The following is a 1,121,084-nucleotide window of genomic DNA, read 5'->3' on the forward strand; positions in this document are numbered from 1 at the left end:
TTTCAGCAAGCATGCTACTCATTTGTTTCATTGGAAAATCAGATGTATGAAATTTGATTTCTTGCCAAAACTGCTGTGTTAGATAAAAATACATACCAAATATAGTTTGAAACCCTGTGTACTTGTCTCTTATCTGTGTAAGAGGATCCGCTGCTGCTGCTGCTACTACTACTACCTAAAGAGCAATTCCCTCACAGTATGTATTGTTGTTAAATAAAGTCTTTGACTGATATATAGAAAGAGTGCCACATACACAGGGACTTAATGCAAAAGAAAAGTGTCTTTATTGTAAAAATTGGAATTTTTTCAATAAAAACACTTTTTCTTTTGCATCAAGTCCCTGTGTGTACGGCAATCTTTCTATTATATTTGTGTTTTTGACCTGCACCAAGGGCATTTGGACTTGTATAGGGTGTGCTCCTCTCTGTGTACTATATATATCCGAATATAAGCCGAATATATCCGAATATAAGCCGAGGTACCTAATTTTACCTAAGAAAACTGGAAAAACCTATTGACTCGAGTATAAGCCTAGGATGGGAAATGCAGCAGCTTCTAAGCTTCAATAATCAAAATAAATTCCAATAAAATTAGGATCTATCAATCTTACTGAACAAATACATGCAGGGAATGAGTATGCGAGATGCCAGACTCCCCCCTACTGCCTCCTCTAGCAGGGTCACCTGGAGAAGTAATCACTCATTAATGCCTTGCTCCTCAACCTGTCTATCAAAAGGAGCACATCATAAACTGAGATTCAGCTTGAGGTTTACTTCAAGGAGCTCCCTCTCCCTCCTCACCTCACCTCAATAGCATGCAGGCTTGATGTTCCGTTGCCTGCCTGCTTCAAACAGTTCCATTCCTGCCTGCTTGTAAAGGCTCTCCCTCCCCCTCAGAAACAGACAGAGACACTGGAGCTGAGAGCTGTGATGTCACGCCGGGAGGCGGGGCAAGGAACCAGGAAGCAGCAGAGCACAGAAGAGCATACAGGGAATCAGGTATAGCAGAGGGTGTTAGTTGGAGGGACTCTAGTATAAGCCGAGGGTTAATTTTTCAGCACATTTTGGGTGCTGAAGAACTCGGCTTATACTCGAGTATATATGGTATATGTATGTATGTAGCAGTCACGTGGTGTAATGGGTGTGTCTTATATGCACCTTCCACTTTAAAGGAACAGTATACCCCCTTGTTTATCTTGAGTTCAATTAATAAGGCTTGTGCTGAATATACTTTTTGGCTATTATGTTTTAATATTACGAAATCAGTGGCTTTGTTTTTCGAGTTAAACAGAGCAAACAAAGAAACCGAACTTCCTCCATGTTTGTTCCCTGCAAGGTACATAATGAGTTTACCAGTGCAAAGATAATCCCCCTTCATAAAAGACTCTTGTTTAGAAAGCAGTTACAACAAATAGGAAAGGTGTGTATACTGGTAATCTAATCATCTACTTGCACAGACCTAATTTAATAGTACATGGCAGCCTCTGTTAGCAACACAGCTCTACTTGCCAAGCCTCTATGGGCATGTTTTTGTAAAGCGTATTTGATTAAAATGAAACAAAAAAATGAAGACAGAACTGCATTAATAATACAACTGGTACAGGTTTAGTCTTCTGATTGGATGAAATATCAGCCCCTTTTCCAGAAACAGTCTGCACATCTGAAGGCACTCCAGGGGGTTAATTAGTCTTTCTATTTCTCTTGCCCATTTCACATGGCTTGGATTGCTTTTTGAGACTTTATACCAGCACTGAGCTCTTCAGCTCTTCTCTCTACAGTTCCTCATTTGTGCTTAAAGATTCATCTTGCCATCCTGCGGTGCTGTCTCTCATTAAACTCCAGCATTCAGTGTTCCTCAGGTAGGACAGACACAGCTGAAAAAAATCCAAAAAACCCTCTATATTTATGGGGGCCTGCATTGTATTCACATTTATATTTCAGATATTGCACTTTCCTACTGTTCAGTCTGCTGTAGAATATAATATCTAGGCCTTTAGTCTGGCAAACTGAACAATGCTTGAGCAAATGAGTTGTAAACTATTGCCTGCCTTCAAACTGGCAAAAATACAGCTACAGAAAGAATAACAGTAAAAATGCCTTCTCGGTATTATTAATATGAAGTATATAAATATCACCCCTCGGCAACTTGCCAAATTACATTAATTACAATTAATTGTAGTTATTTTTTTATGTGGAAAGTAGAACACAACTACAGGTATCGAACCCCTTATCCGGAAACCCATTATCCAGAAAGTTCTGAATTACAGAAAGGCCATCTCCCATAGACTCAATTATAAGCAAATAATTCACATTTTTAAAAATAATAAAACATAATAAAACAATAGCTTGTACTTGATCCCAACTAAGATATAATTAATCCTTATTGGAGACAAAATAATCCTATTGGGTTTAATTACTGTTTAAATAATTTTATCAGCAGACCTAAGGTAGGAGATCCGAATTACGGAAAGACCCCTTATTTGGAAACCCCTAGGTCCCCAGCATTCTGGATAACGGGTCCCATACCTGTACTAAAAAATACTACCAAATATGTAATTAGCAATGGGGTACTCAAATTTCGAATGGGTTTGTATATGTTTCAATCTAAAAATGTTCATCATGATTTAAACTATTAAAAAAGAACAGAAAGCAATTGTTTTGTTAGGATTAATTCAGAGCTTGAAGTAATCTATTGGAAATTACTATAAAAGGCAGACCTGTCAATCATGCATTATTGCTCAATATTGCAATACAGAACTGCAATGCAATTCTGTATTACACACAGTTATATGAAATATTGATTATATATAATTGCTCTTTGAAACTTAATGCATGTTTGCACTACTTAATGAGTCATTGGATGCTTGTCACCTCTCCCCAAAATAATTCTCTTACCTAGCATTCTTTTATTTGTAATATTTTATTTATTGGCAAGAACATGGTACACAAAAATCTTGTAATGGGAAATCAATTCAACAGAAAAGATTCTGCCAGAACTCAACTTCAAAGTGAGAGAAAGTGATCGACCCACATTAATGGTATAAAGGGACACAACAAAGATGCATATAGAAAGGTCCATGATTCTTTTTCTCACCACCTTTGTGAACTTGTCCAGTCCTTTAAAATAGCATCTTAGGGTAACATGCAATATACACAACCAATTTCAGAGACAAAAAGATACCTATTAATTGAAAAAACTGTTACAAAAGGTCTGAAATCTACTGGCAGCATTTGGACATGCTCTTCGACAATGTCTAGCTTGTGGAAGTAATTGCACTCTTTTGCTGGGAACTATAGGATTTATATGGGTATGAGTCTTTGAATTGATATTACTGGTAACATTTGATGCAGAAACACATCTAAAGAAATCTCATTGGAAGAGGCCAGAGATCAAGTTCAGCTTTGTTTTGCGAGTCTGGAGTCAAGCTATGAAAAGAAAAAGAAAAGCATTGATAGAACTAGTCCTACTTCTCCATATATGTTGGCTCCACTCTTTCTGTTAAATTTGTCATTTTGAAAATGTATGCACTGTTTGACTTTTAAAGTCAACTTCCTATATGATATGAAATTGGTGTTTGGTCAGACATTGACCACATGGGGCCATGGAATATAAACCGATTATTCCCTATTTGTTGTTTATACCTACATATTTAGACACTAGCATTATGGTGGTCAGTAAATGAAAGCCCAGTGAAAGTATTCCTTTGACCTAGCTGGGTGAACAAGTTGCCCACACATTCATGCTTCTTTGAGCTTTAATTTACCTAACTAGAATTTCCATTCTGTTTTTGCTTTTATGACTTTTAGATCTAAATATCTTCAACTCCATTCAGCCAGTTTAAAACTGAACTACTATATACAGTAAATTTATGTCTTTTGCATCAACCTGAAGTCAGATTTTATGTTTGTCTAAATTCATTTTTGCGAGAATCTGTTTTTTAAAAAGTGTCCAAGTCACCTCCCCTTTCCCCTTCAATATTCTGTGTTGCTTGCCTGTACTTGGTGCAATTTCTTGGGATGCCTCACATTTTGATCTTTGAATAAATTTATACCATTTTCTTGGGGAAAATATTTTTTGAAGTAAGAATGTTTTCTTTCTTTAACAAACTTCAGTGCACATAACCTCTTTATATCAAAGTATTATACTTATGTGAGTTGTCTTCATGTCCATGTTGATATAAATCTACTGATCTACATTTTCATGTGGCCTTGATGAGCTATAGTGCTCCTATCAAATCTTGTTAATGGACTGCATTACCTAAAACTATTTGAATTAAAGTTCGTCAATCAGGTACTAAGTATGCAACATTAAGCCTTTAAACTTCTTGCTGCTAGAGGGTTATGATTTAGGAAGGGGTGTGTGTGCATGGTTCTCAAGAATCTAGCTACTTGCTTCTTAAAAGTTGTAACAGTAAACCTGAAGAATATTGATTCATGTGGCAGCTCCTACTTCCCTCTGCAAAAATTTAAAATTCCTTCAAAATTCAACAGCCGCTGCCTATACTCATCAGAAATTTTTCTTTTTGTCTTGACAGCTAATGACTTTCTGAGATTCTTCCACATTTGCTTAGTGCAGGCAAAACTCTACTTTGTTATGGTCATCAGTCTAGATATCTAGGATCACCAAGAAGTCTCTCTTAAGTTTCACCAAGCAGTAAAGTCAAAATAAGGAGAGCACTGAAAAGACTAAAACTTTAAGAGATTATTTCCAAGTTACAAGTATATAAAGACATATAAAAACTTCTGACAAATCACAGAATTACGTAGAAAACAGATTATGCACAGTTATCTTGTGGCACCGGAAAAGGGACAACAGCCTCCTTCTTCGACTCAAAATATTAGGCAGAAAAAGTAACTTGCTTAGGGCAAGTCAGCACCTGTGAAGCTCAAGGGATGCTCTGCTTCACAAATCTCAGGTGCAGTGATGGTCTTTTTGTGGCCATTCATGATGTCAGCAATCTTTACTAGTCACAGCTGGTTACTGGACAACTGTTTGTTTGGGGCTGAGGTTACTCATTCATGTACCTCTCCTGTACTGCGTGGGGAGGCAGAAACTTTCTGATTTTCAAAGATACCATTAAATGAAAACGATAGCAGTGATTTCATACAAAACAGCTTTTCACTTCTATTCAGTTTTTGGTTGGTGTTTGATTTACAGCTATAAATTGGATCAGGCCTTTTTTTATTTTTTAAATGTGCTGTTTTAACTGCACTTTGCTACTCTGCTTATAATACACATTTTTTGAGTGCCTCTTCCCTAAGATTCTTTGATCACGCATATCTTGTGCAGCTTTAGACAAAACTGTGTAAAGTTTGGTGTGGTTTCAATTATTTATCTCTAGTTTTTTTTTTCTTTTTTGCCTGATTCAATTCTTTTGAGCTGATTGTACATCTTGTACTACATCAATTTCCTTATAGAAAAACTATGTATTTGTAATATTTTATTTCACTTGTAGCCTTATCTTGCCTTGTTCTCCCTAGATTTGGTCACTCCTGTGAATAGCCAAATCACAATCCCTATCCATAATCCCTATCACATGCCTATCCATACCCATGCTGATGCTTTTCATGTTTTGTGGCTATGACACAAGCTATGTCTAAAGCTAATCTGGATACACTGGCTGGATATTTTTGGTAAAAATCACTCTACAGGTAGATGATGCTGCAAAATACTGTTCAAAGACAATTATTTGCATCTCATTTATACATCAAGTCCATTAGGTCTTGAAAGTATAGCTGGTTGCTTCCTATATGCAACCACTGGGTTAAACTGGTCATACATTTAAGGAGCAAAGGAGCGGATCTTTCCCCAATATCCCCACCTTGAGGTTGTTGATATTGGATTGTTTGGCACAAGGGTCAAACAATTGGATCACATTTACAGGATACAGGCACTGATGCGCTCCTTGCCCCTGATTTTTAGGGGGATTATCTGTTATTAAAATAAATTCTCAATGATTCACCATCCTTTAGCATGCTTACAGTGGTTGCATGGTTTATTAGAAAGAAATCAAAATTAAGTAGACACAGAAGGAAGGGGTAATTTTGAGGGTGCATGGGACCTACAGTATGGCTCTTTTCCTATTCTTTCCATACCACCAGCAGGGGAAGGATAGATCAATTTAGCAAGCTTTGGGGTGGCAAATGATTTAGACAAGCAGTTAAGTATATGAACCCCAGGCATATTCCCTTAAAGGAGAATGCAAGTCAAAATTTAAAAAGCATACTGCCCAATAGTCCTCCTATTGTTTAGTAAAAACGCCACACTTTTGGCTCACCTAATCAAATATTTACTCAGTCACACTTACTTCACATTTTCTAGAACAGGCAGCCATCTCTAAAAAGGTATTCTCCCGTCCTTTCCCTCCTTGCTTCATACTCCACATGTGTTTCATTCCCTCCCCCCCTCCCCTCTGCCAGATCCGCTTCTGATTGGCTGGTGGGTATGTGTAGCTCAGAACAGGAGACAGGATCAAGTTACACACATGCTCAGAGAATAGGAAGGCTGCCGCTGGCAGCCTACAGGAAGGACAGAGATATTTCAGTGATGTCACTGTAGTCTTCACACTGCTGTAGGCTGCCAGCACCATATCTCAGAGAAGCAAGCAGGGATCTGGGAATTTAGATATGCAGTAAGTTCTTAAAAAGAATGCCTTTAGACTTACTTTTAATTTATATTAACCTTTCATTGTCCTTTAAGAGACTATTGAACTATTGTTTGCAAAGATGTTTAAAGTAGAATCCTTTATGTGGCAAAATCCTTAACTAAAAAGAATTCAAAGGGGGTAGTATGGTAGGAAACCTACAAAATGGTGGCCAGCAATAAAGATCACAAAAAGGTTTGAAGCTATTTGACCTTTTATTAAAAACATAGTGAAATAACTTTACAGAAGAATAATGTTTAAGCATATTTAATAGGTGTAAGTGCAATAATAAATCAGTTCAGAGCTTCAATTTTGTAACAGGTAAAGAATCACGTTTCTGTGAGATATGTTTTGTTTTAAAAACTATAGTTTGGAAAAAGAAACATTATTAAATTGAAAAAAATATTATTAAACCAAATTACACAATTACAGTATATTACTGTTCCTACCCTATCTTTCATTTTCATGAAGGTCCCCCTTTTTCTAAGTCATTTAGAAGTAGGAATCCTTGATTATGTCCATAGCTTCTTGTATACTGTTGCAGTGCTATACAAGTAGAATAACAGCAAACAATAATAAATAACCATAAAGGTACCCACATTATATAGTAAGTGTTTTTTTTTTTTTTAAATCTTTATTTATAACATTTTAATAAGGAGGGGGGGGGGTATTATATAGTAAGTGTTAAGTGTTGAGTTGATTTTTATGTATACTGTCTTTGTTTAATTGTACATTAGTTTATCACTGAACTAGTCACTAACATTTTGTTTTGCACTAAAGAATAAATCTAGACACTTTGGTTCATGCTACATTATGTAAGTGTCCATTCGCTGGGGCTTCAGGGGTATCACCAGGGTGTATTGCAGGAGTAGACCCATTATTATAAATAAGAGAGCAGCACTTTTGTACTTTATCCATGAGGCTGAAACTATTTAGTACAGACACCAAAGAAAAAAGACAAAAAAAAGGTCACAGAGTCCATGCTTATAACAGGGCCCGGAGCATGTAAATATGAACACGATATAAGTAGAAAATAAATGTGACCTCCAGCTCATCCTTAGAAATAATTACTAGCTAGAGACTCTGTTTAACCCTCAATGAGTACAGAAAATGAGATCTGCACAGACAGGTTTTCAAAAGTATTTTTCCCCACGGCGAGGTCCTAGTAAACAAAAATAAGTCTGTTGGAACAAGGTCTTGTATAAAAAAAAAAGCATTTTCTTTTTTTCAGTGTTTTTAAGTTTCAAATCCTAATCACATAGCCTAGCCTATATGTTGAGGTATGGTTAGCCTTTTAAAATATATACTGTATGACAGATATACAAGTGTCAGAATATAGTAAGTCAGCAAAAATTGTGTCTAATAGTGGTAGGAAATAAACCTTAAATAGGGCACTAAATATTTTCCAACTAACTGCATCAGATTTTGTATTCATGTACATAACTTAAAATAATTGCACATTTGAGTAAAGCAATGCAATTATATGTTTGCATCCATTAATTGCATGAATAACCCAGTTTGTTGCAACACACTTTGTTCTGAGGTTGGTATCCTCAAGCCCTTGGGGGCATTAAGCGGCAAGTACTCACTTCCATACATTACCTTAACAGGACAGTCCCCAATATATGAGGGAAACCACCACTTGCTAGAACCTTCTGTGCTAAGGGGATTCCCTGTCCCACAAAAGTGACTGAAATTGCCATGTTTTGGTAGTTCCATAAGGCGAGTTTGGGTGGAAGGAAGAGGGTTAGAAAGAACACATAAGCAATGATGCACATTGCCAAGTAGAAGAGGCGGTGGAGAACACAACAGTTTATTTAAGGAGTACTATACTAAAACTGGTTCGTAAAACTGTACTAAACAGTTGTGTTGTACTTGGTTTTTTTTTATATTTAAAGATAATTTGTGGGTTTCTCAACCTCAACATTTTTTGACTGCTGCAAAAAAAACACATTCATGCTATGACTGGATAACTCCAGCATAGGTCAGTAATTTGTAATGCACTGTTAACAAAAAAAGCATAGCTAGTTTGTTTGCAGTAGGAAGAAAGTTAGGAAGCCTAAATAAATAAAACCATTTAGAGCTTAGAAACAATAAGGAAATAAAATCAATTTGAGGAAAACAATTATTTGGCATACTGTTCAGTCTTCTCTTCAAGTGATTTGGCAGTGCTTTTCTAATCCTAGACAAGCAAAGCCTTTTTTTTTTTTTTAGTCTTATTCTTTCATCGCCACAAAACATATTCCTTGTACACAAAGCATCTTGCGGCCACCATCTTGGATCTGCTGATGTTATTCACATCACTGGCGAGTATCTTCTGTGAACATCTTGGATCTGCTGATGTTATTCACATCACTGGTGAGTATCTTCTGTGCGTGCACGCCTATCAACGCTAGCAATTTTAAAAATTAATGCGTATGCACTAACTTTGCACTGGCCATACTGTGCATATGCCAAGTCCAAGTTAAGGAGCTTTGAAATTAGCTATAAATTATGCGATTCAAATGCAACAGCTTGGCTTTACAGTTGATGGGTGTACACTTCCACCCCTGAGCCTATTGCCCTGCTCTTTCTTTATCACCCTACCTTGCCTCACTAATCCCCGACCTAACATCAATATTAATACATCTCTCTCCTTATTCCTATTTCTAGCCCTATCCCTTGCTCCATCATTAACCCTGCCCCTATCACTTTCTCTACCTCTATCCCTATGCTTTGCTATCTTAACTTTAATAACTGTTTCTTAGAATCCTCTTTACTAGCAGCCCGCTCATCCCCTCAGGGGTTACTGCAGAGAGGAAAAGAGTGATTTGCAGGCAACTAAATAGGAGGGGATTGTTTGAGAGTAGGTGGAGTGTGGGTAGATTGTGGATGGGCTTTTGGTATAATTGGGGAGTGATTGGAGAAGATCAGAGGTGGGGCATGTGAGGAGAATTTTTGTTTTATTGGGGCCTAATTTTACTTGTTGGCAGGGCCCACATCATCAAGAGTCCAGGTGACTAGTAGGCAAATACCTTAAGGAAGAAAGCCTGCTAACTTAAAAGTATGGGGCACAATGATTACTGTTTATGACCCTCACTATCCCTGTCCTCCCTAGCAGAAAATGTAGGCCCCATTTCTCCTAAGGTCCATCCTCTTCCTCACCCTCCAAAATCTCCATCCCAAATCTCCCAAAAAGCAATATTTGCCTTTTTGCAGTTTTTGTATTGGTTTGCTATACACAAAAAGCACAACAGCGATTACGCAGCCTAAATAGATGTGTTTTTGGCTATCAAATAAGTCAAGAAATATTTTCTGTACTTTTTATTCTTTTTCATCTTTGATAAAATAAGTACATGAGAAAAAAAACTTCTCTATAGACAATATTGTTAGATCTAAAAAAAAATGCTTTTGAAAAGTATTCAAGCTTTGATAAATCTGCCCCACTTTTCAAAAAAACCTAATAGTCATTTCTGAAAACATGTGTAGTTTTTCTAATTAGGCAGGCTATAAATAAGAGGAAGAGTTGACCTAGAGGTTAAGTAATCAGCCTTTGACACAAAATCTTATGGTAGAGACACTGGTTTGATTCCCTGTGGCAACTCCTGCGACCCTGAACAAATCACAATTTCCTGGTGTCCTGACCATTCTTGGTGCACCTATCGTGCCTGCCTTTGATTGGTCTGTGGGAAAAACCACTATATAAATATTTTCTCTTCCTTATCTAATGCTCAATTTGCACTTAATTGACTCCATGTGGCTTTGTGCATATGGTAAAAAAAAAAACAGCATAGCTGATAGCATATACACTGTGAATAAAATAACACTTTTCACTATTTTTAGATCTACAGATCAAAACAAAATAATTGTCAAGTTGAATATTTTTCATTTTTGGTGCTACTGGTCCTTTTAAAGTGTAATAATCAGAATATAATCCCTACATATAAACAGCGTATATGATTGCTTGGTGCTCAATAAATAATAGGTCATTTTGACTAGGAGACTTTAAAGAAAAGGAGATATGATTTTCTTTTGTCAGCGATTGTGACATTATGGGAGTCACTTCATCTGACAGTGTCATAAGTAATAAAATAAGATTGTAGATTCTATCAGCAAAGACTTACCGGCCCTGGAAAAGTCTGGATATAGTACAGATAAAAATGCTTTCAGAATATTACTGTATAGAATATGTGAGCTGTCTTGTGATAGTAGCTTTGCTTGAATGTATTGACTTTTTATTGCATTAGAAGTAAATTCTTTAAGTAAATTTCACCTTGGTGAATTTGAATATGCAAATTTTACTTGATTATTTATCTTAAATTATTATAAGTAAGATGAATTAGTTTGTGAAACTGCAAAAAAAAATGACTGCAGCACTGCAAACAAACAAATTGCACACTGTAAAAGAATTAGGGGTCATTTATGACAAGTGCAGCAGTGGTCCTGCAAATTTCCCCACAGTCAGTTACGTGTATAATCCTGTTCATCAGAAGTACTTGGGTCAAAATATGCTCTTTGCGCCTCTGTACAGTTGGGCTCAGTCCTACCTGCCTCCCCCTCTGAATCAAGCTCAGTTGTGGTCTGGAAGGTAGCGGCAGCTCCAGGTTTCCATTAGCGCCCTGCATCAATAGGCACAGCACATTTGTGTCTAAACAATTGGGCTTCTTGTGCTTTGTTGTTGGATCTTTTGGGTGTACCAACTTCTATATCATTGCTTAGTTTAAAAAACACAGGAATTTGATGTTTGTTAAACATGTGATATTTCAGCCACATCCTGTATCACTGTTATTTAACCTGCTATGTGCTGGTCCCTTTTGCCTGACCTAGATTCTGTTTTGACAAAGTCAGAATCCACAAGTTTTTAATGCTCCTTTCAGATGCTTGTATTCTTTGTTGTTAGACTTGGCATTAGTTGTCAGTTTTCTGTATACTTCAATATTTAGGCTTATATCGCGCAGTCCAAAAATGCCAATTTGCTGTCTCTCACAGCTTTTCTTGTGATCATGATGGCCTTGTTCACTAATTTGTGTGTTCAGTGCAGGTCGTAACCTCACGTGTTTGAATTTTGACTTCCTATTGTTATTAAACAGGGGCCTTAAAATAATTTAACAAACAAGGGTCATAGAATAAAAAGTCACAAGAGTTTATAACCTAATGGGTTAGGGTTCACACTCCCTTCACTGTCTGTCTGCCTGCCTACGTACCTACCTGTCTGACAGTAGCTTCTCCTAATCTCTAAGCTCTGCCAGTTACTAATAAAGACCTGCCAGTTTCGCTATCTCCAGTTTTGGCTCCCCAGCTGCCTGTTCTTGTACCAGCTCCAGTTTGTTCCTAAAGATTCCTACAGTATTGGCATTCCAGACTGTGTGTGTGCGCCTGCTCCCCAGTTCATTGGTGGGGACCAGGGGCCCACCAGGGTCATGGGTTACAGTAGGAATTGTACTGGTCTGGCATGGGCAAACTCTCTGTGCCCACCACTGGGGGAAGAGGCACTTATGTGATTTCTTGCTACATTCTCTTATAATGCACAATAATATAAAACTTTAAACCTCTCTACTGCTTTCTCCTCATTTTTCACCCTTGATTGCAGGAGCAATCTCAGAACTTATCTCAAGTACTCACTAAAACACTCATTAGATTTTATAACAATCGGCTCCTCAATACCCCAGTCATTACCTTTTCACATACACACATTCAAGACTTTACTAGAGTTCCACCACATCTCTGGAATTACCCTTATTTTTGGATGGCAACAAAATGACTCTTGAAAGACTCTTGTGCAATTACCCTTACAGGAAGAGGGAGCAGTGTTTTACTAAAAAGAAAAAAAAAAGATGAATTTCTTAAATAAAAAGCAAAATAAAATTTCTTTATAGGTTCTATTTATTTTGCTCATAGGCATATTTAGGTGAATACTACTGCTTTAAATCACAGTCAGAATAGGTGGTAACAAGGTTGGTGGTAACGCACTATCCATGCTTATCTGTACACCCTCTTTGGGAATGTGTATGAAGAAGAAAATTCATACTTAGTTCTCTTTATTTTGAAGAAAACATTTCCTTTAAATTATGCACTCTAAAACAAATGGTTTACTGATTCATCTGACACCTCATAAATAACATAATTACTTAGGTATATTAACAAATGCTTATGCATACTACTCTTACAGTAGCACTACACATTATGTTATCTACCCTTTACTTGCAATACACTGTTGGTTAGTCCCCTGACAAAGCTCCCCATGAAGGCTGGTCAGTTTTCATGCATTTAATAGTAAGATTTCTTTTAAATTCTCATTTCCAATATTTATTTCAGAGAATATTATTCTTTATGTAATAGAAGGGTTGCTTAAGGTCAAAAAATAAAGCAAGCCTTTGGGGAAAACATGGGTTTCTAGCAGGAAAAGGAGCATCTGATATCCAGACTTAATAAGATGACTTCATAAAAGGTAATTAAATCTGAAATCTGTTGTGTTTTAAAGAACACATACTGCTCTTTGCAGGCTTGATTCCCTGAGATAATGTTTAAATAAACTTGGTGGAATTAAATAGTATTTATCTTGAGACTCATGCATAGTACTCCATATAAAGGAGCACTATATGTAGCCAGTCTGTTACATAACAGAATATGCTGGACTTTATGTGTTTTTTAAGTAAACAAATGCATTATTACAATTTCAGATAAATGTGTCCAACTCTGTTGGAACTTTATTGCTTTGTTGAAGGGACCAGTCTACATTTAGACTTCCATATCCTGGTCAGCTGGCAGTACAATAGAACAGTAAGAAAAGGAACCACATGGAGGGTAGTCTAAAGGTTGCTTACCATGGGGTGAAATAACTTCATGTTTTATGTTTTTGCATCTTAACTGCTTATGAATCTTTGAACATTAAATAATGGTTCACACTGTTTGAAATTATAAACAGATTTGCTAAGCAGGTTTAACAATATTTAGATTTGGGAATTAGACATGTACCATCTCTGTGACATGACTGCCCAAAAAGAAAGTATAATTGACACTAATTTATACAGCAGAAGGAAGGATGTAATTCATTTCATACTTGCAGCACGAGCAGCACCTTTATACTAAAACACTCTATGCTATTTATTGTTATGCAATGTGGTGGGCACCCATCTGGTAGTCCTTGTGTTCATCTCAATTCAGTTCTACCTTCTGTTAGTTTTTCTCTTTTTATCTTTATACATTTCCCTAATGCATGTCTACTCATCTGTCATATACTTTTACTGACCTTGCTGTTTAAGTATGGAAAAACTTACTAAACTAAATAATTGTAGAACTGTTACCTGCACTTTGGAATATAAACATACACACTGGCACACCCAGGTTTCTATATTCTTAATAAAACTGGAACTTCAGGAAGGGAATCCTTTGAGGCTGACTTTTAACAGCAAGTTACATATGTTCTTCATGTCACAATTTATCAAATATTTGTAAGCGCTAACACACAGTATATACATTTGGCTACAAGGAACTTTATATTTTTAGAGAGTTATTTTATTCTAAAAGTCACTGTTCTTGCCTAAAATAAAGAATTCTAAGCTCTTCAGCATTAATGTTTAGTGTGCCATGTTACAAGCTAATATATCCTTCTACTAAAAAAATCCTTAAGTGATTCTTAAGCATATTATTGATGATGAAACCCTTTTGGGGAGTCTATTGGCCTGGTGTATAGAATTATAGCTTTTTATTATGGTAATATTTTAGAGATACTGTAGCTTTATATGGGCTCATATAAAGTGATCCCCATTACCTTTGATTGGAAAGTGGTTTTGTTGCATAATTAAATGTAAAGTACTGTTTAACCTCATTGCCAGGAATATAATTAGACTGAACAGGGCCAAAAATGTATGCACCATCATTTTGTCTCTATCATAGAAATAGTTAATGCTTTGGACTGACATAAAACCTTTTAGTGGAGGCAACAAGCCTTTGTTAGAAAAGGTCAGGAAGCCCTAATCTACTTTATTTATAACAGTGACATTTATATTTATAGAGGATTGAAAAAAAGAAAAGAAAAAAAGACATATTATAACTACTGTGTGAAGAATATAGATCAGATCATAAAGTTACATTTTAGGCTGGAGCTTGCTCTACTGCTCCATAGCCATTTTCTCATCCCCACAGAGAAGCTGTTATTTCCACAGAATCTAAATCAGCCCTTTTCATCTCAGTTATGTCATTCACCCTTACATCTTATTATACAGTCAACCATCTGCAGAGTCGTGTTTAGAAGTATCCTGACAATTGAAAGTGGAAAGTGCTCTAGTGGTTTACATGGTGAAAAATAATGTGATAGTAATATATTTTCAAAACTTTTATGTGACCAACCTTGAAGGAAAAATAACGGTTAATGATTTATATATTCTTTAACAAAGTAAAAAAAAGAAACTTAATAAGGTTATAATTAATAAAAGAGTTCAAAAAGTTCTTGTTGAACAGAAGAGCAGTAAGTGTTTCATTTTGGTACAATTGCAGATTGGGGGTTACTCTGGTGCTGACCCTTTAGCTTGTTGGCAGAACAATACAAGAGTGCATAAATATGTATAATAATTATGTTTCACAAATACTTCAGAAGGTGCCTAATATAGAAAGATGGCTTTTAGAATTCAACAGATGCCATATTATTCTGCTATTTTAGTAGGGATGCATCAAATCCACTATTTTCAGCAGAACCCCGAATCCTTTGTAAAGGATTTGGCCGAATACCAAACTGAATCAGAATTCTAATTTACATATGGGAATTAGTATATAGAAGGATCAAAGTGCAGCACATGCAATGCGCACAGCGAAAAATTTTCAGCTTCCATGTTTAGGTATGGGACCTTACCCGGAGTAATTGGGACATTGTTTTTCATAAATTGAATTACTATACTTTTAGCCTGCTCAGTTGGGTACAAGGTACTGCTTTATTTTTACAGAGAAAAATAACTAAAATTCAGAGCCTTGTGGATAACAGGTTTTTGGACAACAGATCCAATTCCTGCATAAGCTTTTAAATATAATGTATAAAAATATAGCATACAGAGGTGCTTCAGATAAATAAAAAAATAATGAGCAGGCTCTGTTCCATTAATTAAATGTTTCAATTACAGTAAAAACATGTTAAGAACATGTTGTATATGAGGAGATAAAGAAAACGTATATTAGACTTTTACAGGCGGGTTAGAACTAATGTCTTTTAATATTGTGAGTGTACTATATTTCAGCAACACAACTGAAAATGCCTGCAATATTTTGGACCCCTATGTATTGAATTTAGGAAGGATAAATAATGGCTTTGCATTACTAAGGGTACAGTAATCAAAACTATATGCCAATATGTACTGTGCAGGTGGCCTTGCACCACTGACTGGAGCAAGGCAATAAGACTGGGGGCGGGCGCAGAGCAATTACCTCTTTGCGGTGTTGCCTACAGTAGGTAGATGGCACAGTATGACGAGTATTAAGTGTATGACGCTGCATATGAAGCATATGCTGCTTATGATGTGTGAACAAGTCTTACTTGACATCGTACACGCACTTTATGTAACAACAACTGAGATCCGGCCCAGTGGTTGGGGAGCCCTGGATTATAGGAATATCATATCACGTAATGATGTATGCCAAAATGAAAATATTGTGACTTTAATCTTTATAACCTGCAATATTTAAATACGTTGCTACTGCAAAAATCACCCAAATATGGCCATGGTTTTTATGTGATTAGAGGCAGTTGCATCTGCTTTGTGAAATTTAGTTTGAATGTACTAAATCCAAGTAACTTTAGGGAGAGGAGGCTAAAGGCAGAGATTTGCTATAAAATGCCTTTAGAATGAATTGGCACTGTCACCCAGTGATTCAGTTACATTCAAGGTCAGTAAATAATATGACTTGTATCTGAGTCATAGAAGCCCACACATAGATGTCCTTTCAGGCTAAAAGAAATCCACTTGACAGCTTCAGTCTGTAAAGGTTAGAGGCAGGACTTTAACATGGAACCCCAAAAAGCACCCCTAATTTTCTTGCAGGATGTCTGCTCCTGGAAATAGTTCACATAAGTTTATGCCATTATTTAACTTTCAGCTGTATGTTGCGAGGTCTTAAAATATCTCTGCCAACTAATAACAACCTAGAAATCAATGAATAACTTCCCTAGTTTCTGCTTTTTCAAGGAGCTAAAACCCTTGTTTCAGGACCTGACCAGGAAAAACCATGGAACCATGGAAATGAGTTCCACAGTTGTGAAGTAAGTATTCTCGAATCTGTTCTAAAATTTCACCATGCGTTGTGTTTTGCCATAAAAAAGCATTTTTTCATGCTAAAAAAAAAATGTGAAAAAAAAAGCCCTTTGACTCCAGTGAAACTGGGCAATTTCACTACTATGCACTATTGGGTGGCAATTAGTACACTGGAGCACTCTGTTTCAAAAGGTTGAATGCAAACGAAGCTGTCCCAGGCTGCTCTTTATTATACTGTTCGGAAAAGGCTTATATTGCTGATTATCCAGCTTACGCTATAAGTATTGCCTCATAGTTGCCACAATTTTCAAAGGGGACTAAAACAATTATAGATGTAAATTTTCTCAGAGCACTTCCTAAAAACTTTTGTGACTTACATTAAATTTGAGTAAAAGATGTTTGCAGTTGTCGGTTGCTAATACCAGGCTTAATATGAGCAAGTTAAGATTTCATTTAGAAGAAATACGGAAATGCGTAAACTTAAATTGACTAACTAATCAATATAGAGCTTAATATTTTACATGAAGATGTCACTGGAAATAATCCAGATTTTTTTGTTTAGACTGAAATTATAATGTAAAGGAACTTCATGCATCTGTGTTATATTTGTTGCTGTCTCACACCTCCCATGTCGTGCTGTGCTTTATAAATAAATTAAAATATTAGGAAGCTATCTGTGACTCCTCTCAGAAGCACATATGTGCTGTTAACACAGAATTATAAGCAAGCTATTATCAGAGAATAAATGCTGTTATGTAAGTTATGCAACTTAATGACAGCCGGCTCAGACTTATACTAGCTTCTGACATATGTTCAGCGACCTACAGGCAGGACGACTATTTGTTACTCTGAAGCTGGTACTATAGTTTCCACTTCTCAGAACATATATTAGGATTAGGAATCCAAATTAAAGTGTAACCCCTTTTACATTTTGAAAGTCTGCATCTAAAAAAGCAAGAGCGTTTGTTTGAGGAAGCGTTACCATTTTGTTATGGATGGCGGCATATTTTGAACTCTTGCTTTCACCCACTGATAAATCCCACAGAAATGAACATAGTGGCAGAATTTTATTTTGGCAGACTGCGGCAAGCTCTAGTTTCACTCTGATAATTATGCACCGATGCTTTTACTGCCTGTGGAATGAGGCCTGTGTGTGGAACATGTTACAAGTTGCAATACAACTGGCATAGCTAATAAAACTAAGATGCAATAATTTGTGATAGAAAACTCCTTGATTTAATCAGCTGCATCAAATGTATTTTCATAAAAAGTGACACATCGCTAATAAAACTAGTACAGGTATAGGATATATCATATAGAATGTGTGGGACCAATAGTTTGTTTGGATAAGGGATCTATACATAATTTAGTTCACCATACCTTATCTTTGATACAATCATGATTGTTTTGCCACCACCAATATAGATATATACAGCTTAATTACCATTTAGTAGAAGGGCCTGTTTTATTATTACAGAGAAAGATGAATTTATTAAAAATAAGAATTAAGGGTGCCTTCCTGATATTCTGAACTTTTTGGATATTGGGTTTCTGGATGGGGACCCCCTACCTAAATTGCAAATCAGCTTTTAAGAATGCACATGTACTGGGGGTTGTAAACCCCCAAAAAACATTTTATTAACGCATTAAGCTATAATGTTAAGCAACTTTCTAATAAATATTCACTAAAGATTATCAGTAGTTTTAAAGCAGATTTTAAGGTGGTTGTAAATCTGTAGATGTTAATGTCATTGCAAGAGGTTTCTTACTTTCCCTTGGTATTCTCTGTACTTCAGTTCTAACTAAAACTATAAAGCTTTGGCTAGGGGACAGCTGCTACATTGGTTTTAAAAGTCAGAAACAGGAGTGAAGAAAGTGTCTGACAAATATTAATTTTATTTTGCAATGACATTTATAAATGACTTTTAAAGCTCTAAGAGTTTTGAATTAAAGTATATTAGAATTACTTTTGATTTCATTAAAAGTTTTATTTAGAGATTATATCCCTATTAAAGAAATTTTGTGGCCACCATACAAATTACCATTTAGGCTAATGGAAAAGGGTCACCTTAGTCCTCTTATAAAGATTCATAATTATAAAAAAAAGTTGTGTTTAATGACTGAATGGCGACAATTTATTCAAAGAACAAGGATGCACAGCTGAATAAGTCCCTTTTCTCCCCATACTTGTGAACAGCTTTTATGGTGAAAATTAAGAGCTGTAATCTGAATGGGTAGTTTGCTAAATTTAATTTAAGAGTAGACTCAAGCATCTCCATAGTAATTTTAATAATAACTGGTTTGCACCAGAGGCAAGAATTTAAGTCAAATGTCAGAACAATCACTGTTTCTATCAGTTTCAATTTATTTGGGGCTTTAATATTGCCCATAATTGTTACTTTTAAATAGACACACATAATATTTCAGTGTCAGGCACACCCAGTATATTTTACTGTCAGCAATAATTCCAGTAAAGTCAGGAGAATATACAATTATGGTTTTATAGGAAAAACCACAAAAAATATGGCTTTTTAAAAGACAAAATAATGTTAATTCTTTTGATTAAAATACCATCTTTTGGCCATAAATGTTTGCCGAATAGAGTAGTATGCCATGGAAAAAATCAAGAAGTACTAATTGTTCAAACAGTTCTTTAAAGGAGAAGGAAAGTTAAAATCACTGGGGGGGTGCCAAATGTTGTGCGGGCCGCAGGATACTGAACATATTAGAGAGAAGAAGGTAGAGGATTGCTGGCTCACAGCTACCCTGGGCTGGTGGGGTTTTCTGGAGCAACAGCCCAGAGTAAAAGGTAGTCGATTACCATCACTGTAGGGTGCCTAACATTTGGCACCCCGCAGTGATTTTTACCTTTCCTTCTCCTTTAAAAGAACCCCAACTATAAGACTATAGATGTTAGGACAGAAGTGTAAAAACACATCTTCACAGGCCATTCAGTATTTATGATGAAGTAAAAGGAAAGGAAACCCTTTGTCAGGATCAGCGGGATTCGAACCCCACTTGGGGTGTTTCTGACGGCATGCATTTGCCTCTATAGCCACTGGAGGTATTTGGGCTCTGTCTGTTTCTTCTCTTGTCTCCTACTTTCTGTCTGCTCCCTTTCCTCCGCCCACCTCATTAACCATGTGTTTCCCATCTCCTAATCTTCACCCTTTATAAGCCTTTCCCTGACCATTGCCCCTTCCTTGGTCATTAATTGTTTCTCATGACCCTGCCTCCATGTTCCCTGTTCCTGTGTCTATTCTTGTTCTCGCTGGTTCCAAGCTCCAGTTCCGTGTCCTGATCCTGCCTTCTTCCTGAGCCCTTTCTAGTTCTGCCTTGATTTCCCGGTTTTGACCTTGGCCTGTCCTTGACTTCGCTTGACTGCCGCTTGCCCTGACCTTTTGCCTGTTTGGATTCTGCCTCTGCCTGCCGTGTTATATATGCATTTCCATTGTATGCACTACTACGTCACTAGTTATTAAAGTTCTTCATTTTCATCATGGCCTCTGACACCAGTTCTGTGATCTATGGTTACACTCCGGGTTACCCAGTGTTCAGGCTCCCACCTTCCTGGTACTCCATGGCGTCTCCTCAGGGAGATCGTGACACCCTTATAGCACTTGTATTTGAGTCTTCACTCAAACTAAGCAAGCAAAATATTTTCCTGATTATACCTTTACATAATTAAAATCTGCCATCACCAGACTTTTATTACATAACCTATGTTGAAGCTGCAGAAAACTTAAACCATAAAGACAAATGACAATATAATCAATTAATAAAATGTTATTATATATAGCATAACATTTACACTGTCTGCACATTCTCTTTCTCTTATCTTGTTTTCCTGAGCTGGTGAAGATATTCAGAAGTTTAAAATACTGCAGTGAAAAGGTGCATTTGGAACTATTGTCATTTATCCATTATAATTGACTGCTTCTCTCACTTGTACCTACAAATTACGCTTAGGCCCTCTTGTATGGAACCTTGGTCTGCACACCCTGTATATGGTAAACATCTCTGGTATTGGGCCACAACTTCTTATATCTGTAGCTCATCCCAGAGACACACCCATCTTTCCAAGCCTTTAACAGAACAGCATTCATTTTCTTTTGGATCTACTTGAAGCTAGGTAGTAATTATTACAGGAAGCATTGGTAAAAAAAATTCAAATTTATGAATGTGTCTTTTTTAACCTCTACTTCTATACCATTGCAGCAAGACTTGTTTTAAACCATATTATGCATTCTTCAGGTTGACAACTTATCCATAAGGGTTACACAGCGTGGTGCCATTACAGTGTCAGTACTCCGTGCATATGTAATTATTACCAGAAGGATAGAAGTCTTTGTGACTTTAATGCAGTTTATTTACTTTCTGTTATAAGAGCAACAAAAATGTTCCTTTTTAGAATAATCTTCTGTGATGACCTGTGATGGCTAGCTTTCATTTATAGAGAGAAAAATGCACACACAAAAAACTCTCTTTTTCCGGTGTGCCTCTCTAAATAAAAATGTAAAATGCCTCATCTTTGCACATTTTAAAAAGTGTAACTAATGGTAACAGCTTTAATGGAAAAATAAATTACAACCTAGAAAAGCAACTGAACATACACAGACTTTGTATCATTTACTGTAGGGCTTATTGTTCGCTCTATATTCTATTCTCCCTATATTTTATTCCCTTAAGTAGAGAAGGCTGCGACCACAGTGATCAGACAACTTGTTTTAAAAAAGAGACATGTAAAGAAAATAATATTATAACTTCTGAATAAAGTTGGTGTTTCGGAAGAAGTGTGTATATAATCTACCATAGCTTTTGTTATCCTCCACCAGCATCCATTAATATAACTTCCAAATCTGCTATTAGTACAAACAGAACCATGTTTTTTAACCCTTTCTTGGTGCTTTCCATTTTTGGGACACACAGGGCTGCAGGTGGAGGAAAAACCCGATGCGCGCACCCACTGGGAAACTTGGCACTTAGTAAAAAAAGCATAGCCTCTTCCTCACTACAGCCCTACACTTGGGAGGGAAAACAAACAAAGCTACAATATGTATACTACAATATGTATACCCAATATAGGGCCAGATTCAATTCAGAAAAACTTATCTCAATGTTTATGTCGAATTGAATTAGGAGAATAGTCTTTTACTCCTTCAATTGAATCTTGTCCATGAGTTTTCACGTGATAAACAATAAGATAACTTTTTTCCACTGGATTGAATCTGGCCCATAATTTATTTATGATATAAGATATATTATGACAGAGTATAAATATGATAAAGATATATGATAAAGAGTAATTAAAAATAAACAAGAGCAAAGAAGTAAACCAGTCCATGCATATAAAGTCATTAACAGTAAGAGCATTATAACACTGATAAGCACTGTTCAGTTACCTCCTAGAAACTTAAATAAATAGGTATTGGCACCCCAATTCAAACAGCTGTCAAAATCTCCCACCCCATCCTCAGTTCAGATACAACCAGCAAGCGGCATGCTGTCCCCAGATCTTTGCTGCCCTAGGCACGGGCCTTTAAATCATGCCCACAAATCCGGGCCTGAGTACACAGTGGATAATAATTGCATTACTAAGGATAATGCTGGCCTTATTTAATACCTGCACAAAGGGGTAAAGTTAAATGTTTGCATTAGCCATTTTGTTCACACAACGCAGGGTCTTTCCCACTGCCCAGGGGAAAAAGTAAAAAATTAAAGGAGAAGGAAAGGCTAAGTCACTTGGGGGTGCCAAAATGTTAGGCACCCCCAAGTGACTTAGATCGCTTACCTTGTACCCTGGGCTGGTGCCCCTGTTAGGAGAAAAAAGCACCAGCCCAGGGTACCTATAGGAAGCGCTTCCTCCTTCCTTTTTCTTTTGCCGGTGAAATCCGTGGGCCGGCGCATGCACAGTAGAGTGAAAAGCCAACTTTCTTGTTTAAGTTCGGCTTTTCACTCTACTGCGCACGCAAGCGAATAGGAAGTAGGAAGCGCTCGCTGCTACCCCGGGCTGGTGCTGTTCTCTCCGTACAGGGGCACCAGCCCGGGGTAAAAGGTAAGCGATCTAAGTCACTTGGGGGTGCCTAACATTTTGGCACCCCCAAGTGACTTAGCCTTTCCTTCTCCTTTAAAGGTGAAGGAAAGTCATTTTGGCATTTTACTGCCAATAGATTCACCACATTAGTGCCACCTAGAACACTATATTTATTCAGCAGAAAGCTTTACTATACCTGAGTAAAGAGCCCTAGAAGCTCCCTCTGATAGGAGCTGCCATTTTAGCTTGGTCTTGGTAGCTTCCTGCTGCTGTTATATCCTTTGGAAGCTCAGATCACACATTCCTAAGGGAGGGGGAAATGAGTTATAATGCATTTTTATGGGAGGGGGAGAGTGGAGAGAACTGAGCAGACTCGTGCCCCAAACCTGAAGGAGCCCTAAAAGAGAGGAAAGTCTGATACTAAAGAACATGTTCCAAAAAAAGAGAAAGGAAATCCTGTGTTTCTTTTGATAAAGTACTCAGCGTTTCTGTGAGTGCTTATGGCTGTATTTATATAGACCTTTCTGATAAAGCTTACTTAGTTTTTACCTTTCCTTCTCCTTTAAGAAAGTAAACCTGAATGAAAAAATTTGCTAACACGGCAGAAGAAAGTAATAAATTCTGTTAGGTAGGCCAGCACCAACCTGACATACAGATGAGCAAGAAAATAAATAAGCAACAAAGACCCATGATCTCCTGGTGACCTGATAAAGGGCATAAAACCCAGAGGAAACATGAAAATGGATTCCACCTGTGGACCACATACCAAAATTACTAGAAAGGAAGTGAGTCATGACTCAAGTAGACTTGGAATACAGTTTGGTTACAAACATGGAGATGTGCAGTGAACTAAGGTCTGCTGACCTCACTACCCAGAACACCCCCACACTCCAGTCCTGCACCACACAGAGACGAGGGAGTGACAGGTACAGTACTATGTGAATATTCACTAAAATAATATTATATTCATCCAATCTCACTTTACAGAAAAGAAAAAAGCTCTGGTATTGGTTACTTGTCACATTTGTTCAGTCTTGGAGAAGGTTAACTAAATAACATTTACTAAACAGACAGTTCAGTGAAAAAATAAGATTTGTTTTTATTTTGACTGGTAGTCAAGGTCTAGCAAAACTCAAACATTCAGCATTTCTCCATCAACTGAGTTGGCAGGAATGTTAAAAGGTATAGTTGTGCAAAGGCTAGAGCACTATTAGTTGCCTATTCCTACCCAGAATAATTGTGAATTCATTGTTCATGGCTTTTGCAGAGATCATGAAATCTAATAAAACTCCTGGCTATATGTTATAGTTTTTAAGCCAAATAGGAAATGTTCAGTTTGCCTTGCATTTTAAATCCTTTTCCCATATTATCTGAATTATGCAGCAAATAAATGCAGCAGTAAGTGTTAGGCTGGCACACACTGAGTCTCTGCTAGAAAAGCCATCTGTGAGATGCAAGGTGTTATGAGGTTTGAAAGGGCTAAATTATCTATGCATTTCAGACAGGTAATTAGACTGTAAGTTCTTTGGCATAGGCAGTCATTTGTCACAGCAGCTTTTTTAGAGCTTTACTGTGAAAGACAAAAAACAGTCCTAAATACAGGAATTAAAGCATACTGACTGCAGTGAGATGTAAATTGATGAGCAATAAAAAAAGCATCAAAGTTTTGAAATTTCTGAGGAAATTTAAGAGAGCATTTAGCAACATGGCTATCAATGCTCTGAATTGTATCAGGTATGTAATGAAACTCAATACAGGTTTATTGCCAACAGAACTAAGAGCAGCACTGAGGTTGTTCATTCGCAAATATCTATTTCATTATTCCCTAAAGGTCAGCTAAACATTACAGTTCCTTTTTTATTGTTCTGTATTGTCATTGGTATTAATGACTCATGTTGGGAATGCTTTTACTCTGCTATAGCTGACAAACAGCAGGAGAAAAAGGGATTTCATTAATGGGGACCTGTCACCCAAAGAAATAATTCTAAATCCTATTTTATGTTGTTAGTCAAGCAAAATACACTATATGTTATTTAAATTGCTTTCTTTGGTCTTTTGGAATGCACAATCCATTTAGTCAAAACTGATATTAAGACAAGCTTTGCACCACCCCAAAATCTGATGTATAGCAAGAAAGGAGGACCTGATACACATGTCCATGTGCAGGCCACACGATAGGGCTCATTCGCAATGCTCCATGCAATGTGAAAAAAAGATCACACTCCATTCTGGAGCACAGATACCTGTGAATTGTGCTTAAAATCGAGTGTGGCCTGACGTTGGTGGGGAAAGCACGTAGGCGTCCTCCTCTCCCACTCCCTACCTTGCACTTCATTCTGATATGCAAACTACAAGCACCAGGATGCACAGCCCCCATTTGGGCCTTAAGGCAGGCAGTAAGGGCAGGGCTATGTGCTCTCAGTGCAGTGCAGAGGGTGTGCATGTGCTCTGTAGAAGAGCACTAAGCGGCACGGTTTTGCACTTGGGCCCCCTTATAGACAGTAGGAGAGAGGAAGGCATGTAAGGAGGTCTGTGACATCAAGGAAGTGCAGAAATGAAACTGATTGCTATGCCTCAGGCATAGAGGCCATAAAGGCAGGTTATAATGGGTGGGGATGATTTCATGTCTACATTCAAGTCGTTACAGCTTTTTATGTTTAAGGGAGGTGGCAGACAAGAAGATTAGTTTCCCGCCATAAATCTTTGCTACCGCAGGCGACTAATCTCCCGAAATGGCATCCCACCGCAAGAATGTACTTCGCCAGTGGAATGGCATATGCGTTGCTTGGGTTTTCCAAACTTGCCCGAAGATTTATCGTGGGCGACTAATCTTCCCGTTTGCCATCTCCTCTTTAATTTCTACAAATAATTACAAAATGTCAGTGGATATCTTTTATACAAGATCAAGCTACTCTTAAACAAAGAAGTGGCTCTTGGTGTTTATTTTTGATAGGAGTATCTTTATTATGTGGCGTTCACTCGGCTCATTAAAAACCAAAGTACAATGTTTCCCTTAAGCAGGGCAGTCCATCTGGTGAACAATTTCACAATTTCTCTAAAGAACATTTTCTGCATTTTCCTATCCACTCTCCAAATGATAAAAATATCATTCTAACCTCCTCACAAAAGTTTATTTGGTTCATCTTTAAATTAACTTTTAATATGTTGTAGAATGTCCTATTTATAGCAACTTTGCATTTAGTCTTCATTGTTTATTTGTTATTGTTTTTTAATTACTTGCCTTCTGCTTCATCTTTTCAGCTTTCAAATGGGGGTCACTGACCCCGGCAGCCAAAAAAGCTATTGCTCTGTGATCTAACAAATTTATAATTATTGTTACTTTATATTACTTATCTTTCTACTCAGTCCCTCTCTTATTCATATTCCTGTCTCTCATACAATTTACTGCCTGGTTGCTAAGGTAAAGAAGACCACAGCAACCAGATAGCTGCTAAAATTCCAAACAGGAGAGCTGCTGAACAAAAAACTAAATAACTGAAAAAGCACAAAAAATAAAAACCAATTGAAAATTGTCTCAGAATATCAATGGCTATGTCATAGTAAAAATTAATTTAAAGGCAAGCAACGCCTTTAAGCTTAAAATTCACATTTTAATAAATTTGCCCCTTAGTTTTGGTATTTACAGGTATGTTCCAGAAGAATGTGCTTGTAGAGAGAATATATCAAGAGTTCTGTATTATACACATATAAAAGTATGGGATTCCCAGACACTGTAAGTAGTGGTGACTTGGTAATGGTGCGGTGTTCCGTTCCCTGGATACCTGGTATGGAATCACAATTTTCATGCAATCACCAAAGCAGGAACTGCACACACTGGTATACGTGAAACCAAGGGCTTTATTCTATGTATGTTTATTTGGCCATAGAGAGTGCCAAAGAGTAATGTTTCAGGCAGTCAAGCCACCCATCGTCTGATTCTGAATAAAAGCTACATTTTAATTGGCCATTCTTTTGATTTCTGCCCTTAACTATTCTGTATTAACTAAGAATAGGTTGTGTGTGCTGGGTTTACTTGAAAGGGTTGAACTTGATGGACTGTGGTCTTTTTTCAACCCTATGTAACTTTGTACATTCTTGACTGCTAAAGTCTAGGTGACTTTATATCCAATGAGTTTGTCTCACAAACAAGTATTTCACTCCTGTTGCATGCTTCAGCTCACACAGTGGTTTTTGATCCATGCTTTTATATTTTCTGGCATATTCCACTAGGGTGAGCTCTTGCCCTCTACCATTTACTCTGTTATTTTAGCCACTATTATGATTGTGTATATCAGGTTTAGAGAAATCAAGGACTGAAGGAGCTGTCATTTCACATCAATCAGTTTATACTGAGATTGTTTTCATAAGACTTAATTACACAGTGCAGTTGTTTTAAGGGGATTTATGATGTCCAGCAAAGTCAGCAGCAATTCTCTTGCATACTTTGCAGCTCTTTTGTCTGCTGTAATTAGCTGTTGCAGCCCTTCCAAAAGACATTGCATCAACTACACTTTGAATTTAATATGACATTTGAAATAAGATAATGTTTGCAACCAACATGTACATTTATGTAGAGCTTGAGCTCACTTGTCATCAAGTACACAGCTCATCACCTTGTCACAACATCTTTTACAGAGCCAATCTGCAGTGATTTGATTGACTGCAGATATTGTCCATAAAAAATGCAACACAAATATTTAACCGCAATGAATGTCATTAAACTTTAAAGAAAAAACAAGTGTTTTGGCACTTACATCATATTATTCTTTGTGACTTTGTGAAGAGAAGGAACAAGTAGCTGTTAATTGAAAAATACTTTGTGTACTGAGTAATGTGTTAAAACACTTGTCTTCTGTTTACCAACCATGAAAAGAATGTGGTTAAAGTCTCAACTATGTTTGTCTTCCAAATTGAAACTGCTTGTAAACATAATATTCACTGGATAAGGGTGCCTACATGATGATTACAATTCCTTTTGAAGGTTGTTTTCCATTTTAAAATATTACAAAGTCATTTTTTACTGCAAAATATGGTAAAAACCATCAGGATACCACATTCTTTGAATTTATGGAATCAAAATGTAGATTATTTAGTAATCCAACAAACGGGAAGCCTTTATCAACAAAAGTGCTCAGACACCCTAAACCTGTGTTGTTTTCAGAAATCAGTAGTGATGGAAGAACTGTGACGCTGGAATTCAGATCAATAGAAGAGTGAAAGTAGGAAATTAAGGAAAAATAACCCAAAATATGAAAAAAAACAAAAGTGCAATGGGTATACAAAGTATAGCAGACATAGGGGCCGATTCACTAAAGTGTGTTAAAACGAGCACTATTTATAGCATGCGTTAAGTTGCGACTTAACACACGATTCACTAAAAGGACAGGCGTCATAATTTAGACTCAATGACTCAATGCGCTATTTAACATACGATGAGCGTTTTTCTTGCGTTATTTTCCGCCGCGTGCGTTATTTCCCGCTGTGCACAATATATTTCGCCACGTGCTATATTAGCGCATGATTTAACACACGTAACCATTACTTTCGGAAAACTACTTTTCTGAAAGATACCATTTCCCTGAAAACTGGAGGATGCATCACTCTAGGGCCAACACATACTTGAAACAATCCCACTGCAAAGTCCATGTTGTGTTGCCACAATTTTCTGTCTGTCTGCCCCAAGAAGAACAATTTAATTCTTCATGTGTTTGTGAATCATGCGTTAGTATTATATCTATGCGAGAATTAACGCAATGCGAGGTAAATAACGCGTGTGTTTCTTTGCGCATGCGATAAGCGTTACCGCACTTAATCGGCCCCATGGTCCAAGTGGTTATATAAGAGCAAAGAAACTTGCATTTGTACTATTAGCAGATAACATCCTTTTGTCATGTTTGTATTTTGTTTTGATACTTTTATTGCTACTTTGGTTCCTTTAGTTTTACAATATCCTCTTGGATTATGTCTAGTTATACTTTTGCTTTTTGTTTTCTGCTTTTGTTTTGTCTAATCTGGTGGCTCAGGATTCCAACACCACTGTTCAGTCATCACTGTTGTTTCCCCCGCTACACACTACACTTTTGCAGTGGGGATCCAGGGAAAATGTTAGTCTCTTTCTCAATAAACCACTTTAGATTTCATACTTTCTATGAGTGTGGTATCTCTCTGATGTTTCTTTTCTCCATAAGACTGGAGTTGTTCTTGTGTCAAACACAAGCAGTAATAACCAGTTTTCAGCAGGGTTTCAACCAGGGTTTTCACTGTAACATTTGTCCCCACTTCTATTTCTTGTCCTTTGGTATGCACCAAGACCAGCCCCTTTCCATCACAAATGCTGCTGAATTAAACCTCCTTCCTTGCATAATCTCTGCTCACACATAATATACTAAGATCAGAGAACTGAGTTCCAGTAGCAGTAAACTACTTACTTGTAGCTACATTTCTTATGTAAGAAATAATACATATAATACAGCTGAACACTTTGATTAAATGCCCTCTTACTTTCTATTGTACCAGTAATAGAGGGATTATATAAAAATGTATCAGCAGGAATTCTGGGGTTAAATATTAAAGTAGTTCACATATATAACCATGAATTCTGCATATTAGAAATACAGAGTACATCCACCACTAAGGACTGCCTGCATACATTTATTACGCATTACATTTTATCTCAGGGGAGCAGGAGAGGGGAGAAAACTGAGCAGACTCTGGCCGAGGGAATTAAGGATGTTTCTGAGAAAGGAAGTCAGACACTGGAACATCATGTTTACAAAAAGGAAATCCTGTGTTTCTTTTGATAGAGGACTCATTACTGCAGCATTACTGTAACTGCTTATGTCTGTATTTACATAGACTTTTCTGATAAAGCTTACTTAGTTTTTACCTTTTCTTCTCCTTTAAGACTAATACCACTGTGCTTATCCACAGGCCTAGAATCAGCCCATCTACTACAGTCACTGTGCCACCTCATGTGAAGGCACATGGAGAAAATTTTGGTGCTGAAATGCATACCTGCACATTTAAAGGAGAAAGAAAAGTAAAAACGAAGTAAGCTTTAACAGAAAGGTCTATGTAAATACAACCATAACCACTTACAGAAACGCTGCACTGACTTCTCTGAAAAAAGGTAAGTTGTGTCTGTAATTCCTGTGCCACAGACACGCAGCTTTCTGTTCTCTGCTCTTTCCTGCTCCCCCCTCCCTCAAGAATGCTAAGAACTCATTCCCCCACTTAGGAATGTGGATCTGAGCCAATCAGCAGGAAGCTGACTCATAGTCTTACTAACTGAGCATGTTCACTTGGTCTGCATGTCTCTGCAGGAGTGAGGCATTATGGGAACTTTCTTTACACAGCTCAGCATTTTTTCTTCTGTTTGGCTTCAGATCTTCTGAACAGATGATATATGGGGAGACTTAAGGGCACTATTGAGACAACTGAAGGTATGCCTGCAGCTTGAGATTAACTCTTTACTAGCCTTTCCTTCTCCTTTAAGCAACGAAATCTGCTGCAAACACCCGGTCCAAGAATTAGCCCCATGTGGTATTAGCCTAACTGTACATATATTTGTACACATATTTGCTCACAGGGTGGGGTTGCAAAAAAATTGCAAAATGTTTGGTGTATCTGTTCTATGTGCCCCTTTGCACTCACCACCTTTACTCCGAGAGACTGGTGGATTGCTAATGTGGTGCCATTATTTAAAAAGGGATCCAGTTGTCAGCCTGAAAACTATAGGCCTGTTAGTCTGACATCAGTAGTAGGAAAACTTTTGGAAGGGGTAATAAGGGATAGGGTACTTGAATACATTGCCGTTCACAATACTATTAGTTTGTGCCAGCATGGTTTTATGCGTAACAGATCTTGCCAGACTAATTTAGTCGCCTTTTCTGAGGAGGTGAGTAGGAACCTCGATGCTGGAATGGCAGTTGATGTCATCTACTTGGACTTTGCTAAAGCGTTTGATACAGTACCTCACAGAAGGTTAATGATCAAATTAAGGAAAATTGGCCTAGAACATCATATTTGTAATTGGATAGAGAACTGGCTGAAGGATAGATTACAAAGAGTGGTGGTAAATTGAACATTTTCTAATTGGACCAGTGTGGTTAGTGGAGTACCGCAGGGGTCAGTCCTTGGTCCTTTGCTTTTTAACTTGTTTATTAATGACCTGGAGGGGGGCATAGACAGTACTGTTTCTATTTTTGCTGATGACACAAAATTGAGCAAAACTATAAGTTCCGTGCAGGATGCTGCCGCTTTGCAGAGCGATTTGACAAAATTGGAAAACTGGGCAGCAAACTGGAAAATGAGGTGCAAAGTTATGCATTTTGGTAGAAATAATATAAACGCGAACTATCTACTGAATGGTAGTGTGTTGGGGGTTTCCTTAATGGAGAAGGATCTAGGGGTTTGCGTTGATAACAAGTTGTCTAATTCCAGGCAGTGTCATTCTGTGGCTACTAAAGCAAATAAAGTGCTGTCTTGTATAAAAAAGGGCATTGACTCAAGGGATGAAAACATAATTTTGCCTCTTTATAGGTCCCTGGTAAGGCCTCACCTTGAGTATGCAGTGCAGTTTTGGGCTCCAGTCCTTAAGAAAGATATTAATGAGCTGGAGAGAGTGCAGAGACGTGCAACTAAACTGGTTAAGGGGATGGAAGATTTAAACTATGAGGTTAGACTGTCGAGGTTGGGGTTGTTTTCTCTGGAAAAGAGGCGCTTGCGAGGGGACATGATTACTCTGTACAAGTACATTAGAGGGGATTATAGGCAGATGGGGGATGTTCTTTTTTCCCATAAAAACAATCAACGTACCAGAGGTCACCCCTTTAGATTAGAGGAACGGAGCTTCCATTTGAAGCAGCGTAGGTGGTTTTTCACAGTGAGGGCAGTGAGGTTGTGGAATGCCCTTCCTAGAGATGTGGTAATGGCAGATTCTGTTAATGCCTTTAAGAGGGGCCTGGATGAGTTCTTGAACAGACCAGAATATCCAAGGCTATTGTGATACTAATATCTACAGTTAGTATTAGTGGTTGTATATATAGTTTATGTATGTGAGTGTATAGATTGGTAGGTGTGGGTTGTGTGTGCTGGGTTTACTTGGATGGGTTGAACTTGATGGACTCTGGTCTTTTTTCAACCCTATGTAACTCCCACCCATAGTAAATAAGTACTAAAAGCTCTAAAAGCATTTATAATGGCATAATAGAAATTTGTTAGCTATATTGTCTTAAATAGTTAGCATTTCCTCTTCCATCTAAAATATATATTTATTCTTGCGTTATTGTTTTAAATCAGAAGTATGTTGTCTCTCTGTGAGATATATAGTTCAAAATGTAATGCAGTTAAATGAGCTGTTTTTCTTGCCCTTCTGTGACCTAAGAACTTCATTGCTCTCAGAGATGGCACAATTTCCTTGAGGGTAGAAGAGCACCAAAGTAGCTTATTAGTGCTGCTAAGCATGTGCCATAACCAGTCTTTTATCTATATATAATCTGTGTACACAGAAATAAATATTCAGTGTACATATAGAAAGCAGGATATAGAGAAAATTTTCATCGTATATACAAGTGCAGCAAATTACATAAGGAAGTATGTTTAAATATCCAGAAGGGAAAAAACTTCAAAAGCTTGCAGTCTACCAAAGTATTCCAATGTAGTGAATTACTAATAATCCAATGCACTCATTATTATTTAGTCCAATTCAGTTAAACTAAGAAAATAAAAACATCCTATTACATCTATCTAGCAAGATTATAATTAACCTTGAAAAAATGCTCATTAATATGTAATTAAATTAAACATTTAAGTCAATTACAGGACTCCCAGAAATTGACTGACAAAGTAGCCTTAAAGCAGAATGAAAGGCAAAGTCACTTGGGGGTGCCAAAATGTTAGGCACCCCCAAGTGACTTAAATCGCCTACCTTGTACCCCGGGCTGGTGCCCCTGTTAGGAGAAAACAGCACCAGCCGGGGTACCTGTAGCGGGCGCTTCCTCCTTCCTTTTCCGGCAAATGCCAGCGGTCGGCGCATGCGCAGTAGTGTTAAAAGCCGACTTCTCTGTTAAAGTTCGGCTTTTCACCCTACTGTGCATGCGTGCGCGAGTGAATCAGGAGGGAGGAAGCGCTACAGCTACCCCGATCTGGTGCTGTTCTCTCTGAATAGGGGCACCAGCCGGGGGTAAAAGGTAGGCGATTTAAGTCACCTGACTTTGCCTTTCCTTCTCCTTTAAATATGTTTCCCTGTGCCAAAAACAAAAATACAATATATCCCTGGTATCAACTATATACTGTTAGAATGTGTTTGTTTCTACTGTTAAATCAAGAGACATCTTATAGCATTTCTGTAGGACTAGTCTATGAAGATTCTCATTCATCCAGGTCATGATATATAGTATCTAGTAATTAAGTCTAATGCAACTGGACTTTGAGTTTTCTTGAAGATGTTTCACCACCGGAGTGACCATCTGAGTGACTTATTCAGTTTAACTGAGTGATTTCCCCAGCATTTAAATCCTTGAGGGTAGTACAGTTACAGACATCCAATCCCAATGGTTCCATTAAACTTATTCAATTAGGTGTTTGCTGAAACTCACAGGTGTAAGAAAGTATGATCCAGTCACAATGGTACCATTATTTCTTATCTTTCAATGTACATGACTAGAATTAGAAATTGTTGGGATATGTGATGCAAACAAAAAATGCATTATATTACAATTACAATATATACAAATTTATACAATATATTACAAATAATAAAGCTAATAATATGACTGCAAATTGAGGTCTGTAGGCATCCTGCGCCAGAAAATTCGCAAAATGCACTGAATGGGTATTTTTTGTGGTGTGACTTTTTTGCAATACACTGGAGTATATGGGTGCTTTTTCTTGGCAAAACCACATGAGAAATTTTGCTCATCACTATTTTCACTAACCAACAGCATATGTGTAGCTACTCAGTCTAGAACAATAACGACAAAATTTATGATTCTTCAAGGATGGTGGTCTGCCAAATAGAAGGCAGAAAGCACAAGTGAGAGTGCAAAAAATTAAAATGTCATCAGGTTTTTATGCAGAAACCAGACCATGGGAAAAAAAAATAGAATGAGTTAAAATATCGATTGCAGAAAACACGAGTGAATTAAGGAATAGTTTGCATTTTCTGCCTTTGTTTTGCCCTGCCATGATCCTTGAAGGAACAAACATAAATATGCCCATAAGATTAATAATAGCAAATTACACACAGTGGCTAGTAACTAAGCATATAATCCTAAACAGCTTTTCAATATACATTGCAGGGATTCTGTCACAAGGAAACATATTTTTGTCAATACACATCAATTAATAGTGTTTTATAGAATCCTGTACTTTGACGTTAGCATTTTTTTATAGTTCCAAGTCCCCTGAGCCATGTGACCTGTTCTCTGTAAAGCTTCAGTCTCTTTTTACTGTTGGTTCATAGATACACAGAAAGGGGTTGTGGGAGCACTCCAAGGCTAAATAGAGTATACAAATACAATGGAAGTGCAACTGATCTGGCCAAATTAACTACAAGCATACAAAAAGAGAGGGGGATTGATCAATGCACATTCCCTGGACCACCATTCTGGGTTTACCTTGACGTGGTATGGTGGCTTACCAATTTTATGATCATAATTTTATAACTAAAAACCCCTGTTTTTTGTAAATACATGCACTAGCATAGACAATTTACTTATGAAACGGGACCAGGGAATGTGCTTTGATCAATCCCCCTCTCTTTTTACTGTTGGGAAAGCAAAAAGTATCTGCACACTCAAAACCAATGTGTTTCAACCCATAAAGGGTCTTCATCAGGGAGAAAATTAAAAAAAGAAGACCCTTTAGGGCAGTGACACATGGGGAGATTAGTTGGCGTAGCCGGTTGGATGGCAAAAGCGGTGCCGCAATTTGCCTAAGTCGCCCGAAGTTTCCTCTCAAGGCAACTTCGGCAAATGGCGGCGACGTGTAGGGCATCCTACTGGTGATTTACATTCTAGCCGGTGAGATGGCATTGCAGGGAGATTAGTCACCAGTGACAATGGAGATTTGTTGCGGCGCGACTAATCTCCCCGTGTACCCCTGCCCTTATGGGTTGAAACGCGTTATACTTGTCATGATGTGTTTTTTGTATTGAATACATTTATTTTTTGACTTATTGGTTTTGAGTGTGCAGATACTTTTTGCTTTCTTGGATTTTTTTGGAGTTACTAAATGGGTTTTCTCCAGTGTTTTTGCACCTCAATTGTTTACTATAATAGAAGGTGTACGCTCTTACATTTTGCTATCTTTTTACTGCTGCACTGCATGTTAGAGTGATGTCACACACACTCATCCCATCCACCCCAGAAGCCTATCAGCAGAACAATGGGCAGGTAAAAAGATAACAGATCTCCATTAAGGCTAATGCCACAAAGTACTGATGCTTAGTCTGCAAAGAATCAGCCCCTCCACTGGAATCAGCCTTTTCCTGTGACTATACCTGAAGGCGCAGTTTTGGCCCAGGTGCAAAAACACAGAAACCCACTCCATGGGGCTGATTTACTAACCCACGAATCCGACCCGAATTGGAAAAGTTCCGACTTGAAAACGAACATTTTGCGATATTTTCGTATGTTTTGCGATTTTTTCGGATTCTGTACGAATTTTTCGTTACCAATATGATTTTTGCGTAAAAACGCGAGTTTTTCGTATCCATTACGAAAGTTGCGTAAAAAGTTGCGCATTTTTCGTAGCGTTAAAACTTACGCGAAAAATGCACAACTTTTCGCGTAAGTTTTAACGCTACGAAAAATGCGCAACTTTTTACGCAACTTTCGTAATGGATAGGAAAACGCAAAAATCGTATTGGTAACGAAAAATTCGTAAAGAATCCGAAAAAATCGCAAAACATACGAAAAAAATCGCAAAATACCGATCATTACGAAAAAAACGCAATCGGACTCCATTCGACCCGTTCATGGGTAAGTAAATCAGCCCCCATGTGTCTGCACCCCGGCTAAACATTTGGTTCCTGGTGCAGACACATGCCTATTTTCTGTCTTTTGTACCCGTGATGAAGACCTGTCTGGTCAAAACATGTACATTTTTCTATTTTAAAAGTGTGCTTTCCTCCTCTTTATTTTTGCTCTAACAGCACTGCTGGTACAGAATTTATTTTAGCAAGTGGAGAAATGGGTAAAATGTTCTATAGTGCCTCCCCTTCACTTTCAGGGCAATGAAAGTTGGGGCAGTTTGTCACCCTTGAGAAATCTTGCTGGGTTTATTAACTTTTTAAAATATTTTTAATCTTAAGCATCTTAAGTTATGACAATAATCAAGAAACTCCAGATCTTAAGCATTCTGGATGTTCACAGGGTCATTTATGAGATTCAGTGAGTTGAGTGTTATACCTCGTTTATTATAGGTACTTTTGTCAAAATGCAATCTTTTTACTTGCTAATAGTTGCACCACCTTCCTTTCAGAATCAAGCGCTTTGGTGACCTATTGACCTAGGGGAACCCTGGAGCTACCACCTAAACAGGCAGTAGTCTCAGGGTTCCCTTCGTGCCCTGTATGTTTGTTTGGGGGCAGATGTAATTTGCACATGGAACGTTAGACTTCTGTGCAACTACCGTATATACTCGAGTATAAGCCGAGTTTTTCAGCACCAATAATGTGCTGAAAAAGTCAGCGTCGGCTTATACTCGAGTATATACGGTAACTGTATCCATCTATGGGATAAATCCTGCCTCGCACACCCCCCCGTGCGTGCGCTTGCACACTCGTGTCCCCGTGCGTGCGCGTACTTTGAAAAAGTTTCCAACCCCAGCCATGTCTCTGTCCTGACTTGACAAAAATTTGTGAATAAAGTGAGCTGCAGCTACCAGCGCATTACAGAGGCGAGCTGCAGTTACCGGCACCCCACCCCCCCCTCGTGTACTCGGGCGGTCGCGCCACGCGCTGAGCTGCTGTATCAGGAATAGTTGGAACGTTCGAGTGCACGCACATTTGTGCATTTGTACAATGAGCATTTGTGCTTTAGCAGTTTTTCGTGACATTCTGCTGTTCTTACATGTACTGTCTACGTGAGGTGGATGCTGGAGGTAAAACTTATCTAGACACGCTCAGCTGTAAGTAATGGAATGCTGCAAATCTAGTCAGGATAGATGGCATGATAATTAAATATATGATAAGCAATAGCAAGGAATTCTATTAAAGATGCACATAATACATGGCCAATTAGTAACCAGATCAGCTGTATGCACTCTGGATTTCATGGAAGTCTACGGCACGTATCTGAACTTATTCCTAAGTAGCAGCCAGACATGTGTATATAAAGTGGTACCCAGTCTATTACCCTGCCCTTTTTATGTTCTTGTACCTTAAACAGATTCTGCAGCTGCCAACATTTTATATTTATGAAGAGTTCACATGGGGTCACGCTGAGTGTCCTTTATTAATTACTTGATTATTGAAACTTAGCAGTAGCTGCTGCATTTCCCACCCTAGGCTTATACTCGAGTCAATACATACAGTTTATACAGTTTTCTTAGGTAAAATTAGGTACCTCGGCTTATATTCGGATCGGCTTATACTTGAGTATATACGGTATGTCTGATTTGCAACAAAATGCAACTGCGCAAGCTGCAAAGCCTTGTGTAACTGCAATGAGTCTAGAATTCTGCAATCGGAAAAAAAACACGGTGACTGCAGTGGAAAATGCCCTTTGCTCACTGCAGTTGCAGATGTAAATGACTCCTTAGATCTCATATGTGTATTCTGGAGCTTTGGATAAGAGATCCAATACCTGTACAGATTTTGCATCATGGAAGCTGCTCAGAACTGTGGTGGCATTCATATTTAAGACATTTTTAACTGTGACAACAATTTTAATAAAGTTCCAAGTTAAGAAGTGGAACATTTTGTAAAATAAAAAATACCTAATCATCAGATTCTAATTTTATGTATAAAGATATCAGCTATTTTATTTTCAAAGTTATTATTTTAATAAAATGCATGCTTTTCAGTGTTAAAAATGTTCCTGTACAGCAGTTTTCTAAGGCAGCATCTTTACACCTGGAGTTCACCAAAAGCAAATAGATTACATTTTCATTCCTAAGAGATGGAAGAGCTTGAAATTGCAAAATCATAGGTTGGAGTATTATATTGTACAACAAAGTTAAAACTGGAAAAAAACAAAAGAAAATTTTAAAAAATTAGAGGGGAAGTAAACCCTCAAAGTTTTTTACAGTTCTTCCACTGGATCACCAAATCAAGATAAAATATAGATTAGTGCCAGAGGCTATAGAAAAAAAAACAAATAAGAGAACCTAGCTCAACATTGTTAACATTCAGTGCAAACACCAGGGCACTATAACACAATTCAGTGTGCGTCCAGAACCATAGAAAGTCTATATACAGATTTTACTGTGTTTTTTAGGTGTTCTGGTGATTCTTACAAAGTGCTGTACTGCAAAAATAAAACAAAGTGCTTTAGTTTTTTTTTTTTAAATTGCTGCATTACAGGATCCATGACAGACACTTTCTTTACGGTTTGCTCTTTGCTGTTTATTTAACACAGGGGTTCAGCATACAAAACATAAATCATAAAAATAAATCCTGCCCTCTGGGGCTACCATTTGATGAGTTCCCTCACCAAACTGGCCCCCTTGTGGACTACCAGTAAAAACACAAATGTTTTGGCTCACCCCTGTACTCATGATACTTCTTTGGGGGAATTTCTTAGCCTCCTGGCTTTCTGCTCAGTTACTCAGACACTCAGTAACTTTGTCAATGGCTCCTTTTGCTCCTTGCAGTGGCAGGCGGCTCCCCGAGTTCCTAACATAGAAAGGCCTGCTCAGTGCCTCTGAGAGACCTTCCACACATTTTCCATACTGGAAAGTGAGCTCCAGTATGTGAGCTGGACAAGTGGAATGGATCACATGGTCTCCCTGTTCCTTTCAGAACACTATAGGTTCCCAGACCAGGCGGCAAAGGCCTTTAAACAGAGAAAGCATTCTCTGTTTAGCAACATCTCCCTTGACCCTTACATCTCCCACTATGGAGAACTTTAAAGGAAAACTTGAAAATATTGTTAATACTTTTACTGCCAACCACATATGTGATACGTACTTCGCAGAAAAAGTTCTGCGTGCCAAGCACATATCACATACGCCCTTTGCAAATGAAGCATCTTTCGCTGCACTGGTGGCTTTTGCCACCGGTGCAGAGAGTCTAGTGCGCCCCAACCCCCTAGGTCTGCTGTTAAGAGCTTCCTTCCCCAGCCCTCCTGAGCCCGCCCACACAGAGATTCTGCAGAGATTCTGAGATCATTAGAGCCTGTGTGCCTCCAGCTCACAAAAAAAGTTAAGTGGCTTTTTTTTTTTTTTACATATATACACACATTCATACACACATACATGCATTTACACACACACCTCACCTTTTACTAAATATAGATTTTGTTCTGGTTTTCTGCCTTTTGTTGCTTTTCTAATTCTTTTTTTGCTTTTGTACATATTTACACTTACATACACATATACACACATTCACACACTTTTTAGAGTATACACAAACATGCACACATATACTTTTTTTTTTAGTTCCATATTTTATAATTTTGTCTTTTTTTTTTCCCTAAAAACTATTTATTTCACAGTGTGACCATCAGATCAGGTATTCTGACCACTAACCATGCTGTAAAATTATTAATTTATTATTTCATTGATTTGCCTAACTGTATTTTATTTTTTGTGATTTTATTGCAGTTTTAGACTTGCATTGTTGTTCATTGCATTTCTTTTAGCGTAGTTTTTTCCGTTTGGTAATTTGGTGTTGAAAGATGTTCTTACCCATGTTTGATTTGTCAGAATGTGTACTTTCCAAAAATATATGGTTTTCTGGGGCTTTCTGTATAGTTAGGAGGTGTTACAGCACATAATATGCAGTCAGAGGCTTTTCTTGTAGAAGCTGAGTTGGCAGGGGAAAAATTTATATGCACTACTTTTATTTGGGGTCTGTACATAAGCACATACTTTGGTATATCGGTATCTAATATGGTAAATTGCAACGTTTTTAGGTGACTTTCAGAAATGACATAAAAAACGCTACCTTTAGGAAAGCTTTGCAGTTTTGTACTTTGGTGTAGAAAGGTGTTTTTACCCATGTTTGATTTGTCTGAATATGTAGTTTCTGAAAAAATATTGTTTTCAGGGGTCACCCTATATTTTTGCCTCTTTTACCACACACACAAAACTGCCCATGTGTTTATGAATTAGATAAATGTAAGCCATGAAAATAGTGTGCACAAGGTATATTTTGGGGTCTGTAAGTGCCATGTACTATGTAAAACTATGTAAACCTATGTACATTGGACATCAAACTGTTTTGTAGACCTCTGCTGTTCATATTTAGGGTGTTTTACATGGTTACCTAATAACCTGTGAGAGAAAAGATGGTGCAAAGTGGAACTTTTGAGGGGATTTTCAAAATCGCCAGTTTTAGAAAAGCTTTGCTGCTTGGTGCTTTACCCCACATAAAATTCAGTAAATGTGTTGATTTTGCAATAGCTGAAATAACAAAAATGATAGATTGTATGGGGTATCTTCACCTTGTGGCCTCTACATGCCACATACTTAGGTAGCCCTGGAATACATAATTAGGATGTTTTATCTTGGTATGTTGGTGGTAAGATTCTGCAAAGTGAAAGCTTTGAGGTGATTTTCAGAAATCTTCTCAAAATCACCAATTTTAGAAAAGCTTTGCGGCTTGGTACTTTGGAGTAGAAAGACACAGGTACCCATTTTAGATTTGGAGGAATGTGTACTTTCCAAAAATATATGGTTTTCTGGGGTAAACTTAGTTTTTTATAGCTTATGCAGTAAACGTGTTGTTTTTGCAGTAACTGAAATAATACACAATATGGGGGCATTTTGATTTTGGGGCCACTACATGCCACATACTTAGGTAAACCTATGCACATTGGGTATCAAACTGTTTAGTGGACCCCTGGCATTCATATTTAGGGTGTTTTATGTTGGTACTTAATGATATGCGGGAGATAAGAAGCTGTAGAGTGGAAGCTTTGAAATTATTTTTCAAAGATTTCACAAATTTTTATAAAAACTAGTACATTTAGGAAAGCATTGCAACTTGGTCACTTGGAGTGAAAAGACAGTTGTGCCTATTCTGGGTTCAGCAGAATCTGTTCTTTCCAAATAAGTATAGTTTTTTAGGGTTAACCTACTCTAAGTGGAATATTTGGCCTTTAAAGCTAAAGTATGCAGATTTTTAAAGCAGTGCTTTGGAAAGTTAGTAGTGTACTGCTGGGACTTTTTGACTTGTACAAGTGAGAAGTCCCCATAAAACTATACATATTTGGTATTGGAGTGTTCAAGAAACGTTGAACTTTCCAAATCAGTTGTATTTTCATGCATAAAATAATTCATGTTTCTGTTATATGTGTTTATATTATGGAAAATATAGCTTAGGTAGTCCTGAAAAAAGATATATTATTTTCCCCGGTAAACTAAAAGTACCCTCTAGGAAAGGCCCCTCAAGTGAAAGAGCGCAAAATGTTCAGAAATGGTCTGGCAATACAAACTGCATTCTGGTCATTTGCCACAGCTTCCTCATACATCCCCCACACAGATGCACTTGCACATTATATCTTGCTTTTACCACCTGTTTAGATTGAAAGGCCTTAATACCAGGGCCCTTATTATCTGCTGCCTTAGTTAGATATAGTTTTATGTCATTTTTTTTGTTTTATAAAATCAAATAACAATTGGATAATTTTATGTCATCTTCAAAAAAAAAAAAATATATATATACAGGGAAGAGTGGAGCACACTCTATAAAGGTTTAAATGCCTTAGGTGCTGGCCAAAATAAGGACATAAAAGGACAGAGAGCCACACACACAAGGACTTAACAAAAAAGTGAAAAAATGTATTGAAAAAAATCCAACGTTTCGAGTACTGACTGTAATCTTCCTCAGGGACATATATACATATTATATATATATATATATATATCAGTCCTGATGGTGTCTGCACTCCAAGGCTTTAATATTCTGTGGGGTGCACAGCCAAAATCTGAGTATTTAGCATGTAATAATCCATGGCCGGCACACCCTTAAAATTCAAAAAAGAAATTTTTATTGAAAACTCATTGTTTAAAAACCAAGGTCCTAATGAGGACCGAAACGTTGGTTTTTAAACAATGAGTTTTCAATAAAAAATTTTTTTTGAATTTTAAGGGTGTGCCGGCCATGGATTATTTCATGCTATATATATATATATATATACAGTGGAGGAAATAATTATTTGACCCCTCACTGATTTTGTAAGTTTGTCCAATGACAAAGAAATGAAAAGTCTCAGAACAGTATCATTTCAATGGTAGGTTTATTTTAACAGTGGCAGATAGCACATCAAAAGGAAAATCGAAAAAAATAACTTTAAATAAAAGATAGCAACTGATTTGCATTTCATTGAGTGAAATAAGTTTTTGAACCCTCTAACAAAAAAAGACTTAATACTTAGTGGAAAAACCCTTGTTTGCAAGCACAGAGGTCAAACGTTTCTTGTAATTGATGACCAAGTTTGCGCACATTTTAGGAGGAATGTTGGTCCACTCCTCTTTGCAGATCATCTCTAAATCCCTAAGGTTTCGAGGCTGTCTCTGTGCAACTCTGAGCTTGAGCTCCCTCCATAGGTTTTCTATTGGATTAAGGTCCGGAGACTGACTAGGCCACTCCATGACCTTAATGTGCTTCTTCTTGAGCCACTCCTTTGTTGCCTTTGCTGTATGTTTTGGGTCATTGTCGTGCTGGAACACCCATCCACGACCCATTTTCAGTTTCCTGGCAGAGGGAAGGAGGTTGTCGTTCAGGATTTCACGATACATGGCTCCGTCCATTTTCCCGTTAATGCGAATAAGTTGTCCTGTGCCCTTTGCAGAAAAACACCCCCAAAGCAAAATGTTTCCACCCCCATGCTTGACGGTGGGGACGGTGTTTTGGGGGTCATAGGCAGCATTTTTCTTCCTCCAAACACAGCCAGTTGAGTTAATGCCAAAGAGCTCTATTTTGGTCTCATCAGACCACAGCACCTTCTCCCAGTCACTCACAGAATCATTCAGGTGTTCATTGGCAAACTTCAGACGGGCCTGTACATGTGCCTTCTTGAACAGGGGGACCTTGCGAGCCCTGCAGGATTTGAATCCATTGCGGTGTAATGTGTTTCCAATGGTTTTCTTGGTGACTGTGGTCCCTGCTAATTTGAGGTCATTAACTAACTCCTCCCGTGTAGTTCCAGGATGCTTTTTCACCTTTCTCAGAATCATTGACACCCCACGAGGTGAGATCTTGCGTGGAGCCCCAGAGCGAGGTCGATTGATGGTCATTTTGTGCTCCTTCCATTTTCGAACAATCGCACCAACAATTGTCACCTTCTCTCCCAGCTTCTTGCTAATGGTTTTGTAGCCCATTCCAGCCTTGTGCAGGTCTACAATTTTGTCTCTGACATCCTTGGACAGCTCTTTGGTCTTTCCCATGTTGGAGAGTTTGGAGTCTGCTTGATTGATTGATTCTGTGGACAGGTCTCTTTTATACAGGTGACTAGTTAAGGCAGGTGTCCTTAATGAGGTTGACTAATTGAGTAGAAGTGTCTAACCACTCTGTGGGAGCCAGAACTCTTAATGGTTGGTAGGGGTTCAAAAACTTATTTCACTCAATGAAATGCAAATCAGTTGCTATCTTTTATTTAAAGTTATTTTTTCGATTTTCCTTTTGATGTGCTATCTGCCACTGTTAAAATAAACCTACCATTGAAATGATACTGTTCTGAGACTTTTCATTTCTTTGTCATAGGACAAACTTACAAAATCAGTGAGGGGTCAAATAATTATTTCCTCCACTGTATATATATATATATAATAAGACAAAAAAGTGTCAGCACTCACAGGATTTAAATTATTTGAAAAAAGATACATTTTATATATTTTGTAATAAAATTTATCTTTTTTCAAATAATTTATCCTGTGAATGCTGACACTTTTTTGTCTTATTGTACTATATTTGCTCTTGCACCCAGGTATAATCAGTGGTGTGCACCAACATATTTAAACTTTTTGTCTTGCATTATTCTGTGTTGTCAAGTAGCAAAATACTATCACAGGAATGTACTGGACATATGGATAACCACACTTCTTTTAAAAATCATAACACAGGGAAATAATCTGACATGAGCCCATTAATCATTTTTCTAGCTAATCATACTTCTAATGCTCCAGTCTTCTGCCAGACAGCCCTTACACTGGCTACTTGTTTCCTCCAAATTTTAATTTAAAAATTCTGGTTTTACATTACTAAAAAATCCTACATGTTCCCCAAAATATTATTCAAATGCATATGTTAATCTGCCTGCCTTTCTCCCTCATTAGTAACACAGCCACCTCCATGATATTTCCCTGTAATACTATACTCTGGGTTTCCTTGTATCGCACAACCAGATTGTTGCTTGGCCTTTGTGTATTTAAACCTTTCAAACCACATTTCTTAATAGAAGCCTTTTAAGTTCCAGTTAACTGTCCAAACTTCCAAGTTCACAAGGTTTCTCACTACCGAGGAATGAGCACCCGAGTCTTTCATTTAAAGGGCCAGACCTCTTTTAAATTTACTTTTAGTATGATGTAGTCTGGGACATTCTGATACAAATTTGCAATCAGTGTTCATTTTTTATCTTTTGTGTTTATTTTTTTTTTTAATTATTTAGCTTTGTGTTCAGCAGCTCTCCAATTTCAACAGCTGTTTGATTGCTGGAGAATAGAAGATGAATAGCAGAGAGACTGAATAGGAAGATAAAAGAATGCTAAAAAATATAATATATAGAAAATAATATAAAATGTTAGCCTCACAGAGCAATCTTATTTTGCCTGCCAGGATCAGCGACCCCCTCCAAAAAATGTTCAAAAACGATTTTAAAAAATCAACTAAAAAGTTAAAGAGGCGATTCACCTTTATGTTAACTTTTAGTTTCAAATTTTCAATTGTTCTTCATTTTTTATAGTTTTTTTAATTTTTTGCTTTCCCTTTCTGACTCTTTCAAGCTTTCAAAAGGGGGTCACTGACCCCAGCAGCCAAAAAACTACTGCTCTTTGGAACTACACTTTTACTGTAATTGTTCATTGTTATTACTATTTTTTCTATTCAGACCCAATCCTATTCATTTCCGGTTTCTCATTTAAACCACTGCCTGGTTGCTAGGATAATTTGGACCCTAGCAACCATATACCTGCTAAGATACCAAACTGGAGAGTTGATTAATATAGAGCTAAATAATTCAAAAACTACAAACAATAAAACCAACTGCAAATTGTTTTTTTTAAAATCACTCTCTACAACATACTAAAAGTTATTTTAAATCTGAACAACCCCTATAAATGAAAACATTGGTATATTTATCATAAATTGCCTACCTTTGGGGCACTGAATTAAAAAACTTTGTAATTTTACAGGTTCAAGGACAAAAATCCCTGAAATCTGGTCTCAAGTGAGAAACAATTGTAACCTTTTACACTTCCAAAAGGGATCCCGTTCTGTTTCTGAAAACTATAGGCCTGTTAGTTTATAATATAGGATAAAATACTTTGATACATTGCAAATCACAATACTACAAGTTTATACCAGCATTCTTTTCGGAGTAATTAATCTTGCCAGATTAATTGCCTTCTTTTGGGAAGTGAGCAAAATTCTAAAAAATTAGGTGGCAGTGGATGTAATCTATTTAGATTTTGCTACAGCGTTTGACACACTACCACAAATAAAGTTACTGATTTAATTAAGCAATACTGGCCTGGATCATAACATTTGTACTTGGACAGGGAACTGTCTGAAAGGACACGTAAAGTCTATTTTACTGGGGGGTGCCAAAATGTTAGACACCCCTAATGAAATAGATTGCTAATGTTTTCCTTTTAGGAGAAAACTGTACCAACCCATGAAAAAGCTACTTAAGTGCTGTGCTGGCATCTCAATACCTTCTTTCTTCTCTTTTGGGGCTCGGTGATATATGCAGTAGAGTATATTTGCTGGGTTTACTGTGCATATGTGAACAGGGATTCTCAAGAGGCATGCTGATAGGAAAGGTAAGTAAAATGCTGGCGCAGAGCTTAAGGAGGTTTTTCCACAGGCCAGTGCAATTTTCTCGTTTTCTCCTAACAGAAACACTAGTCTGGGAAAAAAATGTATTAGCAACCTGTTTCACTGCCTAATATTTTTGCAACCCCCCCCCCTGAATTACACTTTACATGTCCTTGAAGGATAGATTATAGAGAGAGTGGTGGTAATAGTAAATGGAATAGGAGTCTGTCCTTGGCCTGATCTCTATATTTGTTGATGATACTAAAGCTAGTTATGCATTAAATGGCAGTGGATTGGGGGCATTCTTAATTGAAAAGTATTTTGGGATTTTGATGAAGAAACTGTGTAACTCGAATATGTGGTGTAGTTTTGGACCCTAGCCTTTGCGGACTGGAATGGCTTGGATGAGTTCTTGAACAAGCATTATATTCAAGACTATTGGGATCTCAAGATCTACAGCTAGTTTATTATAATTATCGGTATATATAGTATATATATATATATATATATATATGTGAGTATGTATATGTGTGAGTATATAAATAGGCCTGTATCAGTATATGTATAAATATGCACTGGGGTTCATTTGCAAGGGTTGAACTTGAAGGGTTTTTTTCAGTCCAAAGTAACTATGTAACATATTGGTACCCCCAGTGAATTCAGCTTTCCTTGTCCTTTAATGCAATTTTCATTATTAGTTACTTTTTTTTACTGCTTTTTTCCTTTTTATTCCTTCAGTATGTTGTTTAAGCTCTTGTAAACTCCCATGGGTGAGTTAATAACGGAATAGCTTAAAACCCCTTTCATCTCTTCATACTCTTAAACAGATAAAAATGGATGGGTTGCTGGGTCTGTAAGGGTCATAATCATAGCAATCTCATCTTTTTTTTTTGTATGAGCCCCCATGTTATATTTGAAAACAATTCTTACATTTCTTTTGTTCAGTAATGTCAGTCAAAAAGAAACAAACTCCTTCTTATAACACAGGTGATATCTCCATCAGTACTGCATTCCCTTGCAGAGGATAGATCAAACTACTCAATACAAACTGTGCAAGTGAGTCACGCTGATCAGAAATGTCAAAAATAGATTTAAAAAAATTGTAAATTTTTTCAGTCAGTTTAAGTCTGAAGCTGACTCTGAAAGGTTCCATGGGAGTAATGATCTGCTGACCTACTGTTCACATTTTTTTTACAAGGCTAGAGGGCTGGCTAGAGTGCAGGACGGTAGAAACGTATATTTTACAATAAATAAAATTGTATGTTGCATTTTTCAGAAAAAAGCAAACAATTGACTTTGCTTTTAACTTTGTTTTTTATATTTGGAATACGTCAGTCCAAGAGTTTACAGATCAGGTAGGGGAATGTGAGTCAGTCTGTTTCATCACATGTATTAACTTCTAGCCCCTTTTGATGGGGTTGCTAAGAAACAGAATTAAAAATTATAATCATAAAATACTTTTAACAGTTTATTTTACATGTGGGATGCTTTGAATGGAAGCGGGTAAATACATTACCATTCCAAAAAACAGAAATGACTGTATATATTTCAGGTTATTAGATTACATATAAATATTAATGGAAATCTTACTATATTTCTTTAGAATTTTTATTTTACTACTGTTTGGATCTGCAGTAAAAAGTGCAGGCACTATTTTGTATTATAATTTATTTCTCTATTAATCTATTTTAAATGGGAAATATCATTGTTTTTTAGAAAAATATATGCAGCGCCCATGTTTACTTAAGTCTGTTTTGTCAAATTTGCCTTAAGACAGGTGGGGACAGTTAAGAAAGAAGGGCACAGTCACAAGGAGCAGATTGTCAGCCTTTAGATAAGCCCATGCTTAAAAAATATTCTAGTTGTGCCTGCACCTGGAAGCACTGAATCCTCCCAGGTGAAGGCACGCGCAGCTGATATCCACCAACAAACATGAGATTTGGCATTTGTTGGTGGATATCAGCTGCACATGCTTGCAACCGGGCAGATTCAACTACGTTTCATATGATTATATGGGTGTGTGTTTGGCTAGTTTAAGGCTAATCGGACACAGGACATTTTCTCTGCTGGTGTATTTATAAATATATATAATATATATATCGAACCAAGGGTGGCACACCGCTTCAATCCTTATCCCGGGTGCACGGTAAAAAAATTTAAATATTGAAAAAAAGACCAGCAACACCGGATCTATTGCAAACAATTAATTATGTATTAAAAATGCATGAACAGCCAACGTTACGTTTCGGTCCTCATCGAGAAAGGTCCCGACGGGGACCGAAACGTAACGTTGGCTGTTCATGCATTTTTTAATACATAATTAATTGTTTGCTAAAGATACTGCACCTCGTGTGTGTGTTCACGGACTCTGCTTGAGCATGCTCAGTTGAAGCTGATTTCCTGATTGCCCCAACAGTGCATGCTCAAGCAGAGTCCGTGTCGGCGGTGAGACCCAAATCTTCTACAATTGAACAGAAGATGGCGCCCAGGTAAGCATTTTTAGGTTGGGGTTTGCGACAGGGGCAGTTTTTTAGTTACAGAGTATACAATAAGGAAGAGGTGAGGGGGGGGGGGTCGAGGCAAGCCACGTAAAGGGGGCTTTTATAGCTGGGGGGGTGTAGTTCTCCTTTAAACACTGTGCCATGAAATGGTGGGGGGCACACTGTGTGTATCATCAAATGCTGGGGGCTGGAGAGTCTGTGGCTAACTTGCCTTGGCTGAAACCTTTTTCTTGGTCTTGTCTCTTTTGCCTAAATATTTGCAGCATGCACTTAGTTTATTGGTAAAACCTGAAATATCCCAATCTACATATTAGCTGCCCTTTTTTGGATCATTGGTCCTGTATAGTGTTGGTGTGATGTCTCAGAGATGTTAGATTTATTCTAACTTTGGTCCCACTAACTGTTAAAGGAGAGCTAAAGCCTAACTAAAGAAGTAGAGCATACATTTTGTACATTATATTTAGAGCTCTTGTACCAGATCAAGGCAACCCTGTCTATTTAGTAGTAAATATCTGTGCCTCCAAGATTGTGCCCCCCATCTTCTTTTCTGTTGTTTCCATGCACATGCTTCTTTCTGACCTTAGGAACCAATACACATTATACTCTAAATATAAATGTCATAGTACAGGGCTGATTAGTAAATAATGCAGATTATCAGCACATGGCAGCTCTGAAGCCAGTGAACTTAGCATCAGAATTTAATAATCAGCCCTGTAGCATCAGTTTCTATGACAGGCAAACCTCATTTCCTGCTTGATAATTTGTTAAGTCCCCTAAACATGGCTCTGTATCAGTTGCCCCAAACACACTGAGCAGGTGTCACTGACACTTTTAGCAGAATCCAAAAGTCAGCTGTTGCAACAACGTTAAAGACCTGGATCATTACTGCTGAACCTTTAAGCTAGTGAATTAAATTCAATATACAAAATATGGTATTTCTAGCCATATTCATTTTTAGGGTTCTGTTTTCAAGAATTAACTTAATTGTGTGTGTGCACAGTACTTTGCACCTTACTGTGTCAAGCAGAAACAACAGGCATTTTGGTGCAAAACCAAGTATAGAGGAGAATGTACACGTTTTGAGCACTATACCCTGTGTTAGTCTACCAACCACTGTCTACACCTCCACAGATTCTAACATTGCGTGCAGATCCGCTTAAATAAGTAGGCAAAAAGGCTAATAAAATGAAGTTATAATATGGTTGCTGCTGTTGTTGTTTCCATTAGGGTTTCGCTAGAATGTATCCTCTCCAGCAGCTCCTTTCGGTGGAATAGTGACTGCCTGAGAACTCAGCATTGGGACAACAGGTGCCATTATATTCGTGGCGCTATATTCGTGGCTCCATTGCGGGAGAAGCGTCGCAGGCTATCCCGCGTCGGCATTCTACTCAGCGCCGCTTACATTTACATGTTATAAATGATTTATACATTATTTTTGTACTTGCTCGGAACTGGCGAAAGGCCAGCCCATAACGATAAGTGAGAGAAATAGAAAATTGACAAGGGGTAATGGCACAGCAAGAGAGGCTGGCTCTTCAAAAATGAGCAAAAATGCACAGGTTGGCCCCTCACGTGAAATAGCAGCGGCTGAAGCGACTCGCTCCCGAGAGATCCCGGCAATGGTAGCGCGCCCCCGCCTCACCGAGCGTTACGGAGCGCTCCTCTCCTCATAAAGCTCTGCGAAACGGACGCTTCCGCCACTGACTGGCGGCCAATATAGGGCGCGCTCCCGCCCCACCGGGACACTATAGGGATCGCGCATTGATTGGAGAGGAGGAGGCGCGCACGGGAGTGCATGGTGTATGAGAAATGAGCGCGCTTAGCGGATACGGTTTGCTACCCGGACTGAGCTAGAAAGCAGCTGAAGCTAAGAAGAGAAGCTAAAAGATTTAGGGGTATTGGAGCCCGAAAACCAAGAGCAGCATAGTGGGGACTACACACCCGCAATGTCCTGAAACGGTAAGTGCCCAGAAAACTATCTGGCCCGTGTGTGTGCGGGGTGCAGGTGCCAATAGTGCCCATATGGGATTGGTGGGTCGCTACTATAAGCACACACACCCGCCTGGCATGAGTCTGGCTGGGAACACGCGGTTGGCTTTCTTTGGTGCCATCTATTTCCCATTAAAGATTTAACTGCACCATGTTCTGGCGCATGTAGTGCTGGCTCCTACAGATCAGCTGGCAGCCAAGCATTCTCTGTCCCTTTAGGGCTTTCCTCTTTCTACAAATCCACTGTCACCCATTCAGGTCCACCTGCTAGATGTGTGTGAGCCCTCCTTTAGCTGAATAACCCACTGCCCCTTGCGCCCCCTCCCTCCCACCCCTTCATGTGTTGGTGCTGACAGGATAGTTACTCTTTCATCCACTCATATATATTAACCTTGATAATGATTAGCATATGCTGCTACATCTTCCATTTCTCTTTCTGAACAATATTAAAGTTTCAACATTTCACAGCTGCATCGAGTACACGGTATTGTGTACGGTAATACACCTTTGAAAGGGTGATCCAAATGCTTTTTGTGTTGTTAATAGTAATCCATTGCCTCCAAGTATGAGGTGTTCTTGCTTTTACCCTTGGCACGTGCAGGGGTTTCAGCAATACCAGCCTATACAGACCCTATACACTCATTCAGTGTGTTCCTAGGGGTATGGCGACCATGTACATCATTACGCATCTATTAGCAACATACCACATCAGTACCCACAGCCCATGGATTTCAGTCTCCTTCCTTTCATCTGAATTTGTTACAAGAATAATACTAAATGGTCTGTTTTACTGTAATGTTTTCAAAGAGCTACACACTGGTTAAATAGCGTGACTACAAGTATTTTTGGTTCTGTCTGGGATAGAAATGTTGATTTTCTGACTTATAACCCTCTGATATTAAACCTCTCCGTAGGTCAAGTTTAAGTTACATTAAGTTCCATAAAAAAAAAAAAATATCCCAAATATATTTTAAATTGCAAGAACATGGATAGGTTTGTTAATAGTCTTATTTTTTACTGCCCTAAAGATAATGATTGCCACCTCAAATGCCTGGCCATTTTGATATGCTGGATTGAATTTGTTTTTATGTACTTGATTATGACAGTTGTTACATATTAATGTCACCCCTATTGATAAATCAACCTGGAATCAATATATTGGGTGTTACTGAAAACAAAGCTTTATACCTGGGAGTCTACCTGAACCTTGACTGGAGAAGCTGGAGCAGTTTCATGCCGGGTAAGAGATATATTTATAATTTACAGATTACAGATCATCCCCAGCTCTTAAGATACTGTAGGAGGGGGAAGACAGTGAACTGAACCTTTGCGATGAATTGGGAGTAGGAATGCTTTATCCTTTTTTAACATCCTTCTTAGCTGCTGAAAGAGCAGACACATAGTTCTGCTGAATGCATATGGCAGCAACATGGATATGATTAGCAATCTGAACCATGGATTTAATTTTTACACAAAAAATTATAATACTGTGCATTTCTTGCTATAAAGTTCATTTTTCATTCCCTTTTTGTGTATGCCAGCATTGCCTAACTCTTTAGGAAGAAAGGAGTTAAGCTATCTCTTTAAAATAGAAGGTTTGATAGGAAGAAAGGAGTTAAGCTGTCTCTTTAGAATGGAAGGTTTGATGCAGGATAATGCTAAGTATCCTGTCAGTGTAGGAATGTGAGGGCTTCTATGCCGATGAATAAAATTATTTACAACTGGCTCATTCTTTGACTTCTCAGAGGAGATGCAGCAGAATTGATGAAGGTTTAAGCCACGCAGGCTACAATTGCCAGTACAGTAATTATGAAGTCTTTATTGCATGGCTTCTATTTAGAGCTCAAACTTGTGCAAGAATGGACTACACTGAAAAGGGACATTGTTCCAGAGTTCTGAATGATTTTATAATCTTTTCTCTCATGTCACAACAGCAGTAATGCATTATGTTTATAGTCCCATACACAGTAATTGTACAATATCTGTTCTGAGATTGTGGATGCATACTAAGTAGAACGCCTGGGAGTATACCTCTCTCTTTCTCTCACCTCTCTCTTGCATGCTTTTTCTCATCTGCTTTTCTCCATTGTATTCTCTCTTCTTTTCTCTGTCTGGTTTCATAAACTAATTCAGTTATTTTCCTTCCCATTAGCTATCTCTTCACTGTTATCTGTGTCCTTTTCTTCAATTCTTTAACACATTATTTTCATCCTACATACATTTTTACTCTGTATCTTGGCAAAGCATCACCCTTCCATTTGTATAATGCTTAGCTTAGATCATGCTTTGTCAAATGGTGACATTAACATTACGTGCAACAAAAACAGCAGACCCAGCTGTATGCTAAAGTCATCAGTTGCACATTATATTTGTCTGCCTCTTTGAATCTCCCAAAACACAGCAAAAATGTCTAAATGTAATTACATTTGGGTCAGATAATAAATTGAGGTTAAATAGGCAGATCTTCATTGAGTAAATGCAGTCTGAAAAGTCGAGAAATGTACTTTGATTATAATTTAAAAGAATTAAAAACGGCATGTAATGAAAATGATGTTCAACTTGCCAAATATTAAAATGTCTTTTATGTCATGTAGAGAATGTGCTTGTAGGTTTTTATTTATTATGTATTTGATTCATTTGCTGTTGTTACCACATTTGTATAGAACTATAGTATTATATATGGTAAAAGGTACCCCTATATTAAATGTAAGAATGTTAGAAGTCACAAAGGAGTTACATGACCATGTAAAGGCATGTGTGCAAGTGCTTTTATAGTCACAGAACTACTAGATGACTTCTAAAATCCTTGTATTTTGAAAGTAGACGGTACATTTTTTTATAATAATAGGAGAGTTCCACCAGCACACCTGTACCTCTTATTTTAATGACCTGGTGCTCATTCTAGAGGGTCGGTACCCTCAGTACTTTAAATTAAAGAAGGTTGTTCATAAATTGCAATATGTTTAATCTGGTAAACTGTATCAAAGTTATGTATGGTCTGGCCAGTTCTATGTTCATTTCATCTTATTCATTCAGAATTTCAACATTTTGCTATTCATTTATGTAGGAGCTAGGTTCTATTGCAACTTGATTCAACAAGAATAAAACTTTCCCATATATGGAACACATCAGAGACAGAAGATTGGAAGTAGAGGAACTACATCAAGGAGCCTATATAATGCTCCTGTATAATAACAGGAATAGTTTTCACAACTAAGTGCCTGGGTGCAATGAGATGTGACCACATAATGCAGAAACGCTTTGCAGTTACTTTTATCAGTATCCTAAAGAACATTAACAATTTTTGCAAAATAACCATGAATGATACAGCAGTGCTGTCCAACTTCTGTGGTACCGAGGGCCGGAATTTTTTCGGCCTCCGTGGTGTGGGCCGATAATGCAGGCTAGTTTTGACCACTCCCCCTTTTAAAACCACACCCACTTGAAACCACACCCATGTTATCGCATGACCATAGCCATATTAATGGTGGTAGTACAGTAAAAACCTGCCATACTCTGCCTCCCCTACCCTGCCTGTGTGTGCCATACTCTGCCTGCCCTATGCTGCCTCTGTGTTCCATACTCTGCCTTCCCTACCCTGCCTGTGTGTGCCATACTCTGCCTGCCCTACCCTGCCTGTGTGTGCCATACTCTGCCTTCCCTACCCTGCCTGTGTGTGCCATACTCTGCCTGCTCTACCCTGCCTGTGTGTGCCATACTTTGCCTTCCCTACCCTGCCTGTGTGTGCCATACTCTGCCTGTCCTATGCTGCCTGTGTGTATGGCACATACAGGCAGCATAGGGCAGGCAGAGTATGGCACACACTGGCAGCCTACAGTGACTCAATGCTGGTACTGCTCCTATAGTCTGCACAATAACTATATATTAAAAAACTTTTTAATTGCAGTACCACCTCAGTATATGTTCTTTTTATAGTGTGCAGGGTTTATTTGTGGGTTTCTACTGCTCCTACAGTCTGAGGTGTGAACAGGGGAACAATGTGGGTGATTACAGCCTGAGGTGTGAACACTGCAGGGGGTGAACAATGCAGAGATTAAAAGGTGTGAAAAGTACATGGGAATACATTTTTAAACAATACAGGGGGATTACAGCCTGAATCTGAGGTGAGAACCATGCAGGGGGGCAGTTAATCTCAATACTGATACCATTTAAAGTATACACAAAGGTAAGCCATCAAAGCAGCCAGACAGGTGGGGGGCCACACAGAGGGGGGTCGCGGGCCGCATGCGGCCTGCGGGCCGCCAGTTGGACAGCACTAATATACAGTATTTCTGTAGTGCACAACTAATGGCACATGAGGCACCCATTTACGTCTTTCATTAATCCTAATAATGTTGAATGAAAAGCACCATCAATTACCCTTGTGACTTAGGACTTATTAACAGTGGCCTTATTTCTCAGCTTTTTCTGAGAAATAGAGACTCTTCTCCCACCCAACAACGATCTAGGTGATCCAAGGATCACTGCAGGGTTGGAGGTCCAAAGGTTAATTCTACTCCCTGCTATCATGGCACTGCATTGGACTCTGAAAAGATGGAGCAATGAGCTGAGACCAGCACACTGATGCGACAGCCCATGCATGCTTCAAAACTGTCTCTGAAAGTCATATGAATAATTATTCTCAATAACTTACATTGTGTATAAACTCTGTGATATTATTTGTATACATGTTTTTGGTCTAACAAACTACTGTACTATCTTTTGTTCTGTGTCTGAATATAGAATTTTTTCGGACAGGACACACTTGACCTTTTTGGTTACAGTATAAAATATTGTCAGTGGTCATTCTTTCTTTGAGTGGAGTGGAAATATATTGCATTTTAACAGATTTATTGTAATAAAATTCCACTGTGTTATGCTTTCAGACCATTTGTGCCATCTGCTTAGCCATGTAATTCTTAATTAATTGAACTTATTTGAATTTTTTTTTTTTGTTACACCTGGTTTGATTACATTTTTCAAAATGTGTATTTCAGCTTGGATCCATGTGTCCCACCATCCTCCCCTTTTTCTACATGCTGGTGACAGATATTTCATATTTGCTCAGAACATGTTTAAGGAATCTGCATATAATTTAATATATAAACAATTTTTCTAGAAACCTTTAGTATATTGCAAATGCTTAAAAATTACAATCTCTTCTGACATGAATAGAACTATACACAAACCAAAACTAAAGCTAGCCATGCACTACAAGATCTGCAACAACAGCAAATGCAGTCCATCATGACGAGAACCGCATCAACAAGCTAATGCAGTCCTTGCCCAACAGGATTTTTAAACCTGCCCAATTTTTGTCAAGATATCAGGTGGGCCCTAAAGAGGGCTCGATACATGGGAGATGAGCTGTCAACTTAATTTTGAACAGGCTGAATCAGCTTAAATTCACCTGTGTATGGCCAGCTTTAAAAAGAGGTGCTACAGTACAGCACATAGGCAGATTGCCAAGAGCGTAATGAAAAATGGCCATAAATGTCCATTCATGTCCATTCCATGAAAAATATATATATATTTTTTAAAAAAGCTGTAGCTGAAGTATATGTTATTATGCAAGCCATTTTGTATTATTTTAATATCTCTATAAACCATAAATTGATAGCAACATGATGCTTTGAGTTAAATATTTTCCAAATGGAAGATATCATACAGAGTGGGTGTAGGTGCACATATGCAGGCTAACCATTTTTGATAAGCTATACACATTATTGCATAGGCAGTATATATATATAGTTTGTCATTAGGGCAAACTAAAAATATCCTGCTATGTTATTTATATTTGAAATGCTTTATTATTATTATAAAAGCAGCACTCAGTATTGCTATCTCCATTATCATGTATAAACCTGCTAATTTTCCAAGAAATATTACCAGCTTTTACTCTGTATTCTTAACTAATTGTATGTCATTATATACACTGGATTTGACTGCTAAATTAGTAATGTGATTTTTTTTTTTTTTGGCATTAGCACCGCTTGTGTAGCATATTTACAATGTACAATATATGCAGTCAGCCACACACACAACAACAAAATTAATTCCAGCCTTTATTATTACTCGTGCCAGAAAAGAAAGGGGATAAGAAAGCTAGCTACTATGTGGCTATTAATATAAATTGCATTTTAATTTATGTTGTTCTATAATATATTCTGCTTGCTACTGAAATATACCAAGCCATGCATTAAATGCTGACAGGCTGTATGTCTTGGCATTAGCAATGTGGCCTAATTATTAGCCTTGCAACATTGGAAGCAACCATATATTCTTATGGTAATAGTAATTGTATTATTCATGCCAGTCACTGTGTAAAGGTTTGTTTGAAATAATGTATACATTTTTTTTACACATGGAGGTCATCATTTTTAAATCTATTTTAAATCTATTTTGTGCAAGTACTCCATTTATTAAAAAACGTACTAGTCTGGGGAAAAAAAAGTAACTCTTTACCCCACAGCTATGTTTCTTACATTTTCCTTTTCTCTGCAAACAGTTTTCCTAAAAGAAGCACCAGCCTGGGCAAAAAACTGCAACTGAATACACTAGGGAGTGTGTAACCTTTTGCCACTTCCCCAGTAAATAGGCTTTCCTTGTCCTTGAAAACCTAAACATTAGAGGCAGTGCTTTTACTGCTTTATGCTAGCAGAGAGCCATACATTAGTGATGGCAGGCATTACACTTTTGTAATCAATCAAATATCCTCCAAGCATGTAAGCTGCACTAAATATCATTATTTATAATAAAATATTACCAAATTGCAAATGGGGACCAGATGCATCAACTTAGACTAACAACGAATAGGATTGCTGAACTGTACAACATGGTAGGTACCCATGATGAAATAGAATTAACAACTGCTGTAATATTTGCTATTTACTTTAAAAAGTCCTATTTCATTCAGGCCTAAAGGGCACATGATGGTTACTGCACAGCTGAAAAAATTGAACCAGAGAACCAGTGGACAAGCAAAATAACAGAAAGGATACTTGGTGATGAAAATAAAAGAAGAGAACAGCCATACATCCTATCGCTTTCTAAACTCTAAGTTAATTAAGAATTGAATCCAATAATAGAATGCACCAGTATCACTGTGACTGCACAGTTATAAGACTTCTGTTAGCTGTTTAGAAGGCCCTTGATACTTCAATTTAACTTGTGTTTTTAGGTGCAAATAAATGAATTGTAAGGTGATAAATGAATTGTAAGGTATACGTGTCATCTGTGCAATATCGATATTACCCTCTGGTAGTTCTGGAAGCAAACAGTTAGCCCTTTACAAGGATATGTTAATAAACTTGTATATAGCTACAGTATGTCTACACTGCTCATGGCATTCTTGCTAGTCAGTGCCAGGGAGTGGTCAAACTAGGGGTTGGGGCTGAATGGCTGGGAGACTATATTAGTGAGTTAAAACGGCAAGATATAGCATTTATCTTGTGTAAAACTGAGGTACAGTTAAAAGTGTGTATCAATTGTATGCAGTGGGTGGCTCATAGTGGAGTGAAGTTTTATACCTGCTTTAGTCCCCTTTGTGCAAAAACATTGACTAGTATCACTTGTGCCGCTTAAAATCAGCAGAAAATTGAAAATGTCATTCAAACTGCAACTTAAACGTGCAATGTAAAGGAAGATTTGCACCAAAATGTTGTTCCCTAATTAACACATAGCTTTTGGTTTTGCAAGAATGGGCCAGCATCACAGAGCTTGCAGAAATTAGATAACAAAATTAACTTAAAGGAGAAGGAAAGGCTAATAAAGAGTTAATCTTAAGCTGCAGGCATACCTTCAGTTGTCTCAATAGTGCCCTTAAGTCTCCCCATGTTTCTCCTGTTCAGATGATCAGAAGCCTTGTATAAAAAAACACCTTTGTTTTCCTGTGCCAGAGACAGGCAGCTCTCTCCTCTCCCCTCTCCTGCTCCCCCCTCCCTCAAGAATGCTAAGAACTCCCTCCCCACCTTAGGAATGTGGATCTGAGCCAATCAGCAGGAAGCTTCCTCATAGTCTTACTAATTGAGCATGTACACCGGTCTTGGTCTTGGTGCAGGAGCGAGGTATTGTGGGAACAATCCTGAACAGGATAAATATGGGGAGACTTAAGGGCACTGTTGACAGAACTGAAGGTATGCCTGCAGCTTGAGATTAACTCTTTATTAGCCTTTCCTTCTTTAAAGAAAACAAAGCTTAAAGCTTGCAGATTAATTTTATAATTGTTAATTTAGTTGAAAAGTGAAAGCAAATGTACAAGTCAACTTGCAACTGCACCAAAGTGTTTTCACATTTCAGAAAACATGCAAAACTTCGAGGAGGCTTGGCAGCGTAGGTTTTCAATTATCAGGGAAATTGACATGAACAATAAATTTATTTTAAGAACATGAATTTTAGGGGAATAAAGTTACTAGTTACTCCACAGTTATTGGGACAGCATCCCCTGTATACTTTAGGAAAATAATATAGGGTTCCCCTAAAAATTCACATTTGGTTTTGTTTCTGACATAAAGTTCTCAAATTATATTCTGTAGCAGTCTATGGAAAAAGTTTGCCTTCTAGTGCACCTTCTTAGAAACTCATAAATATAGTAAACTGTACTGCAACTTCAGTAATTTATTTGAATTATCACCTAGATTACTTAGAAGCTGAAAAACATTACAACATATATCTATATTAGGGATGCACTGAATCCACTATTTTGGGATTCGGTTGAACCCCGATTCCTTAGTGAAAGATTCGACACGAATACCAAACCGAATCTGAATCCTAATTTGCATATGCAAATTTGGATAAACAAGGGTTAAAGAGAACCATGCGTGCAGCCTGAGATGAAACATTTTCTACTTCCATGTTTTTGTGACAAAAAGTCAAGTGATTTTAAGCATTTTAATTTAGTTCGGCCAGGTGCGTGGATTCAGTCAAATCTAAATCCTGCTGGAAATCCTGGATTCTCTGCATTGTAACCTATATATATATATATATATATATAGTGGTTTTTGAAAGTTTGTGAACCCTTTATATTTTCTATATTTTTTAAACATTATCTCATTTTCAAAGTCCTAAAAGTAGATGAAGAAAATCTATTTAAACAAATGGAACAAAAAATATATTTGGTCATGTATTTATTGGGAAAAAAATGCAATAACATATCTACTTGTGGCAAAAGGTGAAATCAGAATCTGGGATTTTAATTAATGGGATGACAATCAGTTGTGAGTGAGAGACCCTGTTTTATTTAAAGAGTGGGAATCCAGCAAAGCCTGATTACACATACAACATATTTGTGGATGTGTATCATGGCTCGAACAAAGGAGGTGCCTGAGGACCTGAAAAAAAGAGTTGTTGATGCCCATAAAGCTGGAAAAGGTTACAAGACTATGTCTAAAAATTTTCGACAGTCAAGACTGTTGTTATCCTACCCAGAAGTGGTAGACTTCTGAAGATAACGCCAACTGCAAGGCATCTAATAGTCTGAGAGGTTACAAAAGAACCCAGGGTGACTTTTGAGCAACTAAAGGCCTGTCCCACATTGGGGAATGTTGATGTTCATGAGTCCACCATCAGGAGAGCACTGGTGTGTATGGCAGGGTAGCAAGGAAAAAGCCACTGCTCTGCCCCAAAAATATATATTGCTGATGTCTACAGTTTAGTAAAGGTCATGTGGACAAACTAGAAGGATACTGGAAGAATATTTTGTGGACGTTTGAAGCCAAAATAAAACTTTTTGGCTTAAATGAGGAGCGTTACATTTGGAGAAAGAAAAACACTGCATTCCAGCATAAGAACCTTATCCTATCTGTTAAACATGGTGGTGGGGGTGCTCAGGTTTTCAGAAAATGTCAAGATATCTGTCCATGAAGTGAATCTGGGGAGACAGTAAGTCATGCATGCAGCAAGACAACAACTTAAGTCCGTAGGATGTACATGTGCCTTTTTAATGTGATTGAATAAAGACTGTTTCTATATTTAATCACGTGGTGCTCTGCCTTTTTGAAGTTTTTCTGCTATTTCGGGGCCATTGGGAGGTGGTCTGCGAGCAGCACACCTGTTTTTCAAGCGGTAAGTGCTCCCGTGTTTATATATATTTTTTTCTGTGATGCAGCAAGAAAACAATCCTAAACACATAAGTTGTTCTACCAAAGAATGGTTAAAGAAGAATAAAGTGAATGTTCTGGACTGGCAAAGTCCTGACCTTAACCCAATTGAAATGTTGTGGAAAGACCTAAAGTGAATAGGTCATGTGGGAAACCCACCAAAATCCAAGAGTTGAAGCTGTTCTGTATTGAGGAATTGGCTAAATTCCTCCGAGTCAATGTGCAGGACTGATCAACAGCTACCACAAATGTTTAGTTACAGTTATTGCTGTACAAGGGGTCACACCAAATACAGAGAGTATGATTCACTAACTTTAGCCACACGCAGATATGTTATTGAAACATTTTATCCCAATAAATAAATAACCAAACATAATAATTTTTGTTTTATTTGTTTAACTAGCTTTTCTTCATATTATTTTAGGACTTGCTCGAAAATCAGATGATGCTTTAGGTCACATTTATATAAAATGATAAAATATTTCAAAGGGTTCACACTTCCAAGCACCAATGTATCTGTTCAGAGAAACATGTCATGGGATGCAACAGTTCTTTACCTTCCAGTGGCATGTCATCTGAACCTCATCCATCCAAGAAGCAGAGGGATTAGTCAATACATAATTATATACCACACCTCAGTCCTTAATGACCTGAAAAAATGTAAATAGGCCAAGCTCTCCCTTTATCTCTTTAGGTCAAGTATACAGAAATTTACTTGCAAAAATTGTATCCATGCTTTTGAAATTCCATTGTGATTTCTCCCAAATCATTGGCCAAATTTTGGTCACTTGAGGCCATGGTACATTTCCCTCTGGGAATGAGGCCACCCTTGTATAAACTACACCCAGGTTTTTAACCCCAATGCCTGCACCCTTATACCACTGAAATGAAATGATAGCTATCCTTTTAAATCATGTCATGTCTAGAAATTAGAAGTGGCCCACTTAGACTCCTCTTTAGGAAATCGCTCACAATTTTTTTTTTTTAATCTTAGTCTTAGATGTTAGTTTGTGAATTACAGCAGAAAAAAACTATAAATATGTCATTACCTGAGTGTGGCTCAGATGTTAACAGAATTTAATAATGATCCCACTTAACTTTCCAAATTATACATGTTAGTTATCTCAATCTACTCCTATTTGAAAGTACAATTTCATTAATGACCACTTATTCTAGAGGAATTAATTTTATTTATCTTGTTAAGATTATAACAAGAAATGAATACCTTTCCAGAGCACCCTTATGGCTTTTATGCATCAACTGCATTGTTGGGGATGTTGGAATCAGGCCATAATGTCAACTTTGGGAGTAAGAGACAGTCTTTTATTCCTTTTTTAGTTTTTTATTTTAGTTACAAGCAAATTTAAAGGCATTGGCTTCTTTCCAAAAATACTCTCACCAATAAAGAATCAAGAGAATACAAAGCTGCACTTTAATCAGGAAATTTATTTCTCTTCTTTCCACTGCATTTCGTCTCACAGCCCACAATGGATTTGTGTGATACCTGAGCTGCTTGACAGCAACACAACCTGTACTAGAGTGAAGGGAGTATCTGAACTTATTTCATTGATCTTATACATCTGGTTGAAATATGTACTTTCAACATGATTGATGACTACTCATGGTGCTTTCATCTGTTTTATCTAGTCATTTAACCATATTTGTTACTACTTGTTCCAGTTTTCTATAAACATCAGTAGGCTACTGCTCATAACATATTTTAGGCAAGAACTACAGACCCTGAGTGATCTATGGAAGAAGTAACAAGCAGCCAGAAGTAGTTGGTTTAGCCACTGCTGCTTTACTAAATGTCCAAAGTGCATTGCTCTAAGGGTGATGGCAAACAGGACATTTCATCACTTCAAAATCAGGCTACATCATGGATGACAAATCACCTGAATATACTTTGCTTTACCTTACAGTTAGTTACAAGGACAGAGTGCAGCCAATAACATGAGTAACAAACTATGCATGAAATAAGTAACTGGCCAGTGTGTTAGTAGCAATATTGGTGCCAAATTACAGCTTGCATAATTTCACACAATCCTGTATCACAGGGGTAGGGAACCTATGGCTCGGGAGCCAGATGTGGCTCTTTTGATGGCTGCATCTGGCTCACTGTCAAATCTTTAATAAAAAAAAATAACGGGGCGTGGCCTGCGGTCGGCGGATAGAAGATGTGTTCTAAGCCTTAGAACACGTCTTCTATCCGCCGACCGCAGGTCATGCCCTCCTCTGCATTGCATTCGCATCCGGCATCCTTGGCACCCACCCTACCTTGCCCTGCAGCATCCGCGGCCAAACATATTGTACGGCTCTCACGGAATTACATTTTAAAATATGTGGTGTTTATGGCTCTCTCAGCCAAAAAGGTTCCCGACCCCTGCTGTATCACATGATGCAAAATGTTCAATTAGTGCTAGTTTGAATGAAAGGAGCTATTTGCAAGATGGTTGCAGTCCCCATTTGAGAATTCACAAGGTAAGTATGTGACAGTGGAATGTGGGCAAAGCCATAAATAAGAACAGCATGTTCAAAGTAATAAATAATAGCTTATCACCACTGTAGACTTCTCTATGGTGCTAGCCTCCCCTCTTCTCTGCAGATCTCAGCTTCCAGACAGAACAAAAAATTGTCTGAAATGCATGGGCATTTTATTGTTACAATAAAGGGTGGCATTTGGAAACTGAGATCTACAGAGGGAAGAGGACTATATGGAGAAAGTGATTACAATTTGCCATAATGTGTTATCAAAAAAATATACATATGGTTTTCTGGGGCCAACATACTCCGATAGATTCTTATAACATATAAATCTCATTCAATGTGCTTATTTTGCCTGTGTGTCAGGCATGACAATTCATATATGCCACATACTGTACCTTGGTAATTCTATGCATATTGTGTACTATGCATACTGTTCCAAAAAATTTGACTGTTTGGAGAAGAAAGTCATATTTGCCCATTTTGAATGTACCAGAAGGCATAGTTTTCAAAAATATATCATTTTTTGTGTTAACTTACTTTTAAGGTCTCTTACAACTAGGGATTCCCCGAATCCACTTTTTCGGATTCAGCCAAACCCCCGAATCCTTCATGAAGGATTTGGCTGAATACCAAACAGAATCCTAATTAGCATATGCTAATTAGGTTTTGAAAGGGTTAGGGTTCAATGTGAAAATTTTTCAACTTCCAGGTTTACGTGGCAAAAAGTCATGTGATTTTTCGGATTTGGTTCGGCCAGGAGCGTGGATTCGTACAAATCCTGCCGAAAAATGCCGAATCCCAAACTGAATCCTGGATTCGGTGCATCACTACTTAACACAGAATGGGTATATTTATCATGCTGTGTAAAAAGTGGAGTAAAACATCACTGGTGATGTTGCTCATAGCAGCCAACCGGATGCTTTTGTTTGGTTTTCTAACTGTTGAAATTGCTGATTGGTTGCAAACTGAACAGCAAGGATCACCCTTAAAGGAGAAGGAAAGGTAAAAACTAAGTAAGCTTTATCAGAAAGGTCTATGTAAATACAGCCATAAGCACTTACAGAAACACTGCACTGACTTCTCTGTAAAAAGATTAGTTGTGTCTGTTTTCCTCTGCCAGAGACACGCAGCTTTCTGCTTCCTGCTCCCCCCTCCCTCAAGAATGCTAAGAACTCACTCCCCCCCTTAGGAATGTGGATCTGAGCCAATCAGCAGGAAGCTGACTCATAGTCTTACTGAGCATGTTCACTTGGTCCGGTGTCTGTGCAGGAGCGAGGCATTATGGGAACTTTCTTTACACAGCTCAGTGTTTTTTCTTCCTGTTTGGCTTCAGATATTCTGAACAGGAGAAATATGGGGAGACTTAAGGGCACTATTGAGAGAACTGAAGGTATGCTTGCAGCTTGAGATTAACTCTTTACTAGCCTTTCCTTCTCCTTTAACTCAGAACTAAGGAAGTTAATAGAAATGAAGAGGATGGTGTTTAAAATGTACAAGCTAAAGAGGACAGCTTCTTTTAAGGCATATAAATTCAAGTGTTGTAAAGCAAAAATCAAGAAGGTAAATAAAAAAATCATTGCCACTCAATGAATCAATGTATCCAGTTGTTAATTTTCTTTCTTGGGCTAGTGCTACTTGTAAGAAGAAAAATGTACATGCCTGGGGGTACAAATAATGCAGGGCTGCACCACCATTTTACTTCCAACGTCCCCAGTGCAGACTTAAAAGGTCATTTAGCACAGCAAGTTCAAATGTGGTCATGTTAAGATGGACACATATGTTTTTTGTGTATTGGCACCATTCGTGAAAGTTTTTTTGCACACCCATTTTTGCACTTTGTGCCATTGCATCCATTCTGAATCCTCTTCTAAATCGTGGAATAGTGGTAGTTTATGGTTCCCAGAATACACAGCTTTAATATGTTCACCAACTTTGAACCAAATAAAATCGCTTGTGAACACTTGCTTGTACCAGAAGTGATGTAATCACTTTTAAATGGTTTTAAATGATAAATAACTGTAAAAACTACACATAATATAGTTGACACAGGAGGAAGTTGTAGTCTTTAAATCTGGAATAATTTAAATCTCAAAGAAGAAGACAAGATGTGTCATGCATGCAGATGCTTTTACCATTGTAAATAGCACTCAATTTTGGACTTTGTGCTTGTAATTGTAAATTAACACTATATTGTATTTCTAAAACTTAGGTCATCATATCATTTAAACTGTTTTCTCACAGTTATATTGCTTATGTGGTTCAAGCTAGAATTTACGTGACTTGTATGGGTTTTCATGACTATAAAAAATCAGTGCTTGTGTATTAGTAGCATACGCATTAGTGCCCTTAGCATCTGCATGTCTTCAACAGGTTTGTTTTTACTCCAGAGCCACTTATATACACATCATTATTCTATTAATAAATGCAGTATAAGCCTCTCTTTAATTTTTCTACCTAACTTATACTTGCACTTGTTTTCTTCCTTTTCCCCTTCTATGCTAGTGGCCACTGTATTACATGTTATAGTGCAGCAATTTTTTACCGTACTGTAAAAAGAAATATGATAGAAACTATCCCCTCTGTATGCATTAATTCACCTGAATCTTTAGTAGCTTTATTATGTATTTATTTTACAGACACTTGAGTTGCCAGTTGCACAAATTTTTACAACTGCTTTTATTTAAGTAACGTACTGAAATCAGAACAACAATCATTAATTATATGAACTTGGTTTTCAGAAGCAGTGTATATAACCTCTTAAACAAATTATATATGTTTGTGAAGCTTTGACCTTTATAATTCAACCTCCTGCAATGCTTTTCAGTAGTGGAAAGGTTAAGTTCCTTTCTACTTGCCTGGTAATTATCTTACTGCTTGAAATTTCATGCACTTTTCTTTTTCCTCCTGTTTACATATTCCACTGTCAAACCATCATCAGATTTCAGTTCTACAGCAATATTGATATGGAACTGTTTATTTGCTGTGCTTTTTAAATACAGTTGTCATTTTAATGAAAGTCATTAGCATTTTATTAATAACAACAGTGTGTATAGTATGGGCAAAGCACAATAGCTTTGTCCATATACTATTCCATAGGGAAAATTCAAATTAAACACATTTAAAATAAATATCACCTTATTTTTGTTTCCTATGGGGAAACACTTTTTATTTACCTAAGTATGTCTATGACCCACTTGTGCATCTTAGAAGCTTTTGCTTGGATTTATTTATGTCTCTTTGAAAGGCATATGGAAATATTTTGTTTACCCCAACATGGCTATGACCCACTTGTACACTACCTCAGAAGCTTTTGCTTGGATTGCACCACTCAGAAATGGGGCAGGCAGTGCAGTGAGCTTGGTAAAGAAAAAGATCCTACCTTTAGGTGCTGACAGCAGGGGGGTCCAGCTATTATAAATAAGTGCAGCACAACTGGGCCCGGGATGATTGTACCCCCCCCCCCCCGATGGCTACCCTTCATGTGCGCTTTAAAGTTCATGCAATGATGAATGCAGGTTTACACAGGCAGAAATTACTACAATAAATAGTTCTGTATAGATTGAATACTGTAATGGTTAAGCTGAGGTCTGGAGAGGAGGTTAGGAGGGAAAAAAAACTTGTTTCTCCATCAGAGTGCACAACTAGAGCAGAGTTTCTATGGAAACCAGCATTGCCTCTTCATTTGGCTGCTAGACTGGAGGGTGTGTTTGGTAACCTGAGTTAAAAAGAACTGAGCATGCTCAGTAAGCCAAAAGTCAATCCTTTAGGGGTTTACATGTTTACAACTAAAACCTACATGTACTATTGTGACCAGTGTGTTGCACAGTACCTAAAAGTACATTAAAAAATATTGTAGTACTTATATGCTAGCTATCGTGAAGCTTTCAGATTATTACCATTAATTATGCCTAGCCAGAGATGATGGATCACAGAACTGTGAGATTTATTATGGTTTGCACCCATCACTACTATAATTGAGTTTTTTTTTGGTTCATTTCCATGCATTAATCTATCCTCTTTCTCTTGCCTTTTTAATTGAGCATTGCATGCAATATCTTTGGATTTAGGATTGTTTAGAAAACAATTATTGTAAAGGAAGGGAAACTCATACAATTGTCGGGTGCATGATGTGTAGTTTAATTAAGATAAATATATTTCAAGAAACACAAGTTATTGGCACACCTGCCATAAAATCAACTTTTATTCAAACATTTAAAAACCTTTTGTTAATAAAATAGTAAAGAACAAAGAGGAAGCGGGAGGATTCCTAAATTCAAACCCCAGTACCTATCTTATAGTCTAATTTGTATCTATGAGTGGGTCAGCCTGTTGCTCATCTCAATAGTAACAATTTTGTAACCAACTATATTGCCACTTATGTTGTGATGTTACAGCATTCAGTTGTAACATATTTATCTTGGTGCTAGGAATAGCACTTCAATTTGCTTGAATCAGTTATTCAACTGGTATCATTCATGTAACAACTGTCTATATAACGATTCAGATATTGTCCAGGTAACTAAGACCAAAGTTGATAGTGAATCAAAGTTAAATTGACTATATCATGGCACAGCTGGTTCCCATTAAATTATTATTGTTAGGGATTGCCAATCTTGACATTCAAAATGTACATATATCTCGGCACGGCTTTCATTAACTCATGCATCAAATGTAAGGGTGCCACGACTATTTCACACCACTAGAGCATCAAATTTGTCATAGTAACCACCGGTTCTCACTGATTCACAAATCACCTATATAGTGACCTCACCAGTGTCCATCATCATCGCATCAGTCTAAAGGACATTCAAGCCCTCAGAAAATGTGCCTACAACCCCTTTATATACTTTGGCATGACTGTGGCTCTTATGCTGTGTTGGTTATTCTTAGTGCATGTGACCACTCCTTCCCTGTGCTCCATATATAAATTAATTATTTTAACACCTCACAGTCGTGCCTACTACCAAGCATAAATATACCTGAGCACGGCTGTGGTTCCTTTACGCTGTCACAAATATTACCCTCAATGTAACCACAATTCCCTGTCCTCCATACTTTAGTTAGATGTTCTGATGCTGCACAGTCAAGCCTATTACCGTACATACATTTACCTCGACACAGCTGTGAATCACTAGCTCTGTTAACTATGGGGACATCACAACTTTTTAGTGTTGCACAACAGGTTATTCAATTATTAGTAGTCTTTTACATCCGTGCCTACTCCCAACATCATGTATACCTCAGCACGGCTGTGGTTAATGGAAAACGTTCCTACAATTCCTGTATATACCGAGGCACCACTGTGGCTCTTATGCTGTGTTGGTTATTTCTGGTGCATATACATGATGTTGGGAGTAGGCCCAGGGATAACAATTATGTATATGACACAGTTTGTTCTACTATTGTAAACTGTTTGTAAATGTTGTACAGCCCCTTTAATGAATTTATTTTCAATAGACCATGTGAAATTGACATATAAGAATTTAAAATTCATATTTAACTGCTATGAATAGGACCTGATCTAATAATTTAGGCATCTATACAAATATTAGTACTTTGTCCCTGCCTAGTCAGAAGTGAGCAAATGACAATTTACAATGCTCCAAACCCATATGGGTGGTTGAATAGTTATGTACACCACAGTTTAGACACATGGTATGGGCTGTCCATTTTTAACTAGACAGCAAAACCCTCCTTTCTTTTCAGATTTCTCTGAAAAGTAATTAGTAGGGGTTTGTGTTTCTATGTTGTACAGTGTACAATAAATATGGTTGCAGTGGGCAGTGGAAACTGTTTGGGGGCTTTTCAACTTTTTACAAACCATCTCTTCTAATGCAAATTATTTCCCTTATCCTAAACCCCCTTTTTCCTGCCTCTATTCTTTTGACCATGTAACTGCCATTGAAGTCTCCCAACTTTGCTTGTCATCCCCAGAAGTCTTGTTCTCTGTTCCCACATGTACACAAAACAATAGGAATTTGGGAGCAACAAGTCTAACCCATGCTGTAGCATTGACCAGCTGCCATTTTATCAGTACTGGGACTAACTTACACTCTGGAGTTAAGCTGCTACAAAGGATATACAGCCATTATTTTCATAAATGAATAGAAAGAAATACAGCACAATACTACATTGCCTGCTTATGTCTTTTTTATGTTTAAATACTTCTGCTGAGCTAATGCTCTTCGAACTCACCTTTTTCCCCTTAATATAGGTGTGTCTACAGGTCCTGTACTTGGTCTGTTATTCTTCCAATATGCTCCATTTTTGGGACATTTAATCCATGCATTTGACTTGAATTATCATCTGTATGCTTTTGAAATCCAAATATATTTATCTCCGAAATTGAGGCTCAAACTTAATCTAACTGAACTGATCATCTTTCCATCTATATCTGGTTCTTTTATTGTATTGTGCAGTGTGATGTCAGCTATAATGTCTTAGAGTTAGACAAAGCATTTCCATTTCACATCAAATGGAAGCGGTTGTACTATGGTTCTTCATGAAAGGCCTTATAGACATCTGTGAACATTACTGATTAAAAAGATTTGATATACCATTTACAGAACAAATATTTACATGAATACCTGGATTGCATAATTCATATTAAAATGGAAAAATTAAGCTTTCTGAATTGCCCATTCTAGTATATAACCTCCTATAAGGATAGAAAACTAAAACTTAAATAGGAGATATACATGTATTTAGAATACTGTTTTTTAAAGACATGTATGTTATATATAGTATATCTTGTCAGATTTCTTGAAAGCCAGGAACCAGCTCCAAATGTGAGCCACACCTGCTTTAAATTAACAGTCACTTTGGAAAAATATGCTTTATCAAAACGTAAACAGACTGTCAAGCAACACAATAAAATCAATGTATATTCCATGCACTTTTTATATTCCTAATCATCTATATTCTTTCCCACGTCTTTATACTTACCTAATATTGTAGGTGATTGTCATACTGCTGGCCAGAATATATATGTAACATTATAATATATTTTAGCGCACCCAGAAAAACTAAGACCTACAGGACTAACTACAGGTATATCTCAGGTATACAGGACAATACTACTGGTATTTTGCATCTTTTTGTTTTGAATTTGGTGCCAACTTCAATTATTGGCACCATTGGATTTAGCACCACAGGCAATGGGGAAGGAAGACTGCACTTGTGACAGCACGTAAGTTTTTATAGCCTTTTAATTAGAGTTAGCATTTTCTTATTTTGTAATTTCACATCATTTTTAGATCTTCACTTGTAACTTGGTACTCCCTTGGATAGTCAGTGGCAAAGGATTATATTAATATTTTAAGACATTTTTAATGGTACTACCTAACTGGGTTGTATTTTGTTATTGTTTTGTGGAACTGGTTGCAGGGATTTGATGACATTGCATATGACATGGCAAAGTTTCTTACTACTACCATTAGACTACCACTTTTGGGTATTTTTATATGTAGTTGTGGGTAAAATACATGTTTCTTAACAAGATTATATTTATTTAAATGTACTTTTTTTCTTTTTTGAAGCTTTACTCATTTTTGTGTATGTTTGTATATTCACAAATTGTACCATGAATTTGGCAAGTTATATGTTAGGTCCTGGGGTAATTATATTAGTGCACGTAGTGGGAGGGTACATTTTATGTGATTGGCCATGAATGTTTCAAGTGCATTTTATTGGAAACAGTATTATTAGTATTTTAAAGGGTTTCAGATGCCAAAGTAGATTTCATATTTAAATGTTTTTATTTTGCAGACCCTGTGTCAGTTCTTGTGGCTCGAAGCTTTGTGCACTGAAAAGAGAGGATGTAAAGCTTCTGGTTCTGTCGATTTCATTTGTGGCAGAACAGAATTTTTATCAAATATACTGCAAAATATGCTGGTCTTAGTATCGAGCCAAATTTAACACTGGTGTAGTTATTTTATAAGCATTATACTTGTCCATATGTATCAGCATTATACTTATCCATAGCAATAAATATTAGCATTTTGTGTTTAAGCAATAATAATGCTTACATGTAAATGCCTTGATGGACTAGCTTCTTTAGCAGTTGCTCATCGTGTTCTTACAAATTACAAATGCTTGCCTTTTTTTTTTTAGAACTATATATTTTATTTTCAAAATAAACAGGTTAAGACATTATACAGTCATTGTAGTGGTACATTATTCGTTCTTAAGTTTAATTAAGTACATTTGTTCCCGGAAATTATATTAGCTATGTGCATCAGGCAGTGGAGAGAAAAAGAGGAAAAAAGCAAAATATGTACACGTTTACTTTCGTTATTTATGGGTAATGTTGCCAAGGGTTCCGCATCTTTACTTAACACAAATGCTTGCCTTTTTTTAGTGATGGTATAGAAAGCCCACCATAGCCCTTTTATACCCATTGATCAGATGCAAAGAGACTTGGTTGGTTTAATATTCAGCTTCTTTGAGAATGGAAACAATCACTGTTTTTTTGAGCATCATCAAAATGATATTATATATCCTGTCCTTTTAAGGGAGAGCACGGATGTTAACATATTTGGCATTTCAGTTTGGATGTTTGTGTGTACCAGCTCTTCCTGTATTTTAATTGCTGGCAACTGTAAACTTTTACTGTGGTTATTCTGTTGACGCTACGGCTGCTTGAGTTACAGTACAGGTATGGGATACCTTATCCGGAAACCTGTTATCCAGAAAGTTCCAAATTATGGCAAAGCCATCTCCCATAGACTGCATTATAAGCAAATAATTCTAATTTTTAAAAATGATTTCCTTTTTCTCTGTAATTATAAAACAGTACCAATATTTATATGGAGATCCAAGTTACAGAAAGATCCCTTATCCAGAAAACCCTGGGTCCGTTATGGATAACAGGTCCCATACCTGTACTTGTTTGTATGTAATAGCCTTCAGCTTGACCTTGGTTGGGATTTGCAACTACAATTTGCATTATTGTTTGCTGTAAAGTTTCAGGATGCATCCATGCCCTTTTTCTACCAATTTCCCTGTGTGTTCTCTATGGTGGAGAATATGCCACTAACACTATCATGACAGTCATTCATCCCTTGCCTTCATTGTGGCTTGCCCCCTAACTTCCCTAACCCATTGTATGTTATACCCTTTCTCATAAAAACTCTTTTTTGAAAACTGAACACTTGTTGAAAAAAATCAATATCATCTCTTTCATCTTGAACAATTTCTCCTAGCTATTAGAAATGTATCTGATGCAGATATCCAAAAAGCTAAAAAATAGGGGTGCAGGAATCTGTTGTGGCCTAGCTATTTGCCAGTTAAACAGGGGCCTATTAAATATCTATTTCTGGTAGTTGCAGAATGTTTTTTAGGACACCTTAGAAGAAAAATGAGAAGCAATACCTGTGATTGCAGTACAATGGGGTGATCCCAACTTTTATTCCAAGGTGAAGTGTAGGGTTATGCAGTCCCGAAACATTTGACTAGGTAATCTTGGAATAAAAGTTAGGATCACCCCATTGTACTGCAATGGTATTGGTTCTCATTTGTATTCCAAGGAATCCTAAAAATCATTCTGCAAGTACCAGAAATAAATATTTAACAAGCCCCTGGATTCCTGGTTTGGAATCACCCAAGTGCAAAGGATTTACAGGCTGTGATGCTGATAACTGACTGATAAGAGCCATGCCATGTAGGGATCAATTAGAGTTCACATCCGCCATGCCATGTAGGGATCAATTAGAGTTCACATCCAGTCCCTCCTCACAGAGGGTTATAAAAAAACATAAAGGAGAATTACGCCCCACCCCCAGCTATAAAAGCCCCTTAACTAGCCTGCTTCGTCCCCCTCACCTCTCCCTTATCGCATACTCTATAACTTAAAAAACTGCCCCTGTCGCAAAGCCCAACCTAAAAAATGCAGAGCAGTGCAGCTGCTTACCTGGGCGCCATCTTCTGTTCAATTGTAGGAGCTTCGAGTCTCTGCTGACACGGTCCCGGATGAGCATGCGCAGTTGGGGCAATCAGGAAATCAGGTTCAACTGAGCATGCTCAAGCAGGATCCATGTCGGCGGAGAGACCCAAAGCTTTTATGATTGAACAGAAGATGGCACCCAGGTATGCAGCTGTGCAGCTGTGCATTTTAGGTTGGGATTTGCAACAGGGGCATTTTTTTTACGTTACAGAGTATGTGATAAGGGAGAGCTGAGGGGAAACGAGGCAAGCCAGTTAAGGGGGCTTTTATAGCTGGGGGGGTGTAGTTCTCCTTTAAGCTGTGTCCTGCTAGAACACAGATTCAACAATTAGAAAAACTTACATTACTTTCAAAGAAACATATGTAATTTACATGTAGACTCCACAGACCCCCAAATAAAATACTGACCTAATAGCACAATAATGATTTTTATTATTTTTGTGCACTACTACTGACTAGTTTTTGGGCCCCAGAGTAAGATCATTGGGCACAATAACTTCCATATTAAGCAATGACAGCCAGAGCTGGGGCAGGAAGCAGTGCAGGATTTAAACTTAGGGCAAACTCCACTGACCTCAATGAATTGACCATTAATTGGCACATTAATCAATGGACTCTTTATATGAATTGCTTATTATAGAGTAACATAAGGAGTGTGGCCAAAATCGTACGAAGCGCTTGTGTTCATGTGAGCCCCATATAAATAAATTGTAGAGGGCCCCAAAGTTTCTGGTGGCAACACTAAGGGGCACATTTACTAACCCACGAATCCGAATTGGAAAAATTCCGATTGGAAAACGAACATTTTGCGACTTTTTCGACATTTTGCGATTTTTTTTTGTCGCCTTTACGACTTTTCGGAAATTGTCGCGACTTTTTCGTTACCAATACGATTTTACGCGAGTTTTTCGTAGCCATTACGTATTGAGCGCTCGTAAGCGGCGGGCGAAACTTTCAGACTTAGCATGATTTTGGAAGCCTCCCATAGGACTCAATGGCACCCTGCAGCTCCAACCTGGCCCAAGAAAAGTCACCATACTGAAGCTTGAATGAATCCGAATCTTTCGTACTCGGCACGAAAGCTGCGAAAAAGTCGCGACTTTTCGCGCAAGTGGTAACGCTACGAAAAAATCGCAACATTTTGCGCAACATTCGGAATGGCTACGAAAAAGTCGCGACAATTTTCCGAAAAATCGCCAAATACCGATCATTACGAAAAAAACCGCAATCGGACGCATTCGGCCCGTTCGTGAGTAAGTAAATGTGCCCCTAAGCCTGTGTTCCTATTTTACTTTTTTTTTCATTACCAACAGAATTTGAAGTCAGCTAACTACAACACTGAAGCATAATAATGAAGCATAATAATTTGCACATTGGTTCTAGTTGTCAGTCACTGTGCTGTGTGATGCTAGCACTGTTTTTCTGTCTTCATGTGAAAGACAAGATTCGTTTCTAAAGCACCATTTATTTGGGATTTATCCTGTTTTTTGGATGTACATCAACATAAGCCTCTATGTAAGAAGAGGAAAACAAAAAAAATATGATGTTTGGGAAGTTAATAGATTGGATTAGAATGACAGACTGTCAGTGCAAACCTCAAGAGTATATATACTGTATATATATATATTTATATATTTAATTTTATTTATATGTACTACACTGCATTCTTTGACCAAATTAGAGTGTGTAACTGTATGTAATTATGTGAGTTTATGTGGGAGATTTTCATCTGTAACTGGAGATAAACAGTAATTCGCTCACATTTCATCATGCAGATTAGAAAATTGCCTGCTATACTTCCTATTGAGAAGCCAGCATGTCTTAGTGAAGATCGGGCAGAGTGCATTACTGTGTAATTTGGAAGGAACACACACTAAAAAGACGTTGTGGTAAACTGACACTGCATTTTTCTGCTCTTCATATTACATATAAGTAATTCATTTTTTACCATGCACCCTTACATCCCCCTCACTGACCTTACAGTTCCCAAAAGCACACTCTGTGTTTATACAGGTATCGGACCCCTTATCCGGAAACCCGTTATCCAGAAAACTCAGAATTACAGAAAGCCCGTCTCCCATAGACTCCATTTTAATCAAATAATTCAGAATTTTGAAAACTGATTCCCTTTTTCTCTGTAGTAATGAAACAGAACCTTGTAATTGGTCCAAACTGGGATATAAATAATCCTTATTGGATGCAAAACAATCCTATTGGGTTTCATAAATGTTTTATTAATTTTTTAGTAGATTTAAGGTATGGAGATCCAAATTACGGAAAGACCTCTTACCTGGAATACCCTTGGTCCCGAGCATTCTGGATAACGGGTCCTATACCTGTATTAAGTTATAGAGTTTACCAAAGGAAAAACAATGAGCAAAGCTTCTGCTGCCATCATAAATAATGCCAAAATGCCATACATAACTGGTTATATTTATATCTGAGATATTCCAAGAAAAAATACAGTTGAAGAAAGCTGTATCAGGAATATGAAGCCTCCTTTGTAAAAGTTTTGGATTTCATTAAGTTTCCCCTAAGTTTTGTTGTTTTAAACTTTGAGTTTACATTTGTGGTTTTGTAGCATTGATAGTTTTGGTTTTGTTTTAGATCTGTCATTTTGTAAAAAGTTCTGTAATATGAAAATATAGAAATTGCTAATTTAATTTTGACACAGTCTTTTTCTCTTTGGGATAGTCTATAGCAGTGCTGTCCAACTGGCGGCCCGCATGCGGCCCGCGACCCCTCTCTGTGTGGCCCCCCCACCTGTCTGGCTGCTTTGATAACTTACCTTTGTGTAAGCTTTAAATGGTATCAGTACTTGCCCCCTGCATGGTTAACACCTCAGATTCAGGCTGTAAACCCCCTGTATTGTTTAAAAATGTAATCCCCTGTGCTGTTCACACCTTTTAATCCTTACATTGTTCATCTCCTGCATTGTTCACACCTCAGGCTCAGGCTGTAATCACCCACATTGTTCACCTGTTCACACCTCAGACTGTAGGAGCAGTAGAAACCCAAAAATAAACCCTGCACACTATAAAAAGAACATATACTGAGGTGGTACTGCAATTAAAAAGTTTTTTAATATATACAGTGGTGTGAAAAACTATTTGCCCCCTTTCTGATTTCTTATTCTTTTGCATGTTTGTCACACAAAATGTTTCTGATCATCAAACACATTTAACTATTAGTCAAAGATAACACAAGTAAACACAAAATGCAGTTTTTAAATGAGGGTTTTTATTATTTAGGGAGAAAAAAAATCCAAACCTACATGGCCCTGTGTGAAAAAGTAATTGCCCCCTGAACCTAATAACTGGTTGGGCCACCCTTAGCAGCAATAACTGCAATCAAGCGTTTGCGATAACTTGCAACGAGTCTTTTACAGCGCTCTGGAGGAATTTTGGCCCACTCATCTTTGCAGAATTGTTGTAATTCAGCTTTATTTGAGGGTTTTCTAGCATGAACCGCCTTTTTAAGGTCATGCCACAACATCTCAATAGGATTCAGGTCAGGACTTTGACTAGGCCACTCCAAAGTCTTCATTTTGTTTTTCTTCAGCCATTCAGAGGTGGATTTGCTGGTGTGTTTTGGGTCATTGTCCTGCTGCAGCACCCAAGATCGCTTCAGCTTGAGTTGACGAACAGATGGCCGGACATTCTCCTTCAGGATTTTTTGGTAGACAGTAGAATTCATGGTTCCATCTATCACAGCAAGCCTTCCAGGTCCTGAAGCAGCAAAACAACCCCAGACCATCACACTACCGCCACCATATTTTACTGTTGGTATGATGTTCTTTTTCTGAAATGCTGTGTTACTTTTACGCCAGATGTAACGGGACACGCACCTTCCAAAAAGTTCAACTTTTGTCTCGTCGGTCCACAAGATATTTTCCCAAAAGTCTTGGCAATCATTGAGATGTTTTTTAGCAAAATTGAGACGAGCCATAATGTTCTTTTTGCTTAAAAGTGGTTTGCGCCTTGGAAATCTGCCATGCAGGCCGTTTTTGCCCAGTCTCTTTCTTATGGTGGAGTCGTGAACACTGACCTTAATTGAGGCAAGTGAGGCCTGCAGTTCTTTAGATGTTGTCCTGGGGTCTTTTGTGGCCTCTCGGATGAGTTGTCTCTGCACTCTTGGGGTAATTTTGGTCGGCCGGCCACTCCTGGGAAGGTTCACCACTGTTCCATGTTTTTGCCATTTGTGGATAATGGCTCTCACTGTGGTTCGCTGGAGTCCCAAAGCTTTAGAAATGGCTTTATAACCTTTACCGGACTGATAGATCTCAATTACTTTTGTTCTCATTTGTTCCTGAATTTCTTTGGATCTTGGCATGATGTCTAGCTTTTGAGGTGCTTTTGGTCTACTTCTCTGTGTCAGGTAGCTCCTATTTAAGTGATTTCTTGATTGAAACAGGTGTGGCAGTAATCAGGCCTGGGGGTGACTACAGAAATTGATATTGAAATTGAAAATTGAAATTGATAAACCACAGTTAAGTTATTTTTTAACAAGGGGGGCAATCACTTTTTCACACAGGGCCATGTAGATTTGGAGTTTTTTTTCTCCCTTAATAACGTAAACCTTCATTTAAAAACTGCATTTTGTGTTCAATTATGTTATCTTTGACTAATAGTTAACGGTTTTTGATGAGCAGAAACATTTAAGTGTGACAAACATGCAAAAGAATAAGAAATCAGGAAGGGGGCAAATAGTTTTTCACACCACTGTAGTTATTGTGCAGACTGTAGGAGCAGTGGCAGCATTGTGTCACTGTAGGCTGCCTGTGTGTGCCATACTCTGCCTGCCCTATGCTGCCTGTGTGTACACACAGGTAGGGTAGGGAAGGCAGAGTAGCGCACACACAGGCAGGGTAGGGAAGGCAGAGTATGTCAGAGTATGGTTTTTGCTGTACTACCACCATTAATATGGCTATGGTCATGCGATAACATGGGTGTGGTTTCAAGTGGGTGTGGTTTTAAAAATGGGAGTGGTCAAAACTAGCTTCCATTATCGGCCCTCCACCACGGAGGCTGGAAAAATTCCGGCCCTCGGTGCCACAGAAGTTGGACAGCACTGGTCTATAGCATAAGAGTCTTCATTGAGGCATCTCACATTAAATTGACTTCCAGAGTAACATAGAGCTGTTTATAATTATCAAGTATGGATGAAGTGGAAACCTATTTATCAGTACACACTGTCCTCGATATGTAATAAAAGGCACTATATTTGCCCAGGGCAGTAAGTTTACTTTTAAGCATGTGGCCAGTATATTCTACTCACTGATTGGTTGCTATGGGTTACTGCTACTGGGCTAACAGGGCCTTTTATTACATGACCCCTTAAATGATTAAAGTGTTAAAAAAGGCTTATCTGCAAGGAAAATAACTTGTAAGTTACCCACAGTGGATTGATAATGGAAGATATTGGATACACTAAAATATCTTTAAGCATGTATGTGGTTATTCATATGTTCAACATTCATGCTGCTTCTCTAGTCAGTCCAAAATTAGTTCACATTCTGAAAATTCATTTGAAGTAAAGAGCAATACAGTAAATATATGCTACCGTTTATAGAAAAGTGCTCAGGCATTTCTTAGCAAGAACTCATGATTTTATAGGTATGCCAAATATTGTCCATGAGGAGGCCATTGCAGTTACTGTTGCTTCTGAATTCATCGGTATGTCCTTGCAAGCCATAAAGACAACATTATCATCAGATTAGCTTTGAAAAAGTTCTGTTGTCGGTTTGAAATTGGTCATATGGAGGAATACAGGAGCAATATGTTCGGTATTATACAAGACCTTTGAACGGGTTCAGCCAAGATTTACTACATAGATGCTCTAACTTGTGCTGAGCAATAATACTTTTAAAATCAGTCTAATTATGTAACACAACTTATTTAAGTATTTATTCTTAGAGTTTATATTACCTTTAGCCATCCAAATAAAATTAACTATAAATCCATCTTAGAAAATATCTAAATTGTGGAGTGCTGTGACAGGCTGAGAGATGGTAAGATATAGGTCACCACAAATACTTTTTTTACTTATTTTTTTTCCAGCGGAGATCCTAACTCACTTAAGTACAACAGGCAAGGAAAAGGGTCAGGAAAAAAGCACAGCCAAGGCATGCTGGCACAGAGATACCTGACAGCACCTGAGACAAGTGCAGATAAGCCTAAAAAAACAGGGGGTCTAAGAAGTCTGAAGCTTGTTTAACTGCACTCATGGCAGGGATATCCTGAGAAATCAATTAGGAGAGCCAGCTATCTGTTCATCAGTTTCACTTACATATCCATTATATATAGTGAATAACACATTAATCATGTTGATCTTGGTCAGGTTATAACAAGCAGAGATGTTTGCAGTGTTAGTGCTGGAAACACCACAGTTATCCTATACCAATTACTGCATTAACTGCAATAGCCTTTAGGCCATTGTCAAAGTGATTTTCAGTTGGTGTGTTTCAGCCAGCCAATGACAGCCTTATTTGAAAAAAAGTTGAGTAAGCTTTCTCTAGTGCAGCTATAGCAACAATGGCTTTTTACTGATACTGTATCCAGAACTACTCTGAACCCCACAATATCCCTTAGCTTTAGTTTAAATGCACAGCTTTCAGTTGTCTAAACAGCAGGCATCTGTGGAATGGCTTGAAATAGAATTGAAGTGGTGTTAACATTTAGCCACGAATGCTCTGTTGAGCTTTTTCTGGCTGAAAAGCTCTCAGACCTGCATTTCCATGCTTTTCCAATGACAGCCACAGGAGGCGGTCATAGGCACTTTTTAGCCAACTGAAATCTGCATACATTATCAGTTAATTGCTATTGTTCATATAGCTACACTAGAGAAGCTTAGCTTGTTCCTAAAAACCTCACTTAAAAGCTTACTAGAGATCTTGCATATTCTAAGGTCTCTAAAACTCAGTATGAGTATAATATGATTAGTAAACCAGTGTGATCACTGGAGACTATACAAAGCATTGAACCCTTCCATTTCTGAATTCATCAGTAAAGTGTCACATGGACACCACACCAGAAGTCATTGGCTAACAAGATTTCCTATTTTCCCTTATTATCGCAGGGGGGCCAGTTGGTTGATCAGAACAGGGAAAAAGCAGAAATTCCAGAACCAGCTATAGAAAGCTTACTTTTAAATATACAAAATTCTAGTAATATACCCACTGATTCATGGGTAATCAAATGAGACTTGAACATGTAATGGTAAACAAAGTCCAGGACTGGATGGTATTCGTTCCAGGGTATTAAGCAAGCTTAGCTCTGTGATTACCAAACCTCTTCACTTAATTTTTGAGGATTCATTGTGGTCTGGCATGGAGAGACTGGTGAATTGCTAATGTGGTGCCTCTATTCAAAAAGGGATCCTGTTCTCAGCCTGAAAACTATAGGCCTGTTAGTCTGACATCAGTGGTAGGAAAGCTTTTGAAAGTGGTAATAAGGGATAGTATTCTTGAATACATTGCAAATCACAATACAAGTTTGTGTAGGCATGGTTTTATGTGTAACAGATTGTGCCAGACTAATTTAACTGCCTTTTATAAGGAGATGAGCAGGAATCTCAATGCTGGGATGCAGTGGAGGTCATCTACTTGGACTTGCTAAAGCATTTAATATCACACATAAAGTTAATGATAAAATTGAGAAATATTGGCCTGAAACATAATATTTGTAATTGGATAGAGAACTGGCTGAAGGATAGATTACAAAGAGTGGTGATAAATGGGCCAGTGTTGTTAGGGGAGTACCACGGGGGTCTGTCCTTGGTCCCCTGCTTTTTAACTTGTTTAATAATGAGGAGGTGGAGGTGAGCATTGAAAGACCCATTTCTAGTTTTGCTCATGATACTAAATTATGCAAGACTATAAGTTCCATGCAGGATGCTACCACTATGCAGAGGGATTTGACAAAATTGGAAAACTGGCTAAATGGAAAATAAGGTTCTATGGTAGAAATAATTTAAATGTGAGTTACACATTAAATGTTAGTGTGTTGGGGGTATCTTTAACTGAGAAGGATCTGGGGAGAAGGAACTTGTCTAATTCCATGCAGTGTCATTCAATGGCTACTAAAGCAAATAAAGTGCTGTCTTGCATAAAAAGGGCATTAACTCAAGGGATGATAACATAATTTTGCCTCTTTATAGGTCTGTGGTAAGGCCTCACCTTGGATATGCAGTGCTGTTTTGGGCTCCAGTCCTTAAGAAGGATATTAATGAGCTGGAGAAAGTGCAGAGACGAGCAACTAAACTGATAAACTGGTGCAGAGATGTGCTAAACTAACTAAACTCTGAGTTTAGACTGTCATGGTTGAGGTTGTTTTCTCTGGAAATAGACGCTTGCAAGGTGACATGATTACTCTGTACAAGTACATTAGACGGAATTTTAGACAGATAATGGGTTTCTTTTTTTCCCATAAAAACAATCAGTGCACCAGAGGTCACCCCTTTAGATTAGAAGAACGAAGCTTCCATTTGAAGCAGCGTAAGTGGTTTTTCATGGTGAGGGCAGTGAGGTTGTAGAATGCCCATCCTAGTGATGTGATGGCAGATTCAGTTCATGCCTTTAAGAGGGGCTTGGATGAATTCTTGAACAAGCATAATATTTGAGGCTACTGGGTTATTAAAATCTACAATTAATATTGATTTTGGAGGGGTTGAGCTTGATGGACTTTGGTCCCAACTTAACTATGTAACTACTTAGCAATTAATTGAATTCCTGATCAATTACAATGAATTGATGTGGCCTTGCCCATATTACAATGTGTGGACAACTTAATTCTGCACCAGAAATTTTGGCAATTTTCCATAAATGTTCATACTTTTCCTTGTAATTTTCGAGGTTTTTATCTTTGCACCTGCTGCTTCCCAAAACCGAATCAACAAATTATTAGTTGATTAGTTGAATTAACTGCCTTGCAGCATCTGCTGGAGTGGGCTGAGAGCTTCTGCAACCCTGTGTTGCACCAGCTATTTTGGAGGGGTATCACACATAGCCCTTTTGTGCATTGGCATCTACCACCCCATACTTCTTAGAGGAGGTGTTCCTTTTAGCATTGACAATTAGTATGTTGTGGACCCTAATATTTAGAATCAATGCCATGTTCAATTTTTGTTTTCTCTTGCCCTTTATTATTCAGCTTTACGTTTGAACTTTCTCCAGCCTAAAATGTAAAGATTTAGTCTATTTTAATGTTTAGTTAAATCACAAGTTTCATTACTTAAGTTATCCTTAAGGCCCTTTTCTCCTCAACTGCCATTCACATCAGTGCCTGGTTGCTAGGCTAAATGATACCTTGCCAACCATATACATTTAAATTCCATATGTCTTCATTAAAAAATGGAGAGCTACAGTACAAAAACGAGAGTAATTGCAATCTGTCCTGGCATATAACATATATCTACATCATACTAAAAGTCACTGAATCTCTGAAACCCAGTGTTTCTCACATTACAATCTAAATCAAATGGTAAAAGAGGGGCTCCTACACTGTATATGAAATTAAGGAGTTTCAGTGGGTATAATGTGGCCTAACATTCACGGTTGATGCTTTCCCTAAGGGGTTGGAAGCTTTACAGCATTTAAATAGTGAACTGAATAACATCAAGGACCTGCCCATGTAGTAAAACTCCTATTCTTCTTCTTTTCAGCTGCAAAACAAAATGTTATACGAAGATACATTATTCTTTCGGCCAACATAAAATCAAGAATAAGAGTCATTTGGATAAAACGTTGTTTGGCAGGGCCCTTTAGAAAATGCAGTTACTGTGTATACTTTATCTGCATCTCCCACGCAACCAGTGGAAGTTTGTAATGCAGGTTATGAAAAGCGGATTTTATGCAAATCATGTGACATTCCTCCAGGATTAGTAAGAACTAAATGAACAATTGCTATTCTGCTTGTCAGAGGCTTTTTGTGTTATCATACTGGGTTATATAGCAGCACATTAATGCCTGTGAAGTCACTCTATTCAATCCTGAGTTCAATTTTGACACAAGATTGGAAATGCAGCAGCTATGGAAGAAAACCTGAATTTAGATGAAGAGAAAAATAAACATGATAAACTATCAGGTTAACTTTTTGCTTTTTTTTCCCCCCTGAGACTTATATATATATATTGTTCTAAAAACCCTGGTGTCACAATGATGTAACTAATGAAAAATAATGTTTTTATTGAAGTTTTCTATTTTACCTTGTTTTTCTAGTTTAAAAAAATATATTTGTTTCCACAATTATGATTCTTTTTAGTAGCACAGCAGATCTGGTAGGCAATTTTTTTTTACAGTTTGATATATTAGTTGCCTTCATTCTCTTAAGTTTTATTTAAGTCTTTAGTTACAGAGCAAGTATTATAATTTATAGATTGCTGTCAAAGCTTTAAGTCAGGGAGCATTCTTAGTAACGGTCTGGAGCTGTCACTGCTGCTGAGAAATGGCAGAAACTAATCTAATTGTAACAATGGTGGCAGAAGCTGGAAAACAAAACCTAACAATCCAGCAATTGCTGTACACTTTCTCAATATTTATAGAGTAGGGTGTGTGAAGATGATGGGGGAGATCCTGCCTTTCATCCTAACTGAGTACCAGTCTTGAAAATAAATACAGAGAGTGTAGAGGACTAAGTATGCCTCCCTGTGCAGAAATGTGTGTGGGAGTTAATTACCTTCATCCATATAAAAACAACACCCCAAGCATATAATTAAACCCCTTAGGGTCCCCCTAACAACTATTTTCAAATGCTGACAAACTCCCAGACCCATACCAGGCTCTCCTCCCACAAGCAGCATAGGGCAGGCAGAGTATGGCACACACAGGCAGCATAGGGCAGACAGAGTATGGCACTCTTGTTTTAGTGAGTTAATATAAAGGTAAACAACCCTTTTTGACAAAAGCCCATTGGGTCATAGAGCCTTTACCTTATCATGGGTCATGTATAGTGATTATGCAATTCAATAGCAGTTTTTCTCACGCCAAATTCATTAGTTAATGGGCTTTTTTTTCTTGCATATTATCCTGCAAATTAATTGTGAAAGGACATTTTTTCCCTTAGTGTTTTTGTACGAAAAAGCACAATTTTTATTCTGGCGATTAGCACAAATTTTCATCACCCATAAAACTGCAAATTTTGCCACAAATCTATGCAATACCAATAATAAATGTCTATATGTTCTCTGGGTTACATAGCCTAAAATCCCGTGTGCTTTACTTATCATATGGAGGGACATACATGTATTTTCTTTTTTGCTTGTAAAACATGTACTGTATGCATAAAACCTAAGGTTTTTATTGCTTTGTTTTGTCTTTTTAAAATTTAATTATAAACATTTTCACATGCCCAGCTCATGAGCATCATGCTCTGTTGTCTGTTTATTGTACTTTAATTACAATTTTATTACTTATGCTGTGTGGCTTTGCCAGAGGCTAGTAAGCTCTTCAAGAGATTGCTCAGCAAACTGTATTTTGTGAACAGTAATAGCTGATTAGGTGCTGAAGTTCCCATGTCCTATTGCCCTTGGATTGGGAATATTCAGCACCAACTGCAAACTGATCCTATGTACTGTAAATTCACTTCCATTACAACTTTTTCTTCTTGAAGTGTGACCAGTTGTTTATATGATTTTAGAGCTATAAAAGTGATGTAGTATTTCCACTTCACTAGACATTCCATCTCGTTTTACCCTGAAGAACATTGTTAACCTTACTTTTAGTAACTTATCAGTCATTCTTCTGCATGTCCCCATCAATAGGGAATTAAAAAAAATAATTGTTAGACCAATCTATAGCGCAGACAAACAGAAAAATATTTTTGAAGGAGAACTAAAGCCTAAAAAGTCTAAAAAATCTTGTATACAAAATTTATTTTGCAACATAGTTTTCAAAGTAGTGGTCCACAGAAGCTCCTTATCTTATTAGTACATCTTTTGAGTGTTGAGTGAACAAGTACGGTGTTCTCAGGGCAGCTTAGAAGTCAATAAAAAGCATCATAAAAAGATCAGAAAATAAGGTTGCTAAGGATTGATCCCCTCTCTTTTGTACAGCTGAAAAATATGCCTATTTTCAAGTGATCTTCACTGGGGAGGTGCAAATGTGTTAGGCACCCCAACAGTTAATATGATCATTATCCTTAAACTAAATGCCACTGTTTAACAAAAAGTGCACTGAACAGGGGTACCATTCCTTGATCACTGGCCAACCGTCATTTCCCGATGCCCCAGAGATCCTCTGTGATGTCCTGTCATGTGCAGTAAACTAAATATTGTAAACTTTGGATTTTTATTGTACTTTGCATGTGAAATATCCAGGACTCTGGATGGAAGTGCTGGGGCATTGGCATAGATGACAATATGGAATCTGTGGGCCAATGAACGTTCCAACTGATAAGACCTCTGGCCCCAGGTTTTAGGCATTTCTCTGATAATAATACAACTTTGCACCAATGGCTGTCTTTAATGCCCTGGCCAGGAAATTGCATTGGTCCTGGCCAGTTGTTTGGGGTTCTTGTTATATGTTTTCCTTCTTTGACCTCCTGTTTTGACCGGACAAATAGTTGCTGTAGGAAGACACACACAGAACGAACTGCAGCTGGGGGTTTCCTTTTAAATGGCCCAGATCCAAAGGAGTTAGCATTTTAAAGCTGTTACAGTATGTATTTCCCAGTATTTATATCTCCATCTCTGCTGTTTTGCCTTTTTGCACCCCCTACCTTTGTTTTTATCTATGTTAAGTTTAAGGTTTTTTTCTCCACCTGCAAAAAAAACACCAGGAGAGAAAACTGACTGATTCTTTGACTGTTGGTGCCTGACCTGGCTTATCTACTTGTCCTCTACCCACTCCTGATTCTGGACTAACCCATGGCAATTGTCTTCTCTCAAAAAAACTATATCTAGATTCCATTGTTCTTTCCTATGGGGCCTGCAAGTGTACTAAGAGGTGCATAATTGTGCAATACACAATAATGAGTAAAATGTCTAAAATGTGCTCAACCAGTCAGATGAGTTTAAACAGTTGACCTGTAAATCCTACCTGCTGGGTTACTAGACAAGTAGCGCAGCTGAGATTATTTACTATTGTACTGTACTGTATGCTGACATGTATGCTGCACTTTTAAATATGGCAGACTAGCCAGCTAAAAACAGACTGTGCATATAATGCAGTCACTTATTTCCTTAGATCCTTGTTTACATATAGCATCAGAATAACTGTTAAGGCTGCTGAGTTGACTCCTATTTCCCGGTAAACCTCTTTGGTTACTGTACTTATTTAAATTCACACTCATTAACATTTTCTGAATGCTAATATTTAGCTCCCTACTATGGTTTTTGCTAGTGCAGTTTCATTAAGTCAGAAGAGCATTTTCAAAACATAATGACTTTGGAAGCCAGCACTGTCTGGGAAATTTTATTTAAATTTTATGAGATGCTTAACAGCCAGTCCGGTGGCAGGATGTAAGGTTAGAGATGTTTTTTCTGCTTCCAAACAACAATACCAAGAATTAAAAAGTAAAGCAGCAAAAATATGCAAGCACTTTTATTTTTATTTCATATGTATTGATAAATATTGGCATCTGCTTATATTTTAGTATGACTGTAACAACTACATAACCATTAAGCATTTGCTAATAGTTATGCATTTTTACAGCTGTACTTTGTTAGTGTGCTCCAAATGACCAGCTTAGCCATGTTTTTACAGTCATTTTAGAAGGCTTTGTAGAATTTAGGGTGAAGTGTTTTTGGCTGCATTATTTAAATTGTTTTTTAAGCTGCTGCTAAGGTTGCATTAAATAGGCAATGATGTTAATACTGGAAAAATGTACTGAGATTTTCTTCTAGTGCACATTAAAGGAACTATCAACACAATACCTGAAATATCTAAATAGAATGTCTTCTGTGTAGAATGCTAGAAGAGATGTAGTTCATTTTAGAGCAGAACCTATGAACCTACCAATGTTTACCAAAACAGTCATCTGTCAACAAGTCCTGCCACCGTGAGTAAACTACTCTGTAATACAGCAAACTCGCTCATTATTAGGATTACTGCTGACCTTTTATTCCCTTTATAACACCAATAAATATAGAGGTTATGTTTTTCTCTGTCTGACAGTATCAAAATTAGTTTGTCTGCCTGATTTGGAGGGGAATTATATTCAAGGTTTTCTTAGTGATCGTGACACATTTGGACGCCTATATGGTAGTGTATCCACAGGACAATGGTGCCATTGCCATTTTCTTTCTTAAATCTGCACCAAGGTATTGAGCTCTACATTTAGAATTTTGTCAAGCTAAAGCCCATATGTAGAGAAAACATCATGGCTGCAACAAATAGATATCCAAAGTCTAAGTGAAAATAAGCTTCAAAGGCAGTACCATGTGCCCTACCTCTGTTTCCATAAACAACCACGATTCCTGGTTCCACACTTGTTCTATTCAATATTCCAGCTGTTACATTTATTTTGGCAGCAGGGGTATTGTAAATTAATATGCTGATCTGCATGTTTACTCCTAACTAATAAATCTGTGAAAAAGAGACATCTACAGTCCCATAAGATTAGGCACTGCAGTAATATACAAGGCTGTAATGAGGTTCATTAAAAACAGACATACAAAATATCATCAATGAACTATGATATTTTGGATAAAATATATCTGCAAAACATTCCAAATGACAGTTTATTTTTTTCTTCCTCCCTTGTGTACTATTCCAACAGCCATACTGTTATTTTACAGTTTCTATGCCACTATTTGGGATGCGTATATAAGTACAGGTAGCGCACCTAACTTAAATGATTTTATTGAGATGAGTAAATCATAAGTTTAGTTCTTAACAAAGGCAATGAAAGTCAACATTTGTTTGTAATGTTTATATACACAGATATCAAGCACTTATGCAAGTCTGCAGTATTTAATTTTTGCTTAATCTGGTTATGTATTATATTCTTAGAAATGGTAAACAATGCAGGTAGTGTTTTAATCAACATTATTATATAGAGCATGTGGAAACATGCTTTCAATTATTAGATTAGCCTTCCTAAGCATTCATGGCACTGTTTGAGGAGTCCACTTTGATTTGATTTAATTGTTTCTCTAATAATATATATGTGTGGGTGTTTTGGACAATATTTGTCACAAATGACAAATGCCTGTGGATCACCAGATAGGTCATGTGCCTTAAATCATCATCCTAAAAAGGGGTTTCATTGTAAGGTACTGTAAATCCTTGGAAACATTTTAAATGCATATAATTAAGCAATATATTTAGCCAATGGCACCCTAGTTGGGTTCTGGCTCTCTTAAATCCCACTGACAACTGTTAGGTAAGAAGGCTCATTTATGTCTACAAATGCAATTTTGAAAGTGCAATTTCGAGTATAGTCATCATTTTATTTTCCATAATGCTACCTCCAGAGTTTTGGGGCATTGCACTTAGCACAGTTGCAGTTTGTTAGAATGAAATGCAGTTGTGTTTTCACTTAGCCATAAATCAAACACTGAAAGGTGACGCCAGAGTTCTTCTGTGACATTAGGTTTAACTGTGCTCAATTTGGAACTGGAGGAAGGAGGGACTGAGTGACACAGAGTGCAGCTATACAAAAATGAACTGAGTGCATGTAGTCTTGTAGATTGTACGCTCTTTTTGGCAGGGCTCTCTTCACCTCTTGTATCAGTTATTGATTGCTTTATATGTTACTCTGTATGTCCAATATATGAAGCCCACTTTTTGTACAGCGCTGCAGAATATGTTGGCGTTTTATAAATAAATCTTAATAAATAATGTAGTCACTACTTTTAGTCAATGGAGTTTTACATGCAACTGACCATGGGGTGCACAACTGCGGTAAATGTGCTCCTAAGCAGTAGTTAAGCAGCAGATGGAGAGCTTGGGGTTGGTTGAACATTGTTTGCTATACTGTTGATCTTGCCATGTTTTCTAACTTTAGTCTTGGGTTCAGTAATTTTTGTAGTTTAGGCTAGAGATCATGATCATGTTATGATGCTGTCAGGGACAACTGCAGTGATTAAAGTGCCTGTTCATATTTACAGAGCATTTCCTTGTACATGTAAATGAGCAAGTGGGTCAAGTGGTTTATTCACTGAAGTTCTCCTCAAGAGAAACGCAGCAATCAAAAACTTACATTTGCCACAGGCTTTGATCTCTGTAGATCATAGAGACTATGGGGCTGATTTACTAACCCACGAATCCGACCCGAATTGGAAAAGTTCCGACTTGAAAACGAACATTTTGCGACTTTTTCGTATGTTTTGCGATTTTTTCGGATTCTGTACGAATTTTTCGTTACCAATACGATTTTTGCGTAAAAACGCGAGTTTTTCGTATCCATTACGAAAGTTGCGTAAAAAGTTGCGCATTTTGCGTAGCGTTAAAACTTACGCGAAAAGTTGCGCATTTTGCGTAGCGTTAAAACTTACGTGAAAAGTTGCGCATTTTTCGTAGCGTTAAGTTTTAACGCTACGAAAAATGCGCAACTTTTCGCGTAAGTTTTAACGCTACGCAAAATGCGCAACTTTTTACGCAACTTTCGTAAAGGATAGGAAAACTCGCGTTTTTACGCAAAAATCGTATTGGATCCGAAAAATTCGTAAAGAATCCGAAAAAATCGCAAAACATACGAAAAAATCGCAAAGTACCGATCATTACGAAAAAAACGCAATCGGACTCCATTCGACCCGTTCGTGGGTAAGTAAATCAGCCCCTATGTATGTAAATGGTTAAAACTTCTTAAGTAATTTTCTTTTAATACCACAGGTAGACATAGATGAAATATTAAGTAAATAAAAATAGATGTTGGATTAATAGCATTTGATATAGACTTAAGGCAGCTCCAGTGAATTACCTGCTGTTACCGTGCACTGGTCTTTAAATCATTATTCCTGTGCTAGCGTGTATGAATCCATCATAGCTACACGTTCCCTACGCTTCCATACTTCACCCATCCCCTGTATGACAACCTATGCTGTCCTTACTGTGCTTATTTGATAAAGACTAGTTTACAAATTCAAGAACAAAATGTATCAGTATTTTCTGGTATTTGCTCAATGTACAGATGCATGTAAAGGATGCTTTAAAAAAACATCAACATATGGATGAGACAGTTGTCAAACAGGATGGATAGGGGGAGGAATGTCATTTAGCACTGGGTTCCTGAGCACAAATCTGGCCTGGGCACTGCAAAGAGTCTGTGTGTCTGCTCTGCATCTGCATGGGTTTCTCAAGCTTCCTCTCACTCTCCAAAAACATACAGGCAGATTAATTGGCTCCTGATGAAATGAACCATGGTATGCGCTATGTGTATATTATTATTAACATTTATTTATAAAGCGCCAACATATTCTTCAAGGAGAAAGGGTTGAGACACAAGGTGTGGGAATGGGCATCTTAAAATGGTAGCTCCAGTGGGGAAGAGGTTTATGTGAAATATGAGAATTTTCAATGTCATATGTGGATGCTATATAAATAACTGATAACAATAATAAAAAAGTTATTTAGAAACATCAATGTCTGTAGCAGATTAAACAGCAATAGAGAGACAAATAGGTAAGTATGTGGATTTACAGAATCCAAGTATTTGGTTTACAGGGACTACTGAATCTGCAGATTAGAAGAATAGGTTATTTTCTCAGTATATACAAACAAGCAGCCAATATCTGATTACATGAGAACTAGTAGCAGCACAGAAGGCTTATTAAAACTAATGTTCAATTAAAGTGAACAAAAATCTCCTGGCCCAGATGGAATGCATTTCAGGATCCTTAGAGAAGAAAAACTTTCAGTTTAGCTGTTATTTTTCTTCAAGGAATAGTAACTGTATGGTACCAATAACCAAGAGAAATGCAACCTTTTATTATTTCCTAAAGGAAATATATAGGGAGAACTCCAACTTGGAGTGCAAGTTCTTCAATTTTATTCACTAGAGGATACCAAACAAATTGGTGTTTTTAATTTCTCAGCTTTATTTCCGACTCATCAATGTTCACAGCATCAGTTACATTAGCATACGATTCAATTGGCACAAGAAATTTGCATTCATTGATGCAGTTTGGGGAACCTTGGAATTACCGCTAGATCCAGACTGCAGTTTGTGGGTATAATTGTGGGTACCTTGCTAGAAGCACTTAAGGTGCCGGTAATTTTGTGAATAGCGTCACCATGCAGTCCATTTTGTGTCTAATTTAACTTTGCACTTGCATGTGTAAATATACTTTATTGTAGATGAAGACAAAAAAATGGACACATCATCAAGTTCAGCCTGTTATCAAAGTGGAAGCTGATTGGGGATGGCTTCAGATTTTTGCTTTCTCCTCAGTTACCCACAGAGTACAAGAAAATCTTTCTTGACTCAAAGAGTGCAATCGGCTCCATTCCTAAATCAACTTGACATTTAGAGTTAATTTCAGTAACTGTATTTCATTTTTACTTGCAAAAAGGGAGGTCCAACACAACATACTGTATCTTCCAGTACAAACTCTCACTTTAAAACTTTTTTGCACCTTAAGATGGAACTTTCTTCTTTCTCTGAAGGTATATAATGATGTTTAGCGAAGGATGCTATTTTATTTTTAAAACATCAGTTTTAGAAAGAAGCTGAAAATGTAGTTATTTATTGTGTACTACTTGAAACTATAAACTTTGTAAAGGTAAAATACACCCTTTAAAAGAGCATATATATATAGGATTTTGGAGTATCAGAGTGACCAAAAGGCAAGCTGTTTGACATCTCCACATGTAAATTTTCTGTATTAAGTACCCTGATAATATATTGTTTGCCTTACACCCTGTCTACTTTCTTAACTGGTACTGGACTCACATTACCCTTGTGTTCTCAACCATATTGGAGAGATTATCATTATTATTGTTATTATTCCCTCCGGTTGCTAGTAGTAACAGTCTTCCCACTGACTTTCTTGCTTTTTGTGAAGTAGCAAATCCAATGAGCATTCACATTATATGCTGTTAGATTGCTTTCCTGCAAATGAGTATTATTATTTTTGTTGGTGAATGTGAGATTGGCAGAGAGCACTTCATGTTTCATGTCTATAGAGATCATTTTGACCATTTTCCCGTCTATCACATTACATCTCACATTTATCGCATTCACACAAAGATTTTCCCTCTGTATGTGAAAGTAATATGTAAAATTTATGGAAAAGCAATATTTCTTTAAGGCTGATGCCATATGGGGCTGATACTTGGCCTATCCTTGGCCAAGGATCAGCACCTATGCTGGCATCAGCCTTCTATTTGGCACGAGGAAGCATTGTGTCCACCCAGGTGCAGGCACATGCAGCAGATATCAGCTTGAAATGCAAACTCTTACCTTTTTTTTCCAATATTCATCTCATGTGCCTGCACTTGGGCTGGCACAATGCTTCCGGGTGCAAAAAAGGTGGGAGGCTGATGTCAGCAAAGGGGCCTCCATGTTGCATGCGTAGTGTCTTTGGCGGGTCCTGTTTGGAGGGGGTGAAGGCCCAGGTTCAGTGATACTCGCTGCTTCCTTGGCGAATACTCCACTATACTATGGGCACAGGAGAAAGTACAAGATGACTCCTGGAACAAGAGGTTAACAGAATTAATTTCATGAATCACTTTTACCAGACCCAAAACAGGCAGTTATTCAAACCCTTTGCAAAAATATTGGTACTCAAGATTTTGGTTTTGGGTTAAAAAAATAAATAAGCACCAAATGGTTAAATGAGGAATATATGGAGAGATTTTTTTTCCTTTTTTCAACATTGATAATTAAACCCCATTAAAGTCTCGAAGTATGGTAACGACTGCATGAGTTTGTTGTAATGAGAGGCCGTGTTCTGTCCAGAAATGCTATTTCAAAAGGTTGAGAGGGCAGATGCTAATTTGTTCTATGTTAAAACCAAGATGCAGCTTTTGGAATATGAATCATTATATTATAATAAGAAAGAAAATAATTTTGTTGCCTCATTTATTGTTTGTAAATATATGAGGTATTTATATGTTGTATTCTGATATGATAATTATATTGGTGAAACAAGCTGCCATTACATTCTTGCATCTTTCTTCAGCTGATGGTTTATTTGCTGTCAGCCAGTTAGTGCTCATTATCTGAGAGTTCAAATAGATGTAGCTGACAAAGGTAATGCAGAATTTTGCTGTGGTGTTTCTCAGGATTTTGGAAACTACCAACAGGCTAAGTAGGGCAGGCTGTATCTGGTTAAGCTGAATACTTCTGGGATAGGAAAATCCTATTATGAGGGAAAAAAAACATCACAATTAAATATAGTGGTTTCCATTTTGAAGCTTTAATAAAGGATGTGTTTGAGTTATTTTCTAAGTGCAGATCCTTTTTTTCTTTAACAATTTCTTCTTAACAAATGGCCCATTTGTTATTGTGTGTGAAAATTGGAGAAGTTGAATTATTTATTGTTTAGTACCCAGCCTCTGTATCTCTGAATAGTTTTATGCTGCTAATGGTTATCCACCAAGATATTTTGGAGATGAACGTAGATGGTCTGATCTTATTCCTCATTCATCAAACAAGATGATTGTGAAAATGGAATTGGTAAGTCACTTTGCTGTTATCTAAAAGAATCTTAAGTTATGTGATGTTATCAGTCAAACACTCTCAAATAATTTAAACGCTTAAATTGGCTTCAGTGATGTCTTATGCATACTTTTGGGAGCGGGGGAACTTTTTTTTGCAAAAGAAAGGTCAACACACAAATACATGAAGCATAATTGTGCGTATTGTTGCTCTTTTTTATAGCGATAAAAGGACAGAAGCAAACCAATTTTGTGCAAATGCTATTTACTATATCTACTTCCTAAATCAAATATTCCTTGACCACCAAGAGACAAATTTATTCATATTTGAGGTTACGATTTTGCCAAGATATACAAGAATCACGGCCGAACATGATTTTCGTGATTTTTCAAATCAAATTAAAAAATTAAAATCACTCGACCTAAAAATGTATATTGCATATCTACAGTCGATAAAAAGGTTAAATCTGTTTATTCTGGACATGCAGTAAAAATACTAACTCCCAACATATTTCTATAATGTTATTAGAGGGTGCACAACTGTGTATAGTTATAACTATGTGGGGGCATAGTTAGGATTAGTTTAGAGTTCTTGTTCTTAAAATCTTATTTCACAGTGTGGATTTCAAAAATAATGGGGGAATTCCTTGGCTAGTCTGATTTACTTACATAGGTGTTATATTACCAGTGCTGTTGCAAATAACAATTTGTTTTTATTATCAATCTATTACAATTTTGCAAATTCTAATTGGTTGTTATGATCAACTGCACTGGTTCAATTTAGTGTCTGTGATAGTAAATCAGCCCCAGAATGTTTGCTCCTTGTAGGCTATGATTTATAATCTGATGAGTGTTCATCCCACTCCCTATCCACAGGATTGTTAAATTAATGAATCAATGAAATTGCATTGCTAAGCAACACTTGACGCCATAACAGCTGTGCTATCTGCAGTTAAAGGGATAACTCTTCTAATATGTTTAAAAATATTGAAACTGGGGCCTTAATGAATAACTCTAGAGACTGATGGGCGTGGTAAAGTAGAAAAAACTTAAATTTGAAATTATGGATTCATGTATAATAGAAAACATTGTTTTTGAAAATGCAAATAACAGTTTTAAGGGAAGAACACCCTTAAGTAACTTTATATAGGGGATCAGAGAACTTTTCCTCCAGTTCTTCATGCATTCCTTTCATGCCAGCCAGCTTCCACAATGTCCCATTGGAAATCAGCTTCTTTACAGGGAGACAGGTCCAGACTGGCAGTCAAAATAAGCCCTGACATTTAAAGTACACAAAGGCCTAAACAGCCCCCCAAAGGCCCGATAAACAGTGACAGTCTATGGCATCTTACAGCAGCCCCTCTGGCATTTGCCAGAACCCATAGATAGGGATCTGTATTTGCTGAGCCTGGCCTTGAGCTTCAACTGTACAGGTAGAGCTCATCCATTTCCTTGCCAAGCTGCTAGTTGTCCAGGAGGTGACCGGTGCCAATGTTGACAGTGTTAACTCTTCAGAGCTGCCTGTGAACCCCAGTGTGCAAGCCCCTATGAACACCCCAGTAAGGGAGCCACCAAAGTAGGGCTATTGGAAAAGATATAAGCATATATGCTTGTATTTGTTAAGAGATGTACTTGGGTCAGGTATCTCTTACTGGGGAAAGAGCTCCCGGAGAAGGTGCATTTTTATTTAAAAATTATGCAGAATGCCTTATCTTCTGGCAGTTGTGTCTGATGGTAAATCTTTAATGTAGTTTACAGATTTGATTTTAAGTACCCAATATAAGGTCTGTTGAAGCAAGGACATCCTACAAAAGCTCCTATGCAATCCACCATGAAGGGGACTTGTCAATTATACATTCCTACTGGAATCAGGAAGAATATTTCCCTTTTCGAAGCCAGTTGGAGGTAGCTTTAAAATGGATTTTTTAATTTTTCTCAACTCTGGATCAGCAAGACAAAAAAGCGTGTTTGATAGATGTGTCTTTTCTTAACACACGTTTTCCTCTAGTACTACCTTATTAAGAGAAAAATGTGATAGAATATTTTTGGTCATGTTTTTTCGCAAAAAGAAAAAAAACACATTGTTTACTACACATTGTTTAAATCACATTGTTCAATAATTTTTGATGAACTTGGGAAATAAAGTTGTTCAGAAATACACCAGCTTTAATTTGGCATGTTTTTTCTGGCGACTTTTTCAATCTTCTTTCTTGTAATTCTGACTGTTTGAGGTTTTTAGAAACTATTGCATTTATTTTTCACAATAATGTTTTTTTTCAATTCGAGACAAAAAAAAAACCCCAATAAACCCCATACTGTCCATTAACTACAGATTTTGAAGGAACCAATGCATCAGCAGTTTCCTTCCCTGCTTTGCTCTTTATTGTACTGATATTCTAACATGATTTGGTTATGACATGTTTAATGTACAGACAATAACATTTTGAGTAATAGAGATAATCATTTGGATCTGAACTGTAGCCAGAACCTGTTGCATATTAATGTATACAACTATATATGCCAGTCAGGGCAATGTTTTTTCATGAGTTTTTGTTCCAACAGGATTTTTTTTTAATTCCTATTCATGGGACTAAATAGAAAATGAATAAAGCTTACTTAATACCTTGTCTACATGTGTTATGTAAAATGTATTTGTTTGAATCAAATGTAGGCTATATCTAGGATATAGTTTCCAGTTATGGTGCTAAAAATTGCTTATTTATTTTCTTTTGCCATTAAAATATAGTTACATTTCTCTGCCTAAAATCACATTTTGCTTTTTTTCCCCCCACTCATGCATTCAATAAAAATCACTCTAGTACTTGCAGTCTGTGCCTTGTATTCTTTTTTTTTTTTTTTGCTTTTGATCTTTCCAAGTCATTTTGTATCCTCTAGCACTCAGGAGGTTTCAGAGCTTCTGAATCTTTTAAAGAAGTTCATATATGTCTAAGTAAGATCTGAGCATGCACTTATATTCTGATATGAGACGACCTTGCATTTCCAATTGAGTGGCCCATCTGAGTTGTTCAATATGCTCATTATGTATATACAGTTCTAATATTGCCTAATTATTTACTTCTAATGTTTATGTGTTCTAAATAGGGCATCAATATCTTTTTGGTCCTAAATTAAAATGTATTTTGTATATTACATTTAAGGTATATTTCATTATGAGTCAATAAAACATGTTATTTTTTTTAAGAAGGTAAATTTCAGATGCATAGCCATAAACAATAAACAGGTATGGGACCTGTTTCCAGAATGCTCAGGACCTGGGGGTTTTCTGGATAAGAGGTATTTCTGTAATTTGTATCTCTATACCTTAAGTAAAAAAAAAATAATGTAAACATTAAATAAACTAAATAGTATTGTTGTGCATCCAATAGCAATTAGTTATACCTTAGTAGGCATCAAGTACAAGGTACTGTTTTATTTTTAATTGAAAAATATTTTTTTTTTTTAATTTTTATTTTAATTATTTAATTAAAATGGAGTCTGGGAGATGGCCTTCCCCTTATTCTGAGCTTTCTGGATAACAGGTTTTTGGACAATGAATGCCTTACCTGTATTACTTTTTTTATGATAATGGATTTCTGCAAATGTTCTGTTGGGACCCATAGGGTTAAAAGACCATATGGCTTTAATTCCTTACACTTCTTATTTCTCTAGCTTCTGGGCAGATGCCCATGTATCTACTTTTGTTTATAAGCATATTTCTGTTATTGGTCCATAAGGCTTATGACCACTTCCCGCCATGCTTTAATATAATGTAACGGGTGGTCCTTTATCTTTGGCCTTCCTCTGTTGAACAAGGTGGATGTTCACTGAGCTTGGGATTAACAAGGCCCCAGTAAGGCCCTAAAGGGACCCTACTTCTAGTAAAGTAGGGGAGCAGGGACCTGTAAATAAGGCTTTAGTCAGTGGCAGGTTAATTGTTATTGTAGCACTTTCTAAGAAAATGCCATCCTTTATTTTATTTTTATCACAACAGCATAAGTGACTAAGGGGTATATTTATCATGCTGTGTAAAAAGTGGAGTAAAACATTACTGCTGATGTTGCTGATAGCAGCCAAACAGATGCCTTGATTTGCAATTTGCTTATTGGTTGCCCTGGGCAACATCATCGGTAATGGGGCCCAGTGACCCAAAGCACAGCATAGGGAAGCAAGGCATGACAGGGCAAGGAGGCAGTCCCCCCTTTTTACTGTTGCAGATGGCGAGCCAATGGGTGATCAGCAAGGGGGATGGTCTAACAAGGGATGCCCTCTTACCTCAGTTGGATCCAGATGGCAGGAGAGTCAGCAGCTCGCAGCATGGGACCATGGAGACAGCAAGCTTGGACCACCTGGTGAAGGAATTCCAGGAGGCGGGCGAGACGACAGGGACCTGCGTGGATCCAGGACCCGCTGAAGGATCTCTTTACCGGTGCGAGTCCGGAAGGCAGCCCAGACCCACGAGGAAGACCCGCCCACTGCATCGTTTGAGCCCAGGGCCTGTGGGGGAACCAGCCAACAAGACCAGACAGCGCAGTGGGACATCACAGGAGAGGATCAGCGATGGCAGAGCAGGTCGCACGAGGAGAGGAGCGAGGATGCAGCACAGGGACCTGGAGGATCCAGCGCCAGGAGCCAGCAGGCCAGTACCACATGCAGCAGGGGGCAGAGCCGATCGGGGGAGAGGGGGCGGAGCCGAGCAGGGGAGCATGAGCAGGGGCCCAGCAGGGGCCCAGCAGCAAGGGAGACAAGGGATTGCCCTAGCACAGCAGCCGGTCGGCAAAGGAGCAGGCAGAGGCACGCAACAGGTTGCGGGGGGAGGAGCTAACACGGCCCTGAATAGAGAGGTGGGGCCAGGTGCCAGCACAGGGAGGACCGGGAAAGGGGAGGGGCAGGCCGCAGAGGGACCCCTGGACATACAGCAGGCCCTTCCACTGAAGCCCCAGATAAGGGCACAGTGCCCCGGTGGGAGGCAGGAGAGTGCTGCAGGGGGAGTGTCCAGGGCCACAGTTTTGACTGGTGGTCAGGGGGAGGAGGGTACCATGGCCCAGGGACCAGACCAGGCATCAGGGAACAGGGTGGGCCCAGAGGGTGCTGCCAGGACCCCTCGTTTGGATCCGGGCACCTGCCAGACATCGGTTAGGGGGAGCAGGCAGAGGGACAGCAGGTCCAGGCCCAGGGAAACCAGGACGCGCCGATCAGGCAGCAGGCACCCCAGGAGGGGTTAGGGGGTCACAGGCCAGGAGTCGGTCTCGTACCCGGGAGAGCTGGAGGAGTGGCACGGCTGGGGGATCAGTCAGAACAAGACACTTCGGAGCGCCTCGCCAGTGTAGTGACGGCCCCAGGGGCTTCTACAGCCAGGGGACCAGGAGGTGAGCTGCGGAGGGATCCATCACAAGGGGCAGACCAGGTGACAAATATGGCAGGATTGCTGGCAGGGCTAAAACAGTTCCTAGCAGGTTGGGAGGGCCAAGGGCATGGCACAGCGAAGGGGGCCATCCCAGGTGTGGATAGTTGGGGCAGGAGCAACAGTTGCTGACCCAACACGTCGTGGTGGCGGGTTCGGCAAGCGCATCGAGCAAGGAGAATGTGACCCCTGGGGAAGGGGGGGGACACTAAGGGTAAGTCGGAAAGGGACAAGGAGAGGGAGGTCTTGGTATGTGGCATAGCAGAGGCAGCCAGACAAAATTCCTACGTAGCAATCGCCGGTCCCTTAGGTGTATATGTGAAGCAGGAAGTAAAAGAAAAAATATGGAAGGGGGAGTATGTGGAATTGTTTTCCTTCCTCCTCCTAGATGAGACTATTGAGTTAAAAGAGGATGAGGAGAAGGATAGCAAAAAAGAGGAGGAGGAAAGAATAAGAGGTACAGGAAGCTGGCAAAGACCTTTGGTAATTGGCTCAGGGCCTTCTGTATCCTGGCAAGCATTATTGGGGAGAAATACCCCTATAGATGCTCGTCATTGTTTTGTTATGTGGACGGGATCTGGGAAGCATTCAAGGTTTATGGGGGGCTGGCGTGGTGGTGCTATGAGGAACAGCTTCATCAGCGGCTAGCAGCCAACACGTCAATGAGGTGGTACCAGATGGACATCACCCTCTGGCTCAAACTCATGATGGTACAAAAGGCAAACCCCGTTCAGAGGGGGCCTGGGGGCCTCAACAGAGTGGCACCTCGGCCCCTGCCAAGCTCGGATACTGCTGGCTATTCAACGATAGCCAATGCAAGTGGGGCTCATCGTGCAAGTACAAGCACAAATGCTCTGGATGTGGGGGGGCACTTTCATACCTTCATTGCTTTAGGAAGGGAAAGGGGTCAGGCAAGCCAGGTGAGGCTTCCAAGGGGGAGGACACCAGTGAGGGTAAACGTGATGCAGCCGTGGCTAGACCGTTGTATTAGGCGGGAGGAGGCAGTTCTGATTGAGACAGGTTTTAGGGAGGGGTTTAGGATTTTAAAGAAAGGGGGGGAGCTGGTTCTACGCAATTTAAATTCAGCTGACCAATACCCCGAGGTGGTACAGCAGAAATTGGAAAAGGAAATCGAACCGAGCTGAATGGTGGACCCCTTCGATTCCCCTCCCATGTGGAACTTGAGGGTTTCGCCTTTGGGGGTGGTCGCAAAGAAGGAACCCGGCAAGTTCAGACTGATCCACCACTTGTCATATCCCAAGGGTGGATCGGTCAATAAAGACATAGATAAGGAGCTGTGCTCAGTGTCATATACCTCCTTCGACCAAGCAGTGGCTGTAGTCAAGAAAGCGGGACAGGGGGTGCTAATGGCAAAGGCTGATATCGAATCGGCTTTCCACTTGCTGCCTATCCACCCTGATTGTCATCACCTGTTGGGTTTCTGGTTTGGGGGGGGCATTTTTCGTGGCCTACCTATGGGGTGTTCAATTTCCTGCGCCTATTTCGAGGTTTTTAGCACTTTCCTGGAATGGGTGGTCAGGAGGAAGGCAGGGTACAGATCAGTGGTCCATTATCTAGATGACTTCACTTGCGTAGGGCCAGTCGCTTCAGACATTTGTTTCCACATTCTTGATACCCTTCGGGAGGTGGCTGAGCATCACCACGTGTGGTTGGGCCACGAGGTGAGGGCTGATTTGAGGGTGTGGAAGGTGTTCTTATGCGACTTTAATAGTGTGGTCCTGTTCCAGGCGCCAGAGGCAACGGTGCAGGAGATTCAGCTCTTCACAGATGTGGCAGGTATCATAGGTTTTGGCGCATATCTGGCAGGTCAATGGTGTGTGGAAAAGTGACCCCCTAAGTGGGGGAAGTCTAGCTTGGTGGAGAACCTGGCCTTTTTGGAGCTATTCCCGATAGTGGTAGCCATGTTTATGTGGGAGAAGGAGCTGCAGGGCAGAAGCATAGTTTTTATTTCAGAATATTTGAGTGTTGTACAAGGGATTAACAACTGGCCTGCCTTGTTCCCACCAGTGCTGCGATTGCTGCGAGTCCTGGTACTGCGCTGCTTCAGGGTGAACATCCGGTGCAGGGCATGGCATGTGGGGGATTTAAAAATGTCATAGCTGATGCTCTTTTTTTCGACAGGTAGCTCCAGAGACAGAGAAGGAGGGCTGACCACATCATCTATGGCAGCTGGTGGAGAAGTCAGTGGCCAAAACAACTTGGGTGGGTACAGTAAAGTATGGGAGGAGTGGAAGCAGTTGGAGCTTTGGGCTGATGGTTTTAGGAACAACACAGACCAGAGGGACGCATTGATATGGTATGTAGTATGGCTAGCTGAAGGGGGTAAGTCAGTGGCAGTGAATGAAAAGCGGATGGCGGGTTTGGCTTTTTTCTTTAAATTCGGTGGGATGGAGGACCTGACAAAGGAATTTATTATCAGGCAGGCTTTACGAGGCTTTAAAAAGGGGAAGGTGTCACAGGACACTAGATGTCCGATTTCCTTTGAGCTATTGCGGAAATTACAGACAGTGCTGCCTCAGTGTTGTAAATCCGAGTTTGGCGTTTTGCTGTTCCAGGCAGTTTTTGTATTAGCCTTCTTTGGGGCGTTCTGGGTGGGTAAGTTGGTTAGTGGCAGCAAAAAGGCACAAGGATGGAGGATGTGACGTTGCTGGAGTCTGAAGTACAGGTACGGCTTCAAAGGTCCAAAACGGATGTGTGGGGAAAAGGTGTGTACATCGCCTTGTAATGATTGGATGGCAGTGTGGTATGTCCAGTAGGGGTGCATGGGGAGATACCTGGGGATACGGCCCAAGTCGGGGGAGTTTTTGTTCATTCATGGGGATGGGAGCCTATTGACACACTTTCAGTTTATTAGTGTTCTGCGCACGGGTTTGCAGGAGGCAGGAGCGTAGCCGGCTGACTTGGACACTCAATCATTCTGCATAGGTGCAGCAACCGAAGCAGCGCGGTTGGGGTTGGATGATGATACGGTGATGGGAATCGATAGTTGGGAGTCCAGACTGTTTAAGAGCTATGTACCGCCATCACTGCTGGTTTGATGGGTGGTACAGTTTATTAATGAAAAAAAAAAATGTGATGTTGGTTTGTGTCATGCCAGCAGTATTGCCGTGACATGGTAAATTGTTAAACCTGGCAGCATTTGCTTTGTGTCAACAAGACACCCTTAATTAACCCAATACACACTAACAACATCTGGTTGCAGGCTCCCGCAGAGACTCTTAATTAAATATGCAACAAGGCACTGTGGGAAGGTGACAAATTCAGCAACCTTATCAGACCATCCGTAGCCAGCCATTTGTTGGGGCAGGAAGCTGGTGGCCTTTGGTTTCTTTGATCTGTTGATCAAAGCAAGGCAAAGTGTGGACCTAGGAACAGCAGGGGGTGCAGCTAGGAGAAAATATGTATTATAGAAAGGGATCCATATCTCCTTGTCCTTAAGGTTCACATCCTCATAAATCATATATTGGTTATGAGGGGGTCCCATGCTTCCCAATGATACCAAACAGGGACTGCCTATACCCACCAATTAGGAGGGATAGTTTTTGGGGGACTGGGACATGAGACACCTCTCATGTTTTGTATCATTTGATCAACCACATATGGGTTAAAGCAAGCCCCTATTTTCACAATAATATTGGGTACTTGCAAGTACCAATATTATATGACAAGAAACTGGCATGAGAAGTACAGCTCTCTACAGGGGAGGTCATGTGACAAGCTCCTGGGCACTCCCTCCTCAAGCATACGGTAATGAGGGAGGGGCCCAGCAGGAGGATAAAAAGGGCACAGACCCAGTTACTAGTTAGCTCATTCTGAGGTCCCAATCTGTTGGGAGATGTGTGAAACCTGTGTGAAAGTTGACTGAGTGTAACCCCCTTGTTGCCCCGTCCCCATGTCATACGCATCTGAGAGTGGCGTGTTTTTGACAGTTGGTATATGGGGAATACCATGTACCATATGCAATAGTGTTTTTGTGTTTACATTTGGTTTTCCTTGAACAGGTGGCACGATCATTGTTTGGCTGATTGGTCATTACTTTATCTATCGAGCCGGAAGGAGAGCTGCAGTTAAAAAACCTGGGATGCAGCTGGGTTTTCCTGAAGGCAAGGTGGGAGTGCACTGGTTTGGTGTTCGAGGTATGCGGTGGCCTGGGGTTTGGTCCACCCTGCTTCAAAAGGTGAAGGCCGGGAGGCGCCCCCACATTTTGGTAATACATGCCGGAGGGAATGATATGGGGTTAGTTCCTCAGAAGGAGTTGGTGGCGGCTATGAAAAACGACTTGGATAAGATAAGGAAAATGTTTCTGGATAAAGTGATTGGTCAGAGATGGTGCCGCGTTTAGAATGGAGGTATGCCAGAGATAGGCAGAGGATTGGGAGAAGCAGGGCCAAGGTGAACAAATTGTTGGCCGCTTATGTAAGAAAGTTCCAAGGGGTGGTGGTGAGGCATAAGGTCCTGGAGGGGAAATTGCCTGGTTATTACTGGAAGGATGGGGTCCATTTGTCAGAAGTCGGGACCGACTTGTTCAACTTGGCACTGAGCGAGGGAATTGAGAGGGCCCTAGGGCAGTTGGTTGGTAGGTCATGGCATGCATGGGGTCCTGATCAGAAGGCAGTTAGCCTCGGTTTAGGGCTGGGAAAAAAGGAGGCAGGAACCAGGCGTTACATATGGGCTCAGGGTCAGTCCCTTGGAGGCGAGTAAGGATTGTTGGTTACTGTAAATGTTTGTTATACAAACGGTTTTGTTACAAGTTACTGTTACAAAATGTTAACTGATGTTAAGTTTTTATGTTAATTAATAAATAACTGCGGCCTTCTCTTCCAGCTACAGTGTCCATGTGTGTGTTGTTTGCGAGAAAGGGTTAGAGGTGTGGGTTTAATTAGGGTAAGGGTTGCAGGCTCGACATTGCACTTGTCATGCTTCTCTCCACTATTTACACAGCATGATAAATATACCACTTAGAGTTCAACTACAGCTTACCTTCAATCCTTCCACATGGTGAGGCCCATCCACGTGTGTTAGAATCTAATGTAACCAATGCTCTTTCCTATCCTCTAGCTGAACAAAGGCATTTCTAGCTAATGTAGAGTTACAGTTCATTCACACACCTTAATAAAAATCTTTCTTAAACCTACTTGTGAGACCATAAGAAGAATTTTGCTTGAGGTACTTATTGTGTATTGGAACCAGGCAAATGTATCAGGGATTACAAGCACACTTCCCAAGCAGTGCTTCCTACCAGACCTGTTTACAGCACATTGTGAGAATAATACCTGGCACCTTGGCTGTTAGAGCCATTAGGGTTGATTCACTAAAGTGCGATAACGCATATCACATGTTTTTTTGCGTTAAAATTAATGCGAAAAAACATGTGATTCGCTAAAGTATTATCGCATGCGTTAAGTCACATATCACGTGTGTTAATTAGCGTGCAACCGCATGCGTTCATTTTACTGCATTGTGTTAATTAGCGCGCAGAAATAATACTAACGCATGATTCACAAACACTTAGATGCGCTAAATATCGCATTAGTCTATTAGCAAACTAACACCTACTTGGAGCAGGCGGTAATTATAGAAAAGTACAGTTCATGAGCTTTTGGCAACACAATATGGACTTTTCAATGTGATTTATTCAAGTATGTGTTGGCCCTAGAGCAGGGTCGGACTGGGCCGCCGGGACACCGGGAAAAATCCCGGTGGGCCCCAGCGGCCCAGTCCGACCTTTGCCGGCGCTCCCCCTACTGACTGTTCCTCCCCGACGCGTTCAATTTATACACGCTCGGGGAGGACGTCAGGGGGGGGCCCTGCGGGAGGGTTAGGGGATGCGGCTGGGGCACCTGCAGGGCCCCTGGAGCGGGAGCCCTGCACCCCACAGTCCGACCCTGCCAGGAATTTGCAGGGAAATGGTCATTTTTAAAAAAAAAAAGTAGTTTTACAAACGTAATGGTGTGTATGGCTAATATGGCGTGTGCGCGAAAAGTAGCGCACGTACGTTAATTAGTGCGCACGGCAAGAAGCGCGCTGCGTTAATTAGTGCGTGTTGCGTCAAATACCGCACGAAAATAGTCTTTACGACTTAACGCAAACAGCATCGCGTCTAAATTAATGCAAATATCCTTTTAGTGAATCGTGCGTTAAGACGCGGAAAACAAGACGCGATAAAATTTTTAATGCATGCTATAAATAGCGCTCGTTTTAACGCACCTTAGTGAATCAGCTCTATTGTTACTACCGTTTTCATATATTGGGGCCGATTCACTAAAGGTCGATAAAACAGGCGCTATTTATAGCATGTGTTAAAAATGTTATCATTTCTTATTTTTTGAGACTTAACGCTCTATTCACTAAAAGGACACGTGTCATAATTAAGAATCGATGTTCTTTGCGTTATTTATTTCCTGTCGCGCGTAATATATTTTGCCGCGTGTGATATTTAGTGCACGATATTACGCACGTAACCATTACTTTCTGAAAACTACTGTTCTGAAAATTACCATTTCCCTGAAAACTGGAGGATGCATCACTCTAGGGTCAACACATACTTGAAAAAATCCGACTGCAAACTCCATGTTGTGTTGCCAAAAGCTCACAAACCCCAATTTTCTTTAAGTGCCGCCTGCCCCAAGTAGGTGTTAATATTCACACAGATTAATGCGATATTTTGCGCGTTTAACTCTTCATATGGTTTTGTGAATCATGGGTTAGTACTATTTCTATTCGCTACTTAACTCAATGCTTTAGAAATAACGATTAGCCCTGATGCTTTTTTTTTTGCACATGCGATATGCGAATTAATGCATATGAAAGGACTTTGATGAATTGGTACTTATTTATGGCATGCTTTTTAACGCAAAAAAGCATGTGATAAGCGTTATCGTCCTTTAGTGAATCCGCCCCATTGTGTGCTAGTTATTGCAGCTGACTTCTTTTTGTTCAGTATAATAATCTTTCATGATCTTGATGATGAAACAATACTATATGCAACCTCCACAAATTAGCATGATATTTGTATATTATAGTTATAATACAAAGTAATAATTAGTCTAAAAGTTATGTACCAGATGCTTTAACCAAGCACATTTCAGGTTATTCCAATGAATAGCTGTGGAGCAGCTTCGCCTTTTTAGTAGTTTATGTTTATAAGGAACATTGGAATTCAATCAACTTTTTTTCATGCATCATTAAAAAAATGGGGGATTCATTTTTGTTTGTCAGAAGGAAGGCACACTCAGAATGGGAATATACTATTCCCCAGTACACATCGTATTTTAAAAAGAACAGCTCAAAACCTCAAATGCTTCAACTGTAAGCACATGTGTGTGTGTGTTCTAGAGGAACAGTCCATGGTTGAATCCCCCATGAATTCTGCCTTGTGACAAATGCAGTACAGTTTAGGTGCTCAGTGAAATACACGGCCCACAAGCTGCTGACATAATCATCTGTGCTTGGCAAAAATCATTATACTTCATGTTCATCACCTTGGAGTCTCAATCCCTGATACTGGCTTTTGGATGCATTTGGCTACTAAATTGAAACTTCATTTCAATTCTCTTGAACAGATACTTCTTTTGTTAACCTGTTGATTTCTTTGATTGCATTCAGCACAATTCTTTTTTGTAGCTGTACTCATACTTTGGAAAATTATGTCTCTAACATTTTCCTCAAATTCTTTTAAAGTTACATTTATTTCCAGTAATTTTGTGTTTCTGAAAAAAGTCAGAAATCTCTGAAGATATAAATGTGTGTGTGTGTATGTATGTGTATAAACACATAAACCAAAAATTAAAGACAATAATGTTGATTAAAAAATAAATATATTTGTAATATATTAAAATCATTGTCCTTGGCTATTGCATTTATTTTAGAATTATTTTCTCCTGTTAGTAGAAAAGTGCACGGCCGGGGAACCTGCAAATGAGTGATGATTGTACATTTCCTTCTTATTGTTTGTTATTATTTTTCATCTATGATGCCAATCCTTATATCATACAACCAACTAGAACCTGGCACGCTTTAAAAAACCTGCATGCTGAAAATGGCTGTTGTTAGTCTTTATCTAACGTCATAATGGCTCAAATGTGTGTTTTGTCTCTTTTTTTTTTTTAATTATATGTCTGGCCAGTCTGTAGGGTGCGCAGCCAGCAATGCACACTAGTGATGAGTGAATCTGTCCTGTTTCAATTCGGCAAAAAATTTGCGATACAGCAAAAAAACTTTGAAACGCAGCTTTTTTGACGCTCACAATATATTTTGATGCTGAATTTTACTCTTTTCTCTGGTCTCCATGGGATCTCCTGTCCCCACCTGGCTCCAGCACTCTGTACAGTGTCCCTTTGCTATTCCACCAGGCCTTTTTCTGCCAGCAGACTCTGGCCCAAAGCCCATGAAACCCATTTCCTAGGCTACCCCTATCTGCTTGGGTCCCTATCCTGTTGATATGATCCACTGGGAAAACTATTTCCCTCTACCCTCCTTGGTGGGCAATAGGCGACCCTTCCTACCTATCCCTAACTCAGACACCTAGTGCCTGCTCAACTATTAAGCTGCCCTGCTCTGGCCTGTCCTTAACCTATATATCTTTTCTTCCTTTCAGCTAGTCTCTTTCTGCCCATAAAGACCTCAATACCGGATGGGGTTCCCCTTTCATACCCTCAACGCCACACTGTGGTTGGTGGTGTGAACTACACTTAACAATTTTAACTCAACTCTACTGCCGCCTAGGATGTGATGCAATCACAATACATGACATACAATGAACCCTTTTCTATCCCCTTACAAGTTCATATAAGAAACATTCAATTGATTTTAAACAGAGTTATTGGAGGGGGGTTGTATCCAGGTTTCAAGGTTAGATTTTTAGACTGCTACAGATATTATAGAAAGTAACTTTTTACTCCCCCAAGTTTAAACCTCTACCTGAAATAATTCCAATATCAATTCCTAAAGATGAATTCTTAATAAATTGTGCAATAAAGCTGCCTTCTGCATTTTGTACACGAAAATTCAGTGTTGCCTGCAGCAATTCGCATAGGGCACAACTTCAAGATTTGCTTGGATGCCTTGTTGCATGTAGGGAGCACTATTTTCCACAGAGGACAAAGTGCAATGTCTGCTGTTGCCTTTAAAGTGATTGGGAGTAAACATTGGCAGTTTTGCCCATTTCTTCTCTTGCTAAAATACAGTTTTCCCATAAGCATGTGCTATATTAGCCCAAAGCAGAGCAGCTGTTGCAGCTGCTCTGCTTTGGGAAACGCTGCCATTTCAGTCACTTGAATCCTTCAGGAGAGGTATAATGAGAACTCTCTCTATCTTGTTAATTACCTAGTTGCTAGGCTATTCAGATTTGTCTCCAAACCCATGACATTAGTTACTTGCAGAGAACGAGGGGTTTGATATTACTCCGACTTGCAGCGTTGCAGTAAAGAGAGATTTCAGAGTATTTGAAAAACATATTTCAGTACAGGTTTCTGCATCAGTAGCACTATTAACTTATGTGTTTAAAATAAACATGTTTCCCTGCTTTGAAGTTCCAACAGCAATCTTTGGATCTTATTGGTATAGTTTTGTGTAATTAAAAGTCATTTGTATTTATGGGACATTTTTTTTATTGGTTGCATTAGCTAGAAGTCATATGTTATTATAACCTCTCTCTTTCTGTAGGGAGGAAGGATGTATAGCTAATAAAAATCTTCATTACATACTACAGAGAGATGTAGAGTGGTAGCTGGTGTACTTTTGTATAAAGTACCACACATGCTAACTGGTTTGAGTTAAATTCTCCTGTATAGCCTGCTTATGTTTAAGCAAGGCGTATATAGGAAGGACGTGGTCAAAATCAGTTCTGGTATAACTGTAGATTTTTAGCAACTAATTTTTTGACATGCTGCACCATATACATGTTTGTATCTTTTGGCATATAGTCTGCCCCTAAGGCTCGTATGATGTACTTTGTTCACACACAAACAATGTGCATGTATACCTACTATGTTTTATCAGCCAATTAATTGACAGAGATGTATTTTATTCCTACGCTTCTTCCTGTTGCAATTAGAACCTAATTTTTTTCCTGTTGGGCGACCATTGTGTGAGCTGAAAATGAACAACATTTACATATGTAAATATTATTATTTAAGATTATATTTCATCACTTATTAGTATAGCACTTACCTGTTGATTACCTTTTGTTTCAGAATGTATAATTCTTCTTTAATTCCTTCAGGTTCTGTAATTAATTGCTCTGAAATGGAGTTTCTTAGTTTCTTAATTGTTAAACCTTTTTATCACGTGTTGTGTTTTTAACAAAATTAGATGAAAGTCTGCATAATTGATTTCCCTATCTAAAGAGTTTATTTTTAGTGCAATCTAGCTTATTGGAGGCACTCTTAAACGTTTTGGGGTTTTCTTTTTGGGGGGGGGGGGTTGTTTTTCATAGAGTCATATATGGGTGATATCTGTTATACATTTTAATGGTTCTGGTTGCTAATATTTGAAATAATCTTAGCAACCAGAACCAGGCCTCTCAGATAATCGTCTTATAAACAAAGTCTTTAAAGAAAGATTAAGGGCAGTTTCACGTGCCGTATAGTTTCACTATGGAAAACAGTGATGGTCAAATGCTTTGCAGTCATCTCCTTTACACTTTGCATCCTGTCCTGACATTAGTAAATGAGCCCTAATATATCCCAGACCTGTTTCAATAGACTTATGCAAAGTTTCAAATGTACTATTAAAATATGTTGCCATTAGCCTTGGAGTTTTTTGGCTATACAACAAGGGATGTGTCAATGGGGCATCCTATGTTTTAGGATGCTTGGTAAATGTTCACAGTGGGTACTGCAGTCAGAGGGGGAACTCAGTGATGGAAAATTGTCACTCAAAGGACACCAAATGGGCAGGACTTGTGGGTGAGTAAGTGGATCAGAAGTTGTTTTGGGAGTGATTGTGGGGTGTGATTGTGCATGTGCGAGGTATTTTTTATTGGGGCTCCATTTCACTGTTGGCAGGACACATCACACAGGGGCCAATGGGACAATAATTAGGTCCCCCTGGGGGAAGGGCCATGCTAAATAAGTAGTATGGGCTCCATAATTAGTGATGGAAGCCCTGCTAACTGGTTTGCAGGCCCCAGTTCTCCATAATTCGTATGTCTGAGATGGCTTCAGTTTCTCTATCCTTTTTTTCAAATTCAGTAAAATATATGGTTATATATTTATTTAGCATAGTTATGAATGTATTTGACTGGTCATTTGCATGAGCAAGAGAGAACAGGGCCAGCTTACCATTACATAATTATACCTGAAAAATGACTATGTCACTGAAATTACTATAAAGGGTGCCAGTAGGACTGGAATTCAAAATTATCTCAGATCTAAATCTTATATTTAGCTTCCTTGCCACAGTTGAGCAGAGTTCACATTAATTTAGGCCATAAAAGACAAAATGAATATAAGTGCTGCAAGTGTAAGGCTAATGGTACACAGAGGACTTTTTCTCTGGCCAAAAAAGTACCTGCAATCATTGGTTTCCATTCTAGTGTCTGGGAAGGTGCAAGGGCCATTTTTGACACTTTTCAGTTGTCTCAAATGCTAATGGCCCAAGCCTAAGAGCTTTAGATTGAAAGAATTGGGTTTAAAAGAAAGGGAAACTGGAAACTATGGACCTATTATGTGTTCATGGATTGTGTTGGTTAATACTGCTTTTAACTTGTACAGTAATAGGTCTAATGGAGTTGTGGGGCTGAAATGTTTAATCCCACTGAGGGAAAGCTGTGGCATAACACAATTTACAGTGGGCTTGATAGGAAGAGGCAGAAAGGGGTTAATGCTATACACCCTTTCAGTGAATTACAGTGACAAATGCTGTATATCAGGTACCAAACTCCCAGTATTTGCATAGAAACCTCTGTATTCCTGCAACTCTTCCTTTAAAATTTAACGGGAATGTAATTTTATATTTACTTTTAATTAATCTTTCTGCTGCTGTCACTGCTAATTCATGGATCTATCAGTATTAGAGATGCTTCACCACATCAACAGTAACACAACAAGAGTGCCCCAATATTGCTTACAGTGTTAAAATATTGCACTAGCAAAATTCATAGATATAAAGCTAATAATGATAGGGCATTCTGTGCTCATATTTATTCAATATGTTTCATTCTCACTAAAGCTTTATTAGGGCAATGAAAGGTAACATAAATAAATATACGAAACAGTATAATGAATTGGCATCATTGTAAAAGAAAAATTGTAAGCTACATTAATTATGGTTGTACGTGTGTGAATTTATTTTCTATGATATATATTTACATGGTGGTCTGTAATTGCCTTGATCTCCCTGTTTAAGTGCTAGAGAGTTCCTTCCTCTTAGGTAAAAATGAAAATGTCCCTTGTGATAAACTGCTAAAATGCAATTTGTCTATTGTCTATTTTTTTTAATAAAATTTTGTGAAATGAAGTGTGAATATTTGTGCTGTTAATACTAATAATACCCACCTACCCAAACTCAAATGTTTGCTTATTTATTAAAAACTTGATCAAATAAAACCTTTAAAAAAAACTCTAATGCATCAAATCCGTATTCTACTCATCATGTTCAATGGCTCTGCATGCCTCGAAAAAATTTAAAAACTTGAATTGAAAAAAATATTTAAAATTTGCCTATGACAACTCCCATTGACTTATGCATGAACTTTTAAATGCCACAGTTTTACCAATTTTCTGTGCTTAATAAAGATCGAACATTCATGTTTTGGAATCCATAATTTGAATTCATGAGTTTTAGTGCAAATATTAAAATTGCTATTAAAAAATTGAATTTGAACTTTTATAAATCAGACCGGATCCAAATTACAGAAAGACCCCTTATCTGGAAAGCCCCAGGTCCCAAGCATTCTGAATAACAGGCCCCATACATGTATTAAGTTAGGATTGCATTGCTTTTTTTATTTGTTATCACACATTAATGTTTTGGGTTTTTTTATATAATTTTATTGCCTATAGTACAGTACTATATAACTCATTTCTTTTTCATTATACAAGCTTACTTTAAAATAGTAGAACATGAAATACGTAATAATATTAGGTATTGATCCAAGTTGATACACAGAACTTTACAAATTGCTTTTTGTATTATTTCTTGTTGTCGCCATTTACTTCTGTGTTCTGTGGAACTGTTGGATTTATTTTCTACATTCGATAATTTGATTTAGTAAAGGAATCCACCTACCAGAAACTTCCTTTAGTTATATAACTTTGTCTTTGTCTAAATATTGCACCATAAATGATCCATAATAATCAATAAAGCGTTGTTTTCAGTCTGTTTTGCATCTTTACATCCAAGATTTCAAGCTTTATATGTGTCCTCTGAGTACCTAAAATGCTTTCACATTAAAGTGACAGCAGAATACAAGATATCATAATAAATGTAAGATTTTCTTTCAGTTGTTCTGGTATTTTATTAGTATATGGAGCTCAGAGAAGCATAGAGGGTTGTATGAGTCCCCTTGGTCTGTTAACCCTTACATCATAGCCCCTCAAAGTTATTTTTCATGAACATAATGTATAAGAATTAGTGATAAGCAAATCTGTCCTGTTTCGCTTTGCCAAAAAATTTGCGAAAGTGCAAAAATTTGAGAAACACGACTTTTTTGATGTGACTGCAACATTTTGACATGACCACTGCATTTTTAACATGACCTCAACTTTTTTTGAGGCAACTGCAAATTTTCCTCTACGAAATTTTGCTCCCGTTTCACTGAAAAATTTGCGATGGCGAAATGCAGGATTTCGCTGCAAATTAATATCTTATCACTAATAAGAAGTTGATGAAACCCTTTACATTTTTTAAATGCCACCCCTCCTTCCCACCAAAGGGCCGCTTCTCCCTCCTAAATGCATTGTTGGCAGCTGACATGTTTAGCCAAATCACATTCAGTAGCATTTGCACTAGAATCCAGGACCTGATCTGCTTCTAGTGGGCTTGCTCCTTCTTAGCAATCAATATCTAGGAGCCTGCATACCAGATGTGGAGTCTACTAAGCCCCACTGCACTACTCTGCAACTGATAGGAGAGTATTAGATGCAGTTCTGGAAAAAGAAGTAAGCCTTTTGCAGGGAGGTAATGATGGGCAAATTCATTTTTCTGAAAATTTTTTAGACACAGCAAAAATGAGCTAAATGCATTTAAGTCAATAGGTGTTTTTTCGTAGGTACTTTTGGAGTCTATGTATGTTTTTTCACGTTGAAACCTGGCAAAAATTTTGCTCATCCCTACAGGGGAGGCAATTTAAAAAGTGTAAAGTGGGGGTTCACTCTTCTTTAATGTTGTAATTGTAAACAATATTGCTATAACCTTACAATTTAGGTGGCACAAGGACTATGTTTTGGTTATTGCGGTGCTGGAGTCCTGCATTTAGTACTATCCAGAGAGCTGCCTGCATGGATTGTGTTCTTCCTGTATTTGCAAGAATAATGAATCTGATCCTATTGTTTTTGTATATGAGTTTTTAGAGTAGAGAAATCAGCCTGTAAATTACACTGAGGCACGGCATATTGTGAGTGATTAACATCCTCAGTAAATGCTCTGTAATATTTTAGCACTGTATAATTATACAGATAATTTATTGGTGGCATCACCCATGTATTATAAACAATCCCAGCATTAGTGTAGCCAAGTTACAAAGGCTGGTTACTAATATATATTGCATTACAGTGTAACTTTATGAAAAACCCAAATTACTCTACTATAAGGGAAATTGTATACCTACTGTTATGATATTTGTTATATATGATATCAGAAAGCATGCCTTCTTATATACACAACAGTTGCATCACAATACATGAGGAACTTTTAATCAAATTTCAGAAAATCAGCATATATTAGATATGGTCTGTTCATTCAAATAAATACATATACATGTGTAAGAATGGCTTGAGCACAGCGTCAGGGGTTATAATTTTTCAGGTGGTGTGCTTGCTGCTTCTTTTATATGGACATACTGTATGAAGTACTTGGATGATAGCTGGATAATATAAAGGTAACCAAATATAGGATGGATTTTTGAATAAACACGCAGGAGCTAAGCCCTGCTTGCATTTTTCTTGTTGTGCTGGCTGAAATATTTTACTGCAAGTACCCAGGGTGGACTAAATTAAACTAAAACTAAAGATGCAAGTTGTTTGTTCATGCATGATAAATAACAACTTTTATTATAGCAACCAATTAAAAAAGATGCTTTGCATCTTCTCAGAGGAGGAAATTAGGTTCTAAACGCTTGGCATAATGGGACAAGCCAATGGCACTATTCTGTAAACTAAGATCCTATAGGTCTTTTATTTTTCATAACAGTATGCAGTGTGCTAACCCCTAAAGCTTTATGTGTGGAGATGTCAAATGTCAAGATCAAGGCTACAGTATGTACTTTCCAGTTCTTTACTTTGCAAGTTTTTCCACCTACATATAAAAGAATGGTTTATGGTAGGGCATTCCCACTGAAAAGACATCTTCCCATCTATTCAAAACTTTACTGTTTTGATGCTTTCAGTGACTTCCTTACTTTTGTTGCTGTAGGGGTTGTAATCACCTTAATGTGATTGGACAGAGCTTTAGTTCAACTTTTGCTGTCTGTTTTGTCCAGATAACAAATCACAAAGTGTTATATGTTCACAGGGTCAAGACACATTTTAGCCTAAAATATGCAGAGGCACCATCTGAAATGACATGTCTTCTGTTGGAACACTCAGCACTCAGACTCTAGCATCATTTTCAGCACAAGAACTATTCATAAGCACAGTGGGTTTTTTAGGTGATCAATGACAAACATCTAAGATCACCATGATTGATGCAAAGTGTCAGCTAGAGTGGTGTAAAGGTCACCATAATTGGGCTCTGGAGCAGTGGAAATGCATTTGCTGGAATGATAAATGTAATTTCACCATCCAGCAGTTTGACAGAAAAGATTGGGTTTGGCAGATGCCACTGTATGAATCCATACAATAGAATGTTTGGTGGAGGGAAAATAATGGTCTGGGCTGTTTTGCATGGTTTCTGCCCCTGTTCCATTAAAAACAAACCTTAAGGCCATAGTGTAAGGTGAAATTTTGACAACTGCTTACTTTCTACTTGGGAAATACTTTATGTTTTAGCATATTAATGTATGTTTATAATGGATTTGCTTAGATGGAAAATGGAAATATTTGACTGACATGCACAAAGTCTTGACCTCAAGCCAGCTAAACAACTATGGGATGTATTTGAACATCATCTGGAGATCAGGCATGAACCTGTGTCCAACCTCACAAACACTTCTGTGGCTACATGCAAGCAAATCTCACCAACAAAGTGTTACCAGACATGTAGAGGCTCGAAGGGAGGATTGACTTCATCTTAAAGGAAAACCATACCTTCAGAATTAATACTTATACAACACATAGGGGGAGATTTATTAAGACACGAATGCTATTTTCGCTGTTTTTTTCGCGCTTATGCGACTTTTTCGTACGCTTGCGCAAAAAAATTCAGAAAGGTTCTCCTGCTGTTTACAATCATTTGGTACGAAATTTTGTGACTTTCGGATCACCAATACAATATTATCGTGACTAATACGGTTTTTTCATAAGCATTTTCGTGATATTTGCGATCTTCAGAAATTATCGTATCCAATCCGAATTTTTCCCATTCGGGATTCGAACTCGTGTTTTAATGAATCGGCCCCTTAATATTATATCATAATATGTTATATATTAAAAAATCTTACTAAATTGGCATATATAAAAATATCAGTAAATATTGCCCTTTTGCGTTCTTTACCTTGAGCCACCATATTTGATGGTCTGTTTGCTCCCTCAGAGATCACCTGACAGGAAATAATGCAACTGTAACAGTAAGAAGTGTTGGCGTAAAAGACAGAATTTTGTTCACTAATTGGCTGATATAACCTAGCATGCATGTGTGTCCTTGGTTTGTGTGTGAGCGCAGTGAATGTGCATGTGCTGAGAGGGGCGACCTTAAGTTCTCAAAATTGCAGTTTTTCTATTAAGGATTACCCAATTGCACAAATTACTAGAAAAGTATATTTTTATGAAAATGCTTTATATAGATTAAGCAGTGTTTTACACATTGGCTGTTTTATTCAAAATATTCTTATAGACACCTGCAATGTTCAGGGGTATAGTTTACCTTTAATACCCTTGGTTTGGGAATGAGGTGTCTGCAAACTGTTGGTCATAAAATGAGGCTGATTTATTATTAGCCTCTGGGCTCGAGCAATTGGTTACTTAATTCATGTGTGGTTTTTGCATCGAATTCCCTTGGCTTGCTTAAAAAAAGTAAAAAGCTTGGCAGGTTTTAGGTTCTCAAGCAATAATATATCAACCCTATACTGTTGCTCTTGCCAAACTAATCTACAGACAATCAATTAGCAGGTAAAAATTAGACCTAGATTTAGGGGTCCAGTGTGTTTCCAGTGTGATTTATTCAGATACCACACGTGTTAATGAGTTGTTTAAGAAATTTTAGGGATTTTTTTGGACTGATTACATGAAAAATTGTGTTTTTGCGCAGTAAAGAATCTACCCCCTGTAGGTTTCACCTAAATTATTCCAACATGTACCCCTTAAAAAAGTGAATCAGAGTATAAATAAATTTGGGTGGAAAATGAAGTACATACAGTAATCTTGATGTGCTAAATGGAGCACCATTTTCACCTTGTTCTTTCATAATGGCAGCCACAACTGTATTCATAAAAGTCAGCCTGGACTCCTTTGCTTTGAAAATTGTTTTCGGTTACAAAAGGCAGCTAAAATTAGGTGCCATTTACATCTCTGCCTCTACATTTTTTCCATCTTGCTCATTGTCCCCATAATCATTTGTGCTTGAATAGCAGATTAGAAAAGTGCAGAGAGTAAAGATTTATTGAGCATTTTCAAGCTGGATTAGTGTTAGTGGAATACCCCAGAGGCTTGTCATAGCCACATCTTGACCTTGACGTTAATATTGAAAGATCATATAGTATAAGAATAGTATAACTACTCTGTGCAATTTGAAGCCAAGCCTATAGATATAAGTGCAAGCACTTGAATTAGATTTTATGAACAAGCAGTGAGATCATAAACACACCAAGTGGCAGATTTATTCAAATGTGAGATTAGAGTTCACCACAGGAAAATTCACCTGCTTTCTATTTAATTTTTAGAAGCGTATTTATTAGAATGAATATTAGAGTTCATTATTTGATAAATATGCTTATAAAAATCCCATAGAAATTAATGGAAAATAGGTGAATTTTTCTGTGGTGAACTTTAATCTCACATTTTGATAAATGTGCCCCTAAGTGCTTTTTTAAGATTGCAAAATGTGAACGAATCTCACTTTTGAATTCCACCAAATTGCGGAAATAAAGTTTGGAATGAATGCCGGTTTGCGTAACTGTTATTTGTAAATAAACCATCCTTTATACTTTCATCCAATGAGAAGCTGAAAATACATACTTCTCATACATACATACATACTGTACATCTCAGGGGCAGGGTAACCTATCAAAATATGTTTTACTTAACAGTTATAGGAAAATAAAATGAACCTGAACATAACTTTTGACTGAAAATGCAGGTTTTGATTTTTACTAGGTAAGTCTATATTTGTGATTTCTTACCATAGAAATGTGCTGCTTAGCATTGAAAATGACAGTAAAATGTTCCCAAAGCAATATTTCTAGTAGCCGCCTCTGTCACCTCTTCTATCTGTGCTGCCGCTACTAATGGGACAAATAAGAAGCAAATAGGCTCTTCTCACGTTGATAACAATGGGGTTTATGCCCAACTCTCAAGCTTATCTGAAGAAATTGAAGAGAAAATAGCTTTGCATTGTTACAGTTTTTTTCCTAATTGAATCACTCAGTCACTAGAACGGATGGAGAGTGCTTATTCTGCATATTGATGCAAGTGAATTACAGTAATAACTATAATTGTTGGTGTTCACAGAAATTGGCCACACTGAGCGTTTTAATTTTACAAAATGATACTTGTGAAAATGATTCTCCTGATGAGATAAGCTTTAAATGGGTTTTGTTTGCCTTTTTAAACCCACTGTATAGAATCTTAAAGAGAATCTGTCATGATTTTTATGGTGTGGTTTATTTTTCTAAATTGCAATGTGTACATTGAAAATTGCTCATTCTATTGTTTGAAATTTTATTGTTGAACCAAAAAAAGTATTTTTTTTTTTCATTTGTTATATTGGTGTGTAGGCAGCCATCTCAGGTCACTGTGCCTGATTCTGAGCTTTCAAAAAGAGCCAGCACCAAGCTATTGTTTTTCCTACTCCATGTAACTGATGGAGTCATGGCAGGACTTGGATGTTTTACTATTGAGTGTTATACGCAAATGTAACATTGCAGGTTACTTTTCCATTGTTCTGTTGATCTCCTGGGATGGGATATCACTCCAACGTGCAGTGCAGCAGTAAAGAGAGACTAAAGTTTATGAGAGCACATGTCTGAGGGTGCCTGGGCAACTAGTCTAGCCCCACATCAAATTTCAAAATTAAATATAAAAATAATCTGTTTGCTCTTTTGAAAAATGGATTTCAATGCAGGATTCTGCTGAAAGAGCACTATTAACTGATGTGTTACCATGTTTTCCCATAACAGAATCCATTTAAAGAAATAGAATAGAATATACAGAATACAAAAATGTTTACATTATATGTGGATTTTGGATAAATATGATTAACATGGATTTATAGGACTCAGGCTTCATAACTCTTCATATCTTCTCTACAAGCTCAGTCAGTATGCTCCATCTGTGTCTAAAGTCATTTAGACACAGATGGAGCAGAGAAGCCCTCTCCCTGAACTAGCACAAAAAAAATTAATCATTTAAAAGCCAACTATGAACACACCAAGGAATGCATTAAAATTACTTTCAGTTTAAATCGGAAGTCAAGCAGTTGCCACATGACCACATTTTTTGCTTTGCCCTCTACATGAATGGCAATGTTGTATTAAAAACCACTTATAATATTGCGTTTTCTGTATGATACATATTTTAATAAAAGTGTTTAGAAGGGATATTTTTAATGTGAAGTATTGATGCTACCGTTCCTTTAACGCCACCACACACTGCATGCAGATTTAAACTTAGGCCTAGTGGCAACTGGGTTTGTCACTTCCAAGAGGTTTTTTATGAAGAAATGTTTTTTTTCAAAAATGAACGGAAATGTAACTTCACTGTAAGCATTAACAATTAGTTATAGTTTTAAATGTATTTAAGATATATAAGCAAATACTGTATATATGTAATACAGGTATGGGACGTGTTATCCAGAATGCTTCTGACCTGGATAAGGGATATTTTCATCTCCATAATATGTCAACTAAAAAATCATTTTAACATTAAATAAACCCAATAGGATTGTTTTGCCTCCATTAAGGATTAATTATATCTTAGCTGGAATTAAGTGCAAGATACTGTTTTGTTATTACAGAGAAAAAGGAAATAATTTTTAGATATTTTAATTATTTGATTATACAGGTATCGCACCCCTTATCCGGAAACCCATTATCCAGAAAGTTCCGAATTATGGAATGGCCATCTCCCATAGACTCCATTTTAATCAAATAATTCACATTTTTAAAAATGGTTTCCTTTTTCTCAGTAATAATAAAACAGTATCTTGTACTTGATCCCAATTAAGATATAATTACCCCTTATTGGAGCCAAAACAATCCTATTGGGTTTAATTACTAAATAATTTTATTAGCAGACTTAAGGTAGGAGATCCAAATTACGGAAAGATCCCTTATCCGGAAAACCCCAGGTCCCGAGCATTCTGGATAACAGGTCCCATACCTGTAATAAGGTCTATGAGAGATGGCCTTGCCATGATTCAAAGCTTTCTGGATAACAGGTTTCCAAATAACGGATGCTGTACCTGTATAATATTTAATTAAAAGCAGCATTTGTTAATCCTTATCCCTTTGTGCTACATTGTGTGAGGAGTCAGAGCTAGAAGTGCAGACAAGTGCAGTCAATAGATACTGCTTTCAGTAGTAATTACTTTTACAAATAACTTTAAAACCATTGCTTTTTTAAAAATCTCTCTCTATATATAATGTATATTTAATTTTGCACAGAGCAGTTCCTGACTGGAGATTTTCTGAAAATGCAGGCCAAAAACATTACCAGTGACTGTAACTACTGTATATAAAACCTTACAAAAATGTGGGGCAAAATTAAATTTAGTTACCATTTTTTCTTTTAGTACCCCTTTAATGAATATTATTTTTTAAAATACAAATGTATATGTCTGCCTGTATATAATTGTGAAGGGTGCATATGGAATGCATTGATAGCATGTTACCTCTCACAGAGCAGCAGTTTTAGGTAGGAAGAGTGGGAGAGAGCAGGTGTATACATTTCTGTTAATTGTACCCCAGCACCTTTCCACCATAACTGAAGTGGATTAAAGGAATATTGTCATGGAAAAACATATTTTTTTCAAAGTTAATAGAGCTTCTCCAGCAGAATCTTGCATTAAAATCCATTTTTCAAAATCACAAACAGATTTTTTATACTTAATTTTGAAATTTCACATGCGGAAAGTTGGAATGTTACCCCCCCCCCCCCCACAGCAGCCAATTAGCAGGTAGCAAGATAGCAGCTCCCAGTAGATATCAGAATAGCACTCGATAGTAAGAAATACAAGTCCGGCTTGGGACTCCCAGTTACATGGGAGTAGGAAAAAAAAATACATCTGTTGGTTCAAGAATAAAGTTTTAAATGGTAGAGTGATTTATTTGCTATGTAAACCATGCAGCATAAAAACCATGACAAAAAGGAAGCAAGTGTTGAGATAGAAAAAATGTAATAAAAATTTGCTATTTACACTAGAAAGGTGAAACAGAGTGACTTGCAACTTACACCACCACAAACATATACAGTGGCTTGTAAAAGTATTCGGCCCTCTTGAACTTTTCCACATTTTGTCACATTACAGCCACAAACATGAATCAATTTTATTGGAATTCCACGTGAAAGACCAATACAAAGTGGTGTACACGTGAGAAGTGGAACGAAAATCATACATGATTCCAAACATTTTTTACAAATAAATAACTGCAAAGTGGGGTGTGCGTAATTATTCAGCCCCCTGAGTCAATACTTTGTAGAACCACCTTTTGCTGCAATTACAGCTGCCAGGCTTTTAGGGTATGTCTCTACCAGCTTTGCACATCTAGAGACTGAAATCCTTGCCCATTCTTCTTTGCAAAACAGCTCCAGCTCAGTCAGATTAGATGGACAGCGTTTGTGAACAGCAGTTTTCAGATCTTGCCACAGATTCTCCATTGGATTTAGATCTGGACTGTGACTGGGCCATTCTAACACATGGATATGTTTTGTTTTAAACCATTCCATTGTTGCCCTGGCTTTATGTTTAGGGTCGTTGTCGTGCTGGAAGGTGAACCTCCGCCCCAGTCTCAAGTCTTTTGCAGACTCCAAGAGGTTTTCTTCCAAGATTGCCCTGTATTTGGCTCCATCCATCTTCCCATCAACTCTGAGCAGCTTCCCTGTCCCTGCTGAAGAGAAGCACCCCCAGAGCATGATGCTGCCACCACCATATTTGACAGTGGGGATGGTGTGTTCAGAGTGATGTGCAGTGTTAGTTTTCCGCCACACATAGCGTTTTGCATTTTGGCCAAAAAGTTCCATTTTGGTCTCATCTGACCAGAGCACCTTCTTCCACATGTTTGCTGTGTCCCCCACATGGCTTGTGGCAAACTGCAAACGGGACTTCTTATGGTTTTCTGTTAACAATGGCTTTCTTCTTGCCACTCTTCCATAAAGGCCAACTTTGTGCAGTGCACGACTAATAGTTGTCCTATGGACAGATTCCCCCACCTGAGCTGTAGATCTCTGCAGCTTGTCCAGAGTCACCATGGGCCTCTTGGCTGCATTTCTGATCAGCGCTCTCCTTGTTCGGCCTGTGAGTTTAGGTGGACGGCCTTGTCTTGGTAGGTTTACAGTTGTGCCATACTCCTTCCATTTCTGAATGATCGCTTGAACAGTGCTCCGTGGGATGTTCAAGGCTTTGGAAATCTTTTTGTAGCCTAAGCCTGCTTTAAATTTCTCAATAACTTTATCCCTGACCTGTCTGGTGTGTTCTTTGGACTTCATGGTGTTGTTGCTCCCAATATTCTCTTAGACAACCTCTGAGGCTGTCACAGAGCAGCTGTATTTGTACTGACATTAGATTACACACAGGTGCACTCTATTTAGTCATTAGCACTCATCAGGCAATGTCTATGGGCAACTGACTGCACTCAGACCAAAGGGGGCTGAATAATTACGCACACCCCACTTAGAAGTTATTTATTTGTAAAAAATGTTTGGAATCATGTATGATTTTCGTTCCACTTCTCACGTGTACACCACTTTGTATTGGTCTTTCACGTGGAATTCCAGTAAAATTGATTCATGTTTGTGGCTGTAATGTGACAATGTAAAAAAGTTCAAGGGGGCCGAATACTTTTGCAAGCCCCTGTATGTACATTTGAAAGAATCATGTTACCAGAAAGGTTTTCATATGGGCTTCGTAAAAACTGCCAGAGCGGAATACTGCTAATGTGGGCAAACACTTTTTAAATAACTAACCTCTTCTTTGTCCAAGTTTATGCAACCAGACTATATACCTCAGCAGTCTTGTATGCAAAGCAGTCACCTCAGCTTCTGTATAGTGCTATATATAATTCTGTAAATGAAATCTATGGCAACTGTTTAAAACATAATGCTCCAAAATTTGCATTTTATACACAATTTGTTTCATGCCTTTAGTGCAGTGGTTTTCAACCTGTGGCTAGAACAGCGCACACCCAGGTCCAGGGAATCAACCCATTAAATTATTCCAAACAATTGATCAAAATGAACTGCACATTCTAATTAATACAAAAATTAACAACATATACAAACAAAAAACCAAGTACACAGTAGTGTTTTAACCCATATAGAGGCTGATTCTTTAAAGTGCGATAATGCTTATCGCATGCTTTTTTACGTTAAAAAATCCGTCAAAGTAATTTCGCACGCGTTAAAACGCATATCACATGCGTTAAATCGTGTTCTACTTCAATGCTTTATTTTTAACACATTGCGTTAATTCGCGCGTAGAAATAATACTAAACGCGCTAAATATCGCATTAGTCTGTGCGAATATTAACACCTACTTGGGGCAGGCGGTACTTAAAGAAAATTGTGGTTTGTGAGCTTTTGGCAACACAACATGGGACTTTGCAGTGGGATTTTTTCAAGTATGTGTTGGCCCTAGAGTGATGCATCCTCCAGTTTTTAGGGAAATGGTAATTATCAGAACAGTAGTGTTCCGAAAGTAATGGGTATGTCCGTAAAATCACGTGCTAATATAGCATGCGGTGAAATATATCGGGCGCAACAGGAAATAACGCATGCGGCGGAAAATAATGCAAAAAAAAATAACGTTTCAGATGTGCTTGAAGAAGCTTTACAGCCATTGCTTTAGTGTAAGTTACACGTTTTTATTAGGTTTTTGGAAAACTGGTGTAGTGGGGCAAGATGGCACCCTTAAAAAGGAATGGCAGCACCAACATTATGTCAGTATTGCCCAGCTTGAAGTTTTTCAGTTAATGCTGAAATGCAAAACCCAGGATCCACTGATAGCAGAAGAACGAGATTTATATATTTTAACAAGAGATGAAGTGAGGACCACAAAGTCTTATTTGACTCAAGCCTTTCTAAAACTATAGACGGCCTGTTATGCCCATTTCATTTTTTCTTCTAAGCTTGGTGGCATAATCCATGCAAACAAGTATATAAGCTGCAAGCCTAATTAAAAATAAGTTAATCAGAATTTGTATTTATATTCCAATCACATTTTAAGACCATTTAAAGCCTGCAAATATGGTAACGTATATTAATAAGCATTCAGTTTTTCTTCCAAAAGCTCAAAGGCAACACATTGACTAATGTGGTTGCTTTCTTCTTATGCATCTTGTTTCTTTTTGGTCAATGAAAAAACTTATACATTCTGTTGTATTCTACAAACTAAGTTTTCTGTTCTTTCCATTTGTTCCCTGGGACTAGTTTTAAAGCAGCCATTGCATATTTTACTTAATGATTACGTTGGTCTTTATCTGTTATTTATGTGTAGGCATAATCAGTATTGATTTATATGGCAGTGCATTCAAATTCTGCTTGAAAGACTGACTGTAAAATGCTTCTTTAAAATCTTGGTGGCTCCACGTAGCCTTTTATTAGGATTTCAAAGAAATTCCCTTCAGGAATCTATTAAAAATTATCTGGTTCAGTGAATATTTTGTACCAGTCTTGGAATCCATTATATGCATTTGATGGGAAAAAAGTCTTTTTCTGACATCTTGATTTTTGTTCCTTTTATTCATGCTTAGAGGGAAAGTTTCCTGGTAATACATGGCACTAAGATGTATGCTGGCAAATCAGTTTATCGCTGGGTGCCCTGGAGGAAAGAAAGGGTTTGCAAAATGGGAGAATTTCATTTTTTGTTTTCAAATGAATTGCATCACTATTATTTATTTATAATGAAATCAGGATTGATGACTATGCTTTGCAGACAATGAATGTTCACATCTAAACGTTATTGAGGGTCCTTTTCTCAGTGGGTAGGATTTCAAATTTGTCATTGCCAAGAGCATGTGATAGCCAGTATTAATGGGCTCACAGGGCTCCACAAAACTGCCTGCTAGAATAAATGTATTTACTTATCTTTTCTTTCATAAATGTTTAAAGTTCATATTAATTTCATATATTTCCTGTTCAGTACTATCAACTTTAGGCCATAGATTATAATTTTCATGTCCATAAAATGTATAAAACAATAATTTTTATGTTTTATTTAGGGCCAGAATATAATGTCACATTAATGAATTAAACTGGTCCTGTACTACTCTTCTGTCATTTTGGAGCAGGCAATAAATGTCTTTTGCCTGGGATTCGGAAAGGTGATTCAGTGCCTGACAGTGCAGGTTGTAAGTGGTAGAATGTTTAACTTAAGACCAGGACTTTAAGGATCAGATCCGTAGCTACTGTACATCACTTATCTAGTTGCTAGGCCAGCTGGAAATGGTTGAGTGACTGCTGCTGCTGTCAAGCTATTATGAAAAGTTGAAATGGATTTTATTTATATGCTACCGAGGTTACGAGAATGAGCAGCAAGTGGTTTCATAAAATATCTGATTCTGGGCCTGGGCACTGCAGGTTTCTGAGAAAATATCACCTGACATTAGGTGAGATATTGTGTGCTGAGCAGATAATGATCACACAAAATGAACTGTGGGCTACATTGGCCTTTATACTATATTGCTTTGCATAACAATGAGAAATACCTTCATTTAAATATTTAATTAATAAAAGTAAATAGAACTTAAAGAAATGGGGACTGAATAAAAGACAAATGGAACAGTTGTTATAAATCATCTGAACGCATGTATTTAACTTCAACATCACATTCATGCTTGAAGGAGTATGCTATATTTTCAAACACGCATGATGCATAATTTATCACTAAACCAACCTGTTATGCTGTGCACATCATCTCCCTTTGTGCTTTTTTTCCAATTTTTTTTTTAAACCAAGTGAAATCACAAGGCAAATAAGACGGTACACCATACACTCATAAGGCAAGTGAAAGGTCACATAATTGTAAGGTAGATATGATAGTCAGCAACTTTAATGGTAATAATGCCACCTTAAATGTTCAACCATGGGCTTTTTGTCCTGCTCAAAATTATCAACCTCACTCCCCAAAAGATGCCCCTATTTCCCCAAACCTGTGTGACAGACTGCAACATAGCCAAATATAGTGTTTTTTGATTGCTTTAATACCAACAAATGTCTGGTGTATAAGGCATGACTTATTAAAGGTAAATGTGGGTAGCCTTAGTAGCAAGAGATGCCTGGGGCAAGGGAACAATGTGCACTGCCACCAATACAGGGGCAGTAGTATGTGGGGCAGCTGTAGGCCTCCTAAAATATTTTATTTATATTAACTACTGGGAATCTAAAGGGAAAATATATTAATCTACTGTTTCTGGGATATTGTATAATGAACATTTTAACTGAGGCTCCTGATGTATAGTTCTAACAATGAATTTTCTGTTGATACATACCTTATTCTATTCTTTATTCTGGACTTCCTTTCTTATGCGTATTATTTATTTTGTGTTATATTTACTGAGAACTTTTCTATTCCTTCCACATTTCCTTGGGAGATATTATCAGCAAATTACCCTCTAAAGCGCTGTTTACTTTTTAACAATGCTTTTGAGTGTGTTGCATAGTGCTCTTCCATAACTGATTGCCGAGAGGGGGATAGTGAAGAGTAACTTGATTCTTTTAAAAACAGCCCAGAATCTTTAATTGGTTATACCTGGAATGTTTCTTAGTTCTAGCAGCTTATATTAATCTTTTGTCTTCACAATTACTCTTTAACATTTTGTTTGCAAAACATACTAACCCTTTAAATAAACCAATTGCATTTTCTCTTAATTTTAGATATACAGGAACTGGTATCATTTTGTTGTTTCCATGTGTTACCATGATTGTATAATTATTGGTTAAATATAACTAAATCTGTTAGGGTGAGATCATTACAATATGCTGAAACAAGTACAATAAAATGTTTTAATGGTGCGGAAACAAATACAGCACAAGTCACATAATTACCTGCCTCGAGCTTCTTCAGACGTTACAACCAGATGTCTTCTTTGAGGTGGATTCTTTTCATAACAGAAACTATGATTGGTTGTGCCAGACTGGTGCTTCATATATACTCTCAAAAATATGTTCCCTTTCTCCTTATGCTACTTGGCATTGCAAGGTTTGTATAACTAGAGTTTTAACTTTGGCTCTTCCATTGCTCTTCTTAATTTCTCTTGAATCTAGAAGTAAATACCTTTGGTAACAGGTGTTTCACAGGTTTATGACAAGAGATTCTAACCAATTACAAAAATGTAAATCCAGATGTTTTGTTGAAACGACTCTAAAGCAGTTTAGTTGTTTCAGCTAGAAGGTTGAAAGGTTATCCGTGCCAAAAGTGCCCTACACAACTTGTATGGTTGTGTTTGGAATTGCTATAGATAAACTGATGGAAATAACAGGTCAGTTCACATCAGGTTCACCCATCTCTTCTTATGCGAGACTTTATATTTTCAGTTATTAAAGACAGAAATAATCTTGCTAAAAAAAAGAAAATCTTTAACCAATATATGTTTTTAATTAGCATAGGCCACAATGTGTATGTTTTTGTTCAACGAAATAACCATTTTAAAATCTTTATGCTATGTGTGTGAGGTTTTCATCTTTATGTTCAGTGAGGCAACCAGGAACTGCATTTAATTTAAAGGCAACAAATTAATCCATTTGAACTTGAAACTCTGTTGGATGTGTCAATACTGGGAAATGTAGTCTAGCTCACCATTAAACAAATATGTTTCTTTGAAGTCAGCTTGTATACAGCACACCGTGTAATGATGAATCTGAATAAAGTACCACTAATATACACTGTGCATTCACAAGCATAACCAATCAAAACTGTGCCAGGTATATCAGCATATAGATGATAGAGTTACATACATATGGCTTTCAAACTCACTCTTGGAAAATAGATTAAACTTGAGAGACCTGCTTGCAGAATAGGAAATAGAAATATGGCATAAGAAAACAATCTTTGCATACTTAGAGAAGACGGGGCCAGGCACAAACCTTCAGATTAATGTTCACCTACAATTACCAGGGTCAACCAGCTGCTGAAGTATGTCAGAGGTGATAAGGATCACACCTCATGCATTACAATAGTACAGCAAACTGTTTACATTTCTTACATTCTGCTTGCAGTGTCATTTTCAGGGAAGTGAATAATAAGCATTTACCTGAATTTTATATTTTAAAATATGAAAAAATAATACAGCATAAGAAGAATAAATTTGAATTTTCTTCCAAATGTCTTTCTCTTTTGACTCGGTTCCTTGGACTAATGGCCTCTCTGTCCTGTAGTAGCACTCACTATGCATGCAGAGAGTAGTGAATCTAAAAGTCAGCTGTTGGCTGTACTGTTGTAATGCAGTCGGCCAGCACAAACAACTGAAGGGAATGTAAATGAAAACTCAGTCCTTCGTACCCTCTGCAGCTTAATATTATGTAAGAACATGCCACGTTCTCCCTTGGCGGGTTGTTGAGAAAAGGTCAGTCTGTATCGAAAGAATGCTTTGACTTCAATGTAATTTATTTAGGATGAAAGGTTATGGAAGGGATGTGTTCCTCTGATTAGATCATAGAAGAGTTAGAGCTTTTTTCACCACTGGTCCTTTGTGTAACCTTGGAACATCTACGAACACTGAAAATACATTAAAATCCTGTGTTTATCTGGGCACCGTGAAGGAATTCACATTCTGTATTTTAATGAAATCTAAAGGGCTTTCTAGATTAATATGATATTAGCAGCTACACGTAAAGGGAAGTGAAACATTAAAGTGCCAGACCTTATGAAGAAACACATATCTTGTTTTCAGATTAAGCCATATATCAACCTTGTAAAAGCTCTGTTATATAATTTTTTTTCTTTTGTAAAATGTTCAGTTTTACAATAATTGCCTGGTGACCCAAATTCCGCTTCCATTTTTGTTAACATTTAATGTTCCTATTAAATAATGGCACCATGCAACTAGAGTTTTGACTCTAAGGTATTTAAGAGCTGTGTTGTTCTGATAGAATTCTAAACATATAACAGCATTCTCCCAAAATCTCAATGACTAATAATACCTTTTATAACCTTGAAGATCAATAAGAACACAAAGCAAAGCAGTTCCAAGAGTTTTTTCACTATTTTGATGGCATTAAATGAAAAGAAGGAAGGTCTACAGCAAGAAAACATTTAGCATGTTTTCTTACACAAAAATTAGCTTTCTGGATTGAGTTCTACACTAATTGGTTGAGGTGCCAAATATTTCAAAGTTTTTGCTGCAATAGACATATGCTTTTGCATACAAAATTAACAGCAATTCTCGTGTGAAGTTACAGATCTTGACCTATTTTTTATACCTTTTCTAAAATGTTTTATACATGGATAATTCTAGCAAATAATGGGTATTACTAAATACAGTTCTTAATATACTGCAAGGCACTATAGGCACATTCTGCAGTATAATGGAGACTGTCTTCATTTTCATATCAGTTTCCTTCTGTTTTCCATAGTTGTGATCTTCTGCATGCTATGCCAGTGGTTATCTTTTTAGTTTAACACCTTTGTACCCCAACATTTGGTTAAAGCCGCTCTTAACCCATAAAAATGTTACAGGCCTATTATTATGTTGTCCTATCAGCCTTCCAATACAGCTTCAAGAATTTTTTAGGGCTTTAAATAAGCAACCACCTTTAAATCTCATTATAATTGTTTAGCAGTTATAAATGTAAACCTTTCTATTTTATTATTAGAAGCTTTTTCTTTTGGCCTGAGAACATTTTCACTTTCTTCATGTGGGTGCGCAATTATTGTGCATTTTAAAGGAACAGTTCAGTGTAAAAATTAAACTGTGTTAAATGGAAAGACTGCGCAAAATAAAAAATTTCCATATAGTTTGTTAGGCAAAAATGTAATCTATAAAGGATGGAGTGAGCATAATTTTCTTGGTTCTTGATTTTTTGCTGTTTCTCAAATTTTTCAGTAGTTTCTCAAATGTTTCACTGAAACGGGACAGATTCACTCATCACTAGCTTTTAACTCTCTAAGCTGTTAGCAGTCAGTAGCCAATATTAAATAAATAAATGGTTTTTAATATTTCTTACTCTAAAGAAAACAAATTCTGAAACTTATAGTAAAGCCACTTTACTTTCTAAGCACAACCAAAACAAATCAGTCCACTGAGAAGCCATCTGTAGTAACAAACCCCTTCTCTCCCCCAGCTACAGCCTTAGAGAGGCTTACAGACAAGAAGCAGCTTATTACACGATTTTTGGTTAATATATTCCATTTTTTATAAACAGACTTACCCACCAAGCAAATTTTGGAGCACTAGTAAATAGCTATTTTGCCCCACCCCCTTCCTAACCAAATTATTATCACTTGCCACAGGTGTAATTGTGCCCCTGCAGCATCTCAAATGACCATCAAGTTCAGTCTAAGTTATTACATCATTAGTAAGCGAATGGAATAAAAGTGGCCCAAAAATACAGGCACAAATACAGGTCAGATAATGAGCTATAGATGAGCTATTGGTAATTTTTTTCTGCAAACTTCTTCAAAACAGTTTTCTGTTTGGATACATTTATTTTCAAATTCTGTTGTGCATACTTATTTTCAACAAATATTCCTTAATATATTCTCTTAAAACCTTTGAGTGTCTTCCTGTTACAGATGCCAAACCTACTGGTCGATGGTTTCATGGCTGAGACTGTTTTGCTTTTCTCCAATCTGTCGGTACTATACCATATGAGAGAGACTGAGATGATTAAAAATAGTCCTGGCTAAAACAGAATTAAGCTCCCTAATGAATCTTGGATGTATGCCATCTGGCCCAGACACTTTGCTAACATATATCTTTTAAAACGGTTTTTGTGTAATATCTTGTGTCAACAAAGGAATTCATGTTTGTGATATGCCATCTGTACTGCTTCCACAGAGATACTGGTTGCTTTATTGTACATCCTTAGTAAACAGTTATTAAGTTAAACTGGATTTGTGAACCTTACTGTCCTGTTATAAGCTGCTATCCTTGTTCAGAGTTTCTGTTATAGTCTTAGAACTGCACACTATGATTTAAAATTAATGATATAATGAAATGAAAGCGCATGTCTTTTAAAGTGTCAGTCATTTCTTTGCTAAGCATATATGGCTGAGATATAGTTCATATCATCTGGAAGTAGGTGATCTGATGGGCTAACAGATGCAGTGGATTAAGGAAATTTCTTAAACCACTTACTGATATTTCCATTACTGTGTTATATTGTATATGATATATTATTTGGGCTGAATGGCATTTCGCTCTCCTAGGTATAAGTCCTACTTAAAGGTCAATTTGGGTTGAATGCTTTTTTGCTGTCCTAGATATTGTTGGAACTGTGGCTGAATGACCAATATTTTCCTATAGCTGTAACCTTGTTATGAGCTAACTATGGCCCTAAACAAAAGCTAGACATTCAAGAGGAGATGAACCAAAAAAGTCAGGTAAAACATTGGTCTGTAAAAAGACAGTAAACCACAGGAATTGCATTCTCCTCATCAACCACTATTATTAGCATTGTGCAGTATATTTGGTTTTCCTTTTAGCCCACAATGTTTGCTGGTTTGTAAAGCCATCAAAAGTGGAATACAACAATGATCTATGTTCCAGCAATGCATTGGTCCTTAGCCAATGGTAAGATGTATTATGTATATGTAGGGGTTTACCAAAAATGGGCCCTTAGGACAGACACCCCTAGGATAGGCCACAGGGTGGTGCTGGGTAACAGGGACACTGGGATGACTGGGTTCTAAATAGTTAACAGGGAGTATACCTGTAATTCGGGTTATGGCCACAGGGTGGTGCATAGGCCCATATAAGGGAAGCAGCGATGTGCTGTGAGTTCAGACATTTTGGGGACTGCTCCAGGCAGGAGTACCCCAGGTACAGCTTAGATAGAAGTTTGGTAATAGATCACTCCAGGAGTGATATGTAGGACTAAAGAGGTTAGAATGGGCAGACATGGCCCCTCCAGGAGTGGTAGTGAGGTTAAGACCTCCCAGCGTTACATCTGCTGGAGTGCAGGGCCACAAGTGGCTAGGTAGGGGGACAAGGTCACCGCTAGTCCAGGAGCCCGGCTTTGAGGGTGCTTAGGCGAGAGTACCGGTGTGGGTCCCTGTGGTGATGCTTCTAGCGTGAGTACCGGGGAGGGCTCCAAGAGGGGGTGCCTCCTGGCGCGAGTACCAGGGAGATCACCTAGAAGGGAGCACGTGGCGTGAGTACCGTAAGTGATCCAACAGAAAAAGGGTCTCAATGAGTAGTAAGGAGAAAGCCCTGCATGCTGTATCAATAATATGTGCCACTCCTGGAGAGGAATCTGCCTAATAAACCGTTGCATCTATTTCACATACAATATTGTGTCTGCTGTGAATATCTGCCAAGCCCAGAGGACCACTACCGAGCTGGTAAGGATTAACCCCAGGGTGGGGTACATCACCAGGAGTAGGTGGGTCCCAAGAGGGGCATAGCATTCTGATTGTTTCCCAGGGGGTGGATTATAGTTCCACAACACCATCCCTGGGTGGAGGCACGCCAGAAGGGGAGAAATCCCTGTAAACCCCTATAGTAAGCGGGGGCTCAGGACTCCTGTAGCGCCAAGTAAAGTAAATCAGCAGGTAGCAGCACAGAATAACCAAAAGTGGGCTACATATATATCATATTTTATGGTTTAACCAGAACAGGACAATGGCAGCTCTAAGGGGCCCATAAGGGGCTAACGTTCGTATTTTTTTAACTTTCACGAATTGTGGTTTTTAAAAAAAAAATTTATGGATTATACTAATTACATGAAAACTTAATAATAACATAATCTAAGATGTTTCAACTGAAAAAAAACACAATTTTCTTTTTCTTTACAAAAAATTGAGGCTTTTGTGTTCTTTTCATTTTTATTCTGCATTTTAATTTATTTGTGCTTTTTATATTCAGATCTTTTAGTAAATGGCTTGATATTTGTGGTTTTACGTGGAAATGCATTTTTTATAGTTTTAAAAAACTCTAAACCACTGAAATCAGAATATTGATAAATGGGCCTCCCTATTACTTTGTGACTTTGTTTTCTGTACAATACCAAGCAAGCCGGACCATTTTCAGACATGCATATTCTGTTTGGTGCATTCAGTTAGCAGATTGTCTTTTTGATGAGACTGAGGTTTTTCAACCTTTTCAAAGCCTTCTTCAAAGCCACAGTTATACGGGTAATTGATGGCTATGTTAATTCGCTGCTTGAGCAATCAGAATTCAGTTCAGTGTAGAAAGAAATTAGACATGTCACTACTAAATGCAGAAATCAAATCTGGCTAAAACAAAACAGTTTTTTCTCCTGTAACACTTTTGCATTAAGGAAAGCAATTAGTGGCACTTGGATTTACATCTAAGGACTGTATTGTATTGTATGTATGTATGTATGTATGTCTTTATTTATATAGCACCACAAATGCATGCAGTGCTTCACAAGATGTAAACACAAACAGGGTTACAGTTATTATATAAATGAAACAGTGAGAATAAATACATAAGTGCTAGGAGTCTCAGACACAGTTGAAATAAGTTCCCAGCCCAGAAGATCTTACAATCTACTGTATGAGCATGTATACTTGTTTAACCTTTTCCTGGCACATTCTTCTAGGACAGGATTTCACTCCAATATAATGCAGCAGAACAATACATGTAAACAGTGATACAGGGAGCATGTCTGGCTAACTAGAACAGGTAAAAAAAAATCAATAATAATTTCATGTGTGCAAGTTAAAGGTTCAGTTCAGTTCTTTACTTCCATCTGTCTATGTGACTCGCCAACAGTTATACCACAGATCCCCCTTACAACAAATTAATCAACAAATTAATCTCTTAGTATACAGTATAACATTTAGAACAGCGGTTCTCAACCTGTGGGTCGTGACCCCTTTGGGGGTCGAACAACCCTTTCACAGGGGTCGCCTAAGACCATCGGAAAACACATATTTCCGATGGTCTTAGGAATAATTTTATGGTTGGGGGTCACCACAACATTAGGAACTGTATTAAAGCGTTGCGGCATTAGGAAGGTTGAGAACCACTGATTTAGAGGGTTGAGAGGGGCATAGGATGGAAGCAGGGTCAGACTGGGGCCACCACACCCTTCAAAGGGGCCCCTGATATGGCCCCCACTGCCCCCCTCCCCCCAAGCGCTCATGTAATATAGTTACTTATGGGTGCGCCAGGGGTAGGAGAACAGCAGCTGTCGGGAGCTCCAGGGATCAGGTCTGAAATGACGGGGCCCACTGGGTTTTTTCCCGGTGCCCTGTTGGCCCAGTCCGACCCTGGATGGAAGTAGGGTGCTGTTAAACTGAGTCAAATATAGTTAGAAACCTGCAGTACAAGAGGCTTTTTAATACATAGTTAAATGGCAGTCAGTTTAATTGAAGCCTTCCCTATAATGAATTAGCCATGCTTTGACCTTTGTTCTTTATGTTCTCCTCCAAAGTTGCTCTCTCCTTGCATCTATCATAGAGGAATGCTATGTTCCAGCCCCCCTCCTTACCCACATCTTTTTGAAATTATTTTGTGTATGCAAAGACAATTGTGAGCCAGTATTTTTTTGTGATTCAGATAGCTTGCAATGTTGTTTGAACATTGTTTCATCCTCCTACTATCTAATGCAAACTACTTAAAGCTAAAGCATGTCATAAAGATTTGTGTGTCAAGAAGGAGATCTCTCCTGCTTGGCACAGGCCTTGTGACCAGAAATGACAGCCGGGGAAAGATGGAGATGAAATCAGATTTTCTCCTCCTTATCCTAGCCAATTCAATCACCTCTCCTGCTTTGCCCTGGCTGTTATTTCTGTCCACAATGTAGCCATCTTCTGCTCAGCAGGAGATGTGATTGGCTAGTATCTGCTTGCCCTGATTGTCAAAGCAAATGGGTTCACAAAAATCTCCAGGATCAGTGTTAAGCTCCCTAGTTTTTGGACCCTACAAGCACTGGGTTCAGTTATTTATTTGATTTAATATAAACCATAATAATAATTACAGACATGTAGACTACTCATATTTGTTGGCATATAAGAACCCAATGTCTGCAGATCTCCATGACATCTACACTGTGATCATAAGGCTTGTAGGGATTGCTTGGCGAATTTGCTACCAAGATACATAAAAATAATATTGGTAGAACTTAGGGTAAAAACTGACAGGAGACGTATTAGTTGCTATCTGTAAAGGACTTGAGTAGTTGGCTTAGAGAGGACTGTAAGTGTATGGGTCATTCTGGATCTAGACATGCCATGCCAAAATAGTCCCGGAAACACAGAAGCAAAATAATTGTGCTAATGAAAGTAACAAATCGCCACAATAATATTTATGTTTTTAAGGCTTTAACCTTAATGTGAGGCTTGAGATTATATTGAGGATTATATTCCCAATAACATACATACATATCCAGATTATTACATTTTGGCAATGCCACCCAATCTAAATCCTGTATTGAAACTGTAATAGAAACAGTTGTCACAAGAGAGTTCAGTCATAGGGAGTATTAGGGTACTCAGGATCACAGTTTCCGCTCTGTTCTTCCAATGCTTGCCTTTTAGTTTTTAATGTGTAAATTTCATTACCATTTTCTAGAACGGTTGACATTTTTTAACCCAAATTAACTATGTAACTGTGTATAGACAGACTGCTGCCAACTATTAGTAGCAGTTTTTTATCTTCAGTCACTGCAATTGATCCTTGCTGCTCCTACCTGTATCTAATCCTCTCTATACCCCTTTATTACTAAAGTGTCTCTACTTGCTCCATGTCAAATATCTTCCATACAAGGAAAAAGCACACCAGCATACAGGCAAATGCTTTTAACACATTTATTGCAAAAAGATGTGCCACCCTTTTGGGCAATACCCCCTTCTTCAGGTGCACATGAAGATGGGGGTATTCCCTATTGAATCATGTGGTGTGCCGAAGAACCAGGTATTGTTGAGCTTCCATGTCAGGTGGCCCATGCATTACAAGGTTGTCATCCTGCCCTTCAAAGACTTGCATTCCTTTGGTATGTTTGCCCTCACCCCCCCCCCCCCCATACACTCCCTATACACTATGGGGCATATTTATTATGCTGTGTAAAAAACGGCGAGAAAATTCGCCACACATCGCCAGGCTTCGCCGTGTAAAAATGGCGTAAAAATGGCGTAAAACCGGCGTAATTGTTTTACGCGTTTTTTCTTCCACCGGAACTTATGGAAAATAACTGCATAATATCCGGCGTTCAGATGGCGATCTTTTCCATTTATTTTACACAGCTTTTTACAAAGTTTTTTCGGCGAATTAGTTTTACACAGCATAATAAATACGCCCCTAAGCTACACTGAACACAGTCTATTGTTTATATGATTTTGTCCTTTTTCTAATAGACTGTACACTCTTCAGAGGCAGGGCTTCCATTCCAATTATGAATTGATGTTTTCAACTAAACAGAACTTACATATTTATTCTAACTGAGAAAAACCGTTAAATAACTGTACCCTTCCATTTGTCTTTACAATTTGTAATGAACTGCATACAAGTCAGTGTGTTCATACCAAACTAACCTCATTCTTACCACTGTCATAATCATGCATTTTTATTTACTAAATGGGAATCCACTGCCAATGGGGAAGAACATTACTGCAGCTTTCTGTATGCAGAGGAACAAGCATTTTGCTTGCAGACATTCCCATTTTTTTTATCTCTTGCAAACTTTTTCCAAATAATTGGTTATTATAAAGCAAAAGCTGACTTGTGTTTGACTTTGAATTAAGGGGTTTCTCATTGATCTCTACTTTCTAAATAAAATTTATTGCTGCATTATGGAACCTGTGTCTGGAGGTACTACCAATAGAAAAGGTATAAAAAATCTTTTATTTCTCATTAAGTGACTTCCATATCTATCTGATTTATCTGCTCAGTTCTGTTCTCTAAAAAGTCTATAAAGATTACACTCTTAAGAAGAATTCCAGGAAATTGCTGAGGTTTCATTCACAGCCCACACAATAGGAAAACATAAAAAATGTAGCTCATCTATCATTAATTTTTTTTTTACTGCAAATATCTGTGCAACTTGAGATTTTACCAGTGTGCAAATACTGGGCACACACTCACTGAGGGAGTGAATGGTATTGGATCAGCTTTTTTCTGCTGACACATATACTCCAGCAGAGAAAGCAACCCATGTGCCATTATCCTAAAAATATTCAGCACAGTTATATTCACTTTGAAGTAAAAACAGTGCACACTTCCAAAATCAATTCTAATGAAAATGCCAATAAGATGCCAACATATACGGCACTGCTGTAATAATGGGATTCACAAAATATATCAAATGATAACATTTCAAATGATACCTCTGTGTGATAGATGTTTGCTCTGGAGAACCTTTTAACCACAGATCCACAGGCTACAAATTATGTACCAATAAGCAGACACAAATGTTATTTATTATACAGTGAAATAAGCATGCGTCCATGAATGAATAAAGAGGATTTTTCCAGTTTTAAAGAGCTTCAAGAGAAGATGTGTTATTTATAAGATAACAAGTTATCGTGTGTAAGCCAATAAAAATAATTTAGGAGGCCAAAACAGGACAGGGTGGATGATTCAGTTTGCTGTATCACAGCTACCCTGCAATGAATTTGGAGTAGGAGGATGGTTTGCTTTACATGAATTTGTTAACATAAAATGAGATTTCTGCAGTTTGTGGCATCTTTGTTACAATGCGTTGTGTTTTATTTAGAAATGAGATTAAATAAAGTTCTGCATAACTAAGGAGTGCTGGCAGACACTATACAGTAGATATGTTAAAGAGCATGGATGTGTCTAGGCTATTTGGCTCCCAGAGGGAGACTATAAAATGCAACCCCCACTACCACCACCACTTCCTAGAAAATACATATATCAGCGAAGGGACCGTAAAAACTTGATCAGAGATTATACATTACACAATGAAATAATTTGTTATGGGAAGATTAATTCAATATTAATATTCATTAACAAGTTTCAAAATAATTGTTAATTTTTTCAAATCTCTGCAGGCAAATGAACAAGTATGCATATTTAGCAAACAACTTGCCTGGGCAAGTTTTATACACAACAGTCACATCTCAGAACTTTTCATTTGAGAGAATCTCTGTAAAAGTTTTCTTATCTCAGTACTTTTCATTAATATTTCAGCCCCAGTTTTCCCCACATCACCCTTCTACCTCATTTCATATATCCTTTATTTCATCCTTTTTCTCATCCACCAACTCTTTTTACTACTGTGTTTTGAAAAAACCACAATACTGTACAATGTAAAAAAAAAAAAGGTTCAAAAACATCTTGCATTCAACAGGACCCTTATAGACCAACAAGCACAAAGAAGCATGCTACATCAAAACCTGAAGACAGAACTCATTCTAATTCCAGGTGCCTTTATACCACTGTAGCTTGAATATGTTAAAAGAAAGGCTGAATCCGGTTAATAATGTAGACATACAGTGGTGTGAAAAACTATTTGCCCCCTTCCTGATTTCTTATTCTTTTGCATGTTTGTCACACTTAAATGTTTCTGCTCATCAAAAACCGTTAACTATTAGTCAAAGATAACATAATTGAACACAAAATGCAGTTTTTAAATGAAGGTTTACGTTATTAAAGGAGAAAAAAAACTCCAAATCTACATGGCCCTGTGTGAAAAAGTGAGTTCAATTTCTGTAGTCACCCCCAGGCCTGATTACTGCCACACCTGTTTCAATCAAGAAATCACTTAAATAGGAGCTACCTGACACAGAGAAGTAGACCAAAAGCACCTCAAAAGCTAGACATCATGCCAAGATCCAAAGAAATTCAGGAACAAATGAGAACAAAAGTAATTGAGATCTATCAGTCTGGTAAAGGTTATAAAGCCATTTCTAAAGCTTTGGGACTCCAGCGAACCACAGTGAGAGCCATTATCCACAAATGGCAAAAACATGGAACAGTGGTGAACCTTCCCAGGAGTGGCTGGCCGACCAAAATTACCCCAAGAGCGCAGAGACAACTCATCCGAGAGGCCACAAAAGACCCCAGGACAACATCTAAAGAACTGCAGGCCTCACTTGCCTCAATTAAGGTCAGGCTTCACGACTCCACCATAAGAAAGAGACTGGGCAAAAACAGCCTGCATGGCAGATTTCCAAGGCGCAAACCACTTTTAAGCAAAAAGAACATTAAGGCTCGTCTCAATTTTGCTAAAAAACATCTCAATGATTGCCAAGACTTTTGGGAAAATACCTTGTGGACCGACGAGATAAAAGTTGAACTTTTTGGAAGGTGCGTGTCCCGTTACATCTGGCGTAAAAGTAACACAGCATTTCAGAGAAAGAACATCATACCAACAGTAAAATATGGTGGTGGTAGTGTGATGGTCTGGGGTTGTTTTGCTGCTTCAGGACCTGGAAGGCTTGCTGTGATAGATGGAACCATGAATTCTACTGTCTACCAAAAAATTCTGAAGGAGAATGTCCGGCCATCTGTTCGTCAACTCAAGCTGAAGTGATCTTGGGTGCTGCAGCAGGACAATGACCCAAAACACACCAGCAAATCCACCTCTGAATGGCTGAAGAAAAACAAAATGAAGACTTTGGAGTGGCCTAGTCAAAGTTCTGACCTGAATCCTATTGAGATGTTGTGGCATGACCTTAAAAAGGCGGTTCATGCTAGAAAACCCTCAAATAAAGCTGAATTACAACAATTCTGCAAAGATGAGTGGCCAAAATTCCTCCAGAGCGCTGTAAAAGACTCGTTGCAAGTTATCGCAAACGCTTGATTGCAGTTATTGCTGCTAAGGGTGGCCCAACCAGTTATTAGGTTCAGGGGGCAATTACTTTTTCACGCAGGGCCACACAGGTTTGGATTTTTTTTCTCCCCAAATAATAAAAACCCTCATTTAAAAACTGTATTTTGTGTTTACTTGTGTTATCTTTGACTAATAGTTAAATGTGTTTGATGATAAGAAACATTTTGTGTGACAAACATGCAAAAGAATAAGAAATCAGGAAGGGGGCAAATAGTTTTTCACACCACTGTATCTGTAAACAAAAATACCTTTGACCAAACTTTGCTGTAACTGTATAACCCCAGCAAATAGAACAGGGAAATATACAGTGTATCATAGAGTGCACTCTTCTTTTATCACCACATGCTGTAAGTCTCTGTGATTGACCTTTTGCTATTCCTAACCTCCCTTTTTTATCTCACTGAATTTGGAATCCCAGGACACCATGCATGGTCCTTCTATTCCATTGAATGATCCAGTGCAAATCTCTTCCTGCCAAAATATTATTAACTATTAAAAATATCCAAAACATCTTAATATTAAAGTCATCTTGATAAAGGTCTAAGTATGTGACCGAAATGTTGACTTTGCACAAATAAAAGGATTTTTTTAGTTTTTAAAGTCCTGTGAGTGCTAGATTAACCTTTGCTTTATGTTCTACATTTATCTCACAGCACCCAGGCAAATAACTTCTATGGCGTGTGCCCTCCTCTTAGTATGTTAATATTAAAGTCTATATTTCCTTCAAAGTATTTTTAAGTTAACACTGTGTATAAATGTTCTGTTCCTAAGAAGCACAATGATTAGGTTAATGATCACAGCAGCAGTCCTCGGGGCATTGGTGTTAAAATGCAGAAATGGAATCAGAAATGAAACTGATATTTCAAGAGTTGGGGACAGTTCTTGGGAATGAAGAAAAAATTAAAATCCCAAAGATATGAAGCAGGAAGAAAGAGAGGTAAAGGCATGAGGTGAGAGTGTGTGAAGAGGCTTAAAGATGGTAGCTCTGTCTGAAGCACAGGAAGGTCTAGGAGCGTAGGAAAACATAATGGTGTAGGGTAATTTAATTATGTCGAGAGTTTGATCTGCTTTGCTGAAAGGACTGATTTTTCCATGTTTTGCTATAACAAAAAAATAACCATGTTTAAAAAAAATGTCTGTTTATGTACCCAAATTTATAGCCAACTATCAAAATAGCTGCAAATATAGTAGATCTGTTGGGTAACCATACCTGTGGTAAAACATATGGGTGATATTTGCATCTCATTTTCCATCTTTAAATATATTACAATACAGGAGTGTACTGTAGCTACAGGAGCTGGCCCTTCACATGGGCCTTGATACCCAATGTGGGTAATCTTTAACCACAGAAGAACAGAAAACTGTAGTAAGAAGGGGCTGATTCAAAATGCCAAGGTTAATAGATATAGATGAGGACATAGGGGTATATTTATCAAAGAATGAAGTAAGAGTCCTCTACAGTCCTCTAGAGTGAAATTCCTCTACTGTCTATTCATTTCTATGGCATTTTCAAAGGTATATTTATCAAAGGGTGAACTTTAGCTTTTATTCATTGATAAGTACTTTTTCAAAAATCACATAGAAATGATTGGAAGGGAATTTCACTCTAACAGGCTGTAGCAGGCTCTAACTTCACTCTTTGATAAATATACCCCATAGAGTGTAGTTATAAAACTAGTGCGTGCTCTGAGGGTACTAGAGTGTTAAGAATGGCTTTACTAAATTTAGAATCAAGACTTCTAGTATGCCCCTCTTGCTACACAGGATATCAAAGTTAGCTGTAAACTCTCAAGGGTTAAACATTACATTAATAAATAAATATTTATATACATTTTTTTCTTTTTTCATCAATTTTTCAATGTCACTCATTCCTTTCCTTTCTTAACCTAAGAATTAGTGGTACCCCACTAGAATTCCAGAAGAAAAGAGAAAGGTTTAATACTAATAATGTATGTATATCTTTATTTATAAAGCGCTACTTATGTACGCAGCGCTGTACAGTAGAATACATTAATACAAACAGGGTGTTAATAAGATAATAATAGATAAATACAAAGTATAACAATAAATACAAGATAAATACAGCTGCAATAAGTTAAGAGTCGAGGACACAAGAGGATGGAGGTCCCTGCCCCGTAGAGCTTACAATCTATATGGGAGGGGTAACTAACAAATATAAGTGCTGTATGTCACAGTGGGTGACACTACAATATAAGTGCTAGTTCCCAGATCAGGTGCTGGGTGAGTGCTCCAAAAGGTAGTCTTTAACTTTAGTTTTAAAAAGACTGAGGGAGGATTCTCTCTGGAGGAAATCAGGGAGGGCATTCCAAATGTAAGGGGCAGAAAGGTTTAAGGCGGGAAACCGCAGTAGTAGTGGGGGGCGCAACCAAACGATTGCTCTGCGAGTATAAAAATGTGCACCTTTTCCCTAAGAAAAATATACATTAAACACTCATATATATTTTAGTTTATAAATATATTTGAAATAATATGCAGGCACATTCTCTTTAATCAGTTCCTTGGATGTCTGGATATTTGACTACCTCTCCCCAGGTGGCAAATTCCAGGAAGCAGCAACATGTCACTCTTGCTTATTCTCTTGTTTCAGAGTAAGTTTTCAGCTTTAATTAAAAACTTCTGGTTGGATTTACGTCTTTAAATGTTTAGTGCCATTTTTCAGCCCCCAGCCAAAAATGTATCAGCAAGTCATCCCCCACAGACACCATAGCTCTGAGTCTCTGACATGATCATGGCAGTAGAGAAACAATGTTGGGCCACAATGGGGAAAGGAGACTTTTGAAGGTACTGCTTATTTTATTTCAGTTTAGTAAATAAAATGATTGCTTTTGTGTAGCAAATGACTTCATACTAATTATTGGCTATGCAATCATTCCGGTCGAACAAAGTTTGCTGCAATCATTGCCCAAAGAATTCCAACCACTGCTTTCTTCCTAGTGATGAGCAATTTTTTGCCAGGCATAAATTCACTGTAGAATTACTCATTTCTCCATTTTTGTCACAAAACTGCAATTGGGTGCTGGGGCATATACCCTGTCTGCACAGGCCTAAAGTCAGCCCAGGGTATGCTGCGATTACTAAACATGGAACAGTAAACATGACACAGTCTTTGTATTTGGGATTACTGCTACAGATGCACACGGACTTAGAAGGACTGTAACACAAGCAAAAGAATTTTGTAAATAGTAGGGATGGAAAAATAATTTGATAATGTTTCAAATCCTGCTGTGTCGAAAGGCTGTAAATTGTAGTCCAACAACCCTTAAAGTGCCTTGGTGCCATTACATCCGCACATAAAAGCTTTTAAGAAGCTTATTATAATGTCAATTGCAAAGCATAAGAAGTAATCGGTTACTGTCCCTTTCCTTATCGTTTCGCTCATACTTAGCTGTGTTTTTCTCTGTTCCTCAACACAGCTGTGCCAGTTCTCAGATACTATAATTGAAAGTCAAGTAATACAGTGGAGAGCAATTCCAAGTAATGTGTACAAATTGGGTCTCATTGCAGCCACACTGAATTAGTATTTATTAGATAATTATAATCTCTGTTTGCATTAATTTATAATTGGTGTGAGTGAACTTAAAATCTTTTTTTTGCGCGGGCTGGTTTCTTATCTGTGAAATGTACAGACGAATAGATTTTATTGTCTCATTTCACACTGTTTTAACCAAATTTGAATGGGTAGTAAAAGTGCATCTATTTTGTTTACTTTTTTTTTCCCAGAAAAATGAAAATGTCAGCTTTTGATGCCCTGTAATAAGAAGCAGCCATGAATTGCATGCTTTTATGCAGGAGTTCATGTGAAACAAGGTTTTCCAAGGGTTGTTACTTGGAAAAGTTTTCCCCTTCTGTTGTTTTGCTTTCAACCCTGCCGAGCACTAAATTCATTAGGAACGTGTGTTTTTCTGGAACACTCTGATCTCTGCTAAGGCAATGTTTCAGTACCTTATTTAACCCATGCTTTCTGCAGGCCAATTAAAGTCTCTCAATTATCAACTGTCAATTCTTTTTTTGAGCAGAAGGAACTGTATATATTCCACAGTGCCTGAAATCCATAATTCTAATGGATTTTAATTGGAAAACAGCAGGCAATCTTATACTTTGTTGGCTATATCTATAGAACAGCTTATCTTTCTATTACACTGATGGTGTCAACTGCAGGATTGCTTATAGGGATAGGCAAACTGTGCTGTCATGTGAGGCTATGAGTGTCCTAGACTTCAGGTCCCTGGGCATGTGCCCTTAATGCTTATCTTTGCATGAGATACATTTGTCAGTGGTGCAAGGTATCTTCTAAGAAACTCAGTACATGTAATGAGCACAGCTTATCATTTAACATGGATGTGTACTATGAGCCCTACAGATTGTTGACTCCAATAACCTTCACACTGCAAATACAGAATGTACACAGAATTTAAATTTTTTTTTCACAAGTTAAAGGTGAGATTTCATAGGCAGATGTTACTGCACTAGATTATCACTAGGTAAAGCATGCTAAATATATATATATACATAAATAATTCATTATGCAGCACACAACTTATTTTATCACTATCTACTCACTAAATAATGTGTCAAATAGAGAGTAGTGACATCAAATAAATATATAATTATATAATTTATTAATAGCTTTATGGATCAGATTCCCTTTGATTCATTTGATGTTGCAATGCACTAATTGACACCTCTTACAGGTGAAAGGTGGTGACTTTAAAACATTTCCCCTTAATTATTTGCATGGATATTACCCTTGCATGTTGGCACAAATGTCATATTGTCAGTGAGCTGTGTAGTGCTGCAATATATTGCTCTTAATTGCTATTGCTTATTTTAGTGTTATTCTGAGTAACTGCTCTCTTGATTTTACCCTTTTATTTGCAACTTCTGCTGTCAGGGATACAGTAAATGGACTGTACATAAACTCATATTTACATCACCTTGCAGAACCACCAATCTGACACTGCTGGAATGTGCAGAGAGGTGTTCTACTCATGAAAGAGCAACAAAAGCCGGCAGCTTTACAAAACATAAGGTTGTAGTACTTGCCTGGAAGTGTATCAGCACTACCAAACTTAATGAAATTGCAAACTGCAGTGAAATCTGATTATTTGGATAATAGCTTAAATATATACAACCACAAGCATAAATTAAGTAATTTACTGTGGTCTGGTTAAGCACTTTATCTAAGATTGAACATAAAATACACATGTAAGGTAGCTTACTAGTTCCGCGTTGCTCATGAGCTGATGTGCATGCACTGACATTGACGCTTCCTGGTTGGATCACAAACAATTTTACAGTGTGCCATAATTTAGACATGCACACATTCACTTTATAATGCAGGCTAGCCTCTAGCTAGTGTGAAGTGCTTGTGGATTTTGACTCAGAAGACTTCTGGCTCGACAACACAGTTCCACAGAGGGGAATGCCCCAGCTCTGTCCACTTGTTTAGGATTTTAAGAGGCATATTTAACAAAGGGTGAAAATAGTTTACATGCTTTGATAAATATGCCCCTAAGAATCAGTCAAAGTCCAGGCCTCTTGTAATTTGACATGTCTTCCATTCCTACTTGCACACACTTTCAAATTTCAGTAAAAAGTGTACTATACCATCCCCTTAAATTATGGGGAGCACTATATAATGTAAAAATACTTTTCCTACAATGCTATTCTACGGTATATGCCCCTACTTAAGTTAATACTAAAAAATACTGTAGCTGCCTGACAAAGACTCGGGGAGTAGATATGCAAGAGCACTAAGGAGTGCCTGGGGTTGGGCCATGCTGGATAAAAAAAAACTCCACTTCTACCTAACGTGCTTGTCACAGAAGGGATGGTATGGGGTGGGAGCAGGAATGCCTCCACCCTCAGCGCCTCCGTGTTGCTGAATGCTGAAAGCTCAGAGACCTACAGAAATTCAAATAAAGTGGATGGTGTAGTATATTTATCTGTGTGTTTACCACCGGGAGTAATAGAGAGGGCGCTGTGCTATGCCTGCAGTAGTTTTTACTTTCAGTGCCTGTTCTGTTAAGTCTTGTCCTCTCTGTTGTACAGCAGAGTTACACCCTGTTTACATAATAAGTTGGGTTGAAAAAAGACATACGTCCATCGTTCAACCATAATGACTATATATAACCTGCCTAACTTCTAGCTGATCCAGAGGAAGGCAAAAAACCCCATCTGAAGCCTCTCTAATTTGCCGCAGAGGGGAAAAAATTCCTTCCTGACTCCAAGATGGCAATCGGACCAGTCCCTGGATCAACTTGTACTAAGAGCTATCTCCCATAACCCTGTATTCCCTCACTTTCTAAGAATCCATCCAGCCCCTTCTTAAAGCTATATAATGTATCAGCCAGTACGACTGATTCGGGGAGGGAATTCCACAACTTCACAGCTTTCACAGTAAAAAATCCTTTCCGAATATTTAAATGGAACCTCCCTTCTTTTAAAACGGAGTGGGTGCCCTCGTGTCTGTTGGAAGGACCTACTGGTAAATAAAACATTAGAAAGGTTATTATATGATCCCCTTATATATTTATACATAGTTATCATGTCACCTTTTATACGCCTCTTCTCCAGTGTAAACAGACCCAACTTGGCCAGACTTTCTTCATAACTGAGACTTTCCATACCCTTTACCAGCTTAGTTGCCCTTCTCTGGACCCACTCTAATTCAATAATATCCCGTTTGAGCACTGGAGACCAAAACTGAACAGCATATTCTAGATGGGGCCTTACCAGCGCTCCTTAAAGGGGAAGAATAACCCCCTCCTCCTGTGAATCTATGCCCCCTTTAATACAGCTCAAAATCTTGTTTGCCCTTGCAGCTGCTGCCTGGAATTGCTTGCTACAGCCAAGTTTATTATCTAGAAGGACTCCAAGGTCCTTCTCCATTATGGATTTGCCTAGTGCAGTCCCATTAAGGGTATAAGTGGCTTGCATATTTTTACATCCCAGGTGCATGACCTTACATTTATCCACATTAAATCTCATCTGCTACTTAGCTGCCCAGATTGCCAGTTGGTCAAAATCCTGCTGCAAGGATGCAACATCCTGGATAGAATTGACTGGTCTGCAGAGTTTTGTGTCATCTGCAAACACTGAAACATTGCTTGTAATACCCTCCCCTAAGTCATTTATTTAACAAGTTAAACAAAAGTGGACCCAGTACAGAACCCTGAAGGACCCCACTGAGAACCTTATTCCAAGTAGAGAATGTGCCATTAACAACCACCCTCTGTACCCAATCCTGTAGCCAGTTTTCTATCCATGTGCAAACGACTTCACTAAGACCAATAGACCTTAGTTTAGAAAGCAGTCGTTTGTGGGGTGTTTAGGGATTAGATGTTCCTTGTTAAATAAACTTACAGAAAGTTTCTGATAACATGCTGCCTGTTTCTGGAACCTATATTATTGAAGATGTGTGAAGCTCAAATATGTTTAAAATTTTATGTTAACCATGTTTCTCTCATTATCTACTCAATCCACAATGGACAATGGATCACTGAAATTGGATATGTTGTGGCTTCAGCTTGTCAGGCATTATGATCCTTTTGCTTTTGTTGATCTCGTAGCATTAATTCTATCATTGTTTTGCTTTTCCATCATGTTTTGCTAAACATGATTAATATTAGGAAGCAAAGCCTAGTCATTAATCTGTGTTTGAGATTTGGGCATTTGCTTAGATACAACTCTACACACCTCTGACAGAGGATGCTATTTAAAAGAGTGTAAAACAAAGGTATGTAAAGTGGACTGACTGGAAAGAAAATTGATGGGGGGCCTGTATTTAAAATATTAATGTAATGTTCCAGGACACATTACAGGTTTGAGGGCTGGAAGCATACAAATTTGTTTGATGAGCGACATCTAGCCCAGTGAGCCTCCAGTTAAACAGTTATGCTCTGGAATATAGCTTATATATGCAGAAAGATGCACGGAAATAAGTATTGCTGAGAACTAAGGATGCACCAAATACAGGATTCCTTTTGGGATTTGGGTAATTCCCAGCATTTTCTGTAGAACACATGGATTCAGTTGAATCCTTATGGTTTGTATTTGGCTCAGAAAAGCACTTATGGCCATATTTATAATTCCCTAAAGTCTGCGATTCGACAAAATGAAAGCAGATAACACAAATTCACCTGATTGCTTTTGTTTCTTCCCAATCCTGTTTTAGTACATTTATACTACTAACTCATTTAAGCACAATATGAAAAGTTTGCCAGGTTTTAGGTGGTGAGCTTTTTATTCATTTTATGTATTTATTTATTTATTTATTGCAAAAAACAGTTTGTGGAAAAATACACAGAAAGAGAAAAAAAGATCAACTGATTGCAGAAAATACAGGTGAGTTGAGGAACTCACTTGCTTTTTCTCCCTTCATTTTGCCAGAACACAATCCTCACAAGATTATAGGTATGCCCCTTAAACTCGTGATGTTAAATCTCTGAATTACTGAAACCAATTTGTTTTCAGATAATCTTTTTGTTTTTATTTAGCTAAAATTTGAAAATTACAAATCGGATTCAGATTTGGTTTGGTATTTCGGTATATAGTTTATGAAGGATTCGCCCAAATTCAAAAATCATGGATGTGGTGCATCCCTAATGAGAACTAACTATTGTGTATAAAACAGACAAAACCATTATTAGGTGTTAGAAGATGTTCATATGTGAGCAAGTAGGGATACCTTGCAGTTAACATTCCAGTCAGTCCTGTACAGTAAAACAGTGCTGGAAGATCTGTGGTTCATATCCACACATGCCAACAAATTAATCCTGTCAGTTTAGACTGCTGAATGGATTTAACAAAACACTTCATCCATCATTACATTGCCAGTCTTTTTAAAAAATGATTTTTTGATCATTTGCTAGCATACACCATTATATGAAAGCCAACAAACATACAGGAACTGTGGATTTCAGTGTTTTAATCAATTTCTCAGCAATCATTCACGCCCTTTTCCGGTAGTTCACTAATGGGTTGTCAGACAGTGGTAGTTACATTTTTTTCTTGTATTAATTTTCTTACTGTGACCCTCTGAAGTTGGTGAAATTCATTTTATATAACAACGTTTGTCTGAGGTTCCCATAATAGTGTTATACTCCAGTTCTTGATCCTCATTCAAAGATATTTTTATATTAATTCTAAATGGAAGTATGATAATCAAACCAAGAGCATGTTGTTTTTTTATATGGCATACATGTATTGGACAGCCTTCATGGTGACCTAGGGCCACATGGAGAAGATTATATGTCTGGAATTCACCTTTCAAATATCCACTAGTGCAGTCCAAGGGCCTATTTATTACAGTGTGCAAAACAAAATTCACAGGAAAAACTGTGTAAAAGATGTGTAAAATAAATGGCAAATTTATTAAGATGTGTTTTATTTAACGCCATCTGAACGCCAGATTTGACCATGTTATCTCACGCGATTTTAGATTTTGAATACAGTAAGTAAGTACTGGTGGAAGTCGCTATAGGAAAAAAACCATAATAAATTTACACCATTTTTTACGTAGCGAAGCCTGGTGATGTGTGGTAATTCTTTTCTTCATTTGTTCTGCCACATAATAAATCTGTCCCCAATTGTTTTGTAGTTCTTTGTAAATGCAAGCAATATAAAAGTCTAGAATTTCCATTAGGTAGGATCCTCTTAACTTGAGGACCCATAGATACACATCTAATGGATAGATTCAATTGTAAAGTCAGGCTGGTTTATCTGAAGCTTGAGATACATACTTTTTTTTTAAATATAACTGAAGGGATGTTGGCTCAGTTCCATTCCATGCTTTGTTAGGATGCTAAAGTAGCAGTTTGTATTCAGGATTAGTTTGTAAATAAACAAGCTGTAATAACGAGAATGAATATACTCTTGATACCCCAAAGCAGCTTCTGCACAGCAGATCTTGTGTCAACAAGCATATAAAACAGTTTAGTTACAGAAACTACAGCAATCATACAAACTGTCCTTGATGCTTTAGAAGAAAACAACTTTTTAAAATGAATTTGTGTTAGAAAATAGAGATATTATTTGTTTATTCTTTACTTTTAGTATACCTTGATGTTTTTTACAGAAATGTCCTTCCTGTAATTTAACACAGTATTGTTCTTAAAAGAGAATTCAAGCCGCAGTTTTAAATATTCAATAGACATGATTTGTGATTTAACAGGCACATCAGTTCTGTACAAACCTGTGCTTGATCTGGGCCTCTGTGCCATTCCAGCTCACAGTACCTACCAGTGCCACAGTAGGATGGATGGGAGATGTTAGTTAGCTTGGAACACAAGGGTTTGATGGTCTTGCTTAATGAATTTTAAGGCAAGTAGGGCTGCCTGAGTCCATTGAATCTTCCTTGGTTAATGTTCTAATGGATTTTCCTGAAATTTTTATAGCATTTTCTGGTAAAGTCTGAAAGCAAATATATAGTGTCCTCTAGGTTAGAGGCCACAGATAACTACTATAACTTGCATAGGGTTAGTGTACATCAATCCCATGTAGTATTAAGAAACAGGTGAGGATGCTAAAAAACCAGACTCTAGAAAACTAGACTGCATACCTAGAGAACATGATCTAAAACCCTTAGTACCTTAGTTAGAATTTAGGCTGCAAAACAGTTGTAACATCTGGACTGCTCATATCAGAGAATTTTACCAGTAACCCTTAGACCTTCAGAGACTGTATGAGTCAGACCATTGTGTCTCAAAGTCAGATTCCATTCAGCTCCAAACCCTGAGCTCTTTTAGTCTTTGAGCGTTGCAAAATAATGAAAAAATGCGGAGGAAAATATCATGCTGAAGGTGGTTAATTTTATAGATATTTTAGCCTTGGATGGACAGAATCAACAGTTATATTAAAAAAAACCTCCTGTTTTATTTAGTCTAGCAGTTCAGCCTTCCAGGTGTTAGGTTATCAGATTGACATCTTGGCCTTTCTCTGTCAATCATCTAGAGAGTTACAACCCATTATTAAAAACAGCTAGTTTTATTTAAAAGCATAACACGTCTCTATTGCTTTCTAATACAGAGAAAAATCATCTGAATCTGTCAAGATAGCTTTAGAAATACATTCATTACATTCATCCAATGTGTCCCATTCTTTATATTATGTTCCTTATGTTTTCACTCTCTTTTTCATGTGTTACTTTGCTTTCTGGACTTATCTCTGTATGTGTTATATTTTTGCTTTTAGTGCCAAATTTCTGCTTTGTCTTCTTAATATTGAACTTTTACTGAGATGAGAATAATTATATGTGATATGACAATAGGAAAACTTTACATTATTTATGTACTTATAGAGACAGGAGTTACGACCTTGTGTTCTTGGGAAAAACATGTGGGATTGATGACTTGGACATACATGCCCACTAGACATATATGCTTTATACAAAGTCTTCTCTCAATGGGAAAACTTGATTAAGTTGTACAGACAAGGACAATGTTTTAAAATCAACCTTATGTTATTTTTTTCCTCTCTTTTAATCAGTACTTCCTTTGCACAAGATGACACATGTCAATATTGTTTAAATTACATTTATTTTTTTTGTATTTTTACATCTGTTTCAGATTATCCTGAGTGTGCCACCTCAGTATCAGAAGAATAATATTTTCATCACTTGCCCTGTTCTACTGACCACTCTTAAGGTAAACACACTAGAATGGCTTGTCTCTGAGATACTGTATGATGGAAAAGCTTGAGAGTTTTTAAAAATAAAAAGTTCACGTGTATGTTATGTATAGCAAAGCACAGTGATAATACCACTGTGAAATACTGATTGCTACTTATTTTTCATCATCAACCAAAAAAGTACAGTTAAGAAATATGTTTTTGCCCAACATCAAGGAGGTGATTTGATTTTGGATTTGAGTCTGAGTTAAGGTTCTAGAACTTGAATGTCTGGTATTTATTAAGTGCAAAAAACCTGAAAACTTGAATGTAAATATTTGCCTTCTAAAAGCTTGAGAGTTTCTATAGAAGGCAATGGGAGTTGTCATAGGCAAAGTCAAGTTAGATTCTCAAACTCAAATTTTTTGCGTTTTTAGATCTTGTAAACTCGGAAAATTTGAGGTATTCAAGGTATTTCGAACGACCATTCGATATGCAAGCTTATTCAATTTAGAAAAACAAACTTGAATTCACAGACTCGAAAAATTGATAAATAAACCCATAAGTTTACTACACATATGTAAATTAAATACCTCACCATTTCTGCAGCACTGACACTCTGCATAGAACCTTCTGGACCTCTAGCCACTTGGCAGGGTACAGGATGGGTTCTCTCTGTTCAGGCTTCATGCATTACCCACTTTGCTTGGCCCTCTCTGCTCTCTTGGACAGTCTCTGTCTTTCTCAGTGTCTGTGAATGGCAGCAAGGGTTCCTTAATAGGCTCTAGTGGTCTGCCATGTAGCTTGGCCACCAAAACCTCCTCCTGTGCTAGATGCACCCTGGGGCTCTCAGCAAGCTTCAATAACTTCTCCCACCTCCCAGCCAACCAGATTGCTTCCTTGCCTGTAGTTGAGCCAGAGAATGTTATAGGCAGAGGAAGCTAAGGCACAGGAGCTGGTTGGCCTGAATTGAATGCAGACAGTGACTGCAGAACGGGGGTAAGAATCATCCAATCCCCTCCAATATGGCACCATCTTCACTTGCCATATTTTCTGACACTCATTAAGATTATAACACTCAACAATTTCTGAATCACTAGAGTTACCTGAGAACCTAGTAGTCTTCTCTTGACTCAATACTTTATCTTCTTCATGGGTGTCGCTCCTAAATACTGAAGACTTGTGACCGATGCACTTTTAGCATCTTCTAAAAAATTTCTGTACCAGCCACAAACGTTTTCAGTGCAGCCTGGGTCTTGGCCTCACCAGTAACAGGTCAGTCTGGAGGTATATGGCTGCTCTTACTGCACCAGTAACACTTAGGAACTTTCTTATTCTCAGTTGGGGTTTTGGCTGTCTCAAACATTTGAGCTTTTAACTCCTTAAACACTCTGTGAAGGCTCTTATTCTTTCCTAACAACTTAGTTTAGCAGGAGACTTCTCCGAAGTGAAACTCTTTCCCATCCTCACATAGACATCAGCCTCTTTTTGCTAACCCTTCCAATGACAGCAACAGGAGGTATCTTATCCTGGTAATGTGCTCTGATTATCTCATAGGTGCTTTGAGGCCAGTCCAGTATCTCATGGACTTTCAATTTGATGAATAAAACGTCCCAAAAACACATAGAACCATCATCATTGTTTAATTATAGTGCCAGCAAGTAACACAGAAATGTACAGTAATTTTGGGGTCTTACAGAATAAAAGGTTCTCTTCACAAGGGGTTACAATCTAAAGTTACTTATCTACTAATTATATTGTGACTGGAAGAAATTAAGGAGAGATTTTACATCCAGACTTTGAGAAGTGATAAAGTCCCAACTGCTCCAGAATCATTCTTGCCAGTCATATGTGCAAGGTGATTTTTCTACCTCAAAGATAGGACTAAGGAGGTTAACTGGCCATCCTTCTTAGGATAACAGATAACACATTCATTAGGATTATAAAATAGCTGTAACTGAGATTTTTAATATTTGCACAGGACTAGGGAAGGCTCTATTTGCTTTGTTGTTTGCTAGTATTTTGCTGTAACGTAATTCTGAGGGTTATTTGCAGAAGAACAGCTTTGCAATGATTGGCAACATAATATCCATCCCCATATACCCAATAAAATTGTGGTATGTTGAACTTCCTTTATATATTTTTACTGGTTGTGTGTACTGCAAAGAAAAGCAAATAAAAGTGCATAAAACCAGCACAGCAAGTACTAAGAGTAGATTGAGTGAACTTCCCCAGTGTGCGCTTATACTTTAATGCCATAGTTATAGCTTTAGATCTCCATTTTACTATCTGTAGCAGCATGAAATCAGGGTCAGGCCATTTAACTTCATTTGTGTTCCCTGGTGCTTTATAGTCTGGGCAGCCAAACAAACTAGTCTTCTCGCAGACACAGACTGGACTGGCTAGTTCAGGGGGCAATGTGGATACAAAAGCTATTACAATTCTTCCCTTTCATTTATTTTCTCTTTAGAGACTGAGATATGGAAACAAGTGAATTTAACCTTTTTTTTAATCAAAAAGCATGTACTGCCAAGAATAGCAGAGAATGCTGAATTCTAGTGACTACTTTCTCAGGAACAGCTGCAGATAATATATTATATAATATATACTATGTCAAAATGGAATGAGGAGAAACAGACAAATAACAAAGGCATGGATCAAGTTTAACAAATGTCTAACTCCAAAATGACAAAGATAGATCTGATAGAAAGTGTTCTAACTGAGGACTTGATAACCCTTTCTAATACACTCCAATTAGCATCTGTGTGTTGGAGAAAATCCCTTTCACAGCCAATGTACAGTAGTTAAAATTAATTTATTAAATATACCTGGTAGAGGGAGGAGAAGGGAGAACTTTAAGCCAAGTGGCTACAGTAGGCGGAAATTCACAATGAGCAATAGAATTGGGCACAAAATGGCTTCCCACTTGCTGCTTGAGTAAATAAGCTTTGCCATTCTGTCCTGGCCAGTCATTATACCAGCAGTGTAAAAACTGCTGACATCTTAAAACTATGAGCAATTTCTTGTTCATTCAGTTATACATAGAATATATAGTACATGTAATTTAATTAAAGTTAAATCTGAGAATCCTTTCCACCCGGTTTTGATAAGGGCCATTTTAATAAAAAGACCCATTGTACCACTATGTCTTTATTAACTTGTGCATAATAAATTTAGCTGCGAGCAATGTCAGTCAGTATCTGGAGGGGCCAGCAATATGGGAAGAATATGCAGTGCAATTTTCACCACTGCTTAAAAACTGCATTAAAAAAAGACAAAATCTGGGAAATAGTGTCTACTCAAAGGATTAAGTAATAAAAAACGCTGAACAAGTTGGTATTGTTAACAGTTGTGAAGAGACCCTTAAGGTTTGCCATGATCACTATGTATATATTTTTATATATTCTTAACAACATGCAGCAAACTCTAATGCCTTATTTACCAGCACATTTCAAGGCCATCTTTTGAGGTTACAAGAAATTCTTATTGTGGATTTTTTTTTTTTTTTTTTTGAAGTGAGTGATATGAAGTTTGTTTTTATGAATTCTTTTCTTTTGATCCAGGGACTAGTGGCCTTTTGGAATTAAGAGGGATTTTTTTTTTCACCCACTGAAGCAGATTGGTGATGGCTTTGAAATGGGATTTTGTATTCTTCTGGACTAGCTAGACATCAAGCAGGATTAATGTGGACAAAGATATGAATATGTACATTTTCAACTTCTTATACTAATTAACAGTAGGCCTCATTTGCAAAATGAAACACAGCATGCAAAGTCAAAAAAGGCTGTGGACTGCTCTTTGAATTGAACGCTGCCTGAGTTAAGCAGTGCTTCAATCAAGAGAGGTGGCCGTATCCTGTGGGACATAGCCTTTCCATAATTCTGGATATGTGTTTTTCATAATTCTGGATAATGTGTTTCTGGATAAGAGCTCCCAAACCTGTAGTTTTGTGTGTACAAACAAATAAATATCTGAAATGAATCCATTGATTAATTGATAATAAAGCAAAATGAGTCATTTACTTAACATGGGGGTGCAAGTGCTAGAGAACTAAGGGCACAAGAGTACACCCCTTAGTCACCTAGGAAGCACTTGTGCCCCTTGCCCACTGCTCTCTGCAGTAAGCGCAGGATCAAAAATATGAAAAGGAGTGCAGAGGCCTGCTGAAAAACACAAAGCATCTTTTGCACTTTGTACACTGCATCCTGCAGCATAAGTGACCCCTAATAAGTCTTTTTCACAATTGCTTCAAAGAAAACCATCCTGCAAACGATCTACCCTGCTCTGGGACATATTCTTCTTCATTGGCTTGGACCAGCGCTGGGAGACTAAACACCTGTTCAGGAAGGGGGTTTTATTATAATTTTTATTAATAGGACAACAGTTCCAACCACATGGTAGGCAGTATTTGAATAAACAGAGCTCTATATCTAAAAAAGTGATAAAAGTCCTAAAAGTCATTATCAGTATTGGTTTTACTGGAGCTTTTTACAATCGAAAAAGGGAAGGAAGCAAAACATGTTTAAAACAAAAGTCAAGGACCGTGCGTCGCCTACAGTCTACTGTCTTGTAGGCAGTTGTCAAGATGGGGTTGGAACATATTTTTATGGGGGGAGGTATAACAGGCGGGGCAGGAACAGATGTTGCCATCTGGGAGTCAAATATAGTAATTAGCAAGTAAGTGTGCAACATCCAGTAAGCAGATAAATCAATAGATATCAGGCATCAAGTATTGTACAAAAAATAATATGCCAATAAGTTGAGCAAAAGTCATTATTTAGTCATCCCCACATTCAAATGTAAAAAGAGTTGGGGAGCAACACAAGCATTAAAAATGTTCCTGGGGGTGCCAAATAAGGACTGCAGTAGGTTATTTGGTAGCCCTTATATGGACTGGCTCAAGGGGCTCTGTTTCGCTGTACATGGGGTGTTTATGCAACTAAAGCTTGCCTTCAAACCAGGAATTCAAAAATAAGCACCTTTTTTGAGGTCACTGGGAGCAACATAACATAAACATGTTGCTCACAAGCCACTGGTTGGGGATCACTGATTTAAAGGATTGGTCTGGCAGAGGTTTTCTTTGCTAAACCGGGTAAGAATCAAAGGGGGCCATTCACTAAAGTCTGAAAAAACGAGTGATATTTATACCATGCGTTAAAAATATTCTTCTTATATTTTGCGAGTTAACGATCAATTCACTAAAAGGACACTTGTCTGAATTAAGAAGCGATGTTCTTGTCGTTATTTACTTGGCGATAACATATTTTAAACCATGCAATATATTTATGCGTTATTTTGTAGCACGCGATATTAGCGCACGCTATTACACATGTAGCAGTTACTTTCTGAAAACTACCGTTCTGAAAATTACCATTTCCCTGAAAACTGGAGGGTACATCACTCTGGGGCAATCACATGCTTGAAAAAATCCCACTGCAAACTCTTGTCACCAATCACCAGCTGCAGTTTTGTTTAGTAACACCTACTCCTGGGAGGCGTTAAGTTTCACAGTAATTATTGGCAGATTTTATGCTTTTAACGCTTCAAATATGTTTGTGAATTATGCGTTAGTATTATTTATATGCGATAATTACCTCAATGCGATGCAAATAGCGCTTTGCGATAATGAGTTTTTTAGTGCATGCGATATGAGTAGTAACGCATGCGAAATGACTTTGATGAATCGGTACTTAATTATCGAACACTTTTTAACGCAAAAAACTAAGCGATAAGCGTTAACGACCTTTCTTTAGTGAATCAGCCTCAAAGTGGTTAGATCAGTGTGAATGATTTTCCAGATATTGCAACCAGGGGTGGCAAGTGTTCAGGAAGGTTTTTTATTTTTAAGTAGGACTTTATTTTTCCAATCAATTGTATAGCACTATATAGACCTTATGGCTCACTTACTCAAAGATGAAAAGTATAAAAAGCAATGTAATGTTTTGGCCCACAATGTAGTTTCCCACCTCCAAGTTGCACCTAGTGTCCCATAAAGCAGAAAAATTAGTTGTGCCTTTTTCAGTATATAGTTCTGCTTGCATATGACAGTGATACGTACTGGCAGGGTGAGATGTGGGTATCCACTGCTACTGTATTCAGGACACACATGTGGCAAGAGAACTCTGTACTAAATTGCCTGCCTTGTGCTTATCAGCACTGCCCTATGTGGACTAGCATATATTGATGCATAGATTTTTGGCCTGTGCACTAGCATTCTTAAATGAGCCGTCTAGCTTATTTTGTTTGAAAATCCTCCACCAGTAACCATTCAATACTGAATTTGCATTTTCACTAGTACAGTTATAAAGTAATATGTGTGAAAAAACAACATGGTCTACAGTTACTGTAAAGCTAAGTAAAATGTACTGTGCCGCCAGGCCTACATTTACATAGCTTGTGAAAACTATGAAGAAATGGTTGTTAATTTCTTATTTTCTGTTTTGCTTTGACTTGTGCCTTCACACACACAGCGCAAGTTACAAAGCGATTGTGACTACAGAGTAATAGGAAATTTTAATTACTTTCTTGTGACAGTTCCCATCCATTTCCTTTTTTCTCCTTCGCCTTTTACAAATTAATTTTTCAGATCACGGTCTGTAGAAGGGTATTCAAGTTACCTGCCGTCAACACATTCTGGATGCAGTAATAGAAGCCTAAATTAGTCTGTTTTACCTTTTGTGTGTGAGGAAGTGAGCCCATCTCTTCTGAATATAAAAAGATGGTGACTGGCATCTTAGTCATTATAAAAACTCAGATTAAAGGCTTTTGTTGGCTGGCTTGTGTTTAATTGCTTAGTGGGTGCAAGAAAACTCTGTAGCACAGCTCTGTTTAGTTTGGTGCAGATCTGTCTGAAATTTAATAATTGCTATATCAGGTTATTACAATTTTTTTTGTCACTTTGGAACACAAAATGTACTTAATGGAGAGCATATATGCGTGCAAACACTCCTATTCTTCAATATTGATGGGAGGGACATTGCCTGTGCTGTTACCCTAGCTACAGCTTTTGGCTGCTTGCATGCTTAATAGCCTCCTCTACTTCCATGATGCCAACTTCACCCTGCCTTTTTCCAACCCTGTCAACACCCTCCTTCTCTACTCTACACTGCACTCCAAACAAATCATTTTATCTAGGTCTTAGCACAGTAATGCCTCAACTAGTGCTTCTGCACAAAGTCTAACAGCTACTACCTAATAAAAGATCCAAACCCAGGGAGAAAACCAGAAGAGTAGTAGTAGCTCTGCACTTGTGCTTATCCACTAAAGGTCACTACTACCCAAAATAAGAAAAATAAGCTAAAAACTACTATATGCTCTGTATACTCAGACATGTCAACTCCTGCAAATTTATCAGGAGTCCCCCAGATTTAAGCCCCTCTCCCATCCCCCCCATTAAAGGTCTATCCCCTGCTGTCAGTAATTGCCCCCAAAACATCACTTACTTCCCAGGAAGTCAAGTAATCCCAGGATCAAGTAACTTATTTGATCCTATGATCAACACCCAAAGTCCTCTCATATTGTTAGAAGCACTGGAGCAGGGACCACAGCAGGGTGCAGGACTGGAGTAAGATGGGGCGGGTAGGGGTGATAGTGGCTTACTCACTAGTTTCATTAGATGTGTCCATGTCGCACAAAACTCAGTCATCGGTGGACAGGCAATGGGGAATAGATTGCTATCATTGTGTGCTTTTCTGACACTAAGGGGCTGATTTACTAACCCACGAATCCGACCCGAATTGGAAAAGTTCCGACTTGAAAACGAACATTTTGCGACTTTTTCGTATGTTTTGCGATTTTTTCGGATTCTGTACGAATTTTTCGGATCCAATACGATTTTTGCGTAAAAACGCGAGTTTTTCGTATCCATTACGAAAGTTGCGTAAAAAGTTGCGCATTTTTCGTAGCGTTAAAACTTACGCGAAAAGTTGCGCATTTTTCGTAGCGTTAAAACTTAACTTACGCAAAAATCGTATTGGATCCGAAAAATTCGTAAAGAATCCGAAAAAATCGCAAAACATACGAAAAAATCGCAAAGTACCGATCATTACGAAAAAAACGCAATCGGACTCCATTCGACCCGTTCGTGGGTAAGTAAATCAGCCCCTAAAGGTGGCCATACACGCACCGATATTATCGTACGAAACCTCGTTTCGTACGATAATCGGTGCGTGTATGGCATGTCGGCGAGTCGACCGATATCGCAGGAGGCTGCTGATTTCGGACGACCCGCCGATCGGACCAGTTTGAAAATTTTGATCGGGCGCCTTAGAAGGCGCCTGACCAAAATTCTCCCTTCAGAGCTGAATCAGCAGAAGGAGGTAGAAATCCTATTGTTTCTACCTCCTTACCTGCCGATTCAGCCCTGAATGGTGTGTGGCAGATCTTACGATGTTTCGTGCGACCGATGGTCGTACGAAACATCGTCAGATCGCCACGTGTATGGCCACCTTAATGCCCAAGAATTATCTGGTGTATTTTGTTTACATTTGTTGTTAGATGGAATGTATCATTATCAGTAGCATTTATACTGGTGAAAGGGATGTCTGAAAACCTACTAACGCACTGCCCAAGGACAAGCCATAGACATGAAACAACTAAGCTTCTCCAAAACCTTAGTAATTTGCCAACCTGTATAATTTAAAGTCACAGCAGGATTTCTTGGAACAGAATGTGTGCTAAAAGTTGTTTAGCTGTAACTGGCTACTTCAAGCACTTGAATCATTACCATCATGTTGGTCAGGTGGCATTCCACCCCCACTTAGGTAGCCATAATGCTATGACCATACTTAAAGGTTCAGTTTGCCAGAAGGAAATGTCCTGTAACAATGTATTAGAAAGGGCTATTTGCCTGGTCAACAGTGTAACCATTACAGAGAGTCTATGGGGCACATTGATTAAAGTACAACAGGTCCGATTACAAAAATTTGTATTTTTTCTATTTTCTATTTTTTTTTACAACTTTTGTTTATTTTCTATGATAGTTTAGTTTTTTTGTGTGGCTTTTCTGTACTTTGCGTCAATTTGCGCGACAAACTCGTATTTGTCGCAACGAGTACGTAAGTTTCGGAAGTCATTCAAGCTTCGATATCGTGACTTTCCCTGGGCCAGATTGGAGCTGTAGAGTGTCATTGAGTCCTATGGGAGGCTTCCAAAAACATGCACTGAAGGTTCAAAGTCAAGAAGAGTTTTGCACTGTTTACGATCGTTGGGATACAAAAATTTCAGAAATTCGGATCGTAAGTACGAAATCTTCATATTCAAATGAACGGAATTTTCGTGACTTTTGCAATCATCAGAAATTATCAGATTTCATGATTTGGATTTGTACATTAATGAATCAGCCCCTATGCATATATATATATATTTTATAGACAGAGCTTGAACAGATCATTACTTGCTAGATAATGAAGTCACTAATACACTCAGTGCTGACATTGCTGTCTAGGGTTTATGAGAAATCAGAATCAGTTTTCTGCACCTCCCTTTCAGCTACACGATTTCCGTAGCATAGCTCTATTGTGTCTTCCTGAATAATTACTTCTCATTTCCAGAGTTTCTGCTTTACAGTGTATGTGGCTCTGAATGCTTTGTTAGTTAAATGGAAAATAAAGTCATTCATTTGGGGTCATATTGTACATGAGACATTACTGAATTCTGTGTTTGTTCTCATTTGCTGGTGGGGTATTGTGAATATACATATTTAAATTGTTTATTCACATACCGCTTTGTGTGCTAAAATGCCTGTGGATGGGATAATTTGTTAGGAGACATAAGCATCTCCTTTCATGCTTGTGCATAGCCTAGCAGTTATGGGCAAGCTTGCTATTTACATAATGTTTAGATGTTGATGTTTGCTGTGCGGACATGGCGAGACGCATTATATGCTGTTTATTCACACAGTAATGATGCACCTTTGTTTAGCTGGTTCTTTTATGTTTCATTCTTCCTGTTTGCTATCTCCTATTCTGTTTTTCTTTTACAAATATATGCACCATCTACAGCACAATATTTGCACCTATGTATCAGAGTACATTATAATAACCTCTGCAAGAATGCGTGTGTTTTAGTTGAGAATTCTATTTGTATAGTTGACAGAAGTTAAATGTAGTTATTAGAATAAAAAAAGAGAGAGAAAAAGAAAATAGTTGATCTTTGTGGCACCGCTTATGTGTACTGGCCTTTCCAACCAGGCTGCACAGTGATTAACCTTATGTTCAGGGATCCAAGCTGGGAAACAAAGATAAACCGTGTTTAGGTGAGCTGAGATGTGCTGGAAATGGCAGCTGAGAAATCTTGGTTGACAAGATTTATGGGTTGTGTTTCTAGCTATGGCGGGAGGATGGCTGCTCGCTAAACAAAAATTACATTTAGTATGGAATGTATGCGAATTTGTGAACCTTAAGGAACAGAGTAGGAGCAGCAAGTATGATGAGTACACTGCAGCATGAGATTAATGAAATAAGAAAACAGCAGAAGAAAGTCTCTTTTACTGCTGGGTAACATCTGAAATAACTTTGCTATATAGCAGGTCTTGAGTATCAAAAAATGCATACAGCATACCGAGGTGCCCCTAAGCATTAAGATGTTAAAGACAGATGTACAAAGTAAGTGTTATCTGAGGTCCTGCTAGGGTAGCAGTTGCTTTGACAGTTTGTAGTACAACATACCTTATCAAAGCATGGATTTTATGTGTCTTCCAGTTTATTATCCCCCCCTTGGCTACCACCTTTGCATAGATGTCACACATGTAACACATATATACATATATCAGTGCAGATATCATAATTGTGATCATGAATGGAAAACGGAGTGTGTTATGGGTGAATTTCTGGTGGAGAGAAATTATTTTGTTTGATTAGTAATTGGGGGAATGAATCAAGATTACATAAGTACAAGATTCCTCACTTAAAAGTTTAGCAGTATCCATATGGAAATAACTTGAACTATCAATTAATTATATAGTCGGGATTGCATATTTTTAATCTAATATGTGTACTACATGGTATGAAATCCTATTGTTTTGAAAAACAGGTATGAGGTCTGTTATTCAGAAACATGTTATACAAAAAGTTTCGAATTACAGGAAGGCCATCTCCCATAGACTCCATTATAAGCAAATAATTCCAATTTTAAAAATTATTTCCTTTTTCTCTGTAATAATAAAACAGTATCTTGTACTTGAAGTTAATTAATATATAATTAATCCTTAATGGAGGCAAAACAGTTTTATAGGGTTTAAAATTCAAATTATTTTTTAGTAGACTTTCTGTAATGGAAAAACATGTTGTTGATTTTTTTTTTCAAAATCCATCAGTTAATTGCACTTCAGCAGAATTCTGCACTGAAATTCATTTTTTTAAAAGAGCAAACAGATTTTTTTAAACTTCAGTCACTATTTACTGCTGCGCTGCATGTTTGAGTGGTCACTTCCTCCTATCCCCCCCCCCCACCCCAGCAGCCATTTCAACAGAACAATGGGAAGGTAGCAAGATAGAAGCTACCTGACTTCTGTATAAGTCCACCTCAGCCAAGTCATGACGCTTCCAGTTACATGGGAGTAGGTAAAACAGTAGCTTATCCAACAGCAGTGTTATTATGTAGTGCTGGCTCTTTCTGAAAGCTCAGATTCAGGCACAATGCACTGAGATGGCTGCCTACACACCAATATTACAGCTAAAAAAATAAATTTGTTGGATCAAGAATAACATTTTAAATGGAATAGAATTCATTATTTGTAATGTAAAGAGTGTAATTTAGAAATAAAAAGTACACTATAAAAATCATGAAAGAATTCCTTGTCCAGAAAACCTCAGGTCCAAAGCATTCTGGATGAAAGGGTCTATACTTGTACTATATTGATGATATTGTTGATATTCCTTGTTTTAAAGTTGGTTGTATGAACAATTTTCTTTTCCTTTGCTGGAAAGCATGCTATCAAAGGGAAAACAAATGTACCCAACATCCAGGGTTTTCCATCAGCACTAAAGCAAACTGTTTTTAATTTGATCCAGCCTAATGGAGATACCATTTTAGATCCAATTTCCCATTTTTATTGTATGATTGGTATTTTATGTAGCTGCATTGATGGAACTATTAGCTGAACCCCTATTTGCCAATCACATTAAAAAAAAATTACAATTATACAAATAATCATCCTAAAGTTGTTTTGGAAAACCCTTTTCTGTATCTCAAGTACTTGAATATTGCTAATAGCTGTTTGTTGCTGCTCTGTTTTTTTACTGAAGGGGAACAAGTGATTACAGCCAAGGCAGTCCAGACAAGGGAAATGTGCAGCTTGGACTCTTAATTCAATCACGTCATTCGTATGCAATAATATCCCTGACAATTTGTCAAATTCTATAAGAGAAAAAAAATCATGTCAAGGTTGGCCAACCTCTAAGCTTACTTGAAAGATATTAATGTGATTAGTACAGTATGTATAAAGCTTAATAAATGCTTTGTAACGACATTGTTTTTAGAGCAATAATAGTAATTAGAAGGATACAAACAGATACAGATCAATACAGTAAATTTAGAGGGTTAAGATACATTATTTTCTTCCATTTCTGGCAATTCTAGATATATGACACAGAATATGCACAGAATTCTAACTTGTCCCTCATATTTTCCAGTAGGTTGGTTATGATGGTGGTCCATAGTACCAACTCTAAACATGGTGGAAACATTTCTAAAAAGAACACAGCCCCACTGGATGCTATTTTTAACTGCAGTACAACCTATATGTCTAGGCAGATACCCTGCTCCAGACCATGTCATATTGTAGACACCTCTTTCTCTCTATGTATATGTCCTTTGCAGTGCAGCATGGACAAGACATTTCCACCATTTGCCCATACGCCACTACATTAACAATTCTAAGGGTATTTATCATGCTGTGTAAAAAGTGGAGTGAAACATTACCGGTGATGTTGCTCATAGCAGCCAATCATATGCTTTGGTTTTCTAACTGTGGAAATCTAATTGCTGATTGGTTGCCCTGGGCAACATCACCGGTAATGCTTCACTCCACTTTTTACACAGCATGATAAATATACCCCAATTGTGTTGAAGTTACAGAGGTCTGCTGGCCTGATTTCACTAGTGTGCCCTGTGCCAGTTACAGCTTGAGCAGCTAAAGTCCAATAGAACTGTTTCACTAGAACAATAATGCATTTTCCATCCAGAGCAATATTCTCAGTTATATATATTTAGGACTATCTTTAATGGGTTCTTCTTTTTTTTAACTTGAAAAGGCATTCCTGATACTGCAGTTCTCTAATAACATTTATGGTTCATTGGCACCCTCATTTTGAGTCTTTGTAGCTATTGTGCAGTGGTATTTTTCCTTTAATTAAAATGACTTCTGTGATTAGCATAGTGTTTTGCTTTTTATGGTGCATATTTGTGTTGTGGAGCTGTGGAGGTTTTCATTCCTTATCTGCTCCTTATTGTTCCTTTCTGCCTACACATAATTTCCCTTTTTAGTGTAATGATTTTGCACTTTCCGCTGTTTGCCCACTCTTTCCATATTTAGATATTTATTTGCTCATCTCAGCAAGGGATCCCACCCCTAAACAGCCAATTAGTTTGTTTACTCACAGTTCCATTACGTGCATTTTCTCTTTTGTGGCATGTAGTTCATTTTTCTTGAGTCAAATGCTACAGCTAAGCAACATTTTATTTTCAAGTATCTCACGAGTATAACAGTGAAGTGTCACCTTAGTATACACATTTAGTACATACAAGGGGTCATTTGCACAACACACCCACAAGTGCTGGTGCTCTAAAATGGACACAATAGAATGCATATTGATGCAATTCATTACGGTACTTGCCAAACAATCTCCTACATTTCCATATAGTTGCCAGTGCATCAATCCTGCCTTTTTTGATGAATGGCGCTCAATTGGACCTATTGACAATGGGGAGCCTTGGAGCTGCCACCACAGTGGCTAAAGCATTCAATAGATGAGCCAGACTTGCACACACATACAAATGCCATTTTGAGCACATGCTGTGGAAGTGATGCAACCCCTGCTCTAAAAATAGTTGCTGCAACTTCCACCAATTGTTGGTCAAAATGTTTTGACACATCAGGTGCAATTACAGAGCATGCAGCTCTGAGAGCAGTTACAATTATGCTGGAATTAAATGGTAAAACACTGCATTATGGGATAAAACAATTATGAATTGTGATCAAATGAATTAATTAAATCTCAAATTGCAGTATGCAATTGTAAATGACCCCTATATTGTGTTTTTCCCAGATCTCATTTATTTTTGGTGATTAGCTGTTTCATTTTGTGTGTATGTGTGCATTTGTGACAAACTCTGCTTGTATCAGACAAGCTCAGCACTGGTACCTTTTAAATAAGGTTTAAGGAAACTGCCCATGACACTAAAGTGGTAATGGATGTTGCTAGGTTCCCATGTGTGATGCCTGTTTGATCCCACTTCCTCTCTGTACAGTTGCTATGGTAACTTGTAGCTGGGCTGAATTCTGTCAACTTGCAAATGGTGTCAGCAAATGACGTATTCCTAGCTAAAAAGATGTGCTAGAGCTTCAAATCTTCAAAGAATTGTGTTCTTGCTGAGATTATTTTTACTCTTGCTATGCTTGAATGTGATGCGTATTAGTCTGCAAATGAACAATTGCTGTCAGAACTACAGCAACCCAGGAATATGACACAGCTTTATGTATGTGTGTTTATCAGCAATTAGCACTCCTCTCACAGGTAAATGCAGTATTGTAGGCATTTCTCAAAAACCTTTATGCACTGATCTCACTTCATAATTTCCTGCATTCTTACAATGTTCCATCTTCTGTATTTGATGCCTTAAAAAAAAAAATTCTAAAAGAGATCAGTCCTTTAAATTGATGTGCGATGCATCTTTTGCTTATGCTTCCAATGCTATTAATATGCATCATCCATAGTAATGGGCTGAAGATGCGTACGCACCAGGGTGTTGATCAGAATATAGTATAGAGAAGCCTAATCTTCCTTGGAAAGATAAAAGGCAACTTAGGAATTGCATGAAAAGAAAATTGAGCTTACAGATTTGAAAGTCTTTAACGGTGCCCAACGATTCTAAATGTTTATGATGTAGATTATTATTTCTGTCAAGAATTGAACATTTTCCTCGTAAAAGAACATCTAAGGTATCCTAAAATGAATACCACAATCAGGTCTATGATGATATGACTATATACAATGTCAATCACTTTTTTAGACCTCAATGAGTCTATGTTCTAGAACATTTATCTAGAAAAGGGTAATCCAATTAATCAACTCCTTTAGGGTTTAGGACAAGGTAGCTAATGTTGTTTTTAAAGCTTTATACCCAGTCACTGGTGCTGTTAAATATACCACAAGGGTGGTTAGGGTCAAAGCCAATAGACAATTAGCTTTGTTCAAATTACTGCGAGCAATTTAACTGCTGCACTGATGCCTCCTAGCTTTGTAAATGATCCCCACAGACTCCTTACAGTGCCCTGATTGAAATTGAAGCTAGGACACCATTGTGCCCCATACTGCCTACATATAGATACATTAAAAGTACAGTGCAAAGACCAGAGTCATTTTTTATCTTACTACAGGAAGCAGAATTCACTGCATTGCGTTACTAGCAATCATATTTTATGTTAATGTCATGTCAGATTGGAAGATTGAAAAGAACAGGAACAATAAAGAATGTAAATGCTTCTCTAAAGAACTAAATGAGCAGCCAGACACTTAGCTCCTTTGTATATAATTATATTGCGTGTTTTTCATTATATTGTGCCATTATAAAGCCACCCTCATTTAATAATATATATTCATGCTACACAATCATACATAACATTACCTTTGGCTTAACACCATACTCCAAGTAAAACCAGTTTGACCTTTTTTCTTGGCTGCAGTTAGGTAGTGGGCACATAATTATCAGTACAACAATAGGCACAACCAATATTGCACCCATAACAATTCTGATGGTTAAAGGGGAACTGAACCAAAATTTGTTAAAGAGCCCCTCACAACACAGAACTCACCTAATATATCACTGTAATCTGTTCCTTCAAAAAGAATGCACGAAACAGGATTTCGTGTTTCCTTTTTTGTAAACATGTTCTTAGGGTACCTGACTTCCTCTCAGAAAAATCCTTTATTCCTGGGGGCCAGAGTCTTTGAAGCTCTTTTCTCTCTGCCCTCTCCTGCTCCCCCCACAAAAGAATTCATAAAACTTACTCCCCTCACACTTGTGGAATGTGTAATCTGAGCTAAAAGCTAAACTGCAAGCAGGAAACTATAAAAATAAATATAAAATGGCAGCTGCAATTTTAAACAAACAAAGCTTCTAGGGCTCTTTACTCAGGTATGGTAAACATTTAAAGAGATATCCCCTTTTTATCACGTTTGTATAGCAAATAGATCATTGTATTACACATATACATTAAACTCAAAATAGGAGAGATACACCAGACTATCTTCAGTTTTGTTATTCTTTCAGCTCTTTCCAACATTCATCAGCTTCAGATCTTACTTTTTATCTCTATGTATTACTGGCAATATGTTTATTATTTTAGACAAGATAAAGATTGGCATGTGTGTATGCCAACATGTAAATGAGAAGTAAAAGAGAAGTATAAATAAAGATCACGAAAAACTCTAGGTCTCAGGTTACTGGCAGACATGTGAATCCTGGTAGTACAGATAAAACATGGTTCTAAAGAAGACCAAGATCAACGTATAAAAAAAAGACTGAAAACTGAAGGCCAGCCAACCTGACCTCATTAGCAGAACAGTATTGGAAGCACTGCTAAAATAAATAATTACTGCATACAGTATCTGGAATACTGCATTGCAAGGGATACACGCCAACATATATTTACAACATATATCTACTATCAACTTTCTTTGAATGCTTAAAGACTAAAAATATGGCTGGGGTCAGAATATAGATCAGATTAAGAAATCTTTAGGTTGCAAGCAAGAAGCCCAACATAGCATTGGTTCTATAAAATGTCAGATCAAAGAGTAAGCTAGCTAGCCATTTTATTTGCAGAAGTTGTACATCTAATTGGACACTTTGTAGACATAAATTGGTCCTACAAAAAAGGTTCTGTGAACCAAAATCCACATATACTGTATAATGTCGTCAACTTGCGCTTAAAATTATCATCAATTTTGTCTTATTTAGCAACACATCTTTAAATAAGAGAATATGAAATGGAAGTTGAAGGCAAAGTAATATAAATTTCTAACTGTCGTTGCGCATTAATGTGGCTGAACACGGATTAAACTCTTTTAGGTCTTTATTAATAGAATTTCCTTTATATCTGTTTCGCTGTCATGGATACGGCTACGGCATGCGCCTTTATTTCTATTAATGAATAGATCACAGAGGCCTAGGGGGAGGAAATAGACTGCACCCCCATCCATTAGCTGTCATTCACAAAGATCTGCAAATTACACTGAGAGATTTCTCTGTGCTTCTGGCTAAATTGTTCCTGCTCCTGATCATTGCACCTTCGATTGTTGTCCTAGAACTTCTGCTGAGCATTTGCCTTTACCACTACTACTCACTCCAGTTTTTTTTTCTTCATATTACTGGTCTCTACGCTGAGAAACCTAGAATAATACATTTATTGAAGCCCCCCCCCAACCATATATTGGGCATTGTGTTTGTGCAGTCACAAAACATTTGAATGTAAGAAGACAGAACAATGTGGCCAAAAATACATTCACATGCAACATAGAATCCAGGGCCTCATTTTTGTACATGTGCAACCCTCTGAGAAGTTATTAGTAAATTTGTAAAAAAGAGAACTGTGCAGTATTTATGTGGCTTAGTTACCTGGACTCTATCCTGTATGTATACAGGATAGAGTTTTTTAAACAGTTATCTGCATAATTGTTTGGAAGCATGAGAAGGTAAAAGTAGACTTCTTTCAAGGCACAATTACCTTTGTTAGGCAGCAAATACACTGTAATGTGTTGTATCTGAAATATTTACTTTTCTCTACTTTATTTGCGGATATCTTGAACACCGAATCAATACTCATGACCAACATAAAGTAAACATAAATATTTTGCAAGATTCCAGCGAAAGTTTGTAATATGTTAATTAGGGTTAATTTAATATTATAAACCTTGTACATATCTAAAATGGCTGACCTTGATTTGATACACCACAATATTGGATTCACTGCAATATTACATATGCATAATCTGGAGCACAAAGCCCTAGCCATTAAGGTGTTGCATTCGCATGAGCCTAAATAGGTGTATAGGACATGGCAACTAGCCTTGATTTAGAAATGTATTCTTAGCTACCATTATTACTGTATGGATGTATAACTTTATTTATAAAGCGCCACAAGGGTATCTTACAAAATACAAAATTACACACAGGGAGGACAAGCGTTATAAATAAATATATATAAATACACAGGGAATAGGTGCCATGTGGTATGAGACACAGTAGGAAGGAGGTCCCTGCCCCGTAGAGCTTACAATCTACGTGGTTGGGTAACATACAGGCACAAATTGGAAGGTACTGTGGAATAAGGACTGATAGTTAACATGCAATAGGGGCAAAGTAATATAAAGCTAATGACCCATAGCAAGCAAACCAAGCAGATATTTGCTTTCAACCAGCAAGGGGTTAAAAACTTTCCTCTTGTTATTTAATTGTCCACATGTTTTTGGTCAGTGTGTGATAAATTTGATAAAGCTGGCCATACATGTTCAGATTTTAGTCTTCTTTCAATGAACATTCATATCAATATCAATTGTATGTTTATATGCAACAATCTACAACTAACATTCAGACTGAAATTGTAGAATAAAGCCCTAAAAATACAAATAGGAGGATGTTCTGAACATGAAATAGTATGATTTCACATGAAAGCTGATAGTTTATGTTACATTGTGCCAATATTCTTTTAGCCTATATTTTTAAAGGGGTTGTTCACCTTCACATTAGCTTTTAGTATTATGTAGAGATTGGTCTTAATTTTTCATTATTTGTGTTTTTTTGATTATTTAGCTGTTTGTGCAGCGACTGTTCAGTATCGAGTTGCTATGGTTTAAATTACCCTAGTAACCAGGCAGTGGTTTAAATGAGAGACTGAAATATGAATAGGAGACGGCCTGAAAAATAAGTAATAAAAAGGAACAATAACAATAAAATTGTAGCCTCACAGAGCACTAGCTTTTTGGCTGCTGGGGTCAGTGACCCCCATTTGAAAACTGGAAAGAGAAATAGAAGCAAAATAATTCAAAAACTATGCAAAATAAAAAATGAAGACCAGTTGAAAAGTTGTTTAACATGAACTACATATACCTGTATATGCACAAATTTAACTTATGTCTGGTATACTATCAATAAAAATACTATTAACATGTAAATGTAAAAAGAGGTTTATTTCTTACTATCATATATATTTACCATTCTTTGCATAATATCAGACAGCTGATGCTCTTGGACCAGTAAATTGAGTGAATTTTACAAAGTGGGTGAAGCAAGAATGTGAAATGCCACTTAGTACTAAATAAGCAAGCAAATTAGCTAGCCTGATTATGGATTTCTATTTTATTGTTTTTTTTTATTGGGAATACATCATTTTGGAGGATTCTTTTTTCTTTTCTGCCAGCTGTCACGCAGAGCTGACAAACATCAGCATACATTAAATGGTATGCAACTAAACTGAATTGTATCAGCATATGGTTTGGTCAATCAAATTATGCTAAATAAGACTATATTACTTTTCTACCACTATGTCAAGTGAAATCTGCAGCTACCCTTGATCTTCAAATGTACAAACAATCTCTCATCGAATAGCTATCTCACATTTGACAAGTGATTAATCTAACTGAATTAGCTCAGAACAATCTGCATATTTTTTTCCTTTGTGATGGATTCTTTTAGATTTACAAGGAGCAGGTGACATGTGTAGACATAAACAGCAATATATCCAAACCCAAATCCTATGGAAAAGCCAATAAAATTACAGATGTAATTTGCCACTTATTGTTGTCTTTTACCTAATAAGCAACAGCATATTCTACAACTCAGTTTTCAGAGGAGCAATAAATATGCCTGATATGATAAATACAATGTAGATAAGCAATTACTCAATGGGAGGGAGGGTTTATCTCTGAAGAGTTTCTCCTTCCTACCTAGGTGTAAGGCATCTGTCCCAAATCATTCATAATTCATTGTCTGTGTCCAGAGTTTGAAAGAATCAAAGGAAGCCTTTATAAGAAAACACCGTAGGGGCTATTTGTGAGGTGCAGAGCAGGGTGCAGAGTACAAAACTTTGTTTTTTGCAAGTTTACACCCTGCCATGCACTTTCTTCCACAGTGCAGGTTTTTGTGCTCCAGAATGGATCTCAAAGACCTGCTCTTCCCTCCATGCATACAATTCTAGGGGTGTTCAGCAGTGCTGTATTCTTTAAGGGTGGGCTGGGGAAGGCATTCAGGTTGGCAAATTAGGAAGCGTCTATGGTAGGTGGTAAATTTAGGGCTGCTCTTAGTCTGCCAGCACAGCACACTGCTTTTTGCTGCCCCTGATAATGGCAGGAGAAGCCTATGGCAGGTGGTGAATACAGGGTCACCAATAAGGGGCATTATTCTGCACAACTTAGTGCTTTTGTACTTGTATCTTGAATCTTAATAATGGACTCCTCATGCCTTCTTTCATGACTTGTTTTGTTCAGGAAGAGATTCTTTTTTAAAGTGGGATCAGATCTAGTTAATAGAAGAGATCAGATCCAGTTAATAAAAGGCATAGAGCTCTTAGTGAAGCAGTAAAGAAGAGTAATCTATTAGAGCCACTTCAAGTGAATACTCTCTAAGGGCAGTTTCGAGTATTGTTGTATTCAGGGTCGGACTGGGGTGTGAATGGCCCACCGGGGCTCTTGTCCCAGGGGCCCTGCAGGTGCACTCAGCCAGGCGCGTCCTCTAACCCCCCCCCCCCCAGGGGCCTCCCTAACTCTCCTCGCAGGGCCCCCACCCGATGTCCTCCCCCGAGCGCATAAATTTGACGCGTCAGGGGAGGAGCGTTCGGGAGGGGGAGCGCCAGCAAGGGTCGAGTCTGGGTGGCCGGCGGCCCAGTCCGACCCTGGTTGTATTCTATATAATAGATAATAGCCCTCTACCTTTTGAGGATATTATAAGAACCCAGAACTCACTATGTAGGATATTTTTGTCTTTTCTGGGAAACACCTGGCTAATCCAGAGTCCAGACTGGCATTTATTGTTTTATTGTTGAATATATATATTGTTCCAACTAAACTCTGCCCTGCTAGCCCATCCATTTGGAAAATGGGCTACAACAAATTGTCAAATAACCAAAAAAAAAATAACAATGCACTCTAGCAGACAGGAATAAAAGACTTACTTATATACATTTATATAAGATTTATAAGTTTTACAGTATATAAGTTTTTATAGGTTTTTCAGTTTGTGGAGACTTCAGTATTAACTAAATAACAAATCTTGTTATTCTCCTGGTTAAATTAACCTCATTCATTAATGGAGAAATGCAAAGTTAGTTCTAAGGCTGCTGTGTTTACTATTGCCTACTCATGAATATAAAACATTTAATAATAATAATAATAATAACAACAATAATTATTATTATTATTACATATAATAACAACTGATAACTGGGGGAAGGAGAAAATGGCCCTGACCAAAAGTACTTCTTTAGTGATATATCTAGTATAAATACATTTAAAGCAACTGGACTTGTTTAGTAATCATTGAAGACGTTTCACTACTCATCCGAGCAGCTTCTTCAGTTCAACTGACTGGTACGGGAAGTCCTCAGCATATATACTCTTCCACTAATCCAATCACAATGGCACTTTGTAACTCTTCAGAAAGGTGACATCTGAAACTCACAGAGGTGTGAATGCTGTGGAGTTACTTTGAAAGGATTACCAAAGTATCATGCAACTCTTCAAACGTCTTCAATGATTACTAAACAAGTCCAGTTGCTTTAAATTTATTTATACTAGATATACCATGACCTGGATGAATGAAAATCTTCATAGACATATTCTTTAGTGATATATTTTTAAAGGCCCCATCCAAATAATATTCACACAATTATATAAAAAAATAGTGGGTTACTGTACAACAAATCAAGTGAAAATTGTGAATATTTTTGGCTTTGACTTGCTTTAAGTATTCAAATTTTTTACCCCTTGTTTTGTACTTTTACACTCCCTTTTTCGAGATAACCATTTATTGGTTTTTGAAAAACATCTTGAAAACTTTGGTAAATATGCCCAACTATAGTTAGGATGAAACTTACCTCCTTAACAAATTGAATGCAATTGGTCCTGTACTGGGCAAAATGATCTTAGTCCTACGATATGGAATCATTATATAACTAAGGAACGTTTTGTACCCCTTATGGTTACATACAACACTCGCCTAGGGGTTCTATGAAAAATCTCAAGGGAGCTGCAAACAATACTCCAGAAGTATGAAATAATATCTTCCCACACCTGACCTTGGTCTCATACAAACAGTTCCCAAACTTTAAAAAGTTTATTGTGCAGAGTTCCCTGGTAGCTCCAGAAGATGATACAATATCCCCCTGTAGATAGGACTGCCACCTGTCCAGTTTTGACCTGGACAGCCTAGTTTTTGGAAGGGCTGCCTGCCTGTTCTCTTTCAGATTGACTGATTGCCATGTCATAGCCCCACCCATGCAGTCACTGCCCCGCCCAGTGACATCATGTCCCACCCCGCCACAGCAAAAGGTAGGTGGGTAGGGTACGCTTAGGCTAGTGCCACACTGGGTAGATTCTTGGCCTATAGATAAACACAGACTCCACCCCTACCCTTGAAAAATCTGATAGTTGTTGCTGCACCCTGAGCCATTGTGTCGACCCAGGTGTAGTCACACTAAGCGGAAGCTTAGTTAGCAGTTTTTTGCCAAATTCCACTTGGTGTGGCTGCACCTTGGCTGATGCAGTGGTTCCAGGTGCAGCCACAACAATCAGATTTTTGAAGCATAGGGGCTGATTCTGTGTATGTATTTATCCGCAGGCCAAGAATCTGCCTTGTGTGGCACTAGCCTTACTTTCTGTTTAAATCAATAGATTTGATAAGAAATGAATGTAATCTGTTTAAACAAACAAAGATAAGCAAGCACACTACAAAATCAGGACAATGTTAAGCTGTCCATACACACAACATTGATAAATAAACAATTTTTGGTATGAGTACAGTCTTTTGTTGCATGTAATGGTTGAGCTAAGTATCAGGCAGGTTTAAAAATGTCCCAATTGGAACACTGACTAAGGGCTCATACTCCTGCTATTCTTAAACTATGGTTTATCTAATTGTCCAACTGTATGACTTTATGTTGAGAAATCGAGGTAGAATGATACGGCACAGACAGCCCTAAACATAGTATTATTGACTTCAGGGTCACAATACTAATGAGGAACTTTCAATCAGGGAAGGACACTAAGGTGGGTGGATATAAATTCATGAAAACATCCTGGCTCCAGTAAAGTATACCAGGGACTCATTTACCCCCCCCCCCCCCCACCCAGGAGAATCATACTGCAGCAAGACATGGGCATTTCAAAGAGCTGGACAGCATCAAATGGTCTCTTCACATGTTCCTGCTGATTATTTATAGTGCACATTTGGTACTCAAGTGCTGAGATCAGTACAAGAAACAGATTGCTATCTCTTCCTTATTCAATTTTCTGCTATCTATTTCCTTTCATAGATCCATGTCACAAGTCTACTTTTTCCTCTTATATATAATAATATATATTTTTAAGTACAGTAACATCATGGAAAAATGGAAAAGCCTGCTGTAAAAATTTGTAATTACAGATAATTATGTTGATTCTAAATGAACAGTAAAGAGTTATATGCGTTATAAACAGGAAAGTGTGTCACATGCACAAGACAAGTTTCTGTTTCTGTTGTGCCTCTAAAAAATTCCTGAGGCCTTTGGGATTAAAGATTTTTGTTTAGGCATTAATGTTCCCCAATAAGTGTGCAGGCTACCTAGGCCACAGTTTCACAGCACTATTCATATGTGAGAGCACCGTGTATCCTAAGCAGTACATCATTTCCTTACAGAATTTGTACCCAATCAAGAGCAATGTACCTAATTGGTACCTATTTTTTAGACTTTTCATAGGGTTGAAAAAAGACCAGTGTCCATCAAGTTCAACCCATCCAAGTAAACCCAGCACACCTACCAATCTATACACTCACATACATAAACTATAAATACAACCACTAGTACTAACTGTAGATTTTAGTATCACAATAGCCTTGGATATTCTATTGTCTAACTATGCTCATTTTTGTATACTGTATATATCTTTTTTGGCATCTTTCTTGCCTCTGGGTTATCAGTCTGTTTGGATTGTTTCCCGTCCATTCTGCCTGTTCACCCTTACCTTACTAAGCCAGTTTAATGGTCTTTAGTTGTGACTGCCATTTTGTCTCAAGTGGAGGTTTCATTTCATGCTCAAGTCACAGAGAGAATGAGTATTGAGAGTTAAAATAGAACTGCTGTAAGTAATAGAATGAAAAGATGCAAGTGGTATCGTAATAAAGAAAGCAAACTGGACAGAGAATTTTTGTGATATTAGGCTTCTATAGCACCCTCCATCTATCATATCACGTGTAAGTTATACTATATTACTGGACTGTGTATATTGTCAGTAAACTGTTGCTGTATGTTCTTTATGTGCTGATGCAGGCAATTCCAGTTGCTTTAAAACAGTTGATATAGTGCCAAGCATTTTCTCAGATTACCCGATTCTACCTGTTGATGGGAATCATGTTCAGAAAACCTGACTGTCATGGTTTGATTTAATTTCGTGCCCTGTACAAGAGATCATTGTCATTTTGAAAAAGTCCTTTTTCTGAGGATATAATAATATCTGAAAGGCTTTATTATCAAAGCAGAACTTCACATTGACTACAGGCCAGGACAGGGACACATATTACAATTAGCAAGGTCAGCATCAGCAAACACATCAAAGTGGATATACACTTTCCATGTTGTGCTGTCATGTAAAGACTTGTGACATATAAACTGATACAACCTTGATGCAGAAAATTGCATGGAAACATGACATAGACAGTCATAAAACTTTGCTAACTGTAAATGCATACTAAAGCTTCTAACAATAGTTAGGTCTATAGGCATACCTTGAACTGGTAAACCATGGAATGAAACTGAGCTTGCATTGTGTTTTGTTTGCTCAATGATAGTTCCCATGTTCCACTGATAAATGCTTACTAATGTTTTATATGCAAAGAAGCTTAATATACTTTAACTTGCCTGCTTTTGATTTTTTGTTTTTCTGCTGTTTTCTTACTAGATTAGAACTGGTGTTCTGTATAGGCTTCTCTAAAACATTAATTGGCCCTTATAATGAATAAAAATAAGAACAGTGGTATCATGTGAGCATCTTGTGGGCATGTCATTAGTGCTCTCCTACACATCTTTCATTTGCACACTATTTAACTATTGCAAAATATTTGGCCATAGACCATGAATAGAACCTTGAATTTAATAGGATTGTGCTAGAGCAGGGATCCCCAACCTTTTTTTTACCTGTGAGCAACATTTCAATGAAAAAAGGGTGGGGAGCAACACAAGCACAAAATCTTTCCAAGTAGGTGACCAATAAGGACTTAGATTGGTCAATTAGTAGCCCAATGTGGACTGGCAGACTACTAGAGGTACTGTTTAGCAGTACAGATGGCCTTTATGCCTCCGAAACATGCCTCCAAATAAGAAATTCAAAAATGGGCACCAACTTTGAGGCCACTGGGAGCAACATCAAAGGGGTTGGGGAGCAACATGTTGCTCAGGAGCCACTGGTTGGGGATCACTGTGCTAGAGCCTACTGACCTCCATCTCCTTGTGTGGAGGCACCACCAATCATCCTAAGTGAGGGATAATAGCCCCAAGGATGACTACAGGATTACTGGGAAGCCAAGACAACTCTCATAATTAGATGTTAAGATACCATGCATCCCTCTAACTATTGACAAGTCCTATTTACTGACAATTTTCCACTTATCATCTGCTATTTTGCATCTCAAGATCCTGACCAGACCCTTAAGGTATTGCATTACAAATTGATGTGGCAAAGAGACAGTTAAGGTGGCCGTACATGCTCCAGTTAAAGCTGCTGTCTGAGTTGGCAGATTATTGGCCCATGTATGGGTCCCTCAGACAGACCTGACCAACTGATATCTGAGGAGAGGTAATCCTGTAGATGTAGAAGGTCTGAAAAACTCACTTAGTAGAGACATTGGGTTTGGGTGCCAAGCCCCAAATCTACAGCAAGAAGAAGCAAATTATTCTGTAAAAACATAGGAGAGCAGGCACTCACCTATAATTTAGTGTTTTGATGCACAAACCGTGTAAAGCTTTTTTTATCAACCTGTAAAGTATTTTTATTTTAACTGAACCTATCAATGTTGGAATTACTGAGTGCCTGCTCATCTATGTGTTTATGGTACAACCAATATCTGGCCAAAATTCAGCCAGATCTGGCAGGTTTGAAAATTCCTTTGTGAGGAGGAGCACATTGGCTTCTTGATGTGGTCCTTGTCCGACCAGCATACATCACCCCATGCGGCCCAAATGATCAGATCAAGTTGGTATCACCCACCATCTGCCAAATGAGTGGTTCATTTCGTGTATGTCAAGCTTTAGTAAGGGGATCCTCTCCCTTTTGTTTAATTATTTAATATAATCAGCATACACAATAATAATGTACAGTACAATGCTGCATAATAATGTATAACTGGTATTAAGGTCTATGTAAGAGGGCAAATGAGAACTATAAATGGATTGGTCATTTGCCCCGTAAACACAACATGTATAACATAATTATAATAAACTAAGGGTCATTTACATTCCTAACAACAACAAAAAAGATCAGTTCAGATTACATTTTAAATTATTCTTACCATTTAGTTCATTTCCCCCACACTTATGTTGTATAAAAATCATCACAATGCTTATCTTATTTTTGGAGACTTGTGACATCAGTCGGTTGTATGGTTTAGGGATTTTGCTGAATTTTCTCATCTGAGAGAAAAGAAAAGCATTTAACTTAGTTAACTGGCACATTCCACAACACACAAGGAATCCTCCAATACGAACAGAGACTTCCTCCAAACATAATACATTATGTCGTGGACTGGCCACTACATGGTAAAATAACATGTTCTCTTTTAGCCCAGTCTTGCTGTAATGTAGCTTTGTTCTTACTTTAGATTTTTTACTTTACTTAGCTTTGTTTACTGGTCTTCAGCCCACAATCACTTCCTTTTCCTCTCTGGTTTCCTCTCTACCTGTCCTGCTTGTTTCTTTGAGGGTTTGAGCCTGAGTTAACCTAGTTCTCCACATAAGACAGTCCTGGGGAATTGTAATTTTGGTTACTGAGCTGATCCTGCAAGGATTAAGAGTTTGTTCAAACTATATCTTTCTGTATAGTACAACACACTGCACACTGCAGAGTGCAAAACTGATTTAATAAAAGAGAGGATAGATTTCCCTAAGCTGAAAGCTGTACTTTTCAGTGCAGATAAACAGAGCTGTGGAAGGGAGCTAATCTGCTTTTCTCAGCCTGCATTAAAAACACAGGCTTAGAGCAGCAGAACCAATGCTCACTGTACCCTTATCAGATGGTTTATTTGCAGGTCACCAAACAAACAAATCTGCCTAATTTGGCCACCTACTGTACCTGGTTAGCCAAATCAAGCTGATGCAATTGTGTAGTTACCAGGCCAATAGTCAGACCATAAGGGGGCCTTGTGGTGATTTATAGGGCCGCATCTACCAGTGCCCAAACTTGTCGAAACCATATCAAAAGAATTCTTGGACAGACGCCCCATTTGGCAGCTTTTATCAACCTGTGTTTGGCCAGCTTTACTGCTTTGTAAAGAAGTTTGCCAATTTACTATCTCCCCTATTCAGCAAGGTATACTTTTACCTGGGGTATATTTAACATCTTACCTTGCAATCCATCCCTAAGCCTAGTTTTAATAGTTACTTTTCTAGTTACTGGCCTAGCTCTACGTTAAATATTATGATCCTGGACTCTCAAGATTAAGGATATTTGTTTAGACATTGCTGTTCCTCAATAAGGCTGCACCTTTCACAATCACTGTATATTTTAGGGCTACCTGTAGAAAAAGAAAACAAAGGCAAATTAGACTGTCTCCTGGAGAGGTGAATCAGTCGTAATATCACTTGATTTGGTATATTTTGTGAGGTAAAAATAACTGTGGATTGAGAAGGTGCTTTACCTGGTCTAATCTCATTCTAAGGATGTTCCCCCATTTGTTCCTATATTTCTCTCGTCTTCCAACTAGGGTTGCTCCTGCCAGGAACCAAGGTCTAAGGCAGTTGTGTATGTCCATTTGTTGACAAAAAGCACCCCCCCCCCCAGTAAGAATAACAGTTGATTTTCCAGTTTTTAAACCAGAAATGTGGTTCTTCTACTTGGGTTGTTGCCCCTCCTCACTATTGCCAGAGCACAGTAAAGGTAAGCATGGGGGGGGGGCATCAGGAAGGCCACATTAAGGCCACATGGGATGCACAATCTCCTCTGCTACCAATATTAGTCCCAAGAGGTTTCTGCTTTTAAACTTTTTAATACATCAAATCCTGTATAGTTTTGTGTTTTGTGTCCCCTAGGTTAAATTCATTACCATAACACCCTAGGGAACATTTATTAATAAAACTGTTAAATTTTCTAGTGCATTTGCCAATGGCAAACATTTAGAAATTAGCTTTGAACAGTCTACTACAAGTTACAAAAATGAAATCAAAGATGTAATTTATATGGGTAACTGTGCTGGTGGGGTCTAAATGTCTAGAAATGTATTTTTACTATTGCAAATGTCTGTATTAGATCAGTGTGTGTTTTGTAGTTTTCCTGCTGTGTTGATTAAAAAAAATAAAATTAAAAATGTGGCATAATAGAGGCAAATAAGGATCAACTTATAAGTATATTACACTCTAAATGTATTTATTTGCTTTGTGCTTTTTTGCACATCTAATCTGGTTTGTCTATTAACCCTGGATTCTCCATTAAACATTTACAAAACAGCTCTGTTTAGCCTATTTCTTATTATAAAAGTATGGAAGATTTCACAGCAGAAGGTTAATTGTATGTGACACTGATATAGCTTGTTTTCCTCCAAAGACACTGGTACAAATAGGAAGATGTAACTTAGAGTTAATGAGGAGCAAAGCACACAAAGGTGAGGCTTGCTGAATGCCCAAGGCGCAATGTATTAATCTGTATACCCATTGTTTATTCCTCTGAGAGAACGAGAAAGAGCTCTGGACTTTTGAAATATGGAATTAGCTGATGTGATAGTTAAGACAAGGGTAATGCACGCTTCAGGGAGAATCTGATTATTCCTTTTATGCGTGCGCAAGTACTTTTTGTTATTGTTGTTAGAAGGGCGCCTTACAAAATGTTTCTCATAAAATAAATGAAGATAATTTTGGTGTCTCGCACCTGTAATGGACCGTAACTGTATTTTGGAGATATTTAATCTTTGCAGTAACATTTGAGCAGAAAATCACTCTACAGGAGCCGAGTAAAGTGAATGACAATGAAAGGTAAACACTGTTTTTAGATTATGTGTTATGTTTTTCCTCCTGCAGGCCACATCATAATGACATTAGATTTTTCTTCTTTATACCATTTATTTTTCAGTGACTACACAGTGTTACTATTGATGATTATTTGTAAAACAATATGCACACATGGGTGCTCTTTGCATACTCCTCCAGCAGGGCTGGAACTAGGGGTAGGCAGAAGGGGTACATGCCTAGAGCACAGCGTTAGGGGGGCACTAGGCATATACCACTTTCACTTACCCCTAGTCCTGGCCCTTGTCACTCCACTGCTAGCATGTCCCTCCACTGCCTATCTGCCCATCCATATTACCTCCCTCCCCTGTCTTCAGTCCAGGTGCACACAGGGGCCCGTTTGGGCATGCATGAGCGGGTGGGCACGGTGGCAGCCTGGGTTTGGCCTGGCACTGACCTCCACACACCCCAAACAAAGGCACAGACAGTTAAATGAAATATAAATGGCCTTTGGCTTATTTATTTAAGGCTTCTTCTAATACACAGGTGGCTTTCCTGTCTATTATGGGGTGAAAGTGCATTGACCAAGCCCCTACAAAAAAAAACAACCCACAAGGCGCTTCCAGGCCAGGCTTCTAATTAGGTTCCCCCACACACAAGGACCAGTCAACTTTGTGCTCTCCTTCACACACAACCAAGAAGCAGTGTTTGTGTGTGTGTCTCCTTCAAACATCTAAGAAAGGTGGGGGAGCACACCCCTTTTATCCGTAGCTCTCAGCTGCCACCTAATTACTAGGCATTCTTTAGAGGCACAATTCTCAGTACATTTTTAGACTGTCCTGCCAATATATATATATACACACACTGCATCCACATTATACTATAATTAAGTGAAAGTTTAGAGATCTTTATCCCCCTAAGAAAGCCATAAGACATCTATTCGCACAAGACAAAAATGTCACCTTCCTTCACAGCACTAATTTTAAAATTTATAACCATCAGTTATACTTTGGGATATATACACATAATCTTTCTGATGCTTTATATGAAGGACACCGGCAACTTGCCACATTTCTGCTGTGATTGGCCCAAGTTCTGAGCTCTCCACTGCTCTGAGGCCTACACTATGTTTCTTTATCACCATACAGAGCATTTCTGGGCAATGGAGAACAATGAATTTTCCTGCTGATTGCTTTTAACAGCAAGCAGAGCCCTATAAAGTGCAAAAATGTTTACGTGAGATTTGCAATTAAAAAAAGTTATGTCTTCTTCTGCATCACTGTTAACCTGTAATTGCTTACATTGCCAAGATGCTGCACGTGCGTTTCTATAACATCGAACAGCACAAGAGTATGAATGTATGATAGGTGTTCTAGCAAACATTAGCAGGAGAGCATTAAAATATTGGCAACAACAAAACAGCTAAGCTTCATTGGTTCTGCAGCTTCAGTCTCTCACTGCATATTCTGTCATCTTCCATTTGTCAGCACGTCCTGTTAAACATGAGAAGAGAATCAGAAATAAAGATGGAAATCTCCATAAAATCACACTTGTGCGGTATGAGGCACTGGAGTAAATGGCCCTTGCTCGTACATGTGCTTATTTGTGCATGGTTGGCCATATGAGAGAATACATAAACCGGCATGCACATGATGTACCTGTTTGTGCATCACATGGCAATTTGCTTTTCTTAGAATGAAGCTTGGTTTATCTAATGAATCGTGCCTCAGGCCTGTGAGAATAAAGGGCCAAGGGTTGCAGAGCATATGTTTTGCCTGGAAACCTGACAGATCTTGTCTAATGTGAATTGGTTTGAGAATTTTTTCATAGATATGGAGTAAAACTAGTCATAATGTACATTAACATACAAAAGTAATACAGTTAAACCCAAATTACGTTTCTGGATTTTAAGTTTTTCTTCCTTTTACATTTTTTTTATTGGCCCCAACAATCTCAGTGATTCAGTGGGTGTTTTTCAAAGATTTTACCTGTTGTTTTCCTACATTTTACACCATAATTCCATACCCATAAATGCCTATTTAATCTAGGCTAGGCATACACAGTAACAAGTAGTGGCTTATGTGTACTGGGGCCTTGTGTGAACACATCAGGTAGTAATGTAACCCTTTTAAATTACACATTGCTGTTGCTGTGCATTTAGTGTATGCATACTGCCTTATGCTTGTGATGCGGAGTGGCCTCTGTTTGGCTTTCTAAAAATGTTAATCAGAAAGGCAAATTGGAGAGAGAGAGGGGCTCAAATTGGCAAAAAGGGTTTTCTTCATGGTTGCTAGAGGAGGGCCAGTGTCCAAATCCTGGGGGATCACCAGTGTCCAGATGGAATGCAAGCATTCATTCCATTTCGTTTTCACATGCGTTCCAGTGTGGTTGCTTTCTCGTGTGTTCCATTGCACAGAAACACATGGTTTAACAGTGCATTTTCTTCTTTTGTTCATGTACCCACAACAAACAACCAATTGCTGGTGAGACACAACATGCAGCATCTCACCTGAATTCTGCTGTTAATATGGTGGCATAAGTGCACAAACCCTAGAGAATGGGCTCTGTTAAGCTTTCCCATGTGGCAAAATGCATAAAAAAACATGTGAAACTATCCAGTCTGGTTACAGTCCTCAGCAAGGTTTTGGAGGCCTTCGGGTGTTTTTTCTCCCAAACTCTGTTATAGAGTGGATGTATTAAGGGGTTTCACTGTTAAAGAACACACCTTAGTGGGTGTCAGGGTGATGATTTTTGTGTAAGAGGTTGTCACTGTAAACTGTGTGTTGGAAGATTAAACACAGAAAAGTACATATGTACCAAGATTATATGTTTAAAATATATTATTCTGAAAGGATAAGAGACCAGTGCAAAAATATGGATATACCCACCCCCTTGTCACTTAAACTTTCATGCTCTCAGTCAACATATTTCATTAATTCCACCCCCTGTGCATACCTGTCATTCAACCAACTTTCCTCTAAGCTGTAAACATGCAAACTGTAACAGTGGCACGTAAAGTAAAGTAGGCAGCACACAGAGATTTTATATTCTTGCTTAAGTAAAAATCATGTTTTTAATCATTGAATAATTCAAGCTGATGCAGTGTGAAATTCTTTAAACAAGCATGATTCTTCATCAGTATTTGCTTGTACCAGTACATGTCTATATGTTGCAGAGGCCTAACGTATCTAATTTTGTAAATCATTGCTGCTGCAGCCTATTATAATTATTAAACATTACATTACACTTCTGTAAATTATTTTTGTTATATAATTCCCCAGAAGTCTACGTATAAGGACTTGCCACAGGTCTCTGTGCTCCCTTTCAGAACTACTGTTACCCCCATGAATACAATGCTGAGTGTATTCGGCAGTGCTTTGTTCATGGGTGGCATCTAGGGGAGGCACAAGTAAGGACAGGGCTGATCTGCAGCCTCTGACGCTGCAGTTTGTGCCTAAATCCAGATTTTTATCTGGCATGTGGTGCAGAGCGCAGTCAGACCAGGGGAAGAAGTGCTGCCTGAATGAGCACTAAGAGGCACTTACTTTCACCCCTTAGTGTTCTTGGAATTTTCCCCCATCATAAATGACCCCTACTGTATTTAACAGTATCTACAGAAAGAAAAGTTAGCATAGGATTTTATTCGAAACATCTACATCAGATGGCCATATGATACAAGATGCAAACCATACAAAGCTGCCAGGCCTGTAGCACTAAGGTGAGGTCAGGCATTTTACTGGTCATGCTTTAACACAGCACCAATCATCAAAAATCACACCGGCTGCTTTTGGGAGTTTCCTATTCAGCTCACTGCCAGGTGATTTTGGTGCCACCTATTTTACTTGGGTCTAAAACTTTCTGCTCTGAAATGTTTAATTTGTTTAGCTACACTAATAGTTCTAAGACAAGTTCTGAATGTAAAAAAATGCTACAAAAGATTCTTTATCTTCCTGTTTCAAACATTAGCACCCCACCACCCCAATCATCTACATATTTTCCTATAAACATTTTGAAAAATGGGCCAGTCAGGTGATAATAAAAAGTTATTATACATTTTGAATACCCCCCCCCCCAAGATGTGTTAACTCAGGCCTCCCTTGCATAAATGCCCCTGTGTTTTGCACCTTGTACCTTAATCAGATAAACACAATTAACCAGCACCTTGGGGTGGAGGATTGTGTATTTATCCACTTAAGATTTTGCACTTGTGCCCACTATTACATTGGTTTTTTTTGTCCATCTCTTCAAAATACAGCTCCTAGCGGTACACTAACAGCAATGGCAGTGGTTTGTATTTTGGCCATATGCTGGACCAATACAATTTAAGATGTTTCGCTGCAAGCTTTCCTCCATTGCCCATTGCCCCTAGCTGGTAACTGCAGCTCTGATGACTACAGACCCAGACTAGCATTCTATGGATTCTAGCTATTGCCAGAGGGGCTGCTGTAAGATGCCATAGTAGACAGTCACTATTTATTGGGTCTGTGGGGGATGTTTGGGCCTCTGTGTACTTGGGCTTCTGTAAGATGCCATAGTAGACAGTCACTATTTATTGGGCCTGTGGAGGCTGTTTGGGCCTCTGTGTACTTGGAATGCCAAAGTCTATTTTGAATCCCAGTCAAGATTCAAAATTAAAATCCTAACTTCCACATTTGCTTAGCAAACATATATTGTCATACCAAGAATTTGTGTTAAGTGGATTTAAGCCTCAAGCTTTCCATATATATAGATACAATATTCCTTAAAGAGATTTCTTTCGAATCTCATCCAGGGAGAGGACAAATTAGCTGCATGGATTTATTTAGGCGACTACACTGCAGTTGCAGTAATACAATTCTAACAATAGAAAACAGACTGGCTGCAAACAATAGACAATCTCCAGCAGTATCCAATAATACAATGAAATCCTGTGTAGTTAATGGCAGTATATTGAAAAAAATACTTAGCTAAAATATTCAGGAAACAAATATTACAGCTGCACTACAATTCAGTATAAGTGTTATAAAAAAAAACACATATCTAATATTCTCATAACACATGTTATTTATACTTAAGCTGGCATCGACCCATTGAAAGAAAAGACATGAAGGAAGACTGACGTTCAGAGCCCACTAGTAATGACCAAATCTGTGCCGTTTTGCTTTGCCGAAAAATCCACAAAACTGCTGAAAAATTTGAGAAAATGGTGAAAAATTTGAGAAACAAATTGAAGTCAATAGGCAACAAATATTACGCGTAACATATTTTACGTACACAACAAATTTTACGGGGCCACGATGGGCTTTTTTCTCCCTCCAAATGCATTAAAGTCAATGGGCATTTTTGGTCTCAGCGACTTTTTTTGTCAAAACAAATTTTTTCATGCCAAATTTTTGTAGCAGTTTCGCAAAAAATTTGCTGATGGCGAAACGTGGAATTTCGCTGCAAATCCATCACTGCAAAGACAAAGTAAACAGTGGTAGGTGTGTGGAAAAGTAACATGAACTGGAATTACAGCTATCAAAACGTCTGTATGTTATCTGACATCTGCTTCTTAGAAATCGAAGGTTATGTATCTTTACATGTAGGCAATGGAGGCTGACCAGAACAGAAAATGTTTCTGCCCCAAAACCAAGCCTGTTTTTTTTAAACCATACATGTTTTTTGGAACCACCCCCATAGCACAATTCCCCGTATTTATTCAGATGCTGGTGTTATGTGCATATATGTATATTGGTAGGAACAGTAATCCCAATATATATTAGTTAGGATCTCATGGTTTAATGTAGGCCCCCCCCTGCTCCTTTTTTATTTCATTTCATTAATTTTTTTATACATTTGTAACAGCACAAATTCCCAAGATTTGTAAACTGAGGTTTTTTTTATTGTTAGCAAATGCAAGTGGCCTTGACGTTACCATTATACTGTGAAGTGTAGAAAAGTAAATATGCAGAGGCTGTTGCTATACCTTGAAAAGCTAACCACACAATTTAGATTTGTAATGCTATTCAGTTTCAAATTAATATTTTTTTAAATCCTTTGGATATATGGCATATTTTGGTTGGCATATTCATATATAACTCAAACTGCTTTATATATGCAGTATATATATATACATAGATATGACCCTAAGTTAAAAGGCTAAGCAATAACAGATGTCTAGTACTGGCCACTAGACTATTTCTAATAAGCTAAACATTCTCCCAAATGTTGTTAACCATTACACATCTTATATTCAATTTTCTCATCTCCATCTTTTTGTGATTTCCCCATTTTTCACCCCAAGTCCTATTTTATTCTCTCTGTTTGTTAATGCTGTTTGTTTTTTGTTCTTCTGCTTTCCATTTTTACCCTTTCCATATTGATCAACCTTCTCATTACTCTCTTACTAATTTTTCTTTTGGCCCTACTCCTTAAACTTTTGTTTTATCCTTTCCTTCTGGTCTTCTTATATTATGTTCACTTTACTTTTACCCTTTTTTATAACACATTCTCTTCTGTCTCTATAGTATTTAATTTTCTTGCTTCCCTATATTCTACTCACCACTATACCTACTGATTTCTCATGACGTGAGCAACGTCGGATCTTGACCCGCCTTTCTCCCAACCTTAACCCCTTTGCCTCTTTTACTTACCAACCCCAATAAACACACGGACACCAATTCTTGGGATAAAATGGCCGCAGAACATTTATTAATAACAATTAGGGTTTTAATTTAAAACATATCATAAGAACAAATAAGATACAAAACAACTCATGAACACAATACAAATGTTTGTATAACAAACAACCAACTTTGAATAAACATAAACCATAACATACACCAGTGCTGTCCAACTGGCGGCCCGCGGGCCGCATGCGGCCCGCGACCCCCCTCTGTGTGGCCCCCCACCTGTCTGGCTGCTTTGATGGCTTACCTTTGAGTAAGCATTAAATGGTATCAGTACTGAGATTAACTGGCCCCCTGCATGGTTCTCACCTCAGATTCAGGCTGTAATCCCCCTGTATTGTTTAAATATGTAATCCCCTGTGTTTTTCACACCTTCTAATACCTGCATTGTTCACCCCCTGCAGTGTTCACACCTCAGGCTCAGACTGTAATCACTCCCATTGTTCACTTCTTCACACCTCAGACATAGGTACTGTAGGAAGAGTATGGCACATACAGCCAGCATAGGTCAGGGAGGGTAGGGCAGCAGAGTATGGCACACACAGGAAGGGTAGGGCAGGCAGAGTATGGCACACAGAGGCAGCATAGGGAAGGCAGAGTATGGCACACACAGGCAGGGTAGGACAGGCAGAGTATGGCACACACAGGCAGGGTAGGACAGGCAGAGTATGGCACACACAGACAGCGTAGGACAGGCAGAGTGCTGCCTGTGTGTGCCATACTCTGCTTGCCCTATGCTGTTTGTGGGAGGTGAACCTGGTAGGGGGTTTGTTGTGGGAGTTTGTTAGCAGTTGGAAATAGCCATTAAATGGTCCCTAAGGTGTGTAATTATGTACTGGGGGTTGCTGTGCTATCCACAGGGGAGGAGGAGGCATATGGAATTTAAGGGTATATCTTAATATGACATAATTCTTTCACATATGAATGATGGTTGATATCCCCACAGTAAGGACCAAGCATTTGGGATTTTGCTGTGCTACCACCATTGTGATAAAATAGGTGTGGTTTGAAGTGGGTGTGGTTTCAAAAAGGGGAGTGGTCAAAACTGGCTTCCATTAGCGGCCCTCCACCATGTATGCTAGAGAAATTCCGGCCCTCGGCACCGTAGAAGTTGGACAGCACTGACATACACCATAACAAGCTAATAACTGCGCAGCGCAACTGGCGCTGCCAGCTGCCCTTCCAGCCCGGAACCCCCTACCCAATAAAAATCACCTCCTAATCCACTTACTTACCCCTGAGGTTCCAGGCATGCCATCCCCAAACAATTAACAAACTCCCTTCCTAACCCAACCATTGTTTTCCCCCAACTCAATCACCCTGCCAACACCACTCGTTGCCTCCACCTCTATAGGGAGGGAGGGTGGGCGTTTTCCTATGCTGCCTAAAATGGATGAGGAGCGGGAACGTTTTCCAGCTATTTATACCCCAATACGAAACAACCAATCAGATAAAAACTGGGAGTGGCTATGTCTGCCCTACTGCTACGTCATGCCCCTGCTTCCCTATGTTTCCCTACGGGTCATTGGGCTACTTTATTTCTCTTTCATTTAATGTCAGACCCCAAGCCGTGCCTTTCTGACACCCCATCTATAGCTAAATGTTTGCCAGTCACCAGACTGTAGTGGGTGTTAAATATTCTTTATTACATTTTTTTCTTAAAATTTCTATTTAACAATTTATTTTCTAATTCCCCAACCTAACATTTTATTTCTGACTGCAACCAACACACTTCTGGTGGAAGTCTCTGACAGATTTTACCTACCAGCAGTATGGTGTTTGCAGTAAGTAAACAATAATACGTTGAATAAGCACACTGATTAACCATTTATATCTCCTCAACTTCATTTTATATAATTTTATCTGTTCGTGTATAGCCAGCTTTATGCAGCCCACAGGTTTCCAGTTGTACAGCTATGAGTTGGATAAAAGATTATCTCATTCATTTTACAAATAGTGTTAGAAACCTTAGTAAGGTAAAATTACTTAAAAAAATGTTGCCAGTAAATAGGAGCTACAATTCATTATAACCATTAAAAAGTCATGTTTGCATATACAAATTTCTTTTATTGTATGGGGTGCCATGCCACTTCCCATAGCTACTGGTCCTATGGAAAGTTGTCAGATAATACATTCATTTTTATCTAAATGGTATCTGTTTAAAGACCCCCTCCAAGCTGTGGAGAGTAATCTATTTGGCTCATGTACTGTGAAGGCCAATGAGTCCTTCATTCTCTTACAGTTCTCAAAAAATGTGCACAAACAATCATTTCTGTGTGCACTGCCTACAGGAAATGAACATGGAACATGGATATTAGAGGCATATAAAACTATTTTCCCTTGAAGTTTTGGAACTTTGAGGGTAGTGATGAGCAGATTAAGCTGTAGGTATCCATGAAATTTTGCATCAGTTCCCTTTGGAATTATTTAGTAAGCGTCTAGTTCAGTTAAACATGTAGTGCCATATTGTCTGCAATGAGTACTGTAAAATGTTATTTCCTCTAAGGGTTACTTTCTTGTTGGTTTCCTTTTAGATTTCTTTGATATCTAAGTTAGCATTAATCAATAATTTCTCTTTGACTAACCCCAAACTCAAATCCCATGTGACTCATGAGGTGCAAATCCATTTACCAACTGGTTAGAAACCACAGCAGACTCACATGTCTTCTTAGAGTTACTTGTACAGAATAATAACACAGTTACTAATACAAAATTAATTTTTCTTCCCACGCAAGGCTAATTAAGATTGGAGTGGGGATAAAAATAGCTCATTCAAGTCACTTTTTTTCTGATCTATACTGAACCTTATTAAAAATATATCTCTGAATAAAAATTCTGTGGAGATTGGTACTACTCAAGACAGTGTTCTTCCCCCATGGAACCAGAGAGACCCCACTACTAACACTGAGCAAATATTCCTTATGCTGCATGTTTTTCTGAAGACATGACAGAATTTGATGGCACTAATTAAAGATTTTAAAGGGATCTTTTGTTGTCATTGTTAACATACAGCATCAATAATACACAGCATTTTTAAAAATTATGTTATTCATATTTTTTGGTAGAATGCTTGTGCATAGGTTTTTATGATGTGATATTCTATTTGTCTTAAGGGACAATTAAAGACTAACTAAAGATATGTCTATATTATAGTGCTTTACTGTTTCAGCCTAGAGTTCCAGCAGCCCTATAACAGCAATGATTTAGGCCTTCAAAGTTACCCACAGCAGTACATTTGTTGGATGGCCCCCAAAGTGGGAGGGGCCAACAACAGCCAATCGAATTTCATTGACTTTAATGGTAAAATTGAAACTGCTGCCAGTCTTACAGCTTTGAGGCTGCACTCCCCAAACTTGAATTACACAGTCATGGGGTCAGCCTGAATGAAAATATGATGATTGTTGTCCAAAAGTGGGCAGAGCTGTGAACAGTTAATCAGATTTTACCTATTGACTTGGTGGAAATTCAAGCTGCTGCCATTCTCACAGTAATAACACCAGGATCCCCAAACTTTTCACAGTTGCAAGTTTAGGAAAGTGGGTGGTGCCAACAACAGCCAATCAGATTTCACCTATAGACTTCATATGTTTAAATTTAAACTGCCATTCTTTAAATAACAATACTAAGGTCCCCAAACTTTTCAGAACTAGTCACCAGGTAACTGCGGTTCAGAGTTAGAAACAGTAGGTGGGGCCACCAACAGCCAATCAGATTTTAACTATTGATTTTCAATGGGGAAATTCAACCTGCTGCCATTCTTACAGTATTAACACCAGAGTCACTAGGGAACTGCATTTTTAGATCTTAAAAAGTGGGTGGACTCACCAACAGCCAATCAGACTTCACCTTCACCAGTTTTTATGCTTTAAATTTAAAATGCTGCTTTTCTCACACTATTTATGTCAGGGTTCCCAAACTTTGCACAGTCAGTCGCTGGGTGACTACATATTCAGGGTTAGAACAAGTGGGCAGAGCCACCAACAGCCAATCCATTTCCACCCATTAAATATTATTGGTTTATATTTAAACTGATGCCATTATTTAAGTGTTAATTCTAGGTTTGTTAAACTTTCCAGAGTTAGTCATTGGGTATTTGCCATTCAAAGTTTGAAAAAAAAGTGGGTGGAACCACCAAAAACCAATCACATTTCACCTATTTACTTTCAATGGTCCCACAATTTTTACACCTGAGTCCCCAAAGTTTGCAAAGTTGGTCACTGGGGCACTGCAGTTCAAAAATAGGAAAAGTGGGTTGGGCCACTAACAGCCAATCAGATTTCATCCATTGAATTTTATTGGTTTAAATTTAAAATGCTGTCATTCTCACACTATTTATACCAGGGTGCCCACTGTTTGTCACTGGGTGACTTTGACTCAAGATTAGAAAAAGTGGGCACACCCACCAATCACAATTTACCTATTGACTTTTATTGGTTTAAATTTAAACTGCTGCCGAGTTAGTCACTGGGTAACTGCAGTGCCAGGTTAGAAAAAGGGGGTGGAGCCACCAACTGTCAATCAGATGTCACTTGTTGACTTTCAGTGGGGAAATTTAAATTGTTAGTTGGACTTAAGTAACTGACAGAAGCCTAGTAGTTATGAGTGAAGCATGCACGTTTTGCTTTCCTAAAAAATTTGCAAAACCACAGAAAAATTCACAAAATGGCAACATTTTGTTGACATGCATAGGAGTCAATGGGAGGGCAAAATTACATTGTAGGATGACTGGGGAAGGCTCTCATGCTCATGCCACTGGTTGAAGTGGAAGGCAAGGGACAGAAAAAAATAATGCCTGTGTTTTTCGTTTTTGGCAAAACAATGTATGGTGAAAGTATGGATCTTTGAAATATTTTGCTGTACCAAGCAAAAAAGTTAGCAAAAAATGAAGTCTACAAATCTGATACTGGTTTATCTGTATATTATTTAACTTATAAAGCGTCATTCTCTACAACATTATACAGAAAGGGGGCTGATTAAGTGAGTCAGTATAACAAACACAAATAGGCTAAGGGCTCTGTCTCAAAGCAACTACTGGATCTCTACTGAGCTTTTATAGCCTCATTCTTTTTATTTCTTTCATTAACCTTCAGGGAGCCATAAATAAAATTGGAGTGGCGCTTAGGTGGCATGAGCCCCTTTAATGTTGCATTTAGTGTGTAAAAATAGGCAGAATTTATTTAAGTTAAGGCTATATATCAATTATGACTTTTTATTACTAACTATACTGCCTTTATATGAATAACAGAGCAAATTAAGTGAATTTGTATTATGCAGACCTGCATTCTTTCAATTATGTATTACTGTTTTATGCTGAAAACTTTTCGTATCCAATCACATTTGTGGGAAATTAGGTAGTTTGAGAAAATCAGATGACTTAGTTATAAAGAAAGAAAGCAATGCAGCACACGCTATTAAAGAGGTGGTGGATGCTAATACAACACTTTAGGGTGGTGTTTCAGCCTACTTTCATTAGCTATTTATGTATCACTCCACTGTGAAGCCAAGCTATCTTTCTATGCTAATAAATACCTCAGTATGGCAGTGGTGTATGATTTAGCAGTGAAAATATATACAGAGAGATGTGATTATATATTTAAAGAGGAAGCAGAGCCTTCGTTGTCAAAGTGATAAGTAATCAATACTTTAAGTGGTTGTTTGGGAAGAAATAATGGTACTCCAGCCAGATAGGTTTCTAGTAGCAACTGGAGCGAAACAAACATTTACATGAATGTATTGACAGTAAGCAGTAAATATCCACTGAGAACCAGCAGAACTCACTTCAGAGCTCTTTTGGAGAGCAGTAACATTATGGATTAGTCTGTCAAGGGTGTCTATAATGGCAAGTTCCTTTAAAGGGGAACCATTACTTTTTTAACTGCTCTTTGTTTTATCCTTCAATTAAAGGAACAGTAACACCAACAAATGAAAGTGTATAAAAGTAACTAAAATATAATGTGCTACTGCCCTGCACTGGAAAAAGTTGTGTGTTTACTTCAGAAAGTCTACTATAATTTATATAAATAAGCTGCTATGTAGCCATGGGGGCAGCCATTCAAAGGAGAAAAGGCACAGGCACATAGCAGATAACAGATAAAACACTATTGTATTCTACAGAACTTATCTGTTATCTGCTATGTAACCTGTGCCTTTTCTCCTTTTTCCAGCTTGAATGGCTGCCCCCGGGGCTACACAGCAGCTTATTATATAAATTATAGTAGTGTTACTGTAGCAAACACACCAATTTTACCAGTGCAGGGCAACAGTGCATTATATTTTTATTACTTTAAAGCTCTTTCATTTTTTAGTGTTACTATTCCTGTAACATATACCAAAAGTATACGAAATATGACTGCACTATGTGAATAAAGGAAAATAAGAAGAATAAATGTCTATGGAGCATATTAATAAAGTTGTGTAAATAATGGCAATGAAAGCTATTAAACATTGCCACTTTAACACCACAGTATGCCATATAAAATCACAGCAGTTTAAACAATGTATGGAAATGTATAGCTGACTGTAAAATTCTGTCCTAGAGTGATGTTAGCTTGATAAAAGCTACATAAAATCAAGCACTGAATGCCACTTTAATATTTACACCATATATCATGCTGTACATTTTTGCATTCTGTCTGACTTGGTTAGACTAGGTTAAGTATTGTAGAATGTAACCTTTATGAATACACTGATTAGCTGTTAAAGGGGTTGTTAAACTGTAAGTTAACTTGTAATATGTTGTAGAGATTAATATTCTGAGACAATTTGCAATCAGTCTTAATTTTGTATTATTTGTAGTTTTTTAATTAATTAAAATTTCATTCAGCAGCTCTCAAGATTTCAGTTTCTACAGTTATCTGGTTGCTAGGGTCCAAATTGCCTTAGAAACCAGATATAGGTTTTAATAAAAGACTGAGAGAACCTGAAAAGAAAATGTTGTTTAAAATAACAATAAAATTGTAGCCTCACAGAGTAATAGTTTTCTGTCTGCTGGGGCCAATGTCCCCCACTTGAAAGCTGGAAAGATTATGAAGACTAATTGAAAGGCAGCTTATAACTGGCCATTCAATAACACACTAAAAGTTAACTTAAAGGTGAACCAGCCATCTTAATTTTTAGTAAGATATAAACATTGATTATTTGCAATTGGTCTTAATCTTTTATTTTTAGTGGTTTTACAGTTATTTAGCTTTTTGTTTAGCAGCTTTCAAGTTTGGTATTTCAGCAATGATCTGGTTCTTATTTACCTTAGCAACCAGGCAGCTGTTTGAATAAGAGACATAAATATGAATAGAGGAGGGACTGAATCAGAAAATAAGTAATTGAAAGTAACAATAACAATAAAACTGTAGCCTCAGTTTTTGGCTACTGGGGTCAGAGACCCCCATTTGAAACCTAGAAAGAAACAGAAAAGGAAGGCAAATAATTCTTTATATAATGAAGACTAATTGCAAAGTTGTTAGAAATAGGACATTCTATAACATACTAGGAGTTAACTTAAAGGTGAACCAGCCCTTTAAGATCCAGCCATCCATAGGTCGATAAATGCCGTAGGCTCAATTGCTGCAGATAAGGGCGGCCAAATGGGACTGAGATCTGTTCATTTGGTGAACTCACTAAGAGCACAAATTGCATTTCTACGGAAACAAATGCTTCCAAAAGGTCAATAAGGGCTGCAATTTTACACTCTTAAGTAGTGATGAGCGAATCTGTGTTTCGCTTTGCCGAAAAATTTTCGAATGTTACAAAAGATTCGCGAAACGGCGAAAAATTTGCGAAACAGCAAAAATGTTGTGGGTCAACAAAAATTTTCGCCCACGACTATTCTTTTGTTGTGCGGCTATTATTTTGTCGCCCACGACTATTCTTTTTTGACGCACAACTTTTATTTTGATGCGAGCAATAATTTTTGGACGTGCGGCAAATTTTTCCACGGCAAATCTTTTCATCCGTTTCGCGAAACAATCCGCCAATGGCGAAACGCGAAAATTCGCCGCAAATCCATGCCTGGCGAAACATTTCACCCATCACTACTCTTAAGTGCTCTAGGACTGGACTTGTAGGAGTGATAAGTGAGACCTCTAATGTCCCTATAAACAAGAAGTGATGCCACTTATTAATACAGGCAGCAGTTCAGGGTCAGTTTTAGAATAGAGTTAATGGCATTTGCCTGGAAACACCAGAGTCAAGAGCCCCTTTAGGGAAAACAATGTTGATAAAAGTATATAGGCCATACATTTGTTGTTCATACCAATGCTTAGTCATATTCTTAATATACTTTGTAATTATCAACCTGCGGCCCTTCATATTAAACATCACTAATTTGTCTGCCCTTAGATGGGGTAACAGTTTTCCTCTATTGCCACAGGGCACTCTGTTGTACTTCTGGCCATTCAATTAATGTTTAAATTGACAAAGCTCTGGAACTAATAGTGTACCCATTTACTTTGTAGTTAGTGTACCCATTTAGTTTGTAGTAAATAGCTGGCAAGCTGAAATAAATGTGGCTACATAGTGGTGACAATGCAATTGAAGTTCCCTTAAGCAAAGAAGACCCAGCATGTGGTTCTCAGTGTAGCGAAAAGCTGCACAGTAATGTATTTATTTCTATGCTCAAATATATATAAATATGCCTTTATTTAAATCAAACTTGACTCATCTCACCCACAAGAGTTGACTATGATTAGCTCTTTCATGCAAAGCAAGATTTCCATGCAAACAGTAGGAAGATCAATTTATTTATTTCTCCTTTGTAATTCATTGTTCGAGAAGGATTAGTCATTGTAAGAAATGAAATAATACTGTTTCTTTCTCTTAACATCTGGAAGCCCTCCTGTTGATGTGTTAATCCATTTACCCCTCAGTTTTTTATAGCATAGGCACCCTGGAGAGACGGAAGGACTTTCATGCCATAACAGCCGTTTTGGGTTTACACCAAAGAACTGTGAAACCCACGGTAGTAACTAGGAATCAAATTAATTATATTACTTCTGCGCAGATCCTGACAGCATGGGTTAAGTCTCAGAGAAGTTGGCAGTGAGTGCTTAGTTAGCATCTGTGTATACTGAAATGAGTAGGCGACACAAGCCATAAACAGTTGTGAAAACTGGCAGGTTTAATATAAATGGACACCCACTATGTTCAGACCAACTATTTTACAGATGACTACAACCTGAAACATACTGAGAAAAAACAAAAAGGCTGATCTGTGTAGAGTTGCCTTTAATTAATATTCTAACTGGTACAGTAATCCCATCAGTGACATCCTAGCTTGCAAAATGTAGGTTTCACCAAAGGGCAAGAGCAGTCTATAGACTAGGGGAATCTCTTTATAACGACATACAAAAGCTGAACAGGACTGGTAATTTTCTGCACAAATACAAAAAAAATTTGGAAATAATTTTGATTCATCCACTGAGTCAAAAGAAAAACATTACAAATGCTACAATAATAACTTTTGCCGTTGATACCAAAGGGCTTTCATGTTTTGCTGAATAGAGTTTCAAAGGACAGAATGAATGTAATTAATGTTTTTTCAAGACCGCACTGCAGCTATATAAACGGGGCTTGATCTAGTCCTTTACTGAAACCTTTAGATGCCTGTTCTTCTATATACTAAGTAAAATTATATGTGCAAACCACAATATGTTAATTGTTTCCATTGAAGTATCCATTGGTTTATATGTATTTCTATCCCAATAGACACTCATATATAAGCATTCAAGAATTGACAGCACTCTACTGAATAAAGCATTTTGCTAAGTGACCTTTTGCTAAAGATCCATTTAAATTATGTTGATTTGAAGAGTAGTATATGTTAAAGACCCCACAAGCAGAATGCCTGTAAGTTCCTTATAATGCCTTCCCTTACAGCGGCTGCCTTTATGTTCAGATGTAACCACCTGTAAACATGTCTCTTTCTAACAAGCAGGTTTGGCAAAAGTATATTAAGAGAGCACAGCCAAATGTACCCATAAGTCATAGGGTTAGCACCCATGCAAGCTGTCTGGAAAAGTTCCTGTATATTTAGCACTTTCCCATAAACATGCGCACTCTGAGGGGCATATTTATTATAGAGTGTAAGCCAACATGACCTGTGATATTGCCTGTTGCAACCAATTAGCAATTAAATTTGCCACCTACAATAAAAGCAAAGATCTGATCTAGATATGTTGACTTACACAACATAATAAATATGCCCCTCTGGGTGGTGTCTAGCATGGAGTAAAGGCACTCATGTGGGTGTTAATAACTTTGGATATAAGGCTACTGAGCACTGAGTGCACACAAGTGATCCAAGGATGAGTTCCTTCTGTACAGGTGGCACTGGACTAAAGTGTGATATAATACTGAAGTTAAACAAATCAAGCAAAATGAAAGAATATGGAAATGCAGAACAGATACAGGGGCTGATTCACTAAAGGTCGATAAAACGAGCGCTATTTATAGCATGCGTTAAAAATTTTATTGCTTCTTATTTTTTGCAACTTAACGCTTGATTCACTAAAAGGACAGGCGTCATAATTAAGACGCAATGTTCTTTGCGTTTTTTAACTCACGATGAGTGTTTTTCTTGCGTTATTTCCCGCCACATGCATTATTTCCTGCTGTGCGCGATATATATTTCGCCTCGTGCTATATTAGCCCACGATTTTACGCACGTAGCCACGATTTTACGCACGTAGGAAAACTACTGTTCTGAAAACTACCGTTTCCCTGAAAACTGGAGGATACATCACTCTAGGGCCAACACATACTTGAAAAAATCCCACTGCAATCTCCATGTTGTGTTGCCAAAAGCTCACAAACCACAATTTTCTTTAAGTACATTACAGTATTCGCACAGACTAATGCGATATTAAGCGCATTTAACGCTTCATATGTGTTTGTGAATCATCCGTTAATATTTATATTCGCTAATTAACGCAATGCGAGGTAAATAACACATTGTGCGTTTTTTTGCACATGCGATATGCGTCTTAACGCATGTGAAATGACTTTGATGAATCGGTACTTAATTATTGCATGCTTTTTAACGCAAAAAAGCATGCGATAAGCGTTATCGACCTTTAGTGAATCAGCCCCACAGTGTTTAAAAAAGATAGAGTTTAAGGGAGATGTTGGAACTAGCATGCTATGGAACTGCTGGCAAGCAAAATCTAACAGTTCTTATGTGCAGTATTAGCAAGAGGAATTTTTGGTTCTTGATCGTTTTTCATCTGAAAAAGGGTTTAAGATGCTTTTCAAAGGGAAACTGCCTGGCACGCAATATTGTAAAAAGAAAACTAAATATGAACAATAATCATAAACTGGCTGATATAAAAAGACGTATTTAATTAAACAACCAACTCTAACAAAGCATCTGCCCCAGCCCTATAGAGAATTTCTGAATGCCTTTTCATCAGACCATATCAAACAGTAAATCTGGCTATAGCTTAGGGCAGTAGTTTTTTCATCAGTTCTAGCCCAATTTAAAACCATAACATGTTTAAATTCTAACTGTGCTTCCGAATTGTCATTTTTGAATACTTTCTATGCCTTTTGTATGGGGTCATTTGGATTTTCATCTCAACGGTCATGTTAAGATTCAGTTTTGCATGGGGCTTTGGGCCATTTCTGCTCTATTAACTGTGTCATACAAATGAGTCCTCTATACACATCATCATCTAATTGTACAGAAGTTCTAGTTTAGGCACTTAGTTAGTATTGCTTTCCCAGCCTCCATCAGTAATAACAGGCTAGATTTATAGGAATTGCAGATTGATAGATAGATGATAGATTTCTTTAAATCTTGATACACATTCCGCATGTTTATTGCAGATGAACATTAATACGCAATGTAAAAACACATGTATTTCAAATATGTCAGGAACAGAAGCAAAATATATATATATGAAATACTATGTTAAGACAGCAGTCTGGAGCAAAGAGCAGCATGTGTGAGCTTGGTAGAATGCTTTGATTCCAGCCCTGCTTCAGTATGTTTACATCTAGGTTGTCAACATCAGAAAGAATTTTATGGCACAACATGAACTACATGATTTCTATCCCAAAGCCTGTTGTCCCAGTACGTGTTTTGTGTGTATGACAGAGGATGCACAGAATGTTCTAGATGCTGTGGTAGACAATGCCTCAACCACTTTAAACCATTTTCCACCCTCCTGTTTGTGCAAAACAGGGCTAGGAACTGCCTTGGCATGGGGGGGGGGAGGGGGGTCTATTTTATCAATATTCAGTTAATTTTTCTAAGTGATAACTATTGCACAACATGGGGTTCAGTTCATTAATTAATTTACCCAATCCTTTCTCCCATGCATGCAAATAGCATTCTGGAGTAAGGATTTATATGGGTAATAGTGCTTACCCCAAAGAGCAGAATGGCTTTTAACTGCTCAAAGAAGTTGAACACATTCTGACATTTTAATACAGGTATCAATTTGGGGAAATGTGTCAATTGTTTAAAAACTTCGGCTGTCAAGTCGATCTATGATAATTCTGCCCCTTAGTACTGTATACAATAGTTACACATGTTTTGTTACATTACTGTTCCCCTTCTGTTCTATTAATGTATTGTTTGAATGTGCAGCACTGCATAAGAAATTATACATACCCCAACCAGCAATTACATTTAATATAGGTCATTATGGTGCAATTGTTAGCACTACTGCTATGCTATTGGTTAGAGACCATGTGTATAGAGGTCTTCTGTGTACATTAAACCACTGTATTTAGTTGGGAATTACTGTATTTAATTGGGAATTATTACAAACCCTGTATATTGAAGGTGTCCAGTTAGAATATTGGATACCTATTGATGGATATCAATATTGTTTTATAATTTTAACCTGATATCTAAGCGCATTGCATTTTTTGACAAACAAAGGCATTGTTAATTGGTAAACATATATGTCATAAGGTGTTAGAAATTGTGGGGAAAATATGTGATTGTTGTTTATCTATTACTGAACGATGTATAGACAAGACCCCTTAACTAAGAATTATGTAATTAAACAATAATAATCAGTTTTCTCTTCTGTGGCAACCAGATTGCATTTTATATTTGCAGTTTAAACACAAAAGAAAGAACAATGGAACAGAAAGTGAAAAACCAAACAATGCTGATTATGATTGCTTTGATTCATCCACCTACAACAAGCCAAAAATATCATAACTGATTTATGAGTTTCTTCTTTAATCTTATCATAAGCTTCTGTAGCTACTTGTATTGTTTGGTGCCACATGTATGCAGTTTAAATATGGGAGCTGGAAAGTCAAAGGGGCATGTGGAACAATTTGTCCCACCCCCCCACCCATTTTTAATAACCGCTTTGAATTTAAATCAATAAGGATTTTTGAGGAAATGTGAAAGATGATGACAGAGAATTTTGGGTTTCTGAGGAAATTAGGTAATATGATAATTACTATGGCTAATTGCAGAGATAGATATGACACACCCTGGAAAGACACATTATAGCTGTTAATCTTCCATATAGATCCACAGATCACCAAAAGAGTACCACTTTCAGCAGTACTGTACATGTAGCACACACCTCTTTGCAAGTTCATTTATGGATGCATATGTTCCATTGCTCATTCAGTTTAGGCAGAACTTTATCAAGTTTATTACTGTCTCAATTTTTGTGTTAAAGTATCTTGTTGTATGCCCTGTGAAGGGATTTAAAAGTGCCCACATGACCTAAAAGAAATTAGAGGACCATTTTCTCCCACCAGTATAGAAGAGGGTTTCTAGGTTTGTCTGATCACCAGCAAGTAGGTGTGTATGCTGCAGAGTGCCAGAAGTACATTACTCAGTTATGAGTTTTACTGTTTTCCTTAACACTTTTTGGGTACAGCTACATGCTGCTGATCAGTTTTGTGTGAGCAATCGCTCCCGAATAGTCTTCCCCTGCTATTCCTAGAAACTCAGCTTGGAAGGACAAACATTCAAGCACTGCAGTGGAACATAAGGAGACTCGAATGTCACAGATGCAGAATCAAATAGTGCTTTCATAAAGCAGACATTCTTTAGTTATTAGTTGGTCCTTTATAAATATGTGTCAGCAATATTAGTAACAATTCCCTTTATCCACTCTCAGATTCATAGAATTCTTTGAAATTAATACATTAATTTAAAAAAGAAAATGTAAGGATGTTCCGTTTTGGAGATAGATTTGCTAATTCAGAAAACCTACTGTCTCCAGCATTTGATAAACTGTAGTTAAGCAATGGCTGGAGGCATGTCATTTACTCATTTTGTTTTTCTTGAAGGCAAACTAGTCTTAGTGACCCTTATAAATGTCTCTGGCAGGGTGCGTTGTTCAACCTTACTGGAAATGGCTTCTAAATGAAGCTTATTTAACCGGTAAATGATCCATCACAAATCTACAGAAACAAAGCCTTTAATAGTTGGGGCTAAGGGCTTTATAGAAAGGTACTGCTTCTGTTTATCAGGTCTGCCTGCGGAGAATGTAGATTTTTCCTAGTGCAGTGAAATCAGTATCACAGAAGTAGGGGGTCCTGGTCCAAAATCTAATTACTGGAGGAGATTGCTGTCACATGTCCATATGATTTATTCAGATCCTGCAGATGCCTCTGTTGTTTTGCCAGCTGTTTACTTCAGGAGCAGGGAACCCACACAGAGATATAACATTGTATCTGTTACATAATTTTGCAGTTGTTCTGCATGGATTCTCCCAATAAAACAGAATATGGAAAAGAGGGCATCAGGAAACAATTAGATTTGAGGCCCCTGGAGGTATCTGCACCAAAATGTTCTACTATGAAAGAAAACAGCATTGCCATATATAATGGTTTGTAAGGGTTTTTAGTTATTTTCATTTTTAGTTGTCTTGAACACAGGGATTATTGCCCCATGTTTTCATCTTTCCATCATAATGTTATAGTGTTTTAAATGGCGCATACATTGTTTTTAAAAATGGCGTACAAATAGCAGATTATGCTAATGCATAGAGAACTGTTACACATTACTGTTTGTAGTTGTACAGTAGGATGAAGGGTAAAAGACGTTTTCTTGTACTGTGTACATTTTCATCTGTTTAAAATTCTTTTAAACAAATATTAGACTTCCCCTAAACTACAGGAATGAAGTGCCCGCATATAAAATCATGGCTCATGGCGCCAGTATGGTGGCCTGCACTGAATTACTAGGTACAGTTTATATCCATAAAGAAAATGGTTTCATTGTCTTAATCAATAAAGAATTTATTTATGTGCTCATGAGGGTGATCGTGTCTCTGTAAGAAGCTTGTAGTTTGTCTGTGCAACATAAATAAGATTTTATTCTATGCAGCTTCCAACTTATATACCCAGTTATTATTACTTCAGTAACCTAAGAGATTAAGCACAGCCTAGGATGCATTAAAATATATTAGTTGTATGTTTTATAGTCAATCAAGTAAATGATGCTGGAAAACATTTTTTTCCAAGAAAGAAATACCAGGACATTCAGTGACTGTACACAGACCTAGGTGTTGGAAAGCTTAATTGGATACTATTTTCATTGCAATACATACAGTTCACTTGGTGTTATTTTTGTCTGCTCAATGTGGCATGATAGAGATGGGAGCTCATTTAAACAATACCAAGGAGCTGCAGAACAAAGCACCTGAGAGATGTCAATGCTGCTGCTACACCAGAGACTTTAGCCTAATATGAAACCCAATAGGGACAGTGACAAGAATTGATTGTCTATAAAGAGTGAGTGGACGAATCCTGGCTGTGCCATTATTAAATGTGTTTGAGCGTTTATTTATTTATTTATTTTTTAAAGGTAAATTTTTTATTTGTTTTACAAAAAATCAAACAAAACAATAAGATAAGACATAAGTATTGCCATACATTTTGTTACAATAAATCAATACAATCTATTGCAGTGTGTGCATTATTTCACTTCATGTTGAGGTTATCTACTGTTGGTGGCGAGTCAGTGTACTGATATGGTTGGTGTTAGACTATGGTAGAACTATGGGTCCTCGGGGACTGGGTTGCACCAGACACTCCACACTTTTTCAAACTTGTCCACCGCTCCCCTGGTTTCGTATGTGAGTTTAATGAGTGGGAGGGCATTATCTACAAGCTGCCTCCAGTAGTTCAGTGTAGGCAGATTATTCCCCATCCAGTGCATAATAACTGTCTTTTTTGCATAGAACATAAGAGTGCGAAATCTAATTCTGGCTGCATTGGTCGATAGGATATCATCAATAACCCCCAGAAGGCAGACTACAGGGTCGCGTTTATTTTATTTTAATAGTAATTTAAAATAACAGTATTTAAAAGAGATTATCCATTGGGGTGTTTTAATTAATCTGTATCTCTAGAATTATTCACTCACCAGCAAAATGAACACTGAGATGGTTTTGCCTTAAGCTGACCAAAGGGGTAGAGCGTGTAATGGAATATAATATATATAACAGCAGCAGCCCTAGTACTGCACTCTATGCAACTAACTAGACATAAGAGATCAGCTGATATAATACTTGCAAACAATTCCAGTTCAGAAAAATAGGTTTTGATTCCCACAGAAGCTTGGGCTTAGTGATTGTGTCATGTTATGGGCAGAGTTTAGGTACCATACTAGGTTAGAACATAACAGGGCAAGGTTAAGATACAGTAGGTTGATAGACAGACGTGACAGAATGTGCCAAACTTGGTATGTCCTTACCATGGACTAGGTATTTCACTGCCAGGTGTATGTATAATTGATATAATTGAACAAGACAAATGTCGAACAGGTATGGAACCTGTTATCCAGAATGCTTGGGACCTGGGGTTTTTTTGCATAAGGGGTCTTTCCATAATTTAAATCACCTTACTTAAGGTGCTAAAAAATAATTTAATCATTAAAAAACCCAGTAGGATTGTTTTGCCTCCAATAAGGAGTAATTATATCTTAGTTGCTATCAAGTACAAGGAACTGTTTAGTAATTACAGAAAAAAAAAAATAGTTTTTAAAAATCTTACTTATTTGATTAAAATGGAGTCTCTGGGAGATGGCATTTCTGTTATTTGGAGCTTTTTGAATAACTGTTTTCCAGATAACGGATCCCATACCTGTATCACTGTTGGTAAAACAGGGAAAATGAGGTAATGTTCACCCACACACAGCAAAGGTATCAGCCCTTACCACCAGGGGAATACAGCAATAACTGAATAAAGGGTCTAGTTTTTACCCTTACTATTGTTATTGTATGTACTGGCACTCTAGTATTGTGACTGGTTCCATTTTGTCAATTCAGACTGTTCTTCACATAAAGGAGTCATTTGTATTCACTCCACTAAATATTCTGCAGGCATTTATCATCTTCTATTTTTGTTTGACTCTTCTATATTAATTATTTTCTACTGGATACATGGATTGGAACTTTATTGGCCAATTTACAGGACATTCTTTTTGCAGAATATATGCATATGAATTATGTGAATTAGATCTATCAGTTTATAACATCTATCTTTTTCATTTTATGTGTATGTTTTTAGTATATTATGGCTTGATAGTTCTGTGGATATGTGCTACTGCGGTAATACCGGTTTATATATAGTTTATGGTGGTGGGCAAGTTTAATGAATTGTAAAGTTTTAATACAAATTGCAAATACCATGTCTATCTTTCTTTTCAAACAGTCATTATCTACATTTTTTTGGAATCTGGATTCGCTCAGTTACTGGTCTGGAATGTAAAGAACAACACATTTTTATAACTATTTTTTTTATGTATTCTAATTTTTCTAACCCTGCAGATGTCTAACAAAAAGACATACAAACTAAAAAAATTCCAAGCAAATGAAAAATGTATGTACTGTTACTTGTCAGGATCCAGAGCAAACAGTGGGTAGTATACAGACGGTGTTAAGGATGGAAGTGAATGTGCAGACTCAAAGGCCTTTGTAAATGTGCTGCAGATGAATGCTTCTTCACCACAGGGAATGGGACTTGATGAAACTGAAAATGAAAAGTCATATATTTTACACAAAAAGAGTGTAAAATTTGGTGTAAAATAAATGGTGTATTTATAAAGCTCCGTTGTAGTCCTTGTACAGGAATTAACACAGTGCTGTATGTATAAGGGTGGGTGAGTGTTATTTTATGCCAGACTAACACCGTTATTTTATATACATCATTCTAGACCTGTTCAGTGGAACAAACTGATATAGAAAAGATTTTTGGCTTTGAAAGTGGCATACAATACTGTGGAGGCAGCAATAAATCCCTGTTTTAAATGTATTTATTTTTCAGGCTAACACCTCATGTTATGCTAGAATTTTACATTCAGCTTCGCGTTCATACCAATCATAACGCAGCTTTATAAATATGCATAATTTTACACAGGGTACTGTAGGTTTAAGTGGCATACTGTTTTTTTTATACAGCATTATAAATATGCCCGCAAGTGTACAAGTTTTATTCTCTGTACCTGAGGGAAAAAACATAAACTGCACAGTTCTGATGTTTTAGAAAAATGACAACCAGCTGGAGTATTTTTAAATAAACGTATAATCAGTATGAAGGAGCGAGATTAAAGTATTTATTTCAAAAGAATAAAACCTGTGCAAGCTAATTATAAGTTTGAACTAAGCCTGAATAGACCTAGTAGATGGTATTTAACTTGATTACAGTATGAGATATAACTACTTCAGTACCAGGGCTCTTGCATAGGCAGGGACCTCTGTTATCATACTGAGCAGTCTTTAGAAAGAAAAGATGCTGTTTCTCTTCATTCCTGTGTTTCTAATGCCAATTTATTCCTTCTGCTTGGTAGAATGCCCATCTGCCAGACTGAGGAGTTAATAAACACAGCAAGAGAGTCCCTTCCAGCAGCCAGCCCCAGTTCTTTATTACTCGGCAAATCTGCTTGCAAAATGGTCAATGGCTTTGCATTTGTTTGGACGATGACAGCCCTGGAAGCTGTTATTTTTGCAACTAAAAGCTTGTGAAACACTGAATGATGGAGCTCAGCTGTCTGGATTTTGTTGTAAACCTCTTAGATATGATATGCACAATCCTCTTATGTACAAATTCCTTGTAGCAACTGAGGAAACATAATGAGAACATAAACGGATAAACAAATAACATGGAAAATGTATAAATTCCTCCTAAAATGATCAGAAGATGTTAGCATGTTACACATACAGTATATACATTAGAGTAGTGCATAGGAAAAACTTCATTTAGCTATATGGCATAGGCAATTTTTACAGGATAATTAGTGCCACTTTTAGCTTGAAGAATGCACAGACTAAATTTTATCAGTGCTTAGTACAGACCACATTCTGTAGTCGGTTTGAGCATGCAGGTAGCATTCATTTTAATCTTTCCCAAAGGCCTTCTAATGTATTTTAGTTTGATGACAGGTGAACTCCCCTCTGGCAGCTGCAGCAAATGGTAAATCATTTTCCTGCAGAAACCAGCAAAAGTAACATTGAGTTCTTGGTGAAGTGGATGGATTTTCATGAAATTAATTTACCATAAATTGACCTTAACAATACCATAGCAGTATAGTTAAATTCCAAGTTTTGTACAGCTAAGTTTATATTACTGATGGAGTAGCAACTCCCTGCAACTGCCAGTGGAGCACTCTTTCTTCTTATGTGGGCCCTCGCTGTACTGTGGGAGAAAAGGTTAATCACACTGGACTTGCACACAAAGCTTGATCTTACAAATAACTCGGGCTTCAGTGGTTCTTAAAAGCAAATGAAACTCTTTATTGATGGAACAGCTTCACAATCTCTTTGATAGGTGCTGATATGATGGTACAGTTACAGTTGCTCTTTACTCTTTGTTTTTTAGCTGTAGTGTTCACAATACCCCAGAGATAGTACTCACTGCCTTGGTGAAACAATCCCCAGTGCTAGGTGAAGCTCGCAGTAGTCGATTACTCCAGGAATCACTGAGCCTAACGGTTTGAGTCCCTATACTGGAGGCATTGATACCACAGGTTACCAACCCTTCCTGGCATGACAAGGGGACTCCTCAATTGCCCTTCGCTTTCACAATCCCTCTGAACCCCATTGTTACATACCTAAATAAAACACCAGGAGCCAGAAATGGGTAAAAAGAGGCCACAGCATTTATTTACATTTTATCAAATAAATAGGACCTGCCAGCCTCACCCCAAGGCAATATTCAAATCTAGAATTCCATAAGAGATCGCTACTATGCTCTGCTACTCCTTACTGAAGATTTGAGATCAGCACTATGTCATTATATCCACCACTGAGTATTAGGCTGCCTCTACCCACAGAGAGGATGGCCCCAAACTCTGCTACCAGCAGGAGCTGCATCTCCCACCATGAGAGAAGTTCAGCAGCCCTGCTGCTGGTCCTGAATCTGCAGTGCCTCAATGATAGGAAATCCAAGCAGGCTGTCACCTAGCACAAGCAGTAGTAGCGTCTGTATCAATTAACCCACCGTGCAGTCAAAGGAGAGAAGCTCCTTTCTTCCTCTTCTAAAATTTCCTGTGCCGTATTCTGGCAAGGTCCTACCGCTACCGTGACAGATACAACTTAAAATACATTACCATATAGCCACTGTTTTGATCCAGAGAAAGGCAAAAAACCCAGCCTGTAGCCAGTGCCAGTTATGGTACAGAAGAACAGGAACAGCACCTCCTGTCTTTGTAGATTAAAATGCCTTTATTGCAAAATTTTCTGGGGCAAATCACAACAGCAGCAATGTTTCAGGTCACATAAGACCTTTTATCAAGCCAGTGCCAGTTATGCCTCAAGAGGGAAAAAATTCCTTCCTGATCCCCCCCTGGCGATTAGAAAATTCCCTGGATCAAGGATTTGACTATCATTTAACACAAATAATACCATGCAGACTCTCACATTCATACTGTATAATGTTACTGAAACCACAATATAACAGTGCATATAGGAAAACTTTCACATTCTGTTATTAATAGATAATATGAGAGCATAAAGAAGAGAATATCCTGGCATTTTACAAAATATGCAAAAAAGAGGGGAGGGTGGGTAGGATGTTTCTACCTGTTCAGAAGATAGGAAGTGAACTGCTTTTCTTGTGACATCACATCCCTATCCTTCTCCACCCCCAACCCAGCTTTCCCCCTCCTTAACTTATTGCTTCTCACCCAATCACAGTTGCATCTGATTTTGCCAGTCTTTAAACATAAATCAGTGTAATCTTTCTTCTGGTCATTCGCATCCCTTGTCATGCAGCCCCTGCGTTTATAGCTTCAGGACTTCCTTTCTCGTTGAAGCCTTTGACTACTTCACTCACTAGCCTGATTCTGCCTCTCACTTCTAGAAGGAACTATTACACAACTTCTAATACTTACTACACCTACTGGGTGTACCTTGGCCAAGGCCCTTCAGCACACCACCTCCTCCAAAAAACGAGGGGACCAAAAACAAAGAACATGCGGAACCTTTTTTCTTTTATAAACTAGCGAACCCTGACACCAGCTGAACAGTTACTACACTGCCAGAAAGATACTTTTACCCAGGAATGGGAAACACTTTCCCTCCCAACTATAAATGAGGCAACCTTTAGCTGTATACCACCCTCCTGGAGAACTACCTGAAATAAAGGTTAGCAAAACCTGAACCCCCGACAGTACCTTGTACTATAATTTGTCATAAACTCAATATACCTAGGACTAAATTTGCTACTATCCTTGATGTTCACCATCAGCTTTTAGCAACCACTTTCTTTAGCTGCTGATAAACACCAGTATTTACTTTATAGCGAGTCCTAACTGTCTGTTATATGGTTTATGAAAATGGCTTATATGTTGTATGGTTTATGAGGCAAGCCAGCTCTGCAAAAATATTCCAGAAAGCATCAGTTTATGTTCCTTATTTATTCGAACATCAATAAAATCTTTAGTAACTTTTAATTAATGTCATAAGTACTGTAGATTAATCACCATTCCCATAGGCTATTATATAACTCGGAAACAGTGAATTTGATGGAAGATCAAGACCAAGTGACCCATCAAACACTTTATGTACTGTTAAATACTCCTAAATACTGTAGCAGAATTGAATGTTCAGGTAAATCTTGTCTTTAGAATTGGTTGTAGTAAATCTGTGCCTATGTAGTACAGGTATGGGATCTATTACTGGGAAACCTACTATCCAGAAGGTTCTGAAATACTGCAAAGCAATTTTTTTTAAGGTGTTCTGTTTAACTGCGTCCCTGCTAACTTCTCCTTGGTTCTGGCACTGTGCTTGTTGCAAGTAAAACTATTATATGGCATAGAGCGAAGAGAAAGCCAAAACTATAGAAGATGCAGCATCGTACTATTAATTAAATTCAACTATGAGAAAATACATTTTACATTATGTCAACATCATTTCCACAAGTTTTTTTGTTTTTTTTTATTAAAACTAGTAAGTGCAGAAGATGAATCTAATGGAACTGTTTGTTTCATTAGAACTGAAATCCACTGATTTAGAAAATTGATTATTGGTGCACTCACAGTGGCCTGGGCTCCTTGTAACATCAGGTACCAAATGTAGGTCATGCAAAATGGTCAGTGGTTTTGTATTCATACAACATTGTACACCATGGGCCCTTGCTAAGTAACATTTAGATTAGACCTTAATTTAGTTCAATTTAAGCCAATTTTTGGTCAAACAAGTTAACAATCAACTTGTGGTTTTTTTTTTCATAAGTATATGTACTGAATGCCTTAGGCAGATGATCATATGGGCCTATGTGCATGATCACACACTCAAAGCATATATTGGCTTTACCACTTGATGTGGTTCTCTTTAGCAACTGCCAGGAGGCGAAATCTGTGCTTCTGATGGCTATTTTTGTTTGCTTTGTATGGCCAGATTCATCTTTTATCTTGCCTTTTCATATGTCAAAGCAACCAAGTAGAATGTAACATGTGTAGCCTGTTTTATTGCAAATTCTACAGAGCAGGAACTAGGAATACTCCAGGACTCATTTTGGCGGAACCCCAGCACTTTTTCATGATTTCGATCAAAGCATAACAATCATGTAACTTATGTACCAATACATTTTTTCAACAGATGATGAATTTTTTTTAATTTTGCTTATGCTGCAATATGCAAACAAAACATTGTTTTCTGCAATTGGACAAATCTTGAATGGAGGATTCAGTATTTAGCCAAATCCAAAAAATAAGAATCGGTGTATCCCTAGCTGGGACTCAGTAAACCTGATAAAAATGTCTGTGCACATCTATTTTATAGCAGCATTATAGATATAGATAGATAAATAGATACTTATATAGAAAGATAGGTAGATAGATAAATAATTATATAGAATGATAGGTAGATAGATAAATAATTATATAGAATGATAGGTAGATAGATAAAAAAAATGTACTATTCATGTGGGTTTTGGCTTTATAGAGCCTTTATTTGTGTAGGGTGTGAGAACTGCAAATCATTTCAATCCATGCAGAAGAATATAATTCCATGAGGTATTAAAAAAACATGAATCTACTCAGCCACTTTGCTATAAATGTGGCAGGTTGCTTGGTTTACCAGATTACCTCTGTATAATACACTGTACTGACAGACAATAAAACAATGAATGCAGCACTGCACTTTCTATACACACTTTCTATACACACTCATGGTTAGAACAGATGAATGACAGTATAGAATACTATAGATGCAGCAGTCTGTGCTTGGGTGTAAGACACTGATACTTTTTATACTTTTCCATAAAAAAATAAAATCCATTTTACTTCTTCAATGTAAGCTTCAAAATGATGGCACCTGAAAATATTAACAGACCACTGAAGCAAAAAGAGTCATATCCTTTACAAAATTCGATTGGACTCAACGCCCTGTTTTCCTCTGCTCTAATTTTTTGTATAGGGTTCAAGGTTTTCAGCTGTTTATGATAAAGAAGAGTCCTCATCCAGATCATCTCTCCAGATGTGAGGTAGGTTGTTATTCTTAATCCTTTAACTGTAAGTTGCTCTATAGATATGTAATAACAGTCTAAAGCTGAACATAACAAGCCTGTTAGGGAATACATTTCTTACTAAACACCTGGAAACCATGCAGCTATTATGACTCTATTGAGGGTTGCAATAGTTGCTTTTAGTTGCTGTAGAATTGATCCCTCTGCTATGACACTTTCTTTACTCTAAATCTAATATGAGAGCTTTGTTACCTTGTATTCCCAGAAAATGAAAATAAAAAATATATATATAGAGAGAGAGAGAGAAAGGCAAAACAATTCTAGGCTATACACACGGACACTGCATTAAAGTTTGATTTAATGTTACTGACAGGACTATTTCAATTGTGCTCATACAGTCTGACAAGTAACATGCTGATAGTCCAGAGGAAGGGAATACAGCAATGTTTAGAGATTCTGCAGTATGCTCATGTATCGATGGCTGATGTGGGATTAATAAAAGAGAGAATGTATGGTGACGGATGTGCAGCGATTGTGCCAGGGTGGAAATGGGACTCTTTAAAATGTCACCTACATATTTTCCAGTTCAAGGTACAGTTGCAGTTTGTACTTGTGAAATCTGACGTAGGCTGCACTGCCTGTTTAGTTGTCTTATTCCTTTTGCTTTTGCTACTCATATTGAAAAATATGTCATTCTGGTACAGGGGTGGTGTCCAGGCCAGAATTAGAGAAATGGGGCACAGGGCAAAGCAGGAAGGGGAGGGGCCTGAATTTAAGCAAAACTAACAAAGCTATCCAGCTTGAAACCCTCCAGTCATATTAGTCTTTAATAGTCTTCAGCTATTTGGGGATGCAGGGGAGGAGGGCGAAATTTGTGTTTCCGTTGGCTACCAATAGATGGCTTTCCATGGGAGAGCATATTTCTTATATAATCATATACTTATTTAAGGAAGTGTGAACTAATGCATACAGTCACAAGGGCCCAGACTAGGAGTAGGTGACAAAAGAGGTACATGCCTAGCAACCCCCACCATTGTACCCTAAGCACATGCCCCTCATGCCTACCCCTAGTTCCTGCCCTGGCTAAGCCTCCCTAAGACACAGAGGGGCATATTTATTAAGCTGTTTAAAACGAATTCGCCAACAAAACAGTGTAAAAAGCTGTCTAAAGATTTCCGTTCGAACACCAGATTTTATGCCATTATTTTACGTTAGTTCCGGAGGAAGAAAAACCACGTAAAACACTTACGCCGATTTTACGCCGGTTTTTACATGGCGAATCCTGGTGATATGTGGCAAATTTTCTCTCCATTTTTTACAAAGCATAATAAATATGCCCCAGAGAGTACTTTAAAAAGTGCAAGGTGAAACCTGCTCTGTGTGTGTACTGATGGGTTGATCCTGCGATCCTTGTTTACACACCAGTAGAGAAAATGACCAGTGTGTTATTCAAGGGGATAATGTCTTTGTGACCTTAATACACTGCTCCAATTGTAGATTGAAGTCATTTAAGCCAAACTAACATTTCCTTGATTTCAGTTATCAAATGAATAAATAATGAAAATCACTTACTAACACAAATGCAGGGTGCAAATGCAATGTATCAGAACAGGCAGGCTGAATGTTTTGGCAACCATGTGGAAGTGCAGAAGTGTGTTTGGACTCAGGAACCTTAAAGGACAAGGAAAGCCTCTAAATTATTCATTGCCAGCAGATAGGCCTTCTAATAAGTAATGTATACGCTGTTACCATTGTATCCCACGTTTTTCCCTGCAGTTAGTAACCAAACAAAGAGGTTTCAAACACTTTGGCGATGCCACTTCCATTGAATGACTGATCCCAGACCAAGATGCATTTACATAAACAAGTGTGTAAAGTCTGCACAGTTCTCTGGAAGGTGTCATTTTTTTATGATGAATGATTAGGATGCATGCAAAGAGGGAATGTTCAGCATCTTGATCTCATAAGGTAAAAGATGGCAACTCATAGATACAAACTTTACTTTTTTCCAGAAGCTGATTACTTGTGAAGTAAGGTATGTGGCGCAAAAAATGCAAAGCGATTCACATGGGGCTTTGGATAGCTTCACACAGGCATAATAATGTTTGTGGAGCTTTCCCTTAATGGCAATTTTTTCTAGTTCACCACTGTTTTCATCATACTAAAATTTTGTTTTAATTTGAGCTTAAACAATGCAACTCAGTAGAGCCTGTCTAAACCCATTTGTATCTCTTACAGAAATTGGTTATTTTTAAATAAAGACACAAGGTAAACCTGAGTATTTCTGAGCTTTAATTTCTGCACTTTTCCAACCATTTTAATCAGGACTAGATTTTAGCGGTGCTGTGGAAAACTACTACTATTATTGTATTCCTGCTGTATTTATAGATAATGCGACTCTAAGAAAAATCACATGCAGATTTGCCTGGGTGATTTTCATAGACATCAGTGATAAAAAAAAATAGAAACGTAGATAAATACAGCAAATAATTGCCTCAGCCACAGTGCTATTGTGAGGAAAGAGGGTAGCTCAGTGATTAAGGCATTGGACTGTGACTTGGAGAATGAAGACTCAGGGGAAAAGAATGTAGTTCTGCCCCTTTATAAATCATAACAGTAAATCTTATAAAGATTTCTGCTGAGGAAATAATACCTAAATGTAGCAAAAATTCTCAGAGGGATTAAGTCTTAGTACATACTTACCGTATGTTCCCTTCTTAACATTCATAAATATGCTTCATTTGATTTTACATCAGCATCTCCCTAAGGGGCATATGTATATATACATATATATATATATATATATATATATATATATATATATCTTATACCTTATTAGTTCATATAGATCTTATGTCGTATAGATCTTATACATTATTCCCATATATATATATATGGGAATAAGGTATAAGATCTATTATCTGGTATGTTAGGGACCTACTGTTTTCCAAGAAAAAGGAACATTTCTGTATTATCTGTATTTTTGTATATATCTTTCTGTGTATGGATTTCCATACCTTAAGTCTTCTAAAAAAAAACAAAAGTTTGAAAAAAAGGTTATTGTATAGGTTTAGCACATTTGAATACACAGCACAGCAGTTACATGCAACATCAGTGTTTCTCCCCCTTGGGGTGTACATGTAAGAGTGGAGGAGACACAGGAGATTTTGTAGGATGGTGTTGGACAGATTGCACCCTAAAAGATGAATGTAGTTGCACGGGTCAAAATATAATGAGACTGCAATCTGATATGTAAACTACACAAAAGCTTTGCCATCCATGAGACACACCTATGGGAAGGGAGCGATTAACACTGCATCTGACAAGACAAAACCTGATGGTGTCTGAAAGACTTTTCCACTCATTGAAATACATTCACTGTTGGATGTAGATGCAGGAACAAAACCCACCATCTGACTTTGTTTGATTCAACTTACATTACAGCTATATGGATCAGATTTTGTAGGAACCTAAAAAAGCCTGTAGGGCAGGGTCAGACTGGCCCTAGACCCAATCCCCTCCAGCGCTCCCCTGGCCTGTAGATCTCCCTATCCCAGCATGCCTAAGGTAAGAATAAAGTACATGCGCCCAGGGGAGAGGTTTGGATTGGTGGTGGGGTCCACCACCAGGGGGTGGCAGCACTAGTGGGGCCTGCACCCCCCACTTCGACCCTGCTGTTGGGTAACATTTTGCGGGTCAGATAAATTCTGATCCAAGGTATGGTGTTTCTCTCAAAATGGAGAATTGTGGAGCTTAACATGGTATCCTTTTAAGATAAAAAGGCACATTCCGTTATGTATTAGCTATCTGTACTGAAACTTTCTTTCATTAACATACTAACCATAGGGAAGAGACACTGCTTTACATACTAATAAAAATGTGCAACTGGAATAATTACATGAAAACGATTTTGTTACAGATAAAATAAAATATGTAAAGTTCATAGCTAAAGAAATTCCATTATATGCTAAGAAATCACATTATACTGTATGTAGAGAGATGCAGATATGAAAAGTACAACTGGAAAGAAAATTACTCCAAAAACTTAGCTGCATTACCCACAGGGCGTACCTTAGGCTGGTTCGGTGTTTCTGATAAAGATACATTTTCAATAAGGCTTAGGGAGGCTAAGCCTCCCCAAACCTGCTTTGGCACCTTAAAACCTGGCTCCGTTTCTGCACTGTCCTGCAAATCTTCTCCGGGTTCTGCAGAAATCAGCTGTGCTCTGATTGGATCTTTCTTCTTGTGGATTCTCCAATCAGAGCACAGCTTTCTTGACAGGCAGTAAAATTGACCAATCAAGGCGCAGATGCAGACTGGGATCGGGAGATTTTGCAAACTGGAGGCAGTGCATAATTGAAGACAAAAAAAAAGAAGAATCTGCAGGCTGTAAACTTTACCCAAGAACCAACTTTGAACTTTTGCTGCAGTTTTAATCCCATAGGCACTATACACAGGTACTATATACAAGTACTATACTTTATATGTTCTAAAGACTGACCCACTAGCTGAAATTAAATTGTTTTTTGTCACCTGATATCTATAATATCCCTATCCCCTACCCTAACAGATGGAGGTTAAGTTAACTTTTCCCCCTGACAAAGCTTATTGTGCTTTTATATATTTGTTATGGTTTTTTGCACTTTCTATTTTTCTTTTACTTTTGTCATTGTTTTTTTCATTTCTAGTTAGTTACAGTGGAGCAGGGTCGGACTGGGGGGTGCAGGTGCCCCAGTCAGCCGTGTCCCCTACCCCCCCCCTCACTGCATATAATGTGCTGGTTTTGTATATAAAGACTGCGTCTCACTGCATATAATATGCTGGTTTTGTATATAAAGACTGTGTCTCACTGCATATAATGTGCTGGTTTTATATATAAAGACTGTGTCTCACTGCATATAATGTGCTGGTTTTATATATAGAGACTGCGTCTCACTGCATATAATGTGCTGGTTTTGTATATAGAGACTGCGTCTTACTGCATATAATGTGCTGGTTTTGTAAATAAAGACTGCGTCTCACTGCATATAATGTGCTGGTTTTGTATATAGAGACTGCGTCTCACTGCATATAATGTGCTGGTTTTGTATATAGAGACTGCGTCTCACTGCATATAATGTGCTGATTTTGTATATAGAGACTGTGTCTCACTGCATATAATGTGCTGGTTTTGTATATAGAGACTGCGTCTCACTGCATATAATGTGCTGATTTTGTATATAGAGACTGCGTCTCACTGCATATAATGTGCTGGTTTTGTATATAAAGACTGCGTCTCACTGCATATAATGTGCTGGTTTTGTATATAGAGACTGCGTCTCACTGCATATAATGTGCTGGTTTTGTATATAGAGACTGCGTCTCACTGCATATAATGTGCTGGTTTTGTATATAGAGACTGCGTCTCACTGTATATAACGTGTGTGGGATGTCAGTACCTGCTGCCTCTCTCTCTATAAAGCTAACTTAAACACATCTAAAGGGGAGGTTCACTTTTAAATTAACTTGTAGTATGTTATAGAATGGCTTATTCCTAGCAAGTTTGCAATTGGTCTTCCTAGTTAATTTTTTATAGTTTTTGAATAATTTGCCTTTCGCTTCTGCCTTTCCAGCTTTCAAATGAGGGTCACAGACCAAAAAGTATTGCTCTGTGAAGCTACAGTTTTATTTTTCCATGCAGGCCCCTTAACTATTCATATTCCCATCTCTTGTTTAAACCACTACCTGGTAAATAAGACCCTAGCAGCCAGACAGCTGCTGAAACACCAAATGGAGAGCTGCTGAACAATAAGCTAAATAACCGAAAAACCATTAAAAATAAAAGAGGACCTATTGCAACTTGTCTCAATCTCTACATCATATTAAAAGTTAATTTAAAGGTGAACTAGCACTTGAAGCTAACTGAACACAAACACAAATGTATAGAGGACCCCTAACAGAAGTGCACATATGAATGCTTTTACATCCTAAGCATTTTATGGTTAAAAAAAGCACCCCCACCTGCACTTTTTCACAGTATCCCTGGAAGTCAGTGGGAATGGCAAGAGGTAGTTGGGAGGTTAATTTTTTTACACCAGCAGCGAATCCACTAAGTCTCACATCAGCTGTAGGTCAGTCTATGTATGGACCATATTTAGCCTCCCCAAACAAAAAAGTCACCCTCCGCCTATGCTGGCAACTGAGCAGAATACCCCAGAGCATAACATGTTGACCCCCAGAATCATTTTAATCAACCAAATATAGTGTAAAGACTCATGCAGGACTCTACACTAGTATGACACTAGTATGACTCTACACTAGCATGACTCATACTTACATGCAGGTACACACATGAGTGTAAAGGGATATTATACTAATATTATGAGCTATGTTTACCAGCCCATAATTAATAACAATATTACATTTTATTGTACACTGTTTGTATATTATAATCTCACTGACTTCCCCAAACTGAAAAATATATTTTTAGTAGTTGCTATGAATTCATCATTGGGAAATTATTTCCTAACACTAATGCTAAAGTCTAAATATATATATCCACAGCTGAATTGTGACAGCCTTCGGTTTGAAACGTGCTCACAGATTTGTTAGAGAGGAATGCATGACATTTATATCATATAAAGCACATTTTTCAGCATAATAGCTTGGATTAATTTTACAAATTCAGAGGCTATATTGCTTTGGAAACAGAGATGGAAAAGATGCTTGTTACTTGTTACAAGGTTTCAGGAATGGCATTATAAAGCTGCACATCAGTACATTCCTGTTACAGATGACCACGCTCTCTTAGGAACAAGAAGCAGTGCTGTAACTGGTGGCAACACAATTTCTTAACACTTCATTCTATCACATATTTGTATTTGGTATGAGGCAGTCTCCTCAACCTAATTTATTTGTTTGTAGAACCACATGGTGACTCTGCCTAAGCTGATCAGAAAACCCTGCACTACACTGATGAGCCCCAGAAAGGGCGAAACAATGTCTGTAGTTGGGAATCTGATCAGCTATTGTCTTGGCTTCAGCTTCAAACCCAGTGGGTGAGCTGTAGCCTATAGCATAAACCCATGTAAATGGGATTTTTTTAAGAGTTTGGAATTCATTCCCAGAATTCCTTTTGTTTGAGATAAGTAATGAAATTCTGGACTCATAAAGAAATGTATAACTTTTCTTAATACTCTTTTATGATATTGATAGCTTGTATTGGTACTTTAAATTGGTATAATTAATATATAATATTTGTGAACTTCTGTGTAAGTTTGTCGGTGCTCTATAAAAAGCAGATAATAGTAATAGACTCTCTCAGGGATGATATACCTGTTCAAGTAACCCATTTAAACCAATCATCAAGTGAATTTACTGTTTAACTGTTTATAAACAAAGTTGGACATTGGAGTGTTGTAAAAAGCAGTTTTATGAAAATGCAACTAAAAGTTGATTGGCACCTGTGTCTCTACCTATTTTGTGGATTTTGTGTGTTAAAGAACTATAGAGGAAGCATGCGGTCACTGGAAGTGGGAGGAGAGGGACAGGAGGGCCCAGACCATGGGTTCTGCCTGCTTCCACTACAAATACTAGTTGTAGAAATATTAGTACCAGGCCAACCAAACCACCCACACCCCCTGCTCCTCAGCAGCTTTCCTACCTAAGAGGAAGCAGGTGGCACAAGCTGGTGAGAAGAGAGGGACTCAAGCTCGGGGCAGCCCCTCTACAGATGTTTTGGTATGGGGCCTAGTGTGGGGTTGTTACACCACTTTTAAAGAAGTCACCAAGGCCTGTAGTAAGTGTGCCTAGAAATACCTGCCCATATGCATTCATTTGAATTGCCGCTTGTAAAACACTTTACATGCAGCAATCCTGGGTAATCACATAAAAACACCTTTAAACATAAGCAGAGGAGCAAGTATTTTCAGGTGCTTTATTGACCAAGGGAAAGAAGATTTTCCACTGGAGATAAAGCGCCATGTCTATCAGGTCCCTAATCTGCCCCTTTCATTAAATGAAGGTTAGTCCAATCTATACTTTTCCACGCAGAGACTGATTATCTGTTAAAACAACATTAAAAATACCTCCAAGTTCACTGAGCTTTATATAAGACTTGGATAGCTACGACTAGCCCTCTGTGAATAAACAGTGAGCCTTGCCTTACAGGGAAAAGACTTTAATATAATCAATGCAGTGAAGTGATATTGTGAGCTAAATATCATTTTCAAGCTCTCACAGACACAGACTAGCCCTCATTTCTTCCTACAGTTACTCCATTCTCACCTCATTGTTCAAATGCCTCATTTTATCGTAATGAGGTTGTGCAAAGGTACAACATACATGGTTTTTCCTTTCTTGTAGTTGTTTAATGGTTTGGGAATCTTGAGAATATCTACAACTTACCGTTTCTCTAGGGTGTTTAGCAAATCAAGGCTTTCATGCAATGTGCAGCTCTCTGTAGGTAGAGATGCTGATGAATTCTAGCCCTGGACTTTATGCGTTGATAGTAATAGCAATTCAAGGTATGCATTTTGCAGGAATTAATAAGTCATCTTGGATGAGATAGAAAAGAAATCCAAATATTTGATTCCGAAGAAGAAGCAGCTAAATTCATGCTGGTGTCCCTGATGGTTTCAAGTGATCTGCAGCTTATATGGAATTGAGAAAATGTGTCCACATAGATTTGTCTCGCTACCTGTTACCTTTACACATGAATTTATGAATACAATAATATAAAGCCGTGGCAAACATTAGGGATTCAGTTAAATTCTGCGGTTCAGAGAGGTCAAAGATTTCTTGTTGCACATGTGTTTTATTAAAAGGTACATGTCATTGTATTTTGTGATTCCGGTGGGAAATCTGTCGTAAATTTGAAATGCTGTCACATAAAGTTTGTAATTGAACAAACTGTGACCTTGAAAGCACAAGAGCATTATTCGGTCAACAACCAAGAGATGGCTAATTCGGTGTAATTAAGAAGTGACTTCTGCTCTATGTACAGCAATATAAATAGCTATGCAGAGCCTTCCCAATAGCACAAGATTAATTTTGTACCGTGAAAAGTGGATTGCAAGTATTAGAGACAGGTTAATGAGAATCTTCCCCTGTAAACTGTTTTCTTGATCTGGGTGATGGGTTTAGCTTTTGCTTTCTAATTAGCTCAGATAAGAGTTTGATCTCTGCACGGAGTAGAATGATATGGTTTAATGTCAAGGTTTTCAGCACCAGTGTGGAATTAGCTCTATCTCTGCTTCTACATTCAAGGGCATAGACTTGCATACCTGTAAGATCTACTTGATCGCCATCTGAATGCACAAATGCTTATTGCCATCCTGTTTCTTATCTGTACAAGCTAAAAAATTCCTATTGCTATTAAATCATATTAGTTACATTTCCTGTACTCTAGCAGCTAGGTTAACCCTTCTTAACTGTGGCATGTTTGCTTATTTAGCTTATTGAATATTTACTAATATAAATAAAAGGCCAAATATATTTTTACATTAATTTACTGGGGCTCGTTAATTAAGGAGAACAGCACAATTTTAGGTTTGTTTTTACTTTTCCTATTAAATCTTTTTTTGTTGAAATAGAGGTTAATTTAGTAAATGAAGCAACCTTAATGTGGACAAACAATCTTATACTGCACTTCAGCCAAATGTTATACTGTTTATAATGTTATATAAATGCGTGTACTGGGATGTTGTACTTATCATAGCAGCTCCCATTAACAGCTCCAATTCAGTTTCACTCCTTGTCTGCACAGGAAGTCCACCACATGCACTGTTTGATTTTTGTGGAGGAACAAAATATCTAACTTCACTATTAGCCTGCACATTCACAGGGATGCACAACACTGGGTTAAATATCATCTGCTCCTTGGGCTAACAGCATGAAACATACTGCCAAAACGATGCCAAATGTCATGCTCCATATCCTCAAATCTATAGAATCATATATAAACACACACTGCAGAGCTGAACGTGATCCAAAGTTAACATGAACAATATTGTCTGTGTTTTGATATGATTAATATCTGGGCTGTTACTAGGGGAATGGTAAGAAGTGTGAAAGTACTTGATGTTACTTTAATGTAATGTAGCTAAACTGCAGTCCAAGATAACTAGATTATTGACTGTTCTTATTTTGTCTCACATGCAGTAAATATGAATGCAGCTTCCTCTGATCACTTATTATCAGGTTTGGCATAAAGTAACAGGATTAATGCAGGGATGGCTGTTGTTAACAGGGAATCAGATCACTTTATATGAAAGTAAGTAACATAATGTAACATCCTGCCTGGAATTGAACCAGTAACCTACAGGTCGCTATGCAGCATCTTTTACCTCTGCTTTATATCATCATCATTTATTTATTTATATATCTCCAGCAAATTAAGCAGTGCTTCACAATAAATTAAAACAAACAGGGATCTTAAAATGTTTAATAAACAAGTGTATACAGAGTAACAATAGAATCAGAGGGCCCTACACGCAAGAACAGATATCTAAGGTCCAAGATTAATGCTGTTGGTATCTTTGTATTTTCAAGTAGGTATGACTTTTTTTTACCTATTGTTAATCTGGGCACAGGTACTTAGTGTCTGACTACTTCCAGCTCTCCTTACTGGCTCCTTAACAGGACATTTTCCCACCAGCATGCCCTGGCCTATCTTGGAAAAAGAAGTCTGGTGCACAGTATGAGGGATCATCACTCAATTAGTCAGCATTTAATTAGCATAAATTAAACAATACCGGCACCAATACTATATGCCCCACCAATTGCATTTAGTCTTGTGTACCAGTATTGGATGATATTTACTGGCTTCTTCCTTACTGGTACGTTTGGCTCCCTTGCCTACCACTGTAGGAGTCACTGGATTCTTGTTCAGTAAGATTTGGTGGAACCTGAGTAGCTGAGGGCAAGGCCCAAAGTCAAATGTGGCTGTTATAGGCAGAAGAACATGCTTAGACAGGAATCCATATACTCCCCAGGGGTCTGGGTTTGCCAACACACGGCATATTGAGTTGTAGATCAGTGGGGCTAATTTTAGGGCTAGGCAATGCTGCCAGTAGTTTACTGCATCAGGTTTTATCTCTTGGGATGAAATCCTTCATACCTTTGAATTAATAAGACATATTTCTACAGTGTCTTTTGCACTATTATAGTTGTGTTAGGACAGTGCTGTCCAACATATTACATGAAGTGGGCTGATTATGTGTCATACAATATGTTTGAAGGCCATATGAAAATGATGTCATGCATTGAAGTCTGTGAAGCCTTTGAGCAGATTAGGGGCCACAAAAATCCAACACGTGGGCCTCCATTTGGACAGCCCTGTGTTAGGTCATGAGGCTGCTCTTGGTGCCTCAAGCACCTGCAAAGAAACCCAAAACACAATGGACCAGAGTAACAGTACAGAATAAATGTACAAAACTTTAGCTTCATTCAAATGCATTATATGACAGAAAGGTTGCTAAAGGATCGATTGACCACAATGAACTAGTGTGGAATCGTGTTGGTTGCTACAAGGCATATTTTTACTTTATAAAGACAGTAGCCACTTATAAATGCCCCTGTTTAGAGGACATGTATAATGGTTGCATTGCTGAAATTTACTGTAGTTAGATCATGTGTATTTTGGGATTTGCAGCATTAATGCAATGGCACAATTGGCGTAAAGTGCTTAAACATTTGACTAGGCATAAACTACAGCGTCATCGTGTTACTATTGCCCAGAATAATTTCTGACTTTTCCCTCAGTCTCTCCAAAAAATTCTCAATGTTTTCTTTATATTTTGTTAGCAACCTTCTTAAATATCTAAACTTGCTATATAACCATCTGATGATGAATTTCCTGCATTCACAAACCCAACATATTTGGAAGAAAGCATGGTGATTTGTGGATAAATACATGTCTGCGTGACATTTTGCAGATCAAGTCAATGATAAAAGTAGTAGTCATCTCATGAATACTTTAGCTGCAAACATGAAGCTCTTATCATATACAGTATTATTTGGAAAGGAAATGCATCCAGGATTCATTATGTGCCCCGTACTGTGTCCTGTGTCCTGACCATAACTTGGTGCAACTGATTACACAGCACACAGAGGCCAAACAGCCCATGACCAACCTGAAAAATAGTGACTGTCTATGGCAGGGGTGTCAAACTCAATCACATAAGGGGGCCGAAATCTAAAACACAGGCTAAGTCGCGGGTCAAATTTTTATGAATATACTTAGTAAGTTACTAAGGGGTATATTTATCACAATGTGTAAAAAGTGGACATTATCGGTGATGTTGCTCATAGCAGCCAATAGATGCTTTGCTACTGTTGAAATCTGATTACTGATTGGATGCTTTGGGCAACATCACTGGTAATGCTTCACTCCACTTTTTACACAGCATGATAAATATACCCCTTAGTCTTAGTTACTATGTGAGGAAAATGGAAATTGATCAGGCTGAATGGTCAGACACGCTCACCAAGGGCCACATGAAACAGCCAGGTGGGCCGGATTTGGCCCCTGGACCTTGTGTTTGACATATATGGTCTATGGCAGTGCTATCCAACTGGCGGCCCGCAACCCCCCTCTGTGTGGCCCCCCACCTGTCTGGCTGCTTTAATGGCTTTCTCTTGTGTAAGCTTTAAATGGTATCAGTACTGTGATTAACTGCCCCCCCTGCATGGTTCACACCTCAGATTCAGGCTGTATATCCCCTGTATTGTTTAAAAATATAATTCCCTGTGTTGTTCACACCTTTTAATCTCTGCATTGTTCACCCCCTGCAGTGTTCACACCTCAAGATCAGACTGTAATCACCCACATTGTTCCCCTGTTCACACCTCAGACAGACTGTAGGAGCAGTAGAAACCCACAAATATTCCCTGCACACTACAAAAAGAACATATACTGAGGTGGTACTGCAATTAAAAAGTTTTTTTAATATATAGTTATTGTGCAGACTGTAGGAGCAGTGCCAGCATTGTGTCACTGTATGCTGCCTGTGTGTGCCATACAGCATAGGGCAAGGGTAGGGAAGGCAGAGTATGGCACACACAGGCAGGGTAGGGCAGGCAGAGTATGGCACACACAGGCAGGGTAGGGCAGGCAGAGTATGGCACACACAGGCAGGGTAGGGAAGGCAGAGTATGGCACACACAGGCAGGGTAGGGAAGGCAGAGTATGGCACACACAGGCAGGGTAGGGAGGCAGAGTATGGCAGGTTTTTGCTGTACTACAACCATTAATATGGGTATGGTCATGTTATAACACGGGTGTGGTTTCAAGTGGGTGCAGTTTCAAAAAGGGGAGTGGTCAAAACTGGCTTCCATTATTGGCCCTCCACCACATAGGTCGGAAAAATTCCGGCCCTCGGTACCACAGAAGTTGGACAGCACTGGTCTATGGCATCTTACAGCAGTCCCTCTGGCATTTGCCAAAACCCACAGATTGCCAGTCCAGGCCTGCTGGTTACTGTGTAAATCCTGCAAGAGTTTTGCAGGATGTGTGGTCTTTGTTAGCAAATTCAGAGGAAACCAGAATCCACACCTGCCAGCTGGATACAAATGAAAATCATTTAAAAAGCAGTGTTGTGGAACAATTGCAATAATAATCATCTATTAAGCAAAACAGATTAATAGAAAAAGGCACAACAGCTAAAATATGCCACGTGCAGAATGTTAAGATGAAGCTTAAGATAAGACATTTCCTCCTGACAAGGCGAAAGCTCCAGTGAAGAATCATGGGGTAGGCAATTTATAAATTATGTGAAACCATATGTTATATTATCAACTGTCTGGAATACAGCCCTGCTCTAACATCACTCTGTTGTTTTCTAATCGATCACGTACATTCACTGAAGCTGTAAACCTGTGCCAGATTGTCTCTAATATCTTACTGAATCTCGTTTTAGTAGACTGTGTTTAATGCCATGTGACTAGCCCTATACTGTCAGCATGGTTCAGTGTACCTGTTACCATCACAAACCCTGACAACTTTGAAGTCAGAGTTAAAAGAATATTACCCTCAGCGAGCATGTAGTTATATAATGTAAATATAAACCTCCACATATGGTCACCCCTTACATAGTTACATGTAACTATACTTAACCATATGTGGAGGTTTCCTTGAAGAAACCTTTTACTCTGTGTGCTATTTGCCCGCAGCTTTAATTGTGAACTGCCAATACCTGTTTCCTTTCCCCTAACAAAAATACAAAAGGCTGCGTATGTGAGTGGAGGGGTGACATCTGGGAGCTTTGGAGCAATAAGGTATATTGATAATATCTTCATGTTGAAATGTTGAAAAGTAAAATAGTACCCAATTATATTTCATTTTCAAAGATGCATGTATAAAATAAGTATATATAGGTTTGTGTGTACTCACTAGTGTCACTGTGTGTGTGCACTTGCGTTTACCCTGTACATACTATATGGTGGAAAAATGAATGAGTTGTAGCATGTTGCTAATTTTGTCAGCCTCGACCATGTTTTTTTTGTAACTTAATCTGGTGATCTGATTTTGCCGTGAAAACTGGAAATTATTCTACACTGTAAATGGTTGGCTTTCTAAAATTAATTTTAATTTGCTGAGACAATGGATATGGCCTTACTTTTATATTTGTACTGTGTTTTTGAATTGTATTTCTATTGTGTTATTGTAATATTTTTTGTTCTGCAGTTTGCCAATTTTTTGTATCCCTTTGTGTTCTAGCACTGATGTTTTAGGGTTATCATAAATTATCCCTATATGTTTACCTCCTGAAACATGACTGTGCGGATAATGCCTGTAAGGGCTGTGGCACACAGGGAGATAAGTTGCAAATCTCCCATATCGCGGTATGGCATACGCGGCCGCCGCAATTTCCCGAAATCGCAGAAGTTTCCTCCCAAGGCAACTTCCGCAATTTTGTGAAATCGTGGCCAGGGCCGGAACTAGGGGTAGGCAGAAGAGGCAGCTGCCTAGGGCGCAACGATTGAGGGGTGCCAGGCAGGAGCCTCTCCTGCCTACCCCTAGTGCTACTTTGTCATTGCCTCCGCCGCTTGTCATTAGCGGCGGAGGCAATGACCGATCTAATCGCACCGACCCCCCCCCTGCACTTTGGCACGCATGCGCCTAGGGCGCCCGGTCGGCTTGGCCCGCCCCTGATCGTGGCGCCGCGTATGCCATCCCACCAGCGATTTAAATTTTCACTGGTGGGATGGCATTTCGGGGAGATTAGTCACCCATGAAAAGGGAGATTTGTCGCGGGTGACTAATCTCCCCATGTGCCGCAGCCTTAAGAGACAATAGTAAGGGGCTGTGGAACAGAGTATGTAGGCAGGCCCTAAAGTGGGAACTGGGAACTGTACTTCAGCAATACCTTAAAGCGGTGGTTCACCTTTAAGTTAATGTTTAGTATGTTATAGAATGTCCTATTTCTAGCCACTTTACAATTGGTCTTCATTGTTTATTTTTTTATAGTTTATAAGTTATTTGGCTTTTGTTTCTGCTTATTAAGCTTTAAGATGAGGGGGGGCACTGACCCCAGCACACAAAATCTATTGCTCTTAGGGCTATATTTATTGTTATTGCTACTTTTTATTATTATCCTTCTATTCAGTCCCTCACCTATTTATATTCAAGTCTCACATTCAAATCACTTACTGTTACTAAGGTAAGTAAGACCTAAGCAACCAGGTAGCTGCTGAAATTCCAAACAGGAAAGCTACCAAACAAAAGGCTGAATAACAGAAAGACCACAAAAAAATAAAAACAAATTGAAAGACCAATTGAAAACTGTCTCAGAATATCAGTTTGCATCATACTAAAAGTTAATTTGAAGATGAACTACATCTTTAAGGGCTATAGGCTGGACATTCCTATTTTATTTAAAATAAATACAGCCCAGCAAAAAGTGCTTTTTCCCAGACCCTGCAACTAGTAAAGATCTTGCCCTTATTAGAAGTGATAGATTAATGTGCTGGGAATTTCATCTCCAGTTAACTCGTGACTGGTAATGAATTATGTTGTTCATTGTATCTTCTGTAGTCTGCAACAGACTTCTCTTGCCTGACAACCACAATCAATTCCTGTTTGTCTAGTAAACTGATGACAACTACCAGAGACATGGGATACAAAAAAGAACCTTGGCAGCAATCAAGGTCAGCTTTTTTCCACTGATCAAGAAGTTTTACAGTACCATAAATTAAAACCCTGAATTTACTGGCTGCTGGTAAATAAAAAAACCTTGTTTCTTTAGACCAATACTGCCTTAAATTAGCTTTTTTTTTGTTTTGTTTTAAAATAACATTAAAAGCTTTCAGTTAGTAAATATGCACATGATTTTTGATCCATTCCTTTTTAGTTTGCAGTTGCTGTTGGAGTGACAGACTTAATGCGGAACCTATTGCTGAAGGGTTATTATAGATCACAGTGTTGCCATACTGTTTTATTTACAGTTCTCCCTCTGTGTTTACCTTTTTTGAAGCTGCTGTAATTCTCTTTCTGGAATTCAAGTTTCATGTGCTATGGACGAGTAAAAACAACAGGGAATTTACAGTATGCATAGTGCATAGTACCTGCGGGGAGGTAAACAGTGATATTTATATTTTTTGTGTAAAAAAAAAATGTTTGATTTTGTCTCCTTGAGAGTGTAGTAGAAGCTCATGTAGAAGCCATTATAGTGCCATTGTTTTGCTGTATAATCCAAAATAATAGTTGACAGTAGCCGGGTGTGAAAGTAGCCGGGTGTGAAACCTCTGCTCTAATAGACTGGACCTTCCCAGAAAAAAAATATGTGCAAAATTCATCTTAAAGCAACATCTCTCAATTTCACAATAATTATAAGTAGAATTAACGTCTTCTTTTACAACATCCTGGTAATGTCTGGACAAACCACTCTCCATGATCAAACCTGTCGCACAGATCATGGGGAGTCATTTATACCCACAAGTGCACATGTTCGCAATTACCAGTCATTAAATGTATTTCCCTCCAAACACACTTTTTGCATTTGTGGCTTTCCTGCCTCTACTCATGCACCATGTGCAACTGTGCCTACATACACTGGGGAACCCTGGAGCAACCACCAGGCTGGCAGAAATACAAGGGTTCCCTTATCTGACTGCATCAATAGAGACACTACACTCGCACCAAAAGAATCACACTAATGGTGTTTTAATGCTGCACACTGGAAATGATTATGTTGTTATTTAGGGTAGAAATGGTAATACAGGTATGGGATCCAGTATCCGGAAACCCTTTATCCAGAAAGCTCCAACTTATGAAAAGGTCATCTCCCATAGACTCCATTTAAATTAAACAGTTCGAAATTCTAAAACATATTTCCTTTTTATTTGTATTAATAAAACAGTACAGGTATACGACCCATTATTCAGAAACCCACTATCCAAAAAGTTCTAAATTACAGGAAGGCCATCTTCCATAGACTCCATTTTAAACAAATAATTCATATTTTTAGAAATTATTTTGTTTTTCTCAGTAATAATAAAAAAGTGCCTTGTACTTGACCCAATCTAAGATATAAAAAAATCCTATTGGGTTTCTTGTTTACATTTTTTCTTAATAGGCTTAAAGTATGGAGATCCAAATTACGGGAGGATTTCTCATCCTGAAGACCCCAGGTGTCAAACATTTTGGATTACAGGTCCCAAACCTGTACCTTGTACTTAATCCCATCTGAGATAAAATTAATCCTCATTGGAGGCAAACCTCCAATGCGAATAGCAAAAAAAATGCTATTGGGTTTATTTAAAGTTTACATAATTTTTAAGTACACTTAGGGGCTGATTTACTAAGACACGATTTCGAATCCGAATTGGAAAAATTCCGATTGGAAACGAACATTTTGCGACTTTTTCGTATTTTTTGCGATTTTTTCGGCGTCTTTACGATTTTTGTGTAAAAACGCGAGTTTTTCGGCGTCTTTACGATTTTTGCGTAAAAACGCGAGTTTTTTCGGCGTCTTTACGAAAGTTGCGCAAAGTCGCGATTTTTTCGTAGCGCTAAAACTTGCGCGAAACGTCGCGCCTTTTAAGTTTTAACGCTACGAAAAAGGCGCGACTTTGCGCGCAAGTGTTAACGCTACGAAAAAATCGCGACTTTGCGCAACTTTCGTAAAGACGCCGAAAAACTCGGGTTTTTATGCAAAAATCGTAAAGACACCGAAAAACTCGCGTTTTTACGCAAAAATCTTAAAGACGCCGAAAAAAATCGCAAAAAATACGAAAAAGTCGCAAAATTACTGATCATTACGAAAAAAACGCAATCGGACGCATTCGGCCCGTTCGTGGGTTAGTAAATGTGCCCCTTAAAGTATGGAGATCCAAATTGTGGAAAGACCCCTTATCCAAAAAAACCCAGGCCCCCATCATTCTGGATAGCAGGTGCCTTACCTGTATTTATCATTTAAACATAAAGCAACATATGAAGACATGGCTTAATGTGTGCAAACAGTATGACTTCTCAGCAGGAGCTTCCTGCAACAACTACTCTTGACTTATGCATTCTACACTGAGAACACAAGTCTATAGGGGCTATAAACATTGTTAAAGGATTCCCCAGTAAGAAAAAGTAGGGCTTAGAAGGGATATTCTATTTACACAGTAAGTCATGACCTTACATTTAATGCTGAATTGAGTAGTAAAATGAAACATTATTCTTTTAATTCTAATTACATTTTCTCTTTAATTTGCAGTAGTCATAGAGATACCCGCTAAAATGTTCTATTTAGACTGACTCAAGTATTTCTTTGTTCCTTTGTTGCTGTCTGCTAATTACTAATGTGAAGACCTGTGTTTGGCAAATTGCACCATTCTGTTGCTCATCATACAGATTTACTTATCCTCCTATTTATTGTTTCTTTTCTGCTTGAAGAAATATCTCTGGATACAAAAATCTAAGGTCAACATATCTAATTATTCCTTTGTCAAAGACAAGTAGAAACCAGCAACTATAGACACTTTTGTTTTATTTGTTCACATTCTGTTTCTTTCTATGTTTTCAGAAGGAATAAACAAGCAAGCCAAGTTAGAAAAATCAAGTCAACACAAATAAAATATATTATAAACCTAGAAGTCTTATTGAATGGTTATAAAATGTCTATATTATTAATGTGTAATATGCAGCTTCATATCTTGAAAACATATTACCTATAACAGATAGAAAGTTAATGATAAAGTTGAGGAATATTGACCTGAAACATAATATTTGTAATTGGATAGAGAACTGGCTGAAGGATAGATTATCAGTGTGGTTATTGGAGTACCGCAGGGGTCAGTCCTTGGTCCTTTGCTTTTTAACTTGTTTATTAATGACCTGGAGGTGGGCATAGAGAGTACTGTTTCTATTATTGCTGACAATACTAAATGGTGCAAAGCTATAAGTTCCATGCAGGATGCTGCCGCTTTGCAGAGCGATTTGATTAAATTGGAAACTGGGCAGCAAACTGGAAAATGAGGTTCAATGTTGAAAAATGCAAAGTCATACAGTTTGGCAGAAATAATATAAATGCAAGTTATACACTAAATGGTAGTGTGTTGGGGGTATCTTTAATGGAGAAGGATCTGGGGTTTTTTGTAGATAACAAGTTGTCTAATTCCAGGCAGTGTCATTCTGTGGCTACTAAAGCAAATAAAGTGCTGTCTTGTATAAAAAAGGGCATTGACTAAAGGGATGAAAACATAATTTTGCCTCTTTATAGGTCCCTGGTAAGGCCTCACCTTGAGTATGCAGTGCAGTTTTGGGCTCAAGTCCTTAAGAAGGATATTAATGAGCTGGAGAGAGTGCAGAGACGTGAAATTAAAGGTTAGAAACTCTGAGGTTAGACTGTTGAGGTTGGGGTTGTTTTCTCTGGAAAAAAAGGCGCTTGCGAGGGGACATTTAGCGTGAAATTCCACATTTTGCCATTGGTAAATTGCGACAAAAATGCCGCAAAAATTGTGAGAAAAAAGTTGTTGTCGCATTTAAAAAGATTTGTGGTCACGATCGCAGCCAAAAAATTATGGTTGTGTAAAAGAAGTCACGTGGTAGCCACATTTCATAAATCTTTCACCATTTCATGTATTTTTCAGCAGTTTCACAATTTTTTTGGCAATGCGAAATGGGACAGATTCACTCATCACTAATGTCTACACATTAAATAACTAGATAAATTAAAGGGAACGGTAAAAATTAGGAAATGAAAGGAAGCACAAGCTGGATGTGCAAAGTGCAATTACAGATGCCAAATGCCATGTTTTATACCTAGAATTCAACATTTCTTCCCACAATTCCAGTGTAATTGCAGCTGTGAGCAGTAGTTGTGTCGGTCTCAGTGTATCAAAACATATTTAATCGTGTGTGCATACCAAAAGCAACTGCCCTAAAAGTTTTGGAGTCAAGATTGTGCCATTTCTGGTGCTAGGCATCATGTCTGTATGTGATGTGGCGCAAGACTACTGTGCCTATTTACACAGCCTGCAGTGCTGGCACCTTTGGGGTAGCTCCAGTGCTGCCCTGCATCAGTATGTGCCCTCACTATAGCGGTGGGTACCACTATAGGGAAGTACCTCTAATGAATGGTGTCCATGCAGCCAACAACTGCACCCAGATTGGACAATATCATAATCGTAAATTAATCCTCATGTGTATTTACCAAGCTGTGTGAAGCTTGTGGAGTAAAAAGCTGTGTAAAAAGTGGTTTCGCAATACACACCATGATAAATTACACAGCTTTTACGCTGCTGTTGATTAATTTTTTTTTATGTTTTCCTGTCTATTGTTACACATTGTTTTATGCTGATTTTTAATATACACATTTTGGAAGTTTTCTTTTCTTGCACTATTTTTTACTTTTATTCCAGTCAGAGGTGCAGTGTCAGTGCAGGTAGAACAGTCTTGTAAAATGGCCAAAGGTTCATTACACTGGTTTAGAACAGCAGGCTGTAGCAAAGTACAGGAACATAGGCAGGCTCAGCAGAGGACGATTGCAAAATTAGGAATTAATAGACTAGTGGCAGGACCCCACAGGTATGCAGTGATGCCAACATGATGATGACAGAAAGGGGCAATTGCATGAATACTCACCACTTCAACTGCTATCTGAAATGAAGTAGAAGCAAGGCCTGGAAGTACATGCATAAAGCAAAACTCCTCACACTGTTGCTAAACAATGGTTCAAAAGGAAAAATGATTCAAAAGCATTACTATTAAAAGCATTAATAGTAATAACTAACTTTCCTTTATTTGCAGTTATATAAATCTAGAATGATGTGTATGTTCTGAATGGAACTTTTCATCCCTGCACCAACTGGATCCCTTACATATCGTAGAGAATAAAAAATAAAAATTGAATTTCAATTACAATTTCTATAGCCAAATAACACAGATCCATGTATTTTTTTCATCCCTTAAAAACAAAAAGAAGAATCAGTCACAGTTGTTCAATACATTTTTTTTTAGTATACACCTTCCATTTATACATGTGAACCTTTTCATGTTTCCTTTCAACCCTTTACAAATGCTAATTATATCTTATTTTGTAATTAACTAATTTAACTATTCTATAACACATTTTATTGAGAAAATTACTGCCTTGAGTTCCATTCTGCCTGAAATGCTAATTTATTAGTTGCAAAATACTTTAAACACACAGTTTCTTTGTAGCTTTACTTCTGTATTTGTGTTGGGGTCATGGTGTAAGATTTTGACTATATATAATAATAATATAATATTAACAATCACCCCTCTTACTAGGGTTCCGGTTCTTTTGAGAAGCAGACAAATAACCCACACCAATAAGTGTATATTAAAATGAATATATTGAGTAGCAAATCAATGGATTGTTACACTTAAATGAATAGTTAACAAAACAATATATTTATACATTATTTACATTTACAGATTAGTGACAAAATCTACATTATAGCTACCGATAAACAAAGAACATGGTGGTCTCGTTTCTTTTCTCTAGCCATGGCCTCTTCTCTCTGGTCTGTCTCACATCCTGCCCGGTCACTTCTGATCCAGTCCCCAGGTGCTCCTCCCCATAGGCGGAGGATGACTTTTTTGTTTGGGGAGGCTAAAGATGGCCCATACACAGACTGACCTACAGCTAATGTGACACTTAGTGGATTCACTGCTGGTGTAAAAAATTAACCTTCCAACTACCTCTTGCCGTTCCCACTGACTCCCAGGGATACTGTGCAAAAGTGCGGGTGGGGGGGATTTTTTTAACCCTAAAATGCTTAGGATGTAAAAGCATTCATACGTGCACTTCTGTTAGGGGTTCTCTATACATTTGTGTTCAGTTAGGTTAAAGGGGTAGTTCACCTTTAAATTAACTTTTAATATGATGTAGACACTGATATTCTGAGACAATTTGCAATTGGTCCTCTTTTATTTTTAAGGGTTTTTCGGTTATTTAGATTTTTGTTCAGCAGCTCTCCATTTGGTATTTCAGCAGCTATCTGGTTGCTAGGGTCTTATATACCAGGTAGTGGTTTAAACAAGAGATGGGAATATGAATAGTTAAGGGGCCTGCATGGAAAAATAAAACTGTAGCCTCGCAGAGCAATACTTTTTAGTCAGTGACCCTCATTTGAAAGCTGGAAAGAGGCAGAAGCAAAAGGCAAATTATTCAAAAACTATATAAAATTAACTAGGAAGACCAATTGCAAAGTTGCTAGAAATAGGCCATTCTGTAATATACTACAAGTTAACTTAAAAGTGAACCTCCCCATTAGATGTGTTTAAGTTAGCTTTATAGAAAGTGAGGCAGTGGGTACTGACATCCCAGGCACGTTATATACAGCGAGACACAGTCTTTATATACAGAACCAGCACATTATATGCCATGAGGAGCAGTGGGTACTGAGGGCAGATATTCAGGCCCTGGCACTATAACACTGGCACTGATACACAGCATTTTCCCCACTGTAACTTACTATAAATGAAAAAAACAATGACAAAAGTAAAAAAAAAATAGAATGTGCAAAAAACCATAACAAATATATAAAAGCACAATGAGCTTTGTCAGGGGGAAAAATTAACTTACCCTCCATCTGTTAGGGTAGGGGATATTATAAATGTCAGATGGCAAAAAAACAATTTAATTCCAGCTAGTGGGTCAGCCTTTAGAACATATACAGTATAGTACCTGTGGGATGAAAACTGCAGCAAAGTTCAAAGCTGGTTTATGGGTAAACTTACAGTCTGCAGATTCTTCTTTTTTAAGTCTTCATTTCTGCAGTTTGCAAAATTTCCCGATCCCTGTCTGCATCTGTGTCTTGATTGGTCAATTTTACTGTCTGTCAAGAAAGCTGTGCTCTGATTGGAGAATATACAAGAAGAAAGATCCAATCAGAGCACAGCTGATTAGAGCAGAACCCGGAGCTTGCAGGGACAGGAGAAGATTTCACGGACAGTGCAGCAACAGAGCCAGTTTTTTTTATTTTATTATTTTTATTTTTAGGGTGCCAGAGCAGGTTTGGGGAGGCTTAGCCTCCCCTAGCCTTATTGAAAATCCGCCTATGCTCCTCCCAGGTTCTTCTCCCAGGTTGCTCCCCCCAGGTTGCTCCACCCAAGTTGCTCTGTCCAGCACACATTTATACACCTTTCAGCCACTGCCCCCCACATACCAACTGATCAGATGGGGTTGATAAAAAACCACACCTTGCCCATTGGTCAGTAACTGTTGAGTTTTATGGCTTCTCTGAGACGTACTGTCCCACCATCCACAGAAAAACCCTTAGATATGGAGATTTGGCTTCGGGTGCAACTTGAAAAACTGGCTTATAGTAATCAGTTTAGTAATCAGTAGAGCTCCCCCCATACTCAGTGTATAACACAATAGAGCCACAAACACACATATATATATATTTATATATATCACAAATAATGGCACCCAAATACACGATTTCTTACAATGGTTAGCTCTCAAGTTCTAGAAGTTACATAGTTAACCATTAAGTTGGGTTGAAAAAAGACCTAAATCCACATATATACACACATACTTACTGTATACAGACCTGTCTATACACTCAGACATATACAATATATACCCACACCTTTACCAACAAACTCTTAAAGGGGTTAACTGAAGTTGCCAAACAACATCACCAGGAGGGCATTCCTCAGCCTCACTGCCCTTGCTGGGAAGAACTCCAACTAAAAGTTCTATACTTCTAATCAAAAGGGGTGGCCTCTGGTCAGTTGATTTTTTATGGGATAAAAAGATCACCCCTATTTGTCAATAATCCCCTCTAATGTACTTGTAATGAGTAGTCATTTCCCCTTGCAAGCATTTTTTTCCAGAGAAAACAACCCCAACCTTAACAGTCTAACCTCATAGTTTAAATCTTCCATCCCCTTTACCAGTTTAGTTGCGCGTCTTTGCACTCTCTCCAGCTCATTAATATCCTTCTTAAGGACTGGAGCCCAAAACTGCACTGCATACTCAAGGTGAGGCCTTAACAGAGACCTATAAAGAGGCAAAATTATGTCTTTATCCCTCAAGTTAATTCCCTTTTAATAGAAGACAATACTTTATTTGCTTAAGTAGCCACTGAATGACATTGTGTAGGGTTACACAGCTTGTTATGCACAACAATCCCCAGATCATTCTCCATTAAGGATAATGGAGTCATTAATAAATATGTTAAAAGGACTTATCCCTGCGGTACTCCACTGTACTACACTGGTCCAATTAGAAAACACTCATTTTACTACCACTCTTTGTAATCTATTCTCCAACAGTTCTCTATCCAAGTATAAATATTATGTTCCGGGTCAATAATTCTTAATTTAAGCAGTAACCTTCTATGTGGTTCTGTATCAAATTCTCTAGCAAAGTCCAAGTAGACCACACCTCCTCATAGGCAATTAAATTAGTCCGCCAAGATCTGTTACACATAAAACCATGCTGCAACAAACTCATAGTATTGTGATGCGCAATGTATTTAAGTATCCTATCCCTTATTACCCCTTCCAAAAGCTTTCCTACCACTGGTATCAAACTAATAGGCCTATAGTTTTCAGGCTGAGAATGGGATCCCTCTTTCAATAATGGCACAACGTTAGCAATTTGCCAGTGTTCTGCACAGAAAGCCATAGTTCATACAAATAAGTACAGAGTTTGGGAAAGTGTGAGCTTCCTCTTGTAATAGCCACTCTTATTAGCCTTATCTCATGGCCATTTTTGATGTAGTTTCAGTCTTAAATCATGACTCAAGGCAATTGTATCAATAATATTCATCTCCAACATATTGCACTATTTGAAGTATGTTACACCTTTAAGACCTGCTCCATCTGTAAGTCACTTATGTAGTGGTGTCCCAATTAATTTTACCACACAACTACACAACCACAATAAAAACTGACAGAAATTCAACAGTCAACTTATTGTTTATGGTAAGCATCAGACTAATTAGGCTACTACATAGGGGAGAATATTACTTGACTTTGGTCTGAGCCAAAGCCACTACCAATAAAGAATAATCATCAGATTACAGATTCTCCTTTGTACTTTGCACTAGATATTGGCCATCAATATCAGACCATAACAAAATACTGTGGTGTAATTAGAAACAGCATTTCTTAAAACTTTTTTCTTTCATAACAAAATCATATGCCAAAGCCATATAAAATCATTTTCAGTTTAAGTGTTTTAAAATAAAAATGCAACAGAAGCAGGATTTCTTATTTAGTAATTGGTCAACATACTTTTAATACTTTTTGCAAGGCACTGTATTTATCATATTAGGGATGCAGAGGATTATAGCACAACAAGGAATTTTCCAGTCATTAAAACCTGAGGGTTCTCCCACTATATAATGTTTTTTCTAAACATATTCCTGGAAAATGATGCACTCCCTCAGCTTACACTTTAATAACTGGCCTTCATGATTTGCATTAAAAATAGGTTTGTGAAGAGCTTTCTTCAGCACAGAAAGAGATTTGTAAATGCAAACCTCTTCAAATGAGATAACAATGTAGAGATATTGGTTTGAGGATTATCTGCATTATTCTCCTTGCTAATCAGGGAAAATGGTATTTAACAGTGAGATGAAAAATTGCCAAAAAAAGGCTGAAAGCTATTGTTTGACTTCAATGTAGTCATTTTAAATATGATTTTAAAAATATCCTTGTTCAAAATCCCTTTGTCTTTGAAATACTCAATTATTGTCTGTTTTTGCACAGGATTCGATCAGAGGAGATCTTGATAACATGATATTTTATCAGGCTGTTTTGGAGCACATACTGGGAAATGACATCTACGTGGCAAATCAATTTCAATTTCTAAAGGAGTTGTAGACAGGATTGAAGAAAATGGTGTTTTTACTAAAGCAGCATACAAAGTGGAGCCCGGGATGACTGGTTGATAGTGAGGCTTTCTGTGTGGTGACTGTGGTTAAAAACATGTTTTTAACAATAAAACAGCACCCACTGTCCCCATAGAATAAGTAATGAAGTATGGTGCCTGCTCAGTAATGTAGCTTGTCTATCCAGTCTCCAAGCTAAAGATCCCAGAAGGTTTCATTCTATCATCAGGCTTAGAATAACCATTAGTTAAAGATATATGATCTGGAGCCACTGCTTATAGAGGTGTCTCTTATCCAGCAAGCTCCAAATTATGGGATGGCTATCTCCCATAGATTCCATTTAAATCAAATAATTTTGATTTTTCTCTGTAATGATAAGACAATACCTTTTACTTGATCCCAATACAATATAATTCATACTGAAGGCAAAACAGTCATATTGGGTTTAAATGTTTTTTAGTACTGTGATTAACATTAAGGGAAGATCTCTTATCCAGAAAACTCCCCCCAAAAAAAAAGTCACCTTTGATGACACACTCTAAAAGAACTGTACAGTTATATCATTTTTGTTTAGCTGTCGGCTTTTTGGGGGATGACCCAAAAATTCTATTGACACTATTGTGTATACATACAGTATAGTCATATTTAGATACTAATTTCAAATTCTTGACTGAACTCAGGGCCAAAATAGCTTAGGAAATGTTCTTAGTTTTTTGCTGTATATTATGCACTTTATCTTCATACTCAACTTCTTATTCAGACTAGCAGTTATATATCTTATTTATCCAGTCACCCTCATATACCCCAGATACCTAATTCCTGTGATACCATATGCTGCTAAGGCCAGGCTGGGTTCATATTAAAATGCTGACTATGCATTGATGTGCACCAGCAGGGTGCAGGGTGACACATTGTTTCACCCTGCAGTTGTTCATATGATCAATAAACCATCAATATACTTGTTGACGAATAACAACTTTAAAATGTCAGTGTATATGCCACAGTAATCCAAATTCAGAAAATTTTTATCTCAGAACTACTATATTTCTTCAAAATACAGATTTAGAAAAGACCTCAAGCTGAAGTGAAAAATAAAGGACACAAGAGCCATTTGTAAAATGGATGTTTCTTTTATACTAAGGAATAGTCTAAGGACTTGTAAAAAAAAAAAAAAAGAAACGTATTATAAATAGGTCATGTATTTTGATGTCAAGGAAAGCAGCTCTCCAAGTAATAATGAATGACTTCTGGTGTTGTGTACATATTTTGCTAAAATGAATCTGTATTTCTATTCAATTCTATTCTGTTTGTCATTTTTTAGAACTTAAACTGCTTATTTTGTCACAAGTCCAATTATATTTTCAAGGTGTTGATTCTGCAAAAGCATATCTTACACAAAGGTACTTACTTATGGCTAGGATAAGCTATACTTTAAAGCTAGCAGTACTTGCCTATATTTTCTCATATTTGCAAATTAAGTGATTTCAGTTATACATATATGTTGACTTGGATTGACAATCCTGCAGTCCTATCAGACCTTAGTTGACCTGTCAAAATTAAAAAGTTTGCTTGCCGAAGCACCTTGTTAGCCAGTGCATGGTGAATTGGCAGACGAGGAAGAGAGAGGAGCCACAGCTTATGGCCTGAATAAAGGTTACAATAGGATAAACCAGTGCCATGTATGACCACATCCAAGTCCATGTGCTGAAGGTCCGATTAGCCAGATACATATAGGGGTTAGATTTATCAAAATGCAAGTTCATGAAAAAAAACATGGCCATGAAAAAACTGCAACAAAACTCACGTGACTTTTCTTCTTGAATATTAGCTTATTTAAGAAAAAAACAACAGAATATTCCTGCACACATTTTTGTTTAGCAAAAAAGTCAGATGCTGCCAAGAATCACATTGTTCCATTCATTTTCAATAAGGCTAAACCACTTAGATCTTTTAATAAACTAGGAAAATAAATAAAATTGTTAGAGACAATTTTCATTGACTTCTATTGTACCCCACTTGCCAAGTTTTTTTGTTTTTTTTTGCTTTTCAGAGATTTTTTCTTTAATGAATACTGGCTATTTGTGGTTGTTAAGTATCCAGTATCTCCAGTATATTCACGTTCACATTTTTACTTGTTTTTTCTCAAATCATGAAAAAATGCAAACTCAAATTTTGATAAATCACCACAGCCACCATAAGTCATTACTCGAAAACAGGAGTCTCCAACCTGTCTTACTCATGAGCCACAGTCAAATGTAAAAAGACTTGGAGAGCATCATAAAAGTTCAAATAGGTGCCAAATAAGGGCTAAGATTGGCTATTAGGCAGCTTCGATGCACACTATCAGCTTACAGGAGGCTTTATTTGGTAGGAAATCTTGTTTTAATTCAACCAAAACTTGAATCAGGAATTCAAAAATAACTACCTGGTTTGGGGGCACTGAGAGCACTGAGATCCAAGGGGTTGGTGAGCAACATGTTGCCCCTGAGCCACTGGTTGGGAATCATTGCACTAAAATACCTACATTAATATAAGCTCCCGATTATATTTATTTATCAATAAATATTTTACATTTATCTAAGCTGAAGGATAAAGGCAATAAACCTTGTCAGCTACTACAATGGGTTTCACTGCAATACAGCCATGCCATCTAGGTCCTTCCTTACTGCGTCCTGTCCTGACAATTACCACTGGTTAGAACATATAAAACAAAGGAAGCTGGATTACTGCGTCAGCGCTTTTATGTATGTATGCATGTATGTATGTATGTATATCTTTATTTATAAAGCGCTACTTATGTACGCAGCGCTGTACAGTAGAACACATTTATAAACAGGGGGTATTAAAATAGATAAATACAAAGTATTACAATAAGCACAAATAAATAAAATACACAATTGTAATAAGATAAGAGTCAAAGACACAAGAGGATGGAGGTCCCTGCCCCGTAGAGCTTACAATCTATATGAGATTGTACTGTTGTGGTTACTCCATATAAATTACTAAATAGGCAATATGAAATTAAAACCATATTGCTTTTGAATCCAAAGCATCTCTAGCAACACAAAAGATAATTTTTTGGGAAAGCAGCCCCATGCACTATGCATTTTTTATTAATTCACCTAAGAATTTGTTTTTAGAATGGAACTGAGAGCTCAAACATAGTTGCAGTTGCTAGCTAACTAAACTGACTGTTCTCCAATGGGAGGTGCTGCTTGTTGGCTCCTGGGGTGGGGGTGATAGTTTAGTAAGTGTCAGGAACCATGCACTGTTAGCTATATAAGGGAAGCTATGGTCTCTTCATACACAATTGCTAATTACATAAACAAGCCAAATTAGCATTTAAATTTGGTTTTAAATTAAACCCTTTATGTGTGTTTTTCAATTGGGATGCAACTTGGGGATTTTTAACAATTCAGTTATAAAAGTTATGTTTTAACCCTTTACTCCTACTGCCCTTTGGGTGAGAATTGAGGAATTCATTTGGAGTGCCGAACTTTGAAAGAGTGTATTTTTCTACATTTTTACAATTTATGTTTAGGTGCTCCCAATTTTTTTACCTACTCCCCATTTGTAAATTTGATGGGTGCGCAGACTCATTTTTTCTTTGATATGTGATACAGACTTTAAGCTAGGTCAAGGCTATCTTCTATTAAGGCAGTTTAAGGTTGTACAGGGAAAGCTTTTCATCCATTCCTGCATTTCATTAAATATTTTTTAAGTTTTATTATACCCTTTACAGTTGGGATTAAATGTTTTTTTCTGTCTGGCAGAACTGACCACGTCTCGTTACTGTCATTTTAGGTAATATGTTACAGACCAAGAAAACAGATCTAATAAATTCATGAAATTGTAATTTATACATTGTGACAGGACATAAGTTTTACATTACATTTGCAGGATTCGGTGAATTTAAAGCTGACAATTGAATGGAATTCATTTACTCGTCAATTATGTCTAACAAATGCCTCAGCCAGTGGCAGAACCACAGTAGCCATTTCGATATGCACATTAAATCTTCCCTTTCCGACACTTTAGTCTTTGACTTGCATAACTCAATGGATAGAGCGAGCGCCTGCTTAGTATGTGCAGCATGCCACTGTCGAACTAATAACGTTTCAACAAGATCTTCAGCATTAATAGAGCCAATTCCTCATTATGTGTTTTCTGCTCAACACTTTCACATGCAGCCATTTGCAGATGTACCTGCACTGCTTTTGTTGTTGTACGTTTGTGCCAAACCAGCATTCATTATGGCATTTGTCAATGTACTTGGCTCTAACAATATGAAATTCTTACATAAACACTACAGCAGTAAATAAATTCATGCAGTTCAAGGCTGCTGTTATTTCAAGATACATTAATACACAAGATACACAGCCTCAGAAATTAAATGAGTTAAGTATTTGTTGGTGAATGAACTTTTAAGGACATATACCATAAAAGCTTTATTTGAACTATATATTTAAGGATTTTAGTCTGTACATAGAATCTTATTTCTATGGATAATTACAATTAACAGTGTGCATAGCTGTTCATTTTTATTCTATCAGTCAAAATAAAAAAATAATAAATTGCACAGGATCCAGTGAAGAAGTGCTCCCGTGGAAAAATATGACAATACAAAAAAAAGAATTCTTGCTTTAACATGCTCTATTTTTCATAATAAAAAAGGGTTTATTTACTCCAGTAATGGAAGGTGCAAAGCACATATCTTTATTTGAAAGTGGAGCCCCCAAGGCTTAGTGGGAGCCCTGGATATACTGCCTGTACCTTGATACTCATAAGCATATAGACCCATTATGACCACCATATTGTTGAGCCAACTCAAATATATACCTTTACATATAGAATTTTGCATTGACTACTTTCTTCATACATTTTTTCTTCTTCTGTGTGATTAAAATTCTGTGTGTTCAAGTGAATTCTTCAGGTGTCAAGGTCTGGTTTAACACTGCCCCCTTCCAAGTAGCCCTCAACAAGATTGGGCTGGATATTTGTTGCTCTGTAAATATCCCATTTACCACCAAGCTGGTGCTAAGAAGAATCCAAGGTCACTTGAATAAATAAATGAGTCCAACCCAGGCTTAAAACTCCAGTGACATAACCACCAAGCCATTCCTTCTGTTTTGATCACAGTTCTTTCTTAGTACATTTATAGTATGAGCAACAATACCATTTCATGTGTCAAACATAATGTGCAGAAAATGTTTTATTTTATCTTGTTGCAATTTATATGAATCATAGTTAACTTTGTTCTATCTAATGTTCTCGCCTTTGTTGATTAAAATGCTTAGAAAAAATGTGGGAGCTCTGTTTATATCCATTTATTAGAAATACTACAGGATCCATGGCTGTAGAGTAGACAAATGTTCTCTAACTTATCTTCTAACTTATGGATTACAACAGTGGGTCTCTATGGATCTTGGTTTTGGCTTCCTTACTATACTATAAATGTTCTATTGTTAAAACTTTGACAAATTTGCTTGTTGTTATTGTTTTTATTGTAGTTTACTGAGATGTTTTTATTTACAAATATAAAAAATAAAGCCAGGATCGTTAAAAGAAGTGAAATGACACTGGGTCTGATTACACATTTCCAATAGTTGTTAAAGTTCTTTTTAAATGAAAGGCCTAAATAAAGCTGCCTGCTTTTGTTAATGATGTCCCTTGCATGCCCTTGATGGCCTCCAAGAGGGTAATCTATTTCCTGAAGGTATTGTAATTCAAGCTGTAAATTTAGGTTCAAAAAGGTTTATTGGGAAATTTATTGATTTTGCTGGAATAGCTTCAAAGACTGACCCATAAAAATATAGTTTTATATCTATTTTATTAACATTTTCTTGTTCAGGCTTTTGGTATTAAAGTATATATAGGCTCAGAAATACACTGAACAAAAATGCCAGTCTGCTCTTTATAACATTACGTATCACACCACCATAAAACTGAATCATACCATAGGGGAACCTTTAGCCAGAAAATGTCCTTGGTACAAAAAAAAAAAAACATATTCATCTGTGAAAAAAGCTTCAGTTTTTGTTCTTATTCATTTATATCAGAATTTAAGTCCTTCAGCAGCTTTTAGACTATGATCTCCAACATGCCAACAACATTACAGGTGGAACTTGTAGGTAAATGCTAGGAAGTCTTGTCTGAGAGCAGCTGGGGCATTGCAAGGTGGTGATCTCCATCCCTACTACAAATCTCCTGTCCTCCATGTTAAATACATTCCGCCACTGCCTTTTTACTGTGACACAGCAGTTCCTTTATCCACTAGTTACAATGATCCCACTTGAGAACATGAGGATCCATTGGGCTCTCAAAATGGTAAAAAGGAGCTGTCCCTTGAAGGTTGGTTGCTAAGCTTGGACATGATATAAACCCAAACGTCTGCTCTTCTTCTTTGCAGTATCGAAGGAGATAAGAAAGCTCAAATTCAGGCAAAAGGTTGGGCAGGCAGAAATCAACATGGTCAGAATCAAAACAGAAAGTCAGGAACTAGAAGATCCAGTCAAAATAGTAATTTTGGGGCACTAAGGATCTCACAGAGTAAAACCTATATTGGGGCACTGAATCCAAGTATCTGGCATCTATTTATTTATAAAATGATGATGTTATCATGATTCATAAGCGGAGTGCTCCTAACAGGAGCTCTCCTGACATCTTACAGCTAACTTTGCATACTGCATTTTGTCACTGCCCTGTGCCTCGTTACCCCCAACTTCAACTCACCCTACCAGCCACTAACAGTTTCTTAATTGTGGGACCTTTATATTTCCAAATCTTCAGCCTCAGTCAGGTATAATTGCATTTTGGTCCTTGTATACAGTAATTTTACTAAGCTTCTAATGGGAGTGATTCCAGGTATACAAGTAGTACCCTGTTCGCCTTTCCAAAAATTACACATGACAAAATTGATGCAACCAATTTCAGATCAGTTAAGTTTTTCATTGTGAGGGATTATGTCCTACAAGTGTGCACTGGGAAACAGAGGTTGCCGGCCTGCCACTTTGTCTAAGGCGCTTGGTCAGCTTGGAATAGTATTGAGTCACGTGAATAAAAATTACACCATTCCCACTCTGATTATTAAAAAAGTAGTCATTTAGAGGGGTTGGATCCAGTGTACTCGAAACATTTTGGGGGTAAGATGGAACATAATTCTGAGATGGGATACATGCTGTGTGTAAAGCATATATGGAAGTTCTATGATAAAATGCAAAGATAAAATACAAAATGTGGTGATAATATTTAGAATGTGCTGTGTTCAGTTTTTCAAATATTTAATTTTTTGTGCCAATAATTTAATTAACTTAATATTTCTTTAGAGTCCTCTTCAAACCTATCTTCTTCGGATGTCAAAACCATAGCAACTGCATCTGTAGTCAATACAGAAATTAAGAATATTTGTATGTATTTTATTATTATTAAAATATCCTTTACTATGTCAGACATTGTAATATACTGGACAAAATGATTCCGAAACTATAATGTGAGAACAAATAGCATGCCTTGCCTTTATAGCGTGGATAACACAATTAATTTCAGCTTCTCAGAATTAATGGATGTTTTATTGCTCAGATATGCTGAAGGTTAATGTCACTGGGAGTTGAAATCCTCCTTGTAATCCAAGGAAACAATGCTGCATATCCAAGCTTCGCTAACCTCTATTTGGCACAATTCCTCTGTCTTCGTTCAAGAATTGCAGGCTGAAATAGCTGGCCCATCCAGTCCTACCTGTGATAAGTTACTTGTTAGCAATTTTCTGACATAATACTTGGTCAGCATTTATTAGTAATGTCGATCAAAGGTTTCAGTAGAATATATTTTCTAATGTCTTGCCAGCACCTTTGGCAACAAAAACTAAGCCCTTTGTCATCTCTGGAAAGAAAATATTTTTAATTGATTTCCTACAGGCTACTGCTGCATATCTCACTCAGACAAGGCTTTACAAGCTTTATATATTAATAATGCAGGTTCAAAAACCGAACTCCTTCCAGATGGAAGAAGCAACTGCAGAGAGAACCATAGATCTGCCTAGATAAAGGATTTCCCTTACATAAATCCAAGCAGTTATGGGTAGTTGTAGGGTCTGCAGTGTAACCTGTAACAGACAAACTACTGAAACAGAAGTAAATTATTACTCAGACACACACATTAGAAGATGAGGTATGTTTTCATAAAACTGACTTATAATGTTCTATATTAGCTCTAAAAAATACATACATAGGCTTTTATCTATTAGTCGAAGGGGTCTAGAATATATGGCATTTTGAGCGCAGAGATGCAATTTCTGATGACAGCCCAATCAAGGCTGCATAATAATTCTCTAATAATATATAGAGCCACCATGTTAAATACAGACACTAGTGGTGTTTTTATGGAATTCTGAGGCCTTCAAATCAGTTTCCTACATGTGGGTCAGGAAGTAGCCTAGAGGATATTTTACTCTGCTTGATATCGAGCTGAAAGTTTGGATGCTTTCTCTGACTCATATTTAACCATTGTTATTTATTGCCCTTTTCCACAATCCCCAGACAATTTAAATATTGCAAAGTTAAAAATGAAGGCTGCGCTACACATCTAACACTCTTCCACTAGCAAGATTTCTGCAGTTTAACTCAGTAATATGTAGGTAGGCAAAATTTTGACCCACACCTGACACTAACTTGCCCCCTCTCAACCCGTGCCCAAACCAGCTCACTGCTCTTTGGCTATTTACATACCCCTGCCCACCCCACCCCATTTCTGATGTAATGAAGGGGCAGGCTGAGTTATCCGCTGCCAGAGGCGGAAGCGGGGCACAGTTAGGTCGTGGGCAGGGAGGGCGAGGAAGAGCTTGGCCCAAACCCGCCTGCAACCCAAGAAAGATTTGTGAGTCCCGTGACGACACCCCAGCCGCGTCCAGAGGGTGTCGGGCTGGCCCTGCTCATCACTAGTCTTGTTCTTATATCCTTGCTTCATACTTCCATTTTAGATCCATTGTAGGCCCAGTATGAAACCAAAAAAAAATGTACCACTCTCCAACGAAATGGGTATCTCCTTAGTAGTAATAAAAAAATTATTGACATTGCTCAAAACTATATAAAATCAGTGGGTCTGACTGGGTCCCTTTCTGGGACTCCATGGGCACCACCATGGTCCGACTTGCCTATTGAGATACCAGGAAAAATCCCTGTGGGCCTGGCCTCCTGCCCACAGCCTCCACCCCTCCCGGGGCTTTTGCCATGCGTTCCACAGTGAAGCAAGTAGCACGGGTGAGTGGCTGGGGGGCTGAGAAGGAGCAGGGAATGGTGGTGACTGGGTGGTGGGCTCTTTGGTGGCTAGGTCGTGGGCATTTGAGTTGGGTACTCATTTGAGAGGACACCACACAACCTAAATAAAAGTATGGAAATGAATTAAACTAAACTCTGGATAGTTGTTTGTCATCAGCATTAACACACTATGTGGCTTTGTTCCCCTTTTACAACAAATGCTAGTACTTAATCAGGTTGACAGTATGGGACAGATTATTTCTGGCCTGCATGCACGGATAACATTCCCAGACTACTTATGTAATAGGTCTGGGTGGTGAAATGAGACCCTACACGTAAGTAAAAAGGCAAGGGAAAGTAAATAGTCTAAAACATCTTGTTTTAATCATCAGCAGGTCATGGCTTACAGTACTGAAATCTAATTATTAGCATGCAAAGCATATGTGTGCTAATTAAGCACAATATGGAAGTAAGCTCTCAGCACTTATTCCCTGACAGTACCTTAATGGCAGCAAAGAACAGTTGCTAAGCCAAGAATCCTTTACAGGAGCATGCACGTGAATATACATCTGGGAATTGTTGTTTATAGAGGCACAGACACTTACAGTTTTTGTAAAAGTAATTGCAGAATTTAACACTAATTCAATGGCAAGCTCCTGTGACAACTTTTAGAGCCTGGATCATTACTACTATAGCAATGTTGAACCTTTAGGCTGGTGCAATAAGTCCATTATATAAAATATGGCATTTCTAGCCATATTCATTTTTAGGGTTTAGTCCTCCTTTAAGTAATAACTTAAATATGTCCCATATACATCCTGCACTTTTTAATTTTTTTTTTGTCCCAGTGTTATAATATAACAGTGTAATAATCTACTGCAATGGGTGCCGTTCTATAAGTGTTGGGAGTGACTGCCAGGAGAAGGACTGAGCAGAGAACAGCAGGAAGGTGTAAGTGGCGGGTAGCTGTGCAGACTGAGGGGGAAAGCTGTTGAAGAATGGGTGAACCAAGTCAGTGGATGTGTAGGGAGAAGATGTAGCTTGCCAACTGTGTGGGGTGGGAGCCAGCACCGGGTCAAGTAGTATTGCCTTGGGCAGCAATACCTGTACAATTGTCCCAGCTGTGCTTTTATCGACAGTTAAAGGGGAACTGCCATTAATATAAGCTCCTGAGTACCGGGGGGGGGGGCATGAATGTGTTGCTTCTAAGTTAGAAAACAATGTTAGACTCAGACAATTGTAAGAAAATCTAACAAAGACTATTTGTTAAGCAGAGTATTAAACATACACTGCAGTTTAGTGGATTGCTTATAAAAACATCACACATTTCCTTTTAAAATCTAAAACTGGAACCTCACTATTCTCTCTACTACAAATATTACCTTCTCCTGGCTTTTATATCTGCTTCATTATATCTGGTTTATTCCTTCTTCATTCAGTTAAGAACCTATTTAGCTTTCATTTTCTTGGTATAGTCACAGTGCGCAGGGTACTGTGTCTCAGGGGAACTGGTTAACCTGGATGTTCAATATGTTTTTCATTTAGTAAGAAGATGAATTTTCATTTAGAAATGCTATATAAGAATAAGGATAATAATATGCTGATAATATACCGAATATCTGGGGAGTCGGGTTTTTTTCTATTATTGTGCTATTACCGCTAAAGTTAGCAGTGAAAATATTGGACACTGTTAAAATGTTTCTCTTGGAGCTGTTTAAATAGTTTTACTGAGAATTGCTAATTCGTTAAAAGCTTTTCTATATGGAGGCAATTGTTTAATATTAAGAGCAATGTTGAGGCTTGTGTCTGCTACAGTTTAGGACATTTCCTAGTTTTTGATTTTATAGCAAGATTGGTGCAAGTGATGGTTCCCTGACACTCCATGCTATTATACACAACAAAACCTATTACACTTTGATGCACAGTTATGGTGAACTCGGATATATAAGAAATACATTAGAACAAATAGTAAGAACTGTGTCATTAAATACAAAATGATTCTTACTAAGAATAAATCTATTGAAGAGGCATTTGGCAGTTGTGTTTTTTTATAACTAGTCACTCAAAATACTAAGGCAAGAAAAATGGTGATTGTTCATTATATGGCTTGATAAAGAAAGGATTTAATCAGGGTTTTCTTATATATGTAGTATATTTTTTCGAATTAAGGGGGGGCATGATAGCAAAGTGTAGACAAGGAAAGCATAAAGTGAATATAAAGAACAGAAGGAACTTGTAAAGAAGCAAAAGAATCAAATCAAAGCAGAGCAACATAAATAAATGAATTTAACCATATATATGGAAAGTAGCTTCTGACTCCTTTTAAGGAACACATTTAAGGTATCATTGGCAGATTATACTCTAATGCATATAACTGATGCTACAAAAGCTTCTTTATCAGTTATGCAGATGATTATCACAGTGCAATGCATTATAATGCAAATGAGAAAATAGAAAGATGGCTTAATAAAACAATACCTCCCAAGACATAATTTATGGAGTGAACAGGTATTAAATAACAGGGAGAGGAAAAAATGTCCACATGTCTAATATATAACATCTAATTTACTATCCCTGTATGCATAGCTACATGTAAAATGAGACACAAAACTAAATAAAAAAGACCTTGTCTCTACTGCAGCCCCTTAATTATCTATGGCAAGAGTCAGGGCAGGATGCAAACAAGCAGGGTTTAGGTCCAGGCAAAGTTCAGGGCAGGTGGAAAGACAGGTTTTTTCACTAGACAGACCAAACTGGCAAACACTAGAATAGTACATAAAAAGTTAAGCAGAGTTCAGTTATGGGTCTGTTCCAGACCAAAGATTGATCATTCTAATGTGCACAGGGCAAAAAACACTCTATTGCTTGGACTGGCCATTGTGTTGTCTGCCAATTAGGTAAAGATTTTAAGATACATTGGGCAAATTTTGGTATTTAAAGAAATTCTGTCACAAGAAAACAAGTTGTTTTTTTTTATGTAAATATTTTTTATTGATTTTAAACAGAAAAAGAAAGATGTTCTGTTACATGCATTTTTCCAGACTTTATCTCTCAAAAATGTTACAAGATGCACTGCATGTATGTCTAAGTTATACAAATCTGAATTTGTTGAACTTTATACAGTAGTGCAAGTTTACAAATAAACAAGGTATTAAAATAAACAACCAGTAGTGGGATCACAGAAAACAAGTTTTTAACAAAACGCATCAGTTAATAGAGCTCCTCCAGCAGAATCCTGCATTGAAATCCATTTTTCAAAAGAGCGAACAGATTTTTATATGTAATCATGAAATTTGACGTGGGGCTCAACATGTTGGTAGCTTCCCAGGTGCCCTCAGCCATGTGACTTGTGCTCTGATAAACTTCAGTCACACTGCAAGTTGGCGTGATATTGCCCCCCTCCCTTTTCCCCCCATCAGCCAATCAGCAGAACAATGGGAAGGTAGCAAGATAGTTGCTCCAGTTACATGGGAGTAGGAGAAACAATAGGTTATCAGAAAGCAGATTGAATGCGTAGCGCTGTCTCTTTCTGAAAGCTCAGACTCAGGCACAATGCACTGAGATGGCTGCCTACACACCAATATTACAGCTAAAAGAATACATTTTTACTTCAAGAATAACATTTTAAATAGTAAAATGAACTATTTGTATTGTAAACAGTGTAATTTAATAATAAAAACTAAACAGTAAAAATCAGAATCCCTTTAACATAATTCTCCTTAAAAGTACTTTATCACTTCTTTCTGTGAATACTATAAATTAATGAAAGGGACATGTAACCCATATAATAAGTTGACCTTTTTTTTTTTACCCAAAAATGCACTGGAGACTATACCCAGAAGTGCTATAATGTTCATATAAATTTGCTTTCTTTGTATTTCAAAATCTCGACAATTGGTAACATGAATGGCAGAATGCAGAACCACTTCAATTCAAGAATAGTTGAAATGTGCTGTAGCTGTCAGATTACTGGAAATCTCAGATGATAATTGTGCTGATGTGGCACTCACATGCTCTAGCAGGAACAGGGAAACTACAATATTGCTCACTAACAGAAAAAGCAACAACTGGTAAAATGCATTTAGAACAAACTTTGTAAGGTGGATTCATGCAATAACACATCAGCATTTAAAGTAGCAAATCAGAATACTAACGCAAGAATCATATCCCATTTCGCTTACTGTACCTAATGTTTCACATTAAATGTTCTTTACGTTGCATAAGGCACAACAACAATTATTAAACACATAAATAATAACGTTACATTAATAGCATGTTCAGTTTATTTAACAGCTGCATATATATTCATAAGAAACTAACTGGCAAGTGTGAATGAAAATCACATTTCTCAAATGGCTCCAAAGTGCTTGTCCTTGATGTGTAATAGATCTAAATCATTTCAGAAGAATTGCTAAAGAGGTTGAACACACATTCTACAGATTTTTGGTGATACAACCAACTCCTTTACTATATTAATTGAATATCGGCAGAGGGGCTAGAAACGAACCCTAATCCTTGTAGACCCCTAGCTATGTTATAAAAATACCTACTTAATAGTAATTGTAAACTTATCCCAGAACCATCAATCAAGATGGTTAAAAGATTTTGAGGATTACCATTTTATCAGAGTATTTACAATTAATACAGAAATTGTTAGGCTAGTGCTACACGGGCCTAAATCTCTGCCTGTGGAAAAACGCACATCTAACAGCCTTGGTAACTGCTTTACTTGGCTCAATGGAGTATTTAGTTCAGATGTAGCTGACTGTTCATTTCCCCACTGCAAACGGAAAGTTGTTCCACTTCATATTTGCAACAGAAAACATTGTAGCCACCCTGGTGGCATTAAAGGAACAGTAACACCAAAAAATGAAAGTGTATAAAAGTAAAATATAATGTACTGATGCCCTGCACTGGTAAAAGTTGTGTGTTTACTTCAGAAAGTCTACTATAATTTATATAAATAAGCTGCTGTGTAGCCATGGAGGCAGCCATTCAAAGGAGAAAAGGCACAGGCACATAGCAGATAACAGATAAAACACTATTGTATTCTACAGAACTTATCTGTTATCTGCTATGTAACCTGTGCCTTTCATCCTTTTTTCCAGCTTGAATGGCTGCCCCCGTGGCTACACAGCAGCTTATTATATAAATTATAGTAGTGTTTCTGTAGCAAACACACCAGTTTTACCAGTGCAGGGCAACAGTGCATTATATTTTTATTACTTTAAAGCTCTTTCATTTTTTAGTGTTACTGTTCCTTTCAATACACTGTACATAAGGTGCAGAAAGGGTCACCTGGACCATTGACCTTTCTGTGGCAGCATCCCTGTGCATCCTTTGTGAAATGCTGCTAATGCTCAATTTTTTTGACACAACTTTTTTTAAAATAGGCGTGTTTTTTTGGCACAAGCATGACTTTATCTGAATTGACTTTTTCCTCACTCTGCAAATTTTTGCCAATGGAAAAATGCGAAATTGTATAGCAAATCCATGCCTGGCTGTTTTTTGTGTTATCAAATACAGGGTTAACTGTTCTTACTGAAGGTTTAAATTGAAAATGAACCTTGTTATAGGGAGTTTTCACCTGCAATTTCATATAATTCCTGACTCCTGAAGAAATCAAAGCTTAAATTGATTTACTTGCACAATTGAGCTTCAGAAGAGAAAAGAATAACTCCAGGATGAATTTCTCTTGTTTCTGTCAGTGCCGGGGGCTTTTATTACCAGCTTATCCCTGACAGAGGACATGAGGGAAAGTATGCGATAGTTAGAACACAAGGCAGCCTGAAAAGGGCACTCTCTTTCCTGACTGGACCCTGCCATGATGACGAGCAAATCTTGATTGTCCATTGATCTGATGTCTCAGTACTAGAATCACGCTGCTAATATCATTAAGGGGCATAAAAGCACAGTGTGTGCTACCATTTGCTCTCTTGAAGGACAATTGTCAATCAATGTCATGTAAGACCAAGAAGAAACCTCCGCATCTTTTCCACCAGCTATTAATTTAATCAGGACTAACTCTTTTTAGCTTTATTATTCTGCTATAAACAACTTTGTTTGCTGCCATATCCACATATTGCTGCTCATTATATAATTAAACAGGGCCGGATTTGATAACCCGGCGTCCGCCCCTTTCTCCGCCCACCTCCTCCCCTCCAGCGCGTATGCGCATACTCTTAGCTCACATATGGAGCAGTGGGGAGAGAAAGCTGATGTTTCTGCGCATCTGGTCCCCATTGCTCCATATGTGAGCAAAGTTCCACTGCTGCCCTAGGCCCAGGCCTTGGTGATCGCACCACAAATCCAGGCCTGGAATTAATGGAATGTTGCTGCAAGAACAAAACAGTTTTACATGTTTGCCTTGGTCATGATGAAAAAACAGACAGATTGTTACACTAATTGAGCATTCCTGAAGTAGGATTCCACTACCCACCTCCTTCAGAACAAAAATTACCCACCACAGCAGGTACAAAAAAGCCCATCTTATCTACTAACCTCAGTACCCCTTCTACCCACAACACCTGGTTTAGCAGAAGATTCACTCTATAATTTCTGTTGCTAGTAAAGAGAACCCCTTTTCCTCACTTCTGCCAACAAAGGCTCTTTCCTCAGGAAGACCTAGTGAGTTTACAATCCAGTTAGGGATGCATTTAATCTAAATATTAATTGTCCATCTGAACTGAACCTAAACCCTTACCCCATTTGTAATAAAAGTTTGCCCAGTAGCAGTAACTTATAGCAGCGTTTTTCAACCACTGTTCCGCGGCACACTAGTGTGCCGCGAGATGTTGCCTGGTGTGCCGTAGGCAGGGCCGCAATTTTTACAGGGCCCCCTTTAATAAAATCCGGGCCCTGTCATTGGTTGCGCCCCGTGTGTACGGGTGACGTCAGTACGCACGGGGCGCAAGGTTATAAAAGGGCCTGTGTGCGGTCGCGTGTAGGCAGAAGTGCAGAGGCGGCGCGCATGAGGGGAAGATGCTGCTGAAGCCGCCGAAGAGCAGAAGTAAAATGCTGCTGGGCACCAATGTATTAGGGGGGGCCACGGGGCACACTGACTTATGGGGGCACTGCTGCTGGGCACCAATGTACTAGGGGGGCTGGCTCTTGGCACCAATGTACTGGGGGGCACTGCTGCTGGGCACCAATGTACTAGGGGGGCACTGCTCTTGGCACCAATGTACTAGGGGGGCACTGCTGCTGGGCACCAATGTACTAGGGGGGCACTGCTGCTGGGCACAGAGTTAAATTTTTTAACATTTTCTAATGGTGGTGTGCCTCGTGATTTTTTTCATGAAACAAGTGTGCCTTTGCCCAAAAAAGGTTGAAAAACACTGACTTATAGCAACCGATAAGATGTTTCCTTTTAAACAGGTGACCAGTAATGAGTTACTACACCTGGGCAAACTTAGTAATTTTGATTACATAACCCCTATAGAGTCATGTACAGCTCTGAGCAACTAGAGTCATGTGACGCTAAAGCTCTGAGTAACTAAAGTCATGTGACTTTAAAGCTCTGAGTAACTAAATGCAAGAATGTTGTTAACAATTTTTCTCAAATCTGAATGTTGCTAAATGTTTTGTAGAGTGTTTGGAAATGTGGTAAATAGTTTGACATGAATGATTAAGAAACAATAGTGCGAAGCTTCTACAAAACCCTTAAATGTGTGGCTTTTTTTTTTAAAAAAAACAAAACTATTTTCTACGCAGTGACCTCAAAATGTGTGTGTGTGCAGAGCTTAAACATTTATGCTAGGAGAACACTACCTGCCTGCACGCATAATGCAGATGATAAGATTTCACTAAAAAGAATAATGGGGACATTTATCAACATTTGGATTTTCAAAGTTTTTTTTAAACCATGGCTAAACTCATTTCCACAAAATCACGAATGTCTAGTCATTTATTACAAGGTCTGAGTTGAAAAAGCATGAATGGAAAACAACACAGAAAAAAACATGAAAATTGTGCGGCGACTAATCTCCCCGTCTGTCACGGCCCTAAGAAATGACAAAACAATTGTGTTTTTTTGCCGCAACAAATTTGTTTTTTTTGTGCAAAAAAATATAATTCATTGAAACAAAAATCAAACACTAGTAAATTTCTCCCCTAATTGTCCGTTTCTCATTCTTTGGGGCAGACCTCCTGGTTCCATTTCAGGTTTTGACCTTAAGGCCACAGAAAACAATGACGTATCTTGACAATTCTATGCTACCTACAGTACTTTGTGGCTACAGATGAAGGAAGGCTCTTTCCTGTTTCAGCACAATAATGGCCACGTCCACAAAGCCTGTGAGAGAAGTGGCAGTGAAAATGGCAAATGGAAATGGCAACATTTTGCCAAATGTATGATGCCAGTGAGAGTTTTTTCTAACTCCAAATGCAGAAGTGACAATAGGGCTGATTCATTAAGGTGCGTTAAAACGAGCGCTATCTATAGCATGTGTGTGATGGAATGAATTTAGCTAAAAAATTTTGTTTGTTTGTTAGTCTTTAAATGTTAATTTTACTGGCCAGTAACTCATTAATTAAGTATTTCAGTGTGTAAATAGCTATGTGTATAATCTGTGTATATGTATATGTGGTATATATGTGTTAAAAGTGGAAACAGCATTAGTTTTGGTTAACAAACTGAGGCCGACTTTGTTTGGAACATGTGCCTCAGCTGTGCTGGATGTATGTTTTAAATGGTGCTGAAACAACTGCTTATAGAAAGCTATGTTTGCCACAAGTGTATATAAAAGTGTGTGCGTAAAACTACTTTGTTTCTATACAGAACATTGCAATTGCATGTATAAAGTAAAGTTTAATAAAGAAGGGGGTGGGCTGCCTCTCTGAATGAATATTTATAGAGTAGATGCTGACCACCGGGGGCAGCATAGAGCAGTTTGGAGGCTACAAAAGCTGCAGACTGGTTTCTTTTGGGAGTCTGTGTTAAGCCTTTGTAAGAGGCAGTTCTAGAGCTCCAGGAGTGTGCTTGCAGGGTTACTGTTGACCCCCTGCTGGTAAAAGTTTGTATTGCACCATTGCAAAAACTGTTTTTTTCTGCTTGTGATAAAAAATAAAGCACAATATTTCCACTGAAGATCTGTCTGGCTACTGAACCTGCACGTGCCCAGTGACAATGTGTTAAAAATGTTATCACGTCTAATTTTTCGTGTCTTAACGCACGATTCACTAAAAGGATACTTGCGTTAATTTAGACGCGATGCTGTTTGCGTTATTTAAGTCGCCAAATAACGCACACCATGTTAGCCTTACACGCCATTACTTTCGTAAAACTACTTTTCAGAAAATGACCATTTCCCTGCAAACTGGAGGATGCATCACTCTAGGGCCAACACATACTTGAATAAATCACACTGCAAAGTCCATATTGTGTTGCCAAAAGCTCATGAACTGTACTTTTCTATAATTACCGCCTGCACCAAGTAGGTGTAAATTTTCGCACAGACTAATGCGATATTTAGCGTGTCTAAGTGTTTGTGAATCATGTGTTAGTATTATTTCTGCACGCTAATTAACTAACGCATGCGGTTTCACGCTATTTAACGCATGCGATGTGCGACTTAATGCATGCAATAATACTTTAACGAATCACATGGGGTGTGAGAAAAAACATGATCTGTTCACTTTAATGCATTAGACATGAGAAAAAAATGCACAGAAAAACAACAATAAGGGTTGATTCACTAAAGTGCAATAAGCCTTGCGTTAAAATTGATGCGAAAAAAAGCAGGCAATTCGCTAAAGTATTATCACATGCGTTAAGTCTCATATCGCGTGTGTTAAATAGCGCGCAAGCGAATGCGTTAATTTTAACGCATTGCGTTAATTAGCGAATAGAAGTAGTATTAATGCATACATATGAAGCGTTAAACGCGCTAAACATCGCATTAGTCTATGCGAAAATTAACACCTACTTGGGGCAGGTGGTAATTATAGAAAAGTACAGTTCATGAGCTTTTGGCAATAAAATATGGTATGTGTTGGCCCTAGAGTGACGCAGCCTCCAGTTTGCAGGGAAATGGTCATTTTCAGAAAGTAATGGCGTGTATGGCTAACATGGCGTGCGTTCTTTCGCACGCGGTGACAATTCGCATGTTGCGTCAAATACCGTGCGAAAATAGTCTTCGCGAGTTAAATAACGCCAACAGCATCGCGTCTAAATTAACGCAAGTTTCCTTTTAGTGAATCGTGCATTAAGTCGCGAAAAATAAGACGCGATAAAATTTTTACCGCTTGCTATAAATAGCGCTCGTTTTAAGGAACTTTAGTGAATCAACCCTATTGTGTTTTCACACAAAATTCTTTGTGCATGTCACAATTTGTTGTGTGAGCTGACCTCAAAATGTGTGTGCGCGTGCACATACGCACAGGTTAGAGCAGGGGTGGGCAGACTTTTTTCGGTCGCGATCATCCGATGACCAGGGAATGCGGAAGTACGGTATGAATGCGTATGTACGCAACGCAGTGTACGTCCGCATTCACGCAGCACTTCCGCATCCCCAGCTTGATCGCGGTCCACCAGGAATCCACGGGGGATCGACTGGTGGACCACAATCAACGTATTGGCCTCCCCTGGGTTAGAGGGATCATTAAGAGAGGGGGACTATGTTTGAAGTTCTGTGAAAGAAAAGATGTAGAATTAAAGGACATCTTAAATAATTTCCCCACAAGCCCTGCCTGGTGCCAAAAAACTTCAGCAGTACAAAAGTAATGGGAGCCCAAAATAATTATTTTAAAAAAAACTAATACACAAAAAACAGTAAAATTACACTCTGTTGACCTTTCATATTTAAATGTAATCTCTTGCATACACAAGTCAGTTTACACAGTATCTATGTAGTATGTATAAATCTCCCTGGCTGAAGAAGCAAGGGGACTACAAGGATATACTGTATAATGGGAAAACAAAAGTGTGATGTGGCAAACAAGTATTGGGAAGCAGGGCTGAAGGCGATAGAAACGAAGAAACAAAGGAAGTTAGGAAGCCATGAGAAAATTAAAACTATTAAAATGGACCAGGATCACCAATTTATGTAATAGTAGTACCAGTACCTCATTAAACCAAACATTATAAAACATTGCATTGTTTAGCAATCAGCCCTGCAGCATGTGGATGTTATGTTACATACAGTATTTTCTCCAGACGGTGTGAAAACAGATATAGCTTGTTGTTATTGTTACTTCAGGGCTCAAGTGTGCACATTCTAGCAAGGCAGTAGTGTAGTGTTTTCTCCAGAGTAAATAGGGGTCATAAACTCAAGTGCAGTTGGCTTAAGTGCAATTTTAAGCTCATTTACCATGTTTTTTACTCATAAGGCAATGGCATATTTGTAGCGTAGTTGCTATAGCGAAATGAAGATGCACCTGACTCAGTTGCAGATTATGTATCAAAACTGACACAGTTATGCTTGCACGTTGCGCTGAAAAATCAGCTTGGTGCCAGCACCTGGCATGACATGAGCAATTGACAAAAGCTGCTGTGGGAACTCTGAAGCTCCTGCCTGGTTTGGAGGTACAGTAGCTCCTGGGTTTCCCTGAATCTATAGGCAAGGCTGTGCAGCCATAGGCTCTACGGGGCAGGGGACCTCCTTCCTACTGTGTCTCATACCACATGGCACTTATTCCCTGTGTATTTATACTTATTTATTGTATTTATTATAGCACTTGTCCTCCCTGTGTGTAATTTTTTATATTGTAAGATTGTACAGCATTGCGTACCCTTGTGGCGCTTTGTAAATAAAGTTATACTTACATACATACAGTACATACATAGGCAGGAGGAAGCAGCGGTGATGAGCACAATGCACATTAGCTCAAGTACTTCAATAAATGGGACTTTTGCAAAACTGACTGCAGCCAAGCACAATTGCACTTGCAGTCATAGATGGCCTCTAGTGTCTCAAGCAATAATAACCAACCAGTGGCTTTCGAGCAACACAGTGCTCACCAACCCCTTGGATGTTGTTCCCAGCAGCCACAAAGCAGGTGCTTATTTTTACATTTCTGACTTGGAGGCAAGTTAAGGTTACATAAATAACAGGTGTACTGCCAAACAGAGTTTCCTGTAGGTTACCAATACCCAATAACAACCTAAATTTGGCACGCCCAGGAACTTTTTGTGTTGTTCTGCAACTTTTTTTATATTTGAATGTGACTCACGGGTAATAAAGGTTGGGGATCTCTCAACAAATGTTACATTAACTAACATGACAATCACAAATAAAGTGCACCCCATGCATTTTTTCCATTAATTCCACACTGAAAACAGTAAATAAAGCCACCCTGCTTTAAAAGAGTGGAAAATAAGTGTGTGTTTAAATAAATCATTTTATGATGCACTATGGATCATTTCCCTCTAGCATTCGTGGAACAGCAACTCCCATCATCCTCATTTAGCCTGCTTTATCACATAAGGCCCATTACCTCACATTAGTGACAAAAATAGAAATGCCAGGATCATTAAAATGATGTGATTTCAGTGTAATGAGACAGTGTGATGACTTTGTGTTCATTTTCCGAACAGCTTGTAGCGTTCTGGATGGTTATTTTTCACATACCGATTTTGGATTATAAACTACATTGTATTATTACTCTATTTATGCTTACAATACAACAGTGTCAGCCATGTGTTAATTCCTTCCTTCATAAATTAAGTACTTAGCTAATTGGTAAGCTGCACAGTGTTTAGAATTTGGATTTTTAAAATGTAACAAGTGATCAAAACTGCTAGAAGCCAAAAATGTAATGTTTTGTGAAAACTCCGGATTTCTTCCCAGAAACCATAAAACACATTAAAGGGGAAGTTTGTGTGCATATTTTTTTGTGTCTGTATACAACTAAGCCATAATATGATTTGATATAGTCATAATAAAATGCGTTATAGAAAAGTCACCGATACAATATACATTAGGGGGTGTCTGTAAAGAGAGGCACATCAGCTCAACAGTTGTGTTTAGGCTTCTTAAATATATTCTATCGTGCGAATGTAATAACAGTTATCAGAACAAAATTGCACGCAAATAAGAATAAAAATTTGCATTTCACAATGTAATATTCTTTATTAGACTGTTTTGCAAATTTTAATTGCGCATTGTGAACTTTTTAAGGCATGCTTGAAGGCAGCCTAATCTTTTGGAGCAAACATAACTTTTTTATTAAGAAGTTTTATTACACTGCGCACTGTAGCAAACTATAAAATTTGCAGACTTTCTTCCACTGTTGGAAGTGGTCGCCAAACAGATTCTGCATTTGCAAAGTTCATAATAAATTCGCACAGAGGCAAATTTGTTTGCATAGCGAATAATAATAATTTTTCTATTTCTGACTTTTATAACATTCCCCCGTATATTTTTTCTTTTTTTATTAGATGCTTTATATAGGCAACTTTATTAATTCCAAAGAGATTGCATGACTATGGGGCTGGTTTGTTTCTTATGCTGACTTTGGGTGGTAGGTCATTCATACATATTTTGGGTGGAGAAAAGGGCTGGTGAACCTGAAAGAGGCAATTTGCTAGGTTTATCTCAGAAAGAAGCAGAGGAACATTGGGTCGCAAGAGAGGCATGTTATAGGATCAGGTCAGAGCTAAGCTGGAAGGTATGTTTTGGTTGAGGGTAGCACTGCATGTGCTCTTGCTACACATTAGGGCGGAATGACTTGGGCAACTACCCCATGAGGGAGCTTATTAAAAACATAAAAAAGCATTTTTTGTTCTTATGGAAGTTGTCGCCAAATCTAGTTATTATTTGGTCAGAGATACTGCCTGGTTGGATTTGAACCATAGCAGCAATAAGTAAGACCAGGATTAAAATAAACAAAGCAATAGCTATATTTGTCAGGCTGTACAGTGGGCTATCAGTAAGGCGCAGGTTGTTGGAGGAAGACAAGCAGTATTTCGGGAAAGATGGGGTAATGTTTGCACTTACCGTACGGCCGTAGGTCAAAGTGGGCAACAAGGAGTGAACTCTGTTACTAGGCAATGTGAGTGGGGAGAGCATTGGGCAGACATTTTGTACGCGGCACGACAACAGAGCAGACAGCTTTTGTAGGAGTGAGAAAAGTACCACCCTCCCCTAAGTTATATTTAGTTATCACTGTGGTGGCCGATGTTATGTATTAAAAAAACAAAAAGAGCAAGAGAAAAGTATGGGGCGGGGTTTGTTGCTAGGGTTTGGAGAAGTTAACAGGTTTGGATGGGTTATTACAGTAGGTATGCCGAGTCCCTGACAATTTGGGAGAATTAAATGAGTTTAATTAAACCATAAGGGTTGGTTATTATGGAGTGGAGAGCATTGGTGATTGGTTCCTCTCTAAGAGGTTAAACATACCAGAGGTCGTAGGCAGGTGACCCAGCATACCCACCGTGCTGGAGATATTGGGCGGCGGGTGGGGGATGGAAAATTGACGCTTAGTCATTGATTCATTAATTGCCAGGGGGCCTTAATTAATTATTTGATTATTGTTATTTAACTACTGTTATTTATTCAAGTAATTACTATGGAACAATTTAGTATGTTAAACATGGGAGTAGTAGGCATGTACTTGTGAGAACCAAACATAAACATATACTTACCTGGCTTGTACAATAACAATTAACTGTTAAGTAATAAATTAATCATAACTCAGTAACCGACAACAGACCATGAAAATGTGTGGAGAAATGCTGCAGCTGTTTATTTATTTATAACTCGGAATTACAATAACCAATATAAAGATCTCAAACATTTTACATGTAAATTATTAATCTTCTTAGCCAGGCACTGTACGTTCAGTGCCCACCATAATTATATTGCTCTGCCATGAACTTAGCCAGAACCATCACTTACACTATCAAACATCAATAGCTACACAGCTGCGACGTTATATATATTTTTTTTAATTTATTTTTTTATAATCACTAAAAAAGGGGGTGGGTGGGACAGGGTGTTCATAAACCAAGCGTGGACCAGAATGCATAGGCTGCACTCGGGTAACTTATATTCTCTTTGTCTACAGAGGCCCAAGTGGGCCAATCGCAAGGGACCCAGCACTCCATATGCTTTAGTCCCATGTCTCCCACAAAAGCCCACTAGACACGCGTCCCAACTACTATACTCCTTCCAACACTCCCATGCCCAAGCATAGGGGGCTAAACACTCCCTGCTGGGCCATTGGTCATGTTCTTTGTTATATTGTCATTTTGGTACAGCTGACATAAAACAGAAATAATTGGTGCCATGTCTATATTCATATTGATGTTTAGGTAATAAAGGTCATTGAGCGAAAATGACAGTCGAGTTTTTTTTAACCCAACTTTTAAGCCAGTGTCAGTTTAAGACATCAGGTCAAAGCTGGAAGAATTGAGAGGAATACACATGCATTTGTCACACCCTACATTGTTTGTACAGTTTTCTTCATTTAGGATTGAAAACATTTCTCGTCCTGAGCTAGATCAGCTGTCATAACTTTGCTTTTATATAGGCATTCCCCCAGTCTTTTGGGAATCCAGGTTAATTCGAGGAAAAGAGGAAGAATAATTTTGGCTGTTAGAGTTCCTTTGCTATGGCTGCCTTGCCTGGTGTGATCATGATCTCCTGTTGACACCTGTGTGGTTACTGAGATGTATTAGACACTGGCCTCGACGTAAAATAGCTCCAAGCATTCATTGCTTTGTGCTTGAGTTGCTGTACACACCAATGTCGACATGTCACATTTCATTTACGCTGTTTGAATGAACATTAGCCCTGCAGCAATGAGGGAAAGTTTCTCTTTTTTCTGTTCTGTTTTAAATTAATCTATACAGATTCAGTAAATGGATAAGTCTTCAAAGCAGGTAATCTAGCATGTTATTCAAGGCACAAGTGTTGGTGGCTAGCAGAGAGGGGAAAGCACTTGGGATGGCACATGATCTTAGAAGAACCTGCCTTTTCATTACAATTATCAGTTCATTCTTGCATGGGTATGTGACATTAGCTAAAATGGACCCCTGTTATGAAAGCAATGCATGTGCATCCATGCATAATCTAATCCCCCATGTCTGTGCCGCTTGGATTTTCATGTAGATGAGCAGAATAATTTCGGAACATTTTCCCTAGGGCTTGCAATAATATAAATTTATGAAAAGCAAACCATTATTACTGTGGTTTACAGGGACAAAGCTTTCCCTACATAAAAGATATTAATGAAAAGGGGGATCAGTTTCCCCATTTTGTAGATTTTGTTTTCCACCACCACCACAAAAAAAACTGTCCCCGAGGACCTATTTGTCTTATTTGGAACCTGTTGTCATTCTCGCCACTAATAAAAATAAGTAAATAAGAGGAGTTTTGCACCAGACTTTGGTTTCCGTTCTCATACTTGTTGCAAAAACAATGAATATTTTGTAGAGCTTAAATTCCCTGAGGAAAATGTTATGACAGCCATGTCTGATGCTAATTGGAGGTCTGCTTCAATAGCAGGTTTTGTGAATCTCTTAGTACTGTGAACAATTTTTATTCCTCATACAACGCTCTGCACATTATTTAAGCAGTGTGTAGTGGGCTTATCTGCTTTTTCTTCTCTTTGTATCAGGCTCGAAGCAGCGTAGAGCCATGGAAAATACTAGGGGCAAAGGCCTGGAATCTCATCCTGTTGCTTAAGTATTTGATTGGATTTGGTTTTCTTTTAGTATTTTAGCCATCAGGTATTTGTCAAAAATCCCTTTCAAGCAGAGAACAGACACGTTCCCCTAACCACTGTGCACTCACCTGTCTCCCACACAGAAAATAACTGGCTAACAATGCAGTCCTGCCAGCACAGGCAATTTTAGATGTGCCTTTTATTAAAGAGGTCCTGTCATCTCTTATAAAAAAGATGATGCAAATGAGGGGTTGAGTTTCCGGAAGATGCTTCCATCAACAATCACTCCCATTCAAACATTAAGTGAGATCTGCATCACAAATAAAATGTTGTCTCAGTTTTGTTCTGCTTAGCTCTATAAATAATACTGCCTATCACTCATTGGACTCCTTATTTCATATGCCTGGAGAAAATGATTTTGTTGGAACAAATTGTTCCAGCTTGAAAAATCAATTTTTAAACCTTAATTCATTATCATTACCGCTGTGTAATAATTACCTAGTGATAATAATTCGGCCCCATCATTTGTCCCTAACAAGAATGGTTCCTATGCCCTTGTCCCTTCAGAGTACCAGTGAACGCTCTTCTGGTGTTGAGCGGCAGTGAGAATCATTATGTGGCAGAATGAGTAGGATTATTCCTCGCCCCCTATGTGCTCATCTTCTCCCCTCTGTCCCATACTTATCCAATGCACATCTATACAGTGTTGTATCCATAAACATAAACCCACCTTCACCCAGATTTATTTTCTACATTGTAGTTTTTCTTTCTAGGGATATTCTAATTATGACATCAATGACAGACACTGGGTACAGAGGCCCAACAGGCACTCAGTAATTGATGTTGTTGTAGTGGTGGACCCCCAGTGAGGATGTCCATGAATCATCTAATCATGCAAATTGTATTACTGTAATGTATTCCTATTAGCGATGCAGATGAACATCACCCGCTATTCCTCGCTAACGGAGCAGAATTAGCCAAACTAAAAAACAATTTCTTTAATTTCCTGATAGTTAAATATTATGACTCTTATTTTGTCATACTGTGATTTGTGCAGAAGTAATCCGAGTGGCTGCTACAGGGCTGCAGGGAAACCTGTTTAAGCTCCTAAGCTGTTCTGCAGCAGATAATGTATTTCTGCTCTGCATGTCACCTTCAATTTTCCTTTTGTCCTGTTCTAGCAAACTATTGAGTTTCCTGATGTATATGGTGGAAGTGTGAAAGCTACTGATTGCTTGATATCTGTGACAGCAAAAATAACTAACCCCACGTCAAAAAGCTGTCAGCGAGGCTTACGCCTTTTTCTTTTCTGCTGTGCAAGCCATTTTGGGCTTCTGTTTCAATGGACTAAAAGAAAAAGGGAAAAAATGTAATCCTAACTTGAAAAAGTCCATGACATCTTTTACATTTTGAGCCTGTCTTTAAAGTTCATAAATGACGCTTCCTGGACAACAAAGGATTAATGGAATTGGAACCTTGACTGAGTTAGGAAGGCAGGTAGGACATGGAGCAAAGCTGGGAAGGAAAAGGTGTAATGAGATAGGAGTGGGTTGGGAGTGGATATAAAGGGCTTTTAGTCACAGCAGTGGGTAGGTGGTTAGCCTGTTAGCGGTAGGGAGTGCCTGCCAGGTGGTCAGGGGCTCAGATTCCCCTGCCTAGAGGAGTATGGGTCAGTACCTCCCTGGGTATTAGTCCCAGGAGGCATTGGTATAGAGTGAGGCTTACCAGCTACCACTTGCCCACAAAAGTGTGGCTGCACCTGGTGTCCGTCATGGCAGGGGGACCCTGTTCACTCTGGTGGAGTGTTTTTGTGCAGTTATTTGTTATATATACACGGTTAACAAGTTTAAACAAATCATTAGAATAACTCCATTATTAAAAATGAATGCGTGAGGATGTGGTTAACTATGAAAGTGCTTACACGTGCTTTGTGAAGCTCTGTATTTCTGGAATACATTGCCCCCCATATAAGCTTACATAAGCTCTATGTTAGAAGCTCAGGGTGACACTTCATAGCAGATACCTTCTGCATCATGAAATTGGGCAAGAATAAGCAGTTCAAGCAGAAAAGCTCTCTCCTTACCTTCACAGAACTCCCAATAATCAGGCAGAGATGGCACATCTCTGACTTGCACCACATCAAAACCATGCTCAGCTCTGCTTTTCCACTGTTTATGGCAGGCTCATGAAATCATCCAGCTCAAAGCTACCTGGAAAACAGGTCACACAGGCAAAATGGAAAATACAGTGGCATCCCAGAGGAAACTGATAGGCCAGAGCTATCCAAAATTTTGAGCTATTCACAATTACAGGTATCTGCTCTGAGGTCTCTATTAATCTATGGAAATTAGATAGGGCACACAGATCTCTAGCCCCAGGACCTCCTTCTACCAAACCACCCCAAGATATAATTTATCGTTTCCATTAATATGAGAGCAGAGAAGCCATATTAACTAAAACTCACTCCTCTAGCTGCACAACCACAAGATACAACTATACTCTGACCTGTCAGTTACTCTGGCCAAGAGAAGGAAACTGCAGCCAATAGCTTAAGCTTTGAGAGATTGTAAAATTCCAGGGGGAAGCAGCGGTGAGGGTGAAGTATCGTCCGGCCGGGTCACCTAGGGAACCTTGTTGGCTTGGCCCACCCCAGTTCTTTTATTGATACAAGACCGGCAGGAGCTACTTTCTAATTAGAGCACTGATTCAGGGGTTCGCCACCACTCCCCAGACCCAGGTTGCCCTCTGCCTCACATTTATGCCACTACTGCTGAATTTTAACAACAACAAGTGGAACTCAATATATTATTTCTACTTAAATTTCAGGTGGGTTTTAGTGACTATCACCCCTTCTAACTTTATAAAGGTTACTAATGTTATTATCGTTTATTTCTGATTGTTTACAACATTATTATTTTATTTATGTTGCCTGTACCTGTGTAGATACCTACTGTATGTAGTAACAAATGAAATGCCAATGTCATGGTACAACTGAGATACTAAGACTTATCCTGACACAAATACTAGATACTACCTATACTTCAACACAAGACAGTAGAAAAGGCTTATGGACTAAGAAGAAGTTCTTTGAATGAAATACTCTAAACTATATTACATGTTCTTAACCCTTGTATAGTGAGGCCTATTTTTCTCTCATCCATAAAGAGTGCAAAGACCACTTATCATGCACTAATTATAGGCCAATAGCACCGGTAAAAAATGTGCCAAAATTAATTAATAAGGGCCAGATTGGCTTCATACAAGGTCAGCAGGCAGGGGGCAATATGAGACAAACCATTGACCTGATCTTGAACAGGAGGAACAACCAGGTGGTGCTTTCAAGCCTTAGCACAGAAAAATTATCTGACTGCCTTAGCTGCCCCTTCCTTTTTTCCTTCTTCAGCGCCTTAATTTTGAGGTCCTGTCCACCTTGATCTCCAGAACCTATATAGCACTCCAACCATTCATCTAAAACTACCTGATCAGTCCTCACTGACTATTTTAATCACAAATGGCACTAAACAAGGATGCTCCCTTTTCCCAGTTTTATACACTGTCAGCACATGCTCCCTAGCAGCATTATTAGAAATACACCCAAATACTTCAGGGGTCAAAGCAAATGGGACACACAGTAAAACTGTACTTCTTGTTGACAGTGTCCTGCTGATGTTGACAAATACTCAGATCTCTTTACCAGACTTACAAAAGATAATGGACACTTACAGCACTCACAAATTCTACTCAACCAGATCTTTACCACTACCTGTCTAACAATAGAAACAAAATGGAAGACCTCTCATCCACCTTTATTAGAGGGAATAAAAACCAAGGTAAATGATAACACTTTTAAGGCTGGTATCACACCCTGCAGAACAAACAATTAATTTATCAGAGGTATGGTCTGCTATGGAGCTGCTTTTTCACGACTGAGATCCTGGTTTGCTCTTGCCTATGTATGCCCTGTCCCCAAATACAATACTTATTTTTACTTAATCAACTAAATCGGTCTGATTCAACTTTCTTTACCCCACTTCACTTTACTGGTGATGTTGCCCAGGGCAACCAATCATAAATTAGATTTTGACAATTAGAAAACCAAACCAAAGCATCAAAGCATTTGATTGGCTGCTATGAGCAACATCACCGGTAATGTTTTACTCCACTTTTTACACAGCATGATAAATATTCCACTTAGTGTAGTTAATTCAAGTTCCGGCACCAACCACTCTACTGTACTACTGATACCTTCCCAAAGGTGTGCCTCATGTGTATAGGGACCCCCCAATTTTCAGTAAACCAGCCTCATGGCTGTCCTTTTTTCCTAAGCATAGATTTCTCAAGCAAGGAATTGATATCTCCCTACTCTGCTACAAAGGCTGAATGTCATGCAGCTGATTTGCATTTTCTTCTTTTTTATTATATTAAAAAGCCGGCCTTATTTGTTTTCTTACAGTGTTGTAGTTGTCAGCCTTTCTCAGCTGTTCAGCCAAATGACAGAGCAAAGCATGCAATTATATTTCTAATGCAATCTTTCTTGTGTGCCCCTATCTGTACTTCCCATGCCCTTGCTATATTCCCTGCCTATTTCCAGCATTGTGAGTGGACCTCATTGTTCCACCTTCTTACTCCCCCTCCTGCTTTATTCTTTTCTCTTCTGTTAGTTTTTTCTTGACAGCAAAGATGTATTTTGTAATCTTATCCACTGAACTTATCCAAACTGAGAATGTGACAAATTTGTGAGACCTCTTGAAATAGCTGCTGTTAGTAGCCAGCCAGTGATAGCTTCCATTTTTCTCCCTCTGGATACTGTGTGACTTTCGAAGATCTACAGGTTAATGTGCAAATGGTGTTAACACGGCTCTGCCACAGAAATATGGATGGTAACTATAACATGCCTTATACCAAAATGGAATGTGCAGCCGATTCACTTTGAAAAATCATTGGCAGATAATGAAAGTTGCTTCATAATGGAAGCTGTGGACAGCTCACAATAAAGTGAATGATATATTTTGTATCCAGGTTTTCCTCTCAACGAACAGTAAATAAGAACTGCATGAGCTAGCACAGTGTCTGTAGGGGTTGTCCAAAAATGTTTGTTTTTTTGTGCATAACAGAAATAAATGTTTTTCTAAGCAACATTGCAATATGCACCCTTTCAAGAAATTATTTTAAAGTTTTTGTAAATGTAATTGCATTAGAAAGCAGCTTCTGCCTCTCTCTGCACTGTTGAACAGACTCTCCTCCAGCCAAGACTATAGGGCTTATGTATGTCTGCAAGTGCAGTTGCTGTCACCGCAATTTCTCCACCATGAGTTGCACATAAACCACTTTTATTCAAGGTACTTGCATCAAACTGCATTTCTTGCACTTCCATACAGTTGCACTTGGAACCAGTCTTTCCAGCCTCCTGTTCCCAATGTAGCACTGCTGCCCCTATTGACACAGGGAAACCCTGGAACTACTGCCAACTCTAGACCAGGTGGTAGTTCCCTCAACACCCTGTGTCAATCGCTTTCATTCAGTTGCACTGAAAGAATTAGGTACACACCTCACTTTCACACTGAACATTTAAAATGACATCAGGGAACACCTGAAAATGACAGCATGCAGATTTATAAAATATTAGGTGCAATTGTGCCTGTTTTGCAACAAAGCACTTGTGCAGTTGCGTTAAGTGCATCACCTTCTTACAACCATGATGATGCTGGAATTCTGGGAAAAAACCACTGCATTGTGGAAAAAACTTAGTGATTGCTTTAAAATTGCATTTTGCTCAATGCACTTGTGGGCGTACATGTGAATTACACTCAGTGATTAGCCCACGGTAAGGCATGGCACATATTTGTGCAGAATCACCCATTATTGTGTACAAAAGTCTGTGCTTGGACAGATCACAACCTATATATAAACTCTCATGCCCAGAACTGATCATAGACTCTACATCTCCAATCATAAAATTAGTAAATGTTCATCAAAACAAAAACTGGACATAGCTGCACTGCAGCACTCCCCAAATAAATCACACAAATCAACAAATAATTGTTTGTTCCAGAACACTATATTTGTAAGCCTAGGAAGTCACAGTAAGCCTTGAACATTCTTAGTTGCTCTGGGTTACTGTAATGGGCTGTTCTGGCTTAAGGAGCAATGTATATTGCAGAAATCAACTATACCCCATTCTGCAGTGGTAGTTATAAGCTGTGATGCACTCATTTCTCTGCAGTCTTTACTCTTTTCTGAGGCTGCGGCATGAGGATTTTATAGATGTTTGGTTACAAAGGTATGCAGTTGCCAAGTTGTCAAACTGTGCACAGAATGTAAATGTATTGGGATTACTTGAAATCATTATAGCCTTAAAGCCACTTATGGAAATGCTTCATTCAAAACTTATTGCAGATGAAAGGCCAAAATCCTGGTGTTTCCTAGGCAAATGCCTAGGAACATTAGCACTGATAGTTGACAGCCATGAAGTGTGTGTAGCCAATGTTAAGACAGTGCTGAGCTACGTTGTTATTTGGATAAGTAAAGGAGCCTTTGATACTTTTATTTTTTGGACTTCAATTTGGGACTAACTCTGCTCTGCCTTATATTTTGCTTTGCTCCTAAGCCAGTAAGAATATGTAGGAGCCAAGAGTGACTTAGCATGTGAAAGAGGACTGGACATGGGGATAGGGTCTACCCAGGCTTGAATCTTTACTTTCATTAACCAATACTAACATGTTCCCATAAAAATTCCTGCCACATAGACATGGCTCTTTGCATTTGTGTCATTCACAATGGGTTGGGGCGCAGTGATCTTTCCATAGGCAAATTACAAATGTAAACAGTACTATGGCCTATGGAAGAATCATGCCGCCACCAACCCAGCCTGACTGACACAGTTGTGGAGGAGCCTTTAGCCATGTCGGAGTGGCTGCTTTGGTAAGTATTGCTGGGCTAGGGGCTTTGGGGGACTTTTGGCTACAAAGAAGTTCATGCTGCAACTCTACACGTTCCTCTGGATTTTTATAGGAACATGTCAGTATCACTTTAAGCTGTTTATATAGCACCAGTGAATTGCATAGCACTTTATAAGAGCTCACAATCTTAATTCTGTGCTTTTCCAGTAAGCCTTGTGCATATATAGTGCATATATATTAAATTCCCAGCCTTATTGTTGTCTGGTTTTAGTTGTTCCATTAAAAGTGCCTTTTTTTACATATGTATTTTTGTGGGTTTTTTTTCTATATACAGTTAATTATGCATAACAAAGGCAATCATTTCTTGCCGGATTCCTGCTGTTGCACAAAATATGGTTGTCAGCTACAAGCTTTGTTTCCTCCTGGTTTGTACTTAAACACAGAAGAGCCAAGAAAGGGTGGGCTAGAAACATAATCTGTAAAAAAAAACTTTTTATGGGAAGGAACAAAATTAGTGTGTTTAAATTCTGCCGTTAATAGATCACGCGTCAAATTAAATCAGTTTATTATAATCTGCAATGGCCTCATATGTGTATTCCTCAATAGAACTTTGCTACATCTGCATTTACAAAATAGACTAAGATCAAGTATCTCACTAAAATCCTATGACTCAGGTCAAGCCTACATTGAGAGGTATCAGGTACCCATAGAGGACGTGACTGAATAACAGGCCATTACCCACTCATAATTAAGACTAATTACAAATTGCAGCATTAAAAAGGTTGAGCAGAAGTTACCATTATAATGTGGAACCAATGTAGCCATAAGAGTTATTTTAACTCCTAAATCCCTCAAGAAAGAAGCTGTATGCATTAAATGTTTATTGCCTTTGATAAAGACTAATGTGTTTTGAACTGTGTAATTGAAGTCTCATTTTACACTTTCTTGGAGAGGATTTCTTCCTTTTCTTTCAGTTGTGCTATTAATGTTAGCCGAAATGCTATTTTATGTGTGTGTAAAGATATTATGGCCTTATCCATCACTATTTCAAAGAGATAATCTCCTTTCAGTTTCCCATTGGGATAGATGTGGGTCAGAAAACCACGTCTAGTTTTGCTAGGCATAGATATTGTGCATGTTTGAGCAGCCACCCAAATAGATAGGATATATATTAAACTGCGTTTCCATTGATATACTCTAAGGAGTCTTTGCAAAAAGCTCTTTTAAATTCCCATCTCTGCACAGTGACAAGTGCTTTAAAACTTATGTGCAGTAGATTGATGAAACACAATTTGGGTCATTTGAAAGTGCAGAATTTGGTCATTCTGTGTCATTACAGGCTTCAGAGGGAAAAAAGAGTTTCTTATAAAGACGCTTTTCTGGCAGAGTAGGGATGCTGTTTAACAGGCAATCAGCAGTTTTTCAGAAAGGGAACATTGCAGAGTGAGCTATTTTATTACATAGGGGTGTCTTTGGTTTGGCACCTAGGCGCATGGAAGCATTTTCTTTCAAAGTAATGGAGACTACACAAGTGGATCCACTCTAATATAATACATATTCCCCAGAATGCTAAGAAAAGCTTCAAAAGGCAGCTAAACCATTTGTGTAACACAACTGCCCTTACACCAGCTATTGATCAGTAAGCGTTTCTATTGCAAATGGAATTAAAATTATAGATAAACAGGAGAACCTAGGCGCCTAGCATAACAATTTGCTACCAGTTCTACAGTATATTCCTTTTTAAGAGACAGGTATATGATTATTGCACTTACTGTTAAATAGGCAGTTCTCCGTAAAAGCAAATTTTAGTATGAGGTAGACTGGTATTTTGAGACAATTTGTGACTGGATTAAAAACAGGCAGAAAAAGAAGGGAAATAATTCAAAAACACAGCAAATGAAAAATAAAGACCGACTGAACTTAAAAATGATATACTTTGAGCCTCTGCCAGCTGTGCTGATTTGAAGAGGATCACAGCTTCATCTGCCAAATGTGGCAAGGGAATGAAGGCTTATAGTAAATGGTGGATAATTATGTGCTGTAAGGACTTCCCCGGGTTTTTATAACAGGTTTTCTATTCTTCTTTTTTACCCCACCTTATCTACCAGGCTGTTCTGTCTCTATAGATGATAATGTGAACAGAATATATATTTATAGAAGGGTAATTAGGAATTTAAAGGGAAATATACTTCAATTTGACATGAGTTAATTCTGTTGGGCTTATGTGCAAATAATACATAAACACTGTATGAAATTCCAGAAATAAATGCAAACTTTCTTTTAATATACACAGACAGACCTGATTCAACAGGAAACCATGAGAGCTTGTCTGTGTTCACTGGGAACAGTTATCTTCTCCCTTAGGCTCACTGTGTAATGCAACACCTCCCTCACCAAACTCTACGGTGAAATGATGAATTCTAGTACTTGAATTCCCTCAGCTTTCCATGGTGGAACCATAGGGACTTCAACTCCCAGAATCCATCACGTCACAATTGAAGAAAGTGAGGAAATGGTTGCATTGCTCTGTGATCTTATGGGAGGTTGGGAAATGGTTTGCCAGAGTATCATACTGTTGAAATTGTTGTTATTATAAACTATTATTAATACAATAATACACAGAAGGATTCAAGTTACTGGGAAAAGTCAATAACTGCAATGAATAGCCTGAGCAAAGTTGGCATAAGTAGTACAGTACAAAAAAAGGTTTCAGTGGAGACTGAGCTAATCCCTTTAAAGCAGTCTTCAAATAGTGCAAATCGTTTCAGACTGAGTCAGTGAGCGTATGAAACCTCATTAATGGCTTGATGCTGTACAAAGTAACAAAACATTAAATGAAGAACACAAAACAGTAATAAGGGAAGCTATCATCTAAGAAATCTCACGTATTACAGTTAAACTAGATCGATACCTTCTAAACCTTAAAAAAACACACTGGACTTACAGCAGCAGGTACGTCTGGGTTTTCCAACTGTTAAGAAGTTGAACAAATGTACAAGTAATACCACTAAGGAGCTATAAAGATACCAAACAGATTGCAGGGAACAAACAGAAATATTACAATAAAACAAGCAGATTACTTACAAGGGTAAACCCCCAAAAGTAAAGAGATTAGAGAACCACTCAATATACAATTGTTACCATGAAATTCACCTTACGCTGAAGCAGCTGCCAGTAACAACATGCCCATTATGTTTATATCAGCGTTTAGAGTTTACAGCCACCTACCTGATTTCTAAACATTGATACAAACCTAATTATGTGGAATGTTAACAGGTCTCATAGAGATTGGCCACGGCCACACAGGACATTTTAGATAAACCTATAGGAACAGCCAAATACTTTGTTAGTGTTGTGTGTACTTTTATCAGCTGACTGGCAATATACACCCTTACTGAACATGAGGCCAATCAATGGAACTTGTGCTAAATATGCTTTTTGCCAATTTTTAAATTAAGAAATATCTGTAGTTTTCTGTATTAAAAATATTAAAATGTAATATTTTTTTGAGACGCATGTTTAATTTAAGTAATGTTTAGATTCGAAACTATAATATTGAGTTGAATGGTGACAACTGTTAAATATTGCCATTAGCTTTTGACTCTTGACAGTTTTATTTTGAAAAAAATGATTCTATAATACAACCTCATATACTTGAGAGAACTTAATTTACTTTTAGCCAGGCCATGATTTCTGATATTCAGGCTCCCTTTCATCTGGTATGGTTTTTTAAGATTAAAGCCATAAGAGTAGCAGAGCATCCCTTAATTTTAATCGGTTCATAAGCCTTATGTATAATATCAGGGACAAATGCCTCTAGGCCAAACACTTAAATCATGTTCCTTCATATTGAAAACCCTATTGAAGTGTTTTCTCCAAATATGAAACAACTGCCCTAGTGGTATATGCTTAATAATAATAGTAATAATAATAATGAAAAATAAGAGGCATAATATACTAAAGGTAGTTGCTTTAGTACAGATATTAATGAGCTGGAGACGTTGCAGAGATGTGCAAATAAAATGGTAAAGATGATGGAAACAAGAGGGTAGACTATTAGACTGGGTTGTTTTCTCTGAAAAAAAAACACTTGCAAAGGGACATAATTACAAGTACAGTTAAAAGACTTTATAGACACATATCACTTAGTAAAGGACAATAAACAGTAGACAATTCTTTTAGACTTGAGGAACTGAATGAACTTTCATTTGAGCAGCATCAGGTGTTCTTTACAGGGAGGGCAGTAAGGTTGTGGAATGCGCTGCTGGGTAATATTGTGATTACAGATTCTATTAATGCCTTTAGGATTGGCGTGGATGATTTCTTGTAACATAATATCTAAGGCTACAGTGATCTCAATACTACCGTGTACACAATGTATCACTAGGTCTGCATAGGTGTGTATATACCAAACGGGGGGCATTTGGAGGGGTTCAACTTGATACACTGTTTACTTTTTTCAACCAAAATGTACTATATAACTATGATTGCTTGTTAAAGGACAAGGACAAGTCAAAATCTATGAAGCACACTATTAAATAGTACTACTATTGCTGTGTAAAAACGCTATCATTCTGGCTTGCCTAATGAAAGATTTACAGAGATACACCTGCTACATTCTACATACTTGTTTCAGTGAACGGTGCCGCCATTTTGTCAGCACCCCCCCCGCTCGATCTCTCTCTCTGGTCCGCTCCCTCCATGCCTCTCCCCTGACCAGCACCCGCTTGCTTCGTTTTGTCAGCACCCTACCCCCCCATCTCTCTCTCCGGTCCGCTCCCCCTTTGCCCCTCCCCCCACCAGCACCTGCTTGCCACTGCCACACACCACCCGCTCGCCACTTGCCTCTCCCCCCCTTGCCTCTCCCCCCCTGCCTCTCCCCACCTTGCCTCTCCCCCCCTGCCTCTCCCCCCCTGCCTCTCCCCACCTTGCCTCTCCCCACCTTGCCTCTCCCCACCTTGCCTCTCCCCCCCTGCCTCTCCCCCCGCCTCTCCCCACCTTGCCTCTCCCCCCCTGCCTCTCCCCCCCTGCCTCTCCCCACCTTGCCTCTCCCACCTTGCCTCTCCCCCCCTGCCTCTCCCCACCTTGCCTCTCCCCACCTTGCCTCTCCCCACCTTGCCTCTCACACCTTGCCTCTCCCCCCCTTGCCTCTCCCCCCTTGCCTCTCCCCACCTTGCCTCTCCCCCCCTGCCTCTCCCCACCTTGCCTCTCACACCTTGCCTCTCCCCCCCTTGTCTCTCCCCCCCTGCCTCTCCCACCTTGCCTCTCCCCCCCTGCCTCTCCCCACCTTGCCTTTCACACCTTGCCTCTCCCCCCCTTGCCTCTCCCCCCCTTGCCTCTCCCCACCTTGCCTCTCCCCACCTTGCCTCTCCCCTCCTGCCTCTCTCCACCTTGCCTCTCCCCCCCTTGCCTTTCCCCACCTTGCCTCTCCCCCCCTGCCTCTCCCCACCTTGCCTTTCCCCCAACAGCACCTGCTTGCCGGCTGTCTGTTCTTCTGTGCCGCTGCCGCTGCATACACACCATGGCAACCGGACGCTAGGGGGGGTGCGCATGCGCAGCCTACAGTCTCAAGAAGCCAAGTCTGGGAAGGAGCGTTGCATTATGGGAATCTTCTCTACCCAGCTCAGCGTTTTTTCTAACTGTTTGGCTTCAGATCATCTGAATGGGAGAAATATGGGGAGACTTAAGGGCACTATTGAGACAACTGAAGGTATGCCTGCAGCTTGGGATTAACTCTTTACTAGCCTTTCCTTCACCTTGACTTATTTTCTGTACCAATCAAAGCCAAATAGCAGGCAGAAAGAGAGAAAAAGCAGTACATTTTATATGAAAATAATTAATATTATCATGTATAAAAACAGACAGTGTCACCCTTTTGGTGTCACAACCAAAGTGAAGATTGGAACATCATTTTATACGCTCAGCTTCTAATTGTTGAGAATGGTCTCTCAGCCACCATTTCCTGAATAAGCAACCACCAAAGGAGATTATAGAGATTATACAGAGGGGAGGAATAATGGAGATAATGAGAAAAAAAATAATGGGGCTTAATCTTGTTCTTAAATATACTCATATGTTTTAGTCAGCATGAAAATCTTATTTTAGAAACACAGGGTCGGATTCAGTTCTATAAAAAATGCTTTTCTCCTAATTCAGTTTCAGATTTACCCATAGGCCAGATGCAATTCAATGAGAATCTCATTGTTTTTCACATGAAAACTCGACCTGAATTGGGAGTAAAGTTTTTTCCCCTCAAATTAAATATTTCCCACAGGTTTTTACGTGATAACCCATAAAATAATGTTTCCTCATGGAACTGCATCTGGCCCGTTATCTTCTTTCCAAAACAAAGATTGCATACAAATAGTAGATAGAAAGCAAATATTATGCAAGATGGAATTTATCTGTTGAAATCATTCTGAAAACTAAGATGATTAAGGTTTGGATTTGCAGGTAACCACAGGAATTATATTTGATGACATGCACCCAACCAGTGTAAATCACTAAAGAACTTTGCTCTTACGTATCAAAATTATTTTGCACATTCCAGATCATTCTGTAGCATTACTGTACTCATAGGAATGAACTGTAATGTAAAATGAGGTTTCTTTGGTGCTGAAAGACTTGTCATATCAGACTCGAAAAGCCACATTTTAATTAATGCTGTTCTCTAAGGAAATGTGTCTTTGAAGAGGTATATTATGAATGGAAAACATCTAAGTAAGAAACACATTGTTCTTTATAACCAAACACTGAACAATTCTACCTCTGTAAATTCTTATTAGATGCATCAGCTGTATTTCATTTTCTTGGGCTATATTGTGCATGGTCTTGAAATGGCAATGGAAATGGCAGCAGCAGCTCAGCAGCAAGAGGTTTTGTCATATGCAGATAATAACAAGGATTTATTTGTTAATACAAACTGGCTGCTGTAAATATGAGATTACTGGATTCAGTATTGAGAGTTAGGCATAATTCTGATCTTGATTATTAAAGGAATACTGTCATCACGTCATTGCACCCATTTCATTTCTCAGTCAAGCTTTAATAGCGTTCTGTCATTAGCTGTCACATTAGAGTTTCAGATTTCATTTATTTTTTTAGAGTTTATAAGGTCAGTGCATCCATTTACTTTGTCTCAGTTAAGCTTCCTTTTCCCTTCTTCTCTCCTTGTGAAATCAGCCACAGGCATTCCAAGCTGCTGTGCAGTAAATGCTAACAAACCATTAAGAAAAACTGTAATTGATCTTGCTTAGTCTTGTGGACCATTGGCCCTGATCCTAAAAGTAGATCCAAAGTCCATTGTTTGCCTGAAAAGAAATAGAAATGGTCACATGGGTAGCAGGAATTGGAATCCTCCATGCAAGCATATAAAGTGACTGTGACATTTCCATTAGTACAGTAAATACTGTAGTAGCAAACTGTACTGTAAATCTTCCCTAAAGTATAAGAATAGCAGAAGTTGCCTCAGAGTTGCATTACAGGTATAGGACCCTTTATCCAGAATGCTCAGGACCAAGGGTATTCTGGTTAAGGGATCTTTCTGTAATTTGGATCTCCATACCTTAAGTCTACTAAAAATCAATAAAACATTAATTAAACCCAAAAGGATTGTTTTGCATCCAGTAAGGATTAATTATATCTTGGTTGGGATCAATTACAAGGTACTGTTTTACTACTACAGAGAAAAAGGAAATCAGTTTTAAAATTCTGAATTATTTGATTAAAATGGAGTCTATGGGAGACGAGCTTTCTATAATTTGGAGCTTTCTGGATAACAGGTTTCCAGATAAGGGATCCCGTATCTGTACCAAATATAAGTACAGCTTTGGACATTGTGAAGCAGCATTAAGCTGCTGAGTAGAGTGGAAGGAATATTAATGAATAATGTGACTTTTTTCTTAAAGAACAAGTATACTACAGTAATAGGATCCATTATCTGGAAACCCTTTATCCAGAAAGCTCTGAATTATAGGAAAGCCATCTCTGATAGACTCCATTTTAATAAGATAATTCACATTTTTTAAATGATTTCCTTTTCATTTGTAATAATAAATTGTAACCTTGTATCCAATTGGATATATTTATGGTTTAAATGATGTTTAGTAGCATGGTAATCCAAATGACATAAAGACCCCTTATCTGGAAAACCCCAGGTCCTGAGCATTCTGGATAACAGGTCCAGATATACAGATACCTGTATAAATAATGGAATGTGCAACACACGTGGTTAGCTGGACAAAGGGTCAATGTGAACTCCAAACAATGCTGTACTGCTTTGTGCCACTAGGAATTTTAATTATATAAACATTCCAGTTTGAAGTGCTGACCAGAATTTTGCAATAACTTCTTAAAGGAAAAGCTAATACACTGGGGGTGCCATTGTTGTGAAAAACGCATTAAAGTCAATCTATTTTTTTCCTGCAACTTTATTTGTTACCTACTTTTTCTGCACAAATTACATTGGAGTCCATGGTAGTTTTTTTGCGGCAATTTTTCCCACACAGAATACATTGGAGTCTAGGGGCTTTTTTCTCACAGCAACTTTTTTTTCACGCAAAATACATTGGGGACTATGGCCATTGTTTCAAGGTGCAATTTTGTGCTGGTTTGGTGAAATATTCCATGATTGCATTGTTACAATAGGAGAATGAGACTGCTATGTTCATTTTCATATTTTTATTAATTTATTCATTGCAACATTTGATGGAAACATGTTTACTATATGTGGTTAGTCCCACAAGTGAGAATTTATCTATTTCAGAAACCTTATTGCCTTTTCTAAATAAAATATGATGTGATCTTTAGTCATTGGTGTTTCTATAACAAATAAAAGGCGGTATCTACTTTTAGGGGCTGATTTACTAAGACACGAATTCCGACCGAATTGGAAAAATTCCGATTGGAAAACGAACATTTTGCGACTTTTTCGTATTTTTTGCGATTTTTTCGGCGCCTTTGCGACTTTTCGGAAATTATCGCGACTTTTTCGTTACCAATACGATTTGCGCGAAAAAACGCGAGTTTTTCGTAGCCATTCCGAAAGTTGCGATTTTTTCGTAGCGTTAAAACTTGCGCGAAAAGTTGTGCTTTTTTCGTAGCGTTAAAACTTAAAAGGCGCGACGTTTTGTGCAAGTTTTAACACTACGAAAAAATCGCAACTTTTTGCGCAAGTTTTAACGCTACGAAAAAATCGCAACTTTCGGAATGGCTACGAAAAACTAGCGTTTTTCCGCAAAAATCGTATTGGTAACGAAAAAGTCGCGATAATTTTCCGAAAAAATCGCAAAATACCGATCATTACGAAAAAAACGCAATCGGACGCATTCGGCCCGTTCGTGAGTAAGTAAATGGGCCCCTTAGTTGTGCTTATGCTATAGTTAGGTGAATTGAGTGTCATATATCAAGGGATAAGCATGGTAGAGCAAGATGACTTTTCTATCGTACACTGAATGTAGGCCTTAACAAACAATTATCTGGTAACAATAATCTATTACCTTTTGATGTTCTGTGTGTAAATATACAATATAAATCAGCTTGCCTGGGTTCAACAGGAACAATCAAAAGTGAATTATTTCAAACAAAATTTTCCAAGTTGTCTTTGAAATAAATCACTTTTGACAGTTTCTGCTAAGGGTGGTGGTGCTGTGTACCAATATATATATATACATAGACATAGAATATATATATATATATATATATATATATATATATATATATATATATATATATATAGACAGAGAACATCAAAAACTAATATACTAAGCCATTTCTAGCCACATCTGCACAATAATAAGCATTCCTACTAAATATATCAATATTCTCATCCCCTTGTGCTCAGAATTTTCTGTTGTCCGTATTAGAAGTCAGGGTAAGCAGGTGCATTAGATGCATCAACAATAAAGATTAACTCAAGATAGTACAGTACATGCTGTGGTATCTCGGCCCCCTCTTTAGCAGATCAACCCTTTGTTCTGTTATTTACTTAGAATTCCATATAAAAAAGATAGGTCTTTCTTGGTTATTGTTCTTTTTTTCTGCTGTCACAAATCATAACTCTGCTAATGATTAACAGCAAAGCTAGGGATGCACTAATTATACAATTTCTGGATTTAGCCAAGAACAAAATGCTGCATATAATAATTGGCCAAATACCAAATTGGATATGAACCCAAATATAAATTCAAATTTGAACAAAAGAAAAAAGACACAAAAAGTGCTAGAATTCTGCCAGACCCTGTATTCACTAGAAATTATTATTTTCCTATAGAGAGAAGCATTTAAGTGTACTGTATAAACTTGCATCACTCTATATCTGAATTCAGGCATATTGGAGCACAAAGGCATGGTGGTCTGGTACATTTATGCACATATTTCAGGGTACTTATTTTAATATCTGTGAGGTAGGATCACTTTGAAATACACTGTAAGACAGCACTATTTAATGAGTAGAACTATATCAGAATATGAATTCCTTACCTATCTTTTTTACTTATCTTTATGACTAATTGATGTGATGCTTTCGCTGTCTTGTTATTTCCAAGATGAAAAGACTGTTGTTTGCTGTATATTTTTAACTTTTTTGTCTTGGGAAGGTGAATCATTTATTTAATGAACACACAGCAAGATAAAATTCTTTACCTTTGATTATATTTGCAATATTCTGACAAGCTGTAGGCCACTGCCACACATGGTGTACCATTCACTTCTCTCCGCCTGCATTTTGTAGGAAGGAAGAAAGAAGTGGATTCGCTCTCAACCACTGCTCAGTGAAGCTGTACTGAAAGGTACGGCATCGGCCCAAGTACATCTACATACAGTAGAGGGAGATTGGCCCAAAAATGATTGTTTTCACTTTGTTGGGCTGATTACCACTCCATGTAGCTGCACTCAGAGCTATTGCTTAGAGCGGATCAGCTTATCGCTAAAAAACGCAGACAGAGAGAAGTGGGTGATACACCTTGTATGACTGTGGCCTTAGGCTAATAGCACATGGGTCTTTTTTTCCCCCTGGCATAGATTCACCAGAAGGGGGATCTTCTGCCTTTCACTGTGTGTCCTAAAAGGCAGGGGATCAGTTAAAAAAACACAAGTATGCATTTTTGTACCAAAATTTGCTCTGTGTGTGTGATAACAGGCAGATTCCATGTCTGTCAGTACACACAATTAGAGAGCAGTTTATTGGCTTTTCTCTGCATTAGGGATAGTTCAGAGTTCTCATTGTTTTTATAGTGAAAGTAGTTGAATGGCCATAGTGACTACATTACTAGATTTTATTCAAAGAGCAAAAGCACACGGGGCAGTTCTTTTTGGTGTCTGGGTAATTAGTAACTCCATCAGCAGAGACAAAGTGCTTACAATAATTTTTCAATTTACCCTAAGCTCACTAATACAGAATCAGAGCTAGTTAGTTTCCAGTGTAAATAAGACCCTCACGGAACTGGAAAGAGAAAGCATGTGTGGCTACACAGGTCAGACTACGGGCAGCAGAGATTTATAGGGAAAGCGAGTGGGTGTACTTTCCCCGAGGGAGGAAATTTACAAAACAAGAAGCACACATAAAAAGATAACCTCCATGGAAAAATATTCACAATATTATCTGAAACCTTCAAATCCAGTTCTGCATTAACATTGTGATTGAGGAGAATCTGGTGACTCTGAGATCTGTTGTTTTAATTTGCCCTTGAGAATCCCCTTGACTTCTGACTCAGTTCACAGCTGTTTTATATTGGGTCCTGACTCTTGTGCATATTAATGCTAATGCATTCCAGGACAGAGGTGACACCATACGGGTCACTGAGTGCAAAATGGAGATAAGAAATGACTCTTTGCTTCCCCTCCATTTCAGTGGATTCGGCCCCTATCCCAATCAACCTGCTGAACCTGGTGTTTAGAATATTTTCTCTCAAAATAATCCAATTTAATGTTTCATCATTCTAATAAGTAATATTATAGTGATTTCTATTTTTTAAAAGAATCCACAAAAAGTCAGTAATGACAATTAGCAATTAAATATAACCTTGATTTAGCATTAGTATACAAATAAAAATATTAAATCCAGCATTTAGAGGCATAATTTTATTACAAGTCAAATTATAGGTAACAATCAAAATCACTGTTTATTGTGAAGCATAGAAACTAATGAAATATCTTTTAAATAGATGACAGGCAAAAACTGACTGGTTACTATAGGTTACTAGACCCAAATGTTTTTCTACAAACTTGTGCATAATCCACACATTTTGTAACACTGGTCAGCATGTAATGTATAGTGGACAATATAAACATATCTTGTCAATGTGTTACAAGGCGAATAGGGTTTTTTTTATATATTTTTCTGGATGGCTCCCCTTTTATTAAATGGGATCTGTCATGTGATGACAAGCTGCAGTGAATCAGAGTTGACTCATACAACCTTCCTGACTTTGGAATTGTTCAGATACTGTAAGGCTATGCATCACTGTACATGAAGCCCACCAAACTTTAAAATACCTGTTTATGGAGGCAACCATATGACCTAAGCATGCATAAAAAATATCAAATATAAAAAAGATATAAAACCTATTTTACCTGGATATAAACACTCATCTGTTAAAATATTTTTACACAGAATAAGCTTGATAGATTACCTTTTAAAAATTAGCAAAATTTTTTGCAGAATATGTTTGATTCGATCTTTTGTACTAAGGCATCTGTCACAAGTTACAGGTCATTGGCTGAACAAGATTACATTTTTCATTAGGTAGAAATGAGAGGGTTTATCTAAGAGATGTTGAACTAAGATATCCAGAAGGATTGCCTGCAGTTTGATTGCCTGTCCTAGTATTTGTCAAACTTTCTGCAAGTGACACACACCAGCAGTGTCAGACTGGGGTGTCAGGGGCCCACCAGGGTCGCTGCCCAGGGTCCCCCCCCACCACCGCAGACACAAGCTCCGGCTCAGTGCAGCATTACCGTAAGTTCTTATGGCTGTATTTACATAGACTGATAAAGCTTACTTTGTTTTTATCTTTCCTTCTCCTTTAAAATCATTATAAATTAGTACCGGTAATTGATGTATATTTTAGAGTTGCTTAGAATCAAATTAGCTTTTATTATCAAAACATGCTATCATCAGAATTACAACCTCTTTAATCACCATCCTGTTTTAAACTATATCTTATTTACTTGACATTTTTTAACTTTTGTATAAAGGAGCATTTATTTAACTAATATTTATAGGAAGGTTTATTCCCCATTTGTCTGGTATGACTTTGTCATAGATCTACAGGATTATCTGTGTATTTTAGCTTCAGATGAACTGCGCTTTTATTTGTGCTGAGCTTTAAACGCATTAGTTATGCTTTTTTGCTCTTTGGTGAGACTAACTAGCTTGTCTTTAGCTTATGGGCAGCTCACACAGCGTTAAAACAGAATTATATTTAATCAAAAAAATAAATGGTTGACATTTTTGAAAATCTCTAATGTATATTTGCCATGTCTGAAACTGTTCTTATTTATAGGACTGCAGCATGTGCAATAGGCATTACCTGTGTCTTATCCCCCGGTATATAAAAGAAAGGATTAAACACAACACTGGACACTAAATGAACTTGCTCTTGTCATCATGCTGACGTACATTGCATCATTGTTGTGCCATTAAAGAATACAGTACTTGTACTGCTCTCAGAGCTTTTTATCTCTGCTTCCGTGTGCACCCTCTTCTCATGCAAGTGACTCATGCACAAGCTAACTAACTAGGAGCACAAGGCATTCTGCACAGGGAACCACTTAATTAGGCCCAATTGTTCTACCTAGCACAGAAATAAAAATTGCTAACATCTATGATCTTGCTGATCTCTTTATTGGAGAACAATTACATAAACTGTATTTTCATTAAACATATAGGTAATAATGTACACCCTATTGTAAAATATAATAATAGTAGAAGTCACTCAGGAGTTTCATGACCATTTAAAGGGTACAAGGCTACAGGTCTGTCTGAGCATATCCAGCTAAAGACCTGCCAAAATTAATCCATGTTTTTGTATTTTCAAAGCTGCATTAATGCAATACCCGGTATTGTAGACCCCCAGAAAAAGAACTGTACTGATTACATATTGTACAAAATGCCAGACTACTTGCCCATCAAAACAACTAATGTCACAACACCAATTCTACACTCCCTACACTGGAGACAAATTAAGTGGATGTGTTGGGAAAAGGATTCTGTGAGGGAATAGGTAGTGGGTGCTAGAGAGGACATGGGAAAAGTGAGTCTTTAAGGTAGTTATATAGTTACATAGTTACATAGGGTTGAAAAAAGACCAGTGTCCATCAAGTTCAACCCATCCAAGTAAACCCAGCACACCTACCAATCTATACACTCACATACATAAACTATAAATACAACCACTAGTACTAACTGTAGATATTAGTATCACAATAGCCTTGGATATTCTGATTGATCAAGAACTCATCCAGGCCCCTCTTAAAGGCATTAACAGAATCTGCCATTACCACATCACTAGGAAGGGCATTCCATAACCTCACTGCCCTCACCGTGAAAAACCACCTACGCTGCTTCAAATGGAAGCTCCGTTCCTCTAATCTAAAGGGGTGACCTCTGGTGCGTTGATTGTTTTTATGGGAAAAAAAGAACATCCCCCAACTGCCTATAATCCCCTCTAATGTACTTGTACAGGTAGAGGCTGTTAAAGTACTGACAAGAACAGAAATTGTAGAATAGATGAAGTAGGATGGAGCGGACGAAGACCTAGAGCAAGACAGGGAAGAGCAGGCAAAGACTGAGATCAAGTCGGGACAGGACTGGAGTGAGAACTGGAACAGGACTGGAACAGGATTTAACAAGGACTGAGCTAGAGCAGAATCAGAATAGAACCAGGAGCCAGAACAGGGAGCTAGGAGCAAGGGACTAGCCACAGTGCTCGAAGATAGACCAATATTCAGGCAAGTGTGGCTGGAGGAGGGCTGGGCTTATATAGGAGTCAGTCCTTATTGGCTGACCCCACCTAACCAATAAGGCTGCTGGGGTGATGCAACAGAGCCCAGCATAAGTAAACCTTCTTTTAAAGAATAAGTAAACCTTTTTTTTTCTATTATTAAAATTACTCTAAACAGCTTTCCAGATTGCCTACCTTTGTCCCTCTGTTCTTTCTGACCTGGTTGCTGAGTTACAAGCTACAGGGGTCCTCTTCTTCCTTGTTCAATGTGAAGCTCCGCCCCCACTTCCTGTTCAGGTCTCTTACTACTCCGACAAGACTGTCGAAGTGGAGAGCCCTTCTGTGCATGCCTGGAGGCAGCAGGAGCCAGCTTGTGTATGGCGCATGTGACTGCAAAACACCAGGGGGAAGTGCTGGACACGGTGGGTTAAGGTAGTCTTCTATTAAAAATTATGGTAGTGTAAAGTGTAGAGAATAGTAGTCTAAATATATGATTTGTTTTTTTAACATTTACATCTCCTTTAAATCTATAAATAATCTAAGCCCTGTGTATCTGTAAGAACTTTTGATTTCCTCATATCCCCACCCATTCCCTCTGTTCTATAGTCAGGAAAGCTCACGGTACCCAGAGTTGAATTAAACAGGAAACTACACAGTCCAAGAGATATCTTTAAAAGCAGGTTTAAAACAAATCTCTTCACCCAGGCTTTTTGAGTACAATATGAAATATTTCATCAAACAGTAATGTTAAAAGCTTGAATACAATGTGAAAAGAGAGCTAGAATTGACTGACTCACCTAACATGTTAATTTAAAGGAACATGTATCTCGTGTGTATCGCATGAACCCAAAGACTCACACCTACAGCGAGCCATACCAAAATTTTGACCATGACCAAGTCTTCTCTTAACTTCCTACAGTTTCAGTCATAAAGGTTGCCAGCCAGAATAGTGAACTTGGGGCCTAGATATATTTACAGTATATGATAAAAAATAGGAACATTATAATACTGTACTTTGGGATAAAATATGGTTCTTTAAAAAGAATCTTATCAAATTATTACAGTATGCATATCAATAAATCTTTCTACATAGTTTACCTTGAAATGAATTCTGCCAAAATAAAAGAGTCAACTTGTGCCCTCAGGGTTCATCTCAAAAATCAAACAAATAGCAAAAGTCACAGGTTTTTTTATGTGATATATTATTATGTAGATCTGCAATACTCAGGGGTATAGTTTATTTTTAAGGGCATCTAATGAAAAGCCAGGGTTACAATAAGAACTGAACTGGCCATCTTCAGTTTCCAGGGATGATCAATACCAGTCACAAGTGAAGATGAGAAAAAAGGTCAAAAGTTATATAGGGCACATAGTGCAAGATAACTGTCCGATGGATTGTCAACAATTTATCCCATTAATAAGTGTGCTGCATGCATAAATGCCCAGTTAGTTTAGGGATATCGATTGGCATGTCTTGTAAAAATGTCAGGAACATAAACTTAGATGTGGTAGGAATGTAACATAAGAAATATGAGTTTAAAATGATTTATTGTGAATTCTGAGTAGGACCTCAGGACACTGAGAAGATAGATTCCCATAGGTACACCCAGCAATCAAGCCCATGCAATCAGACTTTTTTATTGTAATTTGTAGTTTGGAAAATCAGAGCCTACTTAAAATCTGAGTGTTTTTCAAAGTCAGATATCTGCATATCTGTATTTCGGATATAAAATCATTGTGGTTATGGGCAGACAGAAAAACTGTATGAAAACAGGTGGTGTTGATATTTCTATCAGATTATGGGGGGTATCTGCTAACTTTTTCTTTACAGTAATAAACAAATGATTCTTCAAAGTAAACATGTTTAATATTGCATGCTTGCTGACTGGCGCACACTGCAGAGCATTTATTTATCTATGTTGTTTATGAAAAAACCATTAGAGTTTTAAAGGAAAACTATACCCCCAGAATGAATACTTAACCAACAGATAATTTATATGATATTAAGTGACCTATTAAAGAATCTCGCCAAACTGGAATATATATATAAGTAAATATTGCCCTTTTACATCCTTTCCCTTGAGCCACCATTTTGTGATGGGCTGTGTGCTCCCGCAGAGATCACCTGACAGGAAATAATGCAGCTTTAACTTTAACAGGATGTAGTGTGGAAGCAAAAGGCAGAACTCTGTACATTAATTGGCTGATGGGGCCTAGCATGTATGTGTGCTTAGACTTGTTTGTGTGCACTGTGAATCCAATGATCCCAGGGGGCACCCCGTAATTATTAAAATGGCACATTTCTATTTAGCATTACCCAATAGCACATACTACTATAAAAGTATATTTTTATGAAAATGGTTTAATAAGATGAAGCAAGGTTTAACAAAAGCAATATATTTTTATAGAGACCTACGTTGTTTGGGGGTATAGTTTTCTTTTAATTGATTCTTACAAGTCAGATTTGGGAAATTTCAGTCATCTCATTCTTCTCTTTTCCTAGGTTCTTCTGATTTGCCAAGAGGTTGTCTTCTAGAGTGTAGCTGGCCTCCTGCATTTACACACATCTCAATGGAATCCCTGCACCAGCCCAGCAAGGTATGTTCCTTTTCTTTATTATGCCTGCATTTTGTAGTCCTTTGCTTAAGTATTACTTTATATTAAATATATTATTTCTAGGTTACCAATCATTTTTAGATTTGAAACTGTGAAAGAGTGATAGAAGTGACAGAAGTTCAATGCAGCATATTTGCCACTGGAAGCACTACGTTCCTCATACTTTCATATAAAATCTTGCAGTGTGTTGGTAATATTATACAGTATATGTATTACATATATTATATTGCACTGCTATACTCAGCAAAAGTGAATCTATGAGTGAATAAAGAAAAAACAAATGTTCCACAGGAAATGTTCTTAGGAAAGTTTCTTGTGTATGGTTTATTAGGCCAAATGTCTTAAATGCTACTGACTGGTGGGTATTTGATTAAATTCTGAAATAGAAAATGAAAATAGATTTTGGTTTGTGTGAAAGGCATCTCCTACAGTGCAAATATGAAATGTAGCTTTGTTCTTGCTTGTTCTACATCTTCCTGTCACCTTTGATGGAATACAGACACATGCTAAAACATTGTGGGTCATAAGCATTTTCTCCTGTAGGTGACAAGTGGAAGTACCGTTTGACTAGATGTGGACATGAGTTAGTACAAGGATTGAAAAGCAGTGCGACGTGAATTGGCGAGGATAGTGCAGTAATGAGCTGTACAAAGTTTTAGCCGCAGATTTGTCATCTGTCAGATTTATTGTTCGCTCTTGAAAAATGGCAGTAGCAATTTATTGGATCTGACTGGCAAATCTAGCAGAGGGACCAATAATGAATTTTGATGCTAGAGAGCTTCTCAGCAGCCAGTCCTGCCTATTCCTATGTTACAATATGTCCATCTGTTACAGCCACCAAAGGAGCAATTCAGACCATTCCATCAAAACTTACTGTGCTTAACACATCATATTGATGCATGCAATAAATTACATTACTTGTACTGATTTTTTCCCTACCTAATGCAACCATTTCATATGTTCCAGCCTTGCTTGTTTTTGACAGTACATATATATATATATATATATATAATTTTGTCTTATTGTACTATATTTGCTCTTGCACCCAGGTATAAGTATTGTTAGTGGTGTGCACCAACTGGCTGTATATATATATATATATATATATATATATATATATTGTTATATATATATTGTTATATATATGTTGTAACATTACTAGTTATAAACAAATATAAAAGAATATACTGTATTTATAAGAAGGGTTTAACTTTGTTTATACATATTACTCTATATATTCAGTAAAACATAGTGATATATACAAGGGAACATCTCGCTATATCTTACCAAGAATTAATATTAAACACAACAGATTTCTCAGTAATAATTTGTAGCCAGTGAAATATTTAAATGTTTCCATCTGCATATTCTGATCATGTCGTGGCCAATTCTATGTAGTGGTATAGAGCCTCCTCTACACTGTAGCTTCTTATTCAAATATAGTACAGCTTCAAAGATTATAGGTCACACTCAGGCCTCTGCTATGAGGGAGGGGGAAGTAACTTAAAAGAATGCGGTAGCATGATGCAAAAAACATATTGGGCACAGGTCCATTTTAAATTAAGGGCTTATCTTCATTTCACCCTCAACAACTAGAGTAGGGAGTATAAGAATGCTGTCTAATGTTCAGAACACAAAATATTGAGTGGATATGTGCTCCTAATACAAAATTTCAGTGATTGCTAGACTTTGTATGTGCAGCCTTCCATTTATTTCAAGTCTATGCTGCAGTTTACTTGCCATAATCCTAGTAATGCAGTTTTAGCTGTGACAAGTACTCTGTTGGGCAAAACTATTTAATTTATAATGTGCCACCAGTTATGGAGTAGAAACATCTATAATATAGATACTTGTCACACTCCCTTTTTATGTATAGTACATGTGCCTGCCCAGGATGGCCTGGAATTTGGAACAGTATTGCCCCCCCTCCTTGATTTTACCTTTTGTTCTTAAGTTGAGATTATAGGTGAATTGTCTGTAATAATAGGTAGGTATGCATCAGACCCATAATTTGTATTTGTATTTAGCCACATACTGAATAATACACAAAAGAGTTGCCAAATAATGAACCTTTCTTTTAAAAAAGCCTCAATTGTGAGCAAAAATGGTTGCATTAAGTTGTCTACAGTTTTAAAATCACATGGCCAAAGGGTTCAGTTATAGATCAGCTGAACATTGAAAAAAGTACTAGGTTTCTGCCAAATTCTAAATGAAATCCTAAATCTGATGCATCTTTATAAATTATAAATTAGGCAGTGCCTTGTACTTCTTAAATAAGCTATCAGAAATCTATGTTGATGGCAGAACAGCTCTCTTTGGTTTTTTAACACTTAAACATTTTAAGTCGCCTTGAGGAATCGTGTTCCATATTACACAGAGACCCTTTATCCAGGATGGCCCAGATTCCAAGCATTTGAGATAATAAATGCCATACCTGCAGCAGTTAGACATATTATACCATTCAGAAGATCCTGCCATGCAGACTGTTAAAAAGGTTAGAAAGCTTGTAAGAGGTGGACATTTGCTAAATCTATTTTCTGAAAGAAACGTGTTTTCATCACACATTAAAGGAATTTTTTTGGCATGAGTCTAGAATGTGACATCTGATATATGAAGTGTGCTGTGCTACTGTTGCCCGTAGTGACACAACAAGCTTAATATCACAGAGAAATGAATGGGCTGACAGCAAATGGGGTGGACATATCGAAATATCAATTGCTATATATAGAAATAAGGTCTTGCAAGTTATCCTTTCCTTGCCCTCCACTTGGCCTGTATCTATGTGTGACGCTGATTAAGTGTGGAATTGAGGAAAATCTTAGTATTAATACAAAAGGCTGAAACTTTAGTCCTGTGCCAATGCATATTTAAAAATAATTTCATTTTCTAAAGACCATTTCATTTATGAGTGGATTTCAATGGTTGCTTAGTTTTTAATGACATCCTGACATTACTTTGGAGCAAAGGGGACAATGTCTGCTTTGCCATGTAGACCGCAGGCTTCGCAACAATATTGCATTTTGCCAGACTGGAAATGTTAAGCCTTGGGTCCAAGTAACCTCAGTTCATATTAGACTGCTATGAATTATTATTGCTTAGTAACAGCAGCTATGATTGTTGTTTTTATAGGATTAGATCAGCAAAGACCATATATAACTCAGTTGAAGCTCCATTATTAAATGAACAGAATACCCCAATATACACCTTTGTTCAATAGGGGCACAATAAATAGGACCTGTGTTGTACCTGTTCTTTTAAATTGAGAAAATGACCTCTTTATAAACAACACCCCCCCCCCCTCACGCTGCAGCATGCTTTAAAATAAGGAACAACTTTCTATATAGACTTCTTATCTGTGGATTGGTTATTTGTTTTAATACTTTCCCCTCCTGAAACAGTGACTAAGTAGACCTAAAAAGAGAGCTGGAAATGTAAAGTCTCAGTTTTAGTCTTTGCCCTGTTGAAATTAAGAAAAATAAAAACCATAGATATTTCTTAATAACCCCAACAGGCAGCAATAATTTTTTTGACAAACCTCATTTATGTAGATCATGCTGGAAAAGAGAAATAGTGTCCATTTAAATGGAAAAAATATGCAGTTTTTTTATCATTCATATAGTTTTTCTCTGAGGCAAATCACTTATTTACTTCCTTATTCAGCATGTTTTCATTTCTCTCTCTTGTGCGCGCTTGCTCTCGTTCTCTCTCTTTATATATGTGTGTATTTATATATATATATATGTATATACATATGAATTTTTAAGCTTACATGGTAGCCTCAGTTTACATAAATGCAGATAACATACAGTGGAGGAAATAATTATTTGACCCCTCACTGATTTTGTAAGTTTGTCCAATGACAAAGAAATGAAAAGTCTCAGAACAGTATCATTTCAATGGTAGGTTTATTTTAACAGTGGCAGATAGCACATCAAAAGGAAAATCGAAAAAATAACTTTAAATAAAAGATAGCAACTGATTTGCATTTCATTGAGTGAAATAAGTTTTTGAACCCTCTAACAAAAAAAGACTTAATACTTAGTGGAAAAACCCTTGTTTGCAAGCACAGAGGTCAAACGTTTCTTGTAATTGATGACCAAGTTTGCGCACATTTTAGGAGGAATGTTGGTCCCACTCCTCTTTGCAGATCATCTCTAAATCCCTAAGGTTTCGAGGCTGTCTCTGTGCAACTCTGAGCTTGAGCTCCCTCCATAGGTTTTCTATTGGATTAAGGTCTGGAGACTGACTAGGCCACTCCATGACCTTAATGTGCTTCTTCTTGAGCCACTCCTTTGTTGCCTTTGCTGTATGTTTTGGGTCATTGTCGTGCTGGAACACCCATCCACGACCCATTTTCAGTTTCCTGGCAGAGGGAAGGAGGTTGTCGTTCAGGATTTCACGATACATGGCTCCGTCCATTTTCCCCTTAATGCGAATAAGTTGTCCTGTGCCCTTAGCAGAAAAACACCCCCAAAGCAAAATGTTTCCACCCCCATGCTTGACGGTGGGGACGGTGTTTTGGGGGTCATAGGCAGCATTTTTCTTCCTCCAAACACAGCGAGTTGAGTTAATGCCAAAGAGCTCTATTTTGGTCTCATCAGACCACAGCACCTTCTCCCAGTCACTCACAGAATCATTCAGGTGTTCATTGGCAAACTTCAGACGGGCCTGCACATGTGCCTTCTTGAGCAGGGGGACCTTGCGAGCCCTGCAGGATTTTAATCCATTGCGGTGTAATGTGTTTCCAATGGTTTTCTTGGTGACTGTGGTCCCTGCTAATTTGAGGTCATTAACTAACTCCTCCCGTGTAGTTCTAGGATGCTTTTTCACCTTTCTCAGAATCATTGACACCCCACGAGGTGAGATCTTGCGTGGAGCCCCAGAGCGAGGTCGATTGATGGTCATTTTGTGCTCCTTCCATTTTCGAACAATCGCACCAACAGTTGTCACCTTCTCTCCCAGCTTCTTGCTAATGGTTTTGTAGCCCATTCCAGCCTTGTGCAGGTCTACAATTTTGTCTCTGACATCCTTGGACAGCTCTTTGGTCTTTCCCATGTTGGAGAGTTTGGAGTCTGCTTGATTGATTGATTCTGTGGACAGGTGTCTTTTATACAGGTGACTAGTTAAGACAGGTGTCCTTAATGAGGTTGACTAATTGAGTAGAAGTGTCTAACCACTCTGTGGGAGCCAGAACTCTTAATGGTTGGTAGGGGTTCAAAAACTTATTTCACTCAATGAAATGCAAATCAGTTGCTATCTTTTATTTAAAGTTATTTTTTCGATTTTCCTTTTGATGTGCTATCTGCCACTGTTAAAATAAACCTACCATTGAAATGATACTGTTCTGAGACTTTTCATTTCTTTGTCATTGGACAAACTTACAAAATCAGTGAGGGGTCAAATAATTATTTCCTCCACTGTACCTTATATTGGGAGATTGAATTCACTTAATAAATATTGAGGGCCTGATTTATCAAGCACAGGTAATTTTTACCGAGAAGCAACTATAGTTACCACTCAATAAAACATTACCAAGATTTTTAGATTTAACAACTCATTTTGAACACTGAAACAACTTTCTCCATCACAGAATATAATTGTCTGAATCCTTTCACAGAGCAAACACATGCTGATAGATTAACGTAGGTATCAGGTTTGATAAATGTGTCAATTTGTTGAAATCTTTCCTGACTGTCAGAAAAATATTGGTATATGGAGAAAATATCAAACTGCTGGGAATCCTTCAGCTCGATATTTTCAATATCAGGTCCATGTTTTCACTTTATTTAATTTCTGACCTGTGAATTTCAAATGAATGCTTATTAAAAGTCAACTAGGAATACCATGAGGACTTGTGCCTATGAATGGTCATGAAATTCAAATAACATTTTTTTAACAGTAGGAAGTACATAGAAGTATAGATATTGGACCTGTTATCCAGAATGCTCAAGATCTGCGGGTTTGCGGATAAGGGGTCTTTCCATAATTTGGATCACCATACTTTGTCTACTTAAAAATCATTTACACATTAAATAAAGCCAATAGGATTGTTCTGCCTCCTATAAGGATTATTATATCTTGGTTTGGATCAAGTACAAGCTACTGTTTTAAAAGGGAAATGGAAATTATTTGAAAATCTGAATTATTTGATTAAAATTGAGTCTGTACGAAATGGCCTTCCCGCAATTCAGAGCTTTCTGGATAACAGGTATCTGAATAAAAGATCCCATACCTGTAGTAAGCCTATTCTTCTGCTTCCTTTCAGGGTGGCATGTAACTATGCAGAGTGCTTTTGGGGTAAAATGTCTGTCTGCCTTATGCTTTTTGGGATCACAACTAGCTCAGCTGCAAATAGTGTTGTTTCCATAAACTGCTGGAATTTGTTCTGCTTCATTTGCCAATTGAATATATTTCACCAAGAAAGGAGAGGCTGTGTTTTTTGTACGGTTTCTTTTTAAAGGTGCCATTTATCTTTTCTGTTTCATTAAGATTGTGTTCTGGCTGTCGCATTGCCTTAATACACATATTGAGGTTTTTGAGCAACCTGTTCTGTGTGCACCAATATACAACACAATTAGCTTGCAAGCCTGGTACCTGCCACTCTTGGCTGCATGGGGCTGTGTTTCTCACACTGCTTAGAAGGTCTGCAGGGAGTCACAGTGAGATCTGATGGGATCAGAGATTTCCTGGCTACCAGACCGCATTACCTGAATATTCATTGTGCCAGGGATTGACTTGTTGCCTTCACATTATTTCTTTCAATAAATTATACAGAAAAGCAGCTAGAAAGATAAGGATAAACCCAAGTTTGATATGATTTGTATTTATGCCTTACCACAAAGTTAAAGGAGATGTCAACCCTAATTTTAATTTCACTTCTAATGGATAGGGTGCCTTACCCCCACTTAAACCGCATAAGTGCCGCTCCCTCAATCTCCTCCTACAGCCTGCACCACCGCATTCTTTTCTGCTCCGTTTTGCGTGTCACCCGGTGGCCATTTTGCCGGGTGACGTTATTGAGAGCGTGCGTCTGACCTCTTCAAGGATTTTTTTTTTCAAGCTTCTGCTTTTTTAAACAAAACTGTACAGACAGCTTTTTCCTTTCAATGAAACTGTTAGGGCATTAAACAGCAATAAAATTAAACAGGAATGAAGTGTACATTGCTTAAGTATTTCAGCAAACACTGTTTAAGCGAGCAAGACTTATAAAATGCCTGCAGATCAGATGCAAATGAATTTGGTAATGGGATTATTTAAAAAATGTTTTTAAGAGCTACATTGCTGTCTATGTTTTGGACATAGTATTGCAAGGGCCTACTCTGCCTATCTGACACATTAAAGTGATTTATTGTTCTTCATAAGGTCATGGGTCCTGTGAGCTCCTGAAGTTTAAACAGCAATACTGTAGAGCAAGGGTAGTAACGATCTTGTCCAGAGAATATGGGTTGGGTGTAGTTGTGAGAAGGGTGGAAAAGGTAAAAGGTGTTCTGATTGAAAAAGAACTATTCATTCCCTACCGCATTTTCAAAAAATTTAAAATGTCCACTTTCTTTATACTTAACTTTACTAGATATTGTACTGTATACCATGACCTGGATGAATGAAAATCTTCATAGACATCTGTAATTATGGGCAGGGAAAATGCTGCATCTGTAGCCTTGAATTAGGTTTCATTACTTGCAAATGAGTCAAGCTGTAATATAGCCCAGATACAAATTATGATAATGGAAGGAGAATTTCTCTCTTCAAATGAATAATTTTACTCTGTGCAGAGTAAAGCCATGTGAGCAGCTACTCAACTGTGATGTTCCACATTCTGGTACTTACCAATTAAAGATCCAAAGGTACCTTACCAATCCAGTGCTTAATTCAAATGTAATACTTGATTTGATTTAACATAAGTAATAGGACCCCATTTTTAGTGGTAAAAGTGCAGGCAATTCAGTCTGTTAGCCTACCTTTACCACTTATAAAATGAAGGTGCTCTATTTGTAATCATTTGTTTCAAGCCTTGAAGACTTCCAGTCAAATGTATAGGCATCTGTTACATCTCTACTCTGACCAATCACCTAAATGTCATATTGGAAGGAGAGGTACATAGAATGAATACCTTGTTATTAAACTACTGACTTAAAAAATCACTTTGTTTACATAACTGTACTTTTTTTAAACTGCAGATCTATAGAATGAGGTTAGGAAACCAGGAAATCAATCTGGATAGTAGCCCTTTAAGTGGTGGACATAATATTTAGAATGGGGTGGATAAGATCCCTTCTGATACTGACAAATGCTACCTGCAAACTTGGTATGGAAGTCTAATGAAAGTTGTAAAATGAGGTACTATAAACGGGAATGTATTTTTGGCTCATCTTGTATGATATTTGCAAAAAATGAAAAGAGAGCGGTAATCAATGCTCCAATGGGGGAAAATTATATAATGGCTATAAGTGAATATAGTTATAAAGAGGGTAAAAATGCTCACAGAGCTCCCCAGTCTGTGGGCATGTAAAATCTCACAAAAAGTAATAAATGAATAAGTTAAAAAGATATTTTATTTAGGACAAGAAAAAAAGCCTGACACGTTTTGTGCCTTTGGGGGCATTTATTTATAGGCTGATCTTGTATGATACGCTAGACTTATCCAAAATGGGAAATGTCCCAGTAGTATGAAAGGCTGAGCTATATATTATAGTTTCTAGTCAGGGTTCTTTAAAGTTCTAGATAAACCGACTGTTCAATGCTTCTGGAATTCTGCTCAGCAGACAACTGCAAACAATTATCTAAGATTATAAAAACTGAAACTGTAGTCGCTTTCAAGCCAGATTGCTTAGTAAGTACAGACATCCAGGTACTGTGCCATTCAGTGGAAAGTTTTTATTTGCAAATCACCAAACCAGATGGATTAGATTTTACTGCCGGCTTTCATTCTGGCTGGAATTACCATTTTTCGCTGAAAGCTACTTGCTAAATATAAGATACATTGTATTATTGTAGGGATAAATGTCGCTATGTGTATGTATTAATTGATATACAGTAGAAGTGCATTTTGGATGCTCTGACACAGATAGTTAAACAAGACTTTCAAACCTGGTTGCCTACAGGCAAGCAGCAAGAGAGAATACAATAAATTCACACACTCCTGTGAAATGAACCTCTTATGGAAACAAAATGGGAAATTTCTTTTACACGTTTTTTTATTTTAAGAATAATATTGCCAAGCTGTGTAAGAAACATACTGCCCGCACAGTCCCCAGTATATTCTTCATATACGCTGCTGTGATAGCTGTCTGCACTAACAAATGCCTATACCCTACCAGGCATAAAACAAATTGCTGTCTCCCAGTTTTACAGCACATTCACTCTGAGGTAAAATGATAAATTTTAACACCTAACAAACAAGTCTCACACTTAGTGACCTGTTCATTATTATTCCCTAGATGAAAGCTGTACTCTATTTATCATCTTAAGGAGAAATTTTCCTCTGGCTCCAGCCACCTTTGACTCTTCCTATACAGATTCACAAGAGGGCAGAGCTAATTGCTAAGGAAAGAAAGAGGGGAAAATGTCAGTCTTGCTTATGATAGGTTGGGCCTAATGCTGCTTAATATAGAAGACTCCCAAATCATAAGAAACAATTATTTTACTTAACATAGCAATTTTTTTAATTCAATTCATATAAAATGCTTTGTGCCAGACATCCTGGATTTAATGGAACAGTATTTAGAATTCCTGGTGGTCTGCAGTACTGTAGTCTTGTATCAATTACCCATACAATGCTTAACAATTACTAGGTCTGTTGAGTTCAGTAGAACTTTATTTTACACTGTAAGAAGGTAGAGGCCTGTGTCAATATGATCCAACGGCAGTCTCCCTACTCATGGTAATTTTCTTTGGCGATTTAGGGAGCTAGGATGAGTAGTGATGGGCGAAATGTTTCGCCAGGCATGGATTCGCTGCGAATTTCTGCGTTTCGCAATTGGTGGATTGTTTCGCGAAACGGATGAGAAAATTTGCTGCGGAAAAATTTGCCGCACGTCCAAAAATTGTCACGGGCGTCAAAATAATAGCCGCGGGAGACAAAATAATAGCCGCAGGAGACAAAATAATAGCCGCATGACGAAATAATAGCCGTGGGTGAAAAAATAATAGCCGTGGGTGACAAAATAATAGCCGCGGGCGACTGAATAAAAACCGCAGGCGACTAAATAAAAACCGCGGGCAACAAAATAATAGCCGCGGGAGACAAAATAATAGCTGCGTGACAAAATAATAGCCGCGGGCGACAAAAGAATAGTCAGGGGGCGACATTTTCACCGTTTCGCGGATCTTTTGAAAGATTCTCGAATTTTTCAGCGAAGCGAAACGGAACAGATTCGCTCATCACTAAGGATGAGCAGAGATTTGGTGACAGAGGGTGGCACAACCAAAGGCTATGAAAAAATCCCAGAAGCCATCAGGGATGAATAAGAATAAGGCTGTCTGTAATCTCCAGTGAGATGGTCCCTTTAAGCACCACAGTAAAAATTACAAGCATCTGGCTCCTGTAGCCAAAGACCAAATATGAACTGGTCTTTTGTTTGCACCTTCTACATGGAAGCAGCTGCTATGGGCCAAGGAAAGTTACTCTGGGAAATTTACCCCTGGGGTAATAGAACACTTGACATGAAAAATGAAAACAAGATTAGAATAAATAAAGTATGAATATATTATCATACGTATTGGTTATTCTAGACTCCAAATGCACAGTATGGATATTTAGCAGGGATGTGTGAAACTTGAAACAAGCAGGTCCTTTGAAGTGTCAATGTGCTATAATGTCCTTTTGTAAAAATGAAGTCACCAAGCGATCCATAGATTTCACCACTCTGTTGAGTCAGATTTTTGACTAATAAATGGATAAAATTAAACTTATGACTAGTGATGGGCGAAATTTTTCACCAGGCATGGATTTGCGGCCAATTTCTGCGTTTCGCCATTGGCGGATTGTTTCATGAAACAGATGAAAAAATTTGCCACAGAAAATTTTGCCGGCATCAAAAGAATAGCCGTGCAACAAAATAATAGTCGCGGGCGACAAAATAATAGCCGTGAAGCGAAACGGAACAGATTCGCTCATCACTACTTACAGGTATGACTACATTTGCCATTGCTCCCATAAAAATGAGTGTATCAGGGGGCCCTCAGGGGGATTTATCACCATGACAATTAGTGTGCTGAAATCAGTCATTTTGAAATTAAAATCAATAATAGTCATGTCACGTATCCCTCCGAGGTGCCCCCTGATACACTTATTTTTAATTTCCTGTTTTGCCTCTCCTCTCTGCTTTTAATGGGACTATCAGTTGCTCTGTTTCTTTATCCGTTGTGGCTAAAACTGTTTAGTCTGGTATCTAGCCAATTTCAGCCCTATTCTCCAGGAGATCAGAATATAGCTGAGTGTTTATTAGAATTTGCAAGATGTTTTTCTCAAGAGAGATTTTCATTTGATTTTTTAGTTATATCAAAGATAGGCTTTCCCCTTGTAAAAGCAAAGCTCATTAATATTTTGGGGAATTTATGTCTATATGTGATCATAGTGACTGTGGGGTTCTCCTGCAGTTCCATGTAGTGAGTGTGTTTAATAGGTGTTTATAAGTTTCCCGTGCATGAAGACCACAGCATGGCATTCCACTGCAGAAGAGATATATGCTTTTTGTTCTCCGTATTTATATTTGTAAAGTTTTGACTGAAGTTGTCTATGTAGTTATATATGTATGTAAGGGTGTAAGGCTCATTTCAGCTTTTGGGCTCCAGGTGGATCTTTTTCTGTTTTGTTTACTGCTGTAAGTGGACTGCTGATGGAATTCTTGTTTTCTACTTCATAAAAATGTTTTTAAGATGTCAAAGTCCTTTTTTTTGGTCAAAGTTTATATGTATGTGTTTTGTATGAGGATAGTTCTGTCACACAGATGTATACTTTTCTATACAGCTTTTTCTTTTTACATTGAAGTGTTCACAGTGTTTTGTGGTAAGTCTGTAACTCCTCCTGATTTTGTTTTTGGAAAATATTTTGATGGGGTTGTTCCAGAGCCTTTCAAAAGTTTCAATCTAACTGGCTATTGTGGGAGATAGATTTCTCTGGAAGAGGCCTTTTGCTGGTAGGTTCTTGATTTGGCATGCAGTTAGAGAGCAAATGTTATTGGTCACCACAATATACATGCAATTTAACAAGGAAAAGGAAAAGCCTAATCACTGAGAGGATGCCAATTTGTTAGGTACCCTCAGTGGTTATAATTGCTAACCTCAGTACCCGGTCCAACTTTTAGGAAAAAAGGTTGGGTCTTGTCCCCAGGATCTTTGATGTTGCTCTGGGCTCTGTGCATAGTTATACAGTAGAGAAAAAGTTAGGTTCTAATGTCCAGTCCACTGCATTTTTCAGAGAAAAGAAGGACTGGTCTGAGGTTAGCTGTTATGATTACTAGCTGGGTTGCCTAACATATTGGTACCCCATGTAATTAAGCCTTACTTTGTCCTTTAATTGGAAATTACCCATTTACCCATGCCTTGACCTTTCATTGAAAATTTTAGAGTACCGCACACACAGGGACTTAATGCAAAAAGACAAAAGTGTTTATTGAAAAAAATCCACGGTGCTCTTCCTTCGGGACATATATATATATATATATAGTTATCCTCTTCATATAGGTTCCTGTATAGCTAATCATAGATAAACTTATGATCCAATCCAGTACTTCCTATCCCTGAGGTCCCTGTTGTGAATAAAGACTGCTTCATTACTTATATGCTTGTCCATGTCTGTTTGAATACATGTTCTCTTTTTTGTCACACTTTATAATGATATATTTACCAGTTATTGCAGATGATTAGGCTGATGGATAAAATTATATGTTACTATAGATTTAACAGCTAGTGAGATAATTATCCGTGATCACCTTTACGACAGTATCATTAATTCTATCTGTCTGGACTGCCAATAATTTGTGCTCCCAATGATGGACTCATTTTTCATTGCATGGCTATACTGCCTAGTTTTCCTAATGTTGTAGCAGCAAAGAGTTTGATTATGTTGTACAGTGCGCACCTATATCGTTTATGATTAAGGGGGATGTGCCCCAAAACATTTCAATGCAATGAACGCTGTTGCTTGTTTTTATTTTGCTTTAAGAAATATCAGGATTTTTTAACTTAAAAATTACATTTTTAAAACTATCAAATTGAATTAATTGAATCACTTTTAAAATGTTCCATTAAGTTCAGCCTTGCAAAACCCCCTCTTTATTTATCAATATAAATGTAAACTATATTAACAATAGGTCAGCTTTAATTTTAACTGAAGCTAGTGGTTCTTTCTGAGTCCATACTCAAAATATATGTATCTCTGAACTTCTTTTACGGTTTGGTGATGTTTGGATCACCCTTGTATTCATAGGTGACGTGGTTTTTTGCACCTTAGCCTTGACTATAAACAGTGTCATCATATCAAACAATGTCATCATATTTATTAAATGGTTTAGTTAAGAGTCAGATGTCTGCAGGATCAGTTATAAGTCTTTTTATTTTGTTTGAAAGAATTATATTGCTAAAGCTATATAAGTACACAATCATGAGCTTCAACCTGTGACAAAGTTGAAGATCGGTTTTGTTTCCTTATTTGGTGCTATATACCTCCATGATATTCAACACTGCTCCACATGACTCAAGAAATCAGTTGTGTAACTGATACACCTACAAAGAGGGTACAAATGTTTCAGGCCTATAAAGTCAGTTGCAGCTCAACAACAGCAGTAGGGACACAGATGGAACATTGCAAGGTGTATACTAAAAACATTTATTAATTTTCTCCTCTGTGACAATGGGGTCAAGGGCAAATGTTCACTCTGACTTATATTGGCACGGTAAACTAAATGTATCAATCCTGGCATGGCAAAGAGCTAATGAAATGGGGCCTAAAATGGAGTTTAAAATAGAGCTGAAATTCTAATTCAGTCAGGCCACAGCCCGGAAAGTTTGAGATTGTCTGGAACACTGGGGTTTATCCAATTGTTTGTCTGCTACCCGTGTACCAGAAAATGTGTAATTTGCCCAGGCAATTTTTTATTTATTGTTGGGTTAAAGTCTATCACTGGTATAATTTCAGAATTTAGTGCCCATTTAAGTCAACACAGTTCAGAATGTTTTAATACTCCTTTGAATGGATTATGGCAGGCTAGACCTGTTATGTTCCACTTCAACAAAGTGGTTCTAGTTCTGATGATTTGTTTTAGCCAGACACCATTACCATGACTTGGCTAGTTACTGATACAAAGTAACAACCTTATTTTGTGTATTCTGTTTCACAATACTCCTTCGCACCTCATTCATAAACCAGAAGTGGAAGAATTACTGAGGCTGCAAAGTCTGCAAAATATTAAGTAGCAAAACACAAAGCAGCCAAAAAGGGTGAACACAAGAGTGCAAAATACAGGTTTGGGATGTTGCAGGAAATGCCATTATCCACCCTATCATGCCCAGTTACTTAAAGGAAAAGGAAAGTCATTTTGGCATTTTACTTCCAATAGATTCACCACATTAGTGCCAACTAGGATACTATATTTATTCTGCAGAAACCATTAACATACCTGAACAGCTCAAGAAATTTCTCTGTTTGCTTAAGATAGCAGCTGCCATTTTAAGTAGCTTCCTGCTGCAGCTCTAGCCGTTATTGCTCAGACCACACAATCCTAAGGGAGGCGGGGGGAGCAGGAGAGGGGAGAGAGGAGAGAGAGCTGCACAGGTTCTGGCCCAGGAAATTAATGATTTTTTGAGAGAGGAAGTCAGACACCAAAACAACATGTTTACAAGAAATCCTGTGTTTCCTTTGATAGAGGACTTAGTGCAGCTTTTATTTGAATGCTTAAGGTTGTATTTACACAGACCTTTCTGATAAAGCTTACTTAGTTTTTACTTTTCCTTCTCTTTTAACCTTCAAGGGCATTTCTGGAAAGGCATAGACTTTCTCCCAAAATATTATCTTACCTGGCCTTCAGGCTCAACCTCTGCCACTGTTTAAGGCACCCTTAAGGGGAACAGCCACACAGCTGGGAACCATTGATGTATAGGAAACAAAAAGCAATGGTTTTTAGTATTGATCCATAAAATATAAAATCTTTATTGTGTAAGCAGAAATGGAAAAATCTTTTATACCCACAGAAATTTCATTTGTAGTGTTTTCTATTACAATAAGTAGTAATTATGGGGGCTTTTAATTTATTCTTCTTTCCTGAATGTGATGAGAAGTGACAATCTCCATGTTGTAATATTATACTTGTGTGGCCCTCTACAATAGAACAGATTGATCTCTGCGTATTCCCTTGGCGAAAAGTGTAAAGTTTATATGCCTGTAGCCGCTGCATCTTTGAACAACAGATTAAACAACAGATTAAAGTTGTTGCTTGGATGTCTTTAGATCTGAGTAACTGAAGGCACCTGATTTTCCCAATGGGTTGTTAACTGGCAGTAGCATTATTAATATGATCTTGACATAAATGATAGTGTTTGATAATTGCACAATGCACCTGAATTCATGAGCGATACATCAGTTTTCTTTAATTAAATAATATTGCAAATTGCTCTGCATTCTACCCATTATTCTGTAAAGCACACAAGGAATTATGGAAGATCTGTTTTTCTTAACACACTTAATGACATTTTGCTTATCTTTTATTTTTCCTTGTATTAATCTCTTAAATTGTACACAAGCCTAGGGAAGTGGCACTTGTGGGTAAGACTGGTTTGGGAATATTGGCAGATATATGTACTATTTGTATTTGTGATAAATGCATTACAGAACCTGTTTTAAAATACAGTGTAGCTTTATTAAAATATCAAGGGAAATCAAAATAATTATAAAGCTATGCAAAGGCATCTTCAAAGCTCTTTTCCAAAAATGCATTATTTTGTTTTGCTCATTAAAATATACGCTGGCCCCAGATTTTGGGTTCGAGGGACAAATAATTTAAATTAGCCCAATAAATACAGTTTTACAAGAACTCTGTCGCAATAAGCTAGTCTTTATGTATATTAAATTCATTGTGAATAAACTGTAATTTGACAAAGGGGAAAATATTTCTGTGATTTCAATTGATTTGTATTATTTTATTCCTCCTACCAAAATGGCTTCCCCAGCCACAGTTTGCATCCCTTGGAGTTTCTGCTTTTAATGACTTGAGCTCTTGCTAAGAACACATTTAAGCAATTACAATAGCTTGTGCACTGGGATTCAAATTCTATTCTAAACTGCAGAACTTTAAGCTCCAAAAATATGTGAAAAGAGAAATGATTTAAACATTTTCCATCATTGCCAAAAACATAAAGTAATCCAGAACAAATATCTTAAATCTCTAAATGCATGAATAGTTTATTTCACTCCCACCTGACCTGCTACTTGTCCTCCATTCACCCTTGTTTTTTTCTTCCACGTCTGTTCCTCCTACTAATGCCTTGCTTTGTCTTGGCACAGTACTTCAGTTTATATTCCTGTGTGCTGACTCAAGGTCAGAGCTGTCCAGCCTGAGGCTCTCCAGCTCTTAATGATCCACAGTTCTCAGCAACCTTTGGCTTTTGAGGGATCCTGGGAGTCGTAGTTCAATAACAACTTGAAGGCCTCAGGTTGGAAATGTCTGTTCTAGATACAAGTTCTGAGAGAGAAATATCTGTGTGACAAGTGAACTGGAAACTTTATGAAAATTTGCTGTGTAACTGGAAAGTACAGTACCTGATATCCACCCAATGTTTTATGTACTAGACAGTCCTGGGGAGCCAAAATTAAGGCCAGTAAGGGGGAGATTATCATAATTTAATTGCTGGAACATTATTAAATTATCATTTGGAACCATTAGGTTAAGTTAATTACCATGCCTGCATCTACTTCAGTGGCAATCTCACAGAATCCTTAAAGTTACCTTTAGAATGTTGCTAAATGCGCCTGCAAATGACTGCTTTATTTTGGACATATATGAATTAGCTGAAGTCATGATATTGGTGGAGACTGCCATGCTCCCAGCAAGAAAAATATCCCCCGCACTGGGCCACCCACACATGCACAAAATGAGTGAGAGCTCATTATGCACATGCATCTGATGCAGGCGCAATGGATGCACCTAATGTCATGTGGTACTTGCTTATTATGCACATGTGTATACCCCAACATGGCCACACACACAGGCAGCAAAGCGCTGGCAGGGGCTATTTTCATTTTTTTAAAAACTATTGTTTCCTCCAATCGGAGTGCGGCTGTATCTATGGCAAATTACATAGTGTTATATACAGTTAGAGTGAAAGACAGACAGGTTCTACAACTGAAGACTACTTTATATTTGCTGTCAGAAGAGAAAAACTCTGATGAGACAAAAAATGACCAGGAAAGATAATTCCTAACTCATAGCCAACGGCAAACTGAAACATCTCTTGAGTAAAACATGTTCTGATATTGGCTGCTTCTTACACTCATACACTGTAATTGCTATAAAATTATTTGGTGCTTGTTTAAACTTTAAAACACATTGTTACATTGGTTAAATCTAAGGTACTCAGGGAAGGAAGGGCTAGAGGGTATATGAAAGGAACGTTAATACACTTTAGCAGTCTTGCTCCAAGTGCAAACCACAAAATGGATGTAAAACTGAGCATGGATTGATGTAAATCATAAAAATGTCTTGCACCCATACATGCTCCTTATACTTGCAGGGAGCACCAAAGCTGCCCAACCTTCTTGGAGGAAAAGCCCGCATATTTGTACATCATGTTCAGTTGCAATGGATGCAACTTTGCTATTGGCTGATTTTATGCTGGAAGTGCTGCATTGTTGTTCTGAGGGTCAGCCCAGTTTACTTTCCATAATAACAGCTTCTGTATATACACAGATTGTTGTCATAAATTGTGTCCCAATCCAGCCAATCAGTCAGTGGGTGATCCTGTTCTGTACTTGCTTTAAAACTGTTGATAAAGGGCCATGTTCTAAACAGGATCTTGTGTGATCTTATATCGGGCATTGGGGGCTACAAATACAGTTTAATATATAACAAGCAAATTAGTGCATACATGATTATCTTAATATATGATATTAAAGAATAGGCAGATTATGTTACGTTGTTTTAGTTCTCTTGCTTTCCATGTGGAATACACTATTGAAGCTATACACTATAGGGTACTAAAAGCAAAAGATTGTAGGAGCACTCAAATTTACTATTAAATTGTTATCTTGTATGGAAAAGGTGTGGCTTGGTATACAGGTATGGGACCCGTTATCCAGAATGCTCGGGACCTGGGTTTTTCCGAATAATGTAAAAGTGTAGAAAATGTAAAAAACAGGCATTATCTACCTCAAGAGTTTAATAAAGCATGGGGTCAAATATATTTTATGCCATTGAATATGCTGTGTGAAAATACCCATCTTTGTAATTATTTAAGTATTAAATAAAAGTATATTCTACAGCATATTTGTATGGAACAAACAAACATTAGAATTAAAATGGAATTAATTTATGTTACTTCTTTCCAATACGTGTAAAATGTTCTATTTGGGTGAAGTCTGTACATGTGTTTGCTGGTGTGCTTTCTGTGTTTTCTATACAATCCCCCACTGATTTGGTCTGTTGACTGCTGGGTTCAATAGAATTTCAGCTAACACATATTTGGTCTATAGAAAGTCTTACTACACAGAAGCAAATAGATTTTTGAATAACACTACAACAAATGCAGAATTTTTTAAAGTGGAGACAAGGTGATTGTTTTTTCTAAAAAAAATAATTTACATCATTCTAAAGTTAGTTACTGTAAGTCCAGTAAATTCAATGGGACCAATGTTAGAAAACCACATATAATACTGTAGCAGTAATGATGCACCCATGCACAATTTGTTTCATGTCATACCACTGTTTAAACTATGGCAATGTAAATTGAATTTTTATGGGGGCCTAAATGTCTGCACTAGATTAATAAAAATTTGATTTTTAGTTATACCATATGGTCATAGAGTATTTAATCTTTATAGGCCAGTCAAGGAAATTCTCTTCGGTAATCACTTGCAAGTTACACGGAAAGATTAATTTTAGCATATAGACAGAAGCAAAGGGATTTGCCTTGATGGGGATAGTAAGCTTAAATATTCTACAGCCATATGGTATAACTAAAATTTTGATTTTTATTACTCCAATGCAAATATTTATATAGTGTCTTAGAGAGGTGTGCACTAATATTGTGTTAAAGTTTGCTGTTGTTCAAATAAACGTGCATTTCCTATTGTATGCACATTTGCTTTGATGTACTTCATTGTGTATTGGAATACAGAAATTGTATTTTGTTACACAATTTTATAAAAAGGCTCCATAATGTTTAAAGTAGACATATCCTATCAAAAATTATGACTGTACCAGTGAATTATACTCCTCTAGATATAGAAGGACTGTGCTTAAAAAAAGTTGTGTTTTAGACTGCTTTGTTGAGAAATTCCCCCAAAACCACACTAGTCCCGCCCATCTGTTCCACTTCATTCTTGCTGAATTCTCTGGATGTGCACTATAGGATAAGATCCAATCAGCAACTAGGCTGACCTGATAGGGAACTGAAGCCTGTATTTGCTTGTGTGAGTGCAGGGCTGTGATTGGCTATCCCCCTCTGACTGTGCTTCTGGCAGGGTCCATTAAGACACACCCACCTCTTATTTCAAACAATGAAAGAGAACTGAGAGGATCTGTATGGAGCTCCAATAAAGGGGCCATTTTTACAGATAGGATTAATTTTTAGCACAAAGTGAAACCAGCACCATATATTATTCATAATTGCCTACAAAATTTGGGTTTTTCAATTTATCCAATATGTCTCCTTTAATGGGAATGCATCAGTTAGCAGTTCTCTTCCAACAGAATCCTGCATTGAAATCCATTTTTCAAAAGAACAAACAGATTTTTTTATATTTAATTTTGAAATTGACATGGGGCTAAACATTTTTTTTTAGTTTCCCTGGTGCCCGCAGCCATGTGATTATGCTCTGATAAATGTTAGTATCTTTTTACTGCTGCGTTGCAAGTTGAGGTCACCCCTTCCTCCCCCAGCAGCCTATCAACAGAACAATATGCAGGTGGCAAGATAACAGCTCCCCAGCTAAAAATGTACCCATGACTCACCTAGTGGTAGGTATGAGAATAGCACTGAATAGTAAAACACCAGCCTTGACTCTTTTAGTGATATTAAGTAGGAAAAACAATAGCTAATCTGAAAGCAGTTCCATTGTGAGGTTCTGGTTCTTTATGAAAGCTCAGGATCAGACACAATGCATGGCTGCCTACAGAACAATATTAAAATAAAAACACATTTATTGGTTGAACAACATTTTAAATGGTAGAATTACTTTTTTTTTTACAGTGTACACAATGTAATTTAGTAATAAAAACTATACCATAAAAATCATGGCATAATCCCTTTAAGATGTATCATGAGGGAATGGTAGCCAGTGTTATTATATAATTATATATAATTATTCTATGAGATTAGGTTAAGAAGTGTTGTCCTGCTTCAAGGCAACTAGAATCCAGTTGAAAAGCCAGTTGAATCAAGTTGAAAGCCAGTATAATTCATTAGAGTATATGGGGAGCCCAAGTGTACTATCTATGAGCCTTTAGCAGAAGGAGAGGAAAATCCTTATAAATGTCTTTGTAACATATAATACTTCTGTCCTCATTCACCAATATGAAAGCGCCCTCCAGATATTTTAATATACATAATTATATTGTGATTATTGGAGCTGCATTAAGGCAGTGTTCATGATTCTATCATCATAACACAGTGTAGTAGGAATATTTGCTTTTGTTTTTGTTATTCTAACACAAAATGGCTCAATAAAATGTTTGCCATTACAAGTACAGATGGTGTTATGTTATTTTGTAATATATTTACCCACAGTCATCTGTACTTTATTCCATAAAAATCTAGTTGTCGTGACTCTCTTACGATATGTTTTCACATTGAAAGGCACTCTAGCTTACAAATGTTTTCAGTTTAAATGTACCTAATACAGAGCAATGCACCTGCTACCCTTAGATTTTAGTTTTTTCTAATGGAGCCTATGACCCCAAATTATTACAGATCATCCCTTCATCACTTCAAGGTCATCCCATTAAGCCATTCTTTTATTTTTATAAGCTTATTATTAAAAAAAACCTAAATTCACAGGTAGTGTAGAAAGGAAAGCCCTGGAGCTATAGGAGCTACATGACAAGGGCAGGGGCTGCAGGACAAGGGATCCGAATGACCAGCAGCCAGATTTATGTTTAGAGATTGTCAGAACCAGGCACAAACGTGATTAGGTGAGAAGGAAAGAGTTAAGGCGGGAGAAAGCTGGCCTGGGGGGTGGAGAAAGAGAGGGATGTGATATCAGGAAAAAAAGCACTCACTGCCTTATCTTCTGAGCAGGTAGAAACGTCCCACCTACCCTCCCCCTTTTTGCATATTTTTTCTGCTTTTTGTTCTCATATTATCTTTAAATAACTGAATGTGGATGTTTTCCTGAATGCATTGTTATACTGTGGTTTCTGTAGTGTTATACTGAATATACTTAGGAATCAGCATTGCATTAATTCATGTTAACTTCAATTGCTTGATCCAGAGAATGTTTCCGATCGCCATGGGGGTCAGGAAGGAATTTTTTCCCTCTTGAGGCATAATTGGCACTAGCTTCAGGCAGGGTTTCTTTTGCCTGCCTCTGGATCAAAATAGTGGATTTTTAATAATGTATTTTAAATTTTATTTGTCACAGCAGCGTTAGGACCTTGTCAGAGTACTGCACAGGAAATTTAAGCAGAGGGAGAAGGGTGGTTCTCTCCTGTGACTGCACAGTGGGTTGATAGATACAGACGCTACTACTGCTTGTGCTAGGTAACAGCCTGCTTGGATTTCCTATCATTGAGAAACTGCAGATTCAGGATCAGCAGCAGAACTGCTGAACTTCTCTCATGGTTGGTGATGCAGCTCCTGCTGGTGGCAGGAGGGGCCATCCTCTCTGTAAGTAAAGGCAGCCACTAAAATTCTTAGCGAGGAAGCCAAGTATAGTAGTGATCTCTTATGGAATTCTAGCTTTAGAATATTGCCTTGGGGTGAGGCTGGCAAGGTCCAATTTATTTGATAAAATGTGAATATATGCTGTGGTCATTTTACCCCATCTCTGTATGTAACAAGAGGGTACAGTGGGTTGGCTCAGGGTGAAGGGTCAGTTGAGGAGTGTCCTTGACAAGATGGTTTCTGTAGGCAATGTTCTCTTTCAAGTGTATAATAGTATGTAAAATAATTTCTCTGTATTAGAACTCTGTATATACTGGGGAACAATAAATTGGCTTAGATTGTTCATTATGCCTCTAGTACCTTTTATTTAACTGAGATATCCATAACATTTTGGGTATCATTAAAACAAGCAGTTAAAATTACATCTTCATTTTACAGAAGCATAATCTAAAATGAAATGGCAAATTAAAAATATTGATTTAGGGAGATTGTGAAAACTTTTAGGCACTATATGCCCGAAAGAAATGACTGTCTGGTTGTAAAGACCAAATCCTCAGTAATCGAGTTCTTGCATATGAGTTTGTGAAATGACGGGAATAAAGCATGTGAGATTAAATAAGAGGGTCTGGCTAGTTTCTGTTCATCCAAGTGCAAGTCATAATTTAGAAGGAATCTGGATTCCTCCTGGGTTTGTTTAGTCGTTAGGGAGCACACTATTTTAGCCAAGAAATGTTATTCCCAGTTACCTGCTCTCTGTAATTGTGGTTACAATTATTCTATTTTGGGAGAAAAACAAACCTTTTACTTCCACTAGCTAAAAGCAAAGAATGCTTGTTTTTCTTGTTCCTTCTGCTTTTTAATCTGGAAAGAATTAGGTGAAAAACTAGCTGGGGTTTTCTATCTCTGGCATTCTGAGCTCTGACACTGCACTCTGGTTGTGTGTCAGGAACAGTGCCATAATCACAGGCCTCCCTAGAACCGGACAAGGCCACACCCAATTCAGATGCTACTTTAACATAATTGATTGACCTCTTACATGTTTTACAAATAGTACAAGACATGTTTTGCATGGATTTAGCAGCAGCAGTAGTTGCTGAATTCACTAAAGATATAACAGAGGTTGAACCAGCACTTTGGTTGATTGGTGCACTCACCTTGTAGAAAAACATGAGCTACTTGAATTCTATCATGAAACTCTGCATAATATGGAAGATAAAATAGAGGATTTCAAAAATAGGTCCAGAAGGGCTAACTCAGACTTAGAAGCATTTCAAAATTTATATCAGATTTTGAGCAATTTGTCTGTGACCTTTCTGGCAAACTACTCCCAGATGGCCCAGTGGAGGAACTTGAAATCATCCGGATTGATTAAGCCCTTGCTAGGCCACACAATAAAGGTTCCCAGTGGGACATCCTATTAAAAATTACATCATGAAGCCATGATAAAGAGGATACTAACAGCAGCACGTAAATATACTACCTCGGAAAAATATTTGCAGAGTTGTTCCCATCTGCCATACAAAAATTAAGGGCAATGAGGGAAATAATGCAAATATTACAAAGGCCAAAATTAAATACAGATGGAACTTTTTGTTTGCACTGTACAATCCGTAAGACACCCAACATGCCCTCCAGAAGGAAAGCTTACAGTATATGTCACCTGTGCAATCTACTGCCAGCAGCCCACAACCAACCAGGGAATAGAATACCAAACTTCACCAGCAACTTCTCCTAAACCCCAGAGACCACCAAAGTAAAAACACTTATCATAAGTTTCTGTCAAACACAAACTCAGCTATAATTCAACTGGGAAAATATAATGACAACAAAAAATAAATTTTGTGCCAATTTCCTGATTTATTACTAGCAGGTGCATCCTTAAAAACAGGCCTCTATGGGGGAGTCATATTTAGTATATACTTACTGCTTACGTTATGTATATAAGTACTAATATGAAGAGACTCATCACTATAATTTATATTATCCAGATCCATGCAATTACCTCATCCTCAATACAAATGTCATGTATAAACCAAGGATTTATTTGTAATTACTCATACAATACAAGAGGACTTAACTGCTCTCTAAAACGCAACAAAACAACTGAATGAATGACTGCATCCATATTTTATGTAAGAAACACATTTTACTAAAATGTAATATCCCAAATATTTTCATCAGCAATATACTAGGTAAAATATGACATTAACTGGCAAAAAAGCACAGTTATACTGTTATTTTTCCATAACTATTAATTTCTATAATAGTGGCACATACAAAAACCAACCTAGAAGGATAATCTCTATGATAATTTCATACAAATCACAACATATGCTTCAAGTGATAATCCTGAGCCTTTTTGTTAGCTGAAGTATTGAAACACCAAGATGTAGTAAAGGCTTTTAATGTCTTATAGGCAATGACTGCTAAAATATCATCAATACACTATTCTAGCCCCACTGCCACTCTGAATCTCCCAGTTACTTCTACTCAAAACATATCTATACAAAGGGGGCCTTCTTCGCCCATGCAGTTGAGCCTCTCATCATACCAACATTAAAGGTGTCCCTGAATATGAACAGTTATTGTTCACCAATTAGAAAATTTCTCACATCTTTACCTAGGGGGAATGTGGGTACATACTGAGACTAAATTAACAGCACCAACATCTATCTGTAGGATATTCTCTGACTGCAACCCTGGGTATAAAACATGTAAAATCAAACCATTAATAATATATTTCCTACTTTGCCTTTAATTATCAATTAGAACTACATTTACATTAACTTACCACACTTTAATGTTGGCACACTATTTACTCCAGAACAAACAGATTTCAGATGGTGGATCAAACATCTGTACATTATGTATCAACATCAACTTGCTTATGGAACTATATCACTACAAGGCACTCAAATAGTGTAAAAATATAGAGCTCTCAAGAAGAACACCACACTACAGTTGGCACATTTCACTCACTCCCTTTTTAGCCTTAGAAACTATTTCCCGGACCTCTTCACTCAGCAAAGAAACAAAAGGTTATCTGTACTCTCATTTAAATCCACAACTATCTGAAGAAAAACTTTTCTATGTGGAAGACTGACGGTTATGTCATAAAAGGTACTAAGTTGGCCAAGGAGCAGTAACCCATAGCAACCAATCAGCAGGTAGAATTGGATAAAGTACTCCATAATCCCCATATGAAATAAAAGGCACTAAGTTTGCCCAGTAGTAGGAGCCCATAGCAATTATGACATAACTATAAGGGACTGTGTCTAGAAACGTGGCTTAAATTATTTAATCAAGTGTATTACATGCCAGCTATATTACATTACACCTTTCCAAACATTCTCACTGCTTTACAAACTACGAAAGTGTATGGTATGTTTAGTAGTCGCTGGTCATGTTTTCTCAACTTTTGCATGGGTGTATACATCCAGACCTAACAGTTATGCTTTTGGGGGACATATTGAAAAGATTTAAGACCTGGGCTAAATTACTTATCCCCTGGGGCCAAACGATCGGATTACATTTGCGGCCATGGGCAGTCGGTTCGGGGACCGCATCAACGAGCCGATGCGGTCCCTGATCCGACTGGATTTTCTAACCTGGCCGATCGATATCTGGGCAATTTCAGGCCAGATATTGGTCGGCCAGGCCGCTCGTTTCTTCCCATACACGGGCCGATTAGCTGCCGAATCGGTCCAAGGGACCGATATCGGCAGCTTCTATCGGCCCGTGTATGGCGGCCTTTAACAATGGAATATGTACAAAATATATGCAAATGTTTTTTTTAGTGGTGAAATTGCACAAGGAGACCCAGAGAGCCAAATATTATCAGTTTTGTTTGGGTCTTTATTTTCCTTTTCTTCTATTTTTCCTATTTTATGTAAAACTAGAGAAAGCAAAATAAAAATAAAGTGAGAGATCACAGAGAAATGATTGCTAGACAGTTTGCCTGATTTCAATAATGCAGATGCCAGGGTGGGTTTCAAGAGACCCTCATATGATGTTTTATACAGTACAGCATACAGGGCAGCATCCCCGGGAGCAAGTGCTCTGTAGATGAACACTAAGGGGTGTGCTCTTGGGCCCCTTACTTCACTTGTGCCCAGGTTTGTAATAAATAACCCCTTATGATGTGCATATTGTGCAATAAACCATATTTATAAACAACAGTCATTCCAGCTATGTTTACTACCCTTTATGCTGTATGTATAGCCATTCCTAACAAATACAAGGCCTCGTTTCTAAAAAATACTGCACAGCACTTGGGCCAATAATATGCACAGAATTTCACCCATTGTTGAGCCATGTAGTATAGCACTTGTGTCTACTTGTACTGACAGCAACAGGTGCAATTTCCGTGGCATGCTCAGAAGAAATGGTGCTTTGTGAGTGAGGTAATGTGCTGATGTGAAATCTGAACTGTTTTTTTCTTTTGCACATTGGACTATTTTAGTCTTTTATTGGATCTGGCTCTGCACTGTTCATGTATTTAGCAGATTTCTTTATTATTTCAGTCCTCTGCACAGATATATAGCAAGAGGAAATGAAAAATATTTTAGTGACAAATTTCCGTCTGACATTCATGGAAAATCCAATACCGGACAATACTTCCTATGAATTATTTATGCTAAGCAAATGAATAGAGGAGATGGCCCATTAGCTGGATAAAACGCAATTGTCAAGGTGCTGTAAAATCTCAGAACGCTTGCAACAAAGTGTCTCTTTACAGGTTAGTACCCTATCATGTTTAATTGATTTATAATTCCCCTTTTTGGTGCCCAGAGATATCAGAGATTTCAGAGAGGAAATTTTCATGGTGCCAAGATGATATTCTTTAAATAAATTCTGTAGAAATATAATTTGTTGCTTCTAAAAACACATGTAAGCCTGCAGCTTTGATAATTGCTTTAGGGATAAGATGCTTTGCCTTTAATTTAATTTTCAGTACTCAAGCATTTGTCCAGCTAAAAAAAAAAAAAAACCTGTTGTTGCCTGAAGGTGTAGCATATGATGGCCTGGTGTGTTTCAGCCTTTAGATGGTGATGCCTTACATTTTTTTCTGAACATCTAGCAGCTGACTTTGCAGTTCTCATAAACCTTTAATTTCTCTTGGGCTTTGAGGCAGATAAGTTCATGTGTAGTTCTTCCATGTTTATGTATTTACATTCTGATCCTTTCACAATCCAGTTACCTAAAGGTGGTAATGGCTAAATATATGATTGCCATAACCAGACACCCCCCAGCAACAGGGCATGATGGTGCCCACTAAGTGATCTATGCACCACTGTATTTTTAATTGCCAATGCATTTACTGACCTATAGAAATTTATCTTATTTTATTTTTTTGCAAGAGCTCAATTAAGCTATTTGTGTTTTTATTGTATGTTTTCCTTACTTTTAAGCGTGTTCCTATACCATTTTAATGTAGCCTTTACAAAATCATATATTCACCATTTCAGATATTTTTCTTTATATTTTGGTTAGTGATGAGTAAATCTGTCAAGAAATACAGCAAATTACATCATCACTAATTTTGGTATTATTATTTGGTTTTGTTTGTAAATTGCAATCAAGGCCATCAGAGCTGTATTTAGGTTTGGTGCCACCCTAGGCACACAGCATGTGCTTAACGTCACTTTTGGTGCAGTATGACATCACTTCCTTAGGTGCAGCACACACTTGAGCACACCGCAGCACAATCCGCTCACTGCTCCAGCTCCACAGTGGAGACTGGGGGGATTTTTTTTAAAAGAAAAATCTTATATATATAGGCACCTGAGGGCCACCCCCCAAATGCTGCCGACCTAGGCACAGCCCCTACATATAAATATGGCCCTAAAGGACATTCAAGAGTGGGAAAACTAGCTGAGATGAGCAATCTAAATCACTAATTAAAGGGGTGGTTCGCCTTCAAATTAACTTTTTCAGAAAGTGATATTCTGAAACAATTCATTAGTTATTTTGTGGTCTTTTTGTGGGCCAGGGTTAGTGACCCCTGCCTAAAAGCTAGAAAATGGCAGAAAAGAAAGGGAAATAAATAAAAAACAAAAATAAATAATGAAGACCAATGCAAAGTTGCTAGGAATAGGACATTCAATAACATACTAAAAAGTAACTTGAACGTGAACCACCCCTTAACGTTTTATAGATGTTCCCTGCATGGGAGAAAAAGCCACCATCAGAACAGCAAGACAGTATTTGAAAATAAAAAGGAAAGGTACAATATAAAACAGCTATGGAATAACGGAATGTAGTTTAGGGGTTAAAGGGTTTAGAGAATTGATAAGCATTGAAAAAGAGACACATTAGCATTTTGAATAATTAGTTGTTGTTTGATTAGTAAAGTGTTAGGCAGTGACAAGAACCCATTTTATGTGGTTTATCCAGTCCATTTTAGAATAAATAAGTAACAGGATTCTGATATTTGAGCATTGATCATTCCTAAGAATCATCCCATATTATCTCATTCCTTGTGTTATTACTGTGCAGAAAATTAGCTTTCATATTGTGCCCAGCCACCCATTGACATTTGGCACACCATAAATAAGCGTTGAAGTACACCTTGACCTTTCTTATACTGACTAATAAAAGATAACCATGTGGTCTCTGTTAGATGCCTAAGTAAAAAAACAAACCGCTATAGAGCTGTTCTTAGTGAAGCTAAGTGAAATTTAAAGGGGAGCCAGTGTCCCACCTGTTAAGTAAACAGAGTCCCACAGTAAAAGGAGGCTTGCAAAGCAAAAAGGGGGATCCCGTCTGTCATTGGCTAATTGTGCTAATTAGACAGACTTTTTTTTTTCAACTTTGTATACTGTGTCCTGCGTTGTGTAACTAGCTACAGGCCTCCTCACTTAGAGAGCTGAAACCTGTGGCAAACCCCTTGAAAAACACTGCCTACATAAGGGGTGAGTGGGGGGAGGTGCATTGGTGTCCCCCAACCCACCCCCAAACCTGCATATTGTTTGGACATAAAAGTGTCTAGATTTAGGAGGAACAGACCACACTGGGGTCTTGTCCTTACTGCCTGCCTTAAAGCACTCAATGTAGAGAGCAACATTCCCAGGGGCACAAGTGCTTGGTAGATGAGTGCTTACCCCCGATATAGGTAAAATACCCTTTATTTCAGGTCTTCTTATATAAGCAAACAATTAACAAGGAGTCATTTTCTTAACCCAGGCGACAAGTGCTACACAAGTAAGGGGTGCATGAGCGCGTCCTTAGTGTTCACCTAGAAAGCATTCTGCTGCTCTTTACAGCAAGTGCTGGATTCAAGAGGCATGCTGTGTGCGTAACATGGTCAACTAAAATAAGTGTTTTGCCTCGTTGTGTCACAGTATTAGCAGAAACAGGATTTAGCGCATGGATATAGTTGGAAATTTCTTATTATGATCCATATATTGGGCAATAAATTGATCAACATGAAGAGAGATCCTGTCTTCCAGCATTAAAAGGGGGTGGTGGTTGTATTTTATCAAAATGAAGATATGTACTGTATATCCCAACCAATGGATTATAGGGACACCCAATAAACATGAAATGAAGGAGAATAGCATCTGAATAATCTTTATTCAATCTACATGTTATATTCACTCTGCTAACATTATCCTGCTTGGGTTAACAGTTATAAATGTAGCCTTGTTTGCATGCTAAGGAAATGGTTACAAATAATGATGTGATAACTATCTATATATTTATGAGACCACAGTAGGCAGTCCATATGGTGTTTGTATATGTTTAGTCATTTAGTGAAGAGAAATGTATGGCAACATCACACTATCAAATTGTTGCCTTTGCAGTAGAGATACCACCATCATAGCATAGAAGTGATCACCTATTTTGACAACATTATGTTTCATCTCTACAGAACTATAATCAATTGCATGAATACAAGCTGTATGATAATTACATCTCTTCTGTCACTTGCTTGTTTGGGAGGAAGGCAGGCAAAGCTCGTTTGAGAAGGAGGCATGGCAGCTTTGACAAATTGCTAGGATATCAGAAATTGCATCTGTCAGAAAGGGTCAGGCGGGGGGAAGTGAATGATTGGGTTATTTTTCCAAGAATATCTCTAAGTTTAAAGATAACAAACGCTGAATTTGAACCTGTTTTTAGTAATGAGGATACTGCTTATGGTGCTAAATCCGGTGACTGTCGAATTTACCTATTTGCGCAGTAATTGGATTGCATCCTGCTACAGAGCTATCAGTTCATGTTTAAAGCAATAAAATAGAATTTGCTGCTGGTACATCTATTTGTAAATGGTCATTTCTCTGTCTGTCTTGTCTGTTGAAAGCTTTTACAAGATTTTATGTTAAAGACACACCAACCCCTTTTATTGCTTTGCATTTTAATTGTCTATGGGTGATGGCACATGAGAGTATTCACCACTAGTGGTGTTTTCAGCTGAACATTTACAGGTTTTAAAGCACCAATTCCAACAATGTCATGTGATGCCACTGAAGCAAAACAGGGGTGTCAGCTGCTTCTCTGTCGGAGAATACACCCCATGTGCTATAGTCCTAGTCCTATATTTAGGCATATATTAGTTTTATTTAACATTAAATAATATCAATGTCACATTAACACTCTGAAATAAAAATATTAAAAAGAACAACATTTCAGTTAAGGATTAGTTATTCAGTAAAACAAGAAAAATGGCAAAGGGTCTGGATCCTGCAAACCAGTGTAAATATATGTACATGTAAACAAACAAATTCCAACACAACACCGGACTAGCCAATGATAACTAAAAAATATACATACAACCAAAAAAAAGGATATGTGTACATTCCACTGTACTAGAGTGTATTTAGCAAAAAACGAAATCATACCCAGAGCCTTCTTGGAGATCCATGGAGTGTAAAGAAACCAGTGGGTATCCTACCTTAAGTACAATGTCAGGTTATGTATATTATTTATATTATGAATTTTATATAAATATAAGAAGAACTTTTAATTTTGCTACTGATACTAGGCAGCTATTGAGAATATTTAGAAGTTTGCTTATCTTTAAAATATATGAGGTTGATTCACTAAAGTGTGATAACGCATATCGCATGCTTTTTTGCGTTAAAATTGACGCAAAAAAACGTGTGATTCGTTAAAGTATTATCGCGTGCGTTAAGTCACATATCATATGCGTTAAATTTCTCACTACCACATGCGTTAATTTTACCGCTTTGCGTTAATTTTGCGCGCAGAAATAATACTAGCGCATGATTCACAAACACTTAGACGCACTAAATATCGCATTTGTCTGTGCAAAAAATAACACCTACTTGAGGCAGGCGGTAATTATAGAAAAGTACAGTTAATGAGCTTTTGGCAATAAAATATGGACTTTGTAATGTGATTTATTCAAGTCTGTGTTGGCCCTAGAGTGATGCATCTGCCAGTTTGCAGGGAAATGGTCATTTTCATAAAAGTTTGCAAAAAACAGTTTCTGGAGAAAAAATATGTTTGTTTGTTTTTTAAACAGGATTGGAAAAAAAAACATGATTACTTGTGGTTTTATTATTATTCCAATTCACTAGATAAGTCTAATGCCAGATTACAAAAAGGACTCTCACTATAAGCAAGATATACTCTAACGGAAGAATAGATGTAAATAAACCACTATAAAATGTCCATCCTATTTCCCAACGATGTCAAGAGAAATGCAACACATGAACATTTCCACATATAAAAAAAAGTTCACAGCTTAAATATATCCTCCTTCCCACCTTGAAACAGCATGCAGATAATCAATAATTTATTGATTCGACAATCACTTATAGCTGTCCTTGAAGATACAACAAAGAAAGGAAAGAAATGTTACTGCCCTCACATGGGACTACAAGTCTATATTCATGTAAAGCTGCAACTGCAAAGAATTGTTTTTCAACCATGACTGCAGAAACAGAGCAAAACTGCTTTGTGTTACTTTATTTATAAGATATCTTGATGGGGCAACACAGGGGCAAGTTAATCAGATCATCCCAGTTTGGTTCACTCTTGGGTGGCCAAACTAGTTAAGGTCCCTTCATTTGGCAAACCTTCCAAACAAACAGACCTTCCTATCCATGTCCACCTTTACTTGTAAATTTATCTAGTGTTTCACCATTAGCAATTGCAGCCTGCATTAGTTTCAAGTTAGTGGAAGCAAACAGAGAGGTGATTATATTGGGGTGGACCTCTACAAACGTACTTAGTATGTGTTAAATCCAATCTAGATACCCTGCAGGAGGTACCAGCCACTAATGTGCTGTACCTTATAATGCAGTGTGCATAAATATACTGAAATATGTTCCAAAATAGCTAAAAATATATCTAATAGTTAGCAAAATAATGACTTAAGTATGATAAAGGTTCTGCAGTGACAATGTGACAAATGTGCTCTTACTTTTAATGCTTTCCGTTAAACTCTCCAAGTGTCTGCTTCCTTGGTCCCCTTTCCTTTATCTCTGCCTTGCGTTCTATTTTACTGGTATTCTCTCTTGTATGTTCACATTATTTATCCCTTCTGTTTTTCTGCTTGTTAAACAAGGAAATTCCTTCCAGGCCAGAGTACAATCTATGCCTGGGCTTATGAAGATGCTGAGGCTTATCCTATGCTGTCTTTGTTGTGCAGCACCCTCCTGTCAGGGCATACTGAGTACAGGGTAGAAGGCAGCAAATCAGTCTTTTTTCCAGCAGTTTTTTTTATGCCAACCGAGAGAAAACACTGTCTGTGTGTGCCAGTAGTCTAGTACTTTCCTCAAAAGACAACATAGAAAAAGCCTCTGCATCTACATAACCTGAGGCATAGATTATACTACAGCCTGGAAAGGAATTTCCCTTTTTAACATGCTGCTTACTTTCACATTTTGTGACAATATCTACCACGTGTGTGCACTGACAGGCAGACATCATGCCAATGAGTGCATACTGAAGCCAGGTGGAAGGCAGTGTATTGCCCATTTTTACACCAGCAGAGAAAAAACAGTAGTGGCCTAGCTCTTGTAAGTATAAATGATCAATTATTACTGTGCAGTGTATGTGGAGAACATGCTCATATAATGACCTCTACTATTATATAGATCACGATGGACACGGGGGACATGTAATTACAACAGAATCTATGTCACACCCTCTGCTGGTCTGGCTCATCCTTTTGCCTTCAGACCCACTGGCCAGTGTGCCCTGGGGTTTTGCAGTGTGCATGCACTCTTCATTGTTCATGTCATTATGCTGCAGCACGCCTGATAACATTGCAGCTTGATCTCTGTTTGGGTGTTGCTATTAGATTCTTTACTTGTACATCAAGTGCTTCTTTATTGGATTGGTGCCTGTTCCCTTCAAATTCAGGTTTCTACCCTTATACTTTTCCCAATCTGGCTTTTGGCTACTTTGTTGCCAAGTCCGTTATCATGTATATATCTGTTTTTTGACTCCTGCCTGATTATTATACTTGATCTTCGACACATGCCCTGGCTCCTTAACTGTTCTTTTGCCTCATCCCAGTCTGTACCCTGCCATTTACTAGTCTGCCTTCTGAACTAAGTAAGTAAGTAAGTTCTGAGGCCTCAAATGGGCATTGGTAAAGACCAGTGCTGGCAGGGGAGAGCAAAACTAGTGCCAGTTGTCATGCCAGGGTTCTTTACATGTGTTATAGATTCTAAAGACTTTATTGTATGACACAATAATTTTAATATATTTACCCATGAATATGTGGCATGTCCGATAGAATAGTTCATGAGTTAACCAGCACCGATATAGAGTTTTGTGTACTACAGGTTATTTGAGATTTTCATGATGCTGTATGGATTTTCTAAAAATAAAGTATAGAATAGGTTGATGTGTGAAATGATTGCCAAGAAACCAAGGTTTTCCACTTACTGTACTCCATGTAATCTTATCCCTGTATATAATAAAAGGCCCAAAGTTTGCCCAGGAGCAGTAACCCATGGCAACCAATAATATGTTTGCTTTTAAACAAGTGACCAGCAATTTCTACCTGCTGATTGGCCACTATGGGTAACTGCAACAGAGCAAACATAGAGCCTTTTTATATAACTCCTATTGAAGGGGTGAGGAGTGCTATCTATACAATGTAACTAAAATCTTTTTTAAAATATCTATATATCTATACATTTAACGTTTATAAGAATAAATAGGCATGTTCTTGTCTTTTGTGTTCTTACTGTGATTGAAGTGTAACATTGCTTGGCAAATAATTATTGTTTTACTTAATTATGATAATGCAGGTAATGGTTAGGGAGAGCTGTAGGGGGCTAATTACTATTGGATAATCATTCACTTGAAGCTTCACACTAGACACACATTTCAGCTGCATTACTCATATGGCTCTTTCCAGATGATTATAGCCCAGCTAAAAATCAGTAAAATAGGATTAGCAGCAAGTCCACTTTACTCAAGCATTTTGCTTCAAAGTCAACAACATTAAGGGGAACATTCATCAATGTACGATTGAGCCCGAATACAAAAAATGTTTATTTTTTCCAAGTTTTAGCACTGTGTGTATTTTCTCTGATTTTTTTGTTAAATTCCTCGACTTATCCGTACTTTGCGACAATTTGTGTAACAAAATCGTATTTGTCTCAACGAGTACAAAAGTTTCGGAATTCATTCAAGCTTCAGTATCATGACTTTCTTTTGGCCAGGTTGGAGCTGCAGAGTGCTATTGAGTCCTTTGGAAAGCATCCCACATCATGCATTGAAGTGTCAAAGTCAGAAAGGGTTTTACGACGTTTACAATCGTTGGGTATACGTAAATTTAGTGACTATTAGATCTCCATTCGCAAACGATCATTTCAATACAAAAATTTCAGAACTTTCGGATCATATGTACGTAATTTTCATATTCAAACGAAAAGAATTTGTGCGACATTTGCGATCATCAGAAATTATCGGATTTCGTGATTCGGATTCGTTCATTAGGGATTCAGCCCCTAAATGTCATCTTATTTTATATATCATATCATGAGCTTAAAGAGATCAATAAATTGGAAAACCCCTATTTCAAACACAAACATACACTACGCTACAACAATATTATTGAGCACATAATTGTTGGATGTCTAGGGGGCTGATTTACTAAGACACGAATTCCGACCGAATTGGAAAAATTCCGATTGGAAAACGAACATTTTGCGACTTTTTCGTATTTTTTTCGGGGGCTTTACGACTTTTCGGAAATTATTGCGACTTTTTCGTTACCAATACGATTTGCGCGAAAAAACGCGAGTTTTTCGTAGCCATTCCGAAAGTTGCGATTTTTTCGTAGCGTTAAAACTTGCGCAAAAAGTTGCAATTTTTTCGTAGTGTTAAAACTTGCGCAAAACGTCGCGCCTTTTAAGTTTTAACGCTCCGAAAAAAGCGCAACTTTTCGCGCAAGTTTTAACGCTACGAAAAAATCGCAACTTTCGGAATGGCTACAAAAAACTCGCGTTTTTCCGCAAAAATCGTATTGGTAACGAAAAAGTCGCGATAATTTTCCGAAAAAATCGCAAAATACCGATCATTACGAAAAAAACGCAATCGGACGCATTCGGCCCGTTCGTGAGTAAGTAAATGGGCCCCTAGGAGTAACTTTTCAATAAGACTTTTCAATAAGACTTTATCAATAAGCTATTGCTAAGGGAGTCTGGCTTTGATTCAGAAAAAGAAACGGTGCCATTTCTCCTAAATGTCACCATGCTATGGTGGTTGTGGTTTGGTATGTTTTTGGGGCAAAATCTATCTGCCAGGCAAATGGAGCCTAGACTGTTTGCCCACTTTTCAAGAATAACATTTTCTGTTCCTGATATATTACTTTATACAGTCAGTTCAGCATCCTGGCCTATCAGATATAACAGAGATTAATAGGGTTATGTAATTAAAGGCAATATGTTTGCTCAGGAGCAGTAACCCATAGCAACAAATCAGCAGGTAGCATTTATTGGACACCCGTTTGAAAGCAAACATCTTATTGGTAGCTATAAGTTACTGCTCCTGGGCAAACTTAGTGACCTTTATTAAATATGGGAGAAAGTCTTTAAAAAGTAAACTTGTATGTGTCACTGACAACATCTTTTGTCTCAAAAAGCAGCCGTTTTGTTACACTTAGATTCTAGCTTTATTCTAGCTGACAACAGGACATTCTGACTACAGTTCTTTCGAGAACTTATTAACAGGTTTAATTTGCAAAGTCATTTAGATAAGAAAGCTTAACAAGGCCAAAGAAACCAGGCCATGGCAGTTACTGAATATATTTAGAAACAGAAAAATAACTAATTAGAAGAACACAGAAATTTGAAATGATAATTTGAAATGTAGCATTATTATTTGTTTTCCCCTTTATGAGGAACAATTTGCACAATGAGTTATGTGTATTAAATCCATCAGAAGCTCTATTTACTTCTCCTGCTGCTGGCAGTTTATGGCAAGATGCTGGATATAAACAAATGTGATTTTTTTCCTCATCTCTGCCTAGTATTACCTGCCAATATTCTTCAGATATCAAAAATAGTAAAATAACCAAACAGCCCCAGGCAGTATTTATGGGCTGCAAGGGGATTTATTGAAGCAGTGTTAGCATACTATATGTGTATACCACAAACATCAGCTTGGCACAAAATCTCCTGTGAAATTGTATTTACTGTCTACTGTGTCAAGGCTGCTATGATACACTTTCCATTTAATCATTAGTACTTCTACTGAGCCAATTTCTGTTGTGGTGCATGGCAACCTATGGTGCTTCCCATTGTCAGGTCACAAGCATTTTAACTGGCAATCAGTGTACCATAACTCTTTAACTGATTCATAAGCTTTGATTGGTTCTATTAATAATACACCTATATATACACTATCTTGAAAACAATAAACATTCTATATATTCTAATTTTTCTGCTATTATGAAGCAGTGACAGAAAATAGTTTTTCTTTCACATGTACTATGTCCCCTGTAGTTAGCTGAGTTATTTTAAAATAGAGATGTCATTCATATAAACAAACCCCTCTGTTCACCCCTTCGTTGTGATTGATTTGAAACATAAAGTAACTTTAGTTGCCCTGTTTACCTTAAAAAACAACATAAAACAGATTTAAAAAAAATAGGCAACAGGTATATTCAGCAAAGGCATTGTTCAACAAACTCATGTTAATCATGGGGGTGTATTGCCCCTTTAAAGCAAAACTGTACCCCCAGAACAGTTTATACTTAACCAACAGATAGTTTATATTATGTTATGTGACCTATTAAAGAAGGTCACATGACCAGAAATAATGCGCTCTGTCCATTAATTGGCTGATGGGGCCTAGCATGTATGTGTGCCTTAGCTTGTTTGTGTGCACTGTGAATCCTATGATCCCAGGAGGCAGCCCTTAATTCTTAAAATGGCAATTTTCTATTTAGGCTATTTAGGATTACCCAATGGCACGTACTACTAAAAAAGTATATTTATATGAAAATGGTTTATATCAGTGCTGTCCAACTTCTACGGTGCCGAGGGCCGGAATTTCTCTAGCATACATGGTGGAGGGCCGCTAATGGAAGCCAGTTTTGACCACTCCCCTTTTTGAAACCACACCCACTTCAAACCACACCTATTTTATCACAATGGTGGTAGCACAGCAAAATCCCAAATGCTTGGTCCTTACTGTGGGGATATCAACCATCATTCATATGTGAAAGAATTATGTCATATTAAGATATACCCTTAAATTCCATATGCCTTCTCCTCCCCTGTGGATAGCAGAGCAACCCCCAGTACATAATTACACACCTTAGGGACCATTTGATGGCTATTTCCAACTGCTAACAAACTCCCACAACAAACCCCTGCCAGGTTCACCTCCCACAAGCAGCATAGGGCAAGCAGAGTATGGCACACACAGGCAGCACTCTGCCTGTCCTATGCTGTCTGTGTGTGCCATACTCTGCCTGTCCTACCCTGCCTGTGTGTGCCATACTCTGCCTTCTCTATGCTTCCTCTGTGTGCCATACTCTGCCTGCCCTACCCTGACTGTGTGTTCCATACTCTGCCTGCACTACCCTTCCTGTGTGTGCCATACCCTCCCTGACCTATGCTGCCTGTGTGTGCCATACTCTACCTGCCCTATGCTGGCTGTATGTGCCATACTCTGCCTACAGTACCTATGTCTGAGGTGTGAAGAAGTGAACAATGGGAGTGATTACAGTCTGAGCCTGAGGTGGGAACACTGCAGGGGGTCAACAATGCAGGTATTAAAAGGTGTGAACAACACAGGGGATTACATGTTTAAACAATACAGAGGGATTACAGCCTGAATCTGAGGTGAGAACCATGCAGGGGGCCAGTTAATCTCAGTACTGATACCATTTAATGCTTACTCAAAGGTAAGCCATCAAAGCAGCCAGACAGGTGGGGGGCCACACAGAGGGGGGTCGCGGGCCGCCAGTTGGACAGCACTGGTTTATATAGATCAGTGATCCCCAACCAGTGGCTCGTGAGCAACATGTTGTTTCCCAACCCCTTGGATGTTGCTCCCAGGGTCCTAAAAGCAGGTGCTCATTGTTGAATTCTTGGCTTGGAGGCAAGTTTTGGTTGCATACAAACCCAATATAATGCCAGACAGAGCCTTCTGTTGGCTGCCAGTCCACATGGGGACTATTAAATAGCCAATTATTGCTCTCATTTGGCACCTCCAGGAACCTTTTTAATGCTTGTGTTGCTCTCCAACCCTTTTTCCATTTGAATGTGGCTCACAGGTATAAAAGGTTGGGGATCCCTGATATAGATGAAGCAGGGTTTTACATATGAGCTGGTTTATGCGATATTGTTATAGAGACCTGCATTGTTTGGGGTATAGTACTCCTTTACACCAAGGTAAGTTCTAAAGATTAGTGCCTTACCCTGTTTGTTACCCTGTTCATTCAAAGATACTAGTTTAAACTAGTGATGTCCTAGCTGATGAAGTGCAACCTTTAAACCTATGTGTAATTCTCATTAATAGCAAAGTCCTCTTTTTGATAATAAGAATGAGACCTTATAAATATTATCATAATATTTTGCCCATCTGCCAAAATTTTTAATCTTCAATTGCATTGTAACAAAATAAACCCATTTACTGCTGCGCACAAGTTCTAACTGTTTCCAAGCTATAAATGTGATTTATTCTCGCAGTAATTATACCAGTTGATTCGGTGAAAGTCGAATGATTGTTGTAATTTTCCCTTTCCCCCCTTCTACTTTCTATCTTTCCATCACAGCTTTACAGACGCTGCATTTTTGGCATATGCTGCTGGTATTGCTGTACTGCAAGACTTTGATCTCCTGCAGGAGAGATGACAAAAGAGTTTAATTAAAATAACAAGAGGATTAAGGAAGAAATACATTATGCTATAATAACATCTGTATTATTGTAATATTGTTTTAGTGTTCACAGACCTTTTTTTTTTGTTTTAACTAGTGCAATAAAAGATAAGGTACAGAGAAATTTGCCCAAGGCTTATCAAGGCAAGATGGATATTATCTGCCACGTAGTACCTTATGATTAGGTGATACCAGTAGGGGATTCGAGGTAACTGCAAGTACCTGCATATCTGTTCAGCAGAGGGGATTACAATTGGCTTACCACAAGGTAATAATTTTTTTATGTTCTGCAATTAAAGATAACAATACATAGCAATGCAGACACTGAATTTTACTGACTGTTGGGTCAGATCATGCTGCTAGCTTGTTTGTTTTTAAGCCACTGTAGGGATTTGGGAAGTCAGAATAAGAAAAATCTACTAGACTGTCAGAAGTACAAACATTGAAATGCGATATTAATATTTATGGATGAAATATACACTACATGACCAAGATTATCCAGACACATATTTAAATTGTCTAATGTCCTCAGTTGAAACACTTACTGCTGAGCTCCAAACCATCTCCAGAAGCAATGTCAGCACAAGAACAAGAGCTCTGTATAGGTCACTGCCATTGGACTTTCGTGTAATGGAATGCAACCTCTGGAGTGATAAATAGCATTTCACTGGTAGAAGAGTCTGTGTTTGGCAGGTGCCAGGAGAACACTGCTTGTCTGAATACATAATGCATACACACAGTGGAAAAAGAATAATAGTCAGGGGTGTTCTTTATGGTTTGGAAAAACCAACCAGGGCTGTGGCAAAGATTTATCCACAGTTTGTTGTAGTTTTTATATCCCATATAACTGTAATGTTTCCTTCTTTAGGGAATAAATTGTGAACAGCAATAATTTCACATAAATTTAAATGGCAATCTTTAAGATTATGGTCTACAATAGCATTTTTGGTAATTCCCTGTTTCAAACTTTGCGGGGGGTGCTTTTCCTGTTTTACAAAAATAATGACCCCATGCACATAGCTAGGTCCATACAAATGAAGAACATGACTGGCCAGCACAAAGTTCTGACCTCAATCCAACTAAAAACCCATGTGATGAACTGGAACGCTGATTGTGAGTCAGGCTTGATCCCCAACATCTGCGCCCAATCTCCCCCCTTTGTTGACAAGAGTTGAATGAATAGGGCTTGCGCTGAACATACTTTTTAGTTTTAATCATGAAAAATCTATGTTGTTTCTTGAGATAGACAGGCAAACAGGAAATTGAAGCTCCTCCATGTTTGGTTATTGTGAGGTAGATAATTAAATGAATAGTATACTTTACCTTCCCTCCACACTTTGTTGTGACTGCTTTGTTAGCAGGACTTTACTATGCAGAGAGATTATCTAGTTATCTACATTGCAAGGACCAAACATGAAGAAGCTTCAGTTTTCCTGTTTCATTTAGCAAATAAGTTTTTAAAAGTGCAGATGAAGTTTTTGGTGAATAGAAGGACTGATTGTGATTTCAAGCGACGGGCTTAGGGCTTGAGCACCCAGGCCACAACTTTTTTATTTTTACTTTTTGACTCCTGTTAAAAATGTGTTTATAAATCTCACCTGTCAATCATATTTTGCCTGCCCCGACTCTATGCCTGAGAAATTGCGGTGGGACAGTCAATTACACTTTCTGTTCTGCACTTTCTAGATGTCACTGCACTTCCTCACATCCTCCCCTCCTGTGTAGCACGGGCATGGGCACTAGGCACCCCATTTTAGTGCTTACACATGATTTTGGGGTAATACAGAGCTTGTTTTAAAAGGGTGGTCCACCTTTAAGTTAACCTTAAGAATGTTTTAGAATGTCCTATTTCTAGGAATTTTGCAGTTGGTCTTCATTATTTTTTGGGGGGGATCACTGGCCCCAGCAGCCAAATATATATTGCTTTGTAAAGCTACAACTTAATTGTTATTATTACTTTTTATTAGTAAGCTTCCTATTCAGTCTCTTTTCTATTCATACTGTATGCTTGTCAGTCTTTCAAGCCACTGCCTGCTCACTAGGGTAAATAAGATCCTAGTTACCATATCACTGCTGAAATACCAAACTGGAGAGCTGCTGAATAGAAAGCTAAATAACTGAAAAACCTCAAAAAATAAAAAATTGGGGTGTTATTTATCGAAATTCGAGTTTGATTTTTTTCTCAATTTGAGGGGTTTTTTTGCGCTAAGGAACCACCTTCTAAATACTGATATTTATAACATTTAAAAAGAATTCAGACTCTATGATGTACTTAAAAATTGGTTGTGAGGAAGCCCCCTGCCTTATTATGATAACATTAATGCAGGTACCGTTACCAGGATTATATCCAGATAAATGAGTGCATACATTATCTCCACTGCAAGTATACCTGTTTCTTAAAGGAGAAGTAATCTTTATCAGAAAGGTCTATGTAAATACAGCCATGAGCACTCACAGAAATGCTGCACTGAGTCCTCTATCAAAAGAAACAGATGATTTCTTGTCTCTTTTTGAAAACATGATGTTCCAGTGTCTGACTTCCTCTCTCAGAAACAGCCTTAATTCCCGGGGCCAGAGTCTGCGCAGTTCTCTCCCCTCTCCCCTCTCCTGCTGCCCCCTCCCACCAGAATGCTAAGAACTCCCTCCCCTCTTTTAGGAATGTATGATCTCAGCTATAATGGCTAGACTGCTTAAAATGGCAGCTGCTATCTTAAGCAAAGGGAGAAAGCTTCTAAAGCTGTTTACTCAGGTATGTTAATGGTTTCTGCAGAATAAATATATTGTTCTAGGTGGCACTAATGTGGCAAATCTATTGGCAGTAAAATGCCAAAGTGACTTTCCTTCTCCTTTAAAATATAAGGTGATCAGAATTTGTAATTAGCACGTCATTAAGTTCATTGGGTTCTGCACAGCCTCCAGGGGGAATTTTTTTATGCTTTCCACATTAAAAGGAAATTGTGACACACACATGATGTGCATCATCTAATAGCAAATGTTGCATAACTTATCCATTTGGCACCTGCAGCATATGAGTGAAATGGTACAGGGCATGTATTTCCTGGAATGCCATCATAGATATCAGACAGTTAAGTGTATTTTCACATACATTTTACTAGAAGCTGATATAAATATTGCTCTGTACTTAGAAAGTTATAAATTAAATTAAGCCGTTATAAATTTGGAGTAAAAAAAAAATTAACTTAATCCTCCAATTTCATTTTTTTGGGCCTGGATTTTTACTTTTACCTTTAGCTAAGCACAGATTTCCTTGGCACATATGAATGAAACATATGAAGGAAAGCAAGTTTTTCCTACAGTGTTCTTCTGTGTGTGGCCTTGGCTTAAGGTTTGTGGAAGGGGCTCGCAAATCTCAGCCAGTATCTATGTACTACGGATATCAGTTTGTCTAGGGATTGGACAGGTTTGAAAATGTAGTCTGCTGATGTTCCATGTTGGCCAATATATGGTATACTGGCAGATTACACAGTTAAAAAGGGGCCACAAATCCCTATTGCTGTTATAATCATTTGTGCAGAGAGCAAGAAAGCAAAAGTAACATACATCCATGAAAATGAAATTGAAAATCACCATCAGCCATGGCAAGCAAACTGCCATCTCTCAGTTACATTTATAAACAGAGGAACAGTACTTTGGCGCACAGAGAGCTTCTGTACTCCCCCTTTCATTACTGGCTGTATAAAGGAATCCTAATATATCCTCTTTATAAAATGTTCAGCTTTATCGTGAGTGCGGCTGGGCATAGAAATGTCATTGAAGTGTAAGGACTTGAGAATTCAACAAAAAAAGAAGGAAATGTTATATTAAATTAGATGAGATTTTTTTGCCATTAGTTATTTATATTTCTGTTGTACTAACAGGCAGTTCAGAGCAGACGTGCATTTTTCCCACTGATGAGGTTAAGGATACATCCAGATCCCACAGTACGTAAATCATTATGCTATATATAGATCTGTGAATTATCTTTGCAACCCTCAGAGAAAGAAACCTATTAACACATTAGTGAACTTTCACAACAGTTTTATTCCCCTGAACTGAAAAGCCTGAAATCCGAAGAATATGCATTATCTCTTATTTTGTACATTGATATTTTTGTGTTTTATTAAACATTGTATTACGCTTACATTGTATTGGGATCACCACAAGGGATTGGATGAAACGCTACATTTTCTGAACGATATATAAATAATGTGTTTTGACCCACATTAATTCTCTGCTGATGCAATCTAGTCGAGACACAAAGTAATTCACATATATTACTGTACATAACTTTTCCTGGTACTGAATAGCATATTAAGAGAAATAGGTTTAATGCCATGTTGTAAATTCAATGGATTAACATATTTAAAATGCCCAAAAGCCCTTGATAAAACCTGTGGGTAAGTAATGGACTCATTACATACCAAGAAGTGGGTCGAAATAAAGAAGAAGAAATACGATTTATACCATAATTAGATGTCATTGAAGGGGAAAACTGAAAATCATCACTTTTTTGTAAAGTTGGTTTTAGAGTTATATGTAAATGTAATTGCCTTTCCCTTCATATTCTCTGCACTGCTTGTTCTGACTTTTGCATGCTATATAATGGTCACATATACAGACTTGTTACACTTTCTTTTCTTAGAAATTGAGGTGTTTGTTTTTTTAATATGAGGAGGAGGAGTAAGTCCCTTTGCTGATAGTATATTTTCTATGTGACGTGTCAGTGTACACTTCTGTAATCATACGGCAGCGTATGTTGTTGCTCACTAGGGTATATTTATCAAAGAGTAAAATCAGAGTCCACCAGAGTGAGCCGCTGCTCTCTTTTTATTTTGATGGGATTTTTCAAGGTGTATTTATCAAATGATGAATTCTCACTTTCATCCATTGTTAAATATGTCCCTAAAAATCCCATATAAATAAGAGAGTGAGAGAATTTTACTCTGCCAGACTGTGGCAAGCTCTAATTTTACTATTTCAAAAATATGTCCCATTGACTGGGTCTATATATGCCCCAAAGGAATGTTCACTGTTGGCTCCAATAATTCATAGGTCTATGTGATTAGTTCCTGTAAGAAAAAAATCTACTTGCAGTCTTGCTGCCAACTCTGTTAGCTGTATGCATTTAAACACCTACTATACACAGATTATGTGCAAGCATAACACCCCAACAATCTGCATGTTGTATTAAAATGATAAATCCTTTTATTCACATGGCACTGTAACATCACATATCTATAGCATTCTTTAATCTAACACATTTTGTGCAAACTCTTTTAGCATTAATCATAGATTTTAAAAATGCTCAACAGGATACGCATTTAAATATTCTAACAATGTGTGTAGTGCACCCACACACTGGACTGACTACTGAGATGCACAGTATAATCATACAGTAGTGCAAATGATAATATCACTTAGAAGTTAAACACAAGATTGACTATATATTTTTTTTATTATGAAATAAAAGCACCAATTTGCTGTTATAAACAGCTAGAAGGCTTCTGATAGACTGGATGGTTTTGTATTATACATGCTGACTGTGTTACCCCTACAGAGGCATTTGTACCTGCAACCTATAAATATAAAACAAACCAATCCACACATGTTCTTTATCCCACTGTTATTTTATGCTCTGTGCATTATTTTCTACCCTTATCTTTCTTTCATCTTCGCCTCAGGGCTCGTTTAACTTTGCCCAGTGTCGGGCTGAGTCTGATGAGGCCCACTAGAGAACCATATACCATGGGCCCACTCTCACAGTAATTATAGATAGTGCCCAATGGTTTTATATAGGCATGATCTGCTAGGAATTTTCCTAAGCTGGAAATACTGCAGTATATTGCTAGCCTAGTCTGATATTGCTATTGCCCCAGGCACAAGTGCAAGAGCACAAAGGAAAACAATATTGCATCCCTTAGGACCCATGCACCATAGGCAGTAAGAACAGGACTCCTGGAACGCTGATCCTAAACTTCTGAATATCATTGTCACAAAATGTTGTGCAAAATATTGTGTTTGCAGTGCAACCCAAGGGGCAATGTAAAAAAGTGCTAAAAAATATGGCACTATGTACCCACTGGTATGTTGCCCTACTCATGGCAAATGAACCCTCCAACCTGTCTCTTTCTCCCTTCCCTACATATTAAGCTGACTTAAATACCTGTTACACACAGGCATATACATCTTTGACATGACATGGTAAGGTTAATTTTATTTTTATGTTCTTTTAAGCCATCAAAATACAACCTTTTTTGTAACATGTTAAAGAAATTTCATTCTAATTCAATGAAGACAATACATTTTTACTTTACATTTACTAATTTTCTTGAATATCTTTTGGTATCACCCTCGCAAAAAACATTGACATTAAGAAATAACTGCTCAGTTGCCCCTAATAGAGCAAATCCTTAAAGCCCTGGGCAACTGGTAGTCCAAAAAGGAGGGAGTTCTTTTAGCACTTTTACCACTTTTACAATGATATAGTAAATGACATTCTTGGACAGCTTACTAATTTTATACATGTTTTATTTCATGGCTATTGTTTATATTCTGCAAATAATTCCAAGACATAAAAACCAAACACAATTGCTTCTTCTGCAACATTCTAAAAATGATGGTGAAATTCCCCATTAATGATGTTATGTGGGTGGTAACCAGAGGTCAAAAAATAATTAATGGTATCCATGCTCCATTATGCTGTTGGTTTAAAAACATGATGGTATGACAATAGGAGCACTTGGTCATTTGTGAGCAAAGGATTCACATGATTAGAGCATTTAAATAACCAGTTTTAGCGCTATCTTTCTACACCCTCGTACAGCTATATAGGCAGGTTGAAGCTTTTCACACATCTTTCTAATGAATCAGTTTGCATTCAAGGTGGGTGAAAGTTCCCATGGAGGAACCAAACTTGGAGCAGAGTGGTGTACTCATCTTTTATTTCCATAAAAGTATTTATTTCAATGCGTAACTCCTTTGAGTGTTGAGAAAAAGTAGAAGATTGCAGTGCAGCCACGGGGTTACTTTCTCTCACATTATATTCACAGTTTATAAATGTAAGATGTATTATCACTTCATTTTAACAGCTGTCTAGAATTGTAATCATTTTCATGGATTTTATGGAGGTATAACCTGGTGATACAAAACCTGACGACAATTACCTTGACTGGGTATGGAATTCTCAAGCATTGCAGATCTATACTGGGTTTCTCTCATTAAATGTGTTTGACATGTTCTTAGTGAGCCACCTATAACCCTAGAATGTTAGCCATAATAAAAATAAACCTCATGCCAGTATGCAAATTCTGTTTTGCACTGTAACAGAAAAGACATTATATGATGATGCTGATCTGTGATATAATTAAAGTGATTGTCATCTAATTGAAAAGTGTTTGTTTTTGCCTGAAAACAATGTGCATGTGTGGTGAAATTCTGATTATTTTATTCTAAAAATGTTAAAGACGCTTTTCTACTTTTTCTGTGGTTCAGTGTATACACAGTCCTACCTGTAAAATGCTTATCTACCAGTGCTAGTCCTTAACAAATTGTGGTTATAGGGGATTCAGTTAGTAGGAAAGTGGATAGGGTAATCTGTCGGCCAGATCACTACAACGAACAGTTTGCTGTCTTCCAGGTGGCAGGGTTAGGCATCTGGTTGATTGAGTAGACAAATTATTGGGCAGAGCTGGCATGACCCAACTGTCATGGTACATATTGGTACTAATGACAAAATTAATGGTAGGTGGAGGACCTTAATGAGTGAGTTCTGGAAGCTGTATTGCTAACACTTATGGAGGAATGCAAGTCTACCCCTACAGGTATCCCTACCCTTACAGGTATTCTTTTCCTACATAATAATAATATGATTACTGGGGCTATGGCCCCATGGGCAACTATAACACTGGGTTTGGACCTGGTATAGTGAGCACCAGTTAGAATCTGGCTCCAACAGAAATTGAGCTAGCTGCTGGTGGTAGGCAGAAAATCTCCTTGTTATTTTTAATATTGTGGGTAAACTAAAGCCAATTAACAGCACTGCTAAGTATTGCAATGCAGTCAAGTACCAGTGTGCCCTATGTTCACTACTGGTAACATAAGCCATTTTACAACCAATTAAGGAAGAGTCCCATAGGAAACACAGCCTGCAACAATCACAAGCAACTGTATCTTTTAACACCAGCAGATACTGTTATAGCATAGCTACACCCCTAGGCAAACTCATTTTTCTCATCTGCCATTTACATTGTTTCCTACATTTTAGTTCTTTACATTAGCTGTACCGTGCAATAATACTGTTAATAATTGGAGAGTGATAATTGTAATGATTTTATTTAATAATTTATATAATCTAAAGAGCTATAATCACCTAAATATGATGTATATTTACACGTTAAATTTGCATTTTTTAAGCTGAACTTTAGGTCCAACCATCCTATGATAGTCACAATTGCTTTTGAAAAATACTGACCAACCCTCCAGCTATATCCTCCAAAAGCCAAAGACTGTACAACAGGGTTATGCTATCCAACCTATATAGATTTTCAGAGTTTACGCAAGGAAAAACACTGCGTTAGTACATGGTAAGATAGTCATAAAGCTGGTTGTCAGGCTTACCTCTGCCAGATGCTTGGATTGCAGGAAGGACGACTGAAGCACTCCCCTACGCTTCCCACTGAGTTCTCAGATCCTGGGTATGTAGACAGGGTGAGCTCAGATGAGGAATAGCAGAGGTGCTAATAACGGAGGCACAGATCTCTGCTGGGTGCGGGAGACAGGAAACAGGATTAAACAAGCGAAGTCACAAGGCAGGCCGTAGATCTGGACAGGTAGCAAACAGGAACGTGATGAACAAGCCAAAAGTCAGGACAGGCAGCAAACTTGGGGAGTCGGGGTCCAAAGCCGAAGTCACAACCGGGAGTTCAATCAAAATGCAGAAGGAAGACGAAGTCGGGAGCAAAAGCAGGGGTCAAAACCAGAAATCAGGAACAGGAACCGCTTAGTGTCAATCAGTAAAGACGATCACCTCGCACTGGACTGAAGGCCGCGGCGTCTTTTTAAACGCGATGCGCATGCGCCTGTTTTCGCGCGGAAATGCGCCGAAGCGTGCGCACGCCGACGCGACCGCGTCAATGCGCGCGCGCAGATACGCACGGGTGCACGCGAATAATCGCGCATGCGCTGACCTGGCGGCTTAGCGCGAGCAGTGCGGATCGCCTGACATTGCCCCCCCCCGAGGTGCGACCTCCGGGCGCAAGTAGATGCTGGTTTTTCAGGATGTTTCTTATGAAAACTTCTTACCAGCAAGGGAGCATGAACATCAGATGCGGATTCCCATGAATTCTCCTCTGGAGAATACCCCTTCCATTGGATCAGATATTGCAACCGACCTCTTCTTATTCTTGAATCCAAAATTGACTGAACTTCAAACTCCTCAACACCTTCGATAGGAACAGGATCGGGAGGCTTGGCACTTCTCCTCACAAAGCGATTCTTGACCACTGGTTTTAGTAACGCAGCATGAAACACAGGATGAATCTTGTAAGAAGACGGTAATTTCAATTTAAAGGCTACCTCATTGACTTGTTTTGTGATAGGAAACGGGCCAACAAATTTCTGACCTAATTTCTTAGTTGGGCACGGGAGTTTGATATGACGAGTGGATGACCACACAGAATCTCCCAACTTAAATTCAGGATCACTTCTTCGCTTGCGATCTGCAAAAAATTTAAAATTTCTTTGAGCCTGTTTCATAGCAGATTGAATTAATTGGACATTATTAGAAATAAAAGAAAGTCTATCCTGGACCGCTGGCACTGAAACTTCCTTAGGAAAATTTGGAAGAAGTTGCGGATGAAACCCAAAATTGGCATAAAAAGGAGTTTGTTTAATGGAAGAATGCACAGAATTGTTATATGCAAACTCCGCTAGTGGCAAAAGTTCATACCAATTGTCTTGTAAAAAAGACGAAAAACAACGCAGATACTGCTCAAGAGTTTGGTTAGTTCTCTCTGTTTGACCGTTGGATTCAGGATGGAATGCAGTAGAGAGAGCAAGTTTTATTTTTAAAGCATTACAAAGGGTTCTCCAAAATCTGGAGGTGAATTGTACCCCACGGTCAGATATAATTTCGTCCGGAACCCCATGTAAACGGACCACCTCCCTAATGAAAACTTCAGCAGTGGTTACTGCAGACGGAATACTGGTCAGAGGGATGAAATGTGCCATCTTGGATAACCGATCAACAACCACAAAAATAGTATTGAAACCATGAGAATGAGGGAGTTCAACAATAAAGTCCAAGGAAACTGACCCCCAAAGTCTGTCCGGTATAGGTAATGGATGAAGAAGACCTAAATGTTTGGTGCGTGATTCCTTAAAACGGGCACAAACTTCACAAGACAAAACATATTGATTACAGTCTCTGATCATTCCTGGCCAATAAAAAGATCTTTTAGCTAAATCAACAGTCTTGCGCCCCCCCATGTGACCTGCTAATGGATGATCATGAATTAATCGAAGAACATCCAATCGCAAAGCTTCTGGTACAAAAATTCTATCCTTAAAAAATAGAAGACCATCTTTATTCCGAAGTTGATCAGAAGGAACTACAGAAGAGGATTGTTCCAACATCTTAGCAACTAGATCAGTTTGTAACAACAAAAAATTTTGAGGTCTAAGGATGGTATTAGATTGAGTTTCAACATTTTCATCATGGAACATACGAGAAAGGGCGTCAGCTTTATGATTTTGAGAACCAGGTCTGTATGTTATATGAAAATTGAATCTGGAAAAAAATAAAGCCCAGCGAGCCTGTCTTGGTCTTAAACGTTTGGCTGTACGTAAATATTCCAGATTTCTATGATCTGAAAAGATGAGAATAGGGTGGGAGGAACCTTCTAGATATTGACGCCATTCTTCGAAAGCTACTTTGATGGCCAAAAGTTCTCTGTCAGAAACGTCATAGTTCTTTTCGGAGGAGGAGAGTTTTTTTGAAAAAAAAAGCCACAGGATGAAGAAAATTCTGCAAACCGGACCTCTGCGAAAGGACAGCTCCCACAGCAGTCTCTGAGGCATCCACTTCAACAACAAACGGTAATGAAGGATCAGGATGCTTGAGGATAGGAGCCGACGTAAAAAGTTCCTTTAATTTGTCAAAAGCAGACTGAGCTTGGGACGACCACTGAAAACGTTTAGTGGTACTGGTTAAATCCGTGATGGGAGAAATAATCTTTGAGAAATTGCGAATAAACCTCCTGTAAAAATTAGAAAAACCGATAAATCTCTGTGTCGCCTTACGACTAGTCGGAACTGGCCAATTCAGAACTGCTGACACCTTCTTAGGGTCCATGAGAATCCCATCAGTTGAGATGACAAAACCAAGAAATTCAATAGAGGTCTTGTGGAACTCACATTTTTCAAGTTTAGCAAACAATGAATGTTCCCGTAACCTGCTAAAAACTTTTCTCATGTGAATCTCATGTTCTTTAATTGAAGAAGAAAAAACCAAAATGTCATCCAAATAGACTATAACGAATTGATCAAGGAAGTCTCTAAAAATGTCATTAACGAGGTGTTGGAAAGTGGCGGGTGCGTTACATAATCCAAATGGCATCACGAGATATTCAAAATGACCGTAACGTGACCTGAAAGCTGTCTTCCATTCGTCTCCCTTACGAATTCTTACCAAATTATATGCACCACGTAAGTCCAATTTAGAAAAAATCTTAGCCTCTCGTAGGTTCTGGAACAATTCTGGAATTAAGGGAAGAGGATAACGATTTTTCACAGTGATCAAATTTAATTGCCTGTAGTCGATACAAGGTCGTAGCGAATGATCCTTTTTCTCAACAAAGAAGATACCGGCCCCAGCTGGAGATGTGGATGGACGAATGAAGCCTTTTTCAAGATTTTCATCGATATACTTCTTCAACACAATCAATTCAGGTTCAGACAACGGATAAATGCGACCAAAAGGAATGGCGGCCCCCGGCAATAAATCGATCGGACAATCGTACACCCGATGAGGAGGAAGAGTGTCAGCGCCTTTCTCATCAAAAACATCCTTGAATTCATGGAGGTAGTTAGGAACAACAGCAAATTGAGTGTCAGCTGCAGGAGCCACTGCCATCGAATGAGATTTCTCTAACAAATGAGAAGAACAAGTCTTAGAATCAAAATGAATGTCCCCAGTGTTCCAATTTATTGATGGGTTGTGCAGTCTTAGCCAAGGAAACCCCAGAAGAATAGGGAATAAAGGAGAAGCGACAACATCAAACGAAATGGTTTCAATATGTTTAGAGTCCAAAAATACTTCCAAAGGTAAAGTCTCTAGGGTCCAGAAGTGATGGGCGAACCGTCAGCTGTCCTCAACGATAGTGGTTGCATCTTAGGTCGGGTGGGCACCGCGTGTTCTTTAATGAAGTCGAGATCCATAAAGCAACCACAGGCTCCCGAATCAATGACCACTGTGCTTTTGAGGCAGTCCTGAGGCCACTGTAAAACAACAGGGAATGAAAGAGATGTTGGTTCTCTAAAAGTCACACAGGGAGACATGGCAGGACATCTAGTCTTACCCTTAGGACGAGTTGGGCAATCCTTCAGGAAGTGACCAGATTGACCACAATATAGACATAAGTTTAACTGGCGTCTACGGGCACGTTCCTCAGACGATAAAGCAGACCTCACTAGACCAATTTGCATGGGTTCAGAAGTATCACCCGCATGGGCAGCAACTTGAAGATTCCCAGAGGTTCTTGGGGATAACCAGGACACTGAAGAAGGCTGAAGTCTTTCTGCACGTCTTTCCCTCAAGCGGCGGTCAATCTGGACAGAAAGGTCAATAAGTTCCTCAAGACCCTGAGGAACTCCCACACGGGCCAATTCATCTTTCAGAGTTTCTGACAGCCCAATGCGAAACTGATGTTTTAAAGCCTGCGTATTCCATTCAGTATCAGCAGCATAGCGACGGAAATCCGACACATATTCTTCTACAGGCCTTTTACCCTGTGTCAAAGAGCGTAGAGCCGCTTCAGCAGTGACTTCTCTATGGGGGTCATCATACAGCTGAGCCATAGCATGAATGAAGGTATTAGCATCAATAAGGATAGAACTGCGACGCTCCAACAACCGATGAGCCCACGTCTGTGGTTCCCCCGATAACAAAGAAATCATCACTCCAACCTTAGTTTGTTCTGAAGAAAAGGTATAGGGCTGAAGAGAAAATAATAGTCTGCAGCTATTAATGAAAGTGCGAAACTGACGTCTGTCACCAGAAAATTTATCAGGAAGCGGTACCTTGGGTTCGAAAGGACGTCCTGTGTATTCAGCAGAAGGAGAGGCAGACATAGCAGGTGCAGCAGGTGGAACAGGGTTAGATGGATCACTCAGCCCTTGAACCTGGGTTTGTAAGTGCTGATAACTACCTTGCAAGTCTCTCACAGCTTGAGTTAGTGATGCCAATTGCTGGGATATTTGATCAAAAGGGGAAGCAGCAGATTCCTCAGCCGGATCCATCTTTACCTCGGCGAGGTGATACTGTCAGGCTTACCTCTGCCAGATGCTTGGATTGCAGGAAGGACGACTGAAGCACTCCCCTACGCTTCCCACTGAGTTCTCAGATCCTGGGTATGTAGACAGGGTGAGCTCAGATGAGGAATAGCAGAGGTGCTAATAACGGAGGCACAGATCTCTGCTGGGTGCGGGAGACAGGAAACAGGATTAAACAAGCGAAGTCACAAGGCAGGCCGTAGATCTGGACAGGTAGCAAACAGGAACGTGATGAACAAGCCAAAAGTCAGGACAGGCAGCAAACTTGGGGAGTCGGGGTCCAAAGCCGAAGTCACAACCGGGAGTTCAATCAAAATGCAGAAGGAAGACGAAGTCGGGAGCAAAAGCAGGGGTCAAAACCAGAAATCAGGAACAGGAACCGCTTAGTGTCAATCAGTAAAGACGATCACCTCGCACTGGACTGAAGGCCGCGGCGTCTTTTTAAACGCGATGCGCATGCGCCTGTTTTCGCGCGGAAATGCGCCGAAGCGTGCGCACGCCGACGCGACCGCGTCAATGCGCGCGCGCAGATACGCACGGGTGCACGCGAATAATCGCGCATGCGCTGACCTGGCGGCTTAGCGCGAGCAGTGCGGATCGCCTGACACTGGTACTAATAGCTCATGTTAATACAAAGTGCTGAACCCTAACTGAATAGAAAAAGATACTGGCACATTTTGATATATTTAGTTCAGTGAATCCCACTGCACATTAAAAATAGTGTACTCATTATTTCCAGCTCTGTATTTCTCTATTTTGTTTTCTTTTCTCTGTTATTTAACTCTTCTGAACTGATCGGTTGGATGGGGGGGGTGTGGAAAGAAAACTGAGTATCAGCATCACCCCCTCCTTTTTCTTGCTTCCAAACCTAAATTGAACACACATTTGTCATGGCACAGAGCTACTTATTTAAATAAAATGAGAACTAGGCAATACGTATAGGCAGCAGCTCATGCTAGTTAAGCCTCCCTGCACTTATACAGCAGCATGGCCTAAGCCCTGCAAAGGCAGCAGAGGAAGTTACTTTCATGTGCTTAGAATTTAAAGATTCAGTCGCACCAAAGGAAATCAACCGCTGTGACCACAGTGGGAGTAATTTAGATTTATAGCATTCAAACAAACATAGTTATTTTGGTGTGAGCTAAATAGAAGCTCTGCATTCAACAGTCTGATAATAGGTTAGCTTTGTGTGAAAGCCTCAGATTATATCATAACCTTTATGTTTCCTACCTGTTTATTGTTTTGATTTTTTTTGTCTCTGCTCAGTGAATGTGGTGGGAATTTAGTAATCTCTGCTCTGGATGGATTCAAAAACAACAAACAAATATAAGGTGTTCACTATTACTCACCTCCATTTTGCCTTACTATGGAAGCTATAGCTTTATTCAGGTAATAGATCATTCTGTATTGCTTGAGACATGTCCTATTTCAATAGAAGTACATATACTGAACAAATACAGATTAAACAGTTTGTTAGACTTTAGATTTAGTATAGATTTGTCATTTCTCACTATATAACTCCATTTAATACATCTTTATTGCACCTCTTTCCCCATGAATGCTATAGCATGTGGTTTTATGGCTTTAACATTTGTGTTCTTATTAAAGGACCTCTATACATACAAAGTGTCCTGCAGCATTGTGCTCACTGCCTGTTTTGGCATATATTTAGGGAATTTCTTGCTATAAACTAGAGGACATTTTATTGTTATGGACTTCATCCTGCCTCTTCACAGACAGGTTCTAAGAGAATGATCCCTTCCATGTCATACACTACTGGGGTTATGTAATAAAAGGCACTAAGTTTGCCCAGGAGCAGTAACCCATAGCAACCAATCAGCAAAAAGCATTTACTGGTCACCTGTTTAAAAAGCAAACCTTTTTGGTTGGTAGGGGTTACTCCTCCTGAACAACCTTAGTGCTCTTGTGTATTTTCTCTATATGAAGGAAACACAGGGAACAAGAAATATAGGGATGGCCCTGCACCTAATCCATAGAAAGTAAATATTCTGTTTAAAATATATAAGATAAATTAGATTTTTTTAAAAAATGAAGGTATAGTGGCCCTTCAAAGGGAAAACATGTACCCACAGAGCCAAGGGGAGCAGCTTACTCTTATATTAGCTGGCTAACAGGATAAGCAGCTGTAACAATCACATTGTGACCCAATTGCGGTTTCCTGGAGACACCACTAATATGGTTTTCACAGCAAGATAAGTTATTTGTAGAATCCACATGATGGAATTGCTTTAATTCAGTAATTAATGGATTCCTGTGTTTTAGTTTTCTTTTCCACCACCTCTTAACCAAGGTAACTTCCCTGTTTCTGTGGATGACACATGTCAAGTTTACATTCAATATTTGCTATGTTGTTAATTTGTTTTAAATTAAACATTACATGTGGACCATAAACTGTATTTTACAGTATCAACATTTGCACATTAATAACGACTAAGCAAAAAAGTGTAAAGGAGGATTTGGTTCCAGAATACAGTATATTATATTAAAAAGCAACATAGGGTTGATTCACTAAAGGTCGATAAGCGTTATTGCATGCTTTTTTGCTTCAAAATTTAAGCAAAAAAAGCGCAATTCGCTGAAGTATTATCGCATGCGTTAAGTCGCATATTGCATGCGTTAAAGGAGAATGCAAGTCAAAATTTAAAAAGCATACTGCCCAATAGTCCTCCTATTGTTTAGTAAAAACACCACACTTTTGGCTCACCTAATCAAATATTTACTCAGTCACACTTACTTCACATTTTCTAGAACAGGCAGCCATCTCTAAAAAGGTATTCTCCCTTCCTTTCCCTCCTTGCTTCATACTGCACATGTGTTTCATTCCCTCCCCCCCTCCTCCCCTCTGCCAGATCCGCTTCTGATTGGCTGGTGGGCATGTGTAGCTCAGAACAGGAGACAGGATCAAGTTACACACATGCTCAGAGAATAGGAATGCTGCCGCTGGCACCTACAGGAAGGACAGAGATATTTCAGTGATGTCACTGTAGTCTTCACACTGCTGTAGGCTGCCAGCACCATATCTCAGAGAAGCAAGCAGGGATCTGGGAATTTAGATATGCAGTAAGTACTTAAAAAGAATGCCTTTGGACTTACTTTTAATTTATATTAACCTTTCATTGTCCTTTAAATAGTGCGCAACCGAATGCGTTAATTTTAACGCATTGCATTAAATATTGCATTAGTCTGTGCGAAAATTAACACCTACTTGGTGCAGGCGGTAATTATAGAAAAGTACAGTTCATGAGCTTTTGGCAACACAATATGGACTTTGCAGTGCTATTTATTCAAGTATGTGTTGGCCCTAGAGTGATGCAGCCTCCAGTTTGCAGGGAAATGGTCATTTTCAGAAGAGTAGTTTTCCAAAATGGCATATATGGCTAATATGGCGTGCTTTTTTTCGCATGCGATGACAATTTGTGCGTGCTGCGTTAATTAGCGCGTGTTGCGTCAAATACCACACGAAAATAGTCTTCGCCACTTAAATAGCGCAAACAGCATCGCGTCTAAATTATCGCAAGTATCCTTTTAGTGAATCATGCTTTAAGACGCGAAAAATAAGACGCAATAATTTTTTAGCACATGCTATAAAGAGTGCTCATTTTATCGCACTTTAGTGAATCAACCCTCATATTACATATAGAATTCATTACTCTCCTTGCACAGTGATTTCATAGATAAAAGTAGAAAGGGTAAACCCAGTTTACACTATATCACATCTGAATGAGGTGATGGCAAACCACACACACATTAGGTGAATGGTGTTTTGCTTGGGATGCATTTTTATTAAGTTGCCTTAAGTGCATACACTGTAATTAGTGGTGGAATGAAGCCAGCCTTTAGTTTCCATCTGGCCTGTGGCATGAGTATGCGAATCCTGCTGTATGCCTCCCATAAATCTCTGATTTAAATGATATATTGCACTTAAGCAACAGGAGAAAGGTATGCATTGTTCTACCAAAAAATCAATTTTACACAGCTTGTTTGGCTTACAGCTGTTAGTTATACTAGTCCTGATTTCCAAATAGATGTAACTATAACACTGGCAAGTTTAGTGACAGGTGGGTGCACATGGCAAGGATAAGGGACCTGTGGTAGCTCAGAAGGCTTGAGGCTATAATAGAACTTCAAATCTATCTAAGTCCCATAAAATGTCTGTACCAGATTTCCCCAGGCAATACAAACCATAATAATGTGCTGTTACATAGCCATCAATTTCAAGTGTGCTATGGAAATACAGTGTAATATGGCTGGAAAATCTAATTTAGTATTAGAAGTGCATGTAGTTAAGGAGCAGTAAAGAAGGTTAAAGAATTGAGGAGGCAATTGAAGCCTTCCACAAGCCATTTCAGCAGAAAAGTCGGGGGTTCAAACCTGTAGTAGACTGGTCAGAACTAATTGGTTATTGGTTGGCAATTGCATATGTTCTGAAATTTCCATTTCTCTATTCTTGGTGAACGTCTTCTTGTCCCCATTACTGACAAAAGAGTGCTGAAGCTATATGAGCGGTATATCTAAAAGTCTATACATTGTTCAGGAAGCGTATGACAGATGGAAATGAATATCTAAATTTGTATTTTTTATAATGATAACAATACAGGAGCACATATTGAGTAAAGTAGCAGTGTTGACTGGGTATGGGTTAAATATGCTTTAATGGCAAGATTTATAAACAAAATACTGAAAGGATACCAGTTCATGGCAATTTTAACTACAAATATCTAAAATGAAACTTCTATTAAAGCAAGAAGATTGTTGTGTATGTTATTTGCCTCAAATGACTGATGAGCCACATAAATAAAGCACTCACATTTTCAGCTGATATGAAAATAAAACTGATGTAACATAAAAAGCTGAGATATGCTGTGTAGGGATCCCCAATATTTGGGGCCCCTAGGATGGGTTCTCCTTAGACAGGCACTAGAGGGTGGCCTTAGGGAATTGGTCACCTAAAGGTGGTCCTAGATGTTTTTCTGCTAAAAGGGAGTCTCCCCTGCATTTCTCACCAGCAACCACTAGATGGGGTGCTGGGATATATAAAGGGATGCAGCCATGTGCTGGCAGACATTTTAGTCCAGGGACTGTGCAGGTAGTGTGCACTCCCTGGCACAGTTAATAGATAGTAGTTTCAAGTAATAGGACATTCTAGGAGTGTCATGTAGGACACCAAGTTAGAATGGGCGGATATTGCCCCTCCAGGAGTGGTAGTGGGGTTAAGACCCCCCAGCATTACATCTGCTGGAGTGTAGGGCACTAAGTGGCTAGGTAGGTGGATCAAGTCCCCGCTAGTCCAGGAGGCCGGATCTGAGGGTGCCATACGAGAGTACCGGAGTGGGTCCCTGTGGTGTAACGTCCTAGCGTGAGTACTGGGAGAACTCCATAAGGGAGTGTCTTGCCAATAGTACCGGGGAGAGCACCTAGAGGGGAGCACATCTGATATGACCGTGAGGTAGTCCAACAGGAAAAGGTTCTCAATGAGAAGTAAGAAGTATATGCCCTGCAATGTGTATAAATGATATGCCGCTCCTGGAGAGGTCTCTGCCTGAATAAACCTTTGCATCTATTTCACATATACAACTGTGTCTGCTGTGAATATCTACCAAGCCCCGAGGACCACTACCCAGCTGGTAAGGAATAACCCCAGGGTGGGGTACATTACACCAGGAGTACGTGGGTCCCAGAAGGGGCATAGCATCCTGATCGTTTCCCAGGGGGTGGATTACAGTTCCACAAGACCATCCCTGGGTGGAGGCACGCCATTAAAGGGAGAAATCCCTGTAAACCCCCATAGTAAGCGGGGGCTCAGGACTCCTGTAGCGCCAAAGTATAGTGCCACAGAATCTGCAAAAGTGGGCTACAGCTGCATATAGTGTGAGGCCTTGGGTACACAAATCATTTCCTTCCCTTCTCTCAGCCTACGTTTTTCTAAAGGCTAAGAGAAGCATACACGCTCCTTAACTCCGTGTATTTGCACTGACACACACAACTTCCACTTGAGTGCAGATACATGGAGCGGAGATTGGCCTGAAAAACGTGAAAGCAAGTGTTTTTGGGCCAACCTCCACTCTGTGTACCTGCACTCAGGCGGAAGCTGTATTTGTTAGTGTAAATACACAGAGCTGCATTAGGGAGCATATCCAGTTCTCTCAGCCTGCATTTAAAACACAGACTAGAGAAGCAGAGGAAATGCTCCATGTGCCCAAGGCCTAAAGTAACAAGGAAATAATGGAAAATCAAATTGAATCAACCCAAAAACAGTCTAGCTAGGACAAATTAGTCTAGCACCTTTGTTAGACCTAAAAACACTGCTACAGATTTAATAGAGAATAGTTGGATCCTTTATAACAAAATGATTGTATTCACAGTTATTTAAGTCCCTAAGAATTGGGCACAAATGTGCAGCGCCGGATTTGTGTTTGCTGCAGCCCCTGCACCCCCCATCGCATGCATGTGCATGGTGGTTTCTATGGAAAGATTCTAGCTTTATGTTTCCCTCTTCTTCCCCCATCTGTGTACCAAAAGCTCCAGAAGGCAGAGGTTTTTTTAATTAACACACAAGAAATAGAAGGGAATAAGGGATTCGTGTCAGTCAGGCACACAGGCTGAATTAATGGGCTAAAACTATGTTAAATTATATATGCCTACAAAGAACTTGAAATAGTCACAAAATAAAGACACGGTGGCAAAAAGAAATGCTTGCTGAAATTCTTCTACACGTGAATCTTTGTTTGAATTCATTAAACGGTGTATAAATAAATCTCATTCAACAACAGTATCAATACAAAGTTAATCCTCTGTTAGCTATAAAACCCTATGCTCTACTCAAATGGCTCTATATTTGATGTTGGAATATTACTGGTGGGATTTGCCTCCATACAGCCATTAGAAAGGATGCCCACTAATATTGTCAATTCTGGCTTGGCTTGCAGCTGGTGTTCCAATTTATCCCACAGATGTTCAGCTGGGTTGAGACCAGGACACTTTCACCATATAGTTGCCATAAAGCAGGAACCACACAATTGCATGCATAGGCAATTTAACTCATATAATTCAGATGAAAAGCTCCTGCTGATAGTGCTTCCAGCATGAGTTTGGAGTGGTTTATGTCAATATTTCTCTAGATTAGTGTAAGCATAAGTGATGAGGGAATCTGTCTGGTTTCGCTTCACCAAAAAAATAGCGAACCTGCGAAAAAATTCACAAAATGCAGGATGCCCGTGACTTTTTTGACGCAACTGTGCCTTTTTTGACTAATTTTTCGAGGCAAAATTTTGAGGAAACTTTGCCAAACAATTCTCCAATGGCAAAATGCAGAATTTGGCTACAAATCCATGCCTGGCAAAAAAATTTGCTCATCACTAGTAAGTATTTCTTCCTTTGTGGTGCATCTGCCTTTTATAACATATTCAAGCTTTTGTGACAAGAACCCTCGTACCCTATTTCTATTCTGTAACACTTCTATACTGTAACACTTTGAATGCACTGTGAATCCTATGATCCTAGGATGCAGCCCTTAATACTTAAAATGGCAGTTTACTATTTAAGATTACCCAATGGCACATACTATTAAAAGAATGGTTTATTTAGATGAAGCAGGGTTTTACATATCAATTGTTTTATGTGACATAATTTGTTAGAGACCTACATTGTTCGGGGGTATAGTTTCCCCTTTAAATTTAAAATGTAAAACCTATGTTTGTTCAATATTAATGTAAAGGGCTGCCTAACTTGCTGGCACTATAAAAATAAATGATGGAGTTGGAGTTTTGGAGTTTGATGGGGTTATCATCAACACCATGGTTAAATAATTCAAAATTCAATAATAGCCCTAAAAGTTATCTATATCTTTTTTAATCCTTTTTAAAAAGGCTTCATCTGTCAGAGGTGTTAAAATGAATGCAGACCTAGAATGACAGCATACATGATTTGTTGATTAGATTTTCACGTATCCATTTAAGCATGTAATCTGTTGCCTATGTGACTGTACAAAACATGATTTCCAAATGAAAAGAGAGATAAAACTTACAGTATACTAAAACTAAAAACCTGTGTCACCGCGCTACTTGTAAGTGAAGGGTTAATCACTTAAGGATCTGATGGACCCTGCCTTTCCCATTGATTATCCTAGTACATACTTTTATATACCTACTACCGACAAAAACATTGTCTCCAGGGGCATCCAACACTTAACTACTTGTCAATCAACCCCTCCAGACTAGCCATTTCAAAGAGAGCTTGAATACACAAATATTTTGTGTACTGTATGCTTTATATATGCAGCCACAACATACTGTAGGTAATATATAACATACATTGCATTTGTCTTCCATTCCAGTATTACTTAAAGTGATACTGGTATGTTCATATAAAAATCTGTAGGAACGTGTCAGTTTTAGTAATGAGCTGTGACCTACAAAATGTTTGGGGACAAAAGTACCCCAAAGCAGCCCCCTGTGATACTTTTTGAGCCTAACACTCCAACATGGCTAAAGGCTGGAGCACTGTTTCCATTCATCATTAGCCTATGGAAGGATCAGCATGACTGAAACAACTACGGAAGAAGCTTTTAGCCATGTTGGAGTGTTGGGCTCGGTAAGCATCGCTGGGCTGGGGGCAGCTATGGGGTACCAAGTGATCATATTAACCTGATTTGGCCCAGCACAAGGATGGGTAGCCAAACTGGGCAAATATCCATTCTCTAAATAAACAGGTCTTTAGGTGTATGGACAGCTAAAATTGAGTTAAAGAAAGAGTTTCATTGAAGTAAATGAAATGCCCTTTAGTTTGGATCTCAGATCCCAAAATATTTAAACAGGCCGTCAGCAACCAGACACAAGGGGCGGGGCACTAGCAGCTGGAAAGAGTGCTGTCTTACATACAGAAGACTGGAAAGCTGCTGCATGTGGATGTATACAGAATCTCCCCTTTAAATTGATTGCATTTAACCTTGCAAGTGTCCATATGGATCCTCATTTTATTTTTTGTTTTATGTATAGAACCATTATACGGAGATAAAGCTTAATGTCTAACTGTTGGAACTGTTTATTAATGCATATTTATTTCTGTTTCCCATACAGTAGAACATGTTTAATGCAAGTCACTGCTCAGTGGTAACAGAGGAAGTTACCTTATATCACACTAAACACTGTCCCAGATTTAGTAACATAGTAACATAGTAACATAGTAAGTTGGGTTGAAAAAAGACATACGCCCATCAAGTTCAACCATAATGCCTATATATAACCTGCCTAACTACTAGTTGATCCAGAGGAAGGCAAAAAACCCCATCTGAAGCCTCTCTAATTTGCCACAGAGGGGAAAAAATTCCTTCCTGACTCCAAGATGGCAATCGGACCAGTCCCTGGATCAACTAGTACTAAGAGCTATCTCCCATAACCCTGTATTCCCTCACTTGCTAAGAATCCATCCAGCCCCTTCTTAAAGTTATATAATGTATCAGCCAGCACGACTGATTCGGGGAGGGAATTCCAGAACCTCACAGCTCTCACTGTAAAAAATCCTTTCCGAATGTTTAAATGGAACCTCCCTTCTTCTAAACGGAGTGGGTGCCCTCGTGTCCGTTGGAAGGACCTACTGGTAAATAAAACATTAGAAAGGTTATTATATGATCCCTTTATATATTTATACATAGTTATCATGTCACCTCTTAAGCGCCTCTTCTCCAGTGTAAACAGACCCAACTTGGCCAGTCTTTCTTCATAACTGAAACTTTCCATACCCTTTACCAGCTTAGTTGCCCTTCTCTGGACCCTCTCTAACTCAGTAATGTCCCGTTTGAGCACTGGAGACCAAAACTGAACAGCATATTCTAGATGGGGCCTTACCAGCGCTCTGTAAAGGGGAAGAATAACCCCCTCCTCCCGTGAATCTATACCCCTTTTAATACAGCTCAAAACCTTGTTTGCCCTTGCAGCTGCTGCCTGGCATTGCTTGCTACAGCCAAGTTTATTATCTACAAGGACTCCAAGGTCCTTCTCCATTATGGATTTGCCTAGTGCAGTCCCATTAAGGGTATATGGGGCTTGCATATTTTTACATCCCAGGTGCATGACCTTACATTTATCCACATTAAATCTCATCTGCCACTTAGCTGCCCAGATTGCCAGTTGGTCAAGATCCTGCTGCAGGGATGACACATCCTGGATAGAATTGACTGGTCTGCAGAGTTTTGTGTCATCTGCAAACACTGATACATTACTCATAATACCCTCCCCTAAGTCATTTATGAACAAATTAAACAAAAGTGGACCCAGTACAGAACCCTGAGGGACCCCACTGAGGACCTTATTCCAAGTAGAGAATGTACCATTAACAACCACCCTCTGTACCCGATCCTGTAGCCAGTTTTCTATCCATGTGCAAACGGCTTCACTAAGACCAATAGACCTTAGCTTAGAAAGCAGTCGTTTGTGGGGAACGGTATCAAATGCTTTGGCAAAATCCAAATAGATGATATCTACTGCACCCCCCACTGTCCAGCTTCTTACTTACCTCATCATAAAAAGCAATTAAATTGGTCTGACATGACCTGTCCTTCATAAAGCCATGCTGATTACTGCTCATAATGCCATTCTCCACTACATAATTTTGAATGTGATCCCTTAACAAGCCTTCAAATAACTTGCCCACCACGGATGTCAAACTTACAGGCCTATAATTGCCAGGCTGAGATCTTACTCCCTTTTTAAATATGGGAATGACATTCGCCTTCTTCCAATCCCTAGGTACCATACCTGATGAAAGAGAGTCTGAGAATATCAGAAACAGGGGCCACTGCAATTCTGCCCCTAGCTCTCTCAGTACCCGAGGGTGTATTCCATCTGGCCCAGGTGCCTTGTTTACATTTATCGTGTGTAACCCTTTAAGCACCATATCCTGTGCCAACCACTGTGTAGTTGGAGCTGAGGCAACAGTGCAGCTATTGGGTGGGACTTGTCCCACTGGCTCCTCTACTGTATACACAGAAGAAAAGAACTGGTTAAGCACATCTGCCTTTTCTGTATCCGCTGTAACCATATTGTTATTATAACTCAATGGGGCCACACCCTCAACCTGCATCTTTTTACTATTAATATACTTAAAAAACTTTTTGGGGTTAGTTTTGGCCTCGGCCGCGATGCGCTCCTCATTTTCTATCTTTGCCTTCCGGATTGCTGTTTTACAACACTTGTTATAGTGTTTATAATCATTAAACGCAGCTACTGTCCCCTCTGACTTATATTTCTTAAAAGCTTTCCTTTTTCTCCCTATTAACTTCTTTACCTCAGAGTTAAGCCACATAGGGTGATTCTTAACACTTCTACTTTTTCTTATTAATGGAATAAATTGAGAACAGTAATGATTTAATATCATTTTAAATGACAACCATTTCTGCTCTGTGTTTTTATCAGAAAACATAATGCCCCAATCTATGCCCTGAAGCGCTGCCCTTAAGGAGCTAAAATTTGCCTTCCTAAAATTCATTGTCTTTGTTGCCCCCGTGTAAATTTGTTTCCTGCACCAAACATTAAATGAAATAACATTATGGTCACTATTACCCAGGTGTTCAACCACTTGCACATTTGCTATACGTTCTGGGTCATTAGAGATCACTAGATCTAGTATAGCATGGTTCCTGGTTGGCTCCTCAACAACCTGTGACATAAAGTTGTCATGCAGAAAGTTTATAAACTTGTTCCCATTTACTGTCCTGGCAGTACTATTGCCCCAGTCAATATCAGGGTAATTAAAATCCCCCATTATTATCACTTGCCCCAAACTAGCAGCCTTTTCTATTTGCAACAGGAGCTGGGCCTCCTCCTCTTCGCTTACATTAGGGGGTCTATAGCATACCCCTACAATTAGTTTGGTAGATTCCTTACTATCTGTGAGAAGCTCAACCCATAAGGATTCAGCTCCCTCTGTTAACCCCATCACTTCCTCCCTAATATTTGCTTTTAATTCCTGCTTAATGAACAGACACACTCCTCCTCCTTTTCTATTGCCCCTGTCCCTCCGAAACAATGTATACCCCCCAATATTAACTGCCCAGTCATGAGACTCATTCAACCAAGTTTCAGCAACTCCAATCACATCATATTTCCGCTCCAATGCCAGTACCTCCAGCTCTCCCATTTTACCAGTCAGACTCCTTGCATTGGTAAACATACATTTAATACTGGTTCTCGCGTGAGAATGACGTGTAAACAACTTATGGGCCTCCCTGCCATTATCAGTATCCCGAAGCAAATCTCCTCCCCCATTTTCCCTTACTATGCCCACTACCTCATCTATCCTGTCTACCACAGAATTTCCCTCTGCACCCTCCCCCCCCACTCCTAGTTTAAAATCTCCTCCAACCCTCTAGCCATCTTTTCCCCCAAAGCAGCTGCCCCATCATCATTGAGGTGCAGCCCATCCCTGGCAAAGAGCCTGTAGCCGACTGAGAAATCAGCCCAGTTCTGGAGAAACCCAAAGCCCTCCTCCCTACACCAATCTCTCAGCCACGCATTAATCTCCCTAAGCTCCCGCTGCCTTCTTAATGTTGCTCGTGGCACAGGTAATATCTCTGAGAAAATTACCTTGGAAGTCCTCGCCCTCAACTTCGCACCTAGCTTTTTAAAATCGTTCTTGAGGACTTCCCCCCCTCCTCTAACTTTGTCATTGGTACCTATGTGTACCAAGACCGCCGGGTCTTCCCCAGCCCCTCCCAACAATCTGTCCACTCGTTCCACCACATGCCGAACCCTAGCACCAGGCAAGCAACACACAGTTCGGCATGTAGGGTCTTTGCGACAAATTACCCTATCCACCTTTCTAATAATTGAATCCCCTACAACTATAGCCTGCCTTCCCTTCCTAGCACTATTCCCCCCACCTGTATTAGAGGTGCCGGCTCCCAGGGTGCTCTGAGAGTCAGCCCGCTCCATACATGCCAGCTCAGAGCTGTCTTCCCCAGCATCTTCACCTAAAGCGGCAAATCTGTTGGATTGTACAAGCTGTGAACCAGCCCCCCTACCCTTGTGTCCCCTACTGCCCCTCTTAACTGTTACAAATTTGTCTCCCTCATTAACCTCCACTGTCCCTTCTCCCCCCCCCCACTACACCGGCCCCTGCCAGTGGTTGCTCAGTGAGCCTCCTGTTCTCCCCCATGCTTGCAGCTGCCCTCAGTGCTGCCAGTTCCCCCCTTAGATTCTGCACCTCAGATTCCAAGAGGAAAACCCACCTGCATCTCTCACAAGTAAATGCTGCATGGAACTGCTGCTCCAGGACCACATACATGCGGCAAGATGCACACTGAGTAACACCAGCAATCATACTGCAACTCATATTGCAACTGGGTACTTACAGTCTCCCGAGTGCAATCCCTTGTATAGTGCCTTTTAAGTTTCAAACGCCTTTTTTGTTTTTAACGCCTACTATACACTTAATCTACATGCAACACTTTAAATTACATGCATTTAAAATTTAATATAAAGCAGTTTTCTCATGTGTAGGAAATCAGCAGATTTGATGTAATTGGCCTTTTGCTTGGTCATAGAAGTGTAGCACAACAATCTTGCCCAAACTTGGGCAGCGCATAAGAGTTCTATGACGCAAATAGCAAACTACTAAGGGTATGTACAAACAGTGTTTTGAGTGCAGCAGGACATACTGCCAATAAATGAGTGCAATCATGATATATGAAATTCATATGCTAATCTTTCTATCTCATTGAATGTTAAGTAGATATTTTACTACTTTATATATCAAAACCTATTCCTCTATTGATCATACCCCATGTATTACCAACTCAGCTAATTTCTGTGTTGATACAGTATCTGTACAATACTGTTTCTACTGATTATTTTGCTAGCCGCAGTATATGGGTCTTGCTTAACAACTAATTTAAAAAGGAATGGTAATATGCAACAAGTACTGTAGCAGCCTACACAAAATGAGTTAATGGTGTAGAATTCTCTTTACTGGGGTGTATGTGAAAATAGACACATTTTATCATGCAGGTGAAGTTTCACATTTGAAAGCAAATGCGTACATCTCAGATCAGCTGAGCGCTCCCTTGTAAGCAAAATTTAACAACTCCAAACAGACAGATATACACACGAGTGAGAGGCAAATTTGACACCTTTTTAAAGATCTGTCCCATTACCCAACTGCATATGCCTTTTTAACAGGAGCAGAGAGAAAAGCAGAATACCCTGCACTTTGTGTCATAAAGGCAGGCTGGACAGAATTTTATACAAATTGTAATTCATTTGTGGCTAAAGGACACATCTGGAAGCCAGAAGGATATATTTATATGATGTGACAGGGATTCTTTTCATTAGTAGCCATAATCACAATGCAGAAATAAAGAACTGGCAATGTTTGCTTGTTCATTTCAAGCTTCAGCATTTATCTTACATATAATTTGTATCTGACAAGCACAGCAGTTATGCAGAGTTCAGGGTTTTATCAGAGTGCTGCTGGCCAGCTTTCTCTAGTCAGTCAAAGGCAGAGATGACTTATTCTCTTGATTTGCCCACAGCCAATAATATCATGTAGGTTTGTCTGCTGCCTTTCACTAATGTACTGTGACCTGACTAACTGATTGCCAGGGTTCTATACAGCACCTTCAAAGAGTAAATCAGAATAATAAAATACACAAGCAACACGAACAACTACCAGATCTTCAAAGTGGAGAATACTTTACTGCTACAAATGAATGTGTTATCAAAAACTGCATCAGATAATTTGACCGAGGCATTTTGTTTTGTAACTAACATTAAAGCCATATGAATAGTGTAGGAGATAAGCCACCTCTTATTTCCTGGGTTTGTAGACTCAGGAGACTGAAATCAATACAGTTAAAATATTAATCTCCTTGTTTGCATTAATATTTAGAAATGGATTTGAAAGTGTTACAAAGGTTGTCTTTGATACTGATATGTTTATTGTTAGATCCATGACCCCAGAAAACTCAGCTCATATAGATAGAGGGAGGAGATGTGCATTACCCCAGAGGGAGAGTCCTCAGTAGAGAAATAGGGTTTACAGGTGATGTTTCAGTGAAGCTCTCCAGGCCTTACATGATATTTATATAATTGACTGTGTGGCTTCAGGTCTGAAAGCCTCTGGTATGGTATATACTGTAGTTCCTACTGAACCTTTTAGAGTGGGGTAGCTTGTACCTTGCTTAAGTCACTAGGATTTGAAATAGATTTGTGCTGCTTAAATATAAATAGATGTGGTAGGCCAAAGGCACCATCTGAAGTTGTGACTTAAAGTTTATATTTGGTAAAGCAGGAAGGAGCATTCTGGCATTTTTAGCTCAAAAGTACCTATCCTTGATGTCCTAAGCATGAACTTTTAAGAGTTATGTAGCATACAACCATATCTAAAGTAGAAGTTTGAGCAGCTACTGTATACCACTTGTTAAAAAACTATAAACAGGGAAGCTCAAAATATATATGGTCGAGGAGTTTAGACCAAAAGTGAAATAATGACCTTAAACAGCAAAGGGAAGCATATTAAAGTGGTTTTGAACATTTCCCAGTTATCTGTCTGCTGATCTACATTCAAATATTACAAATCAGTCAACAATAATATACTCTGTGGTGTCTTGTATCTTACTCAGGGTAAGCTTCCTGTTAAGGCCAAGGCTAAAGCTATGAATGATAATAAAGGATAATGGCAAGAAAGCAGTATTAACAATAAGACTCGTCTATGTTTCAAAGTAAGATTTTTCAATTGTGTGCACCAAGCCCTGGCAGATAAAGGCAATAAAGAAAGCCAGTCTAAGAATAATAGTTTTTCTAAAAATGTGCACTTTATTTGCAACTGATTTGATTGCAAACTAGGGGAAGAGTGTGGGGGCGTAAGAAACTATGGTTCATGGAGTCTTTGGTACAGAGAGTTAGCTTAGACAGAGGCTTATGGTTATGGCATACTGTACAGGATTGTTGTACTTAATAGACTTCTTTTGCTTGAGGACAAATAAGATTTTCCAACATGATGTCATTGTCAGAGTTGGTGGCATCACTTATTGTGCCATGTGTGTAGTTGGTCCATTCCGTGATAGCTGTTGGGCATCTAGTAATTTGTATAGCTCACAGACTTTCTAACTGAATAAACTTGTTGGCATTTCTGATTTAAGCTCTAAGGGACAAGGCTGCACATCTTATTTTAGTCTTATGGGTAGAAATTGTAGTCTGAGTAGTTGAAACAAATATTTCTTCGTTTAAAATGAGGTGCTGGAATCTCGCTGTGACATACAGAGACACATTAACATTCCCTTTGTCAGAATTCCACATGAGACTTGGGATGTCAACTATGTCAGGCTATGCACCATCTACAGGCAAAGTTTAACATACAATATCTTAGCTTCAAAAATAATTATGATTGTTATACCCTTCATTCATCCACAGTAACAGGGTGTAGACAACTCAAACTAAATCAACATAGAATCCTTGCATTAGAATAGAGTTTACAAAACCAAAAATATAAACCATCTGTTTAAAAAATCTTGTCACCTTGACACTAAGCCAGTCCCACATTACACCACAGTCCCATATCATATTATGATTGGTGGTGATGAAACACTAATCATTGTTCTGTGTGCAGAAGTATTGTTGCCTAAATACTTAAACAATAGGAGGGGATACATATGCTCATAAGAGGGGGGGTATGAATCAAATCTCACCCATAGTGTAGTTGGGCCCAGGTGCTCATGCCCCAGACCTTCAGCCAGAGGGAGCCATCATGGATACACCGAAAACATCAATAGGCAGGCACTCCGGGATTTCAGGTATAAAAGATTTTTGCAGAAGTTCACAGGAAATTTAGTAAAATCAAAGTATATTTATTTAAAGCTAACACATGTAACAGCAAGCCTTACGCGTTTCGTACCTTTCGGTACTTAATCATACAGCAGCCTATGATTAAGTACCGAAAGGTACGAAACGCGTAAGGCTTGCTGTTACATGTGTTAGCTTTAAATAAATATACTTTGATTTTACTACATTTCCTGTGAACTTCTGCAAAAATCTTTTATACCTGAAATCCCGGAGTGCCTGCCTATTGATGTTTTCGGTGTGCCTAAATACTTAACCTGGATCTGCTTAACCCAGCTGGCTCTCCACAGTGGTGCACCATTTTGATTTTGCTGCCATCTTGTGCCTTTTAATGCTTGCCATTCTATCTGCATTTTTTAGTATTGAAAACCCTGTATTGCATCTCTTGGACAATAAAAGTTATTAGTTCCAGTTTGTGGCATCCTTCTTTAACATCATTCTGATCATCCTGTGTAGTAGGTGTAGTTCAACACCCTCCATATACCCTGTATACTCTACCACAGTGCTGTCCAACTGGCGGCCCGCGGTGTTCACACCTCAGGCTCAGGCTGTAATCACTCCCATTGTTCACTTCTTCACACCTCAGACATAGGTACTGTAGGCAGAGTATGGCACATACAGCCAGCATAGGGCAGGGAGGGTATGGCACACACAGGAAGGGTAGGGCAGGCAGAGTATGGCACACACAGGAAGGGTAGGGCAGGCAGAGTATGGCACACAAAGTCAGGGTAGGGCAGGCAGAGTATGGCACACACAGGCAGGGTAGGACAGGCAGAGTATGGCACACACAGACAGCATAGGACAGGCAGAGTGCTGCCTGTGTGTGCCATACTCTGCCTGCCCTATGCTGCTTGTGTGAGGTGAACCTGGCAGGGGTTTGTTGTAGGAGTTTGTTAGCAGTTGGAAATAGCCATTAAATGGTCCCAAAGGTGTGTAATTATGTACTGGGGGTTGCTCTGCTATCCACAGGGGAGGAGGAGGCATATGGAATTTAAGGGTATATCTTAATATGACATCATTCTTTCACATATGAATGATGGTTGATATCCCCACAGTAAGGACCAAGCATTTGGGATTTTGCTGTGCTACCACCATTGTGATAAAATAGGTGTGGTTTGAAGTGGGTGTGGTTTCAAAAAGGGGAGTGGTCAAAACTGGCTTCCATTAGCGGCCCTCCACTATGTATGCTAGAGAAATTCCGTCCCTCGGCACCGTAGAAGTTGGACAGCACTGCTCTACCACATAGCGAAGGCGCATACTTTGCTTTCCCCATGCTCTAACCTAACTAGCTAGACAAGGTCTACTCTAGCCAAAAAGGGGGTTGCATAACTCAGATAAATATAGTTAATAGAAGAGTTCAATCTATAATTAGCTTACTAACAGGCTTGAGTTGTACTTCACAGTTTTTTTCTTCTATTATTTGCAATAAGTAGCAACTGATATAAATTAATTAACAGTATTAATTTATCACAAACGAAAGAAAACAAGTGTATTCCCAAACATTCCCTGCTGATGCAATGCCTTGTTATACCTCTGTGGGCTTTTTTCTTTTGTCCCCTGCTGCTGTGAGGTGTGGAAAGATTAAAGTCAGCCAGAGTTCACTTTGGTATCAGTGCAGCTAGCAGAAATTACAGAATGGGAAAGAGGCACTGATCAAAAGTAGAAAGGGCCTTTTTCATTCTCTACATGGCTGCTCTTTCTAGTAAATGCATCTGTAACAATTGTATGGATGTGCAGCTGACTGTGTCTTTGAATTCACTGAAATTGCACGATGTTGACATTCTGAGGCTTTCTTGTGGAACAGGATAGTGTATACTTACTTACTACTGTATAACCTACTCTGTTTCCTCTGTAGCTCATGGTCCTCCAATAGGTGATGTTTATCAGACTAGTCATTGGTCAGAGACCAGCCTGATTGGTTGGGAAATCAGGTAGACTTAAATGTAAGAATGTCAGAGAAGATTATGAAGCATCTTATTAAAGTTTTTTTCTAGCAGTAAGGATACTGTCCAAGCAAGCAGAAAGGAAGAAGCACTTTTACAGAAAGAGTAAAATAGAGCCCATACTCTGGTTGGGGGAAACAATTTTTTTTAAAAAAAACTGCCCCTGCCAGCTCTGGGCTACCCCTGCGGGAAGCCATGTTGGGGCACACATGCACATAATGAGTGATTGAGGGTGATTTACCTTCACTGCTCCTATGTCAGCAGCATTCACATATTAAGCAAGCATATTTTGCGCATGTGTGCCAACCAACATGGCCACCCACACCATGAGCTCCCTGCTGCTGTGGGTTGCCATGTGGGGGGGGGAAACTATTGTTTCCCCCAACTGGAGTGCGGGCTCTATTAGCCTGCATCTTTGGTGGGGGAAACAATATAGGGGTGATAGGTGCTGTTTAAGTGGTGCAATGAGGCTGTGACCACAAATTTAATTTAGACAAAAACAAGAGTTCCTCTGCACTCAACCAATTTAATAGGCCAACTATGTCAAAGTCATTCCCACTCTGGCCAGTTCTACACTGATTCATTAAGAATTCTACTGCTTCATTTTACACAGGTGCTGATTTTACCTGAAACTTGCTTGGTTTCAGGGTTAAAGCTCCCAAATGGTTGCCCTTTTTTGGCCACCATTTCTTAGTAGCTTAGTGCACAAAATGTGTGACAATTAATGACAATTAATGTCTTATGATAATAGTTAGTGTAGTGTCTCTGTCTACTTGGATGACTTCTTCAAGATGACCCTTGCATGACCCTTCATTTCCCAGGGTGCCACAGCCATGTGTCCTGATAAGCTTCAGTCACAGTTAAGACTCCTCCAGTTACATGGGAATAGGAGAAAGCAGTTCTAATGTGTAGCGCTGGCACCTTCTGAAGCTCAGACTCTGGCACAATGCACTGAGATGGCTGCCTACACACCAATATTACAGCTAAAAAAAAATACATATATGCACTGGGGTTCATTTGGTGGGGGTTTTATTTGATGGTCTTTCTTCAACCCAACTAAACAATGTAACATGGAAGTTTGGCCATTCTTCCTGCGGATTCGCTAAATTAGAGAAATACAATAGAGGACTATTTTACAATACCAGTTTGCATTAGGTTAGTAAACTACAGGGGTCCCATGTGTCCTCATCATAGGTGACCATTAATATATTGTAAATACATTATTTTTATCTTCTTTTACTATACTTACATAAGTGATTTAGTATTTTTTCTCACAGACAGATATGCCCCATGATGCCTATCCCTCTTCTAACCAGTAATGTTATTCACTTGCCAAGTGCGCACATGCAGTAAATATGTGCATATCCACGTGACCACGGCACCAGTAATTTCTGGCACTGCGCTGTAGGAAGCTCGTAGGTGTAAGGCAAACAAAAGTAATCAGGGACTAAAAGACATGGCAATAGGATCTGGTGCTTTAGGGTGCAAAGGGCTTCTGTTTTAAAGGACATGTCAACCCAAAAAATATTTTTTTGTCCTCTAAGGTAATCACTCAGCAACTCCAAGCAATGATGTTAGTATAGATGAAAAATAAATATTTAAGTTTGAGTTCCACTTCAAAATATCTTAAACTCATATCTTGTTTATTTGAAAGAAATCGCAAATCCTTTTCAGTCTTTGCTGAAAATCTCTTATTTAAATGAGGGTTTCAGCTGATGGAACTCCCCCGGGAGTTTTCATTAAGTAGTAAATCTAGAGTGGGTAAAGTTTAACATTATGTCTCTGTATTTTTACCAGCTAGCAAATCCAGCTCCTAATTTGCTTATATATTCAAATATGCAGTCATTTCCAGCTTACCCTTATGCTGGAATATCCGTTTCCAAATGCTTAGGAGTGCTTAGTGGCTTTTTCTTGTTGTGGAAACGAGTGGGTGGGGGTTTCGCTTCTATTATATTACAGACAAGCAATTCTTATAAAAAATTCATATTAAAAGTTGGGAAACCTTAAACAGACATATTATGGTAGCAGTAAATTGAAAGCACTCACCTTCTCTGCAGCATTTAATGTATGCTACATAATTTATGCTTAATAGCTCTGAACCTTTTTGGGCTGAATAGCTACCAGGAAACTCTCCCTGTGTACTAGACTTACTGCTCTACTGATTGTGATGCTGAGCAAACAGATTCCAATTAATGTAAATACATTTTTCAGTCCCTGGTGTACTTTCACATGTATTTTCATCCTGCGAAAATACTTATTAAAAAAATAAAGAAATCATGACATACAGTTATGTGCCTAATAATACATTCAGTGTGGGAAACTGGGAGCAGAGTTTGAGAGAGTAACGGGCTAGGATTGTGCAGTGTAAATTGGCCGCCTCAGCAGGAGAGAAACATTCTGAGCTGAGTCTTCCTCTGTAGATCACTGGCATTTGAAAAGTTACACTAAAAATATAATATTGTTTTCCCTGTGAATAACCTACAAGCAAAAGTAATCCCCGGAATTTGTTTGTACGATTTCACGAGCTGTCACCCACTCCGCTTTTGCATAGTCCTTTGAGTAATGTTTTTCTGTACATGGTTTGGTTCTCCTGGAGACGGCTTACAGACTCTGTTTACTTTTTTTTGCTGTGACTGAAATTGAACCTGTCAAATAAGCATGCTTCCTTGGAATACAAACTTGCTCTCACCTGTACACTTGCTATTGTTCCTGTGCCAGGGCCCACCTTCACATACACTTAAATAAAAGGTAAAGTCTGCAGCATACCTATTAGCAGGCACGTCATGGCTCCATGTGGCTTTTGGGAGTTGGCAGGTGTGTGTTACCTCACGTTTCAGCCTTATACCTATGTCATGTCTACAGTACATTCTTGCCATTCAACGGATTTTCAAACTGTTTGGTTTCATGTTACAAGGCCTTTACAAAAACACAATAAGTACAGTATGATTGTGAAGGTCATGGCGTGCTGGTGATATTGTTTGCTCAAAAATACATAAACAGCAGACATGTCTTTATTTCCAACGTGCTGTTTCCAAAGTTTTCCCCTAAATAATATAAAGAAACAGAGCTGGCACCAGGGGTCCTCAGTCATTTTAGCAGTCAGGGCTGTTGCAACAGTAAAGGAGAAACTTTAGGGATGATATTTTAAGCACCTTCATATTTAACAGTATTGGAAAGGAGAAAACTATTGTCTAAATCATTAATCCTCACATGAAATTTGTACTGGGGATTAGGGTGTTAGAGCTCAGAGCTGCTGTTGAGCTGAGCTTAGTTCTGTTACCCCTATTAATATGAATATGCTTAAACACATAGATCTAATTCGATAAATTTGTCAGCTCGTTAAAATACTTTACAATGACAGTAGGGAAAGGATTAATAAAATATGGGAAAATCTTGAACTGCTACGGGTACATCTGTATTTCCAGTTCCATATTTAATAAATTTGCCCCATAGTGTCTAAGCAGCAGGGCGATAATGTAATAAAAGCTAAGAAGTTTGCAGTAGCCCTGGTAACCCAGCCACAGATTAGATGTTTCGTTTTAAACAAACAGGTACATAGAACGTGCTAATTGGTTGCCATGTGTTTCTAGATCTTGAACAAAATTTTCCAATTTTATGATATTATCTACTAAAAGACAATGTGGGGTCTGAGACGGTACTTATGTCATTTTAACAACTTAATTTATACGTGGCAAAGTACTGCATAGATGCTTACTCCCCATACAGGATACAGTACTGCAGCTGTGCCCAGGATGCAGGAGACAGTTGTATCTACGTGAATATACAGTAAGTGTATAGGCATTAAAGGGAGCTTAATTTGTAGTTGTGGCAAGTGCTACTTGCTGAGGGACTTGGGGGTCCTATACATGTCATTTACTTTTAATTGTAACAGAGAATAAGATCCCTTTGCACTTGTGCTGCAGGGTATTTAAGTTTGAATTTCATATACAGTAAATCTTTAGTAAACTAAAAAGACATGGTAATGGATTAGTCTACTTTGTTTAAGCCTCATTTTGTGTCTGTTGCCAGAATGAGGTAAGAAATAGATGCACACATGAATTTTGGTCCATTCATGTGTGCACTTACCCTGATTGCACCCCCATTGCATCCTTTTTTTTAATGCATACCCCTCAAGTGTAAAATGGCAACAGTTTTTCACTTCCATAACAAATAAAATCCACATGGACTTCCTTGCAAAGCATGCTGAGTCGAACCTGTGGTGGGGGGGGGGGGCAGATTTTATTGGTTAGAGGTTATTTTCCCTGGTATTCGATTCATTCTAGGTTATTGCTGTATTCCCTTTAGAGACCAATGGTGACTGCAAAAAAATATATATTCCTCAGACTGGCCTGCCATGTTATATGTCCTCTGTCATTTTTAAGTAGGCCATTATCTCTTGGAAAATGTTTGCTTCTCCAGTGCTTCCTGCAAATGTGTGTACACCCACGTGCCTGTGCCGCTAACAGAGGACAAGCACTGCAATGTGATCAGATGGGCAGAAAAGCGCAATTACACGCCAGCGCTCTGATTCGCTGTAGTTAGGGAGAGCACTGTATATATTTACAACCTTCTATTTATGTTGCTTATATCAAATATTATGCTGGGCTGCTAAGACAAGGGGCAAGTGACCTAGATAAGGAATATCTTGCAAACTACATGCACTTGGTGCCACTGCTAATTATGTGTGGAAAGGAAAACAAATGTATTCCAGCCAGACAACAATAAAAAAAAGGATATTGAAGTATCAGCCTGAGAACAGGGCGCACATGAGTACTTATATCAATAAAAATGGACTTGAACAATTCAAGCAAGTGATATTTTCCTTATATAAAAGGTATATGAGAAATATCACAGTACAACACAATAATGCACATACAATATAAAGTATTGGTATATATCTAATACATACCACTGGATTGAATGCAAAATTGCCAGGAAGCAGATACCCTGGACAAAAAATGAGAACCTGGCATTCTCATTTTTTGTCCAGGGTTTCTACTTCCTGACAGTTTTTGCTCATTTTGTGTTCAATGCAGTGGTATGTATTCGATATATATCATTATTTTATATTGTATCTGCATTATTGGTAAAAAGGTACTGTATATGATATATCTCATATACCTTTTATATAAAGTGATTTTCTTTTGAAAACACCTGCTTGGGTTGTTCTTCATTTAGAGTGCAAGCCCGTCTTTATTGATGTGAGTATATTTTGATTCACCTTATATGGGGGTTATTTGTTATTTGTTGCATATTAGTGTGCCCTCCATTAATCCATATTGTTGCATGCACATAAGTAGTTATTCATTGTCTTTTGCCATATTATTGATTAAGCTGAGATTCTGGCCCCAATGAATTAACATTGGGGCCAGAATCAGTAGCTCTTGGTTCCATCTTGGTTGATAATTTTCACTGCATAATATCAAATTCATTGCATTCTGTTAAGGATGTTAAGGATCCTATTATTCAACAAAGGGGAGTAATATTATACTATATACTAGCAAATAATGGCTTAACAGATAGCAGTTTACATTGTCTACGAATATTAATGCCCCCGAACATTCAAAAATCAAAAGTAAAGACTATTGAGGCCACACCTGATCCATCGACCACACCCACTTTTTAGAAATTCGTACCAGTTTTGAAATCTGTGACTTATGACATTGTATAATGTTAAATAATTTACTGTTTCTAATGGGTATAACTATTATGTATGTATGTATGTATGTATAACTTTATTTAACAAATGCCACAAGGGTACGCAGTGCTGTACAATCTTACAATATACAGAATTACACACAGGGAGGACAAGTGTTATAATAAATAAATACAATAAATAAGTATAAATGCACAGGGAATAAGTGCCATGTGGTATGAGACACAGTAGGAAGGAGGTCCCTGACCTGTAGAGCTTACAATCTAAGTGGTTGGGTAACATACAGGCACAAACTGGAAGGTAAGAGTGCATCAGGTATGGGCATTTTCCCTTAAGCGCAGGACTGGTAGCATCGAGAAGGTAGCATCTGAGTTTTATCTTAAAGAGAGTGGGTGAGTGTTCCCTATGGAGGGATTCAGGGATAGAGTTCCAGAGGTAAGGAGCAGCGAGATAGAAAGGTTTAAGACAAGAGAGCACAGTGGGTGTGGATGGTGTAAAAAGATGGAGGCTCTGAGAAGTGGAGGAGACTACCAGGAACGTGCAGAGAGACCAGTGAAGAAATGTAGTGAGGAGCAGAGGAGTGAAGGGCTTTGAATGTTAGATTTGTTTGTAAGCTATCCTTTGATTAACAGGCAGCCATGCTAGAGAGCTTAAGTGAGACTGAACAGGTTCCCTCTTAGGAGAGAGCATGAGGATCCTGGCAGCCAAGTTTAAGATTGATTGCAGGGGAGAGAGGTGGGAGTCTGGGAGGCCCGGTTAGTAGGAGATTGCAGTAATCTAAGCGGGAAAGGATAAGGGCATGGATTAGTGTTTTAGCTGTTACTTGCAAAAGAAAGGGGCGTATTTTGGCAATATTGCGGAGGAAAAAGCGGCAGGTTTTGGCACTGTTATTAATATGTTATTAATATGGTTAGAGAAGGAGAGGGACTGGTCAAAAATGACCCCAAGGCAGCGTCCTGAATTAACAGGGTTAATGGACATGCCGTCAATAGTAATGGTGAAAGGAGGAGCAGGGCCAGGTTTGGGTAGGAAGACCATGAGCTCTGTTTTAGCTAGGTTAAGTTTGAGGTGGTGTTGGTTCATCCAGGAGGAATAGCCAGGAGGCAGTTGGCAATCCAGGTTTCAACATCAGAGGTTAGTGCAGGGGTGTCTAAATATATCTAGATGTCATCTGCATATAAGTGATATTAAAGACCAAAAGAAGAAATAAGGTCTCCTAAGGAGAGAGTGTACAGGGAGAACAGCAAAGGACCAAGCACAGAGCCCTGAGGCACCCCCACACTAAGCGGAACCGGGGTAGAGGATTTATTAGCAAGAGCAACAGAGAAGGAGCGGATAGAAAGGTAGGAAGAGAACCAGGATGCAGCCTGATCCTGGATACCCAGAGAATTGAGAATTTGCCTAAGGACAGAATGGTCGACAGTATCAAAAGCAGAGGAAAGGTCTAGGAGAATGAGGACTGAGTAGCATCCTATGGCCTTGGCAGTCTGGAGATCATTTGCCACTCTACATAAGGCCGTCTCAGTGGAGTGCGCAGGCCGAAAACCAGACTGCATAGGGTCCAGCAGATTATGGGTGCAGAGGAAGTTAGTGACACGAGAAAAGACAAGACGTTCCAGGAGTTTAGAGGCTAGGGGCAGGAGAGACCGGACGATAGTTAGATAGGCAGGAGGGGTCCAGTGTAGCCTTTTTAAGAATGGGGTTTTACATGTGCCATATATTGCCATTGTAATTTACTAGATGTCAGCGCAGGTGTTAGCACAACCATGAATGCATAATGCACCATATTAGTTCTTAGTACCTGAGTTCCTTATTAACCGTATACCTATATTCCAACAGGGATAGGATAGAGCGGTGTGAGTGAAGTGATAAGTAAGAAGGATCCTCTTTAGAATAAAATTGTACATACTGTGCAACATGGATCTACAAGATGGGCAAACCCCTATATGCAGGAAAGCATGATCAACCCAGCAACAATGTAATTTACCTTACCCTCACTTTTTGCAGTGCTCCATGAAAAGGCACGTGACATAAGAGACTTGTAACAAGAGTGCAATACTCCATATGTAATATATGTCTTCATATGAAGAAAGTATGGATGGGGAATGCAACATTAGACTGTGTTTCTGAGAGAGTACTGCCCAGTTTTATACTAAGCCGCTCTTTTCCCAGCACTGATTAACAACGAATGAAATTATAGATTGTTTAACCTTAGATAATAGAGGAAATATTGTAGAGCAGCCCAGTTCCCACAGCATGTATTACCACGGGGCAGAGTTTTCAGGTCCTTAATATTTCATCTAGTAGCCAGAGTCATCATGGAACATAATTGGCAATTTGCCTACACAATATTGCCTACACAATATTTTCAATATATTTTCCTATGTTTCTATATTTTTTTTGGTTTGTATAGGTAGTTTTCCTTTCACAATAGCCAGGCTGCTAATGTGCAAAATGTGTATAACAGCGACATAAAAACACTATGCCTGATGAAGGACCAATCTCTGTATCTTTACTGTATCTTTAAAGCGTTACCAGTCATTATTTCCTCGGTGACAGGAAGGAGACAAACCATTCAAAAGATGTACCTTCTGTCATTCTCATGCTCCCCTTTTCCCTGCATTACTTTCACTCATTTCGCTACCTTACAGCATTCCAAATTCCTGTTTATACTTGTCCTGCACTTTGGGGACGTCCCACTGTCTCACCTAAATACACTCCTAAACATTTCTATAAACTATTTCGAAACTTGCCCTCTTTCCCGTCTCTCATTTCAAAGCTGTGTGCTGGTGGCTGGCTTGCAGGCACGTGGCTGGGCCCAAGATAATTGGGGATTTTTCCCGGTATGCCCAGGGATCAGTGGACTGTAGTATACATGATAGAGGGAAAAGATTATCTGTTAAAATCTAAGACCATATCGGCAATGTCTGCATTGATGTTTGTGTTACACTAGTCCAGCTATTTTAGTATTCACTGCTCATGGGTAGAATTGCCAGTATATTATATGAGAGCCTGCTTTATGCAGTGGCAAAGGTAAATGTTACAAGACCCTACCCACTTAAAGGAAGATGACATGCAATTCAGGACTCCTTTGGGTCCTCTAGACTACACTTCTAAACCCCCAAGGATTCATAGCTTAAAGGTATAATTCACTCTACCATTTAAAATGGTATTCTTGAACCAACAAATGTATTTTTTTAATTGTAATATTGGTGTGTAGGCAGCCATCTCAGTGCATTGTGCCTGAGTCTGAGCTTTCAGAAAGAGCCAGCACTACACATTAGAACTACTTTCAGATAACCGATTGTTTCTCCTACTCCTATGTAACTGGAGGAGTCCCAAGCCAGACTTGGATGTGTTACTATTGAGTTCTATTCTGATATCTACTGGGAGCTGCTATCTTGCTCCCTTCCCATTGTTCTGCTGCTCGGCTGCTGGGAAAGGGGTGATATCACTCCAACTTGCAGCTCAGCAGTAAAGCGTGACTGAAGTTTATCAGCACACAGGTCACATGGTTGTGGCACACTGGGAAATGAAGAATATGGCTGGCCCCATGTGAAATTTCAAAATTAAATATAAAAAAATCTGTTTATGTTTTTGAAAAACAGATTTCAATGCAGGAGAAGCTCTATTAACTGATGAGTATTGAAAAAACATGTTTTCCCATGACAGTATTCCTTTAATTTGAAAGGCAGAAACTGTATGAAAAGGTATACTGTTGTTAAAATACAGAGACAATTACATAGATTTGATCCAGAAGGTTTTTAATGCTGTGTGTGTTCCCATTCTGCAGAGTCCAGAACAAAATTGCACTATGCCATTATCTTGCGTCATGCTCTAGCAGAAAGCTTCTGTCAGGGAAATGCTTAGGTGCTTCCTGAAAAAAAAAACAGCATACGGCTAAGATTAGTGATGGGCAGTGTGCAATGCAGGGAGATTCTGAGAGCTGAACAGCAGCCTGGGTTAAGGAGAAACAGAATGTAGGCTATTTAATATTTTTGTGTGTGTGTGGGATGCAGATGTGTAATTTTGCACTCGGAGCAATGTGTATATGAAGCAAACATTTCATTTAGTTGTGGTTAGTAAATCTACATTATTCAGCATCATAACATCCACCCTTATTGCAGGCCATTCTTCGAATCAGTGATCTTGTAGCCATTCAAGTCATGTACCACAATAACCATTGAATACTTGAATTGAGAGCTTGTCTGTGTGGAATAGCCTCGTCACCTAACCGCAGCTCTCAATATAGAGACAGAATCCTTTCCTTTTTTTTTTTTCCTATCTAATTGATTCAGTACCAGAGAATGACATAGTATATTGATTTTACTGTCTTCTCTGGATAAAAAAGGAACAGATTTGCAAAGCTATGGGCACCTTCACTGGCAGACTGGCAGCTTTTTCAAATGAGAGGCAAATTAAATTTTTATGCTCAGATATCAGCTACCAGCATTACACACCTCTACTCCATAAAGAACCAGCGACTGGTGACACGGGAGATTTTAGCTGCGGCAGAAACTTTTGGGAGCCCAACTGTCAGTCATCGGCAGTAATAATGAGCAGCTTTACCTCTGCAGAGATTCTAGTTGGCTTCTTTTTCTGACAGGTGACCTCCCATTGTGCCCACAATCCTGCTACTTTTACTCCCCAGCAAGTTAAAGATTTATTCCAATTAACATATGCATATTGAATATAATAAATCTTCCACTCTAGAAGATTTACCCTTGCAAAGTGTTTCCTTGCCAGACACCATGTTAATGTTAAAAATCTGCAAAATGTTCTTAAGCACATTACAGTATATGAAATGAATCTTAAATGTTTTTTATACAGTCCTCCTTCTATCATTATCATTATTAAAGATGCTTGAAGGGCCAGGATCATAAAGAAACTATCTTATATATCTGTGTTTCTTAACCTTTTTTCTCAGGGAATCCAAATGAAGTTGGAGAATTAGCTTTGCAACTTTAAAAATGTGTTTTATGTACATCAATAATCAAATGAGTATTTTTTTTGCAGTAGAAGTAACTTAAACTGTGTTTGGGGAAAATGGCGACTTGCCAAAACAAAACAATGGTTAGATTTTGTACCACGACCGACATGTCAGACATGATTATGTACTATTTTCATGTTTTGAAGTGCATATCAGATAAGCAATACTGAAGTCCCTTCTGCTGAGAAGTCAGAATTAACTATGAACCAACACTGGGAAAGATCTGTGCTGTAGCCCAACACGGGTGTGTCCCCTGCTCATAGACATCCACTGACCCAACTTTAGTTGACTGTCCTGTGGTTTATTTGAAGAACAGATCTCATCAAAGTAAAAAAAAGAGTTTAAGATGAAATTAGTTTGTTTTTTGAGAGAAAACTCTTCAACAAAGTTATATATTACAAGGCACAAAGTGGAAGTGGATACATGAGGAACATGTAATTTTGTCATCAGATATTACTTTCATACATTGGTCAGTCATTCATAACTTCAACCTTCAACCTCCAAAACAAACAGGTTTTCTCACATTCAAAAGTATTTATTTAAATGTGTAAGAAAAGTCATATACACTCTAGCCCTGCCTCATATCATGTGTGTCTACGCACTGTTATCTTTCATTCTGTTGTAAAATGGTATATTTAAATCAGGGAAGACCACACATAAATCCAAGAGAACGTAGTGAATGAAAGACCTTTTAGGCATACTTCAAGGGATCCAAGTTTACCTGATTCATTTTATGATATATAAAGACCATGTTTTTCAGATACCTTGATCTCTATTTATTGAAAGCAAAGTGCTAACAACTAGAATTTGCCGTGATGTGCTTAATAGTTTAACGCTGCGTGGCACAGGCTGCTGTATGATTTACCATGCTGGTCAGTAGAACTGCAGACTGGCAGTTGTAATCACTGTAAGCATGATTGAGGTCGGTTATATTTAGAGAACTTGAAACATATGATATTATTACATTTTGGAAAAGAAAAGGTTTCAGATGCTTATTTTAGAGCTTTTGAGAAATATGTGGCTGTGCTTTCCATAGGGCAACATAAAGAAAGGAGGCATGTCAGCAGGGATTTCACAGCTGAACATACAAGTGAGAAACTGGTCTCACAGCTAGCACTTACTGGCAATGTAACCCTAAGATCCCCAAACAAATGAGTTTAATTATTACAATGAATGTCGGCTTTCTCTCCTGTGAGAACTATATCTGCATAACAACCTGTAAATTTTATCTCCCACAGAGAACATGTTAGAAATTAAACTGCATTCTGTGGATTACACATTAATGTAACAGCAAGGCTTGTGGTTCGCCTACCACTCCTGGGATTTGTGCTGGGCTCATAGTTATAGGAAAGCTGTTCTATTCTAACTCACTGAATGTTTATCATGATGGAGTTCCTCTTTTAACAATCCATGATTTTTGGCAAGGAAATGCTTACAAACTACTATGTAATGTCACAAATACAAGACAATAATGACATTAAATGGGGCTAGAAAGTCTCTTGTGTTCTTCTCAATGTAGTGTTAGTGGCTGCTCAGACACATTGGCTGTATTGCTTGCAGAGACCTGTTGCCTAACTTTTGGCAATGTGATTCTCTGCTAGCTTCCTGGCAGTAAATGTAGCCCCACAAACTATTCAAGAAAATAGATCATCTGAATTGCACCTCTCCTTTGCTCAAGGAGTTAAGGTGGCCATACACGTAATTATTACAATCTTTCCTGGGAATATTAGTCGCAGGAAAGATCGTTCATTTTCTCTACTAATGCTAAGCGTGCGATCATCAGATATGCAGGTAGAAACAAAGGAATTCTACCCCTACCTAACAATTCAGCGTTAATGTTTTGCCAATGTTAAAAATATTCCACCCTGTCCGATCGACGAGACAAACAATTTTCAAAGTTGCCTTGTCTCTCACAATACACGCACCAAATATCATATGAAAAGTTTTGGTGCATGTATGGCCACCTTTATTTCCTTTGTTTTCTTTCTCATAAGTCTCATATACCAAATAAAATAACCTGCACTTCATTGTTTACGGCAAGTGCTATGATACAATGAAAACCTGACATATGATGATGAAAACCTGACACTTTCTATGAGCTGAGCCTTTCTATTGCAATATGATCTGTAACATATCATCACATACTGTAGTTATGGTTCGGTTTAAGATTCTATGTATAAAAAACAGTGACATAAGGGTACAGCAAACAACCTTTCCATGTACAGTGTTGCTTTTATCTAATCTAATATAACTGTCCAATTTATAGGAGTGTAAATCTGAGAACCTAAGAAACCACTGTAAACAATGCAACCTTTTAAGAGTGAACTAAAGATAAGTTCTGAGTGCCACTTGCCAATTGCAAGTCTCCCAGCTCAATGAGTGGCATTACCTCCAAATGTCTCCTACACCTCATCCTTTTGGTAGGGGGGCTCACTGGTGTTACTAAAAACTCACTTACAAACTAAAAAGGTGACATTTTTGCTCACAATAAACCTGAAACTTCTCTAAGATATTGAAGCCTACAATGCACTGAACATAATGTGCCTTGTGCCCATTCCACATAAATATCTTCATTTATGAGGAGATAATGCAGCTGGAAATGTTATTAATCATGATTTAATATACTGCATGTGTGTAAGAGAGTTCATTTGGGAATATTAAAAAATGAAGAACTTCTAAATGCCATCCCTGCTGTGATGAAGTAGTGTGAAAGTAGAGTTTTATACTAATTTCAATTGCTGTGTGCCTTCAAATGATAGATTAAATCTTTGGATATGGACAGCAAAAATAGTTTAAGGTCCTCTAAACTTTGGAAATAAGACAATTTCATAAACTTGCATAGAAACTGCAGTGCCCCACAGGTTCCCCTATACTTCCTACGTACTCCATTTGTCACAGGGTCTGCTTAAACCCCCTCCCCTTCCCAGGGTTCAAGTATATTTTCACTTATATTATCAAGATTTATTTTTTGGGTAAAAATTACCATTCTGTTTCTCTGCTCCCTAAAGATTTTAGTCATGTATATGTATAATGGCACTGAGTGAATGTAGTCCAATTCATAAGTCTCCTTTAGCTGTCAAAGGCTGATGCCCCATGGAGAGTTTAGTCATACACAATAAATATCGGCTACTGCAGGCAACTAATCTCTCCGAATTGCCTTTCCACCGGCGACAAAGTGAATCGCCGGTGGAAAGGCATACATGTGGCTTTGTTGAAATTTTTCTCCTGCAGGCAACTTTGGAAAACAAAACAACATGTATGCCTTTCCACGGGCAATTGACTTTGTTGCTGGTGGAAAGGCATTTCGGAGAGATTAGTTTCCCACGGTAGCAGAGATTCATCACGGGCAACTAATTTTTCTGGGGGGCATTAGCCTAAAGGTGATACCAAAGTTTACCACAAAGATATGCTTCTTTCACCAGGTTGTCAGATAAGCATATATTTGGCTTGATGGCCAACAACTGGATCATATAGCCTGTGTAGAGTAGTAAAATCATTTTATTGGTGTATTTTATCACACAACAATGTTTAATTAGTAACATCATTCCAGCACCTGATAGTCCATGGGTTAATTGAATAAGGAGTTTTATTCCAAACTGCAGACTATTCAAAGGGTTGAGGAGCCTGCCTCATACATATGAAAATAAACACAAGGAATTCTGGGAACTAATCCCAAAAAGGTCCAAGAAAATACCATTTATATGGGTTTATCCTATAGGCTAAAGCTCACCCACTGGGTGCTGTCTCTTTATGTGTATTTACAGCCACCACCTTGATTACTGCAGACTTACTGCAGAATAAAATGTGATAAGCAAAAGATCATTTATTTTTTTTTAACGTTCATTATAAGTTCATGTTCTATGTAACAATAATAAAAAAATACCATTGTTTTAACTTATTTGGCTTACATGTCATGCCATCAAAGATATACAGAAGGTATATCTGTAGGGGACCTTCATTGCTAGGGTCAAACATTTATATTTACAAGTAGTTGAATATATATCTGCATTTTTATTGCTTACTTCCAAAGCTATGCTAGAAGATTTTTGCTGGAATGAAAGCCATGATCACTATTTTGTACAGAAATTTCTGCACTCATTGTTTTCATTTGAATTTTTTTCAACAGAATGCATAATTTAATAGGGCAGAGGGGATCACTGTGAGTTAGAATTTCCTGTGCCAAAGAGACTTCCTTTGACTTTGCCAGATGAATGCTGCTATGTTAATGCTGATGATGAACTAAATAGCTGTAGCAATAATAATAAATTCATGAATAGAAAACTGGTATAACTCTTGGTACGTTGTATGTGCTTTTCCTATACCCCAGTCCCTTCTGATTTCAAAAATCAATAAATGGCCAAATGATCAATTTTGCAGATTGACTTAAATTTTTAGGGTCACTGTTAAATTTTGTGGCAAACTTAACTTGACCATAGGGCCCTACCAAAATAAGTTGAGCAAATGCCTTTTGCTTTTTATTGACTACATGGCATATGGCCATCCAGCATTATGGTTTAACTATATAAGGTTCCTGTTTCACATCTATGAATTATTTAGGTAAAATTACTTAATGGGATACTGTCGTGATTTTATGGTATAATTTTTATTTCTTAATTACACTGTTTACAAAGCAAATATTCACCATTTAAAATGTTATTCTTGAACCAACAAATGTATATTTTTTATGGTGTGTAGGCAGCCATTTCAGCGCATTGTGCCTGAGTCTGAGCTTTCAGAAAGAGCCAGCACTACATATAAGAACTGCTTTCTGATAACCTATTGTTTCTCCAACTCCCATGTAACTGGAGGAGTCCCAAGCCGGACTTGGATTTCCTACTATTGAGTGCTATTCTGATATCTACTGGGAGCTGCTATCTTGCTCCCTTCCCATTGTTCTGCTGATCGCTGCTGGGATGGGGTTGGTATCAATCCATCTTGCAATTGAGCAGTAAAGTGTGACAGAGGTTTATCAGAGCACAGGTCACATGGCTGTAGCACCCTGGGAAATGAAGAATATGGCTAGCCCCATGTGAAATTTCTCAATTAAATATAAAAAATCTGTTTGTGTTTTTTAAAAATGGATTTTAATGCAAGATTCTGCTGGAGAAGCTCTATTAACTCATGCGTTTTGAGAAAATTGGCTTCATTCTAAATTTGCCAATATTCTTTTTCTTTTTTTTTTTTAAGAGGTACCAAATCATGCAAATGTGTTTGGGAAAAAACAAGCTAAATATCTTCCCTAGTTTTCTAATTTTTTAAAATTATTAAAATGAGTAACATAGAGCTTCCTAGGGTGAGGTAAACATACCCACTCTTATTAGCTAGTCATTCATAGGCCAGTTAGCTAGAAATATACTAGAACCCTTGCTTGGCTTGCACAAGTTATATATATATATATATATATATATATATACAATTGTTGGCATGCACCAGTTCTTCTCAATCCTGTGTGCACTGCCTAAAGGTGATGTTCAGGCTTTGGCAGACAATAAATAATGCTACCTGACTAAAGGTGGCCATACACTATAAGATCCACTCATTTGGTGAGGCCCTCCAGCCAAACGATTAAATTACAATGACGGGAATAGGACCTGTCAGAACAAGGAGCGCATCAATGAGTGATGCAGTCCATGATCCCCCAGGAACATCAAACCTGCCCAATTGACATCTGCCCAATCTTAGGCCAGATATTGGTCAGGTAGCCCCCTCAGGGGTCCCCATACACTGGCAGATAAGCTGCCATATTGATTTGAAGAACCCCAATCAGCAGCTTATATCTGCCTGTGTATGGCCACCTTAAAGCAATGCAGCCTGTCTGCAGGTGAAACAAAGAGTTAAGGTGGCCATACTCAGTGCAAAGATCCACTAATTTGTGTATGGCCACCTTAAGCCCCACACCTATAAAAAAACAGGAAGCTCTTGGTTCCTATTTCATTATCCAGGTGCAAGCTCTACTATCTACAGTTGTTTAGCAAACAGCCCCCCAAAATAGAATGAAGAACATTCCTCCTTAGACTTCAAATGGCCAGGAACCTAAGCTTTTAGAGAGAGAGTAGTCTTTTATAACTCTCTATACTGTATATAATAGAGCTTCCACTAAACTTATAACAGCATCAGAAGAGTCCTGAACCTGTTACATGACTATTTTCAACACAAATAAATACAGCAGTATATGAGTAATGCAGAATATTGTCAGTAAAGACAATTAATTTGTCAAATGTGAACAGAACGGTGATATATCTATTTTGTATTCTGTCTTTTTAATAGCCCATGTAAAAACAATTTATGACTAAATTTAAACATATTTTATGCCAACAAAATAGAAGAGGCATCGGTTTAAATAGTATATAAAAGTGATCCAGTTAAACAAAATAGGAAAGTAAATAGCCAACAGAGAGTTGTGTTTTATAATGTAATACTGTTTATGATCATTGGGATTGATTTCTGTTAATATTAGCATGATTTATTTATAAAGTGCCAGTTAACTTAGTTCCTACAGCTAAAGTTCTGCATCATCCAATGACTTTATTCAGGGGGAGTGTTTTAGATGTTTTTTATTTATTTTTAGGGTAGTGTAAACCTTAACATATCTTATGTATCTGTGCTATCATCTCATTGTGTGTCTGTTTTTGTATTCTGGTGTTTTAGTAGAGGCGCCATAAGTGTTTTGTTAAGTACCTGTCAGCTTCTCACATCAGTGGCAGTAATTTGCAATGGCTCCCGCAACAACACAGCTCGCTTGGCAAATAATGCATATAAATGTAGGTGCAGTAAACATTTGACAGAAAGCTGATCCCGCCTGTCTCATGCATGACTGCCCTGCCCTGACATATTATCATTTCATCCAAGGGTGCAGAAAAAAATACCATAGGTGAATAGAAGATTGCACTGGACAGATACATGGCCATAAATAGTGATACAAATAAAACCAGTATTTGTTCACCACTTTCATGCATCTGCTTCTAAACACTGTCACTTAATGAATTCATAGCACACAAACACATGCATACAGAAATGCCACATGGTTAGGGCTGGGTTATATTAATAGCCAATGGAAATCAAAAAATCATGAGGAACAGTAGACCATGAAATGAAAAAAGCATCATAAGCAGGCATAATCAGTGTCCTATAGTGACTTCTAAAGCAAGATGTTTTAACTGTATTATTTCTGTATCTGTGCTACACAGAATACATTGTGTATTGTCACTCTCATATGAGAATAAAACGATTTCAAATACAATTGCCATTTATTCCTTCAGACCTGAATATCCTGTATTCTGTAAAGCAATGCAATAATTAAAGGAAAAGCATTGCTTTTCAACAAAAACACCTATTCTTTTCCTACAGAATTCTGACAACTGATTACAATAAGAAGGCTGTCATTCTTGGAAGTCACTTTATTCAAGGTTTACTCCAATTAAGATTGATGTGTCAGTACTAGTTTAACTTTTCAGTGGAATTTCCCCTAGAAATGGCAGATCTGTCTTTTGTTTCATTCTTTATTTTTATATAACTGTTAACAATAAACAGCATTTTCCCATTATAAGTCAGAGCAGCGTAACAGAACAATGTTAAGTACATAGAAAATAGATTTAGCGTGAAGGTAATGCCTGAAGAAATAAGGAAATAGGAAAGATGAGACTGAGCAAAGCGTTGGAAGAAGAAATATTCTCCATTTCTGAGCAGAGTGGATATCAGGAATCGGAAAGTAAGGATATCGATCAGAAAAATTTGTCTGACAATTTAGAAAAGCTGACAGTCAGGGAGGGACTGGGAAGAAGGGAGGAGACCAGGTTGTTATGATTTCTGAATAAATAATACTTAGAATAAATCTAAAGATCTTCAGTTGGTAATTTTTTTTATATACCATTTTGGTAAAAATGTATTTTGTTGTCTGTGATCAAGCTGTTGCCTTCAGCTTGGCCACATCTTCAACAAATTTTTCAAACATAGATTTTTGCTAGTTTGCTAGGCACCCTATACCACTGAGAAATGATTGGCAGAACTGTCTTTTAATCTTTTTTCATAAATGGTTTATGCTGATTTTTGGGGCAGAGTAAAGCTAGCCACACAGAATCAAATTTTAGTCTCCTTCCAACAAACATTGGGATATCGATTGTACATTTAACTGCAAATATCTGAAACTAACATTCAGACTGAAGTTGTAGGATAAAGCCCTTAAAATACAAATCAGAGGATGTTCTGAACATGAAATACAGTAGTTGGCAGACACCAATCGTATGAAAGTGACTTCCATTGTTAGTCCCCAAGGATATTGTTTTTATTGGTGCATGTATGGCCAGCTTAGCCAGCCTTCAGTGCTAGGGCTGATCAGTTTTACTAGAACCTGCTAATAAATTGACTTGATATACAAGCACTGTACAGGACCAAAAATATTTATATTCTGACTTAACAACAAACATTCAAATAAACGACTGAAACATTTGAATAGACCACTTCAAAACTTACATCATCATTAGGTAATAAACATTAGAGTTTTTTCCTCCTGTTTCTCAACAAGCAATGAATGTATGGGTTATACAGAGTTCATCTCAGTAAGGCTTTTGCTATGGCATAGTGTATAGTGTTTGCTGTAATTGCAGATATGTTAAGTACATAACTGCAGCACTATACTGTGAATCCTGGACAGAAGTTTCTCTATACTGTCCTCTGTATAGAGAATGCCACATTTCTATGAACCTCCCATTAACAGTTATGTCCCTAAAAACCATATGATACTGTACCTCTGGCTGAGTTCCTTGCTAAGATCTGCCATTGTTAAGCTGGAAATCATGGGAAACATATTTGACAAGGTCACAAAACATGTTGATTGTTGGTAGGTCAAATGGGGCTGAGTCTATCATTTGCCCTTTACATCAAAGATTGAGGCACATAAGGCCACTGTGCAGGGACACAATGTGGTTGTTTCCTGATGGGATTTTCCGAACCTTCCTCAGAGATAATCTATTGGATCATTAGAAGCCACAAAGAAGCGTGAAAAAGCTGCTGGCTTTTTCAGGAGTGATTAAGCCAGAAGCACCTACTGGCCTTCATACAACCTTTTTATAGCAAATTTTTCATCCATTGAGACAATTCCTAAAAGAATAATGTTACAGAACAATTGGCTTTTTCAACTATTTACCTCATTTCTGTGAATTCTATTTAGCTTATTTCTAAGAATTCTCACAAAAATATAACAAAAAAATAAATCTGTTGTGGTGTTTTGTAAGGAAGGCACTTCATTCCATCTGCATACACTTTGTACTAGTTATCTGTAATCTAGGGCGACCTTGTATCTCAAAGAACACACCTTCAAGGGTCGAAAGGAGGGGACATGAAGAACAACAAAAACTTGTCAATAAGAATCAGGCCACAGTAGGGGTATTTTGATAACTCGTTCAAGTAGCAACAATAAATATGCTTTGTGTAACATAATTCTAAGAGTTATTGTGGGTACAGAAAATAACACCTAACCTCTGTGTGGAGACAGTGCAACATAAACAGCAGCATATACATTACAAACAGGATCTGGGAATGTGTTATGACACTACTTAGCAATCTTAACTTGATTTTATTGTGGGTGACTAAAAAGACTGGCTAAAAAAAAAATAAATGTCACAGTCACATATAGTGATTGAAGCAGACTTTTGCATAGCAATATCCAGGCAAATCTAAATTGTCCTTTTTTGTTGATGGTAGACGACGTATTCCTTTGTACTCGGCCAACAGTAACTTGTCTATCCAACCATAGAAAGCAGTGAAAAGGTTAAGGAGATTAGCCTTATCAGCACAGAAAATAAAGTGTCTATGCTCACTGTTACAGTGTCTCTTTTGGATGAGCAGGGAGGAGGTGGAGGAAGAGCTTTCTGTCATGTTGGAACGTGTTCTTTGAATAAATGATTGTTGCAAAGAAAATAGGGCCCTCCAGAAAAACTCTAACCTAGATTAGTAGCACTCAGGCCAGTTTGTCAGATAGAGAAAATAATTCCCTCTTTTCATCCCTCACTTCTTTCCAAAGTATATTTCTAGTTCCTGGCATGTTACAGACAGTGAATGACTACTCAGCTATATAAAGCATTTAGCACTAATTTGAAAGTCTCCTCCTTTTGGAAAAGGCTGGGTGATCTATAAGGGTGGGCCCTGAGCAACCCCAGTGTTCCCACTAAGAGCATCCTTTGGCATCAGTAACTGATGCTCACAGCGTTCGCTCAAGTTTGCTTGAAGCACTACTTTTGAACTTAACTTGTACCAAGGTTACCCATTAGAAAAGAATGAATTCCTGTCTATTTAATGTGCTAAATCTAGAGCTTGAAACCAAACTGACAGGCATGGGTCTTATTATACTAATAAGTAAAGGTTAATATTTCTGACTAGAGAATATGGCCAAATGACCATATTCTCCTATATTGCAAAAGATGCTGAAAATGTATTTATTTTGCTAAGATAAGTTTAAAAATCACCAAAAGTTATATGGCTGACATCAAACCTGTAATCCAGTACTGTGTTGGGAGCAGCCACAACTTGAACTCTGAGTGTCTGTAAGTCACAGAGGGGCTTCTATGGTTCAAATAAGGTTAGGATTGTGACCCTTACATGTATAAATTCTATTCACCATGCACAGTGCTGGGAAACATTTCTTACCTTCTTACCTACCAGCATAATGACTGTTTTTGAATATGTGAAAAGATATACTGTATGTTCTGAATCATACATGGGCAGGTTTATTTATCAAAATTTGTATTTGTGTAATTTTTGTATTTTTTCCTACTTTGATTAACCTTGAATTTTAACCTTATTTATGACTTCATAGCTCGATTTCATAATTTTTGCATTATTCATGATGGGTCTTGTAGCTTGAAGGAAATGTTAAAAACACTGACTAAACAGTTAAAATTTTAACTATGGAAAATTTATGGAAAAAACAAATGTTGATAAATTTGCCCTCTAATCATTGCAGGAGGCCTGAGCCATTGCAATCTATAAACTTGCATAATATCGCCATCACTGACCCAAATGAAAAAGATAAATGAATCCAACAAGGACTATCTGCCTAGTATTTGTCATCTTCTTTATTCAATTTCATCATTTTCATGCAAACAAAACTTGAATCACAGAAAAAAACAAATGTTGATAAATTTGCCCGCTAATCATTGCAGGAGGTCTGAGCCATTGCAATCTATAAGCTTGCATAATGTCTGCAACAGGCATCGCTGACCCAAATGAAAAAGATAAATGAATCCAAGTAGGACTATCTACCTAGTATTTGTCATCTTCTTAAAGGGCAAACAGTTTTTACTATAACTAATCTCGCTTATTATAAATTATATATGCCCTTATAGAATGAATTGCACAATGTTGCACATGTACTTCATGGACATATTTTTGATGAAAGATTGTAAAATGCCCCATGAATTCTTAAAATATTGAAACCAGAGAGCTTTTATAGTAGAGATCAGGACTGCCATTTATGAACCTTCTAAGGTGAGACAGGTTCTTTCTTCAGTTCTTTATTTAGATTATAACGGTCTTGGAGGACATCAAGAGCTGGATTATGTACAAGGTATCCTATTATTGTGCTCCCAAAAGTACTTGAAGTCAGTAGAATCCATTATGAAAGTATGTACTGTTTATTTTTGATTTCAGCTGCAATGCTGGTGGTTTAGCAGCGCGCCATTGAATGGGGAAGCTCAAAATTTCTTGTTTTCCTAATGCATGGCACAAACTTACATGGGCCTTGCCACAAAACTCACTATTGCAGCAGATTTGCCTGAATAATTATTTGTTTTCGAGTGAGTTTTTGCTGTAAAAGTGACTTCATGGCAATTTTACAGCACAGAAACCTAATGTACCCAACATTTAGGGGCTGATTTACTAATCCACGAATCCGAATCCCAAATGGGAAAAAATCGGATTGGAAACGAACATTTTGCGATTTTTTTCCCTGAATAGTCGCAACTTTTTTGTAGCCGTTACGACTTGCGCAAATTGTCGCAACTTTTTCGTATTGAGCGCTAGTAAACGGCGGGCAAACCTTTCCATTTTTTTCGTGACGGCTACGACAAAGTCGCGACAATTTGCGCAAGTCGTAACGGCTACGAAAAAGTCGCGACAATTTACGAAAAAGTTGCGACGGTGACGAAAAAATCGCAAAATACCGATCATTACGAAAAAAACGCATTCAGACGCTTTTGTTCCGTTCGTGGATTAGTAAATCGGCCCCTTAAAATTTGAAACACTTTTTTAAATGTATGTGTTTACAGTATTTAGCCATTTATTCAAATGAAACATAATACAATTTACTGATAGACCAGTACATTTTATGTAAGATATTAAAGAAATGATTTTTTAAATTAATATCTTTGCTTTGTTTAATCAACATGCAATACAATCGAGAGCTTTGCATTGCTTCCTTTTCCCTTACTGAGACATCCTCAAATTGTACACACAAAGTCTACTTTAAACTGCTAGTCTGTTGTATGCTATACTTTCTTAGCTTTAACTAAGGTTAACTATAACAGTTTTATTCAAATAACCTTTGAATGAGAGAGAAGGGACTCCCTCGTTGTCTTGTCACCCTGGGCTCATTGGACCTGAAATATTCCTATTTGTCTTATTTTCATGTGTCATTGCTTACAAAATGAATATGTGGCAGCAAGGTTATTCCAGAGGTGAATGTACAATCATAATTGGCAATTTAATTTTGTAAAATCATGCAGTCAGCAGTCTTTGTCACCCATATGCCTGGGGCACAATCGCTGCAGAATTATGTCTAAAAGGAAATGTTGTGTGCATTTACGCTCTGTGCACCTTACTATGCATGGGGACACTTAAACCAAGGAGGAAAGGCAGTATTTAAGAAGTGACTATCTTATACCCCACATGAAATTTGAGCAACATTATACTCTTTAGTGGCACATGTGATCAAGCAATGTAAATCTACCCTGGAGGGAAGGTTGTAGTATAGGCCAGCTATACAAGAAATGGAAATTTGCACTTGCTAGTCATTTTTCTTATGATCCCATCTGGGTCACCACCTAGATCAGTAAGTGAGGGTTATTGCCTGCTGCTCAATGATCACTTTCAATGCATTTGTTATTTGTTTTTCAAAATGATCTTAAGGCAGCCCCATGGATAGAGATGTAGTCACCTTAGGCTATCCTTAGTTCTTTAGTCTGTAAATTGGACTTTTATTAAATATTTGGTCATTTTGTCTTTCTATCATATCTCTTAACGCTATGTTATAAGCCTGGGGAATAGTGGGAATTGCAACTCTTTCTTTCTGTTGAACATTTTTGTAGAGAAGTGGTTTCATGCCTTGCATTGCTTTTATACACACTAGTCTGCTTGTTAATAAATGATAAAGTACACACTCTGTGCTTAAATCAGTGGAATCCCTTGTAATTTGGAACATGTAAATAATTCATAGTATGTACATTACAGATGCACTAAATACTTCCCGCCACTAAGGATTTAAAAAGTAAGTTGAGCAATAAGTAGAGGGTTATCCTGTGCTCATTAATAATGAGGGCTTGTTAAAAGCGAGTGCCCCAAAAGCAAGTGCTATCTGAAAATAGCACAAAAAATGCAATCCTGTATCCAATGAGCTTTTGTTTATTGCCAGTAACATTGGAAAACGTATTCTAAGCAACTTTCCTATATGAAAATGTAAAAATGTAACTGAAAGTAGCATTTGCAAAACTCCCGATTGTGACTTTTTAAGCAATGTTGCAAAAGCCTCTTTCCTCCAGCAAGTCAAGTCTGTCAGGCTGCTGATTTGTTTTCCATTTTTTCAAAAGTCAGAGCAACCAGGGCAGAGAATAGAAAAGGACAGACAAACACTGCTTTTTATAGCAAATTATATAAAAATAAAAACCATGACAAATGTGCTATGAATGTACTGTATATTGCAAAGTTGCTTAGAATTATGTTATTAGGCAAAAACATTTTTTTTGGCTTAATAAGTCCTTTAAAGGTGACTTTCACTTACTACCTTAATTCCTTGATGTAATGCACCCAACATAAGAAACTAAGGGCCCGATTCACTAAAGTCCAAAATAAGGAGTGCTATTTATAGCATGCGTTAAAAATCTTATCACTTCTTATTTTTCGCTCAATTCACTAAAAGGACACTTGTCATAATTAAGAAGCGATGTTCTTGGCGTTATTTATCTTGCGTCGACATATTTTCAAGCAATATATTACGCGGCGCACAACATATTACGCAGCGTGCGATATTTTACGCAGAGCGCAATATATTACCCACGTAACCATTACTTTCTGAAGACTACCGTTCTGAAAATTTTGCGCTCTGCGTAAAATATTGCATGCTGCGTAATATGTTGTGCGCTGTGTAATATATTGCTTGAAAATATGTCGACGCAAGATAAATAACGCCAAGAACATCGCTTCTTAATTATGACAAGTGTCCTTTTAGTGAATCGTGCGAAAAATAAGAAGTGATAAGATTTTTAACGCATGCTATAAATAGCACTCCTTATTTCGGACTTTAGTGAATCAGGCCCTATGACACAGATTATACCACTCCATACTTGAATTATAGAATATTATATAGTTGTGTAGGTTGCCCAAAATAGAAAAATCCATGAGATACTAAGATTCTTTCCATTTGACCTCGAAGGACTTCATTTCTCTTAACACACTTCATCTTGAATGTAGATGTACTTTTGTATTTATTTATATTCTAGTATTGCATTGCTCCCTGTCCTAATACTGTATTGTTTTGATGTACAGCACAATATACCAAAGTATCATTCTATAAATAAAAATATACAGACGCACATACAATGTGAACAAAACCCAGCTCCAAATTGCCACACAGCATTATATTTTATAATACCAGTTACCTTCTATTATTTCCTGTGCTCAGTCACTCAGCCTTTTCTTGAGAACTGTATATTATGTAGGAGAAAGACAGAGAACACTAAAACCTTTAGCAGAATGCTCAGAGGATTAATTTATTCTATTTCTCTTACATATTTACCTGATTATCTATCTGAAATACTATTTTTATAATAGAGAATTACTCTGTAGACATTTCAAGCAGGTACACTTTTATTCTGGCCATCCACACGGGATTTACTCATTTTTAAGTTCTTTAATCGCCATTTGTTTTATAACCACTTTTAGAATTTTATTTACCTGTAATAAAATCTAAGCTTTATGTGATCACTGTCCACATTTGCCTATTTTCCTTTTCATTAATTTCCCGCTCTGTTACTGTACTGTCATGCCTTCTGTACCTGGTGTTTGTTAATAACCTATCCTCTCAGCCTGACGCAGTCCAGCTACATTTTATCCAAGTTTCTCATAGAGTATCCTTTAAATGTCAGTAGACAGGAACCCATTGTTGCCTTATTGCCTATAGACCCAGGGTATCTTATTCTGTATAACTGGCTATGAAATTGGTTTATAATTCCAGATTTTCCCATAGACCCACATGCAATTCAGTAAGAAAAACTTTTCACAACAGTAAATTTCTATTGGAATCTATGGAAAAAACTGGAACTGAAGTAGGAGAAAAATTTTCACTCCTTAAACTGAATCTCACCTATACACTTCCATGTGATAACCCCCATAAAGTAATGTTTTCTTGTGGCATGAAATCTGGCCCATAGTAAGAGTTTAGAGCGGCAGGAGGCCTCCTGTTGCGGGGCAAGTGCTCCTAGAATGAGCGCTAATGGCCTTACTGCTTTTGAACTTGTTCCCCTTAAGGCTACATCTTGCTGCAATAATTTCTGTGAAATTTCATGTATTTATTTAATAATACTAATGAAAATAAAAAATGATAATGTGTTTTGAGAGTTTTGTTTCCATGGGCGGCTGTAAATCTTTCATCCAGGTTACATTATTAAGTCTAAATTGTGATTTCAAGATAAAAGTCACATGTACGTCCACAAATGCAGGTAGCAAAGTGCAATTTCAAGTGCAATCGCCATGTTTTTTTCCCACAGTTCAGCGTTTTGTCCCAGAATTCCAGCTTCATTTAAGGGATAATTCTCTTAATGCAGTTTCACTGCACCTGCTGAAATAAACTTGCAGCTCAGCAGTAAAGTGTGACTGAAGTTTATCAGAGCACAGGTCACATGGCTGTGGCACCCTGGGAAATGAAGAATATGGCTAGCCCCATGTGAAATTTCAAAATTAAATATAAAAATGCAGGATTCTGCTGGAGAAGCTCTATTAACTGAACATGTTTTCCCATTACAGTATTCCTTTAAGTTACTATGGTTGAAATTCAATTCAAGGAGACAAACTTTCCTCCTAATTCAATTGCAGATTTTCACATGAGTTTTCACATGATAAACCATGGTATACATTTTTCTTATGGAACAGTTTTATTGCACCTGCTGAAATATTTTCCAGTTTCCCAAAATGAATGCAACTCTGTGTGCGCTTCATTGCAAACCAGATGCAGTTGCAGAGAATATTTTCACAGTTTGCCTGGTGTCATTTCCACGATTGTGACGATTGACACAGGGGGCTAATGGGAATCCTAGAGTTGCCTGGCCCAGAGGTGGCTGTAGCTCCAGAGTTTCCCTGGGTCAAAAGGCGCAGCAGTGCTCAACTTAGAATGGACGGCAGGAGGAACTGAGCCACCTAGAGCACCACACTATATGGAAGTTCAAGGAGCATATTTTGGCACAAGTACCTTAAATTAAAGTGATTTTACCTGCAACTGACTGTATTGTCAGATTGTGGAGATCACAGTTGTCGCCGTGATTGTACATGTGCCTTAAAATAAAGCTCAGTCAGCAATCTTTATATCAAGTAAGGGGAAAAATCCCACCTGCTGTTCCCAAACAAATAAACAAATAAAAGACAGTTAAAGTCATCCTGAGATTTCCCTGATCCCACTTATTATGACGTTAAAGAAAGGCTGTGAAAGATACCACAAGAAAAATGTACCCCTTTTTTTTTTTTTTTACACGTATTTACTGTTATTGATAGAAGTTATTTGTCCTTGTTATAGTGGCTTTAGCAGACATGACAGCTGACATTTCCCTGCCGCATTAAAGCAGAGCAGTCCTTGTAATCTTCAGGTGAAAACCTCCATGAAAAGCTGCCTTATCCGTCGCTGAGAAGATTGAGGGACCTCGGCAGCGTGCTAAAGCCGGTTAATGCTCCATAATTGGAATAGGTGTCATTAAATTCAGGCTTTTATGATCCGATACAGGCAATGATTAGTACCTGCTGTATTTAGGTCAACATAAAACTCCAGTGTCTCAAAATAAGAGCAAAGTACAAGTAATGGAAACTTGATAACCTCTGTCTATTTGCAATCAGAGAAACCGGTATATTTTCTGCAAGGAAAAGTAGCAAACATATCAGCATTTTTTCAATGAACACCATTATTGCTGTAAAATCCCTTTATATTTAACCCTGTTCATGGCTGTCATGAGCATAAAACTGTGTCCTTGTGTTTACACCTAAATTAAAACATGGTCAATGCTACAGCTTGCAACAGCATCACCGTATTCCTGTATGCATGCTAGGAGAGAGGGTAAATTGCCTACTGGTACAGGCAAGAGTTACAGAAAAAAGGGGCAAGGGCAAACTCTCCTGGTAGAGTCCTACTGCAGATTGAGTGCAACCAAAAAATGCTGGTAATAGGAGTGTAGGCAAATGTATGTATGTATGTATTTGTATGTATATCTTTATTTATAAAGCGCTACTTATGTACGCAGCGCTGTACAGTAGAATTCATTAATACAGACAGGGGGTTAAAGATAATGGATAAATACAAAAAATAATGGATAAATACGAAGTACAACAATAAATACATATGTGAATGTGGATAGGAGTTTGGGTGTGGGCTGAGGGTCTAGATGTACAAAGATATACATTTCTCCACCTTCATTCCAGCTTTCTGCCCTGGGTTGAAGTCACCGTCAGCTTTAAGATCATATCTTCAGTTTGACAGCAGGCAGTATTCAAGACAAAAGTTCTACTTTGCAATTGGGTGTTAGCTGTTACATCTGGGTCTAGGGTACTGATATCCTAGGTGGCTGCAATTTTCCTCTCTGTTTGTTACTTTTGGCCTTTTTGTCTTGCAAGCATATAAAAATGAAAAGAATTATGTATATATACAGTATATTGCCTTAAAGCAAGCATAATTGCATCCATAATAATATGTGAAATCTGTCCAGAGGAACAAAGATTTGCCCCAGTAGTGAATTGTGTGTATTTGTGTACAAGTTGTGGTTTTTCCACTAGTTGTTAATATACTCAAGACAAGTATGAAACCCTATATTTAAGTCAGGTGTTCAGGGCTCCTTTGTGATCAGGCATACTGTATATTGTGCCTGATGCACCATGCTAGGTGCAACTGACACAATACTGTGGTGCGCACCAATAGGATAGTGCAAGTACACACATATGCAAGGTGCAAAGTTTTAATAGGATGGGTGCAACTTTGCTCCACATATTGCCCCTTCTGCTGTGTCTTCCTATTATCAATACGCATGTTACATTTACCCAACTCTGTTCTGAACACATTTTTCCCTAACTATAATAACCAAAAAGCCTTGAATTTGACAGCGTGGGAGTCACTATGGTTTTCTTTGGGTATCTGTTTGGAACCATCTTATATTCCCCTACTGAGACTAGCTGAAGAACACCATGTACATAGAATTTGCACTGCAGGATTAATCACCCCCAACTGTTATTTTTCTAATTACCAGATCATAAGAAAAGTGTCACTAAATAATGACCTAGATATTTCAGTTTCATGTCTAGGACTTCAGAAGCTAATGGGAATGTACAACAGAGAGCAGACAATATTCAGCGCATGGAGGAAGATGACGTTTATGTGGGTTTTGTGCATTATACAGGGTTTAGAAAACTTAAAGAGGAACCATCGCTATTATAAAAAAGCAGTATACCTTTTTTCATACGTCTGAAATTTTTACTTTTAGTTTTGTGATATAAATGGTTTGAGTGCATCTCCTCAACCTATCATTTTTTTTTTTGTCAGATTGTGTATTGAACCCGTGTGTGATTAAGTAGTAATAATATTATACATATATATATATAAACATACTGTATGTAAGTATATCATGTCCACTTTATGATTTTTTTGTCGGTGGCCAGTACAGGTATGGGATCCCTTATCCAGAAACCCGTTATCCAGAAAGTTCCGAATTACAGAAAAGCAATCTGCCATAGACTCCATTATGAGCAAATAATTCAGATTTTTAAAAATGATTTCCTTTTTCTCTGTAATAGTAAAACAGAACCTTGTACTTGATCCTAACTAAGATATAATTAATCCTATGGAGGCAAAACAATCCTATTGGGTTTATTTAATATTTAAATGGCTTTTAGCAGACTTAAGTTATGGAGATCTAAATTACAGAAAGATCCCTTATCCGGAAAACCCCAGGTCCCAAGCATTCTGGATAACAGGTCCCATACCTGTATACGCTTCCTAGTTGCAAGAGAGACCAGTAAAGCATGAGTTTACTTCAGATTACAGCAGTGCATTTCCCTCTGCACGGTGCTAATAATCATTTAAAGATTGAGGTTTGCTACATAATGTTCTACAGAATTACACAGCTTTATTCAGGGACAGAAAGCCCTTGGGCTAGTCTAGCTGAAAATAAAATAGCTTGTCTAAGGTCACAGAGAACTGAACCTTCCCTTTCGCTCAGCATAGCTGGCGATTCTGCAGATTTATCTTGTAAAAAAAAAAATCATGATCGCCTTAAAGTAAAGAGCTGGCTAAGTAACATATGCAGATGAGCAATGTTGGAGCTTCTCCTTTGTTATCAGCTCTGCTTTTAGGGTACAGCAGAGAGGCATTCTGCAGAAATTACAAGCAAACTTGAAAAGACCTGAGTTACTTCTTTTTATCCATCTGGAGTGGTGGTCAAAGCCTTATTGCCTTGCCCTAAAGCAGCGATCCCCAACCAGTGGCTCGGGGGCAACATGTTGCTCACCAACCCCTTGGATGTTGCTCTCAGTGCCCCCAAACCAGGTAGTTATTTTTATATTCCTGACTTGGTGGCAAGTTTTGGTTGAATAAAAACAAGATTTACTATCAAATAAAGCCCCCTGTAAGCTGATAGTGTGCATAGAGGCTGCCTAATAGCCAATCTTAGCCCTTATTTGGCACCTCCATGAACTTGTATGATGCTTGTGTTGCTCTCCAAGTCTTTTTACATTTGAATGTGGCTCACGAGTAAGAAAGGTTGGGGACCCCTGCCCTAAAGCAATTAATTTTAGCCCTAAGTAAGTTAGTAGCTTTGCTTGTAATTTGTGCAGAATGCATTCTGGTAAAATAGTTGGTGTGGGATCTGTTATCCTAAAACCTGTTATCCATAAAGATACCAATTACTGGAAGGCCATCTACCATATACACCAATTTAATTAAATAATTCAAATGTTTAAAAATGATTTCCTTTTTCTCTGTAATAATAAAACAGTACCATGTACTTGATCCCTACTAGGAAATTACAGAAAGACCCCTTATCCAGAAAACCCCAGGTCCCAAGCATTATGGATAACTGGTCCCATACCTGTATTACAAGATATTTAACATATACAGTTTGAAGCCCTCACAGTATTGAGCATTTCATTTTTGTATAAGTTGGTTAAAATGATATAAAATGTAGAATTATTTTCATAATTATGAGGCTTCCTGAAAAATAGAATAACAATAATATATTTATACTGAAGACAGTTTGTTTGTTTAATTCAGGCATCACCTTATTTTTACTTTAGGCTGCTATAATCACTTAAGAAAGAAACAGAACTTACAAAAGCCCTTTCAAAACAAATATTTCTCGTTCTGTGGGCAGAACGAGAAATGGGCAGAAACATCAGTAGAGAAGTGGGCAGAAACATCAGTAGAAATGTACTACAACAAAAGTCAGCCTGAGCACATGTAACAGTTGGTACCGAAATTACTGCTGAAGTTTTATACAGCTTACACTTGAGCAGACAGACAAAAAAATGTCTCTTTCATCAAAGGAATGCAGTCTGTGGAATGAAAGTTTTTAGGAAGCACAAATATTTGAGTCACTTGACTTCTCAGGGCTGATAAACTGGAAAAAACAGAAAATGTGCTTTGTGCCAGAGACTAGACCTTTGTGGCTTTCCCTATAAAATTTCTTTGGGCCACATAAAAAGGCAGTTTTGCACTATTTTTTCCCTCCCCCCCCCCCCCCCCCCCCCACCTTCTCTGGTGGTCACTGAAGATGTAATTTTTCCATTTCCTCCTGAAATTGACCTAGATAACAAAGTAACCTATACCAGTGGGAGTGCTCCGAATGCTGTCTGCAGAAACCTACCACCAGTCGTCCATAATCCTTTCTTTCTTTAACAATCCAAACCTCTTATGGGAAAGAGGGCGTCTGCTTTGTAGCTTTTCTGAAATCTCACCATTGCTGGGGTCATTTGTCTTGCTGTTAAGGGAGCAGATTGGGAACCAAGTAAATTCCCTCAATGTCTGTCATCTACAAAAGAGTGAAAGAAATCCCTTCTCGACATGACAGATTGGCTGTCACTGCTTCATTCTCTCACTGCAGCAAAGAGGAAAACGGCTAGGTCTCCCTTTGTAGCAAACATTAGCACCCATTCATAACGATACAAAACTTGCAAAGAAAAAAAACTGCAATTATACAAATTGACCTTACTTTGTGCATGGGATTATTATCCTCCTGAAACAGAATACAGCCTTCCTCAAACTGTTGCCACAATGTAGAAAGCACAGAATTGCCAAGAATGTCATGATGTAGTGTCACCTGTATACAGCATCGAACTTGGGTGTCTGAGGTCCACCGGGGCTGCCACTTTAGGGGCACCCAGTCTTGAGCCAACACTGCAACCCACCCCTCACATACCTTATACTTCCCTATTGTGCCCGCAATCAGGGGGGTGTAACGTTAATTTTTTTCCCAATTTTTTTCCCTTGATGGCCCAGTCTGACCCTGCCTATATATGCAAAGACAGGTGTGGCTTAAACAACCAATTCTAATAATTAAAAGGGGTATCAATTGCATATCTATGCTGCTTCTTTCCTTTCATGTTCAGCATCTAGAAAACTTTGCATCTGATGTTATGACTCGTGGCATATTTTCTATAGCATGCATAATGTTCTGCTTTCAATCTTGAAAGAAAATGAGTATATTCTGATACAGTCCAATGAAGCCATTTTGGAGGCCTGAAGTCTCCATACACATTTTATTTTATAAAATCACTATGAGCAGGCTATGTTCAAAGTGACTATATTTCTGGTGCAGCTGAACCTGAAGTATGGGACCTGTTATCCAGAATGCTTGGGACCTGGGGTTTTCTGGATAAGGGGTCTTTCCGTAATTTGGATCTCCATAAAGTCTGCTTAAAATCATTGAAATATTATATAAACCTAATAGGCTTGTTTTGTCTCCAATAAGGATTAATTATACCTTAGTTAGGATCAAGTACAGGATTCTGTTTTAATATTACAGAGAAAAAGGAAATCATTTTTAAATATTTGAATTATTTGCTCATAATGGAGTCTATGGCAGATGGCCTTTCCGTAATTCGGAACTTTCTGGATAACGGGTTTCTGGATAAGGGATTCTATACCTGTACTGATAGTGTCCATAAGTGATAATATGGGGTATCCTGATCCCACTGCTATTGGTGGGGTTTTAGCCATTCAGTTTGTGTATTTCTCTATTTTGTATCGCTACTGTGTTTGCTGACAAATGTGTCATGTATAAAAGGGTTTGCAAAGAACTGCTCCACTAAGAAATCCATTTCTTGCCATTGGCAAGAATCATCTTGTAGTGAATTGAATCCCTGTGAACTGCAAACTTGGAAATCGACACAGCAAGAAATTTGGAAAATCACCAAACAATAAAAACGAAATCATACCCTATGACCTAAGCAGTTAACATAGCTCCGGCATTGCCTGGGGTCTTTGTCTATATCGTATGAAATGCTTCAATCCTTGTTTCAGTAGCTCCTTCCCACTCTATTGCTGAATCTGTCATACCTACTTCTAAATAAAAGAAAAAATATAAATTTCAAGCTCATTTAAAAATCACTGTGTCTCACCTCTGCAATGACATTTCTTATTTTTTATTATTGATTGTTTTTCTATTGGGACCCAAGAGTGTCAGAAATGTGCAGCATTATATAATATAACCCAGCGTAAACACAGGAATAACAATGCTGCATAACAGTAAAATGACCTGTGTGTTTAAAACCTTATACATATATTATTCAACAGAGCTTTATACATAGGTGATCTATTTTACAGCAAGTTTTCCACCATTATTTAGGCTTTAACAAAAGGCTGCAGTGAATGCAACAGTCTGTCCCATAATGAAACAGGTCCTGCAGGCTGAGTAGTGTATAAGGTCTACAGACAGAGTGGGTTGGGGGAGTAGTTGTACAAGGGGATAACCATAATGTATCTGCTTATGCTTGCATATTATGTTTTTCTTCTGCTATGCTATTGGTCCACTTTATTGTTGCACTATGTTCTGGTTGTGCTTCTTTCTAAAAGAGGGCGGCTCATGAGAGGGGTGGGAGAGGGCACTTCCAGGTCAGGGAGCAGTTAGGCTGGGAAAGTAGAGGAGACAGTGACATTTAGCTTTGAGAGGGACAAATGTTAATAATAAGGGGCAAATGTTTATACTAAGGGGCTGATTTACTAAGACACGATTTCGAATCCGAATTGGAAAAATTCCGATTGGAAACGAACATTTTGCGACTTTTTCGTATTTTTTGCGATTTTTTTCGGTGTCTTTACGATTTTTGCGTAAAAACGCGAGTTTTTCGGCGTCTTTACGATTTTTGCGTAAAAACTCGAGTTTTTCGGCGTCTTTACGATTTTTGCGTAAAAACGCGAGTTTTTCGGCGTCTTTACGAAACTTGCGCAAAGTCGCAATTTTTTCGTAGCGTTAACACTTGCGCGCAAAGTCGCGCCTTTTTCGTAGCGTTAAAACTTAAAAGGCGCGATGTTTCGCGCAAGTTTTAACACTACGAAAAAATCGCGACTTTGCGCAACTTTCGTAATGGCTACGAAAAACTTGCGTTTTTACGCAAAAATCGTAAAGACGCCGAAAAAAACTCGCGTTTTTATGCAAAAAACGTAAAGACGCTGAAAAACTCGCGTTTTTACGCAAAAATCGTAAAGACGCCGAAAAAATCGCAAAATTACCGATCATTATGAAAAAAACGCAATCGGACGCATTCGGCCCATTCGTGGGTTAGTAAATGTGCCCCTAAGAGTCCATGCTTTGTTGGACTGACGCTTCAGGAGAGGAGCTTTGAGACCTGGAGAACAGAGACTACTGCTCTAGCAGCCTAGAGGATCCATCTCTCCTTAACCACAGAGACATTTAGCAGGCATGTTGGTCCCTATTAACCTGTTTATTATATTGTGTATAAAGTGTTCAAATGCCACCAAGCCTGATTGCATTCCAATAAATCTGAGAATCTAGGCAGATCAGGGGCATAGCCTTGGCTGGTTTGAGCAGGGCAGAGGTTTTGGAGATATCAGTGCATAACAGCCAAGAGGAGCTGCTCACACAGTATGTGATAGGTCTGCTATACAGGGATTATTATTGCTTTAAAGCATTTTTTAGCAGCATAGGTGGCACCTTTATAGACTACAGTGCATCCCCTTCTGACACAAGTAACTTAGTATTTGAGGGCCTTCCCATTCTCATATCATAAATTCAGGACAAATTCAAAGTACAAAGTACAAATGGGCATATCTAGAAATTCTAAGGGTTTTAACATGATGTATGAGTATAGTTAATCATGAGATATATGAATGCCTTAATACAGGGGTCCCCGACCGGTGCCGGGCCGTGGGCTGTGCTAAACCGGGCCACCTCTGGTCCCAATTACTTGTGATCCCAACTCCCCGATGCGTTACACAGCCATGACAATAGCTATACGAAGCCCAGGAAGATTTCTACTGATTATGAAAAGGACCAAAGTACTTTATTAAGCTGTATGTAATAATAATATTAATAGTAAAGTGCATAATATAAAATGTAACTAACACTAGTTGCGCCGCATCCCCCATTCCCGGTCCTTGGAAAAATTGTCTTACTTGAAACCGGTCCGTGGTGCAAAAAAGGTTGGGAACCACTGCCTTAATATATTTGGGGCTTTACTATTAGGTGTATGTATGGGAATATATGGGAGGTTGGCGCTCGGGGAAAGGGGGCAGCCTCTGGACACAGACTTATCAAATCTGGCCCTGTTAATAATGGGTGAGTTCAGAGGACCTTAGCTTAATTTGTATCTCCTTATACAATTAGTTTGCACAAGGATGGGTTTACTGAGCTTAAAACATTTATGCGTATCCTATATCAAATCAGGAAATACATATATGTAACATATTATTGGCAATTGATTAAATCTGTAGTTATAGCAACAGTCTATTTTTCATTTTAATTCCCTATATTGAGTTATAATGAAAGTTTACAGCCCTCAGAGAAAGGACTCTCGCAATGATCTAAGAGTTTATAGTCCAGTCCAGATCATTAACTTCTACAATTCATATAGTGCATTATGTGGCTGTAATTTTATTGTTAGGCTCTTATTTGCAAAACTATAAGCCATATATTCAAGTGGAAAGCAAGTGGCTAGGGAGATTTTTGCTTTCAGCAGGGTAATCTAGATGGAAGTCTGTGATTGGCATTTGTTCTTACCTTTATAGAAAAGCATTTTGGGAGCTAAAAATGTCCAGACAGATGCACAATTTCCTTACAGAGTTCAGCATGTTCCTGATCAAGCAGGAACGGAGAATACTTCTTTCCCCAATAATAACAAGAAATACAGCTCTCATCAGTATTCAGGTGTAAACATCAGCGAGATAGGATCACAAATGCTGACAGGATCCCCTAGTGTGGCAGCGTATGCTTAACCTACAAGTGACCTGTGGCCTCCTTCAGCTGCCTTTTCCAAAAATCCCATTGAGTGGATGTCAGCGGACAAGTTCCTAGGAATGAAAAATCTAAATTATTTAGGGACCATAAAGGGTGAACTTGAAAATTATTATTAACAATTTTTAAATGATGTAAGCATAAAAAATAGCAATTTCTATGTAAAAGCACCTCAAAAGAAATGACTTACAATATCCAAAGCTCAGAGATGTAGATGTAGGTGCTGGTTACAAGGGACAGATGATTGAATATAAAACAAGAATAGAGAGTGAAAAAGATATCAAGAGAGAGATAGGCCATGTGTCTTACCTTAAAATAATATAAAAAAAACTTAGCTTAACCACCTCCCCCAAAGTTCTTAACATACACCAAAACTCCATGTCCTCAGTCAGGGTGAGTGTTTAAATCTCACCCCACTGAAACTACAATATGATAAAGCACCTTTTTTTCTGTTGATTAGCTTCTTTGTGTACTGCTCAGGTATGGGGTTTGCTTGCAGTCTGCTGCCTTCCAGGGATCCCCAACCTTTCTTACCCATGAGAAAGTAATGTATAAAGACTTGGAGAGCAACAATAGTATCATAAAAGTTCACGGTGTCAAATAAGGGCTAAGATTGGCTATTAGGTAGCCTCTATGCACACTATCAGCTTACAGGAGGCTTTATTTGTTCAACCAAAACTTGCCACCAAGCCAAGAATTCAAAAATAACTACTGGTTTGGGGGCACTGAGAGCAACATCCAAGAGGTTGGTGAGCAACATGTTGCTCACGAGCCACTGGCTGGGGATCACTGGTCTAGGGCATGACTTTTTTAAATGTCAAGGAATCATAAGATGGTTTGTTATCTGGTTTGTTGTTTTCACAAAGAAGCATTTTACGATTCTGTATGGTATTTCAGGTTGGAAACATGGACCATTGCCTTTCTAATTGTTCCTTTCCAACTTCACAGCCCAGTGCTCACCCTGCTAGTTATCTTTCTTTTATAATCTGTGCCAAGTGAAGTGAGTGTGCTCCATTAATGGGATATTGACTGCAATTTTATGCCATTTTTCTCAGAAATCAAAGAAATCATAAACTATATATCAAAATGTGACTGTCATTTCCATCTATTAAATGCATTGTTTTGGTTACATATATAGGCAATATAACATCTAACACACGACCAGTAGAAATAGACATAGAACTCAAACACAAAGTGCACCACAAGAAAATATAGGTATGTGATCTATAACAGCTGGCAATATATGCAAACTAAAACAATAACCAGTAAAAGACAAAATACTCATAAAAGCGCTCCAAACATAATAAGACTGTAATGTATTTGAGGGGTCAGATATGAAATTGTTCAAGGTACAATCATTTAAGGCAGAGCTGAGTGGGTTTCTGCACAAATGGCTTGTGCTTACAAATTACTTACATCTATATGCATCACAATGCACAGTACAAAAATAGCACTTTGTGCAGAATGCTTGAGTCCTGGGGAGGAAAGGGCAGCCCGTTGAAAGGAGGTATTAGGGATTCAAAACTAATGAAATGCTAGCAGAGTTTCTCTAGTAATCCAGCTACAATTTGTATAGCGTTTCTTTGATAAAAGGTGATGGCACCGAGTTGGCTGAAGGGCCTGTCCTTTCTTGTGATATTTCATAGCCAGGCTGGGCTTTGGAATTTCTAAATTGATTACTATCGACTGTGGCAGTAATTTGTGTTGCGTTTCAGTTCATTCCAAGCCCAAATAGGAGGATTGATTTGTCGTACAAATAATGTTCCTATATCTCTAATAACACACATCAGTATTTGCTTGTGGAACTGACATATTTTTTAACTGTCTGAGAAATCTGGTGGCAGGTGGAATCGAGTGTAATTTAGCATCCGGCTGATGTAAAAGAGTGACTGCGGCTTGCTTGACGAAGCAAGGGGAGACGTTTCATCAACTTAATTGTGCTTGTGTATCTCACAAACGTCACCTATGAACTCAGGCCTAAATCAGCTCAATTAAACTGATGAGTAAACCTCCTTCATAAATTGTGTTAAGGCAGCTTCCCAGTCCATTAAAGTGACTGGTCTACGGGGACCCATTACTGATAGAAAGAGCTCACGCTTTGTCTCTTGCTGTTGAATTGGTAGGTCTGTTACTGCTGGAAGATCTTAAGATATCCATGGAGCCCTGAGCCTCTGTAACTATATATATTATGGGCATTCTTTTTTTTTTTTTTTTGTTTGTAACGATTTCCAGTATATTCAAAATTGTTTAAACAGGGCTTTTAACAATATGGATGGCAGTGGTTTGCAAACAATGCATTTCTATTCATATGAACTCAGTGCTGACTGAATCTTATGGCAATGGAACTGGGGTATTTTGTAAAAAATAGTTTGTTAGTGCCCAAAGCATAATAAAAACAATGTCCACCCAGTGTTTTGTTCTTAAAGGAAAACTACACCCCCAAATTATGTAGGTTTCTATTAAAATACATTGCATAAAACAGCTTGTATAGAAAACTCTGCTTTATCTAAATAAACCATTTTTAGTAGCATGTGCCATTGCATAATCCTAAAGAGAATATTGCTATCTTAAGTGCTAAAGGTCGCCCCCCTGGGATCAAAAGATTCATGGCGCACACAAGCAAACCAAATTAGCCAATTAATGGACAAAGTTCTGTCTTATACTCCCACACTTCTTCCTGTTACTGTTAGAGCTGCATTATTTCCTGTCAAATGTAAAAGGGCAGTATCGACTGATATATATATATATATATATATATATATATATATATATATATATATATATATATACAGGTATATATATATTACAGTTTGGTAGGATTCTTTAATAGGCCACTCAGTATGATCTAAACTGTCTGTTGGTATTCATTCTACACTCTAGAGGTATAGATTTCCTTTAAATTGTTTTTGTACATTCAGTTGCATACACTGAATGTATTGTAGGTGCCTTTTTAGATTTAGGCTGCTGATATGGCCCCTTCTGACGGAACCAGCAGCTTATATGCCTGTGTATGGGGCCCTCCAATTGCCAACCTCACCAAAAGAGCAGATCTTTCAGTGTATGGCCATCTTAAAGGGGAACTGTAGCTTAACCAAAGAAGTAGGGCAGAAATCTTGTACCTTGTGTTTTAGGCTTCTGTACCAGCCCAAGGCAGCCACAGCCCTTTAGCAGGGAAGATCTGTGCCTCCAAAGTAGCTCTCCATCTTTTTTTTTTTGCTAATTCACTGCACATGCTCTGTGCTGCTGACAGTTATTGAGCTGCGGACTCACAATATACTGTATATATACAATATAAATGTCATAGTACAAGGCTGAAAATATAATTACTGCATCACAATTCTTACATAAGCACAATTAGCATCAGAATTTAATAATCAGCTTAAATGACAAACTTCATTTTCTAATTGATGATTTGCGACGACCCCTAAGCTTAGCTTTTCAACATCTGCCCAGAGCACACTGAGCATGTGCATGTCACTGACACTTCTAACAAAATCTAAGATGGTGAGCTCCTGTTACAACTTTAAAGGCCTAAATTGTTAATATTATTGAGATTCTGAACCTTTAGACTGGTGCAATATGTTCTGTATAATAAATATAGCATTTCTAGAAATAGTCATTTTAGGGTTTAGTTCTCCTTTAAAAAGTAGTTCACAAACAGTGGCTCATAAGGCCATTGAGTAATCACAAGCTTACAGGTCACTAATAAGCAAGTTGTTTATTACAATGGCATATATGATGCAGCCAAAATCTTCTCTCTCATTATTACAACATTTGAGTCACATAAAAACTGTAGGTCTGTTGCCCTAAAAAGAGCAGGCATTAGGGCTAACTACTTGGTGTTGAGAAAGGTGTACTGTGAATATTTTGCAGCATACAACTATTCTGGGGATATATATAATAAATCTTTTGGTTCATTATATCTAGCAAGAGTTTGTTTTTTCTTTATTTTCTATTCATCCAACAGTACTGTTTCTTAAATAACCATAAATGTTTGATGCCTTTGAAACGCTATCATACTGACCTAGAGACCAGTTGGTATTCTGATGCTGTGCCCATAAGCACTCCTCTGTGCAGCCTTCAGTGTAAGTGACACAAATGCCTACATTTGATTGCCAAAAATGGGGATCTAGGGATCTCTTGTTCACAGTGCATGAGGATGTGAGATATGAAAGTAGCTGCCAACTGTAGCAAGTAATGATCTAGAGGTTACAACATTTCTATTACATATGGACTAGAATGATTAAGTTACTCATTCTTGTGAGTTTTGCATAAGAAGTTTCTTTTTCAAATAAAGGTGAAGGAAATAAGCAACATAAAATAAACTGAAATAATAATTCAACCAAGGATGTTGTACATTGTACATTGTGTCTGCGTAGATTTTGTATTCTGTCCAAGTACCTGCTTTCCAGTATTGACAACCAACTCTACTGCCTGAACCCTAGATTCAGTGGCAGTGGCCTTTATAGTGGAGTTTATAGAATATCATATGCAATATATGCAAGTAAACTATCATTATCTTAGACACACCATCTAGTATCATAATAAACAATATTATACAATTATAGTCAGTTCACAAGTGTACCTCTCTCTCTTGCTTTCAGTGAGATTTTTCATGCAATACTTTTATTTTTGTTTCCTATTACATGAAGGGTTACTCTCATGCAATACCTCAAATTACTTAGGTAAATATAACCAAAGAGATAACTCTATTAACTCTTCCTGGTAGAAGCTAGGCTTCTATTCTACACAGCCTTTCCTTTTGTACTACTCCACTACAGTACCAGTTACAGATCCACCAACCCTCACATTGGCTAAGCCTCTGTCTCTGAGTCCACTTTAACTGTATCTTTGCAGCAGAATTGCTGCTGTCATGAGGTGAGTTGAGAACCAACCTACTACCTCCTTGGAGGGGGGTCAGTGAAACTAAAATTTACTCTTTGCCTGCCTCAGGGGCAAAATTTTGCATTCACTGTAGCTGCTTTTTTTTTAGAACAGTTTAAAACACTGTTGCAGCTTTAACCTCTGCAGCTCTTACAGAAAAGAAAATACAAAAATAGTGTAACTTTCAGTGGGAGCAAAAACAGGCACACAGAGCATGCACAAGTCTGTCTGTGAAAAAACAATTCTAAGACTATAACATTTTTACATAGTAACATAGTAAGATAAGTTGAAAAAAAGACATAAAAGTTCAACCTCTTATGCCTATATATAACCTGTCTAACTGCTAGTTGATCCAGAGGAAAGTCAAAAAACCCCATCTGAAGCCTCTCTAATTTGTCGCAGAGGAGGAACAATTTCCTCCCTGACTCCAAGATGACAATTGGACCAGTCCCTAGATAAACTTGCCTCTAACTCAATGTCCCGCTTGAGCACTGAAGACCAAAACCAAATGGCATATTCTGCTTTTTTTTTTTTATCCCTAACATTTCTATACCAAATGTAAATGCTGCTGAACACTGACAGCACAATATTAATGGAGGTGAAGGGAACAAGAGACCCTCAGCAATTCATTAATTTAGCATAGAACACAGTGTGCAAAAAAAAAATGGTGATTTTCCCATTTTTTGCCTTACACTTGCCTTACACCTTGCCGTACACTTGGTAAATGGCCCTTCATATGAGCTGGCTCCTTGAGGATACAGAAGCTAGGAATAGATAGTATGCCACCTAAAGCCACAGTCATTAATATTTTTCATACATACTGTATTTACATTCTAAGGCAGAAGCTAGAAATGTTACTTTACTCTTGTTCCTGAGGGGAATAAAGAATTAGCCACATTCATTCAACATGGTGCACATTCTATGCATAAAATATAGTTCTAATTTCAAAAATTGATCTGCTGTCTATAGGAGATACGGTGTCCGTGTTTGTGATTACTGGTAATCTTAGCTTTATGAAAATCCATTATTAAAGTCCAATGATAATAATATTGACCATTTTGACCGAGCTGACATTCCATGCACCCTAATGGCTACTCCACTGTCATACTACATAAAGGCAAATGACAACAAAATTGAAATATGGTCAAAATTAATCAGCAAAATCTTATCTGCTCTATGGTAAAACATAATTGTATCATTGTAGCTGATTTTCTTAGGTTTCCACTTTATATTTTTATGCACTATGTTTCTGCAATATACTAAATCAATATGTGCAAATATATATAAATTTTATTTTTTTTGTACTTATATTAAGTACTAAATATTCTTAAGATTTCATATTTGTCAGTCTTTGGTTCACACAGGTATTCACGTCACTTCAGTATTTGACAATACACGTGTACTTATATTTATGGGTCACATTCTGGGTTGTAGTAGATATGATTAAAAGTGTTTTGTGCTATTTTATGGGGTTACTTTTTTATAATTTTATATTCACATTATGGGGTTTATAATGCACTTTATGAGGCATATGTCTAGCTGTCTATACTGTGATTTATTTCATGGTGTGGAGTGTACTATGGATTGGGCATTTTTTGATTCTTAGAATGGATAGACACTGTGAGCTTTGCTAGCAATGATATTATTTTGATAACAGAAATCATCACAGTTTTTAATCTTTTCAAATTTTTTGCCATTTGTGATATTTGATATATTTTTCGGGGGGACCAAGTGGATTTTAAAGTGATGTTATTTGTGGCTAAGCCACAAAGGCCCGGGCCTAGAGAGGCACAAATTTAGGGGTGGCATGCCACCCAGCCGCACTGAAATTTTGCCCACATACAGAGCAATGGGGATCCTCTCCCCACTGCTCCATATGTGAGTTAAGTGACGTGCATGCACACACGTGGGGGGGGCATAGAGGTGGGCGGGCAGCAAAAGTGGGGGGGGGGCGACTCTGGGCTCCCTATTCTGAAATCCAGTCCTGACTCCATGGTAACTATAATAATATATCATTCCTGCTTTGGAGTTTGGTATTAATGAATAAGCTGCTTGCTGTATTTGGAGGCTAGTGGTTTTGTCCTCTGCATGAACCTTAGTGTTTATATGTAATTGGGTTTGGACAGTACTTCATAATCTACAACATCACCTTGTTGCTTGGAACATACATATATAACTGGCACTTATGGGACTTGGTGCTGATTAATTAATTATATATCTATATATACACATCTTTTTAGTGCACATGGGTTATTTTGATGTTTATTGGTGGGTTATATTGATTGGCTGTTTTAGATACTTAAGCATGCATGTCACTTCCTGTTACTATCCTGACGACCATCCCCTGTGGATCGAAATGGGTTGATATGAGTGTGCAGGAATAAAGTTACATAGTTACCTTTCTACACATGGTTGCTGTGAGTGATATTTACTTTTTAAATAATGATCCTGTAAATATCAACTGGCTTGTGTGGTTATCTTATTGGGGAGTGCTGATATGGGACTATATGTAATTAATTAATTCATTATTAATTATAAAAAAAAAAAATATATATATATATATACTGTATATATAATGAATTAATCAGCACCAAGCACTATGTCCCATAAGTGCCAGTTATATAATTGTGAAAAACAACCCCATACTATTTTTTTCCACCAAGATTTAAAGTTGGCATTACACATTAAAGGGGTTATATAATAAAAGGAACTAAGTTTGCCCAGGAGAAGTAACCCATAGCAACCAATGAGCAGGTAGCATTTACAGGTTAATTACTTAAAAGCAAGCATCTTATCGGATGCTATGAGTAACTGCTCTATTACATATGGGGATTTGGCAGCTAGTATTGCATCCAACAGGGCCAGGCCTGTCTGTTAGGGAGCCAATGGAGACCTTTACACATTTCTAGATGTTTGGCAGTGATCATGGTGATGTTAGGTTTGAATGTAGCTGCTCACCTCTGTTCTTCAACAAAGCATTTATGTGTAGTGATTGCTTTCAGAGACACTTTGGAACTCTGGGTTTGCTCCATTTACCTTCCAGATTCTTCCAATGCAGGCCTCCTTCATCTCTTATCCTTTGCTGAAGAACATGTGCATCAGTACTGTGCATGCCAGGGTGCTGTCGTAGGTGAACAGGAGGAGGCTGGCTGCTCAGTAGGGACCTGGATGGCATGAATACAGAGAAGGAGTAGATTAAAGTTAAAACATAAAGGGCTGTTGACAGTGGAAGGGAGTCCAGTGATTTAGCAAAGACAAAATGAGACAGACACTTATGGCCTGTCTGGATGTTGCTGGAGGATATTTCTAAATGAGTACCTACTTTCATACTATAATTGAATAATCATTTTCTAAATATTTGCATTTGTGTTTTATGCATCTCTAAGAAATGTTAGGCAGTATTCTGCTGAGATTATTGGTAATGTCACATCATGGAAGATCATGAGAATACCACTAAATTAGGAGCACACCCATTAGCAACAGTGTGTATCCTGGCATCACAATGACTGAACTGTGCCTGCGGGCACCTTGCAGAATTTCTCCATATGCCATAGCAGCTTCCAGTTGTTTGCTAAGAAGGCCAGCAAGCTTAAAGTTGCAACAGTGTTACAGATCGTTCCAAGGCTGGCAGGGTCAGATGTTGCATTCATGGCAGCTGCTTCCCTGGAACGGTTTGATCACTGGAACAATATGAAATACTTGTTGCAGCTTTAACCACAGAAAAGAAGATTCAAAAATAGTGTAACATTCTGTGGAAACAAAAGCAGTTAGAGGTAATCACAGTGCCATGAAAACACCTCCCTTATATTCCTAATATTTCTCTACTAAATGTAATACATTTTGTAGGAAGTAACAGAATTTTTATTTTTTTTTATAATGTTCATTTGTGTGGTGCATTTTGTTTACATTATTCTTGAATATAAGCACTTTCCTAAAGGGGGCACCCTGCCATAAAGTGATTGGAACGGGCAAGGCATCATATTGAGGAATCACTCAGGGTGACAGCAAACAGCACGATGAGGTAAAGTGGGAGAAATGAGCTTGGGGAAGAATGGAGGATGGACCTTGAGAAAGGGAAGAGATGGATGATCTCAGTAAAGACAATGAAGATGAACTGTGCCCCTGCATACCCCTGTGACTCCTTTCTCGATCAATAATTTTATAAGGCATTTATTATGCTGAATGTGCAATCCCCAGCTGCATAATCAGGTTCAAACAGCTCTAATTGTTCTGCATGAGGAGTGACTTCCCTCGTGGTGTTATCTTTCAATTGGATTGTAAAAATATATTGATTATTTCAACCTTTTTGTGATAAAGCCTTACTTGCCTAGTGAAAATAATACCAAGAACATTCACTTTGTATTTCTAAGCATTTTAACATCACAAACAAGTGTGGGTGTGTAAATGCATATGCTGTGGGGCTACTACAGAGTTGTTAGATATTACACCACTCCATAGCACTTTATTGTACCAATGTGCAGTACATATTATGATATTGTCACATACAATCAAGACAGAAGCGTAACTGGAGTACTGTGAATTGATGGGTCCTCATAAAGCATCAGTGTGCTAAGATGTTATTCTAGAGGGTATAAGCATATAGAATTCAGGAGTAACAGTGTGTGTGTCTCTAGCCTATTATCCAAGCCCTACAGACAGATCAATTTAGGGTAAAGACACACTGAGCTACTAGTTACAGCTACTTTTTCATGGCTACTAAACCCTAGAAAATACCCTGCCATAGACAATACTGAGAATAGCCTCTGCTAAAACACACGTAGAGACAATTATCAGTAAATGATCTGCACTGTCTATTTTAGTAGCCACGGCAAGTAGTTGCTACTAGTAGCTTCGTGTGTCTTCACCCTTAAAAGCACACCCACTGTAATAAATATAAAATTGTAGAGAAGATGAATAATCAGGAATGTTTCTGCTATGAGGTTGCTATTCAGCCAGCGATTCCAACGTTCACACACAGTTAACATTAAAGGGGTTGTTCACATTTAAATTAATGTTTAGTATGAATTAGAGTGCTATTCTTAGACAATTTGCAGATGATCTCCTTTTTTATAGTAATTGAGGTTTTGTTAATTATTTAAGGGGTTATGTAATAAAAGGCACTAAGTTTGCATAAAAGCAGTAACCCTTAGTAACCAATTGGCACGTAAAATGTACTGGTCACCTGTCCAAATGCAAACATCTTATTGATTGCTAAGGGTTACTTGTATTGGGCAAACTTAGCAACTTTATTTACATATGGGGGATAGTTTTCTGTTAAGCTGCTCTCCAGGTTGGAATTGCAGCAGCTATCTGATTGCTAGGGCCCAATTGGGCTTAGCAACCAGGTAGTGGTTTGAAAGAGGGCCTAAATAGAAATATAGATACAGGAAGGCAAATAATTCAAAAACTATTCTTAGCCATTCTATAACATACTAAAATTAAACCTGAATGTGAACCACCCCTTTAGGAGCCAACTTTTTTACTGAAAGGTCAGCTCTTTTAGTGTAGTAGAGCACAATACATTTCATTGCAATTACATTAGTTCAGCCCTGCTAGCTGGATTTTCCCTGAATTTTCATATGATCTAGTCACCCTACCCTAAAAACCCCCTGGGAATGAGACATCTCATGGGTGCTGCTTTGCAGGTGCCTGCAATTATACCAGAAGTCTGTAAAGAAAATGCTGTATTGTAGTTAAAGAAAACATGGTGATTTCTAGCACTTTGCACAATGAACCCTTTAGTGAGATTACTGCCAATACTGAAGATATAGCGATATAAGGTAATTGTTGCTAATATATGACTTGCTACATGAATGTAGCTAGTCATCATAATACCAATGTAGTTGTATTTGCTTGCCATCCATTTGAGTTCAGCAGCCTGCAGATTACTAAAGAATAAGGTAGGCTGTATAACATTATATACTTTACTGTAGTTTTCCCTTATTTCATATTTAATTGTATGATATGAGCAAATGCTTTTTGTTTCCTGTTGCTATGCTCCATACGATACAAAGTAGTGTCCCCTATTCACATTCACATGTGATGAGGAATGCCATTAGATGCTATCTTTATTTAAAGTGACTCCCGGGGAGCCAAATTGCCTAGAAATGTCCCAGGCTCCCACTTACGTGTATGAATACAAGTACTAGAGAGAAGGATTATTTTGACACACAAAACAATGCCCTTGTACTTTAGTGATAATGTAAGCAGGATAAATGGATTACAACCCCTACTTATAAATAAGTTACATATATATACTATACAATCCATATACATAGTATATACTGCTTAATAACATCAGTTCATTGTTGTCATGCATTTCAGCTCACTATTTCCACAAATGAGGTGACTGTATAGTTCTAGCTCGCCTACTGTTTAAGCATCCCCAGTATTTCAATGTGTTACAGTGGCTTGCAAAAGTATTCAGCCCCCTTGAACTTTTCCACATTTTGTCACATTACAGCCACAAACATGAATCAGTTTTATTGGAATTCCACGTGAAAGACCAATACAAAGTCGTGTACACGTGAGAAGTGGAACGAAAATCATACATGATTCCAAACATTTTTTACAAATAAATAACTGCAAAGTGGGGTGTGCGTAATTATTCAGCCCCCTTTGGTCTGAGTGCAGTCAGTTGCCCATAGACATTGCCTGATGAGTGCTAATGACTAAATAGAGTGCACATGTGTGTAATCTAATGTCAGTACAAATACAGCTGCTCTGTGACGGCCTCAGAGGTTGTCTAAGAGAATATTGGGAGCAACAACACCATGAAGTCCAAAGAACACACCAGACAGGTCAGGGATAAAGTTATTGAGAAATTTAAAGCAGGCTTAGGCTACAAAAAGATTTCCAAAGCCTTGAACATCCCACGGAGCACTGTTCAAGCGATCATTCAGAAATGGAAGGAGTATGGCACAACTGTAAACCTACCAAGACAAGGCCGTCCCCCTAAACTCACAGGCCGAACAAGGAGAGCGCTGATCAGAAATGCAGCCAAGAGGCCCATGGTGACTCTGGACAAGCTGCAGAGATCTACAGCTCAGGTGGGGGAATCTGTCCATAGGACAACTATTAGTCATGCACTGCACAAAGTTGGCCTTTATGGAAGAGTGGCAAGAAGAAAGCCATTGTTAACAGAAAACCATAAGAAGTCCCGTTTGCAGTTTGCCACAAGCCATGTGGGGGACACAGCAAACATGTGGAAGAAGGTGCTCTGGTCAGATGAGACCAAAATGGAACTTTTTGGCCAAAATGCAAAACGCTATGTGTGGCGGAAAATTAACACTGCACATCACTCTAAACACCATCCCCACTGTCAAATATGGTGGTGGCAGCATCATGCTCTGGGGGTGCTTCTCTTCAGCAGGGACAGGGAAGCTGCTCAGAGTTGAAGATGGATGGAGCCAAATACACGGCAATCTTGGAAGAAAACCTCTTGGAGTCTGCAAAAGACTTGAGATTGGGGCGGAGGTTCACCTTCCAGCAGGACAACGACCCTAAACATAAAGCCAGGGCAACAATGGAATGGTTTAAAACAAAACATATCCATGTGTTAGAATGGCCCAGTCACAGTCCAGATCTAAATCCAATGGAGAATCTGTGGCAAGATCTGAAAACTGCTGTTCACAAACGCTGTCCATCTAATCTGACTGAGCTGGAGCTGTTTTGCAAAGAAGAACGGGCAAGGATTTCAGTCTGTAGATGTGCAAAGCTGGTAGAGACATACCCTAAAAGCCTGGCAGCTGGAATTGCAGCAAAAGGTGGTCCTACAAAGTATTGACTCAGGGGGCTGAATAATTACGCACACCCCACTTTGCAGTTATTTATTTGTAAAAAATGTTTGGAATCATGTATGATTTTCGTTCCACTTCTCACGTGTACACCACTTTGTATTGGTCTTTCACGTGGAATTCCAATAAAATTGATTCATGTGTGTGGCTGTAATGTGACAAAATGTGGAAAAGTTCAAGGGGGTCGAATACTTTTGCAAGCCACTGTATATGTTAGAAGCAATAACAATTGCTAAACTTAGAAAACACTGGGCATGTGCAAACTGACAGCACTATAGTGCCAGTATCTCTCAGCAGGACTGGAGGACTGGAAGATGAGTTATGTGATTGTAGGTCAGAAAAGGTAGCAATAAAATATAATAACAATAACAAAAGAGACACTTGTAAAGCAGTGGATCAGCTAGCTGAAAGGTATAGTGGAGAGTGTAGTTAGATATAGCCTGACATATGGGATAGGCAACAAACAAGCAAAGTAAAAAATAATCAGTCATGGCACAAGCAAAGTCAAAAATTTGAAATAGATCTGAAATAGAAAAAATAAATATATTGCTGCATACCCAAATACTATTAATCATGTTCAAAGGGATTATATCATTATGTCTTTTTACAAACTTTTTAAAATGTAGTTTTTTAATCCCATATAATTCATATTCTACAATTAAACCTATACTCTCACATCAGATGTGTGATAAAAATCAATTCAGTTGATTATAACAGATATCTGTTAATTATTTCAGAAAAGTATAGAAGGTTTAAATATCCATCTATTATATTATAAGGTAAACTAATATTAATATATTCAATAACTCGTAGTAATGCTATCACATTTTTAATAGCTACTATTCCAATGCAATGCATGCAACATGCAATGTTGTATTTATTGAGATCAATTTCTGGTTTCCCGATGTCAAATATCTGATCATATTCAGCAGTCAATATGTCCCCAATAAGCACCCTTTTTGTCCAAAAACACAACGATTTGGCTTTGACTTTCTTCTCCGACTTCCTCCATGTTCTGGTTTTGGCAACAAGTAATCGCCTCAACTGTAAAATGCATTACTGAATTGCTTTTGAGAAGGTGAACAGCACAAATGATAAATGTTTAAAACTATGTTGGTACCCAAGCAAAACTTTGGTGTCATGCCTTAAAGTTGTATATTATGTATATTGTCACATAATTATGTTTATGGCATTCCTCAATTAATAGCTTTTTGAATATTAGTTATGATATAAGGGTAAATCACAGTAGGGTTTATTTACCAAATGAGTGTAAAACATAAATTTCTTCATTTTGTACCTATAATGGATCAAGAAAAAGACACAGTACTAGATAGAGGAGCAAAGATTTGTGCAAATGTACTGTATGAATTGTTTGCAACAGTGCACAAAGGGGTGCAACAGTTGGTGAAACCTGGAGAACCCATAGGTAAAACACACAGGGAGCTCTGTATTTACCACCTACTTAACAAAGGCACTAAGTACAGGGCTCCCATCAACCAGATAATTGGCACTAGCATAGATCAAGCAGGTGTAAGTGTGTTCTGTATGCAATTCTGCACAATTTGGCCATTGTATCTAGCGACAGTACACAGTGAGTGTGGGGGTGTGATCTTTACAGGTATGTGCTTATAAGAGAAGTGCTGATATTATTTAAGATCATATGTCAATGAGGGCACCTGCTCTTGTATCCATAAACACTTTCACCAGTTAATACCAATTCAGCTTTAACACAAAGCGTCAGCTGTTTATTACAGCTCTCACCCATATAAAAACATCATGACAAAAATTGCAGTTTAGGTGCTTGTTGTTTTATCTGTTTCCACATTAGCCCAAAGGAAAAGCTTTAACCAAATCAACTGGATTGCTCTTTGGGAAGATGCACAAGCAACTAATGACTTGAAAGAACAATAATTATCCCTAGGCCTTACTAGATTTGTAAGCAAGCCTCAGACTTTGAGAAAAAATGTTGTAGAGCACCTAGCTGCACCAGTGAAGATGCTGTGGCTCACACACAAATAAATATAGTACATTGCAAAGAGAATCATGACAAAAAATGGTTCATTTTTAGATGCCATTTGCCCCAGAATCAGAACTATAGAATAATCATACCAAATGAACACCGCTGTGATTGAAACCTTCAGTTTACTACCATTGTGGCACAGAGTTGTAAGAAATTGTGAAATCATAATCACTGGTCTGCCTGGGAACATGTTTACTATAAGGGTAATTTTTTAATGTGGCCAAAGTGCAATAAATTGCCGCTGATGTTTGCATTTTGCTCCCTGAACACTCAGACACAGCACTTCGTTGCACACAGTGCAATTTGCTTTTACAATGGCAGGGGAGGAATTGCTTTTTCTATGGATTATAAAGCATGAAATTGTACATCCCTCAGCATTAGTAAGTAGGTAATGAGTGGTAACGAGTGCAACTGGGGCATTTTGCTTTGCCGAAAAATTAGCCAAACCATGGATAAGTTAGCTCTACAATATAATATATATTGATTTAACTTGTTAGAGAAGCTCCTTTCTACTATGATACCATAATTCTTCATAGGAAAAGTCCTATATTGCCAATTTCTTCTAAACATGGCACCCAGACAGACAGGGAGAGGACACTGATCCCCTTGGATGATGTGGAAATCAAGGGCTAAATAATAATAATAATCTGTATTTATTTTCATGATGCTGATGAAATTCTAGCACAGATTCACAGAAATTTTCCAACCTCAAATTTCACTGCAAAGCTGCACTGGGAGAAAAAGTTATTTCATCAATATAAATGTACCTTAAGATCTCTATTAGAATGGAATGTATATAGCAATACATTATACATGTATACTCCATGTAATAAACATGGCAGATGTTTGCATTTCTTAACAGCATCCTCTTGTAAACTAAACATAGAATAAATCTATCCATTAAACCATGAATTCTTAACAAGACAGCTAATTAGTACATTAAGAAATAGAGATAATTAGGATTAAGATCTCATCTAATTTCCTCATTAGGATCTTGGCACCAATGAGGTCTCAAATGCATGATGATGTGTTCTTTCAATCAAATGGTTAAATACAAACTTGGGATGCTTCGGGAATATGCTTCCAACAGTGTGGGCCTGTTTATATACCACTTTTTATTGTTTCCTACTTTGTGAGTGCTGCGTGGTTTTGTAAATGTGGACTTCAGCAAACAAAGTATAAGGCTTATTTATTAAGGAAGCCCAACAAATACCACTGTATGTAATAAAGGACACAACCTTTGCCCAGGTGCCATAACCTGCATTAACAAAAAGACATTTGACCAGTGGATGCTACCTGCTGTTTGGTTGATAGAGGTGATTAAACCTGTAGCAAAATTTGCCTTATATTACATAAGCACCAGTGCTACCCTGCAACTACACCCCCTTGTTAGGCCTAACCCTATACAGTGATTCCAATTAAAGCATGGTCGGTATAATTGAATCTACTGCCTTAACTGTAACTAGAGCAAATTAAACAACTGTTGTTGCTCCCTGTAGTGATACATTGTAACCTTGCAGCTAATGTATAAAGCACAAGGCTGGAGAGGTAGGAACTTCATCCATGCTATAACCCTGGCAATTCTTACCAATGCAGCAAAACACCATCATATTCTGCAGTGCTGTACAATAAATGTGTGTATAGAATAAACAAACAGATTGCATACACAACCAATCACTGATAGATAACCTGTTTAAAAGAGCTTACAATCTAAAAGTATAGACAGAAAGAATAAATTAAGACAAATGCAGAAAATGCCAGCACTCAGCCTTACCCATGCTGTAACACTGACCAGCTGCTAGTAGCCAGTAGTACCCATATGCCAGTGCACCTCAGTCTAGCATACATTCTGCAGTTGACCAGCTGCTATAAATTACATAATACCATTATCTGGGTACAAAAAGAAAAAAAATATTGCCAGTTCACATTTTCAGCTTCAGTTTAATGCTATATAAATAAATATTACAAAAAATGAAAATACCACCCTGTGGCCAAATTACATAAGTGTGCGTGGGGATGTGACATTTACCAGTATGTGCCTATTGGAGCAAACATTATATCAAATTATATGTCAATGTAGATACCTGCTGCACTGATTCTAACCCTCTGCGTGCGCAAACATTTTCACCAGTTAATGTCACTTCAGCACTGACCTAAAAAATTGGACCTGTCTATGTGCTTGTACTTGGAGACCTGTTTTATTTTCAGCAATGCCAATACTGTCCCATTAATCCTTTGCATGGTCCCTTTGTATTTGTGCAATATTAAAAGATGAATATATCTATATTTTGCATGGTTTACCTAGGTTTTATAAGATGTGTTACTGACCATACTTGCTAAATTTGCATGTATATGTTATATCTTCTCTTTCTCTATCCTAAACCCATGTGTAACCTCTAGGCACTTCATTTTACATAGATACATTTGAGCAGTAAAACCATGTTTACTTTACTCGGGAGCTCTAGTGAGACAAGTTGGGTGGCTTTTAGCTAATTAAGAATAAATCATAAGTGATTCTGTCTACAGATTGCCCTCTACTGAATTCACAGCAACCATTTCACTATGGATTTTTTTTTTTGTTGTAGTGGCCGGTGGGATGGCATTTCGGGGAGATAAGTCGCCTGCGACAAGGGAGATTTGTCGCGGGTGACTAATCTCCCCGTGTGCCACAGCCCTTAGGATTATTTAAGGGCCACTATATATTAAGTTTTACCTTTTGTTTGTATTTGGATATAATAAGAGATGGAAGAATAATTAGTTTCATATTCTCTATCGCTTTTATAAAGGTATTGCTCAGCTTAGACTTATGGCACACAGGGCATTTTGTCTGCTGCTGTGCTCAGGTGCGCACTCTAGCATTTTTAACACAAAAAATTTCAGTCTCCTGAAATGTGGGAAAAGTTCCAAACACTCTTGTTTGGTTTTCAGATTAATTTAGGGCTACAATAGCCTTTTAAAACACGTAATACAGAATTGTATCCACATACCTTTTTATATGGGTCCATACAGGTGTTGCTGAAGACTTTCTGGTATGATTTTGTGATTTTGTGATTCTGTTGCAAAGCCATGAAGACATTTTGTAGCACTAATACTGGGATTCAGGAAAAAAGCAAGTGTGAATGACCCCTTTATTAATCTAGAATAATATCACAGGGCTGGTATGCCTCATGTGTAGAAGGCAAGTAGAAGCCCATAGCTCTATTGAAAGTGTGGGATATTAAAATGCTGACAAGCAGGCTGACATATTAATCTTGTAATAGACTGTGACAATATGTTTCAAAGAGACCCTGGAGTCTGCAAATGTAATTTATTTTTCACCCTGCAGGGTGGAATTACCAGTTAGACTGCTGGGGGTTTGGTTTACCCTCTACCAACTTTTAGAAAGGTTAACTGATGGAGTAATGTCATCCTGCAACCACACTTTCGAAGAGCACCCTCAAATTCACATTAAATTTGCTCCATGAAATCATTTAGTAGCCCACCCAAAGGCATAGGAAAGTGGCTGCTGAAGTCATTCCATACAATTAAGAGCTAATGTACAGAAGGTTTTCTGTAGGAAACAGAACCCAAGTCTGAATATGTTACGGGAATCTACAAAATACACAGACAGTTTTTTTAGTAACAAGCTACTCTTCCTTCACTTTGGCTCATATGGTGACATTTGACTTAAGTGATCTGCTACTGAAAGTTCATGTGCCAAGCAATACCCAGTACTAAGCCCTTTTGATTCACTTCCAGCATGAAGAAAGCTTAGAATTCTCTTAAATTGGAACAGCGGGTGCTTGAGAAATAAATCTCATCATTCCCCCTTTTAGTCCATTCTTCTTAGACTGAGCACTAAAACTGTCATCCACCCCCTTTTTAGCTCTAGGAGAGAGGCGCCTCTGGAGACCATTCCTAATAATCTGGATACTTGCCCCCACCCTGCATTCCTTGGCACACGGTAGATTGTCGGAAGTGCACACTTGTCCGCATTGCTGATTACAGAAGGACTAAAAAATGTCTTGGGGATTTCTGCCAGGGTTAGTTTACCCATTCACTGCCAACAAAGTATCTTACTCACTGCTTGAACAACAATAATCCTTGCAACAAGAAACATAGTGGCCAGGCAAAATAAAATGTTATTTATTTGTTTTCTGTTATTTACAGTATAAAGCGCCAAACATTTTAGCAGTGCTTTCAAAGATTACACATCATTCACATCATTCTCTGCCCCAAAAGAGCTTACAATCCAAGGTCCCTATCACATTCATATATACTATGGCCAATTTTATCAGGAGCCAATTAACTTGCCTCATGATTTTGGAGAATGGGTAGAATCCAGAGTACCTAGTAGAAATCCACACAGATACAGTGTTGACTTTTCCTAGCTGTGTTTCAAAATAATGCAATTGAAGGGATAACATAAAAGTTTAGATTTTTTTATATATGTAAATAAAACAAATTTTTTTAAAGCCTTTTGTGAGATACTTTTATATTTATACTGTATATAAATTACTAGTAATGCAGATCATCAGTTTTTGTTTTTACTGACCCCTTCTTCAATAATAAATTACAATAATTTCTTCCATTACTGCAGTAGCCTCTGCAATAATGATTTCCTCTTAGACATCTCACCCTGCAGAGCAGGAGCATGACCTCTTGTCTCGCTTGTATTCCAGCTGCACAGTTTATTCCTCCTTGTACACTGCAGAATTCCAAAGAGTTAGAAAGTTTCTTTGTTTTCCCCAAATACTTTTTTTTGTCTATACAGTGCGATCAGTGTTTCTTTACTTTTCAAACACAACATACCACTTAATAATGATACATGCTATCTTACTTAACTGTCTATATAGAGAAGACCATAACGACTAGTTACCATCAGTGTTTATAAATGTAAGTGATTTTAAAATAAATGACATTTTGGGGCTTTTAATGCCTTGCTATTAGTAAATAATATAGAAACAAGATAAACAAATATTTGTATTTGTTCTTTGTCATTTTTCTTTGTAATTTTAGTTCATAATCCAGAGAACCATAAGAACTACATTGCAATGTAAGACATACAGATCTGATATTAGATGGTAGGGGAGAATTTTTCTGTAAACACACAGCAGCCTGGCAGACTGGCTGCCTACCAAGCTACATATTATTTACTGGGAAGCAATTTAGGCTTGTAAGTAGATATAATTCTGTGCAAGCAATTCATTCCCTCTGCCAATAGACTAAGAAAGTTTGATTTTCCTCTGCTATTATATGCAGCTTTATAGGCGCCATACACTCTGGTACAAGCACCAAGTGGGCTAGACCAGCCTGTAGTCAAAGTATTATCATACAAAAGAAAAATAAACAGAGGCAACAGTAATATGAACAACAAAACATTCATGACACACTCCACATATTATTTATACTGTAGGTGTATTGCATTTTTTTCCATAGCTGACACAAAAAATGTTTTTTTTAAAAGGGCTCAACTGAAATTACTATCTAGGACATCTATTATTTATATACATAGTATATATATATATATATATATATATATATATATATATATACTAGCATTCTGTATGACACAGTAAAATGTATTTGGGAAATAAATGCAGCCAAATGGAGTTAAAGCTACCAGCCCCCACATGGAAATGCATAGCAAAATAATTCATTTATTTATGACCCCCATGGCCATTCTAAACACAGGAAACACACATTATGTTCATGAAAGGTTTTATTGATTGGTTACAACCATGCCAAATAGTAACCGTTTTTAAAATGGGTGATTTCTAGATAAAACCTCCATAGTGACATTTGTAAATATGGGCATCAGCTTTTTTATTTCATACAAAATAAGCACCCCGTATGATAAACCTTCTTCCCAATGAATTAGAAAAAAATTGTCTCTGTCCAAATATTTATGGACCTAACTGTATGTATGTATTTTATCGTGGCAGTGATGAACTCACAGAAAATGATGCACTTTTTCCTCCATCTACCTGAAACCTGCTATTCATTATCAGCGAAATACAGGTCTTTAAAGAGATTATGTCATGATTTTTATGGTGTTCTTTTATTTCTAAATTATGCTATTTACATAGCAAATAATTCACTCTACCATTTAAAATTGTATTCTTGAACCAACAAATGTATTTTTTTTATTTCTAATATTGGTGGGTAGGCAGCCATCTCAGTGCGTTGTGCCCGAGTCTGAGTTTTCAGAATTGGATTTCTTACTATGAAGTGCTATTCTGATATTTACTTGGAGCTGCTATCTTGCTACCTTCCCAGTGTTCTGCTGATCGGCTGCTGGTGGGGGAAAGGGAGAGGGAATATATCACCCCAAGTTGCAGCTTAGCAGTAAAGTCTGACTGAAGTTTATCAGAGTTTAACAATCCCCCCATTAGAGGATTATATATACCAGTAAATCCCCAGATAAACCCTGCACACTGGAAAAAACTTTCCCAGGGAGGTATTATAGTTAAAAATACATTTTTATTTAACAAATCATTATGCAGCCAAAATATTGCATTTTAAACAGTACAATATCCATCAATAAACAATACATACCACCCAGTGAAAAAAACTGAACAAAAGGATATGAAGGCAGATACTCTGGATGAGAGAATAATGACAATTATCTGTACTCGTTCACACCATCAGGTGAGAGGGAATTTAATCTATGGATCCATTTTAATTCTCTTTGCTTCAATAGCAATTCCCTATCTCCACCTCTCTTGGGCATACATACTCTTTCTATACCCATATATCTAAGTTGATGATAACCTGATGTCTTTCTGCCTGAAAATGTCTCGCAACAGGTGAAGTAATCTTTCCCAATCTGATGTCACTCTTATGTTCACCAATCCAGGTTGTAAGTGGTCTAGTGGTCTCCCCCATACATATATACATGGCATGCGTGATTATGCATATGCACATGGGTATGCAATAACACGCATATGTAGTCTATAGGGCGCAACATCGCGGAAGCAAATATGTTGTTTGCGGAAGTGATGTATGCGGAACGGTATCCAAGCAGAGGCGAGCGCGCGCTTGTGTGGTAATTTTTTGGCGCCATACAGGCTTTAAAAACTGTGTATTATAATATACACTAGAGCTCCCTTGACAAAGGCGTTTGAGCCGAAACATTGGGGTATTCTCTCATCCAGAGTATCTGCCTTCATATCCTTTTGTTCAGTTTTTTTCACTGGGTGGTATGTATTGTTTATTGATGGATATTGTACTGTTTAAAATGCAATATTTTGGCTGCATAATGATTTGTTAAATAAAAATGTTTTTTTAACTATAATACCTCCCTGGGAAAGTTTTTTCCGGTGTGCAGGGTTTATCTGGGGATTTAGAAGTTTATCAGAACACAGGTCACATGGCTGTGGCACCCTGGGAAATAAAGACTATGGCTAGCCCCATGTGAAATGTCAAAATTAAATATTAAAAAATCTTTTTGCGTTTTTGATTTCAATGCAGGATTCTGATGGAGAAGCTCTATTAACTGATGTGTTTTGAATATTCCCATACTACATCTATGTATCTGCAGCCCAACACCCTGTGTCGGACGGGGGTCTCCGGGGCCCCCTACCCCAGTTGCAAACTCCTCCACAGCCAGTGCGGCTTCCCCATCCCCCTGCTGGCGCACAGAATGCCTTTCCTTTTACATGCGGGTTCTGACCCCATCCGCCCCCCCCATGCAAACATCGCATTGTGTTCTTTTACTTGTGGAAGTGTGGGTGTTGGGTGAGGGTGAAGGGCCTAAGTTGCTGGCATTGTGGGTTATGCCTTGTAACTTGTGATGCCTGCCTCTGCTGTGGCACCTGATTCTTGTGGTCCACCCTGGGCACTAGCTCGTTTTCAACAATGTACAAAATACGCAGGATCATGAGGAGTTCGTAATTGTTGTGATGATAAAGAAAAGCCCTTCAACACAAAAGCACACACAGACATACTGTATACACACCAATACATCTAAACAACATTTATGAATATAAAATAATGAGGTAACAACACAAACCATGTGCACATGGATTGAACTCACCTTTCCTCACTGACTGCTGCTTATTATTTGGCCACTTATAACACTAGATGGCGCCTGCTACTGCTGGGCAACCTATGGTTTCCATGTAAGCTTGGAAGATTTTTGTGATTTATGGGGGAAAATGTTTTAACTTGACCCCAAAAAATGTCCCCCAAGGAATGTTACCCTCATGGAGCCCCATGGACCTATTTGTATGATATCCTTATATAATCCGGCTCTTGAACAGGCATTATGAGAAATGCTACATGCAACTTTGTTAATGGATTATGGAGACAGTAGAAGGATTGCCCTGCTTTTACAACCCCTAGTGATTAGGGATGATCTGTCTTGTTGTTTCTTACTATTCCACCCCCCCCCCCCCCCCCCCCAATTTCACTTCCTTCATATTGCTGCCTGGTCACCTCATTACAATTGTTACTACATAGTAAGGGTTTTTTTTGTTTGTTTGGGGTTTTTGTGGTGTTGCCTCGCTGTATTTTTTGAAGATGGCTGTGGGGGTTTGTTGTCAAGAAAGAATTAAACTGGCCATACACGCACAGATAATATCATACGAAACCTCGTTTCCTACGATATTCGGTGCGTGTATGGCAACTTGGCAAGGCGACCGATATTGCAGAAGGCTGCGGATATCGGTCGACTTGCTGATCGGGCGGGTTAAAGGATTTTGGGGCACATTTACTAACCCACGAACGGGCTGAATGCGTCCGATTGCGTTTTTTTCGTAATGATCGGTATTTTGCGATTTTTTCGGAAAATTATCGCGACTTTTTCGTTACCAATACGATTTTTGCGAAAAAACATGAGTTTTTCGTAGCCATTCCGAAAGATGCGATTTTTTCGTAGCGTTAAAACTTGCGCAAAAAGTTGCGATTTTTTTCGTAGTGTTAAAACTTGCGCGAAACGTTGCGCCTTTTAAGTTTTAACGCTACAAAAAAAGCGCAACTTTCGGAATGGCTACGAAAAACGTTTTTTCGCGCAAATCGTATAGGTAACGAAAAAGTCGCAATAATTTCCGAAAAGTCGTAAAGGCGCCGAAAAAAATCGCAAAAAATACGAAAAAGTCGCAAAATGTTCGTTTTCCAATCGGAATTCTTCCAATTCGGTCGGAATTCATGTCTTAGTAAATCAGCCCCTTTGATTGGGCGCCATTGAAGGCACCTGAGCAAAATCTACCTTCAGGGCTGAATTGGCAGAAGGAGGTAGAAATCCTATTGTTTCTACCGCCATATCTGACGATTCAGCCCTGAACGTCAGTGGAGGGTTGGAAGGATCTTTCGGTCGCACGAAAGATCGAAAATCGCCACGTGTGTGGCCAGCTTTAGTAGCACTTGCACAACAAAGATTGTTAGAAAGCTATTAAGAAAGCCATAATCTTTGTACATCACCTACAGACCTTCTTGCAGATATGTAAATGTAAAACATTAATGAGGGAAAGTTACAGCCTGCAGTGTATATTATAGATACTCTGTTATCTTCAGTGTATTGGAAGGACAACTGGTTTCCATATGTGTGCATATTTTTATTGTACAGCTCTATGTAAAGTAGCTTAGCAATGACCACTGACTATAAATGATGATGTGGTTGTGCATTTCTAGTTGATATTGGTTGGCTATATATTATGACTTCCCTTTCTTTCTGAATATTCCTAATCGAACACAGCAAACACTTCATATCCGTTCATTAGATATATTCTTACCTTTTTTACTTATCACCCACACCCTTCTTGCCCTCTTTCTATTTTTCTTCTTTCCCATTTTTATCTTTTTTTTTTCTTACCATCACACTCTTTCATGTCATGCATATTTCTATTCCAGCTTGGTCCCAAAATGCCTCCAATATGAATACTAAGTAGACAATTTCCAGTCACTTGAGTAGTCTGAATACTGGAAAATTATTTTTATTCTATTACTTTCTCTTGTTGACTTCACTGATAATCGTGTTAAGAGAAAAATAATTGCTGGTGTAGTTTTCACTGTGTTCATTCAGTTTCTGTATAAATAATATTCTCTTGTTGGGACACTGGGATTACTGTGGGAGCAGCAAGTAATATGAGGTCAGCAATTTTTGAGAATTATGCTTAAACCACTACATCTAAACACCTTTAAATAGAGCAACATTTTCAGAAGTAAATTTAATTTGGTAAGAGCTCTGTGAAGCACTCTGTGGGGTAGAAATTAAAGCCTAAGGTCAGGGACAGATGGGTAGAAGTGGCAGACAGCAGCAAGACGGGTGTGCCAGCTTAGACACTTTCTTCTGAATGCTAACATAGGATGGTGCAGAGAATCGCCTACCATGCAACAAAGTTTATTGTGAGGTTTCAAAGCTACCACACCTCACAGCCCACACTTATATAATCCCCAATTATTCAAATATTGCTGAAGGACAGGCTATGTCATATTGGGCTGTGTCATGCAACTTGGATGGGCCTGGCCTATAGCGTCAGGTTTATGTTGTGTTTTTGTTCAAAACTTGTCAGTCTAGTAAATTGCTTCCCATTAAGATATGTAATAACCACAGCACCTACTATATGGCACAAATGTTCATTGTGTGCGTGATAAATTACCTCTACAGGGTAATTATTGACAAAAACATAATTTTGTAGATTTTGACCACTCCTTGTTTTAAGAAAAGTCATAGAGAATCATAAAAAACATGCTGCTGTATAGACCTAACACCAATGCAGCAGCTACTGGAATTTAAGTAAGCTGGACACTCAGTTGGGCTCATTTGTCAACACTGGGCAAAATTGTACCTAGTTAGTAACCAATGACAAGCAATTAAAGGATTGCTTTCAATGTTCTGGCATAAAAAAGCTAATTTGTTGCTATAGATAACTACAGAGGTCCACATTTGTCCAGTGTTGATAAACAAACCCCACATGACTGATACGGCTGGTTAATGGGGTTATATTAAAAAAATATTAGAACATTTTATTCAGGGAACCTCCTTAACATATTTCCATTTATAAACGTCTAGATGGCCCTTGTAAGGCAGGGCACAGTCAGTGTCTGTTGTCTTGGGTATTGAATTATTGCTTGCCTCGGCCCAAAGTGGAAAGACCCATGCTTTAAATGTTCATCCAATTAAAATGTAAAATTTACAATAAACCTTCATGGCCAGGTTTACTAAAACTGCACATGGTTAAACGACAAAATATTTCTGCACAGTATTCCAAAGATTAACTATGTATTATGGTGCTGTTCAATATGCAGGGTGGCATGTCTACCCATGACCACCCTCTGGACCTCCCTTTCCACTCTATCTTGCCGATGCAAAGACAAAAACTTGGTCTATAACATTACATTCAGGTGGGAGCACATATTTTCTCCCGCGTATGGCTCTTTCTTCCTTTCTATCCATACAAAAATGCAGCTTGAGGCAAGATTCTCACATCATGCCTTAAAAGCAACCCTGACTATTTGGCCTTGAAAATGTATGGAGAGGTGATATAATTTCAAACATATCATGTAGTGATGAATTTTCAAGAGGATGATGGCTAGAATTACAAGACACAATATGGGGCTGGTGGAAAATTGAAAGGTGGTAACTGACACCAAAATATATAATTTGTCACACAGATGTTTATGTTGTTTATTTTTAAGACCATAAAAAATATGTAGAATGTAACGACAACAGCTTTGCTTACTATTTTCTTTATTTAAGCATTTTGGCTTTAACACATTCAAATATGACACATCTTTCTCCTAATAAAGTAAATGGTGCTTCTCTGCAACATTTACACCAGGATTCTTCAATAAAGTCTGCTTCATCTGTAATTTATGTGTTTAAGTGGGTGCTCTCTGGTGTTGTCCTCTGTCTTTGCCAATACAATATGCATGCGTGTGTCCATTTATGATAGTTGTATTTTGCTGTTAGTATACCTTTGAATGATTTTATAGTTCTCTAAATCATCAAGCCTTGACCTTGTCAGCCCCAAACAGATGGAACCACAAGTTCTGTTTCCACCACAATCTCTTAAATGAAGATGCAAAAATACTCATTGAAGCAATGCAGCAAGAGCAGCAGCTGCCATCCCTACAGATGTATATTTGTTATTAGCTCAGTGACAGCCACCAAGAGAAATGACAAAGATAAAGAGCAAAATAAACTGCTGAATGAAACAAAATGTAGAGAGATGCAGTCAGTCAGCAAATGTCTAATACTGGACTGCAGATTATAAAAGAATTTTTCTATCACACTGCTGAGATAGACAGGGTAGTACAGCTTATACATTACATTGTGTCTCTGTGTTACATTATCTGTATGGATAGGTTTGTTGTCTGATGCTCCCTCTGTTCCTTCTTTTGTTTGCTGAATACCCTTCCCTTCTACTGGACTCTATATCCATCTTAGCAAGCACATCCCTATGTATATATAATATATACCAAATGTGCTTCGATCTTTGCAGGCCAATTTTCACATCTACCCATTGGCATCTGGCTCATTTTATAATAAAAATTTAAAGCAACCAGCTTCCCGTTGCTGAGCAGAGAAAGCACAAGTGAAAGCTTTGCATTTGAAGTGGTAACAGGATTCTCTGTTTAGTGTTCATACTGTGTGTTACACCTGGTTTTCTGTGTCTGATGTGAGCCGAGTACAGAATAACAGTGCTCAGCCTTGTCCTTCTTTCGGAGCTTTTGGATGGCTCAGCAGAACAGCAGTGCCAATAACAGTGAGAAGGTAATTAAATCAGATGTGCCATTGCTTTTACTGTTACCTCTCCAACTGAGTTTCATGGGTTTACTGCAGGTAAGCTCCACTGTACCACATCTCACATGTTGTACATCCCTTGCTTGCAATTCAGGGAATAGAACATAGGGATTTTTTGTTTGTTTGCAGACAGTTTTCTTTATTTTTGTCATGCAAAGAAGATTATTGTTTTATACATCTTCTTGCTTCTGACACATTTTAGGTAAACCTTTCATTATAGAGAAATTATGCTTCAGTAGAAATGTAGAAGTTCTTTGCAGGGTAGTAGGCTGCACCTCATCCATTTTGCTTTTCTCACCCCATGGTAATGGAAAACTTCCTTCAAATAAGCTAGTATATCCTTCCACATACTAAATATGCTCCTAAGGCGGCCACTTGTATGGTATTTTACCAACCTGGACAGTAAAAATTATGCTTTATACCAATGTTGTTACAGGTATAGGACCTGTTATCCAGAATGCTCGGGACCAAGGGTATTCCGGATAAGGGATCATTCCATAATTTGGATCAACATTAATTAAACCCAATAGGATTGTTTTGCATGCTATATGGATTATTTATATCTTAATTGGTATAAATTACAAGGTACTGTTTTATTACTATTGAGAAAAAGGGAATCAGTTTTAAAATTCTGTATTATTTGATTAAAATGGAGTCTATGGGAGATGGGCTTTCCGTAATTCGGAGCTTTCTGGATAATGTGTTTCCGGATAAGGGATCACATACCTGTAATATGGAAAACGATAACTATATAGGAAAGCAGGTATATATAAGATATACATTTATATTTTGAACATCCAGGGCAGTGATGCTCAAAGAATAACCTTCCCTTGAGTGCACAAACCACTATTGCAAGTTCACTGCAAACCACTATACAAGCAAAATAGCTTTCTGTAATCTTAAAGGGCAACTGTCACTATTATAAAAACTCACTAAACTGTAGTGGATGTTTATTTAATCTGTTTCACAAATAACCTTTATTATTTTTTTACTTACAGTTGTTTATATACTAAGGATTTATTTGAGAGTTCCTTTAGCTAACATTTTCTTCTGGCAGAAAAAAAATTGCCCTAACTGCAAGATTCCAGAATAATTGAGTAATTTGCCATGCGCTACTGAAAAAGCATGGTTGAGTGGTTAGCATGTTAGGCTGTGAATGCACACTAATAAATACATTTCTCCAACGCAATAACAAAAAATAAAAATATTTGTGAAAAATAATCATGTTTATAACACAGACAATTAAAACAACTTTAATAATTATAAATATTCTTTGGACAAAAGGTGGTTGCTACAAAGCTCTTGTAGGCCATTTTTATAAACATTGTACACACAAGAAGATAAATTGCACTGTGCAAGTACTGAATAATATGGCTCATTTACGCATTTACTGCAGCACTTTGTGCAAAATGCAGTTTTCGGAATGCAAATCTGAAGTCCTTATAGCATTTACACACATTGTGGTTAATTTTATCAGGAACCAATTAACCTTGAGTCAAATAATTGATATTCATCCTTTTTAAGACAAATCAATAAAAATAGCCTCTCGCAATAATAGAATATATTTTTCCTAAAATGTAAATCGATCCATTTCTTACGTAATTTTATGAAATATATACAACAGAAGGCATTGTTTATGTGGGAAGGGAGACTTGCGTGCAGGTGTGCATAACAGCAAAGTGTTGTCTTACAAGAGGCCACAGGCAGTTCTGATTGTTCAGTGCCACACCTATGAACTGTCGCCTATGTGCTCTGTTTACACCATGATTTTACAATGAGGCAGATTGGCCTCTCACAACCAAAAGGCATAGAGCCAAGCATTGTTTTGGTTCCCCCTGTCTTCCCAATAATGGAAAGGTATCATGACATTTTTAGAAAATTCTTTAACCTCAACTATTGTTTTGTGAAGATGTTTCTGTCATAGCAAAGTAATCAATGTAATAATGACTGATCTTTGTTACTGCTGCTTTCTTGCCCAGTTTACTGTTGTTTACTATGATAGTTACCCTTTGTATCTGCTTTTATGCGGTGTGATGAAATCATATGGGATTATGTTCCTGTATGATTTGGCAATTTGGCAACAGTAAGGCTCTAATCTCATCAGATGGTCCCTATGTTAAATTATTAGGTTGCATGCAAAGTGGGTGGGTATAGCCCCACCATCATTTTACGCATTGGCTGACAGTGTTTTATGCTTCCTGCAATCCAGCAAATCTATTGCCCAAGGTGCTCATGGCTGAAGAGAAAGCAAGGTAATTCATTTATTGCTCTAGTCTAGACCATGCCAGCTTTACATGGGTGACCTGCAGAAGGAAAGGTTGCTTGGGCTGTCACAAATAATTCCCAACATTCAATGCCCACAAGAATTCACAAATCTAACTGACTATGGGCCCACACAGCAGATATATTCAACAGAATTGCTGATTGAGATACAGTTTGCACAAGTCTTTTCTAAAGATGTTAGCACCGGTATTCTTACCAATAAGTCAAAGTTGTGCTATTAACTTATAGTTTTTTTCATCCCGTTTAAAGTCGATTGAGCAATATTTGGAATAAAAGTGCAACTAAAACATCACTTAGACAAATGTGGTAATTACTAGAATGATAAATCACCAATAAAACAAACAAGGGAATTTTTCAATAATTTATTTTAATATGTTTTCATTATAATGAAGATTTTCTCTCTCTGAATTATAGAATGTATCTTTAATCAGTAGAATCTCCATTATTACATTTAAATAAAGGCTGTAGTCTTCTTTCTTTAAAAAATGCCCCAAAAAAGTCAACCCCAGCCGAGAGGTTCTTGCATCTCCTGACACTCTTTCTAGGCTTAAATTGCCTGAGTTCTGTGAGTGGTCTTTGTCACTCACACTGGCATGGGAGGCTGTGCAATTTTTCAATAGGCCAGAGTATATTTTATAATCTCACTGAAGGAAGTACCTCATTCTAATATAGGTTGCATCTAGAAGTCAGAAGGTATAAGTTTCACATAGGGGTGTGTTGTAAACATTTTTATGAATGCAGAAGCTGCCATGGATCAGTGCTGCTCAAATTCAGTAGCTTTTTATCCTTTTTATCCTGTTGTTCAGACATGTACCAATCTTAACAATAGTTGAAGGTTCATAAGTTGAGCTGTCTACTTTAAAAAACCAATGAGGCCCTGCTAGCCAGTCTAACCCATGCTTCAGTGTTGACCAGCTGCAATATTTTTAGTACAGAGACTAATCTACATTCTGAAGTTAGCCATTGACTACAAACTACATACTGGCATTTATATGCAAAAAATGACAGTGCTTAACTCCACACTTAAATGAATACAAAAAGTGGGTGTTACCTCAAAATATTTAATGGTACATGTCACGCCGATGTCTGAAAGGCCTGGGCTCTGGTCACTAATGTGTAATTGTAACGCACATGTGAACAAAACTATTCAGCTTCTAGTTATGCCTCTGGGTCCCACTGCCACAAAGAAAGTCTTGACACCTTGCTTTCCCAAAGAGGTTTTGTTTAAGCAGGTTCCCCTGGCCAGAGAGGAAAAGACTGATTTGTTTGTAGTAGCTATTTGCCCTACAGCACCAACAGTTTTACAAAGAAGCATTAAGAGACAACAGCTAAAGCTCCCACAGTGCACTGCAGAATCCTTTGGGGAAATAACCGGTCTGGTCAAATGGTCGTGCAAAATGGGAAACCGCCCTGGGCTGCAACCTCATGCAGAGCAACGACAGCCAGTATTTTGTTTAAATGCAAATTATATCTCATTATTTTGTTTAAAAATTGGTAGGTTATTATTATTACCACAGATAGCCAGCTACTGCACTCCATTTGTTGTGGACAGTTAAGGCTAATGCCCCACAGAGAGATTAGTCACTCACAATAAATCTCTGCTACCGCAGGCGACTAATCTCTCTGAAATGCCTTTCCACTGGCAACAAAGTGAATTGCCGATGGAAAGGCATACGCATTGCTTAATTTTTCCACCAGCGATTCACTTTGTTTCCAAAAGAGAAATTAGTCGCCCGTGGTAGCAGAGATTTATGGCAGGCAACTAATCTCTCTGTGGGGCATTAGCCTTAAGGCAAGTCTGCTGGCGGTAGGGATTTCAGGATTCCAGCAAATCGCCGAATAGACCACACTCTACGAGGCATTTTCGGCAATTTGCCGAAATCGCCTGCGCAGCGTGTGCCATCCCACTGGCAACTTACATTTTCGCCGGTGGGATGGCAATTCAGGGAGATTAGTCGCCCACGAACAGGAAGCTTTGTCGCGGGCGACTAATCTCCCCGTGTGCCAGAGCCCTAAAGGGAGTTGGACACCTGTAACTTGGATACCTGGGCAGTCAGATTATTCAAGCTAGAGAGAATAGTTCTAAAATAGGTAGTGGTAGATTGAAGGTATCTTTCCAAGGTGATACTGCTAGTTCTTGTAGGGATTATAGTGCACAGGGAATCAGATTAAAGGTATTTCCCTGAGGTTACACTGGAGGTGATCCGGGTCTATTAAAGGGTGCCACAGAGGTGAGGTGGAATTCCTGCCAAGTCTACCCAAGGGAGTGTCAGTGAGCAATACACTCTGTAATTGAATGTGCCTTAACTAAGTGAAGCAGTGCACCGAGAATACTTTGTGACTGTTAATAACCTGCTATATTTGGATAAAGGAGAAGGAAAGGTACAATCTTTGGGGGGTGCCAAAATATTAGGCAACCCCCAATGATTGTAATCACTTATGGCTTTTCACTCTACTGTGTATGCACAAGCAGTGTGAAGACAGAAGGAAGAGGATCGCTCACTCACAGCTACCCTGGGCTGGTGTGGTCTTCTCCTAACAGGCCAGCCCAGGGTTATAAGGTAAGTGATTACAATCACCGGAGGTGCCTAACATTATGGCTCCCCCAGTGATTTTAGCTTTCCTTCTCCTTTATCCAAATATAGCACTGGTATCCAGAAATTCTGTTTTTATCAGCTAAGGTATAGTGCAAGTCACTTCCTCAACACTTTATTGCAAAAGCTCATTTGAGACTAAGGGTCTGATGTAACCAGAGCTCTACACCATTTAAGTTGGAGCTAGTCCTTGGTGATAAAATAAGGGTTACAGAAGCCTGTACAATTTGGATAGTGTTCTAACTGAATTAAATATACTGTAGCTATGGTACGAAGTGTGCATCCCAGATATTTATATAAATTTGACTAAGAAAACCAAAAATTGCCTTACAGAATGGTTTTCTGGTTAGGGACCATTTCTTTCTCAATATGCTGCTATGCCAGTATACTCAGATAACAAATGATTAAACCTGCTGGCTACTATAATCCATCTCCTTACTACACAAATCACAGGCCCAATACTTTCCAGCCACACAAAAATAAACGTGTTAGAGTCAGACCGTAATTAATTGTCCGCACCACAGAGGCAAAAATAACTGCCCCTGCAGTGTGAGGGTGGGCCAAAATCTCGAGAGGGCCCCATCTTATCAGTCAAATTGTTGCTGTAGAGAGAGGAGTGCTCCAAAATCACTGCTTCACCAAATATAGCAAAAGCTAGTATTTAGGCTCAGGGCTTACTGAATGACCTGAAAGTGTCACAAAACACCATCTACAACATTCCAGAAAAATATCTGAGCTAGTGCAAGATTAATGGGCAGGTGCTACTGTTAAACCTAAACAGCTAAAGTTGATCATATCTGGGATAGTTTATCCAGAGCTGAGAAATTGCATTAGTTCTTTATAAATGAGCTACAATAAAACAATATTTATTTTATGTGTTAGACATGACAATTAAATTGTAACCTGAGTTGAGACATTCCGTGTAGAGCACTGCATAACCTGTTTATGGCATGTAAATATTAGGTATCTGTATGCATTTATAGCATAAGACGTCACTCCACTTTTGCTTTTCATTTACCTAATTGTGTCTGTTATCTGATCTGGATAAGAGGGAAGTAATGTGATGTTTTGGGCGGCTAAGAAGACTATTTTATGTTGTGTAAAATGCTGCAATTCTAAAGCAACTGGGTGTGTTGAGTAATCTTAAAAATGTTTTTGGTTTCTTTAGTAGAATTTCAGAACTTACCAGTACTAGTCACAGTATATCATGACCATCCTTGATAAAAAAAAAAAACAATTCATGGACACATGGGTGTAAAAAAAAAATCTGGAGGCCCTGTTGCTATAAGCCTTGTTATTCATTTGTTGTCTTTCTGACCATTTCAACTTTATTATCACTACCAGTTGATTCCTTGTGGGTGCCTAAGGCTGCCCAGGCTTGAGATTTGCAAACATCTGTCCGATTTGGCTACCCAAGTGCTGGGGAGAGTTGGGCTGATCCAATCCAATGGGATTATACCAAAGGCTTGCATAGACCCTAGGAGGTGGAGAAGTAATCAGTGTGCCCAAACAGTATGCTCCAACTGGATTTTCAAACCTGCCCAGTAGATATGGCCAGATATTGATTGGGAAGCCAACAGAAGGTCGATTCTTGAGCTTGTGTTGGCCTATGTTGGCTTGCTGAAAAGTAAGTGACTAGTTTTAATAGGCTGCAGGTCTCCTTGACTTTGGATCCTGAAAGGCAAGTCCCTCTTGTCCTACCCAGAAATGAATAGTTCCCCCTGCTTCATGTTTACCATGAATGAATAACAAGGCAGTATCATAAAACTTAAAGTAACAGATTTTCTTGTCCAACACAAATTTATAATATTTTAGTGGCAACAGATGACTCTCATAAGACATGTCTCAGCTATACATAAAAAGATATTTTCTAGAATGGCAGTGTGAAAATTAAAAAAAAATTGCACCTATTAGGACCCCTATAATAGGATGCTACTAGCAGCTGCTGGGAATGCTGATTCTATTGCTATGCCAAGCGTAGTTTCTGAGTAAAATAACAATTCCTCAACATCATATGAGCTTATATAAGACCCAAAATCTCATGCCCAGAAGCATGGTCCAAAAGTGCCATTGGTGTTTTGGTTTTTAAGTTTGGCCCCTAGCAGTTTGAGTCCCTATACTTTGAAGGCACCTGAGTGCTATCCAAGCAGGCCATGCTCACCTTCACAAGAATCATGTACATTTAACTTTGGGCACTGCGCTTAAGTTGTGTACAGATAAATATCGCAGAAAAGCACACATTCCATTTGAAAGTCTTACATTAATTCAGCAATGTTTCAGTGGTTTTCTTACACCTTTTCTGGCAATATGTCTTGAAAAAAAAAAAAGGTGTAAGAAAAAAAAACTGAAACATTACCTGTATGCCAAGTTATTAAAATAATTTTAAACAAAGTGCACACCTTTTTATGTTTTTTTTTTTTTATATATATTTGGAACTGTTAAAACCCTAATGCCTTTGTGGGCACTTGCCGGTTTTGCATCAAGGGCTGCCAAATTTTTGTATTCATAAGAAAAGGGCTGGTTCTAGTGAAAGCTTGTGACATGAACACATAAGTAAACACTGATAAAAAAAATGTTGGCTGTGCACAATATATTTCATAGCCTTGTACATCTGACCTAGAGCCTGTCCTGCAAATATTCACCCATACTATGGAGCTTCTTATGTGCTTTTGCTGCAACCTACTAGTGTACTTATAGCTACAGAAAAGATTTCCCCTTGTTTCTTTAATCAGGCAAATATGAGCAGCAAACTATAAGATTATAGCAAATTATGGAATAGTGGCTGAAAGCTCTAAAAGGTTTAAAGCAATGCGGGGAAGCACTGTCACCTGTACAGTCTTACATCATTGTGTGTTACAAAAGTCAGTTTTTATTTGCCGCAAACTGCACTTACCTTTAAAAGCCAATATGCCTTTAAATCCCTAAACTTTTTTATCATCCCCCTCTTATAATTGCATGTACCACAAGCCAGTTCAGCCATCAGTTATGTAAAGGAAAACAGGCATTAAAGATCATACATCACAAACTAGGTGCCCTAGTTATGTGGTTGATAAGGCCTAGCCTGACTACGGTTAGGATGAATGTTTTTATGTCTTCCGGTAACGGGGAAACAATTACTATTAAAATTATATTTTTCTGTCTCTGTAAGAATCCAAAAAAGATAAGCACTTGTGAAATCCACACACAGGCCAATCACGTTGGAGACAGAAAACTTTTATTTGAAACACATTTCTAAAAAAAGTCTTACTCATTATGTACTCTGTGCATGTAAGCATAGGCTGAATACAATACCAGAGGTCACTGGTTTGCAAAGGAAACACAACCAATGGGACATGAAAACCAAGGAATACAGAACTGCATTTTACAGAGATTAAATGTCATTCACATCTGTCCCTGCCCCAGTGGAGCTTATTTCCTATCACATTCATACATACATACACACCTAATTAAAACAGGGCCTAAATAACCTGCCTATATGCTTTTAAACATGAGACAAAACCCCAACCAAATATTTAATCGTTATTATGTTATATTTTTATAGCAACAACATATTCTGCAGATCAGGACAGGAGATTTAAGAGAAAAAAGGTCAAAAATTCTCTGCTTACAGATGATGATCATTGTGATATTATTACTCTGTACTCTTAATTACTCTGTATCTAGTCTATTCAGGAATGCTGTTATTTTGCCAAAAAGGAAGGCATTGCACGGGAAAATCAAAGTGTACTGTCCCACCACTTAAAAGCAAACATTTAACAATTACTAAAGTAACACAACTTTTTATTTTTTTTCTGCAGTATCCCTTTAAGGCAATATTAATTACATATGCATCCCTTTAATAACTATGGAATCTAGTAATACAACAAACTAAACATACACATTTATAGATAACATTTGTCTCTTCAGCAATGGCAAATAAAATATTTATTGTCAGCAGTAATATTGGATTGTAAATCTGTCACCTGAAAATGTAAGGCATATAGCCCTACAGTAATTCCATGTCTACCCATGAAATGGCTCTTGCGGCGTTTGACGAAACACCCAAAAATACCTTCACATTGAATAGCATTGTATTGCTGTATACCTGCCAATGCACTTCAGCAGTGGGCATTTTTAATAATAATGCTATTCAATGGAAAGGTATTTTTTGGGCATTTTGTCACCAACCCGAAATCGTGATTTCACATGGGCCACAACAAATAGTGAGCTTATTTCTGCAGGACACTATCTACCTGTATTAATCCTGTATGTTTAATGTGTACACCCTTTATTGTACTATGCTGTGGAATATATTGGAGCTTTTTAAATATGTTTTAATAATGTCAGGCCCTGTGGTTTTATAGTAGCTTAATAATAATAACTACAGCTGGGCTGTGGCACACTGGGCATTTTTGTAGAGGAGAAGCACTTTAAACTGTGCAGCTCTCTCCAAAAGACTGCAAAAAGAACACTGTGCTAGGTACATTGCTCTCCAGGAAAATAACCAGCAGAGGTTTCCAACCTTTTTCTGCACTTTGAAAATGATCCATGAGCCATAAGCCTCACAGCTTCTGAAGTTTTTTATGAGGGCAGTATACATATTTAAATGTATACTTTTTTTTGGTGCTAGGGCCCTTTAAGCACACCTGGTAATGACATCATTAAGCAGTCAGTCTGCCAGACACAGACAGGTCTTGTTTCAGACAGGCAGGGTGGAATCCCTTGCAACTAAGAATGGTGAATCAGGTTGAGCAACTCCTCTCCCTAGATATAATTAATCCCTAGCTTCCCACAGATAATAGCAAAGAGCCTTGCTCTCTAATACACTCAAGGATTGAAAATATGAATCAAAGCCTTCAGTGTAACACATTCCACTAAGGATTAGCTGGACACAGGTACCCCTAGATAAGCAGCTCATTTAGATGAGAACGCTATCTAGCTCTCACTTTTGAATACTTAAAATTCTGCATTTCTTGAGCTTCCCTTCCCCCCCTTACAAAGCTGTAGTTAAAATTGCTAAGCTATGAATAGCTGACATTTTGCACAGGCAAAAAAATGGAGCCTAATTTCAGTGTAGAAGTCTTTTTTTAAATACTTCTTTTTATGATCAATTATAATATTTAAGAATTTTACCTGGCAATAAACAACAGCCTAAACAAGTTATCTACACATGCAAACCTAAAGAAAGTTAAGTTATTTAAAGTTATTAATTTATGCTGCCAAATGTTCTTTTCAAGTTCTCTATAATTATTTTTAAATCCTCAAAAGTCTAAAAATTAACACTAGCATTTTGATAATATTGGATTATGGAATTACTGGAATAAGTATTTGAGAAACTTACTGAAAATCTGTGACTACTAGAGAAATCTTTTATCTTCAGGTAAGAAAAAATGCAAGATTGGTAAATTCTGTTTTTATCATATACAAAGACCACCAGGGTAATAATTCTGGTGCTGTAGAGTTGAGGATCCCTTACTTTCAGACACTGAATGCCCTTCTCCTTTTGCTATTTTTTTCTGAAACGTGTTGAAAAATACTGATTGTCAGTAGACAAAAGGATTGGCTACCCTTTGAGCAGTCACTTGCTTATAAATACCTGAAGAAGAATTAGTTGACTATGATTAAAGCTAATCAAATTTTTAAAAAATTTGGCATGGGCTGAAGTCACATAAAAGGTGGAGGATGATTTCTTATGTAGCCTTAGTAATTCTTAGGGGCTGATTTACTAATCCAGGAACGGTCCGAAGGCATCTGAATGCGTTTTTTTCGTAATGATTGGTATTTTGCGACTTTTTCGTAAATTGTCACAACTTTTTTGTAGCCGTTACGACTTTCGCAAATTGTTGCAACTTTTTCGTAGCGTTACGACTTGCGCGAATTGTCGCGACTTTTTCGTAGCCTTGCGCCGAGTACAAAAGTTTCGGATTCATTCAAGCTTCAGTATGGTGACTTTTCTTGGGCCAGGTTGGAGCTGCAGAGTGCCATTGAGTCCTATGGGAGGCTTCCAATATCATGCAAAGTCTGAAAGTTTTGCCCGCCATTTACGAGCACTCAATACAAAAAAAAGTTTTCGCGCAAGTTGTAACGGCAACGAAAAAAGTCGCGACAATTTATGATAAAGTTGTGACGGCGACGAAAAAAATCGCAAAAAATACGAAAAAGTCGCAAAATGTTTGTTTCCAATCCGAATTTTTCCCATTCGGATTCGAATTCGTGGATTAGTAAATCAGCCCCTTAGAAAGTATAAGAAGAAAATGTTGTTGATATTTTTCTGTAGGCTTGTCAAAGATTTCTCAGCTGCAGAAACTTTTGGATTAATAGAAAATGTAAGGGATAGTTAGTTAGTTGTAGAACAATTGCATTCCTAGCAATGAAGTGCTTTGTGCTTTTGGATTATTCCTACAGCTCTCCTTATTGTCAATAAAAGCCCTACTGTTTATGTGATAATCTTCTTACAATAAACACTAGGTTGTATACAACCAGTCAAGGGGTCCTACAAGCTTTCAGGTTAGACTGAGCTGGCCAAATCATTTATTATGACATGCTACTGAAATAACCAAATGAATGGCAGTGCATCACTTTATGGTGTGACTTGTTCTTTGGGGTTCAGCTCAGGCAACTGATCTAACCCAACAAAGGCTGACTGACTATGAAGCTAGATTTAATTTTTATTATTTTTATTTTTCATTATCCCTTGTTCAGCCTTTAGTCTGTTGCCTGGTTGTGTAGAGGCTTATGAGCCAAATCAAAACAGATCTTTGGTCAGAAAAGGCATCCTTTAGCAACCAGATATCAGTAATCAGAAATTTACTAATGTAGTCTGCACCAAAGGGAAACCCAAAGGCCCCAGAGTTCATTACCTGCATTACATAGCCGTGAAGTGCAAGGTATGTTTCAATGAATACAAAGCTAATGATATGAGTGAACAAGCTAATGCCACAGTGAAGCATTTCTATTCTTTGTGACAGAAATATTCTAACACCAACAATATAAAATGTAGGCCATGATCATCACAGTCATATGATTGCAGAAGAATTTAAACCTTATGGGAGAGTCTGACATTTGTACGTTTTAAATAGGGGTACTTTATTCACTATATAATGTACAGTGGTGGGCTTTTTTTAGTTCCTTTTAACCCCTAAGTGTTTTTCAGTTTAAAGGACAAGGAAAGTCAAAATCAATTAAGCACACTATTAAATAGTACTACTATCGCTATGAAGAAACGCTATATTTCTGGCTTGCCTAGTGAAAGATTTACACTTACTACATACTACAGACTCCTTTCAGTGAACAGCGCCGCCATCTTTAATAGGGATGCCCACTTCCTTTCCCTCACTACTCTCTACTGCGCATGCGTTCCCAGCCAGGCTCCCAACCCCCTCCCCCGCTCCCCCAGGCAGGCACCTGCAGGCAATGTCTGTCCCACTCAATAACCCTCCCCCGCTCCCCAAGCACCTTCAGGCTGCGTGGCAGGGCAGCAGTAAACATCAGGACACCAGTAAACTTCCCCCCACCGAAACCCACCCCCCCGCACTGCATCTGTCAGCAACCCCCCCACCGATCCGACTCGCACCCGAACTCTGGTCTGCGCTCCACACAATAACACCCCCCCCCCGCTCCCAAAGCACCTTCAGGCTGCGCATCTGTCAGCACCAACCCACCCCCTCCGACTCACATCCGAACTCCGCGCTGCGCTTAAAAACGTGGCAGGGCACATCCCCCCACCAAAACCTGCCCCCCCACCGCTCCGCTCCCCCCCAGCACCTGCCTGTGTCCTCTTCCTATGGCCCCAGCTCGCCGCTTCTTCTACTTCTTTCACAAGAGTCACCATGGCAACCGGACACTCCTTGCTTCTGCGCATGTGCTTGCTTAAAGAACTGGTCGTACAGTCTGTGCCGGAGCATTGCATTATGGGAATCTTCTCTACACAGCTCAGCATTTTTTCTTCCTGTTTGGCTTCTGATCATCTAAACTACTGAAATATGGGAAGACTTAAGGGCACTATTGAGACAACTGAAGGTATGCCTGCAGCTTGAGATTAACTCTTTACTAGGCTTTCCAGTGACCTAAAGACCTAAAGTCTTTTTATATCCAGCTTTATGCATTTTGTGAGTTAAAAAGACTCTCAGTAAGCCTGGCAGCCAGCCTCTCTCTACATATTTTAAGTACTAACCAACCTGTAAATCTTTCCAATTTTCATTTATTGCCTGAATTGATATAAATAAGATGGACTGGGGAAAATAACCAAAGAATTTATGTCATTCATTGTTTTCCTTGGGAGAAAAACTCATAAGGGGAATTCACAAAATTGGAGTTGATTATTATTCAGAGGAAAAAATCTTAGTAAGAGACAAGTACGCATATTTTCGAATAATTTAAGCTTCACAAATGGCAACTAGAAAAATTGGCAAAGCAGATATGACTGTACACACACTCCATTAATAAGTAACTGTGTGAATTTCTCACTTACAGATTTATTCTATCAACACTACAAATGCAACATGTCATTTAAAATAATACTTTCTACTTATATACATTTAGGAAATTTATCAAGATTGTCTTTGTTACGTTGCTTTCTAGCAAATAAAGTCACATATTTGTTTCTAGAGTAATAGCAAATATGTATTTGTTCACTTGCTTTTAATGATTATAACTTAACAGCTTTTGAAATTGGGCTTGTGTGAGCCCCACCTTAGAATAAGTGCAGGCTTGATCCTTGTTAACATTCACTTGTGAAAACAGACAGTTGCCTATGCTGACTTGCTGCAGGTGTGTAAACACATTAACCTGTGGAACTTAAAACACTGGTAAATGTTTTGTGTCTAATGATACAAACAAGTTGTTTTCCCTTGTTGGTTACAATAAAAATATGTTCTTACTTAGTTGGATTATATATTATAATAGATATGTATATAATGGAAGTACAGTCATCAGCAGAGGAAACACCCCCGTATTGTACAAACTCCTACTTAAGAATTAACTTTCTACAATATGACATTGTAGTCTTAAGGCTAATGTCAGATAATGCTGTTTCTCTGTTGGCAAAAAACAGTCAATCCGAGGTGAATTGCAGCCATAGGCCTTTGTACACAAACTTAATAGATTTCTGCGCATAAATGCAAAAATATAAATTTTCAAACCAAAATCTATTGTGTGTGTGCATGCACAGTGTAGTGACCCTAACTTGATTATCTCCGACACAACACACAAACTATTTCTTGTGTTGTGGGTGCTGTCTCCATCATTTGCCTATGCCTCTATTTCGCAGAGCGTGCATAAACATATGAACACAAAATAAAACTGAAATATTGCTTTTCAAATCTGTTCACTTATAGTAATAATTATTAATTTGTGTTTTTCACAAATTAATTGGTGAGTTCAGGCCTCTGTGCTCCTTTTTCAGAGTGTAAGACCTGTGACGTGCCCCTTGAATTGAGTGCTGCCAGTGTTAGGCAGCACTCAATACAAGAGGGAATGGTAGAGGGAGACAGAAAGTGCAGAGACCCACACTCCTGGAGGCACAAGTGGTCTGTAATTAACCAGTAAGGCACACGCTCTTGCACTTGTTTAGCAATGTGCTTATACAATCTTATTTTTAATTCATATTGTAACTTATTTTGTTTTTCCTTTGGTTTGTTATCCTACTGGGTGATGAGGTACAGAAACAAAAAACAAAACAAAAAAAAATATTTCCAGAGTCCCTAAAACTACAACTGAAACACACTAGCTTGTCACCACTATTAACAATGCATTAGGATAGCCCTATTCCAACATCCATTGTCCATTATTAAGAAAATGGCTTTCTTGTGCTCAGCATAAATCGAGATTTTATGGTACAGCATTCGAAGGTCATACCTCTAATGTGTAATTGGTTTGTGTGGTGGGAATGCCATCTTTTGTGCTTTTTGCTGGAAGTAATTTCAAAGAAAACATGGTCTTGCCTTTCCAGATGCCCTGTGCTCAACACAGTGACCCTGACACTGAACAGTGCAGAGATGTGAAAATGAATTTTCTGCCCTTTCTTTTCAAAACAGCAATCAATCTCTTTGGGGGTAACAACGGTCCCATTTAGTTAGGCTATGGGAGAACAACGGGGAGCACAACTTAATTCATTTGTATACAGCATTACAAATAAAGAATAACCCACAACACTGATTTTCTTCTCCATGTACAATGAACCTGGGATTACACAAACTGACTCTTACTTTTGTTGCTTGCATAAATGGCCAAATTACAGTGATGTAATAGATCGGCCTGTAGAACTATTTGCCATATTTTTTTAGTTAAAGGAAAAGGCATTTTACTGCCAACAGAGTAGCCACATTGGTTCCAACTAGAACTCTTTATATTTATTCTGCAGAAAGCAGTACCATACATGAGTAAAGAGCCCTAGAGAGAGGAGAAAGCAAACTCAGGCTCCAGGAATAAAGAAATTTTCTCAGAGAGGAAGTCTGATACTGAAGAACATGTTTACAAAATAGGAGACAAGAAATCCTGTGTTTCTTTTGATAGAGGACTCAGTGCAGCTTTTCTGTGACCACTTATGGCTTTATGTATTTTATGGCTGTATAGACCTTTCAGATAAAGCTTACTTAGTTTTTATCTTTCCTTCTCCTTGAGCATCCAAGCTTTGGGCAGGGGGGCCAGCCACACAGTGTGGAAAACCACTGGCCTATAGGTAGATCGGACCAATTGTAGTGGAGCTGTGCATGTCTATGTAATTCTGGGTCTGGAGACTCACATATATATATATATATATATATATATATATATATATATATATGTGCATGTGTGCTACCGGAGCGCCGCACCGCTGAAGGTCCTGAACATGCTGACCCCTTAGTCGGGTAAGATCCTTACAGTGCGACCTCTGGATGCACCCCGGTGCAGGTTTACCAGGACTCCTCTTGTGGAAGGCCGTAACTAAACGAGGTGCATGAATTTTAACAGGGGAAAACCCTTCCACTGCACTAAATACTGCAAATGACGTCCTCGTATCCTAGAGTCAAGGATACTCTCCACCTCAAATTCTTCCGAACCTTGCACTGTGATTGGCTTAGGAGGAACAACAGTTCTGTTGGGGATTGGATTCTTGAGAGACTTCTTAAGCAGAGAGACATGGAAAACAGGATGCACCCAAAAATGAATGGGAAGTTTTAGTTTAAAAGCAACTGGATTGACTTGTTTAATAATTTGGAAAGGCCCCACAAATTTCTGACCCAGCTTCTACGAAGGACAGGATAGCTTTAAATTGCGTGTGAATAGCCAAACATAATCACCCACTCCAAAGTCAGGATTCCTCTTGCATCTGCGATCAGCATATTCTTTGAAAGAAGCTTGAGACTCCTGGATACTTTGCTGTAGCATCTTAAAATTATCTGATAGAAATGTGATTCTATCATGAATGGCATGGCAGAAACCTCAGAAAGTCCGGGAAGGGAAGTAGGATGAAAACCATAATTAGAAAAATACAGAGTTTGTTTGGAAGAATCATGAGTAGAGTTGTTGTAAGCAAACTCCGCTAAATGTAACAAGGAAGACCAATTGTCTTGAGAGAAAGATGAAAAGCATTGGATATATTGTTCCAAAGTTTGATAAGTACGTTCCGTCTGTCCATTAGTTTGTGGATGGAACGCTGTAGACAACGCAAGTTGAATGCGGAGTCCTTGACATAAAGAAACGAGAAGTTAACTGAGGACCACAATCAGAAATTACTTCCTTAGGGAGGCCATGCAAACGAAAAATTTCTTTAATGAATACCTCAGCGGTAACAGCAGCAGTAGGTAACCCAGATAAAGGTAAAAAAATGGGCCATCAGAGATAGGCAAGTCCGCAATAAAATCCATGGAGATACTGTCCCAAGGTCTCTCAGGAACAGGGAGAGGATGTAATAGACCTACCAAACGAGAAGTTCCTTGAATCGTGCACACATCTCACAGGACAGAACATATTGACGGCAATCTCTAAACAAGCCAGGCCAAAAAAAATGTCCTTTTGAGTGAACTAGTGAGTGAGGTGATAGGAGAAATTATTTTAGAAAAGTCTTTAATGAACTTCCTGTAGAAATTAGCAAAACCTACGAACCTTTGAACCTCCAGAATAGCTGAGATTTTTCGTGCATCCATGGAAACCCCAGTGGGAGAAATAATTAAGCCAAGGAACTCAATGGTAGTTTTCTCAAACTCGCACTTCTCAAGCTTAGCATAGAGTTTGTGTGTTTGAAGTCTTGAAAATACCTTTTTAACAACAAGATGTCGTCCAGACAAGTAATGGGCATTTTGAATATTTAGTAATGCCCTTCGGACTTTGTAATCCCCCAGCAACTTTTCAGCACTTCGTAAATGATATTTTTAGGGATTTTCTGGACCAGTTTATATCATTTACGAAGTGCTGAAAAGTTGCTGGGGCATTACAAAGTCCGAAGGGCATTACTAAATATTCAAAATGCCCATACATTGTGCGAAAATCCATCTTCCATTCATCTCCTTGGCGGATGCGGACCAGGTTATAAGCACCCCGGAGGTCAAGCTTGGTGAACACACGGGCAGAGCGTAAACAGTTCAGAAATAAGAGGGAGCGGGTATCTATTCTTGATGGTAATCTTATTTAAGTCTCTGTAATCAATGCAAGGATGTAAGGAGTGATCTCTCTTCTCCACAAAGAAAATACCAGCCCCTGCAGGCGATGTAGATCGTCGGATGAACCCTTTCTCAAGATTTTCATCAATGTAATCTTTCAGCACTTTTAGTTCTGGTTCAGAAAGAGGATAAATCCTACAGAAGAAAGGTATTGCAGCTCCAGGTAGTAAGTCGATGGGACAATCATAGACACGGTGGGGAGGCAGCTTATCAACCCGCTTTTCATCGAACACGTCAAGGAACTCCCGATAAGTCTCAGGGATGAGATCATAACGAGAATGTGACGAAAGTACCTGTAAATTATTAGAGCCCACTGTGTGAGAAAAACATATGTCTGGAGGAAAAGTCACTTGGTTAGACTGCCAATTAATTGAAGGGTTGTGTGTTTGCAACCATGGAAATCCCAGAATAATGGGATACAAAGGTGATGAAACCACATCAAAAGACAAAAATTTAACATGCTGCTGAATCTTTATTGAAAGAGGAACAGTTTCATGAAGGACATCGGCTAGCTTCACCATCAGGGGATTGGGTTTAACCTTCAGAGGAATGCCATGTGAAGTCTCGATCCATGAAACATCCGCAGGCCCCTGAGGGCTTGGGTCCTGAGTACCCCCTTTGGCCACTGTAAGACAAGAGTTAAAGACAAAAGAGTTTGTCCATTAACTGCCCCAGCACTGAGAAAGGTAGGAACAAAAGTCTTACTGGGGGGTCTGATGGGACATGTGCGTAAAAGGTGCCCTGAAGCTCCACAGTACAGGCACAAGTTCAGTCGCCGTCTACGAAGTCTTTCCTCTTGAGTGAGGGGAGAACGGATTAGACCAAGTTGCATAGGCTCGGGATCCTCCGAGGTAACTGTAGCTGTAGGTATTGGAACGGTCTTAAAAGGAGATGGAGCTCTCGGGACCAACCAACTGGATTTAAAAGCGCCGGCCTTTTCTAAGCGCCTCTCCTTAAGTCTACGGTCAATCTGGATGACGAGCTGAATCAAGGATTCCAAACTTTCAGGTACCCCTACTCGGGCTAACTCGTTTTTCAATGCCTTGGACAAGCCAATGCGGAACTGATGTTTCAGGGCAGCCTGGTTCCATTTGGTATCAGAAGCATAACTGCGGAACTTGGTCACATATTCTTCCACTGTGCGTCTCCCTTGAGATAACCCTGCCTCTGCCGTGGACTCCCTCTTAGGATCATCGTAAAGAAGCGCCATGGCTTGAAAAAAGGCAGTAGAGTCATTAAATAGAAGGCTCTGTTGTTCAAGGAGACGATGGGCCCAAGTCTGGTTCTCCGGACAGAAAGGAAATCGCGTACTTTATGGAAAGCTTGACTTTATGGACAGTAGCCAGCACGGGAGCGGAAACAGGAGGAAGAGCAGCTGAAGTAGACAGTTCCCCCGATAGCGACTGTAACTGGGTCTGAACCTGATGGTAACCACTCTGCAGTTCCTGGACAGCCTGGGTCAGGGCTGCCAATTGCTGGGTAAGGAGGGTCATAGGAGAAGCTTCCTCAGACTCTTCCATCGGGCGAAGTGATACTGTCAGGAAGTTTGGTAGAAGAGCATGTAGAAGTAGACCTCTCCTACACCTCCCACTATAAACAGCAGAGACTGAAGGAGGTACAGACCTGTGTTTAAGTGGAGGAGTGGCAGGAGTGCCGTAAGTCCGGGGTAGTAACAGAATCAATAGGCAAAGGCAGGTAAGGCAGACAGAGGTCGGTTCGGGCAGCAGGTATCAGGAACGGGCCGGGTCAAATACAAGAAACAATAACCAGAAGCGCTCAGCAACACACTAGGAAAGCGACGATCTCTTCGCAGTGAATTGCAGGCCTCGGCGTCCTTTTAAGCGCAATACGCATGCGCCAAAATGTACACGCTGTCGCGATTATTCGCGCACGCAGCATTGCGACTATTCGCACACACACTGCCGTGACTATTCGTGCGCATGCATGCTACTGGAGTGTTGCACCGCTGAAGGTCCTGAACACGCTGACCCCTTAGTCGGGTAAGATCCTTACAATATATATATACACACACACACCGTTGTGGACATTGGTCAGCTCAGTTTTCCATAATGGTTGTTCAAGTCATGGGGATCACATAAAATCACCTAAATTACTTATTAGGCCCATATAGGCCACAGTAATCATACAGTTCAGTCAGAATTAAAAATTGCATAAAAGTATCTCTTTAGGAGAGGCCCACCTATATTACTGTCCTGTACTGTTTACTTCCATAATTTGAAGTCTGAGGTACACAGAGATCAATGGCTGTGGCACAGTTTTGATTGCGTGGGCTCTCTAGATGAACCATGGAGATCATAAAAAATACTTTTTTTTCCAGAGCACCATATTTTCATCAGATACAGAATCAGCTGCCAATTCTATGGATCTTTCTGAGAGGACCACAGTACTAGAAGATGTAATTGGCCTTTAACTTTACAGGAATCTGCACAACAGCCTCCCATGTTACAAAAGAGCTAATATACTGTATATAGGAATGATATTAGTGCTTTTATGACCCACAACAGTTTTACAAGATTCGAGTAACAATATATCATATTTAAATGCATGAAATCTTAATAAACATGAAATCATTTAAAAATGTTGGTGTTACTATCTCTTTTGCAAAAAATTAGGAGGTTACAGATGAATAGAGCCCGGAATACTGTAATTCAGGGCATGTAGCTACAAGAATTTGCTTATGTGGTTGCAGTTTGCATTGAGCCTTGGTTTCTATCCTCATGAGTAAAGACACACAGAAATTATGAGACCAATTAACACATGAGGCCACGTGGTGGAATGCAATGAAGTAGCAAAACATATTGACAACATAAGCAAACGCTTGTTAGTACATGTCAGAGCTCTGATAACTTAACCAGTGGTCCAACTCTAACCAAGTGCAGTCACATGGAACAGATATGTATCTTTGTGATGTAAATAGTTGCTGCAGCGAGAGACTGATTTCTACTGTCCCCATACTTCATGCTATCCAAAAAAACAAGCATAAAGAACTCAATGAACACTGTGCAAATTATTGGCAAGTGGCTCTGATTGATGATGTAACCAGACATTAGAAGGACCAATTGTCTCTCTATATTGTGTATTGTTAAGGACCATTTATGACCATGCCACTTGGCAAGTATATTACCAGCCTGACTAGTAAAAATTATGCTTGAGCCCAATGTTATTACTAGGTAAAAAAAGATAAGTATATAGGAAGAATAGTATTTGTTCCAGAGAAGGTAGCAATCCCTAATTAAGACTAACAGCCCACAATGTTTTTGGAACCGGACAGCACTTGGTGGTTACAAAAGGCTACAATTCTTGGTTCAAAGAAAAAGTAAATATGGCAAAGAAAAAGAAAATACTGGCAAAATGCAATTTTTGCCAGAATATTAACCCCCCCCCCCCCCCCACATACTTAGCATATATGAACACAAACTGTAACAGTATTGTACTGGCACAGAGCAAAGGAAGTATAAATATTGTGATATACAGAAATGGGTGTGAATCTGCATTTGCCTGATGCAAGACAACACAAACATTTTACAAAGATAAATAAATAGAGTAGGATAATATATACAGTATAAACATTTCCTAGGGGGCAAGTAACTGTGTTGTGTGTGTATATAACATTGGACAGACCATGATGCCCATCCTTGCACAATCTTTTCCCCTTCCTTAGAAGCATGTGATGATAATAATTAGATCTTCCTACAATCTAATTGCCATATTTTCTCTTGTATGTGTTTATGTCACAAACCAAATATGTAGGTCACCACTCATAAAACAAAAGCTGCTCAGCACTTGTCACCTCCTGATGCCCACGTTGAAAAAGCTTCACTTGAGAACTTATGAGTCAAATCGATCATTTTCAATTTTTTTCCTGAGATTTTACTGGCCTTTTTAATTTTATATTTAATTCTGTCAAGGGCATCACTCCATAAACGTCAGTCCTTTCTCTATTTATAGAGAGGTGAGAAAGGAAATGAAACTAGAATGTGACATCTGATTTAATTATAAAGGCATATGGATTAGCTCAGGGTAAATGTGTAAAGGGAATTAAAATAAGATAATAGGATGGTACTGATTTGCAACAATGGAGACATAAGCAAGATGCTGATTTGCAGCTAAGACTTTCCAGCATTCTGTTTTCATGTACATCTAAACTACAACACTCAGCATCATGTGAGGGATAAAGGGAGTTGTAGCGTAACAGTGTTCGGAGGACGGCTGGTTGCTCCCAGCAACCGTGAAAGAGTTAAGCACCCCCCTCCCCTCAAGCCAAACAAAAGCCATCCCTGAATGGGCAAGGCGTGGATTCGCGGCTGAGCCAGCCCCTTGCTAGCAGGGCGGGTGTGAAGGCCAGTCTGTCAGCGGCAGATCCTGCTGAGAAAGTGATAGTCTGGGAGTCGCTGCAGGTAAAAGCTCGCTCGTTCCGGCACCGGGGAAGCCACAGTTGCGCGCAAGGGAAAGGTGGCAAAAAGATGAAGAGCTGGCACCCGTCTAATGGATTAAATCTCTCCCCTGGAAATAACTGCTGAGCCAAAGAACTTACCTCGGAAAATATCCGTTTGGTTTTTCCCTTGGTCTTTATACAAACTCTGGAGGTTTAACAATTGGAAGACGTGGGTGGCTGAGACAAGACGAAGTTGGGTCCCCCCCCCCACGCAATAATTTTGGTTTTTACCTGCGAGGGAAATCTTTATTGCGGGAGGAGTTAAAATATACAGGGGAGCAGGTGCTGGGTCCGCCGCTGTGGCAGCCTGTGCCGGACGGGAGAGGATTGGAAGGGAGGTGCCTTGTTTAAAGCATGTGCCTACTGCCTGGGAACTCCGGCTCCTCTTGCCAGGTTGGTATTAACTTTGCAATGTCCGTTCTGTTGGCCTCACTCAGGTTGTCGGTGAGCAGCCGGGGAGCGAACCCTCCGCTCGCTAAGTGCACTGGGGCTGTGCTACGTGCGGGCAGGTGCCGAGCCTCTGGGGTGTAGGCGGCACTTTTATCTCTCTATGAAGCCCAATGGTTCTTGCTGTTTTGAATGGATCGCTGATTGGGAGCAGGGAAGGGAACCAAGTAGTACCGTGTGACCCTAGTGAGCCGGCTTGTTGGCCTCATGTGCGATACAAAGTCGGAGGGGCGCTTTTAACCCTTTACATGCTACTGAGGTTGAGGAGGGGCGTAATTCGGCTGCCAGCAGCTCATTAACTGGAATTCCTTATTATGGATGGACTCTCAGAAAAGCAGAGAGCTACTAAATGTTTCTAGTGAATGTCTCTATGGCTGTAATGCAGCAGTTTGCCATCATGACTGGGAAGGGGGCCAGGAAAGCAATGTTAGGCAATTTCCCAGGCACTGCAGGGGGGGCTCAGTGTGTGCCTGGACTCTTACTGGTGGGAAGGGGCTAATTTGCCCCTCATAATGGAAACCTCCTCCCCCCCCCCAGGAAGAGCACACTCTGGATCAGTTGCATCAGTACTGGGGAGCCCTATTGTAGCGAGTGTAATGCCTCTCTAGCCCACACAAAGCAAATGTTTATCCAGCTTGTGCTGAGTTGAAAGAGGTTTACTTTTAGGGACTAGGCATCCCAGCCTAGAATTATAGGGCAGTAGCCAATAGGCAGGAAGCACCGTGTGTTACCTGTGATGGGAAATGAAGGAACATTGCATTTTAATATGTATATTTACAAGTTAAACCGAAGAAGAAAATACATATTTATAGACCAATCTAAAATGTAGTTAATTTTTCAGTAGAATCACTTGTGTAATTAAGTCTAAATCAACACTCTGTAAAGTGCGAGTTGCTGTATTTGCTTTATTTTATTTGGATTACAAATTCTAAAAATGTTTATATAGAACATCTCGGATCCACCCACGTCTGGTTTTAGGGCAGGGCAAAGAGGTTTATTTTTCCTGGGCTCTGTGCCCAGCCGGGGGACCACTGGGCATGGTATTCTTAGTAAAAAGTACAAATTACAGTTTCATTTAGTTTGTGTAAAGATGTAGATTTTATTTATGGTTTATATAAGCACAAATCTTAAGTCTTTGGTCCAGCAGCTGTAGTTAAACATCAAGTACCAGTATTTCAGTAGACAAATTTGGGGGGAAGTTGTTGCTGGGAGAAGTGCCGCCGTGTTATTTAGGGACCCCTGGCCTTCTTTAGAACTGTTTCTCAGAAAGTGGAACTGAATTTGCCAAGACACATTTGACTAAGCTTTATTTTGAATTGTACACAGTAGCTGACTATGTTGTAACTTTTGAAATCCTGGGTATTTAAGAAATTCAGTTGCCTCCAGTGCTGGGCAGTAATGGTTTTGCATCAATAATTGTAAGGAAATGGCTAATCATCTTATCGGCCTGGCGACACATTTCTGATTCCATATTGCAGGAATATTAAATCTGTGGTCCTTCCCTCACTAACATCCAGAGTGCTGCTGGTTGCATATTCCTACAGTATTCTGAAAAAAAACATTGTCACGTAACATAAAATTCCACAACCTGTATTTTTTTTTTTTTAATTAATTTGTCTATTTTAAATTTGTTTACTAGCGTCAATGTTTTGATCTGACATGATGGCATGGACATTTTTATCGGCAAAATTATGCTGGGGCAGTCTTAAACGAACACCTCTTAAATATTTATTTTATCAAATGAGGTTCGAAATGCAGCTGTGTGAACTCTCAGCCACCTGTTCCTAATATCTTCCCACCTGCGATTTGGATTGACTAGCTCAGTACAATATTCGAACAGCCTGCAGCTCTCAGTAGCTGTTTATAAATAAACATACTAGGTGATCCAGCTGGTTTGGGCAGTTTGAGCGGAAGGCTTCTTGCTTTACACGCCATAGGAACATGTAAATATTTAGTTTTGCTGATTTTATAGCTTATTAATACCTTACCCACTTTGGCGTTTTAGGAACAATAAATGTTGATTCAGTAATTTTTCTGATGCTTTTCACACGACAACACAGTATTCCTTATACAAAACTTGGTGGTATCATCTTGTGCTTTTTTTTTTTTTTTTAATCATGTCAGCTTTTCTGGTACTGAGGTTCCTGGGAAATATCCATGTGTTTACAGCATACAGTGTGCAACCAACTCCTATCTGGTCTTCAGCTTTGGGTGTTTTCTCAGTTCTTTTTTTTTTAATATGTAATAAGACAAATTAGATGAACAATACAAGGGACTTTATTGCATTTCTTCCCCTGAAGCAACTGACAGGAATTATGTATAGAAAATATTCTGTTCTCCTTCAGCATTATCACTACTGATGGTGTCATTAAACAAATAACATTGTGTTTTATGGACAGATTTTAAAAGCACACTCAAAACCTTATCTATTTCTTGCCTACGTGTTAAAGTAATCTTGTACAACTAGTGTACGTGTCCAAACTCACATCAATTGTCAAACCATAGAATCATCTCAGTTTCTAGTTCTTCCCTTAGGGGCTTAGATCTGCTCCCCTCCAGGCTTAAGAATATACATACCCAGATGTGCCTGTCCAGCATTCACATTAGAAACCATTAGCAGCAAGCCCCTCTGCCCTACTATGTGACGTCATCTCTGAGTGCTCGGGCTCTCTTCCATGTGCAGTGAGCATGCTGCCAAATGACTTCCCAAGAGATTGATATCTTGGGGAGCCTCACACTTACTTGCTGCTCTGATGATTATGAAAAACAATTATTGAGTAATTAAGAAATGACTTGTAAACTGCAATACATTTTTCTGAAAACTTGTACTTGGCAGCTGCCATGCTTGCTTGCTTGCATGAATCAACAAACATACACTGTTTTGTTATGCCCCAAAGCTGGTAATGTTTTTACATTTTAGGTAACTTTTAGTTGTGCTTTTAAATCACTCAAAAAAAGTAACTTGTGTGATGAAATGTGCAGAACCAATGTGTTGGAAGCGCATGAAAAATAAAAATACAAAATAGTGCAATATGTTTCAAAAGTTAATGAAACTAAAGTGACAGAGTTGTGCACATAAAATCCACAAATCACAGTGTGGTGTACTTTGTTATTATTTGGAGTTATAGGCACAACACTCTCACTTTAGTTTCATTAACTTTTGAAACATATTGCACTATTTTGTATTTGTATTTTTATTTTTCATGCGCTTCCAACACATTGGTTCTGCACATGTTTTAATACCCAGCAGGAGATTTGAGCACTACGTTTATTGTCTACATTGAAGACTGAAAGTAATTAAGCACAAGGACACCTATAGCGCTGAGGCTTCTTGTACCTAATTTTACATAGTAAGTCTGTAGTTTTGATTTTATACATTTTCTAACTGTTACTAATGTCTGATTATCCTAATAGCTCTTCTGCATGTGGCCTGAGCAATATGTTTGGAATCATGTTATATTATGGAATTGCAAAGGTAAGATTAAAGGAACAGTAACATCATAAAGTGTTTTAAAGTAATTAAAATATAACGTGCTGTTGCTCTGCAAAAAACTGGTGTTTTTGCTACAGAAAAGCTACTATATAAATAAGCTGCTGTGTAGCCACAGGGGCAGCCATTCAAGCTGGAAAAAAGGAGAAAAGGCACAGGTTACATAGCAGATAACTAGTACATAAGTCCCATATAATGGGGGTTTATCTGTTATCTGCTAAGTAACCTGTGCCTTTTCTCCTTTGAATGGCTGCCCCCATGGCTACACAGTAGCTAACTTATATAAACTATAGTAGTAGTACTGGCAAACGCACCAGTTGTAGCAATGCAGGGCAACAGTACATTATATTGGTATTACTTTTATACACTTTAATTTTTTGGTGTTACTGTTCCTTTAAAAGCAAAGCAACTGGTTCATTGTTTAATAGCAGACCAGACCAATCTGCCCACAAGGACAGATAACAACATACAAGGGAATGTACACATTACAGCCAACTTCTGTTTGTTTAGAATGACAGCCCGGAATGATCAGAACAACAGGAAGTTATTTACTTCCTTATCTGCTGATCGCACTGTGTTCTGTCTGACATGGTGCATCCCCAGATGAAATATTTAAGCCTGCAAAGTCAACCACGGTATATAGATATCATTAGTGATTTTTTTAGGCAACTTAAGGTGGCCATACACATTCAGATTTTAGTCTTCTTCCAGTGACCATTTGGATATTGATCGTAGGTTTAAATGCAATGATCTAAAACTAGCATTTAGATTGAAATTGTAGAATAAAGCCAAATCGGAGGATGTTCTAAACATGGAAATAGTCAGGTTTATATTGTAATGCTGGGCAACATTGCACCAGGGCAATACCCTTGGCCACTAATTATTAGCTATTCTCAGCTAGCTCTAGTGCAAATTTGCTAACTGTTGGTTAATGAGCCCCCAATGGTAGGTACTGCTGCATTTACTTGTTTGGGTTTTCACCAGAAAACAAGACTTTCAGTGAAAATTATATATTAACTGAGATAGTAATGATTCTGCACTTCTTTAAAAAAAAAAAAAAAAAAAAAGGTTAAGAAGAATGAAGAAAAGTAATAAATTACAGTAGAACCCCCATTTCATGTTTTTCAGGGAACCAGAAAAAATTATGTAAAACCAGGGAAATGCATTATAATTTGGCGTGACCACAGAAAAACACTGTAAAATGGGGGGAAAACTTAAAATCAGGGGATGTCAAATTTCATTGTATTTAATAGTAGAGATGTAGCGAACTGTTCGCCGGAGAACTAATTCGCACGAAAATCGGGTGTTCGCAAGTTCACGAACTTTTAGCAAAGTTCGCAATTTTGGGTTCGCCTTAGCTGGAGCCAAATTTTGACCTCTCACCCCAGAGCCAGCAGATACATGGCAGCCAATCAGGCAGCTCTCCCTCCTGGACCACCCCCGGACCACTCCCTTCCATATAAAAACTGAAGCACAGCAGCCATTTTACATTCTGCCTATGTGTGCTTGATGAGTTAGCATAGGGAGAGAGCTGTGCAGGGGTTTGAGGGACAGTTTAGGTAGCTTTGCTAGTAATATACTTTCTACTGCTCTGTATGTAGCTGCTGTGGGCAGCTGCCTGCTGATCTCATCTGCTGTAACCCAATAGTCCTTGTAAGGACTGCTTTTATTTTCTGATTACTGTTACTCTAGTCTTCTTTTCATTGTGTACTGCAGCTCCGTCTGTGTTGTGTTGGAGACAGGTGTGCTGCTCATAGTAGTGCACTAAGCACCAACCACACATAAACATCATTTTTTTTTATTTGTGTTTTTTTACTTTGCTACTGTAATTTATAGAGCCCAGTGCTATTAGTCTAGCTGTGTTGGGGACTGGTGTGCTGCTCCTAGTAGTTCACCCCCAGCACCAACCAGAGATCACTTTTTTTTTATTATTAATTTTTTTTTTTTTTTTTTAATTTAAGTTACTGTTTTTTAACGTGTCCAGTGCTGTTTGCTGTTGTTCATATTAGTGCACCAAACACGTTACACATAGTAGTGACATTGCATTGCAATAAAATCACCTGAGCGATGTTTTTCCACCAGCAATAATATATTCCGTATCCACTACTGCGGCGTTTTGTCTTTGCGTGTGAACCGGCTGTAACCTTTACACGACTTGATTGGCATGTAGATGCCGGACGTTTTAAAGCAGTTTATTAAACAAGTTTAGAAATGTAGTGTGATTTCTGCCCTTTACAGCACAAAACACAACGCTGTGTCAACAACGTATTTTTCAGAGTCATTTTTGCCCTTGATCCCCCTCCTGCATGCCACTGTCCAGGTCGTGGCACCCTTTAAACAACTTTAAAATCAGTTTTCTGGGCAGAAATGGCTTTTCTAGGTTTTAAAGTTCGCCTTCCCATTGGAGTCTATGGGGTTCGCAAAGTTCGCAAAAGTTCGCACTTCTTGGCGGAAGTTCGCGAACGGGTTCGCGAACTTTTTTTGTGAGGTTCGCTACATCTCTATTTAATAGTCTTCATTGTAAACTCTGGTAGAATAGTACTGTATTAGAAGTGATGGGCTGCCTGCATTTTTTGAAACTTGGCATGCACAATCATTTAACATTTTGATGCATGTTTTGAATATTAGGGGTATGAGAAGTTGGGATGCATACACACATCATACATGCATCTTGTGGCCGCATTTGAATAAATATCTGCTTATATGTGTAATCTCATTCAAAAGCGCCAATAATTGACTTCTGCTTGTTTGCTAAGAATGTCTGATTGCATGCGTGTGGCCCTCCAAGACGGACATATTTATGGCAGTATCCAATGTCCGTGACAACATAAGTCACCAGCTGCTGCAGAAGCTACAGGCTGAAGCGGGTCTTCATGTAGCACAGCATCATGCTACTGTTCCAAAATTTAGAACACAATTGTACATTTACAGTAACACCACAGACAGACAGAAAAGAAACCATGTATTCTGTCTATAAGGCATGCTGTAATCTTAGTATGTTTGCTTAATATTCAATTTATTGTAAATGGTAGCTGACAAGTGGGTGGCTCTTGTAACCCTGACACTGTTGCACAATACTGACATCAGCTCTCGGAATGTGCAGAAAGGTTCAATGGAACACGTACTACTGCATCTTAGCTCTAATTAATTTTCACAGTCTTACAATCTGTCAGCTCACATTATGATCCACCATGTATTTTGATAGGCTTAAATTTATGAGAAACTGCAGTGCCTTCACTCTGCTTCTTATACCTGTTTATGTAGGATTTTGTTTTGGATTTTTGCAGGTATTTTTTGAACACTGTGCATGTTAGAGTTTATGTATGGTGGTTGTTGTATATTTTATTCAGAAAACAGGCAGTGTGCCATAGCTCAAAGAGCAACCAGGAAATGTGAAGCCATCTGCAATCAGGTTATTTAGAACTGGTGCTGTAGATTTTAGGTTTAAACTGTAACCTACTGGTTTTTCATTATCCCTACCAATATTCATAATGTATAGACCAAAATTATTTGGAAAACACGCTAACTGATGAACTGATTTGGCCATTCTGGTCATGCATGGCACAGACCGTGGGTAGAGAAAAGCAAAGGCACAGCTCCGAGTACCCTTAGAATTAGGGTGAGACTTGGCATGGAATCTAATTAGCTGTCCTAGATATTATAGGAACTGTGCTAAACAACTCATCCTGATGTTTTCCTATAGCTGTAACCTTTGTGACCTAAGGGGGGCTATGGTCACAAAGATTGCAACTTCAAACAAGAGTGGGGCTCGCAAAAAAGTCCCACCAATCGCTACTGTACTTAGATGTATTGATGTGATCCATATGTATATAGGTCACGAGGGAAAAAAAATAAAGGTACCCCCACAACCTGCATCTACAGTGGGTGGAAAAGCTGCCAATTTGAGTCCTTTAGACCAATTTGGCATCTTATCTGCCTGTGTATGTGGCCCCCTGATCAATATCTGCCATGGGCACACATGGGCTCAGTAGGCTGAGAGCAGCGGAACCAATGCTCTTTGTTCCCTTGCCCTTAAGAATGGGTTAGTTTAATACGTTTTGGCATTTTTGCAGAGAATGCTTGGATATCCAATGTAAACAGTTATCTTTCATATGCATTTTTATTATTACATTGTGATGACTAATTGCTGCCCTCAAGCTGCTAGGTAGGGGGTTTCACAAAGGCTGCCAACCAGCTTAAAGGAACAGTAACACCAAAAAAATTCAAGTGTATTAAAGAAATTCCAATATAATGTACTGCTGCCCTGCACTGGTACAACGGGTGTGTTTGCCTCAGAAACACTAATATGGTTTATATAAAGAATGCAGCTGTGTAGCCATGGGGGCAGCCATTCAAAGGAGAAAAGGCACAGGCACTTAGCAGATAACAGATAAAACACTATTGTATTCTACAGAGCTTATCCGTTATCTGCTATGTAACCTGTGCCTTTTCTCCTTTTTTCCAGCCTGAATGGCTGCCCCCGGGGCTACACAGCAGCTTATTATATATAAACTATAGTAGAGTTACTGTAGCAAACACACAACTTTTACCAGTGCAGGGCAACAGTACATTATATTTCATTTACTTTAAAAATCTTTCATTTTTTTGGTGTTACTGTTCCTTTAAGAAAAACTTTATGTGCTAATATATTTGCCTAGATGTTGTCTCATTCGCAGTGTCCGGACTGAATATATACTGTAAACAAGAGTTAATAGAATTCTTGGGTGACGTTGAATTAATGGTGCCAACATCAGTTGCCTTGACTATAGCTGAGCAACAGCTGGACATGCTGTGTCTCTATTCAAAGGGACTTTATGTATTACAACATATATGTGATACCTTTTACATATATTTTTCTGTATGCGGTCTTCTTTAAGTAGCACTCGTTAAATAGCTACTCCCAGAGCAAACAATAGCCAATTGCTTGTTTGAGTTTCCATGCATTCCAGCAGAGGGGGTTTTGTGTATAAACCTCAAGCTTTGTGCAGAAGGAGGAGTGTGTGAAGTCTTAAAAGCTACAATTGTTCTTGTGTGACCCCCCCCCCTCCCCCAACCTGCACAAAAGGAATGGCAGTCCTGTCCTAACAAGCTCTGCTGGGACACTAGGCCAAATGTTGCTAATAATTTACTTGGTTAGGGGCTTGCAGAGGGAAACCTGGCTTTACTCTCCAGAACTATTAAAGGTATGGTTAACGTAGCTATGTTAACATTTTGAAATGAAAGTCGTCTTTTTTTTTTCATGCCTTTTTCTTATTCAATAACACTTCTTATTGCCAACTTTCACTGTGCTTGACTACAGAGTTTTATAATTTTAGCAATTCTATACAGGTATTGGGTAAAAGAACCTGCAGTTAGTAGGCCAGTCAGGTTTGATTTTTCCTTCCGATTGGGGACCTCATTGGCTCGTTGATGCGGTCCCAGATCCGACGTTGGCCTATGCATGGTATTGTAATTAATTCAATTTGGCCCTGGGGCAGAATGATTGAATTAGCCCATCATCGCCCCCATCTACAGGTGGGCATATTGGGAGAAGATCCACTTGTTGGTGACCTTGCCACCTTAATTCTCCAACCCTTCAGTCCAGAGAATTTTCTGCAAGAAGGTTGTAGGTTATCCTGGTAGTCTACTTCCTTATCACTTATGAACTTTGATATGTGCAGGGATACGTAAACAAACATACTGTGCTCTCAGTAGACTATTGCCTGTGACCATATATCTGATAATCTAGCGTCTACAAGCAGGGACATTGCATTAAGGTTAAGAACCCAAAAAGCGGTTGAGTCCACGCGATAGATTTCTACGCTGGTGACAAACCACCCTGAAAAGGTTTTTCACTGGCAACAATAGGAGTCGCCGGTGAAAAGCCCTTTGCATTGCTTCTTTCATGCTACTTGGGATTACCAAAGCGATGCAAAGGGCTTTCCACCAGCGACTCCTACTGTTGCCGGAGAAAAGCCTTTTGCGGTTTGTAGAGTTCTATTGCGAGCTACTCAACCGCTCTGTGGGTTCTTACCCGAAGAGGGGCATACATGCACCGCTAAAATCGTACAATACTCTGCTTCGTACATTTTTCGGACTGTGTGTGAGCTCCGAATTAGCACCCCGATTATTTTTGTACCATGCCGATCGGTTGTTTAGTCGATTGTAGAGGTTAGAAAATTTTGGTCTGATAATGATGACATCTGTGCATGTATTGTATATCTGACAACATTCTTGGGGGATGTACATTGTACTTCCAGGAAGTCCGTTGGCGTTTAGTATGGTTGGTATCTGCCAGCTATTTCACGTTTAGACCATCCTCTGATTGATTTGTTATTTTTTTGGGCTTTATCCTACAATTTAATTCTGAATGTTAGTTTTAGATCGTTGCATTTAAAAGTACGATCGATATCTGATGGATCATTGGAAGAAGACTAAAATCTGAACATGTATGGCCACCTTCATGTGTAGCTGCTTAATAAAAATGACATGGCCTTTTTCTGGGATATTATTTATAAGCAAGGTGCTTTATTCAATATTTGGATTGTGCTGCCTAGCACAATTTGGTTCAGTTATTGTGGTATCTTAAAGGGACAGTAACACCAAAAAATTAAAGTGTATAAAAGTAATTTACTATATAATGTAATGCTGCCCTGTACTGGTACAACTGGTGTGTTTTCCTTAGAAAGACTACTATAGTTTATATAAATAAGGCTTCTGTGTAGCCACGGGGGCAGCCATTTACAGAAGAAAAGGCACAGGTTACTTAGCAGATAACAGATAAACCCCCATTATATTCTACAAAGCTTATCTGTTATCTGCTATGTGCCTGTGCCTTTTCTCCTTTTTCCCAGCTTCAATAGCTGCCCCCGTGTTGACATAGCAGCTCATTTATATAAACTATAGTAGCGTTTCTGTTGCAAACTTACCAGTTTAACTTACCAGGGCAACTGTACATTATATTTTAATTACGTTAAAACACTTTCATTTTTTGGTGTTACTGTTCCTTTAAGCTGAATAATTACTGGGAGCTGCTGTCTTACTACCTTCCCATTGTTCTGCTGGTCGTCTGCTGGAAGGGGGGAGATATCCCTCCAACTTGCAATTTAACAGTAAAGTGTGACTGAAGTTTATCCACGCACAGGTCACATGACTTTGGCACCCTAGGAAATGAAGGAATATGGCTAGCCCCAAATGAAATTTCAAAATTAAATATAAAAAATTGTTTTGCATTTTTGAAAAACTGATTTCCATGCGGCATTCTGCGGGAGCAGCTCTGTTTAACAGATGCATTTTGGAAAAAAACATGTTTTCCCATGACGGTATTCCTTTAACTCTCTAAGAAAATTGACAAGGTTTTAGCAGTGCAACATTAATGTTAAAAAACTATGGGACAGCAAGGCAAGCCTGTGTCAGATGCACAACCTAATGTAATAAGTAAACTGTAGATGGTCATAAGAGGTACAAACTAACTGGAAGAACGCCCACTGAAATGCTTTAGTATTGGTGGGACTATGAAAAATGGTGCAAAATGCAGGGAAACCTAAACTGAGCGATTTATTTAAAAAAAAAAAAATTTAAGTTTTAATTTCAGTTGAACATGATTTCCCTTTAAGTCTGCATGCACTGTCACGTTATCTCTTGTTCTGCCCAGTGTAGTAAATAGACATTATGTCAATACTCCACTTACCTGATTTTGCTGCATTTCCACTGCTGATGAAAGCTTCTAATGTCAAATGACATCACCTGGTGGTAAAAGACAAGCTTTTGCACGCAAGTAAGGTATTATAATCCTGGGCTAGGCGACAGTAATTAAAAGTAGACAGACAATACCAGTTAGCCTGATGACTAAGTGTTTTACTTTGTATATATGCAGTGTTATTAACCTTGAACCAAAGAAGGGTTAAAAACGTTAAGCACGTTAGCTTTTGTGTTTTGTTTGCCACCTCAGAGTAAAAGGGGTAAGGGCTCGTACTGCTGAGTATTTTTTCCTTCCCTTCTGTGGCGTTCTCCTGCTGTGATCCACCTGTGTTCGGCAGGGGCTTACATGTGTCTGTGTTAACACAGCCCCATAAGGAAGAATGGGGTACATTTCTTCCTGCACTCCCCTGCGGTGAAACACAGGAGAACGCCACCGCAGGGTAGCGCAGGAAGGAACGCTCATCAGTATAAGCCCTAAGAATGTCTCACAAATTGCAAGTATTGTGAAGGATGCTCTTGCATTTATGCACACCGTGAGTGTCTCAGGTAGGTGTACTGCTGTAATATTATCTTTGCAACTAAGCAAGTAATGGCCTGAAAATTGTGCATATGTAAATTCAAAGGCACCCCATAATAGTACACACTCATTCATTGTGGGAAATGAAATGTTCAAGGTAATGAAAGAATTGTACTTTCCCTTAAGGCTGAAAAATAAATATGCAATTATGAGGATACCCCATGATGGAATAATGGCTGAAGGCTATTGCTTCCACACACCTAGGCCTTATTTTTAATGAATTCATACTCATGTACTTGTTTTTTATTCTTTTTATTAAGAAATTATTGGAGCATGGGAAAAGAGAAACACCTTATAAGATTTACTCGCTTGGCGATGTCGCCAAGTGAGTGGATATTCTCCCAATATCCCCCACCTACGGATGGGCAATATCGGGAGAATCCAGGCTAATTCTAATGACGGGCATAGGCAAATTCGGTTCCGGGGACCGCATCAACTAGCAGATGCGGTCCCCGATCCAACTAGATTTTTAAACCTGCCTGATCGAGATCTGCCTGATTTCAGGCCAGATATCGGTTGAGCAGTCCCGCCGGCAGTGCCTAAGGGACCGATATCGGCAGCTTGAATCGGCCTGTGTATGGCGACCTTAAATATATCTGCATGCAGGGAGAAAGGCATATTATTCTGGGAGCTGTACAAAGTAATTTTAGGGGATTTTAATGGTGTTGGTTGGGGTGGTGAAAAATAGTTCCAGATTATTTTTTATTTTTTTTTGTAGACTATGCAGAGATCTAGAACTGAATATTTATACTTCAATATCCCTCCCATATCGGAAAATTTGTGTGACTGTTGCTTTGTAGACCAAATAGTTGCAGAACTCTCTTTTGTGAATAATATTATCCATTATTTTATTACTAAACCCTGAAATGTATAATGGTTATAATAGGATGACTAAATAAAATTTGAAGTTGTTTTTGTGCCACCTTTTTTTTTTTTTCTTAAAGTGTCTGTCACTTTTTCATATATAGATTTATACAAATTTACTTCAGGGAAAGAACTGCATTACTTTTTCCATTTTTAAGCTGGGAGTGAATCTGATATTTCTCCACATACTTCTGATATCTCCATCGGTCTTTGAATTATAATATCTGCAGTTGACGTCAAAGATATCACTAGAAGTTCACATAGTGAACAATGTAAAGAACCTTAAAGGTAAAATAAACCCCCTGGATGTCATAAGCCCCTTCAATTCATTATTTGAACTCCCCCCCCCCCCCCCCCCCCCCCCCCAAAAATAAAAGCTAGAAAGGCAACAAAAGCATTATGCCTGTCATTGTCCTTGGGTTTTTCTGACCTCTGGAAGTTAGAGGTACTTGGCAACCTATTGGCTCAAAATAACCTGTACTGGCTAGATCTTTGTGGCAGTGTCAACAGACTCTTATGCTGGTAGCTCTGTATTAACTAGTACACAGTTTAAATTGCTCACATTTCTGACATTTGGATACTGGCAGGAGTTTCTGCATTTCCTATTTATGTGATTTGAAAGTGGCTGTCAGTGGAAGTGGGCCATTAATTTGAAAGACTAGTAAGTGTAATACATGTCTCTCAGCTGGGGCAGTAATGAATTGTCTGGATGTAGAAGACATCTCTGATACAAAGAGTTAATGTGCTACAACATTTTTTTTCCTTTTGTTAACCACAAGCCTTAAGTAAAAATGCATTAAAATGGATTTCTTATCAGCATAAATAATCTGGATTTTCAACATTTTTATCCTGGGAGCATTTAAATGCATTTCAGTAATAATGTTTTCCATTTTATTCTTGCAAGTTTGCATCTTTGATAAGAATGAACCTCACTGAGTCTTATGGGTACTCACATCCATTCTCTGTGATTTAACATAGAAGTACCCTTTTTTTTTTATTATACCTATCTCCCATTTATTTTGTATATAAAACAGTTAACTGTGCAAAGGAATTGGCCTGTATACTTTACTGTTTAGGTTTGGTGTTTGCATTGTTGGGAGATTGCGTGGCTTACCCAAAGCCACAAGAAATGTAATACAGTATCTGGCACAGGAATATAGTTCAGATTTCCCTGAATCTAGCGATTCTCTCGTATTCACGTATTAGCAGCCACAAGCACTGATATTCAAGATTTCTGGAGTGGGGTTTGGAGCACCCCTTTTTTTGTCAGTTTTTTTACCTTAATCTAATATAGTTCTTTTTGGTTATTGGCATATAAAAACAAAAGCTGAAATGGTTTATACTTTAACACGACAGTAAGTGACACACCTTGACGACAGACTAGATTAAAATCTAGGATATATCCTTTATACAGAACTGGTATGTGCTTCTGTTTAAAAACTTAAGGTGGCCATACACGGGCCGATTCTAGCTGTCGATATCAGTCCCTTAGACCGATTCGGCAGCTAATCGGCCCGTGTAGGGGCACTAACAACAGGCCTGCCTGACCAATATCTGGCCAATATCGATCCGCCTATACCCGTTGTTCTAATTCGATCGTTTGGCCCCAGGGCCAAACGACCAAATTAGCCTGGATTCTCCCAGTATCGCCCACCCATAGGTGGGGGCTATCGGGAGAAGATCCACTCGCTTGGCGACATCGCCAAGCGAGCGGATCTGAAGGTGTATGGCCATCTTTAGTTCTGCTGCAGTTGGGAAAATGGTGCCCAGAATGCATGCATGTTGACCAGAGGGGCTGCTTTGCTCACATTTATTGCAGGAAGTTTTCAACGAGCTTGACAAACTTGTAAGGAAAATTTGGAAAGTTTGAAATTTGCTTTTTCTTTATTTTAAAAATCCACTATTGTAAGGAGTAGTAGTTCTATAAAGCATTTCCTTTAAAAAGGACAATGAAAATCATTGTGTTTACTGCCAGAATTTAGGGGAAAAGAAGGGGACAGAGAGAGGTTTGTAGTCCCTGTATGGCATTGGCCTTAAGCGGAAGATTCTCAACTTGCAGATAAACAAAGGCCAAGAATCCACCCCTATGCTCAAAAAAACCTTTTGCTTGTGCCTGCACATGAAGCCATTGTCTCGGCCCAGGTGCAGGCACTCCGTGAAATCTGGAACTAAACTGCTTGTGTACTGCACCCAGAATACACTCCTTTTGACACTGGCCAAATGTTAGGTACCCTCCATTGATTGTAATCACTAACCGATGAGTACCCGATGGCCAGTGCTCCTGTTAGCAGAAAATGCATTGGCCTGGGCTACACTTGTGCGAGCAATTCTCTTCCTACTACTTACTTCTTTCTTCATGCGAATGGGATGGGAGGGGAGCTTACATTTGGTACCCCTAATTATTCAAGCTTTCCCTCTCCTTTTAGAATGGGGAAGGTCTGTCGATTTAAGGAAATCAAAAATAATAAATAATTGTTCCAGCTGGGCTAGTTATAGGGTCCAGGTGCACAAGCCTCAAAAAAAAAAAAAAAACCTCAACTGGACCAATTCACAAAAAGTGGTGCAATTAAAACGTATGATTTTTTTTTTTTTTATTTAAAGAAAAAACATCTCAAACATGAACAGCCTGACGTGTTTCGTACCAAAATGGTGCATGATTAAGTACCCCCTTTTTGGCACGAAATGTGTCAGGCTGTTTATGTTGATAGAGTGGTACCCTTGCTCCCAATACCAGACTCCTTTTAACTTCCTAACATTATGTGTACCTGGGAGATAGAAGCATATATTTATTTCCAACAGAAAAGGGTGTGGAGCAGTGGGCTGTTTGTTTGGATTTTTTTGTATATAGTAACATATTTTTATAATTTTTTTTTTGTACACTTTTGCTCATGTGCCCACAATATACAGTTGTTCCATAGATCTGTTTGCATCATCAGTTGTTTAATTTTTCATTAATAAAACAAACCTTTGCTAAGGTCTGTAGAAGAGTAATAACAGGAAGCTTGCCAAGTAATGACAACTCTAGGCTTCAGGCAATTGGCTGTTGAGTAAAATAGCCAATTTGATAACTGTATACATTGCTCAGATGTTCCTAGACCGAGCTGTCTGCTTCAGTTGGGTTGAGTTATTAAATGGGAATAAAAAAAAAAAAAGCAAGTTTAAATGTCCCAATTCACAAACAGTCATAATTAATTACTTCTCTGCTATAAGAATAAAGCCCAATGCACGCAGTGCATAAACGAACACGTTGAGTGACCATGAAGCATGCTTTTCATTGACTGTATGAATGTATAAAATACATTAGCATATTAAAAACAGAGGAGTCGGAGTCAGAAGTATCAGAAACTGAGGAGTCTGAGTCAGAAAATTTATCTACCGACTCCACAGCCCTGGTTTTAGTATCATTCAACTTGTTACACCAGATTACAATTTGTTTTTCCTAGTTATCCATAACCCTTAATAAACATTTCTTGTAAAATTTTCATTGCTGCAACTGATTTGTAGACAAAACAGCAATGCCCAGGAGTCTCCTTAAATCTCCAGGGAGTCTGTTGGCTGGGTTTTTTGTTCTAAGCGGAAGATAAAAAATCCCTTGTCTATTCTGTATTTAACCTTCTTGGCAGGCTTTGGGTGATTTAAAAACAACTGAAAAGAGGCAGTTTTGTGGCTGTCTTCATGTTGTATGAGAAAGTAGAATCTGATGTATACTTATGACCTAATAAGTAAATAGAATACTTTGTACTTAAACAGTATTCTCTCTTGCATTGTGCTTGCTAACTTCATTCCCTGTTTTATGTACACTTTTGCATGACACCTGCCTTCTTTCAGCCTTAGTTCATTGTCGCAGCTTTTTTAGCGCATGAAAATTAAATGTCACTTCTAAGGCTAATGCCACATGGCATTTCAGAGCTAAAATCCACTCTGTGCCTGCGCCCAGGCCAAAGCAATAGCTTTGGGTACAGGCACAGGGTAAGGCTGATGCCAGTGTAGGGGCTGATTATTTGCCTGCATATTTATCCACATTAGCCAGCTTACTAATGCCGTGCATTGTTTCCCTTTCTGTTTTGGCAGTTGAAGACTCTTGAGCGTCACTACTGACAAGCAACTTTTCCTTTTAATTAGCATGGAAAAGTCACTAAAAATGCCCATTAGCTTTACATGCAAGGATTTTTTTTTATAATGTAATGTTAAGGCCCCCATACACGGGCCGATTAGAAGCTGCTGATATTGGTCCCTTGGACCGACTCGGCGGCTTATCTACCCGTGTAGGGGCAGAAACGAGCAGGCTGGCCAACCGATATCTGGCCTGAAATTGGCCAGATATCGATCGGCCAGGTTAGAAAATCCAGTCGGAACGGGGACCGCATCGGCTCATTGATGCGGTCCCAGAACCGACTGCCCCATTGCCGCCTACATAATCCGGTCGTTTGGCCCCAGGGCCAAACGATCGGATTATTTTTTTTTTTTTAACTTCAAGCTCCCCGATATCGCCCACCCGTAGGTGGGGATATCGGGGGAAGATCCGCTCGCTTGATGATCTCGCCAAGCGAGCGGATCTTACCGTGTATGGGGACCTTTACACAGGGAACTGCTGAAAGGTTATAGATTTTTGTCTGTTTTGTTGCTCACCATAGCCTATTGGCCCAGTCTAGTCTATTTCAGTGGAAGTTAAGGCCCCCATACACGGGCCGATAGAAGCTGCCGATATCGGTCCCTTGGACCGACTCGGTAGCTTATCGGCCCGTGTAGGGGCAGAAACGAGGGGCCTGGCCGACCGATATCTGGCCTGAAATTGGCCAGATATCGATCGGGCAGGTTAGAAAATCCAGTCGGATCGGGGACCGCATCGGCTTGTTGTTGCGGTCCCCGAACCGACTGCCCCATGGGTGCAAATGCCAAACGATCAGATTTTTTTTTTTTTAAGCTACTTGCTACCCGATATCGCCCACCCGTAGGTGGGGATATCGGGTGAAGATCCACTCGCTTGGCGACATCGCCAAGTGAGCGGATCTGCCCATGTATGGCCAGCTTTAGAGATAGCAGCACTCCTGATTTCCGTGCCCATCTACAGCCATTTTATGCACAAATACAGTAATGTCAAAATCGAACAAAAGGCCAGACTACATCTGTGCATGCTTTGTAGATTGTAAGCTCTTTTGGGCAGGGCCCTCTTCACCTCTTGTATCGGTTATTGATTGCTTTATATGTTACTCTGTATGTCCAATGTATGAAACCCACTTATTGTACAGCGCTGCGGAATATGTTGGCGCTTTATAAATAAATGTTAATGTAATGTAATGCTTAAAGCAGGCATTCTTAATCTGAAAATTGCTATTTAACCTGGTCATTTTCAGTTTGCAAAGGATGCCAGGATTGGCTTACGAGACACAAACGATAAGTAGTAACATGATTCTAGTTAAATAAAATGTTGATGGACTCCAAAGCATGAAATTGTTTGGCAAAGTTTTTTAGTGCCAATAGTTTGTTGCAAATTTTGTGATAATCTTGTCATAGGCACAATAACATTTTCAGCACTCCAAGCTGTATTTACTGTCTCTGTTCTGCTTATAGGATTGTGGTTGAGGGCCTTGTTTGATCACACTGGTTCTGATTACTTCCTTGAATCCATGGGTCGCATCATGAATTCAGTTCTTTGCATTACAAGTATGCTTTCAGGAAACTGCAGAGATTTATGGTTCAATCTGCCATCCGTAAAATAAAAAAATGTTTTTGGATTATCTGCACTTGTTTTGGTTTAATTTTTTTTTTTTTTTTTTTTTTTTTTTTTAAATGCACTGGTTAAACTCTGGAGAAAGAATATTTGTGTTCTAGATTTGTTCCAGGCCAGGCTGGCAGATTAGCACAAGCATTTTTCTTTTTGTGTTTGTTATTTGAAAATTAAATTCCGGATGAAAATAGTGAGTATGAGAGTGGGTGTGAACAGTGACCTTTGGAATGGCAGTCCTCTGTGTATCAGCTGCTTGGGACTTTGGCCAAAACTCATTAACTATCTAATCCTGTAGCATGTATTAAAACAACTGGGAAAATGCCTTAATTGTTTCTGCCTTTATTTTCAGTTGTGTATTCAGTTCTTTCAGTTTACATTGACTTTGTTTTAAAAAGTGCAAATATTTGGGTATGGCTTCTTTCTTTAAATTCTGAATTCCAACAAAGTTGCTCCAAGATGTCCTTTTTTATGTATAGTTAACATGATTCTAAATACTTGTATAATGAAGCTAGCACCGTGGCCTATCCTGCCCCAATGGTCCATGGTATTATTTTATTTATTTTGTGGTATTATTTCCCTACGCTGTTCGTCTGATATTAGTCTAAAACTGCCCTTGTGTGTTTCACTGATATTCACACCTTGAGGTTGCCAGTATTGGGCCCAAGGGTCAAATGCAGGTGCAGTCAGATATTGGTTGGCAGGCCTGTTGGATGGCACCATATACAGCCAATAAGCTATTACTGACCACCTTAAAGCACTGCTTTCTGTTGTCCTGGCTTTTTTTGCCAAGAAACTGCATTAGCATCAACAAGTTAATGGTTTAAAGGAGACATATCCTATAAAAATTAAGAATGTACCAGAGAATTATACTCCTCTAGATATAGAAGTAATGTGCTTAAAAAAGTTGTATTTCAGACTGATTTATTACGAAATTCCACCAAAACTCCACTAGTCCGCCCATCAGTTCCACTTCCTGCTGGCTGAATCCGCAGCTAGGCTGACCTGATAGGGAACTGAAGCCTGTCTTTGCTTGTGGGAGTGCAGGGCTGTGACACGCCCACTCTCCATTTCAAAATCGGAGGGAGAAGTGATAGGATCTATAGGGAGCTCCAATAAAGGAGCCATTTATTACAGATAGGATTAATTTTTAGCACAAAGTGAAACCAGCACTTTACATATTTATAATTGCCTACAAAATTAGGGTTTTCCCATTTATCCTATATGTCCCCTTTAAAACATCTTTACTAGTGGGTTTTATGGAGCTTGACTATCACTGGATTGCAATTTTGTTTTAAGCAAGTGCATTTGCAAATGATGAAAGAATCCTATGGAAATCTGGGACATACTGAGCATGCTGTAAGAATCTTTATTTTAACTAGATATTTCTTAAGCTGGTTGCCAGCCATTAGTTGTGCCAGGCAGCAGTACCCAACTGGACAGCTTAATAGTTCAGCCCTTGGATTTCACTTTGCTCCTTAGCTGGCCTTTGTAGTATTTCCAGTAGATTCTGAATGCTAAAGCTTTTTTGCCCCAACATACAACTTCCTCCCCTTCATTGTCATCGCTTGAGAGCTGGATTTAAGGTGTTTGTTACATTGCTGCAGTCAGCATACCATGATAAAGAAAATGGTTCCAACAAAATATATTTTTGGCTGTCTGTGACATGTCTTTAACACATTGTTTCCTGCAGGAACACATTCTGTTATCCTGTGTGAAATGTCTTGCCTGACTCCAAGGTCCTCTTACTGCCTTATTCTTGATATGTTTTTCTTAAATGGATACCATCATCAAAGAACCATTTATGTGCTTACATAAGTTTAAAAAGCTTTGTAAAGTCAAACAAAGTAAATATGATGATTGCATTTTTTTATTACTCTGCAGTATTCTTCAGGGTTAAATGAATATGCACGAAGGAAGGAGCTGCTGCCCTCTGGCTCAGCACAGCATTTCAAATCCCCCATTCACTATTTATATAGTCACTGTGCGTGATCTAACATGGACCCAATCTGACCATCTTTTCCCTGTTTAAATGCAAGAAGCACAGATCTGTTTAACCTATTTGATGCTGTTCCCCTTTCAAATGTAGAATCTATTGCACTAGCATGATGGTGTTTTTTTTGTCCATGCTGTATATTCTTCCAGGTGTGGAGCTTAAAGGGATTTTGTAAGCTTTGTTCCTTACAATTAGGTAAAAAATAAAAAGTTCAGCCATCTTGTAGCAAATATTTTCACCAGGCTGCTGTTTATCCAATTATACAAATGCTTGTCTTTCTCATTTGAGCATAGAAATTGTCAACAGTTCTGTGACATTAGTTTGTTCATGGCCTGCTTTTCAGAGTGTCCTCTTTTGTTCCTCTTGTGTTCTGTCTGCTCTGCCATTATGAAAATACAATGTAATCTTTCCCCCAGGCCCACAGTGTCCTCTAGTTTGGCTTCATTACAGAATTGTCTTGCACCTCCTGAATTGTTCCGTGATCTGCTCGTCTTAAGGAACAGCATGTAAAAAGAGGAGAGCAAAGAGAAAAACAATATAATGGGGGGAGTTTGTTTTTGCAATCTATTTTTTGGCAGCAGGCAAAATTACAGTTGCTTTCCCTCCTAAGTGCTGCAAAGTGTTTGTGTTGAATCAGATTCTAATGACACCAGGTGTGCGAGTGGTTTAGCAATGTGCGTGGAAGGACTGTAAATCTGGCTCCTTTCTTCTGTAAAACACTATTTTCTTGGTCAGCGATGATGAAGACAGACTTAATCTGGGGGCCAACTAAAGAAACACTCATCATGCAACCCTCTTCTATGAAATGATATAAATATGTATATAATGAACAGGAATGGGGTCCCTTATAAGTAAACCTGTTCTCCAAAAATTTCGATAGGCCATCTCCCATTGTCTGTTTTAAGCAAATATTTAAAATTCTCGTTCTTGATCCTAACTCGGCTGTATGACTACATATTGGTGACAACAATCCTGTAAGACAAAATATGGAGATTCAGATTAAAAAAAGGATCATTTATACAACAAAAACCCAAGTCCTTAGCATTGAGGATAATAGATCCAATACTGTACATTATTTTAATGATAATGAATGTCACTGTACACTTTCCTCTTTGATGAAAAAACAATCCCACTACAGTGGCTTGCAAAAGTATTCGGCCCCCTTGAACTTTTCCACATTTTGTCACATTACAGCCACAAACATGAATCAATTTTATTGGAATTCCACGTGAAAGACCAATACAAAGTGGTGTACACGTGAGAAGTGGAACGAAAATCATATATGATTCCAAACATTTTTTACAAATAAATAACTGCAAAGTGGGGTGTGCGTAATTATTCAGCCCCCTTTGGTCTGAGTGCAGTCAGTTGCCCATAGACATTACCTGATGAGTGCTAATGACTAAATAGAGTGCACCTGTGTGTAATCTAATGTCAGTACAAATACAGCTGCTCTGTGACGGCCTCAGAGGTTGTCTAAGAGAATATTGGGAGCAACAACACCATGAAGTCCAAAGAACACACCAGACAGGTCAGGGATAACGTTATTGAGAAATTTAAAGCAGGCTTAGGCTACAAAAAGATTTCCAAAGCCTTGAACATCACACGGAGCACTGTTCAAGCGATCATTCAGAAATTGAAGGAGTATGGCACAACTGTAAACCTACCAAGACAAGGCCGTCCACCTAAACTCACAGGCCAAACAAGGAGAGCGCTGATCAGAAATGCAGCTAAGAGGCCCATGGTGACTCTGGACGAGCTGCAGAGATCTACAGCTCAGGTGGGGGAATCTGTCCATAGGACAACTATTAGTTGTGCACTGCAAAAAGTTGGCCTTTATGGAAGAGTGGCAAGAAGAAAGCCATTGTTAACAGAAAACCATAAGAAGTCCCGTTTGCAGTTTGCCACAAGCCATTTGGGGGACACAGCAAACATGTGGAAGAAGGTGCTCTGGTCAGATGAGACCAAAATGGAACTTTCTGGCCAAAATGCAAAATGCTATGTGTGGCGGAAAACTAACACTGCACATCACTCTGAACACACCATCCCCACTGTCAAATATGGTGGTGGCAGCATCATGCTCTGGGGGTGCTTCTCTTCAGCAGGGACAGGGAAGCTGGTCAGAGTTGATGGGAAGATGGATGGAGCCAAATACAGGGCAATCTTGGAAGAAAACCTCTTGGAGCCTGCAAAAGACTTGAGACTGGGGGGGAGGTTCACCTTCCAGCAGGACAACGACCCTAAACATAAAGCCAGGGCAACAATGGAATGGTTTAAAACAAAACATATCCATGTGTTAGAATGGCCCAGTCACAGTCCAGATCTAAATCCAATGGAGAATCTGTGGCAAGATCTGAAAACTGCTGTTCACAAACGCTGTCCATCTAATCTGACTGAGCTGGAGCTGTTTTGCAAAGAAGAACGGGCATGGATTTCAGTCTCTAGATGTGCAAAGCTGGTAGAGACATACCCTAAAAGACTGGCAGCTGTAATTGCAGCAAAAGGTGGTCCTACAAAGTATTGACTCACGGGGGCTGAATAATTACGCACACCCCACTTTGCAGTTATTTATTTGTAAAAAATGTTAGGAATCATGTATGATTTTCGTTCCACTTCTCACGTGTACACCACTTTGTATTGGTCTTTCACGTGGAATTCCAATAAAATTGATTCATGTTTGTGGCTGTAATGTGAAAATGTGGAAAAGTTCAAGGGGGCCGAATACTTCTGCAAGCCACTGTAGGACAAGGTATTGCCTTAATGCAGATTGCAAATCAGTCGGAATGAAGTTTTGTTTCATCAGGCCACTGTGGAGAATGGAATAGCCATGTTGAAAAGCTTTTAGGAGAAATGGTTTGTAGATGAAAACATGCAAACAATCCCATACCTGAAAAAGCCAGACATTTAGTGGTTATTTTCAGATATGATAGTGGAAGCTTCCGTAAGTACTGTGTTCAAAAAAATTAGACCAATATTTTTAGTAAGCACCAGTTCAGTCATTGCAATTCTGTTGTTGCCAATGTTTATTCTAGGGTCCCAAACACAGAATGATGAATGGCCTATATAGTTTGAGGACTGCAGCCTTGTAGCATGGCAATTTATGGGAATACCTCAGGCACGCAAAGTGCTTCCACACAGAGATATATTGTTTATCTTTCTTCCCAGTTATTTGAAAAACCTCTTGTGTAGCTCTGCAGAAGTGATCATGAGCATAAATATGGAAATGGAGCAGTGTTTCCACTTATTTACCAAGTACTTGCATTTTAGAAATGTAGACAGTATAGTGTGTGCAGGTAAAATGTGATTATCTAGCACTTAGGAATTGTATGAACAGGCTCCTAAGTTTAAAAGTCACTTTAAAACAACAGTGTACATCATTTTATATGCTTTTTACTTAAACTTTAACCATAATGCTTTTTAGTCTAGCACTGTTTTAATGAAGCTAAACAGGTAGCACAAAGAAAATCTCTTCCTTTCAATGGCATCCATTTGAAGAGATCTGGTCATAGCCAATAACTTAGGGAGATTCATAATATATTAGGGAGGTTTTATAGTAACACAGCTAGTTTCATTCTGGTCTAGTTAGTTATAGCTACAAATATTTATAGAGCTGTGTAAAATATTTATGGCTAAAAAGTGGTCTCAAATAAATGGCGTGTATAAATTTCTGTTGTAGTCCTTGCTTGTGAATTCATACCATGCATTACAGTCATGAAAATAATCCATTTCAAAGGGCTATCTTCAATATTTATAAAAGTGTGTATTTTCTTTAATGACTGCACCACTTCAGACTTGTAATTATTACAGGGTCAGTTCTGGCAGAATAATACCTGGTTTGATGGTTATCTGTCACTTCGATATTGCCTACTTCATGGTTCCCTCCCATTTGTTTGTATAAGTGTAGCTCTTGTGTTAGATTTGGGCAATTTGGCACACCCAGACTTTGATTGTACAGTGCATATACATCACTGGTAAAAACTTGCTGGTAGAAAATTTTCTAGCTGCCTAACAACCCATTTCAAAAGCATGTAAAAGTAAGACATTATCATTTCCAGTATTTAAGCAAAAGGTAGACTGGATAATGATATGAATAAAAAGCTAACAAGCATGTTAAGTTACACCCATGCACTCTTGGTTAGACTATAGACATACTGATCAGCCGATGGGTTTTTTACATTCATTATGAACAGACTGAGAAACACCACTGTAGCCAGTCACTGATGTTTTGCTGACCATTTATTAGGAAGTTGATGTAGGGATGGATTACTCAATAAAGTAATAAGAGCAAAGATAGGAGGCTTCTTTTTTCCTCCTCTTTCTTTGTGCCTCCAAGAGCAGAGAGGCTCTGTACATCATAAGAGCAATAAATACTGAATAACAAAAATAAGAAATATTAATGTTCAGACATGCTAATAAGGTGGTGCATGATATGCAACCTGAGAGCAAATGTGACATATTTGCACATACTCGTGCTGCACTACAAACATCATTTTTGCAGCAGTGTCTTTCTAGCTTTTTGTAATCGCATAACTGATTCCCAACTTGTGTTGTCTGCTGAACAACAAATCACATGGGAAGAGTCTGATAGGAGCGTGACCTCTACCTAAGGCTTTTACCATCTGCTATTACTTCAATTTTTACACTATTGATCTGCTGTTATGTGATTTCTTGGAATTCAGAGTTTTCAGACTGTACCTTTCCCGGAGATGGTTGTCTATGATATTTTTTTTTCCCCATAAAGGACAGTAGAATACATGCAATAAAAGTATGAAATAAAGTCAAGCAGATAATCAACTTTTCATAAATAGTTCTATGAAAACATAGTCCTTGTAATCCTTCTCACTGGACACTACAAGAGTACAAAACTGCCTAGATATTGTCACTGTGCCTTTTCTGACGTTATAATTATAGAACAAAATATCTGTGTTCCTTGGGTGCAGCTCTTCCCTCACACTGCTGCTTTCCCACAGACCGCTGAAGACTGCTAGGAACATCCTAACCGTCTAACAACTTTCTTTTACATTTGTCTTCTGGGGAACAGAAAGCAGCCTCTTGATTTCTTTTGTAATGAAAATATGCAGAGCAAAATTGAAATACAGTGTTTCCTTTTCCAGATATTAATCACATGTTCCCAAAGATGATATGCAATAATCAAGTAGTAAATTTGTTTGAGAAACAATGATTGTGTTTTTAAACCAGACATGGGATGGGCACATTTTAGAATTTGAAGGCTGAAGTTCAGTGCATTGTGTTGCTTGGACATGGTTATTGTAGTTGCAAAGAAATATATTTCTGCGTTGGACCTACCAACATTTGTGTTACTTCCTGTTTTTGTACATATGCCTTAAGATGCAGCTAATTCAAAGAGGTCTTTATTAAAGTCCATGTAGCAAGCAAGGTTACAAGAACAGAAGCAAGCAGGCAGATGTTTGTTTTGAAACAGGAGGCCAGTGAAATACATTATTAATGCATAAATACATTATATCAGAACAGCTAAAGTCACAGTTTGCCTCTAATAACTTAGAAGTTCCTAAACAGAAAATGCTGCTACTGATAAAAGGTCAGAATAAAAGCTTGGCAATGCTCTGTGTCAGTGCTGTCCAACTGGTGGACCGCGACCCCCCCCTCTGTGTGGCCCCCCCACCTGTCTGGCTGCTTTGATGGCTTACCTTTTGTGTAAGCTTTAAATGGTATCAATACTGTCATTAACTGGCCCCCTGCATTGCTCACACCTCAGATTCAGGCTGTAAACCGCCTGTATTGTTTAATAATGTAATCCCCTATATTGTTTACACCTTTTAATCCCTGCATTGTTTACCCCCCTCATTGTTCACACCTCCGGCTCGGACTGTAAGCACCCACATTGTACTGATACATATACTGAGGCGGTACTGCAAGTTTTTTAAAATATAGTTGTATAGTGCCATACACACAGGCAGCATAGGGCAGGCAGAGCATGGCACACACAGGCAGCATAGGGCAGGTGGAGTATGGTACACAGGCAGCATAGGGCAGGCAGAGTATGGCACACACAGGCAGCATAGGGCAGAGTATGGCACACACAGGCAGGATAGGGCAGGCAGAGTATGGCACCCACAGGCAGGGTAGGGAAGGCATATGACAGGTTTTTTAAGTGGGTGTGGTTTAAAAAAAGGGGAGTGGCGAAAACTGACTTCCATTGTCGGCCTTCCACCATGTAGGCCGGAAAAATCCCGTCCCTCTGTACCACTGAAGTTGGACCGCACTGCAATGGGTAATTAGACTCTTCTGGAAAATTAGCACATGTACTGATTTGATATTTGGTATAAATGTGTTACTTAGGATATATGTGTTCTCTGTGCAAACACATTTTTACTTCTAGCATAAATGCATTTGTAGAGGTGGAGATTTCTTATCTTGGATTTGGCCACACATTCATGCACTCCCAGAAATCGTAAACATAACATCAAACAAAGGCTGTACATATATTTGACTGTAATACATTCTTATCTTACAATATTATGTACTTATTTACAAGGTTTGGTGTCATTTTCTATGTGGGTGTACATACTCTAAAGAGAAAACACTGATTGGCTGCTCTGACTTTAGTGTGCACATGACCATTAGGTGCTGAATTCTGGCAAGTGAAAGGCAAATGTAGTGCCACACTGAAGTTAGGGTGAATGGCCTTTTCTCATTGGCTTATTTATGATGTCTGAGAAAATGACTTGTGTGACTGTGTACATTGCAAAAAAAAGAAACATTCTACCATTGTAATTGAGGGAGTCATTGCGGGGCTTGGGTGTTTTACTATTGAGTGCCATTCTAATAGCTACCGCTAGGTAGGGCAGGGCATTTTTAGCAATGCAGGTGTTGCCATCTCATTATTCTGTTGATCGGCTGCTAAAGGGGAAAGGGAGGAGTGGTGATATCACTCCAACTTGCCGCAGTAAAAAGAGCATAAAGTTTATCAGAGCACAAGTCCTGTTTTGGGGGGCCCTTGGAAACTAAGAACATTTCTATCTGTACATCAAATTTCAAAATTAAATATTAAAGAAAAATTTGTTTTCTCTTTTATAAAAAAAACAGATTTAAATGGAGAATTCTGTTGGAGCACTATTAACTGATGCATTTTGTAATGCAGTCCCCTTAAGCTGCTGAAGGGGGAGCTGATTTCACAACAGCTGGAAAGCTTAGATGGGAATGTAATAAGTGCAGAGTTTGCACTAGATACTGATAAGCTGTTTGAAAACATGTATCTGATTTTGCCTTATTACATTGCCCTGTATGTGTTCTGCTTTCTCTGATCTGCAATGGGAAACTTAATCCACATTAGTTTCCACTTCTTTAAATAATAAGACATGGTGAAAAAATAAGCAATTTGTAACCTGATCAGCCCCTGGGTATTTGTTGTGCCCATTAGCTAAAGAGCACAGGCCTAGAGTGTTATAGGATGGATGCCAGAGTATGGGAATTAAAACAACCAGACTCCAGAAAGTCTCTGCTCAAACCACAGTTTGTTGTACATTCTTAGGATTGATTTTGCTGATCTAACTGGATTTTACTTTTATTTTTGGTAAAACAAATAGTTTCCGAAGTGAAAATATGCTGAGTTTTATAAGCAGGTTAAATTTGTCCTTTATGTAACATGTTTCAGTTTTCTCTGGCTATTACCATTTCTTTGAAACTTTCTCTTGAACAGGGGTGTTTTGTGCCAGTGTTTTCTGCCAGATGGCAGAAATGGACAAAAAAAACTCTGTGCCATAAGTCTTAGTTGGATTATAATTGGTTTCTTTAATGTCTGCGGGTAAAATCATCTGTTATTATCCCAAAAGAGAACAATGAAAATTTCATATCAATCCAGCTACAAGTAGCAGCTGCTAATGTCCCCATATGATATAAACAAGCAGGTTTATATAGGATTCTCTTCATAAAAAATGTGTGCAGGATAATGTTCAAAGAGCTGAATGTCTCTAGATGAATCTTGTCATGTAAAAGATAACACTCTTTACTGTTGCTGCCAGTATGTTGGTTTAGACTGTAACAACACACATGTATATGAATAAACAATAAATGCAAGTTATGAGTCTGTCAGTCAAGTGATTCAGACGCTAAAAAAACTACTCTGTAAAATACTTTTACATACAACCGAAGTTACCAATAAATTATGTTGATCATTTTCACTTATAGGTCTGCTTTGTAAGTAATTGTTAAAGTTCTTAAACCTGACTGGTAATGTAAAACAGTGCAAATACTTTAAAGCAAAATTATAAACTGCATGCAAAGACAATGTTATGAGAGTTAAAATAAATAAATAAATAAAATTCTAGTGTCAGTATCTTCTTATGAGAAGATTTAATGTTGCCTGGAAAAGTGTACTTCTGAGGCTTTCCGGTATCAGGTTGAGTGAATTAGTAACAGCTTGTGTGGAAATTAGAGGCATAACCTTCATCACCAATAATAACCTAGACGGTCCATCTATTTGTTCAGTCATAACTAGCGAGCTAGTTAACTGTTGTACATGCCTTCAGGGAATTTACCAGACCAGCACCAGGTGTATTACTGGCACATAAATTTATGGAGGTGTAACGCTGAGTATTGAGCCATTAATGCTGCTGGCATAAGGCTAGATAGACTGAAAATTATCAATGAGTGAACTCTGCAAAAGCTCTTATCCAAGACTGAAGTAAGGTAATAATGGATATGTAAATGCATAATAGATGGCCTTGTGTCCATTAGCTTTGCAAAGCCAAAACTTAAGGTTGTACGCCAGCTAGTCTTCTCTATTTTCATGCCCTCCTTAAATGCATATTTTGCCTTCGACTGGCTAACATCTGATTGAAATCTCTCTCTTAAGGTGGCCATACATGTAGCAATTCCGATCTTTCCTGCGACCATTAGTTTGTTTCCCCCCACTGACGGTCAAGGCTGAATCATCAGATATGGAGGTAGAAACAATAGGGCTTCTACCTCCACCTGCCGATTTTAGCCCTAAACGCAGATTTAAATCTGTGCTTAAGATCTAAATATTTTAACCCACCTGATCGATGAGACGACCGATACCTGCAGCCTTCGTGATAACTGTCTCGTTGATCTGCCATTGAATATCTTACAAAACGAGGTTTCGTCCGATTTATTAATTTGATTCATGTTTTTTCTGTGTATTTTAATGATTAAATGCATCCGGGATTATATATTTCTACAGAAATTATTTAGCTCAAGTTATTTTCTTTTCTATGACTGTCCCAAATGCTCACAGTGCTAACTGTGCTATGTTGTGTGCATTGTGAGACCCACTTATTTATACTGTTGTATTTTAATTACTTTATCCTGCACATTCTTATCATCCCAAACAGCTTTATCTCTTTTTCTGGCTTAACTACGTTTTCTCACACATTCCCACCATGTTATGAAATCTTTCCCATAACTTTTTAAAATCCTTTATTTTTCATGTTTTAGTTGGTATTCATAGATCCACAGCTGATCTTGACACAGTGCTTTCTAGCACTTTGTAAAACGTAAATGTGGGACATAGCTTGATTCTGTTACCAAATCAGTAATAACTGTTGGGCTAATTTTATACCCTTTGTTATGGAGATGCCCATTTACCAACATTATCCGTTTCGTGCTTTTAGAAGTTTTTGAACTCGCAACTAAACTCATTTCTACAAATGGAAATCAAAAAATCCGAATTGGAAATGTATGAATGGAAAAAGATGTAGGGGAAAAACACACATGTTTTTTTCATATTGTCACACAAAGTGTACAACCCCCCCCACCCCCACAAAAACCTCTACAACCACAAAACCAAGAAACCTCTTCCCGTTATAAGGTACTTCTACATGATCTTGACTGGTTTTAGATGGTGTATTTTTTTCTTTTGGATTTGTCTTGGTTTGGCCACATAATAAATTGAGAAAAAATGGCTCGATTATTGTATTTTACTCATTAATTCAATACAAATGGGGCCCTTATACTTTTAGAGCTAGTGGACATATGGGCTTGGATAAGTACTAGTGACGACATAGAAGTTAGAATTGCTGGGCTGTATATAGAAAAAATGTCCATATAGAAAATGTCTATCGCTCAGCTCCCCAAGCAGCTCTAACCTCTTTGTCTTTTTTGTCTACAGGTGTAAGTGCATATATAACACTGGATGTATAAATAAATCTCATCAGGCCGGGAGAACACCCCACTTTGAAATATGGTGCCTTGCTCATGCTTGTCCCTGTTGATATTGTCGGCAATAGTGCTTTGCTGCTCAATCACGTTGACACAAGCAGACAGTAAGTTTATTTCAACATGTACACCTTTCGATTTTGCCTCTCTTTTTTTCTCCTTTTGGATGTCTCTGCTCTGGAGCTTCAAATCGTTGTCTTTAGCTTAATATCCTGTATCAAAAGGCTTATCTGCTTTAATAAATGCAGACGTTATGCTGCATGAAAATTTATGGTTGAGTCAAATGTAAATTTGTTAAAAAGTAATTTATTCATTACTGTGCATAATTTGTTTGGATCTAACCTGGAACAAGCATCTTCAGATATTATATAGCACTAGGTTAACCTGTCAAATCAATTGGCCTTTGCTTACAACATATGTGGAATTATCTGAAATTTCACTTGTGCAATTTTCACTTGTGTATGGAATGCACTTTACAGTTGCTATTGCACTACAGCCTTTAAATGCCAGTGCATACCTATAAACGGGACCAGCACACTATTTCACAGCAATTCTTCTATTTATTCATTCACCGTGCGTTCCAACTTTATCAACTGGTTTAGGGCTCTGGCACACGGGGAGATTAGTCGCCTGCAACAAATCTCCCTTGTCACGGGCGACTAATCTCCCCGAACTACCATCCCACCGGCGAAAATGTAAGTCGCACACGCTGCACGGGCGACTAATCTCCCCATGTGCCCAGAGCCCTTAGAGTGCGGACACACAGCTTGACATATATATATATATATATAATATCCCATATGTAGAAAGCACTCATGGCAAAAAATGTATAAATAGTCCGTTTATTCAAATATCGCATCTATGTGTTTCGATCCCCGCAGGATCGTCATCAGGATAGTGAAAGGAAGTGAAGTGCATACATAAATACAAAAGTAAACCAATCAGTTTACGATCAATTAACATACTCAATCCAAATGTCTGTGGCAACTATGTCAGTTGAAGTTGTCAAAAATCCCTAACGGGATTCCGGATAACTGATCCCATACGTGTGTGTGATATATAGATATATAGATATATAGATATATAGATATATATATATATATATATATATATATATATATATATATATATATATATATATATATATATATGTTGTTTATATGTGTTTATGAATACATTAATAGGTACATGGTACAGTGTGGTAAGTATCAACGTAGTTTCTGTAATCATCAAGTTGTGAGTATAAATTAATACATAGCTGAGTTTTAGATTTAGAAAAATGGGGGCCCCCATATATTGAGCTAGAGGAGTTAGGAGATTGCTATGAAACATGTAATTATCCATTTTATGGTTTAATAACACGTTTTAAACTTTGCACTGTGCACTTTTGTGATAGTATTAATATATGTGAAACTGAAATGATAGTATATGCTTAGATGGTATTTTAATCACTCTTCCAGATTGCTGGCTCTTATTGTATATTTAAACAAAAGTTTGTCAATTTGCACTAGTCACTTTGCTCATATGGTGATGTCATATTCCTAATTAATGGTTATCACTGGCTATATATACTTGTTAAGGTGTAGGGTGTGGTTGCCTTGAGAAAGGTCCCAGGGAGGACTGAAACGTCACGTTTGCTGTATATGCATATTTAAATTTACTTTTTTGATTTTCGTAGAAATCCCAGTGTTGCTGGTCTTTTTTGTATGATGTGTTATATTTTTACCATGCATATATAGATATATAACCTCACTATATTATACATATTAAAAAAACAGCAAAAAAGAGGGAAGTTGTGCTCATCCACTAAATTGTAAACCATTAGGCGGGGTTCAATGAGGTTGTGATCACAAAATACATATAGACAACAACGAGAGATCCTCTGCACTCACCCACCATCAACATATATAGGACATTAAGACATTCTGTGCATTAAGCCACTAAGAAATGCCCTCCCCTTTAAACAAAACAGTGACTGCCCATCCACACACTGCAACATACTCCAAGCTGGCCAACAACGTCAAAGTCATCCCTTCTGGCCAGTCCTACACTGCGATTCACCAAGAATTCCACTGTTTCAATACACATTTAGCAAAGGAAGTTTTACCTGCAACTTTCTTGCTTTCAAGGTTAAAATCCCCCGTATGGTTGCCCTTTTATTGGCTGGGATCACCTGACTGTAGCTGGGAAGATCAATAAATTAGTCCAAAGTGCCCTCTTCTGCTTTAGACTTAGCAATGAGGTCTTATGAGGAAAAGAAAAAAGAGAAAAAAAAAAAAAAAAGAGTAAAAAAAAAATATAGTGTAATACTGTTATTACTTCACAATGTGCACTCTCATGTGCTTTTTAACACCAGTGAGGACTTTTACTTATATCACCCTTTTGTGCCCAGTTGTGATATCCCTTTCCGATTGCCAATCTCCTTACAGACCCCCTTGGGTTTATATGGCATCCAATTGGTTCGCTTGTAGCTCACAACTCTCTGCTTTCCTACCTCTTAGTTTCAGGCAATATTAGGAACCACTTCACATAGGTAAATTTCCAACTTAAGCAACTTTAGGTTAATTCCACGACCTTTCCGTTTCCCTTCCCCTTATGTGCACTTACTGTGGGATAAAGGCATATGTGTAAAAAGCCATATGTGTAAAAACTTAAATACTTTAATAAAATAAAACTTCCCAATACACTCACAAACAGAGTATAGGATGCGCATGTCAGGAGTCACTGGTATGGATCAGGTGGCTGCTCCTTTTTCTTTCCCTGTTCCCGACCTGCAGTGTCGTTCCTGGGTTCAGCAGTCCTGCCCTGTATAGTGCTCCTCCTCTGCGTCCTCTCTCACCGCTGACGCATTTCGCCACTTCCGGCTTCCTCCTGAGCGATCATGTAGCTGGGAAGGGTGGGAGCTACAACATGGAGTTGGCCACTGCTCCTGTAAAAACTATAGCAAAAGTGTGAAGTTCATTTCTTGGTAGCTTAATGCACAGAATGTCTTACTGTCCTGTATATGTTGATGGTGGGTGAGTGCAGAAGATCTCTTGTTGTCTATAATATATATATATATATATATTAGACCTACTAACCTATTGGGAATTATATTTTGCAAAATATTCTATTTTATTCCACGTGTTGGCCACAAAAAACATTTCTAGAATGCCTATTCAGAATATATGTGACCCTTATGTATAATCTCAAATGATCTTTTCTGTAAAATGACTATAAAAAAAATAATTTTTTTATGTTAGTGCCTTGATTCATAAATTGATCCCCCCAGTGACTTTTCTTGTGTCAAATAAGTTGCTTGAAAAGGGTCTTTGCGGCATAATCATTTTAAATCATTGAGGTTCTGCCACTGCATTCATTCTTTGTTTTGTTTCACATGTCTCTTGAATTAAAACTGCTTTAACTTGAACCTCTTGGACAGTCTAAACCCATTCATATTACAGGAAGGGGAAGAAGACAAGAGGCTCTTTTGTGGTGAGAATCTCTGTGCGCTGGAATTTACCCAAGTTTTTTTTTTTTTTTTCTGAAACACAAACTGCAAGGTATAAGGGCAAATGCTCTTAATTCACTTTATGCATCATGGGACAGAGAAGTAGCCAATAGTAGCTTTACTTCAAGAATCTGTGGACTTTCCATGTCATTTTGAGATACTAAATTAAATTATGCACTGCACTGTAAATCAGTGACAGATTTAATCAATAATAAGAAAAAGCTTACTCATTAAAGGTGGAATATACGTTCTAAATGAAGATTTCACAAGCCAATACTTTATATCCCAATAAGTGACCTATGAAAGAATCCTTATCAAACTGCCATGTACAGAGTAAAAAAACACAGTTTAAGAACCTGTGCTTATAGTGTTTTAGTATTATCCAATGGCACATTCTATTAGAAAAATATATTTTTCATGAAAAGGCTTAATTTATGTTAAACTGTTGGCTGTTTTATATCATGTATTCTTATAGAGACTTGCAATGTCCAGGAGAAGGGCTTTAACAGCCAAAATAGTCTGCTTTTAGCTGAAACTGATACCAGCTGTGAAATAAAACCCCCTAGCATGCCTTTTTTTTCGAAAAAAACAAAACAAAAATATATGCTCTCCTGGGATCCAAATGGTATGAAAGCAGCTGGTGCTAGCCCCAATGTTAGATACCAAAATCCATCTGCAAACAAGAGTGCGTAGCTTCTTTCTCAGCGTACTGTGGAGAAGAAATTATTACATTTTCTGGGTGACCTGTCAGTTTATCTGTCACGGTGACCGTAATTCCATTAAATCTCCACTCAGCTGATTCACTCTGATTGTTTTACACGTTTTTCCTTCAGGTCATTCGTTTCTTCTCTTTTGTGAGATTTCAGTAACTGCTCAAGAGGAGATTGTGCTTTGAGAATCTAATTTCTAGGTTTTTTTTTTTTTTTTTCTTTTTGATAGGCAGAAGGAGAGGATTCCCCCTCCCCTTACCCGCACTGGAGATTACCTACTTTTAAAATACATGTTCTTTCATCTCCCCTCAAAAGAAAAACAAAAAGTGTCCAAGTCTGAAACAGAGCAGAGATGGAATACAACATTTATTTGTTCAAATATAACATTTTTTGTTTAACACTCAAGATACTTTACATGACCTTTAGGTCTTATGCTTTATTTAAACCCTGCCTTTTATTTTTTTTGTAAAAGTTGCTTAAAACTTGGGTAGATGCTATTCTGCACAGTGACTGGAAGGCTTATGTGTCAACATATTTTGATAATTGTAATTTCACGCTGATCTTTTGCTACATCAAGTGTGACCTGTAGACCAGCAGAACTGATCAGAGGGTCACAGGGGGATCAATAAAAGACCATATTTGCTTGCCTGATTGCTCATTACTAGAACTGTGCTTTCAAACAGCAGACTTTATAATCATCTGTGCTTGCTCCTGATTCTCTAACATTAATTGAGACAACTTCTGGTGGTCTGTTAGCCAAAATATAATACTGGACCATCTTGTGAATTAGCTTAAAGGGCAGCTGACTTTTCAAGTGGTTAGTCTGATTATGTCCAGCATTAACAGTGGTACACTAGTGGCCAGAGAGAGGAAGTATAATGCTATATTTAGAATAGTATGCCTCTTTGGACCGACTTGTTCAAAACGTCTGAATGATTGGTATGGTTAGTCAGTAGAAATACACTTGTTAGTAAGAAGTGAAGATACTGTGCAATCAAAGGTGCAACAATTTGTAGACTGTGAAATTCAGACAAAATATAAAGAACAGTTGGATATACTGTGATTTGCTTATTCTGGCTCATTTCAGAGAAACTTTCAGTAAGGTTTTGGAGCCCTCTTAAATATGTGAACTTTTAAATATTTTTAACAACTTGCCACGTTTAAAATGTATAATGACCCATGATTAACTATCTGAAGCCTTGGATAATAGAGAGAAAATTCTGTGTGCAAGAGTAAAAGCATTGTAGAGCAACAGTATGTATAATATAAAGTACAGTGAAGTTTGAGTAGGTAGCTGGCATTTCACTGTGACTATGTGGAGGGTGTGATGCTGTGTTGTTAGCAGTTGAATGACAACTTATAACAGCACTGTATACAGTTATGGGATATTCACACTGAATTTTCCTCTTGTGTAAGCATCGCACATCACTCGGTTCAGCTGTATAACAAGAAAGTGATTACTGAAGTGTTTAGGGCTATTTACACCAGTAATTTTGAGGGTCATAGGAATGGTAAGGACTTTCTTGGTGTAGCACATTGCTATGAGTTCATAGAGTCATTTAATGGATAAATACTGAAGGTAGATAAATTGCATCGTGCTGGTGATTTACTGTGATTTTTTTTTTTTTAAACAGTCTTAAGATGACCATACACAGTAAGTTATTGATCTAGGACGAATTCGGCCACCCTCATTCTGTGCCAAATCAGGTCAATCCTAATACCAAAGATCGGATCATTCTTTGGGGCCTACACAGACCTGATGGACAAGGACCTCATTTTGGGACATATATCTGGCAGGCCAGATGGTGGGCCCCATGCACAATGAGAAAAGCAATTGACTCAGACTAATGAGGCCAAATTGTCCGCGCCTATATATGACCAACTTTAGCTGCAAATCTTAGTTGTCTGTATATCTAGTATAAATAAATTTAAAGCAACTGGACTTAAGTAATCATTGAAATGATTACTTAACAAGTCCAGTTGCTTTAGATTTATTTATACTAGATATACAATGACCTGGATGAATGAAAATCTTCATAGTCATATTAGTTGTCTGTACTTTGTAATCAAAATCTCTCCATTTTATTGTAGATACAAAATGGCTTGTATAGACAAAGTTGCGGACCCTTACATTACCACCCTTTTCTCTCCATATTCTTAAATGCTTCTTATACTTCTTTACAAAGAAGCTGCACCCTTGTTTTTAATGCTATTCATGCTTCACCAGGTGTGGATAGGTAGTATAAACAAACTAAAACACCCTTTTTAAATAACTCTGAACTAAACTTATCTCCCTAACGCACCCATGTTTCTGAAGCTCTAAATGCAGTTAGGCAGGCATTACCAATTGTCTCTTACAGGAAATGAATTGGCTTGGGCAATATTTCACCGTCTCCATTTGTTTTATTGCTAATCAGGCCTTCTAAACTGTACTGAACATGGTGCTTTCTACCAGTTTCTTTACATTCAACTACCTTTCAAAAATATACAAATGTAATATTTCCCTGTATAATTAGGTATATATTTTCTTTCCCTTTTTAAAAGAATATTATCATAACAATACTTCCTAATTATTATTATTATACCTTATAATGCCATGTTATTTTTTTACAGTAGTATTTCTAGTATGCCTGCCCTTAAGCAAGATATGGGATACTATACTAACTCTGGGTTACTATACCTAAATGTGCCTTTTATTACATAAAGTAGAAGACTTTTTACTGGAGAACTTGATTTATAGGTAAATAAATATATAACAGTTGGTCTCTTTTTGGGGGACGCAAGGCCTCTGACATTTCGTTATTCTTTGTATAAAAATATATCTTTCATGGCTGATTATCTTTGTCAAGCTGTGGCCATATGGCTGGCAGGTTGCATTCAGTGACCATTACTATTCCCTTAACATTAACATCCTTTTATTAAATTACTCTCCTTTTCCCATTATCTGCTCTTTCTTTTTGTTATTCTTAATGCTAGATTTCTGATTTCCGTCTGTTAATCTCTGTAACACTTATTTATACAGGAGTTAAAACAGCATAAAAATCTACAGCTTGCAAGAATCTTCGCTATACAGCATATTAGCACTACTGCTAAGAAGGAAAAGGGCATCCAAATAAGGAGTACTATAAAATATAATAACGGATTCAAACAAAAAAATTGACTCTCAACTAAATTAAGCTACTCACTATTTTTTTTTTACACTTGTCTACAAAATCTTTTACAATTTTGTCAAGAATAAATATTAAGTTTTTTTTTTTTTTGTTGCTTGTTTCAGCATTCCTTTAAAGTTGTAACAATCTTCTATGTCTTTGTTATTTTGTAATCAGAACCGCGCTATATGATTTAGGTTAACCATACCAAAGGAATAATGGTACATTGTTAATAGTCTGCAATGTTAACGCTAATGCCACATGGGTTGAATTCTTGGCCTGCAGATAAGCACAGACCCAGTATCCGCTGCTACGCTTGAATAATCAATTTACCTCACCTAATATGTTATAGTAATAACCCCTAAGTTAGAGATAAAAATTATTTTTAAAATTGTATATTTTGAAAATCCAATTATGAAACCTAAGGATAACTGAAGAAACTCTTCCAACCACACACATAAGCATCAAGCCTATGCCTTCCCATTTTTTTTATTTTTTTATTTTTTTTTTATAAAATTTCCATGTGGACCTTCCATTAACCTTGAATTACTGCAGGACCTTTTGACCCTGAGGTGAATGAGGTTGTTTCTTAAAGCTTTGCAATGAATTAATTCTCAAACCTGATAATCTAGTTTTGGGAGGAAACTGTTCTTACATGTTGCAAATATGCTGTAGGTGCAGTTGGCGCTTAACCATTTTTTCTCTGCTTTTTTTTTTTTTAAACAAAAAAACAGGTGTCTGCCAGTGTTATCATTTTACATAATTGTCTTAAAGCCTTAGGCTATGTCCCTAACAGCAGTCATAGTTTTTCTTATGCTTTTTCCTTTGTGCCAGAAGACAAAATCTTTTTTGTTTTTTGGCAGCCCAGAATAGAATGCACAGTGGTCCCACCTAATGCTTCAGCTGGCCATACACTGGATGATAAAAACTGGTGACTCCAGACTGAGAAGGCAGTTATTGGCCCATGTATAGAGGTCACGTCCATACATTGATGCAGTTCTTACCAGTGGGTCCCATAGGCTGTATGATCAGATTATGATCTGATTGTCCATCAGATCAACCCTATTTGACCCAACAAGTGGGTAGTCATATTAGGGGAACAATCTGCTCATTACCAAATGAGTGGATCTTTAAGCATTTTGCCAACTTGAAACGTCAAATATGCGAGTCCCATTGAAGACTTATATAACAAATTATTTGGCTGTAGCTGCCGGCCTGCTAATTAAGTTTAATTGTGCTGTCCACTGTCTGTACATGCTCACCTGTTTTGATATTGATGTGTGCACAGACATTATAGACCTCTTTTGGTTAGGCTGTTGGAATACATCAAGCCTAGGTCCTTGCTTTAGGCAGCAATTTACCCAGAATGGCAAAAAAAATAAATAAAAAAAAATGTAGGCAACACACTCTACATGTGTAGGTGTGCCCCATACATAGGTAATCTTCCCCCGTCTTGCACTAGCTTATGATAATAAAAGATAAATGAATTGGGGTGGCACTTGGTTCAGGGCCAGAAGCTCCCTGTGTCTAGGGTGAATTATCATTTAGTGTTATAGTACTTCTTGACCATCAAGGGTATAAAGCAGAATAATCATTTGTAAGCAAAGCAGAAACATAGTTACCTGATACATTTTCTTTTATTAACAGCTGAGCCTATTTCCCAGGAAGAAGTATAAAATTAAGTAATCACCTGCTTAAAGATAGTACTGCATCAAAATTCTTGAGGCAGTTGTGGACCCACCAAAGAGATAATTTAGCACATAATATAAGTAGGGATGTCAGAAAAGTCTATGTAAACCAAACAAGAAAGAGACTTAAAACATAAAGTCTTCTGCATGCTGGGCCAGTTAAATCGGCATAGTATACATATACTGTAATTATGTAGTTATTCAACTATCCATGTCTGTACTTGCAGCTGTAATTGCTACCAAAGGTTCTTTATGGAGACATCACCTCCAATGTTGTACCCTTATGTCCTTTTCCTTTTACACTTGTACAAGCCTTGTCATGTAGCGAAGACTGTTGTCAGATGCCAATTCCAAGTCTTAGGGGCATATTTTTCAAATTGTCAAAAGAATTTGCATACATTTTGATGGGTTTGTATATCAGGTGGGAAGGGGTGATGGGCCACATTTGGAATGGTCTTTTATTTAATAGTTGCTTTGTTTGGTGGTTTGTATAGTTGGTGATGTTCATGGGGAAACTGTGTGTGTCATACCATTTTCACACCTTTAGAGAGTCTAGTAGCATTTATCTGTGATCTTTTCGTAACTGAGAAAATAAATGTAGCAAATTTCACAGTGAAAATTAGCTGTTTTATAACATTTGGTCGATAAAGTAGTTTTTATGAAGATAGTGGTGGTGTGTAATAGATTGTAAATAGAGAAAAAGAAACCTTTGAAAGGTGCAGCAGAGTTTTAAACAGCTTTGAATTTTTTTTTTGTATGCTAAGTGGTACCGTTATTTAAAGCACTGGAAACAATTGCATTGTATTACATTTAGTTAAATATTGTGCTGAAGCTGATACAGTGTTCTTTTGAAATCTCAAAAAGGCTATTTGTGTGCTAATGTTTATATGGTTGTTAAATGACACTAGTGCAAGGTTTGACCTTCTAACATTTCCTAAGCCTTGCAATCTTGCTTTGGAGGTCGGCAAGGTGGTGGAATTAAGATGTACAGAATTTTAATGACTGGTCTGACATTTTACCGGCCCTTGCTGGATATCTGTTTGATTAGCTCCCTAATGTGATGGCAAAATTCAGACAATGGAAGCTCTGCCAGCACACTTTTCTTTTCACGAAGCATGTTGTAAACATTTTTGTTGATGTTTAAATGTTTTATATGGTGGCAATTAAAGGAAGTTGTCCTTCTTTTTATTCCCCGGTGAAAGGTTTGCTAACATCTAAGACACTAATAAACATGCAGGTGGCAAATGCACCTGGGTGTCAGATGCAGGCGCTGATGGGATATAATGAAAGATTACCAACGAGTACAGCATCAGGAGACAGTTAAGCACAATTATTGATCATTAAAACTGATTAAGCTGTTGTAGGGTAAAATGAGTGCTGAAGTCAAAACAGAAAGAAAGAAAACAAAATTCTTAAAGGTAAACTGTGGGGAATGTTAGGATGTTTAATACTACATTACATTGTGTGTATTGCAGAAAATGCATTCTACCGTTAAAATGTTTTTATCAAGCCAATAAATATATTTTTTGAGTTCTAGTAATGAGGTGTAGGCAGTCATATCATTATTGTGTGCTGAAGGCTAAAATTGATGGATCGCTATGAATCTGGTGGGCTCTGCTTGTTTCTTCTTTTAACTATCAAGGGTTTTCTGTTGATAGACTTCTAGGGTGGAAGGGGATTGCCATCACTCCAACAGCCAAATCTGCTTGCTTACTGGAAATCTGCCTTAAGGTGGCCATACACGTGGCGATCTGACGATGAAACATCGTCAGATGTGCCACACACCATTCAGGGCTGAATCGGCAGGTAAGGAGGTAGAAACAATAGGATTTCTACCTCCTTCTGCCGATTCAGCTCTGAAGGGAGATTTTGATCAGGCGCCTTCTATGGCGCCCGATCAAAATTTTCCAACTGGTCCGATCGGCGAGTCGGCCGATATCGGCAGGTTCCTGCGATATCGGTCGACTCGCCGACATACCATACACGCACCGAATATCGTACGAAACGAGGTTTTGTACGATATTATCGGTGCGTGTATGGCCACCTTTACCTATAGGCAACAAATATCCTGAATATGCCTTCCCCTTTGCTTACATTTGTATTACTGCATGTGGAGTGTTTTACATGTGGCGATTGAAATGTAATTAATAGGAAAGACATTAGTAGAAGATTTGTCTCCTGCAAGTAGCTCAGATTTCCCACAAGTGTCAAGTCTCCTGTGTGTCATCATAGCCCTAAAGAGAAACAAAAGCTGATCAGAGCAGTGAAAGTCACAATGTAAGGAAGTGGCTTGCCTCATGTCAAATGATATATATGTATATATAAAAAAAAAAAATCTATTTGCTCTTTAAAAACAGGTATTTCAGTGCAGGATTCTAATTGAGGAGAACGATCAACTGATTTAAAAGAAAATATTTCCCTTGGCAGATTCCCTTTAAATTTAAGTCACGATCTGAACTATCCGTTTATCCAAATGAAAAAACATCATCAGGGTCAGTGAGAGTAGATTCTTCAGATCTTTAGACCTCCCAAAAGAAACATTTTCAGTTCTGCAATTTTGCAAGTAATCTCACATTGCTAATTTGGGCTGGGCTAATTAGTTAGCTGTGGGGATTCTTTTAGCTGGTTAATCTTAAGTAATGTTAGCCCCTTTCTTTCCTTGTTTCCCCATAGGGACCTTAAGCATACTGGTTTGCAGTATTATGCATGTGTAGCTGTCCTATGACAGAGCAGCTGTAAAATGAAAAGTTGTGTTTTATTAAAAAGATGTGGAGGGAACTGCAGCTTAAACACTAATGTAATGATACAGACCCAACAGAGACGTGTGTCTAATAGTTTGCATATGTGCCTGAAGATGAATCTAAAATTTGAATACAAATGAATATGAAAAATAGCAATTTAATTATTTTATTAGATTTTTGCTTCTGTTATACATTCAGTGCAGAGCAACACAATAATAATTTAGAATTGTAATGTGTTTTTTAATAAGATATTCAGACTATTCTATAAGTGATTAGGCATAAATTTGCATTTGTTTGCATTTATTTTCTTTCTGATCTCAGTGGTGATTTTAATGGACCCCTGCATATGTTAATGGTGATGCAACTTAAGTCTCTCACACAGTGAAAGGCTGGCCCACCAGAAAATCTCCCAGTGGGTCCAGCTTCTAGTGGGAAGTCTAGGAGCCTTCCCATCAGTCCATCCTAATATCCACCTTGGATCATCCTTGGTCAGGGATCCTCAAACTTTTTAAGCAGGGGCCAGTTAATGGTCCCTCAGCCTGTTGGGGGGCTGAACTAAAGTCCCCCCCCCGCATCCTCATACTATGGCCCACTCCCCGCTACTTCCTCCTGCTTTCTGCTCCCCACTGCGTCCTTTGGCTCCCCGCTGCTTCCATCCCTGTAATGCAGTGCTGCTTCTTTTTATTTATTATTATTAGTGGGTGGTGTTATTTGTTATTAAATACATTCTCACAACATCCACGCTGTAAGTGAAGGGATGTAAGAATTGTAATCTTTGTCATCAGTGCCTATTGGCTATTCAAGTTTAAGTTATTGGAAATCTGTTGTGAAAATGCTACAAAACATGGCACCCTCTTTTTATTTTTATATCATGTTGGTCTAGAATTAAGAATTACTGGCAGTTGTAGTCCTTTCACAGCAAGTCCCAACACTGATATATGAGGCTTTCAAGCACAGTAGTAAACACACTGCTTAATTATTCATGACAGGTATATTATTGCAGGAAATGAAGGCATTGAAGATACAAATGGAAAGTGCAAGTGAACAGAGCTCTAGCATTGGCTAGAGACCAATGTTGGAACATGTGGATAGGGCCGTTGGCTCAAGGGTTATCATACAGAATTCAAGTAAATTGGGAAAAATTCAAGCCTGCCTTCTTGTTTCATTATTTACTAGCATCTAGCATTGCAACCATGCTTTTTACTGATTCCTTGGAAAAGAAAAATGTCATTTGTTAAGCATAGGGCCCCTGCACAGTGCTCCACCCCCAACTGCACTACCAGAAAACCTGATAATAGCCCTTCTTCCTTCTATGTTAACTGAAAAGCCTCAAATGTCCAAAGACCAGGTCCATCATTTTCAGTCCCTGGGGCTGGCACTAGTTGCCAAATAGGAACATGCACACTGGAACCTGGTTTTTTTTTTTTGTTTTTTTTTTTTTTTAATAGTTCACATAGCTTAAACAAGATTTTGTAGCCATTTACCTTAGACAAAGTTTGCCAATAAACTGCATAAGGATAAGGTAAACCAGTAATTCTTGGTACAGGTATAGGACCCATTATCCAGAATGCTCGGGACCATGGGTATTCCGGATAAGGGGTCTTTCCGTAATTTGGATCTCTATACCTTAAGGGGCACATTCATTAAAGTAAGATTGAATCCGAATACAAAAAAAATTGTATTCTGTGTGTATTTTTTGCAACTTTTTAGTAAATTTGCGCAACTTTTTCGTACCTTGCAACAATATGTGCGTCAAATTCGTATTTGTTGCGCCGCGTATGAAAGTTTCGGATTCATTTAAACCTCCTATGGGAGGCTTCCAAAATCATGCACTGAAGGTTCAAAGTCAGAAGGATTTCCCGCTGCTTATGATTGTTTGGATACGAAAATTTTGTGACTTTCGGATCGCTAATATGATATTAATGTGACTATTACGATTTTTTCGTAAGCATATTTGTGACATTTCCGATCATCAGAAATTATTTTATCTAATCCGAATTTTACCCATTTTTGGGATTCAAACTCGTACTTGATGAATCTGCCCCTAAGTCTACTAAAAAAATAATAAAACATTAAACCCAATAGGATTGATTTTCATACAATAAGGATTATTTATATCTTAGTTGGGATCAATTACAAGGTACTGTTTTATTACTACAGAGAAAAAGGAATTCGGTTTTAAAATTCTGAATTATTTGATTAACATGGAGTCTATGGGAGATGGGCTTTCCGTAATTCAGTGCTTTCTGGATAACGGGTTTCTGTATAAGGGATCCCATACCTGTACAAGATGATGGCAGAAGTTCTTCTCTGAATCGCAGGTGCTTCTTGAATCACATCAGTAATCACATCCCACTGCTTTGCACTAGTGTAATTCCATCAATTTACTGTACTGCAGCCTTCGCATTATGATTTTTGTATTTGGTAAAGCTAAAAAAAAATCAATTGTATTTTCTCTTTGGTGATTGCAGTACTATAATATAGAAATCAGATAAAATGTACAAAAATGAATAACCACAACCCAAGTAAGAATTGTTAAGAGAGATGTCTGCAGTGTGGGAAGTACATACAGTTTGGTCTCATGGAGTATTCATTTTCAAGCAAGGTACTGTTTCTTTTACGTCATGTATGTGTATAATACCTTGCTAGGCAACTTTGAGCTACTTCGCAAAGCTGAAGCAATATGTATGTCTTCCCACTGGCGTTTCCTGTTATTGGTATTGGGAAAACACTTTCAGGAGATAAGTCGCCAACGGTAGTGGATATTTATCGCAGGCAACTAATCTCAACGTGTGCCATCACCCTAAAACTGTATAGCTGAACAGGTCTATCCTGCTATAGTGCTATATTATATAAAGTGCCACCGTGATCAAATAGCTTGATCATAACAGAAAATGTTATGTTTAATATACTGCTAATATGGAAATTAAGTTTCCAGCTGAGGCTAATTTTGATACAAGTAGTATTTGATCAGCAATGTATTAAAGGAGAAGGAAAGGCAAAGTCACTTGGGGGTACCAAAATGTTAGGCACCCCCAAGTGACTTGAATCGCCTACTTTTTACCCCGGGCTGGTGCCCCTGTATGGAGAGAACAGCACCAGCCCAGGGTAGCTGCAGAGCTTCCTTCTTCCTGGTTCGGGTGTGCGTGCATGCGCAATAGAGTGAAAAAGCCCAACTCTAACAGAGAAGTCTGCTTTTCACTCTAGTGCGCATGCACGCGTGGTTTAGTCCTTAGAAAACGAAGCAGGAAGGAGGAAGCGCTGCTCTACAGGTACCCCGGGGCTGTTTTCTCCATACAGGGGCACCAGCCTGGGGTACAAGGTAAGCGATTAAAGTCACTTAAGGGTGCTTAACATTTTGGCACCCCCAAGTGACTTTGCCTTTCCTTGTCCTTTAATGATGGGCCATTACAATTTACATTAATGTGAATGAGCAAATGGGATATTGCTGACACATAGGTATATTGTTTGTGCGATAAACAGAACACAATTACTTGGCTAACCTTTGGCCACTGGTCTCTTTGGGCATTGCATTTCCATTTTTCCAGGACAAAGTCCATGAAATTGCTTTTATTGTGGCAAATAATGAAGACCGAAGAAAAACAGTCAGGGTAGAGAGAAAAAACCCCAAAATAATTAAGTCTTGGTGTCAGAGCACTTGGGTGTGTGAAGTTGCTTGGGAGATGGCAGCGCCTCTAAGGATTGTGTACAATAAATGCGTGTGATGCATGCCAGTGAGCCCATTTAAGAGCTAGCATGTGAGAATAAAATACTTGGAAATAGTAAAGTCGATTGGATTTTGCAGAATGATTCAGGCTTTACTAGTGGAGTGGGTTGTCTATGAGCAATGCTGTAGTGTTTTGCTTGAAGGAAATTAAAAGTGGGATTTGCTTTCATAGACTAATGACTTTTACTTTTGCCAGTAATTTAAAGTATTTTAATTTATGGGGATTGTAGCTAATTTATTTACATACTTATGCAAACAAAATGTTTAAAGAATATAATATATGTATTAAGTTCCTTTTGTTCTGTTTTTGTTTTTTGTTTTTTTGTTTTTTTGGCACTGAATGCTTGATGCCAGTCCAAAGGCGCTTCTGTGAAAGAGTTTGGAAACTTTGGCTAAGTGTTTCTGCAATCTGTTAATGATGCTGATTTCACATAAACTCTTTTTTTTTTAAATCTATCTGGTAATTAGATTCCCTTTAGCATGAGAAGGATTAAGTGTCTCTCTCCCACCAATCTGAGGTAAATGGAGATCAGCAGTTTCTCCTCATCAACTATTTAGCATGTGGTTTAGTGAGGAGGAAGGCACAGCAAGGGTGAAGTCATCTGATCCCAGGGTCTTCACTTCTCAAGAGACTAGAAATCTGAGGGTATCTTCCAAGTGAAAGCTTGGAAAACCAAAGAGGGTTCTTGGATGTGTTGTTATATTATACCTCATGCTTTAAAATGTTAAAGAAGTTAGTATTTTAAACAGATTGCAGGAAGCAATATTCTTTCTTCCAGGTTACAGTTTTAACAAAGTTTACCAAAGTATAATATTATAAATCCTCCATCTTGCTCCATGGAATATAAGCAAGATAAATAATTTATTGTTTTAGTGCATAATGTACCATGTATTAAGTGTCTCTGGCACTTCGGGCATAAACAATGGGCAAAAAAATGCCTTCCCCCAGTCAGCTAAAAATATTAACAGATTATCCTGTATAATTTGTCAGGTTAGGAAAATATTAATGTTAGCAAACTGTAAAAACATACAGTATTATGTAAAAGTAGTTTTTTTAAAAACTGTGTTTCCCTGAAATGTGCAAGCTGGTCTTATGGAAGCATCTAAAGGAAGTATATTAATACAGGGATTTATATTCATGATATATATGCTTTCTACAGTTTCAAAAGTCCTTTTGGGGCTTCTATTGATTCCATTTAGTGCTTAGTTATAGATGGACACTGTCTCTTTAAGTCTGAATTTTTTTTTTTTAACTAATCAGATAAGGTAAAGCGCCTCTAATTGTCATACTCAATTTTCAGCCTCAACAATCAATTCATAAAATATATATAGGTTTTAAAGTTTACAATCTGTCCCTATTGCTAATCGCTAGCTAAAATTGCAGAGAAGCGCAGCCGCGTACCTCGCCGACATCCTCTTACTGACTGAAGACTCTTTGGGTCTCTCGCTGATATGAACCTGCTTGCTCATGCCCAGTTGGAGGTAGCAGGAAATAAGCTTCAACTGTGCATGTGCAAGCAGGTTAGGTGTCTGCGGTGAGACCCAAAGAGTCTTCAGTTGGTAAGAAGATGTCGGCGAGGTGTGCGGCTGCGCTTCTCTGCAATTTTAGCTAGCGATAGGGACAGATTGTAAACTATGCGGTAAGGAAGAGATGAGGGGGGTCTAGCCAATTATAGTTAAGGGTGCTTTTTGCCCCCGGGAGTATAGTTCTCCTTTAAGACTTGCCTTCTTGTAAATACACCAGTGGGTGTGCCTACAGTAACTTTAGTGTGTGTGCCTGCCCCAGAGTAACTAGTTGCAGCTATCATGTCTGCAGAGCAGATGTACGTAACATGCAGTTTTTAGGATAATGGTTTTATAAATGTGTAACTGTGTAATGTGCTGGATGGGTGGGAAGACCGAACAAGTGTTGCGCCAGTAGGGCTTAGCTGAACCTTAGGAGCTTTAAAACCATTGCTGCATCTGTATTGGTGTGAATGGGAATTCCATATGTATCGCTGAATAACAAAAACCCAAAATGCTTTCAACATTTCATTTTAATGTCTGTCATGCCCTGTGGGACCACCCACCAGTCTAAGAGGGCAGTCTCCTTTTTATGCATGGTGTCAGTCTCATTTAATTTGTATACTGTTTTTAAAAGTCAGAGCACTGTTCTTTTGCTTGCCTTTGTTTTGATAATTGGGGTTATGCTCTTATTAGATTAGAGCACATACAAGCAGAAATAAATCTGTCATTTGACTGGTTGTTCTCCTTTTTGTAGTAGAGAACATCCCATGAGGGATGTATAGACAAGGGCCTTTCCACATTATTATTTTCTCTTTGTATCAAGGCTCATTATAGAAACTGAAAAAAGGTTAAAATGCTAAGTGAGCTGAAACCAAATTGATTGGATTTTATGAAAGTGGCAGCAGCATTTTACTTATACTATGGGATGCAGACTGGCACATCTTTACAAAGCAAACTACACAAGTCTAATATTTTAGATCTAATATTCTATTTTCGGTGCACTGAAGCTGTCAAAATAATAAGGTTTGCTTTTACATTTGCTGTGTTGGTTCCCTCCCTTCTTTTCTGAATCTCTAGCTTACTGTGCGACCTTACAAAAATACATCCATAACCTTTTCAACGCTCATTTTAATAGGAATGGATTCATCTCATAGTGAGCACTGTCACCTGGTGCTGGAAGTAAAAGGGCTTCATTTGGGATGTTTTTTTTTTTTTTTTATATATTTTTTTATTCATATCTGTGATTTAGCACACACTCTGTATAGAAATACTTTTTCAGACTTTTTTGGTATCTTGCAAATGTTTGAGGATTTATGTAAAGCAACTAATGCAATCTAGAACTTAGCATGCAGCCTCTGACTAGTTTTACATAAATCATAATGCCTTTTGAGAAGAGACAGTGAATCAGAATGAGCAATAAATGTCTGTAAATATAGTGCAGTGTTTATATTACTATGTATGCACTGATATCAGTAACATAACAGCTGTATTGGCCAAGTCGGGTACTACTGTTGACGCTTGATTGGCAGATGATCCATACTAATTGCCTTCAGCCTGGGGATCCAGAGATTTGAGGGAATGCGAGTCCTGTGGAGCTCTTACCTTGTCAGGAATGATCTTTCCTTTTCACAGTCTTTCTCACTGTTTTTTTTTTTAGAAAGGTTTCAAGGCACAGGCAATGAAATGCATATAATTCTTAGGTCTTAGGCGGTAGCATCAGCCAGGGAGAATTATTCGTCTCATCACTAGTATGAATTCGTTTTTGTGACCATGCTTCCAGATTGAGCTGATGAGCCCTTTAATGTTCTTCCAGCAGCTTGATTCAGGCAGCACTTCTGTAAAAGGCTTTTGCTTTGTAAGCTGCCGAGGGAACAGGTTAACATTCATTTTCTGATGTATGAGTAACTTGGGGCAAGAGATTAGGGTGTTTGGAGTGTGTAATGTGCTGCATTGTAGTTACAGTATACACTGCGTGCTGACACTTTGGGTAATGGCACCTTGAACAGAGAAGCAGATAATGACTTATTACGTATTTATTACAGAATATAAGACTATCCTTGTTGCTTTTTGCATACATTTTTCAGTGTACATATTTGGCCCCTGAACACCTCCAGCATCGGCCTTGTGTATATTGTTAGCTGCCTAAAATGATGCACACATATTTTCTAGGATATTTATTAAAATGCAATAATGCTGATGCACACAGATCTTAGAACCCTCTGGCAATTTCCTTGCAGTAGGGCTTTACCAGCAATAACAAGCTTGAATGAATTACCATATATGAGCTGTATATATCAGGTGCTGTTAAATATTTTGCGCTATGAGTTCTGAATGCTATATGAACTTACTGTGGTCTTCTGGGATTTATTTGAGTAGCTGCATTTAGTGTTTTTATTTTTTCTTCGAGGCCCACCCTGGTTGTTTACTATTGTGGATTCTTTTATTTTAAGGGGAAATGTACAATGTGGGAGCTTTGCCAGACTGCAAAATTAACATACTGTTTATATCTAAATATTTTTGGTATCTGAGATGATAGTATAGTAGGACATCTGTAGGAATGAGTGTATGCTACTAAAAACTATGATGTATTAATTTAGTGGAACAATGAAACATTTAACTGTTGTAAATGGGATGTTTGCCTGACCTCAGTGGTAGTGCATGTTTTCTGGAAATCCTCAAACATGCACAAGGAAATCTGTGGCATGTAGTATATTTCCAACCTGTCTTTCTTACAGTATGATTTAATCAAAAATCCTGTGTTTTTGTGGTCTGAGAAATTGTTTAAAGGGGCAGCATTCTCCTCACAAAGATCGCAGTGAATACAGCTAATCTCAAACATACTTTTTGCCTGTTTTAATCACCGAACATGCTTTTTTCTTGAGCTAAACATGATAAACTGTGACATGAAAGCTACTTCATTTTTTTTATATATCCCCTTTAATAATAAAAAAAAAAATCTTTCTTTTCAGTATTTCTGATGCTTTAGATTTGGAGACCACACCCTGTATTGTCTGTATTTTACTGGTTTTTATAATACAATCCAAAAAATGCCATAGTTTGTTTGTTTGAGGCTTAGCTCCCTCCAGCTCTATGAACAAAAAATATCCTGCAGCAGATGAAAAGTTTATTTACCTGTGCTTTTGCCTGTCTGTCTACATTAGTTAGAAGAGCCCTTTTTGTTGTTCCCTGCGGGTTTGCTGGCAATTGGAACTTGGAATCAGGCTGTGGGAGCCTTGTCTAAATGCACTGCTTTTGTTTTTCCTCTCTTGGTAGTCTGTACTTGAAATATATTTTTATATTAAGTATAGACTGGCATATGTGCTTTTAAGAATTAAACCTTAAGAAAACAGCATAATTTATATTGGGTTTATTCTATATGGGAGCAGGGGAACATTACCAAAACATTTCACTCCTAATTAGGCATATACAGCATTGTAAGCTCTTGCATGCAGGGCTCTCCCCCCAGTGTCTCCGATCCTCATCCAGTGTAACTGCAAACCATTTTTGTGAATTGTTTATATGTACATGATAACTGAATCTGCCAAAAAGATTTATCCAAAATACAAATCTGAAACCTTATTTTATATTAAAATATGAAAAACACAAGGAGGTTAGGTGACTTTTCAAGACTTGCTACTTGAAATTCTTCTTTTTATTGTTTCAGTGGACCATGTGGTTTTTCTTTTCTTTTGGTGCTAATAACATTTTGAGGGAAAAATAATTTGCTGTTCCTATTAATGGCAAAGGCAGTGCTGCTTTAGAGTAGCCCTCTGTACTGAATATTTATTGTTATATGAGATTGATGCAGAGGTGTAACTTGGTCGCTTCAGTACCACCTGCAGAAAAATCCTCTGAGGGGGCTTGGCGCAACCAGTCGCTCCTTCCCCGTCCCCTCCGCAGCCCTCTTGCACCGTGGAGTGGGGACTAAGGTACAGCAGGCCCTGCGGTCCAGGCACCCCTACTGTATACATATTTATGCCATGTAATTTGCTGCAACTAGTTAGGGGCCCTGTAGTGAACCCCTTTTCAAATTTAGACTTCCTGCTTGAGCTTGCAGACATTCTAAAAAGGGATATTTTTGCCAAGCTCATAATCTTCTTTGATCGTGTTCATTTTATGCCAATCGCATACACTATTTGTGCCTGATGTTGTGGAACAACAAATCTTATTTCATGACCATTGGGAATACAGCAGCCATTGAACAAAGCACTTCCACAGTTTGCAAGAGATGAACATATGGGCTAAGATAGAATATTGTACTACAGATATATTGAGAATTGCACTGAGATCAAGTTTTGAATATAAGATCTGATGCATAACAATATAATGTGCTGGCAGGGTAGGGGGTACAATATTCACAATAAGAAATATAAGAGCATGACTGCAAGTTTTTTCTTAGTATGGTGCAGTAATGAAGCAGAGATGACAGTTGACCTCTAGCTGACATGCAGTTGCATTAACATTTAAAGGGGCCTAATACTCTATTTAAGGAGACCATACAATTACAATTTCTCCCACGACAATTGGTCGAAGGAAAGAAAGATTGTCCTTCCACTCTACTAATATTAAGAGCTGAACTGTCAGATATGTGACGATTCATCATTAACATTATGATGTTTGGGCACCTTCAAAGGCGTCCGATCAAAATTTTCACTACTACCCTATCGACGAGACTATCGATATCCAAGGCTTTTACTGATATCAGTCGCCTTGTCTCGTATGATAATGGCCACTTTTTGAATCTGAGTTTAAATTCACTTTATTTTCTTGTAAATGGTCAGTAACACAAGTGTGTTTTACTATATAGGAAGTCTTGCTAATCTGTCATTGAATTAGTTGTAGTTTGTATTTAGTTTGTATTAGTTGTATGTTCAAGGGTTATATTATATTCAATAGTGTTTAACATTCTTAAATGGATTTTAGATGCGTCATGCTACATGCACTTCCTTAAAACCAAAAATATGGGCATTTTATAGGTAAAGGCATGCAGATAACTCCTTTAATGTGGCCAACTATACATCCAGAACTGCTGGTTTAATAGATGCGTTCTAACAGTTCAAAACTATATATGCAAACTTGCAGACAGCCTTATTCAATCTCTTTGGAATACATCTGTGCTAGATATTAGAACATTGTTTCTGAGTGGGTAGGTTTTTGGAAAGCAGCAAAGCAAAAAAATCATCACAGTTAGGGCAATGGCAAACGGATAGATTTGTTGTCCGTGGTTAAATCTGGGTTTCTGCGGGCGACACATCTCCTCAAAATGCTTTCCTATAAGCAATAGTAAGTAAGTAAATCCCTGGTGGGAAAGCATATGTGGCTCTTCATTTTGCAAATAGGAAAACAAAGCGTCACCTATGCTTTGCCACCAGCAATTTACTTTATTGCAAGTGGGAAAGCATTTCAGAGGAGATTTTGTCAGCAGAGATAGCCGACATTTAACTGTGGGTGACAAAACTCTGCCGTTACCCTTAGGGTAAGAAGAGGTAAAATGAGCTGAAGAGCCCTTACAATGTAAGATATGCACTATAAAGCCATTTTACACTATTATTTTTATCATAGCCTGTAGCAGAACTGGTCAGTGTATGTAAAAGTTGTGCCATTCTCTTAATGTCCTTGGAGAATGTTTGTTGAGACAAAATACAGTAGTTTCCAAGTACATATACTAATATTAGGCAATGAAAATATGAATCTAAAGCATGCTTTAGAAACACAGTATAGAAAAGAAATAGTCTCAGCTTAATGCTACATATTTTCTTTGTCTTTCAGAATAATCGGATGTTCGTCCACCATACAACAAATGTGTTGGCATATTTACTTTTCAGTATTCATAGTTGGCATTTTCATTTCACTATTTAGCAAGCTTGTTTCTCAGAGATGTTCAGCAGGGGGCATAAATCTCACTGTTACCAACATCACTTACTTGTGAAATCCCTTCCATATTTTCAGAAGGTAATGAGATTTTGTCAGTGTTAATCTGAATTCCCTGCAAAAGCTCTTCTTGTTAACTGAGCAGTTTATGTATTTTATTGTTTTGTTTGTTTGCTTGCTTCAGGGCCTCGTAAGTAACTACTCTACATGCCTTTCCTGTTGACAAAGCATTCAGTCACACAACCCCTTGCTCTCTATGGGATGGTTAAATGAATAAGGTCCAGGAGCCAGATGTCTTGTCTCCAGCCTAATCTTTTTATGTGCTCTGCACTATTTTGTAATGCAGATGTAAGACATTATTTGCTTGCTAACTGAGGAATGGTGTCATTCAAGTGATCAGATTCCTACATGTTTATGTTGTTACAGCATATGTGGAGAAGCAGTTACAAAAAGAAGCACTTTAAAGTTAAAATACATTAATTGCTAGAAAATTATGGACTTTAGCAGTTTTATTTATACATTACTCATTTTTGCAAAGCATTAACATATTCCACAGCACTGTACATTAGATGGTTATATACGTTAAACATCCAAATTACATAAAAAAATATAACCTATTATAGATACAGCCAAGGATTACGGCAAATCCATCATTTTAGAAGTATGCATCAAGGTGGAAGGTGTTGGCTTTATTAAGGAATTTTAGTGGTTATAAAGTTTGGTAAATTGATATTGAAAGTTCTGCTTGGTTAACGCTTTGTTTTCTGGGCCTGAACAATGTAACAGGAGTTACAGTAACTGTTCTACTGTAGGGGGTATATTTATCATGCTGTGTAAAAAGTGGAGTGAAACATTACCGGCGATATTGCTCATAGCAGCCAATCAGATGCTTTGATTTGGATTTCTAACTGTTGAAATCTGGTTTCCCTGGATAACATCACCGGTAATGTTTCACTCCACTTTTTACACAGCATGATAAATATATCCCTGTGTCTTTTTATTTAGCAGGCTTACTACATTGTTTTAGGTGTCAGAGCCTTGCATAGAATGACATTATCTTTTATTGTGCAAAAAAATTGTTTGGGTGTAGGACCCCATTATATGAAGGTTATGCTGTGTATTCACAGATAAACTTGTAGAAGTTTCCATATTTTTTTTTTTTTTTAGAGGTTTTTATTTTTGCATTTCAATACAAACAATAGAAAGTAATAGAAAAGGTCAAGCAAGAGGCATTACATTTATGATTTAGCATTACAAGGTATACAGCAGTACATTTAGTTAGTAGTAAAGTAGTAGCTAATTGCTTATTCACTAAGGCTTTCCATTTTGATGGTTTTGAGTGTGGGGCCCATCCATGTCATAGCCACTAATTTCTTTGCATAGAACAGGAGAAAAAACAACAAGGTGTGAGAATGTGTATTGGATAGCAAATTGTGAATAACATGTAGAATACAGATTTTGGGGCAAATTATGTTTGGCATCACCAATTTGTCTGCGAGGAATTGTGGGACCTTTCACCAGAACCTATGGACCGGGGACCAGTGAAGAGAGTAGTACTACATAAGTACAAACTGTACTAAATAGCAATGAGCAAAAATTTTGACAGGTTTTGCTGTGAACACCCATTGATAGATGGCTGCAAAAAATAAGTTATGCATTATGGAAGGAGTTGGTGCAACAAACGCCTCTTTTAGTGTGTTTCGCAAATTTTTTCAGTCTCCGGAATATTTGGTGAAGTGAAACAGGACAGATTTTCTTATCAATAGCAGTAAACCTTCTTTATTGGTTCCTGTCCATGCACATTTACCAATATTTTTTCAGTATCTGCACTAGTGTATTGGTGCAAGATACATTAAAAATGTAGTGCGTGGTTCTAGACTGGAAATGCAGAGGTGGCATCATGCATATCACATCCATGGAAAAGGATTACAATTTAAAATAAAGTGAAACATAGTATGGTGGAGATAAACATTTTTTTAGTTAAGCGATTAAGTGATGAAACAGGCTCATTCTGCCATTTTGTACTGGGTTCCCAGAGCAGAAAGAGAATATTTTTAGAAGTAAAAAACAAAATGACGCAGTAATGTAATGTGAAGCAGCCATAGTCTGTCCTGAAGATCATAAATCTAATACTAATTGGATTCTCTATAATATTACATGCTAATCTGCTAGCACCTTTCATGTAATGGAAGGTTTGTTGAATGCTGTGTTCATCATAAGGGAAGACTTCTTGTTTAATAGGCTGCTCATTATATTTATCCAGATCAGTGAGAGTAAAGGGATTAGCATGATGTGTGTGTTGCTCATTGTCTTGTAGTATTACTTACAGATGCAAAATAAATGCTTGCCTTGATTGATTAGAGCAGACGAGTCCTCACGCAGTGCTGGTGAACAGCTGATAATAAAGACATTGCTGAAACAACCAGTCTGCATTTCTAGCAGGAAATAATGTAGTCTGAGATATATTATATCAGGCTTTCTTGTACAACATAGACTGGCACTGGGTACACCGTTGTTAGCTACCTGGTCATTCAGTTAGTTTTCAGTGGCTTAAAAATGTTTGTATTTTTTATGTAAGATATGCTTACTGAATGCCAGCAAACACAATTTTTACTTTTTTTTTTTTTTAAGACACTTTCCTCAGAATTAGATTCAGACAAATCATTTAGTTTACATGCTATGACCCTCACTCAGTACCTGATCAATAGACCCGTGGGGCCAATATGCCCCTCTCCACCTGTCACTGATCCATATACAAGTGAATTACAAGCCTGCCAACTTGATGCACATGGAATGTTGATAGACTGATCTCATCACCAAAGTACTGCTCCTTTGGTATTCAGTTGTGCATTTGTTACTGCAAGTAGCAGTGACAGGTTAGGGAGGTGTTAAGTCTGCCACTGTTCTTAGTCTGAAGGCAGCAGTGGACAAAATGCCCCATGTGCCAAGGCAATATTCTTGCGTTTAAGCCCTCCACTCCGTTATTCTGCCACCAAGCAATAAAAGAGAATAAATATTGCTGGTATGTGGCACTTTAAACAAGTGGCAATTCTAGCTTTGTATTGCTCTCAGCAACAGGCAAACAGAAAGATGCTGCACCAAAAGTTGTGACCCCTTGTGGGTACAACTGGGAAGGATAAAATGAGATCAGCTAGCTTATGTGTTCGATGTGTATTTTCTGCCATATGGTACTTAGCTCTGCTTTGCCTTATTGCACACTTTTAGAAACCGATTAAATGGTTCCCTTGTGAACCTGTGAATTTGCAGGATCTGTACCAAGGAAGCAATCCAATAAATAAGATGCAGCTTGTGGCTTTTTATTTTTTTCTTCCTTGTTCCAGATGATCTTTCTATATGTAAGTGTAAATGTTGTGGGTGCATAAAGTTTTTTTTTTTTCTTTTTCTATGTATTATTTTTGTCAGTGATTTTGCTTTTACAGAACTTCATCCTCTTCCCATTTTTAACTGAAACTACCATAGTATGGAATGATTTCCAGCTCACCTTCTGGAGCACTTAAACATTATTTTGCCTAGTCCTGGGCTTAAGAACAAATGCTCATACCTAGTGCACTCTTACATTCCAGGTTGTGCCTGTATTTTACCCAACCACTTAGTCTGTAACTCTACGGGGCAGGGACCTCCTTCCTACTGTGTCTCATACCACATTGCACTTATTCCCTGTGCGTATATATATTTATATATATATATATATATATACCCAGTATCCAAAAGCCCTTTGTACTAGGTTGATGTTGGTTTACAAAGAATGTTTGTCACAGACACACATTTTTTGTTGATTTCATTGGTCATGTCTATTTAAATGTAACTGTTTAGAATGTTTGCCATCACTACTAGTTTGCGGAAGCTATGGTTTTGCATGTTATTGATTAACCTTGTATCATTTACTTTGAGTTCATACAAACAAAGCTGAATATTTATGAGAGTGATATTGATTTTACTGTGTTTATGGTTACAAATATTGTCAGAGATGCAAAAAATGTGATCTTTGAAAAACATAAAGGTTGCCTGTAATGCCAAAAACATTGTAGTGAACCTCAGTAATTCATCTCCAGAGTAATTGACGTTTTTTGTCATCACAAGGTTCATATTTGAAACACTGACCATAAAAACAAATCACTTTTTAGTGTGAAACACATTTTTAAATCACTTTCAGACTGTACCTGACTTTGTGCTTTATCATTGGATACTCCCCAACAGCTAACAGGCATATAAGTTAAAAAATTTCATTACTCACAGCAATTTGGCTTGATTGCTGGAAAATGCCTTCTTTGCATTTGTCCCTGATTTAACTTGAATCCCTGCAAGTAATGTAATTTACTTGCAGCGATTCTAAAGTCACCAAAGGGGATGGCATTTCCAAAAGTTTTGGCACCCGCAGGAGATTTAACAGTAGGCGACCAATCTTATTGTGTGCTATCACCCTAAGCATTCAACAGCTCTTTTTCTTCATCCTTGCACTTCCCACCATCAAGTGTCCAATTGGGGTGATGGGTATGAGCTACATTGTAAGCATCCATAATATAAGTATTTTTTTCCTGGGCAGTACAGAAATCCTGTGTTATATAAATCTCTCAACCATTGTTTTTGGCTTTAGTTGCCCAAAAAAATTATATGCTTGGGTCAGTGTCAGAATTTTTTTAAACTGTGGCCCTGAATCTTGTATCTTGTCATAAAGAGAAATAACATCTATAACTACGGAAAATGTTTTCCTAAACAGACAAGTAATCACACAGGCAGATTTATTTTACAGATTAAAGTGCCTTTAGCTGCACAGGGTGCTGTGCTTTTTTTTTTTTTTTATTATGTAAAGGTTGTAAATGTTTTTATGGTTTGCCCAATTCTAGTGGGTACCACAAATATTTCAGAATAGGATTTGTTTTAAAGGAAAGAATGAATCAGGAATAACAACTGTCTTGCTGATCCCTTTAGACTAGAGAGTCAAAGGTCAAAGAGTATTTTTTTTTTAGCCAGGTTTCTAGAAAAGTCTGTAAAAGTTTTATACTTCCTTGTCATGCATGAGAGCGAAAGCTAAGAAACTTTTTCCATTCTAGTATAGTCATTTCAAATTTTATGCATTTTATTTTATGCTTGATGTGTACCACTACTTCTTACTGTACTCAGGATGCTAGTTGGAGTTTTGTCAGATTTGATTGGACATTGCATAATTATAGTGTTTCTTTTATTGCAAAGGATACACAGGAATGGTATCTACTATACAGAATGCTTGGTAACCAAGGTTTTTGAATAAAGGTCTTTTTTTTGTAATTTTGAGTACCATACTAAATGGTTAAACCTTTATAACTGTATAGTGGATTTATGCTGCTTAGTTATTGATAATTGCAAGTTTCAATTTCATTAGACATAAAGGAAAATGCAAAACTTTTTTTAAACTCTATGGGAGATGGCCTTTCTGTAATTTTGGAGCTGTTTGGACATCAAGTTTCTGGATTAGAGATCCCATATCTTTGTTATTTTTGTAGTGTTCATACAGTAAGAATAGTACATATAGGAATACATTTTGGTGACATTAAACTTGTGCAACAGATTTTTATCCAGCTAAACAGTGGAAATATTAACTCAAGTTATAATAAAATATTTATCTTGTAAGATATGGTTTCTCTGTATAGTTATTTTTTTCTAGAGATTCGACAACGGGTCCTTGTTAGCCTCATCATTGCTAACACCATTGCTAGCACCTGATCTGGGAATCAGCACTTATATTGTAGTGTCACCCACTGTGACCTACAGAACTTATACTGCATTTGCCTATTTGTGTCTGTAAGTTACCCTCCCATATAGAGTGTAAGCTCTACGGGGCAGGGACCTCCATCCTCTTGTGTCTTTGACTCTTAACTTATTGCAACTGTATTTATCTTGTATCTATCTGTATTTATTGTTGTACTTTGTATTTATCTATTATTATCTTAATAATCCCCTGTTTGTATTAATGTATTGTTCTGTGCAGTGCTGCGTACATAAGTAGCGCTTTATAAATAAAGATATACATACATATACATACATACATACATACATACATACATACATACATACATACATACATTTATTTTCTGTGTGTGAGATAAGTTGTATTAGAATGGAAGGCTTACCCCCATGTGTAGCGAGCACATTATCCACTGATATTTATATGGGTGTGAAGTTGCTAGGAACTGCATGTGATGGGAATTATAGGTGCTCCATTTCTTTACACAACAAAGATATATAGATAGTTTTCCTTTGTGACCTGCAGCATTGACTCCAAAGTCCTCTGGCAATATGTATGGCTTATACTGCAGTATCACATACACAGTACAATGGTTTAAAATAGGCTGGATAATTTTGAGCACATCATTTTCTTGTTTTTACCTTACTCAGCCCTCTTGCCTCAGGGCACCTCATGCCTGCAGCTAATATATGAAGATAAAGCAATAATAATTACATAGAGTTTCTGCAGCGATTCTGTTTTATGTATACAGTGTCCTGAAACACTATTCTTCAGGGCAAATCTACTTCCACCATCAGTGTCCAACATCTGGCCATCTATTACTACTGCATGTTACAGCCCTTAAACCAAGCTTGTGATTATTAACAAGGTGGTACAGTCTCCCCAAATCGTTTACTTTCTGGATGAAACCACAAAGTAAAGGCTGTAAAAGTGAAATAATATCAATTTGTGCTGGTTTATGCCTGGGCTCTGGTGATATTTTTTCTGCCTACAGGTATTCATTTCATTGGCACATGGAAAAAATGTTTTCTGCACAAAATGCAGCAGTAAATTCTGAGAAAGGTGTCAGGTTAAATCTGTTTTTACTGTGTAATTGAGCAGGCTCCCATTTTAAAAAGAAATGTCTAGGTTTGAACTTGCTGTGGCTCATACATCACAAGAATCTGGGGTGATCATTTGCCATATAACCTTAATATGCTAAAGAATAAAGTGTACTAAAGGTGTCCTGGCTGACCTGATTCCAATACTGCCCCTTAACTGTACATTATTTATGTTTACCTGCCTTCTTGGTTTTTTTTTTTTTTTTTTAATTTGAAGTAGCATAGGTGGTTCATCACAGTGAGGGCAGTAAAGTTGTGGAATAGTCTGCAGGGTGAGGTGATTATTTTTGTTTGCAACAAAATATTTCCACTAGTGGTGGTCACTGACCTGGCCGCTAAAATGTTGCTCTGTGAGGCTACAGTGTTATTACTTTTTATTCCTTATCTTTCTAATCTGGCTTCCCCCAATTCATATTTCAGTCTCCTGTTCCCGGTCAAACCACTGCCTGGTTGTTAAGGGAAACAAGACCCTAGCAACAAGATAGCTGCTGGAATTCCATATAGGAAAGCTGCTGAACAAAAAAGCGAAATACCTGAAAAACAAAAAAAAAATTAAAACTAATTGCAAATTGTCTCAAAATATCATTGCCTGCGTCATACTAAAAGTTATTTTAGGTGAACAACCCTTTCAATGCCTTTAAGTGGTTGGATGATTTCTTAAGCATAATATCCAAAGCTATTGTAATCTCAAGATATAGTTTATATACGTGAGTGCATAGGGTCTGCTAGTTTGTGATACGTGTGGACTCTGTTTCATTTGGAGGAGTAAACTTGATGAACTTTTCTTATTTTTTTTTTAACCCAAATTAACACTATAACTATAAAACCCATAAAGGATGCAAAATTTCTTCAGGAGAAGAATAATTTGCTGAGTTTATTTAAATAACTTTTTATTATGTCTTTTTGCAATCCTGTGTCCTAATCTCTAATTAAAATATGCAGGACCAAATGACATGCTGTTTGGTAGAACATGCTATTATTTAAATCCTTATAGCTTTCTTTTTCTGACTTAGTCTCAGAACTCTGGGAAACTTTTAATTTCCCTATATTTTACAGCATACAGTTTATTAACATACAAACCTATTTATTAAAGTATGTGGTATTCTTCTCTTTCTTTCAAAAGGCAAAAATATTCAATTTGGTGTCCAACTTTTTACAATTACAATTATGATCTTTCCTGCAAGAAATCTACCACTATGTGATGATTCAGCACTAAATGTTTGCCTTTGCTCGGGCTGCTTCAAAGACACCCGGTTAATATTTTCTGTCCCATCTAATTGGCGAGACGACCTATAGCTGATATTGGTCACCTCGTCTCCCACCATACACGCACTGAATATCTGTGTGTCCATTGGGAGTAAACTTGAAGTCCTTGAGGACTGCCCTTTGGAAAATATCAAATGTAATTATAGGAAGCAAAAAGTATCAGCTACAAATCTCTATATGTGAAGTTAGCCTTTTTGTTCTTGGATGTTCCTTATTAAAGCTGCTTTGTATATTCAGCCATCAGTAAAGCTTTTATCAAGTACAAATCATTTATGGTAAGTGGAAGAGAATATACTTTGTCACTGAAGTGTCATTTCCCTAAAAGCATAGGCTGACACACTTTCCTAATATCAAACAGTTGTTTTATTCACTTTACAATGCAGCTTTCCCAGCTGGTGTCCAGCCATCCTTTATTATCTTTAGCTGCCATTACTGGAGCTAATCAGATTAGATAATGGCATTCTCTTACTAAAGATCTGTATTTTTACTCTGTTCTGTGATTAGCTGTGTATGTTTTTATCCTCTAAAGTGAAAGTAAACACTGGAAAAAGGAACAGATTTGTCCAACATGACAAGTGATTTTTTTAAAGAGGTTTTGTCTGTGTGGAATGTGTTTTATGGAAACTTTCTGCTTCCCACCCATCCCTAGATAGGCTGCCTACAGAGATTATGTTGATGTAAGGTCTGTATTTGTCACTTTAACGGATTAGGATGCACATAATTCCCCCCTACCTTCTAATGGATAACCAATTTTACATCAGTTCCCTAGGGTGAGCACTTTCTCCAGTCTTTAGAAATTGGGTTCTTTCCTTGAAATACTAGGATGTAATGTGCATTAGCTATATGTCATTAAATTTTAGGACTTAACACTAAAAAAAACCACATGGTGTTTAAAGGTATTTGCCTATTTTACTCAGAGACTTTTATTGCTTTAGAGGTCTGAATGTCCTAGGAGGATCTGGGTGACGGGTTTGTTTGGGAGAAGATATCCGATGCTCAATATGGATAAGTAGAATCTGCTTAAGTAGAATACAGTGGCATCTGTTTTACTTTGTATCTCCAACTATGATTTAAGAATGTATGGTTTGTGGAAGCAGCGTAAGATTGATAGCCTGTTGATATGGAAATTTATATAGACAAAATCATGAAGCTAGTATAAAAATATACATTGTTTAAAGCAAATGTGTTTCAGCTCCACTCTCTCATTAATGTTTTTTATATGGGTGAAAATATTATTTTTATTATACTTTTAACAAGATTAGTTGACCTCCCAACTGTCCGATTTTTGATTGTCCCTCTTTTGACAGCTCAACCCGCAGTCCCGGATTCTTGGTGACCCCCAACCATAAAATTATTCCTAAGGCCATCTGAAATATGTGTTTTCCGATGGTCTTAGGTGACCCCCAAAGGGGTCACGACCCACAGGTTGAGAACCGCTGTCTTAGGGAAACTGAGACTTGCAGTTTAAATGGCAATTTCATCTTTTTTTTAACCAAACTTTAATAACACATAAAACAAACCCCAAAACCAGCAGAAATGTGTTCAAACTTTAAATAACCTGCCAAATGTAGTCAAATGGGAGCGGTATTTAGGGGGTGTGGTCGCAAAATGGGCGTGGTTAAAAAAATTTGCTGAGCTATGCATGCATTTCTTTTTGTCCCTATTTTCATTTTCAAGATGTTGGGAGGTATGGATTAGGTTTTAAAAACATTTAGATTTGATTTTACAAGAATAGTGAGTTTTTCTAGGCGCTTAAAGTAATACATTTCACTCTGCCTCTCAATCATGTGATTCAAGATTTTACTTTTTAGGCTTTTTGCACATGGGGCACTTGTCTTCCGGATAAATCACCTGCCACTGCTCTATGTAAGCAGAAAAGTGGTTTTAAGTTTTACATTTATTTTTTTAGGCCGCCACATAGATTGTAAGCTCTTTGGGGCTCAGACTTCACACTGTGTCTTTTACCATGGCTGTATACTTATGTTTACTATTATTTTTTTTAATATTATTTACCCTCTGTAAAATTGTACAGAAATTGCTTAGAACCTTGTTTGCTAGTGTAAAATGGGTAATCCAGCTGTTATAGGACAGTTCAGTTGAATTTTCTATTTTTATGAAGGCTGCAGTACTAATGAAATGAGGTCACTAAGCCATTTAATTTTCTATATGATGTCATTCTACTACTCTTCCTGATTATGGGTTATCTGCTAAATATATTGTTTTGACAGCTTTGCTTGCGTTTTCATTGATGAAATTATAATTTCTGCTATTGACCAAGTATACAATTAATGAGATGAATATTTGTGTAAAAAAGGAAATCATTCCTACTTTATAATGACATTATGATATAATTGTCTGTATGCCACTCAAATGCAATATTTAATATACCATATGCAATATTATCTAAGGATTTTAAAAAGCTGATCTTACATCCCTGATAGAAGCATCTCCATGGATACACCAGATGGAGTCATTCATCTCTCAGTTTGTCTCTTTTTTTTTTTTTTTTTTTTTTTTTCTATGCATCATGATCACTGATTTACATAAACAGCTTCCATACTAAGCAGTATTGTGAGATCCTTCTTCAAACAACAGATATAGATACTGGCATATGTGCATTTATTTAAAACAATTGAAGTATTCAGCTGCTATAGATACTGAAATGGTCCATCCATCCAGAACTTAACAGCTATTATGCAAAATGAGTGTCAGTAATTGATTTTATTTTTTTTTATATCTCCTGTACTTCACATGCAATATTTGGCCAGTGTTTCTGGGATAACCTTTGCCAAGAAGCCATACCTTAGGCTGATGCCACACGTGGCGTTTTTCCGCTGCGTTTTTTCTCAGCCTAAAAACGCCGCACAAGCCACACAGCCCCTGACTATGGCGTTTTTCAGCCTAGTACTGGTGACGTAAGCAAATCCCGTTTCCATGGTGCTAATAGTGCGAAATAGCAAAAAACCCCGCATATTTCCGCTAGATCTGGCAGCTGCCTTTGCGTATACATAGGAATAGCTTGCTGTGCAAATCCTGGTGATTTCGGCCTACGCTTGAAAAATCCGTGCTAAGGCATTTTTTTAGCCTATTTCCGCATTGTGTGGTTTGCTTCGTGTCTTTTCAAGCTATTTCTATGGATGATGATATCGGGCGTTTTTCAGCCGCCGAGAGAATTAGAAAATACACAGCAGAAAAACGCCACGTGTGGTATCAGCCTTAGATGTTTCTTCTTTAAACACCAGTAGAGCCTTTTACCAATTAGTGGCTAATGGATAACTTTAAAGGACTCTTGTTAAAACTGGTCAGTGCAAAAACCTTTGTGCAAATGGAGACAATTCTTCTTTATCCGCAGGGTTATATAAGATGTGATTTGACCTTAGATTTTCATCTCTGTGCCACATGGATTACAGAGACCAATTATCTTCTGTTCAAGTGATTTCTAAAATTGCTTGTGATTGACCAAAGAGTATTGTTCTTCTTTATGTAAAGATTGCTATACACTGATCCTTAACGATTCGGTTGCTAATCTGCCTGATTACGGGGACCCTTGACAGACCTACGTGGGCGATTTTTTTTTTAAGCCACAAATCGGGCTGAAATCAATCTGCAGGTTTAATTTTCTCGTCAGATTGTGGACCGCATCAGCTTAATGATGTGGCTGCTGCTCTGATGGCTATTTGCATTGTTGTATTTCAGTCATTTGGTTGGGGGGCCAAATGATTGGATTAGTCCATTATTGCTCACCTTAGATGGGCATATTGGAGGAAAGATCTGCTTGTTTGGCAACCCCAGATCTTCTAGTGTATGGCCATCTTTAGCAATGTAACGCATCTTGCTGTGTTATGGCAGACGGTTATTGGTATCATTTTGCAAATGTATAACAGTCAAGCCATTGAACAAATATATAAAATATAAAAAAATATATATTTTATATCTTTATGCAGAGGCTTGCTGGAATTGACAGCATTTTTTCTTTTTTTAAATGGATGTTTTTGTTTTAAGTGAATTTCAAGAAATCAGCCTAAAATAAGTTTTCTGTAAAAGTTTGATGATTTTGGTAATTTTTACTCTTTGTTCTTATTTGTTATTTAACACAGAAATTAAAGGCACAGATTCGTTCTGTTTGGCTGCCATATCCAAATTGGCATCAATATATTACCCATAAATGTCTTATTTCTATATATACACACGTAATTTGGATATCCATAACTTAAGTCTGCTAAAAATCATTTAAATATTGAATAAACCCAATAGGCTTGTTTTGCCTCCAATATGGATTAATTATATCTTAGTTGGGATCAAGTACAAGGTTCTGTTTAATAATTACTGAGAAAAAGGAAACCATTTTTAAAAATTAGAATTATTGGCTTATAATGGAGTCTATGGGAGATGGCCTTTCCGTAATTTGGAAGTTTGTGGATAATGGGTTTCCAGATAAGGGATCCCATACCTGTACAGTGTGTGGTGGAACCATAGGTACATTAAAAATGGAATTCACATATTTTGTGAGTGCGCATTCATGGTGCTCTCTTAGCAGGTTTTGGAGTGAATTTCTTTTGTGTTGTTTGGGCAAAGGGAATGTATTAAACAGAAACATTAACTGATCAACTAGGTTTAAGGATGCTGTACATAGTGTTGAGATGTCTCACATTCCCTGTATTACTATGGGTTTTACAGCCCTTTTATTAAAGTTTTGCCTTCTCTGAGAGTCAAGTCAGATCTTTTTGGTTACATTATCATTGTTATACATTTCTGATACAATGTGTTAGTGCATTACATTTGCTATGTCTGTTAGTACAGGTAAATTGGTGTATTTAAAAGTGTTGCAGTTGTCCTTGTGCTTTCCTTTTATCCCCCACAGGCAACCGTTATCCAGTATTTCTCACATAGAAAATGTTATAAAAAGCAACCAGGCTCTTAAACATTTCCAGCTCAAGGTTTTCTGTGTGCTGGTGTCACCCTGTGTAAAATGGGCAGCCTTGCTCCTGACAAGCTGGCAAAGTTACGGCAGCTCTAAGAGAGAGGTTGAGAACGCTGCACTTATTGCTCCTGTCAGCAGAATCCTTTTACATTTTTGCCTGTTATTATATCTGAACTGTTTTTTTAATGCAGTCTTGTAAACATACTTGACAGGCACAGGGAAACTGGAAAAATCTATATGTTGGTGAAAAGTGAATTATAATTGTTACCTTGAGAAGGATTGAGCAAGTTAATAAAATTATGTGTGAACACTGTTCTAGATTTTCTCAAGTTTATGTGTGTGCGTATTTATCCAGGAGAGATTATGGTATGGTATGGTACCTTGACTTTCTATGTGGGCCTATAGTCTGATGTACATCAAAGTGTTAAGCCTGCCTAAATTGCTCTCTACTATTGTGTTATTGAATATACTGCTCTTTTCTGTACCGTAGTATTGCATTACTTTTGTGTATGAAGTGGCTGCTTAGCAGGCTTTCAGTCACAAAGAAGCTGGCAGAAGTTACTGGAGGATATTGCACTGGTCAGTGAATTGGGAATCTGGAAAACAATCTGGGAAATTATCTCTGGTTCAGTGTTTTAACTAGTTATGATGTCCATGTCATTCTCAAACATCCTATCTCCAACCATATTGTTCAGTCTTTGTATGTGAAATTCTGCACTTGGCCTCTTTACATTGTTTTCCGTTATTCTGTTTCAGGAAAATTTAATTATTTGTGCCACCTATGGGAGCTGGGCACACTGTGCTTAAAGCTCCAGTGGGGGTTGGTACTGGGAGTTGGTGTCTTTTCATCTTTATTCCTGTACTTCTATACTGTTTGACAGATAATGCCATATTGGTAACAAAAACATGTATTAAATGATCAGTCAACTGTTGTATGAATTTAAGGCTGATGGGCCACGGAGGGAGTTGCCTGCGATAGATCTTTGCTACCACAGGCGACTAACCATTCCAAAATGCCTTTCTACCGGCAACAATAGGATAGAAAATAGGCTGCATTTTAACAAGGTATTCTGTATTCTAGCTAAATAGAACACGTTTTGTGAGCTGTCTCTTGAAGCTATTTAATGCAGCTTGGGTTAATCAAATATTTAAGTGAGCTACAAATAATCAATCAATAGTCAATAAGTGAGTCACTAATAATATGTATAGCTTTTGTCTGCTACCTGACTTTCTCTTTTAAATTCTAACTGATTTAAGAACACCTCGTATATCAGAGTTCTGCAAATGTAGAGGCCTATTGTAAACAGGCCTCACAATTCTAAATAAAAATCAGCTCATTTTATCTCTTACATATTTTTAAAGCCAAAATTTTAATTCTAGCAGTTTTTCCAGCCACATACACTACTTATAGCTCCTATGGGCCTTGAAATTTAATTAAACATTTAAAAAGGAAAAACAGAAGGCAGTGATTTCTGTTATGCCACTGAGCAGTATTGGTAAAAGTGTTAAATAATGTGGGAAGAAGGACATATCCAGCCAATCTGCAGATGCAAAGAGATCAGACACATTTGTGTTTTACTTGTATTCATTATCTGTGCCGTTAACCGCCATAAGGATTAGTGTGTGCTGTGCACACAGCCTCACATGGTAATGGCACTGTTATTTGGAGAGCAGAAGAATAAAATGCTCATTAATGTAAATTAGAGCATGCTACAGAAGAAAGTTTAATTTTCTGTATTAGCTACAAGTCGAATAAGTCAGTATTGCCTTCCCTGCAAAGATGTCAGAATGATCTTTCGTATTGGATAAGGGAAAGTGTAAAGTGGACAGGGTGAATGTTAGGTTTAACTTTGAAAAGACTCTTGGATTATTGTTTGATCAATGCAGATCTACCCATAGAGCATTTTGGCATTTTGCAATTTGCAGTAACATTGATTCTGCTAGCTCTGCATTTGTTGGAAGCATGAGCAACGGGAGAACTGCCACTATAGAATTTTTATAAAAAGTTTGGTGGACATGAATACTCTTGTGTGTACAGAAAGTTACACGGATTGTAAGAAAAGTTGTTCTTAGAAAGACTTTAGAGCTAAAGGCTCAGGCAGTTGATTACTGTTATAAAGGTAATCTGCATTTTCCACAATGAAAGAAAATAATTCCAAGAAAGTAATTCTAAGCCACATTCTAATATACATATTAACATTTTTCAAAATCTGTCTGGCTGTTTATATACTGGATCCGACTCCAGAAACAACGCAATAGAAGACAGCTGACCTGGAGGGGAACTGACTTATCTCCTCATTATTAAATTTACTAATAATTAAAGCCACTAAACACTTTTTGTTAATTTATATCAAAGTTTAAAATTACATTTTCTTTTTGCATGCAGAAAACTGTTATCTCCTTTAAAAAGTTTTAGAATTTTGTATACAGGGCCCACTTTTTCAATGGGTCTTTTCCAAATTTGGAATTACTATGCTAACTCTCAGTTGCAGCACTCTGTTATCTTGATGGGAAGAAGGTACGCTACGCTACACTAAGGGGCAGATTTATCAAAACAAGAGTTCGATTCCCGAATGGGAAAAATTCGGATTGGAAAAGAAAATTTCTGAAGATCGCAAATATCACGAAAATGCTTACAAAAAATCGTATTAATCACGATAATATCGTATTGGTGATCCAAAAGTCACTAAATTTTTGTACCAAACCATTGCAAACAGCCGATAATACGCTTGGAGCATTCGCATGAACGCTCCGAGTGTTCGGGTCTTTGTAAATCTCCCCCTAATACTAGCAATGTTTTCTATTGCCTATATTCTATCCATATCATTCTTTTTCTTTTCAAAAAAGTCAGCAAATAGATTTACATGCTGAACTTTCTTAAACAAAGCATGTAAATCAGATTTTCCAATTTTTAAACCAAACTAGAAAATAATTGTATACTAAACTTTATCTTTAATTACTCAGCTGCAAAGAGTTGTCACTGTATTTCTGTTACTATTCTTTTTTGCTCTGGATCGCTACCCTACAAAGCTCAGTATTATAAATGTCCTGTAATGTATCACTGTTCTTATGTTACAAGCATTTTTGTGAGATTAGAGATTACTCCTCAAATATCCATATATATACCTGCCTGATATCAGTTCTGTGAAACAGAATGCCTCTATCCTAGCACACTCTTCTTTAAACAGCTATTGTCTGTTTTACACTACCACCCACCATGTCTTTCTGTAGCCTCAAGCAGTCATGCCAGCTACTTATGGTGATAAATTATTTATGGCTTCCATTAGAGCATCCTGCCACCTGGGCTGCCTATGCCCTCTCTCCAGTCTCTCATTCAGCAACCTGTGTTATCTGCTGTTGCCTCCAAACCCAAGAGCACACCAATCTGGGCATACACTACAGCTTCCCTTCTACTGATAGGAGCTGGAGTCATGTCCTTGAAAGAAGCAGATGCTTCATATAAACCTACTCTTTAATCTCTAGAGCTATTCGATCACTCAAGGATCTCTGCATTAAGCAGCATATTGGTGTGGGACCTGCTCAACAAAGATTAATAGAATAATGGGAAAAGGATTGTGTATATGTGTGTCTGCATATATTCACAGAGGAGGAAATGTATCTTTGCCTGCCTGGTTAGACATCAAGAACAATACTAATATTGTATGTAATTTGTTTTATGAAGTTCACTCATTCTTAGGTAAAGCATTATGTGAACAAAGCAAAAGTGGTTTGTAATGCTATTAATAATGATCCCAGCTTTCAAGGAAACACCAGTCCCATTGACACTTTCAGTCTTGTGTTGCAAGCAACCTTCCAGCTAACAGGAGTCGGAAACCTGTAGATCTTAAAGGCCACAAAACCGAAAACCCCTTTGTAGATTTGCTGTGCAAAAATAGATAACTGATTCCCAGAATCTAGAGGCCCCCCAAATTGTGTACGTTTTTAACATTGTAGTAGGCATCATGCTGTGGTCGCACAGTGGTTAGCATTGCTGCCTCATATTTCTGGCCTTTTGTTTTTGGTTCTAAAGCGCTTAAAATTAAATCAGTTTAGTCCTGCTAGCTGGAATTTTTTTGACCTATCCTCAAATTTGATCTGGTGACCCTAATGAACATGTACTTTGTGTCTTCATGGAGTAACTACAAAACATACTGGTTAATGGGCTTATGATGAAATTCACTCTGGTGTGTGAAAGAAAGAAAATGAGTGTGCAATCTCCTGGGAAAGTGATAACAATTATTAAACATTCTGCCAAGTGCTGCAGAATACCATAATGCAATATGAATAGACTGGTGTTGCACTGCTCTGACTTCCAAATTTTGCATTCAGTCCTCCTACCATAACAAGAATTAGATAGCCTTAAAAGTTTGCAGTTATTAAACCTAATGTAATACATTATTCAGTAACAAAGTGTAAGCTTTCTCATGTGGGACTTTCCAAGTGCTCAGTTTTAATCTACTGTGCATAATGTTTGCCCTTTTGTACATCTTTGACTAAAAGTACTTTAATTATGTATGCTAATAATTCTAATTGTTCATTAGTTTACTTTCCGTGGGGGTAAATTCTGGCTGGAGTAGTGTTTGAATATGTTTATTCAATAAAGCTTCTGCTGTTATTCCCATGTTTTTTCACCTGGCTCTACTTGCACTTGAGCATTGCTGGTAACCGCACACAAGGCTCCGAGGCATATAGAGTTTTGTGATATGAGCAAGCACTGGGGACTGGTTTTTCTTGGTGAGTAATGTGGGAATTACCTCCATTTTTCTATAGTGATGAGTGAGCACATCAGTTCTTATTACATGAGGAACTGAGAGAACTGATCATGTTCCCTGTTGGCTGACAGATTAAATGGAGAAAAAGAGAGCTTTTGCAACAGGCTAATTCCTCACATTCAAGAAAGAGGAGGCAATTATTGCTTCTTTGAAGGAGCTGATAGCCCTGTAGGAGGACAGCATCACAATTTACAGAACCAGCTTGGTGTACTTTTTAACAGAAATTACACACAAGAACATTTTTTTAGTGGGGTATATTTGTTATGTTTCAGAAACTGTTGCCTCTGACAAACCCTACTAGCAACACCATTACCATTGAAATAAACCTTTAGATTTGTTGGGGAAATTCAGTTACCGGAGACCACTTGAGGTAGAAGACAATTTGACACCGGCTCTGTGGATTTTTTACATGTGGGAGTGAAAAGGGTGGGAGAACATATATCTCTATGTATCTCTTAAAAAGTAAGAACTTCTCTTATAGCCATACAGGGGGCTCTTCCCTCAAGGTCAGGGTATTCATAACCAAGCTAGCTTGAAAACAGAATCCATTTTAGTCAGGGGGATCTATATTCAGAAGCTTGTAGCAAGGTACATTCTAGTGCTAACATAGTGCTGTCTGCCTGTATGGGATGCAAGTAAATTCTGACTTCAGCCAGTCATTCTGACTAATCTACATTCTTGAAGGGGAAAATGGCACTGCAATTAATCTAAAACTGTATCTGATGTCTAATAGACCTATTTAAAATATTCTCTGTTTCTGTGATGTATAGTATAAGTTAAACCCTTATGTTGTGGTGCAAGAGTACTGGTTCAACCACATTAGTTGTTAGGTGGAATGAACATTAGACAAGGATTTCCTTGCTTTAAAAACCTGATTGGAAGTTATTTGGAATGTCTAACTTCCCAGCTGGGAATGTAAATTGAAGGTGCAGAGCAATAAAATAATGTACAGGTATCGGACCCCTTATCTGGAAACTCATTATCCAGAAAGTTCCAAATTACGGAAAGGCCATCTCCCATAGACTCCCATAGACCTCGTTTCGTACAATATTCGGTGCGTGTATGGCATGTTGGTGAGTCGACCGATATCGCAGGAAGCTGCTGATATCGGTCGACTCGCCGATCGGCCAGTTTAGAAAATTTTGATCGGGCGCCATAGAAGGCGCCTGACCAAAATCTGTCGTCAGGGCTGAATCGGCAGAAGGAGGTAGAAATCCTATTGTTTCTACCTCCTTATCTGCTGTTTCAGCCCTGACGGTGTGTGGCGGATCTGATGATGTTTCGTGCGACCGATCGTGCAACCTATCGTCAGATCGCCACGTGTATGGCCAGCTTTAGTGGGTAATTTTCTTGTATCTATAATTACGTTTTTTACAACTCTACAGCAAAACTAGGGGGTGCAGTGGGACAGCATTATGACTGAGTTTACAACCCCTTTAATCTTCTGACTCCTAGCGGCTATAACAAGAGGGTTGTAGCTTCCTGCTAATCATGATCCCATGGTTCTATCCCCATGATCAATACTGTTATCACAGCCTGACAGATTTCCATTGATACTGTTCCTGAATTATTGACTGAGAGATTACTGCTGTTCTAGCCATGTAAATCCATTAAATGTGTCTGCCTTGTGTGGTCATGCTGAGCAGTATGTGGCATGCTGGGACAGCACTTAGGTGGCCAAGACATAATCCATATTGTGTTATTTATGGATTGGTCCAATTCGTCTGTATAGTCTTCAACAATTCTCTCCTAATTAGCAGTATCTTTTGTTGTAACTTTTATATAGTTTTATATTCTATTTTATATAGCCAAAGGAAAAAAAACTTGTACGTCACAAATGCTGCATGAAATGTTAATCATAAAACCATGCATATATCTTTTATTTGCAGCATCATATGATAAATATTTTAGTGAAATAAGCTTGAATAAAAGGAACAAGTAAAGCATTTTGCTATTGGCCCTGGCGTTTAAGAAAATTATCTATGCCTTTCAGTCTAGGAAGAGAGTGATATGTAATATATAATGTGTGTGTGTGTTCCCATTTACAAAACAGCTTGGCTATAAATTATTCCAACATATTTTTATTGTTTATTTTACTTTTCAATATAATATCCATTAAAAAGATTTTTTATAACACACTCAGAAAATATTTATCTTTTTGATATTATAACAGTGCCTTTAAACAGCTTATGTGATCATGTAAAATGTGCGGACATTCCTCTTTTGCTCTGTCCAATCATCATGTTCTAATATCTATTGCTGCAGATGAGCCAGTCTTTGTCAGGAAGCCCGATGACCAGATTGGAATATCAGGTGGTGTTGCGTCTTTTGTGTGCCAAGCGACAGCAGACCCCAAGCCACGGATTACCTGGATGAAGAAGGGGAAGAAAGTCAGTTCCCAGCGCTTTGAGGTAATTGCCCATTCAGAGAGCAGAGATGGAAGACACCTTTTTGCATCCCTACTGTCTGTTGAATAGTGTGCCCTGATGGGAAGCTAATGAGCTGTATTATGCTATGGCAGTGCATTGAATGGCCAGACAAAAATCTCTGTGAAACAGGCAGTAATCTTTTGTAACAAGCAATTGTATTGTATGTCAACTCCCTTTTGTGCCTCATAGGTATACTGTGGAAAATCAGTAGTCTAGTCACTACTGTTATTCTACATTATTTAGCAGCCATTGATAAGCAAACAAAATATGATGAACACTGTGACCAAAAATAAAAACTAATATTTTAGCAGTTTATTGTTTGAAAATATTTGCTCTCGTAGTTTAAAACTATCAAACACTAACATTTGGTATAGTAGATGGTAACAGCTATGCCACATATAGATTAATTAAGTCTTACTGTAAAGGCCATGAGCAATACTTGCCAGTTGTTTTTCAGTTTTGGACATTTGCGGCTTAGCATTCTTTTAATGACAAGTAGCCACAACAATTTTGTTTCTGCTCCTCAACTCTTGCTTGCTTTTGTTGGTGGAAGTTATCAAAGTGCAGGAGGCTATTGGAGAATAAAACATAGTTTATGGCTAGAATGCAGAAAAATAGGAGTTTGAGGTTTTATAGTTTTGATTTTTGTAGCTATTCTCAATTACTATCTGACACACTGCTTTGCTTGCAAGCTTCATGCAAAGATGTACTCCATATACCCAGAATCAATTTTCTTTGTTTTTAGGGATAAACTGAACACACCTGGCTAAAAATGTAGTATTTTCTACCTACTTTTCCTTTAAAGGCATACTCACCAAAATAGCCAGTCTTTCAAAGGAGGTACTTCTCTTTAAAAGGACATGTCAGCATGTGAAAAATAAATTATTGGCTAGTAACAGAAAGCATAATGCTAAGCAACCTTGCAATATATATCCATTGCAATGTTTGAATGTTTTTTTAGTTATTGGTATATGTACTTGCTATTATAAGCAGTGTGTGCCCCTTTCTGTTGTCTACCCTGGTCATAACTAGTGACAGCCAGGAGTTAAGCAAATGCTTTTTTTGAAATTTTTTTTTTTTTTTTTTTTTTTAGCAATTATATTTACAAATTTCAAACATTCAAAACACTGAAATTTTGCAATACATGTATATATGAATATTGCTTAGAATGTATTATTTTGTTAAGCAAAAATGTATTTTTTGGGGTTGACATGCCCTTTAAATCTGACAACAAATTCACCAATTGAACCAGTCATTGGTGGTGATGACCTTTCATCTGAGAATTCTCCACAGATATTACTAGCAACATCATTATCTATTTCTCACTATTTAAGCTCAGTGTTATTTAGATATAGAGGATAATTTAGCTCATTCTACATTTATGATACCGATAAAGTAGGATTTCTGATTTTAACAGTTTTTGCTTCTCAGGTAATAGAGTTTGACGATGGATCGGGATCTGTCCTTCGAATTCAACCTCTCCGTGTACACAGAGACGAAGCAATATACGAGTGCACTGCAACCAACAGCGTTGGTGAGATCAACAGCAGTGCTAAGCTAACAGTACTAGAAGGTAATATACAAGAGCGATCACCCACTCCCAAAGAGATTCTAAAGTTTTTTAAATATGTTGGCCTTCAAAAAACTTATGTTACTTCTAAAAAAAAAATATTTTATTTCCATAACTGAATACATATTTTGTGTGACTATGTGCATCTAGTTCTTTTTATAGAATTAGACATTGTAAAGGTTAGGTTGTTAAGATAATCATTAGTGGTTACGAAACTACACTGTTACTGTAAATGATCCATTTATCATATATATTTGAAAGGTTCTGTGGACTATAACCCTACTAAGGGTTTTTTTTTTTTTTTTTTACACTATAAAGCCACATGTGGCATTTTGTCACTCTGCTAATGGTCAAATAGCCCTTTATTGCTTTGTCGCCTCTTCCCATTGAAAACAATGGTAAATATATTGTCTGTGACTGAAAATGCAAGTGAAAGGGGGAACACTTGCTTTAGAGTTCCCAAGGGGATGACAGATGAATGTGATTTGACCCCTGTAGCTGTGCCTATAAGAACAGTCTTGTCAAATTCCACATGAGCCATGGCTCTTGAATTGAGACAGTGCTGTAAATTCATGTCTGAAATGGATAGCCTAATGTGTACCAGAAAATATCCAAGTAGAAGGGTGGCCAAAACATTTTGAGAATTTAAATTGAGAAGATTTTGTTGACGTTATCTAATGCAAGGGGATAAGCACTATGCAGGAACTCTTAAAGGGGACCTGTCACCCTATGAAATTCTTTTCTATTGTGTTTGTAAAGCAAAATAAACTTCACTTACACTATGTAAGTAATATAAAACTTGTTTTCTTCAGTCCTGGAATTACACAATCACATAAAATAGGCAGGTGTCATTTTGTGGACACTGTTATTAGGGCAAGCTTTGTATTACCCCAAAATCTTGTGTATGTGCCAGAATTGGGGACCAGATGCCCAGGCCATTGCACTGGCTACAAAATTTAGATGGTTAGAAGGGAGGGGGAAAGTGAGAGCTGAATTGGAAGTACTTGTCTGCCCTGCCTCTATGCCTAAGGCATAGAGGCAGGGCAGGCAATATATGATTGACAGTTGGGATTTTTAAATGCCTATATAATGGGGTTGAATGTGTTAATATAAAAATGAATTTGGGTTTCTTGTTTAATTTGAAAAGGACTTTTATTATACAGCTTTTTAAGTCTGGGTGATAGGTCCACTCTAATGCTAAAACTTGTGTATAGGTGGTATAGCACTTTTAATTATATTTCTAGAGTGTATTGTGTATTGCTATGCATTTAGTTATAACCACAACAGTCTTTAAGCATAACAGCTTTTAAGTTAATGTCCCATGTAGAGGTCAGTCACCTGCGATAGATCTCTGCTACCGTGGGCAACTTATCTCTCCGTAATGCCTTTCCACTGGCAACAAAGGGAATCGCTGGTAGAAAGGCACATGCATTGCTTCAGTTTTTCCAAGTCGCACAACATTTCCTCCTGCAGGCAACTTTGCGTGATTTCGGAAAACTGAAGCGATGCTTAGCCCTCTTCACCGACAATTCCCTTTGTTGCTGGTGAAAAGGCATCGCAGGCGACTAATCTCTACTTGGGACATTACCCTTTAAAGGAATGTATAGATAGATTTTCAGACATTTTCGTTTCAAGATCTCCCTGCAGTCCAATGTGTGACCAAAACCCCCATAGCTAATAACAAAGTTGCAGCAATATATCAAAAACCTTGTGTTATCAATCATCTTGCATATCTGACTGCAAACAAATGTTCAATCGAAAACTCGCCCTAATCGGGCTTCCCAAATAAGCAAACCAAATAAGCAATTATACCATATCCCATACTAATTGTCCTTCAGGCAGCCACTCTCATCCCCACTGCTTTTGGCTTCCCTATGGGGACTCTCTCTTAGCTACATGTACAATAAATCACCTTTACAGCCTGTTTAACATTTCTGCTCCAAATAGTACTAGTTATTGTAAGAATATTGCAATTGCAAATTGCAAAAAATTCCTAGGAAACAACTACGCTGTTTCGTCACACATCTGGAGTTTCATCTGCCAAAAGCACCCTTCTGCTGAATACTCCTCTTTGGTCCTTTATGATGTAGCCTACAGACAGAAGCAAAAGTAGTTAAAAAGTAGTAGTAAATAATTGTTCTGAAAAGGAATAATATTAGTTCTAATGTAATGTTGTGTAAGGCCACTTAAAACTCACTCTACAATGTCTCCTCTGCAGAAACTTATATTTGTGCTTAGCATATGTAACTTAAGTAACTTTACAATCTCAAGTATGCCTTAACCAGAAGGTCAGGCTATGGTGTTTTTTTTTTTTCTCTTTTCTGTAATTACTCTGCTGCTGCTCAGAACAGTGTCCTATAAATTGGACATGTCCTTGGGCTCACTGAGCTCTGCCATGTGTGACAAATTACTCCTTTCTCCCAGGACCACTAGAGGAATTGTAGCTGCAGAACACACATGCAGATATGTGAGGGAAAACAGGTGGTATACAGTTTGGGAAGTGGGATTGAGAAAAAAAGTAAGATCAGTCACCTGTATGCCCTTAGTCCACATGTTTTTTTTACTGTGCCTAAATTTGTTTCATAATAAATATTTTTTACATACTTACATCATATTTAGTGCTGTGTAGCAACAAAAAGCCAGAGAATAGTCTCCACACATTATTTATTTTACACGGAAAAGTTATTTATTAAAGGTCTTCCAGGAACAATTTCTTATTTGAATAATAGGTACCTTGTACATGAAATGAAATGTAATTGGTTACCATGCCAGGTAATGATTTTAAGAAATATTGCCTGCCAGTCTTCATATGGGGTTTAAAGAATGTTTATGCTTTTAGAAAGTAATGATCTTCCCTGCTGACAACTTCTTCTATGGTTCTCCCATAATCCCTCATGTGCTTCTCAGTACTGTGTTCACAACAAGAACCAGTTGTAGTTCTTTAGCCATTTGCTATAAAAAATAAGGCTGTGATGCAAGTTGTCATTTAGCTGCTGTGAACTACACGTTGTGTCATAATCTATCTGAGGCTGATGGGCCTCACATGCAAGATGTGCAGTATGTTACAGGCATGTCCAAGGATAGATTGCCTTGCCTATTTTCTCTGCCATGAGTTGGTTAACCTCTTTACTATCCAACCTCAAGTTGAGACTATTTGAAAGGTGCCTTTTGGAAAGGGATAACATCTTCTCTTTGTGATGTTCCTTAGATCTTGATTCTCTTTCAAGTGAACTCTGATTTATTACCTTTTGTATTTTGCATTTTTTGTGCTAGAAGTGAGACTGCATGTAGCTCTCTCTCACCATGAGTTCAGTGACAATCTCACGGTAGCAAAGAGCAGTAGTCATGTGTTTTTTATCCTGCTTAGTTCTTGGTAGTCCTGTTCATTTCAATTTCTGCAGTTCTTCTGGGAAGAGTGAACTTGTGCACACATTTTGAGTAATTGAAAATTATTTCTCCTGTTGATGCGCAGTGAAAAAGAGAGAAACAGAAATAGAGAGAGATGCCAAATCACCTGTGTTCCATTCTTTTTTCTTTTCCTCCTGGGCAGCTTATAACTGAATTATGTATGAGTCATATTGAGCATTTTCTGTCTTTTTCAATTATGACCTGAAGCAGTACAGAAACTTACTCCGCTTGCATGCCTGGGGGGGGATAGCAGGGGCAATCAGTGAGTGCATAGGCTTATAATGTATATAGTGACACAGATTCCCAAGGTAAGATGCAGTGCAGTTGTGGTATAGTGAAGTGAATGTGTTTTTGAGTAGACATGACAATAAATTGCTCAAAGGTTAGACAAGATGGCCACGTAAGTTAAAGAATGAAGGGCAAGAATTGTGCATAATACACAGCCTTATCCCACTGGGAGTCATAACAGCTTTCAGATTGCTGAGCAAGAAGCTCTTCCCATAATCTGACAAAAATGCCCTCTTCCTTCAGCATATGTCTTTTGTATCTGCAAGAATTAAAACCAAACCTCTCAGACTTGTCATGTCTCTATCATAGAGTCTTTCTGTTTTGATTAAAGTGGATGTTCACCTTTGAATAAACTTTTAATAAAATGTAGACCGTGATATTCTGAGACAGTTTGCAATTGGTCTTCATTTTTTGTTTTTTTGTGGTTTTTCAGTTATTTTGTTTTCTGTTTAGCAGCTCTCCAGTTTGGAATTTCAGAAGCTGTCTGGTTGCTAGGGTTCTGTTTACCTTAGCAGCCAGGCAGTGGTTTAAATGACTGGAATATGAATAGGAGAGGGACTGAAAGATAAGGAGTAAGAAGTAACAATAAAAAAATTATAAGCTCACAAAGTAATAGTTTTTGCTGCCTGGGCCAGTCACCCCCATTTAAAAAGTTGGAAAGATGTAGAAGTGGCAAATAATTTGCATACTATAAAAATAAATAATGAAGATCAAATGCAAAGTTGCTAGGAATAGGCTATTATATAACATACTAAAATTCAGGGCTGTGAAGTCGGAGTCGAGGAGTCGGAGTCAATTTTGGGTACCTGGAGTAAAAAATGAACCGACTCCGACTCCTACTAAATTTAAATGGGAATAAAAAAAAAAAAATAAAGCAAGTTTAAATGTCCCAATTCACAAACAGTCCTAATTAATTACTTCTCTGCTATAAGAATAAAGCCCAATGCACGCAGTGCATAAACGAACACGTTGAGTGACCATGAAGCTTTTCATTGACTGTGTGCTTCACTAAATGGGATGTAACGCACAGTTAAGGTGCCGCAGCTCCACTGCGTCGTGTTCCTCTGTTACAGGGAACACAATGCCCACTGGGAACCCAGCCTAACTCTCACTGATAACTAATTAAGTAAAAAAAATTTGCAGGACTAGAAATACTTGTATACGTGAAGGGAATGGATAGTCAATAGTTTAAAGGAACAGTAACACCAAAAAATGAAAGTGTATAAAAGTAACTAAAATATAATGTGCTGCTGCCCTGCACTGTGTGTTTACTTCAGAAAATCTACTATAATTTATATAAATAAGCTGCTGTGTAGTATGGGGGCAGCCATTCCTGCACTGGTACAGCTGGGGTGTTTGCTACAAAAACCCTACTATAGTTTATATAAATACCCTGCTGTGTAGCCCCGGGGGCAGCCATTCCTGCACCGGTACAGCTGGGGTGTTTGCTACAGAAACCCTACTATAGTTTATATAAATACCCCGCTGTGTAGCCCCGGGGGCAGCCATTCAAAGGAGAAAAGGCACAGACACATAGCAGATAACAGATAAAACAGTATTGTATTCTACAGAACTTATCTGTTATCTGCAATGTAACCTGTGCCTTTTCTCCTTTTTTCCAGCTTGAATGGCTGCCCCCATGGTTACACAGCAGCTTATTATATAAATTATAGTAGTTTTACTGTAGCAAACACACCAGTTTTACCAGTGCAGGGCAACAGTGCATTATATTTTTATTACTTTAAAGCTCTTTTATTTTTTGGTGTTACTGTTCCTTTAAGACTGAAGCTTTAAAACATTTGAAAAACTGGTGTAATTCAGCTGTAATGTTAGCTTAAACTTTAAACATGACTATGGGATTCTAGGGAAATCATTAGAAGTAGGAGTATAGATAAAATTGTCTATCAGTTTATTATCAGTTCAGTTGTGTTTTAAGTGCCCCTTCCCCTTCCTAGATGTATAAAATACATTAGCATATTAAAAACAGAGGAGTCGCGGAGTCAGAAGTATCAGAAACTGAGGAGTCTGAGTCGGAGAATTTATCTACCGACTCCACAGCCCTGCTAAAATTTAATTTAAAGGTAAACTACCCCTTTAAGCACCCCTTTTTTTGCATTAGAAGTTCCACCAGTTTAACCAATTGTTACAGGCAACATGTTGTTCACCAATACTTTGGTTGATGCTCACAGCAGCCTCAAAGCAGGTGCTTATTTTTTAATTCCTGGCTTGAAGGCAAATTGGTTCCATAAAAAACACGTGTACTTGTAAACAGAACCTCCTATAGGCTGTCCGGTCATATATGGGCCACCAAATAACCAATCACGGCCCATATTTAGCATCGCCAGGAACTTTTTAATGCTTGTGTTGCTCTCCCACTCGTTTAACATTAGAATGTGACTCATGGGCAAAAAAGATTGGGGACTCCTGCCTTATGCTAACTGCAGTTTTATAATCTCTCCACACGGGTTCAGCGAGCTTAGGATCTGGACCCATTGCTTACCACTTTAAAAATGTTTAGTGTTTCTTAATTTAACCATTCCAGGGTGTTTTATCAATTGTGCTTACGGTCATTGCAACAGATCAGCAGATCATTCCAGCAGAACAGAGACCTGGGTTTCTGACAGAGGGTTCAATATGACACTCCAAAATATCTTGGTAATATCCTGACTTCATGATGCCATACTCTGATTCAGGCACTTTTCCCAGTGCCAGCAAATCAACCCCAATGCTTAAGTGATCCCCTTCCGTGTTTGACTGTAGGTGTTCTCTTTGAAGACATTTATTTTGTCCTATAAACATTTTTTTGCCAGTTCAGTTTTACTCATGTATGCATTTCCATTGGCTAAAGTACCGTGGACTTGAAACTTGTTGATAACCTTGCATTCACTAGACACGCAACATTGAGGTCACTGGAAATGCATTATCCATGCTTTATCTGTCTCACTTGGTTCATGTCAGTGTGGTGCACACATAAATGATACAGCTCAATGAAAAGCAGTTATTCCCAGTTCAGATTGGCTGAATGTGTAACATTACAGGCTTTTATTACATGAGCCTTGTTTTTTTGTTGTTCACAGAACCTCATGGGTGATTGTATTAAAATGCAGTGCTTTTCAGAATTAGCAATACCACGTGGAGGCTTTGTGCATTTAAGCTACTTTTCTGTTTATCAAAACCAAATTGAGGCAGAATATAATACTAGATAGCATTGGCTGTCGCTTCCATTGCCTGCAAAGAAGCAGTATTTTTTTCCTTTAGGAAAGTTTCCTGTTTAATCACAATTTGCTCTTGTGGATTGAAATCATTACTTCATCTGGAAAGTCATTCCATAGTCTGATTACTCTCTTAAGGCTATACTGGTACTAATATGAGCTTTTCATTATTTAGCCCTGTTGGCATATTTCATCTGCTTATCAACCCATTTCATTTGTTATAAACCTGTTATATGTGTGTGCAAGTGATGATGATATGATTTAAAATCATATATTACATTCAATAATCCAGAGAAGGGTGACCAAACCCATCAGACCAAGCCCATCACTTTTCCAAAATTAAAACTTTTTCTCTCTTGATATGTTTCTGTGTATGGCATAATCATATGCTTTTTAGAATCCCAAAATATTTGCAATCTTTCTATTAGATCTCCAGAGTTCAGACTGTTCCATGCATCTGTTTTTTTTAAACATGTTAATATCAAACGGTATGTTAGCCCCTTTGTTAAAAAGCAGCTGTTCCAAAGATTCCCTATGGGATCTCAGTCGTAGCACTTCACGATGATGAATGAGCCCCATTATATATTGCTCCATGCTTTTTTAATCTCCAATCAAGTTATATCCGTTTGCTGTATTTTCTCAACGATGTGTTTTCTTGTTGCATTAGAGTAAGGAGCAATGTCAAAATTCTTTTAAGGCTCCATAAATATTGCTTTTTACATGCTCCCCTTTATCTGCATCCTGAGTGTCTTCCTCAAAGAGACAGATTTGTCAGTGATAAACATTTGACAGTTACAAATGAATGTCTGAGGAAGCAGCGGCTGCACAATATGTCCTTGCTCAAAGCTAGCTGGGGCTCACTGGGCTGCACGCTGTATGTTACCTGCCTTCAAGTCATGCTTAGTTAGCAAGCTGAGGAGGGAGGAGAAGCAACTTGCACCAGGACACATGACATCCTTTTACTGCCAAGAAGAAAAATAGGGGGACAGGGACTGATTATAAAATCAAAGGACCTGCAATTAGTGGGTAGGAAAAAAACATTAACAGAAGCAAGTAGGGAAAGAGCAGCACATATGCTAACAGCAGCTATCAAAAACATTTCAGTAGTATTAAATTGTATCTGCCTTTCCACAATATTCACAAAAGTGAATATGATTCCAGAGCTCCTAGCTTTTTTGTGTCTTGCCAGACTTATCTGGGAAATACAATGTTCTTCAAAATGTAATGCATCATATACATTTGGGCTTTGTAGGTTATGCATCATTGTCTTATAAGTATTCTACATAAAACTGTTTGCAGGTTTGATCTAACTTTGCCTTCCCTAGCTGTTGAACAGATTTAAGCAGCTTATGAATGTTAGAGGCTGTTGCATATGAAAGTATATACCTTGGCAGAAAGAGATTTCCTTAAAAAAGAAAAAAAAAACTTCTACTAATTTTTGATGACTAGCTTTTAACTGAGATGTGACAGGTAGTATAAGAAAAGAACAACAACATTGACACCATATTTATAGTGCAAATATACAGAAAATAATTTTTTTTGCATCTTGTAAGCTAGGATTTTATTTAATTTAGTTAAAATAAATAGAAGGCAAATGGAAAGCACATACTTAAACATGATTTCCTTTATACAAGTAGTAGGCAGACTTTGGTAGTTGCAAGGAAGTGATGCATATTTTCTGAACTATGTAGGACTGCATCTTGTCTGTCACTGCTAATTATCAGCTCTATCAAAATTGGCTAAAGATGAGATGGCTACATTTCATTATGTGCTATGGCTAATTAGAGTGTGCTTCAGTGAGCTGTTGACAGCGTGAGTATAATGGGCTTGGGGCATATACTGTTTTAATGCTGCAGCTTATTTATTACTGATGACTTTCAGAATCTTGGTTCATATAGAAAAATAAAATCTATTTTACATAAAAAAAAGTGGTTGGGGTCATGAACATCATCACTGTATGAAGATAAGTGCCTGTATTCTTGGAATGTGCTCAATCGTAAACTTTTGGTGTTTTTTTGTATTTTATAATTAATGTTGCATTCTGCATTGTCATAGACTGTAGTTTTTCTGTATTTGTGACTACTTTAGGATACATCCAGAAATCACAAATGTTTGACCCCCTGTATTTTATCATGTATGAAGACGGATACTTCAGCTACCATAAAACTGAAGTTGGGATAAACTGAATATTTATTGCAAAACAATTAAAGGAGAAGGAAAGTCATTTTGGCATTTTACTGCCACATTAGTGTCACCTAGAACAATATATTTATTCTGCAGAAAGCATTGCCATACCCGAGTAAAGAGCCCTAGAAGGGGAGCAGGAGATGGGAGAGGAGAGAACTGCGCAGACTCTGGCCACGAGAATTAAGGATTTTTCTGAGAGAAGTCAGACACCCAAACAACAAAAAAGACTGTATTTACCTAGATCTTTCTAATAAAGCTTACTTAGGTAATGCAGATATATCGGTGAAGTTCCTAAAACTTTACCCATTTGACTTTGACATATTCAGTCATATGGGTGACTTTAACATACCTGTTAATCCTAATGACTCTGCTGTCTCTAAACTCTTTTTAATAACATCCTCCTTTGGTTTATCTTTCTGCTTTGATTCCCCCTCTCACTTCAATGGGAACTCCCTGGATCTTATAGTTATCAATCTCCAGCTTTATAAACTCCATTTCCCCCTCTCTGATCACATTCTACTCACACTTAAACTCCCTCCACACCCTCTGCAATCCCCCAAACATGCATATACTATGACCTGCAATCCCTAAACATGTCACATCTCTCTTCTTCCTTTGACTCTCTTCCACTCTATCTCAACCATGTCCTGCCGACAGCACACTCATCACTGCCCTTAATGAGCTTGCTCCTGCCGAAACAAAATGCATTAGAACCAAACAGCTCCAACCTTGGCACACTGCTGTCACGTACACTTGTGTTGCTTGCACCATTCCCGGTCAGAGTCAGACTTCTGCAGTAGTGATATGCAGGTTGGCCCGATACCCGTAGGTTAACCCGTTGGGTGCGGGACAAGGATTTCTCTCTGAGCTATATCTTTGCTCCCTTTTACCTCCATAAACTACTTGAGTGCCTAGTTTACAACCGACTGCCACTATTCCTCTCTGACCTCTCTGAAACCTGTTGGATCCACTATAATCTGGTTTTAGACAACACTCCACAGAAACTGCTCTTACCTGACTAACTAATGACCTCTTATAGGCTAAAACCAAAAGCTACTGCTCACTAATGCTTCTTGATCTTTTGACACTGTGGATCACCCTCTTCCCTCCAGTCCCTCCACTCTCTTAGCCTTAAGTAAATAAAAGACCCCGTGTCCCGTGTTTAAGTAGTTCTTTGTTATGACTTTGTTAACCAAATATGCATTTAGCTTTCAGAATAAATTTGCCTCTTAGGATACTGTCTTTTGGCACAGGATGAATGATTTTTAATTTCATCTGTGATGTGCTTATCTCATATCATTATAATTTATGTAAATAATGCTTATGAACATTGTAAACAAGGTATAGAGAGATGGGACTTTGACTATTAGTAGTAGTTATTGGGTTACATTGCTTTTAGGTGTCACAGTGAACTATGCTGAACTGCAGATCTTAATTTATAGCTTGTACCATGTAATAATAAAAGAGAATACTTACGTTTGGCAGCTTACATTTAACTACATAGTCAGTTTAGTTTGGCAAGAGCATTTAGAGGAAACATACCAGAATCTAACCTCTCATTTAGCCTCAGGATGAAATGAAATTAAAAATCTAACAAACGGCTAGATGAGGTTGGTGTGTTGTGTCTGCCAGCTCAGCTCTATAACCTTGACATCACAGAGCAACCTCTGCTGCGCTCAGCTGTCTCGTCCTTACTTGCTCCCAGTGGCTGTTCAAAACATAAAATGGACAGAACAGTCTGGTTCCTTGTGCTTCACAAATAATGTATAGAAGACAGACTAGTCAGTGAGGAATTTAAATGAGGACACAATCAGTAAATGCAAAACCCACTTGGAACATTACTGCATGTGATCATCATTGTTCTCACTGATATTTACTCATTTGCAGCCAGCTTATTTGATACTTAAAAAATTAGTTTAATGTTTGTTGTGAGAGATTAATTGTACTTGAGAAATTTGTAACTCACCATTATTAATCATAACTGACAAGCATATTCCCAGAGTAGGGCTGTGCTGTGTACAACAGATATGGCATCAACTAATTGTTATTAAAACAAAATAGTGTTTATATTAACATGCAGGTTTTTGTTTTCAAACTACGTTCTTAGTAGAAATTAAATTAAATTCCTATTTAATTGGAATGCGTTTTTAACACGGGTATTTTTGAAAAGCTATGGGGCAGATTTACTATAACTGTAACAATTCTCTTTTTTTTTTTTTTAAATTCAAATATACTTGTTCCCATGAATGTCTGTCATTTACTAAAAAATCTCAAAGAAAAAGCATGTGTGGGAAAAGTTGTGAAAACTCTGAACTGCCATTTTTTGTTTATGCGACTTCGCACTAAAAATCTGAATCGAGGAAACAAAGAATCCCTATGGCTAGCAAATGGCCCCCTAAGTGTTACTGAGGGAAATAAGTTTTGGAAGAAGAAAATATATACTACTATCCTGATATATTAATGGTTTCTGGTAATAAGTGTTAAAATGGCAGACATGTAAATATCTACAAGGGCATCTATTTCATATGAACTATTTTACTGTTTTATTAAATAATATAATGTACCCTTATTTGTGAAACAAACAAATCCATTAACCATAAAGAGGCACAAAGCCGAGTGTTTTTATGCCGGCTTAGAAACTCGGTTTCTAAGGCTACTTTAAATATCCTCATGTTTTACAACAGGTGACATTAGTTTTTTTTAAATGCACAAATTTTGGTGAGTCATGTGGCACTGATTTTAATTGATGACATCTCTAAATACTGTTTTTTAAGGATATAATTTACAGGCTATTCTTGTATATTATACCCTTATTAATGTGAATTGCCAAGTGTTGTCATCGGTAATAAATCATGCTCAATGATTGTACTTGAAACATGACTCAACAAAATTTGTGTGTTATTAAAAAAAAAAAAAAAAAAAAAAAAATTGTAGCCCTCTGTTAAATGATGCAGAGATTAGAAGTCACCAAAGAGTTTTATTATCAGTATGTAAACCCATTTATGTGGTCATGCAGCTTTCCAGGTAGTTCTGTGTTTATTGAAAAAAGGAATATTGAACATATGTTAACTAAATTATATCATATGATTTTAGTGGGTCACTTTTACCAATGCTATAAGTCACAATTGTTGAGTAAGCTATAAGTTCAGGCTTTATACTTTGGGGAAAATTTATGCTAAATAACTAGACCAAATATTCAAAACTATTTTTTTTAAATTTTATATCATTAAATGTAAATCTTAAAGCATAAGCTCCATTGTTCTTAGTTTAAAGGAAAATGATACCCTCAATAAATATTTAACCAACAGTTTATATCATATCAAGTGTCTTATTAAAAAAATCTTGCCGAACTGTAGTGTGTGTGTATATAATCGGTAAATATTGCCCTTTTACATCCTTTCCCTTGAGCTACCATTTTATGATGGTCTATGTGCTCCCTCAAGGATCGCCTGACAGGAAGCTCTAACTGTAGCAGGAACAAGTGTGGGGGAAAAAGACCGAGCATTCTGGCTGATGTGGCCTAACGGGGGGCCGCCCTTAGTGCTTAAAATGACAATTTTCTTTTTAGGAGTACCCAATGGCTAATACTACTAAAAAGTATATATTTATGAAAATGGTTTATTGTATGAAACGGGGTTTCACATATGCGCTGTTTTATGCAATATTTTTTATAGAGACTTGCATTGTTTGGGGGTATAGTTATTCTGTAAGATATATTCTGTACAAGGAATGTTTGTTTTGTTTTTAGCCAAAAAATATTTTTTTCATTTTATTTTTTTAATGGACAGGGTAGGAGGCGGGGTTCCCTGACCAGTCAACCCTCATGTGGGGCAGAGCAAGGCTGATGGTTAGGGTATAATGTGGGTGTGGCCTAAACACCCAAATGTAATTCATAGGAGGGTAATTTTTTATGTATGCTCTGTATTGTTAAAAAAGCCAAGTAAGAGGTAACAATTATACATTTGGCTATAAATAAAACATAGACATAGGGGGACATTTACTAATTTGTGTTTTCATCAATGTGCCCCATAGTGTGTTACTGCCTTTTGTGTGTATTCTGGTTTCTGTTACTAGTCTTGCCACTGATATGAGTGCAATTCTTTGTTCCAGTTCTGTAAATCCGTTTAAAAAAAACAATTTTGTTTGTCCCTGGCACTTTTATCCAGAGCTCCCTATGCTCTTTCTTCAGTATCCTTGGCTTTTTGTAGAAGCTAAAATTTCTGCATTGGCTTTTACCATAATTTACAGCTTTTGGAACTTAGGGATATATTAACAAAGGAATATTGGAAGAATTATGTGACCTTGTTTAAATGGTCTGAAAGGAGGATCACAAGCTCTGAAGAGCCACAAAATTTAGATAATACTGTGTATATTTACAAAAGCTGCTATGTCTTGCTTGGAATCCATTTAACTGAGAATGTGGGAAACTAGGGAGAAGGAGGTTATATATGTATTACTTATTTTGGCCATAAACTATTAAACCGATGATGTAATGTGAAAGTCTGCAAAGTTCTTGGCCTTGCTGGAAGCCGTAATATTCTCTGGGAGGGTTTAATTTAGTCCTAGGCCTCAAGCTGGATAGCCTTGCTGTAGTGGTTAATAAGAAAACATTTATCATTGTGTATAGCAACTTTAGCTTCCATGTGTCCTAGATGCAGCACCAAAGTAGTTCTGTTCCCTGTATGCCATTTTTCTTAACTAATATGAACATTTCCTTGTGAAAAATGTATTTTTTGCATACATTCTTTTTTGTAAATACAGAATTAGGCTGCAAAATGCTTAAAATGCAGTCTTCACTATTACATTCTGCATGTATTGCCTGAGTTTAATGATAGGTTTGTTTGTAGCTTATTAAAATGTTTTTTGTTCACCTAAGCTAGCTTTACAGATTTCAGTGAGGTAGAAGAATGGAGAAGTAACTACAATATTTATTATATCCTTTCTCTCTTACCACCCCCCCACCCTTTTCTTGCTCTAGCAAACCCTTAGTCATTATGCAGACTGTGCCTGTAACAGACAGAAGCTAAGTGTGCGCTTGGTTACCATGGAAACCAAGTAGCACCGTTACCTGAGAGAAATTGAGAATCAGATTGCTAGCAAAAGGGACATTTTGAAGAGCAAATTTGTGTAAATATTGATAGCCATATCACACAAAAGACAGCTTTCCATGTGTTATGGGGAGGGTCCAGAGAGAGCAGCTGCAGGAAAGTGTAATAATGTTTTGTATACATGGGATCTGTGCCGAGGGCAATGATGGAATCACTGTTTTTTCCAGATGTTAATGCTGTCAGTCGGTAATGCATTTTACAGCATATATCCTTTATTGGCCACCAGAGGGATTTGGTAAGTGCAAGCTGAACAAAAAACAGTCACAGCGATATGTTTACGGGTGGGGGGTTAAAAGTATTATTTGTTGACTAGATAAAAGGATTTAGATGTTTATTACAATTGCCGTCCGAATTTAAAGAGCCATAAAACTCAGAAAGGATGTTGGATATAGCTTCCAGGTGTATTTTGTTGCATTTGTAGGACCACAGTTTTGTTATGCCTTGTTGCGCACAATTAGATGAGGGTTGCTATGTGTCTGATAGCAATATAAAAAACCGATGGTGCCAGATCTGTATGCATAGCTGGCCACAGGGGCATAGTTCCAATAGAATTCCTCGAGCGAATGGCAAAATCTACTTTTTGGTTTTGAGGCAATCTTATGTGTGTAGCAAAAGCTATATGAATATATTTTGTTGTAAGAAGACCTTAACTGCAGAAACTGTATAGAAAACATTACGCCAGACTGTTCTGCTGAAAGCTTCATCTGGCTGTCTAAGTAATTTGTAAACTCATACCCCTGGATTGCCAAAGAACTGCAGATTCTTTGTGGCATCATTTAGATATAGTGTGTCCTCTTCACATTTGCTTCATTGGATATTTGACACACTACATTGTAAATGTTGGGCAGCACTGGCTTTACATATTGCTACAAAGGTGAGAATAACTGTTATGGGATTCTACATAATCATTCAGTGACCTCTAGTGATAGAGCAGCAGTAAGCACACATAATAAACCGAAATATATACTCACTGTCAAGTAATCCTGTTTACTGATTATCTCTAAATTGTTGCAATGAACACAAGAGGGCTGATTCACTAAAGTGCGGTAATTTTTATTGCACACTTTTTTGTGTTAATATAGACGTGAAAATTAACGCGCGATTCACTACAGTGTACAGTACAGTTGCACAGCGCATGTGTTAATTTACACGCAACCACATGCGTTAATTTTAACGCATGCGTTAATTTGCAAGCCGAAATAACGCTAACGCATGATTCACAAACAGACGCGCTAAATATCGCATTAGTGTACGCGAAAATTAACACCTGCGGCGACTATTTATACGCAGGACGTTGATTAGCGGAAGTTCCGTCAATGGCTAACATGGCGACTATTTATACGTGGTATGTTGATAAGCGCATGTACCATCAAATACCGCCCGAAAATAGTCTTCACGACTAAAATAATGCATGCAGTATCGCGCGTAAATTAACGCAAGTATGCTTTTAGTGAATCGTGCGTTATTATACCGCATGCTATAAATAGCGCACGTTTTAACGCACTTTAGTGAATTGGCCCTATGCTGTCATAATCAGTATTAAAAATAGCTCAATTTGATTGAGATCTTGCATGAGTCCTGTTCCACATTTTTGGCAACGCCTGCGTTAAAAACCCTCACTTGCGCTAGTCTCTTACAAAAATTTACAATAATAGAGATTATATTACACTGGCCACTGATTAAAAGTGGTAAAGATTATGGCATTTTTAGTACTTAAAATTGTGAGCAATTAAAGCTGTAATAACTTAATTCACTGACATTTATGTTTTTTCTTTCATTTGGGAAGGAAATTACCTCCAAAAGGCATATCACTCTATTTCCTCTTTTTAGATGATATTAAAGCAGAAAAAAAATAACTCTGGCATTATACTGAAAAAGATTTATAGTGTTAGAAATCTAAATTTGTTTGGTTAACAATACTTTGCAAGGATCTCTAATTTTAAATTAGATCACTATATATTACTTTAGTCGTGTTATCAGCACGGGGAATGCGGGCTGATACTGTCATTTTTTTTTAGTAAATTAGTTGAATGTTTTAAACTTATTAACATTTTCCAGCAATAACAAAATCAATAGGCAAAACCCTGTTGATTGAACTTGTGTTAAAAAGGATTTATACTACCCGTTTAAGGTAGACACATACATTGGTCCACTTGCAGGACTTCAGTATTCCCAATTTTCCTTAACTCCTGATATTTTTTATTTGCTCTTACTGTAAAGATGTATGCCCTTGAATGGCTGCTCGGTACCTCTCTGTATTTTAGACACCTCGTCTAGAACCTACTCTAGAACTCCTTGCACCTGTTGGTGGGGGGGGGGATACATTGTATTCTCAAGTGACAGTGCTATATGAAATAGAACAACCAGCTCTCTGATGACCATAATAAGTATTTAGCATACCCTTCTGAATATACTGTGATGAGCAATTTGTTTAGGCTCTGTGAATGTAGGACAACTAAATTTACAAACACTATGCACATGTGCAGAGCTTCTTATGTAAAGCACTAGTGTAGCATGTCTGCTCTAATCTCTTTTAGGGATATAGTATAACTTGGCAGGTGCAAGCATGGGATCTATCATCCAGTAACCCATTAGCAACAAAGCTCTGAAATAAAGAAATTCTGTTTTCCAGAGAATCCTTTTTAAGAAACCAATTCTTATTTTCTCTGAAAGCAAATTGATGTGTGGTTCTACAGGTTCCAGTATGGGTAACATCTAATGAATGCGTACAATTTTGAGTTCAATAAAGTATATTTTCTTGTTTAGAAAGAACATGAGATGTTGTACATTAAGAATCTATTAGATTTTATACATATCATTCAAAATAGTTTTATTCAGAGTACAAGTCACATTCAAGAATTAGAGCAAATTAAAGGTCCCATTGAAGATCCAGAGTATATGTCACATATTAGACTTGATTCAGTTAAATCATGTTTGATCCTTTTCATATTCAAATTATTTTTTTAAACCAGTTTTTATCTATATTAAAGTAAAAGTTAAGTGTTTTACTAAGGCATGTTAACAGGCACTTGTTCTTGAATGTTATTTACCACCCACATGCAGTTTCTTTGGGTAAAGTACGGATTTACACAGGGCTTTTATAAGGAACCAAAATTGTGTATTTAAACTATTTGTTTGATATAGCTGTTTAGTTGTTTAATTATAAAAGAGCTGATTAAATTAGAATGTAAATCACTGACAATTTCTTTAATGGATACACAGACTTTGTAACTACAGCAACTCTCAAAATCTCCCAATTTATCTCTGCATGGTTTCAAATGAGCATTTTTTTTGAATGAATTGCTTTTTTTTTGGTGTTTTGTTAAAAATATAGTTTAATTTGTGCATAAAATATTCCTTCTCTGTTTATTTTTAGATGTGAGCAGGATTCAATTGTGCACCTTGCCTTCACTGATATATTCTAAAGTAGATTTCTCTAACTCATCCACATCACCATCAACATTGTTTAAGGGCAGTGATAAAATTAACAGTCTACAATGGGGGAAAAATCTGTACCTTGTTAGGCCAGTGCCTTGCAGTGAAATTATTAGCCTGTGGATAAATGCAGGCCAAGAATCCTGCCCCTACGCTCAAAAATACTTTCTATTGTCCCTATACCTGGGCTGACACACTGGCTCTGGGTGTAGGCAAAACTAAAACCTTTTTTTGGCAATAGCGTTGCATTGTCGCGTTTAGGCTGAGAATCCCTCCCCTGTGGCACTGGTCTTAAAGGGGTGGTTCACCTTTCAGTTAGTATGTGTATAAAATGCCCTATTTTTAGCAACTTTGTGGTTTTTATATAGTTTTTGAATTAATTGCCTAACTTCTCTGCCTCTTTCCATCTTTCAAATGGGGGTCACTGACCCCAGCAGTAAAAAAACTATTTGCTCTGTGAGGCTACAATTTTTTTGTTACTGTTTGTTAATTATATTGCTATTCTCCTATTCATATTCTTGTCTCTTGCTCAAACCATTGCCGGGTCCCTAGGGTAAATAGGACCCTAGCAACCATATAGCTGCTGAAATACCTGGAATGCTGCTGAATAAAAAGCTAAATAACCGAAAACCCTAAAAAATAACCATTTGCAAATTCTTAGCATATCAATGTCTACATCATATTAAAAGTTAATTGAAAGGGGAACTACCCATTTAAAGGCTACATCTTGCTCTGTGATAACCGCAATCATTTGCCCTTTTGCTTGGGGTGCATCTGTGTAAGATTTAAAATAAAGGCGTATTGTATTTAAACCTTGTTTAGGCAAATAATTGTATATTTGGTAGTCAACTAATTCTGAAGAGCAAATTGTGCAATTTTAGGGTGCTGTAGAATTTATCACTTTTAACAATAAGGATATGAGAGGAGAATTCTCAAAGATCACTGTGGAAACCCTCCAGGTATCCAATACTTCCAGGGATTTGATATCTGAAACTGTCAACAGAAATACTGCTCTGAGATATATAACTATCTTTAGTTTGGTTCTCTACAACCAAATATTCCACCTTGTCCACAATATATTTTTTTATCTGGTCTAGTGCTTGAAAAAAGCAAGTGACCCTTCCCTTATGTTCCTAAATTTGCAACACATTAGCTCTTTGTGTTTCTTCAAACAAGCACTCACCTCTTCTCATTGTAATGCACTAAATTATACTTTCTGCAAATAATTACCTTATCCAATTTACTGAGATTGGATGATCACAAAGTGCTACAGGCAAGGGAGAGACAGGCAGAGTGGTCAGACACAGTAATCTAAAACTGCCGTGAGCTCCGATTGTGTATTAAACCTTGAGTCTATGGTGCAGAAAACATTAAATTACTTAGCTTATAATCACTCTGCATTTACGTTTAACAGACTAATTAGTTTTTTTTCGTTGTTGAGATATGCACACAGCATGCTGTTAAATGTCAACATTAATAAATGAGGAAAATCTCAGAAATATTAAAAGAAAGAGTTTTAGCAGCAGATGCTGCTAGGGCTAAACTCCACAGGACATGTTGTAGGATGGTGTCGGACAGACAACGCATCCTAAAAGTTGGATATAGTTGCATGGGCTAAAATATAAAGGAACTGATAGAAAAATATGATGTGTATTTATTCAACATACTAAAATCTGATGGTGGAGATCAGATTTTATAGGAATATCATGGTGTTGTGTGCTGTTGCATTAAGAATCAGATTAAATCTGACCCACCAAATCTAATGAAAATCTCCCGTGGAATTTAGCCCTTACCCATACGAGACGAATGTTTATTTCTTCGTTGGCACCAAAATATCTGGAAACCGTGTTCCGTAACAGTAGTTGAAGTATAAACTTACATCTTGATTAAAATACATTGAAATAATCGTCAAACCTAAATGACTAGGACAATAAATTGACACGTCATGTGTCCAAAGATAGTTCAATGATCATACTGTATGTATACAATATCTATTTTCTTCCTGAACTGTGTAAAGTATGTGAATGGAATTTGATATCTATTAATTTACTTGTAATAGTTTACTATACAGATGGCCATGTTTAGTGGCAAACCTTATGTGATCTTTAAGGGTGAAGACACATGGAACTACTAGTAGCAGCTACTTGTTTTGGCTATTAAATTGACAATGCTGATCATTTACTGATAATTGTGTCTATGTGAATTTTAGCAGAGGCAATTCTCAATATTGTCTATGGCAGGGTATTTTCTGGCATTTATTGGCCATGACAAGTAGCTGCTACTAAGTACCTCTGTGTGTCTTAAGCCACTACGCTTGTCTATTTTTGCACTGGCTGGCTATAATATATATGGGGATCATCTGTTTGATTTTCTCTTTGTATTAGCCAGTTTTAGAGGATTTTAGTAATTGTTATACTATGGGGATTCTACCACATAGTTATAGCCGCAGCCTACGCCTCTAAATCAGACCCCATGGGGCGACCCGGGCAGCAGGGGTCCCAGACCATGGTGTCTGCTGTACCTGTGTTTCCCCTCCTCAGCCCTCACCTACCTTAAATACACCGTCCAGATGGTGCGTTGGGGCTGGGAGAGGGGGGCGAGGGAAGAGGAACTGGTTGCGCCAATATTTTTTTTATGGAGCCTGGTGAGGATCCATAACGTTTTCAGAGGTCCTCAGAAATCTCCTTTGTTCAAACCATAGCACACGTACACAAATGTGTTAACATCAGACTTTGATAGTGAGGACCAAGTTTTCTGGTGTTTAAATACTGCGTGACCTCCCTTTTTACTTATTTGTTTAATTAGATTTTATTATCTAGTTCTAGGACTTTAATATAAAATAGAATTTGAGGTCATGTCTATGCAGAAATATTGAATTCAAAAGGGCTCACAAACTTTCAAGCACCACCGTAGGCAGAAGTATAGCTTCTCTGCTGTCTGAAAAAAAAAAAACATGCTGTGTGCTTGGCCTCACGCCTAGTTGCTTTTTATTTTTTTATCAGCTAAAATTATCACTGTTTATTATGGTTTTGGTTGTGTGCTGTTTATAAATTCAATCGGAGACAATGACAATGCAGGGTGTATTGTAATAGAATTATGTCAACGTTTCTTTCTCTGTGGGTAATGGCACCAGTATGTCTTGTCCCCATGCTAAAAATCTTGTCCAATGGAGACAACAAAACGTCCAGAAATACCTTTCCACTGTCAATTTGAATTGCGGATAAAAAGAAATGTATTCTCAAAACCATCAGAAATTGGCTTCTCCTGCATTTTCTTGCAGTTAAGCAACACAAATTTAGGACTGGCACAGAGTTACCAATATAAAAGGCGGGAAACCCCCTGTGATATATTGTCACATAATGGATACACAACATATGGGGAAATGCCCCTTCGTCATTTGAATAATGTGTCTTGGGCAGTTATCACATTTCCAGCAGCAGCATGCTGCACCCCATGGTAACTTTAAAATCAGAATTTCCATTTTTTCACCGTAAATTTATCTAATTGGGGGGGGCCAAAAATAAATTATCTATATTTTTTTCCAATTCATTCAGTGGAGCCATTCATTTCTTTCTGTCTTTGTACTTTGAATATGTATGTATTAAAGAATATAGAATAGAATAGAATATATCTTTATTGTCATTGTCACATAGTAAACAACGAGATTTAAAAGAAGCAAGCAACAACTCAAAGCAGTGGCATAGTAAAAGATAATATCAGTCTACTGTTACATATTATAAAGCTCTTTTCCTGAGGTTAGTTAGGAGGCAGGTGGTACTTTTCTGATAATCAAGGTCGGCATTCTGTATTTAGACACTAGCATTATAATTTCTAATTTGCCTGCTGTATTTTGGGAAAGTTGGTTTATCTGTGAGAGGATCTGTTTATTTTGTTCGCGATTAAGCTGGTTCCCTGCATGTGAGGCATTTGCCTTTGTGCAGGTATACAAACTGGGACACTTTTTCCTCTTTGTACACAGAAAGTGCAAGTAGACAGCATGTCTTGATCCCATAAGAGCAAACCTTCAAATATGTAAACAAAGAAAGTCCTTTGTTTAGTTCTACCTTTGCAGGAGCTGTCTTTGAAGTAAATCCATTGCATGTGTGTAGCTTAGAGGGGATATATTTTATAGAAATGGCTGTCTTGTTGGTTGAATATATTCAACTATTTTAAGTTGTCTTCCATAACATTTTTCCAGGAAACTACACAGCTAGTTTGTGCTCCATATTTTTTTTTTCAATTGGATTTAAGGATTTTAAGAGTATTACTTGGTACAAAGGTTGATCAAATTATAAAAAGTCTAACTTTCCAAATATATATGTAACCTTTTTTTTTGTTTTGAAAAAAAAAAAGCAAAGAAGAAACATTAACTTTCTTCCATTGTGATGAGTGTGATGGTCCTTCGTTTGCACTTGCACCAATGCCTCAGCATAGAACAGCCACTGTGAGGACCAAACAACTTTAACTACAGTGAGGCAATAACAGCTAAATAGTCTAAATCCCTGTGTCACAGTGTGCCAAAGTTTTTTGCTCCCCATAAGTGCAAATATGCTTAGTTGGTTAGATAACCAACAGAAGCATTTGGGAATATCACAAAATGCGGTGCAAATCAATAACCTTTTTCTGTGCATTGCATCCTTTATTGCAGTATTGGCTGATATTACAGTCCCTACTATTTCCACAATGAACAATCGCAGATCAAAAAGGCAAAGCCCTATTAAAGTTCTACAATTACCTGTTAATGACTGGGGTCCCCCACTTACCAAACTTCTCAGTTAAAAGCACAGGAATATTTCGGCTATCACAAATATCACTCAGTCCTTGAGTGTTGGAGACTAACACTTAAGAATTGATATGTAGCAGAGATAAACTCGCTTAGTTAAAATTTGTTCGCTGTTCTGAGCTCATTCCTATCATCTCCAGAAGATGAACCATGTTGTAAGTGAGAACTGCTCTAGATGCCAGACCCACCAAGCTGATATCTCTCGTATGACATGGGTATGTCCTTTTGCCAAATGGTTCTGATTTAATGAAACACTACAAATACAACCTAACCAGAGTAAGCTCTGTTTATAAAAGGGTATTTTTAAAATGTTACTAAAGCATCTGTTAATGGCTCATTATTTAAACGTTAATGCTGGGCTGCAAGTATGTACAATATCTTTAGAAATTCAGCTACAGGATCAGAAAACTGCCTTTCCAAACCTTACAGATTTCTGTTTTTATGACTTTGCTCCTCTAAACAGAGAAAGAGCTATGTTCTGCTATGCAGTGGGAGAAGCAGCCTTGAATCCTATTGGCTTAATCCAGAGGTCTGGAAGCTCTCCATGTTATTAACTGCCGCAGAATGTTTTTCAGATGCAAAATGAAAAGTAAAAGTTGTGTCAGGGGAAGCAGTTACTGCCTAAGCCCATCATTGGTTTCAAAAGATTCCTCTGTCTGATTAGAAGCACAGATTTGCTATGAAAGATAATCACTCCAGGCAGACACCTGGCACGTCTCTCTCATCTCCTCGTGGTCACCTCATCAGACTTGTTTCCATAGAATACTGAAAGAGCCAGTCACTAGGCTCCTTCTCTACAGGGACAGACCCCCACTCTGCTGCAAACTTTCAGAATTGTTGTCCAGTCTCACTAATGCACATAAAGATGCCAAGACACGTCCGGCCCAATTTCGCTGGGGTAATAGTTCACTCTCAACACCTGCTCCCCCATGTTCCCAGCTGATGCTTACAGTACCGACCCTCTAGCAGAAAATATAATTCCATGACACAGTGGTAGTTGGATGGAGGCCCATTGGAATAGGCCCAGTGCTTTCCAAGTGATTCTCGCATCCTCCTCTCTCCTGCTGCTGACACCAGCATCCAATTGCTGTAGATTTTTGGCTAGATATTGATTTTAACAGATTATTTCTGTTTGTTTACTGTGATTGTTGGAAATAGTGGGTGTAATAGAAAGTGTGTGACAGCTTTTATTGACATCTGTTTAGTAAGCCAATTTATACTATAACCATTGATAGGAGAGTTGTGGGTCTTGAACACAAGAAAATATTCCATCCACTGCTGTGTACTTTATAGGAATTCAGCTGTTTTCACTTTATTAGCTACTGTGATGTTTATATGGAAGTCATGGGTCAATGACCATTAGGTTAACAGTCATGTCTTATATTTCACTTAGCACCTTTTCTATCAAAATATGTGTGTAAACGATGTTGGCACTCACATATCTGCTAAAGGTAAAGTGCCATGAAAATAGCTTTTTCTTTCTGAGATACACAATGTAATAAACATGTAAAAAGTGAATCAATTTTCTTGGAAATTATGTTAAATTCTGCCTTTGTCCTAAAGCCATATGCATTACTGCCTAAAACCAATTTAGTTTCCCTTTAACCTTCCATGTCCCCCCCTCCTCTTATAATTTTTTGCCAAGGACGACTAATCACTTGGTGTCAACTATGAATCACATAACCGCCAGAAAATGCAGAAGAAGGCAATTTCTAGTGGGTATTCCATTTACATGGTTTGCAACCAGTGATTTTTACTAGCACCGATACTAAGGTATTTTTTAGATTCAGACTAATCTCCCCATGTTCCATCACCTTAAAATGGATAACATAATGAGATTTGGGTGGGTATAAGTAGGTAAAAGATGCTCAAAGTTCTGAACCAGGAGATATTTTTAAATGTTAATTATTAATGGTACTTCTTTTTGAAAAATTAGCCAACTGCAGTCAAAGTGGATCTTTCACATATGTATGGTTTAGAAGGCCCTAAGGCCACTAGATTTTTAACAAGATTATATTCCTTTCATCATGGAAGACCTTGGGTGGAAATAAATACTCTAAAGATGGCCATACACTGGCCAATACTAGCTGCCGATATCGGTCCCTTAGACTGATTCACAGCTTATTGGCTGTGTATGGGCACTAATGACAGGCCTGCCCGACCAACTTCTGGCCTGAACCCATCATTCTAATTCAATAGTTTGGCCCCAGGGCCAAACGACCGAATTAGCCCGATATGGCCCACCCGTAGGTGGGGATATCGGAAGAAGATGATGGTGACCTCGCCAAGCGAGCGGATCTTAGTGTATATGGCCACCTTAAGACTACTGACATTTTTTCATGCTTGTAAACAAGGGATAGCAAAGAACTAGCAATCCTGGATAAACAGTTGGTAAAAGCCAAACTGGTCACTCTTTTGATATTGGAAACTGTGGAAAATGTAATTTGAATATTAACATTTAGGGTGGCTCTCTTTTAGGGATATAATTTATCACTTCTAAAATTGTTCGTTTTATTTTTTTTACTGAGTTTTTGATGATTTTCCATGCTGGGGAAAACACTGACAAAGATATTGGCTATTGTTAAACCGGAAAAAAGAAAAAACAAATCAAATCCTTATTTAATTTTTGGTGCCATTTTTAACCCCTATATATACAGATTATTGACGCTTGAACCAGAAAAAAAAACTGCTTTATTTGGTTTTTTTTTAGTCCTATACTTTAAAAACCGAGGAAGACGCTGGTTGTATTATTGTATTTTTCTGATGGATGTCAGCCAAATTTAGAAACGAGATATTTGGTTGTTGGTTTTAACATAAATAACACTTTTGAAATATGCAGCATTAATACCAGCTAGGTTAAAAGCTTTTTAAAATACTTTTTTTTTTCAGCAGCAGTTCTTGCATGACCCAAGTTTTAGGATCTGATTTTAAATGCATTTCTTTGGCTTGGAGATGTCTGAATAAAAAGGCTGCTGTTTACTTATTTTCTGCCAGTGCAGGATAAGTGGTGGGTATGGCTTTCACCCAAAAGGAAATATAATCTGCTGGAAACTACCCGCTGTTCTGTTTTTTTTTCATGACTGCGGCACTGAACCATCTGTACAGTTATATGCGTTTTCTATAATTAAGGAAACATTGAGCTAAATACATTAATAGGATTTTGGGCCAAAACATCCCAAAACCATCAGTTTTCAAAAAAAAAAAAAAAAAAATATATATATTTTTTTGGAGATTTGATAGGTGTCTAGAACTTCAATATTGAGGGCATTTTTCATGATATTTTCATGATCTGCTTGGTAGAAAATTCCATTTCAGTGTTTCACCCTAAGATAAAAGTGATCCATTAGAATGGCTTTGTGCTTATTTGTAATAATAAAGGAATACCTTTACATGTACTAGGATAAGTGGCCCTAACCTATGTTGGATAAATAAACTCCAGTTCTCAAAATTCTATTATGGCATGTTTAATAGGGACGTAAGGCTGTTGGCCACATATTGAGTAAACCCCACATATATTTGTATGCTTGACATGTTCAGGTATTTATCATCTTAATCATTTGATCAGTAGACTACTGCCTGTGATTTTTTTGTATTTTTCCAGAGGTTTATTCATAAAAACTATTATTATTTTGTTACATGGAACTTTCACCATTGCTTTCTTATTCTGACTGACACTTGCTCTTAAATGATTCATAACAGGTCAGACAGCACAAATGGGGGTCATTTATCAACACTGGGCAAATTTGCCCATGGGCAGTAACCCATGGCAACCAATCAAACTGTTGCATTCATTGTTTTACCTGCAGGTGACTGGGAAATTCCATTTTGTTGCTATGGGTTACTGCCCATGGGCAAATATGCCCAGTGTTAGTAAATCAGCCGTACTGTCTTCCACACATGCCCCTAAGTGATTGTTTTGCTGCCACAGATTGAGAACCACTTATACTATGCAAAACAGAAGTCAAATTTTGTCAAATTTTGGCAAAGGATGTCATGTCTTCTCAGTAATGTTAAGTGCTACAAGCTGCCCGAGTCCTGCTTTTGTTGTGTATTTACAGGCAATAGTCGCCCATCCAGAGTGATTCATGGTGCCTCCTGTTTGTGTCAGTGGGAAGCAATGTGAGTAAGGGGGCATTATACCAGTGTTGAAAAAGGAACATCAAGCACTCCGGACTGCAGAGATCTGCTATAAAACGGACTTTATTTCTTCATTTTAAAAGAACAGAAAATGCCTGACGCGTTTCGTGCGATCATGCACTTAATCATAGGCCATAGGGGCATTATAGTTGCCAGTACCTTTAGCAGTGAGCAAAACGACCCTTATGTTAAAATGGCAATATTTAATATAAATATTAGGGATGCACCGAATCCTGGGTTCGGTTCGGGATTTGGGCAGAATCCAGGCTTTTTTTTTTGAAGAATTTTGTTTCGCCCGAATCCACAGTCCCAGGCCAACCGAATCATAATCTCAGCATAGATTAGCATACGCTACTTAGGATTCGGATGGGTTAAATGGTAGGGGGGGGGGGGGAAATTGCACATCAATTATTAACCCTTTCCAATCCTAATTAACTAATGATTCGGGTTCGGTTCGGGATTCAGCAGAATTCGGCCTAACCCAAAAAATTGGGTTTGGTGCATCTCTAATAAATATCATAGGAAAAGGGAGTTTTTTTGTTTTTGTCTTTTTTTTTTTAACTTACAAAATGGTTAAAATGTGTTTCCTGCACTAGCAGCCTCTGACCTGGTCACTGTGCTGTATCTTATTGAAAGAACCCAGTGTTGATGATTTCCCCTTTTAGAAATAGGAAAGAATCAATTTCTTTAAAATGTCACTGGTGACGTGTCCTCGGCTAATTTACTCTGAGAAATGTCTTGAAGATGGGAATGTTCAATATATCTTCAAACACAGCTTTCATGACTGGTCGAGATACTAATAACTCTATTAGCCCTTAGCTTTCTCTCTTTCTCATGGAAAAGAAATGAATGCAGATATCTTCAGCTAAGGCAGATCAGGAACTGATGATAGCCTCTACTTGCCTCTGTTTAGACCCACAATTTAGGTCAGTACCTAAACATCCTGACATGCAAATGGTGTTAGATGCATTCATGACCAGATAAGACACATTTTTGCAAGGAAGACATAAAGTGGGACTTTGTTTTCAGTTTCTGTTGGTGGATACACAATAATAACATTTTTTTGTTGATAAATATATTTGGGAACATTTGAAATAACTTCTATTTACAGTATCTAGTAGAATTTAGTCTAAAATAACTGGAGTTTTTCTTGAAAACGTTTCACCACTCATCTAAGTGGCTTCTTCAGTTCAAATGGCTGCTATTTACAGCAGATATTTTTTTTCAAATGCATGTACATACCTCCCAAGATTTGAAAAATGTAAAGGGGGACAAAAAGAAATGCTGTGCGAAGAATGGCAATTTTTTTGGACCACACCCATTTTTGCAGCCACAATACAAAACCTGCCAAATTTTGTAAAATGGGAGTGGTAGGGGTTTTGGGTTTGTTTTGTGTTACAGTTTTGTTATCTTATTAGTTACAACTGTATCTAAGTGCAGGTGTTGACTATTTAGTATTCTAGGCTCTCTGCCAAAGCCTAAATATAAAATTAAGTTTGAGCAACTTTGTATCTTTTTTGGCGTTTAGTGCAGGAGATCGAAGGGAAATGAGGAACTTTTCAGTAATAATTTGGGACTGTGGGCTGAGGTGTTAAAATCGGGACAGTTGGGGAGGTATGCATATATAAGATCCTTTATCTGGAAAGCTCTGAGTTACGGGAAGGCCATCTACCCTTTAAAGATCTAATTAAGTGCAATTAATCATTTTTAAAAATGATTTCCTTTTTCTCTGTAATAATAAAACAGTACCTTGTGCTTGATCCTAACTGAGCTGCATGAATCCATGTTGGTGGCAAAACAATCCTACTGGGTTTATTTAACTGTCAAATGATTTTCAGCAGATATGGTGATCCATATTATGGAACATATACTGTAATATGTACATAACTAAGAAATACTGTGAAGAGACCAAAAATGCTGATATTAAATGTTGCATGTTAAAGAGAATCTTTTTCTATTTTTTTTTTTGTTTGTTTGCTTTTTAGGCCTATCAAAATATTTTAAAAGTAAATTTAAGCAGTGTTATATTTGGAATCAGTCATATGTTTCAGTCAGCATTAGACATGCAAATTGAAATCACACATAATAAGCATTATCATATATGGATTTTCATTGTAGCTATATTCTGAAAAGGTGCTGTGAGTATAGTGATATCAAAATCCTAGTCCTATGCATAATAAGCACATGCAAATTTGCCCTTTAAATTTTCAATAGCTTATGTGTTGTCACAAGTTATTAAAATTTCCAAATGGAAACCTTGTTTTTATCTCTCTGTAGCCTTTGGTCCCCTTAGAAGGAGCATATGGCACAAATGTAAAACAAGATTAGTAACTGGTTTTGTGTATTAATGTTGTTACTTTGTTATAGAGCTTCTGCATTTTCATACAATAATGAAGTTATGCATTGTTTAATGGAAGTGGGCCTATGAACATTTCCAAATATATGGCACAGTAGTAATGCATATTATCTTATTTACATTACATGTTGCATAGAGGAACAATGACCCCACCCTTCTGTAAATGATAAAGGTATTAGAAGTGATTAAAGACATACATTGCATATTGAGTCACTAGGCATTAAGTGCTTTTACACAGGTCATGGTGCTTCTCTTCTCTCTTCTATGCATATATGTTTGGGCCAGATTACGAGCAGTGAAGTCAATTCTAACTATATTTTTTATTAAAACACAACTGTTAGGTCTATTACTGTACTGGAGTCCTTCGATGGTATCTCATTTTGCTTCCGTGTAGGCAGAGCCATGGCCACTCTTACACATATTTCTAAATGCATATAAATGAGGTTGTGTAATAAACCATTGGACAAATTCCACCTTCTCTGTTATAGGGAACACAGCAATTGGCACTTCTCAAAAATTTGTGGCATCTTAAGACGATCATACACGCACGATATTATCGTATGAAACCTTGTTTCATTCAATATTCGGTGCATGTATGGCGGCTCGACGAGTTGACGACTGATATCGCAAAGATTGTGGATATCTGTCGTCTCGTCGATCGGGCAGGTTAAAAGGTTTTGATAGAGCGACGTTGAAGGCGCCCAATCAAAATCTACGTTTAGGGCTGAATCGGCAGGTAGAGGTAGAATTTCTATTGTTTCTGCCTGCATATCTGATGATTCAGCCCTGAATGTCAGTGGAGGGTAGGAACGATCTTTCCTGTGACCAATGGTCACACGAAAGATAGTTATTGCTATGTGTATGGCCGCCTTAAAAGTCTCTTAGAATTCGCCTTAGGGCTAAACTCCACTAGCGCTTTTGTCATAGTTATTGCTATGTGTATGGCCGCCTTAAAAGTCTCTTAGAACTCGCCTTAGGGCTAAACTCCACTAGCGCTTTTGTCATATGTGGTAATCTTGACAGATCGCTAGTCAAAATATAATGAGACTGGAAATCTTGCGTAAATACATGTAACTTCTGCCATCCAACACATTGTGCCTGATGGATGTGGACGTGGTGTGCCGTGTCCACATCTGACACAATAAAGTTGGATATAGTCAGAGCTACACTTTTTTCTCATTGAATCACATTGTCTGATGTAGGTGCAGGAACAAACCACTCCATCTGACTTTATCTGATCTAACTTTACATTACAACTGTGGAGATTAGATTTTGTAGCATCCTACAAAATCTTATGCTGTTATTTGGCAAAATCAGAGAAAATCGCACCCACAAAATCCCTGCTTAAGGACTCTGGCACACGCGGAGATTAGTCGCCCGCGATAAATCTCCCTGTTCGCGGGCGACTAATATCCCTGAAATGCCATCCCACTGGTGAAAATGTAAATCGCCGGTGGGATGGCATAAGCGGCGGCGCGATTTCAGTGAAATCGCGGAAGTTGCCCTGAGACTAATCTCCCCGTGTGCCAGAGCCCTAAGGTGACTGATCTTGTCCAGTTTTGGTTAGGCAGCTTTGCAAATTCTGACCTCAATACCATGACCATCTAGGTATTTGCATCATATCTGGGTGGTCAGTTTTCTTGAATAATATTCACTTCATCTGCAGTTGCCATTTTTCTGCAGGGGGCATAGAGCTTTTGGAAGTGACTGCATCCTTTTTCATGCCTAGACACACTTGGTCCAGATTGAACATAGTGTTGGTATCTGACCTCTAACTTTTAAGGTTGTTTTTTTTGTTTGTTTTTTTTAATAATTATTACTAAGGTCTGTACATTGGAATGATGGCTCCTATGGCACTCCTCTCTGCAAAGACCAATTACTTGTGAGGACAGGTTTAACCATAGACAAGCTTTAGGCCTACTGATATATTTAAGGCCTAGAACTAGCAAGAAGTTGCAGAAAATGTTTTGATCATGTAATACTGTATAAGTTGTTTACAGATAAGAAATGCTCGTTTGCTATAACTTTAAGAACATGCTGAATCATCTACCATCACCCCACGTTATCGAAGAACCCGAGATGTCACATGATGTTTTGATCATTTAATATACGTTGTTTAGAGATAAGAAATGCTCGTGTGCTAGTTCTAGGCCTTAAATATATCAGTAGGCCTAAAGCTTTTATGTCTATGGTTAAACCTGTCCTCACATACTAAAGATAGCTAAATTATCCACTTAATCATTTAATGCAGTTAATCTCTAGCTTAAAAATGTTGTGGGGGTCTTAAGACTATTAGTTTCATTTTTTGTTGCCTAGGGCACCATACATTTATTAATTAGAGTGGGGTTTCATGCCTTTGACCCTCTATTTTTGCACACTGTGCCCTGGCCCCTAATAAATGGAATAAGTAAGATCATAATACAGTTGTTTAGTACTACTGATTTACGGTTTTCATCGATTTTGTGAGGGTGGGGCTCCATGAGAGCATTGCATTTATTTGTTGTATGTGTATCTGTACCAATATAATTTGTGGGGGTATTTTATTCAGCTACATTTTATTTTCTGTTTGCTTTTGTCAATGCAGCAGTTGAATAATATTGCTCTTTAATGGAAGATAATAACGCGCAAACAGGAATTAATTAGAAACTATGTATATTTGTACATAAAATGTTGCGGTTACAGTTAATCCCATCAGCCCAAGAAAAGCTTGATTTGGTATTTACGACAGAGCCAGCATCATTCTAAACGTCTACCATCTGAGATTATCTCACAACTTTTCAACAGCAGGTTCCAGAATATTTTCAGCATACAGAGAAGTCCTACTGAAGTGTTTAGATGAAAGCTTTCATAAGGTTGTAAAGCTTGCACAGAATTCATGTAAAATCTTTTTAATTGGAATTCAGAAGATTATGGATATTTTTTTAAAAGAAATTCCTTTGGTTTTAAACTGTCTATAACAAGGTAATTGTTAAAATCATCCTTCATCCCAATTATAATAGAGAGAATGCTGTTGAAACCCCAGTCTAGAAACCCATACCTACCAATCAGCAGGTATCATTTACTGGGTGCTTGTTTGCAACCAGAATATCTGAGTGGTTGCTATGAAGGCCTGGTGCAAACTTTGACATTTGTTACATTACCCCAAATTGTTCTTGTTGATTTTTCTGAGAAGTCACCTCCAAGCCAAATTGTAGCAATCCATTGCACCTCATAAATAAAAAAGTAATGTAATGAAATAAACACACAAGGTGGTGAAAACAGAAAATGTGTTTCTATTGTTAAAGAAGCTTGCATTGCATCCATGAACTATAAAAGTAAAATGAAATAATCTAAAAGTCATGCTGCAATCGTCAAAATGCAAACCATACTCTGTACAGGAACTGAATAGTCCTTAAAGCAAAAGTAGTAATGGCAGGTGATAAATGGCCCTTGAAGTGAAGATGAAAGTGACAAGTGATGAAAATGATAAACCCAAATGGAAATAAAATGGAATATGGGAGAGCTGGCAAATCTGATTAAATTATCTTGTGTGTTCAAGGTTAATATCCTAGCCTGCAGCCCTGTTCTAAAAAGCAGTCCTGCTCCTTTCATTTTCAGGTGCAAGGCTCATAGAAAAAGTATTGTACAGCATTTTTTTAAGAAAGGGAAAAACAATCCCACCTGAAGAAAAGTGTACTTTATAGTAGGAATGATCATGAGTGGTTTATTAATGAAAACCATTTTCATGACAAAAATGCTAATTGATCACATTCCAAAAAAGATCTACATGAGTTTTGTCTAGGGTTACCAATAACCACCTCTAAATGCAGTGGCACATATAGTGGCGGAGAGTTGAGAGAATTCTAAATTGCCTGTTTGTTTGATTTTTTTTTTTCTATTATAAAGTTGGCCTGTCTGGGTAGTAGAACTTAGATGCAATGTTTACTTTTCTGCAAGTTGATCTTGCATAGCATAACACTTCAGTGTTTGTCTTAAATATAAACAGGTTAATGTTTTTATTAGAATCTGCTGTGCTTTGTGTAGAGAAGAACCCATATAAGTTTTTGCTTGTTTATTTTAGATATAGAAATTACACATTGGATCTGTTTGTGTTTCCTTCAAGAAACATTCAATTCTTTTAAACTGTTTATAGGTATTTAGTATGTTATTTTTAAATTTATGTAAACCATCATATTGCTGTCAAACCTGAAGACCGCTGTCCGCTCTCTAGAAGGTCCGAGGTCACGGTGTCTCCACAGTGCTGCATTATAAATGAGCCCACATGAGTCTAGTGCTGTCAATGCCTGACAGATGTGCAGACTGTGACTGCGATGTGTGCAGCCTGTGATACTAAATCTTTGTAAACAGCACTTAATACCCAGCAGTAATGGAAATAAGTAACTACATGCCAGTTGGATGGTGCTTTAACAAAGTGTAACTGCATTTCCTAATGAATAAAAGTAATGTTTCTTGTTTATTACTAAGAATGCTGACGAATCACTGCAGGCTATACTTGAAACTTGTTGTTCCTCTACAAGTGTTTTTCACATTGAAAAAAAGAAATTGCCCATTTGTATGAAATGCAACAATTAAAGGGCCACAAAACCTGTAAAACTCTTACAGCTGTAAAGAGAGCACATTATAAAACATTTCATGGAATTGTGAATGGCTTTGTATTATAACCATTGGGTATCAACACTTTTTCTCCCAGCATTGCACATCCTCTGTGTATTTAGGTGATAAACGCAATCCACAAGAGTCCACTGAGCTTCTTTTGGTCACCCTTGCTATTTTGTTCTACTTAAGGTCTCTTGTCAGCTCCACAATTGCACATTGGGTCCCCATGCAATCATAGAAACAACACATTCATAGGTTACCTGACACACAAGATGGGAAATGGAAATATGGATTTTCTATAGACTTAATATGTTTAGCGGAAAACATCAGAATCTGATCAGCTTTCAGTCTAACCTGCTTTACATTAACATATATTTTTACTCTCCTTTGCTTCAGTTTGTGCCTTAGCTAAATAATTGATATTCCTTGTGAGGTTGCCCATCTTTTGTGTCGACCATGTATCATTTCTAGTGGTTATCTCATTACACTGGGGCCCCAGAGCTTCAATCTTTTATTTTAACCACATAATTTCCAGTCCAGACTTTTACATTAGTGTCTTTTTAAAAATCTTTTTCTGCTTTGATGGTAGAACTATAGTTGCAAGCTTTCTATAAAAAGTTTTTTTTATAGAAAAGTTGTTCATGGAATGGTGACAAGAGATCAGTTAAATAAGATATTTTGCAATATAAAGTAAATCTCTACTGAAAACCCCAACAAGCATTGTTATGATAAAGAGTTTTCTTTTAAACCCATTGCAAGAACAAAAGTGTATAAATGTCAATTTCTTCAGAACTAAAAGTTTCTTCTAACAAAATTTCAGAAAGGAAAGTTTTTTGATTGTAAACTCTAATGAGCAAGGCCTTCCAGTACAGTACCAGTACCAATAACAATTTTGGTGTTTAATGTGTATGTGTAAAGTAAATAAAAAATGGATGGGATAGACCAAGTTAAAATGGCATCACATTATACACCAAAAAAGATCAAAGAACAGTACATTTGTACTGTTATTTTCACAGAGGAAACATACTGCAATGCTAGGAATCTTAAAATGTCTGTTATTTGCCAGTGTGAGCTATATATGCATATCATTAAACTAGTGTGCTAAATTGACCATTTCTGTGGAATATATTTGCCCTCTGGATGCAAGTTTTGCATTATTGATCACATTACAGTGAGGTATACTTAATGTACGTAGACTACAGGTATGGGATCCCATATCTGAAAACCAGTTATCCATAAAGCTCCGAATTACGGAAAGTCAGTCTCCTATAGACTCCATTTTAATAAAATAATTCAGAATTTTAAAACTGATTTCCTTTATTTCTGTAATAATTAAACAGTACCTTGTAATTGATCCCAACTAAGATATAAATATTCCTTATTGGATGCAAAACAGTTCTGTTGGGTTTATTTAATGTTTTATTGATTTTTTTAGTAGACTTAAAGTATGGAGATCCAAATTACAGAAAGACCCCTTATCCAGAATAACCTTGGTCCCAAGCATTCTGGATAAACGGTCCTATACCTGTATTGGTAAATGTAAAACTCCTATATAGTTGCACTGAAGCCTACGTTGTTTTCTACTGCTAAACCTAGTAACTGTGCTTATTATTCTCTTGCTTTGAACAAATTGTAATATATTTTAAACTTCATTAATAGAATTTATATTAAATAGTTAAAATCAGCCATAATGTTGTGACAGATGTCGCTATATAACTCTCGCATGTAATAGTTATGTGCAACTAGCAATTTGTGGTCTTAAAAGAATGTACCTGGTAACATGGCTTGATAGATGGATTTTGCAAAGAAGCTGCTAAGCATGACTGGCATCCTTTAGGCCCTAAGGGTCACAGCATCCACTTCCTACATATAAGGCGTAGGACGTCTCATCTGCTCATTAAGGCAAAGTTTTCTGTCTTACAGGTCTAGATCCCTAGTGACAGTGTGTGAAATCATTACCTAGTTATACTGGCACTTTTATTTTATTACAGTTTGACTTCACTGTGTAATTTGTTGCCGAGAAGCCTAATTGGAGCACAAAATGGCGATTTTAAGAATCTGAGAATAATGATCCCTGCAACATTTCACACTTAGCTCCCATGTCTGCCAGAACCGATAGTATTATCTAAGGTGCCAGACAGAGGACAGCTAAAAGGTGAAAGACCCACAATCACTGAGGCTGTTAAATTCATTGCTTATGCCGATTCTTTCTGTAACCTAATCGTGCTAAATGCTTTAGTAATATGAAATAACCCCTTTAACATGTTTATTTAAAGTGGTGCTAATTTTGTCATTTTCATTAAACTAGGTTAAAAGGCAACAAAAAGCTTTAAATGTTAGCATATAAATCACTCCTAACAGTTACAACAGCCACACAAGGCTGCAGTGTAAATACCTATTTTTGGTTACATTTTATGACTTTTTCAGATCTCCGTTAGGACTCTTAAGGACAAGTGTTAAAAATACTTTCCCTTGCTGTGGCTTTTTTGTTTTTCACCCCAACACGGGGTATCTAACTTGCATTCTGCAGTTCAGCGCAGCTCCAGGAGTACAGGCTACATATAATGATTCCATTAACACTTGTTCTCGTGTGCGGGAAGCCACTGCAAGGGAAAGGAAACACCCGTGTGTCTAAGATCCCTTAAAGTGCTGCAGTAGCTGCATTTTTTTTTTTGAGCTGGTATCTATAATAGTTTTCCAGGAAACTCGAGATAGACTGTTTCAATTTCATTTAAAAAAAAAAAAAAAAAAAAATGTGCTTTTCTTTTTTGTATGTTAGAAACATTACATTGGCAGATAGGGCTATCTGTCAGTTATACATAGCTATAGTCTTACATTTTTTTCTTAGGAGGCAGATTAATGCTGCCAACCACCCTGCCCCAAGCACTGCACTCCGCTTACCTGTTGTCCTCTTTCTCAAACTGGATAGATAAAAGGCAAGATAGGAAGTGTAGTGAGCAAAATTGCACTTTTCAGCACAAAAAGGGCAGCCCATGGATTTCCTCCTGGCAATAGCACCTCTGTTATGCACACTTCTAATATTGTGGTATGTGATGGAATGGCTGGCAGTGGCAGTTACCTTGTTCTTACATCTATAGTGACATTATAGATTCTGTTTAACATTCTAATTTCACCTTTTTCTGTCTCGCCATATTCTTTGTGATGTTTCTGCACTATTAAAATGACTTAATTACTTAAACAGTGACAATATAATATTGTCTAGTGCAAAAGCTATCAATTATTTTCTTTATTCATCTGAACACAGCTTGGATTTGTTGGAAATGAAAAATTGTGGAAAAGCCAAAGGAAAAAAAACAAAAAGTGTGATCGGGGGGGGGGGAAAAAAGGCGAAAAGGAAAAGTTAACAATAAGGGAAAAAATGCCTTATCTGTTAACAATCATTTTTCATCTTTAGATGTGCAGAGTTAGAGGTTTTAATATAGTTTACCTGAATACTAAGCACAAAATCATTAAAAAAATTGCTGTGCTTTGGACCTATCCCTCAATTGGCTTCACAAAGACACACAAAGCTACTTTGTAGCCACAGCAACAAAACGCCAGAAAATCCCCTGCCATAAACAGTACTGGGAATTGCCTCTACTAAAACATACATAGTGACAATTATCAGTAAATGATCAGCATGTGACATGTAGCTGCTGCTAGTAGCTCTGTGGATTACAGCTACTACTGGATTAAATGTCAATAATTTTTTCACCTGTGGCCCCTTCAGTCTGTCTCTATGGTATTACACACACACACACACAAAGATTGGGGATATTAATTTCTGTATGAATAAGGAATGTGCTTGCTGGCACTAAATATATTTCCTTCATGTAAAGGTGAAGACAGACTTGCACAGATATACAAGTTGCTGTGACTTTTGCAGTGGGCAATTAGTTGCTGCAATTGGATTTTAAAAATCACAGTGAATTGCTGTGACTATTTGCCCTTGTATGTCTTCACCTAAAGGCTAAGTTCTGTGCTAGATGTGTACAATAAATAACTATGTATTGGAGATCTATGTAAATGGAGATCTAAGTCTGTCATGGAATACTGCAAGTGTAATAAACCAGGAAAGATTTCTGTATAAGGACCTGTGGCTGGTTTCACAGCTTATTAACTGTACTTCATGCACATGAAATTTTAGGAACTGGATTAATGGCTTAAATGTTTAAAGGATGAGACAGAATGAAGGACACAGTTGTTAGGCCACATAGTAATATTTTTTGCAAGCACATAAATTGTCATTAACTTTGTAACAACTGTAAATAGCAATTGATATGTAATGTGGACTAATACTTGCCATGATGATCCCCTTTTTGAGCCCCTGGTTGATGCTAGGGGCTTTGTAAATGATGGTGCATTTTATTGGTCTTTAGTATAAGGATAAAAATAATCATGTGGTTTTACTCACTTTGCCATTTGAGATATAGCATGTAAAATAAATCCATAAGTAGCAAATACATAAGTCATGAGATCAAACCGGCTACAAGGTTTTTGCAAACATCGAATAACTGTTTAAACTTAAAGATATAATTAGCCCTTCATCCTTTGTTAAATAATCTGCCCATCTATTGCTCATCTGAATATAGGTCTGTGAAAATGTGTGCTTTCATTGCTGTATAACTTTGCTAAACATTTACTACAAGTAGGAAGGTAGTAAATGCATGTTTTTCAACACTGGAACAATGAGATTTTAAGCCATTACCATGGACATTCTGAACACTCCTCCATTATCATGAACAATCCCAAAACTTTATTCCCTCTCTGGTATACCCTACCCCTTGTGTGGTCACCTTTCAGGGCCGTTAAAGAAAAAGTAACACTAAAATTTTAAGTAAAAAATCTATTCTACCCTTCCCTATAATTGCCCTATCCTGCAAACCATTTATTATTTTGAATGCTTTAGTACAAAATACCTGTTAAAACTTGGCTTCCAGTCATTTGAAGAAAGGCGATACGGCGATGCAGGGGAAGTATCAGGGGAAGCATCCACTATGTGGCATCGATTGATCGAGCCTAGCCTGACTCCTTCCTATACAGAAGGAAGGCTAGGCTTGATCAATCGATCGCAGGCCAACATGCAGGCCAACAAATTACAATTCAGGGTTCTTCTTGGGATTGTATAAAGTAACCTGTGCTGTGGTCAGGCTGTGCAGAAACTGTGGAGCCATCATATTGTGTTTGGAAATTTACATGCATGTCCTTTCAGCTGGATGCTTTTAAATGTTTAGCTGCATGTTTAAAGGAGAACGAAAGGCTAAGTCACCAAAATGTTAGGCACCCTCAAGTGACTTTCATCACTTACCTTTTACCTCGGGGTATCTGTAGCGAGTGTTTCCTCTTTCTTCTTTCTTCGGTCTTTGGAAACCCTGGGCCGGCGCATGCGCAGTAGAGTGAAAAGCCAACTTTTTTTGTTAAATTTCGTCTTTTGACTCTTCATGCGCAAGCACACAAAGAAGGAAGAGGAGACCATGCTCGCAGGTGCCCCAGGCTGGTGCGGTTTTCTGTGAACAGGGGCACCAGCCCGGGGTAAATAGTAAGTGATTAAAGTCACTTGGGGGTACCTAACATTTTGGCACCCCCCCAAGTGTCTTAGCCTTTTCTTCTCCTTTAATGGAAGTAATTTATGGCTTCTTTGTATATTCAGTACTGTACATACCAAAGCAAATCCATGTATGGACCTGTCATCCAGATTCCAGTATACATGGAAACATTTTGGTGGAAAATCTTATAGTAAGGTTATCTGGAGAAGCAAAATGGTGGTATAACTATACAGTCAACAGTGGCAATATTGAAAGCATAGAACTTCTACCCCTAGCTGTTCATCCCCTGCCAGAAAGTCTTTATTATACTTGCAAATTCTCTGTCGGCTTCTATCTTAAACATGGGCTCAAAAGGTTGAATTAAGCCTCCTGCCAGTTTAACCTCTGAATAATGAGTCTCTGATTGCTCCCCTGGAGCATGAGCTGAAATTGTTTAGTACACAACATGCAGTCCATTTTTGTCTCTGTAAGTTTTAGGTAGCTTCGATCTTTCTCTTGGTGTCTTGTTCATCAACCAGTGTTTTTGTGGAATAAATCAATAGGACAGGTCAGCAGTGCATTAATTACTCCAAGAGCTGTTGTTCCTGCGCCTAAAAAAAAAAAAGAAAAGAAAGCTACCTGCTTAAGATTAATTACATTCCCACAGACATTTGCTGAATTTGCCCTGTAGCCCGCAAGCTGTGGTTCATTCATATGTCCGCTAAGTGCTGTAGGAGACCCGCACAGCCTTATTACTATGGTAATGGCTCAGAACATATTTGCTGGTGTCCTCTCTGAAAGAAAAAACTATATTTAAGGCACATTTTAAGCTCCTTGATGCTTAAGAATTAGAAGGTCATTTACCTGATCTTCTGATAAATTACAATGAAAATGAAATGGTAAATTGCCTACAGCTATTCAACTAAAATGCTAATGTTAACTGCAGAGTTAACTGATGATCTGATTGCATTACATAAGAACTGGAATGGTTTAAAATACATGAAAACATTAGTTTGCTTTGAATACATCCAATAAAACATGTAGCTTTTGGTGCAGTAATCCTGGACACATGCTAATATTTTTTGTGCAGGTTGATCAGTCTCAAAGCAAAAGGGATTATCATCTCTACTTGTGTGACCTCTTAAGGAGCATCAAAACTTATCAGCCAAAATTAATATCTGAGACCACTGATAAACTGATCATTGGCCAACCATTACAGTCATAGGCTGCACTCCCCTGCATTGATATAACCCTTACTATTTTGCCTTTCACATGTGTGCCACAGACATTAGTGATTTAAGTGGAATTAGAGGGCAGAGGGTGCACTTAGACTCCCTTCATTTGAAACATATGTAATGCATTAAAACATCTTTCATAACATTTTGGCTGTTTTGATGTTTATGTATCAGATGGTAGGTATGTATGGTACCATGGTAGGTTCCATTCATAGATGTGACTATGTAATAAATGGTTGCCTACTTTTCAAAGGCCAGTCCTAGGACATTTTTATAGGTGGATTTTCAATAAGGTTATGGGAAGGCTAAGCCTCCCCAAACCTGTTTGGCGCATTAAAAAAAAAAACCAAACCTGTTTCTGCACTGCTCCAGAACCTTTAACATCGGGAAATCTTCTTGCATTCCTGCAAGTTCCGGTTCTGTTGTAATCCGCTGTGCTCTGATTGAATCTTTATTCTCCAATCAGAGCACAGCTCTCTTGAGAGACGGCAAAATTGACCAATGAAGGCACAGATGTAGGCAGGGATGGGGGAGATATTACAAACCAAAGGCACTGCAGAAATGCAGACTGATAAGTAGGATCTACAGCAGCGGTTCTCAACCTGTGGGTCGGGACCCCTTTGGGGGTCGAACAACCCTTTCACAGGGGTCGCCTAAGACCATCGGAAAACACATATTTCCGATGGTCTAAGGAACCGAGACACCACTCCTCTATGTTTGGGGGTCACCACAACATGAAGAACTGTATTAAAGGGTCGCGGCATTAGGAAGGTTGAGAACCACTGATCTACAGGCTGTAAACTTTACCTAAGAACCTCCTTAACTCTGAACTTTTGCTGCTGATTTCATCCTACTCCCCCAGGTTCTATACTGTATACAGTGGAGGAAATAATTATTTGACCCCTCACTGATTTTGTAAGTTTGTCCAATGACAAAGAAATGAAAAGTCTCAGAACAGTATCATTTCAATGGTAGGTTTATTTTAACAGTGGCAGATAGCACATCAAAAGGAAAATCGAAAAAATAACTTTAAATAAAAGATAGCAACTGATTTGCATTTCATTGAGTGAAATAAGTTTTTGAACCCTCTAACAAAAAAAGACTTAATACTTAGTGGAAAAACCCTTGTTTGCAAGCACAGAGGTCAAACGTTTCTTGTAATTGATGACCAAGTTTGCGCACATTTTAGGAGGAATGTTGGTCCACTCCTCTTTGCAGATCATCTCTAAATCCCTAAGGTTTCGAGGCTGTCTCTGTGCAACTCTGAGCTTGAGCTCCCTCCATAGGTTTTCTATTGGATTAAAGTCCGGAGACTGACTAGGCCACTCCATGACCTTAACGTGCTTCTTCTTGAGCCACTCCTTTGTTGCCTTTGCTGTATGTTTTGGGTCATTGTCGTGCTGGAACACCCATCCACGACCCATTTTCAGTTTCCTGGCAGAGGGAAGGAGGTTGTCGTTCAGGATTTCACGATACATGGCTCCGTCCATTTTCCCGTTAATGCGAATAAGTTGTCCTGTGCCCTTAGCAGAAAAACACCCCCAAAGCAAAATGTTTCCACCCCCATTCTTGACGGTGGGGACGGTGTTTTGGGGGTCATAGGCAGCATTTTTCTTCCTCCAAACACAGTGAGTTGAGTTAATGCCAAAGAGCTCTAATTTGGTCTCATCAGACCACAGCACCTTCTCCCAGTCACTCACAGAATCATTCAGGTGTTCATTGGCAAACTTCAGACGGGCCTGCACATGTGCCTTCTTGAGCAGGGGGACCTTGCGAGCCCTGCAGGATTTTAATCCATTGCGGTGTAATGTGTTTCCAATGGTTTTCTTGGTGACTGTGGTCCCTGCTAATTTGAGGTCATTAACTAACTCCTCCCGTGTAGTTCTAGGATGCTTTTTCACCTTTCTCAGAATCATTGACACCCCACGAGGTGAGATCTTGCGTGGAGCCCCAGAGCGAGGTCGATTGATGGTCATTTTGTGCTCCTTCCATTTTCGAACAATCGCACCAACAGTTGTCACCTTCTCTCCCAGCTTCTTGCTAATGGTTTTGTAGCCCATTCCAGCCTTGTGCAGGTCTACAATTTTGTCTCTGACATCCTTGGACAGCTCTTTGGTCTTTCCCATGTTGGAGAGTTTGGAGTCTGCTTGATTGATTGATTCTGTGGACAGGTGTCTTTTATACAGGTGACTAGTTAAGACAGGTGTCCTTAATGAGGTTGACTAATTGAGTAGAAGTGTCTAACCACTCTGTGGGAGCCAGAACTCTTAATGGTTGGTAGGGGTTCAAAAACTTATTTCACTCAATGAAATGCAAATCAGTTGCTATCTTTTATTTAAAGTTATTTTTTCGATTTTCCTTTTGATGTGCTATCTGCCACTGTTAAAATAAACCTACCATTGAAATGATACTGTTCTGAGACTTTTCATTTCTTTGTCATTGGACAAACTTACAAAATCAGTGAGGGGTCAAATAATTATTTCCTCCACTGTATGTTCTAAAGGTTGAATCATTAGCTAATATTAAACTATTTTTGTCACCTGGCATCTATAATATCCCTATCACCAAAACTAGTTGTGCTTTTATATATTTGTTGTTGTTTCTTGCGCTTTTTTTCTTAATTTTGTCATTGTTTTTCACAGTTCGTTTCAGTGGAGCCCTCATGAGACTGCATGGCTAGCAAACAAAATAATGCTGTGTTTCAGTGCCAATGTTATAGTTTTAGGGCATGCTTGAATATCTGGCATCAGCACCCACTGCATCTCTTTGCATATAATGTGCTGGTTTTGTAAATACAGAATGCATTTCACTGTATATAATATGCCCAGGATGTCGGTACCCAATGTCTTTCTTCCTATAAAACTAACTAAAACACATTTAAGCTAACTGATCACAAACACAAATGGATGGAGAACCCCTCACAGAAGCACATGTTTTGAATACTATTACATGTTAAGTATTTTAGGGGGAAAAAAGGACTCCCATCTGCACAGTATTCCTGGAAGTCAGTGGGAACCTCAAGTGGGGAGGTTTATTTTGTACACCATCAAGTCTCATATTCGCTTTAGCCCATCTTTAGACTCCCCAAACAAAAAAAGTCACCTTCTGCCAATGGACATTTTTGATCATGTCTCAATTATAAGTTACCATACGCAAGTCTCTGTTCACACCACAATTTATGTGCTATGAAAAAGTGACTCAAAAAATGACTCCTTCCTTTGACTATTTGCCCAACTTGTATAGGAAAGTATATTGAAAGCAAATGTAAGTTTTACAGGGGAAATCACACCTGTTCCTTTAACCAAGTATGTGCTTCTCTCCTGAGACAAAATGAAAGAAATGTCTTTAGTATTGTGGATGACTGAAAAATTGCCTAAAATTGGACAGTCTAAAACAGTCCAATCGCATATGTGGATATGCAGAAAGGAGCATATTCATATGATAAGGCAATTGCACTGGTTTGGAGCAGGCAATTCATGTGACAGTATTTTCAGACCTTTGTCACCACAGGGAGCATAATTACTTTTGGGCCAATGCCCCATGTGCCATTTTCGTTATTCTTGCGTCTCCGGCATAGGATCTGTTTGAGCCTTTGCCATCATGTTTTCACTTGCAGTTTAGCGGTGTAGCGCAGCCACAGTGTGGTAAGGACCAGGCAGTTAATCTCCTCAGTGACTTTCTCCACCTTGATAGAAATGAGTGCCTCTTGTTAATATCACCCATCGGGTGGCAATAACTCACCAAGTGAAACAATCCCACGCCTTGCTGCGGCTTTCAGTGTTAATTGGAGGAAACAAATCCTTCCTTTGGGATTTATTTATTTATCCATATACCAGGCTGTGCCTTGTTCATTTCTGAATAGCAGTTGAAAGTTATTGCTGTGTCTCAGCAGCTAAATGTGTATTTATAGTTTCCTTTCGTGCTAAGTATTTGTTTTAAATGCAGCAGGACAGCGGCTTTGCATATCACTGCCTCAACTGTGCCTTTCAGCTCTTTGTGCCTTCAAGTGTATTCAAATTAGAAGGGAAAATGCTTTGTAATAAACACAAAGTTCAGTACGTCCCAGCTGCAGCCTTTGCGGTCTTCCAACTTTCTCCCAGGGAGACCAACCATTTTCTTTCCCCAATACCTTCTTATGTTTCTAGACTTACAAGGTAGAATGGAATTTTGAAAGTTAAGAGTTCAAAAATGTTTTCAGCCAAAAATTGACCCCTAAAATTGACTACAGGGATTTTTATGGTGTACTTTTTTTTTTATATCTAAATTACGCTGTTTACATAGCAAATAATTCACTCTACCATTTAAAATGTTATTTTTGAACAAACAAATCTATGGTTTAGTTATAATATTGGTGTGTAGGCAGCCATCTCAGTGCATTGTGCCAGAGTCTGAGCTTCAGAAGGAGCCAGCGCTACACATTAGAACTGCTTTCAGTTAACCTATTGTTTCCCAAGCCGGACTTGTTTTGTTTGCTATTGAGTGCTATTCTGATATCTACTGGGAGCTGCAATCTTGCTACCTTCCCATTGTTCTGCTGATCGGCTGCTGGGGGGAGGCGGGGGGCGATATCACTTCAGTCACACTTTACTGCTGTGCTGCAAGTTGAAGTTTATCAGAGCACAAATCATATGGCTTTGGCACTCTGGGAAATGAAAAATATGGCTAGCCCCAAATAAAATTTTAAAATTAACTATGAAGAACAGATTTCAATGCAGGATTGCATGTTTTCCCATGACTGTATTCCTTTAACTATATTAAAAGTATGTACAAGCAATTACAAGCATTACAACTTCTGTAATTACTCATTAAACTTTCTATTTTTTTTTTTAATACAGAGGAGCAGCTTCCCCATGGATTTCCTGTCATTGACATGGGGCCTCAACTAAAAGTCGTGGAAAAAACTCGCACAGCAACCATGCTTTGTGCAGCCAGTGGCAATCCTGATCCAGAAATAACCTGGTTCAAGGATTTTCTTCCTGTAGACACGGCATCAAGTAATGGTCGAATTAAGCAGCTCCGTTCAGGTATGGAAATTAAAAACTTCATAAAATGTGATAAAATTGTAAGAAGGGAAACAACACTACTTTCCCCAGTCCTGGACTGTAATCCTCTTTCTTTTCATATTTTTGGTTAGATGGTTTTAATATATAAAAGCCAAAAAATAAATAAGGCAATACAAGCAATTCTGCTCTATAATGACTGATTTTTTTTTGTTCTACTTAAAGTGCATAAATACATTATTTATTAGAATGTTTGTCTTTCCTGTGTACTTTTTCTATCATGCAAAATTGTGCAACACTTTGTATCCTAGTAGTGATTTATTAATAGTTACACACATTTATTTACATACATACATACAATGTAGCAGAAGCCAGCTGAGTAACAGACCTCAGTGACAGCTGACCTCTGGTACATTGTTTAGAGTCAGAACTAGAGAAGAGAAAGTAATAAACAAATGTTTTCAGTAGCAATGTCATTGCCAAATAATTTTATAATGCAGAACAGATTTTTGGGTGGAGTTAAATATTAGCTCAATAACGAGATCTTTTTCTGCTGTTTAAATAAAACAACAATATCTATTAACTAGTGAAATTGAAAGTACTTTAATCCCACCGCCTTTGTTATTCAGATCAGTTGTAGAAGGGGAAGAATGAAGTTAAATTTTTAGTCACAGTTAAACACCCCCCCCCCCCATAAAAGCATAAAGAAATGATGGCTTTCTTTAATTAAAAGATTAAGCAGCAAGTACCTTTGCAATATGAGCCCTATTCATTTGGGTTATGTTGAACATAGGTATATGTTGCCCATTTCACTGACAAGATTTGGCTCTACAAAACTGGGTGTTTCTTTCTCATTCATATGACATATTTTCCAGTTTTTACAATGTTCTATTACTGCAGTGTGTCTTGTGTTCTGTTCTAGATTTTTTACCCCTTTCTTATGTCACATTTTAGTATATAAAGGTCAGCTCAGCGGGTATTATCTATCTTTGACAAAGTTCATTATGGTAACTCTGTGTAATTACTGAACAGATTCAGGCACTCGGATTAGGATTCTTTCATATAGAAGGTTGCTAATAGCATTTATCAATTCTGTGCTTATGACAAAAATCACTGTGACCTTTAACATCTCCCACCCGCAAACAGGTTGTAATCTTGCTATGTCTGTGCACAAAGAAAATATCAACCTTGTTAATGATTTTCAACTCCCATTATGCAGCCAGCATCGAATCTGTGTATGAAAGGCCACGGTTATCATTATGATCTGTTATATCAACACTGTAATTAAAGCTGTGAATGAGAGGATCTATTGGAGACGTGTCCCCCAGTTCTTTGCCACCATCTGCTTTTCTTCTGAAACAAGAAAAAAATAGGGAGATAGAGATGCTGCAATTACTCATTATAAATGACTAGGAATAGCAGGAAATCTTAGCAACATTTGAGAAACAAATATAACAACTATTGACTTAATTGCTGGTTTGCTTATATGGAAATGCAGCTAGTTGCAATAATAATTTTCATATTTAATTATTTTCATTGTTGGAAAGGAATGGCAAATTTGTAGCCAGTGTGCAAGCAAAAGGGCACCATAACTGGAAATGAAAGTTGTCAAGGTAGTCAAGCCCGAAAGTTTGTACATTGGACAAACATTGCATTATGCATTATATTTATAATTAGATAATGATTACATTACCAATTTTAATTGTGTGTACTGGATTTTTAAAGACCTGCTTCAAGATGCTTCAAGGTTCTAAAATACATTTTCCCTAAGGTCTTATTACACACAGCACAGTGACACATGCTATAAAAGGCTCAATCTTTTTTGTGTTGGTGGATTAATGGTACTGGTTTGCAAAACCTTTAATACCGTGTGTTTTGCACATATTTGCAGCTTTTTTTTACAATATTTTCCCAACAACCGGCACATGTTTTTGGGAATATTCATGTAGCTATATACAACTATTGTGCCATACAATACTAATTTACTTAGCAACATGTACACCCAAAAATGACATTTTAATTATTAAAAGAACATATTATAATAAACAACCTTTCAATATACTTTATACATTTTAAATTGTTTTAACGTTATGAATAAATGTAATTGCAATTGAAAGCAATACTTTTCTTTCCCTTTATGCACTGCTGGTTCTGTCTCTTGTAAAAATTTAGCAGAGGTCAGCCATCTTCTCAGGTCTGTTAATCAAATAGCTTCTGGTATATTGTATCAAAAGAACCTCCCCGGGCAGAGACTGCTTTCAATAAAAGCTATGTTTATGAATAACTATTAAAATGTCATTATTAATGCAGACTTTATTGGAAAGTTGCTTAAAATAACAATTTACATTTTAATGTGATGAAAACAAGGAATATTTGCATACAATTTTATGTACATTAACTTAATTTAATGAAAATATCTATATCTGCTAAATGTTCACTTGTGCTTTTGTCACACTTCTTGCACTGTTATTTGAGATCTATTAAGGTTTTTCAGTTTTCAGTTTCAGGAATCTCGTTTTCACACAACCTGTCTCCGTAATTTCCAGAAGTTGCTCTCTAGAAAGCTAATTGTGCATTCCTAATGAGTTGATTGTACTTGTATATTATGAAAACTGTATGCTTAAAATGCAACATTTAGGGCATTCATTTCTTAATCAGACTGTATATCTTCATGCTTTATAATTAAAACTATCTCTTAGCTACTCATGGAATGTTGGATACAAGCCTGTAATGAAATGTTCAACCATCTCATTACCGGACAGCTACAGTTGCAGAACTATATCAATATAACCTATATGGGTATGAGATTCGTTATCCGTTTCCTTTTTCTCTGTAATAGTAAAACAGTACCTTGATCGCAACTAAGATATAATTAATCCTCATTGGAGGCGAAATAATTCTATTAGGTTTGTTTAATGTTTAAATACATTTTTGCAAAGTTGCGGTATGGAGATCCAAATTACGGAGAGATCGCTTATCCGCAAAACCCCTGGTCCTGAGCATTCTGGATAATAGGTTTCATACCTGTGTGTGAAAACGTAAATGTTTTCTCTAACTTGTCACATCTTTTTATAGCTTATAAATTTTATTAAAAATTTAAAAAATATTCAGAAAATGGGATGCAGATGGAAGACAAAACTGCTTGCTTGTGATGCAGCAGTCTTTACAGATTGTTCCGGTAGCATTCTGTTCTCCGTTTGCCTACGGACAAAAAATGCACAGTAAAACTGGAACTCTACTTTACGACTATTAGTGGAATGCATGAGATGGCGATCCAAAATTGTTTTTCTTTTGGTACAGGTACCTGCATTCATTTTTCAGGCACATTGTTATTATAAGGCCACAATGGTATGTCATCGCCCTAATTGCAATAGATGGCAACCAGAGGTATACTTGTCTTTGCTTGTTACTTTAAGGGCAGGTAAAGCAAGGTGACCAATACTGCACACTGGGGTGGCCTGTAAAGTAATCAAATACTTGCTGTTCCACTATTGAACAAAACTAGAATCTAGAAGTATTTGGTAAAAAGATGACTGTAGAACAGAGGTTCTCCATTGCTCTAGAGTTTAAAAGAAACCCTGCAGGCTTCACCCAGGATCCAGTAACACAAGTAATATGCTGTATTTCAGGATAGTCTGACTGATACTGATGTGGGTAATTACATGCCTGTCACTTTTTTACCTTACAGATTGTAGTTTTTGTTATGATTTATAGTTTCAAATTACGCATCAGTTTTACTTCTTTTATTCTCCAGATATTGATGTTAATATTTGCAGTGAATACCTTATATCTTCTACATCACTGAATAAAGCTATCTCTAGTGGCCTTGGAAATGGCAGAAATGCACCTAGTGGGAAATACCAGATATAATGGATATTCACTTGTTTATTAAGATTTAAACAGGAAACCGCTGACATGTTGACAAAAGCAAACAATGTTTCTCCATAGCTAGTAATGCATTTGATTGTAGTATAGTGTTCTGTGAGGAACAGGGACTCCTGACAGAGCTGTAAAAATGTGCAATCAATATATTCATTCATTTATATGCCGTGAGAGAAGGAGACTAGCTTTTCTCTCTTTGCTGGTGATGGCATAGGTAAATGTGAATGAACAAAATGAACAAAATTGTTGCTTGCTGAGTTTTTGCAGAATGAGTTATGTTGGTTGTTGTGATACCCAGCAGATGTTTTCAGATCCTATAGGCTGAGGAATTTGTGCTAGACCAGAGGTATCCTACCTTTGGCCCTGATGCTGGGAAATGTAACACCACATCAAATTTCAAAAATTTCAAAATGGTTGATGCTTGTAAGAGCAGCACAGTGTTTAATTCTGTGAAAAATGTTAAGTAATTTGGTCAACATGGGCCTCTTCTTGCCCACGTGTGATTTTGCTAATCTAGAAGTGGCAGCAGCCATAAAAACGGAGGCCATGGGGGTTGTTTGCTTATTTTTTTAGGTATTTTACATCCAGTGCTCCAATCCAACTGTAGAACTTCTTAGAAACTCCTGTGCCTATGCAATAGCACTACATTAATAACAGCAGTGTAAAAATGGAAGATGCCTTCATGGCATATGTGTTTTTATTTTGTGTGTGTCACCACATTTTTCAGGCACTGGCCCTTCATTCAAGGGCTTCTGTCTGGAACTTCTATTGGCACATAAGAAATAAAACTAGTTGCAGCATATTTCTGAGATGTCAGACAGCTTCCATTGTTTTTCCCTTGCATCTTAGCCTTCAGCCATGTGTTCTTTACATGGGTGATTTTACAATTGTTAAGCATTTCCCACACACCCTTTGTCTGCTGATCACATTATTTCTGCTGATAGAAAAGGTTGAGTGCTATTGCTTTTGACAGATTGTAGGATGTTTTCATAGACTCCCCTACTAGTAATATAAAGCATGCCATCTAAACTTTCTCTTGTAAGGACATATTTGTTGCGTATTCCACCCTATGAAGCCAGGGAAAACAAAACAAAAGATTATCATTTCTTGGTTTTACCATGAAAACTTTGCTCAAATCGTTCTGTGCATATAACTCTAGGTTTTAAGCTTACGCTAACCTTGAGAAATAAAGCTGTCCAAGGGATTCTTTTATTTGCATACTCGCTCAGCATTGAACTGACCTTCACTCTACAAGGTTCTGAATCTTTTGCATGTGCAAAACTTTAAATATGAAGTATATTTTCCCCTGGGGGTACGAATAACACATACCATGCCCCCCCCCCCAGAACCTTATAATTATATTAATTTATACATTGAATATTCATAACCTATGTGGCCTGTAAACAAACTAATCATTGTGTAGAAATGTGTCAAATAACTGGAAATAAAATATATATTAACCATTATCCTGCTAAAGTAGTATTCGGGTCAGAACGGATGTATTTATCCCAAGCCTCTGCCCACTTGGCTTATGGGGGTGGTTTGATCATAAGTACATGATGCATAAAGCCAAATTAAATTCAGTTATTCTGCAAGTTGATGGTACTAGGCCTTGTGAAAATTGTCAATGTAAAGTATTAACCTTTGGGGATGGTAAACCACAAGTGTAGTCCAGAAATGTAAGAGTCCCCAATCAATATCTTTCTTACTCCCGAAGTTTTAAATTCTGCAAGAAGCTGGAAGAATAGCTTTGAAGTAATCAGGTTGAATTTCCCATTTGTATAAATTTTATTCCCAGTGCCAGGCAGGGGCTGCAGGGCATCAGATGTCTGATGGACTTTGAAAATCAATGTTAAGTGCTTTGAAATACAGCTTTCTTCAGCTGCCTCTTGTTTATTTAACTCTCTGCAAACCATAATTGGAAAGCACTTCTCCTCTGCCATCCTTTAGTAGAATGGTATGTTATAAGAACCCTCATGGGACTAAACTGCCCTTAAGTATCCTCCATATTGTGTCCAAAAATATGAAAATATCTTATTACTGTGTGTGTAACTTTATTGCCTCTACAAAAAAATTAAAGCACTGTATGGAGTCTCACAACACTATTGCAATAACAAAATGATATCTGTCACAGTATAACCAGTATAACCTACCAATTTAACTATGGAACTGGGGTGGAGAAACTATTGATATAGGCATGCTAATTTGCCAGTAAACTTTGTACGAGACCAGTAGACAAGCAAAAATGGTTATACGTTTGGGATTTTGAAAATAAAACACAAATGTTTTATCATGTGCTTTTGATGTGTTCTAAAAACCATCAAACCTGAATGATGATAAAGCCAGTGCTGTTCAATGGAGCTTTCCAGGCAAGGGTATCTTTTATCTGTGTAAGCTCTTCATCTTTAACAAAATTAGATGCGGTTTGGTAGATATCACATCCCACTGCAAGCCCACAGGCCAGATGGGGTACGCCATGGCATTTTATAGCTAAAGCCAGCCTAAGGGCTCAAAAATTGAACATAATTCGCACCATCCATAAAATATATGATATAAGCTATAATATTTTTTGCTAGTTTTAAATTAGTAGCCGTGTCTGAGAAAAAAAGAAAACAAGGACTTTGTGCTGACCCTGTAGGTCGCTTGAAAGAAACATTTACATTTTTGTTGGATGATTGGTGCAAGTTGGCTTCCATTGCAGTAGTTCATGCATCTACTCCAGTGATGTGTAAATAGTAAAAATTCAGCGGGTGGCTTACTGGTTTTAACTGCAGGATTGGTTGCATGCTCGTATCATAGAGATACCTGGCCATGAAACATTGTTTTACAACAACGGCTTAATGAAATGTTGAAATACTCACTAAGCCAAATGTGTTTATTTTGCTAAAGATAATTAAGGGTGAACTTTTTGATAACAAAGTTCTTTTTGCTTCAAGGTGGCCATACATTGGCAGATTTCACCTGCCAATTTGGGTCTTTCAGACTAATTTGGCACCCCCCATGAGCTTACTGGACTGATATCTGACCTAAAATTGGCCAGATCTTGATTGGGCAGGTTTGGTTTTCTTGTTGGATCAGGAACCGCAGTCCTCCGTGCAACGCTCCATATACCTGACATTTTAATAAGATCATTTGGCCCTAGGGATACAAATTAGGATCGAATTAGCCCAATATCACCCATTATCAGGAGAAGAACTGCTTGTTTGGTGACCATGTATGGCCACCTTTAGGTAAATTAGTTTACATAAGTTTATTATCAATAATGGGAATCATGGTACCTAAACCTCAATTACAGTTGAATGCAAAAGTTTGGGCACCCTGGTCAAATTACAATACAATTAAAAAAACCCTGTATCTGCAAATGTTAATGCACAGTTTCATTTTACTTTGCAAACTTTCACAGGAACAAAGAAAATACTAATTGTGATGTGCAAACATTTGGACACCCTTCTACTTGTCCAGTGGGAAATGCTGTTTTTGCAAGGTCCCTGGCCATAATTACCTCATTATGCCTTAATAGCCATTAAGTTGTCACTTGTTTGAAGCTAATTGATGTCCTCAAAGAAGGGGAAAGCTATAAAAGGACTGAAAAATGCTTCCAGCTCGTAATTTCTACTGTCTATAACGCTATCAACAAATGCCAGTTAGGGGGAACAGTGGAAGTCCAGGCATGATCTGGAAGAGAAAGAAAACTCTCAGCAAGTATGCTGGCCAGAAAGGCAAACCCTAATAACTGCAAAGGTCCTGCAGTATGGTTGACACAGGAGGGGTGTTGCATTGTTCCATGGTGCAGTGTTGCTTACACATGATCTGCATCATGAGTAGGAAGTTTTATATTGGACCTAATCACAAACATAAACATCCGAAGTATGTAAATATGTAAAATTTAAAAAACAAAACAAAAAAACCCTTGGGGATTGATGAACTAGAAGCTAAACTCTTTGGCCACAATGTTTGGAGGAGAAATGGATCAAGATTTGATGAAAAAAACACTTTGCCAACTGTTAAACATGGGGGTGCATCCATTATTCTTTGGGGTTGTGTGGCAGGCAGTCAGTGAAAGAAAAGAAAGCTGTGGGTTTTGTAATGGCCTTCACAGTCACCTGCCTTAAACATCATGGATACAAAAGGCATTTACAAGTTGTGATGTGTCAAAAGGCGTGTTATAAAATATTGACTTAGGTTTTCCAAACCTTTGCACATGCCACAATTACTATTTTCTTTCTTCTATGTTTTATTGGTTGTAGGATAAAGTGTAAATGTGCATTAACCAAACATGTCTTCAGATGAAGTTTCAGATGGTTAACTACATGTCTACAGACAGACCCTGCATCCTTGTTGACAGCCATAGACTTTTGAGGATGCTGAAAACTGCAACTCATTAAACACTCAACAGTAGCATGTGATGGTTTGATGTACCTGCATTACAGCATGCTTTCCTCAGTACTGAGCCACATAAAGGAGTGAATAGCAGGGCCAGTACCTCAGTGCTGATTTTATTTTTAACAAACTAGTACAAATTGATATATGGATGTATCTTAGATACCTAGTATATCTTTAGTATATCTTTATCAGTGCAAAAAGTGCATTTCTATGTTTGGATACAAATAAACTAGTTGCTGCACCAACCAATGGAAAATGTTCAAGGGTGGTTGCATTCCATTTCCCTTGTCTTTGTGATGCATTTGCTGTAGTAAAATTATGTATTGCTTTGGTAGAAAAGAATGGAGCTTGGCTTGGAATATCTGAAACCTGACCATCTTTTCAGAACCTACTTTTATAATGATATATTATGATTAACAAAGCTACTGGTTTTCTTTTTTCAATTTTTTAATCCCCAATAAATGTACAAGCCAATATTCAAATTTATGACTACATGTGCTGACAGAGCTTGTGTAGCAAAAGACCATCTTCCAAACTAAACAAACTAACCTTTCCTGTATCCCACACTCCTCAGTAAAAAAACACGGTATCCTATTGCATTTGAACCTAATTGTTTTTTCCCTGTATTACACCTACAGTCCTGCTGCAAACCTGCCTTGAAGACCGAAAAAACTAACTCATTCATTGATGCAGGTGGTGTAGTTTAGCCCCTGTAGCTGTGATGGGATTAATTAATCTTGCCACCTTCCCTTCTGCTCTTTTACTATCCTTTCTCCTATTCTTGTTACTAACATCTTCTTTCTAATCTTGTTTGCATTCAAATTACCTCACCAGGTGGTACACCAATCAGAGGTAAGAATGCTGGGATGTCCTTCAGCCGTCACTTCACGCCATATTCCTTTTGATTTATCCTTTTGAATCCACAGTCAGCTTGTCAAACCTCATGTACCCCCTTCCTTCAGCATCCACACTCACAATGGCATCTAGACTCTCATCAGGCAAATGTTTACCATGTGTCTGTTCTGTACAAGTAAATATGGTCATGAACCACATTTTATTAGAAAGCCTGAACTGTGTAGTAATATTTTTGATTCATGAACCACAAAAAATGTACAATGCAGTGATGAATTTCTCTTGGTTTGGTTTTTCATTCAAAATATCTACAGTGAAGGTTGTTTTTTTTTTTTTTACAACGTAAAGGTTGTTTTACAATGAAAAAGGAATATTTATTTTTTGATTTGGCTACAAATATGGAAAGCTGTATCACGAATTCTACTAAGACAGTAAGGGTTAACCAATCTTTTTGAACTACAATTCATAGCAACTCCTTGGCAGCCTTCAGTTGTATGTAGAATGTTGAGAACTGTACTTTAAAACCTATTTGCAGGCCTTCAGCTGCCCATACCTGTAGGATGAGATACATTGGTTCATCCACTTAGCTGAATGCAAAACTTGTAGATGTGATTTAAATTGGCTATACACTGGCTGCTATTTATGCCCAGTATGTCAGGTGGTGTAGCTGAAGTCTGTCTGCATGACTAAATCTCGTCAAGTATGAACACCTTTAACCATCAGGAGCAGATTTAGCTAGAATGATAAAGATTAGTCTGTTCTGACTGGAACAGAAGTGGACATTTCAACCAGGCAAGCTGTCAGTAACATTGACTGTGCAATTGCTAATTAAGACATCTCGTATTATGCCCAAGCAGGCTGATCTGATCTTTTTGCCCTGACCATCAAGGATCATATATGGGCCTGTGCAGAGTCATAAGTTGTCATTTTGAGCCCATACAATGATGTTTTGCCATTTGGTAAACACTCCCTATAGTCAGTAGTTAATATCTGACTATATATATATATATATATATATATATATATATATATATATATATATATATATATATATATTAATATTAATATAGCACCTTGTAGCTGGTCATTTATGTAAAGATTCACTTGTTTTCCTTAATTAACACCATAGGGTGGGCTAATTTGGGTTTATTCAAATGATTTAACATTGGGCTATTGATCAGATCATGCAGAAGGCATAAGCAATATGGCTAGCAGAATACCATGTGGTGGCAGACCTTTGATAAAAATCTAGATGTCCCAGGCTTATATATAAATATGACATAGAGTTTTGGTCCCATATATGGAATCCAGTTAATAGTTATATTTCTGTTGTTCTGTGATAATACTGATGGATCAGGAGACCATTCAGTATATGGTGGGGACCAAAGGCCATACTGCCTATTAAAGCAAGCTTTTTGAAAAGCTCCTTTTTGGAAATTGTGAAATTGCATTGTATGTTATACTATTGTAGTTTAAATAACTTCTGAAGGCTTTTTTTCCTAGGGTTCATTACATGTAAATTATTTCTATTATTTTCTTAACTGTGCAAGAGCCATGTGCCTGAAAATAAATATATAATTTTCTTTGGAACCAGATCTTTTATTATTTGGGTGTGTTCTAGTCATTACATTTTACAAGTATCCTTGCTGTTATGTAATAATATGCTCACACATTTTTACCACAAATCTGAAGATTTCATACATATATTCAACTGTGATAAGTCTAAATCGCCTGCTCTCAACATGTCCAGTTGATTAAGGCTTATTACTACAAGATATTTTACCACATACGAGCCAAGTAATGGTTCTTAGGAGCATTGTTTGGCAAGTCTGTTCTACGGTGCCTTCATCTATTCATCCCATTGAGCAGGGCTGTCCAACAGTGGCCTTCATCAGGTTAGATTAGTGCCATAGGCCAGCATTTAACTAACGAGGTGTTAATAAGATTTAAGCTGACCATACATGCACCAATATAATTGTGCCAAACAAAGTTTTGTATGATTTTTGGACCGCGTGTGGGCTCAGAATTATCGTCCCGAAAATTTTTGTACCATTGCTAATGGTAGTTTAATCGATCAGACAGGTGACAAAATATGTGCATGTATTTGACGATATACTTGGGGGGCGTACAATGCATTTCCAGGAAGTCGCTTTCGTACGATTGGTGTTTGCCAAGTATTTCATGCTCAGAACATCCCTCGATTTGTTATTTTTAGAACTTTATCCTACAATTTCAGTCTGAATGTTAGTTTTAGATCGTTGCAGTTAAACATACGATCTTTAACCCAACATTTGCTGTAAGAAGACTAAAATCTGAACGTGTATAGCCACCTTTAGTAATTCTTTGTCCTTAAGCACAGTTTGTTTTTCAAAGCAATCAAGTTGGACAGCACTGCTGAAAAGTGTGAGTTTATCATTTGCTGCACATCATTATGCATAAAATGGTCCTCTGTGTTTGTTGTACATGTAAAGTTTACTTTTATAAGTGCTAGGTAAATACTGTGTCTGGTTGGTGTAAAAATGTAAACTAAATCCTGTTTATGCCGTGCAGCCTTTAACTTGAGAAACAACATATATTAGAAAAGATCTGAAAAAGTCGACAAAGAAAAACTATTTAAGCTTGAGGTTAGCCCAGCAATGTTACATTTTAGAGAAGCCCAAAAATCAAACCTGTTGTTTTTCCAGTTATAAGGTGATAATTATTCAGTATTCACTCTGTGATTATTATTTGAAAAACATAATTTCTAGAACTGTGCATCTTGAGTGGAAAGAAAAGACCAAACAAATTGTACTAATGCATTAAACATCTGATTGTCCTTTAATTTCATATGTTTCTTTACACTGTTCTTTAAATATATGGTATTTTGATTGTGATAATCAGATATTTACTTCATGGACTGAGAATTGTTGATATCTCTGTTATAGAGGTACATCTTTGAGCATTCTCAGTGATGGCACTTGAGGGCTGCAGCCTGCCTGTCCCTGCTCAGCAGCCTTATAATATTATGTTGCTGGCATCTGCTGTGGAAATTTGACACAATTTTTTGTAGCTGAGTAATGTTTTCTTGTTCATCATGGAAAGTGACAAACTTGGTTTAAGCTAAATTTAATACCTTTACAGCCATTTGCCTAACCCCATAAAATAAAAGAATTGGTTGTAATGTACTACTAGCTTTCCTTGTTTGTGACATCAAGGGGACAAGGAATATTAAGAAATCACACCCATGCAAAAAGGTCTATTTATTTAAATTTGTTACTGTACAAGTTCAAAGCTAGCACCATCAAGTAATATACAAAGAGATTATAAAGAAGGGTGTTATCGTGGCGAAATGACAAGCTGGACTAAACTTCAGTGGAGTTAAAAGAATATGTTATACTAGGCCTGTGTACAGGAGTATTTAGGCTAACATAGTGACAGTTGTGTGTACAGAGAAAGAAAACAATAAAAAAAATCTCCAATTGTTGTTTAAAAACAAGCAGACGTAAATATGGAATGCAACATGGAGTTACCACATGAGAAGGAACACTTAGGGGGAGATTTACAAATCCATGAACGGTCCGAAGGCTTCCGAGTGCGTAATGATTGGTATTTTTGCGACTTTTTCCTCGCCGTCACGATTTTTTCGTATATTTTCCCCGACTTTTTCCTCGCTGTCGCGAAAAAATCAGATTGGCTTTTCCGCCTTTTACTATCGCTCAATACGAAAAAATCACGACGGCCACGAAATAGTCGCGCAAAATACGATAAAGTCGCAACGGCGACGAAAAAGTCGCAACAAATATGAAAAATCGCGACGGTGAAGAAAAAGTCGCAAAATTTTCGCTTCCAATACGATTTTTTCCCTTTCGGGATTCGGATTTGTGGATTAGTAAATCTGCCCCTTAATCTCCACTCAAGCAAATCTTTTTAAGTATAACTTGAAAGCAGCCCTAGGAAGGCCCCGTCTCCCTACCATCAGATTTAACCCACATGATAGTCTTGCTTATACTTAGCAACCATACTTAGCAGGGATCCCTTAAGACTAATTAAAGGCTTGTTAATGTTTCTCTTAGTGAAATGCTGTATTTATGTAGCCTGAGCCAACTAAGCAAAGTTGACTTGTCTGAATTTTGTTGTGGAAGATGCATACAAAACCTTGTCAACCACTAAAGATCTAATTTTTAAAATGTTTTTCTCTCTCTCTCTACTTATTCATCTCCCTTGCAGGTGCCTTGCAGATAGAAAACAGCGAGGAATCTGATCAGGGCAAATATGAATGTGTTGCAACCAACAGTGCAGGGACACGTTACTCAGCTCCTGCTAACCTCTATGTTCGTGGTAAGATGCCTGATACGGACTGAATTAATTACCCCCATTGGACCTCTTCTAACATCTTCCAATTTGCAGCCAGCCTGGACTCCTAAGGCAGAAGAAATATTTATCTGGGTGGTTGTTCTGTGTGTGTGTGTGTGTCCATGCTGTGTATGTCGTATATATTGATTTAATATTTGGATTATGTATGTTCTGCCATTAACAGTACCTACTAAAAGGCGTGAGAAAAAAGGCAAATTAGTACAATTTGCATTGCCACAATTAAACTGTATTATCCTTTCATATTTTATTTCATCTAAACCTATTGATGTCAATGGCCTATGCCATTTTTTAAGATAATGCAAAATTTCCCGTTATAAAAAGGTCCCTAGGGAAATAAGAGTATGCTTGACTGTTGCGAAAATAGTGTATGTGCCAGTTGTCTGGATGTATTGTGTGTTTGTATTTTGTCTGTCAGGGACCTAAATTCCTTGAAGCCAGAGTACCTAATACGTCTCCATAGAGCTGAATGTTTGTCAAGTGTTTTGTGGTGTTCTTTTCATTTATGGCTTGCTTTGTATTCAGTTTGTGCCCAACAATATAGTCTTCCCCATTGTTCAAACCTTCATTTCTCCATTAAGCTGGCCATACACGCACCGATAATATCGTACAAAACCTCGTTTCGTACGATATTCGGTGTGTGTATGGCAAGTCGGTGAGTCGACCAATATCGCAGGAGGCTGCTGATATCGGTCGACTCGCCGTTTTGGCAGGTTAAAAGATTTTGATCGGGCGCCATAGAAGGCGCCTGAGAAAAATCTGCCTTCAGGGCTAAATCGGCAGAAGGAGGTAGAAATCCTATTGTTTCTACCTTCTTATCTGCCGTTTCAGCCCTGAACGTTAGTGGCAGATTGGAACGATCTTTTGTGAGACCGATGGTCGCACGAAAGATCGCAAATCGCCACGTGTGTGGCCACCTTTAGGTTAATGCCCCATGGAGAGATTAGTCACCCGCGATAAATCTTTGCTACTATGGGTGACTAATCTCTCCGAAATGCCTTTCCACCAACAAATATTAATTCTCTGAAAGTGACTAAAAAATTTTGAATGCACAAGATACATATTTTCACACAAGTCAAACATACACCAATTTTACCCATATGTTATAATGGTATTTGTCATTCCAGACTTGGGACAATTTTGTGTTCTACCTGTAATTTTTTTTTAAAGAAATGCTATACTAAATTGGGTGAAAATATTTGGTTAAACAATGGTACTGCTAGGGGAAAATAACCATACATTTTTCCCGCTATTATGAAAAGGAAAATAACTTAATTAAGTATTCCTATATTATGCCATTCGTATAGTGAGGTGCTTTCTGAGAGACTAGGTACTTTGATATTTCCTTTCCTTACCTATTCCTTTGAATGCGGAATACAATATGTACAATAGCTGTTCCTTTTGGGGGGTGGGGATCATTTAGGAACTTTTAAAGGGGAAGTAAAGAAGTAGCCTAGAATTGTTACACCTTGTGTATATATTCTTAGCAGTGAAGATCTGTGCCTCTATAGATGCCACAGTAGCTCTTATTTTCTGTGATTTGTAAATAATGATCTGGGCTGCTTTCAGCTACCTGATCTTGGAGAATGATTTAGAATGTACTCTGGCAGTCAGCTCCAAAGTTCACTGTAGGGCGCCCAAAAGCCACCCCCATTTTAAACCCCCCCCCCCCCAGGATTGTACATGCGTATCCTATTCTCTCACATATGGAGAACTGGGGACGGGACGTGCTGAAATTTTCTGCGCATCCCATTCCCAGTGCTCCATATGGGAGCAAATTTTAGCGCATGCCACCCCTAAATTATGGCGCCCTAGGCCCTGGCCTTTGTGGCCTCGCAACAAAGTACATATAAAAATAGCATTTCAACTAATTTTCGTTCTTCAATAAGTGGCAAATGATACTCGTATCCGCCATATTCAGCACATGCCACTTCAAATCAATGACAAACCGTTATCAGCAAGCACAGGTACGATTGTCCCTGAAACCTAAAATTATGTATGCTATGTGCCGCTTTAAGGTTACATTGGAGTGCAGATAGGGAACTGGGTTGTTTAGTATACCTACACAGGCCCACAGACAAAACCTCTGAATTTCCAGCTCTACAGGTAGAGGGTGGTAGCATTATAATGGAAGAGGTCTGAATGAAAAATAAATGAGTCTAAGCTAATGTCTTTGGATGAGAATCAAGATGTCTGGGTGATTTGTATGTCTGGTGTGGTGAATGATAACCTATTTAGTAAAGGGATGTTAATTGCAGGAGCTTCTTATAGACCCCTTTCATATCAATTAAATGAAGAAGCACAGTTCTTTTTGCAGATCTAACGAATAGGTTATGAAACTGGACCAGACAACAAATTGACTATTCTTTGCATCTAATGTAGACATTGTTACCTGAAAAAAGAAAAGGGCACTTAACAATACTGTGACTAATGCTAACAGCACATATATAATTTTTTTTTAAAGGAACAGTAACACCAAAAAATGAAAGAGCTTTCAAGTAATAAAAATATAATGCACTGTTGCCCTGCACTGGTAAAACTGGTGTGTTTGCTACTGTAACACTACTATAATTTATATAATAAGCTGCTGTGTAGCCACAGGGGCAGCCATTCAAGCTGGAAAAAAGGAGAAAAGGCACAGGTTATATAGCAGATAACAGATAAGTTCTGTAGAATACTGTGGCTCAAAAACCCCAGTTGACCATAACCCGATAATTCAGATAGACCATGATTGATAACTGCTATGTGCCTTTTGAGAAGACATCTAGGATTGCTGTCATACAGCAAGACCCAACTATTACTTTAATTCTACATTGTTTTCTGGTACAAATAGTGTACTGTTCAGTTTTAATCTTTGTCTGACTTGGATTTATTTAAAACCTATTTAAATACAAACAGAATATGGAATGAAGCCTAGCACTGCTGCTTATCATAGTAACCTTCTAATCTGTGTGGCATTTGTCTATTTTGTGGCAATGTGATATTGCTTAGTCTTTACTAGTGTACAAAACTCATGAGTGAAAACAACATGAGTCCACATTAACAATATTTTCATTCCATAATGAGGAAGATGCTATTCCTTCATTCTCAATTCTGTGTTAGTGTACTTCCTGTCTCTCTCTCTTTTTAATTCTATTTATCCTTTTGGCTATAACAAGTTTACTTGCCAAAGAAAATCTAAAGTGCATAATGATGGTAGTGCTAAACAATACCTCCCATTCTGAAAACAACATCTTAGTCACAAGGCATCTCATGTGAAGCTTTTCCCTGGGAAGGGGGGGTATTATCTAAGGAATTTACTGTATTAAATGGAAGTAAGTAAAATTTCCAATAAACACATCCCTCTGATTCTGATTCCTGCATGTGACTAAACAGGGAATAGCAAACAAGAAATAATTTTTCCCTAAAGGAATGGACCCACCTGCTTCCAGATTAAAGCAGTAACGAGAAAAGTTATAATGGATCCCATATGTTAGTACCAGTCTGTTTGCTCTATGTAAATTGTATCTTTGTGGTGTGTATGATAGTGTGGTGTTTGTAGACATGCATTCTGCTCCATGGGATGTATATTGTATTTATTACAAGTTAATGAGTCAATGATTAGCATTTGGATTGATTTTTTGGAAACAAATATGACTCTGAATAAGTGCTTACATATTTTGGTATGTGTTGATTGATAATGTGTGTTAACAGATAGTTTCACTGTTGCCATGCATTTTCATGGACCATACGTGGATTGCTTTAATTGAAAGTAGAACTGGATATTTCATTCTGTTTGGCAATGTATGTATCGTGCGGTGGTGCGTGTTTGTGACGTTGTGATGTGGACACATGCAGCTTTGCCGTTTTTACTCTCTCTGTGTTTCTCCTTGTCTCTCTTCTACTTCGTCATCTTCATCGCACTGCCATTCAAACAATTCTCCATCTCTCAGATCAGCGAGAAGGTTGGTCCTTTTCATTTCTTATCCAGATAAAGACTGGCACGCCTGGTCCAGCCCCTTCCTCTTTGGGGTGTCAGCAGAGCCAGGCTCAAAAGAAAGCTTTAATTCTGCAGTCCCCTCGTCTTGCTTTATTACTGCATTCTAACCTGTTATTTTATTGCCTGCCTGTATTGCGAGCCTTACAGTGTATTGTGTCATTGACCTATCCTCTCTGTGCGCACGCTCAACTGTGCATGGTCCTCTCCAGTTCTTTACAATCCAGCTCTCCTTGGCTATATCTCATTATACAGAAAGAAACAGTGCTCCCACACATTTAGCAGTTCCTGGCAGGTGTTGGCTTCAAAAAGGCACTGTACCTTCAAGAACCACTTTCTAAACAAAAATGTCCAAACAACAGGCACACTTGGTATATGGAACACATTGACATTCTATTGTTAGGTTTATTATTCGTAATATGCTTATGTCAAATAAGTATTTCTATGATGTCACACATCATCCATCACAGCACGACTATATCTGTTCGTGACTCAGCTCTTCATTAAAGTTTTTGGCACTAAATGTTATTTTAAAACGGTTTTTGTAAGATATTGCTTAAGGAATGTCACATCACTGATTATTCTACATGTCCTGTACAGCTAGAGAACATACAGTTGTGTCTGGTCTATATTGTATTAGTCATAATTAAGCAGGTAAAACTTTGTTTCCCTATAGCTTCTGTTCATAAGATAAATGCATTACCTACTTTTTGTAATCCTGATATTGGACTCATGGGCAAGACCATTAGATCAGTTCAGTGGGGATTATCCCCACAGCCTGAATAATCAGATCCTTGTATGCATGGGTAAGTTTGTGTGCCATGGTCTCTATACTTTTCCTTGCTTTTTATGCCTGGTGGGAACCGACAGTGTCAGTGTTTTTATTAATTTCCTGTTGCACAGTGCCAACATATATAGCAGCTCTTTACAGATATTATACAACATTCACGTCAGTCCCTGCCCCAGAACAACTAAGTCTAAGGACACTATCACATTTCTACACTAGGGTCAATTTTCTGAGGAGCCAGTTAACCTGTCTATATGTTTTTGGAGTGTGGGAGAAAACTTCCTTCCTGCCCTTACCCTCAAATAACACAAAATTATATTGCAGTAAATATGAATAACATTTGGAGTGTGTTTATTGGCACTTCTAGTATTTTGTATGTATTTTTTGTACCACCCATCTTAATTGGCTCTTTAGAAATGCAAATATTCATTTAAACATAGTTCTTAAGCAGACCAATAGATGATTGTTAGAAGGGCTCATGTTATAATACTTTGATTTTAGCATTTTGATTACATAATTCCAAATATATTTCAAATATATACTAAATAAAAATAATTAAATAAGGGCATTCTTTTTTTGTCATGTTTTTCTTTGCTGGTGTTTCTATATAAAGCCATTTCTCCTTTGAACAAGAAGGCAGTTAAATTTACCAGATCTAAAACGGTTGGCAATTTTTTATGTATATTAAAAGTGTCTTCAAATTGTTCCGTTTATGCCAAAAACTGGGTAGTTTTTACTTTAAATAGACAAAGTACCTCTAATTAGGGTAGAGATAGCCTATAACTATTGGAAAATTAAGTAAGAAAATGAAAGTGGTGAAGTTTTGATATTGATCATATGCTTCCCGACTCTTTGTGATGTAATGTGAAGGTAAAATGATTGGTTTGCCACCTTTAATAAGGGAAGAATTTAAAAACACAAAAGGCAAGTTTTGCCAATATTAATATGCCAATGCATGCCCCATTTATAATTACTCTGCTGTCAACTTCAAATTCTGTGTATAATAAATTATTGCAAGTACGTATGGCATTTCAATAGCAGTGTTTCTCTTTAACACGTGTTGCTCATTGCTATTCCACAATGATCAGTAGCTTGGCCCCCAGTGGAGAATTTAGTGTTTGTTTGGCTATGGATAATGACACGTACACTTCTCTCAGCTGTTTTCCTGGAAGCTGCTCTGTTCATCCAGGCATTTAATTATTGCTCTGCAACTCTGCAAGGTCATATATTAAAGAGTTCTTTTATCTCTGTGCTGCAAATCTGCTCTCCTCTCTCCCACCCCTTTATGTTGTTTTCATCTGAGAAATTTCCCTGAACGAATGCAAATTGCAAAGCACAAACGACCCTTCTGGACCTTGCATGTGCACATCTGAGTAACAAGCCCTCTCTGAAGCCATAGTCTAGCAATGATATATGCTTTCCTAGACTTTTGTCACATCAAATAATTTCACTTAAAATTTACTCCTGATATATAATCCAAAAATGACTAGGGTCCTGAAAATATGCTGTCTAAAAGTGTCAGCAATGACAGATTTGTGACTTGACCAAAATGTGAAAAAATTGTCCATTATATCAAGACTTTAAAGGAGAAGGAAAAGTTAAAACACATGAGTGGCAAATGTTAGGCACCCCCCCCCAGTGATTGTAATCGCTTACCTGAAACCCCCCCCCCTAACATTTTGGAGCCTCTCAGTGATGGTAATGTCTCCTTTAAAGAAGAAGGAAAGTCATTTTAGCATTTTACTGCCAATAGATTTGCAACATTAGTGCCACCTAGAACAATATATTTATTCTGCAGAAACCATTAATATACCTGAGTAAACCTGTCTGTAGCCCCTTAGAGAGGAAGTCAGACAGTGGAACATCATGTTTACAAAAAGACAAGAAATCCTGTGTTTCTTTTGATAAGAGGGCTCAATAGGAATTCTACCCCTATCTAGCCCTAAACAAGCTGTTGCTTGGTCACCTCCAATGGCACACAATCAAAGTCTTTTGATTGTTTCTTCCTCCATATCTGGCCCTGCGACTAATGGTAAGCTAGTATTAACAGTACTATAAAGGGATCTATGTTAGTGCTGCATTTTTTAATCTTTTTTAATCATTTTTTTCTGCATGGCAGAACTTCCTACATATGTATATCTCTTGGCTTTAACAATATCTACATTTTTTATGCATATGAATGACCCAAGTGATTTGAACAGTTCAACCAAAGTGTTCTGTTATAAGCAAGAATGAACTATGTGTCTCCTTAGTGGCCATGCTTTGGATTTGTTTTAGAGTTAAATTACAGAACATTAGTATCCCATAGAACACTTTCTTTAGACTTCCATTATCTGCAATTCTCTCCTTGAAAATGTGCCAAATGCTCTAGCCATGTGTATATAGTTGCCTTAAGCTGAAAGGGATACAGATCTCAAAAAGCTTATGTAAGAGCAATTCCCCAAAATTATGTTGTTCTCTGTCCTCCCTATTTAATTGTCATTACTTTAGTCTTGTGTGGCAATACCTTTCACCTAACAACTTGAGTTAAGGTGTCCACTTTGTAGCAGAATATCCAACCATTTGTCCAAATGTCACTGCATAATTGTATTCATTCAGCGGACTGGAAACTCGGTTCAGCAGTTTGTGAAAGTTCATGGAGTTGCGAGCATGTGAATGTCTAGGTGTGTCGGTGACCCAATACATAACAAAAATTACTTATCATAGAGACCCACATATGAACAGGTGATTTATAAATTTATTAAACAGTTTAAAAATGGTGTGTAGAGACATATTAAGCACTAATATTTTTAACAGAAATATAAATATATACAGTTAAGATACAGTATCTCGGCTTATAATAAATGGTTCTTTTGCTAGATGGTTGTTGGACAAAGTTCAAAAATGGCCTTATTTGCTGGCAATTCTCATACTTTTGCCTTCTGTTCCTTTCTGCGGTTACATGAGTGTAAAATGATGCCACCTTTCCAAATGTTTATCAGGATGGTAAAATTCTCCTCATATTCCCATGGGTGAAAAATGCAGTCTTTTAATGCAGTGAGATCACTGGTGAGTGCAATGTGAGACCCTCTTGGTGAATTGGGCATCTCTGCTCATGGATTTGGGAAATATATCCCAGCTTTTTAGCTTTGAATGCTGTAAATGCATGCAGAAGGCTATTAAATTATTCAGTATTCCGCAGTCTATCTCCTGCTGTTCTACTTTATTGTGTTTGTCTGATTCTCTCTACTAGAGAAGTCTTTTTTACTACAGATTCATGTGGTATGCTCCAGTGACCTCATAGCACATTATGTGATAGATATGTCAGGCTTATAACTCTTACTAGCTCTAGTAAACATTTTTAAAATTAGGATTAGCTTCTAAGTAATCTCTAATTTAAGTATGGTGCAAATTGAATCTTTACCAGCATGCTTGTGTTAATTACATATGCATTGTATAAAATATTATGGGTTCATAAGAGAAAGTGTCAAAGCCAGATATAAATATGCAGGTACACTTGGTGATGTGGATTGGTGCCTGTACATACATTCTGTCAGTGTTTTAGGTTGTCCTTCTATATTGACCCTCAATATATTGGGTATCTCCTCAGTATGCTTTGACCCTTATGTTCCCATTTCTAACCACGCATGTTGTAAATCCTGTTCTATTGCTGCATGCCTTTTGTAAGGTTCCAAGGTCAGTTGTTTCTTCCTAACCTTTTTATTTGGGTCTTTCTTCATAAAACCCAGTTCCCCTCTGCCTGCAGCATGCTGGATGAATGCATGTAATATGTTACTAGAACATTGCTTGCTCTTCCAAAGTGAGATGTTTCCACTCTCCTAAAAATGTGTCATGTTAGGATGGAAGCCACAGGCAGTTAAGATGCTGAAAAATTGGAGCTCATACCACCATCATACTATAATCATTTTCATCCACATTAGTCACACGCTGAAGGCTGGCAATAGCCTTTCACACTGGCTTCATACTCATGCAGGTTCAGTAGCCTTCAGCAGATCTAACGTGACATTCAACATTTCTATTTCTTTCTCAAGTTCCAGAGTAATTTACAATATTATACTACTAGAAATGATCACTTGGCAGACTAGTCTGCTCATTGAGACATAACCATTTTTAGTATCTTTATTACATTGGTAAAGTCTCCTCAGTGGGTTCATTAACTGGGCATCAATAGGTTTAATATACAGTGCTCCATATAGTAGTTTAAAACTGTGTTTGTTTTCCCCAGAAACTTGATCATAATCTTTGAATATGTTGCCAAAATGCTGACTGACTAAAGCATCTTTGTAGTTCCTTTTTTATTGCATTCTTATTCTCAGTCTCTGCTGGCCAATACAGTGTTCGGTGTTCAATTTATAATAAAGTTTGCATTACCTTTACTATGTTACTACTAATATTTTTAGAGAAATTTTAGATAATTATGCTGAGTTAAATTATTTTCGGCATTACATCCAGGGCCACGTGGTAATAAATTTTCCCTTTTTAATAATTGTTTCTCTTTCACTTTTTTCAGTCCGTCGAGTGGCACCAAGATTTTCTATCCCTCCCAGTAACCATGAAGTGATGCCTGGGGGCAGTGTTAATTTAACATGTGTAGCAGTGGGGGCCCCTATGCCCTATGTCAAATGGATGGCTGGCCTTGAGGAACTCACCAAAGAAGATGAAATGCCTGTGGGCCGCAATGTTTTAGAACTGACCAATATCAAAGAGTCTGCCAATTACACCTGTGTTGCGATCTCCTCATTAGGCATGATTGAAGCAGTTGCACAGATCACTGTGAAAGGTAAATAATAAACTGACATACATGATGAGATTGCAATGTTCCAATATTTGGTCCAGTACAAAATGTTTGTAAGAACATCAGAGATAATATTCTCATGTTGTTCATAATTGTATGGTTCTGGCCTGGAGGCTGTCAAAATGCTGGGTTTGTACCTTAGTAACTGTCAGAGATAAGGTTTTTTTTTTGGTTTTTTTTTTTAATTTTATTTGTAAAGAATAGTACTATAATAGACTATAGATTTTATAGACATAAAAATGAAATAATTTCAAGATTTTTTTTTTAATGTGTGTATTCTAATAACTATTAACTGGTTTTGTTTTTTTTTTTTAACTTTTACAGCATTGCCAAAACCGCCTTTGGATGGTACAGTAACAGAGACTACAGCCACTAGTGTCACCCTAACTTGGGATTCTGGCAACCCAGACCCAGTCTCTTATTATGTGATTCAGTATAAACCCAAAGCTTCAGAAAGCTCATTTCAAGAAGTTGATGGAGTGGCAACAACTCGGTACAGTATTGGGGGACTGAGCCCCTTCTCAGAGTATGAATTTCGCATCATTGCCGTAAACAATATTGGCCGAGGACCTCCAAGTGAAGTGATAGAGGCTCAGACAGGGGAACAGGCACCCTCAAGCCCACCTTTGAAGGTCCAAGCTCGTATGTTAAGTGCCAGTACTATGCTAGTTCAGTGGGACCTACCAGAAGAACCAAATGGCCAGATAAGAGGTTTCCGGGTTTATTACACTACTGATCCACACTTGCCTTTTAGTATGTGGCAAAAACACAATGTTGTTGACAACCACTTGACAACAATAGGAGGTCTGACCACAGGAACCACTTACAGCATTCGTGTTCTTGCCTTCACATCTGTCGGGGATGGACCGCCTTCTGACATAATTCAGGTCAAAACACAGCAGGGAGGTGAGTTTTTATTGCAGTGGAGGATTAGGATGTGTTAATGGAGTTTAACCTTTCTTTAAATGGAAAGTGATTGTCAACATTCTATAATGGGTTTTTTTTATAGTTCCTGCGCAGCCTGTTGATTTCCAGGCAGAAGCTGAGACTGACACACGCATATTGCTCACGTGGCTTCTCCCACCACAAGAACGCATTACCAAATATGAGCTGCTTTACTGGGAAGGAACAGATGGAGAACAGGTTTGAAACAACCATCCAACATCTTCTCTCTTACTGACATATTCCCACAACTATAAATTGTGTATTACTCAATAGGATGGCTGCAAACTACAAATGTTTCTGATGCTTTTAGTTGCATACATTAAAATATGGTACTACTTTTGAAATGGTTTGTGAAGCAAATTCTTGTGAACATCATGAATCAATATGTATGGAAGTATTTTATTAAAATGCTTTACAAGATTTTACAAAGTGTATCTGGAAAATGAATTTAAAAAATTCTTTCTTAACATCCTAGTAATATTTTGCATTCTGTATTGTTGCAGCAAAAGCTTATGTTTCACCCTACCTCCTCTTATGCTGTGGAGGGTCTGAAACCGGACACACTTTATCATTTCCGATTAGCTGCGTGGTCTGACACTGGAGTTGGTGTTTACACCCCAGCAATTCAAGCTAGAACTGCACAATCTAGTAAGTATGCAAAGAAAAGGTTCTATAGATTTCTATTTTATATTTAGAAATAATTATATGTAAATTGTAATGAGGCATCATTGCTTCGTGTTTGGCGCAAAAACTGGTAAGTTTTTTTTTTTCTATGATAAAAACCCCCTATCAGGCATGATACCTACCCAAAAACATTTATACCCATCCTTTCACTATACAAGTGATAGTGAACCTTTGGCCTGCCAGTTGTTGCAGAGATAAAACTCCCTAATTGCCTATATATATTCAGTTTGTGGATTTAATATTGCAGGGAGGAGTTCTGCAATTTCTGCAGTAGCAAATGTTGGCTATCCTTGCTCTAAATGGACAATAGACCCCTGCTTGCTTTTAGGCTCCTAATGCTTTTCTTTGATTTTGATGCTTGCTCTAAAGTGTTCAAAAAATAATATTGTAGGGTTTTACTGAGCAGCTTGTATATATTATGCAAAAGGATTTCAGTAGGGATGTGTCAGGTTCGGGAAAGAATACTTGGAGTAGATATACTGTGAGATGCATGTACAGGATATCCGCAATATTTACTTGGGCATGTACACACTAATGTTTGTTATGATCTCCACCTTTTGTTGAGTGTGTGGTGCAATTGTTAATGGGTTCTACGTACCATTAAAAGTAGAATTGGATCGTTCTAGTTTACACATTTGAAGGGGGCAGAGATCATAGATGCAGGTAGTGAGTTTGAAGCACAGCTACATTCTAGCCAATGTTTGTCTTCCATTCTGAAAATTGGACACCCATTTGCCATGGATACAAATACCCAGCTGTACATATCCCTAGTACTTCACATAAGTTATTGCCTATTATGTTTGGCAAGCACTTTCCTGTTCATGCATAGCTGGTAGGAGTCTGTGAATACCTATTGTTATTTAGAGTTCCCATACCGTTATTTCCATGACCTGTGAATGCTTCTGCTTATGTTTTTATGTTTTATCATCGGTTTGTGAAACTGTTACCTATCCCAGTAAAACGTAGAAAGGAAAAATTACTGTTTAGCAAGTGTTGTTGTAGTGTTACACTGCTTAAAGGACAAGTTACACTTTAAACTGTTTATATGTATTAAACTGGAAAAAAAAATGTATGTATACTTATACATACTTTTGTACTTTTCACATTTATATCTATATATCCAGTCTATATAAATACATTATTTCTTAGAATCGAATATGACAGTTTTTCATTTCATAATTCAGTAGAGTGATGATTACTATTAGACTCATTTTAAGCATCCTGTGTAAGAACTAAAATCGTATTCAAAAATGCTTACCTGTTGTGTAAACATGTGCCTTAAAGCCCTGTGGTAACTTGAATGGCTGCCCCCAGAGCTACACATACAACTTATACTGTTCTAAAGCAGATATCTTATAAGATATCTTATATGTTACAGTGCAGGTTTTTTAAATGCATAAAAAAAAACCATACATTTTTTGTGTCACTTGTCCTTTATTTTTTGGCATGTTCAACAGCACCATGCAGTATGCAGGCACTCTTTAAAGATTTCAGTATGATTATACAGTTGTGATTATTCTTTCAGATTGCCCTTTGTGCAATAAAGCAATGGTTACAGTTTCACAGGTTTGTTTGCATCCTTGTCATTTTGCATCTGTCATGGTCATTCCCCTACCCTTGCCTGCATTTTTTTTATCCTCAGCACCCTCAGCCCCGCCACAGGATGTGGAGTGCTCGAGTCTTAGCTCCACTGCCATCCGGGTAAGTTGGGTGGCCCCTCCAGCTTCCAGCCGCAACGGGGCCCTGACCCGCTACTCACTTGCCTACCAAGCCCTGGCTGGGGAGGACACATCCCGGCATGTTGTGGACAGCATCTCACCAGATATCTCCAGCTGGGAGATCAAGGATCTGGAGAAATGGACTGAGTACAAAGTATGGGTGCGAGCTCATACAGATGTAGGGGCTGGGCCTGAAAGCTCCCCCATCATTGTGCGGACAGATGAGGATGGTAAGTGTACCAAATCTGGCACTCACCTCTCTGCACAAGGGGCAGCTTATCTTTTTCTGTAGCACAGTAAAATCAACACATAAAATGCTGTAACCTTTCAGCAAATTCTCTGTATCCTGATAAAACCATTTTGCTTTGGACCATTTTCATAAATTATGACAGAAGTGGGATTTACTTTTTGCAAGATTTATTCTAGAAGACCTTAATATCCCCATAGTTTGACTATTAAAAATGTCCATGTTTTAACAATATTGTAACCAGGGCTAGAATTTCTTAACCAGTTGTATGCATTATTAGGTAATAGTAATTAAGGGAACGCATCCTAATCCTTTTTGGTAATGACATTCCTTGTAGAATGATACCTGCTCAGACATTTCATTATTTTGCCTGTACAGTGTTTTGCTTATTATAGTTAGTCCTTACTCTTCTATTTGCCATGCTTGAAAAAAAATTAGTATGTGACAAATTTCCATATTATAAGCCAATTATGTGTCCAATGAAATTTCCAAATATATCTGAAAGGGATTCTGGGAACAAATTCCTTAAGGCTCTTACCCACTGGGTTTGTAAAGCTAAAGCCAGGACAATAGCTGATCAGATTCCCAACTACAGACTGGTTTCGCCTTTCTTGGGGCTTATCAGTGTAGTGCAGGGTTTTCTGATCAGCTTAGGTAGAGCCAGGAGTGAGGATTCACGTATGCAAATAAGTCAAAGGGATTCTGGGAACAAATTCCTTAAGGCTCTTCTTAAGGCTCTAAGGAAAAATCCCATTTACATGGGTTTATCCTATAGGCTAAAGCTTATCCACTGGGTTTTTAAAGCAAAAGCAAGAGCCTTAAGGAATTTGTTCCCAGAATCCCTTTGACTTATTTGCATATGTATGAGGCAGTCTCCTCAAGCCTTTTAACTTGTCCCCAAATATATCTGCAAATGCAATTCATCTTCTGTGTTTATAGGAATCATCATTTGAGACAGATGTAACTTTATGTGTCTTTTGCAATATACTGCATTATTAGTTGGGAGGTGCAGAGAAAACATTTTTCCTTTAGCGATTTTCAGTTTTTCAATAACCAAATGTATATACAGGTATGTTACCTTTTATCCAGAATGCTCAGGACCAGGCGTTTTCCAGATAAGGGATCTTTCCATAATTTTGGATCTACATACTTTTTCTTCAAAAAAAAAAATTTAAACATGAATTAAATTCAGTAGGATTGTTTTGCCTCCAATAAGGATTAATTATATCTTAGTTGGGATCAAGTTCAAGATAATGTTTTATTACAGTGAAAAAGGAAATCGCTTTTATAAATTTGAATTAATTGCTTATAATGGAATCTATGGGAGATGGTCTTCCCATAAATTGGAAATTTCTGAATAACTGGTTTCTGGATAATAGATCCCATACCTGTACTTCAGTAACCCAGATTCTGCACCACAAGTTATTTCTCTGTTACTCAACTTATAGTTCATTTTAAGAAATTCCTTTTAAAATCCTAAATATTAATTGTCTATATATTAAATTCTCCCATGGTCCTCCCACTGCTGTCAAGATGTGTTCATTGTAGTTCATTGTAGCTCTAGTTTTTTTTATGAAGACTTCGCTATTGTGTGAAGGACTAATATTTTGCTTTTCTATTCCGTACCATTCCACTTCAGTGCCGAGTGCACCACCAAGAAAGGTTGAAGTAGACTCTGTAAACTCCACATCTGTTCGTGTGACATGGAAGTCTCCTCTACCAACCAAGCAAAATGGGCAAATTAGGGGGTATCAAGTCACTTATGTTCGTCTAGAAGGTGGAGAGCCTCGGGGGAATCCCATCATAAAAGATGTTATGCTGTCAGAGGCTCAAGTAAGTTTTGATATGTAGCAAGGTATGTTTAACAAACACTGTGGCTTTTAATTTTTGGCTATGTTAAAATAAAAAAAAAAATGTAGGCGCCTAAAAAACCCTTTTTGGGGTTTACTCCATAAAATGGAGTCTCCACTGGTTTGACTACCTCTCTCCTTGTCTTTGCCCACTTGTTGCCTTGATCTGCGACCCACTAACCCTTAGCTGGTTGCAGTACACATGTTGTGTTATGTTGCAGTCTATCAAGCATGGTTCTCCTTTGTTGCTGTAAAGATAGCAGTGTATATCTTACATGTATATACCCAGACTTACCCAAATATATACCCTTCAGTAAAACTAAAACCTCCATATACTGAGCATGACTTCCCGTATCATATTTATCCAAAAATATGTGTGAAAAAACATCTCCTCATAGCATGTATACCCATCAAATTTGTTATGCATGTAACCTTTTTCCACAAGTCTGCACCAGGTGTAGTGTTTGTAGATACTATTTTTCTAGCTTGATTCTGTGCCACAACAGTTTCTTCATTTAACATGTTCATAGCTATATGTGTTACCCTTCTGTTTTGGCCTAATGACCCTGTAAACCCGTGCCTGCATTACCCATTTACCCCCTGTTCTCTCTGTCTTACCAGTGGAGACCTGAGGATGTGGGAGATTACGTGAGTATCCCTTGTATTTTAAGTCTCTGGGCAGACTGCGTGATCGCATTTTATTTCATGAGAAAAGCAGGCTGCCACAGAGCCAACCTCTGCTGAGAAGTGAATAGCACAAGCAATGCCCAGCTCATGTATTCAGTGGGAACAATATTTACATTAAAGAAAGAACCTATAGAGTGTCCCTTTACAGAATGCCACCTCTTGTAGTTTACTGGTTAATCCCGCTGCTATGAGAATCTTGGGTTTGCTTGTTCCATTTGCACCTGATCTGGCAAGCATATGTTGGTCTTTGTGACAGTCTTCTGCCTGTTGCATAATCATTGGTTAACTTGATTGATTTCTTGGATTCTCTACCTTTGCAAATTTACTGTCCTCTATTTTCCCCTTTATCACTCACTTTTGCTGTTGTTTGACTGTCTCTTTTCCCATGATCCACTCCTTTCAACCTGCGAGCATGGAGTGGCAAAATTAATTTGCATGGAGGCCTGAAAGATCATGGGTTGTGTTGGTTTCTTGATCACTGGGGTCTATATTGGTCGGAATGTATTTTGGCTGGTGCTGGGGCTGGCATCTACACCTACCCTTGCCACATGCAGCCTTGTGATTGTCATGCTAAAGACATTATGGCGTATAGTTTCCAAAAAAATGTTTGGCTTAGTGACTTGCACAGAAAATAAATGGATTGCCCTTCATCTTCATCTTTATGAAGCTTAAATTGTACTGCATTCCCTTGCAAAACATGGCATATATTACAAGTTATAGCTTTCATGTAGTTTTTATCTTTATTTTTCAGTTCATTCCTGGGTCATGGGACATGTTAAAGTTTTCTATTACCTTATAAAGAATGGTGGTATAAAGATTAATATTGTTTTTCTCTTATTAAAACACAAACGATCTGCAGAGCACTAAGCCACTTTTTTCTTTTAAGCGAGTTTCTCTCTTGCAAGAATGTAAAGCATCCTGGATTCTATAACATGATCTCACAGCTCCCCCTTGTGAGCTTACACATAATTCCAAGTGCTTGATGTACTTTTCTTGTGTGGTGACACTATTTATCTCCATTATTTAGGATGCTGTTATCACTGGCCTCTCTCCTGAGACCACTTATTCCATCACTGTGGCCGCCTACACTACTAAGGGAGATGGTGCTAGAAGCAAACCCAAGGTCGTTAGCACCACAGGAGCTGGTAAGAATAGAATGGTAACTAGTATTTGTTGGGCCCAGCTATAGACACACAAAATTGTGTTACCATCCGTTACAATCAATATTATAAGAAAATGACAAAATGAAAAAACATTGAATCCCGAGTTTAGCTCATGGGTTTCCAATTGGATAGCTGTGAATTACTGATTGCAGCATTCTGATGTGCACTGTAATGATTATGTTGTGTCCTAGGTCAGTAAAAAAAAAAAAATCCTGCATTCCTTATGATGGCTCGTTATAAGATCCATGGCTTTTCTGGCTAAAACAAGGGTACCCTAATATCTAAGGGTTGGTTAGTTATAGCTTTGTAACACTGGATGGGATGCTGCTGTATATGACTTAATTTCACATAAATGTAGCAAGCAATATGATCCCAGGTCAATAATTCAGTACAAACAAATGGGTCAGCCTTTGTGTGCAGGATGCTGTGTCATTGAACACTTAAAGGAAAATTGGATGAGGGTGACCAATTAAAAGGGTTTTTTTAAATTTCCAAATATTCCTATTGCTGTATTATCCATACTGCGAACAAATGCTTGGTCCCATTCCAGCAGTACAGTGCCTAACTCTATAGTTATGGCCAGCAAAGGAGTTGAGCTGTGTTAATGTTTTATATCCATTGTTTTACATTAACTATAAAGATATGTCATACAGCTTTGAATCCTTTGCCATTTGAAACAAGTAGGAATTTTCTTTATGCCACTCCTGTGGAAGTGGCATGCTTGGCAGCTTGTTTCTCTCCTCCTCCAACCCTTCCCTGTGTTAATCACCCAATAGAGTAGGTAGTTTTTAAGCAGAAACACGCAAAAACGGATTAAGAAACTCCAATTTAATAATTTTTCTGGATTAGTATTAAGCTACAAGGTTAGAGAATTATTTATCACTTTCAACCTGTTGCTCTTCTGTTATATTTGAACAAGTAGTGCAAAAAAACAAAAACTGTTTACTGGGTCTTATTGCTTGGCAGTGATGATCATAAGTGTACAGTATGGGGGAATTAAATGTTAAATGTGATGAGCTCTGCTGAGCTTGGGTAGTATAGCATAGAAAGGAAGATAATGTTTGTATTTGTCAGGACAGTTTGTCTTAATCTCTGATTGGGAGTGGTTCTCAGAGCTTCTGTGTTGGTTCATTAACAGTACCAATATTTAGAAGTGTATACTATATGATGTTATGTACGCTACTGAGTGTGCTGTGATACACTGGTAGCCTCCAGGAGAGCTTGTGGGAGAGTTGATAGAATATTGTTTGCATTACAAAGAGAGCATCTTTATAGGATGAGAGTGACATGACCAAAAAGGTCAGCTGCAGAATTGCTTAACATGAGAAGCAGGGCATATAGCACGGAAAGGAAGGCACAATTTATATGTGCAATTCCTCTTTAGAAAATTAAACATCTTTTCCATTACTTGTAAAACCATGTCAGGAATTTGGATAACACTGCTGTTTGACTTTAATAACATCCAAGATGTCTAGGCATGAAACATTTTATTAGACAGTTTTACTTAGTAAGCCACAACCCCAATTAATTTTGAAAGGGTTTTAGCAAACAGCAGTTCAGTTGCCTGGATTGACCAAATATAGATCCAAAAGGAGTCCGTTCTGTCTAGAATTTCAATATACTATCTTATATATAGGGATCATCCATGGAAGTAATTACAATTTTATTCAGAATGCTACAGGTTGTGATACCTGTAATGGGCCAGCAAATGCACAATTTTCCACACTATGTGGGCTTTGTAATTTGAAAACTTAATCAGAGCTTTAAAGACTTATGTATTCTTCCAAAGACTTGCCTATTTTCTGTGGTTTTGTTAAGGTTTCTGGTAGAAACCTCAAGATAGGTGAAAGATCATTGAAGAACACAGCTATAGATTTTAATTATTAATGTGATAATATCTTTCAGTGCCTGGTAAACCCACTATGATGATCAGCACCACAGCACTGAACACTGCTCTGATCCAGTGGCATCCTCCAAGAGAGATTGTGGGAGAGTTGTTAGGATATCGTTTGCAGTACAAGCGAGTGGATGAAGACAGGTTTATTACAATTGATTTTAGCAAGAATGAACATCACCACACAGTGACTGGGCTACATAAAGGTGCAAGCTATATATTCAAGCTTTCTGCAAAAAACCGAGCTGGAGCAGGGGAGGAATATGAAAAGGAAATTTCCACAGCTGAAGATTTTCCTAGTGGGTTTCCCCAAAATCTGCAAGTAGTTGGACTTACAACCTCTACTACAGAAGTGTCCTGGGAACCACCAGTGTTGTCTGAGCGCAATGGAAAGATCACCAACTACACAGTGGTGTATCGGGACATAAATAGCCAGCAGGATCTCACCAATGTCACTCGCGACACACACATAACATTGGTCAATCTCAAGCCAGACACCACATATGACATCAAGGTCAGGGCAAGAACAAACAAAGGCGCTGGCCCTCTAAGTCCTAGCATTCAATCACGTACAATGCCTGTTGACCAAGGTAACATAAGGGAGATGTAGAACTTTATAAGGGCATGGACATGTATGTTAGTAACTGAACAGTTTCTTCCTTTCTTTACAGTGTTTGCTAAGAATTTCAGAGTAAACGCCGTGACAAAAACCTCAGTCTTGCTAAGCTGGGAGCTGCCTGATTCTTACAAATCAGCTGTGCCTTTCAAGGTTAATATTACAGAAAAGTACATTTGCTTGTTATAACATATCAGTCTACAAAAGTATTAAGTGTTTCATAGAGTCACAGTATGACTCGGTTGGACAGTGTTTTTTCCTGGAATAAACCATTTATTAGATATACCATCTACAGTACAATTAGTGATTTGATGGCATATACATTACTCTTGAGCAGCTTGGGGGCCAGAAAAAATGCCTAGATGGTTGAATTTGGCTTTAAAAGCATTAAAGCACCTCCCTTTAATTTTCATGGATCTTCACCTTATACAAATCAAGGCATAGGGCCTTCCATAGCCTTAAGCTTGCCATACATGCACCAATAGTATTGTGCAAAACCTAGTTTTGTACAATATTCGGTGCGTGTTTGCCGGATCAAAGAGACGACCAGTATCGCGAATGCTTCAGATATCAGTCGCCTTGTCGATTGGGTGGGACAAAAGATTTTGATTGGGCGCCATTGAAGGCGTCTCAGCAAAATCTGTATTTAGAGCTGTCAGGTGGAGGTTAGAATCCCTATTGTTTCTACGTCCATATCTGACGATTCAGCCCTGAACGTCAGTGGAGGGAATGAACGATCTTTCCTAGGACCAATGGTCGCACAAAAGCTCGTTATTGGCACGTGTATGGCCACCTTTAAAGAGGGCTAGAATATATTGTACACCACAATGTCTGTATAAGAAGAAACAGTCTGGTTAGTTGCTATACATTATTATTTACCCTTTTGTTTATATTTTTTTTTCCTTTTAGATCTTTTACAATAATCAACATGTAGAAGTTGATGGACACTCTATGCGCAAACTGATCAGTAATCTCAAGCCAGATACAGAATACTCCTTTGTGCTGATGAACAGGGGGAGCAGTGCAGGTGGACTGCAGCACCGCGTGTCCATTCGCACAGCACCAGATGTTTTAAAAAGCAAGCCTTTTGCTGCCAACAAATACATGGAGGAGGGCAGGTTCACCTTGCTGTTGCCTCAGGTTCAGACTACTTCCCCAGTAAGGTAAGGGTAATCTGACTGATAGCTTTATCTTCTGCTTTTATCAGTGAAACACAAACAATGATAAACACAAAAGATTTTCTTTATTATTCTTTAAGTGTTTTCTTTTTCTGTCTTATTCTAATGATAGGTGGTATTATATTGTGGTTGTCCCACTGGACAGTTCCAGCGGGGGTCTGAATTCTCGCTGGCAGAGCCCTGAGGAAATGGAGCTAGAGCAGGTAATTCATACTGTATTATTGAGCATAGAGTCTAGAAACACATTTGTTTTTCCTGTTTTTAAAATTCCCATCACCCACACACACTGTACTTTTCTTTGGTTCATATTAATCCCCAGGGCACCAAGTGAGTACAGGTTGCTTAAACTCTGTATCTGTGCATCACACATTCTGATGACACTGTAAGATTTACATGCATGTTTATTTTCTTTTAGATACTTGAAGCAATAAACCAGGGATCCCGTCGTCATAGAAGACAGGCAAGCAAGAATAAGCCATACATTGCAGCCCGAGTAAACACACTTCCAGAATCCTTTATTTTGGGTGACAATAAAGAATATAATGGGTTCATCAACAAGCCACTGAATCAGAATTTACGCTACACCTGCTTTGTGCTAGCTGCACTAGAAGATGGGGACACTGTGAGTTTGGAGAATTTTTAGAAAAGCTAATGTTCCTGCTTTTATTAATATAGGTCTAAGTGTGGATGTACTGGAGATTTAGTAAAACAATTTAAACATGAGTGGGATAGAGCAATTTTTGGAAACTAAAACTAAATGAAACATGTAATGGACTAGATAAACTAGTTTGTTGTTTTCTGTATTATTAAGAAAAGCAGATATATAGTAGTTATACTTTTGAAACTTACCGCTGGAGTTTTTCCTGAATCTTTCAGGTATTAAAGGCCATTTAATCAGTAGCCAAATTGGAATGTAGCTCATTCTGGGGGTGTAATGTAATGGGAGGATACTGGAGTACCCAGAGGAAATCCACACAACAATGGAGGGGGGAGGTCTGTCAGCATATGTAAATCACTTTATAAAGTCCTATTTCTCATATTTTCTTTCTTTTTGCAGAAAAAGTATGCAGCCAGCCCATACTCAGATGATATTGTGGTGGAGGTGATCTCACAGGCAAAACAACAGGAAGAGCCAGAAATGCTTTGGGTCATGGGTCCTGTTCTGGCTGTAATTCTTATAATAATTATAGTTATTGCCATTCTACTTTTCAAAAGGTAAGTATTATCAGCATGATCCACCTTCATACCCACAATAAATTTTATTTCTAAAAAGCCTAAGCAACTGAGTTAACATTTTAATGTTTCACTCTTTGTATTTAGTCGAATTAAGTCTGAAACAACTGGACCTTTTCTGAGTTTTTTCTTGAAAACCACTCATCCAAGTGGCTTCTTCAGTTCAAATGACTGGTTGGGAATTTCATGGCATTTAAACTCTTGAGGGTTCAGTTAGGTGTTGGCTGAAACTGTCAGGTGTAAGAAGGTATGATACAATCACAATGGTACTATGATTCTCATTGATGCAGGTGTTAATCCTTCAAAGTTCATGACTGGAAGTGTGAACTGTTGGGAAACCGCTGGGGTAAGGATGTCAAAGCGGCATTGTATGTTGATAACAAGCGGTGATGCAGGCCCATTGTGATTGGATACCTGTGACTGTACTACCCTCAAGGGTTTAAATGCCGGGGATTCCCTACCAGTCATTTCAACTGAAGAAGCCACTCGGATGACTGGTGAAACATTTTCAAGAAAAAACTCAAACGGTCCAGTTGTTTTAGACTTAATTCTACTAGATACTGTATATCATGACCTGGATGAATGAGAATCTATATAGACGTTTCACTCTATCATTTATTAAGCAGTAATAGCCAATCATGTAAATACTTTAACTAAATATTCATTTAAATATGAGAATGAATAGGTACTTTTAAGGGCTCACATATCAACTATATGACCCTCACACTCTGTTCTCACCCTATATGTGACCTGCCTCTATAGGCTGTGCCTGAACTATACTATTTTTCTCTTGTGTCTGTGCTACATTTTCTCAACTTCAGTTAACTGCTTTATTCTTTTTCTGTGTTTTGCCTCTATGGACCTAGTAAACAGGAAAGGTAAGATGTTTTGATCCTATCTTATGTATGGCTAAATTATCTCCTGCTGTTCTGGGAAGTGCAGACAACATTTTACAAAGATTTAATTTGCACAGAACAGATATGCTCTTGACATAAGCCAGAATATCTTGGTGTTTAGGCTACTGCAAAGGCAATATGGAGTTTTATGTTAGTGTTTCTTGAATGTGGTTTTGCAAAATCTTCACTGGCGTATACTTATTTTAAATGTGTATATTAATAGATACATGACACATCTTGCGTACAAATATAAAACATTTGTCTTCGAATACACATGCTGTGTATGTACACACTAGTCTTGTCTCAGCTAAAATATTTCTGGCCCATAAGGTGTAGCTAACACTTGTAGATATATGCAGTTTAAAAGTAGTATTGTCCCTGAGTTGTTTTTTGGCTTGTTGTATAGGTATGGGATCCCATATTCAGAAACCAAATATTCAGAAAATTACAGGAAGGCTGTTTCACAGAGTCCATTTTAAATGAATAATTGTCAGTTTTTATAATGATCCCATAAGCTGCATAAATCATACTGGTGGCAAAACAATCCTATTGGGTTTCTGTAATATTTAAAGGTCTAAATCACTCATAAAAGATCCCATACCTGTACTCTGTCTTGTGGAAAGCCAGGTTTTCACTGTAAATGTACACATGCCATTTCTTGTAGGGTTCTGTATTGGGCCTGCTTTTATTGAATCCATAGGTTAGGCAGCTAAACTCCCCATGAATCCTGTTGCTACATGTCCAGTTGCTACTGGTCCACTTGCCAGTAAGCCAATTTCAAGAGGTTGATGGGACAATTGTATAATTATTCTTATTTGTTAGAATACCTTTCTGTACAAACTATTAAAAGTATTGTGATGTTCTGTCACATTAGACTCTGGGTTTCCAATAGGGTCGGACCAGCCTGTTAGGGCACCAGGAGAAGACCCAGTGGGCCTTGCTGACCCAGGACTGCCACTTGACAGGACCTGCGGGCATTGGTCCTGGGTTGGCAGGTTCCACTTTGTACAGGTATGGGACCCGTTATGCCGAATGCTCAGGACTTGGGGTTTTCCGGATAAGGGGTCTTTCCATAATTCAGATCTCCTACCTTAAATCTGCTAATAAAGTTATTTAAACAGTAATTAAACCCAATAGGATTGTTTTGGCTCCAATAAGGATTAATTAAATCTTAGTTGGGATAAAGCACAAGCTACTGTTTTATTATTAGAGAGAAAAGGGAAACCATTTTTAAAAATGTGAATTATTGGATAAAAATGGAGCCTATGGGAGATGGCCTTTCTGTAATTTGGAACTTTTTGGATAATGGGTTTCTGGATAAGGGGTCCGATACCTGTACTGCCATTTAAACTTCCTGTGTTGGTGCAGTTTTACCGGAGCTTAACATTTTGGAACCCCATAGTGAATTGGGCTTTCTTTGTCCTTTAATAAAATTACATAAACACATATACTGTATGTATTGGCCAAACAGTTCTCCAGTTACCTCTGACTCAGCTAAGCTCATTCTTTTTCATTCTCATTGTTAGATCAGTCACTAGTATATCCTTTTTTTTTTCTTGTGGGACAGTGACTCCCATCATCCCTATCATGATCAAGGTGGGGCTTCTGTTGTTTTCACAAAGAAAACCGTAACAATTACTAGAGTGTGATCAAAAAGTTCTTCCATACTGCATAAAGTAAAATCTTTATTTTGACAGCAGTATACCTTTTTGTATGTAAGCATAGACATACAGTAAAACGGTTTTTATTTCCTTTTTCTGTATGTGACCATGCATTGCCTAAATAGTGGATAAATGCATTACTGACTTGACACTTTTTACTTTTAGGAAAAGGACCAACTCTCCTTCAGGCAAAGATGAACAGTCAGTAGGACTTAAAGACTGTCTCCTCGCTCACTCCTCAGATCCAGTTGAAATGAGGCGTCTAAACTACCAAACTCCAGGTAACTGCCAGTACACACAAACTAAGGCAGTTTTGGTCTATTTGGTGGGGCAAAAGCCTTTTAAAGGTTGGAGGTTTTGTTTTGATATAGAACTTGCACATGTAGCATATTTGCTAGCATCATATTGTATGCTAGCAAATATATTTAAGTGCACTAGCATTACAAAACTGTCTTTCTTTGTGTTTTTGAGGATGCGTTGCTATTGTATAGCATATTGAAACACTTGTTGGGAGTTGGGAAACTTTATGGAGTTCTAAGGAGAAATGCATGTTGTGAGGCAGCAAGTGTAAGCTTTTTGGTTATGAAAGGACCTTTAGTGCTTTATCTCCCCCTTTTCTTGCTGTCTTTTTTTCTTTTCCATCTTTTACATTCAGTAAGATCTATCCTTATGTCCAGGCCCTTATATTTCTCTCTTGAATGAGATGAGCTTTGATTTGAATTTTTCCAAAAGAGCAAATGGTTTAATGCCACAAAAAAAAACCAGTCTCCCCACTAGTATTTCTTCGCCATTACCAGTAAAGATTAGTTTAACATTTAACAGAAATGTGCTTTTCTATGCTCATTTCTTTAGTAGAGGAAAGATGTCGTTTTAAGACTTGTCTCACATGGCCCTGTGACAAGTAGCAGGATGTAATTCCTTGCTGCCAGGTTTAGTGCTGTAAGAAGAAATTTCTAAATTAACATTAATGATGTACCAGGCTGGTTCATAGCCCAGCAGCAAGTATCACTTCTTGCTGGTAATGTACAAAACCTGATATAGTAAGTGTTTCAGATAAGCACATTCTAAGTAATGAATAGCACAACCTGCTCCGCACAGGCAACTGGATGGGTCTACATAGAAAATCTCATGTGAACCTAAGCTTCTGTATATCTGTATACCATAGAACTGTTGTAGACAGCTAGATGAATACAATGTAAAATTATAAAACTTCATAGGTTTATTTTGGCAAGTTATAATTATAACTTGGGGCATTCTCTCTTTTTTTACTCTGTGAAGGGGCTACAGTCTTTTTACTCCATGTATGTTGCTCTTTTTAGTATGTAAGACCTAGTGGTTTTACATTCTGGGAAGCAATATACATAGACTAAAGTGGTATATTGCTCAAAATAAATGAAATATAGAAAGAACCTATAAGTTATTAAATGGGGGTTGTTTTAAGGCTCCACATCTTACTAGTGAATAGTCACAGGACCCCCAGATCAGCTCATCTGCCCCTCTAACTCCTTTCTGTTCTCTGCTGCTTTTGTTTTCCTTGCAGGTTCCAGTGTCCCCAGTTACCCGAATATCTCAAGTTAGTTTGACAACCTGCTGTAATCATGTAGAAAAGTTGCCAGTTTCCCCACACCTCACTCATAAATGGCTCACAATACTACTGCCCTGGCCTCACTTCTTTCTCTTCTATCCGTTATCACTCCCTTCCCTCCATATCTTATTGACTCTCTTTCACATTTCTTATTTGTCTTTCCTTTCTTGGTCTCTGCTTTCACTTTTACTTTCCCTCATTCACATTTCCTTTGCTAGACAGCCTGATGTTTGTGATTTTCCCACATTACTTTGCTAGGACAGCAATAGCTGGGGATGTTGAAGTGCAGGAGTCAGAGCAAATTTATTTGGTTAATGTATGAACAGTATGACTCCACTGTACTCTCTGCAGTTTAATTTCTACTTTTGACTGTACATTGGCATCATATTTGTTCATTATTTGTTTTTTCTCTCCTCTAAAGCAGCATATTTCTATAAAACGTTTGCTGCGTTGTACACTTCCAGTGAAGTCATAGTGAAGGGATTCTGATTCTCATAGCCCTCTGGACCTGCCACCCTTGACACCCCCACCTTTTTTTGTTTGTTTAAATTGTTCTCTGTTCTAATACTAACCCTTCCCTCAACCCAACACTTGTTTATTTCAATGTATATTTTTCACAGCTCCTCTGTGCCCTTTCCTATTTCAGCATTAAACATTTTCTCTCTTCCATTCATACTAAAGTCATCTTTTGTGCATCTGCCTGACTGGTCGCAGCCATTTTGTGTTGCCTTAATTTTTAAGTTCAGAGTAAAAAGCTATTTTAGTTATTTAGTCCCTTTAGTCTCAGCATTTATTTAGTCTCTTTTGGCTCACCAGTTGTCTTCTGTTCCTCGCCATTCACTGTTAAAGCACCAGGGGCTGCATATCACCACCTCTGCTGAGCATGTAGACCAGCAATATTAAATCACAAATTGCTGTTTTTCTGGGTGTTGCAGCATGCTGTCTTTTGTGCAGTTCCCTGTCCTCTCATTTCATGGCAGTGTCCATTGACATTGTTTGGATCAGGAACCCCACTGGAAATCAAGTTTTTGTGCACAACACATTATTTCTTTTGCTCCAGGTATGAGAGACCACCCTCCTATTCCAATCTCTGACCTGGCAGACAACATTGAAAGACTGAAGGCTAATGATGGACTCAAGTTCTCTCAGGAATATGAGGTACGCAGAGAGACAGAAATAATTAATAGACAGCATATTTTATTAACATGATTAACATGAAGCATTTAAGATAAGATCAACACTAGATTTCTAAAATTGAATTTCTAAAATTGAACCTTGTTTCGTACGATATTCGGTGCGTATATGGCAAGTCGGCGAGTCGACCGGTATCGCAGGAGGCCGATCGGGTGGGTTAAAAGATTTTGATCGGGCGCCATAGAAGGCTCCTGAACAAAATCTGCCTTCAGAGCTGAACCGGCAGAAGGAGGTAGAAATCCTAATGTTTCTACCTCCATATCTGCCGTTTCAGCCCTGAACGTTAGTGGCTGATTGGAACGATATTTCGTGCAACCGAAAGATCGAAAATCGCCACGTGTGTGGCCACCTTTAGTCACCCATGTATCCTTAACTTAGTCCTTAAATGTTGTCTATTTACTAGAATTAAAGTGGATATCTACTCCTGAGCCTTCGTTCTTTTTATGTTTATTTTTCAGTCTATTGATCCAGGTCAGCAATTCACGTGGGAAAATTCAAATCTAGAAGTAAACAAACCAAAGAATCGCTATGCAAATGTCATTGCATATGACCATTCAAGGGTCATTCTTACCTCAGTGGATGGTAAGACATTTCTCGTTCTGATCTGTTTGCTTATTCTCAAGTTTTAAACTGTTCCCATTGCAGCCACTAAATTTCTGTCCAATGTTTGTTTTCAGGAGTTCCCGGAAGTGATTACATTAATGCCAATTACATAGATGGGTACAGGAAACAGAATGCCTATATAGCTACGCAGGGCCCACTGCCAGAGACTATCACTGATTTCTGGAGAATGGTGTGGGAGCAAAGAACCGCCACTATTGTCATGATGACCCGGCTAGAGGAAAAATCAAGGGTATGCATGTAAAGTGTGTGGGGTTACCACCTGGCTGCTAAAATGTACTATTAATGGCAATTCTGCTATTAGAGAGGAAAGCTTAAAAAACACTATGCATTTTTTAAAGGGTTTATGACAAAAAAAAAAATGAAACAATGTAATATTTAATTTTAATAACCACTCAATTGGCAGGTGAAATGTGACCAGTACTGGCCCGGTCGTGGCTCAGAGACCTATGGTATGATCCAAGTCACATTAATGGACACAGTAGAGCTTGCCACCTACACAGTTAGGACTTTCACACTTTATAAGGTAAGTGCTTCTACGTGGGCAGTAAAATATGGGATTTGTCAGTGCTGTTAAGAGTAAAATATTAACAGTAATCTTGGGGCTTATTTATTATGCTGTATAAAATGAAATTTACAAAGTTAACAGTGTAAAAAGCTGTGTAAAATAAATGGAAAGTTTGCTGTCCTAACATCAGATTTTACTTTATTTGACATCAGTCTGTGTAAAAAAAATTATGCCAATTTTACACCGTTTTTTATGTGGCGAAGCCTGGCGAATTTTATCACTGTCTTTTACACCGCATAATAAATCGGCCCTAAGGATTACCCTTCTATTTGCTCCTTCTCAACATGTTGCACCCTTTTCGATGACAAGCAAATAAAGACCTAAAATATACATTTTCATTTTTAATTATCACATACATTTGTACAGTGCACCCTGTATAATGAGAGATTAAATACAGATAAGCTGGAAAGACAAGAAATTTGTTGTTTAATATAAAGAAAGTGCTAAGTGATAGTGACGTGTGTAAAAATCAGGAAGTGATTGTTCCAGCACGTAACTCGTTTTATTGCATCTATGTATGTATGTATATCTTTATTTATAAAGCGCTACTTATGTACGCAGCGCTGTACAGTAGAATTCATTAATACAGACAGGGGGTTAAAGATAATGGATAAATACAAAAGATAATGGATAAATACAAAGTACAACAATAAATACAAGGTGCAGTTGCAATAAGAGTCAGAAACACAAGATGAAGGAGGTCCCTGCCCCGTAGAGCTTACAATCTATACAATCTTAACTTAGATTCTGCAGGGGCGGTGACACTTTTCTTGCATGTGAAATGGTTCTACTTGATATCTTAATGATGGCGAACACAGTTTCTGGAATGTTTAAAGTATAGCTCACATCACATTTGATCTATTCCCTGCTGATTATATGCATTCTGTGTTGTCAGTAAGGAGGGATAGCAACCCGCAAGTTGAATCTCTATTTCTGTGGAAAAAGCACATTTCTATACAACACACAGTTTGCAGAACTGTGCATTGCCATCCCAGGATAAGGGTTAAACCACTGTTTCTTTGGAATCATTTAAGGACATGTAAAGCCTACATTTGCCTACAATGTACTGTATTTCAGTTGGGCACGTCTCACCCACCCAAATGATATTATTTGTACTGCATATATCCCCTCCACTTGCAGCACCATCATATTTTCCTAAAGAAAATAGCAGCTTTCACCCGGTGGCCATTTTTCTTCTGATACATAATCGGATACATTTAAATCTGCAAACAGCCTACACACACAGACCCTTATTCAGCATACATTTCATCAAGAATACAGACTCACACAGGCAGAACTGTCTTTGATAAAAGTTCCGCTTTGTTTGAGCTGAGCTCAGGAAAGGCGGTGAGGAGAAAAGAATTGAAGCAGACAGCTAGAGCTGAGTTTCTATGGGAACCAGAAATGCCATCTCTTCACTGGCTGCTAAACTGGAGGGTATGTTTAGTAATCTGAGCTTAGAACAACTGAGCATGCCCACAAGCCAGAAGTCAAAGCAAATTCCTGAGGAGGGGGCCGAGTAGGTACAAGGAGGAGAAGGAAATCTAAGTGATTAATCTCCGGACAACCAGTGTGGCAGGTATTGAAAGATTTCAAAGAGGCTGTTCACTGATTACATTTTTGTGTGTGGGGTTTACATGTCCTTTAAGCTGAGCCATCTTTGTACATTTTTTTATACATGGTCCTAAACATGATTAGATGTTAAGTACTAAATTAACTGTTACCATACTGCTTTGTTCCTTTTGCTCCAATAGTATTTATCCCCACAAATTGAATAGGTAAGTAGTCTTATGTTGCACAATAGCAGATTCACAAACAGTGTCCTCTCTAACACGCAGAATGGCTCCAGTGAGAAGCGGGATGTCAGACAGTTCCAATTTATGGCCTGGCCTGATCACGGGGTCCCTGAATATCCTACTCCTATTCTTGGATTCCTTCGCAGAGTGAAAGGCTGTAATCCACCTGATGCTGGTCCTATGGTTGTTCATTGCAGGTACAAACAAGAGATGTTCATTGTATTGCTGCTGCATTGTGTTGCATGTACAGTTGATATAAGCAGTATTGGGCATATTCTTATTTCTTTACAACCCTTGAAATCAAATAATATTTGATTTTTATTTTAAAGCGCTAAAACAGAAATAAACACACATTTTACAGAAAAGCAACTTAAGTGTAAACAGTTTGATAGGGGTCTAAATACTTAAATACTGTAAAGTACATATTGCAGTACAATTATCAAATTATGATAGCAAAACAGTAAAAACTTTATTTGCATTCCTTCTCATTTAATTTACATAACTTCCAGTAGGTAGTAGAAATTCATTTGATAGAAATACCCAGAAAATGGTCAATTCCTTTAGTGAAAGTTGCTGGGGGGTGGGGGGGTACAGTCTGTAGCACAAAGCCATAGCCCTGTTATAATGCAGCGACATTGTTTATCTTAGAGACACTTGTGACAGAAATACAGACTTGAATTCTGGGTTAACAGTTGCAGGAAGTAAAAATGTCACAACAAAAATAATAGAATCTCATCACAGAACATTCTGTTTAATTAAACCTCCTTTATGTGTACAATACTTGTATAGAATTTGATTTTCGGGTAAAGTAGTGGCATAATGAAAGTATTCTTAGTGATCTTTGAGTGAAGTGCAATGATAGAATATGATTGATTAGAGTAGATTGGAGAGAAAATTGTATTAGCGTTAGTTCTGTAGCGGTAACGAACACTGACATACTGAGAATAAGCAGCTCTCTAGCAGCTCTCTAACTTTATTGCCCTCTCTCTGGCAGTGCTGGCGTGGGCAGAACAGGATGCTTTATTGTTATTGATGCCATGCTAGAACGGGTGAAACTGGAGAAAACTGTGGATATTTATGGTCATGTGACCTGCATGCGCTCCCAACGAAATTATATGGTGCAAACAGAGGACCAGTACATCTTTATCCATGAGGCTTTGCTTGAAGCAGTAATGTGCGGGATCACTGAAGTGCCAGCACGCAGTCTGTATGCACATATCCAGAAACTGTCTCAGGTCCCTCCGGGTGAGAGTGTTACCTCCATGGAACTAGAGTTCAAGGTAAGTAACAGCCTTCTTAGTCTACATTTTTTTCTGCTAGCAATAAGTGTGCAATTCCAAGAAATTATATTATGCTATATGAGTCTTTTTTTTTTTTTTCTTTCCCCTTGTCAGCTTTTGGCCAACTCTAAAGCCCACACCTCACGATTTATCAGTGCCAACCTCCCATGCAACAAGTTCAAAAACAGACTGGTAAACATCATGCCATATGAACTGAGTCGTGTCTCCCTGCAGCCCATTCGTGGTGTTGAGGGATCAGATTATATCAATGCAAGTTTCATTGATGGCTACAGGTAAGGCTTTAAAGGTTCCTAAGTGTAGAATAATGATTAGTTCCATGCATACAGCAAAAATAGGTTACGTTAAATATGGCCCCTTGTGATCACTCAAGTACATCCTAAACCTCAGTGCTTATTGCTGAATATTGGATTTTTATTACAGGCAGCAGAAAGGCTACATTGCTACTCAGGGTCCATTGGCCGAGACCACTGAGGATTTCTGGAGAATGCTGTGGGAACATAACTCCACCATTGTGGTGATGCTGACAAAGTTGCGAGAAATGGGGAGGGTAAGGCACATTCTTCTGTAGGGCAAAAGAATGGGACTGTATTTGGTAGTAGTAGAATTGGAAATTACGGTGATATAAACTTGCAGTGCAGTGAGCTGATTTTGCTATAAGGCACAAAGAGAGGGCCAAATTATACCAAATGTTGATTTGCATGCCACCCTATCAGCTGGTGACCCTGCAGATGGATCATACATAATTATATTTATAATTATAATTATGGTTAATAAGCTCATCCATGTGGCTATAGTCATTCCTGCTGTGCAGCACAACCTTTTGCATGTGGTTTTCAAATGTTGAGTTGGATGTGCCAGTGACACCGCTTGTTACTCTGTAGGAGAAGTGCCATCAGTACTGGCCTGCAGAGCGCTCAGCACGGTACCAGTATTTTGTGGTGGACCCTATGGCTGAGTATAACATGCCTCAGTATATCCTGCGTGAGTTCAAAGTGACAGATGCACGGGTGAGTACAAAAAAGGAGCTTCTTGGGATGCCATTTTGTCTTTGCATATAAAGGCTTAGTTGAATTATCTACATTTGATACAGAAAATATGAAGTATTTTGCTGTCTTAGTAATTATAAATTTCCTCACAGCCAGAACCAGGAGTAGACAGCAGAGGCACAACCCTAGGGTGCATCTGTTTTTTAGGAGGGGTTATCTACAACAGCATGTTCTCATTAGACCAGCTTCTTGTCTCTCTTCACCCTTCCTTGTGTCACCTTGTCAGTAACTTTTCTAGAGAGTGGAAATGGTGCGGTCTCACTGTGGGAGACACAGATAGCCACCCTTGCTATGCATGTGTTTCTTTCAGTTTGTCTGATTTCTGCAAATCATTAAAAATACATGATTCTGTATTCTGTTCGCAGGATGGCCAATCTCGTACAATTAGACAATTCCAGTTCACTGATTGGCCTGAACAAGGAGTGCCAAAAACAGGTGAAGGCTTTATTGACTTCATTGGGCAGGTGCACAAAACCAAGGAGCAGTTTGGGCAGGATGGGCCAATCACCGTTCACTGCAGGTAACTCCTTTCTCTAGTCTTACGTGTGACAGAAGGTGTATTGACAAACAATATTTCATTATTTGTTGCAACCTTGCATGAAGGTTTAATAGAGTAAAGATGTTTTCAAAATGAAGGAAACTACAATAAAGGTTTCATTTACAATATCTGATGCCAAACCTCTGCCAGAAAAGAGAGAAATGTGCCAGACAAGTACTTGCTAGGTATGAATCTTACCCACTAGTGGAATTTCTAACTAACTGTGTCTCTTGTAGCGCTGGCGTGGGCCGCACTGGAGTATTCATCACTCTCAGTATTGTACTGGAGCGTATGAGGTACGAGGGTGTGGTTGACATGTTTCAAACAGTGAAGACTTTAAGAACACAGCGGCCAGCAATGGTACAAACAGAGGTGAGGGTTTGTCTGTTTACAGAATGGAAAATCTGTGTTGCTACAGTGTATACACCCCATCCTGCATGTCATGTTGTTTCTCTCTCCCAAGCCCAGAGTGGCTCATTATACATAATCATGCAATCTCACACATACAGTTAATAGCAATTATTTTAACACGTTTTTAACATGGAAAATAGATTTACAGTAAAACTTAATCTGCTCAATGAACCCCAGATGTCAGCATATTTGTGTATATTTAAGTAACCACAGTCAATATTGCCCTGATTTAAAAATGGATTTAGGGGTGAAACCTCGATCTCTGGTGGCCACATTGTCATGTAAATGGTGGAACGCCTGCTAATTTTTGCCAAGCAATGGCTCTTGCACAAAGCATCACTGCAGCAGGAGTACCTATCATTTACATGCCAAGATTTGCAATACTGGACTATTTTGTCTGAATCCACTTATATTAAATAGTATGGATTAAATAGATTCCCAGGCTGTTGGAGGTGGCCTCCCTACTAGGTCACATAGAAGCAGATTGCTGTGATGAGATTTGAGGTAAATGCTGATTTGCTGGCCTAGGGATGGATCAGATGGGAGAGGCAGTAGGCTCAGAGTTTGCGTCTCTAGATATTCTTGTAACTGTAGGTGACAGCAAATTCCTAAAATCTCTAAATATTTTATGACATTAGGGGTTCCCTGATATTGGAGTATAAAGGGAGAGGTAAAGCAACAGCTTTACATTTCACTTTCCATCACTTTGTGTGTGATTTATCACCAGCCTGTTAATCTATAGATCCAATCACACATTTTCATTATGCCACACACTACCCAGGTTTCCCATCTCCTCTGCTCATATAGAACTGATCCTGTATTACTTTTAGCATTATTATAACAAACTAAAACAACCATTCTTTTGTCTTCTACTTAGGACCAGTATCAACTGTGCTATAGAGCCGCACTGGAGTATCTGGGCAGCTTTGACCACTATGCAACATAAGTACCACTCACCCTTTTGACAGAGCTGGGACTAGAGCAGCAGGAGATCACTGCATCCAAGCTCCACCCTTGTGCCAGGTCTTTCTCCTGTACTTGCTGTTCCCGTCTCACAGATTAACACAAGATAATGCAAAGCTTTGCAAGACTTGCTTGGAATTTCAGCACAACTCATTCCCTTCTCCTCCTTCATTCAGGTCTCTGGTCCTTTTTATGGCACACAGGAATATATTAAAGAAATTTTTATTTTATATTATTTTTAATCAGTTTTTTAAAGCTTTTTTGAGTTTAGTATTTTTTGTTAAATTTGTTAAACAAGTTCTATGTACTTGGCTAGCATTCCTCTTAGGGCAGCTCAGCTCTATGTGTGTGTTTTTATATGTATGGAAGTATATATATGCACACACTTTTTGTCTTTTATTTTAAGAAATAATATACCAAGCTAGATATAAGAAATCTGGCCGTTAAATCCTTTTTTTTTTTGTGTTATTTTTGTGTTATTTTTTTGGGCTGAGCTCCCTTTTCTGGTACAGCTCTTTAGAGCTAACAAAGCACACTGGGTTTTGTTGCCTTGGCAAGTCTGCAGAAACGCAGAGTGAAGACAGTGACAAGGAAGGATCTACTTTAAAATGGATGACTCCAAATGAAGTCGCTTGTGGTGGCTGGTCTTCTCAAGATGAATTCATTTTAGCTGGTTACGTATCATCTCATCTCGTCCCTTATGATCTTCATGGGGGTCTTGGATTCTGGTGTAGAAGTACTCTTGGACACAAGGTCAAGACCGAGGGACCAATCTACCACACTATTTTCTTTATTTTATTTTATTTTTTTTTATCGTAGCTTTTATTTTCAGGGCCCATGTCCACTGTGGCATTGCTCGCCTGGTGCGAGGGATTTAGAAAAGTAGGAATTGGGGGCTCCAGGACTCTAAAAACAAAGTATATATTTGACCATATCTGAGTTGTAGGATGAAGATGTTTGAAGGTTCTATTTTTATTTTCTAGTTCTTCTAGTGTAGGGAGGCACGTTGGAGAGAGTCTTCATGGTGCCACAACTGAACTGAATCTTTCTGTCCTGAAAATAACATTCATTATAATGTTAAGCCTTTTGGACTTTCTACTAAACCAATGTGGGGGAGAGAACTGTATGTAACTTAATGGTACTCTGTATTAATACAAATTCTAATTACTCATGCCATAGAGGATGAGCCCCTACCCCAGGGCGCAAAGCTAAGACATAAAGGTGGTGGAAATGAACACGATTGTATCACACAATGTATACGGTGTTATAGCTGGATGAACGCAGGGTCGCTAATGTTGGATAAGAGGATCATTTTTACCTTGTGTATACATTAGTGCTGTTAGGGGTTTGCTCTGTTGTATACAGTATGTTTTCTATTTGTTAATAAAATAAGAAAATCAGTTAAAAAAAAGCCTACTAATACAGCATCTTTGCCGAAAAAAAATCCTCAATGTTAATAAATTTGAATAATTGGGTTTCCTATAAGCCGGCCTGTTGTTTTTGGTGTCAGTGATGCGGATGGATGGCATTTTCTGGATTCTGGTAAGCACTGAAGGGATAGTTTATTAGAAATGTGTACCTACCAGAATAAACATTGCTTATATAAAGGGGTTCTACTGTCAAACATATCTTTATTTTCTCAAAAAGGTGTATGAGTTCCTCAAGATGATTAAAAGAGAGGACAAGATGATTAAAAGGGAGGCTTCAAAAGCATTTAAAATTTAATGAAAAATGGGTAAAAATAGTATTAGTTTCACCAGATCCAAAGCTCTCTCAGATCAATGCCCGAGCCTCAATGTGCAGCACATCAGACGTTTCTGAGATGGGGAACTGAATGCCTCTAGAGCTGTAGTACATACCCCGCACCCCTCTCACATAGCTTTCATGAAAAAGTTCTAAAGCAGCTTCAGTCATATGCCTCCCTCTCCTGCTGGCTTAGCTTTATATTCACCTGCCCATAGAAGCCACATAACTACTCTTTCCACCCATTTATGGCAGCTCTTGTGACCATGTGACTTTTAAAATGTAAAGCTAACTGAATCTCTTGGGTAGACCTTCATGCCAGTCATACTTTCACCCTTCCTCTGCAATATCATTGGATTCAGAGCCTGAATTCACAGACAGCTGGTGCACAGGAAAGGCGAGGATGGAGCAACTGGCAACAGTGATGCCAATAACAGTAATTAATGGGCAATGTAATCATTGGCACAACATTTGTGCAGTTCTAGTAACCTATAGCAACCCATTACACATACTGGCAGACTGTTTTGGAACTGAGGGAAGCCTGTACTAGAGCCAATGAGACTGCTGGACACATCTCCATTTTGTAGCAAGCAGAAAGCTGCAAAGGGCAACTAAGCAAAAGCTAGTGAGCATGTGAAGGAGCAATATGAATGGGGGTTATTCAATGTATCTGAGCAATGACAGGGATTATATGTATCCATTTGTGTCTTGTAACAGTGCAGTTAGGGTAATGTAATATAAATGAATATTTGGCCTCTGGAGTCATTTTAAGGTATACTGAAATAGGAAAAATATGAACAGCACTCGTATAGTTTTGCAGCATCTTGCCTTTATTTAAACCATCAACTTTCTTGGCAATGACAAACAGGATTTTTTTCCCTCCAAAACATTGATTTTGCTGCACAAGTCAGTCTGTGCTTGAATAATAAGCAAAGTGCTGGAAAGCGATATGCGAGTGCTGTTTCTACTGTTCTTCTATAGCTACATGGTGATATCCTGGCAAGACATTCAGGGAACTAATAAGGCACAGCAGGGAAGCAACTGGGGACGAGTACATTCTATATTCACTGACAGGCAACCTATGGCGATTAGAAAACCCAGTCTGTCTGCTTTCTTGTGCACTCTACCTTTTTGTCCTGTTTAATTATAGGTAAATCAACCCTCTCATACCTCAGGGGTCTAATGTTTTACACCCAGTTCTTGTTATTTTATAACTGGCTTTTATTATCTTGCCTTGCAAATGCTTACATAGCGTAACCTATAGTGGGTAGAGTTATAAGTGATTTATAAGAAATGGTCCCTGGAATGCTTGAAAGCAATGAAAACAGGTTTTGTTTCAGAGTTCAGGGTGAGAGAACCTCTAAGACTGCAGTCGGCTCATAAATTCTGTCATTCCGTGCGTTTCTGCAGTCAGGTCGCTGTGACCTAAAGGAGCCCAGAGCTGACAAATGACACTCAGAAATGTAATTCAGGGACATTTCACTCTGTTCTTTGCACTAAATTAATTCTGTTGCTACTCAGCTGGAAATCGCAAACCATTCCACCGAGGAACGACATTTCCCTGTAAGTATGTACTTGTACTCTGCTACTTAGGCCAGAAGCTGTAGGGGGACTCAGGGATGGGAAATGTATTTAAAGAGAAGTAGAACTTTAGATCCTCCGGCACCACTCACAGTATGGATACAGAAATCCATCTTAAGCATATCTGAAACCATTCTTGTTTTGTTGCCTGCCAAAAGGGGGTGGTTGTTATAGGAAACCCTATGGCACCTCATGTTCAGCAGTTAAAATTGGTCTCCATAGGACATTCTTGGTCTCCATAGAACTAGGCTGTGTGGTCATGGGGGAAGCCATTCAGGCTGAATAGTGCAAAAAGGCTCAAGTAATTTTTACAGCAGTGCTGCTTTGTAGAATACAATGGATTTGGTTCTTACACAGAAAGATAAGCAGGGGTAAAACAACCTGTGGTTGTTTGATCAACAGATACAATCTTCAGATGTTATATAGTTTCTGGTTTAAGTTTTTGACCATTTGATCACTGGATGGCTAAACTAAAGAGCTCTTTAGTTACATTTATAAGTAATGCAAAAACTGCAAATATCTTAAAAGTAGAAAAAAAATATTCATTGCAAACTGAATACTATTTGGGAGCACTGCTAACAGGAGCCGTAGCAGCCTGCGTTTCTTGTCTGTTGTTTGTATTGGAAAATTCCAGCATGCCCAAATATTCAGTTGAAAATTCTAGTATATTTTTTTTTTAGGAATGCACCAAACCTGAATACAGAACCATCCACACAAAAAAATCATCCAAATGCTCATTTGCACATGAAAATTATCTAAATTGCAAGAAGAAATTGACACCTTTCATCATCATCATAAATTGCTTTTGGTCTTTTCCCTGTAGGGGTTACATTTATTCATTTGCAAATGACAAGGCTGTAGTACCCCATAATGATCACAAGGCGTCACTACATAAATGTCCAATAACATTCTGGCCACTTCCCATTTTTCTACTCACACCATAATGTTATATCATTTAATGTTTGGTGCAAAAAAAAACAAACGCTGGGGCAAGACAAATAAAAGCATATTTTAACTCCGTAAGGGCAGCGCTTCAGAGCATACACTGGGGAATCATGTTTTTGCTTAAAACACAGAACAGAAATGGTTGTCATTTAAAATATTAAATCATTACTGTTCTAAATTTATTCCATTAAGAAGTAAATGTAAAAGCGTTAAGAATCACCCTATGAGGCTTATCTTGAAGGTAAATGCGTTAATAGGGAAAAAAAGGAAGGCATTTAAGAAATACAAATCAGAGGGGACAGAAACTGCATTTAATGAATGTAAACACTGTAACAAGTGTTGTAAAACAGCAATTCGAAAGGCAATATCAATATCTTTATAATGAATACAAAAAAGGCAAATGTGCTAAACCAGTTCTTTTCTTCTGTGTATACAGTAGAGGAGCCAAAGTGCCAAGACCCATCTGCAATTGAAACATGTAGTGCGATGATATCTCAATAAATTACACTGTTGCACTGAAGAACATGTGTACTCTCCAGGTTATTTGGATTGAATGCCAAGACCCATCCAATAGCTGCAATGTTGGCTCAGCCCATTCTAATAAGTGGTTGACTAACAATATGGTGCATAAAGTTTAACTCAGAATTAATGCAAACAAGGCACCAGGGCCAGATGGAATACACCCTCGGGTACTGAGAGAGCTAGGTGCAGTTTTACAATGGCCTCTTTTCTGATATTCACAGACTCGCTTTCATCTGGTACAGTACATATGGACTGGAGGAAAGCTGATGTCATTCCTATATTTAAAAAGGGATTATGATCTCAGCCTGGCAATTATAGGCCAGTAAGTTTTACATCCGTGGTGGGCAAGTTATTTGAAGGCTTGTTAAGGGATCACATACAAAATTATGTACTTGAGAATAGCATTATGAGTAGTAATCATGAGAAAAACTATCTAAGGTTTCTTTTGTATGTTACTTCAGTGCTTATATGACGTGTTTGGTGATTTTGGTGCATTTTTAGCCGTTTTATTGTATTTTCAGTCATTTTATTGCATTTTCAGTTCTGCATACGTGTTGTTCACTTGATTTTGTCTGTAAAACTAATTTGGCCAAGCCAAAATACTCAAACTGTGATTCTGACTGCAGATTTCAATAGGCGAAAAAAAAAGCATTGATTTTAGTGGCTTTATTGCATTTTAGCAGTTTTATTGCATTTTGCATTGTTCTTTGTTACTTGTTTTTGATCATTTGGGTGCCACATAGTTTGGTAAATCTATGCATACTGGGCATGAAACTGTTCAGTAGGCCTATGGTGTTTATATTTAGAATGTTTTATGTGGGTACATTACGAAATGTGGATACATAATGTGGCAAAATGCAAGCTTTGTGACAATTTTTAGAAATTACATAAAAAACTACATTTAGCCTAGCTTTGCTGTTTGACCCTTGGCTTTTATATTTAGGATGTATTTTCTTGGTACCTAATGCTATGTGGGAGATAAGGTGCTTGAAAGTGGAAGGTTTGATGTGATTTTTAGGTATTTCATCAATACCAATTTTGGGAAAGCATTGCGCCTCTATAGTTTAAAATAGAAAGACATGGGGGCCGATTTTGAATTCACCCGAATGTGTACTATCCAGAAATATATGGTTTTTGGGGGGGTGGGGTCAACATATTTTTTAAAAATGCAGTAAATGTGTTGAATTTTCAGTAGCTTATGAGATCTCTGGGGCAATTTGTATGCACTAATGCTTAAAAGTGGAAGGTTTGAGATGATTTTTTATAGAAACTGCTAAATTCAGTAAAGCATTGCCGTTTGTTACTTAGGAGTTGGAAGAAATAGTTACCGATTTCAGATTCAGCAGAATGTGTACTTTTCAAAAATGTATGGTTTCCTGGGGTAAACCTAATGTTCCAGGATTTTTGGCTTTGGAATCCAAAGTATGCCGTATTCTGCTGTAATGCTTTGAAAGTTTGGTAATTTACTGCTGGGAGTTTTTGATCTATAAAAGTCAAAAATCTCCATAAAACTATACATATTCGGTATTGGCACGTTCAGGAGACTTGAGGCTTCTGGATCAGTTGTATTTGTGTCCATTAAATAAAATATGTTTCTGGTATAAATCCCTACATCATAAAAAAAAAGCAATTTGAGCTAAATCTGAGCCAGTAGGATATCCACTGAGAGGAAATGGAGCGCCCTCTCTGTCCTACTGGGTAATTTAAGAAATATGTCAAAAACAAATACTCAATTCCAATTAGATAAGCCTGATACCATACTATTTGAATATGTCTGTCACTATATAAATATATCTGTCATTTAAAGGGTTATCTTATTTGAATCCTTTTTTATGTTCTGTTTGATAACTATGTTTGGAAACATTTGCATAAAAACATACAAAAACGATTGTAGGTTGCGAAATTGCTTAGAATAACACTTTCATCAGTTTTGCGGTCACTTATTTTAAAGGTTTACTTATCTTTTAAAAATGAAAGCAGGAATGTTGAATCCTTCAGCTTATAATCCTATGTAACAGGAAAGTGATGCTCTCTATTATACGGATAGCAGCAAATATTTATTTGTAACAAAAATATCCTTTTCCCAAAGAAAAACTACAGAAATGACTGTAAAATATGATGCAGGCTATTTATTAAGAAATACTGTACTTTCATGTCTTCAGTAACTGCAAGGACTTTAGAAATGAGTATTTCACAGATATGACAATAGGGAGGGGCTGTGTGGGTTCCCTCTGACACAATGATAGTATTTAGTTGTGCCTGCAGCAGAAAAAGGCTGTTATGGGTCTGTGGCAACAGCAAGATCCCACTGAGGCCCCCTTACATGCACTGTTTAATGTCATTATCTCCTGCAAGAGATGGAACATTCATTAGGAACAGGCATGTGGTAGTTACATAAACATATTCCTTCATTAAAATGCAGAGCAAATATATATATATAGAAATGTAATGTGCTCCTCCATCCAAACGTTTGTTTGCATCTTTTACATTTCAATCTCTTCCTTTTGGAAATGTTCTACACTCTTGCCTCTGATATTTGAAACAGTATTGCAACATTACTAATTACATTAGCTGCTCTTCCCAGTTTAAGAAAAGGTCTAACCCTTTACATGCCATGGATTGTAGAATCTATGATCTGTGGATAAAAGGGACTGTAGATTCCACGATTTACATCACTTCCGACTTGGGGAGCCACTCAGCCATTCCCTTCTTGTTCCCCAGCCCCTAGGTAACAAGCGAAGGAGGAGAACGAGTGGCCCCTGGGGCCCAATCGCCCAGGGGCCCATAGGAAGCAGATAGCATAGGAAGCTATGTGTCTGCTGCTTCTTCTACTTCCTCCTTCCCCCAGCGACACCCCCCCCCCCCCCAATGGATCTCTCAGAAATGTTTTATTGCCATTGCAAACAGCATATACACTAACCACACTTTGCAATACCTTTTGTATGTTATTTCACCGATTATATAACTTTTATATATTTACATTTATATTCATTTTTAGCCATGTTATTATGTTTTTAGCAATGTTATTGTGTTTTTAGACAATTTTTTGCATTTTCAGTTCTGCATAGGTGATGCTTGCTTGTTTCTGTTCATAAAACTTATTTGGCCAAGGCAAAATTTTCAGACTATGATTCTGACTGCTTTTAAAACTTGGCGGAAAACTTGTTTTTGCCCATGGAAATTTTGTCCACTGTATATCCATTTGGATGCCTATTTAATACTTATATTGAGGCAGCCAGTGTGTCAGATGTGAACATTCATATGCACTATTTTTATTTGGGTGCCTCTGTGTGCCACATAGTTTGGTAAATCAAACTGTTTAGTAGACCCCTAGCATTCATATTTAGGATGTTTTTTGTTATTGTGTTACAAAATGTTTGGCATATGATGCAAGCTTTGTGATGATTTTCAGAAATGTTATAAAAGTGCTATGTTAAGCATAGCTTTGTAGTTTGGTAGTTTGCTGTCAAAAGACGTATGTACCCATTTTGGTTTTGTCAGAAAGTGTGCTTTCAGAAAATATATAGTTTTCTTGGGTCTCACATAATACACATAATGGGTGTTTAAATTGCAGCTGCCAGACTGTCACAACTGAAAATTCATATGCACTATTTTCATTTGGGTGCCTCTATAGGCCACATAGTTTGGTAAATCTATTCATACTGGGCATCAAACTGTTCAGCCGTAAAAAGAAATATTTGTTTGGCGATAAGGTAATGTTTGGTGATATATATGAGAGTAGAAGATTGTCACGTATTTATATGTGGGCTACTTTGATTTTTTTTTTTTTGCCAGGGCTGCTTTTTACTCCCAGTCCGGCCCTGCAATCAGCAGTATGTTAAAGGGACAGTACCCCACCTTGATCAACATGAGTGCAATAAATAGGGCTTGTGCGGAATGTAAGTTTTGGCTGTTGTTTTAGTCACAAAGAAATCAAAGGCTATTAATATTTCCTGAGCCTGGTGTAAACTCCAAATAGTTTGCTGACCCTGCTTTTGCTGCTTCCCTAACAACCCTTTTAGCTGTACAGGAATAGTGTGCATACATAATTTAGTAAAAATTAGGCAGTACGTGCAATGAATGGACTGACTTATTAGCACATTAATTAATGGAACTATTTATATAAACTACTATTATAAAGTAACATCAGCTGCTAAGTGGTAAAACATCAAAAGCAGAAACACCAAAAAAGGTGATTTTGCATTAGTAATGAAATCTGCTTGTTATGTTTACTGTGCTAGTGAGGGCCACAAGTGGCACAACTGTATGAGTACTGTCATAGGCAGAGGGTGACTTTTTTGTTTGGGGGGCTAAAGATGAGCCATACATAGACTGACCTAAAGCTGCGGTTCCTACTGACTTCCAGAGATAATGTGCAAAAGTGCAGATGGGAGTGCTTTTTCAACCTAAAATGTAATAGTATTCATACATGTGCTTCTGTGAGGGGTTCTCCATCCATTTGTGTTTGTGATCAGTTAGCTTAAATGTGTTTTAGTTAGTTTTATAGGAAGAAAGATATTGGGTACCGACATCCTGGGCATATTATATACAGTGAAATGCATTCTGTATTTACAAAACCAGCACATTATATGCAAAGAGATGCAGTGGATACTGATGACAGATAGATCAGATCCGCAAACTATAATACTGGCACTGAAACACAACATTGGTTTGTTTCCCACTTTTGCAGTCTCATGAGGGCTTTACTGTAACTATGAACAAAACAAAGAAAAGTGCAAGAAGTGTAAGAAAAAAAAGTGCAAAAAAACAACAAATATATAAAAGCACAATTAGCTTTTTCAGAGGGAAAGTGTTAATTTAGGACTAGAGTAAGGGTGGTAGGGATATTATAGATTCAGCCTTTAGAACAGTGCTGTCCAACTGGCGGCCCACGACCCCCCTCTGTGTGGCCCCCCACCTGTCTGGCTGCTTTGATGGCTTACTCTTGTGTAAACTTTAAATGGTATCAGTACTGAGATTAACTGCCCCCCCCCTGCATGGTTCTCACCTCAGATTCAGGCTGTAATCAGGCTGTATTGTTTAAATATGTAATCCCCTGTACTGTTCACACCTTTTAATCTCTGCATTGTTCACCCCCTGCATTGTTCACCCCCTGCAGTGTTCACACCTCAGGCTCAGGCTGTAATCACCCCCATTGTTCCCCTGTTCATACCTCAGGAGCAGTAGAAACCCACAAATAATCCCTGCATACTACAAAAAGAACATATACTGAGGTGGTACTGCAATTAAGTTTTTAAATATATAGTTATGGTGCAGACTGTAGGAGCAGTGCCAGCATTGTGTCACTGTAGGCTGCCTGTGTGTGCCATACACACAGGCAGCATAGGGCAAGCAGAGTATGGCACACACAGGCAGGGTAGGGAAGGCAGAGTATGGCACACACAGGCAGGGTATGGAAGGCAGAGTATGGCACACACAGGCCGAGTAGGGCAGGCAGAGTATGGCACACACAGGCCAAGTTTGGCACAAACCAGCCAAGAATGGCACACACAGTGAAAGTATGGCACACGCAGGCAGGGTAGGGAAGGCAGAGTATGGCACACACAGGCAGGGTAGGGAAGGCAGAGTATGGAACACACAGGCAGGGTAGGGCAGGCAGAGTATGGCACAAACCAGCCAAGAATGGCACACACAGTGAAAGTATGGCACGCAGACAGGGTAGGGCAGGCAGAGTATGGCACACACAGGCAGGGTAGGGAAGGCAGAGTATGGCACACACAAAGGCAGGGTAGGGCAGGCAGAGTATGGCACACAGGCAGGGTAGGGCAGGCAGAGTATGGCAGGTTTTTGCTGTACTACAACCATTAATATGGGTATGGTCATGTGATAACATGGGTGTGGTTTCAAGTGGGTGCGGTTTCAAAAAGGGGAGTAGTCAAAACTGGCTTCTATTATCGGCCCTCTACCACGTAGGTCGGAAAAATTCCGGCCCTCGGTACAACAGAAGTTGGACAGCACTGCTTTAGAACATACACAATATAGTACCTGTGGGAATGGGATGAAATCTGCAGCAAATGTACAGAGTTGGGGAGGTTCTTAGGTAAAGTTTACAGCCTGTAGATCCCTCTTATCAGACTGCATTTCTTCAGTGCCTTCAGTTTATTATATCTCCCCATCCCTGCCCCCATCTGTGCCTTCATTTGTCAATTTTACTGTTTGTCAAGAGAGCTGTGCTCTGACTGGAGAAGCCACAAGAAGAATGATCCACTCAGAACCGGAGCTAACAGGAATGCAGATTTCCTGATGTTACAGGTTCCAGAGCGCTGCAGAAACGTAGTGAGTTTTTTTTGTTTTTTTTTTAAGGTGCCATGCAGGTTTCGTGAGACTAAACCTCCTGTAGCCTTATTGAAAATCCACCTATGAGTACTATAAGCACATTGACTAACTTGCACATCTGAAAAAAAGCACCAAAGACCTGCAGCCTAACAACTAATTGGAACCAATGAATAAAATATAAGAAATTTAAAAAGAGTGCATTAGGGTCTTGATTTCATGCAGTGCTGAATAATACTGAGCCGCATCTGGTGCCTGACTTGATTTGCTATTACAGTATAAAGTTATGATGCAGATGCAGCTCTCTCATAAGATCACTATTACGAGTATTTAGGAAAAAATTGGGGTATGTTTTGGCATTATTGTAATTAAAGAGCAAAATAATTTTCTTCACTTTTTAGACTGTAAGTATTGCTTGGCATTTATTTACCCACCAAACTTGATGCTTGCGTGCTACAAAAATTACCCCATGACTTGTCTAAAGGGAAAAGATGGTGTTTTTGTGAGCTTAGAGTGTGAAGGAAGTTCTGGATGGTGTCAGGAGCAGTTACACAGGGTGTAAGTGTAGGGGGTGTGAATGTGAGAGACTGGGGGGCAAGATTAGAGAGTATAGGAGTAAGTAGGGCAGTGGGAGGTCTGTGGTGGTGACTATTGGCGGGCTAGCGAGAAGGGTTATGGGTTGTAGTGCTGCCCTGAAGTGGCCTAGGGGATGCCCCCCCGACCCTTAGATTTTTTTGGGTTGGAGGGACAAAGGGGGCTCCTACCCTGTCCTCACTGGCCCAGTCTGTTTTTGATGTAGCACTGTGGGAGAAATGGGAGTAAAGCTGCTCTCATAGCGAAAGCTATCATTAAAAAAAACTGAGTATCTATTCTTGCACTTTTCACCAAGTCTTTGTTTCATCATTCCAATCTAAATAATGGCTCAGTAATTAAATTACACAATAGTTGTATAATGCTAAGTCTTTACACAAAAGACATTAACCCTTTTAGTACCAGCAAATGTAAAGTTCATGACACCTCTATAAAAAAAGGCATTGTGTCGGCACCATAGACGTTGTGTTTCTGGTTATTTTTTTTACCTGTGCTTCTTGCTTGTTTACAATGGCAATACACAGCACAGATCAAAGAGCTACAACACCTATTGGAATGTCTGTGTTATATTTGAAAAATAACAAGACATCAATGTCAAACCAGACATTAAATAGCAGATTTATTTTCCTTTACAGATGTACTTTATATGTTCACTAAACACCTGCACCTGGGATGCCGGACAACCCCTTCTTTCTTTTCTTTTCAAATTTTCTTTATTGAGTTTTTGGATAATCCAGCAGAGTATTTGACAGTGAAGTTGGATAAGAGAATTCAGAGAAAATAATTAAGCTTTTTAAAGTAACAATAAATAAAGTAGAACCAACGTATGCGCAACAAACCAACTGAGAAACAATCAGTCAGTATCTGTCATTTATGTGAATAGCATAGTACCAATAAGATCTCCATATAAAGAACCTTTAAGATTTCAAATTTTATCACCCAAGAATCTATGAATAAATTGTTTTTTTCCCTAACATCTAGGGGGACATTTACTAGCTGTCGGATTTTTTTTCCTGATTTGGATTTTTAGCATCAAAAGTTGCAGGGGGAAAAAAGTCATGACTTTCTCTAGATTTACTATGCGTCCAAATGGCTAAAAATCTGAAAGCAACAATTCGCCAGCTAAAACTTGCTGAGATCATGTAGAAGTCAATAGCAGATGTCCCTTCCCTTTCCTAAAGATCATACTTTTTCTTTCAAACTTTAGAGGTTTTGGATTTTTGGACATTGACATTTTTGGGGGAGATGTAAATTTGTTTAAGTAAAGTTACCTTTAAATTCAAATTTGTCCTATTTGAAGAAATAATCCCAGGAAATATTATCAAATGCTTTTTCAACATCTAGGGGCTGATTTACTAAGACACTAATTCAAATCCGAATTGGAAAAATTCAGATTGGAAAACGAACATTTTGCGACTTTTTCGTATTTTTTTCGTCGCCGTTACGACTTTTCGTAAAATGACGCAACTTTTTCGTAACCATTACGACTTGCGCGAAAAGGCGCGACTTTTTCATAGCCGTTGCGATATGCTCGTATCTTGTCGCGACTTTTTCGTATTGAGCGCTTGTAAACTGCGGGCAAAACTTTCAGACTTAGCATGATTTTGGAAGCCTCCCATAGGACTCAATGGCACTCTGCAGCTCCAACCTGGCCCAAGAAAAGTCACCATACTGAAGCTTGAATGAATCCGAATCTTTCGTACTCGGCGCGAAAGAGTCGCGACTTTTCGCGCAAGTCGTAACGCTACGAAAAAGTCACGACATTTTGCGAAACAGTCGTAACGGCTACGAAAAAGTTTTGACAATTTTCCGAAAAATCGCAAAATACCGATCATTACGAAAAAAACGCATTCGGACGCATTTAGCCAGTTCGTGCATTAGTAAATGTGCCCCCTAGACTCAGTAATAAACACAGAGACCCAGCGCTCTTGGCTTTATGAATCATATTCCATAACGTATGAATGTTTCTCACTCTAGTCCTGTTCTTAACTAATGCACATTGCTGTGGGGAGAAAATTTTGGGCATAATATTTGAGAGTCTATCCGCTAAAATTTTTATTTTTACAAAAAAAAAATCTAAATTTATCAAAGAGATTGGCTTAAATGAGAAGGAAAAGCTAATAAATAGTTAATCTCAAGCTGCAAGCATACCTTCAGTTGTGCCCTTAAGTCTCCCATATTTCTCATGATCAGAAGCCAGACAGGAAGAAAAAACGCTGAGCTGTATAAAGTTCCCATAATGCCTCACTCCTGCACAGACACCAAGACCAAGTGAACATGCTCAGTTAGTAAGACTAGGAGTTAGCTTCCTGCTGCTCAGATCCACAATCCAAAGGGGGGGTGAGTTCTTAGCATTCTTGAGGGAGGGGGGAGCAGGAGAGAGGAGACAGCAGAAAGCTGCGTGTCTGTGGCACAGGAATTACAGACACAACAAATATTTTCACAGAGAAGTCAGTGCAGCGTTTCTGTGAGTGCTTATGGCTGTATTTACATAGACCTTTCTGATAAAGCTTACTTAGTTTTTACCTTTCTTTCTCCTTTAAAGGAGTCTGGATTAGGTCTTTCCCATGTTTCAGAATGTTTTGTTTGAAATAAAGCTAGATAACTTTTCCCATGATTATAAATTTCATTGTATGTTTGTTAGAAAAGTAACTATTTTCTGTTCTAAGATTTGTAAAATGGAGATGTCAATCTACCAGGAACCCCAGCTTTGAAACTACTGAGGCACCTTTGAAATTCCATATTTCAGTATTTGGCAGCTGTTTCCAAGTAGCTGTTTGGGGCTTTTTAAGAGTTGCAGTTCTTCAGCATCCAGTGTGCTTCATGTCAACCATCACAGCTTTATTCAATGTGCATTACATTTTAATAACAGCAGGGTGATTTTGTGTCGTGTGTGGTGCTTAGATGTCATTGATGCACTGATTGTACTAACACTCCAGGCATTTAGTTATGTCACAGTGTGGGATGATCCGATTAGTGATATTTAAACGAATGACAAGGAACCTTGCCCAGTGAGCCCATAACAAGCAATGCTGAACAGGTAACACCCCTAACAGCAAAACATAAAAATAGGTGCTGCCCTTCTGTCTCTGAAGGGTTTCAGCCTGTTAAACAGCTCTTACCGAATGTCAGATTAGTAATCAGTCCCAGTACACAATAGAAAACGTCAAGTAGACTCCCAGGTAATCCATAGGGCTGACTTATTAGTTCTTGTGCAGGACATGTAAGGCAGTAGTAGTGTAGCAACAAGTGTAGTCTAGTGAAGGATACCACAAGAACTAATTGTACAACCTATATTATAAAAAATATGCTGAAAGTGATCAGAACCCCAAAAAAGGAATTCGTGTGATCCTGAGCACTTTTGCAATTTACATTACTTTCCTATTTTTAGTGGTTACTAAGATATTAGCAGTTCTATACAGCTAATGCCAGGCTTTAGACTCTTTGAACTAGGGAAATTCACAAACTGGATTAAGAGTGAAAAAAATATTAATGAGGCTAATTTGGAGTTAAAAGAACATAATTATTCACAAAAGCCTTAATCTGTTTTGTGAATATGTATGGTTTTATTTATATAGCACTACTTAGGCATGCAGTGCTGTATAGAACAATAAGATTCATAGAACAGGCAGCGATATACATCTTGGAGTTAATTTGTTGTCTCATTGAACATATCACTTTAGTGAATTTGGAGTTACGTTATTTCTCCATAGAAATCTTGAGTATTTATGCCAAGCTGAAGTGTAAGTTCTTAGAATCATTATGTCCATTTTGCAGGTGTGAACATAAAATGGATGGAAAAATTAAGTTGAACTGGTAAAATTGTAGGGTGGTGTAAAGAGAACCAGTGTTCAGCTGATTTTTTGGTGAATATTTGTCTTAATGCCACTTAAGTGAATTTCCTGTCTCTGCATTTCCTGTATTTAGTTAACTCTTGGGTTGCTGACTCTCAGTTGATACTTATGGCTGTGTGCAGCTACTACATGCTGACAAATCTTTTAGTGTGACATACGGGGCAATCTCTCACCTGCTTTAAGTCATGGGCATCAAAACACTTGAAATTCCCCTTGTGCCTACAATGCAAATCATCACAGGTAAATTATTCAAATCACCTAGTAGTGTAAAAATATCCATTGATGCCTTATCTCTTCCTGGTGTTGATTTACATAGCAGAGAGTGGAGAAGCATTTCAGTCCTTTTGCATAACAGCCTGTCTGTTACTGCCCTTAATGGTCAACTACAGTGCATCTGGGGCTCACCTCAGGCTGACAAGCATCACTCCAGTATCCATTTACTTTATGGTAGGTGTCTTGTTTAGAGGGTGTGTAGCTAATTTGACTTGAAAAATATATTTGTTTGAAACATGCTGTGAGAATAAAGTCATTTATTGCAGAACAGTTCTGCCTGGTGAGCTTTATCCCAATTATTTTTTGGGGCATTTTCGGCGATTTGCCCAAACTGCCTGCGCAGCGTGTGCCATCCCACCGGCGACTTACATTTTCGCCGGTGGGATGGTAGTTCGGGGAGATTAGTCGCCCGTGACAAGGGAGATTTGTCGCGGGCGACTAATCTCCCCTTGTGCCAGAGCCCTAAGCAGTGGAAAAGGCTTTCATAACTGATAAATAAGTGACCCAGGACCTTTTATATTTATTGTATTTTAGGATGCACTCTCTTTAAACTCAAAGTAACCTTCTATTTAATCACTTCCCCATCAACTAAATGAACATCCTATTACAGTAAGGAAAGGGGGATCATACGATGTTTGTTTCCCAGGTGCTTCTGTTTCTTCCCACAGTTAAAAAAATATATTGGTATGTTATTGGCTCCTGATAAAGACAAACATCCTCTCGGCACAGCCCTAGAAGATATATCTTGGACTACCAGAAATAGTCACAGGGCCCTTAATTATTAGCCAACTGGCTACTGACACCCTGGGTGATGAGCCCCAGGTGCAGACCAGGATTCAAAATAGGCCCTGGCATTTCAAGTACACAGAGGCCCAATAAATAGGGACTGTCTATGGCACCTTACAGCAGCCCCTCTGGCATTTGCCAGAATCCACAGGTTGCCTGTCTTGGTCCTGGCAAACCCTGCCAATAAGTAAAATGGTGTAGCAATGAAAAAGAACACGCCCCTGGCCTGTGCAACTCCACCCTATCTAGCCCCGCCCTAATTATGCCAACTATACTCCAAACCCCACCCCCTGTGATGAATTTGGTTTCCAACGTTGGCCCCAAACGACAAAAGTCCTTGCAGCCCCATATGGCGACATCTATTTCCCAGAATAAACCCTTGCTCTGCTTTCCCTCTCTCCCCACACACCCGGCAGGTGCTTGGTGCCAATAACCTCAGTGAAAGCCCGAGGCGGCTGGATTACTCTTGTGGCACAGCTATGTGGAGATAATGTCGTGCATACATAATTCCAGTGTCGCACGACTAAGGCTTCCCACGTCCCCTATAGACTGGATCTGTCTCTACCCCGCCCTGTTGGGTCCATCACGAGAAACGTCTCCTTTAAATAAATGATAGAGAACCGCCATACTAGGCTCCCCTCATGCCCGGTTACTGCGGGGCTCACAAAGAAGCCGACGAACAACAGAAGCCCATTCCAGTTAGAGCGCATATAAGACGCAGCTGCTTAGTTTATTATGCGTGGGTTTAGACTTCCCAGAAAAGAACAATGCCGGCCTCTAAAGAAAAACAACGCATTGCGCGTCTCCTCCCACGTAGCTAAGTGGTTAGGAGCCCTGCTCACGAACGAGCCTGATTGAACAAAAAAGCCAACAATTCCCCCGGGGGCAGCCAACCGCGTGTAAGCCCTCCCCTAACCTGCTACAGCAAACACTCTCCCCTCCAATCACTGGAGACCTCCTGTTATATTCGCCGCTGTGCTCGCTACCTCATTGGTTGTGTCGCTGCCCATTTCTGATTAGCTTTTGTTGTTCTGGGCGAGTAGGATGCGTAAGCGCATGCGTAGTGTGAGAAAACCGAAAGACAGACTGAGTAACGCCAGCTCCGAGCAAGCCTGAGAAAAACGAAGGAAAACACCGCCATAAAACCTTGAGCGAAAGACGGTCGGTAACTTTACAAGCCGTGCGTTTCGTCGCGTTGCCTGACTGGCTTTTTTGCCTTTTATCTGACCGCGTCTTGCTTTTATCAGCTTCGCGTTCAAGAGATTAGAATCTTTAGATCAGACAACTTCTTCGCTGTGACGCACACGCATGTATACTTCCACTGAAAACACATTTTTGCTTTGGTTCAAGCGAAAATAGGCTTTAGTTGTGATACATGTATTGACCAATAGGAAACCGGCGCACGTTTCCCTGTTTGTGGCTTCCGGTTACCTTTCTGAGAACCAATCACTGACGGAAGATGTGAAGAAAGTCCCTCCTTCTTTTCTGTCTTTCCGGTGCCGATCATCAGTCATCTTGTTGTGTACGGAGGAGGGTGTGGATCAAGAGGCTGTCAGCTGTGTAGGTGTCTAATACTTTTATTCCACGTTTACTTGGTTGTAATAAGCAGTGTATGATTCACACGGTATTATTTGTGCGTTTCCAAGCACCGGTTTGAGTGTAGGGTTGTAGCAGCCTGCAGCAAGGGGATGCACGGAGAAATAGTCAGACATATTTAGCCATGTTTGTAGTCGTGCAGAGTGCATTTCATAATCCTGTTACATTGTGTACTATAGATGCAGCTAATATGTTACTGCTTATTTGACACGTGTTGGCCACAGAATGTCACCATATTTCTGCCGCTTCTATTGATGTGCGTTTAGGGCATATAGGCACAATAGATGCTATAGTCTCTCAGCTGACAGCCCATCTGGTGTTACCATGTGGGGCATTGATGAGATTTTCTTATCTATGGTAAGGCGGGAGGTTTATGATTATGAATGCAATTTATAAATACAAAAGGATATTTGCACATGAATAAATTGTAGCTATATAGACATCAAGTGGGCTTACACAATAAAGGTTCATATGGTATTGGAATGTTTGTGTTTTTATATCTGTGTATCCTTTTCCATTAAATATACGTGAGCATGATATAGTAAACAAATGCAACTTCATTATCACCCTTTCTGCTTTTTTAGCTTCTTGTTTTCTATTAAGACTCTGAAAAGCCTCTAAGGCCTTTGGCTTCAGAATGGCTGGGGAAAATGAAAACCCGAATTCGTCTTTGCGGATCATGACGTTTTATCCAACAATGGAAGAGTTCCGCAACTTCAGTCGTTACATAGCGTATATTGAGTCCCAAGGGGCACATCGCGCTGGTCTGGCAAAGGTAACAACTTTATTGCTATATTTCCTTTGTAGTCTCTTGAGTGATCTTTAAGCTTATTTCCTCCACTATATATATGATGTTATTGTACAAAAGTACATCTTTATGCAGAATAGTTTGTATAATTCCAGTAAATATCCCATAGATGAACCATGCCGCCATTTTAATTCAATGCTTGTTTTCTATGGTAAATGTAACTTAATTGATCAGGTTAGGTCATTGCTATTGATGAACCCCAGACAGAAAAGAATTGCTTTAAACTGCTACAAGCAGTCAAATCTATTCTGACTGATTGGTATTTTCTAAAAACAGAATACTTTGAATTTCATTCCTCTCTGACAGAAAAATTATCTCAACAGCCAGGAAAATGTTAATAAATGTGATAAAGATTGAACTGCTTGATTTGCATACATCATTAATCTAATCTCCACTCTGTTTCTGAATTATCACTGAGGCTGATCTGGCTAGAAAACAATTGTTACCCCATTATTTTTGTAGGTGGTTCCTCCAAAGGAGTGGAAACCGCGGACTTGTTATGATGACTTGGATGATCTTGTGATTCCAGCTCCAATTCAGCAGGTGGTCACTGGGCAATCGGGGCTCTTCACTCAGTATAATATACAGAAAAAGCCGATGACTGTGAAAGAATTCAGACGTATTGCAAACAGTGATAAGTAAGAAACACTATTCAAGCATCAAACAGAATTATATAAAAACCTGATATAAGCATAAGCCTCTATATCCATAAGTGAGGAGCATTGCACTTGGAAAATGTACTTTATTTATTTGATTTTCTGCTTCTCAACCTAAAAATAAGCATATTTGCATTATTGGGTTTTGAAGTTGCCAAAAGCTACTATGCCTGCTTTCTGGTAAGCTATTATGGAAAATAACGCATAGCTCCTCTCTTCAGACTCATCATTTACTAGGGTTGTTAAAATGTATTACAGGTATGGGATTTGGCTCCCATTTTCCAGAAAGCTCCGACTTAACAGAAGAGCCATCTCCCATAGACTCCATTTTAATTAAATGACATTTTTAAAAATCTTTTTTTCTCTGTAATAACAAAACTGTACTTAATACTTGTTCACAACTAAGATGTTATTAATTTGTGTTGGAGACAAGACAATCTTATTAGGTCTATTTAATGTTTAGATGATTTTTTTTAGTACACTTAGGGGCACATTTATCAAAGTATGATTGGGTCCGAATTGGAAAAATTTGTATTTTTTCTAATTTATTGAACTTTGCGTATTTTCCACAATATTTTCGTTAATTTCCGCAACATTTTAGTGCTTTGCGTCAATTTGAGCTACAAAATCGTATTTGTTGCAACGACTACGAAAGTTTCTGATTCATTCAAGCTTCGGTATCGTGACTTTCCTTTGGCCTGGTTGGAGCTGTAGAGTGCCATTGAGTCCTCTGGGAGGCTTCCAAAATTATGCATTGAAGGTTCAAAGTCAGAAAGTTTTTTGCGCCGTTTACAATCGCCCGGATATGAAAATTTTGAAACTTTCCGTTTGCACCACAATATTTTCGTATGGCCACAATACAAATTTTCGCACAATTAACGCACATCAGAAATTATCGTTGTTAATAAGAATTTTTGCCAATCGTACTTAAAAACATCAGAAATTCGGACTTTGATAAATGTGCCCCTTAAAGTATGGTGATCCAAATTACTAAAAGACCCATTTGCCAAAAAAACCCAGGGCCCCAGCATTCTGGATAACAGATCCCATACCTGTATTAGGAGCTATGAGCACTTTGGATTGTATAGTAGCCTGGAAAAGAAGCAATCCTAATAATTGCTGTTACTGGAAAGTGGACAGTTTTTTCTTTAATATCCCTTTATTGTTCCTTTTGGCTTTGTTGTGTTCTAGGTATTGTACTCCTCGCTATGTAGATTTTGAGGACTTGGAGCGCAAATACTGGAAAAATTTAACATTCAACGCACCAATTTATGGAGCAGATGTAAACGGTTCCTTATATGACAAGGTATATAAGCATTACTGTATTTTATCAGTTCTTGTGTAAATGCATTATGTATATCAAATGTTTTCACCTGCATGTTGAAGAAACTGGGATCTTAAATATTTTAATTGCACATTTGTATGGTTTGCATTTAAATGCATTTCTATGTAAATACAGTTATGTTTTAGAGTGTTCACTTTTGTTTTTTTCTTTTTTAAATTGAAAGCATGTGGATGAGTGGAGGATTAGCCGCCTGAATACAATACTGGATGTGGTGGAGAGAGAGAGTGGGATCACAATAGAAGGAGTGAACACCCCATACTTATACTTTGGCATGTGGAAAACCTCCTTTGCTTGGCATACTGAAGATATGGACCTTTACAGCATCAATTACCTGCATTTTGGTGAACCAAAATCATGGTAAAGACATTTATTTTGAGTGGATTAGTCGGGACAAAATTAAAGTACTCTTTAACATTTGCCATTTAGTTAAACTTAGTAAGTAGTTTGTATAGTGTAAGAATTAATTATAAATGTATTCTATTTTTTTTTTCAGGTATTCCATTCCTCCAGAGCATGGAAAACGGCTGGAGAGGCTTGCCAAAGGTAGGGAAAATATACCACATTTTAGACCTTTTTTATCTGGTATAGTACTGATTTAACTAACAGGATGTGTTTCCTAAATTGTCTGCCCATATGTAGTAAAATTAAATGACGACTTCCTGTATTTTGATAGCTAAGTTGGTGAAATGACGCTTTAATTTGCAGTTCCATTACATCTGGTGATGCACACATCGCGTGTGCTTTGGGTTCGATAGTTAAAGGACCAAAAGTTCTGAAGCTGTTATTGCTCATGTTAAAGCTTTTATACCTACTTAAGTGTTGTCTTCAGAATTTGGTTCCCCATTTTCAGGCTTTGCACTAAGTAAACTAGTTTCCATTTAAAAAAAACTTCGTATCTTTCATGGTTACATGTTTAAGGTGGGTTAAAAAAAGACCAAAGTCCATCAAGTTCAACCCTTCCAAGTAAACCCAGCACACACGCAAACCTATCCTGGCCTATTTATACACTCGCATACTGTGCATAAACTATATGTATCGGCATCAATACTTTATTGTAGATTTTAGTATCCCAGTCTTGAATATTATGCTTATTCATAAAAAAACAGAATCTGCCCTTTGTTTAACATTACATCTTCAAGTCTCTTGAATTTCCTCCTGAAATCCGCATAATTTATGTGCAGCGTCTCAGACCTATTTTTATATGCAATATTCTATGCACATTTCAATGACTTACTTCCGAGTAACTTAATTCATTGCTTGTGTTTATGCTGTAGGCTTTTTTCCCGGAAGTGCTCAGAGCTGTGAAGCCTTTTTACGTCATAAAATGACTGTGATCTCACCATTTATACTGAAAAAGTATGGGATACCATTTGATAAGGTATGTTAACTTTGTACAACTAAAACCATTTGTCTGTCTGCTTATTTTATCCTTGTAACATAGTACAGACATGAATCCATCAACCTTTTTGTCCCAAAGAAACATGCCTAGGTGGAATTAATGTCTAAATATTAAACTGTCGATTTAGCGTAGCTTTGTATGATTATTTGAATCCTTACGAATCAAAATGTTGAAAGAAAAGTTAGTGTAACGTTTGAAACTATTAATTTGACTAGTACTTAATATTCTTGTGAATTTTGTGTTGCAGGTTACTCAAGAGGCTGGAGAATTTATGATCACCTTTCCTTATGGTTACCATGCTGGTTTTAATCATGGATTCAATTGTGCCGAATCTACAAATTTTGCTACAATGAGATGGATTGAATATGGAAAGCAGGCTGTTTTGGTAAAAACAGTTGGATTTAATTTGCCTTAATAGTGGTTTACATTCATGCATGTTTTAAATTGAAGTAAAATAGTTGTTTATAAACGAAGATATACATTTCAAAGTGTTTTTTGTAAATTGTGAATTTTCTATTTTTTTTTTTTTTAATATTTTCAAATCACTCTTTTTGGATCAAGAACTTTCAAATTTTTGTGCTTGATTTTATGCACAGGTAGTAGGTGGTCTTTACTATGGGAGCACTGTATCTTAACTTTGGGAGTGTTCCTTTGTGAGTTGGATAATGGATTTTAGACTGCTGTGTGATTTGGGGGTGGCACACATTTCCAAGCACAGTTTCAGAATTGTATGAATTTCTAAAAACTGAACCTTTAACATATTGTATGTAATATGGGTTACAGTGTAAAAGTCAAGCACATGTAAGATTGGATTTTGAGGTTAATCTTAAATCTGATTATTCTATAATTAGTGTATAACATGGTATGTGAATAAACCTTTTTCTTAGTGTGCTGGTCCTACCTGCAAATTTATATAATATATATTCTTTCTTTGTGCAGTGCTCTTGCAGGAAAGATATGGTGAAAATCTCCATGGATGTGTTTGTGAGAAAATTCCAGCCAGAGCGTTACAAACTGTGGAAAGCTGGAAAAGATTCTACTGTGATTGACCACACTCTTCCCACTCCAGAGGCTGCCAAATTCAATGATGAACAGGCAGAGACAGAGCAAAAGAAAAGGTCAGCCATCACAAATTTAGTCTGCATATTCTGTACTTGCACTTTAAAACAAGTAGTAGATCCATATCCAAACATTTGTTTTATAGTCAACAGACAGTGCTTTCTCAGTAACTTATATATGTTCTGAATTATGAATATATATTAATAATTCTGCACTTGGGAATTATAATATTTTAAAGTGCAGTTTGAGATCTAGTATTCTACACATAACCAAGCCTTTACATAAATAATATATAATGTAATGTGCCTTTAATTATATTCTGCTCTATCACTGCAGTGTGGCCAAACACCGTATAGGAACAAAAAGGCACCGTGTTTGTTTAGAGGTACCAGAAGAGCTGAGTGAAAGTGGAGACTTTCCCAAGGAAGAGCTCTGCCCTGAATCGGCAAATATGGAATCCACCTGTGTGGGTAAAAACGAAGAAACTGAGAGTTGTCAAGATGAATGTACTGAACCTGGTATGTTGTTGTTGTGTGTTTTTTTTTTTTACTGCTTATGTAACATGAAAGAAATGAAATATATGAATTTTAATGCAGGTTTGTCAACCAGCTAAAATGGACCAGTTTGTTTATTATGTCAGTGGTTGAGTTATGAGCTCTAAGCTGTTTTATTGTACTTTTTATTTTATATACCGGTAGCTCCATCATATTCTACAACACTATACAGACAACATTCACATTAGTCCTTGCTTCAGGCCATCTTCCAATCTAAGGTCCCTGTCATATTCACACGCATTAAGGTCAACTTTATCAAGAACCAGTTATCATGCCTGTATATGTTTGGAGTGTAGGAGGAAACCAGAGTGCTTAGAAGAAACCCAGAAAAGCTTTGGGAACTCCTTGCAGATAGTGTCCTGTCTGGAGTTAAACCTATAACCACAGCTCTGCAAGGCAGCAGTGCTACCATTACAGTACCTGTCTACCCATAACAAAAACAGCTTTATTGGTCATGGTCTTGTTCAGTGTAATCTATTGTGTATCATGATGAGTGAGTGAGCAGAGTTTGTCCTTTTCTATTCTCTCACCTGGTGGCTCTGGTGTTTGAAATAATGTAACACAAGCAGCAAATTGACAGGCCTGGTATTTGAAACATTGTTTAAAAAGTAACAACCAGGAGTCCAGCAAATGATGCTTTCATTATCGATTACATTTACAAATAACTTTTAAAGCACTAATAATTTTTTTAATAAATATTGGAAAGTTGCTTAGAATTAAGTTTTCTTTTATTAAGGAAAAAATTATTTTTGGGGTTGACATGTCCTTTAAAATATGATTATCATTGTAAGCCCAAAGCGTACAAACTGCACATTTATTGCGCTTTGCAGACCATCTGCTCTTGCTTAGGACCACTGTAAATAGGAAGGAAAACAGCAAATCTATGCATTGATACAAATTGATTGCAGGGATTTCAAGTCCTTTTATTAATCTGTGATCTTTAACCCCATCTACTATAGAATTGGTACTTTCTTCACATGTATTGTTCTCATTTGTCAATGGCCAAGGACATTTCCTTCACTGTGGTCTCCAGGAGACCTTTTGGATAAAGCGCCATACTCAAGGAGGCAAGGACGCTTGATTGAAACAAACAAAAAAAAATTTGAAAAAAAAGGTTTTCCTGAAATACTTAAGCTTTTTCCGCTAGCACTTTCCACATAAAACTGTATACTTTATTTGCAAAAATGTCTGTTTTTCTGTTTGTAACTTGTATTAGTAACATAAATATATTTACATCTGTACTTAATGTAACAGGCTCTTCAGGACAAGTCTTTGAAACACTCAAAAATGTTGAAGATTTCAGTCTTGCCGAGCAGGACTCCATCTCTCAACCAGGAAGTCCCTCCACTAGTGCAGAAAGCTCAACATCCTCTTCTTCCTCGCAAGATAGTTCCCCAGACAGCTCAGGGTCATCAGATACGGACTCTGAAGCACAACAGTCTGCCAGTTGTGGGAAGCTTCACAGCTATGCCAAGGCACAAGGCAGTGCTCACATAAGGAAGAAAACAAGCAGCATGGCCAGCTTTTCAGAGCATGATCTGGAAGAGGTACAAACTAAAAGGTTAAGGGGGAGGGCTACTCCAGCGTAGGTCCAGATATGTAACAAAAACATATTCTTTTTGTTTTATTGTTTTTTCTTTTGCTCTTCAAATTGACACATCTGGTTTAGTGTGTCATTAAAAATGCAAATAGTACGCCCGAATGCAAGGGGAAGGTGCAGGGGCGAGGTGGACGACCGGGCCCAGTCGGCTTGGCCCGCCCCTGCTTGAGGCCAAAATGTGAAATTCTCATTGAAAATATGCTACAGTGTTCAGCAAAAGTTTGAAAGCCCTTCAGATTGATTGTGAAAAAAGTTTGCTTTAGGCGCAAGCATATTTATGTTTTATAGGAACATAGAATAGGGTACTCTGAGCACATGATGAATAATCTAATTTTTTTACAAAGCTTTATCACCTTGAAAAACAGAAGCCATTTAATTTGCTGGAATTTCTGGCCTTAAGAATTAAGTATTAATATGTCCTTGAAACTGGATATATAGGTCAAATGTTTTTGGGCTACAGTTACTACAGAGTTCGTGTAGTCCGCCATGTTTTCTACTCAAAATTCTGGTTTTCCCCAGTATTTACTGAGATGGTGTGTGCTGCAAACTGGCGCATATTTTATACCAGATAATGCAAGCAAATTGTTCTTTTTAGAAAGTGAGTGAAGTAAGCATGCCCCTAAAATGAAATAATGCAAAATGTCATGTAAGCAGGCGGACTGCTCCAATGGAATGGTGTTCTTAATACCTGGTTATGGACAGGGCTGTTGTGCACTGGCACTAACATTTGCACTGTGCCTATAAAGAATAAGTCCCATTCTCTATGATGTCATATAACTGTTTGTGAACTCTTGTCCAATTTTTATACAGGTAGCTGGCAAGCACATAAAATCTTTGAAGGAAAACAGAAATTCCAAGAGCCGCCGACAGCCTCTGTCCAAGCTGCCACGTTATCATCCACTAGTGATGAAAGACAGCGGCAGTGATGATGGTAATGTTAAATAATGCAGAGAAAACACATTTTCTATTTCATTAAAAAACATTATTAAAAAGAAAGTTTCTTTGGTTATTAGGAGAACATTTAAGAGAGGTTCTGTCCTATATTACAAACCGTAACAGTACAAACAGTAAATACCCTCTACAGTGGAAAAACTTACCATCATGGTAACCAACACATAACATGCAACAGAATGAAGTCAGATATTTTAATAGGGAATTACATCCCTTTAAATTGAAATCTTTTATTATTAAGATATACTGTGCAAACAGTGTTGTGGCATGTCAGTGTTTCAGGGGAGTTTCCACCTCCCTTCCTTAGGTGAACAGTGGGTGGGGCTTATAGCACCCTATTAACACTGCAGCAAAGTTACAAGTTGGTGAGTGCATTTGTTTTAGAACCATTGTCAGGGCAGTGCAATGTGGAACTGTAATGAAGCCAAAGCGAGACAGTGTGCAATGCAGTTAGGTTAAAAAATATATGGGCAATCACTCAAACAAGCTGCATTGTAACAAATAAAAAGATCAACCTAGCAGTTTGTAGCAAGGCAGTCAAAACTGTTATGCAATGTTGCCACAGGACTAGTACTAGTACTTGCAGGTGGGGTGAGCCAGAAGGGCATGTCCATAAACGGACAGATCTTCTATAGGACTTGTTTAGAGGCTTGCTTTATTAAGAAGAGCACCCCCCAGTGTTTTTAACTTTGTTCTCCTTTAAATTCCATATATCTTTAGTTCAAATTTATTTTGTTAGAGACATCAGGGAGCTTGAGTGACCAGTCAGTGGCAGTTAATAAGGAATGTGATGTCTGTTTCAAAGATGCCCTGGATAGCCCTGTATCCTGAAGTAATGCAGTCTATGCATTGAGCCTGTTTAGTTTGTTATAAATCCCACCAGGAATTGGCTAATCATCTGTTTACTATATTTTTACTTTCCCATTGTTCTGCTGATTGGCTGCTGGGGGGGAAAGGGGGTGATATCACTCCAACTTGCAGCTCAGCAGTAAAGTGTGACTGAAGTTTATCAGTGCACAAGTCACATGTCCATGGTACCCTGGGAAATGAAGAATATGGCTGGCCCCATGTGCAATTACAAAATAAAATTTTAAATATATGCTGTTCTGAAAAATGGATTACAATGCAGCATTCTGCTGGAGAAGCTTTTTTAACTGATGCGGTTTTAAAACAACATACTTTCCTAAGACAGTATTCCTTTATAGTTACTAAATAATTATTTTTCCAGTTAATATAATGCATTAAAAAAATTTTTAATTTGTCACTGCAGATCAACCAGACCAGCTGCTGATGGATGAGGAATTTGAGGAGAGTGAGACATGGGCAAAGTCCCTTAGCCAGCTTTGGCAGAATCGACCACCAAATTTCCAGGCTGAAAAAGAGTACAATATTGCAGCTTCTCTTCTTCCACCTCATTGTACTGTCTGCATGCTTTTCAAGGCCTACTATCAGGTGATTTTTTTTGCATTTCCACAAGTATTGTTTCCTTCTTTAAATCAGTAAAGCAATAGGATGTGTTTTATAGAATCCATATTTCAAGAAAGATTGTAGAAATGTACAGCAGTTTAGAAATAACTGTTAAACCTTAATATGTAACTAAATAGCAGGTAAACTTTTATTTATAATTGGGGTATATTTTCACATCAACACTTCATTCATTTCACACCGAAAAATAATTAAATACAGATAATAGGTATTTGTGATGTTTATATCATTCTGCTGTAATTCAATGTGAGTTATGTCTCTTCTGTTTTTTAGCCTGAATGTGTGGGAGAGAACAATATAAGTGATCCCAGCAGTGTTGGATTCCACCTGAAGACGAAGCCTCTTATCCCAGAAATGTGCTTCACAACAACAGGAACTAACACCGAGATTAATCTGTCTGCTCCTTTTCTGGAAGATGATGGAACTAGCATCCTAATTACGTGCAAAAGCTGCTGTGTGTGTGTCCATGCCAGTAAGTTTTACTTAATATCTTTGTACATTGGGATTATCTGTCTATTTTTCATGGAACAAGCTGTAGCAATAAAAATACTTACTGACAATTTTTTCCACAAATGCCAACATCCTTTTTTTAATAAGCAGAAAGTTTTACCAGTATAATATACAACTGCATTTAAAACCCTTTTTTTCTGTAGACTTTATTTGAAGAGAGTTCTGGACAAACTACTACCAGAAAAACTTCAGCACAGCATTTCCCTGTGACATAAGCCTTCAAACACGTTATTATATCAATCGCATAAGTCCATAAGTCATAAATTCATTAATTCCAAAAGAAGTCTTGCGTATAGTACAATAATTTCCAAATACATTCTATGGCCAAATGTAAGAGCACCCTTCATAATTTATGGAATTGCCTAGTTTTGATCCCCAACATTATTGCTCAACCTCTGATGCTAATTCTTTTGTGGCCAAATGCACATCCAGTCAACCATGTTTGAACATCTAGTGGAAAGCCTTGCAAAAACAGTAGAGAGGCTGTCATATCAGCAAAGGAAGGGCCAACTTCACATTAAATTCCCTGCTTTAGAATGAGATGTTGGAGAGGCAGATGTCAGGATACTTTAGCGACTGTAATGTATTTTTTTTGTAAAAAACTAAACTAGCTGCATCAATGGATTAAGCCCTTGATTCTATTAGCTACTTCGTAAATAGAGCTCATGTCTCATAATTTAAAATGTGTTTAAGTAACCAATACTGTTTCAATTTAATTATTTATATAGGCTGTTATGGAGTCTCCAAAGAAAAGGCTGTGGAAGGGTGGCTGTGTTCTAGGTGTGAAGAAAATGCCCTGACAGAGGTAAGAAATAAAACATCTTTTGTAAATCAATCTTGTTAATAGCAAAAAAAAAATTGCTTTATTACCACATTGTTTGAAAACAATTCATGCACTGTGGTTTGACTTATATCTTAACCATTATCTCTTAGGACTGCTGTCTCTGTTCTTTAAGAGGAGGAGCACTACAGAAAGCAAATGACAACCGGTAAGTTATGGCTAAAATATATATATATTTTTTTTAATAATACCAAGTAACTTAAAATCATGTTTAATTGTAATGCCACCTGTGTTGACTGGCATAGATGGCAAGGGACCTTGTACAAACAGACTACAGAGATGATATTGTATAAGATAAGTAAAGTTACCTGTAATTGAGTTGGTCATCTGACCTTCTACTTGTCTTTTAGGTGGGTTCATGTGATGTGTGCTGTGGCAGTTACAGAGGCAAAATTTGTGAACATTGCAGAGAGGAGTCCTATAGATATAAGCAAAATTCCGCTGCAAAGGTTTAGACTGGTATGTACTTACTTAAACCAAAAATGTTATGTTTTGTGTTTTGAAGGTTATGGTTTTAATAGGTCATTTATTTTGTTCCGCAACAGAAGTGCGCATTCTGCAAGAAAAGGAGGAAGAGGGTTTCTGGATGCTGTGTACAGTGTTCCCATGGACGCTGCCCCACTTCCTTTCACGCCTCCTGTGCACAAGCTGCCGGTGTGATGATGCAGCCAGATGACTGGCCATTTGTGGTTTTCATTACTTGTTCCAGGCATAAAGCATTACAGAATGAGGTATGGCATTGGCTGAAATTATAATTCTATAAAAAAAAAAGTGAAAATATTAAGACAAAATGTGTGTTATTTGGTTGTGGTTTCTAAGGAATCATCCTTTATTTGTATATAGCAAACAAATTACCCAGCACTTATATTGTAGTAAACTGGAGCATAAAGATAAGGAAAGGTGAGTGTTGGGCCTGTGCTTCTTTCAGGGAAAAAGTGCACCAACACAGGGGATAGAACCATCTTACCTGCATTTCTTAGGCAGTCTTGAAGTTGGAAAAGACTGCACCATTACAGGAGAAAACTAACAAAGCCACACCACCTTTTTACTTACCTCTTTCCAGGCATCCTTAGCACTGGCATAATGGAAAATTTTACTCTACAGCATATGTGCAAGCCTAAGCAGGGGAAGCCTGGGAAAAAGATAAGATGTCATTGCATCTGTGTGGCAGTTATTTCCTGGGGCGGTGCAATTTAACAGGAAAATGAGTCTATTTGCAAGGAGAATTAATGTGTTGTACCAATTTAGGAAAAAATGATGTTTACCTAAGTTATTTGCACAATATTATGCAGATGAAAGCAGCAGGATTTGGTAAGAGTTGATTGTAAATGAAAGATTAGAAACAAGAATGACTTGTGATGTGCAGGTGAATAAAAGGTGACTTTACTGGTGAGTGACATTTGAAGGACTGGAGAGGATATACCAGAAATATAATGGGGTTTTAGAAAAGTATATTTTTAAGCACTGTGACATCCCAGAAGAGAGAGAGATTATTATGCCAAATCACACACTGCTTTTAAAGGAAAATATAGGTCTGCAGTAGAGTGGTAAATCTACATAAACAGGTAATGGATACAATTGATTGAGTAACTAAGTAGGTGGAACTGTATAGATAACTAATATAATGATTAGAAACTTTTTAAACCAGGAAAGAAAAGTATGACTAGTACCGATAAAAAAATCACTGCTGCTCATCCAGTTAAGTTCTCTCGTTTGACCCAGCTGAACACCACTCCTCTGACATAGTGGCGATCTGCTTTGTCAAAGGTTGTGAAGTGATCTAAAAGAATGGCTGTATGAGTAGGTAATAAGTTGCTTTCATTAGGACTGTTTTATGTTGAGTGGACTATGAAGATTGCAGGGGTCACATATGGAACTGTGGCAGATGATGTACTTGGCGATTGTAAACCATCATAAAATAAATATAGAGAAACTAAGTTGCTAGGAGAGCTGGCATGTAGGACATTTCTTTAAGGAATGGGAGTAATTAGTGCTTGTTTGAAAGGATAGAAAGTACCAAATTAACTTTTAGTTTTTTAAGTTGGCAGTGGGAGGTGAAAACTTTGTGTAGTGGAATGCTGAATAGGGTTTTTTTTATATTATATAAGGTTATTTTGAAGTTTTTTTTAATTATAAAACCACCACAATCTGATTTTCTTTCTGTTACAGGGCAAAGAATCAATCAGAGATATTGTGATTGGGCAGGCTGTGATCAGCAAACACAAGAATGGTCGATACTACCAATGTGAAGTGGTTAAACTGACCAAAGAAACGTTCTACGAGGTCAATTTCGATGATGGCTCCTTCAGTGATAATCTGTATCCAGAGGATATAGTGGTAAGGACGATGTTACTAGATTTTGAGACGGCCCATACAAATAAGCCTGACCCTGACTGAATATAAATGCAGAGACGGTTACAAAAAAAATTAAACTTGTTATAGCTACAGTCTGTCACTCAAATCAATTACCATGGGGAGATGTAAGCCCATGTGACTGACTGTTGGTTTATGACCAATACTTATGGAACTTGGCAGCCATTGTTTGCCTCAGGACTGTTTCTTTTTATTGTCTTCCTCACAACAGGAAATAGAGAGTTGGAGCACCCATGAGATATGCCTATGGGCCCCTTTGTGGCTGAAAATCACGGGTCCCTTAGACCAATTCGGCAGCTTATTGGCCCATATATGGGCATTACCCATGGGACTGTCCGACCGACATCTAGCCGGAAATCGGTCAGATCTTGATCGGGCAGGTTTAACAATCTAGTCGGATGCGGTCCCTGAACCGTCTGCACCATTGCCGCCAATATAATTAAATTGTTTTGACCCAGGGCCAAATGATCTAATTCGCCTACACTTTCCCCGATATCGCCCACCCCGTGGGTGGGGATATCAGGTGAAGATCTGCTCACTTGGCGATCCCACCAAGCGAGCGAATCTTCACGTGTATGGGGACCTTTAAAAGTCACAGTTGTGTTTAGAGTTGATCTTGTCAGCCAACTGCTCTGGTGGGGGAAAACTTTTAAGGGGCACATTTGCCTTAAGTAATATGTACCATAGAAATATTGAAAAAAAAAAAAAAAGTGTTTTTAGATAACATGAATTTCCACTTCAGGGAACCAGTTTCTCAGATTTACTGTAACATTTGGATACAGTTGAATTAGAAATTTTACTTGATCACTAATAGTACCGTTGCCTTACTCTTTGCCCACCTGCTAAATTTACTTTTTGTTTTCCATTGTAGAGCCGTGACTGCCTCAATTTGGGTCCCCCTTCAGCTGGAGAAGTTGTGCAAGTTCGCTGGACAGATGGATTGGTCTATGGTGCCAAGTTTGTGGCATCTCATACTATTCAAATGTACCAGGTAGCTATTGCCTTATATTTTTACTGGCTTTTTAAAGAGAAGGAAAGGTTCAAACCAAGTAAGCTTTAGAAGAAATGCAAATACAGCCATAAACACTTACAGTAATGCTGTGCCGAGTCCTGTTAGAAAGAAATTAGTTTTTTTATCTTTTCTGTACAAATGTTCTTTGGTATAAGACTTCTCTCAGCTCCAGCTTCCAGGACTTGGACTTGATCATGCTCAGCTTCCCCCCTCTACCCCTTACTTCTCACATCTCTGCTGTAATCTGAGAACAGAGATGCAGGCAGGAAGTGAAGTCAGACCAAACTAAAATGGCAGCTGCTTTCTTAAAGGACATGTAAACCCCACACACAAAAATGTAATCAGTGAATGGCCTCTAGTAAGGCTGCAACATCAACTTAATCACTTAGATATCCTTCTCCTGTAACCCACTTGGGCCCCGCTTTGATTCCTGGCTTGCCAGACATGCTCAGTTGCTTTTAGCTCTAGCAGCATTGCTGGTTGCCATAGAAACTCAGCTCTAGCTGTCTGCTTCATTTTTTTCTCCTGAGCTCAGCTTTACCATTACAGTGCTCAAACAAAGCAGAACTTCATTGATTGTGTTACTTCACTGACTGACATATATGTTTTAGGTGGAGTTTGAGGATGGATCTCAGTTGGGTGTTAAGCGTGAAGATGTGTATATGCTCGATGAAGAGCTACCAAAGAAAGTAAAGTCCCGACTGGTATGTATCAATTGCATGGTTCTTGAATAGATGTAACTTATTATTGCTTATGAAAGAAGGTTTTGGTATTAGTTTCTCCCCTAAAATGGTTGTATGTTGTAGGAATGTTTCTGCATTTTGCTATTTCTGGTAATTTAACTAAATTTCTGCTTTTTGTACTTTGACAGTCTGTTGCATCTGACATGCGCTTTACAGAAATCTTTACAGAAAAGGAAGTTAAGCAAGAGGTAAAGAGACAGAGAGTCATCAACTCAAAATATAGAGAAGACTACATTGAGCCAGCCCTGTACCGTGCCATCATGGAGTAATATTGCACTCTAACCACTCAACTCTAAAGTGGAGAGGCTGGCTTTTAGCAAAACAAAACTGTGGCCAAATGTTTCGTATCAAGTGGACATGGGACAGTTTTTCCTTCTTCTGGCAGTCTGGTGGATATTTTTTTTTCCCCTTTTACCCTTAAAATAAGACATCCTGTCATGGAGTATGAATCATGGTAAAGTCAACTGCACCTTTGCTAAAAGTGCAGTCTGCTGCCTTCCATGCTTATATTAGGCCGCTCCTGGACATTTGTAAGGACATATAAAGCCCTTGCAGCCAGATTACATTTCAAACAGTGTTACTGGTGCTTGTGCTCTTTCCCCTTGGGGAGAAAAGTGGACATTTTCCTTTTTTTGCTCCGCGAGCTCAAACCTTATCGGTCTGACAGTGGAATACTCCAAGCATCAAACTTGTGTTTTCCTTCTTATTCCACTCTGGTTTATTTTGATAAACTTTGCTTTAAAAAGCAGGACTCATTTTGATATTTAATGTGTTCGCCTGCAGCACTTGTGAAAGTTAACTGCTGATAAAATAAACTGCAGATTAGTATTGATGCTTTAAGGTAATGTTACCCTAAAGACTGTGTTACCTAGTTAAAATACTCTTTGAGTAAGGATAGCTTCCAGGCTCTTGTGTGATTCATCTGGTGTCTACCTCTCTTGCGATAATTACATCATTTGTTTAAAGGACAGAAACTTAGCAGTCTTTCTCCCCAAATCTTGATTGACACTCATCACTCCTCATTAAAGAAGACATATGGCTATCCTTCTATATCCAGGAACCCTGTTTGAGGTCCAAGATTTAGGCAGGCCATCCTTTGGCTTAAACCCTGGTTTAAGGTCCAGCATATGTGGTCAGTCTACCCTTATCTCTTAGATGTTGTAGATCAATTGCTACATGGAATCACTGTAGGAACTGTCGCCACACTGTTCTGGTATTGAATCCAAACCCCTAGATAAGCGTCTAAGTTTTACAGTAATTTGCTTTGCCTACCAATTGGGCATCTATGCTTTTTTGGGTGTGAGGATCTCTGAAGATGCTGTGGTACAGGATTTACATAATATAGAAGGATAAGCGCTAACTCATAGCGTAGCCTGATCAGATGCAGCCAGCTGGTTTTGTTTCTTAGTCATTTTGAAATGTTATTTACAGAAAATTTTGTTTTCCATGGTGCAAAAAAAACTGATTTTAATGCAGGTTTTGTTTAATTTATTTTGACACAAAAAAATTGTATAAAGTAATTTCTGGGAGTTTCCTGGTCAAGAAACAGTGTTCCAGAGTGTAGGCCTAAAGCTGCAGTGAGTAGAACTAGAAATTACAATAGACATCATGAGCCATTTTAAGAGTGAATTAGACTATATATTTTATAAAAGTCTATACTCAATTTTTTTTTCCTCTCAATAGAACAGAGGAAATGTAAATATGTTTTGATATGGGATACAATATACTTTAATTCATCGCCTTAAATTCTACTGGGTCTTAAAAGTGCAGATTAATGGTAGCTGATGGCTTTTCTCATATGGACAGTAAAAGAGAATTAAATGTCTTGGGCAGGAACAAACCCTTGACATAAGGCCTATAAATGTGGGAAGCTGATGGTACAGTAATTGGTGGCATATAGGTGAAGCTGTGCCAGTTCACTGCGATGGGAGTATTACTGCATCTGATACTTTTAAAGGAAAACTATAAAACTGCACCTTTGTGAAATAGTACTTTATAACATTATAAAACTTTGTATTCAATTAGGAAAAAGCAACAAGAAAATGTAATTTCATACATTTAATTTGTATTCTGCTTTCCTGCTATTTGCCCATAACAAACATTAGGAGGGTACTGTGTAAGTGCAGGTGAGGCCTGCTCCCACTCAACTAGTGATAAGAGCACATAGTGCCTGCACAGGGCCTAGCTCCTGCTAAGACTACAACATTCATTTATAATTATGAATATTACTGCTTTCACATCACTGCAGGTCATTATAGTTTTCCTTTTAACTCTTCAAAGTGTGTGGACTTTTCAATCATTGTTCCTTTCAATCATTGTTCCTCAAACTGAAAAAAAGTAATTTCTGCTCTTTTTTATTTTTAACTATTCCTTAAATTATATGGTAAGTTAGAGCATCAATTTTAGCAATAAATGTGTGTGATGTACAGCACTTGTGTGTGAATGTTACTTACTTACATTTCATAAATGTCCCATATTGTGTATATTGGATACACATTTAGAGGCAGATTAACCAAAGTGTGACATCAGAGCTCACCACACTTTCTTTTTTTTTTTTTTAAGAAGTGTATTTATGACTGCATTCACCATTTACACTATTATTCTGTCCAAATTTCTTACAAGCACACAAAAGAGATATGGTATGGTTACTTGGCTTTTTTTTTTTTTATCACAACCTTGTGACTAAAAACCTGTTTTTGGAAATGTATGCACTTCTACAGATACTACATAATAAATAATAGGACCAGGGAATGGATACTGATCAGACACTTCTCTTTTGTATAATACAGAAAAGAGCTTACTTACTAATTTATTTCCAAACTGGTTAACATAACTATACGTGGCCAAGTGGGAAGAGAAAATGTGTATGGAAAGGCTGAAAGCAAATCTTTTTACTCTACCTTGCGATGTACTATACTGACATGTTATGAAAGAAGCCCATTTATAATATATTCTGAAACACTCCCCATAATTAAGAAATAATTCAAACATTTATTAGGATGTCATATTGTAAGGATACATAGGTCAGTTCAAGCATGGGCAAAACCTCTTTTGAAAGCAGTTACAGATTACCTAGTCTGTGGTTACCTGTTCTAATTTGATACATGCGTTCACACATTTCTTATCTTTGGCCCTGCTGGGCATAATCCAGTTCATTAAAGGCAACTGTTATAATGGATACAAAAGCAGCTAACATTCTACAGCTGCTGCTGAAAAATCAACTAATAAAGCAATGTAATATTTCTGCATCTGGATTACTGCTCAATCAAAATAGACATGCATGAAAAACAATATTCCAGTGCATTAGGTTCCTTCAAATATAAAAGGAACGTGCTGAGAAAAGTTGTGTTTTGGGATAATTTATTGAATATCCCCCCCAAAATCCTACTAGTCCCACCCATCTGTTCCCCTTCCTGCTGCCTCCTCTCCCAGGCTGTGCAGGGGGTGGTGGCACTCTGCAAACTGCTCTGTAAGAGAGGAACCAGTCAGCAGATAGCCTGACCTGAGAGGAAACTGAAGCCTGCGTCTTTGCTTGTGCAAATGCAGGACTGTGATTGGCTATCCCCCTCATATTCTGCTTCTGGCAGGGACCATTAGAACACACCCACCCTTCACTTGAAACACAGGAACCAAATCAGATCTATGGAGAGTGCCAATAACAAGGCCATTTTTAAAGATAATGCTCATTTTTAGCCCAGCACATTATGCAATACAAGATTAAATGGATAAGTGAAAATTGCCCTAAAGATTAAATGGCAATTTAAAAAAAAAATTGTTTCTTTATGTATGTATGTATATATATATATATATATATAAGTCCTTATTTCTGAGGTGCTATCTAAAACCAACTAATTGAACCTCACTCCTTGTCTTAACCATTCTCTAGTATTAGGCACAAGCAATCTATCCATTATATGCATGCTCTATACAAACTTTTCACAATGTATAGTTTGACAATCCCTTCAACATCGAGGGAACAGAAAAAAAACAGCTTTTCAGCAAAATTTTGCATTTTTTATATTCTATCCCTGTGGCCTGGTGAGATCATGAATATTTGTTAGCTACTGTTTAGGAAAGGAGACAGGACAGAAGCAAAGAACAATTTTTGGCTCAACCCCTCCCATATAATCTAGTGCTCCTCCTTTCCACTTCAGTTTTTTGTTTGACAATACAAGTTAGGAGGAGTAAGGAGATAGGAAAATGGACAATGACAGGGAGAGCCAAAAATATCAACGTGTCTGAACTAAGTAACATGAACTGAATAAGGGTGAGACTTACTGCACAGTTTGGCCCGTCTAGAAAAGGATTTTCCAGTAAGTAAAAAATTCACTCGAATGGCACTGCCTGTCAGTGCAGACGCTGTGGGAGTGTCCTAAAGCTGTCCCCTATTGAGGGCGGGTCTATAATAAAACCCCCCTCAATGACACACCACAGCCTGGAGGACTTTCCTGCCAAAGGCTGCTGGTGCAGAATGAAACACTTGGAGTCGATAGAACTAGAGCGAAACCCAAGTGGCTGTCTTACATATCTGCTTAGGTGAGGCCAAGTTATGCAATGCCCAGGATGTACTAACTGCTCTTGTTGAATGTGCCCTGACCCTGAGCAGTCTGGGATGCTTACTAAGGCCATAAACATGATTTATCATATCCACCAGCCGGTTGCTGGGGACCCTTTGTTGAAGTAACCAGGAAGGTATAACTCTTTCTGTCGCACTTGGACATATCTAAGTAGTACCCTACTGCCCATACTACATCAAGTTTATGAATGGATTTCTCCCTCTCACAGGGGTTGAGGTCACAGGGATGGCAAACAAATCTCCTCATTAATATAGAATAAGGATACTACTTAGGGTGTGCAGGATGGGATTGTCCTAAAAACTGCTCTTTCCTGATGTAGGATCAGCCAGGGTTCCTGTACATGGGTTTGCCAGACTGGTAAGAACTCATGCGCCCCCCCCCCCCCCCGCAAGCTTGGTGTGTTGGAGTCATGTGAAAGTGGGCTTTGTGGGAACACCTGTCTAACAATTCTCCTTGTTCTTATTCAATCTCCAGTTCACTAAACTCATCTTCCTCAGAAGAACTGGTTTCTTATAGGACATGTGATTTTTTTATTTTATTTTTGGTGTGTCGATGTAGATTGAGCGATAGTGGATTGAATAGTGTTTTTAATCAAATAAATCCTCCAATTGCGGAGGTCTGCCCGAAGTGGATGGAAGGGCCTTCTGCGTGAACTGGGAAGTTGTAGCTGGCTGGTTAATTTGCTGGGATGAAACTCCCATGCTCTGTGCTACCAGAGGCTGTGGAGCAAGTGGTGACATGGATGGGGCAGTCTCCTGTGCTAAATTGTACGTAATGAGTCACTCACTCGTGATGTTCTGGCGCCAATTGTTAGTTGACCCAGAAGTATGCACACTCCTGCAAGTTCGCCGAGTATGGACATGGAACTGTGTGCTGTTTGACTGTAGCAGCACCAATCTCTAAGAGATGGTGCTGCAATGGTCTTGTTTCCTTTGGTGGCCTGTACCAGTCCGGTGGAGTGGTATGTGTGCCATAAAGTCCCTATAGCACCGAAATGGTACTTAGTCCTTGCAGACGTGCGGTGTACATGTGGACTTGCAGGTATTCAGCCTGCAATTGTTAATGATAAAATAAAGTCAATAAGGTAATAAAAGTCAAATAAAAAAAAAAGTTCTGTCCTAAACCTCCTGACAGTACAGAAGAAGAAAAACTGAAGTGGAAAGGAGGAGCACTGTATTTATATGGGAAGGGTGGAACCGAAAATTGTTCTCTTCTACTGTCCTGCCTCAGGAGGTGTATGCTTAACCCCACAGCATCTGCACTGACAGGCAGGGCCATTCTAGAGAAACGGATAAGATGGCTAAACACAGTAGAGCTGCAACGAAAACCAGAATTTCTATAGCAAATAAAAGATTAATTTATGTGCAGGATAAATAGTATGCCATGTAAATTAATAGTTTCATTTTTGACATTTTTAATTAGTTTTATTCTTGATCTAAGAAAAGTTGAGTACGGATGCACAGTTTGTCGCCATTTATATTCCCTACCCGGTAAATACCACATGCTGTGCAGAGGGGAACAAGCACAAAAAACAGTGAAACCGGTGAAACATAAGATGGAGGAAATTCCCAGAAGCAGATTATGAAACAATTACAGTAAACATGGTTTAATTACTAAATACACTGGCGGTTTTAACTAAAAGGAAGCAAGCTAAAAAAATAATGCAAAGAGAAGCAAATTAATGTGTGTGCCACTAGGAAAGAAAGACTTGCACAGGATGAAGTAAACAAGGAGTGTATCCAAATGCTACATTTGTTTTTAGCAGCTGAAGGACTCCACTTTTCTATCCGCCACTGCCTTTTACCTTGTTGATTCCTAATGCATCAGGCCTGCAAAAGGTTAATTTAGAGCGGAGGAAGGAGAGCCAAATTGAAGGGAACGCTGGCCACTAATGAAATTCCTCGTCAATAAGCTCCTTTGTGTCCCTGGAACTGACAGTGACTTGTGTGGCTCCACAGACCAGGATTATAGCCAGAATCAGGATTGTGCAATGTGTTAACTGTTTGTGGCAGAGGAATCATATATATTTATGAATTCTTCATGCTGCCAATAGTGCTTCCAATTTCTATGTCAAAATCTATTATGTTATTATGCTTCTCTAATATTATTTTTGCAAGTTGCCTCAATAATTCAGTGAACAAGTAAAGTCCCTGTTCCCCAGAGCTTGTAATTTAAGGTTGGGCAGTATCACACCAGCCTGCTGGGGTACCAGGATTTTTCACAGTGAGCCCTTTTGCTTTTTCTGGAACAAGGAACATTAAGGCTGATGCCACACAGGGCTGATTCTGGGCATGCAGAAAAATGCAGACCAAAAATCAGACCCTGCTTATGGGTACCCCTGACAGGCCTACCCGACCAATATCTGGCCTTAAATTGGCCAGATCTCAATCAGGCAGGTTTGATTTTCCCGTCGAATCGGACACTGCATCAGCTTGTTGATGCGGTCCTTGGTTCGACAGCCCATATACCCTATATGAACTTTTGGACCTAAATTAGCCCAGTATCGCCCATCTTATGTGGGCATATCGGGAAAAGATCTGCTCCTTTGGCGACCTCACCACATGAGTGGATCTTTACGTGTATGGTCACCTTTACATAGCTAGCAATAATGCAACAAAGACCAAAGATCTGGATAAAATAAAATCCTTAACCTCACAGGGAGTGTTAAGGTGACCAACATGGAAAGATATTCAGGAAAGTAAATATTATAAACTGTACAATTACATTCACATGATCAAATTACAGAATACAACTGGATCTTTAAAGAGGCAAACAGAGTTGCAGCCCACTTCACTTTTCAAAACATCCAATAAGCGCAAAAGAGGCATCAGCCACAGAAAACAAAAAAAAAAACTGACAACCCACAGATATAAAGTCAGTAGAAGTAAAATGCACACTTACAGAGTAGTCAACTGTACTCAGTCTGTACCCTCCAACTCCCACAATTTCCTGCATGCATAATGTCAATAAGAAAAGGAGCATCACAGTGCAATGCATTGTGGGTTATATAGCTCCTGCATGCTGTTTTAAACTGTGTAGAAGGTGTTACAATTTGTAACATCAGTGTTTTAGTACCTCCTTACCTGTCAGGATTTCAAATGATGCAGAAAGCGAAGAGCTGTTTTGCAGCTAATTTCAGCATCTAAAAATGTTGTTAATTCATAATTTTTGTGGGAATCGATTACAGTGTATTAGGGGTTTCTGCGTTGTGTGGGGCTCTTAAATAAATTTTAGTTTGGAAGCCTAGTGTCAACCCAATTCTTGTGGCACATTCATTTGTAACAGTTATTACAACTTTATTGAGAAATCACTGGGCCGCACTGATAAGAGACTTCCTGGAGAGAAGCAGATGTGCAATTTGTTAGAACAAGCCTTTACAGGATGCCCAAAGTCATGGCTTATAGAATCACCTGCTGGCATAGCCATAACTCACCAATGATTTGACCCACTGCCAATAACTTTTTCAAATAAGCAACCATGATGGCATTTGCATTCATTGTGTAACTTGTTCAGAGCTGAATACTGGTTATTATAAGTTAGTGCATTTGTGCAATTTAGAACCTATGCTAATAAGTGTGCCTCAGTTATTGAACTGTATATACCGTGCTCTTTGTGCTTTCCTCTATGGGGCTGATTCATCCCCATACCCCGAAAGGGGTAAATTCAAAATAGATACAATAATTTCTAATGATCGCAAATATCATGAAAATGCTTACGAAAAAATCGTATTAGTCAAAATAATATTGTATTAGCGATGCGAAGTCACAAAATTTTTGTATCTCAACAATCGTAAGCGGCAGGAAAACCTTTCTGACTTTGATCCTTCTGTGCATGATTTTGGAAGCCTCCCATAGGACTCAATGGCACTCTGCAGCTCCAACCTGGCCCAAGGAAAGTCTCCCATAGGGCTCAATGGCACTCTGCAGCTCCAACCTGGCCCAAGGAAAGTCACGATACCGAAGTTTGAATAAATCTGAAACTTTTCTACTAGGCACAACAAATACGATTTTGTTGCAAAGTACAAAAAAGTCACAAAAAATACGCACAGAACAAAAACTTAAGAGAAATTACGATTTTTTTGTATTCGGAAGCGATTGTACTTTGATAAATAGGCCCCTGCGTATAAGATAAAAGTAAGAAGGTGGTTCAATAATGCACCACAAATTTGTCTTTTATATGGGCAGATAACACAACAGCTTCAGCAGTAGCAATGGAAACAATAGGCTCTGTGGTTGTGGGGTTGCTTACTTTCCTTGACTGTATTGCAAGGGTTCAACTTAATTTTCCAAAAGCATGAGGCACATTTTAAAATGAATTTGGCATTTGTTAGCCTTGAAAGAACCAAAGGGAATCCCATAAATCCAAATGTAAATATAATCTATGCACAATTTAATATATTACCATTACATGAGAAAGGAGCCTTGTATGGAGCTCCCTGGTGCCTGTAGTGCCACATAACACCAAGCTCCCATGACCCTGTCTGTTCTAGACAATTTCAGCAGTGGGGGCAGGCTGGCATGTGCGGCACTTTCTGGCAAGGGTAATGTTTCATAGACTTGGAACCTGTACTTCCTCAAAATGTTCTGAAGCACCGAAACTTATTAATATGTGCAGTATTTATTAGCTCAGCACTGAACCGGGTAGATTAATTAAAAGGAAAAAATGCTGGCATAACAAAAGCCACTGATACGAGTTTGGGGCATGTAAGTTGAAGGCAGTGGGGTGTGAAGGGTGTGCTTAGCGTTGGAGGGCAATGAAAGAGAAGGGAATGTTTCTATCCCTGATCAAAGTAGCAAAAGAAGAGAGATATGGATTAGTGCTTGTGTCAGCTGCCTTGATCTCTCTCAATTCAGCCTTTCAGTACTCCTGTGCTTGTTTTGCTGTTCAGCCTGTGTTTCCACTTCTATCCCTGCACTTACACCTCAGGTAACGGTGTAGCTGCAGCTGGTTTTTCTTCACTACTGTCCTGTACAGGACTGCCAGAGTTGCACATGGAAGACAGACAAGAATTCAGCAAGGAAATATGAATAAAGTGCATCACTCATCTATATGATTTATGGCCATAAGGTAAGGCACATTTAGAAAACATAGTGGACTGTAAATATAAAACGGATATTGCTTCTGTGATTAAGGCACTTTTGTAGTGCACTTCGGTAACCATAAAAATTGCATACCTTCTTAGTTTGATTGAAGTGGGAACAAACGGCCAGAATCCAGACAGATTATTCTCTTATGTACAGAGGTATGCTACATTGGGCACTGTCCACCCTGTCTGATGCTTACAATTATAGTACCAATACATCCCTTTCCCTACACAATGCTGGCTTCAGGCAGGTAAACCACACCATGCATCCCTAGTGAATTTATATGTTTCTGACCATTAAGGCTACTATCATATTCCCCCAAACCTTAAACAGGTTGTATAGGTTGAGCAGCTTCTGTGAACTTACATAACTAAAGGACAAGGAAACACTTATTCACTGGGAGGATGCCAAAATATCAGGACCCCTCCCTCCAAATGAAATTGTTACATTATTCCCAAAAGTTTCTAGAGAATTGCGCATTTTTTTTTTTTTTTTTTTTACAGAGGAAGAGAGACATTTTCATGGCTAAGACAGATAGATATGCAAGACAACACCTCTAACACAAGCTAGAGGAATAATGCAATAGAGAAGACAACGACACACAGCTACTTGTCGCGGCTATTAAATACCAGAAAATACCCTGCCATAGACAATACTGAAAATTGCCTCTGCTAAAAGACATGTAGAGATTTTCAGTTATCAGCAGTGTCTATTTCTGTTGCTGTGACAAGTAACAGCTCCGTGTGTCTTCACCATTTACATTCTTGCCAGTGGGATGGCATTTTGAGAAGATTATAGTTGCCTGTGATAAATTGTTGCTATCGCAGGCAATTATTTCCCCAAAATGCCATCCCACTGGCAAGAAAGTAAATGGAGTTTTGGGGTAATAAGTTACCTGCGGTAGCAAAGATTTATCACGGGCAACTAATCTACCTGTGTGCCACTGCCCTTAGGGTTACGGCCACTGTGTAACTTTTTCTACATTTTTAGTGGCCCAAATACACAGCACCAAAATGCTTTAAACACTGCTTTTCAAGCTACTCAACTAAAACCAACTGCAATTGTGGACAGGAGACATGAGCTGGTGCATTTTAAAGCCGTTTATAGAGGGCCAAGGGGTGTTTATCTCAGCCATTTTGTTCCTGCCTAGTGGACTTCTGAATATCATACTGCCCCCCAAAACACTGTGTGCTCTTGCCCTTAGTACTATGTGATTCTAGGTCAAAATTTTCCCCATAGGTAATAAAGGAAGCTATTTCTTGTTATCCACAAGCATGAGCTACTAATATGTTTCTGTGTGTATTAACGTTTCCTTTAAACAAACAAAAAAAAAGTATAGGGCCCTTTAAGTAGAAAAGCACACTGGCTAAAAATAAACTTGCAATCATGTCATTGTGGTATACTCCAAAAACAACAGGCTATTTTTAAATTGTACAACCTGCATAGGAAGCATAACATGTACAGAACAGTAAAGAGAATTGTGTAGAGCAGTCTGTAGGTTTCACTCAGTTTGGTACAATACATTGTAGTAGGGGGCGCCCACCTCTGACAGTCAGTACTTGGAGAGTACTAGCCCCCAAATAAATTCATTCTGTGAAGTACGCCCAGATCAAATTCTTTGGTGGAGACACTGATAACTGTCATACAAACAAAGTAAAATAAATAGAAAAAAAAGCTTAGATATCTGCATGACTTGCATTGCACTCTGCTAATATAGGAACAATGTAAACTATTTATGAGATTTAGTGCTAGGAAATAAAAACCACAGAGCAAAACTTCAGCATTTTCTGGTATAATATATGTACATTTTGGGAGTATATCTAATAACACAAAGCTAGAGAGAAGCAGTAACATTCCCATTCTAAAAAAAAAAAAAAAAGCCACCCTGCATAAAACTACCAGCTGCACCCCTTGGAAACCCTAAGGCCTAACCTATAGACACATTCTGACCACCCCCTGCCATCTGGCAGTCAAAATGCTGGTGAGCCATTGTAACGTTAATCAAGGAAGCACTGGAGCTTTGACAGACATCTGCACAAAAACGATTCACTTGATCATTTATGCGAGGAGGTCTGTTGTTGCTGACTGAGTGGCAGATTCCATTAAACTAAATGGCAGTCTGAACGGCCACAATCTGGTGCTTCTCTGCCTGCTGAAGACACAGAATATGCTCTTTGTGCCATATGCATAAAGCTTTAAGGGGAATGGGAGAAAAGACAACAGGTGTCTGCAATGAGTTCCAAAGCCTGGCTAACTCTATCCAAGTGCTACAATATGCACATCTATACTATAAAGCCAAAACTATGCGGACACCTGCCTGATCTCATACCTACATAAGGCTGATGGCCCACAGAGCAAGTTAGCTGCCCGCGATAGATCTCTGCTACATCGGGCAACTAACCACTTCAAAGTGTCTTTCCACTGGCAACAATAGGAGTTGCCAGGGGAAAGGCCTACGCATTGCTTCAAAAGTTTTGCGAAGTTGTGCAAAGTTTGCTCTTGCAGGTAACGGAGTGATTTAGGAAATTTTGGATTCTTACTTGAGATATTGCACAATAAAAGGTGATTTCATACTGCAGCCGATGCCGATGGGCCCATATTGTGTATGCTTTAAAGGGCTTCATGAAACCGTAGTGAAAAACAGCTGGAGGGCAGACTGGCACAGGATATCCCTATCAAATATTTATGGCCAAAGGGGTCAGGTATTATGCAATCTGTGCTCATTTAGACAAAGGACCTCAACACAAGCAGAGAAATAAAGCCACTGTCACTTTAGGTTGGACAATAGCCCTCTGAGAGCCATCAGCATTTTAGATCTCTTTTTCCAGATTGCTCGCTCGCATCGGCACCCCATATTGGACCATATATGGGCACCTTATATGTACAGCTGGTCCCACAATGCCATTCCTGTTTTGTAGTGGTGAGCTTTAAAGCCAGAGAAGGAACTGGCAAGAAGGAATTTTGGAGGCCTCCTATTTTGTTTAAACTGAGCTGATCTGCCATTGGAAGTTTAGACAAGCTTCATGCTTTGGCTAGGGCTTTAATTGCCTTTTAATAGTTTGATTCCTTTAAAATGTGACTGATGCATATTTACCTCACTGAAATATTCTCTAGTCAGCCATTGAATTCTGTGGATCTTCCTAAAATTCCTTTACTAACTTCCTTTGGCAAGGAGACCAAAGTCAGATTAGATCTCTGTAGTGTTCAATATGAACTACATTATATCTATCAGGCCCAAATGGCAATCTGGATATTTTAGCAAATGCCTGAGGGGCTTCTGTTAGCTATAACAGACCATCACACTTTATTACGCCAGTGGGGGACTGTTTGGTCATTAGTGAACATGTAATGCCAGAGCATATTTTGGATCTTAGTACAGGTCTGCTCTCAATGACCCAAATCAGCATGCTCTGAGGATGTGTGAGTAACTGTGACAAAACCTTCATGCCTCTCTCCTGATGTGTGCCTCTCTATGACATCTTCACTGACCGGAGTGACTTGATTGCTTTGGTAGCTTAAAACCACCCAATTGATTATTTACATATAAACAATGTGAGAGTCACTAATGTGAATACAAACACAGCAATTTCATTATGTTTGTTGGGCATTGTTCCATATTTATTTATATAGCATCCCAAATGTATGCAGTGATTTACAAGACGTAAACACAAATAGGGTTATAGTTATTACAAATTAAACACTGAAAACAAACATGTAACTCCTAGGAATTTCCATATGCAGTTAGGTGCCTGCAATAAAGTCAAAACTAAGTTTCTTATTATACAACCATGATTAAAAAATGCATTTATTTACACCTGCTCAGACTCAAAGTACTTTTCCCTGGACACATTTCCAGCTTGTGTTTTCTGAGATCTGCATTTTTAGTAAAGCTGGCCATACACACACCGATAATATCGTACGAAACCTCGTTTCGTGCGATATTCGGTGCGTGTATGGAAACTTGGCGAAGCGACCAATAACGAAGAAGGCTGCTGATATCGGTCCTAAACCTCAAAAGACGTACCAAATCAAAGTAAAAATTTTTTACGTATAATGTGCCGACAAATTTATGTCAAAAAGCTATTGGCAAGCCCATAACCAAAGGCCCAAAATTTACCTAAAATAAACGTTGACCTGGGTGTATGCATACCCCAGATCCTCCGCTATAAGTTTCAATAAGCCGGCACACCAACAATGAAAATCACTTAAGTGGATAGCAACTCACCGACACTGGAGTTTGGTTCGGGTGCTTAGAGCCCTGAACCCGTAGCCCAAAGGAGTAATTTCAAATCTGGTTTTTAAAAGGATGTGAATAAAGCATCAAATTTTTATTCTACTCTCACAAAACAAAAAGGCTATAGGAGAGGTTTGTGGACCACCACCTCCTGCTGAAGGTTACATGCAGTTCTTCTCCTTACTATCTCCTTAGTTATCTAATACTCAGTAGAAACATAGTAGTAATCACTTTGCATGCCATAGTTCTAAAATCAATTTCTTATCTTTTTAAAAACCAGGCGTAATCTGCAAAATGGTGGGTGGGTCAGAACAAGTACACAATTTTGCAATTTACTTGCTGAAAAACAAATACATTGCTTTGACTAAACAGGCCAATGTTAGTAAGCACGTAAGGTAGAACAAGTCACAGATTCTCAATTTACTCTAATGTTGTATTCACTGGTATCATAACATATGAGGGTGTGATACTGCGTACAGGGAAACTTTCTTATATAGAGAAAAATGTACCAGATTGTCAACTATAAAAATATTAGCAGTCAATGAGAGATCCCATGATCATAAAAAGGCACAAGAAACAAAAATATTTTATCAAGCCCAAAGTTTATTGAGCCATGTGACACAAATTATAGTACTATGCATCATGTATTGCAGATGAATCAATAGGCACTATTTATAAGGATATAGTTTTAGTTATTAGTGACTATAATAAGGTGAATGTCATGGCTTTGTAAGTGATTGTGCATGTTAGAAGCCATGAGTATTCATGCAAGACATAGCTTGTGGGTAATTGTTTATTTGCAGACTCATACCTGCACAGTTTCACTAAAAAAATCATTGTAAGAAGGGATTTGTTTTTTTTCCCGAGGTAAATATTGAGAAAGCGCAAAGCCTTTAAATGTAAAAAAAAGTAAATCCAGCAAGACATTGGCACAGATTGGGTATGAGGGAATATGAGATCAACAGGTCATTTAAGGATAAAATAAAAAGTAAAATGTTCCCTATGTGTGATTAGGTTGAGTTTATAATATGTTACTGTAGTTGTAGGCAAGTGGTTTTTTTTTTTTTTTTTTTTAAACTTTATGCTTCTTTTCTGCAACTCCTACTTTTTTTTTTTTTTTTTTTTTTTTTAAACACTGTGTTTTGTAATTAGAGGGAGGAAAAAAAATTTGGTGGGAACCTTAAGTTTTAGATTAAACATGTCATGGTGCAAATGATATTAAGTCAAGTGTTTCCCCTCTAATCCTTTTACTGGGAACATTGTCTCACTCGTGACAGATTAGGAAGTTTCACATGACGACAACGCAATGTCACTTCTTTGATTGCTAGGTCAACCAGCCGATTACCTGTAATTCCGTTATTGCTTGGGCCCGAGTAGAATGAACTCCTCCCTCCAGGACAACAAAGCACTCAAATAGCATGACACACAATTTACTGGTAATTTGTCCTTTGTTGGACTAATAAGAACTAATATGAGGAATAGCTATTTCTGTGCGTGCAAAGACCACCCTACATGTGTGTATGAATATATGCCATTCTTATATAATTGACAAAACTGGACAGTGGTGGGCACAAGATTGTCCAAACTAAAGATAATAGAGAAGAACGTTAGCAGAGCTGATTAACAAATATAGGTGCACCCCAATAGCACCAGTTAGATATTTGCTTTAATTTCCTAACTTGTAGCAGTTTGATCAAAAGTAAGTGCTGATTGGATGCAATGGGTAGCCGCAGTACAGTACAGCTGCTCTGCAGCTGTGGGATACTTTTCTTTACTGGCCCATGGAAAAAAAAATAAATGGAAAATAATTATTCTACAGATATTGCATTTCTTCCTAGTCATGTTCTTCTGTACTTCCACATTTCTGCACGTGTGCAACAAAGGACTTTGTTATGCAAACTGGCACATGACTAAAAATAGCTGCTTTGTATACAAGAACATCAAATTTGTGTTATAAATCATAGGCACTCACGTCTATCTGCAAAGCCACTGCAGCACTGCACTTAATTTCCACAATAGATCTAATTTGAATAAATTGAAAGGTAGTAATTTAAAATGTCCCATCCCCCCTACTAACCTCACAGGAGACATGGATTCTACTTAAAAGAGCAGCAGATGGAAGGGTCTCCACTCCACTGTCTCTGGTGGGTTTCCAGATGCCCTGCATGTTACTGGCACAATAAGAGATGCTCTTTAGTGCTAGCCAGCCAAGCTGGAGCAGACTAGTAGCAATCACAACTCTCAGGCAATGTTTTCATGAGTATTTTCTGACTGGTTACATGGGTGTAGGAATCAAAACTGAAAACAAAAGCCTTCCAACAATACTACTGTAGCTTTAAAACCAACTGTACATTGAAATATTTTGCACTTCTTTTGCCTCGAGGGTTGTTTAATAAACATAATTTGCATGCTTGCCTCTAGCCTTAGCATGCCCACAAAGGGCCCTGTAAACACCACAAGCCCTTTTGCAGCCAGCAGTTCCTGGGTGCTGAGTAGGGAGAATGTACCTGATCTAAACAAGGAGCAGGCCAGGTGTACAAGGTACCTCCCCCATGTGAATGCCTCTGACATGCCCCAAAGTGCCATCCAGAGCTTAAGCCTTTGGGATAAGTCAGTCCAACAAAGGTCACCACAACTCACAGTGCCAAGGAAAAAATTTAGCGAGTATAACTCCAGAAGTACAGCACTTGGCTTTCTGCATACACACAAGCCCCAGTGATTTATTTTTGTTTCTGGTTTAGTCCTTTATAAAGATGCAACATATAAAGAATGCAACATATCCAATAAGCAATTTATCAACCTACATGTATACATCAGATTAAAAATTCATATCCAACCCAATAATGTGTAAATGTGTTAAACCTATATCAATAATTCTTATTGAATTTTTGCAGTAAGGCTGGTGTCTAGGCAAGTTAACTAGACATGAATGACTGTGCTCTTGAAAAATTTTAAGTGACCTCATGAAGTCCACTGAAGTGCAAAAATGTTGGTGTACATTCTGGCATACATACTTGAATAAATAAAGAAGTCACCAGTTTGAGCTAGAGCAAAAAAAAAATAAAAAATAAAACTGCTTTTTAAAATATGTTTAACATTATGCCAAATTTTACACTTTTTGGCATATAACAACTCCAGCTATGGGATCAGTTTCCCAGAAAGCTCCAAATCATGGGACAGCCATCTCCCACAGATTTTATTCAACTAACTCAATTATTTCATCTCTCTATAATAAAACATACAAGTTTTTTTTAATTAAACATTGATACTTGTTATAAAAGTTTTTAAGGACATGTCAACCCTAAAAATAATTTTTTGCCTAATAAAAGAAAACATAATTCTAAGCAACTTTCCAATATCAATTTAAAAGTTATTTGTAAATTTAATCTAGAGAAAGCAGCATTTGCTGAACTCATGGTTGTTACTTTTTTTTTAACAATGTTGCAAGTGCCAGGCTCCTCCAGCAAGGCAGGTCTGTAAATCTGCTGCTTGTATTACTGGTATTGGTTCAAACCCAGAGCTACCAGGGCACAGAATAGAAAGGACAGGAAGACACTGCTTTTAATAGCAGTTATATACACAAATAACTCAAAAACCATTATGTAATGAATGTATATTGCAAAGTTGCTTAGAATTAAAATGTTTTATTAGGCAAAAAATATTTTTGGGGTTGACATATCCTTTAAAAATCTGAGCTCTCAATCTTATACTGCCTGTCCCACATTTTCATGCCCGAGGTATAACGGTAGACCAGTCAATTACTATTCAGTACCTCCTAGATGTCACTACATGCCTCACATTCCCCCTCCAAAAACTTCAAGTTACTCTTCCACTAATCTGTCTCTTCATTTGCTCTTCATGCACAAGTAACAACCAGATTTTAAATGACAGGTCTGTATTTTGGGGGCCTGCTCCTTTTGCTATAAGATGTATACTAGCTCTGAGGACTTGTGGAAGTATTCCGAGAGGTCCTTTAATCACATTAACTGTGGAATGGCAAGGTCTCTGAATATTAATGTTGGGAGTTTAAACTTAATTTTAGAGGAAATAGGAAATCTACAATGTTGCTTGCATAGGGACCACGCACACAGACCTGTGGGATTAGCGGTTAAGTCTACCAGCAATATTTAGACAGGTGATCTCCAATATTTACCAGTTAGCCACATTCAAAACATTGTTGCTGAATGAAAGGTGACATTTTTCATGTGAGTGTAATTTGGATGCCTTAGGCTAATGTCAGCCTGTAGATAACTTTACTGCCTGTTTTTATTTGATACAATTAGTCGGTGGTATTAGGGAGCGTGTTTTTTTTTTTCTGAAGTGGATTCATGATATCCCCCCTTCCAGTGCTGCAGCACCTGGACATCCAAATAACACTGGTACACTGTATCTGTCTAAAAATTTATGGTGGGTATCCCTGATTACAAGTGACGGTCCAGGGCTTATGCACCTGGACAACCACAACCTTTTGGTGTGTATGAGATTTTGTAGTCTTCAATCTTTTTATGTTGATTACCAAGGAGAATTGTATCAAACTATAAACTCCCCTCTTAACACTTAAATTGTGTATTTTTACACATTATGGTTTAAACTGGTAAGTTTAATGCTATTTTAATAGCTCTAAAGTTAGTAGCTTACACCTGGAGATATAGGCATAACAAATTCAGGTATACCATTACAGTTAAATTTGTACTATACCCGTGTGCCATGTACTGTATTCCACAATGTGTGTTAATTGGCTTAATTCTAGCCCGCATTTAAACTGAAACAAGCTGCGTAGCCGTTCTTGTGGTATGTACAGTATTTATATTTAACTTTTACCCACTGTTGAAACTACCCATTTTGAGGAAAGCTTAGGGAGAAAGTAAAGCCACATAATCAAAACACACTGTCCAATACACAAGCGTTTTCTACTGCATTCCCCTGCTGTGGCAGCAACTTGCTGCCTTCTACCTTCAGTTCAGTATGTAGAGCCATACTAGGATATTAAAAAAGCCACCCATGGAATGCAACAAAAAAATGCTTATGCATTATACAGAGGACTGATGATTTGTTTTAATTCTGTTTATATGATCACAAAAAAGAACAAGACTTAACTTTCAATTTAATTATTGACCTTGTTAAAAGCATAAAATAGAAAAAAATGCAGGTTTCTTATTAAAACAATACATAAACATTATGTTCAGCACAAGATTTATGACAAATAGGCCTCATGTACCACAGGCCCAATATTACTAAAAGGCCTCAAAAGGACTAGTAAAAAAAAAAAAAAAAAAAAAAAAAATATTTGACATGACATACTATTTAGTTTGCTCTAAAAACCCTGACCTGTGGTTAAGAATACGTGCAGTGTGTTTACTATAATACCTATTTAGTTACATTTTATTGACAATTCCATTACATAATTTGAAGTAACAAAGCTACGTTTAACTGTGGCCAAATCTCTTATATACTATGACTCAGTTCAACTTTACAGGGTCTTTTCAAACTCTACTTTGGGTTCTTTATGACTCACCTACAGCCATAATTAAAAACTGGTGAGACTATACAATGTGGCACACCACTCCGCTCATTTTTGCTATAGCAACAGAACTGCTCATCCATTTAATTAAGAATAATCCTGATGTCACTGGCTACATTAAAGGGAAAAATAAATATTAACTTTCATTATATGCAAATGACCTTTGCCTAAGCATAAATGTTGTGGGGGCAGTAGGGCAGCATACACACAAATAGAGAAACAGAATAGGAAAATGCATTTTGTTTTGGGAAATTAAATATGAATTTGGCATTTTGTAACTTTTGCGATGCATTCTCAGAGCATTCAGCACAAAGCTGACATTCCGTTTATACTAACAAAAACTATTAGCTAGAACAGTGCTGTCCAACTTCTGTGGTATCGAGGGCCGGAATTTTTCTTGCCTACATGGTGGAGGGCCGATAATGGAAGCCAGTTTTGACCACTCCCCTTTTTTAAACCACACCCACTTCAAACTACACCCATGCTATCACAAGAGCTTTTAAGACCATCCCCACATTAATGGTGGCAACACAGCAAAAACCCAATGGTTGGTGCTCACTGAAGGGATATCACCCTTCATTTATATATGAAAGAATTATATTATGTCATACACTTAAATCGATATGCCTCCTCCTCTTCTGTGGATAGCACAGCAACCCCCCAGCATATAATTACACCCCTTGGGGACCATATAATGACTATTTCCAAATGCCAAACTCCAGGAACAAACCCCTGCCAGGTTCACCTTCCACAGGCAGCATAGGGCAGGGAGAGTATGGCACACACAGGCAGCATAGGAAAGGCAGAGTATGGCACACACAGGCAGCATAGGGCAGGGAGAGTATGGCACACACAGGCAGCATAGGAAAGGCAGAGTATGGCACACACACGCAGCATAGGGCAGGGAGAGTATGGCGCACACACAGGCAGCATAGGAAAGGCAGAGTATGGCACACACAGGCAGCATAGGGAAGGCAGAGTATGGCACATACAGACAGCATAGGGGAAGCATAGAGCAGGCAGAGTACTGCTTGCCCTACCCCTCCTGTGTGTGCCATACTCTGCCTGCCCTCCCCTTCCTATGTGTGCCATACTATGCTTGCCCCCCCTGCCTATGTGTGCCAAACTATGCTTGCCCTCCCCTTCCTATGTGTGCCATACTATGCTTGCCCTCCCCTGCCTATGTGTGCCATACTATGCTTGCCCCCCCCCTGCCTATGTGTGCCATACTATGCTTGCCCTCCCCTTCCTATGTGTGCCATACTATGCTTGCCCTCCCCTGCCTATGTGTGCCATACTATGCTTGCCCTCCCCTTCCTATGTGTGCCATACTATGCCTGCCCCCCCTGCCTATGTGTGCCATACTATTCCTGCCCACCCCTGCCTATGTGTGTCATACTATTCCTGCCCTCCCCTGCCTATGTGTGTCATACTATTCCTGCCCTCCCCTGCCTATGTGTGTCATACTATTCCTGCCCTCCCCTGCCTATGTGTGCCATACTATGCTTGCCCTCCCCTGCCTATGTGTGCCATACTATGCTTGCCCCCCCTGCCTATGTGTGCCATACTATGCCTGCCCCCCCCGCCTATGTGTGCCATACTATTCCTGCCCACCCCTGCCTATGTGTGTCATACTATTCCTGCCCTCCCCTGCCTATGTGTGCCATACTATGCTTGCCCTCCCCTGCCTATATGTGCCATACTATGCCTGCCCCCCCTGCCTATGTGTGCCATACTATTCCTGCCCACCCCTGCCTCTGTGTGCCATACTATGCCTGCCCTATTGCACACACAGGCAGCATACAGTGACACAATGCTGGATGTGTCAGAGGGAATGTCTGAGGTGTGAACAGGGGAACAATGTGGGTGATTACAGCCAGAGCCTGAGGTGTGAACACTGCAGGGGGAAAACAATGAAGGCATTAAAAGGTGTGAACAGTACAGGGGATTACATGATTAAACAATACAGGGGGATTACAGCCTGAATCTGAGGTGTGAGCCATGCAAGGGGCATTTAATCTCAGTACTGATACCATTTAAAGGTAATACACAAAGGTAAACCATCAAAGCAGCCAGACAGGTGGGGGGCCACACAGAGGGGGGTCGCGGGCCGCCAGTTGGACAGCCCTGAGCTAGAAGGTTTGACACACTACCCTATTGGCCGTCCAAGCCTGTCATAGCCACACTGTTCAGGTTTCGGTCTAAATATAAACCTAAGCCTGTGTCATTGTGGCTTTTTATTTTATTTATTAAAGAAACTACAAACACAAGACAAAAATGAAAACAATTAGGTTATAAAAGCTCAGCTGGAGTTCACACGAGTGAAATAACTATTCACAGGGTTTTATTCTTACAGCAGAGAAGTACTTTATTATCACTACTACTGGTGAAATTGTAACATATTGTATTTTTGCACAATTTAAATTTATTAGGAGTCGGAGTTGGTGCATTTTGCCGACTCTGGGTACCCAAAATTGCTTGCTACTCCACGGCTCTGTAAATTTCAGCATTCTCCATTATTTTTTGGTGAATCATAACCAATTCCTGTAGTTTGGGAGTTAAGCTGGAATGTTTTAGCTGACTTGGCTGAGGCCTATGTTAGGAAGGGCAATAGGAAATTTGGCAGTTTTAGGATGCTTTCTTGCCCATGGTTTATTACACCTTTGGGGGCTGCACCTAATTGTATCCCCCCCTCATAGCCTGAAATGCTTTGTACTAATGCCCCCAAAACTACCCTGTGTGCCGCTAAACCAAGACAGAACATTGCAATTGTGTTACTCATTGTATAGGAACACTCTGGCACTTGTTTTCACATTTTTGTCCCAAGTTCTCCTTTAAAGCCCAACATTTACAAGATACCTATCATAGTAAAAATGGTTTCCCCCACTAATCCTTACAAACAATACTATTTGCATCAAAAAATGTTTCAAGCAAGTGCAGAGACTGACATTTTTCACCTGAACATTTACTTTTGCTTTCTGGCTTCATGTTAAATAAAATATGAATTAGGTGAAGGAGAGACTAAGTAGGAAGCACTGCTTACAAAACATAACAGACTGCATGCATTTAAGAAAAGAAAGTGTGTAATGAAATGTGAACTGACTACTTTTTGAAGGGGGGGGGGGGGGTTTGGGCACCATTGAACTTGGAAGTGCCAACAGGTGGCTTCCTTGATTGTGGCCTAAGGGTGTTCGTTGACACAGTAAGTAGATTCTCTGACGCATCTATAAGCCTGGAGATCCAGATAACAATAAATATACAGTTGCACTCCCAACACTTCCGTATGAATATCTTTATTACCGGTTTAATAAAGGATAGAACTTAAAACGGTCTGTCCTATTCGGCGCGAAAGAATGGAAGCAATACTAGTTATATGACTAGCTATATGTCTAGCTATATATCACCCAGGGTTTACCATCGAAGAGGTCGGGTCGGCAAGTGCGTCACGGTAAAAAAAAATGTATTCAAAGAAAGTTTACTAGAATCATACAAACGAGGAGTTGTTAGCAGTGTATTATCCGGAAAGCGACTACGACACACACCATCCATAGTTTACCTCCGCATCATGTCTTTTGCCCGTTACAGTGACTCCTACAGCTGAACCCAGACTGAGAGTTCTAACCCATTAGCGGCTGGAGATATCCACATGGAGTTCACTAAATAGCGACTGGCAAAGCGTGGGATTATACAAGCCCCCTCCCTTCTAACCAAACAGAACTTCCCCTATTGGAGCCTATCAGTCTGCAACGCTCGGCAATTGGTGGTCTCCCTTGGCCCCTGATTGGTCAATAGCTTATCCAGCGTTCCGGTGTTTGGTGGTTGGGTGAAGGTTCTGTCTGTCCTTCGCTCTGATTGGTGCCAAATCTCCTGGGGTTCTTCGCGGTGGTCGTGCAGCGGTTCTGTCATTGGGTCAGGCTTCGAGTATCATCTGCTAATTGGTTTGACGGAACCTTGTGGTCAGTTTCCTTCAGACCTCCGCAGACAGCCGGGCAGTACTAGGCAGAACACAAGGGGGCCCTCCACGTCCAGCCTGCACCACCAGAGCATGGCGGCGCCCCGGGGCCAGTGCATAGCAAAGAGCTCTGTCAGCTATATGAAGGCCTCTCCGGGACCCTCTGTTACGCAGCGGTGCTGACCACCAACGGGCCCTTGCATGCCGAGCCGGACAGGTAGTAGCACCAAGAAGAGGAGCGAGTCTAGTCCTGGAGATAACGGTCCTGCTAGGGGAGGTGTGTACATGCAGGAGACAATAAACAAGGCACCATTCATAGTCATAGCATTCCGGCGGCATATAGGTTCCATACAGACAGAACAGATGTTTGGTTATACACCGACCAGTAGGGGTGTTTTCCGCAACCCTGGGGCTTTTAGCAAATATATCCTCTGCCTGAATCATTCATTCTCACAAAAGCGCCGCTGCCATTTGTTAAATGTGGTAACGGGGAACTCCTGTACTTTTTGGGGCCATACATTGCAGCATTACTCAGCTCTGGGTTAGGCCACTGTCATTGGAACAGTACAGAATGAAATCCGTGGGCAGACTTGCTAGTGCATATTTTCCATTGTTGCTCTTGATGACTGTATATGACAATCATATCTGAACAAACCCAAATCAACAATTTCATTTTGCCCCAAGGGGTTTATGACTGCTTCTTACAGCCTTCCTCAAGTCATATTAGGTTTATGTAAAGGCTTTAGAGCAGTACTTTACTATTAACAATTATTATTATTCTTAACATTTAATTTATAAAGCGTTAACATATTCTGCAGCACTGTACAATGGTGCAGATGTTATTACTCTAAGACATAAATGTCAAACACAAGGCCCGAGGGCCAAATCCGGCCCGCCTGCCTGTTTTATATGGCCCTTGGTGAGCGTGTCTGACCATCCAGCCTGATCAATTTCCATTTTCCTCACATAGTAACTAAGACTAAGGGGTATATTTATCATGCTGTGTTAAAAGTGGAGTGAAGCATTACCGGTAATGTTGCCCAAGGCATCCAATCAGTTATCAGATTTCAACAGTAGCAAAGCATCTATTGGCTGCTATAAGCAACATCACCGGTAATGTCTTACTCCGTTTTTCACACATTGTGATAAATATACCCCTTAGTATCTTACTAAGTATTTTAATAAAAAATTTGGCCCGTGACTTAGCCTGTGTTTTAGATTTCGGCCCCCTTATGTGATTGCGTTTGACACCCCTGCTCTAAAACAATGTTTACAGGTTTTTTTCTTCAATGATTACTTAACAAGTCCAGTTAGTTTTGATTTATTTGTACTAGATAAACCATGACCCGGTCGAATGAAAATCTACATAGTCATATCTAGCTTCTAGGTTGTAATAACCCTAGCAATCAAGTGGGCACATTTAAAAATGTAAGCAATAAACATTATAAAATTGAAGCTGCACAATCGGTTTACTTATTTTGGTTGCTGGAGCCAGTGACCAATAACTTGCTGGTTGGAAGCAGAATTGAAGACTAATAATTCAGAAACAATAATAAATGGATTGCTTAGAATCAGTCTATATATCACATACTAAAACTTCATTTAGAGATGAACTTACAGTTCTAGGGCACTCCAACTTTTTAGTCTGACCTCAGATGTTCTAGCTAAGATGAAAGCACTTTCATTAATCCCTAGGGCACTTTAAGAAGGTCATGAACTTCATGGGATATGACTGCAAGTGTAAGCAGTAGCCTGGGCATACCACAGTGTTGGTCTGGTGTGTCCAACCACATCACCGTTCATTGCAATAGCAGTTTATGGTGATGCAGTTTTACATAATTTGCTCCACTGTGGCCTTTACTCTTTAATAGCGGCTATAAAATTAAACTGTACTTTAAGTTTTTTTATTTTTAAAAGAAAAACTACCCAAATGTTTCTTCCTAATGTAAGAAAATGTAATTCTAAACAGACTCTGCAGAATGAAACCCTTTTTTATAGTGGTTTTAGAGTTATTTGTAAATGTATGTTGCAATATGTTGGTGCTATATAAATAATAATACTATATTAGAGTATAAGAACAGTGTTGTGTGGTTAGCATTGCTGACGTTCAGCTCCGTGTCAGGGTCCTAGTTTCAGTTCCAGACCGTGCACTACAGGGAATATGTATGTTCCCTGCATAGTTTATGCTTTCCTTTTGGATCTTTGGAGGTGGAGCTTAGATTTACTTTAAGAGACAAAACACTTTTTGGGATTCTGAAGGTGAGGACACACAGCAGATTTCGGCTGCCGATTCGGATCGTTCAGGCTGATTTGGCAGATTAACTGCCCGTGTGGTTACCACCAACGGACCTACCCGACCAATATCTGGCATAAAATTGGGCAGATTTCGATCAGGCAGGTTTGATTTTCCCTTCTGATCCGACAGCCCATATACCCGCTCTAGGGCTAAACGATCGAGTTAGCCTGATATTCGGTGGGCATATTGGGAAAACTCTCCAAATGAGCAGATCACACCATGTATGGCCATCTTTACTCTCTCTAAAAATGTACTCTCTATAAAAATAAAATTAGGCTCCTTTAACCCTTTTACTGCCAACGACGTACAACGTTGCAGTAAAAGGCTTTATCTGCCAACAACGTGCGCCGTACGTTATTTAGCAGATAAAGATACTCTCAGACTTTGCTATGTCTATGCATATTGGGCATCAAACTGTTCAGTAGACCTTAGGTGTTCCTATTTGGGGTGATTTGCCTTTGTATGCAAGAAATTGTGTGAGTTAAATGCAGCAAACTGCAACATTTTTAGGTGATTTTCTTAAATGTCATAAAAATCAGCAAACAGGAAAACTTTGCCGCTTGGTACTTTGGAGTAAAAAGAAATGTGTACCCATTATAGATTCGGGGGAATGTGTACTTTCCAAAAATATATGACTTTCTGGGGTGAGTGTACTTTTTTGTAGCATTATCCCAGATAAAGGATGTAAATGTGTTGATTTTGCAGGAGCTGAAATTACATCATATGGGGGTATGTTCCTATTGGGGCCCCTACATGCCACATATTTGGGTAAACCTATACGTATTGGGCATCAAACTGTTCAGTGGACCCCTGGCGTACAAATTTAGGGTGTTTTATCTTGGTTCCTAATGCTATGTGGGCGATAAGATGCTGCAAAGTGGAAGCTTTGAGGGGATCTTTAAGCGGGATGAACCCTGCTGTTTTATTAGTAGCCCCTTCGTCAGACATATGTTGTATAATATCTGTAAAGCTCTGCAGCATATGTTGGCACTATATAAATAACGGATAATAATGTGTAGCTTTTAGGGTCAAGATGTGACCAGTCTCTTAGGGTCACCTGTAACCTTTCATTCAGTTTTCCCCAGATTTTTGCCAGAAAATGTGCTAAGGCAAAACTTCAGCGACTGTTCATTATACCTCTTGGGAGACCTAAAGCAGTCGATGGTCCTTCAGGAGTCGCAATAAAGATGGCCTTACATGGCCAAACCCGTCTATGGGACTCTCTGACAGGCCTCTCTGACCAATATCTTGCCAAAAAATCAGGAAGATGTCAATTCTCACTTTGACTCCTCAAATCGCCTTCACTGCAATGCGATTATTTGCCTCTGGGGTCAAACTATAGCATTAGCACGATATCGCCCACCAAGGTGGGCTTATTGGGGGAAGGATTGGCTCATTTTGCAGTCTCGCCAAATGAGCAGATCTTACCATGTATAGCTACTTTAACAAAAAATTAACACAAAAAATAGGACTAGTGTTTGAAGTTACATGCTGCCCAACCTCTCCTTTCATTCTAATTTTCAGCAAAAAAATATTCAGCCCATGCCCTTCAGCTCATGTCGAAAACGGTTGTCTACTGTCCCTTTAGACCTAGACCAAGAGCCCATAATTGCATGGGTATCTCACAGTTTGGGAAGCACTTCTGCATATATGTTAAAAGCATACACTTGTAAACAGCATGTAAAGGAGAACGCTATATTTATTCTGTTGAATGCTTTACCATACCTGAGTAAACAGCCCTAGATGCTCTCTCTGTTGTTTTAAGTAGCAGCTGCTATGTTAGCTTGGTCTGACGTCACTTCCTTGCCTGCATGTTGCTGCCTGCAACAGCTTTCAGTTCAGATTGCAGCAGAGAGGGAAGGGGGGAGGAGGAGGAGAGAGGGGCAAATTGAGCAGGCTGGTGCCATGCCATGAAGGTTTTTTTTTTGATAGAAGGAAGTTTGACACAGGATATCATGTGTACAGAATAGAAGGAAATAAATGTGGTGTTTTTTCACAAAGGAAGCCACAGTTCTGTAGGTGTTTATGACTTTATTTATATAGACCTTTCTGATAAAGCTTTCTTAGTTTTAAGTGTCACCTTCAAATGGACTGCAGAGTATAAATTAACAGAGCATAAACATTCATTGTGTAAAATTATTACCAAAAATTTAAGTGGGTGCTTAAGAGTGATTGCATATGGGATGTTTTGTTGCCCATGCTTAATCTCCTTCAACTGGGGCAACAAAATGTTTTACAATTCTTTTGTGTTGAAGTCAATTTCAATCTCCACTGGTAAAGCATTTGTAATTGTACAAAATTGCCTTCTCCTGCACTTGACGGCAGAGCTTCAGATTGTTCTTAGTTATATTTGGACATTTTGCCATCCGAGCTGGAGGAGATTTAGCTCAAGTGACAAAACATGCAGTGTGCCATCACCCTAATAAAGAGCCCATTATTTCTATTTAAACTCAGCTTATTACAGTGTGAGGGTGAAAGTAAAGGCAAATCTAAACATTGATCTGTTTATAATAAAAAAGAAAAATGTTAATTTTATTGGTAATTTACCTTTACATTAAGTTTTGGTATGATGTAGACAGGCTTTTTGCTGTTGGTCTTTATTTTTATTTTTTAAATGTTTAACTTTTTTGCTCAGCTGCTCTCCAAGTTGGGATTGACTAAGCAGTGGTGTGAATGAATTGTAAGGTAAAAATAAAAAACAAGACCGGCTGATAACCTGCTTGGAATTTTGGTTCTGAAGTTGAAGTTCCCCTTTAAATTATTGTCCAGTTAGTTAAGCTGAAAACACACAGTACCATTTCCCTTTTAAATATATATTTAGTTTCAATTGCTGTTTCACATATGAAGTTTATGCCATATGCGCATGGTGTTGTCCTTTATGTCTTACTTTAATTTACAGGCAAACAGCTTGCTTCCTTTGACCTGGAGTGCTGAGGGACTCCTTTCAGTGAACATATAGATATATAATATTATATTGATCAGCCATCCCCCAAATCTTCTGGTCAGCCATGCTTGACTAGAGTAGAACACCAATTTTATGTTTCCTAAGGGTAGCGTCAAAACAAAGTTCCTTAAAATCCAGGAAAAAAAGCATGGCATGATATAGGATTGAAATAAAATTGGCAGCAATTATAAGAAAACATAAAATTTCTGTTGTTTTGTTGTATTCCAGTCCTTGTTAAATGGATTTTAATTAATCTTTCCTTGTATAGCTTATTTTTTTTGATGGTCAATTAAAAGTTAGGTTTCATAATTACATCATCTAGTGCATCTATTTGATTTTTGTTGTTTTTTTTGTTGTTACTAGTCTTTGTGCTTGTGATTTGGCTTCTGTCTGGCACCTGGCCTTCTAAAGGAGCTGTACTGTACAAAACTGTGGAAAATTCTGATCAATAATAATAATTATATTACAATAAGAAAACCATGTATCTCAATTCTGTTGGATTGTTATAACTGTGTGGCAAGCTATGCTAAAACTTATGCAAACATTTTCACATATTGATAGCATCTAAGTCACATGCTGCTCTTCTGTTGCACTAGGCAAAACATTTTCCGGTAGACAGTTTGTTTATACCCTTTTTCCATTGTTTCTAGAAGGCTTTTTTCAGTATGGAAATGTTTACACAAAAAATATATTGTATTTTCTGCTGCATGACTTTAACAATATTATTGACTTGCATGCATGAAGATTTTTATTTGTTTCCTTCTAATTAATGTCATTTTGTAGGGATTTGAGAAATTCATATTACTGTTATCATAACTGAATTTTATAATTATTATTTGATTGCTTTTTTTTTTTTTTTCTTGCTTCTGTTGAAGGCTTGCTAAACCCCCCATAGGCAAACTTCCCTCCATTGGCCCCCTCCCTGCTCTTACCCACAGTTTCTATTAGATGTAAAAGTGTCCCTGTCTAGAAAGCTGACCTATAGGAGCAGTGCAGTGTACTTCCCATGTGCCATATATTAGGTATTCGGATTTTGTTCAGCAAATTTGACGACACTGAACTTTCTGGAGCATAAGCAGTTGGAGCTCCAACCACGCATGTGTCAGAAAGCTCCGTCTGTCAGCAAAGTAAAAGAAGAGGTTCCAAAGATGTAGAAGATGGTGCCTATGAACTCCACTGCACTATTCTGCAATTATAGGCCAGCTTTCCAAACAGGAAAATGTTTTCATCTAATAGACGCTGCGGGGAGTGGGCCAATAGAGGGCAGTCTATGTGGGCTTTTGTCCATGGGGGGGGGGGGGGTTTAGTTCTCCTTTTCAAGGAAAAAAAGAAAAAAAAAAACTCAGAAAAGTCCAGTTATTTTAGACTTAACTCTACTAGATACTGTATATCATGACCTGGATGACTGAGAATCTTCATAGACATATTCTCCTTTAAGATTGCTGACCTAGTTTGTAAATTTTCTCCTTGATCAATGTGAGTTCCATGAATAGGGTTAGAGCTGAGCATACTTTTTGCCTATTGTTTATTCAGGAAAAAAAACTTTGTTTTTTGTTAAAGACAAATAGGGAAGATAAAACTACTCCACATTTGATTCTTGTGAGGTAGATAATCTTAGTTTCACCCATCATACAAATTGTTTCTTCAGTTGTTTTGAGTAGAGAATTCCCTGGCATTTAAAGCCTTGTGTATAATAGGTCACCAGCATCCATTCACAATGGTTTCATTGAGCTTATTAAGTTAGGTGTTAAAACTCTTAGAAGTGTGAAAGTTTAATCCACTTACAATGATTTTCATTGAGTCGGGGGTTAAATTTTTAGTGTACATGACTAGTAGTGTGAATTGTTGTGAAACTGCTGCAATAAGGATGTCAACACAGATCTGTACATTGCTGACAAGGTATTGCAGGCCTCATGCTCTGTTAAGGTATGGTTGTTCCAGTTTGGCCTTCTTCATGACTTTTCCATTAGATGTAGATAGACTGCTGAGTCTTGAGGCGTTGGCCCTCCTGTGTTGGACCATTCTCTTACAGAGCGGTTGTTTATTCTCCCCAATATGTAGATCACTATACTGGTCAGCATGGACCTCATCACTTTTCATGTGCTTTGGTGTTGGGTCTTTTGGGTGCACCAACTTCTGTCTCAGGGTTTGGTAGGTTAGTTTGAAAAACACAGAAATGCAATGTTTGTTGAAGTTTTTCTGATATTCCAGCCTCATATAGAATGTCTATGTTGCTTTGTCTACTATGCCACCATGAACTGGTAATCTAATCTACCTCGCAAGTAAATGGAGTAGCTCCAATTTCCTTGTTTGCCCATCTTAGCTCAGGAAATAACTAAAAAATATATTTTAACATGTTATGCCACCTCACTTGGATTATAGCCAATGGGTTTTTTAATAAGAGCACAGCATGATGAGTAGAATTCCACAGGAATGCCACATCATCTTTGTTTAGAGCCACTTATTTTCTTGGGTTACTTTATTGATCTTTTACATATCTGTGTTACTCTGTATTATTGTGGTTCTCTTAGCTTCATAAAACTGTGATATGTATTACATGCCATAATAACCAAGCATAAACAGTTTTTGTGCATATGACACTCGGTTTGCTCACCTTTCTGTTGTGTCATGTTGTCTTCTTCAATACCTTCTTCAATTTGATCTGTCTAGTTATTAGTTTTTATCTAATTTTCCCCTCTTATTTTCTTTGTGGAACTCTTTCTTTTGCGTGTCCTCCCACTGTCAGTTTTGTATTTTTTTCACATCTACCCACAACATTTGTTTATATATGTCTTTAGCTCTCACAGGACCTTTTTTCTGCTAGTCTACCTTCATCCTCAACCTCTTCCTATATCCCTAACTTCCATTTTGCTTCCAATCTTGTGTTTTGCTCACACTTGCCACCCTTCTTCACCATAGCGCACACTTTTAATCAATATTTTAAGTGTCAGACATACCCCACTGTGGGCCAGGGACATGCTGTTTATAGTTACGACTTGATTATCACCCAATCCTTTGTTTTCTTTTGATATATGATAGAGGACTTTACAGTTTCTGTTAAAGTTTCTTTAAGGGCTCTGGCACACGGGGAAATTAGTCGCCCGCGACAAAACTCCATGTTCGCCCGTGACAAGGGAGATTTGTCGCGGGCGACTAATCTCCCTGTGTGCCAGAGCCCTAAACAGTCTTAAAGGTTCTAGAATGTAATGCAATGACTTGTAAAAGCTTCTAATTACCCAGTTAACTTAATTACAGTAGATTTTTTAAACTATTTTTACTGCAGCGTACCTGTGTTCAACCAGAAAAAAACAATGTAAATTCCAGGAAAACATGAAATCGTGTTTTTACTATATTAGTTAAACCGAAGTGCACCTATTGTTGTATTAAAGGAAAACTATACCCCCCCAGAATGAATACTTAGCCAACAGATAGTTTATATTATGTTAAGTGACCTATTAAGGAAACTCTCCAAACTGGAATATATATATCAGTAAATATTGCCCTTTTACATCCTTTCCCTTGATCCACCATTTAGTGATGGGCTGTGTGCTCCCTCAGAGATCACATGACCAGAAATAATGCAGCTCTAACTGTAACAGGAAGTAGTGTAGAAGCAGAAGACAGAACTCTGTCCATTAATTGGCTGATGGGGCCTAGCATGTTTGAGTGCCTTGGCTTGTTTGCGTGCACTGTGAATCCTATGATCCCAGGGGGCGGCCCTTAATTCTTAAAATGGTAATTTTCTATTTAGGAGTACCCAATAGCACATACTACTAAAAAAGCATATTTTTATGAATGTGTTTATGCAATATATTTTTATAGAAATCTACATTGTTTGGGGGTATAATTTTCCTTTAAGAACCTTATATGTAGCAACTTCCTATTTGCCCTTGATATTAGGGGAAAATCTAAGCAACTAAGCCAATACCAGGTACCAAAGTATCAACATCCACCATTAAGTGAATTCTTTATTGATATGGCCATAAAGGCTGTTGTGCAAGGAAGAAGCTCTTACTCCTAGGCCAGCTTATAAAAGCCAAAACGGAAGAAACAAAAATAACACCCGATTGGCCACAATAGTAATCCCTATGTATAGAAAAATACTTTTAAAGATGAAGAACAGCTTCCGAACTGTTAAACTTTGGGAATTGCGGCATCAGTCTGTCAGGGTGGTTTTCTGGAATAGGGTGCTCTTTAGAAAATAGATGGTATCATCAGAAAAGACGGTTGTCTAGATATTCTCAAGCAACACTTAAAGACATCAGCCAAAGTCACAAACTCGCAGTTTTGACTTTCAGCATGACAATGACAAAATGCCAAGTGGCAGCCACAAAGCCCATTCCACTGAAGTTTTGTAGACTAAATAAAAAACATAAGAGCAAGAAGGCTCCACAGTTCTGGTTAAAAGCTTGTGGGAGGCTACCTAAGCATTTGATTTAACTTAAGCAATTAAATACTAGCAAAGTGTATATAAATGTTTGGCATCAGAAATGGGTTACTTTGAAATTGCCTCATAAAGAAATAAAACAGATTCCTTATTTGACTTTAAACAGGCAAAGTATGGTAACATGATAAGTAATAAAAAATGTTGTTTTAGCATCTTTAAAATAGCTGTATGGAAGCTTTAAGACTCAACTGTGGGTACTTCAACTAACTTCTGATCCACTTTTGATGGTGCTCCATTGTAGTAAAAGCAGCCAGATGTCAAGTGGTTCCACAAACACTTTCTTTAGTTTTAAAAGATAAAATACAAATCATAGAAACTGTGCTCAGGATTGTGTTTATAGTTTCCTTGTGTTCTTATTTTATATGCTTTCCTTTTGGGGAAATAGGTCAACTAATAAGGTAAAAAATATTCCTTATAACTTGCCAGTGTTTGAGTGGTATGTCCAAGCTGTTCTGCTACAACTATTGTGGGACTACAAATCACTGCATCCAGTTAAAGGAACAGTAACACCAAAATATTAAAATGTTTTAAAGTAATTAAAATTTAAATTACTGTTACTCTGGTAACAGCTTTGTAGCCATGGGAACAGCCATTCAAGCTGGAATAAAGGCGAAAAGGCACAGGTTACATAGCAGATAACAGATAAATTCTGTAGCATAATAATAAATAATCTAAACACCTAATCTGTTATCTGCTATATATAATCTGTGTCTTTTCTTCTTTTTTTCCAGTTTGATTGGCTATCCCCTTGGCTACACAGCAGTTTTGTTATATTAACTACAGTAGAGTTTCTGAAGCAAACACAGCTGTTACCAGTGCAGGGCAATAGTTCATAATATATGAATTGCTTTGATACACTTTAATTTGTTGGTGTTACTGTTCCTTTATGTTTATAAAGGCTGAGGGATTGCAGAAGCTGCAGTTCCACATAAGCTGGAGTGCTGCATTTTGGACATTCCTATGCTAACTGAATGATTTTTGAAAAATATAATATATTAACTTCTGTTTAAATTGTGTCTTCTGGTCCTGTAGGTCATGTAGGATTGCAGGTATGCTGTGAAGATGGGAATTTTGGTGTTCATGAGGAACTTGCTGCTAGCCCTCTGCCTGTTCCTGGTGTTGGGCTTTCTCTATTACTCTGCCTGGAAGCTGCACCTTTTGCGTTGGGAAGATTCTCGTAAGTTACCTCTGTCGCTCTCTTCTTTTTCTTCATTGTTGCACTATTCCTTTCTGCTCTTATAAAGTTATAGCTAATTTAGACTTAATCCTTTTTCTTTTTTAGATAGGCATATTGACTCATACTTCAACGATGCTACTGTTGTGCATATGCTGCTTTATTTAAATAAATATGCAATAACAATCCCAGTTTTAGTTCAGGCTATTGCTGCTCTTAACAAATCTTTTGTGCTAAAAGTATAATTTTTTCATAGAAAGTGCTTAATTACACTAGCGGCTTTGTTGCTGAAATTGTATCAGGGGTATTAGTCACATGACGTACTGAACATACATTTTTATTGCATTTCACATATTGCTGAAGCTTTTGTTTATTTTTATTTATTTATTTTTTTTTAAAAAGGGAAGCTTACAGTATCTGTTTTTGCACTTGCTCCCCAAAGATAACAGAAGAGTGGTTTCGGCTACCACCAATTTACCACTTTCCTGTTAAAGTGAATCTGACACTTATGGACTTTTCTCTCCATTATTTACTTTGCAAGTCACCTGTATTGTTTTTGTGAGTGTCAGAGACACAATAATGGTTTAATCAAAAATAAATTATTTTGTTTCTCCTGAATGTAGTCGAAAATGGTTGACAGATATAAAGGTTGATATTTATGTCTTTACAGTATTTTAGATTTTTGTTTCTCCCCTAACTTACACTACATCACATCAAAATTGATCATGTTACATTTATGTCCACTTCCATTGTGTACAAACCCAAAGAGAAGACCTAGATCAATTAACACTTTTGCTGCTCTGCAGTGAAACCCATACAAATCCACCTTTTACACAGTATTACAGGAGAGAGATACAAACAGTGCCTCTCTTGGAAATCAATATGAAATATTTAATCAGAATTAAAGATACAAAAGCAAATTTCACAGCAGTAACATGCCATATTATGACACAATTACTACACGTTTCTTAATGTTACCCCTTCTCTCTATCCATCCTCCTGAATCCTGCCTCTGATTTTCAGGTGGTTCTTTTCACTTATTGTGATGAAAAATATTCTGCTTGTGGTGTGATTGCTACACCACTACAAGCCCTAGCAGTAAGAAATGCAGAAGAGGAAGCACAATTATTTTAATTAACTCACAATATTGTTTTAAATCCTGGTTTTATGTGGTAAATATTGACCTTAGAGGAGTGGGTGTTGCAAGGAGGTTTTAAACTGTAAGTAATTATGTAAATGTAAGTTACATTTATTTTAAAAAACTTAGTCAAAGCCCCTGTTGTGGGTTTAATTATTTGTTTTATTCTGTAATTTTGCTCACTATCTTCTCCCAGTAGTTCTCAAACATGAACCTACATGTGGCCATTCCCTTATGTGCAGGGCCACATTGGGCTGATTTGATCATTGACTAATGATTGGGTTCTAATGGGGTCCAGTGTAGACCTATTCAAACCAGTATCGGTTGGGCAGGCAATTTAAAAAGGGCTCATACATGGACTGATAAGCTGCCAAATCGGTCTGAAAGGGCTAAGTTAGCAGGTTTAATCGACCTGTGTATTGCCAGCTTTAGGGCTATGGAACACAGGATCTTGTGGTCTTTTAATCTATGCCATTTTAGTAGGCCAAACACAGTGCAAAATTGCCCTAATTTGCTTTGTTGACTTAAATGGCATTCATCTCAAAAGGATTGTGCAAGCAAATTGTACAGATCAAGTTTCCATACAACAATCAAATGAAGAGTTAAAAGTGCTTTAATTGTGGTTCAAATTTTTGCCCTGTCTCCAGACCTATTTAAAATAGCAACTTTGCTTAAATTTGCAACAGGTTTTGTTTTTTTTTTTTGTTTTTTTTTGCCTGTCCTTTGGAAATGAGCCCTACAGGCCTTGAGGTTGTAATTATTTATTAACACCAGCAGATGGCACCATGTCATCTCTTATTCCTTAAGATGCAGGCAGCATAAGTTGTCTTGCTAGTAATGCATATTGTAAAAAAATAAATTCCTGTAACTTGTGAGAAAACAGGATAAAAAATGTTACATTTAACATGTGGGCATAATACATTTCCGTTTCCTAAGGACAATAATCTTGCCTTCCTCTTTTAACTGACACTACTTTTTTGTTATCTATATACCTATACAGTTCTTGAAGTAATTTACAAACAACAGTCTTTGCGGAGGTTTTCAATAAACCTTGACATTTATGCACAAAAAATTAAAGGGCCCCTTTATATTTCTTTTACATTTTACTTCTTTGCGCTTCTCTCTCAGGTTGGCTAACAATAAAATTAGTACCACCTCCCATGCCCCTTTTTGTAATTTGCCAAAAAAGAAGCTACAAATTTGCATGGCCTGACTGACCAACAGGCAAGCCGAACATGTGCATTGCTTACTATTACCATAACATCTCCATAGGTACTGTCATAGCCTGTATTGATATTTATCAAAAAGACTATGAACATTTTATGTCACGAAGCTGCACAGGGGTCTACGTTTCTGGTAAGAAAGAAGACGAGGTGGGTCTCCCATGGTCAGTGTTCTGCAGGGCTCTTCCAAAAAATCTCTGTAGTCAGAAAGGACTGGTGGGATGTGCTGGTTGTGTCTGGTTGTTTACTGACATTAAAAGATACTTATACATATTTCATTGACTTGCTAGATGTAATTGCTTTTACAATCTGCTTATTACTACCCCCTGTCAATTTTTTTCTTTAAAAAGAAATGCTTCCAGTAAGTCCAAGACACAACATTCCTAAAGACGAGTACCACTGAAAATAGCTCTTACCCATGGGCTAAATGAAAGCATGTTTATATCAATATTCCACTTTCGGCTTGGAATATTGGTATCTGCTCTGCTCACATTCGTAACAAAATTCATTTAATATAAAGCAATGCATGCTCTGGCAGGCTAGTTCCAATACCAGAATGAGACTATTTTTGGCATAAACAGATAACTTTTGTTTTTAAAAGCTTTTTTTGAAACTACATCACTCTGCCTGCTGCTTTTGCTCATAGTATAAATCCACAGTGGAATACCGTTTTGGCATCTTCAGCCTTTCTGCCTAACTGTTTGAGTATATACTGACCATTCAAGGAACTATTTCAGCACACAATTTCATCTACTCATGCTCCTTCTCTGCAATTGAATGGAGCGTTAAAATTACATCCCATGTGGAGATTAGTCTCACGCAATTTTTTCCAAAGTCGCATGGAATTTCCTCCTGTAGGCATTTTGGAAAATGAACTGATGCGTATGCCTTTCCGATTTACTTTGTTGCTTGTGGAAAGGCATTTTGGAAAGATTAGTCACCTGAGTTAGCAGAGATTTATTGTGAGCAACTTATCTCTCCGTGTAGCTGGTCCTGTATTGGAGATATATATCTGTCTACATAAAAACATTTTATTCTTACAAGTTTATTAACAAATAAGTTATTGCAAATATGAGACCTACAGCCCACTTTATACTCAAATGTCAGTTCCCTTGGCCATGTGATAACATAATTATTTAAACTGATTATGAACTAGATTAGATTATGGAGCAAACAAGTCTTTTCTTTTTCTTGTTTCTGGTAATCATTTATTTAAATACATGCAAAGTGCTTCAATGTTTTTGTGTTAGTAGCCTTTTAATAAATGCAGAAGTTAATGACAGAAGCCAAACTGACCTGGATCTGGGCTATTTAACCATTAGTGTACATGGCTTAATTGGAATATATCTATCCGATTGACCCATCTATCTTAGAGTTTGTGCAGTAAGAAGTTTTTTATATTTAGTGTGTGTGATTGTATAAGCCTTGCAATTTGTGGTTTTATTTCTTATGAAACCTCCAGTGGTTTAACCCACAGGTCACAATATCAATGTAAAACACAAATGAAAAGAAGTCCGGCGGCGAGATATCCCGAACTGATATGCAGCTTCTTGTAACTCCACCGAACAATCACTTTCAAATGCAAAACAAAGAAGGGAAATAAAATTTCCTCTAAGGAGAGCAATTTGATAGCCTTTTCACAATAAGGACTGTGTCCCTATGTGAAAAGGCTAACACAATATCAATGTTAGGGCTCTGGCACACGGGGAGATTTGTAGCCCGCGACTAATCTCCCCGAAATGCCATCCCACTGGCGAAAATGTAAATGCCTTGAGAGGAAACTTCCGCGATTTCACTGAAATCGCGCCGCCGCGTATGCCATCCCACCTGTGATTTACATTTTCACCGGTGGGATGGCATTTCGGGGAGATTAGTTGCCCGCGAACAGGGAGATTTGGGCAACTAATCTCCCCGTGTGCCAGAGCCCTTACAGTGGCTCGGCTGCTTATCTCACACATTAACCTATTTTAATTAACAATATATAAATATATATTTTTGTGCATTTTAAGAGTAATTTTGAAATAAATTACATTAATAGTTACAAACTGTATCCAGATAGTGGTAGCTGAGAAATGCCTAAATGTGGTAAAGTTCAACTGCTAACCCTCTGATGATCCCAGCTCTCTGTCTGAGAATTGCTACTGTAGTCCTGTTTTTACCCACCTGGCATTGATTTAAATTGGCTAATACATAATTATTTTGCTTTATGTCTTTCTCACTGAAGAATAATGAGTATCATTAGAAAGTGTATTCTTCTGATCTGTGAGGATGCTTAAAAAAGCATCTGGAACTGATTGAGGTTTGCACATATTGAATTTATGAGGGTGTAAATTTATGTTGAACATTTTGACAGTTAAGTTTATATTCCATAATGTCAAGGTGAAAAAGCAGGGGAGGTAAGCCAGTATGTGCTTTGCTTTGTGGGATTTTTGTGGCTTTGCACAGAGGGAGCTTTAATGTTTTATGAACAGGTGCATAATGCCAAAGTAGAATAAATTGAGACCACCCACGAGTGACCTCTGGTATCTTACAAGGTCATTCAAGAGTGTATATGATAATCGGTGCGTCTGGAAGTTTCTGCTATTCACATCTGTATAGTTAACTGTCATACAGTGAATACAAACCTATAAATTGTACTGGGGTGATGATCACCTGCTGCATTAAAAGTAAATATAACAAGGGTAAACAACATTTGACAAACAGCCACTTGAAAATGTAATAATTGGTAATGTGTAAGATTCGTGAAACTTGTCACATAAGTTAGATTTCTATAAAAATTTCTAGCTTAGCTACTTGAGCCGGTCATCCCACTGACCGGAAGAAAATACTTTTTAATACACTTAACTTAAGTGGAATAGTTTAAGGATGAAAAATTTATATTTTGAACACTAGGAGGCATTGCTAGCACAGATATTAAAACTGATTTTTTTCCCCCTTTTTATGCTATAGTGCAGCTATCTAGAAACCACAGTAGCTTCAGCTCAGGAGTCTGTAGTCACCAGATGTATGTTGTTCACATTGTGGTAAAATGCCATGCTCGGGCAGCTACAAATATTTTAACAACTTGCAATTTGAAGACTAAAGTTCTAGACTGACACCGACTTCTCTAATCTTCCTGTTTAATTCTGTGATCTTTTATGTTGAAGTGTGTTGTAATATTATAGTCGTACAGGTATAGGATGCAATTTCCAGAAACCTGTTATCCACATGAATTATACGAAGGCCATCTCCCGTAGACTCTTGTGTGCAGACTTTTTTTTATTTTTTATTTTTTTTTTAAATTACAAATTGACCCACCCAAGATGCATTATGCTAGAAAAGATCAATAAAACACTATGTAGAATTGTTCAGTGTCACTTTAGGTCTACTAGGAATTTCTAGAATGCAGTGCTGTAAAGCTACATGTAGCCAGTCACATTAAGGATCACTGACCTCTGAGTGAGTGCTTTTTTTTCCCCTAGGGAGAACACCATTGATGCTGTCAATTGGTGGAAGCTCAGAGCATGCTTACATATAGAAAGAAAAGTTATTGTGTTTAAAATTTGAGGAATATAGTCAGCATTATTGGTAAGATCATTCCAGAATAATCAGAAGACCTCTCTTCATATTTTTATAGGAATAATATAGCGTTTTGGTAGAGAAGCAGGCAGCCTGCCTAGTAGGAGGAGTTTTATTTGAAGAAGTTGATGTCATTTAATCTGACTTACTGCAAACAACATAACATTAAGGTGCAAAGAAGCTTTTACCAAGATATGTTTTTGTTTTTTTTAAACTGCATGTTTCCTTCTAAAGCATATATATTGAATACTTCCCAAACTGTACATTTGAGTTCTGTGGCCATATAAAATCCAGTGCTTTTACTAGGCTAGAGTGGACTCTAGGGAAAAAATGGAGAAGGTAAGTCATTTTGTAATTTACTGGCAATAGATTTGCCACATTAATTCCACCTAGAATGCTATATTTATTCTGCAGAAAGCTTTACCATACCTGAGTAAAGAGCCCTAGAATCTCCCTCCATTTGTTTAAGATAGCAGCTGCGATTTTAGCTTGGTCTTCTTAGCTTCCTGCTGCAGCTCTAGCCGTTGGTAGCTCAGATCACACATTCCTAAGGGAGGGAGGAGCAGCAGGAGAAGTGAGGGAGGAGAGAGTTGCGCAGACTCTGGCCCCAGGAATTTTCCCATACAGGTAGTTGACACTTAACTGGATATTGTACATACCTTCCCTCTTCTGCTTCATTTGCATTTCATTGATTTAATTGACTGAATCTTGCCAGCCAAAGATATGCAAATGAAGCAGGAGAGTGAAGGCATGCCCAAAACCAGTTCCATGTGAACTTTTTTTTACTTGACTGCCTGAAGTCCTGGTCTGGAAAATCCCCTACAGAGATAGGTTTGTAGCATCAAAACAAAACATTTTAATAATAACAATGATTTGCATTGTCTGAAGGTGAACATCCCCTTTTTTATACAGACTCCAACATCCTGGCTGGTCAATTGTGCTCCTTTTTTTGTTGATTTCATTCCCCCATAAGGGGGGCACTATATCTCATTTGTACTGGGTAAGTAAAGATATTTATATATATTTTCACATACATATGCAATCAGTGATTGCTTGTAGGTATCTTACTGGGAGAATTAATCGTGCCAAATCGTATTTTTTTTGCATGGGTTTTCACCTGGCTCCAGTGGCAGGGTTATACTTGCAACACATTTATCCATATGATATATATTTATTTATTATTTTTTCATAACTGACTAAAATGTTTTTATAGAAAGACATTGATGGTTATTATGACTATTATTAACAACACAAATTTATAAAGAATCAACATGTTCTGCAATGCTCAAAATATTTGACTGACTAAAATAACTGCTTAAAAACACACTCATGTAAACATTTTTTTTAACTTTCAAAAATGCACAAAAAAATGGGAAGCTTGGCCATAGAAATATCTGCCTTATCACATCCAATTAGCTCTCTATGATCTGTCCAATGACAACCTACTCTTGGTCTGGCCGATTGCCCCACAAAAAACACCTGCTGCTATTGGATGCTGGTGCGAGCTATGCATGCAGACAGTCTTCAATGAAATGTTAATGGTATGGAGGAACAGGAAACATACTGCTACTTGCTGTTTGAATAGATCTTCTGTACTAAGGAAGCAGTACAACAGCCCATGCCTTTGTCTCAGCCATTATTAGGGCTTTGTTAATTGCTTAAGTGGATCTTTAGACGAATATTAAGTCTGAAATTCTTGTTTTGGTTGTCTGCCCAGATTTACTTTACATGGCAGCATGGAAACCAGTACATTTAGTATCAAACCTGATAATTGGCACCAGCTCCTATGACAAATTTAACCTCATTTTATACTTTGTTGTGATGTTTTCCCGAGACCCAAAATGATAAGCATTTCAGCAACCAAGAGCATAGTGAGAATGTGCAGCATCACAGACACTCAAAAGATGGCATAATAGGTTTACAAGATAGGGAGCTGCTGTGAACTTAGAAGGTATGGATTATTACTGTTATAAGGATTCTGAACCACTGCAGTATGAAGTTCAGAATTTCTAACCATATTCATTTTTAAATTATTTTATTTATTTATAGATTACGGTGATTACATACTGTTATGCTTAGTTATTCTTAGCAAAGGTTTTCACAAGAGTTCCATGTATAAAGGTGATAGAATGATAGAAGCTGCCGATGGTCTGAGGCGTCCGTTTATCTGCCTGTATATGGGGCCCTCCAACGGGCCTGCCTGACCAATATCTGTCTGAAAATCGAGCAGATGTCGATTGGGCAGGTTTTGGCTCATTGATATCGTCCTTGCTCCGACAGCCTGCATCCTGTCAGTGCGAACTTTGCCAAACGAGTAGATCTTTCAGTGTTGTATAAGAACAGATGTTTACAGGGAAAATACATTGGGGCAACTGCCATAAATCATGACTCATAAGTTAGGTTCGGTGTACATAAGCTACTGTTCACAATCAGTTAATTGCATGGTTAGATTTTTTTACAGCACTGAAAAAGCTCATGTAAACTGTAGGAAGTAATGATACCTAAACTGTGCAATTAGAACTTTTAACTATGTAAAGCTAGCCTTTAAATATATACAGCTACCGTTTTGTGTTTTTTTTACTTTATCTGTAACTACTTCCTCTTGATATTTCAACTGATATGCAGTTTCTAGCCCCAAACTACCAGACCGTGGTTTAAATGCTTGGCAGATTATTACATTTATTTATAAAGCTCCACAACATTTCTTAGTGGTGTACAGTAGATGATATACAGTATACACTGAACACACATACAAAAACTGATCAATACAAGGGATAAAGAGGGGCCTGCACAAGCTTACAATCTAAAACATAATAAGAGAATAGAAAAGTAAGTAATAAAAATAATGCGCACTCCAATCGGAAATTTCTTTACTGAAGGGTCAGTTTACCATTCATTTATTGGTGTAGCTGTCTATAACTATCTAGCACTATACCATTCACTGACATCTGATGAAATTGCAGGGCAGAAATAATTCAGAATGCCAGGGTAAAATATCCAAGTTTAAAATATACTAAAAACTAATATTCATTTTTGGTTGTTAAAAATGTTATTAATTCATGTTTAAACAAAGTAAAAACAAATTATTACTTTTACTCTCTTGAAAAAAGGAATTGTATTTGTTTTTGTAGTGACAGAAGTACCTGCTTTTTCTGTGCACCTTGGATATTCAGTGGATATTTATCCAACTACGTATCTCCCAGCAGCGATGATACATAAGTGATATTAGCAGGCCCCTTTGTAAAAGTCTACAACCATCTGTGTTTTCAATGCATCTTGCTGTGGCACTCAAATCGTCTCCTGTATCTATGAGGCTGTTCCTGTACCCATGTAGCAGGCAATAAGAGAGGTTTCACATTTGGGCATCTCCCCCATCTACTCAGTATTTGTTTTGCATAGAGTTTATATTTTTGTGGTACAGGTATAGGACCCGTTATCCAGAATACTCGGGACCAAGGGTATTCCGGGTAAGGGGTCTTTCCGTAATTTGGATCTCCATACCTTAAGTCTACTAAAGAATCAATAATTAAATATTAAACCCTATGGGATTGTTTTGCATCCAATAAGGATTACTTATATCCTAGTTGGGATCAATTACATGGTACTGTTTTATTACTACAGAGAAAAAGGATATCAGTTTTAAAATTCTGAATTATTTGATTAAAATGGAGTCTATGGGAAACGGACATTCCGTAATTCGGAGCTGTGTTACCTAATAAGTTTGGTAAGAACTTTTTTTTAATATCCCTTGTTCAGGGATTTTAGTTTTTTTTTTTTTTTTTTGCAACATTTGGATTAAAAAAAAGATTTACAGATTTAAGATTTACAGAGATACACCTGCTACATTCTACATACTTGGTGCCGCCATCTTTAACAAGAGATGCCCACTCCCTTTCCCTCATTGTCTCTACTGCGCATGCGTCCCCAGCATCCCCCCTGCGTCCTCCTGTGTCTCCCCCCCAGCTCACACACCAACTCGTCGTCGTCATCACCACCCCCCCCAAGCACCTGCCTGCTAGCTGCGGCCTCTTGTCCCTCCGCTCCCCTCCCCGCTTGCCTCTCCCCACTCCCCACTTGCCTTCCCCCCCCAACACCTGCCTGCTGGCTGCGTCCTCTTGTTATGGCCCCAGCTGCCGCTGCATCCACTTTTTGGCGGTCGCCATGGCAACCAGACGCTAGGGGGAGCGCTCCTGCTTGTACGCATGCGTCGCCTACAGTCCTGATCGCAGTGTCTGTGCAGGAGCATTGCATTATGGGAATCTTCTCTACCCAGTTTAGTGTTTTTTCTTCCTGTTTGGCTTCTGATCATCTGAACTATTAAGGGCACTATTGAGACAACTGAAGGTATGCATGCATTTTGAGATTAACTCTTTACTAGCCTTTCCTTCTCCTTTAAAGGGTAAATACTTTCCAAATAAACACAATGCCTCATCACGTACAGTTGACTTGTCATGACAGATACAGGGAAAATAACGTAGTCTTAACTTGCCTTAGAATCGGATAACTACTGCATCCTTTTATAGTACACACATATGATCAAGTAAAAAAAGTAAAAGGAAATCCCATTAGAAATCCTAGGAATGCATAGAACCCCAGGCCTTGCAAATGAACAATTATCTATGATTTCCCGTGTTTTTAATTGTATGGTTGGTTTCTTCGCATACTGATAGCAATTGGTACAGCAGTCCAGAACCATAAAACTTGCAGATGGATTTTTCTGACCTTGTTAGATTTTATCATTACAAGGTGCATGATTTTGGACAACACTCCATTTCTAAAGTATAGGAAAAAGAACTTTCGTGCTGTACATACTGTAAGTTGTTAGACTGTTTTCTGCCCAAAAGTAATTGGCCATTATGGGATGTAATAGCAGAAGGAAAGGTGAAATCACTGGTTGATGACAACATTCTACACCTTCCTGGGGTACATTAGTAGGAGCACCATGTCGCAATCCTTTCTCCGCCTTTTCTTCTCTGTGACCCCAGGCTGGGTGTGTATGAGCACTAGTTATTCACTCTACTGTGCATGCGCACCTGGTCCCAAACAAAGAAAAGATCCAGAAAGGAGGAGCCATAGTTGTACCCTTGCCAGTGCAAGTTGCACCAAACAGGAGAAGTAGCCTGGGTCTCGGGTAAGCAATTATAATCACAGGGGATGCCTAATATTTTGCCATTCTTCTGTGACTATACCTTTCAATGTCTTTTAACCTGGATGGAGTAATGAGTACTACTTTTTTAATAAGATTTTTGTATTTGTTAAGGTTGCCAAACAAGCAGATCTTTCTATTGGAAATTGAGCAAATGCAAGAAGCCCCCACCCTGTTACTAATAAATCTTCCTATGTACACACTTTACTGCCAAAGGAACCCCTTTTTCTAACTCTAATAATTAACTAAATTTACTTTAATGCTTATTACCTTTTCCATGGATCTGAGCAGAGCTTTCTTTACTATCTGCCTTCTACCATGGTGCAATAAATAAATGCCAAAATAAAAAAGAAAGAGAAAGAAAGGGGAAGTAAAATTTGTAATATTGTGGGGAATTAGAATAAAAGTATAAATATATGTGCATTTCTTTAACATTTTTTTAAAGCTGATCCTTTTCTGCTTCCAAGTACCATTTTGGGTAAGTGGTCAGTTAGATAGAAGTAGCCCTCTGGCATTAAACACTAACTGAGGGAAGCTGCAGAATGGACAGAAGTGAGAATTTATGGAGCTTGTAGCAAAGGGTTATGTATAGCTTAACAAACAATTCCCTCCTGTTGTACTTCTACCCCATGTGTAGTATTTAGCACTGTCAGCCAAAGGGAAATTTAACCTTTGTCACAATATTCCTGTTACACCTTTCAGCATCTTAAGCATTCTACCAAGGCTTCATTAGGACACCAATGTCTTAAGGAACCAGTGTAGAAGGTCACTAATCCTTATTATGTATACGTTTAAATATGCATCGATGTGCATATAATAATTTAAGGTCTTTTGCTTTTGATTATTTTACATATAATGCATGGGTTAGCTTACATTTATTCTAAGGTATATTTTTCATATAAATGTTTTGTTATTGGCTCATAAGAATGGCTTTGAGTAAGGCAACATGACTCCTTCTCTGATTTCCTTTTGCATATTTTGACTTGAAGTGTTTCAGATAGTCTTTGTAATATGAGTTTCACAGCCTTACAAGCGGACACCTGTCTACATTCATATGACGCCCCCTGCAAGGAGAATGTCTCTGACCTCCGCTATGGAATTATTGTTTGTTTGGTTTTGTACCAAGCCTGTAATGTTATATGTTGGCATCTATGAACTTTGCACAAGGTCAGGTCTGCTTTTCAAAAACCCTGTGGGGTAATTTCACTGGCAATTTCTTATGTCAACTTTCTCTGTTTAGATGAGGGCATGAAGTTACAGGAAGGAGATGTAGAACCATAATAATCAGGAAGCCTATTTAACACACAGTTTGCATGCTAGCCCATACCATGCTCCATAGAAACTTGTTTGTTCATTTGCAACAGTTTTGAGCATAGAAGGTTTATAGGAAAAATAAATTAATTGGGGCAGTTATGCAATAAATATATACTTTGTGAAGGAAGTAATTTAAAACTTGGGAGAGGAGCTGAGAAATACATTTTATATATTGGGCAGAGCTCCGAAAACTATTTTTATTTTAATCCATTTGGACCCAAGGTTCCAGTTTATCAATGGAAAAAAAAACTGTATCACTATCAATACATCAAACAATGTCAGTGATTCCCCAACAATGCACCACAGTCTTCCAGTGACGTAGTATTACCACAGCTTCTCCCTGCGTCTCAAAGCAGTACCCTAAAGCATCTGATTTTCCCCAGTAATACACCAAAAAGTCCATGGTAGAAAACAATTATTTGGTTTGTGCAGTGGTTCATACACTTATACAATATGACAGCACATCATTTCATATACTGGTCTTCTAAATTAACTCACCAGTTTAGATATAGATAGGTTAGTTTTACATTCATATTCTTTTTACTTATACATTGCTTGATTATAACAATCACCCATAGGTAATTATTGTATAGAAGCTAGCAAATGCCTGAAAATGTGTTCATTTAAAATATCTTGAATGATGCTGCTTTGAACACTTTTTAAATATATGAATTAAACTCTGTTAGCAGAAAACGACACCAGCCCAGGGTATCTATGACCGAACGTTCCACTTCCATCTTTGTGCCGGTTGTGCATGGCAGTCGAGTGAAAACCTGAACTTTAACAAGAGTCTGCATTTTCACCCTACTGTGCATGCACTGGCCCTGGGTTAAACTAGGATGGATTTATCTGTCAACCATTTGTCAGTCCTTACAACAATCTAGAGGTACAGGTATCGGACCCCTTATCCGGAAACCCGTTATCCAGAAAGCTCCGAATTACGGAAAGCCCGTCTCCCATAGACTCCATTTTAATCAAATAATTCAGAATTTTAAAACTGATTTCCTTTTTCTATGTAGAAATAAAACAGAACCTTTTAATTGATCCCAACTAAGATATAATTAATCCTTATTGGATGCAAAACAATCCTATTGGGTTTAATTAATGTTTTATTGATTTTTTAGTAGACTTAAGGTACTGAGATCCAAATTACGGCAAGACCCCTTATCCGGAATACCCTTGGTCCCGAGCATTCTGGATAATGGGTCCCATACCTGTATTGTGTAAGCACCATACAATTTCTTTGGCCTTTAATTTTTCACCTTAATAAACTCCTCATGTTTTTCTAAAGTATACTTTTTTTTTTTTTTTAAATCTTAAAGCACACCCACTTTTTCTATGGGCTCTTGCTTTCCAAAGTTCTGTACATTGCAGATATACTGGATTTCCTATCCCAGGCTGATGGCATCTCACTTCAAAGTATGCCCCGTTGTAAACTGTAGTATGCTGTATGTGGAAAGTGAGTGTGAGAACTGGCAGAATCTCTCATTTTTCTGTAAGTTCATCGTAGGTTATAATGTTGATGATTAGGAATTCTTTATATTTGTTTTGTATCTGCTGCTCGTCCAGGTTATAGTATCCTCTACTGAACTGTGAGGGGTTCTAAGTTGCCTCATAGTTGTATATGATAGTTTATAAACTGAATTGTGCTTTTTCTTATTACTTTGCCAAAGTTTCTGTAAAAGGAGATTAATACGTGAGCTAGTGTTTATCCTGGGCAATGTTTAAAGCAGTTCTAGCAACCCACTGCATCTTAACTAGCAAAATTTCTCCTATCCTTTTTAAAGTAGTTTTTTTTTTTTTTAACCCAGTTGAAAGAGATTTCTCTTTGAGCCTGTCTGTTAAATGATAAATGGAATCTCAAAGTCTTGTCAGGGGTCAGTAGTCCCAAGCCAAGTGTCCACACTGAACTGCTTTGCATCTGTGATAAATTATACAATAATTTATACATAAATAAATTATACAAAAGCTATGATTGGCAGCTGGGTGCATTATGCAAATGTATGACCTGATTAGTTTTAGGTGTACTAGTGTTGGCTGGTTATTTTTGTCCACATACTGTATATGGTTGCTCTTTTTGATCTTGCCTCTTGGGGTACAAGTATTAACTGGTACAGGTATAGGACGTGTTATCCAGAATGCTTGGGACCAAGGGTATTCCGGATAAGGGGTTTTTCTGTAATTTGGATCTCCATACCTTGAGTCTACTAAAAACTTTAATTAACCCCAATAGGATTGTTTTGCATCCAGTAAGGATTCATTATATTTTAGTTAGGATCAAGTACAAGATTTTGTTTTATTATTACAAAGAAAAAGAAAATCGGTTTTAAAATTCAGAATTATTTTATTAAAATGGAGTCTATGGGAGATGGGCTTTCCGTAATTTGGAGCTTTCTGGATAACGGGTTTCCGGATAAGGGATCCAATACTTGTAGTAATGAAAGTGCAAGTTTCTACTGTTTTGTCTTCGGGACGGCTGACTAATGTCATACAATTCATTTTTAATATATTTTTACTTAGTCAAGAAGTACCTCACTTTATTGCATGCCAATGATAATTTATTTACTTTTATAAAAGTATTCGTAGAGCTAGTGCTCTCTGTTGTAATGGTTTTATTGGAGTAAATGATGTACATATATCTAAAATAGGGGAGCATAACTATGGTTAAGTTGAATGCAACATTAAAATATCTATAAATGATAGTCATTCAACAATACAATAACCCTTATTGAAGAATTTTAAAGCTACAGGTTGCCATTTAACAATCAGAGTTCACTTACAAAAAGGAATTCTAACTTTAGCCTTTTAAGCACTTAAAAAAACCGTAACACCAAAAAATAAAAGTGTATCAAATATGTAATAAAAATATAAATTCGCTTCTGTGTAGCCACAGGGGCAACCATTCACTGGTTACATAGCAGATAATAGATAAGCTCTGTAAAATACAATTGGAATGCATTTTTTTCTGTTATCTGCTATGTAACCTGTGCCTTTTCTCCTTTTTTTAATTTGAATGGTGACTTTCATGACTATGCAACAGCTTTGTTTATATAAACTATAGTAGTGTTCCGGAAGCAAATACTCTGCATTTACCAGTGCAGTGCAATAGGGAATAATATATTCATTATTTTGATACACTTTACTTTTTTTGTTACTTTTCCTTTAAAGAGAACCTGCAACCTGTGCACATTTTGCACTGGAAAATCTTAATTCTGTGCTTGTATACAGCTATTAGTAGTTTGTTGTTGTGTCTTCTGTATGTTTATATATATTTTTGTGGGTTATGGTGGCACATTTCTCCATATGGGACTTGCCAACAAATATTTTTGGAAAGCCTTCCCAGGGATGTAGTGACTTCATATTGATACCCTTGGTTTGGGAATGGGACTTTGGACAGGTAGATGTCCAAATACTTACGCAGGGTACAGGTGTTTTGGCAAAATGAGGTTTCCAGGAATTAGGGAGCAAGCAGCCCAAGGCCTTTACTTGGCTAGGTACAATTTAAGTTCACCGAGTTATGTTGCCAAAAATAATAAATACCCAAACCACATTAATACAGTATTTATTGTTCCTCTGGGTTTGATTTTTATGCATGCTTAGAATGTTTTTTCAAAAAACATAATTTAATTGAAATCCTTGCAAACAAGAAAACTTTAGGGGACAAAGGCTATGTAATGGGAAGATACTTTGTAACTAAAATCTGCCTTCCCAGAAAATAGATATTTAAGTATCTGGGTATTTTGATTTAATTATTTTGTTTGTTGTGTTTCCAGTAGGCCAGGCAACATCCCAAGTTACTTGTGAGAAATATATTTGAAAAAAGCAAGAATATCCTGGGAATAGCCATTGCAGAGACAAACAAATTATTTTTTGGGGAATCATCTGTAAGTGATCAGCATATCATTATTGATTAGAGCTACACTTATATGAAAAAGCAATTTTGCATTTTTATACTGGGAAGCTGAGGCTTTACTTTTAATAGATTAAAGACTAATTAAACAGTGCCTTAAAACAGTATATGATTACAGTATATTGAAAAGTCAAGGAAAGTCAAGGCTTTTCCAAGGGACTTTTCCCCTGGATATATTATTCTTCTAAAATTTGTTTTTAAATTTGATAAAGATTGGTCTTTGTTATGTAAATAAAACAACATCACGGCTAAAAAGCTGGAGACTGTAACACATTTCCTGTATAAAATGACCTCTAGCTGGCATTTTTCTACTTTTTATACATAATTCTGAAATAAACTTGATGTATGTCTTGATGTATATCTTTTTTTTTTTTCCCCAAAACCGTATTCCATCTATCAACATCAATTGTAAATGAATGTTTTCAAATTTTCCTTTTATTTCCACCTTTCTCTTTTAAGTTTTAGTTCTGCAGCTTGGTATCCTCTAAATCTTTTCTGTTTCTTTGGAATGTGTGTAGGCATTTTCTTCTCTTCGTATGTGTGTATGCGCGTGTTTTTGGAAACAGGCCCGTAGGCGAAATGTTGTACTCTGTTACATTGCAACCATCTGAAATATGAAACCCATTTTGAGTTTCTCAGATGCATTAACCAGGAGTTACCAATACTGAAGGTTTTTAAACTGGTTTCTTGCAATTCAATCTTAATTTATTATTACCACTAATTAAACTCTTTGAAAACCACTAATATTAACCATAATTACACACCCACACCTATCCATAAGAAATAAGTTGTGCTATCACAAAAGTTATACATTAAAAAAAACTGTAAGTTTAAATTTGAAATACCATAGATTGAAAGAATTTCTCTACAATAGGTTACTGAATCAGGGAAATCGAATTCATATCGCAGCCACCATATGCCAGAAAAGTTTTGCTGGCACAAATGATTATCTCATGCCACCCAATTTCCCAATGCAAAATGTAGTTTTGTGCTTCTCTAAACAAACCCAGAACTAAAACATGTGCGAAATGTGGTCTTCAGTTATTCCATTTGATAACTTTCTGAAGGCCATATTTGGAGCATTCAGAGTAGGAGGGTGATTTATCAAAGGTTTAGTTTGTTTTGGGGGTTTTTTTTTTGCCCTTAAAAAAAACTTGAATTCGAGTTATAGTTAGAAAACTTGAATGTCTGGTATTTATTAAGTTAAAAACAACCTTAAAACTCAAAAGTAAAAGCTTGCAGGTTTCTATAGAAGTCAATGGGAGTTGTCCTTTTTTTTTTTTTTTTTTAATTTGGACAAATTTTTCTTTTTAATAATTAAAAAGAAAAATATTTATTAAATTCATATTTATTCAATTTAGAAAAACAAACTCAAACTCACAAACTCAAAAATTGATAAATAAGCGCATAGAAGTCAAACAACCAAAAAAGAGGCCAAATTGTAGGATAAATTTGATTTAGATGGCCATATACACACTTGCATTTAAGTCATTGGTTTTTAGGCTGATGGGGAATCAAAGCAGTAGAAAGGTGGGAGAGGTTGAATACTAAACATTTTACTTTAAAGTATGTGTAACTTGCATTGAGTTAAAGAGGGCAGACCTAATATTTGACTGCAATGGGAAGCCTCATAACTAAAAATTCTGATGCCTGATAAAGTGATGCTATTTTAAATGATACAATGCTGTGTAATCTAGTATCATTATTAGTCTAGCTAATAAAGGAGTTTTAACCCACCACCCATTCGGACACTTTGACATGACTTAACTGCTAATCGTGAGGAGGCATTCTGTTATGCTGGGGGAAGTGCTATTATTTATAGCGGGGATCCCCAACCTTTCTTACTCGTGAGCCACAGTCCAATGTAAAAAGACTTGGAGAGCAACACAAGCATCATACAAGTTCATGGTGCCAAATAAGGGCTAAGATTGGCTATTAGGCAGCCTCTATGCACACTATCAGCTTACAGGAGGCTTTATTTGGTAGTGAATCTTGTTTTTATTTAACCAAAACTTGCCACCAAGTCAGGAATTCAAAAATAACTACCTGGTTTGGGGGCACTGAGAGCAACATCAAAGGGGTTGGTGAGCAACATGTTGCCCCTGAGCCACTGGTTGGGGATCACTGATTTATAGGAACATGCTATTAATTATGCTATTGGTAAGGTAATATAGCAAGATTTATTTTAGAATTTGCTGTGCTTCATGTGTAGATCTTTATTATGCAGTAATTCATGGTTTTTCCACTGCAGCTTGAACCCAATGTTATCTTAAAACTTACAAACTCTCTTTTTTACTGTATGTTAATCAATAGGAAATCCTATCTGGCACTGTACTAAAATCATCTGGCACTTTGCTTGAAACATTTCCTTTTAAGCAAAATTGTTATTCATAGAAGCATAAAGCTAAAGTTTTTTCTTACTGTAGAAAACACAAGATTGTCATGAGAATTATTGGTCACAAAGGCATTTTTTTTTCCTGTGTACATACTTTCATGTCAAAAACATTTTTCCCATGTGCTCTCCAAAAACATCCTCAAATGTTCCCATATGAAGAAAGTTGACTTTTTTCCCAGAACTATTTTAAATGCAGCTAAATTGTGCTGTGTTTCTAGTTCCCTGATCAGTGGGACCCTTGATATTAGTTTTGGATGCGATCACCCTTTACAGTTAAAGTTATAAAAGGATTATGTATTTACAAAATTCTTCCCCTTTGTTATATATGTAAGCACTGCTATGGGGCCTGAGTTTCCTTTGGGTACTCCAGTTTACTTTCACCCTCCAAAAATATACAGGCAGGTTAATGGACTTCTGATAAAACTGTGCATGTGTAAATGTGACAAGGACCTTAGATTGTAAACTATACTGGTGCAGGGACTGTGAATGATGTATAATCTCTGTAAAGTGCTGCTTCAGAGATATATAAATACCAAGAAATAATATTGGAATCATTATATATTTTTGTTCTCCGCAAGAAGCACTAACCTAAAATGTTCCTGCTTATGTCCCCACTCTTTGCTGGTAGAGAACACATGGCTCAATGTTTGTTCACAAATGTTTCTAATATCTTTGGTTCTAGTGCCAAAGTTTGCCATTTGGCCCAGCAGATATTTAAGAACTGATCTGTTTATTCTACGATTGTTCCAAGAAGTGGGTATGAGAGGTAGTGATAAAGAGATGTCAATGCACCATTAACCCACTCATATGGAACATCAACAAATAATAATATTAATCCTGACTGGACACCTTCAATCCAGGATCTATTGAAACTGACATGCTGAAGAGTCATACGTGTGACCATACATGCCTAGATGGTTGTAAGTTATGGTCAAAAGTGGCACAAGGCTAGATTTGGGCATGTATGGTCACCTTTACTGTGACAGGTATAACCATGGTGTTTAGTAAATTAGTAATAAAAATTATAAAATGCTTGTTTGGGTTTTTTTTACTTCTTTTATTTTTTAAATGCTGATAAGAACAGCATAATACAGAATCACATTCCAAGGTGCAAATCCCTTTGGTAATGGCTTTATCAGATAAAACATCATACATGGGTTGTAGCAATAAAATCTGTTCTCCTCTGAACATTGTTCATCAGCAGAAGCCAATGTACTAGAACAAAAGCAAGAAAAACCAAAATGGTAAACAATAAGAAAGCATTGTCCATAATTTAGATCTTATTGCAAAGTTACTTTTGGATCAATTCAGCCAATGTTAATGAACTGTTTTTTAATAATAATATTCCCTAGTGCTTTTCAGTTCTATTTAGAGGATATTGGTTCACTAACAAGCTGTATCATATTGAGAGGAGGTCTGGACCAACACCACTTGGGTAAACATAGCTCATCTATGGTCTAAGCTGGCAAAGACAAACAAAAAATTGTTTTGTAACTCCATAATTACTTCCTGCATTGTGCCTATAAGAACAGCCTTTTAAAATCTATGTAAGGAAATCTCGCAGTAATTGCATTGGCATTGGCAAGAATGTGCTGGCAAGTAAATAATCCATGTAAATATATTTTAGTTGTTAAGTTCTTTAAATTATATAGAAGTATATTTCCTAGATTGATATTTTTTAATGATTTTAAAATAGTGAATGCTTTGTTTTATTCAACAGTTAATACTGTTCTAATAAATAGATCAAGCTGTTGTAGAATTATTTTCTTCCATACTTTTAGAAACACATACTGAACTGACTGTTACCATTCAGTAAAGTAATACTTTTTATATTTTATGACCATAGACACAGAAGGCATTATAACCTCCTATCCTATTGATGGCAGTCTGTAAAAGCCATTGTTTCCCACAGCTTCACCCCCACCAGTAACTAAAGGATTCCTTTATTACTTCATCAGTAACATGCAAGATGAAAGCTCCCTTGTCACAGACCACTCATTCCTAGAATGAGGATTTTGTTTTGCTATTAGTTATAGAATAATGGTATTTTGTGGATTTCAGGATTAAATTGTAGGATTTTGCTATTTTTCAGGTACTACATTTTGTATCATGTTATGTATTTCTTACAGTGAACTCTGTTTTGGTCTGTCGGGTATCCTACCCCATGGTCCATAAAAGAGGTCAATGCTGTTACAGTAAGCAGTATTTGTAAATATTTTTGTGCTTTGAAAACCTTTTTTCCTTTCATTAAACAAGGCTTTTCGTTGTTTTGTGAATAGTTGCCAGTATTGCTGTTTTATATTCATGCTGTGGTAAAGGCAAATATGGTAGGATGGTAAGCTGGTTAAAAATAAAGATCTTTAACACAGATTTTAATAGGGAATCGAAAAATTATCTGGAAGTAGCATTTTCAGACACTTTAGTTTTTATGTGCTGGCTGCTTTGTCACCCTGTGGGAAGTGTGGTGGCAGAACAATTTCTTTAGCACAGATATGATTTATGTGTATTTCACATACAAACAATGAATGACAAGCACTGGCTTATATACTAATGCTTTGCACATTTATACTTGAACAGTAAGCAATGGTACATGAGCATTTAGTGCATAAAACCAGCAATGCCCAGAGGTCATGTGACATGCTAAGCACTGTGTGAAGGAAGAGAACTGCAGTAGGGGAGTCAGCATCACAGTAATCGGGAAACAGGGTTCTTGAGGTTCAGTAGGAACTTGCGTAAGGTATGCATTTTTCAAAAGTGTGCATTTATAAAAGTGTATGTATGAATACTGGGAAATAGTTTAGTCAAGAAAAGGCTATAAACAAAGTTTATCAGGAAGGTAAACATCCTGTTTAAAAAAGCAACAGTAACGTCTCTGTCTCCAAGGGGTCTGATCAAAACTCCTTAACAATTTTTAGTTTTGTTTTACTAAATCTTTTACCTGTAAAAAAATTCTACTTTATTTATAGTTATCACAAAACAGTTTAAGGTTGTACTGAAATATACTGACACTATTTACATCAACATAAATGCAATCCAGCAGATAGAAACCCTACCTACTGTACTGATAAACTGGCCAGCTTTGTATCAGAGTGTTCAGGATTCAGATAATTCCCTGCACTTTTTGCTGGATTTTGAATCCCAAGTGCCAAACCAAATCAAAACCAAATTGAACATGTCATGTGTGGCTCTGAGACACTCAGTACCAATTTTTTTTATTTGTTTATAGGTCATGCAATTTTTAATTTTTCTCATTCTGAATATCCAGTAGGGTTTCAATTGAGTTTGGTATTCGGGCACATGTTTTGTGGAGGATTCCGTATGCAGAAGGGATGTAATACTGGTACTTACATGGTTTATTTTCTACCATTAATAATTGATTTTGTTCCTTGTGGAGGCCAGGCTATGGCAATACATGCATACCAGAGTTGAACTTTTCTTTCTTTACAGCACCAGCATTTAATTATAAAATAATGGTTTTGTTATGCTGCAGAGAACTTTTGGTATTCATATATATTTTGTGCTTTTTTCGTGAAAGAACGACAAAGCACGATATCCTTACACACACTGACAAGCTGAAAAGAAAAGGGATTGAATTTGTCCTCTTGTATTGCAGATTCAATTCTACACGCCTTTGACTCCGTTGGACACAAATTAGGCCCAGGTACAATTTCCCGTTCCTTACCTTCCTTACCCCTCTATGCACAGATTCTTTTATTTTCCAGCTCGGAGCCCAAAATGAGTTCCTTTCTCAGCTACAGTGTACATGTTAGGAGGCAAACACAGGGCAATTCTATGTTCATTTACTGTGTAAGAACACATGGAGAAATATTCATTTTGGATATGTTACTCAAACATTTTTCAGGACTATAGATAATTTTGTGCAGAGCAAAGGGTCAGTTTTAATTTAGGTGACACAGCATGCACCATGTCTGGAGTGCAGTAAATCATTGTGCAGACAAAGCTGAAGTGTTTGCACCTCTCATGTGCACAGTGCTACTTCCATAAAGCATGTTATTAAGAGGCTGTGCAAGATTTCATGCACGTAAACAAACGCGTTTGTAAACAAAAGTATTTTCCAAAATAAAGTAACTTAATGAGGTAGTATACGTCTCAGGGCAGGGGCACACTTTCCCCATCCTGCATTTTGTATACATGTGGAGGAAAGCAGATCTGCTGTCATTCACTCTTCAGTGTAGTCCCATTGACAGACAGTGTCTGCCTGTATGGAGCTACACTCAGCGAATATAGGAGCAGAAATGCAAAAGTTTGCATTTTCGTGTCAAAATCCACTCACTGAAGCTCCACTCAGGCCAACACTGTCATTAAGGGCTACACTTAAGAGTAGATGACAGATATTATGCTTTCCTTCTCCTGCTTACAAGATGCAGGTGAAAGAAAGTTGATTATCTTCTCAGTGCACCTTTGTCCTTAGTTCAGTATGAGTTCCACTAATAGTGCATGTGCCGAACATACTCTTTACTTGTTGTCTTAAAGGAATGGTAACATTTAATAAATGAAAATGTTTTTTGTTTTTTTTATATTTCTATTTGTTTTCGTAAATATAAAAAAATAACAGCGTCAATATGATCTTATACATTAGTTCCATACAAAGGATGTTGACATTCTTTGCATGAGAACCACACAAAATACGGGGACATTAGAGCTGATATGGACAAAATCAAATGAAAAAGATGAATAGATGTAAATGTAAAGAGAAATGTTTAACTGTAACAATGTCCATGGGCCATTAATACATATAAAGACATATATACTGTTGAGTGAAGCACAATGAAAACAGTCACATAATGAACCATGGGTGGGGCTAAATTTTGCAATTTGTTTCCTGTTATTGACAGGAAATAGTGACATATTTGAACATACCAAAAGATTTCAGTATCTTGCATATGATGGCATTCTTTTTAAAGTTTTCACAGAAATAAAGCCATTTTTTTAAATAACCTGTGTAATGTATAGAAATTATTGCTCTTCTACAATAGTAGTGCATCAGGTTCTAATTCCGGAGGAAACTTGAGGTTAGCAGAGAGAAATAGTGCAATAAATGAAAAGTTGAGTGCAATTGAAAAGCCATCACAGATAGGACTATAACGTACTAAAAGTTAACCTAACATGAACTTCCCCTTTAAGTACTGTTCCCTTCTCAAACATTATTCTCTAGATTTTTTTTTAAACCAATTTATATTGATTTTTATTGTGAGGCATAGTAATATGAAAAATTCTTAAGAAATACACCACCATACTATTACTCAGTTGATTATTCTCAGAATATGAGCAAGCTACCTTCCAACATGAAGCATCTTTGCCAATCTAAGTATCTTTTTCTCTTTGTTATGTGGCCTAAGCTCTGTTGATAAATCCATTTGTACAGACACTAAATTCTCAAAAATACCCATTAGCAGAAGCATGCTTTCTAAGCAACAGTCTTAAGCTATGCTCTAGTAGTTGTTGCCTATCTCACTTTCAGCATGTATGCAGAGATTTCTAACTTTTTGTATTTTTTGTACTCTACATTGCTTAGGCAGTAGTTGCCATATTTATAGATGACTGGGATATTTATTATAAGTTTAATGCATTAGTTATGTTTGCCTATATTTATGTAACTGGGTTTTATTGCTAGGATAAACAGTTACTGGGATCACCAAATAATGTCCTTTAACAGGAACCCAACAACCAGGCATTAAAAAGCTATACATTAAAACCCTTTTCAAATTGAACTTATTACCCAAATGTTTTTTTTTTATTTTTAAATGTCTGTAGCTGTTATAAACTTATTAAGAGACCTCAGCTGTCAATCATAGTGCTTTCCCCACCTCTATGCCACTGGCATAGCAATCACTTTACATTCTGCACTACTCTTCATTTCCTCACAGTTCCTTTCCCCTATAATCTTGTGTAGCTTTTGTTTGTGCACATGCATCTGGTCTTTCTTTCTGACGCATACACAAGATTTAGGGTTGATAGAAATGTCAACTATCATAGAATGGTGCCTGCCTGATTGCTGTGATCATCAATTTTAAAAGAAAGAAGGAAACAATAAATCTGTTTAGTACAAGTAAGCTTATTTTATTAATTAATTAACACAATAGAAGGAGTTGGAATTATATTATAGGATTACAGGCTCCATTTAACTAAAGTCATCAGGGTCTGCCACTTTAAAGGGGGCATTTAGTATTTACTATTTTCTTTTGGGTTTTTTTTTTTTACATGAAATACAATTTCTTCATAGTAAAAAAAATTAGATTTTTTTTTTCCACAATTTATTATGCAACAAAACCACAACAAATCCGAAAGCAAAAATACGCCATCTAAAACCTGTTGAGATCATGCAGAAGTCAATGGCAGATGTCCTTTTTACAACTGGAAGATCTTTCTTTGCTTTGTGGATTTAGAGAATTACACTGGCTTTTGCACAACACAAAAAAAGTCACAATTTTTGTATGCCAATACGGTTTTTGCTTTTTTTCCATGTCTTTTTTTTTTTTTTTTTTTATTTGTGCTTTTTTAATTCAGATTTTTTTTTTTTTTTTATAAATGACTGACATTCATGGAAATAAGTTTAGTTGTGCTTTTAAAAAACGTAAAAGTTCATTGTGTGTGAACTGAACAACACCCATTTCCTTGTTATGAAACTTTTTTGTGGACAATGTGTTACTACTGGTCACCAGCTGGATAAGGGGGTCTTTCCGTAATGTCCTACATTGTCTACTAAAAAAAAAATATTTAAACAGTAATTAAACCTAACAGGATTGTTTTGCCTCCAATAAGGATTACTGATATCTTAGTTGGGATCAACTACAAGGTTCTGTTCTGTTCATTTTTAAAAATGTGAATTATTGATACCTCTCAATCTAACTTTTAGACAGTCCGGATATAATGTGTTAGGAAAGTAAAATGCCATTGGCCAACTGCCAATTGTACTATTTTGTATGTTGGCTGTAAACATGTACAGAATTCCCTCAACACACACATTCTCCTAAAGCCAAATCTTCATTGGCAGTATTTAACCTGTGGCCAAACGCTGCTGTTGACTAGAGCTTTCAGCATCCTTTGCTGACATGCATCTCTCTAGTTCATTCAGTGTTCCATGTCTCTGTCTGTTATCTTTACTCATTTTGCCAATATGCTTATGCTGCGGACAAGTGCTTAATGTCTTGTGTCATTATGTTTCCTGTGTGCAGTGAAACTGAAGGCTAAGTAATGCAGTGTGGTGTGCGTGGTGGTATTTTAATTACCCTAGTTTGTAGTGTTATTGAAAGCTTCCTGCGTCTAATGAAATGTTTATTTCCCAAGAGTATTCCATCTTTAATTCTCCAACTGCAGTGCTCCTTTTGCAGAATGTAGTGTATAGACTAGGGCTTGTAATAGTAAAGCACTGGCTCTGTTCCCAATGAAAAGTATTTGCATAAAAAAATTCTTGAAATCCTGTGTTCTTTAATTCTTCATATACTCATCTGGTAAATGTTTTGAAAGAATAATGTGTAATGTACAAAAGTGTTTAAAAATGCCAACATGCCCATAGAAAATGGAATTGGAATTATTATTGCGAGCATAACAAGCTTGGCTAGCACCATGGATAGTCTAGGAAGGGACACAATAATGTTGTTGGGATTCTTTAGAAATACGGTGACATTTTACAAGGAACCTATTACAGTTTGTTTTTTTTTTGTAAAATACAATTACTTGTTTTGCATAATAGCGAGACTTGCAGTGTAGCGGAATTCATTTAAATTCACGGGCTCTTTCTTAAAATTCAATATAGCATGCAGTGCTTTCATTGGGCCACATATTGCAAATTCATAGTTGACTTGCTTTTATGATTCAGGATGGAAGTTGGAAAGCCATTGGGCAATACCAGCAGAATCATCAAGGGAAATAGATAGAAGTATAAGGATGAGTTTAGTTTATGGAAAACAAATAATTGATGGGTGGTTAATTAAATCTTGCAAGTTACAACAGCACTCGCCTCCAAAAATAATATAAATAAATAAAGTGTACTGGTGCACTGCCTCAGAAAGAGAATTCCATTTACTCCATCACATACAAATTAAAACAAGAAAAGGCGACACTCAAAAGTTTTTTTCAAAAAGTGCAAAAAGGTATATTCAGTTCATAATAATAAAAATATCTTACATGTAGCCTGCATGCTACATGTAAGATGTTTTTATTATTATGTGAAAAAACTTTTGAGTGCTGCCTTTTCTTATTGTTATGTGTGTATATATATATATATATATATATATATATATATATATATATATATATATATATATATATATATATATATATATAATATTATAAAATGAACACAGTTTACCAGGTGCGGTTTAGAAAACGAATACATTATGCAGATGTCGAACAGGCAGGTACCATTGGGGCGAGGAGGGCATCGGCTCTTTGATGCAGTCCTCGTCCCGATGGCCTGCATTCAGCCAATGTGATCCGATCGTTTGGCCTGAGTGCCTAATTACTGAATCAGTTTGATATCACCCACCTCAAGGTGGGCATTTCAGAGAAAGATTACTTCATACACAAAATACGTATAAAAATACATATAAACCTTGCAAAACACTCAAACTATTGGCAGTGTATGTTGGGGATGTGTTTTTGCATTGAGAATTGTTGCACAACAATAGTCAGACTATTTGGAATCGTATGAACAGGTGTTGTTGGAGCAGGTGGACCTGTCATATATACTGAACTGAACTACTGACAGATGGTACACTATTGCTTAAAATAAGTTTCTGGTATTTAAAAGGGCACATTGTTAAACTCACAGATATAAGTAAAATTAACTCTTCTACAATAGACCAATGGAATAGACCAATGGATCGCTACCTTAACTTTTAAAGACCTCCTAGTGTGCAGTTTTTCCGTTATCTCCTGACCTAAAGTCAGTGTCATTAACACACTTAGAACATGGTAGCATGGGCCTTTTAGGCTTTGCCAGCCACCTGTTGTACCACACAGCAGTTTTTGGCAGGTGGGTCCAGGGGTTGCTGTTTTCATTAAGGAAACATACCCATATATAAATGCACAAGAGTATGGGGAGACTGTATAACCATGTTGCAGAGCTCCTAATGTTTGCTAGCACATAGAGTTAGTGGTGGTCTTCTGCACTGAAGTATAAAACCTGTGCAACAAATATGTTCTTTTTTTTCAGTATTGTGATTTGGTCGCTTCACTGTAGCAATGACATCTCATACAGATCAGCAATATAATCTTCTTACTGAACGGGTTTGCGTCTTCATTTTAAAATAGACTGCTTTTCTAGAATACTTGTAGTATATGCTGGCAATGATGAGAATTCTGCAGTATTAGGTGATTTTTAAAATCAAAGTACACCTATACTGGTTGCATTGCAGTTCTATCTCTTTTCACTGTGAAGTTTAACATACTGTCTGGTTTCTATGGTTTATGTCTATATTAATCAGAATGCACATGGCTAAGAAGCTCAAGTTTATTTTCTGTTCTACCTTAAAGCCATTTATAGATGGCTATTATTGTCATTTACAGTGTTTTATGATATAGTTTTATATTTATGTATTTTTTTTTTTTGCCTTCAAGCAGCTGTCTGGTTGCTATGGTTTAGTGTAGCTGCCTCTCTATTATAGTGTAATATTCACAAACATGAACTAAGATATACCAAGATATGCTAAGTTTTACTGACATGGGTTGGACACATAACAGTATAAATTTCAGTCTGGATTGGTTTACAATGGAAGAGTGTACATTTTTTTTGAAAAGATAGTCAATAAATAAAGGTCATTAGCATGCATAAAGGTTGCGTACACAGAGCATTAATCCTGACCATTGTTATGTGAATGGGATCAGCAGAAGACAGCTCGAACAGACTGTAATACATGCCTGTTAGGTCACAGTAGGTCTGCTCAAGATGAATAGCCTATCTAATGATGCCCATGAGATGCTGTACAATTTGACTCTTCAACCCATTGGCTGTTTGAATGAATAATATAAAAACATGTGGGGCTATATTCAGAATATGAGCTATACTAAAACGTAACTTCCATTTATAGTGTGTATCAGTTTATATTTTTGTTAGCATAGGGTTTACATAGTTTCTCTACTCATGGTGCTTCAAGCCAACACTGCACTGTCTGCAGCTGTCCAAGGCTAGCGTGGTAGTGTGTAATAAACATTGGTGTGAAAATGAGACCCCCAGATGCCACAGTAGTGTATCAACTGGCTGAACTGACTAACATTTTTTATGAGCCCATATTAAAATCAGAAACTTACTTTAGCCTGAAGACTCTCTCACTTAGCTATACATTAACAGCTATGACAACTGAGAATTTAAATGGGAAGTGACTGGAGATGCTGCTAATATTGTATTGCTATAACCATCTGCTGAGCATTTGTCACATCCCTTAACAAGCAGAGCAATGTATGCCTCTTAATGTAGAACCTTCTGTAGACCACTTACACATTTTATCTGTAGTTGTAAAAGTACTATGTAATTAGCAAAAGATGAAATGCAATTGATTTTACATAGTCCATCTGTATGATTACCCCCCCAAAAATGTATATACATATATAGTGATAATGAACCCCCCCATTGTATAATATAAAGATTCTATAAGTCACTCCATGACCGTATAATAAAAACTTGGTAATATTAAAGTATATTAACATTTTATTTTTTATTTATGTTTACTACATACCTCCCTCTGTAATCAGAAGAGTTGAAATATTAATAATGAATTCTGTATAATTAAGCTTTTCCCAAACCACAGCTGCATCCTGTGTCTTGGGAAACAGGTAATGGGAAGTTTCTTACTCATTTGCGTACAATTATTTATATACTGTTATGAGAATTACTTTTCACTGATCTCACTGCTTATTACAAAAAAAAATAAATACAAATATTTCTAAACAAAAACATTGGGCAAAACGTATGTTCAATGCAAGCCCTATTTATTAAACTTATTTTGCACCAGTCGTTAAAGTGCTTATTCAGTGACTGGTTTGATAGAAGTATTTAAGTTAAGCTTACTAAATGCTTGCTTTGTCAAACATTTATTTAAATAATATCTTTCTCTATCCAGTCTTGAACAGCAGTAAGGGAATATTGATATGTACTGGTACCAAATGTCTTCTGATGTATATGCCCATTGAAATCTAATCCTGATGCATTTTTAAGGGTGGGAAATCAAATAGTCTAGATTAAATTTACACTAGTGTCTTACCAAACTGTTGCTGTCTGAGTGCTGTTCTTATGGTAAATATTATACGCATACTTTCCTGGCAGGCTATGCAGGCACTCCAGCTTTGCTTGCTTTCTAACGCTGTATCTTGAGCCTGATATTTGCTTTACTGAGGAACAGATTTCCTTGTTAAACAGGACGGAGAGAGAGAAAAGCGGGGATCCTGGCCCTACCCTCATCTGCTCCATCGCAAATTGCTGCTGACAGCATCCAGCAAGATCTCAATGAACCAAGGGTTGCACCAGTGCCATCGATTCTAAGTAGGTGGTGTATAAGGTTTAAGACCATATTAAATACAAGTAGAAGTATGCATCTGCTTTTTAAATAAGAAACATATTTCCTGTCAGTAATAAAAGCAATGCTTGTCTGGATTTATGTACAGCATATTTTAGGAGATGGAAAATAGTAGGTAGAAGCAGGTGCTCTTGGTAATGATAAAAATAAGAGCACCAATGCTACCCTTTTAAGTAAGTGCAGGACTCACAGAAAGCTTTGAAATAGGTTGGTCACTCTCACTTTCTGTATATTGTTTTAGCCACAAAATGAATAAATAATAATATCCTTTTTGCCATACTGCTGAGTATGCCAGTCTCTGTTAACAGTTTTTGTATAGCTGTGCATAATAGATGCCAGACGAGTGCTGCAGAAGCTCTTTTGCTAACAGAAAAGTGCAGTTTCACTTTAATCAATATCACCAATATCAGGTGTATGTTGTTTGCGTGTGTGTGTATAGATGCAGTACTGTCTGCCATGTATAAGAATATTGAGACTACCAAACATTTGTGACATCTGCAATAAAGGTGCTTTCTCTGAGGCTGATTAATTTTCTGCTCAGTTTCCAGTTAAAATGCAGTATTTCCTCCAGGTTGACTTTTTTCCCTCCACATGTATAAAAAGTCTAGGAAATGTTTTTGGAGGTTTTTCACCATTTTTACATTTAAAGATTTTTGCAGTACAGGTATAGGACCTGTTATTCAGATTGCTTCTGACCTGTTTTATCCCGATAAGCGGTCTTTTCGTAATGTGGATCTCCATACCTTAAGTCTACTTAAAAATCATTTCAACATGAAAGAAACCAAATACGATTGTTTTGTTTTGTATCTGTGTGCTGCCACTCTTACAGCTTTGAGGCCACTCTGGCCAAACTTAAATCACATAGTCATGGTGTCAAGATGAATGATTTCATCCACTGAATTTCATTGCTTTAAATGTAAAATGCTGTCATTCTCACACAATTTATGCCAGGGTGCTTAAACTTTGCAGTTTGTTCCTGGGTGACTCAACAACAGCCAATCAGATTTCATTCAGGGACTTCACGTTTTTCAAGCCAACATGAATTTCTCAAACTTCCTTTTCTACTTAGAAATTACATCTCAAATAAGAAAATATAACCTTTCGTGCCTTGCATAGGCTCATGATCTAACTTAATCATAGGTTCTGAAAAATTCCAACTATGGATGCCTATGGTAATTTTGAGCTTGGCAAGAAAAAAGATTCTTGAAAGATTGATGCAAATAATAGTAAATATTTGAGAGATTTCTTGCCTCATATATTGCATTTTTAACTTATTGCAGACTAGTTGAAATTCACTGCTCTTACAATAAGATCAAGACATGCTGTGTTCATAGAAGCACAATTAATGGTGGTGGGACTCAAATGCACTAAATGTATTATAAACATGATGCTTGTGTTTGTAACCACTAAAGGGATGTTAACGTTGGCCAACAAGTTTATCCACTTTAGGGTGTCACATTCATTCACAAGAATATGCTTTTCTTTCTATGGAAATGTGATCCAAAGGCTCTCTGCATTGTTTTATTGCAAACTGTGCTTGCCAAGTTATACAGCTCTTGTAATTTATGTTCTACTGAAAGGCAGAGATTAACATCTTTTCGCAGCTCATATTTTTAAGCAGTGCTTTAAATGTATTTTTGAATCCTTAAGAACCTGTCATGTGTGTGTTTTTAGGGAGCCTTTAAAAGAATGATCATCATACTCTGTGTTTTCACAGAATAGACTAAATATGTCAATATTTTTATTCCTATGAAATCTATGTATTCCCAGCTAATCACATATATCGAAGGTCATGCAGGAGTTCAGTGTTTTACTGCTGTTTACAAAATTGATGGCATTGTGCAAATAATATAATAGATCTGAATGATTGCATAAGTGTCAGATTTTCAACACAATCATTTTTTAAAATGCATACAAATATTTGTTACAATAGCAAAATTTATGAGATTTATTCAGTATGTTTTCTGAGTTGCACCCTTTTCTTTCTTTGTAGCCTATATATTCATATGTTGAGTTAGCAGATGTAGAACATGCATGATATAAAAGTAATGTTGAACTGGTAAAAGACTCTTACTTGGACAGTTCCATAGATGATCGTTTGATTATCAGTTTAACCTTATTATGGAATTGAAAAGAGGATCTTGGGAAAAGATGGCTCAAATACTGAGTGCATTGTCTGACCTGTCATTGCATTTGTCTGCATTTTTCTTTAGACAATAGTATTCTGACAACATGTTGGCAATTTCAAATGCATATTTATACTTAGTAGTCAGTCCTTTCTTATTTTTTTGGAGTGACCCTTTTATGATTGTAGTATGATTCCTTATATGAACCTACTATTCAGGGATATGGGAGTTTTTTTCCTGAAAGGGGGCCACACTTTACTTTACTGACTTCATTTCCTTTTTCATCTGATTACTCTGCATATAACCTGGTCACTGCACAGGATATGTGCATTTGTCAACATATACAATACAGAAGTCGTTTTTGGTTTTTTTTGTTTCGTTTTTTTACAAACTATTCCTTGTTTGCATGTCCCTGCATTGCTTTTACGGATTTCTGTGATTTACTTGGTCTGTGCAAGCAAAATGAAGCTTCTTGTTATTCTCGCATAACCCTTAAAGTAGTGAATTATAGCAAAAGGCTGATTTGAAATACTTTGCCACCAAGCAGCTTGGCTCATTTGTTTGCAGTGGGGGAAATGTTAGGTTAATGGGGTAGTCATAAATCATCTTTGGTTTGATTTCAGTTTTATCCTTTATTACAGGCAGTTAAACTATCCAACAAAAATCAATAGATAGGTGTTCAGTTGCATTGCCTGCATTCCATAAGATTATGAAAGAAGAGGAGAGCACCAGTACACAGATCAACCTTTCAGTGGAGTTTTATTACAGATACACTCTTCAACCAAAAAAAAATGTAATTCTGATATATAATAATTAATTTTCAGTGATGTTTATATTCTCTGTTTAATTGTATCTGACTACGGAAACAATGTAGCAGAACCAAAATGATTAACAGACCAAGAGGAAAACTCACTTCTTTTACATTGTTTCAGGAGTTATCACAAGAGAACAGAAAGGGTTACCAAAATACTGATTTCATCTATACAGTGCCCTTCATAATGTTTCGGACAAAGACACATTTTTCTTCTATTTACCCCTCAGTGTAAAATTTTAAATCAGTTCATTCAGATGTGATTAAAGTGCACATTCCAGACTAATTACAATACTTTTTATACATAGTCTTTTTCATTTTAGGGCACCATAATGTTTGGGACAAAGTCATGCTGGGTATATTAAGGCATGGTGCCCTTAAATGAGGGGGACTATGTGTAAACAGTGTTGGTGAAATGGAAATGCATGCCAATAACTTTTAAAGGACATGTCAACCCCAAAAATTATTTTTTGCTGAATAAAAGAAGACTTAATTCTAAGCAACTTTGCAATATACATTCATTTACATATTTGTAATGGTTTTTTAGTTATTTGTATATATAGTTGCTATTAAAAGTAGTATTTGCCCTGTCCTTTCTGTTTTCTGCCCTGGTGGGTCAGACTGAAACAATGTAACACAAGCAGCAGATTTACAGACCTGACTGACTGGAGGAGCCTGGCACTTGCAACATTGTTTAAAAAGTAACAACCTGGAGTTCAGCAAATGCTGCTTTCTATAGCAGTTACATTTACACATAACTTTTAAAGCACTAATAATTTTTAATAAAATGATATTGAAAAGTTGCTAAGATTTATGTTTTCTTCTATTAGGCAAAAAAAAATTTTGGGGGTTGACGTGTCCTTTAAATTATAGTCTGGAATGTGCACTTTAATCACGTTTGATTTAAAATTTTACACTGAAGAGCAGAGGGGTAAATCAAAGAAAAATGTGTCTTTTGTTTGACATTATGGAGGGCACTGTAATTTCATACTCACTTTGCAATGCTTTTTTTTTTTTTTTTGAGAATCTCTTCCGACCTGTTGCAGTTTTGCCTCTGGTATTCAGTTGTAATATTCACCATGTTTTTAGCTCATGTGAACAAGGTTGTTTAGCCTTTTATCTCAAGTCCCTTACTTATTCTGTTAAAAGCCAGAATTAGGCGCATTATTCAGGAACAAGTTTGTGAATGTTTTGAATGCCATGTGTATGTTTATGTTTTGAATGCCTTTCAAGAATCGGTGTAGCAAAAAAGCATTTTTTTCATGGACATAAGAACAAAGGTGAAAGGAACTGTTTTTGCAAATTTGTTGTTATTTTTAACTATTTCCTACAATTTACCTACCAAATTAACTGAATGCCAATTGCTTAATGTACTCAACTGTACAATACAATAAAATATATAAGAGGAACAATACAAAGGAGAAGGTACAGGTATGGGATCTATTATCTAGAAAGCCATGCAACATTGTTATATTTCATGGTATTTAAGCTGCCATAAATCATGGCTGCAAAACAGTCCGTGTGTGTGTGTGTGTGTGTGTGTCTGTGCGTGCGTGTGCACATTTTTTTTTTCTTTTTAATGTTTTTAGTAGCCTTAAGGTGCAATGATCTAAATTAAGGAGACCCTTTATACAGAAACCCCAGGTCCCAAATCTTCCAGATATTTCCCATACCTTTATGTTTATGCTAAGGGGCTGATTTACTAAGACACGAATTCGAATCCGAATTGGAAAAATTCCGATTGGAAAACGAACATTTTGCGACTTTTTCGTATTTTTTGCGATTTTTTTTCGGCGCCTTTACGACTTTTCAGAAATTGTTGTGACTTTTCCGTTACCAATACGATTTTCGCGAAAAAACGTGAGTTTTTCGTAGCCATTACGATTTGCTCGTATCTTGTCGCGACTTTTTCGTATTGAGCGCTCGTAAGCGGCGGCCGAAACTTTCAGACTTAGCATGATTTTGGAAGCCTCCCATAGGACTCAATGGCACCCAGCAGCTCCAACCTGGCCCAAGAAAAGTCACCATAATGAAGCTTGAATGAATCCGAACGCTACAAAAAAATCGCAACATTTTGCGCAACTTTCGGAATGGCTACGAAAAAGGCGCGACTTTTCGCGCAAGTTTTAACGCTACGAAAAAATCGCCAGATTTTGCGCAACATTCGGATGGCATGAAAAAGTCGCGATAATTTTCCGAAAAAATCGCCAAATACCGATCATTACGAAAAAAACACAATCGGACGCATTCGGCCGGTTCGTGAGTAAGTAAATGGGCCCCTAAGTGTGATATAAATCACTTTATTAAAAGGATACAATCATGAATTTTATTGTATACTTTTTACTTTTAAATTACACTCTTTACATAGCAAATAATTCACTCTACCAGTTAAAATGTTATTCTTGAACCAACAAATGTATTTTTTTAAGCTGTAATATTGGTGTGTAGGCAGCCATCTCAGTGCATTGTGCCTGAGTCTGAGCTTTCAGAAAGAGCCAGCTCTACACATTGGAACTGCTTTCTGGCAACCTATTGTTTCTCCTACTCTCATGTAACTGGAGGAGTCCCAAGCTAGACTTGGATTTCTTGAGTGCTGCTCTGGTATCTACTGTGAGCTGCTATTTTGCTACATTCCCATTGTTCTGCTGATCGGCTGCTGGTAGGCGGGGTGATATCACTCCAAGTTGCAGCTCAGCAGTAAAGTGTGACCAAAGTTTTTTTTAGAGCACAGATCACATGGCTGTTGCACTCTGGGAAATGAAGAATATGGCTAGCCCCATGTCAAATTTCAAAATTAAATCTAAACAAAATCTTTTTGTGCCTAGGGCAGCACCAGACCAAAATGCATCCCTCACCAGACAATGGTGACATGGTTTGGGTTATGCTTCCTGAATGTCTATGTGAGCAGGTATAGTAGAGGTATAACAGAAAATAAGCCACTCTGTGTTGGTATACCGCCACATTCAGTAAAAACATTTGAATTAAAAATCACATTCAGTTTGAACATTAATACACAGGGATAGGAAGCTCAACCTAGGACACAAATTATTTTTATAATATTTTAGCATGCCAGTGATTATGAGACAGTTCAAACACCAAATCATATGAACAAAGACCAAAAAAATAAACTCTTCATAATCATAAAGACATTTATTTAAACCGAAAATAATTATATCATGCTATGATTTTTCACTTGTAAACATCATTGATACCCAGAGTTAATTTTATATACCAGTATGCAAAATTCATTGTAGATTCCTGTCATTTTGAAACTTTGCGTGCTGGCCTGCTTTGGTATTTCCATGCTTAGTATTGCCAAGCTACATGTGGCATGACCTAGATCAAAATGAAACCAGTAAACAAAGAATCTGTGGTGCTGGTACAGCAGAGTCAATGCTGTAGATTCTGCATTGTCTTGTATTTAAAGAGTTATAATAACATTATTATGACTGAGAGCAATAGCTGGCCCTGGCCAAACATATGCAGCTTTTTATCTCTTAATAATGAAAAAACATTAATCTTGACTGAATATAGACCAAGGAAACTGATTAATAATTCATTCATATAAATTATTCATAATTCATTACATTTTCTTTGTGTATTTGAACCTTTTACCATAAAAAATAAAAAGTTAACGTAAGAGCTATTAAAATTCTTAAGAGTGATAATGTTCAGGACGATTATAGGAAATGCGGATGAGTTCAAACTCTACTAAAAAATGTCCTGCCTCTAACCTTCTGACTGTTATTAAGCTACAAAAATATGAAAATTAGGTAATTGAATTAGTGTTATGGTTCTTATGAATGGACATGTTTATGTATGTTTTTTGGGGATGTATACACATATATTTTCAGCCTCTAAAGAAGGGGCAAAAAAAAAAAAAAAGGGGGGGGGTTTAATACCCAAAAAACAAGTTGGAACATTTTTATTTACTTTTTATTTTATTTATTTTTTTAAATCATATTTGCATTGTAGACTTGTGAGCAATTTTCCCTCTAAGCTATACACTTGTCCATGCACATAACATTTAATGTGCACAAACAATGTTGTGTAAGAACACTTTTTTTACCCACCTACTCCTTCAAGCACACTGTTTTTAAAAAGTGCACGTTAAGGAATTTGTTTTTTTTGCAATAAGAAATTAGAGGAAGTATTGATTGTGAGGGGATTTAGAATGCCAGAATAAATCTGACTGCACTTGGACTGACTTTGACACCTAAGGTAATTGTGTAAACTAAGGTGCACTCATGAGCAGTGTTTTATGTTAACGAATTATAAGTGCAGTTTGTATGTTTTATGGTATTAAAAGGCTAACTACACTATGGGAGCATTTCAACTTTTATTTTTATGTATGTTTGTTTTTTTGCCTACATATCAGTCTACATGCTATTTTATCTTCTCTACTTTCTGTTGAGCAATGATGGTGTTTATGTGCACTTTTACATGCACTGACCATATTTCAAAACTGTTAAGATGTCAACTAAACGCTACACACTGAAATAGGAGCAGGTGGGGTGTCCAATATGTTATGTGTAAGAGATACCAGTGCACAGATAAACCCTTTGCATAATGCTTTTTATCTGTAAGCCACAACAATGAGGGAAAGGATGGAGGTTGTTTATACAGAGTGTATTGGGGCATTTTTATCAAAAGATAAATAAAAAGCATGCCACTGGTCCCTAGAGGATATATAGAGACATATTTATCGAAGAATAAACTCTTACTTTTTCCCTTACCTTATTTCATACAGGTCAATAGAGAGTGGTGAAATGTTCTTCTGGCAAGCTCTGTTACATCTGAAGATAAAAATAAACAAAAAACAATTAAATATATCTCTATATAAAATAACTGAGCTGATAACCGGTAGTATCATAAACTGGGGTCTGGACCCAAGATACTCAAAATTAAATCAAAATAAATTGATTGAGGTTTGCTGCCTCACTTGCATGTGTTCCACTGTGGAACAGAAACCTCTAAACTTCTCTGACAAGCACAGCATGTAGGTGAATTATTCTATCATATATTTGTTCTGAATATAGGTAGATAGTAAATATAAAAACAAAATAATTATCCTAGCCAAAATACATTAATTGCATATTATTGATTGTGTTAAAAAAATACTTAATGTATAATAATAATATCTTAAAGAACAGTGACAACAACTCCTGCCATTCTAGTTGCAGCTTATAAAGTTGATCAGATTGCTCGGACTTGTCTGGCAGTGCAGTAAGATATCTTTTCAAAATCTTGAGAATAGTTATATTTTTATACTGTGTGACAGATATACTACTTGTGCTTCTTTAGTTCTGCATAAACATGCCACAGACATCCATTCTTCCCACCAAAGCGCAAAAAACATTTTTTTTTTTTTTTTTTATATAGCAAAGTTGTTCTTAGATTGACATTTACAAATGAAAAAGCCAAAGTGTACAGAGAAATATACCCATGGTATAACCTTCTTCCCACGGTGTGTGTCAGATTGTTTTAGTATTATGATTGCACTAGGATGCATGATCACTGCTTTTTATATGTGTATCTTTCTTCTAACACCACCACTCTTTTACAGTCACAGGGACTAGGTACCCTGTCCATTTTATTTGAGAGATTGTAGCTATTCTTAGACCCCATGTGAAACTCTAAATTTTATGAATGATGGGTAATGTTATCTTTAAGTAAACATTTGTAAAATTATGTTCTCAGAAATATGAGCTAAGCATGCAGTAAAGTTCTGCGATATTTTCTGTAAGTATGGCAGTGTCTCTGTATGGCACCAATCTAAAGCAGGCTATTCCTGTCATTCAATGTCCATTTTATTTTACTAAACACAAGAGAGACTTAAAGGAGAAGGAAAGGCTAATAAAGAGTTAATCTCAAGCTGCAAGTATACCTTCAGTTGTCTCAATAGTGCCCTTAAGTCTCCCCATATTTCACCTGTTCAGAAGATCTGAGCGGGTGGCGGCGGTGGTGTTTGATCACCGAGGTGGGAGGGTGCGAGCGGAGGAATGCTGGAATCCAAGATGGCGGCCGTGACAGGCTGCAAATACACCAAAATTAAAAACCAATTTTTTTTGAGCTGTGATCATTATTTTAAAAAATAAATATGGCGATTTGCATTGGGCAAGGGACCTCTACACTATATTAAGGGCTACTGTAGTAGCCTTTCCTTGCTCTTTAAGAATGCAGTTTACAGTTTTCTGGATAGATACTTTGTGAAAAAATAATTTCTAATTTTAATGCACCTTGTTCATAGAACAATCTATTTTGGCTTGTTATATTGTTGAATTGAAATCCCATGACTTTTTAAATATCCTTCATTTGGTGTGAGCCGCAGAGGGCAGGTCCATTTATTAGTCAATATTGCCAGTCTAAGCTCTATCTATCAATCTCCTTTCCACCTTGAATGTTATGGTGTATGCAGAATTTGAATATTTGTCATTCATATTATTTTTCATGTAAGGCCAAGTGGTGATACTGTCTTTTTTAGGGTTAATGTTTCATTCCCTTTATATATGGCTTAGTATTTATTTTTTTTTTTTTTGCATTTGTTTTTCATGTAAATATTTTCTAGTCTGCATTACTAAAGGCTTAAGCATCACAGAAATAAACAATCAAGTGTCTTCTTCTTTCCCATAGAGTGCTGTTTACAGTAAGGATCAGCAGGGATATGTAGGGAATGTTTTCCTGTAAATGATGCACACGCTAGCCTTTTATTAGGAATTAATTGATAGAAGTCATTTGATTACCTAAAATAAAGTTACCCAAAGTGGTTAAAAAGAAGGTTCCAAAAACCAAGTGACATAAGTGCTCTTTTTAACGTGGAGTGTTATGAACTCAAGTACATTCTATTTCCCCAATATGAATCTTAAAATACTTAGTTTGTGTATACAGTGGTTTATGGCACTTTATATTTGAAATGTTTTAAAAGGTGCTGTTTGTCAATGAAAAATGTCTTTTTTGTTTTTTAGAATATGATCGACTGGGCTTTCTACTTAAACTGGAAACTAAACTGTAAGTAGCAATTTGTGTTTATCCAGTTTGTTAAATTTAGTGTCTTCAAATAGATGAACTGAGGGCTTTAGTGGTAATGTAGGTGACAAACAGGTACTTGTGATAACTTACACGTAAACCTTCTCTGACTGGAAGTATGGGGTTTTAAAGAGTTACAGACAAACCTTTTGAACCCAGAGACGACTTATGCTGTGCTATTCATAGGCAGGGAGAATTCTTGAGCACTGAATATTGTGTCCTTGCATGGACAGTTTTAATACTCCTAAACCGATAGTGATACTCAGGCTTCCAAATTCAGCTCCTGGTAAATAACAAGGTGACGTTCCACAAGAACATAAAAAAACAATCATTTTATTGCATTTGGTGATTAACCTTTATTTCATTTTATTTGTTTTTTCTAATGCTACTTTAAAGGGGTCCTGACACCCTCCTGAGTGAAAAAATATAAATCTTCTTTGAAACTTTTCTTTTACCTGCTCATAGTTCTGTATGCTAGGCACTAGACTTTTTGAGCAGCAAAGGGTTTTCCTTGTATAGTTTTCAAGATTTGTTATAAATAAAGGCCCACCCACCATGACCTGCACTTCAAGCCCCTCTTTAGGCTGCTCATTTGTTTACCCTCCTTATATTTCATTTTTTCCTTCTTTGGTCTCTCTCATACTTTTTACACCTATAATTTCTCTAATTCATAACATAAAACCTCTTTAAAACCACAAAGACACTTAAATAAATGCAGTTAACTTGGTTAAATTGACTGACATTTGGCAATAATCCTGTCACAAAAAATGCAGACTGTGTTTTAATTTTGGGCAGAAAATTGAATATATAAACGCTCAGCTTACTGCGTCAATCCCCAATAGCCCACCGCCTGGCTTTTTGGAATATCACAGAAAAAGAGGAGAGCACCTTCACGCAGATGAACTGCTTCAGCCTTTATTCAAACCACAGCACACAACATGTTTCGGGCTGTATCACGCCCTTTCTCAAGTGTAACTAGTTAACAATAGAGTGAACATTTGAACCAATAGCCCCACCTCCTAAGCATTAATTGGTGCTTGAAAATATCCAGCCAAATTACTTTAGATCACCATATATTTCCTTTTACAAAATATTTATAGAAAAGTCTATAATTAGAGAAAATATACCAGGGTGCCTGGGACTGCACGTCACCATGCCTACCAAATAAGCACCATGTATAACAACTAGCTCAATAAAAACTATTATAAAAGCAATCTTATCCTTATTTTTAATACCCTTTCTGGTAAATTAGATTTTCAAAGCCTGCAAGAAATTAACACATATATAGATCCATCAGTGTATAGATAAGCTAAAGAATTTCATAAAAAAGGTTTTAAACTCCAAGCATCATTAAGCCCACCTGGTACCAATGTACTGAGTTTCTTTATCCATTTACCTTCACACTTTAAGAGCTCTTTCTTTCTATCACAACCCCTCAATTTTAGAGTCACCTCATCCAAGACACACCATCTAAGTTGTGCTACATTATGCTTATGTTCAATAAAGTGTCTAGGTACTTGTGTGTCAGTTTGTGTATTGGCTTTAAAGTTCCTAATATTCCCTTTATGTTCTTGAATTCTTAATTTCACCTCTCTTGTGGTTTGACCCACATAGCCCAAACCACATGGGCATTTTAATAGGTAAACCACATATGAGGAATTACACGTTTATAGATCTTTTAAGGGATTTCATACCCTTTAGTTGGATGATGTATAACTTTACCTCTCATTATTGAGGAGCAGCAGTTACAATTTGGCATACTTTTAAATCTTGATCTATGCAACGTGTAATTCCTCATATGTGGTTTACCTATTGAAATGCCCATGTGGTTTGGGCTATGTGGGTCAAACCACAAAAGAGGTGTAATTAAGAATTCAACAGCATAAAGGGAATATTAGGAACTTTAAAGCCAATCTCATCCACTTTTACTAGTTAGTGCCTTTCTTTATCCACTCATTTAAGACTGTGATTATCCCCTTGTTGAGACACTCACTTATGACGGGTAAGTTCTGCATAAAGGGACACATAAAATCCCCCAGTGTCCCCTATAAAGACAACCCAAGGCAGGTGAGGTAGGAGATAAAGGTATATAAATATAATATATGCAAGGTATAAAGTAGAATATAAAAGTCAAATGTGCCATCTTATAAAATCACAAGGGCCTGACATGATAGTGCTGACTAGCTAAGCCCCTACATGCACTTTTCTATTTGCACAGCTGGAACCACAGAGCACACAGAAAGTTGTAAAAGGGGTATCATATACTTTTTAGATAAAGTATGTAATCCTCTATAAAAGGCGAAGACTTTCAGGGTCTCATTTGAAGCTGTTAGTGACACATTTCAGTTGCTGTTCTGTGTTGCTGAAAGCTTCCACAAGACTCTGTGTTTGCTTGATTAATAAAGAAATAATTTGATTAACTGAGAACCTTGTCTCAGGGTCTTGTTGTATAGTAAGGTTCTGGTCGGTTAAAATTACCAACACCCTTCCATTTTCTTTTATTGTTTATTGCTTTCTGTATTTCTGCTGTTTTTCTTTTTGCTTTGCATTTTTAACCTTTCTTTGCAGTCCAACTGTTCTTGTACAGTGCAAACTGCATGAAGTATCTCTTTATATTCTGAGCAGCACACACTTCATATAAAGCCTTGTTTTTTTAAAGGCAAGTAGCTCATGTGTACTTAAAATAATACATAAATCAGCTGTTTGGGTGTCCAAATATAGGTCGATTCTGGCTGATGATTCATTCTTCTATAACCAGTCAACAAATTGGAAGACTTTTGGCCTGTGTATAGGGCCAAATAGATAATCTCTTCCTGACTGATATCTGGTCAGGTCTTAAAAATAATGGATCTGATATCTGATCAGGTCAGGTTCTCAAAATAGTGGACCTTTGCCCTGCTTTATTTGCTCTTCCATTGTTATCCTGTCTGAAGTAGCCCACCTTTACCTGTATTTTCACCTTTACTTGTTGTGTTTACCATTGTAAATAATTTAAGTTTGTATCTAAAAAAAAATAAAATAAAAATGTATTTAAACACCAAGGGGCAAATTCAAATAAACTAATTTCCACAAATGCCTGACATTTACTAAAAAGTGAACTGAAAAAGTTGCAGAAAAGTTGTAAAACTGGGTTGTAAAGTTGTAAAATTGTTGCACCAAAATCTTGACTTTTTTTAAATTGCCACACAAAAAACAGTGTCAAAAATCCAAAAACCGCTAAACTTTCGAAGCAATGATGGATCCTCCAGGGAAAGGATACCTGCCATTGACTTCTACATGATTTTGATGGCGAATTGTCTGATTAGGATTTTAACCGTATTGTCAGCAAAAAATGTGCAACTTTTTGCGCTAAAAATCTGAATTGGGGGGGAAAAAATCTGACCAGTAGCACATGGCACCCTTAATGTAATGTTATTTTGTATATTTAGGACTTTTTTTCTTTTTTTTTCTTTTTTTTTTTTTTTTTTTATGTACTTTTGTTTAATTACTAATTTGAAAGGAATTGCTAGTGTATAGTTATAGACTTTGATGTGCTCATAGTGCCTGCTTCCCCACCAGTAATGAAAAAGTTATACTTCAATTGCATAGGCTCCTTTATGAAGTGGTATACAATATCTTGTGTTGAGAACACTATGACAGACATGTCTTGATTACATGACTACTCTTCTGAATACAGTATGCAGGGTGGGAATTTTGTTACAGATGTATCATGTCATCAAGTAGCTTGAGGTGTTGATAGACAGAACCTTCCTTGACCTGATGAGCCTGAGGTTTAGTGTTTGGCAGATTGTGCTTATTTTCTCTCTTTCTGTCTGTTCTCCTTAGATTTTCATACCAGAAGTCCCTGGACTGGTTCATATTAGGTGAATTTAGTTATTCTCAGTGCTAAGGTATTTTTGGGCATTTGTCCTCTCTTAAGAGAGGTGATTTTGTGTGGCCAGTAAAACACCCTGTGTGCCATTTTTGTTAGAGCAATGGCACACAATGTGATTATTGTCGTTTTGCCACTCAAGCATTATATAACTTCTGACCCAGATGTTTCACTGTGGATTTAGGTGATTGTCACTCAAAAATGCTTATTTGTAAGTAATAGAAGCCTAAGCTGCCCATGGGCTAATGGTTCATGAGGCATTTTGATCACCATGGTGGTGTAGTGGTTGACACTTTTGCCTTACAGCTCTGGGATCGTGAGTATGATTCCTGCTAGGGCATTATCTGCTAGGAATGTGTGTGTTCTTCCAATGCTTGCTTGGGTTTTCTCAGGGTAGTTTGGTTTCTTCCTACACTCACATACACATATACATACATAAACATACACATATGCCATAAAATCCTATACACTGCACCTCCTGCTCTAAAAAAACAAGATTATTAGAATACTATATGGTCATGGAACTCCTACTTCTTCAAGGAGACACATAGCATAAGTTGTAGGCAGTAATGAATATTGTGCTGGTTTCAATCTGGGCTCAAAATAATAATTATCTTCAAAAATGGCCCCATTATTGGAGCTCTCTATAGATCTGCTACAGTCCCTGTCCGTGTTTTAAATGAGGGGTGGCGTGTTCTAACTGTACCTGCCAGAAGCACGGTAGGAAGGGTATAGCCAACCACGGTCGCACAAAGACAGACTTCAGTTCTCTATCATGTCCAGTTAGCTGCTGATTGGTTTCTTTCCAACAGGTACGGTATGTCAGTGCCACCTGCTCCTCTGCACAGCCTGGGAAAGGAGGCAGCAGGGATTGGGTAAGATAAATTTTCAGTAATCCAGCCCAGACACGCAACTGATTTTTGCACATTCCTTTTTTATAAAAGAGGATAATATAATGGCGCAGTCTTGCTTTTTACATAATAGGACTTTTGCTGATATGGCAAAATAACATAAAAATTACTCGGCCTAAGGGGGAGATTTACTAGGCAAGAACGCTTTGAATGCGTCCGAATGCGTTTTTGTTCGCAATGATCGGTATTTTTGCGACTATTTCGTTGCCGTCACGACTTTATTCGGATATTTTTCGCAACGTTTTCGTCGTCGTCGCGAAAAAATCATATTGTTGTTCAGAGTACAAAAGTTTCGGATTCGTTCAAGCTTCAGTATCGTGACTTTCATTGGGCCAGGTTGGAGCTGCAGAGTGCCATTTATTCCACTGTGAGGTTTCCAAAATCATGCAAAGTCGGAATGGTTTTTCTGCCGTTTACGATCGTTCAATACGATAAAGTCGCGACGGCGACAAAATAGTTGCGCAAAATACGATAAAGTCGTGACGGCGATGAAAAACTCGCTAAATTTTCGTTTCCAATCCGAATTTTTGCTATTCGGGATTCAAATTCATTCTTTGGTAAATCTGCCCCTAAGTGTTGGATGTCTGGGAGTTATAGAGCTAAATGCTGCTTTGTGTTGTATGTATGTATGTATGTATAACTTTATATATAAAGCGCCACAAGGGTACGTAGCGCCTTTACTGTAGTCCTACGTGTTGTACAGATAATAGCTATAGCTAGATTTAAACAGGGTCGGACCGGGAGGTGAAGGACCCACCGGGGCTCCCGCCCCAGGGGCCCTACAGGTGCCCCCACCGGCCATGTCCCCTAATTCCCTCCCCCAACCTGCAGGGGCCCCCCTGACCCCCCTCGCAGGGCCCCCCACCCGGTGTCCTCCACCAAGCCCACGTAATTTAACGCGTCAAGGGAGGAGCGGTCAGGCAGGTGAAGTGCCGGCAAGGGTCGGGTTTGGGCAGTCAGGGCCCACCGGGACCGTCTCCCGGCGGCCCAATCCGACCCTGGATATAAATGAGGGAATTCTTAAAGGAGACATATCCTATAAAAATTATGAATGTACCAGTGAATTATACTCCTCTAGATATAGAAGGATGTGCTTAAAAAAGTTGTGTTTCTGACTGATTTATTGAGAAATTCCACCCAAACTCCACTAGTCCCGCCCATCAGTTCCACTTCCTGCTGGCTGAATTCTCTGGATGAGCTGGGGAGCCGGCGGCCCTCAGTACACTGCACTGTAGGATAGGAACCAATCAGCAGCTAGGCTGACCTGATAGGGAACTGAAGCCTGTCTTTGCTTGTGTGAGTGCAGGGCTGTGATTGGCTCTCCCCCTCCTACTGTGCTTCTGGCAGGGACCGTTAGGACACGCCCACTCTTCATTTCACACTGGATGGAGAAGTGAGAGGATCTATAGGGAGCTCCAATAAAGGGGCCATTGTTACAGATAGGATTAATTTTTAGCACAAAGTGAAACCAGCACCTTATAATATTCATAATTGCCTACAAAATAAGCGTTTTTTCCCATTTATCCAATATGTCTCCTTTAAGCTTTTGGCATAAGTGGGCAAAAGTCAGGTGAAGCCCTTAATATCATGTGCCTTGATAAATAGAACTGGTGCACTGTGTTCTGCCACCTGAGTAAGCGGTGGGTACGTACGGTTTCAGAACAATTATTTGTGTCCTTTATTGATTTTAAACAGATATGTGGATTAAATGTATGTGTTGGGAAACTAAATTGCAGCCTGCTTTGTTTGTGCAAATGATCAGGTTTCTGTGTCTGAACAAGGACTTGCTGAGTTCCAGTGTGTGATTGTCAAATTTACAAAAAAAAAGTTCTCTCCTACCCTTTGCCCACCCCCAGAACCATCTAATGAAATTCGACTCAGGATAGAGAAGCTTGTTAAAAATACACAAGGAAGTGTGGATTGATGGGGATTATATTTCTTGTTTGATTTAATTGCTGTGTGATAAATGTTGAATATAGAAACACTCTATCAATCCAGCCCCTTGTGAATGATATGGATTTCATGTGCTGGAACATGTTTGTTTCACTTCTGTTAAGCATTAGACATTTCACTAGAGCAACCTCCTTCCCCCCACTGTATTAATCTGATTTGATTTTTTGTCCCAGAATGAAAGCAACTTTTATCATTAAAGGACCTGCCATACCAAAAAATGTAAAATATTTTCTATACTTATAACAGCATCTGCCCAGCTCCAGACAACAAAATATTGTTGCAGCGTAAGTTGTTTTGTGAACATGTAGGATTCTGAATTATACATGAAACTACTTAATATATATTATATATCCAAGTTGTCATTAGCTACCTGTGCACCTGTTTTAAATTCCATTAACTATGTACTTTTATAATAAACAGGAGTTTAAATGTAAAAGCTTTTACTAGGTTGGACACATAGGCATCCAGATATTTATTAAATCAAACTATACTTGGCGAAAGAATTCTGTCTAGCTTTACATACAGTGTAAACTAACTCTAGAGTATTTATTTTTGTGGAAATAATTTATGTTGAAAGTGTGGTATGTAGTTCTCTATTCTTGTGCAGTGCAGCAAATGTAATATGAAACATATGCAGTCTTCTTTTTAAATATAACTATTCTCGGGGGTATTGTGACTGGCCTGAAAGAAGAGGAGAAACTTGGGGATCAAAATAATATTGAGATTGTTTTTAGATATAAGTATGTTATAATTTAACAACAAATGTGTTGAGAGAAAATTATTATTCATTACTTATATATTGTGCAATGTTACACATTGTTCATCATTTAAATCAGTTAAAGGATAAGGAAAGGCTAAGTCACTTGGGGTGCCAATATGTTAGGCCACCCCCAAGTGATTTTAATCGCCTACCTTTTACCCCGGGCTGGTGCCCCTGTTAGCAGAAAACCGCACCAGCCCAGGGTAGCTGCGAGCGAGTGTCTCCTCTTTCTTCTTTGCGTGCTTGCGCATGCACAGTAGAGTGAAAAGCCGAACTTTAACAAAAAAGTCGCCTTTTCATTCTACAATGCATGCACCGGCCCAGGGATTTTGACCCAGAAGGAAGATGGAAGCGCTCGCTACAGGTACCCCGGGCTGGTGCAGTTTTCTCCTAACAGGGGCACCAGCCCGGGGTACAAGGTAAGCGATTAAAGTCACTTGGGGGTGCCTAACATTTTGGCACCCTCAAGTGACTTAGCCTTTCCTTCTCCTTTAATGCCCCAGTGGGTCTTACAATCTAAGGTCCCTATCATGCACATGCATAGTATGGTTTAATTTCATTAGAAGACAGTTAAAGGAGAAGGAAAGGTAAAAACTAAGTAAGCTTTATCAGAAAGGTCTATGTAAATACAGCCATAAGAACTCACAGAAACGCTGCACTGAGTCCTCTATCAAAAGAAACACAGAATTTCTTATCTCCATTTTTGTCTGACTTCCTCTCTCAGAAAAATCCTTAATTCCTGTGGCCAGAGTATGTGCAGTTCTCTCCCCTCTCCTGCTCCCCCCTCCCATAAGAATGCTAAGAACTCCCTCCCCCCTTCTTTAGAAATGTGTGATCTGAGCTATAACAGCTAGACTGCAAACAGGAAGCTATTTAAAATGGCAACTGCTGTCTTAAGCCAACGGAGAAAGCTTCTGGGGCTCTATACTCAGGTATGGCAATACTTTCTGCAGATAAATATAAATATAGTGTTCTAAGAGGCACTAATTTGGCGAATCTATTGGCACTAAAATGCCAAAATTACTTTTCTTCTCCTTTAACATACTTGTTCTTAGAGTATGGGAAGAAAACCCAGGTACCTGGAGGAAACCCATACAAACTCCTTGCAGTTGCCCTGGTCAGATTCAGCAGGACTGCAGTGCTTTCGCTGACACATAAGAAGAAAACTCTCAGCTTTCGTAAATAATTTGACTGTGTTTTAAATTTCTGTTAAATCTCCTTTGATAGACTTTGTAAGAATTATCCAATATTATGTTTCTCTCCATTAGCTCTTTGGTGGGGCACAAAGACTAGTTTGAAGTGGGGAGGGGCAATTCTAGCAACAATGTATAGTCTTGAGTTATGGAAGCCAAGTTAATAAAGGTACATAACTAAAACCAACAGAAATATGGTTTACAATTTCGTTATACACATATATGTGACAAATTGTTTATACAATTATTTTGTAACATTATTTTGTTGGTTTTCTCCATTTTAGGCACTTAGGGGCAGATTTTTATGTTAATAGAAACTCACATTAACCTCCTGTGAGTTTTTTTATTTAAAAAAAAAAATGATCAATGATGTATTTGTTGTAAGTTGATGGCACGAATGTTTTGAATTTTGTTTTATTTTGAGGATTAACTTCCCCTTGAAAGTGTGTGATTACCTTTTCCTTGAAAATGTGTAAATAGAAAACAATAATGGGATTAACTTCCCCCTCAAGTAAAAATAGAAAACAATAGTTTGTTTAACTTCTCTTTGAAAATATGTCGAGGACAGGTTGTCACTGACTATTCTATTACTCCTACTATTCTAAGCCTCCATAGGATTCAATAGTTCTTGCCAGCTTAAACATGGTGTGCTTTTTGACAGTTTAAAAAGTCAGGGTTTTATAAATCTCAATTTGTGGGTTTTAAAAAAATTCTCAAATTTTTTGAGAAAAAAAAATGAAAGAATCATGTATAAAAAAAACACATACGTAAATCTTGAAAAAAATTAAACATAAAACCAAATTCAAACTTTTCTCAAAAACCTTAGTTAATGGGCCCCCTTATGGTTGCTTTAAGAAGGGAACCTATGGTTTATGGTGTTTGCAGACATTTTGCTTGCTACTTCTTTTCTTCTTTTTACTTAAAAATATACTCATCTGAATCCCCAAAATTTCCTGAACTGATCCCTTGTTAATACCTATGTGTTAAATGTTAATATTCCATTTGGTTTACTTTAGGCATGGGACTATAAATTAAAGGAGAAGGAAAGTCATTTTGGCATTTTACTGCCAATAGATTTGCCACATTAGTGCCACCTAGAACAATATATTTATTCTGCAAAAAGCTTTATCATACCTGAGTAAAGAGCCCTAGAAGCTCCCTCTGATATCAGCTGCCATTTTAGCTTGGTGTTCATAGCTTCCTGGTGTATAGCTCTAGCCTTTATAGCTTAGATCACACATTCCTAATGGTGGGGGGAAGTGAGTTTTATTAATTCTTAAGGGAGGGGGGAGCAGGAAAAAGGAGAAAACTGAGCAGACTCTAGCCCCAGGAATGAAGGATTTTTCTGAGAGAGGAGGTCAGATACCCTAAGACAGGGGTGCCCAAGAGGTATATTGCAGTCTACCAGTAGATCACTTTAAAGTTTTTGGTAGACCACAAGGAGGGATGACATCCCACCACTTCTTTTTTCCCCAACATAACAGAGCTTTTGACTGCAGCCATACTGCTGTGTTGACGCTTGTATACTGTTATGTGGGCATTAAATGTGAATTTGACACTGCATTTATATATACATATTATGTATTAAACATCAACTATTTTTATTAAAGTAGATTTCATGATGGAGGCCAGGTGGCAAGAGTAGATCACAAGGTGACAAATTTGGGGTACTCTTGCCCTAAGAACATGTTTACAAAAAAGGAAACAAGATATCCTGTGTTTCTTTTGAAACTCATGGCTGTATTTACATAGTCCTTTTTGATAAAGCTTACTTAGTTTTTACCTTTCTTTATCCTTTAAGAAAACACTTGTCTGAAACATATAGAGATTCCAGATAATAGATCCTTCATGTGTGTTCAGAAAAACCTAGTGCAGAACGCTTTTAGACACCAATCGTAAATGCATTTTATGTCCAAATGTACATGCATATAATCATCCAATATATTTTCAAACATATTCTGCAATGCTGTTATGGGGATATGGCAATTAATTAGCAAATGGGCAAAAATGTCTTAAGTTAAACATTTTAACTATTAAGCACATACCTCAGATCATTTTTTTTTGTTCTGTAGTTGAACATGGCAAAATCACATAACATTCCTGAGTTATTAACAAGTTGGCCTAAGGCTTTGTGTGTGTATTATAATCTGTAAATTAACTCTTGTTATGCCCCACCCCATGTTTGTGAGTCATACTTGCAGGTGACAGAATAATATGCTTTGTACCACCACGACTCTAAAGCTATTGATAAAGTTGTAACACAGTTTTTTTTATTATGTATTGCTGAAACCCCATGAAGCATAATTTGCACAATATTGGTTTATGTTGCACACTTCTTATGAGTAATACAAGTGTATTTTATTTGTATAAAGCATAAGCATTGTTTGCTCAGGATAGCTTGTGAAAAATCAAAAGGATGATTGTGTACTCTCTTTTTCTTTGTATCGATTGAAGTTAAAATTAAAAAAAGTTTTTTTTTAATCGATGGGAAAATTATGTTGATTACATTTTTAACCTTTTGACTGCCACTTTTTTTTTCACATGGGAAATGTAAAAACAGACCATTCTTTATGCACACACTGTAGTTATATTTTCTTATTTGTTGGTTCTGAAAATAATCAGTTTTTAGCTTCCAGGAGAACTAAATCTTAACTTAAAAAATTGGCTTGAAATTTGTGTATAGGACCCATTATGCAGAATGCTTGGGACCAAGGGTAATCGGGATAAGGGGTCTTTCTGTAATTTGGATCGTCATACCTTAAGTCTACTAAAAAATCAATAAAACATTCATTAAACCCAATAGGATTATTTTGCATCCAGTAAGGATTAATTATATCTTAGTTGGGATCAAATACAAAGCACTGTTTTATTTTTACAGAGAAAAAGGAAATCAGTTTTAAAAATCTGAATTATTTGATTAAAATGGAGTCTGAGAGACAGGCTTTCCGTAATTCGGAGCTTTCCGGATATTGGGTTAGATCTGTGCCTCCAAAGATGCCCCAGCTGCTCAGAGCATACTGAGCATGTGCATGTCACTGACACTTCTAACAAAATCCTGTGACAACTGTAAAGGCCTGGCACATGGTAGCTATAGAGCTGCAGAACCTTTAGGCTGGTGCAGTAAGTTCATTATAGAAAATATGGCATTTCTAGCCATGTATATTTTTAGTTCTCCTTTAAACGTTAAGCAGTGTTTAAGTCTGCAGAGTTGAGTGTCACACTTAGAAAGTTTCCAGAAAGTGTGTCCTTTGAATCCAAGTCCACACTGTCATTTCAATAGCACAGAGGCCCCCCAAAAACCCAATAAATAGTGGCTGCATATAGCATCTTATAGCATCCCTCTGCTGAAAAATGCTGACAGAAAAAATGCAAATGCTACCCTTTGTCTCTCATGAAATCATGTAAGTCTTAACTATTCCCCTCTCCCCACAGTGTGTTTCTCTTCATGGAGACTTTGTATCAAAACTTTCTATTTTTTTTTTACTCAGGTAAGTTTATTGAAAAAATACATAACGGTGCATAGGTACATTGGACATTTGCTTGGAAAACTTTTGTAGCATAGGCATTACACATGTAGTTTAGTTACAGAGCTTCATCATATGATACAGTAAGCTATAGCAGCGTTTTTCAACCACTGTTCCGCGGCACACTAGTGTGCCGCGAGATGTTGCCTGGTGTGCCGTAGGCAGGGCCGCAATTTTTACTTTTTACTTTAATAAAATCCGGGCCCTGTCATTGGTTGCGCCCCGTGTGTACGGGTGACGTCAGTACGCACGGGGCGCAACGTTATAAAAGGGCCTGTGTGCGGTCGCGTGTAGGCAGAAGTGCAGAGGCGGCGCGCGTGAGGGGAAGATGCTGCTGAAGCCGCCGAAGAGCAGAAGTAAAATGCTGCTGGGCACCAATGTGTTAGGGGGGGCCACGGGGCACACTGACTTATGGGGGCACTGCTGCTGGGCACCAATGTACTAGGGGGGCTGGCTCTTGGCACCAATGTACTGGGGGGCACTGCTGCTGGGCACCAATGTACTAGGGGGGCACTGCTCTTGGCACCAATGTACTAGGGGGGCACTGCTGCTGGGCACCAATGTACTAGGGGGGCACTGCTCTTGGCACCAATGTACTAGGGGGGCACTGCTCTTGGCACCAATGTACTAGGGGGGCACTGCTGCTGGGCACCAGTGTACTAGGGGGGCACTGCTGCTGGGCACAGAGTTAAATTTTTTAACATTTTCTAATGGTGGTGTGCCTCGTGATTTTTTTCATGAAACAAGTGTGCCTTTGCCCAAAAAAGGTTGAAAAACACTGAGCTATAGCACACTGACATTTATGACATTGAGTTGAATGCGTTGTTCCATTTACTCCAAATAACTACATATTTATTGTAAGTTCCGTTCTTAGTATAAGCTATTTCCTTTGGCAATTAAAAAAAAACCAAAAACTTTCTATTGTTAATTGCCACATAGCTATGATTCATGTTTGCTTTGTGCTCCCTTTGCCTAGAGCAGTGCTATCTTATTACATGTAATGGGCTGATAATTTCTGATATGTCTTTTTCAGATTAAATTGAAATTATGTCATACACTACAATCTATAAAGTCTTTAAAAGGGAAGGAAAGTCATTTTGGCATTTTACTGCCAATAAATTTGCCACATTAGTGCCACCTAGAACACTATGGGGCACATTTACTAATCCACGAATGTCCGAAAAGCGTTTTTTTGTAATGATCAGTATTTTGCGACTTTTTCGAGCGCTCAATACGAAAAAGTCGCGACAATTAGCGAAAGTCGTAATGGCTATGAAAAATTCGTGACAATTCGCGAAAGTCATAATGCTATGAAAAAGTCGAGACAATTCATGGAATTTGTAATGGCTATGAAAAAGTCGTGACAATTCGAACAAGTCGTAACGGCTACGAAAAAGTCGCATAAAATACGAAAAAGTTGCAAAATGTTCGTTTTCCAATCCGAATTTTTCCCATTCGGATTCGTGGATTAGTAAATCAGCCCCTAAATTCTGCAGAAAATCATACCTGAGTAAAGAGCCCTAGAAGCTTTCTCTGATTGCAGCTGCCATTTTAGCTTGCTCTTCATAGCTTCCTGTTTGTAGTCTCTCTGTTATAGCTCAGATCACTCATTCCTGAGTTTTATGAATTCTTATGGGGGGGGGGAGCAAGAGAGGGGAGAGAGTTTTGTATAGAATTGCACACTACTGAATGGAAAGAGCTGGGCAGACTCTGGCCTCAGGAATGAAGGATGTTTCTGAGAGGGGAAGTCAGATACCCTAAGAACATGTTTACAAAAAAGGAAATAAGAAATCCTGTGCTTCTTTTAATAGAGGACTCAGTGCAGCATTACTGTAAGTGCTTATGGCTGTATTTACATAGACCTTTTTGATAAAGCTTACTGCAATAGCAGCCGAAACATCAGTCTTTGTTATACTTCAAATAAACCACGTTGTTCTTCATAAGTCCTGTGTAATGCGGCCCTGTTCGTTCGAATATCTATTTAAGAAAAGTGGAGGACTGCACCCAGGCATCGGGAGTCTTTATTTTCGTGAGTGTCTATAGACAGGACCAGCACACCATTCAACGCACGGTGAATGAATAAATAGAAGAATTGCTGTGAAATGGTGTGCTGGTCCTGTTTATAGGTATTTACATATTTTGGCTTCAGCATCTGTTAAACTGGTTTAGAGTGTGGACACACAGCTTGACTATATATATATATAAATATATATATATATATATATAATCAGTTTATTGTATGTAAGCTAATTCTGAAGATAATTTCTTAATTTACCTTCAGAAATGAACCCCACCACTAATGTAAGGCTTATGGTTCCATTGGTTGTTTTAGTTGATTTCCACCAAATTCATAAAAAAAAGTGTGTGCAGTGTACACTGTGGAGTGTGTGCATTCCTCGCATTTAGCTCCTGTATTGCCGTTTGTGCATTGCGTGGCTAGTTCAGGATTTAGGACTGTGTAAACTATATTGTATTGTTAGCAAAATCAATGCAAAGCTACTGCTTTAGTCATTAGCTTTTATCAGGTATTTGGGTATTTGTTAAAGGGGTCCCCAAACACAATAAGTGAATTGATGATGATCCTCTAAGTACTTTTGCAGTTTACATTATTCTATTTCAAGTGCTTTCTAAGGTAGTAGTTTGAGACTGCTAATATTAAACTTGCAGCTAAAAACCTCTCTTTAAAATGTAAAGTATTGAAGAACCTATTCACTTACTGTATAGTCACTTAACCCTAGACTGCCTGACACACTAAAGCATGGTCTAAAATTGGTAATATCTCAGAAACTAATAATAATAAAAAAAAAAAAAAAAAAAAAACAACACTAGAAACACGCATACTTTTCAGACTAGGAATTGTCATTTTTTGTATTTTGATAAATCTTGTTAATTTATTTATTTCTACAGACCAGTAGAACTGGCAACAAGGTATGCAAATTTTTCCGAAGGTGTGTGCAAGCCCGGCTATGCTTCTGCGCTCATGAATGCCATATATCCAAAGTAAGTTTCCATATTTTATTAATTTGAAAACAATGTTAATTTTGTTTTATTACATCAATGAAACATTAGTGTGATCATGCAGGGACAACTTCTGCAACATTATATAATATATATAATTTGTAAAGATTAATGATCTATAAGTATATGTTCATCCTAAAATTTTGCGAAAGAAAATAAATTTTTTTAATCTATTTTAAAGATATTTGATTTTATTTTTAATGTTATTTGATATATTTTAGTGCTGTCCAACTTCTATGGTACTGAGGACCGGACTTTTTCTGGCCTACTTGGTGGAGGGCCAATAAAGGAAGCCAGTTTTGACCACTCCCTTTTTTTAAACCATGCCCCTGTTATTACAAGAGCTTTTAAGACCATACCCACATGGTGGTAGCACAGCAAATACCCATGGTTGGTGGTCACTGCAGGGATATTCATGAACAATGCAAGGTCTTGTAGATGTTAACAATGCAGGGCACCACATGTGAGAATAATGCAGGGCCTTACAAGTGTGAGCAATGTTGTGGTATAAAGGTGTGAACAATGGAGGACCTTACAAATATAAGCAACGCAGGGCCTTACACATATAAACAATGTAGAGTCTTACAGGTATGAACAACACAGGGCCTGTTTATTTGCCTCTCACACAGTTTGAAAATGCAAACCTGCAAAAACAGAGCAAGCCTAAGGCTCCATTAAACTGTGGGGAAGAGAGTTAATGAATTCACCAAATAATGCAAGGTTAAGGAAGTTCCCACCAAATATAGCTAGCACTATACTGTACAGTAGTGATTTACCCCCTCCACCCTAGTTGGGGGCCAGAAAAAGATGCAGATTGTATGCACAGCAGAGATCACTTCTAAAACGCATCAGACACAAAATGTAATGGCTGCAAGCCCTTGGGTTTTTCTTCCAGCTGATCATGGATATAATTTCTAGTGTTCAGAGGCAAGCGATAACTAGTGATGAACAAATTTATCTCATTCGGCTTCACCAATAATTTACGGAATGCTACATGCACACAAATGTTTTTTTTCTAAATGCATTTAAGTCTGTGGGTGTTTTTTTCACTCCTGCCACACAACTTTTTTATACAAATCCATGCCTGCCGGAAAAAAAAAATCTCTCATCATTAGAGACAATACATTTCTGATTACGAAAGAGAGAATGTGAGGACTGACCAAAAATTGATGCTCATATACTGTAGGAGTGAAAATAAAAGAGATTTTGTCTGAACTGCTGTGTAACTCTTACTCCATGACCTTCTGTGAAGTGGGGTCTAACCAGAATACAAAGATTTGGAGCTTCTCTTGTCTACTGGCATTTAGTGATCATTTGAAATATCTCATTCCAGCTTCTGAGAGTGATGTGTATCAGGGAACTGCTTTTTACTGGTAGGCTTCAGGGATAGAAGCTTAATTATATCATTTAGCAGACAAGACAAACAAAAGACTTCCTTTCATTTGATTGTAAAACATCAGGCTCAAATCCAAACTGACATAGTGACATTTTGTATAATTTTGTTTTAGCCTGCTAATGGTACTTTTTTTTTTTTTTTTTTTTTTTTTTTTTTTTTTTAAATCAAGGCAATCTTTATATGCTATATTTGGGGATGTCTGAGGTGGTCAGACACGGCCGTTATGTTGCTCCGATTTTGTGCAATAGCATCGAAGCGACTCTTACTTCGCACAAAACTGCTTTTTTTTAATAAGCAGTATTATAATTAGGGATGTCTGAGTAGGTGATTTATCAAAATGGCAATCAGATGTAACCCAATTTTGCTGCACATTTGCACAAAATTGTGGTCACAGAAGTATCTGCATAAATCATAGTAGTGACCATGACTTTGCTAAATTCAGGGAGAAAATGTCCACAATTTTAGGTAGTGTACATTATGGGTTTTTTTTTTTTGTTTTGTTTTTTTTTTACAGTCATGGTTTTTAACCTTCTTGGAAATTGTGATCAGTAACTTTTCCTGTATGCATCTCCAGCTTTTCACATCTCAGTTTCTTTCAGCTAGTCTATGGCTTTTACAATTTTCATGAATATATCCGTCAGCAGTGATGTTCTAAACAGTGCTGTCCAACTTCTGCTGTGCCGAGGGTGGAGGGCCGCTAATGGAAGCCAGTTTTGGCCACACCCACTTCAAACCACACCCATTTCATCACAATGGTGGTAGTGCAGCAAAAACCCAAATGCTTAGTCCTCCCTGCGGGGATATCAATCATTATTCATATATGAAAGAATTATATTATGTCATATTAAGACACACTCTTAAATCCATATGCCTCCTCCTCCCCTGTGGGTAGCACAGCAACCCCCAGCACATAATTACACACCTTAGGGACCATTTAATGGCTTTTTCCAACTACTAACAAACTCCCAGAACAAACCCCTGCCAGGTTCACCTCCCACATGCAGCAAAGGGCAGGCAGAGTATGGCACACACAGGCAGCACTCTGCCTGCCCTATGCTGCCTGTGTGTGCCATACTCTGCCTGCTCTATGCTGCCTGTGTGTGCCATACCCTGCCTGCCCTACCATGCCTTGGGTGCCATACTCTACCTGCCCTACCCTGCCTGTGTGTGCCATACCCTGCCTACCCTACCATGCCTTTGTGTGCCATACTCTACCTGCCCTATGCTGCCTGGGTGTGCCATACTCTACCTGCCCTATGCTGCCTGTGTGTGCCATACTCTGCCTGCCCTATGCTGCCTGTATGTGCCATACTCTGCCTGCCCTACCCTGCCTGTGTGTGCCATACCCTCCCTGCCCTATGCTGCTTATGTGCCATACTCTGCCTACCCTATGCTGCCATAGCATAGGCCAGGCAGTACATACAATGTTTGAGGTGTGAACTATGTGGATGATTACAGGTATGAACAGGTATGAACACTGCAGGGGGTGAACAATGCAGGGATTAAAAGGTTTGAACAACACAGGGGATTACATTTTAAAACAATACAGGGGGATTACAGCCTGAATCTGAGGTGAGAACCATGCAGGGGGCCAGTTAATCTCAGTACTGATACCATTTAAACCTTACACAAAGGTAAACCATCAAAGCAGCCAGACAGGTGGGGGGCCACACATAGGGGGATCGGCCCGCAGGCCGCCAGTTGGACAGCACTGTTCTAAAGGATGTTATGTACAACATAGAACTGCCAAAATAAAATGTCAGTCTTTTCTCCTAGGCAGGTTTACTATAGTGTAAGTTGTCAAGAGACCTTTCAAATCATGTCACATATTCTCTATTGGTGCAAGAGCTTTATTTTTTTATTTATTTATTTTTTTCAGCAGTTTACCTTTAAGTTAACATTTAGGGGGAGATTTATTAAGACACGAACGCTCCGTGCGTATTTTCCTTTTTTTTCGCGCAACTTTTTCATACACTTGCGAGAAAAATTCTAAAGGTTCTGCCGCTGTTTACAATCGTTCGGTACAAAAATTTTGTGACATTCGAATCGCCAATACGATATTATTGTGACTAATACGATTTTTTTGTAAGCGTTTTCGTGATATTTGCAATCTTAAGAAATTATCGTATCCAATCCAAATTTTTCCCATTCGGGATTCGAAATCGTGTTTTAATGAATCGGCCCCCTAGTATGTTATTTATTGTCATACTCTTAGCAAATTTTCTGTCCCAGCTAGTGGGCCTTTTCCATAAAAAAATGGTTTATTTTCTACTACAGCAGCATGCCACTATGTTTTTGCATTCTTCTAAGTATTCCATGCAGTGAATACAGTAAACTACTGTGCATTCCCCTGCCTAGGGGTGCAAGTTTTGTGGACAGGAGCTCTAACCTGATATATGTAAGCTGAAGTACAATTGTGAAGCCCCAGACATGCCTTCTGACTCAATTAGCTGGAAGCCCACCCTTTTTTTTAGCAGTCAAAAGTGACTGAACTCCTGCCCTGCCCCCCTTGATGCTGGCCCTGGTTGTATGTACTGCAGGTAAGGGAGCTGTTTTTTCAGAAAGATATGAAACCAGCAATGCCATTACCCACATTACATTGTTTAAACAGCTTTAACATTATTTCCTTTTCCTCTAATATTATAAAAGTACATTTTGCTTAATGGTATCAAACCCAGTTGAGTGATACTGTCTCTAAAAACTACTCTTCAAAATTTAAATGTACATTAAAATTCACCTATAGGTCGTGTTGATTGGTTTTCACTGATTTTGTATGTAATTGTTACTTGAAGTTGCCAACCTGGCTGTCCCTTCTCAGCCAGTTATAGCTTCTAATGCTAACGGACTCCTGCTGCAAAAATGTGGCTGCCCAGTCATAGAGATCAGATAGGTAATGTAAAAGCATCAGATAAATATTTTTATGGCAAAATTATAAATAGCATGCACCAATGTTATGATAGATGTAGTGTCAAGTACCTCTTTAATGTTTTTTTTCATAAATTTTAGAAATAATTTTAAAAGTATCCACAAAACACCAGACCCCAAGCATTCCAGTTAAAGATGAAATAGGAAGGATGACTTTACATTCACTGATTTATAAGTAGGGATGCACCGAACCCACTTTTTTTGGATTTGGCCAAACCCACCCTGGTGAATTCTGCCGAATCCTAATTAGCTTATGCTAAAGAGGGTTGAAAGAAAAGATTTTCCCTGTAAAATGTTACCCTTCCCGAATGCTAATTAGCATATGTTAATTTATGCTAATTAGGATTTGATTCAGCCGAAACCAAATCCATCAAAGAAAAAAGGCTGGATTCGGCCTGAAACCTGAACTGAATCTGGGATTCGGTGCTTCCCTATTTATAAGATTGCTGTAGGGATAGCATTAATGAGCTATTCTGAGCAAGCTCCACCCCCCATTATACTACCATTTAGTGTTTTACTAGCATTTATGTTATTTCTACCAAAGTGCATTTATCAACATGAAACCTAATTTGTCAATTTATCGATCAGTTATCCAGTTTAGTCAAATCTCTTTGCAAAGTGGCAGCATCCTGCAAGGAACTCATCATTTTGCACAATTTGGTATCATCAGCAATCAACAGATATAGTATTTACAATGCCACCACAAGGTCATTAATAAACAAATTAAAAAGCAAAGGGTGGAGGGCAAACCCCTGTGTTACTTCACTAACAATATTTGTTCCATATGTATCAAAAGCTTTAGCAAAAAATCTATGTACATCACATCCACTGCTACACAGATGCATATTGTATGTATTTAAGTATCATACTTTTATTACCCCCTCAAAAAGCTTTTTCTTCCTCTGGTGTCAAACTAATAGACCTATAGTTTCAGGCTGAGAACAGGATCCCTTTTTGAATAGTGGCACTACATTAGCAATTTACCAGTCTCTACAATCCTGTAAAATTACATAGAGTTTGGCTAATTGCAGAGCTAAGCATTTTTAGTGCTTTACGATGAACACCATCTGGTTCTGGGCATTTGTTTCCTTTCACATGATCTAGTCCCTTATGAGTCATCCATCCATCAATAGTTATAGAAAAAGAATTGGGTCTAACAAACAAAATTATTCATTAACAGAGGTCCTGCAAAACGGCTTTTTGTCAGCAACTTACAATGCTGCTTTTACATCGTTACCCCTGCAATTCACTCAGCTGGCAGCAGGCAAATAAGCACTCCGAAAATGCCTTTCCACCTGCGGGCCTACACATTCCTTTGGCTTTCCATTGACGTGCAAAGTTTCCTCCTGCAGGCAACTTTGCGCAACAGGAAAGCCGAAGTAATCTCTGCCCGTGGTAGCAGAGATCCATTACAGGCGACTAATTTGCTCCGTGGGCTGTCAGCCTAAAACTACTGCCATACGAGCAGATTCGTGGCCTGTGCAGTTGTGCCAGTACCTGGAAGTATTGCTTCAGCCTGGATTCAGGCACACGTATCGCATTTCAGCCCGAAACTGCATACTTGAGCAGTTTGTGGGTAATATATGCAGCAGGTTCCTGCCCCAGGGCTGAAGCAATACCTTCCGGTGCAGACACAACTTGCAGATAATTAAAGTGATACTGACACTAAAAAACTACTTTTCAAAATATGAATCTACATAAAAAGCTACCTATAGGTCGTGTTGACGGTTTTTCGCTGACAGGTTTGGTTTTGTAAGTGTTACTTGAAGTTCCTAAACCTGACTGTTTTGCCAACCTGACTGTCCCTTCCCAATCTGTCAGTTATAGCGTCTAATGCTAACAGACAAATATGGCCGCCCCCTCATAGGGGAACACAGGGGATAAGACAGGTAATATAATTGCCTCAGGCAAATATTTTTATGGCAAAATTATAAAGTTCTTGAAAAGACAATGTTATGATAGATGTGAAAAGAGATTCACTTTCTGGTGTCAGTATCTCTTTAAAGTATTGGAGCGTATTCTCAGCCTGTGGATAAACACAAGCTGAGAATCCACTCTGTGTGGCACTAGCCTAATGAAACCATTGTGGCTGGATGTTGGTGACTGTATTACCCTTAAGGGTTTAAAATTCCCTACCACTACAAGAGTAGTGAAACATGTTCAAGAATAAGTCTAGTTGTTTGAGACTTATTTCCTCTAGGTATCCTTTAATGCATTTTTTTTTAACTATCCACAATGCGAACACCAAAAAGGTGTTGCTTTTTGATATCTCTAAAGAGTCTTTCCATGTTAATGTGCTTGAGAGATGCCCTTATACAGGTATAGAATTTATTATCCAGAATGTTTGGGACCTGGAATTTTCTACATGATCCTCCCGTGACTTGGAGCCTTCTAGATAACGGATCCCATACCTGTTCTGCCAAAATTCGCATGTTTAAAATATAGGTAAAACAGTCTAGTGCTGCCATCCTTGGTTAGATATCTGTAAGTTCATCCATGTACTGGCAGGCATTGCTTACTGAACTGAGTGACCTTTATTTTGAACATCTGAGCAAGAGTTATTAAGGTGGAGACAATAATACATCAGTCGATTAGCTGGAATAGGAGAGCAGGTTGGCTGATGACAAATTAAAATCACAATGGGCGGCATTCTGTATGTGTTGTTTAGGTCGTGCTGGGCCCCCCTGCAAAAAAATCTTCTAAGGGGGCCCGACACAAACAGTCCCTCCTTACGCTCGCCCTGGCAAGCTTGTGCTGCACCTCCGAAGCCGCATCTTCGAACGAGTCAATACAACTCCTGAACATTGTGCAGGACATTGATAACTGTATAGTAATTACTAATAAAAAAACCTCAGTTCAATCCATTTCATTAGGTTGCAGAACAGCAAAACTTGTAAAAGTCCAAGGACGCTGAATACTTATACACAAGGCACTGTTTATGCATGATTAAGATTATTCATATAAGCACAAAACTGCTTCCTTATGGAAAATGAATCCACCTTGCTTCTCTACCACTATCACTCTTGTCACATTCTTTTGGAAGCATAATTATATGTTTTCATAAATCACAAACCTGCTGCCCTCTGTGTACTGTGATTCTTGTGCCTGCCATTTTTGGTCATACATGTGGTAATGAAATCCAGCTAGGATAGGGAGCACTGCTTAGTATATTGGCTCTTTATACATAAAGTCTGATGATAATAACCACATAATCCTGATAAGCAACCATCTAACAGCCTTTTGCAGGCTGATATTTTTCTTGGCTTTGTGCCCTTCTGCTCTTTGCTTTTCCCTTTGTACCAGAACTTGATACAGTTCACAGTTTTTACATTTCTGTTCACCTCACTGTGCCAGTTATTGTAGATTTATTTGATATTAAAGCAGTAGTTATGTTGTTAGGATAAATTGCACCCTAGCAACCACATAGCTCCTGTAGTTCCTGGGAAGTGATGTATGGTAGGTTGTGGCTCTTTTTATTGCCACTAAATACTCAAAACACCTTAAAGAATAAGTAAACCTTTTTTTTTCTATGAGTAAAATTACTCTAAACAGCCTCCAGAATTACCTACATTTGTCCCAGCATTCTCTCTGACCTGGTTCCTCAGTCAAAAGGTATTCTTTATCATTGCTTCCTTGTGCAGAGTGAAGCCCTGCCCCCACTTCCTGTTCAGTTCTCTCTTCAATTCGACAAGGTTGTCGGCGTAGAGAGCCTTCTGCGCATGCCTGGAGGCAGCAGGAGTCGGTCTGTGCATTAGCCGTTTTTTTTTTTTTTGTTGTTTTTTATGAGAGACCTGAACAGGAAGTGGGGGCGGGGCTTCACTCTGCACAAGGAAGCAAAGAAAAAGAATACCTTCTGACTGAGGAACCAGGTCAGAGAGAATGCTGGGACAAATGTAGGTAATTCTGGAGGCTGTTTAGAGTAATTTTACTCATAGGAAAAAAAAAAAGGTTTACTTATTCTTTAAGGGTTATCCCACACTGCAAGATGGTTGTTGGCTTTAGCAGGTTTGCAATGTTTCATCTGGGTACAGTTTGCCACATTTCAAACCTATTTTCACCTGCTATAAGTTGCTCCTACAGAGAGGGTATGTGAAAGAGAGAGCTGCTTTATCCATCCCACTGTGTTCATACAACTGCCATCATCCTGTCAGTGATCCCGCAAGAACATGATACTTTTACAAATGTTTCATTACGAAGAGCAGTGATACAATGTTGGGTGCATTGGCAGTGACCTTGATTTTCCTGTTATTGCCTAGCCCTGTAATTTCCTCGGCAGGTATCCGAGGGGGTCTTAAAATGACACTTTCTCCTGACCTATGATCTTTGACCTAAAACGCATATTTTAGAGATTTCCAATAATCACAGTGGCTGCCTCATGTTACCCTGGCTTAATACTGCTGGTTATACTCATTTCATCTCATGAGAAAATCCCATCTGATGAAACAGTCTGTGCTGCCAAAGCACTATCCATGTAAAATAAAGGAATTAGCATACACTCATAGGTTCAGAAAGGATACAAAGTTCCAAATATTAGCATTCTTGCTCTGTTCAGCTAACATTTTTCCTGCATATTGATAAGCATGTGACAGGAAAAGTGGATGTAAATTCCAGATGTTCAGTCTTGTCATGGCTTCTGGCTTCCCAGATGCGATGACTCAGTTTGCTGGTTTTCCTATGGAAATGTTTATAGCTAAGTAAAAACACAAGTGTCATTGTTAAGATTTTCTCCTTGAATGATGAATATATAAGTTAAGCACCCAAAGAAAAACTTGTGTGACTATTTTACAATTATGTTTTACAATAGGAATCATGTGTGTGACAATTTAGTAGATGCTGTGTTTGGCTGTTATTCGTTATTTGAATCTCCATACATTCATTTTTAATATTTGGATTCAAACAGGCCAAATCAGATCCAAACTCTCGCTGTATGAATGCACGGCAAAGGACAGTAAATTTTATTTGAATGGTACATTCAGATGAATGTACCGTATATACTAGAGCAGTGCTGTCCAACTGGCGACCCGCGGGCCGCATGCGGCCCGCCACCCCCCTCTGTGTGGCCCCCCACCTGTCTGGCTGCTTTGATGGCTTACTTTTGTGTAAACTTTAAATGTTATCAGTACTGAGATTAACTGCCCCCCTGCATGGTTCTCACCTCAGATTCAGGCAGTTATCAGGCTGTATTGTTTAAAAATGTAATCCCCTGTGTTGTTCACACCTTTTAATCTCTACATTGTTCACCCCCTGCAGTGTTCACACCTCAGGCTCAGGCTGTAATCACCCCTATTGTTCCCCTGTTCACACCTCTGGAGCAGTAGAAACCCACAAATAATCCATGCACTCTACAAAAAGAACATATACTGAGGTGGTACTGCAATTAAAACGTTTTTTTAATATATAGTTATTGTGCAGACTGTAGGAGCAGTGCCAGCATTGTGTCACTGTAGGCTGCCTGTGTGTGCCATACACACACAGGCAGGGTAGGGCAAGCAGCCAGAGTATGGCACACACAGGCAGCATAGGGCAGGCAGAGTATGGCACACACAGGCCAAGTATGGCACAAACCAGCCAAGAATGGCACACATAGTGAAAGTATGGCACACAGGCAGGGTAGGGAAGGCAGAGTATGGCACACACAGGCAGGGTAGGGAAGACAGAGTATGGCACACACAGGCAGGGTAGCTTTTGAGGAAGTGGTTGGGATACCACGAAACGCGTCAAGCGTGTGGTCTCATTTGTTTTGTGTACAACATGTTTTTAAAGAGACTGTAATAAAGTGAAACATTTTTAAACAGCAGTGTTTGTTTGCTCCGTACAAACCTTTTTTGCTACACAGGCAGGGTAGGGCAGGCAGAGTATGGCACACACAGGCAGGGTAGGGCAGGCAGAGTATGGCAGGTTTTTGCTGTACTACAACCATTAATATGGGTATGGTCATGTGATAACATGGGTGTGGTTTCAAGTGGGTGCGGTTTAAGCCATTCCGAATATAAGCCGAGGTACCTAATTTTACCTAAGAAAACTGGAAAAACTTATTGACTCGAGTATAAGCCTAGGGTGGGAAATGCAGCAGCTACTGCTAAGTTTCAATAATCAAATAATTAATAAAGGACACTCAGCGTGACCCCATGTGAACTCTTCATAAATATATAATGCTGGCAGCTGCAGATTAGGGAAAGGTGGCCTAAAATAATGACCCTTTTCTATAAAAATTGGAGCGGCCTGGGGTATTTGGCAGGACAGCCTAAGTCCATGCAAAGAACATCAGGGAGAAGAAGAAAATATTGGTGCCGTGCCCCCCAGCAATGTACCTCGATGCTCCTCGCAGTAACCCCTTTTTTACCTGTAACACGCACACTATGACATTGAGGCAATCCATTGTAGCAGTGGCAGAACTCTGTCCATTTGCCTTAGCTTAGCATTAGCAAACACAAATACACTGCTTACAATGTCCTACCCCCCCCCCCCCCCAAAGTCTTAAATGAACAAATAAAACTGTGGCCAATACCCTGCAAAACCCCACTAAGAACCATTTAACAAATAGAGAATGTACCACTGACCACCATGCTTTGTAGACATTAAATCAGTCAGTTTTTTTTCAGACATACAGGCTTGTAATTGCCAGAATAAGAGCCCATTTTAAATATTGTAAATACCACAAGTTATTGATCCTCCCAGACGAGCACGCCACAAACAGAACTCCACACACAGAGCTGCAGAGATCGCCCTGGTTCGCCCGTGCAGCCAGAATCCCCCATGATCTTCCCGGACAAGTGCGCCACACACAGAGCACCTGCTAGAGAGGTGCGCGGACGTCATGCACGGGGGGTGGTAATGGTGTGCCCAATGCCAACACAGCCTATATTCAGCCTATATACTTGAGTATAAGCCGAGCATGAGTTTTTAAGCACAGTTTTCGTGCTGGAAAACTCTGCTTATAATCGAGTATATACGGTATAGAGTATCATTTAAAGCATAAGTACTCCCTGCCCCCATCCTGACCACATAACGGACCTTGATGTTTGTTTTTTGCAAAAATCTTGGAAGTCTATGTGGTAGATTCAAGGACACCTGGTTGGAGGCATGACTTGATATATGAAAGTGGTGAAATTTGGGTTAACACCCTTCTTGAAATGCTTCTTCTAGTTGCATAGATATTTCCATGTCAAATATATATTAGACTGATTCAATATATTTGTAAACATGTATGAGATTCATCCCATTATGTGATAAACATAGATCAACTTTGTATTCTGTGGGTGGAAAGGTGCAATCACTTAAACCAAGTTCTTCAGAACCTTCCTTCAACCATGACTTTGGTTTTAGTAGAGCTTGAGTCTCTTTTCAGCCTTCAGAGTATTTTGCCTCCATTATCTCATCCTACGGATTAGTTCTTTGAATACCAAGAGAAAATCCAGGAAATCTCATTGTAGCATATAGCTAAAATAGACAGATATATACCTCATTAGCCATTTTTGACTCTCGACTGATAAAAAACTGGGAAAGAGAATAGAATTTAAACACAATCCGCATGAAAGATCAGTGGAAGTCTGTGTGCAACATAACCTCCATGCTCCAGTGAATTCTGCCTTTCATCCATTTACTATCACTAGCCCATGACCAAGGGGTCGATGAAATGTTTTATGACATTTTGTTAACATGAAACTAAAACAACCTTACCGTCTTGGAAAACACTGCTAGTACATTTCAAAAGTTGACACAATGAGTAATCTATAATGTGTGTTGGCAATTTTTCAAATTAATTAATTTAAGCAAAGTAAGGTAGTTTGCTTTCTAATACTTCACTAGACATAACATCTTTCATCAGTTACTTTTTGTTCTTTATATGTAGAAATTTTGTACCAATTTTGCACCACAAATTTGTACCAATTTTTTTTACTATTAAAGTTTAATGTTTTCCTTGAGCAGCCCTATGGTGGGGTGGATGTAAACTGTCCTTATTTGATTAATTAGTTGATACATTTCTTCAGCCCTACTGAGCATAATGCCTTAGTTTTATTAAAGTAATCTGGTATAATTAATACAGCAGTCAGAGTCTGCTCCTGAATTATTGAGCTGTTAGACTGAAACACCAGAGAGGAAAATAAGTTTTACCATTTATTCTAGAAAAATGGTCAAAAATAGAAAGTAATTGAAAAATATGATTATTGCTGGCGTACTATCTGAAAACACCGAAACTTTGATATGCCTTGTTATTGCTAACTCAGCCTCACCATCAGGTGGTGGTTGACCCAGCAATACTCTTTGGTTTTACACTTTCTGGGACTCATTCTCATTTTGATTTATAACACCTAACTCTAGTCAATGTATATAGGTGTGTGTGTGTGATTATATATCCTTTTCCCTTTGTGTTCTATTAAGGGACATTAAGTTTGAAGTCCATATCTGGGTATGACATATCTTTTCAACTGCTTGTTTTGAATTCTGTGCATTCTTTTTGTACCTTTTTTGGATACTTTTTGATACTATTTTGTAATTCTTTTCATAGTAATTGTGTCTGGTTTCTGTAAAGGGTGTAATGGTCCATACAATTTAGCTTAGCTTTTCCAATCTCTAGTACTTACGATTGCATTTTCTCAGACCTAATCGTTTACTCTTAATGCCTGTGTAATGGAAACAAACCCATAGAATTATTCTATTCTTATTTTCCTTTTCTCCTTATTTACCTGCTTTGAAGATACTCTGCTGACAATTTTCCACTGGTAGTGAGAATGCATAATCATCCAATACTGTTGTTGCTGCTTGCCTTTTGCTTAAATGGTAATGGGGCATATTTTGGACCGAAAATTCTCAAGGGTGCGTTTTTAAGACAGTACCGGGTGGTCTCACACATTTCTTTCCTTCATAGGATTTGCTTACCTTAGATAAGGCCTGTATTCATCAAACTAAAAAATGTCCTTAAGTACAGCATATTAGTAGTGTAGGGAGGTAGTGCTGGGTCCCTGCACTTACCCCCCTCCTGCAGCTGTTCCCTGTAGGGGGGCAGGCACTGAGGCTGTATCTGTGTGTTGTGAGCTGCTGCCTAGCAACAAGCTGAACAGCAAGCTCAGGGCTGCAGGAAGTTGCAAAGCAGCCTGGGAGCCACAGAAAGGAAAAGGAAGCTGGAAAGCCTGGCAGAGGAAGTCAGGGGGAGGAGACAGAAAGTCCCAGAGCTCCAGAAGCTGCATGTGGGCTCAGAGAGAGGAGCAGCACAAGGAGAAGCTGTCCTTTGAAACAGGCTGGTACAGGGAAGGCAGATCCTGTACCTGGAGAAACAGAGATCCTGTGAGGAGTCCTGACTGGAGGAACAAACACCTGCAGGGGAATCCCATCTGAGTAGCTAAAGGGGCTAGTAGTCGCACTGCATGTCTGTAGGTGCTGGAATCGCCTGAAGGTTCTGTGTGAATCACCCAAAGAGATCCCTGGAGTGAGTATAATTAAAGTGAAAGTAATAAAGGAGCGCTCGAAGAGTTACAGTATATAGACTGTTTCATTTGGACTAAGCTAAAGGACTTTACATAGTTAGTGAAACAGCTTGCGCTGGCAAAGGTAGTTAGTAAGGCCCTTATTGCCACAGGAGTGTTATGTGTATTAGTTTCCCCTTTATTTCAGATAAAAGTTATTTCGTTTATCAAGTACTGTGTGTGCATTATTATTGTTCCTAGTGGGGCCACCTGTAGGTGCACTCCCGGATCCCACTAGGTGGAGGCACTGCACTAATAAGTACCAGGTACCCAGTCTCTCCCAATACCACTGCGGAGTGATTCAGGTTTGTCCCGTGCCATCAGGTAAGCGCCACACGTGGAGTGTAACACTGTCAAAAGTGCCAGAAGCGGTGAGGATAGGGTTACAGTAGAATGTTGTACTATCTTAGCCTAGTGAAAATGCCTGATGAAGTATTTTTTTCTTGAAAGCTTGCATTCTTATCTGCCAATAAACGTTACACAAAAAATCTTTTTCTCTTTTTTGAGTACAAAAAGTTTCTAAATGTTATTTCTGAGACTGGAATTGTTACAAGACTTCTCACTATTTTAACATTGTTCTTTGAAGTCTGTCAGAGAGAGTTCTGAAAAGGTGTTCATTTCTGGCTGACATACAGCTGCAGTTTGTCATAACCAGTGGTTAAAAATAGTTTCCAGGAATACTTTGTGACTGCGTTGTGGCATAGTGTGTGTAGCATAACACTTCATTATGATGCAACATAAAAAAAAATCATTTGTTGCGTGCCAGAACCCCTAAACTGTATGATCTAAAAGTCCAGGCTTCCTAAACGAATCTATTAGTTCTATCGAACAGTTGTCTTCTCAATCATTTTACAGCAATATGGAATTTGTTGGTGTTTTCTAAGATTACAGGGCTGTAAGAGTAATGCTGCTGTGTTTTTTACACATCGTTTTATTTTTTAGAAATATCATTTATAAAGTTATTTACACTTGTTGGATCACAGCAGTTCTACAGGGACATATCTACGAACACAAATTTCTAGAGACAGAGGGAAAAACAGGCACTGGCCCAGAAATTAAATCATTTTCAGGAATCAGTTAGTCTGAACTCCGTCAAAGACTTTGGTATTATTATTAAAAATGAAAAAGTTTCCTAGATGATCAATAAGTTTTTTTGGGGTTTTTTTGTTTGTTTTTTTTAGATTTCGAATGAATAGTTCTGATTCGATATTTACCTTAATAATTTCAGCTATCATTATGGATTGATTGGAATCAGTGAATCTGCCCTAATATTACAGCTCGCACTGTACAGTATGTAAAAACAATGTAGTTAATGTAGTTATCATGGAAGGATATATTTACCCAAAAATATATGGTATGGTATAATAAGCAGGCAGTTGGCTAAATTCATACTGACTGTTTGCATTATGGGGTGGCTATATTCCGCAACCTTTTGTAATCCTATCTTACAGAAATATAACATGTTTAAAACACAAATAAAAAAATTGTCAGGCACTGAAAAGGTCAAATCACCCTTAACTGTGTGAGGGCATGTTCGCTACAGTTGTCAAAGCTTGTTAATAGGGCACAAAAGATTGCTTTCATTGCTAAATTTGGCGTTTCCCATATGGAAACTTACTCATTAAAGCTTTACTGACATGCTCCTATACAAATCCCGAGGATCCACCGATACTTACCTGAGCCACTCTCTGACATGGCTTAGGGTGAAGACACACTGAGCTACTAGTAGCAGCTACTTTGTCATGGGTACTAAACTACAGAAAATACAGTGCCATAGACAATAGTGAGACACACGTAGAGTTATCATTAAATGATCAGCATGGTCTATTTTAGTAGCTGCTACTAGTAGCTCCGTGTTTCTTCACTTTTAAGGCTCCTCTTCAGTTGCCAGACTGGAAGCACCCAATCTTTCCATAGGCAGAAGTTATGTTTTCATTTCTAATTAGCCTGTAGAAAAACAGTGACAGTAGGAAATCAGCACAGCTACTTCTACTATCTGTCCTCTTCCTGCTGAAAAGGTACTGCCAGGCTAAGGCAGCTTTGGGGGACTTTTGGAAATATTTTGGTGCTGCAACCCTTTCATAATTATGACACATTGCTATGAATTTTTTTAAGGAACGTGTCAGTATCGCTTTATGATAGGAGATTTTAAAAGGATGCAGTTGTTTCATTTGAATTGTATTCATCTGTAACCTTTCTGGGTATGCGAGTATTTATTCTTAGCTGTCGGTGTGCGTGAGTATTTATACTTATAACACATCAAAGGATCAGCCACTCACTCTAAATAAAGAGGAAGTCCAAAAGGATGCCTTAGATGCTCCTTTGTTAGCACTATCCAGTGTGTATGTATTTATATATAATATATATATATACACTGGATAAGAATGCTGGCTACTTTAGAATATCTGGGTATGTGACTAAGGGGCAGATTTACTAATCCACGCGACTTTTTCGTATTGAGCGATAGTAAACGGCGGAAAAACCAATCCGATTTTTTTTTTTTTTTCGACGGCGACGAAAAAGTCGCAAAAAATACCGATCATTACGAAAAAACGTATTCGGATGCTTTCGGCCCGTTCGAATGCTGGCTACTTTAGAATATCTGGGTATGTGACTTAGAGTATACATGTATACATAGTTGTTTTGACTACAATGGTGGACAATGCCCCTTTGCACTATTGCATCAATGTTACTAAAGGAGGCTGTCACTTGTTCACATATTATAGTACTCCATGGTTTTATTAGTCCCAGCACTCGCCAAACCAAAAATTTAAGGATGCAATAAAATAAAAAGGTTATCTGTATAGTTATCTGTCTGTCAGACATCAGCCAACTACACAATACATATAAAACACAATAGTTTATGAAAACCAATATCATGTTATCCTGGGAAGAAGTGTCCCCTCCATTGTGGCTAGGCACACTATAATAGTGCTACAAACACTACTACAGGTACTGGACCCCTTATCCGGAAACCCGTTATCCAGAAAGCTCCGAATAACTGAAAGCCTGTCTCCCATAGACTCCATTTCAATCAAATAATTCAGAATTTTTAAACTGATTTCCTTTTTCTCTGTAATAATAAAACAGAACCTTGTAATTGATCCCAACTAAGATATAAATAATCCTTATTGGATGCAAAACAATCCTATTGGGGTTAATTAATGTTTTATTGATTTTTTAGCAGACTTAAGGTATGGAGATCCAAATTACAGAAAGATCCCTTATCCGGAATACCCTTGGTCCCGAGCATTCTGGATAATGGGTCCTATACCTGTACTGTAAACACTAGGACAGCAAAAATTACTGTTAACTGGCATTGTAGCAGAGGACCTAATTTTTTTTTTTTACTTTTGGCCCACTCACTCCTCTCAAAGATAATTTGTTATGGACTTATTTAATATTTACAAAATATTCCTAGTATTGAACCCAACAAACGTAGATGCTTCAGAAATTGAGGTGGCAATTGGGGTAGTTGCTGGTTTGAATATAATGTCCATTTATTCACACCAACATTTGTAGCTACATATGCCCTATCCCATCTACACAATAAAATGACCCTTTAGCACAAGAACAGTATTAAAAGTATTAAATGGCATAGCAACTACTTGCTACAAATGATGCTGTGACACCCAGCATTAAATGGTGCAGTGATGCAATATTAAAAAGCATTTGGTATAAATTTAAAATATATTGCTAAATTAAATTCTGTGTGCCATAACTAATGTGGGAATTCTATTCATAGAAAAAATCTCACATCCTTGTCTGTTCTTTAGTAATGCTAATAACAGATAATATCAAGATAAATTCCAGGTAAATGTTGCAACAAAAGATAACATTTTCTTTCCTTCCTGAGCAGATTATAATGCTTGATATTCAAAGAGATATGGTGTAGGTGAGGGCAAAGGCAAACAAGCAGACACGAATATTCAAAGGGCACTCCATAAACAATGTTAAGTGTGGAAGCAATAACTTTGAATTCTGAAGAATAATTATATAACCACTTTGTGGTTGGACATGGAAGTTTGTTTCTTGGTAATTATATGGATGTGCCACCTGCCTCTCTCTCAGGGTATTGTGAAATCATTTCCTGGTATTTTGTCATTTTTACTTTTGTTTTGTGTATGTGCATTTACACAAGTATGGTGAAGCTTCTTGTGTTTTCTGAATGTAAATTATTTTTGAATATATATTGAACTTTCAGTATTTTACTCATAATTATTAGAAATGATAAAAATGTATAATAGGGAAATGTAATATTGTGTGTGTATCTATATTCTTAAATATCTTAACTGGTCAGAGCTTCAGTGAAACTTATTATTATGATATTATTTTACTTTTTTTTTGCATGATGGGAGAGAAGTTTATTTACAGTGTCACAAATCAGTCACCCTTATACCCCAAGCAGTCTCACTCTATATAACCCCTCTGTGCATTCATTTCTTTTGTATAGAGTGTGTTATAGTTGATATATAGTGAGTGAAATACAGCGTTTGTCATGATGTGTCCCTTGCATATTATAGACTTGCCCATTTTACTTCCTGCTCAGAAAACTGTAAATTAAGTTTAATGAAAGAATAATAACAGGCACATCTGGAAAATGTTTATATCCTCTTGATTGATGAAAATCTTTTTTTTTTTTTTTTTCTTGTTGTGGGTGGGTGCACATAAAATAGTTCTCCCAGTAAAGTTCAATGGAAATAGCACCTTTAAATTTTGTGACTACTGCCAAGGATTTTTCAAGCATTGAAGACCACAGGGCCCACTTGGCTACAAGTAAAGAACTGCAGAGCCAAGAAGATTCTTAGCCAGGAATATTGACACACAGGTTTCCAGGAAAAGTGAAGGGAGTGACTTACAGTTTAAATTAGCTATATTGGTAGGTGAAACATAATGACAAGTTTGTTGCTGTATAATTTTATATAGATTTGTTTTTGTTTTTATTATAACATAATACAGGTATCGGACCCCTTATCCGGAAACCCGTTATCCAGAAGGCTCCGAATTACGGAAAGCCTGTCTCCCATAGACTCCATTTTAATCAAATAATTCAAAATTTTAAAACTGATTTCCTTTTTCTATGTAGAAATAAAACAGTACCTTGTAATTGATCCCAACTAAGATATAAATAATCCTTATTAGATGCAGAACAATCCTATTGGGTTTAATTAATGTTTTATTGATTTTTTTGTAGACTTAAGGTATGGAGATCCAAATTACGGAAAGACCCCTTATCCGGAATACCCTTGGTCCCGAGCATTCTGGATAATGGATCCTATACCTGTACTATAGGTTTGTGCCAGCATGGTTTAATGCGTAACAAATCTTGCCAAACTAATTTAGTCACCTTATATGAGGACAGGAACCTCGATGCTAGAATGGCAGTTGATGTCATCTACTTAGACTTTGTTAAAGTGTTTCATACAGTACCTCCAAAAAGTTAATGATAAAATTGAGGAATATTGGCCTGGAACATAATATTTGTAATTTGATGGAAAACTGGCTGAAGGATAGATCACAAAGAGTGGTGGTAAATTAGAACATTTTCTAATTGGACCAGTGTTGTTAGTACTGCAGGGCTCAGTCCTTGATCCTTTGCTTTTTAAGTGTTTATTAATGACCTGGATGTGGGCATACAAAGTACTGTTTCTATTTTTGCTGACGATACTAAATTGCGCGAAACTATAAGTTACAGGATGCTGCCACTTTGCAGAGCGATTTGACAAAACTGGGCAGCAAAATGGAAAATGAGGTTCAATGTGGACAAGTGCAAAGTTATGCACTTTGGTATAAATAATATAAACAAAAACTATCTACTGAATGGTAGTTTGTTGGGGGGATCCTTAATGGAGAAGGATCTGGGGGTTTATGTAGATAACAAGTTGTCTAATTCCAGGCAGTGTCATTCTGTGGCCACTAAAGTAAATAAAGTGCTGTCTTGTATAAAAAACGGCATTGACTCAAGGAATGAAAATAAAATTTTGCATCTTTATAGGTCCCTGGTAAGGCCTCACCTTGAGTATGCAGTGCAGTTTTGGGCTCCAGTCCTTAAGAAGGATATTAATGAGCTTGAGAGACGTGCAACTAAACTCTCTGGGGAAAAAAGGCACTTGTGAGGGGACATGATTACTCTGTACAAGTACATTAGAGGGGATTATAGGCAGATGGGGGTGTTCTTTTTTTCCCATGAAAACAATCAGCACACCAGAGTCCCCCCTTTTAGATTAGAGGGACGGAACTTTCAGTTTAAGCAATGTAGGTGTTTTTTCACAGTGAGGGCAGTGAGGTTGGGGAATGCCCTTCCTAGTGATGTTGTAATGGCAGATTCTGTTAATGCCTTTAAGAGGGGACTCGATGAGTTCTTGAAAAAGCATAGTATCTAAGGCTATTGTGATACCAATATCTACAGTTAGTATTGATGTCAGTATATATGGTTTATGTATGTGAGTGTATAGATAGTTCAGTATAGGTTTGTGTGTGCTGGATTTACTTGGAAGGGTTGACCTTGATGAACTCTTTTTTTCAACCCTATGTAACTATGTATAATTTAAAATAATTGGTCCTTTTTAGTTTAAACTCTAATCATGATATGATTTATACTCTCTTGTGTTTTTGGCCTAGATTTTGAATATTAACAGCAAAATATAGCAACATCCTTTTTAAGGCACCTGAAAGGCATCTTTATATTATTCTTTTATAAGAGGGACCTAAATTTAAAGTAGCAGTGAGTTTGGTAACCCAACATCTGCTTTTGAATTAAATATTTTTTGTTCGAATAACTACTGCCTATTGTAGATATATTTCCACTGTATTTCTGACCCACCAAAACTTTGTTGCAATTTTTTTTTTTTTTTTTTTGCATCCAACAACTGAAAATGCAATATGCTTGTCTGTCTTTGCCACTGACCTCCACCAACCAAAAAAAAGAAAGAAATCGTATCTGTAGAAAGTAAGGCATCTGTCAGCAACTCTTACATTTCAGGTGTAGAATAATCACATCAATATTTGGTAGTAGTTACCCAGATGAGAACTTAATTAGAAAATTTGGCATATCTGCAGCCTTTGATATCTTAGCACTGATATGGTACTTTAAAAATTTCTGGTTAGTATCCCAATACAAGTTATACAACTTCTTAAGGTGTTAAATTGTAGGATAGGGCATATTTAATATGACAAGTGTATAAATTAAACTTTGGCTGACTGCAGCCCTTGTGAGTGGATGTACATGCAAGACCTAACTTGCTAGTTTTGTACAGAGAAAATTCTCTTTTTGATGCCTTTTCATGTTCACCATACTTCAGCCTCTATAGCGTTAATGTTTTTTGCTCTTTACCTTTTGCCTGCACTTTGGCTTTGGTTTATAGATAATTTATTTACTACTAAGTGCAAACAGATCTTCCGAATTGTCAGATAAAGCTAATACACTTGTAAAAAAATACTACTGGCAAGAGAGAGAGGAGGGAATAGATAGCGACAGAGAAACTTTCAGCGGCAATTACATTTCACTACAAGGTCACTGAAAATGTATACTGAATTGCTGCATTTTGCAAGAAAACTGTGTTTCTACCAGCCTACCACGCAACACTGCCTATACTGGCAGGACATTCTAAATACAGGTATGGGACTTGTTATCCAGAATGCTTAGGATCTGGAGTTTTCCAGATAAGGGATCTTTCCGAAATTTGGATCTCCATAACTTAAACGACATGTAAACCCTACACACAAAAATGTAATCAGTGAACAGCCTCTGTGAAATCTTTCAATACCTGCCACACTGGTTGTCCAGAAGTTAATAGTAAGGCTGCAGCATCCCCTTAATCACTTAGATTTCCTTCTCCTCCTGTAATCCACTCGGCCCCCTCCCTCAGGAATTTGCTTTGACTTCTGGCTTGTGGGCATGCTCAGTTGTTCTAAACTCAGATTACTAAACACGCCCCCCAAGTCTAGCAGCCAGTGAAGAGATGGCATTGCTGGTTCCCATAGAAACTCAGCTCTAGCTGTCTGCTTCAATTTTTTTCTCCCAACCTCCACTCCTGAGCTCAGCTCAAACAAAGCAGAACGTTTATCAAAGACAGTTGTGCCTGTGTATGCCTGCATTCTTGATGAAATGTATACTGAATAAGGGTCTGTGTGTGTAGGCTGTTTGCAGATTTAAATGTAACAGATTATGTATCAGAGGAAAAATGGCCACCGGGTGAAAGCTGCTATTTGCTTTAGGAAAATGTGATGGTGCTGCAACAGGGCTGTGGAGTCGGTAGATAAATTCTCCGACTCCGATTTCTCAGTTTCTGATACTTCTGACTCCGACTCCTCTGTTTTTAATATGCTAATGCGGTGCTGTCCAACTGTCTGTGTGGCCCCCCACCTGTCTGGCTGCTTTGATGGTTTACCCTTGTGTAAACTTTAAATGGTATCAGTACTGAGATTAACTGCATGGTTCTCACCTCAGATTCAGGCTGTAATCCCTCTGTATTGTTTAAACATCTAATCCCCTGTACTGTTCACACCTTTTAATCTATGCATTGTTCACCCCCTGCAGTGTTCACACCTCCTGCTCAGGCTGTAATCACCCACATTGTTAGTCTGTTCACACCTCAGACATTGTATGTACTGCCTGGACTATGCTGCCTGTGTGTAGGCAGCGTAGCGTAGGCAGAGTATGGCACATAGGCAGCATAGGGCAGGGAGGGTATGGCACAAACAGGCAGCATAGGACAGGGAGGGTATTGAACACACAGGCAGCCTAGGGCAGGGAGAGTATATGGCACACACAGGCAGCATATGGCAGGCAGAGTATGGCACACACAGGCAGGGCAGGCAAAGTATGGCACACACAGGCAGCATATGGCAGGCAGAGTATGGCATACACAGGCAGCATATGGCAGGGAGAGTATGGCACACACAGGCAGGGTATGGCACACACAGGCAGCATATGGCAGGGAGAGTATGGCACACCCAGGCAGGGTAGGGCCGAGTATGGCACAAACAGGCAGCATTTGGCAGGCCGAGTATGGCACACACAGGCAGGGCAAGCAGAGTATGGCACACACAGGCAGAATATGGCAGGGAGAGTATGGCACACACAGGCAGGGCAGGGCAAAGTATGGCACACAGGCAGCATATGGCAGGGAGAGTATGGCACACACAGGCAGGGTAGGGCAGAGTATGGCACACACAGGCATCATAGGGCAGGCAGAGTATGGCACACACAGGCAGCATATGGCAGACACAGGCATCATAGGGCAGGCAGAGTATGGCACACACAGGTAGCTTAGGGCAGGCAGAGTGCTGCCTGTGTGTGCCATATACTCTTTCTACCCTATGCTGCCTGTGGGAGGTGAACCTGGCAGGGGTTTGTTCTGGGAGTTTGTTAGTAGTTGGAAATAGCCATTAAATGGTCCCTAAGGTGTGTAATTATATGCTGGGGATTGCTGTGCTATCCACAGGGGAGGAGGAGGAGTCATATGAATTTTAGGGTGTGTCTTAATATGACATAATATAATTTTTTCACATGAATGATGGTTGATATCCCTGCAGTGAGGACCAAGCCTTTGGGTTTTTGCTGCACTACCACCATTGTGATAAAATGGGTGTGGCTTAAAAGGGGGGAGTGGTCAAACTGGCTTCCATTAGCGGCCCTCCACCATGTATGCGCGAGAAATTCCGGCCCTTGGAACCGCAGAAGTTGGACAGCACTGTGCTAATGTATTTTATACATCCAGGAAGGGGAAGGGGTACTTAAAACACAACTGAACTGATAATAAACTGATAGACAATTTTATCTATATTCCTGCTCCTAATGATTTCCCTAGAATCCCATAGTCATGTTTAAAGTTTAAGCTAACATTACAGCTGAATTACAGCAGTTTTTCAAATGTTTTAAAGCTTCAGTCTTAAACTATTGACTATCCATTCCCTTCACGTATACAAGTATTTCTAGTCCTGCAATTTTTTTTTACTTAATTAGTTATCAGTGAGAGTTAGGCTAGGTTCCCAGTGGGCATTGCGTTCCCTGTAACAGAGGAACACGACGCAGTGGAGCTGCCGCACCTTAACTGTGCGTTACGTCCCATTTAGTGAAAGCATGCTTCATGGTCACTCAACGTGTTCATTTATGCACTGTGTGCATCGGGCTTTATTCTTATAGCAGAGAAGTAATTAATTATGACTGTTTGTGAATTGGGATATTTAAACTTGCTTTATTTATTTTTTTTTTTTTTCCCATTTAAATTTAGTAGGAGTCGGTTCATTTTTTGCCGACTCCAGGTACCCAAAATTGCCTCCGACTCCTCAACTCCGACTCCACAGCCCTGTGCTGCAAGCGGAGTGGATATATGCAGTACAAATATTGAATAAACCCAATAGGCTTGTGTTGCCTCCATTAAGGATTAATTATATCTTAGTTCTAATTTGTACTTGATCCTAACTATTTGCTTATAATGGAGTCTATGGGAGATGGCCTTCCAGTAATTTAGAACTTTCTGGATAACGGGTTTACGGATAACTTGGCTTACTTGGTAATTCTCTTTGGTAGATTGATGAGTGCAGCTTGGCCTACTGTGACCGTAAAATAAAGTCCCGGTCTTGTGAAAATTGTTTGAGGGTTCAGTTCTGATTTAAGCACAATAAACTGCATTCCTATCTGCTCTGCAGGTCGCCTAATAAAGCACCAAAAGTCTGTCAGTGTTTTCATTTTAGCTTTATGGAATGCAAATTTGGGGCTGCGACCCAAGGCCAGGGTTGCCCCCTGCCTCGTATTTTACCAGTCTGACTGCTCATTGTATTTCTTTGTGCACATGTTCATTTTTTTTTTTTACTTATTTTATATTGTGTACATGCCTGCATGATGCCCATAATAATAATTTGCACATTATTTATACAGACCCTTAGCTTGTTCCTGCTCCTTAGAATGTGGACATCCACACTAGCATTTGGGAAGCATTTCAGAGAGCCCCTTTTATTTGATTTTTTTTTTTTTAAAGGACTACTTTACGGGAAACTTAAATCAGTATGGCTATTACTGCACACAGTATGGGATTATACAAGTCAAAAAAAGTTTGGACACTGTAGAATGTAAGCAGCTTGCAATGATTTAATTGAATGAAAATACAAAGGCAACAAATCAGCTGGTCCGATTCAGTGTTGAGGCAGGCCATTTTATCACCCCAACTCTCTTTCTGTGGAGCCATGCTGTTGAAATTATGTTCAGCATTAATGGTGCCCTATCAGTTGTGCAAGCTACCAATGCCATTTGCACAAAGCATCCCATACCGTCACTGATGCTTACTTTTGAACTCTGCACCGATAACAATCGGATAGCCCTTGACATCTTTAGCCAGAAGGACATGATTTCCAAAAAGAATTTAAAATTTTGATTCTCAGACCCACAGGACAGATTTCCACTTCACTTCAGTCCATCTTATATGATCTTTGGTTCAGAGAAGGTGGCTGTGTTTCTGAATCGTGTTTATATATGGTTTCTTCTTTGTATGGCTTGCATTTATGGATGCAGCGACAAACTGCATTCACAGACAATGGTTTTGGGAAGTATTCCTGAGCCCATGCTGTGATTTCTGCTACAGAATTGCTGTGTCTGTGATTTGTGGGATCTTAGAAGGCACTGCATTATGCACAGACACCTAAAACTGTATTTCAGCCTTGTTCCTTGTGTATAGAGGTTTCTTTGAATCTTTCAGTATCTTTTATTGAAGATGACAACCCCATCTTTGTCATTTTTACTTTGAGTAACATTATTCTTAAATTATTGCACTAGGTGTTTTTTTTTTTTAATATTTTTTAGTTTAAGCATTGTATATCTCTTCCAGTTATTTGTTGCCTCTGTCCTAACTTTTCTCAAATGTGTTTCTGGCATCAAATTCAAAACAAGCATATATTTTATAGGGGTGCATGGAATACAGGATTCGGTTCGGTATTCAGCCAGGATTCGGCCTTTTTTTGGCAGAGTTCGGATTCGGCTGAATCCACGGTCCTGGCCGAACTGAATCCAAATCCTAATATGCATATGCTAATTGTGATTTGGAAGGGTTAAATTTCACCTGTGAACACAGAAGTGGAAAATTTTTCAACATTTAACCTTTCCAAATCCTAATTACCGTATGCTAATTAGGGTTTGGTTTGGTATTCGGCCATATCCCTGAAGATGGATTCGGGGTTTGGCAGAACCCAAAAAGTTGGGTTTGGTGCATCCCTAATATTTTATGTCCGGGGTAAAGCAGCCCATAGCACAATCACAACTCTTGAGAGTGTGGTCTCCTTTTAGGCAGTTTATTTTCACTTGGCACCAATATGACAAAAAAACAGTTCAAATTAAAAATCCTTGCCATTTAATGGGCTCTTTCCTTGCCCTTTAAATTATTTTCAAATTGTTACATTCTGTTTTTATTTACATTTTAAACAGTGTCCTAACATTTTTGGAAAAGGGCTTGTATATTGTTTCATGGGCTAGCAAATTGTGTCTTTTAAGGTTAGTAAATCCAGTTCTTCAGTGATAAAGATACAGCTTAGTATAGTTAGTGAGAGGATAAATTAGTTTGCCAAACTCAAGAATTATGTGCAGTGGATAAGTGATTCGAGTATACCTTAACACATTTATGTTCCTTTTAAAATATTGTTTTACATGTTATTACTGCAGCCCAGAGTCATGCTTGTTGCTTGCCTTGCCTGTGTGATGTTTCTGCATTTTCTCTCTTCACACTCAGCTATTCCTACTGGTGTGAAGTGCTGATAGTATAGTAGACTAATACTAAACTATGTTGGAATAGAGATGGGAACACTATTACAGCTTGTCAGAATTCAGACCGTGATGAATGGAGAACACTTAACACTGGCATAGGGGTTGTAAGAATAGTGCCAGTACAGAAATTTCCCATTCAGGTCAATGGGAGGAGGCAAAGGCTAGCTGAAAATCATCCTGCAAGTCATTAATCTAAATTGGAAAGAAGTCAGGATGCTAGTCTTCATTAATAAAACAGAAGTGAGACAAAGAGATACAAAGTGATAGGATTTACATGCACAGATCAAGCAAGTTAACAATATTATGGCATTATTATTTAACATGAATATTTGTTTATTATGCAAGATTATCTGCAATTTGACAAATCTATTTTGAATATTAAGATTAGAAAAAATATGAACTATGGAATAGTTCTATGAAGGAATTAGAATAGACTATGAAGAAATTATGTTCCACATCTATATAGAAAGCCTTTATTGAAACACCAGTTTCATCTGTGAAAGATATTCTTTAATACAGAATTTTTTTTTAGTTATTTGAAATAATTAGAAGATGTGGCACTGCTTTTCCATTGTTTGTTGTATGCAGTCCACTATAATTGTTATGATTCTCAGATAGCTCTTTTACATCGGTCATATACCAGACTTGTTTGTTGAATATTTAAACAAAGTTTAAAAAAGGTTTACTTTCTTTCTATAGATGTACTTAACTGGTTACATTTGCATGCATTGTGACGAAGGCTTGTGCCAAATCAGTCACATTTCATAATACTTTACAACAAACAAGCAGAAAAGAAAAGTACTCTGCTTTCACTAGGGTCCTATTCTTTAATGTGCAAATTGGTCCGAATGCTAAAAATTTGTATTTTTTTCTAGGTTTTAGAACTGCGCGTATTTTCTGCGATTTTTTTTCGTTAATTTCTGCAGCTTTTTCGTACTTTGTGACAATTTGTGCAACAAAATCGTATTTGTCACAGCGATTAAGAAAGTTTCTTTATTCATTCAAGCTTCGTGTCAAGTATCGTGACTTTCCTTGGGCCAGGTTGGAACTGCAGAGTGCCACTGAGTCCTATGAGAGGCTTCCAAAATCATGCACAGAAGGATCAATGTCAGAAAGTTTCTCGCACTGTTTACGATCGTTCAGATACGAAAATTTCGTACCTTTCGGATCGTACCCCAATATTTTCATACGACCACGATAAGAAATTTTTGTGCTATTAGTGCCTATCGGAAATTATTGGATTTGATACAAAAAATTTTTATCATACTTTTCGTCCGGAATTCGGCCTTTGATAAATGGGCCCCTAGATGTCTGCTGGAATATAGACAAATGGCCTTGTGTTATCAAAGTTTAAAGGCCACATATAAAGCAGTAATAGTAAAAGTAATACTGAATATGACTCCCAATAGGATTTTAATTTTGGTAAAGCAGTCTACATATAAAAAAGGAACATTTCAGCATATAACATAAAATATAGACAAATTGGAACATGCACTCCTCCTGCATAGGACAGGAAAGCATTTTGAACTTTTTTAAAGCATTTTAACACTTGAACTTTTCCAATTAAGGGCTACTCTAAGTCAGTGATATTTGATTGTAAATGAGTGCAAATCGCTAAAATGTTTTGTTGAAGGTAAAGGAACATAAGGGCATGCAAGTTGCTTCTACCAAAGGGTTGATCGTACAATCATTTGTCAGTAAGACTATGTTATAAAATATCTGCGTGTGTGGCCAGCTTAACTCTTTGGGTGTATGTACCCAAACCTGCTTTTTTAAAACAATTTTGAAAAAAAAGACACCTTCCCAAAATCATGGTATTTTCATTTTATTTGTTTTATAATAAACTGAGTATATTGTACCTTTTTTGGTATATGAACACCTTCTTTACAGAACATACTAATTGCATTAGTTTTGAGGTAGTATTTGAATCAAACATATTTGTAACTTTTGAAAAACATCTTAAAACACAAAATACTGCTATGTATCCATTATAGTAAACTTTTTTTTGTAAAAGCAACTACAACAAGGAATCATGTGCTTTTTTCATTTAATTTCTTTGTTTTGCTTTAGGTTCTCCAAACCAGCACCAATGTTCTTGGATGATTCATTTAGAAAATGGGCAAAGATTCGCGAATATGTTCCTCCCTTTGGTATTAAAGGGCAAGGTAGGATGATTAACAATGAACCCCCGCACCTAACTTATATTTTGCTTATATAAATATTAACAGGCTGACATACAGAGTAAACAAAAAATATAATCCACTGGAGAGCTCCTGTTTGTGCAAACAAGTGTTGCACGCACGCACATGCGCGCCACTTAACTCATATGGAGCAGTGGCGAGAAGACACACTTAATTTTCTGCGCGTCTGGTCCCCATTGCTCTGTATGCAGGCAAATTTCCAGAGTGGCTGGCCAGAGCGCCACAAATTCTGGCCTGGTCAACCCATGTCTTAAAACCAACCTTAGTTAGTTACTCATACAATATGCTCCTTTTGGCTCTCAGGGCATACACGGGCAGATTTCAGCTGCTGATTCAGGTCCTTAGGCTGATGCCACACCAGGCGTAGGGCTGATTTTTTCCGCTTGCCGAAAATTCAGCCCTACGCCTGCTACTTGTGCCTGCACCCGAATGAATGGGATACGCTCGGGTGCAGGCACATGTAGCCGATATACGCACGAAAACGCGAGAGAATGCAAAGTCTCGCGCTTTCATGCATATATCGGCTACATGTGCCTGCACCCGAGCGTATCCCATTCATTCGGGTGCAGGCACAAGTAGCAGGCGTAGGGCTGAATTTTCGTCAAGCGTTTTTCCGCTTGCCGAAAAAATCAGCCCTACGTCTGGTGTGGCATCAGCCTTAAATCATTAGCACAATATTGCCCACCTAAAGTGGGTATATTGTGGAAAAGATTTGCTCATTTGGCAACCTCACCAAACAAGCAAATCTTACCGTGTATGACCAACTTATCTGTCCAGTAAAATTTATATGTGATGACATTGTAACTAATAGCTAATAAACACTTTGAAACTATGGTAATTTATCCAAAAAATGTGTAAATACAAAATGTCATTTATTAACTTAAGAAACCTGTGTATCAGAATATATACAAAATTCTTTGTTATGGATAAGCACAGAATATGTGACATTAGCACAGAAAAAAATTGTTGTTTTGTAACAGACTGCATTCCATTTGTGAGTCTTTATGCTTATATGTGGCTAAATAACTGAGCAACAAAAACTGCAACTTATATTAAAAATCAGACTTATATTTTAATTTACATAGTTTAATGAGACTGTAGTTCTTGTGAACTGTTTTATGTAACAACAACTAGCTGTTAATAAGTTTTCTTCTCCAGATGTTGCTTTTTCGGTTGGTTTATAATGTAAGTGGTGTAGCGGATCCATTTCTGCGGTATAAACTCACACAATGTGTGGCTAAAAGAAAAAAAATACACAATTGTCTTTTTCCCTGAATATGCTACCTGATCTGTCAGATTTATTTCATGGGGTCATCTTGGGTGAAAGGCATTCGATTACTAGCTGTCTATCAAAGCATGTAACTCTTTCCCTCCTGCAGAGACAAATTCTGGGACCCAGTTCATTTTTTTTAAATTTAGGAGTGTGTGAATATTTTGTATTTTATGATTACATTTTCTTGATGGAAATTTGTTGCTTCATTCTTGATATCATAGCCTCTTCTTTTTATACACACACCAAAAGGATTATTAGGAACACCATACTAATACGGTGTTTGACCCCCTTTCGCCTTCAGAACTGCCTTAATTCTACGTGGCATTGATTCAACAAGATGCTGAAAGCATTCTTTAGAAATGTTGGCCCATATTGATAGGATAGCAACTTGCAGTTGATGGAGATTTGTGGGATGAACATCCAGGGCATGAAGCTCCCGTTCCACCACATCCCAAAGATGCTCTATTGGGTTGAGATCTGGTGACTGTGGGGGTCATTTTAGTACAGTGAACTCATTGTCATGTTCAAGAAACCAATTTAAAAATGATTCGAGCTTTTTGACATGGTTGCATTATCCTGCTGGAAGTAGCCATCAGAGGATGGGTACATGGTGATCATAAAGGGATGGGCGTGGTCAGAAACAATGCTCAGGTAGGCCGTGGCATTTAAACGATGCCCAATTGGCACTAAGGGGCCTAAAGTGTGCCAAGAAAACATCCCCCACACCATTACACCACCACCACCAGCCTGCACAGTGGTAACAAGGCATGATGGATCCATGTTCTCATTCTGTTTACGCCAAATTCTCACTCTACCATTTGAATGTCTCAACAGAAATCGAGACTCATCAGACCAGGCAACATTTTTCCGGTCTTCAACTGTCCAATTTTGGTGAGCTCGTGCAAATTGTAGCCTCTTTTTCCTATTTGTAGTGGAGATGAGTGGTACCCGGTGGGGTCTTCTGCTGTTGTAGCCCATCCGCCTCAAGGTTGTGCGTGTTGTGTCTTCACAAATGCTTTGATGCATACCTCGGTTATTTCAGTCAAAGTTGCTCTTCTATCAGCTTGAATCAGTTGGCCCATTCTCCTCTGACCTCTAGCATCAACAAGGCATTTTCGCACAGGACTGCCGCATACTGGATGTTTTTCCCTTTTCACACCATTCTTTGTAAGCCCTAGAAATGGTTGTGCGTGAAAATACCAGTAACTGAGCAGATTGTGAAATACTCAGACCAGCCTGTCTGGCACCAACAACCATGCCACGCTCAAAATTGCTTAAATCACCTTTCTTTCCCATTCTGACATTCAGTTTGGAGTTCAGGAGATTGTCTTGACCAGGACCACACCCCTAAATGCATTGAAGCAACTGCCATGTGATTGGTTGATTAGATAATTGCATTAATGAGAAATTGAACAGGTGTTCCTAATAATCCTTTTGGTGAGTGTATATGTTTATATATGTTATATATGTATGTATAACATACATGATTTCAAGGACCTCTTGTTGTTCCTTGCTTGCTACTCAAAAGAGCTGCACATAATACTATTTTATGTTGGCAATAGAGCTAAAGAAAGCATTTTAATAAAAGAAGCAATGCTTCAGTGGAGCCCCCATTCAAGTGTAAAGACTTCTGGTTGATCCCCTTGCATTTAGGGGATATATGCATTCTCCCCGGGCTCTGGCTGTCCTGGCGACCCCCACATATATTGAAACATCTGCAGAAACACCACTTGTAAGCAATGCCCTTTTCTCACTTTTATATATTTATATTATCATCACACACCATTCTAAGCCACAAGAGTGCTTACCATAAATGTACTATTCCCGCAATAGCGAGCACTCATGGCATTTTTGCAAAATAGTTCACAACTGGGTATTGAGAAGTAAATTGCAAACTGTTTTGCAAATCTGGCTGTTGCTGATATATATATATATATATATATATATATATATATATATATATTTTAACTCTGCGCCTTTTTCAAATTTCCAATTATATATTTTACATATATGTATTGTACTGGTACCCAAACCAGCAGTCAGTTAATGTTCTGCCAAAGTGTGTATACATGTCCAAAGTGCAGTTTTTTCTTATGATTTACTGGCTTTCTTTTGGATCATCTCTTGCACATGCACACACACTTTGGGGCATATTTATGGGCAATGGGAGATTTCAACTGTCACCTACAAGTTAAAAAACAGAAACGGTTACATGAAACTTCACCGGTGGCGTTGGTTTAAACACTATAATAAATATGCCCTATTGTGTAATTAAATGTTTTACTGGGCAGGTTTGGTAAGCCCTACAATATACAATATCTGAGGAAGTACACAGAAAAAAACTCATACATACATTTTGGTCAGCCATCCAGAATAGTTAGAGGGTCACGTGGGCCAAAATTGTGTGGCTACACATACATCTGTAAAGTTTCTTTGCATTCATGCATGCATCTTGGTGTTGTAGAACACACTGTATAGGTCCTGAATTAATATTCCAAATTGTCCAATTAAATATTTAAAACTTTTAAAAGTTATTAGGTTCCTTGTATATGTTGCATGGAATGTGGCGCTGAGAAAGCCATAAGTGAGTCTTACTTCTCTCTGCAATTGAAGCTGGAGTTATTATAAATTATTTCAGACAGGAAAAGGTTAATTCTTCTGGCCATATTTAAATATTATAGGCAAGGCATGCAAAGTATAGTCTGCAGTGTTGCAGCTGCAAGCCATGTAGCTAAGATATTAAAGAAACAAATATCTATTTCTATTTTATGAAAGTGATTTAATGCATTTTGCTAGAAAAAGTGCAATACCACAGATCCCAAATCCTACACATGGTGATGAAAAGTGTTGTTCTTTCCTAGATTTTGTTCTTACTATTGACATATTTTTTCAGTAATGTCATAGAGTTACACTGTATGGCCTTCATAAATGAAACTGCACAGAATAGGACATTGACATTTTCACAGTTTATGAAATCTTACCACGTTCTTTCAATTCACCAAGCCTGCCAGTGCTTGACCACTCATATTTATGTCTTCTGTAACATTTCAAAAATGTCTCACATGCAAGTAGAAACAATCACTGATTGTTTGCCATTTTCAGTGAAAGATGAAAATAATTGCTGTTACATATTTTCCTCCGTTATCATGCCCATTATGATGCTGAGTGAAGTCATATTGCATGAAAAGAGCCTGAGTAAAACAATACTGTTAACTGCTTGACTTTGTGCCATGTTATATGCAACATTTATTCAGAAATGAAGGAAGGGTTATTTAATTACTTGCAGTGCGAGACAGAATCATTGCAAATGATCTAAAAGCTGGAATATGGCCATTTGCAATAGGATTTATTGAGATATTAAATTTACTGAAATATGTGACAAGCAGCAAGCGTATGCAGCTGCCTATTAATACACGTTTAGTTGGTTTGTCGGTGCTGAGAAAATACATGAAAATAAATGCTTGTCCTAGAGAGCAAACTGTTTTTAAATGCCACAGATATACAGTGGTGTGAAAAACTATTTGCCCCCTTCCTGATTTCTTATTCTTTTGCATGTTTGTCACACTTAAATGTTTCTGCTCATCAAAAACCGTTAACTATTAGTCAAAGATAACATAATTGAACACCAAATGCAGTTTTTAAATGAAGGTTTACGTTATTAAGGTAGAAAAAAAACTCCAAATCTACATGGCCCTGTGTGAAAAAGTGATTGCCCCCCTTGTTAAAAAATAACTTAACTGTGGTTTATCACACCTGAGTTCAATTTCTGTAGTCACCCCCAGGCCTGATTACTGCCACACCTGTTTCAATCAAGAAATCACTTAAATAGGAGCTACCTGACACAGAGAAGTAGACCAAAAGCACCTCAAAAGCTAGACATCATGCCAAGATCCAAAGAAATTCAGGAACAAATGAGAACAAAAGTAATTGAGATCTATCAGTCTGGTAAAGGTTATAAAGCCATTTCTAAAGCTTTGGGACTCCAGCGAACCACAGTGAGAGCCATTATCCACAAATGGCAAAAACATGGAACAGTGGTGAACCTTCCCAGGAGTGGCCGGCCGACCAAAATTACCCCAAGAGCGCAGAGACAACTCATCCGAGAGGCCACAAAAGACCCCAGGACAACATCTAAAGAACTGCAGGCCTCACTTGCCTCAATTAAGGTCAGTGTTCACGACTCCACCATAAGAAAGAGACTGGGCAAAAACTGCCTGCATGGCAGATTTCCAAGGCGCAAACCACTTTTAAGCAAAAAGAACATTAAGGCTCGTCTCAATTTTGCTAAAAAACATCTCAATGATTGCCAAGAAAATACCTTGTGGACCGACGAGACAAAAGTTGAACTTTTTGGAAGGTGCGTGTCCCCTTACATCTGGCGTAAAAGTAACACAGCATTTCAGAAAAAGAACATCATACCAACAGTAAAATATGGTGGTGGTAGTGTGATGGTCTGGGGTTGTTTTGCTGCTTCAGGACCTGGAAGGCTTGCTGTGATAGATGGAACCATGAATTCTACTGTCTACCAAAAAATCCTGAAGGAGAATGTCCGGCCATCTGTTCGTCAACTCAAGCTGAAGTGATCTTGGGTGCTGCAGCAGGACAATGACCCAAAATACACCAGCAAATCCACCTCTGAATGGCTGAAGAAAAACAAAATGAAGACTTTGGAGTGGCCTAGTCAAAGTCCTGACCTGAATCCTATTGAGATGTTGTGGCATGACCTTAAAAAGGCGGTTCATGCTAGAAAACCCTCAAATAAAGCTGAATTACAACAATTCTGCAAAGATGAGTGGGCCAAAATTCCTCCAGAGCGCTGTAAAGACTCGTTGCAAGTTATCGCAAACGCTTGATTGCAGTTATTGCTCCTAAGGGTGGCCCAACCAGTTATTAGGTTCAGGGGGCAATTACTTTTTCACACAGGGCCATGTAGGTTTCGATTTTTTTTCTCCCTAAATAATAAAAACCCTCATTTAAAAACTGCATTTTGTGTTTACTTGTGTTATCTTTGACTAATAGTTAAATGTGTTTGATGATCAGAAACATTTTGTGTGACAAACATGCAAAAGAATAAGAAATCAGGAAGGGGACAAATAGTTTTTCACACCACTGTATGTAAGCTTTCTATCCATGCAAGAAATTGGCTTTTCCAGCACCCTTGGGAAAGGTGTTTTTCGTCACAGCCCTCACTTGCAGACGTTATTGATTATTCAGTTTAGTAATACACAAAGCCTATGAATAAATGTTTGCACATGAAGCTTGGTGCTTGCTTAAAGTGGACCCCTCACCCAGACATAAAAAGCTGTATAATAAAAGTCCTTTTCAAATTAAAAATGAAACCCCAAATCATTTTTTTATTACCACATCTATACCTATTATAAAAGCATTTAAAAATCCCAGCTGTCAGTCATATATTGCCTGCCCCTGCCCTGTGGCAGACAGTTACTTTCACTTTCAATTCAGAAGGTTTTAGATGTTGTTGCATTCCTCACATTCCCCCTGCATCAAGTTTAACCTTTTTAAAACTATTAATGGGACCTGTTTCTGGATTACAAAAAGGTTCAAAATACACAGTGTAGATGCAAGGTGATTTTTGGCTACATAAAAAAGGACTCAAGTTTATTCAAACCTTTTTTTATGCATTGCCAAAGACATAGCCATGCTTTACTATAGAGGCGTTACTATAGAGGGGGCACACCTAGCAAATAAAGGGGTGGTGGTGGCAGCTAACCTGCGTGCATGTGAAATCAATAGTGACACTACAACCAGTTTTAATGATAATGTTCTTTTAATTGAAGTTTGTAGTAGTTACAAAGTGTTGGCAACATGTTTGCTTTTATTTTCACATCCGAAAGCTGACTAGCTCTGCCAGGTGATGTTAGTTTCATTGTCTTGCACACACATGTTGACATATTTTATTGCATGCCCACAGCCTTAGTTACTCCCTAGCATGGACGGATCAAGTTACCAGCTAGTGATCCATAATCTTGACTGATTGATCTGTTTGTTCTAAAATGCCTGTATCAGATTCAGGCTTGTATGTTGCAGATTGGTGAAGTGAATGACGCACAGGCACTTAGTTTAATTAACCGGTTGCTGTCACGCATGTCTTTTTAACTCATCACCAAATTCTATTAAATCTTAATACGTAATAATGGGTTATTTTACAGATTTGCTTAACAATGATAGTGCTTTCCTTTAGTGAGTGTCTTACTTCTAATTTGTTAGTTTTTGTTATTATTTCCAGGCCTTTTCAGATAAAACTTTAAATTGGTGGGTAAATTTGTTTATTCTTAGTTGGTTGCACATCTCCACACGTTTGTTATGACTAATTTTGTTACAATAGCTAATTACCCTGGCTTGGTATATCGGCAAAAAAAAAAAAAAAAAAAAATCAGTTTTGTTAAATAGCTTTGTCACACTTGAAGCCTGAGTATGCTGCCTTTCTTAGAATAAATAGACTGCATGGACTTATGTTACTATACACCAGTATGCTGAAGTATTACAAATAAAATTAGTTTTTGGCCATAGTCATCAGTTTTAAAAAGTTTAACTGCAACCTCCTGCTTTGCTATACAGTTGAATGCAAAATGTGTGGCCTCTCTTGGGGTAAATTATATAATAAGTTATGTTTGTAAGTGAAAACTACAACTGCAGTAATCAGTGTGTTAAAACAAAGTTAATGCTGATGTTAAGGATAATAGAGCATGGGCAGTTGTCTCTACTACCTTGCACCCCGCGTGGTGGTTGCACTGTTGCACAGTGCTTTATTGCTTGCACAAACAAGATCTGCCTGGAAGAGTCACCAGGATGAAGCATCACCTATTACCTCTTTACAAACATCAATGTATACCAAACATCAGGTTATGCAAAAAGGCATCTAGGCAAGCCAGAGACCTTTTTGAAACAAGTGCTTTGAACTGATGAAGTAAAAATGTAACTTATTTTTTAAGCCTCTATTTTATTTTAAATTAAAGAAAAAGATAAAGAACATACTACAAAGCACGATCATTAATCATTAGTGTGTGGTTTGTCCAGTATACAGTTCAGGGAGAGATAATCAGTCATCAGATAGATACACAGTAGAGCCAACACTATATCTTACTTAAATACAATAGTAGTTGTATTGTCCTACCTAGGTACAAAGTTAATCTAGCCAGCGATTGTTAGGGCTGTGACAAACGGGGAGATTGGTCACCACAACAAATCTCCCCAAAATGCCATCCCACCGGCTAGAATGTAAATCACCGGTGGGATGGCATACGCGGTGCTGCAATTTACCGACGTCGCTAAAGTTGCCTTGAATCGTGTGGCTACTAATCTCCCTGTGTTACAGCCCTTAATGTCCAGAATCAAAAAGCTTGATCAGGTTAATATCTAGCCATGGACTCCATATCTTGTCAAATTTATCTGGGCATTCTTGGGCCAGATATGTTAGTTTGATAGAGGGGATGACTTTATTAATTCAGTTAACCCACTGAGTAACTGTTGGTGTTTTGTTACCCATCCAGTTTATTACTACTAATTTCTTGGCATTTTACAAAGTTACTTTCATGAATGATCTAGGGGGTATAAATCCTCCACTAGGCCTAATAAATAGGTCTCTGGGGCCAGACTTTTGGTAGATCCAGGTTATCCACTAAGTATCTTGTTAGCTCTTCCCAGAAATTTTGTATTGGGGGACAGTGCCATGCTAAAAGCAGAAAGGATTTCTCTGGTGCCTGGCTTCTCGGGTAGCTAGCCTCTAGCTGTCAACCCATTTTTTATAGAGGTGATGTATAGCTGATGGATACATTTGTACTGGATTAATTTATCACGCAGGGATATGGGGTCACTGTAGAGCGAGTCGGTGGCCTCGTCCTACTGCTCTGCATCCAGGGCCAGGAGGAATCCTTGCCAGCGGTAAAAATGTAACTCTTTTTGGCCACAATCACAAAAGGAAAAAAGAAGGATCTGGATTTGATGAACAAAACATCTTGCGAACTGTTAAACATGGGGTGAATCCATTGCACTTAGTGGCACAGGAAATACTGTATGTGTAGAGGAGAGCATGGATTTTATAATTATCAACTTACTCTGGATGCCAATTTGAAAGTCAGCCAAAAAACTGCAGCTGAAAAGGGGATGGCTACTGCAACAAGACTGTGATCCTTAACGTACTTCAAAAGCCACCATGAGCTACTTGAAGAAAAGCAAGCTAAAGGTTTTGGAGTGGCTCTCACAGTTCCCTGACTTACACATCATCTGTGGGCCAATCTTAAACATTCAAGATGGCCCAAGAAGATCTCCAAATTAGAAGTGATCTTTTCTAGTTTGTGGGCAAATATCTGACTGTGACCCTCTGGGTCTTAAGTTCTAGGTTCTGATTTCTGAGGTCATTTATTATTCATCTTTGACAAGCTTTTCAGCATGCTTAGTATACACAAAGATGGCTGCCGTAACTTGTGTGTGCCTTCAGTCACATGCAAGAAATCAGTAACAAAATTGATGGATAATTGCAATTATCTTGACTTTTGGAGTTGGTAGGGTGTCTGACTGGCAAGGAGATGGAAACAGTGTATGAGTTTTGCTACTGGACCCATAAGCACTAGTTTCAAATAAAATTATTGGTGTGTATCTGCATAATGCTAAATGTATATGTTATGGCTGTTTTAAGCTGCTTGGCTGTAAATATGTGTATGTCTGTAAGATTCTGAGTAATTGAATGACCAAGTGTATATAAGTATGTTTCTTAAAGGAGAAGGGAAGGTAAAAACCTTTCTGTCACCTTTAAAAAAGGTGCAGTGTTTCTTCTATACCTGCTAGTATATATACCTCTGTATCTCACCCTATGTACTCATTCCATCCATCCATTCATTCCTTATTTATGTGTAACTCCCACGCATCTGGCTTCTACCACTGTAAGTTCCGCAGAGGCAGACACTGATGTGTGTGGGTGCAAGGGCAATGGCACACCACTGGTTAAATCTGCACTACCACATGTGACAAATGTCTCAGAAATGACTTGACATTAAATAACATTACAATCACCGTAAGTGAAACTTAGCACTCGCAGCAGTATTTCTTAATCGCAGGAAATTGCCTCCATTTGTATTTTCCCACGAATTAATCAGATCACTGGCGATCATAATATTATTCAATGGCGTTTTTTGGGAGATTTGTCAAAATCGGTAGTGTAGATTTAACTGCGTGCGACAAATCTTCCCATGTGCCCTGGATAGATTAATATTAATTTGTGTTATTTGGATTCTTATATAATTTTTTTGTTTTGCAATGCAATGACATGACAGAACTGTTCTGAATAAAGTCTGTGTAATAATGTAGAATTAAACTATGAGAAGTGGAATCCCTTTGAAGTAAGCAAGGGAATTTCATTAACATCATTGTTCCTGCAAAGCTGCCAGAAATAAAATATGTGAGTCATGAGAGTATAATACTGCTAGACTATGTCATCTGTTTGTGCAGTCTTCGAGACCTCTTGTCTCTCCCAGGGACCTTTACTGTAGCTTCCCAGAAAGATGAGTCACAAAACACGTTCTCCTCAATATCCAGGGCCTGCATTGGATTAAAGGCAAATTTGATTTTTTCACAGGGTAATCTGTGGCATTTAGACGTGGCTGCAGCAACTCTTGGATGTAATCTATAATCATGTTCCCATGACACAGACGTAGTAAACATTAATACTAAGGTTGTTTGTGACTTTTGAATTTTGTTCAAATTTTTTTTCAAACAAGGTAGAATAATACAATATTAGTGACCCATATGTTTATACAACCTCTCCATTCCAAGAATTTTCTGTTGACTCTGCGGTATTAAATATAACACTTCTTCAAGTGCAATATCCATCTTGATGCTGTGTTGCCATTTGTTCTTGATTCTATCCTCATAAACAATGGTACAGCTCCAATGTAATCCAGGTTGGCCTAGCTCTATATAAGCCTTAGGAACATTCTCAGGACAGTAATTAGGCAGTTTTAGGAGGTTACAAAATAAACCTCTAAGCAGCATCTTCACTGAGATGCAAAATTTAAAGGGGTTGTCCACCTCTAAATTGACTATGACTATTTTTGTAGTTTTGCACTCTTTTAGCTTTTTGTTCAGATGTTCTCCAGGAATTTCAGCTAAGAGGTGTTCACTGCAATTTGGTACTTTTTTTCTTTCTTTGACACTTTTTCCTTCCAATGGCACTAATTAGAAAAAAATGATTTTACTTCATGTCTAATCCACCCTTGTCAAACCAAATTACAACCAGTAATTACCATGGTTCCCCATAAACAATTCTCTCTTTTAAAAGAAGCTTTTTGACAGCCCTCAAAACATAACACATGGACAGGGTTATGAAACACCTTTACCAAAAAAAACGTTCTGGAAGCCATTATACTGACATATTGCAGCAACTCACCATTTTCTAATTCCAGGTTGTCACTCAGAGTTCTCTAAACCAGGCTAGTAAGATTAAACCCATTAGGGCTTTTTAAAGACTTAGACCCCTTACAAGATACATTACTGGGTACTTAAAGAGAGGCATGAAGTGTTCTGTCTCCATTGTATATGTAAGTAAGAGTTGTTACTGTTTTTTCATTGACGTATGATCAGTTAAAATGTATGGCGTAAAAGTAGCTATGTTGGATTAACTAAGGTTAGTGTTTTTTGGGGACAAGCCTGAAAAGAAGAAGAAAGTTTTTATGTTGTGGTAGAAAGTTGTAAAACTTGCCGCAAACCTAGTCATTACAACGTTTGAAAACTCTTACCAGTTACCATTAGACCCCTGTCCCACTCCTATTGAATGCACTTCCTGACCAGGTGCCAATAGATATCATATAGGAAATAGAAGAAAAACAGTACATCAGGGAAGAACTTCATAAAAACTTAACCTTTATTCTGCCTATATAAAAGCACAACTCTTTACTTGAAAGAAAGGGTAAAGACCATATGCTTTGTGTTTTTTAGCTACTGGATACTTCTTAGAAGATCACTTCTGATGAAGAACCCAGTTGCAATAAACCAATGTCTAAGATCGTTCTAGCTTGTTTGTACAGTTTTCTCTACTTCGATTAACTTTTATAGAAAGAATTATGTGTGGGGATTTCGTGTGACGATTAAGTAAAAGAAGCCACAAGTTGTTTTCTAATGCGCTGTAATTAAATGTTATCCCTGTTTTATTAACATAATCATTTATGAGATAAATACTCCAATCTAAGATGTAATGAGGTAAGTAAAGGATTTAAATACCTACTGCTTCAGGTATTGCTAAACTTCTTAGTGACTCTTTGAATAACTTATTTGTATTGTTGCAGTGTTATGCTGCCTCAACTTCTGAATGCATTGATTGCTCCTGTGATCTCCTTTACAGATAACCTAATCAAAGCCATCTTGTCTGCTACAAAAGAATACCGACTCAAGCCAGCATTAGACAGGTATGCAATACAGATAAAACTCATTCATAATAGCAATTATGTGCATAAATTCTAAGAGTAACACATTTTTAATGAGACTGTTTATGATGCCATCAATTGTCTATGGTGAAACACTTAACAAAAACAAAGTTAACACAACATTTGCTTTAAAACAGTTTACATGAATTGTGATGTAGTTTCATCACACTGGTTTTAATAGTTTTAGATTCAAAGGATTAGAAATAGTTGTGCCAAAGTGTAGGGAATAGCATATCCGCATGCTGATTGTTCCAAATCCCAATTGGCTCTCAATAAAACACAGGTTTTCTACAGATGTGGCTGCTGTCTTCAACTCTGACACATAATGCGGCTTTAATTCTCTAGCAGATGTAACGTCTGTTTGATATAGTTTCTAATAATAAACCCATTATCTCTTTAAGTGACAATGCTATGTATGTTTTTATGGAAGATATAAATAGTTTATCAGACATCTGGCATGATTTTCTGTTTGTTTTTCTGCAGTTTCACCTTATGTTGTATATTCGTTTTTTTTTTATTTTTATTTTTCAATAAAGCTATGACCATAATCTGCTGAAATACCGTTTACATCATATCCTTACTTTAGTATAAACTGGAGGAAGGTGCATATTCCTGCATTTTAGTGCATCAGTGGAAACACATTAAGGGGGAGATTTATCAACGTTATCAAATTGTTTTTTTTTTGACAAATGAATTTCGAATTTTCGAAATTCGAATTTGTTTCAAAAACTTGAATGTCTGGTATTAAGTGCAAAAAAATTTGAGGTTTTCAAGTTTTTTTTTTTTTATTTGAACAAATTTTCCTTATTAATAAATGAGCATTGAATATGCAAGTTTATTCCATATAAAAAAATACTCAAATTGATAAATAAGCTCATAAGCATTGTTTGACTATACTCTCTGCAAAGAGCATTCATCCATGTTGCCTATATAAAACTTGCAGTTTGGGCATATAGTACCAAGGCTTCAGGCATCCTAATGCAAATCACTTTATTTTATAGTGCAACATCATACTAACATTTGTCATGTTACATACTGTACACAGATAATATTCTTATGACTTTTATTAATTATTATGGTTGTTTGCTTTTGGGCGAGACCTCTCTTCTAGTGTAACCAAGTGAAAAAAATAGTAAGATATTGGTTGGTATAGTATAAATTGATTTATCTGTGCATTTTATTGCAATGTGATCAAAAATCACATTGTACAGTCATTAACAAATAATGTACTTTTGTTTCAGCTTAAACTGTCGACGATGTATCATAGTGGGGAATGGAGGTGTTCTTGCTAACAAATCTCTAGGATCTAAAATCGATGAATATGAAGTTGTTGTCAGGTATGATCAGCATTTCTTAGTACCTAGCAGTGCACACTACATTCAGAGTGGGTGGCATGCTTTTGCCATTCATGGATGTACCTTTTTGTAAAACAATCACTCAGTCCACATTAAATTAAAAATAACTTTCAGAGTATGTTTCCCTATCTTTGCAATAGCAAATCTTTTCCCAAAATAATAACGTCCATTTCATAGGAGCACATATCATAACAGACATCTCTGCCAATATTGTAGGTTGAATTCTGCTCCAGTTAAAGGTTTTGAGAAGGATGTAGGCAGCAAAACAACTCTAAGAATCACATATCCGGAAGGAGCAATCCAGAAACTTGAACAGTATGAAAAAGACTCCATATTTGTCTTAGCGGGTTTCAAGTGGCAGGATTTTAAATGGCTGAAATATATTGTTTACAAAGAGAAAGTGGTAAGTAGCAAATTAAATATATAAACAATTGTATACAGTTAAATACTAAAATATTGCATTTTTTAAGTATAAAAACAATTTAATCTTTACATATGTATGATATATGTGCGTGTGCATGTGTATGCATGCAGGGACTTATTTAGGTCCGGTGCTGCCTAGTCACAAGGCCAGAGACTGAATTATTTTTATTATATAGGTCCGAGGTGATTTCTACAAGTGGTACATTATTCCTTGCTACAGTGAATCGTGACATAAATTACATCACTAAACCCCAACTATAATGGATTACTTCACTAAACACATTTAGTATTAGTATTAACTTTACAGGGTATTCATAGCTTTTGTGTATTGAATTTAGCATTCAATAACTTGTAGGTGACCATTCAAATCTAATTGCTTCTATGGGCAACATGGCTGGTGATATTTGTCTCCCATGTTACACTTACTTCCAGATTCTTGTTTATGTCCACATATGTTAAATGACTTGTAGTCCAAGCACAGCTGGTGGTCTAGTCCTACTGTACTATTTGCTGGTTAATGTCAATTTTCTGTCTTCTTTTAAAAATGAAGACTTAGGACATGGGGAAATCATCAATACACTGTTTATTTGGTCTGTGTACAAAATCTCATTTGTCTGTCTAAAAATCCTTTAAGCACTGTGGGTTCAGGCAATAAGCTCATGGAATCAACCACATTTAAGCTTTTTACATCTGCTTGTTCATAACTTGATATAAGCCTTCTGGTTAAGCAGCCATTGTATTAAATGCACCCAGGAAAGCCAAAGCAATTATCATAAAATTAATTCTGTATAGGAACAAGTTGGTTTTTGCCGATTTCCAAGGACTATTTCTGATTTCAGTTCCCAGAAGATTTTTAACAAATATATATTCACTCTTTATTTTTATAAAGTGACTGCATTGCCACCTCAGTTAATGTCATTGTAACTAATGGTACACAGAGATCTGGAAGACTTCTTCCTGGGATTTTATATGTTTTTTGGCAAACTCAGTAGATAATTCGCATATCTGGAGATGGAAGAACAATTTATTAGGATTTTTCTTTCATGCTATTTAATCCTATAAATTGAGCTGAGGCCAAGCTTTGACCTCTGGTTTTTCTGTACAGATTGATAGACGTGGGAACCTTTGGGTTTATTTAAAAAAAAAAAAAAAGCAAGATGCAGAGCCACAATGCTTTATGTGCTTTTAGCTTTTAGTTTTCTACAGAAAGAGATTTTGTGTCTTTCTTCAGGAAGTATTATGCTTTAATTGAATATTTACAGCATCAAGAAATTTCTATGATTACGTTACTGATAGGTTTATAGACTGTAGTACGTGAAATTTTTAAACTAGATGAGAACCCAATTAAATAAATGATCAAAAACTTAATACTTGTTTATGTATTGAGGAAAATTATACAAAGTTACATATTTGCGTGTGAACTTTGCTTTCAGTACCTGCGATGTGGGTGGGCTTCGTTCTATGAACTTTCTGCCACAGATGGGATAAGGATCTCATGCTGTGATGCAGTGTTTGCCCTTCACCAAACAAAACTCTTTTTATTAAAGCCAAATCTTCTACTTTGGTTTCATCCATCCCCAGTGGCCTCCTGACCTATCCAAGTGGTTTTTAGCAAACTGTAGGTGGACAGGAGTGTTTTGCATTATGTTGGCATCATCCTCTCCCTGTGCCTGCTCAGACATTAGGGCAACCCACGTGCATTCACACTGAGTGGATTTTGGCTTAGCATAAGGGCTGATTCTCAGCCTGCATTTCTTGCCTTATCTGCCATTAGTCTATGGATCAGACTTGGATAGTGAAGAGCCAGTATTCTGTTCTTTTAGGTTAGGCCTCCTGCACTCCCACCTACATATGCGGAAATATTAAATAATTCCAAATAGTTTACAAACTTTCTTTAGATGGCAACTTTCTTTTGTATGGCATAATAAGTTGGTATTACACTTTCACGTTCTAAGTGAAGATTTGCTGAACATATACACTGTATGCCATACATAAGCATATACTGTCTGTACATGTATTTGCTTTTATTTAATAGCACTGGGTGGATTACATGTTAACTGCATGGGAAGACAACTGACAGCTCCTGAATGAATGAACTTTCTATTTGATTGTGTTAAACAACAACTGTACTTCTTTTAATTATGCATCCACACATTTGCACCTAGTCTAGAGTGAAAAATATTTTCAAGTATTTTGCCAAGCAGATTTTTTAATAAGAAAAGACTGTTCATGTGTACAATCAAACTGACAAATTAACCTTGTTACCTTTGAAAATATAAAAGTTAAATCTGCCCTGAACCTCTTTGTGTCTAGCATAAGTAATGCTTGATTTATAATGAAACTATTGCATCTGGTCCTTATCCATATTATAAATGCTTTCACTATCTGACATTTTGACATATTTTTAATTAACTCAAGCAAACAACCAAATATATGGTTTTGAACCAGCTGCAGATTTGAAGGGGGGGGGGGTCAACTGACTTGGTGTCCACTGCTTTTACTATCTCACAGTTTTAAAATAGCTTCCTATTGCATTTATATTCACAGGCCAGATCCTTTCAATCCCTAATGTCATTCTAATACTAACTTAAAGGCACAACCCCAAATGGCTTAGAAATGCAATGCCTTTTGTCTTTTGGTGGTAGGTATTTTCCAGTATACATGTAGAAGGCATTTATTGGTTCCATATGAACTGGGCAGAGCCTGAAAAAGTAAAAATGAGACAGAGCTCCCAGGCTGGAATAACATAAATAGAGTAATGATGAAGAAGTGCCAGTGCAAAACCTTGCCATATACAGTATTAGATTAGGGAGAAATCAAAGCAGGAAGATAAATCATATTAAAATGGTCACCCAGGCTATCCAAACCTATCAAGGAAAACCTTAATCAAAGGAGGGTACTCTCAACTATTTTGAGAGAGAGAAAATATTGTGCAGATGGGGCGCAGCTATCCCTTTTAGTTGATAGCTAGATCAAATTGGGAAACAGGTACATTAGGGGGCCTATTTATTATGCTTTGTAAAAAACGACAACAGAATTCACCTGGCTTTGCTGTTAAACAAGTTAAACAAATGACCTTTACCTAAAGTAGCTAGATGTAATTATTGTTATGACAAAGCATAAGTAACACAATTTAGATACAGGTATGGGATCCGTTATCCGGAAACCTGTTATCCAGAAAGCTCTGAATTATGGAAAGCCCATCTCCCATAGACTCTATTTTAATGAAATAATGTAGATTTTTAAAATGGATTTCCTTTTTCTCTGTAATAATAAAACAGTACCTTGTATTTGATCCCAACTAAGATATAATTAATCCTTATTGGAGGCAAAATATTCCTATGGGGTTTGATCAATGTTTTATTGAATTTTTAGTAGATTTAGGGGCACATTCATCAAAGTACTAGTTCGAATCCCAAAATGGGAAAAACTCGGATTAGATACGTTAATTTCTGATGATCGCAAATATCATGAAAATGCTTCCGAAAAATCACAATAGTCATAATAATATCGTATTGGCGTTCCGAAATTCACGAAATGTTCATATCGAACGATCGTAAACGGCGGGAAAACTTTTCCAACTTTGATCCTTCTGTGTTTGATTTTGGAAGCCTCCCATAGGACTCAATAGCACTTTGCAGCTCCAACCTGGCCCAAGGAAAGTCACGATACCGAAGCTTGAATGAATCGAAACTTTTGTGCTCGGCACGACAATACGATTTTGTCGCACAAATTTTGTGCATAAAGGTACGAAAATGTCACAGAAAATATGCACAATACGACCAAATACAAATTTTTTGTATTTCGTACCCGTCGTACTTTGATAAATGTGTCCCTTAAGGTATGAAGATCCAAATAACGGAAAGACCCCTTGGTCCCAGGCATTCATGATAATGGGTTCTATACCTGTATAAATATATTTTTTAAAGACATATATTCTGTTGCAAACCTATGCTGAATAAGAGCTCTCATACTGTGGTCAAGTACTTTATCCTAATATGAGTGAAATGTTTCATTATTGTTGTGCCTCCATCCACACAGAGCAAGCAGTCACCTAATAGTTTTATAAGCATTAAAATCATATTGCACAACTGATTTTGTCATCATGCCACAACCCGGCTGAACTCTAAAAGGAGATTCTGGGCCAGGCATTATGCAAGATATTCTGCTGCTATCGAAAAAAACATTAACTGCTGGAATTTCCCATAGAAAAATTACATTTTTTCCCTAGTTTTGAAATGAGAAAACTTCATGCAAAGACATGTTAAAGTTGGTCTGCCAAGCATCCTTATAATGAGGTCAGTTGCTATTATAAAAATCTCAAAAACTGTAAAGGACCTTTATGAAATGCATTTCACAAATAGTACACTTATGTATTTATTACAGTTAATACATTTAACAGTCCTATTTTTTACTATAATCCTTTTGTAAAATTGTTGTAAGACCCCTGCGTGTTATAAATTACTGAAAGAATTCTGTAACTTACTGATATTGTTTTAATAAATGATAATTTATTTGAGTTTCTCAACCTAATATCTTTCCTTGGTGCAAACAAAACGGATCTCATACCTGTACTGGTTTTACTTTAAGCTAAAAATTAATATTATCTTTAATATTGCCCCTTTGTAGCTTCAAATAGATTCTAATAGTCCCTACTAAAAGACCAGTAGGAGAGGGATGGCCAATCATAGTCCAGCTGGTGAAAAAAATTTCTGTTGTTATAGCCAATCACAGCCCTGCAGTCACACAAGCAAAGACAGGATTACGTTCTCTATCATGTCCAGCTAGCTGCTGATTGGTTCCTATCCTACAGTGCATTATGCTGAGTGCCCACCTGGGAAGGGAGACAGCAGGAATTGTGTCAGATTGGCACGACTTGTAGGGTTTCGGGGGAATTTCTCAATAAATCCGCTAGAAACACATATTTTTTTAAGCACACATGTATGTTTAGATGTATATATAGTATAAAGCCTAAGCGTACTTGGGTTCAAAATCCACACCCCTGGCTGAACACCAAAATCCTACCCTCATGTGCGAGGTCTGTGGAACGTATGTGGAGGAAATCCTGTACACAAGCGGACTTCATCCATTATAAATTCCTATTGGCCTGCCTCAACTCTGCATTTTTGAAGGCTAAACAGGAATACTACAATACCCTTATAAACAATAATAAATCCAACCCGCAACGCCTGTTTTCAATACTCTTCTGCATCCCTTGCAGAATCCATTACTTCACTTGATGCACTCTCCCTAGGACTTTGCTGATTTATTCATGAACAAAGTGGAGTCTATCCGAAATCAAATTCCCCCCTCTATTAATACTAACCAGCTCCTCCTTCCTCTGCCCCCTTGTGCATGTCTTAGCTCTTTTGGTCCCGTAACTGTCTCTGAAGTCTCCCGGCTTCTATTGTCGGCTTCCCTCACCACTTGCTTTCTAGACCCTTTGCCTTCTTCTCTGCTTAAACACTGTGCTGCTGAACTTACTCCAGCACTTACTCACATCTTCAACTCTTCTCTAATTCTGGAAGTTTCCCCTCTTTGTTCAAACAAGCCTGTGTCAAGCCTATCCTTAAAAAGGCCATGCTGGACCCGTCCTGTCTCACTTCTACCGCTTGCCTCCAAAATCTTAGAGCATATTGTCTTCTCCCGTATTACTAACTTGCCCATAATTTATTGGACCCGCTGCAATCTGGCTTTTGGCCTGCGCACTCTACTGAGACGGCCTTGTGCAGAGTTACGAATGATCTTCAGGTTGCCAAAGCCAAAGGTCACTTTTCTATACTAATCCTCCTAGATCTATTGGCTGCGTTTGATATGGTCGACCACTCCCTCCTGATGCAAATTCTGCATTTGATTTCCGTAGTCAGGCTGCATCCTGGATCCCTTCTTACCTCTCTAACTGTTCGTTCACTGTCTCCTATGCTAACAAAACCTCATCTCCGGTTCCTCTTAATGTGGGGGTACCCCAAGGCTCTGTACTTGGGCCGTTGTTGTTCCCCCTTTACATGCTATCTTTAGGAGATCTTATCCTTTCATTTGGCTTTAAATACCATCTGTATGCTGATGGTATCCAAATTTACTTTTGGACCCCTTCGTTAACAGTCGAAACTGAGACTCAAATCTCTAACTGCCTCCTGGCCATCTCCAATTGGATGAACCAATGCCACCTCAAACTGAACCTAACAAAAACTTTTCCATCTCTATTGAAGGCACCCTCATCAACCCGGTCGATTCGGCACGTTGTTTGGGGGTGATCTTTGACTTCTGTCTCTCCTTCTCTGACCATATTAACACCACTGTCAAAACCTGTCACTTTTTCTTGAGCAATATTGCCAAAATCCGTCCATTTCTTTCTACTGCAACAGCTAGGCTGCTCATGCATGCTCTCATCGTATCCCGACTTGACTACTGTAACCTGCTACTAACCGGCCTCCCTAATTCCCATCTTTCCCCCCCTACAGTCTGTATTAAATACTGCTGCCAGAATTCTCCTCCTCTCATCCATGAGAGTTCAGGCCCTTCCCCTGTTAAAGTCCTTATCGTGGCTTCCTATTAAACAAAGAATATTTTACAAACTCCTTCTCTTAACCTTCAAAGCCCTCCATTCATCTGCTCCTCACTACATCTCTTCCCTTGTGTCTCCGTACGTTCCTGGCCGACTCCTTTGTTCCTCGCAGAGCAATCGTTTGGTTGCGCCCCCCACTACTAATGCTGTTTCCCACCTTAAACCTTTCTGCCTTGCTGCCCCTTACATCTGGAATGCCCTCCCTGATTTCCTCCGGAGAGAATCCTCCCTTTGTCTTTTTAAAACTGAACTTAAAGACTACCTTTTGGAGCGCTCACCCAGCACCTGATCTGGGAATTATCGCTTATATTGTATGTCACCCACTGTGACCTACAGCGCTTATATTTGCCTACTCGTGTCTGTAAGTTACCCTCCCAAATAGATTGTAAGCTCTACAGGGCAGGGACCTCCATCCTCTTGTGTCTTTGTTGCAACTGTATTTATCTTATATTTATTGTTATACTTTGTATTTATCTATCTTAATAACCCCCTGTTTGTATTAATGTATTCTACTGTACAGCACTGCGTACATAAGTAGCGCTTTATAAATAAAGATATACATACATACATAATGAACTCGCATATTCTTGTTTTTTTACACAATATGTTTCCTTTAAGACATTTTATCATGTTTGCGTTATAATTGCCTCTACCTAAATATTTTATACTACAAAACTTGTGAGCCAGTGTTAGATTGTAATTATTGTATGGTAGCTGTAAGGGTCAGTATACTTGATACACAAACCCAGAGATCATTAATGCAAGCACAAGTGCAAACTGGGAGATTGTATACACTTGAACACTATTCGCAAAGGTTGTGTTCCTACTTAAATGTTATTCACAACAGTCCTTGCATCCTACAGAGACAAGTTAGCCCTAGGAGGAGGTGTTGTTGGCAGTGTGCTGCAATGCAATGCACAACCAAGCGTGTAACACCTAGTAAATTGGACACCAATAACATCTTTGTGTATTCCATACCAGAAGTGACACCATTTAGATATGCACTGGCAAAGAAAAACTTGCACTGGATTTATGAGTGCTGTTTTGCTCCATCATAGGAAGATCATAAAGAAATGGAAGCACTCCTTTACTAATGGCAAGTTCCATGTGCAAAAACAATAAACTTGCCATTATTTTTTAAACATAATGCTGCATTTTTACTGCAAAGCACACAATAGTATATACTTAAGCAGAAGTATTTATTTAAGATAATTTAGGAATAGATATGTCCTTGTTAGAGTCTTTCAGCAAAATTTAGTAAGAATCTATAAAGCATTGTTTTAACTGTAAATAGACTTTAGAAGTCTGCAGCATATTGCAGAGCAATCTGCCCAGAGACAGAAAAGATTTGTTTTATAATCTGTTTTATCTAATGTGGTTAGTAATTTGCCAGCTGGAACCAGACACTGCTGGCTTTTCCTATCCTTTGTTAATCCTGGAGACATCCTGCGCCAGTCATTCTTTTGTCATTTATTAATGAATCAGAAATATTTTCCTTTTTGGCAATTCCTGTTAACATTATCCTTTTTTCCCTGCACACAGATTTCATTCCCTTATGCCATACTTTTCTATCTACCTGGGTGTAAATTAAAATCGCAGGCATTACATCTTGCTTCTACAGGAAAGATTTTATATTGTACATAGTTAGAAGCTTTTGCATCATTGCAGAACAAAGCACACTTCTATTGCATGTAATTGGGTGATTGGAAAATCTTCTTTAGGTAAGGTAACTTTATAATACCTCAATGCCCTGGTGTTTTATAGTAGCCTTATTAAAAAAAGGGCCTGCAGCAACTTCCTGTATTCCAGACCAGGAAAAAAGAATGCAACACAAATATCCTTCCTGATGAAAATTGCTCTCCCCTAGTAAAAAGAAAATAAGTTGAATATACTAAATGCTCTTTATTAGTTAAGAAATCAAGTTTTGTGATACACTTTAACTAATCCTTTTTGATTGAAAATATCATCTGGACCTTTTTATTTTTCCTATGGATTTGTATAATGGATATTTATAATTCTTTTGCTTTGTTTCTCAAAGTTCTATAAAGGTATAACTGGTCCAGGTTGTGTGGTAAACTTTTTACATTGCAGAAAGCCTGAAAGGGTAGTTAAGCAGTTTATGGGTTATGTGAGCTCATTGAAAGGGCATGGCTGACTGAACGGAGCAGTAAATAGCATAACAGAGAACGCTCCCAAGTTATTTTTCATAGTTTATACAGAGAGATACCATATGTCTATATTTGCATTAGTATTTCCCTCTACTAAGCACATTGCTTACTTTTGACGGCAATGTGCTATTCTGATGTTTTATTATTGCACATTTTTAGAGGTGAGCTATTTATATTGCCCACAGCATACACTTACATAGTCTGTAGTGCAGCTAATAGCATGCTAAGCATGAACACACACAGGCAGAACAATGTGCGCTGGATATGACACTTGTTTCCTACACTTTTAATGGGTTGATATAATATTGTATGAAGCAGTAGACCTCACTTGTCTTTAACAGGTTTAGCATAGTAAGCATATAGGTTTCACCCATTTGGAATATCTCGTACAGGTGTCAAACACTACTGTAATATGTATATACTTTGCATCTCATGTTATTTAAAAAAGTATACATTTGCCCCATAACATTATTTCCAAATATTTATATTGTATAGATAATTTATTTTGTTAAAACTAAGGGGCATATTTACTAAAATTAATTTTCTTTTAGCCTTGAAACTCTTATAAACTTGACATGGTTTAAATTCGAAATAAACTCAATCATTGCTGTATTTATAAAATGTTGTGATAATGCTTGAATCGTTCGTACAGAGTATTGTTAAAACTTGAAAAATTTGAGTTTAAAGGAGACGGAAAGGCTAATAAAGAGTTAATCTCAAGATGCAGGCATACCTTCAGTTCTCTCAATAGTGCCCTTAAGTCTCCCCATATTTCTCCCGTTCAGATGATCAGAAGCCTCATAGGAAAAAAAACACTGAGCTCTGTAAAGAAATTTGAATTTTTTCGGGAACAATAACGAAAAAATTGAGTTCTGTCGAAAACCCATTCATAAATCTCAAAATGATCTAGATGTAAGAAAAAATCTGACTTTTATCTAAAAATTGTTTAGTAAATGTGCTCCTTAATGTCTTCCATTTTTGTGAGATTAATCATTAAATAGTTTTCTCTTTCATTACCACTTCTCATTCTTGCCAGTTTCCATAGGCTGCAATGCTACCCCATATAAGAGGTGTGCAGCCTTATGCTACTAACAAAACAAAGGGGAGGCCAAATTATCAGTTTTTTTTAATTTGAGTGTTTTTTGGAAATTTGTTCACATAAAAAAACATAATTAAACTTGATTTTTTTTCTTGATTGCTATCATATTTACAAAAACACTATATTGTCTTAATTTGCAGGAAAAAGCCTCATGGAAAAATCACATTGGTACATGGGCTTGGAATCAGTGTAGTTTTACAGCTACTAACATTCCTGATAATTTTTTATGGAATATGTAGTTCATAACTGCTGCAGGCCTAAAATTTTCAAAATATTGACCTTATTTAATAGTAATAAACATTAATAGGACATGAGTGTCTATGTTGTCTAAACTGCAGCATTTGTAATAGGTAAATATTTAATGTAATAAACCAATGATTAGGAACATTTTTTCTCATACAACCCTGTTTATGTCCAGGAATTTGCTTTGAACAAAAAGGTTTAGCATTCATTGTGTACTTTAGAAATGTAATGTATGTATTGCATGTCACTGTAATAAATGGGATCATTGACCATTTGGAGATTTATTCCAAACAACATGAGGGGATCCATTTTTAGGCTTGTTATTTAGTTATCAGATTTTGCTTAGTTTTGATATTTTATTTTACAATTGTAGTTAATATTCCATGTCTGTGCTCTGTCACCCAAACATTTCTTGGGTTTAGACAAATCACTTCACTGACTGGAAAACCAAGCTACTTAATTTTCACATCTTATGCTGATAGATCTTATTTTTTAGAATATAATGTTCTGAAATCAAGAATGCTTTGTGTAATAATTTGTATTTAGTATCTGTATTTATCAGTGAGTATCAAGTAGTGATCAGTCTAGCATAAATGAGTTTGCTGAGCAATGAAAATATTCATCTGGACTGAACTGAAGAATTTGCTCAGAGGAACGGTGAAACATTTTCAAGATTACTCAGCCAGCCTAGTTGTTTTGGGCTTATTGTTACTAGATGTACTTTATCATGATTTGGATGAATGGATGCCTTCATAGACTGTTGATTTGCGTTGGTGTACACCAGTCCGGACTAAGAACCAAAATAAGCCCTGGCATTTCCAGTTCAAACAGCTCCCCACCAGCCCAATAAATATTGACTGTCTGTGGCATCTCTGAGCAGCCCCTCCGGCATTTAGTAAGTTAGCCCTTGTTTGATTTTACAGGTTGTTGCTCTGTCTTATGAAAGATACATTTTTCTTTTACCCCAAATAGAAAAAAAACATACTCTTAATCTTCTGTTAACTTTTTGTTTTCTTTTTGGCTACCTTTTTTAATTCTGTTTATGTGTAGCTTGGGGACTAAGTGGTTAGCCATAATTTATTAAACCCTAATCTTGTTGTTATAAATCGTTCTTTTTTTAGTATGATTGCAGTTAAAGATTTTAATGTGGGCAGTCTGTTATTTGGAGATCAGACAGAGAAGCAGATTGATCAATGCACATTTTCTGGAACCATGTTTTATTAATAGTTCATTCTGTGTAAGTGTATAGATTTGTAAAAATTTGTTTTTTAAGTTAAGATCATAAAATTACCAAACCACTATACACCTATACACAGTAACATATGACTTCTGGCACTTTACTGCTTGTTTGCATTTCTTGGATAAAAGTGTCCCCTGATCAAAGCATTGGTCTTACTGGCTGGCCATCCACAACTAATAGCGATTTTTAAAGACATAAAGCTTCTATTAAAAGTAAAGGAATGCTGCAATGGCAAGGTTAGGCCTACCTGCCTGAAAAATAACTCAAATGCAAATGACCTGGCATTTATTTCAAACATACAAAAAAATGTTAAATCACTTTAGTTTTCCTGTCCCTGTGTTGTATTAGTAACTCTGTGCAAGCTGTGGTGTTAAATATGCATATGGGGTTATTTCCTTTTAATTATCATGTGTCTTCATACTTTTTCTTCTAAGTAAAATATTTGGAATATGAAGCATATTTATAAACAGTGCATATTTAAAATCTCTTAAAATGGTTACAGACCTATAATGAAAGATTGACAAACTAATAATAATCCTTAGAAAAAGGTCTTTAAACAGAAGAGGATGTCTAGGATTCTTTCCATTATAAGGATACATCAGTACTAGGAATTTCAGTGTCTACTCCAAATTGTTTGTGTTAGCCAGGAAGCTGGGAACATTGTGCTCTGTTCGCTTGGTGTATTATCTAACCATATCAAATATTTTGTAAATTAGATCATTTTTATGCATATAATATTAAACCCGTAGTATTTTAGGAATGTGTCATCAGTCATTTTGCTATCCTTCTAAAAGGAAGTCAGTGGTAACCTACTATCTCTGTTAAACTGCCTTCACAATACATATATGGGATCTGCTGCTGATCTGGAATAAAATACCCCTGTCCAGCTCTTAAAGAGTTTTTCTCTTTCTTTCTTGGGGGTCTCAGACCACAGGGCCTGCTTCCTATATAGTTGTTAATTCTTCCCTCCCTGCTTGCAAGTAGTAGAGAGGCTGGGAGGGAAGACAGACAGCAGATAACACCAGTGGAAAGTTGGATGGTACAGGTATGGATGGCTTTGCACCAGGCCCCTCCAAAGATTTTTTTTTTTGGGGGGGGGGGGGGGCACGGTGCTCAATCTTTGTACCACTCTGTACATGACAAATATTTCATTGAACAACTAAGGAAAAAACACGATTTCTTGTCCATTGTGCATATACTAAGGTATATTGCAACTAAAAAAAACACAAAACCACTAGTGCAAACAAATCAGTCATAGAGTTCTCATTCTGCAGTATCAAATATTTACCAAAACCAAGCAGCGTGCCTTTGGTCACCCTAATTTTATGGGGGCAAGAAGTAGTAGTTCATATGTCATGTCAATAATACTCAGTGGGTCTTTTAAATAGGAAAAATATAATATACAAAGATGTGCAACCAAGGTGGTGGGAAATAAAATAAATAAATAATGTGCAAAGACTATCAAAGTTGAAAAGTTGGGTTTGTTTTAGCTGAGGAAGATGTTTTTGCAAAGAAGAATGATAACAGATAGGAGGGACTATTTTTCACAAAGAAAAAGGACACCATACATGAACAACAGAGTTTGGGTGGGGTGGGATGCCTGTGGAATGCCCTACAGGGAGATGTTGTGATGGCAGATACCATTAATGCCTAGAACCATGTTATTTACAGTTAAGTTTTATCTTAATGTCTTGATATTGATCTCAGGCATGTGAGTAGCAATTTTACATTAAATGATTATATCGCTATGGGCTTAGAGATAGCATGTCACCAAGGTCATCCGCTATAACAATATATAGACAAGCAGGTATAAAATGAATAATATGTATTTTTGGACAAAAAGACAAATATTCAGACCTGTAAAGTAATTCCTTTAATCATTGTCAGAATATGGGAACGTAGGTATAGAAATGGCTTGAATAGTCACAACATAAACAGAGATGCTTTGGTAAAGCCTGAAAGTTCCACTAGCATGTAACAAACTTTTGAAATGAATTCAAATTTGAAAACCACTGAGTATTATTCTTTATTAGAAGAAACTTTAAGGCTCATTCGTGTTATCTGCTTGTTCTGTCATTTCAAGAGCAATTCCAATATCCATTATATGAGACAGGTAGTCCTCAGATATGCAACAGTGCCACAGGGTGGGAACTATCTGAGACTACCATAGACTGGAGATTGAAGATATCAGTGCTTTAAAACTTGAGGGCACAAAATGGTTAAAGGCAAAATGCATATATTCAGGATGCTGTTCTAGGCACAGACCACTTTTTTTTTATACCATGCTAGACATATAACTTGGAAGATAATTTTCACATCCCTTCAAATGAGTAGTTTCCATATGGCGCTGGAATCTGCCAGAGATTATTAGACTTTGCAGTAGTTTTTTTTTCCCCCCATATTTATCTAAAAATATTGTTTTTCTCAGCGCAAGACAAAACTCCTTGCCAAAATGTTAATTAACGAGCTATGTCTTATTTATTTTTGCCAGAATTCTAAAGATATTGTTTTAGATCTGATTGTTATCAGAGCTTTATGGATTTATCTCTAGGGGACTGTTCAGAATCACGGATCCCCACTTTTCTATTTTGGCTGGCAGCATCGCAATTCTCAGGATCATGATGGAATAAATATGCATTTTAACAGCAGAGTTCATTCTAATACTGTTTTGGTCTACTCTAGAGGAACAGAGCACTTAAGCAGCTGTCTTTTATTATTTTCAAGTTTTACCAAATTTGATTTGATTTCTCATTGAAATACTAATGCAGTCCTTGTGTGTAATGTGCTACAGGCATAGTGATCAGTTTGGGACTTTTGGATTCTTGTGACTTAAACAGGTTGTTCATCTCTAAGTTAACTTTTAGTAGGTTCTGTTGTCCTATTCCTTGCAGTTTTGCAATTGGTCTTCATTATTTATTTTTTATAGTCCCAGCTTTCAAATGGGAGTGAGTGACCCAGAGCTTACAATTTTATTGTTCCCATCTTTTTATTAAGCTCCGCTCCTGTCCATATTCCAGTATCTCATTCAAACCACTATGCAGCAAACCACTATGCGGTTGATGCAGCAAAACATAAACTGTTGCACATTTTGATGCCAGTCAGATGTACTTGCATGTTTTGCTACAACTGTGGTTTTGCTAGTAAATGGGCCTTATTTGCTGTGTTTTTATATTCTCAGATTTTTGTATCCTAATTATAGATATTTTAGTGCAGTGATGACAGCCAGTGCAATCACTGCATTTTCATACTTAAACTTTCCTGCAAAATGCGTACTAAATTGAGAGAGTATTGTACAAAATTGCAGAGAGCAGTGATCTATGTAAAATGCATACTTTAAAGGAGAACTGAACCCTAAAAATGAATATAGCTAGAAATGCTGAATATTGTATACTAAGGGGCACATTCATGAAAAAACGAGTTTCGAATCCCGAATGGGACAAATTCGAATTGGATACGAAAATTTCTAAAGATCGCAAATATCACGAAAATGCTTATGAAAAAATTGTATTAGTCATTATAATATTGTATTGGCGAACTGAAAGTCAAAAAAGTCGCACAAGACACGAAAAATTTGCCGAAAATACGCTCTGAGCGTTCGAATGAACGCTCAGATTGTTCGTGTCTTAATAAATCTGCCCAGCGTGAAAGCACCAGCCTAAAGAAGTAATGATCCAGGCCTTCCAAGTTGTCACAGGAGCTTGTTATCTTGGATTTTGTTAGAAGTGTCAATGACACACATGCTCAGTGTGCTCTGGGCACCAATCATCAAGCAGAAAATCAAGTTTTTCTGTCATATAAGCTGATGCTACAGGGCTGTTTATTAAATTCTGATCCAAATTGCACTGGTTTCAGGGCTGATATATACGGTACTGATAATCTGTATTATTTACTAATCAGTCTCATATTGTGACATTTATATTCTATTTATACATTATATAGCGTTTCGGTCCCTAAGCTCAGTAACAGCAGCTCAGAGCATGTGCAGGGAATCAGCAGAGAGGAAGCTACTGGGGCATCTTTGAAGGCACAATCCTTCCCGAGCCAGTACAGAAGCCCAGAACATAATGGTCAAAATTTTTGTACTACTTATTTAGTTAGGCTTTAGTTCCTAAAGTTTATTTTATGTTTTTATTATCTCTATTACATTTTACCTTTGTGTTTTTAATTAAATGTTTATACATTTGATTATTTAACTATCATATAGGTAATGTTTGGAAAACTGGAATAGGGCACAGGGAGAACAATAGGAAAAAGGGAATTTTTCAAAGAAAATTGCCGTGGCAAATCAACTGAAAGTTGCAGAAAAAAATATTCAAAAAAGTAATTCTTGCTCATTGGTCTAATTTTCCTTCATCCTTGGCACGTGGTTGGAATGAGCTATGGGCTACTATAACAGATGTGTTCCAAACAGATGTGTTCATCTGCATTTGTCTTTGTTGTTTTATTGATTGTACAAAAGAATGATTAACTTGTACATACTTGTCTACAAAATATTTTGAAGTGTAACATTTTCTTAAAGTGTCCTTTAATTCCGGCAATCATGTTGAATTGACAAAAAAAACAAATGTAGGTATAATTAACAGAAGATGGTTGTTTCAGTATTGTACATCTTAGCCTTATTAAGTTCAGATTAGTTATGGTTTTTTCTTTCATGTCATTCCAATACATAGAACATTCTTTGCGCATAGGCTTGATCTTCTACCCTAAAGGATGGTTGAACATGCTTGTACATCACTAAAGACATAATAGCGCAGCACTAATTGCGTGATTCAGTAGTTAAGCTTTTCAATTACGTTACAATACAAATACAACTTTTGGAGGAGATGTGTGAGGATTTTAGTAATAATAAAGAATGACTGTATTTTGTAAAATCTAAATGGAGCCTATGTAGCAGTAGTAAAATTAGGGTTTGAGCTATGCCTCTAGGAAAAATTTAGATGGGGATTTTTTACTTGCTGCCTTACACCAATAAAGGGCTTTAGGTTGTCAGAATGAAGGATGATACCAGAGCTCGGAGGCCAGAAATTTTTGTAATTTTTGAGCAGACGTGAAAACATTAGAACAGGTGATAAACTACAATGTCAAGTGATGATCATAGGAATATACACAGTAGCCCTGACAGATTCCATTCTAGGTAAATATTGCTAACAGTTTCTTTGCTTCCAGTTTTGTTCCCTGAATTAAATTGGACGAGAAGAACTACTAATGCTGATTTGGTTTTCAATGGATTTGGTACAGTTCACTGATTCTGGGAACTGTAGGCCAATAACCAGAATAAAGATAAAAGATAGGAGATTAAGGAGATGTTATATGGCTTATGAGCTACTCATTTGTACCAATATTAAGACTTTAGTATTTATATTATGGATGTGATTGCACTTAGTATACACGTTATTATTTTTATGAACAGTGTTAAGCTGGCCATCCATAGCCAGGGGTTAAATAATTGGAGCTCCATGTATGTGACCAAATCAGGCACAAATCTGTCAGTATATGGCCACCTTTGCTCTTTCTAACCTTTTACTGAAATGTTTTTTTGTTGCCAAGTCTGCAGGGCTCATTTGCTAATCTGAATGCAAAGTGCAAAAAAAAAAGCTGCAATAATATGTCAGGATATAATCACAAATAGGCACTGCTATTATTGTATAATGTATTATGGAACTTGTCCTTTCAATGAAAGTGAAGATATACCCTTAATGCATTGGGATGCACACTGTAAGGGGGCAAAAGGAGACACAGCCTACTCTGGTAACTTTAAGAGCTATTTTTGGTTCTTTTAGTGCAGAGAGTGCAATTGCTGGCCCATGTATAAATTGTATCCTTGTTGCTACCTGGCCCAGATGTCTATGGCATGGAATCTACTGAAATACTCCTTTTTTTTTTTTCTCTGCTTTTGTTATTTAGGGTTGTCTTACAAAATGTGTTTAAATATAACTTAACTTATGCAAGTTCATGCCCTACAACTTATAAGCACATACTGTAACAGCAGCCAGGGGAAGCAGAAAAAAAATTGCAGCTACAGTGCAGCTGGAGGCATGTACCAAACTACTATTTATAGAGTATGTTGGATTTTTTTAAAATGTGTTTTTGCTTAATAAAAAGGAAATGTAATTCTAAGCAGCTTTCCATTAAACATTTTCTGTTATTTTAAAGTAATTTGTAACTACAATTGTGGTTGAAAGCAGGTTCTCTCTCTTACAGTTCCCCATCTTAATGCAGCATTGTATCAGCAGTCACCTCTCTTCTAACCAAGACTCAGGTTCCCACAGTGTCTTAATATTTATGTGAGATGGCATGCAAATCATTCTGGGAATAGTCCTGGGTGGAAAGCACTGATTTCAGATACATTCTTACCTTGGTTGCAAAACTGAGAAGGGAAATCAACAATGGGCAGACAGAAGCTTTTTACAATTGCATTATCTTTAATATATGGTAACCCTCCAGGCACCCCCCACTGATTGTAATTGATTCCCTGATACCCGGGGCTGTTGCCTACATACATTTCATTTATCCCCTTGTTTTTTCTTCTCCATAGAGTGCCGCTGATGGATTTTGGAAGTCAGTAGCCACACGTGTTCCACGTGAACCACATGAGATCCGTATCTTAAATCCATACTTTATTCAAGAAGCCGCCTTTAGCTTTATTGGGTTGCCATTTAATAATGGTTTGATGGGAAGAGGGGTAAGTATATATAAGTATTTCTTAAAGGAACAGTGACATTAAAAGAAAAAGTGTTTAAAGTAGTTAAAATATAATGTACTGTTGCCCTGCACTGGTAAACCTGGAGTGTCTACTATAGTTTATATAAATAATCTGTTGTGCTGCCATGGGGGCAGCTATTTAAGTTTAAAAGGGCTAAATGGCACAGGTTAGATTCCATTTCAAACTTTTTAGTGTAAAGTCCAATAAATGTACAAGTATATCTCACCAAAATATACATGAGGTCCAGGTGCACGTGCCCCAGACCTACAGCAAGAGGAGGATCATACCACAACCAAAAACAGCAGGCAGTCAAGGATCCCACAAACAGGCTTATGTAAAAGAATTGCAAACTTACAGGCCAACAAAAGACATAGCCTTATGCGTTTTGTGCATGAAGCACTTAATCATAGGCTCAATGGCACAGGTTACATAGCAGCTCATTTATATAACCTAGTGTTTCTAAAGCAAACACACAGTTTTTACTATTGCAGGACAACAGTGATAATGATATTAGTGATATTTTTAATCACTTACACCCTTTCGGTTTTTTTTTTTTATGGTGGTTTTTGTTTTGGGGTGATAAAATTAAACTAGAGTTTGAAGTATGTATAGCAAAATCTTTTTAGACATCTGCCTCTCCAAAACCAGGGGAAGGAAAATCTGTTTTATTTGTCTATAAGGAAGCAGGTCATTTGTCATGACCCACACTGAACTACATCCTTTGGCCATCACCTCTTTTTCTTGGGTAACATCATCTTCCTGCTGGTCTCTATTCAAATATTGCTTTGTATAGATTCCCCAATGCCTGGATTGTCGTCATGATGACAAGTGTCATACATAGGATAGCACCTTTCCATTGTTCAGACAGCCAGAGTGGTTGAAACAGTCAGAAGGAACTGCAGCTTTATACCAGCAGATATTATGAACTGACAGATTCCATCTTTTTAAATGCCCAAATCACAAACTGACCGATATCCTTAGTAGATGGATGTATGCTGAATATTGCACCAGATGTATCAGTATGTCCAGATAAGATCACCTCCAAAAACTTCTCTTCTCTGAACTGTTTCTTTAAAGAGATATAGTTGTTACTTTTTTGTGAGTGCTTTAATTGCAGTGGCGCAAGTTCCAAACAAGTTACTGTTACTAATAGTCATATTTTAAAAAAAATATTCAATTGTAATCTGCATTTTAATAATGGTGTGTTGGCAAAATTCTGTAATTCTTAAACTTGATCCTAAACTCCCATAAACAGAAACGAACAGCATTAGCCCTAGACAACAGGCTGTAGGTGATCCGGCACTGCTAGCTTATCCCTACAGTCATTGCTTCAGCAGCTGCTTTATATAGCCACGGGTTACAGATCAGCTATCATTTGGTTTCACTCCTTTGATTTGTCCAGTTAATGTGTTACAGATGTGATCTTCTGCGTGCTTATTAAACTGCATTATCAGTACCTATATGGACTGGGAGATATTATAGGTTTTGCACTTTTAACCCATCCAACTCCTCCACATCTGGGAAGAAGAGGTGTCAAAAAGACTAATGACAGAGCATTGCTAACATGCATTACTCAGATAAATGAGCTGCAGGTCAGACAAGGTTATCTTGCTATTGGGAAAATAAAGCCAGTAGGATAATTGAAAGGCAACTGTATTTACATTTCGCAGTGCAAAAGAGTGCAAAATAGTAATTGTATATAATTATCTAAAATTCAGTTTTTTCCTTTTTTATTGTGTAGAAGGAACAGTATTTCTGTACTGTTTTCTTTGCCATAGTTTTGGTCCCAGAATGATCAATTTATGCTGTCTTTTTAAAATTAAACTTGTTTTTATTAAAGCTGCCATGCTGTTTGCGCTCAAGTTTGTTAGGGTCTGTGTTGGGTGCTAATGTATCTTTAGTGCAAGGATTCTTAACTTGGGTTAGGGCCTAAAAGTGGATGGCCATGCTGTTTATGGAGGCCTCTATTTTTCTCTTTAATAAAGTGAGATATCTTACTGCAACTGATATTTGTTTTAATCCAGTTCATGAAGCTGAATTAATCTGGGTCCCATGAGAAAAAGATTAAGAAATGTTGCTTTAGTCAAGCTGTTGTTTCTGAAACATTTTCTCATGGGGCCTAGATTAACTATGGGTGCCAGAACTGGATTAGCAATACCAATGCACCTCTTTTTATTGGTTGTGATCTCCATAATGAGATGTTGTGATGCACATATTCATTTAATAGATGAACCCTGAAAATGTTGTTTTTTACTTTGGGAAAGCATGCATGGCATAGTATTACCAGTATAAGACACAAGAGGGTTGATGCACTAAAGGTCGATAAAACGTGTGTTATTTATAGCATGTGTTAAAAATGTTATCGCATCTAATTTTTCGCGTCTTAACGCACGATTCACTAAAAGGATACTTGCGTTAATTTACACGTGATGCTGCTTGCGTTATTTTAGTCACGAAGACTATTTTCGTGCGGTATTTGACGGAACGAGCGCTAATCAAAGCACCACGTACAAATATTTGCCGCGCCGCCATGTTAGCCATACACGCCATTACTTTCGGAAAATTACTGTACTGAAAATGACCATTTCCCTGCAAACTGGAGGATGCATCACTCTATGGCCAACACAGACTTGAATAAATCACACTGCAAAGTCCTTATTGTGTTGCCAAAAGCTCATTAACTGTACTTTTCTATAATTACCGCCTGCTTCTAGGCATAGACTAATGCGGTATTTAGCACGTCTTTAGCACGTGTTTGTGAATCATGCGTTAGTGTTATTTCGGCGTGCAAATTAACTAATGCGTTAAAATTAACACGCGGTAGCGCGTAAATTAACGCATGCGATATGCAACTTAACACATGCGGTAACACTGTAGCAAATCACGCGTTAATTTTCACGTCTATTTTAACGCAAAAAAGCGTGCGATAATACTTATCGACCTTTAGTGAATCAGCCCTAATGTTACTTAAAGAAACTAACGCCAGAAACTAACTTTAGCCCCTTTGTTATCTAGTACTTAGAAAAAAGGTGCAATTCTCCTTGCTTTCAGATGGATGCCAAAAATTCTCATATTTTCAGTTTTTCATTTTAACCATTTTTTTATAAAATGTTGGTTGTAGAAGTCAATGTACCATTAAAAACCACTTTTTGTACCTGATCCTATAGCCAGTTTTCTATCCATGTGCAAACGACTTCACTCAGACCAATAGACCTTAGTTTAGAAAGCAGCCATTTGTGGGGCACAATATCAAATGCTTTGGCAAAATCCAAATAGATCACCTCTACTGCACCCCCACTGTCCAACTTCTTACTAACCTCATCATAGAAAACAATTAAATTTGTCTGACATGACCTGTCCTTCATAAAGCCATGCTGATTACTGCTCATAATGGCATTCTCCACTACATAATTTTGAATGTGATCCCTTAACAAGCCTTCAAATAACTTGCCCACCACGGATGTAAAACTTACTGGCCTATAATTGCCAGGCTGAGATCTTACTCGCTTTTTACATATAGGAATGACATTAGCTTTCCTCCAGTCCCTAGGTACCATACCAGATGAAAGCGAGCCTGAGAATATCGGAAACAGAGGCCTTTTAAATCTGAACCTAGCTCTCTCAGTACCCGAGGGTGTATTCCATCTGGCCCAGGTGCCTTGTTTGCATTAATTTTGAGTAAACCTTTATGCACCATATCGTGCGTCAACCACTGACAATAATGAGCTGAGCCAACTGTGCAGCTATTGGGTGGGGTTGGCACTCTGGCCCCTATATTGTATACATTGAAGAAAAGAACTGATTTAGCATATTTGCCTTTTCTGTATCCGTTGTAATATTGTTACCATAATTCAGTGGGGCCACACTCTTAACCTGAATCTTTTTAATATTAATATACGTAACACACTTTTTGGGGTTAGTTTTATCTTCTGCAGCAATGCGCTCCTCATTTTCTATCTTTGCCTTCTGGGTTGTTTTACAAAACTTGTTATAATGTTTATATTCATTAAATGCAGCTTCTGTCTCCTCTGACTTATATTTCTTAAATGCTTTCCTTTTTTTCCCTATTAACCTCAGAATTAAGCCACATAGGATGATTCTTAACACTTTTACATTTCTTAATGGAATAAATAACAGTAATGATTTAATTTAATTTTAAATGACAACCATTTCTGTTCTGTGTTTTTAACAGAAAACATGATTCCCCAGAATATGCTCTGAAGCACTTTCCTAAAGGAGATAAAACTTGCTTTTCTGAAATTCAGGGTCTTCGTTGCCCTATTTGTGTTTTGCACCAAACATCAAATGAAATAACATTTTGGTCACTGTTACCCAGGGGTTAACCACTTGCACATTTGCTATACGTTCTGGGTCATTAGAGATCACTAGCTCTGGTTGGCTCTTCAACAACCTGTGACATAAAGTTGTCATGCAATAAGTTTATTAACTTGTTCCCATTTAATGTCCTGGCAGTACTGTTGCTCCAGTCAATATCAGGGTAATTAAAATCCCCCATTATTATCATTTGCCCCAAACTAGCAGTGAGAAGCTCAACCCATAAGGATTCAGCTCCCTCTGTTACCACCATCACTCCCTCTTTAATATTTTCTTTTAATTCCTGATTAACGAACGGACACACTCCTCCTCCTTTTTGATTGCCTCTGTCCCTCCAGAACAAGCAACGCCAATCATATCATATTTCCTCAGCAGCTCCAGCTCTCCCCATTTTCCCAGTCCGACTCTTTGCATTTGGAAACATACATTTAATACTGGTACCAACGTGAGAATTTTGCATATACAATTGTTGGTCCTTGCTGCATTTTCCCTTACTATGCCCACAACCTCAGCAAACTGTCTACCACAGAATTAACAATAAATAACAATAATTACTCGTTGCACCTTCCACCCCCCCCCCCCCCCACGCCTAGTTTAAAATCTCCTCCAGCCCTCTAGCAATCTTCTCCCCCAAAGCAACAGCTTCATTGAGGTGCAGCCCATCCCTGGCAAAGAGCTTGTAGCTGATTGAAAAATCCTTAAAAAAGCAGTCTGAACCTAGGAAATCTAAAAACTACAAATATAAGCTATATAATATAATGTGGCTAGGTTGCCCCTTACTAGCCTTATTTCTTCCTGTTATTTATACTCTGACACATGACTTTCCCTATAAAAACTAAGAGAAACAAAACAGAAATGCAATCAAGCACAATTTATTGTGTATAAACCAAATGAAAGCACTAAGAAAATGTATTTTTTGACAATAAAGCAGTGCTTGGTTTGTCCAGAGAAATGAATGAGGGCAATCTCCAACTTTCACTAGGTTTGCATCATGACATATGGGTGATTAATCTCATCCCGAGCTGATTTAGTGTTTCCATCTGGTCTGTGCATTGAACAGGCCAAGGCTGACATGAAACGATCCTCATCCTCTGCAGGAAATAATGATATGAAGATTGGTAGCACCAGGGACATATCAAGTGATAATTAATACCATCCTTACTAAATAAATAGCATTCCTGATGACCACATTTAGTCCCTTGACGATTATCATCATCTAAAGTTACAGAATATGAAATGAGAGCCTTCCAGAAGCTCTATTTTTAACTCTTCCACTGGCTGATAAATTGTGAAATTTGACCACTTTTATGTTAGATTATCAATTATTTAAAACCCTCAAATGATCTGGTAGCTTAGTGTGTTTTATTGTATAATACACAAGCCATGATTAACCGGTAAAATATATCCTAAAAATGGTGTTATCAGAATGGTGATATCACTTGTCATGTGACACCTGGAAACTTGTGTATGATATTAAATAAGGTATCACCCCTAGCAAAATCTGAGTTTATTAGAATTCACCTTAGTGACCTGTATAAAAGCGCTTGGCAGCTTTGTACCATTATACACCCATAGTATAGGTATCAGACTGCTTTTAGGAGAAAACCGCACCAGCCGTGGTACCTGTAGCGAGCGCTTCCTTCTTCCGCGTTTCTTCTGTGGCAAAATCCCGACTTTCTTGTTAAAGTTCGGCTTTTCACTCTAATGCGCATGCACAATGCGTCAACGCGGAAGAAGGAACCGTTCGCTGCTACCCCGGGCTGGTGCTGTTTTCTCCAAACAGGGGCACCAGCCGGGGTACAAGGTAGGCGATTAAAGTCACTTGGGGGGTGCCTAACATTTTGGCACCCCCAGGTTACTTAGGCTTTCCTTCTCCTTTAATTGAACTTGACAGTATATATTATTAAGCTCATTCCATTTTGCCACTTTTTGTTGAAGCAGCAATTCACAGGGTTCCATTGAAGTTAAATTTAAGAATTTGAGCCCCTCACTTATCTTCCCAGCACCTTTCCCTTGCTAGATTTTTAAGGCCAAATAGCAACAAGTACCTTTCATATGGTGCCTGTTTACTGATGGCCTCCATATTAGATTTTTTTCTGTATCTTTGTTAGAACACAACCCTGACCCACAGTATCCTTACTTTGGTCAGTCAGTGGGGAGCAGGACAACCCTAAGGCCTGGTCAGCTACACTTGCTCCAGCCCAGGATGCAAGGGAATTCCATGTGACTTAAAAAAAAAAAAAAAAAAGTTGTACTCTTTTTCTCCTTTTATGAATTCAACAGCATGTTTGATGGTGGAATACATAAGATTAGTTATTATTTAGTAAAATTAGTTATAGATGATGATAGGACAGGAACTGGCTGCTTCTTCCGCTTCTTCTTATTAGTGGTGCTTGCGAAGCGAGCATCACTATTATCTCACAGGCTTATTATTATTCTTCCGTACAAAAGTTCGGCGCGTAACTAGTCCTGCGCCGTTTGTCATAGACCCATGAGTGAGGTGTCAAATCGTGCGGCCTATTCGGGAATGGGATGCTATGACTTTTCAAAGGGGTGGGGGGTTAATTGCCCCCGCAGGGGGACTTAACATTGAGGCCAACTTTGACGGATTGTAGTGCAGAAAGGGATTTTTTTAGAAACGTGAAATTTACCACATTTGAAGAGGTTTGTAACCTGTGTCAGAAGGATATAAGTTTTACCCCCGGGGCAAGAGAGGTCCCCAAATTTGCCCCATTGACTTATAATGGGGATTTTGGCGAATAACTAGTTTGTCGTAGACCCATGAATGAGGTGTCAAACCGTGTGGCTTATTCGGGAATGGGGTGCTATGCCTTTTCTGAGGGGTGGGCAGTTAATTGCCCCAGCAGGGACACGAGTTTTGCCATTGCAAGCACCACTCACATTTTCTTCAGGAAATGTACCTCTCTAGTTATTATTTTTCTTAGTGCCCCCCATTTTCTAAACGCTACTCTTCCTACAGTTTTAGGGGTACAACACCCAAACTCTCCACACTTCTTCGCCCTATAGCGGAGCAGATTGCTTGTGCTTTTTTAAGCAATCCCGCCCCCCGTCTTTTTGTGGCGCCACTCTGAACCCCCTAATTTTCCCATTGACTTTGACTGGGAAGATTTTCAAACTGCTGCCACTCTTACAGCTTTGAAGCGACAACCCCCAAACTTGAATAACATAATAATGGGGGCACCCAGAATGAAACCGCAACATTTGTTGGATGACCCCCAAAGTGGGAGGGGCCAATTACAGCCTTTGACTTTAATGGGGAAATTGAAACTGCTGCCAATCTTACAGCTTTGAGGCTACACTCCCCAAACTTGAATCACACAGTCATGGGGTCAGCCTGAATGAAAATATGATGATTGTTGGATGCCCAAAAGTGGGCGGAGCTGTGAACAGCCAATCAGATTTTACCTATTGACTTGGTGGAAATCCAACCTGCTGCCATTCTCACAGTAATAACACCAGGGTCCCCAAACTTTGCAGAGTTAGGCACCAGGTAACCACAGTTCAAGGTTAGAAAAAGTGGGCAGAGCTGTGAACAGCCAATCAGATTTTAACTATTGACTTTCAATGGGGAAATCCAACCTGCTGCCATTCTCACAGTATTAACACCAGATTCCCCAAACTTTTCACAGTTGGTCACTAGGGAACTGCAGTTTTAGTTTTGAAAAGTGGGCGGGGCCACCAACAGCCAATCAAATTTCACCTATTGATTTTTATTGATTTTATGCCAGGGTTCCCAAACTGTGACTGGGTGAGTCACTGTGACTGGGTGACTTCGTAGTCAAGGTGGGCGGGCCTCCAAAAGCCAATCACGTTTCTTTCATTGTTTTCAGTGGGGAAAGTTTAACTGCCGCCATTCTCACATGTTTAAGATCAGGGTCCCCAAACTTTCCACAGTTTGTCACTGGGTGACTATATTCAAAGTTTAGAAAAGTGAGTGGGGCCAACAACAGCCCATTTTCACAGATTTCACCTATAGACTTCATATGTTTAAATTTAAACTGCTGTCATTCTTTAAATAGTAATACTAAGGTCCCCAAACTTTGCAGAGCTAGTCACCAGGTAACTGAGGTTCAGAGTTAGAAAAAGTGGGTGGAGCCACCAACAGCAAATCAGATTTTAACTATTGATTTTCAATGGGGAAATTCAACCTGCTGCCATTCTCACAGTATTTACACCAGGGCCAGTAGGGGACTAGATTTTTAGGTTTTAAAAAGTGAGTGGAGCCACCAACAGCCAATCAAACGTCACCTATTGAATTTTTTTGTTTAAATTTAAAATGCTGCCTTTCTCACACTATTTATGTCAGGGTTCCCAAACTTTGCACAGTCGCTGGCTGACTACATATTCAGTGATAGAATAAGTGGGCAGAGCCACCAACAGCCAATCCATTTCCACCCATTAAATTTCATTGGTTTATATTTAAACTGATGCCATTATTTAAGTATTAATTCCAGGGTTGTTAAACTTTCCAAAGTTAGTCACTGGGTATTTGCCGTTCAAAGTTAGAAAAAAGTGGGTGGGGCCACTAACAGCCAATCACATTTCACCTATTTTCTTTCAATGGTGAAGTGTAAAATGCTGTCAGTCACACAGTTTTTATGCAAAGTTGGTCACTGGGGGACTGCAGTTCAAAAATAGGAAAAGAATCAGATTTCATCCATTGAATGTTATTGAAATTTTAAAAAATGATGTCATTCTTGCACTATTTATGCCAGGGTGCTCACTGTGTGTCACTGGGTGACTTCGACTCAAGGTTAGAAAAAGTGGGCACACCCACCAACCACCAATCACAATGTACCAATTGACTTTTATTGGTCGTAATTTAAACTGCTGCCGTTCTTTAATTATTAATCCTAGGGTCCCTAAACTTTGCAGAGTTAGTCACTGGGTAACTGCAGTTCTGGGTTAGAAAAAGGGGGTGGAGCCACCAACCGCCAATCAGATGTCACTAGTTGACTTTCAGTGGGGAAATTTAAATTGCTGCCATTCAGACACTATTAAAACCAGGGACCCCAAACTTTGCACAGTGGATTTTACTATATAACTGTGGTTGAAGGTTAGAAAAAGTGCTCAGATTTTCATTCAGTGACTTTAGGTTTTTCAACCCAACATGAAGTTTGTTCTCAAACTTCCATTTCTAGTTGTGTTTGTGCTTATTCATATTTTTATTTTCCTTTTCTCACAGAATATCCCAACGCTGGGTAGCGTGGCTATAACTATGGCACTACATAACTGTGATGAGGTGGCAGTCGCAGGATTTGGTTATGACATGAATCTGCCTAATGCTCCACTGCACTATTATGAGACTATCAAGATGGCAGCCATTAAAGAGGTAATAGTTACTTTTCAATATCCCACTGAAATAGAAGGATTGCATAAAATAATTCAGTATAGATATAGACTAAGTCCTTCTTTATCAGATGGTCTTGTTCTGGTCTTCACTCATTTCCACTGTGGCTACAAGAATGAGGTTCCAAATAACAACATTTTTTTTGAGTGACATCTGCTTACTACTTCTTTATTTAAATGCTTATCATTAAATGCCCCCTTTGCATTTTTTACATTGCATTTTGACTATAGATTGACATGTCTTACAATTCTCAATATCAGATTACAAGTTCAGTAGCATGTACGCAATGCCAGAGGATGATTTCAGAGCAAGAGAACTTGCCTTTGAAGACCAAAAAAAGAAAAGACACAAATCAAGGAAATAGATCAAAGGGTCACTCTATAGAGCCATGGATGCAGATAACGTGACCTGTATGCTTCACATAGAAAGTCTGACACTTAAATCATTTCCAGTGTTCAGAACAATATTAGAGTCATATGTCTTTGTTAATAAATAATGATATAGCGAAGCGTATGGAAGCATTTTGATTTGGTGGCATGCCCCTCTCCAGTTTTTATTCACACATGCTTTCATGCAATGATCCACATTTAAACATAGACAGAATTTATATCCAGCTGTTATTTGTCTGATCAGCACTACCGTTAATATGATATTTATGTGTTTTCTAAGTGGGTGGCTAAATCAGACAAGTTCAAATGAAAAAGTTAAAAAATGTTATAAGTTCAATGATAAAAAGACTAAGAGATCCATAAGGATATGTCTGGCATTACTAATACATTTCTTGACTCTGTTCCAGTCTTGGACTCATAACATCCAAAAGGAGAAGGAATTCCTAAAGAAGCTCGTTAAAGCACGTGTAATTAATGATCTTACTAATGGCATCTGAGCGAAGAGGAGTATCATCAGAAGCCGGAAGATGCACTGATTTGGATAAGCATGGATACCCAATGTTACCAGAGCTTATCTTCTGTCCCAAGACAGGCTTGCATGCCTTCAGATGTCCAACTTCCAAGTGAAAGTTTGGTTGTTCAATTAAGCCAGTGGCCATAAGAAAAGAAAGCAGTACAGAAGTATCTGACAACTTTAAGGGACAACTGTTTTTGTAGTAACTACAACTTTAATCCGGAAACAGACATTTTGTTTTAAATGGACAAGTTACTGTGCCAAATGTACCTCTAGTTTGGGATTTGAGGTGCAAAAGGTACACCACATGCATTTTGAATGTATAAAGTATTATTTTAGATAAAAGCATGGGGTTATTCTGCGTGGGAGACAGAGATATGGATGGAAGGACATCATCACACTAATATTTTCATATTCATGCAGATTACAACATATCTCTGGCTGTTTTATGCAGAATCCTATGTAAAACTAGGACCCATGACCGTCCAGGGTTAGGGGCATTGTTGGTGCTGCTATTACTTAGATGAGCAAAGAATTGTTCAGTCTGTTTGTTATTGAAGAATGTTTTAAAATGTATGATTAAGGGTGGGAAGGGTTATCTGGCAGATTGTAAACACCAGAATCTTCGATCAGTGTTAATATTTCACCGTGGATCAGTGTTTGAAATCTTAAGAACAGGTAGTTTGTGACCTGTTGTCCCATTTTTGCCTTTGCATGAATAATGTGAAGGGCGCAGACTTTCTGCACACAGAAATCATGTTCAATTTATCATCTACAAAGGTGTAAGTAATTCAGACAGAAACATCAGTAATACATGTCATATCAAGAAAGAAGGCGTTATCCAGAACCAGATTCCACCACCTTTGTGCCAGACACATGAGCAAACAGAGTGGAATCTTCCATTACAATATCAGATCATCCAAACTAATAGGATTTATCATTAAATTCCCTGATGTGTTGCAGAGACTGCAGTTGATTCTTTGAGAATTCCTTTTTTAATTACTGACAAGCATATCCCCAATTACTGACAAGCATATCCCCCACACATTCTTTAGTTCTTGTCTTTTTATCTTATCTTTTTACATTTGAAAATCTGAATAACCGTATCTTCAGACTTGATATTTGTGACCTCAGCATTCATTTCTCCTATGGCTACAGTACATATCTGGTCCCAAAACATAGCCAGTAAAACATTAGCATACTTGAAATTGCCTTGTTTCTGTTTGTGGTGTTGGCAAAAATAGTGTGGATATGATTAGGCCCATATTTATTTTTGGGACATGATGCAATTGTCTTCAAGTTTTCTCTAGGCTGCAATAAATGGCAGATTTAGGCAAACCAGCGCGCACAAGCATGCACACTCTTTAGGGACTGGAGTACAGTACTGACATGAAAGTACCAGTACCATTCATTCTTCCTTTCTGGCACAGAAAGGGTTAAATGTGGCTAAAGTGTACACAAAAGGAGAATCCATGTCAGTAATTTTGTCTAAAACTAAGAAGCCTTAGTTTGTCATTTACTGCTGAATTACAACTTATTTTCATAAAAATTCCATTATGCTTTAGTTTGTGTTAACTATCTCTAATACACAGAACTACAGATGTTGCACTTTACCATTAATATGCTGGATAAGCATCCCACCTTGTTGCTGCTTGTGGAGCTTTTATGAAGTACAGGTATGGGAACCGTTATCCGGAAGCCCATAATCCAGAAAGTTCCTAATTACAGGAAGGCTGTCTCTAATTGGCTCCATTTAAGCAAATAATGTAATAATAAAATAGTACCTTGTACTTGGCCCTTAACTAAGATAAAATTAATCTTTATTGGGGGCAAAACAATCCTATTGGGTTTATTAAAAGGAGGAGGAAAGCTACTCAGGCATTTTATTACCAATAGATTAGTCACAATAGTGCAAGCTAGAACGCTATAGCTATTCTGCAAAATGCCTTACCATAAACAGCCCTAGAGCTCCCCTTGTTTGTTTAAGATTGCAGGGAACAGCTCTCATCTCAGATTACAGCAGAAAGGGGAGGGGGAGAGAGGAGCAAACAGAGCAGACTCGTGCCATGTCCTGAAGGAAGTCTGATGCAGAAGATCATGTATACAAAATAAAAGGAAAGAAATGTGATTATTTTCACAAAGCAATTCTGTAAGTGTTTATGGTTGTATTTATTTATTTATATAGATTTTTCTAATTAAGCTTCCTTAGCTTTTATCTTTCCTTCTCATTAAATGTTAAATGATTTTTAGTAGATCTAAACTATGAGATCCAAATTACAAGCATTCTGGATAAAAGGTTCCATACCTGTATATAAAATGACTTGTACAGCTTATCTCACTGCAGGAAAAAGTATATATCTCTGTATATGTCAGAGAAATGTCTGAGTGCTGGGACTGCAGCATAAGCAATCACATCCATAAATTCATTTGATTGGACATCTAAGTCATGGTGCCATAACCATCTGAATGATATTTAGCGATTGACAAGCTTACAATACCATGGTTGCAAGGTGACATCCCATAGGCATCACAGACAGTTTCCTCTAAAGGCAACTTCGGCAAATCGCGCCGTTACTTATGCCCTCCCACTGGCGATTTACATTCTAGCCGGTGGGATGGCATTTCCGTGAGATTAGTCGCCTGCAACAAGGAAGATTTGTCGCGCGGCGACTGATCTCCCCATGTGTCACAGCCCTAATGATTAGAAGAGCCACAAAAACCCTTGTGTGCTGCTTCCCATTCTACAGCTGTCTTTTCTACAGTTGTAGCTTTATTTAGTAGATATGGGATCACCAGCAAGTGAACTTTCAGTCGATAAGGAGAAGCATGTCCCTTTTCTAAATGATGGAGAGGTGGAATCGAGTTCAGCAATAGTTCCAGTGGTGCCATCATGCAGATCAGTGTTTCATGTAACTCAATCTGCCATGTATTTCCTTTCACAGTATGGCAAGTACTGTTAGTGTAGCATAGGATAGATTTCTGGTATCGCCATCTTGACCTGTAATGAAAAAAAATTAGGTTGCAGGGAATTTAAATAAAATGTAATTTCTGGGATGGGAATTGTTTTTTTGGAGGCTAAACAAGGCTCCTCACCTCTGTAGAAGCACAGCAGAGACTGAAAGATCTGGCCCCTCTGTTTGCTTCTGATTCTAGAAATGTTCTATCTGTTTGTGGTATGAGATACTACTGCTTTTCAGTAGTTAAAAAAATATTATAAAATCAATTTTAGCATAGGCAACACCACAAATTATGCAGTACAATGACCGCCCGTTCAGACTCACAAACCACATAAGCACATGACATTCACACCAGCAAATGTAATTTAATGTGTCCTTTTGTGAGCTAAAGTGAGGCGGTGAGGTGATACTAGAGCAAAAGGGTGGAAAACTTCTGATTTAGATTATTTTCTCAACCATTTTAGAACACAAAACAAGTGTTTGCATTTCATTAGCTGGGGCTGGCATGTGAAATTTGTTTTTAGCCTAATTTTACTTATACAAATATGAGACACCTGAATGTTTACTATTTCTATAGTCCCATGAGTGCTCCGTTTATTTTTGGTTAGTGAAGATTATTTTCATGGTAGCACTAAGACCATAACTGGATTTAATGCATCCACCATACAGGACCAGAATATATAATTGGTTATCTTGGCCAGTCCAACATCCACTCTCATAGTATGGTTTCTTAGTGGTGCAGACAATAGGATAGCCAGTATTCAAATACACTAAATTACCAAGTGTATCTGGACATCTGCTCCTCTAACATCTCATGCAAAAAACTAAAGTATTAGTATGAAGCTGGTCCTCCCTTGGCTGCTATACCAGTCTCTTCTCTTCTGCAAAGGCTTTTCCCTGCTTGTTGGAACATTGTTGGTAGGATTTATTTCCATTCAGCTGCAAGATCATTAGTAAGTTTGGGCACTGATGTTGGGCATTAAGCTCAGTTCCAATTCATCCCACAGGTATTCACTTTGACTTAGGCAAGAGCTCTATGCAGGCCAGGTTCTTCCACTTCCATTCTACCCAGCATGGGTCACCGATTTATGCCTGGATGTGTTAGATATTGCTGAACTGGAGAGGCATGCAGCACTCACCCACACTCCTTATTCACAGCTACAACACTGGTCTTTTGCAGCCCGAGCACTTGTGTCTATGTTTCTGAAGGCAGCCAAAGGCTGCTGGTACTTACTAACAGTACTTACTAGGTGAATAGTGCTTATGGATATTCAGCTTGTACTAACAAGGAATCATTGTCCAGTCATGCCAATGGCACAGGAATTTAACAGAGCACTGTTTATCTCAAAAATATAAATACAGAATTTTTTGTTTAAAAAAAGAATACATTTTTTTTTAATAAAATATCTGGGGAATTTTATCTAAAAAAAAAAAATGGGAAAATTAGCAGTAGGATTCTCTCTGTTGGTTATTTCAAAACCCCTATCATTTGTGTGGGCTTCTAGAGAATTTAGCAGAGAATGCTCCTTTTACACTCTGTTTAATTTGCCCTTAAGTGCTACACACTGTCTAAAGGCAGGTGCTAAGCTACTGTTCTTTGGAAAAAAGGTTAGAAGTTCGTTGCTTCTTCATTTTGAATAGTATTTCCACACCCAACGGAAATGCTTTGCACTGGCAGAAAATGTACAACCTGGGGCTCTGTTCTGCTGGGTGTGGAAAGGAAGGTGTTTCAGGAATTTGGCATGCATATTAAGGGAAAGTGAGCTTTCTTCAAAAAAGGCTAAATGACCATCAGAAACACTCCCTCGCGTGCAAAGACTAAAGAAAGCTCTTTTCTGAATGAATAAATACAGGCAGACTGAGTCACTGTCATCCTTCTTGAACTGCAAAGACAAATATTTATGAGAAAATAGTATTTGGTAGCTCGTGCCAGATCTGTGAAGGAGGAGCCAGAAAGCAGCAGCTTCTACTAAAACTTCCAGCCAAGGCCCTTCCTACTGAATATTATGAGCCAACACAGCACATACCTGTGTCTGGAGACGCTCAACCCCTGTATGATTTGCTTTGACATTTATTGTCCTTTAATGTCAGGAAGTCATATATGTTTGTCTGCCCTGCTGGTGGTACAATTACCAGCATCCTTAGCCACCCAACTTTACATTACATTACATTAACATTTATTTATAAAGCGCCAACATATTCCGCAGCGCTGTACATTAAAACCAAAGGGAATGGGTTCTGTGGTTTAAATATTTTGTGTACAATGTACTCCTGCTTGTTCTATACTAATGCCCCTGGTCTTAAGTGCTGAGGGTAAGGGCATACAGCATCTGTGATGAGTTCTTAATCTGCAGCAGTTATGATAATTATAGTAAAGACTTGCCAATCTTCCAATAAAGGTAATACTTAGAATGCTTCTGTGCCCAGTGGGTTGATGGCACCACTACAGATCATACCCAGCTACACCAGAGAATATTTTCTATAACTGGAAAACCAAGTTGCTTTTCAAGCTTCAAGATACTGTATGGTGTAACCTGCTTTCAAAAGAGACATTATTCCTACAAGAATACATTTACTGGCTTAAAGCTTCTATGTTCCCTAGAGGTCTGGTGGCACAGGAGACAAAATGAATTTGCCAAAAAGGAGAAATACGCTGCTACTCTAGTGGTTCCCATTGGTGCTGCTAGAGTCTAACGTTCTAAACCATACCACACAAAATTCAATACAAATGTACAATCTAATAATCAAATGCAGCAAAAACTATACATAACAAAATACATTTTGCGGCTGTGACATCTAAAAACCTAGAAGTTACAATGGTGAATATCTATATATGTGTATATGTATATATATATATATATATATATATATATATAAAATGCGGAAAATATGCACAGTTCTATAAAATAGAAAAAATTACAATTTTTTTGTATTCCAAATCAATCTTACTTTGATAAATGTGCCCCAATGACTTAATTTTTTCCCCATTCATTTTGACAAATCTTTTTTCAGGCACCAAAGTTTTGAAAGCAAAACTTAACATTCTGTATTCTGTGACACAATGGTCACCTCTAAGGGAGATCTCCCTGTGGGCCATTGTCCTAATAAAGGACCTTGACACTTTTGAGCTTATTAATGGTCAACCACCTCCTTGCATGGGCATAATGTGCTACCCATCTCTTTAGCGCATACCGCAGTGAGACACCAGTGTAGGTCCCCAGAGATGCTCATGAGCTATGGTTACACAGTTGCACTAAATGGCTAAGATGAACATGGTTCTCTACTGGAGATCTAAGAAAAGAGGTAACATATGGCTCCTATTGCTGTATCTCCAGTTGTTCAGCACATTCTCCTAATAAACTCTATCTAGATCAGTGCTGTCCAACTGGCGGCCCGCGGGCCGCATGCGGCCCGCGACCCCCCTCTGTGTGGCCCCCCACCTGTCTGGCTGCTTTGATGGCTTACCTTTTGAGTAAGCATTAAATGGTATCAGTACTGAGATTAACTGGCCCCCTGCATGGTTCTCACCTCAGATTCAGGCTGTAATCCCTCTGTATTGTTTAAAAATGTAATCCCCTGTGTTTTTCACACCTTTTAATACCTGCATTGTTCACCCCCTGCAGTGTTCACACCTCAGGCTCAGACTGTAATCACTCCCATTGTTCACTTCTTCACACCTCAGACATAGGTACTGTAGGCAGAGTATGGCACATACAGCCAGCATAGGGCAGGGAGGGTATGGCACACACAGGCAGAGTATGGCACACACAGGCAGGGTAGGACAGGCAGAGTATGGCACACACAGGCAGGGTAGGACAGGCAGAGTATGGCACACACAGTCAGGGTAGGACAGGTAGAGTATGGCACACACAGACAGCATAGGACAGGCAGAGTGCTGCCTGTGTGTGCCATACTCTGCCTGCCCTATGCTGCTTGTGGGAGGTGAACCTGGCAGGGGTTTGTTGTGGGAGTTTGTTAGCAGTTGGAAATAGCCATTAAATGGTCCCAAAGGTGTGTAATTATGTACTGGGGGTTGCTCTGCTATCCACAGGGGAGGAGGAGGCATATGGAATTTAAGGGTATATCTTAATATGACATAATTCTTTCACATATGAATGATGGTTGATATCCCCACAGTAAGGATCAAGCATTTGGGATTTTGCTGTGCTACCACCATTGTGATAAAATAGGTGTGGTTTGAAGTGGGTGTGGTTTCAAAAAGGGGAGTGGTCAAAACTGGCGTCCATTAGCGGCCCTCCACTATGTCTGCTAGAGAAATTCCGGCCCTCGGCACCGTAGAAGTTGGACAGCACTGATCTAGATAATGTTTCAGTGGATATGTGTCCACGTCTACCTGATGCAATATTTGTTGCTAGTTCCCTGGCTGTCAGTTCTTTCTGACCACAATTTTTTTCCATTTTTTTGTGGAACATAATTTTTCCAGTTATAATTTCTCTTTATAATGATGATTCATATGCGTGGTTTCCTCTGTATGGGTTTTCCATGTCTGTCATCATAACACTCTGTAACCATGAGCTAGTCATAGGCTGAGTATTATAAAAGAGAGGGCAATCCTGCAGCATTACAGCTTCATCATCATTTCACTAATGGCTGTGACTAATGTTTGCTGTGCATGTAAGCATGATGTAAGTTTAAAAGGCCTTTTGGCATCTTCTTAAATTTACCTCTGCATAATGTGACTACTGGTGCTGGCTATGACCAGACAACAGATCCCATATTGAATAGGAGGTATCAAGTGACCTGACAGACTTGTTCTGCTACACAGAACACTGTACGTTCCAAAGCATCTCGGGCCCTACCCTGTGCCTTATTTAGTTCAGAGACCTGTTAGAATAACAAGTTCCTTTCAAGTACATTCTATATTATTTGTACCTCAATAGAATGAACCCTGGACGACTTCTGCCTCTGCCATGAGAGAAACCAAGTGACTGCTTAGGAGGCACTAACGTATTTACATAGATCAGACTATTATTGCCCTTCTTTCAATGGAAAACCATGAGTGGTATGCAAATATTCACAAATTTCATTCAGCAAGCAGAAAGTTTTTGTGTAGATGACTTGCTGAATTGCTCTCAAAACCATGTATTGCTGATTTCGAGTCAGTATCAAACTGAAACTAATGATGAATCAATGGATAAGGCATAGTAAAAAAGAAATCTTACCCGCACACCCTGGCACTCCGAGACAGTGAAGCTTGATGCACAAATGCTGGAGGGATCGGTACTCTCCAAAAAGTCCAGACAAAAAATAAGCACGGACACTCAAGTCAAATCAAGCAGGGCAAGCCCTTGCAAGTTTATTGGGAACGTGGATGGATAATGGATAAGGCACCAGGTCCTCACTTTTCGTGTATTTTGTAGGTGATGGAAAGGTCACTCACATGACCTTGCTTTGTATATTCTACCAGCGATAAAGGGTTAACCCCCATCTCTGTAGGTTCTGAAGTCCGATCACAACATGCCATGTTTATAGCTAGCTACAGGTCCAGTTCTTTTTATAACTTGATAGAAAACATTGGCGGACTTTCTTTTTATTTGTGAGGCAATAGCTTTGGAATTCGAATCTTTACAAGGATTTTGCCTTACGAGACTCTGAGGAATGGAAACAAAGGAAGATGTTCCCCCGTGGCATTTTCAGCCAGACTCCCATTAAGGTCATAATATGTGTTAGGGTTTTCACTGGGTTTATACTGCGAAGTGCAATCTCTTTCTCCCAACATGGGAAAATGCATCAGCTTTACCCCTGCTCTGCGTCAGAAGACATTTCACTGGATACATTTGTATTTTTTCTGAATTATTATGCTGTAGAGATGACTGGTAATCACTAAAAGGGCTTTAAAGTACTGAGCCCATGGTTTGTATTCTGTGTGGGGGGAAGTAACTTTATTTTGATTTACAGCCATGATCCAGGAAAGGATTATTATGTGATCCTATGAAATATCTAGGATATGATATGAAATATTAGAGTTTCACCTTATACACTAAGCAATGCTAAAGGTCACATCTGCAGTTGAAAGTTGTGCGCACCCTGGGATTTAACTTGTGCTTCTATGAAACCGCTTATTTATCCACTGAGGTATTTCAGGAGCTCACATGTAATGCTCTTCTGAGAGGCTACTAGCAACATAATTTACAGAAAATCAGAAGTTGTATTCCAAACCACTACTGAAATATTATATTGCACCTGGAGGTGACATCTTATTTAAATCCAGTTCTACTTTTTACTCCCAGGCAGAACACAGCAGGCTAAACCTGTCGTGCTGCTAAAATTCCAGTTTGAGGTTTATTCTTGCTGATTTTGTCTATATGTGGCAGACTATCGTATTAGTATTATGCTGTATATTCTATATAGCTCTTGGTTATTTATTCATAAATCAGTATTGCTGTTGGGAATACATAGAATAAGAGTGCTGGCAAGGCGTAAAACTGGGGTGTGTACCCCTCTTTTCTTTCTCTTGCAGGCTGTGTTCTATCAAAGCAAAATAGTTGATGACACTGCACAATGGGAATGCTGCATAGGAGACAATGGATATGTAAATGCAGCACAGTTAGGCTGTGTCACACTTCTTTGTAATGACTATTAGGAGTTCTAAATATGGCAAACACACCCTGGGTGAGAGGAATAAAAAGTGTCCCATACTTATTATGATGGAGTAAGTAGCACACTGCATAAATAAAACTGCTCCTCCCTATTATATAATGTACCCCCTATTGTAAAATATCAAGATACTAAAATTCACTGAGTAGTTCCATGACTAGGTATGAGGCCAAAGACCAAGTGCTTTTATACAGGTCATGGAACTCCAAGGTGACTTTCTAAGTCATGCAACAGAAGATATATCACTAAGTGCCCTTTATAAGGATATAATTTACAGGATATTCATGGTTCTTGTGTATTATAAGCTAATATAAATAGTAACTTGTGGCAACAATCAGCTCTTTGCTTACAGGTGACCAGGAAATGTTACTAGTTGCATTGTCTCCTCACGTGCTGTAACTAGGAACTAGGAGCAGACTCCAGAACAGCAGGGGAGGCCTACAGACAGAGACTCTCCTCTAAGGACTTGTAATTGCCCCTGGGCCACTTGTGTCTTGTGACCCTGTTCCTGACCACACTCTGACACTAACAATGGTTCCCAACATATGACAGCTGAGTCACTGCCTCCTCATTCCCATCAACTGGCTTTAACTGCACATGCTCCTGCTTGGCAGGAAAAGAAGAGGAAATCAAGGGGTGTGAGATGGCACCCATCAACTCCTCTTATGATAAGGTGCAGCAAATGCAGGGGAGCTGCTGCCATAGGGGAAGTTGAGACACTTAACTCAGTTGGCGTCCCCCCTGGACCCCCTCTGGTGATGTAAAGGTAAGAGCTGGAGACCACATCGCAGGAGCCACTTCAGGTGGCTCAGCGGCCAAAAATACCCCTGAGCAAATGGGGAAGTATTGAGTTGTGGTTCACAAGTGGGGAGGGAGGCCTCTCCATGGAGCCTTGGGTCTTAAAGGGAACTTTATACACTGAACTTACTGCACTATAGTTACATAGTTAAGTTGGGCTGACCAAAATCCATCAATTTCAACCCCTCCAAAAAAAACCCAGTTCACATGTATTTGCACACTCTAACCGACCTATCTATGCACTCGTATATATAAACTGCATATACCATAATCTAAACTAACTGTAACTTTTAATATCACAATAGCCTTTTATATTGTGCTTTTTTTAACAAATCATCCAAGCCGCTCTTAAAGGGATAAATAGAATCTGCCATCACAACAGCACCTGACAGGGCATTCCACAACGTTACAGCCCTCACCATGAAGAACCCCCCTACATTGCTTTAACTGAAACTTCCATTCCTCTAATCTAAAGGGGTGGCCTCTGGTGCACAGATCCTCACAGTTTGTGCCACCTGTCTAAAGTTTCAAAATCTCTATAATAGTAATGATCCAGGCCATCAAACTTATGCACAGGGGGTCACCATCTTATATTATATATGCCAGTGACGTACACATATTCAGTGTGGCCTGTGTGGCTTTAAGGAGCTAAATTAAATGAGAAAATGTGGCTTGCGTTATATTAAATGATGCCACAGAGCTGATTATTGAATTTTGATGTAAATTACACTGGTTTCAAAGCCGCCATGTAATGTGAATCTGAATGTATTACTAATTAATTAACTAATCAGCCTTGTATTGTGCCTTTTATATTCTATAGATACAGTATCTTGTATGAGTGGGTTCCTAAGCTCATTAACTAACAGCAGCACAGAGCATGTGCAGAGAATCAGCAGAAAAGAAGATGGGGAGCTACTGGGGCATCTTTAGAGGCACAGATCTTCCCTGCTAAAGGCCTTGAGCTGGAACAGAATCTCATAATGTGCAGCATTTCTAAAAGTTCTATAAATGTTTTTATTAGAGTGCTTCCTCAGTCAGGCCTTCTTCTGGCCTGGTATTTATGTTAGTAGTAATTATGCCATTTCCTGCTGCCATTTGATATAGAGATTTAATGAAGCATTCGGATTTTCCAACAAAATGGCATGACTGTATGTAATTCTCTAATTATATACATTTATGTGACAATTATGGGTTATTTTGCCAGGGAAATGTGGGGCATTTCACATCCATATCCCACTTACTCCTAGTAACTCTTCATTCTTTCAGTGCCATCTTTCAGACTTCCCTTCTATGATTTCTTTGTTGATAATATCAAAAACTCAACTGCTGCTTCAGCGATTTGCTGTGTCATCCACATAACCCATAGTAATTATATTATACTGAATAATGTGACCCTTCTGTTGTAGGAGAGGCCCTGGGGTGCTGGGAGATACCATTCACACTTTGTTCTGGCTGTCGGTCAGTATTCATGAAATGTATATGTGGGAGAGATCTTTTAAATCAGGATTATAGTGGTAGTGGTGAAATCTCATCCAGGACCGTGTTGAAAGGTTGGAGTTGAAAGTACAACACGAGAATAAATAAAAGTGATTCATGTTGTGTGTGACATATGCAATAATATTAATGGATCATCAGGAAGGCAATGCTAGGTACTAGTTTGTGTTATTATCCTGCTTATATATCAGTAGAGATGCCTTTGCCATTGCCAATGAATTGTTTTAAAGGGGTAGTTCACCTTTAAATTAACTTTTAGTACGATGTAGACACTGATATTCTAAGACAATTTGTAATTGTTTTTTTTTTTTTTTTTTGTGGGTTTTCAGTTATTTAGCTTTTTGTTCATCAACTCTCCATTTTGGCATTTTAGCAGCTTTCTAATTGCTAGGGTCTTGCTTAACTTAGCAACCAGGCAGTGGTTTAGACGAGAGACTGGAATGTGAATTGAAGAATGAATGAAGAGGGACTGAATAGCAAGATGAGCAATAAAAAGTAACTATAACAATTAAGCTGTAGCCTCACAGAGCAATAGTTTTTGGCTGCCGGGGTCAGTGACCCCCATTTGAAAGCTGGAAAGGTGTGGAAGTAGATGGCAAATAATAAAACTATAACAAATAAATAAAAAGTTGCTAGGATTAGTATAATATATAACATACGTTACAAAAGTTAACGTAAAGGTGAACCACCTCTTTAAGCCATGAATAGCATTACCTTACGGGAACCGGCCCTGATATCTGACTGACAGACCCCCACACCAAATGGATGGATACTTGCGTGACTGATTATACTTGATGACAGCCAATGACAGTCGTTTTCTCTGATGGTGTATATACAGTGGCTTGCAAAAGTATTCGGCCCCCTTGAACTTTTCCACATTTTGTCACATTACAGCCACAAACATGAATCAATTTTATTGGAATTCCACGTGAAAGACCAATACAAAGTGGTGTACACGTGAGAAGTGGAACGAAAATTATACATGATTCCAAACATTTTTTACAAATAAATAACTGCAAAGTGGGGTGTGCGTAATTATTCAGCCCCCTTTGGTCTGAGTGCAGTCAGTTGCCCATAGACATTGCCTGATGAGTGCTAATGACTAAATAGAGTGCACCTGTGTGTAATCTAATGTCAGTACAAATACAGCTGCTCTGTGACGGCCTCAGAGGTTGTCTAAGAGAATATTGGGAGCAACAACACCATGAAGTCCAAAGAACACACCAGACAGGTCAGGGATAAAGTTATTGAGAAATTTAAAGCAGGCTTAGGCTACAAAAAGATTTCCAAATCCTTGAACATCCCACGGAACACTGTTCCACCGATCATTCAGAAATGGAAGGAGTATGGCACAACTGTAAACCTACCAAGACAAGGCCGTCCACCTAAACTCACAGGCCGAACAAGGAGAGCGCTGATCAGAAATGCAGCCAAGAGGCCCATGGTGACTCTGGGGGAGCTGCAGAGATCTACAGCTCAGCTGGTCAGAGTTGATGGGAAGATGGATGGAGCCAAATACAGGGCAATCTTGGAAGAAAACCTCTTGGAGTCTGCAAAAGACTTGAGACTGGGGCGGAGGTTCACCTTCCAGCAGGACAACGACCCTAAAGATAAAGCCAGGGCAACAATGGAATGGTTTAAAACAAAACATATCCATGTGTTAGAATGGCCCAGTCACAGTCCAGATCTAAATCCAATGGAGAATCTGTGGCAAGATCTGAAAACTGCTGTTCACAAACGCTGTCCATCTAATCTGACTGAGCTGGAGCTGTTTTGCAAAGAAGAATGGGCATGGATTTCAGTCTGTAGATGTGCAAAGCTGGTAGAGACATACCCTAAAAGACTGGCAGCTGTAATTGCAGCAAAAGGTGGTTCTACAAAGTATTGACTCAGGGGGCTGAATAATTACGCACACCCCACTTTGCAGTTATTTATTTGTAAAAAATGTTTGGAATCATGTATGATTTTCCTTCCACTTCTCACGTGTACACCACTTTGTATTGGTCTTTCACGTGGAATTCCAATAAAATTGATTCATGTTTGTGGCTGTAATGTGACAAAATGTGAAAAAGTTCAAGGGGGCCGAATACTTTTGCAAGCCACTGTATGTTGCTTTCTGGCCCCAGTATGCAAATGCACTGCCATAGTATGATTCAGTGGGAAAATACAGCAAATACAAATAGCATTTTCATATCATGTGCCTGTCAGTGCTTATGCATACAAGGGCAGACAGCAACAGATCGATTTTTCTTTGCTTTTGTATATATACGCCAGCAGGGGTCATTAGCCTTAAGGGTAGGTAAACGGCATTATGGATCATGTACACTTGCAAGTACAGTTATGGTCCCATCAATCTCCCGGAGTTAGTGATGAGCGGAATTTTTCACCAAGCATGGATCGGCAGAAAAATCCCCGCTTATCACTCCCTGCAGTCAGCTGCACGTAAATCAACTTTAATTAAATTTACTTGCATCAAAACATGCTCCTTGTCATTTAGTTGTTCTTGGTGCTGTTCAATCACTCCTGCCTTCTGTTTTGAATTGAGAATTACTGTGCCTATTGATTCAGGGGAACTCTGGAGCTACTGCCACTTCCGGAACAGTTGGTAGCTCCAGGGTTCCCTCAGCAGCCTACGTCAATGGTAATAGTTTGGTTACGCTGAAAGAATAGGGCACACACATTAATCACATTGAACACCAGAAGTTACGCCAGACAGTGCAATATTCAGTGCAACAGTGCCCAATTTGCAAAAAAGCACAAGTGCAGTTGCATTATTTTGGTGCAATTGTGGTAGGCACTGCGCATTTGTGTCAAGAGTATTGCCCCTTTGCAACCATAATGTTGCTGGAATTCTGGAAAGACACGCTGCACTGTGGGGGAAAAAGCATGCCAATTGCGCTTGAAATTTCAATTTGCTCATGTGCCCTATCCGTCTGTTCTGCCCAAATGATTGCAGTAAGTAATGAGCTACTCTTTCTTTTCCTAATCTGTACATGCATTATGCACTACCAATCAGGGGCCTGGACTCACATTTGGATGTAAGTATGTATGTATGCATGTATGGCTAGCTTTAGGGGAGACTGCTGCAGCATTATTAAATCATTTATTCTGTAAATAATTTTAGTTAGGTGCTCAGTGGTACCAGCCTGAAAAAAGTCAGTGTTCTGGAGATGAAATCTGAAAGGTTAATTCTGGAGAAAGTTATAGGAACCAAGTGACTGGCCTGTTACTGTGGAAGGCCTTGGAGAAGAAGGCTGAAAAACCAGGAGACTGAGGGTCAGACTGCATATCCCAGGGGCCAATGTTGCTTTACAGCAATTAAATATAGACAGTGGCAAATGGCATTGGTTTTTATATAGGCAGAAATGTGTTTTTCAGCAGTGACCCTGATTTAAGCCCCTCAGTTACCTGCAGCAACAGGCCCGTCACCCGCTGTCAGTAATTTGCACATGAAAACTTGTAGAGGTATGGGACCAGTTCAGATCTGGATAAAGTGTTTTTCTGTAAAATCATATAAACATCTAATTTAACCCAATAAGATTGTTTTGCCACAAATATGAGTTAATTTGGGTTCTCGTAGAATCAAGTACATGGTATTGTATTATTATTATGGAGAAAAAAAGAAATCATTTTTAAAAATGTGAATTATTTGCTTATAATGGAGTCTTTGAGACTTTCTGTAATTTAAAACTTTCTGGATAACAGGTTTCTAAATCCATATTGGTGGCAAAATAATTCTATTGGGTTTATTCATTGCTTAAAGGATTTATAGCAGACTTAAGGCAAGGTAATGCCAATTACAGAAAGACTCTGCATCTGGAAAATTCTAGGCCCCAAGCATTTAGGATAACAGATAGCAGTAATTGCATTTATCTATTCACCTTAATTACCTTACTTTTCTTTTTATAAGATCTGAACAGTTCTCATTACTTTGTTCCCCCCTTCCATCTGAAAGCTATTAATTCTCTATATCAGTGCTGTCCGACTTCTGTGGTACCAAAGGCTGAAATTTTCCTGGCCTACATGGTGGAGGGCCAATAATCGAAGCCTGTTTTGACCACTCCCCTTTTTAAATCACACCCATGTTATCACAAGAGTTTAAAACATATAACCACATTAATGTTGGTAGTGCAGCAAAACCCCACTCACTGCAGGGATTTCACCCTTCATTTATATGTGAAAGAAGTTGATTTTGTCATATTAAGACATACCATTAAACAATTATTTACAAATGCTAACAAACTCCCAGAACAAACCACCGCCAAGTTCACCTCCCACATGCAGCATAGGGCAGGCAGAGTATGGCACACACAGGCAGAATAGGTCAGGAAGAGTATGGAACACACAGTCAGCATAGGGCAGGCAGAGTATGGCACACACAGGCAGAATAGGGCAGGCAGAGTATGGAATACACAGTCAGCATAGGGCAGGCAGAGTATGGCACACACAGGCAGCATAGGGCAGCCATAGTATGGCACACACAGGCAGAATAGGGCAGGCAGATTATGGCACACACAGTCAGCATAGGGCAGGCAGAGTATGGCACACACAGGCAGCATAGGGCAGCCATAGTATGGCACACACAGGCAGCATAAGGCAGGAAGAGTAAGGCACTCACAGGCAGCATCGTGCAGGCAGATTATGGCACACACAGGCAGCATAGGGCAGGCAGTGTATGGCACACACAGGCAGCATAGGGAAGGCAGAGGATGGCACATACAGACAGCATAGGGCAGGCAGATTATGGCACACACAGGCAGCATAGGGAAGGCAGGGTATGGCACACACAGGCACAGTAGGGAAGGTAGAGTATGGCACGTAGAGCAGGCAGAGTATGGCACACACGGGCAGGGTAAAGCAGGGCAGGCAGAATAGGGAGGGAGACAAGGAAACCTATCATCACTATGCAAGTAACTGATCCTGACTACTTATAAACAGTTTGTACTGTACTATATACAGTGACACAATGCCAGCCCTGCTCCTACAGTCTGTCTGAGGTGTGCTGTCTGAGTCTTGGGTCTTACAGGTGTGAACAATGCAGGGGTTTACAGCCTGAATCTAAAGAGTGAGCAATGCAGGGGGACCAATTAATCTCAGTACTGATACCATTTAAAGCTTACACAAAGGTTAGTAGTCACAGCCACCAAACACATGAGGGGCCACACAATGGGATGTGGCCCATGGGCTGCCAGTTCCACAGCACTGCTCTATATCAATGTGCTATTTGGACACCATTATTATTTGCATTCCAATCACATTTTGTGTTGCAAGGCCTTTTATATTTATATATTCTCAATTATCACACAATGCCACAACATGTAGAAAAATGCTTTTGTCAATTTAAAGGACTTAATTCTGGCAAATTATGGATTTAGAGTAAAAGAAAGAAAGGCATGGCTTTCCTTACTGAGCAAATATTTGGCTCTCGGGAGTCTGAGAATTTTCTTTTGAAGGTCTGAAGTTGCTGTGCAAAGTCGAGCAGGCGTTCCGCCATTAGTCATAAACATCTGTCAACTGCTGTACTAGAAAATAGTGAATATGTTTTCACTTTTTTCAGGAGGCATTAAATTAAGAATTTTGTTTGGCTTTGTGTTTTTTTGCTTTTTGAGTCAAGGTATGCTTGCACAATGCTGAATTTGATTTTACTTTTTTGTTCACTTCTTATCTTGTGCTTATTGATTCCATGAAAATACACAAGGCAACTTGATGAGTTCCCCCTACATTCAGAGCTTCCCTAGGGCAAAGTGAGTACAACCGCACTGAAAAGTACAGGCTGTGTTTCTTACTACATCTCCTGCAGGGAACACAGGACGAATGCCCACGTGTAAGATAAGAGACCTTAGTGTTCATGGGTTTAATTAGCCCAAGGGCAGTTTCAAATCTCTCCAGACCTCCCCCTACTGCTTTTTATAACAAGTGCCTGAGATTGCTTGGAAATTTGTGGAAAATAGAAATCAATTTCTACACATCTATTGGGGAGGCACATACATGGCCAGATAAGCTTGGTTTGAAAGGGGCCAAATCAGCTGTTTATATCAAGTCAGTTAAATCAGTATAGGTAGGTTAACTTTTAAGTGTGCTCAAAGCTAGTGGTGTAACTTGGTTGCTCCGGGTCCTCCTGCAAAAAAATTCTGCAGCGACCAGTACATCCTTCTCCAACAACACTGCCCCCCCCCCCGCTGCTGCAATAGAAAGAGAAAGACTGGGTGGGGACTATGGTGCAGCAGACCCCGCAGTACAGGCCCCCCTGCGATCGCAGGGTCTGCTGTATATATAGTTACAACACTGCTCAAAACCCAAGCCATCCATTGATGAAAAACAAGTTCTATATGCATTTAGGCAATAAGGATCTTTATAATCAGTACATTTTCATGATTTTGGGATATCAGTTCTATTCATTTCTTATTTATTAAAATCAGAAGCAAATAATGGCATTCACATTCCTTGGGATTCTGTCTTTTATTTCCTCCAGAATGTCTTAATGTTATTTTAGGGACAGAACAAATGCATTAAAGTCTAGTTTAGAACATTGATAACAAGAGCTTGAATGGATTGTTAGGAATCTAGGGCTTTGCCATGTGTCCATTCTGCGTTTTCCATTTTTAATAGGAACTTCCCTTAAAAAAATCAAAAGTACTGGAAAATGAGAAACACAAGGAAGGGGAAGATTGTCATGGTGAGTACACAGAAACAAGCATTTATTGCAATGTTTTTGTTATCAGAGGCATATGTATCATGCTGTGCAGCTGTACACCAAAGAAAGATTTAAGACATGGTGTAAAATCAGTTGCATATTTATAAAATTCCATTGTGGTCCTTATGTGTGGATTAACACCATGCATAGCAGTAAAGCTTTTATTGTGCTGATATATATTGATATTTAGGTGTTACATTTTTCGATATTATTATTTAGTGTCAAAATATCAATAAATAGTGAAGGTCTTTCTACTGTGAAATAAAGTCATAGACAAGCTGAACTTAAAGGGGTTATTCACCTTCTCATTAATATGTTACATGTTAAAGAATGGCAAACTCTTAGCAACTTTTCATTTGGTCTTCATTTTTAAATTATTTAACTTCTTCCCCTTTTCAGCTCTCAAAAGGGGGTCACTGACAGGGTCGGACTGGGGGGTGCAGGGCCCACCGAGGCTCCCGCCCCGGTGGCCCTGCAGGTGCCCCAGCCGCGTCCCCTAACCCCCCCCAGGGGCCCCCCTAACCCCCCCGAAGGGCCCCTGCCTGACGTCCTCCCCGAGCGCGTATAAATTGAACTCGTCGGGGAGGAACAGTCAGTAGCGAGGAGCGCCGGCAAAGGTCGGACTGGGCCGCTGGGGCCCACTGGGATTTTTCCGACCCTGGTCACTGACCATGGCAGCTGAAAAACTATTGCTCTGTGAGGCTACAATGATATTGTTCTCAGCGCCAGGCCTAGCCGACCGGGCGCCCTAGGCCACCTGGTTGGCTTGGCCCACCCGACTATCATTCATTGAGCACTTACATACAGGGAATAGCTGCTCTGAACCTCACTGGATACACCGGCTGGCACTATCTAATTTGCAGGTCCCCTCCTAGGGGCCAGGTAGGATGTGTTATGGAAGATGTCTACCAGCCTCCCCCAGACTACCTCATGAATACAATGCTGCTGAATGCAGGTAACACTGTATACATCCAATCTGAAGTGCAAGGGCATTCAGCTCTAGACACTAAGGACAGGGCCATGTACAAAGTATAAAAAACATGTCAGCTTGGGTCTGTGCTTCTTTGCACCATATTCTGACAATGAGCATTGTAATCTTTTGTGCTTATTGCAACTGATTGTGTGTTCTGATCACAAATCTTTTCTGCATCATCTTGTGGTTTGTAGTTACTACTGGCACGCACAGTGATCCAGGGAATTTGTTTGGTGTAAGCTATTGTGGGGCTAGTTGTACAGTGTAGACTGACAAATGTCTGGAAACAGGGCCGCCATCAGGGGGGCACTGGGGGGACAATCATCCCGGGCCCGGACGTTTCTAACTTTAAAGGGGGCCGGCCGTGCTAGAGTTTTCTTAGGTCGGGCCCCCTTTAATCGAGTCCGGGCCCTGTCACTACTGGCGTCCGCCGCTATGTCTCCATCTGCGCTTATATAAGGTTGCGCCCCGTGCATAGTGACGTCGCACGCACGGGGCGCAACCTTTATAAAAGCACAGATGCTGCAGACAGCAGTGGGACATAGCGGCGGACGTCAAGGAACCAGCAGGGGAACCAGCAGGGGGACCGGTGAGGAACTGAAGGATGCTCGGGGGAGCTGAAGGATCTTTGGGGGGGGGCCTGGAGGAAGCAGGACACTGGGGGGGGGGGAACTGGAGGATGATGCGGGAGCTGAAGAATCCTTGGGGGGGCTGGAGGAAGCAGGAGGACACTGGGGGGGGACTGGAGGATGATGGGGGAGCTGAAGGATCTTTGGGGGGGGCTGGAGGAAAATGGAGGACACTGGGGGGAGAACTGGAGGGTGATGGGGGAGAACTGGAGGGTGATGGGGGAGCTGAAGGATCTTTGGCGGGGGGGCTGGAGAAAGCAGTAGTATGCTTGGGGGGGCCTGGAGGAAGCAGAAGTACATGGGGGGGGGGGAACTGGCGGATGCTTGGGGGGCCTGGAGGAAGCAGAAGTACACGGGGGGGGGGGGAACTGGCGGATGCTTGGGGGGCCTGGAGGAAGCAGGAGGACACTGGGGGGGGGGAACTAGCGGATGCTTGGGGGGCCTGGAGGAAGCAGGAGGACACTGGGGGGGGGAACTGGAGATGCTTGGGGGGGCCCTGGAAAAAGCAGCCGTATGCTTGGGGGGCCCTGGAGGATGCTGGTGGGGAGCCAAAGGACACGGGAGGAAGCAGTAAGCAGCGGGGAGCAGGCCATAGTATGAGTAATTTGGGGGAGGACCAACAATGTTTTAGGGGGGCCCTGGCTACCAATGTTTTAGGGGGGCCCTGGCTACCAATGTTTTAGGGGGCCCTGGCTACCAATGTCTGTGTGTACTTTGTATTGATGGGAGGGGGCACTGGGGGAGGGGCCATTGGGGGCATGGGAGGGCCTAGAAAATTTAGTTGTGAGGGGCCCCGTGATTTCTGATGGCGGCCCTGTCTGGAAAAACCAGTAACAACCTGTGATTTGGCAATATGGCTGAACAACTGGATCTGCTGGTTTGTACTTATGTGTTATGTCTAAACTCTTATTACTGCTAAATAATATAGCCAATTGGTCTATACAGGCATCACTAAATACTGTGCTGCAGCTTATATTTATGGCAATTGGTATGAAGATGAATGATTCTTGTCTAGAAGTAATTAGCCGGCAAAGAGTCCATATTGAAGATTTATCACCAAAACCATTGCCTTCACCTCCTCACCTTCTCTCTGCTCCACTTTCCATTTGTGTGAAATAAGGAGGTAGCCTGTGGATCGTGAATTTTGTCAAAGTTCATGAATTTTAATTAAAAAAATGATCTATAAATCCCTTCCAGATTGTGTAGAGATAACAAATGCACAGCAAGGTATGTGGATTAAAGGGACCTCATCCACAAAGGGGGACTTTGCTGCAGATCTAGGGTTATATATAAGTTAGGAGGTGATGCATTGGAGAGCAGGTGAAGGGTGCAAAGCTGTTCTTATTACATTTTATGTGTGTAGGGATTTGTAGTTTGTGGGAGTGAGGATTTTAGTTATTAAGCATAAGTGGGGAATGCTCAGCCACTTGTGAGGTGAACTTCGGTTGGTGGGGTCTCCTTATCAATCAGATGGATGAAAAATAACATTGTAAGGCAGTACAACATTTGCAGCAATAAAATGGGATTATATGCAGAGGTGGGGTAGTAGCACTGAGGTTAAAAAGGCAGTGGAAAGGGTACCACCAAGTGCTGTATATAATTTCACTGATTCCTGTAACACTTTGCCTAGCAGAGCAGTAGAATTTGCAGGTCAGGGGAGCAATTAATTAATGCCTCAGTACTAAGGGGTGTATTTATAAAAATTCACAATTCACCCACTTTCAGAAAAAATGACCCACTTTCTATTCATTCCTTTGAGATTTGTAGGAGTGTTTTTAGGAAGTTCACCATTTGATAAATATTGTACTAAAATTCCATAGGGATAAATAGACAGTGGGTAAATTTTTCTGTGGTGAACTTGAATCACACATTTTGACAAATCTGTTCCTAAGTGTGTATGCCCTGCTGCGGATCTCCCCTAGCAGACTATCTTTTATAATGAAGAAAAGTTGTACCACAGTGAAAAGGGAGTTTCTCTAACAAGGTAGAGCACAGAGGCATAACTATCGGGGGTGCAGGGGGTGATTAATTCTTCTGTGACTGAGCTTCCAGAAGAGAGAAAACGGGCATCCGGGGAGTGGGTGGCTCAGCAGCATGTTCAGCTTCAGGCCCTAGGAGCTCCTAGTTATTTTACTGGTTGGGCAATTGGTACAGTATATTTCTATGAAGGTTCTCATTCATCCAAGCTCTGGTATATCTTGCAATAATAAATCAAATCAGCATGTTGTTATATCAGTTATGCTGGACAGTAAATTACCGCAAGAAAGGCAATGTATATTCTATTGTAGAGCTAAAAATGCATTAACATCAATGGCATTTCACCTTTCCATGCACTCTAATTTTCTGCCAGTGAATTGTCGCTCATAACTAATTTACATTAAGGGAAACTATACCCCCAAACAACATAGGCCTCTTTAAAGATATATTGCGTAAACAAGCTCATGTAAAACCCTGCTTCATCTAAATAAACTATTTTCATAAACATATACTTTTTTAGTAGTATGTGCCATTGGGTACTCCTAAATAGAAAATTGGCATTTTAAGAATTAAGGGCTGTATGCATACATACAAACAAGCCAAGGCACACATACATGCTAGGCCATATCAGCCAATTAATGGACAGAGTTCTGTCTTCTGCTTCCACAGTTCTTCCCGTTACAGTTAGAGCTGCATTATTTCTGGTCAGGTGATCTCTGAGGGAGCACACAGCCCATCACTAAGTTGGCAAGATTCTTTAATAGGTCACTTAACATAATATAAACTATCTGTTGGTTAAGTATTCATTCTGGGGGTATAGTTTTCCTTTAAAGTGAAAAAGTATGCTGCCTTTTGTGGAGTTTATTGTCCCAAAACACCTGGAGAACATATTATGCTCCTATTTGTGTCTGTAGGTTACCCTCCCATATAATTTGTAAGCACTATAGGACAGGGACCCCAGTTATATTCATTTATTGTTCTGCTGTACAATGCTGTGTACAAGAGTAGCACAATATAAATAACAATATACATACATATATAAATAATAATATACATACATACTAAGTCTGTTGCTCTGGCCCAGGGCTCCCACTCCAAGAGCCTTATCCTAATCTGCCATGGATACAGCCGTTACTATAGTCTGGATATTTAAGAGTCCTGTTCTGCCCATCATCCAACTCTCAAACGTCTCCTGTGCCCTTCTGCATGAAACACACAGCTCCGGGAAATGTCTCACTAGTAAACTGCATTCATGTCATTACTTGGTGGATCTTATTTCAATGCAGAATGCTGTGTCCTCTTGGTACAAGATTATTGATCTAATGCAGGGTATAGTTTGCCTGCCTGTTCCAGAATAATGCTTTTCCTGCAGAACATGACTAAAATGCCTGTATTTTCCTGGAAAGAACTGAAGTCATATTCCTATAAAGCAGGGGTTTTCAGTATAAGCCCCCCTTGGAAGTTCAACCTACGTTCTTTGCACTAAGAACCATGTAGCATCTGTATGGGAAAAGACACCCTTACTTTCAGTAGTAAGAATATGTATATCAGGGCAGGCCTCACAGGACAGACAGAACCTTCTTTTGTTTTGCCCTTCCTATCTTACTACAAACCAACAGGTCAAACATTAAAAACATGCTTTCTGTTCTTGCTATAGTTCCCAGGAACCCTGTTAGTTCTTACTAAAGCCAGCCATACATGCATGCACCGATTATATTGTACGAAACCTTGTTTCCTACGATATTTGGTGCGTGTATGGCGGCTCAACAAGGCGACCTATATTGCAAAAGGCTGCGGATCGGCCAGGTCAAAAGATTTTGATGGCGCCGGAGCAAAATCTATGTTCAGGGCTGAATTGGCAGGTAGAGGTAGAATTTCTATTGTTTGTACCTCCATATCTGATGATTCAGCCTTGAACGTCAGTGGAAATTGCTACGTGTATGGCCACCTTAAAGCTGGCCATACACGCACCGATACTATCGTACGAAACCACGTTTCATACGATATTCGGTGCGTGTATGGCATGTCGGCGAGTCGACCGATATCGCAGGAAGCTGCTGATATCGGACGACTCGCCGATCGGCCAGGTTAGAACAATTTGATCTGGCGCCATAGAAGGCGCCTGACCAAAATCTGCCGTCAGGGCTGAATCGGCAGAAGGAGGTAGAAATCCTATTGTTTCTACCTCCTTATCTGCTGTTTCAGCCCTGACTGTGTGTGGCGGATCTGACGATGTTTCGTGCAAACATCGTTAGATCGCCATGTGTATGGCCAGCTTAAGAGTCATACTTCATACTTCAGATTAAAAATGTTAGCAATATATAAGGGCCTGTCTACTAACATTTAAAAAGACAGAAATTGTATTGTTTTGTACACTATTTTGGCAATAGGGGCCATAGATTGTGAGCTCCACTGATGCAGGGACTAATGATGTATAGAATCATTTCTATCATTTCATATAAAGAAAAATAATATATATATATATATATATACACACACACAGTTATTGTGGCCCCAAATATTTATATATTACCTTTCCCTCTTTCCAAAAACCTGTAAAGATCCAAGTCTCACGGTTTATGGCACAGTTATCATTATTACTATATTATTCATTCACAGTTACACTGATGTGGGTGTAGAAAGTCGCTAATTAAGTGTTTAAATATATTTCTATACCGTTTCTAGGACTATATTGATCTTTTTATGGCCAAATCAATCTCTGAGTTGAGTTTACTTCCTGCTTGCGGAAAGTAAAAGTCGGTGTTACGTTTCCTGGTGAATAATACGATATGAGGTGATGGCCGGTCGGGTTGGATGATGAGCTTTTACATAATCAATCCGATTAATAGGAGGAAGTGCAGCAATGGCTGCGGGTCAGGCGCTGCTGGGCCAAGATATACATGTGTAGGGAGGGCGAACATGGAGGCAAGAATAACGCCCGTCTCACTGGCCATCACTTCTTTCTCTCTCTGGAGTGGGAATGTGACAGACCGGCAAGGAATCTCCCTGAGCGCTAAAGCAGTTGAGAGGTAGGGGATGCTGTGAGGCTACAGTATGTGAGAGAGTAGCAGGGAGGGGATCCCAGGGGAGGTGGGAACAATCCTTAGAATAGGATAGGATCGGCAGGAAGCTTTCTAGCCCAGAGCATGCCATGGGGTGGATCAGAGAAGCAGGAGCCTGCTTGCGAGAGAAGGCAGGCGAGCAAGGTAAGCGCCTCTGTGTCCCGTATGTGGCAGCTCCCGGCGGGTCACTAGTCAGGTGGAGAGGAGAGACACAGGCAGAGAGAGGACGTTCATTAGCGCACATTTGGCGCGCACAGAGGTACAGTCGGAATTTTTTCGCTAATTTGTTGTAATGATCGGAGTTCCGCTGTCAGGCTGACAACATAGTACCAGCACGGACGTTTTAGCAAAACTAATACTGGGAAGCTGCATGCATGGAACTCACTGACAGGAACTGCCATTCCTTGTGTCCTATGTACTGCGCCTATGTATTGCGCCTATGTACTGCGCTGCTGCGTTCCGATGTATTGTTGGGGATGTTTGCACCGGGCGCTGCGTGTATTAGTGCGGTTTCTGTCGCACTTTGCCTTGGTAGCACTTTCCCTCAGTAGGGATCAGTGTGAGTAGAGTAACGTACTGCAATGTACCGAGTGTAATGTGCCGAGTGCTGTAATGTCCGTGCTGCACTGTAAGTCCCCATCGGGGATTAGGAGCTTAGCGCTCAGCCCAGGCAGCAGCTTTTCATGAATACCCCTAAATAACTTGCCCGAGCTCCTCTTTGGGTCCCACATGACAAGAGTTGCATGTAGCACCTTTACATTGTCGCCAAGTGCTTTTTTGGACAATTCCAATAGTTTTGCATCTGTGAATTTCTAACATTTGTAAAATACATTTCCGTCAAGTATTTCTGTAGTTATTGTTGATATAAAGGATGCGCGTATAAAATGCAGCCGACAGAAGCATGGCGTGTATGGGAAGCCAGGGACAAGATAACAGTTTAGACAAGAGCAAGTCACATGCAGAACACACATCAGAAGTGTCCCTGGATATTTTCAGTCTCTCTACAGCTAGTCACTTCATATGGGGCGGTAACACAATTAACAACTAGTGGAGCAGTGTTATAAAGTCTGTCTGTTGTGTCTAATATGTATTAGATTGTAAGCTCTGCATGGAAATCTCTCCTCTTGTCTCTTAGCACTTAGCAGTATCAAACATTATTTATATTAATTCCAATCTCTTGTATTAATGCATTGGTTTCATGTACAGTGTGTGTACACAACTAGCACTATAAATAAAAATATGCATACATGTGTGTGACACAAATCCTTTATATGGGCATTTTCTATGCATTTGACGCACGTTTGAGATGCAGGCTTGAGTGCACCAACAAATAAGCTTATTGCTTCCATTTTATTCTGCCTGGTTGTATCCCCCATTATCCAAAACTACATTTAAGCGCAGCTTTGTTACATTAGGTTTTTTTTTTAAACACAGCATGCTGCATTTTTATGTGTTCATTATACAATAAAATACAGACATGCACATTAACCTCACAAAAACTTGGTTGCATGTCATTTAAAAACACAATTTAAGCTTTTTCCATGCACTAATTAATAAACAAAAAAAGCTGGGGTGTAAAAGCCTTTAAAGGTATGGCATTTTCTTAACATTTGAAGTAACTTAAAATTATGCAACTAATTTTATGTCACAAGCCATGTATGTTTAGTAAGAATAAAAGACAAATGTCGAAATCCACACTAGGTGACATATTTTGTCACATTTTCTACCTGATCAGAATGACAGAATTCTGGACAGAATTACATATGGCACAGTACAGCATGTGCACTACAGGCCATTCACTCAAGGGAATTGTGTTTGTTTTCAGAGATAAATGTGCTTTATGCAATAAAAAGCCAGCTAGAGGGCTGCAGGTTGCATGTGTCCCTATTTGTGAGAAGTATACTTGGTGTTCAGGAGCCCATGCAGAGGAATAGGGATACAAGGTTATTAACTGTACGTGTATCGTGACAAAGAGAGACTTTGCTAGTCACTTACAGGCCTGACAAAGTACAGGAATGTGCCTGCAAAGGGGTTAAACTGCTGAATGGAAGAAGACAAATGAATCAGTATTGCTGCAAATATTTGTCTACCATTTGTTCATATATCAATAATTGTATTCTAAACCTTAAACTTCTTTCATTGCATTGTCAGCTGCTGCAAAAGAGTCTTGTGATCACCTGAGGTTATTGTATTGGCAAAGCAGGACAGTTCCCATACACAGGCACATCATTCTGTTACTACTGCACCACAGAGCTAGACATACATGCAGTGCCAATATATGGATATGCACGTTATGTCATTATTATATATTTTATATTTCACACTCTAGTCTATGTTTCTGCAGCATGCTACATAGTGACATGAAGAAAAAGATGAGAGGCAATGAAGACCCTGGCTAAAAAGGTTTTCATGTTTTTGCAGAACTTATACATATATTAGTTAAGATCCTTGAGTTGTTTCCATTTAAGTGGGAACTGTTTGCATTATGATTTTCTGTATTTTTAAGTAGCCTTGCAATAAGAATCTAGCAATAGACTTCTCAGCTACAAAACATCTGAATATTTACATTAACAGAGGTTACCTAGGAGCAGTTCTTTTGCCTAGAGCTAATGTCAGAATGGTATTTTTTCACATTAGAAATTTTCTGCTGCTACACCTCTCCACAGTACAGTACAGCAGCCCTTTGACAGGGAAGGTATGTAACTTGCCTTGGAATGTCTGACACAGTATCAATATATACTTAAATATTTTCTAGCCTTATGATCCCCCCTTTATATACACATTACTGCAAATGCACCCTGATCAGCTCTTATACATATCCTATGAACATCTGCAATAGCATGGACTGCACCTACACTTGGCAGGTAGTTGGCCATAATCAAAGCACTCCATAGGACTATTCGCATAAGGGCTGCTGTAATTCAAGGCAGGTACAGCAAACCCACATATAAAATGCATTATTTGTACTTCCACCTTACCACCTGTTGGTCAGTGTGCATAGGTCAGTGACTGAGTGACTTGTAACTTCTCAGAGATCACTGCCACTCACTGAGCAGGGAAAATCATCTGCATACAAAAGGTGCTTGCACTGATAATCTTATATTTCCCACAATAAATTATTTTACTGTCACTACCTAACAACAGTGAACACAACTACAGTTTATTATAATGTACAAATATTTACTATAGTAAACTAAAGTAAATTATTTTCTTAATATTAGAGCAGACTGTGTTAAAGGTACAGTTTTGCTTTAAATCCATGTGTCCTGAATACCCATGCATGAGAGATGAAATATCAGTCACTTTCTTGGGAATCTGCGTCTACTATCCTTTCTTTCCCCCTTCTAAAGCACTAATGGCCAAATTGTACTGAGAATAGTCTTTATGTTATTTATTTTGATATACTGGGTGGCTGACAGGGTTGACAGTCATTACATAGAAAGAAACCTAGACAGAAGAGAGAATATGTTAGGCTTAACTAATTTAAAGGGCAATTATTAATAATTACTACTAATACATAGCTTTCAAGTACTTTCCATTAAATAGATGAGGCCAAGCTATAGACTGTGTCTATCAGTACTACAGTGCTTCAGAAATAATTTAGCCTTTATGATATACAGGCCAATAAAAGATTTCTTCCTTCCAGACTGAGTCCTGCCATGTGTTTTTGGAGGTATTATACATAAGATTTGCAGTGCATTTATCCTGCACTGTGAGGCAATTATACATGGAACTGGACGTGTATTTATCCTGCCGTGTCTAGGATGTATTATGAAAGAAGTCAGTATCTTGTCATGTGTTCTGGGGCATAATTTGTCATTTAAGACACACTCTAAGTCTGTTTTAATTATAGCCAATGAATGTAAATAAACAAGAGTAAAGAAGGTTAGAAATGATTAAAACTAAATTTATTTAGGCAACTGTGTAATCCAAAGTATGAATAACTTTATTAGGAGCACTAATCCCTATCGCATATATACAATGATATAAATATTTCTCCTTTGTTGACTTAGGTTTCATACATCACTGGAGTTAACAGATGCATGTATCCTACAAAAGTAAATTGCATGCCTGGCAGTGCTGATATATTCATGCTTTTCACCTGGTTTCTTACATTAGTTTAGTGGTTTAGCGTTCTTCTGGATTATTTAAACAAGGAACCAGTTCTGTGAGATACATTGCGCATAATGTATTCCTGTTCAGGCATCTGTTGTTTTATGTATAATATAAAAGTAGCCATATGGCTTTTATGGTATCTGACAAGGGCCATAAACCATCCTCTGTGAGCCCCCTACCATATTTTTAGGACCCCTTTAATTCCCTGCATATGTATACGGCAGGTGGCAGGGGTATTGCTGGTCTTTGCCAGTTTCACCCTTATAAGGGGGCCCCCCTGCAATCGCAGGGTCCGCTCCCCTATTCTCACACCACTGTTTCTGGCTAATCTGCCCTGGGCCAAATGGATAGATAATGTATGTATGTTTATACACACTGATAAGCAAATACTGTTTTTTAATTTGTTTGGGCCAATGGCCTAAACATTGGACATGCAGGAGCTTAATTGCTTCTGTGCCTGCTCTCAATTCCTTATCTGCATATGCATTATGCACCCACCAATGATATTTGTAGTTTGCACAGATCAACCACGGTCCAACAGAATTACAGACTGCTCTTTGTAACTGACCCTCAAGGTGAAGTATTTTCCCAGATTGGCAAGTAGTATGGTTAAAATTGGGCAATCTGCCTGTCCAAATCTGGATACGTATGGGTATCTTAAAACTGTGCAAATCATTGTCTAAGGTGTTTTATAGTAGCAGTGTTTGGAAAAGTTGTACCCCATGGTAAAACTGCTGACAAGTAGTTTAGTTCAATACAATCAGTAGCTTAGTTATGTGCTACCCTTCTGTTGGACACTTCAAGGAATATAGACATATTCTACTACTTGGGGTTACTGTACAAATAGTTACTGCTGTGGTTTTTGATATGCAATGCTTATTTGGTTGCTCTTCCTACAAATCCAGTGGCGTCTCAACCTATGGCAACTACCATTATGATTGGCTAGTTGTCATAAAATGGGTTCGCCAAACCAGGTTTATTCTTTATTGTGGCTTGTAGTTTATAGGATCCCAGCCTGTCTCCTGTATTGATGAGATCCAAGACACTGTATGTAACTCATAGCATAGGGGGCACTAACAGCAGGGGTATGCACTTATTAGGGATGTGTATTTTATCACATCTTGGATACAATGACCGAGGTGCACCTTGTGCAAATGTGGCCTGCGTGATGAACTGAGTGAGCCGATTATTTGGTCTAGTTTCCCTTTTTGGACAATAAAAATGGTGTGTGAAGACATTATCAAGACTGATGATTTTAAGAGGCCACATACATACAGATAAATACTGGTAAACCTGCATAGAAAAACATGTGTGGCCGAATTTAGAATCTTCTAGAAGATGGGAGAGGGGCAGCAGTGTACAAAACACCCATAACCCCAATGATGTGTGTTTCTGAGAGGTCATTTGCATTTTTGAGGATTTCTATGAGTATGAGGCAACAAGGGCAAAGACTGCATGGTCCAGTAACTCATAGCAACAAGTCCAGTTTTTGCTTCCACTTAGATGAATGGTGTATTTAGCATCATGCCATATGCTACTGCCCACTAGCTCAGCCTTATTTGCAATTGCACCACCCAAGCGTTTAGTGTTTGTAACCTATCCTCTTGGAGCTATTACTAATTCTTTAAAGCATGCTATTTATTTTTCTTTGGGTAATCACAGACTTTAATTCAAATATAAAGAATTTGTGTTGACAAAAGAAATGTCATCTGAACCTAAGTTCCCTAAGTCTTGAGATACGTGCATCACTTGTCAGCCAAGCTCCTGCGTCATTTGAATGACCTTGTGAAATGACCTTATGCTTCAAATGAAGTCACTGCAGTGTCTCCAAATCTATAAACAGAAGGTTTCTGCATGCCCACATTTCTAATTGAGATTCTCTTCTAAAACTGACCCTTTCCGCAATCATTTTCTAGGTACAGTGCTTATTAGTCAGCATATTTATTAGCATCTGTGTTTATTGGTGTTGATTTCCTGCCGCATCTTCATGCTATTGTACAAATAGGTATTAGATGACTGCACATATCAACTTTCAGTTTCTCTAGTGTAAGGCTTGATGGATGTGATAAATGTCACAATAATGTGGCAAGCAAATTTTGGGAAATTGAGTTACTTATATTTCTTCTTTATTCTTTTTTTGTTTGTTTTTCCCTGCCTTCTCTTCTCCTGCAGGCATACAGTGTGCTCTGTGCTCAGATTCTTTGGTGGGCTTTCCAGTGTGTATCAGAGGAACTATTGACTGGAATTTTGGACAGACTCTATGCCAGGACTTATTATGGTGCTGTGGAGCTGGATTTAAACTGGGCTTATCCCCTGGAGATGCTCAGTTTTCGGCAGGGGGACCTCACAGTCACATTGGGCTACCGGTGGAAGAACCAAATAAAGATCTGCGGAGGACTGTACAGGAGCGCAATAGATTGTGGGCAGGTGTGTCGGGAGGAGAAACTAAATGCTTCAAGGGAGCAGTGTCTTGAATGGAGCTCTAGAACAGAGGAATCCACTGGGCTTTTGGGTAAACTCACAGGAGAGCTCTCAGAAATCTGGAGTCCAAAGCAAAGAAACAGAAAATCATTGGAAAAAAACAGCACGGATAAAAGAAATCACGGTGAGTACAACTATCATGCACACCATATAGTTAAGATAGATAGTACATAAAAACTGTTTATGGGTTTCATTTACTAAGCACTGGGGGCATGCATGGATACCACAATAATATTGTTGATTTTTTTCTTGGTTCTGAAGGTAGCATATGTGTACAGTTTAATGTAACCCAGCAGGACAAGGGCACTGTACATTATAGACAGCAGAAGTTGTTTTTGCATGGGAGGTAGCAAGGAGACCACACCCACTTTTAAGGTCACACCCTTTAAACTACCAGCTCATAACTCAGAATAACATTCCCTTTGAAGCAAAACATTCTGTTTTTAAATGATTTCCATGCAATAATAAAACAGTATCTTTTACTTGACAGTAACTAAGCTGCATAAATCCATATTTTTGGCAAAACAATCCTATCCGGTTTATTTAATGTTTAACTGGTTTTAGTAGATTTAAGGTAAGGTGATCCAAATTACTGGAAAACCCCAGGTGACAAGCATTTTTAATAACAGACCCCATACATTTGTTATGCAAAGTAGCCTAAATGAGCATTAATTACTTTTTAGTTAATTCATTTTTGAGAGTCAAGTTCAAAGGGGTAAGAATAGATTTTGGTGGGTAATGGTGGAATGTACACATACATGGCAAACTACAAGTACTGCATAAAACACCCTCTGTGATGTAATATGTTTGTAAGCAATAGGAGAACAGATGCTTTGTCAGTGCCATCTACAGAATGTTATTCAAAGAGAGTAGTAATAATGCCATGACTATCACTTCATACAGTAAGATTAGTGTGTGCTGTACCCCAAGGATAATAAAGAAAACAGCTAGGTTTAGTGGCACCCCAAGAAAATTTTACAGTGTGAAGCAGCATGCACTGGCACCCCAATTGCATTATATTGTGAGAATCATTGGGTACTGGTAATCTGAGTACATTATTCAATGAGAGATTCTAGCACTGCATGCAGTGGGTACTGAAACCACAAACATTTTATAGTGACAGAGACCACTGACACCTAGAGAACATTGTACAGACTCAGGTTTTGGCACCCCCTTAATCTAATAAAAAGCAGCAGGGTCTACATCAGAAACTTTGGGGCCCCATACAAGTTAATTATATAGGGGCCTCCCTTGAACACAAGCACGCAGTACCAACATTTTGGCCATGCCCCTTGTGTGTGCTATATAAATAGCTGATGTTACTTTATAACAAGAAGTTCATAGAAAAAGTTTCATTAATTAACGGTGAGTTTATTAAGCGTAGGGACCCAGTGGTGTTGCTGTGGGGCCCAATAACCAGTCATTTCACTGTTAAAAGTTCATGTGGGAGACACTAACAAAATGTATTAAATAGCTTAACTGTATTAAATAGCTTCACTAAAATAGCTTCACTAAAATAATCAATTCATATAAATAGCTAAACTTAATAAAATGTGCTAATAAATCAGTTTATTCAGGGTCAGTGGAATTTACGTTGTTTTTTAAATCATTGGTGGTAAATGGAGTTTGCCCCTGTCTGCCCCTGTAAAACTTTATGTCTTGACTTTTGCTTAATATGCAAGTTTAGTCAGTTTCTAGGCAAGTTACGTCAGTTTCTTAAGTTTCTAGGCAACTTTTTCTAAAGTTACATAAATTTCGTAATTTTTAACTCAACCTTATAGGTAACTTACACAATTTACCTACCTTTTATGACACAGATTTTCACAAGGCCCGGCATAACTGTACCCCCTCTCCCCCCCTGCTGGCAGCCCTGAGAAGCAGTGGGCCCTAACTAATCCCTGCCTTTTTGAACCCCCCTCCTTTTTTTTCAGATTATTATGTCATTTTACTAGCTCTTTTTCTTGGGTAAAAAATATTTGAGGCATGCCCCCCTGGACACATTGTTTCTGACGGTTCTGATTCTGTATGTACCAGCTGCCTTTGTCCAGGCTAAAATTACAGGGCACTTGGTTTAAAGCTTGTGCTAACACAGTGGCTTTCCTTATTCTGCCCTTACTCTACCCTTATTTAAACTATCCTTATAGACCTCTTGGTTATTTGTGGCCTTGCACTTCAGTAAAAACATTAGTTAAGTGATTGCAGTGGCATGCAAACAATTCAGTGAGCTGTAAAGTACTTTTGTACATTTTGTACAGCTAGAATAGCCATCTAGCAGATATGGTGAAACATACATAATAATGGCATTTAGACACACATGGGATCTAAAGCCTTAAAGGCTAAATACATACCTAAATGAAATGATATTCAGTGATTTGGTCCATGCCATAAGGCTGCAGCATGGAGTCTGCAGAAAATGCAGGTCATCTTTCCCTGTATCCTACCTCTGGTCTTTTCATTTCCTCTAACTACTACTGTCAAGGGCCATTGAGACTCCAGTCTCATATGAAGAGTGAAAGGTATTGGGGAGGCATTTAGATGAGAAAAAGCTGCTGTATTTCTAGATGCATACAGTAGCCCTACTATAAAAGCTAGAACTTGGGACCTGTCAAGGCCAGCTGATTCTTCAAGCTGACATCTTTGAAACACATTTCAAAGCAGCGATCCAGATGTGCTAGTGCCATACCATAGATGTTTAGAACAGGGCTAACATGTTTTTCACAACTTGCTTGGAGTATTTTTCTCAGGTTATACTATAGCAGATTTTAGAAAATGTATGTTTCATGGCAGTTGAAAATAGTTTCAGACTCTACACTTGGGTGATACTCTAGGTCCTGTCTGCAGGGAAGGCATGACATGTGGCTTCTGGGTTGAACAGAGAGGGGATTCTGTGACAACAGTTGTGATGCAGTGGGAATTTGCTGTGATATCCTGCACAGTATCAAGGTGCAGTCTGGGGCTTTGGTTTATGGTCCATTCCAGCAGGGGGTGAGAATAGGGGTTCCTCAGTTCTGTGGCAAGCTAAACAAACATTTGAAAGAGAAACTGCAAAACTTCAGCACTGGATTTTCATGTGATTCCAGAGTTGCCATTGGTTGAGAGGCGTTTATAGTAGCTGTGCATGGATGCCCAGGAGCGGAGTGTGATTTTCTTTTTGCTCTGCTGCAGTCACAGAGGAGTTGTTTTTTCTCTTGCTAGTTACATATATATACTTTTTCTTTTAGGTTGCCTTTTTTCTCTCTCTTTTGGCAGCCTGTATTTTTGTTTTCTGCTTTTTCTTTATCCTTTTCTCTACAATTTTTTTCTTTATTTCTTATTCACCTTTTGGTTAGAGGCACATGGACCCTGCAGCCTCCTAGTGCATGTCATAAAAAGTTTTGGGGTGGGTCCCATGCTCAATTAAGAAACAATTAGAGACTTTTGTTGTTGTTGTTTTTTTTCTTATAGTTAGCTTAAAGTTCTAGTGTGTGAAAGGAAGACACACAAGGCATGTTATGAGCCTGCATTACCTGATACATATTAACAGGACTGCCATTGGGATGGACAGACAGGCCTCATTAAAAAAGTTCGGGTGGATCATGAATAGGGGTGGGCAGATGGATGTATGGGGCCCCACAATTTGTTATGGCAACCCTGAACATCAAATGGGTGGCAGACTCTGTAGATGTTGTGGCTTCACCTAAAGCTGATATAATACAATGGATCAAGCAGGCTGTTGGATGAGGATCTTCCTTCAGAACTGATTTCAAATAAGCAGCACCTTTGATTAAATCAGTAAAGAGGATTCTACGTTGGCCCTGGCCAAGTTGTATAAACAACAATTTGGAATTAAATGTCACTTTTTAGGCTTCTTAAGTAATTAGAGTGAACCAATGTTGTTCTTTTGGACAATAAATGATAGTGGTTTAAATGTGCAAGCAGGGAAGAACTAGGAGCAGTCATCTTTTTATTGTTATATTGTGGTACCCAAGACATTTTTATCCAATCTGTCAAGCAGTTTTTCATAATTTTGTAAGCAGATGATAATGGTCAAGAATGTCAAGGCACTAACCTTTTTTTTAAAGGTATCCCTATCCCCAAGCCATGGTGACAAATACAGCAGCCCAGGATTAGGAGCTGAATGTTGATTTGTTTTTTGTACTTTGACCCCTGTTTTTCTATTAGTGCAGCAAAGAATGAAAAATATAATGATAGCTTGCTTTCGCCCATGCCAGCAGCGGTTTCCTCGATTGCTAAGATTGGTAAAGAAATTGCCCAGGAAAATCCAAGTGAAGAGATCTGTTGATTCTGGGACCAGTGGTTTATCTGAATCCTGAATTCTTGAGCCTGATATCCTGGCGACTCAGAGGCAGCAGGGTCCAGTAGTATTTTTCTGAAGCTGTCACATTTTCTAAAACCAGATAAAACCTTTATATCTTTGGCATATAGGAGAATCTGAGATACGTTTGCAGCATAATCCCTCACTTGTCAGGCATTCTCTAAAGGTATATGCTTATGCCCTATATATGTTCTTAGAAAACTGATGTCTAGTCCCTTTGAAACATTAGTCAGTCAGGAAAGTACAATAGCTAAAGGCTTTGGTCTATGAGCATACTTACCTGTGAGGATATATACCTTAGATTTTTTTCAGACAAAAATAATATTGATTAGTCAGAGCATTTTTCACTAAAGTTGTTTCCTGTTTTCAACTCAAAAAGAAAATCATTCTGACTTTCTTTTTGGCTGAGCCCTCCTGTCAGAAAGAATGGTTGCAGAATAATCTGAATGTGCAGGTGCCTGTGTATGTACTTGCACAAATTTAAAGTCTTGCAGAAAACATGCTGCCACTCCATCTGGTCCATAACAAGGCAAGCTGCTTCATTAGCTACTATTAGTTGTTGAATAGTGTCAGCAATTCCCAAGGCTTACTCAGCAGTACACAAACCCATTCCTCCTTTTGTCAAGGAACACTCAACCAAAGTCATCACGGATATGTGGGCATTTGAAATGGGGCCAGTTTCTGAATTAGTCTGCAGGGTGGCTGGCTGCCTTATGTTCAATTAGGATAGGATATTTGTGAAGCTTTACCAGCTTTACGTGTGGTTGGCTGTGATAGCTGACAGGCTATGGGCTAAAAAAGGAAAGAAACACATTATTCGGAACTTGGAATGACTTACCCACCTTTTTGTGTACATAGTTATTAAAGTGTGAACAATACATAATTTCCGTGATGATGATCTCCATAAAATTAGTTAAATGATGCTGGTATAGAAATTATTGACATATTGAGCAACTGATTTTCTGCCCTGTATATGGAACCCAGAAAATATTTACATTTCATAATATACATTTTCAGTAGGATATGCCATTTAATCATACAGATTCCTTTATTCCTTGTTAGTATTACGGTTACAGTTCCTTTAGTCAGGAGGAGATAAATAAAGGGAGGTGGAAGAGTAAACATGGAAGTTTGATAGCTTTGACTCCTGTGGGGCTTGTACCAGTAGCAGAGGTAACAAATGATACATATTTACCAGATGTACAACTAGATATAACTGGGCCTCAGACTAAATATTATAATCCCATTACCAAAACCCTGGCAAGAATAGATCTGGTTTATCTCACCCAATGAAACAGTTTCGCAGTCATGCCCACATCCTCCTGCAAACAAGTCCCTGCAGAAGGCATGCAGAGCAATACTGTTATCAACAGCTACATGATTTCTCAGCTCATTGTTTAGTGTAGGAATTCTCCTTGTTCAACAGAACAGTTGGTGTAGGCAGTATAAGGTGCATGTATGGAAAAAAGAATATTTGTGAATAGTGTTTAAACAAGATTTTGTGTGTATTTTAGCACTTTGTATTTGCATTAGTAAGAGTGTTTAAATGTTTTAAAGTAGGCAAGATTTTTTATAGAAAACATAGATAACTACTCTTGGTCAACTACTTTGCCAATAGAGAATAGGGAGTTTATTGGCCTGTGTATGTGGGAAAAATAATAGAATATCTGGGACTGGCCAAAGAGCTATTGGGAGAGTTTAAAATGCACCCCCCCAACAGCATCTAACTACAGTCCAATGATTTGACAAAGGCCAAACGAATGGATTGGCCAAGTTTGTTCCAGACTGGACAAAGATCCACTTGTTTGGCAGTGTCATCAAATTAGCAGATTTTAAGTTGTGGCCAGCTGTAAACAGCAAAAGAAAATGCAGTTTTCATTGAATATAATAAGAGAGAGAAAAAATAGTATTTCAAGTGTTTCACAGGCCTTTGTTTAAATATCTGAATGGAACATAAGTAGAATGGGTCAATGGAGCTGTATATGACCAATATTGGGTCAACCAGTCACAAACGCAATATCTGCTGATAGATCGCAATGTAACTTTTGCGCAACCAGCTTAGTGAAAAATGGCACACATCTGGCTAGACAGTAATAAGTACAAATGTAACTGCGTACTATGTCACATTCCCAGTCCCAAGTTTAATCTGAATTTGTAACTCTATAGCTGTGGACAGAAGCTGTGCCATGTCTAGCAGATGTAATTAGATCCTGAAATATAGACGGGTGAACAAAAGCTTTGCATTTTATCATCTGCACTACAGGAGAGTCATATGGCAGCATCCAGAAATATATCTCTGAACAAGACAGAGGAATTGCGGCTCTTTTCCTTTAGTCTGCTGCACAGCTAGTGGCTCACATGGACCAGCAATTAACTGCAATTTTATACACTGTTGTAGCAAGTCACCTCATATGCCAGATGGATCTCTTAATAGAAGCCAGACTTTGTTTACAAACAACACACAAATCCTCAGAAGCCCAGGAAACTTGGCTTTGTAAACCACTGGGGGGTCTACTCTGTTTACAGAGAATGAAGCCCATGAAGTACACAGAGCACTGTAATAAATTGCCTTTGGATGGGTAATTGCAATATGTGTGTCTTAAAAGAAAAGTAATGACACAACTGAAATCAGTCTTAATATCTAAAATTACTTAAATTAATAGTTCAAATTTGTATGTATATCATTACATACAGCATACAAATAGCACTGTATAAATAAAAGGTACTTACATCCCTACAATAGTGATATATTGGAGCAGACATACAGTATTTGTAGGCATTGCAGACTTCAGTAGATGCACATTGTATTTTTTTACTAGTAGATGGTGCATCTTTATTTTGACAAACACAGCCAAGAAAATCAGTTTGAAAATCCAACATGAATATTTATATGCGTGTTTGGGGCCACTTTCTTCATTAATTCGAGCTCAGGGAGACATTTTTAATATTATAAATTAAATATAAGGAACAAACAGTACAAATTTCTCTGCATTTGAAAGCATGTGCTGAAACATTCATACACCTTATCACTTCCTTTACTGAGCTCCAGACAAATATTTACATATATTAAATATACATCCTTTAGTGAGAGTTGCACATAACTTTCATCCTGCCAGAATAACAACATTTTCAAGGTTATATATTTTTATGAGAATGATGTGGTGGTATATTGTGTGGCTGTGCGCAAGCCAGTTTACAGGAATATTCTTCTGGCTGAGGAATACATCACAGAATCTCCCTTTATTATCATTTATTTATAGTGCAAAGCATTATGTAGGCTGTTCACAAAGTCAGGTAAGAGTCCTGCTCCCAAGACACTTAACTGTCATTTAAATAATGTGCTAAGAATAGGCAACATGAATTCTTTGTATCCTGCTTAAATTATGTCTTTCCAAAAGATGAGGGTAATGGGATAGAAAGGTGTTTGGAGGCATTTTGTGTGAGCAATGTGTGCCATAAGCCTTACAGCATAACATGCAACTTGGCAAAAGGAAACAATGTATTTTTTGAAAGAGAAGTGACATTCCAACCTCAATCTTTTTAGTTTTCATGTAAACAGATATTGTATAGTTACATAGTTAGTTACATAGTTACATAGGGTTGAAAAAAGACCAGTGTCCATCAAGTTCAACCCATCCAAGTAAACCCAGCACACCTAACCCACACCTACCAATCTATACACTCACATACATAAACTATAAATACAACCACTAGTACTAACTGTAGATATTAGTATCACAATAGCCTTGGATATTCTTATTGATCAAGAACTCATCCAGGCCCCTCTTAAAGGCATTAACAGAATCTGCCATTACCACATCACTAGGAAGGGCATTCCACAACCTCACTGCCCTCACTGTGAAAAACCACCTACGCTGCTTCAAATGGAAGCTCCGTTCCTCTAATCTAAAGGGGTGACCTCTGGTGCGTTGATTGTTTTTATGGGAAAAAAGAACATCCCCCAACTGCCTATAATCCCCTCTAATGTACTTGTACAGAGTAATCATGTCCCCTCGCAAGCGCCTCTTTTCCAGAGAAAACAACCCCAACCTCGACAGTCTCACCTCATAGTTTAAATCTTCCATACCCTTTACCAGTTTAGTTGCACGTCTCTGCACTTTCTCCAGCTCATTAATATCCTTCTTAAGGACTGGAGCCCAAAACTGCACTGCATACTCAAGGTGAGGCCTTACCAGGGACCTATAAAGGGGCAAAATTATGTTCTCATCCCTTGAGTCAATGCCCTTTTTTATACAAGACAGCACTTTATTTGCTTTAGTAGCCACAGAATGACACTGCCTGGAATTAGACAACTTGTTATCAACAAAAACCCCTAGATCCTTCTCCATTAAGGATGCCCCCAACACACTACGATTCAGTAGATAGTTTGCGTTTATATTATTTCTACCAAAGTGCATAACTTTGCACTTATCAACATTGAACCTCATTTTCCAGTTTGCTGCCCAGTTATCTAATTTTGTCAAATCGCTCTGCAAAGCGGCAGCATCCTGCATGGAACTTATAGTTTTGCACAATTTTGTGTCATCAGCAAAAATAGAAACAGTACAGTGATGCAGAATATGTTGGTGCTTTATAAATTCGGGTTATTAATAATTGTTTTTTTATGGACATCAAATAAGGGATACTGTTTATTTTTTTCAGTTCTTTAAACTTTTTCATTAACCTATGAACATGTCATGATTACGTAGTAGTGAGCTTTCTAGTAGACAAAATAAGAAAAAACACAATAAAACACTTTTTCTGGGACTGCCCAGTCATCCAGAATAAATGGCTCCCATTTTATGGAAAATAAACTGGATATCCCCCTGAAGCTTACCCCAGCCAGGACTCTACTCCATATTTTGCCTCAAGACCTAGAAAAGGGGAAAGCACTTCTTTCCCATCACTTCTGTTTTGCAGTCACAGCATGCATAGCACGCTTTTGGAAATCGCCCCCCTGACCCTTTATCAGATTCTTAAGGAAATGGAGGAAAACCTAATAATGGAGGAAGGTCTGGACATTGACATTATACAGAGGTCTCGGCATAACTCACTATGGATGGCTTGGCGCAGAGCCCAATTAATTGAACTTTGCAGACAATTACCCAAACCTGACTAGACCCCTCTCACATCTTTCAAATGATAATACAAAGGTGTCTCTCCCTACCCACATATCCCTATCCCCTACTAATATCCCCTCTCTCCACCCCCCCATCCCCTGGGAATTGTACTACATGTTACTGACAAAGATGTTTTCTTTTTTGTGTGCATTGCTGTTACAATATTTACAATCCTACAAATCCTACATATGAATTGTTTTCATTATTGTTTGTCAACATACATTTGGTGATATTGCTCATGATCAACATGTATTCATACAGTGTCAAGGGTTACACAATAAACAAATAGGTTTGAAGGGCCCTGCTCACAATAGCTTACATTTTAAAAATGGAGACAGTAGGAACAGTGACACACGAGAATGTTGAAAACAGTTGGTTATTAATTATGGTACCTTCTGAGCCAACAGGGTGCATTTAATAGATTTATTTAAATAAATGGGTCTTTTGGGAGCATTCGAAGTTTGGGAGGAAAGGAGAGAGTTCCATGGGTCTTTAGGTCATGGCAGGGAATTCCAAAGACAGGCAGAAGCTCAACAAAGTCTTGCAGTTGGGAATGGGACAGAGTTATGTAGGGAAAAGAAAGCAAAGGTCAGAAGCAATGTGTAGAGAGCTGGAACTTTATTGTTAAGGGCCTTGAATGTGAGTGTTATTATTTTGAATTTTATTTCAAAGGTGAAATTGGGGGCCAGTGAAGGGCTTTGCATTAGAATCAGATAATATGGAACAGAGAGATAAGTGCATGAGTCTATTGGCAGCATTTAGAAAATACTGAAGCTGTGAAAGAAGGTACGGTATATTGGAATGCCTGCAAGGATTAGGTTGCCTTCATCAAGGTGGGAAATAAGAGACTAAATAAATGAATTGCTTGTCTAAGCTAAGCTAGGGGCTTATTTGTGCAATATTGCACAGGTGAAAGCAACAGGATTTAGTAAGGGGTTGGATGTAGGGCATAAAAGACAGATGGGAGTCAAAGATAACTCCTAAATATCAAGCATGTGTGGTTTAGTGGAAGGTGGTGCTGTTGTCTGTGAGGTAAAGGTTTGACTCAAAGGTTCACCATAAAGATTCAAGTGGAATCCAGTGAATGAATCGGTTTTTGATAGGCAGTATAACGTGAGAAGATCAGTGGGCCTTAAGGAATGTCACTATAAGGAGGGAATGAGGTGGTGCCATAAAAAGCTACTTTACAGGAATGGTCAGAAAGATAATATTTTAACCATAACAAAGCAGTTTCTCAAATGACAATATAGTACAGATTGTCTAGAAGGAGTGGGTTCTAGGCTTCCTATTGCGTCTTGTCAGGGTTTTAGTTATTGTCCAAATCTAGTCAGTGAGATGTTTTATGGAAGGCCATGTCTCTGTTAGATATATGGATCCAGGCACCTTATGAGTTTGTATTACATTTGTCCACAATAATTGAAGGGTATTTGGGCTAAGCATGTCTGGTGAGATTAGCAACACATCAAGATCAAGATTATACAACATACATACATTTATACATGTATAAATATACTGGAACAAGGACAGCAGTCATAGGATTTAAAGAACAAAATGCAAATTTAAAAATGGAAAGGTTTATTACTCAAATACATTTTATTATAATTGTTTATATTTGGGGTGTATTATGTTTTATGATAACCTAGTGAACGCTACATGAATTCCATTAGAATCAAGCTTGTTCTTTAAAATTCCAATGTAGTAAAATTAATGGTTTTAAAACTTTCAGTCAATTTGTGATTATAACCAAACAGACTGCCAGGGCAACCAGTGATTTGGTCATTTATCACCCAAAGACTGGATCTGTCCTTTATTGGCTGCAAATATATATTGAAATATTATGAAAGGACAGGGTTTTGTGCCTCACTGGGCACTTTATCAAGCCTCATCTGATATTTTATCTTGGGTATCAGAAAGTGAAACCTTGGTGTGTTTTACGACCATCTAATATTCTCTTAGTGGCTCATTTACATACCGGCAATACATCTATTTCCTCTTGTTGACAGAATGTTGTTGATGGGTTCTTTCTGAAGCAGTATGTGCTATAGTTCATTATCACCTCTCAGAAAAACAATATTTGCCCTCTTACTGAGTATCATCTCATCACAAGAGCATTATCTCTTTATCTAGGAATCCACATACTTGCCCCTTTGACTATCTTCATGCCCTGCAGAGGTTTCTGCCCAAGCTATCAATGTATAATTGCTCACCACTCATTCCTCATTGACATTTTGGCCTCTGTCCCTGCCCTTGGGCATCCTCTGCTGCATTCATTAATTGGGTGCCTGTGCCTGATAGGGTACACTGAATATCCTTATATATCAGCTCTTAATTATGATCAAGTTATCGTGGCAGTCAACTCAAAACTGTCTACAGTTCAAGACCGAGTTCAGCAACATTCGTGCACTAAGGTACAGTGAAAGCCTTGGCTTGGACAGCATTTCATCAGGGACAGCAATCAGACCCTTCTGGTGACATAAACAGCTGAATTTTCATTATCAGAAAATATCAAAATCAGGCTCTTTAAATGCAGAAAGCACAATTTGAACTAAAAATATGGCCTCAGACAGAAGCTTCCACAAAAAATGCCCCTAAATGAGTTAATAATACAGTCATTTGTCAGTTATGTTTTCATGTTTTAAAAATCTGGCATGAACAGCATACTAACAAATATAAAGGATATATACTGATAGCCCCCTCCAAGCATCTGATTCCTTCTGATTGAAAGACCTCTGTAAAGGATGTGTCAGTTGTGAAGATTTATGTCTTGTCCTTTCTTGCATTTGTCAAACACAGCTTGCTAATAGCATTCCCAGCATTCTTCTCACATGCAAGGTCTTTGGCTTCATATTTATATGCAAATGAAAAGAACACTAATACCTGATATTAGGTCTTTACTTAAGGCAAAAATTACCCTTCAGTGCTTATCAAGAAATGCTAAGACTTATATCTATGAGGACACAGTTTGGCTCTTGGCTTTCTGTACAGATGATGAGTATATTTGGGTTTGACAAGTCAAGTGCATTGGTGCTTTATGAATTTGGATATATTTCTTATGTTTGAGTTTTGAGATAGATATTTAGGTCTGATCCATTGTTCTTGCTCAGAATTGTTGCTGTTTCTATGTGTTATATGTTGGACAAAAGATCTTTTTCAGCCTATATAGAAGTGAGCAAGCTTTAAATGTCCTAGAGACATTTTGCAGAAAAATTGCTATTGTTGATTGAAAATGTGTTAGAAAATAGAGGCAGAAATCTGACACACTGTCAAGCCACTGTTGCTAAGGCTTCTAGCCTGACAGTTTGCCATAACCATGCACCATAACCCCCAATGTAAATAAACTAAGGACAACTGAAAAAGAAGACCCTGATGATAAAGTGGGACAAACCGATAAGGGTAAGCTGAAATGCACTATTTTTCTAGCCCAACATGGGATGCCACCTGTTGTGAGTAGACGCCAGTGAAATAAAGTCTGCACCTGGCTCGGAAGCTCTTAGGAACACTTCTGGATGCAGGAATGTGATTGACAGTTCCATTATCGGATAGTTTCTGCAGCAGCTGAGTGTTTTTTACAAGCTGCTCTGGGTGGGTACAAATGAGTGTTGCAGGACTATATATGTCTTGCCAACCTGGATTTCTTCTTTACTACCCACTGAAATATTTGTGTTTGGGTGGCATAAGAGCAGCAGTGTAAGGCAGACTGGGTGTGCCAGTTATCCTACAGAGTTCAGCACAGAGATGGACAATAGATTTCAGGATCCTCACATTAGGTCAATGACTTCTGCTGTGCACATTTTTAAAAGCAGTGTGTAATATGCATGAGCAATTTTGGGTTGTCCAGCAGTTACTGAGGAATTAACCTGAATTTTTAATAGAATTTGACAAAGGAAACGATGTTATGTGCATGCATGTATGCAGTTCTGGGTGCTCTGTGAATTCTGCACCAGCAGTATACTAATATTTCTGATGGTTCCCGTGGCACAGGGCAGAAGCAAAGCATAGAGGACTGCATGTGGCCCCTGGGTTGCTAGTTCAGCACCAGTGTCTTTTATTATTACGGATATCAGGGGCAGTTTATATTTTCCCATTGCCCCAAGTAACTTCTTGAACCAGCACTTTCATGGGAATTGAATTTAATCTGGCTTCTACCCAGGAACATCTGTAATACACTCATACTTACACGTTACCCCTACCAATATGGGCCTAAAAAGACTTTATTTGCATTTTTCCTGTGTTTATTCCAGATTTGATAGGCAGTTCCCATGTTTTCTCTAAGGCAGTGTGCTAAGGATGCAACAAGAGTCAGGGAGTGATGCAATGCTCTGGAAGAGACTGGGTACTGGAGTTTACAGTCCAGAGGTGACTGAACTGTAGCATCGCAGTCTACACAAAGCTTGTTTAGTAATTTAACAACCATCTGCATCATTTTACTACATATATTGTCCTCCATCCTTTACAGTGACACGCATGCCATATCATAATCATATTTCAGATGTCTTGCTCAAGATTGATATGGTATGCTGTTTTAGGATTAAAATCTTCTGACCTAATTTGGATCTGGATTCTTATGGGAACAAAGTAGTGCGTGAAGCAAGAATCCATCCTGACCTCTAGTAGTGCTGGCAGGGAAGGCGAGGCCAGTTATTAATAGCCAGGTGACATGTACTACGGATGACAGCCTTGATTTCTTATTGGAGAGTAGACAAATACTTTACTGCCACCAAGCTGGCAACACGTGAATTGCAGTTTTAGTCTAGTGGGAAGGTGTTTTTTTTCTTCCAAATATGCATGAATCATAAGTGTATGTAAACTAACAGTTCTAATACTCATGCACACTGAATATACCATGTGTGTATATAATATTTATGTGGAACGATTAAAGCGTGATATGACACATATTTATGTTGCTGATTCACCATGTAAGGTTTATGGAAAGTCACAGCTGACAGTCTCAGTGAAGTGGCAGATTGTGTCTTGAAAGGACCCACATTGCAGGCCAGTTCCTACACAGAGCATAGAAAGCAGACCTACATGGAAATGCAGACACTTCATTCAGGTGGTATTTTCTGTTCACGTTTTTTGGATTCCATTACAAGCTGTTTTTATAGTATGCAATTTTTCTTAAACATACTTAGAGACTTAAAGATAACCTGTCGCTTTCTGGTAAATCTCACTGGTTTGGACCCCTTTGTAGTTGTCTCTTTTAGGTGTAGGCAGTATCACACATTCTAAAGATACTTTTGTATTCTCTCTGGCAAATTAGAACCTGAGTGCTACATAGAGCACAGAATGTGTTGGGATGGTTATGCTAGGCTTTTTTGTCATTTAAAATGTGATTATATAAGCCTGGCTTGGGGTTGACTGCCTTTTGCAGCTATGGATTATAAACCCCACTTGCTGCCTTCCTTGTACCTTGGATTAATACCTCACTTAGATATTTTTCATATGGTATATATATATTGTATATATATCAGTATGCCATGGGGACCAGTCATATGCTTGCTGTCATTATTTCACTTGTGGCTGGCTAAACAAAGTTAATTATGGGTCAGTTGCCATGTTAATAACTAGTATTATTAATTGAGCTCTAGTTGGGGTTTTTTTTAACATATCTGAGATGTAGTGTGTCTAAGGGCTCATTCTGTTGCAGGGAAGCCTTATAGTATGCATGTGTTTGTATTAATTCTCTATTTTCAGTCTCCCTGTAGCTGCAAGCTGTCTTATACTGATTCTAAATCCTCTGTCATAGTCTCTGCATAATGCAGGCTGTCTCTTTTTATCTTGAGCTTTCTATATGCTTTTGCCTTCAGCAAATATTTAGGAATCTCTTGTTCGTTTTTAGACTGAGCAATCAAGATAAACAACATAGTTATCCTGTAATTTCACATTTAATGGAAGGAAGAATGCTGTTATTTCAACTGACATAGCGCGTGCGTGGCAGCCCAGCTTGCTGCATTCTTCTTTGCCAGTGTTATTGTGTGTTTCTGTGCCACCAAATCCCAATGAAAAGAATAGGGAATGCTCTGCCTACAGCAGATGCTGGGGGAGATTGGCGCCTGTCAGTCACCCCCAGTGTCAACAGTAGGCAAAGCTTTTGCCATTTCCTTCAGCATAAACTGGTATCAGGTAAAAAAGTGTGTCTTGACGACAGTGTTTTTCCCTTAGAGCACCGTGAAGGCCAAGTCACATGTGCCATATCACTAAGCATTAAATCTGAATCTGCCACATCCCTAGACATATCCTGGATTCACTGTATTATTTATATAAAAATTCCTTACACAGTTTGCATAAATGCTTTTTTCTCTTGGTCCTACCAAATTACTCATATCTTGGTCCTTGATAGATGCCATAAGTCACTGGCCTCAGTTACTAACACAAGTGTAATTTAGCACTAATTCAGTAACCAGTTATTATTTTAACTGCACTAATTTGCTGATTGGTTTCTATGAGTGTAAATTCACAGCTGTGTTTGTAAATAAGGGCTTGTCCCCTGAAAGCAGTTGGGTTTTCCTGTCACTCATGCTTATTTGTCAGGGCTGGACAGTATCATATGGTTGCATCTGGGAAAACTGTTAGGTTGAAAGAGCACAATAACTATTATTTAATTTAGGCAACATTACAAATACTGTAGGGTAGAAAGTGCATTTTTGCTCACAATACACCTTGCCGCACTTGAGTTGCACCTGTCACTCTTAGACACAATGGGTACGATTTTGGCAATAAATTTGCTTAATCTGTAATCAGGGCTTATCCCCTTAGTGGTATGGCACATATGACTTCTGACCATCAGTCTAGGTGAAAGCTATCAAGGTCAAAACACCCTTCTTTACCTGTTGCCCCCCACTTAAAATAATGCTAAATTATTTGCCTACAGTAGATGTTGAAGGTGATAGGCAGAGACTGATAACTACAAGTGTCTGTCATATGCAGAACATTTCCTATTCTTTTTATCTCTTTGTCTGTCCATTTATCTATACCTGGCTATCATATTGCCTTTACCTTATATTCATTACAGTTAAATTCTGTTATGCAGAGGAAATTTAGTTTTATAGATACTGTACTTAAATTGTAATATGTATTCATGTACATTTAAGACTTTCCCGTGAAAATAAATATTGTATTGTACTGTAGCCAACCACTGTGGGTGACTGTAACCTAGAGCCTATGTTTTAGGTATACCTTGTGTCAGACTTGGGGATATTTACCAAACGTAAAGGTGTGTCAGATAATGGTTTGCACTTTTAAAATATTTTTTCAGGAGTGGTTAAAATCTCTTCTACGGAAAAAATAACAAGATGAGGAGGAAAGTGTGTTAGTGTGTAAAGCCACACCAAATAGTACAAACACAGATTTGCCAACAGGATGGAACAAGCTCAATGAATAAATGTATCGCACAGGGAAGCAAGAGTTACATTGTGTTAACTTCATTATAGAGCATAGCCATATCTGACCCACAGGCTCTCACACACAAGTGTTTCTTCCTGCATCCCCCTACGGTGGGTCATGCATTCTACCACAGGGAAACACAGGACTAAATGCAGCCTTGTATTTACGATTAGTTTGTACTCATTTTGGCGCAGGCAAGCACCAAACACAGATGAAATGCAACTTAATGTGCTCCACCTGCATCAGCCCTTGTCAATGCCACAGTGGGTTCAAACTAATAGGAAATACAGGGCTGCATTTACTCCTTTGTTCCCTATGGAGAAACGCCTGAAAGATCCATTGTAGAAGGGAAACTTGAGTGTGAAAGGGCTGTCCTTAATTGTCCATGACATAGGACAAGTATGTACTGTTTATATGTATAAAATACATCTATGAAATTATAATGTCATACATGTTGTTCATAGGCTCCCACTTGGACAACCCAGCATAGAGATGACTGTTGGCATTCTCACTGCATATGATGCTTGACTAAGAGAAAGAAAGGACAGTAAATAAATGAAAATCTACTTGATCATTTATATCTGGCAGTCACTGGCTATTTGGAGCTTGTTCTACACACTAGGGTTGTCCTGTGTCAGTTTATTTGATAAATATTGGGCTGTTTAAAATTGTGCCTGTTGGGACAATCGGACCTGGGAAGCCCTGTCATAAGTAGTCACTCAAAGTCTTTAACAATGTTTAATAGTCTTTAAAAAATTACTTATTTGCACCTTATTCCCCTCTCATCCCCTAGTCATAGTAGATATATTTCTGCCCGGTTAAGGGTTTATGTTATACAAGACTCTGGGGCTCATTTAGTAATAATGGGCAAGTCTGCATCTGTGCAGAAATCTATAACAACCAATCACTGCTATGCCAACCAATCATTGATTAGCTTTTTTCAGCCAGCTCCAGGAAGAACAATAAAAGCAAACATTTGATTGGTTGTCATAGGTTTTAATGCAGATTTGGCCAGTTTTCATAAACCCTCAGTATGTTTGGGCAGGTGCAGTAATCTATAAATGCCCAGTCAGCAGGGAGTATTTACTGGCCACCTCTTTTACACAACTCTCCAGTGGATTCTATTTGATGTCTATGGGTTACTGTACCTGGGAAAAAGGTAATGCTTTTTATTACATTAACCCCTATATGTAATAAAAGGCACTAAATTTGACCAGGAGAAGTAACCAATAGCACCAATAAGATGTTTGCTTTTAAACTGGTGACCAGTTAATACTTCCTGTTGATTGGTTGCTATGGGTTAAAGTTCCTGGGCAAACTTGGTGGCTATACATGGGCCGATATCAGTTCTTTGGACCGTTTTGGCAGGTTATCTTCCCATGTATGAGCATGAACGACTGGCCACCCGACCGACATCTGGCCTGAAATCAGGCAGATCCTTATCAGGAAAGTTTGATTTTTCTGTCGGATTAGGGACCGCATTGGCTTGTTGATGCGGTCCCTAAATTGAATGTGCCTATACCCGCCGTTCTAATTTAATAAACGAATAAGCCCAATGTCGCCAAGCGAGCCAATCTTACCATATATGGCGTGTTACCCTGGCTAAAAAAAACAGCCCAAAGTGGCATGACCAACAATATTATTGACTTGATAAGAGTCCATGTAACCATGCCTTGTTATAATCATAAATCTTTATACTCCCATACTGCATGATTATTAGCCAAGAAGTAAAGCCCTTGATGTTCATGTTGGAGTTGGATATCTTTCAAAAAATGAAGTTCTTGAGGGACATATCCATATCCACACTTTCCAGCTAACAGTGAAGCTGCTAGCCTGAGCGTTACATACATCCAGTGAGTGGGCAGTGATGTGTTATGTTGAAATATTTTTCAAGTTAATCTAAGGCAGAAAACCCCAAGCCATACAAAAGGATTACTTAGCACTTGCAGTTCAACATACTATTTGTGGTGTAATAAAATGACAAGATAATCACTCAACAAATAGCAGCAGAAAATGTACACCCTCCAGTAAAACAACTTATTCTGGAAATATGTTCTGCATTAGACTTAAGGTTTGTTCTTAGATAGTTAGGCCTCAGAGATGCAATGCAATGTCAAAACGCATTAAATGATATACAGTGCACATACAGTATATACATACAGACTTATACAGACCTGTCTATACACTCACATATATAAAATATATATACTGATGCCTATAATAAATAGCCTTGGCTACTGGATAATGACATTAATGGCAAAGCCTTAAGGATAGTGATCCACCACCATCCACAACTTTTTATCATTCTCTGTGGACATATGCAGTTGTGCGTGATGTAGCAGTATGGCATTCTCAAAATGACTGTTAATTGTGCTCGCACTTTGACATGAATCGATCACAGTTAAGCTGAAAGTACGGTTGCCGCTGTTTCCAGTATTCATTGTGGGTGTGATGTGTCTGACATGTGTGCTGCACATATTGGGTTCCAGGGTTCCCCTGTGTCAGTAGGAGCAGCAGTGCTTGATTTGGAGCAAGTGGCGGAAGGAAGGCAGGGACAATGGCTGCAATTATACAAAATGGAAGGAGCGCAAGTGTATTCAATAAAATGGATTTTTTCGTGCAACTGACTGCAGCTTTGTTTCCAAATGTAAATCTTTCATAAGCTTTTCTGACTTGTAACTTCCTGGCCCTATGTAAATAAATGGCAATGATGATGATGCAATCAACAGAAACCAAAAAATATTCTCTTGCTGTGACAAGTCCTCTTTTTTAATGTGGGCTGACACTGCATAAAATGTATGGGACAGGTGAATTGTACAATGCTACAAATGAACGCACTGGTAACATTATATCATCATTCTCCTTTCATTGTATAAATAGAAACTGTTCTTTAGGATGTTACTGACCCCAGCTGGTGAGACACTTGTCTTTCACTGCTCTCCCCTGCGTTTCTGAAATATTCCAAGCAATCAAAGTGACTGCAGAGATCCACTATGTTCCCTGATCACAGACATATTCTACTGTACAGCGCTGCGTACAGTAAAAGTAGCGCTTTATAAATAAAGATAGATATACATACATACATATTTTGGCTTGGCTAAAGGTGGTTTAGGAAGGAAGGAAGGTAGCTGATCACTGATGATAAATGTGTGTTTGTGCTGTTTGTGTAATTTGGTTACTCTGCGACATGCAGATTTACTAGAATTGGAGCTGGGAAATCCTGAAGGATTCATTTTAGCACATTTACTAAACATTTTTGTTGAGTATCAGGAACATTTTCCTTACAGTCAGGAAAGTGTTCATGGAGTTCAACATTCTGTTCAGTAGAGCACACAGCAGCAGCACTGAGCTCCAACAACCTCCCAATACCCAAAGGAAAATGCAAACATTGACTTATACTTTGGACAAATCCTTTCCCTGTTAAAATGATTGGTAACTGTAGATTGTAGACCTTAGACACCCCTTTTTCTTTATATAATTACATTAAGAGTTAAATTGGGTTGAAAAAAGATCAGAATCCATCAAAAGACCAGAGTTCGTCAAGTTCAACCCTTTATTAATTATAATTTATATTAAAGAGGTAGTTCACCTTTAAATAAACTTTAAGTAAGATATAGACATTGACATCCTGAGACAGCTTGCTCTTGGACTTAATTTTTTATGGTTTTTCAGTTATTCAGCTTTTTGTTCAGCAGCTCTCCAGTTTGGTATTACAGCAGCTATCTGGTTGCTAGGGTCTTATCTACCCAAGCAACCAGGCAGTGGGTTGAACAACAGAGAGGAATATGAATAGGAGAAGGCCTGCATAGAAACATAAGTAATAAAAAGTAACAATAACAATAAATTTGTCTCACAGAGCAATAGTTTTTGACTGCCAGGGTCAGTGATCCCCATTTGAAAGCTGGAAATAAGTAGAACAGGAAAGCAAATCATTCAAAAACTATAAAAGATAAATCATGGAAACCAAAGGCGAAAATGCTAGGAATAGGACATTCTGTAACATATTAAAGGGGATGCCTTCACTCGTTTTCCCTGTGCTTTTTTTTGTTTTTAATATACTCAATGCCTTTGAGCTATAAAATATATTGTGAAAAGAGATTTATTTATGATTCTGAGCAGCCATACACATGGTCACATGGTCAAGCTATATGACAGGCCAAGGGCACGCAGTGGTATACGTCTGCCAGCAGACAATTGCTCTATACCCCTCTGTGCTGTCTGTCATCAGGATTAATAGAAACCGGCTGCCACCATGCATTTCTGCTCCTGTCACAAGCAGTGATTGGCAGTTAGGTGGCACAGACAAGTATCTGGCATTCTTTTGTCAGCTGAAGAAATGTGCCATGTTCCATTTGTACATCAAATTTAGCCTGAAAGACTAGGGTTCTCTAAAGAAATTCATTTTGCATTATTATCTACTATTTTATTCCTAAATATGAATCCTGTTGACCCTAAAAGATTCACTGCTTTTTATTTTGAACAGAGTAAGGCAGTCTGCCAAAACATCTGCTCCATTAGTTTACTGCTTTAACCATGCTGAAGGTGAAAATTCCTTTCCTTTAACCTTAAGGCATGGAACGAATACATCCCAAACACAGAATGACTCAGACGGTGATAGTAAATAGTTCTAAAGAAAACATGCACCTTTCCCTGAGGGCAGTTCACAGGCCCCTCTCGGTTTAGTGCGAGGGGGTCTATTTTTGGTATATAGTGGTTTTGGCCCCCATGACTTGCATATATTTAGTTTACATATATCTTCAGTGTAATTGTGTTATATGGGGCTGACTCTGAGAAGACTTTTAGTTCATTAAATTCTACTGATCTTTTAAATTGTGACTAAACAGTCTGAATAGGTCACTTGTTGCTACTCTGCCATGAGATAAAGGGCCAGATTCAATCTGATGAGAAAAGCCTCCAGTTTTCCTATAGGGCCAGATGAGAAAAACTTATCTCACTCTATTGAAGTCTATGTGAAAAAACTGGAACTGAATTAGGAAAAATGTTTTTTCTCCTTAAATCTTGCCTATACATTTTCACGTGATACACTATAAAATAACATTTTCTCATGGCATTGAATCTGGCCCTATATATGGTTGTAGGTTTCCATACCTTGTAAAGATATTTTGTGCAGTTTTATTCTGCTATAGACGTTGTTAGTATGTCAAGAAAGACACTATAACCAGCTCTACAAATTCAAGCTGTAATAATCTGCTATTTAGTATTAAAAAAAAAAACAAATGCAAAATCCAGATTGTTGTAAAAGATTGTTATACTTCCACAGGTACAAAACAAAGCATGCTGTAGGAGTGTTACTTTGACTTTTCTCATGCTATGACAAGTTCCTAATCTGTGGGCTGGCTTTAAGATCGAGGAATTTTGTGTGTCACCAGTGATTTAGTACATATTCTGCATATGGATATCTGAGGCACTCACTGAGCCTTAGCTGGCCCTCTGTTTTATTTCACACAATACATGGAAACTTGCCCTATGGCAGTAGAGGTGAACGGGGTAAAGCACTATGCAGTTTTGGCCACTGATAAAAAGAGAAAACAAATGACAGCTTCTTTATGTTTCCAGACAGGAAAAAGCCGTTCATGGGAAGAGGATCCCTGTCTATGACAATCTCACTCTGGAGCTATAAGGTAGGTTTGTGGGTGTTTTTATTATATAAATAAAACAGTTAATCAAAAAGGAACAGTCTCCAAAATATATCTTTCTGCCACATGCTCCCATAAATGTCCTGGCTAGGAATCTCATTGACTGCATGACAATGCCACACCCCCTCTAACAACATTTGTTTTTACACCTTGGCGGATATACATTTAAAAACATGGTACTTTTGAATTAATTTGTTTTGTATCCACTGATAGACTCTGTATTAAGGACTATGCAAAAACTGGAACTAGCTGATTGATTTGTTTAAAGATTCTTTTTTCCTTTGGTCCAAATAAGTGAGTTACCATAGCTGGAAATGTGGCATCAAACTCCCTTCTTAGGAAAGAAGTGAGGCTTATGGAGCTGTATATGCAGTCTTCCTGAAAATGATGATCTGGAGTATTAACTATCACATGTAGGATCAGACCTCTGCCAAACAATCTCTTTCTTTTCTATCGTCAGCCTCACAGCTCTGTTATATCTCTGGCCTTAAAAGAGATTATTCTCTGTGCTGTTCTGCATTGAGGGGCCTAGCCCAGGGAAAGGGTTCCTAAAGCAAAAGTGGACAGAACATAAGCATGTGGCCAATGCGTTCATTCCAGCATCTTCTGATTCCCAGTCCCTGCAATAATCTTGGGTTTAATTTTCCACACAAACCTTCCCTACAGTAAATATCCTCTACGGTACAACATAGAAAGCCTAATAATATTGCATTGATTACTTAGCAGTATAATGTTATTTTAAAAATGCATTCATTTATTCATTCACCTAAATCCTGATGACTTATTTATTTTTCAAAAAATACCATCTTGGATGATAGTGGTAAAAAAAAATGTGAGTGAGATTAAGATCTCTATTTTGTTTTCTTTCATTGGCCCCATAGGGTTTTCTGAGGTTAAAGGCTAGGAAAGGTAAAATCTCTGGGGGGTGCTTAAATGTTAGGCAAATATTACCCCCACCCCGTTGTGATTGTGATTACTTACCTTATTCCCCAGGTTGGTGCTCCTGTTAGCAGAAAACCACACCAAAATCTTTTGGAAAAGTCGACATTCATGCTTTTTTAATTTGTGAGTTTTTCCACTGGACTGGGCAATTGTTTTGGGGGCAAAAAAAGGATTGAAGTCAGTGGAAACCAGGAAAAGCTCTTAAGGGAGAAAGAAAAGGTACAATCACTGGGGGTACCAAAATGTTAGCCAGCCCCCCCAGTGATTGTAATCGCTGACCTTATACTAGTTAGGAGAAACCACACCAGCCCAGGGTAGCTGTGAGCAAGCGATCCTCTTCCTTCTCATGTCTAACTTCAGAATCCCGGGGCCGGGGCATGCGCAGTAGAGTGGAAAAGTTGGCTTTTTAAAAGTTCTGCTTTTCACATGCGCAAGCAGCGTGAAGACAGAAAAAGAAAGAGAATCGCTCTCTCGCAGCTACTCCGGGCTGGTGTGGTTTCTCCTAACAAGTATAAGGTCAGCGATTACAATCACTGGGGGGGCTGGCTAACATTTTGGCACCCCCAGTGATTGTACCTTGTCTTTCTCCCTTAAGAGCTTTTCCTGGTTTCCACTGACTTCAATCCTTTTTTGCCTCCAAAACATTGCCCAGTCCAGTGGAAAAACTCACAAATTAAAAAAGCATGAATGTCGACTTTTCCAAAAGATTTTTTGTGCACTCAAAAAAAAAACAAAACCCCTAAAAACAAAAAACAAAAAAAAAAATTAAATAAAAATTGTTACAATTTGCCTAGGACAGCTCCCATTCACTTTTACATGACCAAGTTGTGTAATAGTGGTTTCTCCTCCATCAACAGATAAGCGTCATGGTGAGAGCAGTAAAATTGTTTTTTGGCCAGTGAGGACTGTGTTGGCTGAAACCTTACATATCTTCTGCAAAGTCTGGATACCTTTTGTATAATCAGGATATTCAGTGTTACAGTAACAAATGTAAACACCAGTAGGATGTTAATCCAGTGAGAAATCTGTTTCTGTTTAAGGCAGATAAAATACTTTCTATCATGTTATTCTGTAGGTCAGAAGCAAAACCCTGTACTTTTGCAGGGAGCATGGAAAAAAACAAGGAAAAACAGAACAAATGCTCTACAATTTTCAAAGCTGAGTAGTATTGAAAGCAGGACTTCACTTTAGCCATGAGTTGCTTGTCATGTTCGGATTCCCTTTTACAGACATTTATGCATTGCACATACCTTGATTCAACTTTTAGATGCTAAGACCAATGGCACACTTTAGCTTTTTAATTCTAGTGTTTGTTCAGAGGAAACCACTGCAGATTTCTTCCTATTGGAAGCAGTTTATATCTCACGTGCATATTCTTTGAAAAGTCCTTCCCATATAGAACTATTAAAAGAAGTCTGTGGTCCTGAATCATCATAATTTCCCCAGTACAATGTGTGGCAGTCCATAGTCCTGTTTGTCTTTACCTTTGCACCTACACCTTGATTGCTGGCTTTAAATCTTTACCATTGTTTAATCAGGCATACATATAATATAGGTATATAGGTACAGTATATGTATACATAAAACACTGAAATTCATGACATAGTCTGAGACTATTAAAAGTTACCTTTATAAAACCTTTGAGCCTGCAGCTTTACTCCCTTATATGGTCATGGACCTTCTTGGTATTTGGAAACTATTTTTTTTAAATCCGATTACTGTACAAAAGTACAGACATTTGTTTCTGTTTATTTGTCAAAAAAAATATTTCTTCTTAAGGCATATTTCTTAAAAGCTTTATTTGGGTTGATTTTTGTTAGAACATGCAGGGATACATGCCTTTATCCACAGCCTAGTCAACATAACTGTACGTTTTGTTCTGTGATAGGTAACGCTCTGGACAGTTATTGTGTCATTTCTGCTGCTGTCAGCAATGGTAACTGGGTCTCCCACTCCAGAGGTGAATATGAATGGGCAGCCAAACCCAGAGCGAGAGGCAGCCATATTAGGAACTGTTAGCCCAGACAGCTTGGAGCCAACACCAGCAGTAGCCATGGACCAAATCATCAGATCTACCTGGAGTTCTTATTATGGTGAGTGAATATTTGAGAATGTAATTAATGTGTAAGATAATTTTATGATGATATCACATTGAAACCATTGGTGCTAATCTATGGGGCACATTCATCAAAGTACGAGTTTGAATCCCGAAATGGGTAAAATTCGGATTGGATATGATCATTTCTGATGATTGCAAATATCACGAAAATGCTTATGAAAAAAAAACGTATTAGTAATATTGTATTGGCGATCCGAAAGTCACAAAATTTTCGTATCCGAACGATTTTGGAAGCCTCCCATAGGACTCAATGGCACTCTGCAGCTCCAACCTGGCCCAAGGAAAGTCTCCCATAGGGCTCAATGGCACGCTGCAGCTCCAACCTGGCCCAAGGAAAGTCTCCCATAGGGCTCAATGGCACTGTGCAGCTCCAACCCGGCCCAAGGAAAGTCTCCCATAGGGCTCAATGGCACTCTGCAGCTCCAACCTGGCCCAAGGAAAGTCACGATACCGAAGCTTGAATGAATCCAAAACTTTTGTACTCGGCGCAGCAATACGATTTTGTTGCATAATTTTTGACGCACAGTACGAAAAAGTCGGATTCGGACCGATCGTACTTTAATAAATCTGCCCCTATGTGTAGAATGCATGAAAGCATGATGGCAGAAGACCCCTTTTGGCATGCATATGACACTGAAAGACTATTTTGAGAAAGATATATACTGTTTTTTGCACAAGGTTACTGAAATTATGCAGGCGTGTGTGGCAACATTTGTACATAACAACGCCTACTGTACCTGCAGAAACAAGTACTGTCATTAATGAACCATTTCATTGCTGCTACCATTTCCTTATGTAGAACTTGGCGAAGTGACCTTCTTTAGTGAGGATGTCAGATTGCAGCACTGCTATCACTTACTGCCCCAAGGGACTGACGTTCCCACTTTCCATTTCTTTTTTTTTCTGACCTTTCAGACCCTACTTTCTCTTTGGCTTGAAGCTCATATCACATCACTGTTGTTTCTGCCATATTATCCTATCCACTTGGGAAAGAAAATATGCAGTTTGTCTATATGAGACCGGCAAAAAACCGTGTCAATTCTGGCACAAAGTAAAATCCAGGAACATAACATTGTTTTACTGTAATTTTCCCTTATTGTTCCAGACACCGTTTTATCCACCTTAACCTTTAGCCTGGCCAATATAAATCTTTTCATGCAATGTGTAGTTCATGTATCGCTAACAGAATTAAAACCTTTTTCTTTCTTCATATATATCTTTTTAAGATTCATTATAAAGCAAGATATAACAGGAGTTTTTTTTTTTATAAAGAGAGATAAGTAGCTCCTCCATTACCTCACTTCTTTCCTGTATCTCATGCATATAGATAAGTAGGAGTTCATTATATGGCAAGTGATATTTGTGATATACTGCATCCTCCTCCTAGCAAAATGTGAAGAACCAAGAAGGTAGCGGCAAAAGAACAGACTTGCTTTTAATTTCACTAGGAAATACAGGATCATCAATATTTTAAATAAAACAATAGAAACGAATGCATTTTTAGCTGAGGCCCTATTTATTACACTGATGTTGAGTGTATATTTTCTATTTAATAGAGCAATTGTGGGATAATGTGGATTGCTGGTGTGTAAATGCTAAATTGCAGTTGTGGTGGAACTGTGATAAATAAATATAAATATACATTTTTATTTTATTTTATTTCCCTCAAAATTGATCAGTTTTAATGAGAGATAATTGATGCTCATTACAAATGTTGCTTATTTATACAGCTGATAACACAACTTCAGAAGGGCACATCCATGATGACCTTCAAGATGACCTCTTATTCCGGTCAGAACGTTCGCCTATAGAATCTGCAAGGTCCAAAAAAAACAAGAAGAAGCCTGAGGGACGTAGAAAAGGTGGGGGTGGAAAAGGCTGCAGCTTGCGGCGTGTGAGACTTAAAGTTCGAGACTTGGGGCTGGGCCATAACTCAGATGAGTCCATTACATTCAGTTACTGCAGTGGTGTTTGCCAGCACCCTCGCAGCAATTATGACATTACCCTCTCTACCTTGCTCAAACAAAAGCTTATAACTCCCGGCTCCCATGAACGCATTAGAGATCAACCCTGTTGCCGCCCTACACGGTACGAACCCATTTCATTTCTGGATGTCAACAACAACTGGAAGATCGTACAAACGATTTTAGCAGCTGAGTGTGGCTGTGTGTGATGGATTGTGCCGTGGCAGGGATAATCACCTATACGATGGGCATCTGACTCCTGCAACAGGCCAAAAGGCAGTGGAAGAGGAGGTGCAGAAGCCTGGCATGATGCCACCGGTGACATGCTATTATTTAAAGTGGCTTTTGGTTTGCAGAAGACTAATCAGAGAGAAAGAGCTACTGATCCACTGATCCATAAAGTAGTTCCAGCCCAAGGTTATCTGAAAGGGATTTTGGAATAATGTCATTTTTGGCTGTGTTGGAGTATACAATGTTATTGCACCTTTTGGGTGCAACATCTGTTTTATCCTATGGATTACTGAAATTTAACTAAACTTCATTGCATTACATAGGTCCAGGTTGCTAAAGGGTCCAAACATGGATATAAGATTTTCTATAAAGTATAAATCTGCTCGTTCTTTGTATTGTGGCCATATACTGTTAGTGCTTTACGCATTTGCAAACAAATGCAAACAACTGAACAAAACTGTAAAGCACACACAATAAAGCTTGTTGTGCAGAGAATGCAGGACTAGTTCTAATCATGGCATTTTAGAAGCAATCCTTCAGTAGGGTATTATGAAGAGTTCTAAGCAAATAGCAGAATGATTTATTTTTTTACCAATCAATCTTTTATTTTTGGTACTGGATACAGATAATCCTGCCTGTATCACTAAGTATAGTGGAAACTAAAGGTTGTTCAATAGCTAATGCTGCATATCAATATAGTAAAGAATATTTACAGAGAAATTGGGTTTTTCCTAATAGGAAACAATGTAAGAAGTTGGATAATAATTCTCTGCATTTGCACATTGAAGCTGCTTACCTATACTTGCTATAAACATTGTGTTCCAAGAAGAAACCGGGTTGCTGTTACTGGACTAAATGAATTTCTTTGAGAGATTATAAAAATGCTAGAGCTGAGGCATATCCCAGCTTTGATACTGGGGATCATTTATAAACACTGGGCAAATTTGCACCTGAGCAGTAACCCATGGCAGCCAATTAGAATTCTGCTTTCATTGTGAAACCAGAATTACAGCCGGCTGGAAAAATGTAATCACTGATTGGTTGCTATGGATTACTGCCCAGATGCAAATCTGCCCAGTGTTAATAAATGATCCCCAGTATGGTTGGGGTATGGGGGTTTAAGATGAGGATTTATGCAAATGCTGAGAGATACCTCATTCAGAGAAATTGCTTTGTTGGATTTAGGATTAATCCATACATGTTATTAGAGTGTTTGCATGTCATGTTTTTTGTTATAATACGTTAACCATCAGTTCCTGACAACATTTTTCAATTTGAGAATTAGTCACTGCCAGAAGTCTTTCCAATGAGAGCAAGGCCTTGCCAAGATTACACCCAGTGGGAAATACTGCATACATTGCTTTCATTCGGATGCCTAGGGGTGGGCTCCACCTAGCAGCATGAGACCACAGCATCTCAGTTGGATTCAGCCCCCCCGGTCGTTTTGTTCAGGTTTATGCTGCTACCATAATAGCCCATTACCCAGTCGAAATCAGGCAGCAGCATCTCCAGCTGTCCTAGTCATAGCGTCTTCATCTCAACATCAGTCATATAGTATTTTCCCAATGAGAAATAATTAGTAGCAGGGATATCACCCCAACTATTAAATCTTCTTTCTAAACAGAAACTTCCCAACCAAACATATGGGCCCCGCTATAACTTCCCTTACAGATTTGTTTGTCACTTCCATATAATAATGGTACCAACCATTTTTCATTAACCAAGTATTTTTTGTGACTTGTGAACATGTAGGGGTAATTACAGAGAAAAAGGATCATTTTCACATAAACTGTGTTGAACAAGATTTGAAGAAATGAGTATTGTGTTTAAGACTATGGAAAATAGCAATGTTTCTGTTACAAAATATACAACTGAAAGTGCCTACCTCTCAAACACTCTTCAGTTACTACATCATAGAATCAGTAAAAACACCTGCGGCAAGTCTGGTATTTAAATCATATGCCAAAGAAACGTTATCTAACCTGGCAGAATGCTGTTCCATTTAACTATCCTTGTCATGATGAATAGATAGGGCTTTAAAATGCAAGCATACAGTTGTATATTTGGCAGGCAATATTATATGACTAGTATGTTTTCCTGCTGTTTATGTAATTACCTGTTCTCACCTATTGAAGATTGCTCTTAGACTTTCTCAGGTTACAAGAAAGCGCTGTTAGAAGTATTGCTAAACAAGCTGTTATTCTGGAATAGGACAGAGTGCAAAGGCTGGAAAGCTTTGATGACTTACAAGGATAAAAACAATTAATTGTTTGAGGTTGGGCTTGAACTCAGGAAGCAGAAGTGAGTGATGCCTCTGTTTTTGAATTTTTTTGACCTTCTAAACGCTGCTTTTTCCAAAACTAAAATGCTCGCAGTTCAGTGTGATGGAGAAAGACCTAGATGAAGATTATGGCCCATGCAAAACGGATGATATAGACAGATATAGATGATAACAGACAGTGTAAGTACTGGTATTTTAAGAGAATTCAGTTGTGTAAGTGGGAATTCATTTAACGAAGCATCAGCAAATTCATTCCTTATGCAACTGTTTCAAAAGCAATGAAACATATTCTGCTGTAACAATAGAATGATGTAGCATGTAAGCTATGGTGTATCTCTGGGACTGAAATAAGCATTGGGATTTGTATCTAGCAGTGGGCGTATATGCACTGGATACAGGCCACACAGGATTCAGAAATCTCACATATAAGAAGTATGTTTGTGTTACCTCTTGGTTTTACTTATTCCCTTAAATCACCCCACCCAAATATGTCAGATACTAGGTCTGTTCTATAGGTCTGTTCTGAGGGCATATGTACTGTATGTCCGCAAGTGCAATGAATAGAGTGCAATTTCACTCAATCGCCATGTTTTTTCTTTCCCACAATGCAGTGTTTTTTTTCCTGAATTCCAGCATCCTTGTGGTTACAAGGGGGTGGTGCTTTTGATTGTCTAGGCTGCACCTACCACTTGTGCATAATTACCAGAAGTGCATCTCCATTTTCTTGCAGATGGGACATAACTGTGCAGAAGTCCACCTGCCACCATTTTTTGATGTTCAGCATTGAGAAGGGACAGTCAGGTTGGCAGAACAGTCAGGTGTAGTAACTTCAAGTAACAGTTATGTATATAAACAGGCCTATCGGTGATCACATGACCTATAAGTAACTTTAAATGTACATTAATATTTTGAAGAGTAGTTTTTTGGTGTCAGGATCACTTTAAGGGGCACATTTACTAACCCACGAACGGGCCGAATGCGTCTGATTGCGTTTTTTTCGTAATGATCGGTATTTTGCGATATTTTCGGAAAATTGTCGCGACTTTTTCATTACTAATACGATTTGTGCGAAAAAACGCGAGTTTTTCATAGCCATTCCGAAAGTTGCGCAAAATCTGGCGATTTTTCGTAGCGTTAAAACTTGCGCAAAAAGTTTCGATTTTTTCGTAGCGTTAAAACTTGCGCGAAATGTCGCACCTTTTAAGTTTTAACGCTACGAAAAAGGCGCAACTTTTCGCGCAAGTTTTAACGCTACGAAAAAAATCACCAGATTTTGCGCAACTTTCGGAATGGCTACGAAAAACTCGAGTTTTTTTCGCGCAAATCGTATTGGTAACGAAAAAGTCGCGACAATTTCCGAAAAGTCGTAAAGACGCCGAAAAAATCGCAAAAAAACGAAAAAGTCGCAAAATGTTCGTTTTCAAATCGGAATTTTTCTAATTCGGTTCAGATTCGTGTCTTAGTAAATGTGCCCCTAAGTGTGCTGCGCCTATTGATGCTGGTCGCAAAAGGGAACCCTAGAGCTACTGCCTGGTCAGGAAATGGTGGGAGCTCCAGGGTTTCCCTGCATCAGTAGGCGCAGCAGCACCTGCAGGCAGTGCTTCTTTAAAGAGGAGCTGGTGGGGGGCACATAGATGTCCCCTCTGAGGCACAAGGTAGGAGTGCAGAGTGCACAGCCTACATCCAAGGGGGCATAAGTGTATAGGAAATGAGCACTAAGGGGAGCACTGAGACCCTTATACTGAGGTAAATTGGCTCAGGACAAAGCTGACCCTAGTGTGTAAGATAGTAAGCTCTTTTGGGTCAAGGACCGATGAGAAAGAGTAGTTAAAACTGCTCTGTAGCATGCATAGAAATATGTCCATGTCATATAAAGAACAGTAATGGCTAAAATCATGCTCCTAGAACCTCAAAACACATACCCATTTGCAGTTTAAATACTAATGTATATATAATATATTCGAAATAATAGATAGTTTAGCTGCTGTTCTGCTAATGTAGTAAAGCAGATTTCCCATCCACCTAAAAGGAAATAGTAAATAGACAGGAAGTCAAATAAATGCAAGACAGCTGCAGCTGACAGCTTTATGGTTTCAGGATATATCACTTGTACATGTCCACATAACCAGTTATTGGTTTTTATACACCAGCGGTCCATATGGAGAGCACTGGAAATGATTTATACCTCTTAATGGGGATGATTTGTCAAACTGATAGCCCATGACTACTGAAGAACCCTGTTGGAAGCAGAGCTATAAATATATATATATATATTTATATATAAAATGCTTTATTAACAGACATATGCACCCAAAACTATTGCAAAATGGCAAATGTCTATTTTTTCTCACATAAGAGTTTCTGTAGCATTAACATGTTTTTGCAGTATAAAGCTTCTCACAAGCCTACCAGCCCTAAATATCCCTTTGGCTTGAAGTTTAGGGCTTAAATAGTTTTTTCTCACACTGAACTTTAAGTATTGACCAGATTACTAATACTGTAGAAATACCACCATGAATATCTAGGGTAAAAGCCAATAACTGTTTTGTGTTTGCAGTTGCATTTTATATTATTCATGCTGCATTGCCTGATAAGATGACAATGTAAAAACCTTTGGCTTCCGAGGTCTGTAGGATCTGTATGAGATAGGATAGTGCTGCCTTGTTGCTGTTGTCATCCTGTAACCTTGTAATCTTGGAACCTGCCATCCTTTAGCTGTGCTGCTTAGTCAGATGCAGAATACAAATGTAGCAATGTGCCACAAAGTAGCAGCTACTAGTTACAATTGAATCAGCAAGAATTTCTTTGCAGTACACAGAAAGTATCATGGATGCTGTACGTTTTTTTGTTTTTTTTTATAATAGCCTGAAGTGTATATCCTCACTTGCAAATGCCATATGGCAGTATAAAATAGGATGAGCTTCAAATAGACTGAAAGGGCCCAAAACCTAGGAGCAATATAGTTGGCATTAGAAATTTTATAGGATTTTATCACTGTCTTTTTTTTAATCAAGTGCATTTATTTTAATACTAAATCACCTATCATGCATCATTCTTGCAGCAAGCATATCAATCTATTTATTACATTTAACTTATTTATTTATTGTGTTTTATTTTGTATGGATGTGTTTTCCTTTTACAGAAAATATTTATTATGTACTGAACATATAGTTTAATCTCATTTATAATTTTGTGATGTTAATAATTTAAATTCCACCAATTGTTGGTTTACCTGAATCCCTGTTATAGTGCGGGGGCTCATAATGTTTTTTTTAACCCATGGATCAAAATTGCTGTGAGCATGTAAGCCTTTAGGTGCCAGGAAGAATCAGATGCATTGCAGCATAGGAAGAAAATATTCCTGGCACTTAATTGGTTTTCTGTCTTGTATTGCAAGTACTGGTGAGACTGACCATCAATAAAGCATACATTGTCATGAACGTTTGTACTGTTTTTACAGTTCCATTAACCTTTAATGTTTTTTATGCAATAAAAAAAACTCTATTTTTGTACAGTTGTCTGTTTACTGTAGGAATAAAGTTGGCATTTGTTGTATTTTTCCAGGAAATCTTCATTTTTCTGATGCAAAACACTAAAGAGGTTTTCATATTTCTACAGCAACAAATGATCCAGCCTATTTCTGTTCTACCTGTAGTAACCCCTTCACAACCAATGTAAAGGTTTTTTCCCCACTGAAAAATTAGCATTTCATAGTGGAAATCAAGTGATATATGTATATATGTATATAGTGGGCAGACACGAAGGGGGAAATACTGTACATTCAGAGACATATTTATTATAGTGTGTAAGCTACATCAGAGGTGATGTAATCAATTGGATCTTTACATTTGTAAAGATTGTAGGGGACTTGTGGGGCACTTGTATTGGACAGTTCAAATTCAATTTATTATTGGTTGCTATGGGCAACATCACTGGTGGAACTGGCTTACACACTATAGCAAATAGGCCCCCCCCCCCCCCCGGTGTTTATAGACCTGTTGGGACCCAGATTAAATCACAGTTGGTGCTTCTAACCCTTGTATACAGCTTTTGCTATTGTACTTTGGCAAGGGTATAGTACACTTACATATGGAACGATTAAAAACATTACAACAATAACAATAGTATTGTTTTGCCATCAACATGGATTTTAATGAAGTTAAAATCAAGTAAAATGTACTGTTATTGAGGAAAGCACATCAATCAAAAGTAAATGGTTTGTTCAAATAGGACACTTTGTTAATGGCAAAGCCATTAATACGTGTAAATTTTACCAAGCAGTAACAGTGCAGAAAATATTTGTCTAAATCCTTTTTCACCGTAAGAAATTTGCAATGGGAAGCAAGCATTCAGACAGGTGATAGTGGTCAGTGCTACTGCTCAACAGCACTGGGCACTACCACTGGACTGGGTGTTGGACTGCTCATAGCAATGGAACACATTCAAAAGAAGTGACACAGGTTTAAAAAAAGGTGTCAGGAATGAGAATGACTTATTTGTTGTGCATTAAAGGGTTTTGTGGACAGAGGAGTCCAAGATTGAGCTCACCACCCCAAAACACCATGCCTACAGGGAAGTATAACTGTGGCACTATAATGTTGTGGGCTGCTAACCATCAGAATGGACTGGGCATCTTGTTATAATAGAAGACAGAATGGATGATGTACAATACAAGGAAATACTGCACAAAAACATGTGTCAGCTAACAAGTGAAGCTTGGGTATAATTTCATCTTTTAGCAAGACATTGATCCAAACACATACACCAAGCAACAATGGAGTGGCTCAAGAACAAAAAGGTGAAAGTCCTGCAACAGTCCTGCCACAGCCCTGAGCCCAAAATCCAACTGAAGCACACAGGTGTCATTGTTGGACTTTGGAACACAGATGATGGCACAAGAGCGGTAAACTTATACAATAATATCATTTGTTTTTCATATCCTTGTAGGTGTGCCAAGTTATATTCCTTACTTTTTCTTATGTTGTGCCAAGAGAAGGGAGTTGCAATCAGGAAACAAAATACAGGGCTGCTACCTGCAATTTCACCCTCCCTCCATTTTTGTGAAGAAGCTACTACTTGTACATTACACAGGCAGCCTGCCAGGCCCAAACACTATCCATTATAATTACACAATGCAGTGACTTTATTCAGAAGTAAAAACATTCTGCTTACTGTACATTTTGATATTGTTCAATACTCATACATTATACATTAAACATTCTATCCTGGAAACAATGGGCTATTATCTAGTATGCCAATTTATTATAGCTCAGTAAGACCAACATTACCAATTATTGCTAAAATTAGTAAAGATCTGCTCAGGGGAGTACTCACCTCTAGTTTTCATTGGCAAAGCTAATTGTTCCCTTCCAGCTATCTGCTGCCACTGCCTCTGCCAGCAGAGGCTGCCATGGATACCTAGAAGCATTAGCCATCTAACATGGCTTGAAATTGGTACAATGGCCCTGTACCCAAATACTCTACATTTACATTTCCACTAAACGATGCCTGCAGCCTAAGACAAACTATCCTGAAACCAGTTAGTTTTTTTTACTGAATATGCTACCACAATGCTCCAAACATGCAGGACATATAGGAAGGAGTACCCCATTAGTAAACATTCTTCCAGTTCACAGCAGTAATGCTGCCCTGTGTTTTTATGCCTTGTGCAATAAAGTTTTGTTAATCAATATACACTGTCACATAGAGTAGTGGGATATTGCTAACCTAACTGCAAACATCCCCAACCGAATTAATCGCTTTAGTTCAACGACAGCTAGAGATCTGCATATTGTACATTTCTGGTCTACCCACAGTGCTCTCAGTAAATACCAGCCTTCCCACCAGTAGCTCCCAATCTTCTATGCTTTGCTTCTAGAGCAGACAATACCGTATTGACTATCATTCAGACTTTATTACAGCCTGTTAAAACCAAACGACACAGCCGTAGTTATTTTCAGTCCCCATTCTGGGTATTCCATTTATACTAGAGACATCTTTTGGACAGATGCCGACTATACACTGCGTGTCACAAATATTGTAAAACAGAACTACTATATGGAATGATATAAAAATAGATTTGGATTTTATTATCACTAACACTAGGGGCCATGTAATTGGCTCAGACATAGCCAATTGTTGATTTAAAAGCAGAGCTTAGCAGACTCTGGCATGCAAGTTAGTCAGACACCCCTATTTCTGCTCCCAAAATCCACAAGCTCAGCTTTGCCACAAAGAATGCTGCTACACCCCTGAGAAACGAGGGGGCATTTGTGGGAATGTAAAGTCTGGGAAGCTGCACATTTTGTATCATATGGTCTTTCATCATCACTAATCATTGAACTAGCCTTATGCCTTGCTTCTCCTTTACTAATCACTGGTAATTAATAAATATACGCAGTTACATTTTAGTCCAAGACACAAACAGCACATTTTACATTTTGAATGTCAGAAAGGAATTTCGTGAGACAGCTTCAAATGTTCCGTCCACCTTGGTTTGGATAAAATAGATTTCATGTGAAGGTTAATTTTGAAGGGTATGTCCTTTTTTTACTTGATTCACTAAAGTGCGTTAAAATGAGCGCTATTTATAGCATGCGTTAAAAATTGTATCGCTTCTTATTTTTTGCGATTCACTAAAAGGATACTTGCGTTAATTTAGACGCAATGTTGTTTGCATTATTTGTCGCGATGAACGTTTTTCTTGCTTTATTTTCCGCGCGATTTAACGCACGTAACCATTACGTTCGTGAAACTACTTTTATGAAAATGACCATTTCCCTGCAAACTGGAGGCTGCATCACTCTAGGGCCAACACAGACTTGAATAAATCACACTGCAAAGTCCATATTGTGTTGCCAAAAGCTCATTAACTGTATTTTTCTATAATTACCGCCTGCTCCAAGTAAGTGTTAATCTTCGCACAGACTAATGCGAAATTAATGCATTGCAGTAGCGCGCGATTTAACGCATTTGAAATTACTTCGATGAATCGGTCGTTTATATCGGCATTTATTGCATCAATTTGAACGCAAAAAACCATGCGATAATGCTTATCGACCTTAAGTGAATCAACCCCTTAGAATCATATTTATGGATGGTATTGATCATATATGATCAAAGGGAATTATATATAATTGATTTCATTATATTTTTCTTAGAGGCATTTTATCTGATACCAAGTAGCCCCAGGATATGATTTCTCAGCCAATGTACATATGCAAGAAATATGCCTAGGGCAAGGTGTGGAGGTACAGTGAATAGAGCCAGTTGTGGGGAAAGCTACTGTTGTGTCTTGGAGCATTGTCCAACTGTATATTCAACTATAATGTTGTAAATGCAGGGACCTGAATTATTAGCAAGAGCTGGAGGAATATGTGTTTGGCCCCTCTGCATCGCTGCATTGCTAATGATAGCACTAAATACATCTATTTGGAAAAGTAAAAAGTTATGAGGCCAATAAAGTTCCTAGAATTAGATAGAAAGGGTCTGTTTTCAAATATATCGAGCATTAGGTAAAAGTACAGGCATCCAAGAAATCTGCTGTCATCCCTATGAGATGCATTCATATCTGATTACTTTGTAGTGTCAACAGTATTCTCACATTTTTGTGAAGTTTTAGAAGTGGAACAGTCCAATAAACTGATTTATATACAAGTCATGCTTTTTTTCTCTGTTGATCGACAGGTATAGGATCGTTTGTCCAGCATGCTTGGGTCCTGGGGTTTCTGGAAAAGGATCTTTCCGTAACATGGTGCACTATGCTTGTTCTTAGCAGCTTTTTAATTTATGTTCTTTTTCTATAGTTTTAAAATTTGCCTTCCTCTTCTGCCTCTTTCAGATTTGAAATGGTGGTCACAGACAGAACTATTTTTGTTGCTTTTTACTACTGATCTTTTTATTTAGGCAAACTACTTTTCAATCAAACCACTGCCTGGTTTGTATGACAAATTGGACCCTAGCAACCAGCTGCAGAAATTCCAAACTAAAGAGCTGTTAAACAAAAAGCAAAATAATTCCAAAAAATGCAAAAAAATAGATTGGCAGCAGCAGCCCAAAAAGCCATTTTACAGCCAAATGTCTATCCACAAAAATCCCATCCATCGCACTCACAAAACAGAAGCTACATCATATTTTCCACATTGATTGGCTAGAAACCATGACTAGTGATGGGCAAAATAATTCTGTAGGCATGGATCCGTGGTCAATTTCTGCGTTTCGCCATTGGTGGATTTTTTCATGAAATGGGTGACAAAAAGATGCGCGTAAAAAAATACGTGTGCAGCATTTTTGCTGTTTCATTTTTTGACGGAACAGGACAGATTAGCTGATTATTAGCCATGACCAATAAGGAAAGATTTGCTAAAAAATGTTCAGAACATGGTTCACATACATAAATACCCTCCCACAGACAACTGAGTATCTGACAGTCTATACTTTTCGAAACACAGCATGGTATGAAGTGGAAAAATGATACAAAAACTCACTACTTTTAGAAACATATCAATATATTCAGAATATGTCCCTCGGGGCTGGAAGTGCTCCATATTCACCCCCCTGGAGTCACTGCATAAATAAATGATTGTGATCCTATTTACAGTGAACTCAACTTATCCTGTGAAGCTTAATGGATTGTCCTGGCAAGAACCTCCTGTTCAACTAAGTTAAGTTGAAATTCCCTCTCAGTTTTCATATATTGAGGACATTACACTTTTCTTTTTTTGTTATTTTGTTCTTTACAACTTACAACTTTGCCCGCAAAATCTGTTACTTATTTTGAAAACCAAATAAAAACATCATTCAAAAAACCCCACAAAAAATAAGCAACAAAATAAATCAGTCTACGTGATCAGAAAAGTTCATTTTAAGTTGAATTGCCTTTTGAATCGCACTAAAAACATTTAAATATAAGTCCAATAGGATTGTTTTGCCACCATTATGGATTTCTATGGTTTCATTGCCATCATATACAAAGTGCTGTTTTATTATTAAAGAGTAAAAATTGTTAAAAATAAAACTTTGAATCAAATAAATAACACTATAGTTATTACTATACACCATAATTCCATATTTTGGAGATTTTTAGATCACAGGTTTCCAGATTATGGATTCCATACCTCTAATTTTCTATTGGCATCCAAACATTTTTAAATGAAAGAAACTTTTCAAATGTTGGCTTTCTTAGAATAGCGTTTGCCAAGTTCCGGGGAATAAAATGCCATGAATGTTCCCAATAATAATAATGGTATAGTTTTCTCATCATTATAAGGTAATGACAGTGCGGCATATTGATACACGCAAGGATAATTAGGCTACAGAATGTTCCATTCACAGGAGTGTAAAAAAAGCAAAATGTAACCACCAGTTTCTGTATGGACTTGAATTACTTGTCTTTATACATCTTATTTAAAGTAACACTACAATATGGTTCCTCTACATTTCTCTCTTTCCAGGGGGCCATACAGCTAAACATGTATCATTAAAATCCCCTTAAATGTGTATTAGCCAGCAGAGTGGAGGTATATGCAGATGCATCTGAACCCTACATTTTTATTGGCTGTATAAAGCAGGTTTAGACTCATTACTCATTATTCTGTTGTCTCCCAGTATAGTTTAATATGGACATTCAGAAACATGGCATAGTGATGAAACATTGTGCTATTTTTAAAGATAGTTGCCAAAAGTAAAAGTTTGTAAACATCACTAGGTAAGCGTGGGTGGGGCAGCATCAGGTGTGCAGCCACATGTGGAATCTCACCCACATCTTTCTGATTAATGGGCAAGGAGCACTATAAAATCTGAAGTGTTTGATGTAACATACCATTCTTATGAATAAGCTCATTTGTAGGTGTTGAGTCACCCATATAGGGTACTTATAGGGGCAATGTACTCCATTTTCCATCATAAGGGCAATGAATAGCCTTGTGCTGACTATACTTTTTGCCTATTGTTTTAATTAGAACATACTGTATTTATTGTTTGGTTATTTTTTTGCACAAAACAGGGCAAGAAATTAAACTGAACGTAAAGCAAAATCAAAACAATGCCTATTAAAAGATACATAGAAGAAAGAGGGCACTTGCATTATCATGGTGGCAGTAAAACTTCTTTAGAAGAGAAAATTGTGATATTATGGGCCTGATTCACTAAAGGGCGATAAAAATTATCGCACGCTTTTTCACGTTAAAAAACGCAAAATAACTTGCGCGCGATTCACCATAGTATTATCGCGTGCGAAAAATCGCCATTTTCGCATGGGGTATTTCTCGCACTAGTTTTACCGTTTTGCGTTAATTTCCGCGCTGAAAAGAATACGATCGCATGATTCACTATATATATATAACTTATATATATAGATATATATATCTATATATAGATATAACTTTTGCGCGCTAAATATCGCATTCGGCTATACGAAAATTAACACCTACTACAGGCAGGCGAAAAATTATACAAAAGTACAGTAAATGATTTTTTGCAATAAAATATGGACTTACAGTGTTATTTATTCAAGTCTGTGTTTCCCCCAGAGTGACACAGCCGCCAGTTTGCAGCGAAATGTTCATTTTTAATACAGTAATTTTCCGCAAGTATTGGCGTGTATGGCTAACATGGCGTGCGTTCATTTGCGCAACTATTTCTATTTGGCTACAAGTGATGAAATGTTTCGCCAGGCATGGATTCGCAGCGAATTTTTGGACGTGCGTTGAATTTTTTCGCGGCGGATTTTTTCATGCGTTTCGCAAAACAATCCGCCAATGGCAAAACGCATGAAAAAATTCGCCACACAAAAATTCACCGCACATCCAAAAATTGATACAAGTGTCAAAAAATAATAGTCACGAGCAACAATTTTTTTGCCCGCACAACATTTTTGCCGTTTCGGGGATCTTTCGAAAGATTTGCTAATTTTTCACTAAAGAAACCAGAACACATTTGCTCATCACTAGTGGCTACTATTTATAAGCATCTACTATTTATATGTGGCTAATATTTATATACACCATTTATATGCTTCGACAATTTTTATACACTATTTCTATGCTACCATTCATATTCGGCGATTATTCGCGTAATTTAGCGCATGTACAGGCAAATACCGCATTGAAATAGTCTTTCGCGAGTTAAATAACGCTTGCAATATCGCGCGTAAAAAAGAGCGAGTATGCTTATAGTGAATCGTGCGAAAAATCGCCAAAATTAAGCGGCGATAAAAATTTTAGCGCACAATAAGAATAGCGCACGTTTTATCGCCCTTTAGTGAATCAGGCCCTATATCTGAAATAATGATAGCGTGTTGAAGTCAATAAACAGTATATACAGTAAAATTCCAAGTGAAAAAGGCATAGCAGCTATTACAAAATATTTCCTTAGTATACTAAACTATTTCTGTGATTGTATATGGAAATAGTCCTCTGTGAAACCTCCATTTTTTATTAAAATTAAACCTCAATTTTTTATTAAAATGCTAGGTCAGCAATATTCAGGTTGTTCCACTGACTACTGCCAATATGTTGTCATGAAGGTATGAATACCTCTAAAAATACAATGCTATGGCATGTCTTATAGTGCCTTAAGCATAACTGGACCATTTTCGAAATATATAATGTAAAGTACACCAAATCTTATAAAAATAATATGCTGCTTGGATACACTCATACATTGATAATCTTTTTATTTCCAAAATAGCCCCTAGACTCTTTCTATAATTCAAACCAGAGCCTCAATAAACAAATGTGCAAGAAAAAGGCAAATTAGCTGAACATTACTTCCTCTACCTACAGTCAGAAACGACTCATGATAAAAAGTACTGGCAATAGTAAGCCGTGTTATATGGTATATTGAAAGTGTGCATTCCTTAGTACTGTATCGCCTCAAATGGTAAAAAAAAAAACCCAAAAAACCGCACATGTGGGCTGGTAAACATTCTTCAAATATATACTTTTTACACCCCTGTAATCTATATTAGCATTATATTTCTGAATGCAGTCAAAATGTAAGTTCTTATATGTGACTCCCTATGTTATAAATAACACTCTGCTAACCGAGCACTGCTGGGCAGAAGAAGAGTTAGCTCTAGGGCTCTCCAGGGGCCCATACAGAGTTTCTAGTTAGTATTAATGGAATGTGCTTATGTTGCTATGGCTATAGTTTCAGAGTCAAACTGTGCATTTGGGTGTGTATACACAAATTATAGCACCAGCACACATACTGTGGAGCACACAATATTCTATATGCACAAAGGCATAACACACATATGATTTCACAGCTAGCATGTAGCAATTGTGAAGCAATACAATCCTTCTCACGGTTGTACGAAAAATAAGAAAAAACTGTATTATTTTTATGACCCCCGTGGATCTCAGATACAAGGAAACGTAAGTTCTTATAAGTGACTCCCTATGTTATAAATAATACTCTACTAACAGAGCACTGCTGGGCAGAAGAAGAGTGAGTTAGCTATCCATTTCTGGTGAATCTACAGTTACAGCAAAAATATTTTTAGGGGGCACATTTATAAGCAAGTAAACATTTAGTAGGAATGTCATTTGCTGCTCTATTCCTTGCATGCCCCTGGGGTTTATTTGATGAATTTGGGTTTTTACAAACTTGTGAATCCCTGACCAGTGTGGCACATTTGCCCTTCTCTACCTGTCATCCCTTTCCATTCAGAAGAACAGGAAAATCCCTACTTATGGCAGAGGTTGGCAGTGACAGGCGACACAAATCAGGAGCACAAACTCAAAAAATCTGCATTGTTTTGCATCTTTTTACTCCATAACTGCTACACATAATATGGAAATGTATCCTTATTATATAAATGCCATGACTTGGGTATGGAAATTCCATATAATAGCAAAAAAGAAAGTAGGAGTCATGCACACACTGTAGATGAAAAGTGTAACCCATTTGTTAGTTACATAGTGTGACAAACATAGTTAATGTTTTGTGTGTGGGAGCCTTTGCATTGCTGTTATATGTTTGCATTTTCATGTGCAGGAATGATTTGCTGGATATGCATATGTAAGATCAAAGCACGGAGCAGGTGAATTCCGAGGTACAGTATGCAGTACATATACTAATAATGGCAGCCCTTGAATAGAGGCACTCATACTCTAATTTATTAATCCCAAGGGGTCAAGTACGAGAGTCCTAAGTGCTGGTTAGGTGCAAAGTATGTACAAGTTTTTTTTTTACTCATACGTCCAATGTCTGCTTAAAGAAAAACTATACCCCTGAACGTTATATCATGCAAAACGGCCTATATAAAATATATAAAGACACCACTTCATGTAAATAAACCATCTTCATTAGAACATACTTTTCTAGTACTATCCCAAATAGAAAATCTGCAATTTTTATTTTAGGAATTAGAGGTAACATTGGCAAGAGTCTTTAATAGGTCACTTAATATGACATAAATGATCTGCTGATTAAGTATTCATTCTGGGGGTATAGCTTTTCTTTAAGGGTCTGAACCCCCATCTTGGTATTCCACAAAATAGACATTGGCAATAAAAAAAAAAACAAAGCAAATGATGCCTTTGGATTTCCTGAACATTTTTGCAAAAAAATGGCTAAATGTTTTGTGTCAATGTGAGACGGAAGCAGTTAACCTTGATTCATGGGGAAATTCTGCATTGTGGGTAAAAACATTGTTAATTTTCATTTATTTCACCCAATGCCCATGGCACACTAGAATCCTATTTTTTGCCCTTTTATAGCTGGGGTTGCCTCTGGTATTTTATAATACCAATCTATTCTGAAAAATTCAGGAATGTTGGTATTGAAGGAATACTGTCATACTGAGCTTCTCTAGCAGAATGAGCCACACAAGCATGAAAAACATTCTTTGGGGTTTCTAAATAAGGACTGTGATTGGTTATTTGGTAGGCCCATGTGCAATGCTAGATTGCAGGAGGGTCTCCTTGGAGTAAAACTGTGTGCTTCCAAAACTTGCCTCCAAGTCAGACATTTAAAAATGGGCACCTACTTTGAGACCTCTGGGAGCAACATCAATGGGGGGAGGTGAGCAACATGTTACTGATGAGCCACTGGTTGGGGATCACTGCCTTAGGATAATGGCACACAGGTCAATATGCTCTTGTTGCTAAACTGGGGGGGGGGATGTTACATATTTCTGCATATGCCATTACCCTTTAATAACACAAATGCTCTACTACTGCAGCTTTTTAGAAAAATTCAGGGTGCCATATACATCTCAGCACGGTCTCTACTAGAATGTTACTCTGCAGGTACAGTCAACTGATAAGCAACTGCTCCATTATGGATAGGAAAGCTAAATGTCCTCAGCTAACTAATAATTAAAACTGGCAGGCCACTTAAATAGGATATACTTTAATTACAAAGCAAAGGCTCTAATTTGAAAAGACAGTAGATGACAGGAAGAGATGGTAACTATTAGAGGAAGTAATGCACAAGAGGAGGGTAAATTGAATTAGACTACATACAGGTGGGACAGAGAAGGCATTGGGGCAATGAGCAACAGGTTAAGACCACATAAGGGTAATTATTAATATAGAATAATAGAAGGGAGGGACAGGTTGTCAAGATGCAGTGAGGATAACAATTATGACATAAAAACATGAGAAATAGTAGTGGGGATAATAGCAATAAAAAATACCAGAATATTTTCTATAGATAAAGGTTCCGAGGCTTCTAGTTACTACTTATATATACATAATCACAAGGCTACACAAATGTGGCTTTGTTTAGAGAAGTTTTTATTACTAGAAAAATAGTGGGAGTCATATTCACTCAGGTGTGGTACCAGCGATGTTTCCTGAGGCAAAATGACTGGAACTTCGTTCCCACACTCTTGCACTGATCTTCCCAGGCTGGAGGAAAAGGGTTGCCATTCACAAGTTTAATAACATGTCCAGTTTGAAAATGTGTTTGTTGCGGATCTGTTGGGGGAACTGGAAAAGGTATAGGCAATGTCATCATCTCTGTTAACCAACATTTGCACATTCAGTGTAGATTTACAGGTTAAAATGGAGCAGAAGTTGAATGGAACTTGGATGAAGAACTGCAGCAAATATCATGGAGGAATCATAAAAACGAGCTAGAAATTCTGCTGTTGTGCTAATTCCCATTACGGAAACATGTTCTGTATATAAAAAGTGTCACATGTTTTTATCACACTGCAACAGATCTTTGGCAATAACTGATGTTGGCAGCATCTGTATGGAGTCGCCATAATGCCATAGCAGGGACTGGTTAGAAAACTTCACTAGAAATCAAAGCATTAGCATGTCAGCCTACCACTGATTAGAAAATAAATCACAATTTTTAAGCAAGAAAAGATGGGGTTGAAAAGTAGGAATTAAAATAATTCATCAAACCAAAAGGCAACCTTCTATGACTATCACTTAATAAAGTGTTCCAGGAAATATCATGATATTGCAGATGCCCAAATACAAACCAGATTCCAAAAAAGTTGGGACACTAAACAAATTGTGAATAAAAACTGAACGCAATGATGTGGAGGTGCCAACTTCTAATATTTTATTCAGAATAGAACATAAATCACGGAACAAAAGTTTAAACTGAGAAAATGTACCATTTTAAGGGAAAAATATGTTGATTCAGAATTTCATGGTGTCAACAAATCCCAAAAAAGTTGGGACAAGGCCATTTTCACCACTGTTGGTCACCATTTTCACCATGACGTCTGGATGGGAGCATATGTTGTTCTAGAACCTGAATATATTTTTCTGCATTGATGCTGCCTTTCCAGACATGCAAGCTGCCCATGCCACACGCACTCATGCAACCCCATACCATCAGAGATGCAGGCTTCTGAACTGAGCGTTGATAACAACTTGGGTTGTCCTTGTCCTCTTTGGTCTGGATGACATGGCATCCCAGATTTCCAAAAAGAACTTCGAATCGTGACTCGTCTGACCACAGAACAGTCTTCCATTTTGCCACACTCCATTTTAAATGATCCCTGACCCAGTGAAAACGCCTGAGCTTGTGGATCTTGCCTAGAAATGGCTTCTTCTTTGCACTGTAGAGTTTCAGCTGGCAACGGCGGATGGCACGGTGGCTTGTGTTCACTGACAATGGTTTCTGGAAGTATTCCTGAGCCCATTCTGTGATTTCCTTTACAGTAGCATTCCTGTTTGTGGTGCAGTGTCGTTTAAGGGCCCGGAGATCACGGGCATCCAGTATGGTTTTACGGCCTTGACCCTTACGCATAGAGATTGTTCCAGATTCTCTGAATCTTCGGATGATGTTATGCATAGTTGATGATGATAGATGCAAAATCTTTGCATTTTTTCGCTGGGTAACACCTTTCTGATATTGCTCTACTATCTTTCTGCGCAACATTGTGGGAATTGGTGATCCTCTACCCATCTTGGCTTCTGAGAGACACTGCCACTCTGAGAAGCTCTTTTTATACCCAGTCATGTTGCCAATTGACCTAATTAGTGTTATTTGGTCTTCCAGCTCTTCGTTATGCTCAAATTTACTTTTTCCAGCCTCTTATTGCTCAACTTTGTCCCAACTTTTCCCAACTTTTTTGGGATTTGTTGACACCATGAAATTCTGAATCAACATATTTTTCCCTTAAAATGGTACATTTTCTCAGTTTAAACTTTTGTTCCGTGATTTATGTTCTATTCTGAATAAAATATTAGAAGTTGGCACCTCCACAGCATTGCATTCAGTTTTTATTCACAATTTGTTTAGTGTCCCAACTTTTTTGGAATCCGGTTTGTATGTAGAAATCAGTAATATGTGGTAGCAATTTCCAATATCCATCCAGAAGCTCTGTACTTTTAGCACAAAGAACAAAAGCTTTGCTCATATGAACAAGCAGCCAGGTGAGACAAGGGGCTACAATATGTGTAGGTGCAAAAATGCACACAAAGTGCTTGTACCTAATAATAACAACTAGCTTCCCCTTAATACAAATTAATACCCATTAACTGTGACACATTTGTGCAAGGCTTATGGTAACCTTGATTATTACTGGCATTGATCAGGCTTTCATTCTGACTACATTATATACAAATGAAGAGTATGTAAGGTACTGTAATTGTGATTATCATAGTAAGGTTGATGCAACTTGTGGTATATATATATATATATATATATATATATATATATATATATATATATATACAAAAAATACAGCTCATCCCATGAATCAATCAAAACTAATTGGGTGCATGTAGGTGAGTGGCTTGTATTATATACTATACACATTACCCCATTACATTTTTTCGCTAGGTTAGGACTGACGTAAGGACACTGCTTTGACGGGGCGCATCAGCTTATGCATACTTTGTACAAACCATATAACTAAATGTGTCTCTTTTCACTAAAATGCAGACATTTTTCCTTCAGTGTGTGCAAAATTGGTTTTTAATTTTCTCTTGAAGCTTTATAATGGAGTGCTGGGGTAATGTGTATAGTATATATATATATGTAAATACAGGTATTGGACGTGTTATCCAGAATGCTCGGGACATGGGGTTTTCCGGAAAAGGGGACTTTACATAATTTGGCCCTCCATACCTTAAGTCTGCTAAAAAAATTGTTTAAACATGAATTAAACCCAATAGGATTGTTTTTCTTCCAACAAGAATGAATTATATTTTAGTTGGGATCGAGTACAAGGCACTGTTTTCCGGATAATGGATGCCATACCTGTACTGTGTATATATTACATCACTGCGTACATAAGTAGTTCGTTCTAAATAAAGATATTCATACATATATATATTAGACTATGACATGTGGCTTGTGCAATTATATTGTAAAAGAAAACTATATTATTGGAAAAAAAGTATCACATTGATATAACAGGCCCAACAGCTTCTGGGGTTATGGCCTGGACTATACAATGTAAATTTGGTCAGCTGTAATAGGAAATCCTGCTTAAATATGAAAAAGTGACTCATAGTCCATGCATTTTATACTGAAAAGAAAAAGATTTGTGTTGGATGAGAACTTGCTATGCCTAATATTGTGAATCTAGAAAATATCTCCTGCACAGAAATAAAATAGAAACCTGTTCTCTATTATCCACAGAGGTCCAATATTACATGAATGTCACGCATACATATGTTTTATATGATCAGAAAATTATCCCCTGCTTGCTCAGAGGATTGGAACAATGTATTCCTGTTTTGTATGGCTGCTTCAAACAACCTTTGTTATAAACAAGAGTTTTAGAGAGGTGGCAGATTAGTCGCCGAGATAAATCTTCGCTATTGTGGGCGACTAATCTTCCCCAAATGCCATCCCACCATCCTCAAAAGGAAACTTTGGGCAACTCCGGAAAACCGAAGTGACATGTATGCCATTCTTTACATTCTTGCCGGGGGGATAGAATTTCAGGGAGATTAGTTGCCTGCAATAGAGAACATTTAGGGCTCTGGCACATGGGGAGATTAGTTGCCCGCAACAAATCTCCCTTGTCACGGGCGACTAATCTCCCCGAACTACCATCCCACCGACGAAAATGTAAGTTGCCGGTGGGATGGCACACGCTGCGCAGGCGATTTTGGCATTAGTCGCCCGTGACAAGGGAGATTTGTCGCGGGCGACTAATCTCTCCGTGTGCCAGAGCCCTTATTGCGGGCAACGAATCTCTGTGTGCCACCTTCCTTGAAGCTACTAGTAGCAGCTACTTTTTCACAGCTACTAAATGCCAGAAAATACCCTGCCATAGAGAATACTAAAAATTGCCTCTGCTAAAACACACAGAGACAATTATCAGTAAATGATCAGCATGGTATATGATAGTAGCCATGACAAATAGCTGCTACTAGTAGCTCCCTGTGTCTTCACCTTTATTTTTCTTCTTATCAGTTACAAATTCAGATTTGGATATCACATGTACCCTCCAACTCTAACTGCGATGGGAAGGCCTTAGCACCTACGATCTTTCAATTCCAGAGGCACCTGATTGTTAGACTGTTGCTAACAAAGTCACAAAGGTATGGCTTGGTTGGGTCTAGCAGTTAGCTACAGACTCAGGGGTATATTTATTATTCTGTGTAAAAAGTGGAGTGAAACATTTCCAGTGATGTTGCACATAGCAGCCAATCAGATGCTTTGCTTTGGTTTTCTTTTTTTTTTGTTACTTTCATTTTTATTGTTTTATAGCAACAAAATTAAATAGACATTTTACGTTACATGATTCAGGTTGCATATTTTCTTTTTTCTGACATTTAAACAATACCGTCATGATAATACATGTTCTCTTGCTATAGAGTACAATTGTGGCTTTGGTTTTCTAACTATTGAAATGTAGTTGCTTATTTCTTGCCCTGGGCAACATCACTGGTAATGCTTCACTCCACTTTTTACACAGCATGATAACTATACCCCTCACTCTTTAGAAGAATGAGTATGATGATACTGCATCAATCTTGTCCATTTTGATCTTTAACTTATATGAACTGTTGCATTATTTCTGGTTTGGAATAATTTTCTTAGATTTTGAGCAAAACTTGTTGGGGGAACACAACCATACACAGCAGAGTCAGACTGGCCCACCAGGATACCAGGAAAACTCCCGGTGGGCCCAGGTATTAGTGGGCCCTCCTGCTCCTGACCATTTGGCCTGCTTCATGGTAATTCCCTATTTCTGAATGGGAACAAAGAGGAGAAATAAATGGAAGAATAGATGCTAGCATGTAAATAAAAGAGACTAGGAGAATAAAGAAGTTGGGTAAGGAAAGGAGGCAAAATGGTTTGGAAAGCGGGCCTAGGCTCTAAGGTTTTCTGATGGGCCCCTGGGTTCCCAGTCCGACACTGCTGAGGTACTAGGTGCAGTGACAAAGCTTGTGGGTGCAAGGGAACACTAGAGCCTAAATGGAAGGCATGTAAGAGAACACCAATGTTACAGCCAAATGTGCATGCAATTTTCAGATAATAAAGTAGTGCAAAAGTTACACCTATATGCATTCATCTCTTGGAAAGCGGGCCTAGGTTCTAAGGTTCTCTTGTGGGCCCCTGGGTTTCCAGTCTGAGACTGATACTCATAATAATACAGATTATCTGGATATAACTGAATTGCAGAAAAACATCCAGCCAGCCATAAATGTCCTGTTTGTGGCTGGTTAAACTTCCTTGCTCCAATCTTTATGTCTGTATTTCTGTACACTGTAAGGACACGTAGCTCTGCTGAGCTAGGAAGCATTATATTAAAAACAGACACAGCACATACATAGTTCCATAAGAGCTCTGGCCACTTGGCATTCATTTACTAGAGTGTGAAAATTCTTCCCTTATTTATTGCTTTTTTATGCAGTATACATTTTCATAATTCATTTTAAGCATTTTTATAGATAATATTTGCCAAAAGAGGTGCATTTTAGCCTCAAAACACTCAAATAACACCTCATGTATCAAAATGCAAAATGCTACAGACTACTCTGAATAGGGATATTGTAAGTATTATTGGGTCCCATGATTTCTGATAGGGATCTTGTGCAATCATTTGTTAAATATAGTGGGGCACATTTACCCAACACTCTTTTTGGGTATGTTAGATCCAGATAGTGAATTAAACCATGACCCCTTGAAATACATATAGTGCCTATAATAGGTGATTACTGCCATAGTATCCCATTTTAGTAACAGGAACATATTTGTTAAGCCTGCACACTGTCACTATCCATTTATGGCAAGGGGTGAGTACCATGTCTATCTATCTATCTATCATCTATCTATCATCTCTAGTTATGCAGTGCTTTACAGAGATTGTCCTGAGATTATTCACATTAGTCCTTGCCTTAAGGTCCCCATACACGGGAAGATTGTAGCCGCAGATATCGGTCCCTTGGACCGATTCGGCAGCTTATCTGCCCGTGTAGGGGCAGAAACGAGGGGCCTGGCCGACCGATATGTGGCCTAAAATTGGGCAGATATCGATCAGCCAGGTTAGAAAATTCAGTCGGAGTGGGGACCGCATTGGCTCGTTGATGCGGTCCCCGAACCGACTGACCCTTGCCGCCAATATAATTCAATTGTTTGGCCCCAGGGCCAAACGATCAAATTATTTTTTTTTTAACTACACGCCCCCCAATATCGCCCACCCGTAGGTGGGGATATCGGGTGCAGATCGCCAAACGAGTGGATCTCAGCGTGTATGGGGACCTTTAGTGGAGCTAAAAATTTAAAGGCGTTTCACCTTCAGGTTAACTTTTAGCATGTTATAGAATGGTCTATTCTTAGCAACTTTTCAATTTGTCTCCATTTTTTTTTTTACAGTTTTTAAATTATATGACTTCCTTCCTCTTCAGACTCTTTCCAGCTTTCAAATAGGGGACCCCAGCAGAAAAAAAATCTATTGCTCTGGGAGGCTACAATTTTATTGTTATTGTTACATTGTTATTACTAATCTTTCTATTCAGGCCCTCCACTATTCATATGCCTGTCTCTCTTTAAAACCACTGCCTGGTCGCTGGTTAAACTGGACCTTAGAGACCAGACTACTGCTGAAATTCCAAACTCAAGAGCTGCTGAACAAATTCACACATAACACACAATGGAGTCAACCAACCAATTGACACCAGCACTGTATTATAGCAGAGCTAAGCATTGCAGTGATGTATCATTTGATATCTGTAAAAAAGACGTTCATGGAATTATATGTTTAACCTTAAATGATTTGTCCAGTGAAGGATACAATCTATTATTTACATACAATGGAAGTGTTCACCTTGCAAACTGAAGTGTGACTCAGCAGAAACTCCAGCTGAACTAATAGTAACAACAGCAACGGTAACATGAAGGCTGCTGGGAAAGTTGACATGTCATGTTTCACAAACCTGCAGCCATATCTTGTAGATAGGAAAGTAGAGAGAGAAAGTGTGTAGGCGTGATGTGTGCTGGGGGAACGTGAGTAAGGTACAAGGATTTCAAACAATGAAGAAAGTAAAAGGTGAAGAATTTATCTCTGCAGAGCCAGTTTCTTTAGTGGTAATGGGTAAGAACTTTCTCAGTGATAAAAACCTCTGGTGGATTCCTGTAACCCACATCTCAAGATGAAATGATAAATGGTTAAAAAACAATGTAGAGAATAGCTTTTCTGTAGAACATATATTTCAGGAGAAACTGCTTAGTGGCAGTGCATCACAGGGCGAGTTTGGATTTACCCGTTCATGCAATGCAAAACCCCTTTCAGCCAATTACAGGCTTATCAGCAGATGTTAGATCATTTTGGGAGGGCTAGTGGTTGCTTGCCAAAGAATTTATATATTTATTTGTCTTAAACCGTGTGTCATAAGTGTTCTCATAACAGAAAGACCGCACCACCTGTTCTGATTTACACTGGATAAAACCACAAAGTGTGAAACAGAAAATCTTTTTTGACAAAGCCACATCACCCAGAAAGGCAGGTTCAAATGGAGGAGGTACAGAGAATTTTATTACTTAAACCTCACACACTACACTACTGATATCTATGCACCTCTCACTTCTCTAAGATGGACCCAGCATGTCCTAAAATTACAGATTAAACAAATATCTGGAGCTATATTATACACATATTTCATACTGTAAGTAGCATTACACTCTTGTCTATAACCTTGTACATAAATGATAAATAAAAGGTACTCAGATTAAGGTGGTAATTTAACTGCCTGGTCAGGAGGCTTATCAAGTACAAATATTGTAAATTGGATGACTGGTCATTAGGTAACAGGGGAATTCCACCACATTGCATGTTTAATATACTTGCATATTTGATGCAATTAAGGTGGCTATACACATTCGGGTTTTAGTCTTCTGCCTGTGAACGTTCGGATATTGGTCGTACGCTTAAATGCAACAATCTGAAACTAAAATCCAGACTGAAATTGTAGAATAAAGTGCTTGAAATAGTTGGCAGATACCAAGGGGCACATTTTCTAAGATCTGATTTTTTTCTGGGCTTAAAACACGATATGGTAAAAATTCCGAGTAAAACAATAATTTCTGAAGGTCTAAAATGTCACGAAATTGCTTTTATCATTCATAAGAATTGCGTTCCGAAAGTCACTAAATTTTCGTGCCGAAAAGTTCATTAAGCTACAAAAACCTTTCTGGCTTTGATGCCTTCCATAGGGCTCAATGGTACTCGACAGATTAAACCTGGTGAAAAGATAGTGGAAAGGAAAGTTTAACCAAAGCTTTAAAGAATTCTGAAATATTTGTAGTCTTTGCACAAAATACGATTTTTTGTGAAAATTTAAGGAAAACCAAGAAAAACTTGTGGAATTTTAACAAACTTTTCCCATACATTCTGAAATGTTCTTTAAGTTAAAAAAAAAGTTAGAAAAAACACAAAATTATCTCAAAATTGTTTAGTAAATGGGCCCCCAATTGTATGAAAGTGACTTTATTATTATTATTAATAACATTCCGCAGCGCTGTACAATAAGTGGGTTTCATACAATGAACATACAGAGTAACAAATAAAGCAACCAATAGCCAATACAAGGGGTGAAGAGGGCCCTGCCCAAAAGAGCTTACATTCTACAAGGAGAAAGGGTTGAGACACAAGGTGTGGGAATGGGCAAGATCAGAAATAAGCAATGTGAGAGGTGGGGCACAGGTTATTGCTTTTAGCAGCCAACTGAGGTTACATTAAACTAAATGAGAGTAAGCTTCTCTAAATAAATGGGTTTTTGGAGATCTCTTGAAGGCAGAGAGATTGGGAGAAAGTCTGACAGTTTGTGGGAGCGAATTCCAGAGAAGGGGGGCAGCCCTTGCAAAGTCTTGAATGCGAGCGTGTGAGGAGGTAACGAGAGAGGAGTTAAGAAGTAGGTCAGTAGAGGAGCGTAACAAGCAGGTTGGTATCTAGAGATAAGATCAGAGATGTAGGGTGGGGCAGAGTTATGGACTTCCAAGGATATCAATACATGCACAGATTTAATTGTTAGCTGACCAAAATTTTTTAACCTGGCCACAAGAATAAACAACTGATTGTATGGATTTGGTGTGAAAATTATAAGGACAATAATTTGGAGCCCACGCACGGTTCGAAAATCGCACGAAACTAGGTTTTACACAATTTTATTGGTAAGTGTATGGCAAGCTTTACTTTGACACTTACAGACCTCAGTATCTCTATCAGTATTTCTCTGTACAAGGTAAGAGAAAATGTTTGCCTACTGTACATGGGTATTTTGATTGTTTTGAATTATTAAGCACCAACTAACGTTTGGAGGGCAATATCATTTTAATAATTATTCTATTATTTTGAATAAATGCTGGCACCCTGCTTGTGTTTAAATCAGTAATAAGTATACCATGTAATAAGTTAAGACCCTTACTCCAGAACTTTATGGGTACCTGAAATGTAGCTGCAGGGGCAGTTAGAATACAATTAAATATTCAGGGGAATGACACAAACCATTCCCCAGAACTGAGATCCTATCGCAGCATGTTTGCAATAAGCAATGCAACCTTAAAAGTGTATTAAATTTCATCAGACTTAGCAGCTTGAATGTACAATGCACTATACTGTTGAATTTTACATTTCACAGGGGAATGGGGAAACTATATTGTAAATTCAGGGAAAAGTAAAATTAAGTTTTGGGTTGTGGGAGCTAAAAATAAAAGTGCAAATTGAAGGAACATGTAAAATCTAGGACTGTAAAATGTGAAGTTTGTCTGCTTGTATGGTCATTTAAGCAGTAATGAGCTGTGGGGAATCATCACTCTATTTATTTGCTTTCCTGCTCAATTAAACAAGAATTTTGGAAAGGAATATCAGATCCGAGAAGTATCAAATTACGTGCCAAAAATGTTTTTCTTTGATTTTCAAATATTTATTTTTTTCCACTAAAATGACGAATTATATAAACATATTTATAACTCAATTTATAACTCGATTTTTGAATGGCTTTTAAAATGAGAAATCAGTCCAACAAAGCACTTCAAGTAAACTATTCAGAGAAAACATTTTTATGTGTTACTGGAAAAGGATTTTTTTCTCGGGTTCTGCTTTTGTTCTTAGTTGTTAATGCATTATACGTTTAATAAACTAGTCAATATTATTGTCCTTCTTGCACCTATGCCCCTGTTAATTGTGACTGAGGCACAGTGTCAGACTGGCCCACTAGGATACCAGGAAAACTCCCGGTGGGCCCAGGTATCAGTGAGCCCTCCTGCTATTGACCATCTAGCCTGTTTCATGGTCATTCCCTATTTCTGAATGGGAACAAAGAGGAGAAATAAATGGAAAAATAGATGCTAGCATGTAAATAAAAGAGACTAGGAGAATAAAGAGGTTGAGTGAGGAAAGGGGGAAAAATGGTTTGGAAAGCGGGCCTAGGCTCTAAGGTTTTCTGGTGGGCCCCTGGGTTCCCAGTCCGACACTGCTGAGGTACTAGGTACAGTGACAAAGCTTGTGGGTGCAAGGGAACACTAGAGCCTAAATGGAAGGCATGTAAGAGAACACCAATGTTACAGCCAAATGACTCTTATAGTTATGTTCATGCAATTTTCAGATAATAAAGGAGTGCAAAAGTTACACCTATGTGCATTCATTTCTTGCACATAATGGCATATGCAAAAGGCTGCTCTGAGCAAGATAATGTTGCTTTCCTGAAAACAATGCAGCAAGGTGGTGGGTAAAAACATATTTAAGATTTATGTGGGACTGAAATGCACCACTATATAAGCTTTCCCTTAAAGAGGCTTATGCATTTAGGTTTTAAAAGATGAAAAAACGTTTTTATTTTTGCCTTGACGGGTGAACAAGCATCCTGACAAACTTTACTTAAGGCTGAGGCGGGCACCTTTAGTAGAAACATTATAGCCAACAGTAGTTAGTGACACTATTTTGTGGCACGCATATGTAATGTCTTTATAACTAGGGGCTGTAAAAAAAATTATGTACAGGTTTGGGATCCATTATCTGGGAACCTGTTATCCAGCAATTACAGGAGGGTCATCTCCCACAGACTCCATTAAAGTATGGTGAACCAAATTATGGAAAGACCTCTTCTCCGGTAAACTTGATAGTAGGCCCCATTTACCTGTACTGAAATTGCATCTTTTCCACGTCAGCTTTAATAATCTCATCAGCATTTATTTTTTATTTAGCACAGTCACGTTGTGCTGCACCTCACAGAAACGAAGAATCATTCGCATATGATGCCTGGTTAAATGATTTCTATGATACAGAGTGTATTAGGCTGTTATTTGGATTTATTATTTTGGGACACATGACTAAGACTAATGTAAATTTCAGAATGGAAGAAGGGGTTTGTCATTAGCAGCCAAGTTTAGCTCAGGATTGCTGTATTATTATATAGTAATCATTCATCCCATTACCACAGTTCCTCCTTTATTTGCTTCTGGTTTCTTCCTGAATGGGCTGCCTCAAAATACTGTATGTAAGTGAAATCAGCGGCCAGGAAGTGAAACCGAGAGAGAGAGATGGTAACGTAATGTGCAGGTGTGTGTAGTTTGTTAAGTGATGCAAGTAGGTTAAGAGCCTAGGAAACTATAATTAAGTACCAGTTTCGGAAAGAACTTGTCATCCAATACATCCTAAGCTATGAGTGTGCATGAAGGGACATCTGACAATTGTCTGCTCACCTAGCATTTGTATTAAAGGTTAACCCAACTGAACAGAAACCGATGTATCATATACAGGTATAGGACTTGTTATCCAGAATGCTCAGGACCAAGGGTATTCCGGATAAGGGGTCTTTCTGTAATTTGGATCTCCATACCTTAAGTCAACTAAAAAATCAATAAAACATTAATTAAACCCAATAGGACTGTTCTATCCCCAATAAGGATTATTTATATCTTAGTTTGGATCAATTACAAGGTACTGTTTTATTACTACAGAGAAAAAGGAGTCTATGGGAGTCTATGGGAGACGGGCTTTCTGTAATTCGGAGCTTTCTGGATAATGGGTTTCTGGATAAGGGATCCCATACCTGTATTACAAAATTAGAACAGAGAACATGCAACCCAAAAGATCAGCTGCTTAATCTGCAAAACTAGGTATCTGAACATGCAACACAGTTCAGAAAAAAAGATCATGTAGAAAGTCAATTTCGGTATATTATGCATTGAGAAGAAACTACTGTGGGCTCATATTTCATCAACCTAATGCAATTTGAACTCCCTGAGACTTAAATCAGAGCAGGTATATAGATTAAGGGGAAGAAAACACAACAAACAGGACAGGCCCCAACTTGTGAGTTAAATTCTTGCACTGGAAAAAGTGGGGATCTGATATGCCTACAAAAAAACTAAGATGCGCAAATAGACATTCATTTATTCCAAAATGTAACCCTGCTTGTTAACACAAAACACAGAATTTGTTACAGCTGGCTGACCTTTTAAAATTAGTCTTTGCAAACCCCTCTAGCCAAATGGGTCAGATTCAGTTTGATGAGAAAAGCTTATTACCATATTAAATTCCAGATTTTCCAATAGAGCCAGATGCAATTGAAAAACTTACTACACTGTTTATCAGATGAAAACTCTATAGGGAAAAGCTGGAACTAAGTTAGGAGAATTTTTTTTCTCTTTGAACAGAACCTTGCCCATAAGTTTTCATGTGATAAACCATAATATAACATTTTCTCATGGTGAATGATGCGGGAAAGATAATCTAATGTACGAAAATGTACTTTGTCCACATACAAAACATTTTTTTGCATTGAATGTCAATGAACTTATTGTAGAACATATGCAGAGATAAGTGTGTAAATTGTGTGATGTAGGCCTCTTATTTTATAGCAATCAGACATACTGTTACCTATAAAATTTTTGGGGCATATTCCACTTGGGAATGAAGTGAATCATTATACTTTACGAGGTATGTAACTAGCATTTGACCAGTGGCCGAAGCAGTATAGTTACATTGGCCTCATCTTTTAAGTTCACCTACAGGCACAGGACATTATGTTCAGATAAGAAAGTATGTGGAGAGGCAGGGGCCCTGTTTTGTCAATGTAGTGCCTAAACTCTAAGGTGCAAATGAAGCAGCAAAAGGTGATTCCATGTAAGACAATAATAACACAGACTGCAAAATTGTCTACAAATAATCAGCTTAGTTTACTCTGATGCATAAAGCACGACTGATACTGGCCATATTGAATGTATTGTTCTTGAAATTAACCAAAAAAGCGAATGGCACTCAGGACTGCAAACAAGGGTAAAACTCTTTTAAAAGTTTATTGCGGAGGTGCAACGTTTCGGGGCAATGTGACCCCTTTATCAAGCAAGGGGTCACATTGCCCCGAAACGTTGCACCTCCGCAATAAACTTTTAAAAGAGTTTTACCCTTGTTTGCAGTCCTGAGTGCCATTCGCTTTTTTTGTTGCTACAGTGTTTTTGGAGGGTGCCAATCCCCCCAGCAGTGTGCACCGGACAAAAAATTTTTGGAGTCTTAGGGTGTGCGGATAAGGTCTCTGTGGTCCAGTAACATTGTTCTTGAAATGAAGTCATTTATACTGTTAGACATTATGTTAACCATTGAAATCAATGTGAAAACTTCAGAAGGCAAGAAGGTTCCAGTGTCAGGAGCTGTGTAAAAATTTAAAAACATAAAATTGGAAATAGTGAATATTATTTTTAAACATTTTTCAAGTTGACCTACTGTCACAAGGCTAATCCTCAACAAACCTTCCCAGGTATAAAGTACAAATATGCTCAAGAAAGTGTGGAGGGATCATTTTGATTCTCCAAGTACCTGGGTACAATTTTCAAATGCTATTTATATATGATTTCAGTATACCCCAGGTCGGACATGGGCAATAATAATGATTTAATAATAATAATGATTAGCCAGTGTAGATTTTAAATATTTGCTTAATTGAGCACATCTTTTTACATTTCAACAACTGCAGTGACAAACCTTCATGGGTATTTTCCCATTTTTTAACGATTCTATCTTGAGCATATTGACACTGCTTTTTACCCACACCTTCATTATACTTTTTTTGGTTGCCCGGTAATGCTAAATAAGTCATATATTTTCTAATTAGAATGTAAGTCTAGATGGGTGAGGATGTTTTGTCTTGTGTACAAAATGACAAAGAGGAAGAATTAAAAGCTAAGCAAGGAGAGGGAAGAAATTTAATGAAGAACAAGCTATTAAAGAGATACTGAAACCAGAAATGAAACTTGTTTTTTACATCTATCATAGCAGTGTATTTACATACTATTTATAAATTTGCCATAAAAGTATTTGCCCCATGCTTTAACATCACCTATCTGATGGTTGGCAAAACAGTCAGGTTTAGGAACTTCAAGTAACAATTATTAACAAAAGGGTCCCTATCAGTGAAAAACGATCAGCATGGTTTATAGGTAACTTTTAATGTACATTAATATTTTGAAAAGTAGTCTTTTTTAGTGTCAGTATCACTTTAAGGAATGAAAAAGATCACTTTGCCACCTGGAAGGAGGTGAGGGCAGGGAAGACAGAAACATACAGGAGGGCTACTACAATGGGAGAAGTCAGTTGGACTGAGGTATGAAATAGAGAGAGGATTCATATGAGGAGGAGATATAAATGTTGAGGAATGACAAAGTGGGAGGCTTTTGTTATATAGAAGTGACCGTAGCTGAGATAAAAACCTGGAAAGAAAGAGCCCTTGTTTTATATATCTCCCAGTCCTTTTAGTGGTCACCCGTCTGTGTCATATGTTGTGCATACTCATATGTCTTTTCTCTCCATACACTCTCACGGGGCTTTGTTTTCTATAGAAATCTACACAATTGCCAATGATAAACATCTTTGTCTGTCCCTCCATATGTCTGTTCAAACTGTCTGGTTACAGGTTTATATTACTGATGTACTTATTTTGGTCCCTCAAATGGATATATTGTGCAGGTTGTTACCAATAGGAACTGTAATCATCTAAATTGGTCATTATAAAATCTTTGTTTCTTAAAGCAAATTATGTACAAGATATCCTAACACCCTGTCTAGAATAGAGTTGCCACCTTTTCTGGAGAAAAATACCAGCCTTTCTATTTTTTTTAACCTTTTTCCCTATTAATAACATTAGCATCAAGGATTATTTTTACCGGATAGGCCTGTAGAATACTGGCCAGGTGGCAACCCTAGTCAAGAACCATTGGATTTCAGGGTGCGCCAGCAGGGATAGGAGACTCAATCATAGCAGCATAAGAGTGACGCCATTTTTTCAGAGGGGGGGGGGGCAAGGGGCACCCCTGACCTTGTTGAGATCACCAATTTAAGGTCAGTGATTTTTGCCCCTTCAGATTTTTTCTTAATTTTCTCTGATTCAGCTGATGTAAGACAGGGTCTATTTGTTTTTTTCTCTATACAAGTGTAAGAGGTGTTTAATTTGTCTCTCTCCATTATATTTTTAAATATAAATGCATGAGTGAAAATACATGTGTGATGTCCCACAAATTTGCAAACATAACTACTGAGATATACTGTACAGTTTGAGCATAACACTGCAGTCGTATTTGGATCATATTCCTGCACTGCCATCTAGTGGCAGTCTGTAATACAGCTGTGCAAACAAAATAGTATAAGTAAAAAGAAAAGCATGCTGTGAGCCATGCAGACTCTATTTGTGTGACTCGCAGAAGAGTTTAGTGATCCCAGTTTGTAAAAACACACCTAGAGAAAAGGCCAAACGGCTCTGTGTTATCAGTTCACTGACAGGTACAGTATCGGACTGAATGCACACTCTGGCTAGCTCTGGATTTCTCATGAGAATAATAATAATTACCTCCCCCTAACTACCTATCAGCACTGACTCCACTAACGCTGGACAGGGCACAACAGGGCACAACAAGGGGGGCACTTGGCACATACCTGTTCTCATGGCTTTCTGAATTTCTCCAATTCCCTCTTACATTGTCTGACACTTTCTGTCTTATTCACCTGAGTTATATTATACCTACTTATAATCGTCCTCGTCCTTCTATCCCCATGCCTAAAGCCTGTCGCTCTGCTGTTTCTAACCTTATTCAGGTTCCCACTCTTCCCTCCTCCTGCCTTCCGTTTTCCTGTGCCCTTCTTAATGTCCGTTCCTTGACTAACAAAGCTACGCTAATCCATGATCTGTTCTGCTCTAAATCATTCCATCTCCTCGCACTAACAGAAACCTGGCTGTTACAGAATGACACCGCCACTGAAGCTGCGCTCTCTCATGGCGGTCTGTCTTTCTCCCACACCCCCCGGGCCACTGGACGCGGTGGGGGAGTTGGAATTCTCCTCTCCTCCTGTTGCCGGTTCACACCTATTCCTATTCCCCCGCCTTTTTTGTTTAATTCATTTGAGGTGCATGCACTTCAGATCTTCCATCCTCTCTCTGTACGGGTGGCTGTCATTTACAGGCCCCCGTCAGCCTCCTCCCCTGCTACCTTCCTCTCTGATTTTGAAATCTGGCTCTCCTTTTTCCTCTCTACTGACAGCCCTGCAATCATCCTTGGGGACTTCAACTCCCACATTGATGATCCCTCACAACCCTGGCCCTCACGTTTTCTACGTCTAACCTCCTCCTTTGAGCTCCAGCAGTGGACTAATACTCCGACTCATAAGGATGGCCACTTTCTGGACTTAGTCTTTACCAAAAATCTGTCCCTTTCTGATTTTAACAGTGTCCCCTTTCCCTTCTCTGACCATCACCTCGTTACATTTTCTGTCTCTCACTCTCCCTTCCCCCGCTGTATTAATTAGAAACACACGTGACATAGATCTCCCGGCCTTAGCTCGCTCTTTCAGGTCCAGTCTCTCCTCCTTTAATGAGTTGTCTAACCCTGATACCCTGGTTTCAACAGAATACTAGCCTTCACCATTGATTCATTTGCACCCCTTCAGCCTAAGCGCACTTGGGTGCAAAACCCACGCCCCTGGCTGAATGTGCAGACCAAATTCCTACGCTCCTGGACGAGGTCTGTGGAACGTATGTGGAGGAAATCCCGTACGCAAGCAGACTTTATCCACTATAAATTCCTATTAGCCTGCCTAAATTCTGCCCTGTCGAAGGCTAAACAGGAATACTACAACACCCTCATAAACAGTAATAAATCCAACCCAAAACGCCTATTTTCCATATTCAATACCCTTCTGCGTCCCTCGCAGACTCCATCACCTGACTTTATGCACTCTCCCCAGGACTTTGCTGATTTCTTCCTGAACAAAGTGGAGTCCATCCGCAATCAAATTCCCCCCTCTAATAATACTAACCAGCTCCTCCTTCCTCACCCCCCCTCTGCATGTCTTAGCTCATTTGGTCCCGTAACTGGCTCTGAAGTCTCCTGGCTTCTTTTGTCAGCTCCGCTCACCACTTGCTCTCTAGACCCCATGCCTTCTTCTCTTCTCAAACACTGTGCTGCTGAGCTTACTCCAGCTCTTACTCATATCTTCAACTCTTCTCTGTCTTCTGGAAGTTTCCCCTCTTCTTTCAAACAGGCCTGTGTCAAGCCCATCCTTAAAAAGGCCACGCTGGACCCGGCTTGTCTCTCTAACTACCGTCCTGTCTCGCTTTTACCGCTTGCCTCCAAAATCTTAGAGCGCATTGTCTTCTCCCGTATAACTAACTTCCTTAATGCACATAATTTATTAGACCCGCTGCAATCTGGCTTTTGGCCAGCGCACTCTACTGAGACAGCGTTGTGCAGAGTTATGAATGATCTTCAGGTTGCCAAAGCCAGTGGTCACTTTTCCGTACTAATCCTCCTAGATCTATCGGCTGCGTTTGATACAGTTGACCACTCCCTCCTAATGCAAATTCTGCATTCGATTGGTCTCCGTAGTCAGGCTGCATCCTGGATCTCTTCCTACCTCTCTAACCGTTCATTCACTGTCTCCTATGCTAACAAAACCTCATCTCCAGTTCCTCTTAATGTGGGGGTACCCCAAGGCTCTGTACTTGGGCCGTTGTTGTTCTCCCTTTACACGCTGTCTTTGGGAGATCTTATCCGTTCATTTGGCTTCAAATACCATCTGTATGCTGATGATACCCAAATTTACTTTTCGACCCCTTCATTAACAGTTGAAACTGAGACTCAAATCTCTAACTGCCTCCTGGCCATCTCCAATTGGATGAACCAACGCCACCTCAAACTGAACCTAACAAAAACTAATGATCTTTCCGCCTAAGCCTGGTCCTACTCCCCCCTTTTCTAATGATCTTTCCGCCTAAGCCTGGTCCTACTCCCCCCTTTTCTATCTCTATTAAAGGCACCCTCATCAACCCTGTCAATTCCATGCGTTGTTTGGGGGTGATCTTTGACTCCAGTCTCTTCTTCTCTGACCATACTAACACCACTGTCAAAACCTGTCACTCTTTCTTACGCAATATTGCCAAAATCCGTCCCTTTCTTTCTACTGTAACAGCTAGGCTGCTCATGCACGCACTCATCCTATCTACTACTGTAACCTCCTACTAACCGGCCTCCCTAACTCCCATCTTTCTCCCCTACAGTCTATATTAAACACTGCTGCCAGAATTCTCCTCCTCTCATCCAGGAGAGTTCAGGCCCCTCCCCTGCTAAAGTCCTTATCATGGCTCCCTGTTAAACAAAGAATAGTTTACAAACTCCTTCTCTTAACCTTCAAAGCCCTCCATTCCTCTGCCCCTCACTACATCTCTTCCCTGGTGTCTCTGTACATTCCTGGCCAACTCCTTCGTTCCTCGCAGAGCAATCGTTTGGTTGCGCCCCCCACTATTACTGCTGTTTCCCGCCTCAAACCCTTCTGCCTTGCTGCCCCTTACATTTGGAATGCCCTCCCTGATTTCCTCTGGAGAGAATCCTCCCTCAGTCTTTTTAAAACTAAACTTAAAGACTACCTTTTGGAGCACTCACCCAGCACCTGATCTGGAAACTGGCACTTATACTGTAATGTCACCCACTGTGACCTACAGCACTTATATTTGCCCATTTGTGTCTGTTAGTTACCCTCCCATATAGATTGTAAGCTCTACAGGGCAGGGACCTCCTTCATCTTGTGTTTCTGACTCTTATTGCAACTGCATCTTGTATTTATTGTATTTATTGTGTACTTTGTATTTATCCATTTTGTATTTATCCATTATTTTTAACCCCCGTCTGTATTAATGAATTCTACTGTACAGCGCTGCGTACATAAGTAGCGCTTTATAAATAAAGATATACATACATACATACATACACCTGAGTCAGTGCTGTACTGTGGCGTGTTGGATTGTATAGTTTTAATTGGCCCTTGGCAGTGGGCTCAGCAGTCAGCGCCCGACGCTACAACAAGCTGTCCTTATAGCTGAGTATTACCAATTTGTATTGGGATTGTATACATTATTTATATGTTTTCAAGGTAATTGATAACAGAAAATATGGCTTTTGTTAAGAATATATGGAGTGACTTTAGACAGGTTAAAATCCATTATAATTCACAATATATTATTATTTTTTTTACCCCACAGTCCAGGGCCCCTTTTCCCCGGGGGGGGGGGGGGAGGGGAATTGTCAAAATGTTTATATCTTTTTATATAAAATATTATGGGCCTGATTCACTAAAGGGCGATAAAACGTGCGCTATTTTTATTGTGCGCTAAAATTTTTACCGCGTCTTAATTTTGTCGATTTTTCGCACGATTCACTATAAGCATACTCGCGCTTTTTTACGCGCGATATTGCATGCGTTATTTAACTCGCGAAGACTATTTCAATGCGGTATTTGCTGGTACATGTGCTAAATTACGCCCGCGAATAGTCGCCGCATATGAATGGTAGCTTAGAAATAGTGTATAACAATAGTCGCCGCATATAAATGGTGTATATAAATATTAGCCACATATAAATGGTAGCATATAAATGGTATCATATAAATAGTAGATGCTTATAAATAGTAGCCACTAGTGATGAGCAAATGTGTTCTGGTTATCTTTAGTGAAAAATTAGCAAATCTTTCGAAAGATCCACGAAACGGCAAAAATGTTGTGCGGGCAAAAAAATTGTTGCTGTGACTATTATTTTTTGACGCTTGTATCAATTTTTGTATGTGCGGTGAATTTTTGCGTGGCGAATTTTTTCATGCGTTTTGCCATTGGCGGATTGTTTTGCGAAACGCATGAAAAAATCCGCCGCAAAAAAATTCAACGCACGTCCAAAAATTTGCTGCGAATCCATGCCTGGCGAAGCATTTCATCACTTGTAGCCAAATATAAATAGTCGCGCATATGAACGCACGCCATGTTAGCCATACACGCCAATACTTGCAGAAAATTACTGTATTAAAAATGAACATTTCGCTGCAAACTGGCGGCTGCGTCACTCTAGGGGAAACACAGACTTGAATAAATAACACTGTAAGTCCATATTTTATTGCAAAAAATCATTTACTGTACTTTTGTATAATTTTTTGCCTGCCTGTAGTAGGTGTTAATTTTCGCATAGCCGAATGCGATATTTAGCGCGCAAAAGTTATAGTGAATCATGCGATCGTATTCTTTTCAGCGCGGAAATTAACGCATGCGGTAAAACTAGTGCGAGAAATAACCCACGCGATAATACTATGGTGAATCGTGCGCAAATTATTTTGAGTTTTTTAACGCAAAAAAGCGTGCGATAATTTTTATCGCCCTTTAGTGAATCAGGCCCTATATCTTATATCTTTGTTGGTTAAGCTGAACTGATCAATTAGCTTTTATGAAATCTGTTAATATAAACAAATGGGTTTATGTAATAAAAGGCACTAAGTTTGTCCAGGTGCAGTAACCCATAGCTACCAATCAGCAGGTAGCATTTACTGCCCACCTGATTAAAAACAAACATCTTATTGGTTGCTATAGGTTACTGCTCCTGAGAAAACTTAGTGCTGTTTTCTTGCATATGGGGTTAAGATTGTTAGGGAGACCCAGAAAGTTAGTAGGCTAGCTGGAGCTGAATGTAAATACTGGCTGGCATATTTTAGCAATATTCACCTACTGTGTTACTTTATACATGTACTAATGTTCAGTATTTACACATTTTTGGCAATTATTATACTAAAAAGCTTCCGAACACTTTCTGTAAGGTAAATGGAATATCTTCCACAGACTGGCATTACATTGTACCAACTAATACTGTATTATCATTAAAATACCAGAATGTTTTCATAGCCATGTGCCCATGTTTAAGAATAATCATAGACAAATCTTGTCCTTTTGAACTGTAAGCTTTATTGAGCTCTTGCATTTTGTACGTAATCTACATGCAACATACATCTGTAGTACAACACTATGGAATATGTTGGCACTTCATGACTACTACCTCTTTATAACTCTCTGAAGCGAAAATAAGGCCTATTTTTAAGAAGACTATAGAAGACTATAATATATATATATATATACATTATTGTACCTTATATAGGTATTGACTCCTGTTAAAATGGGATTAAAGCAAGAGCCTTGTACCACTAGTTTGGTTTCTAAATGTACTAACTATTGCATCCCAGAAGAGCATAGTAAGCCCAGTGATGTTTTAGGTTAAACGATCCCCCATTTTCCACGCAGTTTTCCCTTGGGAAAGATCAGCTGTACTCCAGGATTGCCTGTCTTTGACATAAGTATACATCCTGTCTCTGCTTGCCAAAATAAAAGAGCACTTTAAATTCTAAAAATAGTACACTATACAACTAAAATAGGTACAAAGAGATTATTCATCTAAATACCTCCATAAATGTTGACTCATTCCTGTAATAATAATCCTTCTATGATTGGTTACATCAGATTAATAGTTTTTTTAAAGCATGTGAAGTTCACTCACATTGCAGAAGAGGCAATACCTTTTTAAAAGGAGGAGGCTGTAACAGTGTTAGGCAGATATATGCCTGGGTTTTATTCACAACAAGGAGCAACAGAAGCAAATTAACAGAAGCAAATTAACATTTTAAAGTTTGTTCTTTCGACACTAGAACAGACTGGTTGTTGGAAGATGGTATACCACAAATGTACAATAAAAAGAGATAAAGGACATGGGGCTCACACAAGGCTGAGTGGTATATAAGAAGATGCACTTTTTTAACAAATAGAAAAACAACAGTAAACATACATAAAACACTTTTATGTCCAGAGAGAAGAAACGGGGTTATATAAATTTAATTATACATGGGTACAAAGGGAGTCAATGATTCCCTTACATGTGTACCACAAGATACAGAGACAGTTTCTATCCACAAGCCATCAGGCTTCTGAACTGCTGACATTCTGCCTAACACACACTCCCCATAACTACTGGACTCTTCGCAGTGTCACTTAAGCAAAGCCACTTTAAATCCTCACTGCACAATTTCAAATATTTCATTGCGTTTTTTTATTGTAAATACTTGTACCTTTATTGCTCACTTTTATTATATTTAATATTTGTATTTTTTTTTTCTATGTAAAGTTGGGAGGAACACGGGTCAAAAAATTTCATTACAGTAATGATGCTTCATTTGTATATGACAATAAAACTTGAAACTTGAAACAAGTGTTGTATATTTGTGCATTTGTCAAGACAATAATATTCTAGATCAGTGCTGTCCAGCTTCTGTAGTACTGAGGGCTGGAATTTTTCTGGCCTACATGGTTGAGGGCTGCTAATGGAAGCCAGTTTTGACAAATCCCCTTTTTTAAACTGCACCCATTTCAAATGACACCCATGTTATCACAAGAGCTTTTAAGACCATATCCACACGGTGGATGTGCAGGAAAAACCCAAATGGTTGGTAACCCTTCATTACAGTAATCAAGTTGTTGCAAATAGAAAAGGCTGCTAGTTTGGGGCAAGTGATAATAATGGGGGATTTTCTTTTCAATGATTTTTATTTGCATTTTAACTTTTACAGAGTGGATATCAGTATAACGTCATTTTATGTTGAACAATCTATATCCTTAAGGAGAAAGGAGAGGAGAGAAGGAAGAAAGGAGAGAGAGTTGGTCCCATTTTTGGTGAATAATGGGGCCAAAGGATGAATAAGAAAAACACAACAAGAAAATAAAAAATTTTAAAAAATTAACTTGACGGTTTCTTTATATTTAAAGTCGGTCGTTTGAACTTAATAAGATGGAATAGCCTTTGAGGTCCCATGTTAAAAATAAAACTCAAGAAGGTCAGCATCTGTGGGAGAACAGATTGTATTCAGCCCCAATAAAGTTTACCTTGATTCTTATTTGTCTCGACTATCCTTTCAATGGTTTGTTTAGGATGTAAATGTGGATAAGGTTTCTGCTGTCGGGAAGGAATAAATATACCAGGGTTATAATGGGGGATTTTAATTATCCTTTTTTCAATCTAACTTACTATGTTACTATATCAGAAAAAATTATATTATGTCATATTAAGACCATATGGCTCCTCCTACCCTGTGGATAGCACAGCATATAATTACACACTACAACTGGGGCAGATAAAATTAAAACCATCAGAATCCCAAGGCACTAACATATTATATCAATTCGATTGTACCAGGGTACAAAGGGAGTCAATAAATCCCCCATGTGCATTTATTAATAGACAAAGGTAAACGTGCATTTGTCAAGACAATAATATTTTACATCAGTGCTTTGAACAGCCCTGTTCTAAACACTTGCCAAGGATACATGAGAAAGAATTATATTATGTCATATTAAGACATACCCTAAAATCCATATGCCGCCTCCTCCTCCCCTGTGGATAGCACAGCAACCCCCAGCATATAATTAAACACCACAACTGGGACAGATAAAATTAAATTCATCAGAATCCCAAGGCACTAACATACCCATAAGTATCCTTAGCAAGTGTTTAGAACAGGGCTGTTCAAAGCACTGATCTAAAATATTATTGTCTTGACAAATGCATGTTTACCTTTGTCCATTAATAAATGCACATGTAAGGGATCTATTGACTCCCTTTGTACCTGGTACAAACAAATTGATATAATACTGGTCCTCAGCTGTGTCAATACACTTTGTATATGTGATGGCATATAAAACTTTGCTTTTATGCCTTTCATTAGGTACTTATTTGAAGTTCCGAAAACTGGAAATAAAGGATGGTAAGTCACTCTGAATGCATCTTTATAGTGTAGCTAGGGACCACCTGGTGGCAGCCGAGAGCAGTCTGGAAGCAATAAAAGGATGCAGACTGTTTGTTTGGACACTCAGGGGCCCATTTATCAATCTACGAATTTAGATTTTTGAAAGTACGTTTTGCGAAAATTTGTATAGTTAACAATAATTTCTGATGTGTGGAACTGTTACGATCCGAAAATATTGAGGTACGATCCGAAAGTTACAAAATTTTTGTATCCAAAAACTTTTTGTCGCACAAATTGACGCAAAGTACAAAAAAGTTGCGCAAATTAACGAAAATTTCATAGAAAATACGCCAAAACTTCTAAACTTTAGAAAAAATAGTAATTTTTTAATAATTGGACCTGTTGTACTTTAATGAATGGGCCCCTCAGAGTTAAAGTCTTTGTAGGTGTCAGCTCTAGAACCCCAAGTAGGTGATAAAAGGTACTGCACTTTTGCAAACACATTTTTTTGCAACTGTTAAATAATAAAGATAATAAAGCACAAATTTTCATTGGAGACCTGTGACTGGTGAACACATAGATTGGAGCACACAGATTTTATAGAAAGCAAGTGTATATATACTGTATAACATTGCTGACATAAGCACACAATATCTAAAAAGGGAATAATGTACTTATCTAATACTCAGGAGCCATGAATATCCTGTAAATTATATCCTTAGTAACGGTGCTTAGTGATGTAAAATCTGTTATAACTGATGCTTAGTGATTTCTAAATGGAACTGTAGCTGTCTACAGCCAAGATTGCCAAGGGTATCAAATATAAAAAGTATTTGGTGTGATCCCACATATCTGCCATTCTGGTACAGTGTATGTCACCAAATACTGCTACCAAAAGTAATGATCATTTATGAAAAGAATGATATACAAAGGGTTTTAGAGGGTTACTGAGACTAAATTCTGTAATATCTCCATGACCCCATTTCCTAGGGATGTGACTTTTTCCAACAATTTTTTTTGGCAATAAAGCTCACTTTATACATGATGTAATTTAGATTGCTGTCTGCAGTCTTCTATACAAAAGTCATCTTCACCACAAACTGAATCACCTTTTGAAAGGCTCAGATTCAGTAGCCAAAACCTTAGCATAAAGTTCTGTACTGGGCAAGATTCAACAAAAGGGGTAATTTACGACCGCACGTGCAGTGGGTAAGAACACAACTGCACCTACTGAAACTGCAGACGATCTGTCAAAATTGCACTTCAATGTAATTCGGATACAATTATTCTGAAAAGTCCAGTTTGTGTCATTTCCAACATTCGGCATGATCATCATTTGTGGGACCAATTTTTTCAGCAAAACTGTGTTTCACTGTGGGAACCCTGAGGCTACCACCTGATTTGGTGGTGGTAGCAGTAGCACCAGGGTTACCTGCATAGGTGGGCCAAGCCGGCTGGGCACCCTAAACGACCCAGCCGGCCACCTCACCCCCACCGCTGCTTCCCCATCGGATTTTTTTTCGCAACTGACTGCGGTCAAGCACAACTGTGCTTGCGTTCATAAATGAGCCCTAATAAAAGAGCAGTTTTTCTTGAATGCAATGCAAGTCATTCTTCTTCCGTGTGATTACAGTTCAATGTCACAATCCTGTTTAACACAACAATGTGATCGGGAAGAATCTAGGCTGGGCCAATATGTGTTGGGTCGAGTGGGCCCTGTCTGTTGGTAGCTTATTATTGTCCCTGCTGTTGTATTAATGCCCCCCCCCCCCCCCCACATTATATACTTGTGTTTTGCTTTGTGCTGCTGCCTTCCTCCTGTTCCCAATTGAGCAATGCTGCCTATTGAGGCAGGGGAATCAGACCTGAACTGGGATTCAATATAGGCCCTGCTATTCCAAGGATGCAGAGGTCCAAACAGGCCCAATAAATAGTGCATCAGCACCACTGGCATTTGCAAGCATCCACAGATTGCCAGTCTGGGCTTGAGAGGAACCCTGGAGCTGCTGGCAGGCTGTAGGTCCAGGGTTTCCACAGCAGCCTGTGTCAATAGGAGCAGCGCAGATGCCCCCCCCAAAAAATTACATGTACATGTCAGTTTCACATCAACAATGGCATCTACTAAACTTTTCAGCATATTCGTAGTTGATTCTGATCAAAGTACAAGGGCAGCTACAGCAATTTTAATACACTGGATGCAATTGCATCCGGTGTATCTCCCTCTGGCAACTGCAAAGACGCTAGAATTCTGTGAAAAACTGTGTATTGAAGGTGAAAAATTGTATTTGCACATAACTGGAGCAGAGGTCAAAATCAGGCAAAGCGGTCAGGTCAGGCAGCAATCGTCAGAAAACAGGATCAGGCTAGGTCATACACGGAAATTCAGACAGGAAACACACCCAGGAACGTTAGAGCAACAGAACCTACGTTGGGCAGGCAATACAGGCAGAAAGAAAATAAAGAAAATATTCAAATGTGGCGCCAAAACGACGTCACATGCGCGCAGAGCGACAGATGCGGACGCACATGTGCGCGCATCACCGGACACGCATGCGCGTCATAAGGCAGTGCGCCGTGCATGAGCGTGCCTAGAGGAGGAAGGCAGGCGTCACCGCCGCCCCCGAGACCACCAGGTATTGTTACATACTTATTCTTAGCGCCTCCCATTTTCTAAACGCTACTCCTCCTACAGTTTTAGGGGTACAACACCCAAACTCTCCACACTTCTTCGCCCTATAGTGGAGCAGGTTGCTTGTGCTTTTCTAAGTGATCGCACCCCCAATATTTTTGTGGTGCTGCTCCGAACACCGCAATTTTTCCATTGAATTTGACAAGGAAGATTTTCAAACTGCTGCCACTCTTACAACTTTGAAGCTACAGCCCCCAAACTTGAATAACATAATAATGGGGTCACCCCGAATGAAACATAACATTTGTTGGATGATCCAAAGTGGGAGGGGCTAACAACAGCAAATCAAATGTCACCCATTGACTTTAATGGGGAAATTGAAACTGCTGCCAATCTTACAGCTTTGAGGCTACACTCCCCAAACTTGAATCTCATAGTCATGGGGTCAGCCTGAATGAAAATATGATGATTGTTGGATGCCCAAAAGTGGGCAGAGCTGTGAACAGCCAATCAGATTTTACCTATTGACTTGGAGGAAATCCAGGTTCAAGGTTAGAAAATGTGGGCAGAGCCACCAACAGCCAATCAGATTTTACCAATTGACTTTCAATGGGGAAATGCAACCTGCTGCCATTTTAACAGTATAAACCGCAGGGTCCCCAAACTTTTCACAGTTGGTCACTTGGGGACTGCAGGTTTAGTTTTGAAAAGTGGGCGGAGCCACCAACAGCCAATCAGATTTCACCTTTTGAATTTTATTGGTTTGATGCCAGGGTTCCCAAACTTTGCACAGTCAGTTACTGGGTGACTAAGTACTAAAGGTTAGAAAAAGTGGGCGGGGGCACAAAAAGCCAATCACATTTCACAATCAAATTTAAACTGCTGCCATTCTCACATGTTTAATGTCAGGGTCCCCAAACTTTGCAGTTTGTCACTGGGTGACTATGTTCCAAGTTTAGAAAAGTAAGCAGGGCAAACAACAGCCAATCAGATTTCACCTATAGACTTCATATGTTTAAATTTAAACTGTTGCCATTCTTTAAATATTAATACTAAGGTCCCCAAACTTTGCAGAGGTAGTCACCTGGTAACTGCGGTTCAGAGTTAGAAAAAGTGGATGCCGCCAAAAGCCAATCAGATTTTAACTATCGATTTTCAATGAGGAAATTCAACCTGCTGCCATTCTCACAGTATTAATACCAGGGTCACTAGGGGACTGCATTTTTAGGTTTTAAAAAGTGGGTGGAGCCACCAACAGCCAATCAGACTTCACCTATTGATTTTTTTTTTTTTGGTTTAAATTTAAAATGCTGCCTTTCTCACACTATTTATGTCAGGGTTCCCAAACTTTGCACAGTCAGTCACTGGGTGACTACATATTTAGGGTTAGAACAAGTGGGCGGTGCCACCAACAGCCAATCCATTTCCACCCATTAAATTTCATTGGTTTATATTTAAACTGATGCCATTATTTTAGTATTACTTCCAGGGTTGTTAAACTTTCCAGATTTAGTCACTGGGTATTTGCAGTTCAAAGTTAGAAAAAAAGTGGGCGGAGCCACCAACAGTCAATCACATTTCACCTATTTACTTTCAATGGTGAAGTGTAAGATACTGTCAGTCTCACAATTTTTATGCCACAAGCTATGCAAAGTTGGTCACTGGGGGACTGCAGTTCAAAAATAGGAAAAGTGGGTTGGGCCACTAACAGCCAGTCAGATTAATTCCATTTAATTTTATTGGTTTGAAATGCTGTCATTCTCACACTATTTATGCCAGGGTGCCCACTGTTTGTCACTGGGTGACTTTCGAAGGTTAGAAAAAGTGGGCACACCCACCAACCACCAATCACAATTTACCTATTGACTTTTATTGGTTTAAATTTAAACTGCTGCCATTCTTTAACTATTAGTCCCTAAACTTTGCAGAGTTAGTCACTGCGTAACTGCAGTTCCAGGTTAGAAAAAGGGGGTGGAGCCACCAACCGCCACTCAGATGTCACTCGTTGACTTTCAGTGGGAAAATCTAAATTGCTGCCATTCAGACACTATTAAAACCAGGGTCCCCAAACTTTGCACAGTGGTTTTTAATATATAACTGTGGTCCAAAAAAAATAAATAATGTTTTTTAAAGTGGGCGGAGCCAACAACAGATCAGATTTCATTCAGTGACTTCACGTTTTTCAACCCAACATGAAGTTTGTTCTCAAACTTCCCTTTCTAGTTCGCTATTGCAACTGCTGCCTGGCATTGCTTGCTACAGCCAAGTGTATTATCTACAAGGACTCCAAGGTCCTTCTCCATTATGGATTTGCCATGTTAAGGGTCACATAGCTGCCCAGATTGCTAGTTTGTCAAGATCCTGTTGCAAGGATGCCACATTCTGGATAGAATTGATTTGGCTGCACAGTTTTGTGTCATCAGCAAACACTGATAAATTACTTATAATTCAATCCCCTAAGTCGTTTATGAACAAGTAAAACAAAAGTGGACCCAGTAAAGAACCCTGAGGGACCCCACTGAGAACCTTACTCCAAGTAGAGAACGTACCATTAACAACCACCCTCTGTACCCGACAGACCTTAGTTTAGAAAGCAGTTGTTTGTGTGTATCAAATGCTTTGGCAAAATGCAAATAGATCACATCTACTGCACCCCCACTGTCCAGCTTCTAACTAACCTCATCATAGAAAGCAATCAGATTGGCCTGCCATGACCTGTCCTTCATAAAGCCATGCTGATTACTGCTCATAATGCCATTCTCCAGAACATAATTTTGAATCTGGTCCCATAACAAGCCTTCAAATAACTTGCCCACCACGGATGCCAAACTTACTGGGCTATAATTGCCAGGCTGAGGTCACAATCCCTTTTTAAATATAGGAATGAGAACAGCTTTCCCCTAGTCAATAGGTACCATACCAGATGAAGGTGAATCTGAGAATATCAGCGGCATGGCTTAAACTAAACCAAGCTCTCTCAGTACCCGAGGGTGTATTCCATCTGGCCCTGGTGCTCTGTTCACATTAACTTTGAATAAATCTTTATGTGCCATGTCTTGTGTCAACCACTGAGTAGATTGAGCTGAGCCAACAGCAGCTATTGGGTGAGGTTGGCACTCTGGCCCCTTTATTGTATACATTAAAGAAAAAAAATGGTTTAGCACATTTGCCTTTTCTGTATCCATTATAATCATATTGTTACAATTTAGCCTCTGCAGCAATACACACCTCATTTTCTATCTTTGCCTTCCAGATTGCTGTTTTACAACACTTGCCATAGTGTTTATATTCATTAAATGCAGTTTCTGTCCCCTCTGGCTTACATTTCTTAAATGCTTTCTCTTTTTTTCCCATTAACTTCTTTACTTTTGAATAAATCCACAAATGTTAGTTCTTAACAATCCTACATTTACTTCTTAAAAGAATAAATTGAGAACAGTAATGCCCAAATCTATGCTCTGAAGGACAGCCCTTAAGAGTCCTTTGAGTTAAAATTTGCTTTTCTGACAGGATTTTTTGTAACCTCAGTGTATATTTGTTTTTTTTGTACCATTATCCTCAATTATTATCACTTGCCCCAAACAGCCTTTTCTATTTGCAACAGGAGCTGAGCCTTTTCCTCTTCACTATAGTATACCCCTACCATTAATGCAATGTCTCTTATTTATCATCCCCCATATCCTCTGCTGCACTACTAGCTTCAACTGTTGGTACCTTCTTACACTTATACTTTACAATTCCCATTTTCACAGATCATGCCTTGGACAGCACAAGTACCAAAGGGCGTGTCCCTACACAAGAGGGCAGAAAAGAGAAGAACACTATTGGTCAAAGAGTTGATGCTATTATGAAACCAACTGAGAACTTTAAACCACTGGCGGTAAAACTTTGTGGTCAAACACTGCTTAAGAGGATGTGAACAGCTTGTTGAATTTGGTAAACGTATGAATTGAGGGCCAAGTCGCTACCTTGCAAAACTTGTCTGCTGTAGCCTGATTGGAGTGTGCATAGCTATAGACATACCTAAAGCTCTAGTGGAATGAGTTGATACTGGTAAAGGGTGCTTTTCTGCCATATTAAGTGTAGGCAAGGTGAATAGTTTCTCTTACCCACCTACTAATGATGCCTTTGGTAGCCATTTTTCCCTGGTGAGGGGAGGCAAAGAGGAGAAACAACAAGTTTGTTTTGTGAAAAGACTGAGTTTTGGAGAGATAGGGCCCGATTCACTAAAGTGCGATAAGATTTATTGCACGCTTTTTTGCGTTAAATAAGGCGTGACAATTAGCGCGCGATTCACTACAGCATTACCGCATGCAATAAGTCGCCATTTTCGCATGCGGTATTTCTCGCGCTAGTTTTACCGCATGCGTTAATTTCCGCACTGAAAAGAATACGATCGCATGATTCACTATAACTTTTGTGCGCTAAATATCGCATTCGGCTATGCGAAAGTTAACTCCTACTACAGGCAGGCGAAAAATTATAGAAAAGTACAGTAAATGAGTTTTTGCCAATAAAATATGGACTTACAGTGTTATTTATTCAAGTATGTGTCTTTTTACTCAATTTCACTAAAGTCTTGGCATGTATGGAATTTCGCTACTAATATACAGTACAATAGTGGTAAAAATTTAGTCGCCAAAATATACAGGAGAATAGTGGTAAATATTTATTCGCCAAAATATACAGTAATATAGCGGTAATTATTTAGTCGCGATATTATACAGTACTATAGCAGTAAATATTTAATCGCTATATTATATTGCACGTTTTGTCGCAACAAATACACTACACGTTATATTTTGGCGACTATTCGCCATTTGTAATCTCGTGATAGGCGCGACTTGTGGCCATTTTGTTTCAGAGTCTGCAGTGATTGAGAGAGTGAACATGCCTGGGGTATCGGAGCTACGACTGGTGGAGAGGCGCTACATCTGCCGCTATCTCCTGTGCTCATCCTATGATAGGCAGCCGCTGGGAATGGTAGGGGTCCACGAGAGAAAGAAGGCAATCCTCCGCAGGCTGATGCGGAGGTTACAACACCGCTATGCCCTCCAAATGGACCTCAGGACTCTCCAGCGGATATGGTCGGATATGAAGCGCAGGAGTCCCGAATTAATAGCTGAAATAGCGGAAGGTAATTATTGAACGTTTAAAAATTGAAGAAATGTATATTCTATATATATGTACAAAACTAGAAAGAATATGCTGCACACTCAGGTCTTAGATGCAAAAAAAAAAACATTTTTATTTGGATCAAGTCCTTGCTTACTTTATACTGCACCCAGGCAATTTATTACATAGTAACATAGTAAGTTGGGTTGAAAAAAGACATACATCCATCAAGTTCAACCATAATGCCTATATATAACCTGCCTAACTACTAGTTGATCCAGAGGAAGGCAAAAAACCCATCTGAAGCCTCTCTAATTTGCCGCAGAGGGGAAAAAATTCCTTCCTGACTCCAAGATGGCAATCGGACCAGTCGCTGGATCAACTTGTACTGAGAGCTATCTCCCATAACCCTGTATTCCCTCACTTGTACTGAGAGCTATCCCCCATACCCCTGTATTCCCTCACTTGTACTAAGAGCTATCTCCCATAACCCTGTATTCCCTCACTTGCTAAGAATCCATCCAGCCCCTTCTTAAAGTTATATAATGTATCAGCCAGTACGACTGATTCGGGGAGGGAATTCCACAACTTCACAGCTCTTACTTATTTTTACATCCCAGGTGGATGACCTTACATTTATCTTACTACTTCGTTATACGTGAGTGTCTGCTTTGATCTGTTCCTATATATATGTGTATATATGCATGTTTTTTCAAAAACCACACACAATAAAGTTCACAATAAAGAGGGAATGTTAAATATGTTGTGGCATTTTGAACAAAAAAAAACCCATATACACACATATATATATACACATCTATTTGGAAAAACATATGCATAAATAAGTTTAAAGCAGGGGGGAAGCAGCAGGGAGCGGCCCATAGTATGAGACATTTGGGGAAGGGCCACGAATGTTTTAGGGGGCCCTGGCTAACAATGTCTGTGTGTCCTTTGTATTGATGTGAGTTCACGGGGGGGGCCATTGGGAGCGTGGGAGGAGGGGGGCCTCAAAAATGTTGTTGTGAGGGGCCCCGTTATTTATGATGGTGGCCCTTTGTGTATGAATGTATATATATACTGTATATATGTATAATATATTTAACTAACATCTTGCAATACTATCTCACAGACCTTCAGCTGGATGTAGCGCCTCATCCAGAGGCCCAACCCCAGGCACACCAGGCTGCAGAGGCTCTCCAGGCCCAACAGGCCCCTGAGCCACCCGAGGCCCCCGAGGCTGGACAACAGGCCCCCGAGGCCCAACAGGCCCCCGAGCCACCTGAGGCCCCCGAGGCTGGACAACAGGCCCCCGAGGCCCAACAGGCCCCCGAGGCTGGACAACAGGCCCCCGAGCCACCTGAGGCCCCCGAGGCTGGACAACAGGCCCCCGAGGCACCTGAGGCACCCGAGCCACCAGATGGCAGTTCTGCTCCCCTGGCCGAAGACTGGGTTGAGGCAAGTCCTCCGACCGAAGAAGTGGGGACCCAGACATCACCATCCAGCTTGGACCTCACTCTTCGGTCCATACAAGAGGACCTTGCCTCCATGAAGGCCCAGTTGGCCAGAGTGGAGCAGAAAGTTGACTCATCTATGGGCAGCAAGCCCTAAGTTTTTATTTTTTAATATTTAGAGTTTTTTTTACATTTTATTGTAAAAATAAAAGTTGTTTTATTTTTGTACTTTTGAACTGAGTAATGTCTAATTATTTATCCTTCCTTGATATGTTATTCTATACTTTCATGTAGTTTCTCCTACACTCTTACATTTATCAGTAACAGCATCAATATGCTATATGGGTTAAATTTTTGCAAATATTCTGGCAACAATTTTGTCTTTAGCCCATTTTGCTGAATAGTAAAACTTGCGTTAATTAGTATGTAGCGTATTTTCTGGTGAGTGTGATAACTGCCAATCCAATGTTTTGTTTCCAGAATAATTGCAATATTATATTTGTCCCCGTTTAATAAAGTGCCCATGACATATTTGCCATTTATTCTGTGTCTAAAATCTCCCACTTAATTTAAGCCACTTTAGCTAACGGACCCCTAAGTATTTGGCTAAATATTCTTAAATGCCCCCCCCCCCTATTTTATTATCTCTAGCACTTCTTCTTTTTTCTTACTTCGATTTTTATAGGTTCTTTGGGGTTTTTTTTGCAAATAAACATTTATACAGCAACTCTCTAGCACTCTGTGCGCTCCCAGGGCAAAATGTCGGCATTTTTATGCTGCTGATTGTCGCGTGCGTAATGTCGCGACAATTAGCGCATGCGATAAATAGCGTGCATGCGGAAAATACCGCGCACGCTATTTATCGCGACAAGAATATCGTATGAAATACCGCGCGTAAAATAGCACAAGTGTACTAATAGTGAATCGTGCGAAAAGTCGCCAAAATTAAGAAGCGGTAAAATTTTTAGCGCACGTTATTTCGCACTTTAGTGAATCGGGCCCATAGTATTTAAAAACTTGGACAGAATCAAGTTTATGCAATGTTGCTTCCTTGGCATTCTGGTCTTTGGGACACAGGAAAGGCAAGGCAATTTTTTGATTTAAGTAATATTCCCACACCATTTTTGGAAGAAATTTGGGTTTAGTACAGATTACTAATTTGTCCTCAAGTAAAAAGCAAAGTGGGCTTTTGTAAGAAAGGGCTGCTAGTTCTAGCAATGTTGACGAGGAAGGCTACATCTATGGGTAAGCCCACGGAGTGCCAGGGTTCAAGGAGTAAAGCCTGGAGGACAAGACTGCAGTCCTATGGAGTGAGAGGGACTTGCAAGCAAAGTCCAACATGAAAAGTCACTTAAAGGAATGTCTTAACATCTGGATGGAGCACCATTTGGTGCTTGGAACAGAACAAAAAGTGCTGGCACTTGAAATTTCAATGAGCTTGTACTTAGGCCCTTATATGGGCCTTGTTGAAGGAATTGAAGAATGTGGAGTGTAGAGACCATTCGCCTCAATCTGCCAAAAGTATCCCAAAACTTAACAAAAACTCAAAAAGAAAAATCACATTTTTATTTGAACTTCCATATTAAAAACATACAAACCCAAAACATGCCGCCTTACACGTTTCGTACCCCAACTGTACTTAATCATAGGTTTGTATGTTTTTAATATGGATGTTCTAATGAAAATGTGATTTTTCTTTTTGAATTTTTGTTTAGTTTTGGGGTTCTTTTGGTAGATTATTTGATTTTCCCTTTAATCTCGGGGCTTTGGCCCTGTTTGACTGGCCATTTGAGATCCTTCCTTTGGATAAATAAGGTAAATTAGTTTGGATACTACCATCCCCCATATACCACTTCACACTCTGCACATGACCCTCTCACCACCATCACTCTCCCACTATTTTCCCTTCCTCACCCTTAATGCCCCCCCCCCCCCCCTTAAATTGTACCCTGTAGGATTGTATTGCCACCAATATGGATTCATGCAGCTTAGTTACCATTAGGTACAAAGGACTGTGTTATTTTTAGAGAAAAAAATTATTTGCTGCAAATAGACTCTATGGGTGATGGCCTTTCTGCAAATTATATACCCATAGATTTTATACCAGTACAGCAACATTTACATTGGTAAGCATTCCAATATAATAAAAATATACATTTTTGTCCCATTGACAAAAACTTTGCTTATTTTGTGGGACATGTTTAAATGTACTTGAACAGCCAACACTTTATCAGTTTGGTTTAAGATGCTGAAACTTTCTGCCTATAAAAGACAAGCATGTTGATAACGTGCTGGGTATTGTTGCCTTGCAGAACTGGGGCACTCTACTTTCCTCTTGCACTCCAAAAATCAAAGGCAGGTTCATTGGCTCCTGACAAAACTGACAACAGGGTGTGTGAATGTGAAAAGGACCTTAGATTGCGGCTTCACTGATGAGATTCAGGGGCTGTGGAATATGTCATATATATATAGTGAATACAAATAATAAAATCCAGCCTGGGCAATGGTGGCAGTGTCATAGGACAGACAATTTTAATTTCAAGCACTATGTGCTTTTTAAAAAAAAGCATGTCTGGTATATGCTGTAAGCAAAACTGTGAACCTGTAGCAACACAGGTTGTGTCTTCTAGAGGGCTCATGTGTTCATAAAATGGTTTTGATGTGCATATATTGTACTGCAAATTATGTACAATATTATATGGACGCCCTAATGAAACCCTAATGAAAATTTAGTTATAGAAGTTGTCGGCGAAAAGCCCTTCGCGTTGATTCATTTTCCGAAGTTGCACAGTTTCCTCCTGCAGGTTGAAACCCTTTTTGGAGCGGGTACTCACTTGCAATAGCGGGGCGAGTAAGTCGCTCCATTGGTGTGTAACCCCTTTTTGGCTTAAAAGCACTTTGATCCCAGGCTATGGATAGAGCATGGGGCACATTGGGACTCTCTTTCAAAGGAAGGGTATAGTTTGTGCAGAGAATAGCAGGTAATGGAGCTTAGATTGTGGTTTAACTACAACTCACAAAGGCTGTGTGGTGCAGATGTATCAAATAGGACGCCAGAAGGTTCAGTAGTAAACTATAATACAAGGCTTTATTCGTCCAAGACAGATGGTATTGCTTCACAGAGGATCAGTACTCACATGAACAAGATAGCAGTAGCAGAACCCACTTAGGATAGCAAAGGAGGGTACCACCGGTTCATCCCACCTCTTTTGGAGTCTGGGCAGGGTAAAGTACCTGTCAGCTGGCACCACTTGGGAAGGCAGATCGGATAGTGAAGTCAATCCCCAGGTTGATAACCTTTAACTCTTGTGGGTCCTACGTGTCAGGATCAGCGGGATTCGAACACCACTTGGGGTGTTCCTGGCGGCATGCATTTGCCTCTGTAGCCACTGGAGGCATTTCGGTCTGTCTGTTTCTGCTCTTGTCTCCTACTTTCTGTCTGCTCCCTTTCCTCCGCCCACCTCATTAACCTCATGTGTTTCCCATCATCTAATCTTCTCCCTTTATAAGCCTTTCCCTGACCATTGCCCCTTGCTTGGTCATTAATTGTCTCCCGTGACCCTGCCTTCGTGTTCCCTGTTCCTGTGTTCTTGTTCTCGCTGGTTCCAAGCTCCAGTTCCGTGTCCTGATTCTGCCTTCTGCCTTGTTCCTGAGCCCTTCCTAGTTCTGCCTTGATTTCCCGGTTTTGACCTTGGCCTGTCCTTTACTTCGTTTGACTGCCGCTTGCCCTGACCTTTTTGCCTGTTTTTGGATTTTGCCTCTGCCTGCCGTTCTACAATCAGTCTGTATATTCTTTGTGTGTTCGGTTACATCACTCAGTTTATTAAAGTTCTGCATTTTCAACATGGCCTCTGGCACCAGTTCTGTGACTTATGGTTACACTCTGGGTTACCCAGTCTTCAGGCTCCCACCTTCCTGGTACTCCACAGCGTCTCCACAGGGAGACCGTGACAGAATGACCAAGCCATACAAAATGGAGCCTGCCGGTAACTCCTCCATGTCCTGTGATGTTGAACTACAACTCTCTACCGCTCCTTGGCTCTCTACCCTCAAGAAATACAAAGGTGAGGAAGATTCTTTTTCTGCCTTTCTGCTATCATGTAAAGCCTTAAGTTCTGCTCCATTTTTTGTACAAGCCACTAATCCTTTAAGGAGTAGACTTATAGCTCATTATCTCCTAGAGGGAGATGCTCGTGTATGGGCGGAATGGTGCATTGCTGAAAAGGCCAGTTTTTTGGAGGATCCCTGTGCTTTTTTGTCCTATCTCAGTGCTGTCCAACTTCTGTGGTACCGAGGGCCGGAATTTTTCAGACCTACGTGGTAGAGGGCCGATAATGGAAGCCAGTTTTGACCACTCCCCTTTTTGAAACCGCACCCACTTGAAACCACACCCATGTTATCACATGACCATACCCATATTAATGGTTGTAGTACAGCAAATACCTGCCATACTCTGCCTTCCCTACCCTGCCTGTGTGTGCCATACTCTGCCTTCCCTACCCTGCCTGCATGTGCCATACTCTGCCTTCCCTACCCTGCCTGTGTGTGCCATACTCTGCCTTCCCTACCCTGCCTGTGTGTGCCATACTCTGCCTTCCCTACCCTGCCTGTGTGTGCCATACTCTGTCTTCCCTACCCTGCCTGTGTGTGCCATACTCTGCCTTCCCTACCCTGCCTGTGTGTGCCATACTCTGCCTTCCCTACCCTGCATGTGTGTGCCATACTCTCTCTGCCCTGTATGGCACACACAGGCAGCATACAGTGACACAATGTTGGCACTGCTCCTACAGTCTGCACAATAACTATATATAAAAAAAAAAAAAACTTTTTAATTGCAGTACCACCTCAGTATATGTTCTTTTTGTAGTGTGCAGGGTTTATTTGTGGGTTTCTACTGCTGTCTGAGGTGTGAACAGGTAAACAATGGGAGTGATTACAGTCTGAGCCTGAGGTGTGAACACTGCAGGGGTTAAACAATGCAGGTATTAAAAGGTGTGAACAACACAGTGGATTACATTTTTAAACAATACAGAGGGATTACAGCCTGAATCTGAGGTGAGAACCATGCAGGGGGCCAGTTAATCACAGTACTGATACCATTTGAAGCTTACACAAGAGTAAGCCATCAAAGCAGCCAGGCAGGTGGGGGGCCACACAGAGGGGGGTCGCGGGCCGCATGCGGCCCGCGGGCCGCCAGTTGGACAGCACTGTCCTATCTGAAAGCTACTTTTACTGGGGATTTATTCCCAGTTACCTCTGACTCATTCTCTTCAAGTGCCACTGGGACTGCCGGTTCTGTAAAACCTTTCCCGTTTACCCCTTCAGTCCCAAGATATTCACAGCTTGTTGAGTTAAATATATTGAATATCCACCAGCCTACTGTTCCTTCCTATTATGATTTTTATGATGAGGAACTAGACTGTGAAGATGACTATACTGATTTTTCTGATTATGAGGATTGGGAAGATGTGGATACTGATGAGGATGAGATTCAAACTGCCATTAAGCCCATGTCTGTTCATTTACCTTCAGTTCAGTCTGTAACTGCTCCCCTGTCAGCTTTGGCTGTTCCGCAGTCTGACATCAAACCTGTGACAGTTTTCAAGTCTCTCAGACCTGAACCCCAGTTCGTGAGTCTGTCTATTAAAAACCAGTCTCTTACTCAAGTTCCTGCAGCCAAGCTTCCAGTGTCTGCTCCAGTGCCAGCTATCTCCCTGTCTGCTCCAGTGCCAGCTATCCCCCTGTCTGTTCCGGTGCCGGCTGCCCAGCTTCCAGTGTCTGCTCCAATGCTGGCTATCTCCATGCTACCTGCTCCAGGGCCGGCTGCCCAGCCTTCAGCACCTGCGTATTTGTCAATTTTTCTGGTACCTGCTCTCAGGCGGCTTGGTCCCTTGCCAGCTTTCCCACGGATTGGGTCCCTACCAGTCCTCGGGCAGTCCAGCTCTGAACATTCATCAGCTCCTGTGCCTGAACTGCAACCCTCGGCTCCTGTGCCTGAACTGCAACCCTCGGCTCCTGTGCCTGAACTGCAACCCTCGGCTCCTGTGCCTGAACTGCAACCCTCGGCTCCTGTGCCTGAACTGCAACCCTCCAGCTCCTGTGCCGGCTCCCCGAAAGCTGACTACTCCAGTGTCAGCTGACTCCCTGCCCGCTCCTGTGCCAGTCTCCGCTCCTGTGCCAGTCTCCGCTCCTGTGCCGGCTCCCCGAAAGCTGTCTGCTCCTGTGCCGGCTCCCCGAAAGCTGCTGCTGTCTGCTCTAGCACCTGCTGTTAACCTGCCGGTTCCTGCATCCGCAGTCCAGTCTCCGGTTCCTGCATCCGCAGTCCAGTCTCCGGTTCCTGCATCCGCAGTCCAGTCTCCGGTTCCTGCATCCGCAGTCCAGTCTCCGGTTCCTGCCATCCAGCCAGTGCCCGCTCCGGTGTCTGCCATCCAGCCAGTGCCCGCTCCGGTGTCTGCCATCCAGCCAGTGCCCGCTCCGGTGTCTGCCATCCAGCCAGTGCCCGCTCCGGTGTCTGCCATCCAGCCAGTGCCCGCTCCGGTGTCTGCCATCCAGCCAGTGCCCGCTCCGGTGTCTGCCATCCAGCCAGTGCCCGCTCCGGTGTCTGCCATCCAGCCAGTGCCCGCTCCGGTGTCTGCCATCCAGCCAGTGCCCGCTCCGGTGTCTGCCATCCAGCCAGTGCCCGCTCCGGTGTCTGCCATCCAGCCAGTGCCCGCTCCGGTGTCTGCCATCCAGCCAGTGCCCGCTCCGGTGTCTGCCATCCAGCCTGTGCTTGCACCCCGACGGCTGCCTGCTCCTGTGCCTGCACCCCGGCGGCTGCCTCCTCCTGTGCCAGCAGTAAGGTCTGTACCAGCTCCAACCTCCGTGCCGGTTCTCCAGCCATCAGCTCCTGAGCCGGTTCTCCAGCCATCAGTTTCAGCTCCTGTGCCAGTGGTCCTGCCAGCTCCCATGCCAGCAGTTGTGGCTGCTCCAGCCTCTGTGCCAGCGGTCGTGCCTGTTTTCGCTTCAGTGCCTATGCTTCTGCCACCTGCCTCTGAGGACAAAATTGCTTCCGGGCCTACCTTCCCTGCTACTAGATCTGGTGGTTCTGTTGTCACAGGCACTGCCAGTTCTGTTGCAGTGAGTGGTGGTCTTGTTGCTTCCCTGGGCATCTCTCTTCCACCTGTAGTGGGTGTGTATGATGGTGCTTCACCTGTAATGGGTGTCTATGATGGTCCTCCACCTGTAATGGGTGTGTTTGATGGTGCTTCACCTGTAATGGGTGTTTTGTGTGGCGTCTCATCCGCTGTGGCTCCTGACCCTGGCGTCTCATCCGCTGTGGCTCCTGACCCTGGCGTCTCATCCGCTGTGGCTCCTGACCCTGGCGTCTCATCCGCTGTGGCTCTCGATTCTGGCGTCTCATCCGCTGTGGCTCTCGATTCTGGCGTCTCATCCGCTGTGGCTCTCGATTCTGGCGTCTCATCCGCTGTGGCTCTCGATTCTGGCAACTTCTCTGTTCTAAATCCTGACCTTGGTGGCCTACCTTGTGTTAATGATCCTCTGGCTTCGGCTCCTGACTCTGGCGACACTCCTGTTCTGGCTCCTGGCTTTGGCGACCCTTTGGCTTCGGCTTCTGTTCCTGACGACCCTCTGGCTTCGGCTTCTGTTCCTGACGACCCTCTGGCTTCGGCTTCTGTTCCTGACGACCCTCTGGCTTCGGCTTCTGTTCCTGGCGACCCTTTGGCTTCGGCTTCTGTTCCTGGCGACCCTTTGGCTTCGGCTTCTGTTCCTGGCGACCCTTTGGCTTCGGCTTCTGTTCCTGGCGACCCTTTGGCTTCGACTTCTGATGACCCTCTGATTCCGGCTTCTGTTCCTGACGACCCTCTGGCTTTGGCTTCTGATCCTGGTTATTTTCAATTTTTTGCAGTTCTTTTGTTTTTGGTCTCTCTGGACTTGAAACTTTTGGACATTTTTTGGACTGCAAGCCTTAAGGACATTTTTGGTAGGAAAATGTTTAAAATATGTCCACCCGATCCTGGGATCGCCCAGTGGTCGATCCTCAAGGGGGGGGTAATGTCAGGATCAGCGGGATTCGAACACCACTTGGGGTGTTCCTGGCGGCATGCATTTGCCTCTGTAGCCACTGGAGGCATTTCGGTCTGTCTGTTTCTGCTCTTGTCTCCTACTTTCTGTCTGCTCCCTTTCCTCCGCCCACCTCATTAACCTCATGTGTTTCCCATCTAATCTTCTCCCTTTATAAGCCTTTCCCTGACCATTGCCCCTTGCTTGGTCATTAATTGTCTCCCGTGACCCTGCCTTCGTGTTCCCTGTTCCTGTGTCTGTGTTCTTGTTCTCGCTGGTTCCAAGCTCCAGTTCCGTGTCCTGATTCTGCCTTCTGCCTTGTTCCTGAGCCCTTCCTAGTTCTGCCTTGATTTCCCGGTTTTGACCTTGGCCTGTCCTTTACTTCGTTTGACTGCCGCTTGCCCTGACCTTTTTGCCTGTTTTTGGATTTTGCCTCTGCCTGCCGTTCTACAATCAGTCTGTATATTCTTTGTGTGTTCGGTTACATCACTCAGTTTATTAAAGTTCTGCATTTTCAACATGGCCTCTGGCACCAGTTCTGTGACTTATGGTTACACTCCGGGTTACCCAGTCTTCAGGCTCCCACCTTCCTGGTACTCCACAGCGTCTCCACAGGGAGACCGTGACACTACGGCTGGGCATAGATCAGGGGTTGTCCTGCCTGTATCCTGTCACTAGTCCGTGGCCCTAAGCTAAGGCAACATAGTTACTATCTAACCTTTCTACTCTCACCACTTCTAGAGGGTGCTATGACAGAGCTGCTACTTCTATATAAACCTCATTCACGGGGCCCTGTCCAGATCAGGTATTGTATCTGGGGTATCCTTCGCTTACTGGGGCCTGTTGCTGCGCCCAGGCTCAGTGGAGCTGTTGTTAAGTTGCAGACAGGCAGCCAAAGAGGAAGCCACTCCTCCTTGCTAGACACTATATCAGTCTGCAAGGGGAGTGGTCAACCTAACTAACCCAATGGGCATAGAGTATAACTATAAACTGTTACAAAGGCTTCTGCCCAGTAACAAGGGGATATGTGTGAAGAGGTAGGGATTCACTCCACAGGGCATTTAACCCTATCGGTCCCTACAGGAGCTTGCCCTAAAAGGTTACTTTTGGTCAATTCACCCAATCTTTTACTAAATTAGCCACTGCTCTTCCCCTTTCTTTGCACTAAAACACTGGGACCCTCAAAAGTACAAAAAAAACCCCTAAAAAGATGGGTACCAAAACTATAAAAAAATAAATAAAATGATGAGAGTTTCAATTGGCCCTAGTTTGCACGAAATATCTTTTCTGTTTGGTCACTTTGGGGTTAGTGGCTCTGCCGGCTGCAGGTACCATTGGTAACAAGGAAGAAAACAAGTATTTTTTTTAATTCTTTGGCATGTCGGAACTCTAAGCAGCAAATTTACTTCTATGGGGCCTATTCATTAAAACACGAGTTTGAATCCCGAATGGGAAAAATTCGGATTGGATACGATAATTTCGGAAGATTGCAAATATCATGAAAATGCTTATGAAAAAATCGTATTAAGGTGCCCATACACTATAAGATCTGCTCGCTTGGCGATGTCGCCAAGCGAGCGGATCTTCACCCGATATCCCCACCTACAGGTGGGCGATATCGGGTAGCAAGTAGCTTAAAAAAAAATAATCTGATCGTTTGGCCCTGGGGCCAAACGATCGGATTACATTTGTGGCTATGGTGCAGTCGGTTAGGGGACCGCATCAACGAGTCGATGCGGTCCCCGATCCGACTGGATTTTCTAACCTGGCCGATCGAGATCTGGCCAATTTCAGGCCAGATATCGGCCGGCCAGGCCGCTCGGTTCTGCCCATACACGGGCCAATTAGCTGCCGAATCAGTCCAAGGGACCGATATCGGCAGCTATAATCGGCCCGTGTATGGGGACCTTTAGTCCCGATAATATCGTATTGGTGATCCGAAAGTCATGAAATTTTCATATGGAACGATTGTAAACGGCAGCAGAACGTTTCCGAATTTTTCACGCAAGCGTACGAAAAAGTCGCGCAGGCGTACAAAAATCTACGAAAATATGCTCTGAGCGTTCGTGTCTTAATAAATCTCCCATAAAGTCTTCTCTGTCTCGTTTTTTGTTCTCACAAACATAACTAGTAGGTGCGAGGGTATTGAGCGGAGCCAGAGCGCCCTACTAATAGCTTGGGAGCGCAATCCGCCGACTCGCCCCTCCCACAGGGCGGCCATGGTGCGTCACTGCGATAGTGCGTCTTGGTGATGCCGGTCTCGCGTGATGAGACTTGTGGCCTTGGGCTGTGAGGCTGGGAGCCGGCTCTTAGCATTTATGCTGGAGGAGTAAGCCCTATTTGGAGCTGCGGGCTGTGTTTGGGAAATCGGGACTGTGGGGCAATATGAAAGCTGTTTAGGAGAAAGGACATGCAGGCACCGCAGCAGCCGGAATCGCTCCCATAGTGTGTAGCTCACTGACAGCAGAGTGGCAGTCATAGCAAGTGCAGCACAGCGGGCTGGGACCCCAAGCTCTCCGTGCCGGGATGACTGCCCCCCGTGTCCGCACCTGATGGCGGCCCTGTGTGTTGGAATCTGAGCTGTGACTCCTTTCGTTTCTGTGGCAGAATTGACGGAGACGATATGTACTGAATCGCCATTGTATGACGTTGTGTCTTTTAAACCTGGATTAATAGGGTCTAAGGGCGAGACAGGGGGCTGACATTATCAGCCAATTCATTGGGACGCTAGCCCCTCTCTGGGAGGCGAGGTGAAGGTTTCAGACATGGAGAGAAGGGAGGAGCAGCAGAACCTTGAGTTTACAATGGACAACGTTGAGAAGGTAAATTGTTCTGATTATGCAGGGCCGGCATGTTATGGTAAGACATGTATCTGTGCATTATCATAAAGGCTGAGAGCCGGTGTGGAACTGTACATCTCTGCTCAGCGCAGGGGCAAGTGCCTGACAGTATGGCTCAGCTAGCTGTCTCCTTGGATTAGTTGCTGGGGATGCTCAGCCGGGGGAGCCATGCTGTACAGCTGTGCTTTGCTCTGCCACTGCCGGGGGGATGGGTTCAGCATGTTATTTTGAGGATTCTGCAGTTGCTTTGTTGACAGCACTGACCATATAGTATAAAGAATACACAATGTCCTTTGAGATTTTCCCTTGGCAGTCACAGCTTTGTGCTTTGCCAATTGTCCTCCTTATTATGCCAGTATATTTCACAGTGCAGCGTTTGTATTTAAAACATAGCTACATTGTTTCTACCACTGTGTCAGAATAATACAAATGAAATAATGGAAAGTGCTTATATAAACTGAATATGCACATAAGAAAATGCAGGCGAAAAGAAGCCAATGCTGTAATTAAATGCGTTTTTGGGTGAGTGGCAGTGCTGGGGCCCTACGTTCCTTTCCAGCCAGGGCTTCTCTGCAAGAAGTTTGCATGTTATCCCAATTCTTGCGAGGGTTTCTACCAGGTCCAAATACATGTCAGAAGGTTAAATAAAATTGTCTGTCCTGTGTGAGAACTTATATTGTAAGTTCCACTGCCTTGTTTCACCTTATCCCCCTATATTTGGTTAGAGTTCAGTAAAAGCATGTGAATAGTGCTGTTTTTTTTCTAGCCTTTGGCTCTTGGAGAGAAGGGTGCCATATCTGGCCACAATCTCTAAACTATGAGGCATTTTTATAAAGGTATGTCAAAATGGCATTGAAATACTTTGGTCTGATGTACAGCACTGCAAACATAAACAGCACTATATAAATAAAAATATACATATGTCAAACCGCACCTCATTAAAAATATGCTAAATGTAGCGTATTTATAAAACTGTTATTTTATGCAAGTATATAGCAGGGTTTTGGGGTAAAATGAGGTTGTTTGAAAAAAGCTGCCTTAAAAATAAGCTCTGCTGCTTTTTAAATAGCATTTTCCATTTTTTTTTTTTTATGTGAGCAATTCTTTTGAAATTTTAATTTGTCCAATTGACAAAATGTACCATATAGCTATTTGTAATATTTCCACAATCATAATTCATGCTTTCAATTCATGATACTGGAGCTTAAGAAATTCACCAATTTGTTTTACATGAACTGCGGCCAGTTTTACACAGTGTAAAATATTTTGCACACTTTTATAAATATGTCCATATGCGTTGCAGATTAATTGTGGTTGGGTGATAGATTGACTCTCTGTAGTAAATTCAAGGTAAGCTTTTCTGACAACCAGGCATATAAGATGTTTTTGAATGTTAGTAAGTCTGTCCCGCTGTGTTTATAAAGCAGACCAACAATTTAGTTAGAGGTTGCATCTAAAAAATTAGACTATTGAACTAGATATTGGTGTTAGCTACCTTTCCTTGTTTTATCTTTTTTTGGAGCATAATTGCAGCTTCTTCTTCCACTTCTTGAGAGCATTGCTAATGCAACAAGAATTAATAGTTCCTTTCAACTGACCTGTGCATTGCTGGCTGGAGTTTTCTGGGTTATGAATGAATCACACATGGGATTTATAAACAGATTGTGCTTGGAGGATGCTTAAAGGAAAAGGCAAATCAATATAAATATTTTAATGGACCCTAATAGCATTTATAAAGCACATTAGTATGCCAGATTATAAATGTGATTATTTGGTTAAAACATTTTTCATTAGATCCAGTTGTGAAAGATTAGGTTAAAAATATCTGTAACTTTTAACATTGTTTTGACATCACTTTGCATTTTGGGAGTCAAAATAGGCCCTGGCATTTCAAGTATACGGATGGCCAGACCCCCCAACACCCCAAAAAAGTGACTGTCTATGTAGAGCTGGGCGGTATGACCAAAAATTTATATCACGGTATTTTTCAAAATTATATCGGTATCACAGTATTTGACGGTATATAAATAAAAAAATAAATAATAAATATTGGTGGCCCCCAACCCCCCCCAACAACCCCAGCCCCCCCAACACCAACCCCAACCCCCCCCAACCACAACCCCCCCAGCCCCCCCAACCACAACCCCAACCCCCCAGCAGAACTTACCCAACTTGTGGTTCCTCCAGCGATGCGTCCTAGCGACGTCGCGTGCGCGCTGACGTCACATGCGCGCCGACGTCACGTACGCACGGGCGCAACCCGGAAGTAATAGGAGAAAAACAGCAGGAGGCGCGCATACCGGTATAGCGGTATGTTTAAAACTCATACCGTTTTTTTTTTAAAAACCGGCATACCGGTTAAACCGGTATACCGCCCAGCACTATGTCTATGGCATTCTACAGCAGCTCCTTTGGCATTTGCCACATTCACCTATTGCCAGTCTGGGCCTGAAATAATCTATTTAATGCATTTGATGCATTATAGTAGCTTCATAAGTTCCTTCCTCCTCCGTATATACCTTGGTGTCATTCAGTTTTTACAAGGACAGCATTTGGGTATCAAAAAAAAATGCTTAAACCAAAACACACACTCTTGAAAAATGCCCCCCCCCCCCCCCCCCCAACACTTCAATCATTGGTTCTTAAACTGTGGGGCCTGGAGAAGTGGCAGGTAGTATTCAATCTGAATAACATTAAGTATAACAGTTAGGGGTTGATTATGTATATATTGTCCTAGATATTTGTGATGCTAATACTGAATGTTTGTTGCACCAGTATTCTCCTGCAGCTGTACCCCACTTCATAAGCCAAAGGGGTCCCAGATCAAGGCTTGAAAAAATTACACACGTTCTAATCTATAGTGTCATATTACAACCTAAATGCATAAAGCATTTTGTTATATTGTATACACTGCATAACTTCCCTATTTCTATAGGCCCTAAACAGTTTAAATGAAAAGCCAGGACATAGACTTTATAGGAGATAGACTTTATTGCTTGTACATAATTCCATTTTTTTGTCAGTTCAAATATGATACCTGGCACTTCTATTGTTGTAACAGTCCACCAAACCAGCACAGGCAGAATAATAGCTGCATGCATGTAATTGGTTAATTGGGTTGTATTTGGTGGAATGGCCTGTGTAATACTTGCATACTCTATATTGGCCTGCTTCTGAGTACTTTTTATAATTAATCTTCTGTTTTCCTTAATTTATAGGCACTTCACCAGTTATACTATGATCCTAATATTGAAAACAAGAACATGGCACAGAAATGGTTAATGCAGGCACAGATATCCCCACAAGCTTGGCAGTTCAGCTGGCAGTTGCTAAATGGAGGGAAAGTGCCTGAAATCCAGTACTTTGGGGCCAGTGCCCTTCATATCAAAATATCTCGCTACTGGGGGGATATCCCTGCCGAGCAGTACGAGAGCCTAAAGTCGCAGCTTTTTGCACAGATCTCTGTATTTGCAAGTGGATCCAAAATAGTGCTGACTAGACTGTGTGTCGCACTGGCATCTTTGGCACTCAACATGATGCCTGACACCTGGCCACATGCTGTTTCTGATATGGTAAGGGTTTTTCAAAAAGAGGATGGCCAGACAGATGGTGGATCCCGTTGCTTGGCACTTCTAGAGCTGCTGACAGTTCTGCCAGAGGAGTTCCAGACCAGCCGCCTACCACCCTATCGCAAAGGAATTGTGCGCAGTTCACTAGCACAGGAGTGTACCTGTGTTTTCCCGCTTTTGCGCCAGTTATTAGAGCAAAGTGACACACCAGGGTTTGTCAAACAGAAAGTATTGAAATGTTTCTCAAGCTGGGCTCAACTTGAAATACCTTTAACAGAATGTGAAGAACTGACTCTTGCTGCTTTCTCAGCACTGCGGGATCCTGAGCTCTTTGATTCAGCTGTAGAGGCCTTGGTAAACACAATCTCCCAACCTGATGCGCAAAGGTGAGACTATTTAAATGCGGTTTGTTGTCTTGTTTTTGGCACCTGACCTATAGCACAAAAACAGTTTATATACAGTTAATTTGCTATTAAAGTGATAACATTTACAATGTTTTTATACAGAGAAATACTTTAAAAAAAAAAAAAAAAAAAAAAGCTGTTAAAGGACAAGGAAAGTTGAAATCTATTAAGCACACTATTAAATAGTACTACTATTGCTGTGTAAAAACGCTATATTCTTGGCTTGCCTAATGAAAGATTTAAAGAGATATACTAACTACAAACTACATACTTGTTTTAGTGAACGGTGCCGCCATTTTTAACAAGGGATGCCCTTTCCCTTTCCCTCACCGTCTCTACTGTGCATACTCCCCCCCCCGCATCTTGCTCACACAACAACTGCGCACAGGAGCGCACAAACTGCCAGAAACTGAGCAAATATCAGGTGCACACCCTGGCTCACACACCAGCTGCCCACATAGTCCCTCCCCCGCTTACCGTTCACCGCTTGCTGCTACCCCCTTACAGCTCCTGCTGCTACCCCCTTACAGCTCCTTTTCTTCCTGTTTGGCTTCAGATCTTCTGAACAGGTGAAATATTGGGAGACTTAAGGGCACTATTGAGAGAACTGAAGATATGCCTGCAGCTTGAGATTAACTCTTTATTAGCCTTTCCTTCTCCTTTAATCTTCCCTAGTATAGAAAAACACAATCTGCGCTAGATAAAGCAGACAGGGTATCATCCTGTTGCTTTTAGAGTAGAAGAAATATTTTTAGTTAACTATATCTACAGAATATATATGGTAAAACTGTCATTGAATTCCCATAAGCCACCTCTGCCCCCTTTTTACAAAAAAAAGTTGTTTCTGTATAATTACATTATTTAGATCTCTGCATTCTCAAAATCTGAGAAACGTGTTTTTTCTCACACTTGACTTCACAAGTGATAAATCTTAGCTACCGTTTCCCGTCTTTTTACACTTTGTGTATTTTACCACTTTGCCACATCATTTGTTTCTAGTTTAAAGGCGCCTGAAAAAAAAACTCTTTGATTTGCCCAAATTCCTAATAGACTTCTAATTAATAGATTTACTATCCCAATTCTTTAAGTCCTTCGCTAAAACCATGTCGCAAAATAAATCACGGGTATGCCCTTTGGATAGAATGGTTCTGAGATATTCAAGAAGAAAAGTCTGATCATCATGTTATGTATAATAGCCATTTGTTAGCATAAACAATACTAACAAACAGATGCATTTTTCTACAACTGCCTTTCTTTCCCCTTTAAGCTGAAAAGATGCCAGTGAGAATATTGTTCAGTTTAACACCATTGTGCTCTATGGAGTGTTAAAGCTCTGTAACAGTTTTGAGCTTTAAAACCCCTTCCAAATCTTTTAAACCTCGATACTTATTTTAACTTGGCATTAATAATGGGGATAGTTCTATTCAGCAGTTAGACAAATTATTCCAGTGTGGATGTGGAAAATGAATAATTTTACTGAATTGTAAGCATAATTACAGTAACCACATAAAATGTGCAGGTGTGAATGCTTTTTTCCTCAAAAACACTGGTATTTTTGGCTGTGAAAAGCACACATTTTTCTGGGTGTTTTGTAGCCATGTATTTTATAGTGTTTTTTGTAGCCACGTATTTTATGGTGATTTATAACACGTATTTTATTGTGTTTCTGGTGTTTTGTAGCCACGTTATTTTCTGGTGTCTTATGTATTTGTCACCACGACAAGTAACTGGCTACAAGTAGCATCATGTGTCATATGTTAGGTAATAAGCTGTGCATTCTGCATGTTGCCGGACAGATTGTATTTTTTTAGAACTGTTCTACAATCAGTCCTGCTGGTGAGCTATACTGCAGCCTATAACTGTTGCGCAAAAATATTGTTAACTGCACACAGTGTGGCCTGCCTTGGAAATGCACATGGACTGCAGTTTGTATCTGTCAATGTATCTGGACTCTGCTGATGTTTCAAAACGGAGTACATACTATACAGTGTCATTTAACTTGCCTTAACTTTTTTTTTTTATATCCAGAAGGTGGGTATCTAGTCTAGTTTAACTTATTTATTTTTGAACTGGTGAGGACCAATAAGCATGTTTTTTTTAGTTTTTAATAAACACAATAAATATATGTTTTCTCAGTACAGGTATGAGATTTGTTATCCGGAAACCTGTTATCCAGAAAGCTCCAAATTACGATTTTGTTATCAAAACAGTAACAAAATATAAAAGTGTGCAGCATGCACCGATACAAACATTATAGGAGTGTACCAGAACATATTGATTAGGCAGAAATATTCAGACAAAACAACCTTATCCAATTCTCTCAGAATTTTTTTTCAGGCCAACCAGATGTTTTGGAAGCATTGGAATTTATGTGTTCAGTTTCAGAAAGACTCAACTAATTTTTAAATTAGCCCCTTTGTGATTCTTGTTTCTCTTCAGAATGACCTCCCTTTTTTCTGCTTCCATATTTCCCTTTATTTTGCATGCAAAAACAACAATTTCTTCAGTCTTCAAAATGTATACATGTTAAGCATTTTTTATTTTTCCCATATTGTGTGTACTAAAATTCATTACAATTGCATTCTCAGTTTCACAATCTAGTTTAACCTCTTAGATTTTATTATTGTGTGCTTCTGTCTGTACATATTCAGTTACTTGCTCTGTGTGGTTCCCCTTGTGCACTGTCACTGTACATATTGCTTCTTTGGAGACTATGTACCCTGCCCCCAACCTTCTGTCTTAAGCGTCGGGTCTTTAAATGTGTGAGGTATTGGTGATGGGGGTGCAGAGATTCGTGCTTCTGATTTAGCACACTGCCTAAACCATCCTTGGGAATTGATACCCATCATGATTGCGTTGAGCTTTCCAATTGGATGCTCAATCTTCTAGTTGCTTAGCAACCACTTATCCTCTCCTCTTTGCTTTCTTGACTGCTCACTCCTGGGTTCACGCTAGCAATAATAAAGGGCTTAATTAGAGCTCAAAGCTGCTATATTTTGCTCTGTGTCTTGGGAGAGTAGCCTGTTAAACCCCTTCATTTCCAGAACCTTTGTAAGGACATTTTCCAAAGAGCTCTGTGAGGTAATAGAGCGTTATATATGAGTACTTGCTGATGGATACACTCTTGGCATTATTAAATAGTATGCAAAATATCTAAAGCAACCGAATCTACAACTTCAAAGCTTCAGTACTTTTGAAATCTCCATTTATCTATAATGATAATTTGTTAGTTAAACGCTATACTGTGGTTTCACTTGGGTTAGGTAGTTGAAACGTACATTTACTCTATAATATAATAAGCGTTTCCTGCAAATTACATAGAAAATCTCAAAACCCACTACACACACAAGTTGGGGGAGGAAGGCCAAAATGTGCCCTATTCCATGAATGGATAGAACTGTAGATGGACCACAATATACAATAATATATAATACATCCTAAAGAATGTGCAAATGAAATGATATGATGTATAAACATCTACTTAAAGGACAAGGAAAGGCTAAGTCACTTGGGGGTGCCAAAATGTCAGGCACCCTCAAGTGACTTTAATTGCCTACCTTTTAACCCGGGGCTGGTGCCCCTGTTAGGAGAGAACAGGGGCACCACCCTGGGGTACAAGGTAAGCGATTAAAGTCACTTGGGGGTGCCTAACATTTTGGCACCCCCAAGTGACTTAGCCTTTCCTTGTCCTTTAAGAGGCCTCTTTATCATATAACGTATGAATGAAAAAACACAATCCCCACCCCCACAATGCAATGTCCACAGGCACAGTTTATGTGATACTTGTATCTTATTTGTTTTTAAAACACGAATTCTGCCAACCCAAAAATATGTTTTGTGGGGTACAATATTATTCAAATTTTCTCTTTTAATGGCTTTTTCAGGCCTTCTGAAATTCATCCTCAAGCCTGTCATTCAAACCACTGCCTGTTTACTTGGATAAGGGATAAGCAGTCAGATAACTGCTAACATTCCAAACTCCAAAGCAAAACAACTTTCTAATTTATAATAAAAAGGCCCCTAGATGTATTGTATGATGATGAAATTGGTTCTAAAGAGATGTGCTTTCTATATAACCCCCCCATGCAATGTCTCATACTAATAATTACATTACAATTTTTTTCATACACTCTTATGATAAATGATTCTGTGAATTCTTCATTCTGTGCCTTTATTTTAAGCTGTGTTTTTTGTGTTCTGTAATCCAAGCTTTGCTTTAATACTGTTGACTCTATACATCCTGCACAATAGGTTGCAGTACCCTACAAGTTTACTGCTGAATTGTACTTAGGAGATATGCCTGCTCTGCATGCTTTTGTCTGTATTGGTTGTAAGGAAATGTAAAAATAGGGACGTCCCTGTTAATGCTGTTGCTGGAGTATTGACTTACTTTAGTTGGTAAGGAAGTTGCCCACCTAAATGTTCTTGCATGTCCTCTGATCTGCAATGTGCAGCTATTTTTTTTGGAGGCACTAGCTATATAAGGTAGAGAAATACGGGGTGATTTTTATTTTTTTGGGTGACATTTTGTTAAAATTATGGTAAAATCATCAAGGGGGCTAATTAAAAAGGTGCAAGTTAAGTAATTGTATAGGTTTTGCTTTGAATGTTTCATTAGATAAAAGGGAATCAAATGTAGTCATTTTAACCATATTCTTGTGCACATTAGAATGTATTGTTTGATCGATGTCATTGATTACATTGATTTCAGGTATGTGAACACTCTCCTCAAGCTAATTCCTCAAGCTCTGAGTTTGCAGGACCAACTACATCAAGCGGTACAGAATGGAGATCTTGAGACCTCGCATGGAATCTGTCGGATCGTGGTAGCATTGGGAGAAAACCATTCTCGGTAAGTTTCTTTAAGATTTGTTGGTACTTCTGTATTATAAGCTGATCCACAGATAAAATAATACAGTTTTAGTAAATCCATATGACCATTGTGCTGCGAGGATCTCCACAAATCATGCAGTAATGGGTCGAAAGTGGTGGCTCCTCCTTTTTTGTCAGTCAGGACAAATTCTTGAAATAGATATTCATTGCTTACTTTGTAATTACTCGTTTGTTTAATGCCCTTGTTAAGAAAATAACTCCATTCTCATCATAAAAATGAATAGGTTGGAAAATTCATGCATTTTATTAATGATGCTCAGTATGTTTGCATTTAATAGTAAAATGTGTGTTATTTCAACACTACTTACATTCTGTATGATTAAATGTCATGCCAGCTTTAAAAACATTGGGAGCTGCGCTGTGGATTGGGCTTCTCCTTGTGGAAAATAAGTATAGGCAAAATAGCAAAACACACCTTTTTAAAACTTTTTATCCAGACTACTTTAGGGGTGCAGTTTACCACATCTGGCTGGCTTGTTTTTTTGTCATTTAATATTAAATTATAAATAAAAACAAATGACCATTGGTAAGAGTTTTGACCTAGTGCAAACATAGTTTAGGCAGATTTTCAAGTCAATACTTTTATATCTGTAGATGCCAAGAGAAAGCCAAATAAATAGATAATACTGCTGCAAACCTTCATTTTTATTAAAGAAAACATTTTTATTAAAAAAAAGACTTAAAACAAAATTGTGGAGAAAATGTGCACTTAACGAGAGCACACTGCATTTTTTTTCAAATGACAAACCCACAAATCTGACTTGGTATTGTAAAAATAGTCCTAGATGTAAATTATCTTGTATATAGTTTATAGTGTCAGTGGTACCTTCATTATTAGATGTATGTTTCCTGACACTTAAATGATTTCTGTGATTGTAAACCTACAACCATTGTTTCTGGCAGGGCTTTCTTGGATCAGGTGGATCACTGGCAAAGCTTCCTTGCACTTGTGAACATGATAATGTTCTGTACTGGAATTCCTGGACATTACCCTGTTAATGAAACTACTAGCTCACTCACGCTCACATTCTGGTACAGTTTGCAAGTAAGTGGCATAACTCCCTACATTGACTGTTTCATGCAGCAATTCATTATGTACATTGAGAAGTATTTTGAAAAACTGAGCCAAGCCTTTTATGTGAGGCTTGTGCCTTTTAGTTTTTATTCTTTAAAGACGATGCATTTCCTAGCCATTGATTAGAAAACTTGAGGACCATTTGGCATTATCTTTTAGGATGACATCTTCTCATTCGAGGCTGAGAAACAGGCAGTGTACCTGCAGGTGTATCGACCAGTCTACTTTCAGCTGGTGGATGTGCTGCTACAGAAGGCTCAGTTTCCTGCAGATGAAGAGTATGCTTCCTGGTCGTCTGATGAGAAGGAACAATTTCGTATCTACAGGTAACATTCATATATATTATTTATTATTATTATTAACATTTATTTATAAAGCGCCAACATATTCCACAGCGCTATACAATAAGTGGGTTTCATACATTGGACATACAGAGTAACATATAAAGCAATCAATAACCGATACAAGAGGTGAAAAGAGCCCTGCACAAAACAGATTACCGTCTACAAGGAGAAAGGTTTGAGACACAAGGTATATATATATATATATATATATATATATATATATATATATATATATATATATATATATATATATATATATATATATATATATATATATATATATATATATATATATATTTCAAAAAATATTTAAAAAATGACTTGTCACCGCAAAATCAGCTTGTAAAAATAGTGGACAGCGTGTCTTCAGTGTAAGCCCCAGAACTGTACAAATCAGAACTGATGCCTTTATTAAGGTCAAGTGCACAGACCACAGCACAGAGCAATATTTCAGGCATTTTAATATCCTTTGTCAAGCTTTGCAACAACCTTGTATGCCATTAAATATTGTTCTGTGCTGTGTTCTGTGCACTAAATCCCAATAAAGCCAGTTTTGGACTGCTGTCCATATTATATCATTCTTGCATAATAAGTATACCTATAGAGAAATTCTGATTTCCATGGACCTATATAATATGTCTAAAGCTGATCACCTTGTTCAAACCAATTACAATACATTTCTCTATTTACTTGTTTTGCCTGCTTTACTTCATTTGTACCTTACCTTCTGTTAATAATAAATCATTTTGAGAAAGGTGAATTTCTGCATCTCCAGTCAAAACAGTGCTGTTTATTTGGGTACCCAATAGCCAATGGCTAATCATTCTGCTGGTCATCTATTATACCTTAAGCCACAGCTGGACTTAAAATATCATCATACAATAGCTAGCTAGCCATTGTATGATGATACCATCCAAACTGTATAATTTCTAATGTCCTACTAAGTATATATAATAATTATTATTTTTAAGTCTGATAAAAACAAAACAAATTGGACAGTTGAATCTGAACACGTGTCATATTTTTAGGTTTTTGAAGTGCTAAATACTTGCAAAGATTTTGTTGTTAATGGTACACAGGTTTAGAGAGCCAGACAGATTATCTAGAGCACAAGGCCTGCTGGGTGAATACTGCCCTTCTGGCTGTTTTAGGCGGCCCCTGATGACTGTGCCTGACTGTTCAGTACCAATAGTCTGATTGCACTGTGATTGTGCCTACCGTACACTATCTTTATAAAACAAATTGGCCGGCGACTTAGCCTGTGTTTTAGATTTCGGCTTCCTTATGTGATTGAGTTTGACACCCCTAATCTAGAGCCAGGGGTCTGCACTTTTCATATGGAGCTTTACATTCAGTAATATCATATACATAGTGAAATGTATTACACAATGTGCTAAATCCTGGCATTTACCCAGGATGCAGTACATGAAAATTCAAATTACTTTATTATATTTTTAGAATGATTTTGTTGATATTTTTCACATCCATAAATGGCTGATTGTGCTGTTCTATGTCTCCCCACAGGGTGGATATATCCGACACACTAATGTATGTATATGAGATGTTGGGAGCAGAGTTGCTCAGTAACTTGTATGATAAACTTGGAAGACTTCTCACCTCCTCGGACCAGTCTACCTCATGGCAGGTATATTGCAAGCAAAGAACAATGCAACACGAATTATAAAAAAAAAAAAAAAAAAAAAAAAAAAGGTTGAGTTCATTGCCCATAGCGTATAGCACAGCCGGCTTGTGTTGTGCATAATAATTGTTCTAGTATGGTGGCAGGAATAGGAATTTCCGTTATAGCACTTATTGTTGATAATTATTTACAATGTAAATAGAATACGCAGCATATTGTAACTCTCTGTGCCGCACTGCAAATGCAGTTGCAGTTCAGTATATTGAGTATTATTGACCCTCTCTCTGAATGCATTAGCTGAATACATTAAATATTTTATTTGGCTGTTTCAGGAATGCATTTCTTATGATATTTTGAGCAAAGTATGTGAGCATTAAAGAAGTGGTTCACCTTTAAAGTAACTTTTACTATGATGTAGGCATTGATATTCTGAGACAATTTACAATTTGTATAGTTTTTTTTAATTTTGGTGTTTTTTAAATTTTTTAGCTTATTGTTCAGCAGCTCTCCAGTTTGGAATTTCAACCACTTTCTGTTTGCTAGGCTACAATTTACCTACCAGGCAGTGGTGTGAATGAGAGACTGGAAGATCAGTAATAAAGGACCTGAAAAGAAAGTAATATAAAACTAACAAAAAAAGTGTAGCCCCACAAAGCAATATTTTTTGGGCTACTAGGGTCAGTGAAGCCTATATGTAAGCTGGTAAAGTGGCACAAAAGCCACATTAATTAATTTAAAAAACAGTTGAAAAGCTTCTAAGAATAGAAAGTTTTATGACATACTAAAAGTTAATGTAAAGGACACCTATCCTCTTAAAAATTGTTTCCCCCACCAGCGTTGGGGGCTAATGGATCCTGCACTCCATATGGAACAAAGATAACCACCCTCATGAGTGCTCTGTGCTCTTGCACGTGTGTGTAATGTAGGATTAGTTGATGTATCCCCCAATCCTACATCACACACATGAGCAAGCTAGGTCCTTGTTCATAATGTCATGGCAGGGCGCAGAACAATTGCAAGGGTGTTTTTCTTTAAAAAAAACAACTATTGCTTTTCCCCATCTGAAAACATGGCTCTGGTGGCAGGAACAATTTTTAGGTGATAGATTCCCTTTAAATGTGAACCACCCCCTTAAATGCATTGATGCAGTATATGTCTATAACTATTGGAATATTGATATATATTATGACTTATTGCAGCATACAGAAGCTTTACTGTACGGCTTCCAGTCAATTGCCGAGACAATAGACGTTAATTATTCAGATGTCGTCCCTGGACTTATCGGCCTCATCCCTCGGATCAACATAAACAATGTGCAGCTTGCAGACACAGTCATGTTCACTATTGGTAAGAAAGAGGAATATTTGTATTTGTTTTTTGTTTTTTTTTTTAAAAAGAAGGTCTCGGCCTGGGTAAGTGGCGTGGCACTATCCTCTATATGTATTAGTGCAAGTAATATTGTTGAAGGGGTGGTTGCAATACACATGAAGAACACTGACACTCTAGACCAATTTGAAAAAAAAACAATGTTTTGTGGCTCAGTTGCTACTTTCCTACTTTTGCCATTATTAATGCCCGGTGAAAGGGAACTTCTCCTCAGTATAGATTTTGTCTTTTGGATGTAGTCTTTCTGTAATTTCTAAATTTAAAGGAACAGTAACACCAAAAATGAAAGTTTTTTAAATCAATTAAAATATAATGTACTGTTGCCTGGCACTGGTAAAAGTTGTGTTTTTGCTACAGTAACACTAATATAGTTTATATAAATAAGCTGGTGTGTGGCCATGGGGACAGCCATTCAAGCTGGAAAAATGGAGAAAAGGCACAGGTTACATACCAGATAACAGTTAACCTCTCTAGAATACAATAGTGTTTTATCTGCTATGTGCCTGTGCCTTTTCTCATTTGAATGGCTGCCTCCATTACTACAGAGCAACTTTGTTTATATAAGTTTCTGGGGAAAACACCCCAGTTGTACCAGTGCAGGGCAGCAGCACATTATATTCTAATTATTTTCATACACTTTCATTTTTTGGCGTTACTGTTCCTTTAATGTCTAAATAATTTTTTGGTTAATGTAAGGTATGGGGATCCAAAATTACCTCTTATTCAGAAAATGCCAGGTCCTGAGCATTCTGGATAACAGGTCACAGACCATGAAACTATAAACGTAATAAACATGGTCCTGCTTAGAGGATACACCAATTACAGGATGAATAGGTTGGAAACTTAATATGCATAATAGAAACAATTAACAAAATATTAAGTTCACAGTAATTTTATGTACCACAAGCCACAAGTTTAAAGTAATTGAACACACTATGTAATTCAATCAATGTGAATGCAATATTTTATATTTCAATCCTTATCAGTCTTCCAAAGCTAATCATTCTGTTTGTACTTTATCAAACAAACATTGTTACTGTAACTTTAGATGTATTTGTCTCTGTTTAGGTGCGTTGGCTGAGTGGCTGGCAGATCATCCTGTTATGATCAGTAAAGTGCTGCCATTAGTTTTACATGCACTTGGAAACCCGGAACTTTCAGTCTCAAGTGTGTCAACTTTAAAAAAAATTTGCAGAGAGTGCAAATATGATCTTCCACCATATGCTGCAAATATTGTTGCTGTCTCACAGGTAAAAATAATAAAATTATATCTTAGAAAAATATACTTCACGTTGTTTTGTAGGATCTTTAGAGAGACAGTTACACCAAAAAATGAAAATTTAAAGGAGAACTATACCCCTGGGAGCAAAAAGCACTCTTAACTAGACCCCTCTCACCTCTGCCGTATCACATAGTTTTTAAGTTTACACTCTGTTCTTAACGCTAACCGCTAGCTAAAAATGCAGAGTAGTGAAGCAGCGTACCTGGCTGACATCTTCTTACTTACCGAAGACTCTTCCGGTCTCTCTGCCGATACGAACCTGCTTGTGCATGCGCAGTAGGAGGTAGCAGGAAATCCGCTTCAACTGAGCATGGCAAGCAGGGTCCGTGTCGGCGATAAGACCCAAAGAGTCTTAAATCGGTAAGAAGATGTCTGCCTGGTACACTGCTGCGCTACTCTGCATTTTTAGCTAGTGGTTAGCAATAGAGACAGATTGTAAACTTAAACTATGCGATAAGGGAGAGGTGAGGGGGGGGGGGGGTCTAGGCAATGATTGTTAAGGGTGCTTTTTGCCCCTGGGGGTATAGTTCTCCTTTAATGTACTGCACTGGTAAAAATTGTGTGTTTTGTCTGTACCATAGTTTATATAAATAAGCTACTGTGTAGTCATGGGTCAGCCATTCAAGCTGGAAAAAAGGAGAAAAGGCACAGGTTACATAACACATAACAGATATGCTTTGTAGGATACAATGGTGTTTTAATTCGTTTATCTGTTATCTGCTGCGTAACGTTCCATTAAGCCATATTTCAAATTGAATAGCAATCCCCATGGCTACACAGCAGCTCTGTTTAGATAACTATAGTTGTGTTTCTGAAGCGAATGCACAGATTTTATCAGAGCAGGGCAACAGTGTATTCTTAAATACTTACTGCCTTCAAAAATCATGGGGCTTCATATAGCTGCCCAGCCCTGCCCTTTGAGCAGACCAGGACCCCCCTCCCTAGAACCTAACTGCAACCTTAGATTTTATCTACAGCAAGATATATTCTCAAACATAATTTCAGAAATAATGTGGTTCATGGGCAAGCATCTTTGGCTTCTCATTCTACTTTACTGCATAGATTGATGTGCTTGCCCATGCACCACCCTATTATTCCTGGAATTATGTATGGAAACATATCTTGCTGTAGATAACATTGAAACTAGGTGAAGAGGACAACTATGCAGAATCAACATAAGGGCTAAAGTGAAGAGTATATTGGCAGATAATACTAGCATTCTGTGCCATTAAAGGAACCGTAACACCAAAAAATGAAAGCTTTAAAGTAATAAAAATATAATGCACTGTTGCCCTGCACTGGTAAAACTGGTGTGTTTGCTACAGTAACACTACTATAATTTAAATAATAAGCTGCTGTGTAGCCACGGGGGCAGCCATTCAAGCTGGAAAAAAGGAGAAAAGGCACAGGTTACATAGCAGATAACAGATAAGTTCTGTAGAATACAATAGTTTTATCTGTTATCTGCTATGTGCCTGTGCCTTTTCTCCTTTGAATGGCTGCCTCCATGGCTACATAGCAGCTTATTTATATAAGTTATAGTAGACTTTCTTTAGTAAACACACAACTTTTACCAGTGCAGGGCAGCAGCACATTATATTTTAGTTACTTTTATACACTTTCATTTTTTGGTGTTACTGTTCCTTTAAGAGGATGTATGACCTACTGTTTGCTGTTTGAGTAAAGGTTTGTTTGCAGCTCTTTCTAATATGTTAATATCTGCTTGATGTTGCCTATTATTTTAGAAAATTAAAAAAAAAAAAAATATAGATTTAGGGCAGATAAAGGTTCCTTCTCACTCTTGCTGGATGTTTATGATGTCTTTGTCTAAAATGTATAAATTACCCTTTTCAGAATAAAAAAATAACATTCCTTATCTTTCTTCACAGGAGGTTCTACTTAAACAAATCCACAAGGTAATGCTTTTTTGAAAATAGCATTGTATGTTATACCGTTTTGATGTGAAAAATGTACAGTATTTGTTTTATACACATATATTTTAAACAATAAGTTAGTAATTCCGTCCGTTCTAGTCTGAGTTTAGTTATGTCACAACTTGTTGAAATGTGTGCTTTTTGTAGTGCATGCACCAATAAAAATAATAATCTGTACTTAGTGATGTCACTTGTGTGACATGATTTATTACAAAATATATATGCATGCACAAAGTCACAAACAGACCCTTTATTAATTTTCCTGTTCCACTGGATGTCAAAACCTGTTTTAAAAAAAATTCTGTGATATTTGCAAATTTGTATAAGTATTTAGGCCCTACTTGCTAAAAGTTTTAGAGCCACCCTTTGCATCAATAACAACTTTCAGGCTTTGCACATGGTTCAGGTTTTTTTTAGCAGACAATGGGGGGTTTTGACCAACCTTTCATGGTTTGATGTAGCATCTAGAAGTGACCACTAGGACGGCCACACACTTTTACATTATTTTGTACTTTTTTGCCAGCAGATTTATTTGTGTTATTTTAAATCTTATTTTATCTTCATTGGAATGCTTCTTAGTCTTCAATTTCACAGTTCTCCTTTAGACATACAAACTAGTAATAATCTCTTAACTAACTACTTTTGATCTAGAAGATATTTACTAATGGGTACTGCAACATAAGGACAGCATTCTTGTGTAAACAGCATATTTATATTTTATTTTGCACTGTTGGAAAATGGACTGCTCATGTTTAAATGCCCTTTGCAAATGGGTTTCAGAAGTATTTTCAAGATCTCTGTTTGCAGTTTGCGTTCCCTAATTTTCAGGTCACACTGCCCCACCCCCATTTATCTAGGGGGCTGTTTGCTCCTCACTCTGCCAGCAGACCCTGCTCACTGCTGAACCACATGACATACTGCTTGCATTGAGCACTACTGGACATGCCCCTTCCTTTTGGGTACATTTTCAAGTAGGGTTTGCTACCTTTTTCTGGAAAGAATACCAGCCTTTGTATGTTTCTACCTTTTTCTCTATTATTAACTGAGAGCAAGCATTATTTTTACGAGCAAGGCATTGATCTAATGAGATGAATAGTGTCAGCCAGTCGGGTCTGTAAATTAGGTTAGCTGGTAATGGCTGGTTGCCATTAGGCACATGACCCATGGGGAGATCAGTCACCTACTGTTTATCTTGGCTGTCAGTGGAAAGGCCATAGGCATTGCTTTATTTTCCAAAGTTGCCTGCAGGAGGAAACTTTGCATGACTTTGGAAAAATTAAGCAATGCATATTCCTCTCCACTGGAAATTTACCTTGTTGCTGGTGGAAAGGCATTTCATGGAGTTGCCCACGTTAACAGAGATTTAACAGGAGCCAACTAATATCCCCATGGGACATCAGCCTCAAATGCCATTGTTTGTAACTTGAGCAAATATGTACTCATTTCAATGTTTATGTATCCTGCAGACCAGCCAGTGCATGTGGCTGATGCAGGCATTGGGGTTCCTGCTGTCTGTTCTACAAGTGGAGGAGATTCTGTCAAACCTGCACTCTTTGATAACGCCGTACATTCAGCAACTGGAAAAACTGGCAGATGAAACTGTAAGTGGAGTTTTATTGCATTATTGCATAGTTCATTCTAGCATTGTATGTCTTTTAACCTTGTTTATTTTGCCAGTGCACCTATTGACTTTTTGTCTAAAGTTCTTAGCAACCGGTTAATTCCTAGCCTTGGCAAGATGTTAAACTAAACCACCAACAGTTGACTTCAGAGATCAAGACCAGAGTTTTGAAACCTAAGCCTTGTAGGTTTCAAAGGCAAAGGGTGAAGGGTTCAATTAAATCAGTTTTGAAAGATTGGTTGGCGTTGGGTCTAAATAAAAATACCTTTGTTGTTAATAACGGCACAGAATGATTTAACTTTATTCGATAAAGTGTCCAACATTAGTGCTATGTACAGATAATAGATTAATAGATAGATAACTAAAGTGGTTGCTTTATTGGCTTGCTGTGATTATCATCCTAGTTACCCAATAAAGGTATCACCTTTACAATACATTCGTTATGCTTCATATCGGAAAGCCTTACCCTAGTATAACCTATGGAAGTGGTAATTTTTTATTCTGTGATGAGTTTTAGGGATCTGCCCAAGATTACTGATAAAGGGCAAGTACAATTACTGATTATGTTAGAGATTGATCATGATGTTACTGCCAGGATTGATTTTTCTTTCTTGTGATTTAGGAACTAATGCTACACACATGCATTGGTCAGTGAAACTATGCTCTGTGTAGAATAAAACTGATTACCTTATCAACTTTATCTAATGTTCTACTTTCTTTTTCATAATTTCACTACTCTTAGGGGCTGATTTACTAAGACACGATTTCGAATCCGAATTGGAAAAATTCCGATTGGAAACGAACATTTTGCGACTTTTTCGTATTTTTTGCGATTTTTTCGGCGCCTTTACAACTTTTCGGAAATTATCGCGACTTTTTCGTTACCAATACGATTTGCGCGAAAAAAACGCGAATTTTTCGTAGCCATTCCGAAAGTAGCGCAAAATCTGGCGATTTTTTCGTAGCGTTAAAACTTGCGCGAAAAGTTGCGTCTTTTTCGTAGCGTTAAAACTTAAAGGGCCTGATTCACTAAAGTAAAGTGCGATAAAAATTATCGCACTTTACTTTAGTAAAAAACGCAAAATAATTTGCGCGCGATTCACCATAGAATTATCGCGTGCGAAAAATCGCCATTTTCGCATGGTTATTTCTCGCACAAGTTTTAGCGCATGCGTTAATTTCCGCACTGAAAAGAATACTATCGCATGATTCACTATATCTTTTGCGCGCTAAATATCGCATTCGGCTATGCGAAAATTAACACCTACTACAGGCAGGCCAAAAATTATACAAAAGTACAGTAAATGATTTTTTTGCAATAAAATCTGGACTTACAGTGTTATTTATTCAAGTATGTGTCTTTTTACTCAATTTTACTAAAGTCTTGGCATGTATGGAATTTCGCTACTAATATACAGTACTATAGCGGTGAATATGTTGTGGCAAAAATATACTGTACTGTAGCGGCGAATATTTTTTTCGCGCAAAATACATTACTATGTATATTTTGGCAATATTTTTTTCCCGCGATTTTGTAATCTCGCGAATTGCGGACATTTTGTGGCGATTTTGTAATCTCGTGACATGTGCGACTTGGGGCCATTTTGTGTCATTCAGGCAAACTGAGAGGAGATGCCTGGGGTTTCTGACTTGCTACCAGGGGAGAGGCGCTATATAATCAGCGTGCTCATGCGTGCAGGATATGACCACCCACCTCCGGGGGACTTAGGGGTCCACGAGAGGAAGAGGGCAATCCTGGCCGAGCTAAGAGAGGGTTTGCTCGGCAGGTTTGCCCTTGATGTGGGCCCCCACCAGCTCCGGCGGCTGTGGTCCGACCTTAAGCGCAGGAGCCCAGAACTGGTCGCTGAAATTGCGGAAGGTAATTATTGTACTTTATTATGCTTTTACAGTATACGTTCAGTAAAAGATTTAGCAAGTAATTTGAACTAAAGGTACAAATGTAAGAAATGTCAGGGATGATGAAAGTAACATAGTAACATAGTAAGTTGGGTTGAAAAAATACATACGTCCATCACGTCCAACCATAATGCCAGTGAGGAACTGAAACGTTGCTCACAATAAACCTCTGAATATTATTTCACATCTTTGTGGCTCCTTGTCAAAATCCTGTGTGTGCCATCACCCCATGCCTGTCTAGATTTTGTTTTGCCACAGGCACCCAGGTGTTATTGTTCCTTATGGTGTGCAGCTTCCCAGCACTTCCTATTGTATGTGTATATATATATATATATATACACATCTATTTTCAAATACATATGCATAAATAAGTTTAAAGCAGGGGGGAAGCAGCAGGGAGCGGCCCATAGTATGAGTCATTTGGGGAAGGGCCACGAATGTTTTAGGGGGCCCTGGCTAACAATGTCTGTGTGTCCTTTGTATTGATGTGAGGGTTCACAGGGGGAGGGGCCATTGGGGGCGTGGGAGGAGGGGGGCCCAAAAAATGTTGTTGTGAGGGGCCCCGTTATTTATGATGGTGTATGAATGTATATATATATAATATATTACACAAAATAACATCTTGCAATATTATTTTACAGAACTTCAGCTGGCGCCTCCTCCCCAGGCCCAACCCCAGGCCCTCCAGCCTCTACCGGCCCCCGAGGCCCGACCTGCGGCCCCCGAGGCCCGACCTGAGGCCCCCGAGGCCCGACAAATGGCCCCCGAGGCCCCAGGGTCCCCCGAGGACCCAGCAGACTGTCAGGCCCCCGAGGCCCCAGGGTCCCCCGAGGCCCCAGACACTCCCCCCCTTGATTTCTCCCCCAGTTTCCCCCCACTTCCCCCCCCCCCGCCCTTGAGTTCTCCCCCCAGGCCCAACACTCTCCCCAGGCCAAGCGCTGGGCACCAGGTCCTCCTGCTGATGAGGGTACATCACGCCAGACCGAAGATGTGGGGACCCAAACAACACCTGGGAGGACTGACCCCACACTTCGGTCAATGCAGGAGGACCTGGAAACTCTGAAGGCCCAGGTGGCCGAGCTGCAGCAGGACATGAGGGAACTCAAGGGCAGCAAGCCCTAAGTTTCCCCCCCCCCCCTTTTTTTTATTTTAAATAAAAGTTTTTAGTTTTATACATTTGAACTGAGTAATGTGTCATTATTTATCCTTCCTTGATATGGTATTCTATACTTTCATGTAGTTTCCCCTACACTCTTACATTTATCAGTAACAGCATCAATATGCTATATGGGTTAAATGTTTGCAAATATTCTGGCATCAATTTTGCCTTTAGCCCATTTTGCTGAATAGTAAAACTTGCGCTAATTAGTACGTAGCGTATTTTCTGGCGAGTGGGATAACTGCCAATCCAATTTTTTGTTGCCAGAATAATTGCAATTTAATAAAGTGCCCATAACATATTTGCCATTTATTCTGTGTGTAAAATCTCCCACTTAATTTAAGCCACTTTAGCAAACAGACCCCTAAGTATTTGGCTAAATATTCTTAAATGCCCCCCCCCCCCCCCCACCATTTTATTATCTCTAGCACTTCTTTTTTTTTCTTACTTAGATTTTTATAATTTTTGGGGGGGTTTTTTGCAAATAAACTTTTATACAGCACCTCTCTAGCACTCTGTGCTCTCCCAGGGCAAAATATCGCAACTTTCTTGCGCAAGTTTTAACGCTACGAAAAATCGCAACTTTTTGCGCAAGTTTTAACGCTACGAAAAAATCGCCAGATTTTGCGCAACTTTCGGAATGGCTACGAAAAACTCGCGTTTTTTCGCAAAAATCGTATTAGTAACGAAAAAGTCGCGTCAATTTTCCGAAAAAATCGCAAAATACCGATCATTACGAAAAAAACGCAATCGGACGCATTCGGCCCGTTCGTGGGTTAGTAAATGTGCCCCTTTGGGTGCTGTTGCTGTTCTTCGATGAATATACCTTTTAAAATGTTCATTTTTTTGTCAGTTTCGCAGTATTAATATTTTGGATGGTTGTCAGTTACATTTGCTTATAATAAATGTCATTAGACTTGACTTTAGCTTTTTCCTTACAGCCGAATCCCTCTAATAAGGTGGCCATAATCCATATTCTTGGCCTACTCTCCAATCTTTTTACAACACTGGATATCAGTCACCATGATGATGATCATGAATCAGGAGAGGTTAAAAAGCTACCAGTGGTACAAGGCCCCAATCCGGTGAGTGATTTAGTTTAATTAGAATTCTAATATCGAATCTGGATGTTTGCGATGGGTTACTTGTTTATACTATTTAAAGGAGATGGAAAGGTACAGTCACTGTGGGTGCCAAATGTTGGGCACCTCCAGTGATTTTAATCACTTACCTAATACCCCAGGCTAGTGCTCCTGTTAGCACTGGCCTGCAGTACCTGTGAGTGAGCAATCCTCTTCCTTACATATTCTCTCTGCGATCCTGGGTCAATGCAGGTCAGTAAAGTGAAATAGCAGTTTTTATTCTACTTGCATGCGCAAGTGGCGGGAAGAAAGATGTGCCTAGCATTGTTACACTCCCCAGTGATTGTCCCTTTCCTACTGCTTTAAAGGTCATGTAAACCCCACACACAAAAATGTAATCCGTGAACAGCCTCTTTGAAATGTTTCAGTACCTGCCACACTGGTTGTCCAGAGGTTAAAGGGGATCTATCATGAAAATCAAATTGTCTAAATGGATAGTGCTGATGAAAATATTAAAATCTTCAAATATATTTCTTTATAAGAAATGCTTACTTTTTAAAAAAAATTAGATATTATTACAGAGAGTTAGGTTTCTTTCTCTGAGAGACAGTTCAAGCAATTGCTGAATGGGAGTGGCTACACTTTTGCTGTGGTGTCACTTAGCAACTAGCGAAGTCCCACCCTCCCTCCTCCATACTGAATAGCATCCTCACATCAACTGTTATTTTGAAAGCTCCTTCTGAGAAATGTCAGGCAGTTCTCTTATATACAGGTCCTTTTCAAAAAATTAGCATATTGTGATAAAGTTCATTATTTTCTGTAATGTACTGATAAACATTAGACTTTCATATATTTTAGATTCATTACACACAACTGAAGTAGTTCAAGCCTTTTCTTGTTTTAATATTGATGATTGTGGCATACAGCTCATGAAAACCCAAAATTCCTATCTCAAAAAATTAGCATATCATGAAAAGGTTCTCTAAACGAGCTATTAACCTAATTATCTGAATCAACTAATTAACTCTAAAAACCTTAAAAAGATTCCTGAGGCTTTTAGAAACTCCCAGCCTGGTTCATTACTCAAAACCGCAATCATGGGTAAGACTGCCGACCTGACTGCTGTCCAGAAGGCCATCATTGACACCCTCAAGCAAGAGGGTAAGACACAGAAAGAAATTTCTGAACGAATAGGCTGTTCCCAGAGTGCTGTATCAAGGCACCTCAGTGGGAAGTCTGTGGGAAGGAAAAAGTGTGGCAGAAAACGCTGCACAACGAGAAGAGGTGACTGGGCCCTGAGGAAGATTGTGGAGAAGGACCGATTCCTGACCTTGGGGGACCTGCGGAAGCAGTGGACTGAGTCTGGAGTAGAAACATCCAGAGCCACGGTGTACAGGCGTGTGCAGGAAATGGGCTACAGGTGCCGCATTCCCCAGGTCAAGCCACTTTTGAACCAGAAACAGCGGCAGAAGTGCCTGACCTGGGCTACAGAGAAGCAGCACTGGACTGTTGCTCAGTGGTCCAAAGTATGTCATTCGGAAATCAAGGTGCCAGAGTCTGGAGGAAGACTGGGGAGAGGGAAATACCAAAATGCCTGAAGTCCAGTGTCAAGTACCCACAGTCAGTGATGGTCTGGGGTGCCATGTCAGCTGCTGGTGTTGGTCCACTGTGTTTTATCAAGGGCAGGGTCAATGCAGCTAGCTATCAGGAGATTTTGGAGCACTTCATGCTTCCATCTGCTGAAAAGCTTTATGGAGATGAAGATTTCATTTTTCAGCACAACCTGGCACCTGCTCACAGTGCCAAAACCACTGGTAAATGGTTTACTGACCATGGTATTACTGTGCTCAATTGGCCTGCCAACTCTCCTGACCTGAACTCCATAGAGAATCTGTGGGATATTGTGAAGAGAAAGTTGAGAGACACAAGACCCAACACTCTGGATGAGCTTAAGGCCGCTATTGAAGCATCCTGGGCCTCCATAACACCTGAGCAGTGCCACAGGCTGATTGCCTCCATGCCACGCCACATTGAAGCAGTCATTTCTGCAAAAGGATTCCCGACCAAGTATTGAGTGCATAACTGAACATAATTATTTGAAGGTTGACTTTTTTTGTATTAAAACACTTTTCTTTTATTGGTCGGATGAAATATGCTAATTTTTTGAGATAGGAATTTTGGGTTTTCATGAGCTGTATGCCACAATCATCAATATTAAAACAAGAAAAGGCTTGAACTACTTCAGTTGTGTGTAATGAATCTAAAATATATGAAAGTCTAATGTTTATCAGTACATTACAGAAAATAATGAACTTTATCACAATATGCTAATTTTTTGAAAAGGACCTGTACATGAACCTTCTGATTTTATTGGCAGAGTTATGTCTGCACACTCAGTCAAATACAGACAGTTGAGAGTTTGCTAAATAGTGTACTGATGTTTATGTAATGTTTAATTTTGTTTTCTTGTTGAATCACTGGTTTTGTATATGTATGTATGTTTTTATTTTATTTATATGGTGCTACTTATGTATGCAGCACTGTACAGCAGAATAAATTAATATAACAGGGGGGTCATTTTTATAATAAATAAAAAAAATACAAATTACAATTACAAAAGTATCAAAGAGACAAAAGTAAAGAGGTCCCTGTTTTATAGAGCGTATATTCTAAGTGTATATCTACTGTCTGTAAGTAGAATCCTGTTATTTACTAATTTCCTTTTCCACAACTTATAAGGTGCTTAGGCAGCAATTTATGGATATTTCTTTTTATATTGTTTGGCTACTGAAAATATCATTTAGTAATCCTGCTTCTGTTTTCTTTTCTTCATGATGTAAAATATAACTTTTTAGGGTAACTCCATAGAGTGTGTGGAGCATAAATGTAGTATATATCTCTATTATCTTGCTGATCTTTGCTGCTGCTGACAGGAATGGCTTGCTATTGCTTTTACTGCCAAATGCCTCCTCTACCATCAAGGGTTTGCCCAATTTTCCCATCTCATTTCCACAATCTTACATTTATCATCATTGTAAACATTTTTGGCCATACTATGAACCAAAAATGAGGTGGGATTTGGATTACATTTTTCAGCAGTCCCTCACACCATAATTCGTTTTTTGTAAATAATTAAATATGTGTAATATAGGGGGGAAAATTCTTACACAATGAGAATATTAAATTTGCTGGGGGTGTCTAACTTTTTATAAATGAACTACAATAAATTTGTATGTTAGAAAATTTGTAAGATAAATGTGCAAATTGGAACAATTTTAGGCGTTTTACAGAAAGCTTTGCAGATTGGTACTTTGGTGTAGAAAGGACTTTTTACCCATTTTGGATTTGTCAGAATATGTACTTTCCAACAATATATGGTTTTCAGGGGACTCCCTACATTTCTGCAGCTTTTACCCCAGATAAAACTGCCATGTGTTTATGAATTAGGTAAAGGTAAGCCAAGAAATTAGTGTGCACAAGGAATATTTTGGGGTCTCTAAGTGCCATGTGCATCAAACTGTTCAGTTATAACAGTAGCCCTCTGTTTTATATAGCTACCTAATGGCCTGTAGAAAATAAGATGCTGCATAGTGGACGTTCTGAGGTGATTTTTGGAAATGTCATAAAAATTGGAAAATTTAGGAAAGCTTTGCAGCTTGGTACTTTGGAGTAGAAAGACATGGGTACCCATTTTAGATTCGGGGGAATGTGTACTATCCAAAAATATATGGCTTTCTGGGGTGAGCGTACTTTTTTGTAGCTTTATCCCACATATAATGATGTAAATGTGTTGATTTTGCAGGAGCTGAAATGACAGAAATGACAGTACATATGGGGTATGTTCACATTGGGGCCCCTACATACCACATACTTAGCTAAACCTATACATATTGGGCATCAAACTGTTCAGGGGACCCCTGGCGTTCATATTTAGGGTGTTTTATTTGGTTACTTTATGACCTGTAGTAGATAAGATACTATAGACTGGAAGCTTTGAAGAGATTTTTTTAAAAAATCACTTGATAGTTTGGAGTAGACCAGAATCTGTTCCCTGTTAAAAATGAATAATTTTCTGGGATAAACCTTCTGTTAATGGACTTTTTGGCCTTGAAATCTAGTAAGTATGAAGCTTTCTGGAGAAGTGCTTAGGAAATTTGGTAGTTTTTGGCCCATACAAGTGGCACTGTAAAACCAGCAATGTAGGTTTTGACTCACTTACTAATTGTTATACAAATTAACCATGATTGTTAAATTATCAAGAGTGAAAAGCCTAATTTGTAAGCATAAAATTACATTTTGTGTCATTTTTCTTTGCAGAAAGGACAGTTTTTTTCCCTATAACAATTATTTATTTTTATGCATTTTGCAAGGATTTATTGTATCTTGAAATGACCTAAATACCTCTTCTCCCTTTATAAATGATAAAGTAAATGTATACAAAACTAAACAAGCTTTCCCCAATAACCTAGCACATTGTCACAAGGCACTATGTTATGGGTAGAAATAGTCTGCAAACTTGTGATCTTTTTCATGTTTGGAAGTCTCCGAATAAAATGTAAACTCCATACAAGTTTATATACAAACAATAAGAATGGGAAACAGTATTTGTAGCAAACAATACATTATTTTGTAGCAAGTATACATACATGTGTAGCAAGTGATACATACTTTTGTAGCAAGCAAGCAAGCATACATTTGTAGCAAGTGATACACACTTTTGTAGCAAGCAAGCATACATACTTTTGTAGCAAGTGATACATACTTTAATGTGCCAGTCTGTATATGAAAACACTGATTGTATTGAATCAGTCAAGTGACATGTAATTTACAGTGTAGATAATTTAAAACCCATTGTATAACTCCAGCTGTGGCAAAATGACATAATACTCTGTAGAAATTTTTTTTAAAATCATATTTGCAATTCGGCAGATTTAAAATGCAAAAGAATGTATATAGCTGCAAGTTTGTGCTGCAGGGAATTGTTAGAAATCATTACAATCTTATTGCTGGATACCAGCACATTCAAGGTAAGCAGTGGGCAGACATCTCACATTCTTTTCATGAAACTTGTGCACCCAATGTGGTGGGTAAGTGTTAGCACCCGTAGCCGGCAACATGGAGACATTGTAGCATCAGCGTTTGTTCTACTGATGGTAGGAGACCTGTGGCAACACCTGCGCTTGATAGTAGCACTTGTGGGGGGGGGGGGGGTGCTACTGATAGTAGCGCTTGTAGCATCGGCACATTGTGGGGGGGGGTGCTACTGATAGTAGCGCTTGTAGCATCAGCGCATTGTGGGAGGGGGTGCTACTGATAGTAGCGCTTGTAGCATCGGCGCATTGTGGGAGGGGGTGCTACTGATAGTAGCGCTTGTAGCATCGGCGCATTGTGGGGGGGTGCTACTGATAGTAGCGCTTGTAGCATCGGTGCTTGTGGGGGGGGTGCTACTGATAGTAGCGCTTGTAGACCTGTGGCAACACCTAGCGCTAGCAGTATCGGCGCTTGTGAGGGGGGGGGGTCAGGTGCTGCTAATAGGAGGCTGCTAATAGGAGAACTGAGGCACTTTGTCTTGGGGGGTGCTACTGATGGTAGCTGCTACTGGGTGGCATCGGCACTTGCAGCATCAGTGCTGCTACTGATGGTATCGCTCTCGGCTCTCTTTGATGGTAGGAGACCGGAGGCAACTGAGGCATCTTTTGGGGGGGGAGGGGGGGTGCTAGCGGTAGCGCTCTTGTCACTACTCTCTTGCGCTTGTGAGGCGGGGGGGGGTCGGGTTGGTGGTGCTGCTAGTAGGAGAACTTAGGCACTGTGTCTTGGGGGGGTGCTACTGATGGTAGCTGCTACTGTGCGGCATCGGTGCTGCTACTGATGGTATCGTTCTAGGGGCTCAACTCTCTTGCGCTTGTGAGGGGGGGCACGGAGGCATCTTCGGGGGGGGTGCTAGCGGTAGCGCACTCGTCACCATGCTGATGCTTGCAGCATCGGCGCTACTACTCTCTTGTGCTTGATGGGGGGGCAGAGGCAACGGAGGCATCTTTTCGGGGGGGGTGCTAGCGGTAAGAGACCGGAGGCACCATGCAGCTTGAGACCAGAGGCTACGGAGGCATCTTCTGGGGGGGGTGCTAGCGGTGACATGGTGACAAGCGCTTGCAGCATCGGCGCTACTACTCTTCTCTTGCGCTTGTGAGGGGGGGCAGAGGCTACGGAGACATCTTCTGGGGGGGGTGCTAGCGCTCTCTTCTGCATCGGCGCTACTACTCTCTTGCACCATTGATGGTAAGAGGCCAGAGGCAACTGAGACATCTTCTGGGGGGGGGGCTAGCGGTAGGAGACCGGAGGCACCATGCAGCTTCAAGACATTGTGGTCAGTGGTAGCATCGGTAATGCATCGGTCCCCTACAACCTACACATCTCACTAGCTCTAACTATGCTACATGTGCTTTTACCTTTTGCCCACAAAATATTGAGACACAGTGGTTTAAAAGGAAGCCAAGTGTTGTTCACGCAGTTCAGTGTCACAGTCCTGGTGTCCTGAGAAAAACCGTTAAAGGTAAAGGACCTGTGCAGATGCTAGCAACCAATAAGAATTTGAGCTTCACCTGTCAATCAAAACCCGACCCCGACTTAGAGCTCAGTGAGATACAGAGTCAAAGAATGTGTGCAGCCAGTCAGATACACAAAAGCATACTATAACAATGAAACGATTCATAACTTCTAATCAATCATATTTACAAAGTTGACTGTTGCAATGAGATCTACCTTATATAAAAAAATTTTTTTCATGATAGTTCCCCTTTAATAGTAAGCCTGCAACATCTCCTTAATCACGTAGATTTCTTTCTCCTCTTGTAACCCACTCTCTCCCCCCCTGCTCGGGAATCTGCTTTAATTCCTGGCTTGCCAGACATGCTCAGTTGTTCTAAGCTCAGATTACTAAACACGCCCCCCAGTCTAGCAGCCAGTGAAGAGATGGCATTTCTGGTTCCCATAGAAACTCAGCTCTAGCTGTCTGCTTCAATTCTTTTCTCCTGAGCTCAGCTTTACCATTACAGTGCTCAAACAAAGCGGAACTTTTATCAGAGACAGTTCTGTCTGTTTGAGTCTGTATTCTTGATGAAATGTATGCTGAATAAAGGTCTTTGTGTGTGTGTATGCTGCTTGCAAATTTAAATGTAACTGATTATGTATCAGAGGTAAAATGGCCACCGGGTGAAAGCTGCTATTTGCTTTAGGAAAACGTGATGGTGCTGGCAAGTGGAGGGGATATATGCAGTACAAATAATGCCATTTGGGTGGGGGAGACGTGCCCAACTGATATACATTGTAGGCAAATGTAGGCTTTACATGTCCTTTAAATATATGTATGTGTATGTACGTACATATGTATGTTTGTATCGAAACGCCACACATTCCACATGCAATAGATATACCCAACCTAAAGCAAGTATTTTATTGAATTCACTGTTGCATTCTTTAGAAAATCTGAATGCTCATGCCAAGCTGAAACAGTAATATTCTATTTGATGTTCATGCATATTCTATTTCACAGAACAATCATATTGAAATAGATGAGCAGGGCTAATTTTACTTGTTATTTGGAAAAAAGAAATGGAAAAATTGTACCAATCCATTGTCAGCCGCACCTGTTTTGTTCAAGGATTTACTGTTTTTCATTGTTCTGCTTTAAGTATGTCATTGCCTTGTCTATAATGTAATCTTTAATAATCTGTCACCTCCAATCAGGTTGTACTTGTTCTACAGCAAGTTTTCCAGTTAATCAAGAAGGTTTTGAGCACCTGGCTTAATGATGCGCAAGTGGTGGAGGTTAGTGCTGTTCACGTTTTTAACATTTTATTTCAAACAACATTTTGCATTGTTTTCTTTGTCAGGAAAAGGTTAAAAGAAAAAATGAATAATCAATTAAAAAAAAAAAGTTCTATGATTTTCAGATGAAGGAACTATATAATTTTGTTCAAACAAAGATGACAATGCAGCAAATAAATCTTCATTTTGCGAGGCAACTTCGGCAATTTGCCGAAATCGCCTGCGCAGCATGTGCCATCCCACCGACGACTTACATTTTCGCCGCTGGGATGGTAGTTTGGGGAGATTAGTCGCCCGTGACAAGGGAGATTTGTCGCGAGCGACTAATCTCCCCGTGTGCCAGAGCCCTAAGGGTGAGGGCACATTGAGCTACTAGTAACTGCTATTTGTCAAGGCTACAGAAGTAGACAATGCTGATCATTTACTGATAATTGTCTGTACGTGTGTTTTAGCTAAGGCAATTCTTACTATTGTATATTGCAGGGTATTTTCTGGCATTTAGTAGCTGTGACAAGTAGCTGCTACTAAGTAGCTCAGTGTGTCTTCACCCTAACACTTTCTACAGATATTGCTACACTAAAAGCAGATTAAAAGTAGACTCTAGCCCAGTGATCCCCAACCAGTCACGCATGAGCAACATGTTGCTCTCCGTTCCCCCAAACCAGGTAGTTATTTTTGAATGCCTGACTTGGGGGCAAGTTTTGGTTGAATGAAAACAAGATTTGCTACCAAATAAAGCCCCCTGTAAGCTGATAGTGTGCATAGAGGCTGCCTAATAGCCAATCTTAGCCCTTATTTGGCACCTCCATTAACTTTTATGATGCTCTCCAAGTCTTTTTAAATTTGACTGTTGCTCACAAGTAAAAAAAGGTTGGGAAACCCTGCTGTAGCCTCTTACCCCATTGTAATGGATGCAGAACAGAACAGGGCATACGCTGTAGGCCTGTACAACCTTGAACCTGTAAGGGTCAGGGGTGCTTTGAGCCCATCTCCTCACTCCTGGGAGCCTTTATTCTGAGAGATCCCAGGTTGTGCAGAGGCGGCTGTTTTCTCTGTCTGCATATATTAAAAAATATCTAGTGTGGGAAATTGTTGTTAAGTGCAGGATGTAGATTGTTATAATTAAACACCACTTTTTACTTTAAAACAAATAATTCTGCCACTGAGTTTAATAAGTGACATGCTGAACCATAACCACAATACAAAGTAGTTTTATTTAAACAACCTTATACGGTCTCGGAAGTTGTAGTTCTAAAGAGTACCGTTTCCAAGTATACAATAGCTTATACAATGTTGTTGACATGCAGTTCAACAGAAGTGTCAGTACAACTCGGGAAATGTCTGTGAAAGTTCTCGTTCATCCTGATCACAGCATGTCCAGTTGATTTGACTAATTACCACAAGATAACTCAGGATATGTGCAAACTGTATTTATTCTTGTTTCTGTGTAGCCATGGGGGTAGCAGTTCAAGTTGAAATAGGGCTAAATGGCACACGTTAAACAGCAAATAACAGATAAACTCTGTAGAATCCCATTTTATTCTACAGAGTTTATCTATTATCTGCTATGGAACCCGTTCCTTTTTCTTTTTTTTTCAGCTTTGAATAGCTGCCCCCATGGTAGCAGCTTTGTTTATATAAATTATATAGTAGTCTTTCTGAAGCAAACACACGACTTTTTTCCAGTGCAGGGCTATAGTACATTGTATTTTATTTACTTTAAAACACATGTATGTGTTACTTTTCCTTAAAGTGTTATTTTATTGTAAAGTTTGTTGGAAATTACTGCACTCAATAAATGTTCCCATTTTTTTTTCTGGTTATACACATTTTAGTCAAGTTGCTCTTAAATATAACTGTCATGCATTTGGATATCCCATAGCATGATTTGCATTTCTAGTAGAGGTCTGCAAATGGTAAATTGTTCATCTCAACTTCATAGCATCTGTGTTTTTTGTATTTCTCTTTTGTAGGCAGTGTGTGCAATATTTGAAAAGTCTGTGAAGACACTTTTGGATGATTTTGCCCCCATGGTGCCTCAGCTTTGTGATATGTTGGGCCAGATGTACAGCACAATACCACAAGCTTCAGCAATTGATCTAACACGACAGGTAATTCTTCTTGAATGACAAATGTATATGCACTTATGCCAAAAAACTAGGTTTTATTTTAAAGGACATGGAAAGGCAGTCACTTGGCCAAAATGTTAGGCACCCCCAAGTGACTTAAATCGCCTACCTTTTACCCCCCTGTTCGGAGAGAACAGCACCAGCCCGGGGTAGCTGCAGCGATTCCTGCTTCGTGTGCGTGTGCATGCGCATTAGAGTGAAAAGCCGAACTTTAACAGAGAAGTCGGCTTTTCACTCTACTGTGCATGCGCCGGTCATGGGGTCCCTGCAAAACGAAGCAGGAAGCGCTCACTACAGGTACCCTGGGCTGTTTTCTTTTAACAGGGGCACCAGCCCGGGTCACAAGGTAAGTGATGAAAGTCACTTGGGGGTGCCTAACATTTTGGCACCCCCAAGTGACTTAGCCTTTCCTTGTCCTTTAAACAGTGCATGCAGAATTTAATGTAGTTCTTCTTTAATTTTTTGTTCAAAAATGATAATGAACTTTATATGATGAAACCATTATGCATTTCTGTGCTATCTGAACTCAAGCATAATAACTTGATGATATACCACAGAAAGTATTATGTGGAATAATAAATCTGACTTTGGCTAATGCCCCACGGGGCGGATCTGTCGACTGCGAATCGAATTTCACTTAGTGAAGTGTAGGGGGCGATAAGGCTGAGAATATGCTACAGTTATCATGTATGCACATAGGTGACAGTATTTCTTTTTCAGTGAACACTCAAGAGCTGAACAGAGAACATCATATCATATGCTTAGTAGCTGTTGTGTCATGTGCAATTGTATTTACCATTTTTATTTAAATTACTCCGTCCATGCAAATTTAATGGAAAAAAAAAGAACAAAAAAAAAAGAAGCCCCAGAAAGTTTTGTCAATGTTTAAAGCAATCTTATTTTTCACTTTTCCACACTAGTCACTTTCTACATTGTACTTTTTTCTTCCATTTACAGCTGGTTCATATATTTGCCAATGAGCCGGTTCATTTCCCTCCAATCAAGTCGCTTTTCCTGTTAGTTACCTCACTAACTCTGTCACTGTTCCAGCAAGGTCAGTCCGTGGGATGTACTTACACCTAAAGCAAGTGCTATTGTTTCACTCAGCATGTTAGAATTATTTTAAATGTAACTCCTGTAGCCTATTGTGAGCCACAGATAAATAATCATTCTCAGTATGTTCTTTATATGACTGGACTGTAGAAATATTTAATGGGCACATCACTAGTTTATAATATGTAACAGTGTAATTGGTTGATCTAAATACCCAGTTGATAATTATCTTGTTACCATGATAATTCCATCAAAGAAAGAAAAAACTATCTAACTACTTTATGAAGGGTTGCAGACTCGTGTGTTTTTTTAAAATTCCAAACTGTGCATTGTACCGGCATTATGGGGTTATTATAAAGTGGTTTATTTTTTTTGTCTGTGTTTCTAATGGTCATATGACAAATACACAGTACAGGTACGGACCTGTTATCCAGAATGCTCAGAATCTGGGGTTCTCTGGATAAGGGATCTTTCCATAATTTGGATCACCATAACTTAAGTCTTCTAAATATAATTCAAACATTAAATAAGCCCAATAGAATTGTTTTTGCCTCCAATAAGGATTAATTTTTTAAGTTGGGATCAAGTACAAGGTACTGTTTTATTATTACAGAGAAAAAGGAAAATTTTAATTTTTATATTTTTAAAAAATTAGAATTATTTGCTTATAATGGAGTCTATGGGGGATGGCCTTTCCGTAATTTGGAGCTTTCTGGATAACAGGTTTCCGGATAAGGGATCCCATACATGTATATTAAATCCATTAACTGTATTACGTGGCATATTCTAGGACTATATTTGTCTTGAAATAGCACATGCTCTTTTTAGCCTGCAGAACTTTAATGCTAAAAAATTTTTATCTGTAACCTTCGCCTTGTCACAAAGAGTTAATTTATTAGTACAACCCTCAAATTCAGTACTGATATATTTATTTTTTAAACAATTGCATTCTGTACCTGTGACAGCATTAGGTAGTGGGCTTACATTACAAATAGTGTTGGTCATACAAACTTTATGGACTTCCATTGTGGTATAACAGTAGATAACTAGTAGACAGTAGCTAACTTTAGGCAGTCTACTGCTCTTCAAATAATGAAACAAGTCACTGATTTTGCTGTGGGTTACTGCACAGGTCAAATGTGCCAATTTTTAGTAAATGAGCCCATAATGAGACAAAACAGAAAATACAGGATGTAAGGGAGTGGTTTCTTACCCTTACATCTCTGCTATCGCGGGCGACAATCTATTTCTAAAAGCCCTTCGCATCGCTTCGGTAATCACGACGGCTTAACTGTTCTGTGGGTTCTAACCCAAAGTCTGTTTTATTTTGTGGTTGCTAAAAAGCAACGAAGTTATGATCATGTGAATACAAGCATCTCATGTCCTTAATAGTATTGCTTTATATAGACAAATACCAATACTTTCTAGTTTTCATAATACATGGAGGGAAATGCCCCAAATTACACTTCACTAAAATATGAAAAGTACGGATCAGTGATCATATAAACTGATTTGATGCAGACAATGTGTATAAAACAACCCTTGGCACTTTCCACCCATGGGAACTGCTGTGCAGGTTTATTGATATTTTAAAGGACCAGTAACACGAAAAAATTTCAATACCTTTTTCACCCCAAGACCGCTATAACATTGGCCTTAAAATAGGCTAGTATTTTGCTTACAAACAGCTTCATAGCAGCAGGGCGAAAAGGCGACGGCAGCTTGAATTCCTGTGTGCGCTGAACTGGACGTTAGCTTCTTGTTGGAGGACCTTTGGCACTTAAGCTTTTTATCAGTGCCTGCAGTTTAAATTTATGTTTCTATTCTTTCAGACATTTTTGTGGGTAATAATGTGATCATAAATTCAAACTGCAGGTGTTGATAAAAAGCTTAGGTGCCATAGGTCCTCCAAGCTGTCATCACCTTTTCACCCTGCTGCTATGGAGAAGTTTGTAAGCAACTTCTACCTAAATTCTTCAAAAAATGCAAGGGGAAATAGGCTAGGCCAAGGTAATAGCGGTTTTAGGGTGAATAAAGTATTAAAATATTTTTGTGTTATTGTTACTTTAAGCTTTTCCTTCCTCACTTCACATTGAAAAGATGTGACATATGGTGGCTTTTTACCCCTTAGCTAGCACTGAGCTACAAACCCACTAGACCTTAAGGTCCTGTTTGTCAGTTGAATACATTTGAGGCAACACATTCATATTATGAGATGTTAATCCTACTGATGGTCAACTCAGCAGTTGCCATAGGAGAGGGGGCGTCGAACTGTAAGACAGTCAGACATAAGACCTCTGCAGCCAGTGCATTTATAGAACTACTTCTGATACACTTTTAAACAAAACTGATAGTTCACCTAGAATATTTTTTTAAAGAGGTGTAGGGGTATTTCCTAGTCAGCTTTGCTAACAATACTTACTTAGAATTAGTATCGTGAAAGACTGCATTTTCTATAGGTACTTAGCTTTTTTTAAGCAAGATGAAGAAAAATAAGTAACTTTCTATGGTCACTTCATGGTCAGGAGGCTGAACATAAAACACGTCACTTCTAAAAGCAAGGAAAGCAACAATCAACATCCGCTTTACCCAATCTATTCAAATGAGACTGTAGTTCTTTGTTCATTTTTACTTTTCTTCTTTTAGAAAGATGAATGGCTTTTAACTGGTGCTGCTATTACTGTTTTACGACTGAGGTTGTAGATATAAATCAAAATTACTGTAGTAATGAATAATAGATCTGTTGTATGGAACCAGAAATGGAATAGTGACTAAAGGGGTAGCCAGTGTTATGTAAAGTATACCTATAAAGTGGTTGTGCAACAGGGTATATGATAGAACCTGCTGTTATAGAAACCTTTCCATTTTTTTTAATGACCTATACATGAGTTTCCCTAAAAGGTTTATTCTCAAATGTATACATGGTTCCATTGCAGTGTTTTTTAATCTTTATCCTGTTTTTACCCTTAAAGTGGTTTTCTGCTCTGGTTTCCTCTCTTAGCTACTCCACAAAGATGCTTGTTAAGAGAGGCTGCTATTAAAATGGCGGTCCTTGGCAAGGTTTTGCAAGTGTAGCAAACAAGTACTTAACCTGATTCAAATAGAGACAGACAGTACCAAACCACTACAGATCAGGGGCTAATAGTGCTGCATGCTTTATGACATATAGACTGGATCACTAGGAAGTTGGTGTAATTGGAATAAATCACAATTGCAAGAGTCCTCTCTCAGAAGGTCTCTGGGATGTACAGAAGCCCTCCCAGATTCCGGACCTATATAGGTAGAAGTCTTACTCCATAGCAGTTAATGTAATATGTGGGGTGGCCAGGGACAAAGGCATCCTTCTTTTAATTTCTTCTTTCTATTTTTGGGTTCTCCAAGTTTCATAATTTTGTTTCTTTAACCAATTTCAAGTTGTTCATGTCTTTCTCCTACACCTCGCTTCTCCAACCCTCTCAGCCTTTACACCTCCACCCTTTCCCTCCGTAAATTCTTTCTGTATCACATGACTTATATGAGATTGAGTTACTGTTTGTATAATTTTTTTCTTAAGTTACATCTTTATTATATTTTTAGGACCCAGGGACCATCCTGATATTGTTGATTCATTTATGCAACTCCTGGCACAGGTGTGTTTTGAGTTTTTTTCATTCACTTTTCTTTCCTTCTCTTTATCTTCCTTCAATTTCCTCCCGCCTTTTTTGATTCAATTTAGTTTTCTTACCTTTTTTTCCTCTTGCTATGATTTATTTCAGTTCTGTAGCGTTCTCCATCAAGTTTTTGATCCAGATTTTGATTTTGAGATGGGAATTCATAAAAACATAGGTGATCTTTATTTAGGCAGGGGTCCTTACTTAACCGACAAACCTTTTTATAGTTAAATTTGGGTCATAGCTGTTACTATGTTCTGGTAGTAGACATTGCCATACAGCACAAGTCTGTGTGTGTGCAATATAGCCTTCTCCAAATGTTTTATACTGGACTTGTCTGTTTTTAACTGTATTTGCAATACTAATGAAACCTGTGACTGTTACACCCTTTGGCACATGTCATTAACCAAAAATAATCAGGGTTTGCATTACTCAGTATAAACTCTGAGGGATCATTTATGAATATTGTTAACAGAAGTACAGTTGCCCATAACACCAAACAAGAAATGACAAGCCATAGATTATTTTGTGATTAGACAATAGGAAAAAGTATGTTCAGCACAAGCCTTAAGGCATACCTGCCAATGAGCGGATCTTCTCCTGATATGCTCACCTAGGGCCAAACGATTGTATTAAAATGGCGGTATATGTCCAATCATACTGAGGACAGCATCAACAAGCTGGAAAATCAAACCTGCCCGATCAAGATCTGGCTAATTTTGGACCAGATATCGGTAGGCCAGTTGGGCGTGCCGATAAATGGGCAGAATCTGCCTGTGTATGCCTACTTTTATTCATTGAGTTAATGCTGAACAAGCGGCTTGTGCAAGGACATTACTCTATTATCCTTTATTACAGCAAATGAGAATAATTACTTAAAACTGTCTGCTGATGTATTTGGCATTTGCTGGTGGATATCGGCTGCATGTGCCTGCACTCAGGCACAACCAGAAGAATTTTTGTTGGTACTGGTGGATTGTCGCCCTGCGCTTATTCGCAGGTTGACAATCCGCACTGTGTGACCTTGCCCTAATAATATAACGGCAGAAAAGCAAACCAAATCATATAGAGAGCAAAATAAGGTATAGTTAAATATTTATTGAGGCAGAACTCAAAAGGTTATTCGTATGTGGAAGGTTACTCTATAGTGGAAAAATGTGATACTTTTGTATCTTAGTCTTGTTTATGAATGATGCAGCATTGTAATGCTTTGATAAGTTGACAGTGCAATGTACTGATTAACTGTTCTCAGATACTCCGTTAACATCTAATCCAAATGACTTGCATTTATTCTTGGATCTATTGTTAATGCCACACCACATCCAGGAGTTACTGTTTATTTCTTACCCAATTCTGCATCTTGTTGTAAAAGAGAGAAATCGTCTGGCACAGGTGAACTCTATTTGTGTACAAGTAAACTACACTTGGATTAATGTAGTACTGATTGCTGAATGCCTGTGGTATAGCTATAAAGTGTCTGGTAGGAAAATCGCAAAAACACATATACTTTGGCAAACATGCAAACTTCAAAATGGAACCTGCACTTGGATAACAAATCTGTCCTTTAAGAGGGGAAAAAAGCAAATCAGACCATCTGCAGCAGAGGGTCACAGGTAAGTGACTGCAGTAATAAACAAGATTTCTTTTGTTTTTAGTTGATTTTTTTTTCTGCATATCTGTTACTCCCCAGGCTCTGAGACGCAAACCCTGCTTATTCTTGTCCAGTGAGCTGGATGTTAAAGCTGTCTTTCAGTGTGGTAAGTTCACCCATCAGGGGGCCATGACGCAGTTATTACATAAAGGGGATGTAAAGTCAAAAATGATAATCTTTGTGTGTTATTTAGACCAAAAAAAAATGTGCAAAATAAACCTATTAAAAAGGCTCTACCATTTTTTTTTAATTAGAAGCCTTTATATTTTGCATCTTATGCTGTTCTCCAGAAATGTGCTCTGATCACAGCTACTGAAAACATACAGGGCCAGTGGCCTGATGTGAAAAAAGCAGGAGATTGTTCTATACCAGACTTTAAGGGCTCTGGCACACGGAGAGATTAGTCGCCCGCGACAAAACTCCCTGTTCGCGGGCGACTAATCTCCCCGAGTTGCCTTCACCTGCCATCCCACCGGCGACTTGCCAGAGCCCTAAAAAAGAAAAACAAAACACAAAAGCACGGACTGTCCTGTTTTGAGTTTGTTTACTGGATTGTCATTGGTCAGTTGCTGATAAGAGAAAGTCAGGCACAGATAAGGAAGTGAAACATGCCCACTCTTCTTTCAGCTGCAGACATGGATGAATACAGCGCTCCAGTAAGGCTAATGTCAGACCAGGTGTATATTTTCGGCAAGCTGAAAAACGCTTGCCGAAAATACCACCGTGCTCCTCCTACCTGTGCCTGCACCCGAATGAATGGAATACGCTCGGGTGCAGGCACATGTAGCCTATATCCACATGTAAACACGAGAGAGCGTGCATTTTTATGAGTATTTTGGCTACATGTGCCTGCACCCGAGCGTATTCCATTCGGGTATTTTCGACAAGCGTTTTTTAGCTTGCCGAAATTAAACGCCATACGCCTGGTCTGACATTAGCCTTAGATGTGTTTTAACTGCTTTGCCGTCTGATTTTTAGAGCAATATCTGTTATAGTGTCTTCCAGGTTTTCTGTATAAATTTTAGTCAAGTAATTCCCAACTAATATTTTACAAGGCCTACCATCAATGTATCCACTAACCAGGGCCTGCTGAATATCACTGGAGTGGGTGGAGCCACCTCACCTACATAAAGAATATGGTTGGTGGTTCTAATGCCTGTGCCACTAACACATGCTATGACAGTTGCATTAACAGTCTCAAGGTTATGACCAGCATTGGTGCATACACCACAGCTTGGCTTTGTAGGTAGTAAAGAAGCGGTATATTCATTGTAAATAATAGACATTTCTGCACTTGAATTGCAGCTGTGTAAATTCATGCTAGTTGTTGTATAATATTCAGACAAGTAAACAAAACTTGCAAGTTTAAATGGACTATTGTGCTTATAGACACGCATCCTATAACAAGAAAATCCAAGAACATTTTTTAGCAAGACTTTTAAATACATTTGGGCTTTGGCTAATAATGCAAAATATTCACAACCCTACTTTTGGATCTTTTCACATTTTGTTATGTTACAGCCTGGAATTTGAATGGATTTAATTAGGATTTTTTACTTTGCTAAAGTTAAGAGGACTCATTTTCTACAGAGGTGCATGGTCAGGTGGTTAGGAGGGGATCTATTACAGCCTGCAGCCTTCGTCGCCCTCTTACTAGCGAGTCTGAATAATGCAGAATTTAGGGGATGGGAAGTAGGAGACCTAAAGGCTCTGCCCCTCTTGAATACATTAAAGCCAAACAAAGGCAGTGCTGCATTTAGAGCGCAGAGACCTGCTACAGTTCTGCAAAAGAGGAAGGCTGTGCCAGGTTTTTGTGCTTTGCGTACTGCCTTAGAGATTGTAAGTGACCCCTAGTGGTGCTAATAGGTGTAGTCAGTGGTATATTTGCACTTTACATATTGCTATAAACTTTGGCCAAAAAGATATGTCTTCTTCTCATCGTCTCGCATTGTAGCTGGGTAACACAAGGCAATGATCCCATTGGCAAAGCTAAAGTAACTCTACAACAGAACAGTTGGAGGCACTCCCCTAATTCAAAAAGTAACTTTGCTAATGGAGGTGAATTGTAAAGTGTAAAAGGACATGCAAAGTACTGCGCTCATCAGGTCATGCAAAATCAACAGCACTGTGTACTTTATCTTCTATATAGGTAGCTTTTATAGATCATTATGGCTGTGAAAAATTGCACAAAAAGCAAAAATGTATATACATATAATGTATGAAAGGACATAGTAAACATCTTGCATTCTAGGTCATGCTAAGTGTTAATTTATTAGAAAGAGAAACTATTAGATGTTTAGGTCACAAACCGTTACTGTCTGTAGGGAGAGTTTGTTTTTCCTGTGTGTGACTAAAATACTGAATACTTTATCTTTATAATAAATGAATGTTCTGTATGAGCTAGGATGCATGATGTTTATTATGTATTTTTATACATATACCTATATGGAAGTAAAGGGGCACATTGTTGTTGATTTTGCAGGAGCTTAGTATGAAGCATAACACATACAACTGAATTTATAGCTATCTCTATGATATTTTTGTTTTACTGCTTTAAGGGAATAATTCATGCTTCCTTATAAACAATAGAAAATCATCCCATTCACATTCTTTCAAGGCACAGAAACTGTTTTATCTTTGCCTTGTTGCCCAGTTATTTTTCTATATTCTTGCTACTCAGTTATTGTCATATGAATAAAGGTACATTTTTATTTTCATTTTTTTTAACCTGTAGGAGTCATATCGCTAAAGTTTCCTGAGGCACCAACTGTGAAGTCAAGTTGTAATTTTTTTGTAAGTATTTTGTCCATTTTATGAAACATTTTCTTTTGCTTATGGGCAGATTTATCAAAGTGTGCGATTAGAGCCCACCACAGTAAAATTCCAACTCTTTCTCTTAATTCCCTTAGAGAATTATCAAGATGTGACATTAAAACAGAAAAAACTCTCCCACTGTCTAATAATTCTTGTACGATTTTTAGAAGTGTATTTATCAATTGATTTTTCTCTGGTGAGCTATAATGTCATAGACATAGGGAAGATCATAAGCTGTTTTGGCCAAAAGCATAAGCACAACTCCACCCTATCTTTTATTCAGACTTGATGCTTTTTGGTCATCAGCTGAATATTTAGATCAGTTCTATTGCTCTGTGTGGCTACAATATTATAGTTATTGTTACTTTTTGCTACTTATCTTTCTGTTAAGGCCCTCCTCTATTCATATCCTTGTCTCTCTTTCAAACCACTGTCTAGTTTGCTAGGTTAAATTTGATCCTAGCAACCAGATAGCTCCTGAAATTCCAAACTGTAGATCAGCTGACCAAAAAGCTAAATAGTTTAAAAACCGCAAATAAAAAGACCAATTACAAATTGTCTCAGAATAGCACTCACTACATCATACTAAAAGTTAATTTAAAGGTGAACCAACCCCTTTAATACTGATAAGTGGTAATACTCCTATTTTCTTCTATGTAGACACTGAGTACATTTCTGCACTCGTTTCTCAAACCTATGTTTTGTCCTAAAACTTTTCCAGTCATATACCCTTTGTGCTTATGGCAAATGGGGATCACATTACATTATAATTACATTATAAATGCATTTTTTTTCAGATTGAGTTTTTGCCTCGATGTGGAGAACTGGCCCCAGTAGGACAGGTTGTCCACGACGAAGGGAAAATTCTCCTTCAAGCCGCACTAGAGGTGAGTACACTATTCTTTATCTAAAATGGACATTTGTATACATTATAATGCATTACATCCAAGAGCTTCCTACCAGTTGGTAAATTTACTTATCCCTATTTACATAAAAATGCATTCCTTTTTTTATTCAATTTTTCTTTTTTTCCGCCTCTGTAAAGAACCCTGGGTGTATTTAAGGTGTGGATGCTGGGCTACATATTGCAAATGAGTACAGTATGTAGAACTTGCATTCAGGGCTGCTTTAAAGGTGCCAGTGGGCCCAGGGCAAAGATCTCAATGGTGGGTCTCCACAGCTGCTCCAATGAATTTCTTATAGGACTATGCTTAAGCGAACTTGAGTACAGGGAGGCAGGAAATACAGGAAGTCTTTGCTTACTGAAATAGACATGAGGTCCAGGTGTGCTAGTCTATACCACACACAGAAAAAGATAAACTGTTATCACAATTACCAGATTTCATTATAAAAGGAACATTTTAATAGTACAATACATGTTTATGTTACGCTCTTCCAGCTGATTAAAATGAGGGGTCTGCCATTTTTGGAGGTATGCTGCAGTCAAAATGAATAGCACATTTAGAGTCTTATATTATTTCATGCCTGATACAAGGCACTTTTCTGTATAATAAGTCAAATTTAAATTGTCACTATTTCCAGTGCTGCCAAAGCCTTCAAATGTAAAGCGAAAGAAAGGCTGAGGATTATTAGAACTTCTGTTGCATTTGTCTATGCAACTTCCTTTAATTGCAAAGTCACACTTAAGGGTTACCATGAATAGGCCAACATGTTTGTTAACCACGTGTCAGCACACACAGTAGCCCAGAATATATATTAATCACTAAGATATTTATCAACTAGATGATCTTCTCTGCCAGCTTGACATAGTGGCTTATGTTCGGGGCCAAAACTGAGGCCTTCCCAATAAGTATCTTGGTCAGTTTAAGTTATTAACTAGATTGCCTGGAGACCTATCAGGTGGGTTCTCTCCTGACAAGTCTTTCTGGACCTCCTTTGTAATAAAATGCTTGAGTCAGAGTCCAGATGCATAGATTAGTCCGCTTTAGCCCACCACTTGGGCTGCCATATGGGACAAAGCTTACCTAATTTATAACCTCTTCCAACATGTGTATGTGCCCATGTATGGACAGGTTTTGAGTCACTATTGTTGCATCTAACACCATTTTGTGTATATAGTGTTTAGTCATATGGATATTGCAGAGCGCATAAAGACATGTTTCCAAACCACTTGGATTCCAGTTGAATTTTAGTTTATGCAGCCAGTCTGCTGACTCCTCTTGCACACGACTAAATTCTGGAATTTGTTCTTTTTGGACAAATAGGGTGGGAGACATGGCCTGTGTTAACATGTGACCAACAAGTATTATAGTGAGGCACAGGCGAGTAACTATAGAGGAAGCAGACCTCATGGTCACGGACTGCTGCACAAAAATTCCCCTCCCTAGTCACTTTTAATATTGAAAAATTAGCACGTCTGCCATGGCCAGTGTAGAGGGCGGGCGGGGGAGTAGGGTTGCTGGGTTGTGCCAGGCCCCTCTGAAGTTTTCTTTGCAGGGGGACCGGTGACTGCTTGGTACGCCACTGGTGAGGCATAATCTTTGCTTTCTTTTGCAAGATGAATTTTAAGCCCACTTAAATCCTTCTATTCTCTGATATCTGCAGGGAATAGGGGGACAGGCTTCACGCAACCACATGGATCACTTTGCAGACATTCTCTTCTCATTGAACAAGAACTGCTTTGCATACCTGGTTGTCTGGTTGAAAGAAGTGATGCAGCAAGATGGCTTCCCTTCCCCACGCCTTACCCAAGAACAAAAGGATAACTTCAGCCAGCAAGTTGTTCGGTAAGAAATGCTCTTGATATAAGTAGGCAGTGTAAAAGAAAATGTGGCAAGGTCACACATGTAGATGTCCTTGGGTACAATATTGCTGGAGATTGTAAGCATTGTGTTCATAGGAGATAGCATATTGTACACTGAAATGTGGTTTTTATTTTGTAACCACTGTTGTTTCTCTTAAAGCCTGCCCTTATATATGTAATATGCCAGGGACGCTGGATAATATAGGTATACAAATAATAATAATACATGCTTACAGGTCTCAGTTACTACATCAGGTGTAGCCAGATCCACACTGGGACCCAAATAGGCCCTGGTGTTCCCAGTGCACAAAGAGTCCCAAACAGCCCCCATCAGCCCAAGAAATAGTGACTGTCTATGGCATCTTACAATAGCCCCTCTCTATCTACAGATTTCCAGTCCAGGCCTGGGTGTGTAGCTGGCTTCACCTCCAAGAAGCCTTTTTCCCTCCCTATCAGCTCTAGTATCTAATCAAGTTCAGCAATATGTGGGTGTCAGGAATGTGCTGGAACTGCACAAAGCTACAGCTGTGATTTGCACAGATTATTGGATTCTCACATAACTCCCATTCTCCTATATTTTAGGGTTATGTTGATTATAGTGATATATATAATTATTATTAATATATTAGGGTAAAGATTACTCTGCTTTCTTTTGTATTGTGTGGCAATTTTCTTATTAGGGAGCGTGTGAACAAGAGACGTATGAGGGATATGGTGAAAGACTTTACCCTGCTGTGTCGTGGGCTTCATGGAACAGAGTACACTGCAGACTACTGATAATGTCAGCAAATCATCTTCTAAAAAGAAGGGACACCAGCTGACAAGCTTGCCTGCATTTCAAGACTGCATCAGTCCCCGTTATCCTCAGCCTGAGCTGTTTTCTTGTCTTTGTGTGACAGGGCTTGAACTGTACCGTCACCTCTTAGTGCTGCTGGAGTACCTTGTGCTGTTAAACACACAGGGTAGTGATCACTGCATCTGGGAAAACCTTTGCTAAATGCTCTGCACATATTGAACATTGTGTCTAGCTCCATTCTTCAGTGACTGACTTTGTTTCCTCTCTGTGGATGCCTGTGCACACGTTTGCCTTTGTGAGGTCAATGACAGAACTTGTATGCTGCTTGTAGGACATTTTACAGAGACAGTATGATGAGGTTAGTGAGTGGACAGAACAATATATCCTCATCTGTGCTGCTTACCTTATGGTTATATATAATTATGAATGAGCATGTATGCAGGTTTTAATCCTTCTTATCCTCTTTAGGGGCTAAAAATGGACTGTTAGAATAACTTTACCTGAGATTAAGAGGACTGGATATTTAACATGAATATATCAGCAATGGCACCAGTTACAGTAACTTTTCTCTCAGTTAGAATCCAGGGATGTCTTATTGTTCTATTCAAAATGGATCATTTACTCATCTTAGACTTTCATATTACCTTATGGTCTATGCCTAATGCCAAAGCCTGCCAGCACTACTGTTTAGTCCTTCCCTGTGCAAAAGAAGACCCCTATACGCTGCTGTTTGTTTCTTTTTGTTTTTTAACATAAATACAGTCAAAACTAAATCAGCTTTTGTTTCCCATGAACAGAACAAAAAGTTAATGACTGATCTTTTAAAACATTGCTTCTTAAAACAAAATAAATTGGCAGAGCCATGAACCGTCATGCCTGTCTGTATGATAAACCATGTGAACTATCAAGGGTTCAGTACCCGTAGAGCACTCGTCGCACCATTTCTAACTTAGGGAGTCAGTCCAACTGAGGAAGAATTCTGTGATCCCCATATTTTTTAACAATACTTAAAGGGGTGGTTCACCTTTAACTTTTAGTATGTTATAGAATGACCTATTTTAGGCAACTTTTCAATCGGTCTTTATTATTTGTTTTAGTTTTGGAATTTGCCTTCTTCCAACTCTTTGCAGTTTAAAAAAACTATTGCTCTGTGAGGCTACAGTTTTATTCTTACTTTTTGTAACTATCTTTGCTGTTCAGGCCCTCTCCTCTTCCCCCTCCCTGGTTGCTAAGGTAACTTGGACCCTAGCAACCAAGTAACAACTGAAATTCCAGACTGGAGAGCTCCTGAACTGAAAACAAAATAGCTAAAAAACTACAAATGAAAAATGAAGAGCAATTGCAAATTGTCTCTGAACATGACTCTCTACATCATACTAAAAGTAAACTCAAAGGTGAATAACCCCCCCCCCCCACACACACAAAAAAGGCCCTAAGCCCAAACAAATTTATATTTTACCTTAAAAATCATTAGACATACAATTTGCCCAATAGCATTCTGATATTTGCAGTCCCTTCTATAGATACAATGCTGCAGATAGTTATATAATGTAACTCTAAGGTGTATATTTATGAAAGTGTGCAGTTTTCTGTGCTGCTGTCCCTCTCCATGTAAAACAATGCTGCATCAGTCTGTGTAGAAATGGGCACAGCTAGTGAGATTGCATAATATACCTTTAGGGCTCTGGCACACGGGGGAGATTAGTCGCCCGCGAACAGGGAGTTTTATCGCGGGCGACTAATCTCCCCCGTGTGCCAGAGCCCTTAGGGTAATTGCACGCGGGAGATTTGTCACTGGCAAGAAGTCAGCACTACCTTGAGTGACAAATCTCCTGAAAATATCTTTGCATTGTTGTCAATTTGAATCTCCAGCACTATAACGTATAACAAGGCATAAGCACTGGAATATGCAGGAAAAGGCAAATATCTATCAATTACACAGTTTTAATTCTACTATAGCTGGAGAATCCCACTGACCCCAATGCAAAGATATTTTCAGGAAATTTGTTGTCTACGGATAGTGCAGGTTTTCTGCAGGCAACAAATCTTACTATGTGCCATAACCCCTAAATCCATGGTGGTTTCTACACAAGTTATACCAGACATCTGTCACCTCCATTGAAGTGTATTATGTTTACAGCGAGTTCAAGCTGACTGGGCACCCTAGGGAACCCGGCCGGCCCCCTCACCAAGGGTTCAGACTAGGCGTAGCAGAAGAGGTACATACCTAGTGCCCCCTGCCCACCATTGTGCCCTAGACACGTGCCTCTTCTGCCTACCCCTAGTTACGATGGCCTTGATAAGTTTTGCAAAATGTAAGGGGTTTGACATACACACTTTTATTTTTAGGGCACTTAGAGTGTTTATATGCAAAGTGGATGGCAAAGGCAGAGCTTGTTAGTTTAAACACAAAATAAGTATTTATAAGACAAATTGTACACTTTTTTCTAGCCTAAAATTTTAAATGTTTCTAGACATAAGTGTTTATCCCAGTGGTGAGAGTACAACATGATCTACCAGTAGATTTTGAGCTGGTGGCCACTGTAGGCTATAATAGTCCAGTACTGTCCACAAACAACTTAATTGGATCACTCTTCTGGGTCATTTCCATGGTTCAGATGAGGATAAAACAATGAGTTGAGAAATTGGCATTTAAATAAAATAAGTTTTGTTTTCTTGATGTAATAACATCACCTAATATAAGAACCAAAACAGTTTACTCTGGGCACTAGTTTATCCTTGTGCACTAATGCTAAAAACTGAGATATACAGTGACTACATAATGTACTCTAGAGGGAGCTACTACTGTATATATCCATCATTGTCTGCAAAAGGATACACACTCTGTAATGAATTGTTGTCATTATTATGTAGAATGGCCCTTATCATAATGTTCTTATTGGTGTCTTGGAAAAACTGCATATTTTATTAACCCTTGGAGCAGTGACCCAGCAGCCCCCAGAAATGCTGCTAAAAGTGGCTTTTGGCTCTGCAGCTAAGACTGCTATCTTTTGAGCAATTTTAAAGTTGAACTAAGCCCCACTGTGTTTATTTAATTAGTAGTCCCCCTTCCCCCTTAACCTCATCCAGACTGCCTCTGATTGGCGGCCACCATGTTTGGCCATGTTACATTTTACATTTCACATTCAATCCCAGGCTCCACAGCTATGAACAGGAGCATTTGCTAGTAGTTAGGCTTCCAGTGTGCATGCTCCTTGAAGATCAGAACTATGGAGCTGGGGTTGGATGGGACACAGGAAAACATGGTGGCACAGGCTGAAGATGTTTACTTTCTGCGCTCATAGACATAGACTTCTAGAATTTTAGGAGTTTTTACATTTTTGTTAGTGGCCCCAGATTTAGAAACTGCCATACACTTTAAGGACCTTATTACAAAATATCCAGTCCTTACAGCAATCAAATACTCCCACTTACATTGGGGAAAAACACAGTTTCCAGTCTGAAGCATGGACTCCATGCTCAGCAAGCTGGGCAGGAAGGAAATTGCTGCCTCCCTCATGTTTGCAGCATAGGCCCAAAAAGCCAATTGTATCAACCAAAAGACTTTGCTGCTGAAGCTGGCAATATCAAGCAAGTGGGAAGAGCACTTACAGGCAAATTTAAAGGGAAAAGCTTGCATTATGGCTTCTTCAATAAATGTTGAGGTAAAACTTATCTTCCACAGGTATAAGTTAGAAATTATTTCTCAGAATTGGAATATGATGCTAGCCCTTTAACTGTTTGGTTTTTACCCTCCTATTCGGTATCATCTTTGACAGAGATAATCAGACTGTGCCCCCAGATCAATCTTTCTGACCTTTACTCCCTACTCACAAACTGGAGGCGGCCATAAGGCATGAAACCATTTTCATTTTAGTCACAGGAAGCCCATGCCTCAAAAACAACTGACTGTGTGTTTAAAGACATAGTTCAACAACCTGTTGCACTTAAATAAACAAGTCCATGTTTCAAATGTACCCTATATCTGTTTCTGTGGCTCCTTATTTATACCTGCATATTTTAAAAATGTATGAAATATGGTGCGGACTTTAGTTTATATTTTTAAGAATCCAAGCATTTTTCTTTTAATGGCGGTAACATTTAGTAGACTGATCTGTCTTTCTTTGAGGGAGATCTGAGCCTTACCAGTTAAAGGAGTTAAAGGCATTGCTGGAGTTTGTGTCTTGTCTGGAGGAGATCTGACACAATGTTTCTGAGGAATGAGAAGTCTGGGAGAGAAGGAATTATAAGTTTCATACAGAAACTGCTTTCAGTTGAGTTACATGCCTCTCTGCTCAGTTCTATCACTCCTGTCAGCTATGGAACTGAGCAGAGAAGTGAAAGGAGATGCTTCCTGCATCAGGAAATTAACTTTTTCAGTTCTGTACAGCATTTGCTCAGACAGAAGCATAGTGGTGCTCCTGTTACATGTTCATTGCTAGCATGACATTTCTTTTAAAATAATTTTACAAAGATTATTTTATGCCAATGGATGTCCCACCACCATATTTACCCTACTGGCTCACCTATTTGTCATATCTGACAATGCTGCTAGATCATCCCAACCTTGGAGCTAGTCTCCAAACTGGCTGTCCCTTATTCCCAGAGTGCCCCACCTACAGTACTGTAGCTTAGGGTAGAGCCTCGGCTCACCAGATTCACATGCATTCCCCAGCCTGCCAGGTACACTAGGTCCACTTCCCTAGAGCAGGCATTATTACATGGGCATACTGTTTACATGAGCTGACTGGTTTACTATATCCCTACATTTCTTAACAGGACCAGCCACACAGGAAAGGAACAGGGAGTCAAACTGAGCAGGCGACATGTGCCTGAGTATCTATAGATATTATTCAGTCTTTCAGATGTCCTATATCAGACATTTCACTTGTGAGTGTTAAAGTGTATGTTTTGTTAAAAAAAAGGGATGAAATGTATATTGTGTATAAGTTTTATAAATGTCTTTGTAATAAATAATGGCTTTTACATTTCCACAAAATGCCTAGCTCAAAGGTTAGTGTCACTGTGTGACGTGCAGATTTCCAGCCTTTGCTGGTGGCAGATCCCAGTGAGAAGAGAACACTACAACCACTGCAGCCAAAGCATTTCTAAAATAGGGTAACTTTTGAAAAAAATGAGCCCCAATTTTAATCAACAGAGAGTTAACTATCTGTTGAGGAAAATAACACTGCTTCTAAACAATATTATTGTCAGTTTGTTCAATAGAAAAATGACCAAGCTGCAGATTAAAAACTTCAAATATAGAGCTGAGTATAAAACTCTGTTTGAAAAAAGCCTCATTGAAAAATGGCACTGAGAATCTCTGCTTTTTACTGGGGATGCACTAAATCTTGGTTTTTGTTTGGGATTTGGCTGAATTCTAGTGCCCATTGCAGGAGTCGGATTCAGACAAATCCTAAATATTGAGCTGAACCAAAACCAAACTGTTAAAGTTGTGATCTGAAAATGTCACTTTACTCCACATGTATGAAGAGGGCCCGGCACAACTGTACCCCCCCCCCCCCAATGCAGTTTGCTGCCTTCTTTCTCACAAACTTTTTTTTTTTTTTACATAAAACCCTACACCCTAAATATGGATATTAATATGATTTCATAGGGTCTACTGAACAGTTTTATGGCCAATATGCATAGATCAAAGTATGTGGCTTGCAGGGACCCCAAAATGAAAAATTCTCAGCTGCCAATTCAGCTTCTACATACAAAGCACCCCGCCTGCGGAATTATCGAGGAGCAAAAGAAAGCCTCCCCCCGAGTGGATGTTATTTCACAGAAATAAGAAGAGTGGGGGGGATGGCATCCATCCGCGTCCCTCCCCAATTCCAGCTGTGGTGGGGACCTTTCCTGCCCATATGTCTTTCTGGGCAGCAGGTGTGTTTTGATTGTGTAAATGTATATTTTGGCATAAAAGTGCTTCTTTCAGATTCAGTTCCTTTACTTTAGTGGGTTTTGCCAGGTCTGAGGTGCTGGAACACAATGGTGCATTTTAGATGTTGTTTTTGCATAGAAAAGCACATACCTTTATAGAGAGGTGGCTTTGCTCTTCGTGATGGATTTCAGTGATCACAACGCCTGGCGTTCACACGTAAGGAACACAAAGAAGCTTTATAAACACCCCATTTATTTTACACACAATTACACAATTTGCACCACTGTTCTTGGCTTATTTTGAGCACATTTATTAATAGGAAATAATCCATCCCACAGAGCTAATCCTGCTTTTTATAAAGGTGTTTTTTGTTTTACACCAGACTAATGCCTCACATAACACAGTTGTACAAATTCACATAGCAATTACATTTTGAAATAAAAAAATGGTGTGAATCTATACACAGTGGCTGTGCTTAATGCTACATTTTATGCAGTTTGTCAAGCTAACGTATGTTATTATTATCCCAAAATCTGACATGTGGCTTCACACCACATAAAACCACTATACAGCTTTATTAATATGCATGTTTTTTTACATGGAATACCACATGTCAGTGGTTTTCAATTTTAACATTTCTTAACACACCCCAAAGCTCGAGATTAAAGAGGTTTATATTACAACTGAATTTTACTAGGATGTAGATGTTATGAAACCATTTGCAGTTGGTCACATTTATATTCCCCTCATTAATACTGCTGTCTGGTTTGTATGGTCAGTTGGACCGTGGAGATCTGTACGACAGCAAATGGATAACACAGCCTTTTTCATTAGGCAGTAGTTCTTTAATGAAAGTGTAGTAGATTCTTTCAGTAGAAGCAATTTAAGGCTGTAAGAGAAGCTAATTATGCCTGGCATGAATACAAAGGTATTCTAACAACCAATGAAAACAAAGAATCACAGTCTTTACCGGCATTATTTCTGTCTGCCTCTGTGTTTTAGGTTTTTAGAAATGAAGCTAGGAAAATGAAAGTGTGATGTCTGCATGCTATGGAACCCGGCACTTACTCCTAGGCCACTATTAAGTTTCACCTGGAAATTCACAATTTACCTTTGTGTCACAATGGATTCTGAACATCACATGTGGTGTAACTTTGCTTTGCATGTGTTCATTTTAGGGATGCACCGAACCCAGTTTTTTGGGTTTGGCTGAACCCCCTAATAAATCCCAAAGAATTCAGGCGAATACCGAACCAAATCCTAATTAGCATGTGCTAATAAGGATCCGGAAGGGGGTAAACGTTGTAGCGTGCGGCGTAAATTTTTTTCACTTCTGTGTTCACACGGACGTTTAACCCTTCAAATCCTAATTAGCATATGCTAATTCGGATTTGGTTTGGTAAGGACTGTGGATTCGGGCAAATCCGAACCCGGCTGAATACTGAACCGAATCCTGGATTCGTTGGACCCCTAGTTCATTTACATATACCCCATTGCCCTCTTAGTTTGCCTGACTACAGAAACAAACCAAATTAGCTTACCCCCAGACACCAATTCCCACAATGCCTTGCACATTTGTTATTCTCCCTGTTCTCGGGTCTGTTAGGGCTAAACTCCACGAGTGCTTTTGACAGATGGTGTGGGGCCAACAGAATTGGTTTGACAAATTGGATGTAGTTGCTTGGGTCAAAATATAATGGGATGGATACAAAAATCTGATGTGTAAAAACTAACTTTTGCCATCCGACACAACATGCTGCACCAGGGGCGAGCCGGGCCAAGCCGACCGGGCGCCCTAGGCAACCCGGTCGGCCAACTCCGCCCACCTCCCCGCCCCCCGAACGGCGCATGCGCGCCAAAGCACAGGAGGTGGGGCAATTAGATTGGTCATTGCCTCCGCTGCCAATGACAAGCGGCGGAGGCAATGACAAAGTAGCACTAGGGGTAGGCAGGAGAGGCTCCTGCCTGGCACCCCTCAATCGTTGTGCCCTAGGCAGCTGCCTCTTCTGCCTACCCCTAGTTCCGGCCCTGTGCTGCACCTGCGTCCAAAAAGATAAAACGGACGGTGTTAGAAAGACTTTTTTTCCTCACTGAAATACATTGACTGTCTGATGTAGACACATGAACAAAATAAAACATCCAACTTTATCTAATGACTTGCAGTTACAGCTGTGGAGATCAGATTTTGTAGGATCCTGTGCTGCTGTGTGGTGTTGCATGACCGCATCAAATGAAATCTGACCCACAAAATCTGATCAAAAGCACTTGTGAAGTCACAGAACATACTATGCATTGTGGGAAATGGCTTATGAGAGCTGACTACAAACAGAATACTGCAGTTATATGAGTAGTCAAGAAAAGGGTAATGTAAGAAAAGTGAGAAAGTTAGAAAAAATAAGTAAGAAAATAGCAATTTCATTTCCAAATAAATTCTAAAATCACTACAAATGTTGAATTACTGTATATTAACAATTTGCTTAGAATTCATTATGCAATTTCCATTAACAAGGGGCATTTCTCTCTGCAGAGCAAATTTGCCCTTACAAGACAATGGTGGCTGCCTTAGGAAAAAAAACTCTATTCACAATTATATGAACTCTTCACTTCTTTCCACACAGAGGAGTGTGCAAAAGTGTGCCTGTGTTTATTAGCCAAAAGGTTACAGAAGTTTACCTACTTGTCCAAGTAGGCCATTTTCTTTTCTAAATAGTTCAGTTTAACCTACCAAGCACCCTGCACTGAGGCATTCCTTATTTACTAACATACGTAACCCATGGCCAATTAGATCATTGTTTTCATTAATTTCTAACTGCACTGGGCCGTTCTAACTGCTTAGTGCAGTGCTGTCCAACTGGCGGCCCGCGGGCCGCATGGGGCCCGCGACCCCCCTCTGTGTGGCCCCCCACCTGTCTGGCTGCTTTGATGGCTTACTGTTGTGTAAGCTTTAAATGGTATCAGTACTGTGATTAACTGACCCCCTGCATGGTTCTCACCTCAGATTCAGGCTGTAATCCCCCTGTATTGTTTAAATATGTAATCCCCTGTGTTGTTCACACCTTTTAATCCCTGCATTGTTCACCCCCTGTAGTGTTCACACCTCAGGCTCAGGCTGTAATCACCCCCATTGTTGCCCTGTTCACACCTCAGACAGGACTGTAGGAGCAGTAGAAACCCACAAATAATCCCTGCACACTACAAAAAGAACATATACTGTGGTGGTACTGCAATTAAAAAGTTTTTTAATATATAGTTATTGTACAGAGTGTAGGCAGAGTATGTCACACACAGGCACTCAGGCAGGGTAGGGAAGGCAGAGTATGGCACACACAGGCAGGGTAGGGAAGGCAGTTATGGCACACACAGGCAGGGTAGGGCAGGCAGAGAATGGCACACACAGGCAGGGGAGGGAAGGCAGTTATGGCACACACAGGCAGGGTAGGGCAGGCAGAGAATGGCAGGTTTTTGCTGTACTACAACCATTAATATGGGTATGGTCATGTGATAACACGGGTGTGGTTTCAAGTGGGTGTGGTTTCAAAAAGGGGAGTGGTCAAAACTGGCTTCCATTATCGGCCCTCCACCACGTAGGTCGGAAAAATTCCGGCCCTCGGTACCACAGAAGTTGGGCAGCACTGGCTTAGTGGATACCTTATTTAAGTAAAGATGTGCTAATGTAGCAGGGCCAGATTTATAAATAGGCACCCAAGGGCCTGTAACCTATAAAATCAATGATGTTTAAAACAAATGAAAAAAAAACCCTCCCCAGCTGCCAGACCTACCAGTGGAAATCCAGTGGTGGTGCTGGGGTGTCTGGGGCATTTTCATCCCAGAGATATCAATGGAAGTGACATTGTGTGCACCCTTGTACGTGATGTTATTCCCGCCGTCTGGGGGGCATACTAAGGTCCAATGCCTAGCACAGCAATGTAGTATGAGTATGTTTAGGAGTAAGGGCCCTGTGATCTTATATGTAACCCTTGCTTGCTAAATTATTGTTAATCACTGTATATCTTGCTGCTGCTGCTGTTGTATAAAGACGATGAGTCTAAAATTGCTGGAACTAAAGGCCAACAGCTTGAAATGAACATGTATTACCATAATATGTGATAGGGACCTTAGATTGTAAACTCCACTGGGGCAGGGACTGATGGGAATCATGTATAATTTCTGTAAGGGGTTTTGGAATATGTAGGATCTATAAAAATGATAGATAATAATTATGGATGCACCAAACCCACTTTTTTGGGTTCGGCTGAACCCCTGAACCCACTCTGAAGGATTCAACTGAACCCGAACTGAATCCGTGTCCTAATAAACATATGGTAATTAGGATTGGAAGGGGTTAAAAAAAAAATTGTGTGTGTAATGATGTAGGGCTAAAGGAGACAAGGTATATTTGCACACTTCAAAGATCACTTAATGACATAGACGTATACTAAATAGTATTTTCCATGGGACATAGGTGTGAGAGCCATGCCAATGCGACTTGGAGCACTTCCATATTTTCCATCGTGGTTGGGAGGGAACACTGAGGGCTCCTCGAGATGAAAGAGCATCGGCTGGCGCCAAACAAGGGAATTGCAGACTCACTTGCCAGGGGCAAACCCACTTCAAAAAGCCAGCGGCTGCATGGGTTGCCAAGGGAGACACTGGTAGTACAGCCACCCCTCCCTCTTACTGTGACTCAGACATCGCTTTGGGATCCCCGTCTGTCTGGGAATTCTATCCCGCCCAACACTGTGCTGATTAACTCTTCACTGTACCCTTGTCATGCTGTGCTTTAAATAGCTGCAGTTCCCTGGCTATAAACCTGAAACTGGGATGTCCAGTCATTGCTGAACTGCATCTCCCACTGTTTCCAGTCAGGGGCTCCAGTGTAAAAAGTACAAGTGAATATATGTACTGTTTGTGTGAAGCTTTTGTAGCAGTCATGATAACTGAGAGCTCTAGTTCTTTAACACCTTGAAGGGGAACTCCAGCTTCCTAACCAAAATTTGTTAAAGAGCCCCACATAACACAAAAAAACCTATTATATCTATCACTGTAATCTGATCCTTTCAAACGTATGAAAAAATACCATTTTTATTTGCTAAAATCTTGCTGCAAAACATCTACAACATGATTTGAAATCCTGGCAGGGGAGGAGGGACTAAAAACATTTAGGTTACAAATTGTAACTACTTTTCCACAGCTTACAGACAGCATGCAGAAACTACATAACCCACAATGCATTGCACTGTGATGTTGCTTTCCTTACTGACATCACATGTGCAGGGAATTTTGGGATTGGGAGGATGCAGGCTGAGGACAGTCGACTACTGTTACATTTTATTTGAGTCTCAAAGTAGTCAGCCAGATCAGCAGGGGCTGGGCTTAAGTAACTGTTCCAAACCATATTATTAAATTAAAAATCATAAAAAGGCTGCATATTTTTCAAATGATGTATATTGCAAATTTGGTTAAAATGATGTTTACTTTTCAAAAAGCTTATGTTGTGTTTGGGTTTAATTATTCTTGTTTAATAGACAATCCCTGCCTTGTCTGCATGATTTTAACAGCACCTACTCTTCAACAATTAGCTGACTATTCCTCACTGGAATTATATTATTCTGCATTTATATATATATATACCGTATATACTCGAGTATAAGCTGATCCGAATATAAGCCGAGGTACCTAATTTTACCTAAGAAAACTGGAAAAACTTATTGACTCGAGTATAAGCCTAGGGTGGGAAATGCAGCCGCTACTGCTAAGTTTCAATAATCAAAATAAATACCAATAAAATTACATTAATTGAGGCATCAGTGGGGTATATGTTTTTAAATAAAGAAAACAGTAAACTAGCTCTGTAAGTGGAGAAGAAAGTCAACAAAACAACAGGCACTGGATGGTCTGGTTGTGGGTGGCCTAATTTGCACACAAAGGACAGAGGGTGCTAGTCTGGAGGGACCCATGGCACCCGACTCGAGTATAAGCCGAGGGTGACTTTTTCAGCACATTTTGGGTGCTGAAAAACTAGGCTTATACTCGAGTATATACAGTATATATATATATATATATATATATATATATATATATATATAATGCAAGATGGCAAATGGCTCACAGGGGTCTTCGGGATGTGTGAACACTAAGCTAGAAAATAACAGTGCTCATAATGAAGATGAACAATTGTCATTACAGCCTACGCACTAAATAGAAATATACAATATGCGTGACATATTAAACCACTAATTCTGTATGGAATTTGTACCTAATTACTTGTGGGGGAGTGTAGTTACAGGTTTTGCAGGAGATACAGAAAGAGAAGTTTCTGACAAAGACAAATCACAAACAGGACCAACAGTACCTTTGGTGCCTAATTTTAAATGTTGCAGATTACATTTCTATATAATCTTGCCCACTTGTTGATGCAGAACTGCAGCTTCCATATTTGTTGAGCTGCTGGCCAGGCAGGTATGGACTGGGAATCTCTATGTTGTATCTGCAGCTTGTACCTTATATGAACTCGAACCCAAAACTCCTCTGCTACCATCAGTTGGAATGCTACGAGTTGCAGTTCTGCAATAGCTGGTGAGCCTCATGTTGCAAATTCCAACAAACACAAATACTTATGTAGTTACAAGAAGTGTAACACTCAAATGTCGGGTGCAATCTGATCATAGTATGTGATGATCCCTCAAAGGCATAACTATGATATTAAGCTTCCTGCCTCTCTGAATACTTTCAAAAGCTCCTGTGATGTCTACAGTCAAAACACCAATCAAAATAGATTACCTTTTTTAACACTTGTCTAAATGACTGGTACGCTCTGCTAGCATTCAAGTTCAGACGTGAAGAATAAACTCAAAATAGCGCATTTTTAATGGAGGGGACTTAAATGCAACAGTACTACAGAGAAAGAAAGGGAAAGATTTGTGAATCCGTAAGAGTTAACAGTAAAAGCTGCAATGAGATTGGACTTCCAAAAACAGATCTTTAAAATAATCCCGGAACTGTAACATTTAACTGCCGAAACTACTTTTCCTGTTTCTGTGTAAGAACACACTTCCTCTCATGGATGCAGACAGTGACGTGGTTTTTTTCTTATAGTATTGTTTATCCTCGATTTTTTTTTTAGAATCTTTTAAATAGAAATCAGTGCGTGTTTCCTCCAGCCCATAACTGCTCTTTAGGTTTGTACAGATGATATACAGGCCTTACTGAGGGTATCCACAGTCAGGGACCTCTGAGCTCATAACCAGGTTAAAGATAGAGGAAATATTAGTGTATCAGTCATTGCCACAATTCCAAGAATGTCTTGGACTTCATATTAGTGTTCAGCCCAAATCACACCCTAATTTACCTTAAACTGGGATTGTTATATAATAGTACACTTATATATAGTATATAGGAGTATACAGAGTTAACAGAGATTCTCCCAAACTCTCACCCCAACTAACCTTCAGGCTGGGCCTCCACTGCCATTGCTCCAGCTTCCCCCAGGGGGCCAGCATCACATTTGGGGAACGAGTTAATCATTAACTTCTGTTCCCTATAAGTGATCTTCTGCCCACAGGTTACACAGTGTATAACTGTATGGGTTCTGCATGCATGTCTCCAATTCATCAAGCCCTTCCAGTCAAAATGATCAAAAACAGATCTTAAATGACTTAAGTCCCTGTCCCAGGCTGCACTGGAAATATTCCAACTGAATGGTCATATATAGAATAATTCTGTTAGGAAAATGAATACCTAGTCAGTCAAAGCCTTCGGTACCCACTGCAAAGTGTATATTTGCTCCTTAATCCAAGTTCTAAACTGTCTGGTTTCCTGAGGTTCACAGAGCAGAGAAGGATAATGAAGTAAATATACTGTGGATGGAATGCTGTATGAAAATGACAATTTCCTCTTGTTTTTTAAATCATATCTTTTACTTTACAGTTGGAAGGAGATGTTGTTTCACATTTTCCATTCAAAGCTAATTCAAAGTGGCCAATTTATAACTGCTCAAACCTTTCGGCTTGAGCATTCATAAGGCAAACCCAGTTAAGAAACTCACACGGGGTTTCGGGAAAAAAACTTAGTTAACTGAGGTATTTTCCCCAGAGTGGGGATTCTAAAATAAGAAAAAAATTGTCAGATTTTAGGTGCCAAGGTTTCTCTTATTTAAGAAAGCCCGCTCAGGGAAAAATGTCTCATCTTACAAGGTTTTTTCCCCAAAACCCCACGAGTTCCTTAACTCACACAAGGTTAACCTTAAGATTGCTTGAGCCAAAAGGCTTGAGCAATAATAAATCAGTCTGATAGTGCAGCATAATGATGTAGGTGTAGTCATCAAGTCAGGCTAAAGTCAGACACCATATATACACCAAAGGAGAAATCCACTGACTTCCACAACTCCCTTGTGTGTTCAATCACAGGATCAGTCTGTTATGTATTTTTGCCTGAGTCTTTATATCAGTTTCTTCTTTCTTCTGTTTTTTTTTTCATTTCTCTACTCATTGTCCTTCTCCCCAAATGTCATACCCCATTTGCTCTTCTTGTTCCTATCTTTCTTACCTTCTCTTCTTTGATACATATCTGCTTGTCAAAAAGTAATTTAAGGCACTATTTAACAAAATAAACATGCACAGCATTTTGTTTTGTATTTACTTTATTTCTGCTTTGCAAATTATACAGGTTTTTTTTCCTATATTGGGGCTTGTGTATATCAAATCAATAATCATTTTTAAAGCGTCAGAATTCCTCCTGAATTTTGTGGCATGTATTAAAGAAGTGCAGGGGCACTGCTGCCATGATGGAGTTGAGAAACTTACCTCAGGTGGCAGTGCCCCTGACGTTACCAGGAGCAACAAAAACCCACTCCTGGTAACTTCAAAAGCCGATTTTTAAAATGGACAGTGCTGAGAGCAACGCTAGAAGACAGGTTCACCTTCAGGTAAACTTTTAGTATGTTATAGAAAGGCGTATTCTTAGCAACTTTTCAACTGGTCTTCATTTTTTATTTTGTATAGTTTTTTAATTATCTTCCTCTTCTTACTCTTTCCAGTTTTCAATTGGGGGTCACTGACCTTGGCAACTAAAAAACTATTTCTGTGTGAGGCAACAGTGTTATTGTTACTTATCTACAGTATATTACTTATCTTTCTGTTTATTCTTTTATTCATATTCCTGTCTCTCTTTCAAACCATTGCCTCGTTGCTAGGTTTAATTGAACTCCAGCAACCAGACAGCTGCTAAAATTCCAAACTGGAGAGCTGCTGAACAAAAAGCTAAAGAATTAAAAAAACACAAATAATAGTAAATGAAGACTGATCACAAACTGTCTCAGAATATCACTCTCTACATCATTCTAAAAGTAAATTTAAAGGTGAACAAACTGTAAGCTACTCATTTATAGACTTTAAGAGCAATGTTCTGCTTTGCTAACACAGTGGTTTACTCTAGGAGACCAAGAGCAGTGAGATCTGAAAGTGATCTTGAGGTAAAAGCACATGAACTAACCTCAAATCACCCCCTTCCCTTACACAGAAAGTCTCATTACCTTGTGTTTAATCTGTGGGGGCATGGAAACCTTTTTGATCTTGTTTCAAATCAGACCAACACATCAACATATCAGTATACTGTCATTTTTTTTTTTACTTCTTAGGTATATTCAGTAGTTGCACATACAGAATGATGTTTCCCAGTGGGGTGGAACTTAGCCACTGTGAACATTGACACACAAGACCTGTTCACAGAGCCAGCTAAGTCCTGCCTCTCTAGAGGATTCCAATATTGTACCCTTTATTCATAATGCTGCTTTGCTTATTCAAATTCTAGAATGACAGATCTGCCTTTTATCTGTATCCCAGTGCAGGCAGCAGTGCACTTAGTTCCAGCACTTGCTGGCCAGATGTCTGGAAAGCTATCTTCCCACGTACACACATTGCACTTTGCAGGACGACAGTCAGCAAGAGGAGGATGATTGGCCCGGGACTGATTGGAAATCCCTGGCAATGTGATTTTGTACCATACATTTCCAAATCACTCTGCCAGGAATCCTACCAGCCGCAGAGTGAAAAATAGAGTCACAGACTTCTTATCCAATTGTGCCCACAAGGATGGAACACGATGGTTTTCCTGGAGGAAAGAGCCAGAAATCCTTGTGTGACAGGGAACAGAGGGAGCTTACAGAAATGGAGCTAGTCTCAGTGAAAACAGACCAAACAAAATTCTAAGCCAGACATAAAGAACATTTAATTTATGAGTAAATTTTCATGAAACACAGTTTTCTGTTCCCCAAATGGTCACTTTGCATAATTATAACAGAATTCAGGTACAATAGCTTGAAATATAGAACCATTTTCGAGACTGTTGTGAGCTGTTAAGGGACACACAAAATATATTATCAATAACAACTAAATCACACTGTTACCAAAAGCAATAACAAAATTTTTCTCCATATTACAATATATTTATAGATGCAAATTAAGATTTCTGCAACTAATCTATTAGTTGACAGCTCACAGTTATCCTCTTATTTGCATTCTTATTCTCATGGGCAACACCCACCAGCTTGCGCCTGAACTGTGCTAAAATTGTGCCAAACTAATGACTGTACATTACATATTGTCATTGTAAGGACCAGTGTAGTCCCTCCCACCTAGATTGAAGAATTTATTAGATTGGGGTATTACTCCCTTCCAGTCTCCAGAACAGGGTTGGACTGGGACCAGCAGGACACTGGAAAAAAACCCCAATCGAAAGCGTTGGTGCTCCCTCACTTGCCTCCCTCCCCTGATTGCAGTGAAGTTAAGTATATGGTACATGCACTTGCTGTGGGTGGGGGGGTTGGGGCCCCTGGGGTGGCAGCCCTGGTTTACGTTCCATGATAGGTCACATACCAATAGAATTCTTATCTTTTTTGCATATCCTTTTTTTTTGGATCATTATTTTGATTTGGCTACATGCTGGGTGAGTTGAGTTTTATATGAGATGCAACCTTTGCAACATGTTCCGAGCTACAGTTTCCTTTTAGGCTGCAAGTTTTCAAAGTGTGCATAAGCTTTTAGTTTCCTGTTGAACAGAATGTGAATGGCAAGCTCTGTGGCATAGATTTTGCGAATGGCACAGCTCTTCCCAATGTAAATTGCAAGCTCTGCAGTAAAGTTTCCTTTCAGTTGTAAATATGGAATGGCTCAGAGGACATATCAAACTTTCATCCTCTACAATCATCAGTTTTGTGATATAAATATAAATTTCATGATTTATGGTTTTTATTTTCTTGATAACAGCCCAGTAGAAAATGAAAGGTCAAGTAATCAAAGAGTATTACCTTGATATTGTGCTCCATAACCTTAGTTCCAGCATTTCTGTACAGTCAACCCTTTCCTAGCTGCAAAAACTCCTATTGTACTGATACCTTAAAAGGTAACTCCACCCAGTAACTGTTTTTGCATAATTGCATAATTGCATAATGTTTTCTGGATAAGGGATCTTTCTGTTAAATCATTTAAATATTGAATAAACCCAATAGGCTTGTTTTGCCTCCAAAAGGGATTAATTATGTCTTAGTTGGGATCAAGTACAAGATACTGTTTTATCATTACAGAGAAAAGGGAAATCATTTTTAAAAATTATTTGCTTATAATGGAGTCTATGGGAGACTTTTTCCGTAATTCTGAACTTTCTGGATAATGGGTTTCCGAATAAGGGATCCCATACCTGTATTACATTTACAAATAACATTGAAACCATTGAAAATGTTTAATAAATGTACATTGGACTGTTGCTTAGGATTACATTTTTTTTTGGATTAAGCATTAGTTTTTGGTTAGTCCTCTTCAAAGAGAAAATGACATGAGCTTAATTTAGTTAGGTTTATGTGCTTAAAAACAGCACCAGATTGCGCACCTAGGCCACTTGCCCCCCCTTCAGCTCCCCACCCACTCCTGCTCCCCTACTCACTCGCACACCGCCACCTGCTCCTGCTCAGACAATCTTTGCTTTCTCCCCAGAGTTTCTCCTATCACTAGAACTGGGGATACTGCCAGTGGCCCCAGATCTTTGCTGCCCTAGACCTGGGCCTTTGTGGCCTTGCCACAAATCTGGGCCTGCATAAATGGCCTTACTGTATTTTAAAGTTTTCTGGATAACAGGTTTCCCGATAATGGCTCCTATACCTGCCATCTAGGGTTGCCAGTACCAGTACCACCAACCTTTTTTACCACACAGATGTCTTCCATCTTCAAGTTACTACTACAGAAGATCATTAGTCTGGGGGGGGGTCATGTTTGTGTGTACTGTGCCATAAACTCTTTCTCGTAATAATTTGTAACTGGGGTAAAAATTCTTTGGGGGCCATGGTTTTGATGGTATACCAAACAGCATGGGGAAATTCATTGCCAGCAAGATATTCAAGGTATTACCATCATTATATTTGGATTACTCTGATATACCAACACATCTTTCTTTTAGTGGTATCATTATTGTCTAATGCTTCCTGCATCCCGAGTCCCAGCTTTCAAGATACCAGTAGACAGTGTTAGTAGATCTGTTTCCACATCACCACCTGCAATAAATAGGAAATAGACTTTTGAGCATGTTAATGCTTTTTCTAAAAAACAAAAAAAACATATTTAGTATGAGCTATAGGTTAGAAAGGAAGAATTAAATCATAAGGTGAAAATACTGACCATGATCCATATAAATAAAACATTTTATTGGAAAATGATTATTATCACCAACAGATTTTACACAGCCCTTTAAAGAGATACATCATTTATATATACATCATTCACATAATTTCCCGTCCCACCTGTGGATCTTACAATCTAAGGTTCCTCTCACATTCACACACAGTAGGGCCAATTAACCTGCCTGTATGTATTGGAGAGTGGGAGGAAACCCAGGGGAGAACATGCAAACTCCTTGCAAATCAAACTCAGGCCCCAGTGCTGCAAGGCAGAAGTGCTATAGTTTTACTCCCTACAGAGCATGCAATAACCTTAAATATAATATACCAGCTATTGTCATGACATGTATCAATCTATTCATTATACAATTGGTACAGCAGTCTCCAAATATAGTCCTCACAAGGGAAACATGATTGTCAGCCTATCCCTCATGGTGTATAGGTAGATTAACAAATATGGAGGGACCCATTAATTTTTTAAAAAGACTGTTGGGACTGGTACTGGGAAGCAATTTTATAAAATGTAATGCAAAAACTTGGTTATGGTTGATTATGTTTTACTTTAAATCAGTGTTTCTCAGACTATGGAGCTGGCCACCTAGGGGGGCCTAAAGCAGTGACTGGGGGGGAGCAGGTTAATGGCCAGCTAAGAATGATTTGCTGTGGAAACACAGCCTGAAGGTCCAACAGAGTTAGCATATTTCCCATTCTACACATTAATGAAACAATTGCTCATTTTCTGAAACAGATTTTCCTATGTTTGTAACCTTATAAGATACAATGACCCAGTCAAATTCTGAACCTATAACTGGGGCCTGAATTGAAACTGGGGTTGTACACCTGCTTGTTCAGCAGTTGTTGAAGAAATAGGACTGTTGGTGAGCATCATTTTTGCTAGTTGTATTATGGTTAAATTGATAAAATGTAGGTACTTTTATTTTCCAACTTCCTGCTGGGAGCAGGGTTGGGGAGCAGCTTACTTACACAGAGATCATCTCATTTTAGGGCAAAGACAGACGGGGTGATTAGTCACTATTTTTTTTTTAAAACCCAAGGCGCAGCAACAGAAAATATATTTGCAGAGACCAAGTGCAGCAACTAATCTTCATTAAGGAATATACAAGGTGCCATGTGCAAAATGTATTTCGAGGGACTAGTCACTGCGACTTTTGCGGTGAGCATTAGTCGCTGCAACTGGATTTTAAAAATTGCAGTAACTAATCTCCCCTATCTGTCTTTGCCCTAAAACAAGCTTTCCTGATTAAAGGGGGAGGTAATAAGTGTAAAACAAAACAAAAACAGCTGTTACTGCTATCAATGTTCTAACCTGCCTGTTTTTAGAACAGATATGAATATCATGACATGAAAATCAAACGGGCTCAGCAGGGCACCATACAGTTGCCATTAATTGTGGAAAATGTCTTTGTGTACTTGAATGGCCTAGTCTAGGACTAGTCACAGAGAGAAGTATTCACAAAGACTATGATCTTAAGCTGATGCCACACAGGCGTATTCTCGGCAAGCTGAAAAATGCTTGCCGAGAATATGCCCCGCTACGCTAGATTTGCCCTACCTTGTGCCTGCACCCAAGAAATAAGAGAATATGAGAATGCGCGAGACTTTGTATCTTCGGTGGATATCGGCTACATGTGCCTGCACCCCTGCGTATTTCATTCATTCGGGTGCAAATTCTAGTATGTAATGCTGCATACCTACAAAATCAATTCAATAAGGTGGGTGCTCACTGCAGGGGTCCCCTGTAAGATCCCCCAAAAAATCCAAAACATAAGAGAGGAGCAGGGCACATCCAAATGATGAAAAATTACAAACTTTATTTTACATGTAAAACTTTATTGATATGTAAAATAAAGTTTGTAATTTTTTTTATCATTTGGATGTGCCCTGCTCCTCTCTTATGTTATATCATTCGGGTGCAGGCACAGGTTAGGAGTGTATTGCAGTATTTTTGGCTTGCACCATATGCGCAGTGCGGCATCAGCCTTATATTTTATATATATACCATTTAGAAGAGATATTACCCGCCACAGCAGGAAGATCCTTTTCTAAAGTATTTTTCTAGTTTATGTACTTGCTTTGATGCTAAAAATGATTTAAAATAAATGTGCATCTGCTAAAACTGGAAGAACACTTTCTCTTTCTTATTTATCTCATCCTCCACACAGAAGCCAGGCATGCTGACAGAACTGTATTATTATCATCATCACTAATGCACTTCATCTGACCTGATTTCTAATGGATTACTACCAGATTTTTAGAGACACTGTACTAATACATATCCTCTTTGATCAGAAATGGTTAGATCTAGATTTCATATTATTCATGTTTAAAGGGCAAGTGCAATCTTTTCAAGCAAATATTTATTAGATCTTACTAATAACACAGGAACCCCAGAAGTAAAAGAAATAGATTGGGTGAGGACTGAAAAAAATGCATGCTCTGAAAGGAATTCAGTCTGCTCATCTTACTCATCTTGCTCATCTTCCATGCTAGGACTAAAAAATCCTTCATACTCTATAAATTGTAATAGGTGCTGGGTGCTCTGCTGTATTCAGACACCTGCACAAATTCACATTTTTGGGTACATACTTTAGCTTTAATATCTGCGCAACCTGACTGTCTCACCTAAATATAAACAGCTGGAAGGTGTTCTAAAGGCGCCAGTGGTGGTCTCTTTAAGTATGCTAGCTGAATGTCCCCCTTTTCTACATTAAACAGACCACACAGGGACAAGTAATTTGTATATGCATATGTGCTGTGAGAGTTGCAAGCACCACTATTGTTAAAGGTGGGATAAAGTTAGCAACAGGTAAAATGCCTGGTTGTGCAGCCGCTAAAGGTGGCCATACACGGGCCGACTATAGCTGCCGATATCGGTCCCTTGGACCGATTCGGCAGCTAATCGGCCCGTGTATGGGGAGAGCAGATCGGCCTGGCCGACCGATATCTGGCCTGAAATTGGCCAGATCTCGATCGGCCAGGTTAGAAAATCTGGTCGGATCGGGGACCGCATCGGCTCGTTGATGCGGTCCCCGATCCGACTGCCCCATTGCCGCCCACATAATCCGATCGTCTGGCCCCAGGGCCAAACGATCGGATTATTATTTTTTTTACCTAAATGGTCCCCGATATCGCCCACCCGTAGGTGGGGATATCGGGGGAAGATCCGCTCGCTTGGCGACATCGCCAAGCGAGCGGATCTGCTCGTGTATGGCCAGCTTAATGCTGTTAACCATGGAAGTGGCTTAGGAAAAGTCAAATAGGTGAGTCCCTGGAGTAAATGGAGGGTAAATAGCAGGGCTGAGTGACTAGCCGAGAGTGTTCACGAGTGTGAGAATCATCGTAAATGTGTGAACGTCATTTGGGATGGTGAGAAGCCCCGGGAAAAGTTCACAGTTTTGAGAGCCCTGAAGCACAGGCCCGGATTTGTGGCGAGGCCACAAAGGCCCGGGACTAGGGCGGCAGAAATTTAGGGGCGGCATGCCGCCCTGCTGCACCAGTAAATTTTGCCTGCATATGGAGCAATGGGGAGAGGATGCACATAAACATTAGCACGTCCTCTCCCCAATGCTCCGTATGAGTTGTGATGGGCACGGAGGGGTTTGTGTGCATGTGCGATCGAGGTGGGCGGGCGGGATCACAAATCCAGCGCTGCTGAAGCAAGGACAAATCATTAACATATTTGATGAACTGTGACGTGATGTCATGTGGTGTCCCTGTCTCTATGCTCCTGATCCTCTGCAAACATGCCTACCATAGCTAATTCCCCCTAAAATTACATGCAGTCAGCATGTCACAGTGCATAAACACAAACAGCCAGTTAGTACACACTGTTAAGTGATCTGTTTGTCCCTAGCTCAATCCAGAAAAAAAATTATAAAAATAATCAACATTTCTTTCAATTATGCTGTTTTTATAACTAATGTGATCTTTCACAGTCTTTCACCCATATAGGTAATGATGGTTAAGTGCATATTTGTACTAGTAGAGTGTGGATTCAATCCTTCTCTGCTAAGATGACAGTACAGTATATCTACGTCTTCCTTTTACACAGAGTAACTTACAAGTAAGGCTTAGTAATCCTTTGGAATCCAACACTACTAGGCTGCACAGGAAGAGATATTAGTAGCAGAATTAGGGAGATTATACTGCTAGTGATGAGCAAATCTGAACAATTTGCGAAACACATTTAAGGGGTTGTTGACCGTTAAATTAACTTTTAGTATGATGTAGTCATTGATATTCAGAGACAATTTGAAATGGATTTTCATTTTTTATTTTTGTGGTTTTTCAGTTATTTCGCTTTTTGTTCATCTGCTCTTCTGTTTGGAATTTCAACAGGTACCTGGTTGCTAGGGTTTTGTTTACCTTAATGACCAGGCAGTGGGTTAAATGAGAGACTGGAATATTAATAGGAGAGGGGCTGAAAAGAATATAGATAATTATTAAAAAGTAACAATAACAGTAAAACTGTAAGATCACAGAGCAATGGGTTTTGGTCTGCCAATGTTAGTGATCCCCATATGAAAACTGAGAAGATGTTGAAGTGGAAGGCAAATGATTAAAAAACTATAAAAAAAATAATGAAGACCAATTTAAAAGTAGGAATAGGACATTCTATAACATACATATATGTTAACATTATTAAAGTAGCCTTTTTTCACAGGTCAATGTGTTTTTTCCACACAAAATAAATTGCAATTAATGGTCTTATTTTGCAATTTTTTGTGGCACAAAAATTACCTGATGGCAGAATTTTTAGTACAAATCCATGCCTGGTGGAAAATTCCACTCTGCCCTACATAGTGCCAATTTATTGCTCACTGGTAAAACTTCACCTTAAATACTGTGCCCTGTTTTAAGAGCCCAGAAGTAAAACTATGTTGATTTGTTATCTTAATAGCTCATTATGTCAAATAATACTTCAAGACCTTACCATATCCAGCTTAAGGGTGCCATACACGGGCAGATTTAAGCTGTCAATTCAAGTCCCTCAGACTGTGTATGGGGCCCTCCAACTGGCCTAATCAATCTATATTTGGCTGAAAATTGGGCAGATGTTGACCAGGCAGGTTTTTCTCATCAGATTGGGGACAGCATTGGCTCATTGATGTGGCTCCTATTCCCGTTGGGTTATTCAAATATCGCCCACCTTAGATGGGTATATCGGGGAAAAGTTCCACTTGTTTGGCAACCTCACTAATGGCCACCTTTAGAAGAGAAAAGAGGTGCAGAGCTTGAAAATATGGGTAGGCAAAAGAGGCAGCTGCCTAGAGCTTAACCAGGGGGAGATTAAAAATATACTAAATTATATACTCCACGCCTGTCATGACTTACTAGCTCCTGAAAGGTCAAGCTGGTAACAAGGAGGAAAGGAAGAACTCCTGAGCTTAAGTAAAGGGGCTGTTGTGGTGAGCAAGTGGATGGCGACAGGAGAGAGGGCATAGGCACAAGTGATACTTGCCTTGGGTTACTTGGCATGACTTTGGAGAGGTGACATGACAGAAATATTTTCATATATCATGGAAATTAACAAAGTAGGAAAACATTTTCCAGATGCTGAGCATAACAAGGGGAAACAAAATTAAGTAGGGATGAAAGTGAAAAGGCACTTCAATGTCTTCATACTGTATATTTTAACAAGAGGAAACATCATCTGCAGCCTAGACCTGGTGCTTTCACATAACAATGTTAGGGGCACATTTTAAAAGTAAACAAAAAAAAACCCCAAATCACTTCAAATAAAATGCTAAATGTGCCCAGATTAGAAGCTAACAGTTTGTTGCCAAATAAAGCAAGAATCAGTAGCACATTGCAAACATGATTGCTCCCTGAGATGCTTTGCTGGTTACCATTATTCATGATGGGTGAGAGATACACTTAGGGGCACATTTACAAAAGCACAAACACTGCTCCCAACGTATTTTCGACTAATTTTTTCGTACGCCGCACAACTTTTTCGTACGCTTGCACGAAAAAATCAGCATAGTTTTGCCACTATTTACAATTGTTCGGTACGAAAATTTTGTGACTTTCGGATTGCTAATACGATATTATCATGACTAACACGATTTTTTCGTAATCATTTACGTGATATTCGCGATCTTCAGAAATTTTCGTTTCCAATCCGAATTTTTCCCATTCGGGATTCGAACTCGTGATTTGATAAATCTGCCCCTTAGTATATACATTATGAATGATGGTAAAACAAGTAATTAGGCCAGTTGCACAAACTGCTGCTCAGTGGCTTTTCTCCGTCTGCCTTTTTGTGTTCTTCAGACCTTTTTGTCAATTACTTAAGAAACATGTGGTTAACAAACATTGCTACAAGTATACCAATGTAGCCTTTTTGCATGATATTGTAAACCAATGTGTACTTACATAGGAAAAGTAAAGCCCATATAAAACTAAGGCTTACTTAATTAGTATTGGGCCGCTGTGCCACTGTACACATGGGCTGATTTGCCCTTTGGCCCAAAGGATTTAATCCTCCAAAAAAGACTTTTCAGATGCATGTGTAGAAAGTAAATAATGTCCTCTTTTGATTCATATGAATAGTGTGGATGGATACATGGAACTACAAAATGCTGTAGCATGTTCAGTATAAGTCACATACTATATTGTGTATTTATGAGCAAGCCTGTATGCATAAACTATGTATTATTTTGTTAAAAAATTGTTGCTTTTTGTGAAAACATTTTTACACTAAACACAATCCTTTTTCAGAGGATTTAGTAGAGATGTTAGTGTACTCTAAGCTGCACCTATATAAAATGGCTACAGACATTTCAACCAAAGATCAGGTCTGGCAGCAGTGATATTATTTATTTAATGGATGCCAGATCTATAATTTTTCAGCAAAGGCCCCATCTGCAAGTAAAAAATGAGGTAAGAATCTGAAACCTATACTATAATAACCTGTCACAAGGAATGTTTCTGCTGACATCCAGTGCTTTATATTTCACAGGTTTAGTTACTTTTGTGCTTTATATATACTGTGTGTGTGTGTATATATATATATATATAAAACACAAAAGAAGCAGGCACTCATGTCTATGAATAGTACATCATGCCTGGGTGCAGTATACAAAGAATCATCTGCATCTGAAAAGGATATTCTGCACTCACAGGTCTTATAATACAAAAAGGTACTTTATTGCAAAGGTGACTAACGTTTCGGCTGTCTGTGCAGCCTTACTTATATTTTCCTTTTTAGGATAAAGATCTTTTGCAAGTGATGTTATACATCACATTATAAATGGTACAGTCCATAAGTCTATATTTTGACACATATCTAGTAAATCAAGAAGCAAGTCAAAGAATGATAGTTATTGTTTGACAATTAATCTGTTTCTATGTGGGTTGGCAGGCATTTATAGTATTCATTCTTACTGGTTTACTTTAGAGGACAATTGCTATATGTATTCATGTCATATTTTCATAAATACAGATCAATTGAATTTAATTTCAATTTGTAAACTGTCTGGGGCAAGAACCTCCTTCCTCTTGTCTTTTTGACACTTAGCTCTGTAACTGTTCTATTAATTTATTGTTCTGCTGTACAGTGTTGCATACATAGTAGCACTAAATTAAGATTATATATATATATATATATATATATAGCATGAAATAATCCATGGCCGGCACACCCTTAAAATTCAAAAAAATTTTTTATTGAAAACTCATTGTTTAAAAACCAACGTTTCGGTCCTCATTAGGACCTTTATAAAGGTCCTAATGAGGACCAATTTTTTACTTTACTGTTTATAAAGGTCCTAATGAGGACCGAAACGTTGGTTTTTAAACAATGAGTTTTCAATAAAATTTTTTTTTGAATTTTAAGGGTGTGCCGGCCATGGATTATTTCATGCTAAATACTCAGATTTTGGCTGTGCACCCCACAGAATACTAAAAGCCTTGGAGTGCAGACACCATCAGGACTGATATATATATATATATATATATATATACATTTCATTTGTAGAACTTATTTTTTTAATTCAGGCTCAAACTAGAAGATCCAGAAGGATTCCCAGGAGTTCCATCAGTTCTCCTATTTAACAACACTTTCCTGACTGTCAGAGGCTTACATTTAGTAAAAGATTATTACATATTGCTTGATTGCTTGAAATGTTGGTCATGTTATAACCCCTCCAGTGTTTATTAAAAGAAGGTGCTTTCTTACTGGTGTTCCTGAGCAAATAACCTTGATCCAGGTGTAAGGCCAGGTAGGATACAAGGCTTTACAGGCTCACCCAACATTTTGGTAACCATACTTAAGGAAAAAGTCCTCAGTGTTTGAGTGCCTCAGCAAGTTATGTTTTCTGGATTTTTTTTAGGAGCTACAGTGACATAGACAGCTGAATTTACTGACATTTTACCAAAAACTAAGATGACGTGGGCATGGAAGTCCAAAAGTGAAAAACCTGCTATCAGAAGACTGTTGCCCCTGCAAAAGCAGTTATGTGACTCTGTTATGGCTTGAGTATATTCACATATTATTTAGACCCATTTATCTTGTTAGAAGACAAGGTAAATGCCAATAAACAATTCTGCATCAACACGTTAAATATTTTTTTCTAATGAGAATGCCATGTTTCAATATGACAATGTTCCCATCTACAGGGCAGAGGAGTTACCAAACATTTTATATGCATAAAAACACTTTTAACACATGTGACAGGGTTACCCCAGTGCCAAGATTTTAAATCAACACTATGGGGCACATTTACTAACCCACGAACGGGCCGAATGCGTCCGATTGCGTTTTTTTCGTAATGATCGGTAATTTTGCGATTTTTTCGTATCTTTTGCGATTTTTTCGGCGTCTTTACGATTTTTGCGTAAAAACGCGAGTTTTTCGTAGCCATTACGAAAGTTGCGCAAAGTCGCGATTTTTTCGTAGCGTTAAAACTTGCGTAATGGCTTCGTAATGGCTACGAATAAAAATCGTAAAGACGCCGAAAAAATCGCAAAAGATACGGAAAAAATCGCAAAATTACCGAAAAAGTCGCAAAATGTTTGTTTCCAATCGGAATTTTTCCAATTCGGATTCGAAATCGTGTCTTAGTAAATCAGCCCCTAAGACCCTAAAACAGATCCTAACACAAAATATCAACAAAATATCCCCATACCTATATATTTGCAGGCCCTTCAAAAATGATTTGGTTATGGCATGGTTATATCAGGCAAGGTGCATGGCCAACCATAATTACATGTAGACAGTGCCAAATGTACTAGGTATCATATAGGGTAAAATTAAGAAAGGGTTGGTCATAATTTTCCTTGTCTGGGGCCCACCATGAGACCCTATAGCAGGCCAGTTCAAACCTGCAGCAAAGGGTGGCTTAAATGTTTGCTTTAGGGTGAAACTAAGGCAAGCTGTACGTATGGCTCAAACTATCTTTTTATACAGCTATATAATAAAGATGCAGTCCTGGTATTATAAAACGTTTTCTGTTTAGACAAATTGAGCTTCAGGCAGCTGCACACTAGCTGTTTATATAGTTCATTGTAAACAGAAATTTCAGACACAGGGTAATAAACAGACTGTAGATAAACGTATATCCACACAGTAAACAGAAGATCATATGTCAAGGAAGTGTATAATTACATGAGGTATTAGAGCGGGCAGATAAGTAACAAGGTGAAATGTAGGTATGGACACTGGTACAAAATGCAGACTAGGTAAATTAAATATTTTTTTATGTGGTAACTGAATGTCAATATGGCAAGAGCTTTGATTCTTGTACAAGCATTTTAAGAATAATTTCAGACACATGCAATATATACAGTTGTACTTTCTAAAGCCATATATTTTTTATTTTTTACTTTAGTTTACATTACCACACATATAGATAAATGAGGCCCTAATTGTATTCATGTCACTGAAGTGCTTTCTTATAGTAAATTACTAGGATAACAACAATAAACAATGCATAAATATAATATAGGGGGATAATAATAACTTGGAGTGCTGATTATTTAAGTCTTGGTATTGGTTGGTTATCCTGGCTATGTTATTAAGAGAAAACACAGAGGCCATATATTTGGTGTTTTGGGGAATCCGCTGTGTTTCAGTACAGTTTTACTTTAGTCATATCCTGTATCTGTTATAAACAGAAATACAGTTTAGGTGCCAGTAAAGCAAAATCAATGTATAGGAATGCAAAGTGTTATTTTATTGGCATTTGCAAACCACATGCATGCTCAGTGCCATGTAAATGCTTAGGAGACCTACATTCCTGCATTTCAACCTCAGTTATAATGCCATAAGAATCCCACTGCATGCCATATAGCCTCTATATAAACTCATACCCACTCTCCATGAGGACACACTTTGGGCTCTATTTCTAATTTTCTTTTTAAGCACTAAAAACCAGAACCACACTTTATATTCTAGATGGGCCCTTACTATTGTTTTGTTGAAATAATGACCACCTCCTCCCACAAATCTATGTTCATTTTTAATACAGATCAGAACCTTTCTGGTCCATCCTGCTGCTGACTGGGAGGAGGTTGATGTCTCTATACGCTGCAAAATATCAGCACTCCAAATCTCAGGCTCAGTACACAAATGGAAGGACACGACAAAATGTTTCAAATATATTATATATATATATATTTGTATTACATTTACTGCCTTTACTTTTTTGAAGGACCAGTAAAAGCCAATATTAAAATATATATATATATATATATATATATATATATGCATTTGAATATAATGTACTGTTACCCTGAACTGGTAAATATCATGCATTTGCATCAGAAGCTCAAATATCATTGATATAAATAAGGTATGTCACTATGGGGGCTACAATTCAAGTCCCAATAGGACCATATGGCAACATTTGCATAGCAAATAACAGATAAGCTCTTTAGATTACAATAGTTTTAGTGCAGATAAAATAGGGGACTTTGATTCCAACAAATAGTTTATCTGCAGGTCCCAGGTTATCAGATAAAACTTTAAACTTTCAGGGCTCTGGCACACAGGAAGACTAGTCGCTTGCGACAAAACTCCCTTGTTGCGGGCGACTAAACTCCCCGAAATACCATCCCACCAGTGAGAATGTAAATCGCCGGTGGGATGGCATACGCGGTGCCACGATTTCCCCGAAATCGTGGAAGTTGCCTTGAGAGGGAAATCGCGGCGCCGCGTATGAAATCAGCGATTTACATTCTCGCTGGTGGGATGGCATTTCGGGGAGATTAGTCGCCCGCGACAAGGGAGATTTGTCACGGGCGACTAATCTCCCTGTGTGCCAGAGCCCCAAAACATGACACTATCTATGACTATGACTTGCTAAAATAAATATACTATTTTATTTGTAAACAGGTGAACTTGATACCACATATTGAAAGAAAACCATGACAGTCTGCCCGTGCAGCAGGAAAAAACTCCTCTCAAGGCAACTTCAACGATTTCGGCGCCACGTATGTCATCCCACCAGCGATTTCTCGCCGGTGGGATGGCATTTTGGGGAGATTAGTCGCCCACGACACCAGAGAATTGCCGCGGGCGACTAATCTCCCCGTGTGCCAGAGCCCTTAGGCTGATGTCCCACGGAGTGGTTTAGTCGCCCACAATAGATATCTGCTATCATGGGTGACTAACCATTCCGAAATTAATTTCCACCAGCAACAATAGGAGTCGCTGGTGGAAAACCCTTCGCATCGCTTCAGTTTTCTGAAGTTGCTGGCAGGTAGAAACTTTGCACGACTTTGGAATACTGAAGTGAGGTACTTCATGTTCCAAAATCCTTTACCTCATGTCCCAAAATCCATTACTTCACAATGGAACACGGAAAGAAAGGGGTTGCATTACACCGTCAGCCTAATGGATACTGGGAAATGGTCGATTACAGAACATAGTTTCCTCTTCAGTCATAAAATCTGTAAAAACTTGTACCCCCCCACCCAAATGTTACTTTTTGGACTACTTGGTCCAGATCATTCTGCTGAAAACACTCGAAATCACTCTGTGCGGCATTGTTAGAAATATAAAGGGGAACCCTTCTCTGGTTTGTCATTATCATCTACAAGAATGCTTATGTTTGTGATGGGATAAACCTGTTCTGAGAGCACCTTGCAATAAACTGTTTAGACAAAGAAAAACTACTCATTTTGTAACCTCATAAATCTGTTTGTGAGTCAGCAAGGTGCAATGTGCACTGCTGAATATTTTTTTTTTTACATGTGAATACAGGAGTAAGGGTAGGTGGAATTAATAAATGTCTAAGAAGAAAAAACCTTTATTGACATATAGTAAACTGTGATATGAACTGTGATTTACATTTTAAATCTGTTCCTATTCTAACAATGTTAAATTAAGTGGGCAGTTTTCTGTGGTCTTCAGTTGGGCTTCATTTTTTAGTTTTTTAGTTTTTTTAATAGTTTTTGAATTATTGACTTTTCTCTTCTGCTTTTTTTCCATCTCTTAAATTGGGGTCCAAAAACAGCCATATAAAAAAGTTTTGCTCTGTGAGGCTCTAATTTATTTGTTACTTTTTATTACTTTTCTTGTTATTCCTCCCCTATTCATTTTCCAGTCTCTCATTCAAATCACTGCCTGGTTGCATGGGAAAACTAGACCCTAAACACCAGATAGCTGCTGAAATTCCAAATTGGAAGGGCTGTTGAACAAAAAGTTAAATAATTAACAAAAAAAGACCAACTGCAAATTGGCTCAAATTAGTTGAATTTAAAGGTGAACTATCTCTTTCTGTTTTTATCATTTAAAAGAGTTTTTAAGAAATCTTTGCTTAACTTTAATGGGTCATTCCAGGAACCTGGTATGAGCCCTCTGAAACTTATAAGGCCATATTTGTTTGCTCTCCTATATTTATTGTCTATTTAAGATACTCAGTAACACCCACAAGGCCTGTTCATTTTTTGTTGGGCTATCTTAAACTAGGAAGGACAGTGTCATGTGGGTCTAGGGATTTTGGGTGTATGCCCTGCATCTGCTTTCCCTGGTGCTTAGACTGGCTGTGTGTTTGGCAGCTATTGTGCAGGATGGAAAACTTTAGGTGGTTTTGAAAAGAAGTATTACTGAATATTTCATGAGTTTTTTTCTGCTTAGCTTCGGGGAAAAACAACAAGCTGTGGACTATTAAGAGAGGAGCCGTGGTATCTTATCCCCTCAGCAGACATTGCATCAATACCACATGAAAGGAGAGCTGTGGGGGCGACCATGGTAGCCAAATACACAGCCATCCAATGCACATAAGAACTGTTTTGCTCTTTTTCTACAAACTGCTCAAAGATAGCTATTTCACAAAGATATTCTTCAAAATATGCCACTGATTATTCAAACTAGAAAAAAAGTTTCCTTAGGAACCCAAAAATAGGTTCAAGCTGCTAGGCCATATTGAGTTTCTTTTATTGGGGAAAACTAAGCTAAAACCGATTTTTTGCAATCTTTTCACTTAAGAACTAACAATATATCACTGTTTAATATACTCTAGCATTTGAATTATTCATTGCCTTTTTATGTCCAAAGCCACAGTTGCTCCAACATTTCCAACATTGCTTGTGGTCATCCAGTTTTTAAAGGAGCAGTTACCCTTTAGTTTGTCATATCCTCAGCAATAGTTAATTTTGTATAGTTTGAATGACTTTATACCAGTATAATGCTGCCTGTTTATATATTATTATATATAATATTTATTATTACACATCTTACTACTCAGGCCTTCTCCTATTTATCTTCCAGTCTGTTATTTAAACAGATACTTGGTTTCTAGGGTAAATTGTACCCTAGCAAACAGATAGCTACTGAAATTTTAAACTAGAGAACTGCTGAAATAAAACTAAATTATTTCCAAAGTATTAAAAGATAAAAATCTATAAATTGCAAATTGCATTAGAATGTTAATTTCCATATCATACTAAACGTTAATCAAATGGTACCCCTCTAAAATGCTAATGCTGTTAAAGAAACATACTATCCCTCCCTCCATTATAAAAGGCTTATAATACAAGTGATGTTTTCACAAAATTTTCATTAAAATATGGAGACAAAAAACACAACTTGGTTGAGATTGATTTGCAGTGGATGAATTGTATGTCCATATTTTTAGAAGACTAGGGAAAATGACGCATGCCATCACTTCCACATATATTTTCATTTACTGTAATGGAGGGCAGCATCAGTTGAGCCTGTTATTTGGAAGGTGATTAATGACCAAATTAAAAACAAGGCAGTCAGAACTCCATATAAGCCGTTATCATACAGTGAAGAAGCATAAGTACAGTCCTTATTCAGCCAAGTTCTTTGCTTCCGCATTTCTATCTAATACAGTAGTGCTAATGAGGTGTTGCATGTAAGCATTAGCTACAAAGCATGGCCATTAAACACAAAGACATGCAAAAATATACTGCATCTTCCAAATATATATATCTTAATAATGGCCCTTCCAAATCTTTTATGAGCAAATAGGCTATTTTTGGGATCAATATTTCTGTGAAAATAGAGTGCCAGAGCAGCAGCAGGTTAAATATAATTGAATTGAGTCAATACAAAAAGTTCAGCTTTCTCTGCTGCAAACTTATGTTTTTTGTACTACCTGAGAAATGGGTACAAATAATCTATTGCAAGTGTAGTCACAAGCAGAGAGCTGAACACTTACAAGGACACTAAACCATACTTTGGCCAGTTCTCCCCTACATGTTCAATCGCCCTTTAAATTGACGGTGCATATCATTTAATATATTTTTTGGTTTGTGGCAAGGCAGACATTAGTAACACATTGGAATAGTGTCTACAATACATACAAAACAGAAAAAATATTGATTTAAAAAAAAAAAACAAAACAATTTTTATCTTCACACAGTCAATGATTACCTTAAATCTAGAGTAATATATGATGAAATGTATGCTTCTTGGTAAATTCTTATTAACAGAAGCTGCTAGATTACTTGCCTTAGCCATGACATTTTCCATATGTGTAGTTTTCTTTAATCTTTTGTTGATGCTGTACAAGGTGAATACCTCAGACAGTATAAAGACAGCCAGATTCTGATTCAGCCACCTCTGACTGAGTTGTTAGCTTATCTATCCATATTTAAGGCCTGTCTGTGTGCCCCAACAGATATCTGTCACAATCATCAGGCAGATATGTATCAGGCAGGTTTAAAGACCACATTAGCATGTTGCCTTCCTATGGTCTCTTGCTTGGGGGCTCTGAATGATTGGATCAGCATGGTTTAGACCAGCATGTAGGGGACAAAGATCCACTCATTTGGTGACCATGGCAAACAAATGGATCTTTATGTGTATGACCCGCTTAAGAGACCTTTTCTTGTATGTGTTAACTTTACTCTCTCAGGTGATATAATTGTCTCAATACTGGTCTGTCCCTATAACCTGATGACAGGGTACGTCCACTGAGACATTGTGTGTAACTGAATATGGTAAAATAAATTCAAGGCATATTCCCTGCATGCATAATCCCCCATGCCACTGCCAATAATAAATGGGGTAACACTTAACTCTGCACAGAAACATGCGCAATCTATTATTAAGTAGGTATATTTTCTCTTTATTTTTAATTTCTGGCAATCTAATCCTAATTCTCTATTTTTGGTAATAGACTATCACAGTTTTACACAAGCCAACATCACAAGGTCAGAGATTAAATACAAGCATGGGATCCGTTATCAGGAAACCTGTTACCCAGAAAGTTCCAAATTGTAAGAAAACCATCTCCTATGGAGTCAATTTTATTCAAATAATTCACATTTTTAAAAATTATTTTCTGTAAAACTAACACAGTACCTTGTACTTAATAGATAGTAAGCTGCATAACTCCATACTGTATTTGTTGCAAAACGATCCTATTAGGTTTATTAAGTATGATAATCCAAATCACGTAAAGACCTCTTATGCAGAAAACCCCAGTTCCCGAGCATTCTGGATAAAAAGTCCCATACCTGTACTATATACTCCTTGTAATATCAGCCCTTTATGTTTTATTATTTAAAAAAAAAAAAAAAAAAGCAAAAGGCAGACAAGATCCTAACTGCATTCTTATGTAAGTAAATTGTCTAAATGTCTTTCACCTCTAGGAAAACTTTAGGTTTATTTCAGACATTCCTTTGCTGTTTTATTAGCCCTTCGCCTTTGCATCCGGGAGGACTGAGGGATTTCAGCATGAAAAAGTATTTTCTACGTTAAACAAGTCCTTTGTTTCAACTTCAAAACAAAGCATCTGTTTCCAGATTCTGTATTTTCCTATACTACCTATGTATTTTATATGCTTCTTTGACTTTTGAATTTATCAAACATGATTTAAAGGTGTATGACTTTCAAAACAGCAACCCTTCAACTTATCTCTTCCTAAAAGCTAGGTCCTTACTTGTTAAACTGGGATACACAACTATAAGCAAAAGGATATAATCCCCACTTCTCCCTTGATGGTCAGCCTTTTTATTTTCAACTTATTGAAGTGATTACGGAACTACTCACACATTTCCAACTGGACTGAATTGCTGTGTGTGGGGAAGCATTGCCATTTTAAGCAATCAAAACTGACTATAAAAGTTAGTTAGGGTTAGTAGAATTTTGAGCCTGGGGGTGGATGGACAGTAAAGCCCAGAAAAATACAGGCTTCTATAGATGCAAAAACAAAAGTTACTGTATATTTTTGTGCCAAAGCTTGTCACTAGTGACTCCATCCTGCAATATACTTGAGTAATGTCAACATAACTTCTCACAGACGCTTCTCTCAATAGCCCAAAATCAAACAACAACTGGGGTTAAATACATCAAAGGACAAACAAATGCAGTATATATATATATATATATGCGTCTGTGTGTGGTGGTTGGGAGGCGGGTTATGAAGCTTTTTTGCACAATGTAAAATCTTCGCTTTTGCCTTTGATATGTAGAAAACATAATATCTATTGTGCATAGAAAACCTGCCATAAACACATTGCTGGCAAAGTCGTCTAAGTAAATAAACAGAATATTGTTTGTAGATTGTTTTGGGCAGGGCTCTCTTCACCTCTTGTATCAGTTATTGATTGATTTATATGTTACTCTGTATGTCCGATGTATGAAACCCACTTATTGTACAGCGCTGCGGAATATGTTGGCGCTTTATAAATAAATGTTAATAATAATTGTTTATTCATATGGGTTTCTGTCCACTCTTTCTGATAGCTTTCAAAGTCAAGGTTTTACAACTACAAATTGTATGGTCAAATTAGATTTTCTTTTTCAAGCTAAGGTTAATTTTAAGACTTTTAGAAGTGATAAGTGTGACTAGGATCTCCCGGGCTATAATGGGGTGAGATATTTCTAGTGGGCCCCTCACTTTTTTTCCAGTTGCACATACTGGAAGAATAGGACTGAGTTCCCCAAACTGTATTATGTGTGCAAAGACACACATCCTGAACCCTTAAATGGCATTGATGCAGGGTTTAAAATTGTATTATATAATACAACTGTGTCAGTAACATAGTTCCTTCAAATGAACGGCACAATAAATGCTGAATATTCTGCTGCAATATAATAATATTGAGATTATACACAATGGGTTACAAAGGTGGTTCTAAGAGTGCTCACAGCATTTGTCAATATCTTCTGTACTTGCACCAGCACTGGGAAGCCTTATGTCGGGGAAACTGGTATAAAATTCTCAAGGGAGTTTATTAACATACATATGCCTTCTTTGTTTAGAGTAAAGCAAAAATAATTTGGTTGGGGCAAGACATGTTTTAAGTTAAAAGCCTTATGCGTGTATGATGAAGCACAGAGACAGTTCTGTTCAACAAAAGCTTTACAATGGCAGCACATACAACATATAGCTCACAGTTGTATGACTTTTTCAGAGCAATTACTAATATGATGCAAGTCTATGCAATGAAGCAACACATAACTGTGTAAAAAATATTAATACAAATATAAAAATATAGTATAGATCTACTACAATATACTATGAACATATACAAGTATTATTCTGCTATTATAAATCAAATAGAAAAGTAAAGTATGTAATTATCCAGAATAAACCAGCAGGGAGTACTGCCAGCTATGATTCTGCTGCACTGAAATTCCCAGGATCCTTTGATAGTAGAAGGTTTTTCTAGACAAATCAGTAACACCCAATTAGCTACTGTATATGACAAATTTATAAAACTTAAAGTGGGCACAGTTTGGTCAAACCTTGCATCAGTGTGTTACAAAATTAACACCCAAACAGGAACAGGTAACTTTGTCACTTCGCTGGTTGCAGAACTACAGATTTTAGGACGCATCTACAAGAGAAGCTGGTAGAAGCATGATGGGAGATATAGTTCTGCAAAAAGTGGATGGTTTTCTATCTCTGATCTATACAAATAATTTAACAAATGTAGTTTTAACGAGTAAATATATGTGTGTGTGTATAGTTCATAGCTTGAAGCTAATCGGCTCCACAGAAAAATCTTTTTAGAGCAAATCTTTAGGAAGTTTGTAAGATTTTGACTATACATAATAATATAATATTTTATATTATTAATATATTGCAATTTCTTACAAGTTTAATTATTATACAAACATAACATTAGAACTATTCTTGTGCATTATCTCAGCATACAAATTTATTCAAGATTTTTACAAACCTATACATCTATGTTCATTACTTTTTGGAATACAGTACATGCAGGGCAGCGCAGACCTGTGCATACAGACAGGGCACCATATGGAAGCAAATCGTAAACTAAGCATCCTTCCTCTGGATATACTCATTATATACTCAGATACACAATAGTTGCAGATAGCTGGCATTATTAAAGATCAGTTGGCAAGCTTTAACTGAATGAAACATACTATTTCAATATTTTTTAACTAATAAGGTGCCACTAGCACTATTTTACCTTAAGTTGCGCTTCAATGCATGGGGCGCTTAATTGTTATGGCACCAAACTTTGTTTGGTCAGAATTTATACTGACATTGTGGACACATGGTTATATAACTCTTCCAAATAGTGACATTAAAAATAAGCTTCGACAAATATGTCACAGGATTCAGCCAATGAGTCACTAACTGTCGTGGTGTTAACCCTTACAAGCCAGAAAGCTTTATCATCTGGAACAGAATAGTCACATAAAACATTCACTTTCTGTAAAAAAGGCCTCTCTTTGCGAATGACAAACTCATACTTACAAAAACCCACTAACCATCTTTAACCATCCTTCCCCAAGCAAGCATATAAATATTATCTTATGGGTCAAAGAACACCATCCAAATTGCTTTCCTAAACACAAGTCATCCACCGCCATTTTCCATTGATGCCCCACCTATTTAATAACATTCAATTCCATACATGGTCGTCTGCATATTTGTTTTATGAAATTTATTAAAACGCACTAAAAATTGGCAGATGTAATCAACTGCTTGGGGCTAATTCCTAATTTTTTGCAACACTGAATTTGCAACTTAAGTCTCAACTTTAAGTTTCAATTATTCTCTAGGTGGCTGGTCACATTAAATGAGGTAGCTGCAGTTATAACACCACACATCTTGCTTTGAAATCTGTCTTTCTCTTGGTTTAGTCTGACCACAATAACTTGATCTAGGTCACTCTTGTACTGTTGACAAAGTGTTACATGCATTCACATAGTTCTTTTTAATTAACTCCCCCTCCTCTTACATAAAGGCAGCATTATATAGAATCTTGATATGGATGACCCATACCTACAGAAAAGTATAGCATCGTGCTCTGAGACTGCTTTTCATCACTGGGGGGCTGATACTCGTAAAATAGAAGAATGGATAGTGCAAAATAGTGCGAATAATTTATTTGCTAAATATTCTGAAGATTGGACAAAAGTTACACCTTTTCAGCAAGACATTAGTACACAAGGCAACTAGTGACTCAAAGAACAAAAAGAAGAATGTCCTAAAATGGCCCAACTAAAGCCTGATCTCTTTCAAATGGTGTGCAAAGTTGGTACAAACGTTCACCTAGATTAAAACTATTATTGCTGCAGGTGGCTCTACAAAATATTAAGTGCCCCACACTGAATGCATTTGCATATTTACAGTATATATATTTTTTCAAGGTTTTTTCTTACATAAAACAATGTTGTAGAAAAAAACTCTTTTGTGCCTTGAAATCAAAATATTACGGGAAACTTTTCAGCTTGTTATTCTGGGGGTATGGGTAACAGTCTGAATAGCTTTGCAATACAGTGTATTAAAGCCACTTACCTACGGTGTATTAACCAGTCACATTGGGGATAATAACCTTCGCCTTTTTATATACCTTGAGTATTACAACTTGAATAAGTTAATCTAGTGCGCCACCCCTGTGCTGTTCGACAAAAATAAAATCTATTCTATAAAGTATCCAAAAAGGGTAAAGAAGCATGAGAAGAGAATAACAAAAAACTTCTGAGGAAATGTGTACTTACGTAACAATTGGAGAGACTGGGTCCACTTCTAAGGAGAGATGTTTGCAAATGTAATTCAACAGTAGAGGAAAAAGTGGAGGCAGTTAGTAGAAATAGGTGGTTGGTTAAAAAGGGAGCATAAATGGGTAAGACAAAGAGCCTGCATGGAAAGAAAGAGAGTGCAAAGAGGAAACAAGCAGAGCTGAGCTTTAGTTTAGTTTATGAAGAACTGAATGAGTAAGAACAGCCCATGTGCCTCGCTCATCCAACCAGCACAAGCTGCAACCCACATCTCATAAATCATTCACAGACACACAACACTACTTCCCTCACCAATCTTTCCCTCTCTCCCCCTCTCAAAACACACACTTTTTTTAGATACATAAAAAAAAAAACACCACACCCTGGCCTCTGCTTTACAGTCCAAATCAGCATAGCAGCCTGCTTGGCAGACAATGCTCTCATTCTGTTTGACAAGAGGGAAAAAGGGAGAGCCTGTGGCTGTCTGTGTCTGCTTTCCTGTATTTGTACCTTGTATAGATGAATGTGTCTGAAGGGTGTGGCAGTTTATTCTCAGGTAGGATGTGCCATTGGGACACCAAATGCAAAATTTCCTTTATCTGTAAGCAAATATATAAATGCATAAGATGGTCACGGGGAACGTAAACTGTGTGTGCTATATATCTTTCTGCTCTCAATGTGCAATGTGCTTGGGCTGCTTAGAGAGTAGAACAGACAGATATAACAGTCCCAGGATGGTGGCCAGAGATGAATCAGTCAGATCTGTCAGATGTTAGCACACAGTTTGACTAATGTAAGGACTGAGGTATAACATCACTTACTAAAGGTAAGGGAATATAGTATAAACTGGAATTTTACAAAATAATAGGTTAGGATGGTTTTTTACTAAAGGGTAAAGGTTTTTACTAACATATGACAAATTGTCTCACTAAAAGTATAAGATTCTGAAACTTCCACTTGTTTGAAAGTTGGTGCTCAGGGCTGTGCACATACAGCAAGGCTCAGTTATCAATGGGTAACAAGTTGAAAACAGCAAAAAATATACCTGCTTTTTCCTAGTGCCATTACACAGGCAAAATAAAGAGTGCTATTAGGCACTAAGAAGAGCAGCATTACCCAAGCACTAGGAAGAGTAACATTGACTGGCACTAGAAATAGCACCTGTAGGAAAGTGTATTGGGAGGCCTATACTTAAATTGTCAACACTTCTTCCATGGGCTAGCCTTCACTCTGTGTGCAAACATTACAGCATTACACAGGAATATAAGCACTTAAAAGAGGAAGTGTATACACATGGGAGTCATTACAACACAGAAACAGGGGCAGACAAACCATGTCATTACAGCTTAGCTTAACTTTACTTCAAAGACAGGGCCCTGTCCTTACTGCCTGCCCCATGGCAGGTGGAATGGACAGGGCTGCTCTGCACCCCCCGACACTGCTGCACAAGACATAAGAGATATTTAATCCAGCTCTTTTTTCCTGGGAGCAAGTGCTTGTTTGGCCACCACTAAGAGGCACACTTTTGCATCCCTTAGCTCTCTAGGATGTGCATCAGGGAATAGGTAAACAACCCCTAATAAAAGTAAAAACAAAGCCCTCTTTCATAAATGACTGTTTTCTTCATAGTAAGCCAACAATTTGCTAAGGACACTGGGAGCCTTAAAGCACCAAATCAGTATAAACCATGTTTTTATTTAAGCAAACGCAACTACAGAGATCCACACAAAGTAACAACGATAAGCCAGTTGTTTACTGTCATACAAAAGTACATGTAGGGACCCATAGGGTTAAGCTCCCTATGGTGTTATCCCCTATCTTTTCCTTATCTGTGCTGTAATAGGGCAGAGCCCTCTACACTCAGATTTCAGTTATTAGGCTACCCCCTATAGGTTTAGCCAGGTTGACCACTCCCCTTGGCAGACTTTATAGTGTCTGGCACAAGGAAGTGTCTTCCTCTTTGGCTGCTGTTGTCCCAAGGCTTCACGTCACTGAGCCTGAGGCATTCGGCCCCAGTAAAGAGAACCTGCCAATTTGTAAGTTGGGGACAGGGCCCCGTGAATGAGATCAAGCCAGCACAGTCAGATCTATTTAATAGCACCCTCTAGGAAAGGTGAGCACAGTCAGTTTAGCTAGAAAGGGCAGTCATTAGCCCCAACAAAGGAGATTTAAGGGTTTAGTCTAACCCAGGCTCTGTTTGCCTTGCTGTAGGGACCACAGTTAAGACGCAGGATTCAGGCAGTTCCTTACCCTGAACCATAGTTGGCTGGAGGGGATCCGTTCCAGTAAAGGGCATCCATTCCTGGTCATACAGCTAATACTCTGCATAATCCTTCAAGTGGGTTATACTGTTCCTAAAGTGTCACATCTGCTGTTATTCTCTGTGACCATTACATCTGCTGTGTCTGTGAGTATAATCCCTGCTGCACTATTAAGTTGTGCCTTGTCCAATAAACTTGTACTATAGTTCATGAGCAAGAACCTTTCTGGCGTCCATTATTCTATCTGCACCACACAAGCTCTATCTAGTTGTAGTTCAACTACACCCTCAGCTCCATTAATACCTCCCATATAGCGGAGGCCCACTCCTGTGTATTAAGGTCGCATGTAACACATGCTCTATACCTATCACTAGCCTGGGTTTTGCCATATCTAAGCCAAACAAGTTTTACATACACTTCAAGTTTTACTATTTCCTAGTGAAAAAGGTACAGTGAAGTCCTATGCTGAAGAACTAATACTGCAAACCTCTAGCAGGAATCTCCTTAGCATCTCCCCTGCCGCGATACATTCACACCCTCCTCCCCCCCGGCCTAAAGTGAGCTCTCTCCCAAGCATCACGGCTCTAATCTGTAACCGCACGGCTGCGTCACAAGCAGCAGAGTAGGAAATCCTGCCGATGAGTCACAGAGACTCGGGGACCACACCCAATGTGGGAGTACACTGGCCATTTGAGTTCTGCATCTCTCACACGCCACATTTCCAAACAGCATCTTCCAGAGTTGTGATTTTAAATAACTTTAATAGTCTGGCCTTTCCAACTGTGAGGAAAATATACTGCAGGAGGTGCAAGACATCTCACAACAGGATCAAATGCACACTTTTATGCCACTTTCACCCTATAACCAATGTAAGTCCTCTCAATAGGAACATTCCTGGAAGGTGGACTGTACTGTGCACCAATAGTCTGAAAAATAATATTTGCTGTCAGGTGACAACAGAAGTAGCACTTAAGTAAAAAATAATTTGGATCTTCCTAATATTTAATTGACATTGCTTTTTACAGTGAGTATTTAACATCCATTAAGTGACAGCAGCCATACAGATAGACATATGGTGCATTGTTAAATAAAATTGCAGTATAAAACTTACTACTTACTAGTGAACCAAAAGTGTATTATATTTATATAGCACACCTGTACAACATGTGTTAAATAATGTGCACTATATATAGTCCTTGAGAAAGGTCCTTATTGGGATTAAAAAGTCAGATGCTCTACCACAGGGGTGGCCAGACTTTTTCCATCGGCGATCGACCGATGACTCCTTCCCCAAGACGCAGCATACTTACGCATTCACGCCGCTGCATCCCCCGGAAGGCTTGGATCATTACTACTATAGAAATGCTGACCTTTAGTCTGGTGCAATACGTCCAGTATATAAAATATGGCATTTTTAGTCATATTCATTATTAGGGTTTAGTTCTCAGAGGCCCAAACAACCATCCACAGGCCCACTAAGTAGTCACTGTCCATGACACCCTACAGCAACCCCTGTGGCCAGAGATCACCAGTCCAGGTTTAAATCCACTACAATTCTTGCAGTGTATTTGTAACTCAGTTCTTCTCTAATGTTGCCTTTATTTTCACTCCCACCCCTCCCCCTCAGCTAACTGAGCAGGTGGCAAGTCAGTCATGTTTTCCTGTTGTAAAAACTGTCATCCACCTTCTGTATCTTTTTCTTTTAACCATATGACTGCTTTATAACTCCACAGGATGGACAAGGGAAAGAGAGACCATTTCATGTGATTTTAAATTTTAGGCTTTTCTCCCATCCGGCCCCGCCTCTCTTTAATGCCAACAAGTCTTTGCCAGAAGCCTTTCCTGCCAGATGAGAAACATCTGTCTCTTAGCACAGCACATCTGGCTGCCAGCCCCTTACTGACTGGAACAACTAGGTGTTAACGTAGCTATTTGGCTTTTATCAAGTGAAATGATTTCCCTGTTGTCTCACAGGGCTGCCTTGAATGACTTGCTTGGGTGGGTTTCACCTGGGTCAGAGTTTGTGCTCTAGTCCTGTAAAGCAGCATTTCTTTTCCTTTGCATCTTAACAGCTTATATTTGTCACTCCTTTTAGTGGCTAAAAAAATACCCTTCAAATCCAGCTTCTGTATTGTACTTTCATTCACGGCTGTCCAGCTCCAGTTTTCCGTTACCCTGATTTCGGAACAGATTAATGGAAAAGGAAATGCATTTTGCCATTTTACTGCCAATAGATTAGCCACCTTAGTGCAAGCTAGAACACTATATTTATTCTGCAGAAAGCTTTGCCATACCTGAGTAAACAGCTCTTGAAGATCCCTCCATTTAGATAGAAGATAGCAGCTGCCATTTTTGTTTGGTCTCAGTAGCTTCTGTACTGTAGCTATCTCAAATCACACATTTTGATGGGAGGGGGAGTAAATTCTTATGGGAAGGGGACCAAAAAAGGGAGGGAGAGAGCTGCACAGATTCGTGCAACAAACCTGAAGGAGAAGGAGTTTGATACTGAAGAACATGTTTACATAAAAGAAGACAGGATATTCTGTGGCTTTTTTCAGAGAAGACTCAGTGCAGCATTTCTGTGATTGCTTATGGCTATATTTACATAGACCTTTTTGAGAAAGCTTACTAAGCTTTTACCTTTACTTCTCCTTTAAACAAAGGCTGAGACTAAAAAGTAGTTTTAAAAATCACTTTTCTCCAACAGGTCAATATTTTTAGTAATTCATTATTATGTATTATTTTTCAACAAAAATATTTGGAAACTCATCCTGAGTTCACAAGATGTGAAGCTAGGGGGCAGATTTATCAAAATGCGAGTTTAGGGCTTAATACATAAAAACTCACCCACGTTCTATTCATTCCTATGGGATTTTTAGAAGCATATTTATCAGTGGGTGAAAGTTAGAACTCACCATTTGATAAATACGCTTCTAAAAATCCCATAGGAATGAATAGAACGTGGGTGAGTTTTTATGTATTAAGGTGTAAACTCACATTTTGATAAATCTGCCCTTAGATGTACTGGAAATCTGATAAATCTACCCCTTTAATAATAAGTCTATAATTTTCTTGTGTGTACCTTTTACAACATCAGTGTGGAAGCTGCTTTAGTAATAACTGAATGCCTTTTTTCTATGCTTATTTTTAGCTAATATAGTAAAAATAAACACAGTGTCTCATTTATTGACTCTGGGTACATTTGCACCCATTGGTGGTAATCTGTAGACATCACTGCTTAGATTTTGCAGCCAGCTGCACGTAGAGCAATGAAAGCAGACATATTATTGTTTGCCATTGGTTACTGCCCTGTTACAAATTTGCCACATGTTGATAAATGATGCTTTCTGACTATATATATATATATGGCAGATTGGTAGAAAGCACTCACAGCATGGATAAAGTAAAAAGTTTTCTTTATGTTTATTTAGAACATCGCATCTACGCGTTTCGATCCTCGTGGGATCGTCATCAGGATGACGATCCCACGATGTGCAAATCAAAAAAGTATATTTAAATATGCATTTACAGCCACTGTGCGCAGGTTTTCTCTGTCTGTATTCACGTGAAAATCATGCGTGATTAGTCACAGCGACTTATACAGTGCCCTATGGCGGGAAAGTCATCATGATTAGTCACTGTGACCGGTCTTCTTTAAAAGTTGCAGCAACTAATCGCCCCATGTGTCTTAAAGACTTTAACATAATATTAGTTACCAGAGGTTAACTTGGGCAAGGTAGAGAATGGGATAACAGAATATAAAGCACATTGGTGCCAAAACCAGAAACTGCACACACCAAATTACTTCAAGAGCATCTAGGTAGGACTAATGTGAATGATGTATAATAACTGTATAAGCGCTATGGAATATGTTTGAGCTATATAAATAAACGATAGTCATTAGGCATAATTAGGCACACCCTTGCATTATTATAAAATAATTGCATGAGCTGCTTTAAAATTATGCACACAGTGCAGTTACTGTATGTGTCCCACAGGTACTGGTCCAGGAGGTACCTCCAAGCACCAGTTACTTGCCTGACACCCATCCTATGGTGGATCACATGGCTAGCTACTAACCATTTACTGGCGTTGGCTTAGTAGAAAAATATGTTGCACTAAAGCAGGGGTCGGGAACCTTTTTGGCTGAGAGAGCCATAAACACCACATATTTTAAAATGTAATTCCGTGAGAGCCATACAATATGTTTGGCCGCGGATGCTGCGGTGCAAGGTAGGGTGAGTCCCAAGGATGCCGGATGCGATGCAGAGGAGGGCGTGGCCTGCGCTCGGTGGATAGAAGACGCGTTCTAAGGCTTAGAACACATCTTCTATCCGCCAAGTGCAGGCCACACCCCCCGTTATTTTTTTATTAAAGATTTGGCAGCGAGCCAGATGCAGCCATCAAAAGAGCCACATCTGGGTCCCGGGCCATAGGTTCCCTACCCCTGCACTAAAGCAATATGTCAACAGTTAGTTATATGCACTAAATCCATTTAGTCCAAAAAGATTGAAAAAGAGACACATATCAATCAGGTTCAACCTTTTTGTCTAAGTGAAACCTGCCTAACTTCGAGTTAGTCTAAAGTCTTATGACAACTGAATGGTATGAAAAAGTACAGAAAACAAAAGATAAAAAGGGTATTTAAAGAAGAAGGAAAGGCTAAGTCAAAGTGACTTTAACCTTTTACCCCGGGCTTGTGCTTCTGTGCAAGAAAACAGCACCAGCCTCGGGTACCTGCAAGCGTGTGTCTCCTTTTCCTTCTTCTGTCTTTGTGTGCTTGCTCATACGCAGTAGAGTGAAAAGCCTACTTTAAGAAAAAGGCTGGCTTTTTTACTCTCCTGAGCATGTGTTGGCCCCGGGATTCAGAAGAGGAAACACAGGCTGCAGGTACCTCGGACTGGTGCAGTTTTCTCCTAACAGGAGCAATCACTGGGGGTGCCTAACATTTGGCACCCCCCAGTGATTTTTACCCTTCCTTCTTATTTAAAGTGAAGTTTAGCCTTAATTTAAGTGGTCTTAACTTGGTTTTAATTTAAATTAACTTATAGTTTTTCTTCTACTTTCAAGCTTTCAAGTATTTGATAAAGCAAGGGCTAACCCACTAGCAATCTGTCAGTGGACCCTGGCAAAATGTTTTTCCAGTTGGACCCAAAAAGTCTAAAAAAAACCACTACTGCTGAGCTACCAATAACAGGTAGTGTAACAAAGCTCTTATGACTGGTATAATTCACCAACCAATGTTTAACCAGCTTAGTTTTTAAACTATTGGGTCCAAGTGGACCAATATTTTGTCAGAACAGAGCACCTTAGCAAAAGAGCAGATCTTCTTCATGTATGGCCAGATTAGGACTGCGTCTTGTCTGGTGTGGTGCCAGTTACTTACATTAAAGCTGATGTAATTACAATATTTGTAATCAAAATAGTATTTTAGCCTTGTAATTATAGCTCAGTAAACTTAAAATCAGTTAACATTTGGAGCATTATATAAGTTATAAGATCTTGCCAAAAAGGTGCTGTTTGGATGGAAGAAAGTAATTGTAATATTATACTGTAATGTCACCCACTGTGACCTATAGAACTTATATTTGCCTATTTGTGTCTGTTAGTTACCCTCCCATATAGATTGTAAGCTCTACTGGGCAGGGACCTCCTTCATCTTGTGTTTCTGACTCTTATTGCAACTGCACTTTGTATTTATTGTATTTATTGTTGTACTTTGTATTTATCCATTATCTTTAACCCCCTGTCTGTATTAATGAATTCTACTGTACAGCGCTGCGTACATAAGTAGCGCTTTATAAATAAAGATATACATACATACATACATTAGTATATAATGGCTTTAACAGTAACAGCCTTGCTGTGCATGGCTCCTGAGTTTGATTGGAAGGGGTTTGTGTGTTCTCCTCTGCATAGGTTTCTTCCACATGCTAAAAGCATACAGGCAGGTTAATTAATTTCTGACTAAATTGACAATAATGTGTGTAACTGTGAAAGGGACCACAGACTGTAAGCACTACTGGGGCAGGGATTGTGAATGATCAATAATCTCCGTCATAGGCGGAGGGTGACTTTTTTGTTTGGGGAGGCTAAAGATGGGCAATACATAGACTGACCTAAAGCTAATGTGGATTCGCTGCTGGTGTAAAAAATGAACCTCCCAACTACCTCTTGCCATTCCCACTGACTTCCAGGGATACTGTACAAAAGTGCGGGTGGGAGTGCTTTTTTTTTTTACCCTAAAATACTTAGGATGTAAAAGTATTCATACGTGCACTTCTGTGAGGGGATCTGCAAACATTTGTGTTTGTGATCAGTTAGCTTAAAGGGGTAGTTCACCTTTAAATTCACTTTTATTTTTAATGGTTTTTCCGTTATTTAGCTTTTTGTTCAGCAGCTCTCCACTTGGTAATTTAGCAGCTATCTGGTTGCTAGGGTCTTATCTACCCTAGCAACCAGGTAGTGGTTTAAACAAGAGATGGGAACATGAATAGTTAAGGGGCCTACATGGAAAAATAAGTAATACAAAATGATAATAATAATAAAGTTTTAGCCTCACAGAGCAATAATTTTTGGCCCCCATTTGAAATCTGGAAAGAGGCAAAAGAGAAAGGCAAATTATTCAAGAACTATAAAAAAAATAATTAGGAAGAACAATTGCAAAGTTGCTAGGAATAGGCCATTTTATAACTTGCTAAAAGTTAACTTAAAAGTGAACCACCCTTTTAGATGTGTTCACGTTAGTTTTATAGCAAGAAAGGCAGTGGGTACTGACACCCCAGGCACATTATATACAGTGAGACGCAGTCTGTATTTACGAAACCAGCACATTATATACAGTGAGACGCAGTCTGTATTTACGAAACCAGCACATTATATACAGTGAGACGCAGTCTGTATTTACGAAACCAGCACATTATATACAGTGAGACGCAGTCTGTATTTACGAAACCAGCACATTATATGCAGTGAGAAGCAGTCTGTATTTACAAAACCAGCACATTATATGCAGTGAGACACAGTCTGTATTTACAAAACCAGCACATTATATACAGTGAGACACAATCTGTATTTACAGAACCAGCACATTATATACAGTGAGACGCAGTCTGTATTTACAGAACCAGCACATTATATACAGTGAGACACAGTCTGTATTTACAGAACCAGCACATTATATACAGTGAGACGCAGTCTGTATTTATGAAACCAGCACATTATATACAGTGAGACGCAGTCTGTATTTACAAAATCAGCACATTATATACAGTGAGACACAGTCTGTATTTACAAAACCAGCACATTATATGCAGTGAGACGCAGTCTGTATTTACAAAACCAGCACATTATATGCAGTGAGACGCAGTCTGTATTTACAAAACCAGCACATTATATACAGTGAGACGCAGTCTGTATTTATAAAACTAGCACATTATATGCAGTGAGAAGCAGTGGGTACTGATGGCAGATATTCAGGCCCTGGCACTATAACACTGGCACTGATACACAACATTGGCCCCACTGTAACTAACTAGAAATGAACAAAACAATGACAAAAATTTAAAAAAAAAATAGTAAGTGCAAAAAACAACAACAACAAATAATTAACAGCACAATGAACTTTTTCAGGGGGAAAGAGTTAACTTAACCTCCATCTGTTAGGGTAGGGGATAGATTATATATTATTATAGATGTCAGGTCAGGCAAAAAACAATTTAATGTCAGCTAGGGATTTAGCCTTTAGAACAGTATAGTACCTGTGGGAGTGGGATGAAAACTGCAGCAAAAGTTGAGAGTTGGTTCTTAGGTAAAGTTTACAGCCTGCAGATTCTCTCTTTTCAGTCTTCATTTCTGCACTGCCTTCAGTTTGTAATATCTCCAGAGCCCTGACTGCATCTGTGCTTTGATTGGTCAATTTTACTGTCTGTCAAAAAAGCTGTGCTCTGATTGGAGAATCCACAAGAAGATCCAATCAGAGCACAGCAGAACCGGAGCTTGCAGAAACAGAAGATTTCCAGGACAGTGCAGAAACGGAGTGAGGTTTTTTTTTAATGTGCCAAGCAGGTTTAGGGAGGCTTAGCCTACCCTAGCCTTATTGAAAATCCGCCTATGATCTCCGTAAAGTGCTTTGGAATATGTCAACTCCATATCAATGATAATAATAATACAACTAGATTGTATTCCATTGTAAAACCTAAGCCGATGACCGTTTTTACTCTCAATTGTATCCGCCAGTATAAATTATTCAAAGACCAAGAGCCACAACTAAACTGTTCTCACTATGCAAAATTCTTGCAGAGATCATCATTCCTAATCCCCCATTTAAGTCTCTTTTTTCTCATTTGACACAATCTGACCAACCTATCTTTTCCTCTTTGGAGGAGAATACTTTTCTGATGAATGATTTTATTACCTGCTAAAATTATTTCTGCCTCTTTGGAGACAGGAGATTAAGGAGACAGCACCCCATCTTGAGTATTAATTGGAATTAATTGGAGTGTTTGGTTTAAGTACTTTGTTTTTGTTCATAATACAGGTATGGGATCCATTATCCAGAAACCAGTTATCCAGAAAGTTCCTGAATTACTAAAAGGCCATCTCCCGTAGACAAATTACTGAAAGACCATCTCCCTTTCTTTTTTCTCTGCAATTATAAAACAGTACCTTGTACATGATTCTAAGATATAATTAATCCTTATTGAAGGCAAAACTAACCTAGTTGGTTTATTCAATATTTAAATGATTTTTAGCAGACTTGAGTTAAGGAGATCCAAAGTATGGAATGATCCCTTATCCGGAAAACCCTAGGTCCCAAGCGTTCTGGATATTAGGTCCTATACCTGTACCACAGCCTATCTTTATAACACTTATCCTTATTATTAAGTTTGGTTACCCACCTCTGGGTAACACAAGGTTACTGTTACTAATAAAGTGTATCTAGTATCCAGACATTAACTGTCCCTTTGTGTAAAAACCATTATGGATTATGATGCCATTAGTGCAACACTGCAGCCATCTATCCAAGTGCTATACCCTTTAGCATGTGACATCCCTGGAAGCATTAGTACACTCTGGCTACTCTAGTAATAGTAAGGATTACATACGATTCTAAAGTTGAGAATTCCAAAGCCAGACAAAATACCCTAGGCAAAATATGAATACAGAATGTTTGATTTCATTTTCAAGTAGTATTTAAATGCAGCCTATAACACCTATTGCAATTACTGAAGCTAAAAATACAGAGATGGGAAAATATCCCTGGATTTGTTGACCTCCTCAAGTAAAAAACATATTATTTCTTATATTAAATCTCAATTAAAGTGGCTAAGTACATTTTTTTGGTCAAGAGAATTTTTATTTGGTCTCATAAGGATAAAACCATGAAATTAGAGCTGACAACCGTATGACACCCTAAACTTTTTGTCATTAGTGATAAACAGAATTAATTTTTCTTTAAACCTTTACATATACACATTGTTTTTGGGAAACATTGACTGAAGCTCATTCTATAAATATTCAATGTTTGGGTTTTCAGAAGAGGGCTGAGGAGAAAAGGTGAGTGTGGACATTTTCATTTAACTCCCTGGCAATGCAATGGCGGACAAGTTGAGCTTTTTTTAATTCTGCATTTTATGAGTTAAAAAAAAGCCACAGTCAAAGTGCCACTAACCTTAGACTGAGTGTGTTGATTATTGCTGAAGGTGTGTTAGTTTTTCATCTTAAAAGCCCATTTGTCATTCAGGAGTCTCTCTACCTTATAAAAAAAAAACGACCAGTTCCACAAACAGGTGTCAAATAACTTGTTATATTGCTTGCTCTGGCAAGCAATGTGATTTCCTAGTAAAAATTCCTTTGTGTGTTGGAGTCATTCATTATTGCAGAAGCATGAGTGCTTGACCTGACATAAACCTGAAAACAACCACTCGTTTATTTCTTAAACAGGACTGTTTTGCCCCAGATAGGATTGTATTTGCATTAAGGTATGAGGGGGGATTATATGAGCATAAATAAACACAGCCACAGTGCTTATCCTTTCATCTATACCCTTATAGCTGACACTTGCTTAGCTCCTATAACAGACATCCTCTATACCTCTTTCCACTATTGTAATTTTTTTAACTAAATATACCAAGAAAGATATTGCTGTTTTCCATTTTTATTATTATAATCTTTTATTTATTTAGTGCTGATACATTCCACAGCTCTTTACAGAGCTTATACGTTGTTCACATCATTTCCTGTCCCAGTGGAGTTTACATGGTGCCAAATTGCAATGTTAAATGATAAATCATTAATATTTTCTATATGATTTCATTCTTAACATAAAGTGAATAAAATGTATTCTGTTTGTGTTTCCTTCACCATTTTAATATCCCTCCTCTTATTTATTTTAATTTGTTTACTGGTATTTACAGTATATAGCACTGACACATTTTTACAGTGCTTTACAAAGATCATTCATATCAGTCCCTGCCCAAATGAGACGTACAGTCTTAGGACCCTATCACATTCACACACAGAGGGGTCAGTGTTATCATGAGTCAATTAATCTGCCTATGAAAGGAAACTAGAGTAGAGTAGAAACCAATGCAGATCCAAGGAGAACATACAGTCCCCCTGCAAATGGACCAAGGAGCACTATGCAGAAAGACTGTTACTGTTGAATCTATAATATATCAATACTTTCATCATCAAAATGTAATTTAGCATCTTTTTGGCAAGATTTTTATTTATATATATATAATCCAAAAGCCAGTCTTGGATAAGATCTTAGAAAAAAATCCTTCATAACCTGCCTCACTACTGATTTTAAGTTCACAGAACTATAATTATCAGACACAGACACATTCAGTGGCTAGGCGCATCTGTATTCTTGGGGTTATCATATGCCTCCTCTTCAATTCTTAAGTTTTTGTCACCTTTATTTTGAAATTTTCTTTAGTAACAATGCCCTCACTTGTAAAAATAACAAAAATAACTTGTGCAATTGGTAGGGTATCTTTACTCATAACCATCTTCTAACCACTTAATATACATTCAAATGTGGGTTTGGGGTAAATTAAAAGTTCCTGGAATACCACCCAGGCTACAAACTACCAGTACATGGCACATTTATTGTAATAAAAATATCCACCCATCAGTTGGCACTGTACAGTTACTGAGTTTGATCTAGAGCAGTTATTTGGAGACAGAATAAGGTAATATGGTGTCTGCTTAGTTTGCTAAAACATATGAAAAGTTGCTCTAACACATTTTAAACCATTAATGAGGTGAAATTATTTTTGTTTCAATGCAGTGTATTTTAACCATCTGGGGACCCAGATTAATTTTGGCAATCAACCTGGTGGGTAGCGACATGCAGGCTTCTGCCAGACTCATAGCTGTGGGCAGGGTTGGATACAGCTGGAGAAGGGGCAGGTTAGGGCCGGGTGTGGGACGACAAATAGTTAAGCCGCACATCACTATTGGTGGGCTATCTAATTGGCTTACTGTACTGTAGTTGTTATTCTTAATTGTAAAGGCACTTTTACTTTTGTAGTCCACTTTTGGCTAATGCTTTACTTCTAATACGCAGGTGTATGCATGTGGAGCTACAGGAGCCCTGTGTCCCCGCTTACTATGGGGGAGCAGGTATGCTGTTACTTGGCGTGCCTCCACCCAGTGTAGGGACAGGTTGAACTGTAACACCCCTCCCTGGAAAACTTTGTACAGTCCTCCTTGTGTATGGACTCCCTGCAACTGCCAGGACCTGGCCCCCCTTGGGGTGGTAGCTTAGCAGGCAGTTGAGGATCCAATCCTTGAGGAATTAACCAAGACGCTGGAAGTGCTGATTGACCAGATGAACTTGTTTATTGTATTCACACAGAGTATCCAGTATCATGACAAGCAGGTTCAGGTACTTTCTCCTTACTTCCCTTAGGAGACCCTCCCCCGGTAGGCTTATTCCCCAGTACTCCTGCCAGAAGACCCTCTTTGAGAGTACCCCCCGGTACTCAGGCCAGAAGACCCTCTCTTAGGGCTCTCCCCGGTACTCCCGCCAAGTGACACTCTCTTAGGGCTCTCCCCAGTACTCACGCCAAGAATAACCTTCGTTTAGGCAATCTCCTTTCTGTGGTCCCTAGCTACCACCTGAGCTGGCAACTTAGTGTACCTGAACTCCGGCCAGTAATGCCGGGAGGTCTTAACCTCATTTATCTCCTGTTGGGGCTTCAGACTGCCCTTTCTAGATACTCTGTCTATCCTTTCACTCCTAGAGTGACTATAACAGAATCTATATGAACACTATAACTGGAGCCTGTAGCTAACCTCTTCACAGAGGGGGTCCCAGGACCAAAGACCTTGCATAACACTGCCACCTAGTGGTTGCTGCTGAATAACAGGGAAACTCCCTTTTCACACATAAACAGCTAGGACAACCTTTAGGTGTCCATAACCCATAAGGCCACCCTCTGGTGCCTGTCTAAATGGGAACCCAGCCTCTTGGAATCCTTACACTTTATTTAAGGGCAGCATGGAGATTCATCCTCAACAGCATTTGGACACATTTTTGGGTCTCCGTGGTCTAATCAATAATTACAATTAAACATTGCCAGCCAAAGCGAAGTAAACCACAAGCATGTTTTTAGCTAAATACTAATAGGGCTAAAAGAGAGATATTCCATTGATGCATGTCAAAAAGAGTTTTGCTAAAATATGTCTACAAATAAGTTATTACCATTTTTAGATACAATCATATAAACAGAAATACAAAGTACAAAGTTGATCTTACTTGCCCCTCTATTACTGATGGAGGTTACTGATTATTACTGATGCTTGGCTCATTGATGTGCAGTGGACCCGTTAATTGTCAAACCACATGGCCAGGACCCAGATTATATTAAAATGATGATATCACACAGATAAGTCTATTGAGCACTTAAAGGAGAACTAAAGCTTAACTGAAGAAGTAGGCTAGGGGTGTTGTAACCACAAAACAAAAGCCTTACGCATTTCATACCAATAGGGTACTTAATCTTAATCATAGGCTCCCTATGATTAAGTACCCTATTGGTAAGAAACGTGTAAGGCTTTTGTTTTTCTTTTACATATGGATTAAATAAAATGTATACACTTTTTTAAATTCAACATGACTGCTGCTGTTTGATACACCACTTTTTGGGAATTGGAGTGCCTGCCCATGTTCTTTTTCTTCATGTGATTTATGGCTCCCTAAGCTGAAGGTCTGGGGCTAGAGCACCCGGAACCACCTATATTACGGGTAAGATTCATATACTACCTAGTTTAGACTGTGATTACTTCATGATATTTTGGATTTCCTAAATTATATCAACTGACATTGTATGCCTACCTTTTAATTTGAAGCTAGCCTGTTCTAATGACAGTATAAGTTGCGCACTAAGTAATAGAGAATAATAAAAAGTACATTGGATGAACCCCATAATCACAAAATAAATGGTTTTCTCACATTGAGAATGACATTTCATGCTAAGGATGACATGATTATAATTATTTGTAAATGAAGCAGCTTATTGAGACTGATACGATTTGTTTGTACTTTGATACTGGATGGTCTTTTAAAAGTATTCACAGCCTGCAATAAATTCCATCACAGACATAAACACAGACTCAACACACAGCAGCACTGCACACGTACCCAGACCTCCAAACATGTGTCAACAAGATACTATCAATATGACAGTTGCTTAGCTCTACTTCTAATCCCTCCCTGCTCCAGTTCTTATTACACTTGTTAGACTCATCATCGTCATCATATGATAGACATACATACAAAGGAACATAGTACAGCTCCTAAACATTTATTAATGTGTCCATGTCTTTTAAATATAAATAATCTTTATTTGCAGTATAGTACCATGCTCCTACTTTTGTTCATTCTGTTAATGTTGAAAAAGGAAAGAAGTCAACAATCACTTCAAATAAAACATGCTTAGTTTATTTCTTTTTTATTCTAGACATTCCCTTCGCTACTATCTCCCTTGTTAAGCATTGTTAGATTTAAATTTGGCATTGTTAGGTGTAAAATTATAATAAATAAAGCTTCACATTTATTTATAATATAGTGCCAATGTTCCTCCAATATTATCCTAATTCTTACATACTCAGGTCAGTATTACCTTATGGATCATGCAGTCTGCTGCCTAAGGTGACTTTCCTACTTTTATATAAGCTTAGTACAAGAAAAGTAGGACCCAAACTCAAGCCTCTTGTAACTCTGTTACAAGAAGAGCCTACAAATAGAGAGGAATATTTACTTTCACAGATGACAAACAAAACACTTAAAGATACATACACATAAGATTTATATGCACTTCATCTGTAAATGCTCAGTAACACATGTTGGCATTGGTCATTCCACACCGGAAGACTTATTTATTTGCATCCATTTATCATACTATATGTTCATATTTTTATCTATTGGTAACCTTGTTATAAACTAAAAGAGGCATGAGTTTTTTTATGAATAGCATTATGCCTGCTGCTTACATACTCTGTAATTTCATGCATTAGCTAAAATTATTTGCCAGTATGCCTCTATATAATATTGTTTGGATCTGTAAGGTTACATCCTGAGTTACATTAATCTAACTTTTGTCTCAGTTTTGCACAGAGTACAGTGCAATTTTTACCATATAATCCATGATGTACGTTTTTTTCAATCTAGACTAGTAATACAGATCCCCAGCCTTTTATACCCCTTGTATCTGTTTTGTAAATAAAAAAAAATGAGGAGCTAAATAAGCATATGTTTACCAGATAAGGACTATGCTAGGCTTTTGGCTAGCACCATTTTGAGTACTGTGCAATCCTGCAACTGCCTTGTATTGGCTGCACACTTGTGTATTCCACCATAATACATTATTTAGCACTTTATCAGTAAGCACCTGCTGTGAGTTTGATGGGAGAAAAATCAAACAGGATGTTAAGAAAACTGATGTTCACAAGCCACTGGTTAGGGATCACTAACATGCACTGTATATTGATCCCTAATGCCTGTCTTGCACCACCATTAATAAACCCTATTTCTATTTTCATCAGAAAAGAAGCCACCAAACCATCACACCAAAGGCTTACTAAATTTGGCCTTAAAGTATGCTGTTAAATTGCTCAAAAGGATTGCTGTTTTATTTAGTGGAACCATTCTTATGTGTGTCAGAAATGAACATGTGCATCTTTGGCCTGCGAAGACACTGATAATTGCAGCCTATATCGTCACAGAGGGAGGGACATGTTCAGTGGAGGTAAATAATACTGATATGAGCTATATTTTGCACCCATATGGATCATGTGGTGGCACAGTCCTATAATCATAATTACAGAAGTCTCTTTTTAAATGACAGTAGGAATTCAAACTGCAGCCTTTAGACAGTGATATAGCAGCCAAAGTCCTCACCTAGAGCTCTGGCCACATTTGTTATTAAAGGGGAGGGAAGTTTTGTATTGTGTGGCTTACTGACACACTGCATCTGCTTAGATTGATTCCATTACTGTTATGTCCAGTGACTTCTATTATGGGTACCCATATCCCAAATAAGTAGGATCCAATGGGTGTCAGTGTCACTCTAGATTCTGGGCATTAGGATTTAATTTACATTAAACTCAAAATGACTGAAAATGGACTAAAGTATATATGGGGATTAAACGTTGTTTAACATGTTTTATAAACTAATAAGGCAAATACAGTAAATACTGTGTATGCTCAACTTGCTCTTCTGAGCAGTAAACAGTTGTCATGTCCAATGGGAAGCCATTCTGCATAACCAACGCTTTTCGTCATTAGCATTTGTCAGCCCTGAGAGCAGAAGGGCCATTTATCTAGTTACCACACAGCTTTGAATGCAAACCTGTCAGTTAGGATCAGTGCTTTACATGAAGTGAGTCCATTTCGGCAGGACTTAAACTTACTGAGAATTTTCTGTACACATTGTGACCTATGCCATCTATTGGCCTATTGGTAAACTAAATGTTTTTCTTGCTTAATTATAAGCAATATTTTCATGGAACTTAAGTCCTGGTGATAGTACAGCATTTAAAGGGAAAAAGCAAAATACACTTTGCAAAGTGCAAAAAAAAGCATACAAACCAACCTGTTTCTTTGCACGTTGCTGTACTTGGAGACTTCTACTTAGTCTAAATACAATGCTGCCTGCATCCTACAGCATTGCCTTTAGAGGGGGTGTAGGTAGGTTGGCAACATGTAGGCACCTTCTAAAAAGCTTGTTAGTCCCTCAGATGTGCTGGCTGAAGAGCACCAGAGAGGAGCCTACAAAGCCTGTTATTCTGGGGCAACAGTAAATGGGAATTTCATACTAAAAAGCTGCCTGTGTATCTTGGTCTAAGAATACTCCTTTGCCTCTTATGCAAATGTGATGTTGACTTATGATACAAAATACAGATGTGGGAACTCATCCCAGGTCATTTCAGGAATGTTTATAAGATGTACATAACTAGAAATTGTCTTCATATGTTTTTTTAGTGAAGAAAGTGTTAGTATTCTGGGCTGGCAATTCAATTCTAAACACCATTCAAATGGATAATTCTGTGACTTGGAGTGCTAGGATATACACATTTGCTAAAAGCTATGCTAAAATGCAGCCAATATAAACTGTGTAGTTTAAAGGCACTGTATTGCTTCTCTTATGAAAATACTTGAACTTTTTGTTTCTGAATTTGAAAAAAAAACTTTAAAATGCATATAAGCCCACCGTATTCAGCCCTAACATAACATATATCTTTCTTTCAATAAAACAATGATAAAGCCTCTTTAGGTAAAATATGATGGGTGTCACATTCAGGATCATCCATCCATCCGGAAAATATTAACATTTATAAAGGCTTTGTGTTCTAATTTTGCTACTGATTTCGTGCTAACATATTCTTCAGTGCTTTACATTAGGTATTATATATTATCATTCACATCACACAGGTGCCTACCTCATTAATCCACAATATATGCTTGCATGATTGCATGATTGCCCAGAGGCAGTATCGGACTGTGCCGCCCTGGTGGGCCATGGCAGCCCAGATCCGATCCCTGCAGGGCGCTCCACTGATCCACCGGTCTCCCTTCCCTGACGTGATGCAGGGGGTCAGATGGGTGTTGGGGGTGGGGTGTGAAGGCGACGGGGTTCATTATTGGGGGGTGAAGGAGGCCCCCTAAGGCACCGAGTGGTCCCTGCACCCCCCAGTCTGACCCTGCGCAGAGGAAACCCATGCAAGCAGTGGAAAACACGCAGGCAATTCCGAGCTGGAATCTAACCCAGGACATATTGGCTATAATTATTGTATGTGCTATTGTGCACATGATACAAGAGTATAAAATATTGATGTGAATGACAAACTTCTCAGTGAAGCACTGCACTATATATTGCTACAAAATATATATTGAAAAAAATAATGTTGTCTTTAGAAGAATCACCAAACTGTATGTGCTGCCCAAGTAGTCCCTTTGTTTACTGGACCTAATATGACCCAGTAAGCTGTATTTGGTACACGAGTCATGTGCTGGGTGGCTTCCTCCATACTGCTGATGTCAGCCCAGAGCTGCACGGGTGGTTTTGATTTTGTTTTAAATTAAAGGGTGCTTTTTCCTTGAGCTAAACATAGAAATAAGGTTGGCTTTTTCAAATGGCAGGAAATGAATCCGTAAAACTGCCAAGTCATGACGCTAGGCTACTGAAAACAAGTATTCATTCTCTAAAACACTCCTTAACCCTATCGCAACTGAAAAATAGTTTGGTCAGGATGATAATGTAGGCTAAGCTATGAGCCTATGATTAAGTGCTGGGAGCCTATGATTAAGTGCTGGGTAAGCATGAAACGTGTTAGGCTATCCACATGGGGCTGTTAATGTTTTTAATGGATTGAAATAAACAAAAAATGTGTAATTATTTTAGTAGTACAGGAGTTTATAATTAAGCTATTATGGTGCCAGAGAAGGTAGCCTTTTTCATAACATTGGCAGACATTAATCTAGACTGAATTAATACATATGTAGACATTGCATGTGGGAAAATTGAAAACTATAATTATTTCAAATTACAAAAAGCTAATACAAAGGCTCAATTGCAGCAAACTGGAGGAGCCTTGCTAATGAATAGATAGTGGTCATGTGATCCAGTTAAATCAACAAAACTTTACTGATTCATTTTTAATAAAAATAAAAACATTACAAGGTTCATGACAGTGCTAAATTGGGTAGGGATGGCGAGCAGTCTCTGGTCATTCCATTTATACCTGTTTGCTAACAGGCTGGTGGCTGGTTGAAGCAACTTTTTAAAAAAAAAAAAAAAATAAGTATATTTCATTAATTTTATTGTATTTTATTTACTGGTGTTTGTGTAACTGTTGGGGTTTAATTTTTTTAAAGTTTTTGCTTTTTTTGGTGCTAAATTACAAAGTTTGGCGTACTATACACGGCTTGCTCTATATAAGCCATATACACTATATAAGGCAGTGCTGTCCAACTGGCGGCCCGCGGGCCGCATGCGGCCCTCGGCCCCCCTCTGTGTGGCCCCCACCTGTCTGGCTGCTTTGATGGCTTAACTTTGTGTAAGCTTTAAATGGTATCAGTACTGAGATTAACTTTCCCCCCCCTGCATGGCTCTCACCTCAGATTCAGGCTGTAATCCCTCTGTATTGTTTAAAAATGTAATCCCCTGTGTTGTTCACACCTTTTAATCCCTGCATTGTTCACCCCCTGCAGTGTTCACACCTCAGGCTCAGGCTGTAATCACCCCCATTGTTCACCTCTTCACACCTCAGACATTGTATGTACTGCCTGGCCTGTGTATAGGCAGCATAGGGTAGGCAAAGTATGGCACATAGGCAGCATAGGGCAGGGAGTGTATGGCACACACAGGCAGCATAGGGCAGGCAGAGTGCTGCCTGTGTGTGCCATACTCTGTCTGTCCTATGCTGCCTGTGGGAGGTGAACCTGGCAGGGGTTTGTTCTTGGAGTTTGTTAGCAGTTGGAAATAGCCATTAAATGGTCCCTAAGGTGTGTAATTATGTGCTGCGGGTTGCTATGCTATCCACAGGGGAGGAGGTATATGGACTTAAGGGTGTGTCTTAATATGACATAATATAATTCTTTAACATATGAATGATAGTTGATATCCCTGCAGCGGCCATTGTGATAAAATGGGTGTGGTTTGAAGTGGGTGTGGTTTAAAATGGGGGAGTGGCCAAAACTGTCTTCCATTATCGGCCCTCCACCATGTATGCGAGAGAAATTCCGGCCCTCAGCACCTCAGAAGTTGGACAGCACTGATATAAGGCTTACAGCAGGTTTGCCAGAAATTGCATTACTTTGTAGTTACCCTCAATGTGAGGTGGGTGGGATTTCATTATTTGCACGTGAACACACAGCATTAATAGAACCATTGGGACTCCATTATAGCTTGCTCTGGTAGTTGCGGTTCTTTAAGTGATTGCTCTTGAAGTGGGTGCTCTGTAAGTACTCTGTAAGCGGAGTTTAGGGAGACAGCGGAAGCTTAGGGAGCTAAATATGTGGCTAAAGTCTTGGGGTAGGAAGGAATAGTTTGGGCTCCTAGAGCACTGGGCTGACTTTTCTTTGGGGTACAATTTATATAGCCGTGACGGATTGCACCTCAATGGAAGGGGGTCCACAGTGCTAGGGAATAGAATGGCTAAAAGGCTGAAGGAGTGTTTCAATTGAGCGGGGGGGGGGGGGGGGGAGTTATGGGAAAGCTAGTGTAGACGAGGCAGTGGGATTAGCAAGGGGTCATGGGGGAGGAGTGATGGGGGCATACAGTTTACCAGCTAAGGTGCTTCCACTGTTACAAAGGAAACAGCCTAATATTAACTTTAGATCTAACTTTTGGTTACCTTATGTAAAAATCAGAGGGAAAAGTAGTGCTGGCTAATGCACAGAGTTTGTCAGGTAAATTAGGAGAGCTGGAGTCTATCGCATGTAGTGAAAATTATGATTTAATTGGTATCACAGAGAACTAGTGGGAGGAAACATACGACTGGCCTGTGAATAGAAATGGTTACACCCTTTTTAGGAGGGACAGAGGGATTAAAAAGAGCGGAGGGGTTTGTATTCATGTAAAGTCATATTTAAAGCCATGTGCTAAATAAATTACTACAGTGGGGAATCCCTTTGGGTAGAGATTTCAGCAGAGCAAAGGTTTAGTAAAGGTTATAAAGAAAATGATCATTGGTGTATGCTATAAACCACCCTGAATAAGTGAGGAGGATGAGGCCCAGCTACTATTGCAAATGGAGGAGGCTTCACAACTAGGGCAATTTGTTATTATGAGTGACCATAATATGGTCTCCTTTGAGATAATGCTGCAGAGACAGCTCTATAGGGGAATAACTAAATCACTAAATTTTAGATGTGCAGGATTTGCCAGTATAAGGGCATCTCTGCAATTTATCATCTGGGAAAGGCTTTTCTCAGGGTGAAACAGAAGGAAAATGGAATATCTTAGCAAGTATACAGGTCAATATATTCCCCTTGTAAGCAAGGAGAGGCATCACAAAGAAAAACCTTTATGGCTGAATAAAAGTGTTAGTGTCGAGGTTGGTAAGAAAAAATGTGCTTTTAAAGCATTCAAGTTAGCTGGGACAGCAGAAACTTTCATCAGGTACAAGGAAGCAAATAAAACATGCAAAAAAGCTATCAGGCAAGCTAAAATAGAGATGGAAAGGGATATTGCAGCTAGGAGTAATTATTTAATATGTAAATATTGAAAAAATGAAACAAGAATGGGTTGGACCAGTTGGTTGATGAGAACAGGAAAAAAGCTGAATATTTGAACTCTTATTTTTCATCTATACAAGTATCTTTTTACAGACCCAATTCTAGTAATATAACTACTGATGCATGGGTCACTCAGGAGGAAATTTAAAAGAGACTTGAACATGTAAAGGTAAACAAAGGTCTAGGACCAGATGCTATGCATTCCAGGGTATTAAATGAGCTTAGCAATGTGATTGCCAAACCTCTTCTCTTAATTTTTCTGGTTTCATTGAGGTCTGGCATGGTGCTGAGAGACTGGCGAATTGCTAATTTGGTGCCATTATCCGTTCTCAGCCTGAAAACTATAGGCCTGTTAGTCTGACATCCTATCCTTTAATAAGGATAGGATACTTGAATACATTGCAAATCACAATACTATAAGTTTGCGCCACCATGGTTTTATGTATAACAGATCTTGCCAGACTAATTTCATTGCCTTTTATGAGGAGGTGAGCAGGAACTGATGCTGGAATGGCAGTGGGTGTCATCTACTGTCATTGACTTTGCTAAAGAATTTGATACAGTACCTCACAGGAAGTTAATGATCAAATTGAGGAATATTGGCCTAGAACATAATATTTGTAATTGGATAGAGAACTGGCTGAAGGATAGATTACAAAGAGTGGTGGTAAATTAACATTTTCTAATTGGGTCAGTGTTGTTATTGGAGTACCGCAGGGGTTGTTCCTTTGCTTTACTTTACATGTTTATTTATGACCTGAATGTGGGCATAGAAAGTACTGTTTCTATTTTTGCTGACGATACTAAAGCGATTTGGCAAAATTGGAAAACTGGGCAGCAAAATGGAAAATGAAGTTCAATGTTGACAAGTGCAAAGTTATGCAGTTTGGCTGAAATAATATAAACGCTACACTAAGGGGCTGATTTACTAACCCACGAATCCGACCCGAATTGGAAAAGTTCTGACTTGAAAACGAACATTTTGCGACTTTTTCGTATTTGTTGCGATTTTTTCGGCTTCTTTACGAATTTTTCGTTACCAATACGATTTTTGCGTAAAAACGCGAGTTTTTCGTAGCCATTACGAAAGTTGCGTAAAAAGTTGTGCTTTTTGCGTAGCGTTAAAACTTACGCGAAAAGTTGCGCCTTTTTCGTAGCGTTAAAACTTAAATGGTGCAAAGTTTCGCGTAAGTTTTAACGCTACGAAAAAAGCGCAACTTTTTGCGCAAGTTTTAACGCTACGAAAAATCGCCAGATTTTACGCAACTTTCGTAATGGCTACGAAAAACTCGCGTTTTTACGCAAAAATCGTATTGGTAACGAAAAATTCGTAAAGAAGCCGAAAAAATCGCAAAAAATACGAAAAAATCGCAAAATACCGATCAATACGAAAAAAACGCAATCGGACTCATTTCGACCTGTTCGTGGGTTAGTAAATGTGCCCCTAAATTGTAGTGTGTTGGGGGTAGCCTTACATGAAAAGGATCTGGGGATTTTTGTAGATAGCAAGTTGTCTTATTCCAGACAGTGACATTTACTAAAGCAAATAAAGTGCTGTCTTGTATAAAAAAGGGCATTGACTCAAGGAATGAAAACATAAACATTTTGACTCTTTACAGGTCACTTGTAAGGCTTCACCTTGAGTATGCAGTGCAGTTTTGGGCTACAGTCCTTAAAGGAAAACTATACCCCCAGAATTAATACTGAACCAACAGATCATTTATATTATGTTAAGTGACCTATTAAAGAATTTTGCCAAACTGGAATATATTGATCAGTAAATATTGCCCTTTTATATCCTTTACCTTGAGCCACCATTTAGTGATGGCCTGTGTGCTCCCTCAGAGCAGCTCTAACTGTAACAGGAAGTAGTGTGGAAGCACCAGACAGAACTCTGTCCATTAATTGGCTGATGGGGCCTAGCATGTATGAGTGCCTTGGCTTGTTTGTGTGCACTGTGAATCCTATGATCCCAGGAGGTGGCCCTTAATTCTTAAAATGGCAATTTTCCATTTAGGAGTACCCAATAGCACATACTACTAAAAAAGTATATTTTTATGAAAATGATTTATTTAGATGAAGCAGGGTTTTACATATGAGCTTGTCTATGCAATCTATATTTATAGAAACCTACATTGTTTGAGGGTATAGTTTTCCTTTAAGAAGGATATTAATGAGCTGGAGAGAGTGCAGAGACATGCAACTAAACTGGTTAAGGTGATGGAAGATTTAAGCTATGAGGTGAGACTGTCGAGGTTGGGGTTGTTTTCTCTGGAAAAAATATGCTTGCGAGGGGACATGATTACTCTGTACAAGTACATTAGAGGGGATTATAGGCAGATGGGGGGTGTTCTTTTTTCCCATAAAAACAATCAGCGCACCAGAGGTCACCCCTTTAGATTAGAGGAACGGAGCTTCCATTTGAAGCAGTGTAGGTGGTTTGTCACGGTGAGGGCAGTGAGGTTATGGAATGCCCTTCCTAGTGATGTTGGCTGGGTTATTATTATTACGTATTTATGTTCCAACATATTCCATAGCGCTGTATAATAAATGGTCAATACCTCATTCAGACAGAGAATGTGGGTTTTTGTCTCTCAGATTGGAAAATAGAGTATAAGTAAATGTCACCCTTAAAAATTAATTAAAGCAGGTTGCTAGACTGCAATGGTTGCATTTAATTTAAATTTACTGAAAGCTTTCCTTTTTTTCCCAAGTGATTATTTTATCTAAATTGAACAACAATTACAAATAAATGCCTGTGTCTCCCTGACATTGTTTGAGGCCAGACAGTAAGGCTGATGGGGGGTAATTAGAAAGGTTGAAGCCAGCCAACCTGAGCTAGCTAAGGGCTTCTCAGAAGCTGTGATTTAAAAGAAAAAAGACAATACAGGTGTGGGACCTGTTAATTTATATTTCTTATAAATCATTTTTTATGGTTTTCCACAAAAAAAATGTAAACAGTTTAAAAGTCTGGGAAGTCAGAATCTTATTTTAGGGAGAAGCATTGACACAGGATTTCTAAAAATGTGTGTTTTGGGGTAAACAATGTATTTATGTCTTTGATATTTTTGTTTATCATTTGAACAAAATCATGACTAAGGTTACAGCTAACAGTGATATTTATATGTTACAACATTTTTCTATTTTGCAACTTTAGAACAAAGAGATATAAAAGCATAATAACTAATGAGTGGGAAGGAAGGGAACATTTATATTGTTTTTTCCTATTCTATTTTCTATTCTCTATGCAAAACCCTTTTTTTTAAGTAACTAGGATCTGAAAGATATAACAGTACATTAAACAATAAACAATTTGAGCACCACAGATTTTTTTAGCAGTATTAGAAATGTATAAATAATAAATCTAAAATAGAGTAGTCAGAAACCCAGAATCATAAATCTTCCGTAGGTCTACAGCAGAAAACTACATTACGGAACAGTTGGGGGGAAACATGAACATAACATTGGGGACACTTCTAGACAATCCAGCTAGAAGGGCTGTACTGATTATGCTTTGTGTAAATATAATTTGTTTATTATGAAACATTTTTGTTAGAGATCTTTTACATAATTCATTATATTTAATTTTTTACTTATTGTTCTGGCCGGTCAGTTTGTTCTCTATTAAAACTTTTTTATTGTAAAGGAGGCAATACAATTTATTTTAAATATATATGAATTGTTAATTGGGTTATCTTACTGACCTTTTATTTGTCGAATCACTAGCCTACCAGACTGAATTCACCACATTATCTGATAACCTCAACATATATAGATTTTAAAATGATAAGGAAAGTGTTAAGGTGAATTTGTGTTATTATATTACAGTTCTGCACAAAATACATACATAGTAACTTAGTACATTAGGTTGAAAAATATAACATTTCAACATGTTTAATTATTCCCAAATATATGGATATTTTGCTGTGTATACAGGAATAGGATCTATTATCTGAAAAGCACAAAGCCTGGATTTTGGTAAACTACCGGTCAAATTAACAATTTCAATTAAATCATGTAAATACCTATAGTTCTGAATCAATCTAATTCAAAAATGAAATCACATCCTTAATTTATATTAGTATTGATAAATAGTTGCAGTTTGCTGCAGCTATCAAAACAATGTGATGAACTGACAGTGTTGGAATAGGGGGCGCATATACTAACATTTGTATTTTTTTCCCAATTAATTTTTTTAACCATTTATTATGCGTCAAAACTGCGACAAATCCAAAATGTAAAATACGCCATCTCAAAGCCATCGAGGTTATGTAGAAGGCAGTGACAGGTGTCCTTTTTACAACTGGAAGATCTTTCTTTGGTTTGTGGTTTTAGAGGATGCAGGGTTTTTTAACATTTCATTTCTGGAACAGATGAAGAATTATTTTTTTTTGTGTGTTTTTTTCCATATTTTTTTTTTTAATAAGAGCTTTTTTTTTAAAGGGCTATTTTAATAAATCACTTGGCACTCATAGTTTTAGAAAAAAATGAGTTTTAAAAACCTCTAAAACCACAAAACCATATGTTCCTGTAGAGTACGAATTTCATTGGAGAGGCATCCTACATAGGGTTTTAGTTCCTCAACAAGCCTCAAAGATCCTACACAAGCTTTTTATATGTCTTTTCTCAGAAGTGGTAAAAAGGAGCACTTTTACATTATTTTCTTTAATTTTATATAGGTGTCTCTTTGCCCCTTTAAATTCCGGTGTCGGAAAGTCTTTACTGCGACCTTTCTAATTTCTGCAAAGTACCTCTTATTCAGCTATCAACAAAGACCTTTTTGTGCAGTTAGAGAATGTTATCTTGTAATTGTGAAAGCAAACAATGTAACAAAACTTGACCTTCCAACTGTATGATTTCATCAGATTACACTGCTGAAATCTGGCACATTGCCATTAGTATATAGTATATACCCATTTAGTATTTATTATACATATATCATAAATATTTAATATATTTATTTATATATATATTCATCTTCACCTTGTTTTAAAAAGAAAATGTTCTATGGTTAACGTGATTAGAATTTTACTAAACTATCCTGCTGCTGTTGACTTATATTGGCCTTAGAAAAGTCAACCATTAAACAATGAATAATCCAGCAAGTGGTTAACATTTGGAAAACAGAAGATTTTCCCATAGAATACACACTGACTCACTAAATCCAGAATGGAAAACTGTTTCTTAGGGGTGGTTTGGCTCAGTTGGTGGATTTACAAGAGAAAGATTAGAATGGCTTAAGGCACCACAGGGAAAGGAGTCAGAAAAAATGACACAGTGACTGATAGAGAGTAAATGAGTGACAGTTTGGATTGAAAAACACAAGTGAGAGCTAGGGAGAGAGATGCATGGAAGATAAAGATGACAGCTGCAGCATTATGGGAAAGCATAGGGCCATGGGACAATAGACTGTAAGAAACACGGGAGAGATAAAACTCAAAGCTAGTGAAATAGTTATGAGAGAGGGAGATTTCTATATACTAGAAAAATACACCATTCTTGGCAAGGATATCACCATGTAAAATGTAAATGTACTCAGATTGTAAGCTCTACGGGGCAGGGACCTCCTTCCTACTGTGTCTCATACCACATGGCACTTATATATATATATTTATTGTATTTATTTATTATATCACTTGTCCTCCCTGTGTGTAATTGTGTATATTGTAAGACTGTACAGCGCTGCATACCCTTGTGGCGCTTTATAAATAAAGTTATACAGTGGTGTGAAAAACTATTTGCCCCCTTCCTGATTTCTTATTCTTTTGCATGTTTGTCACAGTTAAATGTTTCTGCTCATCAAAAACCGTTAACTATTAGTCAAAGATAACATAATTGAACACAAAATGCAGGTTTTAAATGAAGGTTTACGTTATTAAGGGAGAAAAAAAACTCCAAATCTACATGGCCCTGTGTGAAAAAGTGATTGCCCCCCTTGTTAAAAAATAACTTAACTGTGGTTTATCAATTTCAATTTTCAATTTCAATATCAATTTCTGTAGTCACCCCCAGGCCTGATTACTGCCACACCTGTTTCAATCAAGAAATCACTTAAATAGGAGCTACCTGACACAGAGAAGTAGACCAAAAGCACCTTAAAAGCTAGACATCATGCCAAGATCCAAAGAAATTCAGGAACAAATGAGAACAAAAGTAATTGAGATCTATCAGTCTGGTAAAGGTTATAAAGCCATTTCTAAAGCTTTGGGACTCCAGCGAACCACAGTGAGAGCCATTATCCACAAATGGCAAAAACATGGAACAGTGGTGAACCTTCCCAGGAGTGGCCGGCCGACCAAAATTACCCCAAGAGCGCAGAGACAACTCATCCGAGAGGCCACAAAAGACCCCAGGACAACATCTAAAGAACTGCAGACCTCACTTGCCTCAATTAAGGTCAGTGTTCACGACTCCACCATAAGAAAGAGACTGGGCAAAAACGGCCTGCATGGCAGATTTCCAAGGCGCAAACCACTTTTAAGCAAAAAGAACATTATGGCTCGTCTCAATTTTGCTAAAAAACATCTCAATGATTGCCAAGACTTTTGGGAAAATATCTTGTGGACCGACGAGACAAAGGTTGAACTTTTTGGAAGGTGCGTGTCCCGTTACATCTGGCGTAAAAGTAACACAGCATTTCAGAAAAAGAACATCATACCAACAGTAAAATATGGTGGTGGTAGTGTGATGGTCTGGGGTTGTTTTGCTGCTTCAGGACCTGGAAGGCTTGCTGTGATAGATGGAACCATGAATTCTACTGTCTACCAAAAAATCCTGAAGGAGAATGTCCGGCCATCTGTTCGTCAACTCAAGCTGAAGCGATCTTGGGTGCTGCAGCAGGACAATGACCCAAAACAAACCAGCAAATCCACCTCTGAATGGCTGAAGAAAAACAAAATGAAGACTTTGGAGTGGCCTAGTCAAAGTCCTGACCTGAATCCTATTGAGATGTTGTGGCATGACCTTAAAAAGGCGGTTCATGCTAGAAAACCCTCAAATAAAGCTGAATTACAACAATTCTGCAAAGATGAGTGGGCCAAAATTCCTCCAAAGCGCTGTAAAAGACTCGTTGCAAGTTATCGCAAACGCTTGATTGCAGTTATTGCTGCTAAGGGTGGCCCAACCAGTTATTAGGTTCAGGGGGCAATTTCTTTTTCACACAGGGCCATGTAGGTTTGGATTTTTTTTCTCCCTAAATAATAAAAACCCTCATTTAAAAACTGCATTTTGTGTTTACTTGTGTTATCTTTGACTAATAGTTAAATGTGTTTGATGATCAGAAATATTTTGTGTGACAAACATGCAAAAGAATAAGAAATCAGGAAGGGGGCAAATAGTTTTTCACACCACTGTACATACATACAGTACATGTAAAAGCTTTAAAAGATCACTTCCATTTCATATTCCTGTCTAATTTGCACCAAATTATAACAATCTCTGCAAAAGTGTGTTGCAGTCAGCATGAAGGAGCCTAGGATATCCATGTGACAAAGCTCTTCAGCAATGGATACTCCTTACATGATGTGAACACTGGTGCTGGAAGGATTAGCATGTGACAGAGAAAAAAAGGCTGGGGCTGGCAGTGAGAGTGACAGACAGGCTCAGACAGCTGCCTAACATGAACTATTAATGGAGAGACGCCGGCGGGTAGTTGTGACTGTATCCAGCAGCCCCTCCCCTCAGTCCCTGGTCACGACACACCCGGGCCAGGACATGACAGCATCCACACCCAAAATAGAATCATCACCGAGGCAACAGTAACAATATTTGAAGTAGGTCTGTTTAGCTAGGAAATAAAGACTATGTGGTGAGACAGAATGTGTAAGTGGGTGAGAAGAGGAAAGGCAAATGGGCACCACAAAGGAAGGGAGATCAATAAACAAGCCCGTCTACGTTATCCAATCTGTGCTACTTCACAGCTTACATTTCCTACCTCTTCCTCGTTCATTTTGTGCTGCGGCTTTGAGAGCACTTCTCTGATACTCTTACAGATTCAACATTAGAGACAGTGTTGTTTTAATGCAAGTGACAAAAAAAGAAATGTTATTGAATATCAATATTGCTTTGATTCATAAAGCTGAGCACAACCCCCTGTAAATATTTTTTATGAAACCAAAATGTTTCCCTTGGTTTGAATTCTTTATGAATTATTACCTCCTTAGTGGGTGGGAATGTAACAAAAGTTATTAAAAGAAAATAATTTCTAATACATAAAAACAATAATTGGCATTTCACAGTGTGTTATTCTGCATTGGACAGGTATTACACTGCAAGCCCTACTGATAGGTAGTGTGTGATTTTTGTGCAAAAATAAAAAATTTTTAGTACCCATGTGTAAGGCAGAGGGTAATCTAATTAACTACCTTGCAAGGACCAAACATGGAGCACTTTATATTTCTTGTTTGCCCTGTTTAGCTCAAGAAATAATAAAAAAGATAGATTTTTGTAATGAAAACAACAAAAAGTATTATCCGCACACACCCTATTTATTGAACTTATGTTGGACAACGTGGATATACTACTCCTTTAATTGCTTCCATGACATTTAGTATAGGTCTAAATACATTTGCTTTAAAAGAGAAGGAAAGTAATTTTGGCATTTTACTGCCAATAGATTCGCCACATTAGTGCCACCTAGAACACTATATTTATTCAGCAGCTGCCATTTTAGCTTGGTCTTCGTAGCTTCCTGCTGCAGCTCTAGCGCTGGTAGCTCAGATCACACATTCTGATGGAAGGGGGAGAGAGCTGTGCAGCCATGGAATGAAGGATTTTTCTGAGAGAGGAAGTCTGATACCGAACTACATCAGTGCAGCATTTCTGTGAGTGCTTATGGCTGTACGTACATAGATCTTTCTGGTAAAGCTTACTTAGTTTTTACTTTTACTTTTCCTTTAAACAGTAAAACATATTTATTTGTTTTTTTTAATGTATGACTAAATGGCAGACAATGATCAGTTTTGAGGCTCCCAATTAAGGGGCCTATTTCAAATGCTGTGTAAAATTGTTTAATCCAGAGAAGAGTGTAAAAAGTAGTATAAAATAACTGGAGAATATTTAAATCTCTGTATTTTCATTTACAATACCCAATAGCCACATTTCATGTGGTTATTTTACTTTGCTAAATTAAGGAGTACCAGCCCACACACAATGAAATACACACCACGTACGTCTCTGCCCACTACACCATTCAAGGACATTATTTTTGTAGCTCATCTGCAATGTCATGATATGCCAAGTTAGTAGCAACTGTCCAGATAAAGGCACATTTGGCCTGTGATAATGACATCAGAATTTAGTGATGTCTAAATAAATCATTTTAATTTCTTTAGCTTTGTATTGAAACAAGTGTTCCTAAAGGATCTTTTTAATTAAAAACTTCAGGTGCATAACTATAGGGGAATTAGATGCTATGGGTGCAGGGATGCCAATGATTGCAGTGATCTCCAAAGTGGCCTAATTAATTTCAATAGATACTTGCCCATGGCTCTCCTCCCTTGCAACATCAGCACTCACCTACTCCTTTTCTGCTTGGCTACCATCGCTCTTTTACAAACTCTGATCCCTCCAATGACATCAGGGAAGGGGTGGGGCTGGACTGGATATATAAGAAATTATGGCTTGCCAATTTGGACTGGATTTAGGTTTGGAGTCAACTTTAAAGGAGAACTAAACCCTAAAAATGAGTATGGCTAGAAATGCAATATTTTATATGATAAACTGACTGCACTGGCTTAACGTTTCAGCATCTCTATAGTAGTAATGATATAGGTTGTTACAGTAGTCACAGGAGCTCCCCATCTTGGATGGGTGTACATGTACAGTGCATACAATACACATGCTCAGTGTGGTCTGAGCAAATTAGCAAGACATTGAGGGTTGTCTGTCATATAAGCTGATTCTACAGGGCTGATTATTCAGTTCTGATGCAGTTGCCTGGTTTTAGATCTGTCATGTAATGTGAATCTGAATGAATTACTAATTTATACTCCATTTATACTCTATTTATACAGTATATCTTGAGTCGGTTCCTTAGCTTAGTAAGTGACAGCAGCACAGAGCATGTGCAGGTAATCAGCAGAAAAGAAGATGGGAGCTACTGGGCATCTTTGGAGGCACAAATCTTCCCTGCTAAAGGGTTGTGGTCACCTTGGGCTGGTACAGAAACCCAAAATATAATGTACAACATTTCTGCCCTACTTCTTTAGTTAGGCTTTAGTTCTCCTTTAATTCAACTCACACTTTACTATGCTGCCACCTTTTTAAACCCCATTAAACACTGCCCATGTACACATGAGCACATTTCATGTGATAATGTGTTCTCCTTCCATTCTTCTTCCAAAGTGGTATCTAATGCCTGCCAATACTGAATCCCAGACTTTCAGTTGCTATGCTTGATGTTTCAGTGGGAACTGTCGAAAATAATGTGTTTTGAAGTAGCGTGTTTTTTTTGTTCCCGCAAGACTGCTAAGCAGTATCTGTTTCAAAGGCCCTACACTCTGATTTTCCATCTTTTTCTATTTATATACTTGCAAATTGTTAGGGGGCTAGGATTGCATTTATTGGCAATCATTTTTTCCATTTTCTGATTTTCAAAGCTAAATTTACAAAATCTCTTGGTTCTTGTATAATTATTGAAATAAGTATGTCTCTGTGCTGTGACACTTAAAAACATATAACTTTTTTTAAGAAGTAACTTTATATACAGCATATTGTAAAGAGATGAAACATATAACTGTCATCAAAACTCTGCTAATTTAGGTATAAAAGCAGTGCTATTATTAATGCTTTATTAACCCCTTTTTAACTCACAATCAGTAGTAGTACCACAGAAGTTGAAATGTTTAAGGGCACATTATCAACAAACTGATAAAAGAAAACACTAAAATTATGTTGAAATTATTATTTGAAGTGGCCAAGTTTTTTCTGTGTTTAATGCATCAATTATTGCATCTGAAGTTGCTAATCAAACTCTATCACTTTATCATACGTTTCTGCAGCCTCTTAGCATGTACTGATTATTGGAGGTTTGCATTCTTGCAAACCTAGGCCCTTAGCTACTTTGCATTCAATCTGGAATGTATTTTTGACACAGTATAATAATTGAAGGTATGCCAAGCATTGGTATGACCCTTGCCCCTTGGCAAGTAACCCTTACAGTTGAATTCAATTTCACATCACAAATGTAGCTAATTTTATAAGGATGATAGGAATGAAATATGATTTTCAATACAAATACAAATACAATTTGACAACAACATTTAATAAAGTGTCTATATTGAAACATATATATATGTATGTATGTATATATATGTATGTTTTTACATTAGTTATAACCTTAAAATTGCATAAGTACAACCAAGTCACAAGCAGTGACTCAAAATTCATTTAAATTACAGTTCATTTAAATTGCAGTTTGACTGTACAAACAGCCACCAGCTCAGTGGATACACTGGGTCACCTGATAACCAAAATATTACCTCCTGCCTACTCTGAATTAAAATTTTTAGTGGGACCTGTCCACTGCTGTACAGGTCCCTGACAAGTCGTATGGACTGCCCACTGTTCTGCTTGACCCTGCTGGCCTCCTGCTGCCACCTGACCAACTGAAACAGTTTGATTTCTTGAAAGACAAGGAAAATATATCATGATGGTCCTGTACTCTACTGTGGAATGCATGGCCATCTTTTAGGTTTTTTTCATCAGATATGCAAGAGGCAGAATGAGGTAACCAAAAAAAAACTAGGACAGAAACAAAGTTTGTGTTATTCTGCTTGTGGTTTGTGTGAGTGGGTGAGGTAATGATTTTAATCTGTTCTTTTCTGCTGTGATCTTACTGGCATCTCTGGGGTTAATATTCTCATTATCCATTTTCTGCAGTGATCTTACTGGCATATCTGTAAGGGGTTGTGGTGGAGGGTGCGCTTATGTGTTTGCTGGGCCTCTGGGGTAAGGTTCTTCGGTGGGCCCCAGGTGCTCAAGTCTAACACTGTTCCTCTGTCAGTAATCCCCACCGCAAACTGAAAGTGGGGGTTTAGAATTAAGAGGGGTTTTTTTAACACTGGGAAGACGCACCTCCCTTTTTTCACTTTGATCCAATTCCATTTTCCCTTAAAGTGTCAGCTGAATCTCCATGTTTACCTGAACTTAAATGTGTTTCAGTAGGTCTGTACAACAAAAAAGTTAACCCCCCCATATAGATACCAATGAATTGCCTTTTCTATATTTACCTTGTTTGGTTCTATCAATTATAAATATTATTAAATGTATTTATAAAACACCAATATATTAAAGATCATAACTTTTTTATTATTGCCAAAGCAATAAATGGGGTTAGTAAAGGCCTGGATTCCTAGACAGCTTGCATTTGCATTAAGGCTTCTAATAGTGTGTGATTTGCAAGGAGGACCAGGAACACAAGAGTTAACCCCACTACAAAGCTTTGATGTACCCAGCCTAAAAAAATTATATCTAATACTTGATCAAAATAAAACATTTATTAGTGGCACCAGTGACTTATCTTAGTTCTCTTTAATAGCCTTATAATGCTAAGGTTCCCTCCTGACTTTTCATTTGCTTAATTTTACAGCTTTTCTTTTGTATTCATGAAATTCTCATTTTGTCTGTGTAGAGCTCATGCTATAAAATTCAAAAGCTCTGACCAAACTCCATAAGAGTAGTTGACATGACTGTAAGCACTTACACCATAGCAGGGAAGGCAATGAAAATGTTGGTTAATGGGGCACACACACTGTGTCGCATCTGGAGGGTTTTTTGTAATTAATTAATTAAAGAGGTGGTTGAGTGATACATTCCAGGGGAAAAATGAACAGAGGTTCATTACAGTTTTCCTCAGGCTAACTTTAAATGGATTAGTAAAAGCTGGGAATGGTGATGGTTATGGAGTTGGGATAATCATTATATAAACAAAACTATGGTATAATTTAAAATGTGCATGAGACATTAAAGTTGCTGTTTATTTGCAAGGCATCAACATTTTCTATTCTGCTCTACACAAAGTAAACTAGGTTAAAAAAGAGTCTTTCCTGGCCCCCAAAGTAACTAAATTGCTCATCGAATCAACCACAGATTGTTATCCTGAAATGAACTGCAATAGATTTGTTGACATCACTCAAGGTACCCATGTGCAAAAAAATGGCATGACAGGAGTTAATAAAGGTTGTAAGGAAAGCACACATAATGACAATTAGCAGAACTATAAGCAAAACTTACAAAGTTGTATATGAATTTAGCACACTAATATGCAAAAGTAGACTCTGAGAGTCATCTAAACTGTCCCAGCTTTGTAAGGTGATAGATTCTGGATAGTAATGTGTAGGTTGGGGTGAAACCCAAGGATTGGACAGGTTGAGCCGACATCCACACAAGATTTGTGGAGGTTCGGGTCGAGCTCTACCTACTGCCCTTCCTACTTTCACTTCTGGGAGCCTCTATTTTATAGGTGCAATGTCAGAAATGGAGTGGGTTGGATGTTGAAAGCGGGGGGTGGTGCACAAATACTCTTTAAAGTAGAGTTCCAGAATCCATTCACTTCATCATAGAAGAAGGTGAGGGAGGGAATGGATCATGTTGTGAACCTAAGGGATAGGGGATAAGAAAGTATTCCTGTGAGTCAGATATACATTATCAAGGTTTCTTTCTTGGGGAAACAACTTACAACCCCCAATATGTTTTCATTGCTATCCCTACCTCTTTATTCCTGCACACTATCATGCACTATTGTTTACACTTCTTGCATGACCTATTTTGCATGCGTGCCTATGAAACCACTCAAGACTATATCATTTCACCCCCCATTTCAGTCTTTTAGCTTAAATAAACTGCCCCTCACTTCTCAAAGCAATCTAAGCCTTCTTCCTTTAATGGTAATAATTGTAATCAAATACAGACCTCATCCACGCACTAGCCAATGACTAAACACAAATACAAAGTGTAATTTTCCAGACTGCATACTGGTTCTATTCTAAATTCTACATTTCCTTTATTTGCCTTTTAGATCATGCATAGTAATAAGCAGTACCTTCTTTCTCTAGTATTTGTATGTATGTATTGAAAATGGCATTTTCTTGTGCAATGCAGTGAAATATGTGATGTACGGGCTGGGCCGAAACCCGCGGGACATGCAGGTATACCTGTGGGTCAGGTGGGTTTTGGCCTACACACATAGCAAATATGGGGGTCGTGGGCAGGTGTGGGCTGAGCTCTTTCTGTCGCCCTCCCCACCCGCGATATAACTGCCAATCTTCTGGCTCCGGCAGGGAGTGTTTATAGCCAAGCGCCTGCCCCACCCCCTCCTTGACAGCAGAGGCAGGGTGCATTGGGTGCGAATATATAAATGGACTCTGCTCAGTGTGCCAGGTCGGGTGCAGGTAGCTAGAAAGCGGGTTAGGGTCGGATGTGGGTTGAATTTTTGTCCACCGATACATCACTAATGCACATATATAATATTACTAATATAATACTAGTAAGAGTGAGATAGGCAAAATTGCTTATGTTACATAAACTTGGAACTGTTGTCATAGTCAGCAAGACTTTTACAGTTGCATATTTGGATTCAGGGTAGTAATTCTGAAAGGGGTAAATTATAGTGAATGTTAGAGGACAATAATGTAAATAATGTAAAAGAACTGAGTGCGAGTATTCTTGAAGAAAATTTACTTGGTAATGAAATTTAAGATTGAAGTAGAATTCAAAACAAACAGAGATGCTGAAATTTTAATATTGAACTTTCTGTACTGGCCCAGGGGTATAGCATCTCTATAATGGTAGCTATCCATGCGATAAAAGCTGTCTATAACAGCTCCTCATCTTGTGATCTTGTGCTCTGGGCTTCTATTGAGAAGCTATGCTTAGGGGTCATCAGAAATAGTCACATCTCACATTTGGAGAAAGTAAGGACATATCTGTCACAGAAGCTAAGGCTAATTATTAAGCAGCTCTGATACAGAATATGCTTGTATCTATGCTGTAATTTAATGTAAGTCTATATTTATTACTAATACTTTAACTGGAAATGTTATATTTTGGGTATCCTGTACATTGTAAATCAGCCCCTACATTCAGGTAACTGACTGCAGCCCCGAGCATGTGTCATCAACCAGTAGAAAAGAACATAAAGAACAACTACAAGTATCTGAGGAGGCACAGATCTTCAGTGGTAAAGGGCTTTGGTTACCTCATGCTGGAATAGACACCTAAAACAAATATCTCTTGAGCTTTAGTTCTCCTTTAATTTACATTTTTATATTAAAAAAACCACTTGTATTGAAATACAACCAAAGCATGCGCAAACCCACAGTGTATTTGCTACTTAGCTGTCTCTAGTGTTATTCTTTATTATAAGCTGTGTTAATACATTATTTGTTTTCTCTAATTAAAAAGATAAAAGTCATGCTGAAAAAAAATTGGGACTGGGACAAAATAAGTACATGTGAAAAATAAAAGCTGAAAGCTAATCAATAGCAGCCCTCGGCCTTGTGTGTTAAGCATATGCTTTTAACTACAGATACAATTTTTGTGAAATATAAGAAACATTCACTAAAGATTGGTGTTTCCAGTTAAAAAGGGAGTAATTATATTTTTTCAAGCATAGTTTATTGTGAATATTTTAATATTATATTATTACCACCATATGGTCAAGAAACATGTTGGCACTTGCCCCTCCCCCCCACAGACACAAGAAATTTGTGTCAGTATGAACCTCAAACAGGTGACCTTGATATATAATAAAGCAGGCAATAAGGAAATGAAGTAGATATTAACTGTAATCACAAAGAAAGAAACATCACCTCTAAAGATACCAGCTTTTTATTAGAAATATTCCTCAGGAACATTTGCTAGATCAGTGGTTCTCAACCTTCCTATTGCCGCAACGCTTTAATACAGTTCCTCATGTTGTGGTGACCCCCAACCACCTAAGACCATCAGAAATATGTGTTTTCCGATGGTCTTAGGCGACCCCTGTGAAAGGGTTTTTTGGCCCCCAAAGGGGTCCCGACCCACAGGTTGAGAACCGCTGTGCTAGATAGAAGGTTAAGTAAACAAAGAAATAAAGAAAAAGTAAATAAAAAAATAGCAGAAATGGGTTTGTTGTAACTGTTTTAGTTGCTTAATATGAGGAGTCTGTCCTTTTTGGGGGATGCTTCAGTGAAAAGGTATAGCAGGTGTAGAGTCTGACTGGGGCCCCTGTCCTGGTGGGCTCTAGGCAAATGCCTCTTTTGCCCAATTATACAGTTATATAGTTTGTTTTATATGTACCTAGGGTAAAAATTGTTTCAATAATGATGACCCAATGATGCCTTTTTACTATCTATATTACTATATCTATACTGGACATTGCATATTGTAGTAAATGAGCCAGTGTGAGAACTCGCGGTAGACAGAAAAGCAATGTGCCTAGGGCACAACAGTGGAGGGACGCTAGGCGTGTACCTGTTCTGTTGCCACTCCTAGTTCGGGCCCTTGTCCCCCCCAATGGCCTCACATGTTTTCCGAAAACCCACCCGCCCCATTGGCTAAGAGAGAGTGAGTGTGTGTGCCCCTGCCCAGTTACCAGGGGCAGCAAAGTCTACCCCTATCCCTAAATGGCTACCTGTGAGCATTATTACTTTTTTCTGGTTTCTGTATTTGGTACCATTGCACACTGCACAGCTGGTTACCTATATTACAGATAGGCACTCTCTCTGTCAGAATTTACTGGCATCTCAAGGCACTTGCAGCAATATCTAAAATGACAATAGCAGTAACAAGTCTTGCTGCTAAAAATATAAAATAAGGGTGTAATTTTATATTTTCTGGGCTGATACAATGCTGATGGACCATAGTTCTAGTCTTAGATCCAGAACATAATTACAGATGTAGTTCTATTATCTGATCTGGGTACATTGATATCAGCTTTACCCAGATGGCATTGTGAAAGTGATCATAAATATTCAGAGGAAGTATCAACTTTTGCTCTAGTTTTTTTGTAAAAAGTATTATTGTGTAAGGTGTGGAAATGTCACAGTGAATAAACCATTTCTTTTAATACATTTTAATAAATAAAAATCAATACTAATTTCAGTTTAACAAAAGCTAGGCATTTTTTAACATGTTTTCCCCAGGCCTACTGAGAAACCTTGCAGAAATCAATATTTGTGAATGTGTGGAGACAAACACCAACTCTTAATAGGAAATGGCATGTGTGCTGGGTGACTCACCCACATGAATCATTTTCAGCTCTGTTTTTTCTTTGCTGTGTGGCAAGGATTACTAATGGGCATGTAATAACTGCCAGCAACCATCTACCTCTAAACATTTTATGTTGTCCTTGGCTTGATTATCCATATATAAAAGAGTCTGTAGTGCCAGCCACGCATGAAACAATGACTCAGAGCACCAACAATGGGTGTTCCATCCATATTCAAGTCTGAGCTTCTTTTCTTTTCTATAGTTATTTGATGGACATAAAAGGGTATCTCAATGAATTCCCCACTAAAGTGTATGATTTCAGACCTGCACTTAAGTATCATTCAGGTGCTTTAGATAGCTGTATATGCCGATGTCAGATTATTTTATGCTCTTTCTTTATCATTTCTCAGAACAGCAAACTGCTCCTGGCCTATATAAATGTTGTTTTGAAACACAGCAGGGCATTAGAGGGCATTATACATACTTTGTACTGAAGAACTCTAGTCATTGCATATTTATAAATGATAGAAAATAGTCTTTCAAACAGAAGCAATATGTAATGTTTGGTATAACAGATACATATCAATCATCTAAGGCAAAACACAAAAGACTGTGATACAATAATGAATGCTTTTTATATGTGTATGCCTAATTCAGTACTTACATGGGTCCACCCACTACTCTGCGTCACACAATGTTTACAAACTGCATTCAAAAGATCATTTTGTTCCATTTAGCCTACAAGTATTTAGGGGCAACTTTCTTAACAGGGGTGATCAAAACACCTTGAACAAAGCTAGACAATATCCCAAGACAATGATCTGTATAATCTTGTAGATTTCGTTCATATATTTTCAATAAATTGCATGGTTTGAATGGAGTACAATGTGCAGGGGCTGCAAGCATTGCAACCATTGTATCATCTTAGAACAGGGCTGGCAAATCTGTGGCCCCTAATATTTCACTCCCAACTCATACAATGCAAGCGCTGTTGCTTAGAAAATCAAATGGGTCAGTAGGGAAAAAAACTAGGCTAAAAAATTACAGACATATAGATGGTAGATTTCCTTTACCTGTTTTAAACTCTGCTTGTCTGCTTCCCACAAAGGTGGTTCTTTGCAAACTTTTACAAATTAATTTAAAGGGTTGATCAAACACTTAGGTTGAGAGCTATTATACTGGAAAGCAAAAGAAAAGTGGGTGGCCTGACCGTACCTAATTGCTAAAGTTATTATGTACCAACTATACTCAGTAACAGTAATGTTTATAATCAGTAATGTTAATGACTTCAACCCTCCTACCGAGTAATGTTATAATGACTTCATCCCTTCCACCCTCCTATTCTCTTCCTTCATTCCCAAAAAATATTTGTTTTCAAAACATGAATGATATAACAAATGGGTTATGTACTAGTATTTTCATTTTTTTTTTAATCTTCATTGTTTATAAAAACTGGTTCTCTTATTGATACCCCTGCCCCCCATTCTCCTGATCAAAGGCTTCATTGATATTTTTGGATGATATCATAATTTTATTCTAGTCATGTCATTAAAAAAGTAGCACAGTGGATTACCAGTCCTCCACCCTTTCCCGCGTGAATAGTAATGGATTATGAATGCTATTTGGTAGGAAATAGGAGATATTAAATACTGTCAAACACAAAAAATATGAAAATGTGTGCTTTATTTAGTGTATTCTTATGGCTATATATACAAAACCATCCATTTTTAAACATATTTAGTTGTTCATAAATCAACAGTGTCCCTACTGGTGACAGAGTTTGCTGAATAACTACAAATTATTGAGGCAATATGTGTCACATGAAACCAACATGAAATCAACTATGTGGTTGACAATATGACAAAAAATGCCATATGAATTTAAGTTTCTTTACCATGAGTAATAGATAAGATCATCATAAAGAGAATAGGAATGTTCAGCAATAAGACACAAACAAAATTATGCTCCCTTTTCTAATTGAAAGTAAAATGCAGGATCCCTTATCAATGATCAGTAACTATTATAGCAGTTTTTACGTCTGGAACTCCAAGACAGTACAGATATGTAAAGGTTATTTTGTTTCGAGCCTGGCAACTTCTGTTACATCAATTGGTGTCTACTAGATGTCAATTAGAGGAAATTCCTTGATGTTATTGAGAACCGCATTAATACAGTTCCACAACCAACCAAACATCACACTAATAAATACTAGTCTGTTAGATTGCCAGATTGTCAGATTACAAAGTAAAATACTTAGGACCTGGCCAAAACCCATATTTACTTACTGTTACATTTTCTTTAAAATTTATTACAGGTACATGTTTTTATGCACTTTGTGTTCTTATGATATAAAAATACTGAAGGCAAAAAAGATTTTCATCAAAAATCCAAAGCATGTTTCATTTGAAATGAGTATGCTATAAGGTCTGAGATTCAAAATAGACCTTTAACATTCGGGTACAGAAAGGTCCAAACAGCCCCCACGTGCACAATAAATAGTGTCTATAGCATGGTACAGCAGCAAGATTGCAAGTCTGGCCTGCTTGCTATTATCATAAGTTCTTTGCTTGAATGTAACCAGATCACCTGAAAGCATCCAACTCGACTTGTTAAGTGCTTGTAAAAAATCCAAAAATGTGATTTTTACTTAATCTCATTATTGGTTGACTCCATGGCTACAAACTTCATCTCATTGTTCACAGTTCCAGAAGTAATACTTCCATCCCTTACTTTGTTTCGAAACATAAAAGGGAAAGCTTTCTTGAAAGACTTTCTGAAGCTTGCTCCCATAAAGGCATAGACTAGGGGATTGATTGAAGAGTTTGCATAGGACATGCAGTTCGCCCAAGTTTTGATTTTGTACGTTGCATAGTTGGCTTGAAAGCCTGGGTAAAAACCTTGAAATAGGCTGAAGAGCTGAATGGGACCCCAGCAAATAGTGAAAAGTAGAACGATCACTATAACCATCTTGGAGATTTTGCTTCTCATAGCAATTGTTCTCTCTGATAACAGCTGGACCTGGCATTAAGAAGAAGAACACGATGGTGAAAAACAGAAAAGTGACCATCAAATCTAAATATGTTGTATGATTATATAATGGTAGTTTTTACTGTCTAAATTCTTCCAGAAAGAAAATGTTTGCTTAGCATCATGTCATACATAACTATAATCTATAGTTTAGTTTTAACTAAATTAAAGGTAAGATAAATTGAACACACAGTCTGTTGGGAAAAAAAGAGAGTGGCATCTACACTTTGATTTAACTGAGCCAGACTTACAATACAGACTTACACAAGGAAACTTTATACTTTACAGCACACCTTTTAATAGGCCAAAAAGATTCCTCTGAGTAGCAGTAAAAGTCTAGACTGCAAAATACAAATATAGCATTTCTATTTGTTGATACATATATTACTCATACACAAGGTTTACAAATAATGCAACATTAACTGTATTAAATTGGTTAAAGAAATTAACTTACATCTTGCTTCATAAAGTCAGGGGTTTGTGAGAGCACTGAAAGGCTAATTATAATATAAGTAGCAACTGGTCGGCTCAAAACACAAAGACATACTGGCATGATTCGGTGACGTTACCCTCATATAAGTGTAGATACAGTACTGGGATTTATTTTTAGTAATAAGTGACAAATTCAGACAGATATGCATGGAAGTCTCTTAGATAATAGGTTATAGTAAAGAAGTACACAGATAGACTATAATGTAAAATGTTAAAAGAACTACTGTATATGCTTGAGTAGAAGCCTAGTTTTTCAGCACCCAAAATGTGCTGAAAAAGTCACCCTCAGCTTATACTCAAGTTGGGTGCCATGGGTCCCTCCAGACAAGCACCCTCTCTCCTTTGTGTGCAAATTAGGCCACCCGCAGCCAGACCCTCCAGTGCCCTGGCCTGCTTCCATACTTATTTCCCCTTACGAGTCCTCCAGGACTGTGTCTGCTGCCAGTTTGCCAATGCACAATGAGCATGGGGTAGTACTCATATTGTTTTTGTTGACCCTCTTCTCCACTTACAGAGCTAGTTTACTGTTTTTCTTTGAAATATATATTTAAAAACATATACCCCACTGATGCTTCAATTAATGTAATTCTATTGGTATTTATTTTGATTATTGAAACTTAGCAGTAGCTGCTGCATTTCCCACCCTAGGCTTATACTCAAGTCAATAAGTTTTCCAGTTTTCTTAGGTAAAACTAGGTACCTAGGCTTATATTTGAATCGGCTTATACTCGAGTATATACAGTATATTGTACATTTTTTGTATAAACAATTGAATGACATGTTTTTTTAATTGTAAAATACAAAAGTAAAATGCATAACATGCATATTTACCCTAGACATGCCAGCATAGTTACTTCTGAAAACAGATAATTAGCATTTTAACCTCAGATCAGCCAATATAATTACTACAGGAAATTGATAATTACCATATTAACCCCAGCTGTGCCAGTATAATCACAGGAAAAATGGCCAATAAGCGCTCCATTAACTCTAGACATGATAGTAAGATTACTGACAAATTGCCAATTAGCATTCTATTAACTCCCCACACCAGTAAGATCACAATTACCTATACTTGCACAAGCAGAATACCTGTAGAAAAGACTGACATATACTGACTGACTTACTGTGCACTGGAAATTGGAATGGATTTGAATAACTGCAATAATAAGGCTTATTCAGTATTTCTGATAATGGTGGTGACAGTGACACACAGATAGTGACACACAGAAGTGACTACTAACTGGTTGCCTTTGCCCAAAGTTGCCATGCAGTTACACATCAAGCAACCTGAAATAACTGGCTCTGGCCCTTGGTAAGACTCTGAAGCCGACCGAATACACAGGGCAAGCATGCGGTGAAGCAGCTGTGCTGGAGTGAGGTCCTGACCAACTGACCCCCTACCGTGTCTCTCTACACAGTAATGCACTGCAGACAGACAGCCCAGGACAGGTGTGGTGTGGATAGAGTTGCTGCTCATGAGCTGGCATGGACTGTGGAAGTGGTGGGGTGTACAATAAGACAAAATTGGACTGTTAGACTTGGTGGGCTCTGGGCAGATGTCCCTTCTGCCCTCTTATTAAATCAGCCCTGTCAATAATGACTATGGCATAAAACAAAGGAGAATAGCTTACCTGGTAATTGTTGTCAGTCGGCTCTACCACTGGCCGTCCAACCCTTTTGAGCATCAGTGAGTAACACAGACATATGGTCAGTAATGGCAGCAAATATACAGCTAGGAACTGGTACAGGATGCAGACCTTCTTCATAACATCTGATGGAAATTGCTCTATGCAGTAAGTTCTTGGCCCATACCAGTAACCCTTTTGAATCTTTTGATATGGTATGATTGGTGTGGACAGAAGTAATGATCCTGTTAAGAAAGGACATGACATGTTCATTATATTCGTTTGTTTTGAGAGAATACTTTTCAGTACAAGTATATAATAGGTTTAAAACACTAATGTATATAGTAATGTATGAAAATAATCTTTTATAATTGGTTCAACAAGGTAAAATTGCATGAAGATAGTCCATCCAATATTAGCAAAGCTGAAAATACCTGTTGACAGTGTCAGAATGGGGCAGGCGGGGCCCACTAAAACACCAGAGCAAAGGGCCCACCACTCCGGCCTTACTCCACCACCTCCAGCTAAGGACCCACCACTACCCATGAATAACGGCTCTATCACAGATATTTTTTGCGTAATGCATTTCACCCCCTAGCACTCCACCGCTGCACCACACAGCCTGCTGGTGTGCCTGGGCAGGTTTTCTTCGAGTACACCAGTGGGCCAGCCTGACCCTGCCTGTTGACTGCTGTTAACTCATGAAAGTCTGTTATTGTTCAATTCAATTTCCATGCTGGAAATTAATGAAATAAATGGCTCATGGAAAAACTTAAAGTAAAAGGTATATTTTTTAAAAATTGTCTGATTTATGTTCAGTTTAGTGTAGTAAGGCATGCAGACCTAATGCAACAAGGGTTCTAACTATGATTTAAACTATGATTTAAAATTGCTGTATTCTGTGTAAAGTATCTACTGCATCATTTGTGCAGACAGTGCTCCTACTAATCTGAAAATTACTAAAAAGTACTAATACTGCCACTGGGTGTGTGCTTCAGAAACACTACAACAGTTTATATAAATTAGCTGCTGTTTGGTCATGGGGGCAGCCATTCAAGCCAAAATTAGTCTAAGGGGGAGATTTATTAATGCACGAATGCTCCGAGCGTTCGTTTGAACACTCCGAGCGTATTTTGTCTGACAATTTCGTACCTTGCGCGACAATTTTGTACCTTGTGCAACAAAATCATATTGTTGCGCCGAGTATGAAAGTTTTGGACTCATTCAACCTTCGCTATCGTGACTTTCCTTGGGCCAGGTTGGAGCTGCAGAGTGCCCTTGATTCCTATGGGAGGCTTCCAAAACCAGGCAATATCTGGAGTTCTTTGTGTGCACATATATATATATATATATATATATATATATAAGATCTGTCCATTAGGCTACGTAGTATTTGCCCAACTATGCATGGATCCAAATCAGTCTTAATGGAAAGCTTTTTTTTCATTTTAATAACCCCAGACATATTTCTTTATGTTCTGATAATCATGTGCAGTTTTATTTCACTTGGAATATTCATAAATATAATATTTTCATAAATATATTTGTAATCTACTTTGGTTATTGTTGATCTGCCTATATTTAAAATGACAGAGGACACATGACTCTGTGATTCCATTGACTACAAAATAGATTGAATTACAGCCATGAAATATGAGAAGTCTGATTTTTTTATGAAGTTGTCACATTTACAGACATTTACAGACTGTTCCCTGAATGGGACAGAATATGTACAGTATATGCGCAGTATGCTTTGTACACAAGTTACTGCTTACTACTGAGCATTGGCATAGCTAACAGGGGAGCAGACCACCAGCGGCCAAGCACCAGCAGGAGGATAGTTTAAGTACATGCAGGGGGTAGGGAATACTCTTTTATGTAGGCACAATATTTTAGTCTATCTTTAATTTTCAAGATATTTTTATTTACAATGTATGTTTGTACCTATCCATATGCAGATGCTAACAATCATGGCTACTTTTGGGGTGCGATGACGCAGAGATCTCAGCGGGTAAAGTGTGGCATAGCATCGGTCGGCGCTCATTGCTGTCAGAGTGATACAAGTGGCCTGCACTGTTACCTGGATGAAGAAATAAAGGAAAGAGCTACTGTATCAATAGAGAAGCAGAAACTCTCCAAATAATACTTGCTTTCATCGTTATCATTTGTACTGTAAATACCTTATTTGAAAATGATATAACAATGATACTTCAAGACAGATGTGCACACAGTTCTTGTTATGTGTTAATAGTCCAACATTTTTTCATACTCTCCTTAGCTCATAACAAGGTTACAGTTATATCAGAACATCATTGTAATAGTTATATCATTCTTCTTTTAGGAGACTATCCCATAGCTCGTCAACCAAGCCATTTGTAAGTGGAAAATAGCGTCAAAATGTATTTTTCTTTTCATTTATATTTATTTTAAATGTGGAAACTAACAAAAAGACTTTTAAATATTTTCTTACTTACATAAGCCTATACAGTACAGAGAAGTCAAACCATGCTTAACAAAAATACAGTTTTTTTTAAAAAAAAATAACTAATAATAAAACAGTGCCTTGTACTTGATCCCAACTAAAATATAATTAAATCTTATTCACAGCGAAACCATCCTATTGGGTTTATTAAGCGTTTAAGTTATTTTTAGTAGACTTAAGGTATGGTGATCCAAATTACGGAGAATCCCTTATCTGGAAACCCCCAGGTACTAAGTATTAGATAACAGGTCCCATACCTTTACTACATTATGCAGTATTTTTTTAACTTAAGTAATATATATAACCCGGCTTTATAAATTATTATCTTTCCACAGTCTTTGTTGTGTCTATGTAACTCTAGGTAATTTATAATTATACTTAGTAGCTGCAGGGGGCAGCAGCAAAGGGTTACATTATACTTGCTCTGAAGGCAGCACATATTATATGATGCTGGAAATTATACAGATTAAAGGAACAGTAACACCAAAAAATGAAAGAGCTTTAAAGTAATAAAAATATAATGCACTGTTGCCCTGCACTGGTAAAACTGGTGTGTTTGCTACAGTAACACTACTATAATTTATATAATAAGCTGCTGTGTAGCCACGGGGGCAGCCATTCAAGCTGGAAAAAAGGAGAAAAGGCACAGGTTACATAGCAGATAACAGATAAGTTCTGTAGAATACAATAGTGTTTTATCTGTTATCTGCTATGTACCTGTGCCTTTTCTCCTTTGAATGGCTGCCCCCATACTACATAGCAGCGTATTTATATAAATTATAGTAGTCTTTCTGAAGTAAACACACAACTTTTACCAGTGCAGGGCAGCAGCACATTATATTTTAGTTACTTTTATACACTTTCATTTTTTGGTGTTACTGTTCCTTTAAGTATAGAGGCAAATGAAGCACAACTTCTGTATTATTAGTAAGAGTAATGAAGTGAGAGAAAAAGAGACAGTCAGCAAAGACAAGGACAGAGTTCTACAGTGTGATGTGTTACCTGCTGTAAATAGGCTACAAACTTGCACATGAAGTCTCCAAATACCCAACTGGGAAGAGGATAGAGGGTTGCAGTGAAAGGCACACAGCATACAAGGAACATGATATCAGTGGATGCCAAGTTTGCTGGGGGCACACAGATGCAAAGACATTAGGAATCATGGCATAAACCAAACATAAATACTTGTTACTTACATTTTGTAACCTAAAAAGTTAAAGGGCCAATATACTGTCATGTTTCAGTGTTTCTTTTGTATGTATGTGTGTATTGTAAATACTGGAAGAAAACAAATGTATAATTATCTCTTTTTGGTGATCCTTGCTTCAGTGAAAGTGTTATTAACTAATAAGGCATCTTAGTGAAATCCTTTGTTCTCTGGCTGTCTGGCTAAAAATTATTTTTAAATTATTTTTAATTATCCTATTATTTCATAATCAGTGTCGGACTGGCCCACCAGGATTCCAGGAAAACTCCCAGTGGGCCCTCTTACTTCTAACTATTTAGCCTATTTCATGGTCATTTCCTATTTCTGTGTGAAAAACAAAGCTTAATGGATAGAAGAATAGAGTATAGTATGTAAAGTAAAGAGACAAGGAGAACAGAGAGTTTGAGGGAGAAGAGGAGGAATTAAAGTTTTGAGAGTGGGACCATTGTCCAGGGTTTTCTGGCAGGCCCCTGCCATCTCAGTCCGACACTGGTCATAATATTCCAATAGTGTGTGGCCTAGCAGTCATGTGCTCTGCATGAGGAGCAAATGTCAGGTTTGTTCATAGACTGTATAGAGAGAATAAAACTGTCAGTATTGGTTTTTCACTGTAGTGTGTACATTCCAACAGGAAAACATTAGTGTAGTTGAGTGAAACAATTCAACAGGTTTAAAAATTTCAGTTGTACGCCAGAGAGGTGCTTTAGGAATAAGAACAAATGGGCAAGCTCTTGCATCCCTTAGTACCCCCACCCCCTGAGGTCACGGACGACTCTTAAGGTATACTATTTGTATGTCACTCGTACTTGGACTAGGAACAAACTGTATTGAACACAAAATACACTGGAAATTTGCAATTGATTATGGGGATAGGATTTTTAGGAAACAAGAAAATCCATCTGACTGCATGAGAGATAAGAGTTTCCCATCAATGCACAATGGACCTTTAGAATTATTTAAAAAATTACATTACAAAAATAAAAACAACCATCAATGGGGAAGTTATACACATCATTCATTTGTATATAAATCAGTGCATACCCATAGGTGCCCCTCAGTTGTTATTCATTTTTATTTATTTACTCTCCTTATTTAAGTGCTTAACAGAGATTGTTTATCATTTGCATTAGTCCCTGCCCCAGCCCAACAACCTAAGGTCCTTATCACATTTCAGTACATTTCATAAAGTGTCAAGTAACCTGTCTATATGTTTTTGGCATGTGGGATGAAACCAGGGTAACCCAGAGGAAAACATGGGACACCATACAAACTCCTTGCTGATAGTACACAAGGAGGACCCTACTGCAGGCAGAAGTGCTAACCCCTGAGCCACCACGTACAAGCTTTATCCTAGCCATTTAATTAAACACATGACATGATGAAATGAGTGTAAAATGGTTTGTGATACCATGAATTCCTTGATCACCACATTTATCACTAGTAAAAATATTCTATATATGGAATTTGTTACAGTACAATATAAGCCTAACTGATATCATCCAAAAAAAAAGGGTGCATTAGCCAAATATGGCTACAATACAACAGGCTCTTATATGTAGAAAAATGCTTGTTTCTTTTTTACAACAGTTGTTAGTATTCCAGTCATTCAAAAAAAAAAAAAAGGCTGACCCATAGCAAAATATATTAACATTTCCAAATATAAACATTTCTTCATTCTTTCTTTATTCTCTGCACCTCTATAATAAAAATCCAAGAGATGACATACGTTAAAAATGTTTAGTGTTAATAATATTACAAATATCCCCTAAAACAGAAAATGGTTTTCAGGTAATACATACCATATAGTATATAATTAGGTAATTATAGATATTTGGATAACTGGATTATTTGACATGAAGGTTACTTTGGCAGGGCCCATTTTGTATTTTATTGATGAAATTATTATAATAATTATTAAATGTTTCACTAAAAATTAGAGGAAATGGGACAAATTTACTGTGCCACAATATTGTTTAAATAACCAGGTTGAATCATTATTACCTGTTACTTCCTAGTAAAGCAGAAAAGGATTTTACTAAATGCATTCCTCCCAACTGTATTTTTGCAGGACAGTCCCTCTTTTTACTGAAAAGTCCCTCATTTCCCTTTGATCGCCTGTACTGATTGCTAAAAAGATACAATGCTTCTCAAACTTAATTTAAAAAGTAGCTTTTGGCAGAGAGCCCAGAAATCTTAACAAGCTACACCTGCTCTTAGATACAATTGTAAATAATAAGCTAAACAGGTCTCTTTGGGGAATTGAGACTTGCAACTTAAAGGGCAATTTCACCTTTTTTTTTTAGCAAAACTGTAATAACACATAAAACCCCCAGAAATGTGTTCAAACTTTAAATAACCTGCCAAATTTAGTTAAATGGGAGTGGTATTTAGGGGGTGTGGTCGTACAAATGGGCATGGTAAAAAAAGATTTCACTACGCTGCATGCAGCATTTATTTTTGGCTCTCTTTCCATTTTTAAAATGTTGGGAGGTATGTAAATGTCTGAGGCTTTCAGTTCAGTTAGTGTTAGAAGTCAGCACTGCTTCTGAGATCTAACACCACATAGTACAGAACAGAGTTTAAGTGCTCAATTTCATAGCAGTCAAAGTCATATTTCATACAGTCTGATAAACTGGCACACTGATCAAAGCAGGAAATGGGGGAAAATGTCACTTTTTTAGTCATTTGTAATCCTCAATTTGATAAACGTGCCTGTATATTTGCTAGTTCTAGCACTGGTCCCTAGCACAGCCTTCTCAGGCTTTTGTAGTACAGGTATGGGATCCGTTATCCAGAAACCGATATTCAGAAAGCTCCAAATTACGGAAAGCCTGTCTCCCATAGACTCCATTTTAATCAAATAATTCAGATTTTTGAAATTGATTTCCTTTTTCTCTGTAAAAATTAAACAGTTCTTTGTACTTCATCCCAACTAAATTATAATTATTCCTTACTGGATTCAAAATAATCCTATTGGGTTTGATTAATGTTTTATTGATTTTTTAGTAGACTTAAGGTATGGAGATCCAAATTACAGAATACCCTGGGTCCCGAGCATTCTGGATAATGGGTCCAATACCTGTACAGTAATTTTGTAGCACATTTCATACATTCCTCTAAATTTGCAGCTTAACCAAATACAGTTAACAGCCTTAAAGAGAAGTAATAATAGATCTTGTGCAGGGCGGGGTTAACTTTGAGAAATATGGAATTGTTCATTTAAAATAACCTACCATCTTTTGGCCATATACAGAATAAGGCTTTTGGTACTGGAGTTCCAAAAACCATTAAAGGGGTAGTAAAGGGCATCTTACAGCAGCCCCCTGGCATTTGCCAGAACCCACAGATTGCCAGTCTGGGCCTGAGTGACCAAATACACCACTTAGCTCAAGGCATTACAGAAAAAAAAACAGTGTATTTATTAGGCTGTGCATTGATTTTCAGCAATCATGCAACTCTGTATAGAAAGCCAGTGTAAACAGAAGCAGCCACTTGAAAATGTGAATATATGGTGTTTTTCCATTGCAGGTTTTTTTGCATTTTTTCCACACCAGAACTTTAATTTTTTCCCATTGACTTTAATGGATTATGCAAGGCCTCTAGTTATGCAAAATAATGGTGTAAATAAGACACACCCCTTAAAATTTACCATTCACACAGCTTTTTACCCTAGCAACCAAGCAGTAGTTTGAACAACAGTATGGAAAATGGACAAAAGAAGGTCTGACAGGAAGATATGTAATAAAAAAGTAACAATAATACAATGTTAGCTTTGTATTGCAATTGTTTTTACACCATTTGAAAGAGATGAAGTTGAGGATCAAATGTAAAATGGACAGGATTTGTAATAAGCCAGTTTATTATAGACCTCCAAACAAGCATATGAACTGTGAGCAACTGAATATTGGCTGTTGGGAAGGTGACCTGCTGCATTGTCAGAACCAGGAGGTGATATCAGTTATAATAACCTTTAAAGCCACTGAATATTTGTATATTAGAAAGTTGTTTAGAATTATGTTTTACAAGAGTTTACATCCGCTTTACAGAGCAAACAGCACTCTACAAGCTGCAGGGGCATATAAGTTCAAGGGTAGAAGAAGAAAACCGATACTGGGATTAATAGGATATTAATATCAAAGAGTATTAGCTGAAAAATACTGAAAAAGAAACAAGGAGCAGGAAATTGCCCATATACAGCAAGGCCCATAACCCTCGAGCCAGAGAGTGCTGCCTGAATGTTCCCTGTGTACACACTGTGAATAGTGGTGGGAGGATACAGTGGGCTAAATTCATGTATTAGTGTTTCAAATGTCACACATTCACATGCACTGGCCTAGAGGGGGCTGTTTTGTAGTGGTTTTTATTTTTAGCTATACACTTCTGCTTACACATCCATACCATTCAAATAAGATGAGTAATTATAAACATTTTCTCCTGATAACTGGCATATTATCCATGTTTAAACATAATATCTCCTCTTTCAAACAAGTTAGCTATTATGCTGGTATAATAGGACACCAATCCCGCATTATGTATCGTTCAGATAAACAGGAGGAATGCATTCCCCTATGCCTCTCATCTAACATAAAGGAACAGCAAAATTTAGATTGGTGTTTTCAGTTCTGCCTTAATTCACATTACAAAACAACAAGGACATGTTTGTATCATCCTAATGGAGGTAATTACAGAGCTGCCAAAATTGGCACAATTGTTCTGGGAAATAAAATGAGATGCCATATACATTATACTGTACATTCTAGTTCCACCAGCAAGGCTAAGGAAGTTGAGGAAGTCCTGAGAAATAATCTATATACTAAACTTTTGTGCAGCCCTTGTATATGTCTCCATCCAGTGGCAATATTAGGAAAATCACCTAAAATATACAGCTTGCATGTTAGTTTTTTTCACACAAATATTACACTGAAAAGGTATTTTCTTATTCCCTCCAGTGTTCTATTTAAAAGGAAATATACTGTATCATAAGATGTCACTTAATTGTTCTATAAAAAATCAGTGAAACACATTGCCATATTTTGAATATAAATCCTTATTTATCAACAGGTTATGTTTATTGTCAAGCATGGATGCTGACATATTAAAAATTAATTTACTATGTGCAGGGCAGCATGCAAAAAATGGGCACTTTGCACCCGGCACATAGAAAGAGATGGAGTGCAGAGACCTCTGTTCCCCAATAAATAAAGGCTGTTTCTGCAGCTACACACCCCACTATAACTGGACATACTGCTGGGCTGGCAGGGGCTTGTGTGAAGCCTACAGAGAGACGTTGATGATCTTACTTAGTAATACTGACACAATTCCTTGGGTGGGGAAGTGGCATGTATATTGGGTGGAGGGGGCTTTGGAGGCTTTTGGAGTTGAAAAATTATGGAAATTCAGTTTTGAAAACAGACTATTCCGAATTGTTGCACAAAAAAACAGCGCCAAAAATCTGAAACGTCTAAAGTTTTGAAGCAGAAGGAGGATCCTCCTGGGAAGGAATATCTGCCAATAACTGCTACATGAAAGTTTTAGTGAAAAACTTTTTTTTTGGCCTGACTGAGACAAAGGGGCCAATTTACTAACATTTGTATTTTTGTCTTTTTGTCTTAGAGGTAAAAATCATGAATTATACTAATAACTGCTTACTTGAATTTTATTACTCTAAACAATGAAAAATTCATAAATTCTTAAGTGTGAAAAACACAAAAAACACTTATACAAGATGTTGCTGGTAAGGTAATGTAGAAGTGAAAGGGAGCTGTCCTTGGCAAATTGTAATAATCTTTATTTAATTCATGGTTTTAGAGGTTTTTGTGATTTTATCCATTAATTTATTATAACAAATAATTTTAGCATATGTAAAACTGAAAAAGAGGTTTCAATGGACACTCTACATGAATATATTTGTTAACAAAATACATTGATAAATAAAATTCAGAAATATTTAAAGAAATAAAATAGTGACATGATGGCACACTGGTTAGCATTGCTACTTCACATTGCTAGGGTTTTGGGTTCAATTCAATAACGGCAACTCTTCTTGCAGCTTATATGCGCACCCATATTTACATTTAGTAGGGTGCATCAGCTTCACCCCACAATCTAAAAACACACTAGTAGGTTAGCTGGCTCCAGATAAAAAATGTGTTGTAGGGAAATTAGAATTCAAACTTCACTGGGATAAGGAGTGATGTAAATTATTCAAACATCTGTCCATATAATTTGTTTAGATTTCCATTCCCCGCCAGAGAGCATCAGTGTCTATATGCAGTTTGTTGCTGTGAGACATGGGCTCAATTCCAATGTGTGCTGTCAGGATCAAAATCCTCTTAAGCTACTCTGGGGCATAAATATTCATCTTCATATCACTTAAAGTTGCCCTCAATTTAACAAGCCTGTTCAGCTATATGTTTTATATTGTGCACATAAAATAAATGTTGCAATCACACACACCGCTCCTGGTACTGACCTAATTCACCGCACTAATCCCTACATAGTGTAATAGAGAGAAAAGATTTTGCCTTTATTTGCAAGTTGATATTATTAGGTTATTGGAAGTGCAGACACGTATATAACAGCAGATTGTACTTACTGGAGAACAACATGTCCCAGGAACAGAATACCTGCATTTATCATAAATGTTATTGGATTATTGCTGTTTTATGTGCTGTACTTGTCAAATAAAGGGTCTGATATAGATTTGCAGATATTGGATATTGCTATGAGTTATATAGTAATGCTTGCGTCACCTACTCTTAGCAGTCTTATGTTAGCAATTGTACAATTATAGCTGCATACAGCATAGCATTAAATCTTAAGAATAAATATCACAAATCATCATCATGCTCTGCCGTCCCCCATTAAGTTTAATGGAAACATCCTGACACACCAGGTTCCAGCACTGGACTCCCATGTCTCCATACTTTGTACTTTGCATTTTAGACATTTGTAAATAATGTCTAAATACAAGCAACATGTTTGTGTGCTCCTGTAAAAATATCAAAAAAATCAAACAACCTGTTTATGTTGGTTCTATAAAGAGTTATCTGGTGTATCTGGTGAGATGTAATGTATACAGCCTTAAGTTCCTACAGTCTCAACACAAGTGTTCCAAATGTATTTGCCATTCTCTCTCTCTCTACACACATATATATTCAATTGCTTTTGCTTACCTATATAAAAGTTGGTGGCAGTCCTCATCTGTCTGTGTTTGGAGATGACATAAATAACAAGAGAGTTCCCAATTAGCCCAACCAACATGATCAAGGCGAAGAAAAGAGGCACCAGCCAGGCATCAGTTAAGAATGGTGGGGGTCCAGTCTCAGTCCGGTTCACCAGGGATTCATTGGTCCTGTTTACATCCCCCAACATGCTGCTGTTTATTGTCCCCCAGGACAAGTTCAGCATCTCATCGAGTATTTCTTCTTCGAGAGCCATCAACAGGTAGGAGGCAGAAGTTTTAAAAGGTTAAGGAGCCCAGCTGCAGCGTAAAGGCTAAATAGGATTTGCTCTTCTTTGCAGCAAGATTTGTTTTACAGAGAAACACCCATATTTGTATACTGGATTTTGGAGTAAAAATGCTTAATTCCCTACAAAAAAGATTTGCAGATGAGATAATAAAATTCCTTCCATGTTTAATTCACTTACTGCGTTCCAGTGTCTTTAAGGATTGGTCCTCTTGACATTTTCAGGACTGTGCATTTTCAGGACTGAAAGAGGTTACGCTCTGCTTCCCCAGACAGCTCAGAAGTGACTGGTAAGTCTCTATTCTGTGCTTTATAGTGCAAATGGCAGCACGTGGAATCTGCGGGGTAAAGAAAAAACCTTGGTGTACAGTTGCCAGGCAGCAAAGCACATCCCAGTTACTGTCATGTTTTCTTTTTTTTTTTGGCTTAGCATGGATAGAACCTTTTGTCATGCTCATCACACATGAGCTAACAAAAAAGAACAGTAGTATCTACCTAATCCAACATTCCCTAAACTAGTACCCATTAATACGTTTCCTGGGTTAATTGGGGTTAATTGGCACCTGATGAATTTTCCTTAATGTGTATGTATATATTCTGAGGTAGGAATCTTAGATTATAAGCTCCATAGGGTAGAGCCAGATATGAATGATGAGAAATCTCTTTAAAGCACTACCTAACATACTGTCACTATATAAATAAAGGATGGTCATTATAAAGAATGATCTAATTTGTTTTATGCTCAGGTATATAGGATCTATCATTCAGAATGCTTGGAAGCAGGTTAAATATGTGAATATTTTCCTCATGAAACTAAGGGTTATTTATAGCAGTTGTATTTCAAGATCTTGTGCAATGTTATAAATTTGTTGATGTTTTTCAATAAACTACCTTTTGCTCAACAGAATTGAAGTTATGATTTAACCTGCTTTTAGGTTCCTGGGTCACTAACCCTAGCAGCCAAATAGGGATCAATTTAAAACCTAAAATAGGCCAAAAGAATAGAGAGCTATATGCATTGCATCAATAAGTGAACACATCTGTGCCACTTGCATGGCTCTAATTCCTTATAGGTACAAGCAGAAGCCATAAACCTGCAATTTACTAGGCACAGATTTTTATTTTTTTGTGCTGTATCAAAAACAAAATTCTACACCTGATGGCACTGGGTGCAACTGCACTGCAGTGCTGGGAATGAATGTTGCATTGTGGGTTAAAAATGGTGAACTGTACAGTTTTGGAGGGGGTTTTGCACTCTTCAGTAAATAAGGCCTTAAAGGTTTATTTTGAGTGATATTCCATTTTAAGTTTCGGATTGCTTTTTCTGGTTACCTGTTTTAAAGGAGAAGGAAAGGTAAAAACTAAGTAAGCTTTATCAGAAAGATCTATGTAAATACAGCCATAAGCACCCACAGAAACGCTGCACTGAATCATCAAACTAAACACAGGATTTCTTGTCTCTTTTTTGTAAACAAGATGTTCCAGTGTCTGACTTCCTCTCTCAGAAACATCCTTAATTCCCGTGGCCAGAATCTGCGCAGTTCTCTTCTTTCTCCCCTCTCCTGCTAAGAACTCCCTCCCCCTCCCTTAGGAATGTATGATCAAAGCTATAACAGCTAGACCGCAGGCAGGAAGCTACTTAAAATGGCAGCTTCTTACCATACCTGTTTACTCAGGTATGGTAAGGCTTTCTGCAGAAAAAATATATTGTTCTAGGTGGCACTAATGTGGCAAATCTATTGACAATAAAATGCCAAAATGACTTTCCTTCTCCTTTAAAACAAGTTGTTGATTGGTTGCTATGGGTTACTACACTTGGGCAAACTTTGCTCCTTTTACTAAATATTCCTGCAACCAGATGCCTAGTGCTAGATATATCAAAACTTGATAGAACCACACAAGATTCAGTCTTTTTTGCTTTGTTTAATAGGGAGAAAAAGGAAAGCTTTTAAGAAATATAAGTCAGAGGGGACAGTAGCTGCGTTTAATGATTATAAACATTATAACAAGTGTTGTAAAACAGCAATCCGGAAGGCAAAGATAGAAAATGAGGAGCACATCGCGGCCGAGGCCAAGACTAACCCCAAAAAGTTTTTTGAGTATATTAATAGTAAAAAGATGCAGGTTGAGGGTGTGGCCCCATTGAGTTATAATAACAATATGGTTACAGCGGATACAGAAAAGGCAGATGTGCTTAACCAGTTCTTTTCTTCTGTGTATACAGTAGAGGAGCCAGTGGGCCAAGTCCCACCCAATAGCTTCACTGTTGCCTCAGCTCCAACTATACAGTGGTTGGCACAGGATATGGTGCTTAAAGGGTTACACACGATAAATGTAAACAAGGCACCTGGGCCAGATGGAATACACCCTCGGGTACTGAGAGAGCTAGGGGCAGAATTGCAGTGGCCCCTGTTTCTGATATTCTCAGACTCTCTTTCATCAGGTATGGTACCTAGGGATTGGAAGAAGGCGAATGTCATTCCCATATTTAAAAAGGGAGTAAGATCTCAGCCTGGCAATTATAGGCCTGTAAGTTTGACATCCGTGGTGGGCAAGTTATTTGAAGGCTTGTTAAGGGATCACATTCAAAATTATGTAGTGGAGAATGCCATTATGAGCAGTAATCAGCATGGCTTTATGAAGGACAGGTCATGTCAGACCAATTTAATTGCTTTTTATGATGAGGTAAGTAAGAAGCTGGACAGTGGGGATGCAGTAGATATCATCTATTTGGATTTTGCGAAAGCATTTGATACCGTTCCCCACAAACGACTGCTTTCTAAGCTAAGGTCTATTGGTCTTAGTGAAGCCGTTTGCACATGGATAGAAAACTGGCTACAGGATCGGGTACAGAGGGTGGTTGTTAATGGTACATTCTCTACTTGGAATAAGGTCCTCAGTGGGGTCCCTCAGGGTTCTGTACTGGGTCCACTTTTGTTTAATTTGTTCATAAATGACTTAGGGGAGGGTATTATGAGTAATGTATCAGTGTTTGCAGATGACACAAAACTCTGCAGACCAGTCAATTCTATCCAGGATGTGACATCCCTGCAGCAGGATCTTGACCAATTGGCAATCTGGGCAACTAAGTGGCAGATGAGATTTAATGTGGATAAATGTAAGGTCATGCACCTGGGATGTAAAAATATGCAAGCCACTTATACCCTTAATGGGACTGCACTAGGCAAATCCATAATGGAGAAGGACCTTGGAGTCCTTGTAGATAATAAACTTGGCTGTAGCAAGCAATGCCAGGCAGCAGCTGCAAGGGCAAACAAGGTTTTGAGCTGTATTAAAAGGGGTATAGATTCACGGGAGGAGGGGGTTATTCTTCCCCTTTACAGAGCGCTGGTAAGGCCCCATCTAGAATATGCTGTTCAGTTTTGGTCTCCAGTGCTCAAACGGGACATTACTGAGTTAGAGAGGGTCCAGAGAAGGGCAACTAAGCTGGTAAAGGGTATGGAAAGTTTCAGTTATGAAGAAAGACTGGCCAAGTTGGGTCTGTTTACACTGGAGAAGAGGCGCTTAAGAGGTGACATGATAACTATGTATAAATATATAAAGGGATCATATAATAACCTTTCTAATGTTTTATTTACCAGTAGGTCCTTCCAACGGACACGAGGGCACCCACTCCGTTTAGAAGAAGGGAGGTTCCATTTAAACATTCGGAAAGGATTTTTTACAGTGAGAGCTGTGAGGTTCTGGAATTCCCTCCCCGAATCAGTCGTGCTGGCTGATACATTATATAACTTTAAGAAGGGGCTGGATGGATTCTTAGCAAGTGAGGGAATACAGGGTTATGGGAGATAGCTCTTAGTACTAGTTGATCCAGGGACTGGTCCGATTGCCATCTTGGAGTCAGGAAGGAATTTTTTCCCCTCTGTGGCAAATTAGAGAGGCTTCAGATGGGGTTTTTTGCCTTCCTCTGGATCAACTAGTAGTTAGGCAGGTTATATATAGGCATTATGGTTGAACTTGATGGACGTATGTCTTTTTTCAACCCAACTTACTATGTTACTATGTTACTATGTTACTATGTTTAATGAAATTTTGTAGGTAGCTCCAGTGGAGCTATTCACTAGAAAAATTCTGGACTGCTGGTGCACCAAGATACACTAGCACGGCCCCCTCTCCTGTATATTGCCTTAAATGGTGAATTAACCATTATTTGCACCAGAGCTAGGGTTTTTCTGGGCTTAGCACCACTACATTTGGGAGTTTTATTAGCCTGCCAAAACTTCCAGGTACCCTTCTCGTGGCCAGAATATTATTTTCATTAAATTCTTTTAGAGCTAAGGCATTGCAGCTTCCATTTTCCATTTATTTTAATGGGAAACAAGTACCTGCACCAGTAGAGGCACTTATCGATCTAAAAGGTCCTAGTGTGCTCCAAAACTTGCATATCCCTATAAAGAATGATCTCTGCCCTTTAGGGCAGCACAGATAATCACCAGAAAGGGAAAAGTGGTACAGCCAATCCTAACAGGCCTGTAGGCCCAAGCAAACATGTAGCTGCATGACAATAATCTAGTTAATGAACAATATGTCTATGGGTTCATGGGAACAAAATATTCATATTAATCAGCACAGCATCATTTAATTCTTATAATAGCTTTGTTTGTGCTGTCTGGTTAGTAAGTCTTTTAAAAAGAATTTATTCTGCCTTTGTTATTAAACTATACCTGGCAATTACATTCCTCTTATAGGATAATTAAAGACTCTGTTAAACATTAAAGCAGTGAGTAAACTTTCTTAAGGGTTAAAAAAAAAACCTCAAGCAAATTATTCTATAGAGGAATTTATAGAGTTGGAGCAGAAGATTCTATTGCTCTGAAGTAAATAATTCCCCTCAGGTAAATTCATATTTAAAGGAGATGGAAATGCTAATAAAGAATTAATCTCAAGCTGCAGGCATACCTTCAGTTCTCTCACTAGTGCCCTTAAGTCTCCCCATATTTCTCCCATTCAGATGATCAGAAACCTCATAGGAAAAAAAAACGATGAGCTCTGTAAAGAAAGTTCCCATAATGCCTCACTCCTGCACCAAGACCAGTGTACATGCTCAGTTAGTTTCCTGCTGATTGGCTCAGATCACAGATTCCTAAGGGGGGGAGTGAGTTCTTAGCATTCTTGAGGGAGGGGGGAGAGAAGAGAGAGCTGTATATCTCTGGCACAGGAAAACAAAGACATAACAAATCCTGTTTCTTTTGACAGAGGACTCAGTGCAGCGATAAAGTTTTTACCTTTCCTTCTCCTTTAAGAAATATATTTGATATTTTTTTTATCAGGGACAAAATAAATTGTGATTTCAAGAATAATGGCATAAAGTCCCATGATCCTCCAGGATTCCATGCTCAACTGCACTTGGCAGGCACTGGCCCTTGTCCAGTGCAATATGTGCTCTGATCCTTGCACTTGATTGGAAATCTGGCTACGGGTGCAGAGTTGCACTGGCAGGATTTCTTCTTAAATTAGCCACTTGCACCCTATGGGTTCTTGGCACAAGTGTTCTAAATGACTTGTAGGCTATGGGGTGCCAGTGAATGCATCCTCACCTCTTGCACTTTCTGTATTCAGTGCCAATTAAATTCCATCAGGGTAAGGTCCACTGCGCTTACAGATGTGAATGATACCTATGCTGTTAATATAGACTCACAACCAGACAAAATCTAAATTTTACAGATATGAAAAAGATGCAAAAATGTGATGAGCACTCAGAGCATCCACAAAGGACGTACAAAAGTAGTAAAAACATATAATATCTGTAGTTACGTGTTTGGCGTTTCAAAAAAACTCAATCATAGGCCTATAAGTAAGTGCATTTGGAGCATGAAATGTGTAATGCTACAGAAATAATGTCCTAAATAAACCATTTCTTTTTTACTACTTTTATGTGGCCTTTATGGATCCTTTCATGGATCACCATTTTGCATTTAGGCATTTTTGCTTTCCTGGCTGAGGGACAAGGGTTGGGGCTGATGCACCTGGACTACTACTTCTCTTTGGTGAGTTTCTACTTCTGGTGGCATGTTTATGTGCAGGCCTTCATTTGTGGGTGGGCATGCCGCCCACTGGGGACTGGATGGGAGATTTGGTGTAAGTTACTAGAGGGAAAGGGGGGTGCAAGTGTTTAAGGGGCCTAGGGGCGCACATATTTAAAATTTGGCTTTGTTTATGTGTCAGTTAAATGACATAGCACAATATAGTGTATATAATAAGATCTATTATTGGGGAAATTTGATTGGTATGGTATAGTATGGTACATACAGACAACATAGGACAGACAATGTACTGCCAGTGTGTGCCATACTCTGCCTACCCTATGCTGCCTGCGTGTGCCATAATCTACCTGCCCTACCCTGCCTGTGTGTACCCTACTCTGCCTGCCCTATTCTGCCTGTGGGAGGTGAACCTGGCAAGAGTTTGTTCTGGGAGTTTGTTAGCTGTTGGAAATAGCCATTAAATGGCAGTGTTAAAAAGGCGTGTAATTATGTGCTGGGAGTTGCTGGGCTATCCAAAAGGGAGGGGAGGCATATAGATTTAAGGGTGTGTCTTAATATAACATAATATAATTCTTTCACATATGAATGATGGTTGATATCCCCGCAGTGAGCACCAAGCATTTGGGTTTTTGCTGCGCTACCACCATTAATGTGGGTATGGTTGGTATGGTTCAGTTTAACACACAACCACACATCATGCCATACTATTCCCACACCATTCTGATTTCTGTTTTATAGTTTTATAGGTCTTGTTTATATCACTCCCCACTCGCTCCCTTACTGATGTGTGTTGTACTTATTTGATTTTTTTCTTATTCACTGAGACACTAAAGTAAATATCAGCGCTTAGGATGTGTAGGCTTTTCTGTTCTTTTATTCATGATCTCTAACTTGCTCTTAGTTTCTCCCAGGCTGCCATGATCATTGTAGCATTTACTTTGAGAATTGTTTGTGCTCTGTGATCCCAGAAATGTGATTATCTAACTAGAAAAACACGACTTAGCCTTTAATACTGATTTTCTAAGGTAGCAAAAATAAATGTAGTGCTTGTTTTACTGAGAGGGAATAGGTAAAGCTAGGGTTTGTATGTATAAAATGTACCAAACACAAAAAAGATTCTGCTTTTGTCACCAAATAGTTTAAACCAAGTAACTCTACATGATTCTGCTTATATATAAATTAATATATTCCCTGCTATAAATTGTAACAATATTCAACATCAACAAGGTTTTATGTGCATTTAATTTTACTCACACCTAGGCTTTAATAATTTATCATTTTTGAATTTTTATTTGAAGATTTATTATTTTGGAATATGTTAATGGTATCTTTCAACAAGGTAAAGGTGGCCATGCACATGCCAATGAAAGCTGCTGATGGTCTGAATTTGTCATTTGTTTGAAATCTATAAACTGTTCTGCATATATCATACTTCTTTACTATCCAATAAGAAAAAATGTATTTCAGCTGTTGCTTATTGGTTTACCCCATGCAGAAGTTTTCCAGCAGCAGGAGGGTGAGACTGATGCCAATGACTGAGTGTTGATGAGTGACATTGTTAGGCCTGATTTTCTGCTACGCCAATGTGATCCAATTCAGTGAAAGGATTGTTCACCTTGTGACCATACCTTGTGTCTCAACCCTTTCTCCTTGTAGATTGTAAGCTCTTTTGGGCAGGGCCCTCTTCACCTCTTGTATCGGCTATTGATTGCTTTATATGTTACTCTGTATGTCCAATGTATGTAACCCACTTATTGTACAGCGCTGCGGAATATGTTGGTGCTTTATAAATAAATGTTAATGTAATGTAATGTAAATGTACCTGGAAACCTTAAGTCTCAGTGTCAGTTTGGTGGGCTATTCAACCTAATTCATTTATCCAGGTCATGGTATATCTAGTATAAGTAAGTACAGTATAAAGCAACTGGGCTGATTACTAGATTTTTTAAACATCCTTGTTGCTTTGAACACATTCAGAATGTGACTTTTTCATATTTCTAAAATACTTCTTGTTTGCTAATGGATTTTTTTTACATCACTAGCTTTGTAATTGCTAGACAATAATTGCTAAATTAGTACACAAGGCAGCTCTGCTTTTCTGCTCACGTCCTGTGTGCACAGACAGTATGTACTGTAGAACATTGTCTGATGTTCTATGTTGGAATAAATAGTCCTCTTCTGCATAGGCAAGGTTCTGTCTTATATTTACTGAAAATATTACTTATTTCACTTGACTTCTATTTGTAGTTTTCTTTGACTCAACCCCACTCCATTATGGGTAAAATTACATTGATACTTTTACTGTTAATTTGAGTTAGTGCTAACCAGTAGGCTGTAACATTGTATGCTATGGACCTAAAGATTGGTGGTTTGGCCAATGGTCCATAAATTCTGTAAGTATTTGATACAATGTCAGTTTTACAAAAAAACAGAACTAAAAATTCACTGGCTTAAGAATGCTATACCTACCATAAATACATCCAGCCAGTGGGTGTTTGCTAAAGATCTGACTGAAACATACTGAACAATCTTTCTTACTGGGCAATCTATTGAGATTCTGTAGCCCTCTAGTGTTAACTTGCTTAAGGGTTAGATTGAGAACATGTTTTGCGTGTTTATTTAACTAACTCGCTTGCCACAGATAATAAATCTGCAGATTTTTCCACTAAACTGTTTTTTATAATTATCCTCTTTTTTCTGTTCAAGTTGATGGGTGAAGAAGAATGAGCATCTCCAGGGATATGATGGCACTAGGAGCACAAGCCAACAGCAGACAGGCACGAAGTGCAGAGCGCAGCCAAACCCTGAGCAGAAATGCCCTCTTGTGCCTCTAGTGCTCTTATACTCCTGCCCAGGGTCAAAGTATATGACCTCTCTATCTTCCTTTGCAGTGACATACTTTAAAGAATAGGTATAATGCTTAATTTAGGTGGTCATAAACGTTAAGCCAAGTGAGTAGATCTTCTCCTGATATCCCCACCAACGGTTGGGCGATTTTGGGCAAATTTAGGCTAAGCGTTATAACGACGGCAATGGGCGCAGTCAGTTCGGGGATCGCATCAACAAGCTGATGCAGTGCCCGATCCGACTGAATCTTTTAACCTGCCAGATCGATATCTGGCCAATTTCAGGCCAGATATCGGTTGGGCATGCCCGTCATTGCTGCCCCTACACGGGCTGATATACCGCCGAATCAGTCTAAGGGACCGATATCGGCAGCTACATTCGGCCCGTGCATGGCCACCCTTAGAGTCAACAGATTAGACAAGCTACACCATCTGTTAAAAAGAGGTTATATCACAAATGTGGGTCATCATACACAGGCCAATATTGTCTGGTGGTTTGGCCACTCCTGATCAAGTTGGCAGTTTTTGACCTGTTTATGAGGCCAAAATGATGGTCCCTGACTGGTGGGTTGGTTTGAATGTTCTAGTGGACTGTATTGCCCACTGAAGCAGTCCTTTCTGAACAAGTCTGCACAGGTCAGCCTGATTTGACCCATCAGCTGTGTTCTAATTTGGCAAACGTCCCATCATTGGCAGTCTTGTGCATCTATTAGCCTGAATTAGTTTTAGGGGGTTACAGACATGTGTAATCCCCCTTATATTTGCCACTTGCCAGATTTCATACTTTGCTAATTACTGTTCTGGATATTTTTAGATGTATATGATGTTACATATTTCTACCTAGAATAGTATTCAACTTTGTCCACTTTTGTAGCAGTAACAGAGTCCCATATAATCTAACATATACAACTGTCTCCTTATATCTCTCTGATTTTCTCATCCTTATCTAGTAAACACCATGACCTTTACTCAGTAATTGTCTGCACTGCTCAGTAAATTGCTACTGCCATAGAACACCTTTCATTCCCTGACATAAAATTGCTTATGCTTGGCTGCTATATTGAATCATTTTTGTGACTCGACCCCTGCGTGCAGCATTTGCAAGCTGTGTACACAAAGGTATTCTTTTGTGCAGCTTTTTTCTAATCCAGTGCATGGTTGGTGATTTTGAGAAAACAATGTTTAATGCACCCAACTTAAGGTCCCCATACACAGCCGATAGCTTATCGGCCCGTGTAGGGGCAGAAATGAGGGGCCTGTCTGACCGATATCTGGCCTAAAATTGGCCTGATATCGATCGGCCAGGTTAGAAAATCCAGTCAGATCAGGGACCACAATGACTCGTTGATGCGGTCCCCGAATCGACTGCACCATTGCCGCCAATATAATTCGATCGTTTTGCCCCAGGACCAAACGATCTAATTTTTTTTTTTACCTACATGCTCCCTGATATCGCCCACCTGTAGATAGGGATATCGGGTGAAGATCTCGCCAAGCAAGCGAATCTCAACATGTATGGGGACCTTTACCGGAACACACTTTTATTCTACTGCACCAACGCTATGCTTATGCTATGTGCCTTCTGATTTCACAGCATGTGTACATGCATATAGGCAATGTTTTTTGCAGTGCTGTACTCTTAATTTTCTGTTTAAGTCAGTGAAATACAGTGCTTATAACTATATCTGACCTGGATTTAAGGGGCATTTATTTTCTAATTATCTTATAAAGTATGGTTACTATGGTCACTATGCTGAGTTGGATACCTGCATACTAAGCTTATGATTAATCTCTAGCAAATACAATCAAGTTTCAGATTAGGATCGCCATCCTTTTTTTTGTCTTTGTGTTCACTGAAGTATAAAGGAAAAACTGACGTGACAGCTTGTTTTAGCAAATAAATAGGAAATTTACCCTAAAAATAATTACATTTGTGATATGTGATCTCAGACCAGATCTCTTTAGATAAAACAGCTTCTCCCTGCTCTTATAAGCTGCCTTTTTGGAACATTTCATTTGAGAGCTCCTTTAAGTATGTAGGAGACCATTTTTTATCTGTCAGTTCACTTTGTATCCAGTATCCCTTAATAAACATCTAAATGATGTGACATCTAAATAATCAATTTTATTGTGTACATTGTGGCTGAAAATTTCAAATCCCAGTTATTGTGATTTATTGCTTCAATAAATGTAATTGCATTTTCTTTCCCACCACTCCAAACCAATAGTAGGTAATCATTATATATTACATATAGCTTTTTAATATCTTTTATTTTCTGCAGAACCATATATATATATATATATATATATATATATAAAGGGCAGTACACAGTCTCTTTTTTATTGATGGTATGAATGTTGTGGTTTCACCAGCACTGCTTTTTTAAAATTGTTAAATGGTGAGTGCAGCTGTCCCTTTAGCTATTAGTTTATAAGGAAGCAGTGGCCAGCTCCCTGTTGTAAAGCAAGTTGCAGGTAAAACTCAGTCCCAATAGAAATCCATATTGAAATATTATTATTCTTAAGATTAAAGTGATAGTAGGAGGGCCATTAACAAATAATCCTTGGTTTGTTTGAATTTTTAGAAGCTTTTGGCACAAAATGTTTTAATGTCATGATATGGATGGAAACAGAGGATCTCTTATTCTGTCTATATGATAATATAGCAATCCTTGGATTACTGTTATTTAGACTAGGCTGTTTAATCTCTTCCATGTTGTGGGCCTATAATATGATGAGACATGTTTGAATATATTAAACTGAGGGCAATTAAAATGTCTTGGGGGGGCGGCAAACACGCCCTGGATCTCCAGTTGAACAACACTGAAATAGATACTTAAATGTTATTATTGGATGCTTCATTATTCTTAGCCCTATCTAATAATTAATGTTTAAGCTGATAGGCTCACAATCTAATTGTCTATATATAGGCCTATCTCCAAGAACAGCTCCCGCAAACAGATCCCGGAGAAAGGGGAGCCCAGATCATGCTTCCTCTACAGTTAAAAAAGAAATTTAAATTGCATGCTGGGAGTAGTAGTCTACAAACATCTGAGGACCCAAGGAAAGAACAGGGGAAAGAAGGTTAAACATGTTGCCAAAATACTGGGGAAGAGCGCCGAGTTTGTAATCTTTTTATTGAGCCTTTTCTCCAGTCAGAAAAATAAGACTTGGTTTACTCTAATAATAACAAATATGTGATGTAATTATCATTCTAATGATGCCTTATGTGTGATGCAGAATATTTTATGTAATGCCTAAATAATGACCTCTATTTGTTAAAATATCCCAATGTTTGTTGCATATTATTGAATAAAATATAAATAGAAGCATCAAGATGAATAAATGGGAGCTTCTTCAACCGTGCCTGATTTTCTTGCTTTCATTCAAGTTGTTTGTTGTTATTCGCCTATTTTGAGCTGGTTCCTAACTGTATTATCTATCTTGACTTACGCTATATATTTTGAAGCATGCTTTGGGTTCATATTTATTTATTAGGTATGTGCACTGTACATTGTGTGACAATTGCTTTCCCAGTGAGAATGCCAATTACATTCTAAGCTGTCATACTGGTGCACAATCTTTAATAATGCCTTTTCTCCTCAAATTCTAATACTGTTAGTCAAGATGCTTTACTTGTGCAATCATGTAAAACTAGGCACATGTACACTTATGATTTGCTATTCCAGATGTCGCCTGTCAGCCGTTGTTGGGCACAAGCTGTGAAGTGTTGTGTTGTGCAGAAAAAAGTAGAACAAGACAAAGGCAAACAGCTTTAGAGCTCAGTCAGCTGTTTGCTAGAATTCAACACGTTGCAGGAGATGATGGGTCTGATACCAATAAACCTTGATAATCAAATTATGATTAAATGAAATAGACTTTTGTGAGCCAATAATTTTTGTTTATGCTGCTTGTTACAGCTTTTAGCAGAGTATAAGGAATATGTGCTTGCCTTTTATCCATCTTCTTACACATTATGTACATTCTCTACAACAGTGTACCTATGAAATAAACCTTTAGACACTCTTTTTAATCTTAATCCAACCCTGAATGGCGTGTTGGTGTTCATGAGCACTGAGCCTCAGAATCTTGTTTAGTTTTACCACTTTGACTGGCATTGCATAGCTCATTTTATATATACAGTATCCTCAGAAGCTCAGCTTTTCGAAAGGATCTGGAAGAAATGCAGGTATGAAAACCCAATATTCAAAATGCCCTGAATTATGGGAAGGCGATCTCTCATAATCTATTGTAAACAAGTATTTTATTTTCTTTTTAATAATAAAATGGTACCTTGTACTTAATGGAAGCTAAGTTGCATAAATCCATATTGGTAGCAAAACACTGGGTTTTTAAATAGACTTAAAGTATAGTTATCCAAATTACAGAAAGAGCCTTTATTCATAAATACTCAGGTCCCAACTTCCTGCTCTGGCTCCTTCTGAGTATTTTGGGGACAGCTTCTATGCTTTTCAGTGGCAAGGTAAGTAAGGGATTTGGGCACAAATTACAGCACAAAGGAAGAAAATACATTAGGTGGTAAAACTTTTCAGGTTAAGGCTGTTGATACAGTTCTACATAGTACACAAGCACATGCAATTAGGGCACTAAGGCAAGGAAATTCCTTTTTTTTTTTTTTATAAATGGAAGAAGTGTGGATTAGAGTCAAGGTAGGATGCCCAATTTGTGCTTCATCAAGGCTCTTGAGCAGGTTATGATCACTAAATAGCAGATTTACAAAAGCTTTATTCTCAAATGTCAAGCACATCTTTAAGCTATTTTGTGTTAATATTGACTGTGTTTTTAAATGTAGTATTAAATATAGAGATGACAAAAACTATTATAACCTTATTGGCATCAAGCTGACCCATGAATGAAGATATGCAATCAACTTACGGTAGGTACATTCTCTAGTGTGGATGACTAGGAAACCTGTGAATTTTACTACAAGTTATAACACGTGCCTGAAAAATAGGGATGATTGATTTTTTTCACCCTAGACAGTATTGAAGCAAAATTTCGATTTCCGATTTGTTTAGCCAGAAAAAAAAGTTTTGTTTTTTTTGTGCCAAAAAACCCTCCAACAGCATTAGAATTTCTTCATGCATTGTTTTACCCAATAAAAAGAAAGAATTAAAGCCCCTTTACTGCAATGCATTTGACGCAAGGAAACAATGCAGAGAAATAAACTGCCATTGACTCCAATACATTTCATGCACTTTCAGTGAAATGTTACCATATTGCAAGTTTTTTAGTGGTTTTGCAAATTTTGCAAAGCCAAGCATGGAAGTTTCACTTACTACTACTGAAACTTTAAGGCTGATGACTCAAAGGGATGATTCTATGGTATTTGGGAAAAAACGCAGGTCAAAAATCAACCCCTCCATTGGCAACAGTCTTCTACTTTACCTGCACCTTAAAGGAATAATTCAGTGTAAAAATGAAAATGGGCAAAATAGACAGACTGCGCAAAATAAAAAATGTTTTCAATATAGTTATTTTGGCAAAAAGGTTATCTATAAGGGCTGGATTGGGCAGATGTCTAACTTAATAACGAGCCACACTACTTCCTCCTTTACAGCTCTCTAAGCTGTTAGCAGTCAGTACAGGATCAGACTGGGCTGATCCCTGTTACTGCTCCCCCAGCCGGTGTCCTCCCCTTATGCGTTTCACTTACACGTGTTCAGGGAAGGATGTCGGGTGGGTGGCGGGGACCCCTGAGGGGGTTAGGGGGAGCAGGGGGGGCCCTATGGAGGCATGCCCCTGCACACACTGGCAGCATAGGGAGCCAGAGTATGGCACACACTGGCAGCATAGGGCAGAGTACTGCCTGTGTGTGCCATAATCTGCCTGCCCTAGGCTGCTAGTGTGTGCCATATGCTCCCTACCCTACACTGACAGTGTGTGCCATACTCTCCCTGCCCTACCCTGCATGTGTGTGCCATACTCTGCCTGCCCTATGCTACCAGTGTTTGCCATAATCCACCTGCCCTATGCTGCCTGTGTGCGCCATACTCTGCCTGCCCTACCCTGCCTGTGTGTGCCATACTCTGCCTGCCCTATGCTACCAGTGTTTGCCATAATCCACCTGCCCTATGCTGCCTGTGTGCGCCATACTCTGCCTGCCCTATGCTGCCTATGAGGGCCTAGGGGTGCACATGTTTAAAATTTTTAAATTTGTATATAATAAGATCTGAGAATATGGTAGAGTATGGCACATACAGGCAGCATAGGGCAGACAAAGTACTGCCAGTCAAAGAAAACGCTTGTATGTCTTACACCCCCAACAAAGCTTTGCCTCACCAAAAAATTGCTATATATTCATATATAATTATACACACATATACATATACACACACACACATGCATATTGATAAATATGTTATAAATATCTTATAATCAGCTCACTTTGTAATACAAGAAAAAAAACTATTTTAAGAACTGCTCAACTTTGCATAGGGCTACATGTGCATTCCAATGCAGCTCAGGAAATGTAGAAACATGGCCTCTGCACATGACTGATAACATTTAATACATATTTCTATATATACTTATATATAAGGCTCTAATTCTACAGTTTGCTCCAAGTCTAAACATTGTGTAGAAACACAGAATAACAATCAGGACTTCAAAAAATTCAAAGCTACTAAATGGTTCTTCATATTCACACAAATGGGAATTGTATGTCCCAATGTTCATACAGTACTTTCTCTCATTTATACTTTTTTATCCACTTCATGGCACTTCGACTCCAATGACTTATATGGCTGCCAAGCAATGGGAGGCTAAAGGTAGCTCTATTCATATTTCTAACTTCTCTCTAACTACTTATCAGCTCAGTGCAATGGAATTAATTGCTTGAGAGTAATAACAAAAGATAATGCTAATAGGAGCATAGGGATCTGTTTACTTATCAAATTTCCAGGACAGCACTTGTCTTATCAGCAGTTAGGGAATAGGAATAATCATAATTGCAATTTTATATGGTTTTTCACTTCAACAGCTTTGCTATTTTGCATAATTTACGGAAACAAAGTTTGAATGACAATACCATGCACAAAAAGAGGCAGCATACAGATGCAAATGAAAGGTTTCGTACTAAATATAAATGCAGCTAAAGGGACATTAGACCCTGAGACTCAGGAAAACTTGACTGCCAGTGCCATCTCATCCTTAAAGGAACTATTCAGTGTAAAAATGAAACTGGGTAAATAGGCAGTGCAAAATAAAAAAATGTTTTCAATATAGTTAGTTAACCAAAAATGTAATCTATAAAGGCTGGAGTGAGCAGGTGTCTAACATAATAGCCAGAATACTACTTTCTCATTTGCAGCTTTTTTTAACCTAAATGTCAGTCAGAAACCAATCAGGGGGTCATACGGGACATAACTGATCTGTGTGCAAAGGATCAAAAGCCAGGGGTCCAGTCGCTGACTAACTAAGAGGTTAGAAATCTGCAAAGGAAGAATTATGTTTTGAATATTATGTTAGACATGCACTCACTCCAGCCTTTAAAGATAATATTTTTGGTCAACTAACTACCCAGTTTTATTTTTACAATGAACTGTTCCCAGCATTGATACAATTCAAGAGAGTTTAGCGTAGGGGCAGGATTTGCCTCGATATTGGCTTTAATATAGGTCTCACATAGAATCTTTTCCTGGCAGTTGAAGACCTGTAGAGAAATCTAGTTCCCTTCTTGGTATTGTGGAAGTTGTGGACAATCACAGAGGCACATATATTGTGCATACTTCTAACTTTCTTTTAATAAAATAGTAGTAACTAAGAATGATTTGCTTTCACAGTTACCATTTATTAGATAAGTTATTGTAACTAGAGATCATGATGTCTATATAAATAGCTTATCCTTTCACCCTTTCTTGTGACTTTCACCCTTTCTTGTTTTGCCTTGCAGATAATCAAAAATCCATTATGCAGGGGAATTATCTTTGCAATAGTAATCTCATCATCTACTTCACAAGAGCCAATCATACATTCACTTCAGTTTCCCTGTATCCCTTATGAATTAAAAAAAGTAAAAAGTAAAGGGATTCTGTCACAAAAAAATGCATCAGTTAATAGACCTGCTCCAGCACAATTCTGTACTGAAATCCATTTTTCAAAAGAGCAAACAGATTTTTTTATATTTTTAATTTTGAAAAATGATGCGGGCCAGTACATCACTTTCCCAAGTGCCCTCAGCCATGTGACTTGTGCTCTGATAAACCTTGGTCACTCTTTACTGCTGCACTGCATGTTGGAGTGATGTTACCAGAGAATGACCCCAGCAGCCTATTAGCAGAACAATGAGCAGGTAACAAGATAACAGCTCCCCGGCACCTTTGCTGAAGGATACAGCTGCCTAAGGGTGAAGACACACGGCGATTAGTTGCGGTGACTAATGCGCATGACGAAATTGCGTGCACAATTTGTCGCAGCAACGCTATTATACTCTATGGGTGAAAACTCGTCGCGATTAGTAGCTGCAACGGGGTCAATTAAAAGTCGCGGCAACTAATCACCCCACTTTTCTTCGCCCTAAACTGATAGGAACTCCATGTTTCTGTGCTGCTGCCATTGTTATGCTTTGGACTAATAGCACTACTGCTAAACTGTTCCATGGGGAAATGAGCAAAACTACCAATACTGCCTCCTTTAGGATGATGGCACAGAGAGATTTATTCTCTACAGGAAATTTGTGCTGTCCGTGGGTCACAAATCTCTAATATTTCCTTTGCATTGTTGCCACTGTGAAGCTATATAAGAAGTGCCATGTGTAACTTCAGGCATTTCTCTGGCAGCTAAAAACGCTGTGAGTATTCCTTACCCTTAACATTTGATGAAACTAGGACATGGCTGCGTGTGACATCACTTCTACCACGAGTGACATCACATCTAACAGAACATCTATCATGGCCCCTCAGCCCCCCAGCTAGGCCACACAATGTATGCAGATAGTCTCTGGTAGCAGCTGGGAGGTATTTTATTTTTCTTTAAAAAAATGTATCAATTATATAGGCACCCGAGGCAGCCCAGCGGAAAATGCAATATTCAGAATACAATAAACTCATCACCTCTTTCAGGGAGTAAGAAGCACGACAAACATGCAGAAAACAATGAACATTGCACTAGTTGTCTGAACTTCCCACAATAGTTGGCAATACATGTCCATATTTTAGTCATCATATGACAATTGTTAGGATATCAGTTGTACATTTTAATGCAACAATCTAAACTAACATTAAGGATTAAAGGAGAAGGAAAGGCTACATCACTGAGGGCTGCCAAAATGGTAGGCACCCCCCAGTGACTTTAATCGCTTACCTGAAACTACTGGCAAGTGCTCCTGTTAGGAGAAAACTGCACCAGGCAATACAAAATACAAAGATATTATCGTTATCCTACAAAAATTTTGTTACTTATCTGATCGACTAAATGACTGATCGCCATGGTATGAAAATGTTGGGACAATTATTTAGAGCCCACACATGGTCCAAACATTGTTTCGTATGATTATATTGTGTGTATACCCCCAGAATGGATACTTACCCAACAGATTATGCAATTTTAGCTACTGAATTGCAGTGTTTCAAGCAAGCTTCCCCCCCAAACTCTCATACCATTATCAGGGTTCCTATCGGTATGCTCCAAATAAACTGTAAATATATGCTTATTTTAATAGCTCCATCCCAGTATATTTGGGGAATTAGATTTTTTTCAGTTGCCTATCTGCATGCAATGTTTTATTATTTATCATGCAGAAAACGACATAATAGTTTAGTATATCAAGCCCTTGGCTGTATAATAAATTCTAGGAACAGAACAGTGCGTAACTGAAGATGAAACAGTTTTTACACAAATGACTGGGAAATGTACAGGACTATTGCCTTGTCAACCCTCTGTGTTTTCTAAGCAAGCTAGAAGGCCCTGTTCATTGTTAATTGCAGATAAGTGACTATTTCACATAGTGTTCAGAAGACCTAGCTGATTCATAATCTATCAGGACTTTCTATTAGGGTAATCTTTTCCACAGACTGTAATTTCTGTAGTTTTGCTAATGAGAGGTTCTTGAGTTTAATACATAGTACGTGATGCAGCTGGACGGATACTGAAAGTTCCATTCTTTTTATCCTATAAAGAATATTGGGTTGTTATTGTTTAAAGAACAAAATTTGCTATAAAAATTAAATGAGATTTTTCACTGACATAACAATACAGACAGACCACTTTCTGTGTTTTGGGGGGACAAAACAAGACTTTGTCATAGGGATCTGTAGGTCATTACAAATTAAATATACATTTTATGACTGTGTGACTATATCAGCATTTACATGGGTTTCATCTCTTTGCCATTAAGACAGAAACCAAAAAATTAAGAAGACATATCTAACATACCATTTTGCCCTACACCTCTCAGTCTGTTTTGGTTTTTTTTTTCGTTCTTTCAATAAGTTTTTTCTTGCAGCCGAGCAAGGGAACTGGATGGGTGAGATCAGGGGGAAGGGTTTTAATGCAGCAACATAGCAGAAAAGGCTCACATTCCCCTCTGCACACGTTTCGGCCAAGCAGCCTCCCTCATGCTCCTTTCCCACACTCTCCCACCTGACACTAGGCCTGCCCCCTCCACTTGCGCCCACCTGCCCATTGCGCCTAAGGCACGTGACTCTTTTGCCTTCCCGTAGTTCTGGCCTTGCTCTGTGATGTGCAGAAATAAATCTTTATGTATTCTGTATTTCTATATAATTAATTTTGAAGCATCCGTACCAGAGACAAGTTTAACATTGCTGAGGGGAATGTTCTAAATCGAAAATTAACTTGTGTGACAAAACCCACACAAAAGAATAGAATTCCATATTTTACTCAAACAAACCAGTTAAAACAATGTTGAAGAATAAATGTTAGGGATGACTTCTCTATAAGTCAAGACACATCTTTGTATCCTTCCTTTTAACTCTTTTTTACTTATTTACTTTAAGATTAGCATGGTCCTGTTCTTTTAAGAATGTTTTAATTGAATTGGGAATGTGACTGAAAGATGCAACTTGAAAATCATACACTCCATCCAGTTTGATTGATGCTATTTATTAAGGAATAATGAACCTTTTTAATATATCTCTAAAATTACTCTAAATAGTGCCCAGAATTACATTCTTTTCTCCCTGCTTTAAGTCTAATTTAGTTTCTACAGCACCAGCAGCTCATTTCAGCTACTTCCTAGTCTAGCATGAAGCTCCGCCCTCTTTTCTGTTCTAAGGTCTCCTTTTCTTTCTGATTGTGAAGATGGTCGAAGATGTGTGTTCTGCACATGTTTGATTGATTTTCATTGAAACAGAGGAAGCAAGCATGGGCAGTACACTCCCCTTTGACCCTCTTCACAGTCAAACAGCGAAGGAGAGTTCAGAAAAGCAAAGGGGGCGGACCATCACACCAGAATAGAAAGTAGCTCAGAGAGCTAAAGTTGTGGTTCTTGTAATTCAGTAAGGACATGAAACTGAATGCAGGGAGAAAGGTATGGTATTTGGGGCATTTAGAGTCTGTTTAGGGGATTTTAAAATAAAAGCCCTACTTATCCTTTAAATATAATAGATTGACTTGGTCACTTGAACCCATTTCTGAAAACTATAATTCATTGCTGGTTGCATAAAGTGTAACTGAGGGGAGCAGAGCTGACTGGGTGACCATAGAAACCAGAAAAGTAGCAGCCTCACCAACAGAAAATTGTACCATCCTCCTCCTAGTTGTCACTATGGTTGTCAGTCTGCCCTTCCTCAGGTCAAACAAGGTTGAAAGACCAATTTCTAAAGGTGCAAATTTGTTACTGAAACTGTGCACAGCTATATATTTGAATGGGGGAAAGGGGGCAGGATTGTTTATTTGCGTTTATATAAAGAGCTGGGCAAACTTTTAACAATTGTTGGAATATCTATTAAACTATTCAAGCAGAACGTGAGAGTTATAAACTTGCATAATATATACAAAAGTGCTAGAATTGCAGTAAAAACCTTCATACTATTAAAAGTTAAAGGCAATTAAGAAATGTGCTCGCAGTAACCTGTCAGTAGAAGTCAGCTTTTAGGCAGAGTCCTATTAAAAACAAATTACTCATATAATTACTCTCATTATTTAAATACCAGACGGAAATTGTTGTGCATGCAAATTGGGACCATAAAACTCATTGCAAAGAACAAAGAATAAGGGGGATTATTTAATATGCCACGTTTGTAGAACATATTTTCTAACAATGTATAGGGCCTTTGGATTCCAGTTAGACAGCCCTGCACTTCAGTATTCTAGCAAAGTAGGACAAATGGTATAACTGCAAATTGTATCCCAGTAGTACATTTATATTCTTATATAGGGCATTGTAAGTACCGTATATACTCGAGTATAAGCCGATCCGAATATAAGCCGAGGTACCTAATTTTACCTAAGAAAACTGGAAAAACGTATTGAGTCGAGTATAAGCCTAGGGTGGGAAATGCAGCTGCTACTGCTAAGTTTCAATAATCAAAATAAATACCAATAAAATTACATTAATTGAGGCATCAGTGGGGTATATGTTTTTCAATATTTATTTCAAAGAAAAACAGTAAACTAGCTCTGTAAGCGGAGAAGAGGGTCAACAAAAACAATATGAGTACTACCCCACGTTCATTGCACATTGGAAAACTGGCAGCAGACCCAGTCCCGGAGGGGTGTAAGGGGAAATAAGTATTGCTAGTGGGAGCCTAGGCCAGGGCACTGGAGGGTCTGGTTGCGGGTGGCCTAATTTGCACACAAAGGAGAGAGGGTGCTAGTCTAGAGGGACCCATGGCACCTGCCTCGAGTATAAGCCGAGGGTGACTTTTTTCAGCACATTTTGGGTGCTGAAAAACTAGGCTTACACTCAAGTATATACAGTAATTCTTTCTTACGCATAATGTTAATAATGTAAGATCTATGATACATGAATCAAAACATGACATTATATCAAAGCGTTTTAATAATTATTTTTATAAAAAATAGTTTTCTATTAGTTTTATCATTATTGGTTCAAAACAGCAGCCTTTGCTGACATTCTTTATAACCAATTCTCCCAAATCTGTTACAGGAATTTGAAACCTTCAGCAGGCTGAGCAATTTACAGATAAACTAACAGAACTCTTGTGTAACATATCTCTACCTACCAAACAATTTACCCATGATAATCCTTCCTATTTATGACAGAAAATCAGTTTGTACCCAAGCGTAGATTCCTTTCTGGACCTCACCATGACCTTACTTAATCTCAATTTCTCCTTCCACTACTGTCCCTAATCCTACCAGTGTCCCTAACATTCTCAGAATTAATGCCCTCACAACCTTTTTATCCCCTTCTAATTGTGAAAAATCTTCAGATATATTCCTTGCCTTTCTCACTCTGCCATTCAGGTTTGGGGGGAGATTTTTTTCTGCAGCTCTTTGCTTTGTGTCCTTCTCCTTTCTTCTACAAATAATGACAGAAATGTTTTATTTAGAAACTGATATGAACAAAAACTGATAAATAATTAAGAGAAAATTTGATTAGCTAATTGTAAAACCTCATGAACAACCCAAGCATCAGACTGCAAAAAGTCCCAGTGCATGTGGCCCTAAGCTCATCCTTTATTGCCAAATTGATCTTTACAAAACAGACCACATGGATTGAAAAATAATAGAGTCAGAACAAATACTGATGTTTGAAGAGCTTGTAATTACATGTTTCAGACACACACTCTGAGCCATGTGATCAGCCTCAATCCATTATTTGGGCTCCAGAGTGAATATTAGACTGTGCATGGGAGATCTAAAAAATATATATAGATTCATATAAAAGCAGGAGCATACAAAGCTTAGAATGAATTTTCTCAGTAGATTGCATTTTCTCAGTATCATACTTATTGGATGGCAAATGCTGGTTTTCCAATTCAATTTCCTTAGTTTTCACCATGTGTGAATTTGATGTGCTTTGTTTTATAATATTCAAGTATTACACCAGAAAAGGCATAGCTTTCCTTGTTCTATGCATTAGCCATCAAATCTATGGTAGATATTTGTAAGTTACACTGATCTATGGCTTTTTTTACATGAAAGGCTGCATACTTATAATGTGCCAAAAAAGTATAAAATGTAATATATATATTGCATTGAGATATATAGAAACTTGACAGTCACACACACAGAAAAATGCCTCATTTAAATAAAACAATAATTTATAAAGCAAGAATATAAGTGATTCCTGAGATTGTAATAATGTGTGTCAAAATCCTTTGCTCTTTTGTTTTTATTAAATATTCATGTTATTGTGGAATATGGTGTGCACGCAAAGCTGCCTTAATTTTGCCGAATAGGCAGACACATCGCTCATGATTCAACACCCGCATTGGGCATGCAGTGACGCATAAATTCTGGCAAATAATGGTGCATTGTGGGAAGAAAACAAGGTGATTATTCACATCAGTCCCTGTCCGAATGGGGCTTATATTTTAATATACTCACACTACGATCAATTACATCAGTAATCACTTTCTTTCAAGTAGATCTACCTGTGCCTCAAGGACTTCTGACTTTAGCCTCTACTGGGCAGAAAACCCAGTCAAATTGCCTCTTCCACTTCCAATAATAATTGATGGGCAATGAGTTGCCTAAATCTTGCATAATACTGTAATGAGACCTCTGCTCACTTTTTGAGGTCCAAACTTCACCACTATAGAGGTGATTTACACTAAGTGCAAATGGAACTTTTCAAATATAAATCACCATAATGTTTTTTACCCACAGTGTTGCTTTCCCCCCCCCAAATTCCAGCAAGCATACCATCTTATATGATGCCAACACCTTGGAAAAATCTCCAAAACTTTACATTTTAGTTGCCTGATCTCATGAAGTGAAAAGTTTGAACCAGGTCTAGTGATTCAATCAACCAATAAGTGTCATTTGCTCATCAGGCAAACATCTGATTTAGTACTTCTGGGTTATAAGAAGCATCTGTTATAATGAATATCTCTCAGAGCCAAGGCTGTACCTGCTGTGGTAGTTGGAAGCTTATACAGCTATTCTTGCATCAAAAGTAGCCTATACATATCTATCTATCTATCTATCTATCTATCTATCTATCTATCTATCTATCTATCTATCTATATATATATATATATATATATATTTGTCTATATTAGATCAAACCTGCAAATTTTAGGGAATTCAGCAGGTAGAGTATAACATACTGTATGCGTGTCATTCTTTCTCTATTCAAATACACAGAGAAGTACACTTAATACTGGATCTTTCATAATGATTTTAAGTCTGGAAAAGCAGTACCTGCTGGGCAAATGACATCTTGCAGCAAACATATCTATGCGTTAGCATAGTCAATTAGCAGTTTAGAGCAAATTTACATAAGGACAATATATTGTGTAGTACATTAATTGCCAGCCTTGATAAATGGCATCTAACTTTCTTATATGTAATATTTGCATAAGAGGGAATGCTCTTTTTCTTAATCTGCAATTTCCAGTGGGAACTTCTAAGCTTTTTGCTGCCTGCTATTCTAACCTGGGTGGGGGAATGGATTGCTGTTCTAGAGTGGGCAATTGCACTTCTACATGAAAAGAATAGAATTCATGGTGTAAATTAAAGTAAAACTCAGCGGGTCAAAACCAATATTTGAACTGTTCAATCAGATAATCTATGTCACTGGGACACACACAATATTTCTAACACCATAGCCCTGGTTTAATCATTCATAGCATTATTTTTCATCTCACCAATGAGCTGCTTTATATCTTAAGATCGTTTAGTAAAGATTATACAACATCAACAGCCAGCCCCCCATCAATCTGTTTTAAGTGTAAATATATTACCTATGCGACTGACAGAGAATTTACCCTGATAATACACATTTTAATTTATGAATCACATTCCTAAAATAATGTCATTTTTAAAAAAAATGAAACAGACTATAATTTTCAATAGCACTTGATCAATGATCATCATTGAAACACTTTACTCTCCAGAATGACTAAGAAGAGGGATATCCCCTCAAGCTGATTAAGGTGTATATTATTAAGTTTTTCCGATACTTAAAATTTATAGAAATCAAACTCATGGAAACCATTCTCTATGTGATGAAGAGAATCTTAATGCCACAATGATTACAGTAAAAGCAAATGTTCTAGGGAAAAATACTTCTAAGAAGGAAAGATAAAATGTAAGTATTAATAATGAGAGCAAACAAAATGATACTGCATCATCTTGAGGGCCATTGTACCTACTTATCTACTTACTATAGATTGGTACATGCTCCAATGCCTTGAGTTCGTTGATTAAAGGAAAATTAATACAGCGGAAAACTTGTAGTGATGCCTTTGATGTTGAGCTGTTATTCAGAATGATTTGCCTGTCATAGTTAAAAAGTATTTCAATATGTCTTTCTTTCATTGGTCTCTCAGTTATGTTATATTTTATTTTCCCTCAATCTTTATCTGATGTCTGCTTCTATCACAGCTCCAAAAAGTGTAGGATCAAACCCTATTGTAGCCCAACATTTTATTTCCCATCAGTGCAGGGACACAAGATTCACAGGTATTACATCCCCTTAGAAGAGAAATCTGGCTGCTGGGGTCCTGAATGAGCAGTCAGAGACCTCCCAACCCAAAACCAAAAATCATTTGGCATGTGTAGTTTTTCTACAGTTATGAGATGGTTTGTTTCAAGGACATCTGGGGTACTTGTCGTTTTCACTGCATACTCCACCTATTGGCAGAATCTATTTGTAAATATTAGAATGTAAATGGTATGAGTTGGGTTAATGATCTTTAAGTATGATTATTAATAAAAATGTCCCTTTAAGAGTAGTACCCCATTAAAGCTGCCCATACACTGGCAGATCCGCTCTCTTGGCGAGTGACAGGCATAAGTAAAGTCGGTCCGGGGACTGCAATGGCTCCCCGATCCAACTAGATTTTCTAACCTGCCCGATCGAGATCTGGCCGATTTCAGGCCAGATATCGGTCGGGCAGGCCCGTCGGAAGTGCCCGTACACGGGTCGATTAGCTGCCAAATCAGTCTAAGGGACCGATATCGGCAGCTACTATCGGCCCGTGTATGGGGACCTTAACTCAAGGTTGGAGCACAGGACTGCTCATTAATCCTAAATAATAACTAAATATCTAACTGACTAACTGATCAGTTCCCCACTGCACCTTTTAGTTACAGTACATAGCTGCAGTGGGGAAAGGAGAGCTTCCTCCTTTCATATATGTGGTATTGCTATGCTGCCCTTAATTTAGCATTTAAATGACACATTTGTGAAAAAAACAGGTGATGGGTGAGCACGCCAAAACAAAAGTATACAGAACAAACATTGGCAAATTCTATTTTGTGTAAAAAAGACATTGGTTTGTAGGATATTGTACTCAAACATCCTGAAGAAGAAAGAGTTCTTCTATAGCCTGGACATTGGTATATACCTTGATAAAACTCAATTAATCATGCTTAGAAACATTCAAAACTCATCTCCTTCATCACTCCTTCATCATACTGTAGTTTAACCCCATGGTTTTGTTTGTATTTAATGAGCCAGGTACACACATACAATGAATGATTGCATTTGAGTTTATTCAGTATAACAGTTTAAGGCAGGGAGTGAAAATAAATTTATAATGTTCAGGCACTGCTGAAGCAAACTGAAAACATGTGCCTATGTTATAACAATAGAGCTCAGGTTAAAGGTGCACATAAACGTGAAGATCCGCTCGCTTGGCGATCTTCTCCCGATATCCCCACCTACGGGTGGGCCATATCGGGGAATATGTAGGCTAATTCGATTGTTTGGCCCCATTAATGGTGTCAATGGGGGCAGTCGGTTTGGGGACCACATCAACGAGCGGATGCGGTCACCGATCCGACTAAATCTTTTAACCTGCCCGATCGATATCTGGCCAATTTCAGGCCAGATATCGGTCGGGCATGCCCCTCGTTCCTGCCCCTACACGGCCCGATAAACTGCCGAATCGGTCCAAGGGACCGAAATTGGTAGCTACAGACGACCCGTGTATGGCCACCTTTAGTTACCAACACTGTGCATGTGCACCTTGGCAGTAGTAACCCATAGCAACCAATCAGTTTGGCTTTGTTCAGCCAGCTGCAGTTAGAACAATTAAATATACAGTAGATGTGATTGGTTGACATTGGTTACTGCACTATAATACATTTTCCCATGGTTATATAATAAGCGTAACTTGTATCTATTAAAAGCATAGGTATTTACAAAATGCTGCTCTACTAATGTATCATGACCAGTAACACTGTAAACCTAAAAGAAATTTAGGCCTTTCAGGCTTCATTTTTCAAGGACACATCAGGTCATTCATGCGGTACTCGCTTCGACTTTTAAAACATTCGACTTTTAAAACATCTCACAGAAGGAGATACTCTAGTTAGCTGCATTCAGTTTTCTGTCAGTTACTCTCTTACGTTAAGCTGGTGTCACAGGGAGCCACAGGCCAAGGACCAGCCCCGTGTAGCACTAGCCTTACAGATCCATAACATAATACAGATCCATAATAATATATTGAGCTGTACACAGAATGGTATGTGAATTAACAAAGGCAGGTCACAGGATTATAAATAAATTACCAGTATCAAGACAAAAACAAAATTATCTAAAAAGCTATTCAACAGTATTCCGCCTCCAGTGAAAATTATACTATTGTTGAACAGTGCAGACATTCATTCTCTTACACATTTAGCTCTGTACTGTTATGTCACTGTATTAAAGATTCCATTCTGTTTCACACTCCCCAGTTTGTGTATTGTATATGTTTCTTTAGTAAAGTGATAAGCATACAGTAATTTTTAAGGCTCATTTCTCACTGGGCACAATATGCAAAGTGTAATATTGGGCTGCAATTAGCTGTGCCTTTCCCACAATGCAGCCTCTGCCTCTGCCTTGGACCTTAAATAAGGCTCACAAGCACACCATTTTAGCATGTCCACACCTGCTGCCGTAAATTATTCTTTTTGTGTTTGACCAAGAAGACATGTAATAATGTGTGCTTTATACACAAAGTTATATGATTTTGTAAAATACAATTGCTGTGCCAATCAGATCAAGTTCATTGGGTAGCACTACACAAGGCATCTGCAGCCATACTACACCATATACTGCTTGGCATCCTCTTACCTGCATCCCAACTTACGTGTTATCCATGTCAACACCACTTATTATATATAATATATATATATATATGCCTGCACCTGGGCCGATGTAATGGCTCTGGGTGTAGACACAGGGTAAGGCTGATGCCAGCATAGGGGATAATTCTTGGCCTGTGTTTATCCAATTTACATTGCTAAATTGTCCACAGCTTGACTCATTTAAAATAAATTAGGTAGGTAGTCCAAAAGAAGGATGTATCACCAACTAACTGCTAAAATATTTAAAAAAAAAATAATCTACAGTTTTACAGTAATCTGGAAAAGCTTTACAAGACACCCATGGGGAGACATAATGGCTAGATTAAGTCATTCCATCTTCCAATCAAGGTACCTATCACCCACCATGTAAAGCAAGACAAGAGATCAGGACTAATACTGAGGAAATGCAGAGAAGAGAGACTAAAATGAATAAGATGATAAACAAGAAATTCAATGGAGAGCTAAACCTTAACAAAGAAATAGGTTAGAAATGCAGCACGTTGTGGTTAAGACTCTGTACCAGCCCAAGGCAACCATAGCCCTTAGCAGTGAAGGTGCCCCTAATAGTTCTCTGTGTTTATTCTGCTGATTCACTGCACGTGCTCTGTGCTGCTGTCGGTTAGCTGAGCTGAGGGACTGTGTATACTGTATATATAAAAGTGACAATACAAGGCTCATTAGTAATTAATCCAAATTCTCATTCCATGGCACCTCGAAAACCAGTGCAATTTGGATCAGAATTTAATAATCAACCTTGTAGCATCAGTTTCTATGACAGGCCACACATTTGTTCTGCTTAATGATTTGTGATGAACCCTAAGCTAAGCTTCACAACAGCTAACCAGACCACACTAACAAAGGTGCGATGTCCCACCCCAGTCAGGAGCTGCTACACTTTCGTGTTCCCTTAAGATTGGGAGCTCCTGTGCACAACTTTGAAGGCCTAAATCATTACTGTTATGCTAAAACATTAGGCTGGTGCTGTAAGTTCAGTAGATAAAAAGAGGCATTTTTACCCATATTTGTTTTAAGGGTTTAGTTCTCCTTTAAGAAATATGGGTTGAACATGAAAGCAGTTTGATCCTTTCTTTTGTATGACATTTTGTATGACATTTTTTATATGCTCTTCTGTAAACAGGGAACTGTTTAAGCACATCCCCACATCCCTGTAATTTAATGGAGCCATTATTTTCATTGTATGACCTCGTTGTTTTAATACTGTGTAGTTGGAGCTGAGGCAACAGTGCAGCTATTGGGTGGGACTTGTCCCACTGGCTCCTCTACTGTATACACAGAAGAAAAGAACTGGTTAAGCACATCTGCCTTTTCTGTATCCGCTGTAACCATATTGTTACTATAACTCAATGGGGCCACACCCTCAACCTGCATCTTTTTACTATTAATATACTCAAAAAACTTTTTGGGGTTAGTCTTGGCCGCGGCCGCGATTTTCTGTGTTTCATTTTTTGTAAAAGTTTCCACCCACACTCCAAAACATACAACTGGCTCCAGGTTAAACTGACCCAAGTGTGTGTGATACTAACAGGGACCTTAGATTGTAGGCTCCACTGGTGCAGAGACTGATGTAAATTGCCAATTGGATGGTATACGTGTTGCTTGGTTTTCCGAAGTCGGCTGAAGTTTCCTTGCAAGGCAACGTTGGCGACCGAAGCGATGCGTATACCATCCCACCGGCGATTTACATTCTTGCTAGCGGGATGGCATTTCTGGGAGGTTAGTCACCCGCAATAGTGAAGAATAATCTCCCTGTGTGCCACTGCCCTAACTGGCTACAAGTAGCTTTGTGTGTTATTGCTCTAAACTCTGTTGTTGCGTTCCTCTGCCTCTCAGTTTCGCTCAGGAGTTCCTCTGCAGAAAACCACAGCCATTGAGAATTGTCAGTCATTTACACAATTAAACAGTCATCAACTAAAATATCAACCACTCAGCGAGGCATTTAATATCCAACTGGCACATGAGCACAACAATCTGCACACTTAGTGCCAGCTGGGCTGCATGTCTTCTATATATCACAGGCCAAAGCACCAGATTTTAAGCAACGTGATCCCTTGGCCAAGTGATCTAATCTAGTCATTGGGACTGAAGGATGAATGAGCAGATCACATTAATAATGTGTCTCCTGGAATTTTTTTTAACTTACCTTAAGAATTTTTATTCTCTTAATATACTGTCATTTTCATTTTTTAATTCAGAAAATCTGTTACATATAAAAAGTGCTAATACTGGGCCTTGAACTTCTCTGTTTGGCTGAATCTCATATAGATTTCAAAGCAAGTTCTGAAACAGAATCAATCACTCAGACAGTGGGACACTCACCAGGTTATTGGTAATTCAAAGATGAATGTGACAGCCAAAGGGCAGATCTTCAGGGATTTTACAAAATGTATTCACAGATTCTGGAATAATAATAAAAACATTCTGAAATTTGCTCATTTATCCTATCCTTTGCTCTACTTATCCTAAATTCAAGAAAGAAAGAACTTTGGCTTTGCTTTCTTATTTAATAAGTTATAAAAAGGAAAGTTATTGCAAAACACGAATATCCTGTAAATTATATTCTTATAAAGGGTGCTTTGTGTAGTCATAAGTTATAACTGGTGCTTAGTGATGTAATTTCTGAAACTTGTGTATTATAATATATAATGTACCTTCTCTTGCAAAATATGAGGATATTAGAAGTCATCTCGGAGTTCCAGGACCTCTTTAGTAGAACCCAGCCTTCAGCTTCATGCCTTTATATAATCATAGAACTTATACTATCCCTTTATCTTACAATATGGGGTACATTTTTCCACTATATAATTAATGCGTCAAGTTACCAAGACAATATGCCATGGAATTCAGCATGGAAAACGTAATCTGCTTGATGACTTGTGCATGTGGCATCTGATATACAGGTAGTAAGTGTATGGGTGGAAGGTTTATGCTGCTGTCTTCTTTCTCTGCTTTGCTTTAAATTTTAATGTAGTACTATTCCATTTCAGTCTCTGCTTTTTATATTTGGTTCATATATGCAGTTGACTGCTTATGCCCTATCAAAATCCATTGCATGTTTAACAATGTGCTTTCCTTTACTTCAGTGCTGTCCAACTTCTGCGGTGCCGAGGGCCGGAATTTCTCGCACATACATGGTGGAGGGCCGCTAATGGAAGCCACTCCCCCTTTTAAACCACACCTACTTCAAACCACACCCATTTTATCACAATGGTGGTAGTGCAGCAAAAACCCAAATGCTTGGTCCTCACTGCAGGGATATAAACCATCATTCATATGCGAAAGAATTATATTATGTCATATTAAGACACACCCTAAAATCCATATGACTCTTCCCCTGTGGATAGCACAGCAACCCCCAGTACATAATTACCCACCTTAGGGACCATTTACTGGCTATTTCCAACTGCTAACAAACTCCCAGAACAAACCCCTGCCAGGTTCACCTCCCACAGGCAGCATAGGGTAGCACTCTGCCTGCCCTATGCTACCTGTGTGTGCCATACTCTGCCTGCCCCATGATGCCTGTGTCTGCCATATGCTGCCTTTGTGTGCCATACTCTTCCTGCCCCATGATGCCTGTGTCTGCCATATGCTGCCTTTGTGTGCCATAATCTGCCCTACCCTGCCTGTGTGTACCATACTCTGCCTGCCATATGCTGCCTGTGTGTACCATACTCTGCCTGCCATATGCTGCCTGTGTGTGCCATACTCTGCCCTACCCTGCCTGTGTGTCATACTCTGCCCTACCCTGCCTGTGTGTGCCATACTCTGCCCTACCCTGCCTGTGTGTGCCATACTCTGCCCTACCCTGCCTGTGTGTTCAATACCCTCCCTGTCCTATGCTGCCTGTTTGTGCCATACCCTCCCTGCCCCTAGCTACCTATGTGCCATACTCTGCCTACCCTATGCTGCCTACACACAGGCCTGAGGTGTGAACAGTTGAACAATGGGGGTGATTACAGCCTGAGCCTGAGGTGTGAACACTGCAGGGGGTAAACAATGCATAGATTAAAAGGTGTGAACAACACAGGGGATTACATGTATAAACAATACAGAGGGATTACAGCCTGAATCTGAGGTGAGAGCCATGCAGGGGGGGCAGTTAATCTCAGTACTGATACCATTTAAAGCTTATACAAGGATAAACCATCAAAGCAGCCAGACAGGTGGGGGGCCACACAGAGGGGGGCCGCGAGTTGGACAGCACTGCTTTACTTCATTCAAGGCACTATTCCTGTACAATTGCTGTTGTTCCTATAGCTTATGTAACTTCTTTATCTGGCATGGTAAGGTCTCTGAGTCAATTTTTTTCCCATAACATCAGGTTCTATTCATTGGGCCCTGGTCCAACATTGCATGTCATTCTTTTGTTCAACAACCACATACCTCAAAAGTGGTATTAGCTTTTAATTATTTATATCAGCTTAACCTTGAACTGCTGCTGGACGGACAATGGAAGTCAATGCAACTTTGTCTAGATAACAAAGAGAGATTCTGTCTGTAAATACACAACAAAAAAACTCTATGCTGGCAAAATCAATCAGCATCTTTACACAACAATTTGCTCAGGAGAAAATAGCTTAATTACTTTTTCTCCTGACCAGACTTCCAATAAAAATAAATGTCACTTGACACATCTATTAGTTGAAATATAGGCTACAAGTGTCATTTATGGTCCATAGCACAATCGAATTTTGAATTTATGTTCAACACTGAATCTAATCCAGAGGAGTAAACTCTAAACTTTATTCACTTTAATTACTGCCTGGATAGTTATTTTCTGTTTCTATGGAAACAGCCAAGATTTTCTAAGTCTTGTTGACTTACTAAATTAATATAAAGCTGTTCTGTGCTCAGTAAGGTACACAATTATTTAAGGGGTATGAGGAGCAAAAGGTAGGAAAATTAATATAACCCATAACAAGTAGAATATGCACACATATTTTTTTTTTTTTTGGACAAGTTACAAGTTGGGAAAATATGAAAAATATTATGCTTGAAGTGGCTGGGTTGATTTTGCTTTCTTTTTTAAGGTGTTGCCTTAAGCTACAAGATGGTTAGCCATTAGATATAATCTAGTACTTGCTCCTTTGATGTTGCCTATTAGTGATCTCATGATCCACAGTTATTTGCTCAAGGAATCAAGCGAAAAAAGCCAATTAGTTAATCTGCCATCGCACTGAGCTGATACCTTACTGCATTCAAAAGAGGAAGGCAATGTACAGTAGGTTGCAATGAAGTAAGGCAGGGAAAGCAAGTCAAGCAGAAAGCAGTCACCATCTGTGTTTTTATCTGTAGGTTTGTGTCTTTATTTATTTTCTATAGGAATTCTTGCTTACAATTTTTATTTAAGTGATCTACTTTATATAAGTGGTTGCATCTTATTTAGACCAGAAGATTAAAAGGGAACTCAAGCTTCCAAACCAAAATTTGTTAAAAAGACCCTCAAAACATAGAAGCCGCTAATATGCCTATCACTGTAATCTGTTCCTTCAAAAAGTATGAAAAAATACCATTTTTATATGCAGGGTCGGACTGAGGGGTGCAGGGTCCCTGCACCCCCCAAGGTGCCCCCCCAGCCATTGCCCCCCCTAACTCCCCACAGGGGCCCCCACCACCCGCCCGACATCCTCCCCTCCTGGGATGGACACCATCAGGCGGAGAAGCGGTAACACGGATTGGGCCTGGGCTGTGGAGCCCACCGGGTTTTTTCCCGTTATCCCGGCGGCCCAGTCCAACCCTGTTTATATGCTGTAGTCCAGCAGTAAAACAGTTCTTCACTTTTTGCATCATTTAAAATTCTGGCAGGGGAGGAGGGAGTAAAAACTGATGTTACGAATTGTAACAACTTCTCCACTGTTTACAGACAACAGGCAGGAATGTGTGCAGGGAATTGTGGGATTTGGGGGATGCAGGCATGCCCAGCTTGTGGCGAGGCCACAAAGGCCTGGGCCTAGGGCGGCATGCCGTCCTGTTGCAACAAAATATTGACATTTTGCTCTCATATGGAGCAATGGGGACTTCTCCCCACCACTCCGTATGGGAGTTTAAATGCCTGCACATGCAAGCTTGTGGTGACCCGGCAGGGGGGTGAGAGATTTTTGTTCGCTCAATGGGTGCGCAGGATGGGGGGGACAAATGTGGGGCGGCCTTGGGGCGCCCGGATTTGAAATCCGGCACTGAATGCAGGCTGAAAGTAGTCAGCCAGATCAGCAGGAGAACAGGGGGCCAGGTTTAGGTAACTGTTCCAAACCATATTATTACATTAAAAATCATGTAAAGTTGCTTACAATTATGTTTACTTTTCAGTAAGCTTAAGTAGTGTTTGGGTGGCGTTCTCCTTTAATAAATGAATCCTTTTTTGCATAAAACCTTTGTTTTCTTAAAGTAACAATTTAATATTTTCACCAAAACCATTTCCTGTATTTGGCAATGTGCTTTTAGAAAGGGTGAAAAGAGACAATATCTTCACAAATGTCTCTATATTCACTCGTAATGGCTTTGGGGCTACTTTAAGCAAAATCTTGTGTAGAACTGCCTTTTTAGACATACAAATGCCATTATATTTTTGACATTTCTGACATCAACTGGTAGGAGCCAGAACACTGCCTTTCAAAGGTTTCAAAGGGATTATAAAGGGACATACAGAATCTACAACTTTGTATATATATATATATATATATAGAAACGAGTTGCTGGAAAGCTGCACACCATAAGAGCAAGATAATACCTGGGTGCCAGTGCTGAAAGCGTAGATACACAGGGTTGGAATGACAGCACACGCAGGATGTTTTTCAAGAAGAATCACAGAGGTTTAGATAAATAAATGTGAGGCTTTATTCAGTCCGACGTTTCAGTTCCTATCTGGAACTGTCAACTGTCCCTGATGAAAGTTCCAGATAGGAACTGAAACGTCGGACTGAATAAAGCCTCACATTTATTTATCTAAACCTCTGTGATTCTTCTTGAAAAACATCCTGCGTGTGCTGTCATTCCAACCCTGTGTATATATATATATATATATATAAATGATATGAAAGGTGCAAATTAGGGAAAAACATATATATATGTGTCCTGATGACAATCCTATATGGATCGAAACGCGTAGACATTTTTGTGTAAATAAATACTTTCTTTTTTTGCAAATACCGTGAGTGCTTTCTGATGGAGAATATATATATGTATATATATATAAATGATATGAAAGGTGCAAATTAGGGAAAAACATATATATATATAAATGATATGAAAGGTGCAAATTAGGGAAAAACATATATATATATAAATGATATGAAAGGTGCAAATTAGGGAAAAATAAATATAATAACTTTCAATGTTTGTCCAGGTCTAGTAAGGGCTCTGGCACATGGGGAGATTAGTCGCCCGCGACAAATCTCCCTGTTCGCGGGCGACTAATCTCCCCGAGTTGCCATCCCACCGGCGAAAATGTAAGTCGCCGGTGGGATGGCACACGCAGCGGCACGATTTCGGCAAATCGCCGAAAATGTCTCGCGAGGCAACTTCAGCAATTTGCCAAAATCGCCTGCGCAGCGTGTGCCATCCCACCGGCGACTTACATTTTCGCCGGTGGGATGGCAGCTCGGGGAGATTAGTCGCCCGCGAACAGGGAGATTTGTCGCGGGCGACTAATCTCCCCGTCTGCCAGAGCCCTAACTCATAGCACCCCAGCAGGTGCCCAGTAAATGCTACTTACTGATTATTAGCTTTAGATTAAAACTGTAGTAAACATTAAAACTTACATGACAAACTTGTTACATTACCCGTATTTTTTTTCCAGATCTAGTTACCCATTACAACCAACCAAATGTTTGCTTTTACACAGTCGATGTTATTTGCATTTTTAGCTGCTATGGCCACAAGAACTACAGCAAATGTTGTCCCGTATGTTTCATAACATTAACATTCCACCATAATTTTATTTCTATTGGAAGGTAGTAATTTGTGCATAACATATGTATATTAACATAATTATAAAGAATGTATCCTTAATGCTTCCAAGCAGTGTGATCTAAATTCTTTCGAAAGTATTAACTAACTAACATCTCTATCAATGCAGATATATGTCATCAGACACAACCGCAAAATTTTTCGGCAGGCATGGATTTGCGTAGAATTTCCACATTTTGCCATTGGTGGATTGTTTTACGAAATGGGCTCAAAAATTCGGCAATTTTTCTACACACGCGACAGTATTTTGTTGGCACGCACAACAATTTCTTTTTGACACACATCATTGTCCACGTTTCGAAAATCATTTCAATGTTTTGTGAATTTTCCAGCAAAGCCAAACAGGACAGATTCGCTCATCACTAACAGTGCTCAGCATTGCTCAGCAGCAGCACTGAACTCTAACACCTGTCCAAAGCACTGCAACTCACACAAAAGATTAGGACCATTGTTTCCTAGGCTGTAGTGGAAAATTGATTGTTAAATAGGGAAAGACTGGTATGTTTTTATGATCAATACATATAAAGTTTAATATGTATATATTGGCCCCTATATGTTTCTGTACTATTTTGCTCTTTTTAAATTCTGAATGCAATTTGCAAACATAACTACAAGTAATTTATAGACAAATGTACCATTAGTAAATTCTGTTTATAACAATTTAATAACAAAACACTGTTACTAATATTTTCTGTCATTTTCACTCTGTTGCTTCCACGGTATTAGCCAATTACATGGAAAGCACATTAGCAACATTAGGATCTCCTTTATCTAATTAAAGCAAGAAAATTACCAGTTACCATACTAAGGTGACAGTGAAAATTACCTTTTGCTTCTTCCAGGCTTGATGCTTATTTATGGAAAACTATATTTAATGAAGATACGTGTACACTGGGCTTATATCAAATAGTGTTTTGTTTGTATTATTATGGTTCATTGGATCAGCAGTTCCCCTAAAATTCATAATAGGTAAATTGGCCATTTTCTGTGGTAGGAATATAACAAACTACTTATTAGGATGTAATATCTCACTGCTAAAGCTAAGCAGAAATGTTAATGCAATACTGGCTGCCATTATCTGGCTTTGTGTTCTCACTTTGATAATAACCAGGAAAAAGATAAGTACTCAGGTAGAATTAATGCCATTACATAGTTACTTGAGATGAGCTAAGGATGAAAAAATGATTGTCAGGCTCAATTTCTTACCTCAGGCTGCCTAGGGTACTGGCGATCTGTGCGCATGTGCTCTCAGTGGCACGTGTCCTGAAGCTTCCATACATCTACACACATGCACACCATAATGTTAGCCCACTTGCTAACATCACTTTTGGCACCAGAATTTTAATTAAATACTGTTTTCTGATTAATTTCATTGCCCAAGCTGGTTCTATATTGTACAGTACTATCCAAGCCTTGTTCCTGATTGCTTCTATAGTCTTTTTACTTTGTGCCTGTTCCTGATCATTTGCTGCCCGACTCCAATCCAATGGCTTATTGGTGAATATAGGCTCCTCGGTTTTTTATTAGATTATCAAAGCAATGAGGTACAGGGTGAGTGATCCTCTTTGAAAATCAGGCTAACTGGGAAATACTCAGCAGTATTGCTGAGGGAATCTAGGAAACCTTGTAATAGTATGGGATATATAATCCATAATGCTTGGCACTTGCGGTTTTCTAGATAAAGTTTTTTATAATAAAAAAATTTAAACACTACTAAAAAACATTTAAACATTAAAAAAAAACAATAAAATTTTTTGCCTCCAGTATGGATTCATGCAGCTTAGTTACCATTATTATTACAGAGAAAAGGGAGATGAAAAAATAAGAATTATTTGCTTAAAATGGACTCATAATTTGGAACTTTTTGGATATTGAGTTTCCAGTCAAGAAATTATATACCTGAACTTAATTACACCGTGCCTTCCAAGGGAAATACCTTAGAGAATTCAGCTTCATAGACGTAAGAAGGAATATGCAAAGGGCATAATACATGAGAACAATGCCTGCACATTACAGCACAATACCTGGTTGTATAATGAGCAAAAGCACAGGATAGCTGACGGTCTATCAAAAGAAAAAATAATTCCTTTCCAAGCATGCTCTATTTGGTTAGTCTTGCACATATAATTAAAGGTGGCACTGCACGTGGCACAACCGGGTACTAGAAAAACACCTTTTTTTGTGACCACAGGCTGTATATGCTTATAATAATTTCACTGCATCAGTCTGAATAATATAATGTTAATGCATTGTTAACAACTGTGTCATATGTGTCCAGTGTAGTATTAACCTTTTGGTAATGGGGCATCGGGTGCTGAGTCTACAAGGCCCAGGGTGTCTGATACTTTTACACTACCTTTTTGAACAACAGATTCACAGATAGCAAAAACAATTAATACTAAAAGCAAAATCATTATACAGAACAGATCTGCAGGTGGGGAGAGTCCTGTCTGGTACCTGCTATGAAATGGAAAGCAAACATACTGGTTGTCAGAGAATACATTATGGCACTCTGCATGATCTGGTTTTAAAGAAGGGAACAGGGAACTTTTTCCATGAACTACAAGCCACAAATGCAGCCTATTGGCTAGAAAATGTCCTTGGGTCCTATGAGTTACATGTTTTTGCATTTTGTAATAAGTGATAATACTACCGATAATACTATAGAATCTCGCCTCTGACTCAATGAGCCAGATTCCATTTGATGAGAAAAGCCTATTTCCTAATTCAGTTCTAGATATTCCCATAGAACCAAATGCAATTCAATGAGGAAAACTTGTCTCATTGTTTATCACATTAAACTCTATGGGAAACATACTATAGTCTTCTATAGTAAGATATATGTTTTCAAGTATAAACCATAAAGTTTTCTCTCAAATAAACACACGTGTGTATACTTGCAGATTGAACTTTAGATATTTGTCATCTATGTATTGCTAGAAAAAAGGTCTTAGAAGCTAAGCCACATTTTGCCAGTTCCATTACTATGTAAAGTACTATGAAAAATGAAAACAAGTGGGCATCGAAAAAAATGATTGTGATTGTTATGGGTTACTGCCCATGGGCAAATTTGGCTAGTGTTTAAAAAGATTGATTGACTAATTAATTGATTGATTAAAACATTCTCTCTCTAGAAAACCATTAGAAGGATTTTACCACAGATACAAGTGGCTTATGTTGGGGGATCAATTTACCCACATCCTTCTGCAGTAAAAGTGTTTTTTATCTCTTTTTTTTTTATATCTCAGGTATTTACATGAGAAACATGACAATTCAAAGTATTATAGAATTATGCAAATCCAAAATGTTGTTCTTGCCCTATGCAGCCATGCCCCAGAAACAAGGGCTGCATCAGTGAGCACTAAGGTGGCAGTTTTGTGCCCAGGGCTTTAATAAATTAGTATATAAGTGCTAGCTCATTTTGTTGCATATGCTTCATATGGAATTTTGGTGGCATAGCTATTGGCCAAAACACAACAGAGGTCATTTACAGCCCTGTGACGCAAGTGCAAGAGCACTAAGGTTCAAACAAGAGAATGTACTTGTGACCCCTAGGTTTGTTGCTCTCTGCATGGAGCGCCAACGCAATAGCATGGGGCATTGTGAATGTGCCCTATTATCACTGGCCTTCCTTCCCCCCTTTGGAAATCATACTAGCAAGCTATGCTATATTACATGCCTTAAATAGGGATACACCCAATCCATGGTTTAGTTTAGGATTTGGTGAAATTCCAGAAATGTTTGCAGTGTTTGGATGTGACTGAATCATGGGTAACAAGATTTAGGGGCTGATTCACTAAAGGTTGTTAACGCTTAACACATAAGGGCCGATTCACTAAAGTGCGTTAAAACGTGCGCTATTTATAGCATGCGGTAAAATTTTTATCGCATCTAAATCTTAACGCACGATTCACTAAAAGCATACTTGCATTAATTTACATAAAGCGGGACAGTTGGGAGGTATGGGAAAGATGCAGAAGGGAAAGATGCTTTTCTTCTACTCTTCTTCCTGGAAAAGATATGCCTCACTTCCATATCTGTTTGGCTCCAAACCTCTTTCAGAAGGATCACAAGGTCAGAAGAAAATCCCTCCTGCTGATTGGGCCAGGCTGTGACTGGGAACTGTCCCTTTGCAGTACAGTCAGCAGCCATGTTTTTGGTTGTCCCAGATTTAATGTCATATGTTTGTGTGTTCAGGGAAAGTGTAATTTTAAGATGTTTATTTATGATTGAAAGTTCACCATTTGATAAATATGCTTCGAAAAATTCCATAGGAATGAACAAAATGTGGGTGAATTTTACTATGATGAGTTCTAACTTCCCACTTTAATAAATCTGCCCCTTAGAGTTTACACTGAATCATAACTGCCACAAAATTGCAGAATCCATGTTATCCCAACACTGGTTTAGTTATTATGCAGTATTAGCTACAAAATGAGTCTAAACATGACTCCCTTATCTCAACTGATTTGTCAGAAATAAATATCTGGCAGGAGCAGGTTACACAGCATCAATGTTTTGTATGCATGGAACCAACTGTGTCTGAGACCAAAATTCAATATACTTTGGAGGACCAATTTTCTGATTGGAAGTTTTTCCATTGTTCTTCTCCTTACCTTCAGGACTATGATTTTTATCTATATTTTCTATTTTGTCTATATTTTTGGTTAAGTATAGGTTTTCTATGTGTCTCCCTTCGTATTTTAGAAGCTATTTGTAACTGTATGCTTTATACATATATACTTTTGCTATGTGAGCAGCTGTGTTGTTTGTGCTCTATTTGCTAGGATAAGATGTGCGAGAGTACAGGACAATGCAGTGGCTACACACAGACAGACTGCGGATGATAGAACGCATAGATAGATGAACAACAGAACATAGTATGCAAAGTGCAAACAAATTGGCAAGTGTGGACTTGCAGCCTGCATTCTATAAAGTAATTGGCCCCTACAGTATCCCATAGCAACTACTTAAAAAGTTGCTTTAAGTCAATGCTCATCAAAGCTAATCACTGATTGTGCTATGGGTAGATGCACTGGGGCAACTTTGCCTAGTTTTTGTAAGTGAATCCCAATGTTTATTGTGCTTTGGCTCTAAAAGTAGGAGACCCTCAGATGCCTAATTCTGCCTTAATCCCTTTCTGCCCAAGGGAATAGCAGCTTTATACTAGTGCATTTTGGTGGTTATGTAATGTAGGTTATAAAGTTATCTAGGTCTAATAACCTAAAGCAGCAACTGAGCAAGTAGTATTTACTGGTTACCTGTTTAAAAGCAAATAGGTTACTAAACCTGGGCAAACTTTGTGCCTTTTATTTCATAGTAGAATTAGACATTTTTTCAGACAGAATCACTATAACGCCTCTGCTTTGTTGATCTGGACTGCTGTATGTGTTTTACAGCTTAAGCAAATACTGATATTAGGAGTCTTATTTACTAATATTATGCAAAGCATTAAGTGCAAGTTTGGCTTTGGCTGCATATTACTGAAAAATTTGCCTTCAAAATTATAGCACCAAATGTGGCAAAGCCTTAGCTGGCATTACACTTTACACTGTATACAGGGTATACAGTGTGTGTAAGAGAATTCCTACCCACCCCCTCATGATGCCTATATTGCCATGGACACAATAACAAATAGATGTTCCCTATTTATTAGCGTATCTATGTTTTAGTTCTGGGAAAACCACTCCATTATGAATACATAAACATGGAACATTTTGAGCTGATTTTGCTGTTGATATTGCTAGTAAAGGAACTAGTAAAGGAAAATAATATTTTCTTACGAAATATAAATTATTTTGTGGACACTGTTATTAAGGCAGGTTTTCTACCTCCCCAAAATCTTGTGTATGCACTAGAATGGGGGACCTGATGCCCATGCCAATGTACAGACTACACAATAATAGAGCAAGAGCAGGGTGGAGAGGAATGTGAAGAGTGAAGAAAGAAAAGTAATTGCCTGCCCCGTCTGTATTTCTGGGGCATAGAGGCTGGGCAGGCATTATATAATTGACAGCTGAGATTTTTTTATTATATTTATAACAGGTATGAATGTTTAATTAAATAAAAATAACTTGGGTTTAATTTTTAATTTGCAAAGGACTTTTATTATACAGCTTTTTATGTCTGGGTGATAGGTACCCTTTAATGGGCTATGGTGTGAGATGTAGTCCTCTCCAGGGTCAATTTAATAAGAGGGCAAAAGGGGCATCTACTGAAGACTCACTGTACATGCAGTGCAATTTTGCCTTATGAATTTTCTTTGACCACTTTGTGCTAACACCAAACTCTCCCCCGTTACTGGACCAGACAGTAATGGCTGCTGAGCAGGAAACACTGATTGACAAAGGTCATGCTGGGATGGATACATATATAAATATATATATATATGGTCCATAGGGTGCACAACATTTGCAGAAACAAAACCTGGGTGCTAGTACAAAAAAAATGCACTGGAACAAGGACAGCACTCCTAGAAGAATTGTGAGCAAAATGTAAATGCAAAAATAGAAAGGTTTATTACTCGACGTCTCAGACAAAAATCTTTATCTGGAGTGAAAACCTTTAAATCCTAAGAGTGCTGTCCTTGTTCCAGTATATATATATATATATATATAGTATAAAAAAGACCAGCAACTCGGGGATTTCTTGTGAAAAATCAAAACATATATTCAAAGTAGCATAAACAACCGACCCCATCGGGACCTTTCTCCCCGATGGGGACGGAAACGTTACGTCGGCTGTTTATGCTACTTTGAATATATGTTTTGATTTTTCACAAGAAATCCCGGAGTTGCTGGTCTTTTTTATACTATTGGAACCCTTTACAAAGCACCCGAGGTATGTTATGTAGTGGTGTGCCATCCTTTGTGTATATATATATATATATATATATATATATATATAAAACCTGCATGTGCATTTGGTGGCAGAGACCAGAAAGACACACACAGACGGACTTGACACGTTGCACTACTCCACCTCCTCCAGCCTCCTCACAATGGCAGCCTTAGGCAATTATCCTTACCCTCATGTCAAACTGATGTCTTGATAACCTGGCGGCTACCCTAGCCGAGTATAGCAGCATTAAAAAAAGTTAACTGTGCATTACACAACACCAGCTCCTCAGCAGCTTCTTTATTTCAAACTCTACCTGCTTCTGCCCTGGGCTGAGAGCCATGGTCGTGGGATGGTCAGTACAGAGAGTCACGGTCAGGGGACAGTCCAGGAGCTTGTGCAGCTCGAGAAAAAGACAGTTGCCCCCTACCTCTTTGTAAACATCACTGAGACGATCCTAAAGTCTCATTTTGCATTACTGCATGGCAACTTTGCTATTCTGCATGTGCAAGGCTTTTAATCTATCCACTAATCATACTAGCATGTCTGAAGTTAATTGAGTGATTATTGGCAATTTTTCAGTGATCAGAGGTTAATATGGCTATTATCCATTTTACTTAGGGATTATATTGGCATGTCTGGGGGTCAATATGCTGATTATCCATTTTCTGGAGTAATTATACTGTCACTTTTGGGTTATATTTTGGCAAAATGGGTATGGCATTTAGAGATGTGACCAGAAAGTGGGCATGGCTTTTTAAACATTTTTTGACCAGGCACCACCTTAAAACGCCCCTGGTCCTCTTACCCTGCCCTCCTGAATCCACCCAGGTATCAGTGGTAGATCAGATTTTCCATCCTTACAGATTTACTTATCCAATTATAACAAATAGAACTGACAACATGGGGCTAATTGGCAAAAACAGCTAAATTACTGACCATATGACCTACTTAACAGCCGTGCACAGAGACAGAGAGAGCTTTTATTTTTATTATAAAATTACAAATTTTGGGAAAATGTTGTTTTCTAACTACAGTACAGAACACAATATTCATTTGTAGATATATTACACCTTTTATTTAGCTGGCCCTTTCATCAGAGAAAATAAAAAACAGTGCTCCATCCTTTTATTATAATTTGAACCATCATTTTTGTGCAATAAAAAGTAATATCCTTTGATTTTATTTGTAAAGGCAATATCATTGACTTTCTTCCCTTTACTGATCTATAAATATAGAGCTATGTTTGTACGCCTGCAATCAGTTCCTTAGTCTTCAGCACTAAATTTGGTTTGCATGTGAATCTCCATCATTCAGAGCCAAGGTGCGGGTAATTGCAGTGTTCCTTAATGTCAGACCTTGACGTTTATTTTCCTAGTAACGCAAATGGCACATTCACACATTGCAGCCTGTACTGAGATGCTGAGAATTATTATTTCTCTGGAAACAGAAGCAATTGTGTCCAGAAAAGACACAACAGGAAATGCTTTTTGTACATTGTTAGAAAATAAATATTTAAATATTATTTCCAAGAAGAATCTTGCACTTAAAAATGCTCCATCTCCTCTTTCATATTTTTACTCTTTCTATTCTTGTTTTTTGTTTTACTTCATTTTCCTTTCTTGTCCTTTCTTTCCTACTTTTCTTATATACCTTCTTTCTCATTGATATTTTTCTAACTGCTTCATATTATGTCTCTGCCTGCTATCTTCTGCTACTTTCTTTAGCTTACTCTTTTTACTCCCTCTATGAGGCATTCTCTCCTATTTCTTCTTTCTCTCTATTGCCATTTTCTACTTTCTCCATCATTCCATGTGCTACTCTCTCCCTCTGTCCCACTGGTGCCATTCTGTCTACTGTCTCTGTTTGCTATTCTTTCCTCCATCCACCTGCTTTCTATGTGCTTTCCCCTTTCTCTCTGGTGTTCCTTTTTTCTGTACTTTAACCTCCTCCCTCCGAAAGGGTTATTTTCTCCTGGAATAGAAGGATCACCTGCTGGTACTGAGAAACTCCAACTGACCAAAACAATTCTTGTTTCCTTTCTGCATCCTATGTCTTTCCTCTTCCAGCACACTCATTACATATAAAGTAGAATTACCATAGGTAAATCCCTGTGAACTGAAGACCAGACACTCAGTGATAGAGCATGAGTGTTTGATTTATATACAAGGTGCACAGCCAGTGCAGTACAGCACGTTCAGAATAAAAATCAGTCTCTGTCCCTGCTGTTTTATTGAAAAGTGTCTATTTCTATGGTGATAAAGAAGAAAAGTACGCTCCTGCACTACATGGAATATGCTGCTGTTAAGGTAATAATGTGAAACAGAGGCTGGGGATACAAAATGAGCATTGCAGACTGACCCACAAAGCTTTCCTGACCCATACTCAATTGCTCAAGGACAAAACCTTTTATGCCTACCCAGGGCCCTGCTCAACAGCGATGTGTAAAACTCGACCCACACCTGACCCTAACCCGCCCACTCCCAGCCTGAACCCTACCCAACTCGGCTAGTCCCCTCTATTTATAGACCCATGCTTATAAATAAGAGAGCCGGAAAGGAAAGCGGGCAGTGTAAGGACATGGGCGGGGAGAGCAAGCAGAAGAGCTTGCCTGGGTTGTGCAAAGGTCAGCCCAAACCCGACCAACAAGTGGTTAAACCCGCAGATCCCGTGGATACCGACCCAGCCTACACATCACTACCGCTCAAGTTATTTATATGAGGCCCCCATGAACACAAGTGCACAGTACAAAAATTTTGCCCAGGCCCCTTGTGTGTGCAAACAGCTGATGTTACTAATAATAAGTAGTTCATATAAAGAGTTCCATAGATTAATGTAGTAATAAGTCATTTAGTTTATAGGGAGTTCGTGGAGTTTGTCCTAAGTTTATCTTCTTCCTACATACCTTGTAAACAGCACTCAGATATCCCAATATATCTCAATATAAACAGCTGATGTTACTCTACAATAAGCAGTTCATATACATATATATACAGTACATAGTTCATATACATAGTTACACTGGAAAGTTTATGGTCCTGAGGAGAGATCTTGGGTTCCTGCCTCTGATGTTTGCGCCGATCGTCCTATTTGGCAGTTTCATGTTAAGTTTCCTGATCAGGGGTGTGGTGGCCCCCTTTAGAGGGTTGATGCATTTGTGACGTTATCGAGCACAGAGCAAAATTCAAATATTTAAAGGTGCCTCTCTCTGTTTTTCACTGCCCAACTTAGGTCTATTGTAGATAGTTCCTTCTAGTCTAATTCTCTGTTCCTTGACCCTTGCCTGTCCTTGACACTGCTGTATCGCTGCCTGAACTGACCACTATTCTGGCTCCTGACTCTGCACTGCGCTGACTGATTGGTCATGACCCCGGCAGGATTCTCGTGACTACACTCCTGGTTCCCGATCCTGTACTGCTCTATCTGACTGGTTTTGTATGCGGATGGTTCCACGACTACACTTAGGGGTATATTTATCATGCTGTGTAAAAAGTGACCGGTGATGTTGCCCAGGGCAACCATGGAGCAATTAGATTTTAACAATTAGAAAACCAAAGCAAAGCATCTGATTGAATGAGCAACATCACCAGTAATGTTTTTCTCCAGTTTTTACATAGCATGATAAATATACCCCTTACTCTTTCCCTGTTCCTCCTGTTATGGTTCCCTTGCCTGCCCAGAACCCTCACCTTGGTTCTTTCACTTGGGAGGAGCAAAGGGCTCCTCCCAACGTGAAAGGTGGCTGTTGTAGGCAGAAGCGTGAGCCAGGTCCTTGGCATCTGTTCTGGGTTTTGGGAAACCAGACGTAGTAGGAAAGAGATGGCTGGAGTGGTGCTTCCATAACACTAAAACTAAACCCATGATCTGCCTGGCCATGCCCCTACTGTGGTTGGTCAAATATATTTTCTGCTGTGGAAAACAGGGCATTTGACAGATACCATGAAGATTTTGTAGATGTTCTATGAGCAAGTGTGCTACTATTTTGCAAAAAAAGAACCTACAATGTCTCTTTAAGCTGTGAGAAAACACCAGTACCCCTGAGCATATGGGTACTAGTTCTCCACACACACACATTGTAATTACAAAGCTCTCTAAATAACAATAGAGAAAACCAACACCAAAAGTATGTATGTATGTATAACTTTATTTATAAAGCGCTACAAGGGTACGCAGCGCTGTACAATCTTACAGAATACAAAATTACACACAGAGAGGACAAGTGATATAATAAATAAATACAGTAAATATATATATATATATATATATATATACATAAGTGCCATGTGGTATGAGACACAGTAGGAAGGAGGTCCCTGCCCCGTAGAGCTTACAATCTAAGTGGTTGGGTAACATACAGGCACAAACTGGAAGGTAAGAGTGCATCAGGTATGGGCATTTGCCCTTAAGCGCAGGACTGGGCAAAATAGTGTTTTAGTGCTCCAGAAGGTAACAGCTGAGTTTTTTCTTAAAGAGAGTGGGTGAGTGTTCCCTACGGAGGGATTCAGGGGTAGAGTTCCAGAGGTAAGGAGCAGCGAGATAGAAAGGTTTAAGACGAGAGAGCGCAGTGGGTGTGGATGGTGTAAAAAGACAGAGGCTCTGAGAGGAGCGGAGGAGACGACCAGGAACGTGCAGGGAGACCAGTGAAGAAATGTAGTGAGGAGCAGAGGAGTGAAGGGCTTTGAATGTTAGATATGTTTGTAAGCTATCCTTTGCTTAACAGGCAGCCATGCTAGAGAGCTTAATTGAGGCTGAACAGGTTCCCTCTTAGGAGAGAGCAGGAGGAACCTGGCAGCAGAGTTTTAAATTGATTGCAGGGGAGAGAGGTGGGAGTCTGGGAGGCTGGTTAGTAGGAGATTGCAGTAATCTAAGCGGGAAAGGATAAGGGCTTGGATTAGTGTTTTAGCTGTTACTTGTGAAAGAAAGGGGCATATCTTGGCAATATTGCATAGGAAGAAACGGCAGGTTTTGGCAGTGCTATTAATATGGTTAGAGAAGGAGAGTGACTGGTCAAAGATAACCCCAAGGCAGCGTGCAGAATTTACAGGGTTGATGGTCATGCCATCAATAGTAATGGGGAAAGGAGGAGGAGGGCCAGGTTTGGGCGGGAAGACCATGAGCTCTGTTTTAGCTAGATTAATTTTGAGGTGGTGTTGGTTCATCCAGGAGGAGATAGCCAGGAGGCAGTTACCAATCTGGGTTTGAACATCAGAGGTTAGTGCAGGGGTGTCTAAATATATCTGGATGTCATCTGCATATAAGTGATATTTAAGACCAAAAGAAGAAATAAGGTCTCCTAAGGAGAGAGTGTACAGGGAGACCAGCAAAGGACCAAGCACAGAGCCCTGTGACACCCCACACTAAGCGGAACTGGGGTAGAGGATTTATTAGCAAGAGTAACACAGAAGGTCCCTAGGGTGGCAACGTGTACTGATATATTAAGAAATAGGTAATTCATATTTTCTTTCTAGTGCCTTTTATGCCAACACAGACATATGGAACATGTTGCAGGTCCCATAGAGTAGGAGAAACTGCAAGAGACAAGACGTGACTCAAGAACACTTACACCAAAAGAGTAAGAGCAAATATCAGAGGGCATGTACTATGCAAAGAAAAAAAGCCAACAAGGTGAAAGCAAGGAAAAAGTCAGATGCTCTGTACACAAGACACTTTTCAGACAGTTAGTTTAAAAGAATGTTCTTATAGAAAGTTATTTTAGTAACTTGGAATGAGATAAAGGCATTCACATCATTACAGCACAATAGCTTTAATTTAGCTAATCAATTTACTATCAAAACAACTCGTGTATCTCAGAAGACCCTGTTATAAGAGGTCTAGACCACATTGACATCGTTAACATGTTCCTAATTAAACATAGCACATAAAAGCCTCTTATCTCACAGTTACAGGCAGGGAAATTGAAATAATTTATAGGCTGCCATCATTGCCTCAGTGCTGCAAAACCTTCTCTATTAATAATGTAACGCCGTGATATAAAAGAAAATGACAATTAAAAGACAAGGGCATATGTTCTTATTTATCAGTTTGCGAGTTTGTCAATTTTACAGTTTTTTCAACTTCGAATAAACTTGCATTTCAAAAAAAGTTGAATGATTGTTTTTTTATTAAAAAATCAGAATATAAAAAACTCAATCAAATAAAAAAACTCTAGTACCTCGAATTTGTGAGTTTTAAAACTTAAAAAACTCAAAAATCATGTACCATTGCAATGACTGTATAATGTCTTAACTTGATTATCTTGAAAATAAAAAACATAGTTCTAAAAAAAAAAAAAAACCTCAAAAATCTTGTACTGAAAAAATGTCTTGAATTTTGCCTCGGACAACTCCCAATGACTTCTACATAAACTTGCAAGCTTTTAGATGCCAATGTTTTACATTCATGTTTTTTGCACTTAATAAATATTGAACATTCACTTTTTGAACTGTAATTCAAATATTGTGAACTTCAGCACAAAAAAATTTGAATCGTGGAAAAACCCATATGTAATAAACGGCACTAAGTTTGCCCAGTATCAGTAACCCATAGCAACCAATAAGCTGTTTGCTATTAAACAGGTGACCAGTAATTTCTACCTGCTGATTGGTTACAATGGATTACTGCTTCTGGGCAAACTTAGTGCCTTTTATTCCATTACTGCCCATTAATTCATTAATCACCCCCTTACTGTCAAGCCACTTGGAATGCCTTTGCCTTGAGGCAGAAATGTTCTCTATGGGCCCCATCCATTACAGTAGCAGTCAATCTGATATATCAATATCGCCTGCTTTTGCAGTGAAATGGTAATTAACTATTTATTATCTATTACTACAACAGACTTTTGAGTTTTATTTTGTATATATACTATTTTTGTATAATAGTACATTTCAGTGGAAACATTTACAATGGAATAGGCCTGGGTGCTGCTGATGATGATCAGGTAGACCTTAGTGAGAAAAATGGACAATCCCTTCAGTTCAGGTGCAGCCAAATATAACTTTGCAAGAGATGAAAAAAGATTTGCATTCCACCATTTTTTTTACAGTGAGCACACATATTCACCTATGGCTTCTGCAGTATATATGTTTGGCTTATTGATGGGGCTCTTTACCCAAAACCCAATCCAAAGATCTCTGTTGCAGCAACCATGTCTAAGGAGGTGTAAGCAGGGGCGGGAACAGAGGGAACGGGCAGCAAAACGTCATACCTTCGAACCTTAAGAACTGAAATTATATTCCTTAAGCCAAACATTTTATCAGCTGATCAGCAGCACTTGCGCTAAAAAAAGCTTAAAATTAGAGGTGACAGGGTCTTGCAGAGCAAGTATCTGCTCATTTACACTTTACCTAATTGTTTACTTGGGCTAGAAGGCTGGAATACGGGGACTACCAGTTCTGGTACGTAGTAAATTGAATAAAAATAGAAACTCAAATCTCCAAAATCCAAAACAGACATTATTATAATTACCATGGGAATGAAAGTAATGTCAGCCTTGTATTCCTTTTGAACCTTTGCAAC

General features: G+C 38.4%; 6 protein-coding genes and 2 non-coding genes across 35 annotated transcripts; 5 read left to right on the forward strand and 3 right to left on the reverse strand.

The window, feature by feature from the left end:
* Positions 1 to 50,319: 50,319 nt before the first annotated feature.
* ptprf (protein tyrosine phosphatase receptor type F) lies at positions 50,320 to 615,839 on the forward strand. Of its 17 annotated transcripts, XM_031900923.1 has the most exons (39): positions 50,320 to 50,500; positions 151,214 to 151,291; positions 211,361 to 211,427; positions 287,899 to 287,993; positions 476,535 to 476,688; positions 519,531 to 519,676; positions 521,126 to 521,267; positions 566,370 to 566,558; positions 575,634 to 575,651; positions 579,858 to 579,968; positions 589,275 to 589,544; positions 589,884 to 590,465; positions 590,569 to 590,702; positions 591,008 to 591,152; positions 592,831 to 593,136; positions 594,793 to 594,986; positions 595,625 to 595,651; positions 596,718 to 596,835; positions 598,759 to 599,337; positions 599,419 to 599,516; positions 600,273 to 600,526; positions 600,654 to 600,744; positions 600,957 to 601,163; positions 601,599 to 601,756; positions 602,641 to 602,652; positions 604,497 to 604,612; positions 605,872 to 605,904; positions 606,977 to 607,074; positions 607,569 to 607,692; positions 607,788 to 607,963; positions 608,138 to 608,257; positions 610,138 to 610,292; positions 611,090 to 611,375; positions 611,490 to 611,668; positions 611,817 to 611,943; positions 612,278 to 612,403; positions 612,808 to 612,962; positions 613,217 to 613,352; positions 614,269 to 615,839. In XM_031900923.1, exons 5-39 carry the CDS (start codon positions 476,607 to 476,609, stop codon positions 614,335 to 614,337), a joined length of 5,763 nt encoding a protein of 1,920 aa, XP_031756783.1. In that variant the 5' UTR covers positions 50,320 to 50,500; positions 151,214 to 151,291; positions 211,361 to 211,427; positions 287,899 to 287,993; positions 476,535 to 476,606; the 3' UTR covers positions 614,338 to 615,839. The 17 variants fall into 17 exon arrangements, with proteins under 17 accessions (XP_031756783.1, XP_031756782.1, XP_031756787.1 ...); XM_031900922.1 differs by lacking the exons at positions 50,320 to 50,500; positions 151,214 to 151,291; positions 211,361 to 211,427; positions 287,899 to 287,993 and adding an exon at positions 445,475 to 446,037; XM_031900927.1 differs by lacking the exons at positions 50,320 to 50,500; positions 151,214 to 151,291; positions 211,361 to 211,427; positions 287,899 to 287,993; positions 605,872 to 605,904 and adding an exon at positions 445,475 to 446,037.
* A 16,084-nt stretch (positions 615,840 to 631,923) lies between these two features.
* Positions 631,924 to 650,306, forward strand: kdm4a (lysine (K)-specific demethylase 4A). Of its 3 annotated transcripts, none has more exons than XM_012960573.3 (22): positions 631,924 to 632,503; positions 633,143 to 633,314; positions 633,810 to 633,985; positions 635,195 to 635,309; positions 635,512 to 635,705; positions 635,842 to 635,891; positions 636,623 to 636,726; positions 636,995 to 637,132; positions 637,687 to 637,865; positions 638,143 to 638,324; positions 639,615 to 639,907; positions 640,771 to 640,891; positions 642,182 to 642,363; positions 642,670 to 642,868; positions 643,635 to 643,711; positions 643,840 to 643,895; positions 644,098 to 644,206; positions 644,293 to 644,478; positions 645,917 to 646,084; positions 646,992 to 647,111; positions 647,744 to 647,836; positions 648,004 to 650,306. In XM_012960573.3, the coding sequence occupies exons 2-22, from the start codon at positions 633,177 to 633,179 to the stop codon at positions 648,142 to 648,144; spliced, it is 3,021 nt and encodes a 1,006-aa protein (XP_012816027.2). In that variant the 5' UTR covers positions 631,924 to 632,503; positions 633,143 to 633,176; the 3' UTR covers positions 648,145 to 650,306.
* Positions 650,307 to 671,085: 20,779 nt separating this feature from the next.
* st3gal3 (ST3 beta-galactoside alpha-2,3-sialyltransferase 3) lies at positions 671,086 to 811,482 on the forward strand. 8 transcript variants are annotated; one of them, NM_001016104.3, is given in 13 exon segments: positions 671,205 to 671,520; positions 681,963 to 682,107; positions 704,402 to 704,449; positions 712,166 to 712,288; positions 722,225 to 722,267; positions 737,405 to 737,497; positions 766,125 to 766,219; positions 778,882 to 778,945; positions 780,205 to 780,300; positions 780,535 to 780,721; positions 798,592 to 798,738; positions 808,301 to 808,447; positions 809,262 to 810,707. In NM_001016104.3, coding segments are annotated over 12 exon segments (1,248 nt in total). In that variant the 5' UTR covers positions 671,205 to 671,520; positions 681,963 to 681,992; the 3' UTR covers positions 809,352 to 810,707.
* A 22,870-nt stretch (positions 811,483 to 834,352) lies between these two features.
* Positions 834,353 to 872,136, forward strand: artn (artemin). 3 transcript variants are annotated; one of them, XM_002931600.5, is made up of 5 exons: positions 834,353 to 834,537; positions 840,859 to 841,291; positions 863,563 to 863,627; positions 866,473 to 866,677; positions 868,434 to 872,136. In XM_002931600.5, exons 2-5 carry the CDS (start codon positions 841,006 to 841,008, stop codon positions 868,874 to 868,876), a joined length of 999 nt encoding a protein of 332 aa, XP_002931646.1. In that variant the 5' UTR covers positions 834,353 to 834,537; positions 840,859 to 841,005; the 3' UTR covers positions 868,877 to 872,136. The 3 variants fall into 3 exon arrangements, with proteins under 3 accessions (XP_002931646.1, XP_004914021.1, XP_004914022.1); XM_004913964.4 differs by lacking the exon at positions 834,353 to 834,537 and adding an exon at positions 834,628 to 834,714; XM_004913965.4 differs by lacking the exon at positions 834,353 to 834,537 and adding an exon at positions 834,651 to 834,829.
* A 57,456-nt stretch (positions 872,137 to 929,592) lies between these two features.
* ipo13 (importin 13) lies at positions 929,593 to 976,090 on the forward strand. The gene is made up of 20 exons (XM_002931583.5): positions 929,593 to 930,213; positions 933,450 to 934,186; positions 938,916 to 939,056; positions 940,001 to 940,142; positions 940,332 to 940,498; positions 942,041 to 942,161; positions 943,355 to 943,502; positions 944,610 to 944,791; positions 946,713 to 946,739; positions 948,224 to 948,358; positions 952,396 to 952,539; positions 960,280 to 960,360; positions 962,334 to 962,471; positions 963,447 to 963,543; positions 967,119 to 967,171; positions 968,883 to 968,949; positions 971,578 to 971,636; positions 972,455 to 972,544; positions 974,223 to 974,404; positions 975,102 to 976,090. The coding sequence occupies exons 1-20, from the start codon at positions 930,157 to 930,159 to the stop codon at positions 975,196 to 975,198; spliced, it is 2,865 nt and encodes a 954-aa protein (XP_002931629.1). The 5' UTR covers positions 929,593 to 930,156; the 3' UTR covers positions 975,199 to 976,090.
* Positions 976,091 to 990,774: 14,684 nt separating this feature from the next.
* mir27c-1 (microRNA mir-27c-1) lies at positions 990,775 to 990,856 on the reverse strand. Its single transcript, NR_049660.1, has one exon. It is a non-coding gene; the product is annotated as a microRNA mir-27c-1 (primary transcript).
* Positions 990,857 to 991,062: 206 nt separating this feature from the next.
* On the reverse strand, positions 991,063 to 991,145 carry mir23a-2 (microRNA mir-23a-2). Its single transcript, NR_049550.1, is given in 1 exon segment — positions 991,063 to 991,145. It is a non-coding gene; the product is annotated as a microRNA mir-23a-2 (primary transcript).
* Positions 991,146 to 1,056,850: 65,705 nt separating this feature from the next.
* Positions 1,056,851 to 1,070,838, reverse strand: kissr2 (G protein-coupled receptor 54). Its single transcript, NM_001171825.1, is given in 5 exon segments — positions 1,056,851 to 1,057,414; positions 1,059,550 to 1,059,788; positions 1,061,488 to 1,061,623; positions 1,063,028 to 1,063,152; positions 1,070,408 to 1,070,838. Coding segments are annotated over 5 exon segments (1,110 nt in total). The 5' UTR covers positions 1,070,643 to 1,070,838; the 3' UTR covers positions 1,056,851 to 1,057,039.
* Between the last annotated feature and the right edge of the window lie 50,246 nt (positions 1,070,839 to 1,121,084).

Source organism: Xenopus tropicalis, chromosome 4, assembly GCF_000004195.4.
Source record: "Xenopus tropicalis strain Nigerian chromosome 4, UCB_Xtro_10.0, whole genome shotgun sequence".
Taxonomy (NCBI): Eukaryota; Metazoa; Chordata; class Amphibia; order Anura; family Pipidae; genus Xenopus; species Xenopus tropicalis.

Excerpts from the sequence above, each read along its gene's own strand:
- artn (XM_004913964.4), top strand. The coding sequence starts at position 834,655 with ATGCCATGGGGTGGATCAGAGAAGCAGGAGCCTGCTTGCGAGAGAAGG. Across the intron at positions 841,292-863,562 it reads CACGGATAAAAGAAATCACG|ACAGGAAAAAGCCGTTCATG; the intron begins GTGAGTACAACT and ends TTATGTTTCCAG. Across the intron at positions 866,678-868,433 it reads TACCTGGAGTTCTTATTATG|CTGATAACACAACTTCAGAA; the intron begins GTGAGTGAATAT and ends TTATTTATACAG.
- ptprf (XM_031900923.1), top strand. The coding sequence starts at position 476,607 with ATGGTGCCTTGCTCATGCTTGTCCCTGTTGATATTGTCGGCAATAGTG. Across the intron at positions 600,745-600,956 it reads AGGAAATGGAGCTAGAGCAG|ATACTTGAAGCAATAAACCA; the intron begins GTAATTCATACT and ends ATTTTCTTTTAG. Across the intron at positions 607,964-608,137 it reads GGCTAGAGGAAAAATCAAGG|GTGAAATGTGACCAGTACTG; the intron begins GTATGCATGTAA and ends CTCAATTGGCAG.
- ipo13 (XM_002931583.5), top strand. The coding sequence starts at position 930,157 with ATGGAGAGAAGGGAGGAGCAGCAGAACCTTGAGTTTACAATGGACAAC. Across the intron at positions 960,361-962,333 it reads ATGATGCGCAAGTGGTGGAG|GCAGTGTGTGCAATATTTGA; the intron begins GTTAGTGCTGTT and ends TCTCTTTTGTAG. Across the intron at positions 971,637-972,454 it reads AGTCAAGTTGTAATTTTTTT|ATTGAGTTTTTGCCTCGATG; the intron begins GTAAGTATTTTG and ends ATTTTTTTTCAG.
- st3gal3 (XM_012960776.3), top strand. The coding sequence starts at position 681,993 with ATGGGAATTTTGGTGTTCATGAGGAACTTGCTGCTAGCCCTCTGCCTG. Across the intron at positions 778,946-780,204 it reads CTCAAGCCAGCATTAGACAG|CTTAAACTGTCGACGATGTA; the intron begins GTATGCAATACA and ends CTTTTGTTTCAG. Across the intron at positions 798,739-808,300 it reads ATGGTTTGATGGGAAGAGGG|AATATCCCAACGCTGGGTAG; the intron begins GTAAGTATATAT and ends CTTTTCTCACAG.
- kdm4a (XM_012960573.3), top strand. The coding sequence starts at position 633,177 with ATGGCTGGGGAAAATGAAAACCCGAATTCGTCTTTGCGGATCATGACG. Across the intron at positions 633,315-633,809 it reads ATCGCGCTGGTCTGGCAAAG|GTGGTTCCTCCAAAGGAGTG; the intron begins GTAACAACTTTA and ends TTATTTTTGTAG. Across the intron at positions 638,325-639,614 it reads AGATGAATGTACTGAACCTG|GCTCTTCAGGACAAGTCTTT; the intron begins GTATGTTGTTGT and ends TTAATGTAACAG.